This window comes from Astyanax mexicanus, chromosome 13 (genome assembly GCF_023375975.1).
Source record: "Astyanax mexicanus isolate ESR-SI-001 chromosome 13, AstMex3_surface, whole genome shotgun sequence".
In the NCBI taxonomy this organism is placed as follows: Eukaryota; Metazoa; Chordata; class Actinopteri; order Characiformes; family Acestrorhamphidae; genus Astyanax; species Astyanax mexicanus.
This window is the reverse complement of record NC_064420.1, coordinates 14,753,229-15,906,661: the sequence shown is the minus strand read 5'-3', so window position 1 is coordinate 15,906,661 and position 1,153,433 is coordinate 14,753,229. Positions and strand designations below refer to the sequence as shown.

Sequence of the window (1,153,433 nt, the reverse complement as noted above, 5' to 3'; positions counted from 1 at the left end):
GGTTAAGATCTGGACTCTGTGGTGAACTCTCTCAATCCATGTGTGAAAATGATGATCTCATGCTCCCTGAATCACTCTTTCACAATTCCACAATTCCATCTTCAAAAACCTACAAATAATAATAAAGTAAAGTGTATTTAAAAATATGTATGTGCTATATTTTTTCGCTTTTTGAATTTGCAACATTTTTCCTCTTTAATTGTTAAAATTTTGATTGCAGTTTTTTTTTTTAGAGTACAACTTGCGGCACAAAAGGCACTCAAAATGAAAGGGTTTACCTGTTAAACCAGCTTGAGCTGAGTAAAGGGAAAAGGGATATGAAGCTTTATAATAATACCTTATTCTATATTCCAGAATCTGACTGGTCCATTTGGCATGTCTAAAAAAAACGATGGCTGTGCTTCTAATAAGGTAACGCCCTTCTCCCCAGCTTCTGCATTGCTGTATTTTGTGTTCGTTCTGTGAAAAATATGTAAAACAGATGAAAAACATGGCACGATCATTTAGAATTAAGTGGATATATGATCATATGTTTTCATGGCTGCAACATAAAACCAGTACATGCTGCATGTGTGTGTTTTATTTGAAATTTAAATTTTTATTGTATTTTTTGCATATCTGTTTAATTTTAGGTGACTCATATATTGCGATCCATTTATCGCATGACCGAGCAGTTTGTGTGTCTCACTGACGGCCTGCAGGGAAACGAGATGACTGCCGTTGTGTCCAAGATGGCCCAGCTCATCCAACTGTACTGCAGGAAGAAATCCACGGTATAACTGTGTGCTACAAAAAGTCCTGTTCTCCAACTAAAGCCCTTAGTTTTACTTGTTATTTTTCCTGTGCGTCCTCAGTGACTTCACTTCTGTCTGAATGAGTCACATCAGTCCTTTTTAGGTACTTCATGCTCCTGTAGTAGTAAAGGTTCCTGAGCTTATGGGGCTCCGAGTGGTCCAGTGATTCGAATCCCGGATCATGCTGCTTCAGCATCAGCAGCTGGAGTCTGACAGAGCACTATTGGCCATGCTCTCTCTGGATGGGTAGATGGCACTCTCTCCCCACGTTACTCTCAGTGTGATGTTGGTTAGCCCAAGCATCTTGTTGGCTGATGTATCAGAGCTCGGGTTCCACAGATTTTTGATAGTCAGGACAGCCAGAAACCACATGAAATTTGATTTTAGGCAAATCTGGATTGCATTCAGATAGTCTGCATATCCAGACATATGAAATCTGATTTTTGGCTTATCCAAATTGCATTCAGATTGATTTTTGATAGTCAGGACAGTCAAAAACTACATGAAATCAGTTTTTCTGCATATCAAAATTGCATTCAGATTGATTTTTTATAGCCAAGAAGTTGGAAACTACATGAAATCAGATTTTTGGCTTATCTAGATTGTATCTAGATTAATTTTTGATAGTCAGGACAGTCAGAAATCACATGAAATCAGATTTTTGAAATATCTAGATTGTATCCGGATTCATTTTTGATAGTCAAGACAGCTAGAAACTACATATACTTAAAACCGTGGCTGGCTACCGCTACAAACCAGGGCTGATTAGCGCTGCTAACTGCGGCTGGCTATGCTGCTAAACCGCAGCTGAGTAGCGCTGTTAACCGGGGGTGGCTAGTGCTGCTAACTGTGGCTCTGCTGCAAATCGCGGATGGCAATGCTGCAAACCACAGATGAGTAACATTGCTAAATGGGCTGGCTAGCACTGCTAACTCCGGCTGGCTATGCTGCAAACCCGTGGGAAGCGTGTGAGTAGCGCATCATAAATTATCCTGATGTTTATTTAATTGAAAAACATTACCCCACATCCACAGGTAAAACAAATCCTATCCAATTTGGGCTTAAATGAACTATGGAGAGTCTGTTTAAAAGTAATTGTTAAGCAGTTGTTTATTGCGGTTGGCAGTAATAAGTACTGTACTCTGTTGCAGGAAAATGGACGCAGTGTAAAGCCCTGCAAACCTGTGCGGAGGAAGAAAAAAGCTAAAAAACAAATGGAACAAGGAAGGAAGATGATCCAGAGGCTCATAAATTGCTGGCAGAAGCTGCAGAGTGTGTATTCTTAATATGGATGATATGGAGGACAGTTTTTGAACAAAGCGTTCCAGAGCAGGAGGATCTACATGGTATATTTCTTGCCTCCATTTGTTGATGTAACTGATTAGAGAGTCAGGTGCTTAGACTGCAGTAAACAGATTTTAAGAAGCACCTTACTGTTAAATAAATGTATATTATGCTGTTTATATTAATAATCTGTACACCACTCACATAAGCAGGTAAATCGTACATGTCATCAGTTCATACACCTCACATTGTTGTGTATAATATGAATGATCTAAGCCAGTGGTGCTCATTCCTGGTCTGGAGATTTACCAACTTGGAGATTTTACACACCTGTCTTTAAGACTATATTCAGACTTCCAGCCCAAATCAAATTCTGTCATATTTAGATTGTATCCGGATTATTTTTTGATAGGATGTACAAAATCTGATTTTTCGACGCATCTCCATAGCATTCGGATTGATATTTGATAGTCAGGACAGTCGAAAACCACATGAAATCTGATTTTTGGCATCTCTGCATAGCATTCGGGTTTATATATATATATATATATATATATATATATATATATATATATATATATATAACCTTAAAATATTACTTCAGATAGCTTTTGATGAGTGTGTTGACAAGAACAGCACTGGTATAAATGAATAACCTTGGGAGAGCATTTTCCTCAGTACCCTGTTACACATCAAGCTAAAAACAACTCCATATCACTACAGTATATTGTCTATAAGCTCATAAAGCTGATTTAATGTCTCAGCTGTTTACCGGTATTTTTCACTACAACATTGTTCCGTAATCCGTTTTAAACGCCCATAAAAGTGAGATTTATGGGTGTGAACTGCACAACTTACAGTAACACAGATAAGCTGCTTTTTAAATATTTTTTTATTATTGTTTGTACTGTTTGAAAACATATATCATATATTATATTCATAACTTGCTTTAAACAGCATAGCCTAGCACAAGTAAACCAGGCACACCAGTAACAGCTGTTTTTCTCATGTTCTCATGTTCACTACAGGAGCAGAAACTACTATGGCTAGTGGACAGTGACTAGAATTTTATAATGTTGCCTCTCTGAAGCACAGCAGCTTCAGCTACTTCCACCCTTTTCTATTGGAGAAGGGCATACATACAGGAGCACTTACTTAGACAGATTAGCAGATTTAAAAAAAAGCAATTAAGATGTGAATGTATTATTAATGTAAACTTTACAATTAGGACATGCCTTAAAAATTGAAAAATAAATTATAAAATAAAATACAGTTTTGAGGTGGGTAATTCAGCTGCTGTAGCTCAAATATTCACAGAACCATCTTTTCTTGACCTTTCTTGTCAGTTAAGGGGAGGAAAAAACGTTTTTTAAAGGCATTTCTTTAATGTAGCTTTGCTGATCATCCCACCCGCTCAGCTACATATCATTAATGATTGTACAACACAAGGATGGTTAAAAGTAGCACATGCCTCCTCCAACACATGTGAAGTTAGCTACCACCTCTTTTGTTTTTAATTTTTTTTTGTTTCTTATTTTTATCCAGTTTTCTCCCTAATTTACACAGCCAATTACCCAACCCACTCATTAGGACTCCCCCTATCACTAGGGATGCCCCAACACACCAGGAGGGTGAAGACTAGCACATGCTTCCTCCGATATATGTGAAGTAAATCACCGCCTCTTTTCGATCTGCTGCTGATGTAGCATTACCGAGTAGCATCACAGCATCACAGTGTGCTCAGAGCAAAAGCACAGCGACTCGGTTCCGATACATCAGCTCACAGACGCCTTGTGCTGAGCGACATCACCCTTTGGAGTGATGTGGGGAAAGAGCGCCATCTACCCACCCAGAGAGAGCCAGGCTAATTGTGCTCTTTTTGGGGCTCCGGCAGCTGATTGTAAGCTTCATGACCGTGATTCGAACCAGCAATCTCATGAACATAGCAGCAGCGCCATATTCCTCTGGGCCACTTAGAGCCCTTTTTTGAGGCATTTCTCATCAACTGTGAAACATGGTGGAGGAAGTGTTACTACATGAGTGTGTTTGGCTTTACCATGTGACTGATGCATACTGGAGAAGAGCAACCATACATGGACACTTACTTAGGCACATTTTTAAATGTACTTGCTCTAGAGGAGACTAAATCATCATTTATTATAAGAAAGGCTACTTTAGAGATCAATAATTTTTTTTCCAGCAGTCAAAGCCTGGCAAAGAAAATAAAATCAGTTAATTGATCTAAAATGTTAAATATTTTAATAAAATTAAAAAAATAATACAAAATAAAATAAAATATTATTAAATAGTGATTGTAGATTAATTGCAGCTTATTAGTACTCCGGAGAGGCTGATCTTAAAGGTGCAGGTGTGACACATACATACATTGCAAATGTTTTGTCATCAACTTACATTTTTTTGTTTTTGTTTTAGGTGAAAATAAGTTCTCATTCTTTACAGAAAACATCTACACATTATATGTTTTTATAATATCAGATAACGTGGAGGCCAATAGCCAATTTATACTTCTCTGTTGAACCCACACTGTAGCTTTAGCATTCCCTTGTATTTCTGCCCACACTTTGCATGAAGGCTACGCTGTCTTGACGCCGAAGTATAAACCAGCCTTAAGGTTTTTTCATCAGCAGCCAGAGTCAGAGAGAGAGTACAGTAGGCCATGCTCTCTCTCTCCTTGTGTGGTTAGGTGGCGCTCTCTCCCCTCATCGCTCCTATTGTGATGCTGGCCACACAGGCATCTGTTGGCTGATGTATCAGAGCTGGAGTTCTAACACTTTTCTCTGAGCACACTGGCTGCCTATTCTACACTGGTCTGGTTTTACATGTAATTGGCCTTCCAAAGAGAAAATATATAATATCAGAAAAATAATCAAAAAATGTGACTAGAGTGCCCAAAATTTAATAAGACTAAGCTATTTTTATACTTTCTTTGGATGTAGCTTTTTCTTTTCAACACACCTTATATAAACAGATACTGTTAAATCATGCTCTTAATTAAGAAGAAGATTGAAGGAGGTAAATAATATTTCTTAATTAAATAAATCATAATTATACCTTAATTGGTCTACTAAACCTGTACAAATGGCTGTAATTATATACTTAGTCTAGTCATTTATGCCCAATATGTTGCATTTAAATAGAAGTGGATAAAGTCTTTATTTTTATTTTTCTCTCTCTTTGTTTTCTGTTTCTGTACTGAAGAATTTACTCCTCTAGTTGTACTTATTTATTTGGTACGGCCATGTTACTGATTTCTTTTATTATTGCTAATATGATTTTTTTTTTTTTTTTTTTTTTTTTGCATTTTATTGTATTTTTCTTCTCCTTAAGTACAAAGTATGAATAAAATACAAATAATTCTGGTTGTTGTTGCTTTGTGTGGCCACTTAATAAAAAACTATTACTTTTTAATACATGCACACAGCACATAACAATCAAAGACATCTAAGATAAAAAAGAAAAAAAAAAAAACACATTTAGCGGACACATATTATTTATGACACATATTACTCATCAATTATTAATAAATTTAAGAGGCTCAATAAAAAAACAAAAAATATTAGAAATAAATATTAACAATCAAAAACAGAAATAAGAGAACCAACAGTTTAAAAATCACTGGAAGATATAAGCAGAGACAATGATACAACATAAAAAGAAGTAATAATGTTAATATTGTACGTTTTAAGTAATAATTCTTATTAACAATTAACAAAGTTCTAAGAAACAATTCTAAATGTACATAATAATTCTAAATAACAATTTCTAATAATAATTCTAAATTTGAATTAATAATTCTAAATTCTAATTCTAAATTCTAATTAATAATTCTAAGTTCTAGGTAACCATTCTAACTTCTAATTAACAATTCTAAATTCTAAGTAATAATTCTAAATTCTAATGAAAAATTCTAAATAATAATTAATAATTTTAAGTTCTAATTAACCCATAATTCTAAATTCGAATTAATAATTCTAAGTTCTAAGTAATAATTCAAAATTCTAATTAATAATTTTAATTAACTAATATTTCTAAATTTTAAGCAATAATTCTAAATTCTAATTAGTAATTCAACATTCTAACTAATAGTTCTAAATTCTAAAAAACAATTCCAAATTCTAAGCAATAATTCTAAATTCTAAGCAACAATTCTAAATTCTAATGAATAGTTCTAATTAATTAATAATTCTAAATTCTAAGTAACAATTCTAAATTCTAAGTAACAATTCTATATTGTAAGTAACAAATTCTAAATTCTAAGTAACAATTCTAAATTCTAATGAATAATTCTAAATTCTAAGTAACAATATAAAATTCCGATTTTAAATTCTAATTAATAATTCTAAATTTGCAATAATTATTGTAAATTCTAAGTAATAAATAGAATTCTAAGTAATAATTCTTAGTTCTAAATAACAATTCTAAAATCTAATAAATAATTCAAAATTATAAGTAACTAATTTAATTAAACGTAACAATTCTACATTCTAATGAATAATTCTAGGTTCTAAGTAATAGTTCTAAGTTCTATGTAATAATTCTAAATTATTAGTAATATTTTTTAGTAATTCACTCTTTCTTTCTGTGCTTTTATTCTATCCACAGTGTGTACGTCAGCACTGGTTGTGCGCATGCGTGTTGTGCGCGCTTCCTGTATAAACAGAGAGGAGCTGAGTGTGAATGAATGTAGTTTTAATATTTATTATATTATTGTATTTCTGTCACTCCGCGCAGCTTCATGCTCTCTCTCCTGTTCAGCGCCGTCTTCTGCATAACACACGTATCTCCATTCTTCAGCCATGCTACAGACAGCGACTTCACACAGGAGGAGATGGCTGAGTACAGGTGAACTTTAATTTATTCACCATTAAAACTGAATTTATTCACCATTAAACTGTATTTATTTACCATTAAATCAGGTTTTATTCGCCAGTGTATTTATCTGCTTTAAATACTGTTATATCTGCAACAGAAAGAGTCAACAGCAGCGTCATATTTTAAGAGTCATATTTCTGCAGAAATTGAAAAATAAATCCTCACACAGCATTAGCTGTGAGAACAAGAAGGACAAGTAACCTAATTAACTCTTGACAAGTTCAGCACAGCTGTTAACTGAAAGCTATGCAGGTGACCCTACCTCATAAAGCTGACTGAGAAAATGCCAAGCAGTGTAAAACTGTAAAAATCTAAGCAAGAGGTGCTTTGAAGAAAATAAAATATAAAACATGGTTTGTTTAACACTTTTTTGTTTACTAAATAATTCCATGTGTTTTTATTTATAGTTTGGATTATTTATTAGTATAAATCATCAAGAACATAAAAAACACTGAATTTTAGATGTGCCTATATATAGCTCTGGAAAAAAATAAGAGACCACTTAAAATTATGAGCTTCTTTGAATTTACCAAATTGAAAACCTTTGGAATATAATCAAGAGGAATATAGATGATCACAAGCCATCAAACCAAGCTGAACTGAATGCTTTGCATTATTTAAGGTCTGAAAGCTCTGCAATGTTTTTTATTATTTATAATTTAATAATAATATGATCATTAACAGTCATAGCTAAATAATTTCATTATTTTCACCAATTTTAGTAAAAAAAAGTTGGCTGCCATGCAGATTATGTTTAGAGCTGTATGCAAAGAAGCCTTGAATGCGCAGTAAGTTTTAGTATTTAGTATTTTAGTATTAGGTTGATTCTCAAGTTCCCATGTATAGATTGTTGACAGACAGTGTTTAATTTTAGGTTTAAACCCTGACCACTAGATAGCAGTCTTGTTCTTTCTTTTTCGAACCCACTGTTCTGATTGGATATACAGTCCTGTAAAAAATTGGACACATCTTCTCATTCAAGGTTTTTATTTTTTATTTTTTTCTCTACACTGTAAATGAATACTAAAGACATGCTGAGGAACACACAAGGAATCATATTGGAACTTAAAAGTCTTAAATAAACCAAAAATACTTATCTGGAGTGCTGTTAACTTGCAGTGTCTGGGGCTGGTAACAATGATTAAATTATCTTGTGCAACAGAGAAAACTTTGCTTTTTTGGGGTGGTCCTGATGAGAGCCAGTTTCATCATACGGTTTTTGATGGTCTATGCAACTGTACTTTCAAAGTTCTTGAAATTGTTCAGATTGACTGATCTTGGTGGCTCTATGGTAGAGTATAATCACAGACAGAAACTGAGATCAGCTGCATTCTCAAGATCCCACAATAATTTTAGTTGTTAGCAATGTTTATTACATAATGCTGTAAACTGAAAAAGTAAACTCATTATTCCAAAGATTTGCTCCTATTGTCTTTGCAACAAATGCTGAAGCTTTTCAAGCAGCACAGTCTATCTTAACTTCTGTAATTATTTCTCTCTGCAGACACAGAATAAAGTCCATGTTCTATCATGCCTACAACAGTTATTTGGACAATGCATATCCATATGATGAGCTCCGACCCCTGACATGCGATGGACAAGATACATGGGGCAGGTAGAGGCAAACTGATCTGCATAATTTTTGCAGTTTAAATGTTTTTCTCTGGGTGGTGAACAGCATTTATGAGCTGTTGTAGTTTTTGATTGGTGAGCTGAAAGTCAGTTAAAAAGACCTAACGTTTCTCTCTTTTTCCTGCCCTCAGTTTTTCGCTCACTCTCATTGATGCCTTGGATACCTTGCTGGTATGAATGTATTATAAATATGTATTTGTATTTGTATAGTATAAGTAATTGTTTTGTTGAATTTAGTTAAAGATTCACAGTAATGAAAATGTTTGACTGAGGCCAAAATTGAACATAATGAAACATTTGGCTGAAGGTGAAAACAGAACAAGCTAACACCGCAAGTTTTTATTCATTTTAAACAAACAACAATTACAAAACTATGTTTAACACTGAACTTTTTAATAATACATACAGCATGCAACCCAATAAAGCAATATGTATTTACCTCAGCAGTGCTATATTACTCACAAATTTAGCTATGTGAGCAGGGCACATTTAATAATACATGTAGCTGAAGTAGTGCTATTCTAAATACATATTTACCTCAATAGTCCAATTTACAATTTACCTCAGTAGAACAATTGTACAATTAACCCCAGTAGTGCAAACAAATTCATCTGGGAAACAGACAGTTTGTGTAGAGTTAGTAAAGACTGTGTAAACTGATAAAGTGATAGTAAAGTGATAAGTCACAATGAAGTCTTTATTTAGCTTCATTTACGCGAGTAGGAAGTAAAAATTTACAAAAAACGGGCTCCCTCTGTCGGCTCCTTCTTCTTGCTCTCTCCCTCACTCCCTGCCTTGTGCACAGCAGTTCTCTGATACACAGCGCCACCTGAGACTGGGGGTGGGGTTGGGGGGGGGGTGTTGATGTTGAGTGTGAGTTCGCATCTGCTGCTGTTTAAAAAAATCCTAATGTTAGGGAAAACATCGCCATATGACTTTAAATTATTTTAGTCATTGTTCAATATGAATCAATATGCAATCTACTTATTTTTATGCCAAATCATTTTTGTTGCCAAATATTCAGTGCATCCCTAGCTATAGCTGTGACTGATGTTTTCTGTCTATACTCTCAGATACTGGGGAACCACACAGAGTTCCAGCGGGTGGCCACTCTCCTTCAGGACACTGTGGACTTCGACATTGATGTAAATGCATCTGTGTTTGAGACAAACATACGAGGTGAGAACTTTTTAGGTGATGTAAGTAGGATCTAAAAAAAACCCAAAACCTTTTAATAGTGAGGCCGTGCTGCTTTAATTTGTTCTGGTATACTGTAGGCTAATGCTTCAAAGAACATAGCTATGCTATGTTTCAATATCTGATCTTTTCAGCCATGATGACTGGCATGATATGACATCTAATGAGCTGATTCATACATTTCTTAAAGGGGGGTGTTATGCTTGGTCACTGAAATGGTTTTAGTGGAGGTCTGTCACAATAATTACGTTATTGACTTAACATTCAATATACTGGCATTAACATAACATGTACCAGTATGTTTTTACTAGCTGGGAGAACCCATTCACATGATTGAGCCAATATATCAACTTTGTTTAAAAAACTATTTTATGTACAGTATGTTTAGGATATTTAAGGAAAAAAAGCATAATCCAAATTTATTATCTGATAATTCTTAATAATGTAATATTCATTGCTCTTTAAGCCAGGATAATTTAATGATTATGCTGTTATCTTAATATCATTGGCATAAAATGGTCATAAAATTACATTAATATAACATAGTTTTCAAAATTTTAATTAAATACAAATCTGAAAAGTGTGGTGTGCAAAAGTATTCAGCCCCCCTATATCAGTACTTAGTAGAGCCACCTTTCACTGAATTACAGCTGTAAATGCTTTGGGGTTTGTCTCTACCAGCTTTGCACATCTACAGACTTTAGGTCAGGCCTTGACTGAGCCATTCTAACACGTGAATATTCTTAGATTAAAATGTTAAAACTAAGTATCATTTTCGTTTTACTTCACAATTATGTGCTTAGAAAAAGTGGAATATTTAAGGGGTATAAATACTTTTGCAAGCCACTGTAATTTTAAATTGTGAATGATGGATTAAAAACAAAGACACACAGCAGATACCTTTTGATAATGGTTTAGTGTTTTTTATGCACTGCAAAAGACATAAGGATCATTTTCTACACATTCTGAATGAGTTACATTTTCATAAATCAACACCTTTCAGCATAACAGCTGTGTTCAGACTGCCAGCTGACCTAATAACCCATGCAGTTATGTGTGTGATGACTGAATACTTGCAAATAACTCAACAAACAAACAAAGAAACAAATCCATTTTGCGTGCAGTCTGAACAGAAAAGCTTTATATGATATCTGCAGTAGGAGGGTAATAATCCTTTCGGCCGACATCTAATTTTGAGTCATGACACCATATATTCAATAACCTCACAATATTTAATAAAAAAAAAGAATGTAGAGACCAATATTAATTAAACATAAAAATGTGTTGTTCAGAAATGTCACTGTCACATTTCTGCATTGTGTTATAATAAGATGATTTTGGAACATTGTTGTACTATGTAAGGTTATAATATATAATACTTAAACCTGTAGAAGTGATGCTTTAGTTGCTATTGGTAATCTTTATTGTGTGTGTGTGTATCTGTAGTGGTCGGTGGACTTCTTTCAGCCCATCTGCTGTCCAAGCAGGCGGGGATGGAGGTGGAGGAGGGCTGGCCGTGCTCCGGGCCGCTGCTTCGCATGGCTGAAGATGCAGCACGCAAACTCCTCCCAGGTGGGCAAATTACACAGAACACACAAAGGTTACATCAGCTGTGACACAAAATGAAGTGTGATTGTAAAGCAGTAAAGTCGAAAAATGCACCAATCAAACGGCCAGTGACAGGAACGACCATTAAACATGAAACGTTGTTTTGCAAGATTTATTAAATCTCGTGTCACAGCACACATGGAATCTGCTACAGACTGGCCCCAAGCCTGTACAAATACTGTACTTCACTTTTACTTAACATTGCTTGTAAAATAAACAAAAAAGAAAGGTTTGTCCTATACCATAATGCACTTTGTTTTGATATATGCTGTCATCTACTAAAATCAGAATCATTACATCCGATTTTCTAAAAATCGTAAATTAAAATAGGCCAAGAAAACTGTGGTTTGTGCATCTATAGTAAACTCACAAAACATGCTTATTCAACACCTTATATTATCCAAACTAGGACTATGAGACTATACCAGTTAAATAGAATAATATTAAAAAGATTGGCTGGTTTTGCTGGGGGTTAAGACTATAGGTGGAAATCACAGTGCATCTCGCAACACCATCTGTGTTTCTGAAGAAAATAAAATACTCCTAAATAAGTAAATAGCAGGAATTATTAATGGTGTCAGTTTCACAGAATTTAACAACCAGTATTCTTCACAGCAGATTTACCCTATTGATGTGATTAGCACCACCATGTGGAATAATGGAGCACTTACTTTAATGTGTTTAGGGGTAAATTCTTATTCTTAGGATATTTTGACACCACATATCACGGACAAACACGATACAATATATCGCAAATCGATATTTTATACCGCCCCTAGTTGAGACTAATCACATGACAAGAGCTAGAAGTTTAGCTTAACCCTCCTGGTCTTGATTTCTTGCTTTGTTCTGTGAAGTAACATTTAAAATGTATTAAATTATACAATAATAATTGCATCCATCACCTGAATCCTCTCCAGCATTCCACACACCCACGGGTATGCCTTATGGAACGGTGAACCTGCTGAGGGGAGTCAACCCCACAGAGACCCCCGTTACCTGCACTGCTGGAGTGGGCACCTTCATCCTGGAGTTCTCCACCCTCAGCCACCTGACTGGAGACCCTGTGTTTGAAAACGTGGCCCGCAAAGCTCTCAGCTCCCTCTGGAAGACCCGCTCTGATATCGGCTTGGTAAGATCTGACTAAAGTGCTGAACATATATATAAACAAAAATTTAAATGATTATTATTATTTTATTATTTATTATTATTATTTTAATAAAGTAGAGATATAGAAGATGTATGAGTTCCTTGGTCTTCATGCTGTTTGTTCACTAGTGCTTTCTTTAACAAACCAGTGAGGCCTTCACAGAGCAGGTGTTTTTATACTGAGACTAAATTACACACACCTGGACTCTAATAACTAATTAAGTGACTTATGTAGGCACTTGATTGCACTGGATTTTATTTAGGAATTTTAGAGTAAAGGGGGCTGAATATTTTTGCACATCATGCTTTTCAGATTTTTATTTGATTAAAATTTTGTAAACCACATATTATTTTTTTATCACGTTCCACTTCCCAATTATGTGCTACTTTGTGTCTATCAACCAGTATCTATGTTTGTGGTTGTAAGGTGACAAAATGTGAAAGTTTAAGGGGTAAGAATACTTTTGCAAGGGTAGATTTTATGATTTTTAGAGTTGAATATTGAAATGTGAGTTATTAAGTTTAACTGAGAGATTTAATGGAGAAAATAAACGCTAGTTTAGCACCATATTCCACCTTTAACAGCTTTAAAGCAGCACTAGGTAGGATTTTCTGGATTTTTCAACTTTTTAAAGAAGTAAAATTACAGCTTAAAACTCACTGCAGCGCTCCATTGAGGTGTAATAGGAGGAATAGCGGTGCTCTCGTGTCTGTGCCGGAGCTCCTCTGAGCTCAAACCAGACTCTGGAAGTTTTCCGAGGCGGCCGCAACCAACGCTCACGAGAACTGCGACCTGCTTTCCGACCTTTAGTTCTAACAGTTCTACAAGAACTACTGGTTCATTCTTTACAAACTAACATACAGACACTGTATGTCTGTGAAAGCCAGAAAACGAGAGAGAGAAACTAATCCGCCTGAAACATTTATTACACTCTACAACTGTAGGGGGAGCCCACGAGCACAAAATCTCAATCCTACCTAGTGGAGCTTTAACAGAGGAAACATGCCTTTAGCTGTGTGTGTTTGTGTGTGCATGACCACGTGAGAGAGAGAGAGAGAGAGAGAGAGAGAGAGAGAGAAAAAAAAAGAGAGAGAGAGCACACAATTTTCATCATAAAAACAATTTTAATAAAATGAACATGTTAAGCCAGGTGGACACCATGTGATGTTTTTAATCAGTGCATTGTGGAGAGCTCACACTGTTTGAATTGTTTGTTGTGTACGAACAACGTTTGTGACATAGGGGCTCACACTGCACGTCACATCACCCTGCCAAATTTTCAGAAAGTGCATAGCTCTGCTAACTTGTGCGCTGTTGTGTGCTGAAAAAATTACCTAAAAAGATAAGACACATATGTGGACTATGTGGATTTTATAGAGGGAATTGGAGGTATGCTATATCTTTAAGGTACACTCGGTTGGAGTGTCTGAAGCATTGTCCACTCGCTATGTGTATTCAGTAAATTGATTTCCCTTTTAACACGGCACGACAAACAATGCAAGATGAAGCTAAAGATCAGGCTAAAGTCATACAGTGTACTTTTGGCTTTAAGGTTTCCAGATTAACTGCATGCATTTATGCATTAATGTTGACAGCCCTAGTAAATATAAACATATATATACGACTCCTTTCAGGTTGGAAACCATATTGATGTCATCACTTCAAAGTGGGTTGCTCAGGATGCAGGGATTGGAGCAGGAGTTGATTCGTACTTTGAGTACCTTGTGAAGGGTGCCATTATGCTGCAAGATGAGGAACTACTGACCACATTTCAAGGTATACCGACTTTCTAGCATAAGATAAGATTTTTTTTTTTTTGGTCATTATCTTGCCCACAGATTGCCAAAACATATAGTATATAAAGTTAAACTTTTCTTCTCTGTCCTATAATATTCTCAATTGTGTTACAGAATTTGATAAGTCCTTAAAGAACTTCACTAAATTTGATGACTGGTACCTGTGGGTGCAGATGCACAAGGGGACAGTGTCCATGCCCGTCTTTCAGTCTCTGGAGGCGTTCTGGCCTGGCCTGCAGGTGAGAGGACAAACATTCATATCTCTAATATCCACTGAGATGTAAAGTAAGGAAGCAGAACTACTTCACTACTGTACTTAAGTCCTAAAATGCTGTAAAATCTGTGTCTACTGAGTTACCATATTTTTCGCACTGTAAGGCGCATTTTATGTGACACTGTTAATCAGGGCTGTGCAGAGACCTTTGGAGGGGCAGGTTCCAAAAGTCAAAAGGGGGCACATCGAGCAGGAATTTGAAACACTATACAGAAACATACCTTACAATATAACCGATCACTTACTTTTCTCCTTGCTCCACAAAACCAGCAAGCTGATTGGCTGTTTCTCCTGAAAGGTGGTACTTTATCCTTGAACCGGTTCCGTGATTGGCGTTAAGAGCTTTCCCATTCACACAGCAGCCTGTCTCCTGATTAATACAGTTTTTTTTTGTTTGTTTTTTCATTAATATAATATGGGAAATTCACGGAAAATACTAATACGTGAAGACTGCGGCAAAGAGGGGTAAAATATGGTAGTTTCCCATCCAAAACTGTTATGACTGTCACCCATACGCTTACAAAAAAAAAAATAAATAAGTTGCCAAAGGGGCACTTTGGGCGGTAAGAGCCAAAGGGGCAGGTGCTCCAGCCCCCATATTCATCCCCTCTCTGCACGTGCCTGCTAGTAATTAGTAGTAGACACATTGGATCAAAAGGCGCACTGATCATTTTTGGAAAATGAAAGAATTTTAAGTGCGCCCTATAGTGCGAAAAATACGTTATATTTTTTTATGTGCTGCATTGTATAACATCTTATATTTGTGTTTGATGTGTATGCGCAATTTCAGAGTCTAATAGGGGATATTAATAGTGCCACAAGGACCTTCCATAACTATTACACAGTATGGCGTCAATTTGGAGGACTTCCGGAGTTCTACAGCATTCCTCAGGGCTACACGGTGGACAAGAGAGAGGGATATCCTTTACGGCCAGGTACCTGCAGATCCGTAAAATATCTGAAAAATGTTTCCTATTTTACTTTGTGAAAATTTTTTAGATATGCAACAGAACATCTTTAAGTAAAATATATATACATATACAATACATACATATATACATATACACAATATATTTAAGTAAAATATATATATTTTTTTTTTGTCACAATGTCTCAAACATGTCTTTGTCAGTAGACAAAAAACAGTTGTATAGTTATTTTAAGGGAGTGTTTCCTTATCTTATAAATAAGTGTGAAGATACTGCATGTTTTGTGGGATGTACACTATCTGTCAAGTTTTGGAACATCCTTTTTTTTTGTATTAGTCCAGTAGCAGTGCTGTATGGCCCAGACAAGATGCTTTTTTTTATTTTAATTTTATCCTATCAACAATTGTATTACTGCACTTCACTTGTCTTACCGCTAATTCTTCTCTTCGCGGCTGAAACTAAGAAACTAAGAGTACTTGCCACTCTCTGGCTTTGTCTGTAATTTCTATAAAGAAAAGACTAACTCTATTTTTTGCACTATAAGGCTCACTTAAAATACTTTAATTTTCCCAAAAATCGTCACTGCCTTATAATCTGGTGCGCACCTGATTTTTACCAGTCAGGTTGTAAGGAGCATTAAAGCTACTCCGCTGAAGTACAGCGTTATACAGGAGTTTTAGTTCAGTTCTCCAGCAGTATTGGCATTGGCTGCTAACCATACAAAAAGTGCTAGCTCTTTCACCATTCAGAGGTGAGTATTATCAGCCTGTAGAGCTGGCTTACCGAAACACTCAGGGTTCCTTAGTGTAGCGCTGTCAGTAAATGTAAACCGCTAGCATTTAGCCGCTTATGGTAATGTTCCAGCTTACTGTAAACAACTGAAGTGCTTTACTCACCCAAATAAACAGTTTTCAGGAGAAAAATCTTTGTAGATTAATATCCAGCACTCGTTTGACTGTTTGACTCGTATGAAATGTTTTGTTTTTTTGTTTACTTAGCATTACTGGTCTGAATTTAGAAAGAAAACATAGGTTCCTACCCCTGTTCTTACAATTTTTGATAGTGCACCTTCCAGTGTGCTTTATAGTGCAAAAATATGGTATAATTTAATAGTTACAGAGTTTATCTGTGTTTCTGTCATTTTCTAGTTATTATGATGGAAGTGTAAATATGCTGTGTGCTGCATTAGAGAGTAGAGTAACACAATCTTTGCCAATACTACTTTACTACAGACAAAGGCTTTTAAATCCATTTGCAAAGCTCAGTTTATTTCCGTTGCTACTTACCAGCTGTAAGCTGTTAACCAATTAATTGTTCTAAAATATTGTTTTAAAATATTTTTTTTAAAACAATATATATGTTTTTACAATATACCTTTTACAATATCATTTTTTTTATAATACTTAAATTATTCTATTTTTATTTCATTTGTTTTCCTTAAAGGCCCTGGCATTTATAAAATTTTGTACACTGGTTTTTGTACCATTTACAGTTACTGACTCGACCTGAAGATTAAATGGCAAAAATAAAGGGAGTAAATGGGAGTGATCTAAAACTTTAGAGCAGTAGTGGTGTATAAAGTGTAGGAGATTAAATATATTTAAAACAAAAATAACTGTTTGTATAATTCTTTGTTTCAGAGCTGATAGAGAGCGCCATGTACCTGTATAAAGCAACAGGTGACCCGACGTTTTTACAGCTGGGCCGGGATGCAGTGGAGTCTATAGAGAAAATCACCCGTGTTAAGTGTGGCTTTGCCAGTGTGAGTATTACAGCCCTGATCTCTGTACAGCTTGTGTTCTCAACACTGGTTCTGATCAGACAGTGTCTTGGTGCCATTAATCGGTACAGTTTACTGTATCTCTTAGTTTACTGTCCAGGTGTCTGCAGATCTTTAAAAAATCTAAAAAGGCATTAATTTGTCTTAAATTGTTTATATCCATCCCTCAAATTACTTAAAAGTCCCATAGACAGTAAATACAATTATTTCCAGAACTCATACAGAAATAAACCCACTGATTTTAATGGCAGACTGGTAGGAACAGCAGGCAGTGGGAACTGCAAACTTTTACGAAAAACAGTTAATAGCTATTTTGCACTCTGCCTTATTATCAGTTTATGTTCTGTTTTTGTTTGTACAAAATTGTTCATTTTGAAATTAACAAAACTTCAGTTAGAATCTCAGTGGTATTAACCCACAAATATTTAATTATTAAATATTTATTAAAATAACACATTCATATTCTCAAAAAGAAACTATTCTGAGCAGATTAATGGGCCACACAAGACCAAATAGCTAACGTTAGCTAGCTGCTAGGAATAGCCATGAGTAACATGTGACATATATATTTTATATATTAGAAGCAGGTGGAGACAGAGACCACACCACACAGATTCCTTTGCTCTGCTGACAAGAGCTGACAGTGCTTGAACTTAAAATCTGAAGACACATCCTGATCATTTTATCATTTACTACACAAAATATAATCCTTATTGATCCTTTAAAATTAACAGTTTTTTTTTTCTCAAGCACTTATTTATCCAGCACACCTAATGAGGTTACATGATGATATGGTCACATATTGACACAATGTCCTGTGATGCACACAGAATGTTCTGTATATATGTCACTTACTTATAGACTGCATGAGTTAAAGTGAAGGACAGAGTGCTGTAAAAAAAAATCACGCATTTTTTAAAGGGTCTGTAATACATACATCACTATGGGCTCTTTTTTTTTTTGGTTAAAAAGTCTTCAATTTATTGTCCCCCATACATTAGATACCCTGCCAGATATGATAACACAGACTCTTCTTCTTCTTCTTCTTCTTTTGTCTCTTCTTGCACAGATAAAAGACATAAGAGACCACAAGCTAGACAACCGCATGGAGTCCTTCTTCTTGGCTGAAACGATTAAGTATCTCTACCTCCTGTTCGACCCTGACAACTTCATTCACAACAACGGCACAAGGTTTGAGCTTGGGGGTCCGCGGGGGGACTGCATTCTCAATGCGGGGGGTTATATATTTAATACAGAGGCGCATCCACTGGACCCAGCTGCCCTGCACTGCTGCAGGAAGGACCAGGATGAACGCAGGGAGCTTCAGGACATCCTCCTCAGCCTGTCTGAGCCACTGAAATCTCCCATAGACCAGTCAGTGGAGGCTTCAGGAGACACCGGCTCATCAGAAAGCATAGCGTTACCTCCAGGAGAAAGAAAGAAGAACCCTGTGCTGTCCTGCCCCACACAGCCGTTCAGCTCCAGATTAGCCGTCATGGGGCAGGTCTTTACTGATGGCACTTGAAGCGCCAATGTGTAAAAGTGATATGTGCTGTTTATTCATGTTGCAGAATGAAAGAAGTTACAGAATGGAGAGGATATTGTTTTAATGTGTTTTGAACAATGTCTTAATTACTGTATTGCTGTATTTTACACCGTGTTTTGTAAATTTCAGAAATGTAAAAAAGGGCTGCAGGGTTTAGCTTCTATTCCGTTTATTCTATTGCTGTTTCAGCTTGAAAATAAAAAAAACAAGATGAAGGATAAAAAGAAATGTCTGAAATACTGTTGGCACGTTTTTCAAAAAAAATCATACGAACACACAAATACACATTCATATTCTCAAAAAAACAAAAAAAAAAAACAATTCTGAGCAGATTAATGGGCCACACAAGACCAAACGTCTCAGCTTATCTGGGATTTAGCTATTGCTAACGCTACTGTTTCACGCTAATCAGCCTCACAGAGGACAGAGTCTGGCCTTTTGTCTAAAAAGAGACTTTTCTCCTCACGTGAGGGAGCAGCAGAGCTCAGGGAAACGGGCTTTTACAGTGAATAACCCCCTTCATCTCCTCGCCAGCACAAAATCGCCACTTCATGCTTACCTCTCTACAGTGGACTGCAAATGTATTCACACCCCTTGAACTTTTTTGAACTCTTCACGTTTTGTCATGTTACAACCATAAATTTAAATGTATTTTATTGAGATTTTAATCATTTAAATATCTGAAAACTGACGTGCAAAGGTATTTAGCCCCCTTTACTCTGAAACCCTTAAATAAAATCCATTGCAATCAACTACCTCCAGAATAGTTAATAGAGTCTAGCTGTGTCTAATTTAGTCTCAGTATAAATACAGCTGTTCTGTGAAGGCCTCAGTGGTTTGTTAGAGAACACTAGTGAACAAAGAGCATCATAAAGACCAAGGAACTCTGAGAAATAAAGTTGTGGAGAAGTTTAAAGCAGGGTTAGGTTGTAAAAAAAACAAGCTTTAAGCATCCTAAGGAACACTGTTCAATCCATCATCCAAAAATGGAAAAAAGATTCTACAGCAACAGCAAACCTACCAACACATGTCTGTCCACCCAAACTGACAGATCGAGCAAAAAGAGCTCAGGTGGAATAATCTGTTCACAGGACAACTATAAGTTGTGCACTCCACAAATCTGTGCTATATAGAAGAATGGCAATAAGACATAAGAAGTGTTGTTTGCAGTTTGCCGCAAGCCATGTAGATGTTAGGCCTAAATGCAAAATGCTATGTGTGGTGGAAAAGTAACACTGCTCATCACCCTAAACACACCATCCCTACTGTGAAACATGGTGGTGGGTGCATCATACTGTGGGGATGCTTTTCTTCAGCAGAGACAGGGAAGCTGGTCAGAGTTAATGGGAAGCTGAATGGAGCTAAATACAGGGCAATCCTGGGAAAAAAAATCAGTTGGAGGCTGCAAAAGACCTGAGACTGGGAGGAAGATTCACCTTCCAGCAAGACAATGACCCTAAACATACAGCCAGAGCTACGGTGGAATGATTTATATAAAAGAATATTAATGTCCTAGAATGACCCAGTCTTAAATTCGTTGAGCTTCTGTGGCAAGACATGAACATTGTTGTTTACAGACACTCTCCATCCAACCTGGGTGAGCTTGAGCTGTTTTATAGAGAAGAATGGGCAAAAATCTCAGAAAGATAAACTCCATAAGACACTTGCAGCTGTAATTTCAGTGAAAGGTGGTTCTACTACTATGACTAAATGCTGAATACAGTTGCATGTCACACTTTTTTAGATTTTTTTTTTTTTTTTTTTTTTGAAAATCATTTTCATTCCACTTCACAGTTATGTGCTACTTTGTGTTGGTCTGTCACTTAAAATCTCAATAAAATAAATTAACATTTATAATTTTAAGGTGACAAATGTGAAACAGTTCAAGGTGTATGAATACTTGCAAGCCACTGTAGCATGAAGTAATACTAATAAAGGCTATAAAACTATGATATTAAAATTTACATTCCGGGCTTAGAGAGCTGTGGTTGCCTAAACATCTTAATTTAAGGTCAAAGAGAACTGAATACTGAACGGATAGATACACACAGAGCGCTTGTTGGGTAAGTTAATCCTGTTTTTTTTTTTTTATATAGAATTTTGTTTCCCATTTTCTCCCATTTTCTCCACAATTTACAAAGCCATTACCCAAAGCACTCACTAGTGATGCCCCAACACACACAGGATGAATACTAGCACATGCTGCCTCCAATACATGAAGTCATACGTGAAGTCAGCCACCACCTCTTTTCCAACTGCTGCTGATGCAGAATTACTGATCAGCCAGTGTTCTCTGAGTCGCTTCTACTTTGTTATAATATCACTGACAGTTGAATGTGGAATATTTAGTAGGGAGGAAAATTCACAACTGGACTTGTTGCACAGGTGGCATCCTATCACGGTACCACGCTGGAATTCACTGAGCTCCTGAGAGTGACCCCTTTTTTCACTAATGTTTGTAGAAGCAGGCCTAGCTGCTGCTTATATACACCTGTGGTCATGGAAGTGATTGGAACTTGATGGAAGCCCAAATATCCATATGATTAAATACAGCTAAAAAATAAGAAACCACTTAAAAATGATGAGTTTCTTTTATTTTACCAAATTGAAAACTTCAGGAAAATCAAGAGGAAGATGGATGATCACAAGCCATCAAACCAAGCTGAACTGCTTGCATTTTTGCACCAGTTGTGGCATAACGTTATCCAAAAGCAGTGTTAAAGACTGGTGGAGGAGAACATGCCGAGATGCATTAAACTGTGAATAAAAAACAGGGTTATTCCACTTTTGTTTGCATTATTTGAGGTCTGAAAGCTCTGCGTCATTTTTGTTATTTCAGCCATTTCTCAATTTCTGCAAATAAATGCTCTAAATTACTTTTTTTGGAATTTGGAGAAATGTTGTCCGTAGATTAGCAACTAAAACAACAATGTTCATTTTACTCAAACATAAACCTATAAATAGCAAAATCAGAGAAACTGATTCAGCAACTAAAGTGGTCTCTTATTTTTTTCCAGAGCTGTATGTTCAAAAAAACAAAGGTTTTCTTGGACTGTCCTAATTCTAATGACTGTGGAAGCTATATTAATGTCACTGTCTCCACATTTTCTGATTACCTATCATTGATTGCCATAATCACACATATAACATATATCTTACAACAAACAGAGCGGTGATTTGATTCCAGTCAATAAAAGATCCTCATCTTTATATGGATTAGTTAAGCAGCTTTGCTCATGGATGCTGTCATCTGACCACGTTGTATCTGGTGTGTGGTTTGGTGATGTGTCTGATGGCAGGTTTAGAGATGAACACATGTTATGTTTGAGAATACCCCTCTTCCTCCTGCTATCCTCTGTCCTGTTACTGTCACTGTCCTGGAAAATGACTTCACCACCTCCGCCGTTCTGTCCTGTGTCCGAGTTTACTTGCGAGGGCGTGTTTGTAATATCACCCTGTTTGTAACGTTTTTTCAGAATGCCTTTCTTGGCCAGTTTGTCCAGTTGGCAGTTATGTGAGGGAGATGTTGGGTGCCAGGGTGGCAGTACGGGTGGGTAATAGGTGGTGTAGTCATGGTGCTGAACTGTTCTCTCCTTACAGCTCTTTCTGGGAGGGATGGTACCTCGTGTTCCTTCATCTCCCAGTTCTGTGAGAAAGCTGGGATGGATTTTGGCGTGCGGAGTGGACTGGTCAGAGAGATTAAAATCCTTGCGTCTGCGCTCGTTTGCAGTCTTTGTGCAGGTTGGGTTCAGCCACCAGTGCTTTGCAACATCGTCCACAGTAGCTCTGTCCTCCACATTGACCGTCAGCATCCAGCCAATCAGAGTGTAAGCATCTGTAGAAAAAAAGAAGAATGCAGCACTTACTGAAACCTCATCCATCTGGAAAGTATCAAGAGCACCTATGAATCCTTAAGAGGTCTTAAATCTATTTCCCAAATCTCTTAAATGACACAGATTAAAAAAAAGTTACTATAGTGACTAAATGGAATCAACAAAATGAGTTATGGTTTTGAGAGGTGCTACTTATTATTTATTATCCTGCATTTATTATTACTTGCTTTAGGCCAGGGGTGTCCAAACTTTTTTGTCGGGGGCCAGAAGGAGAAATATATTTGAAGTCACGGGCCACACTCTGTAATAAAACAAATAATGAAATATACCACTTTAAATAATACATTTTCCTGATTACTTTCATTCAAGATTTTTCAAATTGATTTTTCATTTCATGAGGTCTCTTAATATTAAACTCCTTAATTACGGCAACTTTTAGACTCTTTGGCTCGTTTTTCTGCGCTAAAACTGTGCAGCCTCTCCGCTCGTTTGCCCGTTTTTTCTGCGCTTCAACTTCACTCTCACTGCTTTTAAACTCTTTGGCCCGTTTCTGACACCTAGCGTTCAAACTTTGAATCTCACATTATAAAAACCTTAACAGCAGGCCAACTTTCATTCTATTTCTAAAATACCTTGCACACTAGGCTACATACGTCTGCTATGTTCTTGCTGGAGTGTGGGCGGGGCATGATGTGTGCAGGTGTGATGGATCACAGTATAAACCAATCGGGTGTCAGAATGGTAGATGTTTATATTTCTCATCCAACCACAATCAGATTCACTCTGGCTTTTTTTAATAATAAGAAGCTGGAATTAAAACAAGCTAAAATTAAATAGGAGTAACGAGACTATTTTAAAAATGTAAGGAGTAGAAAGTTAGTAATAATAATGTGAAAATTTAAGGTGTAAAAGTAAAAAGTCTTCTGAAAAATAATTACTACTGTAAAGTATAGATAACCAACATTTCTACTTAAGTGAGGTAATGAAATATTTGTACTTCATTACTTGACACCTCATTAAGAGTGTGTATGTGCATGCAAGAAAGTGGATTGTACCATTAAAGGTAGAGGAGACTACAAAGGTAAAATACTGTATTTTTTGGTTCAATTATATACTTACTAAGATTTGAACCACACCCCTAAAAATTGCTAGCTACGCCCATATTGTTGTGTAATGTTGTGTTAATATTTACGATGTTTACTGAATTAGTAAATATTGTTGTTGATACTCCTATTGCCTTTTGTTTTGAATGTATTTAGACTCATAACATTAATGTTGAGTGTGTGTGTGATGTGTGTGATGCTACAGTACCTGAGTGAGTGTTTGGTTTCCTGTATCTTCCCTGGCTGATTTGCTCTCTAAGGACGCTATAATTTCCTCCATCAAAAGGCATCAAACCATAAACCAGAGCATAGAGCAACACACCCAGAGCCCAGCAATCCACCTGCAACACACACACACACACACACAGTGCATTGAGTGAATCAATCCAACCATTTAAGTATACATAATGTAGGAATTAGCTGTAGAATTAGCTACACACTGACACACCTCTGGGCCTTGGTACGGCAGCCCGTTGATGATCTCTGGTGATGCGTAGAGGGGGCTCCCACAAAAGGTCTGCAGGAAATGGCCTTTTTGATATTGGTTAGATAATCCAAAGTCAGCCAGCTGTGACAAACCACATCAAAATAACATTAATAAGAAAAAAAGCTTAAATGTATTCGGGAATGTCCAATGTCATCACTTTTTAAAATACACTGTATTGGCTGTATATTAAAAAATCATCATAATAATAGTAATCATAATAACGACATTTTAAATAAAAATAGCATGTTAATAGATATAAGTAATACAAAAGTAACATTTTTGTTTAAAAAAAAAAAAAGGAATAATCTTCTGTACGAAATTGTGAGTGCACATTTAAAACATATATTACGGGAGCCTGCACGTGCACAGCGGAGCAGGGGGAGATGCTGCTCACGCTTCTTGTGCAAAGACTGAAAATGGAACAAAAACGAGTTTACAGCTCAATAAACTGTATTTAACTAAGTTTAACATGTACCAGAAAGACAGCTACCTATCAGTAGAACAGTGTACAATTATGGAATAGACACCACGAATGTAATGTCTTAAAAAACACTTAAAACTCTATAGTTTTAATTAGTAAATTACTAAGAATACTTCTAAAAGTATCAATGTCTAATGTAGAAAATTGACTATTTGATTGGAAGTTTGGAACATAGAAATTAAATGCTTTTCATATTACACCATTAAAGTTGTAAAAAAAAAGATCTCATTTTTATGTATTAAAGGGGGGGGTCATGGTTAGGTTTGGAGGACCACGACAACTAACTAATTGTAGAATTGTATTTCTTATTTTCTTTTTCCTTTGACTTTTATTAGATTGCATTATGAACCCAACATTCTTCATTTTTTTCTATTTTCAACTTCTTTTTATTCCAAAATGTTGGGACAGTAAAGCATTTTTCACTTTGTAATGGAGCCATTTCTTTCTCACAACATTTAAAAGACGTTTTGGCAGGGAGTATCCCAAGTGATGTGTACAGTATTAAAGTAAAGATAATACTCCAGTAGATACAGATACAGCATTTTAGTATTTAAGTACAGTAGAGAAGAATATATAGTATAGTACTTCATTACTATACATCTCTGCTGCAATCAAATAAAAATCAAAGTAAGTAATGTGAGAAACTCCCCCTTTATTTTATTTGCGCTTTTTTTTATTTGCCCCAACCTTTTCTAACAGGGGTTTTACTGTAGATGTACTGAGGGTTGCATAGACTAGTCATGCAACCACTAATATGTACAATTTACTTCCTAAAGAAATTGGACTGAATAAATGCAAAATGAACCATACTCTACCATACTGGGCTGTGTGTGAATGAGGGTTTTAATTTTACCTTGACATTCAGGTCCTGGTCCAGTAAAATGTTCTCAAGTTTGAGATCTCGATGAACGACTCCATTCTAGTGGAAGAAAAAAACAACATAGTAAATTATAAATTAAGACACATCATGAGTATATCTTCTGACCTTCTTTATTATTTGTGATGTGAATTAGGTTTTGTAGAGCCATGTTATTGTTTACCATGGGAATATTAAATACACATTTTTATCATACCCTGTGAATACCCTATTTTTTGCACTATAAGGCGCACTTAAAACCCTTTAATTTTCCCAAAAATCATCAGTGCACCATATAATGATTTTTTTCCAGTCAGGTTGTAAGGAGCAGTGGTATAAAGGAGTTTTAGTAAAGTTTCTCCAGCACCAAGGCTGGAGCAGCGTTAGCAATAGCCGCAAACCGCAGTGCTAGCTCTTTCGGCGTTCAAAGGTGAGTATGTCAGACTGTAGTCTGCGTGTTTACTGTGTTAAAACAAGCTACTTGCTAACCAGAGCTAGTGCTGAAATACTGGAAATCTAAGCTTACTGCAACTAAACGGAAATGCTTTACTCACCCAAATAATACTGTTCGCCTTATAGTCTGTAATATATGGTAGACTAAACGTGAACTGTGTCAGTATGTGAAGTCTGAAATCTTTTGATCCACAGAAGATTTGGAAACAGGAGTCAAGTTCCCACAAGAAGTAAGATTATGCAGATTAGAGGATTTACTGTAGTTCAGAACTGTACATTAGAAAACATGTTTTAAACTAGTCTGTGGAATGTATAAAGCAGCTCAGGACGACTGGCTTTTGTAAATACTGTAAGAATGCACATGTTTATATGGTAACTTGTTTTAAGCACAGCTTAAGCGTTTTACGTGTTTAAAAGTCCATCTATATATATATTTAGTGTTCGGCACATAGAATGCCAAACTCATATGCAGTTGATTGAAGAAATTAATGCTTAATTAAAGCAATTAACAAGATCGCTTGGATACTATAGTAAAGAGTATAAAGTAAATACCATTTCCCACATTCTAGTGTTTTGTGTAAATGTATTTGTTAGCAGTCTGTTAGAGGATATGTCTCCTTTAATTCATATTTGTACTTATTTAGCTTCATTTAGCTTTATATAGCCTACTGCATTTGTTAGTTTGCTGAGTTTTAGACTTTAATAACAAAGTGTGATAGTTTATAATTGTACAGGCATTACTGATGTTCATTTATTTGTATATAATTTGTTGAACGCTACACTGTGAAAAAGGTAACCAGAGCATCAGTTGTAAAGTTGTGAAGAGGTAGAGTTGGTATACAGTGAATTGCCCTATTTGAGAAATGTTATAATCCATATTATGGCAAGAACTTCTTAACTAAGTAAAGGAAAAATACTTACATAAAAATACTAAAGAAAAAGGTCAGTCAATCTGAAGAATTTCAAGAACCCGAACTCAGACAACTGCATAAGCCCAAAATACAACTTTTCCAAAAGTGTAAATAGATTTAGGCTCCACCCACACAGAGGTTTCTCTGTGTTTTGGCCTTTTGTCGTCATAAGCAGGCGACTGAAAATTGAGATTCAGGGTGGAATTTTTAGAGCACTGTTTTCTGATGATCATACATGGCAAATAATATCTGTGTGTACTGTTTTAAAGTACAACTCGTCTGCGTGTGTGTGTGTATGTTTGTGTGTGTGTATGTGCTTACTGTATGGCAGTAAAGCACTGCAGAGGTGATCTGTCTGAAGAAGTATCGGGCCTCCTCCTCGGTAAGTCTTTGTCTGGTCTGAATGTATTCATACAGCTCTCCTCCACTGGCGTACTCCATCACCATCACAATCTTCTCTCTGCTCTCAAACACTGAACACACACACACACACGTAAAGTCAACCAACAAACGAAGGAAGCCTATTCATGGCATTTATAGAATCCAACAAAAATAAATTCTTTTGGCAAGGCAAGGATCTCTGTATAACACCTTTTCTACACACTCACATATTCATAGTGCTTTACTAGTGCATCTCTTTTTTTCTCTTTTTGTTTATTACATAATTCCATATGTGTCCCTTATAATTTTAATTACTTAAATATTAATCTATAATGTAGACTTTTGACTGGTGCTGTATTTGAGCACATATTATAATGTAAGAGAGCACCTGCATCTCTTACCTTCATAAATCTGGATGATGTTTGAATGAGACAGAGAGGATGTGATTTCTATCTCTCTCCTGATGTGGGCTCTGTCCAGATCCTCACTGAGCCTCTCCTTCTTTATAGATTTAATGGCCACCTGAAAACACACACACATAAATCAGCTGTGTTACACACAGTCTCACGGTTTTACTATTCAAATACAGCTAAAAAAAAAAAAAAAAAAACTTAAGAAGAAAATACTGGATGGCAACATTATTTAGAAGGAAGATTCGGAAGGCTACCAGAACAGTAAATTATTTATTTTATATACATAAGTAGAGTGTATTGCATGTGTAGTGCATGTAATGTGACACAACATGTCAAGCTGTCTCAGCATGGAGACGTAGAGGTTCCTAATGGTGTCCTGCTGTGTGATAATCCATCCCATGAAGCTTGAATATTCTCACACACTTCCTGCAGATTTTGTGTTTTTTTATTATTATTATTATTATTATTATTATTATTATTATTATTATTTTGTGCATCCAACAGCATTCCACGTATGTTTAATAAGGGATAGGCCTGGACGAGCACACACTGCAGTGTGTATAAAAAAGATAGAAGATCATAGGGGACGTGGCACAGTACTTCCACATAGGCCTGGGTATCATTTTAAATATTTTTCGATACCAATACTGGTACATTAGTTTAAATTCGATACTAATACCTAATTGGTACTTTTTTCGATAGCTCTCTCTAAACTGCAAACAAAAAATGATGATTATTCTCACACTACCAATTTATTTACAAGCTAACATGAGTAATCTTATGCTTATACTGTCATCATCTTTTTGGATCTTGTTGGAACAAACAAACAATAAGCATTTTTGTGGCCATTTATTAAATCTTTAACTGCTTAAACCAAATTTTTTTCCCCGAATCATATTACTGGATGCAACTTAGTGTCATGGATTGCAGCAGGGAGTCGAAGAGGCAGAGGAGGTAAGTGTGAGATATTATTTTAATATAAACAAAACAAACAAAAAAAAAACAAGAAAACAAATAAACCCATAACTAGATAAATAAACAGGAAATAAACTAAAAAAAACTAAGACTAAAGCAACCATAACTGACATAAAGACGTACAAGAACCGACAATGGCTAACATTCACATGGAGGGAACAGGATACAGGAAACACCTGGGGACAGGTAATGAGGGGGTGGAGTTACATTGAAGGTGAAGACATGGGAGGAGCCAAGAAGTAAACCCTGGACCATGTGCTGAGGAGCACATGGCAAAGGAAACAAGGCAGGAGGGCAGGAAAATACACAGACGAGACACAGAACAAGACCAGAACGTGACATTAATTTTTTTAAGAGTTCTTTTTAAGAAATTTTAGCATTAGATTGGCAAAATTAAATTCTATTTATCCTAGTGGTGTCAATCACTTAAAAATAAATTATAATCATATAGTCAATCATTTTTTTTAATTCTGGTATTTCCCTATATTATTGTGAGGAGGCAGTAATAAAAGTACAGTATGGTACTTTTATTACTAGATAATAAAGACTAGATAATTTTTTACTGTATTATAAGTAGGGGTGGGTATCGCCACTGATTTCCCAGTTCGATTTGATTCTGATTCACAAGATCCCGATTCAATTCAATATAGAATTATTTAGGGAAATTTTAGTTACAATAAAAATTGTAGTTTAAATAGGAAATGTTGTAATAATACAACACTCAAACTTCCATAATCTTTTTTTTCTTTACATCTCTATACAGGTTTGGAATGGCCACTTTACTCGAATGTTTACGTGTGGGTGAAACATAACGTGCTTCCAGAACAATAATTCGGAAGCCATCGTTTTTTAACAACGCTGTATGAACGTGTATACTGACAGAGGAACTGCAGCAGCTACACACCGTCCATCTCAGAGCTCTCACTTGTCTGATTGAGGTACAGCAGCAGCAGAGGGACACAGCCCTGTGTGAAAAGCTCCCAAATATATATATATATTTTATCTTTTTACAAAAATATAAACTTTTACAAACTTTTTACACATTTTTAACATTGTTATAGTAAAAGAGCAATTTTGGTGAAACTCATTAATTAAACTTATTTAATCTGTTCAATTCAACTTTACTCAGTCAGGTCTTACTTTAAATAAAGTACAGGCGAAAACAACACTGGAAAACAACCTAAAACAGTGTAAAATATACTAGTTTGCTAAACAAATGCAGCAGTGAGTGGAAATACAAAAGAAAATTACTTACAATTGCTCCAGCCATGCTTAACTGATCACCACACTTTGCTCTCCTTGTAGACCTTTCGGTAAGCGGTAGTACCGAGACAAATTTTAGTCTGTGCCTTTTTGGTATTGAATTTTGATTCTTCCACACATTGATCATCTCCACCAAAACAAACGTCTCAGTGACATTTTAGAAAGAGTCTAACCTGATTAATAAAAAAATGATTTAAACACAGAGAAGCACTTTCAGAAAGTGGAGAAGACATGTCCCCAGTGTCCTCAGCAGAATTACGTCTGTGCCTTCAGGCGTGAGATAAATGAAGCACAGCTAAATTTAACCTCTTGCACGGATCACCTAATTAATTTTCCAACTAAAAGAATAAAAAGAAAGAGGTGGTCGGGCAGTGTCGGAACTGCTGTATAAATCAGCAATAACATAATGCATCGACTAAATCTGTGCTCCACGTTTCTAGCAGTAGGACAAATAGTAGGGCAAGGGTAACTAAATATAGTATACTATATATATAACATAATGACATATTTCATTAATATCTCATCCATGCCAGAGTACAAGATCCTTAAGGTTCCAATGGGGAAACTCATAAAGAATCATTTACCTTCGTTATTTTTAGTTATGATTCTCCTTTCAAATGAAAAAGCATAACAACATTGACCTCATTTTTTTCTGTTATGCTATAAAAAACTCATCAGGTTTTTTTACATTGTGTCTACATTTCAGAGTAAATTGACCAATAGAAATGCTTCATAGTGACTGAATTTTGTCTTCTCACACTATAGTAAAGGTTTTTTAGCCTACATATTTTGGAGATACAATAGACAGTACCAGTCAAAAGTTTGGACACAACTTAAATTCAGTTTTTTTTATTATTTAAAAATGTTCTGCATTGTAGATTAAAACCAAACTATGAAGAAAAACAAAAAAAGCTTTGCACATATTACATTTATGAGGTATGGGTTGTTATACGGTGAATAACTCTATTAATTAGTAATGTTCTATTACATATTATGGGAGAACTACTCATCTAAGTACATAAAAAAATACTTTAACCTTCAAACACTAACGATAAATTTAGTAACACCATCACTAACGTTGGGTTTACACTGTATGACAAGTTATTGAATCCTTTAATTTTACAACATCACATAAAATAAAAAAGGTATCATGGATGACCCTATAAAAAAGCAGAAAATTATTGGAAAATCAGGTAATCCTTAACAGGTAATGTCCTAACAACAAAAAAAAATAACGCTGGTGGGAACTTGGTCTTTGGTCCACCCATTCCTAGGACATGTGAGCGCCTGATTTAAACACACAAACAATAACATCAGGTAAATTACACCCATAAAATATGTTACTCTCTATCACTAACGTCGGATGAAAATCACACAAATGCATGACTCTTAAAAAAATATAGATAGGAGGAGGGAATCAACCATAACATTAATGACATCAATGAGCGTCCTGAAGCTACCCAAAGTTTAATGCAACTCAGACAGCAGCAACTCAATAAAAATCACAAAAAAATTGTGTGGGTGAACATCACCCACCGTTAGCGCTGTGGGGTTAAGAAACGAAGGTCAGTCCATTCGAAAATGTTTAACTTTAAAAGTATCCTTAGGTGCAGTGCAGTCACAAAGACCATCGACAATGTTATGATGAAACTGGCTCTCATCAGGACTGTCCTAGGAAAGGAAGACCAAGATTTATCTATATTGCAGGGGATACGTTCATCAAAGTTACCAGCTTCAGAAACTACAAGACAAACAAACAAACAAAACTAACAGACAGAACTACAGTGTGCAAACTTTTGGATATCACCAGCCAAATTACACATTTCAGCTCTGTACAGCCCCTGTCTGATTTTTGTATTCTGACTGGCTTTTTATAATTCTCTGGTTGCTCAAATAAGATTTTAATGCATCTTTTGCACCATTCAAAACACAATAAACAAGTGTGCGGGTCCAAGAAGAGCACCAAACATTAGTTCTTTCAGCAAATAATAAAGTACTTCATCTTCTCCTACTCTAGGAATGAATGTGGTAATTTTTTTTGCGGCCTTCTAATGTGACTATGACACAAAACACTAATATAACAACGAGCCAACCGCAAGGGATACCACATCCAACACTTGGCAATACCAGCAACCGCTTACAAAAAACATAGCAATGACCTACCTACACTACAGCATCATCCATCTACCAACCACAAAGTTTCACTTAGCGAAGCGCGAATTCACAAACAGACAACTGTATAAAAATAGAATATAAATTAGGTCAAATAAAAAAATCCACACTAATAAACAGTAATGTTCCAGGTGAACTATGCCCAGCTTATCTTTAGCTTGTAAAAGAGAATATTTTAAGATCAAGTAGTATTGGTTCTATAAAGCCTCTGTGTTTTAGTGGGGAAAAGACGTCCACTAGTTGCACTGTATAAATTCCTGATCAGAACTTTAAACAGTCGCTGATAAACAAGTCCGACATAGAAGCCAATTAGTCAGGTCTCACATCGCAAGCTACATACTTTATTGTTGTTTTAGTGACCTACATACAGCACTTGCCGCGGCTAACTGAAGATGTGTGGGTGCGTGGGGGGTAAGACGACTGATATTCACCCTTTGTTTTAGCTTCACGCTAAGCCTCCTGATCTGAGGGGCATTGTTCCGCCGGCTGGCACGTGAAGGACTGTCTGACGTAAAAAGGATCAAATATGGCAGATGGCACCAGGCTGATGCCCCCTTGTCAGTGAATGGGGTTTGTGACTTTTTGTAAATTTTAATCTGACCGTTTTTACATTGTTCCAGAATTACTTGGACTGATTTCAGGAAAAAGAAATAGTGATTAAATATTGGAGGAAAAAACTCTTTGTTAATCTGTAAAGTGTTCATCTAGCCTGACTTATTATAAAACTATGTGTAGCGTAAAAAAAGCATAACACAGTATCCATAAAAATAGGTCACATGATAACTGTAGTAGGCACATATAGGCTGTAACACTGTTTTGAGGTATAGTAGGTTATCTAGTATCTAGTCCATATATTTTCACCAAACAAATTATTAATCACCAACAGTGACTTAATGGGTGCATTTTACTCTTTATTTTGTAAACACTGTTTTATTTTAAGAATACCCTATTGTAACTTAAGGAAAGGAGGCCAAGTCTACTCCTAATATTTCCTTGTTTAGTTATACATTAATTTAACATGGCCTAGGGTTAATTAATATAACAAAAGAATAAGGGTTAGCTAAAGCTAAACATTGTAAACTGGCAATGGGGCTAACGGTACCTCCTCCAGTTTCCAAATGCCTGCAACTTTCCTGTCTATGCACTGACTGCACTGACCATTACTTTACTTGCATGCAGTGAGTTGTTGTAGGCAACTCAAAAAAAAAACAATATTAGACTTTGCACAAGCACAGGTAAAGCTACCTGCTTGGCATTTTTGCTTGATGCAACTTTCAGTGCTATGTGTATTCAATCAAGTGGAATCGATTATTTCATAAGTTAATATTTTATGTTAAATGTGTGTGTTGGGGGAATAATTATCAAATGTAAAGGGGACACATTCCCTTTGATTATTGTTTTGTAAAACAATATAAAATATTATATTATATTTGCACTGTATATTGAATTTTTATTTTATAATTTGAGCAGTTACACACCACAGTTAAACTCCAAAAAGAGTGTTACTGTAACTCTGCCTGATGTTTACTGGTTACACATTTACAGTCAAAATTATTTAATTAAACATACAGAGAGTTTATTCCAAAAGGCAGAATTTGCTGTGTAGCATCAGAGCCATTGATGTGTGATGAGTGTTAACAATAAACATACTGAATGCAACTTGTAGTTTTTAATTTAATTCTTAAAGAGATTAATTGACTGTACTGGATAACATATGTTCACACTCACTATAGTGTAAAGAAAACTAAAACAAGAGTTCGTATTTTAAGAGTTAATTACTGGATCATTGTTTCTGTTTGATGATAACTCTATTATATCTATTTATGTGATTTTGGGAGTTCAGAACATGCCAAAAGGTGAAAACAGGAAAAAGAATTCAGGGAACTTTTGGGCTGATGTTAAGGTGACTTCTGCTTGTAGTAGGAGGCCGGTCCACCCCTCTGATGAGTGAATTCAGAAAGGAAAGATAAGAATTAATTGGGAGATGGGGTGGTGGAGGGGTGTGAAGACTTTACGTAGGGTACATAAGCTAGGTAGATGGTATTTATAGGGAGCTAGATAAGAGTCGGGGCAAGATGCATGTTCTTCCTCCCACACTTTAGTTAATTCATTTCATTTTATGATTGATCTTTGTTTTTATTATAGTAAAAGTATGTAATACTTAAATTTTCTTAGTGTATTGTCCTACTGTCTGTTTTTGTTTATGTTTTGTAATCCATGAACAGATGCAGGGGATGGGTGGGCGAGTGGGCGGGTGGATGGTTGGTATTGTGTGTGGGTGGGAGGGAAATGGACAGAATGAATTAAATAAATGTTCACAAAAATATATTTTTTCAACAATTATTTTATTTAATTTAATGCTGTAATGAGACTGTAATGCTGTATATTTATTTTCTTTTTTCTATTTTTACTCAAAAGTGTTTATTTAAAATAACATTTTATGTTTGCAACTCTAGACAGTGTCCATTTAAAATGACTCCACTGTGTTAATTTTTTTTATCCCATTTTTTTTCCCCAATTTACAAGACCAACTACCCAACCCACTCATTAAGGCTCCCCCTATCACTAGAAATGCCTACATACATACATCTGAAGTCAGACAACCTTTTTTGTTAACTGTCTTCTTATGCAGCATTGCTAAGTAGCATCAGAACGCGCTTGGAGGAAAGTGCAGCGACTCTGTTCTGATACATCAGCTCACAGACGCCTTGTGCTGGTCGACATCACCATCAGAGCAAGACCAATTGCGCTCTCTCAGTAGCTGATGGCAAGCTACAGGACGGGATTTGAACCAGAGATCTTCTGTTCATAGTGGCAGCGCTTAGCCCGCTGGACCAATAGGATAAAACAGAGTATCTATCAAATTAAAAGACTATTAAATAAGTTATAAAAAATAACCTGTACTACTGGAGGAAATACACATTTATCCTTAGCAAACTTAATAACAGCATCAGTGTGTGGAGCCTGTGATAATTCCAGCTCTGTACTGTGATTTTAATCTTATAGATATTACTGTGTATCCTAAACAATATCAATATTGTTTTGTGTTACGATATTTAGTTTTACAATATTGTATACATTTTCAAAACACTGTACTCTCCCACTGATCTGACTGGATAAAAAGTGAACTTTACTTTTAATTAGATTTTATTAATATTACAATGTTTTTATACTATAACAGTTGTTTCTATGATTTTATGTACATAATCGCAATAAGTCACCTTGCTTACAGTGTTGTAATATATTGCAATATGTTCAGTTGTAAGCTCTGTATCGTGATACACACTGTATCGCTTAGTTCTTTCCAAATCAAAGGCCTAGTATCCATCACAATTCTCCTCTGGTCCAAAATGACAATTATAATCCTTTATTCTCACCACTGTTCTCTCCATATGGAGCACTGCCAATCCCCTATGACCCCAATCTGGAGTCAGACAAGCCCTCTACCCTCTTCATTTACAAAACTCCATCACACCCCCAGCACCCACCCCACCCACAGTTCTCAGTGTCTCTGCAGGAATTCTGGTTTCTGGAATATCTCTCTCTTCTATTCGAGATGACTGGGAGACAGCAGACCCACTGAGCTGCTTCCCCTAATCTGATTGGCTGCTGATATTATCTCCATCATGGCATATTGGTTTTGTAGACAGTAATGGGGACATGAAGTTGGGGGTGTTATGGGGGTGTTAAGTCTTTTGTTTTGAGTAAATGACAGATTGAGGGATGAAAGTGACGGATGGTGCACACCACAGACACTAAATCTGTCTCACAAACACAAACACACAAGCACACACACAAACACACAAGCACACACACACACACACACACACACACAGAAAAGAAACAAACATACCCCCACAAATACTTATAATGCAATAAAAGAACAGAAACTGTTATTTACAAGTTTAAAATAAAGTTATGATTAAGATATAAATTTGTGGCACATAAAAATATAATTTTGTGACTGAGTAAAGTTAATTACTGAGCTCTTTAAAATAATAACCATACTTCAAACATTTCCCCCTTTTTTTTAAAAAATCATCTAAATTCAGAAGAAAAACAGAAGAAAAACTAATTATTGTGTGTAGCTGTATTCATTGATTATGTATCAGAGAGCATGTATTTATTGGTAATATTTAGCTGTATTCATTGATTATGTATCAGAGAGCAGGTTTTTATTGGTAATATTTATCTGTATTAATTGATTATGTATTAGAGTGAGGGCTTTAATTGGTAATATTGGTTATGTATCAGAATGAGTGCTTTAATTGGTAATGTGTAGCTGTATTAATTGATAATGTGTCAGACAGCAGGTTTTTATTGGCAATATTTAGTTGTATTAATTGATTATAGTAAGGGCTTTAAATGGTAATATTGGTTATGTATCAAAGAGCAGGCTTTAATTGGCAATATTGATTATGTATCAGATCCAGGGCTTTAATTGGTCAAATTGATTATGCATCCAGAGTGATTGATTATGTATCAGAGAGAAGTCTTTTATTGGTAATATTTAGCTGTATTAGTTGATTATGCATGAGAGTAAACGTTTTAATTGGTAATAATGATTATCTATCAGACTGCGTATATTAACAATATTATGTCTATTATCTGTAATATACATAATATACAATCTACATAATATTTATATGTATTAATTATAGATTATTGTGATAATAGTAATATTATTATGATCATATTTTTTATATATTTGTATTGTAATTATTATTAATTGAGTGCTGGGGATGTAACTCACGGTTTTCCCGGTTTCTCGTTCCACGGCTCTCTTCACCTTCCCGTAGGTGCCTTTACCCAGAGTCTCCATCAGCGCGAATCTGCGCGCGAGGCTGTGTCTGTGCTGGTGCGTCTTCACTCCGGCGGCCGGGCTCATCTTCACCACAGCGCGCGCGCTCTCGCTCGTGGCACCGGTCCCGCGCTCAGCGCCCTCCTGCCTCCCCATCGCCCCCAAACCTCGTTCAGCCCTGTTCACTCTCTTCCTGCAGGGTCTGCGGGGCTCAGCACTCACCAGCATACCCACCTCTCCCCCGTGCCCACCCCGCGAGCCCACCAGCTGCAGCTCTCCCTCCCCACAGACACACCAAAACACGCGGCACGTGCTCCCGCGAGAGAGGGAGAAGGAGCGGCGGCACGTCATTGTAATAGTGAACAGGCTGATTTATGGGTCATTATCAGAATATTTTGCTTTTTGGGTCAAAAACACGAATAAGAGTTTTATTTACTTCACTATTTATCATATTTAATTACAATTTAGACATAATATATGTATCTTAATAATTGAGGATACGACTAATAGATTATGTGTGAAACAGTTTAAACTGGTCAAATTAAACGCAGTTATAAAACGACTCAGTTATTTACTATCTAAATGTTCACAAAGTATATGAGGAGAAATGACATTAAATTGATTTTCTTGTAATAAAGAAGGAATTTAAATTATGTTTAAACCCTGATAATGACAACATTCTAATGTTACCACCTAAGGAACATAACGTTTGCAGGGAGCATATTAGAGGGCACATTGAAGACCTTTACCCTCCAAGCTTTCGTTTGGGCATCTCCAACTATCCTTTCGAGCATCTCCAAGTGACTAATGTCACAAATGTCTAAAAGCGCATTCTGAGTAAAAACGCAAGCCGTGCGTAAAAGCGAATTTTGTGCCTTTTAAAACACGCGTTGTGCATAAGCTATAGCATATAAATATTCTATTTATACTCACATGTATTTACCTGTACCTTGACTTAAAACAAAAACGTCTTCTAGCTCATTGACTAGCTCTGTTGGTGTTTCACAGAAAAACTTTTTAAAGTTTTTGTTGAATTTTACCACCAGAGCAGGAGCATCTAAGGAGGCAAAGACGTTCAACATTCAAGTGGTTCTTTGAGTTCTGCACTAATCCACTGCTAAAAAAAACATTGAAGAACCCATCAATGCTAATAAAAAACCCAGAAAATTAATCTCTACTATCGAATAATTTATTAAAAAAAAAAAATCACTGAATCAGTTTTCCTAGCTCAGCACTGCGGACAGGGTAAATATCACACCCCTACATAACTTTATAAAAAACTTTATAAAATGTACAAAAAGCACTTAAATTAAATTAAGATTAAATTAAGATTTAAGAATTAACATTACTCTATCTTTGTAGTAATGTGTTCATGCAAGGTAAATCTTTAAAAAAATATTGTTTCACTGTATTTTTATTACATTTGAACATTAATATTGACCAAAATAGCATCTAATATGTCAAATAATAATAATAATAATAATAATAATAATAATAATAATAATACTGATACTACTACTACTAATAATAATAATCATAATAATACCAATTCTTCAATTACATAAAAATATTAATACAAATTCATTTTAGGAAAAAATTGTGATTAATAACAGAACTCTGTTTTTCATTTTTAATGTTCACCACTAGTCATAATGCCTTAGTGCACTGTTATATGCGCACATTTCTTTAATAGAAGTATAAACAAAGTTAATTGATTTAATATGAAAGTAAATCATCCGGTAGACAGTAGATGGAGACATTGCTCCTTTCTCCTTTGTTAAGAAGAAGAATTTGACAATAGCCCAGTGTTTCTCATTCCTGGTCCTGGCCTCTCCTGTCCTGCATGTTATGGACAATTCACCTGGTTTAACACACTCCTGTAACTGTAAAAGGACTGATTAATGGGCTGATTAGTTTATTAGAATCAGGTGTATGTGTGCAGGGCAGAGGACACCAGGGGCCTCATGTACTAAAGGTGCGTACGCACAAAAACATTGCGTACGCCATATTTCACGCTCACGGTCTGATGTACTAAATTTGACTTGAACGTGTGAAAGTGCGTTCCCCCACGGAAGTTTTGTTTTGGGCGTACGCCTTTTTTTTGTGCGTATGTATTGTGTTTTTGTCATTTGGCGACACTTAGAGGCGATGCATTGAAATTACAACTATTAAGATATCCTTTATGCACACATTGAAGTAAGCATTATTGGGTAAAATAAAGTAAATTAATCAGACAGTTTCATTGTCTTACAGAAATAATCGTTTAACGTGTTTCCACTTAGCCTAGATCAGGTTTGCGCTGGAGTTGTTGGAGATGCAGCGTTGGCATTACTGGAAAATACTGCTAATGGCCGAATTCATTGAGCGCGCATTTTCCGTGACCATTATGTTTTTTTGGCCCATGATGATGACTGGCTTATAAGCAGTTTTAGATTTCCAAGAGCATAAGAAAACAAGCTGAGTGCGTGACGTGTGTCTTTTTGGTAGGCAACTCATTTAAAGCATTTAAATGAAAGCATTTATCTTAGAATAATAAAACTTAAAACATGGGTAATTATACGCTATGCGTATATAATATTATTATTAGTATTATTATTAATAATAATAATAATAATAATATAACATTATACTTTGCGTAATTGAGGGAGGAGTCGTGGCAAGTGTGATGCTTTCGTGCACGTGCGCTTGATTTCAAGTTGATTGAGATGTACTAAGAGAAAGTACGTGGAATTCTGCCTACGCACGGTTTGATAAATCCGGATTTTTTTGTGCGTACGGAACTTTTCAGGTCTGAGCGTACGGAACATTTTAGTAGGAAGTCCACGCAAGTCTTAGTACATGAGGCCCCAGGACTCTAACCCCTTTCAAATAATAATGACAATAGATTGTCCTGATTTTAGCAGTTAACACACATCTCATTTGGAAAATGAACATCATAATTGAATTTTTGAAACTGCAATAAACCACAAAGTTCATAATATATACACCTGTAACTAACATTAGAAGACCAGCCTTTTTACACATTTGTAACACAGCCTAGTTAAGAAAGCAGCAACTTATATTATACTAAATACGCCGTTTTAACAATCTAACCTTTAAAATATGGAATAAAGCATGTCCCTTTATCTTTTCAATACCGAACACGTGTTTCAGTTTATCATTTAAGGGAAGATTCACAGAACCAGCAGCTACCACAGTAGTTTCTTTTTTTTTTTAATATTTGACTTTTCGGCGCTAAGCTGGCACACAACCGACCTTCAACGTTGAAATGCGATTGAAATATGACTAAAGTAACTTTGAAACAACGTTGAATCAACATTTAATGTTCAATGGTTGTGCTAACATTGAAATTTTAACGTTAAATCAACATAATGTCCTCAAGCCTCTGCCTTTTGAATCAACATGATACATTTCATCACCATATAATTTCTTAAAACGATTGGAAGGGGGAATGAAAAAGTGTTTTACTTCTATTTGCAGTAAGTGCTTTTTAATTTAACATCATGTTCATGTTCTAGTTTTAGTGTTTTTGAGATCAGATGTTCAGTAATCAGATTGGTAGTGGTGGGTAACTTTCTATATACTCAGATTTACTACAGTGATGTAAGTTTATTGTTAACGTTGTTAACCATAGGATTTTCTAATTTTAGTGAGCTATGGTTTATTAAAGGTTGAACCTATGACGTTGAAAAAACATTGCTATATTAACGTTGATTCAAAGTTGATTCAACCATAACATCTATGTTGATCAACGTTGATTCAATGTTGAAATGCCAGCTGGGTAACTTTTGAATGGAGGATGGTAGCCAGCAGATACTTATATAACCAGGACAGTAGGACCACCGAGAGAGACGCACACCCGTCCTTTTACTGTTCGGGTGAAAACACCCTTTTAGTGTTAATACTGAAAAACTGAGAGCACTTTTCCATTTAAAATAAAATGCATGTACTTCTAGACCACCTCTACATCTGTACATACTCACTCATTTATTCACCTCCAAATCATTTTAGTGCATACAAATGCCTATTAAGCTTCACAGATAAGAATAGATGTCTTTAAGAAAAAAAAAACACCAATAGCTCCATATCTATAGGATTTATACACATCAAAATAACGGGGATGTTTAGTTGTCATGGGGAAAATTTCACACCCATTAATATTATGCAAAATGCGAACAACTATATTCAGTGGCGGACTTAGCAATTTGGGGGCTCAAGGCAAATTTAGCTAGGGGGCCCAACACATTAATATGCGAGAAATAAGTTTCAGATATAACACCATTGTATGTCAAAATGGAAAATATTTATAAAAAAAATATAGTTAAAAAAGAAAATTGAAGCTTTCAATGCTAATTGTACTTTTTATATGTGCAATCAATAAACATATCTTTAAATAAAATATACACCCGAATGCCAAAAAAAGTAAAGCAGTGTGACTGAGAGCATTTGTGTGAGTGAGTCAATCAGTAATTTTTATCTAGAATTGTAACTGAACTTAATGACAAAGAATAATTATCAATCACAGCAATGTAGAGTAAAAATATGAGAGAGAGGAGGCAGAGTTTGTGTAAGTGCATGCAGTGGCGGACTTAGCAATTTGGGGGCTCAAGGCGAATTTAGCTAGGGGGCCCAACACATTAATATGCGGGAAAAAGTTTCAGATATAACACCATTGTATGTCAAAATGGAAAATATTTATTTAAAAAAAATAGTTAAAAAAGAAAATTGAAGCTTTCAATGCTAATTGTACTTTTTATATGTGCAATCAATAAACATATCTTTATCTAATTGAAACAGCTCCCCAAAACCTCAAACCTATACTTTATATTTGACAATATTTGATTAACTTTACAGGTCCTCACTCATCTTAATTTGAATATTAAATATCAATAAATATGTACCTAAATATGTAAATATAATACCTTTTAATACCATATATTTTACTTCACATGATAGGACCTTATTTATTAAAACATTTTTTTTTTAATCGCAATGCTGCACGCGCTTTCCCTATGACTGACGCGGCTTTCCTTGTGACTGACGCTAAACTGTTTGATTCAGCTGTTATGTTATGTTACCAAAACATTCGGTCCGGTGGTGCTGACACACTAAAAAAGCTTATCAGTTTTGGAAGAGCATCTGTTTTTAGTTTAGCCTCTTCCTTCTTTTTTCTTTTTGTAGTGCCACTTGGGTAGTGGCGCTTCATGGCTTCGCTCACAACCCACTTGTACACTTAATTTCACCTTAATTCCGTCTTTCACAAGCAGGGCGTTCGCGGTTCACAGGCATGGCCACATGGCATGGATGGAATATTCCATTTTAACGCGAAAGAGAGGGGGTGTGGACGGAATCTGTATTTCTATGTAATTTATTGTGTTGTCTTTGTTTCCATTTTAAACATACAAGAATCACCATTTATGAACGCACTATCTGTGAATTACTGTCCAAAGGGCCCCAATTACCAGCTGTAGGCCTATGGGAAGTTTGCAGCTAGTCAGGGGGCCCTACAGTGGGCTGCCGTGGGAGGGGCCCAAGGCAGTTGCCTAGCAAAGACCGCCTCTGGGTGGAGTTAGTGTTGGGGAACAAGCAGCAGAAAGAGTCAGAGGACAAAACAAACACAAAACCCCGGGACGGCCTGCACATTTAAAATAGGAAGGTACTGCTGAAGCCCTGCTGACAAGAGCTGCCAGTGCTTTCACTCAACATGTTTCCTTAATATCTGATGATACATCCTGATCATTTTATCATTTACTACTGAAAATTAGTTATATAGTGTTCCTTTAATTAAAAATGTGCAAAACGTCCTGAACCTTAATATGTCATGTGAAGCTCTATTGTCTCTGTTATGACTAGGGGTGTGCCATATCGTATCGTACACGAAAATATTGTCAATTTTTTTTAATATCGTGAAAGATATTATACCCTAAAATATCGTGCCATACCACCCATCCCATTTCCTATTATATATCTGCTAGAGACAGGTTGTATCTGTCCAGTATCAGTGCATTATTATTAGCATCATGACATTCTGGATCAATGACTTCTGTTACAAATCTGATCAAATTCGTGTATTTTTAATATCTCACTTAGGGGTGTGCAGTAGTATATTGTATGTAATAATACAATATATATTTTCTTTTCTTGCAGTGTACATTGTATTTTTGAAATATGTTTTTTTAAAGTGTTTTGTCATATCGCCAAGAGTATCGTTATCGCGAAAATACCATAAAATATTGTGATATTATTTTAGGGCCATATCGCCCACCCCTAGTTATGACAATGAATTTAGGTTAGTCCTATTCAAAATAGTTGAGATACTGGTTGATATCTTATTGGTTGTTAATTAATTAGAGATATTAATTGACATTTTATTTCCTAATAACTGATGTGCTTCTGGGTTACGCTGTTATATGCGCTGCAAGTAGAGCAAGTAGGAAGAAAGCTCTACTTATCCACATTTCTGTACTAAATAATTGCCTGTTTCTCTGTCCTGCCTCCTCCACCCTAAACATGATATTCACCCATCTAAAAGCTCCTTGTTTCAGGTTGGTAATGAGCTGATACCATCTAGATTAGAAATCCCACAGTTAAAATATAGTACATGCTGACTCCTCCTTTTTCAAAGCCCCGCCTCCTTCACACTCCCTCTACCTGTTGGAGAAAGTAAAACTCACACTGTCACTCTGATCTTTACTTCACTTAGAAACACCAATCAGAAGCTTTTAAACACGGACTGGATGGTTCTGGTTCTGGATGTGTGGTTCTGAAAGGATCTAGAATTCAGTGGGATAAAGAGCTACAGCAGCTGATTCTCTCCTGTGCTGATCTGATCATTCCAGAACATCCTGAAAGTTTGAGGAAACATTGGACTGAAGAAGTGTTACAGAGGAACGGCACAGCAGCAGTTGGAGGAAATGGCTGCCAAAAACCCTCTTTCAGAAGAAGAGCTTTCATGTCCTGTGTGCTGTGAGATCTTCAGGGATCCGGTTATCATGTCATGTAGCCACAGTGTGTGTAGAACCTGTCTGCAGCAGTTCTGGAAGACTAAAGGCTCTCAAGAATGTCCAGTTTGTAGAAGAAGATCCTCTAATGATATTACTCTCCCAAACCTGGTTCTAAAAAATGTGTGTGAGGCTTTTCTGAAGAGCAGGAGTCAGAGATCTTCAGCAGGGTCTGAGGGGGTCTGCATTCTGCACCATGAGAAACTCAAGCTCTTCTGTTTGGATGATCAGCAGCCTGTGTGTTTGGTCTGTCAGACATCAAAGAATCACAAAACACACGACTGCTGTCCAATAGATGAAGCTGTGACTGACTGTAAGGTAGGATAATAGTTCTGTTTCTATTGCTGAACTGTTTATAGTCTTTAGGTTCAGAACCAGATAAACCTGTTAGGTGAGCTGTTGGTAGTGTTTCAAAGGCAAACAGCTTGAGTAAATTATTAGTCTGAATCAGGGTAACTAAATTCAACCCTGGACATTTTCCTAGACCAGCCCACTACAATCAAAGTAACTCTAGATAAAAACAGGATTTTTTTTCTGGAAAATATTAAGAATGTTGGCTGGTCAGAAGCATGCAGTTTCATGCATTTTTATTCTGTTTTTGTTAATTAAACTAATGTGTTTTATCATTTGTGCTTGTTGTGATTATGTTTAATGTTAGGGAAAGCAGCAAACCTGTGATTGGCTAATGACAAAAGACCAATTCACAACTCAATAATAGAATTGGCCAACACACAGGGCGGCCCACTGGGAATTGTCCATGTACTCCTTAAAGCCAGTTCATCCCTGGTCTAAATAGACATTATATTGATTTTCACAGTGAACATTAACTCTATAACTTTGTAAACATGTAGGTTTAAGCTTCTAGGGAGTGATTCAATACTGATAGTGACAGGAAACTCAATCTGAGAAACAGTAAGTGAAAACAAAGATCATGGGGAGAATCTGTCATCCATGTTTCACACCAGATAAAGGAATTATAAGAGAGCAGTGTAAGTTAAGAGATAAATAAAGAAATGATTTAGAAAGATGCAGAATACCAGAACCCCCATGCAGAGCTGGTGTTTGTGTGCCAGAGATAAAACATCTGTCCTTTCCAACAACAAATTCATTAATTTACTATGATAACAGAACTCTTATATACATATATATATACACACAAGAGATGTATTTAGAAATGTACTTAGTTTGACAATTAACTACATTTTAATTACATGCAATATATAATATAATATAATACAGGCAGTCTAATAACCAATGAATGACCAATATACAACCATTCAGCTTCACCTGCAGTTGGGGGAACCTAGTTTGAGAGGTCAGGTTTGTCAGGGTTCTGTAACACTCTAGGCCCCACCCATAGACACTTCACTGTATATGAGACTCCCAGCTAAATAGTTAATGTGATCTGAGCTGAATTCACTAAGCTGATCCTGTTGGGTTTGTTTCTGCAGACTAAACTCCAGACTGCTTTGGAGCCTCTACAGAAGAACCTGAAAGTCTTAAAGGAAGCTAAACGAGATTATGACCAAACAGCAGCCCACATTAAGATGATCCATCATCTTGTACTGTCAGTCATGTTGTTAAGATCATGTTAGTGATGAGTGTCCACTTATCCTGTAGGTGGTAAATGCTTGTAGAACATCTGTTAGAGTTTGTGTTTCCTAATCGTCTCTCATTCCAGACGCAGACCCAGCACACAGAGAGACAGATAAAGCAGGAGTTTGAGAAGCTTCACCAGTTTCTAAGAGATGAAGAAGCAGTGAGGATAGCTGCACTGAAGGAGGAAGAGGAGCAGAAGAGTCAGATGATGAGGAGGAAGATTGAGGAGATGAATGAAGAAATATCATCTCTTTCAGACACAATCAGAAACATAGAGAAGGAGATGAAAGCTGAGGACATTCAGTTCTTACAGGTAAGAGTCTCTCTCTCTCGCTCTTTTGCTCTCTAATACTGGTGAGTGTGTGATTAATGTGGACGAGACTTTAGACATTTATTTCTTCCGTAAATTCATCTGAAATTCTCCTGAAAAGACTCTTCCTTAATAAAAATCTTTTCTTTATTTCTCCTCTCAGAACTTCACGTCTACAGAGAAACAGTAAGTCAGTGTCAGAGCACCCATTTTATCTCCTGTAAAAATAATGATTAATTTAAATCCACAGCATATTTGATTGATGGTAATGGATGGTAATGATTGATAGATGAATGCATGGTAATGAAATGAGGGTGAATAAAGATTATGTGTTAATGTTGTAGTAAGGTAAACAGTAGCAGAAATGGATAAAATATTCATGTTTAGGTAAATAAATTACAGGCTGTAAACTTTATACAGTGAAATATTTCACATAGTTTTATATTTTCAGAGTTCAGCGCTCACCAAAGCATCCAGAGAAGACATCAGGAGCTCTGATCAATGTAGCCAAACACCTTTCCAACCTGAAGTTCAGAGTGTGGGAGAAGATGCAGGAGATTATCCAGTACAGTAAGTTGTGTTTCTCTTAGGGTTGATCTTTTAGACACAGTCTGCTTCTGAACTACTTCCTGTATGGCGTTATTTTACAGCCAATAGTCGAGAGCAAAGTTTTTGAATGCAAGAGCTATTTCATTTCATCATTCTCGTGTACAATCTGTCTGTTCTTAATGTTTTGAGAGCGTGCTCGCACACTCAACCTTCCCCTGTATACTCAGGGAGCATTACCTGCTCGAGCGTGGAGATTTTCACTGAAACAAAGCTGCCAAAAGTCTCCAGCCAATCAGAAGTGGCAAGGATTTGACCAATTAAATTCTTAATGCCGCTTGCTCTGCATTCTCATTGGTTTGAAAAACCACGATGACACCTGAGAATGATATATCTGAGAGCGTTTAGTTTCATACAAGAGGCAAGTTAATCTGAGAGAGAGCATGTTAAATTTGTATATATATTTTACACTGGAGCAAATAAAATCCATGAGCGCTGCATGAAATAGGCTCTTGCATTCAAAAACTTCACTCTCGACTATTGGCACTAAAATTATGACATATTCCTGCAGATGTTCTAGGTCTCCATGTTTTCTACATTGATCTGCAAAAACAATCTAATAGAAAGATCTAGAACATATATGAAGGTGTGGAGCTCCGCTGTCCCAGTGTTGTGCCAGTTCACAGCTTTTTCTAAACTACAATTTTAATTCTGAGCTAGTTCAAAGTTCAGTTCATTTTACTTTTTTGTGAGATATTCAAATAAATACTTTTTTTCACACTACAAGCTAGAAATCACTATAAGTTCTTTGAAACGGCTCATTGAAGACATCTGCTCATGACACTGCAATTGTGGGTTTCTTACCATGTGAAGAAAATGTTCATAAGGAGAATCGATGTCTGTCTCCGTGCCCTCACTTCCACTAGCCATTTTTTTAATTGCAGCATTTTCTCTCACTCTCACGCTTCGTTGCTCCTCTCTCTTTCTCTCTCTCTTTCTCTCTCGCTCCGCGCTCTCCGCAGTCGTTGCTCCTCTCTCTTTCTCTCTCTCTTTCTCTCTCACTCCGCGCTCTCGCGTTGTTGCTCCTCTCTCTCTTTCTCATTCTCTCTCGCCCTCGCACTCCGCGCTCTCCACGTTGTTGCTCCTCTCTCTCTCTCTCTCTCTCTCTCTGTTCCATGCAGGGAGTTTTGGTTGAGAGTAGTGTGGGGTGAGGGCCTGTTGGTGAGAGTGAACTTTTTTCACTTTTTTCCTCTTCTGAACTGCATGATTTGGTGAGTACTCAGTGCTGGATTGAGTTTATAGTGTGTAGAGCGCGTTGGGGAGGATGGAGTCTTCTGAGGAGACTCCACCTTTATCCCTTCGCCACGGGTTCAGGTGTGTAGCTGGCGATGGCGTTACTGTGGAGGACGTTTTGCTCGCTGTAGGTGAGCAAATTGGGTTTGAGAACCTTACCTCCGCGTCACGTATGAATAAAGCAGTGGTGTTTTTTCTCAGAGAAACACAGCTTGTTAATAGGCTAATTGAAAGTGGCATTTTTATGAGCGACGTGTTTGTTCAGGTGACACCTCTGCTCGCGCCCTCTACGAGAGTCACTATTTCAAACGTTCCGCCGTTTATAAACAATGACGCGCTGCGTTTTGGTAAAATGGCCAGCTCGTTTACTATGGTTTCTCTGGGCTGTAAAAATCAGTCTCTAAAGCATGTGAAGTCCTTTCGAAGGCAGGTTTATATGTTTCTGGACTCTCCGGATCACACGCTAGATGTTTCTTTCCGGGTGAAACATGACGGCCGGAGCTATATGGTGTATGCCAGTACCGGCAGCCTGCGCTGCTTCGAGTGTGGAGATGTTGGTCATAAGCGGATGGCATGTCCACACAGGAGGCAGGTAGAGGAAGCGGATCATGCTGGGATTGAGGTGAGTGTTGCTGCTGATCTAAACGCTGATCAGGGGCAGACCGCCGAGTCTGCTGAGGGGGAGCACGCTGAAGCTGCGGCTGAGCGGCCCGCGGTGTGAGTGTGAGAGTGTAGCCGGTGCAGTGCCGGTACGAGCGGTGCTACACTGCTGATGGACAGGTCAGAGCTCTGTACTGTTAATGCGGATGGTGGGGTGTCTTCAGGTGCTGTTCTAATGGAGAGTAGCTCTATGTTGGTTGATCTCCGATTATGGTGCTGATGGTTCACAGGAGAACTCTAGTGATTTTGGAGTGTCTCAGGTTGGGAGCTGTAGTAGTTCTCAGGTTTGTTCGCAGGATTCTGCACAGGCAGATCAGCCCATATACAGTCTGGAGGAAATTAACAGTTTTTTGGATAAAACGTTTGGGAAGCAGGTGGATGTTAAGGATTTTTTCCCTGATTTTGAGAAGTTTGTCAGGTCTGTTGCGTTGCTTCAGAAGACTGTTGGTCTGGATCTTTTAAATGAGAAAAAGCGTTTTCGGTTGAAAAGGCATATTACAGTTGCACGAAGACTTGGTAAAGCAGTGAAGAGAAAGTCTTCTTGTCATTTGTGATATCATGCATCACGTGGTGTTTTTCTTATTTATGCTACTGCTTCTCTTTCCTGTTCTTCTCTCCTGTATTTATATGGATAGTTTAAGAATAGGTTCTTTTAACATTAATGGGGGCAGGGCTAGTTATAAACGTGCATTAATTTCTCAGAGCATACAGGACAAAAAGTTGAATGTCATTTTTCTCCAAGAGACACACACTGATGTTGATAATGAAGCTGAGTGGGCTATGTGGTGGGGAGGGCAGCGGGTGCTTTCTCATGGTAACAACCTAACAGCTGGTGTAGCAATTCTTCTCTGTCCTTCTTTGGGAGCTAAGATTTTATATTCAGAAGAGGTGGTGAAAGGACGCCTTGTTGTTGTAAAGGCTGAGATTAAGGAGCTTCAGTTCTATTTTATTAACATTTATGCCCCGAATGTGGGGCAGGAACGAATTGCTCTTTTTAATACACTTTGTACCACTTTGAGACAGTGTGGTGATGGTTTTATTGTTATTGGTGGAGACTGGAACTGTACAGTAGATTTTACTGTAGATCGTACCTCTGCAGAGCCTCACATACAGTCTTCTGTATGTTTATCAAAGCTCCTAGAGCAGTTTAGGTTGTTTGACATATGGAGAGTAAAGAATCCTGCAGTTCGGCAGTATACATGGGTTAAGATTTTGGACAACAGAATCAGTGCTGCACGTTTAGACCGTATTTATGTCTCTGCACACCTTAGCAGCAGGATCACTGGGGTCTCTATTTCTCCTATGGGGTACTCTGATCCCCACATGGTGTCGGCTGTGGTGAGTCTGTCACAAGGTTCTAGCATGCCAACATATTGGCATTTTAATGCAAAATTGCTTAGTGATGGGAATTTTTGTGCAAGATTTGTTTCTTTTTGGGACCAGTGGAAAACCAGGAAAGGCAGTTTTGAGAATCTGAGGCAGTGGTGGGAAATTGGAAAAACACAGATAAGAGTGTTTTGTCAGCAGTATACTGCTAACTCTAGCTTGAGAGTGCGAGAGACTATTCAGGTCCTCGAGAGAGAGATTCAAGCTCTGGAGCTCAGCTTGACTGAGAACAACGACCCCACAATGATGAGGAATCTACAACATAAGAAGAAGGAGCTCAGCACCTATCTGAATGAGAGGGTCAAGGGGGCATTGGTGAGATCTCGCTTCATTACCCTGGCGGACATGGATGCTCCAAGTGTCTTTTTCTTCAACTTAGAACGCTCTGTAGCACAACATAAGCATATGGTCTGCATCCAACTTGTGTCTACTGATGCTGCTGAAATGCGTAAACATGCAATTGACTTTTATTCTGCTCTTTATACTGCAGAATTTTGTGACTCTAATTGTACTGAACAAATTCTTGAAGGACTTCCTCAACTGAACTCTGACTCCAAAACGGCTTTGGACTCTCCCCTGACATTGCAGGAACTTACTGCTGCAGTTGGTCAGCTCAACACAGGGCGGTCTCCAGGCATAGATGGCTTGTCATCTGACTTTTACAAACATTTGTGGGGCTGTATTGGGGATGATTTGTATGATGTGTTCTGTGAATGTGTTAGGGATGGACTTTTACCTACCTCATGCCGACGTGCTGTTTTAACGTTACTGCCCAAAAAGGGGGATCTCTGTCTTTTAAAGAATTGGAGGCCAGTGGCTCTTTTGTCTACTGATTATAAAATCTTATCAAAGTGTTTATCCAACAGGCTCAAATTTTGCCTTTCGTCAATAGTGCATAGGGACCAGTCTTATTGTATTCCCAACAGATCAATCATGGATAATTTGTTCCTTGTGCGAGATGTACTGGACTGTTGTGAAGGAGCTAACAGAAGTGTTGGGTTGGTTTCTCTCGATCAGGAGAAGGCTTTTGATCGTGTCAATCATCAGTACCTTTTTAATGTACTTAAGGCTTTTGGCTTTGGGGAGGGTTTTATGTGTTTTGTTCGTTTGCTGTACTCCGAAGCTGTTTGCATGGTTAAGGTGGGGGGTAAGCTAAGCAGGCCAATTCCAGTCACTAGGGGAATTAGGCAAGGCTGCCCTCTGTCTGGTCAATTGTACAGCTTAGCGATTGAACCCCTGCTGGATTGAACCCCTACTGGACCTGCTGCGGCTGAGGATGAATGTTTCTGAGGAGATGAGGAACTGCGCTGTGATTTGTCTCACGGAAACCTGGCTGAACCAGACCATGCCGGACTCAGCCTTCCAGCTCGCCGGCCGGCAGCTCTTCCGAGCGGACCGCAGCCTTTTATCTGGAAAATCCCGGGGGGGCGGTTTGTGCGTCTACATAAACAAAGGTTGGTGCACAAACTGCGTGTTGGTAAACAGCCACTGCTCCGAGGCGACAGAACAGCTGACTGTGAAGTGTCGCCCTCACTATCTGCCTCGTGAGTTTTCGGCGGTGTTCGTGATTGCTGTTTACATAGCACCGGATGCTAATGCTAACAACGCGCTGAAGGAGCTCCATGACAACATCAGCTCGCTTCAGAACAAGCATCCGGACGCGTTCTACGTGGTAGCGGGGGATTTTAACCACGTAGAACTGAAGAACACGCTGCCGAGGTTTTACCAACACGTGAACATCCCAACGCGAGGTAATAATACGTTAGACCGCGTTTATTCCTCCGTGAAAGACGCTTACAGGGCATTCCCGCGCCCCCACCTCGGGCTTTCAGACCACATCTCCATCATGCTGGTCCCCGCATACCACCCCCCGCTGCGACGCTCCAAACCCACACAGAAGACCATCACTGTGTGGCCCAGTGACGGCGACGCTGTGCTGCAGGACTGCTTCGGCTGCACAGACTGGCAGGTCTTCAGGGATGCTGCTGAGTGTGAGGGGGAGCTGGATCTGGAGGAATACACATCTGCTGTTCTTGGGTACATCAGCAAGTGCACTGAGGATGTCACTACCACCAAGACTGTGACTTGCTACCCCAACCAGAAGCCCTGGCTGAACGCAGAGGTGCGTTCTCTGTTGAAAGCCAGGGATGCTGCCTTTAGGTCTGGAGACCCAGACGAACTCAGAAGGGCTAGAAGAGAGCTGACTGTTGGAGTTAAGAGGGCAAAAGCTGCATATGCTCAGAAAATCCAGGGACACTTTTCCTCCCAGGATCCACAGAGCATGTGGAGGGGCATCAAGTGCATCACGGACTACAAATCCAACGCTGCACAAAGCTCCAAAGACCCATCCCTGCCTGAGGCTCTCAACAAGTTCTACGCCCGCTTTGAGAATCCTGACACCCCCCCCAGCACCAGACTCCCACACTCACCAGGAGAGGAGCCCCTCAGCGTGACACCAGCAGAAGTAAGGAGAACGCTGAGAAGGATCAACCCCCGAAAAGCTGCTGGCCCGGACAACATCCCCGGACGGGTGCTAAGAGACTGTGCAGACCAGCTCTCGGACGTCCTGGCCGACATTTTCAACGCGTCCCTCATCCAGGCAGCTGTCCCCACTTGCCTGAAGACCGCCACCATCATCCCAGTCCCCAAGAGCTCCGCAGTGACAGGTCTGAATGACTACCGGCCAGTGGCCCTCACTCCGATAGTCACAAAGTGCTTTGAAAGACTGGTTCAGACCCACATCAAAGCCACCATCAACGTCACTGTGGATCCACACCAGTATGCATACAGGAAGAACCGATCCACAGAGGATGCCATCTCCTCCGTGGTCCACACTGCCCTCACCCACCTGGAGCAGAAGGATTCCTACGTCCGTATGCTCTTTGTGGACTTCACATCCGCTTTCAACACCATGATTCCACAGACCCTGATAAATAAACTCTCCTCACTAGGACTGAGCTCTTCGCTGTGCAACTGGGTCCTAGACTTCCTGACCAACAGGCCGCAGTCTGTGAGAATTCACAACATCTCCTCCCCCACTATAATCCTCAGCACTGGCTCCCCTCAGGGCTGTGTGCTGAGCCCCCTCCTGTTCACACTGCTCACATATGACTGCTCACCTCTCCATCCAGGCTGTCATATTGTGAAGTTTGCAGACGACACAGCAGTGGTTGGATGCATCACAAACAGAGATGAGTCCAGCTACAGGCAGGAGGTGGAACACCTGGAGGGTTGGTGCAGAGAGAACAACCTCTGCATCAACGTAAAGAAGACGAAGGAGATGATTGTGGACTTCAGAAGAGGCCAGCATGCCCACCTCCCCCTGCACATTGGAGGATCTGCGGTGGAAGTGGTCGACAGCTACAGGTACTTAGGGGTGCACCTGAGCAGCAACCTCACCTGGAGCAACAACACCTCCACTCTGGTCAGGAAGGCACATCAGCGGCTCTACTTCCTCAGGAGGCTGAGACGAGCTGGACTAGGGAGCGCAGTCCTCACCTCCTTCTACAGATGTGTGGTGGAGAGCGTCGTGTGCTCCAGCATCAATGTGTGGCATGGAAGCTGCTCTGCTGCAGACAGGAAAGCTCTGCAGAGGGTGGTGAAGGCTGCACAGAGGATTGTTGGAGTCAGCTTCCCCAGCACCATGGACATCTACACCTCCAGATGCAGGAAGAGGGCCACCTGCATCAGGAAGGATCCCACCCACCCAGCACATGCACTTTTTGTCCCGCTTCCCTCAGGACGGAGGCTGCGGAGCATCAAGTGCAAAACAACCAGACTGAGAAACAGCCTCATTCCGGAAGCTGTAAGACTCTTAAACTCCACTTAACAACACACTGCACTGACACACAAGGACAATTACTGCACAAACACGGTCACTTTACCCGCACTGAGACACTTTATTTTCTACTGCTCTAATTCATTTCATGCTGCTATAGCACATTTGCACTCTGGACTTGTTGTTGCAACCTGTCTACTCTTTCTATTTATTTCATTTGGGGTATTTATCTTTAACTATTTTGTATATTCTATTTTTATTGTATTCCTTTATTGTACTTTTATCTATATATCTATTTAATAACAGCTCCTGGGTGTAAACTGGATCGTGAGATCACAATTTCGTTCCACCTCATGTACCACATAAGATGCGAATGACAATAAAATCTCCTTGAATCCTTGAATCCTTGAGACAGGGATTGTCTGCGTTTCATCCTGGGCAGGGAATGGGTGGGCCAGGTGTGGCATTATCAGCTTACGCGGATGATGTCACGGTTTTCATCAAAAGTGATGAAGAATGGGTTTCGATAAGCATCTTTTCCTCATGTCTACACCGGAAGATGGTTTGGTGGGTCTTACACCTTTTTATAGATCAATGCTGGAGGCCTGGAAAGTGTTCTCTGTTTTTAGGACTGCTGATACCCCGGCTGGTGTGTGGTTGCTGGAAGAGCCTTTGTTTTTTAACTCTTTTTTACCTTCCAATATTTTATCCTCAGCAACTCTTCGCTCTCACTTGATGGATGCAGGTTGTACGAAGCTTGGAGACTTGATGACCACGGGACTTTCAGTGCTGAGCGAGCGGACTGGGATTAGATCTGGACGTTTGCTGGAACATCTGCAAGCAGAGGTGCAACGGAAGCTGCCAGCTGAGTACTGGAGTTTATTGGATGACCAGGCTGTCGTTGCCCAGTGGAGAGAGGGCTGCCAGTATGATTTTCCTGAACTGAATGTCAGTCCTGCTGTGGAGTGGGCTGAAGAGCAGTGTCTCCTGTCCTTCACTACTCGAGTTGAGCTTTTTTTCTTTGATTGGGAAGAAGGCGCTGTATCTGGTGTGTGTTAAGGTGTCTCAGGCACGCTTTCTGGATGGAGTTCCTGCTACTAGGTGGTCTGAGTTTTTTGGTGCCGGCTCCTCCCCTAAAGGCTGCTGGCGGGTCCAGTACAAGCGTCCAATTGATAAACGGACAGCTGACCTCCAGTGGAGGATTGTACATGGAGCAATAGCTACGAACAGACATCGGGTGCACCTCGATCTGAGTGTTAGTGAAGGTTGTTTCTTCTGTTCTGAACCTGAGTCTGTGTTTCACTTGTTCCTGCAGTGTTCTAGGCTTGGTCGTATGTTCTCTCTGTTGAATGGTTTCAGTTACTTGGCGTAGTTTTCTCCCCTCAGCTCTTCATTTTTGGGCCGAAATATACTGTCCGGAAAAAGCATGTTCTTGTTTTGCTGAATTTTCTGTCAGGTATGGCTAAACTAGCAATTTGGAAAACAAGAAAGAACCGAATGCTAGGTCAGGGGTCAGTGGATGTGGTGGCCATGTTTTCCTTGGTTTGGTGGCTGCACGGCTTAGGATGGAGTTTGCATATTACAATCTCGTGGGTAGATTGCCAGATTTCATGTGCACATGGGGAATTAATGAAGTTCTTTGCACAGTTGATGATTCAGGTCATTTGCAGCTGACCCTGTAATTGTTTTTCTTTTTTTATTATTATTATTATTATTATTATTATTATTATTATTTTATTTTTTGTTAGTGTTTTTTGTGTTGGCTTTAAAAGTGTGTTTTGGACACCTGGTGGTGTTTTTGGTGTAAATGTACATTTTTAATTGTGTGAATAAATAGGTGTTTTAAAATTCAAAAAATTCTCTATCTCTCTCTATCTCTCTCATTCTATCTCGCCCTCGCGCTCCGCTCTCTCCGCATCGTAGCTCCTCTCTCTCTCGCCCCCGCGCTCCGTGCTCTCCGCGTCGTTGCTTCTCTCTCTTTCTGTCTCTCGCGCTCTTCGCGTCATTGCTCTCTCTCTCTCTCGCTCCGCGCTCTCACGCGTCGTTGCTCCTCTCTCTCTCTTTGTTTTTCTATGTTTTTAACTAGCCAACGTTCATTTACAGTGATGACATACACTTCTGAGAAAATCTGCTGTTGTAACATTCGTGAAACAAACCAGGAACACATACTTAAACAATGTAAACAATAAATAACATATTACAGGTGCCAAACAGGTGAGCTGAGTTAGAATTATTGATGGACATTTGTCTTGTGATCTTGGACATAAGATTGCTGAGGAGAAAAACATGATGTTTTATTCTGTTCTCTCTCCTCAGCTCCTGTTACTCTGGACCCCAACACTGCCCACCCAAAACTCCACCTGTCTGATGATCTCACTGCTGTAGAAAAGAGAGACCAGAAATCCTCAGTTCCTGATAATCCAGAGAGATTTGATGGGTACTTATATGTTCTGGGTTCTGAGGGTTTTGACTCAGGAACACACTGCTGGGACGTCCAGGTTGAAAATATTAATCGCTGGGATATGGGTTTGATACCTGAATCTGTAACAAGAAAGGGAGACTCTTTCTGGAATTCAGTGTGGGGTCTGGGTTACAATAAAAGCAATAATAAATACTGGACACTCTGCCCAGGGCAGTCATATCACTACCTCACCCCTAAAGAGAAGCTGCAGAGGGTCAGAGTGCAGCTGGACTGGGACAGGGGGAAACTGACCTTCACTGATCTTCTAACCAACACACACCTGCACACTATAACACACACTTTCACTGAGAGAGTTTTTCCACTTTTCTTTAATGTGTCTGTTTATCCTCTGGGGATCTTACCAGTGAAGACATCAGTAACAGTGGAACAGCACAGTTAAATTTAAATCTGTCCAGAATCATGTTTCTGTCCAGAAACATTTATGCAGCTGTACCATTACACCCATGTCTAACATGTGTAAAAATGTTGGTATTGGAAGGAATAGAGAGAAATGTAATATAATTACGACTTTAGAAATGTTTCTGGAGTTAGATTTCACTCAATCTCTTGTATCCTGGATTTCTGTCTTCGTTAGATTTTAGAACTTTGATTCAGAAATTTGTATTTTATTGTGTAAAATAAACTGCATTATATTAAAGACTGTATGATCATGTCAAAATAAAATCTGTAACTCTAAAGTAATATCTGATTTTGTCTTCTTTCTTTATTCACAATATTTATAAAATCACAAAATAATGTTGTAACTTTTGCAAGTATATTTAAAATGATGTATTTAATTTGCTTTGTTAATATAATTTAATTGTAATACATTGTTTACATTTTGTATATATAACATATATAGTTTCCTGTTCAGCGTGACCAATGGTATGAGTGTGACGCATAATTGCCATGTTACTATCAAATCAGTCCTGCTTGTGTGTGTGAGTGTGTGCGCAGAAGGAGGAAGACAGAGGAGGGATAACAAAGTTGGTTGGCTGTTGCTAGTTTCTCCGGAGTTGTTTTATTTCTCCGTTTGTGTTTCTCAGGTCAGGACTTAAACCTATAGACCAGGGGTATTTAAGTAGAATTCAGTACGGTCCAGTTACAGAAAATTTCGCCAGGCTAACCCAGCAGGCACAAGACGTCACGTTGACGCCACGTTGACGTTGAACTCAAATGTCAGCAAGACGGTATATTTTAGTTGGAAATGAAAATCGGGTTGACGTCAAAACCCAACGTCAGGTTGACGTCAAGCTCCAACGTTATATAGATGTAAAATTTTAGTTGGAAATGAAAATCGGGTTGACGTCAAAACCCAATATCAGTTTGACATCAAGATCCACCGTTGGGCAGACATTGTATTACAGTTGTTTACGAAAGTCAGATATCACTCAAAATTAATTTCAAGCTCAAATGTTACAGATATTTAGTTGTAGTTTGAATGAAAATTAAAATTGCCTTGACATCAAGCTCCAACCATAGACAGATGTTGAATTTAGGTTCAAAATCAAAGTTAAGGTTCTGTAAAAAAAAAATCATTATCGAATTTATGATGGAAATAAAAAAATAATATCAATCAAAACCGGACATTAGCAGTCAGATTTCTTACAGTTTTTCTCAATTGGTTTGGCTCATTTCTTGAAACTGAGATGACATTCTCAAAATAACATGGACAAATCCCCAAACTAACTTGCGGTTTCTCATAACAGAATGGCATTTCTCATTGCTTTCATCACATTTCAAATGCTTTTTACATGTCTCAAGCACTTAGTACATCTTTGCAAATGGTTATGTACAAGTAGCCTACACTTAACACAATCATCCTACATTTAGTACATTTTCCAAAAGAATGCATCTTGTTGATCTATCCCAATTGGTTGGTTCTCAGTGTAATGGTTGTTCTCTCCAAAACATGTCAGCACAATTTCATCGTATAGTCATCATCTGCAGAATAGTCTGCTCAATTGTCAAAATGAGTTAAGAACTTGTAATTCAATACAGAACACATATTTTGGAACATTTCATAAATGTATGACAATCAGGTGAGTAGGTAACAAGTGAAAGCAGGTTTTGACGAGGAGGAGTGTCCCACATTACAGGTGACCAATCCATCAGTTTGTTACCTGACAGGTGTTGTCTATGATTTTGAATGCTGGCATTGCTGTATATGTACAGCTTGGTCGGGTGCTAGTACTTTGATGCTAGTCCTGTGATGATATACCAGACGATCAGTGTAAAGGATGGCTCAGACATTCTTCCCACGGTGCATTGCTAAAGAACACATCAGATGCGATGTTGATGAGAATTTGTGGCCAAACAGACTGCAATGGATGGATGGCCAGGAAGATGACCAGGAGAGAGAGGGGGGTGACACAGAGTATTCAAAATTTTACTGTATTGCATTTGTGATGCTTGACTGTTTTTTTCATAGACTGTGTATAGCTGGACAGAGCATCGTTTTTTTTACATACTGTAATGTATTTTGTTTTGTTTTTGTATTTTGTATACATAGTATATTTGATACATTTTCCTTAGTATTTTTTTCTTTTCTGCCTACAGTAATGTGTAAAGACATACTTGTAAATAAAAATAGTTACAGTTTCCTCAGCAGAATGAGTGCAGTGTGTGTGGTGTGAAAATTGTATTCCTTTAGCTAGACCTCTGCCATAAAGACAAAACATCTAAGCATTTTGACTTGCAGTACTTACATAATGCCAAAGGGACAATGCATTTTGGGGGCACTGATGATTTGTGTGAGAAAGGAAATTAGTTTTGACACATGGGTAAACTGTTTTTGGAGCGATATGAGCATGTGATGAGGATCCATGTAGTTGTGCTGCACCGTCCAGTTTATTTTGACAGGAGGACGAAATGAATGAAAATGTGCCAAAACAATTGAGAAGGATCTATGCCCTTTTTATGGTACTGACTATTTATATGGGAGAGAGACTTCATTTTGAAGCAAGAATGAACGTTTTGGGAGACATATGACATTTTGCTGGTTATCTGAAGTGTTGCGAAGAACTGTAAGTCTGTTTGGCCAATTTACCTTATAGTTATAGGAATGTCATCTCAGTTTCAAGAAATGAGCCAAACCAATTGAGAAAAACTGTAAGTAAAGAATTTTCACCATTGGGCTTGCATTGCAAAACAAAGCTTTTAAATAAGTGCCAGTGTTCTATAAAATGAGATGATCTTTTCTCATGAATATGCAAAAAATCATAAACTGTAGTTTAGATGGGGAGCTAGAGCTGCTGCTGCGTTCATTCCGCTGGGCGCAGCACTTCTCCCACTTCGCTACATGTTTCTGTTTAAGGTGAATAGATAAAAAAATTGTCGTGTTGCTTCGTTTAGAAGCAGTCGGTTTAAACACACCTTACAACGAGGACCTGTTTGGTCCACGTCCGACACCGCAAAACTGCACCAACTGCAGATCACAGAGCTTCCGAGTTTTTGGGCACAAGTTCCTCCGTCGTGTGCGCGCGCGGGAGGGAGGGAGGGAGGGAGATATGGAACGCCAAAAGGCCCAAAAAACGCCTGGACCACATGCCTTTTATCGAAAAGAACGGGGTAAAATACGGCGTTCTGTGTGGGTTTTACGCCGTAATATACGCCGATATGATTTCAAGACGCCGTAATATACGCCGTATGATATCACGACGGCGTTAAAAACGCTGCTAAAAGCACAGAAAACGCTGTTTCCCACGGCGTTTTTCGACCCTTTTGGCGCGCCGTACAGAGCGCCGTCTCAGTGCAATAAGACGGCGTAAAAAGCGGCGTTTAATAATAAGATAATGAGCTCCACCTTCCAGTTTTGAAAGCCAATACATTTAAACTCTGTTCAGCCAATGCTCTTACAGAGAGACTCAGTCTAAAGCAATTCACTGCAGATCCGAGCTCCTGAGCTCTTCAGACACAATTAACAATATACCATCTATAGACATTCCCGCTGGTGCTCATGCCTTTTATTAGTCTAATATTTATGCTGTATCAATGTAAAAATAAACTCTAGGTTTAGGTGAAAGCAAAATGCTGTGCAGCTCCCCACTTTTTTTTTTCATCCAGACGGAAATTACATCACCTTGTCAGTATATCACACATGAAGAACCCTATTGTTGCAAAAACATCAGGGTTTCAATAAATGAATTTATTAATTTATTAAATTAGTTACAAATTATATTAGGAAGCTGATTATTCTTATTTTTATTCTTATTATAATATTATAATTATACAGTATAATTATAATATATTATATATATATTATATTATATAAAATTATATATTATAATTATATATTATTATTATTATTATTATTATATGTAAATTATTCTTAATTTACTATGAATATTATTGTTTTGTTGTTGTTTATGCATAATATTATTAATATTAGTTTTTATGCTTCAGCAGATCCGGTAATTTTTCTATTTCCATAAGGAAACAAGTAATGTCATTTACAGACATAGACTTACAAGTTACATATTTATTATATTTATATTTATTATTATATTATATTTACTTCAGTCGCTTAGAAACCTTCATTAAATTATTAATCTGGCTCTTTACTTTGGAAAATCTATTCAATATCCAAACTCATTGGCAAGCCCCACGCACATTATGAGTGTCAACTTATCTCATCATATTCTATTATTATGTAACATCAATTAGCTGATACACATACAGGCAGTACAGTACACAGTATTTATTATAAACACACAAACTGACCAACAGCACCACAGCTAGCCTAACTCACTCCAGTCTAAATGCTGGACAGCCTGGATCATTAGCTTAAAAAAGCGCTGTTTAATTTTGCGTGTGTGTATGCATTTTTCTTGACGCGGCTCCGAGACAAAGTGGATCAGATCTTTCGCGCTGCGTGGGGAGATTGATTGATTGTAGTATACTTGAAGATTTGAATATTTTTAACATATTAGAGAGACACTTCTGTAAAAACAATTAAAACATCCCTAAAAAGGGGCTATAGCGACGTTCCTGTGTATAGACACCTATTCACGGTTTGCGGATGTCTTATCAAGTCTTGTCATTTATTTGCCCTAAAAAAGGCCTTTAAATCTTACTGTAAATCCTTTGAATTTAACATTGTTGTTGTGTACTTTTTGCAATTTTCATATTTTCATAATTTTGTCTCTGGTGGTCTTAAAAATCATTTATTTGCACAAACAGGGGCAAAGCAGCCTGGCATTGATTATATATATATATATATATATATATGTATATATATATATATATACACTCTAAAAAGTGATTCTGTGTTTTAGTCAGTGGAAACTAATATTATTAAGTGGAGTGAACTTATCGGCCAGTATAACTCAATAAAATGAGTTTAGAGAACTTCAACCTGAAAACTTAAAAATGTTGGTTGAACCAATGAAAAAATGTGATTTGAACCAACTTTTAGTCACTACCTGTGTCAATGCTCTTTCTAGAGTGTTGGTTCATGCAGCTTTCCTATAGGCTCCTGGCACCATATATCTGCATATTGGGTGTGGCCTCTTCCTTACTTACCATCTTTGTGTTGTCTGTTGCCCAAAGCTACCTTATCCTAGGCGTGCAATATTATAATATAATTTGATTGCCAGGCCTCAGTGTTTGTGGGCTGTAAGAGCACATTAACTTTATTCTGTGTTTCTAGTGATCACAGTATGATGGCTTTGAGCTACAGAGTTCACTCTTTGCTGAGTTTACTACAGTATTATACTGTCAGTATTTGCAGTTAAATAATAATATACCAAATATGTTGAGAATACGACATTGAGTTAACTCAGTCTTTTAAGGCAGCAGGAGAACTTATATTGCTGAGTTTAAACAACTTGAAATGTTTTACATTGTACTTTAAAATTATGAAGCACGTAATTAAGTTGGATAAACTGGATAATTTAAGTTGATTTGCCTTAAATTTAAGTTGAGATAATGAAAACTGTCAACTTGAAAGTAATCAAATAATTACGTTGAGCTAACTTAAAGGAATTGTGTTGATCTAACTTGTTTACTTCAATTGGTAACATAAATAAATTAAGTTTTTACAAATTAAGTAATTTTTTAAAGTTGGTCCAACAATTCTCTTTTTTCAGTGTAAGACAAGGGCACACTAGCAGGGCTAGCAGGAACTTCAAACTACACCAGACTGCTCTTTTACTTTTTTACTTTACTTTCACTTCAGATACGCTGTAGCAGCAACAGCAAACGCGCTTTTCAGCGCGCTTTTTTCGGACAAGGTTGGGCGATTCTCACTTGAGCGGGGCGTGGCAAACCCCCTCTTTCACACTCTCTCTGTTTGCGGACCTCCGGGGCGTTACTCACGGCTTTAAAAGACAGTCTGGTGGCGCTGATTTCCTAAATACACTCTAAAAAGTGATTCTGTGTTTTAGTCAGTGGAAACTAATATTATTAAGTGGAGTGAACTTATCGGCCAGTATAACTCAATAAAATGAGTTTAGAGAACTTCAACCTGAAAACTTAAAAATGTTGGTTGAACCAATGAAAAAATGTGATTTGAACCAACTTTTAGTCACTACCTGTGTCAATGCTCTTTCTAGAGTGTTGGTTCATGCAGCTTTCCTATAGGCTCCTGGCACCATATATCTGCATATTGGGTGTGGCCTCTTCCTTACTTACCATCTTTGTGTTGTCTGTTGCCCAAAGCTACCTTATCCTAGGCGTGCAATATTATAATATAATTTGATTGCCAGGCCTCAGTGTTTGTGGGCTGTAAGAGCACATTAACTTTATTCTGTGTTTCTAGTGATCACAGTATGATGGCTTTGAGCTACAGAGTTCACTTTTTGCTGAGTTTACTCCAGTATTATACTGTCAGTATTTGCAGTTAAATAATAATATACCAAATATGTTGAGAATACCACATTGAGTTAACTCAGTCTTTTAAGGCAGCAGGAGAACTTATATTGCTGAGTTTAAACAACTTGAAATGTTTTACATTGTACTTTAAAATTATGAAGCACGTAATTAAGTTGGATAAACTGGATAATTTAAGTTGATTTGCCTTAAATTTAAGTTGAGATAATGAAAACTGTCAACTTGAAAGTAATCAAATAATTACGTTGAGCTAACTTAAAGGAATTGTGTTGATCTAACTTGTTTACTTCAATTGGTAACATAAATAAATTAAGTTTTTACAAATTAAGTAATTTTTTTTAAGTTGGTCCAACAATTCTCTTTTTTCAGTGTATATATATATATATATATATATATATATATATATATATATATATTTTTTTTTTATTCTTATTAATTCTATTTTCTTACTCAATGTTGTCAGTCCCTTTTAAATTGTAAATGCTCGGCTACACTGGAAATGATGTACTCCCGAGAGGACAAAAAAGGTTTATTGATTGAATGATTGAATGATCGGTAAGTTGAGCTATCCAGTGATTGAGAGTGTTCTTCGTGGAGTATAAATTTAGCCGTCATCCTTCTCTCTACCACCACCTCCGTGTCCTTGAATATTCAGCTGTCGGGGTGTTTTTTTTTTTAAGTGTTTTTTGGTTTATCACTGTATATCTTATAAACATTTACGTTTCCTTACATTTTATGATTACTAACACTCCTGTTATTTAGATCCTTCAAATAATATAAATACTGATACAGTACCTGGCCAAATATTTAAGAGCTAATAAACCAAGAAACTCTTGTAATATAGCAGAATGACCCTATTCGCTACCATTTACCAAACGTAGCCTAAAAAGAAACACACTATTAATTAATAAAATTCATGCACAAGGGGCGTCCCTACTACTTTTAATTTTATTTAAAATACATTGAACAGCATAAATATTAGACTAATAAAAGGCATGAGCACCAGCAGGAATGTCTAAAGAAGGTATATTGTAAATTTGTATTTAAAAACTGAAGAGCTCAGGTTCAGGAGCTCGGATCTGCAGTGAATTGCTTTAGACTGAGTCTCTCTGTGATAGCATTGGCTGAACAGAGTTTAAATGTATTGGCTTTCAAAACTGGAAGGTGGAGCTCATTATCTTATTATTAAACGCCGCTTTTTACGCCGCTTATTACGGCGTCAAGAGAGACACTAAAACGCCGCTTTTTACGCCGTCTCATTGCACTGAGACGGCGCTCTGTACGACGCGCCAAAAGGGTCGAAAAACGTCGTAGGAAACGGCGTCTCCTGTGCTTTTAGCGGCGTTTTTAACGCCGTCGTGAAATCATACGGCGTATATTACGGCGCCTTGAAATCATACGGCGTATATTACGGCGTAAAACCCACACAGAACGCCGTATTTTACGCCGTTCTTTTCGATAAAAGGCGTCTGGTCCAGGCGTTTTTTGGGCCTTTTGGCGTTTCATAGGGAGAGATATGGAACGCCAAAAGGCCCAAAAAACGCCTGGACCAGACGCCTTTTATCGAAAAGAACGGCGTAAAATACGGCGTTCTGTGTGGGTTTTACGCCGTAATATACGCCGTATGATTTCAAGACGCCGTAATATACGCCGTATGATTTCACGACGGCGTTAAAAACGCCGCTAAAAGCACAGAAGACGCCGTTTCCCACGGCGTTTTTCGACCCTTTTGGTGCGTCATACAGAGCGCCGTCTCAGTGCAATGAGACGGCGTAAAAAGCGGCGTTTTAGTGTCTCTCATGACGCCGTAATAAGCGGCGTAAAAAGCGGCGTTTAATAATAAGATAATGAGCTCCACCTTCCAGTTTTGAAAGCCAATACATTTAAACTCTGTTCAGCCAATGCTCTTACAGAGAGACTCAGCCTAAAGCAATTCACTGCAGATCCGAGCTCCTGAGCTCTTCAGTTTTTAAATACAAATTTACAATATACCTTCTTCAGACATTCCCGCTGGTGCTCATGGCTTTTATTAGTCTAATATTTATGCTGTTCAATGTATTTTAAATAAAATTAATAGTAGTAGGGACGCCCCTTGTGCATGAATTTTATTAATTAATAGTGTGTTTCTTTTTAGGCTACGTTTGGTAAATGGTAGCGAATAGGGTCATTCTGCTATATTACAAGAGTTTCTTGGTTTATTAGCTCTTAAATATTTGGCCAGGTACTGTATCAGTATTTATATTATTTGAAGGATCTAAATAACAGGAGTGTTAGTAATCATAAAATGTAAGGAAACGTAAATGTTTATAAGATATACAGTGATAAACCAAAAAACACTTTAAAAAAAACACCCCGACAGCTGAATATTCAAGGACACGGAGGTGTTGGTAGAGAGAAGGATGACGGCTAAATTTATACTCCACGAAGAACACTCTCAATCACTGGATAGCTCAACTTACCGATCATTCAATCATTCAATCAATAAACCTTTTTTTCCTCTCGGGAGTACATCATTTCCAGTGTAGCCGAGCATTTACAATTTAAAAGGGACTGACAACATTGAGTAAGAAAATAGAATTAATAAGAATAAATAAAAAAAAAAATAATAATATATATATATATATAATTAATGCCAGGCTGATTTGCCCCTGTTTGTGCAAATAAATGATTTTTAAGACCACCAGAGACAAAATTATGAAAATATGAAAATTGCAAAAAGTACACAACAACAATGTTAAATTCAAAGGATTTACAGTAAGATTTAAAGGCCTTTTTTAGGGCAAATAAATGACAAGACTTGATAAGACATCCGCAAACCGTGAATAGGTGTCTATACACAGGAACGTCGCTATAGCCCCTTTTTAGGGATGTTTTAATTGTTTTTACAGAAGTGTCTCTCTAATATGTTAAAAATATTCAAATCTTCAAGTATACTACAATTAAAGAATTTTAGTAACAAAATCAATCTCCCCACGCAGCGCGAAAGATCTGATCCACTTTGTCTCGGAGCCGCGTCAAGAAAAATGCATACACACGCAAAATTAAACAGCGCTTTTTTAAGCTAATGATCCAGGCTGTCCAGCATTTAGACTGGAGTGAGTTAGGCTAGCTGTGGTGCTGTTGGTCAGTTTGTGTGTTTATAATAAATACTGTGTACTGTACTGCCTGTATGTGTATCAGCTAATTGATGTTACATAATAATAGAATATGATGAGATAAGTTGACACTCATAATGTGCGTGGGGCTTGCCAATGAGTTTGGATATTGAATAGATTTTCCAAAGTAAAGAGCCAGATTAATAATTTAATGAAGGTTTCTAAGCGACTGAAGTAAATATAATATAATAATAAATATAAATATAATAAATATGTAACTTGTAAGTCTATGTCTGTAAATGACATTACTTGTTTCCTTATGGAAATAGAAAAATTACCGGATCTGCTGAAGTATAAAAACTAATATTAATAATATTATGCTTAAACAACAACAAAACAATAATATTCATAGTAAATTAAGAATAATTTACATCTTATAATAATAATAATAATAATAATAATAATAATAATAATAATAATATATAATTATAATATATAATTTTATATAATATAATATATATATAATATATTATAATTATACTGTATAATTATAATATTTTAATAAGAATAAAAATAAGAAGAATCAGCTTCCTAATATAATTTGTAACTAATTTAATAAATTAATAAATTCATTTATTGAAACCCTGATGTTTTTGCAACAATAGGGTTCTTCGTGTGTGATATACTGACAAGGTGATGTGATTTCCGTCTGGATAAAAAAAAAGTGGGGAGCTGCACAGCATTTTGCTTTCACCTAAACCTAGAGTTTATTTTTACATTGATACAGCATAAATATTAGACTAATAAAAGGCATGAGCACCAGCGGGAATGTCTATAGGTGGTATATTGTTAATTGTGTCTAAAAAACTGTGTCTGAAGAGCTCAGGAGCTCGGATCTGCAGTGAATTGCTTTAGACTGAGTCTCTCTGTAAGAGCATTGGCTGAACAGAGTTTAAATGTATTGGCTTTCAAAACGCCGCTTTTTACGGCGTCAAGAGAGACACTAAAACGCCGCTTTTTACGCCGTCTCATTGCACTGAGACGGCGCTCTGTAAGGCGCGCCAAAAGGGTCGAAAAACGCCGTGGGAAACGGCGTCTTCTGTGCTTTTAGCGGCGTTTTTAACGGCGTCGTGAAATCATACGGCGTATATTACGGCGTCTTGAAATCATACGGCGTATATTACGGCGTAAAACCCACACAGAACGGCGTATTTTACGCCGTTCTTTTCTATAAAAGGCGTCTGGTCCAGGCGTTTTTTGGGCCTTTTGGCGTTCCATAGAGAGAGACAGGTGCGGGAGTGCGCGCGGGAGGGAGGGAGAGAGGGGCGGGGTGCGCGCGGGAGAGAGGGGCGGGGCTAAGCTCAGTACAGGAGCCCACAAAGGCGCGTCCGTGGTGAAAATTAAAACTCAGAGAAACACATCTTCATAAAAACACATCGTCCTTAACTGTAAATTCGAATTAATCGATAAAATTAGCTCTAATCCAGCTCTACTACAAAACAAGCAGCATTACATGACTCCCCCAAAGTGATAAAGATTTCAGATCAGTTTTAGACAATTAAGCCATTTGGCATTTTGTAACACCAGGTATTTTACATTCAGTAAAAAATGATAAATTGTATTTTGTACAGTGTTTATGAAATCTGTTCTAGACGTGATATTGTGTGAAATGATAAATGGAGCCAATTTATTTCCTTAATATCAGTTTCCAGGGCACAGAGTACAGATTGAATCTCACTGACCTCCAGTGTTTTGGGAAGTGAAGAAAGAATAATTAGTAATAAACGAAATAGATTAGTAATGTAAACAAAAACCATTTATTAATTATGACACTACAACCCCATTTCCAGTAAAGTTAAGACGTAGTGTAAAACATAAATATAAACAGAAAATGATGATATGCAACCCATTTTCAGCCAAGCCTGTTATACCTGAAAAATCACACTGCTCCAAAAATACACACCCCAGAACTCGAGTAAAGACTTTACAGGTCCTACTAATTAACTGCTTAGCTTAGCAAAGCCAGTTTAGACTGGTAGGGGAGACAGAGAATGGAAAGAGACTCTTCTAAAACAGAAGACAGCTAAACAGGTAAATTGCTAGATAGATGCTTGGAATGGCCATAAGTAACGTTTACCATTAATCGTTTTGAATGTAACAAATCACTCAATACATAAACACATTGAGAGCTAAACTGAGTCACTATAGAAACTAACTATCGGTTTCTGGCGTATATTTTGGAGTACTTATCACTGTGAGGTATTAAATCAGATGCGACACCGCTGCTCCTCCGTTGTTATTGATTGCAGTTAGAATGTGTAGCATGACTGCGTTATCCATCATATTCAGTTCACTGTAGCTTACCTTGCAAACCGATCTATCTCTCTCAGATATCTTCTGCCTTTTAATCCCAGCTGCACACGGATCACTGATATGAATGCGAACACTTAATTTGTAAATTAATATAAACACCAGTCCCTAGTAAGCACATCTAGTGGTGTTGATAAAGTACCTGACTAATTTAGCTATAGCCAGTTAGCTTACCTGTTGAGGAGAAAAGTAGCAGCTCTGGGTCGGTCTTGTCGTCTTTTTGAGCTCTAAGTCTCCACCTCTCAACTCACTGCCAATATTCACTCTTGTTAAATTCCTTCTTTGGTCACTGAGTTTTTTTGAGACCTACTGAGGCTTTTTAAGATGTGTAGCAGCTGAGGTTTAACTGAACCAGCTCTGCTAGCTAAGCTCCTTTGCTGCAGCGCCGATCGCTGTAGTGTAGTGTGGGTGCTGGCAACCTTGGGGGTGGAGTTAGTGTTGGGGAACGAGCAGCAGGCGGCATCAGAGGACAAAACAAACACAAAACTCCAGGATGGAGTGAAAACTTAAAATAGGAAAGTACTGCTGACAAGAGCTGCCAGTGCTTTTACTCAACATGTTTCCTTAATATCTGATGATATATCCTGACCATTTTATCATTTACTACTAAAAATTAGTAACACATTGGTCCTTTAATGTTAAAATTAATACACTTTGTTTTTGCAAATATTTCCTTATTTTAAATTTGACGTGTTGACATGTTGCAAAGAAGCTGAGACAGGGGCAACAAAAGACTGGGAAAGTTGAGAAGTGAGAAAACACCTGCTAGTAACATTCCACGGGTTAATTGGAATCAGGTAAGTGTTGTGATTATTAAATGTGGCTTCTGAGCAGAGTTGACTTTAACTGTGCTGTTTCACTGTTACTGATGTCTTCACTGGTAAGATCTTCAGAGGATAAACAGACACAATACTGAAAAGAGGTAAAACTCTCTCAGTAAAAGTGTGTTTTATAGTGTGCAGGTGTTTGTTGGTTAGAAGATCAGTGAAGGTCAGTTTCCCCCTGTCCCAGTCCAGCTGCACTCTGACCCTCTGCAGCTTCTCTTTAGGGATGAAGGACTGTTCTGACTGTCCTGGGAAGAGTGTCCAGTATTCATCATCGCTTTTACTGTAGCTCACACCCCACAATAAATCAATGAAAGAGTTTCCCTTTCTTGTTACAGATTCTGGGATCAAACCCAGTGTCCAGTAATCACTGTCTCCAATCTGGACGTCCCAGCAGTGTTTCCCTGAGTTAAAAACCTCAGAACCCAGAACACAACTGTACTCATCAAATCTCTCTGGATTATCAGGAACTGATGATCTCTGGTCTCTGTTTTCTACAGCAGTGAGATCATCAGACAGGTGGAGATCTGGGTGGGCAGTGTTGGGGTCCAGAGTAACAGGAGCTGACGAGAGAGAAGAGAATTAATCATCATGTTTTTCTCCCAGACTTTACCTCTACAGACTTTATTTTAAAACAGCTTTAGAGGAAGAACCTACAACACAGCTTAATCTTTGACTATATTTAGATCTACAGTTCAGTGCAGCACTAAAACAGATCTTCAGTAGTGAATAGTACAGTAGCAAATCTAATCTGAGTGCAGCTTTTTCTGGAGTGATTTTCTTATGGAGCTGGACATCGTTTATCATTTTCAGATCTGTAGAGTCTGAAACTGATTCCTGAATTTGATCTCCCATTATCATATTCCAATCACAGTCCAAATTTATTTTGAAAAAACTTCAAATAATCCAGATTTACAGCTGTTACAGTTCTAAATCACATTTTCTGTCAAATCTACACACTACATTTCCCAGAATCCTCAGCAATCTTTTGTCCACGGTCACATTACACATTTCCAACAATCATTCTAATTTTCTGTACTCACCTGTAATGTGGGCTCTGTGTTCTACTTTTATTCTAATTGTAAACTTTGTTTATTACTTACATTGTGTAACATCTGTGTGCTACTGGTTCATCTGATAAATGTTACAACAGCAGATTTTCTTAGAAGTGAATCTGCTCTGTGCAGATGCAATGTAGAAAACATGGAGACTCAGAACATCTGCAGGAATCAGTCCAGAATCAGACTGTGTCTGAGATCAACCCTAAGAGAAACACAACTTACTGTACTGGATAATCTCCTGCATCTTCTCCCACACTCTGAACTTCAGGTTGGAAAGGTGTTTGGCTACATTGATCAGAGCTCCTGATGTCTTCTCTGGATGCTTTGGTGAGTGCTGAACTCTGAAAATATAAAACTGTGTGAAATATTTCACTGTATAAAGTTTACAGCCTTTAATTTATTTACATAAACATCAATATTTTATTCAAATCATTGACACTGACTTACTGTTTCTCTGTAGATTTAAAGTTCTGAGAGGAGAAATAAAGAGAATATTTTTTAGAAATTAAGAGTCTTTTCAAGAGAATTCCAGATGAAATTGAGGAAAAAATAAACATCTGAAGTCTCATCCACACTGATCACACACTCACCAGTATAAAAGAGAGAAAGAGAGGGAGAGAGAGAGGGAGAGAGATGGTAAAGAGACTCTTACCTGTAAGAACTGAATGTCCCCAGCTTCCATCTCCTTCTCTATGTTTCTGATTGTGTTTGAAATAGATGATATTTCTTCATTCATCTCCTCAATCTTCCTCCTCATCATCTGACTCTTCTGCTCCTCTTCCTCCTTTAGTGCAGCTATCCTCACTGCTTCTTCATCTCTTAGAAACTGGTGAAGCTTCTCAAACTCCTGCTTTATCTGTCTCTCTGTGTGCTGGGTCTGCGTCTGGAATGAGAGACGATTAGGAAACACAAACTCTAACAGATGTTCTACAAGCATTTACCACCTACAGGATAAGTGAACACTCATCACTAACATGATCTTAACAACATGACTGACAGTTCAAGATGATGGATCACCTTAATGTGGGCTGCTGTTTGGTCATAGTCTCGTTTAGCTTCCTCTAAGACTTTCAGGTTCTTCTGTAGAGGCTCAAAAGCAGTCTGGAGTTTAGTCTGCAAAATCCCAAAACATGATCAGTTTAGTGAATTCAGATCTTTACAGTATTTAGTCACTTTAAATATTTTTGGTGCTGGGATACCCATTTACACAGTGTCAACAACCCCAGCAGACATTTGTCTGGCCAAACCAGATACCTCCTACTGAAAGTGAAGCGAATTGGTTGTAGATTGGTTATTAGGCAGTACTAGTTTAATTGTCCTTTGGAACTAAAAACAGTGTTTGTGTTGTTAAACTCAAGCTGCCTTAAAACCACTTCAGCAGACTTCACTTCCAACTTAGAGAACATGTTAATCTGGTTCTGAACTGAAGAAGTCTTTATCAACTTTAGAAATAGAAATACTAGAACTAATATCCTACCTTACAGTCAGTCACAGCTTCATCTATTGGACAGCAGTTGTGATTTTTATGTGATTTTGATAGATGACAGACCAAACACACAGGCTGCTGATCGTCCAAACAGAAGAGCTTGAGTTTCTCATTGTGCAGACTGCAGACCCCCTCAGACCCTGCTGAAGATCTCTGACTCCTGCTCTCCAGAAAAGCCTCACACACATTCTTCAGTACCAGATTACATGGAGGTTCAGATCTAGCGGATCTTCTCCTGCAAACTGGACATTCTCGAAAGCCCTTAGTCTTCCAGAACTGCTGCAGACAGGTTCTACACACACTGTGGGAACACAACAGAACCACCGGATCCCTGAAGATATCACAGCACACAGTACATAAAAGCTCTTCTTCTGAAAGAGGGTATTTGGCAGCCATTTTCCCAAACTGCTGCTGTGCTGGTCCTCTGTAACGCTCCCTCAGTCCAATGTTTACTCAAACTTTCAGGACATCTGGAATGATCAGATCAGCACAGGAGAGAATCAGCTGCTGTAGCTCTTTATCCCACTGAGTTCTAGATCCTTTCAGAACCACACATCCAGAACCAGAACCATCCAGTCCGTGTTTAAAAGCTTCTGATTGGTGTCTGTGAAGTGAATGCAGAATGAAGAAAGATCAGAGTGACAGTATGAGTTTCACTTTCTCCAACAGGAAGAGCGAGTGTAGAGGAGGCGGGGCTTTGAAAAAGGAGGAGTCAGCATGTACTATATTTTAACTGTGGGATTTCTACACTAGATGGCATCAGATCATCACCAACCTGAAACAAGCAGCTCTTAGGGTAATGATTTATTAAAGAAAAAAACAAACACAAAGAAAAGTATATTAAAAATATACAAAGCAAACATGGGACGACATGAAAAATACAAAACTGTAATATACAAATACAAAATAACAGTTTAAAACCAGGGTCCAAAGAGAAGGAGGTAAAAAAAACAACGGAAAAGGTCAGACCAGATCGCATTAGACAATGTAGGAACAGGTAGGATCATAAACTGGGTGGGGCGGAGACATAGGGAGAAATAAAATGGAGACATGAACTAAAGAACATGTGACAATAAAACAAACAGACCAAATAAAATTACAGAGAAAAACAGTAAAGAATAGGAAAAGGTGTGACAGTGAAGGAGATCAGTTTCTGTAATTCAGATCAATTCGTCCAGATCAGGGGTCGGCAACCTTTAACACCCAAAGAGCCATTTGGACCCGGTTTCCACGTAAAAGAAAACACTGGGAGCCGCAAATACTTTTTGGGCCATATTTTAGCGTTATATAGCGCACCGGTCATTTGCGTATTACGCAATTTGATTTAGGGTGTGTCAATGTGTCTTTGGAATCGTGAGGGCGCAAAAATACGCCTTTGCACAGCTCAGAATTTTCTTAATTAATCATGGGTGTTTTTGGGCGTAACGTGAAACCAATCAGCGTGCCAGTCTCATTCGTTTTAAGAGTCTGGTGCGCTCTGACTTTGGATCGCTGCGCTTCTGTGCGTCTCAGCAGAGGAAACTGACCTGCTCGTTCATGCTGTGAAGGAGCTCCAGCAGCTCATTTACGAGAACAGCAATGTTATTTCATCTGTTTATTGTTGATGTAAATGTTGGGTTTCCAACACTGACTAACTGACATTAGTTTCACTTTTAAATCATTGAAACAGCACACCAAAACATCAACCTGTCCTTTATATTTGACATAAATTTGATTAACTTACTTAACTTAATTTAGGTCCTTACTCATCTGAAGTTGAACTGAATTGAGTTTTATATTATATTTGTAACCTCACTCTGAACTCAGTTCTGCACGCTGCGAAAGAGACAAGGTGCAGCGCACTTTGCCTCAATAACAATAAATAATATTTCAGTAAAGATGCTGGTTATAGTGTGTTTTATACTATTGCTTTGCTGCTTAAACTACACTTGATCCGACGCAGTGCCGGTGTTCTATCATTTCATCCTACCCATCGAGTGGTCCTACCGAGGCTTACTGCGCATGCGCACATCATTTTTACGTCAAATGACGATGGTTTTCGGGTACGCCCATAATTTTATCCTACCTGGATATAAGTACGGTGAGTTAACTTGCTCTTTATAATGTTTTAACGTCTATTTAATGTTCATTGTTTGCTTTAAGCTTACTATATGAACTAGGCGTCATGTTAATGTCTGCAGGAGTGTTTTAAACGTGTACATAGAAGAAAAAAATACCTTGAGTGGTTAAAAATGGTGCGGTTAAGTTCAAAACTATTCAATGTTTGTAACGTTAACGTTACTCTCGGTGGTTTCGGTAGTTTGCGCTTACCCACGTGTAACTACGAGCCTTACCTCATTAATTTGGTGGGCTCAAGAGCACAAATATATTCAGAGGCTGTTTTAGGGCTTTTGAGCAAATACAGGTACATTAGTCTGGAGTTAAGACTTGTCTTTTGTCTTCGGGATCATACCCATCAGACTTTGACAAATCACAGCGGCAGAACCTTCGGAGATATGCCTCCAATTTTCAGATAAAGGGTTAGTTTATATAAGCATCTCTCTTTTTATGATCTCCTTTTTGCTCTCTCTCTCACCCACACACACACTCAGATGTATAGCATATATATGGTGATTATGTTCAGAATTCAGAATTACAAGCAAAAACAGTACTCCCTTCATTAAAACTATAGGTAGGATAATTCGATAGCCTAATTATGATCATAAAACAGTACTCCCTTCATTAAAACTATAGGTAGGATAATTTGATAGCCTAATTATAATCATAAAACAGTACTCCCTTCATTAAAACCATAGGTAGGATAATTCGATAGCCTAATTATGATCATAAAACAGTACTCCCTTCATTAAAACCATAGGTAGGATAATTTGATAGCCTAATTATGATCATAAAACAGTACTCCCTTCATTAAAACCATAGGTAGGATAATTCGATAGCCTAATTATGATCATAAAACAGTACTCCCTTCATTAAAACTATAGGTAGGATAATTTGATAGCCTTAATATGATCATAAAACAGTACTCCTTTCATTAAAACTATAGGTAGGATAATTCGATAGCCTAATTATGATCATAAAACAGTACTCCCTTCATTAAAACCATAGGTAGGATAATTTGATAGCCTAATTATGATCATAAAACAGTACTCCCTTCATTAAAACTATAGGTAGGATAATTTGATAGCCTTAATATGATCATAAAACAGTACTCCCTTCATTAAAACTATAGGTATGATAATTTGATAGCCTAATTATAATCATAAAACAGTACTCCCTTCATTAAAACCATAGGTAGGACTGTAAAATCTCATTGATAATCTAATAAAGTATTTAATTGTATTATGTAGATGGAGATCTGTTTTTTGGGAATCAAAGAAGGGTTATTAAAACCAAAGAAGAAGCCATGTTGCTGTTCCAGGAGTTTCATTCCTCTCCCATGGGTGGACATTCAGGAATCTTAAAAACACGGACAGCCATGTGTTCCAGATTTTACTGGCATGGAATGTCAATCGACATTGACAACTGGGTATGTATTTTTTTTCTCATTTGTTAGTTTTTTTAACCAATTACTGTATTTTCAAATAATTGCAAGCTGTTTGGATTTTAATTGGGTTCATCTTAAAGGTACTGGAATGTGATAAATGCCAGAAAATTGGAAAGCCTTTGACCGCTGCACAACCACTACAGTGCATTAAGGTAAATAATTGTGTTTTTGTACTGAATAATTCGCATGTGGTTGTGATTGCTTTTACCAAGTTAAACCAAAAAGAGAGTTTTCTCTCATTGCATGTTGAAAATGTAGTGAACTGAGCTGCACAATATAGACGTTGCAACACTATTCAATTATGGTAGAAACTCATAATGCCAATGAAAAATAAAGCCATAATACATGCTCCTGCATCAATTTTCTCATTTATGGTTTCAGCACATAAGCTGTCTTTTGCATTTTATGAAATGTCCTAACCAGTGGAGCAATGAAATTACTGCGAAATATTTAGTAAAACCTCCGTATATCAACTTAAATATTCATTATAAGCTACAAACTTTTGCCATCTCCTTTAAAGTTACTGGTTTGAGGTTGCATGTTTTTTTTTGGACTGCAACAGTGTCATGTTTCCAGTGACTAATTCAAACTCCTCCTTACCTTCTCCTTAACTTAAACAGTCTAATGAAATAAAGCCAAGTAAATCGATCAAAATATAATGTCATGGTTCTTAAATAATTCTGACACAGTGTCATTCTTTTTTTCTGAAAGTGAGAAAAATTAAAAGACAAGCAAATACTCTCCTTCCATTTTATTCAACATGTTATATCCTGAACTGCACAAATTCCAACTAGATATGATTTATTGTGCTCTTTTTGTAATCAACAATGTCCATGATCAAAAAAATAATTATGTAAGAAATATAGTGACCAGCCCTACTTTTATTTTTCTACTGCACTACCTCATATCTACAACTGATTACTTCCATACTTTATGTATAGTTTTTGTATTTATATATTTATGTATATATTTTTAAGTCTCAGTTTTGAATTTTAGTTTAGAGTCTTATATCCCTTACTGTGCTCTCTTATTGTACTACACCTATTGTTTTTCTACTGTGTTTTGTAACTGCTACTGGCTGCTAAATTTCCTTTGGGATCAATAAAGTATCTATATATCTGTCTTTAATTATAGCTTATTTGTTTTTTGCTTTGTAGGTGTCTGCGGTCTGGGAGCTCATTGGGATAGACCTAACAGGACCATTACCAAAAACTTCAGATGGCTTTCAATACATTTTGACAGTTACAGATTATTTCTCAAAATGGGTAGAGGCCTTTCCTTTGAAAACTAAATCTGCAGCTGAAGTGGGTAGAAATCTTTGTTCTATCATTTATAGACATGGCTGTCCAAAGCGCATCCTTTCAGATCAGGGACGGGAATTTGTTAATGATGTAAGCGTAATCATTAAACTGGAAAACTTTTGAGCCCTCTGTTTATTAGGATTCATAGTTGCTGTCTTGACACTATGCTTGTGATGATTGTGTATTTATTTTGCATGCAAATTGAATGTTTTTATAAATATATTTGATTACAATAATCATATCTTTTTAAAGCTTAACCATAGGCTTTGTGAATTGCTACACATCCAAAGGAGCGTAACAGCAGCCTATCATCCACAAACAAATGGCCTGGATGAGAAGACTAATGACAATATAAAAAGGTATATTTTTGTATTTATTACAATGCTTGCAAGGCAAAGCCAATTCAACCACACCCTATATAGTGCCTTATGGAAAGTGGCAAATGCATGTAATACAAAACAGTGTCCCTTACATTGTTAATGGCATTGCAGACAGTGTGGACTCAACATATTTCCTGTTTTGTCTGATCAACTTCATGTTAATTGCATGTCATACATTAGTTTTAGATTTTAGGCCTTCAACACAATCCTAAAAGGTTGGGATAGTACAGCAATACAATTTTGTAAAATAACGAAATATTTCTTCGTTGTTTGATATCCTTGGTGCCTAAACCAATTATGATCATCGTGAGAAGGGCACTACAAAGTAGTAAATGCTTCACTGTGCCAACTTTAAGGATGTGCTATAGGCCTATAATACAGTATTTGAAGTATATTAACAAATAAGTTGTCTGCAATGAAATAAAGGGACATGTAAAAAACACTGGATTGTTTGTTTGCATTTTCCACACTTTCCCAACTTTTTCTGATTTGGAAATGCATAAAAGCATTGCTCTAAAACATGTCACATGGTGTTTTTTTGTGCATAAACTTGATGATTTCATTCTTTTCCAGCAAGCAATGCATTTCCTTTAGCAAATTAATATAGATCATTTGTTCCCCTAACTTTTGTACAGTTAAGCACCCCTTCATACTTTAACAGCAGTCACACTTCATTCAGCTTTCAGCACAGGATAAACTACTAGTCTAATAAATCGTCAATTTAAGTTGAAAAAGTGATATGCAAGTGGGACCAGGGAACAACACATTACTCTGTATCATAACTAATTCATGATAAAGAGTAAAATATTAAGTAAAATAAATGTTTGGTCATGTCCTGGACATATAGTGTCTGTTTTGTAGCCAAAACGTCACTGGTATTCCACATGGTGGATATTGGGAACCACTTATATATACTGGCATTAGCTATTATTTATTGGTAATTTGGTTTACGAAGCAATTTTTTTAATTAATTATATTTTTGCATTTTAGAGCCCTTAAAAAATTGGTCAATGACCAGCAAAACGATTGGAATGTCTATCTGGATGCCACCCTGTTTTCATTGCGGTCTAAAGTGCACACTACCACAAAATTCTCCCCGTTTCTTTTGATGTATGGGAGGGAGGCAGTGTTCCCTTCAGAGGTTCCTGTTGAAGTGCCAGTAAGTATGTTTTTGTCTTTACAATTGTAATAAAATTATGACTCTCTATTAGTTTCTCAGATGACAGTCTTGGAAGTCTGTTGATAATTTTCTTCTTACCATCATAATCCTAAATAACATGTAACAGTGTTGAGGTCTGGACTCTGGAGTGGTGAGTACATTATACTGAGAACACCAGAACCTTCCTACCTTCCTTGTTTTGTGTCTGTATCTTCCTTTCTCATTGAGGGCTTTATGACTGAAACACATCCTTCTAGACCCATAACATTCAGCTGTCTTTTCACAGAGGAAGGATGAACAAAAACACCTGAAACTGGGGCTTGTCTGTCTCTCTCTCTCTCTCTCTCTGTCTCTCTCTCTCTCTCTCTGTCTCTCTCTCTCTCTCTCTCTGCTCAAACTAATGTTTATCTGATGCAGGCAGTTTGGATAAGGCAGTTTACTCTGGTCTACTGTATTCACTAATTGGGGTAACATTTGCTGACTGTTTTTCAATTTAGCTTTCCAAGATTATTCTCCCTGAAGGAGGATACAGCGAGTTTCTTGATTCAAAACAAAAAACATCGGAAGCTGTTAAAAAAACAGCAGAAGATAACATACGTAAGTCTCAAGAAAAACAAAAAGAAGCATATGCCAGAAAAGTGCAGAAGAAATACCAAAATGTTGAGTATAATGATGGGGATGAAGTACTTCTACTGAATATGAGGAAGCGAGGAAGGAAAGGCGGAAGAATAGAACCGGATTTCTCTGGTCCATATGTTATCCAGTCAGTCCGTGGCAAACTTGTCACATTAAAAAACCCTGAAGGAGCCATCCTGAAAAACAAATACAACATTGGCCATCTAAAACCATATAGAAGAAGCCAGGCAGCCGACAGTAGCAGCAGCATCTTCTCTCCTTGTCCTCAGCAGTCTTCTTCCAAGAAGAAGAGTTCAGAAGAGTACACAGACCCAAATGTACAACGGTGCTCAGTTATACGTTTAGCTTCAAAACAAGCTGATGTCAAAAAACATGTGCAAACAACCACAGTAACTGAAAAGCCTGCAACAAAGAGCTCATCAAACACTGAAACAACTTCAGTAACTGAAAAGCCTGCAATGAAGAGCTCATCAAACACTGAAAGAAGCATTCAAGAAGAAGGTGGCATAGTTACAAAGTTCAGATTTTGACCTGTTGGTCCGTTTGTTACCAGTTTGGTCTAACCCAGAACATTTTTGTTCATGGAGGTTTGCCCATGATAAACTGTTTTCTTCTTCTTCTTCTTCTTCTTTCTATAAGCCCCCTGGCTGTGTTTGAACTGTTGGTCTTAATCTTGCCATTTCACATTTTAGGGTGGACAAAATAACCTATGAAAATGCAAGGTATTTGATGTATCGAAGGAATTCTTCTCCAGCCCCTAGGTTGGATTTTTACACCTAACATCTTATGAATTAGGCTATGCACACTACTTTCCATTGATTCTCCCACAGTCCTAGATGATTCCTTTAAACATATTTGTTAAATAACAATCATTGTTTAGGTTATCATGTCCATCCCATTTATTTTTGCTTTTTTTGTTTGCATGAGGCCTGTTGGCCTGTTTGTTTTACACTGTTTGTTTTATTTTGCCCTGTTTTAGCCTTGTTTATCAGTATATAACTGATATGGTGATGCTAATGTTTACATATTTATTTTCAGTAATGAGACTCTGGTCTTCAAAGGACAACAATCAGGTGGAAGCAGTTGCCGGGCCATACAAATTGTATGATTCTTCTTTTAGAACACTGCAAGGGACCGAATGGGTCGCTGATGAAGTAAGAATTAGAAATAAATAAAGTTTAATTAGTCCTTCTCAGGATTTAGTTCCAACTGGCTGGACACTTTTGCTGCTGGATCAAACTATTCAAAGAGGCCAGGCAGTTGGAACAAAATCCTTAGAGAGATTTTTTTTATAAACAAATTGTTTATTTGTTTATTAACAATTATTGTGTGAATATAGGTGATTGATGCATACCTGAACCATCTGATTGAACAACATAAGGCAAGTAGGGTTTAAGGATGTAGTTATTTTGAGATTCTTTGATATGTTCTTATCATACTAATTGCTGGTTGCTGTTTTACAGACGCCTGTATATCAGCTGTGTGCAGTGGTTGCTTCTTCTTTAGCTGCTGGACAGTTTCGATGTCTCAGAAAGGTAATGCATTTACACATAAAGTTCTGGTGATTACTTAACCCATTTAGAACCATAACTAATATTTTCTGTTGAAAACTTAAACGCAGATGAAGTTCCCAGTTGAGGACACATGGCTGTGCCCTGTCAATACCGGAGGACATTGGATTCTTGTGGTGTGTGTTCTTAAAATTACATATTTCCAGTAATGTTGCTTTGTTCATTTCCAGTTATGGGTCACAATATATTGTCAGGATATATATTTCAATGCATACTACAGTGGAAAACACTGAAGTTCATAAAATCAAATTCAAGCATTTAATTCTTAGTTCCTATTTCACCAACAAGGGTATTTTTAAAGGGGTTAAACACTGAAATATTTTGGAATGAACAGTGATCTGAGTAATACTGTGTGTACGTAAAATACATTGGACAATCTTAAAGAAAGATTTGTTTGAGGTAAAGAACCATTTTTGTACACAATATAAATAAATGCAGGATGTAATAATGTTAAATTTATTTAAACCATATCATATCAATGCATGAAAATGCATTGTTTTAAATTTAATACAAGCAACAAATTTAAAAAAAAAATGTTCACCACTGTGTTAATCATTTGGGAACTAAGGACGGGGAGACACATAATATACTCAGTCATCTTACTGACCTTTCAAATCAAATAATTTTTTCCACCGGGTGTTTTTAGAATTATTCAGCTTTTGTACATTTTTTTGTGTTACTTTTTTTGGAAATAGGATTGTATTTGGGAAAAAAAATTAACAGAAAATCACTGTTAAACCAAAGTATTTACATAAATTTTTTTTAGATTGTCAGCATGTCAAGAAAGATCCTCTCCATCATTGACCCCATGGGAAATGAGGGATTATATGAGAGAAAGATTTTGCGGAACTGGAGGTAAGCTTCTTATTAAGAAACCTATTTCATCTTTTTTACAAAGAAACATACGCGTTCTGATTGCAAATATTATGTTTTGGGCCAAATAGGAATTTTTTAAAGATGATTGGACACCAAGATCACAGCGCTGAATGGCGAACAACAGTATTGAAACACAACCCACAGCAAGATGCGAGCAGCTGTGGCGTTTTAGTGCTAAAGGTATGTTAACTTTTTCAGCTTTTGTTCACATAAATATCTTCAGGCCAATTGGTGTATGGTTTAAAAGGTTTGTAAATAATATTGCAGTTCGCAGAAGATTTTCTTTCTACTGGAGCTATCGACAATGTGCAGACAACACAAGCAGCTATTAGCACCGCCCGAATGGGGATAGCCTGTTCATTGCTTGAACGTAAAGGTGAGTTGTGTAGCAGTGGCCATTATTACCATATCGTACATTATATTTTGTCTCTCACCTATGCTCTATGAATCAATTTTGGTTAGGTGATATAGTATTTTATGTATGAATCAAATTGTGTAGTGATGCTTGTCATCAGTGAAATACAACCATAAAATACTCACAGTTCTTTCAGTGTGTGTTGTACTGGTACATGTGGGTGAGACACTACAGTGTTGCTGTTGTTTTCGAACACTGTCCATTCACTGTCCACTCTATTATTAATTTCTAACTGGTAGGTCTACCTTGTTAATGTAAAGTTAGAGATAATAGCTGCACAGTTTGTGTTCCTCTAGTCCTTGATCAGTGCAAACATGACACTGTTGGCTGGATGTTTCTGGTTGATGTATTATTCTCAGTCCAACAGTGACACAGTTCTATTTAAACACTCCAGCAGCACTGCTGTGTCTGATCCACTCACATCAGAACAACACAAACTAACACCACCATTTCAGGGTCACTGCAGTCATGTAACATTGTCATTGCAGTAGCATTTTTCTTTTTGTGCAAAAAAAAAATAATGAAAATGAATTTGCTTCAAGGCAATGCAGAGGACTACTGCACAGTTTGCTCTATGCTGGAAGGGGATGGAGACAAGAGCATGACTGAAATGGTAAATATTTACATGTCTGCAAGTATGCAGTACTCTCATTGTTAATGAGTTACAATAAAATAAATAAGTAAATATAATCGTTTTTAATGTTTTCTTTTTCCTATTTGTCACACATTGTTAATGGATATCAATTTGATTTTTTTTTTTTTTTTTTTTAGGTGCAGTGTGATGTGTGCAGTCGCTGGGCACATTTTGAATGTGTCCAATATAGTAAAGAGATTTCCGCCAACTACCACTGTAGAAAGTGTACAGTTAACAAATAACCTGAATGTATTTTTTCCTGGATTAAGCTGCACTTTGCACTGTTTGTTTTAAAATGTAAAATCTAAGTACACTGTATAATATGTTTATAAAAATGTGTGTTATTGGATTACAATGCAATGTTCAACTTAATTAGTAAAAGTATTAGCAAACCATGAGAAAAAAAACTTTGGGGATTCAGTAAAATCACAGTGAACCTTAATCAACTCCCATCAGGTCATCCGATTGTGGTTATTTCTGCTATCGAATTATCCTACCTATAGTTTTAATGAAGGGAGTACTGTTTTATGATTATAATTAGGCTATCAAATTATCCTACCTATAGTTTTAATGAAGGGAGTACTGTTTTATGATCATATTAAGGCTATCAAATTATCCTACCTATAGTTTTAATGAAAGGAGTACTGTTTTATGATTATAATTAGGCTATCAAATTATCCTACCTATAGTTTTAATGAAAGGAGTACTGTTTTATGATTATAATTAGGCTATCAAATTATCCTACCTATGGTTTTAATGAAGGGAGTACTGTTTTATGATTATAATTAGGCTATCAAATTATCCTACCTATAGTTTTAATGAAGGGAGTACTGTTTTATGATCATAATTAGGCTATCAAATTATCCTACCTATAGTTTTAATGAAGGGAGTACTGTTTTATGATTATAATTAGGCTATCAAATTATCCTACCTATGGTTTTAATGAAGGGAGTACTGTTTTATGATCATAATTAGGCTATCAAATTATCCTACCTATAGTTTTAATGAAGGGAGTACTGTTTTATGATTATAATTAGGCTATCAAATTATCCTACCTATGGTTTTAATGAAGGGAGTACTGTTTTATGATTATAATTAGGCTATCGAATTATCCTACCTATAGTTTTAATGAAAGGAGTACTGTTTTATGATCATAATTAGGCTATCAAATTATCCTACCTATGGTTTTAATGAAAGGAGTATTATCAAATAGAAAGTGAAACACAAAACACGCGCGGTAGTATTTTTCGACAAAGTAGCATAAATCGACAGATATAATCTATCATTCTGCGCCACGGTAGGACGTTTCGACAAGGTAGGACACCGGTGCTGCAGTGTATGCAGGTTCCAGGGCTGTGGGAGCAGCATATGCAGGTTCAGGGGTGGCAGGAGTCGAGGACCGCGGATGAGCCACGGGAGTCACGGAGCGTGGCGTCTCAGCCGCGGGCATCACAGAGCGCGGCGTTTCAGCCACGAGAGTCACAGGGCGCGGCTTTGCAGCCGCGAGAGTCACGGAGCGCGGCGTCTCGGCCGCGGGCTTCACGGAGCGCGGCGTTTCGACCGCGAGAGTCACGGAGCTCGGCCGCGAAAGTCACGGAGCGCGGCGTCTCGGCCGCGAGAGTCAAGGAGCGCAGCGTTTCAGCCGCGTGCATCATGGGAGTCGGGATGGCCTTGGGAGCTGTGCGGCCGAGAGCCGGGTAGAGTACAGCCCCTGGGGGAAACGGCAATGGAGTACGGGCTGGTGCGGGGTAGGGCTGGTGCGGGGTAGAGCTGCTGCTGCTGCTGCTCCTCCTCCTCCTCCTCCTCGGAGCTACTGGGTGCACATCCCAGGTAGTCCCACGGGCTGCGCGTCACCTGCCTCATGGCTTCTGCCTAACACGGGAAGAGACCCGAGGCTCACCGCACCAACCCGTAGCTTTAAATAGTGGTGGACACACACGGGAAACAGGAAACACCTAGGGCTAAGGGGCGGAGTTACAAATGAACACAGGTGAGTGGAAAACTACTAAGACAGGAGACACATAGGAGCACAGGTCACGTGGGGATATAACACAAAATTTGTCCTTTTTAAAAAATGATCTGTTTAGTCAAATAAACTAACAATTCAGCTTTATTTTAACACACACTTACAAGTTAGTAAAACTTCAGTAATATTCGCATAACTTATCATTTTAAGTTAACCATAAGTATTAGCAACATTTTTAACATTATTATTTAACTGCCAATACTGACAGTATAATGCTGGGGCAGTATAAGAGTAGCTCTGTAGCTCAAAGCAAGCAAACTGTGATCACTCGGAACACAGAACAAAGTTAATTTGCTCTAAAAGCCTACAACACTGAGGCCTGTCAATCAACACATATATTATATTACTGCACGCCCAGGATAAGGTAGCTTTGGACAACAGACAACACAAAGATGGTAAGTAAGGGAAAGACCACACCCAATATGCAAATATTGGCCTGGCCATCAATGTATATATTATAATTAGTGCACGCCCAGAATAAGGTAGCTTTGGGCAACAGACACCACAAAGATGGTAAGTAAGGGAGCGGCCACACCCAATATGCAGATATATGGTACAAGGAACCAATAGGAAAGCTGCATGAACCAACACTGTAGAAAGAGCTAAAAGTTGGTTGAAATCACATTTTTTCATTGGCTCAACAAACATTTTTAAGTTTTCCGGTTGAAAACAATTGAGTTGTACTGGCCGGTGAGTTCACTCAACTTAATAACATTAGTTCTTCTGACTAAAACACAGAATTACTTTTTGGAGTGTTGGTGACTCACGCCGCACTCAAGGAGTCCGAAGATAGGCGTGTCCCTCCGCAGCTGAAAGTAACCCCCTTTAGTTTTTCGCTCCTTGTTATTATTAACTACTATGCGTCGGTTAAAAAGTGTTTAGCCCAATGTGCCCACAGTTTTAATGTTCTAAAAAATACTCCAGTCTTTTCTAACTTGCTGCCTATCACTCTACCTCTCTGCATTTTCAAATCTTCACACTTTCATTTTTTTTAACCAATAACTTAAAAACGTAAGTTGAATAAACTTGGGTAAATTTGAATAACTCACAGGAAGTTAAGACAATATGTTATTTTAAGTTATTTTTTATGTAAAACGAAGGAACTTGAGTTCAATATACTAAACTTGTCATGGCAATTGGAATTGAAAAGAACAAATAAGTTCACATTACTTAATGTGGCTGTAATGTTTTACAGTGTACAGGGCCAGAAAAGGTAAATAAACACAGAAACATGAGAACAGACAGGGACCACGTGACAGCCCCTTTTTCAGCCCGAAAGTTTCATGCCCAAATCCAGCCTACTTTTTCCATGGAGGAGAAAATTGAATAGATGAAACAGCAGCTAGCTCTTACAATGCCTTTTTATTACATATAAGTTTAAGTCTATGCTGGTAAGTAAACAGAACACCCTTTACTTAAACATGTTTCATTCAAATTTAAATCAGATAAAGATTTAAAAGGTAAAACAAAATAATTTTATGAATTAATATTACTTAGAAGCCTTTACAAAATTTATTGAAAACACTTAAATTGATTTAATTGAACATGTAATGGTCAAAATATGGTAAAAAAAAAAAAAAAAACAGGACATTTTTAGGTGCTTTTCAGATTTTCTATTTTTTTTTTTCAGATGAATAAAATGAAATATTTATATGGATGAAGTGTTTTTGAAGCTCTATATTTTGCTTTATAGTGGTTAGAATCACCATGTAAAATTATAAAATGCTTCCTTTCACTGGTTAGAGAGCAGTCAGCTCCTCTCTCTATTTAAGTTTTAAGCCAGACTTTAAGCTTTCCGTCCATATAAATTATATACGGGTAGCTTAAAGGGAGTTTGTGTTACAGCGGATTAAAATAGATATTCATTTTTTATGGCTCAAATTTCATCTAGCACTGTTTGGATATAAATGAGGATTACTGGAGACTGGTTTGTTGGATCTACTGATATGTGGAGCAGTGTTTAAGACAGGAGTCTGAGGTGATCTTTCGGCTCAAATTCAGGAACTGTAATTTCGGAAGTTTAGGCATTTCTAATGATGTATAACACGTCCAAATATTATACATACAAATTATGCAAATATGGTAATTATGAATCATAATTCTAATAAACAAGGCATATTTCGCCCTAAATGTTTATTTTCTGAAAGGATATAAAGCTAAATAGGCTGGATAGAGCAGAGATTCCAAGCTTTAAAACGGCATATTGGGTGTCTATAATTATTCATTATTACAGTTATTCATATTATTTCACCTTTATTTCACCAGGCTAGTCATTAAGAACAAGTTCTTATTTACAATAACGGCTGGTTAATGATGTGTATTGGGCTCCACAAAATAAACAACGCCAAGTCGACATTGCAAACGTTGCTGACAACAATTCAAGATTATTTCGATATCTCTGTTTACCGGCTGCAGCTGGAGTGTGTCCTCTGAAAAACAAGTTTGTTAATTTTGCACATTTGGCAGCTTCTTCTTCCATCTCCTTTCTTTTTTTAATCTGGCCTTTTCGGCTCTGCCTGGCCTCTTTTTACCCTCCATCACAGCCGACTGACGCTTTGTGCTATTCTGTTGCTGTATTTAATTTTATTGCAACCCACTCAAACATTTGTGAGGGGAGAATTCCCTCAGATGGTTAAACCCTTCTAATCTAAGGGCTGTGCTCTCAGATGAATAGAGAATGCATACGTAGTTGGATGGAAATTAATGCAAGAATAAGATTAGATAAGGGACAGATAAGTGTCAAAATTATTTTTTCCGTCCAAGCGGCCCAAACTCGAGATTGACATGAGCCGGCCAATCGGGAATCCTCCCGAATCTCCCGATTAGCCACTCCGGGCCTGATAGTGAATAGTGAAGGAGTTAATGAGTGAACCTTTCTGAACACAGGTCCAGTCTGTATGTAAGTGTACACTGTAAAAAAAATCCTATTTTTACAGAAAATAACTCTAAATGTTTACACTATTTATCCCTTTTCTTTTACTGCAGTCTAATTCTGTCAAATTACAGACATTTTCTGTTAATTACAAGCCCCTGTTCTAATTTTACATATTATGATATTAATGAGAGATTACGGTTAAAACTCTTATTTTTAGGGCTATATTGCTATATTATTTTTATGGTATTTTTCCATGTTCTTAAGTTATATAGATATGTATGTAAAATTACTTATTATTATTATATGTAATTATATGTGTGTTATTATTTAAAGGTTTATTGCTTTCCCAACATCTCAGTGTTTTTCTTCATAATTGTAAGGTTTATTTATTTATTTATTTTTTATTTATTGTTAAAAATATTTTTACAGAAAATAACCATAGAAATAAAACGTTTTTTTCTTTCTTTTATGTAAAAGAAAATATACCTAAAAAAAAACTGTCTGTGGGGCGTGGCTATGTTAATTAGATGTTCAGTTTAGAGGGCTCACCATGATGTAGTTTCATAGCAGTTTTATCCACCTGGCTGGGTTTTAGACTGTGTTAATATAAGTGGTTTCCCTCTCTGAGCACTTTTTATTGCTTTAAATGAGCAGAGAGCCTTAATGAGCAGAGAGATTAAATTCAAGCAAAATAAGTTATATAATTCTAAATGAATTACCTGTCAGTAGAGTATTCAACTTGATTGGGTCAATAATGAAACTATGACACAAAAGATCACTAGGCAAATAACCTTCAATCATTTTTTTTTTATTAAAAATGCCCCTGGGGATCGCCTTGTTCCACCACAGTGCTGACGCAGGGCAAACAGGCCCGGAGATTGTCTCGTTCCACAGCGCTGACGATGGACGTCCCAGCAGTGTGTCCCTGAGTTAAAACCCTCAGAACCCAGAACGAATAAGTATTTATCAAATCTCTCTGGATTATCAGGAACTGATGATCTCTGGTCTCTGTCTTCTACAGCAGTGAGATCATCATACAGGTGGAGTTTTGGGTGGGCAGTGTTGGGGTCCAGAGTAACAGGAGCTGAGGAGAGAGAACAGAATGAAACATCATGTTTTTCTCCATTTCTGTAAATGTTTTATATCTACAGACTGGTTTCTTAATAAAACAGATTTAGAGGAAGATTCCAGAACACAGATCAACTTTAATCCTGAACTAAATTTAGATCTACAGTTCAGTACAGCACTAAAACAGATCTTCAGTACTGAATGGTGTTTTATAGTTCAGTAGCAGATCTCATCTGAGTTCAGCATTTTTATGGAGTGATTCTCTTATAGAGCTGGATGTCGTTTATCATTTAAATCTTTTAATAATCCAGATTTACAGCTGTCACACATCAGAGTTCTCCTTCTGCCTTCATCAAATCCTCACACTACATTTCCCAGAATCCTTAGCAATTTTACCTCCCGGGTCACAAGACAATTTTCCACCAATCATACTAATTAAGCTCACCTGTTCATCACCTGTAACTGGGCTCTGTGTTCTAGTTTTGTTCTAATTATAAACTTTGTTTATTATTTACATTGTTTAACATCTGTGTGCTCCTGGTTCATCTGAGAAATGTTACAACTTACTGTACTGGATAATCTCCTGCATCTTCTCCCACACTCTGAACTTCAGGTTGGAAAGGTGTTTGGCTACATTGATCAGAGCTCCTGATGTCTTCTCTGGATGCTTTGGTGAGCGCTGAACTCTGAAAATATAAAACTGTGTGAATTATTTTACTGTATAAAGATAACAGACTGTAATGTATTTACCTAAACATCAATATTTTATAAATTCCTGCTACTGTTCTCATTACTACAACATCATCACACAAACCTTATTCACCTTTATTACATTATAATTATAATTAAATAAAATTAAAATGGGTGATCTGACACTGACTCTGTAGACTTGAGGTTCTGAGAGGAGAAATAAAGAGAAGATTTCTTTTCAGGAGGATTTCAGATGAAATTAAAGAAGAAATTAACCTCTAAATCCCACCCACACTGATCACACACTCACCAGTATGAGAGAGAGAGAGAGAGAGAGAGAGACAGAGAGAGAGAGATGGTAAAGAAACTCTTACTTGTGAAAACTGAATGTCCTCAGCTTCCATCTCCTTCTCTATGTTTCTGATTGTGTCTGAAAGAGATGATATGTCTTCATTCATCTCCTCAATCTTCCTCCTCATCATCTGACTCTTCTGCTCCTCTTCCTCCTTCAGTGCAGCTATCCTCACTGCTTCTTCATCTCTTAGAAACTGGTGAAGCTTCTCAAACTCCTGCTTTATCTGTCTCTCTGTGTGCTGGGTCTGCGTCTGGAATGAGAGACGATTAGGAAACACAAACTCTAACAGATGTTCTACAAGCTTTTACCACCTACAGGATAAGTGAACACTCATCACTAACATGATCTTAACAACATGACTGACAGTTCAAGATGATGGATCACCTTAATGTGGGCTGCTGTTTGATCATAGTCTCGTTTAGCTTCCTCTAAGACTTTCAGGTTCTTCTGTAGAGGCTCCAAAGCAGTCTGAAGTTTAGTCTGCAAGAACAAGCCCAACAGGATCAGCTTAGTGAATTCATCTTTTTACAGTATTTAGACACTTTAAATATTTTAGGTGCTGGGAGTCCCACATACACAGTGTCACCAACCCCAACAGAAATTTATCTGGCCAAACCAGGTACCCCCTACTGAAGGTGAAGGTTGTAGATTGGTTATTAGGCAGTCAGTAGTAGTTTAATTATCCTTTGAAAATAAATTGTAGTTGTGTTGTTAAGCTCAAGATGAACACTGCTTCTACATGGGGGTTTTGGTTTGCTGGTTCAGAACCCATGTTGCCTTGAAATCACGTCAACTTACAAGCAACACCTCCAATTTACATAACATGTTATTCTGAGAAAGACTTTATACAGTTCAGAAATAGAAATACTGGAACTAATATCCTACCTTACAGTCAGTCACAGCTTCATCTATTGGACAGCAGTCGTGAGTTTTATGTGATTTTGATAGATGACAGACCAAACACACAGGCTGCTGATCGTCCAAACAGAAGAGCTTGAGTTTCTCATTGTGCAGACTGCAGACCCCCTCAGACCCTGCTGAAGATCTCTGACTCCTGCTCTCCAGAAAAGCTTCACACAAGTTCTTCAGTACCAGATTACAGGGAGGATTGTCTTTAGAAAATCTTCTCCTACAAACTGGACATTCTTGAGAGCCCTTAGTCTTCCAGAACTGCTGCAGACAGGTTCTACACACACTGTGGCTACATGACATGATAACTGGATCCCTGAAGATCTCACAGCACACAGGGCATAAAAGCTCTTCTTCTGAAAGATGGTATTTAGCAGCCATTTCCTCCAACTGCTGCTGTGCTGTTCCTCTGTAACACTGCTTCAGTACAAACTTCACTTTCTCTTTCAGGAAGTCTGGAATGATCAGATCAGCACAGGAGAGAATCAGCTGCTGTAGCTCTTTATCCCACTGAGTTCTAGATCCTTTCAGAACCACACATCCAGAACCAGAACCATCCAGTCCGTGTTTAAAAGCTTCTGATTGGTGTTTCTTAGTGAAGTGAATGCAGAATGAAGAAAAATGAGAGTGACAGTGTGATTTTCACTTTCTCCAACAGGTAAAGGGAGTGTAGAGGAGGCGGGGCTTTGAAAAAGGAGGAGTCAGTCAGGTGCTGTTGTTTTTTACACTAGATGGCATCAACTTGCAGCTCATATAAGCGCATAACGCAGCAGCAGATCAGTTATCAAGAAATGAAATGTGAATAAATATTTCTAATTAATTAACATCCAATAAGATAACCAGTTACTCAACTATTTTAAATGGGACTAACCTGAATTCATTGTCATGAGAAAAACAATACAGCTTCACATTAGGTATTAAGATTCAGGACTTTTTGCACATTTGTCATTAACTAAGGCTGTACTGGCTACCTAACTTTAACCAGTGTTGCCAACTTAGCGACTATGTCGCTATATTTAGCGACTTTTCAGACACTCTAGCGACTTTTTTTGTTAAAAAGCGACTAGCGACAAATCTAGCGAGTTTTTGTGGTGTTATTGGAGACTTTTGGCGACTCTGAGATGAACACGCGCTCTTCAGTTCCTGTCCTCCGCGCTGCAGCGGGCGCTGCCATCAGCCCCGCCCCACACCACTCACAGTGCAGTCTGACTGTCAGAGCACACACACACCGCTCCACCAACACAATGCAAATGAATCGCGCGTGCCCACAGCCGCCGCTGACTGACCCCGCTCTGTATTTACAGAGCAGAAGTATTAATATTAATGTGTCTTCAGTGTGACACGAAAAGAAATCCCTTAATTTAACTCACACAGTCTCAGTCATTCACTCACCTCATTCACCACACAGCCTGTCACTCACCTCCTCCACAGTGTCTGCCTCTTTATAAAAAGCTAAATATCTATTTAACAATTTGTCTATGATAGGTAGAAGAAAACGTAAAAAAAATAAAATAAAATAAAACAAAGCTATAAATAAATAAATAAAACAAAGCTAAATATCTATTGAACCATTGAACAATTTGTCTATGATATGTTTAAAAATAAAGAAAACTTAAGAAAACGTAAAAAAATAAAAATAAAATAAAACAAACAAACTAAAAAAAAACTAAAAAAAACGTAGAATAACAGTTCCGGCTAACTGCTGCTCTTATAATAACATTTAAGAACATGGCAAAAAACTAATTTATGTAATTCACGTAAAAATGAAGTTACTGTAAAAATGTGACCTCCTATTTAAAAAACAACAGAAGTTGTTCATTTGTAACATTTCTAACACATTTATGATGTTTTTTACTCACTTTTTTCTCTCCCACAACCCTAATGCTTTACAGCTTAAAAAACATGTATTATGCAAATTCGGCGAAGACGTCATTTAGCGACTTCTAGCGACTTTTTGGACAGCCAATAGCTACTTTCCTTACTGAGGAGTTGGCAACACTGACTTTAACCCCTTTTCTGCAGGCCCTCTAGTGGCCATTCTGCCGGAGGTGACAGGGAACACTCCTGCAGGCAGTGAGACGGGAGGAGGGGTAGGTGGGGGAAGAGCAGTATGGAGTAAGATCACTGTCAAAAATACTTGTAAATGCTCATCTAGTTTCGTGCGTAAATATTTTGGGTGTCTGCAAAAGTCTGTTTTCATACATCCATATGCGATCAAAATCGTACACATAAAACATGGATTTGTATTGTTGTCTGTGTTTTGTGACAATACAACTTAAACATACACAGTTATGAAGATTTATGCATAACTTTAATTATCTTGGGTACGTTTCTCTGATCTTGGTTATGTCTCTCTCTTTGTAAATACCAATCTAACAAGCGAGCAAACACTGTCAAAAATACATCACTCGGCTACTGGGCTAAATGCATCGAGCAGGGGCGCAATCCATTGGACATAGTGCACATGCGCGAACTGCTGCTGTTTACATTCTGATATGCAGATATACCTGCTAGTCTAGCTAAAACTCATCTCTGTTTGTTTAAGAAAGCTTTAAACACTAACGCTGGGGAAATTATTAATAAATAATAAACATGGCTGTCAATCTCCCTCAGACTGGAGCTCCATGCAAGATCTCACCTCGTGGCGTAACAATGATCATAAGAAAGGTGAGGAATCAGCCCAGAACTACACGGGAGGAGCTGGTCAAGCACCTGAAAAGAGCTGGCACCACTGTTTCCAAGGTTACTGTGGGTAATACACTAAGACGTCATAGTTTAAATTCATCTAGTACCATCGCAAAAACACCATCTCTACTGTGAAGCATGGGGGTGGAAGCATTAAGGACAAATAGGGAGCCCCAAAGGGAAACTTGGAGCACTTGCAGATGCCCAAAAGGACATTCAGAGATTCACACATGCCCAAAAACACAAGAAGAAGCTCAAAACGACACTTGAAGATCCACAAAGGGACTTCAATATTATAATTGTCAGTACACATGAACATGTTAGATGTATGTGACTGACCCATATGTTGTCTGATCAGAGGAGGACAGGTCTGTATGTCTCGGTTCCTTCTAAGTTTCAGTTTTAAATGTAAAAAAAGGGCTATATAAATGAATTAGATTTTTTTTTAATTAGGCAGAACCTGTTATATATTTAAACTTGTTTCTGTTTTAATTCCAGTTTTAACTGCTTCGGTATGCAAAAATCACACAAATAAATGTAATGCATTTTAACCAATCAATTTGAGCATCATTAAGAAATTCAACCACCCAGATTATGAGAAACATGTCAGAATTAACAGAAAGTATCACTGCAGAATCTCAATATTTCTTTTATTTTTATTGTAAGTAATATCATTATCAACACCTTGTTTTATTGCTTTTCAGCATTTTAATGTTATGGCTGATTGGTGTAAACTATTTGAAAACAGAATGTTTGTTTTCATTACAAAAATCAAATAAATAGGTGCATCACTTAAAAAAAACAGTACAGGCCAAAAGTTTGGACACACCTTCTCATTTAAGGCGTTTTCTTTATTTTCATGACTATTTACATTGTAGATTCTCACTGAAGGCATCAAAACTATGAATGAACACATGTTGAGTTTTTTGTACTTAAAAAAAAATTACCTGGCCTCCACAGTCACCGGACCTGAACCCAATAGAGATGGTTTGGGGTGAGCTGGACCGCAGAGTGAAGACAAAGGGGCCAACAAGTTCTAAACACCTCTGGGAACTCCTTCAAGATTGTTGGAAAAACATTTCAGGTGACCACCTCTTGTAGCTCATTGAGATAATGATGCCAAGAGTGTGCAAAGAAGTAAGCAAAGCAAAGGGTGGCTATTTTGAAGAAACTAGTTTTTCAAAATTCTTGTTTCAGTTATTTTAACTTTTTATGTTAAGTACAAAACTCCACACGTGTTCATTCATAGTTTTGATGCCTTCAGTGAGAATCTACTATGTAAATAGTCATGAAAATAAAGAAAACACATTGAAAAAGAGAAGCTGTGTCCAAATTTTTGGCCTGTACTGTAGTTCATTTTATGTTGACATTTGCATACTTCTGCCTGCCTAGTTACCTCTCTCTCCAATGCCGGCTGACCAGAGATGTATGGTCTTCTTTTCAGACTAATCAGCTTGCTCTGTTAATATACAGGCTAGGTTTTGGAGAGACCCTGAAAGTACCTGGATCCTGGATTCTCTCCCTTCTGGGGAGATGGCGAGCCACCCACGTTCAGATCCTGACCCAAGTGCTACACCTTTGAGGAAGACAAACTGTTGCAAATACTGATGTTTGTGGTAGGAACGGATTCACCTACAACATTGTATTTTTCAGCCTTTCCTGGATTCCATCGGAGTGGTAGGACTGTGCCTTAATGCCCATGCTCCATTTCTTTAATTTGTTACTTTGAAGGTGCACCCAACAATGGACATTGACATTTACTAGACATTTTCTATATATTTTAAATGCAGGCTTATTTGTTATTTTGTTATTGTTTAATTTGAATACATTTCAGTCTTATACCATATCTGTGGCTCTTGTAACTCATTGTGTCCCTTTACTTCAACTCCTCTATCTGAACCTAGACTCTGGTCCACTCTAGCTCACTTAAGTGATCCCTTTAACTAGCAAATTGGGCTACACTTGTTTTCGAAGCGGTATATTCGCAAAATAAAATAAATCCAACAGTACTTAATGCAGAACTCCACCAGTAACGGGAACTCCATTAACTCCACAACATTTCTCCCAAATTACAAATAAAAATATTGTCATTTAGAGCATTTATTTGCAGAAAATGAGAAATGGCTGAAATAACAAAAAAGAAGCAAAGCTTTCAGACCTCAAATAATGCAAAGAAAACAAGTTCATATTCATAAAGTTTTAAGAGTTCAGAAATCAATATTTGGTGCAATGATCCTGGTTTTTAATCACAGTTTTCATGCATTTTGGCATGTTCTCCTCCACCAGTCTTACACACTGCTTTTGGATGACTGTATGTCACTCCTGGTGCAAAAATTCAAGCAGTTCAGTTTGGTTTGATGGCTTGTGATCATCCATCTTTCTCTTGATTTTATTCCAGAGGTTTTCAGAAACTCATCCTTTTTAAGTGATCTCTTCTTTTTTCCAGAGATGGATACATATATATTGTTACGGCCAGCTCCGTTACACAAAACGCAACATAAAAAGAGGGGTGGCAACACCAGATTCAATAATCAAATAATGTAATTTATTTAATAAATATATATATTGTTATGAACCTGTGTTGTAATGCAGTCTTTTTAAGGCTGATTCTGGCTGTTATTCCAGACAAGGTTTATATGTACATATAAATATATACCTTACAACGAAATTTTGGAATTTTACGTTAAGTTGACCTAAGGATATGATGTTTAGGTGACATTGGATTTTGGTTGCTTAATATTATGATCCAAAACAACTAAATATCAACATATATTGATGTCAGAACATCACGTCAAGCTGACGTTAAGATTCTGACGTTTATCAGACGTTGGGTTTTGGTCATCAAACCTTTCAACAAAATGTCAGTATTTTACAGCAATTTGACGTAGGGATGAGATGTTTGGGTGACGTTGGATTTTGGTTACTTAACATTACGACACAAAAACAACCAAATATCAATGTCATATGTCGTCCCTATTCTACGTCAATTTGACGTTAGTATTAGACGTTATCTTGAAGTTGAATTTTTGTCACCTGACGTCATGACCAACATTTAACCAGAAATTCACATCTATTGACGTTGGTGGCCAGCTGGGTTACTTTCCAATTAACTATTATTTGATTATTATTAGTTTGTTTGTTTTAATTTTTTTAGGTTCTCTCACTGGTTCCTTAGAGGGATATACTCTTGTACAACTACAAACTGACACCAAAACTGAGCCCATTCCTGAAAAAATCTTTAACAAGGCATGATCACACAAGCATTTCTAAAGAGGTTCGACCTGAAGTGTCCTGCTTTTTTGAAACTTCAATTAGCAGCATTACATCACTACCCCACAGTAATAAAGAATCAGGATTACAAACAAATTAAGAAAAAATATCAGATAAAATGTTCACTATTTGACATTTTGTAACACCAGGTATTTTCTCAACCAATACAAAACTGATTGTGTTTTATAAAGTGTTTATGAAACCTATTCTAGACATGATATTGGTGTAAAATGGAAATGGAGTCAGTTAATTTCTTTAATCAGTTTCCAGAGCAGTGATGTTTCTAAATGTGCGGAATGAATTTGATCTCCAGTGTTTTATAAAAGTGAAGAAAGAATCGCAATAGATTTAAAGAGTCATTAATTTGAACACAAATCCAAACCATTTATTTATTATATCAATACATTAATCATTAACACACAGATATAACTAAAAATTAATTTGATCTAAATTATATCAATGCTTAACAGTTTAGAGTTATATTATTCTTTCAGATCATTAAAACACTCTTTAGTGCATGTAGTTTACTGTCTAAATGCAGTGAGATGTTTTAAATTATTCTCCAAAGTAAACAAAAGTGGGACTTAAGAATCTAAATATGAGAAATATACACAGTCTCACTTCAGTAATAATTATAATATTGTAAAGATAGGCATTCTGTTTCTCCTAAATTCACCACTATATACCCACGTTGATTCTGAGCAGAGTAACTTTAACTGTGCTGTTCCACTGTTACTGACGTCTTCACTGGTAAAATCCTCAGAGGATCATCAGACACATTCCTGAAAAGAGGTAAAAGTCTCTCAGTGAAAGTGTGTGTTATAGTGTGCAGGTGTGTGTTGGTTAGAAGATCAGTGAAGGTCAGTTTCCCCCTGTCCCAGTCCAGCTGCACTCTGACCCTCTGCAGCTTCTCTTTAGGGGTGAGGTAGAGACCTGACTGTCCTGGACAGAACGTATAGTATTTATCTCTACTTTTAATATAACCCAGACCCCACACTGAATCCCAGCAAGACTCTCCCTTTCTTGTTACAGAATCTGGAATCAAACCCAGTGTCCAGTTATTACGGTCTCCAACCTGGACGTCCCAGCAGTGTGTCCCTGAGTTAAAACCCTCAGAACCCAGAACGAATAAGTATGTATCAAATCTCTCTGGATTATCAGGAACTGATGATCTCTGGTCTCTGTCTTCTACAGCAGTGAGATCATCAGACAGGTGGAGATCTGGGTGGGCAGTGTTGGGGTCCAGAGTAACAGGAGCTGAGGAGAGAGAACAGAATGAAACATCATGTTTTTCTCCATTTCTGTAAATGGTTTATCTCTACAGACTGATTTCTTTACTTAAAGTAAAACAGATTTAGAGGAAGATTCCAGAACACAGATCAACTTTATTCCTGGACTAAATTTAGATCTACAGTTCAGTACAGCACTAAAACAGATCTTCAGTACTGAATGGTGTTTTATAGTTCAGTAGCAGATCTAATCTGAGTTCAGCATTTTTATGGAGTGATTCTCTTTTAGAGCTGGACGTCGTTTATCATTTAAATCTTTTAATAATCCAGATTTACAGCTGTCACACATCAGAGTTCTCCTTCTGCCTTCATCAAATCCACACACTACATTTCCCAGAATCCTTAGCAATTTTACCTCCCAGGTCACAAGACAAATTTCCACCAATCATACTAATTAAGCTCACCTGTTCATCACCTGTAACGTGGGCTCTGTGTTCTAGTTTTGTTCTAATTATAAACTTTGTTTATTATTTACATTATTTAACATCTGTGTGCTCCTGGTTCATCTGACAAATGTTACAACTTACTGTACTGGATAATCTCCTGCATCTTCTCCCACACTCTGAACTTCAGGTTGGAAAGATGTTTGGCTACATTGATCAGAGCTCCTGATGTCTTCTCTGGATGCTTTGGTGAGCGCTGAACTCTGAAAATATAAAACTGTGTGAAATATTTCACTGTATAAAGTTTACAGCCTGTAATTTATTTACCTAAACATCAATATTTTATTCAATTTATTGCCTCAAGTCAATAATTATGTTGTTTCTATCAAATTAATATATCTGCCACTGTTTTCATTTTAAGAACATTATCACACAATCCTTATTCACCTTCATTTTACTATCATACATTTATAGTTACCATTAATTAAATACACTGTAGAGTTAAATTAAATTATTATTTTAACAGGACATAAAATGGGTGATCTGACACTGACTTACTGTTTCTCTGTAGACTGGAAGTTCTGAGAGAAGAAATAAAGAGAAGATTTTTATTAATGAAGAGTCTTTTCAGGAGGATTTCAGATGAATTTGAGGAAGAAATGAATGTCTAAAGTGCCGCCCACACTGATCACACACTCACAAGTATGAGAGAGAGAGAGAGAGAGATGGTAAAGAGACTCTTACCTGTAAGAACTGAATGTCCTCAGCTTTCATCTCCTTCTCTATGTTTCTGATTGTGTCTGAAAGAGATGATATTTCTTCATTCATCTCCTCAATCTTCCTCCTCATCATCTGACTCTTCTGCTCCTCTTCCTCCTTCAGTGCAGCTATCCTCACTGCTTCTTCATCTCTTAGAAACTGGTGAAGCTTCTCAAACTCCTGCTTTATCTGTCTCTCTGTGTGCTGGGTCTGCGTCTGGAATGAGAGACGATTAGGAAACACAAACTCTAACAGATGTTCTACAAGCTTTTACCACCTACAGGATAAGTGAACACTCATCACTAACATGATCTTAACAACATGACTGACAGTTCAAGATGATGGATCACCTTAATGTGGGCTGCTGTTTGGTCATAGTCTCGTTTAGCTTCCTCTAAGACTTTCAGGTTCTTCTGTAGAGGCTCCAAAGCAGTCTGGAGTTTAGTCTGGAAAAACAAACCCAACAAAATCAGCTTGGTAGATTCAGCTCAATATTTGGTCACTTTAAATATTTTATGCGCTGGTAGACCCACATACACAGTGTCACCAACCCCAACAGAAATTTTTCTGGCCAAACCAGGTACCCCCTACTGAAGGTGAAGCTGACTGGTTGTAGATTGGTTATTAGGCAGTCAGTAGTGGTTTAATTATCCTTTGGTTCTACATGGGGGTTCTGGTTTGCTGGTTCAGAACCCATGTTTCCTTGAAACCACGTCAACGTACAGGCAACACCTCCAATTTACATAACATGTTATTCTGAGAAAGACTTTATACAGTTCAGAAATAGAAATACTGGAACTAATATCCTACCTTACAGTCAGTCACAGCTTCATCTATTGGACAGAAATTGTGATTTTTGTGGTTCTTTGATGTCTGACAGATCACACACACAGGCTGCTGATCATCCAAACAGAAGAGCTTGAGTTTCTCATTGTGCAGACTGCAGACCCCCTCAGACCCTGCTGAAGATCTCTGACTCCTGCTCTCCAGAAAAGCCTCACACACATTCTTCAGTACCAGATTACAGGGAGGTTCATCTTTAGAGGATCTTCTTCTACAAACTGGACATTCTTGAGAGCCCTTAGTCTTCCAGAACTGCTGCAGACAGGTTCTACACACACTGTGGGAACATGACAGAACCACCGGATCCCTGAAGATCTCACAGCACACAGAACATGAAAGCTCTTCTTCTGAAAGAGGGTATTTAGCAGCCATTTCCTCCAACTGCTGCTGTGCTGTTCCTCTGTAACGCTCCTTCAGTCCAAACCTCTCTTTCTCTTTCAGGACGTCTGGAATGATCAGATCAGCACAGGAGAGAATCAGCTGCTGTAGCTCTTTATCCCACTGAGTTCTAGATCCTTTCAGAACCACACATCCAGAACCATCCAGTCCGTGTTTAAAAGCTTCTGATTGGTGTTTCTGAGTGAAGTGAATGCAGAATGAAGAAAGATCAGAGTGACAGTGTGAGTTTCACTTTCTCCAACAGGAAAAGGAAGTGTATAGGAGGTGGGTCTTTGAAAAAGGAAAAGTCAGTCAGGTGCTGCAGGATTTCTACACTAGATGGCATCAGTTCATCATCAACCTGAAACGAGGGGATCTCAGATGGGTGAATTCATGTTTAGGGTGGAGGAGGGAGCACTGTTACGTACAGTGAAGAAAATAAGTTTTTTGTACACCCTGCGACTTTGCAAGTTCTCCCACTTAGAAATCATGGAGAGGTCTAAATTTTTTATCTTAGGTGCATGTCCACTGTGAGACAATATACAAAAGAAATCCGGAAATCAAAATGTAAAAAAAAAAAAAATCTAGAATGTGAGATTTGCAGCCTGTCCAGATATCTCACTAAAGATTTGTGTTTTTGTTAATTAATGTAACAAATGGACAAATGGAGACATTCAAAAAGACACTTTAACGAGATACTTAGAGATGCACAGAATGACATATGGGGATGCCCTAAAGGACAAATATACAGCCCCAAAGGGAAACTTAGAGCACTTGCTGATGCCCAAAAGGACATTCAGAGATTCACAGAAAGTCTCTTTTGATGCCCAAAAAGACACAAGAAGAAGCTCAAAATGACACTTGAAGATCCACAAAGGGACTCCAATATTATAATTGTCAGTACACATGAACATGTTAGATGTATGTGACTGACCCATATGTTGTCTGATCAGAGGAGGACAGGTCTGTATGTCTCGGTTCCTTCAGTTTCAGTTTTAAATGTAAAAAAAAAAAAGAGCTATATAAATGAATTCGATTTTTTTTAAATTAGGCAGAACCTGTTATATATTTAAACTTGTTTCTGTTTTAATTCCAGTTTTAACTGCTTCGGTATGCAAAAATCACACAAATAAATGTAACCATTTTAACCAATCAATTTGAGCATAATTAAGAATTTCAACCACCCAGATTATGAGAAACATGTCAGAATTAACAGAAAGTATCACTGCAGAATCTCAATATTTCTTTTATTTTTATTGTAAGTAATATCAGTATCAACACCATGTTTTATTGATCTTTTTCTCTCCATGCTAATGAACACAGATTTGTGCATTTACACAGCCCATCGTATTGCAAAAAGCCAATACATACCTTTCTTTAAATCAGTCAAAAACGTGAATACAAAACAAAAAAAGAATAACGAACCCAACACAACAGAAACTTTTATTATTTATTTATTTAAAATGTAATGTTTTACATTTTAGAAATCATATTTCTTATGTTGAAACAAATAGATTAGAATTAGTAGATTAGAATCCTCTCATTTAAAAGTTTATAGTGTGGCTGTAAAACACCTAATGTATTTAGTTTCTTCTGTTTATATTTTAAACACTTCTCTAACAGCATGCAGAATGTAACATCTGACAAATGAATACCACAAAAATCAAAACAGAAAAGAAAAAGAGCCCAATTTCTTTCAGACCATAGGAGGAAATTGTAGAAAGATAAATTATTTTAGGGTCACCAGCAGAGTGCAGTGTGGATTCATATCCAGCCTCCATAACGCAGCTTATTGGGAAGGTAGACACGAGTGAGAAAATGAGGAGCGATAGATGCAAGAGACTGGATCTCAGCTTTCTTCCTACATTTCATCAGGATGCCAACCTGTGAGATACACACATTTACAAACACATATTACACACACACATTTCATAGACTTCATGCCTTACTGATACATGTGTCTTTAAAGGTCTGCAAAGATACTCTGGGAAACTCCCACCATGCAGTCAGGTGTATTTTGTGGGGTTTTCCATAATAATGTCTTTACTTTAAAGATTTGTGCGCTGCAGCACTGTTTCAGGGTTTTATTCCGTCAGTGGCGCACCTGTGTTTCCTGCTGCCAAAATAGAAACACGCCAGATATTTACCTGAACACACCTCACTTTCAGACCACCATGGCCATCTGTGTAGATATACTCCTAAGCTCTGGCACTATTTTAACGGCCTGGGCGTAAAAAATAGACTGTTGATGGGGTGTAAGATAGCAAAGAGTTGCACAAGGGTACTGTATTAACCAGAAACAATAATCAAACAACTTACCTAATCATACTAAATTACAGACTGAAAAAGCAGGCAAGCTCCACACAACAGAATGGTGAAAAGATGGCAAAAGGTAAGATGACATGCACATGTACCTTACTGTGTATCAGCATGTGTGTGGTACATGTGTTCATGTAAAATGACTTGTATGTGGTACTTGGAAGTTTTAGTTTGATCTAAAAAGTTGGAGAATTACAGCTCTAGTTCTTCATCAGTAGGCGGAGGACTCTGCCCACAGGATGCTGTTGGTGGACTTAGTCCAGCAGTGATACCGAGGTTTATAAAAACGTCAGCATTTTATTTTTATGGCTGATTGGTGTAAACTATTTGAACACAGAATGTTGGTTTCCATTTAAAAAATCAAATAAATAGGTGCATTGCTTGAAAATAGTTAATTTTATTTTGATAGTTCCTGCTATAGTTACCTCTCTCTCCCATGCCGGCTGAGCAGAGATGTATGGCCTTCTCTTCAGACTCATCAGCTTGCTCTCATCTCTCTTTGTGAATGGAATCAGAGCATCCTGCACCCCAAATCTAGTAAAGGGAACGAGTAAAAAAAGATGACATATTAACTATGTTGTAGAATAAACCCATTACTGTCCTTTATTATAACTCATTAAGTTATAATAACTCATAACTCAGGCCATGACATAACTGTGTTGTCACTATATGCTGGTTAACCTTATTTAAAAAAAACTACAGAAAGGAAAAAAACATCAACAGCTGCAGAAATCCTGTGAAGCTACAGCATGTAAGAATGAAGTGAGCTTTCCATACTTTTCAATGTCTGAAGGTAACAGGCCCAGCCACATGATAGTGGGGGTGGTCAGACTGTAGGCCTCGAACGCCATCGACTGGAAAAGAAAGCAGTAACTTAAAATCATTTTAGACTTTTTTTTTACCCCTTATCACTGTCTGCAACACAAGCCCAAAGCATGATACATCCTTCCCCATGTTTAACAATTAAAGGGGTGTTTTTTCATGAAATTCTTAAACCTTTTTCCAAACACTTTTGGATTGTTTCAGAATGATTTAGACTTAATGTTCCTATTGATAATATTTCTAATAAAAACCCTCTTGCAATCATTTTAACAGATCTCTGACAAGGTTTTTCTTGCTGTTATTTGACACTTATTATATGATTTTTTCTGCTTTGTGGATGTCAGTTACTTTGATGTCGATGTGTAGAGTATTACAGTTTTAAAGGAGCCCTTGGATACTGAATGTTGGAACAAGATATAAGGAGTTCTTTTAAAGCTCTGAAACTTGGTGCACCACCTGGTCTTTTTTGTGGAAGCTGCAAACAAGATCTTACGAGCTAATCTTTTGGGTTTGGGGCTTTGATTAAGAGTTGTATTCTTTCTTACGGCAATTATGAAATTAAGTATTTTCTTTTACTGTTACTGTTATTTTTATACTGTAACATTTAATAGAACAGAGCACTCCAAATTCTACTCAACGATAAAAATATACCCATTTAGACTAATAATGTAAATCTGCTTAGTGTTCCAAAATGTCTTTGAACTTGATCACACACTAAACAGATTTCTAGACTACACTTATTGGAGAGTCACCAAAACACAGTGCTACAGGTTTCTAAAGAAGCTCAGTGCAGATCTGAGAAGGATGATCTTAATATGCAAGCCATGACAACTATATGTAAGTCTACAAGGGTTTGTGAGGTGTAGCCAATTTCAGCTGGTTCAAATGGCCACATACAAACCAAGAACCACAAAGAAACATGTCTGCCATGAACTTGAAACATTTAAACAGGCCAATGAGAAACCTTGACTTTGGTGAGAATTACCAACTCTTAAAGGATTCAAGGAGACATTATTGTCATTCATATCATATGTGGTACATGAGGTGGAACTGGTCTCAGTTCCGCCCCAAAGATCAAATATTATGTGAGATAAAATAAAATAAAAATTTGAATCAAATATAAAATAAGAATAAAATAGATAACAAGGTTAATACACATACTGTAAATAAAAGAGCAGGGAAATAATAAAAATAACAGCAACATTAAATCTAGAGTGTAAGTGCATTGGACGATTATTAATAAAAAAAGCAGCAACATGAGAAAGTGCCTTAGTACGGGTAAAGTGTCTGTGTTTGTTTAACATTTGTAATTGTCCTCGTAAACTGTCAGAGCAGTGTGTTGGCTAGGTGGAGTTTAAGACTCTTACATCTTCTGGAATGAAGCTGTTTCTCGGTCTGGTCGTTGAATTAATCATATCCAAAATGTGTGTTAAAAACAATATTGTAACTCTTACAACTTACGTATAATAAATAAAATTACTAAAAGAATTTAGCAGGTACTTGTTTATGAAATGTATGTAAACTAAGGGCAATGCTACACCATGACTCACCTCTAAAGCTGCAGAAGTCCTGATGTTTTTAGAAGTACTTTATCTCAAATGAGATATTTAAGCTATTAATAAAGTAACAAAACACCTTTTTGAGCTCCTCCATAGATTTCAATTTGCACTGGATTCATGTAGCTAGTTTTTTCCAGCTTTTCTTACGAAAGATAAAAGGTGGTGGAATCTTTACTAATTTTGCAGCGCACAGTCCATAAAAACTGACATTGCATTTAAATGGAACATAAATCATTGAGGTTATTCTGTAATAGTTACTTTAACACACTAGGTGAGTGAGTAATCTTTTTCCAAAAGCACAGAAACAAAACAGAAGAGGAAACTCTTTCTATCACTATCATTCAAGTGTAAGTCAAGGGTAAATATGATATTTTTTTCACCACAAGTAGACAAGACAACAAGTCCTTAAGGCCAGATATTGAACACTTGGATATTCTATTATAGTATAGTACAGAACTTACCATTGATCCATATTTATAGACACACATGATTTCAATGCCTGAGAGAGAGAAAGAGAGAGAGGGAGAGTATAGTATAGCCTTGTTAAGTTGGCTTTGTCAGAGTAGAGAAATCAAAGAAACTGACAATTCATAAACTTTTATACTTGTGTTTTTAATTTAAAATATTTAAGCTAAACATTGGCAACTAAATAGACAAGGATACAGTTAGGAATCTCCAGACACACCTACCCTCAGTCCTTTTCTTATTTTACATTCCACCACTACATGTTGTACAACTTATTAAAATAATAAATAAAATGAATAAATGTTTTACATCACTAGGTTCTGGCGAATGCACAACCCTAATCCAGACTATATTAAAAAAATTATTTTATAGAATATATTAAAAAGTAATAGAAAAAAGGTGATTTTATCATCTTAGATGAGAAGTGGAATTACTGTGCGATTGGAAGGATCACAACTCAATAAAATATACATTAATTAATTACTGGACAAAGCTTTCATACAGCCTTTATGACCCATTTTCATCAAGGTATCTCATCAAGGTAGTTAAAAAAATAAAAATAAAAAAAAAACTTTACATTTAATAACAATCTGAATAATTGGAAAAGATTTAGTTTGGAATAGAATAATTCTACCATACCAGTTATTAATAATCTAATTCTCGTTATTAATGTTAAAATTGTAATGTAATTTTAAGCACACTAATGCATACCATGTGGATCTGCGTCTACCAAGGCAAAGACTGGGATATGCAGCGTGTCCCACAGTTTCCGCACCATTAGTCTGCTGTTGACGTCTGGCACACCCTTACCCTTTTAAAAACAAAGATGAACAAACTGTGATTTATGACAGACCATAATCTGTCCTCTCACACCTGCACATACACACTCTTCTTCTAATCTTCAATACACCAGGCATTACTTACAGTTATGATGATGCACGGATGCAGTCGGGTGCAAAACTCATCATCCAACAGTCTCTGAAAAGTTGCATCTTTTTCAACGATTAGAATGAATTTGGCAGATGACACGATATCTTAATAATTTAGGAAAAAGACACTGAAGAATATTAGTGAAGCACCAATGTTAGAGATGCACTGAATATTTGGCAATCAAAAAAGAGAAAAAAGACGATAATTTTTACAGAACAATGACTAATTAATTTAAAATTATACTGCAGTGTTTTCTTTAATGGATGAATTGAGTCATTTTAAGCAGCAGTTATAAATTTTATTCAGTGGTGACAAAAGTTGCAAAATGAACGAAAACCTGTAAAAAAAATTGTATTTAATGTTTGATATTCTGCCAAGTGCTTAACTTTGTCCTTTTTTGACAATATTTTCATATCAGTACATCTCTAACCAATAAGAAATGGACATTTCATATCAGTAAATCTCTAACCAGTATACAATGTATATTAATTATACCTGATAAGAAACATTTACTTATTTATTTTGAGTGTCCCCTACATAAGTTTACACTGTAATCTATTTATAAATGTCAGAAGACATTTCTGTCGAGAGTTTATTCTGCACTAAGTCCTGTGCATAACGGGCAAGTAATGCCAGCGGCATGACACGCTGTGTGTGATCCATATATATTCAGAATTTTTGTGTATTTGCTGATATATTGTATTCTGTTAGAATTTGGTACCAGCTCTGTTAGCCACCCAGCACATTGAGCACATTCGTGTTTAATCTTTATTGTCTTGAATTCTGTCAGTGACAACTGTAAACCATTTTCTAATTATGATTTTCTAATTATCTCAATTATTTATAGTGTTTTTATGTCTTTGTAGTTTACCACATCTATTTTGGATTTCATGTATTTGGGTTTTTCCCCTGTTTATGTAAAGGATTTTGAATTTGCCACTGTGTAATGAAAGTGCTATACAAATAAACTTGCCTTGCCTTGTTTCGTTTGTACAGGAATTCTAAAATGTCAATGTGTCAAAATATCAATCTCTTATGATTAATAAATTATTAATTTTCCATAGTCATAATAAAGTTTACACATATTTTATGCCTGTTATGGCTTTTTATATTTAAATCACTTAACAGACAAACTCAACAGAACTTATGGTAAATGTAAGTATACAGTAGTCTTGCTCAACAGCAACAGTGTTTTAGTCTAGAAAGAACTCCAGACTCCAGGGTGTAATATCACAATACCTAGCAATTATATTATGCAACCTTACAATATGCAGTACCATTTAAATGTTTGAACACACCTCTTATCATTTAATGTGTTTTCTATGATTTTTTACATTGTAAATGTATGTATATTAAATGTATATTAAAGACAAAAACAAGTTACACAAACCAGAATATATTTTACACTTTAGATTCTTCTAAGTACCACATTTATCTTTGAGGACAGATCTGCACAGTCTTTATATTTTAATCTCAGGTCATGAGGTAGAGTCACCTGGAATTGTTTTCTCAGAGTCTTGAAGGAGTTCCTGGAGGTGCTGAACAAAAGTTGCCTTTTAACTTCATGCTGTGCTCCAGCGTATTCCAAATCACCCATCTCAGTTGGGTTTAGGTTTTTTGTTCGTCCTTTATTTGTTTACATGTCTTAAATATTAATCTACATTGACAAAAATAAGTAAAATAAAGAAATAAAAAAAAAAACACTAAATGAGAAGGTGTGTTTTGAATTTGAATTTGAATTATGCTGTTCATGGACACATTCAGTAATGCATCATAAACACTAATTTAACTGTAGTTAATAAAAAGGATACTTGTAATCTCGCTGACGTTAGAGGACACAGGGACAGCCTGAGGAAAAAACATGATTTTAATCAATACAATCAGATTTTAGACAAACATAAAGAAATAAAAATAAAAGCATACACATATTGCTGTGGGCAATATGGCAATTTGGACATCATATTGACAATATACTTTTTAAACGTATTGTAAATATCGTTAGTGCTTGAAGTACACTGAACTAATTGTACATTTCACTATAGAGTCCTGTTTAATTGTTTAGTTGCAGTTCATTTAAAAATATATTGAGATAAATATGTAAATATTGTGATGTAATATTTTTTACATATTTAACATATTGTTCAGCCCTACACACACATCTTAACATAATAGACTGGTCAGGATGCATATACAGTCTAATGCAAATGTCTGGGCATTAGTCAATAATTAAGTCAAGTCATAAACTAAATGTAGATACAAGCTGTACAGGGCTAGGATAGTAAGGTTAGTTACTGTGCAGTATGTCTAAATACAGTTTGATGATTATCTGATTTACCATAGAACTGGAATGACACTCCACTCTAGTGCCATCTGCCTCCAAGTAACATAGATCACCAGAAATGAACCCTTTAGAAGTGGCAAGCTGAAACAGTACACATGCAATTTTAATCGCACAGCTCTGGGAAAAAAAACAAGAGACCACTTAATTTTTAATTATGAGTTTCTTTGATTTTACCAAATTGAAATATCTGTAATATATAAACAAGAGGAAGATGGATGATCATAAGCTATCAAACCAAACTGAACTGCTTGATTTTTTGCACCAGGAGTGGCATAAAGTTATCCAAAAGCAGTGTGTAAGACTGGTGGAGGAGAACATGCCAAGATGCATGAAAACTGTGATTAAAAACCAGGGTTATTCCACTAAATCTTCATTTCTGAACTCTTAAACCTTTATGAATATAAACTTGTTTTCTTTGCATTATTTGAGGTCTGAAAGCTCTGCATCTTTTTTGTTATTTTATTTATATTTTGTATTTGGAATTTCTGAAGAAATGTTATCCGTCGTTTACAGAATAAAACAACAATGTGCATTTTACTCAAACATATCTATAAATAGCCAAATCAGAGAAACTGATTCAGAAACTGAAGTGACCTCATAATTTTTTCCACAGTGTACATCCTCAGCAAGTCAACTATGGGGGTTAAATTTGGGGTTTAAACATGCATGTGTGCCCGAATGTAATTCTGCATTATAAGAACTGCTTTTAACAGATCAGCCAGATAAACAGCACTATTTGTCAGTGGTCCACATCCCATAATAGAACTTTTCAGCACTTTTTTAAACAATAATGAATTTCCATTAGGTGTGTCGACTAGTACACCCCCAAAACTGGGTAAAAGCACAGCTACATATCAGAAAAAAACAGAGAGGATATTAATATACAGGTCCTTTAATATTATGAAAACCTCTGATCAAAATATCTGTGATTGTACATGCCCAAGTGAGTAAAAGATGGCCTGATGTACAAAAGTCATAAAGTTAAAGATCATGCATTTCTTCAATATTTCAAACAGGATTTTACAGTTGTATCACATAATGGAAGTCATTATAATATTTATACAGGTAATGCGTTATAAAAAACGCTGGTCAGAGAGGGAGAGATAAAGAGAGAGAGAGATGGCTTAAAAAATGGTTAAAAGCCTGCATTATTTTACTGAAGTGGTGATTTAATCATTTCAGTTGCTGAATATTTAGTGCATCCCTAGTTTATAAGAAACACATACCTTATGATACATTTTACATGGTATTTGCTTTAAACCAGATATGTAAAAAATATATATAATTAACTATAATGGGCCAGATTTTCCGATTAGAGGTTCAGAATGTAAGTTTGTAGTTTGTCTTTCTAGCAATCATAAGGGAGCTTCTTTCTTCACATGTTCTTGTTTTGTAAAAAAACATATTAAGGTCTCGTTAAAAGTTATTTTTATTATTTTGCTTTTGCTAATTATACAATGAAATCCAAAATAATTAATGTCCTGGTATTTTCTATTACATTGTATAATTGGCCAAAAACAAAATAATAAAGAGACTCACACCCAAAGTGAGCCTCACTTTGGTTGCTATTTGTTATTTTGGTATATCTTCTATTCACTTAACTATTCACAATAACACAAATGTTAACCAAGGTTGGCCAAACTGTTGCATGGCATTGTAAACACACTAGCTGATGTACCACATGTAAGCTCCTCCGTGGAACTTGGAGCATGCATGAAATATCATCCACGATTAAATCCAGATTCCTCTGTGTCCCGAACAGCTGAGGGTCATTATAGTACATATCCCTGTTGGACACAAGGCAATATCAATATGTTGTGCACATCTTTGGCAAATCATTCCATAAAAAGTGAAAGGTTACACATGCTCCATATGGGCCTGTTTGTAGTTAATATGTTAGTAAGCTTACCACTATAATCACATTATCAAATTATTAAACCATACAGTAAATAAACATGACTTAAATCATATTTGCTGCCATTGATATTGTCCAATTATCTGCATATGTATGCATGTATTTTAGCAAAGCCTTATTTTCAGACAGTTTTAGCCACACCTGTCTCCACGCACAGCTACAAAACTGTCGTTTTTGATTTTGCTGTGAGGTGCAGTAGTAAATACTGTATATCCTCTGTCAGTTATTTACTGTATCTGACTCAAACTGAACCAGATTAATTGTAGAATGTGTAACTAATGAGTGTTGGAGGGGGAAGAAGACTAAATTATTTTAATAATGATAAACTGATACACACTCAGAGTTCATCTCTCTAGCAAACACTAACATTACAAAAACTAAAAAAAAAAAAATCGACAGACCAGTGACGTTTTGTTTCTTAATTTTTTTTTTATTCTTTTTCTCCCCAATTTGAAAGACCAGTTACCCCTCTCAAGCTGTAGTTTTCTCTATCATTAGCAATGCATCCAGCACATGGATGAAGACTAGCACATGCCTCATCTAATACATGTGAAGTCGGCCACCACTTCTTTTCGAACTGTTGCTGATGCAGCATCACTAGGTAGCCAGTGCACTCAGAGGAAAGCATATCCAAAATATGATCCAATTTGTCCTTTAAAAATGTGAATACTTACTAACTGGCTCAAATATATCAAATGGGTTTAACTCTATTAATCTGCTATTATATTAGCAAAGTTTGGCTTACGCTAATAGCTAAAGAGTAGTAAAACAATAAAAAATAGCCACAACTATAACTACACACTGCTGTGACGAGAAATACAATTATTCAAAATATTAAACAATGAACCCACATTTTAGTGTACATACCGTTTTGTTGCATACGAGTCAGTTTGGACTAGTCTGTAAATCATTGACAGGACCTTCAAAAATAGTGCTGGAAGAAATAGCAAAAATAAAGAATCTACAAAACATTCATACATTCTGCTAAAAAATAAATACATTTTATAAACAGCCTATATCAGGAAGCATGGGTACAGCAATTTAATACAGTTAAGGCACTGTAAAAAAACACAAATTATTGTCCAGTTTTTTACTGGACTTTACTGTTCCACCTTAAATAGTGCAGAACTTATAGAAGGCAGAATGTAAGAACAGTCCTGTTTAAAGGTGGACTTTCAGCTTTATGGTGCAAGATAAACAACTAGCAATCTTTTTGTTTTGTTAATTTCTTGCAAATACAATTTTAAACATTTATGTTGGTCAGATTCAGTGAAAAACACGTGCATTCATGAATATCTACTAATTTCTCAATCATTTGGAGCAAACATCATTTAAATAGTCATAAATTATTATAACCAATTTGTACTGTGTAGTGTGCTATTCAACCTCAGTCCTATGCTATCGTCAGACAAACCAAGTCTCCCTGAAGCTGCGGGAGTCTCCCGCATTTCGGTAGTGGCTCCCTGATGCCCGCGAGTCACATATAATCTCCCGGAATTCAGAACGAGCGCCCCAAACGCACACACAGGCGACAGACTTTCTCTAATCGCGTGTGGGAAGGAGAGAGAGAAAACAGAGAGGGTTCTGATTGGCCTGTTCTCTGCAAAGAGTCTGTGAGACAGCCAATCAGTTTTTACTGTGGGCGGGCAGTGTTTTTCCCCCCTCCCGGACGGGATTTGTTCAGTGAGTGAGAGAAAGCAGATCATGGCGGATGCAAAACTAATAATTATTGTAATAGAATATGAAAAGTTTGTGATGTTGTGCAATTTTTTAATTGCACAACAATTACCTCCCTGAAATCAACTTTTGCAACTTGGGATGTCTGTATTGTATATTCATAATTCTACACTGTCTGACTAGTTGCTTACAATAGCTGCTCTGTGATCTCACATTTGTTCTTCCTTCTCATGAGAAAGTGAGAGTCATTTACCACCAAATATAAGGAAAGGCATATGAAGCTGATTAAAAAAATGAATTTCCACATTTTAACAACAGATTGAACAAGTCATTAAACATGAACATGCAGACTTCTCTCACCAAATCTGTTTATAGCTGAAGGACAGTCACTTCGCAGGGTGGTGACCTTGGGATTCAAACTCATCAGGATCCCAACAGACTTGTCAAATCTAAAATAAAGAAGTTTGACAAATTTTGATGGTTGACCAGCTTGATCTGTCTTTGCTCAGATTAGTCTTGGTCATATTGGTTATCCAGTCTGGTCAGATCAATCATGCTTGCAGAGCAGGTAAACCATCAAACACAAATGAAAACATAAACTTTTCTGACAACCAGTTTAACCAGGTTAACCACATTAAGCTGGTCGTGCTGTTTTGTTCAGCCGGAATAACAATAAACAAAATAAAATGTATTATAACAGTGTGTGTATACCCAGCAGGCACGGGACGTAACTACAACGTCAGAAAGACATTGGGACTCAACCCAATATTAACTGGGTTGACATCAAAACCCAACGTGGGGTTTACATTAAGATCCAGTGTTGAGCAAGCATTGAATTAGGGTCAGTTATCAGTCAGGTATCACTCACAAATGAATGCCAGATTGATGACAAGCTCCAATTTTATATATACTTTCAATTTTAGTTGGAAATGAAAATCGGTTTTACGGCAAATCCCAATAATGCGTTGACCTCAAGATTCCACCATAGACAGACATTGGATTTATGTTGGAAATCAGATATCTGTAAAAAGTTTATGTCAGGTTGGTTCAGAATGAGCCATAATATAATATAAAAGTTGGATTTAAGCTGGAAATGAAAATCAAAATTGACATTAAATTGACTTCACACCACCATCATGAAGCAGAGGAGTGTGTTCAGTGGCAGTGCACAACAGACAGACTCAGAAAATCCTTCATTCCGAGAGCCATCAGACTCTTTAACTCCTCCCATCGGGGACGGGATGCTGCTGACGACTGAGTTTAATCCAGGCACACCACTTGGACATTATCCAACAACTTAATTATTTATATTAACACTTCCCCAACCTCGCTTACATTTAAGTATACCTTACTCATGATTGGGTATTCACATTTTCACATTCTCTTTTTAGAACTGTCTTCTAACGTATGCATACTTATATTATATTATATTTCTATGTCACATCAGTCACTTTCGTAATCAATGTCATTGCACTTTACTCTGTTAATTATTTATGACCATTAGCAACATCTACTGCACTGCTCCGTTTACAGATAGATCCTTACCTTGTATAGTTAGTTTTTTTTTATGGCCTTATATATTTTGTATTCCTCTGTGTTTTGATTTGTCTGAGTATGTTTCTTATTGTATTGTGTTGTTGCTGCTGGATGCCTAAATTTCCTTCGGGATAAATGAAGTATCTATCTATCTATCTATCTATCTATCTATCTATCTATCTATCTATCTATCTATCTATCTATCTATCTATCTATCTATCTTAAACTCAATGTTGGCTAGATGCTGGACAGACTATGAATTTTTGTTGGAAATCTTTCAGAATATCTTTCAGATATCTTTCAGAATCTTGATGTCAACTTTGGGTTGACATCGATCTTCACCACTGGACAGATGCTAATTTTTAGTTAAAAATAAAACTTGGATTACCAGTCAAAAACCATTAATCTTTTAATATTTTGAACACAGATCGGCTTTTGAAATCTATGTTTAAGTTCCAGCTGAATTTCAAATAAGTCACAACATCAATTTAAAATCGAAAAAAAGAAAAAGGAGTGTTGAATCTGGGTGCTATTAATAAAACACCAATAATTATTTATTAAATGAACAAACTAGTCTATTATATTATCCTGCTGTGATCTGTTTAATGGCTGAAAACACAAGGTTACCTCATGTTGGACCAACTGCACCGAGTGCTGAGCTGCAGTACTGGAGCTTCTCCCTGGGAAATAGTGTGAACTATCTTCTGGATGACCTTCTCGATCCGTGTTAAAACATCGAGTCTAGCCACAGTGAGTTAGAAGTTAATAAAGTGTGCAGAGAATATGCAGCAACAAATACAACCTGAATACCCCTTAACCTAGCTGGTTTAGTTATGCCGACCTTACACCAAACAATTTTGTAATGTTATTTTTGCCACTGTTAAACACAATTAAAGTATATTTGTGTGAACTCTCCAAATAAACATTAAAAACATATTATGTGTCATTAAAATATAGATATTAATGTAGCTGTTAAAGATATTGTACCTACACTAAACTAACTAAAGTAAACTTTTTAAGTATAATTTTAACACAAAATATCACCATCACAAATGACATTTTGGTAGCAAATTTCAATAAAGTACAGTTTTACTGCTAAACTATAGGCTCCTAGTACTCTTAGGAATTTAGTAAAGTAAAAAAGTAAAGTTTTATCATAAAAAGAAGAGTTTTATAAAATAAAACAAAGCATATAGCGTTAGATACTTTTTCAACGTATACTAAAATACAAATTAAACATACTTAAATTATTAAATTAAAATACACCACTTTTTAACAATGACATGGACGAGAAATAATCTAGTTGCAGTCTTGCAAATACCCTGCAAGATCCTTAGTCTTTGCAAAATCTTAAAAGTCTGTGACTTGTCTTTAGATGTGAGAAGGGGTAAAACTTTAGTCTATTAAAAAAATGTTTTAGTCTTTTCGAAGTCGTCTAGTTTATGGTTAGCATAAGCTAAATACAGATTATTTAAGAACCATTAATTACCTCCCATTTTCTTCAGAGGAGCTGGCTGAGGTTTCCCCAACGGTTTGGAGATTCTGCAACAACTCAGCTTGTAATTTCTGTAACTGCTCAGACATGTATGTTAAATAAATAAATCACACTTATTAATTTTAGAGCTCAGTATGTCCAAAAATAGCTAGCTAACAATTCCAGAGCAAACTGGCTTGACAGGTTTATTAGCTAACCAGTTAAGCTAGCTACATTTGAGCTAGTTAGCTTAGTTAGCTAGCTGTTAGAGAGCAAACCTAGTCAAGCTATTCTAAACTAAGCTAAGATAGCTGTGGGCTTATTTAAGAAAAAAACTCAACAGAACCTGAACTGCAGGGCTTCTAACTGTAGCTTCTACAATTTCTCGTTACACAAACATAAAAATGTTGTGACTGTATGTCACTGGCTGTATGTACTCTGGTCAACGGCTAACATTAGCGAGCTAACCGCTAGCAAAGTGTGCCGGTGTGAAACGTTAGCTTAGCTGTCTAGCTCATTTGAACTAATGTAAGATAGCTAGTTACCTAACGATCACATTTCCATAATTTAATACTTTATAAACACTTTTTTTTAAACACTGTTTCTTTAAATAGTTTATACTTTTCAAATCATAGGGTCAATTTTTAATATTTATTTACATTTAATTATTATATTTAATTGCTTAATTCTATTCATTTTTAAGAGCATTTTTAAGAGGGACTTATATTTTGGCAGAATTTCGTTTTGTATTGTGCCCATATGTTACCATTGATTTACATGGAGTTTCACTCTCTCTTAGATATAGTTCAGTTTTTACTGGTACAAATTATAATTTCAGATATCTACAGTGTAATTCTCACTAGTCTCAATAAACACTTTTTTTCTTTTAAACATTATTTTCTTGAACTACTTTATGATTTTCAAATCATAGGATCAAAAAATAATTCAGTTAATTTTAGAGGGACTTGTATTTTGGCAGAATTTCGTTTCGGCCATATGTTATCATTGATTTACATGTAATTTTACTCTCTCTTATCCTGTATGACTTTTTTATTAGTAAAAATATATATAATTCCAGATATCTACAGTGTAATTCTATCTAGTAAAAATATATTATTTAGTAAGAAATTTTATAAATATAGATTATATTATTATTATTATTATTATTATTATTATTATTATTATTATTATTATTATTATTAAGCAAATCTCTCGTATTTTGTAGTAGTAGATATCTAAATTATAGTATAGACACCTAAAACGCCACATATACAAAATGTACTCCACAATAAGGCAGAATTAATTTACAGATATGTAAACCTGAAATTTTTGTACTAATCAGACTTACAGTAGAATTTTTTATAGTAAAAAAGTATTTAATAGATATCCGTGTAACTAAAGATTTTACTTAGATATTTTTGGTTATTCCCAAACAGATTCCTATGCTTTGCGTTCAGTAAACTTTCAACCTGTTGCATTCAATTTATATATTGTATTTGTAGTGTAATTTTTTTTTCAAAAATTATCATTTTCATGTTCATTTGTATCAGTGGTGTCATTAATAGTGGAGAACACTGTATATAATGCTTCAGACTTTTCCAATTGACTTGCTCTGAACCCCTGCAGGTAAATAAATTACTTTGAAGCCTCACAAATTCCAGCATGCCTGACAACGCCACGGGGCATCAGCAGCAGGAAAGGCTTTCATGTCCTAGCCTTCAAGAAACCTCACACTCCCTGCCTTACAAATCCTGCCCAGACAAAGGTAGGCAGAGAAGCTCTGAGTCGAAGAAAGCAGAGTATAAAGGCTCGACTTGTCTTTAGAATGTATTATAAATAGCAGTTTTCATGTTTTTGTGTTTCATGTTTTATTTGTTTTTAAAAAATCAGTTCAGGTGATTTTTTTAACAGGTGGTCAGATGGTAACTTGCACTGTGACAGAGCTGGGGTTTCACGCTGAGCAGGTTACTGATGGTGTGAAACTGAAATGAAACTTGAAAAGAGAGCTGACCTGAAAGGGCCCCTAATGCAGTTCTTTGCTCAGCAGTTGGGTGTCTTATTCTTGAGTGACACTGACAAGCAGATTCTGTAACACTTCCTCAGTTAATCTCTAGATAATTGCATTTCTCCAAAAAGAAACAAGAAATAAATAATACATTCATGTTATAACAACGATATTTATATTTAAGACTATATATATTACTCTTAATATTTACTTTTAATTGGTTGCATTGTATGTTCTTGTAATCTTATTTATACGATTTATAATCTTATAATTATTTTGTTAGGTTGAATAATTTTTTTCAGTAAAGGTTGATAAGTCTGGCGTTGTCTTGTCATGCATTTTCTCATGAAGAGTGTGTGCATGGTAGGGCTAAAAAGGAAAAGTATTGGACCAGTGGAAATGTGGTTAGACACAGTAAACCGTATTCAAATAATACCAATGGAATTTAGTCCAAAAACAAAATCTTATTTTCTTAGTTCTGAAAATCACAGACTAAACTGAAATGAACTAAATTCAGTGGAGCTTAAACCAGTGTAGCCAAGTTGTGTTATATTCCACAGCATTGTTAGCAGGTGTTTTCATTTCTGTTAATTGTGTTGTCTTTAATTTGTGTCAGAAATAGAAGCTCTGAGGCTGCAGTCCAAAGTCTAGGCTGCAGTCAAGGTAGTATGTGGTGTACAATATGGACAAAAAACATTTCCAATAAAACTGTTGGATATAGAGATATTAATGTATAACATGAACAAATAAGATGAATAATTAAGATTAATTTAGCTAAAATTAATTAATTAAGCCCCTTAAAGGCTTTGCAGTGTTTGGCTTGGCTGCACTATTTTTTCCCTAGGATAAAAAAAAAGTAGATCAGTGTGAATTCACTGTGGAACTCTGCCTCACCTCATACTATTTCTTACTCATCTCACTCTACCTCACTTGACCTCACTATGCCTCGATCCAACTCACTGTACCTCACTCTGCCATGTTCTATCTCACTCTTCCTCACCCTGCCTCAGTATGCCTCACTCCAACTCACTCTACCCCACTCTACTTCAGAATGCCTTACTGTACCTCGCTCCAACTCACTTTACCTCACTATACCATGCTTTACCTCACTCTTCCTCACCCTGCCTCACTTGCTTGATCTCGCTCTAACCCAGTTGACCTCACTATGCCTTACTCCAACTCACTCTACCCCACTCTTCCTCACTCTACTTCACTATGCCTTGCTCTACCTTGCACCATCTTGCTCTACCCGACTATGCTTTCTTTATCGTGCTCTTACTCACTATACCTCACTCTACATCACCCAACCTCCAGCCTAGTTATGTCAGATAATGTTACAACAGCTTTTTCAATGTGTTTTTATTGTGAAAAATCATATTGCAAAAACGATACAAATGTTGTTTGTACACATAGAACTGTGCACATAGAATTTGGAAGATGTATATGAAGGATCCTTCAGTTTAGCAAAGACTTTAATAACCCAGCCTAAGCTTTGGAAAGCAGCTACTACGTTTGTAAGGTGAGCACACGTAAATGAAGTATAAAAATATATAATAAAGTACTGACTAGTGGAAATTCCAGCAAATATGTACTTTAAACTGGGTGTATATTAGTGTTTTAACAGCAATATATAACCAATGCAGTGTTTAAACTTTTTAAATAGCTTACTCTCATACACACATGAAAAAATCATAATAATGATATACTATGAAATTTCGTACTGCAAAAAACATTGCTCACCTGTTGCTTACACTCTGCTTTTTGCATTATTGCAGTAATGCCAAATATATACTTCACAGAAAAATGGAAGTAAACAGAAAAGCATTTTTTCACACATGTGCATGTTGTTTTCATCCAAAACCACTTGAACAGAAATCGTGTCATTCTTACCAGTTCCAAAAATTTAAGTAGGAACATCTGAACACGGCCTGAAGGCAGCATTAGGCCTTTATTTTTTTTATCAGATTTGGGCAGTTCTCCTGCCAGTTAAACCAGCGTAAACTTATTCAAACCATGGCCTTAACATTTTAAAATAGTTTTAACTCATAGGGGTAAATTAATTTTAGTTAAAAGAATAGTAGGAAAAGTAATGCAGACAGATGTTTCTGTGTGTGCTGCAGGTGGAGGGGATTAGCTGAAGCCAGAGGCCACTCGAAAACCAAATACAGATCTGTCAACCTAATCCTCTCTCTCCTTTTCTCTCTCTCTTTCTGCCCCTCCTCCCCAGATGCTGCTTTTCCTTTGGGTACTAATGCGACTGGAGAAAAGCGGAGGTGCAGAGGAGGTGAATGACAGATGAGGACATTGACTGATGATGCAGCTTGTCAGAGTATTAAGATAAGTTAGTCTGGAGGGGTGGGTTAGGATTAGAGGGTTAAACTGTGCAGCTATGTGTGTTTAGTTGTGCCTCTAGTGCACTAGTAAAAGCAATTTAACAGAAACACATGTACCACATTTATACACAGTAAGTAAAATGTGGCCTCCACACATCATAAACAGGGATGCTTGAAAGTTTGTGAAACCTTTGGAATTTTCTATATTTCTACATAAATATGAAAATATATTGTCAGCGAGGTCAAAAGGGACCCCAGGGTAACTTCTAAGGCCTCTCTTACATTGGCTAATATATTAAGGGTGTGGCTAAAATTAAGAAACTTTCTTTTACCATCACTGACAACTTCAACTTCTTTTAACCATCAAACGCTGTTACTCCTATTGTGATGCCACCAATAGCGCACTACAACACATTTAATACACTGACAAGGCAACCATAAGGACATAACTTCTCCACATTCTCACACATGTATACACCTTTTATAGCACTGCATCACATTTAATCCCATTATATGGGCACCTAACTGTGTTTCATTATGTTTTCTCACCTATACAAGAACTGTATACAGCCCTGCATCCTTCCACATTTTCTTTATAGGAACAGGTACCTTTTGGGAAACTGTCTCATAGAAAGTGACATGGAACACTAAAAAACAAGACTTAAAATTGTTCTTCTTAATGTCATTTGAACAAAAAATATTAAATTGCACCGTAAACTATAACAAATTAATTGTCTCAACTTACTTTATTAAGTTTTTCGTTAAAAGTTGGTCTAACTAAATCTGGGTTGGCAAAAAATACAAATTGTAGTTAAATCATAAGTTGAGGCCAAGCCATCTACTTTGCACATGCTCACACTATTTGCATATTTGGCAGGTCCTTCCGCCTCTCACTCACCATCAGAGTGTAATCATAATCATTCTCCACAGGCTCCACGGGTTATATAATAATTAACTGCCTGGCCTCAGTGTTGAGGGCTATGTGAGCAAGTTGCTGTGTTTTGTGTGACTGTACACTGGCCAGTTCCATGACTGACAATGAGACACATATATATTAGACCTAAATCCTCAGTTCCTATTTGCTAACTTAAGTTTAAATATATTATAAATATATTTAAATATATTGTGTTTGGCCATCTACATGAATTTGATTTATGTAAAATGTGTTGAATGTGTTTTAGCTGATCCTAAAGGATAGTCAGCATACACATTTTATATAACTTAAATTAGGCCATCTAAATACATAGTGTTTTATAAGTTGGTGATACCTAAGATTTTAAGATTTTATACATATGAAAAATACATTTTCTGAATTAAAGATTTTTAATTGGCCCAACTGGTAGTGGTTTTCTTCAAAAAAAGTAGTGCAGTAGCTTTGAAATCTTGTGTTTTCTTAACTTTTTAATTTTTACAGTGAATGCACTTCATGAAGGCACCCTTTTCCATAGATGAGCACCAAGTAAGAAACACTAACAAATTGTTCATGATCTAGAGGGCACATCATAATTGATTTCAAGAAAGAGCTCCCTAGAGGGCACTCAATCACATTTCCCCCAAAAGACTGGCAGACAGTGTGGCACTTTGTCTCTCTTTTGCCACTCTAGTGGGCAGTGTAGTGAACTACAATGTCTAAATGGCATTCCCATACGTTGATTATTCATCTATTATTTCTTAAGTCAGGTATTTTTTTCAGTTACTTGGTAACCGGTGTGTTTATCTTCTGGAGTTCCACAGGATTCTACTGTAGTTTGAGTTTATTTAAGTACTGAAATATGAGCTTACACTAACTTTATAAATTTCAGTCCTTAAGTGCAAATCTAGTTTACCATTTTATGATGCTTATTTTACCACCAGTGGTAAAAATATACCACACAGTTTGAGAACCGCTGCTTTAGTAGGTGTAAAAAACAGTACAATGTAAGCTGGTGACTGGTTGAAATGAAAATATTTTTATGTGGAAATTTATGTCTCTGTAACCAGTGGAATTATCACAGCCATTTGATTCCTTTCAGCAAATAACTATATATCATATATATTATTTTCTTTACAAAATTTCTTAAGTTTCTTAAGTTATTTTATATAAGTTGCTTCGTGAAAATTATGTAATAAGTACAAAAACAATTTAATGAGGAATTATTCTCCCAAATTAAATAAGATATTTGTTACTGTGTCTTTAATGCCTGGATCAGACTACACGATTTTAGCCCGATTTTGACCCGATTTTGTCGGCGCCGACACATTGCGTGCGTCGGATCCGAATTTCATTGTCGCGAGCGACAAAGGTCCGTGTAGTGTGACACAGTCAAAGAGCAGTAATTTGACGTGAGCGACGTCGTCGGAGTGTCCGACGGAATTTTCATGTTAGAATGTTTTGTATTTTATTACCTAGTTTGACACATGCTGCTCCGCGACGTCCTCCCTGACTCTGACCAATAGGAAGACAGAGCGTTCTGTGGCGCACAGATGTAAACACGGGGGGAAAAAAGCAGGACTGTGCTCCTGAAGTTCGCTGGACCAGCGAAACAGAAGAATAATCTAATAATCATCTAATAATCTACTTCATCCATGAGATATTCTGTTTACATTCACTAAAACCTAAGTAGCACATCTTTACCATACCTTAAGTTCTCTCTGGAGCACAAAAAGCATGTAATGTCCATTTGGGTCACCCAGGAACCCAGGAATGAGCCCACAGTCGCTTTTCCGCTTTTTTTCAGCACAAAAGCGCTTCCATCACGCAAATAGCTTGGTCGGTGACTAATAGTGTTGCCAGTCCCCCGAGAACGACGCAAAACGAAAATAACTGCTTAAACTGCTATAGTGAACATTGTGAGGGACAAAAATGTCGTGTAGACTGAGTTTGGCATACGACAAACGCAAATGTGGTCTGTTCTGATTGGCTGCCCTGTGCTGTTACTCATTCAATAATAAGTCTTGACTAAACAACCTCTTTATTACTTCAGTATGGACCATGTAATGGATCTGAACTGCTTTAGGGCAATTTGGCAGATATATGTAAATGTGTTGCTTCTGGTGACATCACAAAAACAGGGAATTTAAAGCAGGCTGTTTCTGCACTGTAGTTTCCATAAATGGACTGAGGATTGAAAGCCATGTTTAGAAACTTTAGCAGTGTTTACATACTTCATAAAATCCTTTTATTTAATAAAAGAAAGGAACATGTGTTTCTGTGACATAGGCCTATTAAAATGGTCTTTGCGCTCTCATATGCCATTACCAAAAATGTTTCTTGGAAGAAGCATACACTCACTCAAGTTCCTTAACCCCTAAGAGCCCAGACCCAGTTCTGAGTATTGATACAAAATTAAACAATGAATTAACTAAACAAAATATAATTGTTTTATTTATTGTGACTAAATATTTTAAGGTTAAAATCCTGATGTGACATAAATGGCACAACAACAATTTCATAACTTGTATTATAATATTTTGTTTTAGGAATTATGTCAGAACTAATCAGTTGGAAAGTAAAATTTCATTGAATTAAAGCATTTGAATCAGTAAAATGGCGGAAACAGACTAAAACAGACCTACTCTTTAGTTTACTGACTTAAAAGTAGTCCATATTCAATTGTGTTAAAAAGTGTTGTAATTAGGTCTGTCAATCAACAAAAAGAGAGAGTTAGTTATTAGATTTAAATCCACATTTTAAAGTAAATAAAAAGTAATTAGAGTAATTTACACTAGCAAAGACTGCTAATAACTGCTAAAAAACGCTAATCCGTAACGAGGCTCTAAAAAATTGATGCATTTATGCTAAAATCAATGCATTGAAGTTTCCAGATGAATTATATATTATATATTACAGTTAAAAGTTTAAACACCTTCTCATTCAATGTTTTTATTTATTGTTTGTTTTTCCTGTGTTGTAAATGAATAATGGAGTCATCCAGATTATGAAGGAACATATAAGGAATCATGTAGTGACTAAAAAATGTTAAACAAACCAAAATACTCTGTGAAGAAGCATTCAGAAGACGCTTCTCTGGGGTGCTGTTAACTTGCGGTCTCTGAGGCTGGTAACTCCGATGAACTCATCCTGTGTGACTAACCCTTGATTTTCCTTTCCTGGGGCAGTCCTGATGAGAGCCAGTTTCTTCATAATGTTTTGATGGTCTTTGGGACTGAACTTAAGGATACTTTTAAAGTTCTTAAATTTTTTTGTGTTAACTCATGTATTTTAATTTTCTTGATTTTTTATGGATTAGAACATTACTAAAATAGAGCTATTCACTGTATCCCAACTCTACCTCTTCACAACTTTACAACTGATGCTCCCAAACACATTAATAAGAGGGCTATAAATTCAAGTTCAGCACAGCTGTTGACTGAAATCTGTTCCAGGTGACTCTACCATATAAAGCTGACAGAAAATCCAGCCAAGATGTTTAAAGCTGTTCATCTAAGCAAGAGGTCACTGATTTGAAGAATCTAAAACATAACACATTATAATTTGTCTACATAATAATTCCATATGTTTAACATATTTTTTGTATTAATCAACATTAAAAATGTTAAAATAAATAAATAAAAAAAACCCACTGAATTTAAGGTGTGACCAAACTTTGACTGGTACTGTATGTATATATATAAGCTCTTTTCAGCAGTGTGAAATAAAGGGAGGAAATTTGAAGCTCTCCTTTTCCCTCTCTCTCTGTTCACAGCTGTGGCTCATATGTTCCTGTGGCTGCTCTCAGTGTCAGTCCTGCACAGGGAGAACATTTGCTTTTACTCAGCTCCACCTGGCCTGCCAGTGTTTTAACAGCCCACCAGAGTGCGGGGGTGTACATGACTGGGGCATTCTAAACAATCTACACATGATGAGACGAGTGGAAGAGTATGACCCCCATTCCCTTTAATGTCTCCGCCATCCACCACCCCCCGCCTGCCGAGCGTACAGAACGTAACTGCTTCATCTGAAGGTCTCTTTCCCCCGCGAGAGAGTTTTTACTGGATCCTGCACTGGGACGCCCCGCTGTTCCCCGCCTCGGTGCCTTCAAAAGGGGCCACCTGCCCGGCGTGGAGCAGACAACATGCGAAATAAATATTACCCTGACCCCTCGCTCCGGCTCACGAATGCAGTGCTACAGTCAAAAGGAAACAAAAAGGGGATGACGGACTCGATTTCACATCTGAAACGTCTGAAATCTATCTGTTAAGCTTTGCAGAGCAGGTGAAGAAGCAGAGCTGAGCTTTATGGGTGGTTTGACACCAAATACTCCAAATACACCAAACACGCGTCACCCAAAATAAATATACCAAAAAAAAAAGAAACCTCTAGCACGTATTGCCCTGTTTTGGAGAACAAGTATACTTCAGTCTTTGTAGAGAAACTATGTGGAGAATTTGTTTAGCAGAATATTTGGCGAGCAAAGCTAGAGCACCATGCAGATGCAGACAGGCTTCTGGACATTTTTACCCACATTCTTTTTTGATTGTCTCTTTTAAATAACATGTCCCAGTCCCAACAGAACAGTAAAAATCAACACATAGAATTTATAGAATCTATAAATTTAAGGTAACACTTCAAAATCAATTTGCACTGACTTTATTTGGAGAGAGTATTTTATCCCATATTGTGTATAACATTTTAGTACATTACACAAAAAGTACATGCAGTTGCAAGAGAAAGTATGTGAACCCTTTGGGATTGCTTGGATTTCTGCATAAATTGGTCATTAAATGTGTTCTGATCTTCATCAAGTCACAACAATAGACAAACATAGTCTTCTCAAATTAATACAGATACCACGTTTGCATACACCCCAAAAATGATGTAGTTGCGCCCCTGCATAGAACTCCCTCTGTTGCGGCATGCATAATGAAACTTTATTTTTTTTTTATTTAAGGCCTTATTGCAGCTCTTTATTGTACAGCCCTAATCTACTGTTACAGTATACAGAAATCACCAGCATAATCTGTTGTTGCTACCCATCCACCACACCAAGAGGAGTCTGATTTCAGCACAACACCAATTCTTTTTCTTTTTCTAAACAGTAAATTTGGTGAAATCACGTTTTTGACCCTATCTTACACCCTGCCAAAAGCACGTTGTGATGCTTATTGCTATTTTACATCCTGTGAACAGCTTCTTTTTATGTCTTGCGCCTGCGTCGTTTAAAGCTGATGCCCGAAAGTTTTGGGATTTAGGGCCCTCTCTGGTGAGAATGGGTCATTGCACCGAGCATGCGAAGAATCATTTTAAACTGGGAGGATGTTATGTGGTCTCCTTTCAGAGCAGATTCCAGGTTATGTTCAATCAGAAACTTCACTTCTTTGTTTCTTTGTTTTTACTATGGGTGAATGAGCTACTGAGTTACCCCCTCTGAAGCCTCCAGTGCTCCACCAGCCGCTCGCGTTTAGTAAAACTGAGCCAGATCCTCTTTTAGAGGCTGTACATGTGGCGTAAGTATGTAAAGACGCGTGACGTTATTGAAATAGCAATCTCCCAAAATCAGAGTGCACCTGGCTCTTAAAGATAACGGCAAGTGACATGCTGATTGGTTTATTGCATGTTACGCCCTAAATGCACCTGTGGTTAATTAAGAGAATTAGCACATGGCTTTTGTGCATTACGAGCCACATAAGGCATACTTTTCCCAACATTACAATAGCAAAAACACATTGATATGCCCTAATTCACGCTGCACAGTGCACAGTTGACGGCTGGCCTATAGATTAATAACATAGGGCCCCTTGTATTAAATGAGTTTTGCATAATAAAATTTCACACTTGTAGTGTTGATGTTTAACCTGGTGATACACAGCGTAAATTTAATGTAAATGATTAATTGTGTAACCTGCTTGGGACCTCTGTGATGAAACACTAGTGAAGAGTTTATTAATCTGAATACATTCTTTAATATATCTCTATTATACAGATGTTGTTGTTGAGCTTTATGAAGTGCAGTGTGTTAAACAGTGTGTGTGTGTGTGTGGCGGGGAGAGTTAGAGCGTGTTAGAGAGAGTGAGTGGGTTGGTGTCGGCTCCTGTTCTGCTTAACTGGTCAAAAGCTCCTCAGTGTGCCTATCCAGGCCGACTCCGCCAGCCTGTGCCCGCTGTTTACTGCACTGGTTCACAAGGGCCACCGAAGCCGGAACAAAGGGGGGTCTGTTCCTATTGTCCTGCCCAGAATGGCAGCCCTCCGCCGGGCTGAGAGGGGGGCTGAGGGGCCCCTGGCTCCCACATCCAGAGAGGGAGAGGACAATTTTAACTGAAACCATGTTCCACCTTTTCAGGTCTACAATCAGAAAAAGGCCTCAGTATAAACACCTGTGGCCATTCACTGATTTTATCTGGAGAACCGGAAAGCTCTGTTTATGTCTTACAGGCCACCACTGAAAGCCATTTACCAGCGGCAGAGAGCCCCACATGCATATACGCAGCGTGCAGTGGAAGGATTAAACACAGCACAATGTCCCTGTCGAAAATAAACTACTGCCACATTACAAGGTGCAGAGTAAAGAACAGACCCCACACCCTGAATCACCCTGAACCCCTGTGACTGGAGTTCCTGTTACACATCTGAGACCATCCATTAGCTGCCCCATCAGTAAAAAAAGTTATGTAGTCACTAAATGCATTTACATTTCACTTTGTAATCTCATTATTGTAGAGCATCAGACTTTGTCAGTAATATGATCATTGTGAAAAGAATATTGAATTTACATGAGCTAGGCAATAATCCGCCAATAAACAGCCAATGAACAGCCAATAAACTCACAGATTAAGACGAATTGGAAACATCCCATAGTCCTTGGAAACCACTGGTGAATGTCAGAGTGGTGCATTTTAGAAAAGAAAATTAGATAAGGCTTGGATAAGGCTCTTTGTTGTACTATTAAATATATAATATATAATGTTCCCAATGCCTCTGGCTGCAACACAGACCTAAAGCCTAATCCATCCACCCCATGCTTAACAGTTGGAGAGGTTTTTTTCACCAAAAAAGATTTCCTTCTGATTACTCTTCTGTGAAGGTATATTGTATATGAGGTATATGTGAGGTGTTGCTGCACAGTAGAACAGTAAACCACCACACCAGAGTTTTCTTCAATTGAATGTTTGAAACTTTTATTCATTCCAGCTAAATAAAACTTTAAGGTTTATTTTTTTCCTTTAGGTAAACTTTTTAAGTTGCATCAGTATGTTCTTAAAATCAGATAAATGTTTTTAATTGTTTTGTGAGAAACATTACTAAGCATATCATTATCATATCATACAAATACCTTGACATATTGTGATATAGGGCCATATCGCCCACCCCAATCCAGAGTTGAATGAATCTTCCTGAATGTCTTTTTCAGTCCAACTTACATTTTAATTGTATTATTCTGTTATTTAAAAACTGTAATTACAGAGTGGACAGCTTAAGTCTTAACTCAGTTACGTATGGAGACAAAATGAAAAATAGTAAATGAAATTAATTAAGTAATGTGAACATTAAGCAAGTGTCTTCAGTTCCTTGAAAAATAAACTATATAAAAGGTGAAATGTTACCGATGTTACCCCCCCAAAAAATAAATAAATAAAAAGAATAAGGCACCTTCATGCTACTGTAGCCTATTTATGCAAATAGTTGGAGTAGTTTTTGGTTATCTATACTTTAATGGAGTAATTATTTTTACTTCTACTTACATTTGTTCAATACAAATAGTCATTCCACCAGAGTGAATTTGATTGTGGTTGGATGGGAAGTGTCCTGCAGTGTAGAAAGGAACATTTAAATAATAATATTAACAATAATTCTATTCTTATTTATGGAGCATCTTTACTGACGGTTCTAGGGACGGGGCCACAGCTGAAATCTGACTGGCCCCCTGAAAAGCCTCATCTGTCCTTTGCCCAATTTAAATATAACATTTTATAAACTGCAAAGAAAAATTAAGCAACCAAGTAAATACATTTTTTTGAATGTGCAACATGTTTTCTTTTCAATTATTAACATTTTGATTGCAGATTTTTTTTTTGTTAAACTGTTTGCAAAACATTAACTGGCATTTCAACGTTGAATGAACGCTGAATAAACTTTGAATCCACGTTGATCAACGTAGATGTTATGGTTGAATCAACGTTGATTCGACATTGATTTTAAAAAGTGAATCAACATTGATATAGCAACGTTGTTTACTAATAGCTCACTAAAATGAGAAAATCCTATGGTTAACAGAATGTTAACAATAAACTTACATCACTGTAGTAAATCTGAGTATAAAGAAAGAAGTAAAACACTTTCATTCCTCCATCCAACCGCTTTTAGAAATGATTTGGTGAAATGTTGATTAACATTATGATGATTCAACGTTAAAATTTCAACCTTAGCACAACCATTGAACATTAAATGTTGTTTCAACATTGTAACAACAACAGCGTTACTTTAGTCATTAAAACCGCATTTGAACGTTGAAGGTCGGTTGTGAGCCAGCTGGGATGTTTGAACATGGTGTGACTGGAGAAATAATACCTGGTCCCTCTAGGAATATTATGGCCCCTTGATGGCCCCTTACTCAGAAATATCCTAGATCTAACTGATAACTGATCACCTTTCATCTGAAAACATTGTGAGCGCCCCAAACATTTAAAGCCTTTAAATGAACGTTGATTCAATGTAATCGATTATTTGAGACATGATCATTATATACAGGTTGTTTAAAAGTTGTTTTCCCATCATCAACATGAAATATATGTAATACAACTAACCGCTGCCGAAAGCAACGTCTATTTAATGTGTGCTTGAGTACTGTAGTAAAGGCTGGACTGTGCGCTCGCGCTCCGCAGCAGCAGTGTTGTGGTGCTGCTGTCTGGTCTGCTGGCTCCTCCCTGCGCGCGCGCGGTGCCGCCTCAAACTTTTGCGGTCCGGACTCAGACGCAGCGCGCGCTTCCTCAGGATCACACCTCACTGAGCTTCATCCCGGACAGAGAGCGGCGGATCGGTACCGGAGCCGGAGCGCGAGGCGCGGGAGAACCTGTCGGAGCGTTTGATCCAGTGCGGTTCTGGAGATGCGGGATCAAAAGTGATGAGGAGCTAGAACCGAACTCTCTCTCTCTGAGTCCGCGAGCGCGTCCCGTTCTGAGAGTTTAGGAGATCGTTACGCGTTTTTTCCGCGTTTTCCCGAGTCCGGTTTTTTAATGGCCCCGGTGCTGGTTCTGCGCGCTCCCGTGCTGCTGCTGGTGGTGTGCGGCTGCGCGGTTCTGGCCGACCCGCTCTTTACGAACTTTACTCTGGATAACGAGATCCACTCCAGCTTTATCCAGCGGCGCCTGAAGAGCCAGGAGCGGCGCGAGATGCAGCGCGAGATCCTGTCCATCCTCGGCTTACCGCACCGGCCGCGGCCGCACCTCCACGGCAAGCACAACGCCGCTCCGCTCTTCATGCTGGACCTGTACAACGCCATGTCCACGGAGGGAGCCGAGCTGGGCTACTCCTACCCCTACAAGCCCGTCTTCACCACCCAGGGACCACCCATCGCCACCCTGCAGGATAACAACTTCCTCAACGATGCAGACATGGTCATGAGCTTCGTCAACCTAGGTAGGCTGCTGAATCTCACTATTAGAAACAAATGGTACCATGGTTAGTTTGCCTCCAAGTGCTAGGGTGCTGGGTTCAAGTCCCTACCTGAGTGGAGCTTTCATGCTTCTCTGGCAAGCTTTTGTTTACATCCCTCCCCTGTCTCTCTGTAGTGCTCACTTGTCCGCCATTCTCATTTTTCCACCTGTTCTTGGGCTCCCTCTCCTTATAAGGGAGTTTTTTCTGATTATCTCTGGTTGCCACGTTTTAAAATATATGCAAAGCATTGTAACTGTTTTTATTACGGAGAAAAGTCAAACACACATTATACTGCTTTATTATTTATTGTCAATAATTTGTCAAACTATTTTGTGAAATGGAGAATCTGGAAAATACCTAGACCTGCTGTTTGAGATCATTTTGAACATTTTGAAGTAAAGAAAGACGGGTGAAGTGCCTGATTGCCCAACAGATGTCACTGTGGTGGATGGTGGATGGTGAACATCTCACAAAGTTTCATTTCATCTCCCCAAAGCCCCACTTTTGCCATTACTGGTGTTTATCATGTTCACACACATTTACCTTCTGGCACTGGGGTGCTGGGTTCAAGTTCCTATGTGAGTGGAGTTTTCTCCACTTGGTTTAGTGGTTAGCACACTTGCGTTCTGGCACTGGGATGCTGAGTTCAAGGTGCTTTCTGGCCCTGGGGTGTTGGGTTGAAGTCCCTCTCTGAGTGGCGTTTTCATGTTCTCCCCTTGGTTTAGTGGTTTAGTAGCACATTTGTCTTCTGACACTCGGGTCCTGGGTTCTAAGTCTCTATCTGGGTGAAATGATGTTCTCCCCATGTCTGATTGATTTCCTCCCACAGTCCAACAACTGATAAAGATATAGATAAGGTAAATTTGGTAATTTCTAAAGCATTTTTTACAAAGGATGAAACATAAAACATATAGTGAGCGACAGTGGCAGGAAAAACTCCCTTGATTTTGTGAGGAACTAAGATTTACATTAAAGTAGGGACCCATCCTCCTCTTGTCAGACTATTTATAATATGTTTTTATTATAATTAAGAATAAAAGGTCACTAAACAGCCACTTAGGTCTAATATATAAAAGTAAATAGCCATGACAGCAATGTAAGCTATTAGGAAATGGCTAGTTAGATTTTATATAACTCAGACAACATAGTCAGCAGTGGAGGGTGAGCAACTAGTCTGAGGCAGGTGGCATAAACTGGTCGGTGGGCATCTGGTCTTTGGTTGAATGATAGGGAAGCCTGATTTCTGAAAACTCCTATTAGTGTCAGTTTGTTTTCCTGAAAGAAACATTCTTCACTATTCAAATACTTGCTATTTCTGGAGGCTGGTAACTCTGGTCTTCCTATGTTTGGGTGGTCCTGATGAGAGCCAGTTTCATCATAATGATTTTGATGATGTTTGCAACTGCACTTAAGGATACTTTCAGTTTTTAAATATTTTTTTGTATGAACTGACCTTCATTTCTTAAAGTTTTTTTTAAAGTACTTTAGTTATTTGAGTAGTTCTTGCCATAATATAGATTAGAACATTCTTTAAATAGAGTTATTCACTGTATACAAACTCTACCTCTTCACAACTTTACAACTGATGCTCTCAAACACATTAAGAGGACAAGAAATAGAGTAGATAACTCTTGAAAAGTTTAGCACAGCTGTTAACTTAAAGCCATTCCAGGTGACTACCACATAAAACTGAATCTAAAGAATAAAATATATTCAGGTTTGTTAAACACTTTTTGTTTGCTAAATAGTTCCATTTTTCTTTTTAGTTTGGATGACTTAAGAGTTAATCTCCAATGCAGAACATTTTAAAATAATGAAAAAACACTGACTTTTGTTTGTAGGTGTGTACAAACCTTTGAGTGATCCTGTATATCAATGTAAAATTTCATTAGTGTCAGGCTGAACAGGTCACAGGAAAACCTTGAGTTCAAGCATCCACCTGTGTCAGGCCGGACAGACCGGCAGTCAATAACATGCCCACATAGGACCTGTTTTGGCAGGAACCAGTAGGCAAAGTGGGTTTTTTTCACGGGTACCATGTTGGCACCAGAGTCAGTGGTTGGACCAGGACGGTTTTAAACATGGGCCCCATCTGTGTGGTACGCTGTTAAAAGTAAAGGTAAGTTGCCTGAGTAACATTTTAAGGTTCTTCAATTTGAAATTGTGGAGGAACCTCTTCAAGTGCTTTGAGGAACCTTTCAGAAAAGTTTTTAGAAGAAAAACCTTCTAAGAGGTTTTAAACTCAAAAGGTTTCTCATGAATCTTGTAATTTAACAGTGTACAGTGTACTTGTGGGATTAAGTATGGGCTGTAACTTGGGATGCACTGATTATTTGACATAATGTTGATTATAAAATAGTGTTGAATATTTCTGTGTTGACTAGTCTTTATTCGTAACAATAAAAGCCATTGCCAGTTCACGATTTTTTGATAAACTTTGATATATAGCCTTACGACTACTAGACGTCTGCAACTTAATGTTCTTAAACTTTAAGTTATATATTTGTGCATTGTCTTTATTCAAAAAATGACTAGCACTTCACTTGTATTATTTAATTAATTTAATTTTATTGTTGTTACTTGTATTCATGTTACAAACATATTGATTAAGTTATTAACCACATCAAGTTTCAGATTTGTGTTTCATAGATCATTATTTAAATTTGCTATGAGAATTTATGTTAAGGCAAAGACTATCGTAAACAACAAGTGACATTTACTGGTCAGCTGTGCTGACTTAAATAGTTGAGGTGAAACATGCAAGACTAATGAGTCTAATAATCAGTTATAAGTTTTATAAGGAAATTTTTTCCTAGGGTTTAGCCTCTGGGTTCTGTAATTTGGACTTCAATAAACACTCAGCTCAACTGACAATAAATTATAATCCAGTGCAGGATTGGGAATCTCGCCCGTTGTGCACATGCCTAGCATTTCAGTCTTTTTAACCAAATATGTAAATAGTTCTCATATTTCTATAGTCTTTTACTCTGCATAAATAAGTTTTGTATTGGGTAATTTCTCTCAGGTCCTCTTTTGGCATGACTTCCGCTCTCACCACAGGCTCAGCGTCTAACCTAGACGAGTAGAGGTGTTGCATTCCCGAGTGTGTGCTGCTTCACAGCCGGCTGTGCTGTCTGCTCCGGTTCAGCTGTTTGAGCTGAGAGCCGTGGTGAGCTCTTACTGAACTTGACAGAGTTAACCAGTGTGTGAAGTACAAAGTACGCACAGCACCGGGTCATATCTGTTAGCATGAATTGATAAGTAGTGTACATATGTTGTGGGAGTTAAGGGAGTTTTATGATATATTCCACATTCTAGATTAAACATTTAACTTAGCTGTCGAAAAAATGCTTTTCCTAAAAGAAACATTCTTTACTATTTAAGTTTTCTGTGAAGCATTTATGTGCTAAATGTTTCACTGTGCTCTTATCTGGGAGCTGTTAACCTGTGGTTTCTGAGGCTGGTAATTCTGATGAACTTCTCCTGTGCAGCAGAGGACATTTCATCCTAATATTTTTGATGATCTTTTGCGACAGACTTTCCAAGATCTTAAGATTCTTCAGATTGACTGACCTTCATTTTCTATTTTATTCTTTACTTAGTTGAGTAGTTCTTGCCATAATATGGATTAGAACATTACTCAAATAGGGTTATTCACTTTATAGTAACTCTTCCTCTTCACAACGATACAACTGATTCTCTCAAACACATTAAGAGGCAAGAAATTCTTTTTTTCTCACCTCATATCCAGACCAAGGATGGTGTGTTTGTTTTAATTGTATATTGTATATTTAGTCCCGATAGTTTTGTCTAGTTTCACACTGATTCAGTCCATCCTTTTGCCATTACCTTTTTGGGCAGAGTCTCCAAATATTTGACTCTGATTGGTTTTGCAGAATAATTCAGTTCAGAGAGATGTCTTTATTTTACCTCACTCTGCCTCGCTTTACTTCACTTTATCTTGCTGTACCTTATTCTGCCTTTCTCTGTCACAAATCTACCTCGCTCTACCTTATTCTACCTTGCTCTGTCACTTTACCTCACTGTACCTCACACCGCCTCACTTTACATCAGTATACATCACTGCCTTGCTGTATTTCACTCTAATTCACTCTACCTTGCTTAATTTCTTTCTACCACACTCTGCCTTATTTTACATCACTGTACCTCACTTTATTTCACTCTGCCTCGTTCTGTCTCACTTTATCTCACTGTATCTAAACTGCCTCACTTTACTTTGCTCTACTTCACTCTAAATCAGTCTACATCACTCTGTCGTGCTCTACTCCACTCTAATTCACTCTACCTTGCTTTACTTCTCTCTACTTCACTATTTAATATTATTCTATCTTACTGTGCCTCACTTCCTTATTCTACTTCTCTGTACCTCGTTCTACTTCACGCTACCTTGCTCTACCTCGCTCTGTCTCACTACCTCACTCTACATCAGCCTATGCCACTCTACCTCACTCTACATCTGTCTATGCCACTCTACCTCACTCTACTTCACTATACCTTTACTGCACTTTAATTAATGGTACCTCACTCTACTTTGCTGTACCTCACTTTACCTTGCTGTACTTTACTCTTTCTCACTTTTACTCATTCGACTTCACTGTGTCTCACTCTACCTTATTGTACCTCACTCTGCCTCACTACCTTATTCTACTTCACTGTACCTATCTACTTCATTCTACTTTACTCTACTTCACTGTACCCTACTTTACCTTACTCTTCTTCACCCTATCTTACTCCACTTTGCTGTACTTTATTTTACCTCACTCTACCTCACTGTACCTCACTGTACCTCACTGTACTTCAATCTACCTCACTCTACTTCACTGTACCTAATTTTACCTCACTCTACTTCACTGTACCTAATTTTACCTCACTCTACTTCACTGTACCTAATTTTACCTCACTCTACTTCAATCTACCTCACTCTACTTCACTGTACCTAATTTTACCTCACTCTACCTCACTCTACTTCACTGTACCTAATTTTACCTCACTCTACCTCACTATACTTCACTCTACCTCACTCTACTTCACTGTACCTAATTTTACCTTACTCTACTTCACTCTACCTCACTCTACTTCAATGTACCTAATTTTACCTCACTCTACTTCAATGTACCTAATTTTACCTCACTCTACTTCACTGTACCTAATTTTACCTCACTCTACTTCACTCTACTTGACTATACTTCACTCTACCTCACTCTACTTCACTGTACCTAATTTTACCTCACTCTACTTCACTCTACTTCAATCTACCTCACTCTACTTCACTGTACCTAATTTTACCTCACTCTACTTCACTCTACTTCACTCTACCTCACTCTACTTCACTGTACCTAATTTTACCTCACTCTACCTCACTCTACCTCACTCTACCTCACTCTACCTCACTCTACCTCACTCTACTTCACTGTACCTAATTTTACCTCACTCTACTTCACTATACTTCACTCTACCTCACTACTTCACTGTACCTAATTTTACCTCACTCTACTTCACTATACTTCACTCTACCTCACTGTACCTAATTTTACCTCACTCTACTTCACTCTACTTCAATCTACCTCACTCTACTTCACTGTACCTAATTTTACCTCACTCTACTTCACTATACTTCACTCTACCTCACTCTACTTCACTGTACCTAATTTTACCTCACTCTACCTCACTCTACCTCACTCTACCTCACTCTACCTCACTCTACCTCACTCTACCTCACTCTACTTCACTGTACCTAATTTTACCTCACTCTACTTCACTATACTTCACTCTACCTCACTGTACCTAATTTTACCTCACTCTACTTCACTCTACTTCAATCTACCTCACTCTACTTCACTGTACCTAATTTTACCTCACTCTACTTCACTCTACTTGACTATACTTCACTCTACCTCACTCTACCTCACTCTACTTCACTGTACCTAATTTTACCTCACTCTACTTCACTCTACTTGACTATACTTCACTCTACCTCACTCTACTTCACTGTACCTAATTTTACCTCACTCTACTTCACTCTACTTCAATCTACCTCACTCTACTTCACTGTACCTAATTTTACCTCACTCTACTTCACTATACTTCACTCTACCTCACTCTACTTCACTGTACCTAATTTTACCTCACTCTACTTCACTATACTTCACTCTACCTCACTCTACTTCACTGTACCTAATTTTACCTCACTCTACCTCACTCTACTTCACTGTACCTAATTTTACCTCACTCTACTTCACTATACTTCACTCTACCTCACTCTACTTCACTGTACCTAATTTTACCTCACTCTACTTCACTATACTTCAATCTACCTCACTCTACCTCACTCTACTTCACTGTACCTAATTTTACCTCACTCTACTTCACTATACTTCAATCTACCTCACTCTACTTCACTGTACCTAATTTTACCTCACTCTACTTCACTGTACCTAATTTTACCTCACTGTACCTAATTTTACCATACTCTACTTCACTCTACGTTGCTGTACCTTGCTTTACCTCACTCTACCTCAAATAACTCAAATACAATTTGAGTTATCCCATTGTTACTGCAGCTCTTTCGATGTGTTTATTGTAAATATTCAAATGCAAATAGAAATGTGTTTTATCCTACAGTCTTGTTCCTAAGTGTGTATTTTTTGTATTAAAAACAGTCTATAATAATGTAAAATGTGTCTAGTCACAGGTTGGGAGGTGCCACTGTTGTTTTATTCAGGTATTTATTTTTATTCTGAACTGTGTAATTACTCAGAGGACGGCTGCATTGTGCTTATTTTGGACACCAGTGGATTTGACCGCAGTGGGTTGCCGGATTAAGGGCCTCTCTCGCAGGCCGGCTTTTTCTCTGCTGTTGTGTGTTGAAGGATAGACACTCTGGGCTCTGGTAGATAAAATGGAATGTTTTATGATAGAAACTGAACCTTTTATGACTGCAATGCCTTAAACTGATAACATGCATCCTGGAAGTATCACGCTGAGAATGTTTGTTTGTCTAAAAATCAGAGAGAGCTTCAAATACTCCAGGACTTCTACTTATATGAGAAACAAAACTATGAACACTGTAAAGTTATTATATCACAATATTTAAAAAACATTTTCTTGATCCACTATATTTATGCCATATTATATAGGCATCAGTAGTGACAGATGCTTAAAAACCACACTATCCCATACCGAGTACAGTATGAAATTGAACAGGATTTTTTACACTCACTGTATCGAAATGTAGAGTTGAGTCTTTAAAGTACTGCTGATATCCTTTATGTGCTCCAAAAAGTATATCGTTGATATGATAAGACAGTTTAACATGATATGATAAGACACTTTCAAATAGACCTTTTTCACAGTCGCTGTGTTGTCATTGGGTGACAGGTGTATGTAAATAATAACAGCGCCTACTGAGCTTCATTCTGAAGGAGGACATTTTTGCCCACTTAGTCACACACTGTGGTATTTCTAGGTTAAAATATTTACAAACACATGCTGCTGACAACCCTAACTGATAGTAATCTAAATAAATTAATGTTAAATTAATTAATGTTATTGTAGCATTTTAATCACTATCATTTTATTTTATTTTTTTTATTTTTTTTTTAAACTGAACCAGAGTGATCGCTGGGCTGAACGGTGGGTCACTCAGGTTTAGTTTCACTCTGGTTTTATTGAGTTCCTTATTAAAATCACACGTAATAATCTATTAAACAGTTTTATCCTGATGGAGTATAAACTGTAGTGAGGGTATTATTGGTGAAGTATTGGTGTATTTAGGACCAGGCACTGAACTCTTGGTGGACTATTGATTACAACACAACCTGAAATCACTTAACGGTGCTATTTATGGTTCTGCATAAAATGTCTGTTTCCCACCTTTACTTTAAATGAACTTCATAATCTGATTAGTAATCTGAATGACACATTTACATGAACTAGCAAATTCAGATAATGGGAAAACTCGAGAGTTTGACTGAGTCAGACAGAAGCCACATTTTTGCTTTGTAAATATTCCAGTAAACTCACAGAATAAGATATGAATAAGAACATACAACATTAGGCCTGTCACAATAATTACATTATCGATTTATCGTGAAATAAAGGAATATTACCTCAGTGTTTGATAATCGTATTAATGTTCAATGTTCAAATAACAGTGTACTGTATAAAAAACTTTAGCTAGCCATGCAATGACCAATGTTTCAATAACTGCAACTTCATACACACAGTGTGGACCGCAGTAGGTAAAGAATAAAGCCTATATTTTTCATGATTCATTTTGTATATATATATATATATATATATATATATATATATATATATATATATATATATATATATATATATATATATATATATATATGTGTGTGTGTGTGTGTACATGATGTATCCATAAACTTCAATCAATCAATCAATAATACTGCCTCCCTGCTGATCTCCAACCATCTGCATCTCAACACTATAAAAGGCACACTACTCAGCCCAATCAGTTCTTTCTTCTGCCCCACCCCTAAACCCATACATCACCTAGGGCCCCTCCCAGGGTCGCCGCCTGACCTGGGCTTCCGGGGCTTTAGCCCCGAATAATTTTCCAGCAGCCCGGAATCGTTTTGCTCAGCTCTGCTGTATTATTAATAAGGAGACTGGCCAATCTCTTAATGCACAATCTCTTAATTAATCTCTTAATGCCAATCACCGAGCCAGTTCAAGGAGGAAGTTCTGCCTTTTAGGAGAAACAGCCAATCAGCTTGCTGGTTTTGCGGAGCGCTGGGGAGGAATTTTGAGTTCTTGCAGCGGGTTGCTGCGCTGATGTTAAAACAGATATGGATATACAGAGATTTTTCTCAAAAAAAAAGGTAACGGAGCTAACCTTGTAAACTGTGATGACACCGTTTCTGATAGCTGCTTAAAAATACTCGTCTCTGAATCAAAACACACAGATCAAACTTACTGTGTGTTTAATCTGTGACTGTCAATTAGTTTTAGAATTATAATAGATAGTTAAGGTTTGAGAAAAAACTATATAACTATATGTTTAACTTGCCCTGATGTACCTGATCAGCCAAAAACTATTTCATTTTCAAATAGTTTTTATTAATTTAGGATTAATTTAGGTCTTTACATACCCAGGCAACACCCCTGGCCCCTCCCAAACTACTCTTTAGTGTTTTTCAAATTTGAGCTGCGGGTGGAATCTGGAAGCATTGCAATGACGATGCTTAAACGATATATTGTGCAGCCCTATTGTCTATCATTTTTAGTAGCTTTATGTTTATTAGTGACATTATGCATTAAGTGACAGAAGAGAACAATAGAGATGTCTGACTGTGGTGGAGTAAGACTTATTTTCTTCTTTAAAAACATTTAATAAGATGGTTTTCCTGGTGTCCAGGATTTAGGCTGTTGTAGCAGTAGATACTGATTTTCTTGCTCATGTGGATATCAATCAGATTAAATTATCCATGGCAGTGGCTTGGCTAAAGCGGACACTCGTTCTGAGTGATGCAGCGGTTGAGTAAAGCTGATTCTGCATAAGAGAATAGACGCTTTGTGAGGGTCAGTGTCCCAGACTCGTGATTCCATCGTGATAGAGCTCCTGTCTTATTGACTCTGCCAGAAAACATACGCATTCATGAGATCTAAACAGAGCTGAAGTGAGGGAAAGTCACATCAGCGGACCCTTTACAGTTGATTTTTGCCACATTTTTGAAATAAGTGATTATGAAATTACATTTTAGATTGGCACAGCAAGTGTGACTATAACAGTTTACAACTCTTAACTTAATTTTGATTTGTGTTCTTAAATAATGTTGAATGTAAAGCACAAAAGAGGCATAGAGATCAAACACTATTGGACTGATGAAAGTTTGGATGCTCTATTAGCTGCTTCTTTCCTCCCCGAATTCCTTCCTTCTCACTGAAACAAGCTTGGGGGTCTCTCTCTCTCTCTCTCTCTCTCTCTCTCGCTCTCTCTGTCGCTTAAATATTACGACAGTATAACAGATCTATCCTTCAAAAATGTGTGGTAGGGAGTAGAGTTCGAGTTCATAGTTTGGAGATCCACCATTATCCACCAAGTTTCAGTTGTCCTTACAGAACATTCATCTGACCCTGCAAAAGGTCAATCCCTTTTTTCTGTTGCATACTAAATACAGAAAACATTTGTTTGACATTAAAAGATGAACATGAGATAAAAGATCAAAATTTCGGATTTTATTCCCAGGTATTTACTAGGTATTTATCTTTTGATCAAAAGTACTGGAACAGATTCACTTAAAATAGATTGAAGTGAATAAGACTTCATATTTAGTTGCAAATCCTTTGCATGCAATAACTTAATCAAGCCTGTGACTAACGGACATCCCTAAACTTTAGCATTCTTCTTTTGTCATGCTTTCTCCGGCTTTCACGGCATCCTCTTTCAGTTGGTGTTTGTTTAGGGAGGTTACTCCCCTAACTCTCCTCTTTAGCAGGTAAAATACATGTTCTATAAGTCTGGATATTGACTAATTGGCCAGCGTTCCACTTCTTACCACTGATGAACCAGTTTTGTAGTTTTGCAGTATGCTTTCAGTCATTATCTTGCTGCATGATGAAGGATTCCCAATCAGTTAGAATGCATTCAGACAAAATGTTTTTTTAGACTTTTTGCTCATTTTACTGCTGTCATCATGCACGACATCATCGATTATGATTAAGAAGATTAACTTTGTCCAGATTTTTTTTTAACTTAGTGGTTGGCATTTTCTTGTGAAGCCTCTGTACTTTTGTTCATGAATTCTTCTGTGAACAGTAGATTGTCAGACTTTCACTCCTGCGCTCTGGAGGTTGTTGCTGATGTCACCAACAATTGTTTTATGGTCTTACTTTTCAGCACTCACAATGTTTCTGTCATCAACCGCTGTAGTTTCCCTTGGTCTACCTGTTTGACATCTGTTACTTAGTACACCAGTCACGACTTTCAACTTTTGAAAGCAAACTATTGGACTGGCCAATATTTGAGCGATGACTGATTTTTTGTCTTCTCTCAGCTTCACAATTGGTTGTTTTTCACTCATACATAGCCCTCTTCTTTATAAATATGAAACTAAACGTAGACATTTAGTGCTGCTTATCTGTATATTTTTTTAAATAATTAATGTATCAGGACACACCTGGGCAACAAAACAGTTAAAACAACAGACAGTTCCAATACTTTTGCTCACAAGAACAATTGGTGGGTTCAGACAAATGGTGCCGTCTTCTAAACTGTGTATCAGATCTAGATGAAAATAAAAAAATTAAAAAAAGACATACAAGGATCGGTCCCACTGTTCCAATACTTTTAGAGTAGAGTATTTATAAATTCTTTTCCAAACCAAACAGTAGTGGCAGTTTTTGGTTTGGCAAACTGCAGTATAACCGCAGAACTGACCTTAAGATACATAACATAGATACATACTATCTATATTACATGCAATATCAGAGATGTTATGAATGAAAAGACAAGTCACTATTAGAAATATGAATCAGATTTAGTTTTAAGATAAAATCCTACTCTTTATAGCAGAGAACCAGTCAGTTTTCTAATTGTGCAGAGAGTGGAGGAAAGTCAGTGGCGCTAGTGATTAAGCTGCCCCTGGCTGAGGAGATCTGTGCAAGTGCAGCAGTCAGAACATGATGAGAAATCAATTTTTTTTATATTATTTCTCCAAACAATATGAACTGTCTATGAGGATATTTTAATGCGATTTTATGAGTGATTTAAAATAAGATTATGAAATGAGTAATTTGACCATCAGCTTCCAATATTTTTGACTCTACCTATTTAAAAAGAGACAGGATGCTAATCATATATGACTGTTAGTTTATTACCCCTATCTCTCTACACTGAACAAATTAAGTTTTAAAATAATAAATAATGTCCGTTCAAGACCCTAAAATACTTAATCTACAATTATCAATGGGCAAATGTGCTTCACAAGAAAATATTTCATTTTTTTTTTAAGATCTGTAGCTTCCAGAAGGAAGTGGATCAAAAAGATGAATCTTTGAGTGATGTGAATGAAGAATCAGAAATATGACTCATTGAATAGAAGCGCTACAGGCAAAAGCTCTATGTGTTCCTGTGTTTTATAGTGTTGGTGGTTGCTGAGGTTTACGACTGTGCGGGATGGAGTAAAGTTCAGTGTGTCTCTGAGTAAGAGTTCTTGAGAGCGTCTGGGCTGTGTTCCGTTCAGCAGCAGAGACCGTTCTCACCAGTGCGCAGGGTGGGTGGGTGGATCCCTGTTTTTCGGACCCTGGGGGCACGAGACATTTTGTCTGTGAGTCACCTCACTAAAAAGCCCAGCTGTGTAAATGGCTTACAGCGTACGTGTAGAATGTAAACGCCACATGCCGCACGAAACAGAGTGCCGACACAGAGGGCGTGTAAATCCACCGGGGTACAAAGCACACTTTCCTGCTGAACAGTTCTGAAATGGAATTCTTGGAATATTACACAGGACACTGGAGTCGACCAGAACAAATATCTTTACTAAATATCACAGATGCTTTAAACATTACGCAGCAATATGAAGTTATTCTCTGAAAATAGGCTTTATAAAACAATGTGATCAATTATTGCTTGATATTTTTTCTTGAAGCTATGAGTCATGTCTCTTTAATGTACAGTCACATAGATAATAAAATAGAAATGAAATAGAGCCTGTATTGGTGAGACCGAAAAAGTGCTTATGATTCAATATATCACGACATAGTGTGATTCTGTAAGCCTGACCTCTTACTTGTTCAACCTCTGCAGCAATGCTGGCAGCTCTCATGCGTCTATTTTGTTTAAGCCATCGTTTAGATATGATACTGAACACGTGGACTTAAATTCTTAGGTCAACCTTGGTAAGACTTGTTCTGAATGGAATCTGTCCTGAAAAACTATTTAATGACCTTGCCCACTTTGCTGTAGGTCAGGTTCAGAGTGTAATTAATCTTCCTATAGCCTAAGTCATCTTGCGTGGAGAGCAATAAATTAGTTTTCTCACATCCTCAGAGAGTTATTTGCCATGAAGTGCCACGATGAATATTCAGTGGCTAGTATGAGAGAACAACTAGGGCTACACGATATTGGAAAAAATGTTCTTTTTTCGACTATATATATCACGATATTTCACCTTGCAGGGCCCATGACGTCAGCGGCAAGCACTCAAAACCAGAGGGAAAACAGCAAAACAACAGTAATTGGCCCTTTAATCAGGCATTTAAATGGATTTTTAAAGGTAAATAAGAGCATTATAAGCGTGAATTCAGAAGGAAAAATGACCCCTGTGCTCCAGCTCACCCCAGCCAGATGTGCGTAGTGCAATCCCAGTCACCAGAGTGAGCACAGTGGTTAAAAGAGTAATAAACCACAAACTGGTGACACATTGGCCAAGTTCACATCTGGTTATAAGGTGTGCTGGGTGATCCGATCACAAATGATAGCCAAAACTCATAGCTGTTCACACCTGCAATTGTAAAAGTGTGTCTTGTGATTAGATTTCTCTCATAATTTCTGATAGAGTCTATAGTTTTCTTTGGATGGAGTCCTCAGTTCAAATCCAGATGTGGCTGCTAGTTGGTTTGCACTCCAGCCACAAGTATCACCTTTATCTGTTAGCTTAATATTATAATATGCTCAGCTATCTCCTGCAGTCAGTGGACGGTGTGGTATCATGGTTATTATGGCAGGGCTATGTGGCAGGGACAGTCATGTGGTTAACAGGGGTGGGGCTTTTCTCTCAGGTATGTATTAAGATGGTTTGGCATTCACACAGCAATATTAATAGATCATATGTGTCTCTGATCACCTCTGAATGTGTGATTTGATTGAGTGGATTGCAATGCCTCCTTAGGACACACTTTACACTTGCCAGGTGTGATTGTGGTATTTGTATTAAAGTTATCAAGACTATCTTGTCTGGTCTGACTGACAGGTATCACAGTTTGCATTGTGCCATTTAGCAATGCTATTCTTACCAGAAATTCTAATCATGAATTTACCTCAGCAGTGCTATTCTAACAATAATTTTACCTCAACAATGCTATTCTAATCATGAATTTACCTCAGCAGTGCTATTCTAACAATAATTTTACCTCAACAATGCTATTCTAATCATGAATTTACCTCAGCAGTGCTATTCTAACTATAATTTTACCTCAACAATGCTATTCTAATCATGAATTTACCTCAGCAGTGCTATTCTAACTATAATTTTACAATAGCAGTGCTTTTCTAATCTTAATTTACCTCAACAGCGATACTCTAATATTAAATGTACTACAGCAGTGCAATTTTAATTATAAATTCACCTCAGCAGTGCTATTCTGACAATACATCTACCTGAGCATTGGTATTCTAACCATAAATTTAAGTAATGTGTGTAAATACCTAAAGCATTTCCCAGTCAACATGTTCACGAGTGGTACGTGAGCTCCAGGTAGGCATGGTGTCTAAGTGGGTTTCTACATGTGTTTTTACGGGAATTCAATTGAGCTTCCCAAAGGGGCTATATCATTACACCCATGCAGGCCCCGTGTGCAATGTAGAACCCACACATGGGGCCCATGTTTAACCCCTACTGGTCCCATCACTGACCCTGATGGGGCCCATCACTGACATCAATATGTTGGCATTAAGATCAAATACCAAATACTAAACATGATCATTCATAGACATTCATCTATTTGCCACTTGTTAACAACTGAATACATGAAAAGCCTAAGCACATTTTCTCTTGCTTTTCAAAGAACACTTCCGATTTTTTTATATATCCAAGCAGACATACCAACAAGGCACAATACATTCATGCCAGCAGTGCTATTCAAACCATGGATTTACCTCAATAGTGCTATTCTAAAAAATTGTTTACTTTAGCAGTGCTATTCTGATCACGGATTTACTCCAGCACTGCTATTCTAACAATAAATTTACCACAGTAGTGCTTTTCTAATCATGCCTTTATCTCAGCAGTGCTATTCTAATCATGAATTTACCTCAGCAGTGCTATTCTAATCATCAGTTTACCTCAACAGTGCTTTCAAACCATGGATTTACCTCAATAGTGCTATTCTAAAAATTTGTTTACCTTAGCAGTGCTATTCTGATCACGGATTTACTCCAGCACTGCTATTCTAACAATAAATTTACCACAGTAGTGCTTTTCTAATCATGCCTTTACCTCAGCAGTGCTATTCTAATCATCAGGTTACCTCAGCAGTGCTTTCAAACCATGGATTTACCTCAATAGTGCTATTCTAAAAATTTGTTTACCTTAGCAGTGCTATTCTGATCACGGATTTACTCCAGCACTGCTATTCTAACAATAAATTTACCACAGTAGTGCTTTTCTAATCATGAATTCACCTCAGTAGTGCTATTCTAATTATGAATTTACCACAGCAGTGCTATTCTAATCATGTACTTACCACAACAGTACTGTTCTAATCATGAATTCACCTCAGCAGTGCTATTCTAACAATTAATTTACCACAGCAGTGCTAGTTTAATCATGAATTTACCTCAGCAGTGTTATTCTAACAATACATTTACCACAGCAGTGCTATTCTCACAATAAATTTACCACAGCAGTGCTATTGTAATCATAAATTTACCTCAGCAGTGCTATTCTAATCATAAATTTACCTCAGCAGTGCTATTCTAACCATAAATGTACCTCAGCAGTGCTATTCTAATCATAATTTTACCCAGCACTGCAATTCTAACAATAAATGTACCACAGCAGTGCAAATATAATCATGAATTTACTTTAGCAGTGATATTGTAACAATACATTTACCAGTGCTATTCTAATAATGAATTCACCTCAGCAGTGCTATTATAACATTAAATTTACCACAGCAGTGCTATTCTTATCATCAATTTACCTTATCAGTGAATACTAATCATCAATTTATGTCAGCAGTGCTATTCTAACCATAAATTTACCACAGCAGTGCTATTCTAATCATGAATTTACCCCAGCACTGCAATTCTAACAATAAATTTACCTCAGCATTGCAAATCTAATCATGAATTTACCTCAGCTGTGGTAAATTTAGCAGTGCAAAATAAGCTATTTGTAAGTGCAATTTACAGAAGAAAGGCAGCCAGTCTGTGGGTAAAAAAAACAAATGATATAGGTAAGTTAGCTTAGCTAAAGTTTCTGCCCTAGCCCTGGACAATAAATCCTAATATTAGAGAAAACACTGCCCTTTAATTTAAAATAAATCAATTATTGTTCAGTTTAAATTATTTGGTATTTTCTTATTTTGCTGAAAGATTTTGCTGGTCAAATATTACACACTTAACTCATGAACATCTTGCAGTGGTGATACGGTCACTGTGTTTGTCAGATCCTACACTCATACACCTTTTTTATTTCTTTCTACTAATCCTCAAGGCATAATATGCTGCTGCTCCCTGTGTCTGTCTTTATACTTGTGCATGCTGGGACGTGTCCTTATGTAGGGAAAAAAATCTTTGAGTTTAAGAGCATTCCCTTTACCGTCACAGAGCCTGTGCTTATTTCTTTCTTCTAACCCTGAAGACTGGGGTAGGAGGGAAACTGCACAGTGTGGAGATTTAGAGTGTTCAGAGGGGAAGTAGGAATTAGGGGTGTAAGAAAATACTGAAGCATAACAATATTTTGTTTTGCAATATTGTATGAATTTGCAGAATTGTATCAACATTTGATTTAAACAATCACAATATTTTACCTTGCTTACAGTATCATAATATACTGTAATATATTGAATGGTAATTCCTGAATCATGATATACTAATTTTGGATTCACAAGGTCCCAATTTGATACGATTTTTGATTAGATTAAATTTGATATGAAAAAGATTAGTTGTAGAACACTTATATAATTGTACTAGGAACACTCAACCTACCATTATTATAATATTAGTGTTTGCATAAAGAATGAACCCAACACAGTTACATAAATGTTTTTTTTTTTTAATTACTACTTAATATGTCCATTACAAAAAAAAGGGTACATGTAATGAAAGCACTCAACTGTGATTCTCACACACTTTCACAAAACTTCTGACACTGTCAAAAAAATATATATCTTTTAATTTAGTATTTTAAAAATGTTAGAATTTTGGATTATCTTTCCATCTGGGAAAAAAACAATATATTTATTAAGAATGAGGTATCTTGTTTAACTACTCTAGCAGGCTTTAGTAACATGTAATTTGTCGCTAACTTGTCGCTAATGTTAGCCTCTCTATGGCATGTTTTGAAACTGCTGGTCTGAATATATATAGATAGTGCATTTAAGGTGATATTTAAGGTAAAACTCAGCAAAAATACTAACAATAACTTGTTTAGTAAATGTGAGTGAAATATACATTTACTGACACATCTTCTTTTCCTACTCTAGCGGGCTTTAGTAACTTTGATTAAGAGAAAAGTTAGCCTCTCTATGGCATGTTTTAAAACTAGTGGTCTAGCACATTTAAGATGAGATTAAAGGAGAAAAGGTGGAACAGAAACTGTAAAAATGCTAACGTTAACTTATTTGCTAAATGTGAGTGAGATATTATTGACATTTTATTAATCTAGTCTAGCAGTCTTAAGTATCTTTGAGTGAGAAAGAAACCATGCTAACGTTGCTAACGTTAGCTTCAGTAATAAATAAACATTCCTTCACAGTGAGGTTCTGTTGGTCATTCCAGAAAGTGAAAAATAATGAACTGTATGTATTTGGTGGGTTTGATGGCTACACACTGACAGTGAACCTGGTGACTTAAATATGCCCTATATACAATTATACCACAGTTAGTTCTGACCCTGCAATGTAATTGGCTGAGAGGTGTTCTATGAGTGCCGTTATCAGCCCGTAATCCACTGTAACTGAAGCTCTCATGTATTACTCGGACACATACAGATAACCTAGCAAGAATGCAGCGCTTACAAGCCAAACAGCACAGCTACAAACAGAGCAGCAATGGAACTATTTTAACTCACAGAGTGATAATAACAAAGCAGATTGTATCTTCTTGTCCTCTTTAACCTTAAAATCTTTTAATAAACAGCGATAATTCAACTGTGGTATAATCGCAATAATACACTTAAGGCTTGTGCTAGAACGTGTAATATTGCTTAAATAGTGGTGTCAGGAGCCAATAGGAACGCTATAAGAATGGTTAACAGAAACAAATTAAGAAGGAGTGATCTGGTGTGATGTTCACATATTCACATATTATTTCACAACAATCAGATTTTTATTACCAACATAAAACATAAACTTTTTACTTTACTTTACTTTACTTTACTTTACACTGTGTATAATTCATTTACTGTTAGATTCTACCAGTGAGTTTGTCCTGATCCAACCCCCAAACCCTCAGTGGGGTGAACCCTATACCATGTGTGGAGCACTCAGACTGGGAGGAAGTGTCTGGGTTATACCTGCCATGACAAGCAGGCCTCATCACTCTTTACCTAATGGCTGTGTTTTTTTTGGTCTGTTGCTCTGTTTTCTGTCTCTCACCTTGCTCAGTGTTATCAACAGTTTAGTCACAGCTCTCTCCTGTGGGACACTCGCATGCAATCTGCTGCTTAAACACCGTAATACACACTGCTGAAGAGAGAGGGGGGAGCTGAGAAAGAGAGAGAAGGGAGGGGGGAGGCAGTAATAGGTCCCTGGGTCTGTAATAGTTCTGATTTACTTCAGCTGCTTTGCTCCGTGATCTCAGAGGGAAAGGCATTATGAAGCACAGCGCTGCTGCTGGCTCGCCGAGCTGCACATCTGACTGCAGGAATGAAATGTAGGTAAATGCGTTTAAGCGTCTGCCGCTAATGGAGGCCAGATGGTGGAAGAACTGAATATGGATAATTAAAGAACTAAATAAAAACACAGATGGGATAAATCCCTGTTGTTGCCATCAGTGGCTTTATAAATGTGCATTTATTTTGTGTGTTTTATTATTGGAGCGAGGTACAGTGAGTTAGACTGAGGCAGAGAGTGGCAGAGCGAGATGGAGCAAGGTACAGAGAGATAGAGTGAGGTAGAGTGAAGCAGAGCAAAGTAGAGAAGTAGAGTAAAGTGGTTAGAGGTAGAGTAAGGTCGAGGAAGGTGAATTGAGGCAGAGCGAAGTAGAAAGAGATAGCGATCCACAGTGACTGAAATTTGGGAAGTACAGTGAGGGAAAGAGAGGTAGACTGAAGTACAGTAAGGCAGAGCAATGTAAAGGAAAGTAGAGTGAGGTAGAGTGAGGCAGACCAAAGTAGAGGAAAGTAGAGTGAGGTAAAGTGAGGCAAACCAAACTAGAGGGAAGCAGAGTGAGAAAGACTAAAGTAGAGGAAAGTAGAGTGAGGTAAAGTGAGGCAGACCAAAGTAGAGAGAAGCAGAGTGAGGCAGACCAAAGTAGAGGGAAGCAGAGTGAAGCAGACCAAAGTAGAGGGATGTAGAGTGAGGCAGACCAAAGTAGAGGAAAGTAAAGTGAGGTAGAGTGAGGCAGACCAAAGAAAAGAGTTAGGTAGAGTGAAGCAGACGAAAGTAGAGGGAAGTAGAGTGAGGCAAACCAAAGTAGAGGGAAATAGAGCAAGGAAGAGATAGGCAGACAAAAGTAGATGGAAGTAGATTGAGGTAGAGTAAGGCAGACCAAAGTAGAGGAAAGTAGACTGAGGAACAGTAAGGCAGAGCTAAGTAGAATAAGGTAGAGCAAAATGAAGCAAGAAAGAGTGAATTAGAGTAAGTTCGAGTGAGGCAGAGTGAGGTAGAAGTCCACATTGATTTGTCCACAATTGACACATTGATTTGGGAGGTATAGTGAGGGAGAGTGATGTAGACTGAAGTACAGGAAGGCAGAGCAATGTAGAATGAGTTAGAGGAAAGTGAAGCAAGGAAGAGTGAAGTAGAGCGAGGTTGAGGGAGCCACAATGAGGTGAGGTAGAGGTCCACAATGAAAATGAGTGCAGCACAGAAGCTTACACAACAATTTCACAACAATATGGGGATTTGGCATTTTTTGTCTGTATTACACACCCCTGTTGAGTGCTGTACACCACCAGGATGGAACACACACACACACACACACACACACACACACACACACACACACACACACACACACACACACACACACACACACACACACACACACACACACACACACACACACACACACACACGCCAAATCGTACTGACGCTGCTGTCAGGTTTACTGTCATGGTCTGTAATGGTGGCGGTACATTGCTAATTAGCATGTTTATACTGGTTGAAGACAGTGTGTTAACACAGCGCACAATGTGTGTGTGTTCTGAGTGATGGGAAAGCACTATATTCATTTCTGTCTTTCAGTCTCCCTCTCTGATTCTTTTTCCCTCTCTCCCTCTCTCCCTCTCTCTCTATCTCTCTATCTCTCTATCTCTCTATCTCTCTATCTCTCTATCTCTCTATCTCTCTATCTCTCTATCTCTCTATCTCTCTCTGGCTCTTTTGCTCTCTCGGGTTCTGTTGAACATCCTTCCTAACATTCCAGTTCTCAGCAGCCCTTGGGAGGCTGCCAAAGGTTAATACAGATGTTTCTGAGTGTCTGCCGGCCAAAGCAGCTGTGCGAGGAAACTTTATCCACACAAACACACACACACACACACACACACACAAATACACACACAGACATTGTGCAGATTGTGTTTTATTGTGAGGATCAAGCCTGGCTGTATTGGAGACTGTTACTCACGGTTTAGTTCTTTTGTCTGCACGTTTTATCTGTATTGTTTCGTGTCACTTGTTTATGTTCAGCTCTTTGTCATTGTTAGCGCTGTGGTTAATGTGTAGCGATGGTTGTGAAGGACTGCCCTTTAATCAACAGAGGAATGTTACAGCTCCTCAGCGCTGATGTTTTCCATGTTTGCCTGTCTGACACAGGCTGGAGATTAGAGACCAGGTCTTTGTGGGAATTTGTTTCCCTTGTTGCGTCTGATTACTTCATTGGCCTTGACTTTAAAAACTCATTTTCTGCCCTTTTTTTTCTGGCCGGTCTTGGACGCGTACTTACTTGTACTTACTGCAATAACATCACCTCCTTAAAACATTTTTTTCTTTCTCCGTCTTATTTACTGTTTTCTTTTTAGCCAGGTTTTCATCTAAACACGGCACAACAGTCGTGCACAATTACAGACTTTACAGCGTAGCTGAGCCAATACAGATTTAACTTTACATATCTTTACATATATTTTCATGTTTTATATATGTGTTGTACCTCGCCTAGCTACCTTACTAATTACTATTTTAGCCCTATACAGCTTATATCTGTTAGCTGGAAAACAGCCAGCTTGTAAAGAGGTGGAAAACTGAGTAAACTGATAGTGAGTGTTATAAGTGATGCTGAATGCTTTATTCAGTTTAATTCATGTGAGGTAAAAATAAAATTTGTATACAGCAGTGCTTTGATACGCAGTGCCACCTGGGAGGAGGGAGAGAAGTGTTGGTTTTTACAGTAACTTTAGAGAAAACAAGGGATTATGACTTTAAATAAATAATTTTTGGAGTGTTTTTTGGGGGGATTTTTTTCATACCTAAATGTACATAAAATGAACATTGATGTTTTATTATATTATATTGTCATTTAGAGCATTTATTTGCAGAAAATGAGAAATGGCTGAAATAACAGCTTTCAGACCTTAAATAATGCAAAGAAAACAAGTTCATAAAGTTTTAAGAGTTCAGAAATCAGTATTTGGTGGAATAATCCTGTTTTTTAATCACAGTTCTCATGCATCTTGGCATGTTCTCCTCCACTACACGCTGCATTTGGATAACTTTATGCAGCCCCTGGTGCAAAAATTCAAGCAGTGTGCCTTGGTAAAATCAAAGAAACTAATCATTTTTAAGTGACCTCTTATTGTTATCCACAGCTATATGTTGAAGCCAGAAGAATTGTTTAAAATAAGGGGCATTTGACTTTGTGGTATGACAGCAACTATACCCAAGATGCTTATGGACGGGTCAGTCACCATATTAGGGATTATAGAGCATTAATAAAGAAGAAAGTCAAGAAAATGGTACTACAAACCATCAGAAACCTCTAGAAATGTCTGCTAGTGTTAAAACAATATTTTTTAAATAATAAATAGTGTGAAAATGACTGCCTCTACTATACTGCATACACAGAGAGTGCTTAGAGCTTGATATTAACATCATTGTTAAAGCTGATCCTGGATCAGTGCAGGATAATTCAGTAAAGTTTTATATGCAGTTCTGTTCTCCGTCACTCAGTGCTGTAGTGTGAAGCTATGTGAGAGTGTTTGTTTGAATAGGCCTGCATTCGGTCAGTGGGTCATTGGATATGCTCTGAATCTCACCTGCACACTGTCCAGGAGGGCTCAACTATTACCACTATTATTATTAAAGTTACAAATGTTAATACATTTTTTTTCCATAAATTAAGCAATAAAGGTTTCAGCTTTTCTAGCTTTTTCAGTTTACTACCTCTTCCCAAACTTGCTGTTATCCAGCTGAAAGATTAGAGGAGTACAGGGCTAGGATATTAACGTTAGCTCACTTAGCCTTTCACTGGTGTGATCTGAGTAGCAATGCTCAAATAACTTTTTGACTAAAATTGAACTACTGAAGAGAATTTATGACCAGAATAGCACTGCTGTTGTAGCTACTAGCTAGCTAAATGTGTGATTAGAATAGCACTGCTGAGGTAAATGTGTTGTGCTTTGTTTGTTTGTCTACTAGGATTTGCAATATACATTTGTTTGAAAAAACTAAGATAAGATGTCTCTTTCTCTCATGTAATTATAATGTGTTACCCTGACCTTTCTTCATCTAGAGAATGAAAAAAAATTACATGAGGCACTAATCAGAATTTTTGCTTTGCAACCAGACGATGAATTTAAAGAATAAGACGTGACATAAAACCCAAACACAGTTTTGAACACAGTCTTTCATCATTTGCATCCTGACTGTGTACGTGTAAGTTATTTAAAGTAGATTAAATGAATTCTTGTGTGTGTGTGTGTGTATGTGTGTGTGTGTGTGCTTTGTGTCATGGAATAGATTATAAATTTGTAGAATAGTTCTGTAGCACACTGGGTTCCGCTGAGGTCTATAAGTGGAGCGGAGTTGGTCAGGATGCGGTGGGTGTGGTCTAGGCAGCGGCCACAAAATTAGAGAATACAAGAGAGAGAGAGTGAACAGGAAAAAGAGTGAGATGAGAACTGCAGACACTAATGACATCCCACAGAATGTGTGTATGTGTGTGTGTCTGTGTTTATTTATCGTTATTTATCTTACCTTAGACTAAGGCAGCGTTTCTGTTCCCCAGAAGGGGGCACAGAAGCATGTGGCATGCGTGATTGGAGGAAATTAATGAATGATTCATTTATGTTTTGATGTATTTTTTTCACTATGGATCTTTTTTTTAAACACAATGGGTCTTATGTTACACCTGCCCATGCATTTCACGATGCTTATTGCTTATTTAGGAGAATTTAATATTCTTTCAAGAACACAGATGGCGTGAAGTAGCTTAGAGAATTGTCTTGTGATGTATTGAGAATCTCAAAATCACAGTTATAATACTGTATCGTGAGTAGAGATGGGACCGATCCGATACAGTATCGGTATCAGGCCGATATTGACTTAACTCGACAAATCGGATATCAGGCGAGTGTGTCCGATCCGCTTACTGATCCATATTCCAGTCCGCAGCTTGAGCTGGACAATAAACCCGCCATAACATGAACACAAAACGCATCACTGATCCGGATTCCAGTTCCACAGTTTACCCTGAACTAGGGGTGTGCCATATCGTATTGTACATGATAATATCGTCAACATTATTTTAGAGTTGCACGGTGTACCGAAGGTTCGATTCTTTTTCGATACTACGTCATCACAAACGATTCGGTTCTTTAGCGTTCGATGCTTTCGATACTGTATATAGCCCAGTCACTAGCTTCAAATGAGTCAAATTAGTAGGCGCGATTTGATTCAGTTCATAAGAAAACTGATTCACACCGTAGCAGTCGGTGTGGCAGGATTCAGATAAACTTAGTGTTCTGAACAAATGAATCGATTCACGCGCAAGCCAGCAGAGCAGCAGCTAGTGTAGAATGGCGACGGCTAAAAAACAGATGTCTCTCGTCCGCGACTTGTGGACAAAACGGGCGCGAGGAGTGAAGTGTGGGAAAATAGTCTGAGATGTAGGCATCTGTTTTTTATTTGTATTTTTATTTTTAAATAAAATAACGAAAATAACGAAAACTGAAAGTGAAACTAAACTACGTTATTTATTAGCGCTGTTTTCACTCCCGCAGTTGTACAGCGGGGGGTGTTGTGCCGATTCTGTCCGCGAAGCGGGAGTCGGATTCAGTAGCGGATTCGGCACAAGCGCGGCGGCACCTCGCGGTCCGCGGTGTTAGTTGTAAGCGCTCGCGCTAGCCGCAAAATACGATAGAAAACACTGAGGGAGCTGCAGAATTATGTGTGGGACTAGAATATGAGCACGAGGAGATAAAAGAGAACCTTTACCTGTGAGTAGCTCACATCAGAACACGCAAATCTCTTTCTCTCTCTCACTCTCGCTCTCTCACTCTCTCACTCTCTCACTCTTTCTCTGTGTCTCTCTCTGTCTCTGTCTCTCGCACGTGAACGCCTCCGCGTTTGACCTGCAGCACTGTGTTTAGCTGTTCTTAAAAATCATTTTAATTAAATAATAGTTCTATGCTTCTATGTTACAGTGTTATTTAACATAATTCTGATCATATTTCGTTCATTCATTTAGCAGACAAGCACCCTGATCTCTACAAAGAGCTGTGAAGTCGACAGGTTAGTGGAGTTATTCAAGATACACTCTGTCTGTAGCTTTACTAAGATTTACTAGCGACTGCTAGTAAATCACGTTAACATGGAGAGGAGTGTGCAGGAGTTTTGTTTTGGACCCGTGGTTTTCTCTATTTCTCCATTATCCCATTGGCTGTGAAACATGAACTCAAGATGTTCACGTTTTCGCGTTTCCATCGCAAATCTGTGGTCAGGCACGTAGCCTGCTTGATCGTTACACTGAACATGGGCTTATTAAAAACGGTAAACGGTTGATTAATAAAACGGAGCAGTGAGTGTTAAAATGAACATAACATTGTAATGTTCTTCTGTCTCTTTATTTTCCTTATTCAGAACTTAACTTCTGCCCGCCCGTCAGGTTCACATAGTCAGGCTACCATTACCTCTGGTTTTAGTTTTAGTTTTTAGGAAGTGTTTAGATAATTATGTTATAGTTAAGGTTATAATAACGAAACTTGTTTTTTGTTCAAATGTTTCATTTTAGAATAAAAACGTTTGCACCGATTGTTCAGTGTTCAATCCAGTTCAGTCAAAAATAAACATTTTATGTTCAGATATTTTTATTGTTTTTTTTTCTTCCAAGTATCGTTTTGGTATCGAGAATCGTGATACTACAGTTGGTATCGGTATCGAAGTCAAAATTTTGGTATCGTGACAACCCTACATTATTGAATATCTTAAACGATGTTATACCCTGAAATATCGTGCCATATCATCCACCCCATTTCCCCATTATATATCTACTAGAGACTGATGATATCTGTCCAGTATCATTTATTTGGAGTGCATTATTATTAGTATCATGACATTCTGTATCATTGGCATCTCACTTAGGGGTGTGCAGTATTATATTGTATGTAATAATATATATATATTTTTTCTTGCAATGTATAGTGTATTTTTGATTTTTTTTTTAAGTGTATTGTCATATCAACAAGAGTATCGTTATTGCGAAAATACCATGAAATATTGTGATATTATTTTAGAGCCATATCGCCCACTCCTACCCTGAACCCCCAGCAGCTTCAGTCTGCGGCTCACTGAGTAAACTTTAGCTGTGTGTCTACAAAAAATCAATTATCTGAAGAGTTTTAACTTTGGACACGCTGAACAGCAGAACGGCTACATGTAATATTTGTAAAGTGAGCATCCGAGGGGTGAACAGATTAACACCAGCAGTCTGTTAGCCTGGCTAGCACTGAACTGACAGCAGCTGCAGTCTGGTGTTGTAAAGGTATTTAACTACAGACTGGAGTAAACTATAGTCATAATCCACATATCCTATAAAACCACATGATCTACAAACACTAACCAGCACAAACACACCTATCTGTTATTAAAAACAGTGATTGATTTAGTTCGGTAATACAGTTAGCATCGCCAGTTAGCCGTTAGCCATCTCCATTAACATCTGCAGTCTGCTAGCCTAGCTAGCCAAGGGCCGACAGCTCCATTCAGTCACTGTGAATGTAACTTAATAAGTAACTATCTCAAGTAAACTACAGCCAAAGTCCACATAGAATATCAAACCACAGACGCTACCCACTCTAACCAGCACTAAGAAATCAATCTGTTATTAAAAAATCGTGGTTAATTCAGCTCGGAAATACAGTTAGTGTAGCTGGTTAGTCGTTAGCGATTGCAGCTAATCCACTACACTATCTGTCAAAATAAAAGTCTCCTGTGCCACCAGTGCAAAAAATGCCCTGTATTTAATATTTAATGTATTTAATATTTTTAAATTTAATAAAAATTCAAACAATTAATTTGAAACCAAACTATTGTGTATTTGTATATAAAGTGTGTCAAATAAATGACTTTTGAATGCATTTACATTAAATGCACTTTTGTATACTCTTCAAAGGGCTGTGTGTTCTGTTTCAGACTCATTATGTAACCTTAATAATAGTACTAATAATAAACTAAAAGTATCAGTATTTGTATCGGTATCAGCAGTTTTATATCAGTTTTATATCGGAATCGGATTGGAGCTGAAAAAAGTGTAGCGTCCCAGCACTAATCGTGAGATGCCCTTTGATTCTCACTACTACATTTTTTTGCATGGTTACAATTGAGAATATTATCCCAGAAAGAAACACGAAATTAAAAGGGGGAGCTGCTTAAGTCTATAGCAATATTAGAAAAAATGGTAGATGAACAGTATCTTATGAAATTTAGGAACTTGCAGTGACGTTTGATGAAGTAGCAATACCTAATCATATCCTGTTTGTACAACACAGGGTAGCATGTGAATATTTAGTGTACTAACCTGCCAAATCTGTACTGTTAAGATTAGTGTACAGTGTAGAGATTAGTTTATAGTACATAATCGAGACACAGCCACACAGCAAAATCCACCGCCGCAGTTTTATTTCTGGTTATTTGGCTAACTAACACTCAGTAAACCAGTTTAGCTCCTGTAATCTTAAGGCAGATTTGAGGTTGAACTTGATGAGCGTAGTAAACGGCAAACACACCCACACACACACACAATTCACAAGCTAAGCACCCTCAGCTCAAATCCGGCAGGCCCTTGTTAGCAGTTAGCATTCCTATGTGCTGACTAGCTTCCAGAAGATGATTATCCTCCAGCTGAGCCTGTAGAGACGAGAGCTGCTGGGTGCTAAAATACTACAAAATTCAGCATCACAAAGCCATGATGTCATCCTGTGGTCAGGATGTGTTTTCTCTTCTTTGTAGCAGTTTCTGGTTGCCCTGAACAGCACACATATAAACATATTGAGCAACATCTCTCTCTCTCTCTCTCTCTCTCTGTCTTTTTCTTTCTCTGTAAATTACTTTTAATCTATTTCGCTCTTGCCCATGTGGTTCTATCGACTATTGTTGAATGACCTTTTCTGATGCAGTGCCATCTGAGTGGTTGGAGATCACAAATACATTGATTTTGAACATTTCAATAACTTTCTCACACATTTGTTCACATCCTATACCCATTTTTGCTGCTCAGAAACTCAAGCTATGTTGAGAATGTCTCACTCATTATCTCATTCACTGAACTGATTAGGGAATGACCAACAAACAACAAACTATCTTGTGTGCGCTGCTGTGAGGATGTCTGACACAACACATCATCTGTACACTACATTTTGTGATGCACTATGGTTGTTTGAAATAAATAAAGCACTACAAACTGACTACCACCACATTGTGCACTATTTCTGTAATAAGGTTTCCAAACACATGTTCAGTCTTTCATGGATTCTGCTTTTGTACCAAATCATAATTAGAATCATCTTTTGACATCACCTGTTTGAAATCTCATTAGTTTATTTCATCCCAGTTACTAGCATTAAGCTTGTACTCACACTAGGCATGGTTCGGTTGAATTGTGCTGGAGCATGGTTCTGCCCACTCCCTCGCTGGCCTGCACTCGCACTGTGTTAAACAATACGTGCCCGAGCACACTTAAGTCATTACTCACTACTTTAAGGGCTTGCCGGTGTTGTGCTGAATTCAGCTCCCCCTCCATGAAAAGCACCCTTTCTCGGGAGCACAACTTCTTGATAAAAGATTAGATAATAAGATAATCCACTTTAACTTAACTTACGGTATTAAAACGATGCTGAATTCGGCACAACACTGCCATGTTTGTTTACAGGAAAGTTGCATCACCGACGTCATCTTGTTCTTTGCTTGGGCACTTTTAGTTAGGTAAAAAGGGTAGGCAATATAGGCTATAGCTTCAGCCCATACCTTTTTGGTTTGTATTAATTGTTTAAATGCAAGATATAGGATTTTTTTCTTTATTTTCTAATTTTTAACATGCTCTTATGTTTTGCAAAAAACAAAATAAACTAAACTAACGGCACATAGTGTGAGTACACCCTAAATTGACCTAGTCAAAACTCTTGGAATGTATTGCAGGCCTGAAATGCAGAAATGGATGTACATAAACAAATTAAATAAGGTTAACTCTAGTATCTTGGGTTTATACTGTCTGCTTAAAAAAACAAAAAAACAAAATGAAAGAAGAGTTTGATTATTCACTTTTTCCATGTGTTCCAACTTTTCTGATTGAGGCATGCACTGTATTTTCTGTTACTATGTTGTATAGATTTTTCCCTCCTGTCCCGTCTCATTTTGGACAGAAGCCATGATGAAATTGGTGAAGAGGCCTGTGGAGGTGATATAGGGAGTCTGAGGAACAGGGGGGGTGAAGAGGTAGTTGAGAGGTGTGGTGGGATGGGGTGAGTAAAGGAACGGTAGAGAGTGGAAGGTGGAGGGGTCAGTGGACGCCCTGCTGGCTGGCGGAAACGCAGGGGTTGGGGCGACGGGGTGCGAAGTGGACGGACAGACACATGCACTAATCTGCCATGACACTCTGGCCTCTCTCACCATGCTGCCCCGGGGCTTAGCCAGAGGTGTCAGAGATTTGAAATCCCTCAGGAGCTACGAGGATTTTAACGCTGCTCTGATCTCTGTACAGCTTCTTCATCAGATATCTTCCTGAGGGTGTTCTTAAATTATTTGTTGAGAAAAGTCGTAACAGAAAGTCCTGCCCAGATTAATGATGTGTTTATAAAGTGCCGAACTGTTCACAGCTCTGCTCTGATAATGGATGGATCCCATTGACCTCGTAAACTGAACACGTGCTGAATCAGAAAACACTGGGGGATGTCAGAATCCCCTTGTGAAAAAACACTATATTTAAATTGTGTTATTTTGGAACCACTAATTTGTACTTTATTACTACTTGTTTGTAATTAAAATGATATCAATTTGCACTAAATTTATATGAAATACACTTGTAATATTTTATTTTCGTTACTATTTAATACAACTTAAGTATATTTTTGGGAGCTCTGCAAATGATAATTAAAAACAATATTAACATTGTAATGAAAAAATAGATTTAACATCACATTCATTTTGAGGAGTGTAAAAAAAAAAAAATTGTGATCTCATTGCCGCAAGCATCAGCTGTTAAAGTTATTTTATCTACACTAAACTAACTAATGTAACCTTTTAAAGTATACCTTAACACAGGAAAGGATTATCAGCATAGTTTAAATTTGTATGTAATAATTTTTTTCTAGAAAATTTCACAGTTTCTTTCAGAAATACACAGCCAAATAAAGTATACCTTTTCATAGTATACTGAAATACATATTAAGTATGTAAAATTATTATTATTCCGTATATACAGTTGTTCAGGTACACTATTATTATGTTTAAATATATGACTTTCACAAGGGTCACCATGGAAAACATTGTTAATTCTTTATAAACAGCTGCTGAACAAGACCTACTGTAATAGTGGGTCAATGGAGATATTATGTCAAACAAAGTAGTGCATTTTTGACATCCCAGCAGAAATACCAACAAAGCACAATTCATTGCTTTTACTACATATATTTTTCAGTGTGTCAATTCTCAGAACTCTGCAGAGGGCTTTTATTTTGACACAATCGATGCAAATGGAGGGTGACATGAGTAAAAAGATTTTAGTCTGTTTCTGTCTAAAGAAAGGCCCATTTATATATATATAGACTAAATAAGTTTGGAGTCCCTCTGTGTCTTGTTTCTATCACAAAACCAGTGTGGAAAAATACAATAGAGACATCTGCCTTCTCTTATTTTGACTTGTAACATTATGTCACTGACTGGGCTGGATGAAAGCAGGTTAGCTGCGATGCGAACAACCGAGGTAAAGCTGCTATGCGATCACAATCCAGAAACGCTGCTGTCTTTTCTAGAAAAAGCCTTACCGGTATTTTAAAATGGACTGAGGCAAAATGGAAAACTTTTCTGTGGTTAGATGAGCCATCCACAAACTGCATTTGTAGATGGCATGGTTAACTGTGTTTACAGACAGTAAGTGTTTTTGAGCTCATGTAGTGATTTCTAATACAGAATCAAGTTTGTTTTTTAATGAAGTGCCGCCTGACCGTCAGCCTTGTCCATTGCACACAGGGATTTTTCCAAATTCTCTGAATCTTTTATGGATATTTTGTGCTTTGCATGTTGGGATATCCAAAGTCGTCCGAATATTATGTTGAGGAACTTTTTTTCTGAAATTGTTCAATTTATTTTTCGGATTTTGTTTTCTATAATAAGCATCTCCTAATGGTCTAATTTCATTGTTTTTTCATCACATTTGCGGTGGTCTCTTGTATAAATGAATGGTGCATGCTTCTGTTTCAGGCTGTTTTCGTTTTGTGGAGAAGTGGGTGCAGACATTTCACCTTTGATTGGTTAACAGCATTGTGACAATCCCTCCATGGCTCTGCACTTGGCGGTTACAAGCCAAGGTGGGCAAGGCCATGAATCCTAATTAACAGGTTGACGGCAGTCTGGGGGCTTTTCCTGATTCACTTGTTTTTCTGTCTGTTTTCTTTTATTGGCTAAAGCAGGCAATGGGGGTAAAATAACAGTTTCACGTGCAGCATGTATATTCAACTCAGAGTGACTTTTTCAAAAAGAGCAAGTACACACAATACAGAGAGCATTAAATAATAATAAGTTAACATTACATATTATTACAGAACTACAGATCTTACTATCAATTTCTGACATGAGGAATAATGCTCATAACATTTAGGGTTACTGCCAGGTCCAGGCTCTGTTGGTACTGCTGTAGTCTCTCTCTCGCTCTCTTGCTATCTCTATCTCTCTCTCTCTCGCACTCTCTTTCTCCTTTTCTCTAGGGTTGGTGTTTATTTAACCCAGGTATGGCGGTTGCCCCTCTGGCCACTCGTTTCCTCCCAGAGGAAGTCATAAACGTGCCCACTTGGGTTTAAATGTGCACAGCCCGCTTCTAATTACTGCCAGAGAGTGAGAGAGATTTTTTTTTGGTTTATTGATGTAACTTGCACCTGCAGACTGAAGTAAAGGTTATTTGCAGGATGTGTAGGGATGTATGGGGATGTATGGAAATATATTGGGATGTGTGGGAATGTATAGGTATATGTGGGCATGTAGGGGGGTGCATGGGGATATGTAGGGATGTGAGGTGATTCATGAGGTTGTGTGGTGATGTGTGTGAATGTATGGGGATGTGTGGGAATGTATGGGTGTGAGGTTATGTGGAGAGGTGTGTGCCAGTCTGTGGTTGCCAGTAGTCTACTTTATGCAGTGGCGTATGGTGTGCCAGTCTGTGGTTGCCAGTAGTCACTGGTATGCTGTGCTGGAAAGGCAGTATTAAGAAAACAGGTGGAATGAGGCTGGACAGGCTAAATGTGGGAGCTGGAACAGTGGTCAAAATGGACCTGGACAATTTTTGGCAAACTGATTTTTATGACGGGAGATGTTAAGTCACCAGATTGCACATGAAGATCATCATGAACCAGGAAAGTGTGTTCAAGGACAGGATGCTGTCATAGATCTGCTTAATGGATAGACTGAGGAGAATATCTGTCCCAGAGCCATTAAGTTGTGAGACACTTCCCAGCGAGGACAGTGGACAGGGGATATAAGTGGTGCTTGACTTACAGAACACTACAGTGGATAGAAATGAATCGTCAGGTCTGAGGAGGACAGGTTATAGCTGACAGCAGGTGAGTGATGGAGGCCTGTTGCTCTCAGTCCGTCAGTCTGCACTCCTGGGAGCAGGTTTGTTTTGTATTGCTCTGTTTGGTAGTTGAGGGAGGCGGACTGCTGACAGATTTCCATCTGAGTGCCAAGCGGGCCCAGGTGGCCCTGGCGTTGAGTCAGCCCTGTTAGGGGGCACCCAGGGGGTTCAATGGAAGGGCACTTTGGAGTGAGAACAGTGTGTAAACAATGCCAGTCCTCTGGGAAGCAGCGTACAATGCACCACGGAATACCCTACACTAATCACCCAAGCAGGGTAACTGGAGCCATGCTTGCTGTCTCTCTCTCTCTCTCTGTCTCTCTCTGTATCTCTATTTCTGTCTCACTATCTCTATTTCTCTGTCTTACTATCTATTTTTCTCTGTCCCACTGTCTCTCTTTCTGTCTCACTGTCTCTGTTTTTCTCTCTGTGTGATGCCTATAGTAAGAGTTTTGTGCGGTTTGCTGCCAGGTGTAAAAGAAAGCTGTGTTGGGAGGTATAATGGCAATACAGTGTACCACAGCACCTAAAATGATAATTATTCAAAATTTCACTGTTTGATGTGTCAATTATTTGTTGTGGGTATACATTTAGAATTATACTTCTACATTGTGTTCACAGCGTAGCTTGCACGAGAGGCCTACAGCGTTGTGAGCATTTATACTTTATATATTTATACTGCGTTCATGTGTCTGTGTTGCTCTGCAGTTTAAAGGAGAAATCCGGTGTGAAATGGACTTCGGTTGTAGTAAAACATGATATTGAGTACTAACATTTGTAGAATATCCCACCTCCATTTGCCCACAGCATTCCGACAATACAGCACGCAACAGATAATGCTAGCAATAGGGGCATAGTGCTGCCCATGCAAAAATCACTATTTTTACACCATTAACAACCTCAAAGTAGCTCCACACTCCATTGGTAGAACTCTAAGGGCCCTGACATTTAACACGATGCATTGAGAACTTTGAAAGCACAGCTAGTTTATTAAAAAACACTTTATACACAAAGAAACGTTGGGGTAGGCTCGCCGCAATGAATAGTTACATTTCTGGGGAGGCTATGCCACAGGCTACAGCATAGGATGCACAGCTACACATAAGATATGTATAGGTTAAGGCATAGATTTGACCCACAATAATAAATTGGCCTAAATGGTGATGTCCCTCTCTGAAAACACCAGACCACCATAGTTTCGAGTTATTGACAGGATGTTCCTCAAACAGTCAAAAACACTCCTAAAATTATTTACTCAGATATGAGGCTTTGTCTTCTAAGAGTGAGAGTTTTGAACCTAAGGTTAGCTGGATAATGCTCGGTGCTGTGTTTTTAGCCTGTTAGCTAACTTACCTAGCTTATCTTGCTAAACTGTGCAGTGCAACCACAGCAACTGGGGTGAGGATAAACATGTTCAACCTTGTGGAGGCTGATGACCAAGGCAGGTTCCACTAACTCTCTGAGCCAAGAACAGAAAGCAGAGGCTAGACTAGGCTAGTTGTAGACTGGAGAAATGTAGTCTAGTCTGATAAATCTTCATTTCTTCTGAGCAGTATAGCTCTTGTGGTTTAAGATGGGGGAGTGTATGGTATATTGTTTTAAATGAATTCCAATAAACATAATATCAATTCCAATTAAAAATTGTACACTTATGCATGTCAGTGTCAATACAGTCTCATTTATTTAATAAAATTGTTTTTGTTGCAAGTACTTGCAAAAGCTTGTGAATTTGTTATGAAGCCCAATAATGCTTTGTCTAGTTGAAGTACTGGGGTGTAAAACCTTTGTATTCTTTTTGAAAATGGTTTTATATAGCACCACAATGATTTCCACTGTTGTTAAATTTTAGCATACACTATAGAACCTATTTTGGCTAGTGTTGCTGTTAAAACTCCTTAAGCAGATTCCTGATGTTTAAAGCAGAGCAGCTTTTTTCACTTTTCTTGAATATTGCTGTGGTGATTGTTTGGTTTTCCAGCTCCTGAACTGCGTGCGTGCGTGCGTGTGTGCGGGCGTGTGCATGTGTGTGTGTGCGGAGAGAGCTGAGATTATGGGTGGAAAGAGAGGCGTAAATCTGTCTGTGGCTGTGTCTCAATCAGTGCTTCTTGAATGTTCTCACCATTTCTCATTTTATGTGAATGTTTGAGCACCCTTGGCCAAATAACACGTGTTCACATGTTTTTAATTGAGATGTAGGAAACTCAGCCTCTGCAGCTCTGTAGCCTCATTTTAATGGAATCATCTGCGTGGCCTGTGTAAAATGTTGGACACCGCACATAAATTTCAGAGTGAAGACTTAATCTGTGTTAATACTTGTAGTAAGGGGGGCAATTTTACTAGATTTGTATAATAATATAATTATTGTCACAGAAAATATCATGTTTTTGAGTCATCACAGTATAATATTTTTAGGGCTGGTAGGTTATTCAAATAAATGTGATTAATTGAAGTAATGTTTAATGCAATTTTCATATGCAATTGGCATAAATGAGATTGTACATCTTTACTTATAGAAGCTGCCAGAGTGAATCTCAGTAGATAACTGATTGCTTTTGCCAGAAACCTATATAACTAAATAACTCTTTTATTTGGCAGTGATTTCATATATTATTATTTTCCTTAACTGAAAAAATGTTTAAAATAAAAACAGCATGTAAGAGTGAAGGCAGCTACTCACTATAAAAATCACTTTAAAGCCAGTGGTCTGTTAACAAATAAAAAACGAATGTGATGTAAAAAATTGTACATCGTAAATAAGAATCGCTCATATATTTAAAGAATAGCAATAAGATTTATTTACAATATTGCCCAGCACTAAATATATTAATTATTATATATTAAAGCAAATTAATATAAAAATCACTAATGATTGCTAATTCTTAAGTTTTCAGTGTCAGCACTAAGTTATGGACTTATTGCACAATACATTTAAATGACCCAGGCACGTTTTCTTACATCAGTATCGTCCATTGTGCTTCCTTGTGTGTTTTTTTTTTTTTTTACGAGCAATTAATCATCATCAATATTTTAATCAGCCATGCAATGACTAATATGTCAAAAACGCTCCAGTTTCCTCCCACAGTCCGAAAACATGGAGATCAGGTAAATTGGATATTCTAAATTGCCCAGAAAAATGTAATACTCTAAATTGATTTGTATATGTATGTGTATTGTACATGATTGTGTGTGTAAATGTGTGTATGACTGTGCCCAGATATGGATTGGCACGCTGTCCTGGGTAAATGCTGTAGTGCCCGATGCAGTCCTCTAAGTGGATGGTCATTTCCGGTTAAGAGTAAGCTGTGCGCTGTTGGCTGCTGCTTCTCACTGGTGTGTGAGTGCTGAGTATGAATGGTTGTGTGTAAAATGTGTAAACTGTAAAGCGTCCTTGGGTTTGTTTTTGGTACAATATATTGTTCAGTGAATAAGTGTTATTGTGACAGCCCCAGTTTTAAAGAGTTTTGTTTTCTGTTTTCTAGTTGGCCATTCTGCTTTTAAGTTAGAAACAGGTGGGTTGTGAGGTGGAAAAGGTTGAGAACCTCGGTTTGACTAGATACAGACACTGTGTTTATCACCTCTCAGACAAAACGTGTGGTTTGGCCAGGGGTTGCCAGACGTCGGCATTAGCCGGTTTGTCTGTAAATGCTCTGTTTTGTCCTGTAGATGAAGAGAAGAAACTCAGATCAGAAGAGAAGGGCTGCCGCTGCAAACAAAAGTGACATTTGGACAGAGTGTTTTAAATGTCAGGCTAACCTTTTGCCTGTTGGCTTTGAAGTCTGTTTAATTGCTGAATGCAAATCTGTCTTCTATTGTTCCTGCAGTGGAACACGATAAGGAGTTTTTGCCTGTGCGTCGACACCACAAGGAATTCCGATTCGACCTGTCCAAAATTCCAGAGGGTGAAGCCGTGACGGCTGCAGAGTTACGGATCTACAAGGACTTCATCCCGGAGCGATTTGACAACGAGACTTTCCGGATCAGCGTGTACCAGGTGCTGGAGGAACATTCAGACAGGTAGGACCAACACTAATCACATAAACATGGGCATCTTGAGATCTTCTGATGTTCTAATGTTCCCTAACCTTACATCCTTGAAATGAATAGTCCTGCAAATGTTCTTTGAGGGGTGCCAAAGGGAACATTTTTCAATCCATAAGGAATTATTTATTTCAAAGACTTAAGCTGCTGTCACTGTTATCTGTGGACCACTGTTTTGATTCCCAGATCATGCTTCTTTTCCATCAGCAGCCGGAGTCTGAGAAAGCACAATTGGCTATGCTTTCTCTGGGTGGGTAGATGGCACTCTCTCCCCCCATCACTCCCATAATAAAGCTGGCCAGCACATCTTATGCATGTGTTGGGTGATGTATCAGAGCTGGGAATCTGGCACTTTCTTCTATTCTGCTAGCAATCTAGTGATGCTGATTTGGTGGCAGTTGGCAAAGGGGCGGAGTCTTATTTTACATGGATCAAATGGATCTGCACTATAAGGCGCACTTTAACTTGAATATTTTCCTTTAATTTTCCTCAAAAATCAACATTTATTGATAGTGTGCCTTGCAGTGTGAAAAATATGGTAGGCATGCACTATTCTTCACATTACCTGTGTTGGGGACATTTCTAGTGATATAATGAGTTCATATAAATTGGTTTAGATAATTGGCCTTCCAAATTGGTAATGAAATGTAATAGAATTAGATATACATTATTAGAAATGCTTACTTTAAACCTTCAAAAATGTTATTTGCACACATCTCGTGTACACAAATTACATTTTTGAAAGTATACTGTCGGGGGATTGTAAGTTTGCATTCCATGAATTATATAAACTTAATAATTTAACAAAAGTCCTACCCAACTGAAAAATGACAGACAGCTGCAGTTGTTACTCTGATCCTGGAGAGTCATATTCTTCTAATTAGTCTATTGTTTCCCTTCCCTTTCCCACTGTAAACCATTATTTGGACAGCATTGTTTTATCTGGGGAGAAATTATGATATATAGTAGTTTTTTAGTCACATTTGAAGGTGCCGTGTCAGTCGTTTTTACCAGACTGTAAAGATTATGGTGCTTTTTACCTTCTATAAAATGAGCTGTAAAAATAACCTTATGGTAAACTAACCCAGTGTTAGTCAACATAAATATCCCATCAAATACCGTGCACAACGAGTTTTCGCTGCATTTCCTAAGTATGGAAGAGGTTGAAGAAGTATTTAGTTTGGTTTTGCATGGCACATAAAGTACCACCCAAAAGTTTAAACACTTCTTCTCATTAAATGCTTAGACACTGTCAATGAATTCTGAATCATCCAGACTATGAAGGAACACATAAGGAATCATGTAGTAACTTAAAAGTGCTAAACAAACCAAAATACTCAGTGAAGTTTTTAGATGCTCTAATCTGGGGTGCTGTTAACTTGTGTTTTCTGAGGCTGGTTACTTCAAAAAGCTAATGAACTTATCCTGTGCAACAGAGGTAACTCTTGATCTTCTTTCCTGGGGCGGACCTGATGAGAGCCAGTTTCATCATACGTTTTTTGATGGTCTTTGCGACTGCACTTGTGGATACTTTTAAAGTTTTAGAATTTTTTTTATTGAATGTATGAAGATGTCATCTAATAAAGAAGCCTAATTTGAAGAATCTAAAATATAAAACTTTTGATTGTGATTTGTTTAACACATTTTTATTTATTTAATACAAAATCATTACATGTTTTTCTTCATAGTTTAGATGGTTTTAGTATTCATCTACAATAAGGAAAACTGTAGTAAACCTTAGGTGTTACTTACAAATCTCAAATCCAGATGAAAGCTGAAGCACTCCTTAGAGGCGCGATGCTTTTACTGCTTTAGGTATGTAAATAAGTGAAGTGTAGATCACAGACTACATACATGTTCTGCAGCTTCTAATTCTTTAAAGCTCACCTTCCGCGAAAATCCGATTTTTCTTGTTTTTTGTGGAATACAGTAGGTCTCTCCGAGTTGAATGTGTACACCTGCACATTAAGCTGTTTTGCAGCCCCCATTGTCTGCAGGAGCTAAGCAAAGAAATCCCCCCTCCCCCCCTCCGAAAAACGGGTGAATTTTGAATTATCTTTCTGCCTACTTAGGCAGAAACTCACAGACCAGCCCACCTTGGCTCGAGAAACTCCCAGAGGCGGAGCTGAAGCGACGCAACATCACCGCTCATCAGTTAGGAGGTGGGAGGCAGTGAGCCGCAGAGCGGTGGAGGGGCGTCGCAGTGCTCCTAGCCAATCAGAGGAGAGATATTTGCATGCTGTTTGCATGTATGAATATTCATGAGCAAAGCTGGAATCCGGTCATTTTGGACACACCCCTAAAACAGTCCATTAAAAAAGAGCTATACAGAGACACCTGAGCACTTTTTTTTTTTTTTACAAAAACGGCTCACATGTCATTCATTCATACTAGAGACCACAACTAGACATTTTAAAATGAAAGAAAAAACGACGGAAGGTGACCTTTAAACTAAAATGTAGTTATTACTATGTTTTATGTATTTAATGTATTTTTGGAGGTGATGGCAGTGTGTAAATTGAGTAGCCACTCCCATCTCCGTGAATCGGTCTGTTTTTCTGACGTTCTGTAGTGAAAATACGTTACTCCACCTCCCCAGGTAAATCTAACCTAATCCAATCCAAATAAGGCTTAAGAGGATTCTCGCTATATCCAGCCTTTTGACTTCAGGGCTCACCCCCTGCCATAACTCCTGTTCCAGCGCTGTGCTTTTATTCTCAATGAGTCAGTTGTGTGTCCTCAGAAACCTTCTATCATCTACACTTCTAGAATATCAGTAACTCACACCGTGAATCAGGGTTAACGCTGTCCCGCTCCCCTCAGTCCACTACACCCGGCTGAAGGGCCGCCTCTTCTACCGGCCTGTAGGAAACAACACACGCCATTGTCCTGCGATCGGGGGGAACGGAGAGAGAAATGGAGGGATAAGTGAGCGAGATATCAGATGGAAGGGAACACCTTAAGCCCAGGTGTGTCCATTAGAGTGAACAGAGATGTGAGGCACACACACACATACAGACACACACAATTTGTGTGTGCCATATCGTATAATTCACAATAATATTGTTATAATTGTTAAATAGCAATGTTTTACATGGGTTTATATTTGTTTTGTTATTAACTAAAAAGCTTTAGAGAGTTCATAAGCATGCAGTAAATAAAACACCTGAATGTCCTTTAATGTCTTTGATTTGTCTGTATAATAATCTGTTCTGAGGACCCTTAAAGAGTCTCCTGAGGACTTTTGAAATATTAACTTTTTCTTTCACTAATTATGCGTTTTGAAGCCTTGAATCGCAGGTTAACAGTTGGACTTAGCCAGTTAAAACCACATTGCTAACAGGCACAACGGCCAGCTTCGGCAGTGCTTGATTGAGTGCTTTTGCGCGTTGTGATACTACTCGGCAATGCTGCATCAGCAGCAGTTCTAAAAGAGGCGGTGGCTGGTTAGTCTTCACCCTCCTTGTTATATTTTTATTTATTTTATACAAAAGTATAGGTTTGGTATGTTCTTACTTTTTATAGAACAGACTACTGAACATTTGATTTAAACTTTTAATTATGTAGTTTATTTTCTTGCTATAGTATGTTTATAATTTTTCTAAAAAAAAAAAAAAAAAAAAAAAAGATTTTCAAAAATGTGCTTATCGCATATCTAAAATACCCTGTTAAAGCTTCTTAGCCTCTGAGATATTTGTAGACTTGTAGTATTTAGGTCTCTGCTTTCTGCTCTCTCTCTATCTTTTCCTTCTTTTTTCTATTTTCTGAACTCTACCCTGTGATTTAGTGCAGCCCGGCTTGTTCAGTGTGAGACCAACAGCGTTTATAAAACCATTATTGTCAATTAAGGAAATGAAGTGTTCCCCTGGGCCTCACCATCTGGAGGTCTCTCTCTCTCTCTCTCTCTCTCTCTCTCTCTCTCTCTCTCTCACTTTCACATGCTGTCCTAGTTTTCATTCTTTACTCTGTTCTTGGACTTCTCTCCATTTCAGGAATTCACACAGACACCTGTAAGTTATATATTACTGGTTTAATTATTACTGTATGGTGTGTGTGTGTGTGTGTTTGGAGGGAACAGCTGTTTTAGACCTTTCTAATTCCCTCTATTCAAAAGTGTCTTTTGTGCTCATAAGTGTTTGGACACCCTGGGACCCTATTTCTTGTGGTCCTGTGCCTCTAAATGTTGCTGCCAGTTTCCATTGTATCACCACTTGCTCTTTAGGCTTTATCTGTGTCTAGCTCTTGGCTGGCTGTCGTTGACTTGAATAGTCAGATACTGCGGTTGTCAAGTGTGTAAATCTCATTTACCACTCTGGTGGTTTCACTGTATATCACGGTATATTTTATTGTATTTGTTATTATTATTTTTTGCATAACTGGGCTTTAATATTGGTTTGTGAGTTACTGTACTGTAAGGAGTACATATAATATAAAAAAAACTAAGGTTTTAAATTAAGTTAAGGCTTTGATTAGTATTGGGTTTACTTTGTCCCACAAAATTAAACAATATGTAAAGAAATCAGACTTCATCAGTGAAAAAAAAACAGCTGAAGAATATAAACAATAGACCTTAATACGAGATACACCAACAACTTTAACACAACTTCTTTTACAAAATTTAAAACACTGTTTAAGTATTTTAAGAGATTTTTCTCAAAAGTTCTATTGCACAAGTAAGACATCAGCCTCAATTACCTTCTTTCTCCAGTAAAAAAACATTTAAATTATCATTTAAGCTACAGTATTAATATATTTAGTACGTTTTAGTAAACAGAAGTGGAAAGACTGAATCATTTCTACTAAACAATGGCAATTTTATTCTATGTGTTTAAGTCATAATGCAGTGTTTACTCTTACATTAGGACTTTTCTAAGCAGTGGCAGTAATTCAGTGTGCCTTATAATCCGATGCGTCTTATGTATAATTTCTACCAGTCAGGTTGTAAGTAGCAGTAAAGCCACTCCGCTGAAGTACAGTATTAGACAGGAGTTTCAGTTTAGTTCTCCAGCACCGGGGCTAGATTAGCACTAGTTGATAAGTGTTAGTGCTCTTTTGTCGTTCAGAGGTGAGTATTATCGGCCTGTAGCTGCTAACACCGACTAGCACTGCTAGCCGCCAAGGAGCTGCCAGGGAGAGCCAACAAATGCTAGGTTTAAGTTCATTTTTACTCTTTGCTCACCTAAATTAAGTAAGATATAATACAAATAAAAAAGATTTAAAACGTTTTTATTCATGTTACACAGGGTAGGCGAATCTAGGTTTTGATGTCTTGACCAAAGGCTGTTGGTATTTAATTTGTGTTAATAACTGTGTTTACCTAGCACCTGGCAGTGTTGTTTTCCATTATGCTATTCCAGCCAGGTCAGCAGGTATCAGAGCTAAGTAATTTACATCCTTTTTTTTTTACTCATTTTTTTCACTCTGTGTTGCTCTTTAGGGAGTCTGATCTGTTTCTACTGGACTCAAGGGTGATTTGGGCAGCAGAAGAGGGCTGGCTGGTGTTTGACATCACTGCCACCAGTAACCACTGGGTTCTGAACCCAGACCATAACCTGGGCCTACAGCTGGCTCTAGAGAGCGTTGATGGTAAGTGGGCATGTTGCCGACTGAGGTAGCTCATAAAGAATGGGAAGAGGTGTTTGTGCAATTATTTCTCACTGTATTTGCTAAAATCTTAAATACACATGTTCTTTCATATTTATGTTTAAAAATTGTCCTTATTACAGTGCTTTTGGGGAATTTGTAGGATGTAACTTGTAGGAATAAACACCAGTGAAATTACTGAACCAAGGGCCTGTCTTAGTGATTGTGACCCTGCTCTGTGCATGTAACGCCCACAGTCCCTGTTCTCAGTCTGAGAGCAATAGGCTAAAAGTGAGACATCGTCCACAGTCCCTACTTTTAGTCCTGACTGTGTGAAGATCTGTGCTCTAGTCTTAATCTGAGATATTACCCACTACTCCATGGTGATTTAATGTGACTAATGTTAAAGTGGTCATTAACAGTCCTACTTAGGTAATGCAGTCATTTCAAAGCAGGAAACTCACTTTATGTTCTATCTTACACCCTGTGCAAGGTGTGTCGTGATGCTCGTTGCTTTCTTACACACCAGCAACAGTCTATTTTCATACCTTTTGCCTGTGTCTTTAAAATACAGGGGCATGGTGGTCTGGAAGTGAGGAGTGATATTTCTGGCATATTGCTATCTTAGCAACGGAAAACACAGGTGCGCCAATGACTGAAAAATGGATTCATTGCAATCTTAGCAATGCAATTGTACACTCTCGCTTGTTACACACTCACAGACCACAGCAGCTTGCAAACTCAACTTATAATACACAATAAATAACACTGCTGTTCTTGTAAATGAGCTGCTTGCACACCTTCACAGCATAAACAAGCAGTTCAGTTCCCACTGCTGAGAAGAGCAGAAGTGCTGTGCTACTAAAATAGCAATCCACCAAAGTCAGAGCACACCTGGCTCTTGAAGGGAATGGCAAGAGACACACTGATTGGTTTATTTCAAGTTATGCTCAAAACACACCCATGATTAATGATTAAATATGAGAATAAGCACATGCCTTTTCCGCATTTCGAGCATTCGCAAAGCATACTTTTCCCATCATTATGATTGCAAAGACACCACTGACACACCCTAAATCAAGCTGCATACTGCGCAGCTGACGGCTCATGTATATCACTGCTAAAATAGGGCCCTAAAATATACAGGCCAGTATGGCTGTGAGACCAGTGTTGGGAAGCTCTGAGCTAAAGCAGCAGTAGATAATAACAGTCCCAGAAGATTGATGATTATGTCCCAATGATCAGCAGACGTTCCTTCAGAACCCTGAAGGTTCATGGGAAAGAAGGTGGGGCTAAAAGGCCGCTGGTGCTGCTGTTTAAAGAGGATGAAATGAAGTGTTCTTTTATGTCTTTAAGATCAAGAAGTGTGATGGTCGGTTCCGACACACTCCTACAACACCTGACTGCCATAGGCAACAAGCACCCTCACTTTACGTCAATGCAAAAACACAGCTAGCATTCCTTTTCCTGTATGTGGTCACCAGAAACTAGTGCACATGTACGCACATGTCTGTACATACCTGATGGAAATGGAGGCTTATTAGGGATGTAATTAGAAAGTGGAACAAATAGATAATCTGCTGTATCTATGTATTCCTAAATTTCCTTCGGGATAAATAAAGTATCTATCTATCTATCTATCTATCTATCTATCTATCTATCTATCTATCTATCTATCTATCTGTTCTGTATCTGATCTACATATAAATTTCAGTTTCTTAAACTATATTAAAAATAAATATATTATATAATATATTTTAATATGGTGATGGGGACGCACAAAGGGGTGGGACAATTGGATAGCCAAATTGGGAGGAAAAATGTGAAAAATCTGAAATAAATTTATTTTAAAAAAACCTGAAATAAAAGTTATCTGAGGATAATCTCTTGCACTCATTTTGCTGCAGGATGCCCATGTACACAAAGGGGAGTCAAATTCTGACAGAGATAGAATTCGTCACAACACCTGGCAAAGCAACTGGCCAAAATCTATATAACTAAAATTCTACAAACCAGTTAAAATGAAGTATAAAGAGACTCACGTAGCTGATGGCAACAGGATGTAGTTAAGTGCTTTAGTCCGCTCAGTAAACTGCACTGTGAAACTGAAACTAACCAGACAAAATTTACACAATGTAACAGAGACACAAACCTTGATACAGACTCTGGTCTAGACGTACAGGTGTAAAAACGTCCATAATATAACTTAATAAACTACAATTGTGTCTGAATTTTTAAATACATTTGAAATATATTTGATACATGCCCATATATTCCTTTTTTGTGTATCAACAAAGAAAAGTTACATTCACAGCCTGTCAACTTGTCATCCACTTCACTATGCATTTTCCAAACACAGGCTGACCCATGTAATCACGTTTAACAGCAGGCCTGAATTCCGTGTGATTGTGTTCCTCTCTGTTTCCCCCTGCAGGTCAGAGTGTGAACCCGCGGGTGGCAGGACTGATTGGCCGCAGCGGCCCTCAGAGTAAACAGCCCTTCATGGTGGCCTTCTTCAAAGCCACAGAGGTCCACATCCGCAGCATTCGCTCGGCGCAGGGCGGCAACAAACAGCGCAACCCCAACCGCAACAAACCCGCCAAAGCCCAGGAGGCCCTGCGCGTAGCCAACATCGCAGGTTAGACAGGAATGTGTCTGTGTGTGTTAAAGAGTGAAGAGCTGTGAGGGGGAGAGTGACAGTAGGAAATATGGAGGGAGGATGAAAGAGAAAGAACAACATGTAGAGAAAGACAAATAGAGAAAGCGCAAATGAGGGAGGAAAGGGAGCTTCAGGTCCTTCAGGTGGTAATATGGAAATAAATGTCAGGATATAAACATAAAGCAAGATTTGATTTACTATCAATCATAATATAATCTAATTATTATTAAACAGAATTATTCAGGCAGAAGTTTTAAAAAAGGTGTTTGTGAAAAGCTAGAATCGTTTATACAGAATAGTGACTCATTTATTTGAAGTCATATTACAGTGTTTCCTTTTATATTAGTTTTTTTTTTAGCTGCAGCCACAATCAATTAATTAGAATCTAGGGATGCAACAAAATGAGTTATAAAATTTTGGCTGACGGCTAAAGACCACACATAGTGTTTCGCAGGTTTTTATTGAATTCAGCACCTTTTTCACCATTGACTAAAAAAACAGCATGGATGTACCTCAGCAGTGTTATTCTAATCACATGTAAGTGAAATTTTACACAGAGAGAGAGGCAGATCCAGTCTTTTGGTTAACAAATTGTGAAAAGCTATTAAACTTTTATTCTATAAACTACAGACATTTCTCCCAAATTCCATTTACAGCATTTATTTTTAGAAAATGAGAAATGGCTGAAATAATAAAAAATATGCAGAGCTTTCAGACTTTAAATAATACAAAGAAAACAAGTTCATATTCATAAAGTTTTAAGAGTTTAGAAATCAATAGTTGGTGGAATAGCCCTGGTTTTTAATCACAGTTTTCATGCATCTTGGCATGTTCTCCTCCACCAGTCTTACACACTGCTTTTGAATAACTTTACCACTTCTGATGCAAAAACTCAAGCAGTTCAGCTTAGTTTGATGACTTGTGATCATCCATCTTCCTCTTGATTATATTCCAGAGGTTTACAATTTGGTAAAATTAAAGAAACTTATCATTTTTAAATGGTCTCTTATTTTTTTCCAGAGCTGTATAAAATGTTTATTTGCAAAAACAGAGTGCTAGTGCTGTTCTTTAAACATACCTTTTTTTTCTAAATTAACTTTCCTCTACATAAGACGGTCTACTCTGGAACCTGGGAAAGCCTGAACTTAACATGTACTTTGTTATATGAGGGGTCATGAACTGAACATTTATGGGAAACAATGTGTGTGTGTCTATATCTGTGTCTGAGTGTGTGTGTGTGTGTGTGTGTGTTTCATATTATGTGAAAACATTCCACAGCTGGATTTGCAGCGTAACAGTATTACAGTGTCAGAGACTGATTATTAAACGCAGTGAATCTGGTTTCAGTGAGGCAAGGTTATGAAGGCTTCAGTTATAATCAGAATCACATGAGGTCGTATCTGCCCTTATCTGTCCATCATCTGAGCAGACCTACGTAATCCTAACCTTCAGCACAACACTCTCCTCCTGTTTCATGCTTTGTAGTCTACACAGTTCCCAGTATCTTTTCCCGGCTCTGGGGGGAATATTCAGAGTGTTGGTGGGGAAACGGTAAAAGAGTCCAGTTATGTGATAGGAGTGTTTATTTGAATTGGACTCCAGAGCACGGAGCTGCTTAGCTGCTTCATCATATGCTGTATAGTGTGGGTACTACATAACTGCAATAGAGGGGGAGTGCAAACTAAAGCATGGTGTGATTCAGTATTAATAATTTCTCCTCAATTCAATCAATTAGATCAAATCTGAAAATCAATTGATTAGTATAGATTCTCATAGGCCTGTCACAATATTTTTTTTGTGAACTTTAAATTTGAACATTAAATTCTACTGATATAAAGGTAATAAATAGCATAACATACAAACCCATTAAAATATTTTATTAACCATAGATTCGAAAATACAGTTCTGGAAAAAGATGGATGATCACAACCATCAGACCAAGCTGAACTGCTTGAATTTTTGCACCAGGAGTGGCATTAAGTTATCCAAAAGCAGTGTGTAAGACTGGTGGAGGAGAACATGCCAAAATGCATGAAAACTGTGATTTAAAACCAGATTTATTGCACCAAATATTGATTTCTGAACTCTTAAAACTTTATGAATATGAACTTGTTTTCTTTGCATTATTTGAGGTCTGAAAGCTCTGCATCTTTTTTGTTATTTCAGCCATTTCTCATTTTCTGCAAATAAATGCTCTAAATGAAAATATTTTGTTATATATATATTTAGTTTTTATATTATTGTTTCAATAGACAGATAGATAGATTTAGAAGAATTAAATTTGTTTTTTTATGTTCTTGTCATTGAAACAAACAGAAAAGAGAGCGAAATCTTGTAAGCAATCTAAGTCAAATCTGAAAGTCCATTGCTTAATTCACTGTATAATTACACTAATATCACTGTGTAATTACTCACTATTTAATCAAAGTTATCGTGTTAATAACAATTAATTATTAACAGTGCTAACTTTGTTTAATGCTTTTAAAGCAGTTTCTTAATATGAGCCCTCAAGCTACAGTGTTTATTTGTAAAGCTTTTAGAATGTTCTATATTTCTGCACAAATGTAACTTAAAACCTTGTCAGATTTTTAAAAAATCCAAAAAACAAGCAAGAAAAAGTGCTATTTTTGCTGCTATTCAGACAGAGTTTGAGAAACAGAAAGGCGAGTATTTGAGTGCGTAAGAGGAGGGTGGGGCAGTCTGTATTTAGCATGTGTTCACTGTTATAAATCTGTAAAGTATCACAGGCCGGCTGGCCGTTTATGGGCTGCTGTCTCTGTGTGAAGCTCTCACACCTGCGTTAGTTATGGGTTGGACGCAAAACTCCATGGAAAGATCTGGGTTGGGTAGAGCAGGGGTGTGTTTTTATGACCGACACTCATAAAACGCCTGTAGGATCATGCATGTTAGCTATCAGTTATTAGCATTTACTCAAGAGGAAGTGGGAAACAATACTGGTGATGCCCCGGGCTAGTCATGTACCTGTTGGCTTTGTTAATATCCATGTTTTATGCTTAGTGGTGGCCACAGAAAGAATGTGGCCTCTGTTTTACACCCATCTGTAAAGTGAGCACACACACACACACACACACACACATATACACTGAGTGAGTTTACATGCACTGTTATCTGATAATCATGGTCATAGTAATGTTCACAGCATGCTCTAATGTGTAAGATAAGAATAAGGTGTAAAATCTGATTAAGAAATCTGATAAAGAAAGCTGTGTTTTGGCTCAGTAATCACATTTGTCACTGCGTAAAAACTCTTAACTAGAGTATTCTGGGATTTTTTTTTTGTCTGTGAATGTGTGAAAACAGACGCTTGTATCAGAAATAAGTCAAGTTCTAGCTGTTTTACACTACTCAAAAGTTTTAAAACATCCCTATTTTTCCCTTTTTTTTTAGCAGAAAAACTGCCAGGGCCCTTAACCTGATACCTAGACTTTTGCTTGTGATGTATTTTTAATTTCTCCTAGCTGTTTTGGAGTAGTAGGAGCTAACAAGTACAAAATCTGTCATTGTACAGGAAGTAATTTTTGCAAAAAAAAAAAACACACACAAAAAAAGTCCTCATATGGGGAAATCTATTTATTTGAACAATATTCAGAAGGACCAAATTAGTCCAAAAAAAAAATCAATTTCTACAGTAATTAAACTACTTTCAAACATAGATTATTGAGATTTTTCACCTGGCCCGTGTTCCTGCCTGGACTGGCTGTAGAAACTTTTGACTGGGATTCCCGTCAATCATTCAGGCATATGTCTCCATATGAAGCCAAAGGGTCATTGTGTGGTAGAAAAAAAATTCTATTTACACAGCCTTTGTCTGTAGTAAAGCAGTGCTGGAACAAATGGAATCTCTCCTGCAGTCTCTACTGCAGCATTTACACACTTACACTTTCATCATAATAACTAGAAAAAGAGACAGATAACTGTGTAGCTATTAAAATAGTAGTAAAAGTATGTTCTTTTGAGAAATTACAGACAAAGCCAGAGAGCGGTGAATACTGTTTTCTACACCTTCAAAAGTTGGAATCTGGAAAAAACTGATACAGGAAGAGTCACGTCTGGCTGACCCACATGGCAACAGCGCCTTTAGCTTAGCTTAACACTGGACTAAGTCTCAGTTTCAGCAGTAAAGAGAAGAATTAGAGGTCATGACAGGTGAATTGCAGTAAAATAAGGTCATTGCTGAGATAAAAATGAAATAAAAACAGCTTCTCTGGGCCATACAGCACTGCTATTGGGCAACTCAAAAACTGCAAAGATCTAAGTAAGAGATCTAACTCTTATCTGAAATATTAAACATATTCAGGTTTTTACTAAATGTTTTTCTTCATAGTTTGGATGTCTTTAGTATAAATCTACAGTGCAGAATTTCAGGTGTGTCCAAACGTTTCACTGGTACTGCATATCATACGTTTTTTTTTTCAGCATATTGAGATGTTTGTAGAACTGGTCCTTTGGTTTATGTGCTGACATGCTCTACTAATGAAATCTGTATAAACTGTCACGGTTCGCAAATGTATAGTGTTTGAAAACCAGGTGTGAACACACTTTGATGTGTAACATTCTGTGCAACATTAAAGTCTCTCTTTCTCTGTCTGTCTCTCTCATTCTCTCTCTCCCCAGAGAACAGCAGTTCTGATCAGAAGCAGGCCTGTAAGAAGCATGAGTTGTATGTCAGCTTCAAGGATCTTGGGTGGCAGGTACAGAACACATTCCTGCATGTTCAGACCCATTATTATTTCTCCTCAGTTTCTCAGCCTCCTGTGTACTGTCGTGCTCTGTCTCTATGTAATTCTTTCTAATTCATTCAGCAGCTGCCAGACCAATCAGCAGGCTCTGATGAGTTACAGGGAGCTTTTATGAATGATTTAAAACAGATGGTACAACACTGTTTTAAAACATATAAGTACTGTTTAAACTTAGTGATTACAGTGAATTTGTTATTTCCTCCTAAGATGTGGAAATTCAAAAGTCAAGAATCATTTATACAAACTGGTCAATTCCTACTTTACTGTCACAAGAACATCCTGGGCTGTGCAATAAAGCCTCTGTTGTGGGGGTGTAGCCAAAAGAGCACAGATACTTTCTTTTTAAAATGCCAGCAATCAAGAAAGGCAAGTGAACATTTTTTGCAGATATTATGTTTCGGTTGCTAACAAAAATGAGATTCTTCCCTACAATTTCATAAGATTTCAGAAGTGTACAGTAATTTTGAAACCTTTCAAATCTAAATAACAAGACTTACTTCCTCCCATTGTTACCCAGTTTCCAATCTGAGGACGCAGAGCACCAAGTGAGGATGCATGTGCCAAGTATTGCCGGTTGCCAAGTATAATATGAAAATCTGCCTGAGCTGCATATGCAAACATTCCGATTGCTGAGTATAATATGTGAATCAGCCAAGCCGCTTATGCCAACACCCTGGTTGCGGAGTATAATATAGGAATTGTCCCAAACCACATGTGCCAACAGGCCTGTTGGTGAGCATAATATGTGAATCAGCCCTGGCTGCTTGTGCCAACACCCAAGTGTAATGTAAGTATAATATGTGAATGGGCCGGAGCTGCAAGAGCCAACACCCCGATAACGGTGTATAATATGAGAATAATCCTGAGCTGCACCCTGGTTACTGAGTATAATATGTGAATGGGCCAGTGTTGCACAAGCCAATACCCTGGTTGCTGAGTGTAATATGGAATCGTCCCAAACTGCATGTGCCAACAGCTCCAATGCCAAGTGTAATATGTAAATAGGCCCATACTGCTAGTGCCACCACCCCAGTTGCCAGGTATAATATGTAAATACGCCAGAGCTGCACAAGTCAACACCCCGGTTAGTGAGTATAATATGTAAATGGGCCAGAGCTGCATGAGCTATCACCCCAGTTATTGAGTATAATATGGGAACAATCCTAAGCTGGATGTGCATTTCGGGTGCCAGGTATACAACAAGTAAACAACAACTACATTCTAAATACTACATAATACATATTAAAGGTACAGTGTTCTTACTCAAATGGTCAATGCAGAAAAAAAAAACAATAATAAGAACCTTCCTCTTCCAATTTCTCCTAAAACATTCCCATCATTTTGTGGCTTACTCCTCTTCTGTATATCTCTGTTTATAGCTGAGCGTATTTTATGACCGTGTTTCCATTGCAGGGCCGTTAACAAAGCCCCCTGTTTATACCATTAGTCTGCATCACCTATACGTGAAAGGAACACCTATCAAGTGGAGATAGCAGAGCTTAGGTTGTGTTTACACTGAGATAGCACTGGCACCTGCAGCCTGTCTCTCTCTCCTACTGATTCATTGCACATAAACACTGTCCGCTTGCGCAGACGGGAAGTATTTGGACACTGCCACTGTGCATACTTTACTAGAGTTGTGTTGTGTTTTTAAATAGAGCTTAAGAGCACAGTTTCAGATGCTTTTTTACTTTCAATTCCGATGTTTATTAAATAGTGATGCTATGTGTTTTGCTTTGATGAATATTTGATAGTAATATGTAATGTAGAAATAAGCACATTTACATTTTTTGGCACTAAGAGGATATTCTAATCATATCAATCATAATATTATGACCGCCTCCTTGTTTCTTCACCCATTATCCATATTTTCAGTTACACTAAGCATAGAGGATCACTTTATAGTCCTATAATTACAGACTGTAGTCCTTCTGTTTATCTGCACACTTTGCTATCCTCATTTCACCCTGTTTTTTTTAATGATCAGAACCCCAAAGCAGCTATTATGTGGATGGTGGGTCATTCTCAGCTGCAGTAACACTGGCATGGTGGTGGTGTGTTAGTATGTGTTGTGCTGGTATGAGAGGGTCAGGCACAGCAGTGATGCTGGAGTTTTTAAACAGCTCAATGTTTAAAAGCATCCTGTGTACAGCATCTTGTGGGAAGCGTGTTTTGATGAGCAACAGATGAGCTTCTGTCTCTGACTCTCTCTCTCTCTCTCGCTCTCGCTCTCGCTCTCTCTCAGGACTGGATCATCGCTCCAGAAGGCTATGCTGCATATTACTGTATGGGAGAATGTGCATTTCCACTTAATTCCTACATGAATGCCACCAACCATGCCATCGTACAGACACTGGTAACTCAAGCTTTTTCTCACATATTAAACACATACTTGGAGCATCATATACCCTGTGCAAGGTGCTTTGCGATGCTCATTGCTATCTTACACACGGTTAACAGTCTATTTTCACACCTTTCACCCGTGCCATTAAAATAGTGTCAGAGTTTAGGAATAAATCTTCTCTGATGGGTGTGGTGGTCTGGAAGTGAGGTGTGTTCAGGTAAATTTCTGGCGTGTTGCTATTTGGATGGAGGAAAACACAGATGCTCCACTGACTGAAATGAATCTAGACAACAGTCAGTCGTCAGAGTCCATTTCTATAGGGGCGCCATGCACGTTATACACCACCGCTCCTTAAACACACACACAGACACTCTGCATAGTTGCAAAACCGACTTTTACATTAACATTAAACAGAATAAAGAATAAAATAACATTGCTGTTTCCTTAAATGAGCTACTGACGTACCTTCACAGCCTGAACACGCAGGTCAGTTTCCACTGCTGAGATGCACAAAAGAGCCGCACTATTAAGATATCAACGCGCCAAAGTCAGAGCTCACCTGCCTTTTAAAGGGAGTGACAACAGGCACACTGATTAGTTTATTTCACATTACGCACAAAACACACCCATAATTAAGATAATTTGTATATACCTTTTGCACCTTTTGAGCCGCAATGAAAAAGGAAAAAGCAATTATAAAGCTACAGTTTATAAACATTTATTAACCCCTAAAATGCCTTATTCTGTATACAGGCTACATGTGTAGGTGATACAAAACCGTTTTTCTCTGCAGTTAAATAACTTATTTACATTCTGAAAACTTTGAGGGCTTTGAAATATCCTACAGGAAGGACACTTGGAGAAGCTGCCTGTTTTCTCTCTACTCCACTTAATAATTCCAGATCAGTATTAGCAATCAACCCAAATTCTGCATGTTTGAAAATAGACATAAACCTAGACAACATAATGAAACGAAAGGTTTGGAGGACATGAACTGTTAGATTTGTATTCAGGAAAATATAGATTAAAATTTAATTCAGGAAAGAGACAAATTTTACGATTGTTTTTCATTATATTTTTAAAGCTGCAAGATTTAGGTGTGTAATATAAGGCAGAAAATTGACAAAAATGCTGGCGAGTAAGGGAGTAAACTGATAGGGAGTGTGATAAGTGATGTTGAAGGCTTTATTTAGTTTAATTAACCTGAGTAAAAAAGAATGAAAAAAACTTAAACCTGGTGTTTGTTGGCTCTCCCTGCTGGCTCTCTCCCTCACTCCCTGCACTGTATACAACAGTGCTCTGATGCACAGCGCTGCTGGGGAAGGAGAGGGGAGTGTGATGCAGCCACCGATGTTGATTTTGCAATTGCAATATAACTTAATAAAAATTGTCATTGTAATCTTTTTACTTATTCAGCCAAACACTTGGTGCATCCCTAAACTCTATCACGACAACGTCCTCCATTAATACACAGCATAGCTGTTGTTGATATTTTCTGTTTCATGATCAAATAGGGTTTGACTTCTGACCTTTCACTTTTACCTCTTTTGCAGGTTCACTTCATTAACCCAGAGGTGGTGCCCAAACCGTGCTGTGCCCCCACACAACTCCACGCCATCTCAGTGCTGTACTTTGACGACAGCTCTAATGTTATTTTAAAGAAGTATCGCAATATGGTGGTTCGAGCTTGCGGCTGCCACTAGTCTCTCTCTCTCTCTCTCTCTCTCTCTCTCTCTCTCTCTCACACACACACACACACACACACGTCATATCAGTTTGACTCCAACTCAAAACTTGGAAGAATTTTTTTTTTTTTTTTTTTTTGTGAGGACAGCAGGAGGACTATATTTACGATAGCGAAAGACCTCACACTTGCATTTGACGAACTGTGGAACAGATATCTGTGGAATTAAGTGTTCTATCACAGCTGCACACACACACATTCATGTACACACATTCCTTGTGCTTTCTACTGTGTAAATAGTTTTTCAATGAAAGAAACAAAATGTATTTATTTTCATGGTCTTTAAATAGAGTGAAAACGTGTGTCTGCTCTCCGAGTCGTTGTTTTTTCACACACTGGTAGTGGAGATGATGAAGGACTTATAGATGCTTTTAGAGATTTGCTTTGCTAACAGAGAACTTTAATTCTGTGGTTTTGTATAACTGGACTTTTAAGCTTTCTCTCCACCTCCTCAAAATATTACTGGTAAAAAATGCATTTGTAAAAGCGTGCTAAGGGCTTTTAAATGGATTTTCTAATACAGTTACTGCAAAACAGGATATGTAGACGAATTTGGGTAATCAGACAATTGGACAACTTAGAATTTACATGAATCAGAAAATAATCAGATTTTTGCTTTGTAAATCAGCCAATAAACTCACAGAATAATATCACATATCAGCTAGAAGATGAAGATTATATAATTACTTCAGTTTCCGCATCACACCAATAGTGTTGGGACTCAATCTTGCAGGAGATGCTCCCTTATTTTCAGTTCCACAGTCTGTTTTTACACATGCGTAGACTGGGAAATCTGAGAATGCTCCAGTTAAGAGTTTGCATACACTGAGAAACTAGAATCCAGCTCTCTTAATCAGGTTGATGTCACAGCTGGTCCAGTAAATGCTGGCAACCAGGCAGGTGAAGGAATTGCTGCAATCTGGTGAATTAACACCTGTGGCCACAGGATGTTCTGCACATATCATTGAGCCGTTACTGTCACTCATACTAAACTAAAGGTGACTGACTGTCATATGCCATGGCTGTTGAACACCACAGTCAGGTGATCCACTGCAAATGAAGGTAATGGTTGCTTGCTAACAGACAGCTGAGATGGTGGTCAATTTGTTTCTTGGTGCCCCCTCTCAAAGTCTGTCAACTGAGTAAAATGTCTTTGATTTGATTGTAGAGGCAAGTCTAGCAGTCAGTGATCTCTCACCAAGAGGTACACGGCCCAAAAAAGTGGTAGTTACCCAAGAGTTTCAATAGGTTTTAGTGTGCATAAGTTTAAATTTCACTGGGTCAATATTATCAATATAACATATTGGAGAAATCACTGACAGCCCAGTATTGGGTTGGGATTCATGTCTTTTTCCAAACAGAGCTGTATAAAAATACTGTACATGCCAAATGGCAGGACAGACTGTCCAAAGAAAAACAAGTATCTCCATATTTGTCATTTTTTTGTTTGCTACATAATTTTAACAGACAAACTGTCCCTTACACTGTGCCATTTCTTGGCGTTCATTTTCTTTATGAACGGACCAATAGAAATACTTTAAAATTGCCTGAAATAATCTACTTTTAAATGTATTCTATTGAAAGTTTAGAAGGTTTTTTTCTCTCTTGTGAAGTTGCTGTTTTGGAGATACTTGTTCATTGGACAGCAACAATATAAACTTGAACTTCTTTTAATCAGTACGTCAATGAAAAAAAAAACATTTGCATAATAGATATTTTGAAGACAGACTTGAGTAAATGTTTGGAGGATGGTAAATGTGTGATTCTTCATGATTTAGAGCACAGTTTTTATTTACAACCTCAACTCAAAAAAAAATTGGGATGGTATGAAAATGCAAATAAAAGAACAATATAAATCCAAGATATTCATTGCTTATCTGATCAACTTCATTTCAGTTAATAATATACATCCATTCCTGCATTTCAGGCCTGCAAAACTTCACAAAACAATTGGGACAGAGCAAAAAACGCTGGAACGGTTCACGTGCACAATGCACAGTATTGGATGCTGGTGATCTTCGGGCCCTCAGGTGGCACTACATTAGAAATCACTGCATGAACTGAGAAACAAAAAATCATTATAATAGTGACTGCTAAAGATCAGCCCAGTCTGTTACAGGTTTTTTTGTTACTGCAGGTCTGCTTTATAATAAACAAACGCTCTGTTAAACAACAGCCTCCTCAAACTGTTCTTACTGCCCTACTGACCTCCTGACCTGCCCACTATATGGGGTGCAGAACGGATGGAACACAAAGTGTTTTTCGCAGACTGCTGAACCTCTGTCCATCTTCTCTTCTGAGAGACACCGCTTTTTTTTCTTCTTTTTTTTCCCGATTTTTTTTTTATTAGTGCCACTAACGTTTTCAGCTATTGCTACGTCCCAACTTCTTTAAGATATGTTGCTGGATCAAGTTCTAAATAAGTCAATATTTTTCATGAAATGGCAAAATCTGGTTTGAGTTCTTTGTTTTATTGTGAATAAAATGTGGGTCAATGACAATTGCTAATCATTGCATTCTGTTTTATTTACATTTATTTTATTTAGCATCATCTAATCTATTTTGGAATTGGGGTGATATTACCCACAAAGAGTGCATAACATCCCTCAAAAGACCAGGTTTAATTTTCTGAGTAAGTGTTACCGAACACCATACACTCAAAGGAATAATGCCGTAAATAAACTTGATGTTATAATGGGCAGTGGTCCAAATATAAACATTTTAAAATGACACACTAATTTGCCTAAATTTAGCCAATCTAACTCAAAACCATATAATGTTCACCTAAACCAATTTAATGGCTTGTAAGTAATTTATATATAAATTATGCTCATGTTTTATATAATGACCATGCCAAATTACTTTTCTTTGTTTATCACAGTAAGTTGTAACTTGCTCCTACAGTCTTTAATACTAAAGCCAGGCAAGAACAACTTAAATTACCAATGCAACCAGATAGAGGAAAGTAGCCTGGGGGGAATGACTACACAGTGACAGTGGGTGAGAGGGTCCGAGGACATGCTATTGAATATGCCAATAGATGGTGCCAGGAGCCAATGGGAAATGTGTGAGATGTACTCATTAAGGTTTCACTGCCCACGCTTGAAGCACATAAATCCCCAAATCAGTTGCCAAGTCAATTAGTTGTAGGCGAGGTCATGCTAGCTTATAGTATGAGTGCTGATGTTTAAACACGAATAAATTAGATCATACCAAATTATTTTCATTATTGAAAAACCTAAAGCTACCCAATCAATGAATTTCAGTGTGGTCTGCTGGATTGGAGCTACACTGGTTCACCACAAATGTTTTTACACCATTCTTCACACAAGTTTCACCTTTTTTTTTTTTTTTAGCAAATGTTCTTTACGTTTCCTTTTTTTTTTTCTTTTAGTTTTTGTTTTCTGTCTCTTCCTTTGTCTCTATCTCTCTTTCTCTTTCATTCTTTCTCTCTCTCTCTCTCTCTCCACATCCTGTTTATTATAGGAGCTGTTTTAGATTAGCTCTGGTTCCGTGCCACCCGCAGACCCACAAATGTGGACCATGTGTTTGTGTGTTGGGTCACAGGGCGCGCTCCCTGCTCCTTCCGTCTCTTTCTTCTCTTTTTCTCTTTCTTTCTTATCCCCCTTCTCTCTCTCGTTCTCTCTTTCAGTCATTCTCTTTCTTATTTTCTGTCTGTCTGTCTTTCTGTCTGTTTGTCCCCCATATAGTTCTCTGTTCTTCATCAAGTTCCCTTACGCCCTCCTCTCGCCGGTGCTCTGAAAGTAGGGTCAGAGGTTAATGGAGTGGTAATGTGGGTCTAAGGGGTGCCCCTTCACCTCATCCCTCCACGTCCCTCAGACCATCAGCTCTCCTTCTTAACCCCAGTTCACTCCCAGGAAACCATTAACAGAACCCAAAACACACTCGTCTTTCACCACGGCTAATGTGCACTTCCTCCTCAGCGCTGGAGTTTTATGAGTCTTCTCCCAGAACTCCACCAGTCACTATAATTCTGACTACAATTACATGCACACATAAGTCTGTTTATAATTGGATTACTGCAGTTATTTGATTGTTCAGGTATAGTCATATTAGTAATGAAATTTCTGCACACACTGCACTTTGCAACTGGATTTTTCAGATTTTTGAGTCTGTGCATGTGCGAAGACAGACCCTGGAACTAGAAATAAGCAAGCTGCATTTAGCACATTGTGGCATGATAAAATAGTTAAATACATGAAAATAGTAGCCCCCTCAATTTATTTTTATGTAAACGATTCCTCTAAATAAACTACTGTTAAGGTCCCTTTTATTTATTTAACAGGTTAATATAAATTTTGCCAGTAGAGGGCGCTTGGTAACCAGCAAAAGAAGTCAGTCACTGTATGGTGGAGCAGTCTATGGGTGGAGTTAGCCAGTGTTGCTGTTTTTTTGCTGCTTTTTTTAGACCCTCTAGCGACTTTTTTTTTTTTTTTTTTTAAGTGTGGTGTTATTGGAGACTTGTATTTAAATAATGTGTCTTCAGTGTGACATGAACAGAAATCACTACATTTAACACAGCCTCAGTCACTCACTCTCCCTCACTGTCCCTCACCTCGTCCACAGTGTTTGCCTCTTTGTAAAAAGCTAAACATCTAGCTAGCTACCTTATCATTTAACAATTTGTCTAAAATGGGTTTGAAACTAAAGAAAACTTAAGAAAACTTAACAGTTCTGACTAACTGCTACTCTTATAATATTTATGGCATGGCAAAAAACTGATTTATGTAATTTACTCAAAATTAAGTTATTTTGAGACGTGACTGCCTATTTAAATAGCAACAGAAGTTAGTCATTTGTTAGAGTTCATTTGTAACATTTCTAACATATTTAGGTTGTTTTTACTCACTTTTTTTGTTCTGCCACAACCTTATTCATTTACAGCTTCAAAATCCTGTATTATGCAAATTAATCGATGAGGTCATTTGGCGACTAATGACTTTTAGGACAGCCAATACCTAATTTCCTTATGTAGGAGCTGGCAACACTACAGTTAGCAGATAACACACGGAGTAGCTTTTGTAACCTGCTGTTTTCTGTGTTTTGCAGGTAAGCTGGGTGATAAATAATATATATATATATATATATATACGTGATAGTTAACAGTAGTAATGACTCATAAGTGTGTTGAGTGGTTAAAATGGCGGATGTGTGTTGGAGGCAGTTGTTTAATGAGCTACAGAGCTGTTTTAGGTCCAAAAAGTGAAGCAGACTTAACCTAGGCTATGGAGCACTCCTGGCCTTATATCTGTTTCAGTCTAGTAAATTAGCTGGGATTAAAGTCTGTATTATCCATACAGCTATTTTTGTTTTAAAGCTCCACTACATATGTTCTGTTAACCAGATTAAGTGTAAAATGCTTTCTGTTCATTTCATTAAGCTGGAATACAAGAGAATTATGCTAAAGAAAGAGATCATTTAAAATGGATTTGGTTTAAAATACAACTCAAAAAATTACTGGATTTAAAAGGGATTAAAACTGATTAAAATAGTTGTTAAAACTCTATAAAACTATAGAATCAGAGTTCATAATAATACTTGTTTATACAGTAAATGCATTCTGGTGATTTAGTGAGCTCATTACAGTAATATGTGTAGAAATAGAACTGTAAAAGAGCAGAGACAGTAATGTAATTGGTTGTAATATGAATTGTTTAGATAATACTCTTATATTATTTCGTTTTACAATACGAGTTAATTGTGTCAGCCAGTACTTGGTGGAACAGTTATCAGATAACACACCGAGTAGCTCCTGTAACCTGCTGTTTTCTGTGTTTTGTAGTTCATACACAAAATAAATATGTTGCACCGGAGATGAGTTAGCCCAACATTTTCAGCAGTGTAACAACAGCACCCACGATTAGTGTGTTGGTATGTTTTTGTACCATTTAACCAACAACCAGTACAGTTGTAAGTATGGTAAGTTGCTCTTTACAGCCTTTAACACTAAAGCCAAGCAAGCAGTAGAAACACTGCCTGGTCGAGAAAAAAAAACAACCTGAATTTTACTAAGTAGATAATGTGGTGATGCTGCAGTTGTTTAGGTCTAGGTTCAGCAACAGTATGTGCTAAAAAAATGAGATCAGCTGACTACCTGAAAATACTGAATATAGACCAGGTTATTTCATCAATTGATTTTTTTCTTCACTGATGACACGGGCATATTCCAAGATAACAATGACAGGCTGATTCATGATGCTCAGATTGTGAAAGAATGGTTCAGGGAGCATGAGATCATCATTTTCACACATGGATTGGCCACCATAGAGTCCAGACCTTAAATTCATTGAGAATATTTGGGATGTGCTGGAAAAGCATAATAAATCTTGTGACATTGCAGAAGCTTAAAGAAACAATGCCACAGCGAATACGTGCCACAATCAAAGCTAAAGGCGCTCGAGCGAAATATTAGAGTGTGTGACCTTTTTTTTGGTGGTGACTTTTTTCTTTGGCCAGGCAGTGTATAAATTACAAAAGGACCCAGATAGGGAAAGGTAGCCTGGGGCAATGACTACACAGTGATGGTGCACAGTGGGAGGGTATGCTGAGTGTGTAAGGAGCCAGTGGGAAAGATGTGAGGTTGACTCAACAAGGTTGCCCTGCCCAAACATAAGGCACATAAATACATGAATGAATTCCACAATGTTCAACTTCTAGTTGATGTATGTTCATATTTTGAGTCAGTTTAAAAAAAATGCTGTATGACATTTTATTTGTGTTTTATGTGATTGTTATATAATGTTTCTGTGAGTTTTTTGGCTGGATGCAAAGCAAAAATCTAATGATTAAGTTTTCCTATTATCTGATTACTTAAGTAAATATAAATGTGGTAATCGGGTTACTGAAAAACTCTTTTGTTCTGATTTATTTCACTCTAGGTCCTGAGTTTTGGCCTAAACACATAAAAAGAATCACACCCACACAAATAGGAACCATTTCAGCATTTCAGGCTAACAGATAAGCCAGAGAAACAGCTGTGTTACAGACGTGTGCACGTGCAAACATTCTGTCCCACAGAGAGAAACATCTACCGCTAATGTTACAGTCCTACCGCAACAGCACACACCTACACACTGCCTAGCAATAGCTTTTGACATTTTAAAAATATATTAAAAGGAGCTTATGAAAACATTAATATTTAGCCCTCATCAACACACACAATTAAGAAACGGCTGCCAATCATGGACAGCATACTTTCAGCCAGAAGCACAAAGTGCTAATCTATGTCTGCACATACAGTCACACACACATTCACACACATAAGGACAATATAGAGTATCCAAAAGAGGAAAACAGAATACCCAGAGTAAACCCACAAGGACATAATGAGGATATGGAAACTCTACCCAGATAGGGACTTGAATCCAAGACCCCAGCTGTGAAAGGAGAACATTAACAGTAATTTTTAAGCCACCATGATGCCCATGGCCAGAGGTGTAAAAAGTACTGAAAAATTGTAATTAAGTAAAAGTACCTTTATTTTGCTAAAATTCCCATCTAAAATACCCATCTAAAAATCTACTCGAGTAAAAGTAAAAAAGTACTCAATTTAAAATGTACTTTGAGTAAAAGTTACATAGTTACTTTTATTTATTTGATGTACAAAAAGTACAAATCATAAATTGAACTGTCTTTAATGAATTATTAGTCCACATAATAATTTGACCTTTCAGGCATTATTTGTTCAGACCAGCCCATAAAACATTTTGAAGAACAAGTGGCATAGGTTTCTATGATCCATTTTTTTTCTTTACTGTTAAAAGTTAAAAAGTAAACCGTATTTTTATAATTTTACAATTCATTATTAACAAATGAATAACAACTTGCCATTGTTATGCTCTAGCTGCTATTTACATGTTTTTTTTTTAACATCCAAGCAGATGGTTTATTGTTCCCAGTAAAAACTTAAGGAATTATCATGACAAACATGAAATCATACAAAAGAATGTTTGTCGGCGCATGTGCAGTGCCGTAAAGAAGCACATATCGATGGGTAGCATAACTCGACAGAACACCGGTTCCCCCGAGCCGTGCACATAGACCCCAGGCCACACAGCTGATTTACACAGCGTCTCTCCCGCTAACCGTAATAAACACTGCTGGAAAAAGTTCAGCTTTTAGAACTCCAGTGAACCACAGTGAGAGAAATTGCGAAAATGTGAAACAGTGGCGAACCTCCCTAGGAGTTGCCCGGCCGACCAAGAGCACAGCTACAACTGTGACAAGGTTACAAAAAAAACCCACAAAATCATCTAAACAACTGCAGGCCTCTCTTGCCTCAGTTAAGGTCAGTGTTCACGAGTCCACCATAAGAAAGAAACTGGGCAAAAATGACCTGCATGGCAGAGTGCCAAGACAAAAACGACTACTGTGCAAAAAGAACATTAAAGCTCATCTCAATTTTGCCAGAAAACATATTGTTAATCCCAGACCTTTGGAAAAATTCTCTGTGGACTGATGAGACAAAAGTTTAACTTTTTGGAAGGTGTGTGTCCTGTAACATCCGGCATAAAAAAACACTGCATTTCAGAAAAAGAACATCATGCCTACAGTAAAACATGGTGGTGGTAGTTTGATGTCTGCGACTGTTTTGCTGCTTCAGGACCTGGAAGACTTGCTGTGATAAATGAAACCATGAATTCCACTGTCTACCAAAAAGTCCTAAAGGAGAATGTTCGTCCATCTGTTTGTGACCTTAAGCTTTAATAAAGTTGGGTTCTGCAACAGGACAATGATCCCAAACACACCAGCAAGTCCACCTCTGAATGGCTTAAGTAAGTGGAGTTATGTATTCATAACTAAGTTTTTGGGAGTTAAATCGTCACTTCCTCTCTACATGCTCGTTGAACAACCTCGCAGCTGAACGACCCCGCGATTGAACAGCCTCGCCTGCTGCGTTAACTCCCGCTCCTTACCTGCTGCACGATGGTACTCCACCTCTATGTCTCCTGCGGCTGGCCTCGCACGACCAGCTGTTCTCGTCCTCACCTACTCCTCCACCGCCACTGCTCCTCAGCCCGGTCTGGCCGCTACCAAAAGGTTCCCTCCGGACTTCTTTCTCTCTTCTTACTGCTGCCACTGCCGGCGCCCACGCCGTTACTGCTGCCGTTACTGCTGCCACAAAGAAGCACTATTTTAGGGCATGTACCCAGTGATATTGCAGTAGATGTACGTTATTAGATTTGGATTGCATAATTCATTGTACCATGGCAAAGTTATAGTAAATATAGCTCATTACAAACTGCTTTTGTATTTTATTTATGATAATAAGTGTAATTTTTAGTTTCCATTTACACTTTTGTGCAATGACAGTGCGTCCAGGTTGTTTAATGCACATAAACCCCCCCTAAACCAGATTAATTATACATAAAACAGGAGAAATAATTAAATTGTGTAGGTCGGCGCATGCGCAGTACGTTTGGGAAGCATGTATCGATGGGTAGGAAAATTCGACAGAACACCGGCAGTGGCAGCAGTAGGAGAATTCGACAGAACACCGGCGCCCACGCCGTTACTGCTGCCGTTACTGCTGCCGCTCCCGGCGCCCACGCCTCTCCCGCGGCCCTGTTTTCTCTTCTAACCTGCGTTCTTCCGCCGGGCCCGCTGGCGGGCCATGGCTCCGCCTCCCTGCAGTCTCGTAGGGCGGTGCTCGAGCGTGGCCACTCCTCCTCCTCCTCCTCTCTGGCTGCGTTCAGAAACTTTTGCTACTCCTCCTATCCTACTCCTCCTTTCCTACCCCGGAAGAAGGTGCAGGAATCGAGGAGAGGAGAGGAGGAGAAGGAATGGAGGGAAGGAGCTGTAATTGGGGAAATGGGACAGCTGATCCCTTTTAGATAGGATGTTGACTACCGTTGAACTGAGCCAATCACAACGCTCACTTTCAGCACGTTTCAGAACATTACTATCACACACAGCCAAAAATTCAGATATTCCAATAAAATCCTGTTTACTCCCAGCCGCATTTTTGGCCGCATCTCTGACCAGTGACTCTGGCAGCCCTGTCTGACCTCAGCCTTATGAGGGATTCAGTTTCCTCATCAGTCCCTAAGTTAAAATAAATAAGTAAATAAATGAATTAATTAAAATTATATATATATATATATATATATATATATATATATATATATATATATATATATATATATATTATAAATAATATATGTTTTTATATGTATAACATGATACACATAGGGTCATAAATATAGTTTTACTGAGCATACAGTTTATCTAAACTATAAATTATATTACTGCTTTACTGGCTGTTTAATTAGATAAGGAACCTAGTTAATTAATATGTTTATGACGTATATTTGGGCGTTGCCTTCCCCATTTTCGCGTGCTCTGTGGGCGTGGATGCAGTGATGTCATTGGAAAATCCTTAAAAGTCTTCCGGAGTAGGATACACTGATGTAACCTCCGTTGGAAGCCTACTACAGGTGGATTTTAAGCGGCTTCTTTCGTCTCCTACGGTATTCGGACACGCGGCAAGATGGCGTCACGAAATCAGTTTCCGGGTCACGGAGGAGAGGAGGAGGATCGGTAGGAAAATGGAGACACTTTTGGGGTTTCTGGACGCAGCCTCTCTCTCCTATTCCTCAGTCTGTGGCTGCGTCCAGAAACCCCAAAAGTGTCTCTTTTTTCCTACCGATCCTCCTCCTCTCCTCCGTGACCCGGAAACTGATTTCGTGACGCCATCTTGCCGCCTGTCCGAATACCGTAGGAGACGAAAGAAGCCGCTTAAAATCCGAGAAGGGTAATGCTGCAGGCCGGAGCACCAGTGGGCGTGACTAAAGGGCGGAGCATGTGTCAATCATTTTCGGCTGCAGCCAATCAGATACTACACTTTCGTTGTCAATCACTTTTTATTAAGCCAATCCTCAGACAGACCAAGCTGTCCATCATTTTTTACTGCAGCCAATCACCTTAACAGAGCTGTTAAAAGAAGGCGGAAACTGCGGTGCTACTGGTTAAACGTAGCGCGATTTAAACTTCTGAACAGCGGTGAAGCTGAATGTGTATAAGTATTTTACAAAATACTACATTAACAGTAAATAGCACATTTATGTGCTACTGTAGTTAGTCCTGCCTATATGCAGCTCTTAAACAGAAGTAACTGAATGAAAACGTTAGAAAAGCCCTGACTTTTTAAAGATTAAAATACTTGTTTTTCTGGAATGGCACTTTCGTGATTTTTTTCCTTTATTGCAGTAATTGCATTAAATCGTGTATACGTATGTGTGTGTGTGTGTGTGTGTGTGTGTAAAATATATACGTACACATACGTATACACGATTTAATGCAAGACAGACAGACAGACACTTTATTGATCCCCGAGGAGAAATTTTGGAATTACTGCAATAAAGGAAAAAAATCACGAAAGTGCCATTCCAGAAAAACGAGTATTTTAATCTTGATTTAAAAATATCTAAAGTCAGGGCTTTTCTAACGTTTTCATTCAGTTACTTCTGTTTAAGAGCGGCATATAGGCAGGACTAACTACAGTAGCACATACATGTGTTTAAACTGTTAATATAGTATTTTGTAAAATACTTATTCACATTCAGCTTCACCGCTGTTCAGAAGTTTAAATCGCGCTATGTTTAACCAGTAGCAACGCAGTTTCCGCCTTCTTTTAACAGATCTGTTAAGATGATTGGCTGCAGTAAAAAATGATGGACAGCTTGGTCTGTCTGATGATTGGCTTAATAAAAAGTGATTGACAACGAAAGTGTAGTATCTGATTGGCTGCAGTCGACAATGATTGACACATGCTCCGCCCTTTAACCACGCCCACTTGGGCTCCGGCCTGCAGCATTACATAGATGTAAAATCCACCTGTAGTAGGCTTCCAACGGAGGTTACATCAGTGTATCCTACTCCGGAAGACTTTTAAGGATTTTTAATGACATCACTGCATCCACGCCCACAGAGCACGCGAAAATGGGGAAGTGCAACGCCCAAATATACGTCATAAACATATTAATTAACTAGGTTCCTTATCTAATTAAACAGCCAGTAAAGCAGTAATATAATGTATAGTTTAGATAAACTGTATGCTCAGTAAAACTATATTTATGACCCTATGTGTATCATGTTATCCATATAAAAACATATATTATTTATAATATATATATATATATAATTTTAATTAATTCATTTATTTACTTATTTATTTTAACTTAGGGACTGATGAGGAAACTGAATCCCTCATAAGGCTGAGGTCAGACAGGGCTGCCAGAGTCACTGGTCAGAGATGCGGCCTTAAATGCGGCTGGGAGTAAACAGGATTTTATTGGAATATCTGAATTTTTAGCTGTGTGTGATAGTAATGTTCTGAAACGTGCTGAAAGTGAGCGTTGCGATTGGCTCAGTTCAACGGTAGTCAACATCCTATCTAAAAGGGATCAGCTGTCCCATTTCCCCAATTACAGCTCCTTCCCTCCATTCCTCCTCCTCCTCTCCTAGGAAAGGAGGAGTAGGAGAGGAGGAGTAGCAAAAGTTTCTGGACGCAGCCTGTCTGTCCTCCCTACTCCTCTTCTGTCTCCCATTGCCACCATCTTCCCACTCCATCTTCCCACTCCATCGCCCCCCGTCTTCCCACTCCATCTTCCCACTCCATCGCCCCCCCATCTTCCCACTCCATCGCCCCCCCCATCTTCCCACTCCATCGCCCCCCATCTTCCCACTCCATCTGCTTTTTGGGGCTTTTAAACTACATGTACACCATGTGCAACATTCCTCAAAGTCATTCAACGCCATCTTTCCACTTCAACTGCTTTCTGACTCCTAGGACCTCACCCTCTATGCTGTTATTCCAGTACACTCCCATACTTGAATAGGCTGGCAGCACCTTCAAACACCTTAATGAATTAATTCCTTTCTTTCCTTTGACCTCCACACTGCCTTCCTCATGCATCGGCTTATCCACTGGCTTTCTCAAAGACTAGTTGGCACTTCCAACACTCAGACGCTGGAGTTCCCAAGCCTGTCACAGTCAGACCTCTTCTTAAATCCTTGCAGCGGTCGAAAGTTCTGATTTAACTTTTGGGGCTTCGGCTTCACGCTTTACAGCGAAGCTGCCCCGAACTCCACCCCAATACTCTGAGTTCGCTCCCCCTCTTTTCTTCTTTTCTTTCCAGTCAAGGGCGTGGGTCAATACTAGCAAAGTGTTGTTATGTATCCATAACTAAGTTTTGGGAGTTGATCCCAAAACTGAGGAGCCCTCACTCCTCCCCCTTCCTTCCCTATTTAAACCGTCACTTCCTCTCTACCTGCTCGTTGAAGAACCTCGCACCCACCTCCTCCCCATCTTCCTCCTTAATAATTTTATAATATTTTCTCATGTATCTCTTCATGAGAGGGGGGGCTTCGGCTTCACGCTTACAGCGAAGCTGCCCCGAACTCCACCCCATTACTCTGAGTTCGTGCCCCTTCTTTTCTTTTTTTCTTCCCATTCAAGGGCGTGGGTCAATACTAGCAAAAACAAAGTAAAGACATTGGAGTGGCCTTGTCTAAGTCAAACACTTTTTCACACAGGGCCATGTATGGTTTGGATTTTTTATCCTTTTATAATGTAAACCTTCATATAAAAACTACATTTTGTGTTTACTCATGTTGTCTTTGACTAATATTTAAAATTGTTTAATTAACTTAAGTCATTTAAGCAGAGGTGGAAAAAGTAATGAAAAATTGTCATTAAGTAAAAGTACCCATCTAAAAATCTACTCGAGTAAAAGTAAAAAAGTACTCAATTTAAAGTTTACTTTGAGTAAAAGTTACATAGTTACTTTTAATTATTTGATGTAAAAAAATAAAACAAATCATAAAATAAATTGTTTACAATGAACTATTATTCCACATATTAATTTGGACCTTTCAGGCAGTATTTGTTCAGACCACCCCATAAAACATTTTCAAGAACAAGTGGCATAGGTTTCTATGATTAATTTTTTTCCTTTACTGTTAAAAGGTTATGGTCATATATGTAACTTTTTTCTCTGCTATTTACATGTTTTTTTTAACATTCAAGCAGATTGTTTAATGATAAAAACACTTACCACCACATGCTTTCTCAGGTTTGATGTGGAAGTTTTGAAAGCTGACAGCCCTGTCTGGCGGGTCACATTTTGCATTGCATGAGGACATTATTGCCTCGTTATTCCACACGCGAGAATCCTTGCGCCTGTGCATGTGCAGCAATTTTTTCCCCAGCATTTTATTTTTACTCAGTAACGAGGAGTTTTCCAATGTAGCGAAGTAAATTACTTGTGTCAAATTTTACTTGAGTAAAAGTAAAAATTACCTATTTTAAAAACTACTTAAAAAATTTAAAATTAATCATAAAATCTACTTAATTACAGTAATGTGAGTAAATGTAATTCATTACTTTCCACCTCTGCATTTAAGAATCACAAACATGCAAAAAATAAGAAATCATAAAGGGACAAACACTTTTTCACACCACTACATATCAGCATTCATAAAGTACACTTCATGATGAGCAACTTGTGCTTCAAGGAAAACATTCTTTTATGGGTTTTATTGAGCTACTTTCGGTGAACTACGTGATGCTATTTTAACAACAACAACAACAACTTATCACACACATCAAAACTTTATCAACAAATACTGACTATATGTACACTAAACAGTACATATAACTGCAACAGAAAGCTTCAATGCACCCGTGATTTATTTTACTGCAGTTACGTACTCTTGAGGTTATTCAATACACTTGAATTGCTAAAAAAACTGGCAACTGCCTCAAAACCAAACTTGTATATGAACTGAATAAGTCATTTTATTTTCTCAGAAGCGCCGTGTGTGTGGAAGGTCTGCCCTCTGCTGGAATAAATCAGTTAATGCAGCTCTCTGAATCCAGTATAATGGATTACCAAAAAAGGTCATACACTAATATTTGGATTACTGATATTTTGGTCCCAAATGCAATGAAATAGAGTTCATTTTTCTTCTAAGCATTTATTGTAGTGAGTGTATAGAATCTTAGGTGACCATCAGGTGTAGGTTCTCAATATCTATTTATGTTTTGTTAGCTTAATTTTTATATTAGTTGATTGTTTTTGTGCTTTTACACATTTTGCTTTTTCATAATCAGCTTTATGTATATTCTCATGCTTACAGCTTGTCAGGGGTAGACTCTTCGTTATATAACATTAGCTGAGAAAAAAAATCTGATTTTTGATATTTGATAAAAGATCAGATTTTTCTTTTTAGGATTATGAGTTATGTTTAAGAAACATCAAAGTATTTTTCTTTATGTAAGACCAACAGCCAATCAAAAGGCCAATCAAAATAATTTTAGTGTGGTACCCATATCCTATTAAATCTCCAGGTATTTATCCACCCCACAGACCCTCCTGTCTGACAGGCTGTCTTATCATGTGTGTGAACGGCTCTGCATGCAAAGTCAAAGTGTCTGACCGCATGCTAACGCTTCAGCTAACCCTGAAGCCATATCATTTGCCATTCAATGTCCAAGGTCACCAGGGTCAAACAAGCCACCTACCACAGTGCCAGGGAGACTCAAAGAATGCTGCTGAACAGAACACAGTAGCCCAGCTCCATCTGTACCAGTCTGAGACTGGCACCATTGTTAATGTGGGGTGTGGGGGATGAGAAACGTGCAGACATTCTGTTTCTCACGTTTCACTGTGATTTAACCTGACAAAATAGGCCTTAAACAGTAAATTGACCTTTTCAACACATTTAGGTTATGTCCATATAAAACTCCCAGCTATTACAGAATTTTATTTATGTGAATTTATGTTTCATTGTTAATTAAGCTCTTTCAGTGAGTAACTATATATTGACAATTGATTATTTTTCTTACTTATAATCTTTACAATTTTAGGTTGTTTTAATTACGAATTTACATAAATGAAGAAATATGTCTAAATAACGCACATTTTCATTATTTTAAAAAGCCACTAAACTTAAAAACATATTTTTTCTATAAAAAATTTAAATGTGTTCTTTTAAAGTAATCAAACATACAAGTCCTGCTTAAAATTTGTGTACACATTTCCTAACCCTTAAAAAAACGCTTTTATTGTTTTTTTTATTGTTTATTTTCATTTATGAAATACTATCAAAATGTAGAGTGCAATTACATCCAATAAACCTACCAGACCACTTTGGTTTTAGAATAAATATAACAGATGTTACTGGTATGGTCAAGCCAAGACCCTGATACCATTCATTTTAATATTTCATCCCCTCCCAGCCCAGGAATACTACTTATTTCAATCCAATAGATAAAATGTTATGGAATGCTGCTTTAATAAATATATGATTATTCTTTGGAAGGGTTCACTTTGTTATTTTAGTGTATTCAGAGAAATGTAAGATCTCTCTCTCTTGCTCACACACTCTCTGTCTCTCTCTATCTGTCTCTCCTTCCTTCTCTTTCTTTACTGACCTCTATTTTGTCTTTCCGCATGGTCTCTAAAATTCTTCCTAAGAAAATATTGCCACAGTCCAAATCTCCATTTCTTGTAATGGAAATTACAATGCTTTCCCAATAGCTCACAAAGCGGATACTTATTTAAATGCTTTTGCAACAGGTCATACAGAAAATACATAACTATTTGGTTTCTATTTAATACAATGTGTTTTTTTATTGTTGTGGGACATTGGATACTCTTAAAGTAGGAAAAAGCTGTCTGTTCACTGTCTTGTGAAATTTGACCCACAGTGACACAAACAAGCAGTTTGTCAATCAATTTGCACTCACTTTATTTGAGTAAAGTTTAATGAATATTTTGAATATAAATTACCAAAATTAAATAATTAAAACACACAAAAAATAAGGTAAGGTTTGCTTACTTACTGAAGTGTGGCTTTCTAGTACTTTATACATGTCTGCTTAAAAGAGGAATGAGGAACATGATTGCCAGTAAGCATTTTACTCTCTACTTTTATTCCTAATATCATAAAATGAAAATACTGGCCTAGCTAACTTTTCAATTTTCCAGGATAAATAATTCTGCAAACAAAGAAAGCTTTGAAGTACAGAAAATGGTAACTTGCTCTTACACCCTACAACACTTTGGCCTAGCAGTTCCTCATTACATGACTTAAAACTGACTACCCAGCCCTGTTGAGCAAGATGTCAAACTGATGGTGAGTCAGAGTGTGAGGGAAACACCTATTATGCTAATAAATGATGCCAGGAACTAATGGGGAAGATGTATTTATAAAACATTTTAGTTTTAAAATGTTTTATAAATACATTTTTCCCATTTTTCCAATTTTCCCATTTTTCCCTTTAGTTAATATTTGCTCCAAATATGGATTTAAAAAGTGTATTTTATTTTAACTTAAGGTGCACAATAATTAGTAACATTTAATGTCTGTTCCGAAGTCTGAAGTATGTTTAACTGCTGAAAATTAGATAACAGTGTGGAATAAAAAAAAATTAAGTGCCTTCTCAATTATTTTTTGTGTATATAAAAGTTAAAGCAATTAACTTCTGTTTTGTTGCTTAAAGAAACTGAAACGGTAAATAACCTTTTAAAGCTTTAAGAATATCGGTATATAACAGGCCCCGAAGTTTTGAGGAAATTTGCCGTTTTATGATATTTTAAAATATGTGTTTTATAAGCTATTATATGAAAATTATCAATATCCTAGGGCTGGGGTTATAAGAGTGTGTTTTTATGTGTGTGTTGGGGTTGGGGGGGGGGGTGATTAGGAGGCATCACTGTAGAGAAGTCGCGCGGTGCTGGAAGATGGAGCAGCACGAGGCTCTCAGATTATTATTTCTACACAGGGACGGTCTGCAGTCACCGTTCAGATGGGGTTCACGTGAAGACACTTGCTGAGCGCTCGAGACAGCTAAAGCCTGGAGAAGCTGAGCGATTCTGTAGGCTAAATGCCGGAGAGGACAGTGACGGTTTCCTGTGAGACATCAAAGACTCGTCTGCGTCCTGTAGGATTCTAGTTCCTCGCGTGCCATGCTGTCTAGTGTCTGAACCCGGAGCCGCTATCAGCCGCGATCGCGATGCTCGTGCATCAGAGCGTGAGCGCGCCGCTGGCGGAGATGCGCGCCGTCGGTCGGACAGACACCACCTTCACCAAGATCTTCGTGGGCGGGCTGCCGTATCACGCCACGGACGCGTCACTGCGGGAATATTTCGGGAGTTTCGGGGAGATTTCCGAGGCGGTGGTGATCACGGACCGACAGACGGGGAAGTCGCGAGGATACGGGTTTGTAAGTGAGATTTTACTGAATGAGACTGCACTTTTTTTACTCAGTAAAATTTTACCGTAATTTTATTATCTGGAAAAAAATAACCTTAACATAAACACACTTCTACGCGATTTTACGGGAATTGTTTTAAATAAGTGACCTACTTCAACAGCTTTTAACTAAACATTTTAAGCAAACTAACTGTAAAATTAAAAGTTTTCTTAAAAACAAAAATAATAGTAATTTTTACAAAACAAAAATGCTATTATGCAGATATACAGCTCTGAAAAAAATAAGAGACCCCTTCAAAATGATCAGTTTATTTATTAATAATAATAATAATAATAATAATAATAATAATAATACATTTAATTTATATAACGCATTTCAAAATTCTCAAAGATGCTTTACATGCAAAGATAAGGCGCAAAGTAAAATGTAATGTTATAACAACAATAATAAGGGATACAGTCATTAAATTGAACATAATATACCAATGACAATTGGTTAAAAAAAACACAAATTCTACAAGTTTCCTACATTACATTATAAATTAAAGGCAGATCTGAAGAGGTGGGTTTTGAAAAGTGATTTAAATGTAGACAAACCTGAACAAAAGAGCGAAGGCTATGGCAGGGAGAATGGCGATGGAGCAGGTAAGGTAGGATAGGGCCTGGTTATGGTGAGCTTTGTGAGTAAAGAATATTTGATTTTACTATTATAGGTATATTAAAAATGAATATGAACATGCTCTGGCAATATTTCCCAACTCTGAAGGACCATCAGATCAAGACAGTCTCATGGTTAGCCCAATTTTCAGACCTGAACCCCATTGAAAATCTATGGAATATAATCAAGAGAAAGATAGATGATCACAAGCCACCAAACAAAAATGAACTGCTTGGATTTTTTCAACCAAAATCTTTACACTTTAGTGTTGTTGTTGTTGTTTCTAAATGAATATGAATTATTTGAGGTCTAAAAGCTCTGCATTTTTTTGTTAATTTGACCATTTCTTATTTTTTGCAAATGCTCTAAATGACTATTTTTATTTATAATTTGGGATAAATATTGTCTGTAGTTTATAGAACAGTGTTCATTTTACTCAAACATTAAACCTATAAATAGTTAAATCAGAGAATTTATGCAAATAAAGGCTAATAAGAAATATGTCATTTGTGTAAGATACTAAGAAATGTTAGATTTGTTTAGGTTGTATAAGCTGTTTAGTTTAAGCAATACTTACTTAATCCAGACAAAGTGAAAGCCAATTGTTGCTTCAGTTTTAGTAAGTAAATTTTATATGTTACTTTTTTAAGGATTCAAGGATTTAAGGAGACGTTATTGTCATTCACATCACATGTGGTACATGAGGTGGAATAAAATTGTACTCTCACAGTCCAGTTACACACAAGGGCTATTTACAGTCTGTAATTAAGTTAAATTTAGAAAGCTTTTGCATGTATTATATTTGTATGTGTTTTTGGATGGTATATAATCCACAACATAGAAGTAAATTAACCACCTATTTTTTTTCCTCAATTATTACAGTTAAATTTGTGTAGAGACCATGCTAATCACGTCTCCCAACCAACCACTTTAACCAACAATGTTATTTTACAGATTGCTTTCGCACAAACAATGACTGCAACAAACTTATGCACCTACATGTAGCATCTGAATCTCCTAGGAAATGCGAATCATGTGCATGATGACGCGTGTGGTCAGGAATCTGGTTGTGTAGTGTATCATGCCCAGTAGTGTATGGTATATATTGAGAAGGATTAAAAAAAAAATGGCAAAAAAGCAGTAATGTCAAGTCTGTTTAAAATCTGCCTTGTCATGTAGTGTATTTAAAGACTTTAGTTAAACATTATGACCAAATTATTGGCCAAATTTAGTTGTGTTTATTTTTCACACACAAATTTTGTGTAAGATATTTTAATGTTAAAAAAATTAAGTTGTGTGAAACCACCGTCCATCATTTTCCAACTGAAGGGTAATTCAGTGGAAAGCAATTGTCACCCATTTTCAATGCCAACCAGAAAGCACCAGAAATGGGCTAATGTGCTTTGGGGTGAATTAAAAATGAATAAGAATCTCCCTTAGGAGTTTATGGCCTAATCATTTCCACTATATGCTATGAGGGATATACCATGCAGACAGCTTTGTGTCCTGGATTTTAGAATCACAGCTTCTTGTTCCAGCTTGTTCTGGGATGAAGAACTAGATCCTTTCTAGGGTTGTAGACAATTTAGAATTTTGTCAATTGTCAATTCAAATCTGATTTCGCCATTTAAAGTGAATATTCAACTATTTGTTGATGTTTTAATACAGTAAATTAACAATTAGGACAGTCATTAAGACCAGCACATGTTGCCATATGGATTTTTTAGCAAGTGTGCCAGTTAGCCCTGTGTGATGGGGCATGTAACTGAACGGTCAGAGAGACACACAGACCCCTGTTGCATTTTTCTGAGACCTCCTGTAGACCCTGATGATCCAGTTCTACACAGAGATCATTGAGTCCATCCTTACCTTATCCATTACCATCTGGTTTGGTTCCCCCACCTCCAGTGCGTCATCAGAGAGCTTCAGGAGATCTACACCAGCAGGGTGAGGAAGCATGCTGGCAAAATCACAACTGACCCCTCACATCCTGAACATCACCTCTTCCAGACTGTCTGCTCTGGTAGAAGACTTCCGACCATCAAAACCAGCACAACACAACACGCTTACAGCTTCTTCCCCAGAGCTGTAGCACACCTTAACCACAGTGGACGCCTCTGAGTCTCCAACCTCACTCACTGAACTGTACTGACTGCCTTTACAATTCGCTCATTGGAACTAGGCTTATTTGCACAGTTGTACAGATGTTCTTCTGTAATGTAAACATCATCCACAACTTCCTTAAACAATATTTAACATAAACCCACCTCAAGAATCTTTGGATACAATAATGTTCATATGTGTACAGTTCTGATTCTTTATTTTATTTTATTTCATTTTATTTTGCTTGTCAGTCGAATGGCAAGTCTCCAACTGATGATACAACTTGTCGACTTTCAAGGGGGCAGCCCTAATAATTTCCTTATCTAGCTGTAGCCCCGTCCATCTAGAGCCTAGTATTTATTTCTTTAACAGAACAGTAATGGAAAAATTGTCTTTTAACACTATTGTTCTTTTTTCTCTGCTAGGTCACAATGATAGAGAAAGCAGCAGCAGAGCAAGCCTGCAAAGATCCAAACCCCATCATCGATGGGCGCAAGGCCAATGTCAACCTGGCATACCTGGGGGCCAAACCTCGCAGTCCACAGACGGGTGAGAAAAGACAGTTAGCCGCTTGTTTTTTTTTTTTATTGAAATTTAACAGTAAAATGAGAATATGTAGGATATACGCAGATTTATATTCAGTTGCGATTGCAATTAGCCAACCATTACTGGCTTTACAGTGCTCTGTATTCATTGTAAAACTGCATGTTGAAGTTCATTCAGTGTGTGACTTGGTGTCACGAATTTGCCAGCTTCAGCTATTTCTAGTGTTTTGCTGTATTGATCTATATAATAAAGTTGATAGCATTAAATTTACTCCTACAGAGTTGAGTTAATATTGTTACATTCCCAAAACTATAAAATATAATAGACCATCTAACGGAATGCTTTTTAAATTTAAATTAGAAAGGCAGGTACAAGAATTTGTTAGCTACACCATAGGATAAATAAAATATGTATCCTGAGCAAATCTTTTTAAATTCAAAATTAGAGACAATAAAAAACTGCTGAACAAGCAATGGTTCTCATATAAGGGTTCATAAGGGCTCCAGGTGGTTCAGTGATCCTATGATCTGGAGATCACTGATTTAAATCCACAGCTGGAGTCCAAAAAAGCACAATTGTCCAAGCTCTCTCTGGGTGGGTACATGGCATTTTTCTCCCCATCACTAACGTTGAGAGCTGACGTATAAAGCCGAAGAGACCTAGTCTTCACCCTCCCTGTGTTGGGGCATTAGTAGTGATGGGGGGTGGGGGGGGGGGGGTACTGCTGAGTGGGTGGGATAATTGGCATAGCTGAATTGGGAGTAAAATCTAAATTAAAAAAAGAAACATAGTAAGTTTAATATGCCAACTCTCCAGTGGAGACACATATCCAACTTCCAACTCAACACCAAGTTGGTGAATAATGCTTCACTAGTGAGTTCTAATGATTAACAGGAAATTATTTTTTTTACACTGTGATTTGAAAAATATAATAATACTGTGTATGATATGTGTTTTATATATATGATCAACATGATTCACACTAGAAATAGTAAGGTCCTTTGTCTCTTTCTCTCACTCACACTCACACACACACACACCCACACACACACACAAACACACATGCACAAGCACAGACACACATAGGGGTGCATACTTGGCCACAAGACAATGTAGGTCAGACTCATTAGTTATTCATGAGCAGCCTACATTAGGATCAGTGATTTCTGCACTTTCTGAAAAGGGTCTATAACGTATATAATTCCTATAATCTGTTTTTACACTGATTAAGCATGCAAAGACCTCATGTCATCATTTTGGTAACTGTGATATGTTAATGTGTGTTAAACCTCATTGTCTGTGGAGAATTTGGGTTGTATGTTATCATTTTTAACTCCCAAAAAGCCCAAACATACCAACATAGAGCAATAAGCTAAAACTGATAAATCGGAACGCAAATAAAGCTGATTAAAATGCAGTAAATAAAAGAAAATACTTCAAAATAGTTGAGAGAGAATTAACAAAAATCAACAAATTCCTGAAAAAAATTGCTTTTTTTGTTCGTGTGATTTTATGCTGACTTAAGTTCAACAAATGTAACAGCTGACACCTAAGGACAATATTTGACTGTATAATTCACTGTTGACAACTGAAAGTCAAGTACAATTACACTAGAGTCACCACCTAGATTTAAATAAGTAAATGATGTGGGGTTGATGCTGCAGTTGGTCGGCAGGTCTAGGTTCAGCAACAGTATGTGCTGAAAGAATGAGGTCAGCGACCAGGTTATTCCATCAATAGATTTTTTCTTCCCTGATGGCACGGCCATATTCCAAGATGACAATGTCAGGATTCATGGAGCTGGAATTGTGAAAGATTGATTCAGGGAGCATGAGATCATCATTTTCACACATGGATTGTTCACCAGACTTGTTGTCCAGACCTTAACCTCATTGAGAATCTTTGTGATGTGCTGGTGAAGACTTTGTGCAGTGGTCAGACTTTACCATCATCAATGCTGCTGCAAGATCTTTGAAATTGAAATAAATCTTGTGACATCGCAGAAACTTATTGAAACAATGCCACAGTGAATATGTGCTGCAATCAAAACTAAAGACAGTCCAACTAAATATTGGAGTGTGTGACCTTGTTTTTTTTTGTTGGAGATTTTTCTTGGCCAGGCAGTGTACCAGAAATATTTTGACTATGTTAAAATATATCCACAGATCTTAGACAAAAAGATTAAAAAATTTCTATTTCATTTATAAATCAGAAATATACAAGTATACTGTCAATGAATAAAAAGCTAGCCAATATAAATATAAATTATAACAAAAATCTAACATAATAAGAACTACAGAAATCAAAAAGATTTGTAATGAATATGGCGGTGGATATATTTGAATGTAATATAACCAAAAAAAACAATAACACAAAAAACAAATTTGTCATTGTTATCTTCTTCTTTCTCTCAGGTTACTCTACTGGAATGCAGCAGATTCACCCTGCTCTGTTTCAGAGACAGTACGAGTGAGTTTATCTGTCTTATTCTCATCTCTAACTGTGTTTGAAGTGCTTGATGGAACAGGTGGCTTTTGTTCATCAAGGGACTCTTTGCTGAAGTTGCGACACTCCCAGGCTAATAATGCTAATACTATTAAAAGCTAAATCTCCACATCCTCTTAAGAGTAATTACTTCTTACCATGATGTGTAATAAACTAAAGTACCTAATGCTAGGAGTGCTAGAAGGCCAAGGATAAACGGCAAGGAAGCAATGGCACATGTGATAACTTATTAGCCTAATACAATCAGTTAAGAGTTGTGCATATTTTGTATACCATATTTTTCGCACTAAAAGGCGCACTGGATTATAAGGTGCAGTATCAATGAACGTCTATTTTCTGGTTTATTTTCATACACAAGTTGCACCTGATTATAAGGCACATTATGCCACAAGAGTAAGAAACTGGGGAGTCGCCATGTTTCCCTTCTAATTCAGAAGTCTCGCTGCTGGGTGGTGAGACCTTTTTAACTAAGCAGAGTGTTAAAGTTAAATAAACAAAATCATAAGTCTTAAAAACATTTTTCAAGCCAATCGAGCGGAGAGTGTTAATCTACACAGACTTCTCTCCTGAAAACTGTATATTTGGGTGAGTAAAACGCTTCCGTTTATTTACAGTAAGCTTAGATTTGCAGATATCCACTAAGGGTAGCTGCGGTTAGCGGCTAATGACACCGATAGAGCTACACTAAGGAACCCTGAGTGTTCCAGTAAGCCAGGGCAATATTAGCTAGCGGTTCTCGTCCTGTGTAGCTTGTTTTAACATGATAAACTCGCAGACTACAGCACAATAATACTCACCTTTAAACAGCAAAAGAGCTAGCGCAGTTAGCGGCTAATGCTAATATTGCTCCAGTCTCAAGTCTTGGTGCTGCAGAACTAAACTGAAACTCATGTATAAAGCTGTACTTCAGCTGAGTAGCTTTACTGCTCCTTACAACCTGACTGGTAAAAATCATACACAATATGCACCATATTATTAGGCACACTGATGATTTTGGGGAAAATGAAAATAAATCTAGGCGCGCCTTAAAGTGCGCAAAACACAGTAAGTAAATTTAATTGCTTCAAATAAAATTGTGTTTATACTGAATATTGTTCAGAATCATTTGTACTGTTTCAAAGTAACACTGCTAGTGTTGAGATGCTGTTCCAGCCAGAACACACACTTTGTTTGTATATGTGTGTGTCCCCTTTTGGGAGGAAATACACACTGACTGAAGACTATATTTCAAAGCAGGTCTGTATATAAATGAATACATTCACACAGCAACAGTGGCCCATATCCATTTTTTTTACCAAAACCAATGTTTTTTTTATAGGCTCTTCACACTATCCTTTTAATGTCATCTATATACAAAAATGGTCTGAAGAGTTCATGCTCCTAAACTGATGCTCATGCTCTAAACAGCAATGCTTCATGTAAAGTTTCAGCGGCTGTAGCTGGGCTTATCACTGAGAAAACATTCTTGCTCACGAAAAGACACATTATTCGGCAATGCCCACTTCTTTTAGCGTGTGTCACTGCAGCAGTGCTCTCCTGTGGTCGCATTTGGCCATTTCTTTAGACGCACAGAGCAGTTGTAACACAAGCCTTCTAATTTAGTTTGAACATTGAGATATCAGTCGAAATATTTATGCACAAAGCTGTTGTCCATTTTCCCATTTCCTCAGAGCCTTTTTTCATTTTCCTTAATGTAAATGTAGCGTGAGATTTCTGATCGGGCTGTTCAGAATGATTTCAATTCCACATTTATGCAGTGCAAATTGGAATTCGAAATTCAGGGCCCTGTGTTACACTTTGTGCAAGACCTACTTTTCCCACCGATCTGACAGCAAAGACACACTGACATTCCCTAAAGCATGCTGTGCGGTGTGCGGTTGATGGTTTGCTTATAGATCGCTAAAATAGGCCCCTCTGAGTGTTTTCTGTTCACACTGTCACACAGATACATATATTGTGTCACACATGCTGAAAAAGATTCGATTTTGGCCTTTTTGTCTGTGCTGTGTAAACGTAGCCACGTGTGTGAGAGATGGGGATTAAAGGGAGTTGTGAGACACAACACACACAGGGTTAGGAGAGGACAGTAGATGTGTGTATGTGTTTGTGTGTGGGTGGGTGTGGAAGGGGGGATGGGTGGGGGACAGATTCAGAAGCTCAGCTTGGTTAAGTCAGCTGAGTTGGCATCATGAGGATCATACCAGAGGAGCATCTGTGATCTCACACACAGACAGAATATCACAGTATTTACCATATGTTTATTTACCATATGGTTAGCCCTGCCTCAGCTCACACTTTAAACGCTTATTTAGCAGCATGCTAATTTCACACTCTGTTGATCTGTACTTAATTGAGACTAGCGCTACACTGTTAAATCGTTTAATTGGTCCATTGATGTCCATTAGACCACAGACACATACCATCAATGTGTAGTCCTCCCCTCCTTTCTTAAAGGTATTCTATTGTGCCTTAGGTAATTATTGTCAGCTTGACCTTAACAGGAGTGTATATGGGAGCAAGTCACTATTTTCTGTGTAGCATATTGTTTAGTCTTGTACTGCCAGAGGATTATACTGTGAGTAATTGGCAAATATTAAGTCAATGATGATGTCACACAGGCCAGATATATGGTAGACAAATGCAGATAATTAACATAGTCTTTATTAAATCCAAAAATCAGGAAACAGGCATAGGTGAAGTCAAAAATACAGATTATTTTAAAGGGTCAGCAACAAGGCAATAATAAAAAGAATAGACGAGGCAAAGGGATAGTCAAAAAACAGATTGATAACGGAAGACAAAACAAGAAACGCGTTGTATGAGAGCTAGAAACTAGAATCAATACTCAGCAAGGACAGGAAGGAAGTGAGAGGTATATATACACAGGATGAACAGGTGAGAGCAATCAGTAGCTGGGTGAGCAGGAATGCTGTAGCTTTAATTGATCTGTGCAGTGTGAGAGTTTCAGTGAATTGCTGCACTCTTGTGGTAATTTTGGTCAGCCGGTCAATTTGTATAAAAAACACGTTTTGCCATTTGTGGATAATGGCTCTCACTGTGGTTTGCTGTAATCCCAAAGCTTTAGAAATGGCTTTATTACATTTTCCAGACTGATAGATCTCAATGAGTTTTTTCTCATTTGTTTCAGATTTTTTTTTTTTTTGGATATTGGCATGATGTTTAGATTTTTAATATATTTTGGTCTACTTCGCTTTGTCAGGCAGGTCCTATTTAAGTGATTTCTTGATTGAGAACTGGTGTGGCAATAATCAGGCCTGGGTGTGGCTAGAGAAACTGAACTCAAGTGTAAAAAAACAGTTATGGTTTAACTAGGGTTGGCAAACACTTTTTCACACAGGGCCATGTGGGTTTGGATTTATTTTTCCCTTAATAATAAACACATTATATTAAAAATGCATTTTGTGTTTACTTATGTTGTCTTTCACTGATATTTAAATTTATTTGACGATCTGAAACATTAAATATGACAAACATACAAAAAAAAAGGTCATGAAGGGGCAAAAAAAAAATAAAAAATAAATTCCATCACTGTAAGTTACTAAATATGTATTATAATTGTTAGAATAACACAACAGTTCACATCTTTGAGTTTAACCTAGTGGCACTGGGAAATTAATGTTGTTTTTATGTGTAAAGCAGGGCAAAATGTAGAACATATGCTGTTTATATATGCTGTTTTACATAGACACAGCCACATCCAATATCTGCTTCTTTTCTGTCGTTCTTTTTGTTAGTTTTTCTGTCTGTAAATCCCCCCTCCTGCCTTCTCCTCTTTTCTCCTATACCTTAATCAGCTAAAAAACTAAAAATGCTTCTGCCCTTCAGGCATCTGGGCAAGACGGTCTTCTTTTCTTCTCTTACTTTCCCTGTGTCTATATCCTCATGTCTCTCTGTTTCTCTCTCTGTCCTCACTGAACCTCAGTCATTTGCTCTTTTTAAAGAGAAGGGGGGGGGGGGGGGGTTGTTAAGGCTGCAATGTCTCCCAAATCAACCCTACAATCAGAGCGCAGGCACACACTAATGCACACTATCATACCACAGAGCAAATTTATGCTCAGACTGGGGTAATAATTAGCGCTGGGTTGATCAATCTGACAGCAGGTCCATTCAGATGTTGTTTATCATCTTTGATTATTTTGGACCATTTCCGTCTTTCCAGTGCTCCCAGTATCAGTGTGATGAGCTGGGTCAGTGAGGACGATGCACTCTGCTCATTTGCCTTCTGCACACAGCAGCTGTCACTCTCAATATATCAGCTTCAGCATGGCACAGTAAGGCAGCGGTGGCAGGGGCATGACTCTGCGGTCGTGTGTGTGTGTATTACATGCTGAAAAGGGCATGCTTCTGTGCTCTTATATTAAGAGTATTGTGATAGACCTCAGGATTCATAAATGTGTAGCCATTAGGGATTATTGTTGGTTTATTTATTTATTTTTTTGGTGTCAGTGTGGTTGGGACCACTGGGCTCTACGTGACCTCCATCTGTCTCTTTACCAACCGAAGCGGTGTACTGCTTATTGAGAATTAAACCTTTTACAGGTACCCATGAGTGTAGCTAGCCATTTTTAAGGGTACTTAGAAGTCTTAGCACCCCTAAAAGTAAATATGTTACTGATAAGCTAAATCAAATGTTCAAACTTTTCACTGGGTTTCTCTGATCTTAGAATTTTCCCTGCAGATACCTTATGTACTGTACTGTACTATGAAAAAACTAATCTACAAACATGTGACCTTGGCCTTGCTTGGCTCGAAACCTGCAGTGTGTAACAAAGTTTGTCTATTATAGATGAATTTGATGAGGATGACACTTATTTGTTAACTATTAACAGTCCTGTGAAACACTTCCTTTTGGTCACTACCAGCTTACCTGGAACACTGGCTTCATTCAAATTTGATACTAACTTCACCTGGCTCCTGACATTTATGAAATTACACAAATATAGCACCTTCTTAGACACCCAAGAATGCTTTACAGTCATGTTTTACACATAATCATTTACACTCAGCATGCAACCATCACGCGCCGACAAAAAGCAGCAGCCAATCGCACGCAGCCATGCACTCAACCAGAAAAAACTGTCCTCCTGGAGGACTGCATCGGGCTTTGACCCAGACACAGGGAGAATATGGATACTCCACCCAGATAGGGAACTAAACCAGGGACACAGTGTCATCCTGCCTGTCTGTTAAGTAGACTCAGGGTGTACTCACAATAGGCCCAGTTGTCTTTAATGATACCCGTTCTGATAGATTGTAAAAGATTATCAGAGTAAGGCTAATGACTCCAGCAGATTTGACAACAACAGTCTAACTAAAGGGAAAGAGCCAGGAGGTAACATAGACATGAGAGCATGCTCAAATTCTACCATCAGTCCACAAAAAATCCCACATGAATCTGCAGCCTTTCAAGTCTGTCTAGGGTATATGTTGTTAAGTCTTACAAACGGGGAATAATTCTACAAAAACCAAGAGCTGTCTCTTTCTGTGTGCAAATATTCATATCATATTAGAACACTGTTAACATTGTTTTCTCTCTCTATTTTTCTGTCCAGGCTGGCGCAGCAGTTTGTGTACCCACAGGCTTTACTGCAGCCGGGTCTGCTGTTCCCGACTCAGGTCACCACCGCTGTCTCCTCCCCTTATCTGGACTATACTGCCTCCTACGCCAATTATGCGTCAGCAGCCTTCGAGCAGTACCCCTACGCCACTTCTCCAGCTTTCCTCACATACGACTGTCCCACAGGTACCCCAGGGCAGTCGGCCAATACCACCCCAAACCCGTTTACCACGTCTCTTTTAGCCGGAGCCGCTTCAGCCACAGCCTTCCTCCATCTTCCTCCAGATCCACTCCACAGTGTGCGGCCGTAGCCTGCGGTGGAGATGCGTACTGCACTTGGAGACAGAATCAGGACAGCACCACTGCAGGACTCACACCCCAAAGAATGAGAGAGACAGGCTGAGGTCACTCCGTCCAAAGGGCTTTTGATGATTTTGCGAGTCTATCAGCCTTCAGTTTTATTGTTAATCAGATTTTGTGTTTATCATAGCTTGTATACTTATTGTCATTATTAAAGGTACACCAGTTCTAAAATGGGCTTTTTCCAGTTTCACTTCCTTTACCATCAAAGTAGTCAGGGCTTTTTAAGATCAGCAACTTTCAAAGACTTTGCCCTTTAGCTGAAGCTTGTACACTGGCCTTTCAAATGTACATATTAGTGTATATATATATATATATATATATATATATACATAGTTTTTATATGGAAATGTCCATTTTTGTGCCCCTGATCTTTACAGATAAATTACAATAATAAAAAAAAACGTTTATTTAGATTTTAAAATGGGACAACACGTAATTTTAAATGAATTATTTTTGAGCTTTCAATTAAGCATTTTTTTTTATTAGCACATTTTAAGTCCACTGTCTCTTTTCAGATATTCAAAATTAACTACAGATGCATCCCAATTAATTAAAATATTATAACAAAAAATGTATTTCTTTCAGTAATTGAATTAAAAAAGTATGGCAAATGACATGTTCTGCCGAACTGGTGCAATTTCTATCCCCAGGAAATTACATGTAACAAAGTAAGATATGTAATACAAAATAAATAAAAACTATTTAGAACACTGAAAAAAAACATTTGTTTCCTGTTCCCACTCTCTAACTATAAACTTTACCATAAAATATAATTATTAAAATTTATTAGAGATGTATTTTTTGGCATTTGACTCTTTATGAGATATATTTTTCATAATAAATCCATAATGTTTAAGTTAAAATACACATTTTTAACTTAAACATCACTCATTTCTGTTACTGTAACACATTACCCCATCTGAATTCTATGCTAAAAACTCATTCCTGTTACTTTCATGCCTGGCCTTTAGCTCATCTGCATTGTTGGGTCTGGTATCTCTCTTCTTCCCCTTAACAATAACCCATAGATTCACTATGGGGTTTAGGTTGGGAGAGTTTGTTGGTCAATCAAGCACAGTGATACTGTGATTATTAGGCCAGGTATTGGTGCTTTTGGCTGTGTGGACAGGTGCAAAGTCCTGCTGGAAAATGAAATGTGCATCTCTGTAAAGCTTCTCAGCATGATTTGAACTAAAATTACCTGGTAGGCGGTTTTCATGAGTTGTAAGCCATAATCATCAATGAAATAAACGCTTAAAAACATCTCGAATAAATCTGAAAAAAAAAATATAAACGTGAAAGCTGCAATGGCAGCTTTAAAAAGAAAGTTGTTACGCTCTGTAGGCCACACAACCCAACTGAGGCCTTCCTGGACAGCCAAGGATGGATAGTACAGTAGGATATTTTATACAGATTGTTTATATGGATCTTAACTTAGGAATTAACAGGTCTCAGGAGGATATAACAGTTAGATCAGACTAGCATTGGCAACAAAGAAGATTTAATAATAATTATTATTATTATTATTATTATTATTATTATTATTATTATTATTATTATTATCCTCTGCCAGTAGAAAGATAAAGATCAACTTTGTTTTAACCTTTAAATGTACGTTGATTCAATGTCAGAATTTCAACCCTAACCAATGCCTACTAAGCAATGTTAAATAAAGGTTGGTTTTCCATCGTCAACATTAAAAGATGTAATACAACCACATATTAACGTTTATTCAACGTTGCTACCAGGAATAGAACTGTAAACCCGGACAAACAAAATGGAGACAGGCGCCCTCTACAGGTGAAGCAAGTGAAACACAAGGCTGTATTCAAATTGTGGGTATGTTGGTGCCAACCCTTGTGAAATAAAAAATGCATTTAAGTATATTTTTTAAAAGTATACTTAACATGAAAAAGTACATACTTTTAGCATTAAAATTAATACGTAAGTACATACTAAATGTACTATTTTGGAAGAACTCATAGCAACTTATATTATACGTATATTTCAATTGTAATTAAGCTATAATTAAATTCAACATAAAAACATTCGATTTTTTTTTTCGTATAACTTCAGCGAACTTAAGTAGATTTAAGTATGTGTTTTTAAACATCATTTTTAATACACCTGAAGTATATTGTAAATGTACTACTTTAAGTATTGAAGCACATATTGTGTACACCTTAATGACACTGGAAAAACAAACTTCACTAAAGTGCATTTTAAGCAGTATTTAATGTTACAACATATATTTTAAGCATATTGCTTTAAATACATTTAATGAAAATACAGATAAAATATATTTAATGTGTATTTTAAGTATATGAAATAAAAAAAGGTACTTTTAGTATTCTTTACCGAATTTGAACATACTTTTAATGTTCTTATGTATACTTCCTTTTCACAAGAGAACGTTACTTAACATACACTTTTTACCACGTTGTGAAAAACTCTGCATCAACCTGTTGAGAAAAGTTGCAGTGAGGTATTGTGAGTGTTGGTGCAGAAATAGCCAGTTATACACCTTAATTACGATAATCCAGCAGATTGAGTTCAGCTGGTCCTGCAGCAGCGCGGGGGTGGAGCTCTGCTGCTGGAGGTGAAGAGCGCGCGGCGGAGGGGAATTTAAATATTCTGTCCGTTGGTGGAAATTTGGGGTAAGTCACTTTATAACTAAACCCTTAATATTTACACTGGAGGTACATTTTACCATTTATATACCAGCTTTTTATATTTAACATGACAGAGTTCCTCTTAAATATTATATTATCTGAGCAGGTAACTGGACGGTGTTACGTAATTTATAGGTTAACTTTAACCTGAAACTGCTGTTAGCATGCAGCTAACTGATAACAAGGTAACCTAGCTAACGCCAACTAGCTTAGCTAACGCTAGGTTATCTAGCTAGTTACCAAGCTACCACTTGTTTTAAACACATTTCTATGTAATATTTATGGGCAGAAATATGTATTATTTGTGGTATATGTATTGAATAGTGCGCTTGAAGAACCCTCCTTTTTCTCATTTTATTCCGTTTCCCATTCGCTTTCTCCAATTACAACACACACACACACACACACACACATATATATATATATATATATATATATATATATATATATATATATACATATATACATATATAAATACAAATAAGGTACATTGTTGCTTAATTCTATAAACTACGGACAACATTTCTCCCAAATTCCAAATAAAATGAGTCATTTAGAGAATTTATTAGCAGAAAATGAGAAATGGCTGAAATAACAAAAAAGATGGAGAGATTTAAAACATCAAATAATGCAAAGAATTACAGATTACATTCCAGAGGTTTTCAGTTTGATAAAATCTATCTATCTATCTATCTATCTATCTATCTATCTATCTATCTATCTATCTATCTATCTATCTATATAAAATGTGTGTATTTATGTATATATGTGTATGTAACATTAATACATTTATACACTTTTAATATGCCATACCATATGTCTGTTTTTGTTAAAGAGCATAATACAAATATTTTAGGATTAAAGCAGGTATTTGTAATTAAGAACACCTCGAGTGTTCTATTGCTTTTATACAACAGTTTCTTTTTACAAAATGAATAAACAAAATAAATCAAAGAACTTTAAGAAGTTCAGTATGAATATGCTTTAATAATAGCCAAAAAGTAGTTCCACCACAACTGTAACAGAACTGAAAATTAACTACAAAACGGTGTTATGGTTCATACAGACTAACACCAGGAAAGTTAGCTTGAAAGCAAAATTGGGAATAAGCGAAGATGGTAACATTAGGACCGTGAAATGACGCTGATACTCTCCTCTCCTGCTCCGTGGAGTCATCTTCAGGTGAAGGCTGCACATTTTTAAGCATTCCTGCCTGTTTTGCTGGGTGGTGTTGGGTTTAGCTAGACTGTGGTTGGGTTAGCGTAGCTTGCTTTATCTCAGCATTAACTTAGCTTAGCCTAGCCTGGCTGGTTAGCGTTCTGGCTGTCAGACAGCAGTAACCGAGCGATTTTCTCTCCCTTTTTTCCACGAGCGTGCCGCGGCTGAGCGCTAGCCTGTGCTAAGCAAACGCTGCTGCGGGTGTCCTGTGTATATACGCCGTTACTCGGCAACACGTCGGCGGAGTGATACAGGTTTAGTGTGAGAAGGCCGTGATGTTATCACGAATATCATCACGGCTAGATCACTTCTCAACCAATCAGATTGTGAGGTCGGAACTAACTGTTGTATAATGTGTAAGAGCATCCTGAATCATTACTACATCTCTGCTGTTTGTAATAAACCAAACCGTGTAAAAATCGGGTTGATTTTCCTCAGTACTAATTAATGTGCTGGGGCGCATGGTTGCCTCCTCCAATATGGCGGCCATGCTAACACCAGGCCCCCAGCTTTTCCCTTCCAAAACGTGCCACCGGAAGTGTGCTGCTGAGGGATGAGAGGACCATTTGAGCAAAGCTATCCATTCACTTCCATTCATTTCGGGGTGTCTTTGAACCAATAATAAATGTTTTTTCCGAGCCGTTTTCGATTATGACACGGACCATGTTCTTTTTTTTACAAAGAACGAATTTTCTGCCATTTGATCCATAAGATTAATAATCTGTTCATAGCTTTAGAAAATAACGTTTTTGTACAACTATGCTAACAATGACATAAAAAAAACGTGACCCAAAATACCGTGCTGTAATATTTGGAGAAGTTGCTCCTCTTAATTTAAAAGTACAGAGCTGATTGAATTAGAACAGGGTCAAAGTAGCCTCTTATTATGCAAATATAATACTACTACTAACAGTTACAATACATTGTAGATAGTAAGATAGCAGTAGATAGAAGTAAGATAGACTATGAGAATTATAATGTATAGATATAACCATAATTTATATTACACATTTATTATTATCATTACAGAGTTTCTAAATGCTTGTTATATAGACAAACTATGAATATTCTTCGGTAAATCCGTGGACTAATATTGGGTATCAGTAATTCTAGTCTATATCTGCTGTTCATTCAATAAAAGCCCCATTCTGGGACGGAATGGAGCTTTTCTCACTGTGGACTGAATAGTTCTGTGCAGCTCCTATAAACAGTACGGTTGTTTGCACGGCACGCGGAAGATTCGCGTCATGCTGGCGCCTGCGCAATCTCTCACTTTCCTGGTTAACGCCCCACAAGAAGCTGATCAGGAAGTGACACGATTGGCCTCACCTGGCTCCGTTGAAATCAGCGGGATGTCTTGGTCCAGTATATATATATGCTGTCAATGGCTAACACGCTGATTACTGCTAAAAAGCGTTCCCACAGCATAATGCTCCCAACAACACCATGCTTTACTGTTCGAAAGGTTTCGGCTAAGTGATGCCTAGATTTTGCAGATAAGACACCTGGCATTAATGTCAAAGAGTTCAATCTTTGGTTCATCATGCCAGAGATGACAGTGTTTCTTATTCTCTGAGAGTCCTTCAGGTTCCTTTTGGCAAACTCTGAAAGAGCTGCCATGCCTTATACTTAAGAAGTAGGTCCGGTGGGACACTTTACCATAGTGGCCTGATTGGTGGAATTTCATCCCTCCATGAAGCAATGCTGGAAGTATAGGATTGATAAACTTCTTTTATTTACTGATGATGAAGCCACTGTGCTCTTTGGGACCTTTAATGCTGCAGAAATGTTTCTGTACCTGTGCTATCCTGTCTCAGAGGTCTACAGACAATTCTCTGGTTACTGTGGTACATAAATAAGCATTAATCCAATGTTTTATTAAACAGCATTTTCATTTGTTTTTGATATATTGTCCCTCTATTACGATACAGGTTATTTTTTCTCATTTACAGTATATTTGAATGGTAAATATTTATATATTTTTTTTGGCTTTGGGTGTAATTTATTGTGTTTTAATTACTTGGACATTGTCTGTTCTTTAAAAATATAACCTCTGTGAGAACAATTTGAAAAAATGTAAAGTTATTCTCACATAAATCAGACAGCAGCTGTAAAACTGAAGTGGACAAAGCATCCTATTTTACACATACATGTTCTAAATCATTTTTTTGGTTCTAATTGTGTAATAATTGAGTGTACCATTTGAATTTGAATTGAGTCTGTGTTGTATTCCAGTGCTGAATTCCATTTAAACTTGGACATTTGAATGTGTGAGTTCCAAGTAGAACATTACAAGTCTGATTTTCTACTCGAACAGTAGTCTCACCAACCCCAACTGGGAATCCAAGATGTCTGCCGCGCACATCAACAGTAGTAAAATCAGTAGTATTATACAGTTTATTAGCACATATGTCTATTTGTGTTATACTGTACTGAGAGACAGAGTAATAATTATAAATAATCATATTTTTCAATGTGTTATGAAAGAGCATCTTTGATGGCAGAGGAGTGGCACTTGCAAAGACTTTCAAGTCATGTTTTGTATTTATTCACATTCAAATGTGATTCATATTCCTTTGTGTCCAATCCGGGCATTAATATTCAGACAAGACTCAATGTACGGCAACCCAGGCATTAATAATTCATGGTGTGATAGAAATGACTGGGAGACCATGCTGTTCGGTGCATTGTGTCTTTGAAACATATCAATCAAGTGGGTGTTTTTTGAAGTAAAAATTAGTGTGAATGGAATACCATTGCAAATAATACAGAATGGGATGTCTTCAGTACCGTAAAAATAAGAAATGAAACACAAGCATGGTACAAATAGAGACACGCAGTCATGATAATAACCCAAAATAAAAGAAAACATGAACACACACGCAAGCATGCCACACACACACTCACACACACACATATTCTCACACACCCACACTCACTCACTCGCACGGACCCATATTTTTTACAAACCTGCATACACACACACATTCCAGCTCGATTCCTCCAAATGCCCTCACCCACACATGCTAAATCTCAGTCGCCCTGGCCTGAACCCCCACATGAACTCTCACACCCGCACTCCCACATTCACACAGAGAAATAAAATGAGAAAAAAAAACTGAATTGAAGAGTGAAATCATGGTTAAGTAGCATACATCCACATCTGGTGTTGTAGAAAATAAAACTGAAATCAGCTATAATCAGATGAAAAGTGAAAAGCATGCCTAAGTAAACTGTTCTAGCTTATCCCTATAAGGGTAGAGAGAATGGAGGTTGTCCCATTTCATACCCAACCCAATCTGGCCCCTCCCCAACCATAACCTTATCCAGTTTAAATCCTGCCCACATCCAGCTGATGTTTCCCTCAGCTGTGTAGACCCTAGTCCTAGCCCACTCATTTATTTACCCTGCTTTTTAAGAAAGTAGTTGCTGAACATACAGATTCAGGTCACATTCTAATTAAACAAGGATAATAGCATTTGAGCTAACATTAGCTGCTGTTATATTAGCATAGTTGATAGATATTTAAGTATATGTCCTTTTTACTGTCAGTCCTTCAATCTGTTGGTTTCAGAGTGGGTGAATTGATTTGATCAGTGATGTAATTGGTACAGTATATTAGTGTTTTGGGTGAAGGTTGGTGCAGAGTGATCGAGGTTCTGGGGGGACTGGGCACAGTTGGGTCATGGTCCACATATCAGTGCAGGTTTATAGTGCTTGAGTCTTGAGTTCAATGGGCTCCCCGCGAGTCTCCTGCTGGTTCTCGGCCTCTGGGGGTCGGCTGCCCTTGAGGGTTGCTAGCCTCTCGGAAAGCCCCCTCATACGGGGGAACAGCATGAAGTCGTAGAGGATGGCACCCATAGCACCACCAATCATGGGTCCCACCCAGTATACCTAAAATACACAAGACACATACATATCCATAAACTTTAGCAAGCCTGTGTAATATAATAGTGAGCCATAATTTAACACTGGGAAAATTTTCTTTGTATTATAAAAAAATAATTTGGGAAATTTGCTCTTCTGTAAAACAGGAATTAGAAAAATTATCTGTGTACTGTAAAACCAAAAATGGCAAACTACGCTGTGTACTACAAGACAAAATTGGGGAAATTTGTTGTTTAATGTAAAACAAAAATGTGGGGAATTTGCTGTGTACCATAAAACATTTTTTTTTGGTGTATAAAAATTAAAGACCCAAAGTGTGGGAAACATTATAGAAATTATAATTAGTTATCTGTATGAAATTGATGCTCATTTCTCAGTCTTACCCAGTGGTTGATGAAATTCCTCATCAGAACAGCAGGGGCAAAGGACCTAGCAGGGTTCATGCCAGCCCCAGTGTAATACATCTAGGCAAAAATAAACACTCCATTAATAAACATCTGGTAAAATATTATATTTACTCTCTCTCTCTCTCTCTCTCTCTCTCTCTCTCTCTCTCTCTCTCTGTCTCTGTCTCTCTTACCCCCATCAGATGGCCCATAGTAATGGAGAAGCCAATAGAGAGAGCAGCCGATCCAACTCGTCCATTCCTCCTCTCATCGGTGACAGCAAAGATGCACACAACCAGCTGCATGGTAAGGAACACCTCCACCGTGGTGGCCATACCCAGGCTGATGCCAGGCTGCAGCTGTGAGGGGAAGAAGGCATTCGTCCCCAGTCATTTTAATTTGACTTCACTTGACATTTTGACTTTAAATCATTCTACAAAAAGAACCCATGACAGCAATAATGCAGACAAAAATTGCAGAAACAATGCAGAAAAAAACTGAAATGTTATGAAAATATGAAATGTGCATGATGGTAATTTACACATAGTACCTACATACATTCTGGAGAAGTGTCCAATGTGTATTTTATATCGATAGCACAGCATTTCTTATAGAATTGCAGGGGACCAAAATGCAGTGTCTATGTGCAACATCTCAAAACATAGATAATGTACAGGAACATTGACATGTTGTAGGCTAAATCTCTTTTAAATTGGTATATTTTGTTAAGTTGAGTCCATAAAGCATATACAAAACTGTACAAACTGTACACAATTATTGGTATTCCATATACTCCTGCCAGCAAGGGTAGCTTTTACTTACTGTGTTCAGAGCCAGCATGCCTCTCATGTTGTTAGGGGTGACTCCATAGAGAGCGGCGGCACCTGCCATTGCGCCCAGGCACTGGGCACAGATGTAGAACACAGCACGGAACAGAGAGAGCTGAGAACCCACTAGATAGGCAAAGGTGACGGCTGGGTTGATGTGTCCACCACTGATGTGGCCAATCGACTGGATGAGTGTGGCAGCGGCAAAGCCAAAGCAGATGGCCGTGTGAAAGACGTGGTACGGGCCTGAGGTCCAACGGAGAGCGGCACCCATGCCAAAGAACACGAAGAACATGGTGCCAAAAAACTCGGCAAACACCGCTCGCCAGAACATCATGGATCGGAACTCCCACATCATGGCAGTTGGAGAGGTCAAAAATTAAAAATAATGATGAGACAAAATGGTTTAGTAGGTGAGACTAATTGGTGATAACAAAGCTTCTCAGAACTCTCCTTCTGGCTTTTCTGTGTTATTTTTAGAAAAAATAAAAATTGTAATCCTGCAAGAGGTTTAAAGATAATTAAGGTCAACGCCTCCTTTTTTCTCCCAGACCTTAAAGAAGTGAAATAAAACAGAAAACAGAAAGAAAGGACAAAAAGAGGTAATCAAAAAGAACCCCTATGGATCTAGCGGTTAGCTAAAGCCACTAGCCAGCAGTCAAACATGTAGACAAAGACAGGTTAGCTCACTCAACCCCGCTGCTAAACCCACGCCACACTGCGACTATCAGAGAGACATGAGTCTGACAGTGCCAGTGCGCTGGAAAGGATTACTGGGTTTGTCAGGGGGATTTGAACATCGAGGCTAAAACGCTAAAGCTACAGGGCTGACTTTAGTAAGGAAACACAGAGAAGAGAATACAGAGCATATCCTGCCCACAGTGAGAAGAGCCAGTCTGACGGGGCACAGAGGGGCCACAAGGGGCATTTATAACGGCCTCCGGGCCCCAGCGTGACGACATAATCCCCGACCCCTCTGAGGGACAGAGGTAGGGGTGGGTGTCACAGATCAAACAAACTTCAGCTACTTTCCTGGTTAACAGAGAGAAGAGAGAGAGATGAAGGCTAAATGAACACATTAGCAACGAGTCATTAGCGTACAGAACATTGTTGGTTTTGGTTTTTGGTCCTACTGTATCACTACAATGGATGCACTCCTGTTTAAGCAGACACCGTATGCAGAGGACATGGCTCAAAAGTGGTCTTCAATTCCTTGCACCTATTTATTGCCAGCAGATGTGTGGAAGGCTTTAAAGGGTTTTAAATTTTGTGGTTGTACCGTACCACCAGCCATGGCCTGAGAATAAATGCAGACTTTAAGCCTTGTACCCCACCCCCAAACACATACACATTCACCAGCTGTGAAGAAGAGTCACGCGTCTCCACGGATAATGCAGAGGTTGATAAGAGGCCCTTGCATAAGAGGCCTAAACCAACAACACAGTGCGTGTACTTGAATCAGAATCCCTGAGCACTGATTTTTTTGTTGTCATAGAGATCTTTAACGACCATAAAAACACTCAAACTACAGGAAGCACAGCTACACGTTACTATACATAATCTAGTTCAGTAATGAGTTTTTGCACTGAATATTTAGCAACCAAAATGATTCAGTCAAAATAGACTAATTTCTAAATTAAATATACGAAAAAATAGTTGTTTGAAGTCAAATTACATTTATCTACAATTCTATCACACTGTATACAATATAGAAGGGGGCCGACTGGCAGGTCGGCATCACTTTTTACACTCAGTATCAGTTTACTCAGTTAACTACCTCTACAAAAACTGCTCTACAAGGCTAGAGTAGTAACGTTAGCTGAGCTTAAATAGCCTGAGCATATGTCTGTTACTTTCATTTTATGATTGGAATAGCACTGCTGAGGTAAATTGTATTATAATAATAGCACTGCTGAGGTAAATTTATAAATAGAATAGCACTGCTCAGGTAAATTGTATGATAAGGGTAGCACTGCTGAAGTAAATTGTATGATAAGAATAGTTCTGCTGAGGTAAAATGGCAAAACGAATGAAAACCTACCAAAAAAAGAAGTCATTAATTGGCCCTTGGCTAAGAGTTTGTTTGGTTTTAGACAGAATTTTTTTGCCTTCCTGATTTTTGCATTTAAAATTTTTATTGACATTTCTGGAAAAATAGATGAGAGGAGGGCTGCGTTTCAGCTGCCCTAAACCATTTTTATTTATTCAACAATAACTAATTAAACAATAAGAAGGTCAGGACAGTGTGTGGCTCTGGTTTGGGATGTGTGGCCTGAGTGGGCTTCTGAACGTTCTGCTTCTAGTGGCCTCTGGTTTGTTAAGGGCAGAAGTGATTAGGCAGAGGTTTGTATTGTGAGAGTCGGGTCCAGTGCAGTGGGTGAGAGTGGGGGGCCAGATCCATCTAAAGCCTGCAAAATCCCCCTGCTGCAGAACGGCAACAGTGAATAAAAATAGCTGAACTCATCTGTTTAACTCTCTCTCACTCACTCACTCACTCAGTCACTTACTCACTCACTCTCTCTTACTTTCTCTAACATAAACACTTTATAAATGTGGCACAAAGCTTAGTGTTTATATAGCCCATCTTTTGTTTCTCAGTGTAGCTGTATAGCTGTAATTTTATACAAACATTGTCCATCCTATTATTTTGGGATAATACATTACAATCTTCATACTGTTACCTGAAGAAACTCACTCCATTTTTAGCAGTGATGCTGAAGCTGTTCACCCTGTTGTGATAAAATATCCCAGTAATTATTAAAATTTAATTGATTTTAGAAAATCAAAATGTATTTTTGAAACAAGTCCCCCTGAACAATTGAATAAGTTTGCAACTTTAGATCAAGCACATTTTCATTAAAATGCCAATTTTAGCTAAAATTGTCCACTCTCTCCTGCAGCTACATATAACAGGGTGAACAATTGCATGCAATTAAAAAAATTATTAAGCTGGAAAATATGTCTTTGTATTCTAAATCATTGAATATGATAATTAGTCAAAAGAATAATTTTTTTGGAGGTTCAAAAGAAACAGTATTTTGAAAATGACCAGTATTTGTCAATTTCAGAAAAAAATACCAGCTAGCACTAAATATCTGTCAGAGTGTTTGTGCGTATGTGTGCATAATTTTAGACAAATTACAGTCCAGGCATATCAATATAATCCTTTAATTTTAAAAACAATATTTGAACACTGATTTACGGTCCAAAATGATTCTATATTGCACTTAAAAAGCAAATTGATAATAAAAGGAATGTTTTTGGTACAGTATAGAACCATTTTTCGAAAGGTGCTACATAGGACCTTCTGCAAAGGGTTAATCTATTAGGATCTTTAACCAGTTTAAAGTATTTAAGCATCCAGTTAGTTCATTAAATTGTGCATGGTATGAATAGCCTTACATAGACATGTTATAAAGATAAGCAAAAACACTTTGTACATTGAGTAAATAGACGTAAATACATACATACATACATACATACATGAATAAATAAATAAATAAATAAATAAATAAAGTAAGCTGCACTCATTGATGACACGTGCAAATGCACACAACCACACAACTTGTTTAGTCACTGCAGAGATGTATTGCCAATAGAACTGTTTGGAGCAGGTAAACATAAATAAACCTATTGGCAACACGCCTAATCTAATGCTAGGCTTGGGCTTGTGGGGTATAAAGCCCCCAGCATTGATTAATTATGCATTTAATTATTTTGCATGGGATGAGCTGTTATAATCATCCTACACCCTCACCATTCTTATCTCAACAAAATAGATTTAAAAATGAGCAGTATATTGATTCATAAATGTTAGATTATAGTGTATGCTATATTATATTGTACATAGTATATTCTGACAGTAATATTTTCATTAAAAAACTATATTGTGAAGCATTTTCTGTATAATCATTTATGTTTAAAGTTTATATGCAAGCACTCAATATTCTGCTCTTTAGTATTTTAATAGATGTTTTTGCTACATTACATCATTAATGTTAGATTGTCATTTTTGTTATTTATTTTTATTTCATACAAAATAATCAGTATTGTGTAATTGTTATTGTTGTTTACAAAATAGACAATTACAGATATTTTTGTTTCTATTAAATGTTTGAAACTGTTATATTAATACTAAACAAACTTTAATATTTATATTTCTGCAGTAATATATGCTGGAAATTACTAAAAAATGTTTCTCAAAAATGCCCTAAAATATTTAAAGGCCATATTGCCTACCCCTAGATTATGATGTCATTTCTTAATCCTAATACCATTTCCCAAAGGAAAGAAAATAAAAAAAAAGATAAGTGGGAGACGTGTTCTTAGTTCAGTTGTGCTCGAGTTTGTTGGTCTGCTTGGCCCTCATGGCGGTCTGTGTTACAGTGGACAGAGATGAGCGAGACACACTGGCCGTCTCCACAATCTCAATGTCTTTACAGGTGAGACACGCCACTAGCTTCTGTCTGGATGCACTCGGAGCGAAAAAGAACTCGTGAGACACACCGGCCAACACTGCCCCCAACACTGGCCCAATCCAGAACACCTGTCAGGTGGAGAATGGATACATATAAATGTAGTCAATGGTTACTCCATTTATTTATTCTATCACCCTAACTCCAAAAATAGCTGAGATGCTGTGTAAAATATAAATTAAAACATGCTTTTGTCATGGATGCAGTATCTGGTTTAGCATTGGCTGAAATTTGCAAGGCCATGCAAGCATATGTTTACTGACAGTGATTCCTGAGTACAGGCTGCGAGTTCCAGTAAAGAATCTGAGGGCCCGAAGACCATCAGCATCCAGTACTGACCATCGACACGCTGGGATTTCCCCAGCTTCTCTTAATCTTTTGCTAAGATTATGTCCTGTAGGTTGTGTGATATTGAAAATCTGTGTGTTTTTACATTTAAACACTTTTTCTGGTATTGTTACACAAATTGAAATGTGTTCTATTGGACACACAATATGACTTTGAGAATTGCAAGTCATTGCATTATGCTAACTATTTACATTTACTTACATTTTACACAGCATCCTAACATTTCTGGAAGGTTGTTTACTAATGTTACTAAACAACTGTAAGATCATGTTTTTATTCAACTATACATTAATATTTATTTGTAGCAAAATATGATTTACCCAGTGGTGTTCCCAGTACCCAGCTATGATTGCAGGTCCTAAAGAGCGAGCAGGGTTCAGGCAGCCTCCAGAGATTTTTCCCTATATATAAAAACATGTACATGTACATGTAAAATCATTAGTGATATTGTAAAGAAAAGCATCATCTTAGGAATCTATATATACAAAAAATACAATTAAAAAAAAAAAATCTTAAATAATATGAATGTTATTATCTAGAAAACATGGTCACCCGGTATGTATGTAATGTGCTAAGCAATGACTAGTTATATTGCACATAGAGGTGGTAAGCAGATTGTGCTACATATGGTAAATTAGGATATTGCAAATAGCAGTGAACTAAAGCAGTAATAAGTAAACAGGTTTATTGTGCATAGTAAATAATAAAATAGGGAAAGAACATTCTTATATTGCATTAACTGCAGCAAATAATATGCAAAAATCTACAAACTCACAGCAATAAAAATTCCAGCACTAACAGAGAAGCCAATGGCTATGTTTCCAGGTTCACTCCCCTCTCTCCTGCGCTGATCCTCTACAGAAAAGACAGTGAATGCCAGCTGGAAGGTGGCAAGCATCTCAGCCCCCAAGGCTTGCCCTGCATTCACCTCCATAGGAACCTGTAGTGAACATCAAATTTGAATACCAGAAAAAAAAGCTATACTGTTAAATAAAATAATTGTGAAAACAGTATTTGCCTGGCAGCCCTCTGCCTGAAAATGTTTACATATTTTTTGCAATATACTTTACAAAACTGATGTTTATTTTTTTCAGGAAAATAGAACATACAGAGAAAGAGTACAGCTACAGTGTTTAATATTACAATTACAGAGTCTAATATTCTAACTGTATGTAATACACAGAACATACACAAAACATTATATTTTAACAATATGGCAGCAGTAGCAGTATCTGAAATAACTGAAAAGAAGAAAAATTTAATTGAGAATCGCATACCTTGTTAACATAGATCTCAGCTGTGAATTTTAATGGTAGAACCAGGTAAAATATTCCAGCCCCCAAAATCGCCCCCAAGCACTGGGCAACAACATACACCACTGCCCTCAGCACATCCAGTCTCCTTGTGGCCAGTAAAGCCAGAGTAACAGCAGGGTTTACCTACTCAAAATCAGACACAGACACAGGGTTATCTAATCAGTATTTTGATTGGAGACATTTCCCATCATTTGAAATAATAATAATAATAATAATAATAATAATAAGATTATGTAAATATAACCACAAAACATTTCAAACAATTTGCTACGATACCTTTTATTATTTTTAAAAGTTGGTTAAGTTTTCCCCTCAGGGTCAAAATTGCATCATAAATACTGAGCTGAACATTTAAATAGGTGCATTAAATAGTATTAAAATGTAATATTATAAATAACATATATTAATATAATGGAGGATTATAAAGTGGTTTTGTTTCTGCCCTCTGCCCTCTGTAAAGTATTGCCTTTTTAAGATATTTAGTGCGTGGTATACACCCAATCATAAGACATACATATATAAAATCTTTTTGAAAGTTGTTTTTTATTATTTCCTTTTTTTCTATATATTTGTTAGACTACTCTATATATCATTTAGACAAAAGTTTGGTCAAAAAATATCTAATAATCTGGCAACTAGATTATGACATAATTAACCTGTTTTGTTTTTAATTAAACCATCTTCAATTGTATGCCATGTTAAAAAGCAACTCGTTTTAGTCATTATATAAACTTAACACAAACTAAATGTTAAAATTAAAAACTAAATACAATTTGGCAAATATTTCTAAAGTCGTTTTGTGTTTGCACTAATTTAAAAGTGTATCTTTACTTGATTTTTTTTATTTATTTTGGAAATCCTGGGCATGGCGTGCCAGGCCTTAGGAACTGGCATGAAATAACCCTAATACAAAAACAGCAGTGTCTCACCACACGTGACCAGTAAATCATAAGCTCTCACCTGGGCGCCACTGATTTCTCCAAAGCAATGTCCCAGACCAACCGTTGCCATTCCTGCTGCGAGTGCTGGGTAGATAGGCCCAAGGGAGGGACCTTCAGATCCTGGCAGTGATGAGCCTAAGACAGCCGATACAAAGACCAAGGAGGCCAGTATCTCAGCCAGCATGCTTCGCCAAAACTGCCGACTCCTCACCTCCTGATTAATAATAATAAAAATATTACATTTAATAAACAGTATCTTACAAAAGTGAGTACACCCTCACATTTATGTAAATATTGTATTTTATCTTTTGTTAGAACAACACTGTAAAGCAGTTGGTGTACAGTTTGTAGCAATAGTCTAATTTTCTGTGTCCTCAAAATAACTCAACACACAGCCATTAATGTCTAAAACGCTGGCAACAAAAGTAAGCACCCCCTAGTTCATGATATATTTTATTGAATTGAAAATGTTGTACTAGTATGCTGCAAACAAGATAAAACCTTAAAATATTTATACCACTAATAGATAATAATATATTTTATTATAAAACTTAAATGGCAGTCAAATCACTGGCAGTAATGCACATTGAAATATTTTATATTGTTATATATTACAACACCAATTCCAATAGTGATGCTGTGTAAAATGTTAAAAAATATATAAAATAAAACCAGAATGAAATGATTTGCAAGTGGTTCACAAACCACTCCAGAAACTACACTTAAAAATTGTTGACCAATTTGAAGTTCTCATCATTAAAAGGCCCAGCTAATAGGTAAACAAGGCAGATGGTCAGTATTGGATGCTTGTGATCTTTGGGTTCTCTTTAGCACTGTATTAAAACAGGCTGGGCTCACAAACACTTCCAGAAATCACTGAATGTGAACAAACTTTACAGTGCAATCCACAAATGCAGGTTAAAGCTGTATTACACAAAGAAGAAGCCACAGGTCTTCTATTGGCCAAAACTGAGGCACAAGGGAAAACTGTACTTTGTCCCATTCATCAAAATGACATTTTAAATTATTTATTTACATTTACATAGAAATAGTTTGGGACATTATCGTCATCTTTTTTGTTTTTATCTGTCTTGTCTGTCATGAGACTTTTGTTGTGTCATCAGTGAGCAGCTTGGTAGCTAGCAGGTAGGGTAGCTAACATTAGCTAAGAAAGATTTTTTAAAAAGAGAAAAAAAGAGAGCTCTCACACTAAAAAAGATTTAGCAGCTTCAACATCAATTGATAAATATCACAAAGATGTTTTAGGTTAGTTAACAGTAGTAATTGGCTAAACATAAGCTGTAAGGTTAGCTGTAAGGTTAGCATAGTTATACTGTGTACACTGTGTTACTGTGTTATACTGAGTTATACTGTGGATATGAATATAATGTAAAGTAATAAACTTAAAGTGGGAGTCCGTATTATTTTGTTTCTAAGCATTTCTGAGTCGAGAAGGGACAAAGTATTGTTTAATGGTACCAGTGTGCTGGAACGACCATCCCTGCAAAGCCTAATATATTTGTTGTAAAAACTGGGGTGTCGTGTTGCTTTTCGCATTTTTTTTTCTAGTTTTTCTGGCCACATAAAGCATCTTTACATATGTACAGTCACTTGTACAGCCTCTAAATGAGGATCCGGCTCAGTTTTACTGAACGCGAGTGGCTGGTGGAGCAATGGAGACTTTAGAAGAGGAAACTCAGTAGCTCATTCACCCATAGTAAAACAAATGAGTAAAAAAAAAGTATGTAGTTGAATTGAAGTTTCTGACTGAGCGCGCTCTCTCTCTGACTGAACATAATCTGGAATCAGATTCATCCGCTCTGAAAGGAGACCGCATCACACCCACCCAGTTTAAATGATTCTTCCGCATTATCGGTGCAATTACTCATTCTCACCATTAGGGCCCTAATACCAAATCTTACAGACATCAGCTTTAACAACAAGTAAAATATAGCAGAGTTACTGTGATCAGACATTTAATTAATGTTATGTAATATTAAAATGGAAAAAAACATACCCTATAATCGTCATTCTGTTTACACATTTATATTACCTTAGTTAACCCAAAAGAACCCATGTAGACATATGTGTCATAGAACCTTTAAAAGATTAGAAATTACATGTATTATAGCACTTTGTCATTTTAATTTTAAGTGTGTCATTCATTAAGTCCCTAAATGATATATACTGTACATCATGAGAGCATCATGGGACAGTTTGTAAATCTGTGTTCATTAATCTGATCTTATTTACTAATCGAAGGTGTGCTGGGTTAGTGCTGGAGATAAGTTGCTCCTTTTAAAAAAGTGTATTTTTGCTTCTACTGGTGTTTTAACATTTAAGCTTTAGTTAAATCATGTGCCCACAATAAGACACAAACATTAATTAGCTGTTCACTGAGTTTATCTGATGTTAATTTTGAATTTGGTGTCAATATTCAGAAATGGGTCTGGGCCCTTGTGGGTTGAATTGTAGCCTATACTAAATGTAGCGCTGTATCTCTGCACAACCCTGCTAGTACACTGGAAATATAGTTTTTAGGTCATTTTTGAATGTGAATATTACGATATTAATCTGTTATTTCGTTTATTTTAGTCAAAAAGTAAAATAACTTTATGTACTCTTTCTTGTTTTTTTTTATTAGCTCTGCTTTATCATATAGGCCACTCTTTAGTTCTATAATTACAGGCTGTAGTAAATTTTCTCTGCATACTTTATCATCCTTTTTTACTTTGAACTGTTGTGTTTGAAATCTGATTTAAGTCTGTTAACTCTACTCCAACAAATCATAAAAGCAGTTTTTGCCAAATTTACTTTACCAATTTTATTTAAACTGAAACTCACACAATTTCCTTGTTAGAGGACAGAAGTGTGAGGATTTTAGAATGATAGACATTTAGAGAACTTAGTCCTGATGTTTAAAATGTCTGACTAAATGACTGATTTTTAGGTTGTTCCTGACCAACTGTTCAAACTAATGTCCTCTCAGCTAGGGTCTTCTTTCAGACCTTGATAAATTGGCAACCCAATAATCATTTGATTAAGAACTGGCTTTCATATATGTTTTTGACTTGTGTAAATAGAAAGATAAAAATGAAAAGAAATTGCGTAACCTTCAGTACCACTGAACTAAAAATTGTTCTTCTATTAAAGATATCTATTAATGCTAGACCTGTAACAATAATTACTGCTGACCACAGTATCGCCCATTTTGTTTTACATACAGAGAAGGACCCATTAACTAAATGAGCTATGGGTTGACTTTGCATAAAAAAAGTTCACTGCTCTTTAAAAATAAGGTTTGAATCCAGTTTTGTCCAAAAATTATATTACAATAAATCTTTACAAAATGTTTATGCTAAAAGCCACCTTCTGTTTTAAAAAAGTAAAAGCTTGATAATAACTAAAAAAATATTAAAGCTTAATAAAACTTAATAAAACTCAACTAAGGCTTTTTTTTGCTTAGCACTTACTTCCTGTAAGTTACGATATAGGAAAGTGTTTGCCTCTTTCAGTCATTTCTCACCTTCGCCTTATTAAACCATATTTATTTGATCATTCAGCCGTTAAAAATGTTAAAAGTTTCCTTACCTCCCGTAAAGTCATGCCGAACCCGAGTCTGGTTATCCGTATGTATATGAGTGTGTATGAGTGTGTGTGTAGGACAGGGTTATAGTGGAGAAATAAACAGGTTTATTAATTAAAGTGAAGCTTAAGACTTGTATGAAGGCAGAGACCACCCCTCGCCTACAGAGCCCTGCCCACTTCTACAGCACCAAATTAGCGGGCACCATCGCAGCATCATCACAGCATGCGCTCCCTTTCATCGCCCCACTTATACGGCGCTGTTGTTATTGCCATGGCGACAGCCTCTTTGGTGTGATGTGGTTGCCATGGCGGCTTTTGTGAGGCCTTTGCACTGGATGGCTACTTTCAGTGACATTATGCAAATAAGATGAACATGATTCACCTCTGTGCTTCAGGATCTGCGTCTACATAATTTAATCATTTGTTTCACTTCAGAAAGGGGTGGAGATGAAGAGCCAGAGGACAGCGTGTTTTTTGGCGAAAGCTGTAATATTGTGTAATATTGTGTCATTTGAGAATAATAAATAAAAGATAATGAAGAGACATGAACTGATGAGCAAGCACATCACCCACAACACAGGCTCAACGAGTATAGCGCAAACAATCATAACATTTCTACACCCTTTATCCATTTTAAGATCCACTGATCTTATTGGACACATTGTAGTTCTATAATTACAGACTGTAGTCCTGTATCTGTTTCTCTGCGTACTTTATTATTCTCCTTTCACCCTGTTCTTCAATCCTCAGGACTCCACAGGATAGGCCACCACAGAGCAGCTATGACTAAGGTTGGTGGGTCATTCTTAGAACTGCAGTAACACTGACAAGGTGATGGTGTGTTTGTGTGTGTTGTGCTGGTACGAGTGGATCCGACACAGCAAAAATGATGCTGGAGTGTTTAAACATCTAGATGATGATGACCAACACACACTGTGCAGAAACAGGTGAGCTTCTGTCTCTGACTTTACATTTTCAAGGTGGAGCAGGTATTAAGTAGTGTCAAATGCCAGATTCACACTACACAACTTTTTGAGTCGTCAGTCATTGTGCTGTTCACACTACATGACTGATTGTGCTCTAATTCTGAATCCTTCAGTCGCTGAGACTTTCACACTATATGACTGATCAGCGACAAAGGGTCACAAATTACACAATTTTTCGTTGTGGGGAATCGCAGAATCACCTGGCTGCTCTCTAGAAACACGTTTAAACACGAGAACACACCTGAACTAAACACTCGAGAACTAGCGATGCCAAGCCAGAGAATCTTTAGAGAGGAGAATATGTACTTGCAATAAGTCCAACATGAACGGGTTCATATAAAGCAAAATCAGAGTTTATAAATGCCTAATCAGTTTTAAACTGAAATATGTACTTATCTCCTCAACACGTTTCAGTTCCGCAGATATCATATTTTATAATTTTGAACTCCACGTATAAGCCTTTAAAATATGCTCTTCCTGTATCTCCAGGATCAGCTCGCCAACCAATCAGCTCACAGTAGCAGTAACATTAGTGCTTTACAGTGTAAAACCTGTTTTACACTGTAAAATACACAGGCAAACTTTCTTTACTTTTTTAGTAAAATACATTATTCTGCTTTTTTTTTATTAAAGAAATACTAAGAACAAGTAGTTAATTGTTATTTTTATTTTAAAAATTCAGCTTTTAGCTTAATTTACTCCATTCATAGAAGACTCACTCATGGGCTTCCTCTCGGGTTTAACACTCATTTACTGATGTAACAGGGGGAACATAAAGTAGTTAGACTCTTCATAAACAGCTTTGGTGTGTTTTGGATCCGTGTTTTCTGTTTCTGTGATCTCATTGGCTGTATGTGTCTGCTGCCCCTGACTCCTAGTCGCCGACTGAGTCAGATATTAAACAAGTTAAATATTTGCCAGGCTTCTGGGACCTGTCGACCAGTGAAAAACTGTCGGTGACTGAAAAACTGGCCCAAAATCATGTAGTGTGAACCAGGGAATACAGAAAATACAGTAAGTGAACACAGTCTTTAAAAACTCCAGAAGCACTGCTGTGTCTGATCTACTTGTACCATCAGTACAACACACACTAACACCTCATACACCACCAGCACGCCAACCTCTGTTACTGCAGTGCTAAAAATGAACACCCATATAATATTAGCTGCTCAGTGGCGGTTCTGTGGTATCCTGACCATTGAAGAACATGGTAAACAGATGATAATAAAGTATGCAGAAAAACAGATACAGGACTACAGTCTGCAATTTTAGAACTACAAAGTGTCCTATATGCTCAGTGGAGCTGAAAATTTTTTTTGATATTGCACATTAGTATATAGTATATAGTAATATGTGTATAAGGGAACCATACAGCAGGGGTCGAGAATTAAGTTCGGCAGCGGCCCAGATATTTTCCAAGCCATTATGTAGTGGGCCACAAAAAAAAATCAGTTTTTTAAAATGAAGTGTAATGGGATGGAGTGCTACAGACTAGTAGCTCTCCGGCCCAGAGGGTTGTTGAACCCAATTGCAGAACAGTTGATCTCAAAGCGGGTAAATACAAGAAGAGGCTGTGTAATCGTGATCGTGTCTTAATCAGTGCAAAACGGCACTTTGATCTGGAGCCGGACGAGCTGTGAGGGAGTGAAGGAGTGTGAGGGGTCCCAGTGTGGGGTGGAGGGGGTGCCAGCTTGGGGTGGATTACTCCGTTTGCTGGTAAATTGTGGAGCAGTGATCCGACCTATTGTGGGGTTAAGCCCTGTGTGGGTGACTGAGGGGGGGCGGGTTGGCAAGCTGGAAACTTGCTGGCGTGGGGAAGTTTTTTTTTTTGCAAAATGCTAGAATGCTGACACACACACTACACATGCGTGCACACACACACACACACGCACACACACACAATAAACACACAATGCACACCAAATTGCCAGCTAAGGGATACTTGAAAGAACAAAAAGAGGTGGGGCAGAGAGGGAGAGAGCAAGAGAGAGAGAGAGAAACAGAGAGAGAGACTGAGAAAGAGAGAATGAGCAAGAGAGAGACTGAGAAAAAGAAAGAGATAAGAGTGTGAGGAAAAAGAAAGTAAGAATAAGAGAGAATAAGAAAGAAAGTAACAGAAAGAATGAGAAAGACAATGGGCAAAAGAGTAGGAGAGAGAAAAAATAAGAGTTTGAGTGAAAGAGCTTATGAAAGAAAATGAGAAACAGAAAGAAAGAGACTGAGAAAGAGAATGTGAAAGGGAATAAGAGAGTGAGTAAGTGAGAGAGATTAAGAAAGAGAATGAGTGTGAGGTGATAAGAGAAATAAAATTGTGAATGTGAAAGATCAAGAAAGTAAGAGAGGAAAGAGAGAGACTGAGAGAATAAGTGTAAGGGAATACAAAAGACACTGAGTGAGAGACAAAGAGACAATGAGAAAGAGAATGAGTGTGAGGTGAAGAGAGAAAGAAGAGTGTAAAGGAGAGAGAATAAAAAAGAATGTAAGAGGAGAGGGAAAAAGACAAAGAAAATGAGAAAGAGAATAAGAATGAGTGGGAAAAGAGAGAGAAAGAGAGTGAGAATATAAGAGACAAACAAAAAGAGACACTAAGAAACGTAATGGGCAAAAGAGGGAAGAAAGAACGAATAAGAGTGTGAACGAGAGAGCTTATGAAAGAAAATGAGAGACAGATTGGAGAGAGTGTGAGAGAGTAAATGAGAGAGACTAAGAAAGAGAAAATGAGTGTGAGGTAAAGAGAGTAATTAGAGTGTGACGCAGAGAGAATAAGAAAGTAAGACAAGAGGGAGAGAGGGACTGAGAGAAAGAATGAGAGAAAAAGAATGAGTTCAAAGGAATAAAAAAAGTGAGAGAGAGAGAGACAAAGAGACAATAAGAAAGAGAATGAGCGTGGGATGAGAGAAAGAAAAGTGTGAAGGAGAGAGAATAAAAAAGAAAGTTAAAAAAGAAGGGGGAAGACAGAAAGAAAACCAGAGAAAATGAGTGAGGGAAAAAAGTAAGATAAAAAGTTAGAATAAGAGAGAAAGACAAAAAGAGACTGAGAGGGGGGAAAGACAAAGAAAGAGTGTGAGAGCTTATGAAAGAAAGTGAGAGACAGGTTGGAGAGAGTGTGAGAGAAAGAGAGACTGAAAAAAGAGAATGTGAGAGAGACTAAGAAAGAGAGAATGAGTGAGAGAGGTGGTGAGAGAAAGAAGAGTGTGAAGGAGAGAGTATAAAAGTAGTAAAGTAAGAGGAGAGAGATTGAGAAAGAATAAGAGAGAAAAAATAAGGGAATAAAAATAGTGAGTGAGAGAGAGACAAAAAGACTGATAAAGAGAATGAGTGTGAAGTGGAGAGAGAATAAAAAAGAAAATAAGAGAAGAGGGAGAGAGACAGAAAGAGAATACGAGTGTGAGGGAATACAAAAGTGAGTGAGAGACTAAGAAAGAGTGAATGAGTGTGAGGTGGAGAGAAAAAAGAGTGTGAAGGAGAGAGAATAAGAAAGAAAGTGAAGAGATGCAGAGAGAGATTAAGAAAGAGAATGAGAGAGAAAAAGAGAATAAGAGCGTGCGGGAACAAGAGAAAGTGAGAGAAGAAAAAAGGGTGGGAAGGAGGCAGAAAAAATAATGCATGCATATGTACATAAAACGAACATGAACATAAACAAACTACAGTCACCTCTGACCCATGTGACCAGGAAGCAAAAGAAAACTACAGACAGTTCACTGCTGAAGAAGAAGACCACTATGATGCTCCTGAGCTCAGGCTGCTGCTGTGATGCTGAGCAGCTCCAGCTGAGGCAGACAGCTCAACGCATCCTGTACCAGCTGCTGCAGACACGACACAGCGGGGTGCACACACACCACAAAGACCCCCATTTGATTACAGCCCCGCCCAGCAGCTGAGGGGTAACTGGACATCTGTGGCAGTGAGACTTCAAGAAATTATTAATATCAGTAATTACATATTTAATTTGTCAGTAAAAGTATCAGTGCATTTACATGAACTTAATCAGATCAATTTTCCATTTGCTGTGTCGCTTAACCAGGACCTGGGGGTGCATCGTGTCTTGTCAGTGCCTGTCGTGGTATGATTGCTAACAAAAAAGAGCATACTCATTAATTGACAACTGAGTCTTCACACTGGATACTGGCCTTATCCAATGTTGCTACTGTGACATTAGAACACCAGCTACAGACCTTGTCCAACTTTAGCACACCGTCAAACAGGCTTGTCCCACGTCGCTAGCACAGCGCTTGCATGCTGGCTACAGGCCTTGTCCTATATGGCTAGAATTGTGTTAGCATGCTGGCTACTGGGCTTATCAAACATTGCTACATCAGCATTAGCACACCGCCTAACAGGCCTGACCCACATCGCTGGAGTGCCGCCAGCTAGAGGTGGGCGATACCGGGAGTTTTGGTATCGATTCGATACCAAGTAAATGCAGGGCCAGTATTGCCGATATTGATAGCGATACTTTTCAATATTTATATATGGCTAGCACTGTGTAAGCTCACTGGCTACTGGGATTAGTAGACATTGCCACCTTGGTGTTAGCACATCGTCAAGCACGCTTGTCTCACGTCATTAACTCAACACTTGCATGCTGGCTAAGCATTGATATTAATATTAAATATTAGATATTGATACCGATACTTTTTAATATTTATATATGGCTAGCATTTTGCTAGCACACTGCCTACTGGGCTTATCAAACAGTGCTACAGCGGCGTTAGCAGTTTGTTAAACAGGCTTGATCCACATCACTATCCTGCTGCACGCCGGCTACAGGCCTTGTCCACCATCGTTAACGTGGCATTGCATGCTAGCTACAGGCCTAGGCCAATATAGCTAGCATTGTGTTAGCATGCTGGCTTCTGGGTTTATTAACATTGCTAGAGCGGTGCTAGTATGATGGCTATAAGCATCAACAAACATTGCTAAAGTGGTGTTAGCACACAGTCTTGGTCGACTGTGGCAGTGTTAGTAAAATAATTATAAAAAAAAGAAATCAATTCCATATGCCTACATGAAATCAGGTAAATCTACTGGCTTAACTATTAACAGGAAAATAATTTGACAAGGGTCCCAAAACTTTCATCTTGCACACAGGACCACAAAGGAAAGCCTAGGCTGCAGCCTTGGGGTCCATGCAATGAATAGGGCTCACGTTTTTATTTTATTTCTTTATTTATTCTTTACCAAATTTAAACCCCTATGGCCGTCGTATTTAATTCGCCTTTAGTATGGTCCAGTTAGAGAAAATTTCGACAGGCCAAGGTCTGGACCGTTTTTTATCTTGTGTTTTAATTCAGTGCTATATCCTGTAAGATTGTTTGAACTATGATACAAAAATATATATATGATAATAATAAATGCCTCTCTGGTTTCCTCACCTGTCTCTCTGTTGCGCTTGGTGTGACTTTAGTTTCCGCCCGTTCTCGGGCTCCTTATCTCCTTATAAAGGCGTTTTTCACCGCCGCGTCCCAATTCAACAGCCGGATCAGCGGGACCGCGACCCTGTCAACAAGGGTTCGATCCCGCGTGTTGGTGATTGGCAGAGGAGAGCGCTTGGTGATCTTACACCAAACGTGATTGTTCTGTGAGTTTACTGCGCTGCAAAGCAGTAGTTTATCGGTTTGGGTCCGCATTGGACAACGTGTGTCCGGACCAGGACCGCGGTCCGCCTATTAGTGACCTCTGTTCTATGGGATCATTTTAATGATAAACACTTGGTGATTTAAAGATTGCTTGGAATGGGAAGGTCCGTTAAAGGAATATTTCACTGTGCAGTTGTTACTGTGTACCGGCTCTTAGTAGCTCTGTTAATCCGTAATTCACATAAAAATGAGTGATAAAAAGTTTAGCAAGAGCCTCAAATAAACAAAAGCAAGTCAACTAAAGCAGACCTGCCAACATGTACGGATTTTGAGTAAGGCCACTTTTATGGTTCCATGTTTTAAACTACGCCTAGCGTTTCCTCTTGCGTTTCACTAGTTTCAGCCAAGTAGTCACTGAAGTTTATTCCAAAGCTGATCTGTAAACTAAGTGCTTTTAGACAGTCAGAGAGCTTCACTTAAACACAACCACCCCACCCTGCTTTGTGCTTTATTTAAGTGAGCTTATTAATGATAAGAATAAGGAGTTCGAGTTTGCATTCATGGCCACTTGCGCTGTCTATAGTGTCTGTATGGAGCCATCTGCTACTTTAATCCAACCTTCATTTTCCTCCAAACTGTCAACACACAGTCACTGTGTGCTAGAGTCTCTCTCTCTCTCTCTCTGCTGGCACATTTCCAGATTGTTGAAGGTGTGGAACATACAGCTACACAGAATGAATTAGCTTTATTAAAGCTAACAGTTAAAATCAGTATCTCAGCACATTAAAATATTCTAATATAAAAAAACTCAAACTACCCTGACATGATGTAATACAGTAAACGAAATTTGTAGCCTGCCTAAAAAAATGAAATCATTTTAACTAGAATTAATATTGGTGTGATTAATGCAATACATTAAGTGATAGACACACTGACACCACTAATATAAATATCATTAATTTTGTGTGTGTGTATAGAAGTATTTGGCATTGAGAAACCATTCAAAGTGTAGCCTAAGGTCCCCAATCACCTTAATTCACCACCGGTAATAGCAACATTTCATTTTCAGCACAAACACAGCTTGGAAGAATGAGACAGAGCACAGCAGTTCTCTCTACAGATGTGGTTTTATTTCTGCTTACAGTACATTCTACAGATGCACGTGTGTTACATCACCTCGAAACGAACATGGTACTTTAATGCCGCCTCTTAAAAACGATATTGGTCCTAAAAATATAGAAAGGAACAAATTTAAGGTCACAAAAACTGTACATTATTAAAAATTCACTAAACACCACATTTGCTTGTACATTTTAGTACTTTCTTTTCTCCCCACTCTTTTAAGGGGGGAAAAAAACAGTCCCTTTTGTGTTGCCGTGAACATGACTAAATACCCACGTTCTGGTACGGGACGAGTTCAGTGTAAAGCACTACATTGACACACAGAATTCTACTTTTGCCACCGAACATTTTCTTAAAAGGAAACCATGCTGCTCTATAGTCTCAGTGCCGTATGATCTGCTGTCCAGTTACAGTCAACAGAAACCCTTCAGTGAACCTGTGAACGGAATATTTGCAGCCAAAAGCATCAGAGTAGCTTTTCTTATTATAAAGCCGTGAATTAATAAGAACTTTAGCCATGTTAAAAGCAGAATGCTGAGGTGCAAATCGTTTTTTAATCTGTAAGTAACAGTAACAAAGAGCTTTTCAATTTATTTAAAAAGGGGCTAAAATTCATCTTTCAGAGAATGGTTCTTTAGGGTTCAGGCTTTTAAACCACCCAAGTTCACAATTTTTTACAGTCATCAAATCTCCTACTCAAATCTGTGGATGCTGAGGTGCAATAAAAACATCCAATCAAATAAATTGTCTTAAAAAAAAAAAATTAAATTAAAAATATTTTGATCCGCTTCTTCTAATGAAGAACATGTATCGCTAAATACGATATCTATACTCTGTGGTCCAAATGTATACACATCACCTTTCCACTTACAACAATAAATCAGTCAGTCTATTACTGTTTCCAAACACTATTCATATTCATACACAGAGGCAAAAAGGTCTTAGAACTGCTACACCAAGCTAGCGGAGGTGCCAAAAAGGACACAAAACACAAAAACCCTGAAAAGATGGCAGCCGTTGTCTCAGTGCTGTTATAGAGCTGTGTTGTCGTTTTGTCATCTTTTCCAGATAAAAGAATGGGATTTGGGAACAAGAAAAAAATAAAAACCATTTGTGAATGAGGCAACTTATCCTGAAGGCAGGACCGACGCTCTACTACAGGCGAGAAGGAAGGGTGGAGAAAGTACAGAATATAGAGAATAAATGCTCCTCGTCTTTTACTGGCCACTTCATGAGTCATCTACACATCCCTATGATGTGATCTGTACACGTTCACTACAGGCTATTGCTATTAAATAATCCCAGCTATTCAGTTTTTTTTTAGGTCTTTTAAGTATATAGAGTATACAATAAAAATATACTGAAGGAAAAAATGATTCTAGGATTGATAGAATTATACATGAATATGGTGAACCCGAGAACACATGTAAATGACCAAAAACATCCTGTCAAACATTACCGTTGCTAAGGTGGAACCGATGATTGGATAACAGTGGAAAAAAAAAGTCTGAAATATTTCACACTTGAGGACATCCAACTGTGGTCCCAGAACAGTGGTGGGACCATGAACTGACGTGATGTAAAACTGATGCTGGGGAAAAAGCCCACCCATAAACAAAATACTATAATAATTATAATAATAATAATAATAATAATAAAAAAAACAGTTTTAAATCCTTACTATGCGCCCAAGCAACAATATATATATATATAAAAAACAATAAAACAATCATAAACACAGAAGAAAGGGAGGAAAAACTGGACTCAAAATGAACAGAAATCTATACATGTATCTACACTTATGTATACAGAGGATTTGAGAAGTCTTCAGAATTCATCCTGGTAGTAATAAACAATAAGGGGTAAGGGCCTTGCATTTAGATCCCACCCTGCTTTTGCTAAAAGGCAGGCCCCCTTATTAATCACCGTTCGAATAGAACTCCGCCCAACGGCTCTCAAAAAAGCGCCTCATGGAGTGGCCGGCTACGCCCACCTCTGACGAATCCTCATTAAAGAGCTCGCAGTTGTTGAAGACCAGTTGAGCGTCTGCCGCAAACTCCTCACAACTGCAATACCTGCACCACAGAACAAACGCATTTATTACATCTGTACTCAAAATTTATACATTACCTCTATAGATACAATGAAAGATTGTTTAGTACAAATATAGATTTCGCACTATTAGTCACACCATCAATAAATGTATATTTTCTGGTCTATTTTCATACACAGGGAGCATTGGGTTATAAGGAGCATTGTGTGACACTAGTAAGGAACAGGTGAGTCACCATGTTTGCCTTCTAATTCAGTAGGTACCATCACTGGGTGGGGGTGTTTGGTGGTTATCAGCCACGGCCGCAGGGAGAACGGGGAGAGCGGGGTCACGGTGGGCAGTCTCTGTCCACATCGTGGCATTTTAATCTTAGAGCTGTAAAATTGACTGGGGGAAGGCAGCTAGGCGTTCTCTGCTGCAGTGCTGTTAGCCAATCAGAGACGATATGTTTGCTTGTATTAATATTCATGAGCAAGAGCCCCAAACCTGTATTACTTCAGAGACCAGTAATTCAGTGTAATAAAGCAGGGCTAAATAGAAACACTTGAGCACATTTTGTTCACAAAAAAACAGCTCACATGGCATTCATTTTATACCTCTTAGACCACAACTAGACCTTTTAAAATTAATTTAAATACAATGGAATGAGACCTTTGAAAAAAGTCAAACAAGCACTGGATATCAATCTACAGATTTCACTTCTGAAAAATGTTTATTTGGCTGAGTAAAGCCCTACAGCACTACACTGAAGAATTCCATGTGTTCCGCTAGGTCATTATCAGCTAGTGGTTCATCCCATGTGGCTTGTTTTAACATGGTAAACCTGCAGGCTACAGTCCGATATGTTTACCTCTGAACCTAAAAAGAGCTAGCGCTTAGTGGTTAATGCTAATGCTGCTCCAGCAGTGTTAGCCAGGGTTAGGAGCAGGTAAATAATACTCATCTCTGAATGGCAAGAGCGCTAGAGCTTAGCAGGCAATGCTAATACTGCTCTAGTTCCAACTTTTGGTGCTGGAAAACTAAGCTGAAACTCCTGTATAATACTGTACTTCAGTGGAGTGCTTTTACTGCTTCTAACAACCTATTTGGTAAAAATTCATACACAAGCCAAACCAGATTCTAAGATGCACTGACAAGTTTTGGGGAAAATTAAAGGATTAAGTGCGCCTATAGTTCGAAAAATAAGTTAAGTATAATACTGTAGTGTTTTCTCAAACGTGAGGATTTTTGAAGCAGTAGCAAAGGACCCCAGAAGGTGCAATACAAAAATCATAGTTCTAACACAGTACTGCTATTCTAATCATACATTTACATAAGCAGTTTTTACCTCAGTAGTGCTACTCAAGTCAAGCATGTATTATTTTGATAAGAAATCAAATGGATACAAACTGTACAGGGTCAAGATAATGATGTTAGCTGAGCTAATTTAACCTTAGCATTTGTTTTTAATAAAATACTGGCTTTTTTGTGTTTGAATTTCAACTTGGGACTTGTGTAGCACTGCTGAGGTACATGTACGGCTAAACTGAACTACTGCAGGAAATGTATTATTAGAATAGCACTGATGCAGTACATGTATTGTATTTTATTGGTTTGTGTTCTGGGATATTAAAATGCTAAGTGTAAATTGTAATTTTGCAATTTCTTTCAGAGACACAACTGTGCACTCGAACACTCACCCTCCCTGTAAAAGCTTTTCACGCATCGTCAGGAAATCCATAGGGTTTTTAACAATGCGCCGGTATCCAGGCACAAGTCGTGGATTGACCGGCTCCAGGAAGGGCCAGGCATCTGCGTGGGCCTCCATCTCCATCAGAATGATCCTGAAAAAAAAGCAAGCATAAACCTTGGTCACTATGTTCATGAGGAAACCTGAACTACACAATAAAAAAAAATACAAAAAAATGAAACTAAACCACCAGCAGTTATAGTACAATACATATTAGTTCAAAGTGATCAAACAAGCGGTTTGTCAAAACTAGAAACTTGTTTGCAAAACTCAGCACTAAAAAAAGCTTTCTGAAGGAAATAGAGGAAATGCACTGCATCATTATTGCGTACATTATTTAATACATTTAACACTGTGTGGCCAATTTTTCACATTCTTCACATAGCATAAACAAAGTTTCCATTCCAAAACATGCACAAAAATACTGCACTAGCATGAAAAATACCGTTATTAGAGAAGTACATAAAATGTAGAAGTGCAGGGCTTGGTGGTTGGTAGTTTACTAATCTGGCGATTATTTTTCTGATCAAAACACTATTTCTGCTTTTGGTGGGTCCTAGAGGTAGGATGCCCTGATTCTTAGATTGATTAGTCATCACAGAAATATGGAGTCAATCAGGGTATAGTATATATCGTAATATCGCCAATTTTTTAATTTTGAATATCGTGAATATTATACACTGAAATATCATACCATATGGATCCACCCCTTAATTATCACAGCAGGGTACAACTTCTTTGCCGTTTTTAGCAAATGAAAAATTCACACTGTTCTCATTTCCCATTAAATATCTACTAGTCAGTATCATTTATTTTACTTTAATATCTCAGGTAAGGGCGTGCCATATCATTTCATATATGCAATAATAAAATGTAATTTTCATTTTGTTGCAGTAGTGTATTCTTAAAATATATTTGTCATAACGGTAAGAGTCACGTTACTGCAAAAAATACAATGAAACATGTCTTATGTTGACTAATCGGTGCAGCCCTAACAACATTTTTTTTTTTTTTTTTTTTTTTAACTCTTACAGAGAGGGGCATCTAAGCAATGAGAAGTACTCAAGCAGCGAAGACAAACAGAATCGCACACAAAGAGCTGATAAAAAGTGACGGACTAAAACACTGATCGATGCATTTTAGAGGTGTCATGGAAGCACAAAGAAATTCACAACACAAAATTACGGTTGAAAATTATTTCAGTGCTTTAATTGCAAAAAAACGGTTTGGTTCCAAAAAAAAAATAAAAATAAAAAAAATAACACTCACTCGCAGTATGTGAGGTCAGGCTGGTTCCGTGTAGCCATGCGTCTACGTTTGGACAGTGACTGACTCGTCGCACTAGAGGGGGTGGGGCTATCTTTCTGCCGCGTACTCGTGTTGCGCTTCTGCCCTTCTTCCTCATCAGAAGCTTCTGCACCATAAACAAACCGGCGTTTCCGTGCGTTTGTCCTCTGCCGGGCAGATCGCGGCGACCGTGGACCTTCACCAATACCCTGAAAGGACACACGCATGAACACACACACACACACACCCAGTCAAGCTATGAACGTTTCAGCAATATGCACTTTTATGATTGGGCAAAACACAAATACAGAAAAAATACCTATTTAAAAAAAAAAAAAAAAAAAAAAAGGATTAAAAACTATAAAATGATTTGAGTGTTATGATGGTTAGTAAGTATTACCTTGGCAATACAGTTGGGACAAAACCAGTCTCCTTCTGGGACCTCCGTAACCTTGGGCTTCAGGCAGAACATATGCCATCCACGATCGCAGCCGTCACACAGCAGCAGACACTCATCGTTATCACCTTTTCGACAAAACTGGCACGTCTGCAGAAAAACACAACTCACCATTTAGTACATAATATCCTCAGAGAATTAACCATTTATCTGCTGTGAAGAGCAAAATGTCCAGCATTCATATATTGTTAAATGGTTGTTTGGTAATTGTATTTTTTAAAGCAAGAAAAATTTTTTTTAACATTAATTTACTCAACAGTGGGGGGGGGGGGGGGGGGGGGGGGAAAGAAAGAGGCAGGCAGAGCAAGGTAAAGATTGCACAGTAAGTGCACACTACTTGTACTACTCCATGGCAATATAAGGCAAACAAACTGCACAAAAAATCTTTTGAGGAGCCTAAACTAATTTAGAATCTTAAATGTATTGCCCTCCACAGCGGTTATTTTTTGTCCATATCGTCCACCTCTTAACATCAATATGGAATTTGTATCCATAATCCATAAGGTTCTGCATTTTCCATGACAAAAAGGGCTAAGGGGAGAGAAAAAGAAGTAGAAAACAACGAGCAACAACAAAAAACAAAAACAAACAAACAAACAACAAAGTGTGTTCTCACCACTCGGACGATGGATTTCTCCCAGGCGATGGCCCTCTCCAGCTGCAGCAGACACAGGGCAAGCTGAGATGCACTGCGACAACGGTCCAGGGCCTGCCTCCACAACATCAACCTCGGGGTGATCTCACTCTCCATGCTACAAATATATATGCAAACCAAATTACACAAATAAATAAAAAAAGTGTATGAACAACACTGGAGAGATTTAAAATACAATTTCCAACACTTTGGAAATACACAGATTGAATTTTATTCCCTACTTGAATAAATGTAATGAAAACGTGTTTAGTCACTCATCATGCCCAGCACCATTTTCCTAACTCTTCACAGAATTGCTCTCTCAGCAGAAAGATACAAGCAGGGCTTGTTTGGGGCAAAAGTCATGTTAGCTGAGCTAACCTAGCCTAAGCTAAGTATGTTTGGTTCTCTGTCTCACTTTTAGTGAAATTTAAATGAAGTAGCAAAGCTGAGGTCATTTATATGACAAAGTTACATTTATGATTAGAATAACACTGCTGAGGAAAATTAATTGCACTTTGATATTTTGTCTGCTAAGATTTAGTGGTAAGTGGTAAACATGCCCAAAAAAGTGGCACATTTTGGTACTCAGCCTTTGGCCAATTGTTTGCTTTCAGACAAAAATAAAAATTGCATCCCTAGTCAACATACATTGTTTTATTACTTCCAAGGTAGTACTGGTGGTTTCTTCTTTACTTATAAACTGACTAACCTGACAGCATCCATGGGCACCTCCTCTTCGCCGGGTGGGGGAGTAAGTGGAGCCAAACGCACCACCTCAGAGAGGTTCCACAGCGGATCCTTCAGGTACCGGCGCTCAATGTTCCTCTCCAGGTTGGTCAGTCGCAGAACCCCCAGGTCGAGCGGGTTGGAGGGCACACGCAACAGATCTGACCACTCTTTCTTAATCTTCACCATCCAGTCATCCCTGGGGTCCGCCTCATGCTCATAATACTGAAGATCATCACGGGTAGAGTCTGGCTCTGGTATGGTGTACATCTAAACCAAGGACCAAAAGAAGAGATAACAGAGAAAAAAATTCAAACAAGACAATTTTGTACAACTAAGGCTGAGTCTGCCTACTGGAATCATAAGGTGAGCAATAATGAAACTATGTAGGTGCACTGAACGAGTTTAGATCATTTAGTGTGTTTACATGGGTTTATCTGTTCATAATTTGAGTACTGCATTATTCCTGTATCTGATTATTTACAGTCATTAGTAAGATCTAAAAATATTACTGATTGTGGAAACTTTACACTAGACCTCAAGCAGGCTGGACTGTGTGCCTTTCGAAAGACTAAAATCAGTACAGTGTTTTTCTGTAAAATCTTACAGCACTTCATGCTTCCCTCGGCTGACAATTGTTGTCAAGACGTGGATTTCATTTTCCAGCAGGACTTGGCACACTGCCCATACTCTGGTAAAAGTACCAATTGGTCTTATATAATATTCTAATTTTCTGAGATACTGATTTTTTTTCATTGGCTGTAAAAAATGCTTAAAAATAGATCACTCAGTGTAAAACACCTATATAATATGAGTTTCACATTTTGAACTGAATTACTGACAAATTACCTTTTCAATGGTATTCTGTTTTTTTGAGATGCACTAGTATATACACATTTATCATCTGTCACCCATCACTCCTTCCAATAAAAAAAAAGTGAGCATCAGAAGACCACATCTCAGGTACATCACCACCAGAACGTGTGCTTAAAACGGTAACCACATATTTACAAAAGCACACATACATATTATAACCATTAAGGTACAGAAAAAACAGACAGTTCTAATCAATCATCGCGGTTACACAAAAACCTTATATATCACACAAATTTTGGGATTTGGAGCATTTCTGTTCATCCAATAATCATGAAATGGTGAGGAGTGAAAATCAGAACAAATATATAAGATACAAGGTTTTTGCATGACAGCGATGATATATATATTTTTTTCTGAAAGTGTAACATAAGAACGGAGGAAAAAAAAACAAAAAAAAAAACACCCTTAACAGGGTTGCCCTGGTGCAGTTTTAAAGATGGAACAGTGAAGAGGAGTGTTAGGAGCTGAACAGAGTTATCAGAGGTTGATACTAGCACCGTGTAGGACAGACAGACTCAACCAGCATGGCAGTTCAAACTCCAAATAAATAAATAAAATCCTCTTTAAAAGCAGGTTTCTACTACCAATCACTTACTTAAAATGTTCTAAAAGAAGAAATAGTGTAAAATAGACTTGGGCTGTAGAGAAAAATGATAATGAGTATGAACTTCTGTCGAACAGCCCAACTCCGTTTACCCTCAGCATTCAGAAATAGTAGCCAATCCTTGCAACAGGTTTACAATGCTATCGATGAGGGAATATTGTCTCCTGTGCAAAGAAATCACTATTTTACAGTTTATTGGTAGAATCCGAAGTGACCTGAGATTTAAAATTAAGCACTGAGTGCTTTGAAACTGCACTGTGTATACATACACATTACCTGGAGGTATTTAAATTAAGTCATGAAAATTAGACTGACAGGCATGAACAACATGAAGATTGCAAAATGAATTCTGTGGAATGCATGAAAATCTCTAATATTCATGAATTTCCACTGAATTCATTCATTTTTTGGTAATGCTATGCCCTTATCGCTAGCACCGTAAGTCTGTTGGCAGCATCGAATAAAGGCGTTGTATGCAGGTGGCGAGCGAAGATAGGCAATTAGACAAAAGTTCATACTCGTTCTTATGTTTCACTACACCCAAAATGGATTTCACACTCATTTCTTCTTTAATGCTGCTTACAGTACATCTGCTTTCTAAAAAACAGCATTTCTTTTTACTGACAACTAGCCCCAGTGAGAGACACCAGATTTAGACACCAGATTTACTCACCTGTTCCAGTTATTTACATTTAGTGTTATTTTAGTGTAATTTATGGCATTCATGTACGTAAATTTTAGTATCTCTTTTTTTGTTCTGTTCTTAAATTTCTTTAACATTAGTCAGAAATTTTAAATACATCACACAAACCTGATAGAAACTCCTGAAATAGGTGAGGAATTCAGAAATCTATTTCACTGACAGGCGCAAGTTAAAAGTAAACAGATTTAGTTTCCACAACTGCTGATTGACCTCAAGCTTGTTAAGAGAGAATTTCTGTCATGATGGTTAAAGCCTTGTATCGTGGCTCCGTCTTGCCCAGGTTGCCATGTCTTCATACCTGAAATCCTGCAGTTGAAGCATCGGCGGCACTCTCAGTGTCGCTCTGTCCGTTGGGGGGAGCCATCTTTAAATATAAAGTGTGAACATTATGATGCAGCATCTGAGCTAAAGGACCCCTGGCCTATACCAGCCCAGCCATATCCAGCAGACTAACTACACACACACACACCAACAGCGCCCCCTGCTGGAATGAACTGCTACCCTAATAGGCCAAGAGCATCCTGAATCTGACAAATAGTGTTTAATACTATCCAGCTAATTATCCATTAAAAAGAATCAAAGCAAATGACAGACAGAACTAAAAAGAAAACCATATAAATATCATCTAAAATAAGGCTGATAAGCAAATATACCTGAACCTGTTATCTAGCTCACCTTAAGCTGCAGATCGGCGCCCACCACCCTCTGCTCCAGATCCTCCACCAACTGTAGAACACCGAGGTCAATCTGCATGGCTCGATCCTGTGCTTCCCAGGGCTGCTGTGTCAGGTTCATCAGATTGCCACCATCCTCCCCCTTCTGCTGGAATATGGGGTCTACCGGAGGCAGAACAAATGAATGAAGGTGAAGAGAATAAACTAAACTAGTAACAGCACCATATATTTGCTTATAGTTTAGTTTTAATTCTAAGACGAGTTTAATATTAATATTTTAAATATTTACACAAATAGTACACAATCTGAGTTCAGTACTGGTAAAGCACACAAACAGCCATCACAATCTCTCACATATCTAAAGAGCAAAGATGTATGTACCAGTAATGGGACGTGTGCAAAGCTCTGACAGGAACTCCATGTGTTTGCTAAGGTGCTTATGGAGGACCTTCTCTCTGACACCACGGGGGTTAAGAGCAGTCAAGATGGCAGTCAGCTCCTCGGGGTCTTTGATCCACCACCATCCTTTCACCATCGCTGAAGATGAGGAGAGGGAGACGTTATGACTTGGCAAGTTTCTGTAAAACCTTTTGAAGTTTATAAATCAACCAAAAAACTCTCTCAGAAATAAAACTACAGAACACTGACCGAGCGGAATGGGTTTGACCACCAGCTGAGTGAAGTACTTCTGCTCGATCTCCTGGAGCAGAGAGGATGGTGGCCTTCCCCGCCGCTTCGCCGTCCCAACCCGAGAGTGCCCCCGGCCGGCACCGCTGCCCCTCCTGCGCCTCCTCCCGGGCCTGGGAGCTGGAGTGGAGCACACTTGAGGAGATGGAATAACAGCCTGGAAAAACAGACGATAGCACAGAGCTAAATCAATACCAGCAGGAGGTTTGGTAAGAGATACAGGACTGAACGCAGGTACACATGTACACCGCTGTGGCTAGAAGTTCACACAATCACAGCGGACATGAAGGTCAGGGTAATAGTGGTTTTCATGTTTAATATTACCAGTGTTTTAATATTTAAAATTAAAAACATTGTTAGTGATCAATACTGACAATAAGGATGGGGGAAATTTTGTCTTAGAAGCATCTCGATCAAGAATTGGACGACAATAATTCGATTCACAAAGGCCAAGCAATTTAGAACATGTAGCTACACTAGGAGTGTAACCTTGGTGTAAACCCCACAGTTCGGTAAGTTTTCGGGACGGTTAATGGAAATAAAAAGAGGCTGGTCATTCTGTATAGCCCAGGGTTCATTCACCTTTTACATGGTAAAATTCACCACTTTTTCGCCCATTTTCAAGTTTTTCCAGCACCTTTCAGCTGTGGTAAATTAATGATAGATAAATATCATCTCAAAACTTCAATTCAGCGATAATCAATATATCACAAAATTATTCTCCACACTTCACAGCGACTATTCTACTGAGAAAAAATATATATATTTCTAAGTAAATAAATAACAGGAACTATGGATTTATTTGCCCCAGTTTCACACAATTTAAATACCAATGTTCTTCACCGCATGTTTACCCTATTCATTTGATTGAGCAGTTACTGTAGTATGTCAAATATGGGGGTGAGTAAGAGCATTTATTTATACATATACTTAAAATTATTGATTTGCTTTTTGTTACACTGCAGGAGATGGTTTTATATGTTTATGTGAACACAACCAGAATTGTGTTTGGTAATAGCAGAAGGAGAAGAAATTGAAGCCTTATTTATTTTACACTTATTGTAAAGTAAATGTAGTTAGAATTGTAAGCATTTTCAAGCACTTTCTCCAAAATTCCAGCACTTTCCAGACCTGAAAAACAGAACGTTAGAATTGAAGCAAATCCAGGATTTTAAGCACCTGTACGAAGCCTGATAGCAGAACCTTTATTAACTTTATAATAACAATGAATCTGTCTCTGTCTGTCTCTCCCTGTCTGTCTCTTTCTGTCTGTAGCTCTCTCTCCATCTGTCGCCCTCTCTACGTCTGTCTGTCGCCCTCTTTGTCTGTCTCTCTATCTCTCTCCCTCAACCTTCTTGTTTCTGTTTTCTTTGAAACTGGTTTTAATATTACCCCATCAACATTAATCCAAGATTTGTGTATTATTTATTTGATTAATTTAAAAAATATTGTTTTTTTTTTAGTAAATAGTCAATGTCAAAGATGCTATTAAATAGATGGATTCATAATACATTTACAGATTCTTTACTTTAAAACAACCAAGGAGTCATGCAACACGGAAAAAAAAAATATGTATCAAGATTCATCAGAATCATGATTTACTTTTATATCTAGCACATCAAGCATAACAGCCACCCACCCTGCCCATGTAAGACTAACATCGGCAGCACTGACCTGTGGTAGTGGTCCAGAGAAAGGTGGGACATTCAAGGGGGAGGGCATGTCTTTAACAGGAGAGGTAGAAGAGGGTGCGCACGGCTGGGACAGAGACGACTCATCGCACGGATCTTTAGGCAACAGGTTGAACCACTGTCCTCTTATCTCTGCCATGTCCTTCATACCGTCCTCTGGTTGGCTGCCATCCCCACCCTGTCCAGCCCCGGATAGTAACGCTGGTGCCTCCGCTGAAGCGGAACCCTGGTTCTGGCTGAGCCACGTCTGGAAGGCTGTCTGAGTGAGGTCCGGCATTCTGGCATCAGGCCCCGCCGCCGTTACTGAATCCTCACCACCTGATTTGCTGCTGCGTCGCCGGCGGCGGCACTTGGCGGTGCGCAGGTGGAGCTCTACTTCTGGTTTGATTTTGCGGGGTCGGCCACGCCCACGGGGGCTGCTCATCAGAGAAGCCTCGCCCGGAAGAGGATCCACTTCAGGGGAGAGACTGGACAAGGGAGGCAACGGGTGGGAGGGGGGAGGGGAAGCAGGGAGGAGGAGCTTGGAGTCACTGGAAACAGCAGATACAGGGGGCTCCTCTTTAACCTCCACTTTTACAGGGGACACAACTTCTTTCAGTACTGGGGTTACTGGAACATCCTTCACCAGAATGTCATTTGAGGCTGCAAAGACACAAAGGAAAAAAAAAAAAAAAAAAATCACACACACACTTTTTTGATTTAATTGTAAGTATAAAAAGTAAAAAGTTAAAGAACAATAAAAAATGCTTAAAAAAAAATAAAATAAATAATTTTAAGGTCTTGTTTGCAATAACAGTATTCTTACAGAGCCCAATTCTATATATTATACCCAGCTGTAAAATATAAACAAAATGTCTTTTCAATCTGTAGAAAAGCACATCTACTACAATATTAGGATTATATTTGCAATGGGGCAGCTTTTTGCTAAATTTGGCAACCAAAAATATTAAGCTTAAACAAGTACAGGATTAAACAAATATAGGATTGTCAGCAAAATGTTTTCTGTTGCCAAATATGGGGTAAAGGAGGAAATAGGCAATAAAACCAATGACTAATTGACGAACATATTTAAAGTACATTTGCAGTGTTTCCTTAAACTTTAAGACTGTTATTTTTACAAGAATTTTATCAGATTTGTAACAGAAGTCAATAACCCAGAATATAATGATACTAATAATGCACGGCAAAATCTCCATATAGCCAGCATTAAAGTAAAAAAAAAAGAATTATGATTTTTTTTTTTTTAAATTTGCTTAAAACAGCAAAAAAAAAAAAAGTAGTACCCTAATGTGTAGGGCTGGCCCGAATAGCGTTTTTTGAGCTCCGGATATTCGGCACTGATTCGAAGCGAATATTCGAATATTCGTTTTTTTAAAAAGAGGTAAAAAAAAAAAAAAAAAAAAAAAGCAAATCACGGCCCCTTTAATCCACTGAAAAATGTTAAATTTGCTCTGACCGACGAGACATATTCACCCCGGATTTTTGGTGTTTTTATCCCGGATTTTTGTGTTTTCACCCCATATTTTTTCTGTGTTTTTAGCCCAGATTTCTTTGTGTTTTCATCCCGGAATTTCTGCTGCCCCACACCGCGGCTTATCCGCTGCGTAAGCAGGCTAGGAGGCTGCTGCACGGTTTCTCCGCTGCGCAAGCCAGCCCAGTAAATTGCTGTTTGTGTTTTCACACTTAGGCTATTTGCTTAAAAAAACAAACAAAAAAAACGTTTGTTCAGGAAGTATTTTATATTCTTAAACATTGTTGATTATATTAGAGGACAGTCATTGTAAACTGTACTTGGTCTATTTCGGTTAAAGGATTGTGCAGGGCATATTACTGATTTTGTATTTTTGCACTTGGGCTATAAGCTCAATATTAAATATTTCGTTTGTTTAGAAATTATTTTATATTTTTAAACCATGTTAAATTATATTAGAGCAGAGGAAAGTCATTGTTAATGACGTTATTGTACTTGGTCTATTTCGGTTTAAGCATTGTGCAGGGCATAGCCGTATTACTGATTTTGTATTTTTGCACTTGGGCTATAAGCTCAATATTAAATATTTCGTTTGCTTAGAAATTATTTTATATTTTTAAACCATTTTAAATTATATTAGATAAGAGGAAATTCGTTCAGACATCATTTTTGTAGGCCAGGCTTTTGTAACCGATTTAGCCCCTACTGTTGCCACATTACCCCTTACGTTTTATTATATAAATCAGTTTCGAAGAGCCTGCATTTTTTTTATCATGTATAATAGAGGTCTGCGCGAGACTGATTTTTAAACCCACTCTTCCACGCTCCCGCGTTTCTGTCTCGTTACCGCTCCGCAAAAAAATTGCTTCTTTTAATCCCGCGCCCGCCCGCCACATACACATTTCTGCCGCTCCCGCCCCACGTTCCTAATATAAATTAAATAAACTACATTTAATGCTTCAAATTTACTTATATATTTATTAAAACCGCAGCGCTGAATAGTGTGGTCCCGTTCCTTACCCCAGTCCAAACACCATCGGTGTGTGCGTGTGTGTGTCGGTCCATCCTGCGCGTTGAGAGTTTTCTTTAGGTTTTTTTTTTTTTTTACAATTATTACAGTTTTCTTAACTATTTATTAATTTGCTCCCGCATCGTCTGGATTAAACTCCCGCTCCAGCCAATAACAGTTCAGTTCTGTCCCGCGCGCAAGATATTCTGACGGGACCCGCGAGAACAGAAGTGGTTAGAGTGAGGTGGAACTCTGGAAAGGAGAAAAAAAACGAATATCCGAATACCAAAATTAAAAACCGAATACCTACTCAACGAACGAATATCCGAATACCCGAATATTCGGGTCCAGCCCTACTAATGTGTTAATTAAGGTTGGGTGATATGGCACGATATTTCAGGGTATAATATTGTTCACGACATTCAAAAATGTTGGCTATATTATTGCGTACGATATGGCACACCTCTACTGTCAGCCACACAACATTTCCCAGTTTAGTCAGAGTATTGGATGCAGGAAACTCACCCAAAATATCTTCTGCACCTTCTACCAGCACACAACCAATACGAGGCAACAACCAGTATCTGCGCCGGTAGCGATCCTGCCCCAGAGCCATTGCCCGCATGCTGTGTGAAGACTGCTGTAGCTTCTTGCGGAAGAATACCTGACGCTGCAAAACAGGATCAATACAGGGCATTACAGTCATTCTGCTGATATAAGAAAACAAATAGAAATAAACTGAACTGGATTTGTAATAACTGTTGTAGTTTAACAACAAAATGAATTCAGGTTCTGCAATAACATATTCAGAGTGCTTTCAATTTAAAAGTAAATTTAATTGTTTACTGATACTGTTTGGAAACACATCTTCATGCTTTTTTAGTCAGAGCTCACACCAGAGATGCTCCAGAACACATATTAAATTGTTAAAAGCAGCGATTGGCTCTTTTTGGGGGCAGGACTTAATCCACAGATGGACACACTATGTTAAGAGTTATCATTAATATTTTTTCTAGTATCTCTAGCTCAAAATCAGTAAAATTACAGCATAGATCCTAATAATTGTTGGTGTGGCATGATGGAGAATTACCACGCCTGCTTATGAGCTACCACATGATGTGGGAGACTGGGGTTCAACTCCCGATCTGGGTGACTACACTATGATACACTAATAAAAGTCCTTGGGCAAGACTCGTAACACTACACTGGCTCTCCTCATGTAATAAGAACAACCTTGTAAGTCACTCTGGATAAGAGCATCAGCCAAATGCCATAAATGTAAATGTAATGTTTGTTAATTTGCTCACAGGTCTTACCTTGGTTAGCTTATCGATATGGCGCTCCAGTTCGGGAACTGTTGCATTGTTTGGACTTTCAGCCTTTAAGTAAATAAATAATTACAAATGTATTACAGGAAACAAACGCATTCCAATAATAAATAATTGGTAACTGTTTACTAAAATAAAGATCAGTGGGGCTATAGAAACACTGCATAACACCATTCAAAATGCAAAAAAGGAAAAAAATGTGAAAAGTGTTCTACCTCTGTGAGTTTGGGCTCCTCTTTAGGTCGGCGGCGGCGGCGGCCGCCCCTCTTAAGTCGGCTGTTCTCCTCCAGGCTCTCCTCTTCAGCCACTCCCATACGGGTACTCCGCCTCCGATCCTCATAAGACAGCTGCTCCTCAGAGAGGCCGGTCTTCTTCAATAAAGCAGCCTTCAGCCTGTCACACACACAAATAACATTTGATAAACTAGATTTTTTTTATTACACATAATTGTAGCTCCAGAAACAAAAGTTTGTATCTTACTTGCGCAGTTTGCCCTCAATAATCCACTTGTTCTTCCTGTAGGTGGCCATGTTCTCCAGGGAGTTGTCGACCTCTCTGAAAATCAAAACAGTAGAAATTTTTAAATTCAAATTAATTCTTGGTAGTAGACCTGGGTGATATGGATTTAAAAAAAAAAAAAAAAAAAAAAACTTTTCAGCTGAACCCCTGATGTTCTTAAGTGTTGAGTCAAAAATTCATTTGGAAAAAGAAAAAGAAAAGGAAAAAAAATATCAGAAGTTTATGTTTACAGATCTCCTTTTTAAAACAAAATTATGCACAACTCTGAGCAATACTAACCTAATGACTGTGTTGCTGGCATTGAGCTCCTCCACCAGAAAGGCCAGGATGGAGGCCTTGACCTCGGGGCACAGGGTCTGGAAGCTTTTAGTGCGGAGAGTGTTGCACACCTCCAGTTCAAAGCCATGGGATTCCAGAAAGATTCGGAGCACCTCAGACACAGTGTTGTGGGTTAGCTCCAGATCTACCAGCTTCTCACCAAGGATCTTCACCGACTGAACCATAGAGAAACAGGGGGGAAAAACAGCACATTAAAATAATCATTTGCAACATAAAACACTATCAAACTGCCCTTATAAAAAAAAAAAAAGAAAAAGAAAAAACCAAAACAATTAAAATTACAATGAGACTATTCTTAGGAGTAGAATTTGTATAAGACTGTGACCAAGAGACACCTACACATTTACATTAATGGTGATTTTCACATGCTTTTTTTTACTGCGCTATGTGACTAAAATCACTGGAGTCAAATAATAATGCAAATACACATACTGCAATATGACCATGCATTCAATAAACTCTATAGCATGAACTGTTTCAATTACGTGTCAAATTAATGATAGTATAAGCATATAAAAACATACAACTAGAGACACACCTAGATTTGCAGATATTAATTAAATTTGAGGTTAAATTTTCACAATTAACTAAATTGCCCAAATGCATTTTTCTCTTCTCGTATAATTTTTACATTAATTACATTTCACAACACACCAAAGCACAATACATTCAGCATAGTCATGTATTTAGCTAGATAGCTACATAAACAATGCAATGTTAATGTGATTCTAAATCATAAATTTACTTCAGCTAGTTATCCAATTGATTGAAATCGTACTGCTCATCACAGTAATGCTACTGAAGTCACATGTACATGGATTGTGGGTTTGCTGCCACGCCTGCTTAATAAATCCGGATTTTAAAGAAAATTGGCAATATGACTTTAAATTTTAATTTGTTTTGTCAATAAAAATTTTAATTTTTATTTTGTCCGCTTATTTACTTGGTCCAGAACTGAAAACACGTTTTTGGTTTTACATTTTCAGCATATTGCTCAACATTGCTGAAGTATATATGTTTGAATGTTTTCATATTTGCCTACATGAAACCCACCTGATAGTAAGGCGGAAGTCCAGGATCAATCAACACAGCCTCCATTAGTTTCACCAAGAGATCCAGCAGCTCCTTCTGGCTATTTCCAACATCTAAAAGACCCTTCTGCAGGGTTGCCAGGCTTGGGATGTCTTTGGGCACCTGGAGACCCAGTACCTTTCCGTAGCTGTGAAGGAACTCCACTACTATGACACAGTGGGAGAAGGTCACACCTGACAGTGCCAGTCCAGGAATGCAAGACAGCTCCGGCAGAGGCTTCATTTAAAAGAAAAAAAAAGAAAAAAGAAAAAGACAAATATTTAATTTTTAACTCTATAAAGAAGTTGCACAAATTCATAAAATGATACAAGTTATTTTAACTACAAGTCAACAACACAAAAAAAAACAAGTACTAATACGTTTCCTTCTCAGTAAAATTATTACAAAACTTCCACACAATAGAAGAGATTGATCACATTCAAAATAATAGTCTTAATATTTGCCTCCCAACTGAAGATTTGAAGATTGAATTCTACATACACTTCTTAAAAATAATATCCGCTGTGTGTGTGTGTGTGTGTGTGTGTGTGTGTGTGCGTGTGTGTATGTATGTATATATATTACACGATATGGCCTAAGAAAAACTTAAGTCTTTAAAGCCTCCTTTCAAAGAAAACTATATAATACTTTAGAAATAAAAATTGGTCAAAATAAACCAATGATCACTTTTAATCACTTATAGCAAAATAAAAACATGACATCTCTGTTAAACACAAGCCTATAACCTATATACAGTACAAGCCAAAGGTTTGGACACACCTTCTTATTCAATGAAAGAGTCATGAAATGAAAGAGTCATTAAAATAAAGAAAACGCATTGAATAAGAAGGAATGTCCAAACTTTTGGCCTGTACTGTACATATTACCAATATAAATAACTTTACATTTACAACAGAGGCAAAGCTTCTTATTCTTCCGTAAACAAATTTAACAGATCAAAACAAAAGTGCTTCAACCAGGATAAGGAAAAAAAGCCTTTATATACATAAAAGGAACATGATATCACAGTCAAATAAGCAAACCTATAGGCTTTTATAACTATAAATAACTTAGATATAACATAAACTACAAAAGTGTTTCAGCCAGAATAAAGATTTAGGAGATTCTAAAACGAGATTTTAGATGCTGACCGGAGCGCGGCCGAGTTTCAGCGCGAGAGATTTTAGATGCTGACCGGAGCGCGGCCGAGTTTCAGCGCGAGAGATTTTCAGCGCGAGAGATTTTAGATGCTGACCGGAGCGCGGCCGAGCTTCAGCGCGAGAGATTTCAGCGCGAGTTTCAGCGCGAGAGCTTTTAGATGCTGACCGGAGCGCGGCCGAGTTTCAGCGCGAGAGATTTTAGATGCTGACCGGACCGCGGCAGAGCTTCAGCGCGAGAGATTTCAGCGCGAGAGGTTTTAGATGCTGACCGGAGCGCGGCCGAGTTTCAGCGCGAGAGATTTTCAGCGCGAGAGATTTTAGATGCTGACCGGAGCGCGGCCGAGTTTCAGCGTGAGAGATTTTCAGCGCGAGAGATTTTAGATGCTGACCGGAGCGCGGCCGAGTTTCAGCGCGAGAGATTTTCAGCGCGAGAGATTTTAGATGCTGACCGGAGCGCGGCCGAGTTTCAGCGCGAGAGATTTTCAGCGCGAGAGATTTTCAGCGCGAGTTTCAGCGCGAGAGATTTTAGGGGCCCAACGGAGCGCAGCTGAGCCGTGTTTCTGTAAATAATACATATCGATATGACACAAAAATGATATCACCGTTATTGAAACATTTCTTATCGCGATAAATACCGTTATCGAATTATTGTCCAGGCCTAATATTAATATATATATATATATACATATATATGTATATATATATATACATATATATACATATATATATATACATATATATATATACATATATATATATACATATATATATATACATATATATATATATATATATATATATATATATATATATATATATATATATATATATATATATTGAATATACTTTGTTATTTTATATAGGTATCAAAATGTCCTGCAAAATCTCCTAAAAGTTTAGCTGTCAAGATACAGTTAAACATGCATTGGATCTGGAGGAGCATTACCATTAGGAAACAAATCAAGGGCAAGATAAAAATATTTGTACATTTTTACAGCAGAACAATTCGCATCACACAAGGATGATGACCTCTATATCTTAAATAATAAAAGCAATTTCACATTGTATAAGATTATAAACACAAAATACCATTTGTGGAAATTATACTTCTGGGCTATGATGAAATGAACACTACAAGAACAAGATACAAATTGGATTACACAGCAAGTGCTCAACAAATCCCTTCAGTCCGTCCACTTACCGTGTGATCAGTGAGGCACATATCCTCAGCAGGTTTCTTCAGCTCCTCCAGGATCTGCTGCTGCCTCTTCCTCTCCTCTAATCGCTTCTGTGCCTGCGCCCTCCTCTCCGCCTGCCTCTTAGCGGCCAGCGCAGCCCGGGCCTGAGCCTCAGCTTCAGCCTGCGCCTTCGCCAGAGCCTTGGCTTTGCTGCGGGCCGTCGCCGCCCTCTTCACCGGACTAGCCTTCTCCAGGTCCACTTCTACAGGAGGTGGAACTGGAACTTTCCTTCTGCGGCCAGGCTTCTTGGGTGGCTGTGGAACAGACTGGTCCATCTCTGCGTCGGTGGGCTGCGTGCCCTCCAACTGTGTTAACACATTAACAAAGGATTAAATACTAAATGTGATAAGTTATGAGATAAATTATTTGATTTAAACCAAACTAGCAAAAGTGTGGTCTCAATCTAGATCAACTGAACCATGTTCTGGTTTGTATGTAGTGTTAAACACCTCTCTAGGTGGTTCATAACTTCAGACAAATTAAAAGAAGTTAAGGGGGAAACCTGTCACCCAATAAACAATAGAAGAAGAAAAAGAAAAAGAAGGGCATTTCCCAAAATTCCACTCCTTTGTGTGCAGGCGTGTTGTGCAGCAGTATGGGTACAACAGGTTACACGGACTTCTGTATCTACTGTAACTGTAGATCAACTCTTATTTATTAACCTGAATAAAAAAATAATAAATCTGCTTATTCTGCTGCAGGACACCTGCACTCTAAGGGAGTCAGATACTGGAAGGGAGACAAAATTAGGCACAACATTTAAAAAAAGGCAACTTGCCTTTAATGCGTTGGTAAACTGCAGTGAAAAGGAAAATAAAAAATAAATAATTAATTTACCTTAGCCTTCTGTTTTTCCTGCTTGAGCTTTTTGTTCCGAGCATCCTCTCTTCTTTTCATTCTTGCCTGAGTAAAGATAATGTCAATCATCTTTTCACAGGGACATAAACAGCTTAAACTAATGAGACACACATGTAAAGAATAATCGGAATAATATTTTTCTCAGAAGTAACCTGAATAAAGCTTAATTTATAGAGCTATGAAATATTTACCTTTTTCTTCATTTTCTTCTTGATCTTAACCAGTTTTTGTTTTTCCTCTTCTGTAAGCTCCTCTGTTAAACAAAAAAGGAAAAATATTATTATATAACAATAAGTTCTACTTTTCTTGGAACATCTTAATTGTTCCATATTTATACAGTTAATATATTGTTATATTTATAATTGTGGGATGTTTCATAGAGGGAGAGCATGTTTACATTTACACCAGTTAAACTAAAAATGACAACACTAGAACTGCAGTTAAAACTTTTGATATATTAATGTAAATGCAGGCAACATAGAAGAAACCATGCTAAAATAACCAGCATGTACCCTTTGCCTCCAGTCTCTTCAGCAGCCTGGCATCAATTTTGCTCAGAAGGTCGATCATCTTGGGTTTGGGAGGTCTGCCCGGGCGACGAGCGGGAGTTCCTTTGGGCCGACCGACTCGAGGTCGCACCTTGGCTTCTTTGTCGGGATTTGGGGGGCGTCCACGTCGGCCCGTTATGGACATGATCATGGAGGGGACCTCTTCATTGGCCAGGAGGAACCATTTCTTACCCTGCATGTGTACACAGAAAATTGTGGGAGGTTAATTTCAAGGAGATGCCAATTAACATTTAACTTAGAGGTGGGAAATAGATATTTTATTGGATTGTGACATTTTCATATGATTTCAATATACTCAACTGTTCATTAAAGAGCGTATTTAGTGCTGTTTAACTGAATGTTGTGCTCACCGTATTAAGCATGAGAATATCTGAAAAGCAGTTTTTACAAATCTGTAACTGCTAATGCAATGTGATCATGTCTTTAAATATTGTGATAAACAAAAATATTGTGCATCACATCACATAGCTGTAATTTAGATAATGGCAACTAGGGGTATAAAAGATCAGTACACATTCTGGTTTGGACCTTACACTTTAGTCCAGTTGGGAAAATGCATCATTTTAATTTATTTATTTGAATTCTAGACAGTACAGAGCTTAATATCTTGACACATTGACACATTGCTAGTTTATTGCCCAAATGTATTACTTGCTCAAAAAAAGCTGTGTGTCAGATAATAGTGGAAATCAGTTATGAACACTGGTTTTATCTTTAAACATATAAACAGTCCAAAAAAAAAAAAAAAAAGAGCCTTAAAGAGACAGATAGCATGTCCACTATCTGACCACAGCATACTATCAACACACTATACTATCATCCCTTCTGCAAAATTGGCATGAATTGAGTGAATATTTAAGATGCATGGATTACCACATAGGACACCATTAGGAACCTCTACAACTTCATATAGAGACATCTGGCATGTTGTATTACAAACCACTTATGTTTGTGTAGCTCAACAAATATGACCAATAGTTGCCCATAACAATAAATCTTGCTTAGCAAGTTAGCTTCTAAAGTCACTGTAATGTAAATTCCAAATAAAATGTAACAACCATATTTATACATTTAATAAATGGTTAATGATGGCCTGCTAAAAAGTAATTCAATTAACAAATCTATATTACTATAATTGCAGGATGTTTCATAGAGGGAGAACGTGTTTACATTTACACCAGTTAAGCTCAGAAAACTTTGTCTACATGACAACACTAGCACTGCAGATAGCATGTGTTCACTAAACACAGCAGACCAGAAAAACCACATCAAAAACACTAAATCAAACAAACCTCAGGTGTGTCTCGTTCCTCATAGAAGTCCCCCACCGGCATCCGTGGACTGAAGCTGAAGTGCTCCCTCGTCACCCCGTTCAGATTATCCTGGTGTCTCCTCAGAAACTAAAAGCAGAAAACAGGGTGTCAATAACGCAAGGCTTAAAACCAACACTAAATCACATGATTTTTATGAGGTCAGCTTAGAAACATGATTTTTAGCACACTCCTTATTGAACTGCTGTAAACATTTTAAATATGAAAAAAAAAAAAAAAAAAAGTTATGAATCGTGTATGAAATACTATAATACAATATAACACACACAGGAGATGCACTGTATGATTTCCTTCATGTGTATTGAATAAATAAAAGCATAGACAGTCTGCTCACCTTAATCACCTCAGGGAACTGTTTCATTCTGCGACCGCAGGGGCTGTAGTACCACGTCTCTCCTTTAAGGCGGTCTTCCAGCATCCGCACACGAATCTCTCGCCTCCAACTAACGTGTTCAAAACAAATTCACATACATTTGAAATTTGCCTAAACATGGCATGCACAGTTAAAAAATAACTGTAATCCCAAAAATATATATACACTGCAACTGACCCATGAAGCAGAGGGAAGTTGACCTGCTCTTCAGTAGCTATTCTGCGCCTTGGGGTTTCTCCTTCAGCAAAAAAAAAAAAAAAAAAAAAGAGGGAAAAAATTAATATGTAACGGGAAAAATCCGACACAAGCCATGTTTGCTCAACATGAAGTTAATTACAGTTGGCAACGTACCTGCCGTGGAGTCTTCACCATCCTCACTGGGTTTTGATTGAGAAACAGCAGTAATGTCTTTTACTCTGGGTTTCTTAATTTTCTTGCATTTAGGAACAGAGAGTCCATCATTATTACTCAGACTGAGGTCATTAGTGATGCATTCTGTAGCTTCTCCAGCAGGAATTGCAGCACCATCAGCAACGAGTGCAGGTTCTGATACGGCTTTGGAGCTTTTCCTCTTCCTTGGTTGTGGTGGCGGTTTCTCTCCATTATTCTTCTTCCATTCCATTTTTTCCTCTTTTGAAACTTTGGGTGTAGACTTTCGTCTCTTTTTCTTCACATCAGGTGAACCTGCTAAACACAGAGCATATTTAAATTAATTAACTCACAACATTTTTAAAGCCCCTGGGAATCAAGCTTTCTTTCTAATCAGTTTGATTTGGCTCCTCAGTGACCACAGTGTAATGTGTGTATAAATATCACTTACAAAGTTAATAAATATCAATCAAATGATCTGTGTTTTTCCCTAGCCAATCACAATGCTAAAGCTAAACCTAAAGAGCTAAAGCACTAAAGCTATGAAGTTGGAGAGCATAGGTTAAAAGCTAAACCTGAAAAGCTAAAGCAAAAAAAAAGAAAAAAGATAAAGCTAACGGCTGGACCTATGAATAAAGCTAAACCTAACCTGGAGAGCTAAAGCAAAAAGCAGAGAGCTAAAGCTAAACGCGGGACTGAACAGCTTTTTTGGCAATGCACAGCTGTCCCACCACTTAATGCCACATCAAAGCAGACAGGGGCTGAATGGATGGGATGACCAGACACGCAGGACAGTCTCAAATTTGTCTATATTGGAGCAGGCAAGTCACCTACATACTTAAATAAATAAATAAAATTTATATATTAAAAAAATGTGTTACCAAAAGTACATTAATACATTTAGCAACAGTATAAAGCACTATAGCAATAGTAAAAAGTTACGCCAAATAATAACAGACTTACTTTTATCAGGAGAAGCTGAAGCCTTTGGTGTCCTTGGCTTGCGCGGTTTCTTCAGGGCCTTGGCACAGGAGGCTGTAAACAGTGGTAGGGTAGCGCCATTTTCTGAGTCAGGTACACCAACGCCTGCCTGTGCTCCTGGGTCTAATAGTGTAGGGGCTGTGTGGTCAGCCTGGACTGCTAATTCTGGGGCACCAGCACCTTCCGCCTCATTAACTGTAGGAAAGAGAAAATTTGGTAATGCGTGTTATCTTAACACCCTGTCCTTCTGGGGTATTTAAGCACCTGCACTAGTTTAACTAATATAAGCAAGCTACTTTCGGGCAGAGGTGCTTACATAAAGTCTTAGTGATATTAGAAATATTGCTCAAATAATGTTAATCAAACTATTAGAAGAAAAAAATAGCAAATTGTTCACTAAAATTGTGTTAATTCATTTGTCAAAATAATCATATTTATTACTTCCTTCAGAGAGTAATGTGAAGGATCACAAGCCGTACAACATTTATAAATATCATTTAATCAACTTAAAAAGTGATATACATTTTATACACAGATTTCCTACACTTTTTAATCAATACATTTCCATGCTTATTTCATGACTTTTCCATGCCTTTAAGGCAAATTTTCATGACCATTCAATTTTTAAAAAAACATCAGTGCAGACATGAACAATAAAACCAAAAATCAATTAAAACTAACAACTAACTAGAAATTGATTAATTATTTCCATGACTTTTCCAAAACTTCCAACAATTATCCAGACCTGTAAATCGCTATTTTCAATGTCCATGACTTTTCCATGTTTTTCATGACTGTACGAACCCTGTATATAAGTAGCAGACTAACAGAAGCAAACTTTCTGTACATTAAATATAGTGTACCAAATATTTGCCAGCTACATATTTTTGGGGGATTAACTCACCAATTAGGTTATACCAGTCGCCAAAAAAAGTTGAGACAGAATATATTATACCACACATTGACCTATTTATTTAAAAAATAAATGTGCAGTGTTTACTCTAATGTTAGGATTTTTTCCAGCAGCAGTGGCAGGTCCACATACCATAATTGGCCTTCAGCCAAATGTTTATTTGATTTAGTTTGGTTTGGTTTTGACAAGAAAATTTCATTTTGGCGCATTCCTTACATTAACTGATCAAAATAAAAACTTTCAGTCCAATCAGCAATTAAAGGAAAAATAAATTTAATGTGTATTTAAAAACTGTTTAACACATTTCATTAAGTAATCAGGTTCAATAGAGCATAAGATATATTTTTTTTAATGTACCATAATTATCCCTAATCCTAACCGCCATCTTAATTGAATTAAGCATTAAAAACCTCACCTTTAGTAAAATGAATGGAAAACTCATTTACAGAAGACAGCTGGGATGTCTGATTCTGATTCTGTGAACTGTCATTTACGGAGGAGTAATCCATCTGTGAATAATCCTGAAGTGAGGTATCGTCACTGGAGCTTCGAGTGGTAAGGTAGCTGTCTGCAGTGGTGTCTTGTCTTCTACTTTTGTCTTGGGAGAACCACCCCCTGGACTCGTTGGCCCAGGATCCATCAGTAAACATGGAGGAGCCTTCAGCCTGAGAAGTGTTGTTGAGGGAAACGTCATAGCTATCGTCCAAAGATTCAGCATCCTCAGCACCAGACGTATCTGTGTAGGCTGACTCAGTTAAAGATGGGTAATTCTCAGTGTCCATGGTATTGTTTAAAGTTTCTTCTTTTTCTTTTCCAGGAGCCGCTTGGTGGTCCTCCCTGGTTTCAGGACTCTTTTTGACATCCATGTCTGGCTGTTTTGCAACTGTGATGATTGGAGAGGATACAGAGCTTTTAACAAGAGGTTCGGTCCAGAAAGCTGCATGGCACTCCTGTTTGGACACCTGCTTGGAGTCCACTGGAAAGGCTTTGTGATATGGAGGACTTACATCAGGTTCACTAGTGGATTTCTGAGGAGAGAAGGGCTTGACAAAGGCTTCTGCTTCGTGGGAAACCATACGTCCTGGACTTTGAGAAGAGGAGGAGGAAACTTTTGATGCAGCATCTCCAAGATGTTTTACACTTTCAGTAGAAGAAACCGAGGACTTGAGGGCGCTGGAACTAGGAGGTGGTGCTGGTGGGAATGCCTGAGGTGTAGAGCTTGCATCAGGGAGACGTGCAGCCGACTGCTGAGGAGATGAATGCGACTGAGATAATGTGGTCTCAGAAGCAAGTGGAGGTGCAGAGATAACAGAACGAAGTTTAGAGTCTACAGTAAGAGAAAAATGATCAACAGTTGTAGGTGCCAAGGAAGCAAGAGGGGATGCAGGGCTTGGGGCTACTAGGTGTGAAGTCATTGCCTTGTGGGGAGGTTCTGGTGCACAGGAAGGAGTGGATATTTTTGGAGGTGCATGTTGAGATATAGACGACTGAGGAACCTGCAGACCCCTAGTCCCTGGGCTATCAACTGACTGTGGCCCAGCCACAAACTGACTGCGAGATATGACAGAAGGTGGTGCAGACACAGCAGGAGGCGTTGCTTTGGAGCAGTTTTGACCCATCTGAGGTGAAGCAGTTGCTGAAGAAGCTGAAAGTGCTGCAGACACAGAAGCAGAAGCTGGAGGCACAGGAGCAGCAACAGGTCTCAAGCCTTGCACCAACAACGGAGGAGTGGTGAGCAATTGAGGCGGTGGTGCAGCCACAGCTGATGAGGTGTTCACTCCAGCTTTCAGTACAACTGAAGCATGTGCAGAAACTCCTGAAGCGGATTCTGAAGCTGCTGAGGAATATAAGGACTGTTTAGCCGTAGGTCCCAAGACTGTCTGAGGAAGTGCAGCTGATATCTGTTGTTGACGAGGTGGTGTAGCCACCGATGGTGGAGGTCCAGAAGCAGGGGGAGGACTCAACTCTTTGTGCAGATTTCCCAGGTCATGATGTTGTTTTGCTGGTTCTGCATGTACAACTGGCTGTTGTAGTCGTGGGATGTAGTCATTAGAGGGGGGCAAGAGGGTTTCTGGGGGCTTCACAGTGAAACCCTCACCAACAGACAGCCGCTGGGGCACTGGAGCCCTTTCAACACCGTTGTAACCTTCATCCACTTCTTTGTAGGACTCACTCATGTGCACTAAAAAACACACGAAAACAAATTAGTTAGCATCACACATCTTATAGAAATCTCAGATATCAGAACTATCAAAAAAAAAAAAAAAAAAAAAGATCAAACTACAAAATATGTATATGGTATGAACTTTGCCCATATAGTCTAGAACAGCACAAAGTTTAAAATCTGTAACATCAAAATCATTTTATTTTTGAGAGGGGAAATGATTAAAAACCATAATTCTAAAAACCATTTTCCCCAAATGAGTTACTCACCTTGAACCCCTGAGGAGTGAGCTGAACTGCCTCTCACAGGACTCTGCTTTCTCTGAGGTGAACCACTATCAGACACTGCAGAGGGAGACATCCTTGGTACTTGCACTGACAGAGGGCTACTGGTCCCCCCGTGGCCAATTGGATGGTGCTGAGGACTTCCTTGTGGGGGGGTGAAGTTCTGTGTGGTGGGCATCATTGGAGTCTGAGGCTGCTGGGAGGACAGTGGTGCATGCTGAGGCTGATGGGAATAATAGGGTATTCCATTAGGCACCATACCATAATGCTGCTGCTGTGGCGGTTGCAGGTGCTGAGGCTGCTGATGCTGTGGGTGATGCGGGTGATGATGAAGCGCTGCTGCAGACTGATGCTGTATGGGAGGAGGCTGCTGGTGATGTGATGCTTGTGGAAGGCCAGAGTGAACCTGGTTTGGGTAACTGCCATATATGCCATGAGAGTTGTACCCTATTGGCATGGCTGAACCCTCATGCTGTTGGCCAGGATTTCCTCTGCCCCAGTATTGTGCCCCTGCTAATGGGGGTTGTCGAGAACCCCCAATGCTCCCGTTGACTTGGTATTGTCCATGTCCCTGAAAGTGGTGCTGAGGCTGCTGCTGTTGCATCACCCCCTGGGAGCCCGGTTTCTGGTGCATTCCATGGCCAGAAGCAGAACCAGAACCAGAACCTGTGCCAGAGCTCATGGCAGGGTTATATTGGGACTGGCCCCACAAGTAGTCATAGCTCACGGCGTCCTGTCGTTGGTGACCGCTCATGTGGGTGTAAGAGGAAGAAGGTGGGTGAGGGCCAGATTGGCTGGCCCCATCTGCAGTAGTGATGCCATTCACATTCATATCGCCGTTCAGATCTGTGCACAGGAAGACACAAAAGATGTTTTAATAAACCATATCCCACAAACCACATACCAATGATGCACTTTTAAAAAGTGTTGTAAGTGTGACAAAAACAGATGCTCACTTTTCCCTTGCTGGGGGAAGCTCATGGAGGACCCGTTAGTATAGAGTGAATCCCCTGAGGAACGCTTCATTCCTGAGTTAGTCGAAACAGCATGAGTCCCATAATTAAAACGGTTGTTTGTTTCCATCTGCAAAAGCAAAAATAACTTGATTATTTTTAATCCTTCACACCACACCCAGTTTTTATATCTGCATGAATTTTACACAAACCTTTATCACATTCTCATACAAATCCTAAAACTAGAATTCAAATAAATGATACAAAAAAACATTACAACAACTTACTTTTTAATATACCCATTAAAATGACCCAGTGTTACATATTGATGTATCAACGGCAATGTATGTGAATCTTTGAGATTAAATTATTTAAAGGTGGACTTGTTAAAGTCTGAAAAAGAATACAAATCCATCTTTGAAAAGTTCGGACTCTACAAATCCAGACAGACCATGTACAAATTAAGGAAATTAATGATTTATAATTCACTTCCCCAGTGTCATCCACCAATACGAGGTCACACTGGACCCAAAGTAACTTCTAAGCAACTAAAGGCCTTTTTCACATTAGCTAATGTTAATACTCACGAGTCCATTTACCAAGAGCACACTGGAAAAAAAAAAAGTGCGCATGGCAGGGATGCGATGAAAGCTGCTGCACTCAAAAAAAAAAAAAAAAAAAAAAAAAAAAAAACATTGCCCATCTGCAGTTTGCTAAAGCTCACCAAAGACTTCCGCAAAACTACAGTTTTGTGGACAGACGAGACCAAAAATAGACCTTTTAGGTTTCAATGAGAAGTGTAATAGGAAGGTTTTGATGAAACAATAAATTGTATCTGTCCATTAGCTGAATCTCAGGAGAACTTGGGGTAGACAACAATGCTACGCCCACAGTGGTAAAACCAAAGAATGGTTAAAGGCCCTAAGTCAATGTCCTGACCATAATCCAACAGAAATGTTGTGGAAGGAGTTTTTCATGGAATGGAACCCACCAACATATAACAGACCTGAAGCTGTTTTGTGTGGGGAAATAGGATACAATTCCTGTGCTGAAATTCAGAACTAATGCATATAGTTTCACCAGACATGCACCAAAACCTGAAATTAATATATTTCACACTTTTACCATTTACAGATATGTAATATTTATGTTGGGACAATCTGATGAAAAAAAAAAAAGTTTCAGGTCACATGTATGCAAAAACAGAGCAAATGATTATGCATTATTAATCTTTTTTTATTTTAGCAAAGCATCAATTGAACACAGGAACTGTATTGAACTGGGTCAAATTATTATAAATGGCCCAAGAGAATTACTATAAAATGACTTGAAATAAAATTTGTTAACATTAACTTCCATACATATTTTTTTAAGAAAACTAACCTACATAAATTCTACAACGGCTGAAACATCAGAAACTTGCACAATAATCCAAACTGAGCAGCTTGTTTACCTCAGACTCCATTTCCCTATATTTTGTAAGCTAGCTACATCGCTGCTTGGTTAGCTTCCAATAGTGTTATTGCGATTACGCCTAAAACAATATGATAAGAATATTATTAATAATAATAACACCGATAATAAACTGCTGTTCTATTGGTCGTTACACATTTCAACAGCGGGTTTAAATTTCAGCAGAAGCTGAATTGAGGTGTGTAAAGAAGCTCGGTATGGAGATGAGGAGCTGCTGCGGCCGACATCACAAACATTACCCTCCACAACTCCTAAATGCCTAAAATGTCGCAGATCCACGGCGAGATGCTCCAGCTCCGCTGTCGGCACACACACACAGATAACGAAGGCTTTCTGACGGCTGCGTATGAGCTAAAACACGCGTTTGAACTCTGTTAAGTGTTCTAAACATGTATTTATGACCTGTATATATTAAACACCGTATTCGGAATGTATTTTAGAAGTAAGAATCATTTGGCAGCGGGGGAAAATACAACACGGACAGCGTGGGATGTCGAGCTAACGTTACACACAGCTAACTACAGTATTTAACACTGGAGCTAGCCCGGCGTAAACATTCACATAGGTTAGCTAGCTAGCTAACTAGCTAACTCAGGGATAATACAGCACAGAGGCTGCTGAAATTACTTCAGCACTTAAAAACTGTAGTAATTATAAAGAATAAAGGTTATCGCGTCTGTTTAAAACACTCCAACGACTGCGTGAACGCGTACGACATGAAAATATCTTGCTAGCGCTGGCTAATACAGACGCTAGCTAGTTAGCTAGCTAGCTAACCGCTACACGTGACCACGCGCTCTGAATGAATCCTCTCGCTAATGCTAGCTGGCTAACTCCGCAACAACATAGCATATCATAGCTAGCTTTAGCAGTACTACTTGCATCCTAATGTTGTGGAGAGAGCTGTTTGCAGGATAACAACCTTATAACATAATAAATGGTATCCGAATTAGTTAGCTAGTTAATTAACCTGACAACAGAACAGTTAGCCATTTAATTATTTAGGTTAGCTAACATTATATATGCAACATTAACTAACATTAATTTATACCAGTGTATTAACCTAGTTAACTAAGATAGCTAGTAAGATGTGCGTGTTGCTAACTAAATTAACATAGCAATAGTTAGCTGTATCTCTAAATAACCTAATAATGTAGCTATAGTAATTTACTAGCTGTATCTCTAAATAACTAACCTAATATTAAATGTAGCTATACTAGTTTATTAGCTAACTAGCTAGTTAACTAATTCAGTATATTAGTTAACTATCTCACTAACTAGCTTAACAAAAAAAATAATTTCCACCATTTTTTTAATTAGTTAGCTAACCTAGCAGGATTTGCGTGTTGGTTACTAGCTAAATTACTCAATTATTGACATTTAGTTGGCTAGCGTTCTGTTAACTTACTCGCCAAGTTAATCTAATAGAACAGTTTTTAACAAGATATGTTAGCTAACTAACCCTGTTACAAACACCTAAATAAGTAACAATAATACTAGTTTATTAACATTAATACTAGTTTATTAGTTAGCCAGCTAGTTAACTATCTTAACGAACATTAATTTCCTTCAGTTTATTAGGTCGTTAGCTAACCTAGCTAGCTCTTTCGTAAGATTTGCGTGTTGCAAAGGAGGCTGGCTAAATTGCTCACTGATTTCTATTTGATGATAGCTAAGCTAGTTAGCTGGATTAACTTGGTTACCGATGTAAACGAAAAATACTGAAACGGCGAGATACTAGCTTAACGTTAGGTTATCTATGTTAATGACCAAGCTAATGAATAAAAATGTATCTTATTTTCTGTGTCCAGCTGAAGTTAGATTTAGATAAAAGTAAGTTACACCTAAACCTTTCACTAGCTAACCAAAATGTTCACAAACTGTACGACCAAAACGAATGGATAAGTAACAACGTTAAGAGCAAGTTTGTTTTGCCACTGCTCTGCTCTGGTTCTTACAAAAAAACAAAACACACAATGAAAATGATAACCATAACTTTAATTTTATACCGCTAAACACCCTCTCAGTGAAGATACGCGGATTAATGCTTTTTTAATAACGTCATTGGAACTGGGCCTTTACTCCAATGCCTGGATCTGATAAATGTTTCAGATATCGGAAACACTAGCTAGCTATTACGATTATTTTGAGCCCTAGTTGAGGTTTCTCAGCTAAAGCGTACGACTAAGTTGATAATAAATGGTCATATAAACTCAGAACTCGGCTATATTTAAAGAATTAGAGCAGGGTTTAAAAGAGAACGGCGTCGACTCCAAGGTTATTTAAATAATTAAAGAAGTTAAAGCCTAGCTCGCTACACAGACACAGCTAGGGTAGCTAACGTTAATTTGCAGCCGGACATTCAAATACACATACAGGTACAGTAACCACCTAAACATCCAGAGTTCAACAGCTGATCCACATAATATAAAACCCAGCCTTCAGCACGCTGTGGTTATATCCGTAAATAAACCCGAATGGTCCTTTTCTAGGTGTTTGCCTTTTTGTTAGCTAAAGCTAGGTTAATTAACTCATATTGTTTTGCCGAGGCGGCGACAGCATCATCCCCGCACACTGAAAAGTTTTAACCCAATAAACCAAAATAAAAGGTCTAACCTTACTTTCTCCGGATGGAAAAAACAACGGCGCCTTCGGGCTCCGGGTGGACGACCTTTTTGAATGGAAACGGCAGAGGCGACGCAAATAATAAACAGGTATTCGCTAACCTTTGGGTATCAAATTAGCAAACATGGCTGGTATGTTTGAGCGCAGCCATGATCACAGCCGAGAGAAAGAGGCCGAGCGGAGGGAGGAAGTGAATGGAGCCTTTCACACTACCCGCCACCCGGACACCCCAAGGTCCTAGCGCCAACCTGTCCAGCCAGGGTAGTTGTAACGTTTAGTAAATGTAATTAGTGTTTAGTAAATTCAGATTTACACATTAAATCGAAATGGATTGCACCACACACACACACACACACACACACGTGTATACAGTTGCATCTCAAAATATATATATATAATTGAAAAGTTACATCATTTCAATAATTCAGTTCAAAACGTTCATCTCTGGAAAAAAAGAAGAGACCACTTAAAAATTATGAGCTTCTTTGATTTTACCAAATTGAAAACCTCCGTAATATAATCAAGAGGAAGATGCATGACCACGAGCCATCAAACCAAGCCGAACTGCTTGAATGTTTTCACCAGGAGTGGCATAAAGTTATCTAAATGAGTGTGTAAGACTGGTGGAGGAGAACATGCCAAGATGCATGAAAACTGTAAATAAAAACCAGGATTGTTTCACCAAATATTGATTTGTAAACTCTTAAAATTGAAGCAGAAGTACTGTAAAATCTCCTGGTAGACACTGCACTAACTGACTTTGGACTTGATATAACACAATGGACCAACCCCAGCAGATAACATGGCTCTCCAAACTATCACTGACCATCAGTATTGTTTGAATTTTATTAAGAAATCAAGGGACCAAAGTCTGGAAGAGTGGAGAGACACATTTCAGGCTGCTTGAGGTCTAGTGTGAAGTTTCCATGATCAGTGATGATTTGGAGAACCATGTCATTTGCTGGTGTTGATCCACTGTGTTATAGTCAGCACAGCTTCTACCGAGTGATTTTACAGCTCTTCATGATCTTTTTTAATAAGATGTGGAAAGTAAGTAAAAGTACCAATTGGTCTTATATACTATTCTAATTTTCAGAGATACTGACTTTTGGATTTCCATTAGCTGTAAGCCATAATCATCAACACTAAATGAAATAAACACTTAAAATAATCACTCTATGTAATACATCTATATATGAATTTCACAATTTGAAATGAATTATTGAAATAAAGTAACTTGTCAGTGAAGATGCACCTTGTATGTAGGTGCTAGTAGCTACAAAATATTTACACCTAAACTTGAGCAGAAGTAAGTTTTTATCTAAACCAATGAAAAACATTGTTTGGAGATTCAAGCAGTATGAGAGAATCACTTTTGAAGCTGGAAGTTGCTTTGTTTGGATTTGTCCACTTTATTAATGATATTTAATATTAAGAACATGTTTCAGGCCCAAAATCTTCTCAAAACTTGTGTGTCTTGGACATCAGGTACTGTATTCATAACCATTTATGAATTATGAATTAATTATGAATTAATTTTTATGTGAGGGAGTTTTAAGAGGTTCGGACATCTAGAAAGGTGTGCTTAGCACAGCAGACTTTACTTACATTACATTTTCCTCACATTTAACCCAGAGTTTACTGATATTTTGGCTGTAAAAAACAATGGAGCCATAATGGTCAATCCTAGAATAAAGCAAATCCTTATTTAAAACAAATAACTAATAAGTGTGAAAATAATGAAATGTCTGATATAGTCCTGAATTACAGCAAAAAGTGGACTGACTGCATAGTTTTAATGAGACACATTAACCACTTTTTGCTGTTCTGTCTGGGTGTCTGTGTGCTAACCTGGCTAATCCAAAACAGTGCATTAATGTAATCTTAGCATTAGCCATTTTAAATAATGTGAAATAAGGCAGACTGCAGAACAAAACATCTGCGCTGGTTAACAACCGCATTTCTATGACATTAACTGCCATGCTATGCATTTGTTTTCATCATGCAAAGATGACAGTTTGTAATTCTGTGCATGAATAAGATGTTTAAAAGACAACATACAGACTAGTGGTGCAACCGGATTTAGTAAACGCATAGTTTAAAACTAATTAGTGTCAACTAAGAGCTTAGTAGAGACTTTTGTGTAGGTTACTTCCTAAGTTTGTGTGTAAATTTAATTGTATAAAAACAATTATCCTGGCATACAGACTGCTTCTACAAACATTAAGGAAAGAATTGGTCTCTATTAGGGGCTCAGTGAATTCCATCGTGGTCCTATTACAACATTTCCTCACTACTAAATATTCCACAGCCAACTTTCAGTGATAGTTAAACCATGGTGGAAGCAACTGGGAACAACAAAAGTGCCTCGTAAAATGACAGAGTGGGGTCAGCGGATTCTGACGCACATAGTGGGCAATGGTCTGCAACTTTATGCAGTCAATCTCTACAATTTTTATAACTTCATGTGGCCTTTTTGTTAGCTTAATAATAGGAGACCCAGTAAAAAGCGGGATCCAGCGAAAGAAAATAGTGGGTAAATTTACTAATTAATGGATATTTTGAGGCAGTGTTTTATTTTTTACTCACAAAATCAATGAATCTTGTGTAAGTAACTATCAAGATAGGTACACCATTCTAATCCCCAAGCTTAGTGCATAGACAGCTTTATGGAATGGGCTTCCAAACACAATGCAAGCTCACTACCACTGTACTCGAGAGAAATGAAGACATGTTCTCTAGATTGACGAATCTTGCTTCCCTGTCTGGCAAACCGACGGAAGAGTCTGGGTGCGGAGGTTGCGTGGAGGATAGTACTTGTTGGTCTGCATTGTGCAAAGTGTAAAGTTTGGCAGCGGGGGGATTATGGTAAATTGGAGTGAATGGAACTTTTATTTCTTTAGCATAACAAGAGATTTCTGACAATTTCATGCTCAAGAGTTTGCGAGAAGATTTTGGGGATGGCCTCTTTCTATTTCAGTTCCAGTGCACAAAGCAAAGTCTGTAAAGACATAGATAAGCAAGTTGGGTGTGAAACAACTCGACATGCATGCACAGAGTCCTGAACTCGTTAGAACACCTTTTAGATGAATTGAGAGTGGAGACTGCAAGCAAGGCCTTCTCGTCTAATGGCAGTGTCTGACCTCACAAACTTGCTTTTGGAAGAATGGTCAAAAATTCCCATAAACAAACTTCTAAACCTTGTGAAAAGCTCTCACAGAAGAGCAGAAGTGGTCATATTAAGAAAGGTTTGCCACTCAAATGTATATGCCCTCTGGTTTTAATGTTTTAATAACATGACACATGATGACCATTTGAGCTTATTATTAAAATTTTGTGAATATTATAGCACATTTTATTAATGGTAACTGTCTAAAGAAAAGTCATTGTTTGTCAAGTTGTTTGTAATAAATACAACCGATTTAGAATTTTGTATATATGACTAATTGCAGTTTCTGTAATATGAACAGGCAATAAGTCAAATGATCAAGGATCAACAGATCAGAGGCGCATGTCAATGTGTCAATTATTAAAACTATGGAAAACTTAACAGGTCTGTTCCTCAGTGTGAACTAATTTCACCACCCAGTCCTTAATACAGCAGTTCTCAAACCTTTTTAAGTTTGCTCCAAAGTCTGCACCCTACCTGGTACCTATCATATACAATAATATCGCCAACATTTCTAAACATTGTGAACGATATTATACCCTGAAATATCGTGCCATATCATCCACCCCTAATAATCACATCAGGGTACTACTTTTTTGCTATTTTTAGCAAAAATAAAAATTCACACTGTTCTCATTTTCCATTATATATCTACTAGAAACAGATTATATCTGTCCAATTTATTTTTTTCCTTTTATCGTGGATATATGGAGATATTTGGAAAGCATTATTAGTATCATGACATTCTGGATCATCGACTTCTGTTACAAATCTGATAAAATCTCAGATCTCAGTTATTGTGCCATATCATATTGTATGCAATAATAAAATTTATTTTTTATTTTGTTGCGGTAGTGTATACTTGAAATATATGTTTTTAAATTAAATGTTTTGTCGGATCGCCAAAAGTATTGTTATCGTGAAAATACCATTAAAATATTGTGATATTATTTTTAGGGCCAGATCACCAACACCTAATGGACATAAGCGCCACAGGACTAAGCTCCTGCAATTAAAGATTATATGCATATACCAAAAACAATGGGACACTTAATTAAAGCTACATCATCAAAACAAGACATTTCAATAGTGTTTAGTCAGTTTTTAAAATTAAAGGCACAAGTTGGAAAAAAAAAATATATAAGCATAGAAAGTTCATATTCATAATCACATACCTTCCATACATACATATGGAAACCGCTTTATATTCAATTAATAACATTTGTTAGCTTAATGTAGATAAACACAATTAGGGACATTAATTATAAAGCCAAGAGAAATTATAACTTTATTACTTACACTGTATTTAAAACCAATTACTGCACTAACTTGTTAAGTGGAGAGAATGGAATGAACGCATTAAGCATTTTATTAAAAATATTTAACAAATTAAAAAGTCTCATTTCAGAAAGAACCAGCAACACCCAGATAAACATGTAATGTAAAGTGTTTGGCCCGTACTTGTATGGAAGTAATGGCTCAAACCCAAAACTGACATCTGTTAACATTTGTATAACATCTTCCACCATGTTCCATATTCCCATCGTACATTAAAAAATGATTCTTCTATATCTCTACAACTGTCCATACTGACGACGAAAGGCTTACATAGCTGTGACTCCACAACAGACACCACCATTTTATGAAGATTTTAGATTAAATGATCTTTATATATATATATATAGGATTATTACAGGGGGTGACTTGTGATCAACAGAGCTACCATAACAAAGTTCTAATAGAAATAACTGGGAATGATTCCTATAAGAACATCTCAAATCCTTTATCATTCTCCTTTAATTTACAGGGCAATCTATGCTACGAGTGCACTACACATAAATCTTGGGACAGGTGTTAGTTAGTATGTGTGGGGGGGTTTTGATGTATGGTTTTACTTTCTCTTTCGACTGTCATGTGTGTTGCTCACCATTTCATTAGATATTGCTTTTCTGTTGAAAAATACATATACAGTGCAGTTCCTCAGAACAAAACATACAGACACACACAGAGAGGTTCAGTTTAAAACGGGTCAGGGCTGCTCACTGGTGCTGGGAGACAGTATGCATATTAACCTTCAGACGAGGCTCTGTCCACACATGGAGAAAGAGTAGCCTTAAGAGTGGACGGAAAGATATTAAAAATCTGTCCACAGATCAGATTTTAGTCCAGCTCTTCCTCTTGATATTTCTTCTTTTGGCTGCCTTTCAGTTTCACTCTTCTTTCTTCCATCCACTGCAGACGAACAGCTCTATTCTAGATCTGGCATTTCTACAGGAGAGACGGAAGGAAAGCAGTTAGACTGAAGAGCATTGAAAGGGTACACACCTGAGCTGTGTTCAGAATGGCTTCCTATGACAGAAATAGTGCACTACATTGTGTGCCAGCTAACAATAAATTTTAGTATAAATCAACAATACATTTTATTTCTTACAGCATTTTTTTCGGACTATAAGGCACACTGTCAATAAACGTCTATTTTCTGGTCTATTTTAATACATAAGGCGCACCGGATTATAAGGCACATTAAGCGACACTAGTAGTGAGCAAAGGTGCCGCCATGTTTTCCTTCTAATGGGGAAGTGCCTGAGTAAACAAAACTGTAAAAAAAAACATTTTCTTCAAACCCGTCAAATGTTTTTCAGTTGAGAAATCTGTTTATTTACAGTAAGCTTAGAATTCCAGTATTTTGTCCAAGGGTAAGCGCTAGCTGCAGTTAGCACTGCTAGCCAATCCCAGTTAACAGCGTTACCCAGCCGCGGTTAGCAGTGTTACTCAGCCGCGGTTAGCAGCGCTACTCTGCCGCGGTTAGCAGTGCTTCTCAGCTCCGATTAGCTGCATAGCCAGCCCCGGTGAACAGCAACTTCCTTATACTCTGTAATTCATCGGATTAGCTTTACTGCTTCTTACAACCTGACTGGTAGAATTCATACATAAGACACACTGGATTATAAGGCCCCCCTGATGATTTTTGGGAAAATTAAAGGAAGTTAGGTGGGCCAACAGTCCAAAAAATACGGCATGTAGGTCACCATCAAACACCCATAACACAGCACAAAATGTCGTGTACAGACGATGTGCACTAGAATCCGAAATTGTATACCATGATGCAATGCACTTAATGGACTTAATGAACAAACCATTCTGAGCAAAGCTCTAAAGGCTTGCAGAAACCTTCACAATCTTTTAAGGCCTTTTAAGACACTCAGTGTTGATTTGTACAACAAAACAACAAAAAGTTACTTACTTTCATCATCACTATCTGCAGACTCCCCCTAAAATAAATAGACATAAAAAAAAAAAACATTAAAAAGAAAGCACTAAAAAGGCAACAAAAAATCTGACTAATATAATTTTGATGGCAAATAAATTAGTGTTGAATAAACATTAAAAAAGCAGAAAGTATATGAAAAATATGTGCATATAATTGTTAACATGAATGAATAAATAACATGAATGCTGGTTATTACATCTTCTGCTCCATCTAAGTCTGGTAGTTCATCATCTCCGCCCATGGTGTTCATCATCTGCAAAAGAAAAAACAGGAATTAGACACAGACAAATAACTGGGAATAATTCATGCAAGTATTGAAATGCTTGCTTACTTATTTTTTTAATAGCCCTAAACAAACAAAAACAAACAAACAAACAAACAAAAAAAAAAACAGCTCTAACCTCTGAAAAACGATCAAAGTTGGAAAGCTCTTCATCCGAATCGTCTTCCCAGTCTTTCCAGTTGTTAAAGTCAACACTTAACCAGTTGAGCTGCATATAAAAATAGTACATTAATGCAGCATGGGAACAGGTAGTGATACTTTAGTGTGTACCACTATCACATTTAAGTATCACGTAAGTTTACTTTTAGAACACTTCCTAATACACTTTCAGCTTTTGTATAAAACATAGCTGCCGACATTAGATATAAAACACTCTATATTTGATGGCTGTACTCATGACTTTATCAGTTTCAGGTGAGGTGTAGTACGAGAGTATTGTGTACCTGGGAAACCATAATGACTTCTGTATTTAAAGCCAAGCAGACACTGTAAGAATTTAGCCTGATCTGGTCAGATGTGACTGAATGTAAAACAGACATTTGGTCCAATAGCACATTACACTTCTATTGTAGCATCTTTCTACAGATTTGTCTTTAATTTTCTTACAAAGGTAATACTGACCTTTGCTTTCTCTTTCGTTAGCCTCGGCCACGCCTTCCCAGACTCAGCTTTCCGTAAACAACACAACACTGAGCGATCTGTGCGTCTGTGCTTTGACTCCTATTACAAGAAGAAAAAAATATATATTTTTATCATACATTAATTGCACTAAATCAAAAGAGCGAATGGCTTAAAATTTAAATTTAAATCTACAAAAACTTACATTTTGATCAATGGCTCCAAAGAGGTCGATTTCATTTAAATGCTTGACGTTATCAGTCCCACCAAGACAACTTTATCAAAGACAAAAAAAAAAAAAAAAAAAACATTTCAGTGTCATTATATATATATATATATATATATATATATATATATATATATATATATATATATATATATATATATATATATATATATATATATAAAAAAAAAATTATATATTTTCTAAACAAAGACCTTTGTGCCTCATCCAAACATTAATATTATGGATGCAACTACATTAAAACGTTGGGCAAAACCAAAATATATATATATATATATTTTTTTGCTGGCTTTTAATAAATTTGCCACTTTTCTTACAAATTAATAAATGAAACAGCCTTAATGTATTTTTAGTGGTGTCAACTAATTGCTATTTTTCTTTTATCAGACTATTTGCCAAAATATTCTGTGATTAACTGCAATTAATTGCACTTGTTTTTCTTAAGACACATGCTTTTATAGTGGATATTTAAATGTAAAAATAAATAAATAAATAAAAATGTAAAATGCAATTATATTTATATTAGTGGTGTCAATTAAAATACTAGTATATACTTGTATGTTTAAGGGGACATAAATCCAACATGGTGCGCGGAAATAAAGAATGCATGAGAAATTGGACAGAGGAATTTTTTTTTTTTATTATACATGTCTTAGATTGATTTGAAGAATTTCTGAATTAGAACTTAATTTGCTGAGTATAAAAGGGTGTTTTCACATCTGTAGCTGGTTTCTCTGATCCGGATCAGTTGAGTTTTTATTTGGAGTGTTTTTTTCCCTCTGTTTGGTTTGGTTTCACACAGGCATTAACCTAAATACACCAAAATGCGCTACAATAAACCACACAAGCACATTATCTTCTCTGATTGGTCAGAGCTGATTGATTCAATCACAGTGTTTTCAATGGGACACGCAGTGCAGATATGATACTGCACATGTAAACAGTATGGAGCAGCAGAGACAGCGTTTGTTCATAGCAGTATATTATTTGGCTAATATATCAGATTAACCTGCGCCTTAAGCTCAATTTAAAAAGAAGTTAGTTTAAAAGCTGTGTCGAATCAAGAACAGACCAAATTCTCACCACAATTAACCGCTCCAAAAAAAAAATCTGCGTGTTGGGCGTGGGCGGGGCAGATTACGGTGCAAGTATGGGTCAAACTTGGTGGCGTAATTAATTGCATTAAAAGAACAGTAACGCATTACTGATTGTTTTTTTGCATAATTAATGTTGAATATTTTTTGGTTTAATTTAAGAGTAGAGTTTGAAAAAACCTTGCATTTGTTGGCTCTCATTGTCTGTTCAAACTCCCTCGATCAGTGCTATTTTAGCCATTTTCAGCCTAATACTTTTTTGGTTGCCAAATATTTAGGGCATCCCTAACCTAATTACTATATAATTTAGGGTCTTAGGAGCAATCTCAGAAGATAAATTGGAAAAGAAAAATGATCTTGTGGCTCAACATACCTTATTTCTGTCCTGTTTGAGGTGTTTTAATTTTTAGTATGCTTTATAAATGTAATATTGTTGCTCAAACAAAAGCATTAATACAACATTGCACCATTGTATGTCAACACCTGTACAAACATACCTGAAACCAAATTTGGCCGTCTCAAAGTTTACTGTCACATCCTTGCTGTCCTCCACACAGAACTCAATGAAGACGTAGTCCCTTCTGTCGTACCACTTCGCCGTTGCTGGATGCCTGATAGTGAAGAAAAATATATGCATTTCTCAATTCTCTACGATACTTGTTACTGATGTTACTGAAGAAAATAAAATATAATCAAAAATAATCAAATACCAGGAATTATGTATTTATTTTTATGTATCTTAGATTCACAGAATTTAACCAATATTCTTTACCACAGGTTTACCCGATTACCTCATTTGATTAGCGCCACCATATATATATATGTATATATATATACACACACTATATATATTTTACAATATATATATAAAGTAACAAGTAACGTTTGTTTTAAAAATGTAATGAATAGAAAGTACAGATACTTGTGTGAAAATGTAAGGAGTAGAAGTCAGAAGTAGGCAGAAAAATAAGTAATGGAGTAAAGTATAGATACCTAAAAAATGTACTTAAGTACAGTAACGAAGTATTGTACTTCGTTACTTGACACCTCTGTATATGATGCCACATATTGATAATTTATCACAAACGAAAACTATATATGTTTCAGTATCCATGTTTTGTCCAACACCTAACAGCAAAATATATTGTGATCCTTTTTTAATAGACCAACATTTTCTTACACCGCTAGCTGACAAGCTCAAACCAATCATCAACATAAATACAGAGGTCTTATTTCTAATATAATCCACCAGTAACTACTATGAACAGAAATATGCAACTAGACTGACAAACCATTAAAAACAGCTGTCTAAGATCCAGATTCACAAAAACAACAACCAAAAAGAAATTTCACAACCAGTCACGATAACTATTTTGCTATGGAGGATAATTTTTTACAGAAATAACTGCAACATCTAACCATTTTATGCCACTGATATAAAGAAAAAAAAATTATACATATATATATATATATATTATGTTTCCACACTATGCACATATATTCAGATTAGGGATGTGCAGTATCTTATCATACATTTTAAAATATCGTAAATGACATTATACCCTGAATCATTGTGCCATATTACCCACTCCTAATGATCACATCAGGGTACTACTTTTTTGCTGTTTTTAGCAAAAGTTAAAATTTACACTGTTCTCATTTCCCATTATATATCTACTAGAGACAGATTATACCTGTCCAATACCATTCATTTTACATTAATCCAGGATATATGGAGATATTTGGAATGCATTATTATTATCATGACATTCCGGATCAATTACTTCAATTACAAACCTGATAAAATTCTTGTATTTTTTTAATATCTCAGGTAGGGGAGTGCTATATCATATGACATATGCAATAATAAAATAAAAACATTTTTATTTTGTTGCAGTAATGTATTCTTTTTTTAATTCAATGTTTTTTCATATTCTGTCAATCCATCATCCAAATTAGAAGCCTGCCGTATCGCATCGTATTGCTATCACAAAAATGGAAAACAAAAGGAAAATTCACACTGCTTTCGTTTCCCAGTAAATATCTACAAGAGACCAGTATCATTTATTTTACTTCAATCCTGGATATATGCATTATATGTATCATGACATGTTGGATTATTGACTTCTTCTACAAAATGGAAATCTCAATTATGGGTGTTATATATTATATCATAAGCAATAATATCACTAAACAAACTTTTATATTTATTTTGTTGCAATAGTGTAAACTTGAAATTATTATATTTTAAATAATGTTGTCACAAAAATACCTTAAAATACTGTGATATTATTTTAGGGCAATATTGCTCACCCCTAGTCCCACAAAAACTGATTATCGTGCCAGGCCTAGTCTCAATCATCTGTAGCAAAAATGAGATGTAATCAAACAGGACAGGCTGGTTTATAATAATGGCACTAGTGTTCAACTTTGATATACTTTAGTTTGTCTCGGTCATAGCTCCATTCAAACCGGTGTTCACGTGTGGCTAACAGGCTAGCTGACATGTGCAGAGTATTTCATGTTAAAGCTCAGCGATTTAGATTTACGTGAAATAAAATAAAGGGGATAAAGCTCGTGCTGTCAGATTTCACGTGGTGTAACTCGTGAGTGGATTACACTGACATAGTATTTGATTTACAGCCAAACTCATTCTGTTATAAAGTGCAGAAACATGCGGTGTGCGCCAAGAATAACCCTGCAGAATAGCCTGTGTTCTGTCGATTTGTGCTTCTCAGCCAAATCCTGCTACCACAGTGTGGTGTATATGTAGCTTAATAAGTATTTTTTCTTAAATTAATCAGCAGGTAGAACGTTTCATTGAGATAAAGGCATTATAGAAGAGATTGCTCACAATGCAGAAGTAATAGCAGATTATTTGAATGGCGAGAATCACAGATTTAGGGTAAATATAAATTGGGTTACAGTAAGGTACCTGGTGTAAAAATGACTTTTTTTTTTACATTTTTAATCGCCATACACGCGTGTTTAAAGCTCAAACTACAGTTAGCTAATAACACCAAATTCAGATTGTAAAATATCCCTGAGAAAAAAAAAACAGATTTGTCCTCAAAACAAACGTGAAAACGTTTAAAATTGTGAGCCCGCGCATGCGCAGAGTTCCTAGGTGGCGCACATCGATGGGTAGCACAAAACGACACAACACCTGCACCATAGTTAACGCCATAAGACATCTATACACCGTCAAATCTACAAATAACCGCTGTTTTTAAAAACGATTTCTCGAGCTTGTTTCAGAGAGCGAAGAAACTGCGCTAAGAATTTAAACTAATTAGTTATCTGGCTAATTAGGTTAGCTAACTAAGCGGCTAATGTCAGAATAACTTACTGCCTCCTGTGCTAGCCTAGGTTAGCTTAGCAAAACTAGCTTAGTTAGCCATGCCTAACCCATTCATTTGCACAAGTCACTAAAGCTATATCGATAATTAGCTACATTCTTTACTTAAATAAAGCGATGATTCTAAAGTTCAAGCCTGAATTATGAACGCCGGCTAAAAATGTTTAGCTAGGCTAGCTACAACTAACAGTTGCTAACAGTGCATGGTCTTATTAGCGAGCTAGCTTAGCTTAGCCCTCTAGTTCCTTCACGTGAGCACCGCTAACTGTCACTGTCCTTCATCACAGCATCGCGCGGGTCTCTGAAACTGAAGCTTCAGTTCAGTTTTAAACTTACATGGTTTTGAAGTGAGTAACTTTTAGCTACGGTTCCTCTGAACACAAACTCTGAGCTGTATCTGCTGTGCTGTCCTCCTGGGGATCTGGTAGGTCTGAATGAATGTGTGGTGGGAGGGAAGGGAACTACAGCAGATCCGCCAGAGTTCCTACAAAAGCCTGGAGCCAGTCTATGGATCAGTCCTTCAGTTTTAGATTACATGGTCAGTGTAACGTTTAGCAATTTAATTTTCTGACTGTATCAAGCTAAATTCGAAAAGAAGAAGAAATGGGTGTTATCCAATTTTTTAATGATCAAGTTTTTCATTTCAGCCTTTCACAAACAGCATTTCAAGAAAAATAAAAAGTTGAGTGTTCTCTCAACTTTTAGATGTGTCCATTTTTGTATATTGTAAGACAAATCTAATGGTATAATCCAAAACTGAAAAATCAGAAAATAAAATATTTGTTTTCTTTTTTCCTGAAATTATAATTGTGAGGGGCAGACATGAAAAAATAAAATTGGAAAAATGGATTAAAACTTTCTATTTTTGCATTTAACCTTAAACGGTCATAAAATTAAATTAATAAACGTTACACTGACCTTACTTTCTGTAATAGATCTTTAATTATGTTTGACTTTTATTCTGATCTATTATCATTCATTAGTAATAATTGCCATGTACATATTTGTTTCCTATGTTAAATTTTATTTTTAGTATTTATTCTTTTTTTTGTATAAATATTGTTGTTGTTTTTATGCCTTTCAATTATTTTAGTTTTTACTGTGTTTTATTTGTTAGTCATACATTTATGTATTTATTTATTTATTGTTGTTTTTGTTTAGTTCATGCTACTTTTAAACAAAACATTCATACTTTAAAATAGGGGTGGGCGATATGGCCCTAAAATAATAGCACAATATTTAATTGTATTTTCACAATAACTCTTGGAGATATAACAAAACACTGAATTAAAAAAAAACTTATTTCAAGAATACACTACTGCAACAAAATGAAAATTATTTTTTTTGCATACAGTATGATATGGCACACCCCTAACTGAGACAGAAGTCAATGATCCATAAAGTCATGAAACTTATAATGCAATGAGAACAGTTTGATTTTGTCTTTTGCTAAAAACAGCAAAAAAGTTGTACCCTGATGTGATAATGAGATATGGGTAATATGGCGATATTTCAGGGTATAACATCGTTTATGATATTCAAAAATGTTGACAATATTATTGCGTCCTATACGATATGGCACACCCCTACTTTAGATTATTTTGAATCAATTTTGTATAATGCTTTGCTATATTGAAATTGATTGTCACCGTCAATGTAGCTATGTTAATTGGTCAATTAATTGTTTAATTTTAGTAAACCTAAATATTTAAAGGCGTAATTGTTAAATTCAAGTGTTATTTTTTTACGTGTTATGTGGCAAATTTCTTCATTTCACAAGTTAAAAACGTAAAAAATCTAATTTTTGTATTCCCTTATAGAACTTTTCAGATTTATTCAGGTCAGGCCAAATTAATTTAAATATAGAAAATGCAGATTTTAATAGCGTTAAGCTCGATAAACGGACATCATTCAGAGTTGAAATTGAAAGTTAAACAGTGCTTTTATTTTGAAGGCGAATGTGTGAAGACATTTTTAATGCTGAGTCGTTAGTGGGGGGCTTCACAGTTTCAAGGACGCTTGACAGCAGCAGCAGTTCAGTCTCTGTGTGCTGTATTTATTTACAGGATTAAAATATTACATTGAATGAATGACAGTGAGAGGACTGTGTGTAGTATCTCGCTGTAGGGTCTGGTAACGCTATGAGAGCCGCGGACACCGGGATTATCCTGTTAGAAAAGCTACAGCTACTAGTTATCTGCGTATCGGGTGTTTAACGGGTAGCCGGGTTAGCTTCACTGAGCCCGGTGAGATCAACATCAGCTGGAGCCGCGGTTCACACTTCCCACAATAATCCGGATTAATGTCTGAAAGATAGCGAGTGGTTTATGAATCGGTGTTGTTAGCCAGGTTGGGGGTTTCTGTGCTGCAGGATGAGCAGGTAGAGGGACGCGGTGCGTATCCGAGCTGTGGTTAGTTAGAGATGGTGGAGTACCATGAGAATTTACAGAGCGCGCAGAGCTGCTCGGATGGACCCGCTCTGTCCTACCGACCTCCCGGGCCTCCTCCCCCGCTGCTCGGCCGGGACTGTCCCCGGCTCCAGCGGAGCAGCGTGTGCTCCCGGGCTTACTTCGTGGTGGTAATGGTTTTCTTCCACCTGTATATAATAAATATCATCGCCCTGCTGCTGTATGTGCACTATAACACCGGGACCGGGGAGGCTCCGAGCAGCGAGCCCAGCCTCCCGGACAGAAGCCCGAGTGTACCGATCGCTCCTCCGGCGCCCAGCGAGCTCCACACGGCCTCTCCAGCTCAGAGCTTCCATCTAACACGCCTGGAGGGCATACGGGTAAACAGCTAACCTATATTACTGTATATATACACACACACACCACTGTTACCTGTCCAACTGTTACCTGTTTTCGGTTAGTAGAACGTTTTCTAAACGACACAGTTAACGTTAACGTTCTTAAAACAACCTGTTAAAGATTTGTAGATGTTCACAGAACCTATTTAACGCTTTCAAAGGGAAAACAAAATCCCGTGATTTTAGAAAATGGGAGGAGCAGTTTGGGAGGGGCACTGGATGATGTATGGGTTTAGGGGTGGGGCAAAGGGAAGAGCAGATTGGGCTGAGCAGTGTGCCTCTGATAGCAGTGAAACGCAGATAGTTGGACATCACCAAGGGGGCGGTATTATTAATAGACTGATTTGCATATTGTGAGTGTCAATGTACCAAAGTACACGAAAACATCACCCACAGCTACAGCACAGTTGTACCTGAAAGCATGCTGCAGAGGCAGAATTTAATTGAATAATTATAATAATTATTATCATTAGCACATTTTACTGTTTGCTTAAAAGCATTGTAAACATGAGAGCTTTTCAAGACTTTAAATTAATGTTTTTTTCCATAATGAACATTACAAGATGTAGAGCAAGTTGTGTGTATTGTAGTGGTTAAGTCATCTTTTTTGCAGTCAGGGAGGATCGGAGAAGACATGCCTTTACTTCAAGTCTTCGCTCTCCCAGTGTTAGGATCTTTACTTGTGATAGGGGGAGTCCTATTGAGTAGGAAGGATAATTGGCTTTTGTGAAATCGTAAAAATTGAATAAAATGAGAAATAAATTATAAAACACACAAAAAAAACATTATTTTCATAAATGTTGACTACATTCATGACACAGTGAAAATTATAAAATTGGTAAATTATTGCTTATTTGATAAATCTTTCAGCTAAATATGTTTTATGTTCAGTCTCTAAATGTGTGTCTTTTCTGTTTAGGTGGGTCACAAGCAAACAGTGTCCCTCATTCCTGACAGGACTCATAAACTGCGGACCCTCAGCCTGAAACCACTGTTATTCGGTAAGATATCTAATGTTTACTCAGTTTCAGTAATGCAGTAATGTGCCATATCAAGTCAAGTCAAGAGACATATCATATTGTACATAATATATTGTGATTGTAATATTGTATATTAAAATAATATTGTATATTAAAAATAACATGTTGTGATAGTAGCAGTATTCTGTCTTGAAAGCAGTCTATTAGGGAATTCTACTATTTAATGGTTTATATATGTTGTTACAAAAAATACTGTTGTTAACACACCAAACTAAACATTTATTTTGTTGCTGAAGTATTTTTTTTAATAATTAAATACATTTTATTGTTTTGTCATATAACCAAGAATATCGTTATAGCAAAAATTATATAATTTTATGCTTATGTCACCCATCCCTAGATATAGCATCTGTTATATCACAGTGTGAAACTGAATTTGAGGCAATAGACATACCCAACAACATGTAAGCCATTTAAAAATCTCTAAGATCAGAATTACAAATATAAAGCATATATTGTTCATTATTTACACAAGGAGGCGCTGTCCAGCACAGTTTTTTTTTACTGTTGCATTGTCATCCTCCCATCTGTTCATTTCCTTCACTTTCTCCTCGTCCACATCCTGACGCTCCCTCTGTCCGCTCTTTATCCCCGACACCGATGGCGTTTCCATTTCCGAGTGGCCTGGTTGAGCTGCCGCTGGTGTTTGTTCCAGCTGAACGCCTTGTTTACCAGTAGTCTCTCGCCCGTCACTGTACCCGTCAGGAGGAAGGTGGCACCCTGGGGATGATGGCGGCTGAGGTTGCCCACGCAGGTGGCATCCCGTTCCAACCACAGGGTCAGCCTGCCCCTCATCTCCCCTCCCAGCAGTGGCCCGTGCTTTAGAACCTCCAGTCGAGAACCCAGCGAGAACTTAGCCAGAGTCGAGCTGCTGGAGTTGGACTGTGCTAGACGAACTTTGACTGCTGAAACGACAAAGACAGAAAAGTCAATGAGAAAACGTGTAAGACTAACAAAACTTCAACAACTTGGGTTGGTTAATCCTTTTAGAATATATATATATATATATATATATATATATATATATATATATATATATATATATATATATATATATATATATATATACACATAGAGAGAGAGAGAGATTTATTTATTGATTCTTATTCAACTAGTCTTTATTAAATGTATTTAGATGTTTTTTTTTATCACACACTTTTTTTTTCACCTTTTTCATTTTTTTGTTTCTTAGTCAGCACTGGTATTTCCTTCAGGAAAGACATAAGATGTTATTAGTCACAAAACTGCAAACTAGTTAAATTTCACAAAAAAAAAAAATCACTTTTTTTTTTAACATTGAATAAATTAATTAGCTTAAATGCCTATTTTTGTCTTGCTGTTTAAAGAAAGCATTGTAATTTTTTTATATCCCAACATACAGACCAACAAAGCACAATAAATTTGCCTAGGCACTATTATTTTAATTACAAACTTACATCAGCAGTGCTACCCAGGTCACACATTTACCTCAGCAGTGCAATTTCAGTGATATGTTTACCTCAGTAGTGCTTGTCAAGTCACATGTAGACAATATTAAAGGGCAGTCATTTTTTTTTTAAATATGAAAAAATATATATTTTTTTTATATAAAAAATATATAATTTTAATAAAAAAATGCTAAAGCTAAACTAGCTCAGCTAACGTTACTATCTTAGGTCTGTACAGCTTGTATCTTGTATCAGCTGGAAAACAGTGTTTTGGCGTTTTGGAGTTTGTGAAGAGGTAGTAAGCTGATAATGAGTATTTAAAATTAATTCAGATGGAGACAAGTTATCTAAACTTGTGCAAAGTCCTTTGTAAATTCACTGAAGTGTAAAAATGCGTCAACACTCACCAAAGTCACTTTTACAGAACAACTCCAGCAGCTCCTTGGCTGATGTGTTCTCCTCTAACTGGCAGTCATTGCAGCTGGCTTGTGGCACTGCTGAAACAAAAAAAATACACTCTCATGAGAAACCAAGAAAAAAACTTGTAATACTTACATTTTTCTGATTATCAAACAAACTTTAATATCAGATAATTTATAATTTTATATATTAAAGATAAAAACTATGCAAACCAGTCTAGCCCTGTGTGAAAAAGTGTGTACCCCCTAAACCTAATAACTTGGTTGTGTCATCCTTGGAGGCAACAACTGCCATTATGCTTTACCAATACCTGGCAATAAGTTTTTTACATCTCTGTGGAGGAATTTTGGTCCACTTTTCTTTACAGAATTGGTTTAATTTAGACACTTTTATGGTTTTCAAGCATAAACGTCCTCTTTAATCCCATGCCACAGCATCTCAATCAGACTTTGACTAGACCACTCCGTAACCTTTTTTTTAAGCCATTCAGAGGTGAACTTGTTTGTGTGCTTTGGATCATTGACCTGCTGCAGAACATAAGTACACCTGAGTTTGAGGTCACAAACAGATGGCCGGACATTCTCCTTCAGGATTTCTTGGTAAAGAGCAGAATTAATGGTTCCAATTATCACAGCAAATTGTCCAGGCCCCAAATCAGCAAGGCAGCCCCAGACCATCACACTACCCCCACCATGTTGTAATTTCAGTATGATGTTCTTTTTCTGAAATTATGTATTGAATCATTAACGCTGACCTTAAGTATGGCAAGTAAGACCTGCAGTTCTCAGGTCCAGTAATCAGATCTGGTTGTGGCTAGTAGTATAGTTGAACTCAGCTTTTCAAAGAGTGTGAATAATTACAGTTAATCTATGGGGGGGGGAGACGACACTTTAAAAAGAGCTAGTATGGTTTAGGTAGTTTGTTTTCATCTTAATAAATGAAGTCATCATTTAACCCTTGTGTGGCGTTTTCATTTTTCATCAAATGATCCAAAAAAAAAAAAAAATTTCTTACTCAAACTCATTGGCATTGGCTCATTTTTGTGAAAAACATATATCAAAACACATTTTCGATAAACACACACTGTATACCCCCCTTTTTGAAAGAAATGTAACATAAGAAAGGTAAAGGGCAAATATTAACCATGTAAGCTGTTTATATTGCTTGCAATTTAGGTGAAGCAAGCATGTGTAAAACATTTTAATGTAAAATTGCTCAATTTTGCTGAATTAAATACAAGTAACAAAGTAAACGAGTAACAAAAATAAGAACACCACACAAGGGTTAAAAAGTACTTTTTAAATTGACTTTTTATATTTATCTTTGCCTGGTATTAAGGTTTGTTTGTTAATTTGAAAAAATTAAGTATAGCAAAAATGCAAAAACAAAGGAAGTCTCTGAGGTAAATACTTTTCCACACCACTGTACGAGTGTATTGAGAGGGGACGGTGGTGGGCTCACCTCTGCGTCCGTGATTGGTGCTGTTTGGCATGTGTGTGACTGAGGAGATGCACATCAGATGGTCTTTGGGGAACTGGTTGCAGTGGAGGATTCTGGGCCAGGGGTAGCCATAACAGTTCATGATTGGAGCACAGCTGTCCTGTACAGACTCACACAGACTCCGACAGGGAGAGATGATCCTTAGGAAAAAGGAGATAAAAGAGAATGGAGGGATTCAAAAATTAAGAAAACATAGAGGGTCTACAGTTCAGTCTGTCAGTGATTGAAATAAATGACTACTTTAAATAGTTCTTTGACAATTTAGTTCAGGTGTGTTTCCTTCTCTTCACCCACATCTATACTGAGGTTACTGGCGGTTGTAGCTCTGTAGTTTCTGATTGGTAGGTTACAGTAATTGGATTTGGAGCACAGAATGTAGTTCAGAGTTATTCATAGCGACAATGAATCAGACAAATCACAACCCAGGCAACTCTTCTCTGTGTTTCTGTGTTGCAGCATTATTTTCTTTTCGTTATCTGGTCAGAATGTGTGATTAGAGATAAAAAGATTGATCGTCTATGTTTAAGTAGCAGACGAAAATATGTGATTTGATAATATTTCGCTATTTTAGCTGATCATACGAGTTGACCAGATCATATTTGGGGGTTAAGGATTACAGCAGCTTTGTTTAAGGCTTGCTGTCCTTAGTCCTTACTGTAGTTATGTTCCAAAGTCTATACCTATGTTCGGACAGCTTGAAGGGCTTGAAGGATACATCAGTTGCGTCCTTCAAACCTATCTGAATGTTGGCTGCATTTTTTTGGCTTTGCACAAAGGATCTTTTACTTTCAGCTTGTGCATTAAGTGTGTATATATTAACACAGCAATTCAGCAGAGCTAACAAACAGCACTGAGCACACAAACCACTAAAACAAATGCTACATCCCACATTTAACCACCACCAAAAGTACTCTAAGAATTCTGAGCTTCACTGTATGAATCTATAACATATTTTGTGGATTTCGAGTTTCACATCAGGTTTAATGTGATTAATTAATAGATTGAAGTAAAGTTTGTAAGTAATAGACAGAATGTGTTACTTTAGAGAATCACTGTGTGACTATGCATTATCATCATTACCATTACTATACATTGCCTGGAAAGATTGATCTCACATTTAGCCCCACCCTTGACTGGTATCGGTAAAAGGCTGAGCTGAAACACAATCATTTATCAGTATCACCACTAAAAACACTGATCTGTCCATCTCTAACTGTGATCTTCTGACATGACCGTCTGTCCCTAAATCTACTGCAAATGTAATGTTCACAATTTTCCTTTTTCTGACTATATATAAAAATATTACGCATCCAGATGTTTTTTTTTTCTCACTAGTTATTTGTGAGCTGCATTTGTCTGTACTTTTAGTGCAGGATAGACAAACAAATATGCAAGTAAATCTGCTTACGTCAAAATAAAATTGGCTTTTTCCTGAACTTCATTTTAAAATGAATACAAATTAAACAGTTTATGGCCTCCAAACCTTTAGTTTCATTATGTTTGTCTAGTTTTTACGTCTATTTTCAAACATGCAGAAATTGGGTTAATTCCTGTTACTGATCAGGAAATAGCAATAATAGAATAATAATAGAGAGTGAACAGGCAGCTTCTCCAAGTGTCCTGGCGGAGATTTCAAAGCCCTCACATTTTCAGAATGTAAATAATTTATTTTACTGCAGAAAAAAAGGGTTTTGTATCACCTACACCTGTAGCCAGCATATGGGACAAAGCATTTTAAGGGGTTACATTTTAAAGAAAAATAGTTAAAAGTATTTTTTTTTCAGCATGAAACCTCTTTCGCTTGCCTAATGAGTTTAGTAAACATATAATAAGAACATGATTAATCTCACATATTTGCAACCAACCCCTGCAAAAACTAAAACTAAAACAAAATTGCAATGTTCAGTTTCAATGTTATATAAAACTATAGTGTTTTATATGTTGGTCTTTCAAAGTAATAAAGTAGCAAACATTTAAAAAAAAAAAAAGTTTGAACATTTTTTTTTTTATTAAAACGAGTGAATTATCCTTATTCACTATCCTGAACCATTACCTGTTAGAGGTAAGGAACACCATTGCACTAAACATTGATAGAATGATTAGCAATGCAGTTTGTAATTAAATATTCACACACTTCTTGTTAGGAATTTTTTTTGTTTGTTTCAGACATCTTTTGGACAATTAAACATGCATGGGGTCAACTCATTGCTGTTTCTGACAAATGAACATAGCAGGAGGGTTAAACATCTTTTTTTTGTCATATTGCCCAGCCCTAGTGCAGGACTTAACATGTGTCACAATAAAAAAAAAAAAATTTTCTTACCTAACACTTTTTTTAATTAACAAAAAAAAATCCAATAACAATATAGCAGGGAACTTGTCTTACCTCTCGAGACACACAGGAGCGAAGAGCGAGCAGAGGAAGATGCGGGCGTGCGGGTGGCACTCTCGGGCGAGCAGGGGAAGCCAGCTGGCGCTCTGCTGTACAGCTTCAGCGGGTGACTCGTGGCCCAGCAGGTTGGGCATCCGCATGGTGTTGTAGCCTAGGCCCTGGCACAGAGCCATGTTGGAAGGGATGGGGATACAGCGTGAGGAGCCGCGTGGCTCCCAGTGCCCGTCAGGCATGGCCCATGAGCTCTGGCCTAGCAGGAGCAGCAGCAGAACAGACAGATGTACGGACATAGTCCTGATGGAGGTGTTAGCCAGGCAGGTTTCTAAGGACCACTGGTTCAGTGAAGTGTCAGGGCAGAGCGGTGATGGGAGTATTTATACATCACCATTGGAGGCCCAATGAAGGCGGGTCTTATGATACTTGAGATGTGTGTGTGTGTGTGTGTGTGTGAGTGAGAGAGAGGGAGAGAAAGAGTGTATCGATCATTACATTTTTCTGATGGGGAAAAAAAACTTTTGGTTACTTTTCTTTAATAGTGATGTGAAGGGTTTGTTGGTGTGAAGGGCTGGTGATGTGAAGTGTTGATGTGGTGGGGTTGGTGATGTGAAGGGCTTGGTGATGTGGGGGGATTGGTGATGTGAAGGGCTTGGTGATGTGAAGGGCTTGGTGATGTGGGGGGATTGGTGATGTGGGGGGGATTGGTGATGTAAAGGGCTTGGTGATGTGGGGGATTGGTGATGTGCAGGGCTTGGTGATGTGAAGGGTTGATGGCGTGGTGGGGTTGGTGATGTGAAGGGGTTGGTGATTTGGTGAGGTTGGTGATGGGAAGGGCTTGGTGATTTGATAAGGTTGGTAATTTGGTGCGGTTGGTGATTTGGTGCGGTTGGTGATGTGAAGGGCTTGGTGATGTGAAGGGCTTGGTGATGTGAAGGGCTTGGTGATTTTATGTGGTTGGGCTGCTTGTCTGCTTGCGTGAGGTAGAGAAGTTGTTCTTCACCTGCTGGGATCTCTTCACATTTACTACCCCACACTTTCTCTCTCTCACTTCTCATGCAGCCCTGATCCCCAGCCTTTATCCTATCAAACAGGAAGCAGAGAGGAAGCATGTCAGCCCCTGTATGTTTAGGTGATTCAGCCAGCCATGCAGAAAAGTGTGTGTGTGTGTGTGTGAGTGTGAGTATGCGCAGGGAAATGGTCTGTCTGTACTGGAAGGTAACAGTGACTGTGGAAACTGAAACTCTGTTCTACTGGAGTAATCTGACACTGCCCTCTCTCTCTATTGTAGCAAGACAATGGACCCCACCGGAAACCATTAATGCCCCAGTCTCATTAACACTGTTGATGGCAGTGGTCCCAAAAAAAAGGACGGGGGTGGAACGGGGGATTAATTTCCCTTATATCCAAGATCATTTAATGGTCTCTGTTAGAGATGCACCGAATATTCGACAATATTCGTTTTAGTGTGTGTCTGATTAAAGGTGTAAAATTAACTTTGTAAAATTTTACTCCAGTGTAAAATTTACTTTTGGTGTATTAAAACATGATGAAGAGTACTAACTTTTGTTAAATAGCACACCTCCATTCTCCCACAGCTCTCTGAGATCCAGTTATTTTGAGCAGTGTCTCCAAACAGGCTTTACAATGGATGATACGGGGCATATTCTTTCCCCTGCAGATAAATCACTTTTTACACTGCTATCCAGGCTCAATGTAGCTCCAAACCTCGTTGGTAGAATCCAGAGACATTTAGAACTTTTTAAACTGCACCAGACGTTTATTAAAATCCACTGTTTGCAACTTGTAGCGTGACCTAATCTCTGTGAAAAGCACAGAGAAGCAGGGGCTTCTTCCACAGATCCCATTCTTTTAAAAAGTCAATGTTTTATATTAAAAAAATATTGGTCCAAAATATGTATTATTCAGTTAAATCAGTTGATGGACATTAATTTAATTTCAGATTTATTTAGAGCTTCAGTATTCAGTATTTTCATTCATGAGTACAGTCTCATTTGAGAATTGATTACATTAACACCTGTCTGCATTGGGGAGGGGGCGGGGCAGAGTGTGAAACAAGGTGTAGATTAATCCCACAAAGTGTGAATGTGATACTATAATCTCAGCCTGATCTTTCAGTGTCCTCGTTCACACTGTTCTACCCATCATCACTGCAATGTGCTCCACCTTCACAGAGTTTCCCTGAACTGAAGGGAACGGAGGGATTTTCTCCTATCAGCTTTTTTTATTAAACATGGAATTAACAGCCTCTTGTCTGTGGCCGTTGTGACGTATAGGTCTACAGGTCACCATTACTTGCCAACTCACTGGATGCTTATATTATCATCTAATATTTTAAATATCTAATATTTTTAATTTTGAGAATATTAAAGGATTATAAGAATTACTAATTTATGTCAAACTTCCTTGTACTTGTTTTTAAGGTCTTAATGTATTGGCAGATTATTTTTGTTTAATTCAGGAATTAATCATATTTTTGTCAATGATTAAAGCAATAAAAAAGAAATCTGCCAGTGGAATGAGACCCTTTCAATAAAATAAATTGCCTAAAACAAAGAAATATTAATTAAAATATGTTGAATATTCATATAAATTCTGACAACAGTGCAGAAATAGGAAATTTAATATATTAAAACTAGATTTAAAATAATGTAACTTTTTTTGCAATGTAAAACTTTCCACATATAAGTCTTAGAATTCAGATAAATTATACAAAAATATAAGGAAAACTATCCAATACATTGGTGGTTTAGTTTTCTGGTTTAGGATGTGAAAATAATTCTATATCAGTGTATAACACCATAACAATGTTTTAATGAGAGTGATTTAATGATGAATTTACACTCATTTTTTTCACTTCATAACTGATGACCAGAAGAACGTTCTGGTCTAATTTACACATTGAATCAAACTCTTTTTATTAACATTACTAGCATTGCATTATTATTAGCATAATATCTAGCACCCCCCCTTGCCTTTTAAAGCTGGCTGGTAGGATTGTGGCTAACCGCTCCCACATTGCAGAGGTTTGCTGCTTTCTGTGACCTTTAACTCAGAGACTAGCAGAGATTAGCAGCTGACGTTCTGTCTAGCTTCAAACCTTAGGCTTTAAACGCAGGTTCAAAAATAACTATAGATATGATGCACAAACAGCAACAGTCTAACAAGTAATGTATCAGCAATCAATGTTTAATTTAATTCAGGAGAACAGTTAGCATCGCCGCTAACCTGATCCAAAACTACCAAGACCAACTGTTAGCTCTGTGGCTAATCCGTTTTTTTGAATCATGTTTCTTTAGAGAAATAAATAGTTAACATAGCTAACATGTAATACATTTTATTGTGTGACTGTTTTTGTTGAGACTTTGCCAAGTAAACATTTGATTAAATATGGTTCAATATCCATATTCCAGTGAGCCATGAGCACTCAGTGGGCTAACAGTATTGTTAGGGGGCCTCACCCATAACTGTATTTAGGTCTGATTGACTGTTTTCTATATGACAGATGTGTCAGAAGTGTGTAAATATAATTTTATTTGTAAATTTAATAAAAAATAGAGATTAAGTTAAATGTTGATTGATCTGGCATAGTTCAGTCACATGACTGGCAAAGCTAACTGGTGACTTTGTAATGTAGTCAAGTTGATAGTATTGAGAGTAAAACAGTCAGTCTTATTGTATTGTTATGCATTGTATTGTTTTTACCCATGGACAAAAAGCAGATCCTGAGGCAGTGTGAGCCTTTCTGCATTGATATGTTAAGCTGTATTTGCTTATAGATATTAGATTTTTATGTTGATTTAATTTTCATGTGGGCTTCAGAATGTTTTTATGTGAGTTAAGTGTAATCAGAACACTTGTACACCCCTGTTTTAGCCCCAAGCAAAATGGACCCCACCTCAATGGTATAATGGTATAAAACGCACTATAACCACCATCTTTACTGAAATGTTATATTGTTGTTTGACCAAAATGTGCTGCGCCTTGTCTCTTTATGGATACTGCTGAACATGTTCCAGTCTGGTTATATGCTACTGTCATGAACAAGTGGGTGGAGCCCCCTTGAGGTAGATTCTCATGGTGGTGTTGTACTTTCCTGAATTCCTGACGGTCACAGAATTTAAATAGTCTCTCACACAGTTTGGTGGAGAATTCAGTTCAAAACCAGTCATTGTCTAGGGGCACCAGGCTTGGTTTCCCTCTCCTGTTGCAATGAGCCTGTACTAGATCTTGCTCCCACAAGGGTTTGAACAAGATTAAACAATTTTCTTTCTTTTGTGTTGTTGTTCTGTTTAGAAATTCAAGGCTTTTTGAGTCCAGAGGAGTGTGGGGTGGTAATGCAGCTGGCACAGTTGAAGGGCCTAACAGGCAGCCCACAGCCAGTGCCCATAGACAGCCAGGAGGAGCAGCTGACTCAGGATGAGCTCTTCAGTCTGCTGGACCTCAACCAGGACGGCTTACTGCAGAGAGAAGAGGTCAGTATGAGTATCTGAATTGCTGATGCTTCATATCATGATCTTGATATCATAAAAAAAGTAATGAAAGCTAATTATACACACTGAACACTTTTGGTTTTGGTCCCATTTTTCATGAGCTGAAGACTTTTCCTATGTGCACAAAATGACTTTTTCTTTATATTTTTGTTCACAATTGGGCCTAAATCTGTGTTAGTGAGCCCTTCTTCTGTGCTGAGATAAACCATCCACCAGTCACAGGTGTTATTACAAGATGCCGATTAGACACAGTGATTATTACCCAGGTGTACTTTGAGCTGGCCACAGTAAAAGGCCACTCTAAATATTGTGAGAATCTGGGGGGGTTTGAAAATCCAGTCAGTATTTGATGTAAATTTGATAAACACCATTTGCCGCTCGCAGTGCAACACATCTTCTTCACATAGAGTTGATCAGGTTGTTAATTGTCTTCTGTGGAATGTAATGCCAACTGACAGCGCTACACTGAGGAACCCTGAGTGTTTCCGGTAAGCCAGGGTGATTTTAGCTAGCGGTTTGTCCCACGCAGCCTGTTTTAACACGGTAAACGCCCAGACTACAGTCCTATATAATCACTTCTAAATGGCAAAAGAGCTAGCTAAGCTTAGCCCGGGTTAGCAGCAGGGTACAGGCCAATAATACTAACCACTGAACAGCAAAAGAGCTAGTGCTTAGCGCAGTTAGCGGCTAATTCTAATGCTGCTCCAGCAGTGCAAGCCGGGGTTAGCAGCAGACTACAGGCCAATGATACTCACCACTGGACGACCAAAGAGCTAGCTTTACTTAGCACGTTTAGCAGCTAATGCTAATACTGCTGGAGAACTAAACTAAAACTCCTGTATAACGCTGTACTTCTGTGGATTGGCTTTACTGTTCCTTACAACCTGACTATTAACATTTATACATAAGGTGCACTGGATTAAAAAGCGCACAGATGATTTTTGGGAAAATTCAAGGATTTTAAGTGTGCTTTATAGTGCGAAAAATACGGTACACAGAGAAACAGAGAGACTAAAAATTGTAATTGTAGAAGTACACAGTGTTCTGTATGATCAGTGGAGATAATAGGATGGATAATGGGTGTAGAATCAGTGTAGGACATAATGTTTCGCCTGATTGGTGCAAATAGAGCTACTTTCAATCAAAATCACAACTTTACAGAAAAATGCTGTACACAATGTCAGAAGATGCTTCAAAACATTGGGAATGACTCTTTGGCCCAGTTTAACCAGTCTGTAGAGATTTGTGAGATAGCAGGATGGCAGGTCTGAGAACGGACCACATCTTGTGATGAAATGTCTGTTTGTTTATTACAGATTTTGGGACTGTCACTCTCTAAAGATGGATCCTGGCTGAGCTCATACAACTTGCGGGAAATCCACATGGGTCTCGAAAGAAACCCTGCCGGTAAATAGTGTGTCTGTGTGTGTGTGTGTATGTGTGTGTGTGCGTGTGTATGTGTATGAATATGAGCGTGAGTGTCAGTAAGTGTTTGGTCCAAAGCAACAACGATACACCCACCACTTTTTTCAGAAGCTTCCGGATAGATCCTATCCTCACTCATTAAAATCTCATTATTATGAGGGGTCACACTGGATCCCCCCAACCCTCACACACATCCGCTGCACCCCCACTCCCAACATACACACGCACTGAGGTGCGGCCCTTCGTCTGTTGTCTGGCCAGTGTCCTGCTGGGGTTTGGTTCCGGAGGGGAAAGAGTGAACACATTCCCTGACCCAGAACTAACACTGACAGAGAGAGAGACTGTATTGTTACTCTCTGTTCATTTAATATAATCGTTGCCAACTGTTTACTGTTACTTTAATACAGTTAAAATATTTCATGAGCTGTGTTTATAACAATAAGGCCAATAACCATACATTTCAAGGTATATTTTTAATAAACAATACGTTTTTAGAAGCTGTAATGAAAATAGGGTCAGTGAACTAATCAGAATTATTAAACTAAGAGATGGTAAAAATGTGACTGATAAACAGATACATGTAACTGAACTGTTATCTACAATTAGGGATGAACAAAATGGCCAAATGTGTATCTGTTTATTTATTATGTATACCAAGGCTTTAAGTTAAGGCTTTTATTATGATTGGGATTACTTTGCCCCACAGAATTACACAATATATGAAGAAAACAGACTTCATTATAAAAAAACAGCTGAAGAATAGATAAGACACTTTACCAAAACAACTGGTAAACCACAGTAATACAAAAAAAAAACAGTTTTTTCACTATGTACGCTCTTGTTGTCTTACTGTAAAAAGCACAAATAAATACGACAGTAATGGGAAAAAATTGGACGAACAATTTCAGTTTGGGGCGGCAGACAAGCTTTAGGACAGTTGGGGAAAAAAAGTTAATCTGGAGTCCTTTGCGGCATTTTTTTTTTTATTTTTTTGAATGACTGGGCTTTAATATAGGTTTTTGACTTACTCTACTGTTAGTAGTACATATAATATAAAACATTAAGGCTTTAAATTAAGGCTTTGGTTAGTATTGGGTTTACTTTGTCACACAAAATTACACAATATATGAAGAAATCAGACTTCATTATCAGAAAAACAATGGTATGGCAGTATGAGAGAAAAGCATATCGGTTCTAGTTCCCCCTGCAGTATAGAACACTGAAGTCATGTGTCATTCTGTAGTCCTTGTATGGCTTCTGTGTTCTGTGGAAAAATTATTAGGGTTTTCAAAAACATTCTGTGGTAAATAAATCTGTTCAGACCCCTGAACGTTTTATTCTGTGTACATTTTACTCCTGAACATCACTGGATCCTCTGAATTACGAGATCGTTTAAGAGTCGTAATGAGAAAAATGCTTACTTTAAGCTAATGTTACAGCGGCTTGAACTGACCTCCCAGTGCAGCCGCAGAGATCAGCAGGCCGCAAGTTAGAAGCATTTAACACACAACTGATCCAACTAATGAACTAATTGCCCTTACTGAGGAGAGCTGAGAGCGTCACAGCATAAAATCACTAAAACAGGAGAGTGATACTCCAGAACCAGCTGTAACGCGTATTAACATTTACCCTCTTTATTATGCAGTGAACTAAATGGGTGTTTTTGGTTCGTTGCCACCTCAGTGAGGGCAGGTAGTTAGTTGATTAGTTTATTAGTTTATTGTTAGGTGATTATTTGGGTCAGGTGTTGTAATTAGTATAAACTAATGACCACAATTAAATACTAAACCCTTTGGGGAAGCGCTGCTGAACTGAGAGCCACTTTATCTTATTATCTGCCTTTTAAAGCTCTAACACAGACTTCACTGCTCAACATCACTGAAAGAGTTTTCACCTGTTTAAATGCTTTAATCATCCTCTGTGAAGAAGCATAATAATCCAAAGCCAATCTGACTAGAGCTCGCTGTTGTTATGCAGAATCCAGTCCGGGGTTATTTCCAGCCGCTGTGCTGTGACGTCAGTTAAGCATTAGCTTAAAGTTAGCATTTTTCTGATTACTCCCCTTAAACGATCTCGAAATTCAGAGGATCCAGTGATATTTAGGAGGTAAATGTACACAGAATAAAACACACAGGGTTCTGAACATATTTATTTACCACAGAATGTGACAGAGTCCAGTTTTTGAAAAGCCCATTTAAATTCGCCATTTACTTGAACTGCTTAGACACGGAACCTCAAATATGGGCATAAACAACATGGTGCCGACTACAAAATGACGACACAACTTCAGTGGTCTATACTGGTTAATTTGGTAGCACTAATATCTAATAATAAGTTCTCATTAGCGATTTATACTGTAATAGCTTCATGCTTGTATTAATGAATTGTTTTTGTGCTTTTACACATGCCATTTCCCAATCAGCTTTATGTATATCCTCATGCATATCTAGTCTCCAAGCTTCTAGCTAAAAATTCAGTAGTTTTTCACACAGTGTTATGTCATTGCACAGGACGTGAGAAGTGAGGAGTAACTTTTGTTTAAGACAGCAGGGTTTATCCAGGGTAAAGCCGAGGTGCAGGTATCTGGTGCCTCAGGTAGTGTTGGGACAGTTTAGCCACATTGCTAACAGCAGTGTTCGGGAGGATTAGCCACAATGCCAACAGTTTTGAGCTGGATAGCACAATATTAAAAATGTAGATTGTAGATAAATTATTGATCCCGGACTTCAGCTAAGCATCCGTGTGTGTGTGTGTGTAGGAGTGCTTTCACTACAGGAGTTCAGGAAGGTGAGTGGCAGTGTTTTCCGGCAGGGCGGTCCTGGGCAGGGCTTGTATGGACAGAACCAAATTAGACAGAAGAGCACACAAACCCGGCTGTACCTGGGGGAGGGCAGTCATTACCTACTAAAGAGCATCAGAAACAGGTAAACTCACACCTACATGCTTACTGCATCCAACCTACATCATCAGTGTTTACTAAATAAAAGTAACTGTGTAAAAAGGCTAGAGTACTTTAATTTCAAATTTCAAAAACACTGGAAAGCGTTGTTTGCTCAGCGCCCTCATCCCCAGACACAAAATCAAATTTATAAACCTGCTCATGTGGATTTTACATAACTAAGTCTATTGTTAGCCAGTTTGATGCACAGCTAACTGTGTTAGTCAAAGCTTTGTATGTTATCCCGAAAAAAAGCTCACTGCTCCGGAAATACACACCCTGGGGTTGTTACTGGTGAGTTACTTATCTTAATAACACAGTGTTAACACAGATAACATAGAGGGGTTGCACAATGAAACTGAAACACCTGTCATGTTGGAGGTTTCATGGCTAAATTGGTGCAGCCTGGTGGCCAATCTTCATTAATTGCTCATTGCACCAGTAAGAGCAGAGTGTGAAGGTTCAATTAGCAGGGTAAGAGCACAGCTTTGCTCAAAATATTGCAATGCACACAACATTATGGGTAACATGCCAGAGTTCAAAAGAGGACAAATTGTTGGTGCACGTCTTGCTGGCGCATCTGTGACCAAGACAGCAAGTCTTTGTGATGTATCAAGAGCCAGGGTAATGTCCAGGGTAATGTCAGCATACCACCAAGAAGGACGAACCACATCCAACAGGATTAACTGTGGATGCAAGAGGAAGCTGTCTGAAAGTGATGTTCGGGTGCTAAGCCGGATTGTATCCAAAAAACATAAAACCACGGCTGCCCAAATCACGGCAGAATTCAATGTGCACCTCAACTCTCCTGTTTCCACCAGAACTGTCCGTCGACTTGTACAGGAGAAAATCAGCAGCTCTGCATCTGACTTGTAGTCCTTCTGGATACCAATTTGTCTTCAACTATGAAACACATCGCCAATATTTACTGGCGTATTACTTGGTCGCTGCTCATGAAGATTTTTAAAAAGGGTGCTGAGGCTGTAGCTTGCTGTGTTTAACTCCTTATGTGTTCCATATCTTGCAACCCAGGTTGTTGAAATAGGACTAGGGAGGGGCAATGGGCAGATCAGAGGCTAAAACACTCAGATTTCTTCTCCGTAAAAAAACATTTTGAAGAAGAACACCTTGGCCAAAGCTCAGCTGTCAAGAAATACCAGAGCTAAAACGTAGCATGTTTTTTGAATAGCAAGAGTTACTTGACTGTTTATGGACAGTTCTAGCCAGACACCGTCGGTCACAGTCATTAGCTCCCATTTCACTCTATGATGAATTCCCAGAAGTTTAGTCCTTATTTGAAAACTGTGGTAGTTAAGGAACTCTGGTAGCAGGTCAGTAGTTTTTTTTTGGTTTGTTTTATTTTTTTTACAAAATTTGTATTGGATTTTATGTATATTTCACTATCAAATAGAAATCAAAACAATAGACATAACATTTTACATAATTCACATACACAAATACATTTAGCCACAGTCCAAATCATTTGCTTTTAAATTCACTCTGCACTGTGTAAATGTAATTTATTTTTTTTCCACTCTTTTTTCAGGGTAACTCGTTTGACTCGACTACCGTCGCCATTGGTTGATCTCAGTGAGCCGCTGGAGGTGGTTCGCTACGAGCAAGGTGGATACAGTCACGCCCATCACGACAGCAGCCCCTCCCATCCAGACAGCTGCTGTGCTCACACACATCTGGCTGCAAACAGTTCCGCTCCCAATCAGAGATCCTGCAGGTGTGTATAAATGAGTGTACAGATCCAGTATTTGTTTTTGTTCTAAAGTTGGAACACCAGAAATATCTGAGTGAACTGCTCACTTTCCCTCATTTTTTCTCCTAATGTGACCTGATTTTCTCTCCAGTGTTAGCTGCTCTGTGTCTACTGTCACATGATGCTCTCAACCAGGACGGGTATATTACCGCCTCTTTTTAAACTGCTCTTGCTAAGTTATAGGACAGCTGAACTTGCTAAGAGGAAAGTGCTAACTCTCTTTGTACAGTTTCTTTATGTACCAGAACTAACTAACCTAACAAGATCTACAGCCGAGGAGGAACTAATCCATTTTTTAAAAACCTACAACAATGCCTTCTACTACAAATCATAAAACTAGGGATGCACACATTTGGCAGAATTATTCAGCCGAAACTGGAAAAAATAACACTTTTTGCAAAAGTAAAAAGACAGAACTTTAGCCCTATCCGGATGGGATTAGTTTCTCAGGGGGTGCTGGGGTAATTTTCTCTTTTGTGGGGTGTCCTCTGTGACTTTATTCCCATCTGAAACAACTATGTACGTGTTTTTCTTAAATGTCGTTTGAGAAAATTACTGGCTGAATTATCTACTGTTTTGTTTGCTGACCTCCATGGTTGCCAGGTAATTTTAGTCCCGTCCGGACACACATCTCCATATCCACGTTTCATTACCTTGTTTAATAAAATAGCTATTTGTTCACTTTGGTTTCTGTTTCCACAATAGTGAGTGGAAATGGAGGAGCTACTGAATTTGATGTCATGTGACTGAGAAAGCCAAAAAACTTACTGGTCCTCCTGTTTTTTCAATTGCAGTCCAGATGCAAGAGTTTTATCACTAATTAGAAGTGTGAAATATATATATATATATTTTTACAGACGTCCCCCTGAGAAACGAATCCCGTCCGGATAGGGCTTATGACTAATTTATTTAAAGTCATGAAGTGTGTCCTCTAGCATTTTTTTTTTTGGTGACAGGCCCCACAACCTGAAATGGATTAAGCAGTTGAAGATGAATGAATGAATTAATGAATGAAATTACAGCCAGTTTTTTTTGCAAACAATCAAATGCTTAAGCTGAGTTAGATAAACTAATTTTAATATCCTAGTCCAATGAAAAGACTAGAATGTTTTTTGTATTTTGTTTTTTTACACATAGTTTGACATGCTCCTTAATGTGCTCCCTGGTGCTGACCAATAGGAAGACAGACCACATAATGCTCCTGGGCCAGTGGACACTATTTCAATAATCTACTTCATCCATGAGATATTTTGCATACATTCACTGAAAATGGAGGCTACGTACTTAATGTACATATTTACCATACATTAAGTTCCCTTTTGATGTACACAGGCCTTGATGTCCTCTTTGAGTCACCCAGGAAGGTACCCACAGTCTTCTTTTTTTTCTTCTTCTTCTTCGTTTTGTGTTTTTCGGAGCACAATACCGATAACATCACGCAAATCACTTCTGTAACTATGATTGTTAGATTCTTTGCTCCTCCACTGCGGTGACCTACGAACTCATTCAAGGATGTGGACGATGATTGGTCAGTGACTAATACATAGTGTTGCCAGTTCATGACACAAAACAAAGATAACTGCTAAATGTGACATAGTGAACATTGTGAGAGTCAAAAATGTTGTGTAGTCTGAGCTTGGGATAAGTGATGCTGAATGTTTTTTTTTTTTTTGTTTAGTTTGTGAAAAGAGAGAGAAAAAAATCTCTAACTGCTTAAATTTCTACACCAGAAGTGGCATAAAGTTATCCAAAAGCAGTGTATAAGACTGGTGGAGGAGAACATGCCAAGATGCTTAAAAACTGTGATTAAAAACCAGGGTAATTCCACCAAATATTGATTTCTGAACTTCTGGAATTTGGGAGAAATGTTGTCCGTAGTTTATAGAATAAAACAACAATGTTCATTTTACTTAAACATATACCTATAAAAAGCTACATCAGAGAAACTGATTGAGAAACTGAAGTGGCCTCTTATTTTTTTCCAGAGCTGTATATTGTTCAGTTTTCCACCAAAAGTGCCTTTATTGGACTAATAAAACTATTTTTGGCTGAATAATATCTGTTGCCAAATATTCAGTGCATCCTTTTTGTAAAGTCTCATGATGTGTCTTCAGACTTGAAATTCTTGGATGGGTCAGTGGTGCTTCTAAAATCTTTTTATTCATACCTGCTGTATACACAAGGGGGCACACCAGACATGGCTTTCCAATCACTAACCATTCTAATCTCAATTCTAATCTTAAATTTTTGGTAAAATATTTTTTTTTATTTTTTTTTTTATGTTGGTTGCCCATTAGCAGATGATTTAACACCGTAATGTTTTAATTTTAAGTTTAATTCATCATCTCTGGGTTTGTGTGTGATCTGGTTTGGATGATTTTATGATGTTATTGGCAGGTACATGACTGTGCTGCTGTTTCTGAATTCGGTGGGCGAAGGCGGGGAGAGCAGCTTTCCTGTGGCAGATAACCGGACCTACGAGGAAGAGGTGAGCTTTGGCTCCTTTCTGTTTCCATAGCAATTCAGGGAAGTAAGCTCTGTTGTCATAGCAACCACAGGAAGGGCGAGGAAGATGAGGTTTGCGTTGTTTGAGGCTGGCTGCAGAATGGCTCACATTCAAGGCTCAACCATAGACTACTGATGTCGTGCGTCATTCTGTAGTCCGCATTGTGCCCATATTTGTTTCTCGGGGTCTGCTGTTGATTTGCAGATGCAGGAATGAATGGATTTATTAAAAAGATGGTCTTCATCACATTATATCTGCTCCTGTAATAAATTTTAGGTTCAGAATCCCTATGTTTTTTCTATGTACATTTTTTAACTGAACATCATTGGATTTTCTGAATTACGAGATCATTTAAGAGTTAAAATACACAGTAACAAAAACATTGTAATTATTTTTGGTATTGTTCCTTATTGGTTTGGCTTAATGATATGCCAAAATTCGATAAAAAGGACTAGATGCACAATCATTGCTGTTTTAACCATTTGCATTACGGCTACTTGGGGCACTGGGCAGGCCCACCACAGGTTGATCATGCATAGGTGTGTTTCTCTGGGTTTATCTGTTCACCTTAGCAGCCCAGATGTTGTCCATCCTTTTCATTCATAGCCAAAGACTGGTCCTCTCCACTGTGATGATGAGCTCTGTGCTTGCCTGTCCATAACACCGTTCCCTGATTACAATACCCCTGAGAAGCGTTGCCAGTGATATGGCTAAAAACAGGGTTCCGGTGGGTCCTTAAGAAGTCTTTAAATGTCTTAAATTAAAATCTGGATAATTATGGTCATCCATTTTCCCATTGAACCATCTGAAGAAAAGCAGGCCCAAACCATGATGCTGCCACGACCATGTTTGACAGTGGGGATGGTGTGTTCAATGTGATGAGCTGCGTTGCTTTTGCAAAACATAAAACACAATGCAAAACATAATGTTTTGCATTGTGGCCAAAAAGTTCTTGTTCAATCTTCCACATGTTTGGTGTGTCTCCCAGGTGGTTTGTGGCAAATTTCAAACTAGACTTTTTATGGATATCTTTGAGAAATGGCTTTCTTCTTGCCACTCTTCGATAAGGGCCAAATTTGTGCAGTGTACAACTGATTGTTTTCAAGTGGACAGTCTCCCATCTCAGCTGTAGATCTCTGCAGTTCATCCAGAGTGATCATGGGCCTCTTGGCGCATCTCTGATCAGTCTTCTGCTTGTTTAAGCTGAAAGTTTAGAGGGACGGCCTGGTTTTGGTAGATTTGCAGTGGTCGGATACTCCTTCCATTTCAGTATGGTCACATGATACAGTGCTCCTTGAGATGTTTAAAGCTTGGGAAATATTTTTGTGTCCAAATCCGGCTTTAAACTTCTCCACAACAGTATCTTGGAGCTGTCTGGTGTGTTCCTTGGCCTTCATGATGCTCTCTGAAACTATCACAGAGCAGGTGCATTTATACAGAGACTTGATTACAGACAGGTGGATTCTATTTATCATCATCAGTCATTTAGGTCAACATTGGATCATTCAGAGATTCTCACTGAACTTCTGGAGTGAGCTTGCCGCACTAAAAGTAAAGGGGCCAAATAGTATTGCACGCCCCACTTTTCAGTTTTTTTATTTCTAAAAAAAGGTTAAAATATCCAATAAATTTTGTTCCACTTCTCGATTTTGTCCCACTTGTTGTTGATTCTTCACAAAAAAAAAATACAATTTCAAGCCCGAAATGTGGAAAAGATTGAAAAGTTCAAGGGGCCGAATACTATTGCAAGGCACTGTTTCAGCAGCCAAAGCCAGAGAGAACACAATTGGCCATGCTCTTTCAGAGTGGGTAGATGGTGGGTAGGTGGTGCTCTCTCCCCACGTCACTTCCAAGGTCTTTTTTGGTTTACAAGATTTTATTTTTTAATAATCACAGCATTGTTTTTGAGGTTCACAATATGCAAGTTTCACATGTCATCGTCTCATTAGCCAACCATTCCAGGGTACACACAGTTCATAGTCATTCTAGAGCACTTTTAAATATTTGGATCATGTGTATTAGATTAGGGTCAGAAATAAAGCCTGTAGGGGGAGAGGGGGGGTTCTCTCCAGGAATGAGGTTAGAGAGTCCAAGCATAGATCAGCATCACATTTATAACAATACCCTGTGTTCAAAAAATAGTGTGTGTGTGTGTGTGTGTGTGTGTTTCTCAGGCCTTGGGTGACCTCTTTCAGCAGTACTGTGTAAAAGGGAATCTGAAGATTAAGCCTGTAGCTGGAACAGCCCTGCTGTGGTATAACCACCTCTCAGATGGGAATGGTAACTATGATTTTTATCCCCATATATTTTTTTTCTTACTCCGTTTGTGTTCTTTCCACTTTTAATTTCACTGTTTACTATATTATAGCTCACTAATTAGGGGTACAGGGCAGAAATATGTGCTGAATAAAGATAACTGATCACGGTTTTAACACAGTTTTTATTAATTTATTTAACTTTTATTTAATTTTTTCACTGAATACATAAAATAGCCTAAATATATTTTCGTCTTGTAATTCAAAGAAAGTGCAGCAGCTTTACTCTAATCATGAATGCACTTAGTAGTGCGATTCTTGTTATAAATTTATCTCAGTAGTGCTACTTAAATAACATGAGAGTAAAAGTTACACAAAGAAATCCAGTCAGTCTTCTGATAAATAATCAAATGCTAAGGCTGAGTTATCTTTTATATTTCTACTGTAAAAAAAAAAAAAAAGAGTGACACTGAATGCTTTGTTTAGGTTATTAATTAGTAGAAATTAATTAATCCGTAGAAAGTAAAAATGAATGCAGAAAAGGAGTGTGGGGAAACTGCCGTTTCGGCTGAAAAAAAATAATCAAAGAATATTTTTTTTGTGTTCAGTTCAGTTACATACTCTTTTCTAAGAGCCTGAATCACTATATGGCTCGTTGTGTAAAGGTGTACCGTATTTCTTGCACTGTACGGTACACTATAAGGCACACCGGATTATAAGTCGCTCTATTAATAAACGTCTATTTTTTGGTCTATATTCATACATATGGCGCACCGGATTATAAGGCACATTATATATGACACTAGTAACTAGTAAATAGTAGTAGGAACAGGGGTGTCATCATGTTTTCCTTTTAAAATTCAGCAGATCTGTCCACTGAGTGGCGAGACTTGTAAAGCTAAGCTATGTGAACAAAAGTGTAATTCTTAAAAAATGTACAGTTAGTTAATCGACACAGATTTCATTTAATAGTTAATTGACACAGATTTCTTTCCTGAAAACTGTATTTATTTGGGTGAGTAAAGTGCTTCTGTTTATTTATAGTAAGCTTAGATTTACAAATGTCCACTAAAGCTGGAGCATTAGCGGTTAACCGCTAGCAGTTCACCCTGAGTGTTCCAATGAGCCAGAGCGATATCAGCTAGCATTTCTTCCAACATAGTAAACACACAGACTCAGTCTTATATATTCACCTCTAAACAGCAAAAGAGTTAGTGCTTACTGTGCGGTTAGCAGCTAATGCTACAATTTCTCCAACAGTGCTAAAAGGGGTTAGCAGCAGGGTTCAGGCCGATAATACTCACCTCTGAACAACAAAAGAGCTAGCACTTAGCAGGATTAGCAGCTAATGCTAATACTGCTGAAGAACTACACTGAAACTTCTGTATATCGCTGCACTTCAGCAGAGTGGCTTTACTGCTCTTTACAACCTGATGGGTAAAATTCATACGTAAGTTGCACTGAATTAAAAGGCACACTGACTATTTTAGGAATATTAAAGGGTTTTAAGTCCTTACAGTGCGAAAAATACGGTAATTTCTTTTTGAAATACAGTAACTCACTCAGAGTTGTTTATGCATGCTGCACAAAAACTGCTCTTCTACCCCCATTGCCTGCATTAGCCAATAAAATAAAATGGAATAGTGGGTGAATTAGTAAAATCCCCAAACTGATTTCAACCCGTTAATTAGAATGTATGGCCTCAGTCACCTTGGCTTGCGCCCACCTGCTGCAGAGACAGGGAGGCAGTGCCACAATGCTGTTAGCCAATTAAAGGTAGACGTTTGCTTGTCATGAATACTCAAAAGTAAGAGCCGAAATCCTATTATTTTTCTACGCACAGGAGCTCTTTTTCACGAAACGGTCTCACATTTATACTAGAGGCCACCACAACTTTAATGAAAAAAAGATCAATTGAGACCTTTAAGGATTTGTAAATGCCAAACTAAATTTATGGGGCAGGATGAAAATGTCAGATTACAAACTCACTTACTGTAACCTCTACAAATATTCTACAGCAGATCACTAATTGGATCAGTATGATTTGAAATACAATGAAGAAGGGGGGGGGGGGGGGGGACAAAAAAGAAAAGAAAAAAGACATTGCAAAAGAGTATTCTGGGATTTGTTTGGTCTGTGATTTATTCACCAGTTTGTTTGTTTTTTAAACAATCAGTAAATTAATTTACATTAAACTAAGTTCATAATCAGACTATTAGATGGTGCCGAGTGATCCAATGGTCTAAAGTGCTGCCACTATGATCGGGAGATCATCTGCGAATCCCAGTCATGTAGCTTGCCATCAGCTGCCAAAGCCCTGAGAGAGCACAATCGACCTTGCTCTCTCTGGGTTGGTAGATGGTGCTCTTTCTCCTCATCACTACAAAGGGTGATGTCGATCAGCACAAAGCATCTGTGAGCTGATGTATCAGAACCGTATCAGAAAAGTCGCTGCTTTTTCCTCTGAGTGCACTGCTACATCAGCAGCAGTTGGAAAAGAGGAGGTGGGTGACTTCACATGTGTTGGAGGAGGCTTGTGCTATTCTTCACCCTCCTTGTGTTGTGGCTAGTGATGGGGGGTGATATACAGCTGAGTAGCAGCTGAATGAGTGGGACAATTGGCCTAGCTAAAATTGGAGAAAATGGAAAAGAATTAGAAATAAATTATAAATAATCAGATTACTACTGCAGGTATCTTGTTATTCAAGTACTCATGTAAACAATATATGTGAGTTCTTAGATCCAGTGGCACAAGTCCAGTTCGTGTTTCTGGTCTGAATACATTTGATTTTACACAAGAAAATCCCAAGTGCACCAAAATGCACCACAACAAACAACACAAGCATTTTCAGTCTTTTTATTAATCAGCGATGTCTGGGTCAGAGCTAAAAGGAAATACAGGAAGATCCTGTGTTAAAGAGTCCTCTTGTGGGTCTTTGTATGGTTCTTTAGGTCTGCAACAGGGTGTGCCCATTTTTTTATTTGTTTACTGTAACCTTTACTAACATTTCGTAGTAGTCTGATGATTGGTTCAATATAATTTGAAAGACATCCTATATGAGTATTCTTGGATTTGATTCATCATTTTTTTTCTGCAGATGTGGTAAATAATTAAATCTTAATTATCTGTCTGGTTAAATTTATGTAGAGTTACGTTATTAGAGTAAGCTGGTGTCATCACTGTCTGCCTCTCTGTCTCTCTGTTCTCTAGGGTGGGTAGGTGAACTGGACGAGTTCTCACTGCATGGTGACTGCGCTGTTACTCGAGGCCACAAATGGGTAGGCAACATCTGGATCAATGTGGACCCTGACCATCTACGCCAGGAGCGCTACCAGCGCTTGGTCTCTGGGCAACCCCTAAAGTCCGAAGATCGGGGAGCACAGCACGGTGATCTCCACGAGGATTTATGAGCTTTATAGCTTTCCACCAACACTGCCCTTGTTGTGCTCGGCTAAGATTGTTTTTTTGCACCAAAATACTCATTTTTATCATTGTAACGCACACTCTAAAGCTGAACTCAGGTTTTCAGTAATGGCCGACTTAGCTAACAGCACCTTTTGTAGTTGTACTGCAGCCTGGAGTGGGGCAGATATATGGCACATAACTATAAAACACTTTTAGTACTTTATATACCTCAAAGCAAATACTATCAAAAGCAAATATTTGATTAAAAGTCTATTTATTGAGGAAGTTATTTATTGACTGTTGCATATCTACTGTAAGTTATTAATTTATTTGTTCAGTGAAATTTATTTAATGCACTTTATTTGCACATACTGTATTTTCCTCTGTCGTTGTTTGGTGTACACAATGAACTTTTTTTTTGGTTTAATTTATTGCAGTACATACATTTTAACTGTGATTATCCAGTTAAAGGTCCTAATTAAGATTTTAAGTGATTAATAAATAAAAACCACTGAGTCTTTCTTAAGTGTCTCAAGTTTGTAAAGTTACTCACAGGTCAGGTGTGTGACTCCACTGCAGAATTACATCTCATGTATCTCTCACTTTCTCACACATGCCTCCACAAGATGGCGCCAAAGAAAAGAATACAGTTAACCCGCTGATTTTGGGATTCTTAAAGCCCTATCCGGACAGAATTTGTTTCTCAGAGGATCCTGGGGTAATTTTCTCTTATATGGGGTCCTCTGTGATTTTATTCACGTCTGGAACGACCATGTATGTGTTTTTGTCAAATGTCCTCTGAGAAAAATTCAGGCTGAATTACCTACAGTTTTTTCCCTGAATTCTGTGGTCCTCCAGTAATTTCAGTCCCGCCTGGGCGCATATCTCACCTCACGTATAATAAAATATCTATTTGTCCACCCACATTTTCACAGAGATCCGCATAAACTCAACAGCGAGTGGAAATGGAGGAACTACTAAACTTGATGTCACGTGGCCGAGAAAGCCAAAACACTCACTGTGCCTTCTGGTTTTTTAATTGCAGTCCAGATGCAAGAGTTTTATCACTGAGTAGAAGTGTGAAATATTCTTCACAGACGTTCCCCTGAGAAACTAATCCTGTCTGGATAGGACTTATGACGCTCTTAATTATAGTCACAAGGATACATTTACACAACAGGTAAAAGTGACCAATCCTTTTTTGTCATATGTGACTAGATCTGATATATTCTGATTTGGCTTACTTTTATATGTGGCATTGAATTAAATAAACACCTGATGCACAGTAGTATCCCTCTGTCTGAACTGTTCAGACGAATGTTAAAATTAGGTCACAGGAACACCATAGGGCAGCTGTTATTTGGGTGGTGGGTCATTCTCAGCACTGCAGTGACACTGGCATGATGGCGTAAGAGGTGTTAGTATGTGTTGTGCTGATATGAGTGGATCACACACAGCAGTGCTGCTGGAGTTTTTAAACACCGTGTTTAACCACTTACAGTCCTCCACTTCATTAGACGCTCCTACCTATAGCTGCTGCAGCTTGTAGATGTAAAGTCAGAGACATAAGCTCTGAATTGATTACTGCACAGTTTGTGTTGTTCATCCTCTATACATTTTATTTTATTTTAATTTTTTTACCATTTTCTTTCTAATTTACATGGTCAATTACTCAACCCACTCATTATGACTCCGCCTATCACTAGTAATGACCCAACACCAGAAGGGTGAAGACTAGCACATGCCTCCTCCAATACATGTGAAGTCAGCCATCGCTTCTTTTCAAACTGCTGCTGACTTGGTTCCGATACATCAGCTTACAGACGCAGCTCACAGACGCCTTGTACTGATCAACAACACCCTTTGGAGTAAAGTGGGGAGAGAGTGCCATCTACCCACCCAGAGAGAGCAAGGCCAATTGTGCTCTCTTAGGATTCTGTTAGCCGATGGCAAGCTACATAAACAGGATTCGAACCGGCAATCTCCCGAGTGGCAGCGACCGTTGAACCACTTGGACCACACATCCTCCAGTCCTTAATCAGTATCCTGTTCTCTGACTACTTTTATAGTCATATTATACTATTTTTATAGACTATATCTTATAGTTGTTTAAATCTCACACACACTTTGTGTAACATTTTTTAAGATTTACTCAGAAGTAACATATTACTTATGTTGATTTATGCTGAATAAATATTTTAAGTGGTTAAATAACACAATTTGTAGTATTTTTTTTCTTATCGTTTTCATAATGTTACCAACCTTTGACATCAATCATACCTTTTGTTTAACTTTTAAGGGACTGAGGATAACGGCTTAATGTTCAGCAATTAATAATATTAATTGAACTTTATATTTCTCTTGTTGTCTCCATACTTACTCTGACGTAAAGCTTAAGCTCACCTCCCTCTCATGGTAAAATATCATGGTCATTAAAATTATTTAACAAAATCAAAATGTATCTTTTAGACAGAAGGTCATCATGAACAGTTCAACATTTCTTCAAATCAAGGTCATTCATTTTTCATTGCATGCCAACTTTCACAACTGTCCACCCTGTTTTGCAGCTTGCCATAACCCTGATAGCAAAGAACATTAAATAAAAATGGCTTGGTTGTATTCAATCTTGTAATGTTAATAGAAAAAAATTGAATTATTTGTTTGGACTCCCCCCACATTTAACACAAAATATTAGTTCACCCAGTGCTGTATCTACAGTGTTGAGAAATAATCCATTCCAGTTGCTCTACAGGAGAATACACACACCACTGAAAGTCCATTTCAGATTTTCATGGTTGCCTACACAACTCACTGCATGTGAGTGAAGTGAATGGTCATGGTCAGTAGAACGATTGCAGGCTGCTGGAACCTGGAGGAGGTAATGTCAGCCCCATTGCCATCTTACAATGTCCAGCTTTCGTTTTATACCCTAAAAAATAGGCCACGTTAAATAAATGTCCAACTAAACAATGAAATATTAGAAGTAAAAAAATATTAGGAGGAAAAGAAATTAATCAGATTAATCACTACAATATTCTGTGATTAACTGAAATTAATTGCACTTGTTCTTATTAAGACAAGTTTTTATAGTGAATATTTAAATGTAAGTAAAAAAAAATGAAAGTATAAAATGTAAAATTCATATATATATATATATATATATATATATATCAGTGGTGTCAATTACAATAATAGTATATACTTGTATGTTTAAGTGGTGATAAAAACCAATGAGGAGGATAAAGGAAACTTTTTTTACTTTATTGTAAACGTTTCAGCTTGTTTGTAAGAATTTCTGAATTAGAACCTGGTTTGCTGAGTAAAAATGGTCGTTTTCACACCTGTAGTTGTTTTTTTTATGGTCTGGATCAATTGATGAGTTTGGTGAGAGTTTGGAGCATTTTCTCATTCTGTTTTGTTTGGTTTCACAGAGGCATAAACAGCATGAAGCAGCAGAGACAGCGTTTGTTCATAGCAGTATATTATCTGGCTAATATATCAGATTAAACTGCACCTTATCAGCAGTTTAGCTCAATTAAAAAGAAGCATATTTGATAGCTGGGTCAGATCAAGACTAGATCACGCTCTTAGGCAGGGTTGAAAACTTAGTGATGTAATTAATTGCGTTAAATAATAATAATGTGTTACTGATTCCAAATTTAAAAAAAAAAAACCCAGCTCAAGACCAGCTGCTCACACAGAAATATACATACCCTATGTTGAGAGGATAATTTGTAAATTAGTTCTTGACCAGCACAGGGTCTATGCTGTCTCTGAATCAAAACGCTGGATTTTTTGCAGGGAGGCAAAATTCAAACATAAAAAATTAGATGTAAAATTTCTTTTCTATTTAGTATAGTGAGGAAGAAATGGGTTTTTATTAATTTTTCAAATGTTATACTTTTTTTTATTGCTGCCACTTACAATCTGAATTTCTGGGAAAGAAAAAAAAAATCTTCTTTGCTTGATTCTTTAACACATAAGAGCCCAGACCCTGTTCTGAAAATTGAGCACATGATAAGGTTGAAATCCTAATAAAATATGAATGACACAACAATTTCATAACTTTTTGTGTCAAAGCTAGTTATATGGAACAGACAAAATTTCATTAGAGCATTTGTGTGGTTAAAATGGCCAGAACAGAGCTGTAGAATCAATTAATACATGTTTAAAAGGAACTAGTAGTTTTACTAGTTTTATTATTTATTTACTAAATACTAAATGTTATCTAGTTTTGATTTGCTTTATGAATATTTGAGTTTACTGTATAGCTCCTCATATGAGCAACGAACTCCTCATTAATACAATTACCAGAGGTCGAGTCTAAGCTTTTAGTTTATTGTTTACATTTTCCCTTGCACCTTAAAACACATTTCCCCTCTACCTTAAAAAGGTACATATGTTACATTGAGCCTGTAGTGCGTTAAGTGCTTTATGAGCTTTATACATTTCTGCTTTTGTTGCGCAGAAATTACGAACAGTTCACATAAAACTAAATCTAGTTCCTTATTTGAATTACCTGTTCCACTTTAAAAGCCAACAACATCAAGATGTTGATTATTCAAACAATAACCAGCGCTCAGTTTCAAATTTTAGTTTTATCTATGCATTTATAGTTAGAGGAATAACCAACATGAAAACAAGCAACTGTAAAGCTGAGAAAAGATGGAAAATCAATTAGAAACATAACACAAATATTGTCCATTGAAACAACTGTTTAAAATGTCCTGAAGAAGAAAGTCGTCACTGGTGTACTAAATAACAGGTAATGAACAGGTAGACCAAGTAAAACAATAGCATTTGATGACAGAAACCTTGTGATTGCTGTAAAGAAAAACCCTAAAACATCTGTTAGTGACATCAGCAACGACCTCCAGAGCGCAGGAGTGAAGGTATCACAATCTAATATTCACAGAAGATTTCAGGACCAAAAGTACAGAGGCTTCAGCAAAAGAGGAAAACCACTATTAATGAGGTGAATAGGGAGGCCAGGCTGGAATTTACTAAAAGGTACAGAGAAAAGCCTATGGACTGATTATGGACTGATGAGACAAAGAATAACATTTACCAATGTGAAGGACCATTATCAGCGGTGGTTCAAATAATCAGCTTGTCATTAAAATTGTCTGGAAAAAAAATCATATCAAAGAAAAAATCTCCCAAAAAGTGGTGTGATGTTTTTTTCCGCCCAAAAATGTATGAATTATCTATTTCACCTTACAAGCCGAAGACATCAAGAGCAGAGCACCTAAAAAAACGCATCTTTAGTCTAAAGCATGTGTCACCACAGCAGCATTATAGGTGGAATGGTAAATTCGAACAATCTAGCTAGCATCTTCATGAGTGATTTCCTAAAGGCGGTAAGGTGTGTTGAAGAAAGCTAGAAAGCTGCTACTTACACTTTGTGCCTTGGCTTGTACAGGTGCTACCTTAATGAAGATGATCAGCAGTGTTGATTCAAATAATCAGCTTGTTACCAAACTTGTCAGAAAAAAATAACCAAAGCAAAAATGTCCCAAAAAAGTGGTATGATGTATTTCATTGTCATTTTTGCATCTTGTAACAAAAACTGGTTGGATTATACCTGGATCAGATTGCTTAAGAAAATCCTAACATCGATCCAAACAGTATTATTGTTTATTTTAGGTAATCCAGCTCATTATCAGAGGGAGAATTCAACAACTAGAAAACTGAATTAAACCCAAAACGGCGCGCGAGTGCTGGAAATCCCGCAGCCAATCACAGTGAAGCTCCGGCTCTGGTGGGCGGGGCGCCGGTGGGCGGTACGCTGCGGACCCAGACGGCTCACTTTCCCACCAGCGACTGAGCGCGCGACCACCCGTAGCAGCAGCAGCAGCAGCAGCGCGCGAGCGTCCCGGCTCAGAGTACCGGACCCGGAGACGCGGATTTACCCTCAGAATCAGCTTCATTCGTGTCTAATCTTCATCCATGCGATTCTTCAGGCTTACCTTCAAGTGCTTCGTCGACTGTTTCTGAGAGCCGGACTGCCCGCTGCTCGCGACGCGCCCAGAATATTCCTCCTGAACTTTACCTCCTGCGGAACATTATCTCTATAAATTCATCACTTCAGTTTATCTCCTCAGCGGCCCCGAAACCGGACTGAGAAAGAGCGCGGGGCTTTAAACGCTCGCGGAGCCTCGAGCCGCTGCCTGTGAATCAGGCTAGCCGCGCTGCTAGCCGCTCAGCTCAGCATGACGCCGGAGCGCGGAGACCCGGACCACAGTATGTGTTTATTTACCGAATTAATGAGTTAATGATCTGTTTATTCACATTTCAGCTTATTAACCCGTCCGGGGTTAACTTTACACCCACCCGAGGTTCTGAACTGATGAGCACCCGTTCAGTCCAACGGTAACGGTAACGGATGATCGCCAGTGACGCTTATCATCACCGTTAGGTTAACGTTTAATGAACACATTGAGACCCGAATAGTAAATAACATTCATTAAACGCAGTGTGTAATATTTACACATTTTAATGTTGATGAAAAAACTACTTTTAACATCGTCTCATATGTTTCAGTAGTTAGGTTTGTAATTCTGACATTGAATCAACGTTTATTAATATGCTTCAAATGGTTCAGGTTCTTCTACACTTACAGTAATGCTTTTAGCTAAAAGTCGCTTCCCACAAAAAAATAGAAGTAGTAGTAATAATAATAGTAATGACATTAATAGTAATAATAATAACGATAATAATAGTAATAACAATAACAGTAATATAATAATATTTTTATTATTATTATTATTATTATTATTATTATTATTATTATTATTATTATTAGGGCCGGAAGGATTATTTAGCTAATTTCTGAATCAGTTTCAATGATTTTGCTATTTATAGGTATATGTTTGAGTAAAATGAACATTGTTGTTGTATTCTATAAACTACAGACAACATTTCTCCCAAATTCCCCAAAATGTATTGTCATTTAGAGCATTTATTTGCAGAAATGAAAAATGACTGAAATAACAAAAATATGCAGAGGTTTCAAACCTCAAATAATGCAAAGAAAACAAATTTATATTCTTTAAGATTCAGGAGTTAATTAATCAATATTTGGTGGAATAACCCTGGTTTTGAATCAGTTTTCGTGTATATGGGCAAGTTCTTCTCGTCTTACACACTGCTTTTTGATAACTTTATGCCACTCCTGGTACAAAAAATCAAGCAGTACAGCTTGGTTTGTGCTAGTGGTCATCCATCTTCCTTTTAATTATATTTCAGGAGGTTTAAAATTTGGTAAAATCAAAGAAACTCATAATTTTTAAGTGGTCTGTTGTTTTTTCCCCAGAGCTATATTTTATGTGGCAGTGATTCAAATAGTTTTTTTTGCTCCTTGTTTAGTAGTGAGGCTGCTGGTAAGGTTAAATGGAACTTTACTTGCCATTATTTAAAAAGTAGCAAAATTATTGTTTTAATATTGATTTCATACTCATACTCAGTTTTACCTCTTTGAAAAGAAAACCTTTTTAATGGCTATAACTGGTGTTTGCCTTGAAACAGAGAAGTGGTAAAATCCTCCCCCTTTAAGCATGTGTCATCAGGTGCGCTAAAGTTCAGTAACCCAGCTGCTGGTTAACTTGTTAACTTTAGAGCACCATATGTCTTTAGAAAGGGGGGAGATGGTGCAAAAATGAATTATTATTGTCCATTCCTTTATTTCTCTGTGATGGGGAGCTGAAATTGGCTTTGATTAGCTTTTATTATGTATTTTATTTGATTGTTTCATTCTGCTTTAAATGCTGCAGTCTATTGCACTATTTAAGGTGGAATAGGAAAGTAAGACAAACCACTAGCATTCTTTTTACGCTCGTTATGAAGAATCTGTTCACAAAACATTAAAACTACACAATAAACTATGGTAATATTGTGCTAATCATCACTTTTAGCAAGAAAAATACTTATATTTGTGGGTTTTTTTGGTCTATTGTTCCGCCATTTTGCCAGTTGTTCTCATAACCCTCGGTTTGAAGTGTGCCTGTTTGAAGGGCTAACAAGCCGTATCCCTTCCCACTACCCCTCCAACCTAACAAGGACGTTAAAAAAAAGCCCAGGCCAGGCAGATCCATTAAGACAACTGTTCAAGAAGACTGTTTGTTGCTTCGACAGTCAAGGGCTAGCCCTTTTTTAACTCCAGCCGAGCTACATAAGAACCAGTCACCAGAAACCCTGTATCTACAAGAACAGTTTGTCGAATTATGTCATGCAGTGATCTCAATGGCCACATTAGTGCTCAGAAGCCAGCATTAAACAGAAAACAACAAAACAATCGTGTTACATTTGCCAAGGCTGAATTTTCTGATTAATCATCCATTGAACTGCATCCTGTTGACCTGTTGAAATCCACATGTACCAGTCAAATTGGGTGGAATCATGGTTTGTGGTTAAATCCAGTGTAGTGGTGCCGAGAGCTCTGCAGAGTGAATGGCATCAGTAGCCTTAAGTATCAAGACATTCTTGCTGCCCATTACATTTCAAACCAGAGGGCAAGAGAGGGAAATTCTGTAGCAGGATGGTGCTCCTCGTACTTCAACCTTCACATCCAAGTTCCTGAAAGCAAAGTAGATCAAGGTGCTCCATGATTGGCCAGCCCGGTCACCAGACCTTATTGAGCATGTCTGGGGAAAGATGAAGGAAGAGGCTTGGGAGATGAAACCAAAAAAATCCTGAAAAACACTAGGAGTGCTGCAAGACTGCTTTCTTTGCCATTCCAGGTGACTTCATCTATAGAAGATATATGAATGCAGTCTTCCAAGCTCATAACGATATTAATACAAGATATTAATTGTACCATATTTGTGTATTCAAAAAAGTATATGTATAATTTCAACATTCTTTGTGAATGAGAAGACTTAAACTCTGACCTTTCTGCACTGATTAAATGATAAAACTCAATAAATTATACAAATTTATACATAATCTAGAGGGCTTTTCCTTTCATATAAGCCATTTCTGATTTCAATTAATCAACTACAAGTTATTATTTGTTTTTCCTACATCTTGGATAAGCGAAAAGACTTTTGTCAGGGACTGTACTCTTATCACTGACCTTGAGTTTAAAGCTGTCTCAACCTAACCAGACACTCCAACGAGATCAGTAACGCTGCAGTGACTGCAGGATATTTCAGAACAGGCGTCTCAACAAAAACGCAGCACACTTTTAAAAATCAAAGTTTTTTTTAACCCTGTGAGGTCTAAGGGCACTTTTTTATTTTAGCATATCTTTTTAAATTCACCTTTAAAGGCACTTGCAAACACCATAATATCTGTCTTGTCAGTAAGTGTTGATTTTACTTATGTAAAAAAAAAATAACATGTATCCACAACATTTATATTGTCCATGATATAAAAGTTAAACTTAAACAAAAAAACTGTTTAATAATATTACGAACAACACAGTAAACAAGTAAACATTCAGTGTAAAATATGTACAAATTATCAAATTGAAATTTAATTAATAAGAGTTTAAAAGATAAAGAGGTAATATAACAACTAAAAGTGGTCAAAGAAAATAATTTAAAACAAATTAGGCTAAAACTACTACAACAAACAAAAAAAATGAAATAAATAAAATATTTAAAAATAAATAAATAAATAAAAATAACAGTACTTTTAAAAATAGTTTTATGTAGTGAATTGCAGTTTGCTGGTGCACTGCAGTTTTTCCAGTTCAGTAAAAACTTGGTACCTGGCAGCTGATCCAACTACTAGAGTGTATCTAATATTTACCTTTTTTATATTCATCATCAGAGAAGTGATGTAGGCTGGCATATGACCGGAGGGTGTTTTATAAAAAGAAAGTTCTGCATTTACTAAAAGAAAAGCGTGATCAGCTCTAATGAATGTTTTTGTTAAATGAATAAAAATGGCTGCACATGCTTTTTCTTTCTGTCTATGTCTGTATAAAGATCAGTTAAACCAGTGTAATAGCAGAGACTGCGCTGTCTTTCTCTGAATCGTGACTGATAATTAGACAAGACATAGTTTTCATTCAGAAATAATTTTAGTTTATTTATTAGATTCCTATCTATATACATTTGCTGCCTCTCCCCTTTATGCAAAGATTAAAAATATAAAACAAGTTTTAAATTAACAGGGACTGCAATACAATAAAAGGGGTCCAACCCTATTTCTTCAGTAGCTTTTTAAGGATTAAATAAAGCAAGAGCAACAAAAGCAACTAATTATTTAGCAACTATGTGTGGAGGGGTGGGCTGAAGTGAGACAAGACTGTGGCTTTTGGAAACAGTAGGGTTGAAACCCTTTGTTTCTGTAGCAAATGTGTATCTGTGAAACATGGCCAGCTGCAGCAAAATGGATGTTTCAGGTTTAATCAGACTTTTGAAGATGGTTTATTATAGGGCTGCAACTAATCATAATTTTGGTAGTCAACTGATCTGACAATTATTTGTATTATTAGTCAATTAGAACACTTTATTCTTGATTAAAATGAACCACCAAGAGGGATATCTGGCAACAAATTGACATAGAAGACAGAATACAGACAAGAAGTAGGACTGTTTTTGTGGTGCCTGCTAGTCCATGAGTAATTTTTTCTCATTTTTCTTAATTTTTTATTCTCTTTTTCCAACAGAGAATGGAAAGATGTTTGGGGAGGAAGCAGAGGAGCAGTTGGAGGTGGAGTACCCCCTTATGGCGGCAGGTGGAGGTTGTAATGGTGAGGCGTGTGAGCTGAGTCCGGGCTCAGGGTCGGTGGACGGGTACGTGTGCGACCCCAGGACAGTGCTGGGTCACTCCGACAGACAGACCTGGAGCAGTCAGATGGACTTCATTATGTCTTGTGTGGGTTTTGCCGTCGGCCTTGGCAACGTCTGGAGATTCCCCTACCTCTGCTACAAGAACGGAGGAGGTAAGGCCATGAGCAACACACACACACACACACACACACACTTGGTTTGTCACCCTGTGTTTATAAAGTCGCTTAGTTCACCACATCATTAATTTACATAAAGTTACATAATTTTCGCTTGTCTGTAAATCACAACTACAAAAGACATCCTCCCATAGGAAATGACTGGCTTCTTGGCGCTCTGTCTCCTGTAAGTGTGAACGCAAGATCACACGTATACACACCACTTTTTAGATATGTGTGAACACATAGCATGTAAACTAAGCTAATAACATAGGAAAATACTGCCATTTTGAATAGAATCACATCTTATTCATTTTAAATGTGAAATATCGATGTTGCAAAAGGCTGCAAAATGGGTGGGAGGTATGTAGGCATGTTGCTGCTAATCGTGGCTAGTGCTGCTGCTAACCATGCTGTTGAAAATATTGGAAATCTAAGCTTAATGTAAAAAAAAAAAAAAAAACTTACTATTGTTGCTTAAAATGCGTTTTATAATCCAATGCGCCTTATGTATGAAAATGGTGCAATTTATAGTGTGTAAAATACGGTACAAGTATGTTAATTGACACCACTAATATAAATATAATTGCATTTTACATTTCATACACTCATTATTTTATTTACATTTAAATATCCAGTATAAAAACTCTTAAGAAGAACAAGTGCGATTAATTGCAGTTAATTACAGAATATTGTTGTCATTAATCTGATAAAATTTTTTAATCGATTGACACCACTATAAAAAAAAATTTAAAAAACTCTTCAAACAGTGGGATCTAATGACAGAGTACCCTTACACTGCTATCTAGTGGGCAGGGTTTAAACACAAAATGAATCACAGCGAGACCCTGTTTATCTTAACAAGTAAACTAATAATATAAAACTACTTTGTTTTTGAAAATGTTAACAGTTTTGCTAAACAAAATATTGCGATATGATACGATATTGATATTTTCTTACACATCTAGTTCTAACCAATATAAATAATTTAGTCAACATTATGTAGACTTCAACTATTCTGAACCAAGGTAAAAGTTGCAAGGTAAATTGGAATCACAGTCTGTAGTCATATAATCAGAAAACATTCCTTATGTCTGTCTCTGTCTGTCTGTCACTTTGGTTTATCTTCAGACCCTGGTATTGAGATTTCTCCTGAATGGCTACTCGTACTTATAAACTGATATACTGAACTGTAGAACAAAGTAATCACTTTGTGCACATTAAGGTCATCAGCTCCAGTGACCTTCACTAAAGAGCCAGGGACTCTCAGTTTATTCAGGGAGATAAACAGTGCATACAGCCATGTTTATTCTACACATGTATAAGGTGGTATTGTTATTCTGCAGTGTAAGGAAAACATATATATTATTGATATATTGATTTGTCACAATATTTGGTTTTGTAGGCATATGATGGCAATTGGCAATTGTAGGCATATGATGGTGTGTTTTTTATTCTATGAAAGTTGTCCTAAATTTTCTTAAAGTATCACCAGATTCTTGCCAGTGCACAACCCTAGAGATGACACACTATAAAAAAAAAAGGTTGATCTAGTTTAAAGGTCTCCTTCCGCTAAAATCCACTTTTTTGTTCTTTGTAAAATACAATAGCTCTCTCAGAGTTCCACCCCAAGGTTTTGTTTTAACTGCTTGTGCGGCTCTGCTGCTGCTCAGCCAACAAAACTCCATGGTGGATTTTTACTTTATGGATCTGGACTACCCACCTCTGCGTAAGTAACTAGGTTTACATAGGATCTCCGGTGGATTTCACATTTTACAGAGACTCTAAGACGAAGTCAGTGGCTGGACTGCACTTAGCAGGGCATTACACATGTTGTAAAGTAACATATGACATTGCAAGGACTGTTACTAGAGTGAAACTAGTAACACTAGAGACCACAACTACACAGTTTAAACTTAATAAATGATTAAATGAGACCTTCTCAGCTCTTAACCTAATTGGGACTGTACCATATGTATATTCTATGTGCTTGGAATATATGAAGAGTTTGATTCCAAAACGCGATAAACGCCATTTAAAAAAAAAAATGAGTTAGAGCCAGAATCAGAATGTTATGTGACCCCTCTTGAAAAGCCAATATTCAATTTTCAAAAAAACGCCACATCTGCCGTGTAATACTGCCCTGCTTTCTGTCTTTCTTTCCAAAACGCAACAAACGCCAGTCTTGTTTTCCCGCAGAACGCCACATCTCCCCTCATCCAATCACAGGGCAGCATTCCACGAGCCATCTAATGTAAACATTATAACGCGCCCTGTTGAGCCGGCCGGCATTTCTGTAGCCTACTTTCACTTTCGTTTTTCACTCTTAAAGTCCGCGAAAATGAACGGGTTTGATGGTATAGAGGAGCCTGTTCGTGTAGCAGTTACTGAAAAAAAGAGAAAGCCATCAAAAAAGGCTCATGGACGAGAAAAGGTAAAGAAAATGAGGCATTCAGGAGGGGGGAAAATGCCCGCTGTCATCTGCAGTTCACACACACACACACACACACACACTATACACACTATACTACACCACACTACACTACATTACACTACAGCACATTAATGTAACGTGATTTTAGGGATTTTATAGTGTTAATGTCTTGTTCGTTAATGAAATTTTGCACTTTTTTGAAAAGAAATGTTTTGAAATTTGTGTTTTTAGGCCCAATGGTCAAACTATTATATTCAGATGTACAATTTACTATTATTTATTATTATATTTTACACATTATTAGTAAAAAAAAAATTCTATTGAGGCCAAAGGATATATAAGACATAAATCCATGCCAACTTGGCATGGATTTATTGCATTTTGCGAAAAAAAACGAATTATTTTTAAAAATAAATCTTTAAATATTAAAATCTTGATTTGATTTTTTTGTGTTATTTTAACCTTAGTATGGTATTTGATAGTTTGAAACAGAAAACGGTGGTTTTAAGCCTACCACTTTCTCGCTAAAGAAAACCCTTTTTTACTCAAATTGATAAAAATGGATTTATAGCGTTTTGGAACCAAACTCTTCATATCTTGTTTATGTCCAAAAATCCTTCTGCAAATGTTTTAATCGCTTGACAGTGTTTTATGGAAGCTATTTAGGCCAAATTATCTAAAAGCTGGTTTGGGAAATTATGTACAAAGGTATTTTTTGTGGCCGGATTTGGATTGCATGGTTATTGTAATTCTGCGTATTTCATAACCAGCTTTCAGCAATAAGTCGGCTGAACGGATGAAAATTAGGCTGGGAAGTTCTTTGTAGTCTCTGATTGTTTGAATATTTGACCTTTTCTCCACCTCTCTTTTTCATCTTGCTCTCTTTTTCTGTCTGTCTTTCTTTTATCATATTATCTTTGACATGTTTGTGTCTGATTATATTTTACATTATTTTGTTTTTATCGTCTTTTGTTGCTCTGCATCTCTCTTCTGTTGATCCTCATCCTTATACAGGGATAGATTCTGCAGTTCTGACTGAGAGAGAGATGATTAACAGCAGCAGTTACTATCCAGCAGTATATATTTTTAATGTTATCACGATATGAGTTTTCATGTTAGTCACATTAAAAGAGCAGAAAACTCAGTGAATAACAGCAAACCACAAGATATTTTACACAACATTATTTTAAATGACTAAAAGCTAAAACTAACTATATATGTACAACAACAGTAATCTCCACAGTAATTAAACAGTGGAATTATCTACCTGACTTAAGCCCTATCCAGACAGGATAGACAAGTTTCTCAGGGAGTTCTGGGGTAATTTTCTCTTTAAATAATCACGTTTAATAAAATAACTATTTGTCCACTGCCACGCACCATAATTACACTTTGGACGCCTGTTTCCATGGAGATCCAGGTAAACACAATAGTATGTGGATATGGAGGAGCTACTGAATGCGATGTCACCTGACCGAGAAAGCCTAAAAACTCACTGGTCCTCCTGTTTTTTTTCAGTGGTAGTCCGAATGCAGTGTAAGTGTGAAATATTTTTCACAGACTAGTCCTGAAACTAATCCTGTCCGGATAGGGCTTTACTTTATAAAACTGTTTAAAAAAAAAAGTAAAAACAAATACCAATAAAATACACTGTCTAACTAATACTCAAGAACAGTTGAGTTCCTACCAGTTAAAATGAACAGTGGAAGGAGTTTCTAGGTGGGCTAGGGAGATTTGGGTAGGATAGAGGTGATGAGGCGACAATTTATTATAATTTTTTGTCTTTTTTTTTGTGTGCACGCATGTGTGTTTATGTATGTTCCTATAGTAATATTGTATGTGTTACCATTTTAATATTCTTTTTTTCATATACGCATATTTCCGTATATACAAATAGTTTCTTCTTGTTCTTTGCTTATAATTATGAAGTGTTAAGAATAGCAGCTATTGCTATAGCATCTAACGAAGGTCCGAATAAATAACGAAACAATTAACTCAAATTAAATTTTCAGTGTGCAGAAAAAGAGGGAGCTACTTATGCTACTGACTGTGATCATGTGACATAACAAGGCTGGAGGCAGAGCAAGGTAGAGTGTGGAGGAGGTCCACAGTGAGTGCTCACACCAAACTACTTCATGTCCTGAGAAAAAATGAGTGCAGCCAAACCCAGGGCCAAAAAACTTTTGCTTAATCTAATTTAGGATCTTAATATATTGTGTTTCACATTGACATTGAGATACAGAGGTTGGACAATGAAACTGAAACACCCGTCATTTTAGTGTGGGAGGATTCATGGCTAAATTGGAGGAGCCTGGTGGCCAAACTTCATTAATTGCACATTGCACCAGTAAGAGCAGAGTGTGAAGGTTCAATTAGCAGGGTAAGAGCACAGTTCTGCTCAAAATATTGCAATGCACACAACATTATGTATGATATACCAGAGTTCAAAAGAGGAGAAATTGTTGGTGCACGTCTTCCTGGAGCATCTGTGACCAAGACAGCAAGTCTTTGTGATGTATCAAGAGCCACGGTATCCAGGGTAATGTGAGCAATGTCACCACCAAGAAGGACCAACTACATCCAACAGGATTAACTGTGGACACAAGAGGAAGCTGTCTGAAAGGGATTTTTGGGTGCTAACCCAGATTGTATCCAAAAAAAAAACATAAAACCACGGCTGCTCAAATTACGCCACAATGTGCACCTCAACTCTCCTGTTTCCGTCAGAACTGTCCATCGAGACAATACATTATTGTGGTTTAAAACCAGGTGTTTTAGTATCATTGTCCAACCCCTGTATTATACAGCATTAGCATTTTGTCCATATCATACACTCTTACTTGCATTTGTTTTGTGTACATACCTAAGCAAACCAACATGAGCTTGTGTTTTTACTTTCACTTTGGATCACATAAGTGCTTTTGTGCATTAGAAGAGCAAGCCTGTGGGTTTCAGATAATCTGTTATTAATGGGTAATTGTGAGAGTATGGATAGAACAGGGAGTGGAGAGTAGTCTGACTCCTCTCCTCTACTGGGGTATGTTGCAGTAGGATGCACTAATGGTATGGTAACCAAATGTAGCTAAAAAAAAGCCCTTTGTGTTTAGACAAATAAGTAAAAGATAGAATAATTAATTCTTCATTCATTCAAAAATTCTCACTCGTCCTCCCCCTCTCATTATCACCCTTCCTCTTCCTTTCTCTGCAGTTTCTGTTTCATTGTTGTTGTAAAAAAGTTGCTCACCTGTGTTTGTTTGCCAAGGTGGCACATATATTGGCCAATTAGCTCGTGTTGTGTCATTTTGAATGGCATTGTTTTGCTATGAAAACATGTGACTTTATGTCGGATTAGTGCTGAGATGAACCGATATACTGGTTTTAATTTCCCCTCCGATATGCTTTTTTCACATAACCCCATACTTTCACTGGTGTAACGGAGTGCTTCGTAAAACAGCACCGCCAAAGAAGCATACTGGTACAGCACACTAGCTAAAGCTTGCCTCTTCGCATAACAAGCTAACACACTGCAGTGACTGTAGCTCGGCTGTATGGAGTCAAAAGCTTGTCTTGTTCTGTCCTACCTGAAAAAACATTATGTGAAATAAGAATAGCACTTTATCTGAGGAGCTCCTGCTGCTGTTCCTCACTGTATAAGTATTTTTATATGAGTAAAATAGAAAAACAACAGCAAACGACCAAAGCTTTCACAATTATTCACTCAGAGAAAAAGAGAGGAATGGAATCACGCAAGCAATCCACAGCTCAGAAAAAGTTCCTCTCGTACCGCAGAAAAGAATGTGCCCTGGGCACAGAATGATTTATTAAGTGATAAATCACTGAATATATTCAGGAGCAGTAACTACAGCCTTTTTAATAGTATTTTAATTTATTAATGCACACTGAACTGAATCAATTTGGTGACTGGAAAACCAGGGGAATATTTGACAAACAAATATTTAATGCCTCTAATGGCTTCAAGAATAAGATATAATGATGTAATTTGATATTAAAGTTGTGTCTAACTTGTGCAACAGAACATTTGAGTAATATGCTTTTAAACTGTGTGTGTGTGTGTGTGTGTGTGTGTGTGTGTATTTTTTTTATTTTACTTTTCTGCACCGGCAGCATGTTTGCTTATATCTGCTTACTAGGGCCTTTTTAAGTTTTGTCTGTTTGTGTGTAAAATTAACTCGATGCCTGTGAGTGCACGTGCTCATGTGTGTGTTGACCAGTCATGAGCTGATGTTGCCACAACAGTGGCAGAGCAGGGTTGCTGGCAGAGGAGACAATGAATGTTAATTGATATTGAGGTCAAAAGTCATGAAAGGCTGTCTCAGTTTAACCGTATCCTGTACCATTAATTATTAATGCATAATATATGGAGATATAAAAAAAAACTGATGTGTGATAATGCTTTTAGTATCCCGGTTTGGATGTAAAAAAAAAAGATTCTTAAAGGGTTTTCAGCACCTGGCTTGACTGCACAAAATTTTTTCCCAGGATAAAAAGTACCGTAGTTTGGTAATTACATTCACTGCGCATCTCTAGCTTGCTCTACTTAGCGCTACCTCACTCTGCCTCCAGCCTTGTTATGTCACATGATCACAGTTTGCAGCATGAAGAGCTAAATCAGTGTGTTTGCTGTCATGATGTTATCACAGCTCTTTCAATGTGTTTATCCTAAAATCTCATGTTGTGATAAAGATAAAAATGTTATTTATCTGCTAGTTCTAACCGAATCAGATCATATGTTTTTGACAGTGTGAATAAGAAAGTGTTTTTAGAGTGAGTCTCATATGCTTGGCTGTTCAGTAACTGTGTGCTTGTGTGTCTGTGTTGTCTTTAGGTGTGTTCCTGATCCCTTATATCCTGATGGTGTTTATTGGGGGCATTCCAGTATTCTTCCTGGAAATTGCATTGGGTCAGTTCATGAAACAGGGCGGAGTCTCTGCCTGGAACATTGCCCCCCTTTTTAAAGGTACAGTCCTTCCCTAAAATAATGCCCACTTGTCACATGTTGGGGCAAGAACTTGGGGTCCTCCTCTGCTAAAATGCTGTGTCAATATCCAAACTACCTCAACGTATATATAAAAAAAATCTTCTTCTAAAACTTTTCTTTTTAATTGGTTACAAAATGAAATGAAATGATGCACATACAGAAGCTTGCAAAAGAATCAATACCCCTTAACCTTTTCCAAAATTTGTCACAATACAACCACAAACATAAATATTTTTATATATATTTCATTGGAATTTAATGTAAAATACCAACAAAAAGTGGTGTACAATTGTGAAGTGGAAAGAAAATTATGCATGATTTAAAAAAAAAAATACAAATGAAAAAGCTGAAAAGTGCAGTGTGCTAAAGTATTCAGCTCCCCTGAGTCAATACTTTGTGGAACCAACTTTTGCTGCAGTTATAGCTGAAAGTATTTTACGGTATGTCTCCAGCAGCTTCGCACATCTAGTGACTAAAATTTTTGCCTATTCTTCTTTGCAAAACAGCTCGAGCTCAGTTAGATTAGATGGAGAGCGTTTGTGAACAGCAGTTTTCAGATCTTGCCACAAGTTCTTAATTGGGTTTAGGTCTGGACTTTCTGAATAGACCATTCCAGAATATGAATGTCTTTTTTTTTTTTAATGCATTCCATTGTATCCCTGGCTTTATGTTTAGGGTCATTGTCCTGCTGGAAGGTGAATCTCCACCTCAGTCTCAAGTCTTTTGCAGACTCCAACAGGTTTTCTTCCAAGATTGCCCTCCATTCATCTTCCCATCAACTCTGACCAACTTTTCTGTCCCTGCTGAAGAGAAGCAGCCCCAGAGCATGATGCTGCCAGCGCCATGTTTCAGAGTGGGGATGGTGTGCTCGGAGTGATGTGCAGTGTTAATTCTTTGTCACACATAGTGTATTGCATTTTGGCCAAAAAGTTACATTTTGTTCTCATCTGACCAAAGCACCTTGTTCCACATGTTAGTTGTGCCCCCAACATGGCTACTGGCAAACTGGAAACTGGACTTTTCATGATTTTCTTTTAACAATGGCTTTCTTCTTGCTACTCTTCCATAAAGACCACATTGTGTGCAGTGCACGACTAATGGTTGTCCTGTGGACAGATTCTCCTACCTGAGCTGTGAGTCACCATGGGCCACTTGGCTGCATCTCTGATCAGTGCTCTCCTTGTTCGGACTGTCAGTTTAGGTGGACGGCTTTGTCTTGGTAGGTTTACAGTTGTGCCAAACTCTTTCCATTTACGGGTAATAGATTGAACAGTGCTCTGTGAGATGTTCAATGCTTGGAAAATATTTTTATAGCCCAAGCCTGCTGTAAACTTCTCCACAACCTTATTCCTGACCTGTCTGGTGTGTTCTTTAGACTTTATGATGCTGTTTACTCCCCAATATTCTCTTAACCAACCTCGGAGGCCGTCTCAGAGCAGCTGTATTTGTACTGAGATTAGATTACACACAGGTGAATTTTTTTTAGTCATCAGCAGTCATCAGGCAACTTCTGAATTCAGTTGGTTGCACTCATAGAAAAGGGGGCTGAATACTTTAGCACACCACACTTTTCAGTTTTTTATTTGTAAAAAATAATTGCGAGTCATGCGTAATTTTCTTTTCACTTCACATTTGTGTACCACTTTTTGTTGGTCTTTTACATTACATTAAATTCCAATTAAATATATTTTTGTTTGTTGTTGTAATGTGACGAATTATGAAAAAGTTCAAGGGGTATGAATACTTTTGCAAGCCACTGTAAAATATTTAGCACATTATAATGTAAATACTTCACTCTGCATACATAACCTTCATTCCATTTCTGTCATTAAGGAAATAGCTGTTTTTAAAAACTGTTTATCTCGCTTGTTTTTCTCTCATAGATATTCAGTATATGACTTTAAAATGTTTTTAACATTGCTGAAGGTCAAAGGCAAGTTTTAACAAACAAAACATTTTTTCCAGACATATTTTTTATCCAACTTACTTATTTTGGTGTTTAGGATGTGCTGCTTTTGAGTTTATCAAGTCTGTAGCCTCATTCAGTTGAAATGTAAACTTGGACACTTGTACATGAGCTACAAGTAACTGATTGAGATTTTCTGACATATCTGCTATTTACCAGTTACTGTGTATTTTTTCAGCCACACTGTTGATCGTGTGGAAATTATGTTATCGAATTTTGACAAAACATGATGTTTAATTACTTGTGTGATACAAATTTTCAGAATGTATTATAGAAAAATTAAATACAGCAACATTACAATATTATATTGTGAAAAAACTAAAATACCAGAAAACCATTTTATGACAAGAGTTTGCATATTTTATCTTACACCTCACCTGCACCCACCTGCAATTCCATGTCACCCCAATAAAAGGCCGTCCCCCACAAGTAAAAAAACTCTGCATTAAAAAAAAAAAACAATAATTTACTAGCCATATTTGGTAATGAAATTAAGTTCATTTGGACAGATGGCTAGATCAGCTGATCTGTAAAAACTGCTGTATATATAAAACAGTCTTAATTTATTTAAGATGACGTTAAAGGCTTTCCAATAAGACCTCAGTTGTGGGTGTGTGACCAACAGAGCTTGTATTGTAAATTTATGACGACAGGAGGAAAAGGTGATAAATGTTTTGCAGATATTATATTTTTGTTGCTAATAATCAAATTGTTTCTTTAAAATTCTTTATAAGCTTTCATAAATGTACAGTAAGTTTAACCATTTCAAACTACAGCTTTTATTCTGTGTCCTTTGTAGTGGAGAGCAGGACTTGCTGCATCCCATTTTTCCCAGTTTTCATGCTGAGGAAGCAGACGGCGCTCTCTCCCCACATCACTCCAAAGGGTGATGTCGATCAACACAAGGCTGTATCTGTGAGCTGATGTATCAGAACCGAGTCACTGCGCTTTCCTCCGAGCTCACTGTGATGCTACTCAGAGGCAGTGCCTGACTTCACATGTATCCGAGGAGGCATGTGCTAGTCTTTACCCTCTTGGTGTTTGGGGCATCACTAGTGATAGAGGGAGTCCTAATGAGTGGGTTGGGTGATTGGCCTTGTAATTATGGGAGAAAATGGGATAGAAATTAAAAATAAAATTATTTGAAAAGGCAGCTAAACAGGAGAAAGGAAAAAGCCTTAGGGCCCTATTTTAGCAATCTGTAGGCGAGCCGCCTCCACTGCACACAGCACAGCTTGATTCAGGGCATGTCAGTTTGTCTTTGGCATCATGAGGATGCAAATAATTAGCTATGCGTTGTTTGAAATATATGTGTTTTGTGTGTAACGTAAAATAAGCGTCAAGTGTGATCTGACATTGGCGGATTGATATTTTAATGGCGCAGTGCTTCTCAACAGAGGAAACTGACCTGTGAAGGTGCATGAGCAGGTAATCTACAGGAACAGTAATGTTATTTGATTTTCTATTCTGTTATTGTTCATGTAAAAGTTGGCTTTTTGTTCTCTGCTGCATCTCCTTGTGAGTGTGTAATGACCAGTGGTCTACACACTTTGAGCACACACGGCACACCTGCATCCCAAGATAGCAATGAACATCGGGGCCCCCCTAATCTTTAATGAAAGTCAGTGTAAAAAGATGTTATTATTCTTTGGATTCATTATCATATTGGATTATTTTGGTCAATTGTTAATGCCATTTTTAAACAATGGAAAGAAAATCTGCTAGGTATCAAAAGTGAAAAATTGTAAGAAGTAAAAAAAAAAAAAACACAGCACGTAAAAGGTATTTGTGTGAAAAAAAAACAATATACTGTATTTGAAACATATTAGAACACTCAAGGTCTCGACTTTGTCTTCTTCCTGCAACCAAATTATAGCCGTAAAGTCCAACTTGTCTTATGTTTCATTGCTTAAGTATCTTTTTTTAGTGTAACAATGTCAAAAGTTAAGAGAAAGGTTTGCTATTTTTGTTTTGACTTATTACATTACATTTGGCAGACGCTTTTGTCCAAAGCGACTTACAATAGTGAAGTACAAAAGTAATAGAAGAAACATCTTTAGGTAGGGCTTAAAGGAGGTCAAAGTGAAATAATGGGAGAGAAGTGAAGGAGGGGAAGAATGAAATGAGGTTAGAAGTAGTTAGTGTGTTAGAGGTGTTAAGAGAGTAAGTGCTCTTTGAAGAGCTCTGTCTTCAGGAGTTTCTTAAAGATAGCGAGAGATTCTCCTGATCTGGTAGTGGAAGGTAGTATATTTGCTTCTTCTCACCCTCGATTTCTCTTTCTCTTTCTCCAGGACTCGGCTTGGCGTCCATGGTAATTGTGTTTTTCTGTAACACCTATTACATCATGATCCTGGCATGGGGCTTGTACTTCCTAGTTCACTCCTTCACTTTCCATCTACCCTGGGCCTCCTGTAGCCACGAATGGAACACCCCTAACTGCACAATCAGCTTCAGCCAGGCCTGCTCCAATCACTCGCTCCTCACACCCTCTTCTCTCTCATCCCTGACACTTAACAACTCCTCCCACGACATCAATAGCAGCTGCATGGAGCCTGAAGGCATGCGCTCACCTGTCATGGAATTCTGGGAGTAAGAGCTCTTTGAGGATTTTTTGTGTAACTTTGTGCTTGAAAATGATGGGTAACTTGGTTCCAGCAGGACTTTCCCTTTTCAGCTAATTCAAGCCTAATTACTAAGACCGTATGTTTTTAAGAACTTTGCTTTATGATACATATAAACAGTATACATATATGATACATACAGCTCTGGAAAAAAATGAGACCACTTCAATTTCTGAATCAGTTACTCTGATTTTGCTATTTATAGATTTATGTTTAATAAAAATATTGTCATTTAGAGCATTTATTTGCAAAAAATTAGAAAAAAATGCAGAGCTTTCAGACCTCAAATGCAAAGAAAACAAGTTCATATTGATAAAGTTTTAAGAGTTCAGAAATCAATATTTAATGGAATAACCCTGGTTTTTAATCATAGTTTTCATGCATCTTGACATGTTCTCCTCCACCAGTCTTACACACTGCTTTTGGATAACTTTATGCCACTTCTGGTGCAAAAATTCAAGCATTTCAGTTTGGTTTGATGGTTTGTTATCATCCATCTTCCTCTTGATTATATTCCAGAGGTTTTTAATTTGGTAACATTAAAGAAACTTGTCATTTTAAAGTGTTTTTTTCCAGAGCTGTCTATACAATATTTGTGATACTGTAATTGCAGCGATATATTGTGATTGATTAAACTAATTAAAATTTAGGAAAACTATTATAGCATCATATCTAAAAAGTTTGAGTAAAGAAAACCATTTTATCCAATCAGAACAGTGGGATCTAACAACAGGGTACAACACTGCTATCTAGTTGGCAGGTTATAAACACAAACAGGGGCTATTATAAAATCAGAGGTTTAGGAACAAAAACTGTACATGAATTTGAGTAGCTTTCCCAGGAGTGTTGAGTGGGTCATTTTTAGATATTTTTCTTAACAAAAATACCTCCCGCAGCATATATAAAATATTTTTTTTTTACCTTATTCTTTCAGTTGAACTTGCTCTTTCCTTTGAAAAAATATCGGACGTGAGACATCACCTGTCTTATCATATTTTCTATTATTCTGTAACATTAATTAGCTAATACACATACAGACAGTACTAGTCTAGCATCTTACCTGCAGCATTGGCTTACTAAATAAAAAAAAGCATCAATCAATAACAGCTTAAAAACAATGCTGTGTAATATAGTGTGTGTGTTTTGCGTGCATGCTCAGTGGAGAGTACGTAGATTACCATTTGCAGTGTGAGGGGATTGTTGTTAAAATTCAGTTTAAGTGATCTACTTTCTAAGATTTTAATATTTTTTTAGCTTCTCATTGACACACTTCTGCTTTTTGCTGTCCCTTTTAGGGGTTTTGGGACTCAATTTAGAGATGCTTGAGCAACAGAAAATCAATCACTGTCTGGTGCTAATCTTCACATGCAAACCAGTCATTAAAATTCAGTACAGTGTATTGCAAAACAAAAGATTGTGATGAGGGTTCTACAACACGGTGAAACAATTCATAACTCTTCCAGTTCCCTAACGGTTGTTTTTACTTTATCTGAATTTGTGACAGACTGTTTAAACCGCAAGGAAAGAAACACTACTGCTCTCATCTACAAAAAAAGTTTATTTTATATATAACTGTTTATAGACTGTACAAAGAGACTGCTACAAAGAGCTTCACACACTGTAAAATATATATTCTCTCTCTCTCTCTCTCTATCAGACGGAAGGTCCTGCGTCTGTCTAGTGGGTTGGATGACATGGGTGAGATCAACGTCCACATGGTGCTGTGTCTGGTGGCCACCTGGCTCATAGTGTATTTCTGCATCTGGAAGGGCGTCAAGTTCACTGGCAAAGTAAGAATTTACAGCTATACGTGTTGAGTCTGCATTCTTTTGTCCCCCTTACAGGGATTACAGGGTTACTAGAGTTTAGATTCTCTGCCTGAGCCTGACCCCATTCCCAACCCGAACACCACTTTTCTTGGTCTCAGGCTCAAGAAAATGGTCTGTGATGTAGGCCTAGCCTTTTTTAATGCAGTTGTTTTTTCATTTATGCATCCATCTGACACCCTATCAAGCCTTGCTCTAGCGCTCACATGGTGTTGATAAGAGCAGACTCACTCACACGATAACACCTCACAACTTACACAGGTGTATTAAACACATTTGTCCCATGACTGGTGTCATTTTAGTGTACATCACAACACTTCACAACACAATCGAACAGGCTAAATGTGTCTGTGCGTTTTTGCATTTTTCATTTGACCATGCTGATGCAGAAATCACAGTTCTGAGGCTCAGCGCTCCGGAGGTGGTGGGTGGTAATCTGATTATTGGCTTTGCGTGTGTGTTATTGCATGCCTTTTGTTGGTATGGAGAAATATTTCGGATTTTCCATTCTAATAAATGGACTGTATTTATATGTCTTACACAGTAGTAATTACTGCACATGTGATATGTGTTAAAGCTGCAGCCAGACAAATTTAATCCTGTTTAAACTGTGTTAAACAACTTTGTGAACTGTGGCCTAAACAGGTGCTTGTGCACGTATTCTGATGTGTGTGTGCGTGTGTGTGTGCGTGTGTGTGTGCGTGTGTGTGCGTGTGTGTGTGTGTGTGTGTGTAAACGTAGGTTGTATATTTCACAGCTCTCTTCCCATATGTGGTGCTGGTGGTCCTGTTTTTCCATGGAATCTCATTGCCGGGAGCTGTCAGCGGTATCATTTACTATGTGAAACCAGACTGGAGCAAACTGAAAGATGCACAAGTCAGTTTGTGTGTGTTTTTATTTTATACTGGGGTACATTACATTTTTTAAAATTGACATTGGTAAAAGACAAATAATTTATATATAAATATAAATTTATAGAAAACAATGGCTGGTTTATTTATTAAGTCATACTGCAGTATTTTCTCTAACATTAGGGCCCCTATTTTAGCAATATATAGTGCACCGTTCAATTAAGCATCATGCAGATTGATTTAGAGCATGTCATTGTCTTTGGTATTATGAGGAAGCAAAAAATATGCCTTGTAAGTAAGTAGGTAATCTTTATTTTAAAATTTATAAAGCACATTTAAAACCAAAGTGCTGTACAATTACAATTCAGGAGAAAAAAATACATAATAACAACACAAAACATCAAGTAAATAAAAAGCACAACGATAAAAGACCTAATGTCCAGTGGTAAGCTATTCCAAAGTTGCAGTGCTGCAACTGCAAAGGCTCGATCAGCCCTGACCTTTAGCCAAAATCGAGGAACAGACAGGAGCAACTGGTCTGAAGACCTCAAAGACCTGGAATCGGAGAGAGGTTCTAGTAATTTGGTAATGTATTATGGGCAAGCCCATGCAATGCTTTAAAAACAAATAAAAAAACTTTAAACTGGACCTAGTAGCAAAGAGGGAGCCAGTGCTAATGCCATTATAAAGTGCATTACAGTGGTCTAGGTGAGATGAGATCAGGGCATAAACAACCTTCTCCATATCCTGGGATTAAAGGAATATATCAATTTTTGCAAAATACCTGAGCTGATAATAACTGCTTTTGACAACAGAGTTTATTTGGCTAATGAACGTAAAGTCAGAATCAAAAATCACACCAAGTTTCCTAACATTCATTTCTTAACAGTGCAACGCTTTGTGCGTATCAGCAGAGGAATCTGACCTGAGCGTTCACGCTACGAAGGTGCACCAGCAGCTCATTTAAGGGAACAGCAATGTTATTTTATATTTTATATTTATATTTATTTATAGTTTTTCGAGCAGGGATGTATAGGAATGGACTCTGAAGATTGATTGGTGTCTAGGTTTATTTCAGTCAGTGGTGCACCTGAGCAAAGAGCATCGTGACATGCCTTGCAGGTGGTGTATGATAGGCCCCTAGGATTTTTTTTCGCATGGGTTTCAGACCCACACTTTTACCCCCTCAAGTTAATTTTCACACTCTACTCCTAAAAATAAAACAAAATAAAGTGTTTAGCATAAATATAACACTCAATATAGACCTTTAAGATATGAGCTGTACAGGACTAGGATAGTAACATTAGCTAAACTAACTTAACATTAGCATTTGTTTGTTTAGCCTACAGCAAATTGTTTCATTTTGTATGATTTAAGTTTTGGCCAAAAATGTAATTTCAGTGCATCCCTAACATTTACATATCATGTAATACAGTTGAACAAAATTAATTGAACTGTGGGATTCATTTTTATTATGTTGATGATGACAAAGACAGTGATGATGATTATGCTGATGATCATTTTATTTTTATTAGGTATGGATTGATGCAGCAACGCAGATCTTCTACTCTTATGCTATTGGACTGGGAGCACTAACAGCCTTGGGGAGCTACAACCGCTTCAACAACAACTGCTACCAGTGAATAATAATTTTTCATGATTATGGCTGCTGTTTTAGGTAACGCTTTTAGATATGCACACATGCACGCACGTCTCTGGAACAGGCATGCTGAGTGTTAATGAAAAGGTGAAACCCTACTGCTGTGTACTCTGGTTTTGTTTGTTTGTCTGATTTATTGTCACAATTCTTGTAGTGAGGGTTCTGTATTTAACTGGCAACCCCCTTGAGGGTTCTATACAGACCTGGCAACTTCTAGCCAAATCTCGCCTTTGCGATTTCGTGTTGCTCTGCAGTTTAAACCACAAAAGCGGGAATGTGTGGGTTCTGTATTTAACTGGCAACCCCCTTGAGGGTTCTATACAGACCTGGCAACTTCTAGCCAAATCTCTGTGGTTCTTCTGCATCGTGGTCAGTGTGTTGCCTTTGCGATTTCGTGTTGCTCTGCAGTTTAAACCACAAAAGCGGGAATGTGTGGGTTCTGTATTTAACTGGCAACCCTCTTGAGGGTTCTATACAGACCTGGCAACTTCTAGCCAAATCTCTGTGGTTCTTCTGCGTCGTGGTCAGTGTGTTGCCTTTGCGATTTCGTGTTGCTCTGCAGTTTAAACCACAAAAGCGGGAATGTGTGGGTTCTGTATTTAACTGGCAACCCTCTTGAGGGTTCTATACAGACCTGGCAACTTCTATCCAAATCTCTGTGGTTCTTCTGCATCGTGGTCAGTGTGTTGCCTTTGCGATTTCGTGTTGCTCTGCAGTTTAAACCACAAAAGCGGGAATGTGTGGGTGGTAACACGAGTTTCAGTGGGCCACGGATTAAGGAAATAACTTGTTAAAGTCAGCGGATACTGAGAGACAGGTGTGTGTTTGTGCGTGTGCACTGGACTGCTGTTTGCTGCCCAAAATGATCAAACATTTATTTGGTTACCTGTGCATAATTCCTCTGAGACACATTTAACACCTGACAAAAAATATAGTAACCATCTTGCGTGTGGCCCATATCTCGGCAAACCCCTAACGAAGTTAAGCATCCAGCAATCCTGTAACAGTCAAAACATGGAATAAAACATCCAGTCCATTATTTATTCTTTTTCTACATCCAGTACCTTAACCTAATCATAGAAAAACATTATGTTCATCCAACCATATTCCAGCATGTTGTTTACACAGAATAGTTTTACAGTATAGTGTTTGATTGATTTCTGTGTAAATATAATGATACATCTGTGAGAAATCTCCGAGTCTTCTTAATTGTGTCTATGGTAACAGAGATTTAAGCAGCTTAATCTCCTTTGTTCAGGATTAGAGAAAATATGTGCTAAAGAAAAAGAATGTGTGGTAGGTAGCTCCTCCTTAGCAATAGCTCCTAATGCTGTAGCCCGGGTTTAGCTCTGCCTGTGGGCGGTCCTGAGCCGAGGTGGGTGAGTCCATGAAGTCACTGGTTGATGTAGACACCCTAACGTCTCTCTGATCAACTCGTATTTCTAAGGATTTTCTTTTACTAGCTACTGCAGACAAGAAACGGTTTTATATGCAGTATGCATATACAACTTAGAGAGACCTATATTATTTCACAAAGAACAAGAGAAAGTGGATTTAAGTGGAATGAGACCTTTAAGGTAGAATGAACAAGAGTATGTAAGATTGAAGCAGAGTGAGACACACCATGTAAGATTCAGGTAGAGCCGGGAAGAGTGACGTCCACATTGAACACACACACACCAAACTACTTCTTATCCAACAGACTTAACAAACATTGGACTTTTTGTCCATATCTAACATCCCTACTATGCTTGTGTACTTGCTAGGTAAGATTATCTGGTTTTCAATTTTCTCCCACTTTGAGCAAACAATAAAACTTATATCTCTCTCCCTCCCTTCCTCCCTCCTTCTTCTCTCTTTTTTTTCTCTTTCTCTCTCTTTCTTTCTGTGCAGGGATGCGTTTGTTCTGGCTCTGATCAACAGTGGAACCAGTGTTTTTGCAGGGTTTGTGGTGTTTTCTGTTCTGGGATTCATGGCTGCTGAACAAGGTGTTGACATCAGTAAAGTAGCTGAGAGTGGTAAGCTTCCTTTTTATTTATTTATTTTTTTTTTTTTAATTGTTAATTTATTTGTAGAGGTGTAACAGATCAGAAATCTCACAGTTTAGATCAGATCAAAATTGACAGCAACTGTATAAAAGCATTTACAATGCAGGGTTTTCCAAAAGTCTAGTGCCTCTGCTGGCTGGTTGCAGTATAATCTGTAGCCCTGCTTATCCCCATGTTTTAATGACAAAACAGCTCCGCCCATTTTCCATCTCATTATCTTACCTAAATATCTAAATTGTCGTTGCATCTCCAGTGTCTAATTCCAACAGTTATTTTTCTTATTCTGCTGTATTGTATTTATTTGACAGGGGCGGTACTCAATTATTATAAGAAAGATACTACATGAGCCAGACTTAAAAGCTCAAAAGCCAAATTTATGTTTTTCTCTGGTGAACCTTGCATACCTGTACCCTCATGGTGTCCAAATCTCTAAAATTAGTAACAGTGTAGTGGGGGTGTTGGATCTGCCACCACTGTGGAAGAAAATCCTAATGTTAGAGGAAGCAGTACAATATCATATAAAGTATATCAGTCATTGTTCAGTAAATTTTTTTCTGTTGTTTTATTTATTTAGCTGAATCACTTTTTTTGCCAACTATTGAGGGCATTTCTAATGCCTGGCATGGGTTAGAGTGGTGCTGTGCTGTGGTGTGTTCTCTGGAAAGATGAAGCTCTGCCCAATACTTTTAGATGGGTGATATTTTATATAGCCTCAGCTTTAAAAACTTCTTAACAAAAATTTTACTTCATTATAACAATGTCTTGTTTGTTGGGATGGAATGTTGTAACGAGGCTCGAGAACTTTTATTAAATGCTTGAAACCAGGGTTTTCTCCTACTGTCATTATAAGACACTTATCATTTTGTCATTTTTGGATCTTGTTGGAATAAACAATGAGCCTGATTGTGAGGCTTTATTAAAAACAAAAACAACAGCATTATGTATTATAGTAGTATTAAGTATTATAGTGGTGTCTGTCACTTAAATATAAATTAAAAATCATGATTCTTTTTTTAATGCTGGAATTTCCCAGTATTATTAAATAAAGAGAGAGAGAGACATTCACTGCGTTCACACTGGAAAGCAACAGGTAAACATTCATTTTAAACGGCAGCGCAGTGACGGTGTGTGGACAGTTTAAATTATCTGCGTTTCTGTGCGCGCTCTATGCTTGTGTGCTCCAGCCTGTGTACTGTGTATTCTGCATGTGTTTACACAAACCGAACCGTGACCCCCATACCGTGACGGTTCGTAAAAAATACATGTACCGTTACAACCCTTGTCTATATACTGTGTCTGTGTGTATATACAGCTCTGGAAAAAAATAAGAGACCACTTACCTCTGGAATATAATCAAAAGGAAGATGGAGGATCACAAGCCATTACACCAGACTGAATTTTTGCACCAGGAGTGCAGGCATAAAGTTATGCAAAAGCAGTGTGTAAGACTGGTAGAGGAGAACATGTCAATATGCATGAAAACTGTGATTAAAAACCAGGGTTATTCCACCAAATATTGATTTCTGAACTCTTAAAACTTAATAATTATGATCTTGTTTTTTTTTTTTTTTGCATAATTTGAGGTCTGAAAAATCTTTTTCGTCATTTCATCCATTTCTAAATGACAATATTTTAGTTTGGAATTTGGGAGAAATGTTGTCCGTAGTTTATAGAATAAAACAACAATATTAATTTTACTCATCAGAGAAACTGATTCAGATTCAACTGAAGTGTTCTGTTTTTTATTCATAGCTGTAGTGTATAAACAGTCTCTCACTGTTTCACTCTCTCTCTCAGGTCCAGGCCTGGCTTTTATTGCCTATCCTAAAGCAGTCACTCTCATGCCTGTGGCTCCACTGTGGGCTGTGCTGTTTTTCATCATGCTGCTGGTCCTGGGACTGGACAGCCAGGTGAGCCCAGAACATCATATCGTGTAGCAGATTCAGATATTTTAAATAATCCAATAAACAATAAAAAAAAATCCAGTGCATTCTGCAAAATGGAATCTGGTTCAGTAAGTGGGTCGGCCTTGTCAGTCCAGTATCCGATAAATGAATGACGTCATATTGGACCCGATATCTATATAAGATGAGCCCCATCTCTACCTTTAAACAAATTTCACATACAAGTGCATCTCAATAGGTTAAATCCTCAGCAGAAGGTGAGGGGTTTTAGGTCAGAGAGAAGTGAAGTTATCCTTTCTCTGGTATTTGTGTCTTTTTTCTCAGTTTGTGGGTGTGGAAGGATTTATCACGGGGCTGCTGGACATGCTTCCCCCCAAGTCTTGGATGAGCTCTGTACGTCGTGAGGTTATCGTGGCCGTGTGCTGCATCACCTGTTTTATCATCGACCTCTCCATGGTGACTGAGGTAGATAAAAGGAACAGCAGACTGCATGTTTACTCTTTTCTATGATGTATTTTTCATTTTTTTACTACTAATAATAATAGTATAATTAAGTTAGCATGTTTACGGAAAAATATATGTAAATATTGTTTATATTGATACTTATAGGATGTGTATATACACACTTTCCTGAGAAATGAAAAAGGACAGTAATAGGTACTGTAAATTGTGAGCAATGCTGTATAGTGTGATATAGTGAGGTATAATCAGGTATAGTGACATAGTAAAGTATAGTGTGATATAGTGAGGTATAATCAGGTATAGTGACACATAGTAAAGTATAGTGTGATATAGTGAGGTATAATCAGGTATAGTGACATATAGTAAAGTATAGTGTGATATAGTGAGGTATAATCAGGTATAGTGACATAGTAAAGTATAGTGTGATATAGTGAGGTATAATCAGGTATAGTGACACATAGTAAAGTATAGTGTGATATAGTGAGGTATAATCAGGTATAGTGACATATAGTAAAGTATAGTGTGATATAGTGAGGTATAATCAGGTATAGTGACATAGTAAAGTATAGTGTGATATAGTGAGGTATAATCAGGTATAGTGACACATAGTAAAGTATAGTGTGATATAGTGAGGTATAATCAGGTATAGTAACATAGTAAAGTATAGTGTGATATAGTGAGGTATAATCAGGTATAGTAACATAGTAAAGTATAGTGTGATATAGTGAGGTATAATCAGGTATAGTGACATAGTAAAGTATAGTGTGATATAGTGAGGTATAATCAGATATAGTGACACATAGTAAAGTATAGTGTGATATAGTGAGGTATAATCAGGTATAGTGACATATAGTAAAGTATAGTGTGATATAGTGAGGTATAATCAGGTATAGTGACATAGTAAAGTATAGTGTGATATAGTGAAAAATAGTTAGGTATAGTGTGGTATAGTGGGATATAGTAAGAAATTGTGATGTATAGTAAGTTATAGTGAGGTATAGTGTCATATAGTGAGGTATAGTAGGGTATAATGTGGTATTGTATAGTGTGATATCGTGAGATATGGTATTGCAATATAAGCATATATGGTATATGGTAATGAGGTATTGCAAAGTACAGTAAGTTAAAATTGTAATATTGTAAAGTATAGTGATGTATATTGGGATATAGTGATAGAGTAAGGTATAGTGAGTTACAGTATGTCATAGTGGGGTATGGTGTGATATAGTGTGGTGTAGTAAGGTATATTGTGGTAAAGTATAGGGAGGTATGGTGTGATATAGTGTGGTATAGTGTGTTACCCAACATATTGAGCAAAGTATAAACAGTATGCCTGATTGTATAAATGTCTGTCTCTCTTTCTCTCTCTCTCTCTCTCTCTCTCTCTCTCTCTCTCTCTTTCTCCCTGTATAGGGAGGGATGTATGTGTTCCAGGTCTTTGACTATTACTCAGCTAGTGGGATCACACTCCTGTGGCAGGCATTCTGGGAGTGTGTGGTGGTGGCATGGGTGTACGGTAAGAGACAGCAGTAATTTTCACGATAGACGACAAAAGAAATCACAGTTTTCTATGCAAGTGAAGCACACACTGCACTGTGTTATATCTTCATGACCAGGGAGCACCCGCCTGCTCTAAAGGGTTCATAAACTATTAAACACTACTGTATGTTAACAAATAAAATGAAATTAATCAGACAAAAAAAAGAAATATCTTCATAATATGTGCAATCAAATGAATTTTGCATTTTCAATATTATTCCAACTTTGGTGGTTGATTTGGGGTTGTAATAAAAAAATAAGAATAGCTAAATTCACTGAAACTCACATGCACTCATTTTATAATCAGATTAAGTCAGCTTGTTCGCAGCTTTGATTTATGAGAGCCATTGTGAGAGAACTCGCTGAGTTTTCTGGAAAAATCTGAAAAAGAGTGTTTAGGAGCGCTGAATCTTTCTTATTTACACAAATCAGGAGGGAGGTGTACCGTAAACACACATATTTGCACACATGCTTTGGAATACATTAAAATATCAGCACTAAATCCACACTGCTCTTTTTTACTTGCAGGGGCTGATCGCTTCATGGATGATGTGGCACGCATGATTGGTTATCGCCCTCAGCCGTATATGAAGTGGTGCTGGTCCTACATCACTCCATTAGTGTGTATGGTAAGGTAAAAATATGTGAACATGTAAATGAAAGGGTTTACAGAATGTTTGTGGCACTGTGTAGATACAGTTGATATTTGTTTTGCAGGGAGTGTTCCTGTTTCACCTAGTGAACTATAAACGCCTGGTGTATAATGGGGTGTATGTGTATCCATGGTGGGGCGAGATGGTGGGTTGGGCTCTGGCACTCTCTTCGATGCTCTGTATCCCCCTAACCGTCCTTTACAAAATCTTACACTGCAAAGGTTCCCTCATAGAGGTGAGTGAGTGTGTGTTTGTGTGTGTTTGATTCAGACATTGTAAGAAAATCAGCGTCATCTAAAATACTGGCCTCTAAAAAAAATTTTTTTTAAAGATTAGGAGCACTTGTTTTTTGTTGCTGAGATTAAGATTAGGGTCAAGTGTTAGAAAATTGCATAACATATCTAGTTAGATACAGAACTTGGATACAAATGTTTTAGGCACATAAGCATATTGCTCAGATCCATGTACCTCAGCAGTCAGATGCCAATAAACCTAAATACAGTAAAAACAAAATAAAAGTAACAAGAATGTCTAATTATTAAGAAAGTAGTCCATATCCTGTGACTAATTAAACTTATTTACCAAATTAGGTGTTAATATGATGATAAATATAAATATAGTGCTGCAGATTAGGTGCATGTTCCATAAGAATCGCTCACTTTGTAATACAAATTCCAAATTTGGCATGAATAATTTCTAGGACCTACATTATCAGAAAAACATGTAAGCCACCTAGAAATCCAAGGTGGCGGTCATTTTTCAATCCCTCGTTCCTCCCATTGACTCATTTGATTGACCTATTTATTTTCCCCATACACAATCCCAGTCTTCCGTTTGTCCAACAACAACCAAGCTGTGTGCATTCCTTCAGGGCATCTCTCAAAACTTTGATCTACATCCTTATTGACCCACATTCATCTATTTGTTTTTTTTTTCCCTCGTTCCTCGCATTCTGTCCCATGCATTTTCATATTTGATTAAGCCATTGAGTTTTTGTATCCCGACAGACACCAAAATGTATGTTCTCCATCAGGACAGAAAACTGAGCTCTAATTAGGAGCCATACTGACCCGCACTCCTCCTGTTTCCCGCTTCTTCATCCTTCTTTCCTCCCATTCAGTCCCATGCATTTTCACATACACTCAAACCAGAGAGTTTCTGTGTCCTGACAGCCATTAAAATACATCTACTCCATTAGGGCAACCAGCTAGCAACCACTTAACAACACCATAGCAACCACCACAGATACCATAGCAACACCTTAGCAAAAATATTGTAACCACTGCATATACTATGGCAATGCTTTAGCAACCACCTAGCAACACCTTCGTCAGACTTAACTCCAAACTTGGTGACCCCAGACTCAAATCAGGCCTGTGGTCATTTTCAAATCCCACTCTCTCTCCTACTCATTTTTCTCTTTTTACTCCAACTTAACCCCAAGAACTAACTGTTTCAAATTCATTGGCAAAACACACTATTCATACCATTAATTGGCTTTTCTCTTTATAACATTTCACAATTTTGAATTGAAATGCAAGATTGAGTTTTTCTTTCTCAATTCTTTTATTTTAGACACAAGGATAATTAAAAATTAATTATACAATCAGACTCATAGAAAAGTGGTCATCTTTGAAAGTTTTGGCCATACTGCAAGGCAAATATGCTTTTTGAAAAAAAGAATTTGATGCTTGTATCACAAAGTGAACGATTATTTCACCTATCTGCACCTCTAATAAAACTAGATTCCATGAAGAGAGCTTTGGATATGTTTTATTAATCACAGTAATGTGAAACCAGCACTACTTACATTAATAAATTATATCTGTATTTATTCTTTCCCCATGTGCCTGAAACTTTCACACAGCGCTGTATGTTGGTTCTTGTTTTGGCCAAACAAATCAGCCCAAAGTTAGACAACCACTTTACAACCTGCAGAACATTTATAGAGTCTGCTATAATTTTACTAGTTTTGGTGCCAGATACCGTAGGACACATTCAGCGGTCTATGCTTGTGTCTGTGCCACAATAAAATACTTTATAGAATAAAAGTTTTGGTGACAAAAACACAATATTAGGCAGGTGGTTTTAATGTTATGGCTGATCTGTGTACATCTCACTACGTCTTTTTGTATCTCTTTAGCGCTGGCAGCATCTCACCACACCCATTTGGGGGAGACATCATCTTGAGTTTCTTCCACCTGAGACAGAAGTCTAACTGCTGCCCGATAACAAACCAAGCAAAACACATTACTGTATACGAGGCGGTCATCTGAATCACACACACACACATACACACACACACACACACACACACACACAAACACATATATGACTAGCAAGCAAAACATTATCTGAGCCTTTCCAACCAACCATATATAAACCATTGCTCCAGTCTGAGAGAAATCAGTTATTCTTTTTTTTAATAATCTGGACAGATTTTTGACATTAAAACACTTAATAGTGCTTTATTTAGACTTCTGTTTTTTCATTCATGCAGGCAATTAATCTAAAATAACTTAAACAGTAGTAACAAAAATGACTGATTTCCCATAAACAAGGAGAAATGATCAATATCATGTTATTTGTTGAAAAGGCTCAATTCATACATACATCTCCTGACATTTTATCCAAACCAAAAAAATAAATCATATCCCACTTATGTTACAAAAAGTCAAACTGTCACTTATATATTCAAGTCATACTTTCCAGTCTAAACAGTTTAAATTGTTAGAACACAATTAAATCTCACTGACACCTCAATAATTAAACACTACGTTGAGCAGGAGCGGAGAACGACCGTCCAGCTAAAGTATCTGACCTTTCACAACTTCAGCACTTAAATGTATGTATTAATGTATGTATTACATGAACAATTTGTATTAATTAATGTATTAATTTATCATTTCTGTTCAATCATCCACTTTTATTATTCTTTTATTATACCCTCTCTCTCTCTCACTTCTATGTCACTATGTTACTTCTGTCAGTGATAGTGAAGCACAGGCATATCAAAGCAGTATTGTGTAAAGTAAAGGCAAGTTAAACAATAAAAAGTAGCAAGTAATTCATGCAGTTGTTTTTCATGATGTATTAATTTATTCTAAAGCCACCCACTTTTCCATGGTGCGCACGCACACACACACACACACACACACACACATTTACATGTAGAATATTTTTTGCTATTTTAGATTTTTTAAAGTAGCCTCCTTGCTTATGTAACAGCTTTGCACATTTTAGTCATCTTCATAAGGTAGAGCCACCTAGAAAGAATGGCTTTCAGTTAACAGCTGTGCTGAACTCATCAAGAGTTAAGCACTTGAATTTCTTGCCTCTTAATGTGTTTGAAAGCATCAGCTGTAAGGTTGTGAAGAGGTAGAGTTGGTATACAGTTAATAGCTCTATTTGAGTAATGTTCTAATGCATATTATGGCAAGAACTAAGTAAAGAAACAATATTAATATATAATTACTATATATATATATATATATATATATATATATATATATATATATATATATATATATGGCTGAAATAATAAAAAGATGTTCAGATGTTGAGATTTCAGACCTCAAATAATGCAAAGAAGTTCAGAAATCAATTTTTGTCGGAATAACCCTGGCGTTTTAATCACAGTTTCATGACTCTTGGCATGTTCTCCTTCACCAGTCTTACACACTGCTTTTAGATAACTAAAATAATAGATATAACTCTATTATTAAACTCAGATGAGGAGAGATTAGGAGTTTTAAGGAAAACAGGGCTGTAAAAGCTCTGCTTTTTGTAAAATTGCTGTAAAAGAAGCTTTTTCTTTACTGAAATTCCCACAGGTGCCTAAAACTGTATGTTTTGTTCAGAAATATGTTGTTCATAACAGAAATATTTTTAATGTAAGAAATTAAATCGTGCATTTTAAGCATAATATATGCTTTCAAATAAGCTTTGATATTGATGTGATTTTTATACCATATCAGCTTCTGGAGACGCCTGTCGCACAGGGAACCTGTACACTGCTCCCTCTCCCTGTATTCTCCTCAGCCTCTCGTTTAACGTCGTACGTTAGCAGGGGTCTAGGTCTGTGTTCTAAATCACGCCCTATCACAGGAATAGTGCACTATAATAGAGCACTGTTTCTCTGATAGGAAGGGAGTGATTTAGAACGCAGTTACAGCCGCCACGCTGCCTCCCTCTGCTTGGAGAACAGCCACTCCTGAACAATGGGTGCCAGCTGCTTGTTGAATCTCCAATTTAAACTTATTTAAACTCTGAACCTATTTGAACATAATTATTATGGATATATTATGAAAAAATATTAAAGCATGAATTGGATTTGGACTCACACAACAATGCAAAAAAAATACATCTCTGAAGGATTTTAATAATTATATTTTATGATAAAGTTTATAGTTAAGAGAGTGGAGACAATAACAAATGCAATTGCAATTTTTTCAACATTTATTCATTCATACACGCATGGGCGTGGTAGTGGGGGGGGGGAAGTGGACCTGACTACCCAGGGCCCGAGTAGGGAGAGGGGCCCATGAAAATCCTGATTTTTTTTCGCTCACTTTCCTTTGTTTACTGGCATGGATAGGGGCCCATTAACATAGAGGGTGTACAGGGCCCAGAATTTGCTGCTACGCCCCTGCATACACGTATTTGGAGTCACACAACTAATGAACTAACTGCTTTACTGAGGTGAGCTGAGAGTGGCACAGCATAAAATCACTAAAACAGGTCAGTGATACTCCAGAACTAGCTCTAGCACGTTTTAACATTTACCGTCTTTATTATGAAATGAAATAAATGGGTGTTTCTGGTTGGTTGTCACCTCAGTGAGGGCAGGTAGTTAGTTGATTAATTTATTAGTTAGATGTTAGTTGATTATTTGGGTCAGTTGTTGTAATTAGTATAAACTAATGACTGTAATTAAATACTACGTAAACCCTTCAGGGAAGCGCTGCTGAACTGAGAGCCACTTTATCTTATTATCTGCCTTTTAAAGCTCTAACACAGACTACACTGCTCAACATCACACTGCTCAACATTACTGAAAGAGTTTTCACCTGTTTAAATGCTTTAATCATCCTCTGTGAAGAAGCATAATAATCAAATACGTGATCTAACCGGAGTTCGCTGGTGTTATGTAGAATCCAGTCCGGGGTCATTTCCAGCCGCTATATCATAGACTCCACACACTAGGGAATGATCTGGAAAAACGTTGGCATGTAAACAGATGCAGTGTGTTTGACCACTAATTGACTACCAAACTTCACTATAGGGTGATGATTCAAAAGTCTAACAAGACTGAATCTTCTTCTAAACTATTTGTTAACAATCGGTGTATTCGTTAATTTGATATTCAATTGAGACCCACTGTGCAAAAGGACACTGGGCCAGATCCGTTTTAAATTGTGCCGGATCCGGGCCAGATCACTTTTGCTATCTGGGGAGTCAAAATCAGAAATTAAAAATACAATTAATTAATTAGTTTTTTGTTTTTAAATATACTACCAAAAAACATAACAGTTTTTTTATTTGATGATCCAAACAAAAATGAAAAAAAAAAAATGGATTAGAAGCCGAATTTGATTTAGATTTTTCACCACCGTCTTATTCAGATTACCGTTCCACCCATAGACTGTATATACAGTCTATGGTTCCACCCTAAATGCTTACGCCAGTAACACACATACAATCACCCTTCATCAGTAAAAAAGTTTATTCCCTTCTGTAAATTGGTGCTGAAACTTTAAAAATTTGTATTGGTCATGAAAATATGTTCAAATACATTTTTGGGTGAAATTCTAAAACCTCACAGTGGTTGATTGTAACTCACTCTCCACAAGGTGGTGCTATTAGTACTCAACCAACCAGCCAGTAAACATACCATGGAAAAATTCATTTTCCCTACTCTAAAACAAAGTCTAGGCTAATTGACACACAACAGAAGAGCCAGTACACAACATACAGTGACCAATTTATCCTTTATTGTAACTTGCAGTTGTTTTATGCGTTTGCCTTCTGCAGTTCATAGCATTTTAGTTTTCTTTCAAAAATATATGCAATAAAGTTGGCAAGCAAGAAGCTTTGGTTAAGCAAAATCTAAATCCATGTTGAAGTGTAATTTCTGAAGTACTTCTGACTAATTGTATAATAAAGCAATAGCATAACTGCATTTAAAACATTTCTTGGGAAATAAAATCCCTGTTATAAGACATTCTGAAGGGCTGGAACAGTTTCAGCTTGAGCTGCATCTCTCTGGGGTCCTCATTTACACTACACAGCCTGCGATGTACTGACTCACATCACGGTTCCTACACCGGTTATGCCAGCCCACCCTGAGGAACACAGATACAGTAATTCAGTTATATATTCATTGATTTGCAATGTTTAAAATTGAAACTTCTGATCCTCCAAATCCTTTGTATAAAACTTACAAACTTTGAAAAATTAATAACGTAAAAAGTGCACAGGAAGCTTATTAAAAACCTCTGTTTACATCCTATAACGCTAAATAACGCTAGTTTCACACACACACACACACACACACACACACACACACATATATATATATATATATATATATACATATACACATAGACTCCGCATAGCATAGCAGCCGAAGCCAGGAGGCAGGCTATGCAGGGTTTATGTATATACATTACCATTACATTACATTATATTTGGCAGATGCTTTTGTCCAAAGCGACTTACAATAGTGAAGTACAAAAGTAATAGAAGTTAAAGGTAAAAACATCTTAAGATAGGGACTAAAGGAGGTCAAAGGGAAATAATGGAATAGAGGAGTGAAGAAGGGGAAGAAGGAAAAAAGGTTAGAAGTAGTTAGTGTGTTAGAGGTGTAACGGGAGGTAACGTAAACCTTCAGGAGTGAGTGCAGGTAGAAAGCAGCTGTTCTGTCATCACCTTGTAGGCGATTGTAAGAGCTCTGAATTGGATGCGAGCAACAACTGGTAGCCAATGGAGCTCAATGAGCAGTGGGGTGACGTGCTCGTTTTGGCTGGTTGAAGACCAGACGTGCTGCTGCATTCTGGATCATCTGGAGTGGTTTTATGGCATTGCAGTAGTCGAGGCTTGAGATGACGACTGCTTGTATCAGGAGTTGGGTGGCCTGTTGCGTCAGAAACTGTCCATTTTTTCTGATGTTATAAAGCGCGAAGCTGCAGGATCGAGCAACTGAGGCCACATGGTGCGTGAAGGAGAGCTGGTCATCAACCATAACACCCAGGTTCCTAGCAGCGTTTGTCGGGGAGAGAGAGAGAGTCGATGGTTATAGAGAAGTTGTGTTGAAAAGATGGTTTTGCTGGTATAACCAGAAGTTCAGTCTTTTAGGGATTTAATTGAAGGTGATCCTCCTTCATCCATGAGGATATGTCAGAGAGACACTGTGATATCCGTGCAGAGATTGAATGATCTTTAGGTAAGAATGACCGGTATAGCTGGGTGTCATCAGCATAGTAATGGTAGGAAAATCCATGTGAGCGAATAACCTGACCTAGAAAGGTGGTGTATATTGAGAAGAGAAGGGGTGCCAGTACCGAACCCTGGGGAACACCAGTGGATAAGGAGTGGGCTGAGGACAGCTGTCTTTGCCATGACACCTTGAATGAGCACCCAGTGAGGAATGATCTGAACCATGACAGCACATTGTCTGATAGCACATTGTCTGAGATCCCCATGTTTGATATGTCTATATTATTTTCAGTTCAGTAAACGGCGGAGCTCGGAGCTGCAGCTAGCGTTATAGGATGTAAACCATTTTTTTTTTTACCATTTTTCACCAGAGATCTCCATTGATTTCACTCCTATCTATAGGACCTATGCAGTGCAGTATACCCAGCCACCCAGATGAGGTTCATGTTTAACTGCTGCTGCTTAATTGACATCCACATGTGTGAAACCAGCATGGAACCCATGGAAAAAATATAAGGAATGCTGACTCTATTTAAGATCTGTGTCCTTTATTTAGTCTTACCATGTTTTGATGCCCTGCTGCCTCACGATGGTCTTGGCACAAGCGGAGATGTTATCAGACAGCAGCTCTGTGAAAGCAGAACGTATTACACCACCACTCTTAATCATGACATCGATTTGTAATAAAAGCTGATGGGTGAAATCTGGACGTTGCTGTTCTTGTGACTGGGGAACTGGCCGTTGGTACACCACCAGCAGTTGTTGATCTAGAAGATGCCGTAGTGTTGTAACTGGACTCTGCATTGGCCAAGCAAACCCCTGCAGGTACAAAGTGGATCATATTCTTTCAAAAACAATATCAGATTTCTGTTGCAGTAAGTATTAAATAGAGTGTAGGCCATTTGAGTAATATTCTAATCCATATTATGGCATGAACTACTCAACTATGTAAAGAAAAAAAATACTTTAAGAAATGAATGTCAGTCTATCTGAAACAAATTGTCCTCAAGTACAGTCAAAAATACAATCAGAAATATTATGATGAAACTGCCTCTCATCAGGACCTTCCCAGAATAGGAAGAGCAAGCGTTACCTTTGTTGCAGAGGATTAGTGCATCCAGAGTTACCAGCCTCTAAATGCCTCACATAAATGAGTCTTTTGGTTTGTTTAATATGTTTAAGTTACTACATGTTTCATTATCTCTTCCTTTACAGTCTGGATCACTTCAATATTTATTTACAATGTAAAGAAAAAACAACTTTTTACTGGTACTGTATTTAACCTATGGTAATGCAAATATATAAAGTGTTATATTTAGTATATTTACAAAGGAAACTTTGGAGATTCTCCATGTTTAATCTTTGAGGGAAACCCTTAAGGTTCTTTAAGGAACCTTCAGGAAACATTTTCTTGCAGGTTCACCAAAGACCCCTAAGTGTGTTCTAAAACTTTTTACATGAAGAACCCCAAAACATTCCTCAACCCCTTAAAAAGCCTTGTCCCGTATATGGGCTACAGGTGTAGGTGATACAAAAGCCTAGAAAAACATAAAACTAAAGGTTTGGAGGACATGATTTTATTCATTATATTTTGACATTAGGATATTTACTTAATATTTTCTACAACAATTACAATTTTGCTTTTTTAGTAATGTTCTTTATCAAATGTGGAACCTTTTTATATAATGCTTGAATAGAAATCCTCAAGATTTAGTGGTGTCATGTCAGGCAGAAACTTTATAAAATTCCTGGCCTGTTAAGGGGTTTTAAAGTACTTTTAACTGTACGGTAAAGAACAAAGCTTGGCTGGGGAACAGGCTGTTGGCACACCATCACCAATGGTTGTTTATCTGGAAATTGCCGTAATCTATTGAGTCATTAAAATAACGGTTTGTGGCCTGATTTTGTAACTTGACTCTGCATTGGCCAAAAAAAATCCCTGCAACTACACATGCAAATTATGATATGGATTCTTTTAAATAAAAAAAGAGATATAATTAAAGCTGCTTCTTAACAGATTTCACTGGTTACCTGAGTGCTGGTGCTTTTAATGGTGCTGATACAAGAACTACTGCCAACATGGAGATATCAGAAAAGCAAACTCATCTGTTCGACTTCATCTTTGCTTCAAAACAAAGTTAAACCAAAGAAATGCAGAATTCTAACTGAATAGAGATGGAAAGCTCACCCTCTCTAAAAAAAAGGAGACAGCTTATTATCCTTATCCCAGTTTCTGGTTAAATACTCTGTTAAAAGACTGGCTGAAGAATTGTAACAGTATAGATCTGAAGAGGCATCTCGTTAGGGTGCATCACTCCGGGGTCTTCATTTAGACGCCACATCCTGCGATGTACTTGCTCACATTGGTTCCTTATAGAACCAATAGCCTTGATATTCTTGGTCCTTCTTTATGTCTGTTTTGTTACATAAACGTAATAGTAAAGGCCACAATTCACTATGACAAGCTTTGCAATTTTTCCAACCTGTTTTCTTCACTTACAGCTTAGAGGGGTACTGTGAAATGGATAAAGCCCTATATAAGAATTGGCTTAATTACAGGGGTATGAAAAAGTTTGGTCACCTCTGATCATTTTCATGATTTTCCTTAATAAATCATTGGTTGTTCGGATCAGCAATTTCAGTTGAATATTTCATATAACAGATGAACACAGTGAAATTTGAGAAATGAAATGAAGTTTATAGGATTTACATAAAGTGTGCAAAAATTATTTAAACAAAATTAGGCCGGTGCATAAAACTGGGCACCCTTCTGGTCCTTTTTTTTTATTTGAATACCTTTAGCACTAATTATTGGAACACAAAATTAGTTTAAGCTCATTGTGTTCACTGTGTTCGTCTGCTATAAGATATTTTTAACTGAAGTTGCTGATCTGAACAACTAATGATTTATAAAGGAAAATCATGAAAATTATACATTTTCATGCCACTGTTTTTTACTTTTATTGATTTAAATCATTTAAGTATTGGGGCTCTGCTGCTACCCTGGGGTGGATTTTATTTTCTTTCTGTAGTCAGATTATCCACCTCTGCGTACTAAAGACTGGTGCATTTATTGTTTCATGATGTGAGCCTTTAAAAGTCCTTATTTAGTCTTACCAGGCTGTCATGGTCCGCTTCTGCACTACGATCTTGGCACAAGCGATGCTATTCTGGAGGGAGAACAGCTCTGTTTGGGAAAGCAGAAAGTGTTTCATCAGATTCAGATCAAAACCTTACTTTGAATAACTTTTTATTAAAGGCTGAAAATGTGGACACTGTTGCTCTTACGGTTGCAGGTGAATGGACATTCTTTTTTGCCGGGGAACTTGCCATCGCTACACCAATAGCGGCTGTTGATCTGAAAGATGCCGTAGTCTGTTGAGCCATCGCTCGGGTTGAAGTGTGTGGCCTGAGTGTCGTAACTGGACTCTGCAAAGGCCATGCAGACCCCTGCAGGTATAAAGTAGAATACACATTTTTAAAAAGATAATAAACCATGGATTACAGCCCAACAACATCAAATATGAATGGAAACAATAGAAAGACATGCATATTGCACTTCATTTTTGACAAATGCGATCTTTTTTTACTAAAAGCAATTTTGCTACTGTCCTGTACCATCTCTGATTACAGGCTTTTAATCATTATTGTTTTTGTCCCTCTATTTAACTATTTCTCTTACTGTTCACAAACCAAACATAAACCTTGTGCTAATCCTTATCTTTCTCTATGTCCTGAGCTGCCTGCTTGGAGGTGTCCATTCATGGTTCCAGTTCCTGCCTTCTTACAAAAAACCGGTCCCACTACTCAGCAGAGTTTTAAAACAACCATTCTAATCATTTTTTGGCCCATCTTTTGTTTTCTCTCTATCTATATCTTTGGCATGTACCAAGATGCCCTGTTCCTGTTCGTAGGCGGCACAGTGGCTTAGTAGTTAGCACGGTCACCTCCCAGCACTGGGGAGGTTCTCTCTGTGTCTGTGTGGGTTTCCTCTGGGACTCCAGTTTCCTCCCCCAAATAATGGAGATCAAGAAATTTGGATACTCTAAATTGTCCAGAATTTTTTTTTACTAACTCTAAACTGCATGTATGTGTAAGTGTGTGGTATGAATGTAATGTAGGTTTATGTGTGTGTGTGTGTGTGTGTGTGTGTGTCTGTGTAAATGTGTGAATGACTGTGCCCAGGTATTAATTGACATTCTGTCCTGGGTAAATGCTGCAGTGCCCAATTCAGTCCACCAGGTGGACGGTCGTTTCTGGTTGAGAGTACGCCGTGTATCTCTTTCAAGTTGCTTTGTGACAAAATTTCTTGTAAAAAGAACCCTAGAAATGCATTTGAATTGAACTGAATTGAATTAAATCTCCCTCTGTTAATATAGAGCAAACTGGAAACTGGAAAGCCTTGCAGTATAAATCAGTGAGCCAGGCTGACGCCATTAAAGCCGTCCATTCCAGCTGCTTTCAGAGTCCTCGCCAGTGGGCAGTTAGTTTGGGCGCTGGCCACCGACACCAGCAGGAGGAGAACCCAGATCTTTATCATGCTGCAGGAGGAGAACGGATCTGTAGAAGTGCTGTGAAACTTCATTGTCACCTGTCTTGTACATCTCCCTTAAATACATACCGTCTGAGGAACTGGGGCAGTTGCTGCAATATTACAACAAAGATTACACAGAGTTCCTCAAATCAGGATAACTGTATTGTGAAATACTGAACAACTGAAGAAAGGCTCCAGTACCCTGTTGGACCACTTCTAGCCTGGATACGGTAGAAGAATGGATACAATCAGGCCTGGAGGCAAACAGGCTCCATAGGGCATGAGCCACAGATATTGCAGCTGTAAAGTATGACCCAGAAGTCAGCATCTCCGAGAATTAGAATATTGTGAAAAGATTTAATATTGAAGACTTATGATGGCCTGCAAAGTTTTTCTAAGCTTTAAAAGCTCTGATTCAGTCTGGTTCAGTAGAGGAAGGCTGCTAGTTTGACAGTTTTCCAGAAGGCAGTCGTTGTCTGTTTACAGACTGCAAAAGCAACAGAGACTTCCGGGTTTACTTTACAGCTGCAACATCTGCAGCCCACAGCCTTAAACAGATTCTCAAGAAAAGAGCACTGAAAAATTTGGGGGAGATTCACAGGGAGTGGCCTACTGCTGGAGTAGGACATATCCAGGACATCCAGGGCTACAACTGTCACATTCCTTGTATCAAGCCACTCATGAAGTGAGATGTATAATAACAAAGTAGAACTACTTCAAAAATGTACTTAGTTTTTTTTTTTTTACTTTTTAAAGTAATTTTTACTTTAGTTTTTTGAGTTGTTATTACTTCAATACATTTTTATGTGCTTTATCATTACTCATCCAATCATTAATCATTCCAAACCCAAGTTATAAAAAAAACAGATCTCTGCTGCCTGCCTGCATTGAGAACACTTGAGCTTTACTTGATTGTTTCGAGATTTAATAGCGAGAAACATCATGTTCAACATCTTCAGCAACTTCAACTTCTATTGTGGCAGTGAGAGGAATAAAGGTGACTAGCCCTAGCCCTACGTAGGGTCCATGTTTTTATTTGTCGGAGTGGGAGAGGAGAGAAGAGAAGGGAAGGACGCTGGAAAAGGGGGAAGGGACATAGTTGATCTGTTTTTGTTGATAAAGAGTTGAGCTCAGTGTTTTAGGTGCTCTAAGAGACCACTTAAATGTCTAAAATATAATCAAGAGGAAGATGGATGATCACAAGCCATCAAACCAAGCTGAACTGCTTGAATTTTTGCATCATGAGTGGCATAAAGTTATCCAAAAGCAGTGTGTAAGACTGGTGGAGGAGAACATAACAAGATGCATGAAAACTGTGATTAAAAACCAGAGTTATTCCACCAAATATTGATTTCTGAACTTCTTAAATTCATTTTACGAATATGAACTTGTTTTCTTTGCATTATTTGGGGTCCAAAGCTCTGCACCTTTTTTGTTATTTCAGCCATTTCTTATTTTCTGCAAATAAATACTCTCAATGACAATATTTTTATTTGGAATTTGAAAGAAATGTTGTCCGTAGTTTATAGAATAAAACAACAATGTTAATTTTACTTAAACATATACCTATAAATAGTAAAACCAGAGAAACTGATTCAAAAACTGAATTGGTCTCTAAATAAGTTTTATGCAGTTTGAGCAACACCAAAAAAGAAGAGATAAACAATCAAATCATAAAATTGCAGAAATTGCAGCCTGCAGCATGTCTTCAGAGTTTGATGTTATATTTATGACGATAAAACAGAAACAAGTCAAAAAACATTACTAAACTAATATATAATTGCAGTGAACAATAGTATTTACTAAATGTGTTGAAATGTTTGCAAACGTATTTCTAACATGGAAACATAATATTCTGAAATTAAACTGATTAATAAAAAAAGTTTAAATGAAGAATTAGTATTATTTTTTTTATTTGTCTACCATATACAAAAAAAATATTAACTAAGTGACTCCCACCACCCATATCTTAGACTGTCTCAGTCTCCTGATTTACATATTTAACTTGGATTTGCATCAAATAATGGAAGGTGGTTGTTAATATTTATGTTACTAATATAAATTGTACTGTTTATGCCACTGGTGCAAAAATACAAGCAGTTCAGTTTGCTTTGATGGCTTGTGATCATCCATCTTCCTCTTGATTATAGGTTTTCAATTTGCTAAGTGCGGACCACGCCTTATAGAAGTAGAAAAGGAGGAAGAAAAAGGGGAGGGAACTCGGGGAAATTTGGGCTGGAGTTCTGAACTGCGTGCTGAAGAAGCGTGCAGTTATATCCCCAAAATATGGAGCTTATAATGAAGCTAGTTTGAGATGAGCCTGTCTCAAATCGTCTGGTTTGGAACGGATGTGTAAGTGGTACGCCTGAGAAGACCACCGTCCGAGAAGCTTGATGACGTGCTCGGGGATTCCTTGTCTGGAGGCGTTGGATGCTGCACCGATGCGGAATGAGTGGGCGGAGAATTGGTCTGGTGAGTAACCGTTGACTGAAAGGATGCGGCGGAAATGTGTGTGGAACCAGTGCCTTGTGATTATACTACCAGATTCCGTAGTGAACAGAGGATCCGAAGGTGATGCTTGTTGAGAGAGCCGGAGGTGGTGGACGAGTGGTTCGCACGGGCTGAGGGGTGAGACAAGTTTAAACAGATGGAGGATCGTGGTTTTGCCAAGTTGGTCAGTTTTGCTTCGCTTGATTTTAAAGGTGAGAGTATCCGAGTCCAGGATGCTGAGATCTGATATGAGGGGGTATGAAAAGGAGTTGTGGGAGATTAAGTGAAGTGAATTCTGAGCATCTGAGGAATCCGAAGTATGCCAGGAGAAATAGCGATTGGAGCGTGGAGGATGTTGTCGGAGGGTAAAAGCCTGATCGGAGGGTTTGAATGCAACGATGGAGGATTTCTGGTGAGATGGGAGCTCGTTCGTGTGAGGATGGAGTTTCTGATTTTTGGATTCCTTTCAGGAGAAGGGAAATTTGAGGGTGATTAGAGGAAGGGTGTGGTATGCCAGTAATTAGTTTAGTGAAAAAATTGATAGCTGCCAGATGGACTCTGAGTGATGAGGAACGGGCTGAATGTTGAGTGTGAATGAAAGTAATATAAGCTGCTATTACGGATGGATGATGAGAAGGGAAAGATATATTATGTGTGGAGTGGAAATTTTTGTATGCTTTCCAGCTTGACCAGTAAGTAGAGAGTGTCTGTGGGGAAACGGCTGAAAGGATGGTTTGTTGTGCTTGGAGGATTAGTTCGTTCAGACGGGGGTTAGGTGAAGTGTAGTTAGTGAAAATGGAGGTACCGGCGTTGGGTTGCAGTCTGCATGCGGAGCCAAGGATCTCAATTTCTGGAATTGAAAGCGAGAGAGAGAGTCAGCAATAGAGTTGGATAAACCTGGGATGTGGACAGCTTTAATTATAAACTGATGCTTAATGGAGTGCCAAGTGAGGCGACGGATAAAAGGCATTATGTCTAGCGATTTTGATCGACTTTGTTGATGATGTGGACCGCGGCGAGATTGTCTGAATGGAGTAAAATTGATTTTCCTGACCATTCATGTCCCCAAAGGAGGGCAGCGACGAGGACCGCATATAAGTCCAGAGAGCGCAGAAGAATCGCGCAGCTGCGCAGATGAAGTTCTCCGGCCAAGCAGAAGCGACCAGAGGAAGGAGCGGCATCTGTGAATAGCTTAATATCGAAAGAGCTGGAAGCTGCGTTGGCGTAGAAGAAAAGCAAATCCAGCAGAGCGCCTTAGCAAAGGAGTCGAAGTTTGGGGTTAGTTTGCACCCGAAAGCAAGGTGAACTGAAAAACGGACTCTGAAAAGGCGCCAGGAGTCAGGATGGAGAGGGAGGATTTTGAAAGCCGAAACCACGTCAGCCTTAGACAGCCAGGCCCATCGCGGGATGGGGAGCTTCGTCCCGCAAACACACGTCAATGAAGTTCCAGATCCGGGCGTCTTGGAATGTAGCAGGGTTCCAGTGGTGGAGATGAACCGCAGCGCGAGCTGAGAGGGGGCGGCGCTGTAGATGGAGAATGAAGGTCATGAAGCTCCAGCAAGGAGCGGGTGCTGCAGCCCGGTGAGAAACGGCGAGAGAGGAGGCGGGGAGAGAATTGACGGAGTAAAGGAAGGAGAAAGGCTGGCTGGAAGGGACGGGTTGGAGAATAGTGTTGCCAACTGCTCAGTAAGGAAAGTAGCCATTGGCTGCAATTTGTGATTAAAACCCCTTGAAATGTTAGAAATGTTACAAATGAACTCTAACAAATGGACTACGTCTGTTGCTTTTATAAATAGGCAGAGACTTCCGAAAATAACTCCATTTTAACGTAAATTACATGATTATTTTTTTTTTTTTTGACAGTCAGCAGCGGCTTTAGGTATGCGCAGTTCGTTGCAGCGTGTTTGAAGAGCGGTGTGAGTGTGTGGTCTGACTGAGACTGCGCTGTGAGTGTCGTGGGCGGGGCTCGCGGCAGCACCTGCTGCTCGCTGAGGAGAAACTGAAGAGCACGTGTGTTCATTTAAACTCTCAATAACAAACAAACTACGTTGGCAAGTTGGCAACACTGTTGGAGAACAGCAGGAGGAACGCAGAAATGGAGAAGGACGATGACAGAGAGGGGGTTCGAACGACTGAGGGGAAGAGGGAAACGAGAGAGACGAGAGAAACGAGGCGCTGAGGCGAAGTTGGTGCCGCGCCAGGGGTGCGAGAGCTGCAGCAGCGGCGAGGGGGAGTTGGACGACAGAGGGAGGGGGAGTTGGACGACAGAGGGAGGGGGAGTTGGACGACAGAGGGAGGGGGAGTTGGACGACAGAGGGGGGGGGGAGTTGGACGACAGAGGGGAAGAGAGACGAGAGACGAGGCGCTGAGGCGAAGTTGGTGCCGCGCCAGGGGTGCGAGAGCTGCAGCAGCGGCGAGGGGGAGTTGGACGACTGAGGGAGGGGGGAGTTGGACGACTGAGGGAGGGGGGAGTTGGACGACTGAGGGAGGGGGGAGTTGGACGACTGAGGGGGGGGGGGGGGGAGTTGGACGACTGAGGGGGGGGGGGGGGGAGTTGGACGACTGAGGGGGGGGGGGGGGGGGAGTTGGACGACTGAGGGGGGGGGGGGGGAGTTGGACGACTGAGGGGGGGGGGGGGGGGAGTTGGACGACTGAGGGGAAGAGAGACGAGGCGCTGAGGCGAAGTTGGTGCCGCGCCAGGGGCGCGGAAGCTGCAGCGGCGGCGAGTTGAGCGGGCGACGTCATCAGGCCGCGACGCCGGTGCGGCTCATGCGCGCTGTTCAGAGGTTCAGTGAAAAGTTCCGCTTTTGGAGCAGAACGGGGGAAAGGGACGCCGCGGCCCGTCAAAAACCCGCTGCAGCTTAACAACAGTCCAATCGGAAACGCGAGGAGGCTGGGACTTACTAGGAGAGAGGGGCCCAGTGCCGGCGAGGCTGGCCGAGGAAGACAGGCGTCCGGAGCGGCGAGCCCGCGCAGGAGGAGTAGGGGAAGGGGGAGAAGAGCGGCGGGAGTGCCGAGATCCGGGGGTGCACTGGTGAGGACGACCGACCCGGGAGGAAGAATAAGCAGTAGCCGGAGTAGACCCAGGAGTAGCCGGAATGGAGATTACGGAATTCGGACGAAGAGCCCGGCGAGGTGGAGTAGGGGAAGGGGGAGAAGAGCGGCGGGAGTGCCGAGATCCGGGGGTGCACTGGTGAGGACGACCGACCCGGGAGGAAGAATAAGCAGTAGCCGGAGTAGAACCAGGAGTAGCCGGAATGGAGATTACGGAATTCGGACGAAGAGCCCGGCGAGGTGGAGTAGGGGAAGGGGGAGAAGAGCGGCGGGAGTGCCGAGATCCGGGGGTGCACTGGTGAGGACGACCGACCCGGGAGGAAGAATAAGCAGTAGCCGGAGTAGAACCAGGAGTAGCCGGAATGGAGATTACGGAATTCAGACGACGAGCCCGGCGAGGTGGAGCAGGAGTGGAGACAGGCTGGCCAGGAGGGAAGAGGTCCTCGTCGGAGGCGGTGAGTTAAAGGTCCATGACGGAGAACAAGCTAATGCTAGCAGGCGGGTGCGGCAGATTCGACTGATGCGAAGTTTTCGTCACGAGAGGTAGTTAGTTAGGGGAGGTATTTATAGGACGGTTGATTGATACGGGGTGGAGTTAGAACGTAGAGTTCGGGCGTGGTCCTTCTCCCAAACTTTTGTTATTACATAACATCATTTAGGTAAAATCAAAGAAACTCTTTTTAAGTGGTCTCTTATTTTCTTTCATATATATATATATATATATATATATATATATATATATATATATATATATATATATATATATATATATATATACATACAGGGGTTGGACAATGAAACTGAAACATCTGGTTTTAGACTACAATAATTTATTGTCCCAACGGACAGTTCTGGTGGAAACAGGTCCTTCTTGGTGGTATGCTGACATTACCCTGGATACTGTGGCTCTTGATACATCACAAAGACTTGCTGTCTTGGTCACAGATGCGCCAGCAAGACGTGCACCAACAATTGTCCTCTTTTGAACTCTGGTATGTCACCCATAATGTTGTGTTGTCCAACCCCTGTATATATTCCCTGTATATTTGTCATATCTAGTAATTAAAAATATTTTTATGGCTGTCCCAATGTGTTCTAGTCTGTATAAAGTTCTAGTTGAAATCATGTAACATTATGAGATATGTTAAGCTAAGGTTGAGGAAATATTACAAGTATATTTACTATTTGGCAAATCTGTTTCCCTAATATTACATGCAATAAATTGAGGAAAAAAAGGTATTAAAAAGGGTCTGTCCTGGGTGATGACCCACTTATTTGTCCGAAACCTACAGGATGGTAGTTCTCCAGGAGGGCAGATATTGTGGTGCAGAAGATTATACTGCGGCTAAACTGCACTGCCCTCTTCTGTTAACTCAAATAACTGCAATAAACAACACTGCAAATATACAGTATATACTACATGGACTAAAGTATTAGGACACCTGTTTTACACACTTTTATACCCTTCTGCAGACCTCACACCTGATATTAGCCATGGTGCCAATAGGTTCATGTTTATCCAATTTTTATCCAGTCAGCAGCAGAGGCAGCATTTTTGAAGCTGAACGAACAAATAATAAAAGCAAAAAAGCTAATTTCTGCTCCCCATCACTAGACTAATCATAAAACTGACCTGCTCCCTTTCTGAAGACATACTGCCCTAAAGCAGGGGTGTTCCAACTCTTCTGGTTGGGGGCCAGAAGGAGAAATAGTCCACATTTATTGTTGTTTATATAATATTAACATACACCTCAGCAAGAATGGGATTTGGACTCACACAACAATGCAAAAAAATACATCTCTGAAGTATTTTAATAATTATATTTCATGGTAAAATTTATAGTTAAGCATGCTATTTTTTTAAGTACATATATGCAGTCATATGAAAAAGTTTGGCCAAAAAAGCCAATTTCTGCATTTATGCAAAAGCACACCTCAGGCGACTTGAAGAAATGCTTGAATAAATGGCTTCTTTCGCATCACTCTCCCATACAGCTTCTTCTTGTGCAAAGTGCCCTGTATTGTTGACCGATGCACAGTGACACCATCTGCAGCAAGATAATGCTGCAATTCTTTGGAGGTGGTCTGTGGATTGTCCTTGACTGTTCTCACCATTCTTCTTCTCTGCCTTTCTGATATTTTTCTTGGCCTGCCACTTCTGGGCTTAACAAGAACTGTCCCTGTGGTCTTTCATTTCCTTACTATGTTCCTCACAGTGGAAACTGACAGGTTAAATCTCTGAGACAACTTTTTGTATCCTTCCCCTGAACAACTATGTTGAACAATCTTTGTTTTTAGATCATTTGAGAGTTGTTTTGATGAGCCCATGATGCCACTCTTCAGAGGAGATTCAAATAGGAGAACAACTTGCAATTGGCCACCTTAAATACCTTTTCTCATGATTGGATACACCTGGCTATGAAGTTCAAAGCTCAATGAGGTTACCAAACCAATTTTGTGCTTCAGTAAGTCAGTAAAAAGTAGTTAGGAGTATTCAAATCAATAAAATGATAAGGGTGCCCATACTTTTGCACCGGTCAAATTTTGGTTGAATGCATATTGCACATTTTCTGTTAGTACAATAAACCTCATTTCAATCCTGAAATATTACTGTGTCCATCCCTTATTAGATATATCAAACTGAAATGGCTGTTGCAGGGCAGGGCAGCTTTAACCAACACATCAAATCTTGTCACATCCTGGCACCAATTAGCTCTTAGACAAGTCAATAGCCTAGGGGTTCACACACGTGTTCAATAAAACCATGCAAACATATATTTTTTTGTGTGGTATTAGGTGCCCAATACATTTGTTCTATGTTTTAATTGACTCACCAGATGAGTGCAGGACCTAGCAAAAAATCTAAAACTTACCACTTCCATGTGGAGTGGAAGGAGGACTATTTTTTTTTACAATGTCAAACTTGAAGTTGAGGGCCTCTGCTGGGCAATTGTGGAACTTGCTGACTGAATAAAAATGTCTATACTTGCTTAAGATGAGAATGTGCCACATATCAGACAGCATTTTTTGGATCATCCTACTTATGTAAATCAGCCTTTTCCCTCATGAAAATATTTAAGTCCAGATATCGGTCCACAGTCACTGATGACCACTTGGAAACCTGCTTAAGAATTGGAATCAGCAGCTGCTGTCCAGACTACGCAAACCTGGCTGAAATTATTCAGTGTAATTCATTAGAATAAGGTTAGTGTAATTTTTTTTGTGTTAATTGTCCTGTATTTCTAATAATATCATGAAGCTCTGATGGATTTAGGTCTGGTGGATTACGATGTCCTGTCCTCTGCAAAAGTAGATCTCGGGGCAGAAAAGTGTGGCCCCCCCTGGTTTAAGCACACTGCGTTTGTCTATTGTTGTGATTTAGATGAAGGTCAGAACACATTTAAAGACCAATTCATGCAGAAATCCAAATAATTCCAAAGGGTTCACATACTTGTTCTTGCAACTGTATTGCCAGTAGAACCAGAATCTCTCAGCGTGACTTTTTGGCACAATTCCAGTTGTGGGCAATGACCACAGGAAGTAGAAGGACTGATGGTGCTGCAGCCTGATGACATGAATATGACATCTGTATCTGTAATATCTGAATCTGTATATCTGTAATCATAAAAAAATGACAAAATATAAACATTTGCTTTGGTCTGATCTAAATTTAAGTCTCTTTTTTCTTCCTTTTCAGCTCATTTTTTTAGTCTTCACAAGTAAAACCCAGATAACTAAAACTCAGAGCTGTTCACTGTTTAAACACGTAATCCTACAGATCACACCTGAACAACAAGAAATACAGCACCTGACAGTCACATGTTACAGTATTTTTACTCTCTCAAACATGGAGGTGTGGTTTAAACTAAATGCACCTTGTTTTGAGTTGCTAAACATTCAGGAGAGGATATAAAAGCTAAAAGTCTATAATTATCATCTTACATTTATTATTGATTTCAAACACAGATATTGTCAGAGGGTGTTTGTGGACTTGAGTTGTTTTGTTGTTTTAAAGTGGAAAAATATATATATATATATATATATATATATATATATATATATATATATTTGAAATATATATAGTATCTGATCTCAACCAGTAAATTGCAAACATATTTACCCTTTGATTACCCAAATATAAACACTAATAATTAATACGAGATAATAAAACGTAATAAACATTGTTTTAATAACACCAGTAGTTTGTAAACACTGTTCACGTAGAAAAATCCAAAATATGTTGAAGTCTGAGTTTTGGATAAAAATGCCAGGTATTCATCTGTTCAGATCCTCCTTTTCCAAAGCTCCTCCTCTCTACATGTCTACCTGCTGGAGGAACTGAAACTCATACTGTCACTCTGCTGATCCTCGCTCTCATCACCTCACCTCTTCTAATAGACCCTGATAAATACTCTTATCTACCAACTCTGACCTGTTCAACCATCTCTCTGAAGACATCTGAAGACGCTGGAATAAAAACTACAGGACCTGACTGAGAACTCCTGCTGTGTTCAGTACAGAAATCTTTAAACTGAAAGAGACGATCAGACAGAAGAAACCTTTAGAAGAAGAGACCAGCAGCTGAAGATGGCATCTAAAATCTCTAAACCAGATGAAGATCTGTTGTGCTGTGTGTGCTGTGAAGTCTTCACTGATCCGGTTATCATGTCTTGTTCCCACAGTGTGTGTAGAACCTGTCTGCAGCAGTTCTGGAGGAGTAAGGTGTCTAGAGAATGTCCAGTTTGTAGAAGAAGATCCTCTAAAGAAGACCCTCCTCTCAACCGAGCTCTGAAGAACCTGTGTGAGGCTTTTCTAGAGAAAGAGAGCCGACAGAGATCTTCAGCAGGGTCTGAGGGGGTCTGCAGTCTGCACAATGAGAAACTCAAGCTCTTCTGTTTGGATGATCAGCAGCCTGTGTGTTTGGTGTGTCGAGACTCAAAAAAACACAAAAATCACAATTTCTGTCCAGTAGATGAAGCTGTGACTGACTGTAAGGTAGGATATTAGTTCTAGTATTTCTATTTCTAAACTGTATAAAGTCTTTCTTAGTTCAGAAACAGAATAACATGCTATGTAATTTAGAGGTAAAGTCTGTTAGCGGGTGTGGTTTCAGACCAAAGAGCAGACAATATGAGTAAATCATTAATCCATAATAATAAAGTTATAAAATGCTGAGTTTAATTTGCTGAACAGTAAAATCCTCTGATCTTCAGTCGTTCTCTCTGTGATCACATTTATATTTCTGTTCAAATGTTGAAGGAATTCACTAAACTACACTGTGGTTCAATTCCAGACTAAACTCCAGACTGCTTTGGAGCCTCTACAGAAGAACCTGAAAGTCTTAGAGGAAGCTAATCGAGACTATGATCAAACAGCAGCCCACATTAAGGTGATCCATCATCTTGAACTGTCAGCCATGTTGTTAAGATCATGTTAGTGATGAGTGTTCACTTATCCTGTAGGTGGTAAATGCTTGTAGAACATCTGTTAGAGTTTGTGTTTCCTAATCGTCTCTCATTCCAGACGCAGACCCAGCACACAGAGAGACAGATAAAGCAGGAGTTTGAGAAGCTTCACCAGTTTCTAAGAGATGAAGAAGCAGTGAGGATAGCTGCACTGAAGGAGGAAGAGGAGCAGAAGAGTCAGATGATGAGGAGGAAGATTGAGGAGATGAATGAAGAAATATCATCTCTTTCAGACACAATCAGAAACATAGAGAAGGAGATGGAAGCTGAGGACAATCAGTTCTTACAGGTAAGAGTCTCTTTACCATCTCTCTCTCTCTCTCTCTCTCTCTCTCTCTCTCTCTCTCATACTGGTGAGAGTGTGATTATTGTGGGTGGGACTTTAGATAGATTTTTATTTCTTTTTCAATTTTATTTGAAATCCTTTTCAAAAGACTCTTCATTTATAAAAATCTTCTCTTTATTTCTCCTCTCAGAACTTCAAGTCTACAGAGAAACAGTAAGTCAGTGTCAGATCACCCATTTTATCTCCTGTTTAAATAATAATTCTATTTAAATCTACAGTATATTTAATTGATGGTAAATATGAATGTATGATAATGAAATGAAAGTGAATACAGATTGTGTGATAATGTTGTAGTAATGAGAACAGTAGCAGAAATATTAATTTGACAGAAATATTGACTCGAGTAAATAAACAGAATAAAATATTGATGTTTATGTAAATAAAATACAGGCTGTAAATTTTATACAGTGAAATATTTCACACAGTTTTATATTTTCAGAGTTCAGTGCTCACCAAAGCATCCAGAGAAGACATCAGGAGCTCTGATCAATGTAGCCAAACACCTTTCCAACCTGAAGTTCAGAGTGTGGGAGAAGATGCAGGAGATTATCCAGTACAGTAAGTTGTGTTTCTCTTAGGGTTGATCTCTCAGATACAGTCTGATTCTGGACTGATTCCTGCAGATGTTCTAATAGAAAGATCTAGAACATATATAAAGATTTGAAGCTCAGCTGTACCAATGAGCAGGTTTTACCCACAATCCTCCATGGACCAGATTCACTTCTGAGAAAATCTGCTGTTGTAACATTTATCAGACGAAACAGGAGCACACAGGTGTTAAAAGATGAGAATAATAAATATGTTTATAATTGGAACAAAAGTAGAGCTAGATGTTAACCAGAGCTCCAACAAGGAAACATAAATAACTAACCTGAAGAACATCTAGTAATAAAACCCAAAAACAGGTCAAAAACCAGGTGACCAAAATAATTTGACAATCTAAAAGACAGAACACAATAATAAACAGTCTGTAATGACAAATTGTAAACAGAAAAATAATGCTGGTACACAACAGGTATAGGTTGCAATACTTCTTAAAGACAGATCTAAACATATAGGTTTATACACACACCAATGTACACAAATGACTTTGGACCAGGATTGCTAAGGGTTCTGGGAAATGTTTGTAGATTTGACAGAGGTAGTAAGAAAATTCAGAGGTCTGACAGCTGTAAATCTGGATTATTAGAAGTTTTTTTTTAAATAATAAATTTGTGCTCTGCAGTGATACTGCAATATCAAACTCAGGAATCAGTTTCAGAGTCAACAGATCTGAAAATGATAAACGACGTTTAGCTCTATGAGAAAATCACTCCAGAAAAATGCTAAACATAGATGAGATCTGCTACTGAACTATAAATCACCATTCACTACTGAAGATCTGTTTTAGTGCTGCACTGAACTGTAGATCTAAATTTAGTCCAGGATTAAAGTTGATCTGTGTTCTGGAATCTTCCTCTAAAGCTGTTTTACTGTTTTATTTTAAGTAAAGAAACCAATCTGTAGAGATTAAACCATTTACAGAAATGGAGAAAAACATGATGTTTCATTCTGTTCTCTCTCCTCAGCTCCTGTTAGTCTGGACCCCAACACTGCCCACCCACACCTCCACCTGTCTGATGATCTCACTGCTGTAGAAAAGAGAGACCAGAGATCATCAGTTCCTGATAATCCAGAGAGATTTGATAAGTTTGGGGGTGTTCTGGGTTCTGAGGGTTTTAACTCAGGGACACACTGCTGGGACGTCCAGGTTGGAGACCGGGATGACTGGACACTGGGTTTGATCCCAGAATCTGTAACAAGAAAGGGAGAATCTTTCATTCATTCACTGTGTTGTCTGTGTTACACTAAAAGCGATAATAAATACTGGATATTCTGTGCAGGACAATCAGGTCTCTTCCTCACCCCTAAAGAGAAGCTGCAGAGGGTCAGAGTGCAGCTGGACTGGGACAGGGGGAAACTGACCTTCACTGATCTTCTAACCAACACACACCTGCACACTATAACACACACTTTCACTGAGAGAGTTTTTCCTCTTTTCTGTAATAGGTCTGATTATCCTCTGAGGATTTTACCAGTGAAGACGTCAGTAACAGTGGAACAGCACAGTTAAAGTTAACTCTGCTCACAATCAACATTTATACAGATAGTGACTTTACTAATTATGATCATAAGACTATAATTACATGCATATTTGAAATAATGTATCTGTACCAATAGGAATGGCTTCTGATATCATAACAACATTAGAAACATTACTAGAGAGAGAATTCACTTGTTTTCAGTGTAGATTATATTTTCTCTCTATATGTATAAATATCTTATGTTAAAATTAACATGTTATTAAATGTTATATTCTGTTATATGTGTTTGTTTCTGGTGGAATAAATTCTAATAAATGATAAATAAAAGAACGGTATTTGTATTTATTCCTAGAGAAACACTTTATAAAAAAAAGTTTTATGGTTATTAGGTAAAAACTGGTACTAAGCAGGAATAACTGTTAAGTGCTGAAATATAACACAATTCACTTCTATTAAAGACCAAGAAACACTGATTAGTTATTCAATAGATAATCAGTAGCAATAAAACTTAAAGAACTTTCATTTAATAGACTTAACTGACATTATGTGTATTATGATGTAAAATACAATAGCTGACCGTTATTCCATTTTTAATAAACATTAGAGAAATACCAACATTTTGCTGCTAATGTAACAATTTCTTTGTCTATTTTAACTAAACATATATATTTTCTCAAGAGAAACAGGAATCTTATACAAACTTTCAATTTCAGCACACACCCCAAATTAGGTTTAACCAATTTACACCATTCAATTTACCCCCTATAAAAATAATAGATCACTCTGTTTATCTCAGTTACAGTGGTGTGAAAAGTATTTGATCCCCAGGACTTTGCAACTTTTTGGAGAGTGTGTGTCCCGTTACATCTGGCATACAATTAACACAGAATTTCATACTGAAAGTCAAACATGGTGGGGGTAGTGTGATGGTCTGGTACTGCTTTGCTGCTTCAGGGCCTGGACAACTTGTTGTAATTGATGAACCATGCATTCTGAAAATCTTGAAGGAGAATGTCCGGCCATCAGTTCATGACTTTATGCTCAGGTTTACTTGGGTTCTGCAGCAGGACAATGATCTAAAGCTCACCAGCAAGTCCTCCTCTGAGTGACTCAAAAAACAAATTAAAGGTTTTGGAATGGACTAGCCAAAGTCTGATTGAGATGCTGTAGCCTGATATAAATCAGGCTGTTCATGCTCAAAAACCCTCCAAAATTACAGAATTAAAACAATTCTGCAAATAAGAGTGTACCAATACTCGATTGCAGTTGTTGTTGCCAAAGGTGACAAGATATTAGGTTTGAGCGGCCAATACTTTTTCACTCAAGGCCAGGTTGGATAGATTTTTTTCCCTTAATAAATGTAACTGTTTTTATATTTACTCAGGTTATCTTTGTCTAATATGAAAATGTGAAAAATGTAAGTATGATAACAAAGCAAAAACAAAAGATACTTTTTAAAATATCCGTAGAATATATATAGCAGACATCCACATACATCTGCCTACATACAAATTAACACACAAGCACTGAAAGCACCCTTACATAACACTATGTAACAAATACCCATTCATCAGTTTATTTCAGGATAACTTATCTTTTATGAAAGCAATAGCTTCTGACCAGTATCGGATTGTAGCAGCTTTAGCATGATGTAATCTGGCGGTGGCCCTCTCCAGCACAAGAACATCAAGAAAAAAATATAAGAAAGTACGTTTTAAAAGAATTTTCTCCTCCAGACGGAATTTTAATATCAATTTTATGGCTGCTGTAACAGCTGCCATTATTATTTTCCTTTGAGAAATACGCAAATTAAGAGTGGAGTCATCCCCAAGGAGAAATAGTGCAGGGGAGAGAGGGAGAAAGTGGATAACAGGGGGATCACCTCATTCCAAAATTTGAACAAAATTTGGGGGCACTGCCAGAAAACATGCATATAACTGCATACAACCCTAAGAGAACAACTATGACATCAGTTAGTTTCATCTGAAATGCACGGTAGGGAGTGATATAGAACCTGAGAACCACTTTATAATATATCAGTTGGTGAGCGAAATTTTTTGAAGAGTTAAAGATGTTGCTCCAAATTAAGCTCCAATCCAAATTCATTATGTCATTACACAGAGATAAATCGCATTCCCACATTTTTACTATACCAGGCTCTTGGGAGACTAAAGAAGAAAACTTATTATAAATTTCTGAAACCAAACCATGAGAATCAGAGAGTGATTTAAATAAAGCCAAAAGAGGATGTGTTCTCAGGGGACGATCCCATATGCTCGTAATGAAGACCGTAATCGTGGGTACAGAAAATAAGATGAACCTGGCAGAGAGTAGGTTTTCTTTAGGTCATTAAAATGTCTTAGCTCCTTGTCATTATACAGATTGTCCAGAATTAAAATGCCAGCTTTTGCCCAGGGAGGAAAGATAAAAGGTTTGCCCCCTGTCAGCAAAAAATGATTACGCCAGATTGGAGAATGTTCATAAAATTTTAGATTGATGTCCATATCTTTATTTGCCTGCAGCCACACCTCCAGTGTATTACTGATCACTGCCCCAAAATACAATCTTGCCTTTTTTTAATTAAGACCTGTAAAGGGCAAGTCATCCATTCTAAGGGGTTCAATAATTTTACTTTCTAGATTCCGCCATGATGTCATAGAATGGGGGTCAAACCATGTTCTCATGTGAGCTAATTGAAAAGATAAATAGTGAAACTTAAAATGAGGAAGCCCCAATCCCCAATCCCCAATCCTCCAGAAACTTTAGATTGTTGAAGAGTGGAAAATTTTATTCTGGCTCTCTTGCCATTCCAGAGAAATTGTCTACACACCTTATCCATTGTCTTAAAGAAAAATATAATCAATCCACGAATATGACTTAAAAAAAAGTGTAGTCTCTATTACTAGGGTTTATAGTGCGCCAAGGATTAATCAAATTCAAGTCAGTCAGGAAATCTCTCAGTAAATTAGATGAAGCATTAGATTGGTTTAAGGCCTGTGTATTACACATCCTATCCAGGCTATTATCCACCACACTGTTATAGTCCCCCCCCCATTAAAAAAATGCAATCTGGGTGACGTAGAACAACTTGTTTAAGAGAATCGTAGAAAGAGGCATCTTGATAGTTAGGGGCGTATACTGAAAAAATATCTTAACTACATCTTAACAGAATCAAAATTACATTTTATAAAACAGAACCTCCCTTTCATGTCAGCACTGGATTTAAGTATATTAAGATTCAGATTTCTCTTAATTAAGATAGAAACACCCTTTGTTTTGTTAGGTGCAGAAGAGCTGGCTGCAATCCTATAATGCCTGTTTTGACCTCTGCGGACATCTGCAATCTTTAGATTGGTTTCTTGAAGTAGGGCAATATCTACCGACTTTTGGCGAAGAAAATTTAAGATTTGGCCCTTTTAACTGGTTCGTTTAGGCCCCTGACATTCCAGGACATAAAATTAAACCTACTCATTCACATGGGGAAGATTCACTCATTGCAGCTGTACAGTAAACATGCAGAAAAAAATGAGGATATAAGTAGGTGATTACTAGTGCTAGAACGGTGTGTGCATCTGAAGTACAACGAACAACATTACAAAAACCAGAACAGCCTGCATAAACTAGCCAGAACACAACATGTAAACTTCCCGGGCTCTCCGTCAAAAGGAGGCCCCTCAAGAGTCCAGAACTCCATATTTCAATGCTAGAATTGTGGACGCGAATGAGACCCAACCAGAGATGTATAGTCAGTTCAGTACTTTGCCGAAGCTTCAGAAGAAACAACTCCGCGAAGAGGAGTAGCTTTGCCTGGGCATGTACGAGCGGAGATCCAGCCTTCCTATATGCTGCCAAGGTGAGTTGTCGGTCATTGTAGCGAAGCAACTTGAAAATAAGTAAACGTGGTTTGGAAGCTGTATTTGAGTTAGCTGTATTTATTAGCTGTATTTGAAGCTGTAAACTCTGTGGGCTCTTTCTATCTCAAAAGCCCGACCCTCCAACGAAGGGAGACATACAGGGAGATGTTTCTGGATGAAGCCGATGGCATCGTCTCCCTCCAAGCCCTCTGGAAGTCCCACGAGGAGTAGGTACTTGCGGCGACTTCCATCCTCAAGCTCCGCTAGCTTAGCTCGTAGCTTGTTTAGGTTTTCCACCAACTCGGCTGTATAAGATCTCTCCTGCCTTTGAGCCGCTTGGATGATATCAGTGCGGGCGGTAAGAGACTGCATGGCTGTCTCCAGATTCGTCACTGTCGATTCGACGGCCCCTATCCTCTGCTTCACGACCTCCAAACCAGCACAGACAGCTCTCACCTCGGCAGTGAGATCGGTCCCCAGCTTGTTAACAGCAGCGGTAAGCAGGTCTAATTTTTCCATCACTGACACGTTGTCTCCTTCGTTCTCAGGCATCTCCGACGCCATTAGCAGAGCTTTTCTGACTTTCTTTTTAGCTGACTTCTTAGAAGGCGAGGGAGCCGGCGACGAGCAATCTTCCAGCGTTCTCTTTTTCAGCCGCATTTATCCGCTCAATTGTAAAACAAAAACTTGAATATCAGAAGCAAAAAAAAACAAAATAGGGGATCCATGAGGGGGCGGAGTCGGTCTACGCCACCATCTTGACCGAAGCCTCAGCCGGAAGTGCCTTTGTAAATGTTTGTTGAACTGTATATATCATTTACGGGACAGTCAGAAGAAGATAAACGAATGATACAATTTTAATGGTAATACATTATTTGTTAAAATGTGAAGTACCTGTCAAGTCTCCCGTTTTGGCTGGGAAGCTACCGTATTTTACCCCGCCGTCCTCCTGTATTAGTAACTTCCTGTAAATTTCCCGTATTTTATAAAAAAAACACTTATTAATGAGGCGACTGACCGCTGTGTAAATCAAAAATCTCTTAATGCCAATCACAGTGCCAGTTTTAGGAAAAAGTCCAGCCAATCAGCTTGGTCTTGCAGAGCGCGGAGAATGGTTAGTTTAACATGTGGTCCCGCTCCCTCAAATTGATAAATAGTTAAGAAAATTATAATAATCACGCTATGATTCCCATGCAAGCAACAAAAACCCCTTAAGAAAAATCTCTTGGAGGATGGACCAACACACACACGTGTGTTGTGGCGGGCGGGCGCGGGATTGAAAGAAGCGATTTTTTGGCGGGAGCGGGCGGTAACGGGACAAAAACACACGGGAGCGGGCAGGAGTGGGTTTAAAAAAGCAGTCCCATGCAGACCTCTATCCCTTAGCCCCCTATGGACCATAAATCAATCATGATGCAGCAGCGTATTAGACACATCATACACACACTATTAAGTGCCTTTAAAGCAGAAAAAGCTCTAGAATATGGATAACAGTGGGAATATGCAGGCACAGGGTTGAAAAACACTGCTCTAATGCTTATGATCATTTGTAGTTCACAGTAAGATAACAGTAAGACCACATGTCCTGAGTAAATAGAGGGATTCCAAGCAAATCCAAATGTGGAGAGGACTGAAATGAACTGAACTGATCAGGACTGTAATAATAAAAAAAGTCATATTTAAAGATTATTAATTGTGTAGGCCTCTTAGGACTAATATGTGTTAATAGTTATTTTAATCATTTGTTTAAAATGTAAAAAAAAAAAAAACAATTTAGAAACAAGTAAATTGTTTACATTATTACATTGCTACTAAAATCTAATGTTGACGTACTGTTTTGCATACTTTACTGAGAAATGGATTCACTGATGGTGATATCTGGTCCATGTCCTTTAGTAAAAGCTCATAATACTATTTTTAGGTCACCAATAGTCATTTTACAGAATTTGTGCACCCTTTGTTCAATTTTCAATCAACTGAATTAAAAAAAAAATAACATATAGACCGTTTCAATGAGGAAAACAATAACAAAGCTACTGCGCATGTCTGTTCCTTCGACGCTTCCGGTGGCGCTATTTTCAAGTATACAGCTGTCAAAATGCGCATATTTCGCTCCCGAACACAGAACAAACACGCTATAGTGTTAGTAAAAAGTGATCAAACCTCTTTTCCTGATCCTTTTGATAAGGATTTAAGAGGAAGTTTTTTCCTTTGATTTAAAACGCTTGCCAGAGGTGACCTACCCAGATGTGATCACTGCCTTGTTAAAACGGAGGCAGTGAAAGCACACCACAGTTTCGGGGCATATAATTAGTTTCTCAGTGGAAAAGTTGGAAATATTTGTTCCTGTAGTAGAGAAGGCATCACTATAGTGTAAGGTGAGGTTGGAGCAAGTCAAACGCTGTCCAACACGTACTCTGCATGGTTTATAGATAAGAAGGAGGGAGAAGTTGTGAGCGGACACTGTAACTGCAGGGCAGGTTAGCAGTGTGAAAAACGAAAGCAGGCATGTTTACTATGGAGGACCAAAAATGACATAAGTAAAAATAAATAAATTAATAAATAAATAAATGTTGACATAAATAAATGCACATATAAATGAATAAATAAATATATAAATAAGAAATGTATTCATTAATTTATTTATTTATTCATTTATATGTGTATTTATTTATACTTATGTCATTTTTGGTCCTCCATAGTTTATTTGTTTAAAGATCAATTTGACCTGATTTTCAATGTTTGTGACTCTCAGATTAGGTGAAGCTAAATTAAAAAGTTACGTCCACTGTTTTGAGCGCTGTTTACCTTTAAAAGGAAGTGTTCAGCTACGTCACTTCCTACGCTCGTGAATATTCCTCTGAAACGGTCTATAAGAGCGTGCATTCCTGCCAAGAAAGTGACGACTTTACATATGTAGCAATATCCACAGCATTTTAGTGTCAACAAACGCAGACCTATTAGATTCTGATAATCTAATTGTAGTCTATGAGTGGTTCACATGTGGTTATTTTGGATTTTTTTCTAAACCTGTCTTAAAATGTAAGGGATACTAAACCTCGGTTGGGCTATTGGAAGCCTCAAAGTGGGCGGCGAAAAACTTTATTTTTAAATCCAAAACTTGACAGGTATGTCTATCCAAATAGTATTTGAAAATGCAAAACTATTTTTCACTTTCTTTTTCCAAATTATGACAAAATGAAAAAACAACTTAAATCCTCTTATTTGCAATTAAATTTTTCACTTGAGCACGGGTCATGTGACAAAATGTTTTGCCATTTCATTTTCATTACCATACGAGTATTTCACATTCTAATCTAAACTTAAAACCTAAATTGTTTAAAGAAAAATAAAAGCTTATCAAAAAAAATGGTAAATGTTATTATTTATTTATTATCTATTTAGGACGCTTGTTTGTTAGTTAGTTAGCTAGGCTAGCACTAGCTGACTAAATGCAATATACTACGTACGGTTTCTCTCGACACGCAAGTGTCTGTGGGCTGCTGAGTCTGCAGTTCACTAGCGGTGAGCCTCGCTTTACTGTGCAGCGCTGCCTGCTGTAACCAGTGTTGCCAACTTAGCGACTTTGTCGCTTTATTTAGCATCTTTTTAGACCCTCTAGCGACTTTTTTGTTAAAAAGCGACTAGCGACAAATCTAGCGAGTTGTTATGGTGTTATTGGAGACTTTTGGCGACTCTGAGATGAACACGCGCTCTTCAGTTACTGTCCTCCGCGCTGCAGCGGGCGCTGCCATGAGCCCCGCCCCACACCACTCACAGTGCAGTCTGACTGTCAGAGCACACACACACCGCTCCACCAACACAATGCAAATGAATCGCGCGTGCCCACAGCCGCCGCCGCTGACTGACCCCGCTCTGTATTTACAGAGCAGAAGTATAAATATTAATGTGTCTTCAGTGTGACACGAACAGAAATCCCTTAATTTAACTCACACATCTCAGTCAGTCACTCACCTCATTCACCACACAGCCTGTCACTCACCTCCTCCACAGTGTCTGTCTCTTTATAAAAAAGCTGTTGAACCATTGAACAATTGGTCTATGATAGGTTTAAAAATAAAGAAAACTTAAGAAAACGTAAAAAAAATAAAATAAAACAAACAAACTAAGTAAAAAAAAAAGTAGAATAACAGTTCCGGCTGCTTTTGTAATAACATTTAAGAACATGGCAAAAAAACTAATTTATGTAATTCACATAAAAATTAAGTTACTGTATAAAAGTGACCTCCTATTTAAAAAGCAACAGAAGTTGTTCATTTGTAACATTTCTAACACATTTATGATGTTTTTTACTCACTTTTTCTCTCTCAATCCTAATCCTAATACAGCTTCAAAAACATGGGTAACGGTGTACAATAGTTACCTACTTTTATTGAGTGAAATTCCTGCTAAATGGGTATGGCGCCACCTGCTGCGGTCAGCGTGTAATAGCTCAGAGAAATATATACACTAGACTCTGTGCACCCTCCTCAGTAGAGTGTGTGCACATTGCTGTGGTGAGTACAGCTCTGCTTAGCTCAGCTAAATAAAGCTGCTAATAATGCTGTATAGTGTTTTAATACTGCTTTATGCTGATATTATCTCTAAATACATATCATAGAAACTAGTGGACCCATTGGGCTGTCGTAAAAAGTGCTGTAAATCATTATAAATCTAATTCTAATCTGAGCTAGTAATATGCTAACTCTAGCCTGTCTCTCTAGCTTGTAAACTGACCGAAGCACATGTAAATGATCTGTCCTGTGGCTGCCTTATTCATTACAGGTATGTTCTAAGTTGTGTTATATATTTGTATATATTTTTTGTGTTTTACTTAGTTAATTCTTAGGATTTTGAACACTTGAGTCTAATTGTGAATCTCTGCTAGCTAGGTTAGCTAGGTAGCTGCACCATGTGGCCTAGATTTCATGTTTTTTCTTCGCCACCAGATGGCGCTAATTCACCATTTTTATTGTGTTGTATGGTTTATATATTAAAAAAGGAATTTGTAGCAGTGATTTAAACATATAAAGAGCTAAATAGTTATATAAAAAAACTAGAAATAAGCATTAAGAGAAAAATCTATACGATCACTAAGGAAGAAATGTGTTAAAATGTTATTATTTTATATAGAAACTTTATATAGAAATATTATTGTATTATCTGATGTATATTGTGTATTTCAATGTTTTATCTGAAAAGAGTATTAAGGGTCAGTAGAGTGTGTGCACATTGCTGTGCTTGTAAGCTGACCGAAGCACATGTAAATGATCTGTCCTGTGGCTGCCTTATTCATTACAGGCAATAAAAACCTGCATTATCCCAGCCTGTGTCGTATCCTTCCCAACGAGGGCAGAGGAACATAAGGGGTCCGCATCAGAGGGGTCACACATGTATTATGCAAATTAGGCGATGACGTCATTTAGCGACTTCTAGCGACTTTTAGGACAGCCAATAGCTACTTTCCTCACTGAGGAGTTGGCAACACTGGCTGTAACTCAGTGCTTTTCCCTCGCTCCAGCGCCGCCGCAGCCTCCTGTAGCAGCTCCTCAACCGACCTAGCCACTTAGCCTAGGTTCTCTGCAGACCTAGGCTGCGTCCAGAAACCCCAAAAGTGTCTCCTTTTTCCTACCGATCCTCCTCCTCTCCTCCGTGACCCGGAAACTGATTACGTGACGCCATCTTGCCGCCTGTCTGAATACCGTAGGAGACGAAAGAAGCCGCTTAAAATCCACCTGTAGGAGGCTTCCAACGGAGGTTACATCAGTGTATCCTACTCCGGAAGACTTTTAAGGATTTTCCAATGACATCACTGCATCCACGCCCACAGAGCAAGCGAAAATGGGGAAGGCAACACCCAAATATACGTCATAAACATATTAATTAACTAGGTTCCTTATCTAATTAAACAGCCAGTAAAGCAGTAATATAATTTATAGTTTAGATAAACTGTATGCTCAGTAAAACTATATTTATGACCCTATGTGTATCATGTTATACATATAAAAACATATATTATTTATAATATATATAATTTTAATTAATTAATTTATTTACTTATTTATTTTAACTTAGGGACTGATGAGGAAACTGAATCCCTCATAAGGCTGAGGTCAGACAGGGCTGCCAGAGTCACTGGTCAGAGATGCGGCCTAAAATGCGGCTGGGAGTAAACAGGATTTTATTGGAATATCTGAATTTTTGGCTGTGTGTGATAGTAATGTTCTGAAACGTGCTGAAAGTGAGCGTTGTGATTGGCTCAGTTCATTGGTAGTCAACATCCTATCTAAAAGGGATCAGCTGTCCCATTTCCCCAATTACAGCTCCTTCCCTCCATTCCTCCTCCTCCTCTCCTCTCCTCGATTCCTCCACCTTCTTCCGGGGTAGGAGAGGAGGAGTAGGAGAGGAGGAGTAGGAGAGGAGGAGTAGGAGAGGAGGAGTAACAAAAGTTTCTGGACGCAGCCCTACTCGCTGTACCTTTCCCTCTGGGGAGGTTTCTAGTTGTAGCTCCGCCTACTGTTTTTACATGTATTTGCATGCTAGTAACGTTGAAAATTAAAACGAAAATAGGAAATAAAAGATTTATCACCATATATATCATTCCTTTGCATTTGCCTTTTTATTTTGGAACTTAAAGCGCCGTCCACGTCAAACACTGAATCAAACACTGAATCAAACACTGAATCAAACACTGAATCAAACACTGTCACTTTGTTATTGATTTTTCCATTTTGTGTTTTTATTTTAATTCTGTCAGACATGCAGCAAATACTAATAAATAAAAACGTTACCATTGCATTTTGATTTTAGTTTTGACATTTATTATGCAGTTCATCAAGAAAAGGAAAGGTCAGCTTTTTCATTTTAGATTTGACTGTTAAATATGGTAATAAAATTAAAGGGTGAAAAGCCCTTTTTAATTAAAACTTTATTTTTGTCATATGGCCCGTGCTCATGTGAAAAATTAAATTGCAAATGAGAGGATTTAATTTCATTTTTAATTTTGTCATAATATTTTCACACATGTTTGGAAAAAGAAAGTTAAAAATGATATTCACATTCTCATTTTAGTTTTTTCATTACAGTTTTCCTTCACCTCCCATTAAAAAAAATGATGTAAGAAAATGGAAAAATATAATTACCCTTTTCCCCTTTTTTTTTTTTTAGCATTTTTTTTAAATAAAAGGTATATCCTAGACAAGAAATTAATCACTATTTTTATTTTATTTTTTTAAATGTCAGCCGTTTAGCTCCATTAACCCTCATTCATTTGAGGAGGCACTCCTGGGCTCCCTCTAGCGATTCACAGTCATTTCAGTGGATTGAGTCATATGACTGGTTGATGCATTATGGGAAATGTAGTGTAAACAGGTAACTGAATCAGGAAGTGCATTACAGAGAGAGAGAGTGGATTAACCAGGTTGTGTGACAGTTGTTTCTAATGTTCACAAAAAATATTTTCTGTAGAAAAACAATTAACAGATAAACAAACTACAGCTGTGAAAAACATCATGTTACACTATAAAATCTTAACTGCCTTACACATTAATAAATTAACTACTACAGAAATGTGGGGTTGCTTAAGCCGATTAAATCAATCAGAAAAGTGAATAGTTGTGATACATAGTGATACATTTGTGTTAAATCAATGTTTTAATATTTTTGAGTGAATGGAATTATTCAATTGAATTGTACTGACAGATCTGAGACATTTCTAAGAAATCTAATGATTTTTAAGGTGTGCCTTATATAGTGCTGGGCGATAAAACGATATCGATAGTTATCGAGGAAACTATATATCGCGATAAGTCGGGGCGAGAAATTCGATAAACTAAATTTTCTATTTCCCGTTTAAGTAGCGTTGTGAAAAGGCGCAGCACGAGATCAGGCAGCACGCTGAACTGCTGCTCAGTCCAGTACAACCCCTCCCCTCCCCTCTCCACCATCCCCCTCCGCCCCACCCCCCGAGCCCCTCCACTCTGAACTCCTCACATAGCGGCTCCTTCTCTCCCATTTACTGGATAAACTTCATTTATACTATTCAGCGGCGCTACACTGGAAAACTCACCTTTTAAATATGAGGCATGCGTCTCCAAGATATTTAGAGAGGTGAGCTTGTTCAGATTTCTGAAGGCAGGTAAACGCTGCTCTGTTTGCTGCTAGTTAGATTAGCTTGTCTCCAGTTTAAAGTTAGCGATGTTTAGGTGTAAAAGGGATCTGTGCAATCTGTCATCATTAGCTAAGATGCTTTCACTGCTTTTTACATTCTAATAAACTAATGGGTAACGCACGTTAGCCGTGTTAATCCACGTTTCGTGTAAATTAAGGTTAACTTCAGCACGAGTGAGGGGTTAGTATATAAACACACAGAAAGGAAGCACTTTCCATCTTTTTTCCTAACTCTCACTGTTTCTGTTAGAAAACCCTGAGGGCAGCATTCTCCTCTGTCTTTGTGTTTTATAGTTTTTAACAGATAGAGAGTCTGTTATGCTGGATATTTTACTAAATACAGAAGATTATATAATCTGTCTAGCTGTATTTGAACTGAGCTAAACATTGCTGTTACTGAACTGGAGTTTTAAATACACTTAAGTAATGTAAGTCTAGTCTACTGAAAGCCAGTAATGTTAGTATAAATCTGTACTGCAGTAGAAGTGGATCATTTCAGAAACTTGACTTTATTCCTCCCACCTCCATTATAGGCCACTTTTTTTTTAAATATTTAAATGTTAGCTTAATTTAAATGAAAAAAAAAACTAAAGGCTCTTATTTAAAAAAAAACATAAGCAGTAAATTATCTAAAATTACAACAAATAGAAAATAGAAAAACAGTAAAACATATGTAATACATACTTTTTATATGACCAAAATTAAACTAGACTGAAATCTGACTAAAACTAATAATATCCGATAGACTAAAATGTAACTAAAACTATTATACATTTTAGTGAAAAGACTAAGACTGTATCAAAATCACCTGTCAAAATGAACACTGTGATATACTCTTGTATTTTGCTTTATGTAGTTGCCTGCATTCAGGGAGGGGAATGATCTTTTGATTAAATATAATTTTATAAAAATAAATAAAGTGTTATTGCAATTTAAATTAAACAGACATATAATGTAAAGGGTCTTACATATTTTTTAGTTTATATATTTGTCCCCTTTTTAAAATTAATTTAAAAGCTGTACCCACCTGGCAAGATGTTAACATCCTAGTGTCTGTCCACAAGGCTCTGAGCCTGCTAGTGATTTTGTCCATAACTCCCTTATTCTGTCACTTCTGAGTAAAAATAGAAACCTTTAAGTGTAACAGAAAGTGATTTGATTTATATCGTGATACATATCGATATCGGCTGATATGAAAAACTATATCGTAATAAGATTTTTTTCCATATCGCCCAGCCCTAGCCTTATATTTGGACAATAAACCCCTAATGAATAAAATACCATTCATATTAACTCCTGGAGCCATCTGGAACCACACTGATTGAATACATTAAAAGTATGCAATATGATTTTTTAATATGTTTGAATATTATAAAGATGCTTTTTTTCATTATTAATTGGAAAGAAATGTAAATTTACAGTTTTAATGATCCAATTTGTGCCTCATTTGTAACCCTTTCTTCTTTTTATCTTTCATTATTGTTTCTTGTCCTGTCTGTATGAGATTAGTTAATTTTTTTTGTCTTTCTTTGTTTGTTGGTGTGAATTTACTGGCCTTAATGTTTGAACACTGTGTCTCATGTGTATAATGCTACCAGGTCTGCTAGGTTTGTTCCTGATCTTTATGTTTTTACCTCCTTCTGTTTGGACCCTGATTTTAAAGTTTTCTAGTCTATTTGGTTTGATATTCAGTTTAGTATTTGCTGTATCTTCCAGTGTTTGTTTTAAATATATATATTTCTTTGTGTTTTATCATACAGTCACTGTAAAAAGAACAATGTAAAATGTACAGTAATAATTTCTGTAGTACATTTTCAGAATGCATACTTTAAGTTCAATTATAATTATACTTTAAATGCACATTTAGATTTTAAAATAAACGCTTACTTGATTGCCAGAGACATATTAATCATTTTACATCATTTTAGATTTATTGTACAAAGCAATATTAACTAATATCTGTTGTTCTGGATCACCTGATGGGTATTGACCAGCTAGTTAGCTAACAGAGCAATTCCAAACAATAGCAGCAGTAAGCCAATAAGTTAAAGTTCATTAAAATTCTCTCCTCAAACAAACTGAAGGAAAAAATAAAACACTTTTTACACCTGACTGCTTGTTTAGCACTTAAAATATTCAAGCTAAAAAAAAAATAGCTTAACAGTAGCAAGCTTAGGAAACTGACCACTAGCATTCATGTGTTAAGATAAAAAAAACTGGCCTTAGACATGAGTCCCTATCTTAGACCCTGCACAAGGCGTGTCACAAGGCTCATTGTTATCTTACACCAAGCCAACAGTCAGTTTTATGCTATTTTTAAGCAGGTCAGTTCCTTCTGCTGAGAAGCGCAAAAGCTTGACTCTTGTATGGTAACCGAAACACTGATTTTATTTAGTTTATTTAACGTTACGCCCAAAACACACCTATAATTTATTAAGAGAATTAGTAAATGGCTTCTCTGCATTTCAAGCAGTGAAAGGTGTACTTTTCCCATCGTTATGATAGAAAAGACACACTGATACACCCAAAATCAAACTGCGTGGTGCGCAGTTGACGGCTCACATATAGATTGCTAAAATAGGGCCCGTGGTATTACAACCTAATCCAATATTGATAGTTATTGGGCTACCTGGAAGTTCTATTGACGCTTAGAAAACCCCAACAGCAGCTATTATCATATGCCCTTATTATAGCAAATAAAACTGTACTTAGGGTTTGGATCTACTAAGGTATGGTTAAAAGAAATGATCAAACTTTTACATCTGGAGGAAATAAGATAGTAGTAATAAAATAGTTAAAATGGACAGTTTAATAAAATATGGCATCCCCTTCTACGATGCATGAAACCAGCACAAACAATAATGGCAATGTATTATCAGAATAAATAATGTTTTGATTTAGGGAAATTTCTATATCCTTTGAATGCTATTCTCTGTAAGTATATTTTTTGTTATATATTTTGTTATGTATAACATTTGGGGAAGATACAACTTTAAGGCACATTACTGTAATGAGAAAAATAATTTACTGTAGCATTTCCCCTTAACTGGATTTTACCCATGATACTTTGTAGATCTACAGTAATGTGAGCTATTTGTATTCATTTGTTACAGTGCTGTTTTACATCCTGCTTCCCCCACTCTAAACATAATATTCACCCATCTGAGAGCTGCTTGTTTTAGGTCGGCGGTGAACTGCTGCCATCTAGTGTAGAAATCCCACAGTTAGAATAAACTGAAGTGAAAGTGAAGTTTGGACTGAAGGAGCGTTACAGAGAAACAACACAGCAGCAGTTGGAAGAAATGGCGGCTAGAAATCCTCTTTCAGAAGAAGAGCTTTCATGTCCTGTGTGCTGTGAGATCTTCAGGGATCCGGTGGTTCTGTCATGTTCCCACAGTGTGTGTAGAACCTGTCTGCAGCAGTTCTGGAAGACTAAGGGCTCTCGAGAATGTCCAGTTTGTAGAAGAAGATCCTCTAAGCTTGATCCTCCCTGTAATCTGGTACTGAAGAACTTGTGTGAAGCTTTTCTGGAGAGCAGGAGTCAGAGATCTTCAGCAGGGTCTGAGGGGGTCTGCAGTCTGCACAATGAGAAACTCAAGCTCTTCTGTTTGGATGATCAGCAGCCTGTGTGTGTGGTCTGTCATCTATCAAAATCACATAAAAATCACAAATGCTGTCCAATAGATGAAGCTGTGACTGACTGTAAGGTACAATATTAGTTCTAGTATTTCTATTTCTGAACTGTATAAATTCTTTCTCAGTTCAGAACCAGATCAACCTGTTATGTGAGTTGGAGGTAAAGTCTGTTAGCGGGTGTGGTTTCAGGCCAGAGAGCAGAAAGTATGAGTGAGTCATTAATCCATAATGATAAAGTTATAAAATGCTGAGTTTAATTTACTGAACAGTAAAATCCTCTGATCTTCAGTCGTTCTCTCTGTGATCACATTTATATTTCTGTTCAAATGTTGAAGGAATTCACTAAACTACACTGTGGTTCAATTCCAGACTAAACTCCAGACTGCTTTGGAGCCTCTACAGGAGAACCTGAAAGTCTTAGAGGAAGCTAAACGAGACTGTGATCAAACAGCAGCCCACATTAAGGTGATCCATCATCTTGAACTGTCAGCCATGTTGTTAAGATCATGTTAGTGATGAGTGTTCACTTATCCTGTAGGTGGTAAAAGCTTGTAGAACATCTGTTAGAGTTTGTGTTTCCTAATCGTCTCTCATTCCAGACGCAGACCCAGCACACAGAGAGACAGATAAAGCAGGAGTTTGAGAAGCTTCACCAGTTTCTAAGAGATGAAGAAGCAGTGAGGATAGCTGCACTGAAGGAGGAAGAGGAGCAGAAGAGTCAGATGATGAGGAGGAAGATTGAGGAGATGAATGAAGAAATATCATCTATTTCAGACACAATCAGAAACATAGAGAAGGAGATGAAAGCTGAGGACATTCAGTTCTTACAGGTAAGAGTCTCTTTACCATCTCTCTCTTTCTCTCTCTCTCTCTCTCTCTCTCTCTCTCTCTCTCTCTCTTTAGATGTTAATTTCTTCTTCAATTTAATCTGAAATCCTCCTGAAAAGACTCTTTATTTATAAAAATCTTCTCTTTATTTCTTCTCTCAGAACTTCAAGTCTACAGAGAAACAGTAAGTCAGTGTCAGATCACCCATTTACTCTCCTAATTATTCATTTAAATCTACAGTATATTTGATTGACAGTAAATGTGAATGTATAATAATGAAATGAAGGTGACTGAGGATTGTGTGATAATGTTGTAGTAATGAGAACAGTAGCAGAAATATTGACTTAACTAAAACAATATAATTATTAACTTGAGTCAATAAATGGTATAAAATATTGATGTTTAGGTAAATAAATTACAGGCTGTAAACTTTATACAGTGAAATATTTCACACAGTTTTATATTTTCAGAGTTCAGCGCTCACCAAAGCATCCAGAGAAGACATCAGGAGCTCTGATCAATGTAGCCAAACACCTTTCCAACCTGAAGTTCAGAGTGTGGGAGAAGATGCAGGAGATTATCCAGTACAGTAAGTTGTGTTTCTCTTAGGGTTGATCTCTCAGATACAGTCTGATTCTGGACTGATTCCTGCAGATGTTCTGAGTCTCCATGTTTTCTACACTGATCTGCAGCAACAATCCAGTGGAAAGATCTAGAACATATATGAAGGTGTGGAGCTCAGCTGTACCAATGATCAGGTTCTTACCCACAATCCTTCACAGAGAAGATTCACTTCTGAGAAAATCTGATGTTTGTCAGACAAAACAGGAGAACAGGTGTTAAAATATGATAATAAAAAATAATGTTTATAATTAGAACTAAAGTAGAGCTATATGTTAACCAGAACTACAACAATGAATCATGAATAACTAACCTGAAGAACATCTAGTAATAAAACCCAAAACAGGTCAAAAACCAGGCAACCAAAATAATGGGACAATCTTAAAGACAGAACACTGTGATAAACCGTCAGCAACGGGAAATTGTGAACAGGAAAATAAAGCAAGTACACAACAGGGATAGTTAGCATACTTTATAAGGACAGATCTAAACATATAGGTTTATGTAAATACAAATGATCAACAGATCTGAAAATGATAAACGACGTTTAGCTCTATGAGAGAATCACTCCAGAAAAATGCTAAACATAGATGAGATCTGCTACTGAACTATAAAACACCATTCAGTACTGAAGATCTGTTTTAGTGCTGAACTGAACTGTAGATCTAAATTTAGTCCATAATTAAAAGGATTAAAACTGTTTTACTCAAAGTAAAGAAACCAGTCTGTAGAGATAAACCATTTACAGAAATGGAGAAAAACATGATGTTTCATTCTGTTCTCTCTCCTCAGCTCCTGTTACTCTGGACCCCAACACTGCCCACCCAAAACTCCACCTGTCTGATGATCTCACTGCTGTAGAAAAGAGAGACCAGAGATCATCAGTTCCTGATAATCCAGAGAGATTTGATAAGTACAGGTGTGTTCTGGGTTCTGAGGGTTTTAATTCAGGGACACACTGCTGGGACGTCCAGGTTGGAGACTGTGATGACTGGATACTGGGTTTGATCCCAGAATCTGTAACAAGAAAGGGAGACTCTTTCTGGGATTCACTGTGGGGTCTGGGTTACTATAAAAGCGATGATGAATACTGGATATGCTGCCCAGGACAGTCAGAACTCTCCCTCACCCCTAAAGAGAAGCTGCAGAGGGTCAGAGTGCAGCTGGACTGGGACAGGGGGAAACTGACCTTCACTGATCTTCTAACCAACACACACCTGCACACTATAACACACACTTTCACTGAGAGAGTTTTACCTCTTTTCTGTAATGTGTCTGTTTATCCTCTGAGGATCTTACCAGTGAAGACGTCAGTAACAGTGGAACAGCACAGTTAAAGTTAACTCTGCTCAGAATCAACATTTATACAGGTAGTGAGTTTATTATTAAAATATCATTACATTTATATTAGAAATAATGTATCTGTACTGTGGGAGTGACTTCTGATATCATTACATTAGAAACATTACTGGAGTGTGATTTCACACGTTTTCAGGGTTGATTATATTTTCTGTCTTTAACTGCATTATATTATAATTAACATAAGTTAATTAACATGTTGATTAAATATCATATTTTGTTATATTTGTTTATGTACCTGGTAAAATAAACTATACTAAATTTTGAATAAAGAAATTCTATTTGTAATTATTTTGTAAGAGTAAAACTTCATAAAACTGTTTTATGGTTAATAGGTAAAGGAATTAAGCAGGAATTATTGAAAGTGCTGAAATAACACCTAAATCACTTCTATTAATGACCAAGAAACACTGATTAATTATTCAGTCTGTTATAAGTTATATATATGTACACTCAGCACCCCATCTTGGAAGGAAAAAACAGAAATGTTGAAGAAAATTGAAATAACACATGGTCATAAGTATTCAGACCCTCTGCTCAGTATTGAGTAAAAACACCCACATCCATTTCTGGAGAGACCTGAAAATAACTGTGCACCAACATTTACCATCCAACCTGATGGAACTAGAGAGGATCCCCAAATCCAGGTGTGAAAAACTTGTTGCATCATTCCAAAAAAGACTCATGGCTGTACTTAAACAGCCATGAGTCTTTTTTGGAATGATGCAACAAGTTTTTCACACCTGGATTTGGGGATCCTCTCTAGTTCCATCAGGTTGGATGGTAAATGTTGGTGCACAGTTATTTTCAGGTCTCTCCAGAAATGCTCAATTGGGTTTAGGTCAGGGCTCAGGGTGGGTCAGTCAACAATAGTCACAGAGTTTTTCCGAAGCCACTCCTTTCTTATTTTAGCTGTGTCCTGAGGACAGGGGGCAAAAGAGCCGTTTGGACCCAGTTTCCACTGAAAGAAAAAAAACACTGGGAGACGCAAATACTTTTCTTACCTTTATTGTATAAAAAGTTATAGTGTGTTGCATGTCCAAGAAGTGTGACAGAAAAGAAAATTTTATTTATGTAATTAACACATTTTGAATTCTTGAAAAAAAGCAACATGTCAATTTGCAGGTCTCTTTCAAATTAATAAAAAGTGGAACTTAAAAATGCCGTGAGCCATCATCCTTATATTGTCTTTGGGCTTTCAGAGTGTGTAGCGGCGCCTTGTTTAAACAACTATATTGTGCTGCTTATTAAATCCATGAAGTGCGACAGAGAAAGTTTTATTTTATTTATCTAATTACCACATATTAATTTCTTGAAAAAATAATAACAAAAATGCAACAATCCGAGTTGAAGGTCTCTTTCAAATGAACTAAAAAGCTGAACTCAAATTATTCACGTAGCAAACAAAAGCAAAATGCTGTGAGCCATCATCCTTAAATGACCTTTGGGCTTTAAGAGCATGTAGGGAGCCTTGACCTGAATTAAAAAAAAATGAGGAAAAAAAGCACCAGGTCAGTAAAAAAATTTAAACAAATATTTACAAAATATCTGAATAAATATTTATTTTTTCTGGTTAATGGGAACTTCTGCGCACAGCGTCTGCAAATCGGGGCTGTACGAAATCACTTTCACCTTTACGCAGGGCTGTTAGGGCTGTCAGCGTTAAAGTGTTGACGCATGCTGTTAATTTAGAATCAGTAACGTGTTACTATTTTTTTAACACAAGTTAATTCAGGCACCAAGTTTGATCTCTACTTCTGCTGAAATCTGCCCCGCCCCCGCACAACGCACTGATCTGTCGTCTGGCTGAATGATTGAACGGTGTGCTCTGGACTTCTAACTCAGACCCGGTCAGAGTGTCACGTCTTAGCCCTGTCTCATGTCTCTGTGTGTCTTCCCCACGTGACCTGTGCCCCTCTGTGTCTCCTGTCAGTATTTTTCCACCTGTGTCAATTTGTAGCTCCGCCCCCAAGCCCCAGGTGTTTCCACTTCCCTTGTGTGCTATAAAGCCTTCCTTTGTCTCTTGTCCCTCTTCGGTCTTTGCACCTTCCTCTGTTGTTTTGTCTCTCTCAGTGTTTCCTTGTATTCTATAGCCTTAATCCTTTGTTTCTCGTTTATTTCTTGTTTTCACGTTTATAGTTTTATTCCTTGTTTATTTTTTCTAGTTTATTTCCCTTGTATATATTCCCTGTTTATTTATTGTCTTTTTCTCTACTTTTTCTCTAGTTCTCTGATTTGTTTTGGTTATTTGTTTATCTTTTTTTACGTGTTTACATGTTCCTTGTTTCTTAGTTATTTATTTAATAAATTATTTATTTATTTCGCCCTTACCTGCACTTGCGTCCGTCTCCTCGTCACCCTGCCTGGGTATTCCTGACACAGAGATCTTTGCTTCTCTCTTTACTTCTCTATTTCTCACGCACGCACACATACACATGTGCACATATATATATCTTGGCAGGAATTTTTTTTTTTTTAATTTTTGAAAAAGGAAAAACTGAAATAACACATGGTCATATGTATTCCGACTCTTTGCTGTGACACTCATATTTAACTCACGTGCTGTCAATTTCTTCTGATCCTCCTTGAGATGGTTCTACTCCTTAAACTATCACAGCAGCCCTCCACCAGTCTGGGCTTTATAGAAGAGTGGCCTGACGGAATCCTTTTCTCAGTAAAAAAGCCCACATAGAGTTTGCCAAAAAAATACATGCAAGACTCCCAGACTATGAGAAATAAGATTCTCCGGTCTGATGAGACAAAGATTAAACATTTTGACGTTAATTCTAAGCAGTATGTGTGGAGAAAACCAGGCGCTGCTCATCATCTGCCCAATACAATCCCAACAGTGAAACATGGTGGTGGCAGCATCATGCTATGGGGACAGGACGCCTGATTGCAATTGAAGTAAATTAAATGCAGCCAAGATATCCAGGAGAAAACCTCTTTCAGAGTGCTCTGGACCTCAGACTGGGCCAAAGGTTCCCCTGCAAACAAGACAATGACCCTAAGCCAGGGGTCAGCAACCCGCGGCTCCGGCTCATCCTTTTACTGCGGCTCCAAGGGGCTTGGAAAAGTAAATAATTTTTATTAAGTATTTAATTTAAGTACATTTTGTTTTTGTTGGTTCTTTTTTAGAAGTTAGTTCTAAATTGAAAGATTATTGTGATCTGGAAATATTAAAATAAAATTATACTTTTTTTTGTCACACTTGTGTCACACAGGCGGAAAACAACCCGCCAAAATGTCGTCCATTTATCAGGACTTCTCACTCCAGGTAGGCCAATTGTAGAGAGATGTAAGAAACAAAAAATATCAGAAGAAATAGAACATTTAATGATACCTGGGCAGATTCATTTGCATCTACATCTGACGAGAGTGGCCTACCAGTATCCCTAATTTGTGGAGAAAGACTGTCTAACAATAAAAGGTCCAAGGTCGCAAGACATTTCCAAAATAAAAACAGAGCCTTTGCTGAAAAATATCCGGAGGGAGAAGAGGGGAAAAAAAGCTGTTTCGGAACTGATGTGGAAGGCTGATCTGACAAAGAATCTATTCAAGAAGTGAGTGAAGTCTGCAAATTCAACTAAATATGCAGGTTTTTTTGCCGCTCAGGAAATAGTCAGGCATGGAAAACCGTTCACAGACTGAGAATATATGAAGAGTCATTCATTAAAGGACCAATATGTAACTAATTTTTTAGTAGTAAATGATAAAATGATCAGGATGTATCATCAGATATTAAGGAAACATGTTGAGTGAAAGTACTGGCAGCTCTTTTCAGCAGGGCTTCAGCAGTACGTTCCTATTTTAAGTGTTGCAGCAAAGGAGCTAGCTAGCAGGGCTGGTTAAGTAAATCCTCAGCTGCTACACAGCTTAAAAAGCCTCAGCATGTCTCGAAAAATCTCAGTGACTAAAGACAAAACATGATGACAAAAATAATTTTAATTAAAAAGGCTTTTTGCCATTTTACCGACCTAGCCACTTAGCCTCGGTTCACTGCAGCGCTGCTCGCTGTACCTTTCTCTCTGGGGAGGTTTCTAGTTGTAGCTCTGCCTACTGTTTCAACATTTTTACATTTACATGTATTTGCATGCTAGTAAGGTTGAAAATGAAAATAGGAAATTAAAAATTTATCGCCCTGTCCCAGCATGCTGAATTTGCCTTAAGACGCCGTCCACACCAAACACTGAATCAAACACTGTCACTTTGTTATTGATTTTTCCATTTTGTGTTTTAATTTTAAATCTGTCAGACATGCAGCAAAGACTAATAAATTAAAATATTACCGTTGCATTTTGATTTTAGTTTTGACTTTTATTATGCAGTTCATCAAGAAAAGGAAAGGCCAAAGTGAAACTTATATTTTTCTTTTCAAAATCAGCTTTTTCATTTTATATTTGACTGTGAAATATGGTATTAAAAAATTAAAGGGCGAAAACCCATTTTAATTTAAACTTTATTTTTGTCACATATGGCCCATGATCATGTGAAAAATTAAATAGCAAATAAGGAGATTTAATTTGGTTTTTAATTTTGTCATAATATTTTCACACATGTTTGGAAAAAGAAAGTTAAAAAGGGTATTTGCATTTTCATTTTAGTGTTTTCATTACAGTTTTACTTCAACTCCCATAGAAAAAACCTTTGATGAAAGAAAATGGAAAAAATATATTTACGTTTTCTTTGCTTTTTTTTTTTTTTTTTTGCTAAATTCTACTTTTAAAATAAAAGGTATATCCTAGACAAGAAGATAATTACTATTTTTATAAAAAAAAATTTTAATGTCAGTCGTTTAGCTCCATTTACCCTTATTCATTTGAGGACGCACTCCTGGGCTCCCTCTAGCGATTCACAGTCATTTCAGTGGATTGAGTCATATAACTGGCTGATGCATTGTGGGAAATGTAGTGTGTCTAGGTAACTGAATCAGGAAGTGCATTACAGAGAGAGAGTGGATTAACCAGGTTGTGTGACAGTTGTTTCTAATGTTCACAAAAAAATATTTTCTGTAGAAAAACAATTAACAGAGAAACAAACTACAGCTGTGAAAAACATCATGTTACACTATAAAATCTTAACTGCTCTATGTCTAAATAAATTAACTACTACAGAAATGTGGGGTTGCTTAAGCTGATTAAATCAATCAGAAATGTGAATAGTTGTGATACAGAATGTCCAATATGTTGAGAGGGCTGTGTCTAAAGTTCATTCCCTCAGTTGATGTTATCAATATATTTGATAGATTAATTAATACATAGTTAATTGGAGGGCCCAACTCAATAATAAAAAACATGTTTAAGTGAAGGGTGTTCTGTTAACTTACCAACATATACTTGAACTTATATGCAATAAAAAGGCATTGTAAGAGCTAGCTGCTGTTTCATTTATTCATGTTCCTCCATGGAAAATGTGGGCCGAATTTGGGCTGAAACCCCCGGGCTGAAAAAGGGGCCCACTCCGGCCCTGATATAGGCCCACTGAGTGCGAGTGTACAGGGCCCAGAATTTGCTGTTACTTCCCTGAATACGCCCAAAATCAAGCTACGTTGTGCACAGTTAATGGCTTGTCTATAGATTGCTAAAATAGGGCCCATGGTATTACAACCCGATCCAATATTGATAGGGCTATTGTAAGTTATATTAACACTTAGAAAACCCCAACAGCAGCTATAATCATATGACCTTATTAAAGCAAAGAAAACTTTACTTAGGGTTTGTATCTACTAAGGCATGATTAAAAGAAATGAATTCACATTTAAATCTGGAGGAAATAAGATAGTAATAATAAAATAGTTAAAATGGACAGTTTAATAAAATATGGCATCCACTTCTTCAATACATAAAACCAGCACAAACAATAATGGCAATTTATTATCAGAATAAATAATGTTTTGATTTAGGGAAATTTCTATATCCTTTGAATGCTATTCTCTGTAAGTATATTTGTGTTATGTATAACATTTGGGGAGGATTCAATTTATTTGTTTAAGAGGTGAGAATGTTTTTATTCTTCTGCTTAATAAACAAATGTTATTAAAAAAAAGATAAAATACTAGCTGCCTTTTAAAAACTTTAAGGCACATTACCGTAATGAGAAAAATGGATTCTTCGCAAGGTTCGAGCCACTCAACAATATACCCGCCCAGAAATTCATCCCTCCGCCTGGTGACCAGGTGCTGACCCTGTCCCCAGACAGTGTGAGGAGAGCATTCAGCAGGATCAATGCTCGAAAATCTCCTGGGCCTAACATCATTTCTGGTCGTGTGCTGAAGGACTGTGCCTGGGAACTCGCAGAGGTTTATACTGACATCTACAACACCTGCAGTGGTTCCCACATGCTTCAAAGCCACCACCATCATCCCTGTCCCAAAGAAGGCATCACAATCCTGTCTCAATGACTATCGTCCAGTTGCACTCACCCCCATCCTCATGAAGTGCTTCGAACGACTAGACATGCATCACATCAAGTCTCTGCCCCCCCCTCCCTGGACCCCAACCAGTTTGCATATCGGTCAAATCGCTCGACCGATGATGCCATATCCACTGTTCTCCACTCAGCCCTCACACACCTGGACAAGAAGAACACCTACGTCAGAATGCTGTTTGTTGACTTCAGCTCAGCATTCAACACAATCGTCCCCCAACAGCTCATACACAAACTGGACAGTCTGGGGCTGAGCACTTCACTGTGCAACCGGCTGTTAGACTTCCTGACTGGAAGACCACAGGCAGTGCGGGTTGGCAGCAGCACATCCATTACATTACATTACATTACATTACATTTGGCAGACGCTTTTGTCCAAAGCGACTTACAATAGTCAAGTACAATGTAAAATAAGTTTAAAGGTAAAACATCTTTGGATAGGGATAAAAGGAGGACAAAGGGGAGTAATAGGATAGAGGAGTGAAGGAGAGGAAGAAGGAAATGAGGTTAGAAGTAGTTAGTGTGTTAGAGGTGTTAAGAGAGTAAGTGCTCTTTGAAGAGCTCTGTCTTCAGGAGTTTCTTAAAGATAGCGAGAGATTCTCCTGATCTGGTAGTGGAAGGTAGTTTGTTCCACCATTGGGGAACTCTGTATGAGAACAGTCTGGATTGCTTTGTGTGAGTTTTTGGCAAAGCGAGGCGACGTTCACTGGAGGAGCGCAGCGGCCGGGAGGTAGCGTAAGCCTTCAGGAGCGAGTGCAGGTAGGAAGGAGCCTGTTCTGACATCACCTTGTAGGCGATTGTAAGAGCTTTGAATTTGATGCGAGCATCAACTGGTAGCCAATGGAGCTCAATGAGCAGCGGGGTCCAGCATCACCACACTGAACACAGGGGCTCCCCAAGGATGTGTGCTGAGCCCCCTTCTGTTCACTCTGCTGACCCACGACTGCACACCAGCACACACCTCCAACCTCTTCGTCAAGTTTGCGGATGACACGACGGTGGTGGGTCTCATCAGCAACAACGAGGAGGAGCGAGGTGAGCCGCCTGGCCTCCTGGTGCAAACACAACAATCTTTCTCTTTAACACAGAGAAGACCAAGGAGATTGTTGTGGACTTCGGGAGATCTCACACACAGCACACTCCTCTGTCCATCAACGGAACTGCTGTGGAGAGGGTGAGCAGCACCAAGTTCCTGGGTGTGCACGTCACAGAGGACCTCTCCTGGAGCACCAACTCAGCATCACTGGCCAGGAAGGCAAAAGCATCTCTACTTTCTCCGCAAGCTGAGAAGAGCTGGAGCCCCCACCCGCATCATGAGCACCTTCTACAGAGGGGCCATATAGAGCATCCTGACCAGCTGTTTCACCGTGTGGTACGGGACCTGCACAGCATCCTGCCGCAGGACCCTCCAGCGCATCGTGAGAGCAGCTGAGAAGATCATTGGCACCTCTCTCCCCTCCCTTCAGGACTTGTACAGCTCCCGCCTCACACGAAAAGCCCTCCGTCTGGTAGGAGATCCCTCTCACCCACTACACAGCTTCTTCAGCCTGCTGCCTTCAGGAAGGAGACTGCGGAGTCTCGGGTCTAGGACCAGCAGACTGCGAGACAGCCCCATCCATCAGGCTGTGAGGATGCTGAACTCTCTTCCTGCTCTACCCCCAATCCCAATCCTGCCCCCAGCACACACTCACTCATCATCCTGACCCCCCACCCTCCCACCAACACAGTACTGAAACTCTGTACTAGGACACACACAGTACTGTAACTTTTGTAAAAGGACCTGCACTACACACCCAATACCTGCACTACTGCTATACTTGCACTGTCATACACACTTTAATTCCACAAGAACTGTGAACTTTAAGAACTTTATGCACTCATTCACTTTACCAGCCTTTAACTATACACCATATTTGCACTACTGTTATACGGGTTCTATTTATACTGTCATTCCATCTCAATCACCATCAATATTGCACTGTTGTCTTACATATGTCTATTGTGTTCTTGTTGTACTGTACATATAGTGTCTCCCACTCTTTTATATTATATATCTTATTTATTTTTTATTTCTATTTATATATCTTATTTCACCCCCACACTACTGCACCTTGTTTCTGTCTCATGTATGTCTATTTGTGTCCCTGCTGTATTGTACTCATAATGTCTCCCATTATCCTTTATTATATCTATTATCTGTACTTGCTGTAAAATTTAGGAAGGAGAGTAACGTAATTTCAATTCTTTGTATGTCCTGTACATATGCAGTATTAACAATACAACTACTTGACCTGACTTGAAAATAATTCACTGTAGTGTTTGCCCTTAACTGGATTTTACCCATGATACTTTGTAGATCTACAGTAACATGATCTATAAAGGTTCTACAGCAAGAATCTGCTCATTAAACAGTAGTAATGCTGGAAACACTACAGACATTTGTTACAGTGCTATTTTAGGTTCTGCCTCCCCGACCTGAAACATGATATTCACCCATCTGAGAGCTTCTTGTTTCAGGTCGGTGGTAAACTGCTGCCATTTAGTGTAGAAATCCCACAGTTAGAATAAACTTAAAGTGAAGTTTGGACTGAAGGAGCGTTACAGAGGAACAGCACAGCAAAAGTTGGAGGAAATGGCTGCTAAATACCCTCTTTCAGAAGAAGAGTTTTCATGTCCTGTGTGCTGTGAGATCTTCAGGGATCCGGTGGTTCTGTCGTGTTCCCACAGTGTGTGTAGAACCTGTCTGCAGCAGTTCTGGAAGACTAAGGGCTCTCAAGAATGTCCAGTTTGTAGGAGAAGATCCTCTAAAGGTGAACCTCCCTGTAATCTGGTACTGAAGAATGTGTGTGAAGCTTTTCTGGAGAGCAGGAGTCAGAGATCTTCAGCAGGGTCTGAGGGGGTCTGCACTCTGCACAATGAGAAACTCAAGCTCTTCTGTTTGGACGATCAGCAGCCTGTGTGTTTGGTCTGTCAGACATCAAAGAACCACAAAACACACGACTGCTGTCCAATAGATGAAGCTGTGACTGACTGTAAGGTAGGATATTAGTTCTAGTATTTCTATTTCTGAACTGTATAAAGTCTTTCTCAGTTCAGAACCAGATCAACCTGTTATGTAATTTATAGGTAAAGTCTGTTAGTGGGTGTGATTTCAGGCCAGAGAGCATAAAACATGAGTGAATCATTAATCAATAATGATAAAGTTATAAAATGCTGAGTTTAATTTACTGAACAGTAAAATCCTCTGATCTTCAGTCGTTCTCTCTGTGATCACATTTATATTTCTGTTCAAATGTTGAAGGAATTCACTAAACTACACTGTGGTTCAATTCCAGACTAAACTCCAGACTGCTTTGGAGCCTCTACAGAAGAACCTGAAAGTCTTAGAGGAAGCTAAACGAGACTATGATCAAACAGCAGCCCACAATAAGGTGATCCATCATCTTGAACTGTCTGTCAGTCAGGTTTCTAAGGGTGCTTTCACACCTGCCTCGTTTGGTCCGGACTTTCTGACTTTTCACTTTGATCCGAACCAAAGTAGCAGGTGTGAAAGTGGCCGTGAACCACGGATCTTCTGAACCATGGTCCGGTTCGCCTGCAGTGTGAAAAAGCTTTTCTGGATGGTTCGAACTTTCGGACCAATTACAGGAAGCTGAGCAGGCGTTCCTCAACAACGGCAGCTATGGAACGCCAAAAGGCCCCAAAAATGCCTGGACCAGACGCCTTTTATCGGAAAGAACGGCGTAAAATGATTTCAAGACGCCGTAATATACGCTGTATGATTTCATGACGGCGTTAAAAACGCTGCTAAAAGCACAGAAAACGCCGTTTCCCCCGGCGTGTTTCGACCCTTTTGGCGCGCCGTACAGAGCGCCGTCTCAGTGCAATAAGACGGCGTAAAAAGCGGCGTTTTAGTGTCTCTCTTGACGCCGTAAAAAGCGGCGTTTAATAATAAGATAATGAGCTCCACCTTCCAGTTTTGAAAGCCAATACATTTAAACTCTGTTCAGCCAATGCTCTTACAGAGAGACTCAGTCTAAAGCAATTCACTGCAGATCCGAGCTCCTGAACCAGAGCTCTTCAGTTTTTAAATACAAATTTACAATATACCTTCTTCAGACATTCCCGCTGGTGCTCATGCCTTTTATTAGTCTAATATTTATGCTGTTCAATGTATTTTAAATAAAATTAATAGTAGTAGGGACGCCCCTTGTGCATGAATTTTATTAATTAATAGTGTGTTTCTTTTTAAGCTACGTTTGGTAAATGGTAGCTAATAGGGTCATTCTGCTATATTTCAAGAGTTTCTTGGTTTATTAGCTTTTAAATATTTGGCCAGATACTGTATCAGTATTTATATTATTTGAAGGATCTAAATAACAGGAGTGTTAGCAATCATAAAATGTAAGGAAACGTAAATGTTTATAAGATATACAGTGATAAACTAAAAAACACTTAAATTCTCACTAAAACGCCGCTTTTTACGCCGTCTGTACGGCGCGCCAAAAGGGTCGAAAAACGCCGGGGGAAACGACGTTTTCTGTGCTTTTAGTGGCGTTTTTAACGGCGTCGTGAAATCATACGGCGTATATTACGGCGTAAAACCCACACAGAACGGCGTATTTTACGCCGTTCTTTTCGATAAAAGGCGTCTGGTCCAGGCGTTTTTTGGGCCTTTTGCCGTTCCATAGCACAGAGCCACACAGGCGAAGCAGGAGGTGAGCAGTTGGAGAATAAAGCGAGAAAAGCTAATACAGATGGTGCGCACCAGAAAAAAACTTTAAAATACTACATTTATAAAACATACTAACAGTAATGTAACCTCGTGGTGTTACTTGGAGGAATTAAAGAGAAACAACCGAGACAAGAGTGCAAAATATTCCACTTTACTCCACTTGATCAGAACTCCTCAACAAGAAAAAAAAACTCCCTCTCTCACAGGCGCGCTCTCTTTGCTCCCAAAACAACCCTACCTCAAAACTAAGGCAACCCCCAGGGGACAAATAGCATTGGCAACTTCCACCATCAGTTTTACCCACAACATAATAAAGTATGCTACAGTAATAATATTAAATAAAATAAAACTGCTGTTTAAAAAAAAAAGCTGATATTTTGGCCAAGTTCAGCAAACATTTCTCCATATAGTGTATGATTTATCATTTATGTAATTATTATTATGACAGGCAGGCATAAATATAATATAAATAAAATCAAATAGAATAAATATAGCATTTTGAAACAAGGTGAAAATACAGATCCACATTATTAGACTCGATATGTTAATTTATTGAGGGTGTTTCCATTTATTTTATGATGGTTGATAATGTAATTATTGTGACAGACCTATTTAAAACAATAAATATTGTTTAAATATACTAGTATGTGTAATTTATTTAGTCTTTCAGTTGTTGATGACACAAAACACTGACAGAAGTACTATAGGCTTCTTCAGTAAACAGAATAAAACACTGAATTATAACACAAGTTAACATTGGCGACGGTCCGGACCTTAGCCTGATGACATTTTCTCTAACTGGACCAAACTGAATTCTAATTAAATAACCCTGCTGTAGGTGGTAAATGCTTGTAGAACATCTGTTAGAGTTTGTGTTTCCTAATCGTCTCTGATTGCAGACGCAGACCCAGCACACAGAGAGACAGATAAAGCAGGAGTTTGAGAAGCTTCACCAGTTTCTAAGAGATGAAGAAGCAGTGAGGATAGCTGCACTGAAGGAGGAAGAGGAGCAGAAGAGTCAGATGATGAGGAGGAAGATTGAGGAGATGAATGAAGAAATATCATCTCTTTCAGACACAATCAGAAACATAGAGAAGGAGATGGAAGCTGAGGACATTCAGGTCTTACAGGTAAGAGTCCCTCTCTTTCTAATACTGGTGAGAAAGTGATCAGTGTGGGCAGAGCTTTAGACATTAATTTCTTCTAAAATCCTCCTGAAAAGACTCTTAATTTATAAAAATCTCCTCTTTATTTCTCCTCTCAGAACTTGAAGTCTACAGAGAAACAGTAAGTCAGTGTCAGATCACCAATTTTAGCTCCTTTTAAAATAATGATTCATCTAAACTCATCTAAACAGTGTATTTAAATGTATGATAATGAAATGAAGGTGAATAAGGATTGTGTGATAATGTTGTAGTAATGAGAACAGTAGCAGAATTATTGATTTAACAGAAACAACAGAATTATTGACTTGAGGCAACAAAAGGAATAAAATATTAACGTTTATGTAAATAAAGTACAGGCTGTAAACTTTATACAGTGAAATATTTCACACAGTTTTATATTTTCAGAGTTCAGCGCTCACCAAAGCATCCAGAGAAAACATCAGGAGCTCTGATCAATGTAGCCGAACACCTTTCCAACCTGAAGTTCAGAGTGTGGGAGAAGATGCAGGAGATTATCCAGTACAGTAAGTTGTGTTTCTCTTAGGGTTGATCTCTCAGATACAGTCTGATTCTGGACTGATTCCTGCAGATGTTCTGAGTCTCCATGTTTTCTACATTGATCTGCAGCAACAATCCAGTAGAAAGATCTAGAAAATATATGAAGGTGTGGAGCTCAGTTCCACCAATGATTAGGGCTGCGCCTGAAATTGCCCGGTAAAGCAGTATGCCTTTTCAGTACACGAGACCACAGTATGCATGCAAGCTCAGACACACTACATCCGCCATCTTACCTCTGACGCTCTTTCACCTCTTACCCCTTGTTACCAGCGGCACAGTTTACAGAGCTTTACCCAAACTAATTTCATTAAAATCCCCTCAGCCAACTCTTATTAATAAACACCTATCCAGTCCTATTTAATGAGCACTGACTGTAAATAAAGTTTACAATTAATGCTATTTTCCTCAAATATGATATATTTAATAATAAATATAAAAAGACCTTGTTCAGTAATGAAGTATATTAATAAATATGTGCTTATGCAACAAAACAAATGTCAGAAAATGTTTTAGAGATAAATATAAAAGTTTTCATTAATTCCTGCTTTACCATTTTACCTCAGAAATACTTTTTTAGCATAAATATTATTTAAAACACATGGTCTATATATATATATATATATATATATATATATATATATATATATATATATATATATATATATATATTACTGATAGTGTTAGACGTAAAGGCCAACATATATGCATTACTGATGTATAAAAACATACTACCCAATATTTAATCAATAGAACCAGTCAGTTTTCATTGAACACGCTCATTTTTTCGTGAAGGTTGGACTGAACGCAACACAACACAAGAACTTGAACGTGAATTAGTTCACAGTATGTGTCATGAACGGCAGACATCACTGTAAATGAACACTAAATGAACACAAATGAATTGGCTAGAGAGAGCGGAGCGCGGGGGCGAGAGAGAGACAGAGAGACCAACGACGAGAGCGCGAGGGAGAGAGAGAGACAGAGAGAGAGAGACCGACGACGAGAGCGCGAGAGAGTGAGTGAAAGAGCTGCAATTAAAAAAAATGACTAGTGGAAGTGATGGCACGGAGACAGACATAGATTCCCCTTATGAACATTTTCATCACATGGTAAGAAACCCACAATTGCAGTGTCATGAGCAAATGTCTTCAATGAGCCGTTTCAAAGAACTTATAGTGATTTCTAGCTTGTAGTGTGAAAAAAAGTATTTATTTTAATATCTCACGAAAAAAGTAAAATGAACTGAACTTTGAACTAGCTCAGAATTAAAATTGTGAACTTTGAATGTGAATTGTTCACTTTGAGCATGTATGAACTGAACTTGAACTAGTTCAGAAAAGCTGTGAACTGGCACAACACTGATTATTTTAGTTACCATATTTAATAGAGCATTTTCCCTCACTTGCATATTTACACATTACAATTTCCAATATAATACAAGAATGACAAGCCTTTTAAGTGGTTTAATTTTAGTTGTTTGTTTTATCCATTATTGTCAAATTTTCTCCTCATCCTCTCTTTATAGTCTCTATAGCAGGATACTTGATTCTGATAAACACAGAGAGAGAGAGAGAGAGAGAGAGAGAGAGAGAGGGAGATTAAATCAAAGTTTAGCTTGGGTATTAAACATAAATTAATATAAATAAAATATAAAATAACGCAAAACAGAAAATTCTAAAATATCATAAAAACTGATTGACACATAAAAAATTATTAGAATAATTAGTAAAATAATAAATAAATAAATTTACTAATTAATTAATAAAATAAGTAAAAGGATAATGGTAAAAGTAAAGTGTTCTGGAATCTTCCTCTAAAACTGTTTTACTCAAAGTAAAGAAACCAGTCTGTAGAGATAAACATTTACAGAAATGAGAGAAAAACATGATGTTTCATTCTGTTCTCTCTCCTCAGCTCCTGTTACTCTGGACCCCAACACTGCCCACCCACACCTCCACCTGTCTGATGATCTCACTGCTGTAGAAAAGAGAGACCAGAGATCATCAGTTCCTGATAATCCAGAGAGATTTGATGAATATGCGTGTGTTCTGGGTTCTGAGGGTTTTAACTCAGGGACACACTGCTGGGACGTCCAGGTTGGAGACTGTGATTCCTGGGAACTGGGTTTGATCCCAGAATCTGTAACAAGAAAAGGAGAATCCTTTTTTGATTCAGTGTGGGGTCTGGGTTACTATAAAAGTGATGATGAATACTGGATACGCTGCCCAGGACTGCCAGGTCTTTACCTCACCCCTAAAGAGAAGCTGCAGAGGGTCAGAGTGCAGCTGGACTGGGACAGGGGGAAACTGACCTTCACTGATCTTTTAACAAACAAACACCTGCACACTATAACACACACTTTCACTGAGAGACTTTTACCTCTTTTCTGTAATGAGTCTGATTATCCTCTGAGGATCTTACCAGTGAAGACGTCAGTAACAGTGGAACAGCACAGTTAAAGTTAACTCTGCTCAGAATCAACATTTATACAGGTAGTGAGTTTATTAATTATGATCATAAGAATGTAATTACATATGTATTTTAAACAATAAATTTGTACTATAGGAGTGACTCCTAATTTTATTACAACATTATAAACATTATGGAGTGATATTTTACTTGTTTTCAGTGTAGATTATATTTCCTCTTTAAAACTGCATTATATATAAATAAACATGTTAATAAATGTTATATTTGCTATATGTGTTTATGTATCTGGTAAAATGAACTCTACTAAATGATAAATAAAGGAATTGTATTTCTATTTAATCTCTCAAAGCAACACCTTTCAACTCAAATCACTTTTATTAACGACCAAGAAACACTGATTAATTACTCAGTAGATAATCAGTAGCAAGAAGTGAGAAAATAACATTTTATAGTCATTATTTAATAGAACTAAGTGTCATAATGTGTATTATGATGTTAATCAAAATAAGTAAACATACATTATTATTTATTCTTATTGACCATAGTTATTTTTTAATGAATATCAGACGGATGGCAATATTTCACAGCTAATATAACCATATGTTTGTCTAATTTAACTAAATATATTTGTGCTCAAGAGAAACATGAATTTCATACTATACTATGATATCAGCACACGTCCCACATTTGTTTTAATCCTAGCACATCATTTAATTCCCCCCCTACAGAAATAATAGATCATCATTAAGGAAAGGACTTCACACATATACTATACAGTGCAGTGAAAAAGTATTTGCCCCTGAAGAATTTTTTTGTTTTTGCTTTTTGGTCATATTATCCTTTTCATATTAACAAAAACATTTAATTTATGCCAAAGTTAACCTAAGTAAATATAAAAAGTAAATAAAAAATAAATTATAATTTAATTTAATAAAAAATATATCCAACCCAACCCAAACTCTGTTATTAAAGTTTGTTTGATAATCTAAAAATGAAAGAACTTAAAACAACTTTCAGTGAGAAAGAAATGCTTAATAATAATTGGGATTTCTTATATTTTAGGGGTGGAACAATTACTAGTAATTCGATTTACTCGATTTAAAAAAATAATCGAGAGAGCTCCTTGTTTCAGGTTGGTGATGAACTGATGCCATCTAGTGTAGAAATCCCACAGTTAGAATAGAGCACCTGACTGACTCCTCCTTTTTTAAAGCCCTGCCTCCTCTACACTCTTCTAAAATAAATCACAAGCCAAACAGTTAACGGACACTCACTGTTTTTGAATGATATCCTCAATGATACATCTTACACTTTTACACTTACACAAAAATTGAGATTTTATAAATTTGAAAGCATGTTTTTGAATGTTTTTCTAAAGTTAATTTAAAAATAGTGAATCATAACCCCTGTACCCATATATCATATAGCCAATGTACAACCATTTTAATAGAACTGCTTTTTGAATTCGTCCAGCATAACTTTACCATAAGCACCTTCACAGACTATCTTGAAACCATATTTTTCTGAAAGTTAATCAAACCTTTGTTGACCATTTTCCAGTGTACAGAATTGGACGGTTTAACTCAAGAGTATAATCACCAGAGGACAGGAGAACACTGTTTCATCCTGCAGTTGAAGCAGCTGTGTAGTTCAAGACATCACAAGCCTTGTTGTGGACACTGTATGGATAAGAACACACAACATATTATTAAAATAATTTGCCTTTGACATACTGTCCCTAGAAGCTGAAGAGGAGGCAAACCTGTCAAAGAAGAGGAGGCGGATGGAGAGGAGACGTGCCATATTGCACGTTTCTCTAGCTTTGTACATTCATACATATGCCTGTACATACTCACAGCAAAAGAAAATCATTATTAATGCTGAAAGATATAGCCAAAATATATATCATCATATATTGCTTTATTTAATTCAATATGATCTGCAACGGATTGGCGGCCTGTCCACGGAGTATTCTGCCTTCCGTACGATGCCGGCTGGGATAGGTTCCAGCCAACACTCCCCAACCCCGCTACCCTGAGGGGTAAGGCGGGGTTAAAGAGAGGGGTAAAGAGAGGTAAAAAGGATTGACAATGAATGAATAAATGATGAATAACTCAATATGATATTATTTCTATACTGATATGAACAGTATAAAAGCATCCGTCTGGGGTGGATTAAAGAATGTTTCTCATTACACATTTTATGATGGATTGTGGGGTTTAAGAATTAATACATGAATGAATGAGTAATTTATTGCAAAATTTTGACAGGCAGACAAAATGCATCAGTAGTGACAGATTCCCAAAAACTGCTATTGAAAAACCCTTTCATGTAAAACAACGTGATTTTTGCTGCATATCATCACCCAACCAATTTTACACTACCTGAAATGAAATGTAGATCAGTGATCCTTTAGCACTTATGATTTTCAAAATGGTCTGTAAATGCACTCCTATTCATTAATAATAGAGATCAAAAATACCAAAAAACGTTTGGGCATTATAATCACCATATCAACATTTTTATGCCACATTGTTTTCAATTTAAAAGACACAGTAGATTAAATAATTTCACACATTTAATATATGATATAAAACAACAATAGCCCACAATATTTCCAAGAGGCCACATGGTCATTTAAGGCAGAACATTTAGGTGTGGCTATAGCCCTCCTAAAACATGTCTAAGGACATCCATGCTAAATGACACTTGGCACATCATGTCACAGAACTCTACATCAAAAATGTGTGGCACCATATAACGTTTTGAGGCCATTGTGGGATTGATAGGATTGATAAAGAGGCTAACTAAGAGAACAAACTGTACCGCAGTAACAGAGAAGACAGAAGTGAAAAGACACTCTTTTTTCTTCCCGTCAATAGCCTGCTTTACAAACAGAATAATCAGACAAAAGCAGGCCAAGACTCCATTACAACTGCCAAGGCCATATCATGAATGAAGCTCTCAGAATGAAGGATGCCCCTTAGAGACACAGACAAAGATCTTCTTTATAGAAGAACACTCAAATGTTAGGCAGCGCCAAGCCAGGTGTGTGTGTGTGTGTGCGCGTGTGTGTGAGAGAGAGAGAACGAGAGAGTTTGTGTGTTTGTGTGTGAGAGAGAGAGAGTTTGTTTGTCTGTGTGTGAGAGAGAGGGAGAGAGAGATAGAGAGAGAGGGAGATGTGACAGGCATGCCTGATTGGCCTTTGGGTAGTGATCATTATGCCAGAGACTGCAGGTGCACTAGAATCCCATCTGGTACCAGGAGAGAGCAAAGAGCAAAGATAAAGAAAAAATCACACTGTAAAGCATTGCCCTGTGAATCTACCTACAATAATTAACCACATCAAATAAAATGTACATTATTTCACTGTAAGTTAGTACAAAAATACTGGCAGGATATACAAATACTGTCAGAATTTACAGTGCCTCTATTCTATATACTCTAAATAACTATTGAACACTAATTCAGTTAGTAAACCAAATGGGTGCCATTTCTATCCCCAGAAAATTACATGTACAAATGTGCACACAACATAACTTTAATAGATTTTATTATTAATCATAATTTCTTGTACATATTTAAACCTTGTCCCTACTCTCTAACTATAAACTTTGCCATCAAATATAATTACTAAAATCCTTCAGAGATGTAATCTCTGAAGGACTCTACAGAGAGTCCAAATCCCATCTATGTTTTATTTTTTTCCCCATAATAAATCCATAATATTTGAGTTAAAATACATATTTTAGTTGTATCCGTAACACATTACCTGAATAATCTGAAACATTCTACAAAGCACATATACAACAGGAAGTTACATCAGGTGGTTCCCTCATTTGTTTTTCTTTGTATTGGATCTTATTGTAACTATTACTGAGGAGGTCAATCTCAACAATCTCTGTTCTGTTTCCTAAATTAATTCTTAGATCTTATTTGTTTATTTTTAAACTACAATTTTGAGAAAATCACTAGAATGTGCTCAGTGTCCTCATGCTATTAGCACAGCCGCCATTTAGTTATTTTTAATGTTTTTGCTGATTCTATGCTAAAAACTCATTCCTGATACTCAAAACATAAAAGTAACAGGAATGAGTGGCAGTAACAGGAGTGATTTCCAGTAACAGGAGTGATTTCCAGTAACAGGAGTGAGTTCCAGTAACAATGATTTGTTTGTCATAAATATCAATTATCTGAATATGCAGTCAACCATTTCTTTGAAATAAAGACTTTCTTGAAAGAAAATCAAAGGAAAGTGGACTTGCTTTTAAACATGCTTTTTAAATGTCACGAGTTTTGTAACCATCTTCGGCCTTGTAACCTTGTAAAAAAAAAAAATAAGTAAAGCTGCCTGAGTTTGACCACTATGTTACATGTTTTGAATAGTTAAATACATGTGTTATTAGACTTAGAGTTGAAAAGAAAAATTAAGTTTAATTTAGAAGAGTTACAACAAGCAAATGGCACCCATTCAGTGGAATGGCCCACAACGTGATTGCCAGCAGGCAATGCTTCGTTATTTTTTATTCGTCATTCAGTGGCTAACCATTGCTTATTCAGGGAAGGTTTTTGTTTCTTAATACAGGAAACTGTCATGGTTTTGACAGGTCAGTGCTATGAGCATTTAGTTGTGTTCTTCAATAAAATAACTTAAAATAACTAACCAAACTTTATTTCAGACTTTAAGGTCTCAGAATTCTGTCTTATTGGCAGCGTCAGTTAGTACACAGTCACAGTCATAGACAGGAGAGTCATAGACAGAGTCATAGACAGGAGAATTACAGCTTGAGAGTGAGCTCCAGGTTTGTCAGACACTAGAAGGTGCTCCCAAGTCCAAAATGAATGGGCTAATATGGAGCAACTGAGCTTAATTTATAATGTTTGAAACATTTAATACTGAAAAAATGTACTAATTTTCTTTTCTGATTAATTTATAAAAGTTTTTAAATGTCTTCTGACAGTAACTTCAGCATCACCAGTCAGTCAGCGCACAGTAGGAGTAATGCTAGCGTCCCTATCGCCTATATTTTCTTTTACTTTCTTAACCTTATGGAATATCCTGGACAAGCAATTAAGATACTTTTACCTATGAGCTGAGGTTTAGCTGTTTAGCTCCATTCACCCCTACTAATGGAGGACTGACTCGCAGGCTCTCTCTAGCGGTTAAAATGGGGAGATGTGTCCGACCTCAGTTTTCTGTTTTAGCAAAATACTTTACTCTGTCAAATTAAGTGAATATTCTAGACCAGTTCTTTGACACTATTTTAACTGAGTATTTTTGGGCCAATTAGCTCTATTCAACTCTATTGATTGAGTATTTACTTGCTGGCTCCCTCTAGTGGTTAACAGTCATTCATTTTCTGATTAAACATGGGAGTTAGAAGTGACCAGGCTTTTTTTTTTTTTTTTTACTTTATTCTGCTTATTTTTAAGCAATAGTTTAGTTGTGTAGCTCCATTTACCCTCATATATCGAAGACTTAGTCATGGATTCTTTCTAGTAGTTAGCAGTCATTTTCTGATAAAATGCGGGAAATACAAAGTGACCAATCTTTCTTTCCTTTTTTTTTAACAAAAAAAAATATATATATATATATTATACTGTCTGTAATGTAAAAGGGTATTGTAAGAAAGAAGTTTACTCATTCCCATTCCGAGAGCACTCACTCGTCGGCTCCCTCTAGCGATGACCAGGATCTGATTTTTTTTTTATCAAAAAAACTTTATTGTTTTCTAAAATAAAATAAAAAAAAACCTTTAAGACACTATTTTAACTTAGCTGTTTACCACCGTTAATTGAGGACTTACTCTCTCTTTTGATTAGCAGGCATTTTAAGGGAAATAGAAAATGACCAGGGTTTCTTTGCCTTTTTTTTGTAAAGCACTTTATTTTACTTTCTAAGATTAAAAGTTATTTCTAATTTAACCGGGGAACAGTGATCAGCATCTGCTTACTTTTTCTTTTTTAGCAAAATATTTTATTCTTCCCCAAAACGAAGGAATATCATGGACACATATTTTTATTGTCAGTTTATAGCTGTTTAGCTCAATTTATCTCCATTCCCCATTTGTTTATTTTTTTTGCAAAAAAACTTTATTATACTTTCTAAAAATTAAGAAATATCCTGGATTCGTAGTTAAACACTATTTTAACTACTATTTAGCTGTTTAGCACAATTTACCTCCATTCCTCAATTGTTTTTTAGCCTTTCGGACTCGTTTAGTTGCACAGAACACTTACTGAGACCTGTTGTCCATCAAAAAAGATCATAAACCAGGCAATGAAACAGTAGCTTAGCCCCGTCCACTGCATTGGACAAAAAAATCAGCAACTCGGACATCAGGGCATGTATATAGATTTTATATTAGGATATTGTCTTATTCTGTGTGCATTACAGATAAGAAAACAGTATTCTTATATTTTTCCTTCACATGAACATGATACAGGTCCTAAAGGTTTAACAAAGTTATAATTTCTAAAATGAAATTAATATTCTTGACCAGTTCTAAGACATTACAAACTTTGAGTTTTTAGCTGTTTAGCTCAATTATTAGCCATTAATTGAGAACTGTCTCGCGCGCTCCCTCTAGCGGTCTTCAGTAATCTCTAGTAATATTCCGGGGGAGATATAAAGTGTCCAGGCTCTATATATAAACCGGCTGTGGTCTCTTGTCCTCGTGCTCCTGAAGCGCGTGGGTTTGCTCTTGGATTTCCGTGGCCGTGTTAAAAGTGTGAAATTAATTAATGGTAAATTTCGCTCACTGAACAAACACGGGGAGAGAGCTGCGCTGCGCTGCAAATGCGCAGTCAGAGCGAGGGGAAGGGGGGTTCTTAGAGTAGTCCACGCACTACCCCCCACCCCCACAACCCCCCAATCACACACACACACGCGCAGTGTTAATGGTGGGGCTCGTGCAGACGGTTATCCGTGAGCGCGAGACAGATAAGCTGCAGTATCCGCGCGGCGGTGGGATTAACGGCCCGGATGTCAGACGGGTTCACGGCAGCGAGTGAAGCATGAGCGCGCGGGTTCTCCGGGGAAAGACGCCGCAGCTCCCGATACAGAGAGCGGGACGGACAAAGCACCATCATCATCACTCCAGGTACCGAGCGCGTGCGCTGCTCTCCATACAGTGTGCCTGTTTAATGTGGACGCGCGCGCCCGAGCGTGCATAACGCGTACAGTGTAGAGAATACAGTACTGTACATTATACAGTGATATCCTGCACGTGCGCTCTTTATTGATGTTAATTACAATGGCGATAATCTAATATTCGGCATGGTTTCAGAAATGAAGGATATAAGTGAAACTAGCGCGCGTGATCAGGTAGATCTGGGCTGCCTTTTCTAGGCTTTTGTGTGTGTGGGTTGTGCATTGTCGCATGGGGTGCAGGCGCGCGTGAGGGGGTGCAGTGCGGTTGGGGGGGCGGGGTCACAGCGGATTCCTCGCTTATCTATTGTGTGATGATTAGGCAGTAAGATAGGCTTTAGTGGATCGCCTAAAGCACAGTATGCTTCACAGTAGAGGTGAAAATGGAGAGGGTGTAGGTGGAGATGGTGTAGGTGGAGATAGTGGTGGGACAGTGGTCTTTTGTATATAGCTGTATTCTGCTTTATTCTGAATGACCTACATTAGCTGTGAGCTGCAAACTGTGAGCTTACACCCACATTTGCAGGTTTATACTATGCTTTTCTGAGTTTTAAAACATTTAAGTACAGTCTATTAACATTATTCACTTTTAAGCTTCTTCTTCTTTCTTTCTTCTGTGGCTATTATCATTAATACAGGAAGAAAGGTACGCAGTGGGGGTGTGTCCTCTGATCAGTAGCTGAAGCATGTTATTGGATTTTGGAATGAGGGTAAAATATGAGGATTTGCAAATTAAATCAAATATAGCCAAATAGATATTAAAACAGTTTTATGTTGACATCACAGTAACACAGGTGTACAGGTGTGTGGAAAAACCCAGGTTCTATTTTCCTTATACAGTAGTATAAAAAGTTTGGGCACCCCTGATAATTTTCATGTTTTTACTTTATAAATCATTGGTTGTTCAGATCAGCCCTTTAAGTATATAATGAAGCAGATAAACACAGCGATGTGAAATTAAGTTTATAGGTTTTACAGAAAAAGTGCAATAATGCTTTAAACAAAAATAAAAAGGTGCATAAATTTGAGCACCATGTCATTTTATGGATTTGAATACCTTTAGCGCTGATTATTGGAACACAAATTTTGTTTGGTAAGCTTATTGACCCTTGACCTACATATACAGGTGAATCCAAATATGAGAAAGTTTTTCTCCTCTTTGCTTCTTCTCTGTAGAGCGGCAACATAGGAGCCTCCAAACAGCTCTCAAATGACCTGAAAACAAAGATTGTTCAACATCATGTTTTAGGGGAAGGATACAAAAAGCTATCTCAGAGATTTCAGCTGTCAGTTTCCACTTTGAGGAACATAGTGAGGAAATGAAAGAACAACAGGCACAGTTCTAGTTAAGGCCTGAAGTGGCAGAATAAGAAAAGGAGAAGGATGGGGAGAACAGTCATAATCAACCCACAGACCAGCTCCAAAAACCTACAACATCAGCTATTTAGCTATATATACAAAGTTCAGCTATTCAGCGCACTTTAAACAAGGAGAGGCTGTATGGGAGAGTAGTGCAGAAGAAACCTTTTCTGAGCCATAGAGTCACCTGAGGTATGCTAAAGCACATTTAGACAAGCCAGCTTTATTTTGGAATAAGGTACTGTGAACTGACGAAAATAAAATTGAGTTATTTGGAGGAAGGCATTCATGGTGTAGAAAGAACACTAAATTCCAAGACAAACACTTGCTACTCACAGTAAAACATGGTAGTGGTTCCATCATGCTGTGGGGTTGTGTAACCAGTGCAGGTACTGGGAATCTTGTTAAAGTTGAGGGTCACATGGATTCAATTTAATATCAGCAGATTCTTGAGAATAATGTTTAAGAATTAGTGAGAAAGTTGAAGCATTCATGGAACAAGTACAACGTTCTGTAATGGCAATCTCAGTAGAAGGATCTACTAAATAAAGATGTTTTTTTTTGTTTTAGGGTTGCTAAATGTATGCACCAGCCTATTTTTGTTTAAAGAATGATGGCACACTTTCTGTAAATCCTATAAACTTCATTTTGCTTCTCAAATATCAGTGTTCATCTATTATATTATATATTTAATTGAAATCTGAACAACCAATGATTTATAGAGGAAAATCCTGAAACTTATCAGGAGTGCGCAAATGTTTTCATACCACTGTAATTGCAAAATAAATAATTATGTACTTTATATAAAACAATTTCACACAAAACTTAATATACCAATCAAAAGCTTGGATTCATTCAGTGTTCTTCTTTATATTTTTATTTCATTTATTTTCTAAATTGTAGATTAATATTAAACACATGAAAATAAGTAAAGGTCACATATGGAATCATGTAGCATAAACTCTTTGTCCTCCACAATCCCCTGACCTAAACCCAACTGAGATGGAGATTTGGGATGAGCTGGACCTTCACAGCGTGAAGAAAAAGCTGCAACTATTGTTCAGCACCTCCAGAAACTCATTCAAGATGCTGAGAAAACTATTACAGGTGACTCTACCTCGTAAAGACACTGAGATTAAAATGCCAAGAGTTTACAAATATGTCCTCAAAGCTAATGTGGCTACTTAGAATAATCTAAAGTATACAACATATTCTGGTTTGTTTAACTCTTTTTTTTTTTTTTTTTTTTTTTACAAAAGATATATAGGGTGAGTTGAGAAAAAGTCTTGGTGGGTGGAGTGTAACTGTTTAAAAAAAAAGTGCAGGGAGCATAATGAGTTTGTAAAGAGTGGAGGTATATCTGTTGTAAAATGGAAAAGAAGAGTTTATGGGGTGTTGTGGGCTAAATACTGTGGCTGACTGTTCAGCAGTCTGAAGGCCTGAGGGAAGAAGCTGTCTGTGAACCGGCTTTTACTGGTCTTTATGCTTCTGTACCTCCTGTATTGCTCTCTCAGTTGCTTTAAAGTGACAAAAGCAATATTTTTAAACAAGCTAAAAAAGTTTTCTTATGCACAAATGTAAGTGACTTACAGAGCAGAACCCTCTCCCATACACATACCACCATACTGAATTTTTTATTTTCAGATAACTTTTACTTTGCGACATTAAAAATGAATAGCTGGAGAAGAAAAGTGAACTGAATTTATTATCATGGTCAAAAGCGATGCCAAAACTGAGATTTATACCTTGCAAAGAAGTTTGAAGTTCAGTCTGCTGTGTTTAATATAGGGCTTGAGTGATATTGTAAAAAACAAAATATATGGAAATATTCTCAATTATGTGTTATTTATTTCCTTTTTTTCATTTTTTCATATATCTGGCCAATTTTACCACCCATTCTGCTGCTACTCACTACTCACTACTATCCCCCATCCCTAGTGATGCCACAACACCAGGAGGGTGAAAACTAGAACATGCCTCCTCAGACACATGTGAAGTCAGCCACCACCTCTTTTCAAACTGCTGCTGATGCAGCATTGCCAAGTAGCCAGTTTGCTTGGAGGAAAGCGCAGCGACTTAGTTTCGATACATCAGCTCTATCAGCCTTGTGCTTACAATATCAAATCGACATCACCCTAGGAGTGATGAGGGGCAAGAGCACCATCTACTCACCCCGAGAGAGCAAGGCCAATTGTGCTCTCTCAGGGCTCCAGCAGCTGATGGCAAGCTTCATGACTGGGATTTGAACCTGCGATCTTCCGATCATAGTGGCAGGGCTTTAGACCCGCTGGACCACTTGGCACTCTTGGTCATGATACATACATAACAAAAATTAATTTGAAAAAAATGTTATTCAGCTGTGTCAAAGTAATAAACGCTTTTTTTTACACTTTTTCTTTACTTAACATTTTAATGAAAATCATGATAAAAGTTGTACGCCGGTACTCTCCTGTATTTTGGGAGGAAGACAAAAAATATTTGTATACAAATAATAACAATAATAATTATAATAATAATAATAATAATTGTAAATCAAAACACCTCAGGCTGCTGCTGATGTAAAAAAATTACACATTAAGTTTCATTATATCACAATATATCACGATACTGTAAGCAAGGTGATGTATTTTGATTGTTTAGATCAAATTTTAGAAAACTGTCAGTGTATAAAAAACACCATTGTATTTATAAAAACTGATTAAAATAACTATTTGTCCAGAACAGTGGGATCTAACAGAGTAAAACACTGCTATTTAGTGGACAGGGTTTAATAACTAATAATAACTTCCTGTCACTGACCATTACATGTTAACTAATATTTTAAAATCGTTACTGTTTTTATTTATCTATAATTTATCTGTTCTATTCTATTCTACATAATCCTTACTGTTAAATTCTACTGAATTTAGCAACAAAAAAAACATCAGCCAATGTGTGACTAATCCAATTCTTAGATAGATCACTTACTGAAAAGAGAGCAGGTGCTGATCACGCTTCTCGTCTGGTTGATTGGTTTAAGTCTATAATCAAGCTTAACTTTAATTGTGTAGCAATTATTGTAACTTGTAATCCAATTTCACCAGCGTATTTGGCTTGGTGTAATTGTGTAAGAAAGCCTTATTAGAAGGAGCTACAAAGGGATGTTACCAACACTATGGTGTTGGTAATATGCTTTATGGGAAATATAATCAACTAGTATGTCTGTATTTAACATGAGACAGTAGAAAGTGTATTTAAATAACACACACAAATACACACACATACACAGATTGAGCATAACATAATGACCATTATGTTATTTTATATAAACCCCTACACATTTCTTCTCTCCACTGATAGTTGTGTCCCGCTTGTGGGTCATTTTCAGCACTGAAGTTATACTGGCATGCTAGTGGTGTGTGAGGTGTTGGTGTGTGTTGTGATGGTATGAGTGGATCAGACACAGCACAGCAGTGCTGCTGGAGTTTTTAAACATTTAAACATGTCAGTGTCACTGATAAATAGCATCCTGTAGGATGCTGTTTTAATGTAAGTTAAAAGACGGTCAAAATATTTATATTCAGAGTCATTTTGTCAATTTTATTGGTCTGTTCATTGTGGCATCTTAGGCCAATATAAAAATAATGTTTCAGATTCAGATTATAATAGAAAGTCAATCGAGGATGCTGTTGGTTTTGTGTTGTCAGGGCAGTCTGTTCTCTGTAGCTTATTGAGGTGGTCTTACTTCCCGTACTGCTGACCATCTGTTGACCATGCATGTCTCAGTCATACATTATCTCTCAGCTCATTGATTAACACACACACACATTTTCACACACCACACACACACAAAGGGATATGAAATCTGAGAGATACACCCGTTATCTGTCTAGTGGTTTTATTCTATATAAACTACTGATGAAATTTCTCCCAAGTTACAAAAACAATTATTGTCATTTAGAGTATTTATTTGCAGAAAATGTGAAATTGTTAAATTAATGAAAAAGGTACATCTTGTCAGACAGGAGCTAACAACACTAGGAACAGCATGACAAGTTCTTTCCAGTGTTATTTGTGCAAATAACACATCATTGTTTATATGCTTTGCCCAGTAATTCAGAGCTAAGGAAGAAATGGTTAGAATTTGTCTATGGAACACCACCAGCGAATTACAAATCTTTCACAGTGCTTTTGGGTGAGCTCATTCCACTAATAGCAAAACAATGTAAGCAGTTCAGCTTTGTTTGATGGCTTGTGACTAATTTACATCTTACATGATTACATTTTTAGAGGTTTTTCAATGGGTTTCAGGTCTGGAGATTGACTGTCAACTTATCTGAATGTCAGTCAGCATTGGGCTGGAGTACAATCATTTACTCTGCATCTTTTTCATTAATTTGATCATTTCTCATTTTCTGCAAATAAATGCTCTATATTAAAATATTTGATATATTTGAAATTTGGGAGAAATGTTGTCAGTACTTTATAGAATAAAACCATAATGTTCATATTTATAACTATAGATTTTAGGGGTGTCACGATCTCGATATTTTATCGAAATCGAATCGAAATGAGGTCACGATCTCGAGTATCGAAGTCAAAAAGAGGATCGACGATCCCTCCCGCGCGCGCTACGCAAATAGCGCAGCGCGCTACGCAAATGGCGCGGCACCAACACAGCGCATCCTATTCATTTAAATAGAGATAGCCACTGCATGAGCGCAGTCGGCGGGAGTGTGATCACTGTTTTTATCTGTCCAACGGGGGAGGGGGGGCGGGGGGGGGGGCGCGCAGGTTTTGTATCTGTATCTAACGGAGGGGTGGGTGCGCGCAGGTGAGAGCGTGTGAACTCGCTGAAATGCGTGTGTCAGTGTGAGAACACTGACTATAGATCACAGTGAGGTGGATTAAAAATCTTAAACTTATAATTGACTACACCTGTTGCTTTCCATTGAATTAAAAAAACATCTTTCTCTCAGATAAAGTAAACACAAGCGTGTTTCTGACTAAAATAAAAGCTTTTCAGGAGAGATATAAGTTATGTGTAAATATTTATAAGACAATACCCACATCACTTATCTAACCAGCCTGTACTGATTTCTGCCCCCCAATAATGCTTTCAATAACCTCTTGTAACCCCTGGGAGCCAGGGGTTACACTCTAATAGCCTTTAATAGTCTTCAGTAGCCTTTAAAAGACTTACCTGGCGGCCGTGGTGTGTCCACTAAACTCCGTAGTTATAAACATCCTGAGGTTAGCAGCGCGCTAACTGACCTGTTTCTAATGTAATCCGAGCAGTGCCTCCGTGTCGGCTGTTCTAACCTGCTGCTGTTAGCTGCTTGGGCTGAAAGATGAACTGTAGTGAGCTGTATTATCCGGTTAGTGGGGTTAAAACCTTTATTTGTTTACAGAAACAGTAAAAACGGACTGGCTGAGCTCTGTAGCCCGTGGCTGGGCTGTACTGAAGTAGTGACTGAGTGAAGAGAGCGGGGCTTGTGCTGCTGCAGCTCCGACTAGTGGTTGGATGAAGAACTGCAGCTTCATGTAATGAGCAGTTTCACCAGCCATCCACACACAGCTCTGATAAACTGCTTGTTTTAATAGTGCACACTGTTGCTACCAAAAAAAGTCACTAGATGGCATTACCATATATATCTTAATAAATAATAATAATAATATTTATAATATTTATAATAATAATAATAATAATAATAATAATAATAATAATAATAATAAATATATTATTTAAATTTTATGAGGCATAAAATAATAACAAGAAAAAAAAAACAAGAAAATCGAGAATCGAATCCAATCGTGACCCTCAAATCGAAAATGAAATCGAATCGAGGATTTAGAGAATCGTGACACCCCTAATAGATTTATTAGATATATAGATTATTACTTTTGGTCACTCAATATTGTTAGTCCATTAATATAAACAACCTGATCTGCTTGCTTTATTTATTTATTTATTTATTTTTTAATTAGTTTATTTAGGATAATTACAATGTACAGATGATGTAAGTTGTGCTTGGCATCTCTGCCTGCTGCACCTCCTCCAGTGCACTTATGGTTACTTATGTTTTTATATATTTCAATTCAATGACTGAATCTTCCTAATAATAAAACGATCACTGGTGTTTAAAAAGGTGCAGCTGCATTATTATGCTATTATATTATTATAATGTCAGTGCCATAAATTGGTCATAAAATTACTAAAATATAATTTATAGAAATTATATCTGGGAGAATCTATCATCCAAACAAAAATGGCTACTGTGACAATTGTAGTTAAATATTTTTATATGTATTTTGAAAATAATGAATTTAATTGTGGACTAAAAACTAAATAAAAAAACTGTCTCTTTGCTGTAATGAATTAGAAATTTGAGAGCAGTTTTTTCATATTATTTTTTTCTGTTGTTTCATGCATGCTCTGTTTTTTCCATCTGAGCCTTTAATGAAATATGTGGCCAACTGGCACTGCAGAGAGAAGATTCACCACCTGTCATCTGGCATTCCAGGATCTGGGATGGGCAATGTCAGAGCAGTGCTTGTTATTGTGGGGGGCTGAAACACAAAGAAAATACAGATATGGTTTAACAGTGTGATTATTGTAATTTATGTTCACTCCAGCTGTAATATTTAAGGGGAACCAACCAGCTGTTTTCAGGGCTCGGGTTGAATCTGCTCCTTCAGTGTGGTAAAATTCTAAATATAGGAAATGTTATTAGTAGATATTGGCAATATGTCAATATTTTATCGTATTGTGATACGTTTTCTTCTTGTATCGACAATATCCTTTAATAAGCACATTGAGGATTACAATCAGAGCTTAAAGAGCATTAAACCAACTGTAAGTTTTATTACAGAGAGTGTAATTAGATATGTTAAACTGGATAATGTGCGGCATAAATGAAATAGAAATCACAGTAAAATGCCTAGAAATTTATTTTTGGGCCAAATATTAACCAAACCATTAGGTAGTGGGCCACAAAAAAAATCTGTTATGGAAAATGAAGTGTAATGGTACAGACTAGTAGCTCTCCAGCCTGGAGGGTTGGTGAACCCAATTGCAGAACAGTTGACTTCAAAGCAAGTACAGTAAACCCATGAAGAAAAAAAATAAACATAAATAAACACACCGCTCCTCACGTGGGATCTAACACGTGTTGTCAGGGTCATGGTCCAATACATTACCACTGCCCCGGCTAGTGAATTGGTACACAGCTGGGAAAAAATGCCCTTATAAGAAGATAGGGAGCCCAAGAATTGGAGGAAAAATGAAAACGGGCGGAAACTAAAGTCACACCGAGCACGACAGAGAGACAGGGGAGGAATGTAAACTAAATTTTGCCAGAGTAGCATTTTATTTAAATTGTTTTTCATTATAGTTCAAACAACCTCGCGGGGCAGATGTTTCATTCGCCAGTCACCAGTCACCCATTCATAGAGCACCCTGTCATAGAGCATATCATCGCTGTCCAATGAAAAACACTTATCTCCAAAACACCAAATTTACAGGAGAGAGAAAAAAACCTTGTAAACTTTTAATAGAAGTCAATGTAAAAAGAGTTTATTTCAGGTCATTTTGAAGAGTTTCTTTTGGTCTATTCATCAAGACAGTTTTGGCACAGTATAAGGGATAGTTTATCTGGTCAAATTATGTAGTAAATTAAAAATAGTGTTTTTCATAGGACAGCGATGATATATATATTAGACATCAGATGGGACTGGTTCCTGATCCATATTGCTCATTCTGCCCCCATGGTACAATTGGCTTCATTATAGATATGTTATGGGAATTTTAGTTTTTGGAGAAATGTTATTAGTGCTCTAGGAGAGCTAATAGAGGTGCAACTGCCAATGGACCCTGTGGTGAAAAGGATTTCAGCTTTCCCTCATGAATATTCATACATGCGAACATTTCACCTCTGATTGGCTAACAGCACTGCAAGGCAGTGAGACGAACAACAGTTAGAAAATAAAACGTTTTAAAATAAAGACATTTCTACACTAATAACAATCTTTTGCAATGTCATATGTTACTTTAAAACATGTGTAATGCCCTGATAAGTACAGTTCAGCCACTGATCTAGTCTTAGAGTCTCTGTAAAACGTTGAATCCACCGGAGATCCTATGTAAACCTAGTTACTTACACACAGAGGTGGGTAGTCCAGGTCCAGAAAGTAAAAATCCCCCCAGGGTTTGTTGGCTGAGCTGCAGGACAGCTGCCCAAGCAGTTGGAACAAAACCCAGGGGTGGATTTTTACTTTTAACTAGTGTAAACAGAACTGGTTCTAAACATACACCTACCTCACTTCATCTCAATTGTACTTCGCTGGTGGTGTTCCATAGACAAATTCTAACCATTTCTTCCTTAGCTCTGAATTACTGGGCAAAGCATATAAACAATGATGTGTTATTTGCACAAATAACACTGGAAAGAACTTGTCATGCTGTTCCTAGTGTTGTTAGCTCCTGTCTGACGAGATGTGTCGCTTTATACTAATTAACGGGTGAATGGAGACAGGAGTGCTTTTCCTGATTGACTCATTTTTCTGAATATTTACTTTTACTAACTACTGCAGACAATGGATGTTGAGAAACAGTTTGATGTGCAGCATGCATGCACAACTCAGAGATACCTACTGTATTTCACAAAAAACAAAAAGTCATTGTTAGCAGAAGAACACCTTTAATGTGTAAAAACTTGAGATCTAACTTACAAGATCTTTTGCTAAAATAGGACTGCGATGAAAAAGTTTCTATCATGGCTTTGGTGGGTGGGGAGGAGTGGAGGGCAGTGTGTTAGGGATTGTTGCTGTAAGGGGTGGGGGGGTATGGTAAGAAGATTTGTGATGGTTGGGTGGATGAGGGGGGGTTTATTCATATAATCAAAACTGGTAAAGTAATTATAACGTGTTGATTGCTGATATTAAGTAAAAAAAAGAAAGACAAAAATATATTTTTAGTTTCTATGACGAGAGTTAGACGGGACATCATGTTTATACTGTTTCTACTGTTTTATCTTCACAGCTGGGATGAGAGCAGCTCTATAAGTAGTGGCTTGAGTGATGGCTCAGATAACCTCAGCTCAGAGGAGTTCAGTGCCAGCACTGCCCTCAACTCCATGCCAACTGTTCCCATTGGCTCCTGCCGCAACTCTGGCATTGTGGTGAGTGATTTGTGTTTTTTTACTATATATATATATACCGTATTTTTCGGGCTATAAGGCGCACTTAAAATACTTATTTTTTCCCAAAAATCGTCATTGCGCCTTATAATGCAGTGCGCCTTGTGTATGGATTTTGCTTGTGTTTACTGACCTCGATTTTTATGTGGTACACGGCGCTCTGTTGTGCAGAATTCCTCACCCATGCCAGAAAAAGATCCCCCTCTTGGGCTAGCTCGCGGTTACCTTTGACTGCCGTACTGCCTCTCGGCTGTGGTTCAGGGTAGCTAGTTTCCACTGTAGCTCCGTGGCCAGAACAAGGTGCCGGTAAACTTTCCTTTCCACCCGTTCTGGGGTAATAGCACAAACTGTTTCTTTTTAGCGCCCACTTCTAAGTAAAGTTAACCTCTTAACACGCGCTGGCCCACCGGCGGGCCAGAAATATTTAATATTTCATAACTGGCTGTGTTTCTGAATAGTTATGAACAGTTACAGGTTCAATATAGACATCCAATATACCATTTTAAAGCTTAGAATCTCTGCTTTTGAGCTATTTAGCCTATTTAGCGGAATATCCTTTCAGAAAATAAACATTTAGGGCGAAATATGCCTTGGTTATGATTTTAATAATTCATAACTCTCATATTTGCGTTTATCGTTCGTCCATATTTCATCGAATGCGGTCATGTCATACACCATTCGAACCGTCTGGCTCTCCGGATTCCAGAACTGTGCTTTTACTGTAGGATGTATGTTTCATGAATTAGAGCTGCGTCAGAGCGCATGTTTCGTCCTGGGGTAACCTCCGGTCACTGCCGCCACCCCCCGAACACACACCCACGCTCAGCCACAGGTCCTACCTTCAAAACGCGTCCAGACTAAAGAGAATCCATCAATCCAGTCTCCTGTAATCCACAGTTATATCCAAACAGCGCTGGAAATCACTTCATCCAGAAATGAAACTTATCCAATCTTTATCTCTGTTTTAAAACCGTTTTATTCACCGAATTCGGCACAACATGCTATTATAGTCAGAAGCCTCGCGGAGTAATGCGGTACTTGCTGTGCTTCAACATAATATTATGGTCTGTCGGAGCGTTGCGGCTACCGTTGTCAGGAGCCTCGCGGAGTAATACGTACTTGCTGTGCTTCAACATAATATTATGGTCTGTCGGAGCGTTGCGGCTACCGTTGTCAGGAGCGTCGCGGAGTAATACGTACTTGCTGTGCTTCAACATAATATTATGGTCTGTCGGAGCGTTGCGGCTACCGTTGTCAGGAGCGTCGCGGAGTAATACGTACTTGCTGTGCTTGTTGATTTATTGCTCAGAGATGTTGTTATTTTTCACAGATATTGTGAAGGATTTATTGCTCAGAGTTATTGTTACTGATATAAATAAAGTTTCATTTAGTGCGCCTTATAATCCAGTGCGCCTTGTGTATGGACTAACACTAAAAATAGACCGTTCACTCATCGTGCGCCTTATAATACGGTGCGCCTTATAGTCCGAAAAATACGGTATATACAGAATGAGACATTAAGATGTTTAGTTTTAGATTAATATTTTGCTTTGAAGTACCGTACTTCATTTATATTGTGATATACATTCGTGAACAAGTTTTGATAAAAAATTACTCACTGAAAGGTTTGCTTCACTAATCATTAATTGATAGAGATGCACCCAAAAATGAAACAAATTGGTTGAAAGTAAACAAAAAGAAACATTTTGTCCAAAGACCGAATACAGAACTTTGAACTTGTTTTTTGCAGGTTTTTATTCATTTAAACTTACCATTTACACTTTACTACAAGTTTAAAGAAGCCTAAATGTAGTTTGCATTGCTTTCCTAAGGAAGACAGTATACATAAAATTATTTTATTATTTATACACATGCACTTTTTAATATTCAAGCAGTCAAACCAACTAATCACAATCACAATACAATCATACATTTTCCTAAATAGAGCTAGTCTAACCATCATACATTAACCTCAGCAGGGCTAGTCTAATTATAAATTTACCTCAGCAGTTACCTTTAGTTTACATGAGCAGTGCTGCTACAGTCATTAATGTACATTGGAATTTTTATTCTAATTATAAATGTATCACAGTCTAGCCAGAGCAAACTGGCATAATGGCAAAACACAACAGCAAAGTACACAGCTCTGAAAAAAAAATAAGAGACCACTTTAATTATGATATTTTTCCTTGATTTTACCAAACTGATAACCTCTGAAATATAATTAAAGGGAAGATAGATGATCACAAACCATCAAACCAAACTGAACTGCTTGAAATTTTGCACCAGGAGTGGCATAAAGTTATCCAAAAGCAGTGTGTAAGACTGGTGGAGGAGAACATGCCAAGATGCATTACAAACCAGGGTTATTCCACCAAATATTGATTTCTGAACTTCTGAATTTGGGAGAAATGTGTTCCATAGTTTATAGAATAAAACAACAATGTTCATTTTACTCAAACATTTTCCAGCACAGTAATTAGGAGCTGCTCATTAACGAGCTGAACTTACTAGATAATACACAATCTTGTCTCCATTAAACTTTGTCAGCTTGCTTCAGCCAAACATATTTAATATAAACAAAGCATCTGTTATAGCAGTCTGACTTGTGCAGTGAGGTGCTGCGTGAATGTGTCAAGCGTGCAATCCACCATGAAATCAATAAAAAATTCTCCAGTTATGTATGATTTAATATTGGGATTTCTCCATGCTGTTATATACTATCCACACATATGCTAACAATACCTCTATCAGACAGTGCTTTAACTAATAATGGCTGACAGTGTTTTTTTTCTCTCTGGTTCTCTAGTTGCGGACAGATGCAGAGAAGCGTTCGCTCATGGAGAGCGGTCTCTCCTGGAACAGCAAAGACACCAAGCACAGGAATGAGGGAGGATATAACCCAGCCAGCCTAAAGACTGAATCACCAAACCAGTGGAAGAAGGGTCAGGTGCCGGATGACACAGGGGTCAGAGGTGAACTCAGGAAGCCACAGACACTCAACCATCAGTACGGTCTGAAGAAATGTCGCAACCCCCCCGTGGGCATAACCTCACCCATCACCCACAACCCACAGAGCTTGTTGAAAGCACCAGACTGTGAGTTGCTTTAACCTTTTAACTCCCTCACATTGATAATCGCAATACAATTTTATTTTCTTGTATTTTTATTTGTTTGTTTGAGGCAATAATAAAAAAAAATGTTTCTGATATAAACATCTCTATCAAATATTTTAGATGGCACTTTATCCCTTTTTTGAATGGGGTTAGTTTCTCAGGGGGTCATGGGGTAATTTTCTCTTTTATTCCCATCTGTAATGACCATGTATGTGTTTTTGTCAGATGTCCTCTGAGAAAATTACAGGCTAAATTACCTACTGTTTTTTGCTGAAAAATTTTTGTCCCGTACTAATGCACATCTGAATTTTCAACTTACGTTTAATAAAATAGCTATTTATCCACTGCCGCGCACCATAATTACATTTTGGGTGCACGTTTCCACAGAGATCTATGTTAACACAACAGCAAGTGGAAATGGAGGAGCTACTGAACGCGATGTCATGTGACCGAGAAAGCCTAAAAACTCACTGTCCTCCTGTAGTCTGGTAGCAAGAGTTTTATCACTGATTACTGATTACTGATTTTTTCACAGATACCCCTCTGAGAAATGAATCCTGTCCTGATAGGGCTTTTGTCAACTTTTAGAGTACAAGTAAATAACCTAGAAAAAAGAAGTGTGTAACATTACACAATTCCATTATCTTCAAAGATTCCACCAAAAAACACCACAAGTGTGGACGGATTAGTGGGCATTCCTGTGCTGGTTAGTAGAAATGGCACAATCAGGTTTAGTTAAGTTTAGTTAAGTTAAGGTCCTTTTTGAAATATGATATTCTGCTTTAAAATGCCCTTTACCAAAGAGCTGGCTCAGTCACATGATCAGCCCCTCACCTACCAGCTTTTATTCGATGCCCAAGATTATCTGGTGGCTGCGGCTGTTAGTTTCCTTAAATCACTCTAAAAAAACAGAAGGATGGTAATCATGGTATTTAAATACAGAAAACTGAGATTATATTTAGTACTGTATTGTTTGCACTATAAGGCGCACTTAATATATTTTAATTTTCCGCAAAAAATGTAGTCTGTTTTATAATCTGGTGCGCCTTGTTTATAAATTTTACCGTTCAGGTTGTAAGGAGCAGTAAAGCCACTCTGCTGAAGTACAGCTTTATACAGGAGTTTTAGTTTAGTTTTCCAGCACCGATATTCAAGACTGGAGCAGTATTAGCATTAGCCTCTAAGCGCTAGCTCTTTTGCTGTTCAGAGGTGAGTATATCGGCCAGTAGCCTAGTGCTAACCACGGCTAGCACTGCTGGAGTAGCATTAGCATTACCCTCTAACCGTGCTAAGTGTTAGCTCTCTCACCGTATAGAGGTGAGTATTAGCACTGTTGGAGCATCATTAGCATTAGCCACTAACCGCAGCACTAGCTCTTTTGCCTTTCAGAGGTGAGTATTATCGCCCTGTAGCCTGAGCATTAACCGTGTTAAAACAAACTACGTGGGAAAAACCGCTAGCTGATATCGCCCTGGCATACTGGAACACTTAGGGTTCCTCAGTGTAGTGCTGTCGGGCGGCATTAGCCGCTAACCGCAGCTAGCTTTAGTGGAAATCAGGAAATCTACGCTTACTGTAAATAAACAGAAGCGCTTTACTCACCCAAATAAACAGTTTTCAGGAGAGGAATCTGTGTAGATTAACATCCAGCACTTTTTGACTTTAAAGGAAAATGTTTTTTTTTTGAATTACAGTTTTGTTTACTTAACTTAGCTTTGCTTTACATTGTAGCGAGACCTGCTGAATTGGAAGGAAAACCTGGTGACACTCCTGTTCCTTACTATCGTTGCATAATGTGTCTTATGTATGAAAATAGACCAGAAAAAAAAAACTTTTATTGATGGTGCACCTTATAATCCTGAGCGCCTTTCTAGTGCACAAAATGCGGTAAGTAAATCTGTTGTGTTTGGATACTTTTAGAGACACAGAGAGTGAGCCCAGTCTTCTCTAAGTGTACAGTAGGCTGCCTCCTGCACAAATTAAATATGCATCAACATGAAAATCCAAGAGAGTCCACAAACTGTTTTCATTGACATTGATGATATGTCAATTCTAATGGTTTGAAGACCATTCACCCCTTGTTGAACGATCCTTGTTGCCCTCTCTGATTACAGCCCATGCATTCAGTGCTGTGTGGTTCTGTCTGATACTGGGGTTCAGTTAAAACCTCCGGACTGAGGAGAAAGATGGTTCTGTTCTGGGATACAGAGAGAGGGTTGGCATCAGCCCTGGACAGCTGCTGCCAATTTGTGTGTGTGTGGGGGGTATGTTGGCATGGGGGTGATGGTGTTGATAATAGGCCTTCTGACCCTCCCTTTTTCTGAGTGCTGTAATTTTATTCATATTGCTTAGCAACACACTCACTTCAGTACTGTTTTTACGACTTTAGAAGCAAAAAGAAGAAAGTCGAGTTAAAACAAGTAAGTGTTGATCCGTCTCCTTAGGGTCTTTTTGGCTGCGTTTACACGGCAGGTGGAAGTGGCCCAAATCTGATATCTATTTCAGGCTGTTCACATGATCTTTTTATTGTTATCTTTAGCTGACATCTACATGTGACAGCAGTTTGCATTATGTAACTGACATACCTGCGCGAAAGAGCAAAATACTTTACATAAAAAAGTTTCGGTTTCATCCTTTCCAGAATCACAGGTCAGGCTGATATCTGAGCTTAGAATCACAGGAGATATGAAGTCTGAGTTCAGGCTGATAGCTGGGCTAATCATTGAAAATACATTCTAGCTTGCTGTAAAAACGACACGCCCACTTCTTTAGTTTGTGTTCTTTCTTATGTTCTTTTTTTAAACCTTAGTTTTAAGCAGCGTTCTATGGCTGTGTCCTGTGGCTAAATTCTGTAGCTGTGTTTGGCCATTTATTTAAAAGCATGGAGTGGTTGTGACTTAAGCATTCTATAATAACTGGAACAGAGGCATCAGTACAAATATTTATGAGGTCTGTTAACTTAGTATTCATTCGCTCTCACCACAAATTAGATATGTATTGGATTTGAGGCACAAATCAAAATTTAAAAATATCAGATTCTTTTTTTTCTGTTTTTTTCTGTAACATGTCTTTGGGCCACTTTTACCTTCTGTGTGAACATAGCCTTAATTTCTGCCTCTGTAACCATTAGTATTTTGTCCCGACTCCTCTGGAAGTAAGTACACTAGATGTTGGAACATTGTTGTACGGATTTGATTGCTTTCACCCACAAGAAATTTACTGGGGCAACTATATACTAAGAAATTCAGGTCAGTGCTTAAAAAGCCATTGTACTTGCAATAATGAACTGTATTTATAAGAGTGAAAACAGAAGGATTTTAAGGTGCAAGGTTTCCAATTGCTAACCAAAACTCTGCACTGATCTTTACATGCATGTGATTCACTTGCTGACTCATTTACCTGCTGGGTTGCAAGATTTGCATGTAATTAAGCAGGTCCATCAAGCAGAAAATGTCTAGTGTTCATAGTCCAGCCCTAGGACCAAATGCAGCACCAAATGTGAACAGATTTTGAGTGGCCTGCAGCAACCACACTGTAAATAGACTCTTGTTGTTTGAACTCTGGTGTGAACCTATACAAGAACCAGTTGATGTCCAGACTGATTGATCTCCAATTATGTGAAATCTTGCATACTGGGAGTAATTTTGATACTATAATCTGAAATTTGGATCTAAATGGTAGTAAAAACTAACTTACACTGCGTTTGTGTTTTTTTTTCTCTCGTTATCAGCAAAAGATGGCCAACCCATGGTGGACAAAGCGAGGATGACAGTAAAAGCATCTGCTCTTCAGCGATCGTGTTCAGATGCAGAGAAGGAGCGAAGTCAGTACTGCAAGCCGGTTTCTGGCCTGGTCAGACCATCTGCTGGAACCAGCAACTCTTTTGGGTTCAAAAAGCCTGCCACAGTTACTGATACCACCATGGTCCTTACCCCTAATGGCAGCTTACCTGTAGCCTCTACAACCGTATCCAAAACACCCAAGTCTTCTGCCATTCCAGTAAAACCCTCATGTGGTGGCATCAGCAGCAGTGGTAAAGCTAGCCTTGATGTGCTGAGCTCTGATCAGGGCTTCTCTGCTCCCAACACTCGCAATAACATCCAGTATCGTAGTCTCCCGAGACCTGCCAAGTCCAGTACCTTAAGTCTGACTAAAAGTAAACCAGGGCCTTGTCCAGATAGCAGCGTAGATGGTGATCCGCTCAGCCTCAAAACAGCGGTTCCACAGTCCAAGCTGAAGAGACCGAGTAGCGCGAAAAGCTCCAGAAGGACTGGTATAAGAGAACGTGGACCAGTCAATCAGACGGACAGGGAGAAGGAGAAGGCCAAGGCTAAGACAGTGGTGTCTGACTCAGAATGTGGAGGAAGTGACTCGCTGAAGAATGGACCTCCCACATCCACAGTGAGCAAAGCTGAGCCTCCCTCCAAACTACTGGGACTCCGCCAGGCATCCATGATGGGAAAATACTCTGATCTGCGCTTGCCAAACTCTCCCAGGTAAGTAAAATACTAAGACAACCAAGAATAATTAGCCGAAAATGTATAATAAACAAGGATTTATTTATTAATCTAAAGAATATCACAGTGTTAGGATATACAGCTCTGGAAAAAAATTAAGAGACCACTTTATTTCCTGAATCAGTTTTTCTGATTTTGCTATTTACAGGTATATATGTTTGAGTAAAATGAACATTGTTGTTTTATTCTATAAACTACAGACAACATTTCTCCCAAATTCCAAAAAGAAATTTGGTCATTTAGAGCATTTATTTGCAGAAAATGAGAAATGGTTGAAATAACAAAAAAGATGCAGAGCTTTCAGACCTCAAATAATGCAAAGAAAACAAGTTCATATTCATAAAGTTTTAAGAGTTAAGAGAACTCATGCATCTCCTCCACCAGTCTTACACACTGCTTTTGGATAACTTTTTGCCACTCCTGGTTCAAACATTCAAGCAGTTCAGCTTGTTTTGATGGCTTGTGATCATCTATCTTCCTCCTGATTATATTCCAGAGGTTTTTAATTTGGTAAAATCAAAGAAACTCATCATTTTTAAGTGGTCTCTTATTTTTTTTTCCACAGCTGTATAGTTACTGATATGTTTTTTTTTCTAATCATAGATCTGTATACACCCTCTTCTTTCATGTTATTTTACATTTTTGCTTATCTTCATATTTTATATGAAGTATATTATTTAGTGCTGTCAGCATTAAGTGATAACACAGCATCACTACTGTCTTGTTCAAGAGGTAGACTACTCTTTATTTATAATGAAATTAAATTAAAATGAAAATTGAATAAAATTTTGCATTGATTGGCACCACTAATATTTTATGTACTCTATCTATTCTATTTAACTCTATATTTAATTATATCTTATATCTTATTGTTTCATGTAAAAAAAAATGAATTAAAAATGACTATGTAATATATTTAATGTTAAAAAATATTTTAGTATTCAGCCTTCTGCCAAATATTCAATTTTGTTCATTTTTGATTTTGTCTATTTGGGTGAATACCTACAAAATACTAACTTTTTGAAAATCTGTTCATGCATTTAGTTGTTGGTACAGCATGAACATGTAATAAATAAGTAAAGAACAATGCAGGCCCTGTGTTCATGCAATTGACCTGATTTATTTATTCATTGTTGTAGTCAATAACATTTTATATCCAAATGCAGTCTGAGAGATAATGTTTTAATGTAGTTTTTTATCTATTCTTATCTTTTTAATCTATTATTCCAAAACCTTCTAGTGCCAAAACACTGTGCAAACCCACGCAACTGGATAAAGTGGACTCCATCAGCCTGGACTGCAGTGAATTTAATGTGGAAGACCATCTCCCTCCTAAAGTGCCACCGTCCAAACTTCAGGATTTATCTAAGCCTCTGAGCAGCACAGCTGCTCCTGGATTAATGCCCAGCCCTTCATCTATCTTCAGCGTTAACTACTCAAACAGTCTCTCTGGCTCGACCGCAGAGAGAGAGGGCCAGGCTGGCACCTCGCCCCTGTTCTACCCACGGCTCTCTGGGCTGCACCGCAGCATGGAGTCTCTGCCTCTGCAGATGAGTGTGTGTTCAGCAGGGGGCACTGTGTCTGAGATCCGGCCTAAGCAGGAGGAAGGAAGCTTAGGAAACAGCTGGTCTCCGGGCAGTAGAGCCTCACTGACCCTCACACCGGACAGGTGAGCGTGTTCACCTGTATCAGTGCCGACTGGTGACTGTATAAAACTTGGAAGCGTGGACACTCCAATCCCTTCCGTTTTTTTAAAAAGAAAAAAAATCTGAATTTAGTGTGGGAAAAAATTAGGACACCCCCACATTTATTACTACTTAATGTGTCTGAATTAGAATCAGGTTCAGCACATCAGCCGCAGATGATTATAGCATCCTTAGAGAGAATGTGGGAGGAGTCTGTCTTATTTAAATTTCAGACATTAAACAGACAGACATAATTTGTTTTAATGGTTGAAGTGTGGTGATCACCATGGCCTTTAGAAAGAAGACGTGTCCATGTGCCGATGTGCGGCATGGCTAAAACCACAGAGAAATCTTATGGCCATGCCACATTTATTGGGAAAATCAAAAGTATTATCATCACACTTTTTAAAAATAATGATAATAGTGGTATTCTGTGTCTTAGCAGTCTATGTTGTAATAGTTTTATTAATTTATTTAAGTATATTTTTTGTATAACTGTTTTTAAGCAGTTTACATGCATTTACACTTTAGTATTTAGTTGATTATTCTTGAAAATAAGAAAGTTTTTCAGTGTTTTTTTTTTTTTCATATCGCCAAGAATATCACTATCAAAGGCTTTTCTTATAAAACATTTGGATCTTATTTAGTGGAAAACTGAGAAAAACAGGCTCTAAAAGTGGGCATATTCCCTGCAGACATTATCCTGTCGTAAAGTTTTTGTCATCTGATCTCATGACCAACATTTAACTTGAAATTAACGTCTATTGACGTTGATGGCCAGGTCAACTCTGGGACAGATCAGAATATATCGAAATATGCAGATAAAGGGATATATGTGTTTAGATTTTTTAAGACATGATAATCTTTATGATTTATTTTTATAAAGAATGCAATTGTATAAAAACTAATATTCGACTTATAATGCGCTCCCGTTGCTCTTCAGCCACCCTGGATCTCCTCAGAGTGAAGACAGCAGTAAAGAGAGGCGTCACTCTCACGCTATCCTGAGCCTGAGCGCATTAGACAGCCCTCCTCCACTACCATCTCCCACACTAACCTGCAATATCCCACTGACCAGTATCGGTGAGCATCGGTTCCATTTTAATCTTTTGATCAGTCCCAGTTTCTTAATTAAAAAGTAGATGAAGTGTTGGATTAAACGATCCCTTTTAATGAAAAGCCATTAATCAACCTTTTTTCTCTTTTGGGACGAATTAGTTTGTCCTTCTTTTATTTAAATATTTTTTGACATAAAAAAAACCAAAATGTTACTTAAAATAAGCCAAAAAGCAGAAATACGTTTACCGCAGTTGTGGTTTTCTTATCATAAATCATATATTTTAAGCAGTGCTATTTTAGTTATATAAAATACCTCAGTAGTGTTACTTAAGTCAGATGTGACCTAAATTTATAGAGCAAGGCAGCCAGTCAAACAAATTCTAGAGAGGTATTAAATTAAGTGAACTGGTTGTGATCAAGTGCTGCTGACTGTTTTATTTAATATCATTTATGTGAGTAAAACTTAAAAATGAACTTAAGCCTGCTGCCAACCGTCTAACTTCCTCTTTTGGCTTTTGATAAATTAGTTATTGTTCAGTATAAGTTCAGTATAAATCTGGTTTTCTCTTTGAAAGTGTTTTTTTTCCCATATATTTGTGCATCCCTAGTATAAATGTCTCATAGTTCACTTGTGTTTGGGTACTGTTTAATTCTCAAATACTATTACTGTATCCTGTTTCTTGTATTGAAAGTTATGTATGTATGTTTATGTATTGCTGTCTGATTTTTTTTAAAGCTGCTCACAGTCCAGGTATGGGTATTCCTCGAATGACTCGGTCCAACAGCATCCCCACTCCTGAGACTGGTTTTGATATGTACCGGGCCTCACCTCTGGGCAGCACTCTCTCATTGGCTGAACGTCCCAAAAACATGATGCGCTCCGGATCTTTCCGGGACAGAGATGCTGGTGATGATGGTGAGTGAAGCACTGAAACCATCACTGCAAAAATCATGAGCTGTGGCCTAAATGGATATTAACGCTTTAGGGCTATTACATACAGGGGTTGGACAATGAAACTGAAACACCTGTCATTTTAGTGTGGGAGATTTCATGGCTAAATTGGAGCAGCCTGGTGGCCAATCTTCATTAATTGCACATTATTGCACCAGTAAGAGCAGAGTGTGAAGGGTTAATTAGCAGGGTAAGAGCACAGTTTTGCTCAAATTATTGCAATGCACACAACATTATGGGTGAAATACCAGAGTTCAAATGAGGACAAATTGTTGGTGCACGTCTTGGCACCAACAATGGCGCATCTGTGACCAAGACAGCAAGTCTTTGTGATGTATCAAAAGCCATGGTAGTTTTAACCAAACCAAATAGTGCTGGTGTGATCTTGTAGTGGTCTTGGTCTGGATAAACTGAATCATGGCCAAAAAAAAAAAACATTTTTTAATCGTTCACATTCTAGACCAATTACAAGAAGTTAAAAAAAGTGATGTTGTACTGGAATCTGACTCTTCTTGGTGTACAGGTGCTTTATGCAGCAGTCTGGGTACAACAGGTTATGCTGGTGATTCCTGTATCTACTGTAGCTGTAGATTATTTAAAAACAGAAATAAAAGGAATCTGAGGGGAAATCTGTTACTCTCAATCTGCCGAGGGCCTCACATGCATACAAACAGGAGTTGAATTCTGGCAACAAGACATAATTTGGCACAACACCTTGAAAGGCAACTTGCCAAATTAACAACATTCTTTAAATCAATTAGTGTCAAGTATAGGAAGACTGCGCTTAGTTATTAAACTGGAGTGTGACAACTAAAACTAACTGAACTAAACACATCGACCTCGACTTTCATGACTTTCAAGATATGTGGAAGTGTGTTTCTCTTCTCTCACTTCTCTCTCTCTCTCTCTCCATCTCTCTCTTTCTAGTTCACGGCTCAGTGCTCTCACTGGTATCCAGTGCTTCTTCCAGTTATTCCTCAGTAAGTATCAATCACATTAAACAGCATTTTCATTATTCTGTCATCTTACAGTATGGTTACTATCTGTGCAGTAGGGAATGGCTGCGAGAAAGAAACACAATATTAGAAACAATATAATTTAAGTGAAAATTGTTTGTTAAAAAGGTTGATTCGATTGATTGATTGAGCATTTTTTTTTTACAAATTGTTTGGAATCTATAAATTTAGTCAGGATTTTGAACATGCAATTATTGCATTATACAAAATATAAAATTGGGCAATTTTTCTAAAATGGAGAAAGATCTTATAGTTTCTGTTTTTCTGCTTATAAATCATTTCAGTCATTATTTTATTTGGATAGAATAGATTAATCAGATACAGTGTTAGGGAGAGTGTCACTCTACAGGCCAGATCGATTAAACACAACTCCCTCATATTTGTATTTAGTGAATATTTCTGATTATCGTTTGCAATATGTTCTTTTTTTATTCATTTTATTAAATTTTTTATCCTATTTTTTCCCAATGTACGTGGCCAAATACCCAACCCACTTATTAGGACTCCCCCTATCACTAGTGATGCCCCAACACCAGGAGGATGAAGACTAGCACATACCTCCTCCGACACATGTGAAGTCAGCCACTGCCTCTTTTTAAACTGCTGTTGATGCAGCATTGCAGAGTAGCATCACAGCTCATTAGGAGGAAAACGCACTCGGCTCGACTCGGTTCCAATAAATCAGCTTACAGATGCCTTGTGCCGAGTGACATCACCCTTTGGAGTGATGAGAAGAAAGAGTGCCATCTACCCACCCAGAGAGAGCAAGGGCAATCGTGCTCTCTCAGGGCTCCGGTAGCCGATGGCAAGCTACATAAACAGGATTCGAACCGGCGATCTCTTGATATAGTGGCATTGCCTTTGACCGCTGGACCATTTGGTGCCCATTTAATATTTTCTGACCTATGTATGACAGATTACGCTGATGATTACTGAATCTACTGTAGCTGTAGATTAATTAAAAACAGAAATAAAATAAATCTGAGGGGAAATCTGTCCTGGGCCTCATGTTCACCCAAATGGGAGTTGAATTCTGGCAACAAGAGAAAAAATATTGCAACACCTTGAAAGGCAACTCGCCAAATTCACAACTTTCTTTTAACCAATCAGTGCCGAGTATATGGAAGACTGTGCTTAGTTACTAAACTGTAGTGTGAAACCAAAACTAAGTGAACTAAATATTTTGTATACAATGTAACTTTTAATCTGATTATTTCAGATTATTATTTGCAATATTTTCTGACCTATGTATCAGTGAGAATGAAAGTGTAGAAATCATATTCTCCTTTCTTTTCTCTCCTGCTCGTATTCTCACAGGCTGAAGAAAAGATGCAGGGGGAGGTGAGTCTTCTTTTTTTTTTATTTCTTTCTTCTTATTTTTATTGTTGTGGCAGATTTCACAAGAATCAAATAGGCTACATACTGCCCCACACTGTTAACTGATCTAAACAATAGGTAGTTTTATGGCCAAAAGAATGGGTCTATAAGGCATGATCATATTTTGTTAGTCACGGTTCTTTGTATTTTTTCTTTACAGCAAATCCGTAAGCTAAGAAGAGAGCTGGAGTCATCCCAAGAGAAAGTAGCCAGCCTGACCACTCAACTCACTGCTAATGTATGAGCCTCGCTTAAGTATTGTGTGTGTGTGTGTGTGTGTGTGTGTATATAAAATCATTTAGTCTATAAAAAAAGAACCTCAAAAAAGGCCTAGGTCTGCTGTTTGGGATCATTTTGAAATGAAGTACACTGCCTGAATGCCCAGCAGATGTCACTGTGCTAGGTGATGATTTGAAGGTCTCACAGGATCGAAGCTTTTTTCGAATCAATTGGTTCATTTGAGTCAATCTCCCAAAAGCTACACTTTTGCCATCACTAGCACAAACATGTTCTTAAAAAAGTTAAGCACTATGAGTAAAATATAGGGGTGTAACGGTACTGAGCTCACGGTTCGAGCAATCGCATGCTGAACACACAGGTACAGGCAGTATATAGGAGACTTGTGGAATCAATTAACATAATGTGAAACTAATGTTCACAGGAGTGTTGCACCCGGAAAGTGTAACTGCAGTACTGTTGTAGCAACTTGCTACTGACTTAGCCCATAGCCTGCCCTAGAAGTTTAGCTCTGACTGAAACAGTGTATTGAACAGAGAGCGCATTCAGAAAAGGTTGAAAAGGTTGCCTGACGCTTTTCAGTGTGAACGCAGGGTTAGGCGCTCATACTGTCTCTCGCTATACAGAAAGCTCTTTATTTTTTCCACCAGCCGTAACGAAAAAACGCACTAAATTGTGTGGTTTACATCAAGGCGTTAACCGAACCATACCATTACACCCCAAGTAAAAAAATTAAAACAAAGGACTTCTCAAACCAAAACAAAAAGTACAAACAAAACAACATCTAAACAAGGGTTGGGACCATGCAGGTAAAATACCCAAAGAGAGTAGTCTTAACATAAAAGATTTAAAAACCAAACACAACTAAAATACAGCACAGTACAACAGTCCTTTCTTACTGGCAGCCATCTTGTATTCCTGTATTTAAAAGGTTGGCTTCTCCTTTAATCCCATTGGTCAGCAGGAAGTGGAATCAGAAGCACTTCCTAGTAGAGGAAAACACACAAACCACAAAAAAAATCCAAAAACTAAGTTTTTGCACATAATGGGGCGTCCTAATTGAAAACATTTAAATTGCTTTGGCTGACTGTAAAGAATTTTACACATACACCTGTATCTGTCTACAGGCAACCTTGGTGGCAGCGTTTGAACAGAGTCTCACCCTCATGACAAACCGCCTGCAGTCCCTCTCAGCCAGTGCTGAACAGAAGGTAATCAACCAAACAATACAAACACTAATAAACAGGATCATGCCTTCAATTTTCATATAAACACAAAATAACTAAGCGCTTTTAGTACAGAAATTACAAATAAAAAATCATGAATCTCTCACTTTTGGTTCCATACCCAACACAATGGACACCCTGGTCTAAGTGATATATTTAGTTGATTTTCCATTTCAAAATATGCTGACCAGTCCTGCACCAAACTCACACTGAAAGGTTGTTGTTTTGTGGAGTTAAGAGCGCAGTTTGTATTTATTTGCTGAATTAAAAATATATGAATCCTACAATTTATGCTACAGTATATTTTAATAAACCGATGTGTATATTTTATTTTAAAATTAAGGTATATGGTTTGAACATGGATGCCACACTTCTGTACAAGTCAAAGGCCATTATATGCTATGTGATCTGGGTGACACCTAGTGGCCATATGCTGCTAATGCAGACACTATGCACTGTAGTTTTCTCTTCCACTGCTTCCATATATGAATAATATATGGTGTTTTAGGCAATATGTGTATATGTAAGTACAAGTAAAGCTTTGGCAGTTTGTGCAACAAACACACACAAGGAAATATACTCAGTAAACATACTAGATATTGTTTATCTGCTGTTCCTGCAGGACTCTGAGCTACTGGAACTCAGAGAGACCATCGAAAGTTTAAAGGTCAGGAACACTGAGGCCCAGGCTGTCATTCAGGGAGCCCTCAATAATCCTGATGTTGTTCCCAAAGGTAAGGAGAAAAAACGGCTTACTGACGGTTTACACCATTAAACACTCTTTATACCACTAAATACTAAATGATCTCTTATCATCTGGGTTTCAGGGGTTAAATAGGTTATAGGTGTGACTTTCCAGGTTTATAGATTTCCTTTTTCTTCACTTTCCTTTTTCTTAGAGCTGAGAATCAAGAGGCAGAACTCCTCAGAAAGCATCAGCAGCCTGAACAGCATAACCAGCCACTCCAGTGTGGGCAGTCTGAAAGAGGAAGCAAAAAAGAAGAAAAAGAAGAACTGGGTAAAAAGCTTAAACATTTTACAGTCTAATAACTTTTTATTTTCTGTCAACGTGTAATTTCCTGTTATGCATCGATAACCCTGTAATGGCAAGCTACACAACAGGGCAGACAATGACACTGTAAAAATTTGTATTTAATGAAAATGTGGTTGACAAGGTGTTGCAAACATGTTGAATTTTTCTATTTATAGGTATAAATTTAAGTAAAATGATTATTTTTTTTACATTCCATAAACTACGGACAACATTTCTCCCAAATTCCAAATAAAAATATTGTATTTTAGAGCATTTATTTGTAGAAAATGAGAAATGGCTGAAATAACAAAAAAGATGCAGAGTGTTAAAAGTTCAAAAATCAATATTTGGTGGAATAACCCTGGTTTTCATGCATGCAATAACCCTAGTTTTCATGCATCTTGGCATCATGTTCTCCTCCCCCAGTCTTACACACTGCTTTTGGATAACTTTATGCCACTCCTGGTGCAAAAATTCAAGGAGTTCAGCTTGGTTTGATGGCTTGTGATCATTAATCTTCCTCTTGATTATATTCCAGAGGTTTTCAATTAGGTAAAATCAAAGAAACCCATTATTTTAAGTGGTTAAACATTTTCCAGAGCTGTATGTTTAAGTTTTCTACTATTTTCTTAATTCATGTGATATTTTACCACAAGACATATGGAGAAAATATGAGACATAAGTGAAATGATTATTATTATTATTTGCTGAACACGCAGCAAGTGCCCTATTTTAGCGATCTATAGGTCAGCTGTCAACCATGCATCATACAGCTTGGTCTTACGAGCATGGGCGTATGCACGGCAAGATAGCAATGAACGTCTGATGGTTGACTGTTGTCAAGGTTCTAATCAGTCAGTGGTGCACCTGTGTTTTCCGTTGCCAATATAGAAATATGCCATAAATTTACTTGAACAGGCCCCACTTCCAGACCACCACGCCCATCAGCGTAGATGTATTTGTAAGCTCTGTCGCTATTTTAATGGCGCAGGGGCAAGGTGTGAAAATAGACTGTTGGTGGGATGTAATATAGCAATGAGCAAAATTTTAAAATACAGGTTATAAAAAATCTCAAATAAACTGCTTACTAAATTGATCAGATATAATATTTATATTTGGGTTAGACATAACAATTTGTTGTGATGTCACTCGTCAAACAATACTTTCTTAAAGGGGTAGTTAAGGTGACATGGTGGACAGGTAATTTTAAATAGCTTGATTTTTATGAAAAAAAGATAAGTGAATAATTAAAATGCCCACATTATTAACTTTAAGAAAATATATCCTAAGAGTTATCACAAGAGATCATGATTAACAGGGAATTCTTGTACAATTTTAGATTTTTTGATAAAATTAGCGTAGTTGATTAAATTTCAAACATATATTTAAAATAAACACTGTGTAACATTACATTTTTTAAGATTTACTCTGGGTACACAAAAGGCACGTTATATTAACCAAACACCTAGGCAATTTTTTATACCATTACAGAGTACCTAAGCATTTGTTTGTTCTCTCTTTTACTTTTTTGTTCACTGTCTGTAGCTACGGAACTCCTTTGGCAAGGCTTTCAGCATTAAGAAAGGCGCAAAGTCCGGCTCCATTTATACTGATATTGAAGAGATCACCACACCGGATTCCTCCGTCCCCAACTCTCCCAGAGTAACTCATGAAGGAGAGGAGAGTGGGCCGGTTTCCCTTCCTTTAACCCAGACACATTCTTCCTCTGTGTGAGTAACGGCTCTTTACCATTTTACTCTTTGTGTAATTACACCCATTTCTGAATTTCAAGCCTTGGTACAGAGGTATGATTTGCTACAAAAGCAGAATCCACAAAAAAACTGATTGATCATTGAGGAGCACTACTGAAATCGATCAAATAATCAATCAACCTTCATTTTCACGCAGAAACACATTGAGAATAACACTAATTTCCAGTGCATTAGTGTGTGTTGTGCTGTATGAGTGGAACAGGCACGGCAGTGGTGCTGGAGTTTTTAAACACTGTGTCCACTAGGGCTGCACGATATATCGTTTATGCATCATCATCATCGCGATGTGCGCATGAGCAATAGTCACATTGCAGGACGTGCATTGTCACCTAAAGCAATTAAATCAAACACGTCATGTTGCAATGTTTTGATTCTCAAAACAAGAAGTAGATACACAGCGTTGGGCACGTGCTTGTAAACACAGCTGCTGACAGCCTGTTAAAAGCTGTGCACCTCAGTCCAGCACAGTTTTGCGCAGATATTTCTAGTTACAGCTGAAATCACGCTTTTAATTCAAGAAAAACACTCCTTTTTACCTTTTTTTATTTACATTTAAATGCCCGATTAAAGGGCCGATTATTGTTATTTTGCTGTTTTTCTCGGGTTTTGAGTTATCGGCTGGTGACTTCACGGGTCCTGCATGGTTTAATGTTGTGATATATAAAGTCGAAAAAAAAAAAAAAACATTGCAATGTCAAAATTTTCCAATATCATGCAGCCCTAATGTCCACTCACTTGTAATGGCTGGGCCGCTGGATGAATGTTCCCTAGGGGGAAAGATGCTACTGGGTGGATAGCTACTTGCTCTTTCCTCTATAGCGGAATATGGAGACCATTTATTAGGCTGGGGAGCACCCCCAGTTCACCCATCACAATCCAGGATAACAGCAGCAGGCACAACACACAGGATACAACCTAAAGCTGACTTAAGTATGCAGAGAAACAGATACAGGACTTCAGTCTATAATTATAGATCTATACCATATCCTATATTGTAACAGGAAGAAAACAAGGATGTGTATATAAAGTATATTACAGTACAATGGGTTTATTTGACCAGTGGCTTTGGCTTTATCTGAATCATGTTTGTTCTGCAGCATCTATGAAGGGAATGAGGAGCAGGAGGGTGAGGAGAAAGTGGTGTCTGATCTTCGTTCTGAGCTCTGGGAGAAAGAGATGAAGCTAACAGATATCCGACTAGAAGCTCTAAACTCCGCCCACCAACTGGAACAGCTAAGAGAGGCCATGAACAGCATGCAGGTTTGTCAGCTTTTCATCACTATGAAAACAGAGGCTGTGTATCTGCAAGAACTTGGCAATATGATACTGCAGGATCACAATGCTAATAATCTACTAATAAGTATTAAAACCATTACCGTGTTAAAACAAGCCACATGGACAAGTCTCAGACTACCACTATCACTATACATTTACTAGCGCAACTACGGCTGGTTAGTGCTGCTAACCACGGCTCTCTAGCACTGCTTTTTTTAGGGCTGTCTAGCGCTGCTAACCAAGGCTGGCTAGTGCTGCTAACCGCAGCTAGCTAACGCTGCTAACCAAGGCTGGCTATGCTGCTAAGAGCGGCTGGCTAGTGCTGCTAAGCACGGCTGGCTAGCACTGCTAACCAGGGCTGGCTTGTGCTGCTAACCAGGGCTAGCGCTCACCCTTGGACAAAATACTGGAATATTAATCTTACTGTAAATACGGCTGGCAAAGTGCTGCTAACCACGGCTGGCTAGTGCTGCTAACCGTCGCTGGCTAGTGCTGCTAACCCCGGCTGGCTAGTGCTGCTAATCCCAGCTGGCTAAGTGCTCCTAACCAAGGCTTGCTAGAGTTGCTAACCAGGGCTGGCTAGCACTGCTAACTAGGGCTAGTGCTCACAAAAAAAAATAATAATCTAAGCTTACTGTAAATAAGCATTTTACTCACCCAAATTAACAGTTTTTAAGAGAGAAATCTGTGTAGATTAATATCCTGCGCTCGACTGACTTTGAAAGAAAAGGGAGTTTTTAAGAATTACAGTTTTGTTTACTTGGGAACGTAGTGTGCCTTATGTGTGAAAATAGACCAGAAATTAAACGTTCATTGACAGTGCACCTTATTATCCGGTGCGCCTTATAGTCTGAAAAATATGGTAAGAGGACTGGTAAGAAGAGAAAAGTCCAGTCAGAGCAGTGAGACCTAATGACAGAGTTCAACACTGCTATCTAGTGGACAGGGTTTAAACACAACACAAAAGAACCACTGTCTGACACCAATCTTTACATGTAAACGATTATTTAAAAAGCGATACTGTATTGCAAAACAAAATCGCAGTTCTTAAATGTGTCTGTTTTCTAAAACACATTCATTATGTTGACTGCTTGTTGTTGTTTTAAGTTGTTAATGATTTTTAAAGGGCAGGTGACACTTTCTTCTTTTTTCAGGTCACAGTGGAAAACCTCAAGGCGGAGAATGACCAGCTGAAAACAGGAAGTGCACCATCTTCATTGGTGTTCTCTTGTATACCCCCCTCCTCCACCACTCAGCCATCAGTACAGACTGCAGCGATTGGACATTTTAAATCTACAACAAACCTCACGAGGTCTTTCAGTTTTTGCCCTGATGAGGTTTTTGTGTCAAGTAAGTTCAGACCTGCCAGTTACGTCATACACACATCATCAAAAAATAGTTGCACTCGCAGTGGCTTTACGGCCATGATTGTGGACATTGAGTGAGCAGTGATGCTCTATATGAGTCGTACTGTTAGTGTCAGCACCATTGGCAGATGGCTGTAAAACACAAAGCTACATGCACTCAGACCATTACAACAACTGCCCTTAACACCACGTCAATGTCACAAAAAACAGCAACGGTATTGTGTCAGATTGTCATAGAGTGAGCTCTGTGCATGACAAAATCTGGTTATCTTTAGGATGAACTGTTGGTGTCATGGTGTGGGGTGGAGAGTTGTACAATGCCAGTTCTTGTTTGGTCTTCACTTTGCACTTTGACAGTGGTTTTACCCAGTGGTACTTTAATAATGTCCTGCAGCCGGTGGCCCTACCTTTTTTGAACACACACTGCAGTGTGCTATTCCAACAGGACAATTTTAGTCCACATACTGCTGCCATTTCAAAAGATTGCCTTGAAGAAACCTACGCTGTAGCCTACGCATCGCCGCGTACCCTATGACATAGCCTAAAACCATTTAATCAAACCTGGAGCTACAGTGTACAATATTCAAAACAGCACTTCTATTATTATTTATTACTCTTAACATTATGTCTGACTATGCAGTTGTGTAAGATCTTTTGTGTTTTGTTTTCTTTCTGTAGACACTGAAACCACTGACGTTCTGAGCTTATCACCTCCAAGAGGCGAGACTCGGTTGCGTGTGGTTGTCCGTGTGGCTGACCAACAGCTATTGAGACAGGTATAGCAGTCTTAACGTACACAGTATTCATTATATTGTGCTTATGTTGGAATGCTAACCTGTGTGTCTTTTATTTCAGCAAGGGAAACCAGATTTTTATATCGGATCAGTAAGGATTGATTCAAGAACTGATTGGGCTGCAGTGGATACAGTCATCACAACAACTTTCCAGGTGAGATTTCCTGTTATCAGATCGGCAAGCATTAAATGTTTTTGGATAAACAGCCCAAAATATGCTGAATTGCCAAAAGTATTCACTTGTCCATCCAAATCATTGAACATATGTTCCAATCACTTCTATGAAAGAATGTGTCGCTCTCAGGAGCTGACTGAATTCATGTCGTATAATTTCCTCACTATTAAATATTCCACAGCCAACTGTCAGTGTAATTATACCAGTGGAAGTGGAAGCGACTGAGAACAAAAGTTACTCTGGTTACTCTGGTACCAGGTCACCAGTCAATTACTACAGACCTTCAAATTTCCTACAGATTAGCCCATGAACAGTAGAGCGTAAAAAGAACCCCTGGAATGGGTTTTCATGGTTGAGAAGCTCTATCCAAGCCTTACATTACCAAACTCAATGTAGGCGAGCGTATACTTTTGGCAATCAAGAGTAAACTGTAATTAATTTTAATGTGTGGATGTGTAATTAGTTTTTTGCCTTTCTGTTTTAGAACTATATCTTCCAGCTGGACCCCAGCACTGGTATGGGTCTATCTATGGACTCCATCCACAGCTACAGTGTAAACCAAGTCAAACGGGTCCTTGGAGCTGAGAGTCCAGACAGTCCTCCCTTTCACTGCTTAAATAAAGGACATGGACTCATCACTGTGACCCTTAAAGGTACAACCTCATTATTCTTATACATCAAAATTGCACAGAAATAAGCATAGCCTAGTTTAGCATATGAAATGCTCTTTGTTTAAAACTACTGGCAGTTTCAGTTCCACAAATTAAACACTGTTAGAAAACTTAATGCTTAAGCTGCATTAAACTAGGATTCCACACACTACAGTGGCTTGCAAAAGTATTCACATATTGTCACCTTACACAAATTAAATATATTTTATTGCAGTTTTAAATAACAGACCATCACAACCTAGCAAATAATTGTGATGTGGAATGAAAATGGTTTAATGCAAAGTGTGACAAGAAAAGTATTCAGCCCCCCATATCAATACCTAATAGAGCTCTCCTACAGCTGCAATTCTTTTGGGGTATACCATTACCAGCTTTGCCTGTCTTTCTAGAGACTGAAAATTTTGCCCATTCTTCTTTGCAAAACAGCTGAAGCTCTATGAGAGCGTCGATGGGCAGCAGTTTTTGTGTCTTGCCACAGATCCTTAAGGGGATTTATGGCAGGATTTTGGCAGGGACATTAGAACTGTTGTATATTTCTTTGATTTATACCATTTGATTGTAGCTCTGGCTGTATGTTTAGGGTCATGAATACTTTCACAAGTCACTGTAGCTGAGATATTAGGCTGTTAACTGAGGTATTAGAACTGTGCTGCTGCACTTTCCACTAAGTACAATGGATGCTGCATCAGTGGCAATTGGAAACGAGGCAGTGGTTGGCTTAACATGTATCGGAGGAGGCATGTGCTTAGGGCTGAACGATTTATTGTTTTTTATTGAATCTGAATTGGCTAATTGGTCTCCCAAACTGGTACAAATGGGATAAAATTAGAAATCAATTATTTAAAAAAGAATTCTGACTGCAGAATACTTTGTCTAAACTCTCCCTTTTTCTAATCTTTCTTAAGGTTTTAAGGATAAATTTGTGGACAGTATCGTTTTTGAGACTCTCGTTCCTAAGCCGATGATGCAGCACTACATCAGTCTGCTGATGAAGCACAGGCGGGTGGTCCTTTCGGGTCCCAGCGGTACCGGCAAAACTTACCTCGCTTCTCGTCTGGCTGAATACCTGTTGGAGTGGACCGGCCATGAGGCAGGACCTGACCGCATTGTTACCTTCAACATGCACCAGCAGACCTGCAGGGTGAGTTGCTAAAATACGTTCTTTGGCCTGTTTAGTAAGCATAAGGGTAAAAAATACGTAACTAACTTTTCTGCAGTAAAATTGGGATCTAATGACAAGATTACAACACTGTTATCAAGTGGGCAATGTTTCAACCCAACACTAAATAATCACTGTCTGATTCTCATTTTAACATTTAAACAAATAAATAATAAAGGATACTGTGCTTCTGAAAATCAATACAGTATTACAAAATAAAATATAATTCATCAGTATTTTGATATTTTCATACCCCTCAAGTTAAAAGTAGACCCTTGGTAACTCCGTGGTTTGTAGTCACTTAAATCTGCAGCTCTGGAAAAAAAAATAAGACCACTTAAAAATGAGTTTCTTTGATTTTACCAATTTGAAAACCTCTGCATATGAACATGTTTTCTGTGAATTTTTTGAGGTCTGAAAGCTATTTCAGCTATTTCTCATTTTCTGCAAATAAAATAACAAATGTAACAATGTTTTTATTTGAAATTTGGGAGAAATGTTGTCTGTAGTTTATAGAATAAAACAACAATGTTCATTTTACTCAAACATATACCTATAAATAGCAAAATCAGAGAAACTAATCCAGAAACTGAAATTCATTTAGTCTTTCCCCTTTTTAATCGTATATTGACAATTGGCAACTAACATTATCCTTAACCATTTTCTTTTTTCAATTTTTGAGGCTTTTGAAACATAAAACTTATTGATGTTATGCTTTAGTAGAAAACCTCAAGATTTGGTTGCATAATTTCTTGCAGAAAATGGATAAAATTCCGGGATGATAAAGCGGAAAATCAGCCAGGGCTGTAAAATAAATCATTTCAGCCTCGTCATAACAGTGTATTCATAAACAATGGTCACATTGCAGGGCATGCAATATCATCTATCACATCACAAAATAAATTAAATGGCACTTTTTTGCTGTTTGTTACAATAGAAAAGAGGCAGATTATATTATATATATTATATAGTCAATGTTGAATCATTGACTTCTGGTCAAATTTGGTTTAAGAACAATTGCAATAAATATTGCAATTATATATAAATTGTTTTTAAACATTGCAATAAATATTGCAGAACATCAAAATATTGCATATTTAGTCCATTTTTTCCAATATAATTTAGCTTTAACATCAACCAAGCTAATGTTGACAACAATGTTTGAACTAATGTTTAGAAATTTTCAATTTGTGTCAAATGTGTTAGTCTGTTTACTGTGTGGTGTGTCTGCATATTTAATGTACTGAGTCTGAGGCTTAACTCTGTTCTATTTGAGCTGCATTTGGTGGTTAAACTGCCTGTAGCATTGTGGTGTGTGTGAGGCAGGCTAGTTCTTCTTTAGTTCTTTCTTTTGCAGGAAATAATTTGACTGCTACAGCACTGCTACTATTTTAGTTACAAAGTGCAGACAGTGTACAGGAATTAGTTTTTTAATTTTTATATTCCACAGAGATATTTGTGTTTTGTTGCCATACATACCTTTTCCTAAATTTGCACATTCATCTTGTTCTGTTCAGGAACTCCAGCTGTACCTGTCAACTCTAGCCAATCAGCTCGATCGAGATAGTGATGCAGAAGACACCCCGCTTGTCATTGTTCTAGATGATGTCAGTGATGCAGCGTCCATTAGTGAGCTGGTCAACAGTGCACTGACCTGCAAATATCATAAATGGTAAGAAATGTTTAAACTGATTTTTTTTTTTTTATTAATACAAAAATAAGATGATTTTATTAGATTTTTATATATATTAACAATTGTTTATTGGTGACCCACAACAGCCCATACATCATTGGAACAACCAATCAGTGTGTGAAGATGTCATCAAATCATGGTCTGCACCTCAGTTTCAGGTATGCTCATACAGTATTTGCTTAAATAATTTTATTGTTCAGATAGAATTGCTGTTACAATAGCACGCTTCATATTAAGACAAATATTTTGACCTTTTTAATCAACCTATTGAAATCATTTGAAATTAAACTGATTCTTCTTCTTTGTCTTTTAATTAGGATGATCATCATCTCCAACAATGTAGAGCCGGCCAATGGCTTCCTGCTGCGTTACCTAAACAGAAAGCTGATTGAGGTAGAGGATGAGAGCACATTGTCCCAGGCGGAGCTGCAGAAGGTGCTGGACTGGCTCCCCAAGCTCTGGTACCATCTGCACACGTTTTTGGAGACGCACAGCACCTCCGACTTCCTCATCGGTACTGCATGTTAGAATTCTGTCTGCCAGTTTTTCACATTTCTCCTAAAATAGTTTTTCTTACACATTTGTTACATTAAATAGAGTAACTCTTGTTTTTTTTTTAGGTCCATGTTTTTTCCTCTCGTGTCCAGTAACAGTAGCAGAGTTTCGTTCCTGGTTCATCGATTTGTGGAATCAGTCAATAATACCCTACCTGCAGGAGGGAGCAAAGGATGGGATGAAGGTATGGGTAATTATCATCTTACACTGTTTTTAGGGTTTGACACCTACTTGCTTTGAGCTGATCTTTTAGACTTTTCAGTCTGTTTCGTCAAGACCAATAGAGGTGGTCTTGGTTCATTTGTAGTGTTAAAACACTTTTTTAAATGGTTCAGACTTTCTGACGAATTACAAGATGTTAAAGCATGCTATTGTCCCCCCTTAAACAATAGAAGAAGAAAAAGAAGTGGTGTTGTGCTGAAATCCAACTCCCCTTGGCCTGCAGGCACATCACACAGCAGTATGGATGCTACAGATTACACTGGTGGTTTCTGTACCTACTGTTACTGTGGATTATCCCTTATTTATAAACAAAAATAAATAGTAAATTCAAAAGTAGTGGTACAGCACCTGGAAAGGCAACTCATTGAGCTGACAAACTTCTCCAAATCAGTCAGTGTCGAATGTAAGAAGCCTACTAAGGTGATCATGTTAGTATAAAATTTCTGCATTGTGAAATTGAAATAAACTAGATTAAATATTTACAGTGTAACAGGCACATCAACCGTACATGGACTCAGACTCTGGTTTGTACTTATCTGATAAACTAATGAATGCTGCAGTAGTTGGGATTCAGCAAAGAGGAATTTTTAGGCTTTTCACTGTGTTTCTAACGTTTCCCACCACTTTCCTCGGGTCAGGAAAATGGTTTGTGATGTAGGCCTACGTTTTTTTAATTGTATATTTTTAATATATAAATCTATGACACACATGCACAAACGCAAGCTCCTCCACTTGTCCGCATTGGATTATACTTGACGCGTTGTGAAAGCCACAGTCTTCCGCACGGCTAAAATAAAAAACACCACCAAATGTTTTTATCTATATGGGGGTGCAGACTCTCTTCACACAGAGCTTGATGCAGACAGTATGATCCTATCTTTACCCAGTTTTCTTAAATAACATGCATTTGCTTCTTCCAGACTGCACTGTTTATTAACATCATTCTGAATAGATTTTACTCATTCAAACAACTCAGAATTGTGGTTAAAAAAGTCATGTTGGGTTTAAATCAGGCTTGGCTCTACTCACTGCTAATGTTGATTTTCTCTTTTCTGCTCATTCATTTTTTTCATTCTCTTGGATTTAAATGTTGCATGGATTTCCATCTGTATACGCATCTGATTTTATAACCACAAATAAAAATAGCCCCATCTGAATTTGTCATATTGATCTAGTATTTTACCATTATCCTGGTATGATTTTTTTATGATAATCTCATCAAAAGAGCTGCAATAACACTATAAATACTTCAAATTTAAAATGCATTCCCTGCATGCAGCAACAGAGGGAGCTCTTCAGGCTTTAGAGAGTGGTCAAAAGTTTCATAACTAGGCTGGAGAGCTTTTTACAGACTGTAAAAAGAGTTGTTTCTGAGTTGTTTGTTAAATGCACTCTGGTTATGTGCTGCAGGTCCATGGTCAGAAGGCAGTGTGGGAGGATCCTGTGGAATGGGTACGGAGTACTCTGCCCTGGCCCTCAGCGCAGCAAGACCAAGCTAAACTCTTCCACCTCCCTCCACCCACCGCCGCTCCCAACACGGCCTCACAGCAGCCAAACTGTGACAGAAACAGCAAGGACACACAATCAGTGGCCATGAATTCAGACCCACTGGTGAGTCTCCAGTTCAATTCTGTAGACCATGCTGTTGCAATTGTCTCTTACACTGTGTCATCAGTGGATGAATTAACAAATACTGACTTAGGTGCTACCACTATGATCCAAGGTTCGTTCTCCTGGCCATCAGCAGCCGGAGTCAGAGAGAGCACAACTGAGCATTCTCTCTCTGTTTGGATACAGGGGTTGGACAATGAAACTGAAACACCTGGTTTTAGGCCACAATAATTTATTGTCCCGTTATTGACAGTTCTGGTGTAAACAGGAGAGTTTAGGTGCACATTGAATTCTGCCGTGATTTGAGCAGCCGTGGTTAGCTCCCGAACATCCCTTTCAGACAGCTTCCTCTTGCGTCCACAGTTAATCCTGTTGGATGTGGTTGGTCCTTCTTGGTTTTATGCTGACATTACCCTGGATACCGTGGCTCTTGATACATCACAAAGACTTGCTGTCTTGGTCACAGATGCGCCAGCAAGAGGTGCACCAACAATTTGTCCTCTTTGAAACTCTGGTATGTCACCCATAATGTTGTGTGCAATATTTTGCTCTTACCCTGCTAATTGAACCTTCACATTCTGCTCTTACTCGTGCAATGTGCAATTAATGAAGATTGTCCACCAGGCTGCTCCAATTTAACCATGAAACCTCTTACACGAAAATGTCAGGTGTTTCAGCTTCATTGTCCAACCCCATAAAGGCTTATGTTACCCCCTGGCCGCTGCCTTCACTGAACGCCACCTAGCTTTGCCAAACATCCACACAAATCAATCCAGACTGTTCTCCTACTTAGTTCCCTAATAGTGGAACAAAATACCTTCAAGAGCCTTGGATTTTTATGTTCCCTGTTGCTTATGTACCTTATCATTTGCAAAGTGATTTGGATACAAGCGTTCACTAAATGCAATGTAATGTAATGTACTGTTCCTATGTAATGTAATGTATTGTTCTTTTGGTTTGGTTTGTTTAACTGTTTTACTTTCATGAACCTATTCAGATGGCCATGCTGCTGAAACTGCAGGAATCTGCCAACTACATCGAGTCACCGGAAATGGACATCTTAGAGGATCCCAATTTCCAGCAACACTATGAACTCTAAAAAAAAAAAAAAAAAAATTAAGCGCTCACGGGCTATTACTGTTCTAAAACTCTTTATTGTGGAGTTGACCTTTCCCCTGTAAATGTGGGGTCTACAGAAACATGTAAAGGTTATGCAGAATCAGATATAAGAATGTTCCATTCTTATGGATAATTACTTACTAAAAAAATCTGACATATAGAAGTGACTAATGTATTTGTCATCTCATATATTGCATCATCTAATCTGCAAGTGCATGGCAATCAGTCCTTTAAAAATCTAAAGTGGGACACGTGTTGCTTTATGTCGGTTCAGTGAACTGAAAAATACAATACTGACAATATCTAATGTGGACTGAAGTATTTTCTTTGTCTTTGATTTTTCCACTATTTAAGTAGGCAATGTTGTTGATAATTATGTTTATGACACTAGAAGTTAGATTCCTGAACAGCAATTACAGCAGGCCAATTAAAATTGAGATTCTCTATTGTGAGGAATATGGAGCCTAACTTTTTGGCTCAGTCCTTGTCCAGAAAGCTTGCCTTATGAAGGTGCAGCACAAAAAATGATAATAAAAATATTATAATGTGCTATAAATTAGCTTCCACAAAATTAGTATTGTTGATTTGTTACCTCACAGTTTGTAGACATGTGTTTGTTTAACTTTTCTCCTGTAATCAAAGTTATTATTGAGTAGGACTGTACGATAAATGCATTGCCCGTGTGCAGCAAAAGAGGGCACTCTTTGCATTGAAAATGGTGCTCAAGTAACATAACAAAGGCTGGAGGCAGAGTGAGGTAGAGTAACTACAAACTACTTATTACCCTACGAAATATTGGTGCAGCCAAGCCAAGAGCTAAAACTAATGCAGAATCTTAATCTATAGTTTTTCCAACAGAGTTATCACACATTGGATTTTTTGTCTGTATTGTGCACCCCTGTTCTGGAGTTTGTCCTTCATAATGGGAAAAATCTCCAGGTTATCCCAACAGTTCATCGTGGCATTTGATGCTCTATCACTTTAGTGGCGGCTCATGTCCAGCTTCTCTAAAAAAACCCATTCTATTCCCAGCACTTTTAAATGGAGACTATACAAACTTAGTGTATAGATTGTTGTTGCTTGATGGTTATACTGCAAATATATGGGCACATACTGTACATCAACATGGTTCAACACGCTAGTCTTATCCTGTTTTTTTTTTTTTTTCTTAGTCTTGGAGAAAGCGAGATAATTAGCCACAAAAGTGTGAGATCAAAATGATTTAAATTAGAAAATGCACTTTAATGTACAGTTGTGTTTGGATGTCTTAACTTCCTGTTAGTAATCAAGACTACAGCTGGTAAATTCTTTGTGCCAATATAAAAAATGAAAGATGGTTGTAGATGGAGCATTTAAAACAACAGATTCCATGATTAAAAGTTCAAACAATTGTAAGTTATTGGGAGGTGTAGCCCCTTTGCTAAGATCTAGCCAATCTGACCCATTCACCCCACCCCTTCTCAACTGGGAGAAAATTAGAACTGAACTAGAGCTAAATGATTCTGTAGAAAAAATCTAATATGAATAATATTCAAATATTGAGTGATTTTTGGTTACAATTTAGATTTTTTTGTTAGTATGTATTTTTTGGACTATAAAGCTAACCAGGGGGCTAGTAATCATTTTTAACTGGGGCTGGCTAGCACAGCTAACCGGGGCTGGCTATACTGCTAACCAGGGCTGGCTACATCCCTGTAAAAACATCCAGTGCTCGCTTGACTTTAAAATATATATTTTTTTAAGAATTACAGTTTTGTTTACTTCAGGTGCTTTCCTATTAGAAGGGAAACATGGTTGATGTAGGCATCTTTTATGTTGCTTAATGCCCCTAATAATCCGGTGCACCTTATAGTCCGAGAAATAAGGTAGTTAAGATGAGTGTTGTACACTTATACTACCCTAAAAAAGAACAGTTCAAAGAAATCATCAAAAGCCCAGTGCTGCTGTTACATTTATAAACTGCCGGCCCGAAAAAATAGTCGTCACACACTCTTAATATTTATGTAGACCGTCTTTACATAGTCTGGACACACACACACACATACGCACACACACATAAACGTCATTGTATGTTTGAGTCTTAGACATCTGAGAAAATGTTATGCAGTGGCATCGAAATGTTTGCGGACCTGTGGATGCTAAAATGTTTGGTTATTGTAAATAGTACATATTTTTTCATCACTTTAAGGCAGATGAGTGAATTGTTTTTTTCTTTAGATTTTTAGATATTAAAAATGTCATTAAAAAAAGTCAATCTAGATATTTAGAATATGTTTGTTCAAAACATTAGAGTAAATACAGATACAGAACCAAAGTTCTGCTTAAGGAGGCCCTGCTAGACAATCTATTAATTCCTGTAATCAGTCCTTCATTAAATTTAATTAGATGTGCTGTTACTGGAATTAAATCAATCAATAAGGTGATTTTAGGGCACAAAAAATAGGAAACTATTCCTGTAAAGTATCAATAACTTTAAGTAAAACTAGAAAATATTTATTTCTACTGTATTTCTGTGTATTAGTTCTAATGTTATCTAGTATTGATTTTTAACAAAAAAAAATAAGTATTTCACAGCTGCCTAAGACTAATGCGTAGAGAGTGTGTAAATGTGTGTAGTTTTCACCCATAACCCCTTTTTTTTGTTTTACATATTAAATAAATAATAATTTTAACAAAAATATGTTAGGCCACAGTAAATACTGTGGGATGGTTCTTAACAACTTAACATAAAGTTAAACTTAAAAACTTAACTTAAAAAAGTATCTAAAGCCTAACAAAGAATTCTCTGTCTGCTTTGTGATGTTTAAAATGTTTGTTGAATTCACAATTCTTTTTGGGCCTTTCCACAACTTTAACTTCTTTCTTTTAAGCCAGTGGTTCTAGAACATTTTAAACCACATACCACCTATAAACAAACAAAAATTCCAAGTAATGTGTACTGGTGCTATGGTGAGTCTTGCCCTTGATTATTGTTTCTGGTCATTGCAGTACGCCTACTGAGAAAAATATTAATTCTAGTATAGAAACTGTGGTGTCCCACAGGGTTCCACTTTAGGGCCCATAAAACAGATGTTGTTCATTTTAGAACTAGTCCTTAGAAAGAAGAACTGAAATGTGGGCTTACTTAGAGAGTGTAGAAGGTTAAGCACTAAACATTAATTTATACTGTATTTCTGTATATTAGTTCTAATGTTATCTTTTATTGATTTTTACAGGAAATGTAAGTATTTCACAGCTGCCTAAGACTATTGCTTAGAGAATGTGTGTAGAATTATGCAAAAGTTTTCAACCATAAAACCTTTTTTTGTTTACGATATTATTTTATAATTTATAATTTTAACACAAATAAGTTAGGGCACAGTAAATTGAATGGTTCTTAAAAACCTAACTTAAAAACGTATCTAAAGTCTATAAAATAATAATTCTTTGTCTGCTGTGTGATGTTTGAAAGTTTTATTAAATTCACAATCCTTTTTGAGCTTTTCCACAACCTTAAATTCTTTATTTTAAGCCAGGGGTTTCTTAAATACTTCAAACCACATACCACCAATAAACAAACAAAAAAATCCAAATACAATGTACTGGTGCTACTGCCCTTAATGGTGCCCTTAATTGTTGTTTCTGGTCATTGCAGTACGGCCACTGAGGAAAATTATGAGTGTCAGATCTGTTGAACTACTGAGCTATTAACCCTAATACAGAAACTGTGGTGTCCCACAGGGTTCCACTTTAGGGCCTCTAAAACTGATGTTATTCATTTTAGAACTGTAGGCCTGAGAATGAAGAACTAAAGTGTGGGCTTACTTAGAGAGCCTTAATCTCAACGTATTAAAATTGTAAGTGAAAACTAAATTATTAGTAATAACAAAATTATTACCATGTTTGTGCATGCAGAAAATTATCTTGCTTAATTTGGTAAACCACCTTGAAATGCAGTTTAGGAACCACAAGAATGCAGCTTGGTCCATGTCAGCTTTAGAAATCAAAAAGTGTTAAAATCTAAAAGTGAAAACTTTAAAATGAGTTGGATTCTGTGTTCCTGTTTATAGTTGGCCACTTTATCCATCTTTTGTGAAGTAACTTTGCTATGCTAAATTTCATCAGATAAAATGACATTTAGAGCAGGAATGTATTTAAAGCATTAATCAACGACTAAAGCAGAAACAATGAGACCAAAAACTAAGCAGCAGTGCATAAATCAACTGTATTAGTTTGATGACACAACCAATATTCTTGGATAATAATTCTTAGATGTACTGTATAATTCATTGTAGTCACACTAAACTGTAGCCCTCAATGAAAAAAAAAATAAGTTTACATTTTTATAAAGCATGTTAGGTGCCAACTTGTAAATAGAATTTTTACAAAACAACAAAAGAGAAACATCCATAAGTCCTCTAATATAATTTAATATTTAATATTATATATTAAAATCGACACAGAACAGCCATTAACTGAAATTGGGACATTTTTCAAAAATATGTGCTTGGTTTATGTTTTTTTTTGTGCGAAAAACAAATTTATTGTCATTTTAAGACTTCTTTATGTCACTGATATAATGATGATATAAAAGCATAATAACGCAATTACACTCTTTAAAAAAGCATTTAACTGTGTGCACTTCACTCCTATACAATAGATGGCGCTGCTGCTCACAGAGAGCAGACCAGAGAACAGAACAGTGCAACTGAATACAGGGTATCTGCACATCCTTAAAAAAGACGTAGTTTGTCTTAAAATGTTTTAAATCCATTTCCAACATGGTTTTATTTTCACAAATTCCTAAATTTGATATGCAAGTTAAATGTATTGGAATGCATTATGTTTTGGGTCATAAGCATGTAGCCTGGCCCAACGTAGCTTCAATTTTTTTGACAGGTGGTCTCATTTTCCTTAAGCACCTTCTGAAACTAATTAAAAAAGCAAGTGAATTATGTGACCCTGTTTACAGTTTTACAGGTCACTTTATCCATCTATTGTGGAGTAACTTCCCAATGTTATGATCCAGATGAGTGCTGATTTACTAGTGTTTGCTAATACAGTCACACAGTCACTCTTCATCTCCAGCAGTGATGTATTTAAGGTATCTTCCAACGACTGTAGCTGTAAAAATGAGACCAAAAATTAAGCAGCAATGCAAAAAGTTGTTTTAGTTTGTTGGCCCACCCTGATTCTTATATAATAGATAACGCGTGTGTACTGTATTTAGGTGTCGTTACCCTGAAAAGTAGCCCTCTGCCGAAAACGGTAAAAATATCCTTTTTTTGCAGCTGGTAATATTTGCATTAACATTTTTGCTGAAGCATGTTAGGTGCCAACTTGTAAATAGAACTTTTTACAAAACAACAAAAGAAAAAAAGGGAAAAAATTAAACATTCATAAGTCCTCAAACAAATTTTTATTACTATAAAATGAATGTGTATGGTTAGCTCACATAACAGTGAGGTTCTCCAATAGCCATGAGGTCACTCTTTTGCCATTAACTGGTTTTAGACCTTCTTTCAATATGTATGCTAGGTTTCTTGTTTTTTGTTCTGTATCTGACTGGACATTAGGCCTGTCACGATAGCTATATTTTCTGGAGTAAATATTGTTTTAGCATAGCGTTTTAGCAAATGTTTTAGCATTTAACTGTGTGCACTGCACTCCCTCACATTAAATCCGACCCAACCCGGCCCGAGCCCATGCATGTTCTGCCCAAGCCTGACCCAACCCGCCCCATAAACTGTTATTATGAGCCCAAGCCAGATTTAAACCCCACATTTTTTTTAGTACCGTATTTTTCGGACTATAAGGCGCACTTAAAAACTTTTAATTTTCACAAAAATTGACAGTGCGTCTTATAATACGGTGCGCCTTTTGTATGGATTTTACTCGTCAGGTTGTAAGGAGCAGTAAACACACACTCGGTGCAGCGTTATAGAGAGTTTCAGTGCTATACAGAGTCCAGAGCCGTGCAGCTCCGAGGCTGGAGCAGCAATAGCATTAGCTAGCTTATTCACTGTTCAGAGATCAGTATTATCTAAATTATCTAAAGTAAACACACACTCCGTGCAGAGCCGTGCCGCTCCGAGGCTGGAGCAGCAATAGCATTAGCTAGATGCTAACCGCTAAGCTAGCTAGCTTTTTCACTGTTCAGAGATCAGTATTATCTAAATTTAGTACTTTTAATACTGCTGGAGCAGTATTATTAGAGTTAGATGCTAATCGCTAAGCGTTCACCGTTCAGAGGTGAGTTATCAGCCTGTAAGTCTGTGCTGCTTTGCCTGGCTAGCATTAGCTAGATGCTAAGCGCTAACTCTCTCAGAGGTGAGTTTTATCAGCCTGTAATCTGCTTGTTTACCGTGTTAAAACAAGCTACGGGGGACGAATCGCTAGCTAATATCTCACTGTCTTACCAGAACACGCAGGATTACTCAGTGTAATGCTGTCGTTTAAGTTTGGGTTAACTTTACTAGTTTAGGGGACTAGCTAGCGTGCTAGCAGATAGCTATGCTAACGCTGGTGCAGCAAGCCTTAGTGGACATCTGGAAATCTAAGCTTACTGTAAATAAACTGAAGCAACTTACTCACCCAAATAAACAGTTTTCAGGAGAGGAATCTGTGTAGATTAATATCCAGCACTCGTTTGACTTTGAAAGAGCTAACGTTAGATTTGTATACTGAGACGCTCCACCGGCAAGACACCCCCCGTGGGGGAAGGGAAACATGGCGCCACCCCTGTTCACTTTGATATAGGCACCCTTTCTAGTGTCACTTAACGCGCCTTATAATGCGATGCGCCCTATGTATGGAAAAATAGCAGAAAATAGGCGTTCTTTGATAGTGCGTCTTATAATACGGTAAGTAGTGTGTTAAAACTGAGCTTTTTAAAACATTTGTGGTCTGTTTGAAAGTGCAAAATCTGTTCAGAATGATGTTAATTACAACATTACAACACTGAAGAAGCATAGACCTGTTATTTAAGAAAAATGTTTATGTAAGAACAGCTGCACACAGAGCTGCAAGTCAAGTGTGTAATGCAAGTGTGTAATAAGTGGAGGAGCTCACGTGTGCGCCCAGAACTCCGTGATTATAATATTCTAACTTGTGCAACAGTTTGCTTTGTTATTTTGCTATATTGTGATAATCGAGCCATAGCTTTATATAAAATAGCATTTAAAAACAGGCGCCTACGTCACAGACTATTTTCTCAAGCGCGACCCATCGGGTTCAGGCAGAGAATCTAAGCTCTAAATTAGAAGGCTCTGCAGCTCACAGACTTAAGATCCACCTACAACAGATATTAGACAAGAAAACAGAACAGCACAGCTGGATAAAATACTGGTGGCGTTCATTTTTATGCAAAGAAACGTGCAAATATACACAATGAGAAATAATGAGGACAGCAAAAATAACTGACGCTGTGTGCATTTATTGTGCGATACATCGATAATGTAATTATCGTGACACGTCTACTGGGCATCAAATGATATTTTATTGTTTAGTAAACAGTCACAACAATATTTCATATAGCAGTGCCTCCCTTCACACAGATACCTCAAAATTTCTTTAAAAAACGGAAGCTTCCAGCTTTAGGAGAGCACGTGTGGAGTGAGTAGGAAATCATGCTTGCAGTTTTTCAACATGAAATGTGCCTAATCACAAAGGGACCTGTTGATATCATATGTGATATTCATGTGAAATAACTGATGTAGATAGTGGCTGGTTCTATGTCTGTTCTACTGCATTTCATTAGAGCTTGGATGTCAGAATTTCATAGTTACAAGTAGTGAATCGATACTCCCGGTCTGATTTCCTACTTGGAATGTTGTGAGTGCCTTGATTGCCCTGAATTTAGAATCCAAGATGGCTGCCTCCATACAGCAACAGTAGTAGTATTTTACAGTTTATTAGCACTTCTATCTACACTGAACAAAAATAAATACAACACTTTTGGTCTTGCTTCCATTTTTCATGATTTTTTAATGAACACAAAAGGCCTTTATCTCTCAAATTTTGTTGGTCTAAATCTGTGTTTGTAAGCACCGTGTGGCTAATGCTCACTTTCATTGACGTCTTGCACAATGCAGAGGTGTTTTCTGTACAGTGCATTGTGTGGGTGAGCGATTTGTTGATGTCAGTGTTGTAAATCGGGTGGCTCGTGGTGGTGGTGGGCTTATGGTATGGGCAGGCATATGTTATGGAAAATGAACGCAGCTGCATTTTTTGGATGGAAATTTGAATGCACAGAGAAACTGTGACAAGATCCTAAGGCCCAGTGTTGAGCCATTTATCCATGGTCATAACCTCATGTTGCATGATGATAATGTACAGCCCCATGTTGCAAGGATCTGTACTCAGTTCCTGGAAGCTGAAAACATCCCTGACATGTCACTTTTGGGATGCTCTAGATTTTGAGAGAAAAAGGCCATTTGTGTACATAAGAAAAGTCTTAAGTTGCGTTCACACTAGAAGAGACGATGAGTCGCTCGTCTCACCTAGTTTGTCGCTTGTGGGCATGTAAAAGCTCAACGCGACTGTGTATCATGGTCCAGCTTGCGTCAAGAAAAAAGGCACAAAGAATTGTATTGCTTCAATAGCCCAACATTATGTACAACATTCACCATCCAGTCTTTATTTATTTATTCCCGCCTAAAAAAATCTACATTTTGGAGGGAAAATATGGTATAAATATGAGGAATCACTTGGCCACTTTATTCTGCAGCTATGACTCCCAAGCCTGCTAGACTCTGAGCTGTTTCTGTGATTTACCTGCGCTGGAAACACAGCCATTCCCGCAGATCGACGTGGGTCCACCCCATTCAACAGCATGAACAGGGAAAGGAACCAAAAGTTCAGAGAGCAGAAGTTGAGGACCTCGGACCACCTTGTATGTGATGGGTCCAAAGAAATGCTAGAAGCCATTTGGATTAAAATGTTGCTTCACCGCGTCATAATTCATTTGCATTTTCATTTGAGAAAATTTCAACTCTGTGTCGCTTGTCACCTCTCGTGTGTCGTGGCGACAAATCACGTCCTGCCATAGAAAATAAATGGTCACCTGACGTGTTGTCGCATTCCAGTGTGAACGCAGGGTTAGATCTTTGAGTTTAATGGGAGCCAAAAACCATAAAGTATTGCATTTATATTTTTGTTCAGTCTTTTAGTATCTTTTTAAATCAGTCGCTAGCAGTGCTGACATGGGGCAGTTCTTACAATGATAGCTGACATAACGAGTGAATATTCAACAGGGATGCCGTCAACTCAGGTGTGAAGTCATTCCCAGCTCCAACCTCCGACATCCAAGCTAAATGGAATGCAGCTAGAGGACTGCTGGACTGGTGTATGGAAATGTAACTGAGACTATTTAGAAGCCTGATCTTGCGTAGGAAAGTCAAGCTTGGTAAGCCATTCTGAATCCCACAAGCCTTCACTGCATGTGGATCAGCAGATATTCCACCCCCCCAACATTTATAGTAAAGTATTGGTCAAATGGTTCTAGTTAGATATTCAGCGATTTTAAGAAAAAGTGTTCTGGACCTGTCAAGTATTGAACATTAGATTCCACTTCATTTTGCTTTAATAGACACATGTTGATATTAATATTAAAACCTTTAGTCCAGAGTATAACCATCTTAGATAACTGTAATAAGTGAACTGTGGCAGAACCTGATGAGTTGAATGTTTTTTTATGGTTTGATTTATATAAAAGTCTTAATTGTTGCAATGTTCTTTTTTCCAGAGTGAAGCATTTTAAAAACAAGTGTTTTAAATAAGACATGAGTATCACTGATGACCAATGTCAACAGCATTAAATAAAACCATAGAAATCCTAAGAAATGCATTGTAAAAATGTTTTGCGTGTGCATTGAAAACTTGGTACTACATTTCCTTAAAGGTTTTATTGCTGATTCAACTTAAAAGTATTGTTATGTTGATGTTTTGTTGCTGTTTTTTTTTTTAAATAGTCATTCAAACTTTGTTACACTGGATTTGTGACGTTATTCTTACAGAAGCCTTCGCTCTATGTGGCTGAGCAGAGTTTTATTAATTTTTATTAAAACTACTGATTGTGTCTGATGAGATGTGAAGACTGTTAAAATAAGACTGACGATTATGAGACGCTGTTGCTAAAGACAGATTGCTACTAAAGAATGACTGAAGTGTAATCTATTGAGTGAGAAATGATTAAAACTGACAAGATCCTGAGAACCTGAGTACTGAAGCACAATGATGTCTTACAATAATGGAAAAAGAGTTGAGTTTAAGCCAAATCAGCTTTTTGAGTTGTCACGCGCACAGTTCTGGGTTTAAACAAATATGTAATAGTAATAATGAACTGCAGATAACATGCAGATCAGATGGTGTTTAATGGTCAAGGATGCATGTCACATGTTTGCAAAAACAAAAATCCCAGGACTGATCTCTTCCAATGGGACCCCAAAGGGACCTTTTTTATACATCTTTCTTTTGTTTGAAATTCTTTATATTTTGTATTGAACATTGTACTATTGAACAATTGTATACAGTGTACATATACGTGTACTATTCAATGCATTTGCAACAACCATCACAACCCCCCACTGTATGTATGATTTATGAATTAAATACATATGCCTAGTTTTAGACTTTTTTTTTTAGGTTTATAAACCATGCAAAATGTATAAGATGGCTTGTTAGATCTGATTGCTGATTGCATTTCATTATCTAATACTGCCACAAACTTTTCAATAAACTCATGACATTCATTTAAATTCATTTTGAAAGCATGTGTCTTCTGTTCCAACCTATGACAACACACCTGGATGCTCATATCTAGCAGAGAGCTATAGATTTAATCCTGTGAGGTCTTGAGCAGAGTCTATGAGAACCATCTGAAATCTATGAGAAATGGATAAAATAAAAATAAAAATTGCTATGAATCACAAATGGTCACTGAATGTTCTGTTTTCTTTCCAGGTTCTTGTATTTTGTTAGTAAAAAGTATAATTGCCAATGTATTTAAAAATCTCCTTCTATGACGAAGTTATGTTGAATCTTCCAGTAGTAATCATCCTGATTTAAAGAAAGGATCAGAGAAAAAGTCTTTAGCTAGCATTTAAAATTGAATTTAAAAGCTGTGGTAATGAGGATTAGGTGTTACTTGAACCTTCTATGGTGTATTTTGTATATTTCTGTAAATGTAAATCAAATTGCTGCATGAATAAAAATACATTCACAAATAAGTCTACTTACTTGCGCGTCTGCAGCAATGTACTCATTCAAATATTTACACATTAAATCACTGAGGTACAGGATAACCTACAGTTAAACCTTTTACACTGTACAACCGCCCGATGCTGCTAGTGCGCCAGCGGGTTTAGTTAGCATGCCAGCCGCATTTGGAAATCCTGCTAATACGTTTTGCTTGACCGGTAAACCGGCTAATGCACCAAGCTAACGGTAGCTTCACCAGATCAGGTTTTACTTTAAATTAAGTATAGGTGAAAACAACACTGGAAAACAACTTAAAACTGTCTAAAATGTACTAATTTTCATTAACACATGCAGCACTGTGTGGAAATACAGAGGACAATTACTATTCTCTGTGTAAGATCACAAAAGCTTTGGCCTTTAACTGTTTTTTTTTAAGTATTTTTCTTGGGTATTTCTTGCCTTTTCCTGGATTCTTACTTGAGCAGTGAGAAACAGCTTTTGTTCAGTGCACTAGACTGCTCCTGGGCTCCAAAAGAGCCCACCTGACCAAATATACCAAATGTTACAAAAAATATATAAATAAAGATATAGTGTGAAAATGGCTTTAACTTACATTTAATGAAATATCTATTACTTGCTAAATTTACTCTAGATTTTGCCTCCTTCAAGTCAACTTGTACAATTTCATGAAAGCAAACATGACAAGGTTTAGGTGCTTCAGTTATAAACCAACAGATTAACAAAGTTTAATTATCCTAATAATAATTCAAGTCAATTCAAGATTCCGAGATTCTAATATTGCGCACATATTTATAGCTTGTTAATGGTGAAAGTCCTTAGGATTTCATGGCAGTTATAAGGTGAAATTTGGTGCAAAATAATCAGCACTTGTAGCTTTTCCTTTACTTGAAAAGTGTGAGAATGATAAGTATTAATTTCTTCTTTCAGTCCAGGCTGTAAATCTATCCCTACTGCCATGTCCTCCAGTGTCCAGATGCTACTAGAGTAATTAATCTCCATGCTCAAATTGTTTAGCTTTACAAAGGAAATAAGTAAACATTCTGCCATCACAACTCATATGTAATATGATCTAAGAAGCCTTACAAACATGATGGCAGAACAAATATTAATATTAGAAAAAAATGCTTTTGCAATGTTAAGAGTTTACACATTTCAGAGAAAATGTTCTGGATCTGTTAATTAAACAACAGATAATAATATACTACTATAAAAACTATGACTATGCACCAACAAATCAAATGGATGTATATTTCTGAGAATTATTCTCATTTATATTTGGGTCTTTTTTTATTATATGTCATGTGTACTGCCCTATTTTATGACTGAGCTCATTTTTGCAACAGTTTAATCAGTTGCAATTACATTAATGGACACATCTTGGAATTAATCTTAAAATTGTTTATTCCAAAGTTATTTGATAGTTGTAATAAGTGAACTGTTGCAAAAGCAGATTATAGTTGAAAGGGCTTTATTTGCTAGATTTTATATGTTAGGACTAGATGAAAATTCAAAAAAAAAAAAAAATCTAAAGTATTAAATCAACCCTGTTAGTGTTAGACTAACCCTGAAGTGTTAACATGTAACACTAACAGTGTTGATTTAGCACTGGCAAATTTGCTGTGTGCATGTAAACAGATCCATGCAGATTTCACCTGGTCAGGCTGAGTGTTGAAGTGTCAGCCGGATGGAGGCTGGAGGGACGGGCGAGACGGGAGGGACTGGGGGGTCTGTACAGGGTGGAGTAAGAAGGAGGAGGAGGAGGGATCCAGACTCCAGCAGAGGAAGTATAAATCTGGAGTCTCCACAAACAACCACAGACTGACTTTTTCACAGGATTTGCCATGCCGGTCAATCCAGCAACCCCTCCTGAAGCGGAGACTGCTCTCCCCCCAGCAGACACTGTTCCCAGCACCCCTGAAGGTACGACCAAGAAAAAAGAATTACTCTTGACTTTCATGCTACATTTAAAAAAATTAGCTATTAGCTATTAAGCTTCTGTAGGAAATGTTACAATATATATATATATATATATATATATATATATATATATATATATATATATATATATATATATATATATATATATATATAGTACTGTACATTTAATCACACTACCTAGAAAATACTGTAATTTCTACTCTGCAATAACCACAGCACTGTAACTATAATCACAGTAATAGGCTGCTCTATCACAGCAAATACAGGACACTTCTTTAAAAGCATTACTGCATGTATTTTTAACACTGCAAATTGCAAAGTGCGAAATTCACATATACTGTAAAATAAAGTTACTGTTTTAGCACAACCTTTTAAAACTTTAGTAGCTAGGTTATGCATGTACTAAATACATATAATTTTGTTGTTTGATTTTTGTAATCCTTTTATATAAATATTTAAGTCAATTTCTACCACCTGGACATAAATAAGGGTCCTCCACTAAGTCATAATTAAGAGATTGTAAGTCACAATTATAAGATACTAAATCTGACATTATCTCATAAATATGACTTAATATCTCATAATTATGACATCGCATTTTATAATTATGACTTAGAATAGCATAATTATGACTTAGTATCTCTTAATTGTGACTTAGCATTTCAGAATTATAACTTATTATCTCATAAACATGACTTAATATCTCAATTATGACATCGCATTTTATAATTATGACTTAGAATAGCATAATTATGACTTAGTATCTCTTAATTGTGACTTAGCATTTCAGAATTATAACTTATTATCTCATAAACATGACTTAATATCTCATAATTATGACATACTTTCTCATAACTTTGACTTAGCATCTCATAATATCTCATAATTATGATTAGTATCTGGTAAATGACTTAGTGGTGGAAATAGCCTACCATATAAAATAATTAGCTAAATTATTTTTTTTAAATCATGAGAAAAAAAAAATCAGCATACAAAGAACCATATAAGCTGGCAAGCCTAAAACATATGACACGCTTTATCAGATGGAGCTAGCATTAGTTAGCTAAAGTTAGCTAGTTCACCAACACACATAGTTAGCTAACTAGCTAGCTAGCGATTTTCTTGGGCACACATACAAACGTCTATCCAGTAATGTTACTCCTACACCAAACTGATTATATTAATTACTAAACATCTCTAGATAACAACCTTAATTAAAAGTAAATGTGAAATTGTTTATTTTGGTAATAGCATCCTTAATAGCTAAGAAAGATGCACCTCGCTAACGTTTCTCTCTCCTGTAGCTAGCACTAGCTGTGTAGTTAGCTAGCTATCAGAGCAGTAGCTACCTACCATGAAAAGGCAACAGTTCTTTAACGCTCTCTACTCAAATAAATTAAAGAAAACACCACTTTTCAAGCTTGGTTTCAGAAACTACACCTTCACAAACACAGACTGACTGTTTACCACTTAAAATTACAAGCTGAAAAAGCTAGCTGTAGGATGCTAAGGTAACTGACCACTAGCTATCTATTAACTATCTTAGCTATCTGTTAAGATATATGACTGGTTGCCTTTCTCTGTTTATTTGAGCTAAATATCATCTACTTTGCTGTTACTTTTTGTCTATATAAAGTTGTGGAGAATATAAAGATGTCTTTCTGCCGGCAGGATAAATAAACAATTATTATTATTATTATTATTATTATTATTATTATTATTATTATTATTATTACTAGCTTAAATGTATTTGTAACAACAGTAGTCTGTTTCTGACCCTGCTGTTGATGTATCACATATGCAGAGGTTAGACAATGAAACTGAAACACCTGTCATTTTAGTGTGGGAGGTTTTAATGGCTAAATTGGAGCAGCCTGGTGGCCAATCTTCATTAATTTAACATTGCACCAGTAAGAGCAGAGTGTGAAGGTTCAATTAGCAGGGTAAGAGCACAGAGTTTAAAAGAGGAAAAATTGTTGGTGCACGTCTTGCTGGCGCATCTGTGACCAAGACAGCAAGTCTTTGTGATGTATCAAGAGCCACAGTATCCAGGGTAATGCCAGCATACCACCAAGAAGGACCAACCACATCCAACAGGATTAACTGTGGACCCAAGAGAAAGCTGTCTGAAAGGGATGTTCGAGTTCTAGTCCGGATTGTTTCCAAAAAACATAAAACCATGGCTGCTCAAATCACGGCAGAATTTAACATTCACCTCAACTCTCCTGTTTCTTCCAGAACTGTCCATCGGGACAACAAATTATTGTGCTCTAAAACCAGGTGTTTCAGTTTCATTGTCCAACCCCTGTACATGTTGATGTGTATATAAAAAGAATCAATCATGGCACAATTAATGGACACACTTCAACCCTTCAGATACTTACATTAAGTTATAGGCACAAAACCCCTTTGTGAAGGACCTCCTGCCCTCTTTTGGAATATAACCAGTAGGCTGCGGAAATTGCTCCAGTGTCCTTGTCAGCAGAGTGAAGCATCAAGTGCTCTAAAGTTGGACTTGATATAACACAGTGGACCAATACCAGCAGATAACATGGCTTCCCAAACCATCACTAACCATCGGTACATTTTTGCATTTTGCACTTCCTTTTGAACATTAAGGTCCCAAAGTCTGGGGGAAGAGTGGAGAGGCACACAGTCCAAGCTGCTTGAGGTCTAGTTTGAAGTTTCCACAATCAGTGATGGTTTGGAGTCATGTCATCTGCTGGTGTTGATTCACTGTGTTATATCAAGTTCAAAGTCATGCTTCCCTCTGCTAACAAGCTTTATGGAGATGTGGATTTCATTTTCCAGCAGGACTTGACACCTGCCCACATTGCCAAAAGTACCAATTGTCTTACCAAAGTCTTCTATAATATTCAAATTTTCTGAGAGACTGATGTTTGGGTTTGATTTTTAGCTGTAAAAATATTTATTAACTTAATGATATTGTTTTTTTTATTCATTAGTTAGTAGGCAAAAAGTGTTTGGCATTCACAAACACCTGATAGGAAAACCAAACCCAGGTGTTTTGGGACGAGTTGAAGTGCAAAGTGGAGGAACAGCAGTTAATAAGTGCCCAGCACCTCAAGAAACTGCATATTCTTGGCATTATTCTGGAATGGTTCTTCAAAGTTGGCTCAATGCAAAAGGGGCTACTTTGAGAAGTATAAAACATATTTTGGCTTGTTTCCTATTTTAATATACAAATGTAGGAAATAATACAAATAAAGAAAAAAAACATTAAATGAGAAGGGGTTTGTCCAAACTTTTGACTGGTACTCTATATATAAATGCAGGGATGGACAACTAAGATACAGATGAGCAGATAAAACATGAAAACTCCTGGGTTCCTTCTGTCTGCATTTAATAAAAGTCCTCCATTCTCTTGTGTTCTGTAGTGTTCTCTAGTGTTGTTATTTTGTGTAAGGCTCTTTATATAAATATCACAGTGCATCAATGTATTATGTATTATTTAAGGCATTATCTACACATGATTATAACATGTATATATACAGTATTTTTTGTTGTTTTTAATAGCCTAATAGCATTTAACCTTTTTTTTCTAGCTCCTGCTGCTGAAACTACTGCTCCAGAAGTAGCCCCTGCTCCAGCAGCCCCTGCTGCTTCTCCTGAAGCTTCACCTAAGGGTAATTCCTCTTTTTATATCTTGATTTTAACTTATTATTAAATTAGTACATTGTCTAAATTACTCAAAAAGATTAAAAAAAAGTTAAAAATAAAATTGACATGTTAAAAGCAGTTTTGTTCTACTGATACTGCATTAAAGATGTCCACACTCAAGCTAGTTAAACAATTAATCATGTTAATGTCCTTGTCTGTTGCTCCTGTACTACAGTTGTGCATACTGGTTGAATAATCATTAACTATTTATAAAATAACTGTTTTATTTACATTATTTATTATTACAATATTTACATTAATATCTGCAGCTCCCTTAAGTCCTCCTCAAAACCTCACTGTACATGATGTCACCAACACATCTCTTACCCTCAAATGGAGCACCCCAGAGAGTGCTGTAGACTCTGGACTGGATGGATACTGCGTGGAATACTGCAAGGAAGGAGGTAAAGTTACACTCCAGGAATGACTTCATCATGTAACTGAGACATGAGCAGCTGTCATTTATCTTAGCTTGATAAATCAGTTCAGATATCCTCACACCTGCCCTGGAGCTGTCGGCAAAAGTTTTATTTGAGACAAGCTGTTCTTTATTCTGCACCACTATATGTGTAAACACAGTATTTATGTTTGTAGACGTCTGCTAAAGTATAATGTGTTCTTTCCATTTGCAATGCAGCAGGATAAAAATAGAGCTGACGAACGCAGTGATATTTGAGGAGTGAAATTAAGGTTATAGGATTTACACAAAGTGTGCAATGATTATTTAAAAAAATGGGCACCCTTGTTGTTTTATTGATTTGAATAACTTTAGCACAAAATTTGTTTGGTAAGCTCATTGACCCATGACCTACATATACAGGTGAATCCAATTATGAGAAAAGGTTAAGGTGGCTTAAGTTAAGTTTTTTCCTCTTAGCATTTTCCCTGAAGAGTGACAACAAGCCTTAAAACAACTTTCAAATTAGCTGAAAACATAGATTGTTCAACATCACGGTTTAGAGGAAGGATCTCAGAGATATTAGATGTCAGTCTCCACTGTGGAAATGAAAGACCACAGGCACAGTTCTAGTTAAGGGCTGAAGTATCAGACCAAGAAAGGATGGTGACAATAGTCAACTTCATCAACATCATCATATTGCTACGGATGGAGTCACTGTGCATCGTTCAACTATTCAGAGCACTTTACACAAGAAGAGACTGTATGGGAGATTAATGCAGAAGAACCCTTTTTTGAGCCCGCGCCACAAACAGAGTCGCTTGAGGTATGCTAAAGCACATTTAGACAAGCCAGCTTCATTCTGGAATAAGGGGCTGTGGACTGATGAAAGCAAAATTGAGTTATTTTGAGGGAGGTATGCATGGAGAAAAAGAACACAGCTTTCCAAGACAAACACTTTAGTTGCTCCCCACAGTAAAAGTTCCATCATGCTGTGGGGCTGTGTGATCACTGCAGGTACTGGGAATCTTGTTAAAGTTGAGGGTTTCATGGATTCCAGTCAGCATCAGCAGATTCTTGAGAACAATGTTCAAGATTCAGTGAGAAAGTTAAAATTGCGTAGGGGCTGGATACTTCAACAAGACAACGACCCCAAACTTTCATGTAGAGGAACAAGTACAACATTCTGTAATGATCATCTCAGTCCCCAGACCTGAATATTGTTGTAAATCTGTGGTGTGATTTAAAGCGGGCTGGAGATGTTTTGTAAAGAAGAATGATTCAAAATACTTTCAACCAGAAGCTGTTATTTCTGCAAAAGAAGGATCTAAGTATTGATGTAATTTTTCTGTTGGGATGCCCAAATTTATGGATCTGCCTAATTTTGTTTAAAGAATTATTGCACACTTTCTGTACTCTTTGAAGGACAGAAGGGAACATAGATACTCATTGGTACACATTATAAAAATCACCTAGAAGATGCCCTGGCAGGCACTCAATCACTTTTCTTCTATAAGAGGATCAGCCTGTAGGGCATTTTGTCCCTTTTTTGTTCTCTTGATTCTATAGGGCACTTAGCTTTGTCAACCATAGTGCACCAGGGGAGGTTGCCCAATTGCCCCAACTTAAAATGAATAAATAGAAATTGCTCATTAAAAAAGAGTTTTTTGACTTAAACAACAAACTACCTGAAATCAGTAAAGTGGTTTTAGTAAAGTTTTGTTGCATGTGATTCTTCAGGAAACTATAAAAAAAAAATGTAAAAGTGCAAATGAACTATTTCACCAAGTTTGGCCCCAGCTTTTTCCCGTAATTCACACTTTTTAAAGAGCTTGGTGCCGTAGTAGTGTTTTTGCTAAATCATGTAAACATGGTGTTCAGGAAGTAGATTACTTTTTGTTTATTGTCACGTCCTGGCCCTGTTCCATGTTTGTCCTGTTCTGTCTCAGTTTATTTAGTTCTTTGTTTGTTTATTTTTGTATTTTTAATAAAAGTATTTGCATTTGCGTCCGCTCTCCATGTGCTCTCCCTGCTCCTGCACTACCTTCCATTTATGCTGAAATTTGGATTAAATCTCATAGATAACATTTATAAATAAAATATCAAATTTTCCTACCTCTCCTTCTGTCTTTTTAATCATTATTAATTAGAGAATACGTTTGTGACTAATAAAGTTATTTTTTATGCAGTGGAATTCACTCATAAAAATATATAAGTATTATATTAGTATTTGTATAATAGAAATATAATTACATTTTGCCAATCTTACATTTATTATTTCATTTACATTTAAATAAACACTGTTTAAAGCTTAAATCATTAGAAGTAAGCATTAAAAGCAAAAGTGTGATTAATCACGATTTATCACTAAATACTGTTATGATTATTCCGATTATTACTTTTTTAACCTCTTTTTTGACACCACTAATTCTTAATTTCCTTTTATTTTATGCAGCGTCTGAATATGTGGCTGCTAACACAGAGCTCATCACATCCAACCTGTTTGTGATTAAGAACCAGACCACAGGAGACTCACTGAACGTCCGTGTTGTGGCTGTGAGGGCCGGGGAGCGCAGTGAGCCTGCAAGCCTCCCCAACCCAATCACCATCCGCGAGGTCCCGGGTGAGATTATTTAATTATTCATGCTGCATATCAGTCACAGTGAGTTAAAATTACCTTTTTCACATTATGGTGGTAATGACATCTTAGGCTTTATGCTCGGGAATGGTAAGGTAATGTGAAGGAGTGTTAGCGGAGGTCCTCGCCCTCAGTGAGTCTGACAGCTGTGGGCACATAAATCTGCTCAGCTGGTGCTGACTAGAGCTTTCATTAGCACTTAAATTATGACTGTAAAGACCCACAGTTAGGCTGTCATTGCTGTTTGACCTCTCTGCTGAAGCCATTTACAAGCTGCGGTATCATCCTCCTAATCTTAGCGTAGGCATCTGTATCCAACGGGTCGAGTGTCATTTTTATAGCAGGTGCTGGGTCAGAAACCTGCGTGCAATCAGACCCTGCTGACTTGCTCTGTGTGCTTATGATTGACATGTGTTTACTCACTGTCAGCGCTAGAGGAACTGATAAGGAAGCACAGCTGACAGATTTGCTGATACCTGTTTGACCTTTTAATCAACTGCATAAAGAAAAGGAGTTGATTGTAAAGCATTTTGTAACTGTTTACTGGGTTCTTGGGGGTTCTTTAAAAACTCTAAAAGGTGTCTTAAATTAAAACCTGGGTAATTAAGGTCTTCAATTGTCTTAAATGTACTGTTAATTTGCTGTGGGCATTAAATTTTCAGATGATGCGTTTAATGCTGATGGGAAAGCACAGTGGCTCACCGTAAACATCTAATCCGAGGAGAATACTAAGGTTAGCGGAAAGCTAGCTAACATTAGCGACGAGCTAGCTAACATACTAAAGTTAGCTGCAAGTTAATTACATTACCGAGGAGAGAACTAAGGTTAGCAGAGAGCTAGCTAACATTAGCGGTGACCTAGCTAACATACTAACTTTAGAGGCAAGTTAGCTAACATTACTGATTAGCTAGCTTACATACTTACATCAGCGGTGAGTTAGCTAACATTACTGGGGAGAGAACTAAGATTAGAAGAGAGCTAGCTAACATTACCGAGGAGCTAGCTTACATACTAACTTTAGCGGCAAGTTAGCTAACATTACTGATTATCTAGCTTACATACTTATATTAGCGGTGAGTTAGCTAACGTTACTAGGGAGAGAACTAAGGTTAGCAGAGAGCTAACTAACATTAGCAGGGACCTAGCTAACATGCTAACTTTAGTGGCAAGTTAGCTAACATTACTGGGGACAGAACTAAGGTTAGCAGAGAGCTAACTAACAATAGCGTGAGTAAGCTAACGTTACTGGGGACAGAACTAAGGTTAGTGGCGAGCTAGCTAACATGCTAACATATTAATGTTAGCAGCGAGCTAGCTTACATACAAATATTAGCGTGAGGTAGCTTGCGTTACTGGGGAGAGAACTAAGATTAGAGGAGAGCTAACCAACATTAGCGGTGACCTAGCTAACATACTAACTTTAGATAGCTAACATTAGCTAACAGCTTACATTACTGGAGAGAGAACTAAGATTAGAGGAGAGCTAGCTAACATTACTGAGGAGCTAGCTTACATACTAACTTTAGCGGTGTGTTAGCTAACGTTACTGGGAAGAGAACTAAGGTTAGCAGAGAGCTAACAAAATTATAAACCAATCAGAAATATTACTACGTTTTTGGGTCTTAAAGTATATTTTTGAGTTCTTTTATTAAAAAGAATTAAAATGGTGCAAGAACCTTGGTTCTTGCAAAGTTTTTTGTGATAATATTCACGGAGGCTTTATAAACCACATGTTGACTCAATTCCATTTATTTCCATCATTAATCCCAACCCCTTGATTTTGTATATTATACATGATTTTTATTATAAACAAATTAAAAATAACACTTTTACTAGCAGCTACTAGCGGTGCTCTGTAGGAAAATGGGAAAATGACCTAGTGATAATTAGCTATCAATACATATTACTAGCAATTTTCATGCTTGTATAATGCATTAAAAACCTTCTGCATTAAACTTATATAATGCAGGATAATGCAATGTTATTGTAATTGTGTAAAAAGAAAAGACTATGTGGGTTTCTGTGGTCGCTTGTGTCGCCATCTTACCAGTGATGTCTCAGTGGTCATGTCCGTTTAGAGGGTCATGTAGCTGTATTATTTTACCCAAACCCTCTATGCCAACAAGAATCGGGATACCCTACCCCTAGAAGTGAACTGAGATTGGGCCAAAGGGTATCATTTTTACCTTAACTCTCTCTCCCAACAAGAATCAGGACACCATACCTCTAGGAGTGAAATGGGTTTGGGCCAAAGAGTATCGTTTTTACCTTAACTCTCTCTCCCAACAAGAATCAGGTCACCATACATTATTTAGTATTTTAGAGGCCAGTGTTGAGAGAAAAGTATGCCAGGTTTACATTTTGGTCATGTCCAATTGGAGGGTCATGTGGCTGTATTATTTTACCCTAACTCTCTCTCCCAACAAGAATCAGGACACCCTGCCTCTAGGAGTGAAATGGAATTGGGCCAAAGAGTATCGTTTTTACCCTAACTCTCTCTCCCAACAAGAATCAGGACACCCTGCCTCTAGGAGTGAAATGGGTTTGGGCCAAAGGGTATCGTTTTTAATTACGTTTATTTATAAGTTAAAATGGATTAGTAAATGAAATGTTTATGTTTAGTTATGAGGTGGTTATTCGTAAGTTGTCTGACACCTAACAAACAACTTCTAAAAACATGTATTTAGTACTTTAGAAGACAGTGTTGACAGGAAAGTACGCCAGGTATACATTTTGGTGAAGGGTCATGTAGCCATATTATTTTACCTAAACCCTCTATGCCAACAAGAATCGGGACACCCTGCCTCTAGGAGTGAAATGGGATTTTTGCCAAAGGGTATCATTTTTAATTATGTTTATTTTTAAGTTAAAATGGATTAGTAAATGAATTGTTTATGTTTAGTTATGAGGTGGTTATTCGTAAGTTCTCTTACACCTAACAAACAACTTCTAAAAGACCAACATATATTTAGTGTTTAAAAGACCAGTGTTGAGAGGAAAGCATGCAAGGTATAAATTTTGTGGAAAAGACTGAGACCTACATTTTATTACCAACCGTATCTTCACTGGTACCAGATCAAACAGTTTGTCAACACATCACAAACTCACAAACTGTCTCATGTCACCAATACAAGTAGACTAGAAATTATTGTTTTTCATCCAAAATAAACTTATCATGGATAATTATGGATAAATAAGTGCATGTTAAAGGATCAGATCTGCTGCTTGTGCGCTTACTGGATCTGTTTTTTTGTGTTTGTAGTGTAAGGGGACGTGAACAGGCTTTGAGGCTGGATGAAAGAAATAATTTAGGATTGGGTATCATGGGGCACTGAGTTGTTAAAAAGGAAAAGGATAAAATAGGTTGGCTATCATGTATCCAGTAAGCCCTCTAAGCTCAGTGGAGATTTGCTCTTTCTATGAAGAGGTATGTTGATATTCTAAACTAATCCAGTTACAAATGTGTCTTCCAGCAACACTGACTAATATTAGCTACTCTGTTGCATTATTCAGCAAATTGAGTAAATCATTTCAGAGAACAATAAAACAATTAAAAAAAAGATAAGTTTCTTTGATTTTACTAAATTTAAAAACCTCTGGAATATAATCAAGAGGAAGATGGATGATCACAAACCATCAAACCAAGCTGAACTGCTTGAAATTTTGCACCAGGAGTGGCGTAAAGTTATCCAAAAGTAGTGTGTAAGACTGGTGGAGGAGAACATGCCAAGATGCATTGAAAACTGTGATCAAAAACCAGGGTTATTCCACCAAATATGGATTTCTGAACTCTTAAAACTTTATGAATATGAATTTGTTTTCTTTGCATTATTTGAAGTCCCATTTTCTGCAACTAAATGCTCTTAAATGACTACATCTTTATTTGGAATTTGGGAGAAATGTCTGTAGTTTATAGAATAAAACAACAATGTTCATTTTACTCAAACATGTACCTATAAACAGCAAAATCAGAGAAACTGATTTAGAAACTGAATTGGTCTCTTAATTTTTTGCAGAGCTGTATAATACAGTGGCTTGCAAAAGTATTAATACCCCTTGAACTTTTCCACATTTTGTCACCTTACAACCACAAACTTAAATGTATTTTACTGAGATTTTAAGTGATAGACAAACACAAATTTATTGCATAAGTGTGAAGTGGAACAAAAATGATCAAATCAAATAAAAATCTGAAAAGTGTGACATGCAAAAGTATTCAGCCCCCTTATATATCACCATTCGCTGCAATTACAACTGTAAGTGCTTTGGGGTTTGTCTCTACCAGCTTTGCACATCTAGAGACTGAGATTTTTGCTCATTCTTATTTATAAAACAGCTCACTTCTATTTATAAAACTTCTCTGTCCCTGCTAAAGAAAAGCATTTTTACAGCATGATGCTGCCACCACCATGTTTCACAGTGGGAATGGTGTGTTCAGGGCGATGAGCAATGTTACTTTTCCTCCCCATATAGCGTTTTGCATTTAGGCCAGAAAGTTTAACATTGGTCTCATCTGACCACAGCACCTTCTTCCACGTTTGCTGCAACTGCAAACAGCAATGAACTCTATTAGCTAAGTAAGTGACTTCTAGTTGATTTCACTGGATTTTATTTAGGGATTTTATAGTAAAGGGGGCTGAATACTTAAGCACATTACACTTTTTAAAATTTTATTTGATAACATTTTTGAAAACCATTTATAATTTTAGTTCCACTTCACACGTATGCATGTGTGTCTACCACTTAAAATCTGAATTAAATACATTTAAGTTTGTGCTTTTAAAGTGACAAAATGTGTTCAAGGGGTATGAATACTTTTGCAAGCCACTGTATATATTGATGTCAATTACATTTCTTGTTTTATTTTTCTAGATCATCCAAGAATCCGCTTGCCTCACTTGCTCAGATCACGATATATCAAACAAGCTGGAGATCAGATCAACCTTGTCATCCCTTTCAGTGTAAGAAAAGCCATGTTCTCATCCTTTAACTGTATACTATTTGTCAAGAACAACTACAGATTTATTTTATTTATATACAAAATCTCACAAAAGTGAGTAATCATATTCTTGTAAATATTGTATTATATCGTTTCATGTGACACTGAAGATATTACACTTTGATAATGTAAAGTAGTCAGTATACAGCTTGTATACCTTCATTTACTTTGCTCTTAAAATAACTCAATACACAGCCATTAATGTCTAAACCACTGGCAACAACAAAACACTCCTAAGTCAAAATGGCCAAATTGTGCCCAAAGTGTCATTTTTTTTTCTGGCCACCATTACTTTCCAGCACTACCTTAACTCTCTTGGGAATGGAGTTTACTAGAGCTTTACATGTTGAAACCTGCTATCTGGCCCAGTTCCTGGATTATGTATTGCTTTAGAATGTCACAGTACTTGCTTTAGAATTCACCTTACAAATTCACCTGGAAGCACTAATACAGCCCCAGACCACACTGCTACCACCACCATGCTTGACTGTAAACAAGAGACAGTTGCCTTGCTATTCCTCACCAGTATGCCACCACACATGCTGAACACCATCTGACCCACCTGAAGAAGTTTTTCTTTATCTCATCAGATCACAGGACATGGTTCCAGTAATCCATGCTCTTGGACTACTTGTTTTCAACAAACAGTTTGCAGGCTTTCTTGTATATTAGCTTCAGAAGAGGCAACCTTCTAGGACAGTGCCATGCAGACAGAGTTGATGCACTGTGTAGCGTATGGTCTAAGCACTGCAGGCTGACCTCTCGTTTCTTTAAACTCTGCAGCAATGCTGGCAGTACTCATGCGTCTGTTTTTTTTTTTAAAGCCAACGTCTGGATATTACATTAAACACATGTTTTTTTTCACATCCTCAGAGAGTTCTTTGCCATGAAGTGCCATGTTGAATATCCAGTGGCCAGTATGAATGAGTTGTATCCCAAACACCAAATTTAACAAGACTGCTCTGCGTTCACACCTGAGACCTTGCAACACTAATAAGTCACATGACACCCGGGATAGAAAATGGCTAACTTGGCAAAATTTGGCCATTTTTACCTTGGGTGTACTCACTTTTGTTGCCAAGGGTTTAGACATTAATGGTCTAACTGTTATCAAGCTGTACATTGAATACTACACAGAATATTATAGTGTCATATCTTATTAGGTGTCTTATGAAAAGATATTATAAAATATTTACAAAAATGTCAGGGGTACTTATTATTATTTTGTGAGATAATGTATTTATTAAGTATACTATCATGACCCCCAATGGACCAGACACAGCAGTACTGCTGGCATTTTTAAACACTGTGTGATATGCACAATCAGTACGAGGGGAGCAGCAACAAACCCACAAAATACTATTAAATTACATTGGTTAATGTAACATTGTTTACCTTGCTTTAATTAATAATTAGTTGGTAAATCTGCACGTTTGTATTTTTTTTTTTTTCAAACATACCTTGAGCTTGCGTGCTAAAGTGAATATAAAAGAATATCAAAAGTATACTGTGCACTTTTTAAATATTTTTTTTTTCTTTAGGGACAACCCAAGCCTATGATTACATGGACCAAGAATGGTCAGCCGTTGGATGTAAAGAAGGTTAATGTTCGTAACAGCGACAAAGACAGCATCCTCTTCATTCGCAAAGCTGAGAGAGACGACTCCGGCACGTACCAGATGACTGTCAAGATTGATAGTTTAGAGGACAAGGCAACCATTGTAATTCAGATTGTGGGTAAGAAGAAGTGTTTACTCTGCTTTCTTCTTGTTGTCCTTTGTAATTTAGACAAAATGAATATCTGCCTTTTTTTGGGGGGTAAGAACTCCCTGGTCCTCCTACCAGTGTGAAGTTGGTTGACTCATGGGGTTTTAACGCTGCTCTGGAATGGACTCCACCCAAAGACAATGGAAATACTGACATTACTGGCTACACTGTTCAAAAGGCTGACAAAAAGACTGGGGTAAGAAGCTGCACCTATTACAGTTTAATACAGTTAAAGTGTGTGAGAGTTTATATTCTCTTACAGTGTGATAAAATTGGAGTGAACTAACACTTTGCTAAAACCCTCTATCATAAACTACATGTCCAGTAGTAGGTTTGTAGCTGACCCTTGGCACAGGCACGTCTGACCATCTTTAAACACGTTTAGATCACTTACATAATAAATTTAAATTAATTCAGCGCATTGTGTGGCAAATTCACAGACTTCCAAAATCTCCTGGAAGTTGCGGAAGTCTACCGCATATCAATAACGGCTCTCTTATGTCCACACGTCAGATAAAATTTCACGGAATCTAGAACGAGTGGTCCAAGAGTGAACACAAACGTGTACACGTACGCAGGCGACACAGACTTTTTCCCCAATCGCATGTGTGAAAGAGAGGGAGAGGGAGAGAAAGGCACTCGCCTCATGTGCATATTCATAAAGCGCTTGCAAAACAGAGAGGGATCTGATTGGTCTGTTCTCTGCAAAGAGTCTGCAAGTCAGCCAACCAGTTTTTAGTGTGGGCGGGAGATGTTTTTTTTTTCCCCCTCCTCGATGGAATGTGTTCAGTGAGTAACAGAAGGAGCATCTTGGCTCCCATCAAAACTCATTTCACCTCTCACTACTCTAAAGTATATCCATGTCTGGTAAAAGTACAAAACAACAAAGGTCTTGCCCGCTGTTACAAACTGAAATAGTGATTTTAGCATTGCCCACAGGGGACTAAATAAGTGCAAAAGGCATGATGTGGTGAATTATTGTGTGCTGTAATGTTGCAACAGTAAATAAAGAGGGTCATTTGGGTCAAAAATGAGAATTTAGCCGTTTCAGAAAAAAGATATAAAGCATTTGCTGTAAATGAGAGTTTTTGGTTCCTCGGTAGGGCACAGTTCTGCAGTAACTTGATTTAATTCACTACATAGTGTTCTCCAGGCTTTGGCAGCAGTCCAGGGTGTGGGGTGTTTTCCACACTGTCTTATCTTACAGTAGGAACAGTGCACATGCTGGGGGTCTCTCTTTTATTTTTTTTTAAAGGGAACGGATCCTGTCACACGGAGAAGACAAATTTAGCTTTTTGCTAAGACTGAAAATCTAAAGCAGGGGATCCAACAACCAAGTGATCTGTATAAGGGCATCCCAGTTGTCTGTGGGTTGTGTAAGTGTTTAAAGTATGTTGGAAATGGAAACATGGTGACAGGACACCACTTTGGAAAGGCTATTAAAAAAATATGAACTCTGTAAGGTCAATGTCAACTTAACATGCCCTTTGCATCGCAATATAACTTTTTAAATTTCATACAAAACACTGTTACTTTCATTTTTAAAATGGTAAAATTTAATGTAAAATATAATGGTGCGCATCAATACGCAAAGTAGTACATTTACAATATACTTCAAATGTATTAAAAAGGTTTCAAAAACACGTACTTAAATCTACTTACATTTGCAGAAGAAAGCACAATTTTATGCTTTTATGTTGTATTTAAATATAGCTTAATTACAACTTAAAAATATACTTAAGTTGTCATACGTTGTTCCAAATTAGTACATTTAGTATGTATTTCAATACATATTTTAACTTTTCCAGGTTAGGTTTACTTTTAAAATATATACTTAATACACTTTTCTTTTACAAGAAACTTAAACATACGTTTAAATTGTGATACGTTTAAGTTACAATAAAACTTATGAACTCATTTCTCATTAAATTATTTTTTCCATAAAGTGTGTGAACTGATGAGGGGAATTTGTTTTGTTTTCTGGAATTTTTTGGTGTTAGACTGAGTTTTTCTGTTATTTCTGTATTTTTTATTTTTTTTAATTAAAAAATATATAGTTTTAATGCTTTCTGTCTCTGTTCAAACCTACAGGAGTGGTTTACTGTACTAGAGCACTTTCACAGGCTGAACGCCACTATCTCTGACCTCGTCATGGGAAATTCTTACAGCTTCAGAGTCTTCAGTGAGAATGTGGTTGGAAGGAGCGAGACTGCTGCTGTAACTAAAGAAGTTGCTAAAATTCAGAAAACAGGTGAGGCCTTCTATGTGATTTGCACACAGTGGGAGTCATTTAACACTTCAGCACAACAAGTGAATCTGGCTGATTCCTGTATTATACTCAGAAACCAGGGTGTTGGCACATGCGGCTCAAGACAATTCTCATATTTCACTCAGCAATCAGGGTGTTGGCACACGCAGCTCAGGCCAAATCCAGTATTATACTTAGCAACTGCGGTATTGGCACAAGCGTGGGGTATTCAGAAATAGCCCTAGTGATTTTTGCTATCTGATTTTTTTAGTACTGAGATATTACATACTAATTATACCTGCTTATAGGTGCCATATAATTAAATACTTTAATATTCCAGGCTGTTTTTTTATGTATACTAATAAATAATAAATATGTGGCGAAAAATGGCATCACTTCCCCTGCCCATGGCATCACTTTTCTGCTCTGGCTGGCTTGTAAGCCTGTATCCCTGTACAGGATAGAATAAGCAAACACTAACTGCTAAAACTGCTAAAAAGTGGTTTTAGCAAAATTATTACATTTTGACCTATAGTTTGGTCTTTAGTAATTGCTTATCTTATTTTTTGATTGTGATGAGCTTTGCAGGGCTATACTAACCTTATTTTTAGGTTTTTGTAATGTGATAATGATGGGTTTTTTTATGTTTTTAATAAGATCTACACTCTGATGAGCTGATGTTTTTCCGTGTTCATACAGGTACTGTCTACAAACCTCCACATTATAAAGAACATGATTTCAGCGAGGCCCCCAAATTCACAGCATCCCTAAGTGACAGGGCAGCCACTGTCGGCTACACCACCAGACTCCTGTGTGCGGTCCGGGGCTCCCCTAAGGTACACAGTAATTGTATATAAAATGATATGTGGCTAAAAATAAATGAATAGATAAAAGTTTCACATTTTTCTACATAGACTTTCCCGCTACTTTTTCTTTTCTACAACAAATCAGACAATTTCTTCTGGAAACTACTGTATTTCGTGCCATCCTCACATATAATAATTTTCCTGTAAATTGCCCACATTATATTATAATTGAAAAAAAAGTATTGTGCCTCTCCAAACTGAAATTTTACTAACCTCACGAGTACTGCCACTCTGGCTGATAGCTGGAACAACCCTGTAACAACAAATCAGAGAGATGGATGGATACAAGGAGAGAGAGGGCATTCCAAAACAGAGAAGACTTCATGTAAATATCTAGAAAAGTGTTTTCATTTAGGATGTATTATAAGATTTATATATGTAGGAATGTCCACAGCATTTCAGTAGGGGTGCTGAACATCGGTTGGGCTGGTGGGACGGCTCGAAGCGGGCGGATAAAAATTTCCCCTTCACATTTTGAAATCTAAAACTTGACAGGTATGGGAACCAGACGAAATAACGGGGTTAGGGTTGGGGGTAGTATCTCACCCAATAACAGAAACAGGTAGATTTGTCCCAACCCAATAATTAAACTGCAGCCTTTAGGACATTGTCTAGGAGGGTTGGCATAGAAGGTAGCCTTTTCTATTAGAAGTTGCACCCTCGCAAGCACTTGATCAATTTATTACCGCAAGAAAGGCAACCAGTAGGCAACTTTTAGCCTTTTTAACCATAAGGGCACCAGGTGGGGTTCCCCCTTTAAGCACACCAGTGGTCGGTATAAATCATCGTAGAGCTGGTGCTGTAAAGTCAATTTAAAATGACTTTAAAATGCTTGATCTAAACCTTCTTCACCACACATACAGAACCGAGACTGCAATGTGGTAAAGCTGAGGCAGCTGCTGCCTTTCAGAATTAAATATGTTGAGGTCAGCGGCTATTAAAATATCTCGCAGGCTTTCCTGCTTCTCTTTTAATGTACAAATACAGGCTTGATGTGTACATTAGTCGGTCAGTCCAGTGCAGACCTAATTCTGTCCCTGAAGGACAGATACAGGGTTCAGGAGCAGCTTCAGGGGTCTGGCTGAGCCAAGGCCAGACATCAGACATTGCACAGGGCTCTCCGGGGGCAGTATAAAGTTATTATTAAAGAAGTACCAGTGCCAGGACATTCACATTTTAGATTTTACCATACTGGGACCTTCTCCTGCAGGTCAGTATCAGAATAACCTGCCTTTTGTTTTTTTATTTTTCAAGATATTCTAAATAAGCACATTATTATACACATAGAGGAAAGTTTAACTTCACTTTAACATACTTTTTGTATAATTTAGAATGTTTTTGTATGTTTGTGTTTTAAATGATTACATTTTTTTTTTAGTTCTGAAGATGTTTTAATGAAAATATTAAGCTATTTAAGTCCAAAACCCATCCCTGTCACTTGTAACTTGGTTCCAAGAGGAAGGGTTACACTCAAAAACACCTTAGTCACAGTTTGTGCTCCTTTATTTAGAAATGATAAAATATCAGTCACTATTTTTTTTTTACTACTTCCTCACTAAGATAAGACTGGTTGTTCCTCAGAGATCTTAGATACACAATTAGTTATAGCTTTGTGTGAACTTGCAGGGTTCAAAAAAACATTTTAGCTATGATTTGATATTTATTGTTTTTTTGTCTTTTATTCAACCTTGAATTTAAAAGAATGCTGGTAAAGTATGCTAAATGAAAATACAAGTATTACGAGTAGTAATACTTATACAATCAACTTATTTATTTAAGTCCCAAATTTTTCAGATTTGGAATTGTCTATTTTGCTTTTATATTATTGTTCTAATAGACACTATAGAGCAGGGGTCAGCATTTAAGGCCAAATATTTTCCAAGCCATTACACGGCGGGCCACAAAGAAAATTCTGTTTTGGAAAATTAAGTGTAATGAGACTAGTAGCTCTCCAGCCCAGAGGGTTGTTGAACCCAATTGCAGAACAGCTGAATTCAAAGCAAGTACAGTAAAACCCAAGAAAACAGGAAAAAAAAATAATAAACACACCACTCCTCACGCAGGATCAAACCCGTGTTGTCAGGGTCGTGGTCCAATACACTATTGCTGCCCTGGCTAGTGAATTGGGACACAGCCCGGAAAAAACAACCCTTATAAGGAGATAGGGAGCCCAAGAACAGGTGGAAAAACGAGAAACTAAAGCCATTTGATTTTTTTCATTATAGTTCAAACAACCTCACAGGCCAGATGTTTTATGCTTGCGGGCCACATCTGGCCCACGGGCCGCCTACTGCCGACCCCTGCTGTAGAGTGCACAGCTGAAAGTTTTTGTTTTTCAGTAAGTCAATCGTAAAAATGGTCCTTCAGCAGTCAGTCAGCTTTAATGACATAACTAAATAATATCTCAAACTTTAACCTTTCAGACATTTCTCATACTGTAAAGCCCTTTCATAGTCATGTGTCAAATAATGTAGTACAGTATAACCGAATTTTGACAAAATGCATGATAGCATGTTGGCCTTTTACTGCATCAAAGATGTAAATTAATTTATTTACTTTTCTTCTTATTTTTTCCCTAGCCTAAGATTGAATGGATGAAAAACCAGATGATTATCGGAGATGACCCAAAATTTAGGCAGAACAGCAACCTTGGAGTCTGCTCACTAGAGATCCGCAAACCCAGCAGCTTCGATGGAGGTGTCTACACCTGCAGGGCCAAGAATCCTTACGGAGAGGCTACAGTGGCTTGCAAACTGGAGGTTAAACGTAAGGAATCTTATCTTGATTTTATTTTCACATGAGCATTTGGTATAAAGTGAGTACATCCCTCATATTTCATTGAAACTTAAAAGTCGAGGATTTAGGAGTAGAGGAACAGCCATTCCTGCTAAGCCTAATTCAGGGATTCTAGAGTCATTATAAAAAATGGGGTGTCGGGTAGCTTTTTGTGGGAGTTGCTCTTGCCACGTCACGTGTCTTTATGTAATTACATCACATGCACAGCTTCTAAAAGAGGATCCGGCTTAGTTTTACTGAACACAAGCTGCTGGTGGAGCAGTGGAGACTTCAGAAGGGGAAACTTAAAGCTCAGTAACTCAGAGTAAAATAAACCAAATAAACGAAGGAGTGAAGTTTCTGAATGAGCGTGCTCTCTCTCTCTCTCTGACTGAACATAACCTGAAATCGGATTCATCCACCCTGAAAGGAGACCGCATCACACCCGTCCAGTTTAAAATGATTCATCCGCATACTCTGCAAAATTACCCATTCTCATCAGAGAGAGCCCTACATCCCAAAACAGCTTTAAGCTCTGGAGGCATAATTGGTCAGTACAGAAGACCTTTACCTTCAGCTTCTTTAGTATGACAGTTTTAATCTTGGAGGTGTGTTTGGGGTTGTTATCATGTTGGAAAACTATGTTGCCCAGCAGGGGTTGGCAATTTATTTTGGCCACAGGCTATATATTTTGATTTGGGCAAAACAAGATTATTTTGAGGTGTACTTACTTGTGTTGCAAATTATTTTTTTACATGTGGACACAATTGTTTGTACTCTTCTGTTTAAAGAAGAAAAACCCACAATATGGTCACTAAAATAACATAAAACTGACTAAAGTAATAATACATTTAAAAAAGACTGAAAATCATCTAATGATAAGTAGTTAATTGGTTCAATGGAATAGACAAAAATTATGGTCCCCTAGAAAATATTTAAAATAATTTGACCACAGGTACATCCGTGCAAGATTGCGCCACCATTTGTCACTGTTTTAGCCAAAGTTGACTTAATGGAAGATGACCAAGGAGGAAAACACAGCTAAAATCTAAACATGAAGTGAGATTGAGAAGTTACTAAGCTTCTGGGAGAACGTTTTTGGACAGATAAGATAATACTGAAGCTTTTTGGCAACTTACACCAGCTCTGTGTTCACAGATGCAAAAATAAAGCACATAAAGCAAAGAACATTGTACCCAATATGACAAACAGATCTTGTTGTTTTATTCTATAAACTACGGACAACATTTTTCCCAAATTCCAAATAAAAATATTGTCAATTAGATTATTTATTTGCAGATTATTTATTAACAGCTGAAATGATGCTGAGCTTTCTGACCTCAAATAATGCAAAGAAAACAAGTTAATATTCATAAAGTTAATTTTTGGTGGAAAACCCCTGGTTTTTAATCACAGTTTTCATGCATCTTGGCATGTTCTACTCCACCAGTCTTACACACTGCTTTTGGATAACTTTATGCCACTCCTGGTGCAAAAATTCAAGCAGTTCAGCTTGGTTTGATGGCTTGTGATCATCCACCTTCCTCTTGATTATGTTCCAAAGGTTTTCAATTTGATAAAATCAAAGAAACTCATAATTTTTAAGTGGTCTCTTACTTTTTCCAGAGCTGTATATACATGTAAGAGGCTTGTTTATGTTTTCAGGATACATTTCTGCATCTGGTACGGGGTGTCTTGATGTAATGATGATGGTAAAAGATGCTAATAATTATTGTTAGAGTAGTAAATAGTCCAAACATTATTTTATAGCTTGCATGACCATGTAGCACTATTACTGCAACAAAGGAAAATTAAATAAATAAATAAATTGAATTTTGTCTATCATTAAGGCATGACACTCTTTCTTTAGTAGTGACTGCATATATATATATATTAGTTTTTTTTTACTTTTTTTTTTACCCTTGCCCTCCAAACAGCCCACCACTGATATAGTGCACTGTGCATTATCGCCAACAGTACCATGACAAAAGTGTGTGTGTAAACAAAAGCATAAAAACAGACACAGAAAATATGCTGAAACAACAGTGAAAGTAAAAAAAAACTCTCTCAGAGCTGAAAGAAAACTTGGGAGGAACCAAAACTCACAGTAATGGTGAAAGATGATAATACTTAGAGTATAGAGAATATAGTTTATTAGAGTCAACCTAAACATTAACATTGTTAGTATGTAGTGGCTGCCTTTAAATTGGTTTGTTTCCTGCAATCACACCACAGGGTGTGCATATCCTGTGTCAAACTATTGATAGTGCACATTTCACATAGAGTTAAATTAACAGTACACTGTTAGTACTAAAGTTTAACACTAGTAATGTTAATTTAACAGTGTTTATCACTTTTCTTTCTCAAATCCTAAAGTGTTTGCATTGTCGGCAAAAGTGAGAGGTGAGAAAACATTGGGAAGTATGATTCATAATCTTCTCTTGAGAAGGTCGGCCTAACAAATATGTATTTACTTGCTCACTACAACATTTAAGCAGGTTAAAAACATGATATACAAAAGTCCAGCTCATTTGCATTAGTTTTTTCTCTGATGAAGTCCTACGTGATTTTGTGTTTCAGTATAATGAACTAGTATTTTTATTATCATGTTGAGCAAACTTACTGGGCAGTTCAACTCAATAAAACTTCTACATGTTTGTTGAGCGATTACTGATTTATTGTTGAGAAATTAGCCACTTTCAGGGGCAAAATGTGCTGTTGATTGTCAGAAAGCTTGGCCTCCGTCGCAGGTCATGGGTCAACAGTCAGCTGAGACAGCTGAAGTAGTTTGTTCACAAGGAGTGGGCTTAAATACCATCATATTTAGGATTACAGAAATTGATTGATTGCAGTTGATTGCCTGAAAACGTTGTGCAGCAAAAGTTTAGGGTACCATCATTTTTGTCCAGATCAGTTTTATTAGTAAGTTTTTCTAAATATTCTGTTGAATCACAATTCCAAAGCAATGTCTGATTTTCATCAGGTGATTTTCAGTAACTTATTTCTAATTTATTACTACTTTGATCAGTTATTTCATACAGAGCCCCTAAGGTGGCATCATGTTAAAAAAAATAATGCATGGCCACAACTTATTATGGTTTTAATTGAGGTTCTAAAGGCATGAATACGGCTTCTTTAGGCATATGAACGAGAACCTAATGCGTTAATGCGTAGGAATGAGATAGTTAAGGCACTGCCATGACTTTTTAAGGTGTGGGAATGAGTTAATTAATTGTAGCCATTAATGCGTGGATACAAGGTCCTTAAGCAAGCAGCTCTCAGGGGTTGTGCACAATAAGGCTTTGTTCACATTACAAGCCACATAGATAAAATCCAATTTTTTATTCACATCGGATTTGGCTATTATGACGGTTCACATTCACATATGTAAGTGAGCTGTATCTGTGTGTAATGTGAACAAATCTGTCCCTGAAATGTCTAAGATGCGCACTTAGATACGTGTAAAAACAACGACAAATACCTCATATTTGAGAGACGACTCGTAGCTTTATAAAGGGAAATGGATGAGTTAGCAGCTCATATGTGGAGCATCTTTTGCTGGAGTGGAGAAACAGTAAACAGCTGGTCTGAAGTTCATGCTCAGGTCGAGGAGGTGAAAAAAGGCCAGGTAGTTTGCTTTTGCTGCACAGCTGCACCTAGAGACGCGTGGGTACGAGAGAGAAGCAGGTAGCGCAGCGTAAGAGCAAAAAGACGCATGAGTGAATTCTGATTTGACCGTTCACATTCATGTCGCATGTCCATGAATCGAATATGTATCTGATTTATGATCACATATGGACGTGGCTCAGACCTGATTTGAAAGAAATTGGATTTGGCACGTTCACACAGCCATGAAAAAAATCAGATCTGAGCCACATTGAGCAAAAAATCTGATTTGAGGCAATACCGCCTGGTAATGTAAACATAGTCAAGGACTGCACAAGGAAGTTAAATGGGTCTGCATACTGTCTGCGTCTGAGCCTGTCAGCTTTTAGTATGCAAATTAAATAAAATCTTTTACTGAGAGTTATTTCATCTCACTGCAAGAGACTCCAAAACATAGTCATAATTCAATCCAAGGCGAAAAAAAGGAGAAACTAATTCACTTTATCCTTGGATTGGAGCTATGATGTAATATTTAGTTTCTTTATGGATATTTTTATAGCTTTATTATTCTCTGACTAATACTTAATTATCTTGTTCCTACGTCTTAATAAGTTGTGACCACGACTTAATTATTTCATTCACACCTGTTAATTATCTCGTTCCCATGCATTAGGATCTCGTTTCTACGTCTTAATAAGTTGTGTCCACACATTATTTTTTTTAACATGATGTCACCTAAGGGGCTCTGTAATTTCCATTACTGCTCTGCTTTAGCTGCACTTTAAGCTCTGCATTATCTGCCATTTCAGTCAAAATTGTAAATGTAAATCTAAGCTTACTGTAAATAAACGTAAGAGATTTACTCTCCCAAATAAACAGTTTTTAGGAGAGAAATCTGTGTAGATTAAAGTCCAGCACTGGTTTGACTGAAATATATATTTTTTAAGAATTCCACCTTACATTCAGCTTAAAATACCCTATATTAACTGGAAAATATATTTACTTAAGCTTTTATTTTAATCATAATAATTCTTAACCTGATATTGGTGGCTGATAATGTGTGTAATAGTGCGTATTTTCGAATCACTGGGCTTATTTATTTGTGGGACCGTGTCCTTTTCTGCGCCGCCTATTGGAGACATGGTGTTTCTGCACTGTGTCTATGGGATCCAGTGGCTTCCAGTGGTGTATAATGACATTGCATTTGGTTTGTATTTGGTTTGTAAGCGCTGCATCGTTGCTAGGTTACCTTTATGTGTAATGAGTAATACAGTGCATTACCGGCTAATAATGTCACTCAGAAAACACCTCTCAGCCAATTTGCCACATTGCAGGGTTGGAACTATAGTGTGGTATAATATATTTTATAATGTATTTTTTTGTTTGTTTGTTTGTTTAGCAGAAGAGTATTAATAATGTTGTCCATGTGTGTACATATACACTGTATATTACATAATAATTTATCACCATCTCTTGTTCTCCCAACAGAAGTGGTCGTTCCAACGGAGGAAGCCAAGAAATAGGCTGCCGACTTCACAGCTGACTTTACTGAGGGGGGGAATAGAAAAAAGTCAAATATTAAACATACAGTGAAGTATTTATATATGAGATAAATAAACAAATATGCTCCTCACATGATTACACACTTCTCCGACTAACATATTTGACTATTTGTGAGCAACAAATACACAGCTAAGACTTCTTAGTACATGTAAATGAATCTACTGTGTTAGAGAAAGGCCATTATTGTAGTCCTGCTGCATGTGTGTTGGTTATGTTGTAATTTTGTCTGTAATCTTTTTGAATGTTTGTCATGTTCATCTGAGCCAATAAATAAGGCCAGTCCTTCATCTGTGCCAAGTCAAAGCAGGTCTGAAGGGCAGGTGATCCAGACTTTGCTGTTAGAATCAGAATCTCTTTATTTTGTATATTGTGTTACACATCTGAGGAATGTGTCTTGTTGAGTCATGTATTATATGTGTACGACATGTAACATAAACAGGTTAGACCAGAGACTGTAAAAAAGATGGACGTCGTGTCACCGTTCCTATTCATTCAATGAACAAACAACAACTCACAACCCTGCAAAACACACATGAGACCAGACAAAGAACACTGAAACACAGGGGCTCTATATACACTGAGAGACTGAGAACACTTAGGTCAGGTAATGAGGGGGTGGGGTAAAAACTGATGACAGTGCAGAGAAAAGGACAGAGACAAGACAACAACAAAACAGGGCCATATATGTCAGAAATAGCACAAGAGACCACAACACATTAAAACACAGAACACATAAAACATAAACATTAAACAAAAGCATAAAACATAGAGCCCTCAGCAAGTATTCTGAAACAACAGTGAAAGTAAAAAAACTCCCTCAGAAGAAAAAAATAAAAACCTTGTGAGGAACCGAATCTCACAGGGGTGACCCACCCTCCTCTGTTCAGTTACCAATTATACATTATTGCTAAAAAGTCGCTGTACAAATTTAAAAATTTCAGCAGCAATGGTGAGATTAATAAAAGTAATGGTGAAAGATGATAATACTTATTATTAGAGGTCAGTGCTCTAATGAAAAAAAGTATTAATGTATACTAAGTACAGCCACATTATTAATCAGTTTATATTTAAAGAGTGCTAAAACTGAACAACTTTTTATACTTATACTTTAATTGTACAAAAAATAGAATAAAAGTCTTACTTAAATTGTGCTAAGTGTACTTAACTGTATTAAAATGGAACTATTTTAAGTATACTTAAGTAACATCCAAACAGACTACTTCATGTATGTACCACAATATTTTAAATATGCTTACAGTAAAATTATAATACATTTAATGAGTATTACAACTGTATCACTATTATACATTGAGCATATTAGGAATGTACTAAGAATTGATGTTAAATATATGTGATCTATTTACATTAGAGTACACATATGCTTCTTGTTCCTGTCTATTGTAAGTAGCACACTTATAGTATACTTCATTGGGTATAAAAATATATTTTAATATTTTTTGTACAATTTTAGTGTGTTCGAAATTTACTTTTTTTTTATTAAGTAGTAGTAAATTTGTTTACTTTCTAAAAAAAGTAACATGATACATTGTACTTTAAGTGAACTACTGTAACAGTTGTTTTAACACACTTTGCTAAATATGTACAAAAGTATATTTGGAAATAAGTATTATAGAAGTTTACTGAATTACATTAGACAGCACCGGAGGGCCGGTCGCTCCAGGTGCTGAAAGAGAGAGCCGGTCATTCCGGGCACCAAACCTGGGTAGACAGCGCCGGAGAGCTGGTTGTTTGGATGTTAGCATAGCCAGCTAGCTAACTCTCCTGCCATACTTCTTTCTCCGCCCTCCTTCGGCTCGTGGAGGTAGGTGGTCCATCAACAAACCCTGGAGATATCAGCCAATAGCATTCGCTGAGAGAGGCGATCCTGACCACGCCCCCAAACTGTCAAAAACACCCTTTTCACAACTCCAGTGCAAAAGCCATGGTCGAGCAAAAACAAAAGCCGCAGGTAATTTGCACAGTGCGCGAGGAGAACTGTGAATTCAAGAGGAAAATAAACACCTTAGAGGAGAAAAATGAAGTTCGAGAGCGATATTCTGTTCAGCGCGCACACAATCCCCTTTTTTGTTTTGCATTTGCACTCGCAAGAAGTTAATTTACAAACGCAAAATGTTAAAACACGCTGGTTAATTTTTTTTCACCTGGTATTTTTGCGCGCCCACAACTTTTAACATTGACGCCATACTCGTTTTTCATAAAAAATATTCATGTCCAAACTTTTTTTTAATGTTTCACTACTTTATTACTTTTGAAAGACCAACATATAAAACACAATAGTTTTACATAACATTGAAACATATAGCATAACATAAACATATAGTTTTTGCAGGGGGTGGTTGCAAATATGTGAGATGAACCATTTTCATATTATATGTTGATTATACTAATTAAGACACGCAAAAGAAGTTTCATACTAAAAAAATACTTTCAACTATTTTTCCTAGATCTTTAAACTTCAAAACGGGTCAAACATAATAAGAGGGTTAATCTAACTAGTAAATAAAATAATAAATATTAGATTAATCAAGAGAAATATAATTGTTAGGTGCATGACCATGTAGCACAATTACTGCAACAATGGGGAAAAAGGAGAAAAGGGAAAGATTTTAATTGTATCTAAAATAGTGGGACATCACTGTCTGATGTAGTGACTGCATGTGTATTAGTGTTTTTTCATATATAACCACACCACAGGGTGTGCATATCCTGTGTCAATGTCACGCCAGACTCAGTGAACAGTGCACTTGACACAGAGTTAAATTTACACTGTTAGTGCTAAAGTTTAACACTAGCAAATATTAATTTAACAGTGTTTAGGTATTTATTTAAGTTTTATTTTTTTCGATTTTGATTTTCTCTGAAATCCTGTGTGTTTGTAAGGTTGGCAAAAGTGAGAATACTGAGAAATGAGATGCATAAACTTCTAACTTACTGCAACATTAAAGCAGATAAAAAAAAAATAAACATCTTCACCCTGAAAAGTATTTGTTGAGCAAATGAAAAAAGGGTCAACTGGTTCATGAAATGTCTTTCTTATTTGATTCTGGCATCATATATCCTGGTAAAAATATATATTTACTTATTTGTAATTAAAACATATTGAGAAATGTCTAAGTATGCTGTAAGGGGTTGGACAATGAAACTGAAACACCGGTCATTTTAGTGTGGGAGGTTCATTAATTGCACATTGCACCAGTAAGAGCAGAGTGTGAAGGTTCAATTAGCAGGGTAAGAGCACAGTTTTGCTCTAAATATTGCAATGCACACAACATTATGGGTTTCATACCAGAGTTCAAAAGAGGACAAATTGTTGGTGCACGTCTTGCTGGCGCACCTGTGACCAAGACAGCAAGTCTTTGTGATGTATCAAGAGCCACGGTATCCAGGGTAATATCAGCATACCACCAAGAAGGACCAACCACATCCAAGTCAAGTCAAGTCAAGTCAAGTCAAGTAGTTTTATTGTCAATGCTGCATATGTACAGGACATACATAGAATTGAAATTACGTTACTCTCCTTCCCAATTTTACAGCAAGTACAGATAATGGATAATAAAGAAAAATAAAGAAAAAGGGGAGACACTATGTGTACAATACAGCAGCAGGGACACAGACATACATGAGACAGAACAAGGTGCAGTAGTGGTGGGGGTGAAATAGATATATAAATAGAAATAAAAAGAAATAAATATATAATCTAAATCTAAATGAGTGGGAGACACTATATGTACAATACAACAAAAACACAATAGACATTTGTGAGACAGAAGATAATAGTGCAATATTAATGGTGATTAAGATCAAGTGACAATATAAATAGAACCCGTATAACAGTAGTGCAATGTTGTATCTAGCTTAAGGCTGGTAAAGTTCTTAAAGTTCCCAGTTCTTGGGGAATTAAAGTGTGTATGACAGTGCAGCGTAACAGTAGTGCAGGTATTGGGTGTGTAGTGCAGGTCCTTTTACAAAAGTTACAGTACTGTGTGTGTTCTAGTGCAGAGTTTCAGTACTGTGTTGGTGGGAGGGTGGGGGGTCAGGATGATGAGTGAGTGTGTGCTGGGGGCAGGATTGGGATGGGGGGTAGAGCAGGAAGAGAGTTCAGCATCCTCACAGCCTGATGGATGGGGCTGTCTCGCAGTCTGCTGGTCCTAGACCCGAGACTCCGCAGTCTTCTCCCTGATGGCAGCAGGCTGAAGAAGCTGTGTAGTGGGTGGGAGGGATCTCCTGCCAGACGGAGGGCTTTCCGCGTGAGGCGGGAGCTGTACAGGTCCTGAAGGGAGGGGAGAGAGGTGCCAACGATCTTCTCAGCTGCTCTCACGATGCGCTGGAGGGTCCTGCGGCAGGATGCTGTGCAGGCCCCGTACCACACGGTGAAACAGCTGGTCAGGATGCTCTCGATGGCCCCTCTGTAGAAAGTGGTCATGATGGGGGTCGGGGCTCCAGCTCTTCTCAGCTTGCGGAGAAAGTAGAGACGCTGGTTTGCCTTCCTGGCCAGTGATGCTGAGTTGGTGCTCCAGGAGAGGTCCTCTGTGACGTGCACACCCAGGAACTTGGTGCTGCTCACCCTCTCCACAGCAGTTCCATTGATGGACAGAGGAGTGTGCAGTGTGTGAGTTCTCCTGAAGTCCACAACAATCTCCTTAGTCTTCTCTGTGTTCAGAGAGAGATTGTTGTGTTTGCACCAGGAGGCCAGGCGGCTCACCTCGCTCCTGTAGTGTGACTCATCGTTGTTGCTGATGAGACCCACCACCGTCGTGTCATCCGCAAACTTGACGAAGAGGTTGGAGGTGTGTTCTGGTGTGCAGTCGTGGGTCAGCAGAGTGAACAGGAGTGGGCTCAGTACACATCCTTGGGGAGCCCCTGTGTTCAGTGTGGTGATGCTGGATGTGTTGCTGCCAACCCGCACTGCCTGTGGTCTACCAGTCAGGAAGTCCAACAGCCAGTTGCACAGGGAAGTGCTCAGCCCCAGACTGTCCAGTTTGTGTATGAGCTGTTGGGGGATGATTGTGTTGAATGCTGAACTGAAGTCAACAAACAGCATTCTGACGTAGGTGTCTTTCTTGTCCAGGTGTGTGAGGGCTGAGTGGAGAACAGTGGAGATGGCATCATCGGTCGAGCGATTTGACCGATATGCAAACTGGTTGGGGTCCAGGGAGGAGGGGAGTGAAGACTTGATATGGTGCATGACTAGTCGTTCGAAGCACTTCATGAGGATGGGGGTGAGTGCAACCGGACGATAGTCGTTGAGACAGGATGGCGATGCCTTCTTAGGGACAGGGATGATGGTGGTGGCTTTGAAGCATGTGGGAACCACCGCCTGACTCAGAGAGGTGTTGTAGATGTCCGTATAAACCTCTGCGAGTTCCCAGGCACAGTCCTTCAGCACACGACCAGGAATGTTGTCAGGTCCAGGAGATTTTCGAGCATTGATCCTGCTGAATGCTCTCCTCACACTGTCTTGGGAGAGCGTTAGCACCTGGTCACCAGGAGGAGGGATGGATTTCTGGGCGGGTGTGTTGTTGAGTGGCTCGAACCTTGCGAAGAATCCATTCAGGTCGTTCAGCAGAGATGTGTCGCTGTTGCAGGTCTGTGGATGGGGTTTGTAGCCTGTGATAGACTGAATCCCTTGCCACAGGTTCCGTGTGTCTCTGCTGTCGCTGAAGCGTTGGGATATCTTCTTGGAGTACTGCCTCTTAGCTTTCCTGATGCCGCGGGACAGGTTGGCCCTGGCTGTCCTCAGGCCTGCCTGGTCTCCAGCTGTGAAGGCTGCATTTCTAGCCTTCAGGAGCTTGTGGACCTCTCCTGTCAGCCATGGCTTCTGATTAGCCCGAACAGTGATGGTCTTGAGGTCGGTTACATCATCAGTGCACTTGGTGATGTAGGCAGAGACAGTTTCTGTGTACTCCTGAATGTCCGTGGAGTTGTTGTGGGTGGCAGCCTCTCTAAACATGTTCCAGTCTGTTGTGCTGAAACAGTCCTGAAGTGCCTCTGAGGAACCCTCTGGCCACACTCGTACCTGCTTCAGAACTGGTTTGGAGACTTTAACCAGTGGTCTGTAAGCTGGCATTAGCATAATGGTTAGGTGGTCAGACGCTCCGAGGTGGGGGAGGGGGGAGGCTCTGTAAGCCCCTCTTTTTGTAGTAAAGACCTGGTCCAAAGTGTTGTTTCCCCTGGTTGGAAAGTCTATGTGTTTAAAAAGTCCAGAAAACACACTCTTTGGGTCTGCATGGTTGAAATCTCCAGCCAGAATGAGAAAAGCATCTGGGTGTGCTGTCTGCTGCTCACTGATGTACTGGTACAGTTCATTCAGTGCTTCACTCCTCACGCTGTTGTTGGAGGTCGGAGGGATGTAAACAGCAGCGATCAGCACGGCGGAGAAATCTCTCGGTAGATAGAACGGACGGCATTTGATAATCATCAGTTCCACTACCGGTGAGCAGTGTTTACAGACCACAACAACGTTCCGACACCAAGCATCGCTGATGTAAACACAGAGTCCGCCGCCGCGGCTCTTACCTCCGTCAGCTAGCGCGCGGTCCGCCCGATAGCATGTTAGCCTCTCCAGCTGAACGGCATGGTCCGGGACGCTGTTGTTGAGCCAAGTTTCCGTGAAAATATAAACACAACAGTCTCTCACGGTCTTCTGAGTTGACTGAAGTAAGCGGATGTAGTCCAGTTTATTGTCCAACGATCTTACATTCGCCAAAAGCATGGTGGGGATAGCTGGCTTGTGTGGGCTAGCTGCTAGCCTCGCTCGGATACCTCCCCGCTTACCGCGCTTCTGCCGTCTCTCCCGCCGCCTGTGGCGCTTCCATTGTGGGCGAGCTGCAGCGGTGGGGGTCGGTGGGGGTGCGGGTGTCCGGAGCACGCCGCAGGCTCGCAGCTCTTCTCGGAGATCGCGGTTTAAATCCAAAAGTGAGTTTCTACCGGCTTGCAGCAGAAACTCACGGCTGTAGGTGCGTTTCAGGACGTGAACGCACGACAAAGACGTACAAAAACAGGACAAAAAACACGAAAGCGCTGTATCCTCGGGAGAGCGAGAAGCCGCAGCGTGTGCACGCGCCGCCATCTTAGTTTCCATTAACAGGATTAATCCAACAGGATTAACTGTGGACGCTGTAAGAGGAAGCTGTCTGAAAGGGATGTTCAGGTGCTAACCCGGATTGTATCCAAAAAACATAAAACCACGGCTGCCCAAATCATGTCAGAATTCAATGTGCAGCTAAACTCTCCTGTTTCCACCAGAACTGTCTGTTAGGACAATAAATTATTGTGGTCTAAAACCAGGTTTCAGTTTCATTGTCCAACCCCTGTATGTACTTAACTAAAATAATGCTTTCATCAAATGTTTGAAAGTAAACTTTAATTATACTTTTTAAAAAGTACAATATATTGTGTTTAAAAAAATGAACTACTATGAAGTACACTTTTAGTTTAATGTTATTCAATATACTTCTAATATATATATTTTTACTAAGTATACTCTTGTACATTTTTAGCAAAGTGTGTTAAAAACAAATGTTACAGTAGTTCACTTAAAGTACAATGCACGATGTAATTTTTAGAAAGTAAATTAAACTACTACGTTTTGAAATATTAAAAATAAATTTGTAACATGATAATACATTTATTACAGTATATTAAAATATATTTTTATACCCAAGAGAGCATACTAGAAGTGTGCAAAAGACGTAACAAGAAGCATATTTGTACATATTTGTATTTATTTGTAATAAATATATAATAAATATAATTAACATCAATTCTATTCTTCATCAATTCCTAATAAACCTGGTGTATAATAGTAATACAGTTTTAATACACGTCAAATGTATTAAATGTAATTTTACTGTAAGCATATTTAAAATAGTTCCATTTTAGTACAGTTAAGTACACTCAGCACAATTTAAGTAAGACTTTTATACTATTTTTATACATTTAAAGTATAATAAGTACATAAGTTCAAAAAAGTTGCTCCATTTTAGCTCTCTTTAAATATACTGATTAATAAAGTGGCTACAAGTACAGTTTAGTGCACAATAGCATAATAATGCTTAGTATATTTTAATCTAAATTTTTTTCACTAGGGTATTTGCACATTGGGTGTGTCCTAACCCTTTACGTACCATCATTATCTTGTCTTTCCGCTAAAGCTACCTTCTATTGGGTGTGCGTTTGTACTTTGTAAAATGGGTATACTAAAGTAATTTAAATATGCTTACGTTATGCCTTTACAACTTAAATGTGTCAAAGCAAACTGAGTAAAATATTATTGTCTATTATTCTAAACATACCCTTAATAAGTGAACCGATCAAATTTTTTATTACAAACAAAGGTTAATCTGACCTTTTCAGTTTTATCTAATCATAGTTTTACATTAGTTAAACAAGCTGCTTTAATGCACTATAAAGGTCGGTGGCAGGATATGGTTTTTGAGGCTGAGCTATACTAAACCAGTTGCTTAAATAGGTTCGCAGTGACCTCTGTTCTCTGAAACATACTTCTTGAAAATGCTCTCATATATGTGGCTAACCGAGCTCAACAGCTAGGAAAAATGTTAAATCACCAAATCTGAGTTATGAACTGAATTGAGCTGCGCTTCTTTAAAACTTAAAACAGATTAAATACACCCACAATCCTTAACAAACCAGGGTCTTTACAACAAACTATACAAAGGGAACTGAATGTAATAATGAAATTACTGGATGCTAACAGTCCACCATAAGCCTACACATAAAACAATGTGACTTTAATCTTATTTTGAACTAATTTGGAACTAATTTTGAGTGTATATGTGTGATCATTGAATAAACTTTAGCATATCAAGTTACATTCTTCTAGGAGTTCATTGTTTTACTCTTTTTTAGAAGTTAAAACTTTAAAACTTTGTAAACAGAGGGCTAGCTTCCCTTAGATAATTCGTTACCTATATACTTGCATACTTAAAGGAGAACTCGGTGTAAATGGACTTTGGGTGTAGTAAAACATGATAAAAAGTACTTAACTTTGATGAACAGCCCACTTCCCTCTCCCGCAGCTTTCTGAGATCCAGTAATTTTGTGCTTTTTGCCCAGCACTCTGTTCATCGGCTATATCAGGGCATATTTTGCCATAATAAATCGCTTTTTCCACCGCTATCCAGGCTCAAAGTAGCTCCACACCTCCTTGCTAGAATCCTGAGAGCTCTGACATTTAAAACAAGGCATTAATAAATTAAAAAGTACACAAGAAGCTTGTTAAAAGCCACTATTTACATCCCATAACGCTTCTTTGTAGCTCTGGGTGCCGCCATCACTGTACTGATAATGACGGACATATATGTATAGACTCCGCATAGCCTGCCTCCTGGCATAGCAGCCGGCACTCCGGATTCTACCAAGGAGGTGTGAAGCTACTTTGAGCCAGAATAATGGTGTGAATAGTGATTTATCTGATTTTCTGATTTTTTTTTCTTCTCATTTGGTCTCTCATAGTTGAGGTCTACCTATGATGTCAGTTACAGACCTCTATCGTCCTTTTAAGTGGGAGAACTTGCACAATTGGTGACTGACTAAATACTTTTTTCCCCACTGTATGCAAGAGTTTTATCACTGAGTAGAAGTGTGAAATATTTTTCACAGACGTTCTTAGAAATCCCATCTGAATAGGGCTTTGGTCAGGTCTTGTGCATGATGGAAGTGTTTGCACACATTTGTGTTCATTTACTTGGTGTGTACGTTTCCCTGAAACCTTCACAGCTGTGTTCACAGTTTGTGTTTGAACTTCTGGTAGCTATGTTTGTAGCTTCTGTTTTTTTACTACCCTTGTTTGTTGGTTTTGTTTTGAACTTGTGACACAATATGTGACAACTGCAGAACAGCCATTTAACAACTTCAAATCAACCTGCAAGCATCAATATTATATATTTCTAAACAAAAATGTTGGCAATAATCTACTGTAAAAAGTCTTTTGTTTTTTGTTGTTATTGTGTTATTGTCATTTTCTGTAAAAAGACAGAATGTTACTGTTACCTAGGTTACAGTTTTTTTTACTGTAATTAAATTACAAACATGTCTTGTGTTTTTTACAGTAACTATTTATTGTACAGTTTGAAGCCATTTACTGTAATATGTTTGTCATGAACAGGGACAAGAGACACAGGCATGATATTTATTAAATATATAAGAAAACACACATAAAACACGAAAACAAACATGGGGAGGGTTACGCAAAACTAATAAAACAACGCTAAGAAAACCAACTCAGAAACCTGGGCTAAGGAAACCAAACTGAAAAAACTACGCTAAGAATATAAAACTAAGAACACTAAACTAAAAAAAACAGAGAATACTAAGGACAGAACTACACAATGAACAAGCATGGAGAACACAAACTAACTGACATAAAAATTCACACAAAGCACACAAAAGACCAGACTAGGAACACTGAAACAAAGGGTGTCTATATACACAGGGAGACTGGAAACACCTGGAGAAGGTAACAAGGAGACGGGACAGAGACAGGTGGGAGCATTAATGACAGGGCTGGACTGGGGCGGAGACAAGACAACAAAAAAACAAGCTTGGGTAGTGTGGAAACACTTTAGTTTTTTTTTAATGAAAGTACAAAGAACTTTCAAGAACTTTTAATAATTTCAATTATCGCTCTTCAAGCACTTGAAGCTAAGTTTCCTGGCTAATCTAGCTAGATATCTAGCTAGGTTAGCTAGCTAAGTAACTAATGGCTAGTGTTCAGGAGTGACACTGATGAGTAATATTGCCCCAATTTATTTTTACAGGTTTATCAGTGACTGTCTATAATTACTGCAAAAGTCTTCCTGTTTATTTCTGCGGCTAGAGGCTATTGCTAAACCACAGCACTAGCTACACTGGAACTATAGTTGGTTACACCACAGTCCCTACTACACTGGACCTGCTGCTTCCGGCTGATATTTCCCACAGCGCCCCCTACACTGGAACTGCAATTCCGGCTGATATTTCCCACAGCGCTCCTACACTGGAACTGCTGCTTCCGCCTGATATTTCCCACAATCCCCTCTACACTGGAACTGCTGCTTCCGCCTGTTATTTCCCACAGCGCCCCCTACACTGGAACTGCAACTTCAGCTTGGTATTACTCCATAGCGCCCCCTTTACTGCAACTGCAACTTCAGCTTGTTTTTACTTCATAGCGCTCTGCAGCTTTAGGCCAACAGTGGCCTCTTTACTGCAGTAAAGATTGTATGCGTTTTACACTTTTTTTTTTTTTTTTTCATAGTTTTACATGATAAAGTAATCTAACCAGCTCTTGGGCAAAAATGTAGCCATCATATAGCCAAATGATTTTGGACTCAAATATTTAGCCAATTGCTTGTGAACTCCATCCTCTGGCAATTCAGTTATGTAAACTGATAAAGCTAAACAGCAGTGGTGACTCAGTAGTTAAAGCACTGGGTTAATAATAACAGGCACGTATGGTCAACACCTAGGTTCAATAAGCTGCTATTGTTAGACACTGGAGTATAGAGTTGCACGGTGTACCGAAGGTTCGATTCTTTTTCGATACTACGTCATCACAAACGATTCGGTTCTTTAGCGTTCGATGCTTTCGATACTGTATATAGCCCAGTCACTAGCTTCAAATGAGTCAAATTAGTAGGCGCGATTTGATTCAGTTCATAAGAAAACTGATTCACACCGCAGCAGTCGGTGTGGCAGGATTCAGATAAACTTAGTGTTCTGAACAAATGAATCGATTCACGCGCAAGCCAGCAGAGCAGCAGCGAGTGTAGAATGGCGACGGCTAAAATAACAGATGTCTCTCGTCCGCGACTTGTGAACAAAACGGGCGCGAGGAGTGAAGTGTGGGAAAATAGTCTGAGATGTAGGCATCTGTTTTTTATTTATATTTTTATTTTTAAATAAAATAACGAAAACTGAAAGTGAAACTAAACTACTTTATTTATTAGCGCTGTTTTCACTCCCGCAGTTGTACAGCGGGGGGTGTTGTGCCGATTCTGTCCGCGAAGCGGGAGTCGGATTCAGTAGCGGATTCGGCACAAGCGCGGCGGCACCTCGCGCTCCGCGGTGTTAGTTGTAAGCGCTCGCGCTAGCCACAAAATACGACAGAAAACACTGAGGGAGCTGCAGAATTATGTGTGGCACTAGAATATGAGCACGAGGAGATAAAAGAGAACCTTTACCTGTGAGTAGCTCAAATCAGAACACGCAAGTCTCTCTCACTCTCGCTGTGTCTCTCTCTGTCTCTCTCTCTCTCTCGCACGTGAACGCCTCCGCGTTTGACCTGCAGCACTGTGTTTAGCTGTTCTTAAAAATCATTTTAATTAAATAATAGTTCTATGCTTCTATGTTACAGTGTTATTTAACATAATTCTGATCATATTTCGCTCATTCATTTAGCAGACAAGCACCCTGATCTCTACAAAGAGCTGAGAAGTCGACAGGTTTGTGGAGTTAGTCAAGATACACTCTGTCTGTAGCTTTACTAAGATTTACTAGCGACTGCTAGTAAATCACGTTAACACGGAGAGGAGTGTGCAGGAGTTTTGTTTTGGACCCGTGGTTTTCTCTATTTCTCCATTATCCCATTGGCTGTGAAACATGAACTCAAGATGTTCACGTTTTCGCGTTTCCATCGCAAATCTGTGGTCAGGCACGTAGCCTGCTTGATCGTTACACTGAACATGGGCTTATTAAAAACGGTAAACGGTTGATTAATAAAACGGAGCAGTGAGTGTTAAAATGAACATAACATTGTAATGTTCTTCTGTCTCTTTATTTTCCTTATTCAGAACTTAACTTCTGCCCGCCCGTCAGGTTCACATAGTCAGGCTACCATTACCTCTGGTTTTAGTTTTAGTTTTTAGGAAGTGTTTAGATAATTATGTTATAGTTAAGGTTATAATAACAAAACTTGTTTTTTGTTCAAATGTTTCATTTTAGAATAAAAACGGTGGCACAGATTGTTCAGTGTTCAATCCAGTTCAGTCAAAAATAAACATTTTATGTTCAGATATTTTTATTGTTTTTTTTTCTTCCAAGTATCGTTTTGGTATCGAGAATCGTGATACTACAGTTGGTATCGGTATCGAAGTCAAAATTTTGGTATCGTGACAACCCTACTGGAGTATGTATTTTTATAGTTTATGTTTATCTGATTGCCAATATACTGTGCACTGGACTGAAGGTAACTTGTGAGAGTATAGTATTGTTGCTTTGTCTGGCTGTTTGCTTGCAGGATGTTGGCTTACCACACAAAACACGCCTAGAGTGTGAACTGTGGTTTAGACGATGCTTCTTCCACACAGTCACATCTGGACTGAAACTAACTGCTGCTGTTGTAATTTCCGCTTTAAAGACACCAGTGCTGGTAAAGACACTTCACCCTCGCTCAACTTTCACACATCATTCTGACTATTTGTCTTCTCTTTCCATTTCCTGTGTTTTTATTTCATTCATTTAACAATGATTTAAAGCACACTATAGTAATACACAAAAGTCCATTTATTGTGTACATTGATTCTACACAGCTAATTTAATGAACTTTTAATAAACATAGTCAATGACTAGGCCTAATCCCTGTCTGTGAAACCAAACGACTTAATTCAAGCAATCTTAAAGAATGATAGTGAACATGTGAACATGCTTAGATGTACAGTGGCTTGCAAAAGTATTCAAAACCCTTGAACTTTTCCACATTTTGTCATCTCACAACCACAAACTTAAAAGTATTTTATTGAGATTTTAGGTGATAAACCAACACAAAGTATTGCATTGCATGATACATGGTTAAAAAAAAAAAATAGAATAAAAATCTGAAAAGTGTGACGTGCAAAATTATTTACCCCTAAATAAAATCCAGTGCAATCAGCTGCCTTCAGAAGTCACTTAATTAGTTAACAGAGTCCAGCTGTGTGTAATTTAGTTTCAGTAAAAATACAGCTGTTCTGTGAAGGCCTTTGCTAGAAAACACTAGTAAACAAACAGCATCATGAAGACCAAGGAACACACCAGACAGGTTATAGAGAAGTTTAAAGCAGGGTTCAGTTATATAAAAAAAAAAACGCTTTGAGTTTTGAGCATCCCAAGGTAGAGGTTAGATCGGGCCCAAAATATCCAACCCGGCCCAGCTCGGGCAGAACGTGCACCATACCCGCACCATAAACTGTCATTATGAACCCGAGCCCGACCCGCCCCGCCCGCCCCATTAACTGTCTGTTTTCGGGCTGTTTGAATGAGCGAAATATGATCAGAATTATGTTAAATAACACTGTAACATAGAAGCATACAACTATTATTTAATTAAAATGATTTTTAAGAACAGCTAAACACAGTGCTGCAGGTCAAACGCGGAGTTCACGTGCGAGAGAGAGAGCGACAGAGACAGAGAAAGAGAGACAGAGAGAGAGAGAGAGAGATTTGCGTGTTCTGATGTGAGCTACTCACAGGTAAAGGTTCTCTTTTATCTCCTCGTGCTCATATTCTAGTCCCACACATAATTCTGCAGCTCCCTCAGTGTTTTCTGTCGTATTTTGCGGCTAGCGCGAGCGCTTACAACTAACACCGCGGACCGCGAGGTGCCGCCGCGCTTGGCCGAGTCCGACTCCCTGCTGATCCGACTCCCGCTTCGCGGACAGAATCGGCACAGCACCCCCCGCTGTACAACTGCGGGAGTGAAAACAGCGCTAATAAATAAAATAGTTAAGTTTCACTTTCAGTTTTCTTTATTTTATTTAAAAATAAAAATATAAATAAAAACAGATGCCTACATCTCAGACTATTTTCTGGAGTCCGAACCCGACCCGGCCCGAGGAATGTGGTGGGAAATCTCGGCCCGAACCGACCCGATTTCGGGTCGGGCCTCGGGTCAGGTCGGGTTCGGGCAGAGAATCTAAGCTCTATCCCAAGGAGCACTGTAAAATGCATCATCCAAAAATAGAAAATGTATTCTACACCTGCAATCCTACCAGGTCACGACCATTCACACAAACTGACAAATCAAGCAAGGAGAGCACTGGTCAGAGAAACAGCCAAGAGGCCCATGGCCACTCTGGAGGAGCTGCAGAGATCCACAGCTCAGGTGGGAGAATCTGTATACAGGACAACTATCATAAGTCACGTGCTCCACAAATGTGGCCTTTATGGAAGATTGTCAGGAAGAAAATCACTGTCAAAAGAAACGTATGACTTGTTGTTTTAAGTTGCAGCAAACATTTAAAAGAAGGTGCTGTGTGTCAGATGGCCATGACTATTTGAACAATCAGATAACTGCAGTAATTCAATTATGAACAGGTTTTTGCAGTTTCAGTCCACAGCTAAGTTGACAAGATGGTTGTGGTTTTGACTTCTGAGGAACATTCAGAAAGACAAACACTGAATGATAGTGTAAAATTATCTACAAAATATAAAATGTACTACAAATATTTTTTTTAATTCGTTTTCTTCTTAATGATACTACTTGATACTACTAATGATAATGATACTACTACTACTACTACTACTACTACTACTTTTTATTACTATACAAGGGCCATTCCATTGAACCGGTGCCGTTTGTTGCTTGTAACTCTTCCACATGAAACTTATTTTTTTGTAAATCTTTTGTTCAACTCTGAATCTAATAACACATGTATTTGACTATTTAAAACATGTACTGGTCAAACTCAGGCAGTTTTTTTTTTTTACTTTTTAGGCAACTTTTAATTTGTACAAGGTTTCTTGTTTCCGAAGATGGTTACCAAAACTCATGTGACATTTAAAAAGCATGTTTAATAGCAAGTCCACTAATTCCTTTGATTTTCTCTCAAGAAAGTCTTTGTTTATGGTTGACTGCATGTTTAAATAATTGATATTTATGACAAAAAAAAAATCAATCCTGTAACTGGCACTCACTCCTGTTACTTTTAATGCTATGAATAAACAGGACTGAAAGTAACAGGATTGAGTTTTTTTACTATAGAATTAGCAAAAACATAAAAATAGCTAAATGGCGGCTATGCCAATAGCATGAGGACACTGAGCACACTATTTATTTCCCCAAAATTTGTATTTTAAAAATATTCAGATAAAAATATCTAAGAATTAATTTAGGTAACAAGAGAAAGTGTTGAGATTGACCTCCTCAGTCAAACTTACAACAAGATCAAGTATACAGAAAAAAAAAAAAATTGCTTTTTCTATGGTCTTTAGAAGAACCAGCTGATGTCACTTCCTGTTGTAAATGTGACTTCAGCTGGCATAATGTTTTATGGTAACAGGACTGAGTGAAACCCAGGGACACAAATAACATGTATTTTAACTTAAGTATTATAGATTTACTATGATTTACAAATATTTTTAAAGCATAGATGGGATTTGGAGTCACACAATGCAAAAAAAAAAAAAAAAAAACAGAAATAAAGTTACATTCATCATCAAGTCATTGTTCTCATTCTTGTCTCTCTCTTTCCAAATTTTTTATTTATTTATTTTTGTTTAAAAAACTGCAATCATTTATTATTTTAATCACAGTAGAACATAAAACCTGTATTGGCTGCTGAAAGTGAGACATTTTACCATTTCATTAAAAATATTAACTCATTTACGTGTTCACAGCAACACACCTCACAGGGCCAAGTCTACTATTGTGTAGCATCTCCTCTACTTTCAATAACTATGTAAAGGTCTGGGTAGTGAGTGAGTTGCTGGAGTTTTGGGAGGGGAATGTTGTCTAATTCTCTTCTGCTGGAGGATTATCAGATTCTGAAAGGTCTGGACTGCAGGCAAGCCAGTTCAGGATCATGAATTTTATTCTGCCATGCTGTTGTGATTGATGCAGTATGTGGTTTAGCATCATGTTGGTGAAATATGCAAGAGCTTTCCTAACAGAAACGTGTTCTGTTTGGGAGCATAGGTTGTTTTTAAACTGTTTAGAATTAAAAGGCCTTTCCAGAAGGTGCCTATGGCGTTGGCTGCAGTGTAAGCAGCCAACGCCATAGGCACCTTCTTTTCTTAAGTCTGCAGGAGACAGCGCCAATGGTTTTAAACAAAATTTAAATTCTGATTTATCTGGCCAAAAAAGTGTTTTTTTGTCAAAAAATGATGAACTTTGTCTAAGGGACAGCAGTGTTTATGGATGGTGTTGACACAGTATGGCTTCTTTTTTAAATGATACAGCTTTAACTTGCATTTATGGATTGCCCAGCAAACATTACCTGAGGGCCTGAGAGCCCGAAAATCTCCAACATCCACCAGATTCTCTGAATCATTTTATGATTGTATTTGCTGTCAATGGTGGGATACCCAAAGGCTTCGCAATTTTACATTGAAAAACTTTCTTCTTTCTTCTGACACACATTTATGCAGATTGGTGAAGCTCTGCTCATCTTGCAACAAGCTTCTATTGCAGACATTTTTATTAGAATTACTTACTTTTTTCGGTCTTTTTGCGGCATCTCTCTATCTATTTTCTTAAGACGTGTTGCTGCCATCAAGGCCTAAACTAATTAATGATTTTAATAAATTGGGAAATGTCTGATTTGTGTGTTGTATTGTAAATTTAATATGGGATAAAAGCTTTATTTACATTTATTTACATTTCACACAGCATTCCAGTTTTTTTGGGAGGAAAAGCAACACAACTGCATTTCTATAACTTTTATAAGCACATATGAATAAGGACCAAGGAAAATGTTTTTTACTTCTGAACTATTTTAACAGTATTTTTGCAGGTACTTCAGGACTAGTGAGACCTGTTTTTTTTTTTTTTTTAAATACGCTGTCATTTCCTGTCTAGATCTTATGAAAAGTTGCATCCTGTGACGAGCAGTCAACTCCCTGTGCACTGGCCCGAGCGGCAGCATGGGTTTTCAGCATTCTGCATAAGATACACAAAGATAAACCTTATCTGATAGAATGGCACTTATCAAATTCATCCTCGCAACAGGTAAGAATGCAGTTTTGATTGGTAGAAGCTAATGGTTGTTTTAACAACTATTATCTAAGAATTCTTGAAGAAGTGAAAGTGCTGGATACGTTTCATTTCTCATTGTGTTTATAATATAGACTGCTGACCTTGTACTTAGACTAAACCTAGCTAAGAGCTCTATTTTTATTTTCAAAGTAAAATATCTCTCTTTGTCTGTTTGAGCAGCAGTTGCCAGTATGGTGTTAAGCCTGTCTAATGGAGAGGATACTGGTGAGTTAATGTTTAGTTCAGTTTTACATTGATAATCAGATTTTTATTCTTGATGTTTTTTTTTTAAGGTAGAAGTCTAGGTGCTTTCACCCCAAACATTTGGACAAAAAGTCTGAACTAAATGGTTCTTTTTAATTTTTTACATTTAATATATTTATTTTTTTTGTCTGATTCTCTTTGGTTTTACACCGCAGTTTAATGACTATGAGCACTAATTGTCTTTACTATGCCCTACATGGGCGTCTACCTATACTTTGATTGGTTTGGAGAAGGGTGTGTGTCAGATGATGGCATGTTGTCAATTCAGCGAATTGGCTTTCTAGGTGTTGAGACAAATTTTACCTCCCCGACAGAATCTGACTATGCTTGAGTGCAGGTGCATCCCACAGCAGAATGAGCGTAACAGATTTGACTCGGATTCATATTATTATTGTTTATAAACAAATAAAAAATAGTTTAACCCTTAGTTTTGGTTGGGGCTGACTGGGTGTTTTTGGTGAGCTTGCCTGGGTGTTTTGGTGAGGTTGGTTGTATGTTTTGTTAAGGTTGGCTGGATGTTTTTTAAGTTTGGCTGGATGTTTTAGTAAGTTTACCTGAATGTTTTGGTAAGGTTTGGTGAATGTTTTGGTGAAGTTGGCTGCATGTTATGGTGAGAATGGCTGGATGTTTGGCAGGGTTGACTGGATGTTTCGGTGGGGTTGTGTAGATGTGTTTGTGGGTTTGGCTGGATGTTTTTATAAGTTTGCCTGGATGTTTTGGTGGGTTTGGATGTTTCAGTAAGGTTGGCTGAATGTTTTGGTAATGTTGTCTGGATGTTTTTGTCAGTTTGGCTGGATGTTTTTGCCAGGTTTTGGTGATGTTGACTGGATGTTTTGGTGAGGTTTTAGTGGGAGTGACTGAATGTTTGGCTGGATGTTTTTGTTAGGTTGTTCAGATGTTTTGATGGGTTTGGCTGGATGTTTTGGTGGGTATGGCTGGATGTTTTAGTGGGTATGGCTGGATGTTTTAGTGGTGTTAATTGGATGTTTTGGTGAGATTGCCTGGACATTTTGGTAAGGTTAAGTGGATGTTTTGGTGAAGTTGGCTGAATGTTTTGTTGAGGTTGGCGGGACATTTTGGTGAGATTGCCTACATGTTTGGCTGAGGTTGACTAAATGTTTTGCTGAGGTTGTCGAATCTTTTGGTGTAAGTGATTAAATGTTTTGGTAACATTGCTCAGACATTTTGGTAAGGTTGGCTGGATGTTTTAGTCAGGTTGTTTAATGTTTTGGTGGGTTTGCTTAAATATTTTAGTGTGTTTGGCTTAATCTTTTGCTGAGGTTGACTGGATGTTGTGGTGAGGTTGGCTGGAAGTTTGGTAAGTTTAGCTGTATGTTTTAAGGAGATTGTCTAATGTTTTGGTGGCAAAGACTGAATGTTTGGTAAGATTGCCTGGACATTTTGGTAATGTTGGCTGATTTGTTTGGTGAGGTTAGTGTGATGTTTTTCTAAAGTTGTCTGGATGTTTTGGTGAGTTTGCCTGGATGTTTTGGTGAGTTTGCCTGGATGTTTTGGTTGGTTTGGCTGCATGTTTTAGTGGTGGTGATTGAATGTTTTGGTGAGGTTGCCTGGACATTTGATGAGGTTGGCTGTATGTTTTGGTAGGGTTAGCTGGATGTTTTATTAAGATTGCCTGGGTGTTTTGGAAAGGTTGGCGGAAGGTTTTTTTAAGGTTGGCTTTATTTTTTTTGACCAGGTTGGCTGGATGATTGAGTAAGTTTACCTGAATGCTTTGGTGAGGTTTGGTGAATGTTTTGGTGAAGTTGGCTGCATGTTTTGGTGAGGATGGCTGGATGTTTGGCAGGGTTGGCTGGATGTTTCGGTGGGGTTGTGTAGATGTGTTTGTGGGTTTGGCTGGATGTTTTTATAAGTTTGCCTGGATGTTTTGGTGGGTTTGGATGTTTCAGTAAGGTTGGCTGAATGTTTTAGTGAGGTTGGCTGAATGTTTTGTGAGGTTGGCTGAATGTTTTGTGAGGTTGGATGAATGTGTTGGTGAGGTTGGCTGAATGTGTTGGTGAGGTTGGCTGAATGTGTTGGTGAGGTTGGCTGAATGTGTTGGTGAGGTTGGCTGAATGTGTTGGTGAGCTTGGCTGAATGTCTTGCTGGGGTTGGCTGAATGTCTTGGTGGGGTTGGCTGAATGTCTTGGTGGGGTGGATGTTTTAGTGGTGGTGACTGAATATTTTGGTGAGATTCCCTGATATTTTGGTAAGGTTGGGTGGATGTTTTGGTGAGGTCGGCTGAATGTTTTGGTGAGGTCGACTAAATGTTTTGGTGAGGTCGGCTGGATGTTTTGATGGGAGTAACTGAAGTTTTGGTAAAGTTGCCTGAAGGTTTTGGTGAGGCTGGCTGGATGTTTTAGTCAGGTTGTTAAGATGTTTTGGTGGGTTTTATGAGGTTAAACAATTAAGAGATTTTTTAAGAGTCGTAATAAGAAATTTACCACATATAAGATAACACTACTACACACTAAATTAACGTCACAGTATTACAGCACCAGGAGTAAGCTAGTAAGCTAGGCTATAGCAGTTGTATTAAAGCAGTTGTGTAGCCCTGATAGTATCACAACTTTATTTATTATATTTTCTTCAAATATGATCATTAAACTATTCAAAGCGAGGAAAACCACCCTTCTGAAAGAAGTTGTGTATTTAAATATAATATCAGTGGTGTGCAGTGAATATAGTGGTACCTCTTCTGCAAACACCCCCCCCCATCCCCCCCACCCTGCCGCCGGCAGACCGACACAGAGAATATGTAGTTAAAGTAATATTTATCTGTCTTGACTTAGTTATATTAACTAATACACATCAACAGCTACAAACTACAAAAGTATACAATAGACCCAACAATAAATGCTTAATTTGCCCACAAGTACAACGGTTCAACAAAGATCACTCATTTTTATGTCTACAGTACGCCAGGTCAGCCAAAACATTAAGTACACAAAAAACTCACCAGTCAGGCGGCCTATTATTGTGAATTAGTTTCACATTGAGGGACAGCCTTTAAAAATGCCTTTTTTTAATATAATATGACACAATATCTGACTGATTTACAGTCGCCATTTCATGATAGATAGCTAACTTTTTAACTAATCCAGCAATGCGCGCTGTTTTACACTAAGCAACATGTAACACCTTCAGCACAGCGCTGAGAAGGGGCTAGACAGCCATGGCTCCGCCCCCGTAGTGAAAATCATGAATCTGATTGGTTAGACTGTCCTTCGACTTTGCTAACGGACTCATTTCAACACCCTTCTCAAAATCAGTAAAAGGGTCACGCAGACACACGTGGGCAGAAGCCATTTAAAAAAAGCTTTGATTGGTTAAAACTGCTGTCAGTCAGATAAAATATATATTTATATATATATATATAATATATATATATATTTCCTGATTAAAAATTATGTAATTATTTACATGCATTTATTGTCACCTGTTCTCTGAAGGTTAGAAGGGCCTTACCTACTTTCACTTTGAAAAAATATATACTTTATTTGGCTGTGCTAATTTTGTACTGGTGATGTACTCAATAAATATATATGCTTAGTATATTTCATGAAACTCTGCTTTTAATGATAAAACTATACTTTTACTAAATGTGTCCTATATAGGAGCCTATATTATTATTTATTGCTTTTTATTTATATGTTATCTTCCATCCTATTTTGCAGTGGGAAAACCAACCATACAGCAATCCCCCAGTTTCAGCATGATCTATACTGGAGAACAGGTCACCCTTACCTGTAAAGTTAAGGAACAATCTTCTGACTGGAAATTTTACTGGTACAAAACCTCAGAAAAATCAAAGCCCTTAAACAGTGACACCAGCAAATCCACCTACACCATCAACTCTGCCCAAGTCTCAGACAGTGGCACTTATATGTGTCAAGTGCAAAAAGGGAATAGCAGCATTTCACCTGAAGTAAATCATGATTTAACTGTAAAAAGTAAGATACAATCCATTCTCTTCTATTCTCAGTCAAAAATTCTGGACCAGTGAAAGTTTTCCAATTTTTAATAAACATTATCTTGTTTCTCTCAGGTCCCCCTGAACCAAAGATAACTCAGACTTCTGGATGGGAGAGGGTCTTTCCTGGTGAAAAAGTGACTCTGAAATGTGTGATTCTGGACAAACCCACAGACTGGAATTATGTGTGGCTCCTAAACAATAATCCAGTTGCAGGATCTGGAGATACTCTCACCATCTCCTCCATTAAACAAGGGCAAGGAGGACATTACACCTGTCAGACAGAGCTACAAAACAGACCCAAGACACAAGTAAAGAGCTCATCATTTACACTGACTGTTTACGGTAAGTGCTATCAAGATTAGCATTATCATCTTTGGGACAATGTTTTTTTTATTATTGAGTTTGTAAAAAATGCAGTGCAAGAAGATTAATCAATTAATCATTAAATATTAGTTTTAGAAATAGGTCTGTCACGCTTTAACAATATACTGTCTTGTATGTAAAAATGATTGAAAACCTCTCGAATGTAAAAAAAAAAAAAAAAAAAAAAAAAAAAAAAAAAGATTGATGACCCCAAGCCATCAAACAAAGCTAATTTGCTTGCATTTTTGCACTAGGAGTGGCATAAGGTCACCCAAAAGCAGTGTGTAAGACTGGTGGAGAGCAAATATAGTTTTTTGACTGTTTCCTTAAATATTAGTAATGTTGCTTCTAAAGGAATATGAAATTATTTTCTTTGCATAATTTGAGGTCTTTTTGTTATTTTGACCATTTCTCATTGTCTGCAAATAAATGCTCTAAAGGAAATAACTTTATTTGCAATTTGGAAGAAATGTTGGTAGTAGTAGTAGTAGAATAAAACAACACTGATCATTTTGAAGTTTTGAAAAAAAAAATTCTGGAGCTGTATTTTACTTTATTTTAGTTTCATTTAAATAGTACAAAAATATGGACCATATGTAACTAAAAAATATATATTTTATGTGAGAAAAAGGTAGAACACACTCTAGGCCCTATCTTAGCAATCTATATAGCGCACCAGTCGTTTGTGCTTTGTGCAAATTGATTTAGGGGCGTGTTCTGTGTCTTTGGTATCACGAGGGTGCCTATATGCCTATACAGATCTGTAGCCTTTTTTTTTTTTTTTTTTAAGCAAGACAGGGGTAATGCCCGCGCTCCACCATGTGTCTCCAGCAGCCAACGTTATTTTAGAGCACTGGACAAGACTTCAATTAATGAATTAATATATTTTAATAAATATGACCCGATGATATGACGATCTTATATTTCACCTTTTTTAAAGTTGAATATAATTGACAGGCAACGTGTGAGCGAGGTGGCAATGTGCTTTGATGTTTTTCAAATAGAAAATATATAAAAGAAAATTTCAGTTAAATAATAAAGAAGTAAAATAAAAAATATATGTATGTTCAGTCAAAGCGCTTTTCTCTTTTCATTTTTTATTTCCAAAATTGCAGGATGTGAAAGAGAATGAGTGAGAATGAGTCCCTGTAAAATTCTCAAACAGCAGAATGCCTAAATCTAAATCTGTGTACTGAACATAGATATAAATCCTTATAAATGTCAGGAAAAATATAACTAATAATAATTTATAGTTACTGTGCAGATTTTTAAGTATATTTTATTATATAGTTGATTGCTGAAAGCTATCTTAAACATACTCAGATAATTTATCTTTCTAAAACATATACATCTGTCACTGTGGGTACATTTTATTATTTATTGTTATTAAATAATGTTATTATCCTCCATCCCATTTTGCAGCAGGAAATCCAAACCTACTTCTTGGAAAAACTCCCAGTTATAGCGTGTTCTATGTTGGAGAACAGGTAACCCTTACCTGTGAAGTTCAGCAACCATTTTCTGAGTGGAAATTTTTCTGGTACAAAGCCTCAGATAAATCAAAGCAGCTAAACAGAGACACCAGCACATCAAGCTACACCATCAATGCCGTCCAAGTCTCAGACGGTGACACATATGTGTGTCAGGTGAAAAGAGGGGATGGAGACTTTCAACATGAAGAAAATTTTGATTTAACTGTAAAAAGTAAGAACTTAATCCTATTTTCAATGAAAGTTTTCTATTTTGAGGTTTAAGCATGTTTTTTATTAATTTTTTTTCTCTCTCAGGCCCTCCTGAACCAAAGATAAGCCAGACTTCTGGATGGGACAGGGTCTTTCCTGGTGAAAAAGTGACTCTGAAATGTGAGATTCCCGACAAATCCAGAGACTGGAAATATGTGTGGCTCCTAAACAATAATCCAGTTGCAGGATCTGGAGATACTCTCAACATCTCCCCCATTAACCAAGGACAAGGTGGAGATTACACCTGTCAGACAGAGCTACAAAACAGACCCAAGACACAAAAACTGAGCCCTTCGTTTAAACTGATCGTTTACGGTAAGTGCAGTTATAAAAAGCTTTATTATTTTTGTGATTGCTTGAGTATATATAGCTATGTTTAAAAAGGAATTATTAGTTCTGTTCCAATACTCCTTATCATTAAGGCAAATAGGTGTCAGAAAACAGCAGCTGGTATATGGCAGTTCAATAATCTAGGTAAATAAAACAGGCAATAGAGATCTGTATCAGTTTTGAGCCTCTAGTGGAGAGCACAGTTAGCTCAAGTACACAGTTTAGTGTTTGGTCTGTCCATGTGCTATTCCCACTGAGGCCACCAGGAGGACCAATTACAATATACTGTATATTTTTACTTCCTGTGCATGTGAAGCCTAGTGCTAGAGGTGGGCGATACCGGGAATTTTGGTATCGATACGATACCAAGTAAACGCAGGGCCAGTATTGCCGATATCGATACTGATACCGATACTTTTTAATATTTAAGCTTTATAGATCCAAATGATCCAAAAACCTAGGATATAAATTCACCAAACATTGTAAGTGATAACAAAATACTTTAGTATCACAATCAACATTTTTTGTTTAGAAACAATGGAACAGTAACAAAACAAAGTTTAAATATAAAGTAAAAAAATATTAAGAAATAAAATAAAAATTCTCCCCTCACTAGACATCTTTTCTAGTTCTTTGTTTCTTTTTTTTAATAGAATTGTCATTTGGAAAAACAATAAAAAATAAGGAATTGTCTTCCTTTCAGTGCAATTCAAATGCAAGTTTTTCTTAAATTAACAGAGTGTAAAAAAATATCACTCAACACTAATCTCCTGAGGTAGAGGCGTGTCGACTCGAGGAGAGCGCTGAGTGGGCGGGGCCAGGCTGAGCTTACCTGCTTGGGTTTGGCTGGCTTTGCTGAGCCATGTGACGCATGTGCAACAACAAGAGACCAGAGAGTAGACTGTGGTGAATCCTCGTGCGCAGCAGTCAGTGCGTGCGGCAGAGAAAAAAGCTTGAATATCGATATTTTTACACGAGTATTGCTCAATACCAATACCAGCGTTGGTATCGATATTATCGATATTTGGATCGATCCGCCCACCTCTACCTAGTGCTAGGAATTCACTGCTGTACTGTCTTTGTTTTGATTTATGCTTACTTTTCTTGGTTCTTTTCAATTTCAGCTCCGGCTTTATGGTCCTTTATTGTCAAAGACCCTGTTTTTAACCATTTCTCCAGGATGTAAAACCTATACCACATATACCACATGACAACCGCTTCAATCAGATTCTCACTAATAATTTAACTAGCTTGTTAAAGAGCCACTAAACCCTAAACCATTTTTTCCCATTAATAGCTGAAATATGTTCCTTTGAAAGAATGAAACATACCAGTCCTGCTTAAAAACGCCCTGACAGGTTCAACTATGCTATAGGTGTGGATGATGTGTCTGTGCACTTTGGTACATCACAATATGCATCTCAGTCAATCAATAATAACGCCCCCCTGTGTGACGTCCAACCATCTGCGTCTCACTGCTATCAGAGGCACACTGCTGCTGCTGCAGCTCAGCCAATCAACTCTCCCTCCCTCCTGCCCCAGCCCTAAACCCATAAATCATCCACTGCCCCCCAAATGACCCCTCCCATTTTTTAGCCTTTTTCAAATTTGAGCTGAGGATGGAGTCAGCAAAAATCAGGGGGTTTAGTGCTTCTTTAATCTATTAGAGCATTGTGATTCTAGCAACATGGTTTTCTGCCAAAATAAGTCCCCCTAAAAATGTTTTGAGTTAATAATTGAAATTCTATCCACTAGTTTGATAAATACAGAGTTTAAACCTAAATAAAATAAAAGTTTCAAAATTGTAATAAAAAAAAAATATGAATGCTTGTCTTCTGTTTTTATCTAAATATTCAAGTGGAATCTGTTTAAGAAATCTGATAAAGAGATCTGTTTTTTTCTCAGAAATCAGATCAGATTTCTTAGCACATGCATACACAAAAATCAGAGGGTTTAGTGCCCCTTTAATCTATAAGACCATTGAGATTCTAGCAACATGGTCTTCTGCCAAAATAAAAGTCCCCCTAAAAATTAAAACTATTTTCAGTCAGTAAATGAAATACTATGTACTAGTTTGATAAATACAGAGTTTAAACCTAATTAAAAGCTTATATTATTAACTGATAAATGCATTAAATCATGTAGAAAATAAAATAAAAGTTACAAAATTGTAATAAAAAAAATTACGAAAGCTTGTTCTCAGATTGTAAGGATTATGTAATTTTATTGTTTTAACTGCTGGTTTACTCTAAAATATTTCTATAAACCTGCTCCACATTTCTGAGATCTTTGGTTTTTTTGGTGATTATTGTACATTTCTGGAATCTTACAAAATTGAGGTTAAGAATCTCATTTTGAAGAAAGTGATTATTTTCAACAAAAACAAAATATCTGCAAGAAAAAAAAAAACATTCACTTGCCTCTACTGTTGCCATAAATTGTAAAATCTGTAATGGTGGATACAAAAAAAAAGTATCTGTTCTGTGTTGGCCACATCCCCACAACTGAGGCTGAGGACTGAGTGAACAGATGAGGATGTCCTCTTGATAGTACAGTAGGATTAAATCTGGTTGCATTAATGGTTTGTGACTTCTGAATCTCAGACTATGTCCATTACAAAAACAGATTGCAGGGCTTAGGAGGATATAACTATATATATGTTGCCAAATAATCTGAGACAATAATAATTTGTGCACAATATTCTTACTAATAATACATGAAGCAAACTCTTAACATATTCATACACACATGGCCAGGTTCACAGTACACATATTTTTTAATTGTCAGTCATGCTGTTCACACTGCATGACTGGTTGTGGCGTAATCGTGAGTCTTTTAGTTGCTGAAACTTTCACACTACATGACTGATCAGAGACACAGAGTCACAAATTACACACTTTCTCACTGTGGGAAATTGCAGACTCACCTCACAGCTCTTCAGAAACACGTTTGTCACAAGAACTAAACGCAAAATAACAAGCAATGTCATGCCAGAGAATCTCTATAGAGGAGAATGCGCACTTAAAGTGAGCCCAGAATGAATGGTAAAAAAATAAAAAGTACTGGAGATATAATGCTTTATGGTTTTAAACTTCAGTTTAAGCTCTGCCTGTAACTCCTACATCACATTACCAACCAATCAATCAGATCACAGTAGAAGATGCAGCGTCTTTAGTGTGTAAAATTACACACAAATTTACTGTAGAAAAAAATTAAATATACAGACACTTTCTTTGCTTTTTTAGTAAGATTTAAGGAATACTCAGAACGAGTAAATCGTTAATATTTTAAAGTTTTGAGCGTATATCATTCAGTCATTTTATCATTCACCCACTTTCATCGAGGATTCACTCTTGGGCTCCCTCTAGCTTTTAACAGTGATGTAACAGGGAGAGAAATGGTCAACCCTCTATAAACAGCTCTGGTAAAGCAGATGTGTTTTGTACCTGTGGTTCTCTTTCTACGGATTCCCATCTGCAATATGTAGCCACTGCTCCTGACTCCCAGTCACCGACTGAGTCAGATATTTAACATGGCAAATATTTACCTGGATGCAGCATGGCGAGGGTCTTTCAGTAGTTCACACTATAGGACTAAGTGAGCGTGAGAGATCCCTGATTTGCTTAAGAGCAGAGTTTTTGTCGGCAATCAACAAAAAAACTGTGACTGAAAAACTGTGCTAAAAGTGTGTAGTGTGAACCTGCCATTAAGCAGTCCAAGTGAACAAAATTAAATATACTTGCATTAGAACAACATTTATTTATTGTTACGAAGTAATGTTTTTATCTTTCTTCCTATTTTACAGCGGGAAAACCAACCTTACGTCAAGGACAAAATCCTGCTTTCAGCGTGATCTATCCTGGAGAGCAGGTCACCCTTACCTGTGAAGTTCAGGAACAATCTTCTGACTGGAAATATCACTGGTACAAGATCCCAGATAAATCAAATCATTTAAACAGTGATACCACCAAATCCAGCTACACCATCAACTCTGTCCAAGTTTCAGACGGTGGCACATATGTGTGTCGGGTGATAAGAGGGGAAAACTTTCAGCATGAAGTTAATCATCAATTAACCGTAAAAAGTAAGATACAATCATTTTAGTTCCATTTTCTGTGAAAATATCTGGAAAACTGAACTTTTATGTTTTTTTTTGTTTTTTTTTTACAAAACGTAATTTGTTTTCTTTTTCTTAGGTCCCCCTCAACCAAATATAATTCAGACTTCTGGATGGGACAGGGTCTTTCCTGGTGAAAAAGTGATTCTGAAATGTGAAATTCCAGACAAACACATGGACTGGAAATATATGTGGCTCCTAAACAATATTCCAGTTGTAGGATCTGGAGATACTCTCAACATCTCCTCCATTAACCACAACTATCATGGAAATTTTACCTGTCAGACAGAGCTACAAAACAGACCGATGACACAAGTAAAAAGCCCTTCATTTACACTGACTGTTTATGGTAAGTGCTGTAAAGAGAATTTTAAATCATATTTGTAAATCATGTTTCTTTTACTGAGTTTGTAAGAATTACAATACAAGATGGGTAATTAAAATTAATCATAAAATTAATCTTATATAGCTGAATATGGTGACAATTAATAAGGTGGATCAAGAATTAATTCTAAATAAATAAACTAAACTTCAGTCCACAAATATATTTAAATGGCAGCCTAAGCAGTCTTTGTGATTACTAAAATGAAATAAACTAGCATAAGAATGTCAGAGTGTTTTCAATAAATATACATCTTTTATTGTGTGTGCATTCTATTGTCTATTGACAATAGTGTTATCAGTCTTCTGTTGTCTAAATATTCTAGTGGAATTTGGTTGAGAAATCTGATAAAGAGAGATGGATTTTAGCTCAGTAATCAGATCAGATTTCGCAGCACATGTATACACTTACTCTGACTTTTTTCTCTTCAGGTTTCTCAGTCTGTACATGCTCGTAAAAAATAAAACACATCTCTTCCTTGACTTTGCAGCAGCGCAGATAAATCTGTAAGAAGTGTAGCACAGCCTGCTAGGGCTGCACAAAATTGGAGAAAAATTACATCTCGATATTTAGTTGTTCTGCAATATTTTGTTGTTCTGCGATATTTACTGTGATATTTAAAAATACAGGATTTTTTTTGTACCAAGTTTAACCAAAAGACAGCCCTTTAACTAGGGATGTTCCCAATTGGAACCAGGTGGAACAATTCCAGATCACTGATTTATCAAAAAATTAACGTTATGTTGTTAAGCTCTTATTTAAAGTTAGTAAATCAGCAACTGTGTAATCATTTTAAAAAGCACTTATTTTAAAAGCATCAAAACTACCCTGTTATATTATAATACAGTAAAACGTCTAGTCTAAATCTAGTCTGCCAGGCCTAAACCACACTACACTATTATTACTGTCTCCCTCTTAAATAAACAGGAAAATACCAGCATTAAAAATTAGGATTTTAATTATGATTAATTACAGAATTGTTGTTGTGTGACATTATTTCGTTTTTTATTTATTTATTTATTTATTTAAGAAATATATAAATGGATATAATTTATTTGGATATAATTTATGACTATTTAGTACTTGTTAGTAGTTGTTTATTTTATACTTGGCTGTTTTAAGAGTTGTTTCAAAATTAATTCAAATTTAATAAAAAAAAATCTTAAGGGATGACTTGGATGTGTTCTTTAGCCAAAATATTGGTTTGTATCAGATGCCCCTATTCATAATACAAGCTTGCGTCACTGACTAAAGTAAAATGTGATTTTTTTTCTTTGTAAAAAGCAGCAAAAAATTATTTGAAAAACATTATTTCATAGTGCACAAAACATTGCATGTCCTGTGCTGTGAATATTGCACATGTAAATATTGCGCATGTGTACATTGCGATATTGATTCTCAGTACGTACTTTTGAAGCTATAAAAAAGGTTCATATTTTTAGTGGGTCCAGACTAGGGCTCCAGCAATTAGCCGATATAATCGACAATGTCGATTATAACAATTTTTTGACCCCAAATGTTGGTTGTTGACTAATTTTCAATTAGTAGCACTACACAAATTACTGGGCACAAAAACACGGCCTGCGCCTCATAATAGAATAAAGTGCCCAATCATAATAGATTTCACATTTCCTCACTAATTATCAGCACCTTCCACATTTAAAGGACAATGTTCTAGACATTTGAAGGGCACTTAAATTCCACATTCAGCAGTTTCTATGGTTTTGAACAAAAGTGAAAGTTAGAAATGGGAGCCGTACCCACAGCAAGCAGAGAGGGAGGGCATGGCAGAAATAATCGTTGACTAATTAACTAATGGGAAAAATAATCGGCAGATTACTCGATTACCAAAATAATCATTCGTTGCAGCAGCCTTTGTCCATATACGACAGGAAGTATGAAGTCTATGCCACATGCTTCCGATAGTTTGTTGGCTGTTTGCAATGTAGATATCTGATTTTTGAGTTTTTTCCGTTATCTCATTCGCCAAGTGCATGCTAATCTGATTACTGACTTTTCTTATGTTTTCTTATGATTAGTGATCATTACATGTTATCGTTGTCACTAATATCAGTTATTCTTCCATCGCATTTTACAGCAGGAAATCCAACCCTACTTCTTGGAAAAACTCCCAGTTATAACGTGTTCTATACTGGAGAGCAGGTCACCCTTACCTGTGAAGTACAGGAACAATCTTCTGACTGGAAATTTTACTGGTACAAAACCTCAGAAAAATTAAACCCTTTAAACAGTGACTCCAGCAAATCCAGCTACACCATCAACGCTGTCCAAGTCTCAGACAATGGCACATATGTGTGTCAGGTGAAAAGAGGGGAAAACTTTCAACATGAAAAAAAAAATGATATAACTGTAAAGGGTAAGATACAAATATTCCTGTTCAATTCTCATTAGAAATATCTGGGCCATTGAAAGTTGAACATTTTTAATAAACATTATCTTGTTTCTCTCAGGCCCTCCTGAACCAAAGGTAAATCAGAAATCTGGATGGGAGAGGGTCTTTCCTGGTGAAAAAGTGACTCTGAAATGTGAGATTCCGGACAAATCCACAGACTGGAATTATGTGTGGTTCCTAAACAATAATCCAGTTGCAGGATCTGGAGATACTCTCACCATCTCCTCCATTAACCAAGGACAAGGAGGACATTACACCTGTCAGACAGAGCTACAAAACAGACCCAAGACACAAGTAAAGAGCTCTTCATTTACACTGACTGTTTATGGTAAGTGCTATCAAGAAAAGCTTTATCATCTTTGTAACATGTTTATTTTATTGAATTTGTATGTGTAATGTGTGAGTACATTGCTACAAATAATTATTTCATCCTATTTTGTAGCGGGAAAACCAACCTTACTTCTAGGACAAGAGCCTGCCTACAGCGTGATCTATACTGGGGAACAGGTCACGCTTACCTGTAAAGTTCAGGAACAATCTTCTGGCTGGAAATATCACTGGTACAATATTACAGATAAATCAAAGCACTTAAACAGTGACACCACCAAATCCAACTACACCATCAACGCTGCCCAACCCTCAGACGATGGCACATATGTGTGTCGGGTGATAAGAGGGGAGAACGACTTTCAACATGAAGTAAATCGCAATTTAACTGTTAAAAGTAAGATACAATCCTTTCAGCTCTATTTTCTAGGTTTTGCATTGTTCAGAAAAAAAAATAAAATTGTCACAAGACCCAGAATGTCAGATTTAGTGTGTTTTTGTAGTTCACACTTCCACAGATTGTGATAACACATCTGTATCACATTTGACCAGAAAGATCAGATTTGGTCCACTTTTACCTGCTATGTGTTTTACTCTAGCCCATGTGTTGTGTTCTTGCTTGTCTTTATGCTATTCATACACTAGACAACTTCCAAAAGACTTTTAATACACTAAAGTCTGACACCCTCTCACATCTAAAGACAAGTCACAGACTATTTAATCACAGACTAGTCACAGGCTAAGTGTCTAACACCCTGCCTAACCACCTGTGTCATAATGGCAGGGCCCTAGGTTGGTACAGTATAATGTATTTCAAATTTTGTATCAACAAATTAGGTACTTAGTATACTCTTATCATGTGTCACTCTTTTTCCCCACACTCAGTTATTTCTATTTGAGATAGAGGAAAATAAATAATAAATTAATTAATGAATAAACAACCAGTACTTAATGAAATGAACACGCTAGTAACCACAAAAATTAGTTTTAATGTTTTGCTACTTTTCTTTTTTTACTCAGAGTATTGAATGAATTTGGAATATCAGGTATCACAGTTTTAAATGAAAAAATAAATGAGATTTTAAAAGTATCGTATTGCAGATTATCCAATGTACTAATTAACAAATTCACAAACAAATACCTGACTTGTGGGCCCACACCTGTGCACACACACAAAAAAATAACAGTAAAATAAAAGAAACAAAAAGTTGCAGGCCTGAGTCGTGGCTTGGCTACAGCGAGGCTTAAAACTTTAACAGCCACATTACTTACCTAAAATAAGCAAAACAAAAGATTAGTTAGTGCACTCAGTACTCACGACCTCTCTAGAGGATGTTCTGGGTCTCTGGTGAGAGCAGGACGACGTAGAATCGGCGCAGTAGTAGTTTAGGCAGTCCAGAAGGAGTTTAGGCAGTCCGGCGGGAGTTTAGACAATCCGGCAAGAGTTTAGGCAGTCCAGCGGGAGTTTAGGGCGAGAGCGAGGCTCATGGACTGGTGAAACCGCCAAGAAGTCATAAAACAGCTCCCCTGTCTGAACTCAAGCTCTATGCAGCTCACTGGGCTCTTCAGAATCACTGTCCGTGTCCTGTATCTACGCAATTAATCTTAGCTACAAAGGTTTAAACATATTTCAAGCACAAAGCTACACATAATACTTAGTGCTACTGAGTTAGCTAGCATGGTTGATAAGCAACCAGCTTAAAAACAACAGAGTCTAAAGATTTATTAAGTTGATATTGCATGTGTATATTAACAAATCACAATTTACCTCATCAAAGGTGCCTCAAAAAGTCACACAAGTGGTTTAAACTGGCCGTTAGCCACATGTTGGACTTGTTTTGAGCACAAACAGCCCCTGTGCTGCAAGGCTTACTCTGCTTAGCTCTCTCTATCTCTAGTTCTACCATTCTGCCCTCTGATGCTCACAACGCAGCTTCAAGCCCCACCCACTACTCAAGATTTTGACTGACAGGCAAAATAACCAATTATCTTGCACCAACAGAATCACACGGTTGATTTTATCTGAATGCAGGACAAAGAATAGAGGTGGGCGATACCGGGAATTTTGGTATCGATCCGATACCAAGTAAACGCAGGGCCAGTATTGCCGATATCGATACTGATACCGATACTTTTTAATATTTAAGCTTTATAGATCCAAATGATCCAAAAACCTAGGATATAATTTCACCAAACATTGATAACAAAATACTTTAGTATCACAATCAACATTTTTTGTTTAGAAACAATGGAACAGTAACAAAACAAAGTTTAAATATAAAATAAAAATATATAAAAAAATAAAATAAAAATTCTCCCCTCACTAGACATCTTTTCTAGTTCTTTGTTTCTTTGTTTCTTTTTTTTAATAGAATTGTAATTTGGAAAAACAATAAAAAAATAAGGAATTGTCTTCCTTTCAGTGCAATTCAAATGCAAGTTTTTCTTAAATAAACAGAGTGTAAAAAAATATCACTCAACACAAATCTCCTGAGGTAGAGGCGTGTCGACTCGAGGAGAGGGCTGAGTGGGCGGGGCCAGGCTGAGCCTACCTGCGTGGCGGTTTGGCTGGCTTTGCTGAGCCATGTGACGCATGTGCAACAACAAGAGACCAGAGAGTAGAGGTGGGCGATACCGGGAATTTTGGTATCGATCCGATACCAAGTAAACGCAGGGCCAGTATTGCTGCTTTAATGCTTTAATATGGAAAAAAAGTAGTTCCACAACAACTGTAACAGAACTGAAACTTGAACATTATAGCTTGAAATCAAAATTGAGAATAAGCGAAGATGGTAAACGTTAGGACCATAAAATAACGCTAAAACTCTTCTCTCCTGTTAAGTGGAGTCGTCTTCAGGTGAAAGCAGCTTGTTTGTGAGCATTTCCTGCCTGGTTGCTGGGTGGTGTTGGTTAGCGTGCCAGCTGGACTGTGGTTAGGTTAGCGTAGCTTGCTTAGCTCAGCATTAACTTAGCCCAGCCTGGCTGGCTACCGTTCTGGGGTGCGTTTCCCGTACAACGACGGAGCCTAGCATTGAACTAACGTGGTACGATGCATCGTTAAACTAACTAACATCTGAAGTACGACCGTTTCCCGAAACCATCGTACTTTGTTGGTACCACGGAAGTCTGAACTATGTTGGTTTGAACCACCGTGGTCTTAACTAAGGTGTTTCCAGATGTGTTCGGTCAGACTTTCCCAGCAGAAAACGTGCAAAACTCACAATCTTTAAAATATTATGCCAAAAATATGTTTCTAATGTATCATTTAGGCTATTTATATTGTAATTATCACCAGAACATAACGGACAACAATACTATTAATAAAACAACAATGAACTGCAAGTAAAATGTACACAATAATTGCTATATATTCATTATTATTTGTAACAGACAGTGTTACTTTAAAAAACATACACATATTTGCTATTGCAATATTTTTTTTAAATAAAATAATCACCATTCTGAATGAGTCTTATTAATATGAGACCTGAGAAATGTGTGTTACTCAGTGGTTCAGCAGAGCGCCTACGACGGTGCAGCGCGTGGTGTTCTGTCGAATTGTGCAACCCATCGAGATGTGCTTCTCAACACCAGCGCCCATGCGTGGAAACACTTTTTATTATTATTTTTTTTTTTTATGGTAATTCTGTTCTTTTGGGTGCATTAAACAACCAGAAACCCCTTGCCATTAAGCATGTTTAAATATGGGGCTTTTTCTAGCAATTTTATATTTAAAAATTAAATATGCACTAGGGTAGTACGGTTTGACAGGGTAGCAAAACTCGACAGAACACCGGATGGAAGCCTAGTTCGAATCCCAGTCATGGTTTTATTCTCTTTATGTTTTTTTTCATAATGGCAATTAATGTTATTATTTTTTTTACATATATATTAATGTAGCCTACATATTTCTACGTATTCTCTGTAATATATTATTTAACAAATACTAATTGATAACATTTGTATAGGCCTAGAAACACACGTTGTATTGGCTAAATAATACCTTTTTCTTTATTCACACTCTGTCTGGCCCTGTTACCTCCAGAGGATAATTAGGTAATTCAAAACACCTGCTTATTGCATATCTCTATTTATTTTAAGACACTTTTTACTTAGTTTTTTCTTGTTATGAATATATTATTAAAAGACACCTTCTTGCCTACTGTATGGATACATTTGTTTCACTGGGTACAAACAATGCAAATATACCCTCAAAGGTCCTCGGGGTACAGGTGTTTACGTTAAAGCCATTTTAGAGTATTAGCCCAGTGACAGTTTAATAGCCTTATTCACAGAGTGCATATAGCACAGTGGGTTTAAAAAAATAATGATTAACTATTTCATAAATGTGCACAGCACAAGTTATCTTTACTCAAGAGATGCCTGCTTGAATAATTGACATACATCTTTCCAAGACTGTAAAATACATTTTAGCTAAAGAGCATTTCAGTGCACTCTTTTCACTACACTGAATTCATGTTTGCCAAATAAAGCTAAATGTTAAAGACATACATTAAAAAAAGGACTGAATTTTATTATTTTACCTGGGCGCACATGGATAAAAGTGAAGTGGCTCAATTAATGTAATTAACACAAACATTTAAAAAATAGGTACACTTGACATCTTAAATCCTCGTGCAGCAATATTAATGTGATTTATCAGCTTTCTGAGTCCTACCGTCCATCGTCTGCACTAATCACCAGGAACTAAGCTCTTAACGACAGGTCTAGAGCTGTAGTTGGAACGACGCAGCTGAACCACGGTAGTTGCGAATATTCGCTGGAACTACGGTTCTGGGAAACACCTGAGTAGCTTAACTAAGGTTCGCACTATGCAAGTTACTAACGTGGTTACCTCCATAGTTCCAACCACGCTTTTGGGAAACACCTGCGTCGCAGCTGCATCGTCCAGACTATGTAAGTTGCTAACGTAGTTAGCAACTACGCTTTTGGGAAACGTACCCCTGGCTGTCAGACTGAGACTGAGGTGACTGATTTTCTTTTCCTTTTTTCCGCAAAAGACAAGCCAGTGCTGCAGGGTGCTGGCGACTGAGCGCTAGCCTGTTGGAGGTGATGATTCAAAACTGTCCTGTGTGTATATGCTGTTACTCGGCAAAGCGTCAGCGAAGTGATACAAGATTAGTGTGAGAGGGCCGTGATGTTATCACAAATATCAGCACGGCTAGAACACCTTTCAACCAATCAGATTGTGAGGTCGGAACAGACTGTTGTATAATCATGATTTTACCCCGACACTGGAAATTTGTCTGTGACAGTGATATCGCTTGAAAATCATTTTGTGTAAGGTCGGCATTAGTCTGCTTGTTTTCCTGGTTTGCTTCTGTCTTGTCTCCACCCAGGCCCTGCCCTGCCATAAATGTTCCCACCTGTGTTGTTTGTATTCCAGCCCCCTCCTTGTCTTCCCATGTTTTTCTTTGGTCTCATAGTGCTTTTGACCTCTGTCTTGCTTGTTTGACACACAGTCCTGCTTGTTTGTTTCTGCTAAATTCTGGTTAGTTATCTTTTGTTTGTTTGTTTCTTGACTTCTTGCTTGTTCTTATGTTTTGTAGTTTTAGTCTTTGTGTTATTGTTTTTGTGTTATTGTTTTAGTTTTTGTTCTTTGTTTGTTTTTATTATGGCAAATAAAAAAAAACTGACTTGCATTTGCATCCTGCCTCTGAATTGTTAAACGTTGTGTGAACGTAGCCAAAGAGTTTAAGACAGTAGTTCATGTTATTTAATAAGGAGGCAATTTGAATAAACAATCTCTCTCTCTCTCTCTCTCTCATTAGACCCACCACAACCTAAAGTATCCCTGACTTCAGGCTGGGACACTCTGTTCACTGAGGAAGAAATGACTGTGAAATGTGAAGTTTCTGACACATCGGGGGAAAGATGGAAGAAGACATGGTTCAAAGATTCACAGCAGATTTTCAGTCATGCTCATGTAAACATGACTGGAAACAGACTTTCAATCCTATCTGCAAAACAAAGTGATGCTGGAAGCTACACCTGTCTCACAGAGCTGGAAAAAAGACCAAAGTCAGAAGCTACTAGCACAACATTTTCATTGGCTGTTCATGGTAAGTTCTCATCAATATATCTCTGTTGTGTCTGTTACATTTGCTTAAAAATGTAAATGATAATATTGTAGGAATCTAACATAGTGTGGTTAGGATTACAGTCACAGTTATCTGCACACAGAATACAACATACACTATTAGTCTAAATGCAGTAATTTTGTTTAGATTAACCCTAACATTGTGGGATTGTGGGAACTATCCTTCTTGTTCTGTGAAGCTCACTTTCATAAGCTCACTTGTATTTCTTTTGCATTTGTATTAGGGCTCTTGGTCAGTTCATATCTAATTGTTTCTGGTTGTACTGTATTTAAAGTACTAAACGCAGTCTGAAGTACCTACTGCTGTTGACACTGAGCTAATAACAGCCAGTATAGCTAACTAGCACAACTAAAGCCCTATCTGGATGGGATTTGTTTCTCAAGGGGCGTCTGTGAAAAATATTTCACACTTCTACTCAGTGTTAAAACTCTTGCATCTCGACTGCAATTGAAGAAACAGTAGGACCTGTGAGTTTTTTTGGCTTTCTTGGTCACGTGCCAGCGCGTTCAGTAGCTCCTATATTTCCATTTGCTGTTGTGTTTACGTGGATCTCCATGGAAACATGCACCCAAAGTGTAATTATATTAGTGCTATTTTATGAAATTAACTTAAAAATACCGTAGTTCAGTGAAAAACAGTAGGTAATTCTGCCTGTGATTTTTTCAGAGGACGTCTGGGGAAAAACAAGTACATGGTCATTCCAGACGGGAATAAAATAGCAGAGGACGCCCCATAAAAGAATAAATTACACAGAATCCCCTGAAAAACAATTACTGTCCAGACAGGGCTAAAGATGGGGTGCTCTGGGGACACAACATAGCCAATGTACTGTATATCAAATACCTTCTAAAGAAGAGGAGCTCCATCTGTGGTTGAAGAAGCTAAATCTACATATAACCAAAAGTCTTTATGTCTGCTTTTACCATTTTTTTTTAGAGGGGAACTCTTTTATAAAGTTCCTATAAAACAGATTTATTGGATGCTGTAAGGCTGTTGGAGAAGATGCTAGCTTATCGTATAGGCTTTGCTCAGTGTGACTCAGATCAGATTTTTTCATGGCTGTTTGGACATGCCAAATCCGATTTTTTCAAACCAGGGTTGAATCACTTCTATATGTGTTCCTAAATCAGATACGTATCCTATCCATGTACATCCAACATGAATGTGAACGGACAAATTGGAATTCATACTCATATTTTTGTTTTTGCGCATTAGCATTAGTGCTACGTGCCTCTCTCTCAGACCCACACATCTCTTAATGCAGTTATAGCTACTAAAACAGCAAAAGCAAACCACCTGGCCTTTTTTCAACTCCTTGACCTGAGCATGAACTTCAGACCAGCTGTTTACTCTCCACTCCAGCAAAAGATGCTCCACATATGAGCTGCTAACACATCCATTCTAACATTCACAGAGTGGCAAATGTGTAATATTTTAATCACAATTTTCTTTCCATCCTTAGCCCGTGCACAGACTGTTCTTACTCTGGAGACTAGCTGGACTGATATCATGTCTGTGGACACTCTGACTCTGAAATGTGAGGTACAAGATGAAACTTATGGATGGAACTATACCTGGTACAAGGACGGCGTGTTTGAGGTGAGCACTAATGAGGAGAGATACAGTGTGAAGGCCACAGAAGAAACCTTCGAGAGTGAATACAAATGCAGGGGCAACCGGACAGAGCGGCCACTTTACTCTTCCTTCAGTGAGGGTTTCAGAGCTAATAAACTTGGTAAGTTATGTATTAAAGATTCACAACATACAAAACACTACTTATAATAAATGCACTCAGCTTCTTGTTGTTGCACCCATTACTGACACAAACTTGTCTAGAACCTACAGTTGCAAGAAAAAGCATGTAAACCCTTTGGGATTACTTGGATTTCTGCATAAATTGATCATTAAATGTGTTCTGATCTTCACACACAACAATAGTCACAAAAGTCACAATAATAGACAAACACAGTCTGCTTAAAGGTGCATTATGTAGGTTAATCAAGACATTTTGCAGGAAAACTTAAGACCATCTGTCCTCCAACTGAAGCTCAACAGAGGATGGATGATGCAACAGGACAGTGACCTAAAACTTAGAAGTAAATCAACAACGAAATGTCTTCAACAGAATAAAATACGCCTTCTGGACAGTCCTGACCTCAACCTAATTGAGATGCTGTGGCAAGACCTCAAGAGAGCTGCCAAAGGAGGGTCAAAAAGTTATTGAATCCAAAGGTTCACATACTTTTTCCCCCTCACTGTGAATGTTAACATGTTGTGTTCAATAAAAGCTTGCAAACATATATTTTTTTTCCTTTGTGTGGTATTGTCTATTGTTGTGACTTGATGCATATATTTAAAGGTAAAAATACAAAAGAAGCACAATATTAGAGCATGTTTCCAGTAACAAGTTCATGTACTATATTTGAAAAAAGCCTAAATCACAGTTTCAGGGTAAAGTTATGGTAAGATTTTTTTAAGATTATTATTATTATTATTATTATTATTATTATTATTAGGGGGTCCTTGACGCTTTCAAGTTGTAAGCAGGCGGTTGTAAGGTAGTAAATGTTGAGAACCCCTGTCTTAAATGGCATTGTGACGGTTCATCTGGGTAAACTCTGAGGTGTGTCACAAATCAAGCAAACAACGAAGAGACCCAGATGGCAAAAATCACTGGGGCCATTTCTGGGCTGAATGCCACATGCCGAGCCTGAGTAGCATTGGCCCAGTTCCCGTATATGAACTGTCCTAGAAAATAATTACAATAAACAATGTTACTCCTGTCATTGTAAGATAATTTTATTCCATTGATGTATTGATAATATAATTGAATAATAATGCAATTACACCCTTTTAAAGGGCAATGAACTTTTAATTATTAAGAATATCAAACATAATATCAAACAAATGGACATTTATGCTTAAAACCCTCCAATGTGGCTGAATTTAAACAATTCTATAAAAAAGTCAAAAATTTCTCTACAGAGATGTGAAAGACTCATTGCCAGTTATCAGTAAAGCTTGATTGCAGTTGTTGCTGCCAAGGGTGACACAACCTAGTTATTAAGTTTAGGGGTCAAATTACTTTTCCACACAGAGATAGATTGGTTTGGATACTTTTTTTCCTTTAATAAATTAAATTATCATTTAAAAATTAGCAAATTTTTTATTTACTCAGGATATTACTTTAATAAAAACTCTGATATTGTTAAATAATCAGTAAAATATCAGTATGACAAAAAAGCAAAACCAAAGAAATCTGTAAGGGGCAAATACTTTTTCATGTCACTGTATGTATTGTACTAAAAGACGATAATAATAATAATAAGTCGATAATGTTTGTGCCCAGCCTAGATAGACAGACTGAGAGAGAGAGAAAATACATTGAAAAACAAATGTGTTTTTTATATTTACAGTTTTAAAACGGAAGATTCTGCTGGCGTTTTCTGGCTGTGTAGTCTGCAGTATCGTCTTGCTGATCATTGGATGTATAGTTTTAAGAGTCACGCGCAAACCAGGTACAGACAGTTTTTTTTAAAGATTACATTTTAAGAACATAATGCTTTATTACAAAACTAAATATTTTTTTAATCCCTAGAGAAAAAAGAGGCTGTGAAGGAGGACTTGTTTATCTCAATGACGAACTCAAAGACAGGTAGGTCTTGTAATGACTTCAGTTTCAGTGCATATATATATATATATATATATATATATATATATATATATATATATATATATATATATTTTTTTTTTTTTTAAACAGTTAAACATTACTGTCTTTTTTTTGTTTACAGAAACGAGTTCTCCATTACAGGAATATCTGAAAGAAAATGGGCCTCCAGTTGATAAAGGAGGTAACTCATCTCATCTTATCTTATTCTCTTAAATAAACCTTTTGGATTTTATTTTGTTTTATTTTCAGTACTGAAAGACCGACAGGATTTGATATCAGTGTTGATCTTAGATAAAAAAAAAACACCTATTAATGCTGGTGGTTTCAAATAGATGACATACCAAAAATAAAATAGATTAATTTGCTATTAATTTTAACAAAATGAAAAAAAAAAGACATGTTTGAAATGAGTAAAGGAATTACAGTTTACTTGTGTTCTAGTTGAAGAGCTCCATCTAGCTGGCAATGGATGTACAACAAGAAAAAACAAGATTAAATGAACAGCGCCTAAAAATATACAATCATGAAAATACATTTTTGCTGGGCAATTAACCTACAAAAATGGTAAAGAATTACACAGTTAAGAGCCCAGACTGTAGCAGGATGACCTGCTAGACCATCATCATCCACCAGAGAGCGACACAGAGTCACCATAACCTGCTGAGAAGAAATCAGTGAAACATTGATTTGCTCCTCTTTATCGGAAGCCAACTCTCACTTCTTTTCTCAGACTTGTTTTTTTATTATTCCCCTTGAGTTTTCTCCTGGTTTTCTCCTCTTTTGCTCTGAATTTTGTCTGTTCCAGATCTAACCCCTTTATTGTCTTCAAAATAAATAAACAAAGTAAATAAATATAATAATAAATTAATTAATTAATTAAAAAATAAACAGGACATTAAAAAGTAAAAAATAAAATACTGTTTCCTCAAGTATTTTGAGTTTTTGCTTCTCTGGGGTTATTGTTTGGCTTTTTTGCCTCCTTAGTTCCTTTTCCCGCCTTTTCCTCCTTTTGTCTTGGGAAACTCACTCTTGCTCAAATGTTCCCTTTGTTCTGTGATTTAGAGCTAGCCATTAGCAGCTAGCTTCCATTAGCATCCTAAGCTTTTCCCCTTTTTCTGACACATCTCCCCTAGTAGTGTCTTGTTTTCAGTTTCACCATAAATAAATATTTCCCCAGTTTTTCAAGTACCATTTGCCATCCTAGTCCCTATCAGGAGTTTCTTGTGATTGTCTTTAGTTTTATTAATCTTTCCCTTTGTTGCTGATCAACTCTGCACTTGGGTCCCTATTAATATCCAACTTACTTACTGGTAGCTCCCCAAGTTTACACTTTATACAAGTTTAAATCCACCTAATGTATGAGCTATCACTTAAAATAAGCTTTCTGGTTGTCCTCAGAGCTTTTTCTAACACAATGTGGTTTGCCTCGTTTTGCATGCTTATGTATTGACACTGCCCCTCTAAATACTCCAAGCAATTGGGAAGCCCCACTCACTAGGTCAGTCGAAAAAACACCATTTCAGTCATTTTGGTTGAAAGCATCAAACAGTACACGGCAGGATTAGCAAGCAGACTTCTTCTAAAGGAGGGATCTATGAGAAGTCAGGGTGGGCCTGTGGCAGGTCAGTAGATGATGGAAATTTAAGTACTTTTAAATAATGAGTTTTGCGCTTCAATCACACTTAAGCATGAACTAGCTTGTTGTTGTTGAGATCTCTTTATGTGAGAGCGATTTTGTGCAAAGAATTTCATGATTATGTTTTGTGTAGCCCACAGACCTATTCTGACTTGAGTAAATAGAGGTATAGTGTGTCCCTTTTAAAAAAACTGTAAAGAAGTTGTTGTACTAAATCTCCGGCTGCACAAGTGATGCTGAGTGATTGTATAATTTACAGTGTTCACACAGGGTAAGATACTAAGACCAACTGGCACCTGGACCTCTGTTGAATTATGTCATTCCTTTTAAAGGGGGTGAATATTTGTGCAGTCCCTTGTTTTAAATGATATATTTATTTTAGTTAATTTACATTTGTACCTACATTGTAATACTCTGTTTTCTTTTTTTTTGTAAATTCTTGTCAAAAAGCCAAGTTATATTGACCTTAATTCCAATTATAGAAGCAATAAAAGCTGAAAATATCCACAAGGCACAAAACCATTTGTAGGCACTGTATCCCATCCATTTCTGCTGCTTTGAACTTAATGTCAGTTGTTACAGCAGGAGCTTTTGAACGTGAGCCTTGATCACCTTTCTGCATGTTTCAAATAATTGATTATTTAACTCTGTGACTAATTCTTGTTATGTTTTAATTCAGAGCATAATGAGAGTACAGCGTCTGCAGCTATGGATGAGATTAAAGGTAAGCCATTGTGATTTAAAAAGAAACAGCAGCTTAATTTGTTTGAAGTATGCTGTGAGCTTTATTAATGTATTTATAATAATTCTAATATTAATACATTAGCATTTTAAAAAAGGTTCCAGAAAAAAAAAAAAAAAAAAAAAAAATATATATATATATATATATATATATATATATATATATATATATATTATTTTTTTTTTACCTTATTTAAAGAAATGCCTTTAAGAATTAATTTGTTAACTGTAATTATTATAAATGAAAAGTAAAAGACAGATTTAAGACCCCTTTAACTGTAATTATTATAAATAAAAAGTAAAAGACAGATTTAAGACCCCTTTTAATAATACTTAGAATTAGTAACAACTAATGCTATTAGTAACAAAAACTGATGCTAAAACAAAGAATTCTGCATGGAGGAGTGGGAAAAGCGTTCTCCCAGTCAATGTCAGAAGCTGGTAGATGGTTATAATAAATATACCTGAGATAATTTCAGATAACGTAGCAAATAGTTAGGTCATAGTGTTCTAATATTGCACTGTAATTCATTAAATTACATTTTAAATCAGTTTAGTTATTAAATTCTATTATCTTCATCTTACTATATTCTTCAAACCTAGATCAAATCTCAATCAATTTAAATTGATAAATATATATGTCCTATATATGTCTTAAAGCAGCTAAAGATTTTATATATATATATATATATATATATATATATATATATATATATATATATATATATATATATATATATATACACACACTGAGGATTTTGTTTAATTATAGATGCAGTTGTAGATGTGGATGTGCTGCCAGCTAAAAACACTGGAGGATTTACTTCATTTCAAGGTATTTACCTATTTTCTATTTTCTTTTTCGATCTGTTAAGTAACTACTTATTACTATTTAGTTCAGTTATTTTGCACCGTTCTTATGTATATTATGCAGTGCTGGTGGTAAACTGTAAATACTAATATATATTTTACTTTTACTTTAAGTTGAGAAATCTGCAGGAAACGGATTGAAGTCAGAAGGTGATCTGCACTTTTCTTTTGTTTACATGTTTATTTCATATTTGCTACCTACAGTAAGCATTTATTGAAAATTCTTCAGCCTCACCTTTTTGCATGACCTAATTTTTGCTGTATTGTACATTACAGTTTTTAACTGTATTTATCTTTTTAAATCCAGAACATGATGAAAGTGCAGCATTGCTTAAGAAATAAGAGAGTTTCTGCAGTTGAAGATCATATTAATGGTAAGTATTTTTGTTTGCTTATGTCAAACCAGCCTTTTATTGGGGTAACAATTAATTAATGTATAGTTACTTACAGTTACAACCAAATATATTGGCGCCCATGCACTGCACTGAGTAAGTACACACATTTATAGATTTGTTGATTTATTGCATTAGAGTAGTACATTAATCTGAGAAAAAAGTAAAATCAGATCATAATCCATACAACAGATACCAACTGTACTGTACTCTATTGTTGCCACCTTTTTAAATTGTAAGAAATAAATAGATGTTAATTATGTGATGCTTGTTTCAATGTTATGTATGGTGAATGCTGGCAATATAGATTTAAATCACACATAATATATATAAAACACATTTAACCAGTTTAAACAAAAGAAAGTTGACTTAAATGTTTTGTCCTTGTACGAAAGAATTGTTAAATTGTAGAAAAGTAAATTAAATTATAAAGAATTTACAATTCTGTTGCCACAATAAGGCTGGGCAACATAAGAAAACTGTGTATCATGGTATTTATTTATGGTTTGTTTGTCTGACTGGGACTTTATATAGGTTTAATACCTATTCTCTTTTCAGAAGTGCATCTAATAAAACATTATAATCATTTTATTTCAATATGTATATAATAAAGGCTACACAAAATGACACAATATATCTAAGAATCAGCATACATGAAATAGAACATTTTATTTTTTTAATATTTAAGTAGGCAGTTGAAATAGCTGTTGATCTGTCATAGTGTCACATTCTCATCCTTTACCTTGTCCTTCCTATTTTATCTCTGTTTTTTTTGTCTCCTTATTTTATTCTAGCCATGTGCTCTCTAGCACATGGCTCTATGTTGTCCTCCTTGTCTCTAAATCTACCTGTGTCATTTTTAACTCCCCCCCCCCCCCCCCATTACCTGCTCCAGGTGTTTTTGTTTCCTGTTCCAGTGTTGATTTTTGTAGCTCCTGTGTTTCCATGTTCCTCTTTTGTTGGGCGTTTTACACATCTGTATGGTTGCAAGTATTTCTCTGTTTTCTGTCTCAGGGCATTCTGTGTATTTGTGCTGTTTAGTTTTTGGTTTATTTTCCTGTTTAATAAATGACTTGCGCTTACGTCCGCCCCCTTGTCCCTTGTTGCTGCAACCCTGACACAAAGTCCCATTGTTTCAGGTAGCAGAGGACAGTATTGGCAAAATACCATTTTTAAAAGTGACTAAGAACATTGACCAATTAATTGAACTTTTGTTAATAATTAAACTTATTTTATTAAAATACACATTTAACAACTGAAATGTATTAAACATATATTATGTTGCCAAAAAGGGGCAGGTGCTTCTCTAAAGCTTCTTTTTAAAGATGTTTTTTAGATTCTTAGATAGCATGAGCATCATACTGAGAACTATTTCTGCATGCTTTTGAAAAACTTTTTTTTTACACATGTGCAATTATTAATTAAAGTTGCAAACTTTATTACACATTGACAAATATAAAAAAATGTAAAAACAAAATCACATAGTAAATAATAAACAACTGGATGCTGTGAATTTATGAAAATTGCACAAGCTCATTATGTATTTCATGTATTTGTTCTCATATGTTTACTTTACACTCTTTTACAGCCCAGTGAATCACCCGTCAACAGACAAGAGGAAGTACTCGTGCTGCAGTAGCACACATGCTATCATAGAATACAAGCTGATAACTAAATATTGGGCAGCAACTAACGTAATGTAATGTAATTATATTTACCCAATCAAGTTAATGCACAGTAATATGTTTAGCACAAAATATTTGATTTAAAAATACAAAAAGTTTACTTTTGCACACTTGTAGTACTTTATTGTTTATTTATTTCTTTATTTCCATTTTAAATATTTTTATTTTAAGTCGTAAATCTTAAATGTCATGTTCATAATTTTTAATGATTTTTCCTTTTTGATCTTATTTTTCTTAACTTTTTATGCTTTTAATTATACTGGGCCTTATCTTCAGGGTTCGTACGGTCATGAAAAACCTGTAAAAGTCATGGAATTTGAAAATAGCAATTTCCAGGCTTGCATAAGTTTTGGAAAAATAAAAATACCCAGAAAGTTTTGGAAAAGTCATGGAAATTTGGTCTACAAACTTTGTGTTTCAGTTTATCAATGGAGAAAATTAACAAAATACGTCAACTCAACGTTAATTCAGTAATTTAAGCCCTACACAATGGAGCTCTCAGGATCTGACACAAATTTTATTATTAAAGATTGCGTGACAACATTTTATCTAATTCATTTTAGTTTTAGTTGACTTCTGGTTTTATTGTCCATGTCTGCACTGATGTATTAAAAATCGTATGGTCATGAATTAGCCTTGAAGTCATGGAAAATGTATTAGTTAAAATGTGTATGAACCGTGTATCTTGAACCCTGCTGTACAAGGCACATTGTGCTGCTCATTGCTATCTTACACCCTGTCAACATTCTAGTTTTATGCCTCGCAATTGTGCTGTACAAATAGTGTCAGAGTTTACAAATATATTTAGTATATCTAATGGTCTGGAAGTGAGGTGTGTTCCGATACATTTCTGGCGTATTGCTATCTTGGCAGCAATAAACACAGGTGTGCCACTGACTGATTTAAACCCTGACAACAGTCAACCATCAGACGTTCATTACAATCTTAGTAAGGCAGGATCGCCACATGCGCTCAGCATGTGTACACCCCTTACATAAATACAGGACACAAGGACACACCGCAGTGCACAAACCCAACTTTTGCATCAACAAGAAACAGAATATAAAAAAATATATATTTTTGCATGCTGTATTTACTTTGTTTTGTACATATTAAAACTGAATGTTGTTTTAACTTTATTTCTTTTTTAATCTTATTTGATGAGATGTAATTTTCTTTTTATTTTCTTTTGTATTATTGTTCTTTAAGCTGTTTAAATTTTAAAATGAAAATGGACAAATAAATAAAGTTTATAACCACAGTTGTTGATGTTTTTGTTAGTGTAAATAGTAGGGCAGCATCTTGGAAATAACTTGGCGATATAATATGTATTGTGATACAGGGGATTATAGTTTACTATATCACAATATTAGGATTCCTTCAGATCCTTGAATGTGTTAAAAAAAAAAACATTTTTCCCCCAAAAAGTCTAAAAAAGGCCTTAATTTGTCTTAAAATGTCTTCAAATGCCCCAGACAATTTTGGATTTGTTTTTACACATTACATTTCAAGTTCTATATGTTTTAATTTTTTTATTTTATTTAATAGCATACTGAACTTTGCAGAACCAACAGCATTATTTGTGGCTTATTACTTATTATTAAAGTTCATTACTTGCTTTTAGCCAGTGTAGATGTTACTGTGGGTATGGGGAAACTGTAGACAAAGGGGTTTAAAAAAACTGGACCCTGGATGCTAATTTTAGTGTATGAATTAGTTAATTTGATTCATTTTTGTTTGTGCAAAACATCTCATATTGGAAAATACAGAAGTCAAAAACGTAATGTAAAATCTTACTTTTGGTGGTCTTATTTCTATTTTATTTTATTGTATGAATTACACTGTGATACTGTATTAAGGCCAACATATATTTATAAAATCTTAGTAAAATAATAGTTCTCTTTTCATTGTAGGAATAGATTTTAACACTGATAAAACACTGTTTGGCACCAGTCTTTGCAATGTTTTTTGCTAAATTAAATCTATGTCAATATTTAGTGAAAGGTATAATGAAAAGTATAATCTTCCTCAACAATGATCTCTATTCTCAAAGTAACAGATTTCTAGCATTACTATTGTAAAATGAACCAATTCTTTTAAAATCAGTATATAGCATGCTACTATAGAACTGCAAAAATTTAGTGAAGGATGAATTATACAGTAAACATATTTCTCACCTGAATCGCAGTATAGTCATTTTAGAGCAGGTTTTCTTTTTCAGCAGTTTAAACAAGAATCCATCTTTACTAATGGTACCTATTTCTATTATTATTTGCAATATTTACAACTTAGATCCTATTTCTTATTATTATATACAGACACAATCTTTCGTATCTCTTATAGCTATACAGAGGAAGAAAAGAAATGCTAAGCTAGCCTCTCTGCCTGTGTGACGCTGAAAGATTTAATTACTTCAGTTTATTTGACTAAAGTGTTTTAAGTGTATTTATTGCTGCCATGTTATACTACTCCTCTGCTAGCTAATGCTAGTGAAACGAGTAGGCATGTCATTACCAAAATAACCAATTTGTAGGTAATATTTGTTGCTAATTTAGTTATTTATTTACACATTTATTCAGTTTGGTGTAGAAGTAATATTACTGTGGGTGTGCTTAAGTTAGGGTGGCCTACCATTCCATAAAATATGGAATCTAAAAAACGTGTTTGTTCTGAACAGGACATATGCTTTGTTCTGTATTTTTGAGGTTAGATAGTTAAAACTGTGTTTTGTATGAGATGAGCTGCTGCTGCCTTTCTGAGGTATTTTGTTGACACATGGAGATGCCCAAAAAGACACTTGGGAATACTCAAAAGACACTTGGTGATGCCCAAAAGGACACATGAAAATGGATAAAAGGACACATGGAGATGCCTAAAAGGACACTTGGAGATGCCAAAAAGAACACATGGAGATGCCCAAAAGGACATTTGGGGATGGCCAAAAGGACACTTGGAGATACTCAAAAGACACTTGGTGATGCCCAAAAGGACACATGAAAATGCTCAAAAGAACACATGGAGATGCCCAAAAGGATACTTGGAGATGCCTAAAGGACACTAGGTGATGCCCAAAAGGACACTTGGGGATATTCAAAAGACACTTAGTGATGCCCAAAAGGACACTTGGAGATGCCCAAAGTGACACTTGGAGATGCTCAAAAGGACACTTGAGAATTTCCTAAAGGACACTTGGAGATACTCAAAAGACACTTGGTGATGCCCAAAAGGACACATGAAAATGTTCAAAAGGACACTTGGGGATACTCAAAAGACACTTGATGATGCCCAAAAGGACACCTGGAGATGCCCAAAAAGACACTTGGAGATGCTCAAAAGGACACATGGAGATGCCCAAAAAGACACTTGGGAATACTCAAAATACACTTGGTGATGCCAAAAAGGACACATGGAGATGCCCAAAAAGACACTTGGGAATACTCAAAATACACTTGGTGATGCCAAAAAGGACACATGGAGATGCCCAAAAAGACACTTGGGAATACTCAAAAGACACTTGGTGATGCCCAAAAGGACACATAAAAAAGCTCAAAAGGACACATGGAGATGCCCAAAAGGACACTTGAAGATGCCAAAAAGGGCACATGGAGATGCCCAAAAGGATACTTGGAGATGCCTAAAGGACACTAGGTGATGCCCAAAAGGACACATGAAAATGCTTAAAAGGACACATGGAGATGCCTAAAAGGACACTTGGAGATGCCAAAAAGAACACATGGAGATGCCCAAAAGGACATTTGGGGATGGCCAAAAGGACACTTGGAGATACTCAAAAGACACTTGGTGATGCCCAAAAGGACACATGAAAATGCTCAAAAGGACAGATGGAGATGCCCAAAAGGATACTTGGAGATGCCTAAAGGACACTAGGTGATGCCCAAAAGGACACTTGGGGATATTCAAAAGACACTTAGTGATGCCCAAAAGGACACTTGGAGATGCCCAAAGTGACACTTGGAGATGCTCAAAAGGACACTTGAGAATTTCCTAAAGGACACTTGGAGATACTCAAAAGACACTTGGTGATGCCCAAAAGGACACATGAAAATGTTCAAAAGGACACTTGGGGATACTCAAAAGACACTTGATGATGCCCAAAAGGACACATAAAAAAGCTCAAAAGGACACATGGAGATGCCCAAAAGGACACTTGAAGATGCCAAAAAGGGCACATGGAGATGCCCAAAAGGATACTTGGAGATGCCTAAAGGACACTAGGTGATGCCCAAAAGGACACATGAAAATGCTTAAAAGGACACATGGAGATGCCTAAAAGGACACTTGGAGATGCCAAAAAGAACACATGGAGATGCCCAAAAGGACATTTGGGGATGGCCAAAAGGACATTTGGGGATGGCCAAAAGGACACTTGGAGATACTCAAAAGACACTTGGTGATGCCCAAAAGGACACATGAAAATGCTCAAAAGGACAGATGGAGATGCCCAAAAGGATACTTGGAGATGCCTAAAGGACACTAGGTGATGCCCAAAAGGACACTTGGGGATATTCAAAAGACACTTAGTGATGCCCAAAAGGACACTTGGAGATGCCCAAAGTGACACTTGGAGATGCTCAAAAGGACACTTGAGAATTTCCTAAAGGACACTTGGAGATACTCAAAAGACACTTGGTGATGCCCAAAAGGACACATGAAAATGTTCAAAAGGACACTTGGGGATACTCAAAAGACACTTGATGATGCCCAAAAGGACACCTGGAGATGCCCAAAAAGACACTTGGAGATGCTCAAAAGGACACATGGAGATGCTCAAAAAGACACTTGGGAATACTCAAAAGACACTTAATGATGCCAAAAAGGACACATGGAGATGCCCAAAAAGACACTTGGGAATACTCAAAATACACTTGGTGATGCCAAAAAGGACACATGGAGATGCCCAAAAAGACACTTGGGAATACTCAAAAGACACTTGGTGATGCCCAAAAGGACACATAAAAAAGCTCAAAAGGACACATGGAGATGCCCAAAAGGACACTTGAAGATGCCAAAAAGGGCACATGGAGATGCCCAAAAGGATACTTGGAGATGCCTAAAGGACACTAGGTGATGCCCAAAAGGACACTCGGGGATATTCAAAAGACACTTAGTGATGCCCAAAAGGACACTTGTGGATACTCAAATAACACTTGGACACTTGGGGATATACAAAAGACACTTAGAGATGCTCAAAAGGACACATGGAGATGCCCAAAAGGACACTTGGGGATATACAAAAGACACTTGGTGATGCCCAAAAGGACACATGAAAATGCTCAAAAGGACACATGGAGATGCCCAAAAGGACACTTAGGGATATTCAAAAGACACTTGGTGATGCCCAAAAGGACACATGGAGATGCCCAAAAAGATACTTGGAGATGCCTAAAGGACACTAGGTGATGCCCAAAAGTACACTTGGGGATATTCAAAAAGACACTTAGTGATGCCCAAAAGGACACTTGGAGATGCCCAAAAGGACACTTGGGGATATTCAAAAAGACACTTAGTGATGCCCTAAAGGACACTTGGAGATGCCCAAAAGGACACATGGAGATGCCCAAAAGGACATTTGGGGATGGCCAAAAGGACACTTGGAGATACTCAAAAGACACTTGGTGATGCCCAAAAGGACACATGAAAATGCTCAAAAGGACAGATGGAGATGCCCAAAAGGATACTTGGAGATGCCTAAAGGACACTAGGTGATGCCCAAAAGGACACTTGGGGATATTCAAAAGACACTTAGTGATGCCCAAAAGGACACTTGGAGATGCCCAAAGTGACACTTGGAGATGCTCAAAAGGACACTTGAGAATTTCCTAAAGGACACTTGGAGATACTCAAAAGACACTTGGTGATGCCCAAAAGGACACATGAAAATGTTCAAAAGGACACTTGGGGATACTCAAAAGACACTTGATGATGCCCAAAAGGACACCTGGAGATGCCCAAAAAGACACTTGGAGATGCTCAAAAGGACACATGGAGATGCTCAAAAAGACACTTGGGAATACTCAAAATACACTTGGTGATGCCAAAAAGGACACATGGAGATGCCCAAAAAGACACTTGGGAATACTCAAAATACACTTGGTGATGCCAAAAAGGACACATGGAGATGCCCAAAAAGACACTTGGGAATACTCAAAAGACACTTGGTGATGCCCAAAAGGACACATAAAAAAGCTCAAAAGGACACATGGAGATGCCCAAAAGGACACTTGAAGATGCCAAAAAGGGCACATGGAGATGCCCAAAAGGATACTTGGAGATGCCTAAAGGACACTAGGTGATGCCCAAAAGGACACTCGGGGATATTCAAAAGACACTTAGTGATGCCCAAAAGGACACTTGTGGATACTCAAATAACACTTGGACACTTGGGGATATACAAAAGACACTTAGAGATGCTCAAAAGGACACATGGAGATGCCCAAAAGGACACTTGGGGATATACAAAAGACACTTGGTGATGCCCAAAAGGACACATGAAAATGCTCAAAAGGACACATGGAGATGCCCAAAAGGACACTTAGGGATATTCAAAAGACACTTGGTGATGCCCAAAAGGACACATGGAGATGCCCAAAAAGATACTTGGAGATGCCTAAAGGACACTAGGTGATGCCCAAAAGTACACTTGGGGATATTCAAAAAGACACTTAGTGATGCCCAAAAGGACACTTGGAGATGCCCAAAAGGACACTTGGGGATATTCAAAAAGACACTTAGTGATGCCCTAAAGGACACTTGGAGATGCCCAAAAGGACACTTGGAGATGCCAAAAAGAACACATGGAGATGCCCAAAAGGACATTTGGGGATGGCCAAAAGGACACTTGGAGATACTCAAAAGACACTTGGTGATGCCCAAAAGGACACATGAAAATGCTCAAAAGGACAGATGGAGATGCCCAAAAGGATACTTGGAGATGCCTAAAGGACACTAGGTGATGCCCAAAAGGACACTTGGGGATATTCAAAAGACACTTAGTGATGCCCAAAAGGACACTTGGAGATGCCCAAAGTGACACTTGGAGATGCCCAAAAGGACACTTGTGGATACTCAAAAGACACTTGGAGATGCTCAAAAGGACACTTGGAGATACTCAAAAGGACACATGGAGATGCCCAAAAGGACACTAGGTGATGCCCAAAAGGACACTTGGGGATATACAAAAAACACTTGGTGATGCCCAAAAGGACACTTGGAGATGCCCAAAAGGACACATGGAGATGCTCAAAAGGACACATGGAGATGCTCAAAGTAACACTTATAGATCCCCATATATACACTTGCAGATGGCCAAAAGAACACTTGGAAATACACACTTGGAGATCCCCAAAGATACACTTGGAGATGGCCAAAATTACATTTGGAGTCATGTGGCTATCACTCTTTTTTTTTTTTTTTTCCAGTGTATGTGGTTCTTTATTTACTACAACAACTTACTAGCAGTAGTAGTGTAGCCTACATTCCTACTGTCATTTTTACAGTGCAGGGGAGGTGGGTGAGTGGTAGGGTGAATAATTGATAAGAATAAAAGCATCGGTTCTTCATAATGTATCTGCTGTAACCTAATTTAGCCTGGTAGATCTTCTTCGTTCTTGGTATAAACCCTCCTGCTCCTCCTCCCCCAGCTCCTTTTGGAAAATAAGACACAGCACACACTGCAGCAGAGCACGCGAGCTGCCCTGCGGTGAGGGATGCACCAGTGAAGTGTAACAAATCAAAGGATCTTCATGTGCTTATTATAGTAACAGTGTCTGGCATGTTCTCCAAATCTAGACCGTGTTCTGCGTGATTTTAAGATTTTTTTAATCGCTATGAAGCGCGAGGCTTCCTGCGATTCTCTGTTATTCTTTTTATTTTTTCGGAGGACGTGCTGTCCTATTCTGCGTCTGCTCTTTTCTGCATTGCGCTAAATATTGCAGAGCTCAGCAGCCCTCCCCTCGCGCTGTATGCGTGTGTGTACGAAACCCTGTGTGTGAGTGTGCGCGCGCGCTCGCGCGTAGGTGGGCGGGGCCTTTGATAAGCATCAGTAACTGCCTCCTCCCAGTCAAACGAGAGGACTGACATTACTGAGGGGTCGCTCAGCCAATCAGAAGGCTGGAACATCAGGAATACAGCGGCGGAGGCAGCGCGGGAGGGAGAGTCATGCCCGCAGTGTGAGCGCGTGAGTGAGTGCTGGAACTCTGTTTCCTCCACCTGCACAAACTTTCAGCATTTTCTAATAAACTAGTGGCAGGGCACGTGCGGTAAGTGAGCGCGCGGGACTAAGGACTAGGCGTGCAGGCGTGTGCGGGAGAGTGGACACGTAATTAGGGGGTTTTCGTGTTTTTGGAGGTTTTTGACCTGAAGCTGAGCTTCCCTTTGCGGCAGAAACACATGTGGTAAGTAGCAGAATTTACTGTAGCTGCTGAGTGAATGGAATGATGTTAATCAATGTTTCTTGTCACTATGTCGTGCAAAACGCTACGTTACGCCAAACTGGAAGTCTATGGAAAAAACTGGAAAACAATTTACTGTTCTCTGAAGGAAATTTGAAAAGAGGCTTAAATAGTGTTTTAAATAGAGGTTTAAAATGGTTTAAATAGTGGTTTAAAATGGTGGCTTGAAATGTGGTTTCAATTACGACTTGAAAGTTGTTTAAATAGTGGTTTAAATAATGATTTAAAATGTGGTTTGAATAGTGACTTAAAAGTTGTTTGAGTAGTAGGTTAGATAGTGATTTAAACTGTGGTTTAAAAAGTGTTTTTTAAATGGTAGAATAGTGACTTTAATGTTGTTTCAATAGTGGTTTGAATAGTAATTTAAATATTGGTTTGAAGTTTGGTTTTGGAATAGTGGTTTAAATAGTAGTTTGAATTGGTGTTTGAATGGCTTGAATGGCCAAACTGGAGATATTAAAGATACAGGAAAACTCTTCACTGTTCTGTGCAAGTTTTAAAGAGTGATTTAAATAGCGGTTTTAAAAGTGGTTTGAAAAAAAAATGGATTGAAAAGTGGTTTGGAAATGGTTTAAATAGTGTTTTGAACATTTTTTAATTGTTTAAAGGGTAACTAAACCCCCTGATTTTTGATGACTCCACCCTCCACCCTTTTTGATAACTCCAGCTCAAATTTGAAAAAGACAAAAAAAATTGAAGGGGTAGTTTGGGAGGGGCACTGGGTGATGTATGGGTTTAGGGGCGGAAGGGAGAGCTGATTGGCTGAGCTGCTGCAGCAACTGTGAGCCTCTGATAGCTCTGCATATTGTAATGTGTCTGCACATCATAGCACAGTTGAACTTGTGAGGGCGCTGCAGAGGCAGAAATTTTGAGCAGGACTGGTATGTTTCATTATTTAAATAAACACATTTTAGCCATTTATTGGACAAAAATATATGTTTAAGGGTTTAGTGGCTCTTTAAACAGTGGTTTAAATAGTGTCTTAAATAGTGGTTTAAAAATGACTTAAATGGTCCAACTGCAAATGGAAAACTCTGGTTTAAACAGAATAAGTACTTGGTGGAAAGAAGGTTTTGATGCTGCTTTGAAACAGTAAAAGGACCATTAAAATTTGTATATATATATATTTTTTTTAAATAGTGTATATCAGTTGCACATTCCAGATCGTACTCATTATAAAATGTAATAAAAAGTGTTTAAGAACACAAGAAATAGCAGCACTCTTCAGTTTTATAGAAATTATGAAGCAAAAAAGGCATGACTGTACTGACATTAAACAACACTAACAAATCTTAAACTGGAGTAGGGCTGTAAAATAAAATCTTATCATATAAAATTACATTATTGTGATAAAAGTTTTGCCGATATAAACGTTGAAACAGTGTTAACATATAATAACAATAAACTCGAACTGCATTACCTGTGCACAGCAACAGGGGGAGCTCCTTGTAATGTAGAATGTGGTCATGTGACATAATGAACCTGGAGGCAGAGTGAGGTAGATGTAGCACCTCTGTTTGAAACACGATTTGTGCTTTTAGCTGTTTCATACCCTTATTAATATTAAAGCAACAGTTAAGCGATTTAGAGACCTCTTTGGTTTAAAGGTGTAATTGCAGCCAGCATGCAGAAGAGTACTTTTAAATACTTTAAAGTTTGTGTTGCAGTTTGTATTACCAAAATTGCTTGAGTAACCAGCTGGTGCATATGACTTTAATACACAGAGATGTAACATGACCAGAAAATCTGTGTCAAAACCCACCGGACAGACTGTAATAGACATTGCAGGGATGATCACAGCAGCACACTGATATAATGTATTAAATTAATTCATCTTAAATCAATAAATATAAATATAAATAAATACTCATTTCAGTTAAAAAGAAAAGCATCTTAAGGATTGCTGCTTTAAGCTATTGATTTCCTCAGCTGTAGGTATAGGTGTGGCATGTGTGGTACCCTTAGGCTTTTGTCCTTTCTCAGTAATTTAAGTACCTTATGTGGATGTTTGTGTTTGTTTGCTCCAGAAGGGAAAAAGAAAACCATGAAGTAGGGGGAAATGTTAAAGGGGAGCACTAAGATAGTAAAGTAGGGCAGAAGAAGAGCAGAATGTGGAGCTGAGAGCTCTGAGCACTGCAGTATCCTGCGGTTCCCAGCCCCAGCCAAGGCATGCCAAATGGTATAAAAAAGAGAACTGCATCTCTCTCTCTCTTTCCCTCCCCTCTGTCTCTTCTTGTACCCTCTCTCTCTCTTTTTTATCTCTCTCTTTCCCCCTCTATTTCTTCTATCACCTCTCTCTTTTTCTCTCTCTCCATCTCTCCTCGCTTGTCCTCTCTCTCTCCTCTCTTGCCCTATCTCTCTCTCTTGCCCCTCTTTCTTGCTCTTATTTTCTCTCCTCTCTCCGTCACACTCTTTCTTGCTCTCTCTCCTCTCTTACCCTGTTTCTCTTTCTCTCCCACTCTGTCTTCCTCACTGACTCTCTTTCTCTCTCTCTTTTCTCCTCTCTCAGACTGTTTTCATACCTTCAGTTAACAGGTTTTCAAATTTGGGCAATTTTCCACTTGATTTGGTTCATTATCACACCTCAAACTTCACAAATGTTACAAAATGTGTCAAAGCACGCCACACTCGAACATACTCTCTATATATTGATCACTGTTGAGTGGAGCAAGGAACTTAAGAGTATATGCATTAACCTCACTTATTCAGACTAAGCGGAAAATACTATAAAACATAGCTGTTTTTCTCAGAGGAAATTGTCTAATTGGCAATGAAAGTGCTTATAACATCAAATAAAAGGCAGCTGGGATTCAACAGAGATTCATCAAATTCCCAAAAGCACCAAATCAAGTCAAGTCAAGTCAAGTAGTTTCATTGTCAATACTTCATATGTACAGGAAATGCCGAGAATTGAAATTACTTTACACCTTTTCAAAAATTACTTCAGAAAATAAGATTCTAAATATTAAAGATTAAAAATGAGAAACACTAAATGTACAATATAACAAGGTCACAGATACAGACATATGTGAGGCAAGAGACACAAGACAATAGTGCATTAGTGACAGGGGGGATTAAGAGGGGATGACAGTACCAGGCTAAACAGAACGTGTGTAAACCAGGGTGCGAATTATACAATGATAATTGGGGGGTACGTGCTTCACTAAACTGTCTTATAATCCTTACAGTGTCTCACTTCCCTACTGTAATGTCCACAGCATGTAAAAGATAAATCCATTACATCAGCTAATGTAGCACATACCTCACAATATCCTTTAGAGTCATAAATAATATATTATACAGCAAAATCCACAGTTAATTCTGCAAAAAACACACACACACTGCTTTTGGCTGCTATCTTTCATTAGCTTTCTCCCAATTAAATAATAATTCATATTCTATAACAATATAACTGAAAATCACTGTAAATAAGGATTTTTTTCCACATCTCATCCACATATTCTGATACTGGGACTACAATATTAAATGTTAAGAGGAGATGTATTTTGTTAGAATTCAGCAAAACACCACTTCTTTTTCTTCTTCTATTGTTGATTGTGATAATAGCCTGTCACAACATCCTGAAATTAATCTGAAAGTCTGAACCATCTAGCAAAGTGTTCAAATAAACCCTACCAAGGTTCAGATGAACTTTTGGTCGGACCAAATTTTGTGCTTCTGTTTGTGTCTCATCTGTTATGTAACCCTGGTCATTCCTTGGACTGTTGTTTCTGCAATATGAGTCAGCACAATAGTTACAGGGTATACTTTAGTTTCATAATAAAGAGCAGCATTAGGACAGGTTTTAGCATTCCTAAACACACGAACCCCTCTAGACTGAACCCCAATAGACATACCTGATTCAGCTCAGAAGATCAAAACAGTCTACAGAATATAATTTGTGGATAACATAACATTTTACATTTAACATTTTAAGAACATTTTGGGCCATTCTTTAAATGGAATTTAAAATAGCCTAATGTTTCTGTATTTTGTTACCATATTTTCCCATTTTTGTCTTGTCCATAAAGTGTAGGAAAGCAGAGACATTTTATTGCCTATATTATTTGCTACAGTACAACTAATTTGACTGTAGGCATTGCGCTAATCATGCTTCTGTGGTAATGCCTTTACCTTGCCTTTACCACATTTGACAGTCTTAAATGAACACTGTTAGTGTTCAGATTTAACACTAACAGTGTTAACTTAACACTAACAGTGTTAATTTAACACTAACACTGTTGAATCAACACTACTACTGTTGGTTTAACACTACCGATGTTGGTTAAACACTACCACTGTTGATTTAACACTGGTAAATTTGTTGGCGTGTTGTGCCGCTCTGTGTCAGTTTGACTCCTGTACTGCCTGTGGTGTAAAAGCAGCAGCACCACAACGGGAGTGAAACTTGGCACTCACTCCATTTATTCACCGAACCACGACAACAGAACAGCTCACGCATGTGTGCCGCAACACGCTGTGAGATGAGACGCCACGCCGTCACTCAAAAATATGCCTTTCAAATATATCTAACACTGTATTTATGCAGTTGCACTATGACCACATAAACAGAGCTAATAAAGGTGTTCATCAACACATTATTATAGATTATTACAGATTTATTGTGCATCCCTAGCTACAATTTTCCTGCTTTAAAGGGCAACATCTGTTTCAGGATTTTAAATACACTGCTGATCAATGTTGGTCATATTAACTAGGTTACTTCAGTTAAGTATGTTGTGATAATTTTGATCTATTTACACACATCCTATCAACAGAGTAACAGGAGCTACACAATATACTTCCACTGTGGACATCAAACCTGAGGGGATTTTTGCACAAAACAGCAAAAAGGAACATTTCTTTCCCACAGAAAACACAGGCTGTTTCATGCTGTCAATCACCCTGAATCAGAGCATTATACCATTAAACCTCTAAACCACTGTGAGAAACAGGCCGCCCATGTAATAATGTGTAACCAAAGCACCACCACCTAAAACAGATGGATACACATTTTTGCCACAAGTTTTATATTATCTGAATTTTGGTCTTACATACTAATTGTGCAACACAAATGCAGATAGATCAAGTTCAACCACAGACTTCCTTATTAAAATTTATGTTAAAGCTAGCGTGTAAAATAGTTAAAGCAGTCCAATTTCAAAACACTACCTAAACGTGCCACAGTAGGTGGCTGTCAGATTATTTAGGATCACTAAACGTCCTAAACTCGACGACATCGGATTTTATAGAAGTTGATTGTGATTATGTCTTGTAATACTGTGAAGGCTACATTTCAAGCTCACCTTCAGGGCAGTCGCTCTACTCCCACGGCATCTTCAAACTCCTCCTGAAGTGCCACCCTGTCGTGTGCTGCGCTTTTTTTTTTCTAGTGAAGCGTGCTGCGTGTCCCCCGCTACGTCCGCGCCCCTCCCTTTTGTTTGAGGTGTCTGAATCTGAATGATTGACTCTGAAAATTGACTCTTGTTTTACGAAACTTCAATCAAAATTACGAATTGTAAAGGAAATCTTGTTGAAATATGAAATCATATTTGCCTATATTATTTTTTCCCCTCCCTCGGAAGGGCAATATCAGCCAAGGACGGCAAAAGGGCAGTTGCCCAAGCACATTGGGCCATATCGTCTGCACGTCACTGTGCTCCGCCCACCCCTCCCTCAAAGCTCACTCTGGTTGCCAAGTTGAGAAGGCTGAATCTACACGAATCCAGCGAAAGACTTGTTCAGTAACTTCTACCATGGCAAGAAAAGTCATATTATAAACTGGCTCATGTGAACTTTATCTGTAACTAGCTAAACTAGCCTCATGCACCGCTAGCTGTTGGCCTAAGCCAAGCATATTATATCGGAAAAATCCTACTGCTACCTTACAGGTCCTAGTAATTTGCTGCTTAGCTTAGCAAAGCCAGTTTAGACTGGTATGAGAGACAGAGAATGGAGAGGGGGAGAGAATGGAGAAGAGTGGAAGAGAAGGAAAAATTCTAAAATCTTCTTAAACCTGTATCTAGCATTTTAATGACTATGTTACATAAAAAACAGATAAATAAACAGGTAAATAGCTAGATAGTTGCTAGGGATGGCCGTAAGTAATGTTTACTATTAATCGCTTTGGACGTAACAAATCACTCAATATATAAACACATTCAGAGCTAAACTGAGTCACTAAAGAGACTTAACTATCGGATTCTGCCATATATTTTGGAGTACTCCTCACTGCTGAGGTATTAATCAGATGTGACACGGCTGCTCCTTCGTTATTGAGTTCAGTTCACGTTAGAATGTGTAGCATTACTGCGTTAGCCAGCATAGTCCAGATCACTTTAGCTAACCTTGCTAATCTATCTATCTCTCTCAGGTACTCTCTGCCCTGTTATCCCAGCTGCACACAAATCACGGATATGAATGCCAACACTCAATTTTTTTATTATTAATTTAAACACCAGTCCCTAGTTAGCACATCTATTGGTGGTGATAAATTAAAGTTACCTGACTAAATTAGCTAGCCAGTTATCTTACCTGTTCAGGAGAAAAGTAGCAGCTCTGGGTCTGTCTTGTCTTTTTAAGCTCAAAGTGTCCATCTTTTGAACTCATTCTTATATATTCGTTATTTTCCTTCATTGGTCACTGAGCTTTTTTGAGACATGCTGAGACTTTTTAAGCTGTGTAGCAGCTAAGGTTTACCTGAGCCAGCCCTGCCTGCTAGCTTCTGTGCTGTACCACCGATCGTTAGCTGTAGTGTACCTGTTCAAAGGTACAAATAGGAACGTAATGACTGAAGCCCTGCTGACAAGAGCTGCCAGTGCTTGTTTCCTTAATATCTGATGATACATCCTGATCATTTTATAATTTACTACTGAAAATAAGTTACATATTGGTCCTTCAAATATATAATTCAGATATATACATTTTAATTTCTGTCGGTACAAAAATCATTCCACACCCCAATAGCATAAAAATCCCTCCTTCCACTAAACTCTACAGCTGGCACAGGTATTTCTCTGCTGGCATTCATCCAACCTAAACTCCAGATCCATCAGACTGCCAGATAGAGATGAGTGATTTATCACTAAATGGAGTGGAGGTGTTCTTTACACCACTCCATCTGACACTGCTATTGTGTTTAGTGATGTAGGGCATTCTTTAAAAAAGCCATTCTATATAGCTCCTGGTGCACAGTGTCTACTATTCAGTGGTCGGAGACTTTGTGGCGGAGTTGCTGTGGTTGCTGTGGCCTACAGACTTCCACTGTTTAATAATAACCACTCACAGATGGTGGTGAAATATCTAGGAGGAAAGAAATTTCACCAGCTGACTTGTTGCAGCTGTGCCATCCCATTACAGCACCATGCTAAAGTTCAGTAAGCTCTATAGCTCCATTTATTCTTTCACTAACGGTTATAACAGCAGACTGCATGGCTAGGGGCTGTACACATATGGCAAATGGGACCAAATAAATCATGTGAATTCAATGATTAAAAGACATGTCTCTATATTTTTATATAGTATACATAGTACATGCCCTGTTGCAGACTGTCTTACTCTATTAAGAGTCTCTGCTTGAGAACAATTTTATTGGCAGCTCCACTTGTCCAGTCTTTGTGTTTGAAACAGTGTTGACAGCTTGTCATATTCTACACCTCTCAGTAAACACATTGATTTTTTCTTCAGGGCTGGTCAGCTGTTGTAAATCAGTTGGTTCTTTGATTGACGTGTCAGGAGCTGGTCTGTTTCTCACAAGTTTACGTCATCTCCAGAACATGTTTCTGTTTTCTGCTTTAGCCGTGTGCTCTGCTGCATTGATGCTTCGTAAAATCAACTCCAGTTCTGTGACATAAATGAATACAAATAAATATTAAACAAAACAAATACATGGTTAAGTAATCATAACAATTTAAGTAATCAAAGGGTCATTAATGTCATACATTTTGATTAACCACTCACCTCAGGAGTGGTTAATATCATGCAATTTTTGTGGCATTTGTGACTGTTTGTGTTGAACATACAGAAAGGCCCAGTCCCAAATCTTTGGTTCCCCCTTAGCTGTTTTGCATCTTTATGCCTAGGCAGGTTGGGATAGAGAGGTAGGGTGTCCTGATTTTTATTAGGATAGAGGGGTAGGGTGTCCTGATTTCTGTTGGGGTAGAGAATGTTGTGAACTTTATCGCTACTGTGCTATCACAACAGACTGGCAGGTTAATTTCATTTCCCCTTATAACGAGGTTCCATGGGTTAAAGCTGATACATGAAAGCAAAAGGACAGGTACAAATGAGAAATGGGATTGGGCCCAAAAAAAGCATTATTTTCATGTGTGGTGCACATCATCACTGCCCTTTCTTCCTATGTAATTATACAGGAACATGACACTCACTAACGTAAAACAAGAAATGTGATGTCATATGTATCTTTGCTACAAAAATAGCAAACATAACTCGAGTTTGTTAAACACGTTTAAACTGACTCTCTGCTGGGGAAAAAACAGCATACACCAATAAGGATGTTCACCAGCAAAACCAGCTGGATATGTTATGTTTTAAATGTTGATTATGTTTGCATTACATTGTGAAATCTGATGACAGCGGGAGAGTTTTAAAGTGCAGCGTCTCAGTCAGAGCTAATGGGTCTCTAAACCAGATATTAAATAATTAACGTTCACCTATTTTACTGTGGACCGAGCTAACAGGTTCATTTCCAGCACTTACAGACTCCACCCACAATTCTTCATCAGAACTGGGTGATATACTGTCTTCTTTCACTTTTTTCCTTTATGTTTCTGGTAACATGATTTTTCTTTTAAATGCATCATGGTCTCGGTGCACTGCTCAGTAGTACAGTTTGCTCTTGTTTTGGGGGCGGACTGAACCATTTTATGTAACAAGAAGGGGGAGGGAAATCTGGCAATGCAGAGGCTTTGAATGGTTCTGAAAGGCTTTTGTCCAAACAAGAAAAATAAAAGAACATAAATACAATATTTTTTTAAACAATGAAATGTTAATGCTTTAATATTGATATTAAAATTATCTAAGAAATTCACAGTCACAGGCAGGCCCTTAGAAGCATTGTAACTACACCCTTACCCCTCTTGCCTTACCCTTACCCCTCCTGGGTCTCTACAGGAAAATAAACCTCATAATAAACTAATTCAGGAATACTTTTCACACACATATACACACATATTTATACACATATGCAAAAATGTAATTTTAACACACATTCAACACACAATCAATACATATTTTAATAATGTCTAATTGGTTCACATATAAAAATAACAATCAGTATAAAAGATGTATGTTACACAGTTTGAAAAAGCTTGCTTTTACACAACTACCTTGTTTGTTACAGACTTTTTGAGTTTTCAGTTCAAGTATCAGGTGTCAAAGCATCCTTAAATCAGAGTTTGCTATGACACAAGTGGTCTCGACCTGGATGTAATGAACCATGGTCTGGTTCACCTGCACTGTGAAAACACTTTTCTTGATGACTCTGACTTTTGGACCAATTACAGAAAGTTAAACTAACCTGAAGAAAATGTGACTCCCCCTGGTGTGAAGGTTTGTCACGCTGCATTATGGACACAAATGTGAAACCAATACCAACCAGACCAAATGTATACTATGTATCAAAGATATGAACCTTGTGGTAGCCCCTGGTCTAGATCCTCAGGTGTGAAAACACCCTTAGTGTTGTATGTTTTAGATTTGTTCTACCTGCACATTTTAACAGCAACAGAACTTATTCTAATTTATGGAAGTTTATGGCTATTTTATAAAACTAGAATAATGGCATACTAAGTGAGTTGCAGTCAGGGTATGTGTCAAAGGGACTTGAGCAAGCTTCTTTTGTTTTTGCATGTTTGTAATACTCATATTTTTCAGATTATCTAACTTTAATATCAGACAAATATAACCTGAGTAAATATAAAAAACACTTTTTTCAAATGATTTCATTTATTAAGGGAAAACTATCCAAACCAATTAAGCCCTTTGTGAAAAAGTGTAAATAAATTAACTGTGATAAATCACAGTTTTTGAAAAGCTGGGTTCAGTTTCACTAGCAACAACCAATTGATCATCTGTCAGTCTGGTTAAGGATACTTTTGGACTCCAGTGAACCACAGTGATAGTTATTATTCACAAATGTAGAAAAAAATGGTGAACCTTCTCAGGAGTGGCTGGTCGACTGTAAATATTACTTGGTAGTGTGATGGTCTGGGGCTGTTTTGCTGCTTCAGGGCCTGGACAACTTGCTGTAGTTGATGAAACCTGGAATTCTGCTGTTTACCAGAAAATCCTGAAGGAGAATTTCAGGCCATATGTTTGTGACCTAAAGCTCAGGCACACTTGGGTTCTTCAGCAGGACAATGATCCAAAGCACAAATACAAGTCCATCTTTGATTGGCTTAAAAAAAAACTAAATGTAAGTTTTTGGAGTGGCCAAATCAAATTCTGATTGAGATGCTGTGGCATACGCTTAAAGAGGCTGTTTATACCTGAAAATCCTCCGATGTGGCTGAATTACAACAACTCTGCAAAGAAGACTGGACCAAAATTCCTCCACAGAGATGTGAAAGACTAATTGCCAGTTATCAGTAAAGCTTGATTTCTCTTGTTGCTGTGAAGGGTGGCACAACCAAGTTATTATGTAGCACTTTTTCACACAGGGCTAGATTGGTTTAGATAGATATTTTTCTTTCATAAATAAAATTACCATTTAAAAACTGCTTTTTGTGTTTACTCAGGTTATCTTTGTCTGATATTAAAGTTTGCTTGATAATCGGAAAAATATCAGTATGACAAAAAAGCAAAAACAAAAGAAATCAAACACTTTTTTCACACCACTGTATATTAAGCTATATATGCTATGTATCGCAGAATCACAGAATCGTGATATCATCGTTACCACAATGCAACTTGCGTATTAATAATTTATCATTTATAGCTTATAATTAGGACACCCTGTGATTCCCACCCCTAATTTACACTGTTAGTGTACACTTACCATGTAATTTCCCTGTTTAGGCCAAATAAACATCATGATTAAATGTCTATTTGTTATATAAAATTAAATCTTTGTTAAAGGATGTTTTTCTCAATTGTAAGAACAGGGCAACAATTAATCAATAGATTCGTCAGAAGAGAGTCGTAGCAAAAGGCATTTCCTCCTCGGGAAGAAAAGCTTTAGTATGTGTGATTCATAATCTCCTCACCGAGCAGCGCGCGCTGTGTTCACAGAACCGCCACTGCAGCATATCGTATTCAGCACAGTCCCCTCTGTCTGTCCACGTGCTGCCGGTAACGTGAACGCGTTTTGTCGCAGTGTGGAGCGGCGAGGACCGCGGCGTGTTGTGTAATCTCATTTTCGTGGGAGCCCGAATGCCCGGATGCATTGACACGAGGAGTAAATAACCTTATTCCGCCAATTAACTGCGTAACGCTGCGTATTCGCTGCTGCGCTTTTCGGTCAGCCCCTCCCGCGCTTACAGCGCAGCGGATCCGTCTCTGCGTGGCTCTGAATTTGCATTCGTTCAGCTTTTACACGTGGAAAGTGGAGGACTTCGAGTCAGACTGCCGGCGGGCAACTTCTCTCTCTTTATCTCTCCTCTCTATCTCTCTCTCTCTCTCTCTCTCTCTCTCTCTCTCTCTCTTTCTCGGTTAGATTCCGACCTTAATGATCCGGATTAAGTCTCCAGGTTTTACCGGAGCTGTCCCAGAAACGGTGCTGCTCTTAAAAAACTGATTGGCTACGTTTACATGCAGCCTAATAATCTGTTGATAATTGAACTGATAGCTCAATCCAATAGAATAGAGCACATCCATGTAAACACCTCGATTAGAATAGAGCACATCTATATAAACACCACAATCAGAATAGAGCACATCCATGTAAACACCTCAATCAGAATAGAGCACATCCATGTAAACACCTCAATCAGAATAGAGCACATCCATGTAAACACCTCAATCAGAATAGAGCACATCCATGTAAACACCTCAATCAGAATACAGCACATCCATGTAAACACCTCAATCAGAATAGAGCACATCCATGTAAACACCTCAATCAGAATAGAGCACATCCATGTAAACACCTCAATCAGAATAGAGCACATCCATGTAAACACCTCAATCAGAATAGAGAACATCCATGTAAACACCTCATTTGGAATAGAGCACGTCCATGTACACGCCTCAATCAGAATACGGCACATCCATGTAAACACCTCAATCAGAATAGAGCACATCCATGTAAACACCTCAATCAGAATAGAGCACATCCATGTAAACACCTCAATCAGAACATATAAACACCTCAAACAGCTCAATCAGAATAGAGCACATCCATGTAAACACCTCATTTGGAATAGAGCATGTTCATGTACACGCCTCAATCAGAATAGAGCACATCCATGTAAACACCTCTATCAGAATAGAGCGCATGCAGGTGTATGAGCTACTCACAGGTAAAGGTTCTCACAGCTGCTTCTCAGAAGGACTTGTAGCTGTGTGGAGTTTATTCCACATACTGTATCTCCTGTTTCACTACAGGACACATGCTTTTATCTCCCTCATGCTTATATTCTAATCCCATTCTGCAGCTCCCTCAGGGTGGCTAGCTCAAGCACTATAAACAAAAACTAGCGCCACGGACCACAAGGTGCACAACACCGCCCGCTGTAAAACTGCTGGAGCTGAAACAGCACTTATAAATAAATTAACAAACACTAAAATGAAGGGTATTCTATTCTATTTATTTTAGTTAGTTTTATAAACACACAGTAAAGTTCTAGTTAGTTATGTTTTTTTTTTCTTTTAGTTACTGTTTTTATTAGTTTCAGTTATCAAAAATGTTTTTTCACTTTCAGTTTTTATTATTTCGTTAGTTTTCGTTGATGATAATAATTGATACTTATCTACAGAGCTTTATATAAAATAAAAATATAATAAAAAAACAAATGCCTACATCGCAGACTATTTTCTGGAGCCCGACCCGAGGAATGAGGTGGGAAATCTCTGGTCAGGTTGGGCCTCTGGTTGGGTCGGGTTCGAGCAGCGAATCTAAGCTCTAATCTGCTGTCAGGAGGGTATAGTGTGTAGCGAGGCTCCATTGTGTGCACCATATTACTGAACCTTTCATTCTTGACAACCCTGAGAGAGGGCATATTTTTATGAGTAAATTAAACTACTGCTTGAGATAATATGGTTGTATGAGCTGAGGTTGGTGGTAACTTGCTTGTTTTATAGTGAGTAGAGGGGTAGAGCGTTAGCTGTTTACTGATCTGATAGCATCAGAATGGTGTCTTGCTAAATGTGTCCTCAGATTAGTTGCGTTCCCCAAATATTTGACTTTGGCATGGCAAGTTTTGCAAATGACAGAGCTCTTTTCAATCATAGTACTGTCTTTCTTACTGTGAAATCCAAAATGAGCCCATAAATGAGCTCTGTGCACTGCGGGAGCCAGCTGAAATCTCTCAGATTCAGCCATGCCCGAGGGTAGGTTCGCTAATGCAAATTTTTACACTAGAGTGGGGGAGTCTCTGGGGAGTCTAATGGCTGATAAGAGTGCCAATAAGTGCAGCACAAAAAGGCACTGTTTGCCACAAATCGCTCAGATAAATAATTATTAAAAATCAAGATTTAGTTTTTGTTAACCAAAACAGTACGCAACTTATTGTCATGATGAGGTGCAGGGAAGACGTGGAGGCGGACATAAATGCAGGTAGGTCAAAATAAAAAAAAAAATTAAATAAATAACATAGAAACAAAGAAACAAGGAATGAGTAACATGAAACAAAGATACACAAATAACCAATAACCAAAACAAACCAGAGAACATAAACTAATCAAACTAGAGATAATGATAATAAATAAACAGGGAGTATATACAAGGGAATAAACTAGAAATAAACACAAAGCAGGGATATATACAGGGAGCTAGGGAACACGGATCTAAACAAGAAATTAGAAAAAAACAAACAAGAAATAAACAGAGGTAAACACGGAGCAAATAAACGACTAGAGCTAAGAGATAGGGGAAGGTGTAGGGGACACAGTAGGGGAAGGTGCAAAGACAGACGAAGACAAAGTGCCAGGAAGACTATAAATAGGAACAGGAAACAATGAACACCTGGGAAAGGGTGGAGCTACAAATGAGACACGTAGTGGAAAACAACTGAGACAGGAGACACAGAGGAGCAGGGGTCACGTGGGAATAACACACAGGCACGAGGACAGACAGGAACAGGGCGAGGACGTGACACAATATGCATAATATTTATTCATGGTTAAATCATGATTAAAACATCATATTAAAGGTCTTATTCCTTAGTTTTTTTATTCATTTTAAAATGTCTAGTCGTGGTCTCTAGTATGAATGAATGTCATGTGAGCTGTTTTTTGTAAAAATTGTTTTGTAAAAATGTGTTTCTGTAGAGCCCAGCTTTACATCACTGAATAAGTGGTCTCTGAAGAAAGACAGGATTTGCTCTTGTTCATGAATATTCATACATGCAAATATATCTCCTCTGATTGGCTAACAGCACTGCAGCAGAGAACGGCTACCGGTCTTCATCCCACAGTAAAATTCCCAGCTATAAATCTTAAAAAACTAAACGTTTTCATAGATACAGCCTTCGTTGTGATGATATAACACTGCGGGGCCGCTCTCCCCGTGGCATTGATAGTATTTCTTTCAACTAAACTAACACTACTAAACTCTTACCTCTAAACTCTTACCACACTAAAGAGCAAGTGATAAACAAGCTGAAAAAGCTTAAAAATGGAGTGGAGCTGGGCGGGGGAGTGTACCGGCGTTTTATGATGTGCTGGACAGCGTGCTGGGCAGTAGGTCAGCTTACCAGATGACTGGGGTGCTGAATTCGGCCACAGCAGCGGAGCAGTGCAACCCTGGCTCTCCAACTCCGTCCACATGAGCCAATAGTGCTGAAAAGCACTGCGGTTCTTATAAATCCGAACGGAAAGTTCTTTTGGTGGAAAAGCGCTAACAGTGGTTTATTCCTAACACCCATGAAAAAATACACAGAACATTGGCAATTATCATGTTACAAATTTTTCTTTAATAGTCTGAGAGCCATGTATTATTTTACAGTGCACACACCTTGTGTATTGGAGTGGGGTTTCTTCCAGAGTCACTTTTCTGTTCACAGATCACCATCCAGTCACCATCATTATACTGTGGATAGTAATGTTGTATTTCAGATACATGTGACACTGTGGATCATGGTTCTTCAGATCTGGTTCTGACCCCCCCCCCCTCCTGCAAATTCATGACTTATCCTTCTCTCAGGGCACCTGATTTAACTGATCAGCTCATTAAAAGATTTGCTGCAATGGGTGTGTTACAGCAGGCAGCATCCATCTGCACCCACTGTCAAGCCTTGGTCCAACTCCCATAATTCACATGGCCTTGCCGTGAGCACACTGGCCAGTAAGAATGGCTAGTTATAAGATACCACCTCACAGCTAATACAGGTGGTGAAGTTCCTAATCTGTGCCCTTAGGGAACACTTCATTATTTATTTACATTCTGCTGTCCCATGACTTTTAGCATGTTACTATATATCTTAGCTGACTGTCACTTAGCTGTACTATTTCTTAGAAGGTTTGTTAACATTAATACTAATGTAACATTAATTATATAATCCAACAAAGTATAGTGTAAGAAACACGCACACATACACACATACAGTTTGCCTCAGTGATCTACTACTATAATATAGATGTTCTTCAATTTAGGAAAATGCTAGACACAATCCAAGATGCAAGGCACGTTGAAAGCAAGTTGAAATGCAAAATTCTGAATGTTTTATGATTAAAGCTGCAGCTGACGACATAAAACTGCCCAAACCCTCTACCTCTCCACAGTGGAACTGACATATTTGAGAGAAAAGCCAAACTCATTATGTAACCTCGCTCTGCTGCCCGTGACGGACACCCAACCGTCAGCAATCTGCCGTGCCACACAAAATATCTAGCTGTGCAGATACAAGGGCAAGCTATGTGTTTTTGATGTCTTATATTTTAAAGATTCACGCTAAAAGATTTCTGTAGTTTTCATAAATTTGCTACTGTATACAGCATGTTACTGTAGATCCGCAAAGCATCATGATTGAAATTCATTTAAGGGTAAACATATTTCTCCTGTACAGTAATTTAAGTACAGGATTTTTTGTCTGCATTTTAAACAAGCATCGGTCTTTGTTAATGGTATATTTTACATTGTTATAACTAAAATAAGTACTGGTAATTATTTAAATGCAGACAAAATCTTTATCTTTGTCATTTGGGAAAAACTACAGCCCTCGTTGGGGAAAACATTCTTCTCAGTGTGAATAGAAATGAATGGGGAAAATTGCAGTTCATTATGTCTTTTAAACAGCTTTGACAAAAAATAGCAACACCAGCCTGTATTGAGACTCCTCCACCATAATAAAAGGAAAAATTCTATGCTTCTAAAACCAGCTTATGTTTATAATTAGACAAATGTACTATTGATATGCTTTTATTAATGTGACTAATGGGTGAAGGTAAGCCGTTTAGCCATTAAGCTATTAAGCTTTCTGCAAACACTGAGATCAAATACTGTGGTATATTAGTTAGCTTAAAACTTTCTCCCTATAGCCACAGGGATTTTTTTGGATCCTCATTCTATAAAAAAGATATTGTTAGAAATAGTATTCAATTCCCAGATACATTACATAGCTATGTTAGTTTGCTTTTAGTTAAGTTTATCTCAGTGTTTACAGCGGCTAAATGGCTTATCTTCACCCATGAGTCACTTTAATAAGATCACGTTGATGGACAGTAAAATTGCAATTATGCTTTGACATATTTTAAGCTCAATTTTAGTGTCTAGTGCTATTTTTAGTGTCTGTCTGCTACCTGTAGCTCTACAATCCACTATCCACTAAATTATTTATGTGCCCTCATCTTTGAGCTAGTTTAAAAATAGTTTAAAGCTCACCTTCCGTCGTTTTTTCTTTCATTTTAAAATGTCTAGTTGTGGTCTCTAGTATGAATGAATGACATGTGAGCCGTTTTTGTAAAAAAAAAGTGCTCAGGTGTCTCTGTATAGCTCTTTTTTAATGGACTGTTTTAGGGGTGTGTCCAAAATGACCGGATTCCAGCTTTGCTCATGAATATTCATACATGCAAACAGCATGCAAATATCTCTCCTCTGATTGGCTAGGAGCACTGCGACGCCCCTCCACCGCTCTGCCGCTCACTGCCTCCCACCTCCTAACTGATGAGCGGTGATGTTGCGTCGCTTCAGCTCCGCCTCTGGGAGTTTCTCGAGCCAAGGTGGGCTGGTCTGTGAGTTTCTGCCTACGTAGGCAGAAAGATAATTCAAAATTCACCCGTTTTTCGGAGGGGGGGAGGGGGGATTTCTTTGCTTAGCTCCTGCAGACAATGGGGGCTGCAAAACAGCTTAATGTGCAGGTGTACACATTCAACTCGGAGAGACCTACTGTATTCCACAAAAAACAAGAAAAATCGGATTTTCGCGGAAGGTGTCCTTTAAAGTCTACTTGTTTCCGGTTTCAATTGATCTACTGTCTAAAAGCATTTTAACCCTTTTGTTAATTTAGGTTATTAATATATAATATTAATTCAAACTGATACAGAACAGCAAGTTAATGGTAAGTAGTACTAATTACATGGAAGATAAGATAAGATAAGATAAGATATACTTTATTGTCCCGAGAAGGGAAATTTTTCTTGGACTTCACATAGATACATCCTGCTGCACATTAAAAAACATACATTTAAACACATACCCTGGACACTGTGTTTTTTATACATTCCCTCTAACCCAACACAGACTGTATTGCACAACCCTAGACCTTGATTATATTGCACATTCTCTCGAACGCTACCATAAGCTATAGTACATATACCCTATACTTTATTATTTAAGAGCTTTATAGAAACTGGCACAAACGAGTTCTTATATCTATTGAGCTGGCATCTTGGCATCCTATACCTTCTACCGGAGGGGAGGAGTTGGTATTCCTGGTAAAGCACATGAGATGGATCCGCCACTATTTTCTGAGCTCCTCTGAGCACGGACTGTTCATAGGTAGCCTGGAGCGGGTTATATTCTTTTTTCCCTATAACCTTCATAGCGGTCTTGACCACATAAGTGAGCTGAGATTTTAACTTCACTGAAAGATTACCATACCATGACTGTATCCCATAACTGATCACACTTTCTAGAACTGCCTGATAAAACAGTAACATTATTTTCTGACCCAGCCCGTACAGTCTAAGCCTTCGAAGAAAATATAATCTTTGCTGCAACTTGGAACATACATTTTCTACATGAGTTTTCCAGGTAAATGTGTTGTCAATATAGACACCCAGGTATTTGTAAGAGCAAACCTGCTTAACAGGAGTATCATGGATGATCACAGGACAGTGATCACCTATAGCTCTAGGATCAAATACCATCTCCTCTGTTTTGCTCACATTTACAGTGAGGTTGTTAACGTCACACCACCTGACAAAGTTTCCTATTTCAGAATAGTAATCCGATACACCAGAATTTTTAGATAGTAAGCTTAAAATGGCTGTATTGTCAGAGAATTTTAATACATAGTTGCCTGGATGTCTGCTCACACATTCATTTGTATACAAAGTAAAAAGAATAGGTGAGCTCACACAACCTTGGGGGGCGCCTGTACTAGTAAATTTAAGATCTGAAAGAGTGCCATTAACCTTTACATACTGGATACGATTAGTCAAAAAAGAATAGTACCATTTTATAATAAAAGGGTTGATATTCATTTGTTTCATTTTATCCAGTAATAAGTGCGGCAGGAGGCTATTAAAAGCTGAACTAAAATCAATAAAAAGCAGACGTGCATACGATTCTTGTCCTTCTAAATGTTTTAGAGCCAAATGAGTGAGAGTATTAATTGCATCTTGTGTTCCCCGTCCCTGTCTATAAGCAAACTGAAATGGATCTAACAAAGGAGTTACCTCCTTTTTGAGCAGAGACACAACATATTTCTCTAGACATTTCATCACAATTGAAGTTAATGCTATAGGTCTGTAGTCATTACTGTCAATTGGACATGGCTTCTTAGGAACAGGGACAATGGTAGTTTTTTTCCAAAGTGTGGGAACAGTATGCAGATCCAATGATTGCTGAAAAATTGGACACCAAGCTGGGATGAGTTCTTCTGCACATGTCTTTAGTAGTAAGGCAGAAATTTTGTCAGGGCCTGTGGACCGGTTAGTACACAGCTGCCGGAAGAGAATCTTGATCTTTTGTGGCTCCACCACCAGCCTGGAGTCAGAATCGCATAAAACCGTTCCCAACACATTATTACACTCCTGGATAGAATTTTGCATCTCAAACCGAAGATAAAAGTCATTTAGCTCATTAGCCTTATGTAGCTCATCCATGGTAACAACCTTGTTCCTTTTTGGTTCCATTTGGGTTACAGCTTTCATACAGTCCCAAAGTTTTTTGGAGTTTGCAGTTTGAAAATTTTGCTCAATAATATCTCTTTGATGTCTCCTTGCTTCTTTCAGCATCTGATCAAGCTCCCTTTGTGCCACTTTCAACTCTGCCCGATCCTGATTTCTGAATGCCGCTTTTTTCTTATTAATGCAGTCCTTTATCTGTTTTGTTATGTGTGGCTTATTGTTAGGGTATATAGTTATTTCTTTTTTGGTGAGCACATTGTCCACACAGAAATTAATATAGTTGGTTACTACATCTGCGGCTTCATTTACATCCTCGTTCTGAAATATGTCCCAGTCTGTACACATAAAACAGCCTTTTAGTGCTTCTATTCCCTCTTCCTCCCACAGGGTCACAGTTTTAACCAGCGGTTTGCTGCGTTTAAGTAAGGTCTTATATACAGGGATTAGATGAACTGTGCTGTGATCAGAATTTGCCAGGGGAGGTTTGACTTTTGCAGTGTATCCATTCTTGATGTTACCATAACATTTATCTAAGACTTTACTTCCTCTGGTTCCGCACTTAACATACTGAAAAAAGCCTGGTAAGACTGTCTCCAATTTACAGTGGTTAAAATCACCTAAAATAAAGGTTGGGGCACCAGGTGAACGTTGCAGCTGTTTATGAACACAGTCTGATATAGCAAGTGCTGCTCTCATTGCATTCGCGCTAGGAGGCACATAAACCGCGCAGACAGTCACATTTCCAAATTCCCTCGGAAGGTAAAACGGCCTTAAGCTTAGACAAAGAAGCTCAACATCAGGATTACAGAGAGTTTCTCTCACTGTGTACTGTTTGCACCAGTTGTTACTCACAAACACACAGACACCTCCACCTCTGTCCTTTCCAGACGATTCACTCCTATCAGCACGGACAAGAGAAAATCCATCCACTTCAACTAAGGAGCTCGGAATATCCTGGTGAAGCCATGTCTCTGTGAGCACCATGAGACTTGATTCGCGGTACTCAAAACATGCCCTGGTGTTAATGCGAAGTTCCTCCATTTTGCTCCTAAGTGACCTCGCGTTGCATAGTATCATAGAGGGCAACGGGGGTCTATTTCTCCGCCGTCGTAGGCGCTGTCTCACGCCTCCTCGGCTACCTCTTCTCCGATGCCCCTTATCTCGCACAGGTCGTCGCATAACTGCCTCGTCCGCGGGCATTGTCATTAGTGAAGGTCCCGAAAAACGAAATGAGAGCAGTTCCGCTCTGGTGTATACAAAAACAGGCCGGCTGTCCTCCGCTGGAATTGTTAGGCATGTTAGGAAAAATCCCCATAAAATCACCACCAGGACCAAAACTTGTGCCCAGGTCGCCATATTTCTCAGATAAAAACAACATAAAAGGACGTACTTTCACGTAATTACTCAAACAAACAATAAAATGCAGCAGAGAGCATGTGAGTCCGAGTCGCCAGCAGAGCAGCGCCACCGGAATAGTAGTGTTAATAAGATGCAGCATAATAATCACAATGTTAGCTAATGTTAACTAGCCTAGCCTGCCTGGTGTTTCTGTGAGGTAATGGTACATTCTGAGTCAAAGTAAGAGATGGCTGAATCCAATTATATCAGGTTTTAGGATATATTTGTGCAATTTCCAATTCACTTATATTTAAACTGAGTGGAATGTTTTCACCCCACAGTGTGGGCAAGACATCCATCTTATTTTTTATGATGACGTGAAGGGTCATGTTTATTTACTTTGTGTTTGAACGGCCGGTGTGGCAGATTACACCCACAGTGATAATAAACATAGAAAATGAGTATTATTATACACTCAGTTAGAGTACTTAGTTACAGGGTGTCACAGTAATTAGAAGAAGAGAAGAATTCAGCTTGAACAACAGTGTTTTGAACACAACACAGAAAGATTTGATTCTCGATGTGATATTTTGTTTCTTTGTTTGATTTCCAAATGGCTGCTGATAAAACCAACTTGCACTTACATTTTGCCCCAGAGTCATTACAGTAATCTGATATTTGCTGTGATAAAAAGTGCAGTGCTGTGATTATTCCCATGAGCATCGTTATATTTGTTTTAGCCATGTCTCCATCCAGTTGTTTAGCATTTCTTCTAGTTAGTTACTGAAACGTTTCACATCCCCTCATTAATACAACAGTTGTGTTTTGGTGATCAATGCAGTCTGGCCAGAGAGGATCTGTGAAATAAACCTATTCTATTCTATTCTATTCTATTCTATTCTATTCTATTCTATTCTTGTATACCCATATTTGGTATTCTGTGTCTGAGCTGATTTTTCAATGGCCATAATAAATTGTTTATCAGAAAAAAATCGTCCCTATCACATTCTGTGGTAAATAAATACAGGGGTTTGACAATTAAACTAAAACACCTGGTTTTAGACCACAATAATTTATTGCCTTGACGGACAGTTCTGGTGGAAACAGGAGAGTTGAGGTGCATATTGAATTCTGCCGTGATTTGGGCAGCTGTGGTTTAATGTTTTTGGATACAATCCGGGTTAGCACCTAAACATCCCTTTCAGACAGCTTCCTCTTGCGTCCACTGTTAATCCTGTTGCATGTGGTTCGTCTTTCTTGGTGGAATGCTGACATTTCCCTGGATACCGTGGCTCTTGATACATCACAAAGACAGCAAGACGTGAACCAACAATTTGTCCTCTTTTGAACTCTTTGCTCTTACCCTGCTAAATTGAACCTTTACACTCTGCTGTTACTGGTGCAATGTGCAATTAATGAAGATTGGCCACCAGGCTGCTCCAATTTAGCCATGAAACCTCCCACACTAAAATGACAGGTGTTTCAGTTTCATTGTTCAACCCCTGTATGTTCAGAGCTCTACCTATGTACCTTCTATTCTGTGGACATATTTCTCCTGAACATCACTGGATCCTCTGAATTACAAGTTTGTTTAGGAGTCATAATGAGAATATTACTACACGTAAGCTAATGCTACTGCGCTCTGAATTGATTTTACAGGACAGCAGTGCAATCAGTAAGCTAGCGGGCTAAAGCGGTTGAATTAAATCGGTTATGGAGCTCTGCTCGTATCACACTTTGATTTTTTATGCTTCTTAAAAGATGCTCATTAAACAATTTAAAGAGGTGAAAACTACTTTCAGTCTGGTCATGGTTGATTCTGGTCATGAGCAGTGTAGCTTGTGTTAACTTGTAGAGCTTGTAAAAGGCAGATAGGAAGATAAAGTGAGCAGGACCTAGATTAATGGTTCTCAAACCTGGCTCTGAAATAGTGCTGCCCTGTGTGTGACCCAATCCCCGCCACCTCCCTCCAGTATATAAGACCTGCTACTGCACATAGCACTGCTGGTAGACTTGCTTGATCTGTGCGTATTGTTAGTGAATGGATAGCAGGTCATTTATGATCTGTATCATAAACAAATTTTAAATCACAATATCCCTTTAAAGAAATTTGCTGCCATTAGGCAGTTTCTTCAAATTGTTGTATGTTTTTAATTCTAAGCTAGATTAGAGGTGGGCAATGTGGCCCTAAAATAACAGTATAATATTTCAGTGTATTTTTTGTAATAACTACTGTGATACTCAAAAGTATTTTATTAATTTCAAGAATATATTACTGCAACAAAATACATGTTAAAATTTTATTTCGTAAAAAAGTAAAATAATCTCAGTACAAATATGTAAATCGTATATTTTGTAAACAACAATAACTCATTAAGACTCTAATTTTGTATATTATAACTCAACATAATGCAACATAAAGTAATACAATGTAGCAAAAACAACTGACAAAATACTAAAGTGCAGAATATTCAGTGCATGCATAAAAACTGCCAACAAACAATTACACACTAATACCCAAAAGCTTCACAGTAAACAAAAGACTGTTTTCAAGACAGGCTACCATTTATCACAATCAGATTTTGTTTTAATGATATTACTCTGTCACAATATATTGTGTTCGATACAATTTGGCACACCCCTCTGCATAACCTAATCGCACTATATGCTATTTTTGCACAATGAGAAGGGCCCTTCAAATTAATGATGGCCCCTGTTGCTGTTCCATATTATTTATAAGATGAATCTAAGAAATAAACTACACCATTTTTCTTTCCATTTTAGCCACATCCCTTCTAGAACGTACAGCCCCTAGATTGTGAATTTTGAAGGGCAGGGGTGACAAAAAAGACCTTGAGTCAGTTAGAGCCTTATACTGGTTCATACTCCTTACAGTTTTGAAAAAATTACGTTCTGTATGTTTAAAAATGGATTTTACCACTGTCATGAAATGTTCCTGGTTTCACATTGAAGTTCTAAAAGTGCTGCTCTACTTATTTTATGTTCTGCTAAAATTCACTTTTTCTGGTTCTTTGTGAAATACTATAGGTCTCTCTGAGTTGTATGTGATGCTGCATATGAAACTCTTCCTCAATCTCCATTGTCTGCAGTAGAGAGTAAAAGAAAAGCCTCAGAAAAACGAGTCAGGTGTCTACGTCAACCAGTGACTTCAAGGCCTAGTCCACCTCGGCTCAGGACCACCTGTGTCTGTGTTTACAGAGGTAATTAGCGTGAGCTATCTTGTGTAAATAACTATAGGTTTAAATCGGATCTCCGGTGGATTCTGAGAATTACTGAGACCTTAAATATACACTAGGGAAGCACGGTTTGACAAGGACACCGGTCAAATCGGGTGCGGTAGATTTTATAATATAGAGCGGACTCAGGGCTTTGATGTGGTGAAACTGCCCAAGCACTGAATCACCAAGCTTGAGGTAAAAGTTTAGTAGAGTTTTTATATAGAGAGCGGCAGCAGGGTCGAGCAGAGGACTTTTGAAACGGAATTTAAAAACGATGCTGTTGGACCTTTAAAGAAATACCACATACCACCACATGTTTTACTTATGTTTTTTCAGTAGTTCTCACAGGAAGCAGAAACAGTTTTCTGTCACAGTTTGTCCAGTTGTCCAGTATCCAGTGTGCTTATTTTTATTCATTTTACTGTGTGGTTTCTTGATTATAAAACTGTGCATGGCTAATTACATGTTTGCCCACTGTTGGCTGTCACAGGACTAACTGTAAACCAGCTGCTGGTATTCATCTGGTTCTTCTGATCACTGGTTAGACACTGGTTACATTTTCTTATGGGTGATGAACTCTTCTAAATACCAGTAACGGAAAGAGCTTCTTTAGTTTTCCTGGCACATACAAGATATCCAATTACCTAGAGTGGCAATTTTCAGGGTGCAGCACCAGCATAATTCATTTTAGGCAATACTGATAGGCGTGTTTGCGTGCTCACAATCCATCTCCATTAAACCACAAAGCCTTTGGGTTACCTCCTGTATTCACTTCCACCATAACAAAATCAAAGTCTGATAACCAAATCATAAACCCTTCAGAAAGAAAAAGATGAAAAGAATGATTTATTTGTAGACACGGTTTAGAAAATGACATTATTGTTATAGAATTATTATTAATATTATTGTTATTCTGTTATATCGCTATAGAATTACATTACATGGACTGGAATAGGTTTAAAATATATTAAATAAAATAACAAAAGATATGATATTATATTGCCACCCATGTGCACCCTACCCCCAAGCACACCCAAACACAGCTTTACAGATTAAATGAAACATGCTTATGGCATAATAATAATAATATTGAGTAAAGCCAATTCTTTTAACTTGTTAGCCTTTAAAGTCCAGCATGCCATCTGCAGCCAGTGTCTGAGAGAGCACAACTGGCCTTTCTTGCTTTGAGTGGGTAGATGGCGCTCTCTTCCCTCATCACTCCTAATGTAATGTTGTTTAGCACAGGCGTCTGTTAGCTGATGTACCCGAGCTGAGTTGTTCTGCTGTCCTCCAGCAACGCTGGCTGCCTAACGATGCTGCATCAGTGAAAACAGGTGCTAGTCTTCACCCTTCTGGTCTTGGAAGTAGGGCTGCAACGATTAGTCGATATAATCGACAATGTCGACTATTTAAATTTGACGACTACAAATTTCATTGTCGACTAATCGTTAATTTGTAACAGTACCACATTACACAAAGTGCTGGGCACAGAAGCGCAATAGGAGATAAGGGGTAAATGATTCACTCACACAGTTTACACTCAACTTAGTCTGTGTCTCCAAAAGTTCCCAAACACAACAGATTACATATTAAATCTCTAATTATCAGTTTTTCAATGTTTTATCAACATCTAGACATTAAGGCGGATGTATGTGGATGTCTGCTATATATATTCTATGGATTTTTTTTACTCTTGATGGAGGGGTGTGTGCATAATGTGTTGTGGTGTTTATAGTGTTGTAGTTTTTTGAATATATGTACCTGTTTTTTTTGAAAAAAGGAAAAAACTATACAAATATATTCACAAAAAAAAAGAAATTACACAAAAAGCTTATCACAAGCATATCAGTGGGGGGGGGGGGTTATATATGGGTTTAGCAGAGCCCATAGCAAAACACCCATCCCAGAAATTTAGGAATTTAGTGTTATACTTTAGGCATGGGTGTGATAATTTGTTAGCTGGGTAGTTAGGACTAGCTACCTAACTTTTCATTCAGAAGTGTTCACAGAATGTGTTAAATCGGTAGGTTAGCTAGCCTGTACTTAATTTTGTTCATAAAGTGGCAGGTATTTATATTATAATGTCATGTATAGGCAGTACTGTGAACCTCCCCACTATACGAAAATAAATGTTATGAACTGCAAAAAATGCAAAAAGTTTTCTTTAAACATAAGAAGATTAATATTTCTCTATATTTGTAAAACTGTGTTCATTCACAGTAAATCTTGTAAAATGGATTGTTTCAATCATATTGTATTGTATGCATTAATATTGTTTTTTCTTTCATAAAAAACTCCAAAGGCATTCTAAAAAAAAACAAAAAAAAAAAAAAAACATCTAGCCATTTAAATACCTTTTAAAATCTCATGTTCAGTTGTTTCTATTGTTTTTAGAGATGGAGGACATGGCAGAAATAATCGTTGACTAATCGACTAATCAAAAAAATAATCACTATTTAGTCAACTACCAAAATAATCAATCATTAGTTGCAGCCACCTTGAAAGCATTTCTAGTGATGGGAGGGATTCCACTGAGTGGGTAAGGCCTTCCAAATTCGAGAGAAAAGGGATACAGTTTAAAATTGTAAAAAAAAATTAAAACACATTTGTTGCGCCGCCTCTTGTTTGTCCAGATTTATGTCTGTAAGATTACATTTGTCATGTGCTTTTTTAATACATTAATGTGTTATACTAATGGGCCAATCCAATTTTAACCCTTGGCCCTACCCCTTACCCCTACTCCTCTGTTTTGTGTGTGCACGCCTAGGGGTAGGGGTGTTCTGATTCTTGTTAGGCTGGAGGGGTAGGGGGAAAGGATAGGGCTTGTTTGCCCTTTATACAGAGATTTTTCAGATGCACACTAGTAAGATAGCAGGACAAGCAACCAAAGAACCAGGCAGGGGCTGCAGCATTTAAGGCAGAACGGAAAAATAAAGTAAAATGAAAGCTAATCATAGCTAATTCCAGCTCCCCATCACAAAGGAATTAAGCAATTGACAATAATAATTCATTTTTGCACCACCTCCCGCCTTTCTAAACACAAACGATGCCCTAAAGTTATCTAGTTAACCAGCAGCAGCTAGGTTACTGAACTTTAGCGCTTCTGATGACGTATCAGGTGATTGAAGGGTTGTCCCAAGGGTAGGACCAAGGGGCGAAATGGGATTGGGCCTTAGTCTTGTAAACAAACTGCGACATGGCCATATTGAGCAGCATTTGGATAAGATGTGCCATATGCGATTGGGTGAAGGGTGGTAGGTGGTGTGCTTATGCTTCCCCTCTGAGGAAGTCCTTTCAATTCTGCTGGCGGACTGGTCTAGGGGTAAAGATAGGCTGATTGTGGCACATTGTGGCAGTATATTTTGTGTGTGTGACACTTACTAGATCTCCTCCTGCGTGCACCACTTGTCCAACAGAGCCCCTAAAGGACTATACCTCATGCAGCCCCAGCCCCCTGCCTCTGTAGAATCTCTTTCTGGATGTTTTTACAATAGCAATTATTTCCGGACCCAGTAGCGTTTAGTGCATTTGGTGTGAAAGTGTGAAAGCTGTTTTGGAGACAGGGAGCAGTCCAGAGTACCGATCTCTAATCCTTCTGGTCTGGGGTTCGCTTCAAGTGAACCATGGTTCGATACACTGCATATGTGAAAGCTTTACACTCCCAGTGCCATGTGTAGGGTTTTGTGATTGGTTCATTTTGTAACATTTCTACCTATTGAGTTACTTCCCTTTCTATCAATATATAGGAGCGTGGATATTCTAATAATCTCAGTTTTGTGGAGTGAGTGTGTATACTGACAGCATGGTGATAAACGCTTGTCTTACTCTGTCTTGCATGAATTAAAAAATCTCTTATGAGAGCGGCTACTGGCTTGGAGGACCTCCTGCACTTTCAAATGCAGAGCATCCCAAAAGCACTGGTTCTCACAGATTGAGTGTCTATATCCAAGCATAATTATAAACAGCAGCAAATTGCCAAACCTACACACAAAAAAGTGACATGGTACAAGTGATCCACAGTTCAGATGATGTTCTTGTGTATATCAAAGGAAGCTAGGGTTTATTCAAGACCAGTATGAAAACATCGCTTCAAAATCAGGGTTGTCTTCACAATGTAGGGGGGCACTGGATCTGTGCAGCTTGCCATTGAGGGAAGTTGCTAAATCTATCCTTAGTAAAATGTTTTGTAGACAATTTTAAACAATAGCAAATGTTTGTGATGATACCTTGAAGAAGTTCAGGCCTTTATCCACTCTTTTGTGAATGTGAATCTAAAATCCAGGAAATGCTGACAAAACTGGGTAAATTAATCTCTGTTCACTTAAATATCTTTATCTTGCCATGTTGATAGCATCACAAGTAATGTGATAATTATTCATTATCATCCACCCCTGTCCATCTGTGATAATGAGCTAAGGTTAGCTATCTTCTAGCTTCTTGTTTGAATTCTTATGTTCAACCAAAAGTCTCAACAATAAGCTAAGACATTAATCATAATACATAATGCTGCTTTTCTTGGCAAAATCTTCTATATATAATTAATGTTATAAGACAGGCTGATATACTTTATTTATGGCATTCCAATACTCGTGGTCCAGATACCAGGCAGGGGTCAAAATACAGACAGGCAGAGACAGTGAAGGCAGATCCATAATCCAGGCCAAACACAGTAAACACTAGACTCAAGAACAAGGCTCAAAACTCACAGTATAAAGCAGAGACTTTGCACTTGTCTTTATGGATCAATATAAACCATTGAAGTAGTGCAATATTCTGTTGTCCATGTTATGCTCATATTTGGCACTGCAGGCCTAGCAGTACTTTTCATCATTGGATTATAATGGTATATAAGAGTGAAAATATACATATTACTACTTACTTAATTGCATAATGCTTCTTCGCACTGGCTTTTTATATTAAGACTTAGTATCTTAAACATGATAAGTCAGCGCACATTTAGTTGAGCAGTATTTAAATTGGTGGAATTTCAGTCCTATCATTATCAGTCTGCCTGCCATGGACTCTACACACACCAAGACTCCAAATCCCAGCATTGCTCCTAAGCATTGCTGATCACGTGACACTTTGGCGCTCTGGCTCGCCGAGCTTCTAGATTTAACACACCTGCTCCCACTAGTATAAATAACTTTTGTTTGTAGTTCATCCCTGTATCCCCGTATAGGCTGTATGTTGTATTCTGCGTGCGTTTATGCAAACCGAACCGTGACCCCTGAACAGTGAGGGTTCGCAAGTAATACACGCACCGCTACGCTCCTAGGATCCGTGTGTCTGACGTGTTGCTAACTGCCTGACAGTGATCCTAACAGCATGGCAGTGATGCTATCTGTTATGCTATTTAGAGCTGCTCGATACTGGAGAAATTTTCCATTGCAAATGTTCCTTTTTCAACTATATATTACATTATACACCATTAAACAATGCAGGGCCCATGATGTCACCAGCCCCGCCCCCACCCGCATGTGTCTTGCATCCGGACCGATCAAAGCTGAGTCTGCGCCGAGCACTCAAAACCTGAGCAAAACAGCAAAACAACAGGAATTAGCTCTTTAATCAGGCATTAAAATGGCTTTTTCAAAGGTAAATAAGAGCGCTTTTCTGGGATTAAAAACGTGATTTCAGCCGTAACTGGAAATATATGCGCAAAACTATGCTGGACTAAGGTGCACAGCTTTGGTCTATCCTTGTGCCTAGATCAGTCAGTGATCTCTCTGTCTTTATGTTCACTAGACCTATCAGTAAGCCTTGTGGACAGGATTTAAACTCAACATCTATCTCTCTTCCTATGGTCTCCACTCAGCTTTAGCACAATGTTTGAGAGTTGAAACAGGGGCAATATAAAGACGCTACCCCTGCCTGTATGGCCCACTGTGGTTAAATGGCTTTAAGTTAAGTTGAAGGTAAGTCTATTGATTGATTGATTCACTGGAATAGGGTTAGCACTTGGGGTGGCTTGGTACTTTTTCCCTGAAATCATTTTTTAAAGGGTTGGATGTCTGCCTCTTAAAATGTATATCTTCAGACTGCTTCCCTTTATAATAATATAAAAAAGACACAGACACACATAAAACAACAAGATACATCTAGTTCTCGCTATAGCAGAACATTACTACAGGAACATAACTCAAAATAGAGAATACTTGCCAGTCTGTGCTATTAGCACAATATTTTTATACAATACACAAATCGTATATACAATTTCAGTTCAATATTGGAGTTCATTGTTAATCATCTTTCAAATATGTTCTCAAAATACTGAATGATAATAACTTGCTATTTCATCAATTTAATGCTGCTGACATCACTGGCTAAAAATTGTCCTATACTATTGAAACTATACAGGTTAAAAATAAGTTTTTTTTTTCTGGCAATGCTAGATATATTAGTATTTTAATTTTTAATCCATAGAGCTACTTATAAAATGTAAAACATAAAACAGTACAGTGAGCTGAGAGACTGGTGGGTTTGTGCTCAATATTAGAGGTGGTGGAACTGTGAAAAACCTTGTAGCGAATCACAGTGATTTATTAGGAAGCTGGATTTATCTCTTAATTTCCCTCCTGCTTGATTAATAGTCCTCTGAAAACTAAAGGCTTCACCAGTCTAGAAGCTCTGGGATTCTGTACAGCATTAGCACAGATGGCTGTCTAAAACAGCATAGTAATAGGTATTGATGTTTCTTTCTGATGGACTGAGGCCTACATTACGCTATTGACCCCATTATGGTTTATTGATAGCACCACGTATAACTTCCATTGAAATGTACCTCTTGTGAAAGTAGACTACAAACAATTCCGTTCTCAAACTGGAAGTGCTAAATAAAATACATTCACCGGCCACTTTATTAGGTACACCTAGCTAGTACCAGGTTGGACTCCTTTTGCCTTCAGAACTGCCTTAATCCTTTGTGGCACAGATTCAACAAGGTACTGGAAACATTCCTCAGAGAGTCTGGTTCATATTGACATGATAGCATCACACAGTTGCTGCAGATTTGTTGGCTGCACATCCATGATGTAAAAATCTCCCATTCCACCACATCTCAAAGCTGCTCTATTGGATTGAGATCTGGTGACTGTGGAGGCCATTCGAGTATAGTAAACTCATTGATTTCAAGAAACCAGTCTGAGATGATTGGCGCTTTATGACATGGCGCATTATTCTCCTGAATGTAGCATCAAAAGATGGTACACTGTGGCCATAAAAAGATGGACATGGTCAGCGACAATACTCAGGTAGGCTATGGCGTTGACACGATGCTCAACTGGTACTAATGGGCCCAAAGTGTGGCAGGAAAATGTACCCCACACCATTACAGCACCACCACCACCAGCCTGAACAAGCTGTTGCTACAAGGCAGGATGGATCCATGCTTTTATGTTGTTGATGCCAAATTCTGACCCTACCATCCGAATGTCGCAGTGAGCCTGTGTGAATCGTAGCCTCAGTTTCCTGTTCTTAGCTGACAGGAGTGGCAAGGCTTGACATGTACGTTCAGAGATGCTCTTCTGCAGACCTCGGTTGTAACGAATGGATATTAGATATGAGTTACTGTTGCTCGAGTTCAATCAGCTGGAACCAGTCGGGTCATTCTCCTCTGACCTTTGGCATCAACAAGGTGTTTGCGCTCATAGAACTGAACTTCAGCTCACTGGATATTTCCTCTTTTACTGATCATTCTCTGTAAACCCTAGAGATGGTTGTGTGTGAAAATCCCAGTGAATCAGCAGATTCTGAAATACTCAGATCAGCCCGTATGACACCAGCAACCATGCCACGTTCAAAATCACTTTAATCACCTTTCTTACCCATTCTGATGCTCTGTTTGAACTGCAGCAGATCGTCTTGGCCGTGTCTACATGCCTAAATGCATTGCCGCCATGTGATTGGCTGATTTGACATTTGCGTTAATAAGCATTTGGACAGGTGTCCCTAATAAAGTTGCCGGTGAGTGTGTGTTGTTGATTTTTGAAGTAAACAAAATTTCTCCAGTATTGGTTGACAATATGAGCCTAAAATAATATTGAAAATACATTAAACAAATATTTGGTCAATTTTAAGAATTTACCACTGTAAAAACATTAATTTCTTTCATTCATCTGCCATTTTATTTAGTATACATAATCTGATACAGGATAGTACTTATTTGTTTTTTTTTTTCAATAATTTCTTTAAACATTCAGCAGAAGCAAATCTGTATAAGCTTCTCTATTTTGTAACAACAGTAACTTACTAAGACTTTGATTTTGAATAAAATAGACTATTTTGCCAAAAAATGTTTACTCTTCCAAACAAATGAATGAATTCCGCTGTCAATCACTTCCATGGCCACAGGTGTATAAAACAAAGAACCTAGGCATGCGGACTGCTTGTACAAACATTTGTGAAAAATGGATCACTCTTTTGAGTTCAGTGAATTACAAAAGTCACCAAATTTCAGTCAATAGCCCTACAAATTTTGCCTTCAGATTAGTTCAACAACAGTACAGTACAGAACAGAACAGTTCATGTCTGAATGCATTGTGCCAAAGTTTGGTGGAGTGGGGGGATTATGGTGTCGAGCTGTTTTTTAGGAGTTGGGTCCTCTTTCCTGAAAGAAACTCTTAATGCTTCCGCATACCAAGAGATTTTGGATAAATTCATGCTTCCAAAATTGCAGGAACAGTTTTCACATAGTCTCTTTCTGTTCCAAAATGACTGCACACCAGTGCACAAAGCAAGGTCCATGAAGACATGAATGAGTGAGTTTGGTGTGTATACTGTAAGTGTGAGACTGTGAGCCAGGCATTCTTGTCCTACATTAGTAACAAACACACTTCTGGTAGAATAAGGAGTCCAACATTTACATAAACACACTCCTAAACATTATGAAAAACCTTCCCTGAAGAGTTAAAGTTGTTACACGTACAAAGGGTGGGCCGACATCATATTAAACCCTATGGATTAGGAATGTCATGTCACTCATATGTGTCTCCATAAAAAAAAAAAGTGCTGTAAGATTTTTCAGGAAAACACTGTACTGACTTTGAACTTGATATAACACAGTGGATCAACACCAGCAGATGACTTGTCTCTCCAATCCATCACTGATTTTGGAAACTTCACACTAGACCTCAAGCAGCTTGGACTGTGTGTGTCTCTCCACTCTTCCTCCAGACTCTGCTCCCTTCATTTACAAATGAAATGTAAAATTTACTGATGATCAATGATGGTTTGGAGAGACATGTTATCTGCTGGTGTTGATCCACTGTGTTTTATCAAAACCAAAGTCAGTGCAGTGTTTTCCTGAAAAATCTTACAGCACTTCATACTTCCCTCTGCTGACAACTTTATGGAAATGAAGATTTCATTTTCCAGCAGGACTTTTGCACACATTTTGCAATCAGCTGTAGTGGGAGCAGTTCTGGATGTACTGGGAGCAGTGCTGGTTGTACAGTCTAAAGTCCAGTCCAGCAAGAAGGAAGGGCCTGCTCTAACATGATTACATTGTTTCAAATCAGAAATTGTCTTGTTAAATAGGTCACTTGATGTTTTATATCGTTCTATATAATAATGCGTATTGCTGTACATTTTAAATAAATACATTTTAATATTAGCACTTTTTACTTTATTTATCAAAGAAACCATGGATTTAGGTCAGTTTTATATAAAAAAACAGCTTTATCTCTCTGTTCAGATAGAGGTCTGCCAGCTTGGTAAGAGAGAGAATCCTGCCCTGCCTGGTTATATTGAGCTGCAGTCTGCTGCCAGAGGAACCCCACCCTGTACATACTGCAAGCTGTTGGCAGGATGTTCTTTCTCAGCTGAGCAGAGATGGCACAAACAGAGCAGACGTTTAATAGAGAAGGAGAAAAAAGAGCATTTGGGTGAGTCCCCTAAAGCCAAACAAGAAGAGAAATGTTGGTTTGAAATGACCATGTTAATTAAATAAAAATAGAATCATTTCTTGCGCTCTACTAAGCATTGTGCTTTTAGAATGATTTACAACAGCATTATTTTACCATTATTGTTTCAAGAGTATTTAAGCATTGTCCAGATTTATATCGAAAAATAACTCCTTATGGTACATAAAACACTGCATTATTTTATATACAAAAAGACTAATTATTTTGTAATATAGAGTTAATTACCGAAGGGTGGAGAAGCACATTAAAGCACTGAAGTGATTGTGCCATAACAGACGATTTGTTAAATTAACAATATTTTGTTGTATTAAAGGTGCTAATATGCAGCTCAGATTCTCCTTAACCATCACCAACATGGGAGTTTATTGTATGAAAGACGTGCCGCTGTACTGAGCTGTATTCTTTTAAAATATTGCAATTCTTTTAGGTTAATTTTATGTCACAAATTATATTTAAAAAAAAAACATTTATATAAAATGCTTTATCTGTCCAAAGAAACATGTTTCTGAATTAAGCTAACATTTTTTTTACATGCTTAGGCAGGCAGGTCATTTTTAAGTGATTTTTTGATAGAGAACAGGTGTGACAGTAATTAGGCCTAACAGTTTACACCTGAGAGGGGGGCAAAGGTTTTTTTTCCCACAAGGCAATGGAGGTTTGGATTTTCTTCTCCCTTAATATCAAAAACCTTCATTTAAAAACTGCATTTTGTGTTTACTTGTGTTGTCTATGAGTAATATTTAATCTGTTAAAATTGGTGCAGTTCCTAAGTGATTACACCCCTTGACTTAAATCTGAAGGCGTTACATAGCTCTGGAAAAAAATAAGCGTCCACTTCTGTTTCTGAATCAGTTTCTCTGATTTTGCTATTTATAGGGATGTTTTATTAAAATGAACATTGTTGTTTTATTCTCTGAACTACGGACAACATTTCTCCCAAAATCCAAATAGAAATATTGTAATTTAGAGCATTTATTTGCGGAAAATGAGAAATGGCTGAAATAACAAAAAATATGCAGAGCTTTCAGACCTCAAATAATGCAAAGAAAACAAGTTCATATTCATAAAGTTTTAAGAGTTCAGAAATCAATATTTGGTTTAATAACCCTGGTTTTTAATCACAGTTTCATGCACCTTGGCATGTTCTCCTCCACCAGTCTTACACACTGCTTTTGGATGACTTTATGCCACTCATTGGTTTGATGGCTTGTGATCATCCATCTTACTATTATATTCCAGAGGTTTTCAATGTGTTAACAAAAAAGAAACTAATTTTAAATGGTCTGTTATTTATTTGTTATTTATTATATTGATAGCTTCTTTTCAAATGCATTTTGGTGGCATGACCACATACTTAAGGACTAAAAGTATCCCCTGTCTAAGGGTAAATGTAGGTGATGCTCAGTCTTTCAGCACTAAGAACAGTAATATCTCCAATGTGGCCTATGTGTGCCATAAATCTCCATGTAGTCAATATTTCAGTGGTCACTAAGAGGCTCCTCCGCCATTTATTCCCAGGCCACATGCTCAGTGATGTCAGCCCCATTATCGTCCTCTCAGGCTTACTTGCAGATGTTCTGGCACTTCCCCCTTAAATCAGTCATGATAAATTAGAAGAGAGTTTTTCTTTTTTAGAAGAATCCTTTTCTTGCACCTCCGTATGCTATAATTATTACACATTTGTGAAAATTCTGAATAGTTTTATTTAATAAGAGGACAAGTGGCACCTCTAACACACAGCATCACACATAGCTAGTGAACCTAGAGGGGAATAAAGGGCGTGGACATGAGGGGCAAAACAGGGAAGGCATTAGAATAGTTTATTTTTTGTGACCTGCAATAAATGCTGCTCTAATTTAATGTGTCTGTGTGTGAGTATTAGGGGTTGCATAGACTAATCGACTAATCCATTAAGCTCATAGTGTCTTACTCACTAATGATCGATGAACATCCTGCACTATGGAGCAGTGAGGACGCTGAAAGTGAGTAAAGTATATTTGTTGACTGCACAGGAAACACGTACAGCTCTAGAAAAAATAAGAGATCGCTTAAAAAATAATTATTTTCTTTGAATTTACCAAATTGAAAACCTCTGGAATATAATCAAGAGGAAGATGGATGATCACAAGCCATCAAACCAAACTGAACTGCTTGATTATTTACACCATGAAAGACATAAAGTTATCCAAAAGCAGTGTGAAAGACTGGTGGAGGAGAACATGCCAAGATGCATTAAAATTGTGATTAAAAAACAGGGTTATTGCACCAAATATTAAAATCTAAACTTTATGAATATAAAGTTGTTTTCTTTGCATTATTTCAGGTCTGAAAGCTTTGCATCTTTTTTGTTATTTCAGCCATTTCTTATAACAATATTTGTATTTGCAATTTATGAGAAATGTTGTCTGTAGTTTATAGAATAAAACATCACTGTTCATTTTACTCAAACATATGCCTATAAATAGCAAAATCAGAGAAACTGATTCAGAAATTGAAGTGGTTCCTTAATTTCTTCCACAGTTGTATATATGGTCCACACATAAAAAACAGTGAAAACTACCAACACACCCTAAAATCTTTTTTTTTCAGTATAGTTAGTATTTTAAAATGTTCTGCATTGTAGATTAATACTAAAGTCAACAAACTATGAAAAAACTATTACTTACTACTTTAAATATACATACTACAACAAGCTAGCATAGTGTTAGCAGGCTGAGGTAACCAACTACTAGCATATTTTTGCTAAGCTAAATAACTAGCTGCCTTTTGTACATTTCAGCTACATAATATCTAACTTTAAATACCGTAGCTTTGTGTATCTGTATGCAGTTATGAAGGATATTCAGATATATACTAAATTCTACTAGTTATTGGTTCTAGCTTTTCTCTGGTGCATTGGTTGAGTGCTGTGTGCGTTGGATTTTCTGTAGGATGTTGATTGTAACCCAGATAGCAAAAGAACGTTGAGTCAACATTTACTTTTTCTTCACTAATGCATTGAAACAACATTGATCTCTGATATCAGAATTAGTCTATTTGTTCACATTGATTTTATGTTGATTCAACATTGATTCGTTCTTTCCATATTGATTTCTTGTTTGTATTCTATACATATATACTGCACTGTGGTCTTGCAGCATAGAATAGGTGCACTTTTCACCTAAAAGCATCATTATGAGTGTAGAGGAGACCCAACCTTTCAAAACCTTTAAATGAGCGTTGATTCAATGTCAGAATTTCAACATTGAACAATGCCTACTATATGGAGCCAAATCAGGGACAAAAGTTTTGTCAATTTGAAAAAAAAAATTGAAACTGAAAGTTTAAGTATTAAGCTTGAACTTTGAAAAATACAAAAATATATTTGAAATAAATATAAGTGTATTAAATAATTTTTCAGCTTGTATATAATTTTGATTCAATTCGAAAATAGTTTTAAACAATTTTTGTTTTTTTAATTTTCACTTTTTTTTGTGTATTTTGATATTTGAGATCTTATATTTTTCAGGTGCAATTTTTTTTTACAGTTTCGATTTTTTTTTTTCAGGGTTCAAATCTTTTTTTTTACTTTCAGATCTCAGTTTTCAGGTTTCAGACTTTTGGCCCTGATTTTGCGTGTGGGCGTGGTATCATAGGAAAGGGGCGTGGTATACGGTTGAGGACCTACTCCGGAGGACCCTGTCAATGTGCCTGCGTGGATTATATATGTCTGTACGTTCTCCCTCGCGCGATGGCGTCCGCTCCTCCTGGACAGCCTGCTGGCTCCAGCACACAGGTAAGATATATTAGGTAACTTTAGTTATATTGAGCTGGTACTCTAGAAAAATGCCAAGTTAAAGTCGTGTATATGAAATAGCGATATGTATTAAGGGAAAAGGCGTCTTGTGGCGGGGAAAGTTGCGAATTAAATTCAGGGCTAGCGTTATCTAGCATTAGCCTAGCATTAGCCTATGCTAGTAGCTACATAGCTAACTAGTTGGGGTAAATTTTACTCGTCAGTCGGGTTCAGCTCACTGTTCTGTATTGTAAGTGTATGGTCTTAGCTATTTGTCTTCGTGAACATCTGTGTTTTTGCCAGAAAGTCGACTATAATTCGACAGTGGCTGCAGCTGCGCAGAGCCTCATAAATGTGCTCACGCAGAACCTCTCTCATGGACAGCAAGAGCAAGGAAGAAGGCAGGAACAGAGCCAGTCTACTGTAGAGCAAGATATGGCCAGGTTTTAGATTTATTGCAGTTTTATTTTACATTTTCATTTAAAGTTCATTTGGTTAGGCCATATTGTGGTGATTGAATTTTTGTTGGAAATGTATTTTTCAGACGGTGGAATGTCTAATTTCTAATGGGTCTGAGTTCTTATAAATGTACACCCTTATTTCTAAAGATTTAGAGAGCTCTTTGGATATGTCCATAAATATCCACTCAGTTAAACAAAAAGGATCAATCCTAGCTAATGTTCAAAGTTTAAACAAGACCAACTCCTACAAGATCCTCTCTAAACGTGTCCTAATAAACTGTAGTTGATGTGTATACTTTGTAATATATGTAATATATATTTTGCATTTCTTTTCATTACATTTTACAAGTGATCAAGATTTGTTTTATGTGGTCATTGAAATTTCCTTCATGTCTCAATATTGTTCAAATGAAGATCAAATGCCCATATTATTAAATGCGCTATTTAGACAATTCCTCAGCACTCCCAATGTTTTTTTCAATATTCTTTTAACTGTTGCATATTTAACCAAACATAACTTTCAAACACATACAAAGTTACAACACACACCTAATTCGCACATATATTTACACAGCGCTATAATATTGACACAAAAGACTATACAAAAAATACAAAAATAAAATCAATTAAGAATGTTAGTTGCAGTGGAACACAAAAAAAAACATTCATGGCGCTTTTATCTACATCACCGCTAAACACAATGACATCATACATCAATCTTCCAAGAAATCTTTAATTGAATCCTCTTCCAGAAAATGCCTAAATTGTCCCCAGATCTCCCTAAATTGAAGTGACTCCTTTTTAACTGCAGCACTCCTAACTTTGTGTTTACCACATGAACAATAATTAACAGTATACTCCTATCCTAGAATTCATCAAGAAGTTATGCTATGGTAGATGCCTTCCAAGTTTGATCATTTTCTATATGTCTTAAGTGGTAATTCTTATGTTGTTTTTGTGTATATGTATGATTTAATCAAGTCAGTGTCAAAGTAAAGGGATGTTTTTGCTTTTTATAGGAACAACTGAAAAGGGATTTTCTTCAGAGACTACTGACTAAAGTTTCTCAGGCCACACAAAGACTGCCCCTAGATGTTGACTATTTGCAGTTTGTAGTGAACCAGGAGATGATTATTTTTAGATCATTGTCGAGCCAGATGGAGATGCCACAGGATGTTATCAGTGCTTTGACTGAGCTGTCGGCACTTGTTAACGAAGAGGAAAGGGATTATCCAACACCCAGTCACGTATCAGTGTTTCAAGGGGAGATGGGCCGTCCTAAATATCTTGTATCTGCTGAACAACTAAAAGGCCTCTTAGAACTACAGCTACCAGTGTCACGCATTGCAAAACATCTGGGTGTATCTGAGAGGACCGTGAAAAGACGCATGCTTGAGCAGGACCTTTCTATAAAGCAGCGGTATAGTAACCTAACTGATGAACAGCTGGACAGTTTGGTGAGGTCGGTGAAGGCCAGGACACCACATGTAGGATACCGAATGATGAAGGGAATTCTGCAGGCCATGGGCCACCGTGTACAATGGAACAGAGTGTCTTCCTCTATGCATCGTGTGGACTCTGTTGGTGTACTCTCAAGAATGACTAGGATGGGATGTGTTTCAAGAAGAACATATTCTGTTCAGGGTCCTCTGCACTTGGTACATATCGACACAAATCATAAGCTTATCAGGTATGCAATACTTTTTTTTTTTTACATGTTATGTCGCTCTACCTTTGGGTAAATGTAGGAAATGCACTAAAACAATGTTTACAAATTATCTGTCCAACTCTTCTTGTGCATCAACAAGTGAATGCAAAGAAATGTAGCCAGATACTAATTTAAACTGATGGTATTTTTTCCCGAACAGATATGGCCTTGTCATTTTTGGAGGTGTTGATGGCTTCTCAAGAAAGGTAATTAAATTTTTTCAGCAATGAACACACAAATAGAAATCCTTCCAGTGTATTTAGTGTTGAGCAGTATACCTGTTTATTTGGTACATCGGAGGGGAAGTTATAACCGGTATGCATTTTTTACATACCGCCATACCACTAGAGGCAATCCGGAATGCTGTGTACAACAGCAAGCACACTGGCAGAGCTCGCTAGATAATGCTAGCCAGTTAGCATAACAAGCTTATACACTGTAGTGACAGTAGCTCAGCTACTGTCCTTTATCAGCTACTGTTCTTTATCAGAGGACCTCCTGCTGCTCTTCCTTGAAATATGAGTAACTATAGACTTTTTAAATATATTAATACTGTAGTTTGAATGATAATATAAATGCACACTGAATTAAATGTATTTGTTAACTGGAGAAAGAAGGGAATTGTGGCTGATTTTAATACTGTAAGTGTAGTGTTCTTTTACAGTCTAAGTTTACATAGCTCATTCAGGTTATCGGATGGTTCACTGAGTCTGTTCTTAGGTCAATAGACACTGTACAGTCAATTTGGAAAGTCTTCAGATTATTTCAGTTTTTTTTCGCATTTTATGTTAAATATTTAATATACATTTTTGATTTTTCTACACACTACACTTTTCCAATTAAAGTGTTTTCTACACTTTAATTGGAGCCAATATAAGGTCTTACAGCCAACAGTACATATCAGACCAATTCGAGCAGGATCTGCTGTGTGGCTCAGAGACAGGACTGTGTGGAAGCACAGATCTGGTGATGGCTACTAAAAATTGTGCTGTATTGAAAATTCCTAAGAGCATAGTGGCTCCATATTTCTGAAATTGAAGAGTTCTGGAACAAACATGATTCTTCCTGGAGCTGGATGCCCTTTGAATCGGGGAAGAAATGCCTTGGTAATAAATTTGACCAAGAACCCATTGGTTACACTGGCTGAGTTCCAAAGATCCTGTGTGTAGATGGTAGAAAATTCCAGAGGGTCAACATCAATGCAGCACTGCACCAATCTGGGTTTTATGGCCCATGATTGGCCAGACAGAAACCTCTCCAAACCTGGATTTTTAAAACAAGCACAAGGCTGCAACATAGCATAAAAATATGAAAATATGTGAAGACTTCTTCTGCATTGTATATTCTGAAATACTCTGTTTTTGTCAATATTCTTCTTGTATCATGTAAGAAACTTCTGGTGTGAGCAGGTTATATTTACATATTTTAATGTCAGATATTTAAATGACATTTTCACTAAATTATGTTCTATCATTCAGATCATGTACCTAGGTGCTGCAACCAATAATAAAGCATCAACTGCACTTGCATTTTTCTTGGAGGCAGTACAAAAGTATGGCTTTCCGTTACGGTAAGAACAAAAAACTTTAAAAAAAACACCTTCAGGTCTATTTACAATGTTGGAGCACTTTGTAGTCTGTACTGACAGACTGTAGTCTTGTATCTGTTTCTTGGCATACTTTATTATATTTTCACCCTGTTCTTCAATGGTTAGGACCTCACAGAGCAAGAATTACAAGACTGCTGTCTGATTCATTCACACCAGAACATGACACACTAACACCAATATAGCAGTGTCACTGCAGTGCTGAGTATGATCCACCACCCAAATAAAAGCTGCTTTGTGGTGGTCATATGGGGTCCTGAGCATTGAAAAACTGGGTGTTTTTTACATGATACAATGTTATTGGCCATCAGATACTAGTTTTTATTTTAAGATTTTAAACCATCTTAGACATCACTGCACAAAGTTTTGACCTGTGAGATGGCTACCACTAAGATATGAAGTAACTATGACATTCTTTATTTGCATTAAATTACGGCTCTAAGCTTTAAGAAAATTGCCAATTGACTTGTATTACTCGTTTAGGTATATCAGTCAGATCTTTCTTTTTGCTGGTGATTTATATAGTATACAAACATTTTCACTTGCCTTCCATCAATCCTTTTATGCAATTGTTAGAATTATTTGACAGTACTGTTTTGTATTAATTGGTGTAATCCTATGTACTAGAAATTGCAAAACCCCCCAAAATTGTGACTTTGATCACTTTTTAACATTTAGAATCCTTAAGCAGCCTTTTCTAATTTTTATTCTTTGACTTTTATTTATTTATTTTTAGAGTAAGAGGGGACCAAGGAGTGGAAAATGTTTGCATAGCACGATGCATGTTCACTGTTAGGGGCTGTGGAAGGGGAAGTTTCCTGTCTGGAAAGAGTGTGCACAATCAAAGGTAGGTGTGTGTGATTTTTATATATATGTATTTTTTGCACTATAAAGGCGCACAAAACTCAAACTCGGAACCGGTTTTAGGGACACTTTGTTGTGTATTTACATTTAAATTATTTTGCTAGAACCATCACGCCACTGCTGCGCATTCTCATCTGCAGTGGTTGTGCCTCAGAGCCCTGGTATGTCTTTTTGAAGCTGTATATTCTGGCTGTTAAGATGCTGTTTTGGGATTAGTACCACTTTAGTGGCTGTTAAATTGTTGTTTTTGTTATTTTTTTTTATTCTTTGTTTGGTTTCTTTCGTTTGTATCTCTTGAAATCATTAGATATGTTTGTTAGTAATTTGGCATTAGTTTAGTTGGTTATTTTCCAATTTCATATTTATTTTCCTGTTATTATTAAATTTGTGGTGGCAGATAGCTTAGCCTGTTGCTAGCTTTTTCTATCATTTAGAATACAGAACTTCTCACTGATCTGAGCCAGGCAGACACTGTGTTTTTAAATGTTTTTATCGAGTGCGTTGTGGAGAGCTCACACTGCACGTTTTAATCGTTTGTCGTTGTTGTGCGCTGAAATCCCACGTACAAAAAGACACGTACAGAGTTAAGATTCTCTGCCCATATATTCTCTGCTTTTATATAAAGCTATGGCGTGATAATCAATTAATAAATCACAGTTTTTAGTTGCACAAGTTAATGTAATAATCATGCAGCTAAGCTCCCCCCACTTGACAGCATTACGCATGTGACTTGCAGGGCTGTGTATAGTAATACTATAACTATACTATTGTGTTTTTGCCCTTAATTAACATAATTCTGAACAGATTTCCCTGATTCAAACAGCCTGGAAATGTTTTTTAAAAGCCCAGTTAATGCTCAACTTAAGGAAAAAAATGTGGGGTTTAAATGGGGCTCGATAATGACAGTTTATAGGATGGACCAGGCTTGGGCAAAACGTGCACGTGCTCAGGCTGGATTTTTTGGGCAGTTAATCGGACATCACTTCCCCTCTCACACGATGACGTTCGGCCTGATCATGAAATTCAGTTGCGTTCTAGATATTAAACTGCTGCCTTAAAATTAGTACAATTTTAGTAGCTGTTAAATAGTTGTTTTTTTTTTCTTTTTTTTTTGCTTTTATCATTTGAAATTAGATTAGATTGTTGTTTTAATATTTTGGGTTTAGTTGGTAGTGCGTATTTTAATCCGGTGGCCTTGTGGTTTGAAAAATATGGTGTGTGTGTAATGTATGTGTTTGCATATGCATATATACAGGTGCTGGTCATAAAATTAGAATATCATGAAAAAGTTTATTTATTTCAGTAATTCCGTTCAAAAAGTGAAACTTGTATATTATATTAATTCATTACATACAAACTGATATTTCAAATGTTTATTTCTTTTCATTTTGATTATTATAACTGACAACTAATGAAAATCCCAGCACCTGTATATGTCAGATGCTACCCTCAAATGTTGATTTTTATTCAACAGAATCGAGCGTTTGTGGCGAGATGTTTGGATGGCTGTTTCAAATGTCTACTATGAAGTTCTTCACAGCCTTGAGGATGAAGGCATTCTAGATCCATCCGATAGCATCCATCTATTCTGTGCCCAGCACGTGTTTCTTCCACGTCTGCAGAGGGATCTTGACATTTTCAGGGTGGGTTGGGATAATCACCCTTTAAGAACGGAGCAAAATCTCTCCCCCCAACAACTGTGGACTATGGGACTCCTCCAAAACCCTGTTGATGCTCCAGAACATGTAGAGGTATGCACTGTTCTTTGGACATGTTTACAAAATGGTAAAGAAACCACTCAAAGGTTAATACAGATCAAAAAGTTGGAAAGTACAACTTCACTTTAAATATTACAATCTTTTCAGATAATGGTATGTAGTATAGTTGGAAGTTTGCATGACTAGTTTTGACATCTAACCGATTTTCATATTTTAAATATACTCTTAGGAAAATGAAGATTTCAACATTGCCAGCGAGATGGATGCGGTCAGCTCTGGAGTGATTGTTCCACCTGTGGAGTGTCCCTTACATGACAACGATATGGCAGGCTTAAGAACGACAATTGAGGTTACTAGACAATCAGAGTCCTATGGTCGAGATGTTTATTTAGCTGTGTTGAACTATGTTCTAAATCATGTACCTTAGTCCAACATTGTCCTTCAGTGTGTTTACCCACACCAAAAATGGACTTGGTTTATGAAATGGCAACAGTGAAGATGAGGACTTTTCACCTGTAAATAACAGAACTTTAAGATTGCTAAAATACATGTTTTATTAAAAGTTGTAACAATTACTTCATACAACAGTTCGTACTTGCCTACTTGACTTTCTTTTCAAACATGGCAAGATCTTGAAACAAAGTGAACATACATATAAAATGTTTCTTTAACCAGAGTACATAACAGTTGGTACTTAACATTGTATTTTAAGTTTACATAGAGGCATTAGATTTAGGGCTGTGCCATATCGCATTGTACGCAATTATATCGCCAACATTTTTCAATATTGTGAACGATATTATATCCTGAAATATGGAGCCATATCACCCACCCCTAATTATCACATCCAGGGAACTACTTTTTTTACTGTTTGTATCAAAAGGAAAATTCACACTGTCCTCATTTCCCATTCTATATCTACTAGAGTCAGATTATATCTGTCCAGTAAAATTTCTTACTTCAATCCTGGATATATGGAGTGCATTATTAGTAACTAGACATTCTGGATAATTTTGTTTCCGAATATATTCATTTTGTTGCAGTACTGTATTCTTGAAATATATATTTTGTTTAATTCAATGTTTTGTCATATCACCAAGAGTATCGTTATCACAAAAATACAATGAAATATCGTGATATTATTTTAGGGCCATATTGCCCAGCCCTAATTTGATTACACAATGTTAAATTCTTGGCCTAGATAAAAAGCCTCCAGTAGAATGCTTTTGAATTGGTCATAGGACTTAATGTGTCTAACAGGTAGCACAATTCTTTTGGCACATGCTGACACAACAGGGTAACAGATGTTATGAATTCCAAAGTCTGCATTGCAGTCATGGTTAAATTTGACAGTTACAGCAAAGTCCTTCTTCTCTGAAGGAAGAAGGGGGATGTGACCTTGACCTGTAACCCACTGCAGAAACCTGGCAGGTGTAATGGAGTGTGGTCCCTCTTTTTCCTCTCCATGCCCCTGATCTTCAACTACAAAGACAACACATTTTATTAGCTCAGCATTACAAATTCAGGTTAATAACTAGAAATTCTCTGTCTTAGGCTGTCCATACACTAGGACTACTAAACGTTAAGGCTAAAGTCTGACACCCTCTCTCATGCTACCACCTTGTATAGCAATATATTTGCCTTTGTTTTATATAGAATTAATGCAACATCATTCTTGCAAAATTCACTGCACAATAAGAAAGTTGTGCAAAATAAATAACTTTAAATATAGTGACTTTAAAATGCATTACAAAAAATAAAGTGCTACCTGTGTTTAAAATACTGTACATATTAAAGTAAGAATCAAAGTAAGAATCATATATTGACTACAGGCTATTTGAAAAACAACACATTTTGCAAACAGTCAACCAAAATATTCTTGCCTTGCAGCTTCCCCTAGCTCTCCTGTTGGTAGTTGACATTGTTCACGTCACAATTTTCATGAGCCGAGTCTCAAGACTTACGGTAATATTAAACACGGTTGATTTTATCTGAATGCCAGTACAAGAAAGAGACTGACTTAAACTTTCAATCCTAACCACCTTACACTGAACGATTGAGATGGCGCGACTGAAACTCGACTCTAGCAAGACACTGAAATCACTTGAAAATCGTTAGGTGAAAGGTAGGCATTAGTAAAGCTTGCGCTGGTAAGTCAATTCATATTCATCACAAAGTGAACAGGAAAACCACACAACATTGTACAAGTGAAGAAGTGCTCCCTGCTACTGATAAGTCATATTTATATAAATAGCACAGTTTGTTTTTCTCTAACCCTTCCCTCCACCAGTCTGCCTTGCCTTCTTATTCCCCTGTTTTGCTTCTCCTGTTAATGAACCGTTAGGATTCTTTTATTTCCCTACAAGTGCTGGATTTGCCTTCACCCCGCTTCCTTCCAGAGTTGCTAATTGGGTGTTATTCAATTTATTGAGATGCACCTGTACTACATGTGGCAGCTGGTCAGTGGTTTCAAAGTGTATAGAATATAAATTTGATGTTTTTTTTGCAAAACTATACCTTCAGCTTCATAAAGGAAGTCTTGAAGAAAGTTGATAAGCTCCAGCTCAATCTGATGTCTCGTACTCCCTTTATCACTAAGTTGAGGACAAATGGATGCCATGACAAACTCTGCACTGACCTATAAAAAAAAAATTGTCAAAATATAAATAACCATGCTTTAATTATAAAATAGCAAGCATTCATAATAAATGGTCACTCTTGTTTTGCTTACTTTTACATCTTCTCCAGGAACCAAAAGGGGCTGGCAGATATCAGGGTACTGCCTGAGGAGTGAAAGAAGGTCATACAGTTGCAGGCCTTCCCTTAGTTGCTCTAGCATAGGCTGCAACCTCAGCACTGCGTGGAGTATAACGGCACTACAACATTAGAAAGAAAAAAGTTTTACACTAGAGAAGTACCAATAAAAAAAAAAATTCAGTTCCAATACGATACATAAACTTTCCATACTGGTCGATACCATTGTTGAATTACACAACCATGTGTAACCATATCTTTTCATGTGGGAGAGACCAAAGGCATCGGGATTGACTTAAAGCTCACCTTCCGCGAAAATCCGATTTTTCTTGTTTTTTGTGGAATACAGTAGGTCTCTCCGAGTTGAATGTGTACACCTGCACATTAAACTGTTTTGCAGCCCCCATTGTCTGCAGGGGCTAAGCAAAGAAATCCCCCCTCCCCCCCTCCGAAAAACGGGTGAATTTTGAATTATCTTTCTGCCTACGTAGGCAGAAACTCACAGACCAGCCCACCTTGGCTCGAGAAACTCCCAGAGGCGGAGCTGAAGCGACGCAACATCACCGCTCATCAGTTAGGAGGTGGGAGGCAGTGAGCGGCAGAGCGGTGGAGGGGCGTCGCAGTGCTCCTAGCCAATCAGAGGAGAGATATTTGCATGCTGTTTGCATGTATGGACATTCATGAGCAAAGCTGGAATCCGGTCATTTTGGACACACCCCTAAAACAGTCCATTAAAAAAGAGCTATACAGAGACACCTGAGCACTTTTTTTTTACAAAAACGGCTCACATGTCATTCATTCATACTAGAGACCACAACTAGACATTTTAAAATGAAAGAAAAAACGACGGAAGGTGAGCTTTAAACATTACTAACTTTGTGAAAAACTAATTGACACTACTGAAATGTTATTTATATGTCAAAAAAAAAAAAACCTAAAAAACTCTTTTTAAAAAAAGGGGCGGTGGTAGCACTGTGAAAGATAACATGTATATATAGCTTTTAATGGTTCTCCTTTCTTGCCATCACAGACACAAATTTCTGTGCCCTGTTCTAGCGTAGCACGAGACTGTTCAGCACATTTTCAACAATGTGGACAGAAAAAAGGCGCAGATATGCCCGTTTTCATGAGAAAGAACATGAAAAGTGAGCAAAGACTCCCCTTGTCGTGCAGGTGCATCACGCAGCAGTATGAACACACACGTAGACTGGGAATTCATTTATTTATAAACAGAAATAAAAGGTATCTGAGGGTAATCTTTTATGCTCGTTCTGCTGTGGGGCACACATGCGACACAGGGAGTTGGATTCCATCAGACAGCTAATATTCATCACAACACCTGGCAAAGCAACTTGCCAAACTCATAACATTCTACAAACCAATTAATATGAAGTATAGGGAACTGTAGTCCACATAGCTGATGAGGACATCCAAACTTTAATTATGTTACCTGGACAAAAAGAAATACATGTTCTAACATACCGAATGATTAACTCCTTGTTTTGAATGGAGATGGTGCCTGTATATCCACAGTTTAAGATTTCATCAGATAGGTCTTCAATTGAATGCTCAGTCGACTTCTCCACCTAAAAAATAATTTTAAGATCACATCCAAAGATTTGTACGTAAACATAAATTTACATTTGACAAATGTACTTTTCCTTCAGATGGAGGTCATACCTGGTCAATTAGCCCTCGCAAGTGAACATCTGCAACTGCATCACTGTTGAGGGTCGTCGGGTTTATCTGCCCATTACAAAGGTAATAGTAGCTCCACGGGCTGAAAAAGGTAGGGGCCGGGCCACCTTGTGCCAAACTAACAGCCAAAATTTCACCAACTGTCCTATTTGCACAAATTGAGCATGAATGTATTACGTTAGAAAGCATTTAATAAAAAGAAACACTGTCCTTACATTCATAGTACGGAAATACAAAATAAACATACCTGTACATGCCATTGTCAAAGTCGGTCAGAGAGTATCGTGGGCTCTTCTTATTTTGTGTTCCCTCAAAGAAACGATCCTCAATTCCTGCCACCATTTCTACACACAGACATACAAACAGCATTTACAATGTCTAATCAATAAGACAAAATAAATTACCATCCAATTAGTTTCTCTTTTCTGCTTATGAGAAAACAATAATAATGGCAATATCTTAAATAAATACGGTTCTGTAAACTTTTCCCATGTTGAGTACACATAAACTAATACATAATTAACAGCATAACACTTTGACCAAAATAGGGTATATATTACAGGCAAGACAACTTCTTTCATGTTGGGTTAGTGACCTTTTTACCCTAATCACCAGAAACAGAAATAAAACGTGGATTAGTAAAGTTTGCAAAGGAATGGCATTTATGCTAATTTGTTTTACCTGTGAGAAATTCTTTTCTAAGAGCACCAGTGTCCACTCCTGCCTCCCCAAAAAAAGTCACTTTAAGAGCAGCAGTCGGCAGATTTTTTTTTTGCCGTTGCCACTGCAGAAGTCCTCTCTCCAGAATGTTTGTTCTTGAGATTTGTATGTGGAACTGCTTTTCATGGTCAACTCTTCGAGAAATGGTGTCCAAAATGTCATCAACACTGTACAAGAAAACTTTTTTAAATCCAGCTCATAACAATTTAACTAATGTTGAACACAAGGCACTGCAGAATGAAGAGGACTGGCAGGTGTAGAGGTTTATGTTGAAACAACAGTAATAACCTTTTGATCTGCTCTCCTTCATTGTCCTGGCTCACGTCACTTCTCTCAGCCATCATAAGGTCATCTTTTTCTCTACAAAATTAGAAGAGATGCGTGCACTACTACTAACAGAAAAAACTAGCACTTTAGGGAACGTACTTTAAAATTGCACTAAAGTACACTAGATACCTTTCTCCACAAGAGCTAGCATGGACCTCGAGAAACTGTGGTGTGAATTCTATGAAACATATAGGACACGGAACCTTCTGATGGAGATAGAAAAGGTTAATAGGAATATAGAACAGCATAATACAATGGATTATCTTATTAAGTATATAACCATTGCCATAGCACCCCAGGCTGGCCTAAAATTTTACATTATTTGTGCTTTTATACCAAACTGAATTTATCCTCACTAATCATATGTACACAATTAAGGATTTAATGACAAGTAATTTAATTAAATAGTAGTAGACTAAGAGTCTAGTCACAACATACTGTCACAATTTTACCACTAGACCTTTGCTAAATCTTTAAAAACACAGAGAAATTATGTGTTACAATGTGCACAGCTGACTTAATTATCAACATTGATATTATTTTCATTTTGAAGAAATGGAAGTTTCATACCTCCTCAACAGCTGTTTCCGGGTCACAAAACACAGGGGGGGCTGTCACAGAAACAATCTGGACCTCACTTGAACATGTCTAAAATGTTACAATAAGATTCACAATATTCTGTTAAGCACCAGCAAAATAAACAAAGTTTATATTAAAGTTACTGCTTCATGTTATATATTTCACAGCCACATTTACCTCAGCATCTTCTGCTGATGATGGAGACTCTGTGCACTCTTGAACATGAAGGGCCAAAATCTGCAAAGGGAAACTCACTTTGCATGTTTGGCATTGTGCTTTTGGCATCCTTTGAAATTCGATGGCATCCGGAGGTAGTGGAGTTAGGTCAAACTCATGTTGCAAAGGCACGATGTACAGGATGCTTTTCCCTGCCCCAGTAACACTGCGAATTAGCGAGCCAGTATATCCATTAGAATCAGGAGGAATCATTATCAGTCTCCTTCTACCCTGACCACCTGTAAATGAAACCATTTTTGGATTTCAGTTGTGTGTTTGTATGAGTTTAAATTATTACAATGAATGTTCTAGGGCATAATTTGTTTACCCGTTGCCTTGTAGAGTAGCCATCCACCAGTCAGCCCCTTCATCTTCGGATACTCAATTTGAAGTAGTTCAAAGATCTAAGAGAACAACAGGACCCAGTTAATTGTCTGCACGTTTGAAGCATAAAGTAGCAGGTAGGCCTGTCACAGTAATTACATTATTGACGTATCATACGTTAAAAATGAACATGATTATGTTGAGGGAAGGACAAATGTATTGTGTAGTAAAAAAAGTTTGGTGCAATGACTTATGCACCAGTAATACCACAACCACATGCATGAGAACCAGAGAATAACTCTAATGAAGGGTTTTTTTTCCCAGTCAGGGATTGAGCTTTGTCTTAGACTACAATGCATTTCGAATTTCCATTGGAAGGAAGATACAGTCTAAGACCAGGCCTAATCACAGTAACAGAAACTGCCCCTAAGAGTTTAATCATAACGACATAGAACAAAGATTTGCTGCTGCTGTAGCCTTTTACACCATGTATTCAAGCCATTCACATACATATTTAGCTAGCTTATACTGAGAGACACGCAGAAAACAAGTGCGTAGCATCTGAACATTTTACACTGTAAGGCACTACTGAGAATGCTGACTTTAATTATAAAGAGGAATTAGAATGTGGGCTCTATAAACTCCCACAATGCATAATATTTTATAGTCAATATTGTAGCTTACTAAATACTAAATAGGGATCCCAATGCATGCAATCTAGATAAGTCAAATTTCCCCTTTAGACACAAGTCTTGGCACTTTGCAGTTCTATCCAACCATCAAAGCATTTTCCCACCAGCCAAATTCAAATGTTAACTGCAGAATTTCACTTGAAATGCAACAATGCACTGCTTTGCCACTGTACACTAAAATCACATATTTCCCCATGCAGTTCATTAATGTGAGTTTTATAAGCAATGACAGGTAATGGTCAAAAATTACTCAAATAGTGTTTTTACCAACTTTAATACCAAGTGGTGTAGTGGGGAGCCCATTCATGATCAAGCTTGTATCCTATGTTTAAAAACAGCAGTTATTCTGACTGACCTAGTGAAATGTTTAAATTGTGTTTTTTTGTTTCTTGTATTCAATACCTCGTCATGGTTCATGTCCTTTAACATTGTGAGATGTCTTTTTCCAAGTCCTGCCTGAGCAAATTCAAATTCCTCAGATGACGTTGGGGTTAATTCAGAGTTCCTGTTTAACAGGTATGAATAGAAACTGAAAGATTTCCAGGTTTTTGTATTTGCTGGGCCATACGTCTTCAGACTCTGTATCTTTCTCTTTCCAAGGTAACTTTTTTTTGTAAAAAATCCAGGGAAAGACCTGCACAAATAATATAAAAAGCGTGTTTAAGCATAAGTAAAATGCATAAGAAAAATGGCCTAACCAAATGAACTTTAAATGAAAATGTAAAATAAAACTGCAATAAATCTAAAACCTGGCCATATCTTGCTCTACAGTAGACTGGCTCTGTTCCTGCCTTCTTCCTTGCTCTTGCTGTCCATGAGAGAGGTTCTGCGTGAGCACATTTATGAGGCTCTGCGCAGCTGCAGCCACTGTCGAATTATAGTCGACTTTCTGGCAAAAACACAGATGTTCACGAAGACAAATAGCTAAGACCATACACTTACAATACAGAACAGTGAGCTGAACCCGACTGACGAGTAAAATTTACCCCAACTAGTTAGCTATGTAGCTACTAGCATAGGCTAATGCTAGGCTAATGCTAGATAACGCTAGCCCTGAATTTAATTCGCAACTTTCCCCGCCACAAGACGCCTTTTCCCTTAATACATATCGCTATTTCACATACACGACTTTAACTTGGCATTTTTCTAGAGTACCAGCTCAATATAACTAAAGTTACCTAATATATCTTACCTGTGTGCTGGAGCCAGCAGGCTGTCCAGGAGGAGCGGACGCCATCGCGCGAGGGAGAACGTACAGACATATATAATCCACGCAGGCACATTGACAGGGTCCTCCGGAGTAGGTCCTCAACCGTATACCACGCCCCTTTCCTATGATACCACGCCCACACGCAAAATCAGGGCCAAAAGTCTGAAACCTGAAAACTGAGATCTGAAAGTAAAAAAAAAGATTTGAACCCTGAAAAAAAAAAATCGAAACTGTAAAAAAAAATTGCACCTGAAAAATATAAGATCTCAAATATCAAAATACACAAAAAAAAGTGAAAATTAAAAAAACAAAAATTGTTTAAAACTATTTTCGAATTGAATCAAAATTATATACAAGCTGAAAAATTATTTAATACACTTATATTTATTTCAAATATATTTTTGTATTTTTCAAAGTTCAAGCTTAATACTTAAACTTTCAGTTTCAATTTTTTTTTTCAAATTGACAAAACTTTTGTCCCTGATTTGGCTCCATACTACTAGGCAATGTTAAATAAAGGCTGTTTTATGGTTGTTTTATGGTTTAAACATAATATAACAGTCATTTGCTCTCCTCAGCACATGGATCTTTGTGTTGCTTTTCTTGTCCTCGCCCCTGTGTTCAGTGCTCTCACCTGTGTTCATTTGTAGAACCCCCCCTCGTTACCTGTCCCCAGGTGTTTCCTGTTTCCTGTTACTTATATATACTATATTTAAACTATACCTGTTACTTATATATACTTGTGTATATATAGGTTATTTGTTTCAGTGTTCCTTGTCAGTGCTTGTATGTCTTATCATCCGTCAGGGTATGTGTTTCCTTGTTTTTGCAGTCTCTGTCTCCGTTCTCTGTCCAGCCTTTGTCTCCATTCTCTGTCCCGTCCCCATTCCATGTCAATTCCCTGTTTTCTGTCCAATCTTGTGTCCCACCTTTGGTCCCTTACCATGTCTTCTTGGCCCCTCTTTTGCGGCTCCTGAAAGTTTAACATTAAGAGACGAATATGACATAAAAAGTTTTTATTTACATGTATTTACATCTGGATCTGATACACAGTTCAAAAGATAGTACCTTCTGTCTGAACCCACCCATGTTTTTTTTTTGTGAGCAAAATTATTGGAACAAAAAAACTTTAAGTAAATCAAAGTGAATAAGCCCGTCCCAGAATTAGCCATGCCCAAATCATGACACTACCTCCACTGTGTTTCACAGATGAGCTGGTATGTTTGGGATCATGAGCAGATAATTTCTTTCTTTAAACCTTTAATCCTTTCCATCAATTTGATAAATGTTAATATTTGCCTCATCAGACCATAATCAGTCCACAGGGTTTTCTGTGTATGTTTTGGTAAATTCCAGCCTGGTCTTCCTATTTAACTTGTTATTAGTGATTTTCATCTTCTGGTGAAGCCTCTGTACTTTGGTCAAGTGATGAAGTCTTCTGTGAACAGTAGATTGTGATACTTTCACTCCTGCCCTATGGAAGTTGTTGCTGATGTCACTAACAGTTTTTCACCAGGAACACAATGTTCCTGGTGCAGTTTTCCTTGGTCTACCAGTTTGACATAAATCTGTTATTTAGTAAACCAGTGACGACTTTCTTCTTCAGATTATTCCAAAATGTTATTCTGGCTATGGACATTATTTGTGCAATGGTTCTGATTGATTTTCCATCTTCTCTCAGCGTTACAGTTGCTTGTTTTCAATCCATTGACATCTCTCTGTTTTTTATGTTGGTTATTCCTCTAACTATAAATGCAAAGTTCATGTATCAGGACACACCTGGGCAACAAAACACACCTGACAGTCATGTGGTAATACAATACTTTTGCTCACAAGAAAAATGTGGATGTTTAGACAGAAGGTGCTGTCGTCTAAACAGTGAACCAGATTCCGATGTAATATATGTGTAATATGTAAAAATAGACATAAAAATAGAAATGTAATTTTTTGGCTCATAATAATATTTTTGTGTTAAAATCAAATGTTTGGAGGCTATAGCAGAAATGAAAGGATTGACCTTACTGTTTCAATACTTTTGAAGGGCAATGTACATGTAACGCTTTTCATTTATTCATCCAAAAATAATTGTAAGCCTTTTAAAAAACATAAATAAATAAAATTGTGCAGCTATATCGTATGCATAGCTATGCAGTAACAAAATAGAAAAGAAATACTTTATTGTACGTTGTATTTTCAAGCATCTTCATGCTGTGGGCAGAGAAAAATCACTGCGCTCGTTCTGTGTGCTGTGGCGGCGTGTAAAATGCAGAGTGTCTTGTTGCCTCATCACTCTTCCCCTCCACTCGTCCCCTCCCACTTTTAGCCTTGTTCTTCTACCCCAACCCCCATCCCATCAAACGCACCCACCCACCCACCCACCCACCCCTCTCTTCTCTTCTATTCTATACTCTACTCTTTTTTTTTCTCCTCCATCGCTCCTCTTACTCTCCTCTGTTCTCTCTCCTCTCTTTGTTGCCCTGTGCTATACTGGTTATACTGGTTTTACTGGTTATACTGGTTATACCTCTGTGCTTGGTCCTGTTCTCCCTGCAGCCCAGGCAGTATGAGCCTCTAAAGCTAAAATCACAGCAGAGGCAGCAGCAGCAGCTTCACATATATAGACACACACACACACACACACATACTCTTACACACACACACTGATTTCCATCAATAACCCATCACAGATCACTGCCATACACACACACACACACACACTGAAAGAATAGAATAGAATAAAACAGAATAGAATAGAATGGAACTGCATGCAGAATTGTGAGCAGCATCTCTCCAGCAGGACAGATGAGTGGGATGAAATAAATGGAATAAGAGAGTGGTGGTGGGGGGGATGTAGAGGGTATAGAGGGGGGGAGGAGAGGAGAGCAGGAGAGAGCCGGGTGGGGTTGAAAGAGGGGGGGGATGCTTTGCGGAAGAGCGAAAGTGAGAGAGCTGAAGAATGAGAGGAGAGGGGAGGGGGAGAGCAGTTAGGTGGGGGTGGACGAACGAGGCGCGTGAGAGAGAAGTGCTGCAGTGGCGAGTGGTGGGGGGGAGGACTGCAGTTTCTCGGGCTGATGGGAGACAGAAGACGGCGGTTCAGCTCTGAAACATTTAACCCCTAAGTGCCTCGCACGCTGAATGGGTTAGACTCACACTGAGGATTAGCACTGAGGAGAAGATTAGAGGAAGGTGAGTACTGTCCGCTTTTATTCCGTCTGCAGGACCAGGCCTGTCTGACCCGGACTGGTTCGGACTGGAGCAGCACTGGTACTGTAAAACCAGTCTGTGTGTACACAGGTACTGTAGGCAGCACTCAGCACTCAACACTGGGATGTTACTTAATCCTGCGGCAGAGGGAAGAGGGCAGCACTGCAGAGCTGCTTTTACTGCCCTGCCTCTGACTGACTCACGCTGTGTGCCTCTTTTTTTATATTCCCTTCTCATGCATATCGACTGTTCGGTCTGTGTTTGCACAGTTTGGACACACTGTTTGCTGCAGTGTGAAGAGAGAATTCTGGATGGTCTGGATGGTTTCTGTGCATGCATGAGTGTAGTAGTAGATGCAGTGCTGGGATCAGACCAGTTTATCACCAGCAGCATGCTGCGGCAGCTCCGAGCACCCTGTCCCAGAAGAGATTTATGTATGTGTGTGTGTGTGTGTGTGTGTGTGTGTGTAGGCCTGTCACAATAACCATATTTTATAATATTTTTTGGATGCTATATTGTTCCAGAATGTATTTGCTATGAATTGCAATGAATTAGTGATTATATAGTTGCATTATGATTTTAAACATCCACCCATTTAACTTGTATAGAGCAATGCACTTTAAATGATTCAAAATGTTTCGATTTTGGTATTAGAATGTAAAAATGTATGAATATCCTCAATAATAATGCATAAACAATTAGGAAATGCAAAAAGCTTGTTTTTTCGACACACCGACCCATTCATGTTGATGGGCTCTTCTCGCAAAGTGACACGATGAAACACGATGGATTAAAAAAATATGATAAATAGTGTCAATAGCTTAATTATTGTGACAGATTTATGTATGTGTGTGTGTTTTTAGGGGAGTGTGTGTTTTTCCGAGTGTATGGGTGTGTGCCAGGCCAGGTGTATGTGCATGTGCATCAGTCATCATGTTTTCATCAACTTCTGCAGGGCTGGCCCCAGCCCCGGCTCATTCATAGTTTGGTTAAGGTTACGGAAAGCAGCGAAAAAATAAGCCCAGCCTGGATCTGATCCCAGATCAGTATGCAGCGTCCGCCGGGTTCAACCTCGAGCTGTCGACAGCCGGGTGTCAGGTGGGAAGGCTGTGTCTGCACATGAAGGCCATTTTCCCCCCTTTCCCCAGTTTTATTTATTTATTTATTTTTATTTTTTTTGCCGGACAATTTCCAGTGAGCTGTGGCAGCTGACAGCTGCTGTGTTTGCCCTGGAGTGGGGTAAGGCTCGACACCCCTCTCTGCACCAAGAAACATCAGGGAGAATCCGTGCAGCGTTTCTCTGCTGATGAGGCAGATTCAGTCTTACTTTTCTTTAAGAAATCTGTCTAAAAATAAAGAGATGCTCGAAATGTTGAAAAAGATTCAAAGATGTGAGATTAAAATACATTTAAAAAACACCAAATTGAGAATACTGTTCCAGTGCACAGCTGCACTGTGTGCACCAACCTACAGTGAGCTGTTTAGTGGTGTAAATGACATAAAATGGAATAAAATCGTAGTTAAAGGGTAGAATCTTTAATTATTAATGCTCATGCCATTATGGGTTGAATTCTTGGACAGGAATACATTCTAGCTGTGTATTATATTTTCCCTTAAATGGAAAATTTCTATTCATATGCACTACAAGGTTAATAACTTTGTGGTGTAAAGCTAATAAAATCATAGCAAAAATGTAGAATCTTTGTTAATGAATGCTTATGAAATTATGGGTTGTTTTCCCAGACAGGGACTAAGCCTAGACAAAGATTATGTTTTTTCTATTTTTAAAATAATAATAAAAAAAATCCTCACAATTCTGTGTAGATTGTTTTGGAAAACTGCATAAATATTACATGAAAATAGTTTATTAGTCTGTGCACGTTCTTTTTTATAGGTTATTGAAGGTGATGCTTGATGCAAGGGATGACCCTAAAATCTCTCTCTTGCTCTCTCTCTCTCTCTCTCTCTCTCTCTTTTTCTCTCTCTCTCTGTCTCTCTAACCCCTCCGGATTCTCCTGGGTATCACAGTGAGAGAGAGGGGACATTCCCAAGGACGAATTCTGCTCTCTAATTATTAAAGCTTTACGTATGAACAGTTAGAAAGCTTCAGAGGTGAACATTTCTAGATGTTAAGAATTTATGTGTGAATAACAAACAATGTCAAAAGACAATAATTGTCTGAAACGAAAATGTTTTATACTATAGCTCGTCTACAGGGTTCTTTTGTGCTGTGTGTTGTAGGTGGGGGATGGGGGTGTGTGCACGTATTCCCTCTTTAGACCTGGCAATTCATTTTCCTTTCCATTCTGAGACCTGCAAGTCAAGCATCACTTATAGAATCCATCTGAACAAACGAGGCCTCAGATGTGTGGGGGGTGTGGCCAACGGAGCGCAGGGACTTTTTTTTTTTTTCAGAATGCCGGCCATTTACTATAGCGCTATTCTAATCATAAATCTACCTAAGCAGTGTTGTTTTAATCATCATGATGAGTATGGTCCTGATAATATCCAGTCAATGGTTTGGGCCTTTTAGTGTTGAAGATGAAAAAATATAAAAAATGTACACACATTTTACAAAATATACTATTATTAGTTAATTGGATGGACTAGGGCGTCATTGCTGGTACCAGGATATGCTGACCATTTCACACTCAACGTTGGATGGCAGCCAACTATTAATCACAGCACCTAGAGCAGGCAACAAATAATTCCCAGCCACACCATACACTGAAAGGAAGGAAGGAAGGAAGCTTAGAAAGAAAGCTCAGGAGGAAGAAAGGAAGGAAGAGGAAGGACGAAAGGAAGCTTAGAAAGAAAGCTTGGAAGGAAGGAAGGAAGGAAGGAAGGAAGGAAGGAAGGAAGAAAGCTTGGAAGGAAGGAAGGAAGGAAGGAAGGAAGGAAGAAAGCTTGGATTGAAGGAAGGTATGAAGAAAGCTTGGATTGAAGGAAGGTATGAAGAAAGCTTGGATTGAAGGAAGGAATAAAAAAAGCTTGAATTGAAGGAAGGAATAAAGGAAGCATGGAAGAAAGGAAGGAATCTTGGAAGGAATGAAGCTTGGATGGAAGGAAGGAATGAAATAAGAAAGCTTGGATTGAAGGAAGGAATGAAGAAAGCTTGGATTGAACGAAGGAATGAAGAAAGCTTGAATTGAAGGAAGGAATAAAGGAAGCATGTAAGAAAGGAAGGAAGCTTGGAAGGAAGCTTAGAAGGAATGAAGCTTGGATGGAAGGAAGGAATGAAATAAGATAGGTTGGATTGAAGGAAGGAATGAAGAAAGCTTGAAAAAAAGAAAGAAAGCTTGGAAGAAAGGAAGGAAGCTTGGATGGAAAGAAGAAATTAAGGACGTTTGGAAGAAAGGAAGGAAGCTTGGAAGAAAGGGAGAAAGCTTGGATGGAAGGAAGGAATGAAGGAAGCTTGAAAGGAATGAAGGTAGCTTGAAAGGAATGAAGGATGCTTGGAATAAACGAAGGAAGCTTGGAAAAAGCGTAGAAGGAAGAAACTTGGAAGAATGAAAGGAAGCTTGAAAGGAAGCTTAGAAGGAAAGAAGCTTGGAACGAAGGAAGTAAGAAAGGATGCTTGGAAGGACGGAGGGCAGGAAGCTTGAAAGGAAAAAAAGACGCTTGGTAGGAAAGAAAATTATAAGGAAGGATGGAAGAAGGGAGCACCAGCCAACCAACCAAAAGGCCAAAAGTAAAATTATAATTAGCAACCAATGAGTTTCAATCAGCCAATTTGATAAAGATTCTTTTTTTAGAATCTTATTTTTAGAAGTGTTGCTTATCAGCTCCAAACTTTGCATATGAAAAGAAATGTTCCACATGAAAATGTACATAGAGTACTATTACATAACCCCTACATTCTGAGACTGAGCAATACCCAATGTTCAGTATGTAGGGTATTTTTTATTTTTTATTTTTTGCTTTTAAACACAATACCTAAATTATTAAATATAATACATAAAATGTATGTAGAATAATAAATGTAGGACCCTATAGAGACCAGAGCCACTTTCAACCACTCTAATTCAGCCAATGGTGCTAAAAGGCTCAACATTGTTTCTGAACATCTGATGAAAGAAACACCCCCCAAAAAATCATTGACCATTGACATATTACTAATTACCATAGACCAATGACTCTGAGAACCTGAGAAGGCCTTAGCACAGTGATTAGTACATTTCAGATTATACCCTCATTTCTGTTTTGCTGAACATATGTGTGTTATCGCTGCGATAAACCATGAACCTATAAATGGAACTAAAAAGGAACTATCTATCAATAACAGCTAAATAAACCATTACTAATGAGGTGAAGGAAAAAAAATTAAAAATGAAACTTGTTAGAACTGATATACAGAATAGCACTGTGATGTGTTTAAGAACAAGGCCTTTGCAACATTTATTTTCTTTTTTTTTTTCTTTTTTAGTATTTTTTCTTCAATCTGGCAGAATAGAAAACACAAGTCATCAGCTGTAGCTCCTTCTGATGACATCTGTTCTGTGCTTAGCTGTTGTTAGTATTGATTTTGTAAAGGGGATAGTAGAGTCTGTGTAATATTGGAAAGACATCTGTCAATATTCTGCCACTGGTGTAAGTGAGAACAGTCACACAAACACCCTGCCATTTACACCATTTACATACTGCAGGTCTAATAAGATCTAGTGATGCTCCAAAAGAAAATAAATTAAACGTTTGCCGAAGGCAATATATTGCATACCTAAAAACTACTAACAGAATACAGAAACGCAGTTCTCTCACATTTTTTCAGCATTTTGCCATTACTACTACTTAATTAATGTAATAACTTGTATTAATAAATGCATTTTTGTCTTGCTTTAAAAAATACAAAATTACAAATTCAAATATTTACTGAACATTTTTAACAACACAGCAGACAAACAATCAAAGCACAATACATTTACCACAGCAGTGCTGTTGTAATAATGAATTTACTTCTGTAGTGCTATTGTAATCATAAATCTTCCTAAGCAGTGTTGTACTAATCATGTTGTTAAGTATGGGCCTTATGATATCCACAGTCGTTGGATTGGATTGTTTTTTATTGGTTTGTCTGCTGAGATGTTGCATAGTGTTCAATAAATGGAATAAATTGTAATTAGTTTCATTTTGTTATGTTACTGAAAAAAAATGTCATTTTAATGCATTTCTGATCACAATATATGTACTGTCATGTACTGTGATTTATTATTTTGTGTATTGAACTGGAAAAAGCTTTTACAAGACTACGCTTTTCCAAGCTACAATATAAAATATTTTTTACACACAAACCTTTAATAGCCCAACAGACAAACTAACAAATTAGCGTTAAACTGTGGACCTACATTTTAATTCAAAATATCCTCTCATTAGATGTCTTAAAATAAATGACTTTGGTATGTATTGTCATGTCTTTATACTTGTTTGGCTGAACACTAAAAGTGTTTCTTAGTGCCATTTTTGGTTGATAAATAATGCAATGTTAAATTTCATGTAAATGCATTTTGGGACATGGTGCTTCACAATTGAGACTACTGAAACATGGGTTTATTTGCATAAAGGTGGCATTTAAAGGAAAAAATGTACACACATTATACCAAATATACTATTATTAATTAATTGGATGGACTAGGGTGTCATTGCTGGTAACTGGACAGCACCCAGAGCAGCCCACAAATAATACCCAGTGCCCAGTAATACACTGGAAGGAAGGAATGAAAGAAGGTTGGAAGGAAGGTTGGAATAAAGGAAGCTTGAAAAGAAAGCTTGGAATAAAGGAATGAAGGAAGATTGGAAGGAAGAAAGGATGGAAGGAAAGAAGGATGGATGGATTGAAGGAAGGAATGATGGAAACTTGGATAGAAGATATGAATGAATTAAGCTTGAAAGGAAGGAATCAAGGAAGCTTGGCAGAAAGGAAGGACGCTTGGAAGAAACGATAGAAAGGAAACTTGGAAGGAAGAAAGGAAGCTTTGTAAGGAAAAAGGATGCTTGGAAGGAAAAAGGAAGCTTGAAAAAATAAAAACATGGAATGAAGGAAGGAAGCTTGGATGAAAGGAAGGAATGAAGGAATGAAGGAAGAAAGGAAGGAATGAAGAATGCTTGAAAGGAAGGATATAAAAGCAACTTGGAAGGAAGAAGGCTTGAAAAAAAGGTAGAAAGCTTGGAAGGAAGGAAAAAGGAAGCTTGAAAAAAGGAAAGAAAGAAAACTTAGAAAGATGGAAGAAGGGCAGGAAGGTTGAAAGAAAGGAAGGAAAAAAGGATGCTTGGATGGAAAAAGGAAGCTTGAAAGGATAGAAACTTGGAAGGAAGGAAGATTGGATGGAAATAAGGAATGAAGGAAGCTTGAAAAAAGGAAAGAAGCTTAGGGAGGAAGGAAGGAAGGACACTTGGAAGGAAAGAAGCTTGAACAAAAGGTAGGAATCAAGGAAAAATGAAGCTTGAAAGAGAGGAAAGAAGCTAAGAAGGAAGGACGCTTGAAAGAAAGGAGGACAGGAAGGTTGGAAGAAAGGAAGGAAGCTTGGAAAAGAGGAAAGAAGCTTAGAAGGAAGGAAGCTTGAAAGGATAGAAATTTGTTATGAAGTAAGAAAGGTATAATTGAAGGAAGCTTGGAAGGAAGGAAGGAAGGAAGGACGCTTGGAAGGAAGGATAAAAAGGAAGGAAGCAAGGAAGCTTGAAAAGATGCTTGAAAGAAAGAAAGGAAGGGAGGAGGGCTGAAAGCTTGGAAGAAAGATTGAAAGGGAAGAAACTTGGAGGGAATGAAAAAAGAAAGGACCACCAGCCAACCAGCCTAAAAACATAGTCCAAAACATAATCTCTTAATTACACAACACGTGCTGAGAACTCAAGTGCTGCTTATCAGCTCCAGACTTTGCAGTACAAAGATAACTCATCACATAATAATTTTATGCTGTGATTTTGTTATCCATCATATATTTACATATTTTTTTATTTACAGCCCAATTTAGCTGCAAAAATTCTAACGTTATACAGCTATGAATATCTTTTCTGTTACTGAGGCAGTAAAACCTCCAGACTTGATGGTTAGCATTGATAGGATGTTGGGTTTGATGAAATCTGTAAAGCCCATAACTGGACCACTTACTATCTTCTCTCTATGTATTATAAATGTTCTGTGACAGAAGTAATCCCACCGCTGTTCCCACCAGTTCTTCCCTATATTAGTGGGCTGCTAGAGTCACAGTAGATTTAGTTTTGACCCCTTTTGCAGATCTCATATGGTCCAAATACTAGATTTAATGATAAAACAAATAGCACTATTGCTTATAAATTTGACTTTGGATTGGGATTTTGGAGACGTCTTAAGTACAGCTTTAAATTTTCACAGTTTTTGCTTGATTCAAGTAGAAACAGTCACAGCACATAAAGTCAGTTATTGGCAAATAGATGGTCCATGGTATGCCAGAAAGTAATAGGATCATCAATTCAGCGTACAAATGAGAATTTTCTTTTTATGGTTACTGGTACCTGCTTGCTATATCCCACCATCAAAGCATCTAGTAAATCAACAAGGCAACATTAAGGCATCCCTGCAGTTTGGTACATTAAGTTGCAAATAGTCTATAATAATTGGAATAGACCCATCCAGAGAATCATAAAGCCTGCAATTAAGTCTCTTTGCTTCCTGCTCTAATTAATCCTGTTTGTAAGCCTTCACCTAAATGTAGTAATGATGTCCCAGTCATCTGTCACTTAGGGGTCATCTACTAAAAGCGCATTAGGCATGTATTCCCCTACAGTTTTACTACATTACAGAGGCTGAGTATCTCTTGCTCTTGCAAAAGTAGATAAAGAGTTAATTTAACCACTGCTTCCTTCACTTCTACTGTCCCTATAAGACTTACCCATGTCTAGTTTTCGGTAACACTCATAGGATCACATTCACAGTGGGTCAATAAAACACATAATGCTTTACTGGTAACAAGACAGGACATAAACAGTACCAAACCCCGCCCACCTGTCTGAGACCCCTCCACCCATAGCCAGCTCGCCAATCACCACATCGCCACACCCCTTTAAATATCACAAAATTACTCTGATAAAATGCAGTAACTGTTAAGAAAAACACTTATTTATTATTAACACAGGAGGGGGGCTTGCAGAATGTACAGAACCCAACTTCCAAAAAAAAAAAAAATCCCTCATCTCCCATTCAGTTGAATAGAAGTGGACGGGGTTAAAAGTTGTACTGGAGCCAGCCACCAGGGGGCGTAAGTGGCGTAGTGGCTTCACTTTTCAACAACTGTTGTCCTGTCTAAACACACAGAAATACTATATATGAAGGATTTAGGTGCTCTTACCGGGAGGTGCTGTTAACTTGCAGTTTCTTGATAACTCTGATGAACTTATCCTGTGCAACAGAGGAACTCTTGCTCCTCCTTTCTTGGGGCGGTCCTGATGAGAGCCAATTTCATCATTATGTTTTTGATGGTCCTTGTTGTTGCATTTGAGGATACTTTTAAAGTATGAATTAGAACATTACTCAAATAGGGCTATTCACCAACTCTACCTCTTCACAACTTTACAACTGATGCTCTCAAACACATTTTTAAGAGGCAAGAAATTCAAGTCATTAACTCTGGACCAGTTCAGCACAGCTGTTAACCTAAAGCCATTCATAAAGCTGACTAAGAAAATGCTAATGTCATCTAAGCAAAAGCTGCCTACTTTGAATAGGTCTTGAATAGCGGAGTGCAGCTACTGTATGAGCTTTAACTAGTCCATCCTACCACTCCAGTTTTCAGCACCTGACACAACACCTCGACATCCAGACAGAGCTCTTTTATCCCGTCCTGGCCTGCTGAACATCGATCGAGGAAAAACAGCCTGTTCCTGTGTTGTCCAAACAACTCTACATAACAGCAGTTTGTAAAGAAAAAAACTGGAATCCGCTCTTTCTCTGCTCTGCACATGAAACTGCCCACAGAGACCTTAACCACTTGAACACCAGGATTTGGACCTCTAGATTATATACATTAATATGTACCAATGATCAAATTTACTGTTACTGTGAAGACAGATGTAAAATTTCTACTACAGCTCGGGTCAGATCAAGACGTATCAGTGCCCATCATGGCGATATTAGATTTTAGAGTAACGCCTTCTGTGGTCCACCAGTGAAACAGTGAGATGTTGTAATTGTGTTATTTGACCCAGTTCATTGATCAATTCATTTAATGCATTTATTGATCTTATTTTTCCAAAATAAAAAAGGAAAGCATTGATTAGCAAATCTCAAAGAACCATTTTTTATTCACAGTAGAACTTGCACCTTAACTTTGATGTTGTGATGTTGGCTTCATTTTACTGGTAGATAATTGGATCAACTCATCCCTGTATCTATTAAATATTCTATTTAATATTTTAGAGCCACTGGATGCAACATGAACGTAGTTGAAAAAGTGTTCTTTGCTCACTGTGGCCATTTTTTTATTATTTCACCAGACAAAATAGACTTGTTTAGATGTTACTTTGAAAACTTTGAGTTCCTTTGAGTTCTGATGACTATACCATGAAGGTTAGATTATTGCTGATTTTATTGTATCCAATCTGCAGTGTCCTAATCCTTCTGGAGATCTTTAGCAGTCAAACGGGGACTTTGATTTGTCTTTTTAGCGTATCTGAAATAATCTCAGAAGGTTTTCTTGGATTTCCAGATCTCAGTTTAATCTTCACTGTTCATGTTACCTGCCATTTCTTAATTCCTAGATAATTCAGATTAGATGCTCTAAAAGATGTGGAACGTTCCCTACAGCACTCTGTCATTCACTTTAATTGCTGAATTTCCTAAAAGAGATAGGGAAACCCCTCAGTGCACCACAGGGCAGAGTGAATGTGTGATCATGTGGCTGGTGGTGGTCTGCAGTGTTGGAGGTTAAATTTAGATTAAAGTTCCTATTTATAATGCATTTGTAGATTCTATAATTCTGTTTTAATCATTTTTACTATTCAAATGCTTTAATAAGATGTTTTAAGTTCCATATAATTATTTAAGACACCATTTTTAAAACACAAAGTAAAGAAATTGTAGTCATCCATGACACATCAGGATTTTTACTGGTTTAACTTTGATTTTGTATCAGTATTTTCACCGAGGCTCATATACATTTATCATCAGAAACACTGCATTTGCTCAAGAAAGAATGCTAAATATTTTTGCTTTAGATCTTTTGTTCACTTCCTGTTCCCAAATGTGGTCAAGTTTTAGGATTTATTGATACAGCACCAGATGTGAGAAATTGCTGTAGATATAATGTTGGGTCTTCTGGATCCCCCCTATAGTCAGGAAGTGTAATTCACACTTTGAGGACACACATTTCTGGACAAGCTGAGCGATACACACAGAAGCCCCATGAGAAGCTATTACACTTGGCTCTAACAGGTAACGAATTAGATATTTGCAACACTATATTTAGATAACTTGTGTATAAGGTCACTGTTTAAAGTAGCTAGCAAATTTCAGCAACTAATAACTCCTAACAGTTAACTTTCTCTCTTTTCCTTTAGCATGCACATCTCCCACTCCCTCCTACTCTCTCTCTCTCTCCCACTCTGTTTCTCTCTCTGTCTGTCTGTCAGTGTAAACAGAGGGATCTGGCTCAGAGAGCTGAGTGATTATAACGCTGCTAAGCACACACACCAGATGCTCTTGATACAAAAGGAAGAGAAACAGCAAATACTGCTGGAGTCTAATCAATACTGTTCAGTGCTGAAAACTGAAGAATTCACATCTCAAGCATTAAAGAAAAACAACAGAACAGGAAAGTAGTTTTCAAGCCCCCAGTTTACAGAGCTCACCGTGTTAGAAATTAATATATTTATACATTTCTGTAGAACAGATACATTGAAATAAAAAATTTACAAATATTTCAGCTTACAAAATGACTCGTGCACACAGTTACACAGCATATATAGTTATTGCAGTGTTACACTGTGTATCCAAATATTTATATACTTTCATATATTTATTGAGATGTGGAGCAGAAGCATCTGGAATGATGGAGCTCCTTTTAGTACTTAGGATAAGACCTCACTAATGCACGTGCCGCTGAATACAGTCAAATTCTCACAGCAATGCTCCAAAGTAGCTCCAAAGACTTTTGGGTTTTGGGTCAGTGTGATGTTTATTAGTTTAATTTTCTCTGACTGTTTCAGGCAAAATTTGAACATAGGTTACATATCGAACGTGGGTATAAAACTTTAATAGTTAATTTTTTTTTCAGTTACTTTGGTGAAAAAGAAATTGATCTGACTTTCCAATCTTGAAGGTTTTTTTTTGCCTTTCGCTAACAAATTGGAAAAAAAAATGGATCTTCTCTTAATTTTGTTATCTTATTACACATATCTGATGGTATAATGCAACTTACTTTTGTTACAAGATGGGAAAATCCGGAAATTGATTTTTTTTTCTGTAATTCTAATTTCAAGGTGCAGAAATAAAAAACAAGGAAATTAGAAAAATGAATGAAAACATATTTCTTCTATGCTACACCAAATGGTAAGAGTTAAATACTAATAATATGGTTTTACCCTCAATTTTCTATTTTCAAATTTTGCCCTCAATGATGATGTTACACTGACCTTTTTACATGATATTTACTTGATCTTATTCTGTAGTTTATTGGCTGATTGCTAAGCAAAAATCTGATTACTTGAGTTTTTCCATTATCTGAATCCCCATGGTAATGTAAACATGTTGATCGGATTATTGAGTTTTTGTTCTGGCAGATTTATTTTTATTCTTTTGATCTAGCTAGTTAAATTGGCATAATGTGGCTAAAATTATTTGACATATGGCCCATATTCATCAATCTCCTCAGATTAAAGATGTTGATCCAGGATCAGTTAAAGTTAAGTAAATTCAATTTGACAGCTGATGAAAGGTGTTCTTAAATGACCACTTTTACCCTGAGATGCTTAATAAATTGGCCTCATTGTTTTTAGAAAAGTTAATGCGATAAATTGCATAGTTTTTTTGCCAATGAAGTCACAAAATGGAATAAATTGGGTCATAAAAAACTAAATTTAGATCACACACAACAGGCAAATTAAACAATTTATGTAATATTAGCATGCAAAAGCTGTTAAAACAGCAGGATTCTTTTGGGCTTTTGAAATGTCTGTTCTGAATCATAGTGTCTACAAAGTAATTAATTCAAACATCTAGCCTGTGTCTGTCGAGGTAGACAAGTACTGTGTGTGTGCATTGGTAATGTGAGTATTGGGCTTTTAAACAGAAGTGGAAAGCAGCTGTATTTGATTTAGTTTTAATAAATTAAGCAGTTGATGTAAAAAAAAAAATTGCCTTGCATATAGAAATGCTGAAATTTGGAAAAACATGTTTTTCTTTTTTAAATCACAATATATATTGGTAAAATAAGATAAAGATAATCTTGTTTTCTTACCTCTTCCTGCATTTTGCTGTGCTTTTTGTCTTACGCAATAGCAGATTGCATAATGCACAAGTAAAATAGCTTGCGTTTCCCCTGGCATGCCTGTTTGCAACAAAGTCTTATCCCGAGAAATTGTCAGCTTCTTTAAAGCTTACCTCTACTGATGCAGAGAGGAGACACTGCAGAAATGTGCTGTTTGCTCATTTCACTGAATCTTCAGTGCAGAACAGTAAAATGTCTTTTCATTTTGTTTGTAATCTTCCACAGGCACTGGTTTCAGCAGGAGTTTAGTCATTTAAGGCTATGTTCAGACTGCCAGCCCAAATCTCATTTTTGGCACATCGAGATCCAGCACACATTTCTTCTGTGAATCACATTACTTTTAGTGCAGGTTTCTTTTTTAGCAGTTTAAACAAGAATCCATCTTGCCAGTGGTATATTTTACATTATGTACACCTCAGATACTAGTTTTATTAAAATGTACCCAGAAAGATGAATATCTTTCCTACAATGGCTTGCAAACATATTCATATTAGGGGCGGACAGGTCGATTTAAAATATCTCGATATAAAATATATCGATACCAACGCTGGTATTGGATATATATCAATACTTGTGTGATGGGTTCGATTCTTAAGTTTTAATTTATCAATACCCGTCTTCTCTCACTTCTCTCATGCTCAATTAGTCCCTCCCCCTTTTCTAAATCTAAATGGATTATTTTTATTTTTTATTTTATTTTTTATTTTACTGGAGCTGAAAAATAGATATGCTACCTACAAAAAGATATGCCTTAAACCGAAATATGAATATGTGTGAATAAATATTTTATGTTAACTGTCAAAACAACATTAAGAAAAAAATCTTTAGTTTGCAAATGCAGATTAACAGATTTCCCAAATGGGAAATTTAAGTTTTAACTTTTCTATAAACAGTAACCTAATGAGGATTTTTTGCCCAAAAACTTTGTCCTGTGTTTAGTTATATTTAAAAACATGTTTAATTAAAGTAAGAATTACAAAATAACCTTGAAAATTCAAGCTTTCATTCAAATTTGCATATTGATGATGCATTCACTTTATAAATTATTAAACATTACTCTCCCCTACACAAAAGTAGATGGTAGTAGTAGAAAGTATTGTGATTGTTATCAATATCAACAATACTGGCCCTGTATTTACTTGGTATTGGATCGATACCAAATTTTGCCGTATCGCACAGCCCTAATTCATAACCAGGGAATGGGAATTGATAAGATTTTTCCGATTCCGATTCCCTTATCGATTCTGTGAAACGATTCGATTCCTTATCGATTCTCTTATCGATTCCAATTTGGGGAAAAAAGGAGAGCAAACAGTTTCATAAGCACCAACTTTGTTTACTTAAATATCATACGACCTTACAAACTCAACAACAAGGTCAACATGTCCACAACAATGTGCAACTGGCAATATGGAAATGTAGCAAATACTCTCTAATAATGTTGTGTGCGCAGATGTTTGTGCATATTTGATGTATTCCCTCCCGGCGATGTTATCAAAAATGTACAATGGTTGCAAAACGCCCTTTTGCCATCCTTGTGTAGCGTGAAATGAAGCCAAACTTTCGAGCGTTTTAACCTAGTGGACGCCATTGAAAAGACGTGCTTACTGAATCATGCGTAACATGCGTAACTTGTGTGATCGTGCTGTCTGGAATCGATAAGAGAATCATTAAGCAAGGTGCCAAACGATTCCGTGGAATCGAAACACACGGAATCGATTCTCAACAGGAACCGATTCTCGATTCCCAAGCCTATTCATAACACCATGTTTTACAGTGGGGAGAGTGTATACTTAGTGTGATTAGCAGTGTTACTTTTCTGCAACATAAAGTTCTTTTCATTTAGGCAAAAAAGGATTTATCTGATCACAGCACTAGTGTTCTTAAAGGACGTTTCACACCTGTAGTTGATGAGTTTGTTTACTTGGAGCGTTTCTTCCTCTGTTTAGTCTGTTTTCACACTGCACCAATAAACCATGTGAGCACATCGTCTCCTTTGATTGGTCAGAGCTGTCTGACATCTTAAATATAAAGAGAGAAGATTCTGTGTTCCAGCGTGTATATCTCTGCAGTTTAAAGCTGCTCTAACACGGAACACGAAAACGCTGTGCTATTGTTTTCAATGGGACGTGCATTGCAGATTTACACATAGTAAACAGAGTCGTGCAGATGAGAGTAGCGAACGCAGCACAGACCAAACGTGTAAACAGCATGGAGCAGACAGCGTTTGTTCATAGCTGTGGTTATTAGCGTTATCTGGCAGATATATCAGATTAAACTGCGCCTTATTAACAGTTCAGCTCAAATAAAAGGAGTATATTTGATAGCTTGGTCAGATTACATTCTCACCACAAACAATCACTTCAGGGTTTTTTTGGGACTGGATCAAACCACCTCCTCTAGCAGGTCTCGGTCTGGTTGTTTTGATCCGCACACACCTGCTCAATCAAACCACACTAAGGGTCAAACAATCCAGAGTCTGTTTTAACCGGACCAAATTATGCTGGTGTTAAAAACACCCTAACAAACCACTTAGGCTTTCACAATACAGTTGTATATATACTGAGACTAAATTACACACAGCTGGACTCTATTAATTAATTGAGTGACTTCTGAAGGCAATTGATTGAACTAGATTTTCTTAAAGGAGAACTCCAGTGTTAAATTGAATTTTGGTGTAGTGAAACATGATAAAGAGTACCAACTTTTGTTGAATAGCACACCTCTGTCCTCCCGTAGCCTTTTGAGATCCAGTTATTTTGTGCTTTTTGCCCAGCACTACAACAGCCGCTTCTGGGCATATTTTGCCTCAATAAATCGCTTTTTCACACCGTTTTCCAGGTTCAAAGTAGCTCCACACCTCATTAGTAAAATTCAGAGAGCTCTGACATTTAAAACGAGCCATTAATAACTTTAAATAAGTGCACAGGTGGGCTATTCATGTTTTACTACATCAAAAGTCAATTTAGCACCAGGGTTCTCCTTTAAGGGTATGAGTTAAGTGCAATGTTTTATTTGACTAGAATTTTGAGAACCATGTATTATTTTTGTTTCACGTCACAATTTTGTGCTAATTTGTATTGGTCTATTACTTAAATTCTCTGTAAGGTGACAAAATTTGAGAATGTTCAAGGGGTATGAATACTTTTGCAAGCTACTGTATTTGATTCTCTAGCTGAGCAATTGTAACCTGTATATAGACACAGAAATCTTCAGTAAGTTAGATGATATGTAGCTGAAATGCACACAGAAAGGCAGCCAGTTTTTTAGCTTAGCTAACAAACGTATGCTAGTGGTCGGTTACCTCAGAGCTCATATTTTTTTAGCAGTAAAAATCCAGTCTTTGTTTGAAAAGATGTATTAACTGATACAAAGCATGCACATTATCACTAAAAGCTGTATTTACTTCAGTTTATTTGAGTAGAGAGTAATAATCAACTATAACTTGGTGTTTGTTTGCTCTCTGCTGACAGTCTGTGGTACTGCTCTGCTAGCTACGTAGCTAACGCTAGTTAACAACACTGCAGCTGAGAGAGGGAAACATTAGAGAGGTGCACCTCTTCACTGGTGAGGATTTTTTAACAAAATGAGGATATTTACCAAAATAAGCAATTTGTACATTAAATTTAATAGATTTTTTTACAAGGAGACATTTATTTTATAACATAATGAGTTTGGTGTAGGAGTAAATTTACTGGATAAATGTTTGTGTGTGTGGCCGGTAGGGGTTTAATAGTGCATTCTGCTCACGATTCTGGATTCCCAATTAGATTTTTTTTTACAATATTTGGAACAAAATTTGGCAAAAAGTAAGGAGATTTTTCTACTTTCTATTCCATAAGTGTATAAACAATAGAAATTTGCTCCTTGTATAAAAAAAGTGTAATAAACCAACTGCTCTGCTGTTTTATATCTCAATTAATCACTTGTTTATATAGGCAACCTAGAGTGAAAGTATCATTGTCTAAGTGGACAGTAACAAAAGAAATGTATTTAATACTGCATTACTCTTCTCTAAATAGGTATCTTTACTAAAGTTTTTTTGGTAAGTTTTTTTTACTACATTTAAAATTCAAACATTTTACTTTTCATTCTACTACTACTACTACTATTGGAAATCATAAGTAAAGTGGTGGCTCGCTAGCATTATCTTCATTAGATAAAACTTGTGACTTGTTTTATACTTGCTAGCTTATACAGCTCTTTTGCATTTAATGAAATGTTTAATTATATTATTTTCATGTATGTTCAGGAGAGCAGTTGTTCTTATTTTACTACATATACAAGGTTTGCAAAATGAAACCACAAGATAAAATGTATTTAGTGCTTGTGTACTTGTCAGAAAAAGTGTCTGCATTTTACACTATGTAATTATAACAGTGTTCATTACTTTTAAAATGTTAAAGTGAATGCAATTAGCAATTTCTGCTTTTTAATGTAGTCACATTTTTGCTGTGATAAAAATTCCGCAACCCATTGCTGTGATAATTAAAGTATTATTGTAATTGAATAGAATAGAATTACAGTTTTTATAAGTATTGTACTTAATGTACAGTAGTATGTATACAGCCAGCAAGTGACTGTACATTTCACAGTCTTCTTTGTACAGCAGGCTACTCACTCAGTTTACATTATGCCTAGTGCTCCATCTTGATTTCTCCTCTCCTGTCAAATTTTATTCCAAAATATCCTCCTAGTCAAGGTGTTTTTGATCACTGTCAGCAACAGTAAGATAGATCTCCAAATTCTCCAAGAAAGTACTTTTTCTCTGGTAAAAACTCATTTTATAACACTAAGCAATGCTTGTTTTGCAGGTGTCGTGTGTGCCCCAGCCATCAATCATGAAGTGGAATTTATTTAAGAAGAAGCCTGAAGCCATGGTGGGCCCACAGCCCACAGGTGCCAGCGGCCTGACCATGGCTCCGCTCCTGTCCACAACAGCAGAGAATGCCACAGAGTCAGGAGACCATGTCAGCAAAAACGACATGTTTGGAGACATCAAGAACAAGTTTCTTAATGAGATCGACAAGCTCCCACGTGAGTACAAACACATTAAATGTTTTTTAAAGCCTTTTCACAGCAGTCCCTAATATTTGTGTCTTTTAAACTTAAAACATGAGTAGTAACAGTAGAGTTGGAAGGGGACAAAATATTGGAATTTTAATACTATTAGTGTCCTTGCACGACATCTCTGTAATGTCTCATTGGGCTGTGCCATATCATATTGTATACTATATATTGTGACCGGAACCGTCAGAGGGCAGAACACAATATGTTGCAGAAGACAATATGTTGTGACAAAGTTATATTGGGATAACAAAAAACATACATATTATGATTTAAAAAGCAACAGAATATACTGAAAGCACTCTTTTCTTACTGTAAAGCTTTAAGGAGATTGTTGTGTAGTTCTTTGTTTTTAGTTCATCTGCATGTACTAAAAATACTACACTTTAGATTTAGTTTTATTACAGTACTATTATCTTTTTTTTGTGACATTACTTGATTTTGTTATTCAAATCAGATGCATACAAGAAAAGACAATGGTTTACAGATTGTTTAGTTCTAAAAAGTGTATAAAACTGTTATACTGTATACTTGTATTAATATTTAAATGTATTTGTTGAAAAGTATATAATTTTCACAAAAATACCCTGAAATATTGAGATACCGTTAAAGTATACCATTCAATACAATAATTCTAAAAACAGAGTGGTCTGGTAGGTTTATTGGATGTAATTGCATTTGACATTTTGGCAATATAAAAATTATAGTCAAACACAGAAGTTCAAACAGCAATTTATTTACATTAACCTGCATTAAAAGTACTCTTCCACATGCTCTGTGCAATTACACATTCTCCCCAGAGAGGTCTCTAAATCCCCCAAACCCCAAAACTTTAAATGTAAAATACAGACAAGGACACTTGTCTATCTTAGTCAGTACTGGTTTCAGCATTTAGATGTCTTGTTTTACTCCTTAAATTATTTATTGTTCTAAAATTACTAATTATGTCTTTTTACCGTCTTCCTCATCAACAGCTCATCCAATAAGTTTGCCCTTATTATCCTAGAATGATTTTTCCTTTAACAATTCAATCACCCTGAACTGGTTCTGTGTGTGAAATTCAGTGTACCTGGAACTCACTATTCACTTCAACAGAATTTTTTTTAACCTTGATTGGTCCATGATTTTTTAGCATTCATTTTTAGTCTACTGTAGTTCCTAAACTCCTGATCATTTTTGAGGAACTTTTTCAGGCATTTAAATCCAAACGTGTAATATCTTAGGATGTAGACATGCATCCTATAGGAATTAGTCAGCCCTGAGATACTTATACGAAAAATTAATGCACAGTGTATGTGAACATTTCTCTCTCTCTCTCTCTCTCTCTCTCTCTCTCTCTCTTTTCCTCTCTTTATCTAGTGCCTCCCTGGGCGATCATCGCTATCTCCATTGTTGCAGTAGTGCTGATCCTCACTTGCTGTTTCTGCATTGTGAAGAAAACCTGCCTTAAGAAGAAAAAGGGGAAGAAAGGAAAGAAAGGGAAGGGAGAGATGGGCATGAAGAACATGAAAGGAGAGGTACGACCCAAAATAGGGGACACATATATTTGTTTGCTTGTTTAGGGACACAAGGATTTGTACTCATGGACATAGATTTTACAGATGGGAAAATAAGTCACAATGTGGTTTTAGAGACCATCTGATTTCTATTTAACCCACTTAACCCATGACATACTCCCAAGTTTTACATATTAATCTAAGTAAAGGTTACTAGTCATGTTTATTTGTTTAACAATGTTGGACTTTCAATTTCAGTTCAGTGAGTTATTTGAGCTGTTTTTGAATGACGTTTTTATGTTTAGTCTTTTATATTCATGGAATGTTAAGTGTTACCTCACTGACAGGCAAGTATGTAAAGCCCTATCTGGACGGGATTAGTTTCTCAGGGGGTCCTGGAGTAATTTTCTCTTTTATCGGGGTCCTCTGTGATTTTATTACTGTCCGGAACGACCATGTATGTGTTTTTCTCAGATGTCCTCTGAAAAAATTACAGGCTGAATTACCTACTGTTTTTAGCTGAACTCCGTGGTCCTCCAGTAATTCTAGTCACATATCTAAGTTTTGTACGCCTTTGCATTTAATAAAATAGCTATTTGTCCACTGCCACTCACCGTAATTACACTTTGGGCGCGTGTTTCCACGGAGATCCATGTAAACACAGCAGCGAATGGACATGGAGGAGCTACTGAACTTGATGCCATGTGACTAGATATAAGAGTTTTATCACTGAGTAAAAATGTGAAATATTTTTCACAGACGCCCCTCTGAGAAACTAATCCCGTCCGGATAGGGAATTAAAACTTACGATTTTCCACTCTGCTGTTTTGTTTGCTAGATTCTTATAGACAGATGTGTATTCCATTCGTCAGTGTGATGTGTTCTGTTACTATAATACATGTTTAACTCAGATATCTGGAGCGTTATATGAAATGTCATTTTTTTTGGTCATTGTTTTATTTTGTATGTGTCCATTTGCTGTCAGTTGATTTCCACTGCTCTGATTTCCTCCTGTACTGTGTTATGAGTTCAATCTGTCCCTCTTTCTCCATTTCTCTGTCTCTTTATCCCCTCCTGCTTTGTGTCTTATATTTGCTCCGTGTATCTTGACTGTGGCGGACCTCTCACACGGTAGGTGTGAAACAGCTTGCAGCGCCCCTCTCTGGACGCTTGATGTAAGCGCAGACCAGGGCAGGGGACATTGAAACCTGAGGGGAGAGGGGAATGGCTATGGGAATGAATGAGCGCTATGGCTTCTAATTTATTCAGAGATGCTGAGGGATGCTGAGGGTGCTTGAGGAGCTAATGGGAGATGGGGCTTCGCATTCATCAGATTGATATGCACACATAAAAAAAAAAAAAAACAGAACCTGCTTTGTTTTGCGAGAAATAAGCTGATAATTAAAAGAGCGATGACCTTTTAAAAGTAGACATGCATCAGTATGAAACTATAATGTTTATGAAACTTATACCCAGTTTACTGAGAGTTTGAATGACTGCACAGGAGCAACACACCAATCCTCACTAACATGCATGTTTAAAGGGTATGTTTGGTTATTTGTCAGTCGAGTGCTGCTTCATCTTCCAGCATGTGATCAGTATGCTAAATTTAGATATAGAGTAAGATAAAGATGAATAAAACCCCCTTGTTGTCCTGTAGCACTGAACAATTTTGCATTTTGCAGGGGAATTTATATTATTCATATATGTTTATATATAATTATATAAATGTGACATGATTTGAAGCAGTATTCTTGACAATGCCCAATAGATGCCCTTTAAGGAGGTACCAGTGAATGACCACAACTTGACTTGATTGTAACTTTCCTGGATGACCCATTGAGTGCATTGAGAACATTTATTGAGAACATTTCAAATGTTTATGCCCTCTCTAAGTAAAGGCAGGTTATGGTGGGGTGGAAAAAAAACCTTTCGGGTAATTAGTAACAATTCAGTGTAGAATAACTTTAATATTTAGTTTAGGGTATATTTTATTTTCCTCCATCTAGTCCAGTTTAAAATTTGCTGCAAAATTCACTACCCCAAAAACAGACGAAACACTGATCATCTAAACATTTTCTATTTCTTTTTCAATTCTATATGAACAGTCACCTAAAACTGCCTCTCAAGCACAAGATTTTGCACAAGAGTGCTGGCCCATTCCACTTGTTAGAGGTATTCTTAAATTTGAAGGTATATCATAATATGTTTTTTTTTATAATATAATTATAATTGGATATCACATAAAATACCGTCGTTGTTGGGGTTGTGAATCAAGTGGTATAAAGCAACTGTAGAACTAGCAAATATGGTTTTGCATTGTGACATGCTGATCTGGTAAACCTTAAACAGGTCTAATTGTTGATTCGTCCATAGTAAACTATAATTTCTTTAGCTATATGTAGCTAATATATGGTTGTACGATTTCTTCCTCACCATTTCTCAGTCCATCTTCCACATTTGCGAACCTGGATGTTATGTACCGGGTTTTTCGACCAGCATGTCTGCGTTTGGATGCTTAATGCTAGCTACTTTGGAAAGCAATACCAAACTCTTGCTGTTTGGTCAGCACATGACATCATATTGCAGCATCATATTACAATTAATGCATTAATCCTTGATATACCATTAATCCCAGAGGTTTTCTGCTGCCATTTTAACTGCAGTTAGTGAAGTTTTTTCCCCCATAGACTTTGCATTTTGCGGCTTGGCATGCACGACTGTAAAGCCTTTATCGCACTTGTTAAAGGTATTATAAACTGGAGTGCTTATGTTTGTGTGAGGGGCATGGGTTTTTTCAGAGGGGAGAGCTTCTTATGTAAGCATGTCACGGTAAGAAACTAAATTGATCTTTTGTTCTTTTTTCCTTCTCAAGCAGTCAAACACCCATATACCTTCTTTTGTAATAATTTATTTATACAGACTGTTATAAAATAGCATTAATGTGTCATCATTGAAAACAATGATTTTGTAAAATGAATTCATCTCTAAAGATACTTGATATATTAACTACAAATATCTTGAGACTGCTTTTTTTTATTTCTAAAATGGCATTTTTTAAAATAGCTTGTCTAGCACAGGTGCATGTTGTTTTTAGAGCTATTTAAATTAAGTAAATTTTCCCTTATACTCACCAAGCAATTTATTAGGAAGACCTGTACATTTACACATTTGGAAAGAACATTCAGTGAGCAGCAATTCTGCAGACACAAATCTCAACAGCAAATGGCCAGACTGGTTGGAGCTGACAGAAAGGTAGTAAAAGCTTTTGCATATGTCATGCGGATGCGGTGCTTTCGTGGCTTCAGCAAAAAAATTGACATAATTGAGGAGAAAACGAACAGCCAGAAACGTCGCACAGAGGCTTCGTTCACCGTGTAATGGAAGCTGGGCAAACTACACGGCCGAAGACACTACGCGACTGTGATTGGTCGTTATAAAAGAGGCATGCAAAGAAAACAAACATGAGCGATTTCTTCCTCCTCCACTTTTTCTAGGATATTTTTATACACTTTCAATATTTCACACGTCACCATACGAGAACTTGTCTACCCAGAATGCAATGGGTGATTGTATTTTTCGATAGACATGAAACTTAACTTGTTAAGCAGTTGTGGGGCGTACAAGACAGGCAATGTGATGCCACAGACAGTATGCCAGCATGAAAGCACCTGAAAGCCCGCTCGACTTCGTGCAATGCTCACAAACTTTGTTTAGCTGAAAGTATGCGGATGCCTTAACTTACCCTTAACCACTGCATACAGTTATGGTTGGCAGAGAAAAGCTTCTTAAACTGCACAACATGCTGAATCTTGATTAGGATGAGCTCCAACATTCAAGACCACATTCCAGGTTCCACTTCTGTCAGTCAAGAGCAGAAGGCTGAGGTCACAACGGGCACAGGTCCACCAACACTGGAAGAACTGGAAACTGGCTTTAATTTTTTTTTAAATCACAATGATGGAGGCATCAGAATTTGGCATTAAAGGCTTAAATCTATGTACACAATTTGGCCCAACAGTCCAGGCTTGTGAAGGTGGGGTAGAGGTTTAGAGAAAGTTTTTTTGGCACACTTTCAGCTTATTAATACTTACCATCTAATGGCAACTTTCAGCATGATGTCACATGCACCATGTCACAAGGCAAGAGTTGTCTCAAACTGGTTTCAAGAACATGCGTCGTGCAGCTGTCCGCCAATGGTGCTGGCACTAATGGGATAACTCATGCAAGGCTTCACTGATTGCTGAAGATCTGCATTCATGGCTGATGCGTCTTTCCTCACATGTTGGATCATGCAGACCCCTCAGATCCTTCATGTTGTTGCTGTGTGCCTTCTTCTGTCTGCTGCTGCCATCACTGTGCTGTGGTACTATATGCACGACTGGTAGGCATGCAACATGTTGATGAGCCCATCACGCTTTTTGGAGCCCTATGATGCGACCCCTCTGGAACTCCTCCAACTGCAGGAATTGAGTTGGAAACATTCTCCACTTGCAAAGAATGCTGTCGATACAAAAGCACAAGACAAAATGGAAAGTCCTCTCAGTGGGACGACCTTATATAATCAGTCAGGTACAGAGATAAGCCCTCGGTTGCTTACGTCACATGCACGGCTGAGCGTGAAACTTGAATCATTCAAATGTCTCACAGTGTCCAACCTGTCAACCAAGTTTCATTCCTGTTGGTTGATTCCTTCTTGGTGTAACTGTTGTTTTGACGATGAGTGTAATTACGTCTTTATGGATCAAAATCTCAAAGGAATGGATTCAGCACTGTGGAATCTGTGCCATGAAGTATGAGGCTGTTTTATGGACAAAAATAGGCACTACTCTCTGTATAGTATTCCTAATAAAGTGCTTGGTGAGTGTATCTTTATGCCATAGACTTCTATACTGTTGGTGTTTTCTGATGATCAGATCAGGGAAAACATCCATGATTTTTTTAGCAGATGCAGTTGGTTGCTCAATTTTAGATTGGGCAGAATGTTGAAGAATTTTGTTTTGTTACTTCCCCTCATATTTTTTGTCAGTTATAATAACATAACATTAATATAGTGGTACCACACATTTTGCTTAGATTTTACCTGGGAAGTTTGTCACAAATAGTAAAAAGGTTAGGATCAAGAAAACATTTGCCTTTTTTAACATACACATACAGTATCAGTCAAAAGTTGGGTGGTTTTACATAGTTTTAATACTAATCTCATCCAAACGATGAAGAAAATCATATTTTTATAAAAAAAGTTAAACGAACTGGAATATGTTTTATATTTTAGATTCTTCAAAGTAGATGACAGCTTTGCACATCTTGACTGGACTTTCACAGTCAGTTTATGAGGTCATATGGAATGGCTTTTAGTTACCAGCTGTGCTGAACTTGACAAGAGTTAATTACTTGTTAATTTATTGTCCTCATAATGTGTTTGAGAGCATCAGTTGTAAAGTTGCGAAGAGGTAGAATTAGTATACCATGAATGGCTCTTTTTGATTAATGTTCTAATCCATATTATGGCAAGAACTACTCAACTAATTAAAGAATAATTACTAAAAAATATTTTTGAATACCTTAAAAATGGTATAATAAAACTGGCTCTCATCAGGACCATCCCTAAAAGGGAAGACCTCTGTTACACAGGATAAGTTAATTAGAGTTATCAGCCTCAGAATCCTCAGAGTATTTTGGTTTGTTTAACACTTTTAAATGACTACATGATTCCTTATGTGTTCCTTAATAGTCTGGATGATTTCAGCGTTCATTTACAATGTAGGAAAAGAACATACATTTAAAAAATTAACGAGAAGGTGTGTCTAAACTTTTGACTGGTACTGTATATGTCCAAAAGTTTGTGGACACTTCTTCTAATGAGTGCATTTAAGTCCACAGAGGTGCAAATGCAAGCACATAGCTTTGCTAGTCCCTATAAAGAACAAGTAAAATTGTATAAAATGTAATTCATATAAATGCAATTATCTTGTGAGAAAGGCAAGAAACTTCCATTACATTTGGGAGGAGTCTGTCTTATTTAAAACTAAGACATTGGTTTGGTTTGGTCTCGATCACCATGGCCAGATCTAAAGAGCTCACTAAGGCCAGAAAGAAGGCTTTAAATGCAGATTTTCAGAGTTTCAAAGGGGGTGTAACCAAATCTATTTTGCAAAGTAAAATTCATTTCAAGACAGATAGATACATACAACATGATTTTAGAAAACTAAAACAGTTAGATTGATTGTGCTGATTGGTCTGGTATAGTATAGTCATGTGACCAATGCAGCTTGCTGGTGTATTAATCATTAATATCAATCATATTAGTCCTGAGTCTGAGCGAAACGTTGCTATCGTATTGTATGAGTTTTATCAATTATGGATAAATAGTTAAAAACAGGGTGTTTCACAACAAAAGATCCTAAAGCAGTTTAAGCTTATCAATCAATTGCATAAACTGTTTCAGTTGTGCAATACTATCATTAAAGACTCCAGAGGAAGGAGTAGAAGAAATTTGAATCTTGACCAACTATATTAATAAGATAGAGAACAGTGTTTGCAAGATTGGAGTCCTTGCTGCGAGTTAAAGTCTTTGCCATGGGCCCTGTCCTAGCAGATCCTGCTGCACATAGAGAGCAGCCAGGAACCGCCTGGGTAACCAGACAGGAACAAACTGGTGGCAGTGAAGTAAAAAACATAATGTCAGCAGCCTCTGAAAAACAGCAGAGGTTTGTTTTTAAAATAAGTAAAAAGTGACATAGTCTCCTGGTAGAATTATTGCTAAAACCTTAATTTTCAAACATACTCAAACCAGTAAAACATTAAAAAGTAATGTAATAAGCAGCCACTAAACCAGAAAGCAGAAAATAATCACAAGATGCCAGGTTGTGCCAGTGTGCCTGCCAACCTATATATATCCCTCCTCCTGGCATCAGCCAGTCCGTTCAATAAAACCTCCTGGATGGGAGGAGGTCTTAAAAAAGCACTGCATTTCAAAGGATGTTGGCTTCAACAGTACTTCATCTATATAAAGCTGATTTATTAGATATGTATATTCTCAGCTCCATAGAACTGCTCAGCAATGTTCAACTGTTCAGAAGGAAGCATCAGAATCTGACATCATAAACGAGCTCATGGAGCCACTAGGTTTTAGTGACAGCAGTTTGAGCAGCATCACAAAGAATCTATAGTAAGAAACGGGAAATTACAATGAATAACATTCCTTAATTCCATTTCTAAACCAAATTGCCCCCCATCAAGGTCAGTGATGGAACCTTTCCAGGCTGTACACTGCATATGGGGCCTAAAATGCGACCTGTGTGAGGTTTAGGTGGGCATTAATAATGGGGAATTTGGGAATATTTGGAAAGCCCAACTGGGTTGCAAAAACAACACATGTACAAACCCACTCAGAGCCTATGCCCACACCTGGAACCCACCTGGCCCACATTTCGTCAATGTAAGCCTCACATGAGCATGTTGGAAAAGCTACAATTCTAGTTTTACAACATGAAAATGCTATCTTTACAGCAATCGGACAGGGAAAATATTCAAGACTTAATGACATTCAGCTTAAAAATGACAAATATTTGATGTTTTCAAGAATCATGAACAATGTGGACTATTATGTATTATCTGTAGAGTGTGGGAAAAATTAGACATTAAACACATGTAAATAAATATTCTTCTACTGGAATTAAAACCAGTGGCTTTTATTCGCTGAAGAAGAGAATGGGTTGTGCACGTCCTAAACAATAGGTCATTCTTTTCTTTGCGTTCTACAGAAAACGTAGATTATTGCAGAATGGTGTCATGAAAGGTAAAGTGAAATCAAGTCATGTTGGTACCAGGGTCATCGCTGACACTATTGCATATAGAACCATGTGGTTGGTTTTAAACTTGGCATACTTCAGGTAAGATGAGCGAGACGCAGGTAGGTGCCTGTGACTGAATTAATGTTCACCTGTTCACCCTCCATAATCCCAAGCAATAACTCCACTGCTGTCCCTACAGAAACAGGACGATGACGACGACGAAGATGACATCGAGACAGGGATGACTGGAGATGAGAAGGAGGAGGAGGAGCCTAAAGAGAAGGAGAAACTTGGCAAACTGCAGTTCTCATTAGATTATGACTTCTCTGACAACAAGGTCAGTTCAATATTTTTTTTACTTTTGTTCAAATTTACTCAGTTTTAATATTCAAAAAGTCTGTCCAGACTGAAATGCTAAAGTAAGCTTAGCACTGAGTTAACTTTTTTAATTTAATTATTATTATTACTTATTTATATTATTCAGTTAACTTACTAAAAATAAAATATTTTTTTCCTTAACAGCTGACAGTGGGTATTCTGCAAGCTGCGGATCTCCTCTCCATGGACAGTGGAGGTACCTCTGATCCCTACGTCAAAGTGTTCATCCTCCCTGACAAGAAGAAAAAGTATGATACCAAGGTGCACAAGAAGACCCTCAACCCTGTCTTCAACGAGACCTTCTGTTTTAAGGTGGGATAATCACATTTCATCAGACTTTTGTTTTATTGACTGGTTTTAATAAATTAATTGAACATTAGAGCATAATTTAAACATTTTTGTTGGCATGACCTTAACTATTAATCTATTCTGATTACCTGCTAAATAATAAAGCTAATTAATAATAATAATAATAATAATAATAATAATAATAGAAAAAAAAAATAACATCAGTGGCAGTAGTTAGAAAATGTAAACTTTAATATACTGTAGTTAGCAGTGGAGGGTGAACACTAGTCAGGTTGAGGCAGGCCAGGCAAGGGAAAGGTAAGGGGTTCAGACTACCAGAGTGTGGTTGATGACTATAACAGCCTAACCTAAAGGAGACAGCCAGAAGGTAACATAGACACGAACACACCCTGAAACACAGGCATTCACCTGCACCACCATCCACAAACCCCAGAGATTGCATGCGAGTGGAAGGGACAAAGGGATTTAATGGTGCATAACAGAGAGCAGCTCTTCATTATTGAAGTGTCAGCTGAGCTTTTGTAAGGAAACTGATTTCAGTCTGAAGGGCATTAAGCTCACCCTAAGCTGCTTCCTCTCACACGCAAATTCAGCATTTTTCTATCAACAGGCAGCAGTGTCTGAGACTAATTTAAAAATTCTATATTCATATTCACTCAGGAGTGAATTGTTGCAATGATTGACTTCCAGTATGTGAGCTAAGCTTTATTTTGTTGGACAAAACCCTTGGATTGCTTTTTTTGACAAAATGTGAATCTGGCAATTACCCTTTACTGTTTCCTTAATATTACATTTCACAATGGATGGGCCCATATAAATGCCAGAATGACTTTTAATATGTAATTTTTTTCCCAACTTCCACTGAAAGAAAATATGTTTTTATGTTTTATGTCTTGTAAAGTAATTTTGGTTTTGTGACAGTTTAAAATAATTTTTGACAATTGCATGGTCAAATCAAATTAGTTTTTTTTTTATCTTATCTTTCAACTCCTGTTTTTTGTATTATTGTTAGGGTCACCCTCAATGTACCTCAGAGTATATATAAAGGTTGACTGATTGATTAATTAAATTTATACGGTGGCTTTAAGAAGATCTATTAAGCTGTCATATCTGATTTCTTCAGATTCCCTTCCAAGAGATGGGTGGGAAGACCCTGGTCATGTCTGTTTACGACTTTGACCGCTTTTCCAAGCATGATGTCATCGGTGAGGTGAAGATCCCTATGAACACGCTGGATCTGGCCCAGCCGATTGAGCAGTGGAGAGACCTGGACAGCGCTGAGAAAGAGGAGGTGAGACTCTTTTAGCAATCAGCTCAGTCTGCCTTTATTAGCTAACATTAGCTCAGAGGAGCTGTCAGGATTCCTAAATTGCTAAAACCCAATATCTCAAAATATCTTCTACCATAAACCATTACCAAAGAAAACAACACTCTGACTTCTAGTAATGCACAAGTTGGTCCAATTTATTTTAGGTATGGCACAGCCAACTCGCCCCATTTCCCAGTTGCCCCAGCTTATATCCTACACAGTCTTAAATACATTTTCACCACTGCATTATGTGTCGTAAATTCACCACATATGAAACATAATCCATTGTGTACAATAGACTTCCTGGTCCTATTCATGGCCAACAAAGATCAACAAAGTCCCTATACATCTGGGGGCCGAGGTCAGCTGACAACATTCGTCACCCACACGTGTGAGACATCACATAAAATATATTCATCAAAGAACTCCTGTTTTATGGATCTGGATTTCTTCTAGATAATTAACAAGGTCCCTCTTGAAGAATGATGACATAGACTAGTCACATGGAATTCTTGTGAGACCCTAATTGAGACTAAAACACTATGAGATCAGCTGACATATAACTAAGCATTCATTTAGAGAAAGAAGAATATATAAGAATATATATAAATGTTTCAGACAGTTGTTAATACTGTCTTCAAAGTGCACATAGCAATATAATTTTAGTTACTAATACACATTATATTGGCTAAAATCTTATAACAGTAACAGATATTTGAATGGAATGTTTTGTGGTTTCTCAAATAGAGTTAATCTATTAGACATAGTCTGATTTCCACAGAAATTCTACGTTCCAAAAATTAATTTGGCAAGAACAGAATCTGACACTGTTTTCTAGCAACAGCAATTTGAACAGCATTTACAGTGTGTTAAGCATGTGTGTTTAAATGTGTTTAAAAATCTGTTCACATTCTGATTACTGCATTATTATGATTACTTAAGTATTCAATAAACAGCATGCTCCAATTTTAAATATCAGAGTATAAAATAATATTAATGAAGAGAGATAGATTTTTGTTCATTAAGGCTATTAATGCTCACTGCATGTATCTGTGCATTGTGAGTAAACAGACCGTGGTAGCGGAAATAAGCAAGCAGTGTTAAAACACTGAGATGGTGTTCAAACACTTTCAGAGCGATTTAAATAATCTTTTTCTAGCAGATGTATGATTATATTGTGTCTTAATATGCTAAAAAAAGGATGACACTTCGTACTCTGTGAGATTATTGGCTGGTTGCAAATGAAAAGTCTGACTCAAGTAAACTGTAAATATGTTTATTGGATTACTGACAAACTGCGATGTTCTGCAGTAGTCAGATGTGTATGTACACTGCCTGACAAAAAAAATTACAACCTGGATTTAAATAAGTAAATGATGTGGGGTTGATGCTGCAGTTGGTCAGGTCTAGGTTCAGCAACAGTATGTGCTGAAAGAATGAGGTCAGCTGACTACCTGAATATACTGAATATAGACCAGGATATTCAATCAATGGATTTTTTCTTCCCTGATGGCACGGCCATATTCCAAGATAACATAATGTTATCTTCCTGATAATGTTATAATCCTGACAATGGATTGTTCACCACAGAGTCCAGATCTTAAACTCATTGAGAATCTTTGGGATGTGCTGGAGAAGCACTGCTTTGTGCAGTTGGTAAGACACTACCATCATCAATGCTGCTGCAAGATCTTGGTGAAAATGAATGCAACACTGGATTGAAATAAATCTTGTGACATTGCAGAAGCTTATTGAAACAATTCCACAGTGAATACGTGCTGCAATCAAAGCCAAAGGCGGTGTGTGACCTTTTTTTTCTTTTTCTTTTTTTGGTGGTGACTTTTTTTTGGGCAGGCAGTGTACGATATGCATACTGTATAAACACACTCACTGACTGTGACAAGAATTGTTTATATAATAAAGAGGCAAATCAGTGTTTTAGCAGATTTTATGTAACAATGGCTCACTTTCCTTTATTCTATTTTTAACCAAATGCTCAGCCTGAGAGGCTCGGGGATATTTGCGTATCTCTGCGCTACGTGCCCACCGCGGGAAAACTCACCATCTGTATCCTGGAGGCTAAAAACCTTAAGAAGATGGACGTGGGAGGCCTGTCAGGTATGCATACTATTAACACAGCTTTTTGTCTTTCTCTCCAGATAATGGATTACATGATAATAATAATAATAATAATAATAATAATAATAATAATAATAATAATAATAATAATAATTATAATAATAATAAATTATTCATATTAATGATAATGTTATTCAGCATTTAGATCAGTTAACAGTATATGTTTTACATTCCAGCATATTGTATAATAATAATACAGATATGTGTGTAACACATTGTCCAGATGTCGATGTATTACAGAAATGTGTTGTGTGGGTGGGCATTGGAGCAGGCAGAACTGGTGCAGTGTGTTCATGCCACTCCAGTGCCTACATTAGCCATGCAGAAGTAATGCTCACGTGCTGACTCTGCATCCTTCTCATTCTCACTAAGTGCCATGTATGCCTTCCAGCCAGGCTTCAGCCCTGCCATCTGCTGGCAGCTCCGAGAACAGAAATAACCCTTAACCCGTTCAGGCACGCACAGAGAATTTCTTTCAAAATGTCAGATTTACTGATTACAAAAAGCAAAGAAATTACAAATCATTAAACTAAAGCAGATTTGGGTTGGGATTGTTTAGCTGCTGGGTCAAAGGTAATTTGCATTGGATATCTCTCTGTGTTTTTTATTTAATAACAGTAGCAGGCTGGAAAGTTCCCCTTGCTTGGGTCTCATATAGTTTGTTTATGTGCTCAAAAATATGACAGTAATATCGAATAACCCATTAAATTTGCTCTTGGTTGCAGGTCAAAACATCAGTGTTAGCAGGGCCAGACCCAGTCTGTGACCGTAATGGCTTTCTACTCATTCATTAGTATTACACTACTTTATTGGTAAAAACACGAGTTAATTCAGACACTCCCTCATCAGTAACATTTGCCCGCACTGGTCACATTTACACAGACGTGTAAATGATCCTAATCAGATTCAAAATCCTGACGCTGGCCTACAAAGCCAAAAACGGGCCAGCTAGTTTCTACTTGATACCAGATAGCGTGTTTTTATTTTTATTTTGAATATAATTTGGCAAATTTTTTTACCTCCTGAATGGTTCCAGATCCTTATGTGAAGATCCACTTACTGCAAAATGGCAAGCGACTGAAGAAGAAGAAGACCACAGTGAAGAAGAACACCCTTAATCCGTACTACAACGAGTCTTTTAGTTTTGAAATCCCACAGGACCAGATGCAGGTATGCAGGATCAGTGCAGAGACTTTGTGCTTATGACTGTACTTATTACTGTTCTAGAATTATTTCTCTTTAATAATTTATTTAAAAAGTGAATTTTTCTAACTATTTTTGTTACACATCAATGAAGTCCTAAGTTGGGAATTGCAGGCCTAGAAAGTAAAAAAAAAAAAAAAAACATCCCAGGGTGGAGTGGATGGATCTGTGTATTATGCAACTGCAGCATAGCTGACCAGGCGGTTGAAACAAAATCCTGGGCCTTTTTTTTTTTTTACTTTTTGGACCTGAATTACTCACCATTATAATCTAGCACACTAAAAACACATATGTTTATTATTGTAGTTAATATAATTGCTAGAAACCGTGGGTTAACAATGACCATCCCCTTGATGTAAAATAATTTTTTTAATCATTGATAGTTAGTTCCCATGTCAGTTTACCCTGTATCTTAGAACCAGACATAGTGGTGCGTTGGCCGGGAAACGAACCCGGGTACGTCAAGAAGATCTCAGGTTCTCTTCGCTGTTTCACTGACCCATTTAGAGAAATCTAAATGTGTGGTTAAGAAGACAGAAGTGAAGCACCAACAAAAGAATACAACAACCTCAAAGATTTAACATTATTTAACCTGACTTCTTATGTCATCTTATTGGATCTTATTTTATTCATTTTCTCAGATTTTATAAATACAACAGTGCATTTTTTTATTCTATGATAGTTTTCTTACATTTTGATTAAACAGTTGCAATATATTGCCAGATATTTTGAATACTAACATATCCTAAGTTTATACAGCACTTTTTTTAAACTAGTTCTACTATATGTACAACAATATAAACTAAACTAAAATAACTAAAACAAAACTATAACTAAAACTAAAACAAGATACTCTATGTTAGACTCAACTAGCTGGTATTTACATCTGACGCATTTACAGCCCACACACACTGAAAAAAATACACTATACTAATTGCCATTTCTCTTTATTCACAGAAAATTCAAGCTGTTATCACAGTGCTGGACTATGACAAGATTGGCAAGAATGATGCTATTGGGAAAATCTGGGTGGGCAACAAATCACAGGGAACGGCGCTGAGGCACTGGTCAGACATGGTTTCCAACCCGCGGCGGCCGATCGCCCAGTGGCATCCTCTCAGGCCCGAGGAGGAAGTAGATGCTGAGCTAGCAGGTCTCACTGCCAAGAAGTAAAACATTCCATTGACCCATGCACACTGCCACCTTCTCCGCCCTCCTCTTTACCCCACCTAGTTTTACATATTTTAGAACCATCCAACCAGCATTGCATGAGACATAAGGCAATCAGACAAAAAAAATCTATAATATATATAATACACATAGAAGAAGTAGTGGGAGGCATTTTGTGAAACTGTTTCCATTTCAACAGTTAGAATCCCTTTTGAAATAAATTAGACATAAGTAAAATCATGTAATCAGGAAAAAAAGTAATGCAAGATCCTATCAGATTCCTATTTTATAGGATATATCATATCTGATATATGTGTTGCACCAGTGTGCAGCAGATTAAATATATCACTCCAAGGTTTCACCAAGGACCAGCAAACACTCATTCACTCACCTCCATCCTTCTTCTTCATCATTCAACCCCCTCATCTTCCTCGGTAATAAGGATAAATGTGTCTGAGAAGTGGGGGAGACTGGTTTGTTGTTTTTTTTGGACTGGATATCTCTGACCGAGGAGAAGTCTGCCGAGCGTCAACACTGCCTGCAATCAAACACCGCAACAAGCGTGCTTCATCTGCTCTTCAGTGCTGGACCTACACTTCCATGACAAAATCTGTGTCTGTCTTTCCAACTAAAAGGATAGAAGCCTTTGAACATCACAAAATAAGCAATTCTCGACTGCCAGGGACGCCTTCCTACTCCTGAATCCATGTGTTTTTAGTCTTTCTTTAGATTTACATGCATTAAAACACATTCGTTCGGCTTGAGCACTTTAAACGGAAAACCTTTTTTTTTAATTCACTATATATTCACTGTTAAATGACTTGAGAATGCTCAAACTTTTTGGTTCAAAGATTTTGATAAGTACATTTTTTTAAATGTCACGAAAGAATGCTTATCATTGATGCTTGTTGATCTGATTAGTTTGTTCTCAGTTGCATGCAATACTGGCAGTGGTCTGTTTCTCTCATTATTTACTGCATTTTAATATTTAGGTGTGGGTATATTGGTGTCCTCATTTTATTCATCATTTAGTTTTTTCCCATAATTTATTATGGTTTGAAATGAAATGAAAGGGTCTGAAAGTGGGTACTGTTATATGTGTATTTTATACACAGCTTACCAAACTGCTAAAACTATTTGCACTACTGGATATAGCTATATTCTGTGGGTCTTGGTTGTGTAGTTCAATCTGTCTACTTATGTGATGGTGCATCTTATTATATTCAAGTCCTCTGGTGTACTGCCAGATTTTATGTTTTTTTAAAAACTGAAAACATGTATTATTGGAATACTAACGAATAGAAGCAAATGCTAAACTATTTCTTTGGGTACCAAAAACCACACTGCTCAGCGTGTGGTGTGGATTGTAACTTTGTGGGAACTATATAAAACGATACACCAACTGGAATTTTAATCTTTAAATAAGTCAAAACAAGCCAGAACATGGAAAATGTTTTAATATTAACGCTTCGAGGATTGAAATCTGGCCACACAGTATTTTCAGTGACCCGTTATAGATTCTGAAAGAGCAGGTTTCAGACTAGGATTTTTTGAGAGTTTTTGTATACTTGACACAATGTAAGCCAAACTTTTAAAAAAATCAACAAGAAGCTCTTTTGCTGAGCTATACTCTATTGCAATAATATTGTTAGACTGAACTAGCAGGTATTTACATCTGACACATTTACAGTGCAGTCTGATAGTTTATGTGTCCTTGGGAGTCTGAATGAGTGTTTTAATTTATGTATTTATATATTTATTTATTTATTTATTTATTTGTTCCTTAACTCCAACCCATACACAACCAATATTTATATCTGTAATTTAATGTGTCACTAATGTGTGTCCCTTCAGATTTGCCCATTCTTAGTTTAAAGTACTTAAAATACCAATAAAACACAACAAACATCCCTCACTTCCCCAATCACTGGTGAGTAGTTTTGCCTATATATGTATAGTTCCTATTTAATGATACTGCATGTTTCAGTAAAACAAGAGCATGTTTCAGAGACAAAGCAAAAATATATTGTGTATGTAAGTAGGTGTTATTTGTCATTTTAATAACAATAAGGGAACAAGGGAAGGGAAAAGATGCTCTGTATATTTTCTAACTAAAGTAAACCTGTATTTTCCATGAGTGGGTACCAGAGAAAATATGAACTCTACTAAACTTAGTCTTCATGTTCAGACTGTACCCATCCCTAACCATCATGAGCAAAGATGTTAAGTGCTTTGTGTGATCTATTAGAGGATGAAAATGTAGCCGCATGCTTGACTTGTACTTGCAATATTTTTACCAGATAAATTGTATCAATCAAAAAAACAAGTTAATTTATTTAATTGTAAATGACAAATTTTATTTTCCAGCATATTTGTTTTTTATGTATTTTTGCGGAAGTAAAAACTTCCACGGGGGCTCCAAGTCCAATTAATGTTTTTTTTTGTTGTTTTTTTTTTCATCACTTCTAAACATTCTATTGTATAGTCTGTAGTCTATTGTAGTACAGAGGTCTGGATGACATATTATATTATATTGTATTAAATTATATTAAATTATATTAGAATTTATTATATCATATTATATAACAAAGCATTATATTATATTATATCTTAATATATAATATTATATATTATATTAAATTCTTTCCTAATTCCTAACTCTTTAATTTTTCCCCACAGTCAGTGCCAATAAAAGAAGTCACGTGTACTGCCATTTTATCTGACTTTTTAACGTGATTGTTTTTTGCAAACTAATTGACCAAATTGACCAACCTTGGCAAGAGGCTTGCCTTAGCACAATAGTACCTTTGCGTTTTAGAAAAAAGTACAACTTGGAGTCCCCCTGTTCTGATATCTCTGTTCATTAATAGCTTATTTTATAATAATGCTATAACTACATTTTACTTCATTACAGCATTTTACTAGCCAGTAACTATGTGTGTATGTATGCGAGTGTGTGTGTGTGTGTGTGTGTGTGAATAAGATAAAGCCATAAGACTTGAGCACTATTTCTTTGGAGCTCAGCTATGTAGATGAAATTCTTAAAGTAATTTTATGTCTCTGTTCACGTAGGCCTGTGTATCTCAACATTCCATTGAGTCTGTGAAGCTATGGGGCAATACTGTTTCCTGAAAATGTGCTCTTTTTGAGTGGCAACAGTAGTTTAACCTGCAATAGCCAGTCTCTTATTTATATGTATATTGTTTTATTGATCTGCACTTTTGTGTATGAGAAAATGTTGGATTTCTTTTTTTTATTTTAACTATTAATTGATTTGTAAATGCCTTGATTTGACACAAAGTGTGCTGTGAACGATGGGTATGAACTGCAACTACACCTGCACACATGTGTACTGCACAATAAGCAAACGGTTACTTTACAAATCATGTAATTAATTGTTTAATAACACGTAATTAATGTGCAACTCAGTTCTTGTTAGTATGAAGCATGCATATTTTGTGGGCAGAGGACAATTTGATAATTTGTTGGAGATTGTATAAACGTAGAAATGTTTTATTTTTAAAAAGAATTCATTCTACAAAAAAAAAAAAACATTTCTGAATAATATATAAATATGCATACACAACAACTCATAAGTAAACAGTAAGGACTTTTAATTATTATTATTATTATTATTGATTTTATTTTTTTACTTTTTTGGGAAACACGTAAGAGAATTATAATTTCATATGCACATTCTTCCCAAATATTAACTAGCGTTTCAGGTATATCTCAACAATAAAGCATAGGCCCTTTAACTTATTATTATTATTATTTATTTTTTGTGAAACAAGCACTGCCGTCTGCCAATATGGCTACACTCACAATGATTAGGAACATTCCGGGATGCCACTCACTGAGAGTTGGCTCTACAAACTTAACACAAATAAATATAATAATATAGCCTTTTTGAGAGCAATAGTACAGAACTGAAAAACTCTGTTTTTTTTTTGTTTTTTTTTTTTGGTTTTGAAACAGTGAGGGGTGTGTGTAATTTGCTCTCGGCTCTATGTTCAGCTTGCTTTTGCTTTATTGCTCTTTGTAGATGCTGATTTTGTTTAGAAGTATAAAAAGACTGCTCCATAAATAAGAAGTCTTTAATTTATGTTTTAACCCTTCTTCTTCCATAATCACTTCCCAGAATGAAAGCAGATTTCTTGCTTTTTCACGACCAGAAATTAAATTTTAATTGTGTTACGATTTTATAAAAAAAAAAATGTGCCTGCCATATTTGGGACCGAATTTCTGGATTTGCCAGTGTTTAATAGTGAATTTTAGCAGTCTTACATTATTAGAAAACAGTGGTAATTCGACTAAGTCGCTAAAATGCGTTTGTAGATATCTTGAATGATCATTCTAACACAACTTAGCCAGTTTAGCTTAGCTTAGCTTAGCTGTGGTGTTCTGTGGAGTACTAAAAATCAGTATATGCTACTTGTTAGCTCTGTGAATTCACACACCCACAGTTTTTATTTTTTTCGGTACTTTTCATGATAATTTTTCTCTGGTGTAATATACAATCTGAGCTTACTGATTTTGACAGAACTACATAGCTTACACAAAAAATTTACAAATGGCGTATCAGTTTTTTTATTAAAACATATTGCTGTGTGGACATTTTTAATTAGCTTATCTACCCAGCTAGTAATTGCAGCAGGTCTTGCCAGTGGGGGACGCCTAATTAAACAAAAATTAAATTTAAAAAGTAAAATGAGTCCTGGATCACACATATCTCTTCTAAAAACTGAGTAAGGGATAATAGGGTGCACTTAGCTAACAAGCTAGCTGACAAATAGCATATCTGCTTTTTAAGTAAAATGGTTAGCCATACAGCTCTTTATTTATCATAGCTACAGTGTTTACCACAGGTAGTTTATTTACAGGTTTAGCAGAACACACTAAAAAGCACACAGCCCCTGCAACAAAAAGGGCATTTTGAGATTAAAAGATGATGTGTTAGCTATTTATAATCGCTAAAAGTTGGAATTTGATACAAATTTAAGCTTTAAATTGGTGGGACGTGCTAATTTCTTAGCTGGGTAGCTAGCTAAGCTATGCTATGCTATGTGCTAGCTGCCCAGATGTAATTCTATCCAACTAATGAGAACACCTTGAAAAACACATCCCTTAAAACATAAGCAGATTTGGAATTAAAACCTACAATAAAAATCTTGATGTTGAAATGGATAAGCTTTCTACTGGTGGAGAATAATGGGTGCTAATTTGTTGGCTGGGTAGCTAAGCTATGCTAAGCTAATCGTCTAGAATGTAACAATAGGTATACTAGGTTTTCGACCAAGCTAAGCTTTCCATTCAGATCTGTGCACAGGTTGTGTTAATGCTAACTAGCTAGCCAGACCCTGATTCGGTCCTCAAAATGGCAGCAGCTGTGATTAAAATGTCGTGTGAAACGCAAGAATATTTGCTAAGTCAAATATCAGATCAGAGATGTTGGTGGAAATTCCCTTATAGCACTTTCTTCTATCATCTGAACTGCCTCTGCCTTTTCTGTAGATCTGTTCTGAAAAACGATAAAGCCCTATTGGTTTTCTTCTCTCTCTCTTTCTCTTTATGGTGTTCTGCTCCTTAAATCAGGAGGCTGCAAGGCTATGTCCTCAGGCTACGTTTGTTCTCGTCTCAGTGTTGTGTGTGTGTGCGTGTGTGTTCATGTCCTTAACATTGTGCCTAGTGTGGACCAGTCGCATGCTTTAGCCCTTGATAAGACACTTTGCAAAGAAAAAAAGATAATATGTTGTTCACAGACTTTCCCATTATCCTCTAGTGAACAGTACATGAGTGTCATCAATCCTTGTAAAGACCTCACGAGAACCAAATATCTCAATACAGATTTATCATATGTGTTACCAGCTCTGTACTAAAAACAAGGTATAAAAAATAAAAGACTTTTAATTAAAACACTGTGCCTTGTTCATTTTTCATCTGCTCTCATCAAGTTGACCACGAAATGTTCTTTTTCTTTGTCAGTTTATTCAAATAATTCACATTCATTCCATATATTGGGTCATTATCAGAATATTGTGCCATTTGATCCTCAAAATGTAAAAAAAAAAAAGAATTTTGATTTTTCATTTTATTAAATTTTTTAGTAATATGACCTCACACTACACAGAAATAATATTTTCCAGCTCAATTACTTCATTAAAAAAAAAAAAAAAAAAAAAAAATATATATATATATATATATATATATATATATATATATATATATATATATATATTAAATGTGTTCATACAAAATAAATCTTAAAAAATGTATTGTTACACAGTGTTTGTATAAAATTTAAGCGACACAAACGGCACATAATATTGATATTTCTCCACAGATAAATGCAGATCTCAGATAATCTGATGGCTGCTGTAATCTGCTTTCATACTCTTTACTATTCCTCTATAAATAAATAAAATAAGGAAAATCCTTCTATATGTATTTATGTTTAGAACATGGGCTATGACCAAAATGGATCCCACAGTACATTTTAGAGTAAAGCTGAACTGGGATGATTGATTTTGAGGGCACTATATACTCCCACAATGCACTCAAAATGTGTAGTAAGCCATGTGAATTTGGGTTGTTCAAAATGGACAGAAAATGTAATGTTCGTGGATATCCCGTTATCAATGTAGAATGTAATAAATTAATATCCTATATTAGTTTAAGATTCTCAAAAGTTCACAATTCACAGTATGTGTACTGTGGACCTCTACCTCACTCCACCTTCTCTACTTAATTCTATATTACTCTGCCTTCCTCTGCCTCGCTTTAACAATAAACTATTAATATCTATTTAGTGTACTGCCCTAATATGGATCAGAATGTGCTTTGAGTCTTGTTATTTGGCAATAGATAGTAAAATGAACTGGAACCAAAGATTCGGGTACAAACCTATACATTTCAAATATTGTCCCATAGTAGTTCATTAATGGCAGGCTTATGTTTAACATAAATTACAGTGTATGAAAAGCCCAATGTTTTACTAACTTAAATTTACCCAACCTACTCATCAGGACTTCCCTTATCACTAGTTCTGCCCCGGCAGCAGGAGGGTGAGGACTAGCACATGCCTCCTCTGATACATGTGAAGTCAGCCACCGCCTCTTTTCAAACTGCTGCTGATTAGGATCACAGCGCACTCGGAGGAAAGCACAGCGAATCCGATACATCAGCTTACAGATGCCTTGCGCTGATCGAAATCACCCTTTGGAATGATGTGGGGAAATAGCGCCATCTACCCACCCAGAGAGAGCAAGACCAATTGTGCTCTGTCAGGGTTCCGGTAGCCGATGGCAAGCTACATGAACAGGATTCGAACCAGCGATCTCCTGATATTAGTGGCATCACATAGTGGCAGTGCTTGGCCCGCTGGACCACTTGGAGTCCCACAATCACATCTTGTAATGTGACTGTTGGTGATGCATGTTCGGTGGGCCAGAAGTGTAGATTATACATGCTTTTTTTGTTTTTTTTTTATACTGAAGTGTCTGAATTCACTGAATTTCATTACTTTTTAAACTACACAGTATCTCCCTTTGTAGTGCACTACTAATAAGGGTGTAGGATACATTTCAGTCACAGCCATACTTTAGATTTATACAATACTTCTTAGTAATCATTTATTTTAAAGTGTTCTAGAGACCTCTGTTGCTTACATATAAAAAGCAGATGGCAGCAGCGCCCAGTATATCATACAAAAACATTCCACAAAAACCCACAAAACCCCTCGTTTCACTCTGGGGTTCACAGTGCATCACAATAAATATATCTGTGCTTTAAACACAAGCTTAAAACAAAGTGCTGTGAGCTGCATTGTGGTTTAAGACTATGTTGCTTTAAGCTTGTGTGATGCAATTACACTGAATATCTCTTTACTTTATCACAGTAAATACACTACTAAATTTTTTTTTAGACAACAGAAACATCAGAATAAAATAAAATATAATATAATAAATCTTTTTCAGTTAATTAAGGCAACCGGTGGCTGTTATCTATTTCCTTTTATACATTCCTTCTGGCCCCTCCCAAAATGGGTCAGTTTTTTTTATACTTATTTTTTTTAAACATTATATAGATACTGTAGAACTGGGGGGATAATAATGTGATATCTTTTCCAATTTAGCAAACAAGCAAATCCTCAGAAAACATGTAGCCTCATTTCAAAGTTACCCAATAATAAGAGAATACTAGAACACACTAATTCTTCATGGAGTGTGTAACTGGTGACCAGAAAAGTAGAGCGTAGCGGCTTTGATTGTTGGAGTGAGTCCAGTGCTTGGTTTGTCCTCACTTGGAGAGTTTGCTGATGACTCTGATTAAGGCCCCATTCTCATCCTTTAGTCGCTGGTTATCAGACTTCAGCTCTGTCAAAACCTGCCAAAGAAATATATACAAACACACACACACACACACACACACACAAAGAATAATAAAGAAAGATTAATAGAATATGAATACCTATTTCCCTGATGATGAGTAAACACATTTCTTTCAACTATAAATATAAAGTTATTCTAGGGACAATATGTACAATTTCACAAGCAATACGTACAAGTAGTAATTCTGCTAAAGTAATTTAATAATTTAGTTCAGTTTTTGGTATATCATTTTTTGTTAAATATTATTCTGTATACAGTTACAATTGCAAGTTTTTTCAATTTTTTTCACAATTTAAAAGGTTAATTACCCCCACCCACTCATTAGGACTCCATGGGATGTCAGACTATGCCTCTTTTCCAATTGGAACTGATGCAGCATCAATAGGCCACCAACGCACTCAAAGGAAAGTGCTGGATCCCAAGCTCTGCTTCATCAGCTAAACATATGCCTGTGCTGACCAACATCACAATGGGAGGGATGTGGGCACAGAGCGCCATCTACCCAGACAGAGAGAGCAAAGCCAATTGGGTAGATACTGCTTTATCCCCACACATTAGTCCTATTTTTATTGGACGGCACGGTGGCTTGGTGGTTAGCACATTTGCCTCCCAGCACTGGGGTCTTGGGTTCAAGTCCCTATCTGGCTGGAGTTTCCATGTTTTTCCTGTGTCTGGTTTCTGGTTGAGAGTATGCTGTGCGCTATTGGCTGCTGCTTCTCACCAGTGTGTGGATGAGTGCTGAGTATGAATAGTTGTGTGTAAAACATGCAAATTTTGTTAAGCATCCTTGGGTTTCTAGAAAGGCGCTATATATAAGTTGAACTTCATTCATTTATGTTGGCCAGCACAGGCATCTGTTAGCTTATGTAACAGAGATGGGCATCTGGCACTTGGTGGCCTATTGATGCTGCAGTTGCAGTGGCAGTTGTAAAAGAGGTGGAGTCTGGCTTTTGCATGCATCTGAGGAGGCAGTACTAGTGATAAGGATTCCGAATGTGTGTGTGGGGTAATTGGCCTTTCAATTCAAAGGGAAAAAATTCTAACTTAAAGAATGACCTTGGATATATTTTATTGTGTTTCTTCTACCTTTTTAATCATTACAAAAGAAAACTCAGTGCTATGCAGTTTTTTCTTAGCTTTTTGCTCATTCCCAACAAGGGTGCTAATAAATATTCAGGGCTCTGTAGTTCACAGTGAGTCATTTTTGCATATATTAAAACAGGAAAGAGGTCTATCCACCTCTGCAAACTGGGTCATCTCTCCCTAAAAGCGCAGTTATAAATACAGGCCTCAACCGGAGCCAACCCATCCACTCGTGACTTCAAATGAGTACAAGTTTTAGATAAAACAATGGCTGTTTGTGCCTCTTCCCTCTTCAAAATTAATAAATTCTCCCGCTGCTATTCCCCTAATCCCCTCTCTATCTATTGTAATTCTGTAATACTGTCTCACACTCAAAAACACTTTATATAGTGTGATTCTGTCTGTTATCCTCTATAAATACAGCCATAAAAACAGCTGCTTTATTTACCAGAAACACAGAACATCCTCCTGAGACTTAGCAAATCATTTCTGTCCACTGAATTGGACATAGGTCAGAATCTACAGTAGCAAAATTCAAAACTTTGGACACACCTTAAATTCTGTGGGGTTTTTTTTCTTCATTATTTTAAATTCTGCATTGTAGATTAATACTAAAGTCATTCAAGCTATAAAGAAAACATATGGAACTATTTAGTAACCAAAAAATCTTAAACAACCCAGAGTATGTTTCATATTTAAGATTCTTCAAAGTAGCATCTCTTCCTTATATGGAATTTTGTAAGTCAGATTTATAAGCTAGAGTCACCTGGAATTCAGGCTTTCAGTTAACAGCTGTGCCGAACTCGTCAAGAGCCCATTACTTGAATACCTTGTAGCTTTACGTGTTTGAGAGCATCAGTTGTAATGTTGTGAAGAGGTAGAGTTGGTATACAGTGAATAGTCCTATTTGATTAATGTTCTAATCTATATTATGGCAAGAACTACTCAACTAATTAAAGAAAAAATAGAAAGTCAGTCCAAAACCTTTCAAGAAGTTTGAAAACATCACAAAGTGCAGTCACAAAGACCATTAAAAATGTTATGATGAAACTGGCTCTCATCAGGAGCACCCCTGAAAGGAAGATCAAGAGTTGTCTCTGTTGCACAGGATAAGTTCATCAGAGTTACCAGCCTCAGAAACGGCAAGTTAACAGCACCCCAGATAAGAGCACCTAAATGCTTCACAGAGGATATTGGTTGGTTTATCACTTTTAAGTTACTACATGATATGTTCCTTCATATTGAAGTCTGGATGACCACAGGATATTACTTTACAATGTAATAAAATAATACAAATAAAACACTGAATGAAAATGTGTGTCCAAACTTTTGACTGGTACTGTATAAGTCAAGCACCATTTATGAAACCTCTTTGAGTCCTACTGTTCTGCTGACAGGAAATGCTGGGCTTTTCAATGAGGCATTAATTTAGGGGGCGTGCACAGGAACTTTCTATTTAAATGTCTGACTATTGCAGATTTTAGATATTATGTTTCTGTTGCTAATAATTAATTTGATTATTGTAAGAATTCAGAAATATAGGACGGCATCAGCTAAAATGGACCATCATGTAAAATGGGCCCAATAAACTGTAGCATTGTAGCTCTTTAAAATTTTACAGCCAGTCAGAATAGATGCTCTTGCATTGTTGCAACAACACAATTTGACATGTAACAATAGTTTTGATTGAACACACAATATACTTATTTCTGTATACAGCTCTGGAAAAATTGAAGAGACCACTTCAGTTTCTGAATCTGTTTCTCTGATTTTGCTATTTATAGGTAAATGTTTAAGTAAAATTAACATTGTTGTTTTATTCTATAAACTAAAGACAACATTTCTCCCAAATCCCAAATAAAAATATTGTTATTTAGAGAATGTCTGAAACAGAAAAGATGCAGTGTCACATCTGGTGCTGTTAGCTCCTCTGTTTCTCACGCACCCAGCTCTGACAGAGGTTCTCAGTCTAACAACTACATTACCCAGAACGCACCACCCGCTGACACGCACACACCCAGTCACACGTCACCTCACCTGCTCCAACCAGGAAGCCCCGAATATTAGTCTGGCACTATTTAAGGACACCTCTCACACACTTCTGTGCCGGGTATTGTTGGATTTTCCTCATTACTAAGCGTTACTCTCTATTGTCTCTATTATCTTCGTGTATGACCTTGTTTTGTTTTTTCTCGACGCCGATTTTTGGATTATCTCTGATTGTGGATATTTTTGTGTATGACCTGGACTGTTTCACGTTTTTTTGATTTTGGATTACCTCTGATGTTGGCCTGCTTGTGTTTGAACTCTGGACTGTATCTCACTCATGGTATGGTTATCCCTACGTTGCTTCTGTTTACCGGTGCTCTAACTTTGTTTGTACGACTACCCTTTTTTCTACCTGCTATTTTAATAAACAACCCGTTTTACTGCATCTGCGAGTGTCTGTATTCTGTGCACACCATGACAGAATACCCGGCCTCTCTCGATCAGACAGCAGATGCGGATATGCTAAGATCAGGGTTGTTTAATCAAGGCAGATTGCTCGGTCAGCACCAGCAAACACTCGCCGGTGTGACCCACGCTGTTACTGAGTTAGCTAGCCAGCAAGCTAACCAGCAGCAGCAGCTCTCTAGCATTCTCGAGCACCTCAAGGGCTTAGCTGTAGCTAACGCTAGCCCTGTAGCTAACACTAGCACCATTAGCTCTCCTGTCTCCGGCCTTCAGGTGTGCAAGCCGGAGTATTTTGATGGTTCCCCGGAGAAATGCAGCGGATTTCTCTTACAATGCTCCGTATTTTTTAGTAACGCTTCTCCCGCCTCAGACAAAGCTAAGATCGGCTTTATTATTTCGAGGCTGTCTGGTAAAGCACTCGACTGGGCTACGGCGGTTTGGGACACCATTTCTGAAACCAGCTATTCGGAGTTTTTGACTTTGTTTCGAGCAGTTTTTGATCACTCACGCTACGGACAATCCTCTGGAGAGCTTCTACTGGCGTTAAAACAAGGTCAAAAAACTGTTGCTTCATATGCCATGGAGTTTCGCACTCTGGCAGCTGGCAGTGGCTGGAACAACGCTGCACTCATCTCTGTGTTCAAGAATGGACTTAACCCTGAAGTTTTGAAGGAGTTAGCATGCAAGGATGAATCCCTTACCTTGGATCAGCTGATTTCCCTCTCCATTCGGTTAGACCAGCTGCTCTCTCGCCAAACCAAGACCAACCTCCACGTACTACCCACTCCAGCAGAGCTACCTCACGCTTCATCAGACTCCACAGTGGAACCCATGGATGTTCAAAAGTCCAGATTATCTCCAGCGGAACGCCAACGCCGCATTCGGTTCCATCTTTGTCTCTACTGTGGAGAGGCTGGGCATCGCAAAGCTGCATGTGGTCTCCTGACCCGATCCGTGAAGGCTCCAGCCCTGGGAAAGCGCGTGGGGGGCTCTCCACGCGCTAACGTGGTACGTAATTCTATCTCTAATCACAAAGCTAAATGTTTTACGTTACCCGTTATTATCTCTTCACCCACTGGTATGTTCTGTGTCCCAGCGCTTGTAGATTCCGGGTCGGAGGGGAACTTCATCAGTTGGGACCTGGTCAAGGAACATGGCATCCCTACCCGTGACCTGCGCCGTCCCATTTCTATTCACGCGGTGGATGGGAAAACTGTACGCTCCAAGGCTATCACTCGTCAGACACTTCCCGTCGCTCTTCAAGCCAGCGCTCTGCATCACGAGGAACTGCCCCTGTTTGTGCTTCCCTGCTCTGAACACCCGGTGATTTTGGGCATGCCATGGCTCAAGTTTCATGATCCTGTGGTTTCCTGGACTGATGGTGATATTACGGTTTGGTCTCCCTCTTGTTATGAACATTGTTTAGCCCTTAATGAATTAGCTTTACAGTCTACCTCGGTAGAAAGTCCTGACGCAGTAGATACTCCTGTTATCCCCTCTGAATACTCTGATTTTCTTGATGTCTTTAGCAAAGCCAATGCCACTAAATTGCCTCCACACCGTCCTTATGACTGTGCTATAGATCTAGTGGAGGGAGCTACGCTGCCCAAAGCTAGAGTCTATCCCCTCACCCTCGATGAAGAGAAGGCTATGGCAGACTATGTTGAGGAGGCACTCGCTCAGGGTTTCATCCGCCCGTCTAAATCTCCGGTTGGTTCAGGGTTCTTCTTTGTCAAGAAGAAAGACGGGGGGTTGAGACCCTGTATAGACTACCGTGGGCTTAATGACATAACTAAGAAATTTGCGTATCCGTTACCCCTCATACCCAGCGCTCTCGAGCAACTTCGTGAAGCTTCCTTTTTTACGAAATTAGACTTACGCAGCGCGTATAATTTAATTCGTATCCGTGAGGGTGACGAGTGGAAGACTGCCTTTACCACTACTAATGGGCACTACGAATATTTAGTGATGAGTTTCGGTCTCGCTAACGCCCCGGCAGTCTTCCAGTCATTCATGAATGACATATTTAGGGATATGATTGGGAAATACGTCGTCCTATTTATAGACGACATTCTGATTTATTCAGCTGATTTTGAGTCTCACGTGATCCACGTACGTTCCGTTCTCCAACGCTTACTGGAGAATAGCCTTTATGCCAAAGCAGAGAAATGCGAATTTCACCGTCAACAAGTCTCCTTTCTCGGCTATGTTATTAGCTCCCAAGGCGTCCTGATGGACGACACCAAAGTTTCAGCTGTCACTGACTGGCCCGTTCCGCAGTCTATTAAGGATCTCCAGCGCTTTTTAGGTTTCGCAAATTTCTATAGGCGATTTATCCGCAATTTCAGTGGTATAGCTGCCCCTCTTACTGCTCTGACCAAGAAAGCCACTAAGATCCTGAATTGGTCCCCCGAAGCTGAGCAAGCTTTTAATAAGCTTAAAGCTGCATTTGTGTCCGCGCCTATACTAGCTCACCCTAAGCCCGAACTCCCGTTCGTTGTCGAGGTCGACGCTTCTGATACTGGGGTAGGGGCTGTTTTGTCACAGCGTAGTGGGTTTCCGCCTAAAATGCATCCCATAGCCTTCTTTTCACGAAAAATGTCTCCTGCGGAGCGCAACTACGGCATAGGGGATAGAGAGCTTCTTGCTGTCAAACTGGCTCTCGAAGAATGGCGTCACTGGCTGGAGGGGGCCGCGCACCCATTTACTGTTATCACTGATCACAAGAATCTCGAGTATTTACGCTCTGCCAAACGTCTTAATCCTCGCCAAGCTCGTTGGTCATTATTTTTCTCTAGATTCGATTTCTCTATTTCGTTTCGCCCTGGCAACCGTAACACTAAGGCAGACGCGCTATCCCGAGTCTATACTGCTCCGGATAGCGCATCTCAGTCTTCCGAACCTGAACGCATTCTTCCTCCGGCCGTCAAAATTGCAGCTATTCGCTGGGAATTAGATGATCTCATTCAACAGAGTGTAGCGCACTCACCACCTCCTGAGGGGTGTCCCTCTCACAAAACTTTCGTTCCTGAACAATTCAGAGATCGTCTTATTAGCTGGGCTCACTCTGCTCTCACCTCGGGCCATCCCGGCGTTACGCGCACTCTGCAGCTAGTATCAGCTCGCTATTGGTGGGAAACCATGCGAGCTGACATACACGCTTTCGTCTCCTCCTGTTCCGTTTGTGCTCAATGCAAAACCCCAAAAACCCTTCCAGCCGGTAAGCTTGTTCCTCTACCTGTACCAGAAAGACCCTGGTCTCACATAGCTGTAGATTTCGTCACCGATTTACCTGTCTCCGAGGGTTACACCACAGTACTCACTGTTGTGGATAGATTTTCCAGGGGGGTTAAGTTTATTCCTTTCTCTGCCCTGCCCACTGCACTTCAAACTGCACAAGCCATTTACACACACGTGTTTAGACATTATGGTATTCCAGAGGATATTCTCTCTGATCGGGGCCCTCAGTTTACTTCCAGGGTTTGGAAAGCATTTTTTGAACATTTGGGTGTTCATGTTAGTTTAACCTCAGGGTTCCATCCCACTAGTAACGGTCAATGTGAACGTGTTAATCAAGAATTAGGCAAGTTTCTCCGTCTGTACTGTTATAAGCACCCCTCTGACTGGTCTCAGTTCCTTATATGGGCTGAGATTGCGCAGAATTCTCTCACTAACTCCACTTCTGGTCTCACACCGTTTCAGTGCGTTCTGGGTTACCAACCTCCGTTAGCTCCGTGGACAGCCGTGTCCTCTGAGGTTCCTGCGGTGGACGACTGGATGAAGCGGAGCGAGCAGGTGTGGGAGGAAACTCACCAGCAGGTTTCGGAGGCGTTACGCAAATACAAGGAGCAGTCCGACAGACACCGAGGCAGTACCCCCCAGTATCAACCCGGGGATCGAGTGTGGTTGTCCACCCGGGACTTGAGGTTTGAGGGGGAGTGCAGGAAACTTCTGCCTAAGTATATTGGGCCTTTCAAGGTTTTGTCTCAAATTAACGAAGTTACTTATAAGATTGAACTTCCAGCCCAGTATAGAGTCCATAATTCATTCCATGTATCTCTCCTGAAACCTCTTGTCCCAGGTCCACTCGCAGAGGGTCTTCCGGATGACGTACCGCCCGCGGCTGTGGAGGGGGAGGCTTCATCCACCTACGCGGTGAAAGAGGTGCTGGATTCTCGCAGGCGCGGCGGTGGGCTCCAGTATCTCATTGAGTGGGAGGGCTACGGCCCCGAGGAGCGCTCTTGGGTTGCTGCCAGTGATGTGCTGGATCCGGCTCTTTTGGCTGAATTTCATGCTAGTCATCCGGGCAAACCTGCTCCTAGACCCCGTGGGCGTCCCAAGCGCTCACTTTCCTCGTCGGTTCCGGTTCATCGGGGTTCCCAGCTCCGCAAACCCCGCCTGTCCGGCACCTCTGTGGCTACTCCTGTTCCTCCCGCCGGTACTCCCTGTCCGTCGGGTGGTCGTCGTCGTGGTCGTCCTCGTTCCGTTCCCGTTCCGACTCCCTCGGGGGGAGGTACTGTCACATCTGGTGCTGTTAGCTCCTCTGTTTCTCACGCACCCAGCTCTGACAGAGGTTCTCAGTCTAACAACTACATTACCCAGAACGCACCACCCGCTGACACGCACACACCCAGTCACACGTCACCTCACCTGCTCCAACCAGGAAGCCCCGAATATTAGTCTGGCACTATTTAAGGACACCTCTCACACACTTCTGTGCCGGGTATTGTTGGATTTTCCTCATTACTAAGCGTTACTCTCTATTGTCTCTATTATCTTCGTGTATGACCTTGTTTTGTTTTTTCTCGACGCCGATTTTTGGATTATCTCTGATTGTGGATATTTTTGTGTATGACCTGGACTGTTTCACGTTTTTTTGATTTTGGATTACCTCTGATGTTGGCCTGCTTGTGTTTGAACTCTGGACTGTATCTCACTCATGGTATGGTTATCCCTACGTTGCTTCTGTTTACCGGTGCTCTAACTTTGTTTGTACGACTACCCTTTTTTCTACCTGCTATTTTAATAAACAACCCGTTTTACTGCATCTGCGAGTGTCTGTATTCTGTGCACACCATGACATGCAGAGCTTTAAAACATCAAATATTGCAAAGAAAAAAGTTCATATTCATAAAGTTTTAAGTAAGTTTATATCCATAAAAAAATCTAAAAAACAAAATTGTAAAAGGATGCATTACAGAAAGTAGCTATACAGAGAAGGGGAGAAAAGAGAAAAAGTACACATACTACTATACAGTACCACAGAGAAGTCACTTACGTCCACACAAAGACAAAAAAAACATGCACAAAGACACTAATGTGCCAAAACACACCGGTACAACATGATCAGTTAAATTTAAAGCATTTTTCTATTAAATATTTGTTCAGCTATTTATTGTATGAAATATGTTTACTGTGTTGTTATTCTGGCACACTAAAGACAGTAGTTTTTATTTTTTTAAATTTACCTTTTTTATTATTATTATTTCTCCTGAAATTACTGTTTTGTTCCCTATTTATATTATTATATTTTAACCGAACAGTCGATAGATCTAACCTGAACACTGTGTTGTAGCCCAAAAGGAAACCCACTGAAGCTTATCCATCAGAATTCCAAACCAGTTATATGTTTATACATTTTCTAAACAAATAATTATTTTAGAGACCCAAGGCAATTAAAATTATATAATTATAAGAACATAATTAAAAAAAAAGCTAATTTAATGGTCTTATATGTAATTTACCAAAAAGTGGCCAATTTTACCTGACTTCACACTACGGTAATTCTATTTTTGTTTTAATCACAGCTTTTGTCGGTGTCCTCTGTACCAATACAGTACATACTGATGAAGCAGAGGGCTGAGTGAGGCCCTTAGATATGTATTCACAACTGTGGAGAAGGTTTATGGAAATATATATATTTTATATCTGTGGAGGAAGCTTTTAAGCGGTCAGATTGGCTTACATCTTCCTGTTTTATATATTCATGAAATGAAAAGAAATGTTAACAAAAAAAATAAACATATATATATAATACCATAACATAATCCTACATTATGATAACAATACCCAATGTTCACTGCAAGGGACATATGATAAAAAAATAAAAAAATAAATAAATATACAACATTTCATACTTTTTTATAACACATATTTTTTGTTTCTTACAGTCACATATGTGAATATTAAAACCTTTTATTTCTGGGTCTCAGGAGGATATTAAAGGCTTAATTCTGCAGATGTGTGCTGCACTCAGTACACTTTATAATGGCTGAGAGTCTCTCAGCCATGATACAAATACAGCTATAAATATCTTCAAAGGCATCGGCTGTAGGAAGAATGTGAGGCCTTGCCTGGTGAATCAGGCTGCAGGGCTGCTGGGAGAGAGAGAGAGAGAGAGAGTGTATAGAAAATAGAAATAGAATAGAAAGACCTGCCTGGTAGCAGTGATGTGGAGGAAGAAGACGTAGGAGTTGCAGAGGAAGGAGAGGAAGACATACACTCTTAATAATAAAGCTGCTTCAAGTGTTTTTCTTTCAGCAATGGTGTAAAATTGATTTTGGGTGTAGTAAACATGATAAAAAGTACTTCCATAAGTACTTTTACAGCAATCTGTAAAATGGCCATATCGGTGCATATGTTGACATAGCATCTATAACATAGATATGTATACATAGATTTTGCATAGCCTGCCTCCTGGCGCTGGCTACTATGCCAAAAGGCAGGCTATGCAAAGTCTATGTATATATATGTCATTATCAGTACAGTGATGGCGGCACCCAGATCGGAAGCTAGCCTTATGGGAGGTAAACAGTGTTTTTTAATAAATTCTTAATGCCTTGATTTAAATGTCAGGACTCTCCAGATTCTACCAAAGAGGTGTGGAGCTACTTTGAGCCTGGATAACGGTTTAAAAAGCTATTTATTGGGGCAAAATATGCCCACAATATGGCCATTGTATAGAGCGCTGGGCAAAAAGCACAAAATGACTGTGTCTCAGAAAGCTGTAGGAGAGCGGTGGTGGGCTACTCCACAAAGGTAAGTACTTTCTTATCATATTTTACACCGGAGTTCTGCTTTAAGGGGTCATGAGGTTTGATGCTACACTGTGAACAGTATGTATGTGACTGGATCTCTAGAAGATCGCCAGATTACAGATTAGGCTATAACCACCAGCTTTTTTGAACTTTCATTTTACTAAACCAAGAATGAGTAGTGCTCCTGTGTCTTTAGCATCGAGCAGCACTTAAGAGGCTGTAATAAAAATACCGGACAAAAATAATTAACAAATAAATGTAAACTTTTGCAAAATGTGACCTCATGATTTACTCATTTTGTGCCATATTTGTCTTGTGGTCCCTAAAGTGCTGCACAGCATAATGGAAGTTTAGAGGAAAGTTTAGGGGAGATTGTCAGATATTAAGAATTTTTAAAAAGGTTTATTTTGTTGTTTTTTCATTATTTGTAAGTGAAATCATAGCTGCATTGCTTTTTTGGTTAGAGGAGATAAATGGTAAGGAAAAGCAGATATTTGAATCTCCCAAAACCAAACAACTAAATTCAGGAATGCCTGTCAGCATAGGCGTAGGAACCGGGGGGGATGGGGGGGACATGTCCCACCCAATATCAGAAACAGGTGGATTTGTCCCCCCCCAAAAATGATACCGCAGAAGAACAGGGGCGTCGCCAGGAGCGAATCGTTTCTCTCAGCTCAGCTGTGTTTTTAATGAGTAGACAGAATGCTGTGTAAATGGGAAATCTCTTTGGGCCAATCACGGAACCGGTTCAGGAAAAGAGTCCCGCCTCTTAATAGAAACAGAATCAAAAATCAGCTCGCTTGTTTTGCGGAGGAGAGTGGGGAAGCCCCCCCTCGCTGTAAAGGATTTGTAAAGTTTTCTTTTTTAGATTTAGCAGCGGGGCACAGCGAGCTGACGTTAAAAGAAGGTAACGGAGCTTATTTCTGATAGCTGGTTAAAAATAAACGAATCAAAACCCACAGATCAAACCCACTGTGAGCTTGTGATAGTCATTGTTACTTGTAGACTATGACTGCAGGATTACTGTAAATTAAGGAAAATTAAAAAATATTTTAGCTAGCTTAACTAGTTTGCTAGAAGCTGGGTGTAGTAGCCATATTTCAGTACAATACTTTATGTTGGTAGTTTAAAGCAGTTTCTTCTCCCTGATCACTGCACTGAAATTTTGTGTTTTCACCGGATCCAGCTCATCAGCTAATAAACACTCATTTATTGAGTTTACCTGTTAAAATCCCTTAGATTTACTAATTGAATATATCTGGTCCTTTAGTAAAAGCTCATGAAACTAACAGAAGGTTTGGGTCATCTAATGTTTATATTAACATCTGCCAAAAATCTCTATGAAACATAAGGTTACATTCTTTTATGTAAAAGACCACCATCATAAGTACTTTTAGTCGACAAAATGTGGCGTAAATGTAAATATACAAATATACAACAGAATTGACACGCCAATACATAATAATAATAATAATAATAATAATAATAACATCTATTATTTTATTATTATTTTCAAATATGCACGCATATTTTTTTCTAACAACAGTAAATGTAAAGTGGAGTAACATATTTAGGTTTTAAAGTCACCTGTACTTGGATGTAACTAATAATAAACAGAAGTACAGAAAAGAAAGGTTTATTTGTAATTAAAGGTAACTCCACAAATGTTGTTCTAAGAGACTATAAGGTGGGCTTTGATTCATATAAGCAGATCTGTCCCCCCCCCCAATATCAAATCCGCTCCTACGCCCTTGCCTGTCAGGTATTCTTCTCAGATGTGTTTTGAGGTTTTAGTTAGTTGCAAAATATTTTGATTCCTAAAAAAATATTTTGCAACTAACTAAAACCTCAAAACACATCTGAGAAGAATACCTGACAGGCTAGTGTTCCCTAATAATGGGGACTGGGAAATTAGTATTTGTCTCTAAAGCATCTTTATTTTTAAGAGTGTATTTTTAAGAGAAAGTAAAAGTACTATAGATCTTCTGTCTCAGGTAGAGAAGCTGTCTGGTCAAGTCCAGCAAGGACTCGAAGCATGGCTCTGTTCTCTGCTAGGAGGCGCTCATTGGCCCTGCGGAAAGCCCGCAGCCGGCCCAGCACAGGGAGGGTCTATAGAGAAATAGAGAGACAGTGACTGAAAGTAAAAAAGAGAGAAGGTAAAAGTTTTAGAGATGAAGGATTGGAGTGATGACTGAATTCAGCTCTAGTAAAAAGTAAAACAAAAAATATAAAAAAGCATAAACATCAGAAGAAGGAAGTGGAAAAAGACACGTTCAAGCCAAACACAACAAATGTTCCAAAGCATGCAGCTGCAGCTCTAAATAAGCATTAACCAGGACAAGAGGAAAGACTGCTAGTGGAAATTTAATATCTGTTAAGAATAACATTCTACTATTTCATGTCATTCATGCACAAGCAATGCAGTCTACAAACCTTTATATCACAAAACCTGCCAACTTACATGCCAACGTTATGGAAATAGTTTATTGGCTATTTCAGCCATCTGCGAGATCTGTGGTTAACCTCTGAAGTCCTGTGGGTTAACACTATTTAAATAGTGCTCTGATAGGTCTTAGATGCATCTTCAGTCTCGGGTTTCTCTGCATCTGCCTCTGCCAGTGAGAAACTACATCTGAAGGCCCTCTAGTGGGTGATAATGGTTCTTCCGCATGCTTTAATTCACAGGCTTGCATATACTGCAGATGCTATATGCAGGATTTATTGTTGTGTTAATGGAGGCATGCAGCATGCAATATTTTCCAGAATTTGAATAATTCAGATTAATTTAGAAACAGCATTGATGGAGTAAACAGAGAATGGATTAAATAGACAATAATTTTGATCAATTATATAAAAAAGAAACATGTTAATGATAGATGTGGAGTGTAAGAAAAGTTTAATATGTTTTTTTTACACTAAATTAAAGACTTTTCAAACCAGTGCAAATGTTTTTCTATTGTATGTAGCACCTGATTACATCCCATTTAGTTGGCCATTTAGTTGCCTGCTGCAACCCAGCTAACAATTTTTGGTTAGTAGAACATTTTCTGAATGTTAGAGTTAACATTCTTATAACGTTAAATCTGTCAATTTTTCTTGATGTTCTTAGAACATTTTTACTATTCTTAGTTCTGAGTATGTTATTTTTAATATTCCCATAATGTTCGTATTCATTGTGATAGAAATGTTATATAAGAAACATTTTAATAACGTTGTGACGCAAAACATTTTTATGTCAAACGTTTTCGAAATATTCCTGGAACATTATTTCTGTAGCATTATAGACTAATCTTTCTGGAACCTTTTCTAAAAGTTGCTAAACGTTCTTATAAAATTCTCTGTTAGCTGGGAATTCACAGGCGTCCATATAAAACAGACACTACAGCAATTGTTTCAACTAGCTCTTAGGGTGATTTATTGCTGTGTTAATAGAGGCATGCAGCATGCTATATTGCCCAGAACTGGAACAATTTAGATTCATTCAGATCATTTAGATCATGAAACTTCCTAATCATATCCTAAAGGACCATTCACCATTTTGAAAAAAGAGTGATTTCTTTTTGTTTTTAATCAGGGTATTAAATTACAGTATGTAACAGTTTGGAGGAGTTTAATTAATATTCATAGGTAAATGCAACAAGGAATTTAGCCTAAATTAAAATGTAGTTGAAATGAAATTAGATGAGAAATAATACATTGGTTACATCAGGGTCAAAAATAAATCCAGATTATGATTACACTAATGTGTAGGCCATTTTGTTACATTTTAAATAATATCAACAGAGTCTAGAATTAATATAAGTATAAGTGCCCTTTTAATTAAAATCTCCCACTGTAATTATCTGATTTTGAACACTGTGGTAAAATCAATGAATACTTTTAGAAATTGTGAGTAGGGCCCTTGTGGTCTGTAAATATTAATCAATTAGAATGCGTTCTTGTTTGTAATTAGATTAATAGGCTTTGTTTAGTTGCTATTCTGGCAGAGTAGCTTCCCATTTGTGAGAGTATAAATAAGAGTATTTTGCATTTAAACATTTTAAGACTGTTAAGACCTATCCCGGTGAAGCACAAACCTCAGTTAAGACATGTTATCTGAGATACAGATATCTGTTATCTACAGATACAGATTCAGCATTTTAGTACTTAAGTACAGTAGTAAAGTAGATCTACTTCCTTAGTATACATCGCTGGTTTTAAATTTGTTGCTGAAGCTTGCCTAATAATTCTTTCACTCTTTCCTCAATAACTGATTACAGGCTGGCATCGTGCTGTCTACTGCTGTAAAACACTGGAGGTTACTCTGCCAGTAAATAAAACCCAGAAACACTGGTGTGCATGGAGCCTATTACGGTATATTAATGCAAAGGTGCTCAAAAGAAGTGAGAAGGACAGTGTTTTCGACTGATATGTAAGGTTTTCCGGTAAAATGTAATTGACCTGACAATCTCAGACTGTGTACATAAATATAGCCTTCAACGGGTAACACATCAAATTTCTGATTGCTAATAATTCCATTCACTATGACTGCTTTTGAGTTAAGAGCTCATTTGTTGAGTAAACCAAGCTTTAGGTCTGCTAATGTTGCAATATGGATTAGATTGTTTAAAAGAAATTACGTTTTTTTTTTTCAGTTTGACTGTTTCTTTGTGTTTTATGTATAATTTAGTTCATAGATACAGTTTCAAGAAAGTTGAACCCACAGGTAACGCCACAATGCAGCTTACAGATTGCCGGTTTATTTACCAGGCTTCAACCTGTTCCTGGCTCGGACCTTTTTTTTTAAATATGAAATCATATTGTATGGAATGCATGGATTGTTCTGTAGCTTAAACACAAACAATAACATGACTACCAATTACTGTGAGCTAGTAACTAAAATCTTTTGGTGATTTTAGCAAAAAAACAATTTCAAATCCAAACCTTCTGTGAAAAGAGTGCCAACACACACTGTTGTGTACTGCAGTGACAATGTGTGTTCATGCCTTTTTTGTGGAGGATGTGTCTGTGAGCAGGCAACCAGTAGTGGTTTTTGGCCACTCACCATCGTCCCCCTTTCCCTTACTCCAGCCGAGGATCAACTCAGGGCTGGTAGCCACAGCGAAACCTCATTGGGGCTGGCTTCTGAGGCAGTGAGGACAATATATGCCAGTCAATCAAGTGCTGACTACTGACCCAAATAAGGTGAGGCTAGTTAGCAACCTAGCATGAAACAATTCGTATTCCAGTGAAATTCCTAACATAAAATACATAATATATTTCCACCTTCATTTATACCAGCTGGATTACATCCTGCCTATGTTTTTAGCATGTGTTTTAATGCTGTATGTGAACAGTTTAGCGTGAATTAAACATGAATATCTGAGACGTGAAGGGGATGGTTCTTTACCACTCTGCTCTCTATTTTACAGTACCAGTCAAAAGTATGTTTTCATTACTTAAAAAAACTCTGGATTGGTGGTTAATACCTAAGGCATCCAAACTATGAAGAAAAAACATATGGAATCATTTAGCAAACAAAAAGTGTCTTGGTATTTTCTCAGTAAACTTCATGAGGTAGCCACCTGAAATGGCTTTCAGTTAGCAGCTGTGCTGAACTTATCAAGAGTTAATTACTTGAATTTCTTTCCTCTTAATGTGTTTGAGAGCATCAGTTGTGTTGTGAAGAGGTAGAGTTGGTATACAGTGAATAGCTCTACAACTAATGCAAAACAAAAAAAAAGTACTTTCCAAAAGTATCCTCAAGTTCAGTCGCAAAGATCTTTAAAAATGCTATGATGAAACTGGCTCTCATCAGGACCACCCCAGAAAAGGAATAACAAGAGATACCTCTGTTGCACAGGATACATTCATCAGAGTGGACAGCCTCAAAAACCGCAAGTTAACATCACCCCAGATAAGAGCCACCTAAAAGCGAGTGTTAATGTTTGTTTAACAAAATGTTTGGTTAAGTTACTACAAGATTCCTTATGTGCTCCTTCATAGTATGGATGACTGCATTAATTTACAATGTTGGAAAAAAAAAATAATAATGAGAAAGTGTGTTCAAACTTTTGACTGGTACTGTAACTCTGTAATGGAACCGGTAAGCTTTTTGTGATCATTCTGCTCACTTTGGGTGTATTTAATAATATGGGTTAACTGTAATTATTTGCGTGTTACTAAAACTGTACTATTTAATGTGATTAAATAAAATAATCCCACCTGCTGTTTTATTTAGCTTGCTAGCTTTAATTATAAATAAACACTAAAGAAGCACAACTAGTCTGATTACTGCAGCACAGATTAGCAACGCAGCTATTGTTGCAACACCTAATTACAGTGTGATAACTCTTTAGCTCCAGGGCTGTTAGCTTCAGTCAGATTAGCTGAAACGTGTGTTTAAAGCAAGGGAAATGCTATAATGTGCAGGGCAGTGTGTCAAGGCCCGAGTTGGAAAAATGCTAGATAGCTAAATGCTAAATGCTTTAGATAGCTAAGGTAACTCCAGGCTGCTGCTTTGGATATGTATCAAGTTCCAAATGGTTCCCTACATCCTAGAAAGTGCATGAAATATTTTTTATTTACAATAAAATAGTGCACATAATGGGAACCAATAGGGAAATATGCAGTATGTGCCTCATGTAAAGGAAGTATATACAGTGGCTTTAAAACTATTCATACCCCTTGAACCTTTTCACATTTTGTTATCTTACAAACATACCTGTATTATATTGAGATTTTAAGTAAGTTGTGGATTTCTGCAGCTCCTCCAGAGTGACCATGGGCCTCATGGGTGCTTCTCTAACTAGTGCTCTCCTTGCTTGGTCTGTCAGTTTGGGTGGACAGCTATGCTTCGGTAGGTTTGCAGTTGTAAAATACTTTTTTTCCATTTTTTGATGATGAAGCTGGAATATGTTTTTATAACCTAACCCTGTTTTAAACTTCTCCACAACTTTATCTCTGGCCTTTCTGGTGAGTTTCTTGGTCTTTATGATGCTGTTGTTCAATAGTGTTTTCTAACAAACCACTGAGGCCTTCACAGACCAGGTGTATTTATACTGAGACTAAATCACACACAGCTGCACTCTATTAACTAATTAAGTGACATCTGAAGGCAGCTGATTGCATTGGGTTTTATTTATTTATTTAGTTTCAGAGTAAAGGGGACTAAAAAAACTGAACATCACACTTTTTATATTTTTATGTGATTAAAAGTTTGAAAACCATATGTCATGTTCAATCCACTTCACTATTATGTGCTACTTTGTGTTGGCCTATCGCTCAATAATACATTCAGGTTTGTGGTTGTAGGGTGGCAAAATGTGAAAAGGTTTAATAGGTAAGAATTATTTTGCATGTCACTGTAAACATCATTGTTGCCTCTCATTGATGCTTTCTTAACTAACTAGAAGTAAATAAAACACTATACCACTTGCTTCTGCATTACATGCACAGAGTCACATACAGGGTCATCTTAAAAAATAGAATATCTTTGAAAAGTTACTTTATTTTTGTAATTCAGTTAAAAATGTGAAACTCATATATTATATAGATGTATTACACACAGAGTGATCTATTTCAAGAGTTTATTTATTTTATTGTTGAAAACCCAAACATCAGTGTCTCAGAAAATTAGAATATTATACAAGACCAATTGATACTTTTGGTACCAATTGATTATATGAGACCAATTGATACTTTTGGTACCAATTGATTATATGAGACCAATTGATACTTTTGGATACTTGTGGGCAAGTGGGTAAGTCCTGCTGGAAAATGAAATCTGCATTCCCATAAAAGTTGTCAGCAGAGGGAAGCATGAAGTGCTGTAAGATTTTGTGGGAAAACAAAACTGCACTGACTTTAGACTAGATAAAACACAGTGGATCAACACCAGCAGATGACTTGTCTCTCCAAACCATGATTGTGGAAACTTCACACTAGACCTCAAGCAGCTTGGATTGTGTCTCACCACTCTTCCTCCAGACTCTGATCCCCTGATTTACAAATGAAATGTAAAATTTACTGATGATCAGTGATGGTTTGGAGAGTCATGTTATCTGCTGGTGTTGATCCACTGTGTTTTATCAAAACCAAAGTCAGTAGAGTGTTTTCACACAAAATCTTACAGCACTTCATGCTTCCCTCTGCTGACAACTTTTATGGAGATGTGGATTTCATTTTCCAGCAGGACTTGGCACTCTGCCCACAGTGCAAAAAGTACCAATTGATCTCATATGATATTTTAATTTTCTGATACACTGATTTTTGGGTTTCATTGGCTGTAAGCCAAAATCATCATTAATAAAATAAATCAAAGCTTAAAATAGATCCCTCTGCGTGTAATACATGTATATAATATATGAGTTTCACATTTTGAACTGAATTACTGAAATAAAGTACATTTTCAAAGATATTAAAATTTTTTGAGATGGCACTGTATATATTTAAATATGTAAAAATGTAAAAAGAAGAATCTGTGTACTACACTATGTTTAAATTATTTATTTCCCTAAGAAAAACACTAAATAAACTTTTGTTGTGTAGATATCTTTAATTCAAAGGTGTTGTAGCATCTTGTTTGTCATTTTAGCTCAGCTGACCGCTAATCCATTATGAGTGCTCAAAGGATATTTTGCTGTTGTGTTTTTCTTAGCCTCTCGAAATGCCAACTATGTGCAATTACTGTTGGAATGCTGAAGCAGGACTAGGCCGGGTCACCGGGTCTGAGCAGTGGATTCTGAATTGGCTTCAGTTCTACAGGAACTTGGTCACTGTGAGGCTATTAAACACTGCGTCAGTCTTGCAGTAAAAGATAAGAGTTTATGCCCTCAAAGATTCAGTGTTTTATAAATCATTAGCTAGCTTAATTAACGATTTGCATACTAAAACAGACCATTAGTCAGCATACATACGGTTATAAAACAAACAAAGCATCACAATTTTTAAAGCCATTAATTACAATGATCAAGCATAACATTATGATCACCTCCATTTGGTCATACAGTGGTCTGAATAGATCATATACAGCAGTGCTGCTGCAGTTTTTAAACACTGTTTTCACTCACTGTCAACTCTATACAACTCTATTAGACACTTCTACCTATAGCTGCTTCATCTTGTAGAAATGAAGTTAGAGACAGAAGCTATGAATCTGTTGCTGCACAATTTGTGTTGTTCATCCTCCAGTCCTTCATCAGTATTCACAAGACGCTAATCCTAATGGGCTATTCTTAGGTCTATTCTGAGGTGTTTAAAAACACCAGCATCAATGCTGTGTCTAATTCACTCATACCAGCACAACACACACTAACACCTTATACGCCACCATGCCAGTGTTACTGCAGTGCTGAGACCCAAATAATAACTAAATTGAATATGGATAATGTATTTAATAAAAAGGAGGTGGTAGTTATGCTATGCTTGATCAGTGTAGCACATGAAACAAATTAAATTTGCATGCAGGTTATAGAATGTTAGTCATCGTACCTTAACCTCTGCTTCCATGTCAGAGACTCTCTTCTCTAAAGCCTGCTTTTCCTTCACAAGAAAAGAGCAATTAATAATGCATTATTTTAAGGCCTCTTATGAAAGACATCATAAACTGACTTTTGTACAGACAACAAGAAGGCCTACTACTTGTCCAACAACTATCAATGTATTTATTGGTGTAATTCAAGAACCCAACCATATACAGCTCTGAGAAAAAATACGAGACCACTAAAAATTGATGTGTTTCTTTGATTTTACCAAATTAAAAACCTCTGGAATATAATCAAAAGGAAGATGGATGATCACAAGCCATCAAACCAAACTGAACTACTTAAAATTTTGCACCAGGAGTGGCATAAAGTTATCCAAAAAATACCATGCCAAGATGCATAAAAACTTTGATTAAAAACCAGCGTTATTCCACCAAATATTGACTTCTATTGACCTCTATTTTGTACTTAAATCACAATTAAAGCACACAGACACACAACCTGCTTGGCTTCTCCATTTTACTCAAAACTCTAGCATATACTGATAACCGCAACTTCACTCTCTCTCTAGACTTTTTCTCTCTTATTACATTAAAACAAAAGGTGACCCCAAATGGTACAAACAAGGTATAGCAGGCAATTTTTACACGAGGAGAGGCATAAAGTTTTCCAAAAGCAGTGTGTAAGACTGGTGGAAGAGAACATGCCAAGATGCATGAAAACTCTGATTAAAAACCAGGGTTATTCCACCAAATATTGATTTCTGAACTCATAAAACTTTGCATTGTTTAAAGGGTCTGAAAGCTGAAGCATCTTTTTGTTGTTTCAGCCATTTCTTATTTTCTGCAAATAAATGCCCTAAATTACAAAATTTTATTTGGAATTTGGGAGAAATGTTCTCCGTAGTTTATAAAATAAAACAAAAATGTTAATTTTACTCAAACGTACCTATAAATAGCAAAATCAGAGAAACTGAAGTGGTCTTTTAATTATTTTTTTTCAGAGCTGTATGTTAGTATACAGTACATATAAAAAGGGTATTTGGGCAATAATCCTACATAAAAAAATACTGTAAGGCAGAAGATGCAATGTGAAACAGAGACAGCTAATACTGTATACCTTTTTCTCTGATTCAACCAAACTGGATCTCTCAGATATCCTGTCCTGCCTCTGAAACACAAGGGTAATATACAGAAATGATTGACAACAACATGGCAGACTGGGAAAATATATGAATAAAATATAATTAGTACAAATAAAACTAACAAAAACACTCTCTATTCTATTATTCTGTATAATAGAATGACTGGTACTGTAACTGAAGAAAGTCACAGAAGAAGCAAACTGTGTAATTTGTATCTTCATTATTATTATTAAGTTCATTATGGTATTAATGTAACTAAAAACATTGATCTGTTTACAAAGAATCCATTACAATCAGAAATGTAAGAAAATATTGATCATTATTGATAGTAATGTCATATTGTCATCTGGACAATATGAAGGAAACATTCCTGGTCAATCTTTGTTGTGTGTGAGCATGCATTGCCTTGCTGAAAACGTATTGAAATACATGGCACACACTGGGGTGTGCCATATCATATCATATCATATGCAACAATAAAATTTAATTTCCATTTTGTTGCAGTAGTGTATTCTTTCTTTTTTTTTTGTCATATCGCAATGAGTATCATTATCGCAAAAAAGACCATGAAATATCATGATATTATTTTAGGGCCATACCGCCCACCCCTAGCACACACTAATATTTTATATAAAAGAAAAATCTCTCTCTGGCTCTCTGATTGGGCGAGCGTCCTCTCACCTGTGTGACTTTGTCCAGCTGTGAGCGGATTTTGGCCAACTCCTGCTTGCTATCCTCCAGACGACTCTTCAGTTTTTCATTCTCTGTCAGGGCATCCTCATACAGCTGGCAACAGGAAATAAACAAGTAACAAATTCAAGATACCTAATGTATCCTTATGCATCAATAAAAACCCCTTTACTGGAAGACTCATGGTTGAAAAAGCATTACTAAAGTACACACAAGGGTCAGAAAAAAGAGACAAAGTGCCCTTTGCCTGCCCTTTTTTGTGGAGAAAAACGTGATTGAGTGGCCTCTATGGTGCCACTTCTTGTAATAATTATAATGATGTGACCTCTAGATGAACAGAGTTTATCCTAATGAGTGCCCATTTGCTCTTGAGCATCAAGCACCTTCTATGTCACCCATTCTAGTCAATGTCCCAAAGCTTGTCTTTTCAAATAGAGAAAATGGGATGCAGTACAGTATATGGTTGTTTAACAGGTATGAGAGATTGAGGAAGTTTTTAATGTGATGTGGTGCCCTATTAATGCTATCACAATAGGATTAACTGGATTTGATGGTACAAGACAGAGTAAACCATTGTCAACGTTCAAAAAATTACCACTGTTAACTTCTTACCAGACCTAGTATAGAAGATACATAACCCTTTGTCTCTGCAGTAAAATATATTATTCACATTCGAGAGACTTTAAGGTTTTTAGAGACTCCCTACAGGACACTGAGGAAGATTTAATCATTTCAAATCAGTAATAGGAATTAGACATAGAAACTAGTGACAATCATAATGAAACGAAAGGTTTGTTGGAAATGACCTGTTTTTTTGTATTTATTAATATATTGATTTTTAAATTAAATGTAGGACAATAAAATTAAAAGTGCCAATTTTGTGTTTTTTTTTTATAGTTGGACAGTTGCCGATTTATTTCAATATCTTATCAAGTATTTAAAAAAAAATATTTGCTTTTTAGTAACATTTCCTTTCAAACCTGTTTTTGTAAAGCTTGAGTAGAAATCCTCAAGATTATGGTGTATAATATCATGCAGAACATTTACAAAAATGCTGGCCTTTCTGCCTATTTATTTGTTCAGTTTTAGCCACACCCACCTGAAGAATATCCAAACGCTTTAGGGTAGGTTAAGTACCTGGCAATCTGCTGCAGTGTGTGAGAAGCTTTCTTTAAAATGATAAAGACTTTAGCCTAGAGTTCAGAATAACAATGTAATCTTATTCTTAATATTATGCAGTAGATGCCCATTTTTAGACTTTACATTTCAAATAGTGATGTGTCCACAACTGAAACCCTTGAGGAACATAAATGTTGAACATAAATTAAAGCTCTCAACTATTCAAACAGGGATTTACTAACCTTTTTATAGTCTTTGGAAGCAGAGTCGTCATCTGCCTTATTGAGAGAGGCTAAGCGGTTCTCTCGCCGGGTGTAGGAGCTTGTACGGCTCAGTCTGTCTGAGGAGCCCTCCACACTACTGGCATCTGTCCTGCCACTGTTAATGGAAAAACAATTTTCTGTAAAGGGTTTTATAAAATAACATAAGTCTAAGGTACTATGTAATATATATATATATATATATATATATATATATATATATATATATATATATATATATATATATATATATATATATATATACATACATTTGAATTGAAGGTTCAGTACTTACCTACCTGTTCTATCATGCTGCAAAAGAAAATCAAGCAAAAGAAAGTTACTTTCAGTATAATTTATGATTATATTACTATTTTTTATTTTAGTCATTTTTATTATTTCACATTAGTCACAACATATAAACAAATTCATAATTAAATCAAAATAATACATATTATTCATAACAGAGATTCCAACCAAACATATAACAGGAAGCGAAATAATTTTGGTTAATAAGTATTAATTTAATCTCTAGTGGTTAAACATGTTGCAAAGTTCAAGCATACCACTATGGCCACTACTACTTTTTTTTCAGCTCCACTGAACATATAAGACGCCTTGTAGTTCTATGATTACAGATTGTAGTCCTTTATCTGTTTCTCTGCATACTTAATTTTCTTTCTTTAAATCTGTTCTTTAATGGTCAAGACCCCACGGAGCAGCTATTACTATTTAGGTGATGGGTCATTCTCAGCACTGCAGTGTCACTGGCATGGTGATGTGTTAGGGTGTGTTGTGCTGGGGGTTGGAGTGGATCAGATACAGCAGTGCTGCTGGAGTTTTTAAACACCTCAGTATCACTGCTGGGCTGAGAATCACTGATGAAGGACTAGAGGATGATCAGCACAAAATCCGCAGCAACAGATTCAGAGCTTCTGTGGATGACATTTTATCTACAAGTTGAAGCAGCTCAATAGGAGTGTCTAATAGTAGCTGTAATAGTAGTGATTAGTAGTAGTGTTTAAAAACTCCAGCAGCACCGCTGTGTCTGATGCACCCATACCAAAACAACACATACTACTAACACACCACCACTGTGTCAGTGTCACTGCAGTGCTTAGCATGACCCACCATCCAAATAGTACATGCTCTGGGTGATCCTGTGGGGTCCTGAGTTTTAAAGAACACGGTGAAAGGAGGAAAGAAGGGTTAGTAATGTATGCAGAAAACCAGAAGAACTAAAGTCTGTGATTATAGAACTCTTTCCAGAGCACTATATGTTTATGCCAATAAAGCAAACTATTTTAATAGGTAGATTGAGATTGAGAGAGAGAGAGAGAAAGAGAGAGATAGAGAGAGATGAGAAACACACACTTCCACACATCCTGTTTAGACACATCAAGCCTGATTATACACTTGGGGGGAAAAAACGGTCTTATGCCCAAACTGACAGAGACCTTAACAATTCCAAAAAAGGACAAAACAGAGTGGAGTTATCTGAGCTTCTCACTGTCTTCTTCAACAGAAGAAAACACTAAACCAGTAACTGGCTCAATTTCTTCTGTCCTGTGTCAGTGTATCTGTGCCACAGGATTTACATCAGTGAATGTAAACTACTGAGTTAAAAGTGACTCATGAAAAGCCATGTCAAGTTTATACAATACCTGAACATAATGTCACAGCTGGACAAAAACCTTGTATCTCTTTAGAGGAGGGGAAACACTTTCAGTGAAACTAAGTGTAAAAAGTGTAAAAATGTGATTGTAAGGCATTTTGAAGCATTTATAGATCAGATACTGGCTAAAAGGTTACATTAGTCAGATGTAGTGGATTGAAAAAACATTTATTTTCAGTAAAAATACATAGGGACTTATCATTTTATTACTTAACATTAACATTGTATTTTACAGACTATAAGGTACACCGTATTAAAAGGTGCACTCAATAAACTTCTATTTTCTGGTCTATTGTCATACATAATGTGCACTGGATGACGTAATAAAAAAAAAGAGTATTGGATGTTAATCTACACAGATTTCTCTTCTGAAAACTGTTTATTTGGGTGAGTAATGTGCTTCTGTTTATTTACAGTAAGCTTAGATTTGAAGTAAGTTACTTTCAACAGTGCAGCTAGCAGCAGCGCTAGCCACGATTAGCAGCGCTAAGTGCTAGTAAATGCCACCCGACAGAGATACACTGAAGAACCCTGAGGGTTCTGTTAACCCAGGGTGATATTAACAATTGGTTTGTACCACGTAGCTTGTTTTATTGTTATAACAAGGTAACGGTGCAGGCTACAGTCTGATATACTCACCTCTGGATGGCAAAAGAGCTAGCGCTGCGGTTAGCAGCTAATGCTAATACTGCTCCAGCCTTGGTGCCATAGAAACTTCACTTAAGCTCCTGTATAACGCTGCACTTCAGCGGAGAGGCTGGTAAAATTCATACAAAAGGCGCACTGGATATATAAGACGCACTGTTGATTTTTGGGAAAATTAAAGGATTTTAAGTGCACCCTATAGTGCGAAAAATACATTATTATTATTATTATTATTATTATTATTATTATTATTATTATTATTATTATTATTATGAATGTTTCTTAATCGTTCATTTAATTAATTTATACATCATTTAATCTCTTATTAACTTCAGTATAATTACCATTATTCTATTATTTGTTTGTATTAACAGTGCTTGAGAATGTTTAGCTCTTTGTCGTTTAACTAACTAAAGCTAAGAGGTCCTTTTCATTTCACCCAGTCACAAGGTAACAACAGCCTCTGGCTAGGTTAGCTCAGAATAGGCTATTTACCAGTGTCTAATGACACATGAACCTGTGTGGGCTTTTTTTCTTCTCATTATAGAGGTATAAAATGTCTTTTGGCATGTTTTTAGTGCCCCAACTGGACACTGAAATGTTCATGGGACTTTTTGTCATGTTTTTGTCCTCGTTGAGTGTGTTTTGGTTGAATTATTTCGAGTGAATAAGATGAGGGAAATCCCTTTCATGACTTAGCTTAGCATAGGCGCTGTTAAAGAATAGCATTGCTTAAGAATGACAGTCCTGTTCTTTGTACTTGTATACATTCTGTAATTTAGTGTTTTTACTAAAACATTAGATACAGCACATGTTTTAAAGTTTTGGAGGGGGCTATTTTTTTACAGTTTTAAGCTGTAACTGGAGTGTTTACTCTCTTCCCTGAGCAATGGCTTGACTGCATAGCATAGAACATAGCATAGCTTGTTCTAAAATGCCAGCATCCTTGGAAACATTTTCTTTATAGTGTTTTGTATTAAATATTCAGAGTATTTGTTTCCAGTAAGATATGATTCAGCTATATAAATGAGCTTTAGATTTGAAAGCTGTTTATTTTCCTTTATATTTTTATGTATGTTAAACTCAGAAATGGTAATGTTCTTATTTTATTGTGAATTTACACATAGTGATTTGTACACTTAAAGGAAATTATAAACATAATAATCTAGACTTCAAATATTAATGTTTTGTGAAAAATGCATTTATTGAAGCTACATTTTAATTTAATGTATTTCATTTATTAACATTAACCTTTTTGGGTTTCTTCCTTGACATTTTAGGGATAGAGAGCGAAAGAGAGAACAAGACAACCAACAACAGCTAACCAACTGCCAGTTAGGACTATGATACCATTTTCTGCATGACCCAGGTACCCCATGTAACACAGACAATAGTTGGATTTTTGTGTTGCAACCAGCCAATAATATCACAGAATAAGGCGAGAGATCACGTAAATCTCAAACCTGCCATGTTTTTATTTTGACACAATGAACCACAGTTTAAACATACATCAGCTAGAATTTGATTATTATTTACATTTTAAATAACATATTCACAGGCTGAGAAATCTGAAAATATAAAAGTATAGTTAAAAGTATACTGAGAATTCCAATTACTGAGCGAAAATAGGCTCATGCTGTTTACTTGACTATTTGAATAATCAGATAACTGCAGTAATCTGATTATGAATGGATTGCATGTACCGTATTTTTCGGACTATAAGGCGCACCGTATTATAAGACGCACTATCAAAGAACGCCTATTTTTCCATACATAGGGCGCATCGCATTATAAGGCGCGTTAAGTGACACTAGAAAGGGTGCCTATATCAAAGTGAACAGGGGTGGCGCCATGTTTCCCTTCCCCCACCGGGGGTGGTCGCTTGCCGGTGGAGCGTCTCAGTATATATAAATCTAGCTCTTTCAAAGTCAAACGAGTGCTGGATATTAATCTACACAGATTCCTCTCCTGAAAACTGTTTATTTGGGTGAGTAACGTGCTTCAGTTTATTTACAGTAAGCTTAGATTTCCAGATGTCCACTAAGGCTTGCTGCACCAGCGTTAGCATAGCTATCCGCTAGCACGCTAGCTAGTCACCTAAACTAGTAAAGTTAACCCAAACTTAAACGACAGCGTTACACTGAGTAATCCTGCGTGTTCTGGTAAGACAGTGAGATATTAGCTAGCGATTCGTCCCCCGTAGCTTGTTTTAACACGGTAAACAAGCAGATTACAGGCTGATAAAACTCACCTCTGAGAGAGTTAGCGCTTAGCATCTAGCTAATGCTAGCCAGGCAAAGCAGCACAGACTTACAGGCCGATAACTCACCTCTGAACGGTGAACGCTTAGCGATTAGCATCTAACTCTAATAATACTGCTCCAGCAGTATTAAAAGTGCTAAATTTAGAAAATACTGATCTCTGAACAGTGAATAAGCTAGCTAGCTTAGCGGTTAGCATCTAGCTAATGCTATTGCTGCTCAGCCTCGGAGCTGCACGGCTCTGGACTCTGTATAGCACTGAAACTCTCTATAACGCTGCACGGAGTGTGTGTTTACTGCTCCTTACAACCTGACGAGTAAAATCCATACAAAAGGCGCACCGTATTATAAGACGCACTGTCAATTTTTGTGAAAATTAAAAGTTTTTAAGTGTGCCTTATAGTCCGAAAAATACGGTAAACAAATTCACTGTTGCAGCTGAACAAAAACATTATATCACTTCACATGGGAGGAAAAAACTTTCTTAATTTTAGTGGAAGTCAGTGTAAAATAATTCTAGTCCTAGTTATTTTTTAGCATTTCTCTTGGTACATTTAACATTTAACAACTGGCAGATTTATATTTAGTCAAAAAGTGAAAAAAAAAGAGATGTAAGTTTTGTCCTATACATGAATGGGATTGCCTGGATCAGTGCTGAAGTATGTATACAGTATATGTGTATAAGGGGAAGTATACTGGGCAGCAGACACACTGGCTCTAGTGAGCCGAAGCTCTAAGAATGTTTATACAGCGCCGGGAGACAGGCCTGGCCTTATGTGGTCGTGCTCTCAACAGCTCTGACCACCTCCCGCTAAAAACCTGCTGCTCACTGCACAGAAGCAGAGCACAGGAAATTTACTGACCAAAAAACAAAGCACAAAAAACTTACTGACCACAAAACAAAGCACAAAAAACTTACTGACCACAAAACAAAGCACAAAAAACTTACTGACCACAAAACAAAACGCAAAAAAAAAAAATACTGACCACAAAACAAAGCACAAAAAAATACTGACCACAAAACAAAGCACAAAAAACTTACTGAACACAAATTAAAGACCAAAAAATTACTGACCACAAAGCAAAGCACAAAAAATTAACTAACCACAAAACCAAGCACAAAAAACTTACTGACTACAAAACAAAGCACAACAAAATTACTGACCACAAAACAAAGCAATAAAAAAAACTCACTGACCACAAACCAAAGCACAAAAAAACTTACTGATCACAAAACAAAGCACAACAAACTTACTGACCACAAAGAAAGCAGAAAAAAAACGTACTGACCGCAAAGCACAAAAAACTTACTGATCACAAAACAAAACAATAAAAAAACTTACTGACCATAACGCAAAGCACAAAAAAACCTACTGATCACAAAAGAAGGCAATAAAAAACTTACTGATCACAAAACATAACAATAAACAAACTTACTGATCACAAAACAAAACAATAAAAAAAACTTACTGACCACAACGCAAAGCACAAAAATACCTACTGATCACAAAAGAAGGCAATAATCAACTTACTGACCACAAAGAAAGCACAAAAAACTTACTGATCACAAAACATAACAATAAACAAACTTACTGATCACAAAGAAAGCACAAAAAACTTACTGATCACAAAACATAACAATAAACAAACTTACTGATCACAAAGAAAGCACAAAAAACTTACTGATTCCAAAAAAAGCACAAAAAACGTACTGAACACAAGTGAAGCACAAAAAACTTTCTGACCACAAAGCAAAGCACAGAAATCCCACTAATCACACAAAAACCTACTGACCATACAATAAAACACAGAAAACCCACTAACTGCACAGAAAAGCCTACTGACCACACATTGTAGCACAGAAAAACCGACCACATGCACATAAACTCTAATGTTGCCCATAATTTACACACACACTGCCAATAGCTTACCCACAGGCCTACAGACATCCTGAATACAACACAGATTTACTGACCACAGAACATAAACCCTAACCAAAACCTCTTGTGCCTATTGAGCACAGACCACACATTTAAAGACCACAGTACTTACAAATACCTGACAGTGCTGACATAAAAATATGTGTTGTTTCAACTTAGTTTTCTGTCTAACCCAAACTTTATATGTTACATTAAATAGTAAAAGGTAAAATTCCATTTCTGGCAACCATCTAAACTGAGTAAAACAAAAAAAAATTACATTGATCCAACAGAGTATTTTGAGTACTGTGAATTAGATTTTTACACACAGCAAAAATACTTTACTAAATAATATGAAGTTTATAACTGCACTGAAAAAATGTGAAGTAGAATTAACTTAAAAAAATACTAAAATAAACCACTTACAACACTTACAAACATTCAATTAAAAAATGTACTTACAATGAACTATAGCTCTGAAAAACAAAAATGATGAGTTTCTTTAATTTTTTTTTCAATTGTTTTTTTTATTAATGAATTAATGTTTTTTTTTTTCCTCTGGCATAAAGCTATCAGAAAAAAAGGGTTTAACAATGATGTAGGAAAATATGCCAAGATGTATGAAAACTGTGATTAAAAACCAGTGTTATTCCACCAAATATTGATTTATGAAACTTTATGAATATGAACTTGTTTTCTTTGCATTATTTGAGGTCTGAAAGCTCTTCATCTTTTTTGTTATTTCAGTTCTTATTTTTTGCAAATAAATGCTCTGAATTACAAAAAATTTATTTGGAATTTGGAAGAAATTTTGTTCATAGTTTATAACATAAAACAGCAATGTTAAGTTTACACGAACATAAACCTATAAATATTAAAATCAGAGAAACTGATTTAGAAAGTGTTTTTTTTATTTTTTTTCTGGAGCTGTATATTTTAACCTGTACATCTTCCCTATTGGTTTCTATTGGTTTTCCTATGCAATGAAAAAAAGTTTCATTTCACCCTCTAATAAGAATTTTTTTTTTTTGTTGGCCCAGTGCTGTTTTTCTTTTCTACAGTTTAATGCAGTATGCATTATTCTAGATGGATGTCACTACAGATTATGAAGGGGGGCTAAGCTTTGACTAGCGGAGTCTAGAAATAAGCCCACTAAAAGACTAAACAATTATAAAAAACATTTTTTTTTTAATTGTTTGATAACAGCATGCTTGTGTTAGATACAGATATTACAATTACTTAATAACTATCCATCCACTTACAAGAGGCTCAGATAAAGCAAAGACACAAGCAGTGGTACTTTTAGAAGCAGGTCTTAAACACTCTATTTAAATACTGAGAATATAGATCACAACAATTAATGTGCATTTATTTTTTAGTTGCATTGCTGTTATATAACCTAGATAACAGTATTTTAGGAGTGTGTAACATTTGACAGCAGAAAAATTATTATTATTATTTCTGCATTTAATTTGTATTTATTTTAAAACAAAACAGAACATATTAACAATTAAAGTGCTTAAAATAGGTGTCAGTTTTCCTCTTTTTCCCTTTTTTCTTCCCTCTCTTTCCCTGACTTTAGTAGCAAGTATATTATTTGCCAAAGGGGATCTGGACGCCGGTAGCTAAGACCACTGAGACCCCCTTCCCCCACCTGCCCACCCCCCCCCCCCCCTCCCATGAAACAAGGTTGGTCATGTTGCCAGCTTGCAAAATGGAAAATGTGAGCAGCCTTATACACAATTCCATAAAAGTCTTTGTGCTTTCCAGTGTCTCCAGGGTTCAGCTTTATCTCTCCCTGAGTCTTTAACTCTCCAGCGTTTGGATTCTTTCTCTCTTAAGGATAAGTCTCTCTCTCTCCTTCTCTCTCTCTCTCTCTCTCTCTCTCTCTCTCTCTCTCTCTCTCTCTCTCTCTCTCTCCACACAGCGATTTTCTGCAGTTGGATAATCTGGAGTTAGATACAAATATGTGAAAGTAGTTAGTTAGGCTACAACCTGAGTTCAGGGGTACTTTTGAGCAGTTTATTATTTCTGAGTTTATTCGCAAGATGTTGAGTAGCATGATTCAATTCTCCTCTGTACAGTTTGAGTAGAGTTTGACCCATATTTGTCGTAATTATTATCTAAATTGAACAGCTGAGACACACTAAAGAATTAAGGTAAAGTTTACCTAACATTCCTTAGTACATTACATGAAAAGTACATTCTATTGGCTCCTGGCATCACTATTTGCTATCACTATGACTATGCCCCTCTTCTCGATCACCATCAGTGTGTAGTCAGGACTATGTTCTCTTGGTTATTCATTTACAGTTTACATAACTTTTGACTGAATGGCCACAGTGTTGTAGGCCATAGGAGGAAATTACTTTGTTCTCTACTGCAGTCACTCTCTCCTACTGACTCTCCCACAGGCACTTTTTTATAGTCATTATCTCCTAGTCACACTCTTGTAGTCACAGTCTCCTAGTCACTTTCTATGGGTCACATTCTTCCAGTCACTCTCTCTTAGCCACACTCTTCCAGTCACTTTCTCCTAGTCACTTTCTATTGGTCACATTCTTCCAGTCACTCTCTCTCAGCCACACTCTTCCAGTCACTTTCTCCTAGTCACTTTTTATATACCGTCTCTTTCAGTCACTTCTTACCAGTCACTTTCTCCTAGTTACCCTCTCTCAGACACTCTCCCCCAGTCATTTTTTTCCAGTCACTCTCTCACAGTTACTCTTTCCCAGACACTCTCCCCCAGTCATTTTTTTCTAGTGTCTTTCTCCCAGTTTCTTCTTTCCTAGTCACTCTCCCCCAGTCACTTTTTTCTAGTCACTTTCTCCCAGTCACTATCTCTTAATTTTGCTCTCCCAGTCACATTCTCCCTGTAACTCTCTCCTAGTCACACTCTCCCAGTCATTTTTCTCCTAGTCACACTTTTTCCTAGTCACACTCTCAGTCACTCTCCCCCAGGCCCTTTTTTCCTAAACATTCTCTTCTAATCACTCTCTCCCCGTCACACTCTTCCATTCACTCTCTCCCAATCACTCTCTCCTAGTCACACTCTTTTTAGTTATACTCTTCCAGTCACTTTTCATAGACCCCCTCTCACACTCTCCTAGTCACTTTCTACGGGTCACATTCTTCCAGTCACTCTCTCTCAGCCACACTCTCCCAGGGATTCTTTCCTAGTCACTCTCTACCAGTCACTCCCTCTTAGTCACTCCCTTATAGTCTCCCTCTGCCAGTCACTATCTGCAAGGCACTCTCTCTCTCTCAATCCTCATATGAGCCGCTTTATCTGATCAATGTATGGCTTGTATATTATTACTCCCCTGAATGTGAACAGCGGTTTCAGATAGAAAGAAAAAGACCCTAGAAAACAATGCAGGGAGAGTGGAGGCATCCTAAAAATAAAACACATGCTTCTCCTCAATTCTCCAGAGGAAACCCTGCCAACACCAGTCCACTCTCGTCATGGAAATTTCAAGACCACGTACTTGAGTAGGGATTTGAATGTAATGGGAAAATCTGATTATGATTAAAAGAAAACCTATAAAGGTTTCTTTACATGGTTTAATGTTCTGTCAGGGTTCATAGATTTGTAAAGAATCTTGTGAAAAGTGATTTAGTGGGTAATCTAAAAGGTTTTTAGATGTTTTATGAATGAGGAAACAAGTCTTAAATAAGTCCTGGTAATAGTACATTCTAATCAGCAAGAGCTTTGGCAGTTTAGCTCCTTTTTTAGTTCTTCTTCCACATCGTGTGCTGCACTGTGCAAACCAAAACAGCTGGTAAGCAGCACCTGCTGACTTTACAAGCTTTTTTCACTGACATAAACACATGACATCACATCAACACTGCCTTTAATGGAGTTTCTCCAGCCGAGCTTGTGTTTCTGAGGTCAAAAAAGGCAGGATAGAGATAGCCAGCCATTCTAACAAAAATATAATCTTAGTATTTTTTGATTATATGAGAGATTCTCTATTACAGATTCATTTTTTTATTATTATCTTTTTAACAACTGAGAAAAGCAAGTGTAATTATTTTTTATTTGTAGATGTGCCACTAAAGTAACAAACATCACCATTTAGAACAATCAAATATACAAACTATAGTAGTGCGTGATATGGACAAAAATGCTGTTGGATATTCCGATATCGATGTGATAAATTAGGATCCTACAAAAGTTAAATTTTCTCTAAGATTTTTCAGCACTTAACTTTGCTGCGCTTATTTTACCATAATAAGAAGTAGTTTGGTGTGTGCATTCACTGTGGACCTCTACCTCACTGTACCTCATTTTGCCTTGCTCTACTACACTCTGCCTCTTTACCTTATTCTACCTTACTCTGTCTCTCTACCTCACTTTACCTCACTCTGCCTTGCTCTACTTTTCCCTACCTCATTCTATTCTCATTCACTCTCTGTCTCGCTCTACATCACTAAAGCTTGCTCTACTACACTCTACCTCACTCTACCTCAATCTACCTTGCTGTACCTGTTCCTACCTCACTCTACTTCTCTCATCTCGCTCTACCTCACTCTATCTCTGTGTGTCTTACTCTACCTCACTCTGCCCTACCTTACCCTACCTCACTGTACCTTGCTCTGCTGTCACTCTACCTTTACCTCCAGCCTCATTATGACAAGTGAGTCCAGTCTGGAGCATGAAGATGCAGTTTGAGTTTACTGTTATTTGCAATATTATCACCGCTCTTTTGACAATAATAAAATTGAACCCATATAAAACAAACAAACAGCAAGCAGCTCCCTTTAAACTTAATTGCTTTTTATTTCAGTTTACAAAAAAGTGTAAAATATGAATCACTGCCAAATAAAGGAGTTGTACAAGGAGATGTACAAGCCTATTAACCACCCAGCAGTACACCAAACTTAAACACAAAACACTTGATGTAAACTGATACTATATCTGATACGTCAAATATCTGTCAGTGGTTCAATATGCAAACTCTGCACTGCTGTCAGAGTGAGCAGGAGTAAGACAGGGCTATGGAAGCCTTTAGATCAAACCCTTTTCTGATGTTCATTATTCTCAGATAAATCAAATCCAGCTGCAGATTAAAGCATGAAGCGTGTTCAGAAGCATCTCTTCTGCTTACACAAACACAGCTTTCAGTCTGTGTATCAAATGTTTTCTCTGTAATCAGATTTGTACAGAAATCTATCATGAATAGAACTGTCACAACAACTGTTTATATTTGGAATATATTATCTCCTAAATAATTGTGATAACTGATACTATTGTTATTTTAAGATCACATTACACATTGATTATTCTACCGTAACTTTACTATAGCGCTACTATAGCTCTACTAACACTACTGTTACTCTACTATAACACTTTACTATAACTATAACACTACTCTTACTTTACTATAGCACTACTATTACTCAACTATAAGACTACTGTTATTCTACTATAACATTTTAATTATTCTACTATAATTTTATCATAACACTATTGTTACTTTACTATAGCAGTACTATTCCTCTACTATAACACTATTTTTACTTTACTATAGCACTACTATTACTCAACTATAACACTATTTTTACTTTACTATAGCACTACTATTACTCAACTATAAGACTACTGTTACCCTACTAAAACACTTTGATTATTCTACTATAACACAGTTATAACTTTACCATAATACTACTTTTACTTTACTATAGCACTACTATTACTCTACTATAACACTACTTTTACTTTACTATAGCACTACTATTACTCAACTATAAGACTACTGTTACTCTACTATAACACTTTCATTATTCTTCTACAACTTCACTATAACACCACTATAACTGTATCATAACACTACTGTTACTTTACTATAGCACTACTATTACTCTACTATAACACTACTTTACTATAGCACTACTATTACTCAACTATAAGACTACTGTTCTACTATAACATTCTACTATAACATTTTAATTATACTACTATAACTTTATCATAACACTATTGTTACTTTACTATAGCACTACTAATCCTCTACTATAACACTACTGTTACATTACTATAGCACTACTATTCCACTACAATAACACTACTGTTACTTTATTATAACACTTTGATTATTCTACTGAAACCCTACTGTTACTCTACTATAACACTTTGATTATTCTACTATAACTTTCCTCTAACACTACTATAACTTTACAATAAGACTGATTATTCTACTATAACTCTACTATAACACTACTGTTTCTTTACTATAGCACAACAATGTATCTACTATAAGACTCCTGCGACTCTACTATAACACTGATTATTCTACTCTAACACTACTCTAACATCACTCTACTATAACACTACTCTAACATCACTCTACTATAACACTTTGATTATTCTACTGTAACTTTGCTCTAACACTACTCTAACATCACTCTACTATAACACTTTGATTATTCTACTATAACTTTACTCTAACACTACTATAACTTTACAATAAGACTGATTATTCTACTATAACTCTACTATAACACTACTGTTTCTTTACTATAGCACAACAATTTATGTACTATAAGACTCCTGTGACTCTACTATAACACTGATTATTCTACTGTTACTCAACTCTAACATCACTCTACTATAACACTACTTTAACATCACTCTACTATAACACTACTCTAACATCACTCTACTATAACACTTTGATTATTCTACTGTAACTCTGCTCTAACACTACAGTAATATCACTCTACTATAACACTTTGATTAATCTACTGTATCTCTTATATGACCCTACAGTTACTCTATTATAACACTATGGTTACTCTACTAGAACGCTACTATTAATCCACTACAACTCTAGTGTAACACAATTTTGAAACTACTGTTACTCTAATATAACACTAGTATTTATCTACTACACCGTATTCCACTGCTATACTTCTACAATAACTCTACTATTACTCTATTATAACTCTTCTATTATCATAAAAGTATTAATACTTTGCTATAACAGTACATTTACTCTGACTATAACACTACTGTTACATTAGCCCTGCAGCTCTGATAACTTCCACATTCCTACTGAGGTTCAGAACATCCCAAACATGCACAGCTGGTTCTTACTCTGAAGGTTTTGGTGCTGGGGGACGGGGAGGAGGGTGGCGAGTCCGACAGAGACTTCCTGCTGCGGGAGGACAGATCCTTATTACGAGAGTAGAGGGACGACATCGCTCCAGGATAATGCCCAAGACTACTGCAGCGGCACAGACTCAGAGCACAGCTTCTGATATGCCCATAACAGCTGTGCAGAACAACCACTCAGCCAGTGTTTTAAATGTCCAATAGAAATGATTGAAACAAAGAGAAAGAGAGAGAGAGAAAGAGAGAGAACGAGAGGGAGAGAGTTGCTGGAATTGTCAGTTGTTTGGAGCTTCCTTCCTCCTCGCGGGACAGCACTCATTAGAGAAAAATGAAAACAAGCAGAACCACTTCATCAACTATCTCCCCTCCCTCTCTCTCTATCTCTCTCTATGTCCCTCTCTCTCTCCCACTGTTTCCCTTTCCCTCTATCTCTTTCTCCCTCTAGCTTTCTCCCACTGTCACTTTCTTTCTCCCTCTCTCTCTCTGTCCCTCTCTTCCCTACTCTGTCTCTCTGTGCTTCTGTCCCTCTGTACCCCCCCCCCAAAACACTCATAAACTCTCCCCTCCTCACTCTCGCTCACACACACACACACACACAGACCTAAAAAGGGCAGGAATCTGTTAGTTTCACAGATGATTAAGTCCCACCCTTTACTGTGGGAACATACAGTAACAACAAAGCCATCCAGAACAAAAAGCAAACAAACCACAGAACAGTGCCGTAACCACAGAACAGTGCCGTAACCACAGAACAGTGCCGTAACCACAGAACAGTGCCGTAACCACAGAACAGTGTCATAACCACAGAACAGTGCCGTAACCACAGAACAGTGCCGTAACCACAGAACAGTGTCGTAACCACAGAACAGTATCGTAACCACAGAACAGTGCCGTAACCACAGAACAGTGCCGTAACCACAGAACAGTGCCGTAACCACAGAACAGTGTCGTAACCACAGAACAGTGCCGTAACCACAGAACAGTGTCGTAACCACAGAACAGTGCCGTAACCACAGAACAGTGTCGTAACCACAGAACAGTGCCGTAACCACAGAACAGTGTCGTAACCATGAACATAACAGTTTTGTAACATAGAACAGTTACAATTACAGACAGAACCGTGCTATAACACAGAACAGTGCCATAACCACAGACAGAACAGTGCTATAACAAAGAAGAGTGCTATAACACAGAATAGTGCTGTGACACAGAATAGTGCCGTAACCACAAACAGAACTGTGCCGTGACACAGAATAGTGCCTTAACCACAAAACCATGCCGTAACCACACAGCAGTGCCGTAAACACAGAACAGCGCCATAACCTCAGACAGAACAGTACCATAACTTTAGAACAGAACATTGGTGTAACCACTGAACAGTTTAATAACCACAGACAGAACAGCACCATAACCACAGACAGAACAGTGCCATAACCACAAAACAGTTTAATAACCACAGACAAAACAGTGACAAAACCACAAAACAGTGCCATTACCACAGAACAGTGCAGTAACACAGAACAGTGCCATAACACAAAACAGTGCCATAACCACAGAACAATGCCATAGCCACAGACAAAACAGTGCCAAAACCACAAAACAGTGCCATTACCATAGAACAGTGCCGTAACACAAAACAGTGCCATAACCACAGAACAATGCCATAGCCACAGACAAAACAGTGCCAAAACCACAAAACAGTGCCATTACCACAGAACAGTGCCGTAACCACAGAACAATGCCATAGCCACAGACAAAACAGTGCCAAAACCACAAAACAGTGCCATTACCACAGAACAGTGCCATAACCACAGAACAATGCCATAAACACAGACAAAACAGTGACAAAACCACAAAACAGTGCCATTACCACAGAACAGTGCTGTAACACAGAACAGTGCTATAACCACAGAACAGTGCCGTTACCACAGAACAGTGCCGTAACGACAGAACAGTGCTCTAACACAGAACAGTGCCATAACCACAGAACAGTGCTGTAAAACAGAACAGTGCCATAACCAAAGAAACAGTGCTGTAAAACAGAACAGTCCCATAACCACAGAAAAGTGGCGTAACCACAGAACAGTGCCGTAACGACAGAACAGTGCTCTAACACAGAACAGTGCCATAACCACAGAACAGTGCTGTAAAACAGAACAGTGCCATAACCAAAGAAACAGTGCTGTAAAACAGAACAGTCCCATAACCACAGAAAAGTGGCGTAACCACAGAACAGTGCCGTAACCACAGAACAGTGCCGTAACCACAGAACAGTGTCATAACCACAGAACAGTGCCAAAACCACAGAAAAGTGTCATAACCACAGAACAGTGCCGTAACCACAGAAAAGTGGCATAACCACAGAACAGTGCCGTAACCACAGAACAGTGCCGTAACCACAGAACAGTGGCATAACCACAGAACAGTGCCAAAACCACAGAAAAGTGCCATAACCACAGTACAGTGCCATAACCATGAACAGAAGTTTTGTAACATAGAACAGTTCAATAATCACAGACAGAACAGTGCTACAAAACAGAGCAGTTCAATAACCACAGACAGAACAGTACTATAACCATAGAACAGTTCTGTCACCACAGAACAGTGTCATAACAAAAAAAAACATGCCATAACCACAGACAGAACAGTGCCATAACACACACTGAAAAATGATGAGTAAAATTTACTTTAAAAAGGTTTTGCAACTTTCTGCACTTGCTTTTTTTAAGTACATTTAATTTCACATATATTTAAGTAACTTCAACTCGGTTTTAAGACTTAAAGCTCCACTAGGTAGGATTGAGATTTTGTGCTCGTGGGAATCAAGGAAATCCTACGTAGTGGGGCTTTAAATGTTAGAGTAAATACGTGAACTAAACTTCAATCAATCCTTTATTTTAGTAAATTTGACTTAATTTCTGCAAACAATATTACCTACTTACAATTACTTAATTTATACAATATCACTCAAATAATGTATGATACATACTATAATTCCTGAAATTTCAATATTTTTAGTTAAAACACATATTACACAAGTAAAGGTTACTAAAAAAAGGATTGATTCAGCAAAAATAAATTGAGTAAAGTTTACTGAAAGAAAGGATTGTTTAGTTCACTTATTTACTCTATGTAACATTTAAGTCTTACAACTGAGTTGAAGTTACTTAAATTTATCTGAAATTAAATTTAAGTAAAAAAAAGAAAGTGCAGAACAGTGCTGTAACCATAGAGCAGATCTGATACCACAGACTGTAACATACAGTGACTCAAAATGTGATCTTCCAAAACAGTGAGCAGGACATTAAAGCACTAAAAACACAACACACACACACACACACACACACAGATCCTGGCTAACTACTCAAGGAAACTCCAGTGAGCCATCTGCAGAGGTAATCTCCAGTCATGAAGCACACCTCATCCTGCAGCCCACTACTGCTTTCCTTTTCCACTGACCTGCACAGGCCAAGCCTGCGGAGATGGGCCTTTAGAGACTTGTATAAAAGAGTGGACTTCAGCCGACACAGGAACCAGCTCCTCCATGGCTGCTGAGCAGGCTGTGGTTCAGCAGAGCTGACCTGTTCCTCCTCCTCATGAATTTCCATATGGAACAATGCTATCAATATCCACACAAAGGCCACTGTCCTGTTTAAAGTATGAGCTTCTTGAGGAAATATTAGGGGGGTCCTCAATTTGGAACTGTGGAGGAAGCCATTAAGATGCTTTGAGGAACCATTAGATAACATTTCTTGAAGGTTCCTAAAAGCATCTTAACGTGTTTCTTGAAAGTTTTAAATTAAAGAACCTTTAAAGTTACTTCAAAAGTTGTCTGTCTCCTAAAGCTACCTTCCCCTGGGTGTGTATTAGTATTTTATGTGTTGGGAAGCTGCAAGGCCTCATGTTTTAGTCTGTAAAATCAATTTTTATTTGTTCTGTGTTATTCGGCCTGGTGCTACAGTGTTCACTCTCATGCTTCTGTAAAATTATGCTATGAGCAGTATTAGCATTTTTTTTAAATAAAGAAAGTATTGTTTTTGTGATTACACTGTTATTAACAAAACATGTTGTGAATACAAATACCATTTTTGTAAATTTGTCATAATACAATTCCATTAACCCACAATACTTAGAAAAACAATAACTTTAAATGTTGTTGTGTGAATAAAAAGGAGTTAAATTGAACTTTGTTTAATCAACTTAACTGAGCCAAGTCATAATTTAGCTTCAACTCATTTAAGTTAAATAAACTTTAAAAGTTATATATTTACAGCTTAACTGAGTTAAATCAAAATGGTGACGAGTTGAATTGAGCCAAGTCTTTTTCAGTGTGGCAACAAGAGGGAAAAGTGGTTATATATTTTTAAATATTTTTGTCTTTTTGTTAAAATTCTATTTGTTTCTTGAGAAATAGATTCTTAACTTCAAATCTGTAAGATGGACATTCGTCCTTATCCTTTCAAAACACATATTTTATTCAGTGTCTTCTGTAGTAAAAAAAAACAGGGCTTACAGTTTTATCCAGTTTCCATGCTGAGGAATCAGAGGGCTGAGTGAGACAGAACAGGTTTATGGAAATATTTCAGAGTAAACCAGCAGGAGAAGCTCATCTCTGGAGGAAGCCTTTTAGTGTTCAAATTTGTTTCCTTCATCTCTCTGTTTTTTTGTATTCATGAAATGAAAAGAAATGTTAAAAAAACTCTGGAAATGAATACAATTCCATTAATTAACCCCTACATTCTGAGACCAGGCAAATCCATTTTTTTTACTGGTATATACGCTAAAAAAATAAACATTAAAATTACCTTTTGATTTTTTTTCACTTTAATGTTTCTTTTAACCACAATGATTTAAAGGTCTAAAGAAAATCTAAATACTAAATATTTATAGGAATATACAGTAGTTACAGTGATCATATACTGAGCATACCAGTTACGAGTGTGTGTCTCTGCTCAGTGTGGGAATGGCTAAGGTCAGGACAGCAAGATGGAAAATGTTCCTAGCAGAATGTAAACTGTGAAGAGATCATTCTCTGCTGTCCTTTCCCAGGGTCAGGATGAGGCCACATCCACTGTAAACACAGAGACATACGCATTCATACACTTCCGTAATCCCTAAATCAGAAATAATAAAACACAAGCAATCCTCTCTAATCCTTTCTAAACTGTACATTGTAATTTTTGCTTTTGTAATGCCAATTTGTCTTTTAAAAACTTGTCTTTCAATGTTTGGAATGTATTATTGTTTCATTATGGTCTTTTTTCATTTTGCAGAACTACAGTAATGTGAAAAAGTGTTTGCCTTCTTCATGATTTCTTACTTTCCATGCTTGTCACTCTTAAATGTTTCAGATCATCAAACAAATTTAAATATTAGTCAAAGACCACAGAAGTTAACACAAAATGCAGTTTTAAAATAAATGTTTTTATTATTAAGGGACAAAAAATCCAAACTTACACATCCTTGTGTGAAAAAGTGTTTGCCCCCCAGTTAAAACATTACATAACTGTGGTTTATCACATCCTAGTTCAATTTCTCTAGACACGCCCAGGCCTGATTACTGCCACACCTGTTCTCAATCAAGAAATCACTTAAATGGGCCCTGCCTACTAAAGTGAGGCAGACCAAAAGATAATCAAAACATAGACATCATGCCAATATCCAAAGAAATTCAGTAACAAATAAGAAAAAAGTAATTGAGATCTATTAGTCTAGATAAGGGACTCCAGAGAACCACAGTGAGAGCCATTATCCACAAATGACAAAAACGTGGAACAGTGGTGAACCTTCCCAGGAGTGGCTGGCCGACCAAAATTACCCCAAGAGTACAGCAACAACTCATTCATGAGGTCACAAAAGACCCCGCAACAATATCCAAAGAAATACAGACCTCACTTGCCTTACTTACGGTCAGTGTTCATGACACCACCATATAAAAAAGAGACTTGGCAAAAATGGACGACATGGCAGAGTGCCAAAACAAAAAGCACTGCTGAGCAAAAATAACACTAAGCCTCATCTTAAATTTGCAAGAAAACATCTTGATGATACCCCAAGACTTTTGGAAAAAATACTCTGTGGACTCGCACGACAAAAGTTGAATATTTTGCAAGGTTTGTGTCCTATTACATCTGGTGTAAAAGTAACACCACATTTCAGAAAAAGAACATCAAATCTACAGTAAAACATGGTGGTGGTACTGTGATGGTCTGGGGCTGTTTTGCTGCTGCTAAATTCCACTGTCTACCAAAAAGATCCTGAAGGAGAATGTCCGGCCATCTGTTTGTGACCTCAAGCTGAAACGAACTTGGGTTCTGCAGCAGGACAATGATCCAAAACACACCAGCAAGTCCACCTCTGAATGGCTGAAGAAAACAAAGTGAAGACTTTGGAGTGGCCTAGTCTTGACCTGAATCTTATTAAGATGCTGGTATGACCTTAAAAAGGTGGTGCATGCTGGAAAACCCTCGAATGTGGTGGAATTACAACAATTCTGTAAAGAAGAGTGGAGCCAGAATTGCTACTCAATGCTTCTTGCAGCAAATGCTTGATTGCAAGGTTCAACCAGTTATTAGGTTTAGGGGCAAACCCTTTTTCACACAGGGCCATGCAGTTTTTTTTTCTCCCTTAATAATAAACCTTCATTTTAAAACTGCATTTTGTGTTTACTTGTGTTTTCCTCAACTAATATTTAAATTAGTTTGACGATATGGAACATTTAGGAGTGACAAACAAGCTGAAAAACACAAAATCCTGAAGGGGGCAAACACTTTTTCACACCACTGTATTCATTGTAACACATTCTGGCCAAAAGGTGGCCAAACTTTTGCATGTCATTGTTTTTAAGAAATGAAAACTTTTTTAGACATTTAATACACATAATTGGTGTGGGGTGGGGGTGAACTCTGAACAACTTAATCTCATCACGGGGAAAACACACACTTGTGCCAAGACATTAAGAACAGTTCTCTCTCTCTCTCTCTGTCTCTCTCTCTCTCTCTCTCACACACACACATGACTGCACCCAGACAAAGCTGAAAACTAATTAACATAATTATATGTTTGCTGAGGGTCAGCTCATTTATAAAATATTCAATATTCTTTTCTACCAGCAAAAGTACTTATTTTGTATTAACCTATTGAGACCTAGACATTTTTTCAATATTTAAAAAAAAAAAAAACTTTGCTTATTTTTAAATCTCTCTCTCTCTCTCTCTCTCTCTCTCTCTCTCTATATATATATATATATATATATATATATATATATATACATATATATATCTTGTAGTAGGCATCAGGTATGGGTTGGTCTCAGAATGTATTGGTAATGTAGGCTAATTATATAATATTTATTTTCATGTAGACTTTTGTAAACATTTCTTCAACAAAACAAATTAATAATTAGCAACATAAACAAAAAAATCTCTGCAAAGAAAAATAACTTGCCAGTTGCTGCTATCAAATGTGAAAGCTGCCATGGCCACTCTGTTGGCCACAACCCCACAACCAATTCCTCACTTGAGAACCCAAGATGTTAGATATTATAAATTAAAACAGATTACATACATTGTGCTTGATTTGTAGTAGATTATTAACGAGGCGTTATTATTAAAGAGACCAACCACTGTTTGAATAATGACTGAGAGTTCTTATAATGTGTCAGGCCAGCCACTTTCTATCTGACTGCCATGGACACAGTGTCTCAGAACTACACTTCCCAAAAGTCCCAAGTGCTCTCTTAGTAATGTGCCACTGCAGCTGTGTCTCAATTCAGGGGCAGCATCCTTGAAGGACGCGGTCTACGAAGGTGTGTCCTTCGAAGGATGGGTAGGCTGTGATGGCAGTACTGAAATGGGACAGTCTACCCTACGGAGTATTTCCTGTTTCCTGTTTGAGATTCTACCCGCCACAACCAAAGTCAGAGCTGAAAAATGAGCCAGAGATTTTGATTCTCGTTTTGCTTCAGACCACAAAATACATTATATATTATTTATTATATATATATATATATATATATATATATATATATATATATATATATATATATATATATATATATATTATATAGTATTATGTATTATATATATATACATATATATATAAATACTATATATATATATATATATATATATATATATATGTATATAAACTAAACAATACTTATAAATAAACTAAATAATACATTAATACATACACACAGACACACATGGAGTCTTCAAAATGGGACAGCCTTGTCGCACTGCGGTGACGTAATCGGCCTTCAAATGAGTCCTTCGAAGGATGCAGCCCCTGAATTGAGACACGTCTCACGAACTCTCCGTCATATTAATTAATCTCATTGTTCTCACCTGTGCTTCCCTGTAAAAATACCCCTCATTTCTCTGTGCCCAGTATTAAATCTAGTCTCTAGCTCTTCTACCTTGCGATCTCTTTATCTTCTCTGCCTTTGCATGTATGACCTCTGCCTGTTTGTTTGCTGTCTACTGCTTTAGCTTAGCCCTTCTCATTAAGTTTGTGTTCTGGTTTAGACCCTGTTTTTTGACCTTGCTCTCTGCCTTTCCCATGGTTAGTGTTCTGTGTAAGACCTTCGACTTGTTTGTTTATGCTGCCTTACTGTTGTTAGCTACACCTGTGCTGGGTTTCCCTGTAGTTCTGTTACCCTCTTTAATACATTGCACTGATTCTAATCCGCATGTGTCTCACCTGTGTCTGGTCTTGGTGAAATAATGTTTAATCTAGAATCTGTATAAGTATAGGTTGAAGTTCCGCCCTCCAACAAAAAGATCCAATCAGTTTGCTGCTTACACAGCGAGTGGAGAAGTGTCAGTCTACTTAATAAGTAGATCTGAAAAAACACACACTGTAAACATATACTTTGTTTTAACTCAAATCAATCAAGTCTGTTATCTGTAAAATTGGATTTTTTTTCCAAGCGTGACTCATTCAAACCTAAATATTTGAGTTAAATCAACATATAATTGATTCAACATTTGACCACTTTTATCACAATCTATTTGCATTCTGGGTGTCTGGCTGCCTGGCCTCTATGTGGCAGGCTTTAAGAGCTAGCATCATTTTAAACATCAATTAAACGTATGCAGGTTTACAATGCATTGGCCAGAACAAGCAGAGAAATCGTGTTTTTTGTACTTTTTAGAGTACATTTTTAAAATCAAAATTGATCAGTGATTTTAAAAATGTTAAAATGTTAATTAGACCATTGGTTTAGAGTTTTTTGCTCTCTCCCCATTTCAACAGACAGAAAGCTGGTCTTCTATGAGTGGATATAACTGCCTGGCCATGGTGCAACACAAACACTTGTAGACTACACTTGCAGAACCTTTCTAGGACTGTTATTTCTGTAGATACTCTGTGATGGTAAATATGGAGTGCTATGTGCTAAAGCTACACTGATGTCTTCTCAGATTACCAGCTGGCTTCCCCTGGAATCTGTGGCGTTAGGGCGGCAGCTGTGTGAGAGAGGATTCACTGTACCTTCCTTCTGTATGAGCTCACCACCCGCATATACCTCCAACAAATAGCCCTGGCCTAAAATACTAATACATCTGAGTATACACTGGGGTTTCTCATTAGAGCCATTCCTCACATTTACGTAGACTTTAAGTAGAATTACATCATTGTTTCACAATTGGATTGAAATGTATGTATGTCTGCATGAGGTTATATTTAGATAATTTTTATAATAGCTGGGAATGGGAGTTGATAGATTTAATGTGATAAAATACATTATAATTACTACTAGACTATCTAGGGAATGCAGAAACTGCTATCTATCTATCTATCTATCTATCTATCTATCTATCTATCTATCTATCTATCTATCTATCTATCCATCCATCCATCCATCCATCCATCCATCCATCCATCCATCCATCCATCCATCCATCCATCCATCCATCCATCCACCCACCCACCCACCCACCCACCCACATTAGAAAAATATTAACTTATAAGGCACTTTTTTTCAGAATCCATAGATTGTTATCAGGTTTAATGAACTTCTGGATTGGAGCTGAACATCGTAAGCCTAGAGAAGCAGAAGAGGAGGGGAAAAGAAAGCAGACACTTTATCCCTACATGGTATGGAATGTCACAATACCTTGTTCATGTGATCTGACGCAGGGGGCTTAACACTGGCTTTTGCCTGTATTGCCTGTGTTTGTTATTTATTTATGTATGGGTCAGTGTAAGTGTGTATTATTTATCTCCCAAAATGTGTGCACAGTCAGTCAGAGTAGAGTTGGATGGAGCTATGGAGCTATATATAGTGTATAATATAGTACCAGTCAACATTTTGGATGCAGATTCTCAATCAATATTTTTCCTACATTGTAAATTAATACTGAAGTCATTCAGACTATAAAGAAACTCATAAGAAATCATGGAAAATAAAAGTGTTAAACAAACTAAAATACTCAAAACAAAATAACTTGTGGTTTCTGAGGCTGGTAACTCTAATGAACTTATCCTGTGCAACAGAGATAACTCTAGATCCTTCTTTTTTAATGGGGCAGTCCTGATGAGAGCCAGATTTATCATAACCCTATTTTTTTATAGTCATTTTTGAGTAGTTCTTGCCATAATATGGATTAGATCATTATTTATATAGAGCTTTTAACTGTGTACCAACTCTTCCTCTTCACAACATTACAACTGATGCTCTCAAACACATTAAGAGGCAAGAAATTCAAGAAGTTCAGCACAGCTGCTAACTGAAAGTTATTTCAGGTGACTCTACCTCATAAAACTGACTGAGAAGCAAGATGGCAAAATGTGCAAAGCTGTCATCTAAGCAAGAGGTGCCTACTCTTACAAATCTAAAATATGTAATATATTTGAGTTTAACACTTTTTTAGTCTGCTAAATAATTATAGATGTTTTTCTTTGTAGTTTGAAAAAAAAAAAACTGAATTGAATGTGTCCAAATATTTGACTGGTACTGGAGGTGTAACTTTCTTTTAAATAATCAAATGAAAATGTAAATGTAAGTTAATGCATTCAATTATTTTTTTCAATTGCTGGTGGATTATTCTTACACAGATTTTCTTATTAAGAACAATGTCTTAACAGAAATATGAGTACAGCTCAGAGCTCCACCTAGTGGTGTCAGACTGTAATAATCGTACAATTGGTGAAATAAACCTCTAGAGAAGTTCTGTCATGAAATTATAAAATATGTAACTATATAAAAATGTTACATAAAGCAGTATTCTATTACGAGCCAGAAGCAACCAGAATCAATCCATTCATCCCTACTAACAACTAACCAGATCCTCACAGATAAAACAGCAATGCTGGTTTATTTCCAGTGCATTACTTAAAAATATGAAATAATATTATCCTGAGTAATTCAGGAAGCTGATTTTACACACTTTACTCTGAGCCTTGAACTCAAAGAGTTGACTTACTTAAGCATGTCATAATATCCAGTTTTCAGTTCTACAATAGCTGCTCTGTGTTTTGGTAATCAAGATCAGTCAGTTCTGAGTATGTTGACTCTAGCAGAAGAGCGCTCACGATTAAATAAAAAAGATGTTCTCAATAAAATATAGATAAAAGGATTCATCATAGATAAGAACTAGAAAAGGAGGAGTGGAGCATCATTTTTCACACCACTGGAGACTTAAAATTTAATGTCACATTAAACCACTTCAAGTGTCCTTACTGAGTAGCAAGATTTTCCAAATCACTAATAACTGTTGAAACAACATTATTTGTGATACCACTTCCACTTAACAAATAGACAAATTGTTTTTACGTCTGTAGAATCTCCAAGACTTTGGGCCCTATTTAAGTGATCTATAGGCAAGCTGTCAACCGCAGTGTGTCAGTATGTATTTGGTATTGTGAGTACTAATTGTGTACTAGTACTAATGATGTACTAAGTCTCTTAACTAATCATGGGTGTGTTTTGAGCCTAACATGAAATAAACCAATTGGTGTGTCACTTGCCGTTAAGAGCCAGGTACACTCTGACTTTGGCAGATTGGTATTTTAATGGCGCAGCACTTCTGCAATTCTCAGCAGAGGAAACTGATCTCTGTGTTCATGCTGTGAAGGTGCACGAGCATCTCATTACTGAAACAGCAATGTTATTTTATTTTATATTCTGTTTATTGTTGATGTATAACTTGGGTCTTTGCCCTGCTTTCGTGTGTGTGTGTGTGTGTGTGTGTGTGTGTGTGTGTGTGTGTTGAGTAACCCCACCATCTCACAGTATAGCAAAATTAGATAAAACTTTTTGGTGCAAAATGAAAAATGTGACAATATAAACACAAGAATATTAACTGTATGAATTAGACACTGTATATCTAAAGACATTTTAGAGAAGAAAATGTTTCTAAAGCAGGGGTGTCCAAACTACGGCCCGCGGGCCATTTGTGGCCCGTTTCATTTTTTGGAGTGGCTCGCGAGGTATTTTAGAAATAAAATGAAAGATGGCCCGTAGGTTTTTATAATGTGAGATTCAAAGTTTGAACGCTGGGTTTCAGAAAAAGTCTATATATGCGGCGAGAATGCGCACTTGTAGTGCGGAAAAAGGACCAAAGAGTCTACATGCGGCGCGAATGCTCAGTTGTAGTGCGGAAAACAGACCAAAGACTCTAAAAGCGGCGAGAATGCGCACTTGTGGTGCGGAAAACGGACCAAAGGGTCTACATGCGGGGCGAATGCTCAGTTGTAGTGCGGAAAATGGGCCAAAGAGTCTAAAAGTGGCGAGAATGCGAAGTTGTGGCGTGGAAAACGGACCAAAGGGCTACATGCGGCGAGAATGCGCAGTTGTGGCACGGAAAATGGGCCAAAGAGTCTAATAGTGGCGAGAATGCGCACTTGTAGCGCAAAAAAAGGAACCAAAGAGTCTGTATGCGGCGAGAATGCGCAGTTGTGGCGTGGAAAACGGACCAAAGAGTCTAAAAGCGGCGAGAATGCGCAACTGTAGCGCAGAAAATGGGCCAAAGAGTCTACATGTGGCGAGAATGCGCACTTGTAGCACGAAAAAAGGAACCAAAGAGTCTATATGCGGCGAGAATGCGCAGTTGTGTCGCAGAAAACGGGCCAAAGAGTCTAACAACTCCAAAGAAACAAAAAATGGAGAGCAAATGCAGAAAATTTCAGGCATGTTGGGAAAATTACTATTTCAGAGTGAAGTGGGAAGCGTGTGTGTTTAATTTATCAGGAATCAGTTGCCTAATTAGGAGTATAATATTAAGAGACATTATGAACCGAAACATGAATTTGAAAAACCTTACTTTAAACAAAGATAGATAAAGATAGTAACCCAACTAAATTATATGTGTAAATGATAGTAATTAGGGAAATGTTTTATTAGTAGTTTAGTAGTACTAGTATATTTAATTATTTGTTTTATTGTTTTTTGAGTCTGTGGCCCGTGACTGCACATATATTTCTTCTTCTGGCCCACAACAAAAAAAGTTTGGACACTCCTGTTCTAAAGTTATAATGATATCAGGAGTCATGCTGTGATACTTAAAATCAAAATTATACTTTCACAAACACATTAGAATGTGATGGTACAGATACATTCTTTAAAAAACAGTGCCAAAATATTCATACACATTTTTTGTCACATTACAACCACAAACAAATATATTAAAAAATATATTTGGAATTTAATGTGAAAGACCAACACAAAAAGGTATACAATTGTGAAGTAGAAAGAAAAATATGCATGATTCAAAACATTTTTTACAAATAAAAAAATAAAAGTGTGGTGTGCAAAAGTATTTAGCCCCCTTTTCTCTGAGTGTAATCAGTTGCATTCAGAAGTTGTCTGATGACTGCTAATGACTAAAAAAAATCCACCTGTGTGTAATCTAAACTCAGTACAAATACAGGTGCTCTGTGGGGAGTAAACAGCATCATGACACAAATGACACAAAAATATCAGAAATAAGGTTGTGGAGAAGTTTAAAGCAGATTTTGGCTATAAAAAGATTTTCCAAGCTTTGAACATCTCACAGAGCACTGTTTAATCTATTTTCCGGAAATAGAAAGATAAATAGTACAACTCTTAACCTACCAAGACAAAGCCGTCCACCTAAACAGACAGACTGAACAAGGAGAGCACTGATCAGAGATGCAGCCAAGAGGCCCATGTTAACTCTGGACGAAATGCAGAGATCCACAGCTCAGGTAGGAGAATCTGTCCACAGGACAACTATTAGTCGTGCACTGCACAGCGATTGTTAAAAGAAAACCATAAAAAGTCACATTTGCAGTTTGCCAGAAGCCACAGACACAACTAACATGTGGAACAAGGTGCTTTGGTCAGATGAGACCAAAACTGATCTTTTTGGCCAAAATGCAAAACGCTATGTGTAGCGGAGAATTAACACTGCACATCACTCTGAACACACCATCCCCACTGTGAAACATGGTGGTGGCAGCATCATGCTCTGGGGCTGCTTCTCTTCAGCAGGGACAGGGAAGTTGGTCAGAGTTGATGGGAAGATGGAAGGAGCCAAATACAGGGCAATTTTGGAAGAAAATATGTTGGAGTCTGTAAAAGACTTGAGACTGACCTTCCAGCAGGACAATGTCTCTAAACATAAAGCCAGGGATACAATGAAAAGGTTTAAAACAATTAAATGTTTTAGAATGGTCTAGTGAAAGACCAGAATTAAACCTAATCCCAGAACTTGTGGCAAGATCTGAAAACTGTTGTTCACAAACGCTCACAATCTAATCTGACTGAAGAGTTTGACTCAGGGGGGCTGAGTACTTTTGCACAACGCACAATTTTCTTTCCACTTCATAATTGAACCCCACTTTGTGTTGGTCTTTCACATTAAATTCCAATGAAATATATTTATGTTTGTGGTTGTAATGTGACAAAATATGGAAAAGTTCAAGGGGTATGAATACTTTTGCAAGCCACTGTATACAGGTAATGATATACTTATGATGATAATTCATAAACTCACTACCTGTATAAATGTTGATTGTGAGCAGAGTTAACTTTAACTGTGCTGTTCCACTGTTACTGACGTCTTCACTGGTAAGATCCTCAGAGGATAATCAGATACATTCCAGAAAAGAGGTAAAACTCTCTCAGTGAAAGTGTGTGTTATAGTGTGCAGGTGTGTGTTGGTTAGAAGATCAGTGAAGGTCAGTTTCTCCCTGTCCCAGTCCAGCTGCACTCTGACCCTCTGCAGCTTCTCTTTAGGGGTGAGGGAGAGATCTAACTGTCCTGGGCAGCGTATCCAGTATTCATCACTGCTTTTACTGTAAACCAGACCCCACACTAAATTCCAGAAAGAATGTCCCTTTCTTGTTACAGATTCTGGGATCAAACCCAGTGCCCAGTCATCCCGGTCTCCAACCTGGACGTCCCAGCAGTGTGTCCCTGAGTTAAAACCCTCAGAACCCAGAACACACCAGTACTCATCAAATCTCTCTGGATTATCAGGAACTGATGATCTCTGGTCTCTCTTTTCTACAGCAGTGAGATCATCAGACAGGTGGAGGTGTGGGAGGGCAGTGTTGGGGTCCAGAGTAACAGGAGCTGAGGAGAGAGAACAGAATGAAACATCATGTTTTTCTCCATTTCTGTAAATGTTTTATCTCTACAGACTGATTTCTTTACTTAAAGTAAAACAGTTAAACAGCTTTAGAAGAAGATTCCAGAACTATAAACTCATCTCTCATCTGAGATAAAAGAGACTAGTTCCTCTTCACCAGACTGACTGTCATAAATAACCTTTATAAATGATAGTTAACCAAAATCTGACTGAATTTCAAAATATTTCGTTTTGTTAACTAGCTAGCTAACGTGGTAAAAATGGTAAATCAGGAATTAATGAACGTTTTGAATGAACATAATGAACACTTCCTTTATGTTCTATGTTAAAATATCCACTGTGAGAAACGAGGTGCAAGATCTTGTGCAGCTGTAAATGTATTAATTTTCCATTATAAAGGCATTGCCAAAGAAACATTGAATATGGAGGTGTAATTTGGAGCCTGATCAGCTGTTGTTTAAAATAATATTTGACGTATTTGTTTGATTTTTCAATCAGCATTAGACGCAGTTATATATATTTTTTTGCTTTGATTATGCAAATTACAACTAGTTGACTACTTTTTTGAACAACTAACTAATAGACTAGTAAAAAAAGTAGTTGTGCAACCCCTAGTACGTACTGCTTGTACTGCTTAAGGTCGCAGCCCCAGTCTCTCTGAGTTTACCAAATCACCGGTGAACAGAACAGAAAGACAAGAAAGGAACACTCTGAGTCTACCCAGCCACCAGTAGACATCAACTCAATGTAGAGCTGGGCGATTAATCAATTTTATCGATTAATTCGAATTTACAGAATTTACAGTCCTCCCTCCCTCCCGCGCGCGCGCTTCCTTATAAAGGAAGCAGCATGACAAATTTATATCTACACTATCTCTAAACAGAAGCGTGTAGCGGAGTGGGAGAAGTGCTGCTCCCAACGGAATGAACGCAGCAGCAGCAGCAGCACTAGTTCACCATTCAACGTTAAACAAGCAACTGTTTCAACTGTTTACCAGGTTCTGTATGCACTACAAGTTAAGATTTTTTGCATATTCATGAGAAAAGATCATCTTATTTTATAGAACACTGGCACTTATTTAAAAGTTTTGCTAGTATTGCCCCACGCCCTTGATTGGGCAGAGAAGAAGAAAGAGGGGGAGCAAACTCAGAGTATTTGGGATGGAGTTCGGGGCAGCTTCGCTGTAAAGCGTGAAGCCGAAGCCCCCCTTCTCATGACAAGAAACATGAGAAGAGAATAAAATTAAAGAAGGAGGAAGATGGGGAGGAGGTGGGTGCGAGGTTTGTTCAATGAGTAGGTAGAGAGGAAGTGACTGTTTAAATAGGGATGGAAGTGGGAGGAGTGAGGGCGTGGCTCACTCCCAAAACTTAGTTATGACACATAACTCCACTTTGCTAGTATTGACCCACGCCCTTGATTGGGCAGAGAAGAAGAAAGAGGGGGAGCGAACTCAGAGTATTTGGGATGGAGTTCGGGGCAGCTTCGCTGTAAAGCGTGAAGCCGAAGCCCCAAAAATTAAATCAGAACTTTCGACCACTGCTAGGATTTAAGAAGCAACTGAGTGTTGGAAGTCCGACCTTGTAGTCTTTGAGAAAGCCAGAGGATGAACCGATGCATGGGGAAGGCAGTGTGGAAGTCAAAGGAAAGAAAGGTAGGGAATAATTAAGTAAGGTATTTGAAGGTGCTGCCAGCCTATTCGAGTATAGGAATGTATGAGGTCCTTGGTGGCAGAAATCGGTTGAAGTGGAAAGGTAGTGTTGATCGACTTAATGGAATGATGCACGTGTTGTACATGTAGTTTAAAGGCCCCAAAAGCAGCCACCGACCCGCATGCGCAGCAGGAGCGACCTGGTAAGGTAGAAGGGGTGCTCCTGATGGTCCAACAGAAGTGAAGGGGGGGGGGGCGATGGAGTGGGAAGACTGTGTGGGAAGATGGGGCGATGGAGTGGGAAGACGGTGTGGGAAGACGGGGCGATAGAGTGGGAAGATGAGGCGATGGAGTGGAAGACGGGGCAATGTAGCGGGAAGATGGAGTGGGAAGACGGGGCGATGGAGTGGGAAGAAGGAGAGGGAAGACGGAGAGGGAAGACGGGGCGATGGAGTGGAAGACGGGGCGATGTAGTGGGAAGACGGAGTGGGAAGACGGGGCGATGTAGTGGGAAGACGGAGTGGGAAGACGGCAGCAACGGGAGATAAAAAAAAAGAGTAGGGAGGACAGACAGAATGAGGACAGTTGGAATGGTGGTGGGAAGATGGAGGATGGGAAGGGAGGACAGATGGACTGGTGTTGGGATGATGGAGGATGGGCAGGGAGGACAGATGAAATGGCGTTGGGATGATGGAGGATGGGCAGGGAGGACAGATGAAATGGCGTTGGGATGATGGAGGATGGGCAGGGAGGACAGATGAAATGGCGTTGGGATGATGGAGGATGGGCAGGGAGGACAGATGAAATGGCGTTGGGATGATGGAGGATGGGCAGGGAGGACAGACCGACTGGTGTAGCGAAGATGGGTAAGGAGGCGAAGACGAGGGTGGCGGTGACAAAGGTTAGTACGGTGAGGGTGATTGTTACAATGGCAACGAAAGATTGGAATGAAGAGGGCGAGATTACGTCCCAGATGGTGGCGATTATGCGGGCGGTGAAGGAGCGAGCTATGAAGTTGCGGCGATGATGGCGATGACATAGGCAGAGATGGTGGCGATGGTGACAATGGTGGAGAAGATGGCCAAAGCCAGGGCAAGGTGATGCCCAAGACGATGGCGATGAAGACGAGGAAGATGGAGATGAAGGCGAGAAGATCGCAGCGATGATGGCGATGACAGAGACAAAGACAATGAGGATGGCCATGACAACAGTGGCAGAGATGAAGGTGATGCAGGAAGAGATGGGGGCGATGATGACCATGGTGGCGAAGATGGCCATAGCGAGGGCAAGGTGATGCCCAAGACGATGGCAATGAAGACGAGGAAGATGAAGACGTAGGTGAGAAGATCGCGCTGATGGGATGTAGGCAGAGAGTGCGGCAATGATGAGGATGAAGATGGCTACTACAATGACGATGATAGCCACGACGAAAACTATGGCAGCGACGATGAAGGTGATGCAGACAAAGAAGGAGGCGGAGACGATTAAGGTGAAAATGGCCACGATGAGGATGAGATGATGCTCAGCATGGCGTTGATGAGAGCGAAGAAGGTGAAAGCAACGAATATGCAGGCCAGAAGATGGCGGCAACGGAGATGAAGGCGGTGATGTAGGCAGAGACAATGGCAATGGTGATAAAGACTATGGCGGCGATGAAGGCGATGCAGGCGGAGATGGTGGTGATGACGATGGCGATAAAGAGGGCAATGACGAGAGCTATTACACTCAAGACCATGGCGATGACGAAGGCAATGATGCAGGCGAAGCAGGTGAAAGTGATGAAGATGCCGGCGAGAAGATTGCGGCGATGATGGTGATGTGGGCAAAGATGGAGGTGATTATGATGGTGAAGACTGCCACGAAGATGACGACTACGGTGGTGACGATGGTGATGCAAAGATGGTGGTGATGACGACGATGGTGAAGATGGCCATGCGATGGTGATGATGGAGGTGAGTATGATGAGGGTGCCAAGGATCGTGGTGACGACAATGGCACAATACAATAGACAGAGCAGCGATGGTGGCAGAGATATGGAGGCAAAGATTGCAATGGTGAAGATGCTGATGGCAAAGATGAATACGATGGTAAGATAAGTATAATGATGGCGAAAATGATTACGATCATGGTGAGGAGGGTTATGATGGAAGCAGGGAGCATATGCGACCCACGCACTCTGTCCAGCTCAAAGGATAGACACCACGTTGGATAATTGTCTTCAATTCCGAAACGAGGTCAGCATTCGAAGGAACGCCAGTTCCGGGCCGAGCAGCAAGTGACCAGCAGGCGGCGCCAAATCAGCAGCAGGAATATCACAGTGGCCATGCTCGAGTACCGCCCAGTGAGGCTGCAGGGAGGCGGAGCCACACCAAGCCAGCGGGTCAGGCGGAAAAAGCATGCTGGAAGGGGAAACAGGAAAGGGCGGGCCACGGGAGCGGCGCGGGCGCCGGCAGCGGCAGTGGTAACGGCGTGGGCGCCGGTAGAGGCAGGGAGAGAAAGAAGATGCTGAGAGAGAGAGAGAGAGAGAGAGAGGGGAGCTGAACTCATATGCAGAAATACCGCTGATCCATGGATATGAAGGCACGCCGACAGAGAGAGAGAGAGAGAGAGAGGAGGCGTGGCTACGCTCTAGAACGGCCCAGTGAGGCTGTAGGAAGGCGGAGCCACACCCAGCCAGCGGGTCGGGCGGAAAAGAAACACGGGCCGGAAGGGGAAAAAAGGAAGAGCGGGCCGCGGTAGCGGCACCGGCGTGGGCGCCGGTAGCGAGAGAGAGAGAGAGAGAGAGAGAGAGAGAGGGGCGCTGAACAAATCTGCAGAAATACCGCTGATCCATGGATATGAAGGCACGCCGACAGAGAGAGAGAGAGAGAGGAGGCGTGGCTATGCTCAAGAACGGCCCAGTGAGGCTGTAGGAAGGCGGAGCCATACCCGGCCAGCGGGTTTGGTGGAAAAGAAATGCAGGTCGGAGCGGGCCGCGGTAGCGGCAGAGAGAGAAAGAGAGAGAAAGAGAAGGGCGCTAAACACATGTGCAGTAATACCGCCGGTCCACGGATATGAAGGCACGCCGGCACTCGCACGGGAGAGAGAGAGAGAGAGAGAGAGAGAGGAGGCGTGTCCACGCTCGAAGCTCGAGTATCGCCCAGAGAAGCAGTAGTAGGAGGAAATGCAAAACAGACGGCTCCAAGCAGTGCAGCGAGCCGCCGGAGGGGCGCGTGCAGCGCCGAAAAGGGTTGAAGAGGAGTCCGGCGAAGACGCGAGGAAGCCCTGCGAGTGTAGCAGGAGTGGTTCAGCGGAAGCGCTGAGAGAGAGAGAGAGAGAGACCGCCGCGGAAGACAGGGTCGCGGGGAGGCCTCGTGAAGGAAGCAGCAGCGGCGAAGAGAGAGGGAGAGAGACCGCCGAGGACGCGGAGATCGCGTGGAGGACCCGCAGTGGCAGCAGGAGAGGATAAACAGCGGCAGCGTCGCTGGAGAGATGGCGGAAAGAGAGAGAACGCGGAGAACGCGTGGAGGCCCCACAGGGGCAGGAGGAAGGGTTTAGCAGCAGCGGCAAGAGAGACCGCTCAAGGGCCGAGGAGACCATACGGGAGCTGCCAGACCAGGTAGAGGAGACGACAGCCACAGCCGCCGAGACAAGCTAAAACCACTACCAGGGAAGGCAGCCTGGAGCAGAGGCAGTGGAGGAGTCATGGTGGACGGGAGCAGCTGGTCGCAGGAGACAGACAGGTGCAGAACCATCGTGTACCAGGTAAGGAGCGGTCGGCAACACCACATGCGAGGTTTGTTCAATGAGTAGGTAGAGAGGAAGTGACTGTTTAAATAGGGATGGAAGTGGGAGGAGTGAGGGCGTGGCTCACTCCCAAAACTTAGTTATGACACATAACTCCACTTTGTTTTGCAATTCAAGCCCAATGGGGAAAAGTCTTTACTTAATAGCATATTAAATTGTACTTGTTTTCTATTTTCTACTTTGTAAGTTTTATCGAAAAGGGCACCATTTTATTTCTTTCTATTTGTTTTTGAGGGTGTGTTTATTGTTGCTATTTTTTTAAGTTTGAGGGTGCGTTGTGTCAGTACCTAAACTATGTTTGAGAAAGCTTTCTAAAAGTTACTGGATGTTCTCACAGTTTACAATTGTTTTTTTTTGCTTGTTTCTGGTTGCACTTTAACCAAAAAGGGAATATTTTAAGTGAAAACAAATTAAATAAGAACTAGTTTTTAACCATTTCTTTATTATCTTTAGTTAGATTTTTAGTAGGGGAAAAATTGATTTAAATCGAAAATCTGTTTTTTTTTTTAAATCGAAGATTTTTTTTTTAGGCCATATCACCCAGTTCTAACTCAGTGATAAAACACTTGCATCTGAACTGCAATTGAAAAAACAGGAGGACCAGTGACTTTTTAGGCTTTCTCGGTCACATGACATCACGTTCAGTAACTCCTCCATTTCCACTCGCTGTTGTGTTTACGTGGATCTCTGTGGAAACTCATGACCAAGTGTAAATACGGTGCGTAGCAGTGGACAAATATCTATTTAATTAAATGCGAGGTGACGAAACTGTGCATCCGGACGGGAATAAAATTACCGGAGGACCACGGAGTTCAGCGAAAAACAGTACATACATGGTCGTTCCAGATGGAAATAAAATCACAGAGGACCCACATAAAAGGGAAAATTATCCCAGGAACCCCTGAGAAACTAATTCTGTCTGGATAGAGCTTAACAGAGGACAAAAGACACCTCTCTATTGTTCTGACCAAGAGAACATAGAAAAGCACCTTTTAGGCCTAGCAATTGCTAGGGGCCCCAAATTGTCACGAGGCCCCCAGACAATGACTGGTTATGAATTAAATGCAACGACAAACTGTGTGAGAGGCTGTTTAAATTCTGTGACGCTCAATACAGGAAAGTATAACAACACTGACTAACTGACATTAGTTTCACTTTCAAATCATGTTAAAAACACACCAAAACCTCTATCTATCCTTTATATTTAACAATATTTGATTAACTTTACATGTCCTATTACATCTTAAGTTTATTTAATTCAATTCAATTTTATTTTATTTCTATAGCGCTTTTTACTACAATGGTTGTCACAAAGCAGATTTACAGAGAAAAACAGGTCCACGCTTCTTATTAGCAGCACCACATAGATGCCAATTTTTATGGTGACACAGTGGCAAGAAAAAAAACTCCCTTTAAAAGGAAGAAACCTTGGAAGGAACCCAGGCTCAGTCAGAGGAACCCATCCTACTCGGGTTGACTCGCTCAGTACAATAAAATTGTACATAAATGAGCTGAGTTTTATATGGTTATATTTGTAGCCATGCTCTGTCTGAACTCGAGCTGTGAAAGAGACGAGGTGCAGCGCATTTTGCCTCAATCTTGGTCAAACAACAATATAACATTTCAGTAAAGATGTTGGTTAAAGTGTGTTTTATACCATTGCTTTACTTTTGATCCAACTTTATTTATTATTACATTTTTGACCAAGACAGAGACACAATGGACACTAGTGTCCAGTAGCAAGTGGCATTTTAGATCATTGGACAACAAGTAAATTAATATGAATAAATGTATATGTTTTACTTTCTCAAAATAAAAATATAAAAGTGAATAAATTTATGTTCAGTCAAAATGTTTTTCTTTTTTCATTTTTTATGTTCAACACTGCACTTGCATGGTGTGAAAGATAGAATGAATCAGAATGAGCATCAGGTGCATCTGTCAAATTCTCAAACAGAAGAATGCATAAATCTGCTTTATGAGAACAGTGAAAAGTATCTTTAAATCCAATGAGAGACTATTCGCTGCAAGTTGCATGTCTTTTGGGGTTTGTGTCTACCAGCTTGGCGCATCTGTAGAGATTTTTGCTTATTCTTCTTTGAAAAATTGCTAAAGCTCACCCAGGTTTGATGGAGTGTTTCTGTGAACAACAGTTGCCACAGAAGCTCAATAGTATTTAGGTCAGGATTTTGACTGGGCCATTCTAACACATGAATATTCTTTAATCTAAATCATTTAATTGTAGTTCTGGCTGTATATTTAGGATCATTGTTCTGCTATAATGTGAAGCTTCGCCGCACTCTCAAGTCTTTTGTTGCCTCCAACAGGTTTTGAATGATTGATTCTTATTTTCAGGACTGCCCTGCATTTACCTTACTGTCCCTGCTGAAAAATATCATCCAAAACGGTGATGCTGCCACCACCATGTTTCACAGTAGTGATGGTGTTTTCAGGGGGATGTGTGGTGTTAATTTTCTGCTGCAAATAGCACTTTGCATTTAGGCCAAAAGTGCAACTTTGGTCCCACCTGGACAGAGCACCTTCTTCCACCTTCTTCTGTGTTTCCTTACTTGGTGTACAAACACAACTTTAGGCTTGCTTTAAATTTGGTTTATAGCAAAGGAACATGCTCTCTGGTATGTTTCTTGGTTTTTATGATGCTGTTTTATCACTAATGTTCTCCAACAAACCTCTGAGGCCTTCACAGAAGAGCTAGTTATTAACAATAATTTACACACAGGTAGAGTCTATTTTTTATTTAATTAGGTGACTGAAGACAATTGGTCACACTGGATTTTACTCAGGAGTATCAGAATACAATTTCCTAAATAAAAATGCACCTTACACTTTTTTTTGTCTTTTCATTTCATAATTACTTGCTACTCTGTGCTAATCTATCACATAAAACCCCAATAAAATACTTTATATATTATATATATTAATATTAGGTTTGTGGGTAAAATGTGAAAATGTGGAAAGGTTAATTGGTATAAATACTTTTTCAAGGAACTGAATGTTCTAGATCAGGGGTGTCAAACTCATTTTGGCCGAGGGCCACATTGGCATATTGGCTGTCCTCCGAGGGCCAGATGTAACTTATAAATGTAATAAAATGTAACCAAATGTAATATATGTAAATAAATGTAATTACTCCTTAATGTTAAATAACTCTCAATATATGATTTATTCAATCAAATATTACAGTTGCATGGAAAAAATGTTTGCTTGTTGCTCTATTAACATAAATCCTTTTAATTTGTCATGTTATGAAAACCAAAAACTCCACCAATCAAAAACCAAACTAGTCAAGTGAATAGAAATGACATCAAATACAAGTTATATTAACTTTGATCAAAACGTTTGATACTGAAAAGAGGCTTAATAAATATAAAATCAAAAATTGTGAGCTGTGACAGATTTAGCATTTCCTCAGATTTAGCAGTTCCTCATCCAACCACTAGTGGGAGCAGCAGCAGCACAAGTCTGCAGTCTGAGTCAGAGCTACAGCCCAGCCACGGGCTACAGGGCTCAGCTCAGCCAGTCTGGAGCGTTTTTACAGTTTTTAAAGTTCTTCTGTATAGGAAATAAAGGTTTTAACCGCACTAACCGGATAATACAGCTCTCTACACTTCATCTTTCAGCCCAAGCAGCTAACAGCAGCAGTTTAGAACAGCCGACACGGAGTCACTGCTGGGATTACATTATAAACAGGTCAGTTAGCGTGCTGCTAACCTCAGGATGTTTATAACTACGGAGTTTAGAACACACCACGGCTGCAAGGTTAGACTGTTGAAGGCTACTGAAGACTATTAAAGGCTATTGGAGGTTATTGAAAGGGTTATTGGAGCAGAAATCAGTACAGGCTGGTTAGATAAGTGATTCACCTCCTCCTCCTTTGCTGCGGTGAAACTGTGACTAGCGCTGTCACAGTGATGTTTATTAACCTCATTAAAACAGATTTTGTCAGGTATTGTCTTATAAATATTTACACAGAACTTATATCTCTTCTAAAAAGCGTTTATTTTGGTCAGTAACACTCTTCGTAACACAAAAGGCATACCGGTCTTTCGCCTTGAAGCACAGCCGTCCGTCTGCATCAGCTTCTCTTTTTCTGGACATTATGGGATAAACATGTCTCAATTCCACCCGCGAAGTTACACCTTCCCTCCGGCAGGGTTTCCACATCAATGACTACACTGCCGTGTAGTGGCAGTAAGCCGTAACTTTGCGGGTAATACAATCGACAAGCATTGTGGGAAATGTATTTTTTGGTCAAAGAACGCTTCTGACCTATTTATTATAGACACTAAGATCTTACAAGCTCTCGCGGGCCACATAAAAAGACGTGGCGGGCCACATTTGGCCCGCGGGCCTTGTGTTTGACACATGTGTTCTAGATCTTTCTACTGGATTGTTGCTGCAGATCAATGTAGAAAACATGGAGACTCAGAACATCTGCAGGAATCAGTCCAGAATCAGACTGTATCTGAGAGATCAACCCTAAGAGAAACACAACTTACTGTACTGGATAATCTCCTGCATCTTCTCCCACACTCTGAACTTCAGGTTGGAAAGGTGTTCGGCTACATTGATCAGAGCTCCTGATGTCTTCTCTGGATGCTTTGGTGAGCGCTGAACTCTGAAAATATAAAACTGTGTGAAATATTTCACTGTATAAAGTTTACAGCCTGTAATTTATTTACATAAACGTCAATATTTTACTTAATTTATTGCCTTGAGTCAATAATTCTGTTGTTTCTGTTAAATCAATATTTCTACTACTGTTCTCATTACTAAAACATTATCACACAATCCTTATTCACCTTCATTTCATTATCATACATTCATATTTACCAACAATCAAATATACTGTAGATTTAAATGAATTATTATTTTAAGAGGAGATAAAATGGGTGATCTGACACTGACTTACTGTTTCTCTGTAGACTTGAAGTTCTGAGAGGAGAAATAAAGAGAAGATTTTAATAAATGAAGAGTCTTTTCAGGAGGATTTCAGATAAAATTGAGGAAGGAATGAATGTCTAAGACCCCGCCAACACTGATCACACACTCACCAGTATGAAAGAGAGAGAGAGAAAAGAGAGAGAGAGAGAGAGAGATGGTAAAGAGATTCTTACCTGTAAGAACTGAATGTCCTCAGCTTCCATCTCCTTCTCTATGTTTCTGATTGTGTCTGAAAGAGATGATATTTCTTCATTCATCTCCTCAATCTTCCTCCTCATCATCTGACTCTTCTGCTCCACTTCCTCCTTCAGTGCAGCTATCCTCACTGCTTCTTCATCTCTTAGAAACTGGTGAAGCTTCTCAAACTCCTGCTTTATCTGTCTCTCTGTGTGCTGGGTCTGCGTCTGGAATGAGAGACGATTAGGAAACACAAACTCTAACAGATGTTCTACAAGCACTCATCACTAACATGATCTTAACAACATGACTGACAGTTCAAGATGATGGATCACCTTAATGTGGGCTGCTGTTTGATCATAGTCTCGTTTAGCTTCCTCTAAGACTTTCAGGTTCTTCTGTAGAGGCTCCAAATCAGTCTGGAGTTTAGTCTGGAATTGAACCACAGTGTAGTTTAGTGAATTCCTTCAACATTTGAACAGAAATATAAATGTGATCACAGAGAGAACGACTGAAGATCAGAGGATTTTACTGTTCAGTAAATTAAACTCAGCATTTTATAACTTTATTATTATGGATTAATGACTCACTCCTACTTTCTGCTCTCTGGTCTGAAACCACACCCACTAACAGACTTTATACAGTTTATACAGTTCAGAAATAGAAATACTAGAACTAATATCCTACCTTACAGTCAGTCACAGCTTCATCTATTGGACAGCATTTGTGAGTTGTATGTGATTTTGATAGATGACACACCAAACACACAGGCTGCTGATCATCCAAACAGAAGAGCTTGAGTTTCTCATTGTGCAGACTGCAGACCCCCTCAGACCCTGCTGAAGATCTCTGACTCCTGCTCTCCAGAAAAGTTTCACACAGGTTCTTTATTGTAAAGCTAATAGGTGGAAAAACTTTAGAGGATCTTCTTCTACAAATTGGACATTCTTGAGAGCCCTGAGTCTTCCAGAACTGCTGCAGACAGGTTCTACACACACTGTGGGAACACGACAGAACCACCGGATCCCTGAAGATCTCACAGCACACAGGACATGAAAGCTCTTCTTCTGAAAGAGGGTATTTAGCAGCCATTTCCTCCAACTGCTGCTGTGCTGTTCCTCTGTAACACTCCTTCAGTACAAACTTCTCTTTCTCTTTCAGGACGTCTGGAATGATCAGATCAGCACAGGAGAGAATCAGCTGCTGTAGCTCTTTATCCCACTGAGTTCTAGATCCTTTCAGAACCACACATCCAGAACCAGAACCATCCAGTCCGTGTTTAAAAGCTTCTGATTGGTGTTTCTGAGTGAAGTGAATGCAGAATGAAGAAAAATCAGAGCGACAGTGTGAGTTTCACAGAGTAGAGGAGGTGGAGCTTAGAAAAAGGAGGAGTCAGTCAGATGCTCTATTGTAACTGTGGGATTTCTACACTAGATGGCACCAGATCATCACCAACCTGAAACAAGGAGCTCTCAGATGAGTGAAGATGATCAGTTTCTGTAAATCAGATTAAAGTTGTATCCAGTGAGGAACATTTTATTGTATAATCACAAATTCTTATTCCTCTCTTTATGGTTTAGAAATGAGGGGTCAGTCAGATGCTCTATTCTTACACTTTTATTTAAAATGTTTACAATAAACCATAAATCTTGGGCAAACAAGATGGCTGCCACTGCAGGTGCAGCAGGCAGAAGCAAAACTCGAACAAAACCTGAAATATACCGCACAGATTCAGGAAAAGTTACTGTGGAAGATGAGTTTTTAAACTTTCTTTTTATTAAGATCAAAACTGTAAAATAGGATGATATTGTTTTGATGGCTGTGGACCATTTTGCATCAGAATCGATTACAAACTCTACCAAACTGCTTTTTGATCTATGCCCTGGTACCACTCGCAAGTTTGTAGCTCATACTGGGCCACAAAAAGACTCAAAGTACCTCAATGAAGCTGGTGAGAACGTTCCTCGTTTTGTTTCCCACAATCTTGATGAACTACCACCTGTGACCTTTAACAGCTTGGATGTTTCCTGTCTGCTTGGTAAGATTGAACAACTGGGTGCAGATATTATCACCATGAAACAAGCTGTGTCCCTACAGACAAACACCTGCAATGATTTGAGAATTATCACTGCAGACATAAACCAGCGTCTGGGCATTATTGAGCAGCCTAGAGCAAATCAGGAGAGAGGGCCTACTTCCCAAACAAACAAGGCCAGAAAAAGTCAGAGAGTGACTTCTCACCAAGCCTGTGAGAAGACCCAAGATGGCTTGCAGAGTCAGATCATTGAGAAAGACTCAAGCCAGAAGGTGGATAATCTTCCCTCAAGCCTGGATGGATCAACCAGCAGCACAAAAGTACATCCTAATGTGGCATGGAGTGACGTGGTTGCTACCACACCCTGGATCCGGGCCCAGGGCACTAGGAGTAACAACCGCCGTAAACAGGTTTCTGAAAATGCTACGGTCAACACCAAGCCTCGGCTGAATCATCTCAAAGGCAAGAAGACTGGTGGTATTTTTGGGACTGGCACTAGTGGAGACATTCAAGTCATAAAGTCTAAGCTGGTGATTGTGTTTGCAACTAAATTCTCACCTGATTTAGACTCGCAAGGTGCAAGGTAACCTGTCAAAAGTTAGAAACTGTTCATAGCCGGTTCAGTTCATTTAAAATAACTGCAGAATGCAAAGAAGTGAGTGAAATGTATAATCCAGAGCTGTGGCCTGAGGGTACTTTTGTGCGTTGATTCTATGAGGCACGCAAACCCAAGCCCACTGTGGGGTCAGTGGTGGTGATGAATGTGCCTTCAACGGGGACTGAGGTATATGAAGACCAGTGTTAGCCACAGGGATGGGGATTAAGTGTCTTACAACTCCAGAGGCTTACGCCTAGGACAGTCTGCTGGGGACAGAGCACATCATGCTGTTGTTGACCAGCTACTGGAGACCACAGACATACTTTGTTAGCAAGAGACATTTTTAGCCATACAGGACCTGGATAAACTTAACTCTGTGCACAGTGACTTCCATGGAGCAGGAGAGTCCACTACAGATTTGAGGTGTGGCCATTCTGTGGCGCAAGAAATATGACCCAATGATTAGTGTTATTAGATTAGAGGTGGATTGGTGTATTGCAATCAAAATTGTGCATGATATGAATGTTTTTATCATTTTAAATGTTTGTACTCCATACGATAGCTATAAGAATGAAGATGAATATGTGAAAAGATTGGCTTTTTGTTTGCTTCAGTTGCTCTAACCTGAAGAAATGGCAAAAAAAAAAAATCTCTCTCTCTCCTGTATTCATCTCTTTTCCGTGGGCATTTCGATTTTTCTGTATTAACACAACGTGCATGTGAATAATTTGAATAGTGCTTTATGTCCGTCATTCATCTTGCTTGATAAAATGAAATGTTATCAGCTGCATGTAACTTAGTTTGGTTAGCCTCCCACAAAACAACCTGCGCAATGTAAAACGTTGACTGCAAGCTAGCTGGCTGTTGTTTTTTTTTTGTTACCTAAACGTGGGACAGTAGGTGGCTGTCAGATTATTTAGGATCACTTAATGTCCTAAACTCGACGACATCAGATTTTATAGAAGTTGATTGTGATCATGTCTTGTAATTCTGTGAAGGCTACATTTCAAGCTCACCTTCAGGGCAGTCGCTCTACTCCCACGGCATCTTCAAACTCCTCTTGGGTCTCTGAAGCTCCGCCCGGTCGTGTGCTGCACTTTTTTTTTTCTTCTTTTTTTCTAATGAAGCGTGCTGCCTTTTGCTCTCGAGGTGTCTGAATCTGAATGACTGACTCTGAAAACTTTGTTTTACGAAACTTCAATCAAAATTATGAATTATAAAGAAAATCTTGTTGAAATATGCCTATTTTTTTTTCCCCTCCCTCGAAAGGGCAATATCAGCCAAGGACGGCAAAAAGGCAGTTGCCCAAGCACATTGGGCCATAGCGTCTGCACATCACTGAACTCTTATATTAAGGAATGTACATGTGCAAATGTTTTTGTGATGGGTGATTTGAATGGAGACACCTCTGATGAGAAATCTCTATTTGGTCAGCACTTGTTGCAGTTCTGTCATGACAGTAAACTGGTCCTTTCCAGTAAGAAATTACTCCCTGTAGATAGTTATACCTATATCAGTGAAGCATGGCACACAACATCATGGCTGGATCATGTAATCTGTACAGCCGATGCTCATGAAAGTCTGGAAAAAGTTGAAATTTTGTATGAGTTTACCACCTCTGATCACTTACCTGTCTCGATGGTGATAAATGTTGACCAATTACCTCACTGCAGTAGTTCATCAGAAGATGGCGCCAATGGGCCCAAAGTAAATTGGGCTAAACTAACTAACTATAAGATGATGTTTTGTATTATTGTGGGAGGTCAGATGTTATCCTGAGGGAGGTACAGTTGCCAATAAATGCTATTCTGTAATGATCTTTGTAAAATGTACAACAGCATAGTGAGTGCCATGCATGAGGCCAGTAGAACTCTACACACTCACCCCAAAAGGGCTAACAACATCAAGCCTGGTTGGAATAAGTATGTAGCTGACCATCAAGAAGCCACTAAGAGGGCTCATAGGGCCTGGGTTATAGCTGGTCGGCCTAAGCATGGACCAGACTTGGAGCATAAGAAACTTGCCAATGCTAGATATAAGTATGCGGTGCGCTTTGTTGGGAAGCATGAGCAAGCCTTAAGAGCTCATTCTATGGCAACTAACCTGCTTGATAATAATGTCACTGAGTTCTGGAAAGAGGTAAAATCTACAAATAGGGCCAAAGCAGTACTACCATGCCACATTGATGGGGTATCTGAAGCTGATAATATAGCTGAGCGGTGGAGGCAGCACTATGCAGCTCGGTTTAATTGCATCAAAAGTGAACCCTATTGTGAAGGCAAACTAAATGAGGAAGTGATTCACTTTACACCCAATGAGGTTTTTCATGCTATAGAGCAACTAGCCGATAACAAATCTAGTTGCGATGATAACATCACTGCAGAACATCTTAAGTTAGACAGCCCTAGAATTGCAGCATTGTTGTCTATTTTGCAAAAAAGAGTGTTGTGTTGATATGTAGAGCTGAGGAGGATCATAAAGTGCCCTTTCCAACATTTTACCTGTCAGGGCAATCAGTATGTGTATCAAGCAGTACAAAATATCTTGGGCACATTATCACTGACAGGTTGGGAGATGATGCTGACATGTATAGGCAGAGACGAATGTTGTATATCCAAGCAAACATGTTAGTAAGAAAAATTCATTTCTGTTCTGATAATGTGAAAGTAAGTTTGTTTCGTGCCTACTGTACTCCTATGTATGCAGCCCCACTATGGGTCAGCTACAAAAAAGAGACCCTGCATAAACTTCAAGTAGCATGTAATGACTGTATGAGGATATTGCTGAAAAAGCCTAGGAGTTGCAGTGCTAGTAATCTATTTTGAGACTCTAGACTAAGTACTTTACGGGCTCTCTTGAGGAACCTAATGTTTAAGTTCATGTGTCGTCTGGATAAGTCTCAAAATTGTATTATAAGTGTTCTCACAAGCCCTAGATGCAGCTCTGTCAGATATCAATCATATATATGGAAGCATTGGTATGGCTGCCTTTTAAGACTGTCATGACTGATAGTATGGTTGTACATGCTTATGCATCATTTTTTCTTTTCTTATGTATATGTTGTATGTCTTCCTATTGGGCCTAGAGCCTGTAATAAAGTTGAATAATATTATAAACTGATACTGTTCTTTAAAGAGCTTAAAATCACAGAGTGCAACTATTTAATATTTCATATCATTGTTTGATGTGTAAATAGTAGGTGAGTGATTTCTGTTGGAGGGGAAAATGTTCAAATGTTGTTTTACTATCCTGTTTATCATCCTGGAAACCTTGGCTGGTTTACATCACAGAGTCGACCCACAGTAACACAGCATACCAGAGCATATCCTGACCTATTTTTTAACACTGTAAAAATAATGATTTATGAAAACTCCTGAGATTTACTGGATTGTGCTTCTGTCCATTTTGGGTTTTCTCAGTGTCCCATCAACACAGTGTGCTGTACAACTGCTAACTTAATTGATTAGAGTAATCACCAATTTACTCATTATACTCATCTGCTTGAATAACTCTAATTATTTTGTATTTCTGTTTCATTTAGAGCAGCATCCTGTGATCACTGATAATGATTTAGACGATGACCAACACAAACTGTGCAGCAGCAACAGATGAGCTTCTGTCTCTGACTTTATATCTGCATGGTGGAGCAGCTGTAGGTAGGAGCAGAGGTGGAGAGTATAAAATTACATTTACTCGCTTTACTGTAATTGAGTAGATTAAATGAGTAATTTGTAATTTTTGAAGTAGTTTTTAAAATAGGTAATTTTATTTTCAACTCAAGTTCATTTTGACACAAGTAATTTACTTCACTACATTGGAAAACTCTCTGTTACTGAGTATAAAATAAAATGCTGGGAAATAAATAATGGTCTCAATTAAAAAAACAATTGCCGCAGATGCGCTGATGCACGGATGCTCGCATGTGTAATAACGAGGCAATAACGTCCTCATGCCAGACAGAGCTGTCAGCTTTCAAAACTTCCACATCAAACCTGAGAAAGCATGTGGTGGTGAGTATAGTATATATATATATATATATATATATTTATATATATACATATTCACTGGTATATATACTGGTTAACTGTGGATTACTTTATAAAGACCAGTAATCTCCATTCATATGCAGCTACACAGATTATACAATCTTCCATAGGCGTAGGAACCGGGGGGGATGGGTGGGACATGTCCCACCCAATATTAGAAACAGGTGGATTTGTCCCCCCCAAAAATGATATCAGTTCGCTCAGGTCAGCTGTACTATTAATGAGGAGACAGACCGGACCAATCACGGAGCCGGTTCAGGTATTAAGTCACGCCTCTCAGTAGAAACAGCCAATCAGCTTGCTGGTTTTGCGGCGCGCGGAGCAGAGGCAGTTTGCTGTTGGGGAAGCCCCGCCCCCTCGCTGTGAGATTAAGCAGCGGGATCGGGCTGCAGCAGCTTCAGCTGATTTTAAAACAGATATGGATATACGGAGATTTTACTAAAATAAAGGTAACGATAGGCTAACCACTTCAACTGTGATGATATGTTTCTGATAGCTGGTTAAAAATACACGTCTCTGAATCAGCACACAGTTTAAACACACTGTGATTAATAAACTGCAGCTGTGTTAGTGTGTAAGCTTATCTTTGGAATTAGCTAGATTGGGAGTCAGGGTTAAAGGAAAAAAATAAAATATATATGTAATGTTTCCCTGTACCTGATCAGCTAATCACTTTAATTTTCAAACTGTTTATTCATTTAGGATTACAGGACTTACTGTGAGCTATAATGAACGAAAATTGATTTAACTAACTATAGTTATCTAGAAGCTGGATGTAGATGATCGCCAGAATTTCGTACAGTACTTTAAGTTGGTAGTTTAAAGCAGTTACTTAACCCCGATCACTGCCCTAAACTAGTGTTTTCCACCTGATCAGCTAATAAACAGTCATTTACTGAGTTTACCTGTTAAAATCCTTTAGCCCCCTATGGAGCCTAAATTAATCATGTATATCCACCATAGGAAGCTCTAGAATATGCAGAACAGTTTTAATATGCAGTAGAATATATAAGAACTGGGTTGAGAAACACTGCTGTAACGTGACTTCTGTTCATTTGTATTTCACAGTAAGACCACATATCCTGACGTTTATAAAAGTCTCTATGAAACGTAAAGTTACATTCTTTTACATAAAAGGACACCATCTTAAGAAGAGCTCTCAGTAGAAAAAAATTAAAGTGCAGGAGTAAATGTAAATATACAACAGAATTGACATGCCAATACATAATAATAATAATAATAATAATAATAATAATAATAATAATAATAATAATAATAACAATAATAATAATCTGTTATATTATTTTAAATATTAGGTGATAACTGAAAATTTTTGTCATATGTACATAATTCAGACATTGCTTGCATAATTTTTCTAACAACAGTAACTGTAATGTGGAGTAACATGTTTAGGTTGTAAAATCACCTTATAATAATAATTTACTTTTAATTAAAAGTAATTTCCACAAATGTTGTTCTAGGAAACTATTGGGTGGGCTTGGGTTCATATTGGCAAATGTGTCCCCCCCAATATCAAGCCCGCTCCTACGCCCTTGCAATCTTCTGTATTTATTAAAAATTATTATTAATAATTGTACAACCTAAGCAAATTCTTTCACAGAATTCTGCCCTCAGGGTTTTCTCAAAAACAGTGAAGGTTAATGGAGATGAAGGTATCGGTATTCTGTCGAGTTATGCTACCCATCCATATGAGCTTCTTTACAGCACTGCGCCGACCAACAGTTTTTTATATGATTTCATGTTTTTAATGATATTTCCTTAAGTTTTTATTGGAAACATTAAACAATCTGCTTGAATGTAAAAAAAAAACATGTAAATAGCAGTTAAAGCACAGCAATGGCAAGTCAAACAATAGTAATGAACTGTAAAACTATAAAATACGGTTTATAGTCACCTATATGACCATAACTTTTTAATAGTAAAGAAACAAAATGGATCATAGAAACCTATAACACTTGTTCTTGAAAATGTTTTATGAGGTAGTCTGAACAAATGTTGCCTGAAAGGTCAAATTATTATGTGGAATAATAGTTCATTAAAAACAATTTAATTTATGATGTACTTTTTTACATCAAATAATTAAAAGTAATTATGTAACTTTTACTTAAAGTACATTTTAAATTGAGTACTTTTTTACTTTCACTCAAGTAGATTTTTAGATGGGAACTTTTACTTTTACTTGAGTAGAATTTTAGCAAAGTAAAGATACTTTTACTTAATTACAATTTTTCAGTACTTTTTTTTCCCACCTCTGACAATGCTAGACCTCATGTAGCTGAAGTGTGTCAGCAGTTCCTGCATGATGAAACATTGATGTTATGGACTGGTCAGACCTGAATCTAATCCAGCACATCTGGAACATCATTTCTCCTTCTACCCACCAACACCACACTGCACCACAGACTGTCCAGGAGTTACTGACGCTTTAATCCAGGTCTGGGAGGAGATTCCTCAGGAGAACATCCGCCGCCTTGTTTGGAGCAGCCCAGGCGTTGTAGGGAGGTCATACAGACACATGGAGCCACACAAACACTACTGAGCCTCATTTTAACTTGTCTTGAGGAATTTCCACTGAAGTTGGATCAGCCTGTCATTTGATTTTTCACTTTGATTTTAAATATGATTCCAAATCCAGACCTCCATGGGATAAGAATTTAATTTGTTATTTATTGTTAATCATTTTTATGTTATTTTGTTCTCAACGCATTCACCTATGTAATAAATAAAGATTTTCAACTGGAATATTTTATTCATTGAGATCTACGATGTGTTATTTTAGTGTTTCCTTTATTTTCTTGAGCAGTGTATTACTGAAGTCATCCAGACTATGAAGGAACACATAAGGAATCATGCAGTAACTTAAAAGTGATAACCAAACCAAAATACTCTTTCTGAGGCTGGTAACTCTAATGAACTTATCCTGTGCAACAGAGGTAACTCTAGATCCTCCTTTTCTGGGGCAGTCCTGATGAGAGCCAGTTTCATCATAACCTTAATTTCTTATAGTCATTTTTTTCTTTACTTTAGTTGAGTAGTTCTTGTCATAATATGGATTAGATCATTATTTATATAGAGCTTTTAACTGTGTACCAACTCTACCTCTTCACAACATTACAACTGATGCTCTCAAACACATTAAGAGACAAGAAATTCAACGAATTAACTGAAAGCCATTCCAGGTGACTCTACTTCATAAAGCAGACTGAGAAAATGGCAAGATGTACAATGCTGTCTCTATCTAAACAAGAGGTGCCTACTGTGAAAAATGTAAAATATATAATATATTCTAGTTTGTTTAACACTTTTTTTGTCTGCTAAATAATTCCATATGTTTGGATGACTTTAGTATTAGCTACAATGCAGATTTGAAAAATTATTTAACTAATTATTTAACTGGTACTGTAATTATTATTCTTTTAAATAATCAAATGAAAATGGAAATATTATAGCCTTCAATTATTTTTTTAATTGCTGTGGATTCTTGCACAAATTTCCTTATTAAGAAATTCTCATCTGTAAACAGAACAATGTCTCAACAGAAATATGAGTACAGCTCAGAGCTCCACCTAGTGGTGTCAGACTGTAATAATCGTACAATTGGTGAAATTAACCTCTAGAGAAGTTCTGTCATGAAATTATAAAATATGTAACTATATAAAAATGTTACATAAAGCAGTATTCTATTACGAGCCAGAAGCAACCAGAATCAATCCATTCATCCCTACTAACAACTAACCAGATCCTCACAGATAAAACAGCAATGCTGGTTTATTTCCAGTGCAGTACTTAAAAATATGAAATAATATTATCCTGAGTAATTCAGGAAGCTGATTTTACACACTTTACTCTGAGCCTTGAACTCAAAGAGTTGACTTACTTAAGCATGTCATAATATCCAGTTTTCAGTTCTACAATAGCTGCTCTGTGTTTTGGTAATCAAGATCAGTCAGTTCTGAGTATGTTGACTCTAGCAGAAGACGAATTGTTTTTACGTCTGTAGAATCTCCAAGACTTTGGGCCCTATTTAAGTGATCTATAGACAAGCTGTCAACCGCAGTGTGTCAGTATGTATTTGGTATTGTGAGTACTAATTGTGTACTAGTACTAATGATGTACTAAGTCTCTTAATTAATCATGGGTGTGTTTTGAGCGTCACATGAAATAAACCAATCGGTGTGTCACTTGCCGTTAAGAGCCAGGTACACTCTAACTTTGGCAGATTGGTATTTTAATGGCGCAGCACTTCTGCAGTTCTCAGCAGAGGAAACTGATCTCTGTGTTCATGCTGTGAAGGTGCACGAGCAGCTCATTACTGAAACAGCAATGTTATGTCATGTTATTTTTGTATTCTGTTTATTGTTGATGTATAACTTGGGTCTTTGCCCTGCTTTCGTGTGTGTGTGTGTGTGTGTGTGTGTGTGTGTGTGTGTTGAGTAACCCCACCATCTCACAGTATAGCAGAATTAGTTTAAAAATTTTGGTGCAAAATGAAAAATGTGACAATATAAACACAAGAATATTAAGTGTAGGAATTAGACACTGTATATCTAAAGACATTTTAGAGAAGAAAATGGGAAGGAAAATTGGCGGGGCTATTCTGTCATAAACACAAAGAATTACTGACAATACATTCCCTTTACTAATCACATAGAAAAGTTCATTTATAACATACACTTTAAAATTAAAAACATAGAATTACAAACTAATTTTCTACACTTAAAAATGTCTAAAGCAGGGGTGTCCAAACTACGGCCCGCGGGCCATTTGTGGCCCGTTTCCTTTTTTGGAGTGGCTCGCAAGGTATTTTAGAAATAAAATGAAAGTTGGCCCGCAGGTTTTTATAATGTGAGATTCAAAGTTTGAATTTAACACGCCAAAGAGTCTAAAAGTAGCAAGAGTGTGCCGTTGTTGCGCAGAAAACGGGCCAAAGGGTCTAACAACTCCAAAAAAACGAAAAATGGACAGCAAATGCAGAAAATTTCAGGCATGTTGGGAAAATTACTATTTTTTAACTGAGTTCAGAGGGAAGTGTGTATATTTAATTTATCAGGCATCAGTTGTCTAAGTAGGAGTATAATATTAAGAGACATTATGAACCGTCAATTTGAAAAACCTTACTTTAAACAAAGATAGATAAAGATAGTAACTCAACTAAATTATATGTGTAAATGATAGTAATTAAGGAAATGTTTTATTAGTAGTTTAGTAGTACTAGTATATTTCATTATTTGTTTTATTGTTTTTTGAGTCTGTGGCCCGTGACTGCACATATATTTCTTCTTCTGGCCCACAACAAAAAAAGTTTGGACACTCCTGTTCTAAAGTTATAATGATATCAGGAGTCATGCTATGATACTTAAATCATCATTATACTTTCACAAACACATTAGAATGTGATGGTACAGATACATTATTTAAAAACAGTGGCAAAAGTATTCATACCCTTTGAACTTTTCCATTTTTTGTCACATTACAACCACAAACAAATATATTTTATTGGAATTCAATGTGAAAGACCAACACAAAAAGGTATACAATTGTGAAGTATAAGGATAATTATGCATGATTTAAAACATTTTCTTACAAATAAAAAAAAGAAAAGTGTAGTGTGCAAATGTATTCAGCCCCCTTTTCTCTGAGTGCAACCAGTTGAATTCAGAATTTGCCTGATGACTGCTGATGACTAAAAAAAATACAGCTGCTCTGTGACGGCCTCAGAGGTTGGTTAAGAGAATATTGGGGAGTAAACAGCATCATGAAGTACAAAGAACACACCAGACAGGTCAGTAATAAGGTTGTGGAGAAGTTTAAAGCAGATTTAGGCTATAAAAGATTTCCCAAGCTTTGAACATCTCACAGAGCACTGTTCAATCCATTATCCGGAAATAAAAAGATTATGGTCCAACTGTAAACCTACCAAGACAAAGCCGTCCACCTAAACTGACAGGCCGAACAAGGAGAGCACTGATCAGAGATGCAGCTAAGAGGCTCATGGTAACTCTGGACGAAATGCAGAGATCCATAGCTCAGGTAGGAGAATCTGTCCACAGGACAACTATTAGTCGTGCACTGCACACAATGTGGTCTTTATGAAAGAGAGGCAAGAAGAAAGCCATTGTTAAAAGAAAGTCCAATTTGCAGTTTGCCAGAAGCCACAGACACAACTAACATGTGGAACAAGGTGCTTTGGTCAGATGAGACCAAAACTGAACTTTTTGGCCAAAATGCAAAACTCTATGTGTGGCAGAGAATTAACACTGCACATCACTCTGAACACACCATCCCCACTGTGAAACATGGTGGTGGCAGCATCATGCTCTGAGGCTGCTTCTCTTCAGCAGGGACAGGGAAGTGGGTCAGAGTTGATGGGAAGATGAATGGAGGGCAATCTTGAAGAAAACCTGTTGGACTCTGTAAAAGACTTGAGACTGGGGTGGAGCTTCACCTTCCAGCAGGACAACGACCCTAAACATAAAGCCACGGCTACAATGGAATAATTTAAAACAAAACATATTAATGTGTTACAAAAAACCCACTCAAAGTCCAAACCTTAACCCAATTGAGAACTTGTGTCAAGATCTGAAAACTGCTGTTCACAAATGCTCTCCATCTAATCTGACTGAGCTCGAGCTGTTTTGCAAAGAAGAATGGGCAAAAATTTCAGTCACTTGATGTGCAAAGCTGCTGAAGACATACCCGGAGTTTGACTTAAGGCGGGCTGAATACTTTTGCAAAACACATGTCAGTTTTCGATTTGTAAAAAAATTTTTGAATCATGCATAATGTTCTTTCCACTTCACAACTGTACACCACTTTTTGTTGGTCTTTCACATTAAATTCCAATGAAATATATTTATGTTTGTGGTTGTAATGTGACAAAATATGGAAAAGTTCAAGGGGTATGAACACTTTTGCACTGTAAACATGTAATGATATTCTTATGATCATAATTAATAAACTCACTACCTGTATAAATGTTGATTGTGAGCAGAGTTAACTTTAACTGTGCTGTTCCACTGTTACTGACGTCTTCACTGGTAAGATCCTCAGAGGATAATCAGACCTATTACAGAAAAGAGGAAAAACTCTCTCAGTGAAAGTGTGTGTTATAGTGTGCAGGTGTGTGTTGGTTAGAAGATCAGTGAAGGTCAGTTTCCCCCTGTCCCAGTCCAGCTGCACTCTGACCCTCTGCAGCTTCTCTTTAGGGGTGAGGAAGAGACCTGACTGTCCTGGGCAGCGTATCCAGTATTTATCATTGCTTTTATTGTAACCCAGACCCCACACTGAATTCCAGAAAGACTCTCTCTTTCTTGTTACAGATTCTGGGATCAAACCCAGTGTCCAGTAATCACGTTCTCCAACCTGGACGTCCCAGCAGTGTGTCCCTGAGTTAAAACCCTCAGAACCCAGAACAAACGAGTACTTATCAAATCTCTCTGGATTATCAGGAACTGATGATTTCTGGTCTATCTTTTCTACAGCAGTAAGATCATCAGACAGGTGGAGTTTTGGGTGGGCAGTGTTGGGGTCCAGAGTAACAGGAGCTGAGGAGAGAGAACAGAATGAAACATCATGTTTTTCTCCATTTCTGTAAATGTTTTATCTCTACAGACTGATTTCTTTACTTAAAGTAAAACAGTAAAACAGCTTTAGAAGAAGATTCCAGAACTATAAACTCATCTCTCATCTGAGCTAAAAATACTGCTGACATCAAAGAGACTAGTTCCTCTTCACCAGACTGACTGTCATAAATAACCTTTATAAATGATAGTTAACCAAAATCTGACTGAATTTCAAAATATTTTGTTTTGTTAACTAGTTAGCTAACGTGGTAAAAATGGTAAATCAGGAATTAATGAATATTTTGGTATTTATCTCTGAAACTTTACACCCTAATTTTCTTCAAATTATTATTTTTTTGAATTATTTATTAATTAACAAGCTCTATTTATATTTATATTTATATGTATATGTTATTTACAGTCAGTACTTATATATTAAATAGGACTGGTTGGGCTTTTATTGATTAAATCAAGCTGATGATTGAGGGTATTTTAATAAATGAGTTTGGGTAAAAGTTGTGTAAATGTTGGTGCTGGTAAGGAGAGGTGAGAGGTAAAGAGAATCAGAAGTATTATGGTGGATGTAGTGTGTTTGAGGTTGCATGGATACTGCAGACTCGTACTGATAGAGCATACTGCTTTACCGAGTGAGCAGTACATACTCATCCCAAACCAGTGCGTACTAGGAGTTGCATAGACGACTAATAGACTAGCACTTCCACTAGCCGCTATCATGGGGAGCAGTCGACTAGTTAGAGGAAGAAAAAGCAGCAGTGAACATTTTAATAATGAATATATTCATTTATTTATTTGAATTAAATTCTATATATATTTTTTATTCCTGAATCAATCCCTTCATCCAGTGTTCAGGCCTAAATCCACCTCTACTAAAAGATTCTTGATCTGGCTTTAATCATTGCTTAAATCTTCATCAATGCATTCAGCACTGAGAATAACTCAAAGAAATTCTAAATTGAGCTTCATGAGTAACAGACGCACGAGTGGCACTCAAGAAAATCTGCAAAGGAAAAATGAAGCATTTTGAGTTAATATCCAATGCAAGCAACAAAAAACCCTCAACATATTACTGATGGGAAAATTTCAGCGTCTCCAATTCACCTGACAGCATGTCTTTGGAATGTGGTAAGAAATGGGACAGAGCTCTCTTGCTATTTTAATAAATACCTACATTAATTTCAATAAATTAATTTTAGGCTTTCTCTGTGACATGACATTGCGTTCAGTAACTCCTCCATTTCCACTCGCTGTTGTGTTTACGTGGATCTCTGTGGAAACTCATGGCCAAAGTGTAATCACGGTGCGTAGCAGTGGACAAATAGCTATTTTATTAAACGTGAGGTGACAAAACTGTGCGTCCGGACGGGAATAAAATTACCGGAGGACCACGGAGTTCAGCAAACAACAGTACATAGATGGTCGTTCCAGATGAAAATAAAATCACAGAGGACCCCCATAAAAGGGAAAATTATCCCAGGACCCCCTGAGAAACTAATCCTGTCTGGATAGAGCTTAACAGAGGACAAAAAACACCTCTCTATTGTTCTGACCAAGAGAACATAGAAAAGCACCTTTTAGGCCTAACCTAAGTCACCTTCAAGACCCATTGTAACAAGACAGGCAAACCAAGCAATTGCCTGGGGCCCCTAATTGTCATGAGGCCCCCAGATATCGACTGGTTATGAATTAAATGCAACAACAAACTGTGTGAGAGGCTGTTTAAATTCTGTGACGTTCAATACAGTAAAGTACAACACTGACTAACTGACATTAGTTTCACTTTCAAATCATGTTAACAAAACACCAAAACCTCTATCTATCCTTTATATTTAACAATATTTGATTAACTTTACATGTCCTATTACATCTTAAGTTTTAGTTAAATGAGCTGAGTTTTATATAGTTATATTTGTAGCCATGCTCTGTCTGAACTCGAGCTGTGAAAGAGACGAGGTGCAGCGCATTTTGCCTCAATCTTGGTCAAATAATCATATAACATTTCAGTAACGATGTTGTTTATAGTGTGTTTTATACCATTGTTTTACTTTTTTTTAACTACATTTGATTGGCGCCATTTGCCTCACGCCTCAGAACAAGAAAGGCAGGTCTAGGAGGGGTAAGCATGCCAAGCCACTTTCATGGGATCTAATGGATTTCCTGCATTTACCTCCCTGTCCCTGCTGAAGAATATCATCCAAAATAATGATGCTGCACCCACCATGTTTCACAGTAGTGCATTTAGGCCAAAAGTGCAATTTTGGTCCCACCAGCGTGCAAACATGTCTTCTGTCTTGTTTTGAATTTGGTTTACAGCCAAGGAACATGCTCTCTGGTATGATTCTTGGATTTCATGATGCTGTTATTCTCCAACAAACCTCTGAGGCCTTCACTAAAAACCTAATTACATACAATAAATAAAAAACAGGTGAAGTCTATTTTTTTATTAAATTAGGTGAGAATTCTGAAGAAAATTTGTCACACTGGATTTTATTAAATGTATTTCCTGAATATAATACAATTTCCTGGGTATAATGTGTAAATGGGGAAAGGATAAGTGGGTATAAATAAATTTTCAGGGCACTGAACGTTCTAGATCAGTGGTTCTCAAACTGTGGTACGAGTACTACTGGTGGTACTCTAAGTGTAACCCTGGTAAAATAAGCACTCTTTGGGTAAAGCCATTCTGAGGAGCCTATGTGTAGACCCCTCCCACTTTTCCCTCTCTCTCACTCTCCCCTCTCTCCACCCCCCCTCCTTCTCTCTCTACCTTGCTCTCTCCCAGCGTGTGTGTGCTGCACGGCATACCTGTCAAGTCTCCCGTTTTGGCCGGGAAACTACCGTATTTTACTCCTCTTTCCCGCCGTCCTCCCGTATTAGTATTTTCCCGTAAATTTCCCGTATTCTATTATATAAAATATATATTATTGAGGAGACAGCTCTGTGTCTCTTAACCAATCGTGGAGCTAGTTCAAGGAGAAAGTCCCGCCTTTCAGGAGAAACAGCCAATCAGCTGTAAGTTCAGGCAGCTAGTCGGAGCAGCTGATGTTAAAACAGATCTGGACATACAGCGATTTTTCTAAAAGAAAGGTAACGGTAGTTTAATCATGGGAACTGTGATGATTTTTTCTGATAGATGCTTAAAAATACTCGTCTCCGAATAAAAACACACAGATTAAACCTTTAAAAAAATAAAAATTACAGCTGGTGACTCAGCTTAACTAGAAATGCGGAGAGGACCGAAATTAACTGAACTGATCAGGGGTGGAGTGAAAAAAAAAAGTATTAATTAAAAATTATTAATTGTGTAGGCCTCTTAGGACTAATTTTTACTGATGGAATATACTGTATCTGGTCCATGTCCTTTTAGTAAAAGCTCATGATACTATTTTCAGGTCACCATAAGTCATTTTGCAGAATTTGTGCACCCTTTGTTTAATTTTAAATCCATTAAATAAATAAAATATATATCATATAAAAGAGTGCATTTATGCCAAAAAATACATGAAATCTTAACTTTTTTATTAAATATCTAGAAAAGGGTTTTTAATTGAAAAAGAATTTTAAAAGAATGACATATGTAGGAATGTCAACAACATTTCAGATTCTGATAATCTAATTGTAGTGTGTAGAAGTGTAGTAGAAGTGGTTCACATGTGGTTATTTTAGATTTTTTGTAAACTTATTTTAAAATGTAAGGTATACTGAACCTTCGTTGGGCTGGTGGGACGGCTTTAAGCGGACAGAGGAAAATATCCCTTATTTTTAAATCTAAAACTTGACAGGTATGCTGCACGGAGCTGGAGATAAATGACCATTTTGTGTGAGGAAATATTGAGTAAAGACGCTGTTTAAACTGTACTACAGTGATACACAAGTACCCTCGTTGAAGATTTTTTAGTTATCAACCGAGTTGGATAAACTTTTGCGCTGTTTGATTGAGGGAGACTCCGGTGAGTTCATATATTGCTGATTAGGAAAGAGTTTGCGAATATAACTTAGTGTTTTCATGTTCTAAGCTGTTAAAAGTGTTGATAGTGAAGTTAGAAGGTTATTAAAACAACCGGAGTGAGAAATATATGAGATAAAGTGCTGTGAAATGACTGAGTTCAGTAACGTTATTAATTTGTAGGCTAAGCCAGCGTTTTGTTTATATGTGTATATATGTGATTATAAGTGTGTATTTTTGCTCTTTACTCGGTTAGAGACACGTTAAGATGAATATTTGCGCTATACAGACTTACTTAACAAAGTCCTGTATTATATAGGTTGTTTTAATAGACGGGAGAAACGAGTGAACTTGTCAAATCCAAGATGGCGAGCCAACCCTGAAACTACGATCCCCAGAATCCTATGCGAGCGTTTTCCCGCCACCCGAGCCCCAACGGCGCCTCGAGGAGAGAAACAGATAAGAGGAGCAGAGTCACACACACACACTCTCTAAAAAAAACGTAGGCTGCGTCCGAAATCGCGTACTTCCATACTAAACAGTATGCAAAAGCAGTATGCGAGATCGGGTAGTGTGTCCGAATGCGCAGTAGGCGAGTTTGAGTACGCGAAAAGTTCCCGGATGACGTACTGCACCGGGAGACATTTTTAAGTATACAAGCCCAGCACACTTCACCCGCTAATATTTCCCACAATCCACCGGGAGCCGCGCTGAGCTGAGTGACCCGTCAGTGAGCGGCGGAGCGGCGGAGGAGAGGAGTGGAGAGAGAGAGAAGTTTATGAGGTGAGGAGATTCAGATATCTAAACTGTTTTGGTTGTTTGTGATATCAGGCTGTAAATGAAAGATTTATGAGGGTTAGTTTAAGTTAAAGTAGCGAGTTATAGGGGTGTGGGTTTGTTATTAATGCTGTTGCAGACAGAACATCTTTATTTTCGTATCTGAACTGCTTTACTGAGCAGCGTTAGCCCTGTGCTACTGAGATCAGTTAGCTTAGCTAGAGCTATTAAACTTATCACAACTCTTTATTAATCTTCTGTTCTGCAGCACCAGCGTTTACTAACTCACTACAGCCCTGTATACTGCTGCAGTTCTGAGGAGCTGGGGCAGTTTTAACTTAATACTGATCAGTCTGTATAAACTCATCTGAGAAAAAAGGCTGCTGATATCAGAGAGGCTTTTCAACAGACAGACAGACTGGTTGCCAAAAATCACATTAATAAATTATAACCAAAATCTGACCATTTTATTTAGTTTTATTAAATAGCTAGCTAACCAGCCAGGATGGTAATACTTTTATGTTGTTCAGAATTTATATTATATTTGTTTAATGACCAAGCTAAACTGTTTTAATCTGTGTGTGTTTCAGATTCAACTATCCTTCCTACTCGAGAGGATGAAGATGAAGAGAGGGAGAAAAATGAACAATGAATATTAAAAATAAATAAAGCTACTTTAAAGACTTGTCATTCTTGTATTTTGTGAGAAATGTATTTGTGTAAATATGCAAGTGAGGGAAAAATTATATTAAATAAAATAACTAAAATATTTTTTTAATTTACATTTTATTGCCAAATATGATCCCCAGTTTTCCCGAAACTGACTGGTTCTAGCATATTTTATTTACATCAGTAATGCATATATGTTGCCTTTATGTTTAATGCAGTCAGTAAAAGATAATGTATAACAATAAGGATCATGTGTTTAAATATTTAGGCTAGAAAAGGAAATTCTGAGGTGAAATGGAAAGGCAGGAATTAATTAACATTTTGGTATTTATCTTTGAAACTTTTTGATAATTGTTTTGTTGCATAAGCAAGTATTATTAATATACTTCATGAATATTAAACATTCATATTTATTATTAAATATTTCATATTTGAGGAAATATTAATTTTAAGTTTTATTTACAGTCAGTGTTTATTAAATAGGACAGTTTGGGGGTTTATTTATTAATAAGAGCTGATTAATGAGGGGATTTTAATGAAATTAATTAGGGTAAAGCTCTGTAAAGTGTGCCGCTGGTTAGGAGGGGTGAGAGGTGAAAGGGCGTCAGAGGTAAGATGGTGGATGTAGTGCGTCCGAGGCTGCGTGCGTACTGCGGTCTGGCGTACTGAAAAAGCGTACTGCTTTGCTCGACAAGCAGTGCGTACTCACCCCAATCCAGTACGTACTGCTTAAGTACGCGATTTCGGACGCAGCCGTAGTCTACCCGGGTAGTGAAGAGACTCACTTTTTTCTGATAATAGCAAACTCAAATCATAAAAAAAAGAAGAAGAGACACGGACTGAAACAAACATAAAAAAAGGGACTGTTTGTTTTTTTTTAACATTTAAATGCTGTTTCACGAAGAAGATTGTGATTAGTTAATGAGTTCTGTAAGGGTTGTTGAGCAGATTGTGTTCTGATTTACTTGATACTGCATAGATGCACTGTATTTCTTTATTTTGAGGTTTTGGATTTTGTTTTGTTTATTAACTCATTCAGTGAATTTACAGTATTAAGCCACATCCCCTTTTTATTATTTTTTCCCTTTCCCCATTTAATTTCATCCACACCCATATTCTCTTCATAGTCACTAAAGGTACATTTTATTTATTTTTGTTCTTTTAATAAATAACCTGCATCTTGAACTCTGTATAAATATCCCGGTCTGTTGTATTTTAATCAAAGCCCTCCGAGCGAATCTAAAGAGTCTTCTGATACTGGTCCAACCCCGGATTTACTGCCTATATATTTTTCTATTGTAATACTGTTGTATAAAATTTCTGATATTTTGTGAACTAGCTAATGTGGCCGCTGCGTTGCACATAACGAGTGCTACATAAGCGTCACAAGGATGTACACTAGATGACCTCAGAAAAACAAATGCTTGCATTGAAATGATAACTGGGTGGCACGGTGGTGCGGTGGGTAGCAAGACGGCCCGGATCTTTCTGTGTGGAGTTTGCACGTTGTCCCCGTGTCTTTCCTCCGGGTGCTCCAGTTTCTTCCCACAGTCCAAAGACGGGACATTCAGGCTAATTGGAATGCCGGATAAAATTGCCCCTAGGTGTGAGTGTGTGAGTGAATGTGTCTGTGTGTCTGTCTGTATCTGTCTGCCCTACGATGGATTGGCGGCCTGTCCAGGGTATATAGTGCCTTCCGCCTGATGCTGGCTGGGATAGTTAATCAGTCAGTCACCAAAAGTTCACTACAGTTTCTGCATTACAGTTAATAGCTTAATATGGTAAAAAATACTCTGTAGTTCCCTACTTGGCCCTCATGTTTATTTTTCTCTGTCTAAATCATTTTGAGAGTCTCAGTAGGAATACTGTATTAAATAAAGCAATAAACAATAATCAAATAACTTAATTATACTAACTTACAGATTGCAAATGCTGGCAAGCTCCACACAACAGATGAAGAACAATTACTTAAAGATATGATGACATGTACTGTATGTGTGGATTACAAGTGTGTGTGGTAACTACACATGTTTCTGTGAAATTACTTGTAGGTGGTACTTGGAGGTTTTAGTTTGGTCATTGGTGGTACCTGGCCTAAAAAGTTTGAGAACTACTGTTCTAGGTCTCTCTATTAGATTGTTGCTGCAGATCAATGTAGAAAACATGGAGACCCAGAACATCTGCAGGAATCAGTCCAGAATCAGACTGTATCTGAGAGATCAACCCTAAGAGAAACACAACTTACTGTACTGGATAATCTCCTGCATCTTCTCCCACACTCTGAACTTCAGGTTGGAAAGGTGTTTGGCTACATTGATCAGAGCTCCTGATGTCTTCTCTGGATGCTTTGGTGAGCGCTGAACTCTGAAAATATAAAACTGTGTGAAATATTTCACTGTATAAAGTTTACAGCCTGTAATTTATTTACCTAAACATTAATATTTTATTCCTTTTTTTTACTCGAGTCAATAATTCTGTTTTTTTTCTGTTAAATCAATATTTCTGCTACTGTTCTCATTACTACAACATTATCACACAATCCTTATTCACCTTCATTTCATTATCATACATTCATATTTACCATCAATCAAATATACTGTAGATTTAAATTAATTATTATTTTAACAGGAGATAAAATGGGTGATCTGACTCTGACTTACTGTTTCTCTGTAGACTTGAAGATCTGAGAGGAGAAATAAAGAGAGAAGATTTTTATAAATAAAGAATCTTTTCAGGAGGATTTCAGACCCAATTGAGGAATGAATGAATGTGTAAAACCCCGCCCACACTGATCACACACTCACCAGTATGAAAGAGAGAGAGAGAAAAGAGAGAGAGAGAGAGAGAGAGATGGTAAAGAGACTCTTACCTGTAAGAACTGAATGTCCTCAGCTTCCATCTCCTTCTCTATGTTTCTGATTGTGTCTGAAAGAGATGATATTTCTTTATTCATCTTCTTAATCTTCCTCCTCATCATCTGACTCTTCTGCTCCTCTTCCTCCTTCAGTGCAGCTATCCTCACTGCTTCTTCATCTCTTAGAAACTGGTGAAGCTTCTCAAACTCCTGCTTTATCTGTCTCTCTGTGTGCTGGGTCTGCGTCTGGAATGAGAGACGATTAGGAAACACAAACTCTAACAGATGTTCTACAAGCATTTACCACCTACAGCAGGGTTATTTAATTAGAATTCAGGTCGGTGCAGTTAGAGAAATTTTTGTCAGTCCAAGGTCCGGACCGTCGCCATTTTTAACTTGCGTTATGATTCAGTTTTATATGCTGTATACTGAAGAAGACTAGTACTTCTGTCAGTGTTTTGTGTCATCAACAACTGAAAGACAAAACAAATTACACATACTAGTATATTTCAACAATATGTATTGTTTTAAAGTGGCCTGTCACAATAATTACATTATCAACCATCATAAAATAAATGGAAACACCCTGAATAATTTCACTTACCGAGTCTATTAATGTAAATCTGTATGTTAACTTTGTTTCAAAATGCTATATTTATTCTATTTAATTTTATTTATATTAGATTTGCGCGTGCCTGTCATGATAATTACATGAATGACAAATCAATCAATATATGGAGAAATGTTTGCTGAACTTGGCCAGAATATCAGCTTTGTTTAAAAACAGCAGTTTTATTTTATTTAATATTATTACTGTATCAGACTATTATGTTGTGGGTAACACTGATGGTGGAAGTTGCCAATGCTTTTTGTCCCCTGGGGGCTGCCTTAGTTTTGAAGTAGGGTTGTTTGGGAGTAGAGAGAGAGAGAGAGCGCGCCTGTGAGAGAGGGAGTTTTTTTTTCTTGTTGAGGAGTTCTGATCAGGTGGAGTAAAGTGGAATATTCAGCACTATTGTTTCGGTTGTTTCTCTTTAATTCCTCCAAGTGACACACGAGCAGTGTTGGGAAGTAACGGATTACATGTAACGGCGTTACGTAATCAGATTACAAATTATAAGTAACTGTAATCCGTTACAGTTACTGCTTCAATAAATGGTAATCAGATTACAGTTACTCTGCTAAAATTAAAGGATTACATTGCGGTACTTTCCTATTTTTTTGCTCTTCCAACACTGACAAAACGCAAATAACATTTTGCGGTGAATCGCTCTGATATGAAAGGGAACTGTCTGCCCCTTCTCCCATCTCGCTGCACACACACACACACAGGGAGGAGGGGCAGACAGCGGCTCCGCACACACAACGAGACGAAATTAATTGACATTTTGGTCAACGAATAAAAAAGAGACGAAAATGTTTGGCAGGGACGAAATCCAATCAGAACTGATTTTGTTCTGTGAAAGGTAGTGACCAGTTAGGAAGAGATCCAATCACTGCTACTTTAGCGAAGGTGGAGAGGCGGGACAAGCGGGGTACTCATCCAATCAGTACCTGTTTTTCCTGCAGTAGCGCTGCGCGCTCAGTTACAAACCCGGGAATTAACCTGTCGATACTTACGGAGCTCGACTGGAAGTTAACTCGACAGTGTTCAGCAAGGAGAGAGAGAGAGGGGCGATACAAAAAACAAGATAACGTGTAAACCGCGTGGAGCGACTCCATCTCCGGTAAAAACACCACTAATCTTTCAGCTTCTGCAGACCAGAGTCCCACAGATCTCCATTCAGAGATCCGCGTTTTAATACTGATGTTATTTCATGAGCTGATGGGGTGTTTAACTCGGCAGTGCACTAAAACACAGAACTGATACAGAACTCACTCATTAAGATCAGATCATCTGTTTAGTCTCACAGTGGGAAAGATACAGCTAGTGTTAAAGCAGGAACAGGTCAGAAAGAAACTCAATAATATATCCAAAATAAAACAATAAAATAAGTGAATCTATGAACCCAAAAGTCTGTGTAAAGTTCCTTACAGCACTTTCTCATAAGTTTCTCACTTTAATTCATGAAGTCTCTCAGTACATCCTGAGAGCATCTCTACAGGACAGTGTGTGAAGGTGTGTTTTTGATCTCATTTATAGACTGTAGCTCCAGTAGGTGTGCTGGGTTAGTGCTGAGATTAAACTAGATCATTTAAAAGCTGTTTTTGCATCTACAGCTCTGTTTAAACTATAATTTAACTATTCAGTTGTTTTATGACCTGATTTCTAGAGCAAAATTTTAAATGTAAAATATATATAGTCACACACCTATAATAATAATAATAATAATAGTAATATACATTAAATCATATATAAATATATTTCACATTCAAACATTAACAATATTACTCAATTGGTTATTAAACGTTTCATTTCGTATACGTGTATAGTTAATAATTCAAGGGAACTGATGAAAAAAGCATTTACATTTACACCCTTTACATTTTAGTCGACTAAATTTACTGTAATTTTAGTAGACTATATTCTTATGACATTAAGTTGACTAAAACTAAGTCGACTAAATTACTGAATTGTGACTAAAACTAAATGCTATTTTCGTCACAAAACTATGACTAAGACTAAATCAAAATTTGTTGTCAAAATTAACACTGGTGGCAAACCTGCAAGTAGATAGCTTACAGTTGTTGTTACATTGTTTGGTTTTAAATTGTTTTATCATCAATTTATAGAAGTGTTTCATAAAATTGTTTGATGAAATGGTTTCATAAGTATTTTTATAGAGTGATTGAAAAGGCTGTTTTATTTGTTTATCTATTTGTTAACTGGAAAGAAAAATAAAAGGATAATATGCAATATGTGGTTGCTACATTCATTCAGGCTTAAAAAAATGACAATATTGTAAGTAATCCAAAGTAATCAGATTACGTTACTCACTTGAAGTAATGTAACTGATTACGTTCCAAATTACATTTTGAGTGATGTAATCAGTAATCTGTAAGGGATTACATTTTAAAAGTAACCTTCCCAACACTGCACACGAGGTTACATTACTGTTAGTATGTTTTATTTTAATTTCTTTTTCTAATGCACACCATCTGTATTCTTTTCTTGCTTTATTCTCAGACTTCTCACCGCCTGCTTCGCCTGTGTGGCTCCGCGCGCTCGCATCTGCACAGATGTGATTGGCTGAGGAGAGCATTTGGTGATGTTACAACACACATGATTGGTCTGTGAGTTTACTGCACTGTAAAGCACGTAAACCTTAAAGAAACTGTCATAATTAAGTCCTTCTTAGTAGTTTATCGGTTTGGGTCCAGACTGGACAACGTCTGGGTCCGGACCCGGACCGTGGTCTGCCTATTCGTGACCTCTGACCTACAGGATAAGTGAGCACTCATCACTAAGATGACCTTAACAACATGACTGACAGTTCAAGATGATGGATCACCTTAATGTGGGCTGCTGTTTGATCGTAGTCTCGTTTAGCTTCCTCTAAGACTTTCAGGTTCTTCTGTAGAGGCTCCAAAGCAGTCTGGAGTTTAGTCTGGAATTGAACCACAGTGTAGTTTAGTGAATTCCTTCAACATTTAAACAGAAATATAAAAATAAATGTGATCACAGAGAGAACGACTGAAGATCAGATGGATTAATGATTCACTCCTACTTTCTGCTCTCTGGCCTGAAACCACACCCACTAACAGACTTTACCTCCAACTCACATAACAGGTTGATCTGATTCTGAACTGAGAAAGACTTTATACAGTTTAGAAATAGAAATACTATAAATAATATCCTACCTTACAGTCAGTCACAGCTTCATCTACTGGACAGAAATTGTGATTTTTGTGGTTCTTTGATGTCTGACAGATCACACACACAGGCTGCTGATCATCCAAACAGAAGAGCTTGAGTTTCTCATTGTGCAGACTGCAGACCCCCTCAGACCCTGCTGAAGATCTCTGACTCTCCAGAAAAGCCTCACACACATTCTTCAGTACCAGATTACAGGGAGGAAATTCTTTAGAGGACCTTTTTCTACAAACTGGGCATTCCTGAGAACCCTTAATCTTCCAGAACTGCTGCAGACAGGTTCTACACACACTGTGGGAACACGACAGAACCACCGGATCCCTGAAGATCTCACAGCACACAGGACATGAAAGCTCTTCTTCTGAAAGAGGGTATTTAGCAGCCATTTCCTCCAACTGCTGCTGTGCTGTTCCTCTGTAACGCTCCTTCAGTACAAACTTCTCTTTCTCTTTCAGGACGTCTGGAATGATCAGATCAGCACAGGAGAGAATCAGCTGCTGTAGCTCTTTATCCCACTGAGTTCTAGATCCTTTCAGAACCACACATCCAGAACCAGAACCATCCAGTCCGTGTTTAAAAGCTTCTGATTGGTGTTTCTGAGTAAAGTGAATGCAGAATGAAGAAAGATCAGAGTGATAGTATGAGATTCTCTTCATCCAACAGGAAGAGGGAGTGTAGAGGAGGTGGGGCTTTGAAAAAGGAGAAGTCAGTCAGGGGCTCTATTCTAACTGTGGGATTTCTACACTAGATGGCATCAGTTCATCACCAACCTGAAACAAGGAGCTCTCAGATGAGTGAAGATGATCAGTTTCTGTAAATCAGATTAAAGTTGTATCCAGTTAGGAACATTTTATTTTATAATCACAAAATTGTATTCCTCTCTTTATGGTTTAGAAATGAGGGGACAGTTAGATGCTCCATTCTAACACTTTTATTTAAAATGTTTACAATAAACCATAAATCTTGGGCAAACAAGATGGCTGCCACTGCATGTGCAGGTGCAGCAGGCAGAAGCAAAACCCAAACAAAACCTGAAATATACCGCACAGATTCAGGAAAAGTTACTGTGGAAGATGAGTTTTTAAACTTTCTTTTTATTAAGATCAAAACTGTAAAATAGGATGATATTGTTTTGATGGCTGTGGACCATTTTGCATCAGAATGGATTACAAACTCTACCAAACTGCTTTTTGATCTATGCCCTGGTACCACTTGCAGGTTTGTGGCTCATACTGGGCCACAAAAAGACTCAAAGAACATCAGGACTTGTCTTAAACTCCTCAATGAAGCTGGTGAGAACGTTCCTCGGTTTGTTTCCCACAATCTTGATGAACTACCACCTGTGACCTTTAACAGCTTGGATGTTTCCTGTCTCCTTGGTAAGATTGAACAACATGGTTATCACCATGAAACAAGCTGTGTCCCTACAGACAAACACCTGCAAGGACTTGCGAATTATGACTGCAGACATAAACCAGCGTCTGGGCATTATTGAGCAGCCTAGAGCAAATCAGGAGAGAGGGCCTACTTCCCAAAAAAACAAGGCCGGAAAAAGTCAGAGAGTGACTTCTCACCAAGCCTGTGAGAAGACCCAAGATAGCTTGCTGAGTCAGATCACTGAGAACTGAGACTCAAGTCAGAAGGTGGATCATCTTCCCTCAAGCCTGGATAGATCAACCAGCAGCACAAAAGTACATCCTAATGTGGCATGGAGTGACGTGGTTGCTACCACACCCTGCATCCGGGCCCAGGGCACTAGGACTAACAACCGCTGTAAACAGGTTTCTGAAAATGCTATGGTCAACACCAAGCCTCGGCTGAATCATCACAAAGGCAAGAAGACTGGTGGTATTGTTGGGACTGGCACTAGTGAAGACATTCAAGTCATAAAGTCTGAGCAGGTGATTGTGTTTGCAACTAAATTCTCACCTGATTTAGACTCAGAGACTTTAGCTCTGATTAGCTACAGTGCCTTGCGAAAGTATTCACCCCCTTTACATTTTGTTACCTCAAAACCTGGAATTCAAAGGGACTATTTGAGGGTCTGCATCATTTAATTTACAGACCATGCATACAACTTTCAACATTTAATATTTTTTTTATTGTGAAGCAAACAACAAATAGGACAAAATAACTGAAAACATCAGTGTGCGTAACTATTCACCCCTATTCAGTCAGTACTTTGTAGAGCCACCTTTTGCAGCAATTACAGCTGCAAGTCGCTTTGGATAAGTCTCTATGAGCTTGCCACCTCTTGCCACTGGAATTTTTGCCCATTCCTCATGGCAAAACTGCTCCAGCTCCTTCAAGTTAGATGGTTTCCGTTGGTGAACAGCAATCTTCAAGTCTGACCACAGATTCTCAATTGGATTAAGGTCTGGGCTTTGACTAGCAAATTCCAATATGTTTACACATTTCCTCTTGAACCACTCAAGTGTTGCTTTAGCAGTATGCTTTGGGTCATTGTCCTGTTGGAAGGTAAATCTCCACCCTAGTCTCAAATCACTGACAGACGTAAACAGGTTTTGCTCAAGAATATCCCTGTATTTAGCACCATCCATCTTCCCCTCGACTCGGACCAGTTTTCCAGTCCCTGCTGCTGAAAAACATCCCCACAGCATGATGCTTCCACCACCATGTTTCACTGTGGGGATGGTGTTCTTGGGGTGATGAGATGTGTTTGGTTTGCGCCAGACATAGCGTTTTCCTTGGTGGCCAAAAAGTTCAATTTTGGTCTCATCTGACCACAGTACCTTCCTCCATACAGTTTGGGAGTCTCCCACATGCCTTTTTGCAAACTCGAAACGAGCCTTCCTATTTTTGCCTGTAAGTAAAGTTTTTTTTCTGGCCACTCTTCCATAAAGCCCAACTCTATGGAGTGTACGGCTTATTGTGGTCATATGAACAGATACTCCAGTCTCTGCTTGGGAACTCTGCAGCTCCTTCAGGGTTACCTTTGGTCTCTGTGCTGCCTCTCTGATTAATCAAACTCAAGCCCACTGTGGGGTCAATGGTGGTGATGAATGTGCCTTCAATGGGGGCTGAGGTGTATGAAGACCAGTGTTAGCCACAGGGATGGGGATTAAAGTGGTGTCTTACAACTCCCGAGGCTTACGCCTAGGACAGTCTGCTGGGGAAAGAGCACATCGGCTGTTGTTGACCAGCTACTGGAGACCACAGACATACTTTGTGAGCAAGAGACATTTTTAGCCATACAGGACCTGGATAAACTTAACTCTGTGCACAGTGACTTCCATGGAGCAGGAGAGTCCACTACAGATTTGAGGTGTGGCCATTCTGTGGCACAAGAAATATGACCCAATGATTAGTGTTATTAGATTAGAGGTGGATTGGTGTATTGCAATCAAAATTGTGCATGATATGAATGTTTTTATCATTTTAAATGTTTGTACTCCATACGATAGCTATAAGAATGAAGATGAATATGTGAATAGATTAGCTTTTTTAAACTCTTATATTAAGGAATGTACATGTGCAAATGTTTTTGTGATGGGTGATGTGAATGGAGACACCTCTGATGAGAAATCTCTATTTGGTCAGCACTTGTTGCAGTTCTGTCATGACAGTAAACTGGTCCTTTCCAGTAAGAAATTACTCCCTGTAGATAGTTATACCTATATCAGTGAAGCATGGCACACAACATCATGGCTGGATCATGTAATCTGTACAGCCGATGCTCATGAAAGTCTGGAAAAAGTGGAAATTTTGTATGAGTTTACCACCACTGATCACTTACCTGTCTCGATGGTGATAAATGTTGACCAATTACCTCACTGCAGTAGTTCATCAGAAGATGGCGCCAATGGGCCCAAAGTAAATTGGGCTAAACTAACTAACTATAAGATGATGTTTTGTATTATTGTGGGAGGTCAGATGTTCTCCTGAGGGAGGTACAGTTGCCAATAAATGCTATTCTGTAATGATCTTTGTAAAATGTACAACAGCATAGTGAGTGCCATGCATGAGGCCAGTAGAACTCTACACACTCACCCCAAAAGGGCTAACAACATCAAGCCTGGTTGGAATAAGTATGTAGCTGACCATCAAGAAGCCACTAAGAGGGCTCATAGGGCCTGGGTTATAGCTGGTCGGCCTAAGCATGGACCACACTTGGAGCATAAGAAACTTGCCAATGCTAGATATAAGTATGCGGTGCGCTTTGTTGGGAAGCATGAGCAAGCCTTAAGAGCTCATTCTATGGCAACTAACCTGCTTGATAATAATGTCACTGAGTTCTGGAAAGAGGTAAAATCTACAAATAGGGCCAAAGCAGTACTACCATGCCACATTGATGGGGTATCTGAAGCTGATAATATAGCTGAGCGGTGGAGGCAGCACTATGCAGCTCGGTTTAATTGCATCAAAAGTGAACCCTATTGTGAAGGCAAACTAAATGAGGAAGTGATTCACTTTACACCCAATGAGGTTTTTCATGCTATAGACCAACTAGCCGATAACAAATCTAGTGGCGATGATAACATCACTGCAGAACATCTTAAGTTAGACAGCCCTAGAATTGCAGCATTGTTGTCTATTTGCTTCACTGGTCTGATGACACATGGGGTGCTACCTGACACTATGCTCACTGTTATGTTAGTGCAAGTCATTAAGGATAAGGCAGGTAAAATAGGGAGTATGGATAACTACAGACTTATTGCCTTAGCCAGCATTCTGTCTAAGGTATTAGAGAGGATGCTGCTAGATAGACTGAGTGAGTTTATTTATACCACAGAAAATCAATTTGGTTGTAAGCCTATGCACAGCACAGATTTACGTATTTATGCCTTGAAAGAAACTGTTGAATCCTATAGAAGTATGGCTCTACAATATTTCTTTTTACATTACATTACATTACATTTGGCAGACGCTTTTGTCCAAAGCGATTTACAATAGTCAAGTACAATGTAAAATAAGTTTAAAGGTAAAACATCTTTGGATAGGGATAAAAGGAGGACAAAGGGGAATAATAGGATAGAGGAGTGAAGGAGAGGAAGAAATAAATGAGGTTAGAAGTAGTTAGTGTGTTAGAGGTGTTAAGAGAGTAAGTGCTCTTTGAAGAGCTCTGTCTTCAGGAGTTTCTTAAAGATAGCGAGAGATTCTCCTGATCTAGTAGTGGAGGGTAGTTTGTTCCACCATTGGGGAACTCTGTATGAGAACAGTCTGGATTGCTTTGTGTGAATGTTTGGCAAAGCGAGGCGACGTTCACTGGAGGAGCGCAGCTTTGAATTTGATGCGAGCATCAACTGGTAGCCAGTGCAGCTCAATGAGCAGCGGGGTGACATGTGCCCGTTTTGGCTGGTTGAAGACCAGACGTGCTGCTGCGTTCTGGATCATCTGGAGTGGTTTTACTACACGTGCCGGGAGGCCAGTTAGCAGGGCATTGCAGTAGTCGAGGCGTGAGATGACGACCGCTTGCACCAGGAGTTGGGTGGCCTGTTGCGTCAGGAACGGTCTAATTTTTCGGATGTTATAGAGCGCAAAGCGGCAGGACCGAGCAACTGAGGCCACATGGTGCGTGAAGGAGAGTTGGTCATCAACCATAACACCCAGGTTCCTAGCAACCTTTGTCGGTGAGAGAGAGAGAGAGTCGATACTTATAGAGAATTTGTGTTGAAAAGATGGTTTTGCTGGTATAACCAGAAGTTCAGTCTTTCAGAGATTTAATTGAAGGTGATGCTCCCTCATCCATGAGGATATGTCAGAGAGACATCCGTGCAGAGATTGAGTGATCTTCAGGTGAGAACGACAGGTATAGCTGGGTGTCATCAGCAAAGCAATGGTAGGAAAATCTGTGTGAGCGGACAACCTGACCAAGAGAGGTGGTGTATATGGAGAAGAGAAGGGGTCCCAGTACCGAACCTTGGGGAACCCCAGTGGATAAGGAGCGGGCTGAGGACAGCTGTCCTTGCCACGACACCTTGAACGAGCGCCCAGTGAGGTATGATCTGAACCATGACAGCACATTGTCTGCGATCCCCATGTTTGAGAGTATAGTTAGGAGGAAGTCATGGTTGACTGTGTCAAATGCGGCCGAGAGGTCCAGCAGAATGAGCACTGAGGACTGACCTGCAGCTCTGGCAGTTTTCAACGCTTCAGTCACAGACAACAGAGCCGTCTCGGTAGAGTGTCCTTTTTTGAACCCAGATTGGTTCTGGTCCAGAAGGTCATTCTGGGAGAGGAAGCCAGAGACCTGATGTAAAACTGCTCTTTCTAGTGTTTTAGAGAGAAAGGGTAGCAGTGAGACCGGTCTGTAGTTGTCAACCTGGGCGGGGTTGAGAGAAGGCTTTTTGAGCAGTGGTGTCACATGCGCTTGTTTGAAAGCAGTCGGGAATACACCAGAAGTTAAAGAGGCATTGATCGTGTGATCGTTTGAAGGAATTGGGTCGAGCGGACACGTAGTAGGACGGCTACGTGTTAGGAGAGCCAGTGTCTCGTTCTCAGTGAGAGGAGTGAACGAGGAGAAAGCGACGCCTTCAGTGGAGGGACACCGGGCAGTAGAGGATGTAGTAGGACTGCTACATTGTGCATCAGTAAACTGGTTGCTGATGGCCGCCACTTTGCCAGTAAAGAATGAGGCAAGTGTTTCAGCCGTAAGGCATGTAGCGGGAGGAGGAGGCGGAGGGTTGAGTAGTGATTTAAATGTAGCAAATAGTTTCCGGGAATCTGTGAGAGAGCAGAATTTATTGTGATAAAATTCAGCTTTAGCAGTAGTGAGGTTGGCTGAAAAAGAAGCCAGGAGCAGTTGGTAAATTTTTAGGTCTGCTTGTTTTTGGGTTTTTTGCCATTTTCTTTCGGCAGCTCGGAGTTTGGAGCGTAGTTCCCTGAGTGTGTCATTTTTAAGCCATGGCTGCGGTTTGTTTGAGCTAATGGCTCGAGATGTAAGAGGACAGAGGTTGTCCAAACAGGAGCTTAGTGTGGAGCAGAGAGTGTCAGTGGCATCATTTACATTGAGTGATGAAAATGAGCCTGGTGGAGGCATATTGTCAGTCACCAGCGAGGAGTACTGGTCTGCTGAGAGATCTCGAAGATTTCGGCGGAACGAGACCATAGTAGGAGTAGCTGTGGGTTTATTTGAAATATGAACATTGAGTTTCATAAAGTAGTGATCCGAGACGTGCAAAGGAGTGACAGTTAGAGAGTCGGTGTCACAGTTACGAGTGAAGATCAGGTCTAGATGTTTGCCAGCTTTATGTGTTGGAGGGCTGGGGACCTGCTCCAGTTCGAAAGACTGCATGAGGGATAGGAAGTCTGTGAAGCTGGTACTGTCATGGTGGATGTTCATATCCGCTAGAATGAGCATGGGACAATCTTGCTCAGGGATAGAAGACAGTAGCATGTCAAGTTCATGCGTGAATTCGCCCATTTGTCCAGGAGGACGGTAGAGAACAATAATGGCAAGTTTTGCTGGAGTAGTAACCAGTGTGGCATGATACTCAAATGTATTGAATGTGTTTGCCGGTAATAGTTGAGTATGTTTTAAGCCATTAGCGATTAATAGGCCCGTTCCACCTCCTCGTCCAGAGAGACGAGAAGTGTGGGAGAAGGAATAATAATTGGAAAGAGCCGCCGGAGTAGCAGTATTTTCAGGTTTGATCCAAGTTTCATCATGACTGATGATTCGCATAAGAGGCGATAAAGTCTGCTTTATTAACAGCCGACTGGCAGTTCCATAGCCCAACAGAGAATGAGGTAGTAGTGGGCGTGGTTTGTTTTAGTGGACGCAGGTTAGTATGATCCTGGCGCCTGTTTGTGTTTTTACGCCTTCTGTGCGTGCCGGAAATAACTGAGATGTGTTGGGAGCACATTTTAGGAGGCAGTAGGACGGGCTGCCTTGTCAGTGTCCTTGCTCGGTGGACTCGCGAAGGTAGACTCGCAGGTCTTTACTCGTGTTGGTCTTTACCCGTGTTGGTCTTTACCCGTGTTGGTCTTCACACAACAGCTGACGCCTTCGGCTAACGCCTCGGCGAGTGTGAGTGATGTAATAGGATTCTAGATTGCGCACAGCTGCGGGCGATATAGGAAATCAGCGCCACCAGACTGTGTTTTAAAGCCGTGAGTAACGCCCCCGAGGTCCGCAAACAGAGAGAGTGTGAAAGAGGGGGTTTGCCACGCCCCGCTCAAGTGAGAATCGCCCAACCTTGTCCGAAAAAAGCGCGCTGAAAAGCGCGTTTGCTGTTGCTGCTACAGCGTATCTGAAGTGAAAGTAAAGTAAAAAAAGTAAAAGAGCAGTCTGGTGTAGTTTGAAGTTCCTGCTAGCCCTGCTAGTGTGCCCTTGTCTTATTTAAGAAATCAGCGCCACCAGACTGTCTTTTAAAGCCGTGAGTAACGCCCCCGAGGTCCGCAAACAGAGAGAGTGTGAAAGAGGGGGTTTGCCACGCCCCGCTCAAGTGAGAATCGCCCAACCTTGTCCGAAAAAAGCGCGCTGAAAAGCGCGTTTGCTGTTGCTGCTACAGCGTATCTGAAGTGAAAGTAAAGTAAAAAAAAGTAAAAGAGCAGTCTGGTGTAGTTTGAAGTTCCTGCTAGCCCTGCTAGTGTGCCCTTGTCTTATTTAGGAAATCAGCGCCACCAGACTGTCTTTTAAAGCCGTGAGTAACGCCCCCGAGGTCTGCAAACAGAGAGAGTGTGAAAGAGGGGGTTTGCCACGCCCCGCTCAAGTGAGAATCGCCCAACCTTGTCCGAAAAAAGCGCGCTGAAAAGCGCGTTTGCTGTTGCTGCTACAGCGTATCTGAAGTGAAAGTAAAGTAAAAAAAGTAAAAGAGCAGTCTGGTGTAGTTTGAAGTTCCTGCTAGCCCTGCTAGTGTGCCCTTGTCTTATTTAGGAAATCAGCGCCACCAGACTGTCTTTTAAAGCCGTGAGTAACGCCCCCGAGGTCCGCAAACAGAGAGAGTGTGAAAGAGGGGGTTTGCCACGACCCGCTCAAGTGAGAATCGCCCAACCTTGTCCGAAAAAAGCGCGCTGAAAAGCGCGTTTGCTGTTGCTGCTACAGCGTATCTGAAGTGAAAGTAAAGTAAAAAAAGTAAAAGAGCAGTCTGGTGTAGTTTGAAGTTCCTGCTAGCCCTGCTGGTGTGCCCTTGTCTCATTTAGGAAATCAGCGCCACCAGACTGTCTTTTAAAGCCGTGAGTAACGCCCCCGAGGTCCGCAAACAGAGAGAGTGTGAAAGAGGGGGTTTGCCACGCCCCGCTCAAGTGAGAATCGCCCAACCTTGTCCGAAAAAAGCGCGCTGAAAAGCGCGTTTGCTGTTGCTGCTACAGCGTATCTGAAGTGAAAGTAAAGTAAAAAAAGTAAAAGAGCAGTCTGGTGTAGTTTGAAGTTCCTGCTAGCCCTGCTAGTGTGCCCTTGTCTTATTTAGGAAATCAGCGCCACCAGACTGTCTTTTAAAGCCGTGAGTTACGCCCCCGAGGTCCGCAAACAGAGAGAGTGTGAAAGATGGGGTTTGCCACGCCCCGCTCAAGTGAGAATCGCCCAACCTTGTCCGAAAAAAGCGCGCTGAAAAGCGTGTTTGCTGTTGCTGCTACAGCGTATCTGAAGTGAAAGTAAAGTAAAAAAAGTAAAAGAGCAGTCTGGTGTAGTTTGAAGTTCCTGCTAGCCCTGCTAGTGTGCCCTTGTCTTATTTCGGAAATCAGCGCCACCAGACTGTCTTTTAAAGCCGTGAATAACGCCCCCGAGGTCCGCAAACAGAGAGAGTGTGAAAGAGGGGGTTTGCCACGCCCCGCTCAAGTGAGAATCGCCCAACCTTGTCCGAAAAAAGCGCGCTGAAAAGCGCATTTGCTGTTGCTGCTACAGCGTATCTGAAGTGGAAGTAAAGTAAAAAAAGTAAAAGAGCAGTCTGGTGTAGTTTGAAGTTCCTGCTAGCCCTGCTAGTGTGCCCTTGTCTTATTTCGGAAATCAGCGCCACCAGACTGTCTTTTAAAGCCGTGAGTAACTCCCCCGAGGTCCGCAAACAGAGAGAGTGTGAAAGAGGGGGTTTGCCACGCCCCGCTCAAGTGAGAATCGCCCAACCTTGTCCGAAAAAAGCGCGCTGAAAAGCGCGTTTGCTGTTGCTGCTACAGCGTATCTGAAGTGAAAGTAAAGTAAAAAAAGTAAAAGAGCAGTCTGGTGTAGTTTGAAGTTCCTGCTAGCCCTGCTAGTGTGCCCTTGTCTTATTTAGGAAATCAGCGCCACCAGACTGTCTTTTAAAGCCGTGAGTAACGCCCCCGAGGTCCGCAAACAGAGAGAGTGTGAAAGAGGGGGTTTGCCACGCCCCGCTCAAGTGAGAATCGCCCAACCTTGTCCGAAAAAAGCGCGCTGAAAAGCGCGTTTGCTGTTGCTGCTACAGCGTATCTGAAGTGAAAGTAAAGTAAAAAAAGTAAAATAGCAGTCTGGTGTAGTTTGTAGTTCCTGCTAGCCCTGCTAGTGTGCCCTTGTCTTATTTAGGAAATCAGCGCCACCAGACTGTCTTTTAAAGCCGTGAGTTACGCCCCCGAGGTCCGCAAACAGAGAGAGTGTGAAAGAGGGGGTTTGCCATGCCCCGCTCAAGTGAGAATCGCCCAACCTTGTCCGAAAAAAGCGCGCTGAAAAGCACGTTTGCTGTTGCTGCTACAGCGTATCTGAAGTGAAAGTAAAGTAAAAAAAGTAAAAGAGCAGTCTGGTGTAGTTTGAAGTTCCTGCTAGCCCTGCTAGTGTGCCCTTGTCTTATTTCGGAAATCAGCGCCACCAGACTGTCTTTTAAAGCCGTGAGTAACGCCCCCGAGGTCCGCAAACAGAGAGAGTGTGAAAGAGGGGGTTTGCCACGCCCCGCTCAAGTGAGAATTGCCCAACCTTGTCCGAAAAAAGCGCGCTGAAAAGCGCGTTTGCTGTTGCTGCTACAGCGTATCTGAAATGAAAGTAAAGTAAAAAAAGTAAAAGAGCAGTCTGGTGTAGTTTGAAGTTCCTGCTAGCCCTGCTAGTGTGCCCTTGTCTTATTTAGGAAATCAGCGCCACCAGACTGTCTTTTAAAGCCGTGAGTAACGCCCCCGAGGTCCGCAAACAGAGAGAGTGTGAAAGAGGGGGTTTGCCACGACCCGCTCAAGTGAGAATCGCCCAACCTTGTCCGAAAAAAGCGCGCTGAAAAGCGCGTTTGCTGTTGCTGCTACAGCGTATCTGAAGTGAAAGTAAAGTAAAAAAAGTAAAAGAGCAGTCTGGTGTAGTTTGAAGTTCCTGCTAGCCCGGCTAGTGTGCCCTTGTCTTATTTAGGAAATCAGCGCCACCAGACTGTCTTTTAAAGCCGTGAGTTACGCCCCCGAGGTCCGCAAACAGAGAGAGTTGTGAAAGAGGGGGTTTGCCACGCCCCGCTCAAGTGAGAATCGCCCAACCTTGTCCGAAAAAAGCGCGCTGAAAAGCGTGTTTGCTGTTGCTGCTACAGCGTATCTGAAGTGAAAGTAAAGTAAAAAAAGTAAAAGAGCAGTCTGGTGTAGTTTGAAGTTCCTGCTAGCCCTGCTAGTGTGCCCTTGTCTTATTTAGGAAATCAGCGCCACCAGACTGTCTTTTAAAGCCGTGAGTAACGCCCCCGAGGTGGCAAACAGAGAGAGTGTGAAAGAGGGGGTTTGCCACGCCCCGCTCAAGTGAGAATCGCCCAACCTTGTCCGAAAAAAGCGCGCTGAAAAGCGCGTTTGCTGTTGCTGCTACAGCGTATCTGAAGTGAAAGTAAAGTAAAAAAAGTAAAAGAGCAGTCTGGTGTAGTTTGAAGTTCCTGCTAGCCCTGCTAGTGTGCCCTTGTCTTATTTCGGAAATCAGCGCCACCAGACTGTCTTTTAAAGCCGTGAATAACGCCCCCGAGGTCCGCAAACAGAGAGAGTGTGAAAGAGGGGGTTTGCCACGCCCCGCTCAAGTGAGAATCGCCCAACCTTGTCCGAAAAAAGCGCGCTGAAAAGCGCGTTTGCTGTTGCTGCTACAGCGTATCTGAAGTGAAAGTAAAGTAAAAAAAGTAAAAGAGCAGTCTGGTGTAGTTTGAAGTTCCTGCTAGCCCTGCTAGTGTGCCCTTGTCTTATTTCGGAAATCAGCGCCACCAGACTGTCTTTTAAAGCCGTGAGTAACGCCCCCGAGGTCCGCAAACAGAGAGAGTGTGAAAGAGGGGGTTTGCCACGCCCCGCTCAAGTGAGAATCGCCCAACCTTGTCCGAAAAAAGCGCGCTGAAAAGCGCGTTTGCTGTTGCTGCTACAGCGTATCTGAAGTGAAAGTAAAGTAAAAAAAAATAAAAGAGCAGTCTGGTGTAGTTTGAAGTTCCTGCTAGCCCTGCTAGTGTGCCCTTGTCTTATTTAGGAAATCAGCGCCACCAGACTGTCTTGTAAAGCCGTGAGTAACGCCCCCGAGGTCCGCAAACAGAGAGAGTGTGAAAGAGGGGGTTTGCCACGCCCCGCTCAAGTGAGAATCGCCCAACCTTGTCCGAAAAAAGCGCGCTGAAAAGCGCGTTTGCTGTTGCTGCTACAGCGTATCTGAAGTGAAAGTAAAGTAAAAAAAAGTAAAAGAGCAGTCTGGTGTAGTTTGAAGTTCCTGCTAGCCCTGCTAGTGTGCCCTTGTCTTATTTAGGAAATCAGCGCCACCAGACTGTCTTTTAAAGCCGTGAGTAACGCCCCCGAGGTCCGCAAACAGAGAGAGTGTGAAAGAGGTGGTTTGCCACGCCCCGCTCAAGTGAGAATCGCCCAACCTTGTCCGAAAAAAGCGCGCTGAAAAGCGCGTTTGCTGTTGCTGCTACAGCGTATCTGAAGTGAAAGTAAAGTAAAAAAAAATAAAAGAGCAGTCTGGTGTAGTTTGAAGTTCCTGCTAGCCCTGCTAGTGTGCCCTTGTCTTATTTCGGAAATCAGCGCCACCAGACTGTCTTTTAAAGCCGTGAGTAACGCCCCCGAGGTCCGCAAACAGAGAGAGTGTGAAAGAGAGGGTTTGCCACGCCCCGCTCAAGTGAGAATCGCCCAACCTTGTCCGAAAAAAGCGCGCTGAAAAGCGCGTTTGCTGTTGCTGCTACAGCGTATCTGAAGTGAAAGTAAAGTAAAAAAAGTAAAATAGCAGTCTGGTGTAGTTTGAAGTTCCTGCTAGCCCTGCTAGTGTGCCCTTGTCTTATTTAGGAAATCAGCGCCACCAGACTGTATTTTAAAGCTGTGAGTTACGCCCCCGAGGTCCGCAAACAGAGAGAGTGTGAAAGAGGGGGTTTGCCACGCCCCGCTCAAGTGAGAATCGCCCAACCTTGTCCGAAAAAAGCGCGCTGAAAAGCGCGTTTGCTGTTGCTGCTACAGCGTATCTGAAGTGAAAGTAAAGTAAAAAAAGTAAAATAGCAGTCTGGTGTAGTTTGAAGTTCCTGCTAGCCCTGCTAGTGTGCCCTTGTCTTATTTAGGAAATCAGCGCCACCAGACTGTATTTTAAAGCTGTGAGTTACGCCCCCGAGGTCCGCAAACAGAGAGAGTGTGAAAGAGGGGGTTTGCCACGCCCCGCTCAAGTGAGAATCGCCCAACCTTGTCCGAAAAAAGCGCGCTGAAAAGCGCGTTTGCTGTTGCTGCTACAGCGTATCTGAAGTGAAAGTAAAGTAAAAAAAAGTAAAAGAGCAGTCTGGTGTAGTTTGAAGTTCCTGCTAGCCCTGCTAGTGTGCCCTTGTCTTATTTAGGAAATCAGCGCCACCAGACTGTCTTTTAAAGCCGTGAGTAACGCCCCCGAGGTCCGCAAACAGAGAGAGTGTGAAAGAGGTGGTTTGCCACGCCCCGCTCAAGTGAGAATCGCCCAACCTTGTCCGAAAAAAGCGCGCTGAAAAGCGCGTTTGCTGTTGCTGCTACAGCGTATCTGAAGTGAAAGTAAAGTAAAAAAAAATAAAAGAGCAGTCTGGTGTAGTTTGAAGTTCCTGCTAGCCCTGCTAGTGTGCCCTTGTCTTATTTAGGAAATCAGCGCCACCAGACTGTCTTTTAAAGCCGTGAGTAACGCCCCCGAGGTCCGCAAACAGAGAGAGTGTGAAAGAGAGGGTTTGCCACGCCCCGCTCAAGTGAGAATCGCCCAACCTTGTCCGAAAAAAGCGCGCTGAAAAGCGCGTTTGCTGTTGCTGCTACAGCGTATCTGAAGTGAAAGTAAAGTAAAAAAAGTAAAATAGCAGTCTGGTGTAGTTTGAAGTTCCTGCTAGCCCTGCTAGTGTGCCCTTGTCTTATTTAGGAAATCAGCGCCACCAGACTGTATTTTAAAGCTGTGAGTTACGCCCCCGAGGTCCGCAAACAGAGAGAGTGTGAAAGAGGGGGTTTGCCACGCCCCGCTCAAGTGAGAATCGCCCAACCTTGTCCGAAAAAAGCGCGCTGAAAAGCGCGTTTGCTGTTGCTGCTACAGCGTATCTGAAGTGAAAGTAAAGTAAAAAAAGTAAAATAGCAGTCTGGTGTAGTTTGAAGTTCCTGCTAGCCCTGCTAGTGTGCCCTTGTCTTATTTAGGAAATCAGCGCCACCAGACTGTATTTTAAAGCTGTGAGTTACGCCCCCGAGGTCCGCAAACAGAGAGAGTGTGAAAGAGGGGGTTTGCCACGCCCCGCTCAAGTGAGAATCGCCCAACCTTGTCCGAAAAAAGCGAGCTGAAAAGCGTGTTTGCTGTTGCTGCTACAGCGTATCTGAAGTGAAAGTAAAGTAAAAAAAAGTAAAAGAGCAGTCTGGTGTAGTTTGAAGTTCCTGCTAGCCCTGCTAGTGTGCCCTTGTCTTATTTAGGAAATCAGCGCCACCAGACTGTCTTTTAAAGCCGTGAGTAACGCCCCCGAGGTCCGCAAACAGAGAGAGTGTGAAAGAGGGGGTTTGCCACGACCCGCTCAAGTGAGAATCGCCCAACCTTGTCCGAAAAAAGCGCGCTGAAAAGCGCGTTTGCTGTTGCTGCTACAGCGTATCTGAAGTGAAAGTAAAGTAAAAAAAGTCAAAGAGCAGTCTGGTGTAGTTTGAAGTTCCTGCTAGCCCTGCTAGTGTGCCCTTGTCTTATTTAGGAAATCAGCGCCACCAGACTGTCTTTTAAAGCCGTGAGTAACGCCCCCGAGGTCGCAAACAGAGAGAGTGTGAAAGAGGGGGTTTGCCACGCCCCGCTCAAGTGAGAATCGCCCAACCTTGTCCGAAAAAAGCGCGTTTGCTGTTGCTGCTACAGCGTATCTGAAGTGAAAGTAAAGTAAAAAAAGTAAAAGAGCAGTCTGGTGTAGTTTGAAGTTCCTGCTAGCCCTGCTAGTGTGCCCTTGTCTTATTTAGGAAATCAGCGCCACCAGACTGTCTTTTAAAGCCGTGAGTAACGCCCCCGAGGTCCGCAAACAGAGAGAGTGTGAAAGAGGGGGTTTGCCACGCCCCGCTCAAGTGAGAATCGCCCAACCTTGTCCGAAAAAAGCGCGCTGAAAAGCGCGTTTGCTGTTGCTGCTACAGTGTATCTGAAGTGAAAGTAAAGTAAAAAAAAAGTAAAAGAGCAGTCTGGTGTAGTTTGAAGTTCCTGCTAGCCCTGCTAGTGTGCCCTTGTCTTATTTAGGGAATCAGCGCCACCAGACTGTCTTTTAAAGCCGTGAGTAACGCCCCCGAGGTACGCAAACAGAGAGAGTGTGACAGAGTGGGTTTGCCACGCCCCGCTCAAGTGAGAATCGCCCAACCTTGTCCTAAAAAGCGCGCTGAAAAGCGCGTTTGCTGTTGCTGCTACAGCGTATCTGAAGTGAAAGTAAAGTAAAAAAAGTAAAAGAGCAGTCTGGTGTAGTTTGAAGTTCCTGCTAGCCCTACTAGTGTGCCCTTGTCTTATTTAGGAAATCAGCGCCACCAGACTGTCTTTTAAAGCCGTGAGTAACGCCCCCGAGGTCCGCAAACAGAGAGAGTGTGAAAGAGGGGGTTTGCCACGCCTCGCTCAAGTGAGAATCGCCCAACCTTGTCCGAAAAAAGCGCGCTGAAAAGCGCGTTTGCTGTTGCTGCTACAGTGTATCTGAAGTGAAAGTAAAGTAAAAAAAAAGTAAAAGAGCAGTCTGGTGTAGTTTGAAGTTCCTGCTAGCCCTGCTAGTGTGCCCTTGTCTTATTTAGGAAATCAGCGCCACCAGACTGTCTTTTAAAGCCGTGAGTAACGCCCCCGAGGTCCGCAAACAGAAAGAGTGTGAAAGAGGGGGTTTGCCACGCCCCGCTCAAGTGAGAATCGCCCAACCTTGTCCGAAAAAAGCGCGTTTGCTGTTGCTGCTACAGCGTATCTGAAGTGAAAGTAAAGTAAAAAAAGTAAAAGAGCAGTCTGGTGTAGTTTGAAGTTCCTGCTAGCCCTGCTAGTGTGCCCTTGTCTTATTTAGGAAATCAGCGCCACCAGACTGTCTTTTAAAGCCGTGAGTAACGCCCCCGAGGTCCGCAAACAGAGAGAGTGTGAAAGAGGGGGTTTGCCACGCCCCGCTCAAGTGAGAATCGCCCAACCTTGTCCGAAAAAAGCGCGCTGAAAAGCGCGTTTGCTGTTGCTGCTACAGCGTATCTGAAGTGAAAGTAAAGTAAAAAAAGTAAAAGAGCAGTCTGGTGTAGTTTGAAGTTCCTGCTAGCCCTACTAGTGTGCCCTTGTCTTATTTAGGAAATCAGCGCCACCAGACTGTCTTTTAAAGCCGTGTGTAACGCCCCCGAGGTCCGCAAACAGAGAGAGTGTGAAAGAGGGGGTTTGCCACGCCTCGCTCAAGTGAGAATCGCCCAACCTTGTCCGAAAAAAGCGCGTTTGCTGTTGCTGCTACAGTGTATCTGAAGTGAAAGTAAAGTAAAAAAAAGTAAAAGAGCAGTCTGGTGTAGTTTGAAGTTCCTGCTAGCCCTGCTAGTGTGCCCTTGTCTTATTTAGGGAATCAGCGCCACCAGACTGTCTTTTAAAGCCGTGAGTAACGCCCCCGAGGTACGCAAACAGAGAGAGTGTGACAGAGTGGGTTTGCCACGCCCCGCTCAAGTGAGAATCGCCCAACCTTGTCCTAAAAAGCGCGCTGAAAAGCGCGTTTGCTGTTGCTGCTACAGCGTATCTGAAGTGAAAGTAAAGTAAAAAAAGTAAAAGAGCAGTCTGGTGTAGTTTGAAGTTCCTGCTAGCCCTGCTAGTGTGCCCTTGTCTTATTTAGGAAATCAGCGCCACCAGACTGTCTTTTAAAGCCGTGAGTAACGCCCCCGAGGTCCGCAAACAGAAAGAGTGTGAAAGAGGGGGTTTGCCACGCCCCGCTCAAGTGAGAATCGCCCAACCTTGTCCGAAAAAAGCGCGCTGAAAAGCGCGTTTGCTGTTGCTGCTACAGCGTATCTGAAGTGAAAGTAAAGTAAAAAAAAGTAAAAGAGCAGTCTGGTGTAGTTTGAAGTTCCTGCTAGCCCTGCTAGTGTGCCCTTGTCTTATTTAGGAAATCAGCGCCACCAGACTGTCTTTTAAAGCCGTGAGTAACGCCCCCGAGGTCCGCAAACAGAGAGAGTGTGAAAGAGGGGGTTTGCCACGCCCCGCTCAAGTGAGAATCGCCCAACCTTGTCCGAAAAAAGCGAGCTGAAAAGCGCGTTTGCTGTTGCTGCTACAGCATATCTGAAGTGAAAGTAAAGTAAAAAAAGTAAAAGAGCAGTCTGGTGTAGTTTGAAGTTCCTTCTAGCCCTGCTAGTGTGCCCTTGTCTTATTTAGGAAATCAGCGCCACCAGACTGTCTTTTAAAGCCGTGAGTTACGCCCCCGAGGTCCGCAAACAGAGAGAGTGTGAAAGAGGGGGTTTGCCACGCCCCGCTCAAGTGAGAATCGCCCAACCTTGTCCGAAAAAAGCGCGCTGAAAAGCGCGTTTGCTGTTGCTGCTACAGCGTATCTGAAGTGAAAGTAAAGTAAAAAAAGTAAAAGAGCAGTCTGGTGTAGTTTGAAGTTCCTGCTAGCCCTGCTAGTGTGCCCTTGTCTTATTTAGGAAATCAGCGCCACCAGACTGTCTTTTAAAGCCGTGAGTAACGCCCCCGAGGTCGCAAACAGAGAGAGTGTGAAAGAGGGGGTTTGCCACGCCCCGCTCAAGTGAGAATCGCCCAACCTTGTCCGAAAAAAGCGCGTTTGCTGTTGCTGCTACAGCGTATCTGAAGTGAAAGTAAAGTAAAAAAAGTAAAAGAGCAGTCTGGTGTAGTTTGAAGTTCCTGCTAGCCCTGCTAGTGTGCCCTTGTCTTATTTAGGAAATCAGCGCCACCAGACTGTCTTTTAAAGCCGTGAGTAACGCCCCGAGGTCCGCAAACAGAGAGAGTGTGAAAGAGGGGGTTTGCCACGCCCCGCTCAAGTGAGAATCGCCCAACCTTGTCCGAAAAAAGCGCGCTGAAAAGCGCGTTTGCTGTTGCTGCTACAGCATATCTGAAGTGAAAGTAAAGTAAAAAAAGTAAAAGAGCAGTCTGGTGTAGTTTGAAGTTCCTTCTAGCCCTGCTAGTGTGCCCTTGTCTTATTTAGGAAATCAGCGCCACCAGACTGTCTTTTAAAGCCGTGAGTAACGCCCCCGAGGTACGCAAACAGAGAGAGTGTGACAGAGTGGGTTTGCCACGCCCCGCTCAAGTGAGAATCGCCCAACCTTGTCCTAAAAAGCGCGCTGAAAAGCGCGTTTGCTGTTGCTGCTACAGCGTATCTGAAGTGAAAGTAAAGTAAAAAAAGTAAAAGAGCAGTCTGGTGTAGTTTGAAGTTCCTGCTAGCCCTACTAGTGTGCCCTTGTCTTATTTAGGAAATCAGCGCCACCAGACTGTCTTTTAAAGCCGTGAGTAACGCCCCCGAGGTCCGCAAACAGAGAGAGTGTGAAAGAGGGGGTTTGCCACGCCCCGCTCAAGTGAGAATCGCCCAACCTTGTCCGAAAAAAGCGCGCTGAAAAGCGCGTTTGCTGTTGCTGCTACAGTGTATCTGAAGTGAAAGTAAAGTAAAAAAAAGTAAAAGAGCAGTCTGGTGTAGTTTGAAGTTCCTGCTAGCCCTGCTAGTGTGCCCTTGTCTTATTTAGGAAATCAGCGCCACCAGACTGTCTTTTAAAGCCGTGAGTAACGCCCCCGAGGTCCGCAAACAGAGAGAGTGTGAAAGAGGGGGTTTGCCACGCCTCGCTCAAGTGAGAATCGCCCAACCTTGTCCGAAAAAAGCGCGCTGAAAAGCGCGTTTGCTGTTGCTGCTACAGTGTATCTGAAGTGAAAGTAAAGTAAAAAAAAGTAAAAGAGCAGTCTGGTGTAGTTTGAAGTTCCTGCTAGCCCTGCTAGTGTGCCCTTGTCTTATTTAGGAAATCAGCGCCACCAGACTGTCTTTTAAAGCCGTGAGTAACGCCCCCGAGGTCCGCAAACAGAAAGAGTGTGAAAGAGGGGGTTTGCCACGCCCCGCTCAAGTGAGAATCGCCCAACCTTGTCCGAAAAAAGCGCGCTGAAAAGCGCGTTTGCTGTTGCTGCTACAGCGTATCTGAAGTGAAAGTAAAGTAAAAAAAGTAAAAGAGCAGTCTGGTGTAGTTTGAAGTTCCTGCTAGCCCTGCTAGTGTGCCCTTGTCTTATTTAGGAAATCAGCGCCACCACACTGTCTTATAAAGCCGTGAGTAACGCCCCCGAGGTCCGCAAACAGAGAGAGTGTGAAAGAGGGGGTTTGCCACGCCCCGCTCAAGTGAGAATCGCCCAACCTTGTCCGAAAAAAGCGCGCTGAAAAGCGCGTTTGCTGTTGCTGCTACAGCATATCTGAAGTGAAAGTAAAGTAAAAAAAGTAAAAGAGCAGTCTGGTGTAGTTTGAAGTTCCTTCTAGCCCTGCTAGTGTGCCCTTTTCTTATTTAGGAAATCAGCGCCACCAGACTGTCTTTTAAAGCCGTGAGTAACGCCCCCGAGGTACGCAAACAGAGAGAGTGTGACAGAGTGGGTTTGCCACGCCCCGCTCAAGTGAGAATCGCCCAACCTTGTCCTAAAAAGCGCGCTGAAAAGCGCGTTTGCTGTTGCTGCTACAGCGTATCTGAAGTGAAAGTAAAGTAAAAAAAGTAAAAGAGCAGTCTGGTGTAGTTTGAAGTTCCTGCTAGCCCTACTAGTGTGCCCTTGTCTTATTTAGGAAATCAGCGCCACCAGACTGTCTTTTAAAGCCGTGAGTAACGCCCCCGAGGTCCGCAAACAGAGAGAGTGTGAAAGAGGGGGTTTGCCACGCCTCGCTCAAGTGAGAATCGCCCAACCTTGTCCGAAAAAAGCGCGCTGAAAAGCGCGTTTGCTGTTGCTGCTACAGTGTATCTGAAGTGAAAGTAAAGTAAAAAAAAGTAAAAGAGCAGTCTGGTGTAGTTTGAAGTTCCTGCTAGCCCTGCTAGTGTGCCCTTGTCTTATTTAGGAAATCAGCGCCACCAGACTGTCTTTTAAAGCCGTGAGTAACGCCCCCGAGGTCCGCAAACAGAAAGAGTGTGAAAGAGGGGGTTTGCCACGCCCCGCTCAAGTGAGAATCGCCCAACCTTGTCCGAAAAAAGCGCGCTGAAAAGCGCGTTTGCTGTTGCTGCTACAGCGTATCTGAAGTGAAAGTAAAGTAAAAAAAGTAAAAGAGCAGTCTGGTGTAGTTTGAAGTTCCTGCTAGCCCTGCTAGTGTGCCCTTGTCTTATTTAGGAAATCAGCGCCACCAGACTGTCTTTTAAAGCCGTGAGTAACGCCCCCGAGGTCCGCAAACAGAGAGAGTGTGAAAGAGGGGGTTTGCCACGCCCCGCTCAAGTGAGAATCGCCCAACCTTGTCCGAAAAAAGCGCGCTGAAAAGCGCGTTTGCTGTTGCTGCTACAGCATATCTGAAGTGAAAGTAAAGTAAAAAAAGTAAAAGAGCAGTCTGGTGTAGTTTGAAGTTCCTTCTAGCCCTGCTAGTGTGCCCTTGTCTTATTTAGGAAATCAGCGCCACCAGACTGTCTTTTAAAGCCGTGAGTAACGCCCCCGAGGTACGCAAACAGAGAGAGTGTGACAGAGTGGGTTTGCCACGCCCCGCTCAAGTGAGAATCGCCCAACCTTGTCCTAAAAAGCGCGCTGAAAAGCGCGTTTGCTGTTGCTGCTACAGCGTATCTGAAGTGAAAGTAAAGTAAAAAAAGTAAAAGAGCAGTCTGGTGTAGTTTGAAGTTCCTGCTAGCCCTGCTAGTGTGCCCTTGTCTTATTTAGGAAATCAGCGCCACCAGACTGTCTTTTAAAGCCGTGAGTAACGCCCCCGAGGTCCGCAAACAGAGAGAGTGTGAAAGAGGGGGTTTGCCACGCCCCGCTCAAGTGAGAATCGCCCAACCTTGTCCGAAAAAAGCGCGCTGAAAAGCGCGTTTGCTGTTGCAGCTACAGCGTATCTGAAGTGAAAGTAAAGTAAAAAAGTAAAAGAGCAGTCTGGTGTACACTGAAAAAAGAGAATTGTTGGACCAACTTAAAAAAATTACTTCAATTGGTAACACATAAATAAATTAAGTTTTTACAAATTAAGTAAACAAGTTAGCTCAACGTAATTATTTGATTACTTTCAAGTTGACAGTTTTCATTATCTCAACTTAAATTTAAGGCAAATCAACTTAAATTATCCAGTTTATCCAACTTAATTACGTGCTTCATAATTTTAAAGTACAATGTAAAACATTTCAAGTTGTTTAAACTCAGCAATATAAGTTCTCCTGCTGCCTTAAAAGTCTGAGTTAACTCAATGTGGGATTCTCAACATATTTGTTATCTTATTATTTAACTGCAAATACTGATAGTATAATACTGCACTGAAAAAAGTGAAACAAGCATGTCATTTGTTTAAAGTGTTTTTTTTTATTTTTACTTAATAAAAAAATATGATTTCTCATTTAAACGTATTTTGTTCAGTTTGACCAAAAGCAAAAACAACTACCAAGAAAAAAACTTAACAGAAATAATTTTGCTTAAATAATTTTTTTACTTTAAGTCAGATAGTTTAATGTCACGTGACCTCGTGACGTCGGGACAAGTACCTTCTCCTTGAGTTTTTCTGTCAGCCATTTTACTTCGCGCCGACTGCCAAGTTCATCTGACCCACAGGACAACTGGTTTAATTAAGGTAGGAATTCTAAAGTCTCTTTTAAGGAGGATGATTGTTTAGGAGTGTGTAGGAAGGTAGAAAATGTCAGGATTGACCGCTAATTGTTACTTTTCAGCCTATTTTATGTGTTTTGCTTGTGAGTTTGCTAGCCAGCTTTAACTAGCTAGGTAACGTTAGCTTAGTTAGCTAATGCTGGATAAACGTGTTTTTAAGCTAAATACCTAACTATTTAGTGTTAATTAAGTATATAACGCTGGATAAATGTGGTGTTTAGCTTAAAATCTAGATATTTAGTGTTAATTAAGTATATAACACTGAATAAGCGTGTTTTAGCTTAACCTAGATATTTAGTGTTAATTAAGTATATAACGCTGGATTAATGTGTTATTTTATCTTAAAACCTAGATATTTAGTGTTAGTTAAGTATATAACGCTGGATTAATGTTTTATTTTAGCTTAAAACCTAGATATTTAGTGTTAGCTAAGTATATTAATGTGTTATTTTAGCTTAAAACCTAGATATTTAGTCTTAATTAAGTAACGTTATATAACGCTGGATAAATGTGTTATTTTAGCTTAAAACCTAGATATTTAGTGTTAATTAAGTATATAACGCTGGATTAATGTGTTATTTTATCTTAAAACCTAGATATTTAGTGTTAGTTAAGTATATAACGCTGGATTAATGTTTTATTTTAGCTTAAAACCTAGATATTTAGTGTTAGCTAAGTATATTAATGTGTTATTTTAGCTTAAAACCTAGATATTTAGTCTTAATTAAGTAACGTTATATAACGCTGGATAAATGTGTTATTATAGCTTAAAACCTGGATATTTAGTGTTAGTTAAGTATATAACGCTGGATTAATGTTTTATTTTAGCTTAAAACCTAGATATTTAGTGTTAGCTAAGTATATAACGCTGGATAAATGTGATATTTTAGCTTAAAACCTAAATGTTAGTGTTAATAACGCTGGATAAATGTTATTTTAGCTTAAAACCTAGATATTTAGTGTTAATTAAGTATATAACGCTGGATAAATGTGTTCTTTTAGCTTAATACCTAACTATTTAGCATTAATTAAGTTTATAAAGCTGGATAAACATGTTTAAGCTTAATACCTAACTAACTAGTGTTAATTTGCTATATAATGCTGGATAAATGTGTTTGTTTAACAGTCATTTACTGTGTTAAATCTCTCTTTTTATCTTTTTACAGGTTTGATCTTGAGCTCTTTTGCTGAAAATTTACATCCATCTCTTCTAAATTTGGTGAGTCTCAAAATAAACAAATGAAAAATGCATGTATGGTTAAATAGTGATCAACCAAAAATATAGCAGCAGAATAGGTTTGAACTTATCACTGATATTTACTATGTATACATTGCTTAGATATTCACTGGTTCTTTTTGCATCTACATTCTTTACTAATACCTTTATTAAGCAGTGGCAATAGGCCAGTTGTAACCTGTAGAGAAAATTCTCATGTTGAACAGAACCTAAGATATTAAGCGAGACCAAATTAAAATGCATGTCAGATCTGTCAAACAGATTTCATACCACAGTGTGTAATTACATTTGCATGTGTTTATTTTTAAAGATCAATCATGAATTCCTGAGAATTACAACTGTTCCACTTCAACCACAGTTCCTGGCTTGGACAAGCACCACAGCAAGCTGATTGAGCTATTCAGAAAGAAGGGAGGAGAGAGAAGACACACCGACAAACGTCCTGAAAGTTCTGGATCAGGTTGGTACTTTTTCGGTACATATGAGTGTTTGTTTTACATCTAGTGCTGGGCAAGGTGACCCCAAATCCTGGTCACACTTAATTTAGCAAAGGATGAGGATTAACAGAATAAAAAATGTTAATTGTGATAGTTCTGAATGTTGTGATGTTAGATCACACTTTGGAAGAGATGCTACATTATTTTGAGTTATTTTGCATTGTATGTTTGGGTTTTTATCTAGAGCCTCGAGGTGAGCCTGAAAAGAGAATGTCTGCTAAAGTGCCTCATCGATTACCTGGGGGAAGACGTGGACAGTCTTATCAAGGAATACTTGGTAAGTAGTTATGCATGTAAACATGTTAAGCTTTATGTAAGATAAAACAATGAATATTTTAATTTGACTGTTTACATAAATTACCTCAGGTCCAAAAAATAAAACCTTTCCTACATTCCTGTTACATTTCATGTGATTAGCATTCACTGTACCCTGGTCATTATTCACCAGGATAGTTTATTATGTGTAATACAACTAAGATATCTGTGCTGGTGTTTGTTTAAAGTTTGTATATAGACTGACATGCAAAATTCATAGGATAGCATTATGTAATTTCTTCATGTAGTCTTAGAGATTGGCTTGGAACATTGGCCAGTGTGGTTAAGTCAACACAGTTGTTTATCAAATATTGTCTATTTTTACTCAGACAAAGACCACTGCAGATGTACTTCATTACTTGTGCAACATTCTGGTCTAATCTTGATTTTTTAATTTTAGAAACAAATAGTGTAACATGGGTCAGACAAAAGTGTAAAGGCTTAACTAGCTGTGCCTTCTCAGACTCTTGGCCTTGGTTGGCTAAAGCGTAATCGGACAGTCAATCAAAATATATATATATATATATATTTTTATCAGGTTTCTCAGAAGAAGGAAGCTGAGACGGAGCTGAAGGAATCTACAGTAGCAGTGTTTGTCATCAGGGAGGATGAAGACCCTCTCCAATCGCCACATGAAATTGGGATTGTACTTGAAGGTGTGGATGTTCATGAGTTGCCATCAGTAGCACATTCATTTACAATGCTGTTTGGCCTCATCACTGCTGTGAACTATCCTGTGAGTTATCCAAGTAAGCTGAAATACACCTTTTGTAAATATTCATGGACATGGAACCAAAGAAAATGACACGCAAAGTGTGCAGTCTTAGTGTGCAGCTTTAAATATTCTCTCTCACTCGCCCTGTCTTGCTCTCTCTATATTCAAAAGGTGTACAGTATTTTTGCACTTCTAAATGTTTGAATACTGAAGAAGAAATGTATAAACCATTTTTGTTAAACCACCTTGTTAAACAGTAAAAAGGCCATAACGCACTACCTTTTATGTGAATGTTTAACATAAATACAGCCATATTGGCCTTTTGTTAGAAAGGCAGTATATTTTTTGTTTTTGATTATTTTATTTGTTTTCAGGCTTACTGTAATACTGGTGCATATTTCACTACAATAAGTCACTACAATAAACATGGTCTTTTACTCTCTATTTCTGTCTGTTTGTTGTAACTACATCTTTGAAAGAAATGTCAATTTGGTAATGGAAGAAATTAAGTTGAAAAAAGGAAAAGCGTATGTGTTATTTTCTTTGTAAGTTTTATGCTTGTGACTAAAGAAAGAGTATTGATTAGGGTGTGATTAATATTTTTAATTTGTACTGAATCAGAAAATTAACTTGAGACAAGTTAATAAAATTGACTGTAACAAAATTAGAGTATTTTTATTGGTTTAGTCTAAAGTAAAAAACATACTTGAATTTAATATTAAATATTAGTTTTCTCCAAAATAAAAAAATAAGTTGTAACAAAGTAAAATAGCAATATGTGTTCTTTGGAATAAAGGATCTTTTTAATTTGTTGGGAAGTAATTTTTTGCTTTGGATAAAGATATTTTTTTAATTGAATTTGAATTAAAATATGAAATTTCAACCAAATTATAAATATAATTTGAGAAAAATTAATACATTTAGCTGTAACAAATTAGAGTAATTTTTTTAAGTTGGTCCAAAGTATCATTTTTTTCAGTGTGGAGTAAACTCAGCAAAGAGTGAACTCTGTAGCTCAAAGCCAGCATACTGTGATCACTAAAAACACAAAATAATGTTAATGTGCTCTTACAGCCCACAAACACTGAGGCGTGGCTATCAAATTATATTATAATATTGCACGCCTAGGATAAGGTAGCTTTGGGCAACAGACAACACAAAGATGGTGAGTAAGGAAGAGGCCACACCCAATATGCAGATATATGGTGCCAGGAGCCTATAGGAAAGCTGCATGAACCAACACTCTAGAAAGAGCATTGACACAGGTAGTGACTAAAAGTTGGTTCAAATCACATTTTTTCATTGGTTCAACCAACATTTTTAAGTTTTCAGGTTGAAGTTCTCTGGACTCATTTTATTGAGTTATACTGGCCGATAAGTTCACTCAACTTAATAATATTAGTTTCCACTGACTAAAACACAGAATCACTTCAAACTATAGTTTGAAGTTCCTGCTAGCCCTGCTAGTGTGCCCTTGTCTTATTTAGGAAATCAGCACCACCAGACTGTCTTTTAAAGCCGTGAGTAACGCCCCCGAGGTCCGCAAACAGAGAGAGTGTGAAAGAGGGGGTTTGCCACGCCCCGCTCAAGTGAGAATCGCCCAACCTTGTCCGAAAAAAGCGCGCTGAAAAGCGCGTTTGCTGTTGCTGCTACAGCGTATCTGAAGTGAAAGTAAAGTAAAAAAGTAAAAGCGCAGTCTGGTGTAGTTTGAAGTTCCTGCTAGCCCTGCTAGTGTGCCCTTGTCTTATTTAGGAAATCAGCGCCACCAGACTGTCTTTTAAAGCCTTGAGTAACGCCCCCGAGGTCCGCAAACAGAGAGAGTGTGAAAGAGGGGGTTTGCCACGACCCGCTCAAGTGAGAATCGCCCAACCTTGTCCGAAAAAAGCGCGCTGAAAAGCGCGTTTGCTGTTGCTGCTACAGCGTATCTGAAGTGAAAGTAAAGTAAAAAAAGTAAAAGAGCAGTCTGGTGTAGTTTGAAGTTCCTGCTAGCCCTGCTAGTGTGCCCTTGTCTTATTTAGGAAATCAGCGCCACCAGACTGTCTTTTAAAGCCGTGAGTAACGCCCCCGAGGTCGCAAACAGAGAGAGTGTGAAAGAGGGGGTTTGCCACGCCCCGCTCAAGTGAGAATCGCCCAACCTTGTCCGAAAAAAGCGCGTTTGCTGTTGCTGCTACAGCGTATCTGAAGTGAAAGTAAAGTAAAAAAAAGTAAAAGAGCAGTCTGGTGTAGTTTGAAGTTCCTGCTAGCCCTGCTAGTGTGCCCTTGTCTTATTTAGGAAATCAGCGCCACCAGACTGTCTTTTAAAGCCGTGAGTAACGCCCCCGAGGTCCGCAAACAGAGAGAGTGTGAAAGAGGGGGTTTGCCACGCCCCGCTCAAGTGAGAATCGCCCAACCTTGTCCGAAAAAAGCGCGCTGAAAAGCGCGTTTGCTGTTGCTGCTACAGCGTATCTGAAGTGAAAGTAAAGTAAAAAAAGTAAAAGAGCAGTCTGGTGTAGTTTGAAGTTCCTGCTAGCCCTACTAGTGTGCCCTTGTCTTATTTAGGAAATCAGCGCCACCAGACTGTCTTTTAAAGCCGTGTGTAACGCCCCCGAGGTCCGCAAACAGAGAGAGTGTGAAAGAGGGGGTTTGCCACGCCTCGCTCAAGTGAGAATCGCCCAACCTTGTCCGAAAAAAGCGCGCTGAAAAGCGCGTTTGCTGTTGCTGCTACAGTGTATCTGAAGTGAAAGTAAAGTAAAAAAAAGTAAAAGAGCAGTCTGGTGTAGTTTGAAGTTCCTGCTAGCCCTGCTAGTGTGCCCTTGTCTTATTTAGGAAATCAGCGCCACCAGACTGTCTTTTAAAGCCGTGAGTAACGCCCCCGAGGTACGCAAACAGAGAGAGTGTGACAGAGTGGGTTTGCCACGCCCCGCTCAAGTGAGAATCGCCCAACCTTGTCCTAAAAAGCGCGCTGAAAAGCGCGTTTGCTGTTGCTGCTACAGCGTATCTGAAGTGAAAGTAAAGTAAAAAAAGTAAAAGAGCAGTCTGGTGTAGTTTGAAGTTCCTGCTAGCCCTACTAGTGTGCCCTTGTCTTATTTAGGAAATCAGCGCCACCAGACTGTCTTTTAAAGCCGTGTGTAACGCCCCCGAGGTCCGCAAACAGAGAGAGTGTGAAAGAGGGGGTTTGCCACGCCCCGCTCAAGTGAGAATCGCCCAACCTTGTCCGAAAAAAGCGCGCTGAAAAGCGCGTTTGCTGTTGCTGCTACAGTGTATCTGAAGTGAAAGTAAAGTAAAAAAAAGTAAAAGAGCAGTCTGGTGTAGTTTGAAGTTCCTGCTAGCCCTGCTAGTGTGCCCTTGTCTTATTTAGGAAATCAGCGCCACCAGACTGTCTTTTAAAGCCGTGAGTAACGCCCCCGAGGTCCGCAAACAGAGAGAGTGTGAAAGAGGGGGTTTGCCACGCCTCGCTCAAGTGAGAATCGCCCAACCTTGTCCGAAAAAAGCGCGCTGAAAAGCGCGTTTGCTGTTGCTGCTACAGTGTATCTGAAGTGAAAGTAAAGTAAAAAAAAGTAAAAGAGCAGTCTGGTGTAGTTTGAAGTTCCTGCTAGCCCTGCTAGTGTGCCCTTGTCTTATTTAGGAAATCAGCGCCACCAGACTGTCTTTTAAAGCCGTGAGTAACGCCCCCGAGGTCCGCAAACAGAAAGAGTGTGAAAGAGGGGGTTTGCCACGCCCCGCTCAAGTGAGAATCGCCCAACCTTGTCCGAAAAAAGCGCGCTGAAAAGCGCGTTTGCTGTTGCTGCTACAGCGTATCTGAAGTGAAAGTAAAGTAAAAAAAGTAAAAGAGCAGTCTGGTGTAGTTTGAAGTTCCTGCTAGCCCTGCTAGTGTGCCCTTGTCTTATTTAGGAAATCAGCGCCACCAGACTGTCTTTTAAAGCCGTGAGTAACGCCCCCGAGGTCAGCAAACAGAGAGAGTGTGAAAGAGGGGGTTTGCCACGCCCCGCTCAAGTGAGAATCGCCCAACCTTGTCCGAAAAAAGCGAGCTGAAAAGCGCGTTTGCTGTTGCTGCTACAGCATATCTGAAGTGAAAGTAAAGTAAAAAAAGTAAAAGAGCAGTCTGGTGTAGTTTGAAGTTCCTTCTAGCCCTGCTAGTGTGCCCTTGTCTTATTTAGGAAATCAGCGCCACCAGACTGTCTTTTAAAGCCGTGAGTTACGCCCCCGAGGTCCGCAAACAGAGAGAGTGTGAAAGAGGGGGTTTGCCACGCCCCGCTCAAGTGAGAATCGCCCAACCTTGTCCGAAAAAAGCGCGCTGAAAAGCGCCTTTGCTGTTGCTGCTACAGCGTATCTGAAGTGAAAGTAAAGTAAAAAAAGTAAAAGAGCAGTCTGGTGTAGTTTGAAGTTCCTGCTAGCCCTGCTAGTGTGCCCTTGTCTTATTTAGGAAATCAGCGCCACCAGACTGTCTTTTAAAGCCGTGAGTAACGCCCCCGAGGTCGCAAACAGAGAGAGTGTGAAAGAGGGGGTTTGCCACGCCCCGCTCAAGTGAGAATCGCCCAACCTTGTCCGAAAAAAGCGCGTTTGCTGTTGCTGCTACAGCGTATCTGAAGTGAAAGTAAAGTAAAAAAAGTAAAAGAGCAGTCTGGTGTAGTTTGAAGTTCCTGCTAGCCCTGCTAGTGTGCCCTTGTCTTATTTAGGAAATCAGTGCCACCAGACTGTCTTTTAAAGCCGTGAGTAACGCCCCGAGGTCCGCAAACAGAGAGAGTGTGAAAGAGGGGGTTTGCCACGCCCCGCTCAAGTGAGAATCGCCCAACCTTGTCCGAAAAAAGCGCGCTGAAAAGCGCGTTTGCTGTTGCTGCTACAGCATATCTGAAGTGAAAGTAAAGTAAAAAAAGTAAAAGAGCAGTCTGGTGTAGTTTGAAGTTCCTTCTAGCCCTGCTAGTGTGCCCTTGTCTTATTTAGGAAATCAGCGCCACCAGACTGTCTTTTAAAGCCGTGAGTAACGCCCCCGAGGTACGCAAACAGAGAGAGTGTGACAGAGTGGGTTTGCCACGCCCCGCTCAAGTGAGAATCGCCCAACCTTGTCCTAAAAAGCGCGCTGAAAAGCGCGTTTGCTGTTGCTGCTACAGCGTATCTGAAGTGAAAGTAAAGTAAAAAAAGTAAAAGAGCAGTCTGGTGTAGTTTGAAGTTCCTGCTAGCCCTACTAGTGTGCCCTTGTCTTATTTAGGAAATCAGCGCCACCAGACTGTCTTTTAAAGCCGTGAGTAACGCCCCCGAGGTCCGCAAACAGAGAGAGTGTGAAAGAGGGGGTTTGCCACGCCCCGCTCAAGTGAGAATCGCCCAACCTTGTCCGAAAAAAGCGCGCTGAAAAGCGCGTTTGCTGTTGCTGCTACAGTGTATCTGAAGTGAAAGTAAAGTAAAAAAAAGTAAAAGAGCAGTCTGGTGTAGTTTGAAGTTCCTGCTAGCCCTGCTAGTGTGCCCTTGTCTTATTTAGGAAATCAGCGCCACCAGACTGTCTTTTAAAGCCGTGAGTAACGCCCCCGAGGTCCGCAAACAGAGAGAGTGTGAAAGAGGGGGTTTGCCACGCCTCGCTCAAGTGAGAATCGCCCAACCTTGTCCGAAAAAAGCGCGCTGAAAAGCGCGTTTGCTGTTGCTGCTACAGTGTATCTGAAGTGAAAGTAAAGTAAAAAAAAGTAAAAGAGCAGTCTGGTGTAGTTTGAAGTTCCTGCTAGCCCTGCTAGTGTGCCCTTGTCTTATTTAGGAAATCAGCGCCACCAGACTGTCTTTTAAAGCCGTGAGTAACGCCCCCGAGGTCCGCAAACAGAAAGAGTGTGAAAGAGGGGGTTTGCCACGCCCCGCTCAAGTGAGAATCGCCCAACCTTGTCCGAAAAAAGCGCGCTGAAAAGCGCGTTTGCTGTTGCTGCTACAGCGTATCTGAAGTGAAAGTAAAGTAAAAAAAGTAAAAGAGCAGTCTGGTGTAGTTTGAAGTTCCTGCTAGCCCTGCTAGTGTGCCCTTGTCTTATTTAGGAAATCAGCGCCACCAGACTGTCTTATAAAGCCGTGAGTAACGCCCCCGAGGTCCGCAAACAGAGAGAGTGTGAAAGAGGGGGTTTGCCACGCCCCGCTCAAGTGAGAATCGCCCAACCTTGTCCGAAAAAAGCGCGCTGAAAAGCGCGTTTGCTGTTGCTGCTACAGCATATCTGAAGTGAAAGTAAAGTAAAAAAAGTAAAAGAGCAGTCTGGTGTAGTTTGAAGTTCCTTCTAGCCCTGCTAGTGTGCCCTTTTCTTATTTAGGAAATCAGCGCCACCAGACTGTCTTTTAAAGCCGTGAGTAACGCCCCCGAGGTACGCAAACAGAGAGAGTGTGACAGAGTGGGTTTGCCACGCCCCGCTCAAGTGAGAATCGCCCAACCTTGTCCTAAAAAGCGCGCTGAAAAGCCCGTTTGCTGTTGCTGCTACAGCGTATCTGAAGTGAAAGTAAAGTAAAAAAAGTAAAAGAGCAGTCTGGTGTAGTTTGAAGTTCCTGCTAGCCCTACTAGTGTGCCCTTGTCTTATTTAGGAAATCAGCGCCACCAGACTGTCTTTTAAAGCCGTGAGTAACGCCCCCGAGGTCCGCAAACAGAGAGAGTGTGAAAGAGGGGGTTTGCCACGCCTCGCTCAAGTGAGAATCGCCCAACCTTGTCCGAAAAAAGCGCGCTGAAAAGCGCGTTTGCTGTTGCTGCTACAGTGTATCTGAAGTGAAAGTAAAGTAAAAAAAAGTAAAAGAGCAGTCTGGTGTAGTTTGAAGTTCCTGCTAGCCCTGCTAGTGTGCCCTTGTCTTATTTAGGAAATCAGCGCCACCAGACTGTCTTTTAAAGCCGTGAGTAACGCCCCCGAGGTCCGCAAACAGAAAGAGTGTGAAAGAGGGGGTTTGCCACGCCCCGCTCAAGTGAGAATCGCCCAACCTTGTCCGAAAAAAGCGCGCTGAAAAGCGCGTTTGCTGTTGCTGCTACAGCGTATCTGAAGTGAAAGTAAAGTAAAAAAAGTAAAAGAGCAGTCTGGTGTAGTTTGAAGTTCCTGCTAGCCCTGCTAGTGTGCCCTTGTCTTATTTAGGAAATCAGCGCCACCAGACTGTCTTTTAAAGCCGTGAGTAACGCCCCCGAGGTCCGCAAACAGAGAGAGTGTGAAAGAGGGGGTTTGCCACGCCCCGCTCAAGTGAGAATCGCCCAACCTTGTCCGAAAAAAGCGCGCTGAAAAGCGCGTTTGCTGTTGCTGCTACAGCATATCTGAAGTGAAAGTAAAGTAAAAAAAGTAAAAGAGCAGTCTGGTGTAGTTTGAAGTTCCTTCTAGCCCTGCTAGTGTGCCCTTGTCTTATTTAGGAAATCAGCGCCACCAGACTGTCTTTTAAAGCCGTGAGTAACGCCCCCGAGGTACGCAAACAGAGAGAGTGTGAAAGAGTGGGTTTGCCACGCCCCGCTCAAGTGAGAATCGCCCAACCTTGTCCTAAAAAGCGCGCTGAAAAGCGCGTTTGCTGTTGCTGCTACAGCGTATCTGAAGTGAAAGTAAAGTAAAAAAAGTAAAAGAGCAGTCTGGTGTAGTTTGAAGTTCCTGCTAGCCCTGCTAGTGTGCCCTTGTCTTATTTAGGAAATCAGCGCCACCAGACTGTCTTTTAAAGCCGTGAGTAACGCCCCCGAGGTCCGCAAACAGAGAGAGTGTGAAAGAGGGGGTTTGCCACGCCCCGCTCAAGTGAGAATCGCCCAACCTTGTCCGAAAAAAGCGCGCTGAAAAGCGCGTTTGCTGTTGCAGCTACAGCGTATCTGAAGTGAAAGTAAAGTAAAAAAGTAAAAGAGCAGTCTGTAAACTCAGCAAAGAGTGAACTCTGTAGCTCAAAGCCAGCATACTGTGGTCACTAAAAACACAAAATAATGTTAATGTGCTCTTACAGCCCACAAACACTGAGGCGTGGCAATCAAATTATATTATAATATTGCACGCCTAGGATAAGGTAGCTTTGGGCAACAGACAACACAAAGATGGTGAGTAAGGAAGAGGCCACACCCAATATGCAGATATATGGTGCCAGGAGCCTATAGGAAAGCTGCATGAACCAACACTCTAGAAAGAGCATTGACACAGGTAGTGACTAAAAGTTGGTTCAAATCACATTTTTTCATTGGTTCAACCAACATTTTTAAGTTTTCAGGTTGAAGTTCTCTGGACTCATTTTATTGAGTTATACTGGCCGATAAGTTCACTCAACTTAATAATATTAGTTTCCACTGACTAAAACACAGAATCACTTCAAACTATAGTTTGAAGTTCCTGCTAGCCCTGCTAGTGTGCCCTTGTCTTATTTAGGAAATCAGCACCACCAGACTGTCTTTTAAAGCCGTGAGTAACGCCCCCGAGGTCCGCAAACAGAGAGAGTGTGAAAGAGGGGGTTTGCCACGCCCCGCTCAAGTGAGAATCGCCCAACCTTGTCCGAAAAAAGCGCGCTGAAAAGCGCGTTTGCTGTTGCTGCTACAGCGTATCTGAAGTGAAAGTAAAGTAAAAAAGTAAAAGCGCAGTCTGGTGTAGTTTGAAGTTCCTGCTAGCCCTGCTAGTGTGCCCTTGTCTTATTTAGGAAATCAGCGCCACCAGACTGTCTTTTAAAGCCTTGAGTAACGCCCCCGAGGTCCGCAAACAGAGAGAGTGTGAAAGAGGGGGTTTGCCACGCCCCGCTCAAGTGAGAATCGCCCAACCTTGTCCGAAAAAAGCGCGCTGAAAAGCGCGTTTGCTGTTGCAGCTACAGCGTATCTGAAGTGAAAGTAAAGTAAAAAAGTAAAAGAGCAGTCTGGTGTACACTGAAAAAAGAGAATTGTTGGACCAACTTAAAAAATTTACTTCAATTGGTAACACATAAATAAATTAAGTTTTTACAAATTAAGTAAACAAGTTAGCTCAACGTAATTATTTGATTACTTTCAAGTTGACAGTTTTCATTATCTCAACTTAAATTTAAGGCAAATCAACTTAAATTATCCAGTTTATCCAACTTAATTACGTGCTTCATAATTTTAAAGTACAATGTAAAACATTTCAAGTTGTTTAAACTCAGCAATATAAGTTCTCCTGCTGCCTTAAAAGTCTGAGTTAACTCAATGTGGGATTCTCAACATATTTGTTATATTATTATTTAACTGCAAATACTGATAGTATAATACTGGAGTAAACTCAGCAAAGAGTGAACTCTGTAGCTCAAAGCCAGCATACTGTGATCACTAAAAACACAGAATAATGTTAATGTGCTCTTACAGCCCACAAACACTGAGGCGTGGCAATCAAATTATATTATAATATTGCACGCCTAGGATAAGGTAGCTTTGGGCAACAGACAACACAAAGATGGTGAGTAAGGAAGAGGCCACACCCAATATGCAGATATATGGTGCCAGGAGCCTATAGGAAAGCTGCATGAACCAACACTCTAGAAAGAGCATTGACACAGGTAGTGACTAAAAGTTGGTTCAAATCACATTTTTTCATTGGTTCAACCAACATATTTAAGTTTTCAGGTTAAAGTTCTCTGGACTCATTTTATTGAGTTATACTGGCCGATAAGTTCACTCAACTTAATAATATTAGTTTCCACTGACTAAAACACAGAATCACTGCTAGCCCTGCTAGTGTGCCCTTGTCTTATTTAGGAAATCAGCACCACCAGACTGTCTTTTAAAGCCGTGAGTAACGCCCCCGAGGTCCGCAAACAGAGAGAGTGTGAAAGAGGGGGTTTGCCACGCCCCGCTCAAGTGAGAATCGCCCAACCTTGTCTGAAAAAAGCGCGCTGAAAAGCGCGTTTGCTGTTGCTGCTACAGCGTATCTGAAGTGAAAGTAAAGTAAAAAAGTAAAAGCGCAGTCTGGTGTAGTTTGAAGTTCCTGCTAGCCCTGCTAGTGTGCCCTTGTCTTATTTAGGAAATCAGCGCCACCAGACTGTCTTTTAAAGCCTTGAGTAACGCCCCCGAGGTCCGCAAACAGAGAGAGTGTGAAAGAGGGGGTTTGCCACGCCCCGCTCAAGTGAGAATCGCCCAACCTTGTCCGAAAAAAGCGCTGAAAAGCGCGTTTGCTGTTGCAGCTACAGCGTATCTGAAGTGAAAGTAAAGTAAAAAAGTAAAAGAGCAGTCTGGTGTACACTGAAAAAAGAGAATTGTTGGACCAACTTAAAAAAATTACTTCAATTGGTAACACATAAATAAATTAAGTTTTTACAAATTAAGTAAACAAGTTAGCTCAACGTAATTATTTGATTACTTTCAAGTTGACAGTTTTCATTATCTCAACTTAAATTTAAGGCAAATCAACTTAAATTATCCAGGTTATCCAACTTAATTACGTGCTTCATAATTTTAAAGTACAATGTAAAACATTTCAAGTTGTTTAAACTCAGCAATATAAGTTCTCCTGCTGCCTTAAAAGTCTGAGTTAACTCAATGTGGTATTCTCAACATATTTGGTATATTATTATTTAACTGTAAATACTCATAGTATAATACTGGAGTAAACTCAGCAAAGAGTGAACTCTGTAGCTCAAAGCCAGCATACTGTGATCACTAAAAACACAGAATAATGTTAATGTGCTCTTACAGCCCACAAACACTGAGGCGTGGCAATCAAATTATATTATAATATTGCACGCCTAGGATAAGGTAGCTTTGGGCAACAGACAACACAAAGATGGTGAGTAAGGAAGAGGCCACACCCAATATGCAGATATATGGTGCCAGGAGCCTATAGGAAAGCTGCATGAACCAACACTCTAGAAAGAGCATTGACACAGGTAGTGACTAAAAGTTGGTTCAAATCACATTTTTTCATTGGTTCAACCAACATTTTTAAGTTTTCAGGTTGAAGTTCTCTGGACTCATTTTATTGAGTTATACTGGCCGATAAGTTCACTCAACTTAATAATATTAGTTTCCACTGACTAAAACACAGAATCACTGCTAGCCCTGCTAGTGTGCCCTTGTCTTATTTAGGAAATCAGCACCACCAGACTGTCTTTTAAAGCCGTGAGTAACGCCCCCGAGGTCCGCAAACAGAGAGAGTGTGAAAGAGGGGGTTTGCCACGCCCCGCTCAAGTGAGAATCGCCCAACCTTGTCCGAAAAAAGCGCGCTGAAAAGCGCGTTTGCTGTTGCTGCTACAGCGTATCTGAAGTGAAAGTAAAGTAAAAAAGTAAAAGCGCAGTCTGGTGTAGTTTGAAGTTCCTGCTAGCCCTGCTAGTGTGCCCTTGTCTTATTTAGGAAATCAGCGCCACCAGACTGTCTTTTAAAGCCTTGAGTAACGCCCCCGAGGTCCGCAAACAGAGAGAGTGTGAAAGAGGGGGTTTGCCACGCCCCGCTCAAGTGAGAATCGCCCAACCTTGTCCGAAAAAAGCGCTGAAAAGCGCGTTTGCTGTTGCAGCTACAGCGTATCTGAAGTGAAAGTAAAGTAAAAAAGTAAAAGAGCAGTCTGGTGTACACTGAAAAAAGAGAATTGTTGGACCAACTTAAAAAAATTACTTCAATTGGTAACACATAAATAAATTAAGTTTTTACAAATTAAGTAAACAAGTTAGCTCAACGTAATTATTTGATTACTTTCAAGTTGACAGTTTTCATTATCTCAACTTAAATTTAAGGCAAATCAACTTAAATTATCCAGGTTATCCAACTTAATTACGTGCTTCATAATTTTAAAGTACAATGTAAAACATTTCAAGTTGTTTAAACTCAGCAATATAAGTTCTCCTGCTGCCTTAAAAGTCTGAGTTAACTCAATGTGGTATTCTCAACATATTTGGTATATTATTATTTAACTGTAAATACTCATAGTATAATACTGGAGTAAACTCAGCAAAGAGTGAACTCTGTAGCTCAAAGCCAGCATACTGTGATCACTAAAAACACAGAATAATGTTAATGTGCTCTTACAGCCCACAAACACTGAGGCGTGGCAATCAAATTATATTATAATATTGCACGCCTAGGATAAGGTAGCTTTGGGCAACAGACAACACAAAGATGGTGAGTAAGGAAGAGGCCACACCCAATATGCAGATATATGGTGCCAGGAGCCTATAGGAAAGCTGCATGAACCAACACTCTAGAAAGAGCATTGACACAGGTAGTGACTAAAAGTTGGTTCAAATCACATTTTTTCATTGGTTCAACCAACATTTTTAAGTTTTCAGGTTGAAGTTCTCTGGACTCATTTTATTGAGTTATACTGGCCGATAAGTTCACTCAACTTAATAATATTAGTTTCCACTGACTAAAACACAGAATCACTTCAAACTATAGTTTGAAGTTCCTGCTAGCCCTGCTAGTGTGCCCTTGTCTTATTTAGGAAATCAGCACCACCAGACTGTCTTTTAAAGCCGTGAGTAACGCCCCCGAGGTCCGCAAACAGAGAGAGTGTGAAAGAGGGGGTTTGCCACGCCCCGCTCAAGTGAGAAACGCCCAACCTTGTCCGAAAAAAGCGCGCTGAAAAGCGCGTTTGCTGTTGCAGCTACAGCGTATCTGAAGTGAAAGTAAAGTAAAAAAGTAAAAGAGCAGTCTGGTGTACACTGAAAAAAGAGAATTGTTGGACCAACTTAAAAAATTTACTTCAATTGGTAACACATAAATAAATTAAGTTTTTACAAATTAAGTAAACAAGTTAGCTCAACGTAATTATTTGATTACTTTCAAGTTGACAGTTTTCATTATCTCAACTTAAATTTAAGGCAAATCAACTTAAATTATCCAGTTTATCCAACTTAATTACGTGCTTCATAATTTTAAAGTACAATGTAAAACATTTCAAGTTGTTTAAACTCAGCAATATAAGTTCTCCTGCTGCCTTAAAAGTCTGAGTTAACTCAATGTGGGATTCTCAACATATTTGTTATATTATTATTTAACTGCAAATACTGATAGTATAATACTGGAGTAAACTCAGCAAAGAGTGAACTCTGTAGCTCAAAGCCAGCATACTGTGATCACTAAAAACACAGAATAATGTTAATGTGCTCTTACAGCCCACAAACACTGAGGCGTGGCAATCAAATTATATTATAATATTGCACGCCTAGGATAAGGTAGCTTTGGGCAACAGACAACACAAAGATGGTGAGTAAGGAAGAGGCCACACCCAATATGCAGATATATGGTGCCAGGAGCCTATAGGAAAGCTGCATGAACCAACACTCTAGAAAGAGCATTGACACAGGTAGTGACTAAAAGTTGGTTCAAATCACATTTTTTCATTGGTTCAACCAACATTTTTAAGTTTTCAGGTTGAAGTTCTCTGGACTCATTTTATTGAGTTATACTGGCCGATAATTTCACTCAACTTAATAATATTAGTTTCCACTGACTAAAACACAGAATCACTTCAAACTATAGTTTGAAGTTCCTGCTAGCCCTGCTAGTGTGCCCTTGTCTTATTTAGGAAATCAGCGCCACCAGACTGTCTTTTAAAGCCGTGAGTAACGCCCCCGAGGTCCGCAAACAGAGAGAGTGTGAAAGAGGGGGTTTGCCACGCCCCGCTCAAGTGAGAATCGCCCAACCTTGTCCGAAAAAAGCGCGCTGAAAAGCGCGTTTGCTGTTGCAGCTACAGCGTATCTGAAGTGAAAGTAAAGTAAAAAAGTAAAAGAGCAGTCTGGTGTACACTGAAAAAAGAGAATTGTTGGACCAACTTAAAAAAATTACTTCAATTGGTAACACATAAATAAATTAAGTTTTTACAAATTAAGTAAACAAGTTAGCTCAACGTAATTATTTGATTACTTTCAAGTTGACAGTTTTCATTATCTCAACTTAAATTTAAGGCAAATCAACTTAAATTATCCAGGTTATCCAACTTAATTACGTGCTTCATAATTTTAAAGTACAATGTAAAACATTTCAAGTTGTTTAAACTCAGCAATATAAGTTCTCCTGCTGCCTTAAAAGTCTGAGTTAACTCAATGTGGTATTCTCAACATATTTGGTATATTATTATTTAACTGCAAATACTGATAGTATAATACTGGAGTAAACTCAGCAAAGAGTGAACTCTGTAGCTCAAAGCCAGCATACTGTGATCACTAAAAACACAGAATAATGTTAATGTGCTCTTACAGCCCACAAACACTGAGGCCTGGCAATCAAATTATATTATAATATTGCACGCCTAGGATAAGGTAGCTTTGGGCAACAGACAACACAAAGATGGTGAGTAAGGAAGAGGCCACACCCAATATGCAGATATATGGTGCCAGGAGCCTATAGGAAAGCTGCATGAACCAACACTCTAGAAAGAGCATTGACACAGGTAGTGACTAAAAGTTGGTTCAAATCACATTTTTTCATTGGTTCAACCAACATTTTTAAGTTTTCAGGTTGAAGTTCTCTGGACTCATTTTATTGAGTTATACTGGCCGATAAGTTCACTCAACTTAATAATATTAGTTTCCACTGACTAAAACACAGAATCACTTCAAACTATAGTTTGAAGTTCCTGCTAGCCCTGCTAGTGTGCCCTTGTCTTATTTAGGAAATCAGCACCACCAGACTGTCTTTTAAAGCCATGAGTAACGCCCCCGAGGTCCGCAAACAGAGAGAGTGTGAAAGAGGGGGTTTGCCACGCCCCGCTCAAGTGAGAATCGCCCAACCTTGTCCGAAAAAAGCGCGCTGAAAAGCGCGTTTGCTGTTGCTGCTACAGCGTATCTGAAGTGAAAGTAAAGTAAAAAAAAAGTGAAAGAGCAGTCTGGTGTAGTTTGAAGTTCATGCTAGCCCTGCTAGTGTGCCCTTGTCTTATTTAGGAAATCAGCGCCACCAGACTGTCTTTTAAAGCCGTGAGTAACGCCCCAGAGGTCCGCAAACAGAGTGAGTGTGAAAGAGGGGGTTTGCCACGCCCCGCTCAAGTGAGAATCGCCCAACCTTGTCCGAAAAAAGCGCGCTGAAAAGCGCGTTTGCTGTTGCTGCTACAGCGTATCTGAAGTGAAAGTAAAGTAAAAGAAGTAAAAGAGCAGTCTGGTGTAGTTTGAAGTTCCTGCTAGCCCTGCTAGTGTGCCCTTGTCTTATTTAGGAAATCAGCGCCACCAGACTGTCTTTTAAAGCCGTGAGTAACGCCCCCGAGGTCCGCAAACAGAGTGAGTGTGAAAGAGGGGGTTTGCCACGCCCCGCTCAAGTGAGAATCGCCCAACCTTGTCCGAAAAAAGCGCGCTGAAAAGCGCGTTTGCTGTTGCTGCTACAGCGTATCTGAAGTGAAAGTAAAGTAAAAGAAGTAAAAGAGCAGTCTGGTGTAGTTTGAAGTTCCTGCTAGCCCTGCTAGTGTGCCCTTGTCTTATTTAGGAAATCAGCGCTACCAGACTGTCTTTTAAAGCCGTGAGTAACGCCCCTGAGGTCCGAAAACAGAGAGAGTGTGAAAGAGGGGGTTTGCCACGCCCCGCTCAAGTGAGAATCGCCCAACCTTGTCCGAAAAAAGCGCGCTGAAAAGCGCGTTTGCTGTTGCTGCTACAGCGTATCTGAAGTGAAAGTAAAGTAAAAAAAAAGTAAAAGAGCAGTCTGGTGTAGTTTGAAGTTCCTGCTAGCCCTGCTAGTGTGCCCTTGTCTTATTTAGGAAATCAGCGCCACCAGACTGTCTTTTAAAGCCGTGAGTAACGCCCCCGAGGTCCGCAAACAGAGAGAGTGTGAAGGAGGGGGTTTGCCACGCCCCGCTCAAGTGAGAATCGCCCAACCTTGTCCGAAAAAAGCGGGCTGAAAAGCGCGTTTGCTGTTGCTGCTACAGCGTATCTGAAGTGAAAGTAAAGTAAAAAAAAAGTAAAAGAGCAGTCTGGTGTAGTTTGAAGTTCCTGCTAGCCCTGCTAGTGTGCCCTTGTCTTATTTAGGAAATCAGCGCCACCAGACTGCCTTTTAAAGCCGTGAGTAACGCCCCCGAGGTCCGCAAACAGAGAGAGTGTGAAAGAGGGGGTTTGCCACGCCCCGCTCAAGTGAGAATCGCCCAACCTTGTCCGAAAAAAGCGCGCTGAAAAGCGCGTTTGCTGCTACAGCGTATCTGAAGTGAAAGTAAAGTAAAAAAAATTAAAAGAGCAGTCTGGTGTAGTTTGAAGTTCCTGCTAGCCCTGCTAGTGTGCCCTTGTCTTATTTAGGAAATCAGCGCCACCAGACTGTCTTTTAAAGCCGTGAGTAACGCCCCCGAGGTCCGCAAACAGAGAGAGTGTGAAAGAGGGGGTTTGCCACGCCCCGCTCAAGTGAGAATCGCCCAACCTTGTCCGAAAAAAGCGCGCTGAAAAGCGCGTTTGCTGCTACAGCGTATCTGAAGTGAAAGTAAAGTAAAAAAATTAAAAGAGCAGTCTGGTGTAGTTTGAAGTTCCTGCTAGCCCTGCTAGTGTGCCCTTGTCTTATTTAGGAAATCAGCGCCACCAGACTGTCTTTTAAAGCCGTGAGTAACGCCCCCGAGGTCCGCAAACAGAGAGAGTGTGAAAGAGGGGGTTTGCCACGCCCCGCTCAAGTGAGAATCGCCCAACCTTGTCCGAAAAAAGCGCGCTGAAAAGCGCGTTTGCTGTTGCTGCTACAGCGTATCTGAAGTGAAAGTAAAGTAAAAAAAGTGAAAGAGCAGTCTGGTGTAGTTTGAAGTTCCTGCTAGCCCTGCTAGTGTGCCCTTGTCTTATTTAGGAAATCAGCGCCACCAGACTGTCTTTTAAAGCCGTGAGTAACGCCCCCGAGGTCCGCAAACAGAGTGAGTGTGAAAGAGGGGGTTTGCCACGCCCCGCTCAAGTGAGAATCGCCCAACCTTGTCCGAAAAAAGCGCGCTGAAAAGCGCGTTTGCTGTTGCTGCTACAGCGTATCTGAAGTGAAAGTAAAGTAAAAGAAGTAAAAGAGCAGTCTGGTGTAGTTTGAAGTTCCTGCTAGCCCTGCTAGTGTGCCCTTGTCTTATTTAGGAAATCAGCGCTACCAGACTGTCTTTTAAAGCCGTGAGTAACGCCCCTGAGGTCCGAAAACAGAGAGAGTGTGAAAGAGGGGGTTTGCCACGCCCCGCTCAAGTGAGAATCGCCCAACCTTGTCCGAAAAAAGCGCGCTGAAAAGCGCGTTTGCTGTTGCTGCTACAGCGTATCTGAAGTGAAAGTAAAGTAAAAAAAAGTAAAAGAGCAGTCTGGTGTAGTTTGAAGTTCCTGCTAGCCCTGCTAGTGTGCCCTTGTCTTATTTAGGAAATCAGCGCCACCAGACTGTCTTTTAAAGCCGTGAGTAACGCCCCCGAGGTCCGCAAACAGAGAGAGTGTGAAAGAGCGGGTTTGGCACGCCCCGCTCAAGTGAGAATCGCCCAACCTTGTCCGAAAAAAGCGCGCTGAAAAGCGCGTTTGCTGTTGCTGCTACAGCGTATCTGAAGTGAAAGTAAAGTAAAAAAAGTAAAAGAGCAGTCTGGTGTAGTTTGAAGTTCATGCTAGCCCTGCTAGTGTGCCCTTGTCTTATTTAGGAAATCAGCGCCACCAGACTGTCTTTTAAAGCCGTGAGTAACGCCCCCGAGCTCCGCAAACAGAGAGAGTGTGAAGGAGGGGGTTTGCCACGCCCCGCTCAAGTGAGAATCGCCCAACCTTGTCCGAAAAAAGTGGGCTGAAAAGCGCGTTTGCTAGTGCTGCTACAGCGTATCTGAAGTGAAAGTAAAGTAAAAAAAGGAAAAGAGCAGTCTGGTGTAGTTTGAAGTTCCTGCTAGCCCTGCTAGTGTGCCCTTGTCTTATTTAGGAAATCAGCGCCACCAGACTGTCTTTTAAAGCCGTGAGTAACGCCCCCGAGGTCCGCAAACAGAGAGAGTGTGAAGGAGGGGGTTTGCCACGCCCCGCTCAAGTGAGAATCGCCCAACCTTGTCCGAAAAAAGCGGGCTGAAAAGCGCGTTTGCTGTTGCTGCTACAGCGTATCTGAAGTGAAAGTAAAGTAAAAAAAGTAAAAGAGCAGTCTGGTGTAGTTTGAAGTTCCTGCTAGCCCTGCTAGTGTGCCCTTGTCTTATTTAGGAAATCAGCGCCACCAGACTGTCTTTTAAAGCCGTGAGTAACGCCCCCGAGGTCCGAAAACAGAGAGAGTGTGAAAGAGGGGGTTTGCCACGCCCCGCTCAAGTGAGAATCGCCCAACCTTGTCCGAAAAAAGCGCGCTGAAAAGCGCGTTTGCTGCTACAGCGTATCTGAAGTGAAAGTAAAGTAAAAAAATTAAAAGAGCAGTCTGGTGTAGTTTGAAGTTCCTGCTAGCCCTGCTAGTGTGCCCTTGTCTTATTTAGGAAATCAGCGCCACCAGACTGTCTTTTAAAGCCGTGAGTAACGCCCCCGAGGTCCGCAAACAGAGAGAGTGTGAAGGAGGGGGTTTGCCACGCCCCGCTCAAGTGATAATCGCCCAACCTTGTCCGAAAAAAGCGGGCTGAAAAGCGCGTTTGCTGTTGCTGCTACAGCGTATCTGAAGTGAAAGTAAAGTAAAAAAAGTAAAAGAGCAGTCTGGTGTAGTTTGAAGTTCCTGCTAGCCCTGCTAGTGTGCCCTTGTCTTATTTAGGAAATCAGCGCCACCGGACTGTCTTTTAAAGCCGTGAGTAACGCCCCCGAGGTCCGAAAACAGAGAGAGTGTGAAAGAGGGGGTTTGCCACGCCCCGCTCAAGTGAGAATCGCCCAACCTTGTCCGAAAAAAGCGCGCTGAAAAGCGCGTTTGCTGCTACAGCGTATCTGAAGTGAAAGTAAAGTAAAAAAAGTAAAAGAGCAGTCTGGTGTAGTTTGAAGTTCCTGCTAGCCCTGCTAGTGTGCCCTTGTCTTATTTAGGAAATCAGCGCCACCAGACTGTCTTTTAAAGCCGTGAGTAACGCCCCCGAGGTCCGCAAACAGAGAGAGTGTGAAAGAGGGGGTTTGCCACGCCCCGCTCAAGTGAGAATCGCCCAACCTTGTCAGAAAAAAGCGCGCTGAAAAGCGCGTTTGCTGTTGCTGCTACAGCATATCTGAAGTGAAAGTAAAGTAAAAAAAAGTAAAAGAGCAGTCTGGTGTAGTTTGAAGTTCCTTCTAGCCCTGCTAGTGTGCCCTTGTCTTATTTAGGAAATCAGCGCCACCAGACTGTCTTTTAAAGCCGTGAGTAACGCCCCCGAGGTCCGCAAACAGAGAGAGTGTGAAGGAGGGGGTTTGCCACGCCCCGCTCAAGTGAGAATCGCCCAACCTTGTCCGAAAAAAGCGCGCTGAAAAGCGCGTTTGCTGCTACAGCGTATCTGAAGTGAAAGTAAAGTAAAAAAATTAAAAGAGCAGTCTGGTGTAGTTTGAAGTTCCTGCTAGCCCTGCTAGTGTGCCCTTGTCTTATTTAGGAAATCAGCGCCACCAGACTGTCTTTTAAAGCCGTGAGTAACGCCCCCGAGGTCCGCAAACAGAGAGAGTGTGAAGGAGGGGGTTTGCCACGCCCCGCTCAAGTGAGAATCGCCCAACCTTGTCCGAAAAAAGCGGGCTGAAAAGCGCGTTTGCTGTTGCTGCTACAGCGTATCTGAAGTGAAAGTAAAGTAAAAAAAGTAAAAGAGCAGTCTGGTGTAGTTTGAAGTTCCTGCTAGCCCTGCTAGTGTGCCCTTGTCTTATTTAGGAAATCAGCGCCACCAGACTGTCTTTTAAAGCCGTGAGTAACGCCCCCGAGGTCCGAAAACAGAGAGAGTGTGAAAGAGGGGGTTTGCCACGCCCCGCTCAAGTGAGAATCGCCCAACCTTGTCCGAAAAAAGCGAGCTGAAAAGCGCGTTTGCTGCTACAGCGTATCTGAAGTGAAAGTAAAGTAAAAAAAGTAAAAGAGCAGTCTGGTGTAGTTTGAAGTTCCTGCTAGCCCTGATAGTGTGCCCTTGTCTTATTTAGGAAATCAGCGCCACCAGACTGTCTTTTAAAGCCGTGAGTAACGCCCCCGAGGTCCGCAAACAGAGAGAGTGTGAAAGAGGGGGTTTGCCACGCCCCGCTCAAGTGAGAATCGCCCAACCTTGTCCGAAAAAAGCGCGCTGAAAAGCGCGTTTGCTGCTACAGCGTATCTGAAGTGAAAGTAAAGTAAAAAAAATTAAAAGAGCAGTCTGGTGTAGTTTGAAGTTCCTGCTAGCCCTGCTAGTGTGCCCTTGTCTTATTTAGGAAATCAGCGCCACCAGACTGTCTTTTAAAGCCGTGAGTAACGCCCCCGAGGTCCGCAAACAGAGAGAGTGTGAAAGAGGGGGTTTGCCACGCCCCGCTCAAGTGAGAATCGCCCAACCTTGTCCGAAAAAAGCGCGCTGAAAAGCGCGTTTGCTGCTACAGCGTATCTGAAGTGAAAGTAAAGTAAAAAAATTAAAAGAGCAGTCTGGTGTAGTTTGAAGTTCCTGCTAGCCCTGCTAGTGTGCCCTTGTCTTATTTAGGAAATCAGCGCCACCAGACTGTCTTTTAAAGCCGTGAGTAACGCCCCCGAGGTCCGCAAACAGAGAGAGTGTGAAAGAGGGGGTTTGCCACGCCCCGCTCAAGTGAGAATCGCCCAACCTTGTCCGAAAAAAGCGCGCTGAAAAGCGCGTTTGCTGTTGCTGCTACAGCGTATCTGAAGTGAAAGTAAAGTAAAAAAAGTAAAAGAGCAGTCTGGTGTAGTTTGAAGTTCCTGCTAGCCCTGCTAGTGTGCCCTTGTCTTATTTAGGAAATCAGCGCCACCAGACTGTCTTTTAAAGCCGTGAGTAACGCCCCCGAGGTCCGCAAACAGAGTGAGTGTGAAAGAGGGGGTTTGCCACGCCCCGCTCAAGTGAGAATCGCCCAACCTTGTCCGAAAAAAGCGTGCTGAAAAGCGCGTTTGCTGTTGCTGCTACAGCGTATCTGAAGTGAAAGTAAAGTAAAAAAAAGTAAAAGAGCAGTCTGGTGTAGTTTGAAGTTCCTGCTAGCCCTGCTAGTGTGCCCTTGTCTTATTTAGGAAATCAGCGCCACCACACTGTCTTTTAAAGCCGTGATTAACGCCCCCGAGGTCCGCAAACAGAGAGAGTGTGAAAGAGGGGGTTTGCCACGCCCCGCTCAAGTGAGAATCGCCCAACCTTGTCCGAAAAAAGCGCGCTGAAAAGCGCGTTTGCTGTTGCTGCTACAGCGTATCTGAAGTGAAAGTAAAGTAAAAAAAAGTAAATGAGCAGTCTGGTGTAGTTTGAAGTTCCTGCTAGCCCTGCTAGTGTGCCCTTGTCTTATTTAGGAAATCAGCGCCACCAGACTGTCTTTTAAAGCCGTGAGTAACGCCCCCGAGGTCCGCAAACAGAGAGAGTGTGAAAGAGGGGGTTTGACACGCCCCTTTCAAGTGAGAATCGCCCAACCTTGTCCGAAAAAAGCGCGCTGAAAAGCGCGTTTGCTGTTGCTGCTACAGCGTATCTGAAGTGAAAGTAAAGTAAAAAAAAGTAAAATAGCAGTCTGGTGTAGTTTGAAGTTCCTGCTAGCCCTGCTAGTGTGCCCTTGTCTTATTTAGGAAATCAGCGCCACCAGACTGTCTTTTAAAGCCGTGAGTAACAACCCCGAGGTCCGAAAACAGAGAGAGTGTGAAAGAGGGGGTTTGCCACGCCCCGCTCAAGTGAGAATCGCCCAACCTTGTCCGAAAAAAGCGCGCTGAAAAGCGCGTTTGCTGTTGCTGCTACACCGTTTCTGAAGTGAAAGTAAAGTAAAAAAAGTAAAAGAGCAGTCTGGTGTAGTTTGAAGTTCCTGCTAGCCCTGCTAGTGTGCCCTTGTCTTATTTAGGAAATCAGCGCCACCAGACTGTCTTTTAAAGCCGTGAGTAACGCCCCCGAGGTCCGCAAACAGAGAGAGTGTGAAAGAGGGGGTTTGCCACGCCCCTCTCAAGTGAGAATCGCCCAACCTTGTCCGAAAAAAGCGCGCTGAAAAGCGCGTTTGCTGCTACAGCGTATCTGAAGTGAAAGTAAAGTAAAAAAATTAAAAGAGCAGTCTGGTGTAGTTTGAAGTTCCTGCTAGCCCTGCTAGTGTGCCCTTGTCTTATTTAGGAAATCAGCGCCACCAGACTGTCTTTTAAAGCCGTGAGTAACGCCCCCGAGGTCCGCAAACAGAGAGAGTGTGAAGGAGGGGGTTTGCCACGCCCCGCTCAAGTGAGAATCGCCCAACCTTGTCCGAAAAAAGCGGGCTGAAAAGCGCGTTTGCTGTTGCTGCTACAGCGTATCTGAAGTGAAAGTAAAGTAAATGAAGTAAAAGAGCAGTCTGGTGAAGTTTGAAGTTCCTGCTAGCCCTCCTAGTGTGCCCTTGTCTTATTTAGGAAATCAGCGCCACCAGACTGTCTTTTAAAGCCGTGAGTAACAACCCCGAGGTCCGAAAACAGAGAGAGTGTGAAAGAGGGGGTTTGCCACGCCCGCTCAAGTGAGAATCGCCCAACCTTGTCCGAAAAAAGCGCGCTGAAAAGCGCGTTTGCTGTTGCTGCTACAGCGTATCTGAAGTGAAAGTAAAGTAAAAAAAGTAAAAGAGCAGTCTGGTGTAGTTTGAAGTTCCTGCTAGCCCTGCTAGTGTGCCCTTGTCTTATTTAGGAAATCAGCGCCACCAGACTGTCTTTTAAAGCCGTGAGTAACGCCCCCGAGGTCCGCAAACAGAGAGAGTGTGAAAGAGGGGGTTTGCCACGCCCCTCTCAAGTGAGAATCGCCCAACCTTGTCCGAAAAAAGCGCGCTGAAAAGCGTGTTTGCTGCTACAGCGTATCTGAAGTGAAAGTAAAGTAAAAAAATTAAAAGAGCAGTCTGGTGTAGTTTGAAGTTCCTGCTAGCCCTGCTAGTGTGCCCTTGTCTTATTTAGGAAATCAGCGCCACCAGACTGTCTTTTAAAGCCGTGAGTAACGCCCCCGAGGTCCGCAAACAGAGAGAGTGTGAAGGAGGGGGTTTGCCACGCCCCGCTCAAGTGAGAATCGCCCAACCTTGTCCGAAAAAAGCGCGCTGAAAAGCGCGTTTGCTGCTACAGCGTATCTGAAGTGAAAGTAAAGTAAAAAAAATTAAAAGAGCAGTCTGGTGTAGTTTGAAGTTCCTGCTAGCCCTGCTAGTGTGCCCTTGTCTTATTTAGGAAATCAGCGCCACCAGACTGTCTTTTAAAGCCGTGAGTAACGCCCCCGAGGTCCGCAAACAGAGAGAGTGTGAAAGAGGGGGTTTGCCACGCCCCGCTCAAGTGAGAATCGCCCAACCTTGTCCGAAAAAAGCGCGCTGAAAAGCGCGTTTGCTGTTGCTGCTACAGCGTATCTGAAGTGAAAGTAAAGTAAAAAAAGTAAAAGAGCAGTCTGGTGTAGTTTGAAGTTCCTGCTAGCCCTGCTAGTGTGCCCTTGTCTTATTTAGGAAATCAGCGCCACCAGACTGTCTTTTAAAGCCGTGAGTAACGCCCCCGAGGTCCGCAAACAGAGAGAGTGTGAAAGAGGGGGTTTGCCACGCCCCGCTCAAGTGAGAATCGCCCAACCTTGTCCGAAAAAAGCGCGCTGAAAAGCGCGTTTGCTGTTGCTGCTACAGCGTATCTGAAGTGAAAGTAAAGTAAAAAAAGTAAAAGAGCAGTCTGGTGTAGTTTGAAGTTCCTGCTAGCCCTGCTAGTGTGCCCTTGTCTTATTTAGGAAATCAGCGCCACCAGACTGTCTTTTAAAGCCGTGAGTAACGCCCACGAGGTCCGCAAACAGAGTGAGTGTGAAAGAGGGGGTTTGCCACGCCCCGCTCAAGTGAGAATCGCCCAACCTTGTCCGAAAAAAGCGCGCTGAAAAGCGCGTTTGCTGTTGCTGCTACAGCGTATCTGAAGTGAAAGTAAAGTAAAAAAAAGTAAAAGAGCAGTCTGGTGTAGTTTGAAGTTCCTGCTAGCCCTGCTAGTGTGCCCTTGTCTTATTTAGGAAATCAGCACCACCAGACTGTCTTTTAAAGCCGTGAGTAACGCCCCCGAGGTCCGCAAACAGAGAGAGTGTGAAAGAGGGGGTTTGACACGCCCCTTTCAAGTGAGAATCGCCCAACCTTGTCCGAAAAAAGCGCGCTGAAAAGCGCGTTTGCTGTTGCTGCTACAGCGTATCTGAAGTGAAAGTAAAGTAAAAAAAAGTAAAAGAGCAGTCTGGTGTAGTTTGAAGTTCCTGCTAGCCCTGCTAGTGTGCCCTTGTCTTATTTAGGAAATCAGCGCCACCACACTGTCTTTTAAAGCCGTGATTAACGCCCCCGAGGTCCGCAAACAGAGAGAGTGTGAAAGAGGGGGTTTGCCACGCCCCGCTCAAGTGAGAATCGCCCAACCTTGTCCGAAAAAAGCGCGCTGAAAAGCGCGTTTGCTGTTGCTGCTACAGCGTATCTGAAGTGAAAGTAAAGTAAAAAAAAGTAAATGAGCAGTCTGGTGTAGTTTGAAGTTCCTGCTAGCCCTGCTAGTGTGCCCTTGTCTTATTTAGGAAATCAGCGCCACCAGACTGTCTTTTAAAGCCGTGAGTAACGCCCCCGAGGTCCGCAAACAGAGAAAGTGTGAAAGAGGGGGTTTGACACGCCCCTTTCAAGTGAGAATCGCCCAACCTTGTCCGAAAAAAGCGCGCTGAAAAGCGTGTTTGCTGTTGCTGCTACAGCGTATCTGAAGTGAAAGTAAAGTAAAAAAAAGTAAAAGAGCAGTCTGGTGTAGTTTGAAGTTCCTGCTAGCCCTGCTAGTGTGCCCTTGTCTTATTTAGGAAATCAGCGCCACCAGACTGTCTTTTAAAGCCATGAGTAACGCCCCCGAGGTCCGAAAACAGAGAGAGTGTGAAAGAGGGGGTTTGCCACGCCCCGCTCAAGTGAGAATCGCCCAACCTTGTCCGAAAAAAGCGCGCTGAAAAGCGCGTTTGCTGTTGCTGCTACAGCGTATCTGAAGTGAAAGTAAAGTAAAAAAAAGTAAAAGAGCAGTCTGGTGTAGTTTGAAGTTCCTGCTAGCCCTGCTAGTGTGCCCTTGTCTTATTTAGGAAATCAGCGCCACCAGACTGTCTTTTAAAGCCGTGAGTAACGCCCCCGAGGTCCGCAAACAGAGAGAGTGTGAAAGAGGGGGTTTGCCACGACCCGCTCAAGTGAGAATCGCCCAACCTTGTCCGAAAAAAGCGCGCTGAAAAGCGCGTTTGCTGTTGCTGCTACAGCGTATCTGAAGTGAAAGTAAAGTAAAAAAAGTAAAAGAGCAGTCTGGTGTAGTTTGAAGTTCCTGCTAGCCCTGCTAGTGTGCCCTTGTCTTATTTAGGAAATCAGCGCCACCAGACTGTCTTTTAAAGCCGTGAGTAACGCCCCCGAGGTCGCAAACAGAGAGAGTGTGAAAGAGGGGGTTTGCCACGCCCCGCTCAAGTGAGAATCGCCCAACCTTGTCCGAAAAAAGCGCGTTTGCTGTTGCTGCTACAGCGTATCTGAAGTGAAAGTAAAGTAAAAAAAGTAAAAGAGCAGTCTGGTGTAGTTTGAAGTTCCTGCTAGCCCTGCTAGTGTGCCCTTGTCTTATTTAGGAAATCAGCGCCACCAGACTGTCTTTTAAAGCCGTGAGTAACGCCCCCGAGGTCCGCAAACAGAGAGAGTGTGAAAGAGGGGGTTTGCCACGCCCCGCTCAAGTGAGAATCGCCCAACCTTGTCCGAAAAAAGCGCGCTGAAAAGCGCGTTTGCTGTTGCTGCTACAGCGTATCTGAAGTGAAAGTAAAGTAAAAAAAGTAAAAGAGCAGTCTGGTGTAGTTTGAAGTTCCTGCTAGCCCTACTAGTGTGCCCTTGTCTTATTTAGGAAATCAGCGCCACCAGACTGTCTTTTAAAGCCGTGTGTAACGCCCCCGAGGTCCGCAAACAGAGAGAGTGTGAAAGAGGGGGTTTGCCACGCCTCGCTCAAGTGAGAATCGCCCAACCTTGTCCGAAAAAAGCGCGTTTGCTGTTGCTGCTACAGTGTATCTGAAGTGAAAGTAAAGTAAAAAAAAGTAAAAGAGCAGTCTGGTGTAGTTTGAAGTTCCTGCTAGCCCTGCTAGTGTGCCCTTGTCTTATTTAGGAAATCAGCGCCACCAGACTGTCTTTTAAAGCCGTGAGTAACGCCCCCGAGGTCCGCAAACAGAAAGAGTGTGAAAGAGGGGGTTTGCCACGCCCCGCTCAAGTGAGAATCGCCCAACCTTGTCCGAAAAAAGCGCGCTGAAAAGCGCGTTTGCTGTTGCTGCTACAGCGTATCTGAAGTGAAAGTAAAGTAAAAAAAGTAAAAGAGCAGTCTGGTGTAGTTTGAAGTTCCTGCTAGCCCTGCTAGTGTGCCCTTGTCTTATTTAGGAAATCAGCGCCACCAGACTGTCTTATAAAGCCGTGAGTAACGCCCCCGAGGTCCGCAAACAGAGAGAGTGTGAAAGAGGGGGTTTGCCACGCCCCGCTCAAGTGAGAATCGCCCAACCTTGTCCGAAAAAAGCGCGCTGAAAAGCGCGTTTGCTGTTGCTGCTACAGCATATCTGAAGTGAAAGTAAAGTAAAAAAAGTAAAAGAGCAGTCTGGTGTAGTTTGAAGTTCCTTCTAGCCCTGCTAGTGTGCCCTTTTCTTATTTAGGAAATCAGCGCCACCAGACTGTCTTTTAAAGCCGTGAGTAACGCCCCCGAGGTACGCAAACAGAGAGAGTGTGACAGAGTGGGTTTGCCACGCCCCGCTCAAGTGAGAATCGCCCAACCTTGTCCTAAAAAGCGCGCTGAAAAGCGCGTTTGCTGTTGCTGCTACAGCGTATCTGAAGTGAAAGTAAAGTAAAAAAAGTAAAAGAGCAGTCTGGTGTAGTTTGAAGTTCCTGCTAGCCCTACTAGTGTGCCCTTGTCTTATTTAGGAAATCAGCGCCACCAGACTGTCTTTTAAAGCCGTGAGTAACGCCCCCGAGGTCCGCAAACAGAGAGAGTGTGAAAGAGGGGGTTTGCCACGCCTCGCTCAAGTGAGAATCGCCCAACCTTGTCCGAAAAAAGCGCGCTGAAAAGCGCGTTTGCTGTTGCTGCTACAGTGTATCTGAAGTGAAAGTAAAGTAAAAAAAAGTAAAAGAGCAGTCTGGTGTAGTTTGAAGTTCCTGCTAGCCCTGCTAGTGTGCCCTTGTCTTATTTAGGAAATCAGCGCCACCAGACTGTCTTTTAAAGCCGTGAGTAACGCCCCCGAGGTCCGCAAACAGAAAGAGTGTGAAAGAGGGGGTTTGCCACGCCCCGCTCAAGTGAGAATCGCCCAACCTTGTCCGAAAAAAGCGCGCTGAAAAGCGCGTTTGCTGTTGCTGCTACAGCGTATCTGAAGTGAAAGTAAAGTAAAAAAAGTAAAAGAGCAGTCTGGTGTAGTTTGAAGTTCCTTCTAGCCCTGCTAGTGTGCCCTTGTCTTATTTAGGAAATCAGCGCCACCAGACTGTCTTTTAAAGCCGTGAGTAACGCCCCCGAGGTCCGCAAACAGAGAGAGTGTGAAAGAGGGGGTTTGCCACGCCCCGCTCAAGTGAGAATCGCCCAACCTTGTCCGAAAAAAGCGCGCTGAAAAGCGCGTTTGCTGTTGCTGCTACAGCATATCTGAAGTGAAAGTAAAGTAAAAAAAGTAAAAGAGCAGTCTGGTGTAGTTTGAAGTTCCTTCTAGCCCTGCTAGTGTGCCCTTTTCTTATTTAGGAAATCAGCGCCACCAGACTGTCTTTTAAAGCCGTGAGTAACGCCCCCGAGGTACGCAAACAGAGAGAGTGTGACAGAGTGGGTTTGCCACGCCCCGCTCAAGTGAGAATCGCCCAACCTTGTCCTAAAAAGCGCGCTGAAAAGCGCGTTTGCTGTTGCTGCTACAGCGTATCTGAAGTGAAAGTAAAGTAAAAAAAGTAAAAGAGCAGTCTGGTGTAGTTTGAAGTTCCTGCTAGCCCTACTAGTGTGCCCTTGTCTTATTTAGGAAATCAGCGCCACCAGACTGTCTTTTAAAGCCGTGAGTAACGCCCCCGAGGTCCGCAAACAGAGAGAGTGTGAAAGAGGGGGTTTGCCACGCCTCGCTCAAGTGAGAATCGCCCAACCTTGTCCGAAAAAAGCGCGCTGAAAAGCGCGTTTGCTGTTGCTGCTACAGTGTATCTGAAGTGAAAGTAAAGTAAAAAAAAAGTAAAAGAGCAGTCTGGTGTAGTTTGAAGTTCCTGCTAGCCCTGCTAGTGTGCCCTTGTCTTATTTAGGAAATCAGCGCCACCAGACTGTCTTTTAAAGCCGTGAGTAACGCCCCCGAGGTCCGCAAACAGAAAGAGTGTGAAAGAGGGGGTTTGCCACGCCCCGCTCAAGTGAGAATCGCCCAACCTTGTCCGAAAAAAGCGCGCTGAAAAGCGCGTTTGCTGTTGCTGCTACAGCGTATCTGAAGTAAAAGTAAAGTAAAAAAAGTAAAAGAGCAGTCTGGTGTAGTTTGAAGTTCCTGCTAGCCCTGCTAGTGTGCCCTTGTCTTATTTAGGAAATCAGCGCCACCAGACTGTCTTTTAAAGCCGTGAGTAACGCCCCCGAGGTCCGCAAACAGAGAGAGTGTGAAAGAGGGGGTTTGCCACGCCCCGCTCAAGTGAGAATCGCCCAACCTTGTCCGAAAAAAGCGCGCTGAAAAGTGCGTTTGCTGTTGCTGCTACAGCATATCTGAAGTGAAAGTAAAGTAAAAAAAGTAAAAGAGCAGTCTGGTGTAGTTTGAAGTTCCTTCTAGCCCTGCTAGTGTGCCCTTGTCTTATTTAGGAAATCAGCGCCACCAGACTGTCTTTTAAAGCCGTGAGTAACGCCCCCGAGGTACGCAAACAGAGAGAGTGTGACAGAGTGGGTTTGCCACGCCCCGCTCAAGTGAGAATCGCCCAACCTTGTCCTAAAAAGCGCGCTGAAAAGCGCGTTTGCTGTTGCTGCTACAGCGTATCTGAAGTGAAAGTAAAGTAAAAAAAGTAAAAGAGCAGTCTGGTGTAGTTTGAAGTTCCTGCTAGCCCTACTAGTGTGCCCTTGTCTTATTTAGGAAATCAGCGCCACCAGACTGTCTTTTAAAGCCGTGAGTAACGCCCCCGAGGTCCGCAAACAGAGAGAGTGTGAAAGAGGGGGTTTGCCACGCCCCGCTCAAGTGAGAATCGCCCAACCTTGTCCGAAAAAAGCGAGCTGAAAAGCGCGTTTGCTGTTGCTGCTACAGCATATCTGAAGTGAAAGTAAAGTAAAAAAAGTAAAAGAGCAGTCTGGTGTAGTTTGAAGTTCCTTCTAGCCCTGCTAGTGTGCCCTTGTCTTATTTAGGAAATCAGCGCCACCAGACTGTCTTTTAAAGCCGTGAGTTACGCCCCCGAGGTCCGCAAACAGAGAGAGTGTGAAAGAGGGGGTTTGCCACGCCCCGCTCAAGTGAGAATCGCCCAACCTTGTCCGAAAAAAGCGCGCTGAAAAGCGCGTTTGCTGTTGCTGCTACAGCGTATCTGAAGTGAAAGTAAAGTAAAAAAAGTAAAAGAGCAGTCTGGTGTAGTTTGAAGTTCCTTCTAGCCCTGCTAGTGTGCCCTTGTCTTATTTAGGAAATCAGCGCCACCAGACTGTCTTTTAAAGCCGTGAGTAACGCCCCCGAGGTACGCAAACAGAGAGAGTGTGACAGAGTGGGTTTGCCACGCCCCGCTCAAGTGAGAATCGCCCAACCTTGTCCTAAAAAGCGCGCTGAAAAGCGCGTTTGCTGTTGCTGCTACAGCGTATCTGAAGTGAAAGTAAAGTAAAAAAAGTAAAAGAGCAGTCTGGTGTAGTTTGAAGTTCCTGCTAGCCCTACTAGTGTGCCCTTGTCTTATTTAGGAAATCAGCGCCACCAGACTGTCTTTTAAAGCCGTGAGTAACGCCCCCGAGGTCCGCAAACAGAGAGAGTGTGAAAGAGGGGGTTTGCCACGCCCCGCTCAAGTGAGAATCGCCCAACCTTGTCCGAAAAAAGCGCGCTGAAAAGCGCGTTTGCTGTTGCTGCTACAGTGTATCTGAAGTGAAAGTAAAGTAAAAAAAAGTAAAAGAGCAGTCTGGTGTAGTTTGAAGTTCCTGCTAGCCCTGCTAGTGTGCCCTTGTCTTATTTAGGAAATCAGCGCCACCAGACTGTCTTTTAAAGCCGTGAGTAACGCCCCCGAGGTCCGCAAACAGAGAGAGTGTGAAAGAGGGGGTTTGCCACGCCTCGCTCAAGTGAGAATCGCCCAACCTTGTCCGAAAAAAGCGCGCTGAAAAGCGCGTTTGCTGTTGCTGCTACAGCGTATCTGAAGTGAAAGTAAAGTAAAAAAAAGTAAAAGAGCAGTCTGGTGTAGTTTGAAGTTCCTGCTAGCCCTGCTAGTGTGCCCTTGTCTTATTTAGGAAATCAGCGCCACCAGACTGTCTTTTAAAGCCGTGAGTAACGCCCCCGAGGTCCGCAAACAGAAAGAGTGTGAAAGAGGGGGTTTGCCACGCCCCGCTCAAGTGAGAATCGCCCAACCTTGTCCGAAAAAAGCGCGCTGAAAAGCGCGTTTGCTGTTGCTGCTACAGCGTATCTGAAGTGAAAGTGAAGTAAAAAAAGTAAAAGAGCAGTCTGGTGTAGTTTGAAGTTCCTGCTAGCCCTGCTAGTGTGCCCTTGTCTTATTTAGGAAATCAGCGCCACCAGACTGTCTTATAAAGCCGTGAGTAACGCCCCCGAGGTCCGCAAACAGAGAGAGTGTGAAAGAGGGGGTTTGCCACGCCCCGCTCAAGTGAGAATCGCCCAACCTTGTCCGAAAAAAGCGCGCTGAAAAGCGCGTTTGCTGTTGCTGCTACAGCATATCTGAAGTGAAAGTAAAGTAAAAAAAGTAAAAGAGCAGTCTGGTGTAGTTTGAAGTTCCTTCTAGCCCTGCTAGTGTGCCCTTTTCTTATTTAGGAAATCAGCGCCACCAGACTGTCTTTTAAAGCCGTGAGTAACGCCCCCGAGGTACGCAAACAGAGAGAGTGTGACAGAGTGGGTTTGCCACGCCCCGCTCAAGTGAGAATCGCCCAACCTTGTCCTAAAAAGCGCGCTGAAAAGCGCGTTTGCTGTTGCTGCTACAGCGTATCTGAAGTGAAAGTAAAGTAAAAAAAGTAAAAGAGCAGTCTGGTGTAGTTTGAAGTTCCTGCTAGCCCTACTAGTGTGCCCTTGTCTTATTTAGGAAATCAGCGCCACCAGACTGTCTTTTAAAGCCGTGAGTAACGCCCCCGAGGTCCGCAAACAGAGAGAGTGTGAAAGAGGGGGTTTGCCACGCCTCGCTCAAGTGAGAATCGCCCAACCTTGTCCGAAAAAAGCGCGCTGAAAAGCGCGTTTGCTGTTGCTGCTACAGTGTATCTGAAGTGAAAGTAAAGTAAAAAAAAGTAAAAGAGCAGTCTGGTGTAGTTTGAAGTTCCTGCTAGCCCTGCTAGTGTGCCCTTGTCTTATTTAGGAAATCAGCGCCACCAGACTGTCTTTTAAAGCCGTGAGTAACGCCCCCGAGGTCCGCAAACAGAAAGAGTGTGAAAGAGGGGGTTTGCCACGCCCCGCTCAAGTGAGAATCGCCCAACCTTGTCCGAAAAAAGCGCGCTGAAAAGCGCGTTTGCTGTTGCTGCTACAGCGTATCTGAAGTGAAAGTAAAGTAAAAAAAGTAAAAGAGCAGTCTGGTGTAGTTTGAAGTTCCTGCTAGCCCTGCTAGTGTGCCCTTGTCTTATTTAGGAAATCAGCGCCACCAGACTGTCTTTTAAAGCCGTGAGTAACGCCCCCGAGGTCCGCAAACAGAGAGAGTGTGAAAGAGGGGGTTTGCCACGCCCCGCTCAAGTGAGAATCGCCCAACCTTGTCCGAAAAAAGCGCGCTGAAAAGCGCGTTTGCTGTTGCTGCTACAGCATATCTGAAGTGAAAGTAAAGTAAAAAAAGTAAAAGAGCAGTCTGGTGTAGTTTGAAGTTCCTTCTAGCCCTGCTAGTGTGCCCTTGTCTTATTTAGGAAATCAGCGCCACCAGACTGTCTTTTAAAGCCGTGAGTAACGCCCCCGAGGTACGCAAACAGAGAGAGTGTGACAGAGTGGGTTTGCCACGCCCCGCTCAAGTGAGAATCGCCCAACCTTGTCCTAAAAAGCGCGCTGAAAAGCGCGTTTGCTGTTGTTGCTACAGCGTATCTGAAGTGAAAGTAAAGTAAAAAAAGTAAAAGAGCAGTCTGGTGTAGTTTGAAGTTCCTGCTAGCCCTGCTAGTGTGCCCTTGTCTTATTTAGGAAATCAGCGCCACCAGACTGTCTTTTAAAGCCGTGAGTAACGCCCCCGAGGTCCGCAAACAGAGAGAGTGTGAAAGAGGGGGTTTGCCACGCCCCGCTCAAGTGAGAATCGCCCAACCTTGTCCGAAAAAAGCGCGCTGAAAAGCGCGTTTGCTGTTGCAGCTACAGCGTATCTGAAGTGAAAGTAAAGTAAAAAAGTAAAAGAGCAGTCTGTAAACTCAGCAAAGAGTGAACTCTGTAGCTCAAAGCCAGCATACTGTGATCACTAAAAACACAAAATAATGTTAATGTGCTCTTACAGCCCACAAACACTGAGGCGTGGCAATCAAATTATATTATAATATTGCACGCCTAGGATAAGGTGGCTTTGGGCAACAGACAACACAAAGATGGTGAGTAAGGAAGAGGCCACACCCAATATGCAGATATATGGTGCTAGGAGCCTATAGGAAAGCTGCATGAACCAACACTCTAGAAAGAGCATTGACACAGGTAGTGACTAAAAGTTGGTTCAAATCACATTTTTTCATTGGTTCAACCAACATTTTTAAGTTTTCAGGTTGAAGTTCTCTGGACTCATTTTATTGAGTTATACTGGCCGATAAGTTCACTCAACTTAATAATATTAGTTTCCACTGACTAAAACACAGAATCACTTCAAACTATAGTTTGAAGTTCCTGCTAGCCCTGCTAGTGTGCCCTTGTCTTATTTAGGAAATCAGCACCACCAGACTGTCTTTTAAAGCCGTGAGTAACGCCCCCGAGGTCCGCAAACAGAGAGAGTGTGAAAGAGGGGGTTTGCCACGCCCCGCTCAAGTGAGAATCGCCCAACCTTGTCCGAAAAAAGCGCGCTGAAAAGCGCGTTTGCTGTTGCTGCTACAGCGTATCTGAAGTGAAAGTAAAGTAAAAAAGTAAAAGCGCAGTCTGGTGTAGTTTGAAGTTCCTGCTAGCCCTGCTAGTGTGCCCTTGTCTTATTTAGGAAATCAGCGCCACCAGACTGTCTTTTAAAGCCTTGAGTAACGCCCCCGAGGTCCGCAAACAGAGAGAGTGTGAAAGAGGGGGTTTGCCACGCCCCGCTCAAGTGAGAATCGCCCAACCTTGTCCGAAAAAAGCGCGCTGAAAAGCGCGTTTGCTGTTGCAGCTACAGCGTATCTGAAGTGAAAGTAAAGTAAAAAAGTAAAAGAGCAGTCTGGTGTACACTGAAAAAAGAGAATTGTTGGACCAACTTAAAAAATTTACTTCAATTGGTAACACATAAATAAATTAAGTTTTTACAAATTAAGTAAACAAGTTAGCTCAACGTAATTATTTGATTACTTTCAAGTTGACAGTTTTCATTATCTCAACTTAAATTTAAGGCAAATCAACTTAAATTATCCAGTTTATCCAACTTAATTACGTGCTTCATAATTTTAAAGTACAATGTAAAACATTTCAAGTTGTTTAAACTCAGCAATATAAGTTCTCCTGCTGCCTTAAAAGTCTGAGTTAACTCAATGTGGGATTCTCAACATATTTGTTATATTATTATTTAACTGCAAATACTGATAGTATAATACTGGAGTAAACTCAGCAAAGAGTGAACTCTGTAGCTCAAAGCCAGCATACTGTGATCACTAAAAACACAGAATAAAGTTAATGTGCTCTTACAGCCCACAAACACTGAGGCGTGGCAATCAAATTATATTATAATATTGCACGCCTAGGATAAGGTAGCTTTGGGCAACAGACAACACAAAGATGGTGAGTAAGGAAGAGGCCACACCCAATATGCAGATATATGGTGCCAGGAGCCTATAGGAAAGCTGCATGAACCAACACTCTAGAAAGAGCATTGACACAGGTAGTGACTAAAAGTTGGTTCAAATCACATTTTTTCATTGGTTCAACCAACATTTTTAAGTTTTCAGGTTGAAGTTCTCTGGACTCATTTTATTGAGTTATACTGGCCGATAAGTTCACTCAACTTAATAATATTAGTTTCCACTGACTAAAACACAGAATCACTTCAAACTATAGTTTGAAGTTCCTGCTAGCCCTGCTAGTGTGCCCTTGTCTTATTTAGGAAATCAGCACCACCAGACTGTCTTTTAAAGCCGTGAGTAACGCCCCCGAGGTCCGCAAACAGAGAGAGTGTGAAAGAGGGGGTTTGCCACGCCCCGCTCAAGTGAGAATCGCCCAACCTTGTCCGAAAAAAGCGCGCTGAAAAGCGCGTTTGCTGTTGCTGCTACAGCGTATCTGAAGTGAAAGTAAAGTAAAAAAGTAAAAGCGCAGTCTGGTGTAGTTTGAAGTTCCTGCTAGCCCTGCTAGTGTGCCCTTGTCTTATTTAGGAAATCAGCGCCACCAGACTGTCTTTTAAAGCCTTGAGTAACGCCCCCGAGGTCCGCAAACAGAGAGAGTGTGAAAGAGGGGGTTTGCCACGCCCCGCTCAAGTGAGAATCGCCCAACCTTGTCCGAAAAAAGCGCTGAAAAGCGCGTTTGCTGTTGCAGCTACAGCGTATCTGAAGTGAAAGTAAAGTAAAAAAGTAAAAGAGCAGTGTGGTGTACACTGAAAAAAGAGAATTGTTGGACCAACTTAAAAAATTTACTTCAATTGGTAACACATAAATAAATTAAGTTTTTACAAATTAAGTAAACAAGTTAGCTCAACGTAATTATTTGATTACTTTCAAGTTGACAGTTTTCATTATCTCAACTTAAATTTAAGGCAAATCAACTTAAATTATCCAGTTTATCCAACTTAATTACGTGCTTCATAATTTTAAAGTACAATGTAAAACATTTCAAGTTGTTTAAACTCAGCAATATAAGTTCTCCTGCTGCCTTAAAAGTCTGAGTTAACTCAATGTGGGATTCTCAACATATTTGTTATATTATTATTTAACTGCAAATACTGATAGTATAATACTGGAGTAAACTCAGCAAAGAGTGAACTCTGTAGCTCAAAGCCAGCATACTGTGATCACTAAAAACACAGAATAATGTTAATGTGCTCTTACAGCCCACAAACACTGAGGCGTGGCAATCAAATTATATTATAATATTGCACGCCTAGGATAAAGTAGCTTTGGGCAACAGACAACACAAAGATGGTGAGTAAGGAAGAGGCCACACCCAATATGCAGATATATGGTGCCAGGAGCCTATAGGAAAGCTGCATGAACCAACACTCTAGAAAGAGCATTGACACAGGTAGTGACTAAAAGTTGGTTCAAATCACATTTTTTCATTGGTTCAACCAACATTTTTAAGTTTTCAGGTTGAAGTTCTCTGGACTCATTTTATTGAGTTATACTGGCCGATAATTTCACTCAACTTAATAATATTAGTTTCCACTGACTAAAACACAGAATCACTTCAAACTATAGTTTGAAGTTCCTGCTAGCCCTGCTAGTGTGCCCTTGTCTTATTTAGGAAATCAGCGCCACCAGACTGTCTTTTAAAGCCGTGAGTAACGCCCCCGAGGTCCGCAAACAGAGAGAGTGTGAAAGAGGGGGTTTGCCACGCCCCGCTCAAGTGAGAATCGCCCAACCTTGTCCGAAAAAAGCGCGCTGAAAAGCGCGTTTGCTGTTGCAGCTACAGCGTATCTGAAGTGAAAGTAAAGTAAAAAAGTAAAAGAGCAGTCTGGTGTACACTGAAAAAAGAGAATTGTTGGACCAACTTAAAAAAATTACTTCAATTGGTAACACATAAATAAATTAAGTTTTTACAAATTAAGTAAACAAGTTAGCTCAACGTAATTATTTGATTACTTTCAAGTTGACAGTTTTCATTATCTCAACTTAAATTTAAGGCAAATCAACTTAAATTATCCAGGTTATCCAACTTAATTACGTGCTTCATAATTTTAAAGTACAATGTAAAACATTTCAAGTTGTTTAAACTCAGCAATATAAGTTCTCCTGCTGCCTTAAAAGTCTGAGTTAACTCAATGTGGTATTCTCAACATATTTGGTATATTATTATTTAACTGCAAATACTGATAGTATAATACTGGAGTAAACTCAGCAAAGAGTGAACTCTGTAGCTCAAAGCCAGCATACTGTGATCACTAAAAACACAGAATAAACACTGAGGCCTGGCAATCAAATTATATTATAACATTGCACGCCTAGGATAAGGTAGCTTTGGGCAACAGACAACACAAAGATGGTGAGTAAGGAAGAGGCCACACCCAATATGCAGATATATGGTGCCAGGAGCCTATAGGAAAGCTGCATGAACCAACACTCTAGAAAGAGCATTGACACAGGTAGTGACTAAAAGTTGGTTCAAATCACATTTTTTCATTGGTTCAACCAACATTTTTAAGTTTTCAGGTTGAAGTTCTCTGGACTCATTTTATTGAGTTATACTGGCCGATAAGTTCACTCAACTTAATAATATTAGTTTCCACTGACTAAAACACAGAATCACTTCAAACTATAGTTTGAAGTTCCTGCTAGCCCTGCTAGTGTGCCCTTGTCTTATTTAGGAAATCAGCACCACCAGACTGTCTTTTAAAGCCATGAGTAACGCCCCCGAGGTCCGCAAACAGAGAGAGTGTGAAAGAGGGGGTTTGCCACGCCCCGCTCAAGTGAGAATCGCCCAACCTTGTCCGAAAAAAGCGCGCTGAAAAGCGCGTTTGCTGTTGCTGCTACAGCGTATCTGAAGTGAAAGTAAAGTAAAAAAAAAAGTGAAAGAGCAGTCTGGTGTAGTTTGAAGTTCATGCTAGCCCTGCTAGTGTGCCCTTGTCTTATTTAGGAAATCAGCGCCACCAGACTGTCTTTTAAAGCCGTGAGTAACGCCCCCGAGGTCCGCAAACAGAGAGAGTGTGAAAGAGGGGGTTTGCCACGCCCCGCTCAAGTGAGAATCGCCCAACCTTGTCCGAAAAAAGCGCGCTGAAAAGCGCGTTTGCTGTTGCTGCTACAGCGTATCTGAAGTGAAAGTAAAGTAAAAAAAGTAAAAGAGCAGTCTGGTGTAGTTTGAAGTTCCTGCTAGCCCTGCTAGTGTGCCCTTGTCTTATTTAGGAAATCAGCGCCACCAGACTGTCTTTTAAAGCCGTGAGTAACGCCCCCGAGGTCCGCAAACAGAGTGAGTGTGAAAGAGGGGGTTTGCCACGCCCCGCTCAAGTGAGAATCGCCCAACCTTGTCCGAAAAAAGCGCGCTGAAAAGCGCGTTTGCTGTTGCTGCTACAGCGTATCTGAAGTGAAAGTAAAGTAAAAGAAGTAAAAGAGCAGTCTGGTGTAGTTTGAAGTTCCTGCTAGCCCTGCTAGTGTGCCCTTGTCTTATTTAGGAAATCAGCGCTACCAGACTGTCTTTTAAAGCCGTGAGTAACGCCCCTGAGGTCCGAAAACAGAGAGAGTGTGAAAGAGGGGGTTTGCCACGCCCCGCTCAAGTGAGAATCGCCCAACCTTGTCCGAAAAAAGCGCGCTGAAAAGCGCGTTTGCTGTTGCTGCTACAGCGTATCTGAAGTGAAAGTAAAGTAAAAAAAAGTAAAAGAGCAGTCTGGTGTAGTTTGAAGTTCCTGCTAGCCCTGCTAGTGTGCCCTTGTCTTATTTAGGAAATCAGCGCCACCAGACTGTCTTTTAAAGCCGTGAGTAACGCCCCCGAGGTCCGCAAACAGAGAGAGTGTGAAGGAGGGGGTTTGCCACGCCCCGCTCAAGTGAGAATCGCCCAACCTTGTCCGAAAAAAGCGGGCTGAAAAGCGCGTTTGCTGTTGCTGCTACAGCGTATCTGAAGTGAAAGTAAAGTAAAAAAAAAGTAAAAGAGCAGTCTGGTGTAGTTTGAAGTTCCTGCTAGCCCTGCTAGTGTGCCCTTGTCTTATTTAGGAAATCAGCGCCACCAGACTGTCTTTTAAAGCCGTGAGTAACGCCCCCGAGGTCCGCAAACAGAGAGAGTGTGAAAGAGGGGGTTTGCCACGCCCCGCTCAAGTGAGAATCGCCCAACCTTGTCCGAAAAAAGCGCGCTGAAAAGCGCGTTTGCTGCTACAGCGTATCTGAAGTGAAAGTAAAGTAAAAAAAATTAAAAGAGCAGTCTGGTGTAGTTTGAAGTTCCTGCTAGCCCTGCTAGTGTGCCCTTGTCTTATTTAGGAAATCAGCGCCACCAGACTGTCTTTTAAAGCCGTGAGTAACGCCCCCGAGGTCCGCAAACAGAGAGAGTGTGAAAGAGGGGGTTTGCCACGCCCCGCTCAAGTGAGAATCGCCCAACCTTGTCCGAAAAAAGCGCGCTGAAAAGCGCGTTTGCTGCTACAGCGTATCTGAAGTGAAAGTAAAGTAAAAAATTAAAAGAGCAGTCTGGTGTAGTTTGAAGTTCCTGCTAGCCCTGCTAGTGTGCCCTTGTCTTATTTAGGAAATCAGCGCCACCAGACTGTCTTTTAAAGCCGTGAGTAACGCCCCCGAGGTCCGCAAACAGAGAGAGTGTGAAAGAGGGGGTTTGCCACGCCCCGCTCAAGTGAGAATCGCCCAACCTTGTCCGAAAAAAGCGCGCTGAAAAGCGCGTTTGCTGTTGCTGCTACAGCGTATCTGAAGTGAAAGTAAAGTAAAAAAAGTAAAAGAGCAGTCTGGTGTAGTTTGAAGTTCCTGCTAGCCCTGCTAGTGTGCCCTTGTCTTATTTAGGAAATCAGCGCCACCAGACTGTCTTTTAAAGCCGTGAGTAACGCCCCCGAGGTCCGCAAACAGAGTGAGTGTGAAAGAGGGGGTTTGCCACGCCCCGCTCAAGTGAGAATCGCCCAACCTTGTCCGAAAAAAGCGCGCTGAAAAGCGCGTTTGCTGTTGCTGCTACAGCGTATCTGAAGTGAAAGTAAAGTAAAAGAAGTAAAAGAGCAGTCTGGTGTAGTTTGAAGTTCCTGCTAGCCCTGCTAGTGTGCCCTTGTCTTATTTAGGAAATCAGCGCTACCAGACTGTCTTTTAAAGCCGTGAGTAACGCCCCTGAGGTCCGAAAACAGAGAGAGTGTGAAAGAGGGGGTTTGCCACGCCCCGCTCAAGTGAGAATCGCCCAACCTTGTCCGAAAAAAGGGCGCTGAAAAGCGCGTTTGCTGTTGCTGCTACAGCGTATCTGAAGTGAAAGTAAAGTAAAAAAAAGTAAAAGAGCAGTCTGGTGTAGTTTGAAGTTCCTGCTAGCCCTGCTAGTGTGCCCTTGTCTTATTTAGGAAATCAGCGCCACCAGACTGTCTTTTAAAGCCGTGAGTAACGCCCCCGAGCTCCGCAAACAGAGAGAGTGTGAAGGAGGGGGTTTGCCACGCCCCGCTCAAGTGAGAATCGCCCAACCTTGTCCGAAAAAAGTGGGCTGAAAAGCGCGTTTGCTGTTGCTGCTACAGCGTATCTGAAGTGAAAGTAAAGTAAAAAAAGGAAAAGAGCAGTCTGGTGTAGTTTGAAGTTCCTGCTAGCCCTGCTAGTGTGCCCTTGTCTTATTTAGGAAATCAGCGCCACCAGACTGTCTTTTAAAGCCGTGAGTAACGCCCCCGAGGTCCGCAAACAGAGAGAGTGTGAAGGAGGGGGTTTGCCACGCCCCGCTCAAGTGAGAATCGCCCAACCTTGTCCGAAAAAAGCGGGCTGAAAAGCGCGTTTGCTGTTGCTGCTACAGCGTATCTGAAGTGAAAGTAAAGTAAAAAAAGTAAAAGAGCAGTCTGGTGTAGTTTGAAGTTCCTGCTAGCCCTGCTAGTGTGCCCTTGTCTTATTTAGGAAATCAGCGCCACCAGACTGTCTTTTAAAGCCGTGAGTAACGCCCCCGAGGTCCGAAAACAGAGAGAGTGTGAAAGAGGGGGTTTGCCACGCCCCGCTCAAGTGAGAATCGCCCAACCTTGTCCGAAAAAAGCGCGCTGAAAAGCGCGTTTGCTGCTACAGCGTATCTGAAGTGAAAGTAAAGTAAAAAAATTAAAAGAGCAGTCTGGTGTAGTTTGAAGTTCCTGCTAGCCCTGCTAGTGTGCCCTTGTCTTATTTAGGAAATCAGCGCCACCAGACTGTCTTTTAAAGCCGTGAGTAACGCCCCCGAGGTCCGCAAACAGAGAGAGTGTGAAGGAGGGGGTTTGCCACGCCCCGCTCAAGTGATAATCGCCCAACCTTGTCCGAAAAAAGCGGGCTGAAAAGCGCGTTTGCTGTTGCTGCTACAGCGTATCTGAAGTGAAAGTAAAGTAAAAAAAGTAAAAGAGCAGTCTGGTGTAGTTTGAAGTTCCTGCTAGCCCTGCTAGTGTGCCCTTGTCTTATTTAGGAAATCAGCGCCACCGGACTGTCTTTTAAAGCCGTGAGTAACGCCCCCGAGGTCCGAAAACAGAGAGAGTGTGAAAGAGGGGGTTTGCCACGCCCCGCTCAAGTGAGAATCGCCCAACCTTGTCCGAAAAAAGCGCGCTGAAAAGCGCGTTTGCTGCTACAGCGTATCTGAAGTGAAAGTAAAGTAAAAAAAGTAAAAGAGCAGTCTGGTGTAGTTTGAAGTTCCTGCTAGCCCTGCTAGTGTGCCCTTGTCTTATTTAGGAAATCAGCGCCACCAGACTGTCTTTTAAAGCCGTGAGTAACGCCCCCGAGGTCCGCAAACAGAGAGAGTGTGAAAGAGGGGGTTTGCCACGCCCCGCTCAAGTGAGAATCGCCCAACCTTGTCCGAAAAAAGCGCGCTGAAAAGCGCGTTTGCTGTTGCAGCTACAGCGTATCTGAAGTGAAAGTAAAGTAAAAAAGTAAAAGAGCAGTCTGGTGTAGTTTGAAGTTCCTTCTAGCCCTGCTAGTGTGCCCTTGTCTTATTTAGGAAATCAGCGCCACCAGACTGTCTTTTAAAGCCGTGAGTAACGCCCCCGAGGTCCGCAAACAGAGAGAGTGTGAAAGAGGGGGTTTGACACGCCCCTTTCAAGTGAGAATCGCCCAACCTTGTCCGAAAAAAGCGCGCTGAAAAGCGCGTTTGCTGTTGCTGCTACAGCGTATCTGAAGTGAAAGTAAAGTAAAAAAAAGTAAAATAGCAGTCTGGTGTAGTTTGAAGTTCCTGCTAGCCCTGCTAGTGTGCCCTTGTCTTATTTAGGAAATCAGCGCCACCAGACTGTCTTTTAAAGCCGTGAGTAACGCCCCCGAGGTCCGAAAACAGAGAGAGTGTGAAAGAGGGGGTTTGCCACGCCCCGCTCAAGTGAGAATCGCCCAACCTTGTCCGAAAAAAGCGCGCTGAAAAGCGCGTTTGCTGCTACAGCGTATCTGAAGTGAAAGTAAAGTAAAAAAATTAAAAGAGCAGTCTGGTGTAGTTTGAAGTTCCTGCTAGCCCTGCTAGTGTGCCCTTGTCTTATTTAGGAAATCAGCGCCACCAGACTGTCTTTTAAAGCCGTGAGTAACGCCCCCGAGGTCCGCAAACAGAGAGAGTGTGAAGGAGGGGGTTTGCCACGCCCCGCTCAAGTGAGAATCGCCCAACCTTGTCCGAAAAAAGCGGGCTGAAAAGCGCGTTTGCTGTTGCTGCTACAGCGTATCTGAAGTGAAAGTAAAGTAAAAAAAGTAAAAGAGCAGTCTGGTGTAGTTTGAAGTTCCTGCTAGCCCTGCTAGTGTGCCCTTGTCTTATTTAGGAAATCAGCGCCACCAGACTGTCTTTTAAAGCCGTGAGTAACGCCCCCGAGGTCCGAAAACAGAGAGAGTGTGAAAGAGGGGGTTTGCCACGCCCCGCTCAAGTGAGAATCGCCCAACCTTGTCCGAAAAAAGCGAGCTGAAAAGCGCGTTTGCTGCTACAGCGTATCTGAAGTGAAAGTAAAGTAAAAAAAGTAAAAGAGCAGTCTGGTGTAGTTTGAAGTTCCTGCTAGCCCTGATAGTGTGCCCTTGTCTTATTTAGGAAATCAGCGCCACCAGACTGTCTTTTAAAGCCGTGAGTAACGCCCCCGAGGTCCGCAAACAGAGAGAGTGTGAAAGAGGGGGTTTGCCACGCCCCGCTCAAGTGAGAATCGCCCAACCTTGTCCGAAAAAAGCGCGCTGAAAAGCGCGTTTGCTGCTACAGCGTATCTGAAGTGAAAGTAAAGTAAAAAAAATTAAAAGAGCAGTCTGGTGTAGTTTGAAGTTCCTGCTAGCCCTGCTAGTGTGCCCTTGTCTTATTTAGGAAATCAGCGCCACCAGACTGTCTTTTAAAGCCGTGAGTAACGCCCCCGAGGTCCGCAAACAGAGAGAGTGTGAAAGAGGGGGTTTGCCACGCCCCGCTCAAGTGAGAATCGCCCAACCTTGTCCGAAAAAAGCGCGCTGAAAAGCGCGTTTGCTGCTACAGCGTATCTGAAGTGAAAGTAAAGTAAAAAAATTAAAAGAGCAGTCTGGTGTAGTTTGAAGTTCCTGCTAGCCCTGCTAGTGTGCCCTTGTCTTATTTAGGAAATCAGCGCCACCAGACTGTCTTTTAAAGCCGTGAGTAACGCCCCCGAGGTCCGCAAACAGAGAGAGTGTGAAAGAGGGGGTTTGCCACGCCCCGCTCAAGTGAGAATCGCCCAACCTTGTCCGAAAAAAGCGCGCTGAAAAGCGCGTTTGCTGTTGCTGCTACAGCGTATCTGAAGTGAAAGTAAAGTAAAAAAAGTAAAAGAGCAGTCTGGTGTAGTTTGAAGTTCCTGCTAGCCCTGCTAGTGTGCCCTTGTCTTATTTAGGAAATCAGCGCCACCAGACTGTCTTTTAAAGCCGTGAGTAACGCCCCCGAGGTCCGCAAACAGAGTGAGTGTGAAAGAGGGGGTTTGCCACGCCCCGCTCAAGTGAGAATCGCCCAACCTTGTCCGAAAAAAGCGTGCTGAAAAGCGCGTTTGCTGTTGCTGCTACAGCGTATCTGAAGTGAAAGTAAAGTAAAAAAAAGTAAAAGAGCAGTCTGGTGTAGTTTGAAGTTCCTGCTAGCCCTGCTAGTGTGCCCTTGTCTTATTTAGGAAATCAGCGCCACCACACTGTCTTTTAAAGCCGTGATTAACGCCCCCGAGGTCCGCAAACAGAGAGAGTGTGAAAGAGGGGGTTTGCCACGCCCCTTTCAAGTGAGAATCGCCCAACCTTGTCCGAAAAAAGCGCGCTGAAAAGCGCGTTTGCTGTTGCTGCTACAGCGTATCTGAAGTGAAAGTAAAGTAAAAAAAAGTAAAATAGCAGTCTGGTGTAGTTTGAAGTTCCTGCTAGCCCTGCTAGTGTGCCCTTGTCTTATTTAGGAAATCAGCGCCACCAGACTGTCTTTTAAAGCCGTGATTAACGCCCCCAAGGTCCGCAAACAGAGAGAGTGTGAAAGAGGGGGTTTGCCACGCCCCGCTCAAGTGAGAATCGCCCAACCTTGTCCGAAAAAAGCGCGCTGAAAAGCGCGTTTGCTGTTGCTGCTACAGCGTATCTGAAGTGAAAGTAAAGTAAATGAAGTAAAAGAGCAGTCTGGTGAAGTTTGAAGTTCCTGCTAGCCCTCCTAGTGTGCCCTTGTCTTATTTAGGAAATCAGCGCCACCAGACTGTCTTTTAAAGCCGTGAGTAACAACCCCGAGGTCCGAAAACAGAGAGAGTGTGAAAGAGGGGGTTTGCCACGCCCCGCTCAAGTGAGAATCGCCCAACCTTGTCCGAAAAAAGCGCGCTGAAAAGCGCGTTTGCTGTTGCTGCTACAGCGTATCTGAAGTGAAAGTAAAGTAAAAAAAGTAAAAGAGCAGTCTGGTGTAGTTTGAAGTTCCTGCTAGCCCTGCTAGTGTGCCCTTGTCTTATTTAGGAAATCAGCGCCACCAGACTGTCTTTTAAAGCCGTGAGTAACGCCCCCGAGGTCCGCAAACAGAGAGAGTGTGAAAGAGGGGGTTTGCCACGCCCCTCTCAAGTGAGAATCGCCCAACCTTGTCCGAAAAAAGCGCGCTGAAAAGCGCGTTTGCTGCTACAGCGTATCTGAAGTGAAAGTAAAGTAAAAATATTAAAAGAGCAGTCTGGTGTAGTTTGAAGTTCCTGCTAGCCCTGCTAGTGTGCCCTTGTCTTATTTAGGAAATCAGCGCCACCAGACTGTCTTTTAAAGCCGTGAGTAACGCCCCCGAGGTCCGCAAACAGAGAGAGTGTGAAGGAGGGGGTTTGCCACGCCCCGCTCAAGTGAGAATCGCCCAACCTTGTCCGAAAAAAGCGGGCTGAAAAGCGCGTTTGCTGTTGCTGCTACAGCGTATCTGAAGTGAAAGTAAAGTAAAAAAAGTAAAAGAGCAGTCTGGTGTAGTTTGAAGTTCCTGCTAGCCCTGCTAGTGTGCCCTTGTCTTATTTAGGAAATCAGCGCCACCAGACTGTCTTTTAAAGCCGTGAGTAACGCCCCCGAGGTCCGAAAACAGAGAGAGTGTGAAAGAGGGGGTTTGCCACGCCCCGCTCAAGTGAGAATCGCCCAACCTTGTCCGAAAAAAGCGCGCTGAAAAGCGCGTTTGCTGCTACAGCGTATCTGAAGTGAAAGTAAAGTAAAAAAAGTAAAAGAGCAGTCTGGTGTAGTTTGAAGTTCCTGCTAGCCCTGCTAGTGTGCCCTTGTCTTATTTAGGAAATCAGCGCCACCAGACTGTCTTTTAAAGCCGTGAGTAACGCCCCCGAGGTCCGCAAACAGAGAGAGTGTGAAAGAGGGGGTTTGCCACGCCCCGCTCAAGTGAGAATCGCCCAACCTTGTCCGAAAAAAGCGCGCTGAAAAGCGCGTTTGCTGCTACAGCGTATCTGAAGTGAAAGTAAAGTAAAAAAAATTAAAAGAGCAGTCTGGTGTAGTTTGAAGTTCCTGCTAGCCCTGCTAGTGTGCCCTTGTCTTATTTAGGAAATCAGCGCCACCAGACTGTCTTTTAAAGCCGTGAGTAACGCCCCCGAGGTCCGCAAACAGAGAGAGTGTGAAAGAGGGGGTTTGCCACGCCCCGCTCAAGTGAGAATCGCCCAACCTTGTCCGAAAAAAGCACGCTGAAAAGCGCGTTTGCTGCTACAGCGTATCTGAAGTGAAAGTAAAGTAAAAAAATTAAAAGAGCAGTCTGGTGTAGTTTGAAGTTCCTGCTAGCCCTGCTAGTGTGCCCTTGTCTTATTTAGGAAATCAGCGCCACCAGACTGTCTTTTAAAGCCGTGAGTAACGCCCCCGAGGTCCGCAAACAGAGAGAGTGTGAAAGAGGGGGTTTGCCACGCCCCGCTCAAGTGAGAATCGCCCAACCTTGTCCGAAAAAAGCGCGCTGAAAAGCGCGTTTGCTGTTGCTGCTACAGCGTATCTGAAGTGAAAGTAAAGTAAAAAAAGTAAAAGAGCAGTCTGGTGTAGTTTGAAGTTCCTGCTAGCCCTGCTAGTGTGCCCTTGTCTTATTTAGGAAATCAGCGCCACCAGACTGTCTTTTAAAGCCATGAGTAACGCCCCCGAGGTCCGAAAACAGAGAGAGTGTGAAAGAGGGGGTTTGCCACGCCCCGCTCAAGTGAGAATCGCCCAACCTTGTCCGAAAAAAGCGCGCTGAAAAGCGCGTTTGCTGTTGCTGCTACAGCGTATCTGAAGTGAAAGTAAAGTAAAAAAAAAGTAAAAGAGCAGTCTGGTGTAGTTTGAAGTTCCTGCTAGCCCTGCTAGTGTGCCCTTGTCTTATTTAGGAAATCAGCGCCACCAGACTGTCTTTTAAAGCCGTGAGTAACGCCCCCGAGGTCCGCAAACAGAGAGAGTGTGAAAGAGGGGGTTTGCCACGCCCCGCTCAAGTGAGAATCGCCCAACCTTGTCCGAAAAAAGCGCGCTGAAAAGCGCGTTTGCTGTTGCTGCTACAGCGTATCTGAAGTGAAAGTAAAGTAAAAAAAGTAAAAGAGCAGTCTGGTGTAGTTTGAAGTTCCTGCTAGCCCTGCTAGTGTGCCCTTGTCTTATTTGGGAAATCAGCACCACCAGACTGTCTTTTAAAGCCGTGAGTAACGCCCCCGAGGTCCGCAAACAGAGAGAGTGTGAAAGAGGGGGTTTGCCACGCCCCTCTCAAGTGAGAATCGCCCAACCTTGTCCGAAAAAAGCGGAAAAAGCGCGTTTGCTGTTGCTGCTACAGCGTATCTGAAGTGAAAGTAAAGTAAAAGAAGTAAAAGAGCAGTCTGGTGTAGTTTGAAGTTCCTGCTAGCCCTGCTAGTGTGCCCTTGTCTTATTTAGGAAATCAGCGCTACCAGACTGTCTTTTAAAGCCGTGAGTAACGCCCCTGAGGTCCGAAAACAGAGAGAGTGTGAAAGAGGGGGTTTGCCACGCCCCGCTCAAGTGAGAATCGCCCAACCTTGTCCGAAAAAAGCGCGCTGAAAAGCGCGTTTGCTGTTGCTGCTACAGCGTATCTGAAGTGAAAGTAAAGTAAAAAAAGTAAAAGAGCAGTCTGGTGTAGTTTGAAGTTCCTGCTAGCCCTGCTAGTGTGCCCTTGTCTTATTTAGGAAATCAGCGCCACCAGACTGTCTTTTAAAGCCGTGAGTAACGCCCCCGAGGTCCGCAAACAGAGAAAGTGTGAAAGAGTGGGTTTGCCACGCCCCGCTCAAGTGAGAATCGCCCAACCTTGTCCGAAAAAGCGCGCTGAAAAGCGCGTTTGCTGTTGCTGCTACAGCGTATCTGAAGTGAAAGTAAAGTAAAAAAAGTAAAAGAGCAGTCTGGTGTACACTGAAAAAAGAGAATTGTTGGACCAACTTAAAAAAATTACTTCAATTGGTAACACATAAATAAATTAAGTTTTTACAAATTAAGTAAACAAGTTAGATCAACACAATTCCTTTAAGTTAGCTCAACGTAATTATTTGATTACTTTCAAGTTGACAGTTTTCATTATCTCAACTTAAATTTAAGGCAAATCAACTTAAATTATCCAGTTTATCCAACTTAATTACGTGCTTCATAATTTTAAAGTACAATGTAAAACATTTCAAGTTGTTTAAACTCAGCAATATAAGTTCTCCTGCTGCCTTAAAAGTCTGAGTTAACTCAATGTGGTATTCTCAACATATTTGGTATATTATTATTTAACTGCAAATACTGACAGTATAATACTGGAGTAAACTCAGCAAAGAGTGAACTCTGTAGCTCAAAGCCAGCATACTGTGATCACTAAAAGCACAGAATAATGTTAATGTGCTCTTACAGCCCACAAACACTGAGGCCTGGCAATCAAATTATATTATAATATTGCACGCCTAGGATAAGGTAGCTTTGGGCAACAGACAACACAAAGATGGTGAGTAAGGAAGAGGCCACACCCAATATGCAGATATATGGTGCCAGGAGCCTATAGGAAAGCTGCATGAACCAACACTCTAGAAAGAGCATTGACACAGGTAGTGACTAAAAGTTGGTTCAAATCACATTTTTTCATTGGTTCAACCAACATTTTTAAGTTTTCAGGTTGAAGTTCTCTGAACTCATTTTATTGAGTTATACTGGCCGATAAGTTCACTCAACTTAATAATATTAGTTTCCACTGACTAAAACACAGAATCACTTCAAACAATAGTTTGAAGTTCCTGCTAGCCCTGCTAGTGTGCCCTTGTCTTATTTAGGAAATCAGCACCACCAGACTGTCTTTTAAAGCCGTGAGTAACGCCGCCGAGGTCCGCAAACAGAGAGAGTGTGAAAGAGGGGGTTTGCCACGCCCTGCTCAAGTGAGAATCGCCCAACCTTGTCCGAAAAAAGCGCGCTGAAAAGCGCGTTTGCTGTTGCTGCTACAGCGTATCTGAAGTGAAAGTAAAGTAAAAAAGTAAAAGCGCAGTCTGGTGTAGTTTGAAGTTCCTGCTAGCCCTGCTAGTGTGCCCTTGTCTTATTTAGGAAATCAGCGCCACCACACTGTCTTTTAAAGCCGTGAGTAACGCCCCCGAGGTCCGCAAACAGAGAGAGTGTGAAAGAGGGGGTTTGCCACGCCCCGCTCAAGTGAGAATCGCCCAACCTTGTCCGAAAAAAGCGCGCTGAAAAGCGCGTTTGCTGCTACAGCGTATCTGAAGTGAAAGTAAAGTAAAAAAATTAAAAGAGCAGTCTGGTGTAGTTTGAAGTTCCTGCTAGCCCTGCTAGTGTGCCCTTGTCTTATTTAGGAAATCAGCGCCACCAGACTGTCTTTTAAAGCCGTGAGTAACGCCCCCGAGGTCCGCAAACAGAGAGAGTGTGAAAGAGGGGGTTTGCCACGCCCCGCTCAAGTGAGAATCGCCCAACCTTGTCCGAAAAAAGCGCGCTGAAAAGCGCGTTTGCTGTTGCTGCTACAGCGTATCTGAAGTGAAAGTAAAGTAAAAAAAGTAAAAGAGCAGTCTGGTGTAGTTTGAAGTTCCTGCTAGCCCTGCTAGTGTGCCCTTGTCTTATTTAGGAAATCAGCGCCACCAGACTGTCTTTTAAAGCCGTGAGTAACGCCCCCGAGGTCCGCAAACAGAGTGAGTGTGAAAGAGGAGGTTTGCCACGCCCCGCTCAAGTGAGAATCGCCCAACCTTGTCCGAAAAAAGCGCGCTGAAAAGCGCGTTTGCTGTTGCTGCTACAGCGTATCTGAAGTGAAAGTAAAGTAAAAGAAGTAAAAGAGCAGTCTGGTGTAGTTTGAAGTTCCTGCTAGCCCTGCTAGTGTGCCCTTGTCTTATTTAGGAAATCAGCGCTACCAGACTGTCTTTTAAAGCCGTGAGTAACGCCCCTGAGGTCCGAAAACAGAGAGAGTGTGAAAGAGGGGGTTTGCCACGCCCCGCTCAAGTGAGAATCGCCCAACCTTGTCCGAAAAAAGCGCGCTGAAAAGCGCGTTTGCTGTTGCTGCTACAGCGTATCTGAAGTGAAAGTAAAGTAAAAAAAGTAAAAGAGCAGTCTGGTGTAGTTTGAAGTTCCTGCTAGCCCTGCTAGTGTGCCCTTGTCTTATTTAGGAAATCAGCGCCACCAGACTGTCTTTTAAAGCCGTGAGTAACGCCCCCGAGGTCCGCAAACAGAGTGAGTGTGAAAGAGGGGGTTTGCCACGCCCCGCTCAAGTGAGAATCGCCCAACCTTGTCCGAAAAAAGCGTGCTGAAAAGCGCGTTTGCTGTTGCTGCTACAGCGTATCTGAAGTGAAAGTAAAGTAAAAAAAAGTAAAAGAGCAGTCTGGTGTAGTTTGAAGTTCCTGCTAGCCCTGCTAGTGTGCCCTTGTCTTATTTAGGAAATCAGCGCCACCACACTGTCTTTTAAAGCCGTGATTAACGCCCCCGAGGTCCGCAAACAGAGAGAGTGTGAAAGAGGGGGTTTGCCACGCCCCGCTCAAGTGAGAATCGCCCAACCTTGTCCGAAAAAAGCGCGCTGAAAAGCGCGTTTGCTGTTGCTGCTACAGCGTATCTGAAGTGAAAGTAAAGTAAAAAAAAAGTAAATGAGCAGTCTGGTGTAGTTTGAAGTTCCTGCTAGCCCTGCTAGTGTGCCCTTGTCTTATTTAGGAAATCAGCGCCACCAGACTGTCTTTTAAAGCCGTGAGTAACGCCCCCGAGGTCCGCAAACAGAGAGAGTGTGAAAGAGGGGGTTTGACACGCCCCTTTCAAGTGAGAATCGCCCAACCTTGTCCGAAAAAAGCGCGCTGAAAAGCGCGTTTGCTGTTGCTGCTACAGCGTATCTGAAGTGAAAGTAAAGTAAAAAAAAGTAAAATAGCAGTCTGGTGTAGTTTGAAGTTCCTGCTAGCCCTGCTAGTGTGCCCTTGTCTTATTTAGGAAATCAGCGCCACCAGACTGTCTTTTAAAGCCGTGATTAACGCCCCCAAGGTCCGCAAACAGAGAGAGTGTGAAAGAGGGGGTTTGCCACGCCCCGCTCAAGTGAGAATCGCCCAACCTTGTCCGAAAAAAGCGCGCTGAAAAGCGCGTTTGCTGTTGCTGCTACAGCGTATCTGAAGTGAAAGTAAAGTAAATGAAGTAAAAGAGCAGTCTGGTGAAGTTTGAAGTTCCTGCTAGCCCTCCTAGTGTGCCCTTGTCTTATTTAGGAAATCAGCGCCACCAGACTGTCTTTTAAAGCCGTGAGTAACAACCCCGAGGTCCGAAAACAGAGAGAGTGTGAAAGAGGGGGTTTGCCACGCCCCGCTCAAGTGAGAATCGCCCAACCTTGCCTGAAAAAAGCGCGCTGAAAAACGCGTTTGCTGTTGCTGCTACAGCGTATCTGAAGTGAAAGTAAAATAAAAAAAGTAAAAGAGCAGTCTGGTGTAGTTTGAAGTTCCTGCTAGCCCTGCTAGTGTGCCCTTGTCTTATTTAGGAAATCAGCGCCACCAGACTGTCTTTTAAAGCCGTGAGTAACGCCCCCGAGGTCCGCAAACAGAGAGAGTGTGAAAGAGGGGGTTTGCCACGCCCCTCTCAAGTGAGAATCGCCCAACCTTGTCCGAAAAAAGCGCGCTGAAAAGCGCGTTTGCTGCTACAGCGTATCTGAAGTGAAAGTAAAGTAAAAATATTAAAAGAGCAGTCTGGTGTAGTTTGAAGTTCCTGCTAGCCCTGCTAGTGTGCCCTTGTCTTATTTAGGAAATCAGCGCCACCAGACTGTCTTTTAAAGCCGTGAGTAACGCCCCCGAGGTCCGCAAACAGAGAGAGTGTGAAGGAGGGGGTTTGCCACGCCCCGCTCAAGTGAGAATCGCCCAACCTTGTCCGAAAAAAGCGGGCTGAAAAGCGCGTTTGCTGTTGCTGCTACAGCGTATCTGAAGTGAAAGTAAAGTAAAAAAAGTGAAAGAGCAGTCTGGTGTAGTTTGAAGTTCCTGCTAGCCCTGCTAGTGTGCCCTTGTCTTATTTAGGAAATCAGCGCCACCAGACTGTCTTTTAAAGCCGTGAGTAACGCCCCCGAGGTCCGAAAACAGAGAGAGTGTGAAAGAGGGGGTTTGCCACGCCTCGCTCAAGTGAGAATCGCCCAACCTTGTCCGAAAAAAGCGCGCTGAAAAGCGCGTTTGCTGCTACAGCGTATCTGAAGTGAAAGTAAAGTAAAAAAAGTAAAAGAGCAGTCTGGTGTAGTTTGAAGTTCCTGCTAGCCCTGCTAGTGTGCCCTTGTCTTATTTAGGAAATCAGCGCCACCAGACTGTCTTTTAAAGCCGTGAGTAACGCCCCCGAGGTCCGCAAACAGAGAGAGTGTGAAAGAGGGGGTTTGCCACGCCCCGCTCAAGTGAGAATCGCCCAACCTTGTCCGAAAAAAGCGCGCTGAAAAGCGCGTTTGCTGCTACAGCGTATCTGAAGTGAAAGTAAAGTAAAAAAAATTAAAAGAGCAGTCTGGTGTAGTTTGAAGTTCCTGCTAGCCCTGCTAGTGTGCCCTTGTCTTATTTAGGAAATCAGCGCCACCAGACTGTCTTTTAAAGCCGTGAGTAACGCCCCCGAGGTCCGCAAACAGAGAGAGTGTGAAAGAGGGGGTTTGCCACGCCCCGCTCAAGTGAGAATCGCCCAACCTTGTCCGAAAAAAGCACGCTGAAAAGCGCGTTTGCTGCTACAGCGTATCTGAAGTGAAAGTAAAGTAAAAAAATTAAAAGAGCAGTCTGGTGTAGTTTGAAGTTCCTGCTAGCCCTGCTAGTGTGCCCTTGTCTTATTTAGGAAATCAGCGCCACCAGACTGTCTTTTAAAGCCGTGAGTAACGCCCCCGAGGTCCGCAAACAGAGAGAGTGTGAAAGAGGGGGTTTGCCACGCCCCGCTCAAGTGAGAATCGCCCAACCTTGTCCGAAAAAAGCGCGCTGAAAAGCGCGTTTGCTGTTGCTGCTACAGCGTATCTGAAGTGAAAGTAAAGTAAAAAAAGTAAAAGAGCAGTCTGGTGTAGTTTGAAGTTCCTGCTAGCCCTGCTAGTGTGCCCTTGTCTTATTTAGGAAATCAGCGCCACCAGACTGTCTTTTAAAGCCATGAGTAACGCCCCCGAGGTCCGAAAACAGAGAGAGTGTGAAAGAGGGGGTTTGCCACGCCCCGCTCAAGTGAGAATCGCCCAACCTTGTCCGAAAAAAGCGCGCTGAAAAGCGCGTTTGCTGTTGCTGCTACAGCGTATCTGAAGTGAAAGTAAAGTAAAAAAAAAGTAAAAGAGCAGTCTGGTGTAGTTTGAAGTTCCTGCTAGCCCTGCTAGTGTGCCCTTGTCTTATTTAGGAAATCAGCGCCACCAGACTGTCTTTTAAAGCCGTGAGTAACGCCCCCGAGGTCCGCAAACAGAGAGAGTGTGAAAGAGGGGGTTTGCCACGCCCCGCTCAAGTGAGAATCGCCCAACCTTGTCCGAAAAAAGCGCGCTGAAAAGCGCGTTTGCTGTTGCTGCTACAGCGTATCTGAAGTGAAAGTAAAGTAAAAAAAGTAAAAGAGCAGTCTGGTGTAGTTTGAAGTTCCTGCTAGCCCTGCTAGTGTGCCCTTGTCTTATTTGGGAAATCAGCACCACCAGACTGTCTTTTAAAGCCGTGAGTAACGCCCCCGAGGTCCGCAAACAGAGAGAGTGTGAAAGAGGGGGTTTGCCACGCCCCTCTCAAGTGAGAATCGCCCAACCTTGTCCGAAAAAAGCGCGCAGAAAAGCGCGTTTGCTGTTGCTGCTACAGCGTATCTGAAGTGAAAGTAAAGTAAAAAAAAGTAAAAGAGCAGTCTGGTGTAGTTTGAAGTTCCTGCTAGCCCTGCTAGTGTGCCCTTGTCTTATTTAGGAAATCAGCGCCACCAGACTGTCTTTTAAAGCCGTGAGTAACGCCCCCGAGGTCCGCAAACAGAGAGAGTGTGAAAGAGGTGGTTTGCCACGCCCCGCTCAAGTGAGAATCGCCCAACCTTGTCCGAAAAAAGCGCGCTGAAAAGCGCGTTTGCTGTTGCTGCTACAGCGTATCTGAAGTGAAAGTAAAGTAAAAAAAGTAAAAGAGCAGTCTGGTGTAGTTTGAAGTTCTTGCTAGCCCTGCTAGTGTGCCCTTGTCTTATTTAGGAAATCAGCGCCACCAGACTGTCTTTTAAAGCCATGAGTAACGCCCCCGAGGTCCGAAAACAGAGAGAGTGTGAAAGAGGGGGTTTGCCACGCCCCGCTCAAGTGAGAATCGCCCAACCTTGTCCGAAAAAAGCGCGCTGAAAAGCGCGTTTGCTGTTGCTGCTACAGCGTATCTGAAGTGAAAGTAAAGTAAAAAAAAAGTAAAAGAGCAGTCTGGTGTAGTTTGAAGTTCCTGCTAGCCCTGCTAGTGTGCCCTTGTCTTATTTAGGAAATCAGCGCCACCAGACTGTCTTTTAAAGCCGTGAGTAACGCCCCCGAGGTCCGCAAACAGAGAGAGTGTGAAAGAGGGGGTTTGCCACGCCCCGCTCAAGTGAGAATCGCCCAACCTTGTCCGAAAAAAGCGCGCTGAAAAGCGCGTTTGCTGTTGCTGCTACAGCGTATCTGAAGTGAAAGTAAAGTAAAAAAAGTAAAAGAGCAGTCTGGTGTAGTTTGAAGTTCCTGCTAGCCCTGCTAGTGTGCCCTTGTCTTATTTAGGAAATCAGCGCCACCAGACTGTCTTTTAAAGCCGTGAGTAACGCCCCCGAGGTCCGCAAACAGAGAGAGTGTGAAAGAGGGGGTTTGCCACGCCCCGCTCAAGTGAGAATCGCCCAACCTTGTCCGAAAAAAGCGCGCTGAAAAGCGCGTTTGCTGTTGCTGCTACAGCGTATCTGAAGTGAAAGTAAAGTAAAAAAACTAAAAGAGCAGTCTGGTGTAGTTTGAAGTTCCTGCTAGCCCTGCTAGTGTGCCCTTGTCTTATTTAGGAAATCAGCGCCACCAGACTGTCTTTTAAAGCCGTGAGTAACGCCCCCGAGGTCCGCAAACAGAGAGAGTGTGAAAGAGGGGGTTTGCCACGCCCCGCTCAAGTGAGAATCGCCCAACCTTGTCCGAAAAAAGCGCGCTGAAAAGCGCGTTTGCTGTTGCTGCTACAGCGTATCTGAAGTGAAAGTAAAGTAAATGAAGTAAAAGAGCAGTCTGGTGTAGTTTGAAGTTCCTGCTAGCCCTGCTAGTGTGCCCTTGTCTTATTTAGGAAATCAGCGCCACCAGACTGTCTTTTAAAGCCGTGAGTAACGCCCCCGAGGTCCGAAAACAGAGAGAGTGTGAAAGAGGGGGTTTGCCACGCCCCGCTCAAGTGAGAATCGCCCAACCTTGTCCGAAAAAAGCGCGCTGAAAAGCGCGTTTGCTGTTGCTGCTACAGCGTATCTGAAGTGAAAGTAAAATAAAAAAAGTAAAAGAGCAGTCTGGTGTAGTTTGAAGTTCCTGCTAGCCCTGCTAGTGTGCCCTTGTCTTATTTAGGAAATCAGCGCCACCAGACTGTCTTTTAAAGCCGTGAGTAACGCCCCCGAGGTCCGAAAACAGAGAGAGTGTGAAAGAGGGGGTTTGCCACGCCCCGCTCAAGTGAGAATCGCCCAACCTTGTCCGAAAAAAGCGCGCTGAAAAGCGCGTTTGCTGTTGCTGCTACAGCGTATCTGAAGTGAAAGTAAAGTAAAAAAAGTAAAAGAGCAGTCTGGTGTAGTTTGAAGTTCCTGCTAGCCCTGCTAGTGTGCCCTTGTCTTATTTAGGAAATCAGCGCCACCAGACTGTCTTTTAAAGCCGTGAGTAACGCCCCCGAGGTCCGCAAACAGAGAAAGTGTGAAAGAGTGGGTTTGCCACGCCCCGCTCAAGTGAGAATCGCCCAACCTTGTCCGAAAAAGCGCGCTGAAAAGCGCGTTTGCTGTTGCTGCTACAGCGTATCTGAAGTGAAAGTAAAGTAAAAAAAGTAAAAGAGCAGTCTGGTGTACACTGAAAAAAGAGAATTGTTGGACCAACTTAAAAAAATTACTTCAATTGGTAACACATAAATAAATTAAGTTTTTACAAATTAAGTAAACAAGTTAGATCAACACAATTCCTTTAAGTTAGCTCAACGTAATTATTTGATTACTTTCAAGTTGACAGTTTTCATTATCTCAACTTAAATTTAAGGCAAATCAACTTAAATTATCCAGTTTATCCAACTTAATTACGTGCTTCATAATTTTAAAGTACAATGTAAAACATTTCAAGTTGTTTAAACTCAGCAATATAAGTTCTCCTGCTGCCTTAAAAGTCTGAGTTAACTCAATGTGGTATTCTCAACATATTTGGTATATTATTATTTAACTGCAAATACTGACAGTATAATACTGGAGTAAACTCAGCAAAGAGTGAACTCTGTAGCTCAAAGCCAGCATACTGTGATCACTAAAAGCACAGAATAATGTTAATGTGCTCTTACAGCCCACAAACACTGAGGCCTGGCAATCAAATTATATTATAATATTGCACGCCTAGGATAAGGTAGCTTTGGGCAACAGACAACACAAAGATGGTGAGTAAGGAAGAGGCCACACCCAATATGCAGATATATGGTGCCAGGAGCCTATAGGAAAGCTGCATGAACCAACACTCTAGAAAGAGCATTGACACAGGTAGTGACTAAAAGTTGGTTCAAATCACATTTTTTCATTGGTTCAACCAACATTTTTAAGTTTTCAGGTTGAAGTTCTCTGAACTCATTTTATTGAGTTATACTGGCCGATAAGTTCACTCAACTTAATAATATTAGTTTCCACTGACTAAAACACAGAATCACTTCAAACAATAGTTTGAAGTTCCTGCTAGCCCTGCTAGTGTGCCCTTGTCTTATTTAGGAAATCAGCACCACCAGACTGTCTTTTAAAGCCGTGAGTAACGCCGCCGAGGTCCGCAAACAGAGAGAGTGTGAAAGAGGGGGTTTGCCACGCCCTGCTCAAGTGAGAATCGCCCAACCTTGTCCGAAAAAAGCGCGCTGAAAAGCGCGTTTGCTGTTGCTGCTACAGCGTATCTGAAGTGAAAGTAAAGTAAAAAAGTAAAAGCGCAGTCTGGTGTAGTTTGAAGTTCCTGCTAGCCCTGCTAGTGTGCCCTTGTCTTATTTAGGAAATCAGCGCCACCACACTGTCTTTTAAAGCCGTGAGTAACGCCCCCGAGGTCCGCAAACAGAGAGAGTGTGAAAGAGGGGGTTTGCCACGCCCCGCTCAAGTGAGAATCGCCCAACCTTGTCCGAAAAAAGCGCGCTGAAAAGCGCGTTTGCTGCTACAGCGTATCTGAAGTGAAAGTAAAGTAAAAAAATTAAAAGAGCAGTCTGGTGTAGTTTGAAGTTCCTGCTAGCCCTGCTAGTGTGCCCTTGTCTTATTTAGGAAATCAGCGCCACCAGACTGTCTTTTAAAGCCGTGAGTAACGCCCCCGAGGTCCGCAAACAGAGAGAGTGTGAAAGAGGGGGTTTGCCACGCCCCGCTCAAGTGAGAATCGCCCAACCTTGTCCGAAAAAAGCGCGCTGAAAAGCGCGTTTGCTGTTGCTGCTACAGCGTATCTGAAGTGAAAGTAAAGTAAAAAAAGTAAAAGAGCAGTCTGGTGTAGTTTGAAGTTCCTGCTAGCCCTGCTAGTGTGCCCTTGTCTTATTTAGGAAATCAGCGCCACCAGACTGTCTTTTAAAGCCGTGAGTAACGCCCCCGAGGTCCGCAAACAGAGTGAGTGTGAAAGAGGAGGTTTGCCACGCCCCGCTCAAGTGAGAATCGCCCAACCTTGTCCGAAAAAAGCGCGCTGAAAAGCGCGTTTGCTGTTGCTGCTACAGCGTATCTGAAGTGAAAGTAAAGTAAAAGAAGTAAAAGAGCAGTCTGGTGTAGTTTGAAGTTCCTGCTAGCCCTGCTAGTGTGCCCTTGTCTTATTTAGGAAATCAGCGCTACCAGACTGTCTTTTAAAGCCGTGAGTAACGCCCCTGAGGTCCGAAAACAGAGAGAGTGTGAAAGAGGGGGTTTGCCACGCCCCGCTCAAGTGAGAATCGCCCAACCTTGTCCGAAAAAAGCGCGCTGAAAAGCGCGTTTGCTGTTGCTGCTACAGCGTATCTGAAGTGAAAGTAAAGTAAAAAAAAGTAAAAGAGCAGTCTGGTGTAGTTTGAAGTTCCTGCTAGCCCTGCTAGTGTGCCCTTGTCTTATTTAGGAAATCAGCGCCACCAGACTGTCTTTTAAAGCCGTGAGTAACGCCCCCGAGGTCCGCAAACAGAGAGAGTGTGAAAGAGGGGGTTTGACACGCCCCTTTCAAGTGAGAATCGCCCAACCTTGTCCGAAAAAAGCGCGCTGAAAAGCGCGTTTGCTGTTGCTGCTACAGCGTATCTGAAGTGAAAGTAAAGTAAAAAAAAGTAAAAGAGCAGTCTGGTGTAGTTTGAAGTTCCTGCTAGCCCTGCTAGTGTGCCCTTGTCTTATTTAGGAAATCAGCGCCACCAGACTGTCTTTTAAAGCCGTGAGTAACGCCCCCGAGGTCCGCAAACAGAGAGAGTGTGAAAGAGGGGGTTTGACACGCCCCTTTCAAGTGAGAATCGCCCAACCTTGTCCGAAAAAAGCGCGCTGAAAAGCGCGTTTGCTGTTGCTGCTACAGCGTATCTGAAGTGAAAGTAAAGTAAAAAAAAGTAAAAGAGCAGTCTGGTGTAGTTTGAAGTTCCTGCTAGCCCTGCTAGTGTGCCCTTGTCTTATTTAGGAAATCAGCGCCACCACACTGTCTTTTAAAGCCGTGATTAACGCCCCCGAGGTCCGCAAACAGAGAGAGTGTGAAAGAGGGGGTTTGCCACGCCCCGCTCAAGTGAGAATCGCCCAACCTTGTCCGAAAAAAGCGCGCTGAAAAGCGCGTTTGCTGTTGCTGCTACAGCGTATCTGAAGTGAAAGTAAAGTAAAAAAATGTAAATGAGCAGTCTGGTGTAGTTTGAAGTTCCTGCTAGCCCTGCTAGTGTGCCCTTGTCTTATTTAGGAAATCAGCGCCACCAGACTGTCTTTTAAAGCCGTGAGTAACGCCCCCGAGGTCCGCAAACAGAGAGAGTGTGAAAGAGGGGGTTTGCCACGCCCATCTCAAGTGAGAATCGCCCAACCTTGTCCGAAAAAAGCGCGCAGAAAAGCGCGTTTGCTGTTGCTGCTACAGCGTATCTGAAGTGAAAGTAAAGTAAAAAAAAGTAAAAGAGCAGTCTGGTGTAGTTTGAAGTTCCTGCTAGCCCTGCTAGTGTGCCCTTGTCTTATTTAGGAAATCAGCGCCACCAGACTGTCTTTTAAAGCCGTGAGTAACGCCCCCGAGGTCCGCAAACAGAGAGAGTGTGAAAGAGGTGGTTTGCCACGCCCCGCTCAAGTGAGAATCGCCCAACCTTGTCCGAAAAAAGCGCGCTGAAAAGCGCGTTTGCTGTTGCTGCTACGGCGTATCTGAAGTGAAAGTAAAGTAAAAAAAGTAAAAGAGCAGTCTGGTGTAGTTTGAAGTTCCTGCTAGCCCTGCTAGTGTGCCCTTGTCTTATTTAGGAAATCAGCGCCACCAGACTGTCTTTTAAAGCCGTGAGTAATGCCCCCGAGGTCCGAAAACAGAGAGAGTGTGAAAGAGGGGGTTTGCCACGCCCCGCTCAAGTGAGAATCGCCCAACCTTGTCCGAAAAAAGAGCGCTGAAAAGCGCGTTTGCTGTTGCTGCTACAGCGTATCTGAAGTGAAAGTAAAGTAAAAAAAAAGTAAAAGAGCAGTCTGGTGTAGTTTGAAGTTCCTGCTAGCCCTGCTAGTGTGCCCTTGTCTTATTTAGGAAATCAGCGCCACCAGACTGTCTTTTAAAGCCGTGAGTAACGCCCCCGAGGTCCGCAAACAGAGAGAGTGTGAAAGAGGGGGTTTGCCACGCCCCGCTCAAGTGAGAATCGCCCAACCTTGTCCGAAAAAAGCGCGCTGAAAAGCGCGTTTGCTGTTGCTGCTACAGCGTATCTGAAGTGAAAGTAAAGTAAAAAAAGTAAAAGAGCAGTCTGGTGTAGTTTGAAGTTCCTGCTAGCCCTGCTAGTGTGCCCTTGTCTTATTTAGGAAATCAGCGCCATCAGACTGTCTTTTAAAGCCGTGAGTAACGCCCCCGAGGTCCGCAAACAGAGAGAGTGTGAAAGAGGGGGTTTGACACGCCCCTTTCAAGTGAGAATCGCCCAACCTTGTCCGAAAAAAGCGCGCTGAAAAGCGCGTTTGCTGTTGCTGCTACAGCGTATCTGAAGTGAAAGTAAAGTAAAAAAAAGTAAAAGAGCAGTCTGGTGTAGTTTGAAGTTCCTGCTAGCCCTGCTAGTGTGCCCTTGTCTTATTTAGGAAATCAGCGCCACCAGACTGTCTTTTAAAGCCGTGAGTAACGCCCACGAGGTCCGCAAACAGAGAGAGTGTGAAAGAGGGGGTTTGCCACGCCCCGCTCAAGTGAGAATCGCCCAACCTTGTCCGAAAAAAGCGCGCTGAAAAGCGCGTTTGCTGTTACTGCTACAGCGTATCTGAAGTGAAAGTAAAGTAAATGAAGTAAAAGAGCAGTCTGGTGTAGTTTGAAGTTCCTGCTAGCCCTGCTAGTGTGCCCTTGTCTTATTTAGGAAATCAGCGCCACCAGACTGTCTTTTAAAGCCGTGAGTAACGCCCCCGAGGTCCGCAAACAGAGAGAGTGTGAAAGAGGGGGTTTGCCACGCCTCGCTCAAGTGAGAATCGCCCAACCTTGTCCGAAAAAAGCGCGCTGAAAAGCGCGTTTGCTGTTGCTGCTACAGCGTATCTGAAGTGAAAGTAAAGTAAATGAAGTAAAAGAGCAGTCTGGTGTAGTTTGAAGTTCCTGCTAGCCCTGCTAGTGTGCCCTTGTCTTATTTAGGAAATCAGCGCCACCAGACTGTCTTTTAAAGCCGTGAGTAACGCCCCCGAGGTCCGCAAACAGAGAGAGTGTGAAAGAGGGGGTTTGCCACGCCCCTCTCAAGTGAGAATCGCCCAACCTTGTCCGAAAAAAGCGCGCAGAAAAGCGCGTTTGCTGTTGCTGCTACAGCGTATCTGAAGTGAAAGTAAAGTAAAAAAAAGTAAAAGAGCAGTCTGGTGTAGTTTGAAGTTCCTGCTAGCCCTGCTAGTGTGCCCTTGTCTTATTTAGGAAATCAGCGCCACCAGACTGTCTTTTAAAGCCGTGAGTAACGCCCCCGAGGTCCGCAAACAGAGAGAGTGTGAAAGAGGGGGTTTGCCACGCCCCGCTCAAGTGAGAATCGCCCAACCTTGTCCGAAAAAAGCGCGCTGAAAAGCGCGTTTGCTGTTGCTGCTACAGCGTATCTGAAGTGAAAGTAAAGTAAAAAAAGTAAAAGAGCAGTCTGGTGTAGTTTGAAGTTCCTGCTAGCCCTGCTAGTGTGCCCTTGTCTTATTTAGGAAATCAGCGCCACCAGACTCTTTTAAAGCCATGAGTAACGCCCCCGAGGTCCGAAAACAGAGAGAGTGTGAAAGAGGGGGTTTGCCACGCCCCGCTCAAGTGAGAATCGCCCAACCTTGTCCGAAAAAAGCGCGCTGAAAAGCGCGTTTGCTGTTGCTGCTACAGCGTATCTGAAGTGAAAGTAAAGTAAAAAAAGTAAAAGAGCAGTCTGGTGTAGTTTGAAGTTCCTGCTAGCCCTGCTAGTGTGCCCTTGTCTTATTTAGGAAATCAGCGCCATCAGACTGTCTTTTAAAGCCGTGAGTAACGCCCCCGAGGTCCGCAAACAGAGAGAGTGTGAAAGAGGGGGTTTGACACGCCCCTTTCAAGTGAGAATCGCCCAACCTTGTCCGAAAAAAGCGCGCTGAAAAGCGCGTTTGCTGTTGCTGCTACAGCGTATCTGAAGTGAAAGTAAAGTAAAAAAAAGTAAAAGAGCAGTCTGGTGTAGTTTGAAGTTCCTGCTAGCCCTGCTAGTGTGCCCTTGTCTTATTTAGGAAATCAGCGCCACCAGACTGTCTTTTAAAGCCGTGAGTAACGCCCACGAGGTCCGCAAACAGAGAGAGTGTGAAAGAGGGGGTTTGCCACGCCCCGCTCAAGTGAGAATCGCCCAACCTTGTCCGAAAAAAGCGCGCTGAAAAGCGCGTTTGCTGTTGCTGCTACAGCGTATCTGAAGTGAAAGTAAAGTAAATGAAGTAAAAGAGCAGTCTGGTGTAGTTTGAAGTTCCTGCTAGCCCTGCTAGTGTGCCCTTGTCTTATTTAGGAAATCAGCGCCACCAGACTGTCTTTTAAAGCCGTGAGTAACGCCCCAGAGGTCCGCAAACAGAGAGAGTGTGAAAGAGGGGGTTTGCCACGCCTCGCTCAAGTGAGAATCGCCCAACCTTGTCCGAAAAAAGCGCGCTGAAAAGCGCGTTTGCTGTTGCTGCTACAGCGTATCTGAAGTGAAAGTAAAGTAAATGAAGTAAAAGAGCAGTCTGGTGTAGTTTGAAGTTCCTGCTAGCCCTGCTAGTGTGCCCTTGTCTTATTTAGGAAATCAGCGCCACCAGACTGTCTTTTAAAGCCGTGAGTAACGCCCCCGAGGTCCGCAAACAGAGAGAGTGTGAAAGAGGGGGTTTGCCACGCCCCTCTCAAGTGAGAATCGCCCAACCTTGTCCGAAAAAAGCACGCAGAAAAGCGCGTTTGCTGTTGCTGCTACAGCGTATCTGAAGTGAAAGTAAAGTAAAAAAAAGTAAAAGAGCAGTCTGGTGTAGTTTGAAGTTCCTGCTAGCCCTGCTAGTGTGCCCTTGTCTTATTTAGGAAATCAGCGCCACCAGACTGTCTTTTAAAGCCGTGAGTAACGCCCCCGAGGTCCGCAAACAGAGAGAGTGTGAAAGAGGTGGTTTGCCACGCCCCGCTCAAGTGAGAATCGCCCAACCTTGTCCGAAAAAAGCGCGCTGAAAAGCGCGTTTGATGTTGCTGCTACAGCGTATCTGAAGTGAAAGTAAAGTAAAAAAAGTAAAAGAGCAGTCTGGTGTAGTTTGAAGTTCCTGCTAGCCCTGCTAGTGTGCCCTTGTCTTATTTAGGAAATCAGCGCCACCAGACTGTCTTTTAAAGCCGTGAGTAACGCCCCCGAGGTCCGCAAACAGAGAGAGTGTGAAAGAGGGAGTTTGCCACGCCCCGCTCAAGTGAGAATCGCCCAACCTTGTCCGAAAAAAGCGCGCTGAAAAGCGCGTTTGCTGTTGCTGCTACAGCGTATCTGAAGTGAAAGTAAAGTAAAAAAAGTAAAAGAGCAGTCTGGTGTAGTTTGAAGTTCCTGCTAGCCCTGCTAGTGTGCCCTTGTCTTATTTAGGAAATCAGCGCCACCAGACTGTCTTTTAAAGCCATGAGTAACGCCCCCGAGGTCCGAAAACAGAGAGAGTGTGAAAGAGGGGGTTTGCCACGCCCCGCTCAAGTGAGAATCGCCCAACCTTGTCCGAAAAAAGCGCGCTGAAAAGCGCGTTTGCTGTTGCTGTTGCGGCTACAGCGTATCTGAAGTGAAAGTAAAGTAAAAAAAAAAAGTAAAAGAGCAGTCTGGTGTAGTTTGAAGTTCCTGCTAGCCCTGCTAGTGTGCCCTTGTCTTATTTAGGAAATCAGCGCCACCAGACTGTCTTTTAAAGCCGTGAGTAACGCCCCCGAGGTCCGCAAACAGAGAGAGTGTGAAAGAGGGGGTTTGCCACGCCCCGCTCAAGTGAGAATCGCCCAACCTTGTCCGAAAAAAGCGCGCTGAAAAGCGCGTTTGCTGTTGCTGCTACACCGTATCTGAAGTGAAAGTAAAGTAAAAAAAGTAAAAGAGCAGTCTGGTGTAGTTTGAAGTTCCTGCTAGCCCTGCTAGTGTGCCCTTGTCTTATTTAGGAAATCAGCGCCATCAGACTGTCTTTTAAAGCCGTGAGTAACGCCCCCGAGGTCCGCAAACAGAGAGAGTGTGAAAGAGGGGGTTTGACACGCCCCGCTCAAGTGAGAATCGCCCAACCTTGTCCGAAAAAAGCGCGCTGAAAAGCGCGTTTGCTGTTGCTGCTACAGCGTATCTGAAGTGAAAGTAAAGTAAAAAAAAGTAAAAGAGCAGTCTAGTGTAGTTTGAAGTTCCTGCTAGCCCTGCTAGTGTGCCCTTGTCTTATTTAGGAAATCAGCGCCACCAGACTGTCTTTTAAAGCCGTGAGTAACGCCCCCGAGGTCCGAAAACAGAGAGAGTGTGAAAGAGGGGGTTTGCCACGCCCCGCTCAAGTGAGAATCGCCCAACCTTGTCCGAAAAAAGCGCGCTGAAAAGCGCGTTTGCTGTTGCTACTACAGCGTATCTGAAGTGAAAGTAAAGTAAAAAAAGTAAAAGAGCAGTCTGGTGTAGTTTGAAGTTCCTGCTAGCCCTGCTAGTGTGCCCTTGTCTTATTTAGGAAATCAGCGCCACCAGACTGTCTTTTAAAGCCGTGAGTAACGCCCCCGAGGTCCGCAAACAGAGAGAGTGTGAAAGAGTGGGTTTGCCACGCCCCGCTCAAGTGAGAATCGCCCAACCTTGTCCGGAAAAAAGCGCGCTGAAAAGCGCGTTTGCTGTTGCTGCTACAGCGTATCTGAAGTGAAAGTAAAGTAAAAAAAGTAAAAGAGCAGTCTGGTGTAGTTTGAAGTTCCTGCTAGCCCTGCTAGTGTGCCCTTGTCTTATTTAGGAAATCAGCGCCACCAGACTGTCTTTTAAAGCCGTGAGTAACGCCCCCGAGGTCCGCAAACAGAGAGAGTGTGAAGGAGGGGGTTTGCCACGCCCCGCTCAAGTGAGAATCGCCCAACCTTGTCCGAAAAAAGCGCGCTGAAAAGCGCGTTTGCTGTTGCTGCTACAGCGTATCTGAAGTGAAAGTAAAGTAAAAAAAGTAAAAGAGCAGTCTGGTGTAGTTTGAAGTTCCTGCTAGCCCTGCTAGTGTGCCCTTGTCTTATTTAGGAAATCAGCGCCACCAGACTGTCTTTTAAAGCCGTGAGTAACGCCCCCGAGGTCCGAAAACAGAGAGAGTGTGAAAGAGGGGGTTTGCCACGCCCCGCTCAAGTGAGAATCGCCCAACCTTGTCCGAAAAAGCGCGCTGAAAAGCGCGTTTGCTGTTGCTGCTACAGCGTATCTGAAGTGAAAGTAAAGTAAAAAAAAGTAAAAGAGCAGTCTGGTGTACACTGAAAAAAGAGAATTGTTGGACCAACTTAAAAAAATTACTTCAATTGGTAACACATAAATAAATTAAGTTTTTACAAATTAAGTAAACAAGTTAGATCAACACAATTCCTTTAAGTTAGCTCAACGTAATTATTTGATTACTTTCAAGTTGACAGTTTTCATTATCTCAACTTAAATTTAAGGCAAATCAACTTAAATTATCCAGTTTATCCAACTTAATTACGTGCTTCATAATTTTAAAGTACAATGTAAAACATTTCAAGTTGTTTAAACTCAGCAATATAAGTTCTCCTGCTGCCTTAAAAGTCTGAGTTAACTCAATGTGGTATTCTCAACATATTTGGTATATTATTATTTAACTGCAAATACTGACAGTATAATACTGGAGTAAACTCAACAAAGAGTGAACTCTGTAGCTCAAAGCCAACATACTGTGATCACTAAAAACACAGAACAATGTTAATGTGCTCTTACAGCCCACAAACACTGAGGCCTGGCAATCAAATTATATTATAATATTGCACGCCTAGGATAAGGTAGCTTTGGGCAACAGACAACACAAAGATGGTGAGTAAGGAAGAGGCCACACCCAATATGCAGATATATGGTGCCAGGAGCCTATAGGAAAGCTGCATGAACCAACACTCTAGAAAGAGCATTGACACAGGTAGTGACTAAAAGTTGGTTCAAATCACATTTTTTCATTGGTTCAACCAACATTTTTAAGTTTTCAGGTTGAAGTTCTCTGAACTCATTTTATTGAGTTATACTGGCCGATAAGTTCACTCAACTTAATAATATTAGTTTCCACTGACTAAAACACAGAATCACTTCAAACAATAGTTTGAAGTTCCTGCTAGCCCTGCTAGTGTGCCCTTGTCTTATTTAGGAAATCAGCACCACCAGACTGTCTTTTAAAGCCGTGAGTAACGCCGCCGAGGTCCGCAAACAGAGAGAGTGTGAAAGAGGGGGTTTGCCACGCCCCGCTCAAGTGAGAATCGCCCAACCTTGTCCGAAAAAAGCGCGCTGAAAAGCGCGTTTGCTGTTGCTGCTACAGCGTATCTGAAGTGAAAGTAAAGTAAAAAAGTAAAAGAGCAGTCTGGTGTAGTTTGAAGTTCCTGCTAGCCCTGCTAGTGTGCCCTTGTCTTATTTAGGAAATCAGCGCCACCAGACTGTCTTTTAAAGCCGTGAGTAACGCCCCCGAGGTCCGCAAACAGAGAGAGTGTGAAAGAGGGGGTTTGCCACGCCCCGCTCAAGTGAGAATCGCCCAACCTTGTCCGAAAAAAGCGCGCTGAAAAGCGCGTTTGCTGTTGCTGCTACAGTGTATCTGAAGTGAAAGTAAAGTAAAAAAAGTAAAAGAGCAGTCTGGTGTAGTTTGAAGTTCCTGCTAGCCCTGCTAGTGTGCCCTTGTCTTATTTAGGAAATCAGCGCCACCAGACTGTCTTTTAAAGCCGTGAGTAACGCCCCCGAGGTCCGCAAACAGAGAGAGTGTGAAAGAGGGGGTTTGCCACGCCCCGCTCAAGTGAGAATCGCCCAACCTTGTCCGAAAAAAGCGCGCTGAAAAGCGCGTTTGCTGCTACAGCGTATCTGAAGTGAAAGTAAAGTAAAAAAATTAAAAGAGCAGTCTGGTGTAGTTTGAAGTTCCTGCTAGCCCTGCTAGTGTGCCCTTGTCTTATTTAGGAAATCAGCGCCACCAGACTGTCTTTTAAAGCCGTGAGTAACGCCCCCGAGGTCCGCAAACAGAGAGAGTGTGAAAGAGGGGGTTTGCCACGCCCCGCTCAAGTGAGAATCGGCCAACCTTGTCCGAAAAAAGCGCGCTGAAAAGCTCGTTTGCTGTTGCTGCTACAGCGTATCTGAAGTGAAAGTAAAGTAAAAAAAGTAAAAGAGCAGTCTGGTGTAGTTTGAAGTTCCTGCTAGCCCTGCTAGTGTGCCCTTGTCTTATTTAAGAAATCAGCGCCACCAGACTGTCTTTTAAAGCCGTGAGTAACGCCCCCGAGGTCCGCAAACAGAGAGAGTGTGAAAGAGGGGGTTTGCCACGCCCCGCTCAAGTGAGAATCGCCCAACCTTGTCCGAAAAAAGCGCGCTGAAAAGCGCGTTTGCTGTTGCTGCTACAGTGTATCTGAAGAGAAAGTAAAGTAAAAAAAGTAAAAGAGCAGTCTGGTGTAGTTTGAAGTTCCTGCTAGCCCTGCTAGTGTGCCCTTGTCTTATTTAGGAAATCAGCGCCACCAGACTGTCTTTTAAAGCCGTGAGTAACGCCCCCGAGGTCCGCAAACAGAGAGAGTGTGAAAGAGGGGGTTTGCCACGCCCCGCTCAAGTGAGAATCGCCCAACCTTGTCCGAAAAAAGCGCGCTGAAAAGCGCGTTTGCTGTTGCTGCTACAGCGTATCTGAAGTGAAAGTAAAGTAAAAAAAGTAAAAGAGCAGTCTGGTGTAGTTTGAAGTTCCTGCTAGCCCTGCTAGTGTGCCCTTGTCTTATTTAGGAAATCAGCGCCACCAGACTGTCTTTTAAAGCCGTGAGTAACGCCCCCGAGGTCCGAAAACAGAGAGAGTGTGAAAGAGGGGGTTTGCCACGCCCCGCTCAAGTGAGAATCGCCAAACCTTGTCCGAAAAAGCGCGCTGAAAAGCGCGTTTGCTGTTGCTGCTACAGCGTATCTGAAGTGAAAGTAAAGTAAAAAAAGTAAAAGAGCAGTCTGGTGTACACTGAAAAAAGAGAATTGTTGGACCAACTTAAAAAAATTACTTCAATTGGTAACACATAAATAAATTAAGTTTTTACAAATTAAGTAAACAAGTTAGATCAACACAATTCCTTTAAGTTAGCTCAACGTAATTATTTGATTACTTTCAAGTTGACAGTTTTCATTATCTCAACTTAAATTTAAGGCAAATCAACTTAAATTATCCAGTTTATCCAACTTAATTACGTGCTTCATAATTTTAAAGTACATTGTAAAACATTTCAAGTTGTTTAAACTCAGCAATATAAGTTCTCCTGCTGCCTTAAAAGTCTGAGTTAACTCAATGTGGTATTCTCAACATATTTGGTATATTATTATTTAACTGCAAATACTGACAGTATAATACTGGAGTAAACTCAGCAAAGAGTGAACTCTGTAGCTCAAAGCCAGCATAATGTGATCACTAAAAACACAGAATAATGTTAATGTGCTCTTACAGCCCACAAACACTGAGGCCTGGCAATCAAATTATATTATAATATTGCACGCCTAGGATAAGGTAGCTTTGGGCAACAGACAACACAAAGATGGTGAGTAAGGAAGAGGCCACACCCAATATGCAGATATATGGTGCCAGGAGCCTATAGGAAAGCTGCATGAACCAACACTCTAGAAAGAGCATTGACACAGGTAGTGACTAAAAGTTGGTTCAAATCACATTTTTTCATTGGTTCAACCAACATTTTTAAGTTTTCAGGTTGAAGTTCTCTGAACTCATTTTATTGAGTTATACTGGCCGATAAGTTCACTCAACTTAATAATATTAGTTTCCACTGACTAAAACACAGAATCACTTCAAACAATAGTTTGAAGTTCCTGCTAGCCCTGCTAGTGTGCCCTTGTCTTATTTAGGAAATCAGCACCACCAGACTGTCTTTTAAAGCCGTGAGTAACGCCGCCGAGGTCCGCAAACAGAGAGAGTGTGAAAGAGGGGGTTTGCCACGCCCCGCTCAAGTGAGAATCGCCCAACCTTGTCCGAAAAAAGCGCGCTGAAAAGCGCGTTTGCTGTTGCTGCTACAGCGTATCTGAAGTGAAAGTAAAGTAAAAAAGTAAAAGCGCAGTCTGGTGTAGTTTGAAGTTCCTGCTAGCCCTGCTAGTGTGCCCTTGTCTTATTTAGGAAATCAGCGCCACCAGACTGTCTTTTAAAGCCGTGAGTAACGCCCCCGAGGTCCGCAAACAGAGAGAGTGTGAAAGAGGGGGTTTGCCACGCCCCGCTCAAGTGAGAATCGCCCAACCTTGTCCGAAAAAAGCGCGCTGAAAAGCGCGTTTGCTGTTGCTGCTACAGCGTATCTGAAGTGAAAGTAAAGTAAAAAAAGTAAAAGAGCAGTCTGGTGTACACTGAAAAAAGAGAATTGTTGGACCAACTTAAAAAAATTACTTCAATTGGTAACACATAAATAAATTAAGTTTTTACAAATTAAGTAAACAAGTTAGATCAACACAATTCCTTTAAGTTAGCTCAACGTAATTATTTGATTACTTTCAAGTTGACAGTTTTCATTATCTCAACTTAAATTTAAGGCAAATCAACTTAAATTATCCAGTTTATCCAACTTAATTACGTGCTTCATAATTTTAAAGTACATTGTAAAACATTTCAAGTTGTTTAAACTCAGCAATATAAGTTCTCCTGCTGCCTTAAAAGTCTGAGTTAACTCAATGTGGTATTCTCAACATATTTGGTATATTATTATTTAACTGCAAATACTGACAGTATAATACTGGAGTAAACTCAGCAAAGAGTGAACTCTGTAGCTCAAAGCCAGCATAATGTGATCACTAAAAACACAGAATAATGTTAATGTGCTCTTACAGCCCACAAACACTGAGGCCTGGCAATCAAATTATATTATAATATTGCACGCCTAGGATAAGGTAGCTTTGGGCAACAGACAACACAAAGATGGTGAGTAAGGAAGAGGCCACACCCAATATGCAGATATATGGTGCCAGGAGCCTATAGGAAAGCTGCATGAACCAACACTCTAGAAAGAGCATTGACACAGGTAGTGACTAAAAGTTGGTTCAAATCACATTTTTTCATTGGTTCAACCAACATTTTTAAGTTTTCAGGTTGAAGTTCTCTGAACTCATTTTATTGAGTTATACTGGCCGATAAGTTCACTCAACTTAATAATATTAGTTTCCACTGACTAAAACACAGAATCACTTCAAACAATAGTTTGAAGTTCCTGCTAGCCCTGCTAGTGTGCCCTTGTCTTATTTAGGAAATCAGCACCACCAGACTGTCTTTTAAAGCCGTGAGTAACGCCGCCGAGGTCCGCAAACAGAGAGAGTGTGAAAGAGGGGGTTTGCCACGCCCCGCTCAAGTGAGAATCGCCCAACCTTGTCCGAAAAAAGCGCGCTGAAAAGCGCGTTTGCTGTTGCTGCTACAGCGTATCTGAAGTGAAAGTAAAGTAAAAAAGTAAAAGCGCAGTCTGGTGTAGTTTGAAGTTCCTGCTAGCCCTGCTAGTGTGCCCTTGTCTTATTTAGGAAATCAGCGCCACCAGACTGTCTTTTAAAGCCGTGAGTAACGCCCCCGAGGTCCGCAAACAGAGAGAGTGTGAAAGAGGGGGTTTGCCACGCCCCGCTCAAGTGAGAATCGCCCAACCTTGTCCGAAAAAAGCGCGCTGAAAAGCGCGTTTGCTGTTGCTGCTACAGCGTATCTGAAGTGAAAGTAAAGTAAAAAAAGTAAAAGAGCAGTCTGGTGTACACTGAAAAAAGAGAATTGTTGGACCAACTTAAAAAAATTACTTCAATTGGTAACACATAAATAAATTAAGTTTTTACAAATTAAGTAAACAAGTTAGATCAACACAATTCCTTTAAGTTAGCTCAACGTAATTATTTGATTACTTTCAAGTTGACAGTTTTCATTATCTCAACTTAAATTTAAGGCAAATCAACTTAAATTATCCAGTTTATCCAACTTAATTACGTGCTTCATAATTTTAAAGTACATTGTAAAACATTTCAAGTTGTTTAAACTCAGCAATATAAGTTCTCCTGCTGCCTTAAAAGTCTGAGTTAACTCAATGTGGTATTCTCAACATATTTGGTATATTATTATTTAACTGCAAATACTGACAGTATAATACTGGAGTAAACTCAGCAAAGAGTGAACTCTGTAGCTCAAAGCCAGCATAATGTGATCACTAAAAACACAGAATAATGTTAATGTGCTCTTACAGCCCACAAACACTGAGGCCTGGCAATCAAATTATATTATAATATTGCACGCCTAGGATAAGGTAGCTTTGGGCAACAGACAACACAAAGATGGTGAGTAAGGAAGAGGCCACACCCAATATGCAGATATATGGTGCCAGGAGCCTATAGGAAAGCTGCATGAACCAACACTCTAGAAAGAGCATTGACACAGGTAGTGACTAAAAGTTGGTTCAAATCACATTTTTTCATTGGTTCAACCAACATTTTTAAGTTTTCAGGTTGAAGTTCTCTGAACTCATTTTATTGAGTTATACTGGCCGATAAGTTCACTCAACTTAATAATATTAGTTTCCACTGACTAAAACACAGAATCACTTCAAACAATAGTTTGAAGTTCCTGCTAGCCCTGCTAGTGTGCCCTTGTCTTATTTAGGAAATCAGCACCACCAGACTGTCTTTTAAAGCCGTGAGTAACGCCGCCGAGGTCCGCAAACAGAGAGAGTGTGAAAGAGGGGGTTTGCCACGCCCCGCTCAAGTGAGAATCGCCCAACCTTGTCCGAAAAAAGCGCGCTGAAAAGCGCGTTTGCTGTTGCTGCTACAGCGTATCTGAAGTGAAAGTAAAGTAAAAAAGTAAAAGCGCAGTCTGGTGTAGTTTGAAGTTCCTGCTAGCCCTGCTAGTGTGCCCTTGTCTTATTTAGGAAATCAGCGCCACCAGACTGTCTTTTAAAGCCGTGAGTAACGCCCCCGAGGTCCGCAAACAGAGAGAGTGTGAAAGAGGGGGTTTGCCACGCCCCGCTCAAGTGAGAATCGCCCAACCTTGTCCGAAAAAAGCGCGCTGAAAAGCGCGTTTGCTGTTGCTGCTACAGCGTATCTGAAGTGAAAGTAAAGTAAAAAAAGTAAAAGAGCAGTCTGGTGTAGTTTGAAGTTCCTGCTAGCCCTGCTAGTGTGCCCTTGTCTTATTTGGGAAATCAGCGCCACCAGACTGTCTTTTAAAGCCGTGAGTAACGCCCCCGAGGTCCGCAAACAGAGAGAGTGTGAAAGAGGGGGTTTGACACGCCCCTTTCAAGTGAGAATCGCCCAACCTTGTCCGAAAAAAGCGCGCTGAAAAGCGCGTTTGCTGTTGCTGCTACAGCGTATCTGAAGTGAAAGTAAAGTAAAAAAAGTAAAAGAGCAGTCTGGTGTAGTTTGAAGTTCCTGCTAGCCCTGCTAGTGTGCCCTTGTCTTATTTAGGAAATCAGCGCCACCAGACTGTCTTTTAAAGCCGTGAGTAACGCCCCCGAGGTCCGCAAACAGAGAGAGTGTGAAAGAGGGGGTTTGCCACGCCCCTCTCAAGTGAGAATCGCCCAACCTTGTCCGAAAAAAGCGCGCAGAAAAGCGCGTTTGCTGTTGCTGCTACAGCGTATCTGAAGTGAAAGTAAAGTAAAAAAAAGTAAAAGAACAGTCTGGTGTAGTTTGAAGTTCCTGCTAGCCCTGCTAGTGTGCCCTTGTCTTATTTAGGAAATCAGCGCCACCAGACTGTCTTTTAAAGCCGTGAGTAACGCCCCCGAGGTCCGAAAACAGAGAGAGTGTGAAAGAGGGGGTTTGCCACGCCCCGCTCAAGTGAGAATCGCCCAACCTTGTCCGAAAAAAGCGCGCTGAAAAGCGCGTTTGCTGTTGCTGCTACAGCGTATCTGAAGTGAAAGTAAAGTAAAAAAGGTAAAAGAGCAGTCTGGTGTAGTTTGAAGTTCCTGCTAGCCCTGCTAGTGTGCCCTTGTCTTATTTAGGAAATCAGCGCCACCAGACTGTCTTTTAAAACCGTGAGTAACGCCCCCGAGGTCCGAAAACAGAGAGAGTGTGAAAGCGGGGGTTTGCCACGCCCCGCTCAAGTGAGAATCGCCCAACCTTGTCCGAAAAAAGCGCGCTGAAAAGCGCGTTTGCTGTTGCTGCTACAGCGTATCTGAAGTGAAAGTAAAGTAAAAAAAAAAGTAAAAGAGCAGTCTGGTGTAGTTTGAAGTTCCTGCTAGCCCTGCTAGTGTGCCCTTGTCTTATTTAGGAAATCAGCGCCACCAGACTGTCTTTTAAAGCCGTGAGTAACGCCCCGAGGTCCGCAAACAGAGAGAGTGTGAAAGAGGGGGTTTGCCACGCCCCTCTCAAGTGAGAATCGCCCAACCTTGTCCGAAAAAAACGCGCTGAAAAGCGCGTTTGCTGTTGCTGCTACAGCGTATCTGAAGTGAAAGTAAAGTAAAAAAAGTAAAAGAGCAGTCTGGTGTAGTTTGAAGTTCCTGCTAGCCCTGCTAGTGTGCCCTTGTCTTATTTAGGAAATCAGCGCCACCAGACTGTCTTTTAAAGCCGTGAGTAACGCCCCCGAGGTCCGCAAACAGAGAGAGTGTGAAAGAGGGGGTTTGCCACGCCCCTCTCAAGTGAGAATCGCCCAACCTTGTCCGAAAAAAGCGCGCTGAAAAGCGCGTTTGCTGTTGCTGCTACAGCGTATCTGAAGTGAAAGTAAAGTAAAAAAAAAGTAAAAGAGCAGTCTGGTGTAGTTTGAAGTTCCTGCTAGCCCTGCTAGTGTGCCCTTGTCTTATTTAGGAAATCAGCGCCACCAGACTGTCTTTTAAAGCCGTGAGTAACGCCCCCGAGGTCCGAAAACAGAGAGAGTGTGAAGGAGGGGGTTTGCCACGCCCCGCTCAAGTGAGAATCGCCCAACCTTGTCCGAAAAAAGCGCGCTGAAAAGCGCGTTTGCTGTTGCTGCTACAGCGTATCTGAAGTGAAAGTAAAGTAAAAAAAAAAGTAAAAGAGCAGTCTGGTGTAGTTTGAAGTTCCTGCTAGCCCTGCTAGTGTGCCCTTGTCTTATTTAGGAAATCAGCGCCACCAGACTGTCTTTTAAAGCCGTGAGTAACGCCCCGAGGTCCGCAAACAGAGAGAGTGTGAAAGAGGGGGTTTGCCACGCCCCGCTCAAGTGAGAATCGCCCAACCTTGTCCGAAAAAAGCGCGCTGAAAAGCGCGTTTGCTGTTGCTGCTACAGTGTATCTGAAGTGAAAGTAAAGTAAAAAAAGTAAAAGAGCAGTCTGGTGTAGTTTGAAGTTCCTGCTAGCCCTGCTAGTGTGCCCTTTTCTTATTTAGGAAATCAGCGCCACCAGACTGTCTTTTAAAGCCGTGAGTAACGCCCCCGAGGTCCGCAAACAGAGAGAGTGTGAAAGAGGGGGTTTGACACGCCCCTTTCAAGTGAGAATCGCCCAACCTTGTCCGAAAAAAGCGCGCTGAAAAGCGCGTTTGCTGTTGCTGCTACAGCGTATCTGAAGTGAAAGTAAAGTAAAAAAAGTAAAAGAGCAGTCTGGTGTAGTTTGAAGTTCCTGCTAGCCCTGCTAGTGTGCCCTTGTCTTATTTAGGAAATCAGCGCCACCAGACTGTCTTTTAAAGCCGTGAGTAACGCCCCCGAGGTCCGCAAACAGAGAGAGTGTGAAAGAGGGGGTTTGCCACGCCCCTCTCAAGTGAGAATCGCCCAACCTTGTCCGAAAAAAGCGCGCAGAAAAGCGCGTTTGCTGTTGCTGCTACAGCGTATCTGAAGTGAAAGTAAAGTAAAAAAAAGTAAAAGAACAGTCTGGTGTAGTTTGAAGTTCCTGCTAGCCCTGCTAGTGTGCCCTTGTCTTATTTAGGAAATCAGCGCCACCAGACTGTCTTTTAAAGCCGTGAGTAACGCCCCCGAGGTCCGAAAACAGAGAGAGTGTGAAAGAGGGGGTTTGCCACGCCCCGCTCAAGTGAGAATCGCCCAACCTTGTCCGAAAAAAGCGCGCTGAAAAGCGCGTTTGCTGTTGCTGCTACAGCGTATCTGAAGTGAAAGTAAAGTAAAAAAAAAAGTAAAAGAGCAGTCTGGTGTAGTTTGAAGTTCCTGCTAGCCCTGCTAGTGTGCCCTTGTCTTATTTAGGAAATCAGCGCCACCAGACTGTCTTTTAAAGCCGTGAGTAACGCCCCGAGGTCCGCAAACAGAGAGAGTGTGAAAGAGGGGGTTTGCCACGCCCCTCTCAAGTGAGAATCGCCCAACCTTGTCCGAAAAAAGCGCGCTGAAAAGCGCGTTTGCTGTTGCTGCTACAGTGTATCTGAAGTGAAAGTAAAGTAAAAAAAGTAAAAGAGCAGTCTGGTGTAGTTTGAAGTTCCTGCTAGCCCTGCTAGTGTGCCCTTTTCTTATTTAGGAAATCAGCGCCACCAGACTGTCTTTTAAAGCCGTGAGTAACGCCCCCGAGGTCCGCAAACAGAGAGAGTGTGAAAGAGGGGGTTTGACACGCCCCTTTCAAGTGAGAATCGCCCAACCTTGTCCGAAAAAAGCGCGCTGAAAAGCGCGTTTGCTGTTGCTGCTACAGCGTATCTGAAGTGAAAGTAAAGTAAAAAAAGTAAAAGAGCAGTCTGGTGTAGTTTGAAGTTCCTGCTAGCCCTGCTAGTGTGCCCTTGTCTTATTTAGGAAATCAGCGCCACCAGACTGTCTTTTAAAGCCGTGAGTAACGCCCCCGAGGTCCGCAAACAGAGAGAGTGTGAAAGAGGGGGTTTGCCACGCCCCTCTCAAGTGAGAATCGCCCAACCTTGTCCGAAAAAAGCGCGCAGAAAAGCGCGTTTGCTGTTGCTGCTACAGCGTATCTGAAGTGAAAGTAAAGTAAAAAAAAGTAAAAGAGCAGTCTGGTGTAGTTTGAAGTTCCTGCTAGCCCTGCTAGTGTGCCCTTGTCTTATTTAGGAAATCAGCGCCACCAGACTGTCTTTTAAAGCCGTGAGTAACGCCTCCGAGGTCCGCAAACAGAGAGAATGTGAAAGAGGGGGTTTGCCACGCCCCGCTCAAGTGAGAATCGCCCAACCTTGTCCGAAAAAAGCGCGCTGAAAAGCGCGTTTGCTGTTGCTGCTACAGCGTATCTGAAGTGAAAGTAAAGTAAAAAAAGTAAAAGAGCAGTCTGGTGTAGTTTGAAGTTCCTGCTAGCCCTGCTAGTGTGCCCTTGTCTTATTTAGGAAATCAGCGCCACCAGACTGTCTTTTAAAGCCGTGAGTAACGCCCCCGAGGTCCGCAAACAGAGAGAGTGTGAAAGAGGGGGTTTGCCACGCCCCTCTCAAGTGAGAATCGCCCAACCTTGTCCGAAAAAAGCTCGCTGAAAAGCGCGTTTGCTGTTGCTGCTACAGCGTATCTGAAGTGAAAGTAAAGTAAAAAAAAAGTAAAAGAGCAGTCTGGTGTAGTTTGAAGTTCCTGCTAGCCCTGCTAGTGTGCCCTTGTCTTATTTAGGAAATCAGCGCCACCAGACTGTCTTTTAAAGCCGTGAGTAACGCCCCCGAGGTCCGAAAACAGAGAGAGTGTGAAAGAGGGGGTTTGCCACGCCCCGCTCAAGTGAGAATCGCCCAACCTTGTCCGAAAAAAGCGCGCTGAAAAGCGCGTTTGCTGTTGCTGCTACAGCGTATCTGAAGTGAAAGTAAAGTAAAAAAAAAAGTAAAAGAGCAGTCTGGTGTAGTTTGAAGTTCCTGCTAGCCCTGCTAGTGTGCCCTTGTCTTATTTAGGAAATCAGCGCCACCAGACTGTCTTTTAAAGCCGTGAGTAACGCCCCGAGGTCCGCAAACAGAGAGAGTGTGAAAGAGGGGGTTTGCCACGCCCCTCTCAAGTGAGAATCGCCCAACCTTGTCCGAAAAAAGCGCGCTGAAAAGCGCGTTTGCTGTTGCTGCTACAGTGTATCTGAAGTGAAAGTAAAGTAAAAAAAGTAAAAGAGCAGTCTGGTGTAGTTTGAAGTTCCTGCTAGCCCTGCTAGTGTGCCCTTTTCTTATTTAGGAAATCAGCGCCACCAGACTGTCTTTTAAAGCCGTGAGTAACGCCCCCGAGGTCCGCAAACAGAGAGAGTGTGAAAGAGGGGGTTTGACACGCCCCTTTCAAGTGAGAATCGCCCAACCTTGTCCGAAAAAAGCGCGCTGAAAAGCGCGTTTGCTGTTGCTGCTACAGCGTATCTGAAGTGAAAGTAAAGTAAAAAAAGTAAAAGAGCAGTCTGGTGTAGTTTGAAGTTCCTGCTAGCCCTGCTAGTGTGCCCTTGTCTTATTTAGGAAATCAGCGCCACCAGACTGTCTTTTAAAGCCGTGAGTAACGCCCCCGAGGTCCGCAAACAGAGAGAGTGTGAAAGAGGGGGTTTGCCACGCCCCTCTCAAGTGAGAATCGCCCAACCTTGTCCGAAAAAAGCGCGCAGAAAAGCGCGTTTGCTGTTGCTGCTACAGCGTATCTGAAGTGAAAGTAAAGTAAAAAAAAGTAAAAGAGCAGTCTGGTGTAGTTTGAAGTTCCTGCTAGCCCTGCTAGTGTGCCCTTGTCTTATTTAGGAAATCAGCGCCACCAGACTGTCTTTTAAAGCCGTGAGTAACGCCTCCGAGGTCCGCAAACAGAGAGAATGTGAAAGAGGGGGTTTGCCACGCCCCGCTCAAGTGAGAATCGCCCAACCTTGTCCGAAAAAAGCGCGCTGAAAAGCGCGTTTGCTGTTGCTGCTACAGCGTATCTGAAGTGAAAGTAAAGTAAAAAAAGTAAAAGAGCAGTCTGGTGTAGTTTGAAGTTCCTGCTAGCCCTGCTAGTGTGCCCTTGTCTTATTTAGGAAATCAGCGCCACCAGACTGTCTTTTAAAGCCGTGAGTAACGCCCCCGAGGTCCGCAAACAGAGAGAGTGTGAAAGAGGGGGTTTGCCACGCCCCGCTCAAGTGAGAATCGCCCAACCTTGTCCGAAAAAAGCGCGCTGAAAAGCGCGTTTGCTGTTGCTGCTACAGCGTATCTGAAGTGAAAGTAAAGTAAAAAAAGTAAAAGAGCAGTCTGGTGTAGTTTGAAGTTCCTGCTAGCCCTGCTAGTGTGCCCTTGTCTTATTTAGGAAATCAGCGCCACCAGACTGTCTTTTAAAGCCGTGAGTAACGCCCCCGAGGTCCGCAAACAGAGAGAGTGTGAAGGAGGGGGTTTGCCACGCCCCGCTCAAGTGAGAATCGCCCAACCTTGTCCGAAAAAAGTGCGCTGAAAAGCGCGTTTGCTGTTGCTGCTACAGCGTATCTGAAGTGAAAGTAAAGTACAAAAAAAAGTAAAAGAGCAGTCTGGTGTAGTTTGAAGTTCCTGCTAGCCCTGCTAGTGTGCCCTTGTCTTATTTAGGAAATCAGCGCCACCAGACTGTCTTTTAAAGCCGTGAGTAACGCCCCGAGGTCCGCAAACAGAGAGAGTGTGAAAGAGGGGGTTTGCCACGCCCCGCTCAAGTGAGAATCGCCCAACCTTGTCCGAAAAAAGCGCGCTGAAAAGCGCGTTTGCTGTTGCTGCTACAGTGTATCTGAAGTGAAAGTAAAGTAAAAAAAGTAAAAGAGCAGTCTGGTGTAGTTTGAAGTTCCTGCTAGCCCTGCTAGTGTGCCCTTTTCTTATTTAGGAAATCAGCGCCACCAGACTGTCTTTTAAAGCCGTGAGTAACGCCCCCGAGGTCCGCAAACAGAGAGAGTGTGAAAGAGGGGGTTTGACACGCCCCTTTCAAGTGAGAATCGCCCAACCTTGTCCGAAAAAAGCGCGCTGAAAAGCGCGTTTGCTGTTGCTGCTACAGCGTATCTGAAGTGAAAGTAAAGTAAAAAAAGTAAAAGAGCAGTCTGGTGTAGTTTGAAGTTCCTGCTAGCCCTGCTAGTGTGCCCTTGTCTTATTTAGGAAATCAGCGCCACCAGACTGTCTTTTAAAGCCGTGAGTAACGCCCCCGAGGTCCGCAAACAGAGAGAGTGTGAAAGAGGGGGTTTGCCACGCCCCTCTCAAGTGAGAATCGCCCAACCTTGTCCGAAAAAAGCGCGCAGAAAAGCGCGTTTGCTGTTGCTGCTACAGCGTATCTGAAGTGAAAGTAAAGTAAAAAAAAAGTAAAAGAGCAGTCTGGTGTAGTTTGAAGTTCCTGCTAGCCCTGCTAGTGTGCCCTTGTCTTATTTAGGAAATCAGCGCCACCAGACTGTCTTTTAAAGCCGTGAGTAACGCCCCCGAGGTCCGCAAACAGAGAGAGTGTGAAAGAGGGGGTTTGCCACGCCCCTTTCAAGTGAGAATCGCCCAACCTTGTCCGAAAAAAGCGCGCTGAAAAGCGCGTTTGCTGTTGCTGCTACAGCGTATCTGAAGTGAAAGTAAAGTAAAAAAAAGTAAAAGAGCAGTCTGGTGTAGTTTGAAGTTCCTGCTAGCCCTGCTAGTGTGCCCTTGTCTTATTTAGGAAATCAGCGCCACCAGACTGTCTTTTAAAGCCGTGAGTAACGCCCCCGAGGTCCGCAAACAGAGAGAGTGTGAAATAGGTGGTTTGACACGCCCCTTTCAAGTGAGAATCGCCCAACCTTGTCCGAAAAAAGCGCGCTGAAAAGCGCGTTTGCTGTTGCTGCTACAGCGTATCTGAAGTGAAAGTAAAGTAAAAAAAAGTAAAAGAGCAGTCTGGTGTAGTTTGAAGTTCCTGCTAGCCCTGCTAGTGTGCCCTTGTCTTATTTAGGAAATCAGCGCCACCAGACTGTCTTTTAAAGCCGTGAGTAACGCCCCCGAGGTCCGCAAACAGAGAGAGTGTGAAAGAGGGGGTTTGCCACGCCCCGCTCAAGTGAGAATCGCCCAACCTTGTCCGAAAAAAACGCGCTGAAAAGCGCGTTTGCTGTTGCTGCTACAGCGTATCTGAAGTGAAAGTAAAGTAAAAAAAGTAAAAGAGCAGTCTGGTGTAGTTTGAAGTTCCTGCTAGCCCTGCTAGTGTGCCCTTGTCTTATTTAGGAAATCAGCGCCACCAGACTGTCTTTTAAAGCCGTGAGTAACGCCCCCGAGGTCCGCAAACAGAGAGAGTGTGAAAGAGGGGGTTTGCCACGCCCCTCTCAAGTGAGAATCGCCCAACCTTGTCCGAAAAAAGCGCGCTGAAAAGCGCGTTTGCTGTTGCTGCTACAGCGTATCTGAAGTGAAAGTAAAGTAAAAAAAAAGTAAAAGAGCAGTCTGGTGTAGTTTGAAGTTCCTGCTAGCCCTGCTAGTGTGCCCTTGTCTTATTTAGGAAATCAGCGCCACCAGACTGTCTTTTAAAGCCGTGAGTAACGCCCCCGAGGTCCGAAAACAGAGAGAGTGTGAAGGAGGGGGTTTGCCACGCCCCGCTCAAGTGAGAATCGCCCAACCTTGTCCGAAAAAAGCGCGCTGAAAAGCGCGTTTGCTGTTGCTGCTACAGCGTATCTGAAGTGAAAGTAAAGTAAAAAAAAAAGTAAAAGAGCAGTCTGGTGTAGTTTGAAGTTCCTGCTAGCCCTGCTAGTGTGCCCTTGTCTTATTTAGGAAATCAGCGCCACCAGACTGTCTTTTAAAGCCGTGAGTAACGCCCCGAGGTCCGCAAACACACTGTAAAAAGTGAAGCATGGAGCTGTTCATTCAAGCTAATAAATATGATTGAACACATAGTACAATTATTGACTTTATTGTGAAACTCAACCTTTTTGAATTTTGATGTGTCAATTTTGATTCAGACTAAATTAATTACAATTCTGAAGGAAATAAACCAAATGTTTTGGTTCCACTGAAATCATACTCGAAGAAAAGAGATAAGGATGTAATATTTTTAATTTGAATCAAACATGAATTGCGCATGCGCACTGTGGAGCACGGGAGAAGTTGTAGAGAAGTGCTTCAGAGCACTGAGGGAGAGAGGGAGAAAGTGCCTGAACGCGCTCGCGAGAGAGAGAATGAGAGAGGGAGAAAGTGCCTGAACGCGCTCGCGAGATAGCAACGCATGCTTATGGTATTGTGGCGTCGGGACTGGAGGGGGGGCGGAAGGAATTATGGGAGCTCACCCTGTTGGGGGAAGTGGGTGTTTTTCTGCGTGTTTATGTTACTGTTTATCCCAGAGTTTCATGTCATGTTTTATTATCACTGTTCTAGTATTATTCATGTAGTTATCAGTTATGTGGTTGTTTTGTGTAAGTGCCTCACCCTTTGTGTGTTTTCTGTGTGTGGGAGTGGGGTTAGCTGCGTTGAAGCTGTAGTTAGTTTCTCTTTCAAAAGTGGAATCCCATGTAAATCCAGCTCTTAGTGTCCTCCTCAGAGCAAAATAAAAAGAGCAAGAGAGCACTGAAACGAATCTCGCTGGTAATCCGTCCTCTTCCACACCACAGTAACTTCTGGAACTTCTGAATATGCTGCCATGTTTTTTTTTAAGTTCGGTTCAATTTAAATGTATTAGTTTGGTTCCGAAACTGAAATGTAAAGAATTTAACTTGGATCAAGGTGAATAATTAATATTGGGTCGAGTGAAGTAATATGGTTTATGTCAAAATAAAATAATCAGGTTGTAACAATTGACTTTATTTAGATTGAGTGAAGTCAAATAGTTTAGATGCAACAAATGGACATCAATTTTTTTAATTTGAGCAGGGCTACACTTTTTACAGTGCAGAGAGAGTGTGAAAGAGGGGGTTTGCCACGCCCCGCTCAAGTGAGAATCGCCCAACCTTGTCCGAAAAAAGCGCGCTGAAAAGCGCGTTTGCTGTTGCTGCTACAGTGTATCTGAAGTGAAAGTAAAGTAAAAAAAGTAAAAGAGCAGTCTGGTGTAGTTTGAAGTTCCTGCTAGCCCTGCTAGTGTGCCCTTTTCTTATTTAGGAAATCAGCGCCACCAGACTGTCTTTTAAAGCCGTGAGTAACGCCCCCGAGGTCCGCAAACAGAGAGAGTGTGAAAGAGGGGGTTTGACACGCCCCTTTCAAGTGAGAATCGCCCAACCTTGTCCGAAAAAAGCGCGCTGAAAAGCGCGTTTGCTGTTGCTGCTACAGCGTATCTGAAGTGAAAGTAAAGTAAAAAAAGTAAAAGAGCAGTCTGGTGTAGTTTGAAGTTCCTGCTAGCCCTGCTAGTGTGCCCTTGTCTTATTTAGGAAATCAGCGCCACCAGACTGTCTTTTAAAGCCGTGAGTAACGCCCCCGAGGTCCGCAAACAGAGAGAGTGTGAAAGAGGGGGTTTGCCACGCCCCTCTCAAGTGAGAATCGCCCAACCTTGTCCGAAAAAAGCGCGCAGAAAAGCGCGTTTGCTGTTGCTGCTACAGCGTATCTGAAGTGAAAGTAAAGTAAAAAAAAGTAAAAGAACAGTCTGGTGTAGTTTGAAGTTCCTGCTAGCCCTGCTAGTGTGCCCTTGTCTTATTTAGGAAATCAGCGCCACCAGACTGTCTTTTAAAGCCGTGAGTAACGCCCCCGAGGTCCGAAAACAGAGAGAGTGTGAAAGAGGGGGTTTGCCACGCCCCGCTCAAGTGAGAATCGCCCAACCTTGTCCGAAAAAAGCGCGCTGAAAAGCGCGTTTGCTGTTGCTGCTACAGCGTATCTGAAGTGAAAGTAAAGTAAAAAAAAGTAAAAGAGCAGTCTGGTGTAGTTTGAAGTTCCTGCTAGCCCTGCTAGTGTGCCCTTGTCTTATTTAGGAAATCAGCGCCACCAGACTGTCTTTTAAAGCCGTGAGTAACGCCCCCGAGGTCCGCAAACAGAGAGAGTGTGAAGGAGGGGGTTTGCCACGCCCCGCTCAAGTGAGAATCGCCCAACCTTGTCCGAAAAAAGAGCGCTGAAAAGCGCGTTTGCTGTTGCTGCTACAGCGTATCTGAAGTGAAAGTAAAGTAAAAAAGGTAAAAGAGCAGTCTGGTGTAGTTTGAAGTTCCTGCTAGCCCTGCTAGTGTGCCCTTGTCTTATTTAGGAAATCAGCGCCACCAGACTGTCTTTTAAAGCCGTGAGTAACGCCCCCGAGGTCCGAAAACAGAGAGAGTGTGAAAGCGGGGGTTTGCCACGCCCCGCTCAAGTGAGAATCGCCCAACCTTGTCCGAAAAAAGCGCGCTGAAAAGCGCGTTTGCTGTTGCTGCTACAGCGTATCTGAAGTGAAAGTAAAGTAAAAAAAAAAGTAAAAGAGCAGTCTGGTGTAGTTTGAAGTTCCTGCTAGCCCTGCTAGTGTGCCCTTGTCTTATTTAGGAAATCAGCGCCACCAGACTGTCTTTTAAAGCCGTGAGTAACGCCCCGAGGTCCGCAAACAGAGAGAGTGTGAAAGAGGGGGTTTGCCACGCCCCTCTCAAGTGAGAATCGCCCAACCTTGTCCGAAAAAAGCGCGCTGAAAAGCGCGTTTGCTGTTGCTGCTACAGTGTATCTGAAGTGAAAGTAAAGTAAAAAAAGTAAAAGAGCAGTCTGGTGTAGTTTGAAGTTCCTGCTAGCCCTGCTAGTGTGCCCTTTTCTTATTTAGGAAATCAGCGCCACCAGACTGTCTTTTAAAGCCGTGAGTAACGCCCCCGAGGTCCGCAAACAGAGAGAGTGTGAAAGAGGGGGTTTGACACGCCCCTTTCAAGTGAGAATCGCCCAACCTTGTCCGAAAAAAGCGCGCTGAAAAGCGCGTTTGCTGTTGCTGCTACAGCGTATCTGAAGTGAAAGTAAAGTAAAAAAAGTAAAAGAGCAGTCTGGTGTAGTTTGAAGTTCCTGCTAGCCCTGCTAGTGTGCCCTTGTCTTATTTAGGAAATCAGCGCCACCAGACTGTCTTTTAAAGCCGTGAGTAACGCCCCCGAGGTCCGCAAACAGAGAGAGTGTGAAAGAGGGGGTTTGCCACGCCCCTCTCAAGTGAGAATCGCCCAACCTTGTCCGAAAAAAGCGCGCAGAAAAGCGTGTTTGCTGTTGCTGCTACAGCGTATCTGAAGTGAAAGTAAAGTAAAAAAAAGTAAAAGAGCAGTCTGGTGTAGTTTGAAGTTCCTGCTAGCCCTGCTAGTGTGCCCTTGTCTTATTTAGGAAATCAGCGCCACCAGACTGTCTTTTAAAGCCGTGAGTAACGCCTCCGAGGTCCGCAAACAGAGAGAATGTGAAAGAGGGGGTTTGCCACGCCCCGCTCAAGTGAGAATCGCCCAACCTTGTCCGAAAAAAGCGCGCTGAAAAGCGCGTTTGCTGTTGCTGCTACAGCGTATCTGAAGTGAAAGTAAAGTAAAAAAAGTAAAAGAGCAGTCTGGTGTAGTTTGAAGTTCCTGCTAGCCCTGCTAGTGTGCCCTTGTCTTATTTAGGAAATCAGCGCCACCAGACTGTCTTTTAAAGCCGTGAGTAACGCCCCCGAGGTCCGCAAACAGAGAGAGTGTGAAAGAGGGGGTTTGCCACGCCCCTCTCAAGTGAGAATCGCCCAACCTTGTCCGAAAAAAGCTCGCTGAAAAGCGCGTTTGCTGTTGCTGCTACAGCGTATCTGAAGTGAAAGTAAAGTAAAAAAAAAGTAAAAGAGCAGTCTGGTGTAGTTTGAAGTTCCTGCTAGCCCTGCTAGTGTGCCCTTGTCTTATTTAGGAAATCAGCGCCACCAGACTGTCTTTTAAAGCCGTGAGTAACGCCCCCGAGGTCCGAAAACAGAGAGAGTGTGAAAGAGGGGGTTTGCCACGCCCCGCTCAAGTGAGAATCGCCCAACCTTGTCCGAAAAAAGCGCGCTGAAAAGCGCGTTTGCTGTTGCTGCTACAGCGTATCTGAAGTGAAAGTAAAGTAAAAAAAGTAAAAGAGCAGTCTGGTGTAGTTTGAAGTTCCTGCTAGCCCTGCTAGTGTGCCCTTGTCTTATTTAGGAAATCAGCGCCACCAGACTGTCTTTTAAAGCCGTGAGTAACGCCCCCGAGGTCCGCAAACAGAGAGAGTGTGAAGGAGGGGGTTTGCCACGCCCCGCTCAAGTGAGAATCGCCCAACCTTGTCCGAAAAAAGTGCGCTGAAAAGCGCGTTTGCTGTTGCTGCTACAGCGTATCTGAAGTGAAAGTAAAGTAAAAAAGGTAAAAGAGCAGTCTGGTGTAGTTTGAAGTTCCTGCTGGCCCTGCTAGTGTGCCCTTGTCTTATTTAGGAAATCAGCGCCACCAGACTGTCTTTTAAAGCCGTGAGTAACGCCCCCGAGGTCCGAAAACAGAGAGAGTGTGAAAGCGGGGGTTTGCCACGCCCCGCTCAAGTGAGAATCGCCCAACCTTGTCCGAAAAAAGCGCGCTGAAAAGCGCGTTTGCTGTTGCTGCTACAGCGTATCTGAAGTGAAAGTAAAGTAAAAAAAGTAAAAGAGCAGTCTGGTGTAGTTTGAAGTTCCTGCTAGCCCTGCTAGTGTGCCCTTGTCTTATTTAGGAAATCAGCGCCACCAGACTGTCTTTTAAAGCCGTGAGTAACGCCCCCGAGGTCCGCAAACAGAGAGAGTGTGAAAGAGGGGGTTTGCCACGCCCCGCTCAAGTGAGAATCGCCCAACCTTGTCCGAAAAAAGCGCGCTGAAAAGCGCGTTTGCTGTTGCTGCTACAGTGTATCTGAAGTGAAAGTAAAGTAAAAAAAGTAAAAGAGCAGTCTGGTGTAGTTTGAAGTTCCTGCTAGCCCTGCTAGTGTGCCCTTTTCTTATTTAGGAAATCAGCGCCACCAGACTGTCTTTTAAAGCCGTGAGTAACGCCCCCGAGGTCCGCAAACAGAGAGAGTGTGAAAGAGGGGGTTTGACACGCCCCTTTCAAGTGAGAATCGCCCAACCTTGTCCGAAAAAAGCGCGCTGAAAAGCGCGTTTGCTGTTGCTGCTACAGCGTATCTGAAGTGAAAGTAAAGTAAAACAAAAGTAAAAGAGCAGTCTGGTGTGGTTTGAAGTTCCTGCTAGCCCTGCTAGTGTGCCCTTGTCTTATTTAGGAAATCAGCGCCACCAGACTGTCTTTTAAAGCCGTGAGTAACGCCCCCGAGGTCCGCAAACAGAGAGAGTGTGAAAGAGGGGGTTTGCCACGCCCCGCTCAAGTGAGAATCGCCCAACCTTGTCCGAAAAAAGCGCGCTGAAAAGCGCGTTTGCTGTTGCTGCTACAGCGTATCTGAAGTGAAAGTAAAGTAAAAAAAAAAGTAAAAGAGCAGTCTGGTGTAGTTTGAAGTTCCTGCTAGCCCTGCTAGTGTGCCCTTGTCTTATTTAGGAAATCAGCGCCACCAGACTGTCTTTTAAAGCCGTGAGTAACGCCCCCGAGGTCCGCAAACAGAGAGAGTGTGAAAGAGGGGGTTTGCCACGCCCCGCTCAAGTGAGAATCGCCCAACCTTGTCCGAAAAAAGCGCGCTGAAAAGCGCGTTTGCTGTTGCTGCTACAGCCTATCTGAAGTGAAAGTAAAGAAAAAAAAGTAAAAGAGCAGTCTGGTGTAGTTTGAAGTTCCTGCTAGCCCTGCTAGTGTGCCCTTGTCTTATTTAGGAAATCAGCGCCACCAGACTGTCTTTTAAAGCCGTGAGTAACGCCCCCGAGGTCCGCAAACAGAGAGAGTGTGAAATAGGGGGTTTGACACGCCCCTTTCAAGTGAGAATCGCCCAACCTTGTCCGAAAAAAGCGCGCTGAAAAGCGCGTTTGCTGTTGCTGCTACAGCGTATCTGAAGTGAAAGTAAAGTAAAAAAAAAGTAAAAGAGCAGTCTGGTGTAGTTTGAAGTTCCTGCTAGCCCTGCTAGTGTGCCCTTGTCTTATTTAGGAAATCAGCGCCACCAGACTGTCTTTTAAAGCCGTGAGTAACGCCCCCGAGGTCCGAAAACAGAGAGAGTGTGAAAGAGGGGGTTTGCCACGCCCCGCTCAAGTGAGAATCGCCCAACCTTGTCCGAAAAAAGCGCGCTGAAAAGCGCGTTTGCTGTTGCTGCTACAGTGTATCTGAAGTGAAAGTAAAGTAAAAAAAGTAAAAGAGCAGTCTGGTGTAGTTTGAAGTTCCTGCTAGCCCTGCTAGTGTGCCCTTTTCTTATTTAGGAAATCAGCGCCACCAGACTGTCTTTTAAAGCCGTGAGTAACGCCCCCGAGGTCCGCAAACAGAGAGAGTGTGAAAGAGGGGGTTTGACACGCCCCTTTCAAGTGAGAATCGCCCAACCTTGTCCGAAAAAAGCGCGCTGAAAAGCGCGTTTGCTGTTGCTGCTACAGCGTATCTGAAGTGAAAGTAAAGTAAAAAAAGTAAAAGAGCAGTCTGGTGTAGTTTGAAGTTCCTGCTAGCCCTGCTAGTGTGCCCTTGTCTTATTTAGGAAATCAGCGCCACCAGACTGTCTTTTAAAGCCGTGAGTAACGCCCCCGAGGTCCGCAAACAGAGAGAGTGTGAAAGAGGGGGTTTGCCACGCCCCTCTCAAGTGAGAATCGCCCAACCTTGTCCGAAAAAAGCGCGCAGAAAAGCGCGTTTGCTGTTGCTGCTACAGCGTATCTGAAGTGAAAGTAAAGTAAAAAAAAGTAAAAGAGCAGTCTGGTGTAGTTTGAAGTTCCTGCTAGCCCTGCTAGTGTGCCCTTGTCTTATTTAGGAAATCAGCGCCACCAGACTGTCTTTTAAAGCCGTGAGTAACGCCCCCGAGGTCCGCAAACAGAGAGAGTGTGAAAGAGGGGGTTTGCCACGCCCCGCTCAAGTGAGAATCGCCCAACCTTGTCCGAAAAAAGCGCGCTGAAAAGCGCGTTTGCTGTTGCTGCTACAGCGTATCTGAAGTGAAAGTAAAGTAAAAAAGTAAAAGAGCAGTCTGGTGTAGTTTGAAGTTCCTGCTAGCCCTGCTAGTGTGCCCTTGTCTTATTTAGGGAATCAGCGCCACCAGACTGTCTTTTAAAGCCGTGAGTAACGCCCCGAGGTCCGCAAACAGAGAGAGTGTGAAAGCGGGGGTTTGCCACGCCCCGCTCAAGTGAGAATCGCACAACCTTGTCCGAAAAAAGCGCGCTGAAAAGCGCGTTTGCTGTTGCTGCTACAGTGTATCTGAAGTGAAAGTAAAGTAAAAAAAGTAAAAGAGCAGTCTGGTGTAGTTTGAAGTTCCTGCTAGCCCTGCTAGTGTGCCCTTTTCTTATTTAGGAAATCAGCGCCACCAGACTGTCTTTTAAAGCCGTGAGTAACGCCCCCGAGGTCCGCAAACAGAGAGAGTGTGAAAGAGGGGGTTTGACACGCCCCTTTCAAGTGAGAATCGCCCAACCTTGTCCGAAAAAAGCGCGCTGAAAAGCGCGTTTGCTGTTGCTGCTACAGCGTATCTGAAGTGAAAGTAAAGTAAAAAAAGTAAAAGAGCAGTCTGGTGTAGTTTGAAGTTCCTGCTAGCCCTGCTAGTGTGCCCTTGTCTTATTTAGGAAATCAGCGCCACCAGACTGTCTTTTAAAGCCGTGAGTAACGCCCCCGAGGTCCGCAAACAGAGAGAGTGTGAAAGAGGGGGTTTGCCACGCCCCTCTCAAGTGAGAATCGCCCAACCTTGTCCGAAAAATGCGCGCTGAAAAGCGCGTTTGCTGTTGCTGCTACAGCGTATCTGAAGTGAAAGTAAAGTAAAAAAAAGTAAAAGAGCAGTCTGGTGTAGTTTGAAGTTCCTGCTAGCCCTGCTAGTGTGCCCTTGTCTTATTTAGGAAATCAGCGCCACCAGACTGTCTTTTAAAGCCGTGAGTAACGCCCCCGAGGTCCGCAAACAGAGAGAGTGTGAAAGAGGGGGTTTGCCACGCCCCGCTCAAGTGAGAATCGCCCAACCTTGTCCGAAAAAAGCGCGCTGAAAAGCGCGTTTGCTGTTGCTGCTACAGCGTATCTGAAGTGAAAGTAAAGTAAAAAAAAAGTAAAAGAGCAGTCTGGTGTGGTTTGAAGTTCCTGCTAGCCCTGCTAGTGTGCCCTTGTCTTATTTAGGAAATCAGCGCCACCAGACTGTCTTTTAAAGCCGTGAGTAACGCCCCCGAGGTCCGCAAACAGAGAGAGTGTGAAAGAGGGGGTTTGCCACGCCCCGCTCAAGTGAGAATCGCCCAACCTTGTCCGAAAAAAGCGCGCTGAAAAGCGCGTTTGCTGTTGCTGCTACAGCGTATCTGAAGTGAGAGTAAAGTAAAAAAAAAGTAAAAGAGCAGTCTGGTGTAGTTTGAAGTTCCTGCTAGCCCTGCTAGTGTGCCCTTGTCTTATTTAGGAAATCAGCGCCACCAGACTGTCTTTTAAAGCCGTGAGTAACGCCCCCGAGGTCCGCAAACAGAGAGAGTGTGAAAGAGGGGGTTTGCCACGCCCCGCTCAAGTGAGAATCGCCCAACCTTGTCCGAAAAAAGCGCGCTGAAAAGCGCGTTTGCTGTTGCTGCTACAGCCTATCTGAAGTGAAAGTAAAGTAAAAAAAGTAAAAGAGCAGTCTGGTGTAGTTTGAAGTTCCTGCTAGCCCTGCTAGTGTGCCCTTGTCTTATTTAGGAAATCAGCGCCACCAGACTGTCTTTTAAAGCCGTGAGTAACGCCCCCGAGGTCCGCAAACAGAGAGAGTGTGAAAGAGGGGGTTTGCCACGCCCCTCTCAAGTGAGAATCGCCCAACCTTGTCCGAAAAAAGCGCGCAGAAAAGCGCGTTTGCTGTTGCTGCTACAGCGTATCTGAAGTGAAAGTAAAGTAAAAAAAAGTAAAAGAGCAGTCTGGTGTAGTTTGAAGTTCCTGCTAGCCCTGCTAGTGTGCCCTTGTCTTATTTAGGAAATCAGCGCCACCAGACTGTCTTTTAAAGCCGTGAGTAACGCCCCCGAGGTCCGCAAACAGAGAGAGTGTGAAAGAGGGGGTTTGCCACGCCCCGCTCAAGTGAGAATCGCCCAACCTTGTCTGAAAAAAGCGCGCTGAAAAGCGCGTTTGCTGTTGCTGCTACAGCGTATCTGAAGTGAAAGTAAAGTAAAAAAAAAGTAAAAGAGCAGTCTGGTGTGGTTTGAAGTTCCTGCTAGCCCTGCTAGTGTGCCCTTGTCTTATTTAGGAAATCAGCGCCACCAGACTGTCTTTTAAAGCCGTGAGTAACGCCCCCGAGGTCCGCAAACAGAGAGAGTGTGAAAGAGGGGGTTTGCCACGCCCCGCTCAAGTGAGAATCGCCCAACCTTGTCCGAAAAAAGCGCGCTGAAAAGCGCGTTTGCTGTTGCTGCTACAGCGTATCTGAAGTGAAAGTAAAGTAAAAAAAAAGTAAAAGAGCAGTCTGGTGTAGTTTGAAGTTCCTGCTAGCCCTGCTAGTGTGCCCTTGTCTTATTTAGGAAATCAGCGCCACCAGACTGTATTTTAAAGCCGTGAGTAACGCCCCCGAGGACCGCAAACAGAGAGAGTGTGAAAGAGGGGGTTTGCCACGCCCCGCTCAAGTGAGAATCGCCAAACCTTGTCCGAAAAAGCGCGCTGAAAATCGCGTTTGCTGTTGCTGCTACAGCGTATCTGAAGTGAAAGTAAAGTAAAAAAAGTAAAAGAGCAGTCTGGTGTACACTGAAAAAAGAGAATTGTTGGACCAACTTAAAAAAATTACTTCAATTGGTAACACATAAATAAATTAAGTTTTTACAAATTAAGTAAACAAGTTAGATCAACACAATTCCTTTAAGTTAGCTCAACGTAATTATTTGATTACTTTCAAGTTGACAGTTTTCATTATCTCAACTTAAATTTAAGGCAAATCAACTTAAATTATCCAGTTTATCCAACTTAATTACGTGCTTCATAATTTTAAAGTACATCGTAAAACATTTCAAGTTGTTTAAACTCAGCAATATAAGTTCTCCTGCTGCCTTAAAAGTCTGAGTTAACTCAATGTGGTATTCTCAACATATTTGGTATATTATTATTTAACTGCAAATACTGATAGTATAATACTGGAGTAAACTCAGCAAAGAGTGAACTCTGTAGCTCAAAGCCAGCATACTGTGATCACTAAAAACACAGAATAATGTTAATGTGCTCTTACAGCCCACAAACACTGAGGCGTGGCAAAGCAAATTATATTATAATATTGCACGCCTAGGATAAGGTAGCTTTGGGCAACAGACAACACAAAGATGGTGAGTAAGGAAGAGGCCACACCCAATATGCAGATATATGGTGCCAGGAGCCTATAGGAAAGCTGCATGAACCAACACTCTAGAAAGAGCATTGACACAGGTAGTGACTAAAAGTTGGTTCAAATCACATTTTTTCATTGGTTCAACCAACATTTTTAAGTTTTCAGGTTGAAGTTCTCTGAACTCATTTTATTGAGTTATACTGGCCGATAAGTTCACTCAACTTAATAATATTAGTTTCCACTGACTAAAACACAGAATCACTTCAAACTATAGTTTGAAGTTCCTGCTAGCCCTGCTAGTGTGCCCTTGTCTTATTTAGGATATCAGCGCTACCAGACTGTCTTTTAAAGCCGTGAGTAACGCCCCCGAGGTCCGCAAACAGAGAGAGTGTGAAAGAGGGGGTTTGCCACGCCCCGCTCAAGTGAGAATCGCCCAACCTTGTCCGAAAAAGCGCGCTGAAAAGCGCGTTTGCTGTTGCTGCTACAGCATATCTGAAGTGAAAGTAAAGTAAAAAAAGTAAAAGAGCAGTCTGGTGTAGTTTGAAGTTCCTGCTAGCCCTGCTAGTGTGCCCTTGTCTTATTTAGGAAATCAGCGCCACCAGACTGTCTTTTAAAGCCGTGAGTAACGCCCCCGAGGTCCGCAAACAGAGAGAGTGTGAAAGAGGGGGTTTGCCACGCCCCGCTCAAGTGAGAATCGCCCAACCTTGTCCGAAAAAAGCGCGCTGAAAAGCGCGTTTGCTGTTGCTGCTACAGCGTATCTGAAGTGAAAGTAAAGTAAAAAAAAAGTAAAAGAGCAGTCTGGTGTAGTTTGAAGTTCCTGCTAGCCCTGCTAGTGTGCCCTTGTCTTATTTAGGAAATCAGCGCCACCAGACTGTCTTTTAAAGCCGTGAGTAACGCCCCCGAGGTCCGCAAACAGAGAGAGTGTGAAAGAGGGGGTTTGCCACGCCCCGCTCAAGTGAGAATCGCCCAACCTTGTCCGAAAAAAGCGCGCTGAAAAGCGCGTTTGCTGTTGCTGCTACAGCGTATCTGAAGTGAAAGTAAAGTAAAAAAAAGTAAAAGAGCAGTCTGGTGTAGTTTGAAGTTCCTGCTAGCCCTGCTAGTGTGCCCTTGTCTTATTTAGGAAATCAGCGCCACCAGACTGTCTTTTAAAGCCGTGAGTAACGCCCCCGAGGTCCGCAAACAGAGAGAGTGTGAAGGAGGGGGTTTGCCACGTCCCGCTCAAGTGAGAATCGCCCAACCTTGTCCGAAAAAAGCGCGCTGAAAAGCGCGTTTGCTGTTGCTGCTACAGCGTATCTGAAGTGAAACTAAAGTAAAAAAAGTAAAAGAGCAGTCTGGTGTAGTTTGAAGTTCCTGCTAGCCTTGCTAGTATGCCCTTGTCTTATTTAGGAAATCAGCGCCACCAGACTGTCTTTTAAAGCCGTGAGTAACGCCCCCGAGGTCCGAAAACAGAGAGAGTGTGAAAGAGGGGGTTTGCCACGCCCCGCTCAAGTGAGAATCGCCCAACCTTGTCCGAAAAAAGCGCGCTGAAAAGCGCGTTTGCTGTTGCTGCTACAGCGTATCTGAAGTGAAAGTAAAGTAAAAAAAGTAAAAGAGCAGTCTGGTGTAGTTTGAAGTTCCTGCTAGCCCTGCTAGTGTGCCCTTGTCTTATTTAGGAAATCAGCGCCACCAGACTGTCTTTTAAAGCCGTGAGTAACGCCCCCGAGGTCCGAAAACAGAGAGAGTGTGAAAGAGGGGGTTTGCCACGCCCCGCTCAAGTGAGAATCGCCAAACCTTGTCCGAAAAAGCGCGCTGAAAATCGCGTTTGCTGTTGCTGCTACAGCGTATCTGAAGTGAAAGTAAAGTAAAAAAAGTAAAAGAGCAGTCTGGTGTACACTGAAAAAAGAGAATTGTTGGACCAACTTAAAAAAATTACTTCAATTGGTAACACATAAATAAATTAAGTTTTTACAAATTAAGTAAACAAGTTAGATCAACACAATTCCTTTAAGTTAGCTCAACGTAATTATTTGATTACTTTCAAGTTGACAGTTTTCATTATCTCAACTTAAATTTAAGGCAAATCAACTTAAATTATCCAGTTTATCCAACTTAATTACGTGCTTCATAATTTTAAAGTACATCGTAAAACATTTCAAGTTGTTTAAACTCAGCAATATAAGTTCTCCTGCTGCCTTAAAAGTCTGAGTTAACTCAATGTGGTATTCTCAACATATTTGGTATATTATTATTTAACTGCAAATACTGATAGTATAATACTGGAGTAAACTCAGCAAAGAGTGAACTCTGTAGCTCAAAGCCAGCATACTGTGATCACTAAAAACACAGAATAATGTTAATGTGCTCTTACAGCCCACAAACACTGAGGCGTGGCAAAGCAAATTATATTATAATATTGCACGCCTAGGATAAGGTAGCTTTGGGCAACAGACAACACAAAGATGGTGAGTAAGGAAGAGGCCACACCCAATATGCAGATATATGGTGCCAGGAGCCTGTAGGAAAGCTGCATGAACCAACACTCTAGAAAGAGCATTGACACAGGTAGTGACTAAAAGTTGGTTCAAATCACATTTTTTCATTGGTTCAACCAACATTTTTAAGTTTTCAGGTTGAAGTTCTCTGAACTCATTTTATTGAGTTATACTGGCCGATAAGTTCACTCAACTTAATAATATTAGTTTCCACTGACTAAAACACAGAATCACTTCAAACTATAGTTTGAAGTTCCTGCTAGCCCTGCTAGTGTGCCCTTGTCTTATTTAGGATATCAGCGCTACCAGACTGTCTTTTAAAGCCGTGAGTAACGCCCCCGAGGTCCGCAAACAGAGAGAGTGTGAAAGAGGGGGTTTGCCACGCCCCGCTCAAGTGAGAATCGCCCAACCTTGTCCGAAAAAGCGCGCTGAAAAGCGCGTTTGCTGTTGCTGCTACAGCGTATCTGAAGTGAAAGTAAAGTAAAAAAAAGTAAAAGAGCAGTCTGGTGTAGTTTGACGTTCCTGCTAGCCCTGCTAGTGTGCCCTTGTCTTATTTAGGAAATCAGCGCCACCAGACTGTCTTTTAAAGCCGTGAGTAACGCCCCCGAGGTCCGCAAACAGAGAGAGTGTGAAAGAGGGGGTTTGCCACGCGCCGCTCAAGTGAGAATCGCCCAACCTTGTCCGAAAAAAGCGCGCTGAAAAGCGCGTTTGCTGTTGCTGCTACAGTGTATCTGAAGTGAAAGTAAAGTAAAAAAAGTAAAAGAGCAGTCTGGTGTAGTTTGAAGTTCCTGCTAGCCCTGCTAGTGTGCCCTTGTCTTATTTAGGAAATCAGCGCCACCAGACTGTCTTTTAAAGCCGTGAGTAACGCCCCCGAGGTCCGCAAACAGAGAGAGTGTGAAAGAGGGGGTTTGCCACGCCCCGCTCAAGTGAGAATCGCCCAACCTTGTCCGAAAAAAGCGCGCTGAAAAGCGCGTTTGCTGTTGCTGCTACAGCGTATCTGAAGTGAAAGTAAAGTAAAAAAAGTAAAAGAGCAGTCTGGTGTAGTTTGACGTTCCTGCTAGCCCTGCTAGTGTGCCCTTGTCTTATTTAGGAAATCAGCGCCACCAGACTGTCTTTTAAAGCCGTGAGTAACGCCCCCGAGGTCCGCAAACAGAGAGAGTGTGAAAGAGGGGGTTTGCCACGCCCCGCTCAAGTGAGAATCGCCCAACCTTGTCCGAAAAAAGCGCGCTGAAAAGCGCGTTTGCTGTTGCTGCTACAGTGTATCTGAAGTGAAAGTAAAGTAAAAAAAGTAAAAGAGCAGTCTGGTGTAGTTTGAAGTTCCTGCTAGCCCTGCTAGTGTGCCCTTGTCTTATTTAGGAAATCAGCGCCACCAGACTGTCTTTTAAAGCCGTGAGTAACGCCCCCGAGGTCCGCAAACAGAGAGAGTGTGAAAGAGGGGGTTTGCCACGCCCCGCTCAAGTGAGAATCGCCCAACCTTGTCCGAAAAAAGCGCGCTGAAAAGCGCGTTTGCTGTTGCAGCTACAGCATATCTGAAGTGAAAGTAAAGTAAAAAAGTAAAAGAGCAGTCTGGTGTACACTGAAAAAAGAGAATTGTTGGACCAACTTAAAAAAATTACTTCAATTGGTAACACATATATAAATTAAGTTTTTACAAATTAAGTAAACAAGTTAGCTCAACGTAATTATTTGATTACTTTCAAGTTGACAGTTTTCATTATCTCAACTTAAATTTAAGGCAAATCAACTTAAATTATCCAGTTTATCCAACTTAATTACGTGCTTCATAATTTTAAAGTACATCGTAAAACATTTCAAGTTGTTTAAACTCAGCAATATAAGTTCTCCTGCTGCCTTAAAAGTCTGAGTTAACTCAATGTGGTATTCTCAACATATTTGGTATATTATTATTTAACTGCAAATACTGATAGTATAATACTGGAGTAAACTCAGCAAAGAGTGAACTCTGTAGCTCAAAGCCAGCATACTGTGATCACTAAAAACACAGAATAATGTTAATGTGCTCTTACAGCCCACAAACACTGAGGCGTGGCAAAGCAAATTATATTATAATATTGCACGCCTAGGATAAGGTAGCTTTGGGCAACAGACAACACAAAGATGGTGAGTAAGGAAGAGGCCACACCCAATATGCAGATATATGGTGCCAGGAGCCTATAGGAAAGCTGCATGAACCAACACTCTAGAAAGAGCATTGACACAGGTAGTGACTAAAAGTTGGTTCAAATCACATTTTTTCATTGGTTCAACCAACATTTTTAAGTTTTCAGGTTGAAGTTCTCTGAACTCATTTTATTGAGTTATACTGGCCGATAAGTTCACTCAACTTAATAATATTAGTTTCCACTGACTAAAACACAGAATCACTTCAAACTATAGTTTGAAGTTCCTGCTAGCCCTGCTAGTGTGCCCTTGTCTTATTTAGGATATCAGCGCTACCAGACTGTCTTTTAAAGCCGTGAGTAACGCCCCCGAGGTCCGCAAACAGAGAGAGTGTGAAAGAGGGGGTTTGCCACGCCCCGCTCAAGTGAGAATCGCCCAACCTTGTCCGAAAAAAGCGCGCTGAAAAGCGCGTTTGCTGTTGCTGCTACAGCGTATCTGAAGTGAAACTAAAGTAAAAAAAGTAAAAGAGCAGTCTGGTGTAGTTTGAAGTTCCTGCTAGCCTTGCTAGTATGCCCTTGTCTTATTTAGGAAATCAGCGCCACCAGACTGTCTTTTAAAGCCGTGAGTAACGCCCCCGAGGTCCGAAAACAGAGAGAGTGTGAAAGAGGGGGTTTGCCACGCCCCGCTCAAGTGAGAATCGCCCAACCTTGTCCGAAAAAAGCGCGCTGAAAAGCGCGTTTGCTGTTGCTGCTACAGCGTATCTGAAGTGAAAGTAAAGTAAAAAAAGTAAAAGAGCAGTCTGGTGTAGTTTGAAGTTCCTGCTAGCCCTGCTAGTGTGCCCTTGTCTTATTTAGGAAATCAGCGCCACCAGACTGTCTTTTAAAGCCGTGAGTAACGCCCCCGAGGTCCGAAAACAGAGAGAGTGTGAAAGAGGGGGTTTGCCACGCCCCGCTCAAGTGAGAATCGCCAAACCTTGTCCGAAAAAGCGCGCTGAAAATCGCGTTTGCTGTTGCTGCTACAGCGTATCTGAAGTGAAAGTAAAGTAAAAAAAGTAAAAGAGCAGTCTGGTGTACACTGAAAAAAGAGAATTGTTGGACCAACTTAAAAAAATTACTTCAATTGGTAACACATAAATAAATTAAGTTTTTACAAATTAAGTAAACAAGTTAGATCAACACAATTCCTTTAAGTTAGCTCAACGTAATTATTTGATTACTTTCAAGTTGACAGTTTTCATTATCTCAACTTAAATTTAAGGCAAATCAACTTAAATTATCCAGTTTATCCAACTTAATTACGTGCTTCATAATTTTAAAGTACATCGTAAAACATTTCAAGTTGTTTAAACTCAGCAATATAAGTTCTCCTGCTGCCTTAAAAGTCTGAGTTAACTCAATGTGGTATTCTCAACATATTTGGTATATTATTATTTAACTGCAAATACTGATAGTATAATACTGGAGTAAACTCAGCAAAGAGTGAACTCTGTAGCTCAAAGCCAGCATACTGTGATCACTAAAAACACAGAATAATGTTAATGTGCTCTTACAGCCCACAAACACTGAGGCGTGGCAAAGCAAATTATATTATAATATTGCACGCCTAGGATAAGGTAGCTTTGGGCAACAGACAACACAAAGATGGTGAGTAAGGAAGAGGCCACACCCAATATGCAGATATATGGTGCCAGGAGCCTATAGGAAAGCTGCATGAACCAACACTCTAGAAAGAGCATTGACACAGGTAGTGACTAAAAGTTGGTTCAAATCACATTTTTTCATTGGTTCAACCAACATTTTTAAGTTTTCAGGTTGAAGTTCTCTGAACTCATTTTATTGAGTTATACTGGCCGATAAGTTCACTCAACTTAATAATATTAGTTTCCACTGACTAAAACACAGAATCACTTCAAACTATAGTTTGAAGTTCCTGCTAGCCCTGCTAGTGTGCCCTTGTCTTATTTAGGATATCAGCGCTACCAGACTGTCTTTTAAAGCCGTGAGTAACGCCCCCGAGGTCCGCAAACAGAGAGAGTGTGAAAGAGGGGGTTTGCCACGCCCCGCTCAAGTGAGAATCGCCCAACCTTGTCCGAAAAAGCGCGCTGAAAAGCGCGTTTGCTGTTGCTGCTACAGCGTATCTGAAGTGAAAGTAAAGTAAAAAAAAGTAAAAGAGCAGTCTGGTGTAGTTTGACGTTCCTGCTAGCCCTGCTAGTGTGCCCTTGTCTTATTTAGGAAATCAGCGCCACCAGACTGTCTTTTAAAGCCGTGAGTAACGCCCCCGAGGTCCGCAAACAGAGAGAGTGTGAAAGAGGGGGTTTGCCACGCGCCGCTCAAGTGAGAATCGCCCAACCTTGTCCGAAAAAAGCGCGCTGAAAAGCGCGTTTGCTGTTGCTGCTACAGTGTATCTGAAGTGAAAGTAAAGTAAAAAAAGTAAAAGAGCAGTCTGGTGTAGTTTGAAGTTCCTGCTAGCCCTGCTAGTGTGCCCTTGTCTTATTTAGGAAATCAGCGCCACCAGACTGTCTTTTAAAGCCGTGAGTAACGCCCCCGAGGTCCGCAAACAGAGAGAGTGTGAAAGAGGGGGTTTGCCACGCCCCGCTCAAGTGAGAATCGCCCAACCTTGTCCGAAAAAAGCGCGCTGAAAAGCGCGTTTGCTGTTGCAGCTACAGCATATCTGAAGTGAAAGTAAAGTAAAAAAGTAAAAGAGCAGTCTGGTGTACACTGAAAAAAGAGAATTGTTGGACCAACTTAAAAAAATTACTTCAATTGGTAACACATATATAAATTAAGTTTTTACAAATTAAGTAAACAAGTTAGCTCAACGTAATTATTTGATTACTTTCAAGTTGACAGTTTTCATTATCTCAACTTAAATTTAAGGCAAATCAACTTAAATTATCCAGTTTATCCAACTTAATTACGTGCTTCATAATTTTAAAGTACATCGTAAAACATTTCAAGTTGTTTAAACTCAGCAATATAAGTTCTCCTGCTGCCTTAAAAGTCTGAGTTAACTCAATGTGGTATTCTCAACATATTTGGTATATTATTATTTAACTGCAAATACTGATAGTATAATACTGGAGTAAACTCAGCAAAGAGTGAACTCTGTAGCTCAAAGCCAGCATACTGTGATCACTAAAAACACAGAATAATGTTAATGTGCTCTTACAGCCCACAAACACTGAGGCGTGGCAAAGCAAATTATATTATAATATTGCACGCCTAGGATAAGGTAGCTTTGGGCAACAGACAACACAAAGATGGTGAGTAAGGAAGAGGCCACACCCAATATGCAGATATATGGTGCCAGGAGCCTATAGGAAAGCTGCATGAACCAACACTCTAGAAAGAGCATTGACACAGGTAGTGACTAAAAGTTGGTTCAAATCACATTTTTTCATTGGTTCAACCAACATTTTTAAGTTTTCAGGTTGAAGTTCTCTGAACTCATTTTATTGAGTTATACTGGCCGATAAGTTCACTCAACTTAATAATATTAGTTTCCACTGACTAAAACACAGAATCACTTCAAACTATAGTTTGAAGTTCCTGCTAGCCCTGCTAGTGTGCCCTTGTCTTATTTAGGATATCAGCGCTACCAGACTGTCTTTTAAAGCCGTGAGTAACGCCCCCGAGGTCCGCAAACAGAGAGAGTGTGAAAGAGGGGGTTTGCCACGCCCCGCTCAAGTGAGAATCGCCCAACCTTGTCCGAAAAAGCGCGCTGAAAAGCGCGTTTGCTGTTGCTGCTACAGCGTATCTGAAGTGAAAGTAAAGTAAAAAAAAGTAAAAGAGCAGTCTGGTGTAGTTTGACGTTCCTGCTAGCCCTGCTAGTGTGCCCTTGTCTTATTTAGGAAATCAGCGCCACCAGACTGTCTTTTAAAGCCGTGAGTAACGCCCCCGAGGTCCGCAAACAGAGAGAGTGTGAAAGAGGGGGTTTGCCACGCGCCGCTCAAGTGAGAATCGCCCAACCTTGTCCGAAAAAAGCGCGCTGAAAAGCGCGTTTGCTGTTGCTGCTACAGTGTATCTGAAGTGAAAGTAAAGTAAAAAAAGTAAAAGAGCAGTCTGGTGTAGTTTGAAGTTCCTGCTAGCCCTGCTAGTGTGCCCTTGTCTTATTTAGGAAATCAGCGCCACCAGACTGTCTTTTAAAGCCGTGAGTAACGCCCCCGAGGTCCGCAAACAGAGAGAGTGTGAAAGAGGGGGTTTGCCACGCCCCGCTCAAGTGAGAATCGCCCAACCTTGTCCGAAAAAAGCGCGCTGAAAAGCGCGTTTGCTGTTGCTGCTACAGCGTATCTGAAGTGAAAGTAAAGTAAAAAAAGTAAAAGAGCAGTCTGGTGTAGTTTGACGTTCCTGCTAGCCCTGCTAGTGTGCCCTTGTCTTATTTAGGAAATCAGCGCCACCAGACTGTCTTTTAAAGCCGTGAGTAACGCCCCCGAGGTCCGCAAACAGAGAGAGTGTGAAAGAGGGGGTTTGCCACGCCCCGCTCAAGTGAGAATCGCCCAACCTTGTCCGAAAAAAGCGCGCTGAAAAGCGCGTTTGCTGTTGCTGCTACAGTGTATCTGAAGTGAAAGTAAAGTAAAAAAAGTAAAAGAGCAGTCTGGTGTAGTTTGAAGTTCCTGCTAGCCCTGCTAGTGTGCCCTTGTCTTATTTAGGAAATCAGCGCCACCAGACTGTCTTTTAAAGCCGTGAGTAACGCCCCCGAGGTCCGCAAACAGAGAGAGTGTGAAAGAGGGGGTTTGCCACGCCCCGCTCAAGTGAGAATCGCCCAACCTTGTCCGAAAAAAGCGCGCTGAAAAGCGCGTTTGCTGTTGCAGCTACAGCATATCTGAAGTGAAAGTAAAGTAAAAAAGTAAAAGAGCAGTCTGGTGTACACTGAAAAAAGAGAATTGTTGGACCAACTTAAAAAAATTACTTCAATTGGTAACACATATATAAATTAAGTTTTTACAAATTAAGTAAACAAGTTAGCTCAACGTAATTATTTGATTACTTTCAAGTTGACAGTTTTCATTATCTCAACTTAAATTTAAGGCAAATCAACTTAAATTATCCAGTTTATCCAACTTAATTACGTGCTTCATAATTTTAAAGTACAATGTAAAACATTTCAATTTGTTTAAACTCAGCAATATAAGTTCTCCTGCTGCCTTAAAAGTCTGAGTTAACTCAATGTGGGATTCTCAACATATTTGGTATATTATTATTTAACTGCAAATACTGATAGTATAATACTGGAGTAAACTCAGCAAAGAGTGAACCCTGTAGCTCAAAGCCAGCATACTGTGATCACTAAAAACACAGAATAATGTTAATGTGCTCTTACAGCCCACAAACACTGAGGCGTGCCAAATCAAATTATATTATAATATTGCACGCCTAGGATAAGGTAGCTTTGGGCAACAGACAACACAAAGATGGTGAGTAAGGAAGAGGCCACACCCAATATGCAGATATATGGTGCCAGGAGCCTATAGGAAAGCTGCATGAACCAACACTCTAGAAAGAGCATTGACACAGGTAGTGACTAAAAGTTGGTTCAAATCACATTTTTTCATTGGTTCAACCAACATTTTTAAGTTTTCAGGTTGAAGTTCTCTGAACTCATTTTATTGAGTTATACTGGCCGATAAGTTCACTCAACTTAATAATATTAGTTTCCACTGACTAAAACACAGAATCACTTCAAACTATAGTTTGAAGTTCCTGCTAGCCCTGCTAGTGTGCCCTTGTCTTATTTAGGAAATCAGCGCCACCAGACTGTCTTTTAAAGCCGTGAGTAACGCCCCCGAGGTCCGCAAACAGAGAGAGTGTGAAAGAGGGGGTTTGCCACGCCCCGCTCAAGTGAGAATCGCCCAACCTTGTCCGAAAAAAGCGCGCTGAAAAGCGCGTTTGCTGTTGCTGCTACAGCGTATCTGAAGTGAAAGTAAAGTAAAAAAAGTAAAAGAGCAGTCTGGTGTAGTTTGAAGTTCCTGCTAGCCCTGCTAGTGTGCCCTTGTCTTATTTAGGAAATCAGCGCCACCAGACTGTCTTTTAAAGCCGTGAGTAACGCCCCCGAGGTCCGCAAACAGAGAGAGTGTGAAAGAGGGGGTTTGCCACGCCTCGCTCAAGTGAGAATCGCCCAACCTTGTCCGAAAAAAGCGCGCTGAAAAGCGCGTTTGCTGTTGCTGCTACAGTGTATCTGAAGTGAAAGTAAAGTAAAAAAAAGTAAAAGAGCAGTCTGGTGTAGTTTGAAGTTCCTGCTAGCCCTGCTAGTGTGCCCTTGTCTTATTTAGGAAATCAGCGCCACCAGACTGTCTTTTAAAGCCGTGAGTAACGCCCCCGAGGTCCGCAAACAGAAAGAGTGTGAAAGAGGGGGTTTGCCACGCCCCGCTCAAGTGAGAATCGCCCAACCTTGTCCGAAAAAAGCGCGCTGAAAAGCGCGTTTGCTGTTGCTGCTACAGCGTATCTGAAGTGAAAGTAAAGTAAAAAAAGTAAAAGAGCAGTCTGGTGTAGTTTGAAGTTCCTGCTAGCCCTGCTAGTGTGCCCTTGTCTTATTTAGGAAATCAGCGCCACCAGACTGTCTTTTAAAGCCGTGAGTAACGCCCCCGAGGTCCGCAAACAGAGAGAGTGTGAAAGAGGGGGTTTGCCACGCCCCGCTCAAGTGAGAATCGCCCAACCTTGTCCGAAAAAAGCGCGCTGAAAAGCGCGTTTGCTGTTGCTGCTATACAGCATATCTGAAGTGAAAGTAAAGTAAAAAAAGTAAAAGAGCAGTCTGGTGTAGTTTGAAGTTCCTTCTAGCCCTGCTAGTGTGCCCTTGTCTTATTTAGGAAATCAGCGCCACCAGACTGTCTTTTAAAGCCGTGAGTAACGCCCCCGAGGTACGCAAACATAGAGAGTGTGACAGAGTGGGTTTGCCACGCCCCGCTCAAGTGAGAATCGCCCAACCTTGTCCGAAAAAAGCGCGCTGAAAAGCGCGTTTGCTGTTGCAGCTACAGCATATCTGAAGTGAAAGTAAAGTAAAAAAGTAAAAGAGCAGTCTGGTGTACACTGAAAAAAGAGAATTGTTGGACCAACTTAAAAAAAATACTTCAATTGGTAACACATATATAAATTAAGTTTTTACAAATTAAGTAAACAAGTTAGCTCAACGTAATTATTTGATTACTTTCAAGTTGACAGTTTTCATTATCTCAACTTAAATTTAAGGCAAATCAACTTAAATTATCCAGTTTATCCAACTTAATTACGTGCTTCATAATTTTAAAGTACAATGTAAAACATTTCAATTTGTTTAAACTCAGCAATATAAGTTCTCCTGCTGCCTTAAAAGTCTGAGTTAACTCAACGTGGGATTCTCAACATATTTGGTATATTATTATTTAACTGCAAATACTGATAGTATAATACTGGAGTAAACTCAGCAAAGAGTGAACTCTGTAGCTCAAAGCCAGCATACTGTGATCACTAAAAACACAGAATAATGTTAATGTGCTCTTACAGCCCACAAACACTGAGGCGTGGCAAATCAAATTATATTATAATATTGCACGCCTAGGATAAGGTAGCTTTGGGCAACAGACAACACAAAGATGGTGAGTAAGGAAGAGGCCACACCCAATATGCAGATATATGGTGCCAGGAGCCTATAGGAAAGCTGCATGAACCAACACTCTAGAAAGAGCATTGACACAGGTAGTGACTAAAAGTTGGTTCAAATCACATTTTTTCATTGGTTCAACCAACATTTTTAAGTTTTCAGGTTGAAGTTCTCTGAACTCATTTTATTGAGTTATACTGGCCGATAAGTTCACTCAACTTAATAATATTAGTTTCCACTGACTAAAACACAGAATCACTTCAAACTATAGTTTGAAGTTCCTGCTAGCCCTGCTAGTGTGCCCTTGTCTTATTTAGGAAATCAGCGCCACCAGACTGTCTTTTAAAGCCGTGAGTAACGCCCTCGAGGTCCGCAAACAGAGAGAGTGTGAAAGAGGGGGTTTGCCACGCCCCGCTCAAGTGAGAATCGCCCAACCTTGTCCGAAAAAAGCGCGCTGAAAAGCGCGTTTGCTGTTGCTGCTACAGCGTATCTGAAGTGAAAGTAAAGTAAAAAAAGTAAAAGAGCAGTCTGGTGTAGTTTGAAGTTCCTGCTAGCCCTGCTAGTGTGCCCTTGTCTTATTTAGGAAATCAGCGCCACCAGACTGTCTTTTAAAGCCGTGAGTAACGCCCCCGAGGTCCGCAAACAGAGAGAGTGTGAAGGAGGGGGTTTGCCACGCCTAGCTCAAGTGAGAATCGCCCAACCTTGTCCGAAAAAAGCGCGCTGAAAAGCGCGTTTGCTGTTGCTGCTACAGTGTATCTGAAGTGAAAGTAAAGTAAAAAAAAGTAAAAGAGCAGTCTGGTGTAGTTTGAAGTTCCTGCTAGCCCTGCTAGTGTGCCCTTGTCTTATTTAGGAAATCAGCGCCACCAGACTGTCTTTTAAAGCCGTGAGTAACGCCCCCGAGGTCCGCAAACAGAAAGAGTGTGAAAGAGGGGGTTTGCCACGCCCCGCTCAAGTGAGAATCGCCCAACCTTGTCCGAAAAAAGCGCGCTGAAAAGCGCGTTTGCTGTTGCTGCTACAGCGTATCTGAAGTGAAAGTAAAGTAAAAAAAGTAAAAGAGCAGTCTGGTGTAGTTTGAAGTTCCTTCTAGCCCTGCTAGTGTGCCCTTCATAGGCGTAGGAACCGGGGGGGATGGGTGGGACATGTCCCACCTAATATTAGAAACAGGTGGATTTGTCCCCCCCAAAAATGATATCAGTTCGCTCAGGTCAGCTGTACTATTAATGAGGAGACAGACCGGACCAATCACGGAGCCGGTTCAGGTATTAAGTCACGCCTCTCAGTAGAAACAGCCAATCAGCTTGCTGGTTTTGCGGCGCTCGGAGCAGAGGCAGTTTGCTGTTGGGGAAGCCCCGCCCCCTCGCTGTGAGATTTAGCAGCGGGATCGGGCTGCAGCAGCTTCAGCTGATTTTAAAACAGATCTGGATATACGGAGATTTTTCTAAAAGAAAGGTAACGATAGGCTAACCACTTCAACTGTGATGATATGTTTCTGATAGCTGGTTAAAAATACACGTCTCTGAATCAGCACACAGTTTAAACCCACTGTCATTAATAAACTGCAGCTGTGTGAGTGAGTTAGCTTAACATTGGAATTAGCTAGATTGGGAGTCAGGGTTAAAGGAAAAAAATAAAATATATATGTAATGTTTCCCTGTACCTGATCAGCTAATCCCTTTAATTTTCAAACTGTTTATTCATTTAGGATTACAGGACTTACTGTGAGCTATAATGAACGAAAATTGATTTAACTAACTAGTTATCTAGAAGCTGGATGTAGATGATCGCCAGAATTTCGTACAGTACTTTAACTTGGTAGTTTAAAGCAGTTTCTTAACCCCGATCACTGCCCTAAACTAGTGTTTTCCACCTGATCAGCTAATAAACAGTCATTTACTGAGTTTACCTGTTAAAATCCTTTAGCCCCCTATGGAGCCTAAATTAATCATGTATATCCACACTGTAAGCCCGGATTTTATTTCTAATTAAAAATGTATATTCAATGTACATAAATTATTAAGTTTTAGTCCATTACTGTCAAATGTAAGTATATTGTACTCATTTCAGCACGTATTTAAACGTGTTAATAGTTTTTAGTTTAATAAACTAAACATTTTAAGTTTTTGAACTGATTGACTTAACTTTTTAAGTTATTTGACAGAAAAAAACTTTTTTATGCATTTAAACCCGCCCTTTTCCCAGCTTGCTGTTGGTGAGGCGGCGGGCGAAGCTTTGCGTCCTCCATGCCTCTGCAGTCTAAACTGCAAGGCGGGAAAATGTGGGCAGCTCAGCGGACCAGTCACAGCTGCCGCTGTCCGTGTAGCTGAGCCTGCGAGTCTGCCCGCCGGCTCCGCAAGCTCCGCGAGCTTCTCCGGCGGGCAGGCTCGCAGGCTCAGCGACACGGACAGCGGCAGCTGTGACTGGTCCGCTGAGCTGCCCACATTTTCCCGCCTTGCAGTTTAGACTGCAGAGGCACAGAGGACGCAAAGCTTCGGCTGAGCTCGCGGAGCCGGCGGGCGGAGCTTGCGGAGCCGACGGGAGAAGCTCGCGGAGCAGGCGGGCGAAGCTCGCGGAGCCGGCGGGCGTAGCTCGCGGAGCCGGCGGGAGAAGCTCGCGGAGACGGCGGGCAGGCTCGCAGGCTCAGCGACACGGAGAGCGGCAGCTGTGACTGGTCCACTGAGCTGCCCACATTTTCCCGCCTTGCAGTTTAGACTGCAGAGGCACGGAGGACGCAAAGCTTCGCCCGCCGCCTCACCAACAGCAAGCTGGGAAAAGGGCAGGTTTAAATGCAAAAAAAAAGTTTTTTTTCTGCCATCTCCCATCGACTCCGCGAGCTCTGCGAGCTTCGCCCGTCGGCTTCGCAAGCTCCGCGAGCCCGTCGGCTCCGCGAGCTTCTCCCGCCAGCTCCGCGAGCTTCTCCCGCCAGCTCCGCGAGCTCCATCCGCCGGCTCCGCAAGCTTCTCCCGCTGGCTCCGCGAGCTTCTCACGCCAGCTCCGCGAGCTTCTCACGCCAGCTCCGCGAGCTCCATCCGCCGGCTCCGCAAGCTTCTCCCGCCGGCTCCGCGAGCTTCTCCCGCTGGCTCCGCGAGCTTCTCACGCCAGCTCCGCGAGCTTCTCCCGCCAGATCCGCGAGCTTCTCCCGCCAGCTCCGCGAGCTACGCCCGTCGGCCCCGCGAGTTTTTCTCTGTTTTTTCCATGAATATTTATAAAAATATTTAAGTAACGTTTAATAAAAAATAAAAGTAAGAAGAAATCAAAATTTTTGCTTACTTGTAACTCAAGATACTAAGTAGAATTGTAGGGCAAATGAATTGGTGTAACAAAAACAAAAGAGTTAAATCAACTTACCATTTAGTTGTATTAACTTGATGTTTTAAGTTATGTTAACTTAAGTTTTCATTGCCCATTACTTAACTTTTTTAAGGCAACCGGTTTCCTCAAATTTTTTAAGTAAACTCAACTTATCCGGGCTTACAGTGCACCAGAGGAAGCTGTAGAATATGCAGAACAGTTTTAATATGCAGTAGAATACAGGGGCGGTTTGTTAATTAGGGCGATTGGGCGACGCACCACTAATGGACAAAAGGGAAGATTTTTTCTCTCACATTCTACAGCAGCATTTAACTATGACTGCTCTGGGCAGTCTCTCTTGCTTCGGAATGTCATTATCCAATCAGCGTTGAGGTGCATTGGTTGTCGTACCACCCCTTTTGGGCGATTTTAGTCTGACTGAAAATCGCCCTGAATGCTCTCGTAGACTTTCATATTAATTTTTTTTTTTAAGTGTAGGCTCTGCAATGCAATGTCTGCGGGTTCCGGGAGGGCTCGCACTTACGCGCTTACGTCACACGTAAGCGCACAAAATGGTACAGCTAAAGATCTGGTCAACATGGCTAGCATTCCTTCAACTCAGAACAACTCAATCGTTTCATTGAGAGAAGTTCCCTTCTGTCGTCGTAATAATCAGGATAAATTAGCAACTAAGGACTTGGGGCCGCCGAGACCAAATTTAAACATCAAACAAGTGTCTACAAAGGGAGGAAAATCATATAACCGGGGATTTTCGCGAAGCTGGTATGAACGGAAAACATGGCTAGCAGGCTGTGAAGTAGCTAGCGCCCTGTTCTGCTATCCCTGCGTTCTCTTTCATCCGAATAGTGGCACTGGCACAGAGACCGCATGGACTACTACAGGTGTCACCGACATGCATCATCTCTCAGAAAAGGTGAAAAAGCATGAAACTTCGAAGCTCCATATGGACAGCTGCCTGAAATTTTCAGCTTTTGGGAAGGTTAACATTGCTACGCAGTTGGACGAGGGCTACAGAATAGCTGTTCGTAAGCACAACGACGAGGTGAGCAAAAACCGCCACATACTGGCCCGTCTTATTGACTGTGTGAAGTTTTGCGGAGTGTTCGAATTAGCACTCCGAGGGAAAGATGAAACTGAGGGCTCCAGCAACCCTGGGATTTTTCGTGGACTGGTGGATTTAGTGGCGTCGCTAGATGAGGTGTTTGAGGAGCACTTAAAAACTGCCACAGTCTTTAAGGCCACGTCAAAGACCGTGCAAAATGAGCTGTTGGATTGCATGCTATCAGTCATCAGGGAACGCATAATGGAGGAGGTGAAGTCAGCTCGCTTCGTAGCTATCCAAGCAGATGAGACCACAGACGTTTCCACACACACTCAATTGGTGCTTGTGTTTCGATACATTGACGGTAACCATTCTGTGCAAGAACGTTTTTTTGAATTCATCCCCGTCTTGGATACAACATCCAATTCGATTGCCAGTGCGATTTTACAAAGACTAAACAGTATTTTTTCTGAAAATGACAAAGAAAAACTTATTGCGCAAGCATACGATGGGGCCAGTGTGATGAGAGGAGAGCGAGCAGGTGTGCAGCAAAAGGTGCGGGAACATTACACAAATGCCCATTATGTGCATTGTTATGCACACCAGATGAATTTGATTATGCAGCAAGCCACATCTCACATCAAAGGAGTGAAAGTTTTCTTTTCAGATTTGGATGGAATTACCAGTTTTTTTAGCCGGTCGCCCAAACGCACTAACGTTCTTGACCAGATTGTTTCGCGAAGGCTGCCAAGAGCATCTTCCACAAGATGGAACTTCAACAGCAGAATTGTGAACACTGTCTATGAGAACCTAGATGACCTAGTACAGTGTTTTGAAACAATCAGGACAACCAGCTCATTTGATAGCACTACAGTGAGGGAGGCGTCTGGCTTTTTGAGGATGCTGCAGGATGATGACTTCCAGTTTTTCCTTCAACTATTTCATCAAATCATGCCTCATGTTGACGTGTTGTACCAGCAGCTGCAGAAGAAGGACATTGATGCAGTGTTCATCAAACGAGCCATCCAGAGATTCACAAGCAGTTTGCAGGCCATAAGGTAAGATTAAATACTGTTATTCATACCGTCTTAATAAAAAAAATGGTCATAACCAGATGTACATCCTTTGTGCAAGTCTGTATCAGTGAAAAACATTTTTCTTTAATTCTAAATTATGCCCGTGCACTTTCTGTCCGAGCCCCACTCAACCCGCCCCATAAACTGTCATTATGAGCCCGACCCGACCCCAAAACTGGCTGTTTTCGGGCTGTTTGAATGAGCGAAATCTGTTTAGAATGATGTAAACTAACACTGCAACATAGAAGCATAGAACTGTTATTTACTACAAATATTTTAAGAACCGTGAAGGAGTGAAGAGCTCACGTGCGGCCAGAGCTGCGTGATTAAAACATTCTAACTAGTGCAACTTTTTTTAGGCAGTTTAATTTGTAACTTACAAGGTTATAATAGTTTAGATTTTTTCATTATAGTTTATTATTATTATTTTTTACTTTCACATTTTCTCCTCCAATTCAGTTCGTTTTCATTCGTTTTAGAGTGGGTTTGCTATATGTATTAGTTTTTACACATCAGTTCAGTCTGAGAAACACATAAACAAGCTCAAACACAATAAACTCTACAGGTTTCACTAATTTTCACCAATATAATTAACTATGACTAAGAGAGAAAGGGAAAAAGAGAGATTTATCAGTTCATCCTCCCGCTTGAGGTTGTCCTACTCACAGGCAAAGGTTTTCACAGCTGCATCTCAAATTGACTTATAGCTGTGTTGAGTTTATTCCTTATATCTCCTGTTTTTCCCCTCGTGCTCATATTCTGATCCCATACAGAATTCTGCAGCTTTCTCAGTGTTTTCTGTCGTTATTTCGCGGCTAGAGTGCAGCTGAGGCTGTCGTGCCGAATCGGACTCCCCGCAGAATCCGGTGTTCTGTCGAATTGTCTTAGCTTGTCGAACTGTGCTGCCCTAATGTATATTTAAGTGTAAAAATAAAAAAGAAGCACAATTTTAGGGCATGTACCCAGTGAAATTTCAGTAGATGTACATTATTAGATTTAGATTGCATAAATCATTGTATCATGGCAAAGTTATGGCAAATATAGCTCATTACAAACTGCTTTTGTATTTATTTATAATAATAATTGATTTTTTTTTGTTTCCATTTACACTTGTATGCAATAACAGTGCGTCCAGGTTGTTTAATGCAAAACAGATTAATTATAAATAAAAACACGAGAAATAATTCAAATGTGTAGGTCAGCGCATGCGCAGTACTTTTGGGAAGCATGTATCGATGGGTAGGACAATTCGACAGAACACCGGCTCCGCTTCGCGAGGAGAATCAGCGCTTATTAATAAATTAACAAACACGAAAACGAAGGGTATTCTATTTGTAATTTCAGTTCGTTTTATTTAGTTTTTTAAACACACAATACAGTTCCAGTTAGTAACGTTTTTTTTCCTTTTAATTACCGTTTTTATTAGTTTCAGTTAACAAAAATGTTTTTTTCACTTTCAGTTTTCGTTATTTTGTTTATTTTCGTCAACGATAATAATTGGTACTTAGCTACATTGTGATGATAACGCCAGAGCGTTATATAAGATAAAAATATAATTAAAAAACAGATGCCTACATCTCGGACTTTTTTTTGAGCCTGACCCGACCCGGCCGGATGAATGTGGTTGCTTCGAATATAGGGTCGGGTTCATGCAGAAAATCTAAGCTCTAACTGTTTGTCTTTATTTTGTATTTTTTTTACATATGGTAATCAATTTCTATATTTAGTTTGCACTCCTTACAGCACACACACTTGCACTTCAAATGCACACAAAAAATACAGATAGGAATTGCAGCTATAGTCAGTGACATTAATACTGTTGCTCTGTCATCCTTCAGGGACCAAGATCCATCCACTGAGAAGCAACAAGTTGCAGAAGGTACCACAAGATCAAGGAGGTCCTTGGGACCAGAAGAGAAACTGAGGCTAACTAAAGAGGTATAGGCATGTATTACTGACTATTTAAGAAAGGCCTGTTCATCACCCTGAAACCCTTTTTGTAGTTTTCCACTACATCTATCTCTATTCTCTCAATAATAGTGGAAGAAATTAAGAAACCCAATTAAATAACAGTGTGTGTGTGTGTGTGTGTGTGTGTGTGTGTGTGTGTGTGTGTGTGTGTGTGCAGGTCTGTGACACAATCCTGGTTCATGCTAAAGAAAGGTTCTCCTTCACTGACCACCTCATCAGTGCCACACTGCTACAAGGAGACATGTTCGAACAGCATTGCCGTACATTTCCTGCTGAGGCTCTTACCACCACCATCATGGCATACCCCATGCTGAATAAGGCAAAGCTCAAGACTGAGCTGTCACTAATCTATGAGAGTCCTGAATTCAAAAGCTGCTGTGGTGCACTGGCATTATATCAGGTTCTACTGAAGTATAACCTCCAGGACACTTTTTCTGAGACTGTGACTCTGTTAAACATCCTCATAACCACTCCCATGACAACGGCTGAAGCGGAAAGGTGTTTCTCCACCTTAAAAAGAATAAAGACATTTCTGCGAAATGCAATGGGACAGGAACGTCTCAATGCTCTGGCCATGCTTTCAATGGAGAGAGAACTGGTCAGGAACATGCCTGACTTTAATGAGAGTGTGATTGATCACTTTGCTGCTTTTAAAGAGAGACGAGCAAAATTTCAGTACAAGTGAATAGTGAGAAGATAACTGCTGATTGAACTGATTTAATTGTTGAATTGTTAGGGTTTCATTGCACATCAGCCCTAGTGCTATTGCCTATTTCTATTCTAAAATGCAATACCTAAAATAAAATGCTCTCTGATGAAGATGGCATTAAATTGTTGTGATTGGGAAGATCTGATGGTAAATCTGGCCTATCTCCAGTTGTTTGTGAGTGCTAACTGAGATATCAACTTTTTTTTCGTGACCACAGTTAATTGTTCAGTCATTGTATATCAGGATATCAGTGCACAAATACTGATACACTGTAAAGAGAAACATTTATTTATAATAATTTTTTATGTTCTTGTTAGCTAGCTGTTTATTTATTTTCCCAGTGGAAAGGAGACCTTGGATGTTAACACAATTGCCCCCCCAGAGAGATTTCTCAGGAGCCGCCACTGGTAGAATATATAAGAACTGGGTAGAGAAACACTGCTGTAACGTGACTTCTGTTCATTTGTATTTCACAGTAAGACCACATATCCTGACGTTTATAAAAATCTCTATGAAACGTAAAGTTACATTCTTTTACATAAAAGGACACCATCTTAAGAAGAGCTCTCAGTAGAAAAAGAAAAAGTGCAGGAGAAAATGTAAATAAACAACAGAATTGACATGCCAATACATAATAATAATAATAATAATAATAATAATAATAATAATAATAATAATAATAATAATAACAATAATAATAATCTGTTATATTATTTTAAATATTAGGTGATAATTCAGACATTGCATGCATAATTTTTCTAACAACAGTAGCTGTAATGTGGAGTAACATGTTTAGGTTGTAAAATCACCTTATAATAATAATTTACTTTTAATTAAAAGTAATTTCCACAAATGTTGTTCTAGGGAACTATTGGGTGGGCTTGGGTTCATATTGGCAAATGTGTCCCCCCCAATATCAAGCCCGCTCCTACGCCCTTGGTGCCCTTGTCTTATTTAGGAAATCAGCGCCACCAGACTGTCTTTTAAAGCCGTGAGTAACGCCCCCGAGGTACGCAAACAGAGAGAGTGTGACAGAGTGGGTTTGCCACGCCCCGCTCAAGTGAGAATCGCCCAACCTTGTCCGAAAAAAGCGCGCTGAAAAGCGCGTTTGCTGTTGCTGCTACAGCGTATCTGAAGTGAAAGTAAAGTAAAAAAGTAAAAGAGCAGTCTGGTGTAGTTTGCAGTTCCTGCTAGCCCTGCTAGTGTGCCCTTGTCTTATTTAGGATATCAGCGCCACCAGACTGTCTTTTAAAGCCGTGAGTAACGCCCCCGAGGTCCGCAAACAGAGAGAGTGTGAAAGAGGGGGTTTGCCACGCCCCGCTCAAGTGAGAATCGCCCAACCTTGTCCGAAAAAGCGCGCTGAAAAGCGCGTTTGCTGTTGCTGCTACAGCGTATCTGAAGTGAAAGTAAAGTAAAAAAAGTAAAAGAGCAGTCTGGTGTAGTTTGAAGTTCCTGCTAGCCCTGCTAGTGTGCCCTTGTCTTATTTAGGAAATCAGCGCCACCAGACTGTCTTTTAAAGCCGTGAGTAACGCCCCCGAGGTCCGCAAACAGAGAGAGTGTGAAAGAGGGGGTTTGCCACGCCCCGCTCAAGTGAGAATCGCCCAACCTTGTCCGAAAAAAGCGCGCTGAAAAGCGCGTTTGCTGTTGCTGCTACAGTGTATCTGAAGTGAAAGTAAAGTAAAAAAAGTAAAAGAGCAGTCTGGTGTAGTTTGAAGTTCCTGCTAGCCCTGCTAGTGTGCCCTTGTCTTATTTAGGATATCAGCGCCACCAGACTGTCTTTTAAAGCCGTGAGTAACGCCCCCGAGGTCCGCAAACAGAGAGAGTGTGAAAGAGGGGGTTTGCCACGCCCCGCTCAAGTGAGAATCGCCCAACCTTGTCCTAAAAAGCGCGCTGAAAAGCGCGTTTGCTGTTGCTGCTACAGTGTATCTGAAGTGAAAGTAAAGTAAAAAAAGTAAAAGAGCAGTCTGGTGTAGTTTGAAGTTCCTGCTAGCCCTGCTAGTGTGCCCTTGTCTTATTTAGGAAATCAGCGCCACCAGACTGTCTTTTAAAGCCGTGAGTAACGCCCCCGAGGTCCGCAAACAGAGAGAGTGTGAAAGAGGGGGTTTGCCACGCCCCGCTCAAGTGAGAATCGCCCAACCTTGTCCGAAAAAAGCGCGCTGAAAAGCGCGTTTGCTGTTGCTGCTACAGTGTATCTGAAGTGAAAGTAAAGTAAAAAAGTAAAAGCGCAGTCTGGTGTAGTTTGAAGTTCCTGCTAGCCCTGCTAGTGTGCCCTTGTCTTATTTAGGAAATCAGCGCCACCAGACTGTCTTTTAAAGCCGTGAGTAACGCCCCCGAGGTCCGCAAACAGAGAGAGTGTGAAAGAGGGGGTTTGCCACGCCCCGCTCAAGTGAGAATCGCCCAACCTTGTCCGAAAAAAGCGCGCTGAAAAGCGCGTTTGCTGTTGCAGCTACAGCGTATCTGAAGTGAAAGTAAAGTAAAAAAGTAAAAGAGCAGTCTGGTGTACACTGAAAAAAGAGAATTGTTGGAACAACTTAAAAAAATTACTTCAATTGGTAACACATAAATAAATTAAGTTTTTACAAATTAAGTAAACAAGTTAGCTCAACGTAATTATTTGATTACTTTCAAGTTGACAGTTTTCATTATCTCAACTTAAATTTAAGGCAAATCAACTTAAATTATCCAGTTTATCCAACTTAATTACGTGCTTCATAATTTTAAAGTACAATGTAAAAAATTTCAAGTTGTTTAAACTCAGCAATATAAGTTCTCCTGCTGCCTTAAAAGTCTGAGTTAACTCAATGTGGTATTCTCAACATATTTGGTATATTATTATTTAACTGCAAATACTGATAGTATAATACTGGAGTAAACTCAGCAAAGAGTGAACTCTGTAACTCAAAGCCAGCATACTGTGATCACTAAAAACACAGAATAATGTTAATGTGCTCTTACAGCCCACAAACACTGAGGCCTGGCAATCAAATTATATTATAATATTGCACGCCTAGGATAAGGTAGCTTTGGGCAACAGACAACACAAAGATGGTGAGTAAGGAAGAGGCCACACCCAATATGCAGATATATGGTGCCAGGAGCCTATAGGAAAGCTGCATGAACCAACACTCTAGAAAGAGCATTGACACAGGTAGTGACTAAAAGTTGGTTCAAATCACATTTTTTCATTGGTTCAACCAACATTTTTAAGTTTTCAGGTTGAAGTTCTCTGAACTCATTTTATTGAGTTATACTGGCCGATAAGTTCACTCAACTTAATAATATTAGTTTCCACTGACTAAAACACAGAATCACTTCAAACTATAGTTTGAAGTTCCTGCTAGCCCTGCTAGTGTGCCCTTGTCTTATTTAGGAAATCAGCACCACCAGACTGTCTTTTAAAGCCGTGAGTAACGCCCCCGAGGTCCGCAAACAGAGAGAGTGTGAAAGAGGGGGTTTGCCACGCCCCGATCAAGTGAGAATCGCCCAACCTTGTCCGAAAAAAGCGCGCTGAAAAGCGCGTTTGCTGTTGCTGCTACAGCGTATCTGAAGTGAAAGTAAAGTAAAAAAAGTAAAAGAGCAGTCTGGTGTAGTTTGAAGTTCCTGCTAGCCCTGCTAGTGTGCCCTTGTCTTATTTAGGAAATCAGCGCCACCAGACTGTCTTTTAAAGCCGTGAGTAACGCCCCCGAGGTCCGCAAACAGAGAGAGTGTGAAGGAGGGGGTTTGCCACGCCCCGCTCAAGTGAGAATCGCCCAACCTTGTCCGAAAAAAGCGGGCTGAAAAGCGCGTTTGCTGTTGCTGCTACAGCGTATCTGAAGTGAAAGTAAAGTAAAAAAAGTAAAAGAGCAGTCTGGTGTAGTTTGAAGTTCCTGCTAGCCCTGCTAGTGTGCCCTTGTCTTATTTAGGAAATCAGCGCCACCAGACTGTCTTTTAAAGCCGTGAGTAACGCCCCCGAGGTCCGAAAACAGAGAGAGTGTGAAAGAGGGGGTTTGCCACGCCCCGCTCAAGTGAGAATCGCCCAACCTTGTCCGAAAAAAGCGCGCTGAAAAGCGCGTTTGCTGCTACAGCGTATCTGAAGTGAAAGTAAAGTAAAAAAAGTAAAAGAGCAGTCTGGTGTAGTTTGAAGTTCCTGCTAGCCCTGCTAGTGTGCCCTTGTCTTATTTAGGAAATCAGCGCCACCAGACTGTCTTTTAAAGCCGTGAGTAACGCCCCCGAGGTCCGCAAACAGAGAGAGTGTGAAAGAGGGGGTTTGCCACGCCCCGCTCAAGTGAGAATCGCCCAACCTTGTCCGAAAAAAGCGCTCTGAAAAGCGCGTTTGCTGCTACAGCGTATCTGAAGTGAAAGTAAAGTAAAAAAAATTAAAAGAGCAGTCTGGTGTAGTTTGAAGTTCCTGCTAGCCCTGCTAGTGTGCCCTTGTCTTATTTAGGAAATCAGCGCCACCAGACTGTCTTTTAAAGCCGTGAGTAACGCCCCGAGGTCCGAAAACAGAGAGAGTGTGAAAGAGGGGGTTTGCCACGCCCCGCTCAAGTGAGAATCGCCCAACCTTGTCCGAAAAAAGCGCGCTGAAAAGCGCGTTTGCTGTTGCTGCTACAGCGTATCTGAAGTGAAAGTAAAGTAAAAAAAGTAAAAGAGCAGTCTGGTGTAGTTTGAAGTTCCTGCTAGCCCTGCTAGTGTGCCCTTGTCTTATTTAGGAAATCAGCGCCACCAGACTGTCTTTTAAAGCCGTGAGTAACGCCCCCGAGGTCCGCAAACAGAGAGAGTGTGAAGGAGGGGGTTTGCCACGCCCCGCTCAAGTGAGAATCGCCCAACCTTGTCCGAAAAAAGTGCGCTGAAAAGCGCGTTTGCTGTTGCTGCTACAGCGTATCTGAAGTGAAAGTAAAGTACAAAAAAAAGTAAAAGAGCAGTCTGGTGTAGTTTGAAGTTCCTGCTAGCCCTGCTAGTGTGCCCTTGTCTTATTTAGGAAATCAGCGCTACCAGACTGTCTTTTAAAGCCGTGAGTAACGCCCCGAGGTCCGCAAACAGAGAGAGTGTGAAAGAGGGGGTTTGCCACGCCCCGCTCAAGTGAGAATCGCCCAACCTTGTCCGAAAAAAGCGCGCAGAAAAGCGCGTTTGCTGTTGCTGCTACAGCGTATCTGAAGTGAAAGTAAAGTAAAAAAAAGTAAAAGAGCAGTCTGGTGTAGTTTGAAGTTCCTGCTAGCCCTGCTAGTGTGCCCTTGTCTTATTTAGGAAATCAGCGCCACCAGACTGTCTTTTAAAGCCGTGAGTAACGCCCCCGAGGTCCGCAAACAGAGAGAGTGTGAAAGAGGGGGTTTGCCACGCCCCGCTCAAGTGAGAATCGCCCAACCTTGTCCGAAAAAAGCGCGCTGAAAAGCGCGTTTGCTGTTGCTGCTACAGCGTATCTGAAGTGAAAGTAAAGTAAAAAAAAGTAAAAGAGCAGTCTGGTGTGGTTTGAAGTTCCTGCTAGCCCTGCTAGTGTGCCCTTGTCTTATTTAGGAAATCAGCGCCACCAGACTGTCTTTTAAAGCCGTGAGTAACGCCCCCGAGGTCCGCAAACAGAGAGAGTGTGAAAGAGGGGGTTTGCCACGCCCCGCTCAAGTGAGAATCGCCCAACCTTGTCCGAAAAAAGCGCGCTGAAAAGCGCGTTTGCTGTTGCTGCTACAGCGTATCTGAAGTGAAAGTAAAGTAAAAAAAGTAAAAGAACAGTCTGGTGTAGTTTGAAGTTCCTGCTAGCCCTGCTAGTGTGCCCTTGTCTTATTTAGGAAATCAGCGCCACCAGACTGTCTTTTAAAGCCGTGAGTAACGCCCCCGAGGTCCGCAAACAGAGAGAGTGTGAAATAGGTGGTTTGACACGCCCCTTTCAAGTGAGAATCGCCCAAACTTGTCCGAAAAAAGCGCGCTGAAAAGCGCGTTTGCTGTTGCTGCTACAGCGTATCTGAAGTGAAAGTAAAGTAAAAAAAAGTAAAAGAGCAGTCTGGTGTAGTTTGAAGTTCCTGCTAGCCCTGCTAGTGTGCCCTTGTCTTATTTAGGAAATCAGCGCCACCAGACTGTCTTTTAAAGCCGTGAGTAACGCCCCCGAGGTCCGCAAACAGAGAGAGTGTGAAAGAGGGGGTTTGCCACGCCCCGCTCAAGTGAGAATCGCCCAACCTTGTCCGAAAATAGAGCGCTGAAAAGCGCGTTTGCTGTTGCTGCTACAGCGTATCTGAAGTGAAAGTAAAGTAAAAAAGGTAAAAGAGCAGTCTGGTGTAGTTTGAAGTTCCTGCTAGCCCTGCTAGTGTGCCCTTGTCTTATTTAGGAAATCAGCGCCACCAGACTGTCTTTTAAAGCCGTGAGTAACGCCCCCGAGGTCCGAAAACAGAGAGAGTGTGAAAGCGGGGGTTTGCCACGCCCCGCTCAAGTGAGAATCGCCCAACCTTGTCCGAAAAAAGCGCGCTGAAAAGCGCGTTTGCTGTTGCTGCTACAGCGTATCTGAAGTGAAAGTAAAGTAAAAAAAAAAGTAAAAGAGCAGTCTGGTGTAGTTTGAAGTTCCTGCTAGCCCTGCTAGTGTGCCCTTTTCTTATTTAGGAAATCAGCGCCACCAGACTGTCTTTTAAAGCCGTGAGTAACGCCCCCGAGGTCCGCAAACAGAGAGAGTGTGAAAGAGGGGGTTTGACACGCCCCTTTCAAGTGAGAATCGCCCAACCTTGTCCGAAAAAAGCGCGCTGAAAAGCGCGTTTGCTGTTGCTGCTACAGCGTATCTGAAGTGAAAGTAAAGTAAAAAAAGTAAAAGAGCAGTCTGGTGTAGTTTGAAGTTCCTGCTAGCCCTGCTAGTGTGCCCTTGTCTTATTTAGGAAATCAGCGCCACCAGACTGTCTTTTAAAGCCGTGAGTAACGCCCCCGAGGTCCGCAAACAGAGAGAGTGTGAAAGAGGGGGTTTGCCACGCCCCGCTCAAGTGAGAATCGCCCAACCTTGTCCGAAAAAAGCGCGCTGAAAAGCGCGTTTGCTGTTGCTGCTACAGCGTATCTGAAGTGAAAGTAAAGTAAAAAAAGTAAAAGAGCAGTCTGGTGTAGTTTGAAGTTCCTGCTAGCCCTGCTAGTGTGCCCTTGTCTTATTTAGGAAATCAGCGCCACCAGACTGTCTTTTAAAGCCGTGAGTAACGCCCCCGAGGTCCGCAAACAGAGAGAGTGTGAAAGAGGGGGTTTGCCACGCCCCTCTCAAGTGAGAATCGCCCAACCTTGTCCGAAAAAAGCGCGCTGAAAAGCGCGTTTGCTGTTGCTGCTACAGCGTATCTGAAGTGAAAGTAAAGTAAAAAAAAAGTAAAAGAGCAGTCTGGTATAGTTTGAAGCTCCTGCTAGCCCTGCTAGTGTGCCCTTGTCTTATTTAGGAAATCAGCGCCACCAGACTGTCTTTTAAAGCCGTGAGTAACGCCCCCGAGGTCCGAAAACAGAGAGAGTGTGAAAGAGGGGGTTTGCCACGCCCCGCTCAAGTGAGAATCGCCCAACCTTGTCCGAAAAAAGCGCGCTGAAAAGCGCGTTTGCTGTTGCTGCTACAGCGTATCTGAAGTGAAAGTAAACTAAAAAAAGTAAAAGAGCAGTCTGGTGTAGTTTGAAGTTCCTGCTAGCCCTGCTAGTGTGCCCTTGTCTTATTTAGGAAATCAGCGCCACCAGACTGTCTTTTAAAGCCGTGAGTAACGCCCCCGAGGTCCGCAAACAGAGAGAGTGTGAAGGAGGGGGTTTGCCACGCCCCGCTCAAGTGAGAATCGCCCAACCTTGTCCGAAAAAAGTGCGCTGAAAAGCGCGTTTGCTGTTGCTGCTACAGCGTATCTGAAGTGAAAGTAAAGTAAAAAAGGTAAAAGAGCAGTCTGGTGTAGTTCGAAGTTCCTGCTAGCCCTGCTAGTGTGCCCTTGTCTTATTTAGGAAATCAGCGCCACCAGACTGTCTTTTAAAGCCGTGAGTAACGCCCCCGAGGTCCGAAAACAGAGAGAGTGTGAAAGCGGGGGTTTGCCATGCCCCGCTCAAGTGAGAATCGCCCAACCTTGTCCGAAAAAAGCGCGCTGAAAAGCGCGTTTGCTGTTGCTGCTACAGCGTATCTGAAGTGAAAGTAAAGTAAAAAAAGTAAAAGAGCAGTCTGGTGTAGTTTGAAGTTCCTGCTAGCCCTGCTAGTGTGCCCTTGTCTTATTTAGGAAATCAGCGCCACCAGACTGTCTTTTAAAGCCGTGAGTAACGCCCCGAGGTCCGCAAACAGAGAGAGTGTGAAAGCGGGGGTTTGCCACGCCCCGCTCAAGTGAGAATCGCCCAACCTTGTCCGAAAAAAGCGCGCTGAAAAGCGCGTTTGCTGTTGCTGCTACAGTGTATCTGAAGTGAAAGTAAAGTAAAAAAAGTAAAAGAGCAGTCTGGTGTAGTTTGAAGTTCCTGCTAGCCCTGCTAGTGTGCCCTTGTCTTATTTAGGAAATCAGCGCCACCAGACTGTCTTTTAAAGCCGTGAGTAACGCCCCCGAGGTCCGCAAACAGAGAGAGTGTGAAAGAGGGGGTTTGAAACGCCCCTTTCAAGTGAGAATCGCCCAACCTTGTCCGAAAAAAGCGCGCTGAAAAGCGCGTTTGCTGTTGCTGCTACAGCGTATCTGAAGTGAAAGTAAAGTAAAAAAAGTAAAAGAGCAGTCTGGTGTAGTTTGAAGTTCCTGCTAGCCCTGCTAGTGTGCCCTTGTCTTATTTAGGAAATCAGCGCCACCAGACTGTCTTTTAAAGCCGTGAGTAACGCCCCCGAGGTCCGCAAACAGAGAGAGTGTGAAAGAGGGGGTTTGCCACGCCCCTCTCAAGTGAGAATCGCCCAACCTTGTCCGAAAAATGCGCGCAGAAAAGCGCGTTTGCTGTTGCTGCTACAGCGTATCTGAAGTGAAAGTAAAGTAAAAAAAAGTAAAAGAGCAGTCTGGTGTAGTTTGAAGTTCCTGCTAGCCCTGCTAGTGTGCCCTTGTCTTATTTAGGAAATCAGCGCCACCAGACTGTCTTTTAAAGCCGTGAGTAACGCCCCCGAGGTCCGCAAACAGAGAGAGTGTGAAAGAGGGGGTTTGCCACGCCCCGCTCAAGTGAGAATCGCCCAACCTTGTCCGAAAAAAGCGCGCTGAAAAGCGCGTTTGCTGTTGCTGCTACAGCGTATCTGAAGTGAAAGTAAAGTAAAAAAAAAGTAAAAGAGCAGTCTGGTGTGGTTTGAAGTTCCTGCTAGCCCTGCTAGTGTGCCCTTGTCTTATTTAGGAAATCAGCGCCACCAGACTGTCTTTTAAAGCCGTGAGTAACGCCCCCGAGGTCCGCAAACAGAGAGAGTGTGAAAGAGGGGGTTTGCCACGCCCCGCTCAAGTGAGAATCGCCCAACCTTGTCCGAAAAAAGCGCGCTGAAAAGCGCGTTTGCTGTTGCTGCTACAGCGTATCTGAAGTGAAAGTAAAGTAAAAAAAAGTAAAAGAGCAGTCTGGTGTAGTTTGAAGTTCCTGCTAGCCCTGCTAGTGTGCCCTTGTCTTATTTAGGAAATCAGCGCCACCAGACTGTCTTTTAAAGCCGTGAGTAACGCCCCCGAGGTCCGCAAACAGAGAGAGTGTGAAAGAGGGGGTTTGCCACGCCCCGCTCAAGTGAGAATCGCCCAACCTTGTCCGAAAAAAGCGCGCTGAAAAGCGCGTTTGCTGTTGCTGCTACAGCCTATCTGAAGTGAAAGTAAAGTAAAAAAAAGTAAAAGAGCAGTCTGGTGTAGTTTGAAGTTCCTGCTAGCCCTGCTAGTGTGCCCTTGTCTTATTTAGGAAATCAGCGCCACCAGACTGTCTTTTAAAGCCGTGAGTAACGCCCCCGAGGTCCGCAAACAGAGAGAGTGTGAAATAGGGGGTTTGACACGCCCCTTTCAAGTGAGAATCGCCCAACCTTGTCCGAAAAAAGCGCGCTGAAAAGCGCGTTTGCTGTTGCTGCTACAGCGTATCTGAAGTGAAAGTAAAGTAAAAAAAAAGTAAAAGAGCAGTCTGGTGTAGTTTGAAGTTCCTGCTAGCCCTGCTAGTGTGCCCTTGTCTTATTTAGGAAATCAGCGCCACCAGACTGTCTTTTAAAGCCGTGAGTAACGCCCCCGAGGTCCGAAAACAGAGAGAGTGTGAAAGAGGGGGTTTGCCACGCCCCGCTCAAGTGAGAATCGCCCAACCTTGTCCGAAAAAAGCGCGCTGAAAAGCGCGTTTGCTGTTGCTGCTACAGCGTATCTGAAGTGAAAGTAAAGTAAAAAAAGTAAAAGAGCAGTCTGGTGTAGTTTGAAGTTCCTGCTAGCCCTGCTAGTGTGCCCTTGTCTTATTTAGGAAATCAGCGCCACCAGATTGTCTTTTAAAGCCGTGAGTAACGCCCCCGAGGTCCGCAAACAGAGAGAGTGTGAAGGAGGGGGTTTGCCACGCCCCGCTCAAGTGAGAATCGCCCAACCTTGTCCGAAAAAAGTGCGCTGAAAAGCGCGTTTGCTGTTGCTGCTACAGCGTATCTGAAGTGAAAGTAAAGTAAAAAAGGTAAAAGAGCAGTCTGGTGTAGTTTGAAGTTCCTGCTAGCCCTGCTAGTGTGCCCTTGTCTTATTTAGGAAATCAGCGCCACCAGACTGTCTTTTAAAGCCGTGAGTAACGCCCCCGAGGTCCGAAAACAGAGAGAGTGTGAAAGCGGGGGTTTGCCACGCCCCGCTCAAGTGAGAATCGCCCAACCTTGTCCGAAAAAAGCGCGCTGAAAAGCGCGTTTGCTGTTGCTGCTACAGCGTATCTGAAGTGAAAGTAAAGTAAAAAAAGTAAAAGAGCAGTCTGGTGTAGTTTGAAGTTCCTGCTAGCCCTGCTAGTGTGCCCTTGTCTTATTTAGGAAATCAGCGCTACCAGACTGTCTTTTAAAGCCGTGAGTAACGCCCCGAGGTCCGCAAACAGAGAGAGTGTGAAAGAGGGGGTTTGCCACGCCCCGCTCAAGTGAGAATCGCCCAACCTTGTCCGAAAAAAGCGCGCTGAAAAGCGTGTTTGCTGTTGCTGCTACAGTGTATCTGAAGTGAAAGTAAAGTAAAAAAAGTAAAAGAGCAGTCTGGTGTAGTTTGAAGTTCCTGCTAGCCCTGCTAGTGTGCCCTTTTCTTATTTAGGAAATCAGCGCCACCAGACTGTCTTTTAAAGCCGTGAGTAACGCCCCCGAGGTCCGCAAACAGAGAGAGTGTGAAAGAGGGGGTTTGACACGCCCCTTTCAAGTGAGAATCGCCCAACCTTGTCCGAAAAAAGCGCGCTGAAAAGCGCGTTTGCTGTTGCTGCTACAGCGTATCTGAAGTGAAAGTAAAGTAAAAAAAGTAAAAGAGCAGTCTGGTGTAGTTTGAAGTTCCTGCTAGCCCTGCTAGTGTGCCCTTGTCTTATTTAGGAAATCAGCGCCACCAGACTGTCTTTTAAAGCCGTGAGTAACGCCCCCGAGGTCCGCAAACAGAGAGAGTGTGAAAGAGGGGGTTTGCCACGCCCCTCTCAAGTGAGAATCGCCCAACCTTGTCCGAAAAAAGCGCGCAGAAAAGCGCGTTTGCTGTTGCTGCTACAGCGTATCTGAAGTGAAAGTAAAGTAAAAAAAAGTAAAAGAGCAGTCTGGTGTAGTTTGAAATTCCTGCTAGCCCTGCTAGTGTGCCCTTTTCTTATTTAGGAAATCAGCGCCACCAGACTGTCTTTTAAAGCCGTGAGTAACGCCCCCGAGGTCCGCAAACAGAGAGAGTGTGAAAGAGGGGGTTTGACACGCCCCTTTCAAGTGAGAATCGCCCAACCTTGTCCGAAAAAAGCGCGCTGAAAAGCGCGTTTGCTGTTGCTGCTACAGCGTATCTGAAGTGAAAGTAAAGTAAAAAAAAATTAAAAGAGCAGTCTGGTGTAGTTTGAAGTTCCTGCTAGCCCTGCTAGTGTGCCCTTGTCTTATTTAGGAAATCAGCGCCACCAGACTGTCTTTTAAAGCCGTGAGTAACGCCCCCGAGGTCCGCAAACAGAGAGAGTGTGAAAGAGGGGGTTTGCCACGCCCCGCTCAAGTGAGAATCGCCCAACCTTGTCCGAAAAAAGCGCGCTGAAAAGCGCGTTTGCTGTTGCTGCTACAGCGTATCTGAAGTGAAAGTAAAGTAAAAAAAAAGTAAAAGAGCAGTCTGGTGTGGTTTGAAGTTCCTGCTAGCCCTGCTAGTGTGCCCTTGTCTTATTTAGGAAATCAGCGCCACCAGACTGTCTTTTAAAGCCGTGAGTAACGCCCCCGAGGTCCGAAAACAGAGAGAGTGTGAAAGAGGGGGTTTGCCACGCCCCGCTCAAGTGAGAATCGCCCAACCTTGTCCGAAAAAAGCGCGCTGAAAAGCGCGTTTGCTGTTGCTGCTACAGCGTATCTGAAGTGAAAGTAAAGTAAAAAAAGTAAAAGAGCAGTCTGGTGTAGTTTGAAGTTCCTGCTAGCCCTGCTAGTGTGCCCTTGTCTTATTTAGGAAATCAGCGCCACCAGACTGTCTTTTAAAGCCGTGAGTAACGCCCCCGAGGTCCGCAAACAGAGAGAGTGTGAAGGAGGGGGTTTGCCACGCCCCGCTCAAGTGAGAATCGCCCAACCTTGTCCGAAAAAAGTGCGCTGAAAAGCGCGTTTGCTGTTGCTGCTACAGCGTATCTGAAGTGAAAGTAAAGTAAAAAAGGTAAAAGAGCAGTCTGGTGTAGTTTGAAGTTCCTGCTAGCCCTGCTAGTGTGCCCTTGTCTTATTTAGGAAATCAGCGCCACCAGACTGTCTTTTAAAGCCGTGAGTAACGCCCCCGAGGTCCGCAAACAGAGAGAGTGTGAAAGCGGGGGTTTGCCACGCCCCGCTCAAGTGAGAATCGCCCAACCTTGTCCGAAAAAAGCGCGCTGAAAAGCGCGTTTGCTGTTGCTGCTACAGCGTATCTGAAGTGAAAGTAAAGTAAAAAAAGTAAAAGAGCAGTCTGGTGTAGTTTGAAGTTCCTGCTAGCCCTGCTAGTGTGCCCTTGTCTTATTTAGGAAATCAGCGCTACCAGACTGTCTTTTAAAGCCGTGAGTAACGCCCCGAGGTCCGCAAACAGAGAGAGTGTGAAAGAGGGGGTTTGCCACGCCCCGCTCAAGTGAGAATCGCCCAACCTTGTCCGAAAAAAGCGCGCTGAAAAGCGTGTTTGCTGTTGCTGCTACAGTGTATCTGAAGTGAAAGTAAAGTAAAAAAAGTAAAAGAGCAGTCTGGTTTAGTTTGAAGTTCCTGCTAGCCCTGCTAGTGTGCCCTTTTCTTATTTAGGAAATCAGCGCCACCAGACTGTCTTTTAAAGCCGTGAGTAACGCCCCCGAGGTCCGCAAACAGAGAGAGTGTGAAAGAGGGGGTTTGACACGCCCCTTTCAAGTGAGAATCGCCCAACCTTGTCCGAAAAAAGCGCGCTGAAAAGCGCGTTTGCTGTTGCTGCTACAGCGTATCTGAAGTGAAAGTAAAGTAAAAAAAGTAAAAGAGCAGTCTGGTGTAGTTTGAAGTTCCTGCTAGCCCTGCTAGTGTGCCCTTGTCTTATTTAGGAAATCAGCGCCACCAGACTGTCTTTTAAAGCCGTGAGTAACGCCCCCGAGGTCCGCAAACAGAGAGAGTGTGAAAGAGGGGGTTTGCCACGCCCCTCTCAAGTGAGAATCGCCCAACCTTGTCCGAAAAAAGCGCGCAGAAAAGCGCGTTTGCTGTTGCTGCTACAGCGTATCTGAAGTGAAAGTAAAGTAAAAAAAAGTAAAAGAGCAGTCTGGTGTAGTTTGAAGTTCCTGCTAGCCCTGCTAGTGTGCCCTTGTCTTATTTAGGAAATCAGCACCACCAGACTGTCTTTTAAAGCCGTGAGTAACGCCCCCGAGGTCCGCAAACAGAGAGAGTGTGAAAGAGGGGGTTTGCCACGCCCCGCTCAAGTGAGAATCGCCCAACCTTGTCCGAAAAAAGCGCGCTGAAAAGCGCGTTTGCTGTTGCTGCTACAGCGTATCTGAAGTGAAAGTAAAGTAAAAAAAAAGTAAAAGAGCAGTCTGGTGTGGTTTGAAGTTCCTGCTAGCCCTGCTAGTGTGCCCTTGTCTTATTTAGGAAATCAGCGCCACCAGACTGTCTTTTAAAGCCGCGAGTAACGCCCCCGAGGTCCGCAAACAGAGAGAGTGTGAAAGAGGGGGTTTGCCACGCCCCGCTCAAGTGAGAATCGCCCAACCTTTTCCGAAAAAAGCGCGCTGAAAAGCGCGTTTGCTGTTGCTGCTACAGCGTATCTGAAGTGAAAGTAAAGTAAAAAAAAAGTAAAAGAGCAGTCTGGTGTAGTTTGAAGTTCCTGCTAGCCCTGCTAGTGTGCCCTTGTCTTATTTAGGAAATCAGCGCCACCAGACTGTCTTTTAAAGCCGTGAGTAACGCCCCCGAGGTCCGCAAACAGAGAGAGTGTGAAAGAGGGGGTTTGCCACGCCCCGCTCAAGTGAGAATCGCCCAACCTTGTCCGAAAAAAGCGCGCTGAAAAGCGCATTTGCTGTTGCTGCTACAGCCTATCTGAAGTGAAAGTAAAGTAAAAAAAAGTAAAAGAGCAGTCTGGTGTAGTTTGAAGTTCCTGCTAGCCCTGCTAGTGTGCCCTTGTCTTATTTAGGAAATCAGCGCCACCAGACTGTCTTTTAAAGCCGTGAGTAACGCCCCCGAGGTCCGCAAACAGAGAGAGTGTGAAAGAGGGGGTTTGCCACGCCCCGCTCAAGTGAGAATCGCCCAACCTTGTCCGAAAAAAGCGCGCTGAAAAGCGCGTTTGCTGTTGCTGCTACAGCGTATCTGAAGTGAAAGTAAAGTAAAAAAAAAGTAAAAGAGCAGTCTGGTGTGGTTTGAAGTTCCTGCTAGCCCTGCTAGTGTGCCCTTGTCTTATTTAGGAAATCAGCGCCACCAGACTGTCTTTTAAAGCCGCGAGTAACGCCCCCGAGGTCCGCAAACAGAGAGAGTGTGAAAGAGGGGGTTTGCCACGCCCCGCTCAAGTGAGAATCGCCCAACCTTGTCCGAAAAAAGCGCGCTGAAAAGCGCGTTTGCTGTTGCTGCTACAGCGTATCTGAAGTGAAAGTAAAGTAAAAAAAAAGTAAAAGAGCAGTCTGGTGTAGTTTGAAGTTCCTGCTAGCCCTGCTAGTGTGCCCTTGTCTTATTTAGGAAATCAGCGCCACCAGACTGTCTTTTAAAGCCGTGAGTAACGCCCCCGAGGTCCGCAAACAGAGAGAGTGTGAAAGAGGGGGTTTGACACGCCCCTTTCAAGTGAGAATCGCCCAACCTTGTCCGAAAAAAGCGCGCTGAAAAGCGCGTTTGCTGTTGCTGCTACAGCGTATCTGAAGTGAAAGTAAAGTAAAAAAAGTAAAAGAGCAGTCTGGTGTAGTTTGAAGTTCCTGCTAGCCCTGCTAGTGTGCCCTTGTCTTATTTAGGAAATCAGCGCCACCAGACTGTCTTTTAAAGCCGTGAGTAACGCCCCCGAGGTCCGCAAACAGAGAGAGTGTGAAAGAGGGGGTTTGCCACGCCCCTCTCAAGTGAGAATCGCCCAACCTTGTCCGAAAAAAGCGCGCAGAAAAGCGCGTTTGCTGTTGCTGCTACAGCGTATCTGAAGTGAAAGTAAAGTAAAAAAAAGTAAAAGAGCAGTCTGGTGTAGTTTGAAATTCCTGCTAGCCCTGCTAGTGTGCCCTTTTCTTATTTAGGAAATCAGCGCCACCAGACTGTCTTTTAAAGCCGTGAGTAACGCCCCCGAGGTCCGCAAACAGAGAGAGTGTGAAAGAGGGGGTTTGACACGCCCCGCTCAAGTGAGAATCGCCCAACCTTGTCCGAAAAAAGTGCGCTGAAAAGCGCGTTTGCTGTTGCTGCTACAGCGTATCTGAAGTGAAAGTAAAGTAAAAAAGGTAAAAGAGCAGTCTGGTGTAGTTTGAAGTTCCTGCTAGCCCTGCTAGTGTGCCCTTGTCTTATTTAGGAAATCAGCGCCACCAGACTGTCTTTTAAAGCCGTGAGTAACGCCCCCGAGGTCCGCAAACAGAGAGAGTGTGAAAGCGGGGGTTTGCCACGCCCCGCTCAAGTGAGAATCGCCCAACCTTGTCCGAAAAAAGCGCGCTGAAAAGCGCGTTTGCTGTTGCTGCTACAGCGTATCTGAAGTGAAAGTAAAGTAAAAAAAGTAAAAGAGCAGTCTGGTGTAGTTTGAAGTTCCTGCTAGCCCTGCTAGTGTGCCCTTGTCTTATTTAGGAAATCAGCGCTACCAGACTGTCTTTTAAAGCCGTGAGTAACGCCCCGAGGTCCGCAAACAGAGAGAGTGTGAAAGAGGGGGTTTGCCACGCCCCGCTCAAGTGAGAATCGCCCAACCTTGTCCGAAAAAAGCGCGCTGAAAAGCGTGTTTGCTGTTGCTGCTACAGTGTATCTGAAGTGAAAGTAAAGTAAAAAAAGTAAAAGAGCAGTCTGGTTTAGTTTGAAGTTCCTGCTAGCCCTGCTAGTGTGCCCTTTTCTTATTTAGGAAATCAGCGCCACCAGACTGTCTTTTAAAGCCGTGAGTAACGCCCCCGAGGTCCGCAAACAGAGAGAGTGTGAAAGAGGGGGTTTGACACGCCCCTTTCAAGTGAGAATCGCCCAACCTTGTCCGAAAAAAGCGCGCTGAAAAGCGCGTTTGCTGTTGCTGCTACAGCGTATCTGAAGTGAAAGTAAAGTAAAAAAAGTAAAAGAGCAGTCTGGTGTAGTTTGAAGTTCCTGCTAGCCCTGCTAGTGTGCCCTTGTCTTATTTAGGAAATCAGCGCCACCAGACTGTCTTTTAAAGCCGTGAGTAACGCCCCCGAGGTCCGCAAACAGAGAGAGTGTGAAAGAGGGGGTTTGCCACGCCCCTCTCAAGTGAGAATCGCCCAACCTTGTCCGAAAAAAGCGCGCAGAAAAGCGCGTTTGCTGTTGCTGCTACAGCGTATCTGAAGTGAAAGTAAAGTAAAAAAAAGTAAAAGAGCAGTCTGGTGTAGTTTGAAGTTCCTGCTAGCCCTGCTAGTGTGCCCTTGTCTTATTTAGGAAATCAGCACCACCAGACTGTCTTTTAAAGCCGTGAGTAACGCCCCCGAGGTCCGCAAACAGAGAGAGTGTGAAAGAGGGGGTTTGCCACGCCCCGCTCAAGTGAGAATCGCCCAACCTTGTCCGAAAAAAGCGCGCTGAAAAGCGCGTTTGCTGTTGCTGCTACAGCGTATCTGAAGTGAAAGTAAAGTAAAAAAAAAGTAAAAGAGCAGTCTGGTGTGGTTTGAAGTTCCTGCTAGCCCTGCTAGTGTGCCCTTGTCTTATTTAGGAAATCAGCGCCACCAGACTGTCTTTTAAAGCCGCGAGTAACGCCCCCGAGGTCCGCAAACAGAGAGAGTGTGAAAGAGGGGGTTTGCCACGCCCCGCTCAAGTGAGAATCGCCCAACCTTTTCCGAAAAAAGCGCGCTGAAAAGCGCGTTTGCTGTTGCTGCTACAGCGTATCTGAAGTGAAAGTAAAGTAAAAAAAAAGTAAAAGAGCAGTCTGGTGTAGTTTGAAGTTCCTGCTAGCCCTGCTAGTGTGCCCTTGTCTTATTTAGGAAATCAGCGCCACCAGACTGTCTTTTAAAGCCGTGAGTAACGCCCCCGAGGTCCGCAAACAGAGAGAGTGTGAAAGAGGGGGTTTGCCACGCCCCGCTCAAGTGAGAATCGCCCAACCTTGTCCGAAAAAAGCGCGCTGAAAAGCGCATTTGCTGTTGCTGCTACAGCCTATCTGAAGTGAAAGTAAAGTAAAAAAAAGTAAAAGAGCAGTCTGGTGTAGTTTGAAGTTCCTGCTAGCCCTGCTAGTGTGCCCTTGTCTTATTTAGGAAATCAGCGCCACCAGACTGTCTTTTAAAGCCGTGAGTAACGCCCCCGAGGTCCGCAAACAGAGAGAGTGTGAAAGAGGGGGTTTGCCACGCCCCGCTCAAGTGAGAATCGCCCAACCTTGTCCGAAAAAAGCGCGCTGAAAAGCGCGTTTGCTGTTGCTGCTACAGCGTATCTGAAGTGAAAGTAAAGTAAAAAAAAAGTAAAAGAGCAGTCTGGTGTGGTTTGAAGTTCCTGCTAGCCCTGCTAGTGTGCCCTTGTCTTATTTAGGAAATCAGCGCCACCAGACTGTCTTTTAAAGCCGCGAGTAACGCCCCCGAGGTCCGCAAACAGAGAGAGTGTGAAAGAGGGGGTTTGCCACGCCCCGCTCAAGTGAGAATCGCCCAACCTTGTCCGAAAAAAGCGCGCTGAAAAGCGCGTTTGCTGTTGCTGCTACAGCGTATCTGAAGTGAAAGTAAAGTAAAAAAAAAGTAAAAGAGCAGTCTGGTGTAGTTTGAAGTTCCTGCTAGCCCTGCTAGTGTGCCCTTGTCTTATTTAGGAAATCAGCGCCACCAGACTGTCTTTTAAAGCCGTGAGTAACGCCCCCGAGGTCCGCAAACAGAGAGAGTGTGAAAGAGGGGGTTTGCCACGCCCCGCTCAAGTGAGAATCGCCCAACCTTGTCCGAAAAAAGCGCGCTGAAAAGCGCATTTGCTGTTGCTGCTACAGCCTATCTGAAGTGAAAGTAAAGTAAAAAAAGTAAAAGAGCAGTCTGGTGTAGTTTGAAGTTCCTGCTAGCCCTGCTAGTGTGCCCTTGTCTTATTTAGGAAATCAGCGCCACCAGACTGTCTTTTAAAGCCGTGAGTAACGCCCCCGAGGTCCGCAAACAGAGAGAGTGTGAAATAGGGGGTTTGACACGCCCCTCTCAAGTGAGAATCGCCCAACCTTGTCCGAAAAAAGCGCGCTGAAAAGCGCGTTTGCTGTTGCTGCTACAGCGTATCTGAAGTGAAAGTAAAGTAAAAAAAAGTAAAAGAGCAGTCTGGTGTAGTTTGAAGTTCCTGCTAGCCCTGCTAGTGTGCCCTTGTCTTATTTAGGAAATCAGCGCCACCAGACTGTCTTTTAAAGCCGTGAGTAACGCCCCCGAGGTCCGCAAACAGAGAGAGTGTGAAAGAGGGGGTTTGCCACGCCCCGCTCAAGTGAGAATCGCCCAACCTTGTCCGAAAAAAGCGCGCTGAAAAGCGCGTTTGCTGTTGCTGCTACAGCGTATATGAAGTGAAAGTAAAGTAAATGAAGTAAAGGAGCAGTCTGGTGTAGTTTGAAGTTCCTGCTAGCCCTGCTAGTGTGCCCTTGTCTTATTTAGGAAATCAGCGCCACCAGACTGTCTTTTAAAGCCGTGAGTAACGCCCCCGAGGTCCGCAAACAGACAGAGTGTGAAAGAGGGGGTTTGCCACGCCCCGCTCAAGTGAGAATCGCCCAACCTTGTCCGAAAAAAGCGCGCTGAAAAGCGCGTTTGCTGTTGCTGCTACAGCGTATCTGGAGTGAAAGTAAAGTAAAAAAAGTAAAAGAGCAGTCTGGTGTAGTTTGAAGTTCCTGCTAGCCCTGCTAGTGTGCCCTTGTCTTATTTAGGAAATCAGCGCCACCAGACTGTCTTTTAAAGCCGTGAGTAACGCCCCGAGGTCCGCAAACAGAGAGAGTGTGAAAGAGGGGGTTTGCCACGCCCCGCTCAAGTGAGAATCGCCCAACCTTGTCCGAAAAAAGCGCGCTGAAAAGCGCGTTTGCTGTTGCTGCTACAGCGTATCTGAAGTGAAAGTAAAGTAAAAAAAGTAAAAGAGCAGTCTGGTGTAGTTTGAAGTTCCTGCTAGCCCTGCTAGTGTGCCCTTGTCTTATTTAGGAAATCAGCGCCACCAGACTGTCTTTTAAAGCCGTGAGTAACGCCCCCGAGGTCCGCAAACAGAGAGAGTGTGAAATAGGGGGTTTGACACGCCCCTTTCAAGTGAGAATCGCCCAACCTTGTCCGAAAAAAGCGCGCTGAAAAGCGCGTTTGCTGTTGCTGCTACAGCGTATCTGAAGTGAAAGTAAAGTAAAAAAAAGTAAAAGAGCAGTCTGGTGTAGTTTGAAGTTCCTGCTAGCCCTGCTAGTGTGCCCTTGTCTTATTTAGGAAATCAGCGCCACCAGACTGTCTTTTAAAGCCGTGAGTAACGCCCCCGAGGTCCGCAAACAGAGAGAGTGTGAAAGAGGGGGTTTGCCACGCCCCTCTCAAGTGAGAATCGCCCAACCTTGCCCGAAAAAAGCGCGCTGAAAAGCGCGTTTGCTGTTGCTGCTACAGCGTATCTGAAGTGAAAGTAAAGTAAAAAAAAAGTAAAAGAGCAGTCTGGTGTAGTTTGAAGTTCCTGCTAGCCCTGCTAGTGTGCCCTTGTCTTATTTAGGAAATCAGCGCCACCAGACTGTCTTTTAAAGCCGTGAGTAACGCCCCCGAGGTCCGCAAACAGAGAGAGTGTGAAGGAGGGGGTTTGCCACGCCCCGCTCAAGTGAGAATCGCCCAACCTTGTCCGAAAAAAGTGCGCTGAAAAGCGCGTTTGTTGTTGCTGCTACAGCGTATCTGAAGTGAAAGTAAAGTAAAAAAGGTAAAAGAGCAGTCTGGTGTAGTTTGAAGTTCCTGCTAGCCCTGCTAGTGTGCCCTTGTCTTATTTAGGAAATCAGCGCCACCAGACTGTCTTTTAAAGCCGTGAGTAACGCCCCCGAGGTCCGAAAACAGAGAGAGTGTGAAAGCGGGGGTTTGCCACGCCCCGCTCAAGTGAGAATCGCCCAACCTTGTCCGAAAAAAGCGCGCTGAAAAGCGCGTTTGCTGTTGCTGCTACAGCGTATCTGAAGTGAAAGTAAAGTAAAAAAAAAAGTAAAAGAGCAGTCTGGTGTAGTTTGAAGTTCCTGCTAGCCCTGCTAGTGTGCCCTTGTCTTATTTAGGAAATCAGCGCCACCAGACTGTCTTTTAAAGCCGTGAGTAACGCCCCGAGGTCCGCAAACAGAGAGAGTGTGAAAGAGGGGGTTTGCCACGCCCCGCTCAAGTGAGAATCGCCCAACCTTGTCCGAAAAAAGCGCGCTGAAAAGCGCGTTTGCTTTTGCTGCTACAGCGTATCTGAAGTGAAAGTAAAGTAAAAAAAGTAAAAGAGCAGTCTGGTGTAGTTTGAAGTTCCTGCTAGCCCTGCTAGTGTGCCCTTGTCTTATTTAGGAAATCAGCGCCACCAGACTGTCTTTTAAAGCCGTGAGTAACGCCCCCGAGGTCCGCAAACAGAGAGAGTGTGAAATAGGGGGTTTGACACGCCCCTTTCAAGTGAGAATCGCCCAACCTTGTCCGAAAAAAGCGCGCTGAAAAGCGCGTTTGCTGTTGCTGCTACAGCGTATCTGAAGTGAAAGTAAAGTAAAAAAAAGTAAAAGAGCAGTCTGGTGTAGTTTGAAGTTCCTGCTAGCCCTGCTAGTGTGCCCTTGTCTTATTTAGGAAATCAGCGCCACCAGACTGTCTTTTAAAGCCGTGAGTAACGCCCCCGAGGTCCGCAAACAGAGAGAGTGTGAAAGAGGGGGTTTGCCACGCCCCGCTCAAGTGAGAATCGCCCAACCTTGTCCGAAAAAAGCGCGCTGAAAAGCGCGTTTGCTGTTGCTGCTACAGCGTATCTGAAGTGAAAGTAAAGTAAATGAAGTAAAAGAGCAGTCTGGTGTAGTTTGAAGTTCCTGCTAGCCCTGCTAGTGTGCCCTTGTCTTATTTAGGAAATCAGCGCCACCAGACTGTCTTTTAAAGCCGTGAGTAACGCCCCCGAGGTCCGAAAACAGAGAGAGTGTGAAAGAGGGGGTTTGCCACGCCCCGCTCAAGTGAGAATCGCCCTTGTCCGAAAAAAGCGCGCTGAAAAGCGCGTTTGCTGTTGCTGCTACAGCGTATCTGAAGTGAAAGTAAAGTAAAAAAAGTAAAAGAGCAGTCTGGTGTAGTTTGAAGTTCCTGCTAGCCCTGCTAGTGTGCCCTTGTCTTATTTAGGAAATCAGCGCCACCAGACTGTCTTTTAAAGCCGTGAGTAACGCCCCCGAGGTCCGCAAACAGAGAGAGTGTGAAAGAGGGGGTTTGCCACGCCCCTCTCAAGTGAGAATCGCCCAACCTTGTCCGAAAAAAGCGCGCTGAAAAGCGCGTTTGCTGTTGCTGCTACAGCGTATCTGAAGTGAAAGTAAAGTAAAAAAGTAAAAGAGCAGTCTGGTGTAGTTTGAAGTTCCTGCTAGCCCTGCTAGTGTGCCCTTGTCTTATTTAGGAAATCAGCGCCACCAGACTGTCTTTTAAAGCCGTGAGTAACGCCCCCGAGGTCCGCAAACAGAGAGAGTGTGAAAGAGGGGGTTTGCCACGCCCCGCTCAAGTGAGAATCGCCCAACCTTGTCCGAAAAAAGCGCGCTGAAAAGCGCGTTTGCTGTTGCTGCTACAGTGTATCTGAAGTGAAAGTAAAGTAAAAAAAGTAAAAGAGCAGTCTGGTGTAGTTTGAAGTTCCTGCTAGCCCTGCTAGTGTGCCCTTGTCTTATTTCGGAAATCAGCGCCACCAGACTGTCTTTTAAAGCCGTGAGTAACGCCCCCGAGGTCCGCAAACAGAGAGAGTGTGAAAGAGGGGGTTTGCCACGCCCCGCTCAAGTGAGAATCGCCCAACCTTGTCCGAAAAAAGCGCGCTGAAAAGCGCGTTTGCTGTTGCTGCTACAGCGTATCTGAAGTGAAAGTAAAGTAAAAAAAGTAAAAGAGCAGTCTGGTGTAGTTTGAAGTTCCTGCTAGCCCTGCTAGTGTGCCCTTGTCTTATTTAGGAAATCAGCGCCACCAGACTGTCTTTTAAAGCCGTGAGTAACACCCCCGAGGTCCGCAAACAGAGAGAGTGTGATAGAGGGGGTTTGCCACGCCCCGCTCAAGTGAGAATCGCCCAACCTTGTCCGAAAAAAGCGCGCTGAAAAGCGCGTTTGCTGTTGCTGCTACAGCGTATGTCTGAAGTGAAAGTAAAGTAAAAAAGTAAAAGAGCAGTCTGGTGTAGTTTGAAGTTCCTGCTAGCCCTGCTAGTGTGCCCTTGTCTTATTTAGGAAATCAGCGCCACCAGACTGTCTTTTAAAGCCGTGCGTAACGCCCCGAGGTCCGCAAACAGAGAGAGTGTGAAAGAGGGGGTTTGCCACGCCCCGCTCAAGTGAGAATCGCCCAACCTTGTCCGAAAAAAGCGCGCTGAAAAGCGCGTTTGCTGTTGCTGCTACAGCGTATGTCTGAAGTGAAAGTAAAGTAAAAAATAAAAGAGCAGTCTGGTGTAGTTTGAAGTTCCTGCTAGCCCTGCTAGTGTGCCCTTGTCTTATTTAGGAAATCAGCGCCACCAGACTGTCTTTTAAAGCCGTGAGTAACGCCCCGAGGTCCGCAAACAGAGAGAGTGTGAAAGAGGGGGTTTGCCACGCCCCGCTCAAGTGAGAATCGCCCAACCTTGTCCGAAAAAAGCGCGCTGAAAAGCGCGTTTGCTGTTGCTGCTACAGCGTATCTGAAGTGAAAGTAAAGTAAAAAAAGTAAAAGAGCAGTCTGGTGTAGTTTGAAGTTCCTGCTAGCCCTGCTAGTGTGCCCTTGTCTTATTTAGGAAATCAGCGCCACCAGACTGTCTTTTAAAGCCGTGAGTAACGCCCCCGAGGTCCGCAGAGAGTGTGATAGAGGGGGTTTGCCACGCCCCGCTTAAGTGAGAATCGCCCAACCTTGTCCGAAAAAAGTGCACTGAAAAGCGCGTTTGCTGTTGCTGCTACAGCGTATCTGAAGTGAAAGTAAAGTAAAAAAAAAGTAAAAGAGCAGTCTGGTGTAGTTTGAAGTTCCTGCTAGCCCTGCTAGTGTGCCCTTGTCTTATTTAGGAAATCAGCGCCACCAGACTGTTTTTTAAAGCCGTGAGTAACGCCCCCGAGGTCCGAAAACAGAGAGAGTGTGAAAGAGGGGTTTTGCCACGCTCCGCTCAAGTGAGAATCGCCCAACCTTGTCCGAAAAAAGCGCGCTGAAAAGCGCGTTTGCTGTTGCTGCTACAGCGTATGTCTGAAGTGAAAGTAAAGTAAAAAAGTAAAAGAGCAGTCTGGTGTAGTTTGAAGTTCCTGCTAGCCCTGCTAGTGTGCCCTTGTCTTATTTAGGAAATCAGCGCCACCAGACTGTCTTTTAAAGCCGTGAGTAACGCCCCGAGGTCCGCAAACAGAGAGAATGTGAAAGAGGGGGTTTGCCACGCCCCGCTCAAGTGAGAATCGCCCAACCTTGTCCGAAAAAAGCGCGCTGAAAAGCGCGTTTGCTGTTGCTGCTACAGCGTATCTGAAGTGAAAGTAAAGTAAAAAAAGTAAAAGAGCAGTCTGGTGTAGTTTGAAGTTCCTGCTAGCCCTGCTAGTGTGCCCTTGTCTTATTTAGGAAATCAGCGCCACCAGACTGTCTTTTAAAGCCGTGAGTAACGCCCCCGAGGTCCGCAAACAGAGAGAGTGTGAAAGAGGGGGTTTGCCACGCCCCGCTCAAGTGAGAATCGCCCAACCTTGTCCGAAAAAAGCGCGCTGAAAAGCGCGTTTGCTGTTGCTGCTACAGCGTATCTGAAGTGAAAGTAAAGTAAAAAAAAGTAAAAGAGCAGTCTGGTGTAGTTTGAAGTTCCTGCTAGCCCTGCTAGTGTGCCCTTGTCTTATTTAGGAAATCAGCGCCACCAGACTGTCTTTTAAAGCCGTGAGTAACGCCCCCGAGGTCCGCAAACAGAGAGAGTGTGATAGAGGGGGTTTGCCACGCCCCACTCAAGTGAGAATCACCCAACCTTGTCCGAAAAAAGCGCGCTGAAAAGCGCGTTTGCTGTTGCTGCTACAGCGTATCTGAAGTGAAAGTAAAGTAAAAAAAAGTAAAAGAGCAGTCTGGTGTAGTTTGAAGTTCCTGCTAGCCCTGCTAGTGTGCCCTTGTCTTATTTAGGAAATCAGCGCCACCAGACTGTCTTTTAAAGCCGTGAGTAACGCCCCCGAGGTCCGCAAACAGAGAGAGTGTGAAAGAGGGGGTTTGCCACGCCCCGCTCAAGTGAGAATCGCCCAACCTTGTCCGAAAAAAGCGCGCTGAAAAGCGCGTTTGCTCTTGCTGCTACAGCGTATCTGAAGTGAAAGTAAAGTAAAAAAAAAAGTAAAAGAGCAGTCTGGTGTAGTTTGAAGTTCCTGCTAGCCCTGCTAGTGTGCCCTTGTCTTATTTAGGAAATCAGCGCCACCAGACTGTCTTTTAAAGCCGTGAGTAACGCCCCCGAGGTCCGCAAACAGAGAGAGTGTGAAAGAGGGGGTTTGCCACGCCCCGCTCAAGTGAGAATCGCCCAACCTTGTCCGAAAAAAGCGCGCTGAAAAGCGCGTTTGCTGTTGCTGCTACAGCGTATGTCTGAAGTGAAAGTAAAGTAAAAAAGTAAAAGAGCAGTCTGGTGTAGTTTGAAGTTCCTGCTAGCCCTGCTAGTGTGCCCTTGTCTTATTTAGGAAATCAGCGCCACCAGACTGTCTTTTAAAGCCGTGAGTAACGCCCCGAGGTTCGCAAACAGAGAGAGTGTGAAAGAGGGGGTTTGCCACGCCCCGCTCAAGTGAGAATCGCCCAACCTTGTCCGAAAAAAGCGCGCTGAAAAGTGCGTTTGCTGTTGCTGCTACAGCGTATCTGAAGTTAAAGTAAAGTAAAAAAAGTAAAAGAGCAGTCTGGTGTAGTTTGAAGTTCCTGCTAGCCCTGCTAGTGTGCCCTTGTCTTATTTAGGAAATCAGCGCCACTAGACTGTCTTTTAAAGCCGTGAGTAACGCCCCCGAGGTCCGCAAACAGAGAGAGTGTGAAAGAGGGGGTTTGCCACGCCCCGCTCAAGTAAGAATCGCCCAACCTTGTCCGAAAAAAGCGCGCTGAAAAGCGCGTTTGCTGTTGCTGCTACAGCGTATCTGAAGTGAAAGTAAAGTAAAAAAGTAAAAGAGCAGTCTGGTGTAGTTTGAAGTTCCTGCTAGCCCTGCTAGTGTGCCCTTGTCTTATTTAGGAAATCAGCGCCACCAGACTGTCTTTTAAAGCCGTGAGTAACGCCCCCGAGGTCCGCAAACAGAGAGAGTGTGAAAGAGGGGGTTTGCCACGCCCCGCTCAAGTGAGAATCGCCCAACCTTGTCCGAAAAAAGCGCGCTGAAAAGCGCGTTTGCTGTTGCTGCTACAGCGTATCTGAAGTGAAAGTAAAGTAAAAAAAGTAAAAGAGCAGTCTGGTGTAGTTTGAAGTTCCTGCTCACTGTAAAAAGTGAAGCATGGAGCTGTTCATTCAAGCTAATAAATATGATTGAACACATAGTACAATTATTGACTTTATTGTGAAACTCAACCTTTTTGAATTTTGATGTGTCAATTTTGATTCAGACTAAATTAATTACAATTCTGAAGGAAATAAACCAAATGTTTTGGTTCCACTGAAATCATACTCGAAGAAAAGAGATAAGGATGTAATATTTTTAATTTGAATCAAACATGAATTGCGCATGCGCACTGTGGAGCACGGGAGAAGTTGTAGAGAAGTGCTTCAGAGCACTGAGGGAGAGAGGGAGAAAGTGCCTGAACGCGCTCGCGAGAGAGAGAATGAGAGAGGGAGAAAGTGCCTGAACGCGCTCGCGAGATAGCAACGCATGCTTATGGTATTGTGGCGTCGGGACTGGAGGGGGGGCGGAAGGAATTATGGGAGCTCACCCTGTTGGGGGAAGTGGGTGTTTTTCTGCGTGTTTATGTTACTGTTTATCCCAGAGTTTCATGTCATGTTTTATTATCACTGTTCTAGTATTATTCATGTAGTTATCAGTTATGTGGTTGTTTTGTGTAAGTGCCTCACCCTTTGTGTGTTTTCTGTGTGTGGGAGTGGGGTTAGCTGCGTTGGAGCTGTAGTTAGTTTCACTTTCAAAAGTGGAATCCCATGTAAATCCAGCTCTTAGTGTCCTCCTCAGAGCAAAATAAAAAGAGCAAGAGAGCACTGAAACTAATCTCGCTGGTAATCCGTCCTCTTCCACGCCACAGTAACTTCTGGAACTTCTGAATATGCTGCCATGTTTTTTTATTTTTAAGTTCGGTTCATTTAAATGTATTAGTTTGCTTCCGAAACTGAAATGTAAAGAATTTAACTTGGATCAAGGTGAATAATTAATATTGGGCCGAGTGAAGTAATATGGTTTATGTCAAAATAAAATAATCAGGTTGTAACAATTGACTTTATTTAGATTGAGTGAAGTCAAATAGTTTAGATGCAACAAATGGACATCAATTTTTTTAATTTGAGCAGGGCTACACGTTTTACAGAATAGCCCTGCTAGTGTGCCCTTGTCTTATTTAGGAAATCAGCGCCACCAGACTGTCTTTTAAAGCCGTGAGTAACGCCCCCGAGGTCCGCAAACAGAGAGAGTGTGAAAGATGGGGTTTGCCACGCCCCGCTGAAGTGAGAATCGCCCAACCTTGTCCGAAAAAAGCGCGCTGAAAAGCGCGTTTGCTGTTGCTGCTACAGCTTATCTGAAGTTAAAGTAAAGTAAAAAAGTAAAAGAGCAGTCTGGTGTAGTTTGAAGTTCCTGCTAGCCCTGCTAGTGTGCCCTTGTCTTATTTAGGAAATCAGCGCCACCAGTCTGTCTTTTAAAGCCGTGAGTAACGCCCCCGAGGTCCGCAAACAGAGAGAGTGTGAAAGAGGGGGTTTGCCACGCCCCGCTCAAGTGAGAATCGCCCAACCTTGTCCGAAAAAAGCGCGCTGAAAAGCGCGTTTGCTGTTGCTGCTACAGCGTATCTGAAGTGAAAGTAAAGTAAAAAAGTAAAAGAGCAGTCTGGTGTAGTTTGAAGTTCCTGCTAGCCCTGCTAGTGTGCCCTTGTCTTATTTAGGAAATCAGCGCCACCAGACTGTCTTTTAAGGCCGTGAGTAACGCCCCCGAGGTCCGCAAACAGAGAGAGTGTGAAAGAGGGGGTTTGCCACGCCCCGCTCAAGTGAGAATCGCCCAACCTTGTCCGAAAAAAGCGCGCTGAAAAGCGCGTTTGCTCTTGCTGCTACAGCGTATCTGAAGTGAAAGTAAAGTAAAAAAGTAAAAGAGCAGTCCGGTGTAGTTTGAAGTTCCTGCTAGCCCTGCTAGTGTGCCCTTGTCTTATTTAGGAAATCAGCGCCAACAGACTGTCTTTTAAAGCCGTGAGTAACGCCCCCGAGGTCCGCAAACATAGAGAGTGTGAAAGAGGGGGGTTGCCACGCCCCGCTCAAGTGAGAATCGCCCAAGCTTGTCCGAAAAAAGCGCGCTGAAAAGCGCGTTTGCTGTTGCTGCTACAGCGTATCTGAAGTTAAAGTAAAGTAAAAAAGTAAAAGAGCAGTCTGGTGTAGTTTGAAGTTCCTGCTAGCCCTGCTAGTGTGCCCTTGTCTTATTTAGGAAATCAGCGCCACCAGACTGTCTTTTAAAGCCGTGAGTAACGCCCCCGAGGTCCACAAACATAGAGAGTGTGAAAGAGGGGGGTTGCTACGCCCCGCTCAAGTGAGAATCGCCCAACCTTGTCCGAAAAAAGCGCGCTGAAAAGCGCGTTTGCTCTTGCTGCTACAGCGTATCTGAAGTTAAAGTAAAGTAAAAAAGTAAAAGAGCAGTCTGGTGTAGTTTGAAGTTCCTGCTAGCCCTGCTAGTGTGCCCATGTCTTATTTGGGAAATCAGCGCCACCAGACTGTCCTTTAAAGCCGTGAGTAACGCCCCCGAGGTCCGCAAACAGAGAGAGTGTGAAAGAGGGGGTTTGCCACGCCCCGCTCAAGTGAGAATCGCCCAACCTTGTCCGAAAAAAGCACGCTGAAAAGCGCGTTTGCTGTTGCTGCTACAGCGTATCTGAAGTGAAAGTAAAGTAAAAAAGTAAAAGAGCAGTCTGGTGTAGTTTGAAGTTCCTGCTAGCCCTGCTAGTGTGTCCATGTCTTATTTGGGAAATCAGCGCACCCAGACTGTCCTTTAAAGCCGTGAGTAACGCCCCCGAGGTCCGCAAACAGAGAGAGTGTGAAAGAGGGGGTTTGCCACGCCCCGCTCAAGTGAGAATCGCCCAACCTTGTCCGAAAAAAGCGCCCTGAAAAGCGCGTTTGCTGTTGCTGCTACAGCGTATCTGAAGTGAAAGTAAAGTAGAAAAGTAAAAGAGCAGTCCGGTGTAGTTTGAAGTTCCTGCTAGCCCTGCTAGTGTGCCCTTGTCTTATTTAGGAAATCAGCGCCACCAGACTGTCTTTTAAAGCCGTGAGTAACGCCCCCGAGATCCGCAAACAGAGAGAGTGTGATAGAGGGGGTTTGCCACGCCCCGCTCAAGTGAGAATCGCCCAACCTTGTCCGAAAAAAGCGCGCTGAAAAGCGCGTTTGCTCTTGCTGCTACAGCGTATCTGAAGTGAAAGTAAAGTAAAAAAAAGTAAAAGAGCTGGTGTAGTTTGAAGTTCCTGCTAGCCCTGCTAGTGTGCCCTTGTCTTATTTAGGAAATCAGCGCCACCAGACTGTCTTTTAAAGCCGTGAGTAACGCCCCCGAGGTCCGCAAACAGAGAGAGTGTGAAAGAGGGGGTTTGCCACGCCCCGCTCAAGTGAGAATCGCCCAACCTTGTCCGAAAAAAGCGCGCTGAAAAGCGCGTTTGCTCTTGCTGCTACAGCGTATCTGAAGTGAAAGTAAAGTAAAAAAAAGTAAAAGAGCAGTCTGGTGTAGTTTGAAGTTCCTGCTAGCCCTGCTAGTGTGCCCTTGTCTTATTTAGGAAATCAGCGCCACCAGACTGTCTTTTAAAGCCGTGAGTAACGCCCCCGAGGTCCGCAAACAGAGAGAGTGTGAAAGAGGGGGTTTGCCACGCCCCGCTCAAGTGAGAATCGCCCAACCTTGTCCGAAAAAAGCGCGCTGAAAAGCGCGTTTGCTGTTGCTGCTACAGCGTATGTCTGAAGTGAAAGTAAAGTAAAAAAGTAAAAGAGCAGTCTGGTGTAGTTTGAAGTTCCTGCTAGCCCTGCTAGTGTGCCCTTGTCTTATTTAGGAAATCAGCGCCACCAGACTGTCTTTTAAAGCCGTGAGTAACGCCCCGAGGTCCGCAAACAGAGAGAGAGTGTGAAAGAAGGGGTTTGCCACGCCCCGCTCAAGTGAGAATCGCCCAACCTTGTCCGAAAAAAGCGCGCTGAAAAGCGCGTTTGCTGTTGCTGCTACAGCGTATCTGAAGTGAAAGTAAAGTAAAAAAAGTAAAAGAGCAGTCTGGTGTAGTTTGAAGTTCCTGCTAGCCCTGCTAGTGTGCACTTGTCTTATTTAGGAAATCAGCGCCACCAGACTGTCTTTTAAAGCCGTGAGTAACGCCCCCGAGGTCCGCAAACAGAGAGAGTGTGAAAGAGGGGGTTTGCCACGCCCCGCTCAAGTGAGAATCGCCCAACCTTGTCCGAAAAAAGCGCGCTGAAAAGCGCGTTTGCTGTTGCTGCTACAGCGTATGTCTGAAGTGAAAGTAAAGTAAAAAAGTAAAAGAGCAGTCTGGTGTAGTTTGAAGTTCCTGCTAGCCCTGCTAGTGTGCCCTTGTCTTATTTAGGAAATCAGCGCCACCAGACTGTCTTTTAAAGCCGTGAGTAACGCCCCGAGGTCCGCAAACAGAGAGAGTGTGAAAGAGGGGGTTTGCCACGCCCCGCTCAAGTGAGAATCGCCCAACCTTGTCCGAAAAAAGCGCGCTGAAAAGCGCGTTTGCTGTTGCTGCTACAGCGTATCTGAAGTGAAAGTAAAGTAAAAAAAGTAAAAGAGCAGTCTGGTGTAGTTTGAAGTTCCTGCTAGCCCTGCTAGTGTGCCCTTGTCTTATTTAGGAAATCAGCGCCACCAGACTGTCTTTTAAAGCCGTGAGTAACGCCCCGAGGTCCGCAAACAGAGAGAGTGTGAAAGAGGGGGTTTGCCACGCCCCGCTCAAGTGAGAATCGCCCAACCTTGTCCGAAAAAAGCGCGCTGAAAAGCGCGTTTGCTGTTGCTGCTACAGCGTATCTGAAGTGAAAGTAAAGTAAAAAAAAAGTAAAAGAGCAGTCTGGTGTAGTTTGAAGTTCCTGCTAGCCCTGCTAGTGTGCCCTTGTCTTATTTAGGAAATCAGCGCCACCAGACTGTCTTTTAAAGCCGTGAGTAACGCCCCGAGGTCCGCAAACAGAGAGAGTGTGAAAGAGGGGGTTTGCCACGCCCCGCTCAAGTGAGAATCGCCCAACCTTGTCCGAAAAAAGCGCGCTGAAAAGCGCGTTTGCTGTTGCTGCTACAGCGTATCTGAAGTGAAAGTAAAGTAAAAAAAGTAAAAGAGCAGTCTGGTGTAGTTTGAAGTTCCTGCTAGCCCTGCTAGTGTGCCCTTGTCTTATTTAGGAAATCAGCGCCACCAGACTGTCTTTTAAAGCCGTGAGTAACGCCCCCGAGGTCCGCAAACAGAGAGAGTGTGAAAGAGGGGGTTTGCCACGCCCCGCTCAAGTGAGAATCGCCCAACCTTGTCCGAAAAAAGCGCGCTGAAAAGCGCGTTTGCTGTTGCTGCTACAGCGTATCTGAAGTGAAAGTAAAGTAAAAAAAAGTAAAAGAGCAGTCTGGTGTAGTTTGAAGTTCCTGCTAGCCCTGCTAGTGTGCCCTTGTCTTATTTAGGAAATCAGCGCCACCAGACTGTCTTTTAAAGCCGTGAGTAACGCCCCCGAGGTCCGCAAACAGAGAGAGTGTGATAGAGGGGGTTTGCCACGCCCCACTCAAGTGAGAATCGCCCAACCTTGTCCGAAAAAAGCGCGCTGAAAAGCGCGTTTGCTGTTGCTGCTACAGCGTATCTGAAGTGAAAGTAAAGTAAAAAAAAGTAAAAGAGCAGTCTGGTGTAGTTTGAAGTTCCTGCTAGCCCTGCTAGTGTGCCCTTGTCTTATTTAGGAAATCAGCGCCACCAGACTGTCTTTTAAAGCCGTGAGTAACGCCCCCGAGGTCCGCAAACAGAGAGAGAGTGTGAAAGAGGGGGTTTGCCACGCCCCGCTCAAGTGAGAATCGCCCAACCTTGTCCGAAAAAAGCGCGCTGAAAAGCGCGTTTGCTCTTGCTGCTACAGCGTATCTGAAGTGAAAGTATAGTAAAAAAAAGTAAAAGAGCAGTCTGGTGTAGTTTGAAGTTCCTGCTAGCCCTGCTAGTATGCCCTTGTCTTATTTAGGAAATCAGCGCCACCAGACTGTCTTTTAAAGCCGTGAGTAACGCCCCCGAGGTCCGCAAACAGAGAGAGTGTGAAAGAGGGGGTTTGCCACGCCCCGCTCAAGTGAGAATCGCCCAACCTTGTCCGAAAAAAGCACGCTGAAAAGCGCGTTTGCTGTTGCTGCTACAGCGTATGTCTGAAGTGAAAGTAAAGTAAAAAAGTAAAAGAGCAGTCTGGTGTAGTTTGAAGTTCCTGCTAGCCCTGCTAGTGTGCCCTTGTCTTATTTAGGAAATCAGCGCCACCAGACTGTCTTTTAAAGCCGTGAGTAACGCCCCGAGGTCCGCAAACAGAGAGAGTGTGAAAGAGGGGGTTTGCCACGCCCCGCTCAAGTGAGAATCGCCCAACCTTGTCCGAAAAAAGCGCGCTGAAAAGCGCGTTTGCTGTTGCTGCTACAGCGTATCTGAAGTGAAAGTAAAGTAAAAAAAAAGTAAAAGAGCAGTCTGGTGTAGTTTGAAGTTCCTGCTAGCCCTGCTAGTGTGCCCTTGTCTTATTTAGGAAATCAGCGCCTCCAGACTGTCTTTTAAAGCCGTGAGTAACGCCCCCGAGGTCCGAAAACAGAGAGAGTGTGAAAGAGGGGGTTTGCCACGCCCCGCTCAAGTGAGAATCGCCCAACCTTGTCCGAAAAAAGCGCGCTGAAAAGCGCGTTTGCTGTTGCTGCTACAGCGTATGTCTGAAGTGAAAGTAAAGTAAAAAAGTAAAAGAGCAGTCTGGTGTAGTTTGAAGTTCCTGCTAGCCCTGCTAGTGTGCCCTTGTCTTATTTAGGAAATCAGCGCCACCAGACTGTCTTTTAAAGCCGTGAGTAACGCCCCGAGGTCCGCAAACAGAGAGAGTGTGAAAGAGGGGGTTTGCCACGCCCCGCTCAAGTGAGAATCGCCCAACCTTGTCCGAAAAAAGCGCGCTGAAAAGCGCGTTTGCTGTTGCTGCTACAGCGTATCTGAAGTGAAAGTAAAGTAAAAAAAGTAAAAGAGCAGTCTGGTGTAGTTTGAAGTTCCTGCTAGCCCTGCTAGTGTGCCCTTGTCTTATTTAGGAAATCAGCGCCACCAGACTGTCTTTTAAAGCCGTGAGTAACGCCCCCGAGGTCCGCAAACAGAGAGAGTGTGAAAGAGGGGGTTTGCCACGCCCCGCTCAAGTGAGAATCGCCCAACCTTGTCCGAAAAAAGCGCGCTGAAAAGCGCGTTTGCTGTTGCTGCTACAGCGTATCTGAAGTGAAAGTAAAGTAAAAAAAAGTAAAAGAGCAGTCTGGTGTAGTTTGAAGTTCCTGCTAGCCCTGCTAGTGTGCCCTTGTCTTATTTAGGAAATCAGCGCCACCAGACTGTCTTTTAAAGCCGTGAGTAACGCCCCCGAGGTCCGCAAACAGAGAGAGTGTGACAGAGTGGGTTTGCCACGCCCCGCTCAAGTGAGAATCGCCCAACCTTGTCCGAAAAAAGCGCGCTGAAAAGCGCGTTTGCTGTTGCTGCTACAGCGTATGTCTGAAGTGAAAGTAAAGTAAAAAAGTAAAAGAGCAGTCTGGTGTAGTTTGAAGTTCCTGCTAGCCCTGCTAGTGTGCCCTTGTCTTATTTAGGAAATCAGCGCCACCAGACTGTCTTTTAAAGCCGTGAGTAACGCCCCGAGGTCCGCAAACAGAGAGAGTGTGAAAGAGGGGGTTTGCCACGCCCCGCTCAAGTGAGAATCGCCCAACCTTGTCCGAAAAAAGCGCGCTGAAAAGCGCGTTTGCTGTTGCTGCTACAGCGTATCTGAAGTGAAAGTAAAGTAAAAAAAAAGTAAAAGAGCAGTCTGGTGTAGTTTGAAGTTCCTGCTAGCCCTGCTAGTGTGCCCTTGTCTTATTTAGGAAATCAGCGCCTCCAGACTGTCTTTTAAAGCCGTGAGTAACGCCCCCGAGGTCCGAAAACAGAGAGAGTGTGAAAGAGGGGGTTTGCCACGCCCCGCTCAAGTGAGAATCGCCCAACCTTGTCCGAAAAAAGCGCGCTGAAAAGCGCGTTTGCTGTTGCTGCTACAGCGTATGTCTGAAGTGAAAGTAAAGTAAAAAAGTAAAAGAGCAGTCTGGTGTAGTTTGAAGTTCCTGCTAGCCCTGCTAGTGTGCCCTTGTCTTATTTAGGAAATCAGCGCCACCAGACTGTCTTTTAAAGCCGTGAGTAACGCCCCGAGGTCCGCAAACAGAGAGAGTGTGAAAGAGGGGGTTTGCCACGCCCCGCTCAAGTGAGAATCGCCCAACCTTGTCCGAAAAAAGCGCGCTGAAAAGCGCGTTTGCTGTTGCTGCTACAGCGTATCTGAAGTGAAAGTAAAGTAAAAAAAGTAAAAGAGCAGTCTGGTGTAGTTTGAAGTTCCTGCTAGCCCTGCTAGTGTGCCCTTGTCTTATTTAGGAAATCAGCGCCACCAGACTGTCTTTTAAAGCCGTGAGTAACGCCCCCGAGGTCCGCAAACAGAGAGAGTGTGAAAGAGGGGGTTTGCCACGCCCCGCTCAAGTGAGAATCGCCCAACCTTGTCCGAAAAAAGCGCGCTGAAAAGCGCGTTTGCTGTTGCTGCTACAGCGTATCTGAAGTGAAAGTAAAGTAAAAAAAAGTAAAAGAGCAGTCTGGTGTAGTTTGAAGTTCCTGCTAGCCCTGCTAGTGTGCCCTTGTCTTATTTAGGAAATCAGCGCCACCAGACTGTCTTTTAAAGCCGTGAGTAACGCCCCCGAGGTCCGCAAACAGAGAGAGTGTGATAGAGGGGGTTTGCCACGCCCCACTCAAGTGAGAATCGCCCAACCTTGTCCGAAAAAAGCGCGCTGAAAAGCGCGTTTGCTGTTGCTGCTACAGCGTATCTGAAGTGAAAGTATAGTAAAAAAAAGTAAAAGAGCAGTCTGGTGTAGTTTGAAGTTCCTGCTAGCCCTGCTAGTGTGCCCTTGTCTTATTTAGGAAATCAGCGCCACCAGACTGTCTTTTAAAGCCGTGAGTAACGCCCCCGAGGTCCGCAAACAGAGAGAGTGTGAAAGAGGGGGTTTGCCACGCCCCGCTCAAGTGAGAATCGCCCAACCTTGTCCGAAAAAAGCGCGCTGAAAAGCGCGTTTGCTGTTGCTGCTACAGCGTATGTCTGAAGTGAAAGTAAAGTAAAAAAGTAAAAGAGCAGTCTGGTGTAGTTTGAAGTTCCTGCTAGCCCTGCTAGTGTGCCCTTGTCTTATTTAGGAAATCAGCGCCACCAGACTGTCTTTTAAAGCCGTGAGTAAAGGTGCTTACACACTGCACGCGGTAGGTGCGGCGCGGTACGCTGACCCCCATAGGATTCAATAGTGTCTAGAGCGGTAGAGCTGTGCGTCGCTGCCGCGGAGCAGAGCGGAAAGCGGCGCGTTTCCCCGCCCATAACCACGCCTCCACCGCGCTACCGCTTACCGCGGGCAAAGTTCAACATGGTTCAACTTTGACCTCGCGGCAAGCGGTACCTCGGCAGAAAACGCATGACGTAAACTCACGCGACTAGAGAGAAACTGTAGTCCAAACAACAATAAACGTGCGCGAGAGACTAATAATAGCGATTAGTGAATCCCCTCAGCTGTACATCACTTCCCTACACTCATATAGAGATAACAGGAGGAAGAGAAGAATCAGAGCTTTGTTCTGAGGCTGAGAAACAGATACAGATCCACAGAGGCTGTAGAGACTCAAAACTACAAAACACCGCTCGCAGAGGTGATGGGTTTTAGAAAACTCCGCCTATTATCAGCAGGAGACGCTTGGCGTCAGCAGCAGCGCAACGCACCCGCAACTGACCAGCGTAGAGCAGAGCGGCAGCACAGCGGAATGCCGCGCGGCATACCGCGTTCAGTGTGTAAGCACCTTAACGCCCCGAGGTCCGCAAACAGAGAGAGTGTGAAAGAGGGGGTTTGCCACGCCCCGCTCAAGTGAGAATCGCCCAACCTTGTCCGAAAAAAGCGCGCTGAAAAGCGCGTTTGCTGTTGCTGCTACAGCGTATCTGAAGTGAAAGTAAAGTAAAAAAAGTAAAAGAGCAGTCTGGTGTAGTTTGAAGTTCCTGCTAGCCCTGCTAGTGTGCCCTTGTCTTATTTAGGAAATCAGCGCCACCAGACTGTCTTTTAAAGCCGTGAGTAACGCCCCCGAGGTCCGCAAACAGAGAGAGTGTGAAAGAGGGGGTTTGCCACGCCCCGCTCAAGTAAGAATCGCCCAACCTTGTCCGAAAAAAGCGCGCTGAAAAGCGCGTTTGCTGTTGCTGCTACAGCGTATCTGAAGTGAAAGTAAAGTAAAAAAGTAAAAGAGCAGTCTGGTGTAGTTTGAAGTTCCTGCTAGCCCTGCTAGTGTGCCCTTGTCTTATTTAGGAAATCAGCGCCACCAGACTGTCTTTTAAAGCCGTGAGTAACGCCCCCGAGGTCCGCAAACAGAGAGAGTGTGAAAGAGGGGGTTTGCCACGCCCCGCTCAAGTGAGAATCGCCCAACCTTGTCCGAAAAAAGCGCGCTGAAAAGCGCGTTTGCTGTTGCTGCTACAGCGTATCTGAAGTGAAAGTAAAGTAAAAAAGTAAAAGAGCAGTCTGGTGTAGTTTGAAGTTCCTGCTAGCCCTGCTAGTGTGCCCTTGTCTTATTTAGGAAATCAGCGCCACTAGACTGTCTTTTAAAGCCGTGAGTAACGCCCCCGAGGTCCGCAAACAGAGAGAGTGTGAAAGAGGGGGTTTGCCACGCCCCGCTCAAGTGAGAATCGCCCAACCTTGTCCGAAAAAAGCGCGCTGAAAAGCGCGTTTGCTGTTGCTGCTACAGCGTATCTGAAGTGAAAGTAAAGTAAAAAAGTAAAAGAGCAGTCTGGTGTAGTTTGAAGTTCCTGCTAGCCCTGCTAGTGTGCCCTTGTCTTATTTAGGAAATCAGCGCCACCAGACTGTCTTTTAAAGCCGTGAGTAACGCCCCCGAGGTCCGCAAACAGAGAGAGTGTGAAAGAGGGGGTTTGCCACGCCCCGCTCAAGTAAGAATCGCCCAACCTTGTCCCAAAAAAGCGCGCTGAAAAGCGCGTTTGCTGTTGCTGCTACAGCGTATGAAGTGAAAGTAAAGTAAAAAAGTAAAAGAGCAGTCTGGTGTAGTTTGAAGTTCCTGCTAGCCCTGCTAGTGTGCCCTTGTCTTATTTAGGAAATCAGCGCCACCAGACTGTCTTTTAAAGCCGTGAGTAACGCCCCCGAGGTCCGCAAACAGAGAGAGTGTGAAAGAGGGGGTTTGCCACGCCCCGCTCAAGTGAGAATCGCCCAACCTTGTCCGAAAAAAGCGCGCTGAAAAGCGCGTTTGCTGTTGCTGCTACAGCGTATGTCTGAAGTGAAAGTAAAGTAAAAAAGTAAAAGAGCAGTCTGGTGTAGTTTGAAGTTCCTGCTAGCCCTGCTAGTGTGCCCTTGTCTTATTTAGGAAATCAGCGCCACCAGACTGTCTTTTAAAGCCGTGAGTAACGCCCCGAGGTCTGCAAACAGAGAGAGTGTGAAAGAGGGGGTTTGCCACGCCCCGCTCAAGTGAGAATCGCCCAACCTTGTCCGAAAAAAGCGCGCTGAAAAGCGCGTTTGCTGTTGCTGCTACAGCGTATCTGAAGTGAAAGTAAAGTAAAAAAAGTAAAAGAGCAGTCTGGTGTAGTTTGAAGTTCCTGCTAGCCCTGCTAGTGTGCCCTTGTCTTATTTAGGAAATCAGCGCCACCAGACTGTCTTTTAAAGCCGTGAGTAACGCCCCCGAGGTCCGCAAACAGAGAGAGAGTGTGAAAGAGGGGGTTTGCCACGCCCCGCTCAAGTGAGAATCGCCCAACCTTGTCCGAAAAAAGCGCGCTGAAAAGCGCGTTTGCTCTTGCTGCTACAGCGTATCTGAAGTGAAAGTATAGTAAAAAAAAGTAAAAGAGCAGTCTGGTGTAGTTTGAAGTTCCTGCTAGCCCTGCTAGTATGCCCTTGTCTTATTTAGGAAATCAGCGCCACCAGACTGTCTTTTAAAGCCGTGAGTAACGCCCCCGAGGTCCGCAAACAGAGAGAGTGTGAAAGAGGGGGTTTGCCACGCCCCGCTCAAGTGAGAATCGCCCAACCTTGTCCGAAAAAAGCACGCTGAAAAGCGCGTTTGCTGTTGCTGCTACAGCGTATGTCTGAAGTGAAAGTAAAGTAAAAAAGTAAAAGAGCAGTCTGGTGTAGTTTGAAGTTCCTGCTAGCCCTGCTAGTGTGCCCTTGTCTTATTTAGGAAATCAGCGCCACCAGACTGTCTTTTAAAGCCGTGAGTAACGCCCCGAGGTCCGCAAACAGAGAGAGTGTGAAAGAGGGGGTTTGCCACGCCCCGCTCAAGTGAGAATCGCCCAACCTTGTCCGAAAAAAGCGCGCTGAAAAGCGCGTTTGCTGTTGCTGCTACAGCGTATCTGAAGTGAAAGTAAAGTAAAAAAAAAGTAAAAGAGCAGTCTGGTGTAGTTTGAAGTTCCTGCTAGCCCTGCTAGTGTGCCCTTGTCTTATTTAGGAAATCAGCGCCACCAGACTGTCTTTTAAAGCCGTGAGTAACGCCCCCGAGGTCCGAAAACAGAGAGAGTGTGAAAGAGGGGGTTTGCCACGCCCCGCTCAAGTGAGAATCGCCCAACCTTGTCCGAAAAAAGCGCGCTGAAAAGCGCGTTTGCTGTTGCTGCTACAGCGTATGTCTGAAGTGAAAGTAAAGTAAAAAAGTAAAAGAGCAGTCTGGTGTAGTTTGAAGTTCCTGCTAGCCCTGCTAGTGTGCCCTTGTCTTATTTAGGAAATCAGCGCCACCAGACTGTCTTTTAAAGCCGTGAGTAACGCCCCGAGGTCCGCAAACAGAGAGAGTGTGAAAGAGGGGGTTTGCCACGCCCCGCTCAAGTGAGAATCGCCCAACCTTGTCAGAAAAAAGCGCGCTGAAAAGCGCGTTTGCTGTTGCTGCTACAGCGTATCTGAAGTGAAAGTAAAGTAAAAAAAGTAAAAGAGCAGTCTGGTGTAGTTTGAAGTTCCTGCTAGCCCTGCTAGTGTGCCCTTGTCTTATTTAGGAAATCAGCGCCACCAGACTGTCTTTTAAAGCCGTGAGTAACGCCCCCGAGGTCCGCAAACAGAGAGAGTGTGAAAGAGGGGGTTTGCCACGCCCCGCTCAAGTGAGAATCGCCCAACCTTGTCCGAAAAAAGCGCGCTGAAAAGCGCGTTTGCTGTTGCTGCTACAGCGTATCTGAAGTGAAAGTAAAGTAAAAAAAAGTAAAAGAGCAGTCTGGTGTAGTTTGAAGTTCCTGCTAGCCCTGCTAGTGTGCCCTTGTCTTATTTAGGAAATCAGCGCCACCAGACTGTCTTTTAAAGCCGTGAGTAACGCCCCCGAGGTCCGCAAACAGAGAGAGTGTGATAGAGGGGGTTTGCCACGCCCCACTCAAGTGAGAATCGCCCAACCTTGTCCGAAAAAAGCGCGCTGAAAAGCGCGTTTGCTGTTGCTGCTACAGCGTATCTGAAGTGAAAGTATAGTAAAAAAAAGTAAAAGAGCAGTCTGGTGTAGTTTGAAGTTCCTGCTAGCCCTGCTAGTGTGCCCTTGTCTTATTTAGGAAATCAGCGCCACCAGACTGTCTTTTAAAGCCGTGAGTAACGCCCCCGAGGTCCGCAAACAGAGAGAGTGTGAAAGAGGGGGTTTGCCACGCCCCGCTCAAGTGAGAATCGCCCAACCTTGTCCGAAAAAAGCGCGCTGAAAAGCGCGTTTGCTGTTGCTGCTACAGCGTATGTCTGAAGTGAAAGTAAAGTAAAAAAGTAAAAGAGCAGTCTGGTGTAGTTTGAAGTTCCTGCTAGCCCTGCTAGTGTGCCCTTGTCTTATTTAGGAAATCAGCGCCACCAGACTGTCTTTTAAAGCCGTGAGTAAAGGTGCTTACACACTGCACGCGGTAGGTGCGGCGCGGTACGCTGACCCCCATAGGATTCAATAGTGTCTAGAGCGGTAGAGCTGTGCGTCGCTGCCGCGGAGCAGAGCGGAAAGCGGCGCGTTTCCCCGCCCATAACCACGCCTCCACCGCGCTACCGCTTACCGCGGGCAAAGTTCAACATGGTTCAACTTTGACCTCGCGGCAAGCGGTACCTCGGCAGAAAACGCATGACGTAAACTCACGCGACTAGAGAGAAACTGTAGTCCAAACAACAATAAACGTGCGCGAGAGACTAATAATAGCGATTAGTGAATCCCCTCAGCTGTACATCACTTCCCTACACTCATATAGAGATAACAGGAGGAAGAGAAGAATCAGAGCTTTGTTCTGAGGCTGAGAAACAGATACAGATCCACAGAGGCTGTAGAGACTCAAAACTACAAAACACCGCTCGCAGAGGTGATGGGTTTTAGAAAACTCCGCCTATTATCAGCAGGAGACGCTTGGCGTCAGCAGCAGCGCAACGCACCCGCAACTGACCAGCGTAGAGCAGAGCGGCAGCACAGCGGAATGCCGCGCGGCATACCGCGTTCAGTGTGTAAGCACCTTAACGCCCCGAGGTCCGCAAACAGAGAGAGTGTGAAAGAGGGGGTTTGCCACGCCCCGCTCAAGTGAGAATCGCCCAACCTTGTCCGAAAAAAGCGCGCTGAAAAGCGCGTTTGCTGTTGCTGCTACAGCGTATCTGAAGTGAAAGTAAAGTAAAAAAAGTAAAAGAGCAGTCTGGTGTAGTTTGAAGTTCCTGCTAGCCCTGCTAGTGTGCCCTTGTCTTATTTAGGAAATCAGCGCCACCAGACTGTCTTTTAAAGCCGTGAGTAACGCCCCCGAGGTCCGCAAACAGAGAGAGTGTGAAAGAGGGGGTTTGCCACGCCCCGCTCAAGTAAGAATCGCCCAACCTTGTCCGAAAAAAGCGCGCTGAAAAGCGCGTTTGCTGTTGCTGCTACAGCGTATCTGAAGTGAAAGTAAAGTAAAAAAGTAAAAGAGCAGTCTGGTGTAGTTTGAAGTTCCTGCTAGCCCTGCTAGTGTGCCCTTGTCTTATTTAGGAAATCAGCGCCACCAGACTGTCTTTTAAAGCCGTGAGTAACGCCCCCGAGGTCCGCAAACAGAGAGAGTGTGAAAGAGGGGGTTTGCCACGCCCCGCTCAAGTGAGAATCGCCCAACCTTGTCCGAAAAAAGCGCGCTGAAAAGCGCGTTTGCTGTTGCTGCTACAGCGTATCTGAAGTGAAAGTAAAGTAAAAAAGTAAAAGAGCAGTCTGGTGTAGTTTGAAATTCCTGCTAGCCCTGCTAGTGTGCCCTTGTCTTATTTAGGAAATCAGCGCCACTAGACTGTCTTTTAAAGCCGTGAGTAACGCCCCCGAGGTCCGCAAACAGAGAGAGTGTGAAAGAGGGGGTTTGCCACGCCCCGCTCAAGTGAGAATCGCCCAACCTTGTCCGAAAAAAGCGCGCTGAAAAGCGCGTTTGCTGTTGCTGCTACAGCGTATCTGAAGTGAAAGTAAAGTAAAAAAGTAAAAGAGCAGTCTGGTGTAGTTTGAAGTTCCTGCTAGCCCTGCTAGTGTGCCCTTGTCTTATTTAGGAAATCAGCGCCACCAGACTGTCTTTTAAAGCCGTGAGTAACGCCCCCGAGGTCCGCAAACAGAGAGAGTGTGAAAGAGGGGGTTTGCCACGCCCCGCTCAAGTAAGAATCGCCCAACCTTGTCCCAAAAAAGCGCGCTGAAAAGCGCGTTTGCTGTTGCTGCTACAGCGTATGAAGTGAAAGTAAAGTAAAAAAGTAAAAGAGCAGTCTGGTGTAGTTTGAAGTTCCTGCTAGCCCTGCTAGTGTGCCCTTGTCTTATTTAGGAAATCAGCGCCACCAGACTGTCTTTTAAAGCCGTGAGTAACGCCCCCGAGGTCCGCAAACAGAGAGAGTGTGAAAGAGGGGGTTTGCCACGCCCCGCTCAAGTGAGAATCGCCCAACCTTGTCCGAAAAAAGCGCGCTGAAAAGCGCGTTTGCTGTTGCTGCTACAGCGTATGTCTGAAGTGAAAGTAAAGTAAAAAAGTAAAAGAGCAGTCTGGTGTAGTTTGAAGTTCCTGCTAGCCCTGCTAGTGTGCCCTTGTCTTATTTAGGAAATCAGCGCCACCAGACTGTCTTTTAAAGCCGTGAGTAACGCCCCGAGGTCTGCAAACAGAGAGAGTGTGAAAGAGGGGGTTTGCCACGCCCCGCTCAAGTGAGAATCGCCCAACCTTGTCCGAAAAAAGCGCGCTGAAAAGCGCGTTTGCTGTTGCTGCTACAGCGTATCTGAAGTGAAAGTAAAGTAAAAAAAGTAAAAGAGCAGTCTGGTGTAGTTTGAAGTTCCTGCTAGCCCTGCTAGTGTGCCCTTGTCTTATTTAGGAAATCAGCGCCACCAGACTGTCTTTTAAATCCGTGAGTAACGCCCCCGAGGTCCGCAAACAGAGAGAGTGTGAAAGAGGGGGTTTGCCACGCCCCGCTCAAGTAAGAATCGCCCAACCTTGTCCGAAAAAAGCGCGCTGAAAAGCGCGTTTGCTGTTGCTGCTACAGCGTATCTGAAGTGAAAGTAAAGTAAAAAAGTAAAAGAGCAGTCTGGTGTAGTTTGAAGTTCCTGCTAGCCCTGCTAGTGTGCCCTTGTCTTATTTAGGAAATCAGCGCCACCAGACTGTCTTTTAAAGCCGTGAGTAACGCCCCCGAGGTCCGCAAACAGAGAGAGTGTGAAAGAGGGGGTTTGCCACGCCCCGCTCAAGTGAGAATCGCCCAACCTTGTCCGAAAAAAGCGCGCTGAAAAGCGCGTTTGCTGTTGCTGCTACAGCGTATCTGAAGTGAAAGTAAAGTAAAAAAGTAAAAGAGCAGTCTGGTGTAGTTTGAAGTTCCTGCTAGCCCTGCTAGTGTGCCCTTGTCTTATTTAGGAAATCAGCGCCACTAGACTGTCTTTTAAAGCCGTGAGTAACGCCCCCGAGGTTCGCAAACAGAGAGAGTGTGAAAGAGGGGGTTTGCCACGCCCCGCTCAAGTGAGAATCGCCCAACCTTGTCCGAAAAAAGCGCGCTGAAAAGCGTGTTTGCTGTTGCTGCTACAGCGTATCTGAAGTGAAAGTAAAGTAAAAAAGTAAAAGAGCAGTCTGGTGTAGTTTGAAGTTCCTGCTAGCCCTGCTAGTGTGCCCTTGTCTTATTTAGGAAATCAGCGCCACCAGACTGTCTTTTAAAGCCGTGAGTAACGCCCCCGAGGTCCGCAAACAGAGAGAGTGTGAAAGAGGGGGTTTGCCACGCCCCGCTCAAGTAAGAATCGCCCAACCTTGTCCCAAAAAAGCGCGCTGAAAAGCGCGTTTGCTGTTGCTGCTACAGCGTATGAAGTGAAAGTAAAGTAAAAAAGTAAAAGAGCAGTCTGGTGTAGTTTGAAGTTCCTGCTAGCCCTGCTAGTGTGCCCTTGTCTTATTTAGGAAATCAGCGCCACCAGACTGTCTTTTAAAGCCGTGAGTAACGCCCCCGAGGTCCGCAAACAGAGAGAGTGTGAAAGAGGGGGTTTGCCACGCCCCGCTCAAGTAAGAATCGCCCAACCTTGTCCGAAAAAAGCGCGCTGAAAAGCGCGTTTGCTGTTGCTGCTACAGCATATCTGAAGTTAAAGTAAAGTAAAAAAAGTAAAAGAGCAGTCTGGTGTAGTTTGAAGTTCCTGCTAGCCCTGCTAGTGTGCCCTTGTCTTATTTAGGAAATCAGCGCCACCAGACTGTCTTTTAAAGCCGTGAGTAACGCCCCGAGGTCCGCAAACAGAGAGAGTGTGAAAGAGGGGGTTTGCCACGCCCCGCTCAAGTAAGAATCGCCCAACCTTGTCCGAAAAAAGCGCGCTGAAAAGCGCGTTTGCTGTTGCTGCTACAGCGTATGAAGTGAAAGTAAAGTAAAAAAGTAAAAGAGCAGTCTGGTGTAGTTTGAAGTTCCTGCTAGCCCTGCTAGTGTGCCCTTGTCTTCCACGCCACAGTAACTTCTGGAACTTCTGAATATGCTGCCATGTTTTTTTATTTTTAAGTTCGGTTCAATTTAAATGTATTAGTTTGCTTCCGAAACTGAAATGTAAAGAATTTAACTTGGATCAAGGTGAATAATTAATATTGGGCCGAGTGAAGTAATATGGTTTATGTCAAAATAAAATAATCAGGTTGTAACAATTGACTTTATTTAGATTGAGTGAAGTCAAGTAGTTTAGATGCAACAAATGGACATCAATTTTTTTAATTTGAGCAGGGCTACACGTTTTACAGAGTAGCCCTGCTAGTGTGCCCTTGTCTTATTTAGGAAATCAGCGCCACCAGTCTGTCTTTTAAAGCCGTGAGTAACGCCCCCGAGGTCCGCAAACAGAGAGAGTGTGAAAGATGGGGTTTGCCACGCCCCGCTGAAGTGAGAATCGCCCAACCTTGTCCGAAAAAAGCGCGCTGAAAAGCGCGTTTGCTGTTGCTGCTACAGCGTATCTGAAGTTAAAGTAAAGTAAAAAAGTAAAAGAGCAGTCTGGTGTAGTTTGAAGTTCCTGCTAGCCCTGCTAGTGTGCCCTTGTCTTATTTAGGAAATCAGCGCCACCAGACTGTCTTTTAAAGCCGTGAGTAACGCCCCCGAGGTCCGCAAACAGAGAGAGTGTGAAAGAGGGGGTTTGCCACGCCCCGCTCAAGTGAGAATCGCCCAACCTTGTCCGAAAAAAGCGCGCTGAAAAGAGCGTTTGCTGTTGCTGCTACAGCGTATCTGAAGTGAAAGTAAAGTAAAAAAGTAAAAGAGCAGTCTGGTGTAGTTTGAAGTTCCTGCTAGCCCTGCTAGTGTGCCCTTGTCTTATTTAGGAAATCAGCGCCACCAGACTGTCTTTTAAAGCCGTGAGTAACGCCCCCGAGGTCCGCAAACAGAGAGAGTGTGAAAGAGGGGGTTTGCCACGCCCCGCTCAAGTAAGAATCGCCCAACCTTGTCCCAAAAAAGCGCGCTGAAAAGCGCGTTTGCTGTTGCTGCTACAGCGTATGAAGTGAAAGTAAAGTAAAAAAGTAAAAGAGCAGTCTGGTGTAGTTTGAAGTTCCTGCTAGCCCTGCTAGTGTGCCCTTGTCTTATTTAGGAAATCAGCGCCACCAGACTGTCTTTTAAAGCCGTGAGTAACGCCCCCGAGGTCCGCAAACAGAGAGAGTGTGAAAGAGGGGGTTTGCCACGCCCCGCTCAAGTGAGAATCGCCCAACCTTGTCCGAAAAAAGCGCGCTGAAAAGCGCGTTTGCTGTTGCTGCTACAGCGTATGTCTGAAGTGAAAGTAAAGTAAAAAAGTAAAAGAGCAGTCTGGTGTAGTTTGAAGTTCCTGCTAGCCCTGCTAGTGTGCCCTTGTCTTATTTAGGAAATCAGCGCCAACAGACTGTCTTTTAAAGCCGTGAGTAACGCCCCCGAGGTCCGCAAACATAGAGAGTGTGAAAGAGGGGGTTTGCCACGCCCCGCTCAAGTAAGAATCGCCCAACCTTGTCCGAAAAAAGCGCGCTGAAAAGCGCGTTTGCTGTTGCTGCTACAGCGTATCTGAAGTGAAAGTAAAGTAAAAAAGTAAAAGAGCAGTCTGGTGTAGTTTGAAGTTCCTGCTAGCCCTGCTAGTGTGCCCTTGTCTTATTTAGGAAATCAGCGCCACCAGACTGTCTTTTAAAGCCGTGAGTAACGCCCCCGAGGTCCGCAAACAGAGAGAGTGTGAAAGAGGGGGTTTGCCACGCCCCGCTCAAGTAAGAATCGCCCAACCTTGTCCGAAAAAAGCGCGCTGAAAAGCGCATTTGCTGTTGCTGCTACAGCATATCTGAAGTTAAAGTAAAGTAAAAAAAGTAAAAGAGCAGTCTGGTGTAGTTTGAAGTTCCTGCTAGCCCTGCTAGTGTGCCCTTGTCTTATTTAGGAAATCAGCGCCACCAGACTGTCTTTTAAAGCCGTGAGTAACGCCCCGAGGTCCGCAAACAGAGAGAGTGTGAAAGAGGGGGTTTGCCACGCCCCGCTCAAGTAAGAATCGCCCAACCTTGTCCGAAAAAAGCGCGCTGAAAAGCGCGTTTGCTGTTGCTGCTACAGCGTATGAAGTGAAAGTAAAGTAAAAAAGTAAAAGAGCAGTCTGGTGTAGTTTGAAGTTCCTGCTAGCCCTGCTAGTGTGCCCTTGTCTTCCACGCCACAGTAACTTCTGGAACTTCTGAATATGCTGCCATGTTTTTTTATTTTTAAGTTCGGTTCAATTTAAATGTATTAGTTTGCTTCCGAAACTGAAATGTAAAGAATTTAACTTGGATCAAGGTGAATAATTAATATTGGGCCGAGTGAAGTAATATGGTTTATGTCAAAATAAAATAATCAGGTTGTAACAATTGACTTTATTTAGATTGAGTGAAGTCAAGTAGTTTAGATGCAACAAATGGACATTAATTTTTTTAATTTGAGCAGGGCTACACGTTTTACAGAGTAGCCCTGCTAGTGTGCCCTTGTCTTATTTAGGAAATCAGCGCCACCAGTCTGTCTTTTAAAGCCGTGAGTAACGCCCCCGAGGTCCGCAAACAGAGAGAGTGTGAAAGATGGGGTTTGCCACGCCCCGCTGAAGTGAGAATCGCCCAACCTTGTCCGAAAAAAGCGCGCTGAAAAGCGCGTTTGCTGTTGCTGCTACAGCGTATCTGAAGTTAAAGTAAAGTAAAAAAGTAAAAGAGCAGTCTGGTGTAGTTTGAAGTTCCTGCTAGCCCTGCTAGTGTGCCCTTGTCTTATTTAGGAAATCAGCGCCACCAGACTGTCTTTTAAAGCCGTGAGTAACGCCCCCGAGGTCCGCAAACAGAGAGAGTGTGAAAGAGGGGGTTTGCCACGCCCCGCTCAAGTGAGAATCGCCCAACCTTGTCCGAAAAAAGCGCGCTGAAAAGAGCGTTTGCTGTTGCTGCTACAGCGTATCTGAAGTGAAAGTAAAGTAAAAAAGTAAAAGAGCAGTCTGGTGTAGTTTGAAGTTCCTGCTAGCCCTGCTAGTGTGCCCTTGTCTTATTTAGGAAATCAGCGCCACCAGACTGTCTTTTAAAGCCGTGAGTAACGCCCCCGAGGTCCGCAAACAGAGAGAGTGTGAAAGAGGGGGTTTGCCACGCCCCGCTCAAGTAAGAATAGCCCAACCTTGTCCCAAAAAAGCGCGCTGAAAAGCGCGTTTGCTGTTGCTGCTACAGCGTATGAAGTGAAAGTAAAGTAAAAAAGTAAAAGAGCAGTCTGGTGTAGTTTGAAGTTCCTGCTAGCCCTGCTAGTGTGCCCTTGTCTTATTTAGGAAATCAGCGCCACCAGACTGTCTTTTAAAGCCGTGAGTAACGCCCCCGAGGTCCGCAAACAGAGAGAGTGTGAAAGAGGGGGTTTGCCACGCCCCGCTCAAGTGAGAATCGCCCAACCTTGTCCGAAAAAAGCGCGCTGAAAAGCGCGTTTGCTGTTGCTGCTACAGCGTATGTCTGAAGTGAAAGTAAAGTAAAAAAGTAAAAGAGCAGTCTGGTGTAGTTTGAAGTTCCTGCTAGCCCTGCTAGTGTGCCCTTGTCTTATTTAGGAAATCAGCGCCAACAGACTGTCTTTTAAAGCCGTGAGTAACGCCCCCGAGGTCCGCAAACATAGAGAGTGTGAAAGAGGGGGTTTGCCACGCCCCGCTCAAGTAAGAATCGCCCAACCTTGTCCGAAAAAAGCGCGCTGAAAAGCGCGTTTGCTGTTGCTGCTACAGCGTATCTGAAGTGAAAGTAAAGTAAAAAAGTAAAAGAGCAGTCTGGTGTAGTTTGAAGTTCCTGCTAGCCCTGCTAGTGTGCCCTTGTCTTATTTAGGAAATCAGCGCCACCAGACTGTCTTTTAAAGCCGTGAGTAACGCCCCCGAGGTCCGCAAACAGAGAGAGTGTGAAAGAGGGGGTTTGCCACGCCCCGCTCAAGTAAGAATCGCCCAACCTTGTCCCAAAAAAGCGCGCTGAAAAGCGCGTTTGCTGTTGCTGCTACAGCGTATGAAGTGAATGTAAAGTAAAAAAGTAAAAGAGCAGTCTGGTGTAGTTTGAAGTTCCTGCTAGCCCTGCTAGTGTGCCCTTGTCTTATTTAGGAAATCAGCGCCACCAGACTGTCTTTTAAAGCCGTGAGTAACGCCCCCGAGGTCCGCAAACAGAGAGAGTGTGAAAGAGGGGGTTTGCCACGCCCCGCTCAAGTGAGAATCGCCCAACCTTGTCCGAAAAAAGCGCGCTGAAAAGCGCGTTTGCTGTTGCTGCTACAGCGTATGTCTGAAGTGAAAGTAAAGTAAAAAAGTAAAACAGCAGTCTGGTGTAGTTTGAAGTTCCTGCTAGCCCTGCTAGTGTGCCCTTGTCTTATTTAGGAAATCAGCGCCAACAGACTGTCTTTTAAAGCCGTGAGTAACGCCCCCGAGGTCCGCAAACATAGAGAGTGTGAAAGAGGGGGTTTGCCACGCCCCGCTCAAGTAAGAATCGCCCAACCTTTTCCGAAAAAAGCGCGCTGAAAAGCGCGTTTGCTGTTGCTGCTACAGCGTATCTGAAGTGAAAGTAAAGTAAAAGAGCAGTCTGGTGTAGTTTGAAGTTCCTGCTAGCCCTGCTAGTGTGCCCTTGTCTTATTTAGGAAATCAGCGCCACCAGACTGTCTTTTAAAGCCGTGAGTAACGCCCCCGAGGTCCGCAAACAGAGAGAGTGTGAAAGAGGGGGTTTGCCACGCCCCGCTCAAGTGAGAATCGCCCAACCTTGTCCGAAAAAAGCGCGCTGAAAAGCGCGTTTGCTGTTGCTGCTACAGCGTATCTGAAGTGAAAGTAAAGTAAAAAAGTAAAAGAGCAGTCTGGTGTAGTTTGAAGTTCCTGCTAGCCCTGCTAGTGTGCCCTTGTCTTATTTAGGAAATCAGCGCCACTAGACTGTCTTTTAAAGCCGTGAGTAACGCCCCCGAGGTTCGCAAACAGAGAGAGTGTGAAAGAGGGGGTTTGCCACGCCCCGCTCAAGTGAGAATCGCCCAACCTTGTCCGAAAAAAGCGCGTTGAAAAGCGCGTTTGCTGTTGCTGCTACAGCGTATCTGAAGTGAAAGTAAAGTAGAAAAGTAAAAGAGCAGTCTGGTGTAGTTTGAAGTTCCTGCTAGCCCTGCTAGTGTGCCCTTGTCTTATTTAGGAAATCAGCGCCACCAGACTGTCTTTTAAAGCCGTGAGTAACGCCCCGAGGTCCGCAAACAGAGAGAGTGTGAAAGAGGGGGTTTGCCACGCCCCGCTCAAGTAAGAATCGCCCAACCTTGTCCGAAAAAAGCGCGCTGAAAAGCGCGTTTGCTGTTGCTGCTACAGCGTATGAAGTGAAAGTAAAGTAAAAAAGTAAAAGAGCAGTCTGGTGTAGTTTGAAGTTCCTGCTAGCCCTGCTAGTGTGCCCTTGTCTTCCACGCCACAGTAACTTCTGGAACTTCTGAATATGCTGCCATGTTTTTTTATTTTTAAGTTCGGTTCAATTTAAATGTATTAGTTTGCTTCCGAAACTGAAATGTAAAGAATTTAACTTGGATCAAGGTGAATAATTAATATTGGGCCGAGTGAAGTAATATGGTTTATGTCAAAATAAAATAATCAGGTTGTAACAATTGACTTTATTTAGATTGAGTGAAGTCAAGTAGTTTAGATGCAACAAATGGACATCAATTTTTTTAATTTGAGCAGGGCTACACGTTTTACAGAGTAGCCCTGCTAGTGTGCCCTTGTCTTATTTAGGAAATCAGCGCCACCAGTCTGTCTTTTAAAGCCGTGAGTAACGCCCCCGAGGTCCGCAAACAGAGAGAGTGTGAAAGATGGGGTTTGCCACGCCCCGCTGAAGTGAGAATCGCCCAACCTTGTCCGAAAAAAGCGCGCTGAAAAGCGCGTTTGCTGTTGCTGCTACAGCGTATCTGAAGTTAAAGTAAAGTAAAAAAGTAAAAGAGCAGTCTGGTGTAGTTTGAAGTTCCTGCTAGCCCTGCTAGTGTGCCCTTGTCTTATTTAGGAAATCAGCGCCACCAGACTGTCTTTTAAAGCCGTGAGTAACGCCCCCGAGGTCCGCAAACAGAGAGAGTGTGAAAGAGGGGGTTTGCCACGCCCCGCTCAAGTGAGAATCGCCCAACCTTGTCCGAAAAAAGCGCGCTGAAAAGAGCGTTTGCTGTTGCTGCTACAGCGTATCTGAAGTGAAAGTAAAGTAAAAAAGTAAAAGAGCAGTCTGGTGTAGTTTGAAGTTCCTGCTAGCCCTGCTAGTGTGCCCTTGTCTTATTTAGGAAATCAGCGCCACCAGACTGTCTTTTAAAGCCGTGAGTAACGCCCCCGAGGTCCGCAAACAGAGAGAGTGTGAAAGAGGGGGTTTGCCACGCCCCGCTCAAGTAAGAATCGCCCAACCTTGTCCCAAAAAAGCGCGCTGAAAAGCGCGTTTGCTGTTGCTGCTACAGCGTATGAAGTGAAAGTAAAGTAAAAAAGTAAAAGAGCAGTCTGGTGTAGTTTGAAGTTCCTGCTAGCCCTGCTAGTGTGCCCTTGTCTTATTTAGGAAATCAGCGCCACCAGACTGTCTTTTAAAGCCGTGAGTAACGCCCCCGAGGTCCGCAAACAGAGAGAGTGTGAAAGAGGGGGTTTGCCACGCCCCGCTCAAGTGAGAATCGCCCAACCTTGTCCGAAAAAAGCGCGCTGAAAAGCGCGTTTGCTGTTGCTGCTACAGCGTATGTCTGAAGTGAAAGTAAAGTAAAAAAGTAAAAGAGCAGTCTGGTGTAGTTTGAAGTTCCTGCTAGCCCTGCTAGTGTGCCCTTGTCTTATTTAGGAAATCAGCGCCAACAGACTGTCTTTTAAAGCCGTGAGTAACGCCCCCGAGGTCCGCAAACATAGAGAGTGTGAAAGAGGGGGTTTGCCACGCCCCGCTCAAGTAAGAATCGCCCAACCTTGTCCGAAAAAAGCGCGCTGAAAAGCGCGTTTGCTGTTGCTGCTACAGCGTATCTGAAGTGAAAGTAAAGTAAAAAAGTAAAAGAGCAGTCTGGTGTAGTTTGAAGTTCCTGCTAGCCCTGCTAGTGTGCCCTTGTCTTATTTAGGAAATCAGCGCCACCAGACTGTCTTTTAAAGCCGTGAGTAACGCCCCCGAGGTCCGCAAACAGAGAGAGTGTGAAAGAGGGGGTTTGCCACGCCCCGCTCAAGTAAGAATCGCCCAACCTTGTCCCAAAAAAGCGCGCTGAAAAGCGCGTTTGCTGTTGCTGCTACAGCGTATGAAGTGAATGTAAAGTAAAAAAGTAAAAGAGCAGTCTGGTGTAGTTTGAAGTTCCTGCTAGCCCTGCTAGTGTGCCCTTGTCTTATTTAGGAAATCAGCGCCACCAGACTGTCTTTTAAAGCCGTGAGTAACGCCCCCGAGGTCCGCAAACAGAGAGAGTGTGAAAGAGGGGGTTTGCCACGCCCCGCTCAAGTGAGAATCGCCCAACCTTGTCCGAAAAAAGCGCGCTGAAAAGCGCGTTTGCTGTTGCTGCTACAGCGTATGTCTGAAGTGAAAGTAAAGTAAAAAAGTAAAACAGCAGTCTGGTGTAGTTTGAAGTTCCTGCTAGCCCTGCTAGTGTGCCCTTGTCTTATTTAGGAAATCAGCGCCAACAGACTGTCTTTTAAAGCCGTGAGTAACGCCCCCGAGGTCCGCAAACATAGAGAGTGTGAAAGAGGGGGTTTGCCACGCCCCGCTCAAGTAAGAATCGCCCAACCTTTTCCGAAAAAAGCGCGCTGAAAAGCGCGTTTGCTGTTGCTGCTACAGCGTATCTGAAGTGAAAGTAAAGTAAAAGAGCAGTCTGGTGTAGTTTGAAGTTCCTGCTAGCCCTGCTAGTGTGCCCTTGTCTTATTTAGGAAATCAGCGCCACCAGACTGTCTTTTAAAGCCGTGAGTAACGCCCCCGAGGTCCGCAAACAGAGAGAGTGTGAAAGAGGGGGTTTGCCACGCCCCGCTCAAGTGAGAATCGCCCAACCTTGTCCGAAAAAAGCGCGCTGAAAAGCGCGTTTGCTGTTGCTGCTACAGCGTATCTGAAGTGAAAGTAAAGTAAAAAAGTAAAAGAGCAGTCTGGTGTAGTTTGAAGTTCCTGCTAGCCCTGCTAGTGTGCCCTTGTCTTATTTAGGAAATCAGCGCCACTAGACTGTCTTTTAAAGCCGTGAGTAACGCCCCCGAGGTTCGCAAACAGAGAGAGTGTGAAAGAGGGGGTTTGCCACGCCCCGCTCAAGTGAGAATCGCCCAACCTTGTCCGAAAAAAGCGCGTTGAAAAGCGCGTTTGCTGTTGCTGCTACAGCGTATCTGAAGTGAAAGTAAAGTAGAAAAGTAAAAGAGCAGTCTGGTGTAGTTTGAAGTTCCTGCTAGCCCTGCTAGTGTGCCCTTGTCTTATTTAGGAAATCAGCGCCACCAGACTGTCTTTTAAAGCCGTGAGTAACGCCCCCGAGGTCCGCAAACAGAGAGAGTGTGATAGAGGGGGTTTGCCACGCCCCGCTCAAGTGAGAATCGCCCAACCTTGTCCGAAAAAAGCGCGCTGAAAAGCGCGTTTGCTCTTGCTGCTACAGCGTATCTGAAGTGAAAGTAAAGTAAAAAAAAGTAAAAGAGCTGGTGTAGTTTGAAGTTCCTGCTAGCCCTGCTAGTGTGCCCTTGTCTTATTTAGGAAATCAGCGCCACCAGACTGTCTTTTAAAGCCGTGAGTAACGCCCCCGAGGTCCGCAAACAGAGAGAGTGTGAAAGAGGGGGTTTGCCACGCCCCGCTCAAGTAAGAATCGCCCAACCTTGTCCCAAAAAAGCGCGCTGAAAAGCGCGTTTGCTGTTGCTGCTACAGCGTATGAAGTGAAAGTAAAGTAAAAAAGTAAAAGAGCAGTCTGGTGTAGTTTGAAGTTCCTGCTAGCCCTGCTAGTGTGCCCTTGTCTTATTTAGGAAATCAGCGCCACCAGACTGTCTTTTAAAGCCGTGAGTAACGCCCCCGAGGTCCGCAAACAGAGAGAGTGTGAAAGAGGGGGTTTGCCACGCCCCGCTCAAGTGAGAATCGCCCAACCTTGTCCGAAAAAAGCGCGTTGAAAAGCGCGTTTGCTGTTGCTGCTACAGCGTATCTGAAGTGAAAGTAAAGTAGAAAAGTAAAAGAGCAGTCTGGTGTAGTTTGAAGTTCCTGCTAGCCCTGCTAGTGTGCCCTTGTCTTATTTAGGAAATCAGCGCCACCAGACTGTCTTTTAAAGCCGTGAGTAACGCCCCCGAGGTCCGCAAACAGAGAGAGTGTGATAGAGGGGGTTTGCCACGCCCCGCTCAAGTGAGAATCGCCCAACCTTGTCCGAAAAAAGCGCGCTGAAAAGCGCGTTTGCTCTTGCTGCTACAGCGTATCTGAAGTGAAAGTAAAGTAAAAAAAAGTAAAAGAGCTGGTGTAGTTTGAAGTTCCTGCTAGCCCTGCTAGTGTGCCCTTGTCTTATTTAGGAAATCAGCGCCACCAGACTGTCTTTTAAAGCCGTGAGTAACGCCCCCGAGGTCCGCAAACAGAGAGAGTGTGAAAGAGGGGGTTTGCCACGCCCCGCTCAAGTAAGAATCGCCCAACCTTGTCCCAAAAAAGCGCGCTGAAAAGCGCGTTTGCTGTTGCTGCTACAGCGTATGAAGTGAAAGTAAAGTAAAAAAGTAAAAGAGCAGTCTGGTGTAGTTTGAAGTTCCTGCTAGCCCTGCTAGTGTGCCCTTGTCTTATTTAGGAAATCAGCGCCACCAGACTGTCTTTTAAAGCCGTGAGTAACGCCCCCGAGGTCCGCAAACAGAGAGAGTGTGAAAGAGGGGGTTTGCCACGCCCCGCTCAAGTGAGAATCGCCCAACCTTGTCCGAAAAAAGCGTGCTGAAAAGCGCGTTTGCTGTTGCTGCTACAGCGTATCTGAAGTGAAAGTAAAGTAAAAAAGTAAAAGAGCAGTCTGGTGTAGTTTGAAGTTCCTGCTAGCCCTGCTAGTGTGCCCTTGTCTTATTTAGGAAATCAGCGCCACCAGACTGTCTTTTAAAGCCGTGAGTAACGCCCCCGAGGTCCGCAAACAGAGAGAGTGTGAAAGAGGGGGTTTGCCACGCCCCGCTCAAGTAAGAATCGCCCAACCTTGTCCCAAAAAAGCGCGCTGAAAAGCGCGTTTGCTGTTGCTGCTACAGCGTATGAAGTGAAAGTAAAGTAAAAAAGTAAAAGAGCAGTCTGGTGTAGTTTGAAGTTCCTGCTAGCCCTGCTAGTGTGCCCTTGTCTTATTTAGGAAATCAGCGCCACCAGACTGTCTTTTAAAGCCGTGAGTAACGCCCCCGAGGTCCGCAAACAGAGAGAGTGTGAAAGAGGGGGTTTGCCACGCCCCGCTCAAGTAAGAATCGCCCAACCTTGTCCGAAAAAAGCGCGCTGAAAAGCGCGTTTGCTGTTGCTGCTACAGCATATCTGAAGTTAAAGTAAAGTAAAAAAAGTAAAAGAGCAGTCTGGTGTAGTTTGAAGTTCCTGCTAGCCCTGCTAGTGTGCCCTTGTCTTATTTAGGAAATCAGCGCCACCAGACTGTCTTTTAAAGCCGTGAGTAACGCCCCGAGGTCCGCAAACAGAGAGAGTGTGAAAGAGGGGGTTTGCCACGCCCCGCTCAAGTAAGAATCGCCCAACCTTGTCCGAAAAAAGCGCGCTGAAAAGCGCGTTTGCTGTTGCTGCTACAGCGTATGAAGTGAAAGTAAAGTAAAAAAGTAAAAGAGCAGTCTGGTGTAGTTTGAAGTTCCTGCTAGCCCTGCTAGTGTGCCCATGTCTTATTTGGGAAATCAGCGCCACCAGACTGTCCTTTAAAGCCGTGAGTAACGCCCCCGAGGTCCGCAAACAGAGAGAGTGTGAAAGAGGGGGTTTGCCACGCCCCGCTCAAGTGAGAATCGCCCAACCTTGTCCGAAAAAAGCGCGCTGAAAAGCGCGTTTGCTGTTGCTGCTACAGCGTATCTGAAGTGAAAGTAAAGTAAAAAAGTAAAAGAGCAGTCTGGTGTAGTTTGAAGTTCCTGCTAGCCCTGCTAGTGTGCCCTTGTCTTATTTAGGAAATCAGCGCCACCAGACTGTCTTTTAAAGCCGTGAGTAACGCCCCCGAGGTCCGCAAACAGAGAGAGCGTGAAAGAGGGGGTTTGCCACGCCCCGCTCAAGTGAGAATCGCCCAACCTTGTCCGAAAAAAGCGCGCTGAAAAGCGCGTTTGCTGTTGCTGCTACAGCGTATCTGAAGTGAAAGTAAAGTAAAAAAAGTAAAAGAGCAGTCTGGTGTAGTTTGAAATTCCTGCTAGCCCTGCTAGTGTGCCCTTGTCTTATTTAGGAAATCAGCGCCACCAGACTGTCTTTTAAAGCCGTGAGTAACGCCCCCGAGGTCCGCAAACAGAGAGAGCGTGAAAGAGGGGGTTTGCCACGCCCCGCTCAAGTGAGAATCGCCCAACCTTGTCCGAAAAAAGCGCGCTGAAAAGCGCGTTTGCTGTTGCTGCTACAGCGTATCTGAAGTGAAAGTAAAGTAAAAAAGTAAAAGAGCAGTCTGGTGTAGTTTGAAGTTCCTGCTAGCCCTGCTAGTGTGCCCTTGTCTTATTTAGGAAATCAGCGCCACCAGACTGTCTTTTAAAGCCGTGAGTAACGCCCCCGAGGTCCGCAACCAGAGAGAGTGTGAAAGAGGGGGTTTGCCACGCCCCGCTCAAGTGAGAATCGCCCAACCTTGTCCGAAAAAAGCGCGCTGAAAAGCGCCTTTGCTGTTGCTGCTACAGCGTATCTGAAGTGAAAGTAAAGTAAAAAAGTAAAAGAGCAGTCTGGTGTAGCTTGAAGTTCCTGCTAGCCCTGCTAGTGTGCCCTTGTCTTATTTCTGGGGTCTATTTATGCCTCTAATGCGTTTAACAGAGTGAACCACCATAAGCTCTTCACTAAACTCATGCTTAGGGGCGTACCTGGTTGCATCATACGTATTCTGGTTTACTGGTATGCTAATCAACATATGCAGGTGAAATGGGGAAACAGTCTATCTACTCCTTTCTGTGTAGGCAATGGAGTTAGACTAGGGGGACTTCTATCTCCAGCCTTGTTCAGTCTGTATATGGACAACCTTTCCAAACAACTGGGGAGGTGTAAGACAGGATGTTTGGTAGGTAATACTGTTTTAAGCCATTTGATATATGCAGACGACCTGGCTATTATGTCCCCCAGCACTGTTGGGTTTCAGCAGCTCCTAAATGTGTGCTCTGAGTATGGGGCTGAGTTTGATGTACAGTACGATGCAAAAAAGAGTGTTGTGTTGATATGTAGAGCCAAGGAGGATCATAAAGTGCCCTTTCCCACATTTTACCTGTCAGGGCAATCAGTATGTGTATCAAGCAGTACTAAATATCTTGGGCACATTATCACTGACAGGTTGGGAGATGATGCTGACATGTATAGGCAGAGACGAATGTTGTATATCCAAGCAAACATGTTAGTAAGAAAAATTCATTTCTGTTCTGATAATGTGAAAGTAAGTTTGTTTCGTGCCTACTGTACTCCTATGTATGCAGCCCCACTATGGGTCAGCTACAAAAAAGAGACCCTGCATAAACTTCAAGTAGCATGTAATGACTGTCTGAGGATATTGCTGAAAAAGCCTAGGAGTTGCAGTGCTAGTAAACTATTTTGAGACTCTAGACTAAGTACTTTACGGGCTCTCTTGAGGAACCTAATGTTTAAGTTCATGTGTCGTCTGGATAAGTCTCAAAACTGTATTATAAGTGTTCTCACAAACCCTAGATGCAGCTCTGTCAGATATCAATCATATATATGGAAGCATTGGTATGACTGCCTTTTAAGACTGTCATGACTGATAGTATGGTTGTACATGCTTATGCATAATTTTTTCTTTTCTTATGTATATGTTGTATGTCTTCCTATTGGGCCTATAGCCTGTAATAAAGTTTAATAATATTATAAACTGATACTGTTCTTTAAAGAGCTTAAAATCACAGAGTGCAACTATTTAATATTTCATATCATTGTTTGATGTGTAAATAGTAGGTGAGTGATTTCTGTTGGAGGGGAAAATGTTCAAATGTTGTTTTACTGTCCTGTTTATCATCCTGGAAACCTTGGCTGGTTTACATCACAGAGTCGACCCACAGTAACACAGCATACCAGAGCATATCCTGACCTATTTTTTAACACTGTAAAAAGAATGATTTATGAAAACTCCTGAGATTTACTGTATTGTGCTTCTGTCCATTTTGGGTTTTCTCAGTGTCCCATCAAAACAGTGTGCTGTACAACTGCTAACTTAATTGATTAGAGTAATCACCAATTTACTCATTATACTCATCTGCTTGAATAACTCTAATTATTTTGTATTTCTGTTTCATTTAGAGCAGCATCCTGTGATCACTGATAATGATTTAGACGATGACCAACACAAACTGTGCAGCAACAGATGAGCTTCTGTCTCTGACTTTATATCTGCATGGTGGAGCAGCTGTAGGTAGGAGCAGATTACATTTACTCGCTTTACTGTAATTGAGGAGATTAAATGAGTAATTTGCATATGAATCTCCATTCATATGCAGCTACACAGATTATACAATCTTCTGTATTTAGTAAAATATCCAGCACAATAATATCTTTATTAAAAATTGTACAACCTAAGCAAATTCTTTGACAGAATTCTGCCCTCAGGGTTTTCTCAAAAACAGTGAAGGTTAATGACAGAATTCTGCCTTCAGGGTTGTCTGAAAAACAGTGAAGGTTAATGGAGATGAAGGTATCGGTATTCTGTCGAGTTATGCTACCCATCCATATGAGCTTCTTTACAGCACTGCGCCGACCAACAGTTTTTTATATGATTTCATGTTTTTAATGATATTTCCTTAAGTTTTTATTGGAAACATTAAACAATCTGCTTGAATGTAAAAAAAAAAACATGTAAATAGCAGTTAAAGCATAGCAATGGCAAGTTAAACAATAGTAATGAACTGTAAAACTATAAAATACGGTTTATAGTCACCTATATTACCATAACTTTTTAATAGTAAAGAAACAAAATGGATCATAGAAACCTATAACACTTGTTCTTGAAAATGTTTTAGGAGGTAGTCTGAACAAATATTGCCTGACAGGTCAAATTATTATGTGGAATAATAGTTCATTAAAAACAATTTAATTTATGATGTACTTTTTTACATCAAATAGTTAAAAGTAATTATGTAACGTTTACTTAAAGTACATTTTAAATTGAGTACTTTTTTACTTTCACTCAAGTAGATTTTTAGATGGGAACTTTTACTTTTACTTGAGTAGAATTTTAGCAAAGTAAAGATACTTTTACTTAATCACAATTTTCAGTACTTTTTTTTCCCACCTCTGACAATGCTAGACCTCATGTAGCTGAAGTGTGTCAGCAGTTCCTGCATGATGAAACATTGATGTTATGGACTGGTCAGACCTGAATCTAATCCAGCACATCTGGAACATCATTTCTCCTTCTACCCACCAACTCCACACTGCACCACAGACTGTCCAGGAGTTACTGACGCTTTAATCCAGGTCTGGGAGGAGATTCCTCAGGAGAACATCCGCCGCCTCGTTTGGAGCAGCCCAGGCGTTGTAAGGAGGTCATACAGATACATGGAGCCACACAAACACTACTGAGCCTCATTTTAACTTGTCTTGAGGAATTTCCACTGTCATTTGATTTTCCACTTTGATTTTAAATATGATTCCAAATCCAGACCTCCATGGGATAAGAATTTAATTTGTTATTTATTGTTAATCATTTTTATGTTATTTTGTTCTCAACGCATTCACCTATGTAATAAATAAAGATTTTCAACTGGAATATTTTATTCATTGAGATCTACGATGTGTTATTTTAGTGTTTCCTTTATTTTTTTGAGCAGTGTATTACTGAAGTCATCCAGACTATGAAGGAACACATAAGGAATCATGCAGTAACTTAAAAGTGATCACCAAACCAAAATACTCTTTCTGAGGCTGGTAACTCTAACGAACTTATCCTGTGCAACAGAGGTAACTCTAGATCCTCCTTTCCTGGGGCAGTCCTGATGAGAGCCATTTTCATCATAACCTTATTTTCTTATAGTCATTTTTTTCTTTACTTTAGTTGAGTAGTTCTTGCCATAATATGGATTAGAACATTATTTATATAGAGCTTTTAACTGTATACCAACTCTACATCTTCACAACATTACAACTGATGCTCTCAAACACATTAAGAGACAAGAAATTCAATTAATTAACTGAAAGCCATTTCAGGTATCTCTACTTCATAAAGCAGACTGAGAAAACGGAAAGATGTACAATGCTGTCTCTATCTAAACAAGAGGTGCCTACTGTGAAAAATGTAAAATATATAATATATTCTAGTTTGTTTAACACTTTTTTTGTCTGCTAAATAATTCCATATGTTTGGATGACTTTAGTATTAGCTACAATGCAGATTTGAAAAATTATTTAACTAATTATTTAACTGGTACTGTAATTATTATTTTTTTAAATAATCAAATGAAAATGTAAATATTATTGTATTCAATTATTTTTTAATTGCTGTGGATTCTTACACAAATTTCCTTATTAAGAAATTCTCATCTGTAAACAGAACAATGTCTCAACAGAAGTATGAGTACAGCTCAGAGCTCCACCTAGTGGTGTCAGACTGTAATAATCGTACAATTGGTGAAATAAACCTCTAGAGAAGTTCTGTCATGAATTATAAAATATGTAACTATATAAAAATGTTACATAAAGCAGTATTCTATTACGAGCCAGAAGCAACCAGAATCAATCCATTCATCCCTACTAACAACTAACCAGATCCTCACAGATAAAACAGCAATGCTGGTTTATTTCCAGTGCATTACTTAAAAATATGAAATAATATTATCCTGAGTAATTCAGGAAGCTGATTTTACACACTTTACTCTGAGCCTTAAACTCAAAGAGTTGACTTACTTAAGCATGTCATAATATCCAGTTTTCAGTTCTACAATAGCTGCTCTGTGTTTTGGTAATCAAGATCAGTCAGTTCTGAGTATGTTGACTCTAGCAGAAGAGCACTCACGATTAAATAAAAAAGATGTTCTCAATAAAATATAGATAAAAGGATTCATCATAGATAAGAACTAGAAAAGGAGGAGTGGAGCATCATTTTTCACACCACTGAAGACTTGAAATTTAATGTCACATTAAACAACTTCAAGTGTCCTTACTGAGTAGCAAGAGTTTCCAAATCACTAATAACTGTTGAAACAACATTATTTGTGATACCACTTCCACTTAACAAATAGACGAATTGTTTTTACGTCTGTAGAATCTCCAAGACTTTGGCCCCTATTTAAGTGATCTATAGGCAAGCTGTCAACCGCAGTGTGTCAGTATGTATTTGGTATTGTGAGTACTAATTGTGTACTAGTTCTAACGATGTACTAAGTCTCTTAATTAATCATGGGTGTGTTTTGAGCATAACATAAAATAAACCAATCAGCGTGTCACTTACCATTAAGAGCCAGGTACACTCTGACTTTGGCAGATTGATATTTTCTCACGTTTTCTGTAATTCGAGTGAATATTTTTTTTATGCGCACTGTAATGGGTGAAAACGCGTGTGGTGGAGGAGCTAGCAGAGAAAACACACTTAATCCTGACTTCCCTCGAGGCACACACACAGGACACACTCCATGCGGGGTAGAAGACGGGTTTAATAGTACATAAGCACCAACGCATCTCCCCATTACTGTCCAGATAGCTTAGAGTAGGTACATCAGACCGGAGGCCATACTACAGCTAGCTCACCGTCTTCATAGAGAGAACACAGCTCTGGCGCACATGCGCAGTAGTACAGTACATGTAAAACCACCGTTACAGATTCCCCCCCAACAAAAAAAAGGCTGACCCCAGCCAACAAGCTATAAAAAGGTCAACACAGTAGCGGCCATACTTGGCCTTTCAGTTGGGCATATTACAAACATAAAAAAAAGAATAAAAGATACATCCATAAAAAAAACAAAATACAAAGGCACAGATGTAAATTAAACCATTCTTTTCAAGACCCGCATTTTCTATATATTTTTTTTCTTTTAACACTAGTTTAAACACAGAACATTCCAACAATAAACATTCCTTTTCTTCTTCTTTTTTTTTTTTTTTTATAAACCAGCCCTTTCCATCTAAAAACCAGGAACAGTTCATCCTTTTTTTTTTCACAACTCATTTACATTTCTTTTGTTTGTTCACTGCATGGAAATAAAACACATTCCTCAAATCACCAAAACAGGTCCGTAAAACTTTTACAAAACAAAACATTTGCACTTAGCCAGCACTACCTAGGTTTCAATCCTGGTTCAACCTCTCAGTATGATAGCTATTCGTCCATCTGTTAGAACTCCAGTCAGTGGTAACTCTAGGATGAACTCTAGGTCTGAGGTCATAAGTGTTAGATTGTGGAAAGTCAGATGGGTCACTGCCAGCAGCACTACTGTCAGGGCCTAGGCCTGTAGTAAAGTCAATGTCTGCCTCAAGCATAGGAGCAGTATCTGCCCTACTCCTCAAATTATAATTCGAAGGAAGTGGGACGTCAGTGTCACCGTCAAACATGTCAGCTAAAGGCTGTGGCAAGTCAACAAGGCCAGACTCAGGACTAATCATTTGACTTTCGAGCTTAGGTTCCTCTTCCACAGCCTCGTCAGGTGCTGAGCACTCATCCCCTGAGCTGCCAACATCATCTAGATTCCCACTTGGCATATCATCAGTATCCTCATCGACTGCACTGTGAGACTCGTGCTGTCTGGAACGGCTTGGGCTGTGCCGCCGTTTATTCTGTGACTCTGATGTGGTCCACGTGTGGAAAGGCTGGAGATTAACAACGTGAACAACACCCACATCCGTGCCATCCATATTGGCTAGACGGTAGTTGACGGCAGACAGCCTTTGGACAACGCGGTAAGGTCCAGCATAAACACATGCTAGCTTTGCAGTCAAGTTTGCTACAGCATCAGAGCGGGGATGAGTCTTAAGGCGGACCAGGTCTCCGAGCTGATAGGTGACAGGTCGACGTCTTAAGTCGTAATAGTGCTTTTTACGTTCGTGACTAGTCTGGAGTGCTGCTCGAGCATGATCATGAGTCTCTTGCAAAGACTGTTCAAGGGTTTGTGGCGGGGACAAGAAAGGGTCGTCTGTCCCATCAGTGGACGGTTGGGTCAGCAAGTCTACCGGGGTCGCAAGTTCTCTCCCATAGAGCATTTTCGCTGGGCTGAAACCCGTACTTTCGTGAGGGGCTGTTCTGAGTGCAAAGCAAATCTGTGGGATATACTTGTCCCAGGTGTTATGTTTATCCCCGACATATGCTCGAATCGCTGTTTTGAGGGTGCGATTCACTCTCTCTGTCGCATTTGTCTGGGGGTGGTAAGCTGTGGTAAGACGATGCTCAGAACCCACAATTTTCAGCACTTGATTGAAAAGTTCACTCATGAACGGCGTACCCCTGTCCGAAATTAGGTACTTTGGGGCCCCGTGGCGGGCAAACACCTCACTCTGAAACTTGCTTGCGGCGACTTGTGCTGTGGCCTCTCTGACTGCGCACACCTCTATCCACTTGCTGAAGTAGTCAACAAAGACTAGAATATAAGCATTTCCAGACGCTGTGCGGGGTAACGGCCCCACAAAGTCAACACCAGCGACTTCCCATGGCTCACTGGCATGGATAGGCACTAGCAGACCAGCAGGTTTCTTTTGACTAGGTTTGGTAAGTTGGCACACTGGGCAAGAGAGCACATATGTCTTTACATCCTTCCTCATCTTTGGCCAAAAGAAACGCAGGCGCATTCTAGCGAGGGTCTTCGTAATGCCCAGATGACCAGCGGTCGGGTGATCATGGAAATAATTCAGCAAGGAACCTCTAATGGATTCCGGGGCATAAAGTTTTAGCTCCTTCAGAGGGTGTAAGCTACAGCTAAATCTGCCTTCTCTGTAATACAGGAGTCCCTCATGCACAGTGAACTTGGTCTCCCAGTCCTCCTCGGACTCAATACACTGGGAATTCTCCAACTTTTGGAAAATATTCAACAAGGCTGGGTCGTCATGCTGAAGACGCCGTAAGTGCTCTTTGTCGGTCAGTTCCACCATGGGCTGGGCACGGAGGTCTAGGCCTGCTATGACCGCATGCTCTGGAATAAGGTCAGTGGGGCCCTGGTCTGACTGCACGGGGTTCCGTGACAGCGCATCTGGCACCTGATTTCGTGCACCTGGTTTGTGAATGATTCTGATGTCAAAATCCTGGAGCCTAAGGCACCATCTTGCAAGTCGACCTGACGGGTTTGGCCGAGACATAAGCCACTTCAAGCTGCTGTGGTCTGTATAGACTGTAACTGGAAGACCTTCAATATAAGGTCTAAAATGCTCTAGAGCCCAAATCACCCCGAGACACTCTTTCTCAGTTGTTGAGTAGGGTTTTTCAGATTTGTGCAGAGTGCGACTGGCGTATGCCACCACCACCTCTTTCCCAGTTTCGTCCTGCTGCATAAGCGCCGCACCAAGTCCTAAGTCACATGCATCTGTGTGCAGGTAGAAAGTGCGCTCAAAATCAGGGAAACATAATATGGGTGCTGAGGTGAGGCGTTCTTTCAAGAAGTCCATTGCCTGCTGACAGCTTTCATCCCATAGAAACAAAGAGTCTTGTCGGGTCAGGGCGAACAGGGGTTCAGCTTGCTTTGCATATCCACTTATGAACCGTCTGTAATAGCTAGTCAGACCTAAAAACTGTCTTACTTGTCGCACATCAGTTGGCACTGAGAATTCTGTAACTGCTTTTACCTTGTCAAGGTCAGGTCGGATTCCCTCAGGAGAGACTCTGTACCCCAGGAACTTAAGTTCATCCAAACAAAACTGACACTTGCCCAGCTTCAGCGACAGTCCGGCCGATTCGAGCCTTGTAAACACCTCTCTCAGGTCGCGGAGATGTTGATCAAAAGTTGGCGACGCGATCACCACATCGTCAAGGTAGACTGCACAACACTTATACACAAGTCCCGCCAAGACTGTGTTCATAAGTCTTTGAAAAGTGGCAGGTGAGTTACAAAGGCCAAACGGTAAAACTTTAAAACGGAATAGGCCACAGTGGGAGGCAAATGCAGTTTTTGGCCTTGAACTTTCTTCGACCCCAACCTGCCAGTACCCTCGGGCTAAATCAATAGTAGAGATGAACTTTCCCCGTGCTAGGAAGTCTAATGATTCGTCGACTCTTGGCAGTGGGTAGCGATCTTTGATGGTCACCTGATTAAGTCCTCTGTAATCGACGCAAAACCTTGGTTCTCCGGAGGCTTTTGGCACAATGACAACTGGCGCTGCCCACGGACCCGAAGCTGGTTCGATTATGCCTTCTTCCAACATTTTTTGTATTTGCTCTTCGATAAGTTTCTTTTTCAGCGGAGAGGTGCGATAGGGGGGGAGGTTAATTGGCCTGGCATCCCCGGTCTCTATACGATGCTCTGCTAGCGTGGTGTGACCAAGGCGGCCAGCAAACAGACCCTGAAAGTCCCCCAAAAGTTCCTGCAATTTCTCCTTCTGGTCATGGTTTAATGAAGATTCTCCTACCTTAACTGATATGGAACTGGCTTCCCCTTGTGGGCAGGAAAGGTCAGGACCCTCCAGTGTACACAGTGTTTCCTTAGGAACTGGTGCATCAGCCAATACACCCCCGTCTTGGTCTGCCTGGGTACCGATAGACACAGTTCTACTTGGTATGTGTATGGTGACGGATGCACGGAGCATAAAGTCCATTCCCAGAATGACTGGAGAAGCCATCTGGCTAAGAATTACAAATCGGTGAAAGAAACGTTGACCCTGGAACCATATTGGTAGCCAGGTAACACCAATTGGGTCACAGTGTGCCGAATCAGCCAGTCTTAAAGGAGGAGCTGTCCATGGCGTGCACTTGATCTTTCCGTCTGAATCTTTCTCTACATATGTTGCTTGTATGGCAGAAAGTGAAGCTCCGGTGTCTAAGGTTGCTGTCACAACATGGTTTTTAAGCTTCAATGTGACACAAAATGGGGTATTCCAGAAGGCAGTGGACGTGGTGTCCTCAATGTGTCCCAGAAAGGTGACACCAGGGGCATTAGAAAGAGGCTTAGCTAATTTCTGGGGGGAGGGGTGCCTCGTCGATACGGCCTCCCCCCTTGCAAGTTTCCCTGGGGCTGCCGCTTTTTCTTTGCTTGGCCCCTGTCTACATGTGACATGCCACGGTATTGTAATATTTGGGAGTCATCACCGGTTCTCTCTAACATAGCACCTGATCCGCTTTCTTCCTCTTGGGGGTCCAAAGAATTGCACTGTGGGCACGTACGTGCAGTGAAACCAGGCAAGGAACACCCATAGCAGAATACAGATTTAGCTGGCTTACGAAGAGAAGGTGGTGGTCTATTGCGATCGCGGTGACCAAGGGCTGCATGCAGTTCATGGGCTCGTAGCAACAGGTCTGCGACAGACGGAACAGGTGTGCCATAAAGAGCAACAGCATACTTCTCTAAAGCATGTTTGCAAATAATCTCAACTTGCTCCTGTTCAGGAGGTGGATTCTTGAGCTTAGCGAATTCACATAGCATGTGTGCAACAAAGGTTGGCAGGGGCTCGTCGGGAGCTTGAACATGGTCCAGGATGTTTCTCCAAATTCTTTCTTGATTATCAAATGGCAAGAAGGCCTTTTGAAAAAGCTCAGAGAACTGGGACCAGTTGCGAAGATGAGGTTTGAGCACCTGAAACCAGCGACCAGGCTCACCCCTTAGAAATCTCAGGCTTTGGGCATCTGACAGCCCCACATCATGCTTGTAAGAGTCCACAGCACAAAGCCATTCTTCTGGGGAAACACTTCCCGAATCACCAAATACAGGAGGTTCGAGCTTGGATTGTTGCAACAGAGACGTCAAAACCCTTGAAGTGCCACTGAGAATAGATGAGTCGGACAACAGATGACCACCTGAGCAGCTGACACTGCTGCAAGAAGCATTTGCCTTTGTTCCAGACAAGAACACACTATTTGAGCATGGGTCGAGTTTGAGTCCTGTAGCCCCCGAACCAGTGCATGTCTCTGGCTTTGGGTGAGTAGTGGTTTTGTGAACCTCGGGAGCCCTGTGAGCATAAGCTTGAACACCTACTGGTTGACTAGTGTGGTTGATGTGATGGGGTGTGGATGCACTAAGTGGGTCAGAAAATGTGACTACATGACAAGGAGCGTAGGGCTCAGGTTCTTTTTCCCACTGCTTAAGGATTTCAGTCTGCATGCGCAAGGAACTACTTAAACAGTCCCTAAGAACTCCCATTTCCTGTCTCAACAGGTTCATTTGGACCTGCATATCACTAGAGTGTGGTTGAGGACTAAAGTCACGTGGTTCACAGTCACTATCGCTGTCAGACATTTTGTTAAGAAAATGTACCAAAAAAAAGAAAAAAGAAAAAAAATTGTCACCATACAAATACTGTTTTTAACCAGCCCCAGTTAATGAAATGAAACAAAAACAAAATATAGAAATAAAATACATAGAAATATATAACAGGCTCAAATGTAAGTTTCTCCCTTCTTCTTTTTGAAATATTTCAATTATATGAGGAAAATAAACAGTAAATGCAATTTATACTGATAATAAATACCTTCTGCTTAAACCATTAATAGAAAACTCAATACACAAAGGGATGATTCAGTATTATCTGCACTCTGAATGATGTTTCCCACCTGTCTGATGTACTGTGATGAGCAGCCCTGTGAACACACCCCCAAATTGTCCAACGAGAAACGTCTCTCTCACCAACCCCAACACTGACGTCACGCGGCAGCAGCAGCAGCGCTGAACATGAAGACAGTCCGCAATTACACACGCACCACGAGCTGAGAGTTCAGTCAGTGAGCGAAAACGCTTACGTTAATAGTCCTCCATTAAATAGGCGAAAAACAGGCAGTAGTGAGGCCAAAATGAGAGAGAGAAAAAAAAAAAAAGTCCCGCGCGATGCATCAGTTTCCCGCGCGCAGCAGCTAGTGAAGCTAGCGGGCGAATACACAAGCAGTCAGTACAGTCCATTCGACAGGTCCAGCGAGCAAAAGGTTTGCGGCAGATACTCAATGTCCCAAAAATACGATCCTTGTTTCAAAAAAACCTCTCGAAAAAGTAAAAAGCACGTAAAAAGTGTCCGCCGTTAATGAATACAGTCCATCAGCGCGGATATCAACACGGCCGGGCAGCGTTAGCATTAGCCTAGCCGGCTAACAGTCTCCAGCATTAGCAGCGATCCACAGTGGAGAGACAAAAAGTGGAAAAACGGGTGCACTCACCGAATAAACTCCAAAATATGAGCACAGTCCCACACTCGGTTCAAAAACTCCACAGAGCAAACTCAGAATGAACAGTCAGAGTCCAGTTAGCTTGATGAGTTAGCATCCGGAGCTAACTAGCTTCATCCGAGAGCCGGAGGGGAAAAAAAAAGTTCGGGCGCCACTTGTAATGGGTGAAAACGCGTGTGGTGGAGGAGCTAGCAGAGAAAACACACTTAATCCTGACTTCCCTCGAGGCACACACACAGGACACACTCCATGCGGGGTAGAAGACGGGTTTAATAGTACATAAGCACCAACGCATCTCCCCATTACTGTCCAGATAGCTTAGAGTAGGTACATCAGACCGGAGGCCATACTACAGCTAGCTCACCGTCTTCATAGAGAGAACACAGCTCTGGCGCACATGCGCAGTAGTACAGTACATGTAAAACCACCGTTACAGCACTCAGACAAGAATTTTTCTCTCTTGAGCTGTTACAGGGGTGTGGTGATGATAATCAGTTATCTACATTTATAACCTGCTGATAATAATGCACTAGTGTTACAGTTAGATGTACAGTGTGCAGAGACACCTGCCGTGTGTGAAGAGTGTGCGCAGGTTTTCGCGGAGCTTATTTACCAACAATATAGACAAATACATTCAATTCCAGCCAAGAATAAAGGAAACAAGCATTTTACTAATGCAGGATAACTGTATGTGTGTTATTAAAACCAGACCAAAACAAAGTTATGATGCAATGTGAAACTGTTTATTAATTTCTTATTTTCAACAATAATATAATGTACAGAAGTATAATTTTATAAATATACAGCTATAAGTTTTAGGTCCAAATGTACACTGTAAAAGGAAATAAAGATAATACAAAAGTAATGCAATGTGTGAAAGTTGTCTATGAATGGCTCATATAAGAGCTGCTTTAATTATGTAACACTATATAAAATCAAAATAGCTGGTCTAGTGTTAATACAATGTTTTAAGATGTTTAGTAAATGGGCATTTCATATAATAATTTGGATCAATTTGATTATTTATTCCAACATGTTTCCTACAATTATTCTGTTTCTATATCTGATAAAATGGCCTGAATATTTGCACATTTCCAAATCACAGTATCCTGCCCAGGAACACGCCACAAGCTTCAAATAAAAAAATATAATAATGATAAACTTGTTAAAGCTTTATTAAACTTGTTATAGCTATATGTGTTTGTTTTCTTGCTAAAAGAATCAAATATAGATTAAATCTATCATAAAAGTAACAATCATTTAACCAGATTTAAGAAGGGGTGCATTTCCTTGGAGGCTGGCTGAATGTTATTGAGAAATAACATCATAACTTTGTTTTGATCTGGTTTTAATAACACACACACAGTCATCCTGCATCAGTAAAATGTTTGTGTCCTTTTTCATGTCTGGAATTGAGTGTATTTGTCTATATTCTTGGTAAATAAGCTCCGCGAAGGACTGCACGCGCTCTACACACACGGCAGGCGTCTCTCGGCGTGGGAACCAACGCCACGGTCGGCTCTCCCCCACGTGCTGTGGAGATTCCACCACCACGGCAAAATCTGCACACTGTACATCTACTTGTAACACTAGTGCATTATTATCAGCAGGTTATAAATGTAGATAACTGATTATATTCACCGCACCCCTGTAACAGATCAAGAGAGAAAAATGCTCCTTTCCCTCCGAGCTTCTTGTCTTATTGCGCATAAAAAAACTTTCGCTCGAATTACAGAAATCTGGTATATGCTTCACTCGATTTAATTATTTTTTTTTATCCACAGCCCCTGTGTGTGTGTATTGAGTGTAATCTCACCATCTCACAGTGTAGCAGAATTATGAAAAATGGTGGCTACATTTTTTAAAGATTAAAGTTGTGCTGCTGTTTTTATACAGTCACTGTTTTTTCTACAATCTTTTAAACACAGAGAATGAATTAAAATACATTCCCTGTATTAATCACATAGACAAATTCATTTATATCATACACTTTTATACACATTATACTTTCACAAACATATTAGAATACAATGATACAGATACGTTATTTAAAATATACATGTAATGACATGTGATTAACATAATTTATAAACTCACTACCTGTATAAATGTTGATTGTGAGCAGAGTTAACTTTAACTGTGCTGTTCCACTGTTACTGACGTCTTCACTGGTAAGATCCTCAGAGGATAATCAGACGCATTATAGAAAAGAGGTAAAAGTCTCTCAGTGAAAGTGTGTGTTATAGTGTGCAGGTGTGTGTTGGTTAGAAGATCAGTGAAGGTCAGTTTCCCCCTGTCCCAGTCCAGCTGCACTCTGACCCTCTGCAGCTTCTCTTTAGGGGTGAGGGAGAGAACTGACTGTCCTGGGCAGAGTATCCAGTATTCATCACTGCTTTTACTGTACTCCAGACTCCACACTGAATCCCAGAAAGAGCGTCCCTTTCTTGTTACAGATTCTGGGATCAAACCCAGTTCCCAGGAATCACGGTCTCCAACCTGGACGTCCCAGCAGTGTGTCCCTGAATTAAAACCCTCAGAACCCAGAACACACCCAAACTTATCAAATCTCTCTGGATTATCAGGAACTGATGATCTCTGGTCTCTCTTTTCTACAGCAGTGAGATCATCAGACAGGTGGAGGTGTGGGTGGGCAGTGTTGGGGTCCAGAGTAACAGGAGCTGAGGAGAGAGAACAGAATGAAACATCTTGTTTTTCTCCATTTCTGTAAATGGTTTATCTCTACAGACTGATTTCTTTACTTAAGTAAAACAGTAAAACAGCTTTAGAAGAAGATTCCAGAACTATAAACTCATCTCTCATCTGAGATAAAAGAGACTAGTTCCTCTTCACCAGACTGACTGTCATAAATAACCTTTATAAATGATAGTTAACCAAAATCTGACTGAATTTCAGAATATTTCGTTTTGTTAACTAGCTAGCTAATGTGGTAAAAATGGTAAATCAGGAATTAATGAATATTTTGGTATTTATCTCTGAAACTTTACACCCTAATTTTCTTCAAATTGTTATTTTGTTGAATTATTTATTAATTAACAAGCTCTATTTATATTTATATATACATTTTAAATGTTATTTACAGTCAGTACTTATTTATTAAATAGGACAGTTTGGGCTTTTATTTATTAAATAAAGCTGATGATTGAGGGTATTTTAATAAAATGAGTTTGGGTAAAAGTTGTGTAAATGTTGGTGCTGGTAAGGAGAGGTGAGAGGTAAAGAGAATCAGAAGTATGATGGTGGATGTAGTGTGTTTGAGGTTGCATGGATACTGCAGACTCGTACTGATAGAGCATACTGCTTTACCGAGTGAGCAGTACATACTCATCCCAAACCAGTATGTACTAGGAGTTGCATAGACGACTAATAGACTAGCACTTCCACTAGCTGTTATCATGGAGAGCAGTCGACTAGTTAGAGGAAGAAAAAGCAGCAGTGAACATTTTAATAATGAATATATTCATTAATTTATTTGAATTAAATTGTATATATTTATTTAATTATTTCGGAATAGATACAGCTAAAATAAATAAATGAATTTAACATCTCGAGTTTTTCTACTTAATTATGCAAATTATGACTAGTCGACTACTTTTTTTAACAACTAATAAATTAGTAAAAACTACTACTCATGCAACCCCTAGTAGGTACTGCTTAAGTATGCAATTTCAGAAGCAGCTCCAGTCTCTCTGAGAACAGAGAGACAAGAAAGTAAAAGTTTACATAGCCTCTGGTAGACATCTAAAGCCTTGTCCGGACGTCTGATAAAAATATTTCACACTTCTTCTCAGTGATAAAACTCTTGCATCCGGACTGCGGATGACAAAACAGGAGGACCAGTGAGTTTTTTGGCTTTCTTGGTCACATGACATCATGTTCAGTAGCTCCTCCATTTCCACACTCTGTTGTGTTTACGTGGATCTCTGTGAAAACGTGCGATCAAAGTTTAATTACGGTCCGTGGCAGTGGACAAATAGCTATTTTATTAAATGCGAGGAGACGAAACTCAGAGATGTGACTCTGAACGGGACTAAATGAAAGAAAGAATGAATCAGAATGAGCATCAGGTGCATCTGTCAAATTCTCAAACAGAAGAATGCATATATCTGCTATGCGAGAACAGTGAAAATTCTCTTTAAATCCAATGAGAAAAAATATATATATGTATACAGCGGCTTGCAAAAGTATTCATACCTCTTGAACTATTTCACATTTTGTCACATTACATCCACAAACTTACATGTGTTTTATTTATATTTGAGTGAAGTGATAGACCAACACAAAGCAGCACATAATTGTGAAGAATAATAAAAATTATACATGGTTTTAAAAATGCTAATTAAATAAAAATATATAAAACATTATGTGCAAAAGTATACAGCTCCCCTACATCAATACTTAGTAGAGCCACTATTCTCTGTAATTACAGTCACAAGTCTTTTGCTCAAGCTCAGCCAGGTTGGATTGACAGTTCCTGTGAACAACAGTTGCCACAGAAGCTCAATAGTATTTAGATCAGGATTTTGACTGGTCCATTCTAACACATGAATATTCTTTGATCTAAATCATTTAATTGTTGCTCTGGCTGTATGTTTAGGGTCATTGTTCTGCTATAATGTGAAGCTTCTCCCCACTCTCAAGTCTTTTGTAGCCTCCAACAGGTTTTGATTGATTGATTTTTTTCAGGACTGCCCTGCACTCCAACAAACCTCTGAGGCCTTCACAGAAGAGCTAGTTATTAACTATAAATTACACACAGGTGGAGTCTATTTTTTATTTAATTAGGTGACTTCTGAAGACAATTGGTCACACTGGATTTCACTCAGGAGTATCAGAATACAATTTCCTGAATACAAATGCACCTTACGCATTTTGTCTTTTCAATTCATTATTACTTACTACTCTGTGTTGATATATCACATAAAATCCCAATAAAATACGTTATATATTATATATAATAATATTAGGTTTGTGGGTAAAATGTGAAAATGGAAAGGTTAAGTGGGTATAAATACTTTTTCAAGGAACTGAATGTTCTAGATCTTTCTACTGGATTGTTGCTGCAGATCAATGTAGAAAACATGGAGACCCAGAACATCTGCAGGAATCAGTCCAGAATCAGACTGTATCTGAGAGATCAACCCTAAGAGAAACACAACTTACTGTACTGGATAATCTCCTGCATCTTCTCCCACACTCTGAACTTCAGGTTGGAAAGGTGTTTGGCTACATTGATCAGAGCTCCTGATGTCTTCTCTGGATGCTTTGGTGAACGCTGAACTCTGAAAATATAAAACTGTGTGAAATATTTCACTGTATAAAGTTTACAGCCTGTAATTTATTTACATAAACGTTAATATTTTATTACATTTATTGCCTTGAGTCAATAATTCTGTTGTTTCTGTTAAATCAATATTTCTGCTACTGTTCTCATTACTACAACATTATCACACAATCCTTATTCACCTTCATTTCATTATCATACATTCATATTTACCATCAATCAAATATACTGTACATTTAAATGAATTATTATTTTAACGGGTGATATAATGGGGGCGGCACAGTGGCGCAGTGGGTAGCACTTCCGCCTCACACCAAGACGGCCTGGGTTCGATTCCCGGCTGGGGCGACCCGGGTCTTTCTGTGTGGAGTTTGCACGTTCTCCCCGTGTCTGCGTGGGTTTCCTCCGGGTTCTCCGGTTTCCTCCCACAGTCCAAAGACAGCACGTTCAGGCTAATTGGAACTTGATTGAAATTGCCCCTAGGTGTGAGTGTGTGAGTGAATGTGTCTGTGTGTCTGTCTGTGTCTGTCTGCCCTGCGATGGATTGGCGGCCTGTCCAGGGTGTATCCTGCCTTCCGCCCGATGCCTGCTGGGATAGGCTCCAGCCCCCTCCCCCCCCCCCCCCCGCGACCCTTCACGGATAAAGCGGTTGACAATGAGATGAGATGAGTTGAGATAAAATGGGTGATCTGACACTGACTTACTGTTTCTCTGTAGACTTGAAGTTCTGAGAGGAGAAATAAAGAGAAGATTTTTATAAATGAAAAGTTTTTATTACCAGGAGGATTTCAGATAAAATTTAGGCAGAAATGAACATCTAAAGTGATCACACACTCACCAGTTTGAGAGAGAGAGCGAGAGAGAGAGAGAGATGGTAAAGAGACTCTTACCTGTAAGAACTGAATGTCCTCAGCTTTCATCTCCTTCTCTATGTTTCTGATTGTGTCTGAAAGAGATGATATTTCTTCATTCATCTCCTCAATCTTCCTCCTCATCATCTGACTCTTCTGCTCCTCTTCCTCCTTCAGTGCAGCTATCCTCACTGCTTCTTCATCTCTTAGAAACTGGTGAAGCTTCTCAAACTCCTGCTTTATCTGTCTCTCTGTGTGCTGGGTCTGCGTCTGGAATGAGAGACGATTAGGAAACACAAACTCTAACAGATGTTCTACAAGCTTTTACCACCTACAGGATAAGTGAGCACTCATCACTAACATGATCTTAACAACATGGCTGACAGTTCAAGATGATGGATCACCTTAATGCGGGCTGCTGTTTGATCATAGTCTCGTTTAGCTTCCTCTAAGACTTTCAGGTTCTTCTGTAGAGGCTCCAAAACAGTCTGGAGTTTAGTCTGGAATTGAACCACAGTGTAGTTTAGTGAATTCCTTCAACATTTGAACAGAAATATAAATGTGATCACAGAGAGAACGACTGAAGATCAGAGGATTTTACTGTTCAGTAAATTAAACTCAGCATTTTATAATTTTATCATTATGGATTAAGGATTCACTCCTACTTTCTGCTCTCTGGTCTGAAACCACACCCACTAACAGATTCCACCTCTAACTCACATAACAGGTTGATCTGGTTCTGATCTGAGAAAGAATTTATACAGTTCAGAAATAGAAATACTAGAACTAATATCCTACCTTACAGTCAGTCACAGCTTCATCTATTGGACAGCAGTCGTGTGTTTTATGTTCTTTAGATAGATGACACACCACACACACAGGCTGCTGATCGTCCAAACAGAAGAGCTTGAGTTTCTCATTGTGCAGACTGCAGACCCCCTCAGACCCTGCTGAAGATCTCTGACTGCAGACCTCCTCAGACCCTGCTGAAGATCTGTAATGTCTCTGTTTCTCCAGAAAAGCCTCACACAGGTTCTTCAGAGCTCGGTTAAGAGGCGGATTCTCTTTAGAGGATCTTCTTCTACAAACTGGACATTCTCTAGACCCTTTACTCCTCCAGAACTGCTGCAGACAGGTTCTACACACACTGTGAGAACACGACATGATAACCGGATCAGTGAAGACTTCACAGCACACACAGCACAACAGATCTTCATCTGGTTTAGAGCTTTTAGATGCCATCTTCAGCTGCTGGTCTCTTCTTCTAAAGGTTTCTTCTGTCTGATTGTCTCTTTCAGTTTAAAGATTTCTGTACTGAACACAACAGGGAGTTCTCAGTCAGATCCTGTAGTTTTTATTCCAGCGTCTTCAGATGTCTTCAGAGAGATGGTTGAACAGGTCAGAGTTGGTAGATAAGAGTATTTATCAGGGTCTATTAGAAGAGGTGAGGTGATGAGAGCGAGGATCAGCAGAGTGACAGTATGAGTTTCAGTTCCTCCAGCAGGTAGACGTGTAGAGAGGAGGAGCTTTGGAAAAGGAGGATCTGAACAGGTGAATACCTGGCATTTTTATCCACTAACCGAAACTCAGAATTAGACTTGGCAACCTTCAACACCCACATATTTTGGATTTTTCTATGAGAACAGTGTTTACAAACTACTGGTGTTATTAAAACAACACATATTCCATTGAAATGTTTAGTACGTTTTATTATCTTGTATTAATTATTAGTGTTTATATTTGGGTAATTAAAGGGTAAATATGTTTGCAATTCTCTGGTTTAGATCAGATACTATATATATAAAAAAAAAAAATAAAAATCACAATCGCTTTCATATCTTCACCTGAATGTTTAGCAACTCAAAACAAGGTGCATTTAATTTAAACCACACCCCCATTTTTAAGAGAGCAAAAATACTGTAACATGTGACTGTCAGGTGCTGTATTTCTTGTTGTTCAGGTGTGATCTGTAAGATTACCTGTTTAAACAGTGAACAGCTCTGAGTTTTAGTGTTCTGTGGTTTTACCTGACAGAAGACATTTAGAGAAGAAATTTAGAGCTTCAAAACGAGAAAAAAAAGAGTCTTTTATCAAGAATTAGGCCTGACCAACGCAGCTCATTTAAATGTGTATGTTTTGTCTTTTTTTTTATAACAACAGATATACAGATAGAGATATTACAGATACAGATGTCATACTCATGTCATCAGGCTGCAGCAGCATCAGCCCCCCTACTTCCTGCGATTATGGCTCACAACTGGAATTGTGCCAAAAGGTCACACTGTAAAATTCTGGTTCTACTGGCAATACTTCTCCACAGGGACAGTGTTTGTGTGTGTGTGTGTGTGTGTGTGTGTGTGTGTGGGGGGGTCTACTGCATATCAATAACGGCTCCTTGATGCCCACAAATCATATAAAATCTTCCAGAATCTAGAACGAGTTCCCCAAGAATGAACACAAACGTGCACACAGGAAACACAGACTTTCCCCCCAATCACATGTGAAAGAAAGTAAGGGGGAGAGAAATGTGTTCCACTCCTGTGATTATGCAAAACAGAAAGGGTTCTGATTGGCCAGTGAGTTAGTCAATCAGTTTTTTAGTGTGGGCGGGCAGTGTTTTTTTGTTTTTTCCTCCTGGACATGCCTCCCATCAAAACTCATTTCACCTCTAACTACTCTAAAGTATATCCACGTCTGATAAAAGTAAAAACCAATTAGTCTTGCCCGCTGTACAGATTGTAGTATTGCCCACAGGGGACTAAATGATTGCCAAAGGCATGTTTCTGTGATTTAGTGTGAGATCCCTTTTTATTTTTACTTTTAAAAAATAACTGAACATTTTTTCTGTCCATTACATGAACATTCTGTCTGCCAATTTACTTTTTCCAATTAAGTCCTCAACATCCCAATACACACTGCTAACTCAAAAACATTGTGCCAGTGCATCAAACCAACATCAGTCAATAAAGGGGAAAGTTTTAGAAAATATAAAGTTTATTATCTGTTCTGGTAACTTTGATCACCTATTTCTGGTATAGATTTTATGAACAGGTGAGAATCAGCTGCCGTTGCATTTTATCCCATTAACTACGTTCTACATACTTTCAGAACCACACATCCAGTCCGTGTTTAAAAGCTTCTGATTGATGTTTCTGAGTGAAGTGAATGAAGAATGAAGAAAGATCAGAGTGACAGTGTGAGATTCTCTTCCTCCAACAGGTAGAGGGAGTGTAGAGGAGGCGGGGCTTTGAAAAAGGAGGAGTCAGTCAGGTGCTCTATTCTAACTGTGGGATTTCTACACTAGATGGCATCAGTTCATCATTAATCTGAAACAAGGAGCTCTCAGATGAGTGAAGATGATTCAGATCAGAGTTGTAACCAGAGGGGAATATTTTTTATAATCTAATGGTTTAGTAATAAGGGGTCAGACAGACGCTCTCTTGTAGCACTTTTACTTAAAATATTTAAAATATATACTGATACTGTTCTTTAAAACTGCCTGAAATGCAACAGAGTGGAACTATTTAGAATTTGATGTCACAATATGATGTGTAAATATTAAATGAGTGACTTTTGGTGGAAGGGAAATGTTCAAATGTGTTTTTTCCTATCCTGTTTACCATCCTGTTATTTTAATATCAGAATAAAACATGTTTTATGGTGGGCTCATGAAGAATGATATGTAATATCTGCCTGCTATTTGCTGGATTACATCACAGAGAGCATCACCCACCACTGTAACACTGAGAGTGTATAATAACAACTCAGTTTTACTGGATTGTGTTGATGTTTACTTTGGGTTTTCTTAGTGTCCCGTCAGCACAGTGTGTGGTTTACTGCAAACTTGATTGTAGTTAAAACCAATATATTGAACCCTCATTATTAAGCTTCCATTCTAGATCACCTTTAAGCCCAATGAAAAAAAACTATGAAACATAAAAGTTTCAGTCTTGTTTTCACAGTACAGAAGTTAGAGTGTTAAATATGCTGGAAATATACAATTTAATGTCATAACTGTGCATACGTTGTTTCATTTGAAAATTTTGAAAACAGTTATTTTTAGTACTGTGGTAAAATTGTTTGATAAGTGCAGTGGTATGAAAAAGTTTGGGCACCCCTGATAATTTTTATGATTTTCCTTTATAAATCATTGATCGCTCAGATCATCAATTTTAGTTAAATATATCATATAGCAGACAAACAATGTGATATGTGAGAAGTGAAATAAAGTTTATAGGATTTACACAAAGTGTGCAATAATTATATCTATAAGAAAATTAGGCAGACGCAGAAATTTGGGCACCCCAACAGAAAAGAAAATTGCAGAAATAACAGCCTCTAAACGCTTCCTATAGCGTCCACTGTGAGTCTGTCTTCTGGTTGAAGGTATTTTGGACCATTCGTCTTTACAAAACATCTCCAGTTCAGTCAGGTTTGGTGATTTTAAAATAATATTCAGGTCTGGGGACTGAGATGATCATTCCCGAACGTTGTACTTGTTCCTCTGCATGAATGCTTTAGCAGATTTTGAGCAGTGTTTAGGGTCGTTGTCTTGTTGAAGTATCCATTCCCGGCACAACTTCAACTTTCTCACTGATTCTTGAACATTGTTTTTAAGAATCTGCATTCATGAAACCCTCAACTTTAACAAGATTCCCAGTACCTGCACTGATCACACAGCCCCACAGCATGATGAACCACCACCAAATTTTACTGTGGGTAGCTTAAAGTGTTTGTCTAGGAATGTTGTGTTCTTTTTCTGCCATGCATGTCGTCCTCCAAATAACTCAATTTTAGTTTCATCAGTCCACAGAACCTTATTCCAAAATAAAGCTGGCTTGTCTAAATGTGCTTTAGCACACCTCAAGCGACTCTGTTTGTGGCGTGTGCTCAGAAAAGGCTTCTTCTGCATTACTCTCCCATACAGCCTCTCCTTGTGCAAAGTGCTCTGAATAGTTGAATGATGCACAGTGATTCCATCTGCAGCAAGATGATGTTGTAGGTGTTTGGAGCTCTGGAGGTCTGTGGGTTGACTATGACTGTTCTGACCATCCTTCTCCTCTGCTTATCTGAGATTTTTCTTGTTCTGCCACTTCAGGCCTTAACTAGAACTGTGCCTGTGGTCTTCCATTTCCTCACTATGATCCTCACAGTGGAAACTGACAGTTGAAATCTCTGAGATATCTTTTTATATCCTTTCTCTAAATCATGATGTTGAATAGTCTTAGTTTTCAGGTCATTTAAGATTTGTTTTGATGCTCTCATGTTGCTGCTCTTCAGAGAAGATACAAAGAGGAGAAAAACTTGAAATTGGCCACTTTAACCCTTTCTCATAATTGGATTCACCTGTGGATTTAGGTTAAGGATCAATGAGCTTACCAAACTAATTTTGTGTTACAATAATTAGTGCTACAGTTCTTTAAATCAATAAAACGCTTCTCAAATATCACTGTTCTTCTAATATTTGAGATATGTAACTGAAAGTGCTGATCTGAACAACCAATGATTTATAAAGAAAACATCAGGGGTGCCCAAAATTTTCCATACCACTGTTTATTCCATTAGCTGCCTCTTACACGACAAATGACAAACATTTAAGCATATTTACATCACACAAGTCATCATATTAACTGCATTTGATCAGGTCAGTCGTTGCAAGCGTTGTAAGGACCAAAGCTAAAAAGATCCATCCAGGCTGATATCAGCAAAAAGCCCAAAAGCCAGATGTTATCATGGTATGAGGATCTGTCAGTACACCACTGTGATGCAGTAATGAGCATTAATGCTGAATAAAATACACTAAGACCATAAAGCAGTATATACTACCTGCAAGACAACTTCCAAGATCTTTACAGGGATGTGCATTTTCAACAAAGCAATGCAAACCCACATGCTGCACAGCTGTGCATGAAAAAAATGGAATAAAATAACACCTGAAACACTTCAGCACTTTTTTTAAACTTTGTGAGAAGAAATGGCATCATTACAAAGTGTTTAAATGCTTTAATTTCACAACTTTTTGAATGTGTTTCAAAAAATGCATGAAATTAATGTATATTAATCAATTCAAACCAAATAAATACAAACTCGCCAACCTGCCTGAACAGCTGAAGAATATAAATAACAGACCTTAAAAAGAGATACACCAACAACGTTAACACAACTTCCTTTAAAAAATATACAACACTATAAATGGACCTAAAATACTCAATGTTTAAGTATTTAAAGAGATATTTCTCAAAAGCTCTATTGCACAAGTAAAACACAAGTTTAATATGAATTTACTGTATGTTATTCCTGAAACCATTGGAGGCATTACAGTATTTAAATCTGCCACAATTCGCTTCTTTCTCCAGTCATAAAATACATTCAAATAATCCTTCAAGCTTTAGTATTAATATATTTAAAAGGGCTGTAGTTACTGCTCTATTTTACTGGGATAAAAACACTCATATGTAGAGAAACAGAAGCAGGAGGTGTTGTGATTGCTCTCCAGGCAGGGCGGAGCTAGACCAGCGTTTGGCTCCATACAGCTGCGTGAGCTTCTCTGACTGTGCTGTTCTGCACGGCGCTCCACAGCGCCTCCTAGCGGTATGGCGGTATGAGAGAAATGCACCAAGCACTAATTAAGAGAATTAGTACATGCCTTTTTTGTGTTTCCAGTCATGGAAACAAACATATCAAAGACACCCTAAATCAAGCTGCACAATCCGCAACTGACCGGTGCACTATAGATCACTAAAATAGGGCACCTAGTGTTTTTTAATAATTCTCTGCTGTCCTTCTTTTGGCTTTAAGAATGGCACTGAGGTTCTCTCTCTCTTTCCGCTTATTTTTCACGCACACTTCTGACACATACACACACCTAAGGCACACTAGTCTACAACACAAACAGTTGTTTTTTTCCTTCATAGTGCACCCTGCTACCGTTTCATATAATTTAAAAACAGTAAAATGCAATATATTAAAATTAGTTTCTGGTGTAATCACTAAGTTCAGGAAAGCATATCTATAAATGAACACAGGTAAACTCAGAAATATCACTGAGATAGTGTATGGTTTACTTTAGTGATCTATAGGCAAGCAGTCATATCATGCACTGTTCAGCTTGATTTAGGGCGTGTCAGTGTGTCCTTGCTATCATAACGACAGGGAAAAGTAAGCTGTGTGCAGCTCGAAACATGCAAGGCATGTACTAATTCTTTTCATTAATTATGGGTGTTTTGGGCGTAATGTGAAATACACCAATACACCACTTAACATTTCCTTTAAGAGTCTGGTGTGCTCTAACATTGGCTTATTGGTATTTTAATGGTGCAGCACTTCTGTGCCTCTGGCCTGCAGTTTACACTGTGAAGGTGTGAGTCAGTGCACTGTGGCGCATCCATGTGTGTAACGAGCAGTGATAGCATAGTTACTTTGAAAAAGTAATTTGATTACTGATTACTGCTTTAAAGTTATTTTATGGATTACTTGATTTTAAAAGTAACTAAGTTACTTTTAAGTTACTGTATTAGTTACTTAAAGCAGCTACCAATAACACACCTCATACACACACCTGCCGCCTCAACATTACAGCTTTGCCAAAACTCACTTTACTGGAAGCTTTGCTCCACCTTTGAGACCTGTTCTGTAAGTGTGCCACTGCGACTCCAAACGTTTCTTCAAATTTGACGTTGTGTTTTTGAAGCTAGGTAGCACAGAGTGTCGGAAAGTGTATTATTTTTCCTTGTTCCGAAATACTTTTTTTTAAAGCTTTCTTCTACAAACTGGACATTCTTGAGAGCCCTTAGTCTTCCAGAACTGCTGCAGACAGGTTCTACACACACTGTGGGAACACAACAGAACCACCGGATCCCTGAAGATCTCACAGCACACAGGACATGAAAGCTCTTCTTCTGAAAGAGGGTATTTAGCAGCCATTTCCTCCAACTGCTGCTGTGCTGTTCCTCTGTAACGCTCCTTCAGTCCAAACTTCTCTTTCTCTTTCAGGACGTCTGGAATGATCAGATCAGCACAGGAGAGAATCAGCTGCTGTAGATCTTTATCCCACTGAGTTCTAGATCCTTTCAGAACCACACATCCAGAACCAGAACCATCCAGTCCGTGTTTAAAAGCTTCTGATTGGTGTTTCTGAGTGAAGTGAATGCAGAATGAAGAAAGATCAGAGTGACAGTATGAGATTCTCTTCCTCCAACAGGTAGAGGGAGTGTAGAGGAGGCGGGGCTTTGAAAAAGGAGGAGTCAGTCAGGTGCTCTATTCTAACTGTGGAATTTCTACACTAGATGGCATCAGTTCATCACCAACCTGAAACAAGGAGCTCTCAGATGAGTCAAGATGATCAGTTTCTGTAAATCAGATTAAAGTTGTATCCAGTGAGGAACATTTTATTTTATAATCACAAATTCGTATTCCTCTCTTTATGGTTTAGAAATGAGGGGTCAGTCAGATGCTCTATTCTATCACTTTAATTTAAAATATTTAAATTATATACTGATACTGTTCTTTAAAGAGCTTAAAATCACAGAGTGCAACTATTTAATATTTCATATCATTGTTTGATGTGTAAATAGTAGGTGAGTGATTTCTGTTGGAGGGAAAATGTTCTAATGTTGTTTTACTATCCTGTTTATCATCCTGGAAACCTTGGCTGGTTTACATCACAGAGTTGACCCACACTAACACAGCATACCAGAGCATATCCTGACCTATTTTTTAACACTGTAAAAAGAATGATTTATAAAAACTCCTGAGATTTACTGGATTGTGCTTCTGTTCATTTTGGGTTTTCTCAGTGTCCCATCAACACAGTGTGCTGTACAACTGCTAACTTAAGTGATTAGAGTAATCACTATTCCACTGAAGTTGGATCAGCCTGTCATTTGATTTTCCACATTCAATTATTTTTTAATTGCTGTGGATTCTGGCACAAATTTCCTTATTAGGAAATTCTCATCTGTAAACAGAACAATGTCTCAAAAGAAATATGAGTACAGCTCAGAGCCCTACCTAGTGGTGTCAGACTGTAATAATCGTACAATTGATTAAATAAACCTCAACATCTAGAGAAGTTCTGTCATGAACTTATAAAATATGTAACTATATAAAAATGTTACATAAAGCAGTATTCTATTACGAGCCAGAAGCAACCAGAATCAATCCATTCATCCTACTAACAACTAACCAGATCCTCACAGATAAAACAGCAATGCTGGTTTATTTCCAGTGCATTACTTAAAAATATGAAATAATATTATCCTGAGTAATTCAGGAAGCTGATTTTACACACTTTACTCTGAGCCTTGAACTCAAAGAGTTAACTTACTTAAGCATGTCATAATATCCAGTTTTCAGTTCTACAATAGCTGCTCTGTGTTTTGGTAATCAAGATCAGTCAGTTCTGAGTATGTTGACTCTAGCAGAAGAGCACTCACGATTAAATAAAAAAGATGTTCTCAATAAAATATAGATAAAAGGATTCATCATAGATAAGAACTAGAAAAGGAGGAGTGGAGCATCATTTTTCACACCACTGGAGACTTGAAATTTAATGTCACATTAAACAACTTCAAGTGTCCTTACTGAGTAGCAAGAGTTTCCAAATCACTAATAACTGTTGAAACAAAATTATTTGTGATACCACTTCCACTTAACAAATAGACGAATTGTTTTTACGTCTGTAGAATCTCCAAGACTTTGGGTCCTATTTAAGTGATCTATAGACAAGCTGTCAACCGCAGTGTGTCAGTATGTATTTGGTATTGTGAGTACTAATTGTGTACTAGTTCTAACGATGTACTAAGTCTCTTAATTAACCATGGGTGTGTTTTGAGCATAACATAAAATAAACCAATCGGCGTGTCACTTACCTTTAAGAGCCAGGTACACTCTGACTTTGGCAGATTGATATTTTCTCACGTTTTCTGTAATTCGAGTGAATTTTTTTTTTATGCGCACTCAGACAAGAATTTTTCTCTCTTGAGCTGTTACAGGGGTGTGGTGATGATAATCAGTTATCTACATTTATAACCTGCTGATAATAATGCACTAGTGTTACAGTTAGATGTACAGTGTGCAGAGACGCCTGCCGTGTGTGAAGAGCGCGCGCAGGTTTTCGCGGAGCTTATTGACCAACAATATAGACAAATACATTCAATTCCAGCCACGAATAAAGGAAACAAGCATTTTACTGATGCAGGATAACTGTATGTGTGTTATTAAAACCAGATCAAAACAAAGTTATGATGCAATGTGAAACTGTTTATTAATTTCTTATTTTCAACAATAATATAATGTACAGAAGTATAATTTTATAAATATACAGCTATAAGTTTTAGGTCCAAATGTACACTGTAAAATGAAATAAAGATAATACAAAAGTAATGCAATGTGTGAAAGTTGTCTATGAATGGCTCATATAAGAGCTGCTTTAATTATGTAACACTATATAAAATCAAAATAGCTGGTCTAGTGTTAATACAATGTTTTAAGATGTTTAGTAAATGGGCATTTCATATAATAATTTGGATCAATTTGATTATTTATTCCAACATGTTTCCTACAATTATTCTGTTTCTATATCTGATAAAATGGCCTGAATATTTGCACATTTCCAAATCACAGTATCCTGCCCAGGAACACGCCACAAGCTTCAAATAAAAAAATATAATAATGATAAACTTGTTAAAGCTTTATTAAACTTGTTATAGCTATATGTGTTTGTTTTCTTGCTAAAAGAATCAAATATAGATTAAATCTATCATAAAAGTAACAATCATTTAACCAGATTTAAGAAGGGGTGCATTTCCTTGGAGGCTGGCTGAATGTTATTGAGAAATAACATCATAACTTTGTTTTGATCTGGTTTTAATAACACACACACAGTCATCCTGCCTCAGTAAAATGTTTGTGTCCTTTTTCATGTCTGGAATTGAGTGTATTTGTCTATATTCTTGGTAAATAAGCTCCGCGAAGGACTGCACGTGCTCTACACTCACGGCAGGCGTCTCTCGGCGTGGGAACCAACGCCACGGTCGGCTCTCCCCCACGTGCTGTGGAGATTCCACCACCACGGCAAAATCTGCACACTGTACATCTACTTGTAACACTAGTGCATTATTATCAGCAGGTTATAAATGTAGATAACTGATTATATTCACCGCACCCCTGTAACAGATCAAGAGAGAAAAATGCTCCTTTCCCTCCGAGCTTCTTGTCTTATTGCGCATAAAAAAACTTTTGCTCGAATTACAGAAATCTGGTATATGCTTCATTCGATTTAATTATTTTTTTTATCCACGGCCCCTGTGTGTGTGTGTATTGAGTGTAACCTCACCATCTCACAGTGTAGCAGAATTATGAAAAATGGTGGCTACATTTTTCAAAAATGTTGTGCTGCTGTTTTTATACAGTCACTGTTTTTTCTACAATCTTTTAAACACAGAGAATTAATTAAAATACATTCCCTTTATTAATCACATAGAACATTTCATTTATATCATACACTTTTATACACATATACTTTCACGAACACATTAGAATATAATGATACAGATACGTTATTTAAAATATACATGTAATGACATTATGATTAACATAATTTATAAACTCACTACCTGTATAAATGTTGATTCTGAGCAGAGTTAACTTTAACTGTGCTGTTCCACTGTTACTGACATTTTCACTGGTAAAATCTTCAGAGGATAATCAGACCTATTCCAGAAAAGAGGTAAAAGTCTCTCAGTGAAAGTGTGTGTTATAGTGTGCAGGTGTGTGTTGGTTAGAAGATCAGTGAAGGTCAGTTTCCCCCTGTCCCAGTCCAGCTGCACTCTGACCCTCTGCAGCTTCTCTTTAGGGGTGAGGGAGAGACCTGACTGTCCTGGGCAGCGTATCCTGTATTTATCATTGCTTTTATTGTAACACAGCCTCCACACTGAATCCCAAAAAGAGCCTCCCTTTCTTGTTACAGATTCTGGGATCAAACCCAGTTCCCAGGAATCACGTTCTCCAACCTGGATGTCCCAGCAGTGTGTCCCTGAGTTAAAACCCTCAGAACCCAGAACACACAAGTACTTATCAAATCTCTCTGGATTATCAGGAACTGATGATTTCTGGAGTCTCATTTCTACAGCAGTGAGATCATCAGACAGGTGGAGGTGTGGGTGGGCAGTGTTGGGGTCCAGAGTAACAGGAGCTGAGGAGAGAGAACAGAATGAAACATCATGTTTGTTGTCAGAACAGCAGAGTCACTCGCGGTCTTCAAACGTCGACTGAAGACACATCTTTTCAAAGAGTTCCTAGACTAATCCAAAAAAAGAAAAAAAAGAAAAAAAAAGGTTCTTGGGGTTCTAAACATGATCAAGCTTTGTGTATCTCTTGATCCTAGTCTACAAACTAGCTTTGGATATTTGAAGAAACATCGAAGCACTGCTGTAAGTCGCTCTGGATAAGGGTGTCTGCTAAATTCCATAAATGTAAATGTAAATGTTTTGTTAACTAGCTAGCTAACGTGGTAAAAATGGTAAAACAAGAATTAATGAACATTTTGGTATTTATCTCTGAAACTTTAGACCCTAATTTTCTTCAAATTGTTATTTTGTTGAATTATTTATTAATCTACAAGCTCTCTCTCTATATATATATATATATATATATATATATATATATATATATATACATTTTAAATGTTGTTTACAGTCAGTACTTATATATTAAACAGGACTGGTTGGGCTTTTATTGATTAAATAAAGCTGATGATTGAGGGTATTTTAATAAAATGAGTTTGGGTAAAAGTTGTGTAAATGTTGGTGCTGGTAAGGAGAGGTGAGAGGTAAAGAGAATCAGAAGTATGATGGTGGATGTAGTGTGTTTGAGGTTGCATGGATACTGCAGACTGCAGTCTGCAGACTGCATACTGATAGAGCATACTGCTTTACCCATTGACAGCATATATTAACTGGACCAAGCCATCCCGCTGATTTCAACGGAGCCAGGTGAGGCCAATCGCGTCACTTCCTGATTGGCTTCTCGTGGGGCGTTAACCAGGAAAGTGAGAGATTGCGCAGGCGCCAGCATGACGCGAATCTTCCAAATGCCGTGCAAACAACCGTACTGTTTATAGGAGCTGCACAGACCTATTCAGTCCACAGTGAGAAAAGCTCCATTTAGTCCCAGAATGAGGCTTTTATTGAATGAACAGCAGATATAGACTAGAATTACTGATACCCAATATTAGTCCACGGATTTACTGAAGAATATTCATAGTGTGTCTATATAACAAGCATTTAGAAACTCTGTAATGATAATAATAAATGTGTAATATAAATTATGGTTATATCTATACATTATAATTCTCATAGTCTATCTTACTTCTATTTACTGCTATCTTACTATCTACAATGTATTATCACTGTTAGTAGTAGTATTATATTTGCATAATAAGAGGTTACTTTGACCCTGTTCTAATTCAATCAGCTCTGTACTTTTAAATTAAGAGGAGCAACTTCTCCAAATATTACAGCACGGTATTTTGGGTTGTGGTTTTTTACGTCATCGTTAGCATAGTTGTATAAAAATGTTATTTTCTAAAGCTATGAACAGATCATTAATCTTATGGATCAAATGGCAGAAAATCCGTTCTTTGTAAAAAAAAAGAACATGGTCCGTGTCATAATCGAAAACAGCTCGGAAATACATTTATTATTGGTTCAAAGACACCCCGAAATGAATGGAAGTGAATGGATAGCTTCGCTCAAATGGTCCTCTCATCCCTCAGCAGCACACTTCCGGTGGCACGTTTTGGAAGGGAAAAGCTGGGGCCTGGCTTTACCGAGTGAGCAGTACATACTCATCCCAAACCAGTATGTACTAGGAGTTGCATAGACGACTAATAGACTAGCACTTCCACTAGCCGCTATCATGGAGAGCAGTCGACTAATTAGAGGAAGAAAAAGCAGCAGTGACCATTTTAATAATGAATATATTCATTTATTTATAAAAATGTGATGTGGAAAATATACACCCCCCCTACATCAATACTTGGTAGAGTCTTTGGGGTTTGTCTCTACCAGCTTGGTGCATCTGAAGAGATTTTTGCTTATTCTTCTTTGCAAAATTGCTCAAGATCAGACAGGTACGATTGAGAGTTTCTTTGAACAACAATTGTCACAGAAGCTCAATAGGATTTAGATCAGGATTTTGACTGGTCCATTCTAACACATGAATATTATTTGATCTAAACCATTTAATTGTAGTTCTGACTGTATGTTTAGGGTCATTGTTCTGCTATAATGTGAAGCTTCGCCCCACTCTCAAGTCTTTTGTAGCCTCCAACAGGTTTTAAATGATTGATTCTTTTTTCAGGACTGCCCTGTATTTACCTACCTACCGTCCCTGCTGAAGAATATCATCCAAAACGATGATGCTGCCACCACCATGTTTCACAGTAGTGATGGTGTTTCCAGGGGGATGTGTGGCACTTTGCATTTAGGCCAAAAGTGGAAATTTGGTCCCACCTGGCCAGATCACCTTCTTCCACCTTCTTCTGTGTTTCCTTACTTGGTGTGCAAACACAACTTTAGGCTTGCTTTAAATTTGGTTTATAGCAAAGGAACATGCTCTCTGGTATGTTTCTTGGTTTTCATGATGCTGTTTTATCACTAATGTTCTCCAATAAACCTCTGAGGCCTTCACAGAAGGGCTAGTTATTAACAATAAATTACACACAGGTGGAGTCTATTTTTTATTTAATTAGGTGACTTCTGAAGACAATTGGTCACACTGGATTTCACTCAGGAGTATCAGAATACAATTTCCTGAATACAAATGCACCTTACACTTTTTTGTCTTTTCACTTTATAATTACTTACTACTCTGTGTTGATCTATCACATAAAATCCCAATAAAATACTTTATATATTATATTTATTAATATTTGTGGGGAAAATGTGAAAATGTGGAAAGGTTAATTGGTATGAATACTTTTTCAAGGAACTGAATGTTCTAGATCTTTCTACTGGATTGTTGCTGCAGATCAATGTAGAAAACATGGAGACTCAGAACATCTGCAGGAATCAGTCCAGAATCAGACTGTATCTGAGAGATCAACCCTAAGAGAAACACAACTTACTGTACTGGATAATCTCCTGCATCTTCTCCCACACTCTGAACTTCAGGTTGGAAAGGTGTTTGGCTACATTGATCAGAGCTCCTGATGTCTTCTCTGGATGCTTTGGTGAGCGCTGAACTCTGAAAATATAAAACTGTGTGAAATATTTCACTGTATAAAGTTAACAGCCTGTAATTTATTTACATAAACATCAATATTTTATTACATTTGTTGACTCAAGTCAATATTTCTGCTACTGTTCTCATTACTACAACATTATCACACAATCCTTATTCACCTTCATTTCATTATCATACATTCATATTTACCATCAATCAAATATACTTTAGATTTAAATTAATCATTATATTAAATGGGTGATCTGACACTGACTTACTGTTTCTCTGTAGACTTGAAGTTCTGAGAGGAGAAATAAAGAGAATATTTTTTTTAATGAAGAGTCTTTTCAGGAGGATTTCAGATAAAATTGAGGAAGAAATGAATGTCTAAAGCCCCGCCCACACTAATCAAACACTCACCAGTATGAGAGAGAGATAGAGAGGGAGATGGTAAAGAGACTCTTACCTTTAAGAATTGAATGTCTTCAGCTTCCATCTCCTTCTCTATGTTTCTGATTGTGTCTGAATGAGATGATATTTCTTCATTCATCTCCTCAATCTTCCTCCTCATCATCTGACTCTTCTGCTCCTCTTCCTCCTTCAGTGCAGCTATCCTCACTGCTTCTTCATCTCTTAGAAACTGGTGAAGCTTCTCAAACTCCTGCTTTATCTGTCTCTCTGTGTGCTGGGTCTGCGTCTGGAATGAGAGACGATTAGGAAACACAAACTCTAACAGATGTTCTACAAGCATTTACCACCTACAGGATAAGTGAACACTCATCACTAACATGATCTTAACAACATGACCATGGGCGTGGTAGTGGGGGGAAAAGTGGACCTGACCACCCAGGGCCCAAGTAGAGAGAGGGGCCCATGAAAATTTTTGCTCACGTTCCTTGTGTACTGGCATGGATAGGGGCCCACTGTCACTGAGAGTGTACAGGGCCCCGAATTTGCTGCTACGCCCCTGAACATGACTGACAGTTCAAGATGATGGATCACCTTAATGTGGGCTGCTGTTTGATCATAGTCTCGTTTAGCTTCCTCTAAGACTTTCAGGTTCTTCTGTAGAGGCTCCAAAGCAGTCTGGAGTTTAGTCTGGAATTGAACCACAGTGTAGTTTAGTGAATTCCTTCAACATTTGAACAGAAATATAAATGTGATCACAGAGAGAACGACTGAAGATCAGAGGATTTTACTGTTCAGTAAATTAAACTCAGCTTTTTATAATTTTATCATTATGGATTAATGATTCACTCATACTTTCTGCTCTCTGGCCTGAAACCACACCCACTTACAGATTCCACCTCTAACTCACATAACAGGTTGATCTGGTTCTGAACTGAGAAAGACTTTATACAGTTCAGAAATAGAAATACTAGAACTAATATCCTACCTTACAGTCAGTCACAACTTCATCTATTGGACAGCAGTTGTGTGTTTTATGTTCTTTAGATAGATGACACACCACACACACAGGCTGCTGATCATCCACACAGAAGAGCTTGAGTGTCTCATTGTGCAGACTGCAGACCCCCTCAGACCCTGCTGAAGATCTCTGTCGGCTCTCTTTCTCTAGAAAAGCTTCACACAGGTTCTTCAGAGCTCGGTTGAGAGGCGGATTCTCTTTAGAGGATCTTCTTCTACAAACTGGACATTCTCTAGACCCCTTACTCCTCCAGAACTGCTGCAGACAGGTTCTACACACACTGTGGGAACACGACAGCAGAACCGGATCAGTGAAGACTTCACAGCACACACAGCACAACAGATCTTCATCTGGTTTAGAGCTTTTAGATGCCATCTTCAGCTGCTGGTCTCTTCTTCTAAAGGTTTCTTCTGTCTGATCGTCTCTTTCAGTTTAAAGATTTCTGTACTGAACACAGCAGGGAGTTCTCAGTCAGATCCTGTAGTCTTTATTCCAGCGTCTTCAGATGTCTTCAGAGAGATGGTTGAAAAGGTCAGAGTTGGTAGATAAGAGTATTTATCAGGGTCTATTAGAAGAGGTGAGGTGATGAGAGCGAGGATCAGCAGAGTGACAGTATGAATTTCAGTTTCTCCAGCAGGTAGACGTGTAGAGAGGAGGAGCTTTTGAAAAGGAGGATCTGAACAGGTGAATACCTGGCATTTTTATTTACTAACCGAAACTCAGACTTAGACATGCCAAACTTCAACACCCACATGTTTTGGATTTTTCTATGTGAACAGTTTTTACAAACTACTGGTGTTATTAAAACAACACATATCCCATTGAAATGTTTTTTTATGTTTTATTAACTTGTATTGATTATTAATGTTTATATTTGGGTAATCAAAGGGTAAATATGTTTGCAATTCACTGGTTGAGATTAGATACTATATATATTTAAAAAATAATAAAAATCACAATCGTCATGGATCGTCAACTCGTCAACTCACAAGTTCACAAAGACCCTCTGATAATATCTGTGTTTGAAATCAGTAATGAATGTAAGATGATAATTTCAGACTTTCAGCTTTTATGTCTTAGCCTAAATGTTTAGCAAATCAAAACAAAATGCATTTAATTTAAACCACACCTCCATTTTTAAGAGAGCAAAAATACTGTAACATGTGACTGTCAGGTGCTGTATTTCTTGTTGTTCAGGTGTGATCTGTAAGATTACCTGTTTAAACAGTGAACAGCTCTGAGTTTTAGTGTTCTGTGGTTTTACCTGACAGAAGACATTTAGAGAAGAAATTTAGAGCTTCAAAAGGAGAAAAAAAGAGTCTTTTAACAAGAATTAGGCCTGACCAAACCAGCTCATTTAAATGTGTATGTTTTGTCTTTTTTTATAATTACAGATATACAGATAGAGATAATACAGATACAGATGTCATACTCATGTCATCAGGCTGCAGCAGCATCAGCCCCCCTACTTCCTGTGGTTATGGCCCACAACTGGAATTGTGCCAAAAGGTCACACTGTAAGAGTCTGGTTCTTCTGGCAATACTTCTCCACAGGGACAGTGTTTGTGTGTGTGTTTGTGTGTGTGTGTGTGTGTGTGTGTGTGTGTGTGTGTGTGTGTGTGTGTGTGTGTGTGTGTGTGTGTGTGTGTGTGTGTGTGTGTGTGAGTCTACCGCATATCAATAACGGCTCCCTGATGCCCACAAATCATATAAAATCTCCCAGAATCTAGAACGAGTTTCCCAAGATTAAACAAAAACGTGCACACAGGCGACACAGACTTTTTTCTCCCAATCGCATGTGTGAAAGAAAGTGAGAGGGAGAGAAATGTGTTCCACTCCTGTGATTATGCAAAACAGAGAGGGTTCTGATTGGCCTGTGAGTTCTTATCTCACTAAAAACTTTAAAAATCAGTTTTTAGTGTGGGCGGGCAGTGTTTTTTTTCTCCTCCTGGACATGGCTCCCATTAAAACTCATTTCACCTCTAACTACTCTAAAGTATATCCATGTCTGGTAAAGGTAAAAAACAATGAAAGTCTTGCCCGCTGTACAGATTTTAGCGTTGCCCGTGGGGGACTACATGATTACAAAAGGCATGTTGATGTGAGTTAATGGGAGATCCCTTTTTATTTTTACTTAAAAAAAATAACTGAACATTTTTTCTGTCCATTACATGAACATTCTGTCTGACAATTTACTTTAAGTCCTTAACATCCCAAAACACACTGCTAACACATTGTGCCAGCGCATCAAACCAACATCAGTCAATAAAGGGGAAAGTTTTAGAAAATACAAGTAAATATGAAGTTTATTATCTGTTCTGGTAACTTTGATCACCTATTTCTGATATAGATTTTATGAACAGGTGAGAATCAGCTGCCGTTGCTTTTTATCCCATTAACTAAGTTCTAGATACTTTCAGAACCACACATCCAGTCCGTGTTTAAAAGCTTCTGATTGGTGTCTCTGAGTGAAGTGAATGCAGAATGAAGAAAGATCAGAGTGACAGTGTGAGATTCTCTTCCTCCAACAGGTAGAGGGAGTGTAGAGGAGGAGAGACTTTGTAAAAGGAGGAGTCAGTCAGGGGCTCTATTCTAACTGTGGGATTTCTACACTAGATGGCATCAGTTCATCATTAATCTGAAACAAGGAGCTCTCAGATGAGTGAAGATGATTCAGATCAGAGTTGTAACCAGAGGGGAATATTTTTTATAATCTAATGGTTTAGTAATAAATGGTCAGACAGACGCTCTCTTGTAGCACTTCTACTTAAAATATTTAAAATATATACTGATACTGTTCTTTAAAACTGCCTGAAATGCAACAGAGTGGAACTATTTAGAATTTGATGTCACAATATGATGTGTAAATATTAAATGAGTGACTTTTGGTGGAAGGGAAATGTTCAAATGTGTTTTTTCCTATCCTGTTTACCATCCTGTTATTTTAATATCAGAATAAAACATGTTTTATGGTGGGCTCATTAAGAATGATATGTAATATCTGCCTGCTATTTGCTGGATTACATCACAGAGAGCATCACCCACCACTGTAACACTGAGAGTGTATAATAACAACTCAGTTTTACTGGATTGTGTTGATGTTTACTTTGGGTTTTCTTAGTGTCCCGTCAGCACAGTGTGGGGTTTACTGCAAACTTGATTGTAGTTAAAACCAATGTATTGAACCCTCATTATTAAGCTTCCATTCTAGATCACCTTTAAGCCCAATGAAAAAAAACTATGAAACATAAAAGTTTCAGTCTTGTTTTCACAGTACAGAAGTTAGAATGTTAAATATGCTGGAAATATACAATTTAATGTCATAGCTGTGCATACGTTGTTTCATTTGAAAATTTTGAAAACAGTTATTTTTAGTACTGTGGTAAAATTGTTTGATAAGTGCAGTGGTATGAAAAAGTTTGGGCACCCCTGATAATTTTTATGATTTTCCTTTATAAATCATTGATCGCTCAGATCATCAATTTTAGTTAAATATATCATATAGCAGACAAACAATGTGATATGTGAGAAGTGAAATAAAGTTTATAGGATTTACACAAAGTGTGCAATAATTATATTTATAAGAAAATTAGGCAGACGCAGAAATTTGGGCACCCCAACAGAAAAGAAAATTGCAGAAATAACAGCCTCTAAATGCTTCCTATAGCTTCCACTGTGAGTCTGGCTTCTGGTTGAAGGTATTTTGGACCATTCGTCTTTACAAAACATCTCCAGTTCAGTCAGGTTTGGTGATTTTAAAAATAATATTCAGGTCTGGGGACTGAGGTGATCATTCCAGAACGTTGTACTTGTTCCTCTGCATGAATGCTTTAGCAGATTTTGAGCAGTGTTTAGGGTCGTTGTCTTGTTGAAGTATCCATCCCCGGCACAACTTCAACTTTCTCACTTATTCTTGAACATTGTTTTTAAGAATCTGCTGATATTGACTGGAATTCATGAAACCCTCAACTTTAACAAGATTCCCAGTTCCTGCACTGATCACACAGCCCCACAGCATGATGAACCACCACCAAATTTTACTGTGGGTAGCTTAAAGTGTTTGTCTAGGAATGTTGTGTTCTTTTTCTGCCATGCATGTCGTCCTCCAAATAACTCAATTTTAGTTTCATCAGTCCACAGAACCTTATTCCAAAATGAAGCTGGCTTGTCTAAATGTGCTTTAGCACACCTCAAGCGACTCTGTTTGTGGCGTGTGCTCAGAAAAGGCTTCTTCTGCATTACTCTCCCATACAGCCTCTCCTTATGCAAAGTGCTCTGAATAGTTGAATGATGCACAGTGATTCCATCTGCAGCAAGATGATGTTGTAGGTGTTTGGAGCTCTGGAGGTCTGTGGGTTGACTACGACTGTTCTGACCATCCTTCTCCTCTGCTTATCTGAGATTTTTCTTGTTCTGCCACTTCAGGCCTTAACTAGAACTGTGCCTGTGGTCTTCCATTTCCTCACTATGATCCTCACAGTGGAAACTGACAGTTGAAATCTCTGAGATATCCTTTTATATCCTTTCTCTAAATCATGATGTTGAATAGTCTTAGTTTTCAGGTCATTTAAGATTTGTTTTGATGCTCTCATGTTGCTGCTCTTCGGAGAAGATACAAAGAGGAGAAAAACTTGAAATTGGCCACTTTAACCCTTTCTCATAATTGGATTCACCTGTGGATTTAGGTTAAGGATCAATGAGCTTACCAAACTAATTTTGTGTTACAATAATTAGTGCTACAGTTCTTTAAATCAATAAAACGCTTCTCAAATATCACTGTTCTTCTAATATTTGAGATATGTAACTGAAAGTGCTGATCTGAACAACCAATGATTTATAAAGAAAACATCAGGGGTGCCCAAAATTTTCCATACCACTGTTTATTCCATTAGCTGACTCTTACACGACAAATGACAAACATTTAAGCATATTTACATCACACAAGTCATCATATTAACTGCATTTGATTGGTCAGTCGTTGCAAGCGTTGTAAGGACCAAAGCTAAAAAGATCCATCCAGGCTGATATCAGCAAAAAGCCCAAAAGCCAGATGTTATCATGGTATGAGGATCTGTCAGTACACCACTGTGATGCAGTAATGAGCATTAATGCTGAATAAAATACACTAAGACCATAAAGCAGTATATACTACCTGCAAGACAACTTCCAAGATCTTTACAGGGATGTGCATTTTCAACAAAGCAATGCAAACCCACATGCTGCACAGCTGTGCATGAAAAAAAAATGGAATAAAATAACACCTGAAACACTTCAGCACTTTTTTTAAACTTTGTGAGAAGAAATGGCATCATTACAAAGTGTTTAAATGCTTTAATTTCACAACTTTTTGAATGTGTTTCAAAAAATGCATGAAATGAATGTATATTAATCAATTCAAACTAAATAAATACAAACTCGCCAACCTGCCTGAACAGCTGAAGAATATAAATAACAGACCTTAAAAAGAGATACACCAACAACGTTAACACAACTTCCTTTAAAAAATATACAACACTATAAATGGACCTAAAATACTTAATGTTTAAGTATTTAAAGAGATATTTCTCAAAAGCTCTATTGCACAAGTAAAACACAAGTTTAATATAAATTTACTGTATGTTATTCCTGAAACCATTGGAGGCATTACAGTATTTAAATCTGCCACAATTCGCTTCTTTCTCCAGTCATAAAATACATTCAAATAATCCTTCAAGCTGTAGTATTAATATATTTAAAAGGGCTGTAGTTACTGCTCTATTTTACTGGGATAAAAACACTCATATGTAGAGAAACAGAAGCAGGAGGTGTTGTGATTGCTCTCCAGGCAGGGCGGAGCTAGACCAGCGTTTAACTCCATACGGCTGCCTGTGCTTCTCTGACTGTGCTGTTCTGCACGGCGCTCCACAGCGCCTCCTAGCGGTATGGCGGTATGAGAGAAACGCACCCAGCACTAATTAAGAGAATTAGTACTGGGTGAAACACACATATCAAAGACACCCTAAATCAAGTAAACAAGTAAAACAGTAAAATGCAATATATTAAAATTAGTTTCTGGTGTAATCACTAAGTTCAGGTAAGCAAATCTATAAATGAACACAGGTAAACTCAGAAATATCACTGAGATAGTGTATGGTTTACTTTAGTGATCTATAGGCAAGCAGTCATATCATGCACTGTTCAGCTTGATTTAGGGCGTGTCAGTGTGTCCTTGCTATCATAACGACAGGAAAAGTATGCTGTGTGCAGCTCGAAACAAGGCATGTACTAATTCTTTTAATTAATCATGGGTGTTTTGGGCGTAATGTGAAATACACCAATACACCACTTAACATTTCCTTTAAGAGTCTGGTGTGCTCTAACATTGACTTATTGGTATTTTAATGGTGCAGCACTTCTGTGCCTCTGACCTGCAGTTTACACTGTGAAGGTGCGAGTCTGTGCACTGTGGCGCATCCATGTGTGTAACGAGCAGTGATAGCATAGTTACTTTGAAAAAGTAATTTGATTACTGATTACTGCTTTAAAGTTATTTTATGGATTACTTGATTTTAAAAGTAACTAAGTTACTTTTAAGTTACTGTATTAGTTACTTAAAGCAGCTACCAATAACACACCTCATACACACACCTGCCGCCTCAACATTACAGCTTTGCCAAAACTCACTTTACTGGAAGCTTTGCTCCACCTTTGAGACCTGTTCTGTAAGTGTGCCACTGCGACTCCAAACGTTTCTTCAAATTTGACGTTGTGTTTTTGAAGCTAGGTAGCACAGAGTGTCGGAAAGTGTATTATTTTTCCTTGTTCCAAATATATTTTTTTAAAGCTTTCTTCTACAAACTGGACATTCTTGAGAGCCCTTAGTCTTCCAGAACTGCTGCAGACAGGTTCTACACACACTGTGGGAACACGACAGAACCACCGGATCCCTGAAGATCTCACAGCACACAGGACATGAAAGCTCTTCTTCTGAAAGAGGGTTTCTAGCAGCCATTTCCTCCAACTGCTGCTGTGCTGTTCCTCTGTAACGCTCCTTCAGTCCAAACTTCTCTTTCTCTTTCAGGACGTCTGGAATGATCAGATCAGCACAGGAGAGAATCAGCTGCTGTAGCTCTTTATCCCACTGAGTTCTAGATCCTTTCAGAACCACACATCCAGAACCAGAACCATCCAGTCCGTGTTTAAAAGCTTCTGATTGGTGTTTCTGAGTGAAGTGAATGCAGAATGAAGAAAGATCAGAGTGACAGTATGAGATTCTCTTCCTCCAACAGGTAGAGGGAGCGTAGAGGAGGCGGGGCTTTGAAAAAGGAGGACTCAGTCAGGTGCTCTATTCTAACTGTGGGATTTCTACACTAGATGGCATCAGTTCATCACCAACCTGAAACAAGGAGCTCTCAGATGGGTGAAGATGATCAGTTTCTGTAAATCAGATTAAAGTTGTATCCAGTGAGGAACATTTTATTTTATAATCACAAATCCTTATTCCTCTCTTTATGGTTTAGAAATGAGGGGTCAGTCAGATGCTCTATTCTAACACTTTAATTTAAAATATTTAAATTATATACTGATACTGTTCTTTAAAGAGCTTAAAATCACAGAGTGCAACTATTTAATATTTCATATCATTGTTTGATGTGTAAATAGTAGGTGAGTGATTTCTGATGGAGGGAAAATGTTCAAATGTTGTTTTACTATCCTGTTTATCATCCTGGAAACCTTGGCTGGTTTACATCACAGAGTTGACCCACAGTAACACAGCATACCAGAGCATATCCTGACCTGTTTTATAACACTGTAAAAAGAATGATTTATGAAAACTCCTGAGATTTACTGGATTGGGCTTCTGTTCATTTTGGGTTTTCTCAGTGTCCCATCAACACAGTGTGCTGTACAACTGCTAACTTAAGTGATTAGAGTAATCACTATTCCACTGAAGTTGGATCAGCCTGTCATTTGATTTTCCACATTCAATTATTTTTAATTGCTGTGGATTCTGGCACAAATGTCCTTATTAGGAAATTCTCATCTGTAAACAGAACAATGTCTCAAAAGAAATATGAGTACAGCTCAGAGCCCTACCTAGTGGTGTCAGACTGTTATAATCGTACAATTGATTAAATAAACCTCAACATCTAGAGAAGTTCTGTCATGAACTTATAAAATATGTAACTATATAAAAATGTTACATAAAGCAGTATTCTATTACGAGCCAGAAGCAACCAGAATCAATCCATTCATCCCTACTAACAACTAACCAGATCCTCACAGATAAAACAGCAATGCTGGTTTATTTCCAGTGCATTACTTGAAAATATGAAATAATATTATCCTGAGTAATTCAGGAAGCTTGAACTCAAAGAGTTGACTTACTTAAGCATGTCATAATATCCAGTTTTCAGTTCTACAATAGCTGCTCTGTGTTTTGGTAATCAAGATCAGTCAGTTCTGAGTATGTTGACTCTAGCAGAAGAGCGCTCACGATTAAATAAAAAAGATGTTCTCAATAAAATATAGATAAAAGGATTCATCATAGATAAGAACTAGAAAAGGAGGAGTGGAGCATCATTTTTTACACCACTGGAGACTTGAAATTTAATGACACATTAAACAAATTCAAGTGTCCTTACTGAGTAGCAAGAGTTTCCAAATCACTAATAACTGTTGAAACAACATTATTTGTGATACCACTTCCACTTAACAAATTAGACGAATTATTTTTACTTCTGTAGAATCTCCAAGACTTTGGGCCCTATTTAAGTGATCTATAGGCAAGCTGTCAACCGCAGTGTGTCAGTATGTATTTGGTATTGTGAGTACTAATTGTGTACTAGTACTAATGATGTACTAAGTCTCTTAATTAATCATGGGTGTGTTTTGAGCCTAACATGAAATAAACCAATCAGTTTGTCACTTGCCATTAAGAGCCAGGTACACTCTGACTTTGGCAGATTGGTATTTTAATGGTGCAGCACTTCTGCAATTCTCAGCAGAGGAAACTGATCTCTGTGTTCATGCTGTGAAGGTGCACGAGCAGCTCATTACTGAAACAGCAATGTTATTTTATTTTATATTCTGTTTATTGATGATGTATAACTTGGGGTTTTGCCTTGCTTTCTTGTGTGTGTGTGTGTGTGTGTGTATGTAACTCCAATCTCACAGTATAGCAGAATTAGGTTTAAAAAAGATTTTTGGTGCAAAATGAAAAATGTGACAATATAAGCACAAGAATATTAACTGTAGGAATTAGACACTGTATATCTAAAGACATTTTAGAGGAGAAAATGGGAAGGAAAATAGGCGGGGCTGTTCTGTCACTGAAACACATGGGGGTGGGCGGAGCTACACATAATTCTACAGCCGGCCAGCAGAGGCGCTAGACCTGTGGTGGTTACACTTTTAAGAGACGTGCTGCTGTTTTTATACAGTCACTGTTTTTTCTACCATCTTTTAAACACAGAGCATTAATTCAAATACATTTCCTTTATTAATCACATAGAAAAATTCATTTATACATACACATTAAAATTGAAAACATAGAATTACAAATTAATTTTCTACTCTTAAATATAATCTCACTCCAGTAATATTTCTAAAGTTATAATGATATCAGGAGTCATGTTATGAAACTTAAAATCAACATTACACTTTCACAAACACATTAGAATGTGATGGTACATATACATTCTTTAAAAAAAAAAAACAGTGGCAAAAGTATTCATACTCCCCTTGAACTTTTCCATTTTTTTGTCACATTACAACCACAAACAAATATATTTTATTGGAATTTAATGTGAAAGTACAACCCAAAAAGGTATACAATTGTGAAGTAGAAAGAAAATTATGCATGATATAAAACATTTTTAACAAATAAAAAAAGAAAAGTGTGGTGTGCAAAAGTATTCAGCCTCCTTTTCTCTGAGTGCAACTAGATGAATTCAGAAGTTGTCTGATGACTGCTGATGACTAAAAAAACCTAATCTGACTGAGGAGTTTGACTCAGGGGGGCTGAATACTTTTGCACAACGCATATGTCAGTTTGTTATTTGTAAAAAATGTTTTAAATCATAATTTTCCACTTCACAATTGTACGCCACTTTGTGTTAGTCTTGCACATTAAATTCCAATGATATATTTATGTTTGTGGTTGTAATGTGACAAAATATAAAAAAAATCAAGGGGTATGAATACTTTTGCAAGCCACTGTATAACTGTAATAATATTTTATGATCATAATTCATAAACTCACTACCTGTATAAATGTTGATTCTGAGCAGAGTTAACTTTAACTGTGCTGTTCCACTGTTACGCTGTTCCACTGATAATCTTCACTGGTAAGATCCTCAGAGGATAAACAGACACATTACTGAAAAGAGGTAAAAGTCTCTCAGTGAAAGTGTGTGTTATAGTGTGCAGGTGTGTGTTGGTTAGAAGATCAGTGAAGGTCAGTTTCCCCCTGTCCCAGTCCAGCTGCACTCTGACCCTCTGCAGCTTCTCTTTAGGGGTGAAGTAGAGACCTGACTGTCCTGAGCAGTGTATCCAGTATTTATCAGTTATTTTATTGTAACCCAGACCCCACACTGATTTCCAGACAGAGTTTCCCTTTCTTGTTACAGATTCTGGGATCAAACCCAGTACCCAGGAATCACGTTCTCCAACCTGGACGTCCCAGCAGTGTGTCCCCGAGTTAAAACCCTCAGAACCCAGAACACACCCGCACTCATCAAATCTCTCTGGATTATCAGGAACTGATGATCTCTGGTGTCTGTTTTCTACAGCAGTGAGATCATCAGACAGGTGGAGTTTTGGGGGGGCAGTGTTGGGGTCCAGAGTAACAGGAGCTGAGGAGAGAGAACAGAATGAAACATCATGTTTTTCTCCATTTCTGTAAATGGTTTATCTCTACAGACTGATTTCTTTACTTAAAGTAAAACAGTAAAACAGCTTTAGAAGAAGATTCCAGAACTATAAACTCATCTCTCATCTGAGATAAAAGAGACTAGTTCCTCTTCACCAGACTGACTGTCATAAATAACCTTTATAAATGATAGTTTAAAAAAAATCGTTTTGTTAACTAGCTAGCTAATGTGGTAAAAATAGTAAATCAGGAATTAATGAATATTTTGGTATTTATCTCTGAAACTTTAGACCCTAATTTTCTTCAAATTGTTATTTTGTTCAATTATTTATTAATTAACAAGCTCTATTTATATTTATATATACATTTTAAATGTTATTTACAGTCAGTACTTATATATTAAATAGGACAGTTTGGGCTTTTATTTATTAAATAAAGCTGATGATTGAGGGTATTTTAATAAATGAGTTTGGGTAAAAGTTGTGTAAATGTTGGTGCTGGTAAGGAGAGGTGAGAGGTAAAGAGAATCAGAAGTATGATGGTGGATGTAGTGTGTTTGAGGTTGCATGGATACTGCAGACTCGTACTGATAGAGCATACTGCTTTACCGAGTGAGCAGTACATACTCATCCCAAACCAGTATGTACTAGGAGTTGCATAGACGACTAATAGACTAGCACTTCCACTAGCCGCTATCATGGAGAGCAGTCGACTAGTTAGAGGAGGAAAAAGCAGCAGTGAACATTTTAATAATTAATATATTCATTTATTTATTTAAATTAAATGTAATATATTTTTTATTTCTGAATAGAAACAGCTAAAATAAATTAATTAATTTAACATCTCCCGAGTTTTTCTACTTTAATTATGCAAATTATGACTAGTCGACTACTTTTTTTAACAACTAATAAATTAGTAAAAAATACTAGTCATGCAACCCCTAGTAGGTACTGCTTAATTACGCAATTTCAGAAGCAGCTCCAGTCTCTCTGAGAACAGAGAGACAAGAAAGTAACACTCTGAGTTTACATAGCCACTGGTAGACATCTAAAGCCTTATCCGGACGTCTGTGAAAAATATTTCACACTTCTTCTCAGTGATAAAACTCTTGCATCCGGACTGCACTTAACAAAACAGGAGGACCAGTGAGTTTTTTGGCTTTCTTGGTCACATGACATAGTGTTCAGTAGCTCCTCCATTTCCACTCGCTGTCGTGTTTACGTGAATCTCTGTGAAAATGTGCGGTCAAAGTGTAATTACGGTGCGTGGCAGTGGACAAATATTGGATAAATTTTATTAAATGTGAGGAGAAGAAACTTAGAGATGTGACTCCGAACGGGACTAAATGAAAAATAATGAATCAGAATGAGCATCAGGTGCATCTGTCAAATTCTCAAACAGAAGAATGCATATATCTGCTATGCGACAACAGTGAAAATTCTCTTTGAATCCAATGAGAAAAAAAAATATGGATACAGTGGCTTGCAAAAGTATTCATATCCCTTGAACTATTTCACATTTTGTCTCCTTACATCCACAAACTTAAATGTGTTTTATTTATATTTGAGTGAAATGATAGACCAACACAAAGTAGCACATAATTGTGAAGTATAATAAAAATGATACATGTTTTTTTTATTCTAATCAAATAAAAATATTAAAAATGTGATGTTCAAAAGTATACAGCCCCCCTACATCAATACTTAGTAGAGCCACTATTAGCTACAATTACAGCTGCAAGTCTTTTGGGGTATGTATCAGATTTGTGCATCTGGAGAGATTTTTGCTTATTCTTCTTTGCAAAATTGCTCAAGATCAGCCAGGTTTGATGGAGAGTTTCTGTGAACAACAGTTGCCACAGAAGCTCAATAGTATTTAGGTCAGGATTTTGACTGGGCCATTCTAACACATGAATATTCTTTAATCTAAATCATTTAATTGTTGCTCTGGCTGTATGTTTAGGGTCATTGTTCTGCTATAATATGAAGCTTCTCCCCACTCTCAAGTCTTTTGTAGCCTCCAACAGGTTTTGAATGATTAATTCTTATTTTCTGAAGACAATTGGACACGCTGGATTTTACTCAGGAGTATTAGAATACAATTTCCTGAATACACTTTTTTATACTTTTTTTTGTCTTTTCACTTCATAATTACTTACTACTGTGTTGATCTATCACATAAAATCCCAATAAAATACTTTATATATTATATATATTAATATTAGGTTTGTGGGTAAAATGTGAAAATGTGGAAAGGTTAAGTGGGTATGAATACTTTTTCAAGGAACTGAATGTTCTAGATCTTTCTACTGGATTGTTGCTCCAGATCAATGTAGAAAACATGGAGACTCAGAACATCTGCAGGAATCAGTCCAGAATCAGACTGTATCTGAGAGATCAACCCTAAGAGAAACACAACTTACTGTACTGGATAATCTCCTGCATCTTCTCCCACACTCTGAACTTCAGGTTGGAAAGGTGTTTGGCTACATTGATCAGAGCTCCTGATGTCTTCTCTGGATGCTTTGGTGAGCGCTGAACTCTGAAAATATAAAACTGTGTGAAATATTTCACTGTATAAAGTTTACAGCCTGTAATTTATTTAACATCAATATTTTATTCCATTTATTAACTCAAGTCAATAATTCTGTTGTTTCTGTTAAATCAATATTTCTGCTACTGTTCTCATTACTACAACATTATCACACAATCCTTATTCACCTTCATTTCATTATCATACATTCATATTCAATCAATCAAATATACTGTAGATTTAAATTATTCATTATTTTAACAGGAGATAAAATGGGTGATCTGACACTGACTTACTGTTTCTCTGTAGACTTGAAGTTCTGAGAGGAGAAATAAAGAGAAGATTTTTATAAACAAAGAGTCTTTTCAAGAGGATTTCACATACAATTGAGGAAGAAATTAAAATCTAAATCCCCGCCCACACTGATCACACACTCACCAGTATGAGAGAGAGAGAGAGAGAGAGAGAGAGAGAGAGAGAGAGATGGTAAAGAGACTCTTACCTGTAAGAACTGAATGTCCCCAGCTTTCATCTCCTTCTCTATGTTTCTGATTGTGTCTGAAAGAGATGATATTTCTTCATTCATCTCCTCAATCTTCCTCCTCATCATCTGACTCTTCTGCTCCTCTTCCTCCTTCAGTGCAGCTATCCTCACTGCTTCTTCATCTCTTAGAAACTGGTGAAGCTTCTCAAACTCCTGCTTTATCTGTCTCTCTGTGTGCTGGGTCTGCGTCTGGAATGAGAGACGATTAGGAAACACAAACTCTAACAGATGTTCTACAAGCATTTACCACCTACAGGATAAGTGAACACTCATCACTAACATGATCTTAACAACATGACTGACAGTTCAAGATGATGGATCACCTTAATGTGTGCTGCTGTTTGGTCATAGTCTCGTTTAGCTTCCTCTAAGACTTTCAGGTTCTTCTGTAGAGGCTCCAAAGCAGTCTGGAGTTTAGTCTGGAATTGAACCACAGTGTAGTTTAGTGAATTCCTTCAACATTTGAACAGAAATATAAATGTGATCACAGAGAGAACGACTGAAGATCAGAGGATTTTACTGTTCAGTAAATTAAACTCAGCTTTTTATAACTTTATCATTATGAATTAATGATTGAAAGGGTAAAAAGTTGCCCTATCAATGATTCACTCATACTTTCTGCTCTCTGGCCTGAAACCACACCCACTAACAGACTTTATCCCCAACTTACATAACAGGTGGATCTGGTTCTGAACTGAGAGACTTTATACAGTTCAGAAATAGAAATACTAGAACTAATATCCTACCTTACAGTCAGTCACAGCTTCATCTATTGGACAGCATTTGTGAGTTGTATGTGATTTTGATAGATGACAGACCAAACACACAGGCTGCTGATCATCCAAACAGAAGAGCTTGAGTTTCTCATTGTGCAGACTGCAGACCCCCTCAGACCCTGCTGAAGATCTCTGACTCCTGCTCTCCAGAAAAGCCTCACACAGGTTCTTTATTGTAAGACTAACAGGTGGTTCCGATTTAGAGGATCTTCTTCTACAAACTGGACATTCTTGAGAGCCCTTAGTCTTCCAGAACTGCTGCAGACAGGTTCTACACACACTGTGGGAACACGACAGAACCACCGGATCCCTGAAGATCTCACAGCACACAGGACATGAAAGCTCTTCTTCTGAAAGAGGGTTTCTAGCAGCCATTTCCTCCAACTGCTGCTGTGCTGTTCCTCTGTAACGCTCCTTCAGTCCAAACTTCTCTTTCTCTTTCAGGACGTCTGGAATGATCAGATCAGCACAGGAGAGAATCAGCTGCTGTAGCTCTTTATCCCACTGAGTTCTAGATCCTTTCAGAACCACACACCCAGAACCAGAACCATCCAGTCCGTGTTTAAAAACTTCTGATTGGTGTTTCTGAGTGAAGTGAATGCAGAATGAAGAAAGATCAGAGTGACAGTATGAGATTCACTTTCTCTATGCAGAAGAGAGAGTGTAGAGGAGGCGGGGCTTTGTAAAAGGAGGAGTCAGTCAGGGGCTCTATTCTAACTGTGGGATTTCTACACTAGATGGCATCAGTTCATCACCAACCTGAAACAAGGAGCTCTCAGATGAGTGAAGATGATCAGTTTCTGTAAATCAGATTAAAGTTGTATCCAGTGAGGAACATTTTATTTTATAATCACAAATTCTTATTCCTCTCTTTATGGTTTAGAAATGGGGTCAGTCAGATGCTCTATTCTAACACTTTTTATTTAAAATATTTAAATTATATACTGATACTGTTCTTTAAAGAGCTTAAAATCACAGAGTGCAACTATTTAATATTTCATATAATTGTTTGATGTGTAAATAGTAGGTGAGTAATTTCTGTTGGATGGAAAATGTTCAAATGTTGTTTTACTGTCCTGTTTATCATCCTGGAAACCTTGGCTGATTTACATCACAGAGTTGACCCACAGTAACACAGCATACCAGAGCATATCCTGACCTATTTTTTAACACTGTAAAAAGAATGATTTATGAAAACTCCTGAGATTTACTGGATTGTGCTTCTGTTCATTTTGGGTTTTCTCAGTGTCCCATCAACACAGTGTGCTGTACAACTGCTAACTTAAGTGATTAGAGTAATCACTATTCCACTGAAGTTGGATCAGCCTGTCATTTGATTTTCCACTTTGATTTTAAATATGATTATAAATGCAGACCTCAGTGTCACAGTTTAGCCTTTGTCTGTCTTCTGTTTCTCCCTCGTTTGGTCTCTTGTGCTCCTGCCCCTCTGTTTTCCTGTCAGTGTTCACAGCCATGTGCTATTGTTGTTGTTAGTATTTGTCTCCACCCTAGCTCCGCCCCAGCCCTGCCCTGTAGCATCAGTGTTCTCACCTGTGTCCTGTTTGTAACCCCGCCCCCTCGTCTTCCTAGCCCAGGTGTTTCTCACTCTCCTCTTGTATTTAAGCCCCTCTGTTAGAATGTTCAGTGTCGAGTCTTTTGTATTTTGTCTTTTGTATCTTGTATCCAGTATCCTTTGTATCCAGTATCCAGTATGTATCCTTGCTACCCGTATGTTTCCTTGTCTTAGTTTCTTAGTCTGTGTTTCTTGTTTATATCATCCAAGCCTTGTTTTTGCGTTACCCTCGTTTTGTTTATTTTGATTTATCTTGTCTGTTTAATTATAATAAATATCTTTGCACTTACGTCCTCCTCCTCCTTCACACCCCTCCGAGTCCCGCGTAACATATAACATAAGACTCGACCTGAATATGGACGTAGCGAAGAGGAATGCCACGAGGAAGGCGGACCTGGCGTATCTCCGGTTCCTCGCGGAGCTAATTCGGGGGGATGAACCGCTCCCGGCGCCTCTCCGTGGGGTGGAGAGTGTCGGCCCAGCTCCAGCTAAGCTAACTAGCATGTTAGCTCCACCGCACTCTCCAGCCCGACCGACTTCCAGCACTCCAGCTCGGCCGGCTTCAAGCTCTCCAGCTCGGCCGGCTTCAAGCTCTCCAGCGCGGCCGGCATCCAGCTCTCCAGCGCGGCCGACTTTCAGCACTCCAGCTCGGCCGGCGTCCAGCTCTCAAGCCCGGCCGCCTTCCAGCTCTCAAGCCCGGCCGCCTTCCAGCTCTCAAGCCCGGCCGACTCCCAGCTCTCAAGCTCGGCCGGATCCCAGCTGTACAGCCCGGCTGGATTCCGGGTTTTCGACTCCTGCTCCGGAAGCAAGCTCCGGTCCGGTGTTTTCAGCCACGCCCACTGCTGAGTCTGCGGCTCCTGTCCGGATCTTGGCGGCAGCCGCACTCTCAGCTCCCGCTGAAGCGGCTTCTTCGCCAGCAGGACCCACCGCCTCTGGATCAGCGCTGCCCGCGGCTCCCGCCGCCTCTGAATCAGCGCTGCCTGCGGCTCCGGCCGCCTTTGACTCTGTGCCCGCGGCCCCGGCCGCCTCTGACCCAGTTCCCGCGGCCCCGGCCGCCTCTGACCCAGTTCCCGCGGCCCCGGCCGCCTCTGACCCAGTTCCCGCGGCCCCGGCCGCCTCTGACCCAGTTCCCGCGGCCCCGGCCGCCTCTGACCCAGTTCCCGCGGCCCCGGCCGCCTCTGACTCTGTGCCTGCTGTTACCCCAGTTCTTGTGCCTGGGGGTCCAGCCTCTGCTCCTGTGCCTACTCCCAGGTCACGAGCTCCTAGACCCGCCGCGCCTGCTCAAGCTGCACCCGCCGCGCCTGCTCAAGCTGCACCCGCCGCGCCTGCTCAAGCTGCACCCGCCGCGCCTGCTCAAGCTGCACCCGCCGCGCCTGCTCAAGCTGCACCCGCCGCGCCTGCTCAAGCTGCACCCGCCGCGCCTGCTCAAGCTGCACCCGCCGCGCCTGCTCAAGCTGCACCCGCCGCGCCTGCTCAAGCTGCACCCGCCGCGCCTGCCCAAGCTGCACCCGCCGCGCCTGCTCAAGCACCAGCAGCACCCGCTGCTCCAGCCTCAGCTCCAGCCCAAGCACCAGCAGCACCCGCTGCTCCAGCCTCAGCTCCAGCTCAAGCACCTGCAGCACCCGCTGCTCCAGCCTCAGCTCCAGCTCAAGCACCAGCAGCATCCGCTGCTCCAGCCTCAGCTCCAGCTCAAGCACCAGCAGCATCCGCTGCTCCAGCCTCAGCTCCAGCTCAAGCACCAGCAGCACCCGCTGTTCCAGCCTCAGCTCCAGCTCAAGCACCTGCAGCACCCGCTGCTCCAGCCTCAGCTCCAGCTCAAGCACCAGCAGCACCCGCTGCTCCAGCCTCAGCTCCAGCTCAAGCACCTGCAGCACCCGCTGCTCCAGCCTCAGCTCCAGCTCAAGCACCTGCAGCACCCGCTGCTCCAGCCTCAGCTCCAGCTCAAGCACCAGCAGCATCCGCTGCTCCAGCCTCAGCTCCAGCTCAAGCACCAGCAGCTTCCGCTGCTCCAGCCTCAGCTCCAGCTCCAGCACCTGCTGCCACAGCTCCAGCTCCAGCACCTGCTGCCACAGCTCCAGCTCCAGCACCTGCTGCCACAGCTCCAGCTCCAGCACCTGCTGCCACAGCTCCAGCTCCAGCACCTGCTGCCACAGCTCCAGCTCCAGCACCTGCTGCCACAGCTCCAGCTCCAGCACCTGCTGGCACAGCTCCAGCTCCAGCACCTGCTGCCACAGCTCCAGCTCCAGCACCTGCTGCCACAGCTCCAGCTCCAGCACCTGCTGCCACAGCACCTGCTGCCACAGCTCCAGCTCCAGCACCTGCTGCCACAGCTCCAGCTCCAGCACCTGCTGCCACAGCTCCAGCACCTGCTGCCACAGCTCCAGCTCCAGCACCTGCTGCCACAGCTCCAGCTCCAGCACCTCCGGCCTCAGCCTCAGCTCCTGCAGCTCCCGCTGCTCCAGCCTCAGCTCCAGCACCAGCAGTGCCTGCCGCCCACGTGGTACCCACTGCTCCAGACCCTGTGCCCGCGGCTCCGGCCGCCTCTGACCCTGTGCCCGCGGCTCCGGCCGCCTCTGACCCTGTGCCCGCGGCTCCGGCCGCCTCTGACCCTGTGCCCGCGGCTCCGGCCGCCTCTGACCCTGTGCCCGCGGCTCCGGCCGCCTCTGACCCTGTGCCCACTCCCAGAACTTTGTATACCCCCAGGCCTGCCCCAAGGCCCCCTGTCTTTGCCCCCAGAACTGTGCCCAGGCTGGCTCCTTGGACTTCCGTACAGACTTTCGCCAGTCCTGGGCACCCACCAATGTTTGTTCCCGTGTCTCTCCCTGTCCTGGTCCCGGTGTCTGTGTTTGTTCCCATTCCTGTCCCCGGTGGTTTTCCTGTTCCCGTCCCTGTCACTGTGTTTGTGTCCGTCCCTGTCCAGGTATTTGTTCCAGTTCCCCGGTCCAGTTTTGTCCAGCCCCCTGTCCAGTCTCAGCCCCGTGTCCAGCCTCCTGTCCAGCCCTGTGTCCTGTCCCCTGTCCAGTCTCAGTCTCCGTTCCCTGTCCAGTCTCCGTCTCCTGTTCGGTCCCCTGTCCAGTCTCTGTTTCCGTCCACAGTCCAGTCCCTACCCTCTGTCCAGTCTAAGCCCCTAGCCCAGTCTATGTTCTCCTCCACAGTCCAGTCTCTGTCCCAGTCTAATGTCCAGTCCTCTGTCCTGTCTCCGTTCGTGTCCCCTGTCCAGTCCCTGTTCCCTCTCTCTCGGCGCCTCTGGTAGTGGCGCCGTTGAGGGGGGGTAATGTCACAGTTTAGCCTTTGTCTGTCTTCTGTTTCTCCCTCGTTTGGTCTCTTGTGCTCCTGCCCCTCTGTTTTCCTGTCAGTGTTCACAGCCATGTGCTATTGTTGTTGTTAGTATTTGTCTCCACCCTAGCTCCGCCCCAGCCCTGCCCTGTAGCATCAGTGTTCTCACCTGTGTCCTGTTTGTAACCCCGCCCCCTCGTCTTCCTAGCCCAGGTGTTTCTCACTCTCCTCTTGTATTTAAGCCCCTCTGTTAGAATGTTCAGTGTCGAGTCTTTTGTATTTTGTCTTTTGTATCTTGTATCCAGTATCCTTTGTATCCAGTATCCAGTATGTATCCTTGCTACCCGTATGTTTCCTTGTCTTAGTTTCTTAGTCTGTGTTTCTTGTTTATATCATCCAAGCCTTGTTTTTGCGTTACCCTCGTTTTGTTTATTTTGATTTATCTTGTCTGTTTAATTATAATAAATATCTTTGCACTTACGTCCTCCTCCTCCTTCACACCCCTCCGAGTCCCGCGTAACATATAACACTCAGTGGGATAATAATTTAATTTGATCATTTTTATGTTATTTTGTTCTCAACACATTCACCTATGTAATAAATAAAGATTTTTAACTGGAATATTTTATTCATTGAGATCTACGATGTGTTATTTTAGTGTTCCCTTTATTTTTTTGAGCAGTGTATTACTGAAGTCATCCAGACTATGAAGGAACACATAAGGAATCATGCAGTAACTTAAAAGTGATAACCAAACCAAAATACTCTTTCTGAGTCTTTCTGAGGCTGATAACTCTAACGAACTTATCCTGTGCAACAGAGGTAACTCTAGATCCTCCTTTCCTGGGGCAGTCCTGATGAGAGCCAGTTTCATCATAACCTTAATTTCTTATAATCATTTTTTTCTTTACTTTAGTTGAGTAGTTCTTGTCATAATATGGATTAGATCATTATTTATATAGAGCTTTTAACTGTGTACCAACTCTACCTCTTCACAACATTACAACTGATGCTCTCAAACACATTAAGAGACAAGAAATTCAATTAATTAACTGAAAGACATTCCAGGTGACTCTACTTCATAAAGCAGACTGAGAAAATGGCAAGATGTACAATGCTGTCTCTATCTAAGCAAGAGGTGCCTACTGTGAAAAATCTAAAATATATAATATATTCTAGTTTGTTTAACACTTTTTTGTCTGATAAATAATTCCATATGTTTGGATGACTTTAGCATTAGCTACATTGCAGATTTGAAAAATTATTTAACTAATTATTTAACTGGTACTGTAATTATTATTTTTTTAAATAATCAAATAAAAATGTAAATATTATTGCATTCAATTATTTTTTTAATTGCTGTGGATTCTTGCACAAATTTCCTTATTAAGAAATTCTCATCTGTAAACAGAACAATGTCTCAACAGAAATATGAATACAGCTCAGAGCTCCACCTAGTGGTGTCAGACTGTAATAATCGTACAATTGGTGAAATAAACCTCAACATCTAGAGAAGTTCTGTCATGAACTTATAAAATATGTAACTATATAAAAATGTTACATAAAGCAGTATTCTATTACGAGCCAGAAGCAACCAGAATCAATCCATTCATCCCTACTAACAACTAACCAGATCCTCACAGATAAAACAGCAATGCTGGTTTATTTCCAGTGCATTACTTAAAATATGAAATAATATTATCCTGAGTAATTCAGGAAGCTGATTTTACACACTTTACTCTGAGCCTTGAACTCAAAGAGTTGACTTTTAAGCATGTCATAATATCCAGTTTTCAGTTCTACAATAGCTGCTCTGTGTTTTGGTAATCAAGATCAGTCAGTTCTGAGTATGTTGACTCTAGCAGAAGAGCGCTCACGATTAAATAAAAAAAGATGTTCTCAATAAAATATAGATAAAAAGATTAATCATAGATAAGAACTAGAAAAGGAGAAGTGGAGCATCATTTTTCACACCACTGGAGACTTGAAATTTAATGTCACATTAAACAACTTCAAGTGTCCTTACTGAGTAGCAAGATTTTCCAAATCACTAATAACTGTTGAAACAACATTATTTGTGATACCACTTCCACTTAACAAATAGACGAATTGTTTTTACGTCTGTAGAATCTCCAAGACTTTGGGCCCTATTTAAGTGATCTATAGGCAAGCTGTGAACCGCAGTGTGTCAGTATGTATTTGGGATTGTGAGTACTAATTGTGTACTAGTACTAATGATGTACTAAGTCTCTTAATTAATCATGGGTGTGTTTTGAGCCTAACATGAAATAAACCAATCGGCGTGTCACTTGCCATTAAGAGCCAGGTACACTCTAACTTTGGCAGATTGGTATTTTAATGGTGCAGCACTTCTGCAATTCTCAGCAGAGGAAACTGATCTCTGTGTTCATGCTGTGAAGGTGCACGAGCAGCTCATTACTGAAACAGCAATGTTATTTTATTTTATATTCTGTTTATTGTTGATGTATAACTTGGGGTTTTGCCCTGCTTTCTTGTGTGTGTGTGTGTGTGTGTGTGTGTGTGTTGAGTAACCCCACCATCTCACAGTATAGCAAAATTAGATTAAAATTTTTGGTGCAAAATGAAAAATGTGACAATATAAACACAAGAATATTAACTGTAGGAATTAGACGCTGTATATCTAAAGACATTTTAGAGAAGAAAATGGGAAGGAAATTGGCGGGGCTATTCTGTCATAAACACAAAGAATTACTGACAATACATTCCCTTTATTAATCACATAGAAAAGTTCATTTATAACATACACTTTAAAATTAAAAACATAGAATTACAAACTAATTTTCTACACTTAAAAATGTAATCTCACTCCAGTAATGTTTCTAAAGCAGGGGTGTCCAAACTACGGCCCGCGGGCCATTTGTGGCCCGTTTCATTTTTTGGAGTGGCTCGCGAGGTATTTTAGAAATAAAATGAAAGATGGCCCGTAGGTTTTTATAATGTGAGATTCAAAGTTTGAACGCTGGGTTTCAGAAAACGTCTATATATGCGGCGAGAATGCGCACTTGTAGTGCGGAAAAAGGACCAAAGAGTCTAAAAGCGGCGAGAATGCGCAGTTGTAGCGCAGAAAATGGGCCAAAGAGTCTACATGTGGCGAGAATGCGCAGTTGTGTCGCAGAAAACGGACCAAAGAGTCTAACAACTCCAAAGAAACAAAAAATGGAGAGCAAATTCAGAAAATTTTAGGCATGTTGGGAACTATTTCAGAGTGAAGTGGGAAGTGTGTGTGTTTAATTTATCAGGAATCAGTTGCCTAATTAGGAGTATAATATTAAGAGACATTATGAACCGAAACATGAATTTGAAAAACCTTACTTTAAACAAAGATAGATAAAGATAGTAACCCAACTAAATTATATGTGTAAATGATAGTAATTAAGGAAATGTTTTATTAGTAGTTTAGTAGTACTAGTATATTTCATTATTTGTTTTATTGTTTTTTGAGTCTGTGGCCCGTGACTGCACATATATTTCTTCTTCTGGCCCACAACAAAAAAAGTTTGGACACTCCTGTTCTAAAGTTATAATGATATCAGGAGTCATGCTGTGATACTTAAAATCAAAATTATACTTTCACAAACACATTAGAATGTGATGGTACAGATACATTCTTTAAAAACTGTGCCAAAAGTATTCATACACATTTTTTGTCACATTACAACCACAAACAAATATATTAAAAAATATATTTGGAATTTAATGTGAAAGACCAACACAAAAAGGTATACAATTGTGAAGTAGAAAGAAAAATATGCATGATTCAAAACATTTTTTACAAATAAAAAAATAAAAGTGTGGTGTGCAAAAGTATTTAGCCCCCTTTTCTCTGAGTGTAATCAGTTGCATTCAGAAGTTGTCTGATGACTGCTAATGACAAAAAAAAATCCACCTGTGATTAATCTAAACTCAGTACAAATACAGCTGCTCTGTGGGGAGTAAACAGCATCATGACACAAATAACACAAAAATATCAGAAATATGGTTGTGGAGAAGTTTAAAGCAGATTTAGGCTATAAAAAGATTTTCCAAGCTTTGAACATCTCACAGAGCACTGTTTAATCTATTTTCCGGAAATAGAAAGATAAATAGTACAACTGTAAACCTACCAAGACAAAGCCGTCCACCTAAACAGACTGATCAGAGATACAGCAAAGAGGCCCATGTTAACTCAGGTAGGAGAATCTGTCCACAGGACAACTATTAGTCGTGCACTGCACAGCGATTGTTAAAAGAAAACCATAAAAAGTCACATTTGCAGTTTGCCAGAAGCCACAGACACAACTAACATGTGGAACAAGGTGCTTTGGTCAGATGAGACCAAAACTGATCTTTTTGGCCAAAATGCAAAACGCTATGTGTAGCGGAGAACTAACACTGCACATCACTCTGAACACACCATCCCCACTGTGAAACATGGTGGTGGCAGCATCATGCTCTGGGGCTGCTTCTCTTCAGCAGGGACAGGGAAGTTGGTCAGAGTTGATGGGAAGATGGATGGAGCCAAATACAGGGCAATTTTGGAAGAAAATATGTTGGAGTCTGTAAAAGACTTGAGACTGACCTTCCAGCAGGACAATGTCTCTAAACATAAAGCCAGGGATACAATGGAAAGGTTTAAAACAATAAAATGTGTTAGAATGGTCTAGTGAAAGTCCAGAATTAAACCTAATCCCAAAACTTGTGGCAAGATCTGAAAACTGTTGTTCACAAACGCTCACAATCTAATCTGACTGAAGAGTTTGACTCAGGGGGGCTGAGTACTTTTGCACAACGCACAATTTTCTTTCCACTTCATAATTGAACCCCACTTTGTGTTGGTCTTTCACATCAAATTCCAATGAAATATATTTATGTTTGTGGTTGTAATGTGACAAAATATGGAAAAGTTCAAGGGGTATGAATACTTTTGCAAGCCACTGTATACGTTAACTGTGCTGTTCCACTGTTACTGACGTCTTCACTGGTAAGATCCTCAGAGGATAAACAGACCTATTACAGAAAAGAGGTAAAAGTCTCTCAGTGAAAGTGTGTGTTATAGTGTGCAGGTGTGTGTTGGTTAGAAGATCAGTGAAGGTCAGTTTCCCCCTGTCCCAGTCCAGCTGCACTCTGACCCTCTGCAGCTTCTCTTTAGGGGTGAGGTAGTGACCTGACTGTCCTGGGCAGCGTATCCAGTATTCATCACTGCTTTTACTGTAAAACAGACTCCACACTAAATTCCAGAAAGAGTGTCCCTTTCTTGTTACAGATTCTGGGATCAAACCCAGTACCCAGGTATCATGTTCTCCAACCTGGACGTCCCAGCAGTGTGTCCCTGAGTTAAAACCCTCAGAACCCAGAACATACCAGTACTCATCAAATCTCTCTGGATTATCAGGAACTGATGATCTCTGGTCTCTCTTTTCTACAGCAGTGAGATCATCAGACAGGTGGAGTTTTGGGTGGGCAGTGTTGGGGTCCAGAGTAACAGGAGCTGAGGAGAGAGAACAGAATGAAACATCATGTTTTTCTCCATTTCTGTAAATGATTTATCTCTACAGACTGATTTTTTTACTTAAAGTAAAACAGTAAAACAGCTTTAGAAGAAGATTCCAGAACTATAAACTCATCTCTCATCTGAGATAAAAGAGACTAGTTCCTCTTCACCAGACTGACTGTCATAAATAACCTTTATAAATGATAGTTAACCAAATCTGACTGAATTTCAAAATATTTCGTTTTGTTAACTAGCTAGCTAACGTGGTAAAAATGGTAAATCAGGAATTAATGAACGTTTTGAATGAACATACAGTGCCCTCCATAATTATTGGCACCCCTGGTTAAGATGTGTTCTTTAGCTTCTCATAAATTGAGTTTTGTTCAAAATAATATAGGACCACGATGGAAAAAAGAGTAAAATACAACCTTTAACTCAAGTGAATTTATTCAGTAGAAAAAAAATCCCACATTAAGAAATAATTATTTAACATCAAATCATGTGTGCCACAATTATTAGCACCCCTGATGTTAATACTTTGTACAACCCCCTTTTGCCAACAAAACAGCACCTAATCTTCTCCTGTAATGTTTCACAAGATGGGAGAATACAGAAAGAGGGATCTTTGACCTCTTTGCACATTCTCTCTAAATCATCCAACGACCTGGGTCCTCTCCTCTGCACTCTCCTCTTCAGCTCACCCCACAGGTTTTCAATGGGGTTGAGGTCTGGGGACTGAGATGGCCATGGGAGGAGCTTGATTCTGTGTGCGGTGAACCATTTCTGTGTAGATTTGGCCACATGTTTAGGGTCATTATCTTGCTGAAAGACCCAGTGACGACCCATCTTCAGCTTTCGGGCAGAAGCCACCAGATTTTGTTTTAAAATGTCCTGGTATTTTAGAGCATTCATGATGCCATGCACCCTAACAAGGTTCCCAGGGCCTTTAGAAGAGAAACAGGCCCACAGCATCACTGATCCCCCGCCGTATTTCACAGTGGGCATGAGGTGCTTTTCTGCATACTCAGCTCTTGTGTTACGCCAGACCCACTTAGAGCATTTGTTGCCAAAAAGCTCTATCTTTGTTTCATCTGACCAAAGCACACGGTCCCAGTTGAAGTCATAGTACCGCTTAGCAAACTCCAAACGTTTGCGTTTATGATTGTGAGTGAGAAATGGTTTATTCCGTGCATGCCTCCCAAACAGCTTGTTGGCATGTAGATAGCGCCTGATGGTTGTTTTGGAGACTTTGTGACCCCAAGAAGCTACCATTTGTTGCAATTCTGTAACAGTGAGCTTTGGAGAACTTTTTATTTCTCTTATCATCCTCCTCACTGTGCGTGGTGGCAAAATAAACTTGCTGTAAGGGCTTGTGGCCGACTGGGGCGTCCTCCGGGGCATCGGAGGGCGTGCTAGGCCAGCGCCGAGGGTTAATTGGCTAATTACCAACACCTGCTATGAACACCTTAAAAGCAGAGCCAACCAGCCACTCGGCGCTGGATCTTTGAAGCTCGTGGGAGCGAATCTATGCCGGTTTCTAGACCGAGCCTCTGCTCTTTTTCCCCTTCTCTTCCTGCTATCCCTTTGGAGAGAGTATGATCCAGCACCGCTGGCATACTCCTCCCGCAAAAGTATCTTCCTCTGTCCTTTTCCTCTCTCTCGAGTCTGCTGGAGATAGAGCTGTGTGCTCTCTCCTGTGTGTGTGTGTGTGTGTGTGTGTGTGTGTGTGTGTGTGTAGCAGCCGCGAGGCACGCGGTTTTGCTCACCTACTCTCTCTCCCGCTGTTCCTCCCCTCTGTGCATTTAATCCATAAGCACCTCAGTTCAGTTTGTTTTCTTTGGAAGCCATTTTGTTTAGTTAATCCTTCACCTCATCTCATAAGAGGTAGCCGTAGCTTCCACGGCGAGCCTTGTTTACAATTCTCCCCTTCTCTTTCACTCACGCTAGGCGTGAGGTTTTGTTTTCCACCCGTTTTTACTCTCCGCCCGTTTTCGTGGCTCCGCCCCTTTCGGCGGAGGCTCTTTAAAAGGCGATTAAAGCGGCCGCATCCCAATCCGCTCGCTGGTGCAGCGGTTAGAGCACTGGGCTGCGACCGCGAGAGCCTGAGTTTGATCCCCGCGTGGAGCGGGGTTTAATAATAATAATAATTGTATATATATATATAAAATATTATTATATAATATTAATATATATATTTACGATTATATATTAATTCTTCTTCTTCTTATTATTATTATTATTATTACTTTCCTTTTTCTTGGGTTTACCTGCTTTGAGATCCACTGCTCAGCACTTGGGTTCTAAAACCTTCTGCTCCCAACCCATTACAGAAAGATCCAGCCCCAACATGGACCCAGCTGAGCAGCAAGATCTCAAGCAGGTAAAGCTTACCCTAGGGAACCAGGGGGTTTCCATCGGGAGACATGAGCAGACCCTGCAGCAGATCTTGGCCCAGCTACAGGGTCTGACGGCCAGGCTGGCCCAGAACCCACCCCCAACCATTCAACCAGTTCCCCAGGGGCCGGACCCTCTTCCGGCAGAGCAGCCTGTGGCAGCTGCACCCCCCTCTGCACATTGGGTTGAGCCACCGTTACCGGCTTCCATGCGCTACGGGGGTGAGCCAGGGGGCTGTAGGGGTTTCCTTTTACAGTGCTCGCTGGCTTTCGAGCTACAACCCTCCCACTTTCGGTCGGAGCGGGCCAAGGTGGCATACATCGTCTCCCTCCTCACCGGAAAAGCATTAGCGTGGGCAACCCCAGTATGGGTACACCAGCCGGGCGTTTGCACCACAGCTACGCTGTTTGCAGAAGCTCTTTCGCGAACATTTGACCTTCCGGTTCGAGGAGAGGAGGCGGGGGCCCGCCTCCTGAACCTGCGTCAGGGTAGGAGGTCGGTGTCTGAGTATGCCATCGAGTTCCGAACGCTCGCGGCTGAAAGCGGGTGGAACGCTAGTGCGCTCGCTAGCGCATTCCATCACGGGCTCAATGAGGATCTCAAGGATGAGCTCGCCCATCGCGACTCGCCAACCACACTTGATGACCTCATTGAGCTCACCCAGAGGCTGGATAACCGCCTGAGAGAGCGGTGTAGGGCACGCACTGGGGATGGACCTCCCAGACCTACAGGTAATAGGGGGCGGCCCATGCAGTTGAGGCACACGCGCCTCTCGCAAGAGGAGCGAGACACCTGTATGCGGGAAGGCAAGTGCCTCTATTGCGGAACATCAGGGCACCTACGCACCGCCTGTCCAGAGTTGGCGTTGAAACGCCAGCATCCGTTATGGGGTGAAGGACCCCTAACGGACTGACCCGGGTTCCCTCGGACTACAGGGGTTTTCCTCAATGCCACACTGGCATGTGGGGGCTCTGAGGTCCGCCTGACCGCCTTCCTGGATTCAGGAGCGGCGGGTAACTTCCTGGACGCAGCCACAGCCAGGAAGCTAGCCTTGCCGCTGGTCCGTCTGAGGGAACCCCTGCCTATAGAGGCGATCGACGGGCGGTCCCTGGAGCCAGGGGTGGTGTCACATCAAACACGTCCCCTCACGCTGCGAGTTGGGTCGCACTCTGAACAGATCACGCTGTTCATCATCAGCACCCCCGACTTGCAGCTGGTTCTGGCATTCCCCTGGCTCCAGAGGCATAACCCCCATGTTGACTGGCTGTCCCGGTCAGTGTTGGCATGGGGGCCCGCCTGTCGGTCCTCCTGCCTCCGGCCTTTTCGAGCACCCAGAGGCACAAACCTCGATCCCGGGGCTGCTGACCTTTCCCGAGTGCCCACCGACTACCATGACCTCGGGGAGGTGTTCAGCAAAAGGAAGTCCCAGATACTGCCCCCCCCCGCCCCTGTGACATGGCTATCGACCTTCTCCCTGGAACTAGTCCCCCCAGGGGAAGGTTGTTCTCCCTGTCAGGCCCCGAGCGTCGGGCGATGGAGGAGTATATCCAGGAGGCTCTGGCCCTGGGTTTTATCCGACCCTCTTCCTCCCCGGCCGGCGCCAGCTTTTTCTTTGTGGGGAAGAAGGATGGGGGATTGAGGCCCTGTATAGACTACAGAGGCCTCAACAAGATAACGGTAAAGAACCGTTATCCCCTACCCCTCATGTCGTCCGCCTTCGAGGCACTGCAGCAGGCCACCATCTTTACTAAGTTGGACCTGCGCAGTGCCTATAATCTAGTCAGGATTAAGGCGGGCGACGAATGGAAGACGGCATTCATCACCCCCTCTGGGCACTATGAGTACCTGGTAATGCCCTTCGGGTTGATGAATGCCCCCGCTGTCTTCCAGGGGTATATTAATGAGGTGCTCCGGGAGGCGTTGGACAGGTACGTGTTCGTTTACCTGGACGACATACTCATGTACAGTCGTTCGGTGAACGAACACGTCACCCATGTCCGACGTGTACTCCAGCTACTGCTAGAGAACCACCTCTACGTCAAACTGGAGAAGTCCGAGTTCCATGTGCAGACAGTGTCCTTCTTGGGATTCGTGGTGTCCCATAACACCCTGCACATGGACCCCACCAAGGTCAAGGCAGTCGAGAGCTGGCCCCAACCCACCTCGGTACGCCTGGTCCAGCGCTTCCTGGGCTTTGCTAATTTTTACCGGCGGTTCGTCCGGAACTTTAGCACTGTGGCCACTCCACTGACCGCCCTGACCAGGAAGACCTCAGGGCGGTTCACCTGGACCACAGAAGCCCAGGAGGCGTTTGATGCTATAAAGAACCTGCTGACCAGGCCGCCTGTTCTCCGACTGCCTGACCCCGGACTCCCATTTGTTGTGGAGGTGGACGCCTCGGAAGTAGGCGTGGGTGCGGTCTTGTCCCAGTGGGCGGGGCTGGATGGCAGACTACACCCATGTGCCTACTATTCCCACCGTCTGACCCCTGCCGAGCAGAGGTATGACGTGGGAGATAAGGAGCTCCTGGCGGTGAAGCTTGCCCTAGAAGAGTGGAGGCACTGGCTTGAGGGGGCCGAACACCCCTTTCTGGTCTGGACTGACCACAAAAACCTGGCCTACATCCAACAGGCCAGGCGCCTAAATCCACGCCAGGCCAGATGGGGGTTGTTTTTCACCCGGTTTGATTTCGTCTTGTCATACTGCCCTGGGTCCAAGAACATCAAACCGGACGCCCTCTCTCGCCAGTGGGAACCCCTCCCTCTCCTAAGCGAGCCCTCCACCATTTTACCTCCGGCCAGGATCCTGGCGCCCCTTCGGTGGGGACTCTTGGACGCCGTCAGACGGGCCCAAGAGACAGATCCCGGTCCGGGGAACGGCCCACCAGGCCGGGAGTATGTACCCCACTCCCTCAGGAAAAGGGTGCTCACCTGGGGACACTCCTCACCTCAGGTCGCACATCCAGGGGTCACACGCACGCTCGAGTTCCTGCGGCGCCAGTTTTGGTGGCCCCACATGGAGAAAGACGTGCGTGCCCACGTGGCCGCCTGTGTAGTCTGCGCGCAGGGTAAGGACCCCAGAACCAGGCCCACAGGTCTGCTGCACCCTCTAGCGGTCCCCTCACGTCCCTGGTCACACCTGTCCTTGGACTTTATCACGGGGTTGCCCCCGTCTTGGGGCAACACCGTGATACTAGTCATCGTTGACAGGTTTTCCAAGGCTGGTAGCTTTGTGGCTCTGCCCAAGCTACCAACCGTGCAGGGGACTGCAGAGGTGCTGCTGGACCAGGTGGTCCGCATCCACGGACCACCCGCTGACATCGTGTCAGACCGTGGGGCACAGTTCACCAGCCGGTTCTGGGGGGCCTTTTGCCGCTTACTGGGGGCTGAGGTCAGCCTGTCCTCGGGGTTCCACCCCCAGTCCAACGGTCAGACAGAGAGGGTAAACCAGGATCTGGAAAGGACCCTCCGCTGTCTGGCTTCCTCTGCCCCGTCTACCTGGTCCGACCAACTGAAGTGGGCGGAGTATGCCCACAACACCCTCTGGCACTCATCGTTGGGAATGTCGCCTTTTGAGTGCCAGTTTGGGTATGCTCCGCCTGCTTTCCCCGGACAGGAGACCACTACGGGGGTGTCTTCGGCCGACCAGATGGTCAGACATTGCCACAGAGCCTGGAGGAAGGCGCGGGCTGCCCTCTTGTCTCCCAGGGCGACCCAGAAACGCCATGCAGACAGGAGGCGGCGGCCCGCCCCCTCATATAGGGTTGGTCAACGGGTCTGGCTCTCGGCCAAGGACCTCCCGTTGCGGGGTACCCCACCTAAACTGGTGGGGTACCCACCCAAAGTCCTTCGCCGGATCAATCCGGTATCATACCGGCTCGCCCTGCCACCCACCCTTAGAAGAGTCCACCCGACCTTCCACGTGTCCCGCCTTAGGCCCTACCTCTGTTCTTTGGGTCCGGCTGCTCCCCCGGGTCCCCGCACCATAGGTGGTGCCCCCGCCTACACCGTCCGTCAGCTCCTGGACTCCCAAAGGGTACGCGGGGGCCTCTAGTACCTGGTGGACTGGGAGGGGTACGGTCCGGAGGAGCGGTCCTGGGTGCCCGCTAGACACATCCTGGACCCGGAACTGGTTAGGGCTTTTCGGCGAGACCGTGCGGCGGGTTTAGGGCCGTCGGGTGCCGCCCCTCGGGGGGGGGTCCTGTAAGGGCTGGTGGCCGATTGGGGCGTCCTCCGGGGCATCGGAGGGCGTGCCAGGCCAGCGCCGAGGGTTAATTGGCTAATTACCAACACCTGCTATGAACACCTTAAAAGCAGAGCCAACCAGCCACTCGGCGCTGGATCTTTGAAGCTCGTGGGAGCGAATCTATGCCGGTTTCTAGACCGAGCCTCTGCTCTTTTTCCCCTTCTCTTCCTGCTATCCCTTTGGAGAGAGTATGATCCAGCACCGCTGGCATACTCCTCCCGCAAAAGTATCTTCCTCTGTCCTTTTCCTCTCTCTCGAGTCTGCTGGAGATAGAGCTGTGTGCTCTCTCCTGTGTGTGTGTGTGTGTGTGTGTGTAGCAGCCGCGAGGCACGCGGTTTTGCTCACCTACTCTCTCTCCCGCTGTTCCTCCCCTCTGTGCATTTAATCCATAAGCACCTCAGTTCAGTTTGTTTTCTTTGGAAGCCATTTTGTTTAGTTAATCCTTCACCTCATCTCATAAGAGGTAGCCGTAGCTTCCACAGCGAGCCTTGTTTACAATTCTCCCCTTCTCTTTCACTCACGCTAGGCGTGAGGTTTTGTTTTCCACCCGTTTTTACTCTCCGTCCGTTTTCGTGGCTCCGCCCCTTTCGGCGGAGGCTCTTTAAAAGGCGATTAAAGCGGCCGCATCCCAATCCGCTCGCTGGTGCAGCGGTTAGAGCACTGGGCTGCGACCGCGACAGCCTGGGTTCGATCCCCGCGTGGAGCGGGGTTTAATAATAATAATAATTGTATATATATATATATATATATATATATATATATATATATATATATATATATATAAAATATTATTATATAATATTAATATATATATTTACGATTATATATTAATTCTTCTTCTTATTATTATTATTATTATTATTACTTTCCTTTTTCTTGGGTTTACCTGCTTTGAGATCCACTGCTCAGCACTTGGGTTCTAAAACCTTCTGGGCTGGAGAGCTACTGCTCCCAACCCATTACACTTGCGTCCTCGTCCAGGCTTGTTTACCACTGTTCCAGTTGTTTTAAACTTCTTAATAATTCCTCTGACAGTAGATATGGACAGGTGTAGGCGAGTAGCGATTTTCTTGTAGCCATTGCCTGACTTGTGAAGGTCAACACACATCTGCCTCACTTGAATGGTATGTTCCTTTGTCTTTCCCATGTTGAAGATAAATGGCCTCTGTGTCACGTCATATTTATACCCCAGGGAAACAGGAAGTTGTGAATTACTAATTAAATGTTCCTACATACTCTGATCAACTTCGTAAACTACTGTAGAAGTGACAGAAATACTTATATTAAATTTATTTCCTAAGAATTGTTAGGGGTGCCAATAATTGTGGAACAGGTGATTTTATGAAGAATAATTATTTCTTAGTCAGGGATTTTATTTCCCCCTTAAAATTTACTTGAGTTAAAGGTTGGACTTTACTTTTTTTTCCCATCGTGGTCCTATATTATTTTGAACAAAACTCAATTTATGAGAAGCTAAAGAACACATCTTAACCAGGGGTGCCAATAATTATGGAGGGCACTGTAATGAACACTTCCTTTATGTTCTATGTTAAAATATCCACCGTGAGAAACGAGGTGCAAGATCTTATGCAGCTGTAAATGTATTAATTTTCCATTATAAAGGCATTGCCAAAGAAACATTGAAAATGGAGGTGTAATTTGGAGCCTGATCAGCTGTTGTTTAAAATAATATTTGACGTATTTGTTTGATTTTTCAATCAGCATTAGACGCAGATATAGTTTTTTTTTTCTTTGATTATGCAAATTACAACTAGTTGACTACTTTTTTGAACAACTAACTAATAGACTAGTAAAAAAATAGTTGTGCAACCCCTAGTACGTACTGCTTGTACTGCTTAAGGTCGCAGCCCCAGTCTCTCTGAGTTTACCAAATCACCGGTGAACAGAACAGAAAGACAAGAAAGTAACACTCTGAGTCTACCCAGCCACCAGTAGACATCAACTCAATGTAGAGCTGGGCGATTAATCAATTTTATCGATTAATTCGAATTTACAGAATTTACAGTCCTCCCTCCCTCCCGCGCTCGCTTCCTTATAAAGGAAGCAGCATGACAAATTTATATCTACACTATCTCTAAACAGAAGCGTGTAGCGGAGTGGGAGAAGTGCTGCTCCCAACGGAATGAACGCAGCAGCAGCAGCAGCACTAGTTCACCATTCAACATTAAACAAGCAACTGTTTCAACTGTTTACCAGGTTCTGTATGCACTACAAGTTAAGATTTTTTGCATATTCATGAGAAAAGATCATCTTATTTTATAGAACACTGGCACTTATTTAAAAGTTTTGTTTTGCAATTCAAGCCCAATGGGGAAAAGTCTTTACTTAATAGCATATTAAATTGTACTTGTTTTCTATTTTCTACTTTGTAAGTTTTATCGAAAAGGGCACCATTTTATTTCTTTCTATTTGTTTTTGAGGGTGTGTTTATTGTTGCTATTTTTTTAAGTTTGAGGGTGCGTTGTGTCAGTACCTAAACTATGAGAAAGCTTTCTAAAAGTTACTGGATGTTCTCACAGTTTACAATTGTTTTTTTTTGCTTGTTTCTGGTTGCACTTTAACCAAAAAGGGAACATTTTAAGTGAAAACTAATTAAATAAGAACTAGTTTTTAACCATTTCTTTATTATCTTTAGTTAGATTTTTAGTAGGGGAAAAAATTGATTTAAATCGAAAATCTGTTTTTTTTTTTTTTAAATCGAAGATTTTTTTTTGGGCCATATCGCCCAGCTCTAACTCAGTGATAAAACACTGCAATTGAAAAAACAGGAGGACCAGTGACTTTTTAGGCTTTCTCGGTCACATGACATCACGTTCAGTAACTCCTCCATTTCCACTTGCTGTTGTGTTTACGTGGATCTCTGTGGAAACTCATGACCAAGTGTAATCACGGTGCATAGCAGTGGACAAATAGCTATTTAATTAAACACGAGGTGACGAAACTGTGCATCCGGACGGGAATAAAATTACCGGAGGACCACGGAGTTCAGCGAAAAACAGTACATACGTGGTCGTTCCAGATGGAAATAAAATCACAGAGGACCCCCATAAAAGGGAAAATTATCCCAGGACCCCCTGAGAAACTAATTCTGTCTGGATAGAGCTTAACAGAGGACAAAAGACACCTCTCTATCGTTCTGACCAAGAGAACATAGAAAAGCACCTTTTAGGCCTAAACTAAGGGTGTACTCACACTAGGCCCGGTTTGGTTGAATCGTGCCGGAGCACGGTTCGGCCCCCTCCCCACTCCCCCGCAGGCCTGCACTCACACTGCGCTAAACGATCCGTGCCTGAGCACGCTTTCGTCATCAACAGGCGACTTTTGTTGTGAAGAACAGTATGCGCGCGCAAAACAATGGAGTTCACGATTGTACTGTTGTTTTTGTTTCTCTGGAGTCGTTTTGGGCGTGCAAATATGCAACTGAACCAGAGATTCATTGATTGTGCAACACAGCGATTTACTGCTAATCGTGCTGCATGTGTAAGAAGGTTTTTACACAAGCAGCAGACGTCCAGGGAGAAATTTGCAGCTTTACTCGCGGACTACAATTCACGTTCATCAGTAAGGTAAAAGACGTACTTGCTATATACATAAATAGTGACCAAAGGAGCGAAACATAAAACTCAAGTAATAATAAAATGTGTTTGTTGTTTAGGACTTGTAGATAGTAGTCCTAATTTATTATGGGTAACACTAACCATTATGGTGCTCTTTAGAACCCTTTTCAAAAATATTATATGCAGAATTGTGTATAACACGTCCTCCGTTTACAGTAGCGTCGCATCACTGACGTCATCTTGATCCGTGCCACTGCATCTGTACCGTGCCGTTCAGAGCGATCACACTAGCCAAACGAACCATGCTTTGGGAGGTAACCGTGCCCGGGCACGGTTCGGATTGCCTAGTGTGAGTACACCCTAAGTCACCTTCAAGGCCCATTGCAACAAGACAGGCAAACCAAGCAATTGCTTGGGGCCCCGAGTTGGCATGAGGCCCCCAGACATCTAATGGTTATGAATTAAATGCAACGACAAACTGTGTGAGAGACGCTCAATACAGGAAAGTACAACACTGACTAACTGACATTAGTTTCACTTTCAAATCATGTTAACAAAACACCAAAACCTCTATCTATCCTTTATATATAACAATATTTGATTAACTTTACCTGTCCTATTACATCTTAAGTTTTATTTAAATGAGTTTTATATAGTTATATTTGTAGCCATGCTCTGTCTGAACTCGAGCTGTGAAAGAGACGAGGTGCAGCGCATTTTGCCTCAATCTTGGTCAAATAATCATATAACATTTCAGTAAAGATGTTGTTTATAGTGTGTTTTATACCATTGTTTTACTTTTTTAATTACATTTGATCCAAATTTATTTATTATAACATTTTTGACCAAGACAGAGACACAATGCTGCACGCTCCACCATGCTCCACCATGCTCACTAGTGTCCAGTAGCAAGTAGCATTTTAGAGCATTGGACCGAACAAGTAAATTAATATGAATAAATGTTTATATTTTACTTACTTAAAATAAAAAAATATAAAAGTGAATTTCAGCAAAGTGAAATAAAATAATGTTCCGTCAAAATGCTTTTCTCTTTTCATTTTTTATTTTCAAAACTGCACTTGCATGGTGTGAAAGAGAGAATCAATGAGAATGAGCATCAGATGCATCTGTCAAATCCCCAATAGCAGAATGCATATATCTGCTATGCGAGAACATCCTCTCCAAATCCTCTCAAAATCCGAAGAGGACAAAAATATATGGATACAGCGGGTTGCAAAAGTATTCATACCCGCTGAACTATTTCACATTTTGTCTCCTTACAATCACAAACTTAAATGGATTTATTTACATTTTAAGAGAAAGACCAACACAAAGTAGCACATAATTGTGAAGTATAATAAAAAAATATACACGGTTTTCAAAATGCTAATCAAGTAAAAATATATAAAATATGATGTGCAAAAGTATACAGCCCCCCTACATTAATACTTAGTAGAGCTACTACTCGCTGCAATTACAGCTGCAAGTCTTTTGGGGTATGTATCAGATTTGTGCATCTGGAGAGATTTTAGCTCGTTCTTTTTGAAAAATAGCTCAAGATCAGACAGGTTTGATGGAGAGTTTCTGTGAACAACAGTTGCCACAGAAGCGCAATAGTATTTAGATCAGGATTTTGACTGGTCCATTCTAACACATGAACTCTTTGACCTAAACCATTTAAATGTAGCTCTGGCTGTATGTTTAGGGTCATTATTCTGTTATATTGTGAAGCTTCTCCCCACTCTCAAGTCTTTTGTAGCCTCCAACAGGTTTTGAATGATTTCTTCTTTTTTTACCTCCCTGTCCCTGCTGAAGAATATCATCCAAAACGATGATGCTGCCACCACCATGTTTCACAGTAGTGATGGTGTTTTCAGGGGGATGTGTGGTGTTAATTTTCTGCTGCAAATAGCACTTTGCATTTAGGCCAAAAGTGCAACTTTGGTCCCACCTGGACAGAGCACCTTCTTCCACCTTCTTCTGTGTTTCCTTACTTGGTGTACAAACACAACTTTAGGCTTGCTTTAAATTTGGTTTATAGCAAAGGAACATGATCTCTGGTATGTTTCTTGGTTTTCATGATGCTGTTTTATCACTAATGTTCTCCAACAAACCTCTGAGGCCTTCACAGAAGAGCTAGTTATTAACAATAAATTACACACAGGTGGAGTCTATTTTTTATTTAATAAGGTGACTTCTGAAGACAATTGGTCACACTGGATTTTACTCAGGAGTATCAGAATACAATTTCCTGAATACAAATGCAGCTTACACTTTGTTTTGTCTTTTCATTTCATAATTACGTACTACTCTGTGCTAATCTATCACATAAAATCCCAATAAAATACTTTATATATTATATATATTAATATTAGGTTTGTGGGTAAAATGTGAAAATGTGGAAAGGTTAAGTGGGTATGAATACTTTTTCAAGGAACTGAATGTTCTAGATCTTTCTATTAGATTGTTGCTGCAGATCAATTTAGAAAACACGGAGACTCAGAACATCTGCAGGAATCAGTCCAGAATCAGACTGTATCTGAGAGATCAACCCTAAGAGAAACACAACTTACTGTACTGGATAATCTCCTGCATCTTCTCCCACACTCTGAACTTCAGGTTGGAAAGGTGTTTGGCTACATTGATCAGAGCTCCTGATGTCTTCTCTGGATGCTTTGGTGAGCGCTGAACTCTGAAAATATAAAACTGTGTGAAATATTTCACTGTATAAAGTTTACAGCCTGTAATTTATTTACATAAACGTTAATATTTTATTGCATTTATTGCCTTGAGTCAATAATTCTGTTGTTTCTGTTCAATCAATATTTCTGCTACTGTTCTCATTACTACAACATTATCACACAATCCTTATTCACCTTCATTTCATTATCAGACATTCATATTCAATCAATCAAATATACTGTAGATATAAATGAATTATTATTTTAACAGGAGATAAAATGGGTGATCTGACACTGACTTACTGTTTCTCTGTAGACTTGAAGTTCTGAGAGGAGAAATAAAGAGAAGATTTTTATAAATAAAGAGTCTTTTCAGGAGGATTTCAGATGAAACAGAGGAAGAAATGAACATCTAAATCCCCGCCCACACTGACCACTCTTTTCTCTCTCTCTGAGAGAGAGAGAAAAGAGAGAGAGAGAGAGAAAGATGGTAAAGAGACTCTTACCTTTAAGAATTGAATGTCTTCAGCTTCCATCTCCTTCTCTATGTTTCTGATTGTGTCTGAATGAGATGATATTTCTTCATTCATCTCCTCAATCTTCCTCCTCATCATCTGACTCTTCTGCTCCTCTTCCTCCTTCAGTGCAGCTATCCTCACTGCTTCTTCATCTCTTAGAAACTGGTGAAGCTTCTCAAACTCCTGCTTTATCTGTGTCTCTGTGTGCTGGGTCTGCGTCTGGAATGAGAGACGATTAGGAAACACAAACTCTAACAGATGTTCTACAAGCATTTACCACCTACAGGATAAGTGAACACTCATCACTAACATGATCTTAACAACATGACTGACAGTTCAAGATGATGATCACCTTAATGTGTGCTGCTGTTTGATCATAGTCTCTTTTAGCTTCCTCTAAGACTTTCAGGTTCTTCTGTAGAGGCTCCAAAGCAGTCTGGAGTTTAGTCTGGAATTGAACCACAGTGTAGTTTAGTGAATTCCTTCAACATTTGAACAGAAATATAAATGTGATCACAGAGAGAACGACTGAAGATCAGAGGATTTTACTGTTAACTTTATTATTATAGATTAATGATTCATATGACTCATACTTTCTGCTCTCTGGCCTGAAACCACACCCATTAACAGATTCCACCTCCAACTCACATAACAGGTTGATTTGGTTCTGAACTGAGAAATACTTTATACAGTTCAGAAATAGAAATTCTAGAACTAATATCCTACCTTACAGTCAGTCACAGCTTCATCTATTGGACAGCAGTCGTGTGTTTTATGTTCTTTAGATAGATGACACACCACACACACAGGCTGCTGATCGTCCAAACAGAAGAGCTTGAGTTTCTCATTGTGCAGACTGCAGACCCCCACAGACCCTGCTGAAGATGCCATCTTCAGCTGCTGGTCTCTTCTTCTAAAGGTTTCTTCTGTCTGATCGTCTCTTTCAGTTTAAAGATTTCTGTACTGAACACAGCAGGGAGTTCTCAGTCAGATCCTGTAGTTTTTATTCCAGCATCTTCAGATGTCTTCAGAGAGATGGTTGAACAGGTCAGAGTTGGTAGATAAGAGTATTTATCAGGGTCTATTAGAAGAGGTGAGGTGATGAGAGCGAGGATCAGCAGAGTGACAGTATGAGTTTCAGTTCCTCCAGCAGGTAGATGTGTAGAGAGGAGGAGCTTTCGAAAAGGAGGATCTGAACAGGTGAATACCTGGCATTTTTATTCACTAACCGAAACTCAGAATTAGACTTGGCAACCTTCAACACCCACATGTTTTGGATTTTTCTATGAGAACAGTGTTTACAAACTACTGGTGTTATTAAAACAACACATATTCCATTGAAATGTTTAGTACGTTTTATTATCTTGTATTAATTATTAGTGTTTATATTTGGGTAATTAAAGGGTAAATATGTTTGCAATTCTCTGGTTTAGATCAGATACTATATATATTAAAAAAATAATAAAAATCACAATCGCTTTCATATCTTCACCTGAATGTTTAGCAACTCAAAACAAGGTGCATTTAATTTAAACCACACCCCCATTTTTAAGAGAGCAAAAATACTGTAACATGTGACTGTCAGGTGCTGTATTTCTTATTGTTCAGGTGTGATCTGTAAGATTACCTGTTTAAACAGTGAACAGCTCTGAGTTTTAGTGTTCTGTGGTTTTACCTGACAGAAGACATTTAGAGAAGAAATGTAGAGCTTCAAAAGGAGAAAAAAAGAGTCTTTTAACAAGAATTAGGCCTGACCAACGCAGCTCATTTAAATGTGTATGTTTTGTCTTTTTTTATAATTACAGATATACAGATAGAGATAATACAGATACAGATGTCATACTCATGTCATCAGGCTGCAGCAGCATCAGCCCCCCTACTTCCTGCAGTTATGGCCCACAACTGGATTTGTGCCAAAAGGTTACACTGTAAGAGTTCTACTGGTAGTACTTCTCCACAGGGACAGTTTTTGTGTGTGTGTGTGTGTGTGTGTGTGTGTGCGTGTGTGTGTGTACGTGTGTGTGTGTGTGTGAGTCTACCGCATATCAATAACGGCTCCCTGATGCCCACAAATCCTATAAAATCTCCCAGAATCTAGAACGAGTTTCCCAAGAATGAACACAAACGTGCACACAGGAGACACAGACTTCCCCCCAATCACATGTGAAAGAAAGTGAGGGGGAGAGAAATGTGCTCCACTCCTGTGATTATGCAAAACAGAGAGGGTTCTGATTGGCCTGTGAGTTAGCCAATCAGTTTTTAGTGTGGGCAGGCAGTGTTTTTTTGTTTTTTCCTCCTGGACATGCCTCCCATCAAAACTCCCATCAAAAGTCTTGCCCGCTGTACAGATTGTAGCGTTGCCCACAGGGGACTAAATGATTGCAAAAGGCATGTTGATGTGATTTAGTGTGAGATGCCTTTTTATTTTTACTTAAAAAAAATAACTTAATATTTTTTCTGTCCATTACATGAACATTCTGTCTGCCAATGTACTTAACATCCTTAACATCCCAAAACACACTGCTAACTCAAAAACATTGTGCCAGCGCATCAAACCAACATCAGTCAATAAAGGGGAAAGTTTTAGAAAATATAACGTTTATTATCTGTTCTGGTAACTTTGATCACCTATTTCTGGTATAGATTTTATGAACAGGTGAGAATCAGCTGCCAATGCTTTTTATCCCATTAACTACGTTCTACATACTTTCAGAACCACACATCCAGTCCGTGTTTAAAAGCTTCTGATTGGTGTTTCTGAGTGACGTGAATGCAGAATGAAGAAAGATCAGAGTGACAGTGTGAGATTCTCTTCCTCCAACAGGTAGAGGGAGCGTAGAGGAGGTGGAGCTTTGAAAAAGGAGGAGTCAGTCAGGGGCTCTATTCTAACTGTGGGATTTCTACACTAGATGGCATCAGTTCATCATTAATCTGAAACAAGGAGCTCTCAGATGGGTGAAGATGATTCAGATCAGAGTTGTAACCAGAGGGGAATATTTTTTATAATCTAATGGTTTAGTAATAAGGGGTCAGACAGACGCTCTCTTGTAGCACTTTTACTTAAAATATTTAAAATATATACTGATACTGTTCTTTAAAACTGCCTGAAATGCAACAGAGTGGAAATATTTAGAATTTGATGTCACAATATGATGTGTAAATATTAAATGAGTGACTTTTGGTGGAAGGGAAATGTTCAAATGTGTTTTTTCCTATCCTGTTTACCATCCTGTTATTTTAATATCAGAATAAAACATGTTTTATGGTGGGCTCATGAAGAATGATATGTAATATCTGCCTGCTATTTGCTGGATTACATCACAGAGAGCATCACACACCACTGTAACACTGAGAGTGTATAATAACAACTTTTTTTGTTTTACTGGATTGTGTTGATGTTTACTTTGGGTTTTCTTAGTGTCCCGTCAACACAGTGTGTGGTATACTGCAAACTTGATTGTAGTTAAAACCAATGTATTGAACCCTCATTATTAAGCTTCCATTCTAGATCACCTTTAAGCCCAATGAAAAAAAACTATGAAACATAAAAGTTTCAGTCTTGTTTTCACAGTACAGAAGTTAGAATGTTAAATATGCTGTAAATATACAATTTAATGCCATAGCTGTGCATACGTTGTTTCATTTGAAAATTTTGAAAACAGTTATTTTTAGTACTGTGGTAAAATTGTTTGATAAGTGCAGTGGTATGAAAAAGTTTGGGCACCCCTGATAATTTTTATGATTTTCCTTTATAAATCATTGATCGCTCAGATCATCAATTTTAGTTAAATATATCATATAGCAGACAAACAATGTGATATGTGAGAAGTGAAATAAAGTTTATAGGATTTACACAAAATGTGCAATAATTATATTTATAAGAAAATTAGGCAGACGCAGAAATTTGGGCACCCCAACAGAAAAGAAAATTGCAGAAATAACAGCCTCTAAACGCTTCCTATAGCTTCCACTGTGAGTCTGGCTTCTGGTTGAAGGTATTTTGGACCATTCGTCTTTACAAAACATCTCCAGTTCAGTCAGGTTTGGTGATTTTAAAATAATATTCAGGTCTGGGGACTGAGATGATCATTCCAGAATGTTGTACTTGTTCCTCTGCATGAATGCTTTAGCAGATTTTGAGCAGTGTTTAGAATTGTTGTCTTGTTGAAGTATCCATCCCCGGCACAACTTCAACTTTCTCACTGATTCTTGAACATTGTTTTTAAGAATCTGCTGATATTGACTGGAATTCATGAAACCCTCAACTTTAACAAGATTCCCAGTACCTGCACTGATCACACAGCCCCACAGCATGATGAACCACCACCAAATTTTACTGTGGGTAGCTTAAAGTGTTTGTCTAGGAATGTTGTGTTCTTTTTCTGCCATGCATGTCGTCCTCCAAATAACTCAATTTTAGTTTCATCAGTCCACAGAACCTTATTCCAAAATGAAGCTGGCTTGTCTAAATGTGCTTTAGCACAGCTCAAGCGACTCTGTTTGTGGCGTGTGCTCAGAAAAGGCTTCTTCTGCATTACTCTCCCATACAGCCTCTCCTTGTGCAAAGTGCTCTGAATAGTTGAATGATGCACAGTGATTCCATCTGCAGCAAGATGATGTTGTAGGTGTTTGGAGCTCTGGAGGTCTGTGGGTTGACTATGACTGTTCTGACCATCCTTCTCCTCTGCTTATCTGAGATTTTTCTTGTTCTGCCACTTCAGGCCTTAACTAGAACTGTGCCTGTGGTCTTCCATTTCCTCACTATGATCCTCACAGTGGAAACTGACAGTTGAAATCTCTGAGATATCTTTTTATATCCTTTCTCTAAATCATGATGTTGAATAGTCTTAGTTTTCAGGTCATTTAAGATTTGTTTTGATGCTCTCATGTTGCTGCACTTCGGAGAAGATACAAAGAGGAGAAAAACTTGAAATTGGCCACTTTAACCCTTTCTCATAATTGGATTCACCTGTGGATTTAGGTTAAGGATCAATGAGCTTACCAAACTAATTTTGTGTTACAATAATTAGTGCTACAGTTCTTTAAATCAATAAAACGCTTCTCAAATATCACTGTTCTTCTAATATTTGAGATATGTAACTGAAAGTGCTGATCTGAACAACCAATGATTTATAAAGAAAACATCAGGGGTGCCCAAAATTTTCCATACCACTGTTTATTCCATTAGCTGCCTCTTACAAGACAAATGACAAACATTTAAGCATATTTACATCACACAAGTCATCATATTAACTGCATTTGATTGGTCAGTCGTTGCAAGCGTTGTAAGGACCAAAGCTAAAAAGATCCATCCAGGCTGATATCAGCAAAAAGCCCAAAAGCCAGATGTTATCATGGTATGAGGATCTGTCAGTACACCACTGTGATGCAGTAATGAGCATTAATGCTGAATAAAATACACTAAGACCATAAAGCAGTATATACTACCTGCAAGACAACTTCCAAGATCTTTACAGGGATGTGCATTTTCAACAAAGCAATGCAAACCCACATGCTGCACAGCTGTGCATGAAAAAAAAATGGAATAAAATAACACCTGAAACACTTCAGCACTTTTTTTAAACTTTGTGAGAAGAAATGGCATCATTACAAAGTGTTTAAATGCTTTAATTTCACAACTTTTTGAATGTGTTTCAAAAAATGCATGAAATGAATGTATATTAATCAATTCAAACCAAATAAATACAAACTCGCCAACCTGCCTGAACAGCTGAAGAATATAAATAACAGACCTTAAAAAGAGATACACCAACAACGTTAACACAACTTCCTTTAAAAAATATACAACACTATAAATACCTAAAATACTCAATGTTTAAGTATTTAAAGAGATATTTCTCAAAAGCTCTATTGCACAAGTAAAACACAAGTTTAATATAAATTTACTGTATGTTATTCCTGAAACCATTGGAGGCATTACAGTATTTAAATCTGCCACAATTCGCTTCTTTCTCCAGTCATAAAATACATTCAAATAATCCTTCAAGCTACAGTATTAATACATTTAAAAGGGCTGTAGTTACTGCTCTATTTTACTGGGATAAAAACACTCATACAATAGAAACAGAAGCAGGAGGTGTTGTGATTGCTCTCCAGGCAGGGCGGAGCTAGACCAGCGTTTGGCTCCATACAGCTGTGTGTGCTTCTCTGACTGTGCTGTTCTGCACGGCGCTCCACAGCGCCTCCTAGCGGTATGGCGGTATGAGAGAAACGCACCCAGCACTAATTAAGAGAATTAGTACATGCCTTTTTTGTGTTTCCAGTCATGGAAACAAACATATCAAAGACACCCTAAATCAAGCTGCACAATCCGCAACTGACCGGTGCACTATAGATCACTAAAATAGGGCACCTAGTGTTTTTTAATAATTCTCTGCTGTCCTTCTTTTGGCTTTAAGAATGGCACTGAGGTTCTCTCTCTCTTTCCGCTTATTTTTCACTCACACTACTGACACATACACACACCTAAGGCACACTAGTCTACAACACAAACAGTTGTTTTTTTTCCTTCATAGTGCACCCTGCTACCGTTTTATATAATTTAAAAACAGTAAAATGCAATATATTAAAATTAGTTTCTGGTGTAATCAAGTTCAGGAAAGCATATCTATAAATGAACACAGGTAAACTCAGAAATATCACTGAGATAGTGTATGGTTTACTTTAGTGATCTATAGGCAAGCAGTCATATCATGCACTGTTCGGCTTGATTTAGGGCGTGTCAGTGTGTCCTTGCTATCATAACGACAGGAAAAGTATGCGGTGTGCAGCTCGAAACATGCAAAAGGGCATGTACTAATTCTTTTCATTAATTATGGGTGTTTTGGGCGTAATGTGAAATACACCAATACACCACTTAACATTTCCTTTAAGAGTCTGGTGTGCTCTAACATTGGCTTATTGGTATTTTAATGGTGCAGCACTTCTGTGCCTCTGACCTGCAGTTTACACTGTGAAGGTGTGAGTCTGTGCACTGTGGCGCATCCATGTGTGTAACGAGCAGTGATAGCATAGTTACTTTGAAAAAGTAATTTGATTACTGATTACTGCTTTAAAGTTATTTTATGGATTACTTGATTTTAAAAGTAACTAAGTTACTTTTAAGTTACTGTATTAGTTACTTAAAGCAGCTACCAATAACACACCTCATACACACACCTGCCGCCTCAACATTACAGCTTTGCCAAAACTCACTTTACTGGAAGCTTTGCTCCACCTTTGAGACCTGTTCTGTAAGTGTGCCACTGCGACTCCAAACGTTTCTTCAAATTTGACGTTGTGTTTTTGAAGCTAGGTAGCACAGAGTGTCGGAAAGTGTATTATTTTTCCTTGTTCTGAAATATTTTTTTTTAAAGCTTTCTTCTACAAACTGGACATTCTTGAGAGCCCTTAGTCTTCCAGAACTGCTGCAGACAGGTTCTACACAAACTGTGGGAACACGACAGAACCACCGGATCCCTGAAGATCTCACAGCACACAGGACATGAAAGCTCTTCTTCTGAAAGAGGGTATTTAGCAGCCATTTCCTCCAACTGCTGCTGTGCTGTTCCACTGTACAGAGTGTTCTGTAACACTCCTTCAGTACAAACTTCTCTTTCTCTTTCAGGACGTCTGGAATGATCAGATCAGCACAGGAGAGAATCAGCTGCTGTAGCTCTTTATCCCACTGAGTTCTAGATCCTTTCAGAACCACACATCCAGAACCAGAACCATCCAGTCCGTGTTTAAAAGCTTCTGATTGGTGTTTCTGAGTGAAGTGAATGCAGAATGAAGAAAGATCAGAGTGACAGTATGAGATTCTCTTCCTCCAACAGGTAGAGGGAGTGTAGAGGAGGCGGGGCTTTGAAAAAGGAGGAGTCAGTCAGGTGTTCTATTCTAACTGTGGGATTTCTACACTAGATGGCATCAGTTCATCACCAACCTGAAACAAGGAGCTCTCAGATGAGTAAAGATGATCAGTTTCTGTAAATCAGATTAAAGTTGTATCCAGTGAGGAACATTTTATTTTATAATCACAGATTCTTATTCCTCTCTTTATGGTTTAGAAATGAGGGGTCAGTCAGATGCTCTATTCTAACACTTTAATTTAAAATATTTAAATTATATACTGATACTGTTCTTTAAAGAGCTTAAAATCACAGAGTGCAACTATTTAATATTTCATATCATTGTTTGATGTGTAAATAGTAGGTGAGTGATTTCTGTTGGAGGGGAAAATGTTCAAATGTTGTTTTACTATCCTGTTTATCATCCTGGAAACCTTGGCTGGTTTACATCACAGAGTTGACCCACAGTAACACAGCATACCAGAGCATATCCTGACCTATTTTTTAACACTGTAAAAAGAATGTTTTATGAAAACTCCTGAGATTTACTGAATTGTGCTTCTGTTCATTTTGGGTTTTCTCAGTGTCCCATCAACACAGTGTGCTGTACAACTGCTAACTTAATTGATTAGAGTAATCACTATTCCACTGAAGTTGGATCAGCCTGTCATTTGATTTTCCACATTCAATTATGTTTTAATTGCTGTGGATTCTGGCACAAATGTCCTTATTAGGAAATTCTCATCTGTAAACAGAACAATGTCACAAAATAAATATGAGTACAGCTCAGAGCCCTACCTAGTGGTGTCAGACTGTAATAATCGTACAATTGATTAAATAAACCTCAACATCTAGAGAAGTTCTGTCATGAACTTATAAAATATGTAACTATATAAAAATGTTACATAAAGCAGTATTCTATTACGAGCCAGAAGCAACCAGAATCAATCCATTCATCCCTACTAACAACTAACCAGATCCTCACAGATAAAACAGCAATGCTGGTTTATTTCCAGTGCATTACTTAAAATATGAAATAATATTATCCTGAGTAATTCAGGAAGCTGATTTTACACACTTTACTCTGAGCCTTGAACTCAAAGAGTTGACTTACTTAAGCATGTCATAATATCCAGTTTTCATTTCTACAATAGCTGCTCTGTGTTTTGGTAATCAAGATCAGTCAGTTCTGAGTATGTTGACTCTAGCAGAAGAGCGCTCACGATTAAATAAAAAAGATGTTCTCAATAAAATATAGATAAAAGGATTCATCATAGATAAGAACTAGAAAAGGAGGAGTGGAGCATCATTTTTCACACCACTGGAGACTTGAAATTTAATGTCACATTAAACCACTTCAAGTGTCCTTACTGAGTAGCAAGATTTTCCAAATCACTAATAACTGTTGAAACAACATTATTTGTGATACCACTTCCACTTAACAAATAGACGAATTGTTTTTACGTCTGTAGAATCTCCAAGACTTTGGGCCCTATTTAAGTGATCTATAGACAAGCTGTCAACCGCAGTGTGTCAGTATGTTTTTGGTATTGTGAGTACTAATTGTGTACTAGTACTAATGATGTACTAAGTCTCTTAATTAATCATGGGTGTGTTTTGAGCCTAACATGAAATAAACCAATCAGTTTGTCGCTTGCCATTAAGAGCCAGGATATACTCTGACTTTGGCAGATTGGTATTTTAATGGTGCAGCACTTCTGCAGTTCTCAGCAGAGGAAACTGATCCCTGTGTTCATGCTGTGAAGGTGCACGAGCAGCTCATTACTGAAACAGCAATGTTATTTTATTTTATATTCTGTTTATTGTTGATGTATAACTTGGGGTTTTGCCCTGCTTTCTTGTGTGTGCGTGTATTGAGTGTAACTCCACTATCTCACAGTATAGCAGAATTAGGTTTAAAAAAGATTTTTGGTGCAAAATGAAAAATGTGACAATATAAGCACAAGAATATTAACTGTAGGAAATAGACACTGTATATCTAAAGATATTTAAGAGGAGAAAATGGGAAGGAAAATGGGCGGGGCTGTTCTGTCATTGAAAAACATGGGGATGGGCGGAGCCACACATAATTCTACAGCCGGCCAGCAAAGGCGCTAGACCTGTGGTGGCTACACTTTTAAGAGACGTTTTGCTGCTATTTTTATACAGTCACTGTTTTTTCTACCATCTTTTAAACACAGAGAATTAATTCAAATATTCATTCCTTTATCCTTTATTCCTTTATTTAATTCAAATTTCCTTTATTAATCACATAGAAAATTTCATTTATACATACACATTAAAATTAAAAACATAGAATTACAAATTAATTTTCTACTCTTAAAAATGTAATCTCACTCCAGTAATATTTCTAAAGTTATAATGATATCAGGATTCATGTTATGATACTTAAAATCAACATACACTTTCACAAACACATTAGAATGTGATGGTACAGATACATTCTTTAAAAAACAGTGGCAAAAGTATTCATACCCCTTGAACTTTTCCATGTTTTGTCACATTACAACCACAAATATAAATATATTTTATTGTAATGTATTGTGAAAGACCAACACAAAAAGGTATATAATTGTGAAGTAGAAAGAAAATTATGCATGATTTAAAACATTTTTTACAAATACAAAATGAAAAGTGTGGTGTGCAAAAATATTCAGCCCCCTTTTCTCTGAGCGCAACCAGATGAATTTAGAAGTTTCCTGATGACTGCTGATTACTAAAAAAAATCCACCTGTGTGTAATCTAATCTCAGTACAAATACAGCTGCTCAGTGACAGCCTCAGAGGTTGGTTAAGAGAATATTGGGGAGTAAACAGCACCATGAAGTACAAAGAACACACCAGACAGGTCAGGAATAAGGTTGTGGAGAAGTTTGAAGCAGATTTAGGCTATAAAAGATTTCCCAAGCTTTGAACATCTCACAGAGCACTGTTCAATCTATTATCCGGAAATAAAAAGATTATGGTCCAACTGTAAACCTACCAAGACAAAGCCGTCCACCTAAACTGACAGATCAGAGATGCAGCTAAGAGGCTCATGTTAACTCTGGACGAAATGCAGAGATCCACAGCTCTGGTAGTGGAATCTGTCCACAGGACAACTATTAGTCGTGCACTGTGCACAAAGTGGTCTTTATGGAAGAGTGGCAAGAAGAAAGCCATTGTTAAAAGAAAGTCCCGTTTACACTTTGCCAGAAGCCACAGACACAACTAACATGTGGAACAAGATGCTTGGGTCAGATGAGTCCAAAATTAAAATTTTTGGCCAAAATGCAAAACGCTATGTGTGGCGGAGAACTAACACTGCACATCACGCTGAACACACCATCCCCACTGTGAAACATGGTGGTGGCAGCATCATGCTCTGGGGCTGCTTCTCTTCAGCAGGGACAGGGAAGTGGGTCAGAGTTGATGGGAAGATGGATGGAGGGCAATCTTGAAGAAAACCTGTTGGACTCTGTAAAAGACTTGAGACTGGGGTGGAGCTTCACCTTCCAGCACGACAATGACCCTAAACATAAAGCCACGGCTACAATGGAATGATTTAAAACAAAACATATTAATTTTTAGAAAAACTCAAAGTTCAGACCTAAACCAAGAACTGAAACCCAATGGCAAGATCTGAAAACTGCTGTTCACAAACGCTCTCCATCTAATCTGACTGAGCTCGAGCTGTTTTGCAAAGAAGAATGGGCAAAAATTTCAGTCACTGGATGTGCAAAGCTGCTGGAGACATATCCTAAGAGTTTGACTCAGGGGGGCTGAATACTTTTGCACAACGCACATGTCAGTTTTTTTATTTGTAAAACATGTTTTGAGTCATGTATCATTTTCTTTCCACTTCACAATTGTGCGCCACTTTTTGTTGGTCTTTCACATTAAATTACAATGAAATATATTTATGTTTGTGGTTGTAATGTGACAAAATATGGAAAGGTTCAAGGGGTATGAATACTTTTGCAAGCCACTGTATACATGTAATGATATTCTTATGATCATAGTTCATAAACTCACTACCTGTATAAATGTTGATTGTGAGCAGAGTTAACTTTAACTGTGCTGTTCCACTGTTACTGACGTCTTCACTGGTAAAATCCTCAAAGGATAATCAGACCCATTACTGAAAAGAGGTAAAAGTCTCTCAGTGAAAGTGTGTGTTATAGTGTGCAGGTGTGTGTTGGTTAGAAGATCAGTGAAGGTCAGTTTCCCCCTGTCCCAGTCCAGCTGCACTCTGACCCTCTGCAGCTTCTCTTTAGGGGTGAGGGAGATACCCAACTGTCCTGGGCAGAATATCCTGTATTTTTCAGTTGTTTTATCGTAACACAGACACCACACTGAATTCCAGAAGGAGTATCCCTTTCTTATTACAGATTCTGGTATTAAACCCAGTCTCCAGTAATCACATTCTCCAACCTGGACGTCCCAGCAGTGTGTCCCTGAGTTAAAACCCTCAGAACCCAGAACATACCAGCACTCATCAAATCTCTCTGGATTATCAGAAACTGATGATTTCTGGTCTCTCTTTTCTACAGCAGTGAGATCATCAGACAGGTGGAGGTGTGGGTGGGCAGTGTTGGGGTCCAGAGTAACAGGAGCTGAGGAGAGAGAACAGAATGAAACATCATGTTTTTCTCCATTTCTGTAAATGATTTATCTCTACAGACTGATTTCTTTACTTAAAGTAAAACAGTAAAACAGCTTTAGAAGAGGATTCCAGAACTATAAACTCATCTCTCATCTGAGCTAAAAGAGACTAGTTCCTCTTCACCAGACTGACTGTCATAAATAACCTTTATAAATGATAGTTAACCAAAATCTGACTGAATTTCAAAATATTTCATTTTGTTAACTAGCTAGCTAACGTGGTAAAAATGGTAAATCAGGAATTAATGAACGTTTTGAATGAACATAATGAACACTTCCTTTATGTTCTATGTTAAAATATCCAATGCGGGAAACGAGGTGTAAGATCTTGTGCAGCTGTAAATGTATTAATTTTCCATTATAAAGGCATTGCCAAAGAAACATTGAATATGGAGGTGTAATTTGGAGCCTGATCAGCTGTTGTTTAAAATAATATTTGACATATTTGTTTGATTTTTCAATCAGCATTAGACGCAGTTAAAGTTTTTTTTTTTGCTTTGATTATGCAAATTACAACTAGTCGACTACTTTTTTGAACAACTAACTAATAGACTAGTAAAAAAATAGTTGTGCAACCACTAGTACGTACTGCTTGTACTGCTTAAGGTCGCAGCCCCAGTCTCTCTGAGTTTACCAAATCACCGGTGAACAGAACAGAAAGACAAGAAAGTAACACTCTGAGTCTACCCAGCCACCAGTAGACATCAACTCCATGTAGAGCTGGGCGATTAATCAATTTTATCGATTAATTCGAATTTACAGAATTTACAGTCCTCCGTCCCTCCCGCGCGCGCTTCCTTATAAAGGAAGCAGCATGACAAATTTATATCTACACTATCTCTAAACAGAAGCGTGTAGCGGAGTGGGAGAAGTGCTGCTCCCAACGGAATGAACGCAGCAGCAGCAGCAGCAGCAGCACTAGTTCACCATTCAACGTTAAACAAGCAACTGTTTCAACTGTTTACCAGGTTCTGTATGCACTACAAGTTAAGATTTTTTGCATATTCATGAGAAAAGATCATCTTATTTTATAGAACACTGGCACTTATTTAAAAGCTTTGTTTTGCAATTCAAGCCCAATGGGGAAAAGTCTTTACTTAATAGCATATTAAATTGTACTTGTTTTCTATTTTCTACTTTGTAAGTTTTATCGAAAAGGGCACCATTTTATTTCTTTCTATTTGTTTTTGAGGGTGTGTTTATTGTTGCTATTTTTTTAAGTTTGAGGGTGCGTTGTGTCAGTACCTAAACTATGTTTGAGAAAGCTTTCTAAAAGTTACTGGATGTTCTCACAGTTTACAATTGTTTTTTTTTTGCTTGTTTCTGGTTGCACTTTAGCCAAAAAGGGGAACATTTTAAGTGAAAACAAATTAAATAAGAACTAGTTTTTAACCATTTCTTTATCATCAACAACAAGTAAATTAATATGAATAAATGTATATATCTTACTTTCTCAAAATAAAAATATAAAAGTGAATACATTTATGTTCAGTCAAAATGTTTTTCTTTTTTAATTTTTTATTTTCAAAACTGCACTTGCATGGTGTGAAAGATAGAATGAATCAGAATGAGCATCAGGTGCATCTGTCAAATTCTCAAACAGAAGAATGCATAAATCTGCTTCACGAGAACAGTGAAAATTCTCTTTAAATCCAATGAGAGACTATTCGCTGCAAGCTGCAAGTCTTTTGGGGTATGTATCTACCAGCTTGGCGCATCTGTAGAGATTTTAGCTTATTCTTCTTTGCAAAATTGCTCAAGCTCAGACAGGTTGGATGGAGAGCTTCTGTGAACAACAGTTGCCACAGAAGCTCAATAGGATTTAGGTCAGGATTTTGACTGGGCCATTCTAACACATGAATATTATTTGATCTAAACCATTTAATTGTAGCTCTGGCTGTATGTTTAGGGTCATTGTTCTGCTATAATGTGAAGTTTCTCTCCACTCTCAAGTCTTTTGTAGCCTCCAACAGGTTTTGAATGATTGATTGTTTTTTTTCAGGGCTGCCCTGCTGTAAAGATGTTTGCCCACTTAAAAGGGTTTCTTTAGGATTTACGTGTAATCGAATGACCAGGACCCCGAGTGTGGTGTGGAAGAGGAGATCAGAGTCAGATTCCAAGTGCACGGTGATTTATTAGCGAATAATTACACCAAAAAAACATAAACAAAAACTGGTACAAACGAAAGAAAACGGTAAGTATTTATATACAAATATTTACACGAGGGTAGCCGCGAGGCCAGTCCTCCTTACTTTCATTCTCTCACTCACTCTGATTAAACTATGCGCTGCTACAAGCAGCTAGCAGACGCTGTATAGTTACACCAGACAGAGCTTCCGTACCCCGAGAGAGTTTTCTACAACTGAGCACCCCAGCCGGCATTTACACATTAAGCCCCGCCCCGATCATACCAACAAAGCCCTTAAGGGGAGGCTACCCATTAATCATAAAACATAAAACAAACAAAAACAATTACACAAATAGCGCTATTTAACATTTTCCCACATGATGACAAAATAGGTAAGTGCAACTTTGGTCCCACCTGGCCAGAGCACCTTCTTCCACCTTCTTCTGTGTTTCTTTACTTGGCGTGCAAACATGACTTTAGGCTTACTTTAAATTTGGTTTATAGCAAAGGAACATGCTCTCTGGTATGTTTCTTGGTTTTCATGATGCTGTTTTATCACTAATTCTCCTACAAACCTCTGAGGCTTTCACAGAAGAGCTAGTTATTAACAATAAATTACACACAGGTGGAGTCTATTTTTTATTTAATTAGGTGACTTCTGAAGACAATTGGTCTGAATGTTACTAAAGAGTATCAGAATACAATTTCCTAAATAAAAATGCACCTAACACTTTTTTTGTCTTTTTACTTCATAATTACTTACTACTCTGTGTTGATCTATCACATAAAATCAAAATAAAATACTTTATATATTATATATATTAATATTAGATTTGTGGGGAAAATGTGGAAAGGTTAATTTTTCAAGGAACTGAATGTTCTAGATCTTTCTGTTAGATTGTTGCTGCAGATCAATGTAGAAAACATGGAGACTCAGGAATCAGTCCAGAATCAGACTGTATCTGAGAGATCAACCCTAAGAGAAACACAACTTACTGTACTGGATAATCTCCTGCATCTTCTCCCACACTCTGAACTTCAGGTTGGAAAGGTGTTTGGCTACATTGATCAGAGCTCCTGATGTTTTCTCTGGATGCTTTGGTGAGCGCTGAACTCTGAAAATATAAAACTGTGTGAAATATTTCACTGTATAAAGTTTACAGCCTGTAATTTATTTACCTAAACATCGATATTTTACTTAATTTATTGACTCAAATGAATAATTCTGTTGTTTCTGTTAAATCAATATTTCTGCTACTGTTCTCATTACTACAACATTATCACACAATCCTTTTTCACCTTCATTTCGTTATCATACATTCATATTCAATCAATCAAATATACTGTAGATTTAAATGAATTATTATTTTAACAGGAGATAAAATGGGTGATCTGACACTGACTTACTGTTTCTCTGTAGACTTGAAGTTCTGAGAGGAGAAATAAAGAGAATATTTTTTTAAATGAAGAGTCTTTTCAGGAGGAATTCAGATAAAATTGAGGAAGAAATACACATCTCAATCCCCGCCCACACTGATCACACACTCACCAGTATGAGAGAGAGAGAGAGAGAGAGAGAGAGATGGTAAAGAGATTCTTACCTGTAAGAACTGAATGTCCTCAGCTTTCATCTCCTTCTCTATGTTTCTGATTGTGTTTGAAATAGATGATATTTCTTCATTCATCTCCTCAATCTTCCTCCTCATCATCTGACTCTTCTGCTCCTCTTCCTCCTTCAGTGCAGCTATCCTCACTGCTTCTTCATCTCTTAGAAACTGGTGAAGCTTCTCAAACTCCTGCTTTATCTGTCTCTCTGTGTGCTGGGTCTGCGTCTGGAATGAGAGACGATTAGGAAACACAAACTCTAACAGATGTTCTACAAGCTTTTACCACCTACAGGATAAGTGAACACTCATCACTAACATGATCTTAACAACATGACTGACAGTTCAAGATGATGGCTCACCTTAATGTGGGCTGCTGTTTGGTCATAGTCTCGTTTAGCTTCCTCTAAGACTTTCAGGTTCTTCTGTAGAGGCTCCAAAGCAGTCTGGAGTTTAGTCTGGAATTGAACCACAGTGTAGTTTAGTGAATTCCTTCAACATTTGAACAGAAATATAAATGTGATCACAGAGAGAACGACTGAAGATCAGAGGATTTTACTGTTCAGTAAATTAAACTCAGCATTTTATAACTTTATTATTATGGATTAATGATTCTCTCATACTTTCTGCTCTCTGGCCTGAAACCACACCCACTAACAGACTTTATCCCCAACTCACATGGTCTGGTTCTGGTTGGTCTGGTTCTGATCTGAGAAAGACTTTATACAGTTCAGAAATAGAAATACTAAAACTAATATCCTACCTTACAGTCAGTCACAGCTTCATCTATTGGACAGCATTTGTGAGTTGTATGTTCTTTTGATAGATGACAGACCACACACACAGGCTGCTGATCATCCAAACAGAAGAGCTTGAGTTTCTCATTGTGCAGACTGCAGATCCCCTCAGACCCTGCTGAAGATCTCTGACTCCTGCTCTCCAGAAAAGCTTCACACAGGTTCTTTATTGTAAGACTAACAGGAGGAAATTCTTTAGAGGATCTTCTTCTACAAATTGGACATTCTTGAGAGCCCTTAGTCTTCCAGAACTGCTGCAGACAGGTTCTACACAAACTGTGGGAACACGACAGAACCACCGGATCCCTGAAGATCTCACAGCACACAGGACATGAAAGCTCTTCTTCTGAAAGAGGGTATTTAGCCGCCATTTCCTCCAACTGCTGCTGTGCTGTTCCTCTGTAACGCTCCTTCAGTCCAAACTTCTCTTTCTTTTTCAGGACGTCTGGAATGATCAGACCAGCACAGGAGAGAATCAGCTGCTGTAGCTCTTTATCCCACTGAGTTCTAGATCCTTTCAGAACCACACATCCAGAATCAGAACCATCCAGTCCGTGTTTAAAAGCTTCTGATTGGTGTTTCTGAGTGAAGTGAATGCAGAATGCAGTGACAGTGCGAGTTTCACTTTCTCTGTCAGGAAGAGGGAGTGTAGAGGAGGTGGAGCTTAGAAAAAGGAGGAGTCAGTCAGGGGCTCTATTCTAACTGGGGGATTTTTACACTAGATGGCATCAGTTCATCACCAACCTGAAACAAGGAGCTCTCAGATGAGTGAAGATGATTCAGATCAGTGTTGTAACCAGAGGGGAATATTCAGAGAGACGCTCTCTTGTAGCACTTTTACTTAAAATATTTTATATACTGATACTGTTCTTTAAAACTGCCTGAAATGCAACAGAGTAGAACTATTTAGAATTTGATGTCACAATATGATGTGTAAATATCCTGTTACTTTAATATCAGAATAAAACATGTTTTATGGTGGGCTCATGAAGAATGATATGTAATATCTGCTTGCTATTTGCTGGATTACATCACAGAGAGCATCACCCACCACAGTAACACTGTGAGTGTTTAATAATAACTCAGATTTACTGGATTGTGTTGATGTCTATTTTGGGTTTTCTTAGTGTCCCGTCAGCACAGTGTGTGGTTTACTGCAAACTTGATTGTAGTTAAAACCAATGTATTGAACCCTCATTATTAAGCTTCCATTCTAGATCACCTTTAAGCCCAATGAAAAAAAACTATGAAACATAAAAGTTTCAGTCTTGTTTTCACAGTGCAGAAGTTAGAATGTTAAATATGCTGGAAATATACAATTTAATGTCATAGCTGTGCATACGTTGTTTCATTTGAAAATTTTGAAAACAGTTATTTTTAGTACTGTGGTAAAATTGTTTGATAAGCGCAGTGGTATGAAAAAGTTTGGGCACCCCTGATAATTTTTATGATTTTCCTTTATAAATCATTGATCGCTCTGCTCATCGATTTTAGTTAAATATATCATATAGCAGACAAACAATGTGATATGTGAGAAGTGAAATAAAGTTTATAGGATTTACACAAAGTGTGCAATAATTATATTCATAACAAAATTAGGCAGATGCAGAAATTTGGGCACCCCAACAGAAAAGAAAATTGCAGATATAACAGCCTCTAAACGCTTCCTATAGCTTCCACTGTGAGTCTGGCTTCTGGTTGGACCATTCGTCTTTACAAAACATCTCCAGTTCAGTCAGGTTTGGTGATTTAAAAATAATATTCAGGTCTGGGGACTGAGATGATCATTTCAGAACGTTGTACGTTGTTCCTCTGCATGAATGCTTTAGTAGATTTTGAGCAGTGTTTAGAGTTTAGTGTTTAGGGTCGTTGTCTTGTTGAAGTATCCATCCCCGGCACAACTTCAACTTTCTCACTGATTCTTGAACATTGTTTTTAAGAATCTGCTGATATTGACTGGAATTCATGAAACCCTCAACTATAACAAGATTCCCAGTACCTGCACTGATCACACAGCCCCACAGCATGATGAAACACCACCAAATTTTACTGTGGGGAGCAGTAAAGTGTTTGTCTAGGAATGTTGTGTTCTTTTTCTGCCATGCAACTCAATTTTAGATTCATCAGTCCACAGAACCTGGCTTGTCTAAATGTTCTTTAGCATACCTCAAGTGACTCTGTTTGTGGCATGTGCTCAGAAAAGGCTTCTTCTGCATTTCTCTCACATACAGCCTCTCCTTGTGCAAAGTGCTCTGAATAGTTGAATGATGCACCTAATTTGCAAATAGATAAAGGTACCAACAGACAAAACTGTTCTAATTTAATTTAACTCAAAGATCCAGTTAATATGATGTTATATGATGAATATTAACTCAAAGTATTTGAGAAAATACTCAGTCCAACATATAACAGACGTAATTAGTTTAAGTTTAAATGAATTTGGGTTTGGGTTTGCAGTGTAGAGATTGTTGAGAGCCTAAGAGTGGATCATGTTGCTCTGGTGGAAATGGTTAAAGGGGGGAGGAGTCTCTTTAAAGTTACACCTTCTGAGACAACACTGATATTTATTATCTCTCACAATAACAACTGGTGTACAACAACGGAGCCAGCAACAATGAAGAGACAGATCACAATGCTGCTCATCTGCTTAATTTTTTTAGAAGGTACTGTGTCATAAATTATCAATATCAGTAAATATTATTGAGGATTTATAGAGAATGTGAAATTAAAGGTAATGTTAATAACTATCTATCTATCTATCTATCTATCTATCTATCTATCTATCTATCTATCTATCTATCTATCTATCTATCTATCTATCTATCTATCAAAATATAATAATAATAATATTTTTTAACGTGTGAAAAGTTAGTTATTAAACAATAGTTAGTTACTAAAAAAAAATCAAAATAAAAATATCTTAAACCACTTTTAAGTATAATGTTTAAAGTTCAGAATATTGTGCTTACAATTTTGGAGTTGTTTGGTCAGGAGCAACTTTTTTTTCTTTGCCAACACAGAAAAAACATATACAACCAGCAAACAAAAAAAATACTTTGCCTTTTGACCCTCTAAGTAAAAAAAAAGAAAAAAAGTATTTTTTGACTATTATATTTATACGACTTAAATCATATTGCAGATAAATCATAATTTTTCATCTTAAAGCATTTGTCCACTCTGTTCGAGCAAGCTGTTCAACCTGGTTGAAAACGACAATATGATAAATATGAAAAAAACACATTTAAAACTATACTATATAAAATATACGTTGTATATTTGTTATTTAAAAAGGGATTATTCATCCAGACAGCACAGAGGGCGTTTTATTGTGTACTGTTTGTGTACTAGCTTGTTGTTTGGTCAATGTACAGAATTTACTTTTTTTTCCAGTTCCCTAAGAATTAAGTATGTTATGACTTTATATATATGAAATCATGAGTTAAAGTGTAAATAAACCCCTAATTCTTGCTGACTCCACACTCATATTGCAAAAATGCTAACAAATGTGAGGAGTAGTTTGGGCAAGGCACTGACTGGGTGATGTATGGGTTTAGAGGTGGGGCAAAATAGCAGTGAGATGCAGATGGTTGGATGTGATCAAGGGGGTGGTATTATTGATTGACTGATTTGCATATTGTGAGTGTCCATGTACCAAAGTACACAGAAACATCATCCTCACCTTGACCACAATTTTTAAGCAAAAATGTTAAGCAAGACTCCTGTGCTTTAATACTTTAAAGAAACACATTTTAGCTATTAATATAAAACACACTCCATTTCCCATGATACACCTGCACTCAACTCTCTGGAAAAGCCAGATCACGTACATGGACTCTGCACTATAAACAGTACTCACATTCACTCACTCCTGGCCTTGTATCGAAGTTATTTTACTAAGCTCTTCTGCCTTGTGTTTTGACCCTTTTGTTGTCTACCTTGTTAGCCTTTTTTGGTTCTGACCCTTTTTTGTATATTAACCAACCCTTTGCCTTGCCCTATCACTCTCTCTTGGATTTCCTGTGTAGGACCTCTTTGTCTGCACACTCTGGTATGTTGTTTATTTATGCTGCCATTTTGTTTCTCACTCTGCCTGCCCCTGATTCTTATCTGCCTTATCCCTCATTTAAAAATTATCTATATTATATCCTCACTTGTCTGTCCTGTGTTTGGCTCCTGTGACAGACTTATTGCCTCTGATAATGAGAATAATTTCAGATATCTGAAACATACAGTGGATTTATAATGTGCCTTAATGTACTTTACAAATCTTCAGAAAATAGGCTGGGGACCACAACTTTTCTAAAATAAATATTTTATATTTTATTTAGTTGCCGTTGTTTTTGTAAGATATTTTTTAAAATGATGTATTTTATTGTTATATGTAGATTATTGCAGTTAAAATGGTTAAATATATTTATTGTTTACCTAAAATATGGCCCTCATTGTGGGGACAAGTACTTCTGTGGTGCTTGGAGTACTAAATAGTTAATCTTAAAAAAATAATATTGCTAAATTGATGACTCAGTACAATTTAATTGTTAAAATAACTCTACTCACTCTGCTAATCTGTGAAGCTTTACAGGTTTCTGAAGCACTGAGGTGTTACGGATGTAAGTCCTCACCATGTACGACGATTGTGAACTGCCTCCAAACTCAGATTTACTGCTATACCTCGGGTACGATTTCACAATCAGCTCTGTGGGCTTTTCTTCACACAACTAAGGAGCTAAATGAAATATTAACAGGGCTAAGTTAAATTCTATGTTTGTATAAAACTAAAATGATGCTGCAAATTTAATGACAAATTCAACACAAAAAAATTTAATTAAACACTTTTAGACTGTTTGTATGGGAACCACCAACACTTTAGACTTTAAGCCTAAATAAACCAACACTTGAAGTATACAGTAATATCGTTATTTACTGTTTTTACAGTATTTAAATCGGTAAGTATGTTTACTTCACATCAGTGTTAAAGGTGTATTAAATAGAGTACACTTCAAATTGTTAAATTAACTCTGTAATGTATGTAGATAACTTTACTACTTCTCTACTACTTGAGTTAATATTTAAGATAAAATTCATCATTAAAAGGTAACTCAAAAGTCTTCTCAAATTTAAATTCCACAGTATTTATTTTAATTTACGTTCAAAATTAGAAAATATGTTAGCTATAGCACCTGGCAAATTACTAACGTAATTTAAGCAAGCTTTATTTTGAACAATAAAAAAATATTAAAAACCACCAAATTACCAGTTGTTCTCTTATGAAATATCAGCTCACTTGTGGAGAACCTTATCTACCCTCCAACCCAGGGGTGTCCAAACTACGGAGGTATTTTAGAAATAGAATGAAAGTTGGCCCGCTGTTAAGCAGGTTTTTATAATGTGAGATTCAAAGTTTGAACGCTACGTGTCAGAAACGGGCCAAAGAGTCGGAGAGGTTGCGCATTTGTAGCGCAGAAAAACGGGGCAAAAGAGTCTAAAAGCGGAGAGGGTGTGCATTTCTAGCGCAGAAAAACGGGCCAAAGACAGTAAAAGCAGAGAGGTTGCGCATTTCTAGCGCAAAAAAAACGGGCCAAAGAGTCTAAAAGCGGAGAGGGTGCGCATTTCTAAGGCAGAAAAACGGGGCAAAAGAATCAAAAAGCGGAGAGGGCGCGCATTTCTAGCGCAGAAAAACGGGCCAAAGAGTCTAAAAGTTGCCGTAATTAAGGAGTTTAATATTAAGAGACATCATGATTAGACATCAATTTGAAAAATCTTAGTTTACACAACCCTGTCAAAGATAAAGATAGTTAGTCAATAATCAGGAAAATGTATTATTTAAAGTGGTGTATTTCATTATTTGTTTTATTACATAGTGTGGCCCGTGACTTCAAATATATTTCTCCTTCTGGCCCCCAACAAAAAAAGTTTGGACACCCCTGCTCCAACCCAACAACAAGAGGGTGAATTACGGTCCACCAGCAAAACCACCACAACTAATATTCCTAAAACAACCTAAACAAAACAAATATAACACATATACACACATAACCCTTACAAACAACCCATTAATCCACATAATAAAATAAAAGGCAAACACAAAAGTACAATAAAGAACATTTTAGAGGCTTTAGATTTTTACTTAAAAAGAACAATTTAAATAACTGCACTAAAAAAATATTAAATTGAAAATCTTTTCATGTATCATGTATGCTCATGATCGGTCTTAACCCTCTTACCCATCTCCCTTTCTCTCCTGTACAGTGAAACAAAATGAAGTCACAAAAAAATGTGCAGACAAAATGCAGTGTGGACTGCTGATCAATGGGACGATGCCGACTTGCTGTACGACAGATCTATGTAACAAAGCTACGGAGGTTCAGCTCGGTCTCTTTGTCATGTTGGGACCCCTGTTCTCCTCCATCCTCTTTCTCTGAACTCTCTGCTGCCCCTCTTTTTCCTTTTTTTTTGTCTATGCAAAATCTGAAATGTTAGGGAAAAGTCATGTCATTTTCCTAATTCTACATTTTTAAAATCTATTTGCACCCATTGTTATTGTGTGTGGTCTAAGATGCATTAACATTTTTATTCACTTAATCATCAGTAAATGTAGTAGCAAAGTGTTTTCAGGTCGACATTTACTTTTTAGTTTTATGTCACTTTGAAAAGCCAGATAACAGGAGTTGTGGTGGTTAAAGTGTATGATGGCATTTTAGGGACTTTATTCTACAACTATTATGATATGATTCTCAAAACGTTTTGACGTTTTTCTTAAGTTATTACGACGTTTATTCATTATGACTTATATCTTAAATTATTAGCATACGACTTTATTTTTGAAATTGTAGGACTTTGTCCTTAAAGTATTATGATTTTATTTTTGAAACATTATGACATATCTTAAATTATTAGCCAACGACTTTAATCTTGAAATTTTATGACTTTGTCCTGAAATTATTATGACTTTATTTTTTAAATATTGTGACATATCTTAAATTATTATCCTGACTTTATTCTTGAAATTTTATGGCTTTGTCCTTAAATTATGATTTTATTTTTGAAACATTATGACTTATCTTAAATTATTAGCCTACGACTTTATACTTTAAATTGTGTGACTTTGTTCTTATTACGACTTAATTCTTGAAACATTATGACTTTTATATCTTAAGTTATTAGCCTATGACTTTATTCTTGAACAATTATGACTTTATCCTCAAAATATGACAAATATGACAAAATGTATATATATTAAAAAAATTACAACATTATTCATCAAATGTCATATTGAACTTTTTTCTCAAAATATTTTGACTGTATTCTTAAAATCTACTATTTTTATTTTCATTTGTGGCCCTAAAGCACTGTCATACATGTGGATGTCTGGAAGACTAAGAAAACTAACCGAAAGAATTGCTTGTAATGTTCTGTTTGATTGTGAAACGCCTTAAGAATACAGCTCTGGAAAAAAATAAGAGGCCACTTAAAATGTATGAGTTGTTTGATTTTACCAAATAGAAAATCTCTGGAATATAATCAAGAGGAAGATGGATGATCACAAGCCATCAAACCAAACTGAACACAAAGCACAAAGTTATCTGAAAGCAGTGTGTAAGACTGGTGGAGGAGAATATGTCAAGATGCATGAAAACTGTGATTAAAATCCAGGTTATTCCAAATATAATTTTTTTGTCTGTTTTTGAATTAATCAACAGTAACCCAGAGTGATTTTGTATTAAATCATAATGTAACAAAAAATCTACCATACACCAAATTGCAGAACATTTAGTGTAATTATACAACAAATACCATAAGGCTTCACAGTAAATTGAAAATCAAATACAAAATATACAACAGAATATTATTATTAATGCTGTTATCCTTTTGTACAAAAGTAAAAAAAAAAATAATCACAATATTACAAAATGATTATGCACGATGCAAGGTGGCACACTCAGCATCAAATTTTCCATGGGTAAAGTAGACACATTTTAATTCACAGACACTTTCACACTTTTACAGAAAGTGTTTAGTCACTAAAATCTTTACTATAAAAAAAACCCATAACATATCCAAATTTTGTTGTTTACATAATATTTTGTCCATAACATTTTCATTTCAATAACTTTAATCGTGTTCTACTGGTGTTTAAAATGTTTAAAAAGTAACTATACTATGAAACATGAAACTAGATCATGTAATGCTTAAGTAGAAAATCCTTTTGGGTGTGTAACATCAGATGCAAAATGAAAAACGTCTGTAGGGTTAAGAGGTTAATGGGTTCTTGCTGGAAAGACTTTTGTTATAGTTTTTTTAATCAATATAAAAAATGGTTCTAAAACAGTTCCCCTGTCCTCAGACAAAAAATGTTTTTCTGTACTATACATATACCATGTATAGAGACTGTAGAACAATAAATAATCAAACAATAGTCTGAACCTGTAAAATGTGGTTTATTGTTCTACAAAGAGCTTAGATCACCATGCAGAACCAAGGTTGCATTTTTCAATTTAAGATAATCCAGTGTTTCACTGTAAATAAATAGTGCTTTAAATCCATACAGAATGTGTAGTTTATGTAGTATTTTTGCTGATACTTTGATAATAAAGAAGTCTGGAAAGTATAAATTAGAGTTCAGTTGTTTGGTCTTCTGATTATGGCTTACACCCAACCTGGATTTGTGTAAATTTCCATAAACTCTTTCAGTGAAGGCAGACACACACTGTTCCTGTGTTTGATGCAGCTTGCTTTATTTGCAAGAACTGCAGATGCTATCATACACTGCATATGTACAGGACATAATAGATATAATAAAAGAAAGGATGGGAGACACTATGTATACAATACAGCAGGGACACAAATAGACATACATGAGACAGAAACAAGGTGCAGTGGTGGTGGGGGAGAAATAGATATATAAATATAAGTAAAAAGAAATAAGATATATAATATAAAAGAGTGGGAGACACTAAATGTACAAAACAACAAGACACAATAAACATAAGTAAGATGAAAGACAACAGTGCAATATTGATGGTGATTGAGATGGAATGACAGTATACTGTAAATATAAATAGAACCCGAATAACGGTAGTGCAAATAAGGCTGGTAAAGTGCGTAAAGTACTTAGAGTTCACAGTTTTTGGGGAATTAAAGTGTGTATTACAGTGCAAGTATAGCAGTAGTGCAGGTTTTGGGTGTGTAGTGCAAGTCCGTTTGGAAGGGACCAGTACTTTGTGTATTGTAGTGCAGAGTTCCAGTACTGTATTGGTGGGGGGGAGGGCGGGGTCAGGATGCTGAGTGAATGTGTGCTGGGGGCAGGATTGGGATAGGGGGTAGAGCAGGAAGAGAGTTCAACACACACACACACACACATATATACATATATATATATACAGTTGTGGTCAAAAGTTTACATACACTTGTAAAAAAACATAATGTTATGGCTGTCTTGAGTTTTCAATAAGTTCTACAACTCTTATTTTTCTGTGATAGAGTGATCGGAACACATACATGTTTGTCACAAAAAACAGTCATAAAATATGGTTCTTTCATAAATTTATTATGGGTCTGCTGAAAATGTCACCAAATCTGCTGGGTCAAAAATATACATACAGCAACATTAGTATTTGGTTACATGTCCCTTGGCCATTTTCACGGCAACTAGGCGCTTTTGGTAGCCATCCACAAGCTCCTGGCAAGCTTCAGGTCGAATGTTTGACCACTCTTCTTGACAGAATTGGTGCAGTTCAGCTAAATGTGATGGTTTTCTTGCATTAACCCGTTTCTTTAGCACTGTCCACATGTTCTCAATGGGGTTTAAGTCAGGACTTTGGGAAGGCCATTCTAAAACCTTAATTCTAGCCTGGTTTAGCCATTCCTTTACCACTTTTGATGTGTGTTTTGGGTCATTGTCTTGTTGGAACACCCAACTGCGCCCAAGACCCAACCTTCGGGCTGATGGTTTTAAGTTTTCCTGCAGAATTTGGAGGTAATCCTCCTTCTTCATTATCCCATTTACTTTCTGCAAAGAACCAGTTCCACTGGCAGCAAAACATCCCCAGAGCATAATACTACCACCACCATGCTTGACAGTAGGCATGGTGTTCCTGGGATTAAAGGCCTCACCTTTTCTCCTCCAAACATATTGCTGGGTGTTGTGGCCAAACAGCTCAATTTTTGTTTCGTCTGACCAGAGAACTTTCCTCCAGAAGGTTTTATCTTTGTCCATGTGATCAGCAGCAAACTTCAGCCGAGTCTTAAGGTGCCTTTTCTGGAGCAAGGGCTTCTTTCTTGCACGGCAGCCTCTCAGTCCATGGCGATGTAAAACACGCTTGACTGTGGAGACTGACACCTGTGTTCCATCAGCTTCCAAATCCTTGCAGACCTGCTTCTTGGTAATTCTTGGTTGACTCTTGACCATCCTGACCAATCTCCTCTCGGCAGCATGTGATAGCTTGCGTTTTCTTCCTGATCGTGGCAGTGACACAACTGTTCCATGCACTTTATACTTGCGTATAATTGTCTGCACAGTTGCTCTTGGGACCTGTAGCTGCTTTGAAATGGCTCCAAGTGACTTCCCTGACTTGTTCAAGTCAATAATTCGCTTTTTCAGATCCACACTGAGTTCCTTTGACTTTCCCATTGTAGCTTTTGTAGCTGAGTCTAATCACTGGGTCAAATGAGCCCTATTTAAATGGGCTCATGAGAAGTCAACAGCTGTAGTCAATCAGAATCACTTACAAGAAGTGAAGAGGCCATGACATGAAGCTAATTTGATTGACACAACTCGCTACATCACCAAAATTGACAAATTTTGTTGCTGTATGTATATTTTTGACCCAGCAGATTTGGTGACATTTTCAGCAGACCCATAATAAATTTATGAAAGAACCAAATTTTATGACTGTTTTTTGTGACAAACATGTATGTGTTCCGATCACTCTATCACAGAAAAATAAGAGTTGTAGAACTTATTGAAAACTCAAGACAGCCATAACATTATGTTTTTTTACAAGTGTATGTAAACTTTTGACCACAACTGTATATATATATATATATATATATATATGTGTGTGTGTGTGTGTGTGTGTGTGTGTGTGTGAAGTTGTTTATACCCCTTATACTATTGTATTTTAAGATGCACCTGTTGCTGACACAGGTGTGCAAATACCAGTCAAAAGTTTGAACATACCTTTTCTTATTCAATGTGTTCATTTTGTTTGTTTTTTTCAGTCTATATGAAAGCTCTACAGAATTGTTCTGTAAACAAAAAGTTTTTAACAAAACAGAATATGTTTTATACTTTAGATTCTTCTAAGTAGCACACTTAACTTTGAGGACAGATTTGCACACTCTTTTCACTACCTCATGTGGCTTCAAGAGGTAGAGTCCCCTGCAATAGATTTCTCAGCATCTTGAAGGAGTTCCTGGAGGTGCTGAACAATAGTTGCTGCTTTTCCTTCAAGCTGTGAAGCTCCAGCTCATCCCAAATCACCATCTGATACCAGGCAGCGACGCTGCTGTTTACACCCTGCTAAGTGCAGTTTAGCCACTGATCTAGTCTTAGAGTCTCTGTAAAACACAAAATCCATCGGAGACCTAAGTAAACCTATGTAACCACACAGAGGTCGGTAGTCCAGGTCCAGAAAGTAAAAATCCAACATGTGTAGCTAAATTTTACACAGGATCTCCGGTGGATTTGGCATTTTACAGAGACTCTCAGAGTAGGTCAGTGGCTGACACGTCCTGTCGGCGGCACGAGCAGTTGCAGCGGCCACTCCGGAAGCAAAACACTGTGCTTTTTTGTTTGTTTTGTTGTAAATAATCCGATCTGAACTTGCAACCTACAACTGGCACCTACATTTACAACCGACATATCCTCCTAAACCTGCAAAATCAACCAAAAACTGGACTTACAGACGGTCTACGAGCGGAGCTATGCCCGCTAGGCCTGCTAAGACCCGCAGCGTTTCCTGAGGCTTCTAGCCAGAAAAGGGCTCGCCACAAGCACGGTAAGAGAGCTGGTGTCCTAAGCTAATGGCTAATGCCAGCCGGCCAGCGGTGCCATCCCTCCTTTTCTCCAACGTCCGCTCCCTGCAGAACAAGCTAGACTATCTCCGGCTCCAGCTGACAACCCAGCGCAAGTTCAGGAACTGCTGTGTGTTTGTTTTCACGGAGACGTGGTTAACAGACTCCATACCGGACTCCGTCATTGAGGTGAGCAGCATGCTATGCTTCCGCACAAACCGCAACGCCAGCCTCTCCGGCAAGATCCACGGAGGTGGGGTGTGTGTTTACATCAACACAGCATGGTGTAACAACGCTGCGCTGATCTCCAGCCACTGCTTGCCGCTGGTGGAGTTTGCTGTTGTCAGAGTCAGGCCCTTCTACCTGCCCAGAGAGCTTAGCAACGTGTACATAATAGCAGTGTATGTAGCACCCAATGCTAATGCTATATGTGTACAGAGCAGAGCCCCGCCCCCACTACGGCTACTCTGACCACATCTCTGTGATGCTCATCCCAGCATACAGACAGCTCATCAGACATGCCAAATCAGAGAAGAAGCATGTAACAACCTGGCCTCCAGGAGCCATCTCTGCTCTTGAGGACTGTTTTGAGCACACTGTCTGGGGCATGTTCAGAGAAGCTGCTACTTCTGATGATTCCATCAACCTGGAGGAGTACACAGACTCAGTGACTGGCTACATCAGCAAGTGCATTGATGATGTTACTGTCTCCAAAACCATCAGAACCCGCCCCAACCAGAAGCCGTGGATGACTGCAGAGGTGCGTGTGCTGCTGAGAACCCGAGACAAAGCCTTTAAGTCAGGGGTCAGGGCTGGCCTCAGAACAGCTAGAGCCAAGCTCTCCCAGGGGGTCAGAGAGGCAAAGCGCATCTATGCAAAGAAAATCTAGCCCACTTCCAGGACACTGCTGACACTCGGCGCATGTGGCAGGGCATCCAGACCATCACCAACTACAAGTCACCTCCGACTGCTTGTAACAGGGATGCCTTCCTTCCAGATGCACTGAACTCCCTCTATGCAAGGTTCGAGGCACAGAACTACACGACAGCAAGATAGACAACACTTTCTCCAAACGACCAGGTACTGTGCCTGTCCTCAGCTGATGTGCGAAGAACTTTACTTAGAGTTAGCCCACGGAAAGCCCCAGGACCAGACAGCATTCCTGGCAGAGTGCTCAGAGGATGTGCAGAGCAACTCACAGATGTTCTCACGGACATTTCCAACATCTCTCTGAGCACTGCGGTTGTGCCGACGTGCTTCTAGACGACCACCATCGTCCCTTTACCAAAGAAGTCTCGAGTGTCCTGCCTCAATGACTACCGTCCCATTGCACTTACCCCCATCATCATGAAATGCTTTGAGAAGCTGGTCATGAGGCACATTAAAAACCAGCTCCCCTCCTCACTGGACCCAATACAGTTTGCGTATTGTCCAAACAGATCAACAGACGATGCCATCTCTACTGAGCTCCACCTGGCTCACACCCACCTGGACAACAAAGACTGCTATGTTCAAGTACTGTTCATCGACTTCAGTTCAGCATTCCACACCATCATCCCTCAGCATCTGATCGAAAAACTGAACTTGCTGGGCCTGAACTCCTCCCTCTGTAACTGGGTCTTGGACTTCCTGACTGAGAGACCACAATCAGTCAGGACTGGAAACAACACCTCCAGCACCAACATACTGAGCACCGGCGCCCCCCAGGGCTGTGTGCTCAGGCCACTGCTGCTCACTCTGCTGACTCATGACTGTACTGCAAAGTACAGCTCAAACCACATCATCAAGTTCGCTGATGACACAACTGTAGTTGGCCTCATCAGCAAGAACGACGAGTCAGCATACAGAGAGGAGGTGCAATGGCTGACGGACTGGTGCAGAACCAACAACCTATCTCTAAACGTGGATAAAACCAAAGAGATGGTTGTTGACTTCAGGCGAGCTCCAGGTGTCCACCACCCGCTGAACATCAACAGCTCTGCTGTGGAAATTGTGAAAAACACCAAGTTCCTCTGTGTTCACATTGCAGAGAACCTCACCTGGTCCCTCAACACCAGCTCCATAACAAAGAAAGCCAAACAGCACCTCTATTTCCTGCGGAGGCTGAGGAAAGCACATCTCCCACCGCAAGACCCTACAGCGGATAGTGAGGAAAGCTTAGAAGATCATCGGATTCTCTCTTCCATCCATCACCGAGATCTACACCACACGATGCATCCACTAAGCCACCAGCATTGTGGATGACCCCACCCATCCCTCACACAGACTCTTCGCTCTGATGCCATCCGGCAGAGATACAGGAGCATCCGAGCCTCCACTACTAGACTCTGCAACAGCTTCATCCACCAGGCAGTCAGACTCCTCAACACACGGAGACAGAGCCCCACCCACCACACACCCAATACACTCACACAGAACTGAACCCCCATCCCCCCCCCCTCAACTTCACCCAAACACAGATTTGAAAAGGTTTTTGGGGTATGAAATCTGTTCTTAAAATCAAACATCATTAAAACAGTGTACAAATACATGCAGGGTTATGTACAAGTAATACTCATCAAAAACAAGGTATTTGTTAAGGCCCGTCCACACGTATTCGCATATTTTAAAAACTGTAAAGTCTACAGTGTTTAGCACAAGTTCTCTTGACTACAGCAGTTTAGCTTTACTGTTTCTCCAGTTTTATTGCTTCAAAGTCTCCAAAGATTATAAATGTAAGTTAAAGTTGTGTAAACGCATGAGCTCAATCTATCTGAAGTTGGGCTTTCACTTTCACCTTTTCACCAGTTTGTTTTTTAGCACTTTCCTTGCACAGCTCACAGTATCTATCCCTTAAACATGGTGCCTTAGGAATGTTAAGTAGAGTAAACAACCATGACTTTGACAGGACCGGTTAGACTGGACCAGGCTGTTCATTGGGATAGCTGCACAAAATTTGAAAACTGTGACGTACAAAAGTATTCTGTACTTTTTATCACGTTTTAAAGGAGAACTCTGGAGTAAAATTGATCTTGAGTGTAGTAAAACATGATGAAAAGTACTTACCTTTGTTGAATAACCCTCCTCCGCTCTCCTACAGCTTTCTAAGATACAGTAATTTTGTGCTTTTTGCCCAGCACTGTAAAACGTCCTTATCGGGGCATATTTTGCCCCAATAGTTCACTTTTTGACTATGTATGTATATCTATGTTATCAGTATAGTGATGGCAGCTCCCGCAGCTAAAGCTAGTATTATGAGATGTAAACAGTGTTTTTTTATAAACTTCTTGTGCACTTTTAAAGTTATAAATGCCTTGTTTTAAATGTCAGGACTCTCCGGATACTACCAAGGGTGTGGAGCTACTTTGAGCCTGGATAACGGTGTAAAAAGGCGATGCGGCCCTTGTACAGAGTGCTGGGCAGAAAGCAAAAAATTACTGTATCTCAGAAAGCTGTGGGAGTGATTGTAAAAAATTATAATTATGAAAAAGCCATATGTTTGCTGAAGGTATTCTGAGGTCAGGTTGTTCTACAGTAAGCCTTATTTGACCTCATTTCAGTAAACTTTTTCTTATAACGGTGCACTAACTCTAGCTAGCTAGCTATCGCTATGTTTTGGATTATCCATGCATGACAGCAGGTCCGGTTTAATGATTTTTATAATTATTATTTTTGAATAAAATTCGTTAAATTCTAGGATTAATCTTTATGGCTCCATTGTTGTTTAAAGTTAAAATGTGTTACATAGATATTAGTGAACTGTAATATAAGTAAAGGTTTTCAGATGTTTAAACCTCTAAAAACTCTCTCACGCTAAGTTATTATACCAAATGATTATGAATATACTGACTGATGCCCGAGACAGTTTACCAGAGTTTTGAAAAGGTTTTTGGTGTCTGAAATCTGTTCTTAAAATCAAATATCATTAAAACAGTGGACAAATACATCCAGGGCTATGTACAATAATAATCATCAAAAACAAGGTATTTGTTAAGGCTCGTCCACGTTTCCGCATATTTTAAAAACTGTAAAGTCTACAGTGTTAAGCACAACCTCTGTTGATTACAGCAGTTTAGCTTTACTGTTAGAATAATCTGTTTCTCCAGTTTTATTGTTTTAAAGTCTCCAAAGATTATAAATGTAAGTTAAAGTTGTGTAAACGCATGAGAGAGGAGGAGCTCAACCTATCTGAAGTTGGACTTTCACTTTCACCTTTTAACCAGTTTGTTTTTTAGCACTTTCCTTCCACAGCTCACAGTATCTATCCCTTAAACATGGTGCCTTAGGGATGTTAAGCAGAGTAAACACCCATGACTTAGACAGGACCAGTTAGACTGGAACAGGCTGTTCATTGGGATAGCTGCACAAAATTTGAAAACTGTGATGTGCAAAAGTTTTCAGTACTTTTTTGTCATGTTTTAAAGGTGAACTATGGAGTAAAATTGATTTTGGGTGCAGTAAAACATGATGAAAAGTACTTACCTTTGTTGAATAACCCTCCGCTCTCCTACAGCTTTATAAGATACAGAAATTTTGTGCTTTTTGCCCAGCACTGTAAAACGTCTGTTTCGGGGCATATTTTGCCCCATAAATCACTTTTGTCTACATATGTAAATCTGTGTTATTATCAGTATAGTGATGGCAGCTCCCGGAGCTAAAGCTAGCATTATGAGATGTAAACAGTGGTTTTTATAAACTTCTCGTGCACTTTAAAGTTATAAATGCGTTTACAAAAAAAGGCGTTATAAATCGTTTTAAATGTCAGAGCTCTCCGGATTCTACCAATGAAGTGCGGAGCTACTTTGAGCCTGGATAACAGTGTAAAATCTGCAGGGGCAAGGCATGCCCTGTATCACCCAGTCTAAAAGCCAAAGTTCAAAGGGCAAAGCACACAAAATACTAGGGCTGTGTGTCACTCCCCGATCTGTACCCCCTGCCCGATTTGTGCCGCGCATGCGCACGCATGCGCACTGCAAACTGAGCGAGATGAGCAGGGGCACAGATCGGGTAGGTAATGCCAAGGTGTACTTCCGCCCACACTGTCGCAAACAGCTCGTACACTGTGGTGTCAAAATTAAGGATTTTAAGTTTTACAGAGCTGTGCAGAGTACATTTTCGTTAAATTCAGCATTCACGCCATCCTCCAACGAAGGAATGGGCAAGGAAAGTGTGTGTGTGTGTGTGTGCGTGTGTGTGTGTGTTGAGAGAGATATGGGTTCGCTCTCATGCTTTTTCTGAGAGTAAAATAAACTGATATTTTGATGAATGTGTTGTACCTGTTATTTATAATAATTTGCTGTGTATTTTAAGAATAAAAAGAATTTTTAAATGTGAAGTAATTTACAGACTTGGTATATGTAACAAAAAATAAATAAAAACACCGCAGGCTCACACATTTTAACAGATTATTTTCGATTTTTAATTATTTTAAACACCTATCTGTCTATCTAGAATTCAGAAAACGGAAGTTAAGCTTGATCAGCGATCTCACAGCGCCGACAACTGTTGACAGCCGTGGCTGCCCGATCTGCGCCCCCTGCTCAGTGTGCAGTGCGCATGCGCGGCACAAATCGGGCAGGGGGTACAGATCGGGGAGTGACACTGTGACTGAAGTGGCTCCCTACTCCCTCATAGCGTTGCGCTATGTAGGGAGATACTAATAAGTTCACTAAGTAGTGGTAAAACAGGAGTGAATTCGGACACTAACTCATCATTATCATGCGCCAGCACCGGTCGCATAAACACACACAGGTGAGAGAGGGGCTGAACCGTGTTTAAAACTCCATAAACACACTGAACTGAGCTCTGAACTAAAGATAGAGAAGCTCTTAGCCGAAAGTAATTTCTCTGCCTGTTATATTAACGCTGTTTAAAAGATAATCCTCACATTACTGAACTACATGAAGAAAACCTGAAATTAACAGCGCACACCGGCTCGGTTGTTGCCAGATTGGGTGGTTTCATGCCAAAAGTCGAGTTGTGTCTGAAATTCTCTGGAGGAAACGCTGTGCTAGGTAGGAGTTTTGGAAGTGAACTTATCAGTGCTGTAGTTAGTTAGTTAGTTAGAAATCTAACCTGGCAGAGACAGAGCTTTTAGACCTGCTGATTTGAAGCTGTGTTTATGCTCGTTATTATATATGCGTATTTCTTTCTTTCATTGCTTGCAAGCTTATTTTTATGTACTATACTTCTTTTTTTGGTTCGTGTGTCCAATGATACAATGCACAAAACACAGAATACAAACATGCATTTAAATATCGTTTTCTTGTAATTAGTGATACCTAAGATATTTAAGGTTGGAATAAACCCTGTAATATTGTTAATATGACGAACATCAACTGTTTGGGTGGTTTTCTCAGTATTTTGGCGGATTGGAAACACGTTTTACCTAGTGAACTGGTTTTATCTGAATCCTACTGTAACAATCTGGCAACCCTGGTGGTTCGCTGTCCGCTCCGTTTCTTCGGCTGTCTGTTGCTTAGTAGCGAGGCCCGCAATGCATTTTGGTACACATTCAGCTCGCTTAGTAAGCAGCGAAGTTTACTATAAATCATGATGCATTATGGGAGTTTTTAGTGCCCTCAAAATCATGTTCCAACTCCCCCTTAAGATTCGGACACTCAAAGAAAAATGGCTGACATACTCAATAGTGCCCTTCCTAGTAAATAGGGAGCCATTTCGGTCACAGCCTGGGTCTCAGAAAGCTGCGGGAAAACGAAGGTTCAGTAAAGGAAAGATACTTTTTATCTCGTTTTAAAGAAGAACTCGGGAGTAAAATTGATTTTGGGTGTAGTAAAACATGATAAAAAGTACTCACCTTTGTTGAATAACCCTCCTCTGTTCTCCTACAGCTTTCTATACAGCAGGGGTGTCAAACTAATTTTGGCCGAGGGCCACATTGGCATATTGGCTGTCCTCTGAGGGCCAGATGTAACTTATAAATGTAATAAAATGTAACCAAATGTAATATTAAATGAATGTAATTACTCCTTAATGTTAAATAACTCTCAATATATTATTTATTCAATCAAATATTACAGTTGCATGGAAAAAAATGTTTGCTTGTTGCTCTATTAACATAAATCCTTTTAATTTGTCATGTTATGAAATCCAAAAACTCCATCAATCAAGAACCAAACAATTCAAGTGAATAGAAATGACATCAAGTTATATTAACTTTGATCAAAACGTTTGATACTGAAATAAGGCTTAATAAATATAAAATCAAAAATTGTGAGCTGTGAAGAACATTAGCAGTTCCTCATCCAACCACTAGTCGGAGCTGCAGCAGCAGCACAAGCCCGCAGTCTTTACTACGTCAGAGCTACAGGCCAGCCACGGGCTACAGAGCTCAGCTGAGCCAGTCTGGAGCGTTTTTAAAATGTTTAAGTTCTTCTGTGTATGAAATAAAGATTTTTAACCCCACTAACCGGATAATACAGCTCTCTACAGTTCATCTTTCAGCCCAAGCAGCTAACAGCAGCAGTTTAGAGCAGCGTCACGGAATCACTGCTCGAATTACATTAAAAACAGGTCAGTTAGCGCGCTGCTAACCTCATATTTTTTTATAACTACGGAGTTTATTGGAGGTTATTGAAAGGGTTATTGGGGGCAGAAATCAGTAAAGGCTGGTTAGATAAGTGATTCACGTCCTCGTCCTTTGCTGAGGTGAAACTGCGACTAGCGCTGTCACAGTGATGTTTATTAATGTCATTAAAACAGATTTTGTCAGGTATTGTCTTATAAATATTTACACATAACTTATATCTCTCCTAAAAAGCGTTTATTTTGGTCAGTAACACTCTTCGTAACACAAAAGGCATACCGGTCTTTCGCCTTGAAACACAGCCGTCCGTCTGCATCAACTTTTCTTTTTCTGGACATTATGGGATAAACATTTGTATGTCTCAATTCCATCCGCGAAGTTACGCCTTCCCTCCGGCAGGGTTTCCACATCAATGACTACACTGCCGTGTAGTGGCAGTAAGCCGTGACTTTGCGGGTAATACAATCGACAAGCATTGTGGGAAATGTAGTTTTTGGTCAAAGAACGCTCCTGACCTATTTATTATAGACACTAAGATCTTACAAGGTCTCGCGGGCCACATAAAAGGACGTGGCGGGCCACATCTGGCCCGCGGGCCTTGTGTTTGACACATGTGCTATACAGTATACAGTAATTCTGTGCTTTTTGCCAAGCACTCTGTACAACGGCCATATCAGGGCATATTTTGCCCCGATAAATTGCTTTTTGTCTATGTATGCATATCTATGTTATTATCAGTATAGTAATGGCGGCTCCCAGGGCTAAAGCTAGTATTATGAGATGTAAACAGTGTTTTTAATAAGCTTCTTGTGCACTTTTAAAGTTATAAATACCTCGTTTTAAATGTCAGGACTCTCCGGATACTACCAAGAAGGTGTGGAGCTACTTTGAGCCTGGATAACGGTGTAAAAAGGCGATGCGGCCCTTGTACAGAGTGATTGTAAAAAATCGTAATTATGAAAAAGCCACAGTATGAAGTTGTGCCAGTGAGCTAACGAGCGACAACACGTAGACAAAACAAACCTTCAGTTCTTTAGTGATCTGATACTGTAGATGGCGCTGCTTTCCATCGCTGCTTTCCGTGGCTTTAGTGCTGCTGCTGCTCCCCACAGTCTGACGGTCTGACGGCGGAGGTTTCCCTCACCCGGAGAGAAGCGGAGGGAACCAGCGGGACTCCTGAACTACAGCGCTGCTGGAGCCGCACTCAGACAGCCGCCCTCAGGTACCCAGCTCCTCTATACTAACCCGCTTTAACCGGTAAATCCGCCGCTGGGTGTAGTTAGTTAGTTAGTTAGTTAGCTAGCTCAGCTAGCCGACCTGCTAACGACGCTAACCTGACTGACCAGCTCAGAGCTGCTGTCACAACTAACATGTCAGCTTATAAACACTGTTTATAAACACTCATAAACCCCGGCGCTCACAGCTAAACACAGTTTAAAGCTCACAGAGACGACACACACATTTAAACCGCTTTATATAAAATACTTGGCTAACCAGTTTAGCCGGCTAGGTTAGCTAACGCTAGCATTCTCGTGTGTTATGTAGTTAGCTGTTCAGAAAGCTAGCGAATCAAGCTAACTACGGTTAGCTAACTGCTAACTGTCAGAGTTTAACTTACCTGTTGTCTGGGGTTAAAATAACTTTTTCAGTTTATTTCTAAATATGCTAAGGCTTTATGTGCTTTTGGCCGCTTAATTGCAGTTCAAAATATGTTTGTTGGTGGTGTTTTGTGGCTGTAAATGCCTGAGAGAAGAAAAGCTCAACCGGTCTGAAGTTGGACTTTCAGCTCCACCTTAAATGGTCCAGCAGTTGTTTTCTGGCGTCTGTAGCTTTTAAGGTGGAGCGGGGAATTGAAGTTTAAAGGCAAGTGAAGCTTAGTAAGACGTTGTTGTTTTTATTCAACTCACATTAGTGTGTTTTGTGTGTTTAGTTTTCTCTGTTTAGGTGTTTTTTTAAGATAAATACTTTTCAAAAAGTTAGCAGTGTTTAAAAGTGTCCTAGTAATGTTGGTGAAACCACATTGCTAATTTTATTTTAGGCTAACTAGTTAACTAACAGGCTAAATAAATTCTACATTATTCACCCATAACATTAAAACATTTAGCAGCAGATCCTGTAAGTCCTGTAATTTGTATGTTTTCTAATGTATGGTTATTATAAATCAACTAGTTTTGTTATCCAGCACTACTTTGAGTGCTTTTAAATTCATGAGCTCATTAATGACTTATGTCATTTTATCTTAATTGTTAGGGACAGCAGGGCTCCAGACTAACTTTTCTCACAACCATCCCACAACCTTTCCAGAGCTTTCTGGTTGTTGTCACAAAAAATGAAATCAAAAACTATTTTTTTTTATTACCATTACTGTTGTTATTTTTAGTTTTTTTTTCTCATGTCATCAGTTGTTTGGATTCTTGACTATATGCCAACAATGTGCAAACATTATGTTGTGTAAAGAACTGCGTCCAAATACTTGCATTAATCTGTCTTTGCTGTTTACACTTTATCGGTTTGCCTGAGGTACAGTTCATAGTTTTAGTTAGAGGTGGGCAATATGACGATATTTTATCCTATTGTAATATATATATTTTTTTCAAAGCATATCAAGGATGTCATTGTTGCATTAAAAACACAGTCTGATTATTTTGTGGTGGGAAGATTGTTAGAGAGATGGATTTGTGGTAATTAAAGGAGAAATCCTGTGTGAAATGGGCTTGAAACATGATAAAAAGTACAAACTTTTGTCAAATACCCCACCTTTGTTCACCCCTAGCATTACAAAATACAGCACTTTTGGTCAATGTTTACTATAATACTAGCAATAGAGGCATAGTGTTACCCATACAAAGAAATGCTAAATTCCATGGATGAATTCTAAAAGTTGCTGTAAGTATCTCTGTACTTTTCATGCATTTCCACTGAATTAATTGTGCAATCTGTTCCTCTCTTGTACGTATTGGTTCGTGCTTGTCAGTCAACTTATTGTGGCGAAATGGTGGAGCTCTGAGACATACCTTAAAGTATTTTGTGTATAAACAGTGTTTTGTAATAATGTGTTTGTCATTTTCAAAGATCTCAGTACCTAGTTTTAAATAACAAGGCTTGTAGAATTCTACCAATGAAGTGTGGAGCTTGTGATGGAGATAATAGTTGTCTTCGTCACCAGCGTAGATACTTACCTGTATTACTTACTTGTTATACCTATTGATACTTACCTGTATTACTTACCTGTTATAGCTATTTGTAACACCTGTTATACCTTTTTTTGTCTCTGGGGCAAGCGGAAGGGCCCTCGGCTACCTCAGGGAGGGGTAAGGGGTAGAGTAATCCCTAAAAGGTAATATATCAAAAAGTAATGTTAGCATTGATATATGTCGACAATTGTAAAATCGTTCTCTTTATTAAGGCCTTATGTAAATAGTTATAATTTCTTCACGTCTGTTATGTTTTGAACCTCTGAAGCCTAGCCATTTTCCCCTGTAGGTCTAGAAATGGTGTGATCCATTAAAGTTGGGGCGGGGCTAATTGATTAAGAGGGACTGGGTAAGCTTTGGTTGGGGAGGCTGGCTCAGTTATGACTGACCTGATGCTGAGAGGGGGCACAGGTACGGGTCGAGCTGGTACCGAGTTTTGAACCTGTGGCCTTGTGGCCTTGGTTTATTAACCTGTACTGAAACTAGTCAGGAATTTTAACTGCGCTTATTTTCCGTTTTTGTTTGTATTTTTTTCACACGCACTGTAAATAAAAACTCACCATTTGAACTGCTGGATTCACTGAATTTTTTTCCCTTGGTCACTACCTACCCGCTGACTTCGTGTCCCTGAGCTCGGGGTTCGGCGAGGCAGCGTCACAGAGCTACTTTGAGCTTGTTAATTGTGTAAAAATAGTGATTTCTTTGCATTGGCAATGATATGCCCCTATCTCTAGCATTATATGTCTGTTGGGAGCATTGGCTTTGCATAAAGCATTGTATTGTAGAATACTGGGGCCAAACAGTGATTTGCTATTTGACTAAACTTTATACTTATCATTTTTTGCTGCAACCTAAGTCCATTTCTCTGTAATTGTTTTTTACATTTTGAGCATTGGATTGTGATACATGGGGGGTATCAGGTTTGTAATGATGTGCTTGGATCAAAACCACTGATTGGTTACTTTTTCATATCTATAATTATCAGTTTTTTATGTTAGCCTCAGGGAACAAGGAGTGGTTCTCTAACTGACAAATACTTTGGCTACACACTTGTGACAATAAGGAAATAATTTATCTTTATGGCAACATCTTTTTTTATCTGTAGTGTCACAGAAGGCGATTTAATCCATACACATCATGCATATCCACCAGAGGCAGATAATATTGTCCCAGTATTATTTATAGTGCTTACATCCTCAGCACACACAGTGCATTTTAAACATGTTTATTAAGCTAACAATAGCAATATAAGCTAATAATAGCTTATTTTGTGGTATATATTGCAGAATAGCAAAATATCACAATTTAATAGAGAATTGCATAAAACATATAAAACTAACAAATTATCATAGTCAGTGACTGTGTCTACCTGTATATAACTTGGTATAACATTTTATAGAATTAACCTAATTAAAATAAAATAAATAAACTAAGGCAGTAGTCAGTGAGTGTGTGTTGACCTGTAAAATGATAAACCCTAATAAAAAATAGTCAAAGATTAGGGTGTTTATTTCTGTGTTACTCGATATAATTTAAGAATAAACCCAAATAAATATAAAGGCAGTAGCCAGTCAGTGTGTGTTCCATATATATCAATATATTTTAAAGAAATGGCAAATTACTATACAATATTATATCTTATGTTTCTTAACAAAGTATAATGTTAATGTATCAAGCTTTATTTGTAACATCATGAATAAAATGCATCGTATATTTAAATAGTAAACATTATACCACGTATCTAAATAATTTTTTCAGTTTATTGACTCAGTAAACTTCAATGCAGTAAGGTGTTCAAATGGTGAAATAAAGTCATCATTCTGCTCATTCATTTGTGATGTTTCTCCAACATTATTTACAAAACACTGCACTCTGTCATCTCTCCAGATATCAAAGCATTTCTACAAAAAACACCCATGTACCATCTTTTTGTGAAAAGAACAATTATTCAGATTTTAACGTGCATAGCAGCTACAATATTATGAAATGATCATTTTTATATATTGCATACTTTTCTTTTGAATGTATATCAATATTGACATTATCTTTTCCAGCACTATTCGTGTCTTAGCCCTTATGTAAGTTATAGTCACTGTAATGCATGTCCCCTCATGACCTGTTGCTTTATTCCATGGTTTTGTCTCGGCATGCAACATTCCCACCATCCGTTTCATCACCTTTGACAAGGTGAAAAGCAGTCTGGGTAATACAGGTTGTATTTGTGGCCAGACCACATGAGCAGCCATGAATTATTAACCCACAGAGCAGCCCGTTAGTGAAAGTTTATACACTTCCTGTGTGCAAGAAGGAGACACTGGCGAAGAACATGAATTATGCACAGCAAAGAGAAAGCTCAACACTCTGAGGCCTAGACTGTGAGAAAAACTGTGTAGAACAGGGTTTCTTAACTGTTTTCGCTGTGACACTTTTTAGGGCCCGAGCACCGAAGGCGCAGGCGAAGCCTGCACCGGAGGTGCAAAGCCCTATTGTTTTTGGTCCGTTTATTATTATTATTATTATTATTATTATTCTGCCTCTTTGCGTCCATTTTTGAGGCATTTCCGATACTTGAAAACTCACGCATTTTGGCACAGGCCTCAAGCTCGGCGAAAATTTTAAAGTTGCATAGAGGCTGGACTTTGGCGTTGTTCAGGAGCTCTATAGCGCCCCCAAACGTCGGCAGTGGCCGGGATGAAGTTTGTCCAACGTGCACCAACTTTGGTACGCTCATTGACCTCCTCATAAACAACAAGAATCACTAGATTTTATTTGACTCCGCCCAACAGGAAGTCGGCCATTTTGACAGGAAGTTGCAAAATAAAAAGTTTCCCGCTGGGTTTCGGAGTGGTTAGGATGTTTGAAAACTCCTAAAATTTTACAGAGCTATTTGGCCTTGGCCATACTTTGACCGTAAGTTGGAATTTCGTAAATTCGTCTTTCATCAGCTCTCTAGCGCCACCTATTTTATATCATATTTATGAAAAGCTCTCAGCCTCTTGATGATTGGCAGATTCAATAAGTCTTTGAAATGATTTAGGAATATTTTGTCGTTTTTCTCATGTGTAGCTAGAGGACTCTACAGCGCCCCCTATTTTGTTTAGGCCATTAAATTAGCTGTAGCTGTCTCAAAATTTCTCCAATATTCTCGATTTTTGGCAACAACATAGAAACTATCATCCCGCACATATTACCCATTGGCTTGTACTAGCTCCGCCCAACAGGAAGTCGGCCATTTTCAAATTTGTGGAATTTTTACACATTTTTCACGAACTCATTCAAACTCCTCCTAGAGTCTTTGTCATATTACCTCTAAATTTGGTATGGATAGGCTCCAGACATACATGGTGATAAATTGCGAAGGAATAGTCGATAGCTGAAACGATGACGTAATGGCGGACAATTAATTTAATGGAGACGCAACACTAGACCAAAGTGAAACCATGACACAGTCATAAAACAGATTATTGAAAAATCATGAAACTTGGTAAAAACACAAGAGACATCATTAGACACGTTTTTAGTATCGGAATGATTGACTCCGCCCAACAGGAAGTCGGCCATTTTGAAATATGTGCATTTTACACACATTTTTTGCATACTTTGTCGAACTCCTCCTAGGGAATTTGTTGAATACTCTTGATATTTGTCAGTAATAAACTACTAACACACCTGATGATAAATTGCGAAGGAATAGTCGATATCTTAAACGAGGACGAAATGGCGGACAGTTGAACTGCTTGAGATGCCCCGTTAAAACAGGAAGTGAATACATTCTGGTGTTAGTAGGTGTTTGAGGAGGTTAAAAAGGTTGAAAACTCTCGAAAATTTACAGGCCTGCTTGAATTAAGCAGTACTTTCATCTGAAATTAAAATTTCTTGTATACGTATTTCATTGGCTCTATAGCGCCACCTAGGTTTCAATGTATATTTGACATTACGGGAATGCTCAAAACTTCTTGAAAATTGACAGATTGCATAAGACCTAAAAACACTTTACAAATATTTTGACAATTTTTTCATGTATAGCTAGCAGACTCTACAGCGCCCCCTAATTCGTTTGTTTAATAAATTAGCTGTGGATGTGTCAAAATTTGTCTAATCTTCTCAAATTTTGGTAGGATCGTAGATAGTATGACCCTGCACATATTTGCAATTGGCTTGTATTAGCTCCGCCCAACAGGAAGTCGGCCATATTGGAATTTGTAATATTTTTACAAATTTTTCACAAACTAATTTAAACTGCTCCTAAAGTCTTTGTCAGATTACCTCTTATTTCGCTGTAAATGAACAACAGACATATTTGATGATAATTGCCAAAGGATTAGTTGATCGGTAAAACGGTGACCCAATAGCGAGCAATTGAGTCACTAGAGACGCAACACTAAACCAAAGTGAAACCATGACATGGTCAGAAAACAGATTATTGAAAATTCATGAAACTTGGCAAAAACACAAAAGACATCATTACACACATTTTCAGCATTGGTAGGACTGACTCCGCCCAACAGGAAGTCGGCCATTTTGAAATATCTGCATTTTACACACATTTTTTGTGTACATTGTCAAACTACTCCAAACAAATTTGTTGAATTCTCTTGGTATTTGGTAAAAATAAACATTGAACATATCTGATGATAAATTGTGAAGGAATAGTCGATATCTCAAACGAGGACGAAATGGCAGATGGTTGAATTTTTGAGATCCCACATCAAAACAGGAGGTGAAAACCTAGGTAATGCCAGGTGTTTTGAGGAGGTTATAACGGAGAAAAACTCACAAAATTTGACCAGCCTGCTTATCTAAGGCTGTTGTTTGATGTAGAATTAGAATTTCAAATACATGTATTTTAACAGCGCCATAGCGCCACCTGTATTTTAAATGGATATTTCACATGTTTAACAGGATAGAAAACTCTTAAAAATTGGCACACTCAATAAGACCTCAAAATTACTTTTACCGGTTTCTCGGTTTGGCCCGGTACGATTTGCGCTGTTGTGCGAGGGCCCTACGTCCCCCTGTGACAGGGGGACAACTCGTTTTTTTTTTTTTTGGAGTTCACAATGTTTCACAACCCCATCCCAACTTACCCCTATCACAAACACCAATGATTGGCAGTTTTGCTTTTTAAAAATAAGAAAATAATAATTAGCAAAGTTTACATATTTATTGTGATGGTTGGGCCAGCATTAAGATGTATGTGGCATCGATGTAGCGTTCCAGTTTTTTTTTCTAAAAGATGCTCCATTTTTCTTAAGCAAACCTGGACATGCAGACCCACAATGTGCCTGAATCAATGAATGTTAGAACCCTCTTGGTTTTGCAAATCACAGGTTAAGAACCGCCAGGGTGGAACAAATTCAGGATATTGTTGTGTTATAGTTGTGCTTCCTGTTTCTATCCAAAATATCTAAAAATATCCTTAAAAAAAGGTGTTTTAATTAATGCAAATAAATCATGTGAGAAAATTGACACAGCCTGGTGACAGTCTCTCTCTTTTTCTCTCTCTCACGCACACACTTTTGTGGTTTTGCACACACAAACACACAGCTGATGGCACGTTTCCTCTTTTAGAGCTGTTGAAGGTGGAATATGGAGCTACTTTCTCTTTTAACTCAGTTAAACTCTTTGTAACTCAGCACATTTCAATACTCCAAATTAAAAAGCATCAAAACTACCCTGAGAAATTATAATACAGTACCTAGTCTACCAGGTGTATGTTACACTACACCATAAATACAGTTAAGTACCAGCATTAAAAATGACTTATGATTTTATCAATATTGTTGTGATTTTGATAAAATTATTTTAAGGGAATAATATACATCTAACTGTTTCTAACACTGATTTTTTAAATTCACTTTTAAGTACCCATTGTCAAAAGCTTAGTCTTAAGGGAGAAAAAGTGTGATTAATTGTGATTATTAACACAATTTTGTTGCGATTATTTAGATTTTTTTTTGCCATTGACACCATTCATTTTTATTGTTTGCCAACATTTTGTTGTATGACTGTCAATGTTGTGTGACTTACATCATTATTTCCCTTGTTTGTTTCTGTTTTCTTGTTGCTATTATTATTGTAATTAAACATTAATAAAACTACACAGTATAAAAAAAAAACTCATAACCTTTACATTTGCTGGTCGTTATTATTATTATTAGTAATTAGATATTATTATAAGTAATAACATCAACAAGAGTATAGGGTCAGCACAAGATGCTTGATAACAAGTAATGATGAACTAAGTCTTTATGTCTGACAACACATTCTGATCGTCAAGTAGTATCTGAGAGTATATATATATATATTTTTCTTCTTCTTTTTTTCTTCAGAAAAATCCTAACCACTATTGATATTTTTAGTCTTTTCTGAACTTTACAGTGGCCTCACACTGGTCTTATACTGTACGAGTTCAGAGTGTCTGCCTTAAAAATGATCAATTTAAAAGTTGTGTAATAAAGTTGAATGTCTAATTGCAAGAAACACACAAGAGTGAAAAACGTGGAAAGTGCACAGAGAGCCCTCGCATTGGGGTAAAAACAACCCAGAAGGTGCCCTGGTGCACGCAAGCAGAGAGCGTGCAAAGAAACGCGGTGATCATTAAAATTGTCAACACACTGCCACTGTGCTCTCAGATGCTTGCTCTCATGCTGTCTCTCTCACTTGTGCTCTCTTAATAGCTCACGCTGTCTCTCACCCTCTCTCTCACTCACTGTCTCTTGCTAACTCGCGCTGTCTCGCCTACGCTCTCACTCGCAATGTCTCTTGCTAACTGGCTTTCTCTCCCCCTAACTTCCACTGTCTCTCACTAACTCTCACTCGCTCCATCTGATATTGAAGATTTTAAGAACAATACCCAGCCTATAGGGGTGTGACGAGACACTAATATCACGAGACCAGACGAGACACGATACTGGGTTCACGAGAACGAGACGAGACGAGATTTAAAAATAAAATTTTTAAGAAAATGTCAAAAATGAAAAATGGCTTGAAAACTAGTTTTATTTGACAAAATAATATAACGCAAACTTAACAGACTGGTTTCTCTCACACATTGATTCTATAAGAAATAGAAATAAGAATAAGAATAAAAAATAAAAATAAAACTTTTCTAGGACTTATATAGTGCAAACAATAAGTGCAAACCACAACCAGTCATATTAAGACTATGGTTTGTGTTTTTTTTCCCCCCTAAATCTCCTAAAATACCGTTTATTGTTTCCACTGGAAAGCCAAAATGCAGCTAAACATACAACTTAAAAAGGGGGTATGCAGCCTATGCGACTCATAGGGGCGCTGCACTAAAGTAGGCGCCAAATGAAAGCCCCAAGTAAATTTTCTCTCATTAGAAACAGCCAATCAGCTTGCTGGTTTTGCGGAGCGCGGTGGACTTGTAATGACAGAACGTATCTCCAACACACAACACAACACTAAATGAACCACTGTCTGCCAACAATCTTAACATACAAACTTTTTTTTGAGAATAAGTTTCAATAAAGTGTTGCAAAACAGAATATTGGGTAACAATACAATATTGATATTGTCTTACACAGCTATTTAGAACGGGTTCATAAAGTTATAAAGAAGAACAACCTCTACACTGTAACAAATTTACATAGTAAAAACTTACTGGTACTTAACTGCATTTTAGAGCACAAAGTAAAATCAGTAAAATTATATTGTTATATAAATTCACTAACTGTCTTGTTTTTGTTCAAGAAATTGTATAACCATGTACAATATGAAATAATCTGATCACTTCCCTGTATGTGTGTGTGTGTTTTTTTTTTTTTTTTTTTTTTGTGCTTGACTTTCCCAGGTTTGACAGGCCCGGCGCTGTGCCATGGCCTGCAGCATTCCCACACCAGGCCCTGGTAATGGCTTCCCAATGAAGGCACAGCTACAGATCGTTGGTATGTTGGCACTGTTTGTTTATTTATGCCTCATTTGACTTCTTTCTACTTTTCTTTCCCCACTTTTCCAAATGTCTGTGGATGTAAAGAACACACAGAGCAGTTCTGATTCTAATAATCTGAAAATTTCTCCCTCTAATGCAGTGTTATCAGCCAAGCTGAAGGAGAACAAGAAAAACTGGTTTGGCCCCAGTCCTTATGTGGAGGTAGCTGTAGACGGCCAATTGAAGAAAACGGAGAAATGCAACAACACTCACAGCCCCAAGTGGAAGCAGCCCCTCACTGTGTAAGTGTTAACTTCATTAAAGTATTGACTCAGTGTCGCTATGTCGTTCTCTGGAAACAGTACATTTTTATACTTTTTTTTTCCCCCCCGTTTTCTCCCCAATTTACGCGGCCAATTACCCAACCCACTCATTAGGACTCCCCCATTCACTAGTGATGCCCCAACACCAGGAGGGTAAAGACTAGCCTCCTCTGATACATGTAAAGTCAGCCACCGCTTCTTTTCCAACTGTTGTTGATGCAGCATTGCCGAGCAAATGGCACTCGGTTCTGATACATCGGCTCACAGACGTCTTGTGCTGCGGACATCACCTCTTGAAGTGATGAGGGGAGAGAGAACCATCTACCAACCCAGACAGAGCAAGACCAGTTGTGCTCTCTCAGGGCTCCGGTAATGGCAAGCTAAATGAACAGGATTCGAATGATTCGGCAATCTCCCGATCCTGTTTAAGGGAGTAAAAGACAAAAACATGCGTGTTTTATCCCCTTAGACTCTATCTACACTGATGTCAAATTTAAGCCCCTGTTTTAGAGGTTCTGAAATTAAACCTTGTGGGACTCAACAAGGTATACCATATAGTTTCCAATAGTATATGCATTAAGATTGAAAACGAAATATTATACCATGTGTTAAAGGGATTGTTGTACATTGTATAAAAAAAAATATATATATATTCTAGCAGCATAGGTGCCAAAACAAAAAAAAAAGTTTGGAAGTTCTAAAATTGTAAAGTGCTTGATTCCCCACCTGACACACATGTGCCCTGTGTACATGCATTGAAACATAAGTTACAAATGTATTTGTTTGCCTGAATAATTAGTGTGGAAGACTACAGCAGCAGTAAAATTAATTGTACAATAAGTTAATAAGGTTAAGTATTGCAACACCCCCAGCATTAACCAAAAAGGATAAAACAAGCTCCAAGATATTTTTTTTGTCCTTCTATTTAATAACCTGTTTTGTATGAAAACATGAATACAGACAAGCGTTTTCACAAACACTCAATTTCTACATGTGCTGTTACACCCAAAGGCTTTATGGCCCTTATTATCTTTCTTGGCCTTTAGAACTTCCAGTGGATTCAGCACCCAAGTGTAGATGATTTACTTTATTTATGGCTGTTATCTTCTGTGCTCTTAACCCAGCCATGTGGCTCCCGTGCCACTCCACAAGGCAAACCTGAGTTATGATTAGTGTTGTACCGATATTGGTATCGGTGGCGATACTGGCATTTTTGATTTCTGATTTCTATATTGGTACAGAGCACCGATACCAAAACACAGTAACTAATGTGCACGCATGCCTCCAGACGATGTGTGACTAAAGCCGGCATCATGGAATTATTTCTCGCAGCAGTAAAAGTGCCTGTCATAGAATTTTTATTACCAGTATTTTGAGGGGGCGGCGGGGAGAAGCCTTTCGAAACTTCATTACAAACATTTAAAGTAGGGATGTCACCTGTCTGATCGGGTGGAAAAGATGCGGATCACTGATTTATAATAAATTTAACGTTATGTTGTTACTCCACGAGTTCACTATAGACTCTGCCGCACGCATCTTAATCTGTTTGCCAAAAGAACACCAAGAGTAAATGCTTGTTTTTGAAATTAGTTTTGAAATTAATAAGTTTATGGCATGTCCAAAATTTATGAAACAGTGTTCCTTCTTCAGTAATACATTTGCTGCATATGGGAGAAATCTCAGGGAAAATCTTATGTAATTTGGCCTTGGAGTGTAAGGGTTACTTTTAGGTAAATTTTTATTATTAAAATAGTATCAAAACATACTTTTTTTATCACAAAAATGTGTTTGTGAATGTCTTATATTGTCGTATATGGTACGGGTACCACTGGTGGTACTTAAGGTGCTACAGAAAAAAAAATCTGCTTGCATTAAAATATTAAGGACTGAAATCTATAAAATATCCACCTGTAATTTTCCTAATATTACATATGTTTGTGTTTGGGGCTGAGGTCTTCACTACACTACAGAACTACAGTTCTAGCATTATTAGTGTCCGTTTCATTGGCCCTGGAGTAAAACCTTGTGGAACGCCACAAAATATACGGTGTCAAACCAACAGTTCACTACAGTTTCTGCATTATGATTAATAGTTAAATAATGTAGCATGTGTGTGGTACATATATTCCTATGAAATGGTTTGTAGGTGGTACTTGGAAGGTTTATTTTGGTCATTGGTGGTATGTGGTCTAAAAGGTTTGGAAACCACTGTATAAACAAATATATTTAGGGCAGTTTTTTTATTTACTTAAAACAAAAAAACAATAAAAGAGAGACAGAGTTAGCAGGTGGAAAACAGAGAAAGAGCTTTCAGCACAGTGATGGTGTGTTGACAGTGAAGAGGAAATTAAGCGTGGATGAAAGTAGTAGATGTCTCGATAGGATTAGCGCCCAGGCTAGCATATTCGATAACAGACGATATATCGTACGCCTGCTTTCCTAGTCTGCCAACGGTACATCCACTCATACAAATTTGATACATCAGTGATCTGGATCTTTTCCACCTGACTCCGATCCTTTGAAAATTACATGATGAGCCCCAATTTGCTATCATGTGATGCCTAGTTGTTACAAAGGTATACTTGCTGTTTTTAAATGGCTTTCATCTTATACTTTTTTTTTTTGTTAAAAGTATTTTACAAGCTCAGCTTTTCAAACGTGCAGTCACTCAAGCAGTTAATGGGTTTCTTCTAAGCTTATTTTATCTGGAATACAGCATAATGTTATTCAAAGGCTTTTTAAGTTAAAATTGTTATCAGCATTGGAAGGAAATCAATGGTATCGTTGCATCCCTAGTTCTGATGTAACAGAAAGTGCTTAACAATGTTGTTTGTCTTGGTGTTTCTTTGGTAGGATTGTCACACCCTTCAGTAAGCTGATCTTCCGCGTGTGGAGCCATCATACACTGAAGTCCGACCTGCTGCTGGGCGTAGCCACTCTCGACATCAGCGAGATGCTCAAGAATAACGACATGAAGAGTGAGTAACCTGCCCTGCCTCAGGCAACCCAAACATTGATACAGAAAGAGAACAGTCATACATTCCAACAGTGCTAACAAATAGTGTAGAAGAGCAGCCTTAAATTTACTTTCACAGAGATGGTGTTTTTTATTTTTATTTTTTTTGTGAAGAGAGACAAAAAGTGAAGGGAAATTTGGCTTAAATGTGAGTGCGAACATCTAACTTCCTCATTCGACAGAACATTTTTTTTCTCTGTCTGGATCAGTTGTTTAGGAGTTCTTTTAAAAACTTCTGACAGAGAAAGCTGTTGTAGGGTTACAGGAAATCTCTTGGTTCTTGTTATTTTTCAGCTCCATTGCACTTACAGATGTGCTAAAAAGTAATTATTATTGAAGTATCTTGAGTAATTGTGATATTAGTACCAATTCTTGACCTGAATTTTGAATGTTTTGTTTGTTACTACATGCAATTTCAATGTAAAATAATGCAAAAAGTTTTTTGCCATCTTTGGCAGAATAGTTTTAGAGGCTGTGTATTAGATGCATTCCTGCTTTTTAAAAAAAAAATCATAGAAACATATCAGAAAACTTAAACCATTCTATTTTAACAGTGGTTTATTTTCCTGCTAATAAACCAATTTAACAGCAAAAATCTAAATCTAAAATATTTTTATTGTGGGCAAGATTATGTGAAATAAGATATTCTAAAGCTCTGTTTCCATTAAATAAGAACTCCAATGTGAAATGGACTTGGGTTGTAGTGAAACATTATAACAAGAACAAACCTTTGTCAAATAGCCCACCACCGCTCATCCCCATCATTCCAAAATACAGTGCTTTTAGGTGACACTACCAGCAGGCTTACAATGCTAGTGATGGGGGCATAACCAATAAAGTGTGGAGCTACTTTGAGCTTATTAATGGTATAAAAACAGCAATGTATTAGCATGGGCAATGCTATGCCCCTTTTAATAGCATCACATAAAAGTTCTGTTTTTGTGAATGATGGGGCTGAATAGGGGTGAGCTATTTGACAAACGTTTGTACTCGTTATTTTTTGTTCACTGATACCCCCCAAATCCATTTCATACCTGATTTCTCCTTTAATTTTTAATGTATTGCCCATATATGCTATACTTGCCAACCAGGAGTGATGCAGTTGTTGGGTGAACCAGTGGCTTTGCTTCTCAGAAGGTGGGATATTAGCTTCCACAATGGCAAAGCACAAGCAAATATGTCAAGCACCCATTAAACCACTGGTCGCCACCATTCAAAGTCCCCAACTCCTTAAGGCTCATTCATATTTCCCCCTACTGCAAACATAACTCTCACATTATATCTCTCTCTACCTCTCTCTCACTTTGCCTCACTTTACCGCCAGTGTAGTTATGTCACATGATCACAGTCTTGATTGTGAAGCGCTCCTTTTGTTGCTGAATGTGGGTCATACAATTTAAGTTTGCAGTGTTTATTGTAAAAATTCATATCATGATAATCTGATTTAAAAAAATTATATGATTTATCCTACAGCCTTTATTCCTTAAATAACTTTAATAATAACTCTCAATAGCCAGTGTTGAACAGTGAAAAATGTCTGGATTTAGTATAAGAATACATCTGAGCTAATTTTTGGAGGGAACAACATCAACATTGTCTAAAAGACAACAGGCCTGTTGTAAGAGCTGAGCTGATCTCTATGCACATATGGCACAAGTGTAGCTAAAATAATAGTGAAAGAATATGATATTAGGGTTCCGTTGCCACATATCTTATTGTTTTGTTTGGGTTTTCAGTTCCTCATTTAATTTCTGAAGCCATGTGACCGCAGTGTGTGTGTTCGTGTCCATAAGAGAGTGGCTGTTTTAGTCACTGAATGGGTCTTTGTTTGTGGAAGTGTTTGTTTTCTGCATCCTGAGAGTGTGTGTGTGTGTTTGGTTGTCGGAGCGTCCTCTCCCCGGTTTCCTGAGTGTGCTTAGTCAGCTGGTGTGTTTGGAATGTGTGCAGTTTGTCTGAAACTATGTTAAGAGAGAGGAAGCTTCACCTGTCTGGTGTGTGCGGTGTAGAAGGCTTTGCTGAGTTACAGTGTTGTTGCTGCTGGGCTGGTTCTGTGGAGATAATGTTACAGAGAGCAGGCTCAGTCTGCTGCTAGCTTAACCCTAGATCCACCGAAACACCTGGGTTTGGATGACATCATTGCCTGCACCGGATCACTCTTCAGGTATCCTCACTTTTTACACTTCTCTGACTGGATGATCCTCAGATTTTAAAAAATGATGTGCCAAAAAAAGATGCTTAGAATTTGCTAAAATAAGATAATCATGCAACATCAACAATGAACTTTTGGTTATGGAGAATATTCAGGCATTAAACTAGAGATTGTAATATAAAAATGTTGACACACCTACTGATTCACATTACTGTTTTTTTTTTTTTTTGTGCAGTAAACAAAATGAGAAGTGGGAAAGTTTTGTACATTATTGGACATTAGCTTGTTTAAAACACAGGGTTTAAATCCCTTAAACCCTGTGTGTAGGCCTACACTTCAGTTCTTTACTTTCAAATCTATCTTGCGTAATTGTAATGATATATGTAAGGGATTTACAATATTAGAATCAAAGGATAAGGTTTCGCGTAAAACTGTACAATTAAAAGAAGGCTCTAGTATGCTGTTGTGCCGCCTCTAGCCTAGATATATAAGATAAGACACTTTTGGGAATGAAGTTAAGCCTGTTTTGTATGACTTCCTGCAACATATTTGATCACAGATGTTGCACTTGGGCCTGTAGCTTATGCTCTCTTTAATTTCTTGATGGCGATAAATCTGGTAGGTAAAAAAGGCAGGCGTTGCAGAGACATTCCTGGAAAACCCTTGCTGTGTGAGTGGGTTAGCATGCTAGCAATCTACATATCAAGCTACCCCCTACTTTCTTCCAAGCTTTTTCTCCAAATTGCTCTGTTTTTCTGCAAAAATGCATCATATAAAACTAAAAATAGCAGAATCAGCAGTTACAAACCTCTGTTGTGTTCAGATCCTCCCTGCTGAGGATTTAAACAAAGTACAGTAGGAATCAAAAAAACCCTGTGTCTATGATTGGTCTGAGGAATTTGTTTTGCCAGTTGGTGTAGAATGTTAAGAAGTTAAGAAAATCTAGTGTAAATGCAGGGTTAATGTAGCTCGTATCATAGACAATGACTCGTCATGTACCCTACACTGTATAATGCGCCGCAGCCTGACGTGCACCTATGCATCACTGCAACGCAGAATGCAGCAACTGTAAAGTAACACATGTGCGTGCAGGCTACACCAAAAATTAGGGCTGCAATAATTAGACTGCATTAACAACCTCTAGTTATAAAATATTGTTTACGCAAAATCATTCAAAAAATTCATTGTCAACGCATCAGTGATGTGTGATGAGAGAGAGAAAAAGAAAGAGAGAGAGAGAGAGAGAAAAAGAGAGAGTAACCAATATGAGCATCCTGATTGGTCTTTCTTCATGCTTAGTTGGCCAATAAGGTTTCAGTGTGGGTGGGACTAGCAGCAAGAGATAGAGCAGTAGAGATTCACATACAGTGTAATAGCAACGCTGTGTCAAGCCTCACTCCTTCATTAATGTTACTAACTTTACTAACATTAGCTGGCTGAGAGGTCTTGGCGAGATACTGTACTCTGTCCACTCCATTAAAATTAAGTTAAATGTTAAAGTTAATATAGATTTTAATATCTGAACTATATATATGTGTATATATATATATATATATATATATATATATATATATATATATATATATATATATATATATATATATATATATATTATATATTTTCTTCTTAGACAATAATTCATTTCAGGGAGGTGTCTCCTAGTAAAACAAAAAAAGTAAGGGAAAATGTAAAAAAACTAAATATATACAAGCCTGTGTGAATGTTTCGTATAATATACTTTGTATTTTTTGTTTAACATAAGTAGGTCAAACTATTAAAATGTACTGCAAAATTGGTCTTGGGGCCTAAATGTTTAGCTGGAGGGCATGGCGACAAAATATATAATTGCGACTAATCGGGCAAAGAATCTGCAGATTAGACGACTACTAAAATAGTCATTATTTGCAGCCCTATCAAAGACTCTTTGTTTACTTGATGCAGAAGCTCTTATCTTTCTAGCTCTATTTTTGCTCTTATCTATCTAGCTCTATCAAAATCTTGATTTCAATTCTGGGAAAACAGAGGCATTTTTGAAGCTCAAAATGCTATAATAACTTGTCTGATGTCTAAAAGCCATATCTGAATTTATTTGTGTGTTTTTGGTCACTTCCTGAGACTTCTTTTCTTTGTAATGTTTTGTCATGTAACATTTTGTCAAGGACCAGCTCACCACAAGATCACACTTATCAGGATATGAATGGCTTCTTTCAGTGGGTTTTCTATCATATTTAAAGTCTCTGGTGTATCTGCCATAATTGCTACAACACAACCTATTCAAATCCTTTAAGATCTGATCCTGGGTCATTATCAATATAACATGCTTTTCGTTTAGGCAGCGTAGTTTTCTTACAAACATTGAGAAGCAATACAATTTATTTAGTAATGTAAAGATGACCAAGATTTCTACATGAGTAAGCTAGCGTTATTTTTTTACATATTTTTTTTCTTTTTACTTATACTCCTTACATTTTCACAGAATTATCTGAACTTTTTACTCCTTAAATTAAAAAATAGCCTCGTTACTCCTATTTAATTTTAGCTTGTTTTTATTTCAGCTTCTCTTCGTTCAAAAAAAAACTTATCCAGGTAAATCTCTCCATCCTGATCGAGGGTGAATCTGATTGTGATTGAATGAGAAGTATAAACATATTCCATTCTGACATTCTATTGGTTTATACATGGTCCATCGCATAGCAGACAGATGTAGCCTAGTATGAAGATGATCCGTGCAGTAGGGGTGTGCCATATCGTATCGTACGTGATAATATCTCCAAAAAATGTTAATATCGTAAATTATATTATATCCTGAAATATTGTGCCATATCACCCACCCCCAATTACCTAATTATCACATCAGAAGACTACTTTTTTGCCATTTTTAGCAAAAGAAAAATTCACACTGTTCTCATTTGCCATTGAATATCTACTAGAGACAGATTATATCTGTCCAGTATTATTTATTTTACTTTATTCCTGGATATATGGAGATATGTGTGCATTACAAGTGTCATGACATTCTGGATTATTGACTACTGTTACAAATCTGATAAAATATATCATTTTTAAAATATCTCAGTTAGCCATATCATATGGCATGCATGAATAAAATTCGAAATAATTTTTCTAATTCAGTGTTTTGTCATGTTGCCAAAAGTATCGTTATCGTGAAAATACCATGAAATATCGTGTTATTATTTTAGAGCCATATTGCCCACCCCTACCGTGCAGAGACTCACGAGATCTCGATCGAAATTTCCCAACTAAGCTTCTTTAATATATTTGCATTTTACTTGCATTTTCAATACAGCTGAAAAAGGAAGCCTAATGCATATCAAATTTCTTAACATTAACATTTCAAATTATAGTCATTATATCTTCTATTAAAAAGTGTTTTGGGGAGGGGAAGGTAGTGCATTATAGGACCCTGTGGCGTGGTCTAAGCTTTTCTCTCTAATGGCATCCCCCCCCCCCCCTTTAATTACTTTTACTTTTATACTTTAAGTTGTGCTAAAAACTGTACTTTTACACTTTTGCTTGAGTAAAAGCTTGAGTTGATTCTTTGAGTTGATATTTTAAACCATAGTATCTATACTTATTATCTGAGTAATAAATGTAAATACTTTTGACACCTTTGCTGACGACACTTGATGTATGTTCAGTGTTTAATAACAATAGTATCCCTTACTGTTCATTATATGGTCTCCAGACTTACAGTAGCTAAGGTAACGTTTAGGCTGTCCACCCTGTTGTGGTAAAGTTTCATAGTAGTTAAAATTTAAAAAACGAATTGTTCTTTAAAACAGAAAAATATCACTATGAGCAGTTTAATATGTTTCCAATATGTTTCTGGAGGAACCACATTCACACTAAATGCCAGTTTTCATTAAAATTGCCCGTCCTGTCATTGTCCACCTTGTCATGCACTTTGCAAATATGAAGTGGTTAAGCTGGAATATATTATTTTGGTGTTGTCTGAAGTGTATGGTACGTAGTTAAAATAGTTATAAAACTGAGAAAATATGTTTTTTTTTTTTTTTTTTTTGAAAGCCAAAAAGCATAGTATTCTGATACTGGCCTCTATACTGTAATAGACACCCATGTTTAGACATTTCTCTGTGGCCTGGTCTATGTGGGTGATTGCGAGAGGCAATAAGGCGTGCCAACCAGGTGAAAGCAAAATAGTTTCCAGGTTTACTCCGCCTGTGTGGTTCACGCAAAGCATACGTCACATTTCTGTCAGCTGGAGAGACCTGTTCTACCTCATTTCCATGATCTGTCTGAGCGGGGAGAGCGGTAAGTGCTGTTTGAACACGTTCCAACCTTTTATTACCACAGTCCTGTTTGCACTGCGGCTCCAGAGAAGACATTAAAGCTATGGGTCAAGTTTCTCACCACCATAAAGCTTACTAATGCAAAGTGTATATCCTAAAGAAAAATACATATGAATATAAATTCTACTAAAGGTTAGAGATATCGCATATAAATACACACATACGCATTTAAAGCATACTTAAGGATTGGGCTAGGCAATAAGATCTCAGTGTTCTTCATATATTTATATATATATATATATACATATATATATATATATATGTATATATATACATACTATTCCCAATAACTCCTTTTTTTGTTATTTTTTCTTTTTAAATAACAGATGAAAACAGTTGTGTTCAGTTTTTTTATTTGTAGATGCGTCAAACTGGTTACAAACTGCACTGTTTGGAATGTGCAAACTGTTCCTTTAACATTTATACATAATAAATTATATATCGCACTAAAACAGTAATTTGATTAGTTACTTTTCTTCGATTAACCTTCCAGCACTACTTAAGGATATAAACTAAAGGATATAGACTGAAGGATGTAGATCACATTTTAAATCCTAAATTTCTTCTGAAATCGATTGTTTTGAAGGCTTGAGTTAGTGAGATCCATATCTGATATCAATACACAACTGCCAAATCAGATACACATTCATGATTAATAAACATATATTAATATTGGCTTTTTTATAAACATTATTTTTAGCACCATCACTATGTTTTTTTTTAATGATCAAAATGTTGGGCGGATTGTGTCTGCTGAGAGTTGACTTAAAGCAGCACTAGGTAGAATTCCCTTGATTTTTGATCTTTTTAAAGATGTAAAATTACAGCTTGAAACTCACTGCAGTGCTGCATTGAGGTGTAATAGGAGGAATAACGGTCCTCTCGTGTCTGTGCCGGAGCTCCTCTGAGCTCAAACCAGACTCTGTAAATTTTCCGAGGCGGCCGCGACCAACGCTCGCGAGAACTGCGACCTGCTTTCCGACCTTTAGTTCTAACAGTTCTACAAGGACTATTGGTTAATTCTTTACAAACTAACATACAGACACTCTGGAAGAAGCTGGAAAGAGGCTGAATATGTCTGTGAAAGCCAGAAAACGAGAAAGAGAAACAAAAATCGGCCTGAAACATTTATTACACTCTACAACTGTAGGGGGAGCCCACGAGCACAAAATCTCAATCCTACCTAGTGGAGCTTTAAGGTTTGAGGAGTATTTATAAGGCTTTGAAATTTGCATTCCACTTAGTATAATAACTGTGCAAAAGCCACAGCTCTAATAAGATAAAGTTACTATAAATAAACTGTAGGGTTGGGCTATATGGACCTAAAAAATAATATCACAACGTTTCATGGTATTTTTGCAATAAAGTTATTCTTAGCAATATGACAAAACATGTTTTCTGCATCTTTCTCTCATTGGTATTTCAGTTTTCTGTTGTTGTTGTTTTTTTTTTCTGCAGTCACTGAGGTGGTGCAGTCGCTGCCGCTGTGTACAGACAGAGACCAGACGGACATCGTGGGTGACCTGTCTGTGTGTCTGGACGGCATGCAGGTCGACCCGGACATGTTCTCCTCAGCTGAGGCCAACCACCAGAGTGAGTCTCATCATCCCTCATCCAGCCCTGTCTCTCTATCTCTCACTCTGGTTTTCTCTTTTTCTTGTATCAAACCCACACACCCATTGGCGTAGGAACCGGGGGGGATGAAACAGGTGGATTTGTCCCCCCCAAAAATGAAATAGTTTCGCTCAGCTCAGTCGTACTGTTAATGAAGAGACCGACCGCTAAGCGCTGGGAAACCAATCACGGTGCGTTTCAGGGAGAAAGTCCCGCCTTTCAGAATAAACAGCCAATCAGCTCGCTGGTCTTGCGAGAAGAGTTAGCGTGCTGGTGGAGGAGAAGCCCCTCCCCCTCGCTGTGAGATTTAGAAGCGGTATCCAGCATCAGCTGGTGTTGAAGTAAATCTGGATATACGGCGATTTTTCTAAGAGGTAACTGAGCTAACCATGTGACCTGTGTTGAGATTATTTCTGATAGCTGGTTAAAAAGACTCCTCTCCAAATCAAAACACACAGATTAAACCCATCGTGTGATTAATAAACTGCAGCTGTGTTAGTCAGTTATCTTAACTTTGGAATTAGCTAGACAGGGAGTCAAGGCTTAAAAAAAACATAAATGTTATGTTCAGCTTGCCCTGATATGCCTGATCAGCTAATCACTATTTCATTTTCAAATATTCATTTAGGATTGCAGGACTTATTGTAAGCTATAGTAAACTAAAAAAATAGTTAGCTAGAAGCCAGATGTAGTGGATAGCCAGAATTTAGTACAATACTTTATGTTGGTAGTTTAAAGCAGTTTATTAACCCTGATCTCTGCCCTAAAATTGTGTGTTTTCCACCAGATCCAACTGATTAGCTAATAAACAGTCCTTTACTGAGTTTACCTGTTAAAACCCCTTAGCCCCCTATTGAGCATAAATCATTATGTATGTCAGCAGTGTATTAGACACATCATACCTCCACTTACTTTATTAAGTGACTTTAAAGCAGAGTAGGCAGTGGGGATATGCAGTAGAATGTGTAGGAACAGGGTTGAGAAACACTGCTCTAACCTGACTTCTGTTTATTTGTAGTTCACAGTAAGACTAAATCCTGAGTAAATAGAGGGATTCCAGGCGAATCCAAATGTTTTTTTTCTTTAGTCTAATATTTATATTAACTTCTGTCAAAAATCTCTATGAAACGTAAAGTTACATTCTTTTTTCAAAAAAGGACACCATCATAAGAAGTGCTTTCAGTAGAAACAATTAAAAGCGCAGATGATAACTGATCAGTTTTTGTCATATATGTATATAATTGAGACATTTCACGCATATTTGTTTAAATGTAATGTGGAGTAACATGGCGGTTGTAAAGTCACCTTTACTTGGATGTAACTAATAATAAACAGAGTACAGAAAAAAGGGATTATTTGTGATTAAAAGTAATTCCTTAAATGTTGTTCTAAGAAACTATGTGGGCTTTGGTGCATATTAGCAAATGTGTCCCCCCCCAATATCAAACCCGCTCCTACGCCCTTGCACACACCCTATTTTAGCAATCTATAGGCGAGCAGCTTGATTTAGGCGTCAGTGTATCTTTCCTATTGTAGTGAAAGAACAAAAATACACCCTCTGTGGCTTGAAACGTGAAAAAGGCCTGTACTTATTCTCTTTAGTAATCATGCGTGTGTTTTGGGCACTTCCTATTCCCTTTAAGAGCTTTTAAGACTTTGGCGGATTGGTATTTTATTGGTGCAGCACTTCTGTGCTCCTCAGCAAAGGATACTGACCTTCTCATTCACTTTGTAAAGGTGTGAGCAGGTAACTTATGGGCACAGCAATTATTTTATTTTGTATTCTGTTTATTGTTGATTTAAATCTTGGATTTGTCTAGTGCTGTGCGGTATACTGCTTCATACGTTATACTGGAGGAGACTTTTGAACCACATGCATTTTTCACATACCGCCACATCACTAGAGGCGCTGTGGAGCCCTGTGCAGAAGCACACAGTGTTTTTCAGCGCCCCCAAAGAAGACACACAGCTCGCTAGATAACGCTAGTCGGTTAGCATAACAAGATAACATACTGGTGTTAACAGTAGAATAGACATGAATACAGACTGGAATAGTGCAGTCAATCCACAGCTTGGAGAAAGTTCCTCTCGTACTCCAGAGGAGCCCAGAAATGGTCATTCATTTAGCACAAGAAATAAAACTCTGAAAATTAGGTAGTATCTACAGCCATTTTAAATGTATTAATACTGTAGCTTGAAGGATAATTTTAATGCACACTGAACTGAATTTATTTGTTAACTGGAGAAAGAATGGCAACTGTGGCTAATTTAAATTCTGTAATGCTTCTAAAAAAAACATATACATTGATATTAAATGTGTGTGTATACATGTACTCAATAGTATTTTAGGTGTTTCTGAAACAATTTAAAAAGGAAAGAGTGTTAAAGTTGTTGGCTTTTTTTAAGGTCTATTGTTTAAATTATTCAGCTGTTTTTCTGCTAATGAAGTCTAATTTCTTTATATATTGTGTAATTTTGTGGGACAAAGTAAACCCAATAGTGATTAAAACCTTTTGAAGCCTTAATGTTTAATATTATATGTACTCCTCACAGTAAAGAAAGTCACAAACCTATGCAAAAAATAAATTAATAAATATGATAAATTAAAAATACTGTGATATACCGCGAAACCGTCAAAATCCTGAAAAATACAGTGATATATATTTTTAGCGATGAGCGTCTGAAGTTAGACATCTGTTTGAACATAGATTTACATCATCCAGTAAATGTAAGACCCTGTTCACACAAGGTAATATTTATTTGACTGGTTTCTGAAATGTATCCTGATAAAATGTAAGCCACATTTACTTAAACTGGGTAGATAAATATGTCTCTAATAGTTGGAATGTAAAGTCTTGTTTATGACTGACGTTTAAATTTTGAAAAAAAGAGGGACCTGTAAATGCCTCTTGGAGTAATGGATGTGTTTACACTGAATCAGTGAGGTGATCTCAAATCAGTCTCAGATCACCTTCTGAAGTTGTTTGAGTGATCAGTCTTACCCAGATATAATTCTAATACACGAAATACACACAATGTAAGTGTTCAGGGCAAAACAAGGTCTTCTTGCGAAAATACCTTTTCTGAAATGATGCTTATTAACAGTTTTCTGAAGATCATGAGTTAAAATTTTATATAAGTAACATTTTGTTCTTCTTTTAGGTTTGGATTTGTCAAATGAAGATTCACAAAATAGTGAGGATGTCAGTATCAGGTGGGTGGAGCTGTGTTTGTGATGTTACATCTTTTATAAAATATTTATTGTGAAGGTCATCTCAGGTAGTGTTAATGCATTTTGTGTGTGTGTGTGTGTATCTCAGGAAGAGCAGGGAGGGATCTCCGACAGTGATGGATGCTCAGGAGCGACTCTCTGCCCCTAATGGCCGAGCTGTGAACGGGACAGGGTCTCCCTCAACGTCAGCAAGGAGTTCTCGACCACTGAGACCCCCCAGACCCTCCAGACCCCCACCACCTACTCCACGCAGACCAGTCTCATCTCCAGGTGAGGCTCCGACAGCGTTTCCTTCACTATTTTTTCAAATACAGAGTGGCTGTTTTTGAGATGTAAAAGGCTAGAATAGTAATTATAACTAAGCTAAGTGTGCCTTATCATTTGTTTGTTTGTTAATGAATATTAAACATATTGAGTTAAATGCCTTAATATTTGAAGTAAGGTGTGTAAAGTTTCTTAAAGCACTCTGTCCTTTCTGTTCATCTCACCTTATTTCAGAATGTAGGAGTGCTGAGTTAGTGCTGGAGGTAAAACAAGTTCATTAAAACAGTGTAGTTTTAGCTTAGGGCTGTTTCAACCATTTTTACAATTAAAATGCTGTGATAAAATGTTTTATTCATTTGAACCATTTACTGTATGTTACATCTGGATTTTAACCAGTGCTTTTGTGCTTTACTATCATAACAAGTCAAAAACCATGAATGAATTTAATGAATTCATGAATTTACCTGATTTTATTTTTTAATTTTTGGGTTAATATTAGGTACTTTGCAAACTCTATTAACCTACTCTCCAAGCTGTATTGTAAAGAGCATTTGTCACAGTTTTTCTTTTTTCTAAAGGCCAAACATTTAAATGTATATTACACTTATTTGTGCTATTCTTAATATTGCCCATTGACGTGATTAGGACTTTATTTGAAAACATTAATTAATTACTTAATTTCTTTTTAGTTTTTACTTATTTAGGATATTTGAAACCTTTTTTATATTACATCTACCATGTCTAAATATTCCTAGTAAAAAAAGTTTTTAAAAGTTTTCTCCAACAGTTCTTTAAATGTAGCAAATCTAAAAATAGTTTTAATGCCATTGAAAGAGCTACTATGTAAAAAGAACAAGAAATTGGGATCTTTCAGGTATATGTTTCTGTCTTACACAAACATGAACATTAAATGGATTTCCATTAAATTCTGTGTTGAATTATATTTTGATGCCCCCCAGCGTTCACTTCTAATGAATCAGTTCCTGATGGCAGTGACTCGTCGCCCGCGGAGACCCCCGTGCGAAACCCTAGTGCCACTACAGCAACAGCAGCTCCTGACCCTGCCCCACCATTAGGCCTCGACCTACCTCCCCGACCAGCCCTCACTGTCGCTCCTGCACCCAGCAGGATGTCCATGGCCACGGGCCCACTGCCCCCAGGGTAACACACACACACACACACACACACACTTGCTTAGAGAGACCTGGAATGCATTCATTCATGTGTACATGCAGTACATGTATATGTCTGTTTGTCTGTCTGCTGGGGCTCAACATGCTTAGAGAAGAACACAACAATTTCTACACTGACATGCCAGAAGTCATAGGACAGAAATATGCAAATTGATTCCATGAAATGCCCACACCTGTATAGGTTATGTGGTGTTATCTTATACGTGAGGATGAACACTGGTCAGTGTGCTCAGTACAAAGCTACGTGAATTATGGGAGTTGGTGTGAGGCCTGATAGTGGATACAGATGGATGGGACATTGTGAAGCCACAAAGTCCTCAGGTTAAACATTCCTAGATTCACGTGTGTACCACAAATATGTTACAGAAGGCATTACCACCTACAGTGGACAGGGCAGTGAGTGGTAATGATTGTGACCAGTGGCATCTGGCTAGAATTGCCCATGCAGACAGAAAAGCGACTCTGGTATAAATTACATCCATATTCAGTGCTGAAGATCCCACACACAGATCCCACAGGTCAGTGCAGCATTCCTTAGCTGCTGTGAGATATGGCAAAAGTCATGAGACATTAAAAACTAATCTGCACCATGATATGTAGCATGGCAGTTTTATACTCCACTGCCTAAATGCTGAGGGTTTGTACCCCTCTAGTCTCCTAGTCTAGTTCATCGGCTTCTGACGGTCCTGTACTATTGAAAGTACTTCTATACAATGACTATACAAGCTGTGCATGTGTGCATTTGCACATCTGTGTCAGCAGTTGGTGCAACTTAAAGTTAGGGGTTACAAACATTTGGACATACACTGCCTGGACAAAAAAAAAGTTGCCTCCCAAAAAAAAAAAAACAGTCACACACTCTAGTCACACGTTGGACCGCCTTTAGCTTTGATTGTGGCACACATTCAATATGGCATTGTTTCGATAAGCTTCTGCAATGTCACAATATTTATTTTAATCCAGCGTTGCATTAATTTTTCACCAAGATCTTGCAGCAGCATTGATGATGGTAGAGTCTGACCACTGCACAAAGTCTTCTCCAGCACATCCCAAAGATTCTCAATGAGGCTAAGATCTGGACTCTGTGGTAAACAATCCATGTGTGAAAATGATGATCTCATTCTCCCTGAATTAGTGCTGAGCGATATGGGAAAAATCATATATCATAAAATGGAATTTCTTATATCACGATAACGATGTATATCACGATATACCACGTTTGAGTATGTTTTCAGTTATTCTTCGAAAAATATGACAAAATAATATCATTGCTTACTATTTTTCCAACTTTATTTTAAAGTGACATTAAACCAAACTTTCACAGATGAGATTTACTATCTTTTAGTGCAGCAATATATATGTAGCAAATGAAAACAGATGAGGTAGATGCAGTAGCTAATTTTCTCAAAATTATACACTTATTTAAATTGAGTTATCAAAATAAAAAGTGACGTAAAGCAGCGTCATGTCGCAAAACCACATTATGACGCTTTTTTGGTGAAGATTACTTTATTATCACTTATATAAACCGAGTTTATGCAAAGTGACCACGCCAATACATTTCATTGTAGCTTTATATATTTGCATAAATAATTGATGAAATTACTGTAGAAACGATAGGGACGATAAAAGGTAAGTAGCACGATACACATTTTCTATCGTCCCCACAACATTTATCGTCATATCGCACAGCACTACCCTGAATCACTCTTTCACTATTCCAGCCCTATAAATCCTGACATTGTCATCTTGGAATATGCTTGTGTCATCAGGGAAGAAAAAATCCATTGATTGAATATCCTGGTCTATATTCAGTATATTCAGGTAGTCAGCTGACCTCATTCTTTAGGAACATACTGTTGTTGAACCTAGACCTGCAGACCAACTGCAGCATCAACCTCACATCATTTGCTTACTTAAATCCAGGTGGACACTTTTTTTTTTTTGGGCCAGGCAGTGTATATTTCATATCAGCTTCACTAGCAGTTTGAGAGATGTATGGCACACCTTATTTGGATAATGCCGGTCCTGGGTTATGAAATAAACATATTGAAGCATGGAAAGCTCCGCCCTGTTTTCTCTAAGGTTATTAAACCTTAGGTCAGCTGAGAGCTGACCTAGGATCTGTTACTGTCAGTACAGTCATAATTAGAGAGAGGACTCTGATCCTAAATTAGCACTGTTGCTGTGAGGTGATTGGTGAATACAGGTCCCAGACGTCCAGACAGCGTTAATGAATGGCTGTAGAGTATTGTTAATGACTGCCTGTAGTTAAAGGGATCACACTGGTAGAACAGCTGAGGGTTGTGGACTGCATTAATGTCTCTGTGTGTGTGTGTGTGTGTGTGTGTGTGTGCGCACGTACAGGTGGGAGCAGCGAGTGGACCAGAATGGCAGGATGTATTTTGTAGACCATGTGGAGAAGAGGACATCGTGGGAGAGACCAGAGCCTCTGCCTCCAGGGTAAAGCTACACACATCTTTATTAATAACTTTCTTATTAGGGATGCACCCAATATTTAGCCAAATATGTTTTTAATGATCAATTCTAACCATCGTGGATTGAGGCATCGTTTATAAATGTACCACCTATATATGCCACCTAGTGAGACATCTACCATCTACACACCCTCACTGTGCTGAAGACTCTCTCTCTCTATCTCTTTTTCTTTCTTTCTCACACTCTTTCTCTCACACAGTCTCTCACTCCCACATACAGACAATATGCAGCTACACTAGTGTATATTTTCTCCATTAAAGCTCTTACTCAAACTCACTACATTACAATATTCTTATTTAAAAACCATCAAAACTATCCTACGATACATTATTTTATCTGTCTTCCAGGAAACTATTAGCATTTAAAGAATGCCAATCTAATGCTGATTATTTTATTAACATGTAAATACCCATTATTACAACAAAGAAAACCTGGTTCACACACATGGTGTACACATACATGTGCTGTTTTATATTTATACTGGTGATTTTCGTGTTTGTTTGTTAAATAAAAGTAAATAAAAAAATGCCTTAAATATATTGATTGTTTTATTTTATTTAGTAAGACATGATTACCCTTTTAAGAAGTGCAGACTAGTATAATGTCTTTCACAAACATTTTTGTGTTGAAATGCTGTGGTGTTTTGACAACGTTTCTATAATAATTAAAAATTAATAAATAAAAAAAACCCTAAGGGACGATTTAAATGTGTTTTTACTGCATTGACAAAGTATTGGATCGGGACTTGGTATTGGCAGATACTCAAAATCATATGACCTGAATTCATTGGAACATCTGTTATTATTATTAGCAGCAGTAGTAATGGATGTAAAGAGATCAACTATACTATATGTCAGTTTTTATTTGTAGAGGTCACTCACGCTCTCTTTCTCTATCTCTGTCTCTCTTTCTCTGTCTCTCTCTCTCTCTTTCAATTCAGTTCAATGTAGCTTTATTAGCATGACTGCATGACATACAGTTTTGCCAAATCATTATAACAATTAACAACAACAGTGACATGATCATACATAAGATAAAATAAAAACTTTTTAGAATCAGTTTAACAAAAATAATCATTCTGTCTCTCTTTCTGTCTCTTTTCCCTTCTCTCTCTTTTAATGTTCCTGCTTGCTGTCTGTTTATTTGTTTTCAGCTGGGAGCGAAGAGTGGACCCTATGGGCCGGGTTTACTTTGTGGATCACACAACCAGAAGCACCACGTGGCAGCGGCCCACCGTGGAGACCGTGCGCAACTACGAGCAGTGGCAGCACCAGCGGAGTCAGCTGGAGGGAGCCATGCACCAGTTCAACCGCCGCTTTATCGTCGGGGTGAGGACTGCCGCTCATATATATACACACACTGCCCTACACATTAAAGCCTCCACTGCATCCTCTGTGGCTGACATTTAGAGTAATATACACTGACATGCCAAAAGTCATGGGATAGCAGTTTGGAAATTATTCATATGACTCTCAAAATTACTTCAGGGGACATCTTGGGAGAATCCACATCTATGAAAGGTGATCCTATCCCATGACATTTGGCATGTCACATACATAGCATTTATAGTAGATAAACATTTATTTGTAATAGATGCTGAATTGTTTACTATAGATGCTGAATAATTTATAGTAGTTAGATTTACTGTTTGACCTCCCTTCATAAATCCACTTATTTTTCATTATTTTCTTCCTCCTCATATTTATGGTTGCCTTATTGAGCTCAGTTTCATCTGAAGTTATTTTATCCTGCTTGTTAATTAATCATTAATTACTACTACTTTTCAATGACCCTTAAATTAAAATGATACTCTTCTCAAACAATGATGCTACTAGATACAGGTAGAGAGAAAATGAGACAAATGAAGAGAAAGAAAGAGAGACTAGTAGAGAGAAAGAATAATAAGTTGACAGAGAGAGAGAGAGAGTTATAGAGAGATAAGTAGAGATGAAAGAGAAAAGAAATAGGGAGAGACAAGTAGAGAGAGAAATAGAAAGAGAGACAGAAATGCAAGTAGAGAAAAAAAGAGAAAATTAGAGAGAATGGGACAAGCAGATAGAAAGAGAGATGTAAAGGAAGATAAATGGGGGATAGAAAGAGAGACCGGTGGAGGGAAAAAGAGAAATAGAAAGAGAGATAAGTGGAGAGAAAGAAAGAGAATAACTTGAGTAAATATAACATAAGCTGGTTAGTCTATAAGCTTCTCTATACACAGACAGTGCTGAGGAGCAGTACAGAGAAGCAGTGCTGTGTATTCAGCTGGTGTGTGGAATAAAACGTCTACATTTCAACATGGTGTTTGCTCATTACTATGAGAAAAATGTGTGATAACAAAAAATGTTCATGTTGGAGCTATTTGAAATTATTGACTAAAGTTTACAGACACTTGAATTGATTCCTATGTGAAAAATCTGAAAAACAAAGACAAAGTATCATTCCAAAAAACGCAAACATAATTTAGTAAAGATCCTACTATCAACTGTCATGGTTGTAGCTTGAAAGCTGGAAGAGGAGTAGCGTTTAAAAAAGAGTCGAGAATAATATTACGTTTATGAAGAACAGTAAGTTGGCCTTTCCAAACCATTTTAATTACAAAGTAAATAATCAGTTAATACATAGTAGGAAACACTGAATGAAGAGAAAACCAGTACATGATTAATGGGTAATCGGGTGGTTGGTAAAGTGTACTGCCCTGTCTTTAGCAGACCAGGGTTCCATTGCCTGGGCATTAATCTTTATTATACATTCTTCTATCTGTGTAAGATGATTCATATGTAAGTAATTTTGTATAAGATGTCATTAATATAAATGTAATTTGAAACCATTAATGTAAATCAGTGGTGGGGAACCAAATTTTCTCACTTTCCTGATTTTCCTACTCTGTCACACCAAACATCTGAAGTAAACACACACTGCCCCACACACTAATGAATTACACATATCATACTGACATACTGACAAAAACAGAAAAATGTTAGAAAGATATAGTTTATATTATTTTGTTGTTCATTTTGCTTTGTTTGTTTTCATATTACAGGAGCCTCAAGCTGTCCCTGCTCAGAATAAGGAGTTTGACCCTCTGGGCCCACTGCCACATGGATGGGGTATGAATAAATACAGAAATCATAACAATTTTAGCTCTGATCTTAGAGTTTAAAGTATAAACCAGGGCTATTCAGATATGAATCTTAAAGTTATGTTATTGATTGAAGGTCCATAGAGAGGAAAAAAATAATCAATAACACTGTATGGACACAAATGAATACTTCTATTAAAGAGTAATATCTTTAGTTTATCTTGCTTTTTTCATCTCTATTGTTCAGGGAAAGATTAAATGTAGAGTTTATACACATTGCTATGAGAATTTGCTTGTAGTCCGTAACTGAAACAAGTGAAGTGAGGATTTTGACTGGTCACTACCTCACCTCATCACCCCAACTTCAACTTTCATCCCAAAAGTAATAGATAATGGGCTTTATACCCCTGTAGCCCATGCCACGCCTGAGGTTCATGTTTGTTTATCTGCTCTAGAGAGTCCTATTCTATTGTCCTGGCATTAAAAGCCCCCATTACCATACATACCGAATGAAACAGAAAAGAAACACTGAATATACAGCAATATATAAAACTAAATGTATAGAATAAGACAAAAATATACAAAAGCAGGTCCTTAAAAACAGAACTCCCTGCTAAATTTGCTTTTATATAAACGTTGATATAATTTGTCCAGACAAAAGAAGTAATTAAAAACTTATTCTTATTTACAATAACAGCTTGAAAAGGACATTAGAGAAATGGAATCTGAGAGGAAGTAAAATATATATATATATATATATATATATATATATATATATATTTAAATACATAGTTGTATAGATGGACAGCTTCATTGTTGTCAAATAGTGCAGTTTAAGTTTTTGTACTCTTAGTGACTTAGTTATTTTAGTCTATATATTGTACTATAATATAAATAGTAATAAAGTCAAATGTAAAACAGGTGCTGATAAAGTAAATAAGACATGCTTTTATAGTGGCTAAATGATATTGTATATCACAGTGATATAATAGGATGCGTAAAGTGTGCAGTCGAAATTGTTGAGGAAGTACTGACTGTGTGCGGGTAGAAACAGTACGACATATTTGTGTCCGGACCAAGAATAAAATACGCCTGTTGAGTAACAATGATTTTAACTATAGCAGTAACTTAAATAAACTGTGAATAATGTTTCTGTATGTTTAGTCTGGGAGTAACTCTGTTTTGTGAGTGGGTATGTTTTATATAGGGATTTGACACACTGATTGATTGTTTTATTGTTTGCTGTGTTCTTTTCTCTAACTCCTTCTTTGTTCTACTTTTTCTATTGTTTCCAACATTTTCCAGAGAAGAGAACAGACGCCAATGGCAGAGTATACTTCGTGCACCACCCGACTCGCTGCACCCAGTGGGAGGACCCTCGCTCTCAAGGGTCAGACATTTATGTATTTTATTATTTTATGAACATTACAGACAGATATTGAACTTGGCTGATTTATTTTCTTTTTAATTATAGAAATAGGGTTCCTTCTTAACACTGAACATTTATTATTGGATATTTGAAAGAAAAATAAAATAATAAAAAGAAAAAAAATTAACACAATGGAATTTTAATTATATTTAAATATATTTGTAATGGTAAAGTAATATGACTTTTTAAAGTTTTTTAAAACATCACTATGCGCTGTGAAAACAGTGAATTATGGGAGGAAATTTGGGCCAAACCTGGTAAAATGATTAATTTGTTAAAGGTTTCAGATGAATCACTAATGGGAAGGCACAGACATGATTGCAGGCTTGATAAAGAGCATTCATATAAAGATACTGTGGAATGTAGATTAGATTTATTACATACTGCAGAATTAATCAAAAGTAAATGAATTTTTTTCATCTCTAAAAAGCAGTAGAATGCTGATTTAAAAAATTAAATGCTCTCTATTGTCACCCTGCAGGTTACTGAATGAGAAGCCGTTGCCGGAGGGCTGGGAGATGAGGTTCACTGTGGATGGGATCCCGTACTTTGTGGATCACAACAGGAGAACCACCACCTACATCGATCCTCGAACTGGAAAATCGTCACTGTGAGTCTTAACCTGCTGTCAGTTACAGGGTTTCCACAAATTCTTAAAAAGGGGCTGTTTCTCACATAGGGATTAAGCCTTGTTGCAAACTGTTTTCCTTTTAATGTAAATTCTCCATTTAAAATACTGCTTGGTCCAAGACTAGTAGGGATGCACGATGCACAATTGGAATTATATCTGTATCAGCCGATAATTGCTTTTCTTTCTTTATCTGCCAATTTTGCAGATTTTTAAAAAAAAGATACTTGATGTCGTATGCTAGAAAAGGACCAAGTTTCGCTGACTGCACTGCTGCAATCGGCCAACACTGGCCATGCTACTTTAAAATCCATTTATTTAAACTAATTTTGATTTTGATTTTTTTTTGTTATTAATTTTACATATATATATATATATATATATATATATATATATATATATATATATGTATATATATATATATATATATATATATATATATATACATATATATATATATATATATATATATATATATATGTATATATGTATGTACAGCTTTATATATATAAAGCTTTGTCACAGTTCCGGAAAAAAAATAAGAGACCATTTAAAAATCATGCATTTCTTTGATTTTACCTCTGGAATATAATCAAACGGAAGATGGATGATCACAAGCCATCAAACCAAGCTGAACTGCTTAAATTTATGCACCAGGAGAGGCATAAATTTATACAAAAGCAGTGTGTAAGACTGGTGGAGGAGAACATGCCAAGATGCATAAAAACTGTGATTAAAAACCAGGGTTATTCCACCAAATATTGATTTCTGAACTTCTAAAACTTTATGAATATAAACTTGTTTTCTTTGCATTATTTGAGGTCTGAAAGCACTGCATCTTTTTTTTTATTTAAATGCTCTAAATGGTGATATTTTTATTTGGAATTTGGGAGAAATGTTGTCAGTAGTTTATAGAATAAAACAACAATGTTCATTTTTACTCAAACATTTACCTATAAATAGCAAAATCAGAGAAACTGATTCAGAAACTGAAGTGGTCTCTTATTTTTTTTTCAAAGCTGTATCTATTGTTTTATTTAATTTGATAAATTAAAAACTAGTTTAAAGCTGTGAACAGTCTAGGTAAGGACCAGTTAGCTACAAAATAAGGCAAAATAAAAAAAATTAAGTTACATGGGAGTATCTAATCTCTAAGTTATATCGTATATCGGCATCAGCACAGAATTACTATATTGGTGCATCCCTGAAGACTAGGCCTAATAACTTTTAAGGCCATAATTTGGCATTGCATATCGCTGCAAGTGAAGCTATTTTCACCTATGTTTATTACTTTTTTTTTTTTTTTTTAGCTAGCATAGATGCTGCTCTAGGCATGAAGAAGAAAAAAAAACAGCTGGACCACTCAAATTTTGCACTGGACACTATTTGCAGAGCACAAGCAGTTTCACTTTTGTTTGTGCGAAACTGTTCATTTATGTTTTTATGACAGATTGGCTTGGAATACAGGAATCACAAGCTTGGTGTTAAGTTGTTTTCTTTTTTTTTCCTCATCTTGTTATTGCAAAAGTGATCTTAGTTTTGTTATTAAAACATCTGAGAAAGTGAAAACTAAACAAAACAAAAATATTAATTTCCCTAAACCTGCAGATACCCTGCAGTCAAATACCACTATAGCTGACTCATCCTTATGTTCATCCTGAAATGCATTTGGTCCTAAGTCACATTAATAAACTAGTGCTGTAAAGGAGCTTTTCACACTACAGACTGTGCTCATGTGACATGACATAAGGCTGGAGGTAGAGCGAGGCAGAGTATTGTAGAGGTCCAGAGTGAAAACACACCATCAACTTCTTATCTTGGGAAAAAATAAGGGCAGCCAAGCCAAGTGCTAAAAAACCTTTTTAAAACAGTTTAAACTGATTTAGGATGTTAAATATTTGTATCGTTACATCGATATCAGGATTTCTAAGACAGTTATCATATTTTTTTTTACTAAATTGTTCTATATTTTGATAGGCTTGGTTATTACTTTCAGTCGACTCAGGTTATGTGAACAGTCCCTGTTTACAGTAAAAGCAATTCCATCAAACAGAAACTGCTTCTCTAGTGTCATCACTCGCATAACCAGAAGAACTGGTTTGTGTGTTTTTTTTATAGAGGAGTGAAGATGTTTGCTTTTATCTTCTTTATGAGTTTACACAAACAAATGAGTCCACTCACACTGGAATGATTGATCATTTGTTTTTAAGACACTTTCAGTGCACTAATGAATTCAGATCCATTCAGATGCTCAGATAGAGTTTCAGAGAATAGATTAATTTATTTTTTATAATTTCAGGTATAAAGAGATTAAGGTGTGATCCTCTCCAGTTTTATAATAAATACAATTAGAAAACTATATTTTCCCTAAATAAATTATCAAGGAATTTAATATATATTTTTTTTACAAAAATAAAAAGCACAAAAGATTCACAGAAAATTACAGTAAGATACAATTGGTGAAATTGCACATAGCCCTTGAAAACAATGACAATGAGCAAACTATTGCAAATATAAAATTATTACACAGTCTCATATTGTATAAAAAAAAGATTTAAAAATATGTATATTTTTTTTACAACATAGGATTGTGCAATATGGCTGGACAAGCTGGGTATAGACATTTATATGTGAGTGCGATAACCTCTTTTTTTTGTCTCCTTTTCTTTGCTCAGTGAAAACGGCCCTCAAATCACGTACGTGCGAGACTTCAAAGCCAAAGTGCAGTACTTCAGATTCTGGTGTCAGGTTTGTAAATTCTTGTTTTATTTATTTCTGTGACAGTTACGAACTGTTTTCATGTCTTTTCTCTCACTTTTATATATGTACACTTTTTTTCTGTAGCAATTAGCTTTGCCGCAGCACATCAAAATCAACGTGACCCGTAAAACACTGTTCGAGGACTCCTTTCAGCAGGTAAGCTCAAAGATCAACATCATGCTGACTAAAAGTGATTTCACACTAGCCTTTTTTTTTCCTAGATCCAGGAACACTTGCTCTGTGAGTTCGGTTTATTCGGTCAGGTGTGAAAATTGTTTTCTGGGTCAGTAACTGTCTAGAATGCCGATCTCTGGTCCTCCTGTAAACCCATTGAGTGTTTATATTCAATCAAAATAATAAAAGCAGCAAACGGCCAAAACTTTTTTGAAACTACACGCAAAAAGGTGACATATGGAATTGTACGTTCAATGCACAGTTTGGATTGGGTTTTAAAAAGCCCCTCCCCCAAACAAGCCTAGGATTTTGGGTGTATACTCATTAATTTGGGACAAGTGTAAAAATGCCCTAAAAATTGATTACTGATTATATTAATGCCAGGTTCACACTACACGGCTCTTTGAGTTGTCAGTTGTTGTGCTTTTCACACATTATATATTTCACACATATTATTATTTTCACAAATTATATGTTTGCTAGTGCTTTACAGTATAAAACTCGTTTTCTGTAGATAAACAGAAACATACAGGCATGCTTTCTTTGCCTTTTTTAGTAAAATACATTTTTAAAAAAATATTCAGAACAAGTAGGTTATTATTATGTTTAATTTAAAGTTTTACCTTTTAGCTCCATTGACCCCCATTCATAGAGGACTCACTCGTGGGCTCATTCAAGAGTTTAATGGTCATTTCATGATATAACAGGGGGGACCGAAAGTGATTAGACTTCCAGTCACCGACTGGGTCAAATATCTAGCATGGCAAATATTTGCCATGCGTCTCGTCGGCGAACAGTCGGCGACGTCTCGGCGCGCGTCTTTCAGTAGTTCACACTACGTGACTGTGCGAGCACCAAAACATCCCCAATTTGTGTAGTGTGAACCTGGCATTAATTTCCATTCTGAGGTCTAAACACAAAATCTGCTCTTGTTACTCTTGTTGCAGAGAACCATAATCTTCACATCAGATTCAATCAACTTAGCTTGCTATAAGTAGAGATGTAATCTTTAATTAATGCACGTTATTAAATCATTCTTTTTTATGTTTTGTTTAAACAGATAATGAGCTTTAGTGCCCAAGACCTTCGCCGAAGACTGTGGATCATCTTTCCTGGGGAGGAGGGTCTCGACTATGGTGGTGTAGCAAGGTAAAAACCCTGCATTCGATATGGTATCTAATGAAATTATTTAATTATTATTTCATAACACTTCTTATATTATAAGCCAAATAATTCCTATTCGTTTTTCCGTATTATGATAAATTAGCTAAAACATCAGTGAGGCCAGCCTAACTCTTGACCAGCAACAAACAAATGATGTTTAATATAATATTAAAGAGTCTACTGCACTCAAATTATAGATAAAACAGTCCATTACTCATAGCCGCCCTCTAGAGGTCAAACTAATATTTATATGCAATACAGTCTCTGAAATAATGGAATAATTGAATATGGGCAGTAAATATAGAAATATTATAGTACATTTTCAAATAGCTCAGGATATTTCTCTGCACATGCTATTTTGTAATAATTTTATCATTATTAATGTCATTCTGAAAGATGTGAAATCTCGATCTAATCATGTCTGTGTCCGTTAGGGAGTGGTTCTTCCTGCTGTCCCATGAAGTGCTGAACCCGATGTACTGCCTGTTTGAGTATGCTGGAAAAGATAATTACTGTCTGCAGATCAATCCAGCCTCATACATCAACCCAGACCATCTCAAATACTTCCGATTCATTGGACGCTTCATTGCTATGGTAAGACGGATTGACAGTGTGCACTGACTGTACTGGACTGCTGTGCTTCTGAGGATTTCAATATGAAGTGGTGATGTGTTGATAAATAATATTATACCAAAAGAAATAGTAATATTTAAAACTATATGATTATCTAATTATAATTAGAGATGTAAAATAATTCAGATAATTCATTTCGATTTATTAAAATAAAAAGAACATTAATTTGTTAAGATAGATCATACGTCTTTGTATGATTTGCTCTAATTTGAAACTAAAGAAATGTTTACTATCAGCCATGTACCATGAAAATGAAGCTGTTTTAATGGGAGGAGCTACACAGCTAAGCCTTATGAGAAATGGCTTAAAGGAGAAATCCAATGTGAAAACAAGTGCAATTTTTTGTCGAATAGCCCACCACTGTTCACCCCCAGCTTTCTGTTATACAACACTTTTAGCCACAACAGGTTAAGAATGCTATTGATAGGGGCATAACGTTTCTCATGCAAATAAATCTCTATGTTTACACTGTTTACAAGCTCAAAGTAGCTCCACACTTTACTGTTAGAATTCTGAGGGCCTTTAACATTTAAAAGGAGGCACTGACAACTTTGGAAGTGTACAAATAATTTATGAAAAAAGACTGTTTATAAATACAGTACCTTTATTTCAGTTTATTTGTTTGCATTGACCCCATGTTTTAACCTATGTGTACCCTGCACTTTGCCTCGTACTCTACACTGTAGCCCGGAGTGCACCTTCCCTGATATGAAACTACGTGTTATGGACAGCAACAGGTCTGATTGGTCATGATTTTTTGCCTAGAGTGTCCTGCCTTTACAGTTTAAACTGCAGAACAACATGCACTCACAGAAGTATAAACACATCCCACTGCGTAGGGTTCTTGCGCAGGCAATGCTGTAGGCAACGCGTTGACTTGAAGCAGAAGTACAAACCAGCCTTAATTCCATGGGCGAAAATGAACGAATAGGTAGGATAGGGGAACAGATTGTAAAATTACCTCAGCTGTTGCTTAAAATGTCTATTATATTCATGCATTTCCACAGAATTAATTATGCAGTCTGTTCCTCTATCCTACCTATTCATTTGTGCTCGTCAGTTGGTACTTTGTGTATAAACAGTTTTTTTTTAAAGCTGAGATTTCTTTGCATGAGAAAAACTATAGCACTGTAAGTCTGTTGGGAGCATCAGCTAAAATTGCTGTTTTATGGAATGCAGAGAGGTGAAAGTTGGTGGGCTGTTCAACAAAAAACGATTCTTATCATGTGTTACCACTAAACCCCAAGTCCATTTCACACTAGAGTTCTCCTTTAAAGGATCTAAATAGGATAAAATTGTGATTTTGAATACTGAGTCGTGCTGCTTTGCGATGAGAGAAACTTCACAAATCTACCATATCTGGCTTTAGTACAGCCATCAGCAGCAGAGCACAGTTGGTCTTGTTCTCTCGCAGTGGGAAGATGGAACTCTCTCCCCTCATGACTCCCATTGTGATGTTGGGTGGAAGCAGAGTCTGTTTGCTGTTGGGTTGCTGTTGAGTTGAAAAATAGTCATGTGATCTTTCTCACCCTCCTGCTGTCCGCAGCATTGCAAGTGATAAGGCAGTTGTAGTGGGTGGGTGGGTTTATTAGTGAATAATAATAATACAAAAATAATAATGTAAAAAAATAATAATAATAATAATAACAATGTTTCAGGGTAGTTTAGTGATAGCAATATTCTTGGCGATAAGACAAAACATTTTTTTTTATTCATTTAAAGATTGAACTTCTCCACAACTACTGTATATATTCAGTAAAAACAAAAAAACTAATCTAAAAATGTTTACCTATTTTTTAAACAGTAAATTACCAAGACCAAGTTTGTGTAAAATAATTATACAAAATAAAAACATTGAACAAAATAAAGTAATGCAGCAAAAAATATTAAGTGCGTGTAAATAGCAAAATAATTACAAAGCTGACAGCTGTCAAGAATATCACAAAATCACAATATGGGAGATTTTTTGTTTTAGTTTTTTTGCAATATTAGTGCGTACGGTGTGATATGGCGCACCCCTACTGTGAATAGTCATGCCTTTATTCACATCCCAACTTTGATAAGCCTATTTGTAATGTATTTTTTTATATATATTAATCCCCTCTAAGCTTTTCATTTATATTTTGATGATTCTTGTTGATTCTGAGCCATCAGTTGTTTCATCCCAGATATAATTTGATCATATGTTTGGTCATTTCTCTTGTGTTTCCTCAGGCCTTGTTCCACGGGAAGTTCATTGACACTGGCTTCTCACAGCCTTTTTATAAGCGCATTCTCAACAAACCAGTGGGACTTGGAGACCTGGAGTCCATCGACCCGGAGTTCTACAACTCTCTCATCTGGATCAAGTGAGTTCTACTGCTTTGTCCAGTGACCAGTTAAACATTCACACCCACAGAGCAGTGATAATCCCACATTAGCTACCACTGACACGCTCTAAACTGAATAGCACTGAGAAATATGGACTCACATTCTAAAAGCCATAGGACAGGAAGTAACATTGTGTCCCCTGACTTTTGCCATGTCCAATGGAAGAACACCTCACTGACCTGCGGAATATACATGTGTTCCGCCAAGCCCCTCACACAGACCCTCTGCCACACAGCTGATTCACACAGTGCGTCATTGTGGGGAAAAAAAAGAATGAATGGAAAAGTTCAGACATGCTTCCATGGATTTATTCCAATTAAATAAATTCAGTAGAAAACAGCAAAAATGGTAAGGCTTTATTATGTTTCATCACCAAGACATTTAAAAGCATATTGCAGAAGGCAGGTTATGCACGTAACATAACTCCGTTATTTTTATATGTCTCTGGTTTAGTTTAGCGTTGTGTAATGTCTTAAAGGGATCTGTGCCTTCCATGATTATTAGCTAACATGTTCATATAGGCCACAAACACCTCATGAAATCGAGCAGCGAGACACAATTCACACAGCCCTCACTAAAGTTCGGTCCCTCACTGTTTCTGTCAGAAAACCCCTGTCTCTGTTAATACAGTGATTGCTTGGATTTTAAAGCTGGGAAGTACAGAAGGTTTTATAATGTATGTCTGTGTATCTGCATAGGAACAGAGATCACTGTGTGTAAAGTACACCCACAGCTAACCAGCGATTTTATACATCAGCCTAATACTGCATACTAATTCTGTTACTGGACTGGACAAGTTAAAAAATATTGTTGTTAAGTAATAAAAGTGGAGGCTGAAAGCATATATAAACCTGTACTGCAATAGTGGATCATTTTAAATACTTATCATTAGTTGTTTTATGATCTTAATAGGTTTTAAAGCAACTGAGCTATAAACATTAGAATAATTTAAATGTAAAAAAAACCCTTGAAGTAGCTAGTAAAAGATAATATTCAGAAAAACGAGTCGTCAGGAATAGCCCTGTGTCTACGTCAATTAGTGAATTAGTATTCATGGCCTCGCCCACCTTGGCTCGTGACCACCCACAGGCACAGCTGAAGCCACACAGTGACGCCCTCTCGTCAGACAGGAGCTAACAGCGATAGGAAAAACATGGCAGAAGTTCTTTCCTGTGTTATTTGTGCAAATAATACATCAGTGTTATATGCATTGCATAGTAATTCAGAGCTAAGGAACAAATGGTTAGAATTTGTCCATAGAACACCACCAGCAAAGTACAAGTATAGGCATGTATGTTAAGAACAGTTCTGTTTACACTAGTTACTTATCTCTAGCTAGCTATCTTGTGTAAGCAGAGGTGATCCTATGTAAACCTACAGTTACACACAGAGGTGGGTAGTCCAGGCCCAGTAAGTAAAAATCCACCCTGGGGTTTTGTTGGCTGAGCCCTGGGATGGATTTTTACTTACTGGGCATAGACTACCCACCTCTGTGTGTAACTGTAGGTTTACATAGGATCTCCGGTGGATTTGGCATTTAACAGAGACTCTAAGACTAGATCAGTGGCTGAACTGCACTTATCAGGACATTACACATGTTGTAAAGTAACATATGACCATTGCAAAGACTGGTATGAGTGTAAAAATGTCTATATTTTAAAAAGTCTCTAACAGTTGTCATGCTGGTGTTGCAGCGCTGTAAGCCAATCAGAGGCAATAAGTTTGCATGTATGAATATTCATGAGCAAGAGCAGAAATCCTATCGTACACCTTTAATAAATCTTTAATAAACATAAGCAATAAATAATCTCAAAATAAAAAAACACAAATCTAAATAGCATAAAAAATCAAATAAAAGCATAAAAATATGTAATAGATACAGTTTATCAGACAAAAATGTATTCATCTAAAACAAACTATTTTTGTTGAATAAAAGTAGACTAAAACTTGTAACTAAATGAATAAAATGTGACTAAAACTATTACACATTTTAGTCAGAAGACTAAAACTAAATAAATATCTCGTGTCAAAATGAACACTTGGATATTGCCTTCTGTGATGTGTTATCTGTACACAAGTGACACTGTGCTTTGTAAAATATAAAATGATGCGCAACTGTTTTACGCTCATTATCAGGGCTTGCTTTAACGTCCATAACGAAGTACTTTAGGCATGTAGAACAGCACACGTGTGTGAGAGTTTGTGCATGTGTGGTTTCTTATATTTGTGTGTGTGTGCGCACAGGGAGAATAACATAGAGGAGTGTGGTCTGGAGATGTTCTTCTGTGTGGATAAGGATATCCTGGGGGAGATCACCACTCACGAGCTGAAACCAGAGGGAGGCGACATTCAGGTCACAGAGGAGAACAAGGAGGAGTATATCAGGTAGATATAAACATGCACTCTAGGGCTCTGAGACTGTATTACTTGTGTGCAACACATCATTTCAAATAACACAGTTACAGTGCTCTACAGCTTAATGCTGGGAGGCTTTATACCCCTTTATAGCATGCCTGGTATTAAGCATGGTGTCAACAGGTTCATCAGGTTGATCTGCTCCAGAGAGTTCTGTTCTAGACAAGGTTTGTGCATTTCTACGTCTGTGTCAGCACAGATGCAAAACAGGGTGTTTTCACACCTGTAGTTGGTTTCTATGGTCTGGATCAGCTGATTAGTTAATTTACTTAGAGTTTTCCCCCACTGTTTGGTTTGGTTTCACACAGGCAAAAACCCAAACGCAACAAAATTCACGCCAATAAATCAGGGGAGCACACTGTCTCCTCTGATTGGTCAGAGCTGTCTGGAACAGGGGCAAGAAAGTAAATACAGCGAGAAGATTCTGTGTTCCAGTGTGTATATCTGTGCAGTGTGAAGCTGCTTTAACCCACAAAATTTGCCGCTGCACTTTCAAACTGTTTTCTATGGGAGGTGCAGAACAGATGTAGTAAACTAAGTTGTGCAGCTGTGAGCAATGAACGCAGCACACATCGTGTGAGAGAGCCAGAGACAGCGTTTGTTCACAGCTGTGGTAATTAGCATTATCTGATATATATATATACTAATATATCAGATTAAACTGCGCCTTATCAGCACTGTAGCTCAAATAAAAGGAGTATGTTTTGTATCTGGGTCTGGTTATTTTGATCCGCACCCATGTGCGATTACAGTTTTCACACCTGCTCAATCGAACCATACTAAAGGTACAAACGAACCACACTCAGTTTTAACTGGATCAAATAGTGTTGTTGTGAAAACTGCCTTAAAGTAGATGAATGTATTTTTTAGAATAGGTGGTCCATAAACATTTTGACGTTTAGTGTAGGCATGAGGAGCTTTTCTATTCAGCCTAAGATCCTTTTTGAAAACCCAGTCCCCTGTATAATGCTAAATTGCATAGATTCAGTTTAGTAAGTGAGTAAGCAGAGAAAACATTGTTCTGTTAACAAACATTCTGTAAATCTTCATGGCTACTTTAAACCCCTACTTTAAAACATGCTTGCATCAGGGTATCTGCAGATCCTTGAAAAGTCTTAAAATCATTTATCTAAAAGAGGCCTTAAATATGCAGTAGACAGTAGATTTTTTTTATATTATTTTCATATGTAGACGTTTCAGATTTGATATTGCAGGGTTCCCACAGGGTCTTAAAAAGTCTTAAAATGTCTAAAATGCAGAACCTTAAATTTAAGGTCTTAAGAATTGTCAAATTTTCATCCATTGTCTTACATTTAATTTACTTAAGTCTTAAATGTTTACTTTCTGGGGGAATACCAGTGTTTTTACATGATGATTAAACTACAAATCTCATGATAACAGCATCTCTGTTTGCCCACTAACTGCACGTCAAATACGTATGTGAATATCTGATGCCTCAGTCACCAGAGTAAGGTCTCTGGAGGTTATTCAGCTATTAGTAGTAGAAAACATGGAGATTTTCAAGACTAAAAATGTAAGACTTGGCTTGGTAATTGCAATTTTTACAGTTGTTTGCAAGCAATCCCTAGTAATTGATATGATGCGCGCTGCAGTGATGTCAGTAACACGTTACTTAGTAACTTACTCTAATTTAACCACTTTTTTCAGTAACAAATGGTCTAACACGTTTCTTTATTCCAATCCAGTAATCGAAATAAATTTACTTATTCAAGTCACTGTGCATTTCTTTTCATTTTTTTGTCATTTTCCTTAGCTAATAGATATATTTTTGCTTTCTTCTTGCATCTTGGGGAGTGACTTCATCATGAAATTGTGTTATACCACGCAGCACAGAGGGAGCAAACATATACAATGCAGAAAGGAGAGAGATGTGCGTTGTCTAGCTGGAAACACAGGCCCTATTCTAAGTTTGTATCAGCTAAAGATGACCTTATTACTCTGTCCTGCAACAAAGTGCTACTTAGTTTGAGAAACACAACATCAAATCTGTAAAAAAAAAAAAAAAAAAAATGTTTGGAGTCCCAGCAACACAGTCCGACTTACAGAGCTAGCTAAGCTTCCAATAAAGTGAGTATTTAGGCGTTTTTTTGAGAATTAACAGCAGACTGAACCTAAACTCTGGCTTTATTTTGGCAAAGTTCAAGTTGATTCGAAATATTGATTCATCAGAAAATAAAGGAATTACAAGTTTACTGTAATTCTTGAGTTTTTTGCTGTGTTTTTATGCCGAAAGTGGTCTCAATTGTTTCTCAGAGTGACATTAAAACATCTTAAAAAGTGTAATTTCCTCATACCTGCAGAGACCCTGTTTTTTGTGAATGAAGAAGCTTCAGCTCTTAAGTTTATTTGTATACCTCCTCTGCAGGCTGGTGGCAGAGTGGAGGCTGTCCCGTGGGGTGGAGGAGCAGACGCAGGCCTTCTTTGAGGGATTCAACGAGGTCCTACCTCAGCAGTACCTGCAGTATTTTGATGCCAAAGAGCTTGAGGTACGTCACTGTAGAACAGGCTGATCAGTGGGCCTGAAGTTCATCACACAACTTTAGTACAGGCAGTTTGATATAACACACTGATTCAGACACACGCTTACAGCTTGTCTTGCTTGTTGTATGAACAGTGATTTGATCAGGCTCTCTGTGTTGCTCTGCTGCAGGTGTTGCTGTGTGGAATGCAGGAGATCGATCTGGCCGACTGGCAGAGAAACACGATCTACAGACACTACGCTCGTGGCAACAAGCAGATCGTCTGGTTCTGGCAGGTACTTCAACACTCTGTACGGTCTAAAGACAGTTCTTCACTGCTTCACACTGTAGCAAGAAGTGTGCAGAAGCACCAGTCAGTTTGTATGATCATTTAAATTTAAACCATCTAATGAGAAATTCTACAGAACTACTGCGATTATATACAAATCATACTATCATGATCCAAATTTCTATATGATGATCCACAGGCAAACTTTTTAGATTCTAATTACTAGCATTTAGTATTACTTTATAATTAGCTTGTCCCTGTATTATTTTACTACATCATTTATAATGGTAACTATATTCTAAACAAACACTAACATCTAGTTCCACTCTGTAAGCGAGCAAAATTATAAATTTGATTTAGTTATTTATATGTTAAATATTCTGTATATTAAATACATTATTTGTAAATTAATAAATAAATGTAATTAATAAATATGGTTTTCTATGTATTTATAATTTTCATAATAGTCAAGTGAAAATTAAAATATTAAATAACAAAAACAGCAGAAACTAAAAAAGATGATTATTTAAATGAAGATAAATAAATATGATATGAGGGTCAAATAAAAAAGAATATTCTTTTATCTTTTTTGAACAATTTTAACCCTCTATGCATGGTGTTGCCCTCAGGCAACAAACTATCTTTTTTGTTATTACACTATTTTATACCATACTGTACCCTAGTTTTCTATTTATTTTTTAAATTTAAAATAAATATAATGTAAAAGGCCATATTTACACAATACAGTGAGGCAAAAAAGTCAATCATGAATAGAAATATTAATATTAATGTATATTTCTCTTGTATATATTTAATAAAATATATATTTCTTATTTTGTAATTGTTTTTAATTTTTTTATTAAATATGATTTTTTTATTAAATATTAAATTGCCAAAATGTCAAAAAAATATTTTCTTCCCTCTAAAAATATAATTCATGCCATAGATTGTTAATATGATACAATTCAAATGTTATTTAAAGTATGCATCTTTGTAGTTAATATATTAATATTGTTTTTGTATGGCCTTTAAATGAGTGCAGTCTTTTTTTTTGTTTTTTGTTTTTGTAATTTTGTGATTGTGCCAAGAGATCAAGCAAACAAGCATGCAAAGAAATAAATGAATAGGCAAACAAATAACATCACACTTTAAAGTGTAACTATTTACTTATTAAAATTATATAATTATATAATAATTATTATTGTTATATAAGAATTCTTGTGAGCATTTTTCAACCCTAAGCTATCTACTTCAAAATCCAGTCTCCTTTTCCTGAGTTAGACAGGATCCAGCAGATAGGCTCGTCTCTAACCTCTTTCTGTGTCTGAAGTTGGTCAAGGAGATGGACAACGAGAAGCGTATGCGTCTGCTGCAGTTCGTCACTGGAACGTGTCGTCTTCCTGTGGGAGGCTTTGCTGACCTCATGGGTAAGACACTGCAACGTATCACAGAGTTGGTTTTAATGTTGTGGCTCATCTGTGTTTGATCAGCGTATGAATAAAGTATTATGCAAAGTATATAAAAGAGCCTTTTTACTGTGTTATAATATCTCAGGGTAGTTTTAATGCTTTTTAAATGAGATTATTGTAATGTGCTGAGTTGCTCCGTTTAAATGGGAGCTTTAATGGAGGAAATAAACTAAATAAAGTGTAGCAGCCTATTCTTACCTACTTTAGAAAGAGAAAACGTGCCATCAGCAGAGAAAGTAGCAGATGGATCCATGGGTAGTTTGCTGGATCAATAGCATCCACGTCTGAATCTACCTCTGTCAAAAACAGCTGAACCCTTAAATGGGCAGAGCGTCCTTGACTCAAACCTCTAAGTTCTGCTGAGTGTGTGAATATACTTAATAATATGCAGCACTGGGAACTACAGTTATGTGTGTTTTTATAGGGAGCAACGGGCCACAGAAGTTCTGCATTGAGAAAACTGGGAAGGAGAACTGGCTGCCCAGGAGCCACACCTGGTGAGTGCCCTTATACAGATCTAAAACATTAGATTTTTAAGTCTTAAAAGTAAATAAAGAAGTGAAATAAAAAAATATTATTCTTGGAGGAAAATGATCCAATTACATATTTGAGAGTGGCGAAAGTTTGTAAACTTCTAGGATTAGCAGTTTGAAAATAAAGTCAGATGTTTTCGCTTAATGAGAAGACAATGATTCTAATATCAGGTGTAAGTGGACCTCCAAAAAAGAGTTGTTGATGCTCATCAGGCTGAAAAAGGTCACAAAACCATATCTTTAGTGTTTGAACTCCACCAATCCAAAGTCAGACAATTTTTGTAGAAATGGAGAGAATATCAAGACCAATTTTACCCTCCCCAGGAGTAGTTAACCAAAAAAGATCACCCCAAGAGCAAGGCATGTAATAGTCAACGAGGTCACAAAGGACCCCAGGGAAACTACAAAGCAACTGAAGGTCTCTATCACATTGGCTAATGTCAGTGTTTATGAGACTACCATCAGGAGAACACTGAACAACAATGGTGAGCAATGTCAGGGGTAAAAGAAAAAAAGCCACTGTTCTCCAAAAAGAACATTGCTGCTCGTCTGCAGTTTGCCAAAGATCACATGGACAAGCCACAAAGCTATTGAAATAAGGATTTGTGGACAGATAAGACCAAAATAGAACTACTTGGTTTAAATACAAAGTGTTCTGTTTGGAGAAAGGAAAACACTGCATTGCAGCATAGAAACCTTATTCCATCTGTGAAACATGGTGGTGGTAGTATTATAATTTGGGTCTGTTAAGCTGCTTCTGGTTTAGCACGGCTTGCCCTCATTGATGGAACAATTAATTCTGAATTATATCAGAGAATACTAAGGGAAAGCGTCAGGACGTCTGTCCATGAACTGAATCTCAAAAGAAGGTGGGTCATGCAGCAAAACAACGACCCTAAGCACACAAGTCGTTCTACCAAAGAATGATTGAAGAAGATTAAAGCTAATGTTATGGAACGGGGCAGAGTCAAAAAGTCCTGACCTTAATCCAATCAAAATGTGGAAGAACCTGAAGTGAGCAGTTAATGTGAGGAAATCCACCAACAACCGGTGTGTAGAACTGATCAACAGTTACTGGAAAGTCACATCAGATACTGAAAACAGAGTTGACATACTTTTGGCACTCACAAATGTGTAATATTGGATTATTTCCCTCAAAAAAATACATTACCATGTGTAACATTTATTTTTGCAGAAATATAGAAACTTCTAAAAGGTTCACAAACTTTCAAGCACCACAGTACTGTATATAATATAATCTACTGCTAGAAGATGTTTTACTATGCCTGATTCCAGTGCAGCTGATTAAAGCCTGTGGCATACAGCAGTGGACATACACTGTGGGGTGTGTAAATACACTGATTATTTCATTATTATGGACTAAATTCATAATTTTTATGTTTTTTTTTTTCTTTTTAAACACAACCTGTCAGAATAGTTTATATACATGCTAAATATACCGTAGATTAATATAAATAAAGATAAATCAATTACACAAACACCTGAACATTTTAAAAGAAACTCTTAACACCAGGTCTGACCTTTGCTGTTATCTCTCCTGATTGTAGTTTTAACCGGCTGGATCTGCCACCCTATAAAAGCTACGAGCAGCTGAAGGAGAAGCTGCTGTTCGCCATCGAAGAGACGGAGGGCTTCGGCCAGGAGTGACCTACTAACCCCCGGGGGATGGACAGGCAGGAAGAAACGCCTTATGGGAGATTATATGTATATACACAGACACATACACATTGGATACAGTGTGTGTGTGTGTGTGTGTGTGTGTGTGTGTGTGATGCAAGGTTCCCCCATGCGTGGACAGTCGGGCACTCAGGTTGGCAGAAAAAAAGCACATGGGGATTTGACCAATCCTGTTCAGATAAACCTTCACCACTGATCTAGAGCTGTGTTTTTTTTAACCCATTCTCTTTCCTCGTATGTCTCTTTTAATAAAAGACACATTTTGCATTCATTTACAAACACCAAGCTCAAAAAAATGTCAAAAATCCGTACACAACATTGTGCAGAAAATTTAGGCACCTAATCACATAATTTTATATAATTTATTTTAGCATTAATTTGTTGCTGTAAAAAAATATATATATATATAATTATAATAATATTCCATTTAAACATTTCACACTATAAGGCGCACCAGATTATAAGGCACACTATCAAGAAACGTCTATTTTCCTGTCTATTTCCATCATAAGGTGCACTGGATCATAAGACGCATTGCGCAACACTAGTAAGGCACAAGGGTGTCACCATGTTTTCCTTCTAATTCAGCAAATCTTGCCGCTGGGTGGTGAGACCTGTAAAGCTATGCTAAGTTAAATAAACAAAACTGCAGTTCTTAAAAGAAATGAGTGCTGGATGTTGATCTATGCAGATTTCTCTCCTGAAAACTGTTTATTTGGGTGAGTAAAGCGCTTCTGTTTATTTACAATAAGCTTAGATCTCCAGATTTACACCATAGCTGGGTGCAGCAATATTATCATTAGCAGCTAACTGCTAATAGCGTCCAACAGCACTACACTGAAGAGCCCTGAGTGTTCCAGTAATGCAGGGCGATATTAGCTAGCAGTTCATTCTGTGTATCTTTTTTTTAACACAATAAACGTGCGGGCTACAGTCCAATATACTTGCCTCTGAACGGCAAAAAAAAGAGCTAGCGCAGTTAGCACAGTTAGTGGCTAATGCTGATGTTGCTCCAGCACTGCTAGCTGATAATACTCACCTCTGAACGGCAAAAGAGCTAGCACTAAGTGTGGTTAGCTGAAGAGACACTGTAAAACTAGACTAAATCTCCTGTATAACTCTGTACTCTGAGTGGCTTTACTGCTTCTTACAACCTGACTGGTAAAATTCATACCTAAGATGCATCAAAATATAAGGTGCACTGATTTCTGGGAAAATTAAAGGATTTTAACTGCGTCTTATAGTGTGAGAAATATGGTAAACTTACATTACAGCTGTCACAATAAGTATTATGTTATATAATAATAATAATATCAATCATAATAAAATAGCTTTATACTGCAATTACACCCCTTTTAAAGTGCAATTCCAATTTGACTAAGTTTCTAAAGTTTCAGTTTAGAAACAAGCAGTATAGAAACACTGATCTAGACCGTAACCGTTTTGGAAACTGCACCAGTGCTGCTGAGTGAGTGCCGACTGACTGGGTCTTACATTCTCCAAAACGGTGGTTCTTATCCACCCCAAGCTGGTCCACATTGCACTGTTCTCTATCCCTTGTTGTGATTTGGGTTTAGGGATTTTCTTTGTTTAGCATCGGAGCAGTGCAAGGGATAACAGGAGTCCTATTGAGTCAGTGGGTTAATTGCCTGAGATAAATTGAGAAGAAAATTTGGGTACAATTAAAAAGAACCTGCGTTACAGAGATTTGTGGTTTTAATAGTAAAAAAATTAAAAATTAAAGTTTTGATCAGGCATAAATAAAACACAAGGGGCAGTTTTCCTACACAAGGATTAAGCGTAGTATTGAGCTAAATTGCATTTTAAATGAAGATTTTCCATTAAAAGGAAAATAAAAGCTGTGTTCCAAAGTCTAGACTGTACTGAGACGAGTAGGACGGCTCTTTGTTAGAACTGTCATATAAAAACTAATAATATATATATTTTTTAAACAAATTAATCATGTGACAAAATTGACAGAACCTGATAACTCATACACACACAGCTGATGGCACGTTTCCTCTTTTTTAAGATGTTAAAAGCGGAATATGGAGCTACACTACTATTTATTTTCATTCATTGAAACTCTCAGTTAAACTCAGTAACTTTTACACATTACAATACTGTAACATGGTACAAAAAAATATGATCGTACTGCTCACTTTGATACTTCGTACTGATGTCGCATGATTACACTAAGGTGCGAAACTTGTGCGCACTTTCCCTTCTCCACTGAAATATGTTTATTTTTAACTAGCCTGATGACTAGACCTAATCCTTGTCTAGGAAACTCACCCAGGACCAGCTCTGTAATTACTAGACTGTGAAGCAAACTCTGATACTGCACCACCGCATTAACTTAGCCTTTTCCAGTGTGATCAGCACGACCCTGAGACCCCCAAAGAACCCTCCGCCCTCTATTTATTGCAGGTATGAGTGAGTGAGACAGCTGTCTGTGTTCCTAACGCCCTAGTTTTATAGGGGGTTTTATTTTGAAGATTTTTTGTATATTCTGGATCAAGGCCTTTGTATCCAGGGTATTGCCTTTCAATGCCTCTCAGCCTGTTTTAGGTGATAGTAGTCTATACCACTGGGGGGCGCTGAGGAGACCGGAACATCTGTAGCGTGTGCAAAGCGTGTACCGTTTCTGAGGCTGATTTTTTTTAAAGCACATTTTAAGAGACATTAAAAAAAGAAGTTTTTTTAGTTATTTCAACCTAATCCCATTTGATGGTACTTGTGGATTCCTTTTAATTACTGTGGATCTTAATTTTAATGGCATTCACAATAGAAGCCAATGGACAGTTGACTCATTTTATGAATGAAAATGTAAATTATTGGAACATACAGTCAAAATTAATTGCAGAAACTCTAAACTGAAATTTTGATTGGTAACCTTAAGTCTATGTATAATATACAGTTCTTACCAGTAAAACATTGAGTTAATCTATAATTATTTTTATAGAGGTATATAGAATTTGTAGTTAAAAGTGCATTAAACTGGGATTCAGTTGAAAATACCCGATTTATTTCTTTAATATGCAGAGAAAATCTGATCCAGATCAGCTCTCAGAAACACTCACAGCTCTTTGGCTGTGTTCAGACTGCTAGACCAAATCAGATTTATTTTTGGCATATCTAGATTGTATCCAGATTGATTTTTAATAGTCTGGACAGCCAAAAAACGCCTGAAATTGGAGGTGATTTTAAACATGATTTACAATCAGATTTGTACAGAAGCATCTCAGTTTGTCATCTCAAATTGTATTTTATTGTACAAGTGTGGGTGTGTAACAGAAGTGCAGAGGTTCTAGAGGAGCAACCCATGAGAGCATTCCACAGAAACCCAGTGCAGATCAGATCTGATCACTTGCTAATAACAGTGCAGACAGTCATCTGAACAGATCTGATTTTAGAAACTTAATCCAGTTTGCCTGCAGTCTGAACACAGCCTTTGATGCACATCTTGTTTAGGTCCCTTAACCCACAATGTGTGTTTTAATATATTTTTCAGTAAAAAAAAATTACTGAAAAATAGGAAACTTTTAAGATTGTGTAATGTGTTGTTTTTTTTTCTTTCTTTTTCATTTTGTTCAGTTGGGTAATTCCAGTTCTGTAACTCTCCAGCTTTACCTTGAACTATCACAAGCTGATTCTGAACACTAACAGCACTCAGTCTGTCTGTGTGTTCTGGGAAATATCTGATTTTGCCTTCATATATATTCATGAAGTTGAATTTCCCTGGGAAGATCTGGTGTGTGTAAAATCATGTTGATGGTAATATAAGTTTCTGTTTATTTTCTCCTCATATTAGATCAAACCTTTGGAATAAAAAAGCTGATCTTCTTTCCCTTGTATATCAATTGAATGTTGTACATTGTGTGAATAGTTGATTGATCTCTTCTTCTCTGTGAAAAGATAATGAGGATTTTAGTATTTGAGGCCCGACGGCTTGTTTTGAGGCCGTTCCTGAGATTCTGCACCATTGTTGGTTGATTTCTTGATTTATATGTACAGTAAATTGTGTAAAAAAAAAAAAAAAGGTTGAATAAATAATTACACGGGTAAATGTGTGTGGTTGGTGATTTTTCTGCATTTGGGACACTACTTACACACCTGAGTGCACTAGGCAAGTATTGTTAGTGACTGACTGACTGACTGTCTGTTTCTCCCTGAGGGGAAATGTGTGGGTATGTGGGAAAACCTTGCAGTGTTTGGGCGAGCATTATCCTGCTGAAAATTCCACTTGGAAGCCCTGTTGTGAGAGGCAACACATGGCCACAGGATCTCCTCCACATATTGCTGAAATATAGTGATTTGGGTGTCACTGTTGTGTGCGATCGCTCCCCGGGTTCGTCACACCAGCACCACAAGGTCATCCAAACATAACAAAAGATGAAACGGTTGCAGTGAGTAGCAGTCATATTTATTTATTTATTTATTTATTTTAGGCTTGACTCCAATGCAAGCAAAGTTGTTGGTGACTGGCTGACGGGATGTCCTATAGGGCAGGCTCTCCGTCCAATGACGCACCTACTCTAAAAGACTCATCAGATGGGCAAAATCTACTGGAATGCATCACTGAGCCATGTCTACCAGTCAATCATCTCTCACCAAGGGGTACACTACCCAAAAGTAGCCTCTAAGGCTATGTTCACATTACCAGGCTGAAGTGACTCAAATCTGATTTTTTTCTCATGGCTGTGTGAACGTGCCAAATCTGATTTTTTTCAATTCAGATTTGAGTCACTTCCACACGTGGTCCTTAATCGGATACGTATCGGATCAACAGACATGCGACATGAATGTGAACAGAATTCATGGGTCTTTTTTTTTTTTTTTTTTTACGCATTACACTTGGTGCAGCTGTAAAAAAACAGCAAAAAAGCAAACCGCCTGGCCTTTTTCACCTCCTTGACCTGAGCATGAACTTTAAACCAGCTGTTTACTGTTTCTTCTTCACTCCAGCAAAAGATGCTCCACATATGAGCTGCTAACATCCATTTCCCTTTATAAACTACGAGTCTTCTCTCTAATATGAGTGTTTTAGGTTTTGGTGAAGAAGGCAATGTTTATAGATGTATCAATGTGCAGCATGTGAGGAGTTTCAGGAACAGATTCATTCACAGTACACACATATACAAATCACTTATATTTGTGAATGTGAACCATCAAAATAGCCCAAGCCAATCTGAGCAATAAAACGGATTTGAGCAATGTAGCGTGTCATGTGAACGTAGCCTAAAACTCTTTTTATAAAGCAGCAAGGAAAACTATTTCACATATAGTCTTTTACATCAGAGTACATCTTTATTGAAGAGCACAATAGCAGCATTATCTCCACTTGAACAACATTAGCAGCAATAGAATAAATTACATAAGTTATCATCATTATATAAATAATTTCATTAAAAATTACATAAATATCTGTTTTAATATAAAACAAAATACAGCACTGTGAGGTTGACGAACACTAAATTCACCCACACTCTCCAGCGGTTCTAAACAACCTGCATCTGCACAAGGCCTGCACCCGCTGCCAAACCTTCATCCCTATCCTCCTCCTCATCCTCCTCCCTGTCCTCAGTTCCTGTCTCCAGCACTCCGCTCACAGTCATCTCTCCCTCATCGTTTCCATCATCATCGTCTTCATCATCCTCCTCCTCTTCCTCCTCCTCTGGAGTCTCTGGTGTCTCAGGCTCCTCTGCATCAGGTTCTTGAGCTTCATCTGAAGATAAAAGTCACAAAGAGAAATCAGATCCACGTGAGACATGCTGTTTCCTGCACAGCAAAGCCCCACTGTAAAGGCTAGTAAAGTTACACCAATAAAATAGTTCTCAATAGTTCACCAGTCCAGGCTCAGGGTATCGTCTAGATTCATATTTGGACATTCCCCCCTATTGAATATCTTATTCTGCTGCTTATCTGATAATAATTGTGTCGTTGTTTTCTGTTTACTAAGCAGCTCCTTTTCTATACCTTCTGTCTTGTCTTTATCCATCTCCAGACTATCTCTGTGTGCAGGACTCACTGAAGAAGTGGAGATATTCCACAGGTCAGTGCAGCATTATTTAGCTTCAGTGTGACATGGCTAAAGTCATGCTATATGATACTAGTTCCTGTTATGTGGCATGTCTGTGTACTTCTGTCTATTTTAAAAAAATAATTCCAGATTCTTTTTAATTGTGGTGCCTCCTTTGTAGATAGAAAGAGATACAACCTCTTATATTTCTGCGACCCCCCAGCACCCAATTGCAGCCTTCAGTTTCAGAGTTGCTGCCTTATACACTGTCAGAAGTCTCTTTACTAGGGGTGTAACTGCACAGAAAATTCACGGTTTGGTTCACACTAGAGGTCTGCGCGGGACAGCTTTTTTAAACCCGCTTCTGCCTGCTCCTGTGTGTTTTTGTCCCGTTACCGCCTGCTCCCACCAAAAATCACTTCTTGTAATCCCGCGCCCGCCCGCCTCATACACATTTCCGCCGCTCCCGTCCTGCGGTCCTTATAAGAATCGAATGAATAACATTTAGTGCTGCAAATTTACTGGCGTAATATTTCAGGTGAGCAAGGGGAGGGTGGGGTGGGGTTGGGGGTCATTTAGTGAGTACTGGCGGAATAATTCAGGTGAGAAAGACCCAAACGGGCAGGTGCTCAAGCAACCTCCTACAATCCCCCCCCCCCCCACACACACACACACACACACCTCTGCACGTGCCTGCTGGAGATGCTGAAAATCTCCCATTGGTGTGTGTGTGTGTGTGTCGGTCCATCCTCCGAGAGTTTTTTCTTGAGGGTATTTTGTTGCTTGCATGGGAATCATAGCGTATTTATAATTATCTTAACTATTTATTAATTTGCGGGAGCTCCCGCATTGCCTGGATTGATTAAAGTCCCGCTCCCGCCAATAACAATTCAGTTCTGTCCCGCGCCGCAAGATATTCTGACGGTCCCGCGAGTTCCAGACCTCTAGTTCACGCTTCGGTATAAACCCCAGGGTTTGGTATGTTTTTGGGTGGTTGGTGGAAAAAAATAAAGAGGCTGGTCATTCTGTATAGCCTCACCTTTATTAACTTCATAATAACAATGAATCTTCATTATAAACATGTTTTAATTTTTTGGGATGGAATGTTGTAACAGGGCTCGAGCTCTTTTATTGAATGCTTAAAACCAGGTTTCTCTCCACTCTCATCATGAGAGAGAGAGAGACAGTATGAGCAAATTATCTGCATTTCTGCACGCACTCTGCTTGTGTGCTCCAGCGTGCACTCTCTAGTGCACTCTAGTGTTCCAGTCACAGCTTAATGTCTCAGGACAGGCTATTGGCTAAGTCAGTAGCGAGTTGCTAATAGAAACAGTGCTACAGCTACACTTTCCAGGTGCAACACTCCTTTAGTTCTGCATTACGTTCATTGGTTCCATGAGTCTCTTATAGACTGTCTGTACCCGTGTATTCTGTGTCTCGCAGCAACAGTTCTTCATTAAAAGGTAAAGTAAACTTCATACACTCAACATGCCTCAGCTTCCTCCTTTACCTGTTCCTTTACCATCACTGCTCCTCCCCCGTCTCTGCCTCTCTCCACCCTCTCCTGAAGCTGCTGCTGTCAGGGGGCACTTGTGGTCCCGGTAGTACTTGTGGCGGCTGAAGCCTTTGCTGCAGTTGCTGCAGCGGAAGCGGTAGTTGTTGGTGTGAGAGCGCTGGTGTTCCAGCATGTGAGCTCGCCGGCTGAAGCTCTTCTGGCACAACTGGCACTTAAACGGCTTGATGCCTGCGTACACACGCACACGCACACACACACAAACACACAGGGATAATTCAGTTTATAAGTAAATAAATAGCATCTAAAATTGATTTTGCCCCAAATTTACCCCTAATTTCCAGTCTGGCTTGAATCTACGCTGGTTGGCTCAGGTCACAGATGTTTGGTTGGTGGGAGTGGACAATTGGGAATTGAATCCAATAATGTGTGAGGGGTGGAGCCAATTTATACATTTTTTTTTATAAAACGTGATTTTTTTTTTTTTATACAAATAGAATTGTGGTTGTTGTGGTACAGTGGATAACACCACTACCTGCTAGTGATCTACCACATCATGTGAGAGGCTGGGGTTCAATTCCTGATCTGGGTGACTATACTGTGATACACCAAAAAGAGTCCTTGGGCAAGACTCCTAACACTGGTTGGAGTCTTGGTCCACCCCCGTAATAGGAATAACCTAGTAGTAGTAGAACCTCTTATGCCTATGTGGCATATTGGGCGGCAAACGATTGCCATTGGGCTCGATCTTGTGCCCGCGCTTCAGCTTCTTCTAATGTGATGTTTGATGCCTGGTGGTTGCCATCGCAATGGGGTCTTTGGGATCCTTGAGTTATCCATGTGAAGGACATGGCCAGCCAGTCGAAGTCTTCGGCACGCGACCATGTTGTGGAGTTTGACCGAGCTGCTACTTCTCCATAGGACTTCCTCGTTGGTGATGTGGTCGGAGTACTGGATCCTCAAAATCTGACGGAGGACGTCCAACTTGGTGTTGATGCTGGCTGACGCCTTCCAGTCACAATTGAATTCAGCAAGCTGAACTTGATCTTGATAGAGATGGTCGGGGAGGACCAGATTTTGTTCATTCTCTCGGAATACCGTGGAATAACCTAAGTTAATGTTTTTTGCAATTAGATATATTGACTCAGAATGTGCTTTACCGAAGGTTTGAGAGTTGCGCCATGTTTGGAACATCTTTGTGTCTCAATGCAGGCCCAGCCATCATAATGAGTGAGCAAAATATTATTCTTAGATTAAAAAAAAAAGCAGTACTTCTAATCATTATTTTTTGTGTGGTTGTATGTTGGGTTCAGTTAAAAGTGTAAGATATGTTTACAATATCTGTTTATGATCTAATACCATGCATGGTTTTTCGAGATGGGGGTCCTCCCCCTCAATTTGTTTCTGCTCTTTAATAAGTCGCTCACATTTCTACAGTGCGTTCAAGATACCATGAGTTGTTCTTCTTATGTGAGATGTGATACACATGTGATATACTGCTGCTGTTTAAATCATGTGGTTATTTTGTTTTCTTACCAGAATGAGAGAGGATGTGGGCCTTCAGCTTGTCTGGCCTGTTAAACTCTTTAGTGCAGCCAACGTGTGTCCTGTTACAAACACATATCATCAATCAATACACACAGATACATATACTGTATTGTTAATTGAAAAATACAATTTACAAATCTTTTCCATTATCCAAATAAAGTTCCAGATCAACTTTACATGGTCAAAATTAGTCATTTTTAATTTGTGTGAAAAAAATGAACACAATCAAAGCACTGATATTTTATATTAGCAGGAAAGTTCATTTTATTTATTATTTTTTAATAAAGTATTCCTCATTATTGGTCTTTATTATTAGTTAGCAATAGCATTAAACAAAAGCTAAACCCTAATTCCTCCTCCACCCCCTCCCCCGACCTCTGAGCTGTACCTGAAAGGGCACTTGTACTTCTTGAAGGGTTCGTGGATCAGCATGTGTCTCTTCACCTTGTCCTTGCGGTTGAAAGTGGCCTCACAGATCGAACATTTGTACGGCTTCTCTCCTAAATTACAGACAAGGAACAATCGTCTTTCAAAACAGTTTTTTTTGATAGATTGGTTTGAATATTTGTTTTTCCTTAAGAAATCATTTATTATAAAAACTACTGACAACATTTCTTCTAAATTCCAAATAAAAATATCGTAATTTAGAGCCTTTATTTGCAGAAAATAAGAAATGGTCGAATAATGAAAAAGAAACAGAGCTTAAATAATGCAAAGTTCAGAAATATTTAATGGAATAGGCCGGATTTTTAATTCCAGATTTTAAGCATCTTGAGATGCTGTTCACCTGTCTCTCAACAAATGTTGATTTCTGAACTCTTCCTGAGTTTAAACCTTAGTATTGTTATTTTTAAATGAATATGAACTTGATTTATTTGCATTAAGTAGGTTTGAGATCTGCTTTTTTCTGCAAATAACTGCGTTAAATGACTCATTTTATTTGGGAGAAATATTTTCAGTAGTTGTCATAAAACAACAAGTGCAGAGACTCCTGTTGAGCATCTCTGCACATTTTAATTTCCAATTTTCTCAGATTCAGAGAAGGACAACTATTGATAATGTCCACATTAGCATAAATCTCCTTACCCTTCAGGGACCACCAGGTTAAAACCCTTTCTTTAAATCATATGTTAAACTGCGTGAGCAGTGAAAACTGACAGTATAAAATGAACGGTGGCTAAAGCTGTTGATGTTCAGATAATTTACTCTGAGAATAAACTCACCTGAGTGTATCTGAGTGTGTAGTTTCAGATAGTGCTCTGTTTTGAAAAACTTCTTGCAGATTTGGCATTTGAATTTGCTGACGGCTCCGTGAGTGGAGAGGTGTCTGCGGAAATACCTCTCACAGGGGAAAATCTACAAACACACAGAGAGAGGAAAACATGCATGAGCGTGTGCTCTCTGCTCATTACAAACTCATAACTCATAACGCATAAAAGACGTTTCAGCACTGAGGAGTGTTACAGGTGACATTCTGTCTCATCCTTCCTGCAAATCCTGCTTTAGGTGTGCAACAGTAAGAGGTTGTTATCTGCTAACAATCCACGCGTTGTCTGTTACAGACAGGTCAGGACTGCAGGCCTTCTACCAAAGTCATGTCTTTGTAATGTGTGCAGTTTTGCATTGTCTTGTTGACAATTGTATAAACATTTCAATAATTTTCCCACACATTTCATTCTCTGCCATCTTTACTCGTCAAAGCCTTTCTTTGATACTGCTTTTGTGCATTATTAGCCTTCTAGATTTTTTTGGAATGTCTTGCAGGCCAGAATTTCAGTAAATAAACATAAAATAAGTTGAGCAGAGAAAAAAACACATTGTCAGCAATTAAAGTTTCAATGATAAATGATTTTTTCCTTTTTTTCTACATTGTAAATGAATATTAAAGTCATTCACACTATAAATGGACACATAAGAAATGATGTAGTAACTTAGAAGTACTCTTATCCGGGGTGTTAGTTTCTGAGGCTGGTAACTGTGATGAACTTATCCTGTGCAACAGAGGTAACCTTTGCTCTTTCTTTCCTGGGGCAGTCCTGATGAGAGCCAGTTTCATCATAATTTTTTGATGGTCTTTGCGATGACTGCACTTGAGGCTACTTTTAAAGTTTTTTAAAGTGAATTTTTTGGATTGACTGACCTTTATTTCTTAAAGTATTTTTTCTTGACTTAGTTGAGTAATTCTTGCTATAATATTTATTATAACATTACTCAAATAGGCCTATATACTGTATACCTGTAACTCTACCTCTTCACAACTTTACAACTGATGCTCTCAAACACATTAAGAGAGACAACATTCAATTAATGAATTCTTGATAATTCAGTTAAACTGTTTATTTAGCACAGCTGTTTACTGAAAGCCTGGCGTCCAGGTGACTCTACATCATAAAGCAGACTGAGAAAATCCAGCTAAGATGTGCAAAACTGTCATCTGAGCAAGAGGTGCTACTTTGAAGAATCTAGAATATAGAACATCTGGTTTGTTTAACACTTTTTCTGTCTACTGAATAATTGCATATGTTTTTATTCATAGTTTGGATGACTTTAGTGTTAACCTACAATGCAGAAATATAGAATTTAAGATTTGCTTTTCTTCATTGTTCAATTTAATAATAAAAATAAATAAGCAGCAGTTTGATATAAAAGCTGAGATGACTATGGACTATAAGGCTGAGAAGGAATACTGATGTTCTTCATACCTTCTGGCAGTGTGGGCAGGGGTAGTTGTGGGAGGCGGTGAGGAGGTGCTGCTCCAGAGCTTCCTGTGTGGAGTATTTACCCTGGCATTTGTTACACCTGTTCATAACAACAAAAATAACATTAATTATATTCATTATCTCAAGTTTGGTGTGGGCTAATTAAGAACAGCTCTCTAAAGAACACTGCACTGACCTGTGGGATACAGGGGTTGGACAATGAAACTGAAACACCTGTCATTTTAGTGTGGGAGGTTTCATGGCTAAATTAGAGCCGCCTGGTGGCCAATCTTCATTAATTGCACATTGCACCAGTAAGAGCAGAGTGTGAAGGTTCAATTAGCAGGGTAAGAACACAGTGCTGCTCAAAATACTGCAATGCACACAACATTATGGGTGATGTAACAGAGTTCAAAAGAGGACAAATTGTTGGTGCACGTCTTGCTGGCGCATCTGTGACCAAGACAGCAAGTCTTTGTGATGTATCAAGAGCCACAGTATCCAGGGTAATGTCAGCATACCACCAAGAAAGCCCAACCACATCCAACAGGATTAACTGTGGACGCTGTAAGAGGAAGCTGTCTGAAAGGGATGTTCGGGTGCTAACCCAGATTGTATCCAAAAAACATAAAACCACGGCTGCCCAAATCACGCAGAATTTAACGTGAACCTCAACTCTCCTGTTTCCACCAGAACTGTCCGTCGGGACAATAAATTATTGTGGTCTAAAACCTTCAGTTTCATTGTCCAAACCCTGTATATATTTGAGGTCTCCTGCATTTAATTCTTGTCTATTTGCACAGAAAATTGTAGCCAGATGCTGCTGGTCACAATCATTACCACCAACTTCACTGTTCACTGTAGTTGGTAATGCTTTCTATGACTTATTCCCAGTACATATGTGACTCTGTGGATTGAGGAATGTTAAATGCTTCTACAACTTCAGAAATGGAATGTCCTATCATCCATTTGGCACTATCAGACCTCACTCCAAATACAATTTTTACTCATTGCCATGAGCATGCTGGTCACTGTTCAATCAACCTCAGTCACAAGATAACACCTTACAATTTAAACAGGTGTGAGAGTTCCCCCAAGCCATACCATTTTATTTACTTGTTTTTAATGTAGCTAAGCATTAACAGTTCACAGGGAGTAAACAAGAAAACATTACATTACATTACATTTGGCAGACGCTTTTGTCCAAAGCGACTTACAAAAGTCAAGTACAAAAGTAATAGGAATTAAGATAAACCATTTTAGATAGAGCTTAAAGGAGGTCGAAGGGAAATAAGGGATAGAGAAGTGAGAACAAAATAATAAGAGTGACCCAACATCCAAGATTGCGGACATACAGCAAGCAGTAATGCTCTTCATGGGTCATGCTAGTGCCAACATCATTGGCAGATGGCTGCATGACAAAGAATTACATGCATGCAGACCATTATGATGACTGCCCTTAACACAATGTCAACGCAAACCAAAGACAGCAATGCAATGTTTCAAATACACAACACAATTAAGATAATAAAAAACCTGTAGTAACCTGTAGTAGTTGGTCTCCTTGCGGCGGTTCTGCTGGGGGCAGAAGCTGTGGGAGTACTGGTGCAGCCCCAGTTCAAACAGGGAGGGGAAGACTTTACAGCAGAGGTGGCAGCGGTAGGTCAGGTGCTCCTGGTGAGTCCGGATGTGTTCCAGAAACAGGTCGAGCTTCTGAAAGGTCTGAGAGCAGGTCTTCACCACACACCTGTACACCTGCACAAAAACACAGCAGAGAGAAAGCTACATTAAATTAATTCATAGAAAAACAGATATACTACTGTTATTGGTGAACATGCTTAAATACAAAGCATCGACATAAATATAAATATTAAATTCAAACCATAATACAGTACATCTTCTTCTGCCTCTCAGACATCCAGTACCAGTCAAAGGTTTGGACACAGCTTCTCATTCAATATTTTTCTTTATTTAGATTATTTTCTACATTGTAGATAAATATTAAAGACATTATGGGACACGTGTAATTACGCAGTAAACAAGTAAAATAAAAAAGTGTTTGTCCTCCACAATCTCCTGACCTAAACCCTGAAACTGAAATGGTGATTTGAGGTGATTTTGAATGAGCTGGAGCTTCACAGCATGAAAGAAAAGCAGCAACTATTGTTCAGCACCTCCATGAACTCCTTTAAGACACTGAGAAGACTATTCCAGGTGACTCTACCTCATGAAGACACTGAGATTAAGTACACAGCAATATATAAATTGATCATGTGATCAAGTGTACGGTTTAAAAATACCCACACCTGTATGTAAGTTGTAAGGTGTTATCTTGTGAGTGAGGTCAAACATTGGTTAGCTTGTTAGAGAGTTAGAGTAAGGCTTATACTGGGTCACCAATGACCGGGAATACCTAATAAAAGACATAACCACCCACAGTGGACAGCAGATTAGGTGGTAATGATCGTGACCAAAGGCTTCTGGCTAGAATCATCTGTGCGAACACAGGAACAAGTTTAACTAACAAGTTCAAATGAATGGGCTCACCTCAGCAAGTAAACAATATTAGCAACACAATATAGAGTCAGCAAACATGGATTCATGTCCATATATTGAATATGACAAATATTGTGTGCACAGCTGTGAACGGGTCATACCTGCTCTTCTTTGTGTTGGGTCATGTGGGACTTGAGCTGGAAGTAGGTGCTGAACTTGGCTGCGCAGAACTGGCACTGGTAAGAGCTGTCAATCAGTATGATTTGCTTATTCTGGGCCTGACCAGGACCTTTGGCCTCGGACGCACCGTCCACATCCTCCTGCAGCTCACACTCACTCTGCTCCACAGCTTCTGCACAGGAACAAGGTGTGGTAAGGGACAAAATGGCTAATTACACTCATCACCAAAAAGTAGTTGCACTCAGAAGGAATAAACAAGGTTGACTATATAACCCACTTTGAAGGTGTTTTTCTTTCTGAGTTGTGCTGTAGTGTTGGTACATGTTTTGGTGTTTGGTAGTGTTGGTGATGCTTCAGAGAATAGTTTGAAAGACATTCCAGCAGTTAAAAGGGATATAGCTATAGGATTCTGTTGGTGGCAGTGAATAGAAGAAGGCATGCATCAGTGACATGAAGGGTCTGGGAGACCTACACTGACCATGGAAAGGGAGAACCAACAGATTGTCCAACATGTGCAGAGTCAAACAACAGCCATGATTACAGCCATTCAGCAAGCACTGATGATGTTTGTGCCAGCACCCCTGGCAGACGGCTGCACGACACAGGACTACATGCTCGCAGACCATTACAATGACTGCGCTTAACACAACATCAACATCACCAAAGACTGCAATGTTGTTGTGCCAGACTGTCATGGGGTGATTCAGAGTGGCAGTGGGTCATCTTTAGTGTCTTGGGAATACCTTGGTGTCATGGTGTTTGGTGCAATTACTTATGATGCCAGATCATTCCGGTCTCAATTACAGAGGACCAGAACACAAAATGCATCACTTTTTTCCCCTGGAACTCTTTAATGGATACCATTTTTGACCAGTCTCTTTTTTATTATCGAATCATTAACACTGACCTTAACTGAGGCAAGTGAGACGTGCAGTTCTTTAAATATTGTTTTTTGGTTCTTTTGTGATGTCCTGGATGAGTTGTTCATGCCCTTTTGGAGTAATTTTGATGCAAAAAATGATGCCAGATCACTTCTGGTCTTCACTACAGGCACTTTGATTATTAGTGCCTTAGTAACCTTTATCTAATGTCTGAACATCATGAAACTCTTTCACTTGCTTCTGGGAGCAACTATTGTTCTGATTATAGGCGTATCTTTATTTGGTAGAATGTTTATATCAATGTAGTCATGTTTATTTAAGCATTTTGCAAACTAAAATTACTGTACATTATATTTGATACACAGTTAATTAGATAAAATTTAATAATTTTTATATAGTTACAAAAATGCATTACAGTTCCATTCTATTTAAATTCTGTATTCACAGATTAAAGTCTGCTCTACTAACTGTTTGCAATATGCTTAAAAGCAAAAAAAAATACTGAACAAATATATATATAATAAAAAAGTAGTGCTGAAAATAACCATAGTTTCTAATGATTAAACTTTGTGCTACACTAAAAACTGTTTTTGATCTGCTATTGATGACTTGATTACAGCCCACAGACACAGTCCAGTGAGCCTAACAGACCTCACTCATTAGTATCAGTCAGAAAAGCAGTGTATCAGTAACTGTAAATGCAAATACAACATGAAGGTGAAAGTATAAAGAGGAAGTTACCCTGCGCTTCCTGAGCCTCTGCTGGCTGCAGTGTGTTTTCATCCATGTTCACAGACACCACTTTCACAGAGATGGGCAGTCTGGACACGGTGCAGTGAGCACCAGCTGGCCACACCTTGTGCGTCTGCATGTGCTTCTTCACGTTGGACTTCTGAGCAAAAGCACGGCCGCACACGATGCACTGGAACGGCTTCTCCCCCGTGTGACTGGATACAATTGTACATACAATTGATTCATTAAATTAAAAACACTAAATTAAGTATAATTTATATCTGAAACGATTGTTATTGTTAATTTATAACAACAATTCTAAATAAAAGAATAAGATAAAGCACCAGTAGTACCTTCTGAGGTGTTGTTGCAGGTCAAAGTTCTTGGTGAACACTTTGTCGCAGAAATTGCACTTTAACTTCTGACCTTTCGCTTTCACTTGTCCTACTGAGAGACCAAATATTACTATATACAAAAAAATTAAAAACTGAGTTTCAACAGTGCATTCCGATAGAATGTCTTAATATCTTAACCTATTATCTTTACTTTACATCGTACTATATTCAGACTTATTTTAATAAATTTTTCCATACAGAAAAAAAGAAACAAAAAATATATATATAGATCTGGGGAAAAAATAAGAGACCATTTTAAAATTATGAGTTTCTTTGATTTTACCAAATTGAAAACCTAATCAAGAGGAAGATGGATGATCACAAGCCATCAAACCAAGCTGAACTGCTTGAATGTGTGCACTAGGAGTGGCATAAAGTTATCCAAAAGCAGTGTGTAAGACTGGTGGAGGAGAACATGCCAAAAATGCATAAAAACTGTGATTAAAAAACAGGGTTATTCCACCAAATATTGATTTTTTATTTTTTTTTAACTATATATGAATATGAACTTGTTTTCTTTGCATTATTTGAGGTCTGAAAGCTCTGCATCTTTTTGTTATTTCAGCCATTTCTCATTTTTGGCAAATAAATGCTCTAAATGACAATATTTTTATCTGGAATTTGGGAGAAATTTTGTTTGTAGTTTATAGAATAAAACAACAATGTTCATTTTACTCAAACATAAACCTATAAATAGCAAAATCAGAAAAACTGATTCAGTCTCTTAATTTTTTCGCCAGAGCTGTATATATAAAATTCAGTTACTGCTCACTTTATTCAAAGATTACTAAACATAATTCAGTATCTGATATGAAAAAAAAAAATAAAGCTTTTATGAGTTATGAATTTGTACCATCCTGTCCTTTCTTGGTGTTTCGTGTTTTCTTGGGGATGATGACCTTGTCGTATTCTCCCAGTTCAGTCAGAGCTGGCGCGGTGCTGCTGCAGGGTTTGGATTTGATTGCTATTTTTGCTGGACTGTAGGCAGGAGCACTGCTGAATGCCTGGCTCTGACTCTCCACACACTGACTGGGTCCCTAAAAACACACATAAACATATAAACACAAGTTTAAGTATTCATTATTGAAATGTCTTAATACTTTAGTTAGTTTAGTCTTAATTAATGATTCCAACTATTACACCCAAAATTACATTGTACAAACCATATAAATACAGTTTAGCATAATATGTGTACTATGATGTAAGAATAAATAGAAATGTGTGCCAATAAATCCCAAATAATTAATAAAATAAGAAATAAGATAATCTTTACTTATCAAAAAGCAGAAATGTATTCATGGCACTGCTATACCTGAACTGTCTGAAACGGCTGCAGGCCAAGTGCATGCACCTCTGCATTACCAGTCATCGAGGGCAGAGTGCTGTAAACCTGCACCACGGAGTTGTTGTTGCTGGAGGGAACCTGAGCGGAGAGGGGAGGTGCTTGACTCTGGGGGAGCGGGTGGTGGGACTGTGGGTGATGCTGCAGGTATGATGCTGCTGAAGGCATGCTTAGATGACTCTGGAATAAAAAAAAAACAACAGAGCTGTTTTTTTCTCTTGTCTCCTTTATAAAATTACAACCAAAAAAACAGATGAAGTACTTCAGTTAAGTATTTGGATTGTTACACTCATCATCAAAAACAGAAATCATCCAACAGGATTGAAACTTGGCGGGTAGTCGTGGCAGACGTCACATGTCCAGAAAGCCTGGTGCCATGGTGTAGGGTGCCAAGAGTTGCTCATATTAGTCTATGGGCCCTGTTTTACACACTACGAAAAGCGAGTCGCGATGCTCATTGCTTTCTTACACCCTGTCAACAGTCTATTTTCATGTTTTGTGCTCACAAAAGCGTCAGGGTTTAAGAATATATTATCGCTGAAGGGCGTAGTGGTCTGGAAGTGACGTGTGTATACATAAATTTAGTCGTGTTATCTTGGCGGTGGAAAAATACAGGTGCACCACTGACTGATTAAAACCATTACAAAATAGTTATTACAAGCCTTCTAACAATATAAGAACAGAGACACCAGTCAAAACCTTTAAGAGCTCTGTTAACTCATTCTACAAATGAAACCCTCACTAACTGCTGTCATCCATTTTCCGGTCTACGCACTCCCTTTTTTTCTTTTTCTTGGTGTAAAAGTAAAATTTATTCTGATTTGGCTGATTTCAATACTACATATTGAAGCGACCCAATCGGGAAAAGTCTGTGTGTGTGTTTTTGTTATTTACTCTGCCACACAAACAACACATCTGTGTCACATATGACCAAAACTCAGATTTAAAAAAATTGGATAGCCTAAATGCAATTGTAAATACAATGTGCGTTCTGTGATCGAATTTCATGATGCAATCACAAAATATGTCTGTTAAAAAAATCACCACCTTTCCTCTAAACTGTTCACAGTCTCCTAGAGCAGGACAATTTTGATTAGAAGTCATTGTTTACGGAAAGTAAAACAGAAATGATGAAGTTATTGCTGAAGTAAAATCAGATCTTATTTTGTCACTCTGGTCACAGATATCTAAATGATGTGTGAACAAATTCTCATCAAAGTATGTCCAGATACAAAACACATGTTAAACAGACTCACTGCCTGTAACAGTAATGAAGAGACCATCTACCTGAGTGGAAGCCTGCATGGCAGCCATGGGCTGGTCCATGGAAGTAAATGCAGAGATGGCAGACATGAGAACCTCATCGCTGACCAGAACGTTCCCCTGGACCAGTGTGTGTGTGAGAGGAGAGGGGGGCACTGTGATGTATGTGGACACCTGTAGGGAACACAACACAATCAGCAATTGTTCTAACTATAATTACATTTGTACAAAGCAACATGATATCTCTAGAGGACATGTGTACTGTCACTTCATCTCCTAATTATAAGCTAATAATAGGCTCATTTTTTTAATTGTATGTGTCGCAGCTTGATAATATAATCATAATATATTCATATAAAATTAGGAGCAAAAACGTAAAATTAGAAATGAGAAAAGATCTTTATTCAGCCAATAAAGATCTTGAGTTGCTTCTGATTATTTACAGTGTGAGTTTACATGCAACAACAATATTGTGCAGTGTTTAATGCTCACTAATTATCATATAAAAAATAAAATCTGACAAAAAGTAAATCTGGCAGTCTAAATTTCCTGACAGACCAATTTTCTAAATAGCATGTAGAAGGATATAGATGACTTTTTACATCCTTTTACTGCCTTTCGCTGGCAGGCATGTAGGATAAAACACGTGTATGTGTACTTGTGTGTCTAAAAGTGTGTATTAACACATGCACCCGCCTATTCTCAATACACAGTAGCTACCTGTCTGTTGATAGGGGGCTGTGGAACAGTACTGATGGAGGGGACGGAGGTGTAGGCGTTGCTGGAGGCCAGGGAGACAGTGGCCAGTGAGGGGGTGTTGGGGTGGCACTGCTCCCTCTTGTGTGTCATGAACGCTGGCAAAGAGTTAAACTGCTTTTTACACTTTCCACAGAGGAAAACGTCATCATCATCTGAAAAAACAACACAACACAATTAATTTGTAATTTCAATAGACAATATATTAAAAATACATTTTAATGGAATTGAACTGAATTTAAATTGTAAGCACAGCAATTTGAACTAGGCACACAATATCATACGTTGCTTTTGGAGCCCTGTTTGCATTTACAAGTAGAGGTAAATAAGCATGGAATCAGGCAAATACCTGATATCAGTATTAGTATTCATACAGCTCTGTTCCATTGTCATGTATACTTACATGACACAACACAAGAATTATTCAATACATACATAACAATACAATGCAATACATAATAATACATCTTTTGATTAATAAATGAATAATAAGGCTGGAGTTTAAGAGAATAACTACATTACATAGATTATGCTAGGTTAGCAGTAGTAAACCAAATATTCTGCAAATATTCATCAAAATTTGACCAAATGTATACCAAACAATGCCGTAATTTTAGTCCTGTGCTTTGTTGATATGTCTGCTGCTGTAAATGTTCAGTGTTCAATACATTTTTAAACTATAGTTTTGTAACATTTAAAAAAAATAAACTAATTAATTTATGCAATATAAAATAGTGTCAAAGTAAACAAAAGGCTGTAAAAAATAAAGAAATAAATATATATATATATATATATATATATATATATATATATATATATATATATGTTTGTTGTAAAACAGACCTGCCTCACTAACCGTGCGTCCACACCGAACGTGACGCGAGCGACAAAGCAGCCGGAAGTGACAGGCAGACACTGGGCGATAGGCAGCGACGCGATGCGAAGCGGGCGGTTTGAGCGACGCGAGAGAGTTGACCAGAACTTAACTTTATGCAAATGAGCAGCGACACGCGGCTACCAATCAGAAACAGATTCTCATATGTTCGGCCTGAAATCGCTGCTCTGATTTTCGGTTCCTACTGAAGATTTATTCCGCCAGCAAAACGGAGAGAACAGAACTGAACTGAGCTGATCTGAGGTAAAATACTCCACTACACCAGCAGCTACCCCAGTATAGTACTATCCTTACAGAATTACCTTATTTAATAGAAAACTATATATTAAAACTAAGGAAATTATTTATTACATTAACAGAACGATTTATGACAACTAAGGGAATATTTTTTTTAATTAACAGAACCTTTTATTGAAACAAAGGGAATTATTTATTAAAGTTAACATAACAATTTATTACAACTGAAGAAAGTATTTAATACATTTAACGTAAACTGAGGTATGGAATTTGGAACGATTTAGTTAAAACTGAGGGAATTATTTATTAAATTAAGAGAAAGACTGTATTAAATCAAGAGGATTATTTAATATATTTCAGTAACCACATTAATTACATCCAAGGAATTATTTATTACATTAAGTTAACAATATTTTAAATTATGGACAAATATATTTATATTATATAATATATAATATATTATATTTAAGTAAACCCATTTATTGTAATATGAAATATTTTTGTTAAATAATTGTACTTAATAATAGTTATAAAATATATAAAGATTTATTGTTTGTGAAACGTCTGTACGACTGTTTATGGTTTAGGAATTCTGTAGAGAGGCTGAACCCTTGTTTCTGTACTAGGAAAACGCCCACCAGCGACAGCTTGTTCTGAGTGAGACACGCCCCCAAGCGACTCATCGCCTGTTGGACAGGCGACACAGAGCGATTTTATCGCGTTCGGTGTGAACGTACAGTAAGAATATTATATAAAAATGCTACTCACCCATTGACTGGATGGTGGTCCCTGACACAGCCTGATTGCTGGGATCTGGGACTCCACCTTGGCCATCCAAAAGAGACTGGACAGCAAGGACAGTCTGATTGTCCATTCCTATACAGGAGAAGAAAGAGGGTTAATTAATTAGTTGATTAGTTAATCTAATGATTGTCCAGTAGAGTAGTAGCAGTAGTATGAAGACAGTTAACACCTTAATTCTAGGCTTATTGTTCAGTTATTAATCATTTGATGTCTCATTTGTGTAATTTTGCATAAAACCGTGACCTGCATGTGTTTATTATATGGCTGTGGTTCAGCATGTGATAGAATACTACAATTTAGTACACACATATTTAGAAGTTACTACCTAGATATGTAATGCACAGATGAGGGAATTCTGGGCTGATGCTGACATCCGATATTACACATATATGTACATATCTAATGATGCTGATATACAGATTTATGACTAATGACAGATAGACTAGACACATCGGTATAAGATTAAAAACAAGTTAAATATTTATATGCTTTTCAGTTTAGCTTTCAATCAACTTTATGCAAATAATACAATTCAAGGTGTCTCCTGAGAAAACAATTTTTTTAACTTTTTGTTTTCAAAAAAATTTCAAAAACCAATAATCCAGTACCTGGCCTATAGACCTGTTCGCAATTTGGTGTTGGGGGAATTTCTCACTTGAACTGAGTTAGTGGGTCCCTAGACATGAAAAATCCCTGAGGTGCTCGTCCGCCATAGTGCCACGAATTCTGCAATGGTCAAATCAAATATGGCTGCCGTCGGCTATGATGAAAATCCAACTTTTTTGTTTCTGAATGTATATACACATATAATACCTCAATTTAGACTAATTATGGTATGAGAATTTCATTTCTGATATTGTTATGACCATATTGGGTGATTTTGACATTAAAAGGTCATGATCAAGGTCGTTTTTCTATTCTGAAGGCCTTCCCCACAACTTGGCCATTATAAGGAATCAAAACCAGATACAATAAGTCTAATAAATCTGACATTTAATATCCATTGCTATATATATATATTTAACACTCATGAAGAGAAGAAATATGACAATTTTAAACATCCCCTTTGAACTTATATTTTAACAGAGTGTTAGTACAATGATATAAAACAATTGGGTGCAAATAAAACTATGTAGCAATAAAAGTGATACAAATTACATCAAACCAAATGAACTAAAAGTGCACCATGCAGTGGGATTTCTCTCAAAGTGTACTGTATGCGTGCGGGCATGTTAGTGGGATGGGGTTTTTACAGAATGATTTTTCTATTTTTCCATGGCAGAATATGATGCATGAAACTCCAGCAGAACGACATCCACATCGACTATTGTCACACTTGCCTGCACACTTACATATTGAGAGCAGACTTGGTGGTAAAGGCTTAAGACATTTTGATGGCAGGAGTGTGCCAAAGTGCTCCTTCCATCCATGGTCCGTTGGCTCTAGTCTTGCTTTGGTGTCCTTGGCTACTGTAAGCATGTTGCATGCCGTATGAACCAGAGAAGCCCCTTGTTGGATGTTTTCTCTGATCACACTACTTGTGAGAGGGAGAGCATCAATTCCAGTACTTCCATGTGTGTAGATTTCTACAAATGTCTTAGCTTTCATCAAATATCTTATCTGTTGTTGTTGATCTGTCCCCAGCCCAGACATGCACCAAGTGCTTCTCAGCCAAAGCTGCATCTTGCTCTGTCAAGGCCTGCATCTTGCTCTGCCTCTCCAAAGTTGGCTCAGTACTGGACTGGGTCAAAAGCTGTAGAAACAAGTTTAGTCTCCACCTTGCTCATACAGTCATCTCCAGTCAGGATATGAGCTTTAATCACTGTCTTTGAAAGTGATGCTCCAAGTCGAGAGACTGCTTAGAGAAAGTGTCTCATGTCCCGATCGTGATATGGTTTGCAGTCGAACCAGTGGCAATGCTACTGTATTTGTGAGCTCTGTTGTCTTTCATTATGAGGTGTTGCCAGCAAAGGCAGCTGGTGGGGACGAGATCCCAGACCTATTGAACAGGATTGAAGAAGCTGATGCCAGGTTGCTGGTGCATGTTGAGTGGGCTATTCTTGTGAAGCAGTGCAAAAGAGTTATCATAGTCTCCAATGACACAGACACCTTTGCATTGCTTCTCCGCTACAGCACATACTTCCCAGAACTTGGGATGAAGGAGATCTGGTGGCAGTATGGCAATGGTGAGAGGCTGCGAATGCTTCCACTCCATCAAGCAGTCTCTCGTTTCGGAGCATAACTGTCAAAGACAGTGATTAAAGCTCATATCCTGACTGGAGATGACTGTATGAGCAAGGTGGAGACTAAACATGCTTCTACAGCTTTTGACCCAGTACTGAGCCAACTTTGGAGAGGCAGAGCAAGATGCAGGCCTTGACAGAGCATGATGCAGCTTTGGCTGAGAAGCACTTGGTGCATGTCTGGGCTGGGGACAGATCAACAACAACAACAGATAAGATATTTGATAAAAGCTAAGACATTTGTAGAAATCTACACACATGGAAGTACTGGAATTGATGCTCTCACAAGTAGTGTGATCAGAGGCCACATCCAACGAGGGGCTTCTCTGGTTCATATGGCATGCAACTTGCTTACAGCCAAGGACACCAAAGCAAGACTAGAGCCAACAGACCATGAATGGAAGGAGCACTTTGGCACACTCCCGCCATCAAAATGTCTGAAGCCTTTACCACCAAGTCTGCTCTCAGTCTGTAAGTGTGCAGGCAAGTGTGACAATAGTCGATGTGGCTGTCGTTCTGCTGGAGTTTCATGCATCATATTCTGCCATGGAAAAATAGAAAAATCATTCTGTAAAAAACCCATCCCACTAATATGCATGCACGCATTCAGTACACTTAAGAATAGAAAAACGACCTTGATCATGACCTTTTAATGTCAAAATCACCCAATATGGTCATAACAATATCAGAAATAAGTTTCTCATACCATAATTAGTCTAAATTGAGGTATTATTTGTGTATATACATTCAGAAACAAAAAAGTTGGATTTTCATCATAGCCGATGGCAGCCATATTTGATTTGACCATTGCGGAATTCGTGGCACTATGGCGGACGAGCACCTCAGGGATTTTTCATGTCTAGGGACCCACTAACTCAGTTCAAGTGAGAAATTCCCCCAACACCAAATTGCGAACAGGTCTATAGGCCAGGTACAGGATTACTGGTCCTCACATTACGGCCCGTTGCTTGGTCATTTTCCGGCATGCAATAAATATGTTTGCAAACACTGAAAGTTGGTAATATCTAGACCTCGACCAATGTGATGATACTTAATTGAAACTATTATCGGCCAATACCGATATAATGCCAATATCACTGAGCATCCTTAATCTAGATGCCTGCTATTAGAATGTATTTCTACTATGCTATTAAGTTGTCTTGGCTTGTAAACAAAAGTGAAAATGACTCAACTTTATCTTAAAGTTATATTTGATTTTTTAACCTGCTAGGACGTGGTCTTTGTTGCCATTTTCTTTTAAAGAAATGTAATGTAATTGGCCATATCTCTACATAATACAATGAGGCATACAAGTCATAAAAAATATGTATGTGTGCAAAAATGTGTAAAGAAGGTTATGTGACTGTTTTAAAATGTTTTCTTTTTGAATAGCTTTAATACAAGTGTTTTTTTTATCAAACATTTGATATAACAACAGAGACTCCTAAGCTAATAATACATGCTATATAGAATTAACAGTTTTGTATTTTATCTGTCATTTAAACAAAAAAAACTAGAACATATAAGCAGAGTCATCACACTTTACTACTAGTTCTGTCTAAATCTGTTACAACAGATATGTCAGTCTGTTTGTAGCAGTTCACAAAGCTGTGGTTGGCTCCCTAATTCAAAATCCAGGTCCACCTTAAAAAATACATTAATACCGAACTGCCACCTGCACACGCCCCCGAGCAGAACAGCGGCAGCATTTAAGGTGGACCGCAGAATTTGACCATATAGCGCTGGGGAGGCTTTTCCCACAACTCGCCTTTCGCCCTCCGCCATCTTTCCTCCCTCAGTGCGTAGCTGTTGTTTCAGCGGCCCACCCTCCCTCTTCTACACGAATCTCAGCGCACACAAATAACAGTGAAAAACACCCGAACGAACCCAAAACACACTCCAAACACACACACATCCTGCAGACCCGTCCGCTTTAACAGGACCGAGCAGCTCCGCTTCACGCTTTTAACGGGTTTAAAGGGTTTAACTGAGCCACACGGAAGACACGAGAGAACCGGCTGCTTCTCAAAACTTCAGTTTTCAGAGCAGGAAATAGAAACAATTTAAAAGACAGCTGAACGTCTGTATTTCTTTGTAAAAAAAAATGAGTAAAAAATGCTTGTGTCTACCTTCTAGCACCTCAAATATCGCCTGCGACATGTTGAAGTCTTCAGCAGCCGGCGGAGCAGCGCTCTCTGTCTCTCTGAGGCGGAGGAGTGGGCGGGGCCTGTCAGCTGATTAATATTACACATTCTATTCATTTATATTTTAATATGATATACAGTAGCAGTCAAACATGTGGACACACCTCTTCTCGGGCAATGTGTTTTCTTTCTTTTTATGATTTTTATATTGTAAATGTAATACTGAAGACATCAAAAAGGAACACGTGGTATTATTTTAATAAGTGTTTTATACTATAAACTTAGTTCTTCTAAATAACACATTTAGATTTGAAGGAAGATCTGCACACTCTTGGTATTTTAAGTCTCCTGGAATAGTTTTCTTGAAGGAGTTCCTGGAGGTGCTGAACAATAGTTGCTTATATAATCATTTATAAATATTATAAATATGTATTCATTTAATATATATTTTATTTCTACATAATTGTCTTCTTTTTTAAATTTGCTTAAATTAAAAACTGTAGCAATATTAGACAAAGCCAAACAAAAGAAATACAAACATCAGTATCCACTAAAAATACTTCTTAGGCTATGCTTGGTAGTTGCAATTTGGGACTTTAAATAAAGACTTTGGTTGAAAGAGTATGAAAAATACCCATAAAAGAGAAAAAAAAGTTTTTTACATTTACTTTGACTTTTCTTTTTATTGCAGACAGTATGAACCCAAATGTTTTATATTTTCACCCATCAAATTCATTCCAACCCATAATGGACAGCATTAGTAGTAGCTAGTCTACCCTCAATATCTTTAGTCTTTATAATAGTTAATTATACTAATCATTCGTATACATGTGTGTCATATACATAGTAAATGTGAAATACTGTAATTATTAGAATATTATTATTTTATTACAGTATTACAATGCAATATAGTAATATAGGCAAATATGTAACAGACTGCTATGGGTTATAAGTATTTCAGAGCTCTTAATATTCTTAATATTCTCTGGTCAGCTGAGACAAATGTATTAGCCTGCTTCTAAAATATATGATACCTAACAAAGCCAGCTAGATACGTAGCTAGTTATTGGGCAAATTCTAATGAAAATGTTCCACATATAATAATTGTAATTATAAAATAAAGTCTTTGATAAATAAATATATTTTTTAAACTTGCTCATCGATTAAATTCCCATTGTTCTCTCCAGAAGTGCCTGTTTCTGAGTTACAGGCGCGGCTGCCAATCAGAGAGCAGAGGAACCGTGACGTGAAAATTGTTCTCGTCCAATAGTGTCGCCGCGATTCGGCACGTGCCAGTTTTCGCGGCAAAAAAGATTTGGCGCGTAAATAAGCTAGAGCCGATCAGCTGAGACAAAAACAACAATAACAAAAAGGGAGAAACAGCGGAGCAGATCGGTTCGGGGAGCGGACGGAGGCTCAGCGGCGGACCTGTGGGCACAAAGCGAGAGACTATCGGGGGTTTATTGTGGATGTTTTCGCCTGGAGAGCGCGGCCGACAGGACAGTTGGATTATTTAGCTAGTTTTTGGACGGAGGAGCTTCCTGGACGGGTTTGTTTTGTTTCTGGCAGAAAGAGAAACCAAGGGCCGCAGATATTTTAAACTTTTACACTGAAAAGCCTCGCCTTGGTCACCTATTAACTCATAATAGTAAAAAAACTCTTTAAAATGTTTAAATGTGTAGTTGCTTTAAAAAAAAGTTAATCTATAGTTTTTAGATGCATTTCTATCAGCCATCCAGCTTAATATAAAGCTGAACTTGACTGTTGCTGTAACAATATCGTATAGATCAGCTAACGTTCATATTAACTTAACTAGGTTAGTAGCTACAATAGGCACTAGTAACTTTGTATATTCATATTTTCTGACTTTCCCTATGTTTCCTATGCTATATTTATTATTGTCCACTATTACACTTTAATAGCTTCTAAATTAGCTTATAACCTAGCTTGTATAGTAACCTTCATATTTACATTTCCCACTTTATCACTTTAATAGCTTCTTAACTATAACTGTAGCTAATATAGCTAACTATAGTAATTTGTATTCGTATATATTTCCCCATTTCCCCACTTATAGCTTCTATATTTGCTAGCCAGTTAGCTTTGGGAGCAGAGTTGCAGCTGCTGGCCTTTCAGCTGTCTAGTCATAGGGGACCAAAACAAAGGGCTGCTAGCACTCAACACTGACAAATGCAGATTTTCTGACTTTTAGAGCTGTAATCCTACTTTAAAGTGTCAAAAACAGCCGTAATGATATTTCCTTACATTTGTAATCATATTAGGCAACTTTCACTCCTCTGCTTTTTGTCAAACTTTGTACTTTGGCTGTAAGAGCCTTGACCTAGTTATCTAAGTTAGCTAGTTAGCGTAGCTGTTTTGTTAGTTTAATGAATGAAAGCCTCTCATATTAATGCATTAACTTGCGTTAAATCCGCATATTAAACTTAAATATCTCTATAAGAAATATATACATATGTCAGCCTTAATATATGTAATTATAACAAGCCCTTATAAACATGGCTCCTCCAGCAGGACGGTATTCTGGCTGCCCTCAGTGTAATTTCACTCACAGCACACAGTTCAGGGCAGTCTCCTGAACTCTTTTCCACTGAAGGCCTGAATCAGAGGGTGTTTTCGGAAACACAGCCTCATTTAAAACGCGCACTCAGACAGACAGTCCAACATGTCAAAGACCTTCATATCAGGCCACACGTCCGAGGACCTCCTGGCCGACTTCGAGTCGCTGCTGAACAGCGGGAGCATCGACCTGAGCGCCGAGCACCAGATAGTGATCATCTCCACCCCCGGCGGTGTGGAACTTCACCCGGCTGCCACCCACTCCGCGGGCGGGGACATCCTGCTGTTCGCCACGCCGCAGACCACCCCGGCCCCCCTGGAAGAGATCCGCAGACCCGCGCTGGGACGACCACCGGTACTGACCATAAGCTAATCAATATCTGCAGAATTACTGATACTGACTGAAGTAGGTGTAACCGACAAGCAGCAGCAGCAGCAGTAGTAATGATATGGTATTAAAACAGTCTACTAGTCTTACAACTGCTAGAAATGCATCTGCCATCTGCAAATTACAACCACTGTGGTTACCAGTACTGCAACTGCTACTTATTTTACTGCCAAACAAGTACAACTGCTAATCCTACTGCTGCACCAGTACTACAACCACTGCTGCTATTACTAGTTCTTATACTACCAAACAAGTACAACTGCTAATCCTACTGCTGCACCAGTACTACAACCACTGCTGCTATTACTAGTTCTTATACTACCAAACAAGTACAACTGCTAATTCTACTGCTGAACTGGTACTAAACCTACTATTACCAGTATTAGTATATAATAACACAGTATTAGTATATAATAACACTTATTAGAGTTGATTTAACACTAACAGTGTTGATTTAACACTGCCAAATTTCCTGTGTACTAACTCTACTTCTGAACTTGTACTACAACAACTAACTCTACTGCTGAACTAGTACTACAACAACTAAATCTACTGCTGTACTAGTACAACAACTTCTAACTCTACTGCTGAACTAGTACTACAACTACTAACTCTACTGCTGAACTAGTACTACAACTACTAACTCTACTGCTGAACTAGTACTACAACTTCTAACTCTACTGCTGAACCAGTACTACAACTTCTAACTCTACTGCTGAACTAGTACTACAACTTCTAACTCTACTGCTGAACCAGTACTACAACTTCTAACTCTACTGCTGAACCAGTACTACAACTTCTAACTCTACTGCTGAACTAGTACTACAACTACTAACTCTACTGCTGAACTAGTACTACAACTTCGAACTCTACTGCTGAACTAGTACTACAACTACTAACTCTACTGCTGAACTAGTACTACAACTACTAACTCTACTGCTGAACTAGTACTACAACTTCTAACTCTACTGCTGAATTAGTACATTACTGTTCTTACTAGTTCATCTACTGCTAAACAAGTACAACTGTTAATTCTACTGCTTAACCAGTACCACAACTACTAACTTTACTGCTGAACCAGTACTAAAGTCAAGTCAAGTAGTTTTATTGTAAATACTGCATATGTAAAAGACATACAGAGAATTGGAATTACTTTCCTCTCCTTCTCAAAAGTTACAGAAAATAAGATTATGAATATAAAATAGTGAGATACACTATATGTACATTACAACAAGGTTGCAGATACTTAAATGAGAACTCCGGTGTAAAATTGACGTTTGTGTAGTAAAACATGATAAAGAGTACTAACCTTTGATGAATACCTCAGCTCAGCTCTCCTACAGCTTTCAGAGATCCAGCAATTTTGTGCTTTTTGCCCAGCACTCTTTACAACGGTCGATTCGGGGGATATTTTTTCGACGATAAATTGTTTTTACACTATTATCTAGGCTCAAAATAGCTCCACACCTCATTGATAGAATCCCTGATAGAGCCCTGACCTTTTAAACGAGGCATTAATATGTTTCATCATGTTTTACTACATCAAACGTAAATTTTATACTGGTGTTCTCTTTAATCCTGCTGTTATAACTACAAATTTTACTGCTGAACTAGTACTACACCATCTCCTAGTACTAGTTCTTCTATTGGTAAACAAATACAATGACTAATTCTACTTCTGAACTAGTACTACAACTGCTAATTGCACAGCTAAATTAGTACTACAACTACTTACTCCACTGCTGAACTAGTACTACAACTATTAATTCTACTACTAATTCTACTATTGAACTAGTATGACAACCAGTACAACTACTAATTCTAATGCTGAACCAATAGTACAACTACTATAACTATCCAATCTACTGCTAAATGATTTCTACAACTACTAATTCTGCTAAACTAGTACTACAACTACTAATACTATAACTAGTCCTTTCTACCTTTCTATTAGTAGTTCCATTACTAATGCCATTACTTGATCTTTTACTGCTAAACTAGTATTACCATTATTAATGCCATTACTGTTTTTTGTACTGCTAAAATTCTCCAATTACTAATGGTGTTACTAGGCCTTCTACTGCTGAACTGGTATTACAACTGTGTCATTATGAACTAGTACTATTATTACAAGTACAACACCTAATGCAAGAGCTGTTGTTGCTAGTACAATTGCCATTATTACTATTACCAACTGCTACTAGTGATATTACTAGTTTTATGACAAAAACTATAATAACTAATGCATATAATGCTACTCATATTATTATTACTAGTACTTTTATGAATGGAATTGTACTACATTCTACAACTGCAACAACTATTACTACAGCACTCATTACGAGTGCTATCACCAGTGCTGTTATTGGTACTGTTATTGTCACTAGCACTATAATAGTACTGTTACAAGAAATACTGGTGTGGTTTCCAGTACTGCATCTGGTAATACTGCTAGGAGCAATGCTACAATCATTAGTGCTGATATAAGCATTATTTATGTATTAAGAACATTTTGTTCCTTTACCAGGTGAAGAGGAAGTTGGATTTGGACAGCGATCACCAGTACCTCAGCAGTAATGGACCACCGTCACAAATTCCAGCCCCCCCAGCCACTCCCATTCCCAGAGGTAAACATACCTTCCTACAGCAAAAATCTGCAAAGAGCTCCTGTCTTAACCTGCCTTTCTCATCTTAATACATAACAAAACAGCTGTTTTACATCAAATTCTTCTGCTTTTCTTTCCTAAATTGTACACAGAAAAATCTCGCTACGACACATCACTGAACCTCACCACCAAGCGCTTTCTGGACCTGCTGGCCCAGTCTGCGGACGGGGTGGTGGACCTGAACTGGGCCTCACAGGTGTTGGATGTCCAGAAGCGTCGAATCTACGACATCACCAATGTGCTGGAGGGCATCCACCTCATCTCCAAGAAGTCGAAGAATCACATTCAGTGGCTGTGAGTAACCTTCATCTGTGCTCTTCTGATCTCCACATTTTTTTTACCATTGGATAAACGAAATAGTCTACAAGTATTTCTGTCTTGCTTTTCAAAGAAAAAAAAAACAATAAAAAAAATACAATTTGAAAAGTATTGTGTATATAAATGTATATTCTTTGACACTTTTTAATATCCCAGCAAACAAACCAACAAATTAAGTTAAGTTAGCTAAGCTAGCATTACTATCCAGATCCTGTAGAGGTTGTATCTTACAGCTAGAAAACAGTCAGATTGTGAAAAATAAATAACCGTAGTAAACCAATACAGAGCAATGGTGAACACTGAACACTGTATTTCATCTAATTTATGTGAGTAGAGAGTTTCTTGGCTCCCATTGTGACCCTGTTTATGAATGAATGAATGAAGTTAAACTTATATAGCGTCTTTCTAGAAACCCAAGGACACTTTACAATTTACACGTTTTACACACAAGCACATTACACATCAGCACTCATCCACATACCAGTGAGAAGCGGCAGCCAATAGCGCACAGCGTACTCTCAACCGTCCACCTGGAGGAGTGCATCGGGCACTACAGCATTTACCCAGGACAGAGTGCCCATCCATATCTGGGCACAGTCATACATACATTTACACACACACTTACACACTTACACACACAAGCTTACATACATACCACACACCTTACACATACACATCAGATCAATTCAGAGTATTCAATTTACCTGATCTCCATGTTTTTGGTTCATTACTGCCTGCTCTATATACTTAAAAATGTTCCTCTGTTTGGTTTCATTTTTTTTTCTTCTTTTTGCTTTTTTGACCTTTTTGAGATAAATATTTTTAGTTGCCAAATAATCGGTGCATTGCTAATATTGCTAGGATGTATTTGATTATTTTAGAGAATGAACAGAAATATCCTAGTTAACTATTTTAGTTTATGTAGTGACTGAAAAAACACATAAGCATTAGAGGGTGGTATCTTTGCTCTGAAGCCACTTTGTGTTTGTGTTGTTTTAGGGGGAATCGTATTGACGGGGAATCAGTGGCGCGATATCAGGAGCTGCAGAGGGAGGTTTCTGAACTGTCTGAAGCTGAAGAAAAGCTGGATGAACTCCTCAACAAGTGCAGTCTCCAGCTCAGACTGCTGACAGAGGACTCCAGCAACAAGAAATATCCTTTATAGCTGTTTGCACTCCCTAAAACAGAGATGCTATAAAGGGTTTTTGCAGTGATACTACAGAAGAACTGTTTGCTAAGAGATATGTATGTCTGATAAATAAAAGACCTTCTGTGGCATCGCTCAAAAGCCCTTTCTAGCTACTTTTTAAGAGCCTTTGTGTAGGTAAATAGCACACATCCCTGTCTGCAGCATTCTCTTTAACTTGAAGCTACGCTGAGCTACGTGAGGTGTCAGGACCTGCGGAACACGGTGGACCCCCCAGATCAAATCGTCATGGTGATCAGAGCCCCTCCCGAGACTCAGATGACCGTCACAGAGCCCACTGAGGTACTAAAAACAAATTTAAAATGTTTTTGCACTCTAGCTCTACCCTGTTACATTTAAAACTATATATGGTGGTTTGAACAGCGTAGTGGATAAGTGCACCACACTACACCAGTGCAAATCTTTGGGCAAGACTTTCTGGAAAACCGTTATCACCAACCTAATGCTTGAATGTAATCAGCAGTTATTTTTGCGTCACCAGGGCTATCAGATCTCTCTAAAGAGCTCCAATGGTCCCATCGACGTCTTCCTGTGTCCAGAGGACAGTTCTGGGGTTTGTAGTCCTGTAACAGATTGTAGTCCAGCCAAGTCGTCCAGTCCCAGCCCTCCTCAGACGTCCTCAACAGCAGCACAAGATGCAGCATCGACTCCGTCTACTCTGCCCAGCGCCTCGCCTCTTCCTCTGAGTGGAGAGACAGGTTAGTGATCAAAATGACAAGTCTCATTACAGCTGAATATGTATTCATGTGTATCTAGGAGCATCTGTAAGACTTGAAAAGATCAGGGATTTGTGTTCACACAGTGATAATAGAACAATGCGATTTGTTTAATCTAATGTGGAGACTGGGCGATAAATAGATTTTATCAATTTATTAGAATTTAAAGTTAAGGACAATGTGTTTTTAAGAAAATCCCTTTGGGATCCCGTAGTTCCCGTAGAATGACCTTCCTTCTGCACGCTTGCCACACACACACACACACAGAGAGATACAAACAACACAGTGACTGGGGGAAAGCCGAAGCTAGTGTCAATTAGGAGTGTGACACTAAAAGCGCACGCTGTCGTTTTCACAGCTAAATTACCCAAGAATGCCTCAACATTAGGGGTGTCACGATTTCGATATTTTATCAAAATCGATCTAAATTATGGCATGGTCTCGAGCACTGAAGTCAAAAAGAAAAAATTGAAAATATAAAAATAACAGTTGTTTTGTCTAGTCTCAAATATGTTAATAGTTTTGTTACCCTAAGGAGCATCTTTCTCTCAGATAAAGTTAATAATATATCTTTATTAAAAAAAAACCTTGTCATTCTCAGGGACTGAGTCTTATTTTTCATGTTTAACTGTTATAGTAGAAAGGAGTTCAGTTTGTTAAGGCTCTAATTGTTCTATTATTTTGTACATGACTGTCCCTGTATTTTTTTACTATTTCTTTTGTTATGTTGCACATATGTTGCTGTTTTAATAGTGCACACTGCTGCTACCAAAAAAAGCCACTAGATGGCATTACATGTATATCTTAATTCAATTATTTAAATTTTACCATTAGTGCCTAATGTGGTGTATTACAGATCAATTGTATCACTTTGCATCACTTATATCAGCATAAAGCATATATTTGGCTAGAAAAAGTCCTACCATTTCTAAAAATTACAGTGTCCTTACTCTCTGGTAAAGATCTGTAATTCATCCATTGTGAAAAACACTCAATAATTAACACCCTTTCAAGGTTTCTTTTACAGTAAGTTTCTGTGACTCATTTACTGCTTAATTTCTCAGTTTTTACTCACAAACATGATCATTGGTTTGTGAGTAGATTCACTCAATCAGTCGACTCTACACTCAAGCCAAAGACTCTAAACACCACACAGATCACAATCAGTGGAGTTTAACATGCTCCAGCTTTTAAATGCCTTATGTCTGTCTTAGACAGTTAATAAGGCATTAGAAATGTCCTATCCCGTCACGCTACTCCTCCGGTCTAACAAGAATCGGGACACCCCCATGCCTTGGCGTGCACACGCAAAACAGAGGGGTGAAATGGGATTGGGCCTCACTCTTTCTCCTTGTTTTCTCAGAGTCATTCCTGGACCCCTTCTCTGGTATTTGTGAGATGCCTGATTTCGATCTTCCAGTGTTGGGTTCGTCGGACTTCTTACTGGATCGGGCCACTTCTGGAGGTACAGGTGGGGACAGCTTTGGCCTGCCTATAGACAGCTTCATCAGCTTATCTCCTCCCCACAGCCAGGACTACCACTTCGGACTGGAGGACCACGAGGGCATCAGCGAACTCTTCGACTGCGACTTCGGCGACCTCGGCCCACTGGAATTCTGAGAGTGGGTGAGGGAGATAGAAAGACAGAAAAAAGAGAGAGAGAGAGAGATGGTGCAGATAAAGTCTCTTAGCACTCTTGTTCTTTCGCACCTGCTTTAGCAACTGCATCCTTGCTGGAACTTTTGGAACATCAGGCACTTTTTACAGATAGGGCTGCACCATATGGACCAAATTCCATATTGGGATGTATTGCAGTTAGGCCTGGGCGATATGATAAAACTATTATAATTATTATATTATATTTATCATGATACACATGATCTCAGTCAAAGTGCATCAGTAGATCTCGGCAGATCTTTAAACTTCACTTTTATTTAAAATGTTCTGTCCTTCATCCAATTATTCTGGACTTCAGTGGGTTCTGGGTTCAGTGTTCTTTAAGCATTGATTGTATCTTTGATATGTTTAAATGTTAAGATTAAGAATATTTTTGATACAAAAAATGAAAATGAAAATATCAAGAAAAACTATAAAATATCGTCATATTGCCCAGCTCTAATTGCAGTTATATTATGTTACACTTAACAAGTGGTTCAAAACTAGCCTGACCACAATGATTTGGGTCCCATTTATGTCTTGACGGATCAGAATACTCACCGAAACACTTTTTTTTTCTGGAACTGTGATTGGTCAAGACGTTCTCAGCCCAAAGGGACACAATACACTGCAGTGAGAGACAGTTTAGAGGATCCTTTGATCAGAGCCTACTGCAGAGTCACAGTAATGATGTACCAAGTGATACATGATCATGCAGCCCTATTGACTAATCCAAGCATGATGCCTCTCTCTCAGTGAAGCAGAAGCATTGTGGAGATATTTCTGTTTCTGATTTCTCTACCTTCAGCACTTCCTGCTTCATCATGTTAAAAGGGCTACAGCTTCACGCTGTCTTACACAGATTTTACCAGCACTTGGGCTGTCCTAAAGCTCCGCCTCCTTAAGCTTTAGGTGGCCATTTAATTTATTTGTAATAACTATCTATTACCTAATCTTGTTTTTTTTTCTTCTTTTCTGTTTTAATTGTCTTAATTGTTTTAATGCAGATGTAAAGCCGAGGGTTTCTTTCGCTAAGTCGTGTATTATTTGCGTAGAGGTTTGAATTGTAACTGACGAGGTTCGTGCGCTCAGGAGAATAGACCAGTTGTATGTTCAGGAGTTCAGGAAGGTTGTTTATTTTTTTAGTTTATTTGCAGTTGTGTATTTGCAGCATGTCTTTGGGGTGCAGTGACAGGACGTTGATCGGGTATGTATGTGCAGCGCTGGATAATCAGTTATCACTGGAATTTGTAGTTCTTTTTAGACTTATTTATAGTAGTCATTCACTGAAAAGAACTACAAATTTCAGGTTATTGTTGGCATGAATAGATTGGGTCTTTAACATGGTTAAAAGGGGTGCTCCATCAGTTTGTTTTATTCCTGCATTATTAAATTATTATAGCGTAAAATAAAAGAGGGTTTGGTGTACATAAGATGTATTGTCCACTGGTGGGTTTATATAGTATATTAAATAATATGAAATAGGCAATAGGTGTGCTGTAATCATGTGACCAATGCCTGGTTCCATTCAGCTCCACTATAAGAAATATATTACTATGAATTTATTAATAATGGAATCATCCCACACCCAAACTACCACATTGAATGACTGTTTATATCTTAAAGACTTAATTTTGCAGAAATAAAAAAATGGCAGAGTTCCCTCTTTAAAAGTACCATTTGCCTTATCCAGTATTTAATAAGATTTTTTTTTCCTTCTTTATTTTTTTTTATCTTTACCCATCTTTAGTCTCACAGACTAAAAATCTCATGCCTTTTAATCTTCTGATTCTTCTAATTCCTGCTCAGTTTGCGTTTCAGAAATATTGCCTTTTATCTCAGTACAGACATGTCAGTTCTGGGTTGTTGTTTTTTTTTGTTTTTTTTTTTTGTTTGTTTTATTGCTTACGAGTCAAACGCTCAAAGGTTTAAAATGTTAAAAGTTTGCGCTCTACTAATATATTGCACCGTTCACACTGTGGTGGGAGGTCATCATTCCTCAGTTTTAACCTTCCCTCCACTTTAATCTCTTGCAAATTTGGTTTTAAATCCAGATTTAAAGCCTTATTTGCTGTGTACAGTCTTTAATAAATGTATTTTATTATTGTTATATATTTATTCCATTTGTTTTGGGGTACCAGAGTTGTGTAGACAATGAAGTACTTGTTCTAAATTGTCTCTCCTGTGAGAATAGAGGTATTTTATTTGTAATGGGATTGGTTTCGCCCTTATTTGTGCTTGTCCGGTATTTTTTGTTTGTTTGTTTTTTTTGTTTTAATTATATGTGCTAGATCTCTTATGCTATCTTATGCTGACATGCTGAAAGGTATGATGGGATAGCGGTGTGTAAATTGATCATGAAGTGTTATCCTAGGGGACCTCAGTGCTTAAGAACGCTCGTATCTGTTGTGAGATGAGGTGTTATCATGTGAGTGAGGTTGAACACTGGCCAGTGCTCATGGCAAGGCCAGGGAAATTATAAAATGAGAGTTGGATTGAGGCCTGATGTTTCTGAAGTTGGGCAGGCATTTAACATTTGTTTACAGTGTGATTATGATCATAACTTTTGGCATGTCAGCGTAAGTAGCTCCTAAACCAACTGTCATACCTCCAGCTTATCTGAAGGGTATTCGTCACTGTACAATATATACCAAACTCCTGGTTTATATACAGTACATAGATGAATTATAAAACTTGGGACTAAAACAGGTCAAATTGTCACTTTTAGAACTTGAAAATGTGCCAAAATGTACCAAATGGGCCCAATCTGCTACTTTTAAAGGTTGTATAGTTTCGACAGTGTGTCTTACAGCATATATGTTGAGCAGTTTTAGAATATTTGATAAGCTATTTGCTTCAAACGAGTATGAACTGGTAAAGTTTCATTTAGAGAGTACTCCTAAATGGCATTGCTACTCTAGTCTAAGCATTGGTCCTGTTTTTTTTAGGAGGTACTAGATTTGATTCCAAGTGTACTCTCTAAATGAAGAGTCTGTATGGAAACTAGTCCAGGATTTAAACCCCTGAACTGTTCTTTTGGAAGGCAGCTTATCGTCACTGTCCAGCAAAAACCTTTTATGTCCATTTTACTGTCTATTTTACTGTTTTTCACCTTTTACATAATCTGGTTCATGTCCCTTGCATTGTTTTGAAATGCCATAATAAATGTACTGATGCATTGGAGAAATGCTCCAAATTGACGTCCACTAAAAATTAAGAATTAAGGTTTTTCCTTCCCCTGTAAAGTTTGGCTGTAAAGCTATTTTGGAAATACAAGGTTTTTGCACGACAGTGACATTAAATGTGTGTGTATTTGTGTGTTAGCATATGTGCAAAGGGGGCTTGAGTGTTGTATGTTATATGTATATGTGTTGTATATGGATGAATAGAATATTGCTATACTACAAACACCATGATTCTAAGCTTAAGGATTCAATTGTGAGTAGGCCTGTCACAATAACTATATTATATTTTGTACAATATATGGTTGCAACATATTTTTTTATTTATTTTTCCTGGCTAAAAACTTTTGCATTATCATTATTTTAATAACAAAAGATGTTCTTAAAATGAAAATAATATTGTTTATTTTAATTATTGTCAAAACAAATCTATTGTCCGAATATAAATAGTTATCATGACAGGCCTAAATGTGAATTAAATGTGTTTTCAAACATTGTCGGATCTAGATTACATTTGTCAACTGTTCTGTCTCTTTATTGGCTGATTTTTAGTTTTCTGCATGTGTGTTGAATAAATGTTAATGAGCATGATGTCACAATTACAGATTGAGCAAATTCACAGAAAAGCAAAAAAAAAAAATGTTTAAATAGAAATAAATCCAAGATCAGTTTAGTGCCTGACATTTGCTTCTTTATATTTGCAGGCTTCATACACCGATTAAGTCTTACATTATGACCACCTCCTTGTTAATTTACCCATCATCCCTTTTCTCAGGCCCACTGAGCAAATATGATTCTATAATTCTATAACTACAGACAGTAGTCCTTTTATTTTTCTGCATACTTTATTATCCTTGTTTTACACTGTTCTTAAATGATCCGGACTCCACAGGACCACCACGAAGCAAGTATTATCATGGTGGTGGTGCGTTAGTCTGTCTTGTGAGCAGCTTCCTGAGGGCAGCGTCCTGTAAACACTGATGAAGGACTAGAGGTTGACTAACCTAAACTGTGCAGGAACAGATTTAGAGCTTCTGTTTTTGACTTTACTTCTACAAAGTGAAGCAACTAAATAGTAAAAAATACTAAAAAGTAATAAAAAGAATGAACACAGGGGGGAATACAGTGTTTAAAAACTCCAGCAGCACTGCTGCATCTGAGCCACCTGTACAAGCACACACTAACACACCACCACCATGCCAGAGTAAAAAGTAAAAAAGTATGCAGAGAAACAGAAGGAATATAGTCGGTAAATATAAAACTAAAAGGGGCCTATGTTCTCAATGGGGCTGAAAAAAAATATAATGAATGTAGAAACAATGAGGTAGTCATAATGTTATCAGTGTAGCTCACGTGCAACGCTCTAAACTGTCACTAAACTAATCTTGGCTCACTTGTCATACTTTTGGTGTATGTTGGGATGTTTCTTCAAATCATCTGCTTCCTTTGAGATTTTGCAAGAAAAAATTAAATACAACTGAAAAAAAAGTTTTTATTTTTTGCAGCTCGTTAAACATTTGTTGAACTGCATTGTGGGTAAACCGGGTGATACATGGGTGAGAACTTTGGAATTAAAAATATCAGTCAATTACTTTTTTGCACTGCCTGTCATAATAAAAGTAATTTTTTTTATTGTTATTAAATGATTGTTTTACATCATTTCAAATAAATCAGATATACCCCCCAATTTGTTTGTTATATTTTGCAAAGAGACTGCAAGTTTGTGCACACCCCTTCTAATAAATGAAATCAACTACTGTATGTTACACTTATTGCTGTTAACACAGTTATGTAACTAATTTAGAAACAGGTTCTGAGTTATGAGTTTCACTAATGCTCTTGTCGCTTAATGCAGTGAAATTCTAACAGCAATGTTCCAACACCTAGTAGAAAGCATTCCCTGGACAGTCAGAGGTGTCACGTAACAAAGTACAAATACTTTATTACCTTTTTTAAACTGTTTTAATTCCTGCTCATCATCATTTAAAAAAAAAAAACTATAAAGATAAATCTCTCCATCCAAATTGAAATTATGAATTTAATTGTGGTTGGATGAAAGTATAAACATATACCACTTCTATTGGTTTATACATGATCCATCACACCTGCACATGTCACGGATCAATATTTGGATCAATGTTGTGAATGCTTTTGAATCTAAGACTGCAGAACCTTCACCACTTCAGCTGTTCAGATTTCTGCATTATTAAAGCTGCATTATGCAACAACTGGAGAGTAGGCCTGTTATGATATCAGAGGTGTCAAGTAACCAAGTACAAATACTTTATTTTACTTCAGATTTTTTACCTCTACTTACATTTCCATACAATTATCTGAACTTTCTACTCTTTACATTTTAAACATAGCCTAGCTACTCCTATTTAATTTCAGTTTGTTTGCATTTGTCTTCGTATCCTTAAAAATAAACTTATCCCGATAAATCTCTCTGTCCAGATAGAGTGAGTCTGGTTGTGGTTGGATGAGAAGTATATATTAAGTATATATTAAGTAAACATATTCCATTCCAACACCCTATTGGTTTATACATGATCCATCACACCTGCACATAACGTCACGTCACACTCCAGTAAGAACATAGCAGACATATGTAGCATAGTATGAAGATGATCCGTGTAGAGACTCAAGAAAACTCGAGTGAAATGTCCTACCTTAGCTTTAATATATTAATATATTTACATTGTACTCAAATGCATTCATTTCCATTGAGTTTACAGTTGTATGAAAATACAAACATTATGAGGCCTTCTCAGTCCCCAGACCTGAATATTATTAAAAAACTGTGGTGTGATTTAAAGCAGGCTGTTCATGCTCAGAAACATCAAACCTAACTGAACTGAAGATTTTTTTAAAGAAGAGAGTTTTGTAAAAAAGGATGGTCCAAACTACCCTCAACCAGAAGCCAGACTCTCATTGGAAGCTATAGAAAGTGTTTAGAGGCTGTCATTTCTGCAAAAGAAGGATCTACTAAATATAAATGTATTTTTCTGTTGAGGTGCCCAAATTTATGCACCTACCTAATTTTCTTCAAAGAATTATGGCACGCTTTCTGTAAACTTTTTTTTGTCACTTCTCAAATATTACTGTTTTTATCTGATATATGATATATTTAACTGAAATTGCTGATCTGAACAACCAATGGTTTATGAAGGAAAATCTTGACAATTATCATGGGTGACCAAACTTTTCCATAATACTGTATTTAAATTATTGCACTGGATAAGATACATTTAAATATACACATTAAATACATTCTGCTACAGCTAATGGGGCTCTTGCAGGCTTGGCTAAAAAGCTAAGCTATGGTAATTTATCTTATAGCAGTCTCAAACTTGTCGTTTTCTAGGAGAAATTATGAACTTTAATTGCTTGTTAGCAACACCAGCTAGAAATGGCAAATTGTTAGCGCTAGCTAACACTAATGTAATTAGGCAAAAGTGAGCTAGTATCTTAAACTACATTTTCTAATAAATTCTCAAAATATTTTTGTGTGTATATTACATGTAATTCAAATTTAAATTCATAATTTCCAAGCAACTTAGCACAAGTTTTAGCAAAATTTGACTCAGCAGGCTAGGCAGCTAGGTTAGCTAACTAGGTTTAGCTGGTTAGCTATGGACACTTTGTTTGTAAGGTTATGGTAAATTAACACATTAGGTACAACTCTTAGTAAATAGTGAAACAATTTACAAATAATTTATACTGTTCAGTACAGTGTAATATTTTAATATTTGTTTTTTTTTAAATAGAAGATAATGCTCATACCTGTAAAATGTTCATTCTGAGGGAAAGTTCAACAGGGCTAAAAAGGAAGAAAAGGCAGTGAGGGAAACCCCCTGACCAGTCAGCCTAAGTGATGCCAAAATAACTCTACAGCCTATTAATCAGACATGTATAAAATATTAGAGATCCAGACTTGAGAAAAGTACAAGAGCTTCAAACAAAATGTGTCTTGAGTAGAAGCTGAAGTGTTTTTTTTTTAGCTGCACACTTAAAACTAAAATATCATAAACATATAAACATATTTTGCACTTAATTATTGCAGGAAGTTTATTGTAAATTGTTATACTTAATGTAACATAATGTACTCATAATAGTGTTGAATAACAATACTTGCGCACTTGCAAATCTCTGCATGCTGCAGAGAAACACACTAAGACTAGGATGCAAGTTGTTGTTACGTGTATAGACATAATATACATAGGCTACATTCACATTTCCAGGCTGAAGTGACTCAAATTTGACTTAATTCAGCTTACATTTTTCATGGCTGTGTGAACGTGCCAAATCCGATTTTTTCAAATCCGATTTGAACCACTTTGATATGTGGTTCTAAATCGGATATTTATCCGATCCATGGACATGAGACAGGAAGGTGTATAATACTATAATACTACACTAATCACAACTCTAGAATTTTTACCCAATTTCTGCATGGTTTGGTTTGTTACAAATGGCAGAGATGCAGTTATGATACAGGACTGTGTCACACATTACAAATAGAAAAAAAAAGAAAAGAAAAAGTGTCCTCTAACAGATTTCTTTTGTTTTTGCTTTTTTTGTTATACTTACATTTTTCAGATTATAAAACAATTTAATGATGATTTCATTTATTAAAGCTATCCAAACAAACCTGAGGGGGGGCAAGTAACTGCATTTTTTGAAACGCTTAGTTTATTTTCTGTATGCACAACCAGGCCTGATTACTGCCAGACCTGTAGAATCAAGAAATCACTTGGGGACTCCAGCAGACTACATTTAGAGCTATTATTTACAAATATAGAAGACATGGAATAGTGGTGCACCTTCCCAGGAGTCGTGGCCTAACATAATTACTCCAAAAGGGCAAGGACAACTCATCTGGGAGGTCACAAAAGCACTCAGAACAACATTTAATGAACTGCCCATCACACATTTGCCAACAAACACCTTGATGACCCCCAGGACTTTGGGAAAATATTGTGTAAAATTATTAGACAAAACTGGAACTTTTTGGAATGTCTGTGCAATTCTGCAAAAAAGAGTGGGCCAAAATTCCTATACAGAGGTGTGAAAGACTCATTTCCTCTAATAAATGAAACTATCATTTAAAAACTTCTTTTTATATTTACTCAGGTTATCATTGTCTGAAATTAAAATGTGTTTGTTAATGTGAAAAATGTAATATTTTTTAAAGAAAAAACAATTGAAACCTCTAGTGGAGCAAATAATTTTCCACAGCACTGTATTTGTGGAATATATCTGAACTGGTCCTCATTAGCACGCTCTCATCACAGGAGGGCAGTATTGGTACATGAGTGGATTCCAGCAGGACTCCTTTATCATTCTTTCAAGGATATTTCCTGAGTGTCAGCCTGTTTCTCGCCTTTACTGTACATTAACCTTAATGCTGCCTGTTTCTCGGCCCATTTCAACCGGAATGTATTTTAAATCACCTCTGCGTGATTCAGCCACCAGCTGCATGTTTATCATCCTGAGGGCCGGGGTGGGGGGATGTGGAGGGGCAATAAATCATCTTCAGAGCTGTAACCTCATTTAAACACAGATGCAGTGCCAAATATTAGTTTATTTATTTATTTGTTTGTTTATTTGTTTGTTTTATTGAATTTCTTTAGAGGATGACAGTCTTGTTTACCTGTAGAGTTCGGTATAAATAATGTTATATTGGGTCAATTTAATAAATATGACTTTCTAACTGGTAAGAAATAGAGAGAGAGAGAGAGTATGAGAGAGAGAGCAGATACAGTTGGCCTGCAGTAGGAGAGAACAATAAGTAAATCCAAGTGTTCATTAATGATAGATTAGCTTGGCTAGAAGGGACTGATCGTTTGCTCGGCCCGGTGCTCGCCAAGGACGATCTGGCTCTTAGAGATTTGGATCAATGTTGTGAAAGCTGTTGAATCTAAGACTGCCTGCAGAACTTTCACCACTTCAGCTGTTCAGATTTCTGCATTATTAAAGCTGCATTATGCAACAACTGGAGAGTAGGCCTCTCATGATATCAGAGGTGTCAAGTAACCAAGTACAAATACTGTGTTATCTTACTTTTTTGGTTATCTATACTTTACTTTAAACTTTTCACTTCTACTTCTTACATTTTCATCGAATTATCTGTACTTTCTACTCTTTACATTTAAAACTTTTTCAACAAGACTTGAATTTTTGAAATGTCCCAACTAAGCTTCCTTAAAAATAAGAGAACACTTCAGTTTCTGAATCAGTTTCTCTGATTTTGCTATTTATAGGTATATGTTTGAGTAAAATGAATTTTATTCTATAAACTATGGACAGCATCTCTCCCAAATTCTAAATAAAAATATTGTCATTTGGAGCATTTATTTGCAGAGAATTAGAAATGGCTGAAATAACAAAAAAGATGCAGAGCTTTCAGACCTCAAATAATGCAAAAAAAAAAAAAAAAAAAAAAAGTTCATATTCATAAAGTTATTTAGAGTTCAGAAATCAATATTTGGTGGAATTACCCTGGTTTTTAATCACAGTTTTTATGCATCTTGGCATGTTCTCCTCCACCAGTCTTACACACTGCTTTTGGATAACTTTATGCCACTCCTGTTGCAAACATTCAAGCAGTTCAGCTTGGTTTGATGGCTTGTGATCATCCATCTTCCTCTTGATTATATTTTACAATAAAAAAAAAACTCAATTCCCTTTTATACTTTAAGTAGTTTTGAAACCAGTACTTTTACACTTTTACTTGAGTAAAAGTTGTTACTTCAACTTCTACAGGAGTATTTTAAACCCTAGTATCTATACTTCTATCTCAGTAATGAACGGCAAAACTTTTGACATCTTTGCATGATATACACTGCTCTAAAAAAGTCACTAAACATTAAAATTTTACATCAGATCTCGATAAAAGAAACGTTCAAGTTAAAAATCTTTACTTGTTATAATAGTGTGATTATTTGAGATCAAAATGACATGATAACAGTCAATGGAAACCAAAATCATTACCCCATGGAGGGCTGGACTCATTCAAAATAAAAAACTGAAATCACAGTATCATCCAATTTCTGTGAATTTTATCGTGGCAACTTGTAATGTTACCCAGTAGTGTGTATGAATATACTCCCAGCCACATCTGGGCATGATCCTGAGGGGAAAGTGAATGGTGGGCTGGGGAATGTTCCCCAGATCTGGATCAGGACATCAGTGAGCTCCCTGACAGTCTGTGGCACAACTTGTTGGCTTTGGATTCACTGATACATTTCCATTAAAGGCATTTAGCAGACTCTCTCATCCAGAACAACTTATTAAAGTGCTTTGTTGTTTTCTTTGAAAGTATCCTTAGCTTGTTTCTACAGGCTAAAGTCATAAGACACATCAGGCAAGATTCTGCTAAATAATGTCAGTTATGGATACCTAAAAAGAAAAGTGCTAATTTAGGAAAAAAATGTGTCTTAATAATCTCCGTTTGATGACATAGAGCAACTCATCTGTTCAGGCACTAAGTGGAAGTTTCTTCCACCAGTAAAAACACCAAAATGTCTGGATAACTTCTGAAGCTAAAGATGATCTTGGTAAAGATCTTGCTTTAACTGTAAGAGTCAGGGTTTTGGTGGCTGATGCCTTGAAAAGGTGGACCATCCAGAAGATAGTTGAAGTAGAAGTCTTGAAGTGATGAGAGAATGCACAAGCACCTGGGTGGCTCCACTAGTGAGTTACATAATACATAATGTCTCAGATGTTCTCAACTGGATTCAGGTCTGGTGAACGAAAGGGCCACGTCACCGTGTAGGGCTATGGCAGTGGCAGTTCCTCCTTGCACACAGGAGCAGATACTGGTTCTGCTGTTGGGTTGATGCCTTATTATGACCATGTGCTGCTCAGTTTGTGTAACAGGCTGTGTCCTGGGATCTCCTCCATGCTCTTGAGACTGTGCTGGCAAACACACATCAGGACGTTCCATGCTGGAGCAACTGGATTGCCTGTGCAACCTAAAAGGGCTGCAGGAACCGTATCATGCTACCAGTAGTGAAAAGGAACTGAGCAGATTGATATTTTTGAAATGTAACTTTTTAACAAAGAAAGCCTCTTCTGAAGATGGTGCACAATAAAGCCTGCAAACAGTTTGCTGAAGTCAAGCACTGCAAGAGCATGGATTACTAGGACCATGTCCTGTGGTCTGTTGAGACCAAGATAAATTTGTTTGGTCACAGAGGGTGTCCAGCATGTGTGGCGATGCCCTGGAGAGGAGTACCAAGGCAACTGTCCTACAGTCAAGCATGGTGGTGGTACTGGTAGCATTATAGTCTAGAACTATAGGAGTGCTTTCACCACTGGGGAGCTGAATTCCAACATGTACAATGACTTTCTGAAGCAGAGCATGACTCCTATCACTGGATGGTGAGAGAATGCAAGGTCTCTATCATCCACCAGCTCTGTGATGTCATCATAGAGGAGTGGGAGTAGATTCCAGTGGAACCTTTACACTGTTGTACACAAGCTGTACACTGACTACTTTACATTATAAGTTTAATATTTACAAAAATGTGAGGGGTGTACTCACTTTTGCGTGATACTGTACACCATTTCAAATAAGTAAAATCTATGACAACAGCACAACCATTTTATTATTGTGGAAACTGTACACAAAAGTGTGTTAATTACCTTTCACCAGAGTGTAGTGTAGGTGGTTCCAATAAAACGTCTGCTAAGCACAGGCAGTCTGCTGATGGATTTTCAGCTGAACTCTGAGCTGGTGGGAGCTAGACTGCCACAAGGCACGTCCTCACATAGGCCCGCGCGATAATCAGACTGCACACTCACTGATTTTCAGACAAATTAAATGTCAGGAGGAACGGGAGCGTCGGAGCGCCGTGAAGAGCGCGGGCTATCATAAATTATTAACGGCTCTGCTCCTCCCCGCAACCGTCTCGAGAAGAACTGTCACCACAACGTTCGCTGAGTGAAGGGTGAAGTTTCCTCGGCTTCACACCCGAGTTTAGATTAACATCACCCATTACTGCTCACAGTCCTGAAATATTGTCTTCAAGCTAGAAGATTAGCATTAGCATCAAGGCAGGCTTGCTTGTAAGTAAGAGTAGAAGCTTGATAAGCCAAAAAAAGCAAAGCCTTAGACCTTAGTTTGGACTCTGTTCCAAATTTTCAGAAGTAAAAATTGCAAAAACAAAAGTCATCATGAACAAGATGTAATCTGTAATCACGCACTCAACAGCATCACTTTCCAGGCTACAGGTTACTCTACTATTACTCAGCTAGGTAAAAAAGTAGACAGGCAGGTTTGCAGCCAAAAAATAATCATAATAATAGTAAATATAATAACAACTTAATTTTATTTTTATTATGTTTATTTAAAAAAAATGTAAAGTGTGTTAATAAATGTAGAAAAGTAACATATTTGCATTATTATGTTATGTATGGAATTTAAATTAGTGATATGGCAAACGGAGGAAAATAGCTATTTGGTTGTATATAGACCAGAGTCCTATAAAACCAGCTTATCAAACTGTTATCAAATAACCTCAATTTAAAAAAAAACTTTCCATATTATTAATGTCATAAGTATACATCAGGTGGTATTATTGTAGTCATACAGACTATAATACCCAGAATGCATCTCACACAGACATCACTCCCTCACGCGATCACATGAGACACTACCAACAAGCTCATCACCAGAATATTGACTACACCTGTTCCACTCAGTAAATTATGGGCCACATGGGCCAGAAAGGACCAGGAGAAAGGACAGAAAGATAGAATTTCACCAAACATTATACATGACAACAAAATACGAGAGAGAAAAAGAGTATCAATCTTTTTACATGAGTATTGCTCAAAATCAATACCAGCGTTGGTTTCGATATTAACGATACTACTTGGAGGAAAGCGCAGTGACTTGGTGCTGATACATCAGCTAAAAGATGTGCCTGTGCTGACCAATATTACTTTTTGCAGTAATGTAAGGAGAGAGGGCCATCTACTGACCCAAGGGAGCAATTGTGCCAATTATGCTCTCTCTGACTCTGGCTGCTTACAGCAAGCTGCATGACCGGGATTTGAACCAGCACTCTTCAGATCATAGTGGCAGCTCCTTAGTCTGCTGGACCACTTAGAGCTCCAATATGTATAATTTATAAACTTTATAAAAATAAAATCCAATCAAAGTATTACTATAGATGATATTATATTATATTTTTGCAGTAGATTACAAAATGTCCTAATTTGATACTTTGGCCACTTCATGCCTCCTTATGATCAATCCTGAAGATCAGCCCGGTCATCATCAGCATCATTAGCGGGTCAGTAATGTGCTCTGCATTACGCTGGGCTACAGGCGCTCTGGCCAATCTTCTCCGTTTGAATTAAGTCTCATTACAGCCATTGCTGTTCACCTCCACAGCGAGCGGAAGGAAGTCAGCGAGAATGAAATGGAGCGGTAATGTGGATATCTCTGTGGTAGCCACTAAGGCCACTCGGACAGGCTGTCTCATTAGCTTAGCGCGGTTAGCTTGGAGCACAGCAATTAGCCGAAGGTAAACTGTTTCTCCAGCCGGCCGGGGTAATATGACTGAGATAGCAGTGGCCGGCGCTAATGGGAAAGGATGGATGGTCCTGCCTCTGGGATCTCAGCTCGGCCTGGTGCCACAGCATCGATCTCACACACATACACACAGTGACATAGATGCATTACACTGGCCTCGGAGGGGGGGAGAGACGCTGCCTCGTTTCAGCAGATCTTTTAGTATGCAGTGCTTCAAGTGACCTTTAATTTGAATATGTTGTCCTGTTTTCCGTGGTGGACTCCCAGGTCGTCGTTCCAGCACCTCAGGAGTTCCCATAGTTACGCCTCCTGAATATTAAAGCCTGTTTTCCACCCTCTCATTATAACCACTGCCTATATGTCTGTATCTTCAGCCATTGCTGAAGTGCAGATCTCTAGCTCTAGTGCTAGCCTTCACAAGGATAACCACAGCTGTGCTGCTTGGTCTGGTTGGACATTCTCTGAGCAGCACTTCCTTCTGGTAGGTTAGCATTAGCATTAACCTGTTTTGAAGTAGGTAAGGTTTATGTTTTATACTGGAGAAAATGCATGAGTCAAGACTGTGATGTAACAGTTTCAGTGTTTTGGAATTGGCACATTTGTTATCCTTACAATGTCTGATGTATCATCTTTCATCACTTCCATGCATGCACTCATCATCATTATTAGGGGTGTCACAATTCTCATAATCATCGATTCGATTTTATTTCAGATTTTAGGGTCACGATTCGATTCGATTCTCAATTTTCTTTTTTCTTTTTCTTTTTTTTTTTACAGCAGAGAGGCCTATGCCAGTTTTAGATTAATCTATGGTCAGTCATTGGTTTGATTCATCAAATTTACAATATCTTATTTCAAAAGGTGGGCTTGATATAAGTGATGCAAAGTGATACAAGTGATCTGTAATACACCACATTAGGCACTAATGGTCAGATTTAAATTATCTAATTAAGATATATATGTAATGCCATCTAGTGGCTTTTTTTTGGTAGCAGCAGTGTGCACTATTAAAATAAATAATTAAAAAAATACAGGAACAGTCATGTAAAAAATAATAGAACAATTAAAGCGTTCACAAACATATTTGAGGCTAGACAAAACAACTGTTATTTTTATATTTTCAAGTTTTTCTTTAAGAAGACGTGAATGTCCACATTCTCTGGAGAAAGGGCTGCTCTTTGAGCAGTCACAATGTCCATGGCACCCAAATCATTATCCTAGCGTTTGTCCCACGCAATTGCATGGTCCGCAGCTTTGCTCAGTCTTCTCCATTTGGCTCAACACAGGGCGTCTTCTGGTGTGTCGTTGGTGATCTTCATGTCTGCTTTTATTTTGTCATCCGGCACAGCTTTGGTCGTCCGCGTGGTCGGTGTCCTTGGGGGCTCAACCGCGTCACTGGTATCGCCACAGGGCTCTCATCACTACATACCACATGTCCGTACCACCATAGTTGAGCCTCCCTCATCTTGTTCGTGATTGGTGCGACTCTCATTTTTTCCCGTATGTCTTCATTTCTGACATGATTGAGGCGGAAAATGCCCAGGGTCCAACATAGCATCTGCATTTTCATGGCATGCATGGCTTGTTCTTCTTCCCCCAAAAGGGGTTTTAAGGTGGAACAGAAGGTGTGAACATTAAAACTAAAGTAAACTGTGTCACCTTTCTTGTGAAATGTGTGACTTGCACCATTTTTAGCGTCATCTTATCGGGATCTGCAGAGAAATCAGACCCTTATCGTCTTATCAGGAGCTTTGAGATTTGATTTAGAACGGATCACGTTCTTTAGACATATTGTAAATACACCTGCACATGCACATACATTGACAGTCTTTTAAAAGAGTCTCCATCACCACTTGCACACACAGAAGATATCTGGGGTCTAAATTGGTCGCTGATGGTATCTGTAGCCACGTCTCGGGCCCATCACCCCCCTCAGCAGGGGTGTCACCGTTATCAGCGTAGCATGCCTGTAACAGACTGACCTCACGACTTTAAAATGGAGCACCGATGTCGTTTCCCGAGGAGCGCGGGGGCCCGGGCTGGGGCCCTGCCGCCCTATCAGTCCTTCAGCAGCCCACCGAGGGAAATGGCTCTTTTATTAGACCTATATATCACACGGCGCTCGCTTAGCCTGCCCGCGACACCTGCAATTTTTCTCCCGGCTTTAAGGAAAAAGGGCCGCAGGGGTGGGTGGGGTGTGAAGGAAATTGATGGGAACGTTGCCATCCACAACAACGCCAGCTTTTGTTTGTGCAAGCCGTCAAGTCGGATGGTCATCTGTGTCGGCGTACAGAATGCCGGCGCAGGAGTGACAGCCACATTTGAATGTGTGTTTAATTAAATCAATAACCCGACTCGGCGCGGCATTGTTAAAGCCACCTCGCTGTAAACACTCAGGCCTCTGTAATCGAGCGAGCGAGACGTGAAGGTCGGCTAGACAAAGTGCTCATGAAAACCACGTCTCTCGACCTGGCGTTCTCAATACCGCGCTCGCAGCCGGGAGAGGAGTAATGAACGCAGACGTGAGCTACAGACTACTGACGGCACCATGCATACAAACCTCCATCCTATTCTACAGCACTGCAGTGCGCCCTGGCAGCCTGCAAAACCTATGACATCATTTTTTTATCATGTTCATACTGGTACAAAATCACACCACAATTTATTAATGTAATTTATAACTGTCGGAATGCTAAATACAAAATATACACATTGCGGATACATACTGGTTTAAAATCACTCCTCCTAAACTATTACTGTCAGACTGCAAACTGAACGTACTGGATATTCATACTGGATTAAAGTAGCTCTAAAGTCATTACTGTAAGACTTTTAAAGATTTTAAAATTAGACATGCTCCAGATTTATGCTGGATTTTATTCAGTCCACATCTATTATTGTCAAACTGCAAAACGTACACACTGCATACTGGATTAAAATCGGCCCACAATTTATTACTGTAAGACTGCAAAACATACACACTGCAGATTCATACTGGATGAAAACCACCCCACAATTTTACTGGATTGTACTGGATATTCATACTAGATTAAAGTAGCTCTAACATCATTACTGTAAGACTTTTGCTCCAGATTTATGCTGGATTTTATTCAGATCTCATCTATTACTGTCAAACTGCAAAACATACACACTGCAGATTCATACTGGATTAAAATCACCTCACAATATATTACTTTCAGAATATATACACTCATTTCCATCATTTATTACTTTGAGACTTCAAAACATACACATACTGATTCATACTGGATTAATAAGACCCCCAATTTATTACTCTTAGAATGCAGAATATACACACTGCAGATTCATACTGGATTAAAATCACCACACAATTTATTACTGTAATTTATTACTGTCAGAATGCATAATTATACACACTGCAGATTCATACTGGATTAAGATCCTCCCACAAATGTATTGCTGTCTGAATGCAAAACATACACACTGCAGGTTCATGCTGGATTAAATCATCTCACAACTTTAGATCACCCCACAATTTATTACTTTTTAATTTTGCTTTAGACACAGATTTATACTGTGACTGGAAAAACACATACGATTCATACTGGATGGATGTTTTGCTTCTCAGCTCATATTTCAGCCACTTTAATGACATATGACACAAACAAATAATCATACAAGTAAATGCTGCTTTTAGAAGTATTCCACTCTTATAAGAGATGTACAAATAAGATTAGTATACAGTACAGATGCAACGGTACAGCGTGGAAATGGTTCGGTTCGTATCGCAGTTCTTGGGCCACGGTATCACGTTGGGCCGGGCTCCAGGAAAGAGTCTGTGACATAGGCATCTGTTTTTAATGCTATTTTTATTTTATATAAAGCTCTGGCGTGATAATCACAATATAACCAAGTAACCAAGGATTACCATTAACGAAAACGAACGAAAACAAACAAAATAACGAAAACTGAGTAAAACATTTTCCTTAACTGAAACTAATAAAAACGGTAACAGAAAAAAGGTAACTAACTGACACTGTATTGAGAGTTATAAAACGAACTAAAACAAACAGAAATTGTCCATGGTGTTAGTTCTTATGTAATAACGCTTGCGCTAGCCGCAAAATAACGTCAGAAAACACTGAGGAAGCTGCAGAATGGGATTAGAATATGAGCACCAGGAAGATAAAAGCAGTGAAACAGGAGATACAGTACCTGTTGTAAGTACCTTATACACCAGAACACTCCACATGGAGGATAAACTGATAAATATCTCTCTTTCTCTCTCTCTCTCTCTCTCTTACTCACTCATAGTTGATAATTTTGGTGAAAACCAGGGAAACCTATTAAGTTTATTGAGTTTTTGAGTTTGTTTATTCAGTACCAGAGCATTCATTCACTTTGTTAGTGCAGCACCGAAATACCGGGGTCCATCCAGGTGTATCGAACCGAACAGGCTGAATCGAACAGTTCGATAAAATACCGAGATGGAGTTTACCAGAGCTTCACAGGTTGCCACTGGAATGCTTTTCCACTCCTTCATGACGACATCACAGAACTGGCATATATTTGAATCCATAAACTTTACTTTCAGCCTCTTCAATAAAGCAGTGGTTGTATGTGTGTTTGGGGTCTTTATCATACTGGAACTCTGCCCTGCAACCCAGCTTTCAGAGGGAGGAGATCATGCTTTGCTTCAGTATTTAACAGTACATATTAGAGTTGCTGCACCCATGCAGCCCCAGACCATGGCATTCCCACCACCATGCTTAACTGTAGGCATGACACACTTATCTTTGTACTCCTCACCTGATTCCTGCCACACATGCTTGAGACCATCTGAACCAAACAAATTAATCTTGGTCTCATCAGACCATAGGACATTCATCCAGTAATCCACGTCCTTTGTTGACATGTCTTCAGCAAACTGTTTGCAGGCTTTCTTGTGTAAAGACCTCAGAAGAGGCTACCGGTTGACAGCCATACAGACCAATTTGATGTAGTGTGATGGTCTAAGCACTGACAGGCTGACCCCTCACCTCTTGAATCTCTGCAGCAATGCTGACAGCACTCCTGCGCCTTTCAGCACTCCTGCAAATGCTGTCCTTCAAAGATAGCATTTGGACGAGACGCTGAGCACAACCAACGCAAGGTCTGTTCTGAGTGGACCCTGCTCTTTTAAAATGCTGGATGATCTTGGCCACTGTGCTGCAGCTCTGTTTCAGGCTGCTGGCAATCTTCTTGTAGCGCAAAAAATCATCTTTAAGATCCTCAGAGAGTTCTTTGACATGAGGTCCATTTTGGAACTTTCAGTGACCAGTATGAGAGAGTGTGAGAGCTGTACTACAAAAATAAACATACTTACTCCATATGCACACCTGAGACCTAGTAACAATAATGAGTCACATGACATTTTGGAGGGAAAATGTCAAGAAGTGCTTAATTTGGAAATTTAGGGGTGTACTTACTTTTGTTGCCAGTGGTTTTAACATTTGAGTTATTTTGAGAGAAGATTCAATTTACACTGTTATATAAGCTGCACACAGAATACTTTTCATTGTGTCAAAGTGTCGTTTTGTCAGTGTTGTCCCATGAAAAAATATACTTAAAAATCTGCAGAACTGTGAGGGGTGTACTCACTTTTGTGTTACACTGTAGTTCTAGCATTAACAGATATTGGAGACAAAAGGCTTTAGGTCTGTTTAACCCATTTGTGTGCTTATCAAAGGAAATGTATTAGTTTTGGCATTTTGTTTGCCTTGGACAATAATAAACATGTGTATTTATATCTCTGCTGACACAATAAAATATAGTGACTCATTGTGCTCTACCAAAAGGTTGGGCAGAAGGTAAAGGGTTAATCCTGTATAATAAACAACAGGACATTAATGTGCTTACAGACCAAAGATCTGCTGTTAACAAGTGAGACATTGACAATACTGAGGCAAATGAGAAGTGCTATCAGTGAAGCCCTGACCCGCTGAGTTCCTACATGCCTCACTCCTGTACTGGGCTCGGCCTGTTTTGATAATTAACAGTGAATCAAGCATGATAACAAGCCTGTGATTACTTTTCTGCTGTGGAAAAATCAGCGTAATAGCGTCTACTTCTCACTGCCTTGGAAAAACTCCAGCCGGGCTGAGAAAGGCATTTATATTAGAATCAGAAGGCCCCGGCTTTAATTTCACGCTGCATGCGTCTCTACGTGGGGGGAGCAGAGAATATGAGGTTTAATTTTCTGCCGTGAGTTTGAAACCGGCGAAAATAAAAGCGCTAGGTTACCAAAGAGAAGAGAGAGAGAGAGAGAGAGAGAGAGAGAGAGGAGAGAGAGAGAGCGAGAGAGGATATAGCAAAGAATCAGAAAGAGTATCACATTCAGTTACTCAGATCACTTATTTTGTTCTCAGATTCCTCTTCATACAACACAAATATACACTCTGCAGATTCATATTGAATTAAAGTAGCTCTAAAATCTTTACTGAAAAGCCTTAAAATTGACACACTACATATTCATACTGGATTTAAATCAGTCCACATTAATTATTGTCACTCTGTGAAATAAACACATTGCAGATTCACAGTGGCTTAAAGTGTCTCCAGAAATATCACTGTAGATATCACTAGACACACTCCAGATTCACACTGGATTAAAATCAGTCCATAATGATTACTGTCAAATTGTAAAATAAACACAAAATATTACTAATATTACCCAATATTACTGTTTTTTTTTTTTTACTATAAAGCGCACCGGATTACATGGCGCATTTTATTGCTACACTAGTAACTAGTAGTAGGAACAGAGGTGTCTGCAAGTTTTCCTTCTGATTCAGCAAGTAAAGCTAAGCTAAGTTATGTAAACAAAACTTTAATTCTAAAAAAAAAACATTTCAGACGAGTCAGACAAGTCAAACGAGCACTGAATGTTAATCTACACAGATTTCTCTCCTGAAAATCAGTTTATTTGGGTGAGTAAAAGCGCTTCCGTTTATTTCTGATCTAAGCTGGTAAGCTTACTGACTGGAAGAATAGAGTGCATTTTTGGGAAAATGAAAGGATTTTAAGTGCCACTTATAGTGCAAAATATATGGTACATATTTGTGTGGAAAAAGTATGTGAACCTTTGCCACAAAAATATTCCCCCTTTGAAACAAAAACTGCAACTAAAAGTTAATGGTAACTATTGATCAGTCCTGCACACCAGCTTAGAAGAATTTTAGCCTTTTACTCTGCGATTTTCACATTAACTGCTCACTTCAGGTCCTTCCACAACAATTCTAATGGATTTTTTAAATTTAGGACTTTGACTTGGCCATTCCAAAACATTAACTTCATTCTTCTTGATCCATTCTTTGGTAAACTGATTTGTGAGCAGATGGTCATTGTCTTGCTTTATGACCCACCTTTTCTTGAGATTAAGTTCATGGACATATTTCCTTTAGGATATACTCTGACCTAATTCAGAATTCATGGTTCCCTTAATGAAGTCAAACTGTTCTTGCCCAGATGCAGCAAAACAGGCCCAAAACAAAATACTACCACCACCACATGATACTTTTTGACAAATGACATCAGTGATGTCAGTAACGCGTTACTTAGTAACGCTTTACTCTAATCTGGCCCTTTTTTCAGTAACGAGTAATCTAACGCGATACTATTTCCAATCCAGTAATCAGATTAAAGTTACTTATTTAAGTCACTGTGCGTTACTCTCTCTCTCTCTCTCTCTCTCTCTCTCTCCACCTCATCTCCTCCACACACACACACACACACACACACCGCTCCCTTACCCATTCCCCCTCCGCTCTTCCCCAATCACACGCGTCTCGCTTTCTCCCCTGTCTCTCTCTCTCTCGCGCTCGGCGTGTCTTTAGTTTCCGCCCGTTTTCGTTTTTCGCCAGTTCTCGGGCGAAAGGCGGTTTTTTTTGCGGCCGCGTCCCAATTCACTAGCCAGGGCAGCGGTCTGCCACAAATTTGATTGGCAGAGGAGAGCATTTAAAGATTTTACACCACACGTGATTGGAAGTTCACTGCGCGTGTACCGTAAAGACAAGAAAAGTTCCGGTGCTTTAAATGAACACTGTCAGAATTAAATCCTTCTCAGTAGTTGGGTCCGGTATGGGTCCGTATTGGACAACGTCTGGGTCCTGACCCGGACCGCAGTCTGCAAATATGTGATCCCTGGTCTAGACCATATACACGGTTCTGTTTTATAAAACCACTCCTTGCTGCCCTGCAGAGAACAACAGGTTCAATGTTCAGTTTTACAGTGTTAAATACACTCTAAGAAATATAAGTACAGATTTGTACTTAAAAGAGTACAAAGCTTGTCGCTGGGGCTGTACCTTATATTGAGGCACAAAAAAGTACCTTTCAGTGAAAGTCCTTTTTTGTACCCATGGTTTTTGTGCCAGTAAAGATCATAAAGATTATAAACGTTATCATCAACTAAATATGGCTCAAAAACTTGATGATACAAAATTGTCTGGCTTTCAAATAAAAAATGTGCTATTTAAATATATATTGTTCATTAGTACAGTGATACAGAATACTGAATGTACCCTTTGGCTGGTTAAATGGTACAAATTTGTACTTATTGCTGTTAGAAATGACTTTGTACTTCAGAGGGAACAAATCTGACCCCGTAAAGACCAATATTGTACCTTTGAGGGTACAATTATAAAGAGTGTACCTTCGAGTACAAAAAAGTACTCATATCGTACCTCTGTTTTTTAGAGTGTATGTCAGGACAAGAAAGACTTTCTTTATTTTATATATTTTTTATAAAAACCAGTATTTATGTTTAGTAAAATCAAGAAAGACCATATTTTATTTTTTATTAAAAAAATATTTATGTTAAGTTAATTTTTTATTTTTATAAAAAAAACCTTATTTTTTTAGGAAATAGTTCAACTTAATAGAGATAAATTGTTGCTGTTAAAAATGCATTTTCCAATAAAGGGAGTATTGGCAAAACTGGTTATAATGTTTATGTTAAGGCGGCGGGAGGTGGTGTCTGCAGCTGCTGAAAGTAACTAATAAAGTAACTTGTAAAGTAACTTAGTTACTTTTAAAATCAAGTAATCCATAAAGTAACTAAGTTACTTTTTAAAGGAGTAATCAGTAATCAGTAATCGGATTACTTTTTCAAAGTAACTATACCATCACTGGTTCTTATGCTGGAATGCAGTGTTTTCCTTTCTCCAGACATAACGCTTTTCATTTAAACCTAAAAGTCCTGTTTTGGTCTCATCCATCCACAAAACATTCTTCCAGTAGATTTGTGGCTTATCTACGTGATATTTAGCAAACTTCAGATGAGCAGCAATGTTCTTTTTGGAGAGCAGTGGCTTTCTTCTTGCAACCTTGCCATGTGCACCATTCTTGTTCAGTGTTCTCCTGATGGAGGACTCATGAACACCAATATTAGCCAATGTGAGAGAGGCCTTCAGTTGCTTAGAAGTTATCCTGGAGTCCTTTGTGACCACATTGACTATTACTAAGAGCCTTGTTCTTGGAATAATCTTTGTTTGATCTGTCTGACTGTGGATTGGTGGAGTCCACACCAGATGATAAGCCCACAACTCTTTTTCTGAGGTCCTCAGAAATCTCTATTGTCTGTGCCACTCACAAATATGTAATATTGGATCGTTTTCTTCAATAAATAAATGACCAAGTATAATATTTAGTTCTTATTAGTTTAGCTGGGTTCTCTTTATCTACTTTTAGGATCAGATGATGTTTTAGGTCATATTTCTGCATAAATAGAGAACATTTTAAAGGGTTCACAAGCTTTCAATCACCTCTATATCTTATAATAGTAAAGAAAATATCTGATTTCTCTACAGTAAAAGCGAAATGGTTATCCATTGGAGGCGCCCATTTTATTTATGAAGAAATAACAGCACATGCGTGCAGTATCTGAAAAATGTAGCACAGAAGTTCAGTTATTGGCGAAACCTCCGCTTTAAAGCTGGGGAATGTTTCACAGTCTGAATCATTAGAAGAAATCATTCCACATGATGGATAGAGCAAAGGAGTCCAACCATACGGTGCTGTGATTCCGCAATTAGACCCTTTACCCCATATATGCTTGGCAAGCTGTTCAGCCTGGTGCACTGTGACGCTCCCCATTAGTGAGAGGGAGACAGCGAGGGCAGGAGCGCGGCCTTTTATCATTCACCCCCGCGCCCCAGGCCAGCCGAGCCGAGCCGAGGCCCATACCAAACACCTCACATCTGAGCCCAGAATAGCACAGCAAATATAAAGCCTTGTGATTCTCAGAGAGAAGCCTGTGAGAACATTGAGACGGTGTGAGAAGTTGTTAGATTGGATATAACCTGTGGCTCAGAGCTCCAGTTCTTATTGGGCTGTGTTCAGACTGCAGGCAAGCCTGAACTGATTCTCAAACCAGATTGGCTGAGATGAGTTATCGCAATAATCAGGCCCATTATAAATCATCAAAATAACAGTAATTATAATGACAACATATGTTTTAAAGCATGTTAATAGATATAAGCAATACAAATGTAATTGATTTGCTTGAGAAAAAGATGATTGCTGCTCACGCTTCACATGCAGAGACTGAACATGAAAAAGAAACAACCTTTGTCCTATTAAAAATAAAATACATCTGTTTTCAGCTTAAATCCACCATATTTTAAACATTATGTTATGTACAGACCACAATTTAAAGTCATAAAAAAAGAAAATCAAGGTGGTATTAAGTGAAACCACTGAAGAACACATGTAATATATCCTAGGTATATGTTTCAAGTAATATTACTGTGGTATTATGGAGTAATGGAATGTGAAACCTAAGAAAAGTATCTATTCGGTTTTGCACAAACCAGAATTTGGCATCTTATATAAAACCAGCAAATTAAACTGTTATCAAGTGACATTATAGAATTCTCTAAGAAGCCCTTCCGTACTATTAATGGTGTAAATATCATGTTATATTATTGTCGCATTTAGGAGTAATGGGAGGTCAAACTTTGGAAAAAAGCTTTTATGTTATATGAGATGTTTGTTTTGTCTGGTCTTTAGTTTCATTTGTTTATATTTTAACATTTCTGTAATGTCCACAATTTAACACTAAGGACACCAAGAAATGAAGTGTTTCAGGTGTTATTTTCCACCATTTCCTCTGACATGTTTTACATTTTATCATAACTAAGTTTTGTTTTAAAATTCTCCACACATTCTCTATTTTCTTAACGGATGCAGGCAGGTCAATCCTGCCACTGTGCACTCCTTCTTGTCTTCCATGTCTTTCTAATATGTTCAGCATGTGGTTTTGTGTTGTCTTTTTGATTTTTGAAATGCCTGGGTGTCCCTGAAAAGATGTCGTCTTAAAGGCAGTTTATGTTGCTCTAAGATCTCAATGTACTTTTCTGCATTAAAGCTGCATCTCAGTCATGTAAATGGTACAACCTCATACTAGGACAGACCCTGGCTTTTGGACTTGTGGCTGATAACAGTCTTGATGGTCCTTTTTCACCCATTGCTTCCAAATGAAATCAGGAATATTAATTTTTCTAAACACAATAAACGTTTAAAGTCCATGAGATGGAGCTCAAAGCATGATTTGTCTTTACTGCAGTGGAGTAAACATCTCGTATAATGCTGCTTGAAACGTGCTATTTTTTTGGGGGTGAAAAAGTGATCACTCTGATTGATACTTATTAGATGTGTATTGTCAGTCTGTCTCTTTTGTGTGTGTGTGTGTGTGTGTGTGTGTGTGTGTGTGTGTGTATGTGTGTGTGTAATGGTTGTACAGGTAAGTGTGTGTGAGGCTTATCTGGACCCAGCAGCTGCAGCCCGTCAGTGGCGTCTCATCAGTCCACCCGGGTTCAGAGTGTTTAAACTTAGATTCAGCATCACTCTTCCTGCCTGAGTATTTGTGTGTGTGTGTGTGTGTGTGTGGGTGTGTGTGTGGGTGTGTTCACAGCCTGCAGAGCTGTCCTTTACTGCCTCACTGACTGCTACAACAAACTTACACACACACTTACACACACCATCGCTACAGAGACAGAGTACTGTAACAGCAGGACTGAGGAAATAACACTGCAGGACAACTATACACACACACACACACACACTCTCTACACACATACACACACACACACACTGGGTGGTTGCAAATGAAAACATACACAGTAGGACACTACACACACATACACACTCCACACATTACAGAATGACTGCACACTCAGACCAGGATGACTGCAAAACATTCCCAAACACACACACACACACACACACACACATTCATATACACTACACACGCTATAATATTACACACACTTAAAGATCCAACACTGATACACACATTATACGATGATACACTTTAACACACTAACACACACACACACACACACACACACACACACACACACTGTAGGATGATACTCACACACACAGCATTGAATGATACACTATAAGATGACACACACACAAACACACTACACACAATATAGAATAACACATAGCATATAATTATACACACACACACACACACTGTAGGATGATACTCACACACACAGCATTGAATGATACACTATAAGATGACACACACACACACACACACACACACACACACACAAACACACTACACACAATATAGAATGACACACATACCATAGGATTATACACACACGCACACAATGTAGGATGACATACTCACACACACTAAAGGATGACACACTGACAAACACACACACACACACACACACACACAATATAGGATAATACTCACAGCATAGAATGATACACTATAGGATGGCACACACACTACACACAATATAGAATGACACACACACAGTATAGAATGATACACACACTATAGGATCACACACACTACACACACAGCACAGAATGATACACACACTATAGGATGACACACTTGCACACTACACACATACACACAGCACAGAATGATACACACACTATAGGATGACACACTCACGCACACTGACACACACTATATGATGACACACTACACGCAATATAGAATAACACACACAATCTTGAATGATGCACACACTATATAATGACACTCGTACACACACACACACACACACACACACACTGTAAGATAACTCACACACTATAGGGTGACACATTTGCAAAGACACACACTATAGTATGACACTCACAAACAGTGACACACACACACACACACACACACACACACATAAACACATGTGAGCAGAACCGTCACTATAAGGAGCAGGGGGTTCTGAATTAATGACGATGGAGAAGCTGAGCACAGGGGGGCAAAGAGAGATGAGAGATAGAGGGATGAAGGATGAGAGAGAAAAGAGAGAGAGAGAGAGAGAGAGAGAGAGGGATGAAAACCCACTCTCTCTCAGCCTCAGTCACTCATCTCTGTGGACCTGTCTCTCAGAGAGATAGTCTGCTGTTAACCCCTCAGAGACGCTCCTCTTCACTTCATAAACTCATTCAGCACCGTGGACAGCGACACATATTCCACACACTCTACACTCTCTCCACACACTCCACACTCTATACACACTTCACACACTATACACATTCCACATACTATATACATTCCACACACTATACACATTCTCCATTCTCTCCACACACTCTACACATTCCACACACTCTACACTTTACACACATTCCACACACTCTACACTCTCCACACACTTTACACTCTCCACACACTCCACACATTCTTCACTCTCTCCACACACTATACACACTATGCACTCTCCACACTCTACACTCTCTCCACACACTCCACACTCTCTACACATTATCAACAAACTCCACACATTTCACTCTCTCCACGCTCTTTACACACTCTACACTCTACTCACTCCACACACTCTATACTCTCCATACACTATACACTCTTCACACTCTACACATTATCCACACTCTCCACACACTCCACACTCTCTAAACTCTCCACACACTCCACACTCTCTAAACTCTCCACACTCTCTCCACACATTCCACACACTCTCCACACATTCCACACACTCTTTACACTCTCCACACACTCTACACACATTCCACACACTCTACACTCTCCACACACTCTCCACTCCCCACACACTCTACACTCTCCATACACTCCACACTCTCCACACATTCCACACTCTCCACACACTCTACACTCTCCATACACTCCACACTCTCCACACTCTCTCCACACACTCCACTCTCTCCACACTCCCTACACACTCCACATATTACAATGTCTCCAAACACTAGATACACTCAAGACACTCCACACTCTCCAGAAACTCTCCACACATTCCACACTCTCCACATATTCCACACACTCCAGACACTGCACACACTTCACACATTCTCCACACACTGCACTCTTTAAACACATTCCATACACTCCACACATTCCACTCTCTCAACACATTCCACACTCTCCACACACTCCAGAAACTCCACACATTCTCAACACACTAGATATACTGCAGACACTCCACACTCTCCAGAAACTCCCCACACATTCCAAACTCTTCACACATTCCACATTCCACATTCCACACTCCACATTCTACACATTCCACACTCTTCTTACACTCCAAACTTTTCACTTTTTCAAAACACTCAACACTTTTCACTCTGCACACTCCATACTTTTTACACTCTGCACTCTCCACTCTGCAAATTCCTTCCATTCCACACTACACTCTCTTAAAACACACCACACATACTCTACACATTTCACCCTCTGCATGCATCTTAATACACTCAAAACACTCTTTCAATACACTCTTTACACCCTCCAAACACTCTCCACACTCTATTCCCGTTCCATATACTCCACTCTCCACACAGAACACTCACTGCACTCATTCCAGATGCTCCACTCTCAAGGACACTCCACACTTTCCACACACTTTCCACACATTCCACACACTTTACGCTCTCCAGACTCTCCACTCTCTCTCTACATTCTGCACATTGTCCACACTCTGCTGCATAGCTCTGATGCAGAAGCTAACGAGTCCCAGCAGCCTGCAGATCAATGCTTTATAAATTGTTGATCAATGGCAGCGGGCTGCTGCTGTCCATCAATTAGTGTTGAAACCTCTCGGGCTGCTGTTGCAGAGAAACATTGCCCACAGCAAATGATTGGGGCACAAACCAACCAAACCAACTCTCTCTCTCTATCTCTCTCTCTCTCTCTCTCTCATTTACATTTACAGCATTGTTGGCAGGAAGAGGTAGTCATAGTGGTCTTGCCCAAAGGGTACGAAATTGAACCTCATTCAACACATGGAGAACATTGGTGGTATCCATTACACTACACCAATCATCTTTCTTCTTTTTATTTTCTTTTTGACTCTCAGTAACAAAAAGTAATAAGTGATGTATTTATTTTAAGTGTTCACCATCACATCACTCAAATAAAAATATTTTCATGTAAACACACACTTTTATATTCATTGAGACACGTGGCAAAAATAGTTTATTTTATACATACTTACATTTTTAGGATTCTCTGGCTCAGGATTTATTTAGTCTGTCATATATCTTTTTGCACAGAAGTGTTACTAGTAAGAACGAGTCCAACCTTTGAGCTGGAAAGCCCCATTGGTTCATGAAGCCTAGCTTTGCTATCACTAGAAATAAATATGACTAAAAAACAAACAAAAAAAAAAAACAGAATAACAAAGAACAGACAAGGAACAACAAAACTGACAGTCCTGAAACAGAACAACACTGAAAATACCAAAAAATTACACAAGACATAAAACAAAGGAACACTCAAACAAAGGGGCTTATATACATGATAAAGGTGAGGAACACCTGGGACTAGTAACAAGAGGGCAGGGTTACAAGCAAGATGGGTAGGAACACAGATGTCAGAGCAGGGCTAAGGTGGAGAACTTAACTACAAAACGGTGTATGGTTCATACAGACTAACACCACGAAGGTTAGCTTGATATCAAAATTGGGAATAGGCGAAGGTGGTAACATTAGGATCATGAAATAGCGCTGATACTTTCCTCTCGTGCTTTGTGGAGTCATCTTCAGGTGAAGGCTGCACATTTTTCAGCATTTCTGCTTGTTTTGCTGGTTGTTGTAGGTTTTAGCTAGCCGGCTGGACTGTGGTTAGGTTAGCGTAGCTTGCTTTAGCTCAGCATTAGCTTAACGTAGCTTAGCCTAGCCTGGCTGGTAAGCGTTCTGGCTGTCAGATGGCATTAACCGAGCGATTTTCTTTCCCATTTTTCCACAAAAGACGAATCAGTGCTGCAGGCGAGTGTGCCGCGGCTGAGCGCTAGCCTGTGCTAAGCTAATGCTGCTGCGGGTGTCCTGTGTGTATACGCCATTACTCAACAACGTGTCGCTGGAGTGATACAAGTTTAGTGTGAGAAGGCCGTGATGTTATCACATATATCAGTGCAGCTAGAACACTTCTCAACCAATCAGATTGTGAGGTCGGAACTAACTGTTGTATAAAAGACAGTAACACAAGGCCATGTGCTCGAAGAGCACATAGGGAGGAAAACAAACAGAAACAGAAGGAACAGAAACGGAAATACACAAAACATCCAAAGGCTAAAGGTGTGACAGTTGCTAAAAATCTCTTTAATATTTGTGAATTTACACAGAATTCATTTAGCAATTTGTTACTGTGCTACTTTGCGCTTGTTCATGGTGTAGAATAGTGATCATTTTGTAGGGCTAACACTATGTTCCTGTCTCTAGCATTGTAAGCCTGTTGGGAGCATTGGCTAAAAGCTCTGTATGCACCTTATTCACTCTGCGCCTATGTTGAAACAATAGAAAGTCCAAGGTGTACGCTCCTAAACCAGAAATGACAAGGCAGCGAGGGAGCCGGCAGAATGTCCACCAGTATAAATGGCAGCGGCTGTGCGGAAAACGTACAACTCTCAGAATGAACAAAAATAAGGGCAGGATTCCCCGGCTGTTTTACTAAAAGGCTACAGCAGCTGGATTGAGGTAATTGCCTTTGTTTGCTTTATTGAAACCTTACATGCTAGCTAGCTTGCTAGCTAGTTAGTTACTAACTAACCTTGTGGCTGTAGAAAAATATTCTGTAGTTCGTCTAACTACAGTTCTCCTTACAGGCTTCACTGAACAACATTTGCAAGAAAAGTATGTATCCCTTTGGGATTACTTGGATTTCTGCATAAATTGGTCATTAAATGTGTTCTGATCTTCATCTAAGTCACAACATTAGTCACAACTGTCACAGTTGTGCTTTAAAATAACATAACACAAAAAATATATATATGTTTGCATGTTTTTATTGAACACAACAACATGTTAATATTCACAGTGAGGGTGGAAACGTATGTGAATCCCTAGGCTAATGACTTTTCTAAGAGCTTATTGGAGCCAGGATGTGATGAGATTGGATTTATTGGTTAAAGCTGCCCTGCCCTATAAAAACATGTAAAAATCTAACCATTTTGAGTTTGTTGTTCATAAGAAGCATTGCTTGATGTGAATTATGCTTTGCACAAAAGAGCTCTCAGAAAATCTATGATCAAGAATTGTTGACTTGCAGCATGAAACTGGAAAGGGTTATAAAAAGATCTCTAAAAGCCTTGATCTTCATGTGTCCATGGTAGTACAGACGGTCTACAAATGGAAAAGGCTCAGCACTGTTGCTACTGTCCCTAGGCATGTTCATCCTGTAAAGATGACTGCAAGAGCACAGCGCAGAATGATCAATGAGGTGAGGAGAATCCTTGAGTGTCAGCTAAAGACTTACAGAAGTCTCTGACACATGCTGACATTTTTGTTCACAAATCTACAATAAGGAAAACACAGCACACCATTGTCAAAACTGCATCCTGCAACCGCAACTGTGAAATATGGTGGAGGGGGCATCATGGTTTGGGGCTGCTTTGCTGCCTCAGTGTCTGTGAGCCAGGCAATCATTTTTTAGTGTGGGCGGGCAGTGTTTTTTTTCTCTCCTGGCAGGATGCATTCAGGAGCATCATGGCTCCCATTAAAACTCATTTCACCTCTGACTACTCTAAAGTATATCCATGTCTGGTAAAAGTAAAAAAAAAATGAAAATCTTGCCTGCTGTACAGTTTGTAAAAGTGATTTTAGCATTGCCCACGGGGGACTAAATGATTGCAAAAGGCATGTTGAGGTGAGTTAATTTTTTATTTTTTTGTACAGGAGATTAGAAGGGGGCTTCCAAGTCCAGGGCCTGGGGTACCTCCCTGAAATTAATTTCAGCAACTTGGGATGTCTGTTAATATGGCCAGAAAATGTGGACGTAGGTAAAAAAAAAAAAAGAAAGAGTTTTTCAGAATGCTTGGGGAGAATAGAGGTGGACTATTCAAAAATGGATAGCAAAATTAATACCAGGTTCTGAAATGCCTGTAATGACTTGCATCTCAAAAAATAACAAACTCTACTTCTCTCTCTCTCTCCCCCTCTCTTTCTTTTTCTTTCTCTCTCTCTTTCTCTCTGGGTAAAGGCTTAGCTATCCCAGTCAGCTGGGTGTAATTGAGAGAGCGAAGGCTGTCGGGGCTTATTCTGCCCTAAAGGAAAACTAATAGCCCTGGAGAATGAAAGAGAGGGAAAGAGAGCGAGAGAGAGTGGTAGAGTGCCAGAGGCCTCACTTAGAAGAGATGCAGGGAGAGAGATAGAGGGAGTGGAGGAGATAATAAGAGAGAGATGGATGCTAGCTGTAAAGAGAATAGCTGAATAGCAGAGAGCGCGAGAGACAGAATAAAAGAGAGAGAGAGAAAGAAAGTCTAAATACAGAAGCTAGCTATTGAAGAAGGAGAGATAGAATGAGGAAAAGGTCAGATCAGGTCAGGTGTCTGTCCGGCTTCTCCTCTGAGACCAGTCGTTCTTCAAGGGCCAGTTTAAACGAGTGTTAGCGTTAGCGTTAGCCTTAGCTGGAGGTTTGAAAGCAGCCGTACAGAAAGTCTCTAAAGGCTTAAGTTAAAAAAGCCCTCAGCTCTGCGGAAGTCGATATGTTTTGTTCCAAAGTTTTCAGGGGAAGCAAAACAAATTCTCAGAGCTGCGTATGAAAAAGGGGCCTCAGCATGCGGCCGGCAATTTATCACAGTTAGCGGTGAATCAGGCAGCGGCAGGAATCAGGGTAATTGCTGTGGAGCTCTGACAAGACTGTTCAGAGCCTGCAGAGTGGACCCGCCACAGACCTGAAAAACTTCAGCCCAGTCACAAATGATTAATGTAGATTGTCTTTTTTTTTTTTTTTTTTAGTATTTTTAGAATGTAAAGAGCTGCATGTAGACCAACTGCCAATCAGAAATTGTGGGAAATGATAGATAATGTCATGTTTTGCGAGAGTCCAGCTGACTACAAAAATAGCTAACAATGATTTTCCTTCCTTTATGGATTAAAAAAGGAGGTTGGTAGAATTTGAACTATTTTAAAGACTCTAAGGTACATACAGTATATTTACTTTGCCTTGAGGTCAGTTTTTAATATTGGTGTTTTCACTTGGGATGGACTTATTTTAATAGGTGAGGTGGAAAGGTGTAAAAAGTATTGTCATTCATTACACAGGTAGAAATACAGATAGTAGGGTTTAAAATAGTAGGGTTTTGTAGAAGTTAAAGTATCAACTAAAGCTTTTTACTCACATAAAAGTGTTAAAGTACTGGTTTCAAAACTAATTAAAGTATAAAAGTAAATGTAACACAAGGGAGAAAAATTGCGTCACAGGGTCCTAATACTGCACCACTCCCCCTCCCCAAAATGCATGACGTTTATGTACATATTCCCATTAAAAGTGAATGTATTTTAGTATAATGCAAATATATCGCTCCTCGATCATCTTCATACTAGGCTACATATATCTGCTATGTTCTTACTGGAGGGGGGGGGGGGGGGGCGTGACGTGTGCAGGTGTGCTGGATCAAGTTAACCAATAGGGTGTCAGAATGATATATGTTTATTCTTCTCATCCAACCACAATCAGATTCTCTGTATCTGGATGGAGAAATTTATCTAAATATTTTGTTAATGATGAGAAGCCAGAACGAAATTTGAGTAAGGAGGCTATTTTTAAAATTTAAGGAGAAGAAAATACAGATAATAAAGTGAAAATGTAAGAGGTAGAAAAATAATTACTAGATAACCAAAATTTCTACTTAAGTAAGGTAACAAAGTATTTGTATTTCATTACTTGACACCACTGCTGAGGTGGCATGAAGTAACTATTAGTGGACATCCCCAATATTTTTAGCTACCTCCAATTATGCCATGTCAGTTATTTTTTTACCTGACTGCACCATCATGTATTATTAGAGATTCTGGAGCTTTTTACATTCAGTAAAACAAACAATAAAAATAATGACAGTTTATGTTAAAAGACATTTGAATTGCAATGTGTAAATATTCCATCAAATACAGTACTTTTTTTGTACTTTAAAGGGTCAGATTTGTTCCCTCTGAAGTACAAAGTCATTCCGAACAGAAGGAAGTACAGATTTGTACCATTTAACCAGCCAAAAGGTACATTCGGTATTCTGTATCACTGTACTAATAAACAATATATATTTTTATTGCACATTTTTTGTTTTAAAGCCAGATCTTTTTTTTAACTTTTACCAGACATGGATATACTTTAGAGTAGTCAGAGGTGAAATGAGTTTTAATGGGAGCCATGATGCTCCTGAATGCATCCTGCCAGGAGAGAAAAAAAACACTGCCCGCCCACACTAAAAAATGATTGGCTGGCTCACAGACACTGAGGCAGCAAAGCAGCCCCAAACCATGATGCCCCCTCCACCATATTTCACAGTTGCGGTTGCAGG

The 1,153,433-nt window shown here is 39.3% G+C and overlaps 37 protein-coding genes, 4 long non-coding RNA genes and 1 pseudogene across 68 annotated transcripts; 21 read left to right on the top strand and 21 right to left on the bottom strand.

Moving 5' to 3' along the window:
* Window positions 1-6,727: 6,727 nt before the first annotated feature.
* Window positions 6,728-19,723, top strand: edem2 (ER degradation enhancer, mannosidase alpha-like 2). Its single transcript, XM_007232990.4, has 11 exons — window positions 6,728-6,941; window positions 8,476-8,586; window positions 8,735-8,774; window positions 9,677-9,782; window positions 11,247-11,372; window positions 12,329-12,540; window positions 14,193-14,334; window positions 14,469-14,593; window positions 15,419-15,563; window positions 17,198-17,319; window positions 18,407-19,723. Exons 1-11 carry the CDS (start codon window positions 6,835-6,837, stop codon window positions 18,860-18,862), a joined length of 1,692 nt encoding a protein of 563 aa, XP_007233052.3. The 5' UTR covers window positions 6,728-6,834; the 3' UTR covers window positions 18,863-19,723.
* A 230-nt stretch (window positions 19,724-19,953) lies between these two features.
* Window positions 19,954-37,445, bottom strand: LOC103027956 (NUAK family SNF1-like kinase 1). 2 transcript variants are annotated; one of them, XM_007233010.4, is made up of 7 exons: window positions 36,965-37,439; window positions 27,790-27,910; window positions 27,329-27,480; window positions 25,641-25,706; window positions 24,268-24,387; window positions 24,028-24,160; window positions 19,954-22,718 (listed from the first exon to the last, which is right to left on the bottom strand). In XM_007233010.4, exons 1-7 carry the CDS (start codon window positions 37,361-37,363, stop codon window positions 22,039-22,041), a joined length of 1,671 nt encoding a protein of 556 aa, XP_007233072.4. In that variant the 5' UTR covers window positions 37,364-37,439; the 3' UTR covers window positions 19,954-22,038. The 2 variants fall into 2 exon arrangements, with proteins under 2 accessions (XP_007233072.4, XP_049319001.1); XM_049463044.1 differs by lacking the exon at window positions 19,954-22,718 and adding an exon at window positions 22,737-23,017 and having other exon boundaries at window positions 36,965-37,445.
* Window positions 37,446-43,875: 6,430 nt separating this feature from the next.
* Window positions 43,876-56,461, top strand: LOC111197631 (E3 ubiquitin-protein ligase TRIM35-like). The gene is made up of 6 exons (XM_049463046.1): window positions 43,876-44,331; window positions 45,465-45,575; window positions 45,695-45,925; window positions 46,086-46,108; window positions 46,374-46,492; window positions 55,902-56,461. The coding sequence occupies exons 1-6, from the start codon at window positions 43,927-43,929 to the stop codon at window positions 56,444-56,446; spliced, it is 1,434 nt and encodes a 477-aa protein (XP_049319003.1). The 5' UTR covers window positions 43,876-43,926; the 3' UTR covers window positions 56,447-56,461.
* Window positions 56,462-68,888: 12,427 nt separating this feature from the next.
* Window positions 68,889-72,316, bottom strand: LOC111197641 (E3 ubiquitin-protein ligase TRIM35-like). Its single transcript, XM_022687130.2, has 6 exons — window positions 71,705-72,316; window positions 71,245-71,340; window positions 70,880-71,110; window positions 70,675-70,697; window positions 70,450-70,568; window positions 68,889-69,729 (listed from the first exon to the last, which is right to left on the bottom strand). The coding sequence occupies exons 1-6, from the start codon at window positions 72,107-72,109 to the stop codon at window positions 69,185-69,187; spliced, it is 1,419 nt and encodes a 472-aa protein (XP_022542851.2). The 5' UTR covers window positions 72,110-72,316; the 3' UTR covers window positions 68,889-69,184.
* A 1,830-nt stretch (window positions 72,317-74,146) lies between these two features.
* Window positions 74,147-82,584, top strand: LOC125780607 (uncharacterized). Its single transcript, XM_049463043.1, has 16 exons — window positions 74,147-74,232; window positions 75,061-75,239; window positions 75,338-75,409; window positions 76,415-76,648; window positions 76,811-76,917; window positions 77,929-78,097; window positions 78,595-79,234; window positions 79,772-79,887; window positions 80,073-80,114; window positions 80,197-80,268; window positions 80,355-80,420; window positions 81,071-81,159; window positions 81,249-81,360; window positions 81,448-81,556; window positions 82,138-82,208; window positions 82,367-82,584. Exons 2-16 carry the CDS (start codon window positions 75,117-75,119, stop codon window positions 82,469-82,471), a joined length of 2,127 nt encoding a protein of 708 aa, XP_049319000.1. The 5' UTR covers window positions 74,147-74,232; window positions 75,061-75,116; the 3' UTR covers window positions 82,472-82,584.
* A 927-nt stretch (window positions 82,585-83,511) lies between these two features.
* Window positions 83,512-90,766, bottom strand: LOC111197632 (E3 ubiquitin-protein ligase TRIM35-like). Its single transcript, XM_049462966.1, has 7 exons — window positions 90,129-90,766; window positions 89,628-89,723; window positions 89,263-89,493; window positions 89,073-89,095; window positions 88,766-88,884; window positions 87,987-88,214; window positions 83,512-83,582 (listed from the first exon to the last, which is right to left on the bottom strand). Exons 1-7 carry the CDS (start codon window positions 90,531-90,533, stop codon window positions 83,512-83,514), a joined length of 1,173 nt encoding a protein of 390 aa, XP_049318923.1. The 5' UTR covers window positions 90,534-90,766.
* A 6,038-nt stretch (window positions 90,767-96,804) lies between these two features.
* On the bottom strand, window positions 96,805-99,999 carry LOC111197640 (E3 ubiquitin-protein ligase TRIM35-like). Its single transcript, XM_022687129.2, has 6 exons — window positions 99,349-99,999; window positions 98,889-98,984; window positions 98,524-98,754; window positions 98,338-98,360; window positions 97,924-98,042; window positions 96,805-97,364 (listed from the first exon to the last, which is right to left on the bottom strand). The coding sequence occupies exons 1-6, from the start codon at window positions 99,751-99,753 to the stop codon at window positions 96,820-96,822; spliced, it is 1,419 nt and encodes a 472-aa protein (XP_022542850.2). The 5' UTR covers window positions 99,754-99,999; the 3' UTR covers window positions 96,805-96,819.
* Window positions 100,000-101,237: 1,238 nt separating this feature from the next.
* Window positions 101,238-115,330, bottom strand: spo11 (SPO11 initiator of meiotic double stranded breaks). The gene is made up of 13 exons (XM_049463045.1): window positions 114,813-115,330; window positions 113,951-114,064; window positions 112,148-112,236; window positions 110,978-111,044; window positions 109,874-109,982; window positions 108,190-108,276; window positions 107,666-107,702; window positions 105,849-105,958; window positions 105,636-105,735; window positions 104,921-104,958; window positions 102,856-102,932; window positions 102,504-102,612; window positions 101,238-101,643 (listed from the first exon to the last, which is right to left on the bottom strand). Exons 1-13 carry the CDS (start codon window positions 114,905-114,907, stop codon window positions 101,524-101,526), a joined length of 1,152 nt encoding a protein of 383 aa, XP_049319002.1. The 5' UTR covers window positions 114,908-115,330; the 3' UTR covers window positions 101,238-101,523.
* Window positions 115,331-128,988: 13,658 nt separating this feature from the next.
* On the top strand, window positions 128,989-183,507 carry bmp7b (bone morphogenetic protein 7b). Its single transcript, XM_007233003.4, has 7 exons — window positions 128,989-129,687; window positions 165,901-166,093; window positions 171,555-171,703; window positions 174,135-174,338; window positions 178,995-179,071; window positions 181,365-181,475; window positions 183,017-183,507. Exons 1-7 carry the CDS (start codon window positions 129,285-129,287, stop codon window positions 183,164-183,166), a joined length of 1,287 nt encoding a protein of 428 aa, XP_007233065.3. The 5' UTR covers window positions 128,989-129,284; the 3' UTR covers window positions 183,167-183,507.
* A 17,487-nt stretch (window positions 183,508-200,994) lies between these two features.
* On the top strand, window positions 200,995-213,374 carry rbm38 (RNA binding motif protein 38). Of its 2 annotated transcripts, XM_022687131.2 has the most exons (4): window positions 200,995-201,460; window positions 204,637-204,760; window positions 207,172-207,226; window positions 212,836-213,374. In XM_022687131.2, exons 1-4 carry the CDS (start codon window positions 201,251-201,253, stop codon window positions 213,149-213,151), a joined length of 705 nt encoding a protein of 234 aa, XP_022542852.1. In that variant the 5' UTR covers window positions 200,995-201,250; the 3' UTR covers window positions 213,152-213,374. The 2 variants fall into 2 exon arrangements, with proteins under 2 accessions (XP_022542852.1, XP_049319057.1); XM_049463100.1 differs by lacking the exon at window positions 207,172-207,226 and having other exon boundaries at window positions 212,836-213,177.
* A 6,244-nt stretch (window positions 213,375-219,618) lies between these two features.
* On the bottom strand, window positions 219,619-223,118 carry mipb (major intrinsic protein of lens fiber b). Its single transcript, XM_007233002.4, has 4 exons — window positions 222,190-223,118; window positions 221,562-221,726; window positions 221,365-221,445; window positions 219,619-220,987 (listed from the first exon to the last, which is right to left on the bottom strand). Exons 1-4 carry the CDS (start codon window positions 222,550-222,552, stop codon window positions 220,802-220,804), a joined length of 795 nt encoding a protein of 264 aa, XP_007233064.4. The 5' UTR covers window positions 222,553-223,118; the 3' UTR covers window positions 219,619-220,801.
* A 2,228-nt stretch (window positions 223,119-225,346) lies between these two features.
* LOC103025508 (aquaporin-4) lies at window positions 225,347-233,004 on the bottom strand. Its single transcript, XM_007233001.4, has 6 exons — window positions 232,866-233,004; window positions 229,294-229,488; window positions 228,295-228,456; window positions 227,793-227,957; window positions 227,338-227,418; window positions 225,347-226,740 (listed from the first exon to the last, which is right to left on the bottom strand). The coding sequence occupies exons 1-6, from the start codon at window positions 232,878-232,880 to the stop codon at window positions 226,525-226,527; spliced, it is 834 nt and encodes a 277-aa protein (XP_007233063.1). The 5' UTR covers window positions 232,881-233,004; the 3' UTR covers window positions 225,347-226,524.
* A 7,531-nt stretch (window positions 233,005-240,535) lies between these two features.
* Window positions 240,536-594,374, bottom strand: baz2a (bromodomain adjacent to zinc finger domain, 2A). 6 transcript variants are annotated; one of them, XM_049462793.1, is made up of 30 exons: window positions 593,809-594,374; window positions 269,607-269,733; window positions 268,636-269,496; window positions 266,618-268,384; window positions 265,272-265,484; window positions 264,291-264,626; window positions 264,117-264,177; window positions 263,901-264,009; window positions 263,528-263,635; window positions 262,179-262,407; window positions 261,858-261,919; window positions 261,646-261,711; window positions 260,772-261,113; window positions 258,393-258,647; window positions 257,280-257,494; window positions 256,962-257,036; window positions 256,697-256,874; window positions 256,470-256,532; window positions 255,679-255,823; window positions 252,657-253,315; window positions 250,944-251,139; window positions 250,677-250,832; window positions 250,297-250,457; window positions 249,920-249,985; window positions 247,422-247,708; window positions 246,692-246,827; window positions 246,019-246,165; window positions 245,601-245,827; window positions 244,282-244,425; window positions 240,536-242,624 (listed from the first exon to the last, which is right to left on the bottom strand). In XM_049462793.1, exons 2-30 carry the CDS (start codon window positions 269,731-269,733, stop codon window positions 242,468-242,470), a joined length of 7,548 nt encoding a protein of 2,515 aa, XP_049318750.1. In that variant the 5' UTR covers window positions 593,809-594,374; the 3' UTR covers window positions 240,536-242,467. The 6 variants fall into 6 exon arrangements, with proteins under 6 accessions (XP_049318750.1, XP_007233061.3, XP_007233060.3 ...); XM_007232999.4 differs by lacking the exon at window positions 593,809-594,374 and adding an exon at window positions 273,698-273,890; XM_007232998.4 differs by lacking the exon at window positions 593,809-594,374 and adding an exon at window positions 273,693-273,889.
* On the bottom strand, window positions 278,222-286,225 carry ptges3b (prostaglandin E synthase 3b (cytosolic)). The gene is made up of 8 exons (XM_007232996.4): window positions 286,075-286,225; window positions 282,878-282,991; window positions 281,248-281,317; window positions 281,046-281,144; window positions 280,543-280,632; window positions 280,338-280,394; window positions 280,115-280,142; window positions 278,222-279,138 (listed from the first exon to the last, which is right to left on the bottom strand). Coding segments are annotated over exons 1-8 (480 nt in total). The 5' UTR covers window positions 286,077-286,225; the 3' UTR covers window positions 278,222-279,118.
* p4htma (prolyl 4-hydroxylase, transmembrane a) lies at window positions 287,600-314,655 on the top strand. The gene is made up of 9 exons (XM_007232995.3): window positions 287,600-288,526; window positions 289,464-289,545; window positions 299,635-299,813; window positions 301,148-301,238; window positions 304,015-304,180; window positions 305,741-305,926; window positions 308,360-308,450; window positions 310,643-310,748; window positions 313,935-314,655. The coding sequence occupies exons 1-9, from the start codon at window positions 288,161-288,163 to the stop codon at window positions 314,132-314,134; spliced, it is 1,467 nt and encodes a 488-aa protein (XP_007233057.3). The 5' UTR covers window positions 287,600-288,160; the 3' UTR covers window positions 314,135-314,655.
* LOC111197629 (secreted frizzled-related protein 5) lies at window positions 290,069-295,964 on the bottom strand. Its single transcript, XM_022687117.2, has 4 exons — window positions 295,318-295,964; window positions 292,893-293,071; window positions 291,419-291,508; window positions 290,069-290,489 (listed from the first exon to the last, which is right to left on the bottom strand). The coding sequence occupies exons 1-4, from the start codon at window positions 295,611-295,613 to the stop codon at window positions 290,170-290,172; spliced, it is 885 nt and encodes a 294-aa protein (XP_022542838.1). The 5' UTR covers window positions 295,614-295,964; the 3' UTR covers window positions 290,069-290,169.
* On the top strand, window positions 319,943-351,064 carry si:ch211-117c9.5 (sodium- and chloride-dependent creatine transporter 1). The gene is made up of 14 exons (XM_007232994.4): window positions 319,943-320,372; window positions 324,748-325,023; window positions 332,307-332,438; window positions 336,717-337,014; window positions 338,704-338,836; window positions 339,614-339,748; window positions 341,259-341,362; window positions 343,277-343,401; window positions 345,229-345,341; window positions 345,660-345,800; window positions 347,211-347,313; window positions 347,865-347,965; window positions 348,054-348,224; window positions 350,133-351,064. Exons 1-14 carry the CDS (start codon window positions 320,342-320,344, stop codon window positions 350,205-350,207), a joined length of 1,938 nt encoding a protein of 645 aa, XP_007233056.3. The 5' UTR covers window positions 319,943-320,341; the 3' UTR covers window positions 350,208-351,064.
* Window positions 354,114-359,968, bottom strand: LOC103028901 (lysozyme C-like). The gene is made up of 4 exons (XM_049462811.1): window positions 359,843-359,968; window positions 358,715-358,876; window positions 355,989-356,055; window positions 354,114-354,333 (listed from the first exon to the last, which is right to left on the bottom strand). Exons 1-4 carry the CDS (start codon window positions 359,964-359,966, stop codon window positions 354,267-354,269), a joined length of 420 nt encoding a protein of 139 aa, XP_049318768.1. The 5' UTR covers window positions 359,967-359,968; the 3' UTR covers window positions 354,114-354,266.
* On the top strand, window positions 369,821-373,625 carry LOC111197634 (E3 ubiquitin-protein ligase TRIM35-like). The gene is made up of 6 exons (XM_049462802.1): window positions 369,821-370,499; window positions 370,798-370,893; window positions 371,028-371,258; window positions 371,446-371,468; window positions 371,755-371,873; window positions 372,884-373,625. The coding sequence occupies exons 1-6, from the start codon at window positions 370,092-370,094 to the stop codon at window positions 373,426-373,428; spliced, it is 1,422 nt and encodes a 473-aa protein (XP_049318759.1). The 5' UTR covers window positions 369,821-370,091; the 3' UTR covers window positions 373,429-373,625.
* LOC111197633 (E3 ubiquitin-protein ligase TRIM35-like) lies at window positions 388,673-392,439 on the top strand. The gene is made up of 6 exons (XM_049462803.1): window positions 388,673-389,129; window positions 389,428-389,523; window positions 389,658-389,888; window positions 390,048-390,070; window positions 390,357-390,475; window positions 391,300-392,439. Exons 1-6 carry the CDS (start codon window positions 388,725-388,727, stop codon window positions 391,842-391,844), a joined length of 1,419 nt encoding a protein of 472 aa, XP_049318760.1. The 5' UTR covers window positions 388,673-388,724; the 3' UTR covers window positions 391,845-392,439.
* LOC111188513 (E3 ubiquitin-protein ligase TRIM35-like) lies at window positions 400,869-407,405 on the top strand. Its single transcript, XM_049462804.1, has 6 exons — window positions 400,869-401,329; window positions 401,628-401,723; window positions 403,927-404,157; window positions 404,292-404,314; window positions 404,599-404,717; window positions 406,666-407,405. Exons 1-6 carry the CDS (start codon window positions 400,925-400,927, stop codon window positions 407,208-407,210), a joined length of 1,419 nt encoding a protein of 472 aa, XP_049318761.1. The 5' UTR covers window positions 400,869-400,924; the 3' UTR covers window positions 407,211-407,405.
* nav1a (neuron navigator 1a) lies at window positions 414,004-458,002 on the top strand. The gene is made up of 26 exons (XM_022662316.2): window positions 414,004-414,284; window positions 424,710-424,848; window positions 427,676-427,964; window positions 431,713-432,478; window positions 433,740-434,168; window positions 435,128-435,267; window positions 435,980-436,159; window positions 437,123-437,175; window positions 438,529-438,552; window positions 438,749-438,826; window positions 439,953-440,036; window positions 440,674-440,785; window positions 440,951-441,069; window positions 442,630-442,814; window positions 443,954-444,116; window positions 445,286-445,481; window positions 446,177-446,274; window positions 446,354-446,446; window positions 446,952-447,120; window positions 448,044-448,279; window positions 449,815-449,969; window positions 450,077-450,148; window positions 450,308-450,504; window positions 450,611-450,729; window positions 452,178-452,378; window positions 453,376-458,002. Exons 1-26 carry the CDS (start codon window positions 414,199-414,201, stop codon window positions 453,475-453,477), a joined length of 4,485 nt encoding a protein of 1,494 aa, XP_022518037.2. The 5' UTR covers window positions 414,004-414,198; the 3' UTR covers window positions 453,478-458,002.
* Window positions 466,460-491,508, top strand: mybpha (myosin binding protein Ha). Its single transcript, XM_007232991.4, has 11 exons — window positions 466,460-466,616; window positions 470,201-470,281; window positions 470,585-470,719; window positions 473,168-473,335; window positions 478,223-478,311; window positions 479,891-480,086; window positions 480,173-480,312; window positions 482,208-482,367; window positions 483,064-483,200; window positions 485,810-485,996; window positions 491,100-491,508. Exons 1-11 carry the CDS (start codon window positions 466,538-466,540, stop codon window positions 491,132-491,134), a joined length of 1,407 nt encoding a protein of 468 aa, XP_007233053.3. The 5' UTR covers window positions 466,460-466,537; the 3' UTR covers window positions 491,135-491,508.
* LOC103029203 (hemicentin-1) lies at window positions 509,005-539,436 on the top strand. 6 transcript variants are annotated; one of them, XM_049462795.1, is made up of 21 exons: window positions 509,005-509,118; window positions 509,326-509,370; window positions 513,084-513,359; window positions 513,455-513,724; window positions 515,171-515,449; window positions 515,533-515,802; window positions 519,623-519,901; window positions 520,014-520,283; window positions 522,415-522,693; window positions 522,788-523,057; window positions 523,172-523,453; window positions 528,849-529,139; window positions 530,641-530,913; window positions 532,595-532,696; window positions 532,777-532,833; window positions 532,973-533,032; window positions 535,167-535,211; window positions 536,001-536,063; window positions 536,213-536,248; window positions 536,406-536,472; window positions 538,079-539,436. In XM_049462795.1, exons 1-20 carry the CDS (start codon window positions 509,088-509,090, stop codon window positions 536,438-536,440), a joined length of 3,513 nt encoding a protein of 1,170 aa, XP_049318752.1. In that variant the 5' UTR covers window positions 509,005-509,087; the 3' UTR covers window positions 536,441-536,472; window positions 538,079-539,436. The 6 variants fall into 6 exon arrangements, with proteins under 6 accessions (XP_049318752.1, XP_022518030.2, XP_022518034.2 ...); XM_022662309.2 differs by having other exon boundaries at window positions 515,168-515,449; XM_022662313.2 differs by lacking the exons at window positions 513,455-513,724; window positions 515,171-515,449.
* Window positions 546,295-641,707, top strand: syt2a (synaptotagmin IIa). 4 transcript variants are annotated; one of them, XM_022662302.2, is made up of 9 exons: window positions 546,295-546,589; window positions 619,739-619,961; window positions 621,351-621,508; window positions 629,483-629,620; window positions 629,806-629,973; window positions 631,094-631,261; window positions 633,280-633,397; window positions 634,455-634,588; window positions 635,579-641,707. In XM_022662302.2, the coding sequence occupies exons 2-9, from the start codon at window positions 619,766-619,768 to the stop codon at window positions 635,792-635,794; spliced, it is 1,296 nt and encodes a 431-aa protein (XP_022518023.1). In that variant the 5' UTR covers window positions 546,295-546,589; window positions 619,739-619,765; the 3' UTR covers window positions 635,795-641,707. The 4 variants fall into 4 exon arrangements, with proteins under 4 accessions (XP_022518023.1, XP_022518022.1, XP_049318763.1 ...); XM_022662301.2 differs by lacking the exon at window positions 546,295-546,589 and adding an exon at window positions 602,287-602,454; XM_049462806.1 differs by lacking the exon at window positions 546,295-546,589 and adding an exon at window positions 613,958-613,987 and having other exon boundaries at window positions 629,489-629,620.
* LOC111190551 (uncharacterized) lies at window positions 583,882-591,338 on the top strand. 2 transcript variants are annotated; one of them, XM_049462801.1, is made up of 8 exons: window positions 583,882-584,391; window positions 584,695-584,834; window positions 585,872-586,542; window positions 586,721-586,766; window positions 588,039-588,130; window positions 588,903-589,013; window positions 590,505-590,781; window positions 590,978-591,338. In XM_049462801.1, the coding sequence occupies exons 3-8, from the start codon at window positions 585,980-585,982 to the stop codon at window positions 591,173-591,175; spliced, it is 1,287 nt and encodes a 428-aa protein (XP_049318758.1). In that variant the 5' UTR covers window positions 583,882-584,391; window positions 584,695-584,834; window positions 585,872-585,979; the 3' UTR covers window positions 591,176-591,338. The 2 variants fall into 2 exon arrangements, with proteins under 2 accessions (XP_049318758.1, XP_049318757.1); XM_049462800.1 differs by lacking the exon at window positions 584,695-584,834.
* On the bottom strand, window positions 591,285-599,760 carry LOC111190595 (G2/M phase-specific E3 ubiquitin-protein ligase-like). 3 transcript variants are annotated; one of them, XM_049462797.1, is made up of 15 exons: window positions 599,251-599,760; window positions 598,808-598,947; window positions 598,461-598,692; window positions 597,371-597,446; window positions 597,004-597,281; window positions 596,818-596,895; window positions 596,377-596,453; window positions 596,209-596,280; window positions 595,882-596,087; window positions 595,448-595,544; window positions 595,183-595,345; window positions 594,985-595,088; window positions 593,480-593,624; window positions 593,266-593,386; window positions 591,285-592,230 (listed from the first exon to the last, which is right to left on the bottom strand). In XM_049462797.1, the coding sequence occupies exons 1-15, from the start codon at window positions 599,293-599,295 to the stop codon at window positions 591,923-591,925; spliced, it is 2,142 nt and encodes a 713-aa protein (XP_049318754.1). In that variant the 5' UTR covers window positions 599,296-599,760; the 3' UTR covers window positions 591,285-591,922. The 3 variants fall into 3 exon arrangements, with proteins under 3 accessions (XP_049318754.1, XP_049318755.1, XP_049318756.1); XM_049462798.1 differs by having other exon boundaries at window positions 596,377-596,450; window positions 598,808-599,760; XM_049462799.1 differs by lacking the exon at window positions 598,808-598,947 and having other exon boundaries at window positions 599,251-599,328.
* Window positions 641,708-643,285: 1,578 nt separating the features above from the next.
* On the bottom strand, window positions 643,286-681,576 carry LOC103026736 (protein phosphatase 1 regulatory subunit 12B). Of its 5 annotated transcripts, none has more exons than XM_049462808.1 (8): window positions 681,032-681,576; window positions 667,728-667,744; window positions 667,415-667,550; window positions 666,045-666,149; window positions 665,339-665,389; window positions 664,227-664,277; window positions 659,800-659,879; window positions 643,286-644,176 (listed from the first exon to the last, which is right to left on the bottom strand). In XM_049462808.1, the coding sequence occupies exons 1-7, from the start codon at window positions 681,134-681,136 to the stop codon at window positions 659,838-659,840; spliced, it is 507 nt and encodes a 168-aa protein (XP_049318765.1). In that variant the 5' UTR covers window positions 681,137-681,576; the 3' UTR covers window positions 643,286-644,176; window positions 659,800-659,837. The 5 variants fall into 5 exon arrangements, with proteins under 5 accessions (XP_049318765.1, XP_049318767.1, XP_049318764.1 ...); XM_049462810.1 differs by having other exon boundaries at window positions 659,800-659,876; XM_007233005.4 differs by lacking the exon at window positions 659,800-659,879 and adding an exon at window positions 656,731-656,864 and having other exon boundaries at window positions 644,088-644,176.
* A 14,100-nt stretch (window positions 681,577-695,676) lies between these two features.
* Window positions 695,677-708,536, bottom strand: LOC103035205 (E3 ubiquitin-protein ligase TRIM35-like). The gene is made up of 6 exons (XM_049463242.1): window positions 707,873-708,536; window positions 707,521-707,616; window positions 707,182-707,412; window positions 706,977-706,999; window positions 706,564-706,682; window positions 695,677-696,593 (listed from the first exon to the last, which is right to left on the bottom strand). The coding sequence occupies exons 1-6, from the start codon at window positions 708,275-708,277 to the stop codon at window positions 696,049-696,051; spliced, it is 1,419 nt and encodes a 472-aa protein (XP_049319199.1). The 5' UTR covers window positions 708,278-708,536; the 3' UTR covers window positions 695,677-696,048.
* Window positions 708,537-720,799: 12,263 nt separating this feature from the next.
* Window positions 720,800-957,956, bottom strand: LOC125780675 (nuclear factor 7, brain-like). Of its 2 annotated transcripts, XM_049463238.1 has the most exons (7): window positions 957,333-957,956; window positions 956,939-957,034; window positions 956,403-956,633; window positions 956,215-956,237; window positions 955,839-955,957; window positions 952,327-952,904; window positions 720,800-720,851 (listed from the first exon to the last, which is right to left on the bottom strand). In XM_049463238.1, exons 1-6 carry the CDS (start codon window positions 957,738-957,740, stop codon window positions 952,360-952,362), a joined length of 1,422 nt encoding a protein of 473 aa, XP_049319195.1. In that variant the 5' UTR covers window positions 957,741-957,956; the 3' UTR covers window positions 720,800-720,851; window positions 952,327-952,359. The 2 variants fall into 2 exon arrangements, with proteins under 2 accessions (XP_049319195.1, XP_049319194.1); XM_049463237.1 differs by lacking the exon at window positions 720,800-720,851 and having other exon boundaries at window positions 952,163-952,904.
* On the bottom strand, window positions 720,831-972,670 carry LOC111188224 (E3 ubiquitin-protein ligase TRIM35-like). 2 transcript variants are annotated; one of them, XM_049463239.1, is made up of 7 exons: window positions 972,040-972,670; window positions 971,617-971,712; window positions 971,252-971,482; window positions 971,046-971,068; window positions 970,640-970,758; window positions 967,720-968,200; window positions 720,843-720,948 (listed from the first exon to the last, which is right to left on the bottom strand). In XM_049463239.1, the coding sequence occupies exons 1-7, from the start codon at window positions 972,442-972,444 to the stop codon at window positions 720,885-720,887; spliced, it is 1,419 nt and encodes a 472-aa protein (XP_049319196.1). In that variant the 5' UTR covers window positions 972,445-972,670; the 3' UTR covers window positions 720,843-720,884. The 2 variants fall into 2 exon arrangements, with proteins under 2 accessions (XP_049319197.1, XP_049319196.1); XM_049463240.1 differs by lacking the exons at window positions 967,720-968,200; window positions 970,640-970,758; window positions 971,046-971,068; ... (1 more) ...; window positions 971,617-971,712; window positions 972,040-972,670 and adding exons at window positions 729,103-729,221; window positions 729,518-729,540; window positions 729,727-729,957; window positions 733,161-733,256; window positions 733,510-734,128 and having other exon boundaries at window positions 720,831-721,429.
* Window positions 725,916-726,878, top strand: LOC125780676 (uncharacterized). Its single transcript, XR_007423948.1, has 2 exons — window positions 725,916-726,194; window positions 726,779-726,878. It is a non-coding gene; the product is annotated as an uncharacterized LOC125780676 (long non-coding RNA).
* Window positions 755,222-758,694, top strand: LOC111195051 (uncharacterized). Its single transcript, XR_007423947.1, has 5 exons — window positions 755,222-755,451; window positions 756,653-756,705; window positions 757,034-757,183; window positions 757,405-757,497; window positions 758,074-758,694. It is a non-coding gene; the product is annotated as an uncharacterized LOC111195051 (long non-coding RNA).
* LOC111190798 (uncharacterized) lies at window positions 864,506-867,981 on the top strand. The gene is made up of 3 exons (XM_049463243.1): window positions 864,506-864,882; window positions 866,739-866,838; window positions 867,029-867,981. Exons 1-3 carry the CDS (start codon window positions 864,725-864,727, stop codon window positions 867,554-867,556), a joined length of 786 nt encoding a protein of 261 aa, XP_049319200.1. The 5' UTR covers window positions 864,506-864,724; the 3' UTR covers window positions 867,557-867,981.
* Window positions 936,630-942,351, bottom strand: LOC125780674 (E3 ubiquitin-protein ligase TRIM35-like). Its single transcript, XM_049463236.1, has 6 exons — window positions 941,510-942,351; window positions 941,116-941,211; window positions 940,751-940,981; window positions 940,565-940,587; window positions 939,740-939,858; window positions 936,630-937,236 (listed from the first exon to the last, which is right to left on the bottom strand). The coding sequence occupies exons 1-6, from the start codon at window positions 941,951-941,953 to the stop codon at window positions 936,692-936,694; spliced, it is 1,458 nt and encodes a 485-aa protein (XP_049319193.1). The 5' UTR covers window positions 941,954-942,351; the 3' UTR covers window positions 936,630-936,691.
* An 8,460-nt stretch (window positions 972,671-981,130) lies between the features above and the next one.
* On the bottom strand, window positions 981,131-1,003,417 carry LOC125780437 (nuclear factor 7, brain-like; annotated as a pseudogene).
* A 2,828-nt stretch (window positions 1,003,418-1,006,245) lies between these two features.
* Window positions 1,006,246-1,013,551, bottom strand: LOC111197491 (E3 ubiquitin-protein ligase TRIM35-like). Its single transcript, XM_049463241.1, has 6 exons — window positions 1,012,853-1,013,551; window positions 1,012,452-1,012,547; window positions 1,012,087-1,012,317; window positions 1,011,893-1,011,915; window positions 1,011,482-1,011,600; window positions 1,006,246-1,008,308 (listed from the first exon to the last, which is right to left on the bottom strand). The coding sequence occupies exons 1-6, from the start codon at window positions 1,013,255-1,013,257 to the stop codon at window positions 1,007,764-1,007,766; spliced, it is 1,419 nt and encodes a 472-aa protein (XP_049319198.1). The 5' UTR covers window positions 1,013,258-1,013,551; the 3' UTR covers window positions 1,006,246-1,007,763.
* A 1,547-nt stretch (window positions 1,013,552-1,015,098) lies between these two features.
* LOC111192078 (uncharacterized) lies at window positions 1,015,099-1,019,892 on the top strand. The gene is made up of 3 exons (XR_002649805.2): window positions 1,015,099-1,015,549; window positions 1,017,461-1,017,562; window positions 1,019,136-1,019,892. It is a non-coding gene; the product is annotated as an uncharacterized LOC111192078 (long non-coding RNA).
* Window positions 1,019,893-1,033,239: 13,347 nt separating this feature from the next.
* Window positions 1,033,240-1,087,325, top strand: itchb (itchy E3 ubiquitin protein ligase b). The gene is made up of 24 exons (XM_022668596.2): window positions 1,033,240-1,033,648; window positions 1,043,440-1,043,533; window positions 1,043,678-1,043,819; window positions 1,046,694-1,046,818; window positions 1,054,795-1,054,929; window positions 1,058,113-1,058,164; window positions 1,058,271-1,058,452; window positions 1,059,406-1,059,607; window positions 1,062,007-1,062,102; window positions 1,063,292-1,063,466; window positions 1,065,176-1,065,242; window positions 1,066,520-1,066,604; window positions 1,067,125-1,067,253; window positions 1,069,947-1,070,019; window positions 1,070,116-1,070,187; window positions 1,071,266-1,071,354; window positions 1,071,804-1,071,963; window positions 1,074,217-1,074,350; window positions 1,076,617-1,076,757; window positions 1,079,174-1,079,294; window positions 1,079,459-1,079,563; window positions 1,080,887-1,080,983; window positions 1,081,450-1,081,522; window positions 1,083,127-1,087,325. The coding sequence occupies exons 2-24, from the start codon at window positions 1,043,464-1,043,466 to the stop codon at window positions 1,083,224-1,083,226; spliced, it is 2,625 nt and encodes an 874-aa protein (XP_022524317.2). The 5' UTR covers window positions 1,033,240-1,033,648; window positions 1,043,440-1,043,463; the 3' UTR covers window positions 1,083,227-1,087,325.
* A 1,232-nt stretch (window positions 1,087,326-1,088,557) lies between these two features.
* On the bottom strand, window positions 1,088,558-1,109,495 carry znf341 (zinc finger protein 341). Of its 4 annotated transcripts, none has more exons than XM_022668590.2 (16): window positions 1,109,392-1,109,495; window positions 1,104,984-1,105,091; window positions 1,103,048-1,103,238; window positions 1,102,352-1,102,501; window positions 1,101,035-1,101,244; window positions 1,100,576-1,100,759; window positions 1,099,681-1,099,774; window positions 1,099,337-1,099,542; window positions 1,097,696-1,097,886; window positions 1,096,585-1,096,793; window positions 1,095,042-1,095,138; window positions 1,093,563-1,093,695; window positions 1,092,728-1,092,839; window positions 1,092,328-1,092,398; window positions 1,090,789-1,091,022; window positions 1,088,558-1,088,984 (listed from the first exon to the last, which is right to left on the bottom strand). In XM_022668590.2, the coding sequence occupies exons 1-16, from the start codon at window positions 1,109,420-1,109,422 to the stop codon at window positions 1,088,758-1,088,760; spliced, it is 2,448 nt and encodes an 815-aa protein (XP_022524311.2). In that variant the 5' UTR covers window positions 1,109,423-1,109,495; the 3' UTR covers window positions 1,088,558-1,088,757. The 4 variants fall into 4 exon arrangements, with proteins under 4 accessions (XP_022524311.2, XP_022524312.2, XP_022524313.2 ...); XM_022668591.2 differs by having other exon boundaries at window positions 1,097,696-1,097,883; XM_022668592.2 differs by having other exon boundaries at window positions 1,099,681-1,099,771.
* Window positions 1,109,496-1,110,585: 1,090 nt separating this feature from the next.
* Window positions 1,110,586-1,123,803, top strand: e2f1 (E2F transcription factor 1). The gene is made up of 7 exons (XM_015602507.3): window positions 1,110,586-1,112,338; window positions 1,114,899-1,114,998; window positions 1,115,130-1,115,331; window positions 1,116,355-1,116,507; window positions 1,116,730-1,116,844; window positions 1,117,044-1,117,260; window positions 1,118,642-1,123,803. The coding sequence occupies exons 1-7, from the start codon at window positions 1,112,090-1,112,092 to the stop codon at window positions 1,118,896-1,118,898; spliced, it is 1,293 nt and encodes a 430-aa protein (XP_015457993.1). The 5' UTR covers window positions 1,110,586-1,112,089; the 3' UTR covers window positions 1,118,899-1,123,803.
* Window positions 1,115,649-1,125,988, bottom strand: LOC125780594 (uncharacterized). The gene is made up of 3 exons (XR_007423862.1): window positions 1,125,900-1,125,988; window positions 1,118,621-1,118,894; window positions 1,115,649-1,117,244 (listed from the first exon to the last, which is right to left on the bottom strand). It is a non-coding gene; the product is annotated as an uncharacterized LOC125780594 (long non-coding RNA).
* Between the last annotated feature and the right edge of the window lie 27,445 nt (window positions 1,125,989-1,153,433).

Coding starts and splice junctions, on each gene's coding strand:
- nav1a (XM_022662316.2), top strand. CDS start 414,199: ATGAGCGCGCGGGTTCTCCGGGGAAAGACGCCGCAGCTCCCGATACAG. Junction 437,176..438,528: donor CTTCTTCCAGTTATTCCTCA/GTAAGTATCAAT, acceptor GTATTCTCACAG/GCTGAAGAAAAGATGCAGGG. Junction 440,786..440,950: donor TCCTGATGTTGTTCCCAAAG/GTAAGGAGAAAA, acceptor CCTTTTTCTTAG/AGCTGAGAATCAAGAGGCAG.
- LOC111197632 (XM_049462966.1), bottom strand. CDS start 90,533: ATGGCTGCTAAATACCATCTTTCAGAAGAAGAGCTTTTATGCCCTGTG. Junction 89,724..90,128: donor AAGCTGTGACTGACTGTAAG/GTAGGATATTAG, acceptor TTGTTCTTGCAG/ACTAAACTTCAGACTGCTTT. Junction 83,583..87,986: donor TCCGGGCCTGTTTGCCCTGC/GTCAGCACTGTG, acceptor CTGCTCCCACAG/CCCTGGAACCTGCATACACT.
- syt2a (XM_049462805.1), top strand. Junction 629,621..629,805: donor ATGACTTCTCTGACAACAAG/GTCAGTTCAATA, acceptor TTTCCTTAACAG/CTGACAGTGGGTATTCTGCA. Junction 633,398..634,454: donor GGACGTGGGAGGCCTGTCAG/GTATGCATACTA, acceptor GAATGGTTCCAG/ATCCTTATGTGAAGATCCAC.
- LOC103026736 (XM_007233005.4), bottom strand. CDS start 681,136: ATGTCGTCCCTCTACTCTCGTAATAAGGATCTGTCCTCCCGCAGCAGG. Junction 665,390..666,044: donor AGCTGGACAAAGTCACACAG/GTGAGAGGACGC, acceptor CTTGTGTTTCAG/AGGCAGGACAGGATATCTGA. Junction 664,278..665,338: donor TGGTTGAATCAGAGAAAAAG/GTATACAGTATT, acceptor TTTCTTGTGAAG/GAAAAGCAGGCTTTAGAGAA.
- LOC103035205 (XM_049463242.1), bottom strand. CDS start 708,277: ATGGCTGCTAAATACCCTCTTTCAGAAGAAGAGCTTTCATGTCCTGTG. Junction 707,000..707,181: donor AGGACATTCAGTTCTTACAG/GTAAGAATCTCT, acceptor TTCTCCTCTCAG/AACTTCAAGTCTACAGAGAA. Junction 696,594..706,563: donor GCAGGAGATTATCCAGTACA/GTAAGTTGTGTT, acceptor CTCTCTCCTCAG/CTCCTGTTACTCTGGACCCC.
- ptges3b (XM_007232996.4), bottom strand. Junction 281,318..282,877: donor ACGGCCAAATTTGGTTTCAG/GTATGTTTGTAC, acceptor TCTTTGATAAAG/TTGTCTTGGTGGGACTGATA. Junction 280,143..280,337: donor ACTTAGATGGAGCAGAAGAT/GTAATAACCAGC, acceptor TATTTATTTTAG/GGGGAGTCTGCAGATAGTGA.
- LOC103027956 (XM_007233010.4), bottom strand. CDS start 37,363: ATGACGTGCCGCCGCTCCTTCTCCCTCTCTCGCGGGAGCACGTGCCGC. Junction 27,911..36,964: donor AACGAGAAACCGGGAAAACC/GTGAGTTACATC, acceptor GTGTGTTTTCAG/GTGGCCATTAAATCTATAAA. Junction 27,481..27,789: donor CATCATCCAGATTTATGAAG/GTAAGAGATGCA, acceptor GTGTGTGTTCAG/TGTTTGAGAGCAGAGAGAAG.
- LOC111197631 (XM_049463046.1), top strand. CDS start 43,927: ATGGCTGCCAAAAACCCTCTTTCAGAAGAAGAGCTTTCATGTCCTGTG. Junction 45,926..46,085: donor AGGACATTCAGTTCTTACAG/GTAAGAGTCTCT, acceptor TTCTCCTCTCAG/AACTTCACGTCTACAGAGAA. Junction 46,109..46,373: donor TTCACGTCTACAGAGAAACA/GTAAGTCAGTGT, acceptor TTATATTTTCAG/AGTTCAGCGCTCACCAAAGC.
- LOC111197641 (XM_022687130.2), bottom strand. CDS start 72,109: ATGGCTGCCAAATACCCTCTTTCAGAAGAAGAGCTTTTATGTACTGTG. Junction 71,341..71,704: donor AAGCTGTGACTGACTGTAAG/GTAGGATATTAG, acceptor GGGATTTTGCAG/ACTAAACTCCAGACTGCTTT. Junction 69,730..70,449: donor GCAGGAGATTATCCAGTACA/GTAAGTTGTGTT, acceptor CTCTCTCGTCAG/CTCCTGTTACTCTGGACCCC.
- baz2a (XM_049462793.1), bottom strand. CDS start 269,733: ATGGAAACAAACAACCGTTTTAATTATGGGACTCATGCTGTTTCGACT. Junction 250,458..250,676: donor TTGCACACGTCCCATTACTG/GTACATACATCT, acceptor TGCCTCCGGTAG/ACCCCATATTCCAGCAGAAG. Junction 246,828..247,421: donor GTGCCCATGGATGCTGTCAG/GTTAGTCAGTTT, acceptor ATATATTTGTAG/CATGGAGAGTGAGATCACCC.
- itchb (XM_022668596.2), top strand. CDS start 1,043,464: ATGGCCTGCAGCATTCCCACACCAGGCCCTGGTAATGGCTTCCCAATG. Junction 1,062,103..1,063,291: donor CCAGAGCCTCTGCCTCCAGG/GTAAAGCTACAC, acceptor ATTTGTTTTCAG/CTGGGAGCGAAGAGTGGACC. Junction 1,079,295..1,079,458: donor TTGATGCCAAAGAGCTTGAG/GTACGTCACTGT, acceptor GCTCTGCTGCAG/GTGTTGCTGTGTGGAATGCA.
- p4htma (XM_007232995.3), top strand. CDS start 288,161: ATGGTGGAGTACCATGAGAATTTACAGAGCGCGCAGAGCTGCTCGGAT. Junction 289,546..299,634: donor CCTGAAACCACTGTTATTCG/GTAAGATATCTA, acceptor TGTTCTGTTTAG/AAATTCAAGGCTTTTTGAGT. Junction 310,749..313,934: donor CCACCTCTCAGATGGGAATG/GTAACTATGATT, acceptor TCTGTTCTCTAG/GGTGGGTAGGTGAACTGGAC.
- bmp7b (XM_007233003.4), top strand. CDS start 129,285: ATGGCCCCGGTGCTGGTTCTGCGCGCTCCCGTGCTGCTGCTGGTGGTG. Junction 174,339..178,994: donor GCGCGTAGCCAACATCGCAG/GTTAGACAGGAA, acceptor CTCTCTCCCCAG/AGAACAGCAGTTCTGATCAG. Junction 181,476..183,016: donor ATGCCATCGTACAGACACTG/GTAACTCAAGCT, acceptor CCTCTTTTGCAG/GTTCACTTCATTAACCCAGA.
- LOC103025508 (XM_007233001.4), bottom strand. Junction 228,457..229,293: donor GAGAAATCAGTGGCGCCCAG/GTGAGAGCTTAT, acceptor GATTTTGAGTAG/GTAAACCCTGCTGTTACTCT. Junction 226,741..227,337: donor GGTACTGGGAACACCACTGG/GTAAATCATATT, acceptor TCCACCTGACAG/GTGTTCTGGATTGGGCCAGT.
- LOC103029203 (XM_022662309.2), top strand. CDS start 509,088: ATGGCACTTATCAAATTCATCCTCGCAACAG. Junction 509,371..513,083: donor GTCTAATGGAGAGGATACTG/GTGAGTTAATGT, acceptor CCTATTTTGCAG/TGGGAAAACCAACCATACAG. Junction 535,212..536,000: donor AGCTATGGATGAGATTAAAG/GTAAGCCATTGT, acceptor GTTTAATTATAG/ATGCAGTTGTAGATGTGGAT.
- LOC125780674 (XM_049463236.1), bottom strand. CDS start 941,953: ATGGCATCTAAAAGCTCTAAACCAGATGAAGATCTGTTGTGCTGTGTG. Junction 940,588..940,750: donor AGGACATTCAGTTCTTACAG/GTAAGAGTCTCT, acceptor TTCTCCTCTCAG/AACTTCAAGTCTACAGAGAA. Junction 939,859..940,564: donor TTCAAGTCTACAGAGAAACA/GTAAGTCAGTGT, acceptor TTATATTTTCAG/AGTTCAGCGTTCACCAAAGC.
- LOC111190798 (XM_049463243.1), top strand. CDS start 864,725: ATGCTGCAGGATGATGACTTCCAGTTTTTCCTTCAACTATTTCATCAA. Junction 864,883..866,738: donor AGCAGTTTGCAGGCCATAAG/GTAAGATTAAAT, acceptor GTCATCCTTCAG/GGACCAAGATCCATCCACTG. Junction 866,839..867,028: donor AACTGAGGCTAACTAAAGAG/GTATAGGCATGT, acceptor GTGTGTGTGCAG/GTCTGTGACACAATCCTGGT.
- LOC125780675 (XM_049463238.1), bottom strand. CDS start 957,740: ATGGCATCTAAAAGCTCTAAACCAGATGAAGATCTGTTGTGCTGTGTG. Junction 957,035..957,332: donor AAGTTGTGACTGACTGTAAG/GTAGGATATTAG, acceptor GTTCAATTCCAG/ACTAAACTCCAGACTGCTTT. Junction 952,905..955,838: donor GCAGGAGATTATCCAGTACA/GTAAGTTGTGTT, acceptor CTCTCTCCTCAG/CTCCTGTTACTCTGGACCCC.
- znf341 (XM_022668590.2), bottom strand. CDS start 1,109,422: ATGTCGCAGGCGATATTTGAGGTGCTAGAAG. Junction 1,102,502..1,103,047: donor AGCCCCCTATCAACAGACAG/GTAGCTACTGTG, acceptor TGTTCCCTACAG/GTGTCCACATACATCACAGT. Junction 1,095,139..1,096,584: donor AAGGAGACCAACTACTACAG/GTTACTACAGGT, acceptor TGTTATGAACAG/GTGTAACAAATGCCAGGGTA.
- LOC111197633 (XM_049462803.1), top strand. CDS start 388,725: ATGGCGGCTAGAAATCCTCTTTCAGAAGAAGAGCTTTCATGTCCTGTG. Junction 389,889..390,047: donor AGGACATTCAGTTCTTACAG/GTAAGAGTCTCT, acceptor TTCTTCTCTCAG/AACTTCAAGTCTACAGAGAA. Junction 390,071..390,356: donor TTCAAGTCTACAGAGAAACA/GTAAGTCAGTGT, acceptor TTATATTTTCAG/AGTTCAGCGCTCACCAAAGC.
- mybpha (XM_007232991.4), top strand. CDS start 466,538: ATGCCGGTCAATCCAGCAACCCCTCCTGAAGCGGAGACTGCTCTCCCC. Junction 478,312..479,890: donor ACCTTGTCATCCCTTTCAGT/GTAAGAAAAGCC, acceptor TTTTTTCTTTAG/GGACAACCCAAGCCTATGAT. Junction 480,087..480,172: donor CATTGTAATTCAGATTGTGG/GTAAGAAGAAGT, acceptor TTGGGGGGTAAG/AACTCCCTGGTCCTCCTACC.
- LOC111190551 (XM_049462800.1), top strand. CDS start 584,347: ATGGCGTCCGCTCCTCCTGGACAGCCTGCTGGCTCCAGCACACAG. Junction 586,543..586,720: donor ACAAATCATAAGCTTATCAG/GTATGCAATACT, acceptor TTTCCCGAACAG/ATATGGCCTTGTCATTTTTG. Junction 586,767..588,038: donor TTGATGGCTTCTCAAGAAAG/GTAATTAAATTT, acceptor TCTATCATTCAG/ATCATGTACCTAGGTGCTGC.
- spo11 (XM_049463045.1), bottom strand. CDS start 114,907: ATGTCTGAGCAGTTACAGAAATTACAAGCTGAGTTGTTGCAGAATCTC. Junction 112,237..113,950: donor TGCAGTTGGTCCAACATGAG/GTAACCTTGTGT, acceptor TCTTTATTTTAG/ATTTGACAAGTCTGTTGGGA. Junction 102,933..104,920: donor TCTATAAATATGGATCAATG/GTAAGTTCTGTA, acceptor TTTCTTTTCCAG/TCGATGGCGTTCGAGGCCTA.
- LOC111197491 (XM_049463241.1), bottom strand. CDS start 1,013,257: ATGGCGGCTAAATACCCTCTTTCAGAAGAAGAGCTTTCATGTCCTGTG. Junction 1,012,548..1,012,852: donor AAGCTGTGACTGACTGTAAG/GTAGGATATTAG, acceptor GTTCAATTCCAG/ACTAAACTCCAGACTGCTTT. Junction 1,008,309..1,011,481: donor GCAGGAGATTATCCAGTACA/GTAAGTTGTGTT, acceptor CTCTCTCCTCAG/CTCCTGTTACTCTGGACCCC.
- e2f1 (XM_015602507.3), top strand. CDS start 1,112,090: ATGTCAAAGACCTTCATATCAGGCCACACGTCCGAGGACCTCCTGGCC. Junction 1,114,999..1,115,129: donor AGCCACTCCCATTCCCAGAG/GTAAACATACCT, acceptor AATTGTACACAG/AAAAATCTCGCTACGACACA. Junction 1,117,261..1,118,641: donor TCCTCTGAGTGGAGAGACAG/GTTAGTGATCAA, acceptor TTGTTTTCTCAG/AGTCATTCCTGGACCCCTTC.
- mipb (XM_007233002.4), bottom strand. CDS start 222,552: ATGATGTGGGAGTTCCGATCCATGATGTTCTGGCGAGCGGTGTTTGCC. Junction 221,727..222,189: donor GCATGCTGGCTCTGAACACA/GTAAGTAAAAGC, acceptor TTCCCCTCACAG/CTGCAGCCTGGCATCAGCCT. Junction 221,446..221,561: donor CTATGGGCCATCTGATGGGG/GTAAGAGAGACA, acceptor ATTTTTGCCTAG/ATGTATTACACTGGGGCTGG.
- rbm38 (XM_022687131.2), top strand. CDS start 201,251: ATGCTCGTGCATCAGAGCGTGAGCGCGCCGCTGGCGGAGATGCGCGCC. Junction 204,761..207,171: donor ACCTCGCAGTCCACAGACGG/GTGAGAAAAGAC, acceptor TCTTTCTCTCAG/GTTACTCTACTGGAATGCAG. Junction 207,227..212,835: donor CTGTTTCAGAGACAGTACGA/GTGAGTTTATCT, acceptor TTTTCTGTCCAG/GCTGGCGCAGCAGTTTGTGT.
- LOC111188513 (XM_049462804.1), top strand. CDS start 400,925: ATGGCTGCTAAATACCCTCTTTCAGAAGAAGAGTTTTCATGTCCTGTG. Junction 404,158..404,291: donor AGGACATTCAGGTCTTACAG/GTAAGAGTCCCT, acceptor TTCTCCTCTCAG/AACTTGAAGTCTACAGAGAA. Junction 404,718..406,665: donor GCAGGAGATTATCCAGTACA/GTAAGTTGTGTT, acceptor CTCTCTCCTCAG/CTCCTGTTACTCTGGACCCC.
- LOC125780607 (XM_049463043.1), top strand. CDS start 75,117: ATGTTGCTGTTCCAGGAGTTTCATTCCTCTCCCATGGGTGGACATTCA. Junction 76,918..77,928: donor ACTAATGACAATATAAAAAG/GTATATTTTTGT, acceptor TTTGCATTTTAG/AGCCCTTAAAAAATTGGTCA. Junction 80,421..81,070: donor GAGGACATTGGATTCTTGTG/GTGTGTGTTCTT, acceptor AATTTTTTTTAG/ATTGTCAGCATGTCAAGAAA.
- LOC111188224 (XM_049463239.1), bottom strand. CDS start 972,444: ATGGCTGCTAGAAACCCTCTTTCAGAAGAAGAGCTTTCATGTCCTGTG. Junction 970,759..971,045: donor TTCAAGTCTACAGAGAAACA/GTAAGTCAGTGT, acceptor TTATATTTTCAG/AGTTCAGCGCTCACCAAAGC. Junction 968,201..970,639: donor GCAGGAGATTATCCAGTACA/GTAAGTTGTGTT, acceptor CTCTCTCCTCAG/CTCCTGTTACTCTGGACCCC.
- LOC111197634 (XM_049462802.1), top strand. CDS start 370,092: ATGGCATCTAAAATCTCTAAACCAGATGAAGATCTGTTGTGCTGTGTG. Junction 371,259..371,445: donor AGGACAATCAGTTCTTACAG/GTAAGAGTCTCT, acceptor TTCTCCTCTCAG/AACTTCAAGTCTACAGAGAA. Junction 371,874..372,883: donor GCAGGAGATTATCCAGTACA/GTAAGTTGTGTT, acceptor CTCTCTCCTCAG/CTCCTGTTAGTCTGGACCCC.
- LOC111190595 (XM_049462797.1), bottom strand. CDS start 599,295: ATGGCGTCCGCTCCTCCTGGACAGCCTGCTGGCTCCAGCACACAG. Junction 596,454..596,817: donor CGGAAACAGCTGTTGAGGAG/GTATGAAACTTC, acceptor TATCTCCATCAG/AAGGTTCCGTGTCCTATATG. Junction 595,346..595,447: donor TTTGACAATGGCATGTACAG/GTATGTTTATTT, acceptor TTGTGCAAATAG/GACAGTTGGTGAAATTTTGG.
- LOC111197640 (XM_022687129.2), bottom strand. CDS start 99,753: ATGGCTGCTAAATACCCTCTTTCAGAAGAAGAGCTTTCATGTTCTGTG. Junction 98,361..98,523: donor AGGACATTCAGTTCTTACAG/GTAAGAGTCTCT, acceptor TTCTTCTCTCAG/AACTTCCAGTCTACAGAGAA. Junction 97,365..97,923: donor GCAGGAGATTATCCAGTACA/GTAAGTTGTAAC, acceptor CTCTCTCCTCAG/CTCCTGTTACTCTGGACCCC.
- LOC103028901 (XM_049462811.1), bottom strand. CDS start 359,966: ATGATAAAGATCTGGGTTCTCCTCCTGCTGGTGTCGGTGGCCAGCGCC. Junction 356,056..358,714: donor ATGTCCATTCACCTGCAACC/GTAAGAGCAACA, acceptor CTGCTTTCACAG/AGCTGCTGTCTGATAACATC. Junction 354,334..355,988: donor CAGCAGGGCATCAAAACATG/GTAAGACTAAAT, acceptor TGTGTTCCTCAG/GGTGGGCTGGCATAACCGGT.
- si:ch211-117c9.5 (XM_007232994.4), top strand. CDS start 320,342: ATGACGCCGGAGCGCGGAGACCCGGACCACA. Junction 325,024..332,306: donor CTGCTACAAGAACGGAGGAG/GTAAGGCCATGA, acceptor TGTTGTCTTTAG/GTGTGTTCCTGATCCCTTAT. Junction 339,749..341,258: donor GCAAACTGAAAGATGCACAA/GTCAGTTTGTGT, acceptor TATTTTTATTAG/GTATGGATTGATGCAGCAAC.
- edem2 (XM_007232990.4), top strand. CDS start 6,835: ATGCTCTCTCTCCTGTTCAGCGCCGTCTTCTGCATAACACACGTATCT. Junction 14,594..15,418: donor CGTTCTGGCCTGGCCTGCAG/GTGAGAGGACAA, acceptor GCGCAATTTCAG/AGTCTAATAGGGGATATTAA. Junction 15,564..17,197: donor GGGATATCCTTTACGGCCAG/GTACCTGCAGAT, acceptor TCTTTGTTTCAG/AGCTGATAGAGAGCGCCATG.
- LOC111197629 (XM_022687117.2), bottom strand. CDS start 295,613: ATGTCCGTACATCTGTCTGTTCTGCTGCTGCTCCTGCTAGGCCAGAGC. Junction 291,509..292,892: donor CACCAATCACGGACGCAGAG/GTGAGCCCACCA, acceptor TTTTTGTTTCAG/CAGTGCCACAAGCCAGCTGC. Junction 290,490..291,418: donor GTTCTGTAAAAGTGACTTTG/GTGAGTGTTGAC, acceptor TTGTCGTTTCAG/CAGTCAAAGTTCGTCTAGCA.